The 1119524-nt window shown below is 47.2% G+C and overlaps 2 protein-coding genes and 1 pseudogene across 2 annotated transcripts; all 3 read right to left on the bottom strand.

Annotated features, from left to right (window-relative positions):
• Positions 1–315352: 315352 nt before the first annotated feature.
• Positions 315353–318330, bottom strand: LOC143764757 (uncharacterized). Its single transcript, XM_077250688.1, has 4 exons — positions 318188–318330; positions 317672–317867; positions 317356–317518; positions 315353–316599 (listed from the first exon to the last, which is right to left on the bottom strand). The coding sequence occupies exons 2-4, from the start codon at positions 317766–317768 to the stop codon at positions 315585–315587; spliced, it is 1275 nt and encodes a 424-aa protein (XP_077106803.1). The 5' UTR covers positions 317769–317867; positions 318188–318330; the 3' UTR covers positions 315353–315584.
• A 37613-nt stretch (positions 318331–355943) lies between these two features.
• On the bottom strand, positions 355944–974081 carry LOC143764759 (myocardin-like). Its single transcript, XM_077250689.1, has 13 exons — positions 973505–974081; positions 541878–541943; positions 497163–497221; positions 439078–439153; positions 425001–425150; positions 412710–412867; positions 412252–412377; positions 402753–403006; positions 402478–402643; positions 377797–378456; positions 359519–359656; positions 359306–359363; positions 355944–357841 (listed from the first exon to the last, which is right to left on the bottom strand). The coding sequence occupies exons 1-13, from the start codon at positions 973557–973559 to the stop codon at positions 357372–357374; spliced, it is 2436 nt and encodes an 811-aa protein (XP_077106804.1). The 5' UTR covers positions 973560–974081; the 3' UTR covers positions 355944–357371.
• LOC143764758 (DNA polymerase delta subunit 2 pseudogene) lies at positions 380121–382105 on the bottom strand (annotated as a pseudogene).
• Positions 974082–1119524: the final 145443 nt, after the last annotated feature.

A 1119524-nucleotide genomic window follows, 5' to 3' on the forward strand; every position in this document is an offset into this window, starting at 1 on the left:
GTACACGATGCTTGTTGCACCTGGAGTGGCCGGTACCCGATGCTTGTTGCGCGCTCCGGTCCCAAGAGTGCATTGCGGTCTCACGAGATGATGACGTAGCGGTGTTGTGAGACAGAAAGACGGAAGTGCCCTTAGACAATTAGATAGTAGATTACCCCGCTCACCAATTCGGAACCCGAGAGGCCCGGCCCACCAAATCGGACCCCGAGGGGCCCGGCCCACCAAATCGGACCCAGAGTGACCCCGCCCCCTAAATCGGACCCAGAGTGACCCCGCCCACCAAATCGGACCCAGAGTGGCTCCGCCCACCAAATCGGACCCAGAGTGACCCCTTCCACCAAATCAGACCCAGAGTGACCCCTTCCACCAAATCGGACCCAGAGTGACCCCTTCCACCAAATCGGGCCCAGAGTGACCCCGCCCACCAAATCGGACCCAGAGTGACCCCACCCACCAAATCGGACCCTGAGGTGCCCAGCCCACCAAATCAGACCCTGAGGTGCCCAGCCCACCAAATCGGACCGAGTGACCCCACCCACCAAATTGGTCCTTAAGGTGCCCCGCCCACCAAATCGGACCCAGAGTGGCTCCGCCCACCAAATCGGACCCAGAGTGGCCGCGCCCACAGAATCGGACCAAAAGTGACCCCGCCCACCGAATCGGACCCAGATTTACCCCGCCCACAAAATCAGACCCAGAGTGACCCAACCCACCAAATCGGACCGCCTGAGGGGCACCCAAGTGTCAAAGTCTTGCAGGGGCAGCCCGGGCACCATTCCAAAGCACTATCTGTAGTTCCTTCAGGAAATACCCATCTAGTTATAGTGCTTTGGAACAAAGCACTATACTGTTATTCCACCGTGGTAAACTTCTTGTTCTTATTATTCAGTCCGCACGTAATGCGGCCCGAACCGCTAAAATCACAGACTCCAGTGAGGTGTCATTTCGAAGCCAGCGTCCCCAAGAGGTGTGCTAAGTATTTTTCGTGCCGATCGGATTTGTAGTTTTTGCGCAATTTGTGTTTGAAAAAAGTCTTTCAATGCGTTTCAATAGAGAAATTTTCCTATGCGTTTATAATGGGCTGGTTTCTGAGGCAATTTCTAAAAATAACTGCCACCTGGCTGATTAGCTCATTGATATGCGCAGTCAGACACAGTTACTATGCCAACGCCTATGAAATCTACATCAGCTCACCAGGTCACAAGTTTTGTCAGATAATATCAGCTCTTAAAGTGACAGTACAGCACAATTCCAAACCACTATCTGTAGTCTTATAATTATTAGATGGTGGCCCGATTCTAACTCATCGGGTATTCTAGAATATGCATGTCCACGTAGTATATTGCACAGCCACACAGTACACAGCGCAGAGCCGCGCAGTACACAGCGCAGAGCCGCGCAGTACACAGCGCAGAGCCGCGCAGTATAAAGCGCAGAGCCGCGCAGTACACAGCGCAGAGCCGCGCAGTATAAAGCGCAGAGCCGTGCAGTACACAGCGCAGAGCCGCGCAGTACACAGCGCAGAGCCGTGCAGTACACAGCGCAGAGCCGCGCAGTATAAAGCGCAGAGCCGTGCAGTACACAGCGCAGAGCCGCGCAGTACACAGCGCAGAGCCGCGCAGTACACAGCGCAGAGCCGCGCAGTATAAAGCGCAGAGCCACGCAGTACACAGCGCAGAGCCGCGCAGTACACAGCGCAGAGCCGCGCAGTACACAGCACAGAGCCGCGGAGTACACAGCGCAGAGCCGAGCAGTACACAGCGCAGAGCCACGCAGTACACAGCGCAGAGCCGAGAACTACACAGCGCAGAGCCGCGCAGTACACAGCACAGAGCCGCGCAGTACACAGCGCAGAGCCGCGCAGTACACAGCGGAGAGCCGCGCAGTACACAGCGCAGAGCCGCGCAGTACACAGCGCAGAGCCGCGCAGTACACAGCGCAGAGCCGCGCAGTATACAGCGCAGAGCCGCGCAGTACACAGCGCAGAGCCGCGCAGTACAGAGCGCAGAGCCGCACAGTATAAAGCGCAGAGCCGCGCAGTACACAGCGCAGAGCCGCGCAGTACACAGTGCAGAGCCGCGCAGTACACAGCACAGAGCCGCGCAGTACACAGCGCAGAGCCACCCAGTATACAGCGCAGAGCCGCGCAGTATACAGCGCAGAGCCGCGCAGTACACAGCATAGAGCCACGCAGTATGCAGCGCAGAGCCGCGCAGTATACAGCGCAGAGCCGCGTAGTATACAGCGCAGAGCCCCGCAGTATACAGTGCAGAGCCCCGCAGTATACAGCGCAGAGCCGTGCAGTACACAGTGCAGAGCCACGCAGTACACAGCACAGAGCCGCGCAGTATACAGCGCAGACACGCGCAGTACACAGCACGGACACGCGCAGTACACAGCGCAGAGCCGCGCAGTACACAGCGCAGAGCCGCGTAGTATACAGCGAAGAGCCACGCAGTATATAGCGCAGAGCCGCGCAGTACAAAGCGCAGAGCCGCGCAGTATACAGCGCAGAGCCGCGCAGTATACAGCGCAGAACACGCAGTACACAGTGCAGAGCCGCGCAGTACACAGCGCAGAGCCGTGCAGTACCCAGCGCAGAGCCGCGCAGTACACAGCGCAGAGCCGCGCAGTACACAGCGCAGAGCCGCGCAGTACACAGCGCAGAGCCGCGCAGAACACAGCGCAGAGCCACGCAGTATACAGCGCAGAGCCGCGTAGTATACAGCTCAGAGCCGCGTAGTATACAGCGCAGAGCCACGCAGTATACAGCGCAGAGCCACGCAGTATACAGCGCAGAGCCACGCAGTATACAGCGCAGAGCCACGTAGTTATACTGCCCAGTCACGTAGTATATTGTCCAGTCACATAGTATACTGCATATCCCTGTTAAAAAAAAAAAAAGAATTAAAATAAAAAAGTTACATACTCACCTCCTGGAGCGGCCGGTATCTGATGGTTGTTGCACCTCCTAGAGCGGCCGGTACACGATGCTTGTTGCACCTGGAGTGGCCGGTACCCGATGCTTGTTGCGCGCTCCGGATCCCAAGAGTGCATTGCGGTCTCACGAGATGATGACGTAGCAGTGTTGTGAGACAGAAAGACGGAAGTGCCCTTAGACAATTAGATAGTAGATTACCCCGCTCACCAATTCGGAACCCGAGAGGCCCGGCCCACCAAATCGGACCCCGAGGGGCCCGGCCCACCAAATCGGACCCAGAGTGACCCCGCCCCCTAAATCGGACCCAGAGTGACCCCGCCCACCAAATCGGACCCAGAGTGGCTCCGCCCACCAAATCGGACCCAGAGTGACCCCTTCCACCAAATCAGACCCAGAGTGACCCCTTCCACCAAATCGGACCCAGAGTGACCCCTTCCACCAAATCGGGCCCAGAGTGACCCCGCCCACCAAATCGGACCCAGAGTGACCCCACCCACCAAATCGGACCCTGAGGTGCCCAGCCCACCAAATCAGACCCTGAGGTGCCCAGCCCACCAAATCGGACCGAGTGACCCCACCCACCAAATTGGTCCTTAAGGTGCCCCGCCCACCAAATCGGACCCAGAGTGGCTCCGCCCACCGAATCGGACCCAGAGTGGCCGCGCCCACAGAATCGGACCAAAAGTGACCCCGCCCACCGAATCGGACCCAGATTTACCCCGCCCACAAAATCAGACCCAGAGTGACCCAACCCACCAAATCGGACCGCCTGAGGGGCACCCAAGTGTCAAAGTCTTGCAGGGGCAGCCCGGGCACCATTCCAAAGCACTATCTGTAGTTCCTTCAGGAAATACCCATCTAGTTATAGTGCTTTGGAACAAAGCACTATACTGTTATTCCACCGTGGTAAACTTCTTATTCTTATTATTCAGTCCGCACGTAATGCGGCCCGAACCGCTAAACTCACAGACTCCAGTGAGGTGTCATTTCGAAGCCAGCGTCCCCAAGAGGTGTGCTAAGTATTTTTCGTGCCGATCGGATTTGTAGTTTTTGCGCAATTTGTGTTTGAAAAAAGTCTTTCAATGCGTTTCAATAGAGAAATTTTCCTATGCGTTTATAATGGGCTGGTTTCTGAGGCAATTTCTAAAAATAACTGCCACCTGGCTGATTAGCTCATTGATATGCGCAGTCAGACACAGTTACTATGCCAACGCCTATGAAATCTACATCAGCTCACCAGGTCACAAGTTTTGTCAGATAATATCAGCTCTTAAAGTGACAGTACAGCACAATTCCAAACCACTATCTGTAGTCTTATAATTATTAGATGGTGGCCCGATTCTAACTCATCGGGTATTCTAGAATATGCATGTCCACGTAGTATATTGCACAGCCACACAGTACACAGCGCAGAGCCGCGCAGTACACAGCGCAGAGCCGCGCAGTACACAGCGCAGAGCCGCGCAGTATAAAGCGCAGAGCCGCGCAGTACACAGCGCAGAGCCGCGCAGTACACAGCGCAGAGCCGCGCAGTATAAAGCGCAGAGCCGTGCAGTACACAGCGCAGAGCCGCGCAGTACACAGCGCAGAGCCGTGCAGTACACAGCGCAGAGCCGCGCAGTATAAAGCGCAGAGCCGTGCAGTACACAGCGCAGAGCCGCGCAGTACACAGCGCAGAGCCGCGCAGTACACAGCGCAGAGCCGCGCAGTATAAAGCGCAGAGCCACGCAGTACACAGCGCAGAGCCGCGCAGTACACAGCGCAGAGCCGCGCAGTACACAGCACAGAGCCGCGGAGTACACAGCGCAGAGCCGAGCAGTACACAGCGCAGAGCCGTGCAGTACACAGCGCAGAGCTGAGAACTACACAGCGCAGAGCCGCGCAGTACACAGCACAGAGCCGCGCAGTACACAGCGCAGAGCCGCGCAGTACACAGCGGAGAGCCGCGCAGTACACAGCGCAGAGCCGCGCAGTACACAGCGCAGAGCCGCGCAGTATACAGCGCAGAGCCGCGCAGTACACAGCGCAGAGCCGCGCAGTACAGAGCGCAGAGCCGCACAGTATAAAGCGCAGAGCCGCGCAGTACACAGCGCAGAGCCGCGCAGTACACAGCGCAGAGCCGCGCAGTACACAGTGCAGAGCCGCGCAGTACACAGCGCAGAGCCGCGCAGTACACAGCGCAGAGCCGCGCAGTACACAGCGCAGAGCCGCGCAGTACACAGCGCAGAGCCACGCAGTACACAGCGCAGAGCCGCGTAGTATACAGCGCAGAGCCGCGTAGTATACAGCGCAGAGCCACGCAGTATACAGCGCAGAGCCACGCAGTATACAGCGCAGAGCCTCGCAGTATACAGCGCAGAGCCGTGCAGTACACAGTGCAGAGCCGCGCAGTACACAGCGCAGAGCCGCGCAGTATACAGCGCAGACACGCGCAGTACACAGCACGGACACGCGCAGTACACAGCGCAGAGCCGCGCAGTACACAGCGCAGAGCCGCGTAGTATACAGCGAAGAGCCACGCAGTATATAGCGCAGAGCCGCGCAGTACAAAGCGCAGAGCCGCGCAGTATACAGCGCAGAGCCGCGCAGTATACAGCGCAGAACGCGCAGTACACAGTGCAGAGCCGCGCAGTACACAGCGCAGAGCCGCGCAGTACACAGCGCAGAGCCGCGCAGTACACAGCGCAGAGCCGCGCAGTACACAGCGCAGAGCCACGCAGTACACAGCGCAGAGCCGCGTAGTATACAGCGCAGAGCCGCGTAGTATACAGCGCAGAGCCACGCAGTATACAGCGCAGAGCCACGCAGTATACAGCGCAGAGCCACGCAGTATACAGCGCAGAGCCACGTAGTTATACTGCTCAGTCACGTAGTATATTGTCCAGTCACATAGTATACTGCATATCCCTGTTAAAAAAAAAAAAGAATTAAAATAAAAAAGTTACATACTCACCTCCTGGAGCGGCCGGTATCTGATGGTTGTTGCACCTCCTAGAGCGGCCGGTACACGATGCTTGTTGCACCTGGAGTGGCCGGTACCCGATGCTTGTTGCGCCCTCCGGTCCCAAGAGTGCATTGCGGTCTCACAAGATGATGACTTAGCAGTGTTGTGAGACAGAAAGACGGAAGTGCCCTTAGACAATTATATAGTAGATTACCCCGCTCACCAATTCGGAACCCGAGAGGCCCGGCCCACCAAATCGGACCCCGAGGGGCCCGGCCCACCAAATTGGACCCAGAGTGACCCCGCCCACCAAATCAGACCCAGAGTGGCTCCGCCCACCAAATCGGACCCAGAGTGACCCCTTCCACCAAATCAGACCCAGAGTGACCCCTTCCACCAAATCGGACCCAGAGTGACCCCTTCCACCAAATCGGGCCCAGAGTGACCCCGCCCACCAAATCGGACCCAGAGTGACCCCACCCACCAAATCGGACCCTGAGGTGCCCAGCCCACCAAATCAGACCCTGAGGTGCCCAGCCCACCAAATCGGACCGAGTGACCCCACCCACCAAATTGGTCCCTAAGGTGCCCCGCCCACCAAATCGGACCCAGAGTGGCTCCGCCCACCGAATCGGACCCAGAGTGGCCGCGCCCACAGAATCGGACCAAAAGTGACCCCGCCCACCGAATCGGACCTAGATTTACCCCGCCCACAAAACCAGACCCAGATTGACCCAACCCACCAAATCGGACCGCCTGAGGGGCACCCAAGTGTCAAAGTCTTGCAGGGGCAGACCGGGCACCATTCCACAGCACTATCTGTAGTTCCTTCAGGAAATACCCATCTAGTTATTATTATTATTCAGTCCGCACGTAATGCGGCCTGAACCGCTTCACTCACAGACTCCAGTGAGGTGTCATTTCGAAGCCAGCGTTCCTGAGAGGTGTGCTAAGTATTTTTCGTGCCGATCGGATTTGTAGTTTTTGCGCAATTTGTGTTTGAAAAAAGTGTTTCAATGCATTTCAATAGAGAAATTTTCCAATACGTTTATAATGGGCTGGTTTCTGAGGCAATTTCTAAAAATAACTGCCACCTGGCTGATTAGCTCATTGATATGCGCAGTCAGACACAGTTACTATGCCAACGCCTATGAACTCTACATCAGCTCACCAGGTCACAAGTTTTGTCAGATAATATCAGCTCTTAAAGTGACAGTACAGCACAATTCCAAACCACTATCCGTAGTCTTATGATTATTAGACTGTGGCCCGATTCTAACTCATCGGGTATTCTAGAATATGCATGTCCACGTAGTATATTGCACAGCCACGCAGTATACAGTGCAGAGCCGCGCAGTATACAGCGCAGAGCCGCGCAGTACACAGCGCAGAGCCGCGCAGTACACAGCGCAGAGCCGCGCAGTACACAGCGCAGAGCCGCGCAGTACACAGCGCAGAGCGGCGCAGTGCAAAGCGCAGAGCCGCGCAGTATACAGCGCAGAGCCGCGCAGTATACAGCGCAGAGCCGCGCAGTACACAGCGCAGAGCCACCCAGTATACAGCGCAGAGCCGCGCAGTATACAGCGCAGAGCCGCGCAGTATACAGCGCAGAGCCACGCAGTATACTGCGCAGAGCCGCGTAGTATACAGCGCAGAGCCCCGCAGTATACAGTGCAGAGCCCCGCAGTATACAGCGCAGAGCCGTGCAGTACACAGTGCAGAGCCGCGCAGTACACAGCGCAGAGCCACGCAGTATACAGCGCAGACACGCGCAGTACACAGCACGGACACGCGCAGTACACAGCGCAGAGCCGCGTAGTATACAGCGAAGAGCCACGCAGTATATAGCGCAGAGCCGCACAGTACAAAGCGCAGAGCCGCGCAGTATACAGCGCAGAGCCGCGCAGTATACAGCGCAGAACGCGCAGTACACAGCGCAGAGCCGTGCAGTACACAGCGCAGAGCCGCGCAGTACACAGCGCAGAGCCGCGCAGTACACAGCGCAGAGCCGCGTAGTATACAGCGCAGAGCCGCATAGTATACAGCGCAGAGCCACGCAGTATACAGCGCAGAGCCACGCAGTATACAGCGCAGAGCCACGTAGTTATTCTGCCCAGTCACGTAGTATATTGTCCAGTCACATAGTATACTGCATATCCCTGTTAAAAAAAAAATAATAATTAAAATAAAAAAGTTACATACTCACCTCCTGGAGCGGCCGGTATCTGATGGTTGTTGCACCTCCTAGAGCGGCCGGTACACGATGCTTGTTGCACCTGGATTGGCCGGTACCCGATGCTTGTTGCGCGCTCCGGTCCCAAGAGTGCATTGCGGTCTCACGAGATGATGACGTAGTGGTGTTGTGAGACAGAAAGACGGAAGTGCCCTTAGACAATTATATAGTAGATTACCCCGCTCACCAATTCGGAACCCGAGGGGCCCGGCCCACCAAATCGGACCCCGAGGGGCCCGGCCCACCAAATCGGACCCAGAGTGACCCCGCCCACCAAATCGGACCCAGAATGACCACGCCCACCAAATCGGACCCAGAGTGGCTCCGCCCACCAAATCGGACCCAGAGTGACCCCTTCCACCAAATCAGACCCAGAGTGACCCCTTCCACCAAATCGGACCCAGAGTGACCCCGCCCACCAAATCGGACCCAGAGTGACCCCACCCACCAAATCGGACCCTGAGGTGCCCAGCCCACCAAATCAGACCCTGAGGTGCCCAGCCCACCAAATCGGACCGAGTGACCCCACCCACCAAATTGGTCCCTAAGGTGCCCCGCCCACCAAATCAGACCCAGAGTGGCTCCGCCCACCGAATCGGACCCAGAGTGGCCGCGCCCACAGAATCGGACCAAAAGTGACCCCGCCCACCGAATTGGACCTAGATTTACCCCGCCCACAAAATCAGACCCAGATTGACCCAACCCACCAAATTGGACCGCCTGAGGGGCACCCAAGTGTGAAAGTCTTGCAGGGGCAGCCCGGGCACCATTCCAAAGCACTATCTGTAGTTCCTTCAGGAACTCTTTTATTTATAAAAAATACAAAACACAAACAAAAACAGAAATACACAACATATCTTACAAAAATAAAACCAGCATTTAAGAAGTCTTTCTTTTCCCACGCCTCTTAGAGTCTCTTAACTTCGCAGCTTTAGGAAACCCCCAGCAGGAAAATCATCACATCCATATTTCCTAACCAATAGACAAATATAAAGTAAAGAAAAACGCATTCGCACATACACTCACACATACACTCACACTCCCCACTATTTAATTACATATATACATATAAAACTAGAAAAGAAAATCTGGACCATGCTGCCCAAAAAATAAAAGAAAAGGCCAACCTAGCTATACAAACTTAACACTCTATAACAGTCTATAACACTCTAAACACAGCAAATTCTTTTTTTTTATATATATATATATATATATATATATATATATATATATATTTTTATTTTTTTTTAATTTTTTTTTTTTTTTTTTTTTTTCCCTCCACCCACACTGCCACCACGGGTCCATGCAAGTTCATGCTCTCTGAAAAATACACCACACTTTTTTCCCCCGGGTCCATGAAAGTTTCCATGCCCTTATATTGTTTCCAGGGTCCATATGCCCTTATGCAACCCCCCAACAAACACCCCCCACCCAACCTAAACTACACCCCCCACAACATACTAACTATACATACCACAAGATAAAATACAGACATACAAAAATTTTATTTACAGATCATAACTTTACTAACACAACATCAAAATACCACAATACCAAAACAACAGCTTTTAACCTGTAAGGCCCAAGTTCGGCACCTTCAAGCCCGATATCCATTAATTCTACCAGAACAAAACAAAAAGGCTAAGCGTGCCACACATCAGCCCACCACCAGGGAATAGGAGTCTGAAGAGGCCCTGACCCTAACACCAACACAAACACCCTGTCCCTACTTAACTAAGACTGTCCCTCAAAAAGCTGACCCTAACTATCCCTACCTGCCCCTATCTATCCCTACTCTACCTATCTTAACAATGCTAACTATCTGACTATCCCTAAACTGTCCCTCCCTATCCCTATCTATCCCAATATAACTGTCCCTCAACACACCACACCACCTTATCTTTCCCTATCCCAATCACACAACCAATCTATCCCTAGAGTAAGAAGAGAAACCCCTCCAAAGTGAAGAGGCCCCCTTCCCACCCAGCCTCCCACACTCCTTTGAAGCCCCTAATCACTCAAGCCAAGCTTTCCCTCGGGTACGTATTAAAAGGAGAGACCCCTCCAAAGCCAAGAGGCCCTCCTCGCACCCAGCCTCCCAAACTCCAAAGAGCGCACCTTACCCAGGTCACCCAAGATGTTACTAACCACCTCATCCCGGGGGAGGGTTTTATGCTGTATTGAAACTAGGCACCGTGCATTCCAGGTGTAGAACCTAACAACTACACTAACTAGGAATAAAGTGCCCCGATCTCGGCCACCAAGGGATCTGAATGCCCCATAAGCCCACTCCGGATAGGAAAGGGATGCCAGCCTAGGCCAGCCTATGGAAGCACCCACCCGGTTATAGACCCCTGCATTAAAGGGACACTGAAGGAGGAAGTGCTCCATGCTTTCCAGCATGTCGCCACACTCTTCACGGGGACAACCCCGATCATCAGAGTTCCTGTACTTCAGATTGTCCCTCACATTCAGCCTCCCGTGGAAGCAGCGCCAGGCCAAGTCCCAAAACTTCGAGGGGATCCGTGAAGAATTTAACAACCCGAGCCCCCCCCTCCAGATCCCGGCCTGGGCAATCTCTGAGCACCAGGGGCTTCTGGAAATGGGTCAACAGGACCCTACTGTCAAGGGATTTCCTCGACATGGTCCTGATTTCCCACATTCCCAGACCCCACCGGTGGATCACCTTCAGAGCCGGGGTAGCATAAGCCGGGAGATGTCCATGTGGTGTTCGTAGGTCCTTCACCTGCCCTCCTGTCTCCCATTCCTGGAAGAAAGGCCGAAAACATCCCCTGCAGGAGAATACCCACGGAGGAGCCCTCTCTGTCCAGAGGTTGGCAATGTTGGTCTTAAGAAAGGTGTTCACTAAGAACACCACTGGGTTGACCATACCCAACCCACCTAGTCTCCTCGTGCGGTACGTGACCTCCCTCTTGATTAGGTTAAGCCTGTTCCCCCATAACAGTTGGAAGAACAGGCTATAGACCCGTGTCCAGAGAGATTCCGGCAAGATGCAGAAACTGCCCAAGTAAATTAAAAAGGAAGCAAATAACCCTTGGCCAAGCTGACCCTTTCTCTCAGGGTTAAAGACCAACCCTTCCACTGGTCCACCTTCTGGGCGGCAATCTTGAGCCTGCCTTCCCAATTTTGTTGGGGATAGTCCCCTGGGCCAAAATTGATGCCTAAGATCTTAGCGGAGGACTGGGGCCCTGGAAGGGTGTCCGGGAGATCAAAACTTGGATCTCCCCCTCCCAGCCAGAGACTCTCGCACTTTTCCCGGTTGATCATGGACCCGGAAGCCTCCGAGTAGCGCACGACCTCAGACATGACCCAATCCGCCTCCTCTCTCGAGGATACAAAAAGGGAGACGTCATCGGCGTACGCCACCACCCTCAGAGTGGCCCCCGGCTCCGCCCGGTCCATCCCGACTCCCACCAACGGTCCACGATCTACCCTCCTTAAGAAGGGATCGATCGCGAACACCTATAAAAGTGGGCTCAGAGGACAGCCCTGACGGACCCCGGAGCTCACCTCAAAAGAGTGACCAACCCAACCGTTCACGAGCGGGAAAGTCTCAGCCCCCTCATACAAGGTCTTTAACCAATTGACAAACCTCCCCGGCAGACCATACCTCAGAAGGACAGACCAGAGGTACTCATGATCCACCCGGTCAAAAGCCTTTGCCTGGTCTAAGGACAGCAAGTACCCCTTCCAGCGACCCGCAATGCCCTGCTCCACTGCCTCTCGGACACCAAGCATAGCACTAAAAGTACTGCGGCCTGGAACAGAACAGTGCTGAGCCCCCGAAAGGAGCCGGGGTGTTATGACCCCAATGGCGAGAGTCTCAGAGGAACGTGGAAGTCTGCAGAATACAAAAATCCAGCTCATAGGGCAGTGGTAACTGGGTTGACCATATATCTACTCCTAACGCCAACACTAGAAGTAGCCGGGGATCATTCCTACGTTGGTTCTAGATGACTCGCTCCAGCCGGAGAATCTAGCTACCCCTAGTAGAGGAAAATAAAAGACCTTTCTTGCCTCCAGAGAAGGGGACCCCAAAGCTGGATAGAAGCCCCCCACAAATAATAACGGTGAGGTAAGAGGAAATGACAAACACAGAAATGAACCAGGTTTAGCACAGAGAGGCCCGCTTACTGATAGCAGAATAAAGAAAGGTAACTTATATGGTCAACAAAAACCCTATCAAAATCCACACTGGAAATTCAAGAACCCCCGAACCGTCTAACGGTCCGGGGGGAGAACACCAGCCCCCTAGAGCTTCCAGCAAAGGTCAGGATATAGATTAGGAACAAGCTGGACAAAAATACAAAAACCAAAACAAATAGCAAAAGCAAAAGGCAGACTTAGCTGAATTACTGGAACCAGGATCAGTAGACAAGAGCACAGCAGACTAGCTCTGATAACTACGTTGCCAGGCATAGAACTGAAGGTCCAAGGAGCTTATATAGCAACACCCCTAACTAACGACCCAGGTGCGGATAAAAGGGATGACAGAAAAACCAGTGTCCAAAAAACTAGTAACCACTAGAGGGAGCAAAAAGCGAATTCACAACAGTACCCCCCCCCTTAGTGAGGGGTCACCGAACCCTCACCACGACCACCAGGGCGATCAGGATGAGCGGCATGAAAGGCACGAACTAAATCGGCCGCATGAACATCAGAGGCGACCACCCAGGAATTATCCTCCTGACCATAGCCCTTCCACTTGACCAGGTACTGAAGCCTCCGCCTGGAGAGGCGAGAATCCAAGATCTTCTCCACCACGTACTCCAACTCGCCCTCAACCAACACCGGAGCAGGAGGCTCAGCAGAAGGAACTACAGGCACAATGTACCGCCGCAACAAGGACCTATGAAACACATTGTGAATAGCAAACGACACAGGAAGATCCAGACGAAAAGACACAGGATTAAGGATTTCCAATATCTTGTAAGGCCCAATAAAACGAGGTTTAAATTTGGGAGAGGAGACCTTCATAGGAACAAAGCGGGAAGAAAGCCATACCAAATCCCCAACGCGTAGTCGGGGACCCACACCGCGGCGGCGGTTGGCAAAGCGCTGAGCCCTCTCCTGTGACAACTTCAAGTTGTCCACCACATGATTCCAGATCCGCTGCAACCTATCCACCACAGAATCCACCCCAGGACAGTCAGAAGGCTCCACATGACCCGAAGAAAAGCGAGGATGGAAACCAGAGTTGCAGAAAAAAGGCGAAACCAAGGTGGCGGAACTAGCCCGATTATTAAGGGCAAACTCAGCCAACGGCAAGAATGTCACCCAATCGTCCTGATCAGCAGAGACAAAACACCTCAAATAAGCCTCCAAAGTCTGATTGGTTCGCTCCGTCTGTCCATTAGTCTGAGGATGGAAAGCAGACGAAAACGACAAATCAATGCCCATCCTACTACAAAAGGATCGCCAGAACCTGGAAACGAACTGGGATCCTCTGTCTGACACAATATTCTCAGGGATGCCGTGCAAACGAACCACGTTCTGGAAAAACACAGGAACCAGATCGGAAGAGGAAGGCAGCTTAGGCAAAGGAACCAAATGGACCATCTTGGAGAAGCGATCACATATCACCCAAATAACGGACATGCCCTGAGATAGCGGAAGATCAGAAATGAAATCCATGGAGATATGTGTCCAAGGTCTCTTCGGAACAGGCAAGGGCAAGAGCAAACCGCTGGCACGAGAACAGCAAGGCTTAGCTCGAGCACAAGTTCCACAGGACTGCACAAATGACCGCACATCCCTTGACAAGGAAGGCCACCAAAAGGACCTGGCCACCAGATCTCTGGTGCCAAAAATTCCTGGGTGACCTGCCAACACCGAGGAGTGAACCTCGGAAATGACTCTGCTGGTCCACCTATCCGGGACAAACAGTCTGTCAGGTGGACAAGACTCAGGCCTATCAGCCTGAAATCTCTGCAACACACGTCGCAGATCAGGAGAAATAGCTGACAAAATAACTCCATCTTTAAGAATACCAACAGGATCAGCGACTCCAGGAGCATCAGGCACAAAGCTCCTAGAAAGAGCATCGGCCTTCACATTCTTTGAATCTGGTAAATACGAGACAACAAAATCAAAGCGGGAGAAAAACAATGACCAGCGGGCCTGTCTCGGATTAAGGCGTTTAGCAGACTCGAGATACATCAGATTTTTGTGATCAGTCAAGACCACCACACGATGCTTAGCACCCTCAAGCCAATGACGCCACTCCTCAAATGCCCATTTCATGGCCAACAACTCCCGATTGCCCACATCATAATTTCGCTCGGCAGGCGAAAACTTCCTAGAGAAAAAGGCACAAGGTTTCATAACAGAGCAACCAGGGCCTCTCTGCGACAAAACGGCCCCTGCTCCAATCTCTGAAGCATCCACCTCAACCTGAAAGGGAAGTGAGACATCGGGCTGGCACAAAACAGGCGCCGAAGTAAACCGGCGTTTCAACTCCTGGAAAGCCTCCACGGCAGCAGGAGCCCAGTTAGCCACATCGGAGCCCTTCTTGGTCATATCCGTCAAAGGTTTCACAACGCTAGAAAAATTAGCGATAAAACGACGGTAGAAGTTAGCGAAACCCAAGAACTTCTGAAGACTCTTAACTGACGAGGGCTGAGTCCAATCAAGAATAGCTCGGACCTTGACTGGGTCCATCTCCACAGCAGAAGGGGAAAAAATGAACCCCAAAAAGGGAACCTTCTGTACACCAAAGAGACACTTTGAGCCCTTGACAAACAAAGAATTTTCACGCAAAATTTTAAAGACCAACCTGACCTGCTCCACATGCGAGTCCCAATCATCAGAAAAAACCAAAATATCATCCAGATAAACAATCAAAAATTTATCCAGATACTTCCGGAAAATGTCATGCATAAAGGACTGAAAAACTGAAGGCGCATTGGAGAGCCCAAAAGGCATCACCAAGTACTCAAAATGACCCTCGGGCGTATTGAATGCGGTTTTCCATTCATCACCTTGCCTAATGCGCACAAGGTTGTACGCACCACGAAGGTCTATCTTGGTGAACCACTTGGCACCTTTAATCCGGGCAAACAAGTCAGACAACAGTGGTAAAGGATACTGAAATTTGACAGTGATCTTATTTAAAAGCCGATAATCAATACAAGGTCTCAAAGATCCGTCCTTTTTTGCCACAAAAAAGAATCCAGCACCAAGAGGGGAAGAAGACGGACGAATATGTCCTTTCTCCAAAGACTCCTTGATATATGAACGCATAGCGGCATGTTCAGGTACCGACAGATTAAACAGTCTTCCCTTAGGAAACTTACTGCCTGGGATCAAATCTATAGCACAGTCACAGTCCCTATGAGGGGGCAGTGCACTGGACTCAGACTCATTGAAGACATCCTGATAATCAGACAAATACTCCGGAACTTCCGAAGGCGTAGAAGAAGCAATAGACACAGGCAGGGAATCCCCATGAATACCACGACAGCCCCAACTTGAGACTGACATAGCCTTCCAGTCCAGGACTGGATTATGGGTCTGTAACCATGGCAGCCCTAAAACAACCAAATCATGCATTTTATGTAAAACCAGGAAACGTATCACCTCGCGGTGTTCAGGAGTCATGCACATGGTAACCTGTGTCCAATACTGCGGTTTATTTGCTGCCAATGGCGTAGCATCAATTCCCCTAAGAGGAATAGGATTTTCTAATGGTTCAAGAGTAAAACCACAGTGCTTAGCAAATGACAGATCCATAAGACTCAGGGCAGCACCTGAATCTACAAACGCCATGACAGGATAAGACGACAGTGAGCAAATCAAAGTTACAGACAGAATAAATTTAGGTTGCAAATTACCAACGGTGACAGGACTAACAACCTTAGCTATACGTTTAGAGCATGCTGAGATAACATGTGTAGAATCACCACAGTAGTAGCACAAGCCATTCCGGTGTCTATGAATTTTCCGCTCATTTCTAGTCAGGATTCTATCACATTGCATTAAATCAGGTGTCTGTTCAGACAACACCATGAGGGAATTTGCGGTTTTTCTATCACATTGCACAGAATTAGGTGTCTGTTCAGACAACACCATGAGGGAATTTGCGGTTTTGCGCTCCCGCAACCGCCGGTCAATTTGAATAGCTAGTGCCATAGTATCATTCAGACCTGTGGGAATGGGAAAACCCACCATAACATTCTTAATGGCTTCAGAAAGGCCATTTCTGAAATTAGCGGCCAGTGCACACTCGTTCCAATGTGTCAGCACGGACCATTTCCGAAATTTTTGGCAATACACTTCAGCCTCGTCCTGCCCCTGAGACATAGCCAGCAAGGCCTTTTCTGCCTGAATCTCAAGATTGGGTTCCTCATAAAGTAAACCGAGCGCCAGAAAAAACGCATCAATATCAGCCAATGCCGGATCTCCTGGCGCCAGCGAAAAAGCCCAATCCTGAGGGTCGCCCCGTAAGAACGAAATAACAATTTTTACTTGCTGAGCAGAGTCTCCAGATGAACAGGGTCTCAGGGACAAAAACAATTTACAATTATTCACGAAATTCCTAAACTTAAACCTGTCTCCGGAAAACAGTTCAGGAATCGGTATTCTAGGTTCTGACCTAGGATTTCTGATAACATAGTCTTGTATGCCCTGCACACGAGTAGCCAGCTGGTCCACACTTGTAATCAAGGTCTGGACATTCATGTCTGCAGCAAGCATAGCCACTCTGAGGTAAAGGGGAAGAGGAAAAAAAAAAAAAAAAAACTCAGATCTTCTTTCTTATAATCCCTCTTCTGCAATGCATTACACATTTAATACTGGCCTGGCAAACTGTTATGACCCCAATGGCGAGGGTCTCAGAGGAACATGGAAGTCTGCAGAATACAAAAATCCAGCTCATAGGGCAGTGGTAACTGGGTTGACCATATATCTACTCCTAACGCCAACACTAGAAGTAGCCGGGGATCATTCCTACGTTGGTTCTAGATGACTCGCTCCAGCCGGAGAATCTAGCTACCCCTAGTAGAGGAAAATAAAAGACCTTTCTTGCCTCCAGAGAAGGGGACCCCAAAGCTGGATAGAAGCCCCCCACAAATAATAACGGTGAGGTAAGAGGAAATGACAAACACAGAAATGAACCAGGTTTAGCACAGAGAGGCCCGCTTACTGATAGCAGAATAAAGAAAGGTAACTTATATGGTCAACAAAAACCCTATCAAAATCCACACTGGAAATTCAAGAACCCCCGAACCGTCTAACGGTCCGGGGGGAGAACACCAGCCCCCTAGAGCTTCCAGCAAAGGTCAGGATATAGATTAGGAACAAGCTGGACAAAAATACAAAAACCAAAACAAATAGCAAAAGCAAAAGGCAGACTTAGCTGAATTACTGGAACCAGGATCAGTAGACAAGAGCACAGCAGACTAGCTCTGATAACTACGTTGCCAGGCATAGAACTGAAGGTCCAAGGAGCTTATATAGCAACACCCCTAACTAACGACCCAGGTGCGGATAAAAGGGATGACAGAAAAACCAGTGTCCAAAAAACTAGTAACCACTAGAGGGAGCAAAAAGCGAATTCACAACACCGGGGTGCAAACTTCACCAGCCGATTAAACAACACCTTTGCCAGAATCTTTCGGTCCGTATCGAGGAGCGCTATGGGACGCCAGTTCTCGATACGGGACGGGTCCTTACCCTTTGACAAGATAATCAGGGCTGACTTCCTCATTGAAACGGGAAGAGCACCCGAGGAGAGGCACTCATTAAACACCTCAGTCAAGAGGGGGACCAAGGAGTCCCTAAAAGTCTTGTAAAACTCAGATGTTAAGCCATCCGGACCTGGTGATTTTTTGGGCCAGAGCCCATCAATGGCCAGTCTCACTTCCTCTTCCCTGATTACCTCGGCCAAAACATGAAGAGAGGGGTCATCTCCTGGCTCAGGAACAGTTTCAGCCAGGAAAGCCGACATCCCATCTCGATCCAGATCCCTCTTCCTCAAGAGGCGTGAGTAAAAGGACCTGACCACCTCCAGGATCCCTGATTTGGATCTGTTCAGGGAACCCGTACTGTCGATCAGTCCTGTCACCACCTTACACCTTAATGGCAGGGTTTCCTCCCTGTAGCAATATCCCGCCAGAACTCAGTCAGGAAGGTGACCGTTTTGACAAGTAACGAGTCACTTTCCTGTGTCGACATCTCCACCTGGGTTGGACGATACGGCGACATCGTCGGTATTCCCGAGAAGACCCTCGATGAGCATGGTATCTGGTCAGGAGCCTGGACCTTCATGGTGAAATTGAAGGTTTCAGGAAACACCGTTACCCATATCCCTTCCTCAACATTTTTGGGGAGGGACAGGATCTTGATTTTCTACCGGGGGCAGCCTAAGGTCTGTCACAGGTGCGGCAGCCCCCACACACTTCAGTGCGCAGTGTACCACCCAGAAATGCGCACTGTGTGGGGACCTCGGCCATCTTGCTGCTACCTGTGGCAGGATTAGGTGTAACTTGTGTGGTGACCTCGGTCACCCGTTCAGTCGCTGTCCGCGTTCCTTTGCCAATGCGGTCTTGAAAGCGGCGAGTGTGGGACAGGCGAAAGCCAGGACTAATCTCGCCGGTGAAGGGACCAGCAGAGGCGGAGGAGGCAGGGAACCGGTGAGGAGCAGGCTGCCGCCATCCAATATCAGGCGGCAGGAGCAGCGCCATGGGAAAAGGGGGCAGGGAGTAATGACCCTAAACTCTGACCCAGGTGCTTCACTTGCAGCTGAGGATCCTAAAGACAGCGAATTGAGCGAGGAATTCAAGAGACTTGAAAGGGAGGAGCAAAAGGACGCCATGCCTGCCCAGGAACCTTCATCCGGTGACAGTCTGGATGAGGGAGAGGGGGAGTGGTCACAGCAAAAGAAAAAGGGTAACAGGAAAACAACTAAGGATAAGAGGGGGTCCGGGTCTCGAGCCTCCTCCTTGGAGTGCGACCCCTCTGACTCCGTAGCCCTGATCCAGGTGCCATTGGAAGGTCCAGCCGCCCCCCCTCTGGTGGATCTCTCTAACCGGTTCCGGGCCCTCCAGGACTCCCCTCCAGAGGGGGGCGATGGGGACCCGGGGCCGGAGGTTGCGGACAAGGTTGTTGGGGATCAGGAGGTCGCTGGGTCTTCTTCTCAGGGGGCAAATACAAAGCCTTCTGGGGGGGGGGACTACCTCAGGACCACCAGACAAGGGCCAGAGTGTATGTAAGGAGAGAATGGATGAGTCAGTTTGTCTTAAGCGCACTAAAAACTCATCATTGTCAGAGGAAGAGGGTGAAACTGTTGGGGGTGGGAAGAAAAAGGCTATCTAATTCAATCAATCATGATGGCAGCACCCACCCCGTTGACGCTGGCAACCATTAATGTTGCCAGCATAAAGTCAGAAGCGGCAAGGTACACGGCCTTTCATTTTCTCGGCCAACTTGACGCCAACATTTTGTTTTTGCAGGAGACCAGGTTGACCGACCTATCAACCATGCATAAAGCAAGGCGGGAGTGGAGGCACGGGCCCTCCTACTGGTCTCTTGCGGCCGAGCCGTATAGCGGGGTGGCGGTCCTTTTTAAGACCGCAGCGGTTGAATGCAGACGATTGATCGAGTTAGAAATGGGGAGATGCTTGATCCTAGATGTCTCCATGGGGGGACAGGAGCTTCGGCTCATTAACATCTACGGTCCCCAGTCCAAGTGGGACCGCAAGTGTCTCTTCATGAAGATCAAACCTTTCTTATTTTCGAGTCGGCAGGTGGTCTTTGGAGGGGATTTCAACAATGTCACGAGACCCTGTGATAGAGGAGGTTCCGGAGACCGGCTGGCTTACGATTGCGTCGCGCTAAATAGAATAGTAAGTGAGGCACGCCTGGTGGATGTCCACATCCGGCACAACACAGGCCACGCGGGGTTCACCTTTTTTAGAGGTAGTCAGTGCAGGTCTAGGTTAGACAGGTTTTATTTGAAGGAGGAGGCCGTCTCCTCTCCGTTGTCGGTTGTGGAGGTGGAATTCTCCGATCACTGTTTGATTATGTTTTCTCTGAGCGTTACAGAGACTCCTCGGATGGGAAGAGGTTATTGGAAGCTGAATTCGTCACTCATTGAGGAAGAAGCTGTAAGACGGTCCTTTGAGGAATTTCTTCAGAGCCAGGTACCGCTGCTGGGCCTAAGTAACACTAAGTCTGAGTGGTGGGAGATGTTCAAACATCGGGTGGCGAGATTCTTCCGGCAACTCTCGAACCTCAGAAGCCTGAACAGGGATCGCCTGTATCAGAACCTGAGGAGGAGACTCGAGCATCTTGTCTCGACTGGGGGTAGCCGCGAGGCGATCTCCAGTGTGAAATCCTTGCTAATGAGGTGTCAGTATGATAGGCACGCATCTTTGGTTTTTGAGAGGGACTACGGGAAGTACTACTCGCCCAACCCCTACAGAAGCTGCAAGATGTCAGTGAGTAGTAAGATAGTGATGGGGCTGATGGACAGTACGGGATCCCTGAGAAGGTCCAGATCAGGGATCTTGGAGGTCGCCAGTTCATACTACTCGCACCTCTTGGGAAGGAAGGAACTGGATCGTGACAGGATGTCGGCTTTCCTGGCTGAAGCTGTTCCTGAGCCAGAGGCTGACTTCTCGCTGGGCGGTTTGGCAGAAGCGATCAAAGAAGAGGAAGTGAAACTGGCGATCGATGGGCTCCGGCCCAAAAAATCGCCAGGTCCGGATGGCTTAACATCCGAGTTCTTTAAGACCTTTAGGGACTCCTTGGTCCCCCTCTTGACTCAGGTGTTTAATGAGTGTCTCTCCTCGGGCACTCTGCCGAGATCATTAAGGAGGTCGGCTCTGATCATTTTGTCAAAGGGTAAGGATCCGTCACGCATTGAGAATTGGCGTCCCATATCACTTCTCAATGTGGACAGGAAGGTTTTGGCTAAGATACTCTTCAACAGGCTGGTGAAGTTTGCACCGCGGCTCATTTCGGAGGCCCAGCACTGTTGCGTTCCTGGCCGTAGCACTTTCAGTGCTGTTCTGGGTGTCCGAGAGGCCATGGAGCAAGGCAGGGCGGGCCTTTGGAAGGGGTTCTTGCTGACCCTGGATCAGGCAAAAGCCTTTGATCGGGTTGACCACGAGTACCTCTGGTCCACTCTTTTGAGGTATGGTCTGCCTGGAGGGTTTGTGGACTGGCTTAAGACCTTGTACGCAGGGGCTGAGACTTTCCCTCTGGTAAACGGGTGGATTGGACAACCTTTCGGGGTAGGATCCGGTGTCCGCCAGGGCTGCCCTCTTAGCCCTTTGCTTTACGCGTTTGCGATCGATCCCTTCCTCAGAAGGGTTGATTGTGGATTGTTGGCGGGGGTGGGGATGGGCGGGGTGGCGCCGGAGGCTATCCTGAGGGTAGTGGCCTATGCGGATGATGTCGCCGTCTTTGTTTCTTCGCAAGAGGAGGCGATGGTGGTGATGTCAGAAGTGGAGAGCTACTCGGAGGCATCCGGGTCCAAGGTCAACCAGGACAAGTGTGAGAGTCTCTGGCTGGGAGGCGGGGATCCCGCGTTTGATCTTCCGGACACCCTCCCCGAACCCCAAGAACATGCCAAAGTCCTAGGCATCGAATTTGGCCAGGGTGATTACCCCACGAAAAACTGGGAAGGCAGAATCAAAGGTGTCGCCCAAAGAGTGGACCAATGGAAGGGTTGGTCTTTGACCCTGAGGGAAAGGGTTGACCTGTGCAAAGCTTTCCTGCTCCCCTTGCTAATCTACCTGGGCAGCGTCTGTGTCTTACCAGAGCCTCTCTGGACACGGGTCTACAGTCTGTTCTTCCAGATGTTATGGGGGAATAGACTGAACCTAGTCAAACGGGAGGTCACTTACCACACGAGGAGACTAGGGGGGTTGAATATGGTGAACCCCGTGGTGTTCCTAGTGAACACCTTTTTGAAAGTTAACGTGGCAAACCTCTGGAAAGAGAGGGCTCCTCCGTGGGTATTCTCCTGCAAGGGATGGTTTCAGCCTTTCTTCCAGGAATGGGAGACAGGGGGAAGATTGAAGGATCTCCGCACACCACACGGGCATCTCCCGGCTTATGTTACCCCGGTTCTGAAAATGATGTGCCGGTGGGGTCTGGGAATGTGGGAAGTGAGGTCCCTCCCGAGGAAACTCCTCGACGTGCGGGTCTTGCTTTCGCATTTTCAGAAACCATTGGTCCTCAAGGACTGCCCAAGTCGGGATCTAGAGGTTGTGTTAAGTTTGCTAAATTCTAGCAGGATCCCCAAGAAGTATTGGGACTTGACTTGGCGCTGCTTCCAAGGTAAGTTATATGTGAAGGACAATTTGAAGTACAGGAGCTCCGAGGACAGGAATTGTCCCCGTGAGGCTTGTGCTACCATGCTGGAAAGCATGGAGCACTTCCTGCTTCATTGTCCTTTTAATACAGAGGTGTACAACAGGCTGGGCGCTTCCATTGGTTGGCCGCGGCTGGCCACTCTGTCCTATGCCGAGTGGGCCTATGGAGCGTTCAGAGACCTCGGGAGAAGGGACCGAGCCACTTTATTCTTAGTCAGCGCAGTGGTTAGGTACTTCACGTGGAACGCACGAGTTTTAGTTTCGACGCAGAGTAAAATCCTCCGTGTAGATGAAGTTTGTAGCAGCATCCTAGGTGCCCTGGGGAAGGTGCGTTCTCTGGAGTGCGAAAGACTGGGTGCCCGGAGGGCGGCCCATCTCTGGAGGGGTTTCTCCTTCGGGGTGCCTTAGTCCGTTAGCGCTCCTATATCCTGGTGGTGGGCTGATATCTTTACACCCTAGATTTTTGTTTTGTATTTTTGTTCCCTGAATAGAAGGTTTGCAGGCATCGAACTTGAGCCTTGGGTGGTGAGTATGTAGGTTGTGTTCTGTGATGTTGTTTTTTGTATATATTGTATATAGTGTATTGTATATATTGTATATAGTGTGTATAATAGAGGGTCTTAGTTAGGTTGGGTGGGGGGATTGGGGGGTTTCAACGGCGGTGATAAGAGACTGATCTGGTCTGGCCCAGGCCCCGCCTGGGGAAAAACTTTGGGGCCTGATCCTAGCTCGGATAATTCCTGAACTTTGTGGCCAGAGCTGTATCAGGGGTGGAGGGATAGTTAGTGTAGGTGTGTGTTTATAAATATATTTTAAAAAATAATAAAAAAAAATAATAAAATAAATAAATTTAAAAAATAAATAAATAAATAATAATAAAAAAATAAATAAACAAAAATAATAATAATAATAATAATTTTGTACAGTGTATTGTATTTAGGTTTGTTGTAGGGTGTACGTGGTGGTGCAAGCGGGTGGCTGTAAGGTAAGGCAGTGGGACCAGTAGGGTTTTGTTGTGTTTGCGGCGTTGTATAAATCTGTATATAATGTGTTTATAGTGTATATATTGTTTATAATACTGTATATAGGACGGTGTGAATGTAGTTGGGGTTGTATATAGTAGTATGAATGAAGCTGGGCCGGGGGTCTTGTATGATTTTATACTATTTATTATTTATAATTTTTACAGCGGTATTAATGTAGTTATGAGTATTTTGTTTGTTGTCTTTTGTTTTTGTTTTCTTATTTTATTGGATTTTTTCTTCCTTGTCCCTGATTAGTAGGTTTCTTTTTTTGTCGTTTGTTGTCGTCTGATTGGAGCTTTGTTCTTATGTTTTGTTCTGTTGTGTTTTATTTGTAATGTATCATAGTTAGTGTCATGTGAAAGTATTCGGACCCAGAGTGACCCGGGCCACCAAATCGGACCCAGAGTGACCCGGCCCACCAAATCGGACCCAGAGTGACCCGGCCCACCAAATCGGACCCAGAGTGACCCGGCCCACCAAATCGGACCCAGAGTGACCCGGCCCACCAAATCGGACCCAGAGTGGCCCGGGCCACCAAATCGGACCCAGAGTGGCCCGGCCCACCAAATCGGACCCAGAGTGGCCCGGCCCACCAAATCGGACCCAGAGTGGCCCGGCCCACCAAATCGGACCCAGAGTGGCCCGGCCCACCAAATCGGCCCCTGAGGGGCCCCGCCCACCAAATCGGACCCAGAGTGACCCAGGCCACCAAATCGGACCCAGAGTGACGCGGCCCACCAAATCGGACCCAGAGTGACCCGGCCCACCAAATCGGACCCAGAGTGGCCTGGCCCACCAAATCGGACCCATAGTGGCCCGGCCCACCAAATCGGACCCAGAGTGACCCAGCCCACCAAATCGGACCCAGAGTGGCTCCACCCCCCAAATTGGACCCAGAGTGGCCCCGCCCACCAAACCCTCAACCCTGAGGGGCTACAACTACCAAACCAGCATCTGAGGGGCACCCAAGTGTGAAAGTCTTGCAGGGGCAGCCTGGGCACCATTCCAAAGCACTATCTGTAGTTCCTTCAGGAAATACTCATCTAGTTATAGTGCTTTGGAACAAAGCACTATACTGTTATTCCATCGTGGTAATCTTATTATTATAGTGCTTTGGAACAAAGCACTATACTGTTATTCCACCGTGGTAAACTTATTATAGTGCTTTGGAACAAAGCACTATACTGTTATTCCACCGTGGTAAACTTCTTCTTCTTATTATTATAGTGCTTTGGAACAAAGCACTATACTGTTATTCCACCGTGGATAACTTCTTCTTCTTCTTATTCTTATTCTTATTATTATTCAGTCCGCACGTAATGCGGCCCGAACCGCTTCACTCACAGACTCCAGTGAGGTGTCATTTCAAAGCCAGCGTCCCCAAGAGGTGTGCTAAGTATTTTTCGTGTCGATCGGATTTGTAGTTTTGGCGCAATTTGCGTTTGAAAATGTTTTTTCCCCTCATTGTAATGCTTTTCAATAGGGAAATTTTCACATAGGTTATAATGGCCGGGTTTCTGAGGCAATTTGAAATGTACCTGCCACCTGGCTGATTAGCTCATTGATATGCTCAGTCAGGCCCAGTTACTATGCCAACGCCTGCGAACTGTACATGACCCTAGCAGGACAGTTTTGGCAGATAATATCAGCTCTTAAAGTGATAGCACAGCACAATTTCAAAGCACTATCTATAGTCTTATTATAATTATTGCCCCGCTCACCAAATCGGACCCAGCACGCCAAATCGGACCCAGAGTGGCGCCGCCCGCCAAATCGAACCCAGAGTGGCGCCGCCCGCCAAATCGGACCCAGAGTGGCGCCGCGCGCCAAATCGGACCCAGGGTGGCGCCGCCCGCCAAATCGGACCCAGGGTGGCGCCGCCCGCCAACTCGGACCCAGGGTGGCGCCGCCTGCCAACTCGGACCCAGGGTGGCGCCGCCCGCCAACTCGGACCCAGGGTGGCGCCGCCCGCCAACTCGGACCCAGGGTGGCGCCGCCCGCCAAATCGGACCCAGGGTGGCGCCGCCCGCCAAATCGGACCCAGAGTGGCGCCGCCCGCCAAATCGGACCCAGAGTGGCGCCGCCCGCCAAATCGGACCCAGAGTGGCGCCGCCCGCCAAATCGGACCCAGAGTGGCGCCGCCCGCCAAATCGGACCCGGAGTGGCGCCGCCCGCCAAATCGGACCCAGAGTGGCACCGCCCGCCAAGTCGGACCCGGAGTGGCGCCGCCCGCCAAGTCGGACCCGGAGTGGCGCGGCCCGCCAAATCGGACCCGGAGTGGCGCGGCCCGCCAAATCGGACCCGGAGTGGCGCGGCCCGCCAAATCGGACCCGGAGTGGCGCGGCCCGCCAAATCGGACCCGGAGTGGCGCGGCCCGCCAAATCGGACCCGGAGTGGCGCGGCCCGCCAAATCGGACCCGGAGTGGCGCGGCCCGCCAAATCGGACCCGGAGTGGCGCGGCCCGCCAAATCGGACCCGGAGTGGCGCGGCCCGCCAAATCGGACCCGGAGTGGCGCGGCCCGCCAAATCGGACCCCGAGTGGCGCGGCCCCCCAAATCGGACCCCGAGTGGCGCGGCCCCCCAAATCGGACCCCGAGTGACCCGGCCCCCCAAATCGGACCCCGAGTGACCCGGGCCACCAAATCGGACCCCGAGTGGCGCGGCCCCCCAAATCGGACCCCGAGTGACCCGGCCCCCCAAATCGGACCCCGAGTGACCCGGGCCACCAAATCGGACCCAGAGTGGCCTCAACCCTGAGGGGCTACAACTACCAAACCAGCACCTGAGGGGCACCCAAGTGTGAAAGTCTTGCAGGGGCAGCCCGGGCACCATTCCAAAGCACTATCTGTAGTTTTATCATTATTGCCCCGCTCACCAAATCGGACCCAGCCCACCAAATCGGACCAGAGTGCCCCCGCTTGCCAAATCGGACCAGAGTGGCGCCGCCCGCCAAATCGGACCCAGAGTGGCGCCGCCCGCCAAATCGGACCCAGAGTGGCGCCGCCCGCCAAATCGGACCCGGAGTGTCGCCGCCCGCCAAATCGGACCCAGAGTGGCGCCGCCCGCCAAATCGGACCCAGAGTGGCGCCGCCCGCCAAATCGGACCCGGAGTGGCGCCGCCCGCCAAATCGGACCCGGAGTGGCGCCGCCCGCCAAATCGGACCCAGAGTGGCGCCGCCCGCCAAATCGGACCCGGAGTGGCGCCGCCCGCCAAATCGGACCCAGAGTGGCGCCGCCCGCCAAATCGGACCCGGAGTGGCGCCGCCCGCCAAATCGGACCCAGAGTGGCGCCGCCCGCCAAATCGGACCCAGAGTGACGCCGCCCGCCAAATCGGACCCAGAGTGGCGCCCCCCGCCAAATCGGACCCAGAGTGACCCCGCCCCCCAAATCGGACCCAGAGTGACCCCGCCCCCCAAATCGGACCCAGAGTGGCCTCAACCCTGAGGGGCTACAACTACCAAACCAGCGCCTGAGGGGCACCCAAGTGTGAAAGTCTTGCAGGGGCAGCCCGGGCACCATTCCAAAGCACTATCTGTAGTTCCTTCAGGATCTCTTTTATTTATAAAAAATACAAAACACAAACAAAAACAGAAATACACAACATATTTTACAAAAATAAAACCAGCATTTAAGAAGTCTTTTTTTTCCCACGCCTCTTAGAGTCTCTTAACTTCGCAGCTTTAGGAAACCCCCAGCAGGAAAATCATCACATCCATTTTTCCTAACCAATAGACAAATATAAAGTAAAGAAAACCTCATTCGCACATACACTCACACATACACTCACACTCCCCACTATTTAATTACATATATACATATAAAACTAGAAAAGAAAATCTGGCCCATGCTGCCCAAAAAATAAAAGAAAAGGCCAACCTAGCTATACAAACTTAACACTCTATAACAGTCTATAACACTCTAAACACAGCAAATTCTTTTTTTTTTTTTTTTTTTTTATATTTTTTTTATTTATTTTTTTTCCTCCACCCACACTGCCACCCCGGGTCCATGCAAGTTCATGCCCTCTGAAAAATACACCACACTTTTTTCCCCCGGGTCCATGAAAGTTTCCATGCCCTTATATTGTTTCCAGGGTCCATATGCCCTTATGCAACCCCCCAACAAACACCCCCCACCCAATCTAAACTACACCCCCCACAACATACTAACTATACATACCACAAGATAAAATACAGACATACAAAAATTTTATTTACAGATCATAACTTTACTAACACAACATCAAAATACCACAATACCAAAACAACAGCTTTTAACCTGTAAGGCCCAAGTTCGGCACCTTCAAGCCCGATATCCATTAATTCTACCAGAACAAAACAAAAAGGCTAAGCGTGCCACACATCATCCCACCACCAGGGAATAGGAGTCTGAAGAGGCCCTGACCCTAACACCAACACAAACACCCTGTCCCTACTTAACTAAGACTGTCCCTCAAAAAGCTGACCCTAACTATCCCTACCTGCCCCTATCTATCCCTACTCTACCTATCTTAACAATGCTAACTATCTGACTATCCCTAAACTGTCCCTCCCTATCCCTATCTATCCCTATATAACTGTCCCTCAACACACCACACCACCTTATCTTTCCCTATCCCAATCACACAACCATTCTATCCCTAGAGTAAGAAGAGAAACCCCTCCAAAGTGAAGAGGCCCCCTTCCCACCCAGCCTCCCACACTCCTTGGAAGCCCCTAATCACTCAAGCCAAGCTTTCCCTCGGGTACGTATTAAAAGGAGAGACCCCTCCAAAGCCAAGAGGCCCTCCTCGCACCCAGCCTCCCAAACTCCAAAGAGCGCACCTTACCCAGGTCACCCAAGATGTTACTAACCACCTCATCCCGGGGGAGGGTTTTATGCTGTATTGAAACTAGGCACCGTGCATTCCAGGTGTAGAACCTAACAACTACACTAACTAGGAATAAAGTGCCCCGATCTCGGCCACCAAGGGATCTGAATGCCCCATAAGCCCACTCCGGATAGGAAAGGGATGCCAGCCTAGGCCAGCCTATGGAAGCACCCACCCGGTTATAGACCCCTGCATTAAAGGGACACTGAAGGAGGAAGTGCTCCATGCTTTCCAGCATGTCGCCACACTCTTCACGGGGACAACCCCGATCATCAGAGTTCCTGTACTTCAGATTGTCCCTCACATACAGCCTCCCATGGAAGCAGCGCCAGGCCAAGTCCCAAAACTTCGAGGGGATCCGTGAAGAATTTAACAACCCGAGCCCCCCCTCCAGATCCCGGCCTGGGCAATCTCTGAGCACCAGGGGCTTCTGGAAATGGGTCAACAGGACCCTACTGTCAAGGGATTTCCTCGACATGGTCCTGATTTCCCACATTCCCAGACCCCACCGGCGGATCACCTTCAGAGCCGGGGTAGCATAAGCCGGGAGATGTCCATGTGGTGTTCGTAGGTCCTTCACCTGCCCTCCTGTCTCCCATTCCTGGAAGAAAGGCCGAAACCATCCCCTGCAGGAGAATACCCACGGAGGAGCCCTCTCTGTCCAGAGGTTGGCAATGTTGGTCTTAAGAAAGGTGTTCACTAAGAACACCACCGGGTTGACCATACCCAACCCACCTAGTCTCCTCGTGCGGTACGTGACCTCCCTCTTGATTAGGTTAAGCCTGTTCCCCCATAACAGTTGGAAGAACAGGCTATAGACCCGCGTCCAGAGAGATTCTGGCAAGATGCAGACGCTGCCCAAGTAAATTAACAAAGGAAGCAAATAACCCTTGGCCAAGCTGACCCTTTCCCTCAGGGTTAAAGACCAACCCTTCCACTGGTCCACCTTCTGGGCGGCAATCTTGAGCCTGCCTTCCCAATTTTGTTGGGGATAGTCCCCTGGGCCAAAATTGATGCCTAAGATCTTAGCGGAGGACTGGGGCCCTGGAAGGGTGTCCGGGAGATCAAAACTTGGATCTCCCCCTCCCAGCCAGAGACTCTCGCACTTTTCCCGGTTGATCATGGACCCGGATGCCTCCGAGTAGCGCACGACCTCAGACATGACCCAATCCGCCTCCTCTCTCGAGGATACAAAAAGGGAGACGTCGTCGGCATACGCTACCACCCTCAGAGTGGCCCCCGGCTCCGCCCGGTCCATCCCGACTCCCACCAACGGTCCACGATCTACCCTCCTTAAGAAGGGATCGATCGCGAACACGTATAAAAGTGGGCTCAGAGGACAGCCCTGACGGACCCCGGAGCTCACCTCAAAAGAGTGACCAACCCAACTGTTCACGAGCGGGAAAGTCTCAGCCCCCTCATACAAGGTCTTTAACCAATTTACAAACCTCCCCGGCAGACCATACCTCAGAAGGACAGACCAGAGGTACTCATGATCCACCCGGTCAAAAGCTTTTGCCTGGTCTAAGGACAGCAAGTACCCCTTCCAGCGACCTGCAATGCCCTGCTCCACTGCCTCTCGGACACCAAGCACAGCACTAAAAGTACTGCGGCCTGGAACAGAACAGTGCTGAGCCCCCGAAAGGAGCCGGGGTGCAAACTTCACCAGCCGATTAAACAACACCTTTGCCAGAATCTTTCGGTCCGTATCGAGGAGCGCTATGGGACGCCAATTCTCGATACGGGACGGGTCCTTACCCTTTGACAAGATAATCAGGGCTGACTTCCTCATTGAACTGGGAAGAGCACCCGAGGAGAGGCACTCATTAAACACCTCAGTCAAGAGGGGGACCAAGGAGTCCCTAAAAGTCTTGTAAAACTCGGATGTTAAGCCATCCGGACCTGGCGATTTTTTGGGCCGGAGCCCATCAATGGCCAGTCTCACTTCCTCTTCCCTGATTACCTCGGCCAAAACATGAAGAGAGGGGTCATCTCCTGGCTCAGGAACAGTTTCAGCCAGGAAAGCCGACATCCCATCTCGATCCAGATCCCTCTTCCTCAAGAGGTGTGAGTAAAAGGACCTGACCACCTCCAGGATCCCTGATTTGGATCTGTTCAGGGAACCCGTACTGTCGATCAGTCCTGTCACCACCTTACAATTCACTGACATCTTACAGTTTCTGTAAGGGTCGGGCGAGCGGTACTTCCCGAAGTCCCTCTCAAAAACTAAAGATGCGTGCCTATCATACTGACACCCCTTGAGCAAAGATTTCACTCTGGAGATTTCCTCTCGGTCACCTCCAGTCGAGACGAGCTGCTCGAGTTTCCTCCTCAGGTCCCGATACAAGCGATGCCTGTTCAGGCTTCTGAGGCTCGAGAGCTGACGGAAGAACCCCGCCACCCTTTTCTTGAAGATCTCCCACCACTCAGACTTAGTACTACAGAGATCCAAAAGCGGTACCTGGCTCTGAAGAAAAGCCTCAAAGGATTGTCTCACCTCCGCCTCTTCCAGAAGGGATGAATTCAGCTTCCACAGCCCTCTTCCCATCCGGGGGGTCTCTGTAACATTCAGAGAAAAGAAAATTAAACAGTGATCGGAGAACTCCACCTCAACGGCGGACACTGCGGAAAAGATGGCGTCCTCCTTCAAAAAAAACCTGTCTATCCTAGACCTACAGCTACCCCTATGAAAGGTGAAACCCCCGTGACCTGGGGTGTGCCGAATGTGGACATCCACCAGGCGAGCTTCACTAGCTAAACTATTTAGGGCTATGCTATCATAAGCCAGGCGGCCTCCGGGACCTCCCCTATCACGGGATCTCGTAATGGTGTTGAAATCCCCACCGAAGACCACCTGCCGGCTCGTAAAAAGAAAGGGCTTGATCTTCATGAAGAGACATTTACGGTCCCACTTAGACTGTGGGCCGTAGATGTTTATGAGCCGAAGCTCCTGTCCCCTCATGAAGACGTCTAAGACCAGGCACCTCCCCATTTCTATCTCAATAACCCGTCGGCATTCCACCTCAGCGGTCTTAAAAAGGACCGCCACCCCGCTATACGGCTCGGCCGCAAGAGACCAGTATGAGAGCCCACACCTCCACTCCTTTTTTGCCTTGTGGATGACCCCCATGTCCGTTAGTCTGGTCTCCTGCAAAAACAAAATTTCAGCCTCAAATCGGTTGAAAAAATCGAAGGCCGCAAATCTAGCCGCATCAGACTTTATGCTGGCGACATTAATCGACGCCAGAGTCAACGGGGTGAGTTCCGCCATCATGGGTGATCAAGTTAGACGGCCTTCTTCTTCCCCACCCCGTCATCCTCACTTTTCCCCTCCGGGGAAGGGTCTGGCTCCGACATGTTCTTTCTCTTTAAGGATGATGAGGTATCCATTTTGGAGGTGTCCTCGCCTCTGGGTTCCGGGTCAGTCCCCCCCCCAGAGGAAACAACGCCCCCTGGAGGACAGACTGCGCCGCCCCCCGAAAGCCCCCCAGGCGCCGCCCCCGGCCCCTCACCCTCGACCTCCGACTCAGCAGAGTCCTCGAGGGCTTGGAACCGGTTGGAGAGGGCAATCAGAGGGGAGCAGGTGAGCCCTTCCGTTGGCACATCTACGGTCAGGGGAGGGGGCGAAGGGCCAGAAGGCTTAGCAACCTTCTTTTTCTTCTTCCCCCTTTTTTTGGTACGATGTTTTTCACCCTGTTTTACTGTCGGCTGATCCGTGACCTCCTCATCCACACTTTCATACTGGGAGGAGTTGTCGGAGTCAGCCCTGTTGTCCTCCCTCTCCATCCTCCTGATCTCCTCGCACACCTCCGCCTCCCCCGGGGCCTCAGCGACAACAGCCGATGCCCTAGAGGGGGGAGCAGACATTACCCCAGTTGCCTGAGGCTCTCCCTGCCCCCCATCCTCATGGCGCACCACCTGCCTCCTCTGGTAGGCAGGACCTCGAGCTTGACCTCGGGCTTTGTCTCTCCTCACTGGCCCCTCAGCCCCTCCCCCACTACCACCGCCTACCACGGCAGAGGTTGAACCGCCAGAGGTTTCCCCCTCACAGCCTCCCCCCACCCGGCCAGCAGCAGCATTGGAGAAAGAGCGAGGGCAGCGGCTGTACGGGTGACCCAGATCACCACACAGGTTACACCGAATATCCTTACAGGATGCAGCGAGATGGCCTACCCCGCCACACAAGGCACATTTCTGCACCTTGCAGCTTGCGCTGAAGTGGCGGGGATCACCGCACCTGTGACAGACCTTCGGCTGCCCCTGGTAGAAGATCAGGATCCGGTCCCTTCCTATGAATGCCGAGGAAGGGATGTGGGTGACAGTACCCCCTGAGACCTTCAACTTCATCATGAAGGTCCAGCCCCCTGACCAAATGCCAAATTCGTCCAGATTTTTTTTAGGGACGTCCGTGACTTCCCCATAGCGGGAAAGCCACGTCAGGATGTCAACACCAGAGAGTGACTCGTTACATGTTACAACGGTCACCCTCTTCACGCCATTTTGGCGAGACACCGCTTGTACAGCGAAGTCTCGCCAGCCGGGCTCCCCCTTCACCAGCTCGTAATTTGACCAGAAGAGCTCAAGCCCCTCTGGCCGCACGAAACTGATGTCAAAGAAGAGGGTGGCCGCAGGATGAATCAGGGCAAAGATGTCAACTACCCCAAAGCCCATCTTCAGGAGGAGCTCCACCACCCTGCTCCTGGGTGGCCCTGCTCCTGGGTGGGCAAGCTTCACTGCCCCTCCAGCGAAGACGGACTACATTCCTCCTCGCCACCCCCTGCCCGGCTGTCGGGAGGGACCATACGGTTTCCCCCTCCCTTCTATCTTGGAAGGCGGCCAGGCCATGTCTCTCCAGCCAGAAAGACAGGTCCACCTCTCTTCCCTCTACCAGGATCGACCGCTCTCCGTTTTTTAGGGCTTCCAGAAAACGGCGCTGCAAAACGCCGTCCCCGGAACCCAGAGGCGAGGAGACCCCCCGAGCCCCCCGTGAACCCCCTGGAGCCCCAGCCACCACCGCCGAAAAAGAAGGGGGGGGAGGGGCAGCTGGGGGGGCAGATGGACCAGCCTCCCCCTCACCCACCACCGCGCTACCAACGCCACTGACACCCACACCATTCACACGTGCAACATTTGTACCGCCATTCACTCCCTCTGCCACATCCCCAGCACACTGCACACCATCCATACCATCATTTGTATCCTCATTCGCCCCGGCCACATTCACACGGGTTTTATTGATGTTCTTGGTTTTGGTTTTTTGTTTAACTTTTCCCCCTGCTGGGGGCCCCTGCTGCACAGCAGCACTGTTGTCCTTGCCCAGGAGCGCCGCTGCCCCTTTAAGAGCCACAGAGCAGAGCCCAGTCAGTATGCTCTGCCCCGGCTCAGGAGCAGCAGCACTTCCAGAGCTCTGGGCTGACACCTCCATTTTTTTTTTTTCCTTCTTATCACTTGGAGCAGGGCCGGACACTGCCACCGGACCCTGCTCCATACCGGGACCACAGGCAGCTGGATCTTCGGGCACCGGAGCCCCCGCACCACCAGATGACAGTAAGTGGGCAGGGAACCCCGGCACCCCCTTGCCGGCTTGTATCGCCGGTTTAGTATTGCCGCATACCTGTTCACCCTGAGTGGGCGGAGCCACTCGCGGCCGACCCGCCGAGTCCACGCCCCCTCCGCTGGACACAGCACCAGTGGGCGGGGCCGCAGCCGCACAGGCCACGCCCCCTCCACCGGCCGCGATCACAGCGGGGGGTCCCGCGATCACAGCGGGGGGTCCCGCGACCACTGAGGCTGCGCCCCCCCCGCCGGCCGCAACCACAGAGGCGGGTGGGACAGCAGCCGAGGAGGGCACACCCCCCCCGCATGCCACAACCACAGCGGGCCGGGCAACACTCGGGGAGGCCACGCCCCCCTCACGGGCCCCAGGCACAGGCATGGAGGGGACAACTGGGGCCGCAGCTGGGGAAGCCACGCCCCCCGACGCCACCCGCACTGGAGACCCCGGGGTACGCCCAGGGCCCCCCACGGTACTGACACCAAGGGGCATAGCTCCCGCACCAGCCGCCACCACCGCTGAACCCCTCAGCACAGGCCACTCCCCCTCGGCGTCCAGTGGCGGCGGGGCCCCCGGCACGGACCCATCACTGGCTCCGCGCACGGGGGTCCCCGACCTGGCCACGGACACCGGCAGGGGAGCGACCAGCACCCTGCACTGTGTCTTAGACTTAGTCGCGCCCTTTCCTGGTCCCCAGGTCCCCGAAAAAGATCCAGCCTTATGAGCGGATCTGCATGTGGGGGACCCGGACACCCCAGCTCTTGCCGCCGGAGATGCGGCCCCGGCTGACTGCACACCAGGTGCCAGGCCAGCCCCCCCTGCCACAGGGGACTTGGCCCGAGCACCTCCACCACAAACATTACCACCGGCACCGCACTCCATATCACTGCCCGAATCAGAACTACCACCACCAGGCATGGCATTCCGATCCGGGCAGACTTTCCTCTCCCCGCTCCCTCGCTGCGGACCCACAACAGGGCCCGAGCCGGGGTGGGTAGCGGGTTCCGCACAACGGGACAGGGGAGCCCCAGGAAGGGGGACGTAGACGTATTTGTCTACCACTGACTCCTTCGCCTTCTTACGTTTTTTCCCCCTCCCGGTTGCCTCATCCTCGCAGACCTCATCCCCAAACAACAGCTCGCCAAACCGTGCTGGGGACTCGATCTGCCGCACTTGCTGCAGGATGAGGCAGCCCCCCTGACTGCTGGTACCACCACCATCCTCCCCCTCGCTCCCGCTTTCCTCCGAGTTACTGGAGTCCGACGGGAGGGCCACTTGCTCAGGGGCTATCCCGCTATACGATACCTGGGTGCTGTTACTCCCCAGGCCTTCAGGTGGATATGGCGCAGATGGACCGCCATCTTCCTCCTCCTCCTCCTCTTTCTCCACCTGGTAGGGGTCTCCTGACCCCTCAGGAGACCCACCGGTCATGGCCCTAAACCGGTCTTCGTTGCGCAATTTCTCCTCGAAGGGGCCGCTTCCCGCCAGGATCTCCGCTCTACGCTGTTCCAGGGAGTTTATCGACCCCTTCAGCCTCTCCACCGTGGCAGAGACCTCAGCTCTTCTTGAGGCAGGGAGCCGGCACTTTGCAGTTGCCCTGGCTCCCTTCAACTCCTCCTGGAGTAGCCTCAGCTTCTTGGCGGCCTCCCCGTATTCGTAGAGGTGTGCGTGTATCCGGGAGCCGTAGTTGGTGATCGGCTCTCCCGCCACCTTAGAGCCCCATATCAGGGGGCCCACCGCCACACCTCTACTGGCCGCCTCTCCTCCTCCAGGAGGAGGAACCGCCACGGCCTCGGCCTTAGGGGTCCCTGTCTTCTGGGGCCTGCGGCCCCCCGAACTCTTGCCATTTTTTCCCATGGCTTTCTGCTCCTGGGACTGGCTGGATGACACACGGGGCCTCCCGATGATATGCAAGGCCTCCCACCCCCAGCCGGCTTGCACCGGGGGGTGGGAGCCAGGGGCTCAGCCCCGAAGCTCAGTCCCAGGAACAGTCCTTGCTTCCTGGGAAGGGGCAGGCAAAGAGTCCCAGATGAAAAAATCTCCCTTCCCAGGAGCTCCTTCCTCACAGCAGCAGCCAACACCCAGACCCAGAGTGAGAGTGACTCCGCCTACCCGAACCGCTTCACTCACAGACTCCAGTGAGGTGTCATTTCGAAGCCAGCGTCCCCAAGAGGTGTGCTAAGTATTTTTCGTGTCGATCGGATTTGTAGTTTTGGCGCAATTTGCGTTTGAAAATGTTTTTTCCCCTCATTGTAATGCTTTTCAATAGGGAAATTTTCACATAGGTTATAATGGCCGGGTTTCTGAGGCAATTTGAAATGTACCTGCCACCTGGCTGATTAGCTCATTGATATGCTCAGTCAGGCCCAGTTACTATGCCAACGCCTGCGAACTGTAGATGACCCCAGCACAGTTTTGCCACATAATATCAGCTCTTAAAGTGATAGCACAGCACAATTTCAAAGCACTATCTGTAGTCTTATTATAATTATTGCCCCGCTTACCAAATCGGACCCAGAGTGGCGCCGCCCGCCAAATCGGACCCAGAGTGGCGCCGCCCGCCAAATCGGACCCAGAGTGGCGCCGCCCACAAAATCGGACCCAGAGTGGCGCCGCCCGCCAAATCGGACCCAGAGTGGCGCCGAACGCCAAATCGGACCCAGAGTGGCGCCGCTCGCCAAATCGGAAACAGAGTGGCGCCGCCCGCCAAATCGGACCCAGAGTGGCGCCGCCCGCCAAATCGGACCCAGAGTGGCGCCGCCCGCCAAATCGGACCCAGAGAGGCGCCGCCCGCCAAATCGGACTCAGAGTGGCGCCGCCCACCAAATCGGACCCAGAGTGGCCTCACCCCTTTAGGGGCTACAACTACCAAGCCAGCGCCTGAGGGGCACCCAAGTGTGAAAGTCTTGCAGGGGCAGCCCGGGCACCATTCCAAAGCACTATCTGTAGTTCCTTCAGGATCTCTTTTATTTATAAAAAATACAAAACACAAACAAAAACAGAAATACACAACATATCTTACAAAAATAAAACCAGCATTTAAGAATTCTTTTTCCCACGCCTCAGAGTCTCTTAACTTTGCAGCTTTAGGAAACCCCCAGCAGGAAAATCATCACATCCATTTTTCCTATCCAATAGACAAAATTTAAAGTAAAGAAAAATTCATTCGCACATACACTCACACATACACTCACACTCCCCACTATTTAATACATATATACATATAAAACTAGAAAAGAAAATTTGGCCCATGCTGCCCAAAAAATAAAAGAAAAAGCCAACCTAGCTAAACAAACTTAACACTCTAAACAGTCTATAACACTCTAAACACAGCAATTAAATTTTTTTTTTTTTTTTTTTTTTTTTTTTTTTCCCTCCACCCACACTGCCACCACGGGTCCATGCAAGTTCATGCCCTCTGAAAAATACACCACACTTTTTCCTCCGGGTCCATGAAAGTTTCCATGCCCTTATATTGTTTCCAGGGTCCATATGCCCTTATGCAACCCCCCAACAAACACCCCCCACCCAACCTAAACTACACCCCCCACAACATACTAACTATACATACCACAAGATAAAATACAGACATACAAAATTTTATTTACAGATCATAACTTTACTAACACAACATCAAAATACCACAATACCAAAACAACAGCTTTAACCTGTAAGGCCCAAGTTCGGCACCTTCAAGCCCGATATCCATTAATTCTACCAGAAACAAAACAAAAAGACTAAGCGTGCCACACATCAGCCCACCACCAGGGAATAGGAGTCTAAAGAGGCCCTGACCCTAACACCGACACAAACACCCTGTCCCTACTCAACTAAAACTGCCCCTCAAAAAGCTGACCCTATCTGTCCCTACATGCCCCTACCTATCCCTACTCTACCTAACTTAACAATACTAACTATCTACCTATCCCTAGACTGTCCCTCCCTGTCCCTATCTATCCCTATATAACTGTCCCTCAACACCCCACACCACCTTATCCTTCCCTCTCCCAGTCACACAACCAATCTGTCCCTAGAGTAAGAAGAGAAACCCCTCCAAAAGTGAAGAGGCCCTCTTCCCACCCAGCCTCCCAAACACCTAGGAAGCCCCTAATCACTCAACCAAGCTTTCCCTCGGGTACGTATTAAAAGGAGAGACCCCTCCAAAGCCAAGAGGCCCTCCTCGCACCCAGCCTCCCGAACTCCAAAGAGCGCACCTTACCCAGGTCACCCAAGATGTTACTAACCACCTCATCCCGGGGGAGGGTTTTATGCTGTATTGAAACTAGGCACCGTGCATTCCAGGTGTAGAACCTAACAACTACACTAACTAGGAATAAAGTGCCCCGATCTCGGCCACCAAGGGATCTGAATGCCCCATAAGCCCACTCCGGATAGGAAAGGGATGCCAACCTAGGCCAGCCTATGGAAGCACCCACCCGGTTATAGACCCCTGTATTAAAGGGACACTGAAGGAGGAAGTGCTCCATGCTTTCCAGCGTGTCGCCACACTCTTCACGGGGACAACCCCGATCATCAGAGTTCCTGAACTTCAGATTGTCCCTCACATACAGCCTCCCATGGAAGCAGCGCCAGGCCAAGTCCCAAAACTTCGAGGGGATCCGTGGAGAATTTAACAACCCGAGCCCCCCCTCCAGATCCCGGCCTGGGCAATCTCTGAGCACCAGGGGCTTCTGGAAATGGGTCAACAGGACCCTACTGTCAAGGGATTTCCTCGACATGGTCCTGATTTCCCACATTCCCAGACCCCACCGGCGGATCACCTTCAGAGCCGGGGTAGCATAAGCCGGGAGATGTCCATGTGGTGTTCGTAGGTCCTTCACCTGCCCTCCTGTCTCCCATTCCTGGAAGAAAGGCCGAAACCATCCCCTGCAGGAGAATACCCACGGAGGAGCCCTCTCTGTCCAGAGGTTGGCAATGTTGGTCTTAAGAAAGGTGTTCACTAAGAACACCACTGGGTTGACCATACCCAACCCACCTAGTCTCCTCGTGCGGTACGTGACCTCCCTCTTGATTAGGTTAAGCCTGTTCCCCCATAACAGTTGGAAGAACAGGCTATAGACCCGCGTCCAGAGAGATTCCGGCAAGATGCAGACACTGCCCAAGTAAATTAACAAAGGAAGCAAATAACCCTTGGCCAAGCTGACCCTTTCCCTCAGGGTTAAAGACCAACCCTTCCACTGGTCCACCTTCTGGGCGGCAATCTTGAGCCTGCCTTCCCAATTTTGTTGGGGATAGTCCCCTGGGCCAAAATTGATGCCTAAGATCTTAGCGGAGGACTGGGGCCCTGGAAGGGTGTCCGGGAGATCAAAACTTGGATCTCCCCCTCCCAGCCAGAGACTCTCGCACTTTTCCCGGTTGATCATGGACCCGGATGCCTCCGAGTAGCGCACGACCTCAGACATGACCCAATCCGCCTCCTCTCTCGAGGATACAAAAAGGGAGACATCATCGGCGTACGCTACCACCCTCAGAGTGGCCCCCGGCTCCGCCCGGTCCATCCCGACTCCCACCAACGGTCCACGATCTACCCTCCTTAAGAAGGGATCGATCGCGAACACGTATAAAAGTGGGCTCAGAGGACAGCCCTGACGGACCCCGGAGCTCACCTCAAAAGAGTGACCAACCCAACCGTTCACGAGCGGGAAAGTCTCAGCCCCCTCATACAAGGTCTTTAACCAATTGACAAACCTCCCCGGCAGACCATACCTCAGAAGGACAGACCAGAGGTACTCATGATCCACCCGGTCAAAAGCCTTTGCCTGGTCTAAGGACAGCAAGTACCCCTTCCAGCGACCCGCAATGCCCTGCTCCACTGCCTCTCGGACACCGAGCACAGCACTAAAAGTACTGCGGCCTGGAACAGAACAGTGCTGAGCCCCCGAAAGGAGCCGGGGTGCAAACTTCACCAGCCGATTAAACAACACCTTTGCCAGAATCTTTCGGTCCGTATCGAGGAGCGCTATGGGACGCCAATTCTCGATACGGGACGAGTCCTTACCCTTTGACAAAATAATCAGGGCCGACTTCCTCATTGAACTGGGAAGAGCACCCGAGGAGAGGCACTCATTAAACACCTCAGTCAAGAGGGGGACCAAGGAGTCCCTAAAAGTCTTGTAAAACTCGGATGTTAAGCCATCCGGACCTGGCGATTTTTTGGGCCGGAGCCCATCAATGGCCAGTCTCACTTCCTCTTCCCTGATTACCTCGGCCAAAACATAAAGAGAGGGGTCATCTCCTGGCTCAGGAACAGTTTCAGCCAGGAAAGCCGACATCCCATCTCGATCCAGATCCCTCTTCCTCAAGAGGCGTGAGTAAAAGGACCTGACCACCTCCAGGATCCCTGATTTGGATCTGTTCAGGGAACCCGTACTATCGATCAGTCCTGTCACCACCTTACAATTCACTGACATCTTACAGTTTCTGTAAGGGTCGGGCGAGCGGTACTTCCCGAAATCCCTCTCAAAAACCAAAGATGCGTGCCTATCATACTGACACCCCTTGAGCAAAGATTTCACTCTGGAGATTTCCTCTCGGTCACCTCCAGTCGAGACGAGCTGCTCGAGTTTCCTCCTCAGGTCTTGATACAAGCGATGCCTGTTCAGACTTCTGAGGCTCGAGAGCTGACGGAAGAACCCCGCCACCCTTTTCTTGAAGATCTCCCACCACTCAGACTTAGTACTACAGAGATCCAAAAGCGGTACCTGGCTCTGAAGAAAAGCCTCAAAGGATTGTCTCACCTCCGCCTCTTCCAGAAGGGATGAATTCAGCTTCCACAGCCCTCTTCCCATCCGGGGGGTCTCTGTAACATTCAGAGAAAAGAAAATTAAACAGTGATCGGAGAACTCCACCTCAATGGCGGACACTGCAGAAAAGATGGCGTCCTCCTTCAAAAAAAACCTGTCTATTCTAGACCTACTGCTACCTCTATGAAAGGTGAAACCCTCGTGACCTGGGGTGTGCCGTATGTGGACATCCACCAGGCGAGCTTCACTAGCTAGACTATTTAGGGCTATGCTATCATAAGCCAGGCGGCCTCCGGGACCTCCCCTATCACGGGATCTCGTAATGGTGTTGAAATCCCCACCGAAGACCACCTGCCGGCTCGTAAAAAGAAAGGGCTTGATCTTCATGAAGAGACATTTACGGTCCCACTTAGATTGTGGGCCATAGATGTTTATGAGCCGAAGCTCCTGTCCCCTCATGAAGATGTCTAAGACCAGGCACCTCCCCATTTCTATCTCAATAACCCGTCGGCATTCCACCTCAGCGGTCTTAAAAAGGACCGCCACCCCGCTATACGGCTCGGCCGCAAGAGACCAGTATGAGGGCCCACACCTCCACTCCTTTTTTGCCTTGTGGATGACCCCCATGTCCGTTAGTCTGGTCTCCTGCAAAAACAAAATTTCAGCCTCAATTCGGGTGAAAAAATCAAAGGCCGCAAATCTAGCCGCATCAGACTTTATGCTGGCGACATTAATCGACGCCAGAGTCAAAGGGGAGAGTTCAGCCATCATGGGTGATTGAGTTAGACAGCCTTCTTCTTCCCCACCCCATCCTCTTTACCTCTCCCCCCCGAAGAAGGGACTGGGTCAGACATGTTCTTCCTCTTTAAAGAGGATGAGGTATCCATTTTATTTTTGGTATCCTCGCCTCTGGGTTCCGGGTCAGTCCCCCCCCCAGAGGAAACAACGTCCTCCGGAGGACAGACTGCGCCGCCCCCCGAAAGCCCCCCAGGTGCCGCCCCCGGTCCCTCACCCCCGACCTCCGGCTCAGCAGAGTCCTCGAGGGCTTGGAACCGGTTGGAGAGGGCAATCAGAGGGGAGCCGGTGAGCCCTTCCGTTGGCACAACCACGGTCAGGGGAGGGGGCGAAGGACCAGAAGGCTTAGTAACCTTCCTTTTCTTCTTCCCCCCTTTTTTGGTACGATGTTTCTCACCCTGTTTTACTGTCGGCTGATCCGTGACCTCCTCATCCACACTTTCATACTGGGAGGAGTTGTCGGAGTCAGCCCTGTTATCCTCCCTCTCCATCCTCCTGATCTCCTCGCACACTTCCGCCTCCCCCGGGGCCTCAGTGACAACAGCCGATGCCTCAGAGGGGGGAGCAGACATTACCCCAGTTGCCTGAGGCTCTCCCTGCCCCCCACCCCCGCGGCGCCTTTCCTGCCTCCTTTGGTAGGCAGGATTCCGGGCTCTGTCTCTCTTCACCGACCCCTCAGCCCCTCCCCCGCCGCTACCACCTACCGCGGCAGAGGTCGAACCGCCAGAGGTTTCCCCCTCACGGCCTCCCCCCACCCGGCCAGCAGCAGAATTGGAGAAAGAGCGAGGGCAGCGGCTGTACGGGTGACCCAGATCACCACACAGGTTACACCGAATATCCTTACAGGATGCAGCGAGATGGCCTACCCCGCCACACAAGGCACATTTCTGCACCTTGCAGCTTGCGCTGAAGTGGCGGGGATCACCGCACCTGTGACAGACCTTCGGCTGCCCCTGATAGAAGATCAGGATCCGGTCCCTTCCAATGAACGCAGAGGAAGGGATGTGGGTGACCGTACCCCCTGAGACCTTCAACTTCATCATGAAGGTCCAGCCCCCTGACCAAATACCAAATTCGTCCAGATTTTTTTTTGGGACGTCCGTGACTTCCCCATAGCGGGAAAGCCACGTCAGAATGTCAACACCAGAGAGTGACTCGTTACATGTTACAACGGTCACCCTCTTCACGCCATTTTGGCGAGATACCGCTTGCACAGCGAAATCTCGCCAGCCGGGCTCCCCCTTCACCAGCTCGTAATTCGACCAAAAGAGCTCAAGCCCCTCTGGCCGCACGAAACTGATGTCAAAGAAGAGGGTGGCCGCAGGATGAATCAGGGCAAAGATATCAACTACCCCAAAGCCCATCTTCATGAGGAGCTCCACCACCCTGCTCCTGGGTGGGCAAGCTTCACTGCCCCTCCAGCGAAGACGGACTACATTCCTCCTCGCCACCCCCTGCCCGGCTGTCGGGAGGGACCATACAGTTTCCCCTTCCCTTTTATCTTGGAAGGCGGCCAGGCCATGTCTCTCCAGCCAGAAAGACAGGTCCACCTCTCTTCCCTCTACCATGATCGACCGCTCTCCGTTTTTTAGGGCTTCCAGAAAACGGCGCTGCAAAACGCCGTCCCCGGAACCCAGAGGCGAGGAGACCCCCCGATCCCCCCGTGAACCCCCTGGAGCCCCAGCCACCACCCTCGCAAAAGAAAGGGGGAGGGGAGCGACTGGGGGGGCAGATGGACCAGCCTCCCCCCCACCCCCCGCACCGCCATCTATACCACCAACATCCGTACCGCCATCCGCACCATTCACACCTTTCGCACTTGCAACACTTGTGACACCATTCATACCCTCCCCCACATCCCCAACACACAACACACCATCCATACCGTCATTCATTTCCACATTCGCCACGGCCACATTTATCCCAGTATCATTTTTATTAACAATCAGATGTTTTTTTTTTTCCCTAACCTTCCTTCCTGCTGGGGGCTCCTGCTGCACACTTCCTGGTGCAGCACATACTGTCGTCCCCAGGGGTGCCGCTGCCCCTTTAAGGCCCGCAGAGCAGTGCTCAACAGTCACACCGCCCCGCCTGAGCCCAGGAGCAGCAGCATCCCCTGAGCGCTCTGCGGCAGCCGTTTTTTTAACTTTATTACTACTTGGAGCAGGGCCGGACTCTGCCACCGGACCCCGCTCCATACCGGGACCACAGTCAGGACTTTTATCTTCAGGCACCGGAGCCCCCGCACCACCAGATGACGGTAAGTGGGCAGGGGACTCCGGCACCCCTTTGCCGGCTTTAGCTGCCACTGTACTGTTGTTTTTTCGAGTGGGCGGAGCCACTCGCGGCGGACCCGCCGAGGCCACGCCCCCCCCGCCGACCACAGCACCAGCAGGCGGGGCCGCAGCCGCACAGGCCACGCCCCCACCGCCGGCCGCGATCACAGCGGGGGGTCCCGCGACCACCGAGGCTGCGCCCCCCCCGCCGGCCGCAACCACAGCGGCGGGTGGGACAGCAGCCGAGGAGGGCACACCCCCCCCGCATGCCACAACCACAGCGGGTCGGGCAACACACGGGGAGGCCACGCCCCCCTCACGGACCGCAGGCACAGGCATGGAGGGGACAACTGGGGCCGCAGCTGGGGAAGCCACGCCCCCCGACGCCACCCGCACCGGAGACCCCGGGGCTCGCCCAGGGCCCCCCGCGGTACTGACGCCAAGGGGCACGGCACCCGCACCAGCCGCCACCACCGCTGACCCCCTCAGCACAGGCCACTCCCCCTCGGCGTCCAGCGGCGGCGGGACCTCCGGCACAGACCCATCGCTGGATCTGCGCACAGGGGCACCCGACCTGGCCACGGACACCGCCAGGGGAGCGACCAGCACTTTGCATTGTGCCTTTACTTTAATCGCGCCCTTTCCTGGTCTCCGGGTCCCCAAAAAAGATCCAGCCTTTTGAGCGGATCCGCATGTGGGGGACCCGGACACCCCAGCTCTCGCCGCCGGAGATGCGGCCCCGGCTGCCCACACACCAGGTGCCGGGCCAGCCCCCCCTGCCACAGGGGACTTAGCCCGAGCACCACCACCATTAACCCCGGCACTGCCGGCACCGCACTCCATATCACTGCCCGAATCCGAGACACCACCACCAGGCATGGTGCCCCGATCCGGGCAGACCTTCCTCTCCCCGCTCCCTCGCTGCGGACCCACAACAGGGCCCGAGCCGGGGTGGGTAGCGGGTTCCGCACAACGGGACAGGGGAGCCCCAGGAAGGGGGGCGTAGACAAACTTCTCCACCACTGATGCTTTTGCCTTCTTACGCTTTTTCCCCCTCCCGGTTGCCTCATCCTCGCAGACCTCATCCCCAAACAACAGCTCGCCAAACCGTGCTGGGGACTCGATCTGCCGCACTTGCTGCAGGATGAGGCAGCCCCCCTGACTGCTAGTACCACCGCCATCCTCCCCCTCGCTCCCGCTTTCCTCCGAGTTACTGGAGTCCGACGGGAGGGCCACTTGCTCAGGGGCTATCCCGCTATACGATACCTGGGTGCTGTTATTCCCCAGGCCTTCAGGTGGATATGGCGCAGATGGACCGCCATCTTCCTCCTCTTCCTCCACCTGGTCGGGGTCTCCTGACCCCTCAGGAGACCCACCGGTCATGGCCCTAAACCGGTCGTCATTTCTTAGCTTCTCCTCAAAGGGGCCGCTTCCCGCCAGGATCTCCGCTCTACGGTCTTCCAGGGAGACTATAGACCCCCTCAGCCTCTTCACCGTGGCGGCGACCTCTGCTCTCCTTGAGGCAGGGAGCTTGCACTTAGCAGTTGCCCTGGCTCCCTTCAACTCCTCCCGGAGTATCCTCAGCTGTTTGGCGGCCTCCTCGTATTCGTGGACGTGCGCGCGTATTCGGGAGCCGTAGGTGGTAGTCGGCTCCCCTGCCGCCTTAGAGCCCCATATCTGGGGGCTCACCGCCGCACCTCCACTGGCCGCCTCTCCTCCTCCGGGAGGAGGAACCGCCACGGCCACGGCCTTAGGGGTCCCCGTCTTCTGGGGCCTGCGGCCCCCCGAGCTTTTGCCACTTTTTCCCATGGCTTTTTGGTCCTGGGACTGGCTAGATGGTACACGGGGCTTCTTGGTGATATGCAAGGCCTCCCACCCCCAGCCGGCTTGCACCGGGGGGTGGGAGCCAGGGGCTCAGCCCCGAAGCTCAGTCCCAGGAACAGTCCTTGCTTCCTGGGAAGGGGCAGGCAAAAAGTCCCAGATGAAAAATCTCCCTTCCCAGGAGCACACGGTCCACAGCCAAGCACACAGCCGACCCTCTGTTCAATAGCCACGCCTCTTCCTCTGGAGCCCGAACCGCTAAACTCACAGACTCCAGTGAGGTGTCATTTCGAAGCCAGCGTCCCCAAGAGGTGTGCTAAGTATTTTTCGTGTCGATCGGATTTGTAGTTTTGGCGCAATTTGCGTTTGAAAATGTTTTTTCCCCTCATTGTAATGCATTTCAATAGGGAAATTTTCCTATACGTTTAAAATGGGCTGGTTTCTGAGGCAATTTCTAAAAATAACTTAACTGCCAAATGCCACCTGGCTGATTAGCTCATTGATATGCGCAGTCAGACACAGTTACTATGCCAACGCCTGCCATCTCCACCAGGTCACAGTTTTGTCAGATAATATCAGCTCTTAAAGTGACAGCACAGCACAATTTCAAAACACTATCTGTAGTCTTATTATTATTACAGTATACAGCGCAGAGCCCCGCAGTATACAGCGCAGAGCCGCGCAGTATACAGCGCGGAGCCGCGCAGTATACAGCGCGGAGCCGCGCAGGATACAGCGCGGAGCCGCGCAGCATACAGCGCGGAGCCCCGCAGCATACAGCGCGGAGCCCCGCAGCATACAGCGCGGAGCCCCGCAGCATACAGCGCGGAGCCTCGCAGCATACAGCGCGGAGCCCCGCAGCATACAGCGCAGAGCCGCGCAGCATACAGCGCAGAGCCCCGCAGCATACAGCGCAGAGCCCCGCAGCATACAGCGCAGAGCCCCGCAGCATACAGCGCAGAGCCCCGCAGCATACAGCGCAGAGCCCCGCAGCATACAGCGCAGAGCCCCGCAGTATACAGCGCAGAGCCGCGCAGTATACAGCACCCAACAAATCGGCCCCTGAGGGGCCCCACCCACCAAATCGGACCCAGAGTGGCTACAACTACCAAACCAGCGCCTGAGGGGCACCCAAGTGTGAAAGTCTTGCTGGGGCAACCCGGGCACCATTCCAAAGCACTATCTGTAGTTCCTTCAGGAAATACCCATCTATTTCTCTCTGTTATCAGCCATTCCCCGTACTGCTGTCAGTCTATTTCTCTCTGTTATCAGCCATTCCCCTGTCCTGCTGTCAGTCTATTCTCTCTGTTATCAGCCATTCCCCGTCCTGCTGTCAGTCTATTCTCTCTGTTATCAGCCAATCCCCTGTCCTGCTGTCAGTCTATTCTCTCTGTTATCAGCCATTCCCCTGTCCTGCTGTCAGTCTATTTCTCTCTGTTATCAGCCATTCCCCGTACTGCTGTCAGTCTATTTCTCTCTGTTATCAACCATTTCTCTGTCCTGCTGTCAGTCTATTCTCTCTGTTATCAGCCATTCCCCGTCCTGCTGTCAGTCTAGTCTCTCTGTTATCAGCCATTCCCCGTCCTGCTGTCAGTCTAGTCTCTCTGTTATCAGCCATTCCCCGTCCTGCTGTCAGTCTATTTCTCTCTGTTATCAGCCATTCCCCGTACTGCTGTCAGTCTATTTTTCTCTGTTATCAGCCATTCCCCTGTCCTGCTGTCAGTCTATTTCTCTCTGTTATCAGCCATTCCCTTGACCTGCTGTCAGTCTATTCTCTGTTATCAGCCATTCCCTTATCCTGCTGTCAGTCAGAGTGACCCGGCCCACCAAATCGGACCCAGAGTGACCCGGCCCACCAAATCGGACCCAGAGTGACCCGGCCCACCAAATCGGACCCAGAGTGACCCGGCCCACCAAATCGGACCCAGAGTGACCCGGCCCACCAAATCGGACCCAGAGTGACCCGGCCCACCAAATCGGACCCAGAGTGACCCGGCCCACCAAACCGAACCCAGAGTGACCCGGCCCACCAAACCGGACCCAGAGTGACCCGGCCCACCAAACCGGACCCAGAGTGACCCGTCCCACCAAATCGGACCCAGAGTGACCCAGCCCACCAAATCGGACCCAGAGTGACCCGGCCCACCAAATCGGACCCAGAGTGACCCGGGCCACCAAATCGGACCCAGAGTGACCCGGGCCACCAAATCGGACCCAGAGTGACCCGGGCCACCAAATCGGACCCAGAGTGACCCGGGCCACCAAATCGGACCCAGAGTGACCCGGGCCACCAAATCGGACCCAGAGTGACCCGGGCCACCAAATCGGACCCAGAGTAACCCGGGCCACCAAATCGGACCCAGAGTGACCCGGGCCACCAAATCGGACCCAGAGTGACCCGGGCCACCAAATCGGACCCATAGTGGCCTGGCCCACCAAATCGGACCCAGAGTGACCCGGGCCACCAAATCGGACCCAGAGTGACCCGGGCCACCAAATCGGACCCAGAGTGACCCGGGCCACCAAATTGGACCCATAGTGGCCTGGCCCACCAAATCGGACCCATAGTGGCCCGGCCCACCAAATCGGACCCAGAGTGACCCAGCCCACCAAATCGGACCCAGAGTGGCTCCACCCCCCAAATCGGACCCAGAGTGGCCCCGCCCACCAAATCCTCAACCCTGAGGGGCTACAACTACCAAACCAGCATCTGAGGGGCACCCAAGTGTGAAAGTCTTGCAGGGGCAGCCCGGGCACCATTCCAAAGCACTATCTGTAGTTCCTTCAGGAAATACCCATCTAGTTATTATAGTGCTTTGGAACAAAGCACTATACTGTTATTCCACCGTGGTAAACTTCTTATTCTTATTATTCAGTCCGCACGTAATGCGGCCCGAACCGCTAAACTCACAGACTCCAGTGAGGTGTCATTTCGAAGCCAGCGTCCCCAAGAGGTGTGCTAAGTATTTTTCTTGCCGATCGGATTTGTAGTTTTTGCGCAATTTGTGTTTGAAAAAAGTCTTTCAATGCGTTTCAATAGGGAAATTGTCCCATACGTTTATAATGGGCTGGTTTCTGAGGCAATTTCTAAAAATAACTGCCACCTGGCCGATTAGCTCATTGATATGCGCAGTCAGACACAGTTACTATGCCAACGCCTATGAAGTCTACATCAGCTCACCAGGTCACAAGTTTTGTCAGATAATATCAGCTCTTAAAGTGACAGTACAGCACAATTCCAAACCACTATCTGTAGTCTTATGATTATTAGATGGTGGCCCGATTCTAACTCATCGGGTATTCTAGAATATGTATGTCCACGAAGTATATTGCACAGCCACGCAGTATACAGTGCCGAGCCGCGCAGTACACAGCGCAGAGCCGCGCAGTACACAGCGCAGAGCCGCGCAGTACACAGCGCAGAGCCGCGCAGTACACAGCGCAGAGCCGCGCAGTACAAAGCGCAGAGTCGCGCAGTATAAAGCGCAGAGCCGCGCAGTACACAGCGCAGAGCCGCGCAGTACACAGCGCAGAGCCGCGCAGTACACAGCGCAGAGCCGCGCAGTACACAGCGCAGAGCCGCGCAGTACACAGCGCAGAGCCGCGCAGTAAAAACCGTAGAGCCGCGCAGTACACAGCGCAGAGCCGCGCAGTACACAGCGCAGAGCCGCGCAGTATAAAGCGGAGAGCCGCGCAGTACACAGCGCAGAGCCGCGCAGTACACAGCGCAGAGCCGCGCAGTACACAGCGCAGAGCCGCGCAGTATACAGCGCAGAGCCGCGCAGTACACAGCGCAGAGCCGCGCAGTACAGAGCGCAGAGCCGCACAGTATAAAGCGCAGAGCCGCGCAGTATACCGCGCAGAGCCGCGCAGTGCACAGCGCAGAGCCGCGCAGTACACAGCGCAGAGCCGCGCAGTACACAGCGCAGAGCCGCGCAGTACACAGCGCAGAGCCGCGCAGTACACAGCGCAGAGCCGCGCAGTATACAGCGCAGAGCCACCCAGTATACAGCGCAGAGCCGCGCAGTACACAGCGTAGAGCCGCGCAGTATACAGCGCAGAGCCGCGCAGTATACAGCGCAGACACACGCAGTACACAGCACGGACACGCGCAGTACACAGCGCAGAGCCGCGCAGTACACAGCGCAGAGCCGCGTAGTATACAGCGAAGAGCCACGCAGTATATAGCGCAGAGCCGCGCAGTACAAAGCGCAGAGCTGCGCAGTATACAGCGCAGAGCCGCGTAGTATACAGCGCAGAGCCGCGTAGTAAACAGCGCAGAGCCACGCAGTATACAGCGCAGAGCCACGCAGTATACAGCGCAGAGCCACGTAGTTATACTGCCCAGTCACGTAGTATATTGTCCAGTCACATAGTATACTGCATATCCCTGTTAAAAAAAAAAAAAAGAATTAAAATAAAAAAGTTACATACTCACCTCCTGGAGCGGCCGGTATCTGATGGTTGTTGCACCTCCTAGAGTGGCCGGTACACGATGCTTGTTGCACCTGGAGTGGCCGGTACCCGATGCTTGTTGCGCGCTCCGGTCCCAAGAGTGCATTGCGGTCTCATGAGATGATGACGTAGCGGTGTTGTGAGACAGAAAGACGGAAGTGCCCTTAGACAATTATATAGTAGATTACCCCGCTCACCAAATCGGACCCCGAGGGGCCCGGCTCACCAAATCGGACCCAGAGTGACCCCGCCCACCAAATCGGACCCAGAGTGATCTCACCCACCAAATCGGACCCAGAGTGGCGCCGCCCGCCAAATCGGACCCAGAGTGGCGCCGCCCGCCAAATCGGACCCAGAGTGACCCGGGCCGCCAAATCGGACCCAGAGTGACCCGGGCCGCCAAATCGGACCCAGAGTGGCGCCGCCCGCCAAATCGGACCCAGAGTGGCGCCGCCCGCCAAATCGGACCCAGAGTGGCGCCGCCCGCCAAATCGGACCCAGAGTGGCGCCGCCCGCCAAATCGGACCCAGAGTGGCGCCGCCCGCCAAATCGGACCCAGAGTGGCGCCGCCCGCCAAATCGGACCCAGAGTGGCGCCGCCCGCCAAATCGGACCCGGAGTGGCGCCGCCCGCCAAATCGGACCCGGAGTGGCGCCGCCCGCCAAATCGGACCCAGAGTGGCCCGCCCACCAAATCGGACCCGGAGTGGCGCCGCCCGCCAAATCGGACCCAGAGTAACTCCGCCCGCCAAATCGGACCCGGAGTGGCGCCGCCCGCCAAATCGGACCCAGAGTAACTCCGCCCGCCAAATCGGACCCAGAGTGGCGCCGCCCGCCAAATCGGACCCGGAGTGGCGCCGCCCGCCAAATCGGACCCAGAGTGGCCCCACCCACCAAATCAGTTCCAGAGTGGCCCCACCCACCAAATCGGTTCCAGAGTGGCCCCACCCACCAAATCGGTTCCAGAGTGGCCCCACCCACCAAATCGGTTCCAGAGTGGCCCCACCCACCAAATCGGACCCAGAGTGGCCCCACCCACAAAATCGGTTCCAGAGTGGCCCCACCCACCAAATCGGTTCCAGAGTGGCCCCACCCACCAAATCAGCACCTGAGTAATGCAAACACCTCAGAATATCTCAAAACCTGAGGTAAAATACTGAGTGATGCGAACACTTCAGAATATCTCACGCCCTGAGTTGTCTACTTGTCCATAGGATTTTTGAGAATCGTGAGGTAAACTTCTGGGAGAGGTGAGCACCTCATAACTGGTTATGCTGCGATGTACAGTAGATCTTTGGATAAGGCAAATGCCTCAGAGTGAGCCATATTGTGAGGTAACGCTCTGGGAGAGGAAAACGCCTCAGAGCTGCTAGTACCGTGAGGTAATTGTCTAGTTCTTATTATTATTATTCAGTCCGCACGTAATGCGGCCCGAACCGCTAAACTCACAGACTCCAGTGAGGTGTCATTTCGAAGCCAGCGTTCCTGAGAGGTGTGCTAAGTATTTTTCGTGTCGATCGGATTTGTAGTTTTGGCGCAATTTGCGTTTGAAAAAAGTGTCTCAATGCATTTCAATAGGGAAATTTTCCAATACGTTTATAATGGGCCTGATTTCTGAGGCAATTTCTAAAAATAACTGCCACCTGGCTGATTACCTCATTGATATGCGCAGTGAGACCCAGTTACTATGCCAACGCCTATAAACTCTACATCAGCCCACCAGATCACAAGTTTTGTCAGATAATATCAGCTCTTAAAGTGACAGTACAGCACAATTACAAAGCACTATCTGTAGTCTTATCATTATTGCCCCGCTCACCAAATCGGACCCAGCCCAGCAAATCGGACCAGAGTGCCCCCGCTTGCCAAATCGGACCCAGAATGCCCCCGCCCGCCAAATCGGACCCAGAGTGGCGCCGCCCGCCAAATCGGACCCAGAGTGGCGCCGCCCGCCAAATCGGACCCAGAGTGCCCCCGCCCGCCAAATCGGACCCAGAGTGGCGCCGCCCGCCAAATCGGACCCAGAGTGGTGCCGCCCGCCAAATCGGACCCAGAGTGGCGCCGCCCACCAAATCGGACCCAGAGTGGCGCCGCCCGCCAAATCGGACCCAGAGTGGCGCCGCCCGCCAAATCGGACCCAGAGTGGCGCCGCCCGCCAAATCGGACCCAGAGTGACCCGGGCCACCAAATCGGACCCAGAGTGACCCGGCCCACCAAATCGGACCCAGAGTGACCCGGCCCACCAAATCGGACCCAGAGTGACCCGGGCCACCAAATCGGACCCAGAGTGACCCGGGCCACCAAATCGGACCCAGAGTGACCCGGGCCACCAAATCTGACCCAGAGTGACCCGGGCCACCAAATCGGACCCAGAGTGACCCGGGCCACCAAATCGGACCCAGAGTGACCCGGGCCGCCAAATCGGACCCAGAGTGACCCGGGCCGCCAAATCGGACCCAGAGTGACCCGGGCCGCCAAATCGGACCCAGAGTGACCCGGGCCGCCAAATCGGACCCAGAGTGACCCGGGCCGCCAAATCGGACCCAGAGTGACCCGGGCCGCCAAATCGGACCCAGAGTGACCCGGGCCGCCAAATCGGACCCAGAGTGACCCGGGCCGCCAAATGGGACCCAGAGTGGCGCCGCCCGCCAAATGGGACCCAGAGTGGCGCCGCCCGCCAAATGGGACCCAGAGTGGCGCCGCCCGCCAAATGGGACCCAGAGTGGCGCCGCCCGCCAAATAGGACCCAGAGTGGCGCCGCCCGCCAAATGGGACCCAGAGTGGCGCCGCCCGCCAAATGGGACCCAGAGTGGCGCCGCCCGCCAAATGGGCCCCAGAGTGGCGCCGCCCGCCAAATGGGACCCAGAGTGGCGCCGCCCGCCAAATGGGACCCAGAGTGGCGCCGCCCGCCAAATGGGACCCAGAGTGGCGCCGCCCGCCAAATGGGACCCAGAGTGGCGCCGCCCGCCAAATGGGACCCAGAGTGGCGCCGCCCGCCAAATGGGACCCAGAGTGGCGCCGCTCGCCAGATCGGACCCAGAGTGGCGCCGCCCGCCAGATCTGACCCAGAGTGGCGCCGCCCGCCAGATCTGACCCAGAGTGGCGCCGCCCGCCAGATCTGACCCAGAGTGGCGCCTCCCGCCAGATCGGACCCAGAGTGGCGCCGCCCGCCAAATCGGACCCAGAGTGGCGCCGCCCGCCAAATCGGACCCAGAGTGCCGCCGCCCGCCAGAGTGGCGCCACCCGCCAAATCGGACCCGGAGTGGCGCCGCCCGCCAAATCGGACCCGGAGTGGCGCCGCCCGCCAAATCGGACCCGGAGTGGCGCCGCCCGCCAAATTGGACCCGGAGTGGCGCCGCCCGCCAAATCGGACCCGAAGTGGCGCCGCCCGCCAAATCGGACCCGGAGTGGCGCCGCCCGCCAAATCGGACCCGGGGTGGCGCCGCCCGCCAGAGTGGCGCCACCCGCCTAATCGGACCCGGAGTGGCGCCGCCCGCCAAATCGGACCCAGAGTGGCGCCGCCCGTCAAATCGGACCCAGAGTGGCGCCGCCCATCAAATCGGACCCAGAGTGGCGCCGCCCGCCAAATCGGACCCAGAGTGGCGCCGCCCGCAAAGTCGGACCCAGAGTGGCGCCGCCCGCCAAATCGGACCCAGAGTGGCGCCGCCCGCCAAATCGGACCCAGAGTAGCGCCGCCCGCCAAATCGGACCCAGAGTGGCGCCGCCCGCCAAATCGGACCCAGAGTGGTGCCGCCCGCCAAATCGGACCCAGAGTGGCGCCGCCCGCCAGATCGGACCCAGAGTGGCGCCGCTCGCCAGATCGGACCCAGAGTGGCGCCGCCCGCCAGATCTGACCCAGAGTGGCGCCGCCCGCCAGATCGGACCCAGAGTGGCGCCGCCTGCCAAATCGGACCCAGAGTGGCGCCGCCCGCCAAATCGGACCCAGAGTGCCGCCGCCCGCCAGAGTGGCGCCACCCGCCAAATCGGACCCGGAGTGGCGCCGCCCGCCAAATCGGACCCGGAGTGGCGCCGCCCGCCAAATTGGACCCGGAGTGGCGCCGCCCGCCAAATCGGACCCGAAGTGGCGCCGCCCGCCAAATCGGACCCGGAGTGGCGCCGCCCGCCAAATCGGACCCGGGGTGGCGCCGTCCGCCAGAGTGGCGCCACCCGCCTAATCGGACCCGGAGTGGCGCCGCCCGCCAAATCGGACCCAGAGTGGCGCCGCCCGCCAAATCGGACCCAGAGTGGCGCCGCCCGCCAAATCGGACCCAGAGTGGCGCCGCCCGCCAAATCGGACCCAGAGTGGCGCCGCCCGCCAAATGGGACCCAGAGTGGCGCCGCCCGCCAAATGGGACCCAGAGTGGCGCCGCCCGCCAAATGGGACCCAGAGTGGCGCCGCCCGCCAAATGGGACCCAGAGTGGCGCCGCCCGCCAGATCTGACCCAGAGTGGCGCCGCCCGCCAGATCTGACCCAGAGTGGCGCCGCCCGCCAGATCTGACCCAGAGTGGCGCCGCCCGCCAAATCGGACCCAGAGTGGCGCCGCCCGCCAAATCGGACCCAGAGTGGCGCCGCCCGCCAGAGTGGCGCCACCCGCCAAATCGGACCCGGAGTGGCGCCGCCCGCCAAATCGGACCCGGAGTGGCGCCGCCCGCCAAGTCGGACCCGGAGTGGCGCCGCCCACCAAGTCGGACCCAGAGTGGCGCCGCCCGTCAAATCGGACCCAGAGTGGCGCCGCCCATCAAATCGGACCCAGAGTGGCGCCGCCCGCCAAATCGGACCCAGAGTGGCGCCGCCCGCAAAGTCGGACCCAGAGTGGCGCCGCCCGCCAAATCGGACCCAGAGTGGCGCCGCCTGCCAAATCGGACCCAGAGTAGCGCCGCCCGCCAAATCGGACCCAGAGTGGCGCCGCCCGCCAAATCGGACCCAGAGTGGCGCCGCCCGCCAAATCGGACCCAGAGTGGCGCCGCCCGCCAGATCGGACCCAGAGTGGCGCCGCTCGCCAGATCGGACCCAGAGTGGCGCCGCCCGCCAGATCTGACCCAGAGTGGCGCCGCCCGCCAGATCTGACCCAGAGTGGCGCCGCCCGCCAGATCTGACCCAGAGTGGCGCCGCCCGCCAGATCGGACCCAGAGTGGCGCCGCCCGCCAAATCGGACCCAGAGTGGCGCCGCCCGCCAAATCGGACCCAGAGTGCCGCCGCCCGCCAGAGTGGCGCCGCCCGCCAGATCGGACCCAGAGTGGCGCCGCCCGCCAAATCGGACCCAGAGTGGCGCCGCCCGCCAAATCGGACCCAGAGTGCCGCCGCCCGCCAGAGTGGCGCCACCCGCCAAATCGGACCCGGAGTGGCGCCGCACGCCAAATCGGACCCGGAGTGGCGCCGCCCGCCAAATCGGACCCGGAGTGGCGCCGCCCGCCAAATTGGACCCGGAGTGGCGCCGCCCGCCAAATCGGACCCGAAGTGGCGCCGCCCGCCAAATCGGACCCGGAGTGGCGCCGCCCGCCAAATCGGACCCGGGGTGGCGCCGCCCGCCAGAGTGGCGCCACCCGCCTAATCGGACCCGGAGTGGCGCCGCCCGCCAAATCGGACCCAGAGTGGCGCCGCCCGCCAAATCGGACCCAGAGTGGCGCCGCCCGCCAAATCGGACCCAGAGTGGCGCCGCCCGCCAAATCGGACCCAGAGTGGCGCCGCCCGCCAAATCGGACCCAGAGTGGCGCCGCCCGCCAAATCGGACCCGGAGTGGCGCCGCCCGCCAAATCGGACCCGGAGTGGCGCCGCCCGCCAAATCGGACCCGGAGTGACCCGGGCCACCAAATCGGACCCAGAGTGACCCGGGCCGCCAAATCGGACCCAGAGTGACCCGGGCCGCCAAATCGGACCCAGAGTGACCCGGGCCGCCAAATCGGACCCAGAGTGACCCGGGCCGCCAAATCGGACCCAGAGTGACCCGGGCCGCCAAATCGGACCCAGAGTGACCCGGGCCGCCAAATCGGACCCAGAGTGACCCGGGCCGCCAAATCGGACCCAGAGTGACCCGGGCCGCCAAATCGGACCCAGAGTGACCCGGGCCGCCAAATCGGACCCAGAGTGACCCGGGCCGCCAAATCGGACCCAGAGTGACCCGGGCCGCCAAATCGGACCCAGAGTGACCCGGGCCGCCAAATCGGACCCAGAGTGACCCGGGCCGCCAAATCGGACCCAGAGTGACCCGGGCCGCCAAATCGGACCCAGAGTGACCCGGGCCGCCAAATCGGACCCAGAGTGACCCGGGCCGCCAAATCGGACCCAGAGTGACCCGGGCCGCCAAATCGGACCCAGAGTGACCCGGGCCGCCAAATCGGACCCAGAGTGACCCGGGCCGCCAAATCGGACCCAGAGTGACCCGGGCCGCCAAATCGGACCCAGAGTGACCCGAGCCGCCAAATCGGACCCAGAGTGACCCGGGCCGCCAAATGGGACCCAGAGTGGCGCCGCCCGCCAAATGGGACCCAGAGTGGCGCCGCCCGCCAAATGGGACCCAGAGTGGCGCCGCCCGCCAAATGGGACCCAGAGTGGCGCCGCCCGCCAAATGGGACCCAGAGTGGCGCCGCCCGCCAAATAGGACCCAGAGTGGCGCCGCCCGCCAAATGGGACCCAGAGTGGCGCCGCCCGCCAAATGGGACCCAGAGTGGCGCCGCCCGCCAAATGGGACCCAGAGTGGGGCCGCCCGCCAAATGGGACCCAGAGTGGCGCCGCCCGCCAAATGGGACCCAGAGTGGCGCCGCCCGCCAAATGGGACCCAGAGTGGCGCCGCCCGCCAAATGGGACCCAGAGTGGCGCCGCCCGCCAGATCTGACCCAGAGTGGCGCCGCCCGCCAGATCTGACCCAGAGTGGCGCCGCCCGCCAGATCTGACCCAGAGTGGCGCTGCCCGCCAGATCGGACCCAGGGTGGCGCCGCCCGCCAAATCGGACCCAGAGTGGTGCCGCCCGCCAGAGTGGCGCCACCCGCCAAATCGGACCCGGAGTGGCGCCGCCCGCCAAATCGGACCCGGAGTGGCGCCGCCCGCCAAGTCGGACCCAGAGTGGCGCCGCCCGCCAAGTCGGACCCAGAGTGGCGCCGCCCGTCAAATCGGACCCAGAGTGGCGCCGCCCATCAAATCGGACCCAGAGTGGCGCCGCCCGCCAAATCGGACCCAGAGTGGCGCCGCCCGCAAAGTCGGACCCAGAGTGGCGCCGCCCGCCAAATCGGACCCAAAGTGGCGCCGCCCGCCAAATCGGACCCAGAGTGGCGCCGCCCGCCAAATCGGACCCAGAGTGGCGCCGCCCGCCAGATCGGACCCAGAGTGGCGCCGCCCGCCAGATCTGACCCAGAGTGGCGCCGCCCGCCACATCTGACCCAGAGTGGCGCCGCCCGCCAGATCGGACCCAGAGTGGCGCCGCCCGCCAAATCGGACCCAGAGTGGCGCCGCCCGCCAAATCGGACCCAGAGTGGCGCCGCCCGCCAAATCGGACCCGGAGTGACCCGGGCCACCAAATCGGACCCAGAGTGACCCGGGCCACCAAATCGGACCCAGAGTGACCCGGGCCGCCAAATCGGACCCAGAGTGACCCGGGCCGCCAAATCGGACCCAGAGTGACCCGGGCCGCCAAATCGGACCCAGAGTGACCCGGGCCGCCAAATCGGACCCAGAGTGACCCGGGCCGCCAAATCGGACCCAGAGTGACCCGGGCCGCCAAATCGGACCCAGAGTGACCCGGGCCGCCAAATCGGACCCAGAGTGACCCGGGCCGCCAAATCGGACCCAGAGTGACCCGGGCCGCCAAATCGGACCCAGAGTGACCCGGGCCGCCAAATCGGACCCAGAGTGACCCGGGCCGCCAAATCGGACCCAGAGTGACCCGGGCCGCCAAATCGGACCCAGAGTGACCCGGGCCGCCAAATCGGACCCAGAGTGACCCGGGCCGCCAAATCGGACCCAGAGTGACCCGGGCCGCCAAATCGGACCCAGAGTGACCCGGGCCGCCAAATCGGACCCAGAGTGACCCGGGCCGCCAAATCGGACCCAGAGTGACCCGGGCCGCCAAATCGGACCCAGAGTGAACCGGGCCGCCAAATCGGACCCAGAGTGACCCGGGCCGCCAAATCGGACCCAGAGTGACCCGGGCCGCCAAATCGGACCCAGAGTGACCCGGGCCGCCAAATCGGACCCAGAGTGACCCGGGCCGCCAAATCGGACCCAGAGTGACCCGGGCCGCCAAATCGGACCCAGAGTGACCCGGGCCGCCAAATCGGACCCAGAGTGACCCGGGCCGCCAAATCGGACCCAGAGTGACCCGGGCCGCCAAATCGGACCCAGAGTGACCCGGGCCGCCAAATCGGACCCAGAGTGACCCGAGCCGCCAAATCGGACCCAGAGTGACCCGGGCCGCCAAATGGGACCCAGAGTGGCGCCGCCCACCAAATGGGACCCAGAGTGGCACCGCCCGCCAAATGGGACCCAGAGTGGCACCGCCCGCCAAATCGAACCCAGAGTGGCGCCGCCCACCAAATCGGACCCAGAGTGGCCTCACCCCTTTAGGGGCTACAACTACCAAGCCAGCGCCTGAGGGGCACCCAAGTGTGAAAGTCTTGCAGGGGCAGCCCGGGCACCATTCCAAAGCACTATCTGTAGTTCCTTCAGGAACTCTTTTATTTATAAAAAATACAAAACACAAACAAAAACAGAAATACACAACATATCTTACAAAAATAAAACCAGCATTTAAGAAGTCTTTTTTCCCACGCCTCTTAGAGTCTCAACTTCGCAGCTTTAGGAAACCCCCAGCAGGAAAATCATCACATCCATTTTTCCTAACCAATAGACAAATATAAAGTAAAGAAAAACTCATTCGCACATACACTCACACATACACTCACACTCCCCACTATTTAATTACATATATACATATAAAACTAGAAAAGAAAATCTGGCCCATGCTGCCCAAAAAAGAAAAGAAAAGGCCAACCTAGCTATACAAACTTAACACTCTATAACACTCTAAACACAGCAATTACCACAACTCTTTTTTTTTTTTTTTTTTTTTACTTTTTTTTATATTTTTTTATTTTTATATATATTTATTTTTTATTTTTTTATTTATTTTATTTTTTTCCCTCCACCCACACTGCCACCACGGGTCCATGCAAGTTCATGCCCTCTGAAAAATACACCACACTTTTTTCCTCCGGGTCCATGAAAGTTTCCATGCCCTTATATTGTTTCCAGGGTCCATATGCCCTTATGCAACCCCCCAACAAACACCCCCCACCCAACCTAAACTACACCCCCCACAACATACTAACTATACATACCACAAGATAAAATACAGACATACAAAAATTTTATTTACAGATCATAACTTTACTAACACAACATCAAAATACCACAATACCAAAACAACAGCTTTTAACCTGTAAGGCCCAAGTTCGGCACCTTCAAGCCCGATATCCATTAATTCTACCAGAAACAAAACAAAAAGGCTAAGCGTGCCACACATCAGCCCACCACCAGGGAATAGGAGTCTGAAGAGGCCCTGACCCTAACACCAACACAAACACCCTGTCCCTACTCAACTAAAACTGTCCCTCAAAAAGCTGACCCTATCTGTCCCTTCATGCCCCTACCTATCCCTACTCTACCTAACTTAACAATACTAACTATCTACCTATCCCTAGACTGTCCCTCCCTGTCCCTATCTATCCCTATATAACTGTCCCTCAACACCCCACACCACCTTATCCTTCCCTCTCCCAGTCACACAACCAATCTGTCCCTAGAGTAAGAAGAGAAACCCCTCCAAAAGTGAAGAGGCCCTCTTCCCACCCAGCCTCCCAAACACCTAGGAAGCCCCTAATCACTCAACCAAGCTTTCCCTCGGGTACGTATTAAAAGGAGAGACCCCTCCAAAGCCAAGAGGCCCTCCTCGCACCCAGCCTCCCGAACTCCAAAGAGCGCACCTTACCCAGGTCACCCAAGATGTTACTAACCACCTCATCCCGGGGGAGGGTTTTATGCTGTATTGAAACTAGGCACCGTGCATTCCAGGTGTAGAACCTAACAACTACACTAACTAGGAATAAAGTGCCCCGATCTCGGCCACCAAGGGATCTGAATGCCCCATAAGCCCACTCCGGATAGGAAAGGGATGCCAACCTAGGCCAGCCTATGGAAGCACCCACCCGGTTATAGACCCCTGTATTAAAGGGACACTGAAGGAGGAAGTGCTCCATGCTTTCCAGCGTGTCGCCACACTCTTCACGGGGACAACCCCGATCATCAGAGTTCCTGAACTTCAGATTGTCCCTCACATACAGCCTCCCATGGAAGCAGCGCCAGGCCAAGTCCCAAAACTTCGAGGGGATCCGTGGAGAATTTAACAACCCGAGCCCCCCCTCCAGATCCCGGCCTGGGCAATCTCTGAGCACCAGGGGCTTCTGGAAATGGGTCAACAGGACCCTACTGTCAAGGGATTTCCTCGACATGGTCCTGATTTCCCACATTCCCAGACCCCACCGGCGGATCACCTTCAGAGCCGGGGTAGCATAAGCCGGGAGATGTCCATGTGGTGTTCGTAGGTCCTTCACCTGCCCTCCTGTCTCCCATTCCTGGAAGAAAGGCCGAAACCATCCCCTGCAGGAGAATACCCACGGAGGAGCCCTCTCTGTCCAGAGGTTGGCAATGTTGGTCTTAAGAAAGGTGTTCACTAAGAACACCACTGGGTTGACCATACCCAACCCACCTAGTCTCCTCGTGCGGTACGTGACCTCCCTCTTGATTAGGTTAAGCCTGTTCCCCCATAACAGTTGGAAGAACAGGCTATAGACCCGCGTCCAGAGAGATTCCGGCAAGATGCAGACACTGCCCAAGTAAATTAACAAAGGAAGCAAATAACCCTTGGCCAAGCTGACCCTTTCCCTCAGGGTTAAAGACCAACCCTTCCACTGGTCCACCTTCTGGGCGGCAATCTTGAGCCTGCCTTCCCAATTTTGTTGGGGATAGTCCCCTGGGCCAAAATTGATGCCTAAGATCTTAGCGGAGGACTGGGGCCCTGGAAGGGTGTCCGGGAGATCAAAACTTGGATCTCCCCCTCCCAGCCAGAGACTCTCGCACTTTTCCCGGTTGATCATGGACCCGGATGCCTCCGAGTAGCGCACGACCTCAGACATGACCCAATCCGCCTCCTCTCTCGAGGATACAAAAAGGGAGACATCATCGGCGTACGCTACCACCCTCAGAGTGGCCCCCGGCTCCGCCCGGTCCATCCCGACTCCCACCAACGGTCCACGATCTACCCTCCTTAAGAAGGGATCGATCGCGAACACGTATAAAAGTGGGCTCAGAGGACAGCCCTGACGGACCCCGGAGCTCACCTCAAAAGAGTGACCAACCCAACCGTTCACGAGCGGGAAAGTCTCAGCCCCCTCATACAAGGTCTTTAACCAATTGACAAACCTCCCCGGCAGACCATACCTCAGAAGGACAGACCAGAGGTACTCATGATCCACCCGGTCAAAAGCCTTTGCCTGGTCTAAGGACAGCAAGTACCCCTTCCAGCGACCCGCAATGCCCTGCTCCACTGCCTCTCGGACACCGAGCACAGCACTAAAAGTACTGCGGCCTGGAACAGAACAGTGCTGAGCCCCCGAAAGGAGCCGGGGTGCAAACTTCACCAGCCGATTAAACAACACCTTTGCCAGAATCTTTCGGTCCGTATCGAGGAGCGCTATGGGACGCCAATTCTCGATACGGGACGAGTCCTTACCCTTTGACAAAATAATCAGGGCCGACTTCCTCATTGAACTGGGAAGAGCACCCGAGGAGAGGCACTCATTAAACACCTCAGTCAAGAGGGGGACCAAGGAGTCCCTAAAAGTCTTGTAAAACTCGGATGTTAAGCCATCCGGACCTGGCGATTTTTTGGGCCGGAGCCCATCAATGGCCAGTCTCACTTCCTCTTCCCTGATTACCTCGGCCAAAACATAAAGAGAGGGGTCATCTCCTGGCTCAGGAACAGTTTCAGCCAGGAAAGCCGACATCCCATCTCGATCCAGATCCCTCTTCCTCAAGAGGCGTGAGTAAAAGGACCTGACCACCTCCAGGATCCCTGATTTGGATCTGTTCAGGGAACCCGTACTATCGATCAGTCCTGTCACCACCTTACAATTCACTGACATCTTACAGTTTCTGTAAGGGTCGGGCGAGCGGTACTTCCCGAAATCCCTCTCAAAAACCAAAGATGCGTGCCTATCATACTGACACCCCTTGAGCAAAGATTTCACTCTGGAGATTTCCTCTCGGTCACCTCCAGTCGAGACGAGCTGCTCGAGTTTCCTCCTCAGGTCTTGATACAAGCGATGCCTGTTCAGACTTCTGAGGCTCGAGAGCTGACGGAAGAACCCCGCCACCCTTTTCTTGAAGATCTCCCACCACTCAGACTTAGTACTACAGAGATCCAAAAGCGGTACCTGGCTCTGAAGAAAAGCCTCAAAGGATTGTCTCACCTCCGCCTCTTCCAGAAGGGATGAATTCAGCTTCCACAGCCCTCTTCCCATCCGGGGGGTCTCTGTAACATTCAGAGAAAAGAAAATTAAACAGTGATCGGAGAACTCCACCTCAATGGCGGACACTGCAGAAAAGATGGCGTCCTCCTTCAAAAAAAACCTGTCTATTCTAGACCTACTGCTACCTCTATGAAAGGTGAAACCCTCGTGACCTGGGGTGTGCCGTATGTGGACATCCACCAGGCGAGCTTCACTAGCTAGACTATTTAGGGCTATGCTATCATAAGCCAGGCGGCCTCCGGGACCTCCCCTATCACGGGATCTCGTAATGGTGTTGAAATCCCCACCGAAGACCACCTGCCGGCTCGTAAAAAGAAAGGGCTTGATCTTCATGAAGAGACATTTACGGTCCCACTTAGATTGTGGGCCATAGATGTTTATGAGCCGAAGCTCCTGTCCCCTCATGAAGATGTCTAAGACCAGGCACCTCCCCATTTCTATCTCAATAACCCGTCGGCATTCCACCTCAGCGGTCTTAAAAAGGACCGCCACCCCGCTATACGGCTCGGCCGCAAGAGACCAGTATGAGGGCCCACACCTCCACTCCTTTTTTGCCTTGTGGATGACCCCCATGTCCGTTAGTCTGGTCTCCTGCAAAAACAAAATTTCAGCCTCAATTCGGGTGAAAAAATCAAAGGCCGCAAATCTAGCCGCATCAGACTTTATGCTGGCGACATTAATCGACGCCAGAGTCAAAGGGGAGAGTTCAGCCATCATGGGTGATTGAGTTAGACAGCCTTCTTCTTCCCCACCCCATCCTCTTTACCTCTCCCCCCCGAAGAAGGGACTGGGTCAGACATGTTCTTCCTCTTTAAAGAGGATGAGGTATCCATTTTATTTTTGGTATCCTCGCCTCTGGGTTCCGGGTCAGTCCCCCCCCCAGAGGAAACAACGTCCTCCGGAGGACAGACTGCGCCGCCCCCCGAAAGCCCCCCAGGTGCCGCCCCCGGTCCCTCACCCCCGACCTCCGGCTCAGCAGAGTCCTCGAGGGCTTGGAACCGGTTGGAGAGGGCAATCAGAGGGGAGCCGGTGAGCCCTTCCGTTGGCACAACCACGGTCAGGGGAGGGGGCGAAGGACCAGAAGGCTTAGTAACCTTCCTTTTCTTCTTCCCCCCTTTTTTGGTACGATGTTTCTCACCCTGTTTTACTGTCGGCTGATCCGTGACCTCCTCATCCACACTTTCATACTGGGAGGAGTTGTCGGAGTCAGCCCTGTTATCCTCCCTCTCCATCCTCCTGATCTCCTCGCACACTTCCGCCTCCCCCGGGGCCTCAGTGACAACAGCCGATGCCTCAGAGGGGGGAGCAGACATTACCCCAGTTGCCTGAGGCTCTCCCTGCCCCCCACCCCCGCGGCGCCTTTCCTGCCTCCTTTGGTAGGCAGGATTCCGGGCTCTGTCTCTCTTCACCGACCCCTCAGCCCCTCCCCCGCCGCTACCACCTACCGCGGCAGAGGTCGAACCGCCAGAGGTTTCCCCCTCACGGCCTCCCCCCACCCGGCCAGCAGCAGAATTGGAGAAAGAGCGAGGGCAGCGGCTGTACGGGTGACCCAGATCACCACACAGGTTACACCGAATATCCTTACAGGATGCAGCGAGATGGCCTACCCCGCCACACAAGGCACATTTCTGCACCTTGCAGCTTGCGCTGAAGTGGCGGGGATCACCGCACCTGTGACAGACCTTCGGCTGCCCCTGATAGAAGATCAGGATCCGGTCCCTTCCAATGAACGCAGAGGAAGGGATGTGGGTGACCGTACCCCCTGAGACCTTCAACTTCATCATGAAGGTCCAGCCCCCTGACCAAATACCAAATTCGTCCAGATTTTTTTTTGGGACGTCCGTGACTTCCCCATAGCGGGAAAGCCACGTCAGAATGTCAACACCAGAGAGTGACTCGTTACATGTTACAACGGTCACCCTCTTCACGCCATTTTGGCGAGATACCGCTTGCACAGCGAAATCTCGCCAGCCGGGCTCCCCCTTCACCAGCTCGTAATTCGACCAAAAGAGCTCAAGCCCCTCTGGCCGCACGAAACTGATGTCAAAGAAGAGGGTGGCCGCAGGATGAATCAGGGCAAAGATATCAACTACCCCAAAGCCCATCTTCATGAGGAGCTCCACCACCCTGCTCCTGGGTGGGCAAGCTTCACTGCCCCTCCAGCGAAGACGGACTACATTCCTCCTCGCCACCCCCTGCCCGGCTGTCGGGAGGGACCATACAGTTTCCCCTTCCCTTTTATCTTGGAAGGCGGCCAGGCCATGTCTCTCCAGCCAGAAAGACAGGTCCACCTCTCTTCCCTCTACCATGATCGACCGCTCTCCGTTTTTTAGGGCTTCCAGAAAACGGCGCTGCAAAACGCCGTCCCCGGAACCCAGAGGCGAGGAGACCCCCCGATCCCCCCGTGAACCCCCTGGAGCCCCAGCCACCACCCTCGCAAAAGAAAGGGGGAGGGGAGCGACTGGGGGGGCAGATGGACCAGCCTCCCCCCCACCCCCCGCACCGCCATCTATACCACCAACATCCGTACCGCCATCCGCACCATTCACACCTTTCGCACTTGCAACACTTGTGACACCATTCATACCCTCCCCCACATCCCCAACACACAACACACCATCCATACCGTCATTCATTTCCACATTCGCCACGGCCACATTTATCCCAGTATCATTTTTATTAACAATCAGATGTTTTTTTTTTTCCCTAACCTTCCTTCCTGCTGGGGGCTCCTGCTGCACACTTCCTGGTGCAGCACATACTGTCGTCCCCAGGGGTGCCGCTGCCCCTTTAAGGCCCGCAGAGCAGTGCTCAACAGTCACACCGCCCCGCCTGAGCCCAGGAGCAGCAGCATCCCCTGAGCGCTCTGCGGCAGCCGTTTTTTTAACTTTATTACTACTTGGAGCAGGGCCGGACTCTGCCACCGGACCCCGCTCCATACCGGGACCACAGTCAGGACTTTTATCTTCAGGCACCGGAGCCCCCGCACCACCAGATGACGGTAAGTGGGCAGGGGACTCCGGCACCCCTTTGCCGGCTTTAGCTGCCACTGTACTGTTGTTTTTTCGAGTGGGCGGAGCCACTCGCGGCGGACCCGCCGAGGCCACGCCCCCCCCGCCGACCACAGCACCAGCAGGCGGGGCCGCAGCCGCACAGGCCACGCCCCCACCGCCGGCCGCGATCACAGCGGGGGGTCCCGCGACCACCGAGGCTGCGCCCCCCCCGCCGGCCGCAACCACAGCGGCGGGTGGGACAGCAGCCGAGGAGGGCACACCCCCCCAGCATGCCACAACCACAGCGGGTCGGGCAACACACGGGGAGGCCACGCCCCCCTCACGGACCGCAGGCACAGGCATGGAGGGGACAACTGGGGCCGCAGCTGGGGAAGCCACGCCCCCCGACGCCACCCGCACCGGAGACCCCGGGGCTCGCCCAGGGCCCCCCGCGGTACTGACGCCAAGGGGCACGGCACCCGCACCAGCCGCCACCACCGCTGACCCCCTCAGCACAGGCCACTCCCCCTCGGCGTCCAGCGGCGGCGGGACCTCCGGCACAGACCCATCGCTGGATCTGCGCACAGGGGCACCCGACCTGGCCACGGACACCGCCAGGGGAGCGACCAGCACTTTGCATTGTGCCTTTACTTTAATCGCGCCCTTTCCTGGTCTCCGGGTCCCCAAAAAAGATCCAGCCTTTTGAGCGGATCCGCATGTGGGGGACCCGGACACCCCAGCTCTCGCCGCCGGAGATGCGGCCCCGGCTGCCCACACACCAGGTGCCGGGCCAGCCCCCCCTGCCACAGGGGACTTAGCCCGAGCACCACCACCATTAACCCCGGCACTGCCGGCACCGCACTCCATATCACTGCCCGAATCCGAGACACCACCACCAGGCATGGTGCCCCGATCCGGGCAGACCTTCCTCTCCCCGCTCCCTCGCTGCGGACCCACAACAGGGCCCGAGCCGGGGTGGGTAGCGGGTTCCGCACAACGGGACAGGGGAGCCCCAGGAAGGGGGGCGTAGACAAACTTCTCCACCACTGATGCTTTTGCCTTCTTACGCTTTTTCCCCCTCCCGGTTGCCTCATCCTCGCAGACCTCATCCCCAAACAACAGCTCGCCAAACCGTGCTGGGGACTCGATCTGCCGCACTTGCTGCAGGATGAGGCAGCCCCCCTGACTGCTAGTACCACCGCCATCCTCCCCCTCGCTCCCGCTTTCCTCCGAGTTACTGGAGTCCGACGGGAGGGCCACTTGCTCAGGGGCTATCCCGCTATACGATACCTGGGTGCTGTTATTCCCCAGGCCTTCAGGTGGATATGGCGCAGATGGACCGCCATCTTCCTCCTCTTCCTCCACCTGGTCGGGGTCTCCTGACCCCTCAGGAGACCCACCGGTCATGGCCCTAAACCGGTCGTCATTTCTTAGCTTCTCCTCAAAGGGGCCGCTTCCCGCCAGGATCTCCGCTCTACGGTCTTCCAGGGAGACTATAGACCCCCTCAGCCTCTTCACCGTGGCGGCGACCTCTGCTCTCCTTGAGGCAGGGAGCTTGCACTTAGCAGTTGCCCTGGCTCCCTTCAACTCCTCCCGGAGTATCCTCAGCTGTTTGGCGGCCTCCTCGTATTCGTGGACGTGCGCGCGTATTCGGGAGCCGTAGGTGGTAGTCGGCTCCCCTGCCGCCTTAGAGCCCCATATCTGGGGGCTCACCGCCGCACCTCCACTGGCCGCCTCTCCTCCTCCGGGAGGAGGAACCGCCACGGCCACGGCCTTAGGGGTCCCCGTCTTCTGGGGCCTGCGGCCCCCCGAGCTTTTGCCACTTTTTCCCATGGCTTTTTGGTCCTGGGACTGGCTAGATGGTACACGGGGCTTCTTGGTGATATGCAAGGCCTCCCACCCCCAGCCGGCTTGCACCGGGGGGTGGGAGCCAGGGGCTCAGCCCCGAAGCTCAGTCCCAGGAACAGTCCTTGCTTCCTGGGAAGGGGCAGGCAAAAAGTCCCAGATGAAAAATCTCCCTTCCCAGGAGCACACGGTCCACAGCCAAGCACACAGCCGACCCTCTGTTCAATAGCCACGCCTCTTCCTCTGGAGCCCGAACCGCTAAACTCACAGACTCCAGTGAGGTGTCATTTCGAAGCCAGCGTCCCCAAGAGGTGTGCTAAGTATTTTTCGTGTCGATCGGATTTGTAGTTTTGGCGCAATTTGCGTTTGAAAATGTTTTTTCCCCTCATTGTAATGCATTTCAATAGGGAAATTTTCCTATACGTTTAAAATGGGCTGGTTTCTGAGGCAATTTCTAAAAATAACTTAACTGCCAAATGCCACCTGGCTGATTAGCTCATTGATATGCGCAGTCAGACACAGTTACTATGCCAACGCCTGCCATCTCCACCAGGTCACAGTTTTGTCAGATAATATCAGCTCTTAAAGTGACAGCACAGCACAATTTCAAAACACTATCTGTAGTCTTATTATTATTACAGTATACAGCGCAGAGCCCCGCAGTATACAGCGCAGAGCCGCGCAGTATACAGCGCGGAGCCGCGCAGTATACAGCGCGGAGCCGCGCAGGATACAGCGCGGAGCCGCGCAGCATACAGCGCGGAGCCCCGCAGCATACAGCGCGGAGCCCCGCAGCATACAGCGCGGAGCCCCGCAGCATACAGCGCGGAGCCTCGCAGCATACAGCGCGGAGCCCCGCAGCATACAGCGCAGAGCCGCGCAGCATACAGCGCAGAGCCCCGCAGCATACAGCGCAGAGCCCCGCAGCATACAGCGCAGAGCCCCGCAGCATACAGCGCAGAGCCCCGCAGCATACAGCGCAGAGCCCCGCAGCATACAGCGCAGAGCCCCGCAGTATACAGCGCAGAGCCGCGCAGTATACAGCACCCAACAAATCGGCCCCTGAGGGGCCCCACCCACCAAATCGGACCCAGAGTGGCTACAACTACCAAACCAGCGCCTGAGGGGCACCCAAGTGTGAAAGTCTTGCTGGGGCAACCCGGGCACCATTCCAAAGCACTATCTGTAGTTCCTTCAGGAAATACCCATCTATTTCTCTCTGTTATCAGCCATTCCCCGTACTGCTGTCAGTCTATTTCTCTCTGTTATCAGCCATTCCCCTGTCCTGCTGTCAGTCTATTCTCTCTGTTATCAGCCATTCCCCGTCCTGCTGTCAGTCTATTCTCTCTGTTATCAGCCAATCCCCTGTCCTGCTGTCAGTCTATTCTCTCTGTTATCAGCCATTCCCCTGTCCTGCTGTCAGTCTATTTCTCTCTGTTATCAGCCATTCCCCGTACTGCTGTCAGTCTATTTCTCTCTGTTATCAACCATTTCTCTGTCCTGCTGTCAGTCTATTCTCTCTGTTATCAGCCATTCCCCGTCCTGCTGTCAGTCTAGTCTCTCTGTTATCAGCCATTCCCCGTCCTGCTGTCAGTCTAGTCTCTCTGTTATCAGCCATTCCCCGTCCTGCTGTCAGTCTATTTCTCTCTGTTATCAGCCATTCCCCGTACTGCTGTCAGTCTATTTTTCTCTGTTATCAGCCATTCCCCTGTCCTGCTGTCAGTCTATTTCTCTCTGTTATCAGCCATTCCCTTGACCTGCTGTCAGTCTATTCTCTGTTATCAGCCATTCCCTTATCCTGCTGTCAGTCAGAGTGACCCGGCCCACCAAATCGGACCCAGAGTGACCCGGCCCACCAAATCGGACCCAGAGTGACCCGGCCCACCAAATCGGACCCAGAGTGACCCGGCCCACCAAATCGGACCCAGAGTGACCCGGCCCACCAAATCGGACCCAGAGTGACCCGGCCCACCAAATCGGACCCAGAGTGACCCGGCCCACCAAACCGAACCCAGAGTGACCCGGCCCACCAAACCGGACCCAGAGTGACCCGGCCCACCAAACCGGACCCAGAGTGACCCGTCCCACCAAATCGGACCCAGAGTGACCCAGCCCACTGTGTGTACGCCACTGTGGAAACCAACTGCTTTTTTCAAAGCACATATCCTCTTGTTCCTTCCTTTCTGCACAGCTATCTTTTTTGTCTGTCCACACTTTTTATTTAATTTGTGCATCAGTCCACTCCTATTGCTGCCTGCCATACCTGGCTTAGATTACTGCAGGGAGATAGTAATTGTAGGACAGTCCCTTTTTTTTTTTTTTTTTGTGGGAGATTAAGATTGGCATTTCTGCTACAGTGCCATCCCTGTGTGTGCCATCTCTCTCTGAGTGGGCCATAGAAAGCCTATTTATTTTTTCCGTGATTTGTGTTCTAAATTCTACCTCAACACAAAAACACTACATCAATCAGTGGGAGAAAAATATTGGCCTCAGTCAGGGCTTGTGTGCCACTCCTGTGTGTGCTATCTCTCATTCAGTGGGCCATAGAAAGCCTATTTATTTTTATTTATTTTTTTATTATTATTTGGTTTCTAAAGTCTCCCTGAAAAAAAAAAAACATAAAAAAACAGTGGGAGAGTAATTTTGCCCTTTCAGCTTGTGTTCCAGTCTTGACTCCTGGGTGTGCCACCTCTCTCTCTCATTCAGTGGGCCATAGAAAGCCTTTTTTTTTTTTTTTCCTTGATTTGTGTTCTAAAATCTACCTCAACACAAAAACACTACATCAATCAGTGGGAGAAAAATATTGGCCTCAGTCAGGGCTTGTGTGCCACTGCTGTGTGTGCTATCTCTCATTCAGTGGGCCATAGAAAGCCTATTTATTTTTTATTTTTTTTTATTTTTATTTGGTTTCTAAAGTCTCCCTGAAAAAAAAAAAAATACATAAAAAAACAGTGAGAGAGTAATATTGCCCTTTCAGCTTGTGTGCCAGTCTTGACTCCTGGGTGTGCCACCTCTCTCTCTCATTCAGTGGGCCATAGAAAGGCTATTTATTTTTTTGGTTTTTTTAATATTATTTGGTTTCTAAAGTCTCCCTGAAAAAAAAAAATACATAAAAAAACAGTGGGAGAGTAATATTGCCCTTTCAGCTTGTGTGCCAGTCTTGACTCCTGGGTGTGCCACCTCTCTCTCTCATTCAGTGGGCCATAGAAAGCCTTTTTTTTTTTTTTCTTGATTTGTGTTCTAAAATCTACCTCAACACAAAAACACTACATCAATCAGTGGGAGAAAAATATTGGCCTCAGTCAGGGCTTGTGTGCCACTGCTGTGTGTGCTATCTCTCATTCAGTGGGCCATAGAAAGCCTATTTATTTTTTTTATTTTTTTTCTTATTATTTGGTTTCTAAAGTCTCCCTGAAAAAAAAAAATACATAAAAAAACAGTGGGAGAGTAATATTGCCCTTTCAGCTTGTGTGCCAGTCTTGCCTCCTGGGTGTGCCACCTCTCTCTCTCATTCAGTGGGCCATAGAAAGGCTATTTATTTTTTTGGTTTTGTTAATATTATTTGGTTTCTAAAGTCTCCCTGAAAAAAAAAAATACATAAAAAAACAGTGGGAGAGTAATATTGCCCTTTCAGCTTGTGTGCCAGTCTTGACTCCTGGGTGTGCCACCTCTCTCTCTCATTCAGTGGGCCATAGAAAGGCTATTAATTTTTTTGGGTTTTTTAATATTATTTGGTTTCTAAAGTCTCCCTGAAAAAAAAAATACATAAAAAAACAGTGGGAGAGTAATATTGCCCTTTCAGCTTGTGTGCCAGTCTTGACTCCTGGGTGTGCCACCTCTCTCCCTCTCATTCAGTGGGCCATAGAAAGCCTATTTCTTTTTTTTTTTAAATATTATTGGGTTTCTAAAGTCTCCCTTAAAAAACAAAAAATACATTAAAAAAACAGTGGGAGAGTAATATTGCCCTTTCAGCTTGTGTGCCAGTCTTGACTCCTGGGTGTGCCACCTCTCTCTCTAATTGTGGGCCATAGAAAGCCTTTTTTTTTTTTTTCCCTTGATTTGTGTTCTAAAATCTACCTCAACACAAAAACACTACATCAATCAGTGGGAGAAAAATATTGGCCTCAGTCAGGGCTTGTGTGCCACTGCTGTGTGTGCTATCTCTCATTCAGTGGGCCATAGAAAGCCTATTTATTTTTTTTATTTTTTTCTTATTATTTGGTTTCTAAAGTCTCCCTGAAAAAAAAAAACATAAAAAAACAGTGGGAGAGTAATATTGCCCTTTCAGCTTGTGTGCCAGTCTTGACTCCTGGGTGTGCCACCTCTCTCTCTCATTCAGTGGGCCATAGAAAGGCTATATTTTTTTTTTTTATTAGTATTTGGTTTCTAAATTGTCCCTGAAAAAAACATTTTATCTTATTTGGTTTCTAAAGTCTCCCTGAGAAAAAAAAAAAAAACATAAAAAAACAGTGGGAGAGTAATATTGCCCTTTCAGCTTGTGTGCCAGTCTTAACTCCTGGGTGTGCCACCTCTCTCTCTCATTCAGTGGGCCATAGAAAGGCTATATTTTTTTTTTTTTATTAGTATTTGGTTTCTAAATTGTCCCTGAAAAAAACATTTTATCTTATTTGGTTTCTAAAGTCTCCCTGAGAAAAAAAAAAAATACATAAAAAAACAGTGGGAGAGTAATATTGCCCTTTCAGCTTGTGTGCCAGTCTTGACTCCTGGGTGTGCCACCTCTCTCTCTCTCATTCAGTGGGCCATAGAAAGGCTATATTTTTTTTTTTTTATTAGTATTTGGTTTCTAAATTGTCCCTGAAAAAAACATTTTATCTTATTTGGTTTCTAAAGTCTCCCTGAGAAAAAAAAAAAAAAAAAAAAAATTAGGTGGGAGAATAATATTGACATTAGTGCTTGAGTGACAGTCCTGCGTGTGTGTCATCTCTGTGATTTTGTGCCACAGAAAACAGAGTGTGTAACTTTGTGCCTGATTTTCCTTGTGGTCTCACCAACCTGTTAAGGGATATAGAAATCATACTGAAGTTATAGCTCACCGTGTAAGTTGTTTGACAGCAACAAATAAAGTTACTTTGGTTAATTTTTTAAAACAATGAGGAAGTCTGGTGCAAGAGGTCGTGGCCGTGGGCGTTCATTGTCAGCTGGTAATGATGGTAGTGGTAGTGGAGCATCAGGTGGTCGTGGGGATAAAAATATTCCACCTAAGTCTGGAGCTGTGGAGCCAGTTTCGTCGTCTGGCTACACAAGGCCTCGAACGCTCTCTTTTCTGGGAGTAGGAAAAACACTTTTAAAGCCGGAGCAGAAACAGCAAGTTTTGGCTTACATTGCAGACTCAGCCTCTAGCTCTTTTGCCTCCTCTTCTGAAAGTGGTAAATGTAAAAGCAGCGCGTCGCTTGTGGATGTTCACGGTCAGGGACCAGTCGCTTCCTTGTCCTCCTCAGCAAAAACTACAACAAGAGAGAAGGATGCAGCAGGCGACACAACGGGTCACTCCATGGAGCTCTTTACACATACCGTCCCTGGCTTAGAAAGTGAAACACTTAACAGGCCATGCCCATTACAAGTAGATTCTGACATGGAGTGCACTGATGCACAGCCACAGCCAGAGTACTATGCTGCTCCTTTGACTCAGACCACCACATTGCCATCTCAGGGTACAGATCCACAATCAGACCCTGATGAGACTATGTTGCCCCGCCACGAACGCTATACCACAGACCGACACAGTGACACAGACGAAGTTGCACACGAGCTCGAAGAGGAGGTAATAGATGACCCGGTTGTTGACCCCGATTGGCAGCCATTGGGGGAACAGGGTGCAGGCAGCAGTAGTTCAGAAGCGGAGGTGGAGGAGGGGCCGCAGCAGGCATCAACATCGCAACAGGTTCCATCTGCCGGGCCCTTATCTGGCCCAAAACGCGTGTCAAAGCCAAAACCTGTTGGAGCACAGCGTTGCCATCCGGTTAAAGCTCAGTCTGCAATCCCTGAAAAGGGATCCGATGCTAGGAAGAGTGCAGTCTGGCATTTTTTTAAACAACATCCAATTGATCAGCGCAAAGTCATCTGTCAAAAATGTTCAACTAACTTAAGCAGAGGTCAGAATCTGAAAAGTCTCAATACTAGTTGCATGCATAGACACTTAACCACCATGCATTTTCAAGCCTGGACTAACTACCAAACGTCCCTTAAGGTTGTAGCACCCTCGGCCAATGAAGCTAGTCATCAACGCAACATCCCTTCCGTCACTGTAAGGCCACCATTTTCCGCACCACCGGCAGTATCTGTGCAGGTTTCTTTGACAGCCAAGAGCAGTCAGGGTCAGGGAATCACCAGTTTTGTAGGAGGAAATATTGCATCTAGGGCACCGGCGGAAACAATACCGTCTCCAACCATCTCTCAGTCTGCCATGTCCACCGGCACACCCGCAAGTTCCACGATCTCCATCTCTCCAGTTCAGCTCACACTACATGAGACTCTGGTTAGAAAAAGGAAGTACTTATCCTCGCATCCGTGTACACAGGGTTTTAACGCCCACATAGCTAGACTAATCTCGTTAGAGATGATGCCCTACCGGTTAGTTGAAAGCGAAGCTTTCAAAGCCCTGATGGAGTACGCAGAACCACGATACGAGCTACCCAGTCGACACTTTTTTTCCAGAAAAGCCATCCCAGCCCTGCACCAGCATGTTAAACAGCGCATCGTCCATGCACTCAGGCAATCTGTGAGTACAAAGGTGCACCTGACTACAGATGCATGGACCAGTAGGCATGGCCAGGGACGTTATGTGTCCATCACGGCACACTGGGTGAATGTGGTGGATGCAGGGTCCACAGGGGACATCAATTTAGGGACAGTTGTGCCTAGCCCACGGTCTAGGAAACAGTTGGCTGTAGGCGTTCGCACCCCCTCCTCCTCCTCGTCCTCCTGCAGAAGCTACAGCTCTTCCACAGACCGCAGTCGGCCAACCACTCCATCGGCAGATGACACTGTTGCACACCAGTTGTCCCATTATGGGCCAGCTACTGGCAAGCGTCAGCAAGCTGTATTGGATATGAAGTGTTTGGGCGACAACAGACACACCGCGGAAGTTCTGTCCGAGTTCTTGCAACAAGAAACGCAGTCGTGGCTGGGCACAGTAGATCTTGAGGCAGGCAAGGTAGTTAGTGATAACGGAAGGAATTTCATGGCTGCCATCTCCCTTTCCCAACTGAAACACATTCCTTGCCTGGCTCACACCTTAAACCTGGTGGTGCAGTGCTTATTGAAAACTTATCCTGGGTTCTCCGACCTGCTCCTCAAAGTGCGTGGACTTTGCTCACATATCCGACGTTCGCCTGTACACGCCAGCCGTATGCAGAACTATCAGCGGTCTTTGAACCTTCCCCAGCATTGCCTAATCATAGACGTTGCAACAAGGTGGAACTCAACACTGCACATGCTTCAGAGACTGTGCCAACAGAGGCGGGCTGTTATGTTTTTGTGGCAGGATACACATACACTGGCAGGCAGTAGGATGGCAGACATGGAGTTGTCAGGTGTGCAGTGGTCGAAGATACAAGACATGTGTCAAGTCCTTCAGTGTTTTGAGGAATGCACACGGCTGGTTAATGCAGACAACGCCGTAATAAGCATGAGCATCCCCCTAATGCGTCTGCTGATGCAAAGTTTGACGCACATAAAGGAGCAGGCGTCTGCACCAGAGGAAGAGGAAAGCCTTGATGACAGTCAGCCATTGTCTGGTCAGGGCAGTGTACAGGACGAGGTAGCGGGCGAAGAGGAGGTGGAGGACGAGGAGGATGATGGGGATGAGTATATTTTTAATGCGGAACCTTTCCTGGGGGCACTGGAAATTGGTTGCGTGTCAAGGCCGGGTTCTGGTTTTTTGAGGGACACAAGTGACGTAGATTTGCCTGCAACTGCCCCTCACCCAATCACAACCGGAGATTTGACAACTGGAACTTTGGCCCACATGGCGGATTATGCCTTACGTATCCTAAAAAGGGACACACGCATTACGAAAATGATGAACGATGACGATTACTGGTTGGCCTGCCTCCTTGATCCACGCTATAAAGGCAAATTGCAAAATATTATGCCACATGAGAACTTGGAACTAATATTAGCAACCAAACAATCAACTCTTGTTGACCGTTTGCTTCAGGCATTCCCAGCACACAGCGCACGTGATCGTTCTCACACGAGTTCCAGGGGGCAGCAGACTAGGTGTTAGGGGTGCACACATCAGAAGTGGCGTTGGACAGAGGGGTTTTTTGACCAGGTTGTGGAGTGATTTTGCTATGACCGCAGACAGGACAGGTACTGCTGCATCAATTGAAAGTGACAGGAGACAACATTTGTCCAGTATGGTTACTAACTATTTTTCATCCCTTATCGATGTTCTCCCTCAACCGTCATTCCCATTTGATTACTGGGCATCAAAATTAGACACCTGGCCAGAATTGGCAGAATATGCATTGCAGGAGCTTGCTTGCCCGGCAGCAAGTGTCCTATCAGAAAGAGTATTCAGTGCTGCAGGTTCAATATTAACCGAAAAAAGGACTCGTCTGGCTACCCAAAATGTTGACGATCTAACATTCATTAAAATGAACCACAACTGGATTTCGAAATCTTTTGCCCCACCTTGCCCGGCCGACACCTAGCTTTCCTATGAAAAGATCTTGCCTGTGGACTACTGTGAATTACTTTTCTAATGTCTAATTTGCTGCAGCTGATTGTCCAGCATACGACATGTTTACACCTCCCTAAATGGCCAAACTCCCCACACGGGGCCGTGGTATCGCGACTTGGTGCAAGCAACCGTGAGACTGCTGTTTGTCTGAAGAGGTGGGTGTACTCGCTTTTGGTCGACGGCATTGCTACTGGGTTCCTCATAGTACAATAAAGTGTCTCTGGCGGTGGTGGTGCGCACCCAACGTCAGACACACTGTTGTAACATGAGGGGCCTTGGGCCTGTAACGCCGGCCACAAGAGAGTTCACCCACCCCCAGGTCAAACATTGCTCTACCACTTCCACAGTTATCTCTCACACTTCCACCAATGTAAAGTCTATGCGCTGACATCCTTCCATACCTGCCACTGACAATACCATTGTGTTGACATGTATGATGGTACTTAACATAGTCAGGGGCAGTGTCCTCTATTTACCTCAGTAAATACTTTGCGCAAAATTAGTAGGTCTGAAACAACGCAGAGGATCCCACCCCTGAACCTAATGATTGCACACTTTAGTGTTTTTGTTTTGTTTTAATGCGAGACATTCACATTTAGTTGTTGTTTTGGACTACTAACTGGCAGACACTCATTACAATCGGCCTCCGTTGACCAGACCACTGCTGCCCGTGTACCCCTGTAACTAATAATAAAGTGCGTACAGCCAGCCCATTTTATTATGTTAGGCCTTTGAAGCCTGTCTGCGGTCCCTCCTTCCACTAGTCCTCCACTGACCAGACCACTGCTGCCCGTGTACCCCTGGAACCAATTATAAAGTGCCTACAGCCAGCCCATTTTATTATGTTAGGCCTTTGAAGCCTGTCTGCGGTCCCTCCTTCCACTAGTCCTCCACTGACCAGACCACTGCTGCCCGTGTACCCCTGGAACCAATTATAAAGTGCCTACAGCCAGCCCATTTTTTTATGTTAGGCCTTTGAAGCCTGTCTGCGGTCCCTCCTTCCACTAGTCCTCCACTGACCAGACCACTGCTGCCCGTGTACCCCTGGAACCAATTATAAAGTGCCTACAGCCAGCCCATTTTATTATGTTAGGCCTTTGAAGCCTGTCTGCGGTCCCTCCTTCCACTAGTCCTCCACTGACCAGACCACTGCTGCCCGTGTACCCCTGGAACCAATTATAAAGTGCCTACAGCCAGCCCATTTTATTATGTTAGGCCTTTGAAGCCTGTCTGCGGTCCCTCCTTCCACTAGTCCTCCACTGACCAGACCACTGCTGCCCGTGTACCCCTGGAACCAATTATAAAGTGCCTACAGCCAGCCCATTTTATTATGTTAGGCCTTTGAAGCCTGTCTGCGCTCCCTCCTTCCACTAGGCCTCCACTGACCAGACCACTGCTGCCCATGTACCCCTGGAACCAATTATAAAGTGCCTACAGCCAGCCCATTTTATTATGTTAGGCCTTTGAAGCCTGTCTGCGCTCCCTCCTTCCACTAGGCCTCCACTGACCAGACCACTGCTGCCCGTGTACCCCTGGAACCAATTATAAAGTGCCTACAGCCAGCCCATTTTATTATGTTAGGCCTTTGAAGCCTGTCTGCGCTCCCTCCTTCCACTAGGCCTCCACTGACCAGACCACTGCTGCCCGTGTACCCCTGGAACCAATTATAAAGTGCCTACAGCCTATTTTTTTATTTAATTTAATATTAATAAAGCCAGGATGAACTACGATATACCACGCTATGAGCTACCCAGTTGACAATTCTTTTGCGTGAAAAGCCATCCCACCCCTCCACCTGCATGTTAAAGACCGCATTGTCCTTGCATTCTGTCAATTTGTCAGTCCAAAGGTATACCTGACAACAGACACATGGACCTGTAGGCCTGGCCACGGAAGGTTACGTGTCCTTTGTGGCTCAATGGGTTAATGTATTGGATGCATGGTCCACACAGGGGACAGCCTGCAAAGTCTGTCTGCAGTCCCTAATTCAAGGTGTCCTCAACTGAATAAAGCTGAGCTTCAACCTTCAGTTCCAAACATACAACAAAAAACAGGTACAATACAAAATGTGGCCTCCAGCTACAAAAACTTTCTCCTACAAGTATTTAACTGACAGTTTTTTTTTCTGTGAAAACACAGATATGGCATCCAACGACGAGTGTTGTCCTGTCTCGTCTTCTTTATATTATTGCCAAGAAGCTGCAACTGAATAAAGCTGTGCTTCAACCTTCTGTTCCAAACATACAACAAAAAACTGGTACAATACAAAATGTGGCCTCCAGCTACAAAAAATTTCTCCTACAAGTAGTTAACTGACAGTTTTTTTTTTCCTGTGAAAACAAAGATATGGCATCCAACGACGAGTGTTGTCCTGTCTCGTCTTCTTTATATTATTGCCAAGAAGCTGCAACTGAATAAAGCTGTGCTTCAACCTTCTGTTCCAAATTACCATTTTTAAAAATGCAATTGGCTGTTCCGGCCTACTAAAGGTGTCTGTCTGTCTGCCCCTGCCTGGTGTTTTCCTCAACTGAATAAAGCTGAGCTTCAACCTTCTGTTCCAAATTACCATTTTTAAAAATGCAATTGGCTGTTCCGGCCTAATAAAGGGGTCTGCCCCTGCCTGTTGTTGTCCTCAACTGAATAAAGCTGAGCTTCAACCTTCTGTTCCAAATTACCATTTTTAAAAATGCAATTGGCTGTTCCGGCCTACTAAAGGGGTCTGCCCCTGCCTGGTGTTGTCCTCAACTGAATAAAGCTGTGCTTCAACCTTCTGTTCCAATTTACCATTTTTAAAAATGCAATTGGCTGTTCCGGCCTACTAAAGGGGTCTGCCCCTGCCTGGTGTTGTCCTCAACTGAATAAAGCTGAGCTTCAACCTTCTGTTCCAAATTACCATTTTTAAAAATGCAATTGGCTGTTCCGGCCTACTAAAGGGGTCTGCCCCTGCCTGGTGTTGTCCTCAACTGAATAAAGCTGTGCTTCAACCTTCTGTTCCAATTTACCATTTTTAAAAATGCAATTGGCTGTTCCGGCCTACTAAAGGGGTCTGCCCCTGCCTGGTGTTGTCCTCAACTGAATAAAGCTGAGCTTCAACCTTCTGTTCCAAATTACCATTTTAAAAATGCAATTGGCTGTTCCGGCCTACTAAAGGTGTCTGTCTGCCCCTGCCTGGTGTTGTCCTCCACTGAATAAAGCTGTGCTTCAACCTTCTGTTCCAAATTACCATTTTAAAATTCAATTGGCTGTTCCGGCCTACTAAAGGTGTCTGTCTGCCCCTGCCTGGTGTTGTCCTCAACTGAATAAAGCTGTGCTTCAACCTTCTGTTCCAAATTACCATTTTAAAAATGCAATTGGCTGTTCCGGCCTACTAAAGGTGTCTGTCTGCCCCTGCCTGGTGTTGTCCTCAACTGAATAAAGCTGTGCTTCAACCTTCTGTTCCAAATTACCATTTTTAAAAATGCAATTGGCTGTTCCGGCCTACTAAAGGTGTCTGTCTGTCTGCCCCTGCCTGGTGTTGTCCTCAACTGAATAAAGCTGAGCTTCAACCTTCTGTTCCAAATTACCATTTTTAAAAATGCAATTGGCTGTTCCGGCCTACTAAAGGGGTCTGCCCCTGCCTGGTGTTGTCCTCAACTGAATAAAGCTGTGCTTCAACCTTCTGTTCCAAATTACCATTTTTAAAAATGCAATTGGCTGTTCCGGCCTACTAAAGGGGTCTGCCCCTGCCTGGTGTTGTCCTCAACTGAATAAAGCTGAGCTTCAACCTTCTGTTCCAAATTACCATTTTTAAAAATGCAATTGGCTGTTCCGGCCTACTAAAGGGGTCTGCCCCTGCCTGGTGTTGTCCTCAACTGAATAAAGCTGAGCTTCAACCTTCTGTTCCAAATTACCATTTTAAAAATGCAATTGGCTGTTCCGGCCTACTAAAGGTGTCTGTCTGCCCCTGCCTGGTGTTGTCCTCAACTGAATAAAGCTGTGCTTCAACCTTCTGTTCCAAATTACCATTTTAAAAATGCAATTGGCTGTTACGGCCTACTAAAGGTGTCTGTCTGCCCCTGCCTGGTGTTGTCCTCAACTGAATAAAGCTGTGCTTCAACCTTCTGTTCCAAATTACCATTTTAAAAATGCAATTGGCTGTTCCGGCCTACTAAAGGTGTCTGTCTGCCCCTGCCTGGTGTTGTCCTCAACTGAATAAAGCTGTGCTTCAACCTTCTGTTCCAAATTACCATTTTTAAAAATGCAATTGGCTGTTCCGGCCTACTAAAGGTGTCTGTCTGTCTGCCCCTGCCTGGTGTTGTCCTCAACTGAATAAAGCTGAGCTTCAACCTTCTGTTCCAAATCACCATTTTTAAAAATGCAATTGGCTGTTCCGGCCTACTAAAGGGGTCTGCCCCTGCCTGGTGTTGTCCTCAACTGAATAAAGCTGAGCTTCAACCTTCTGTTCCAAATTACCATTTTAAAAATGCAATTGGCTGTTCCGGCCTACTAGAGGTGTCTGTCTGCCCCTGCCTGGTGTTGTCCTCAACTGAATAAAGCTGTGCTTCAACCTTCTGTTCCAAATTACCATTTTAAAAATGCAATTGGCTGTTACGGCCTACTAAAGGTGTCTGTCTGCCCCTGCCTGGTGTTGTCCTCAACTGAATAAAGCTGTGCTTCAACCTTCTGTTCCAAATTACCATTTTAAAAATGCAATTGGCTGTTCCGGCCTACTAAAGGTGTCTGTCTGCCCCTGCCTGGTGTTGTCCTCAACTGAATAAAGCTGTGCTTCAACCTTCTGTTCCAAATTACCATTTTTAAAAATGCAATTGGCTGTTCCGGCCTACTAAAGGTGTCTGTCTGTCTGCCCCTGCCTGGTGTTGTCCTCAACTGAATAAAGCTGAGCTTCAACCTTCTGTTCCAAATTACCATTTTTAAAAATGCAATTGGCTGTTCCGGCCTACTAAAGGTGTCTGTCTGCCCCTGCCTGGTGTTGTCCTCAACTGAATAAAGCTGTGCTTCAACCTTCTGTTCCAAATTACCATTTTTAAAAATGCAATTGGCTGTTCCGGCCTACTAAAGGGGTCTGCCCCTGCCTGGTGTTGTCCTCAACTGAATAAAGCTGAGCTTCAACCTTCTGTTCCAAATTACCATTTTTAAAAATGCAATTGGCTGTTCCGGCCTACTAAAGGGGTCTGCCCCTGCCTGGTGTTGTCCTCAACTGAATAAAGCTGAGCTTCAACCTTCTGTTCCAAATTACCATTTTTAAAAATGCAATTGGCTGTTCCGGCCTACTAAAGGGGTCTGCCCCTGCCTGGTGTTGTCCTCAACTGAATAAAGCTGTGCTTCAACCTTCTGTTCCAAATTACCATTTTTAAAAATGCAATTGGCTGTTCCGGCCTACTAAAGGGGTCTGCCCCTGCCTGGTGTTGTCCTCAACTGAATAAAGCTGAGCTTCAACCTTCTGTTCCAAATTACCATTTTTAAAAATGCAATTGGTTGTTCCGGCCTACTAAAGGGGTCTGCCCCTGCCTGGTGTTGTCCTCAACTGAATAAAGCTGTGCTTCAACCTTCTGTTCCAAATTACCATTTTTAAAAATGCAATTGGCTGTTCCGGCCTACTAAAGGGGTCTGCCCCTGCCTGGTGTTGTCCTCAACTGAATAAAGCTGAGCTTCAACCTTCTGTTCCAAATTACCATTTTAAAAATGCAATTGGCTGTTCCGGCCTACTAAAGGTGTCTGTCTGCCCCTGCCTGGTGTTGTCCTCTACTGAATAAAGCTGTGCTTCAACCTTCTGTTCCAAATTACCATTTTAAAAATGCAATTGGCTGTTCCGGCCTACTAAAGGTGTCTGTCTGCCCCTGCCTGGTGTTGTCCTCAACTGAATAAAGCTGTGCTTCAACCTTCTGTTCCAAATTACCATTTTAAAAATGCAATTGGCTGTTCCGGCCTACTAAAGGTGTCTGTCTGCCCCTGCCTGGTGTTGTCCTCAACTGAATAAAGCTGTGCTTCAACCTTCTGTTCCAAATTACCATTTTTAAAAATGCAATTGGCTGTTCCGGCCTACTAAAGGGGTCTGCCCCTGCCTGGTGTTGTCCTCAACTGAATAAAGCTGAGCTTCAACCTTCTGTTCCAAATTACCATTTTTAAAAATGCAATTGGCTGTTCCGGCCTACTAAAGGGGTCTGCCCCTGCCTGGTGTTGTCCTCAACTGAATAAAGCTGTGCTTCAACCTTCTGTTCCAAATTACCATTTTTAAAAATGCAATTGGCTGTTCCGGCCTACTAAAGGGGTCTGCCCCTGCCTGGTGTTGTCCTCAACTGAATAAAGCTGAGCTTCAACCTTCTGTTCCAAATTACCATTTTTAAAAATGCAATTGGCTGTTCCGGCCTACTAAAGGGGTCTGCCCCTGCCTGGTGTTGTCCTCAACTGAATAAATCTGAGCTTCAACCTTCTGTTCCAAATTACCATTTTAAAAATGCAATTGGCTGTTCCGGCCTACTAAAGGTGTCTGTCTGCCCCTGCCTGGTGTTGTCCTCAACTGAATAATGCTGTTCTTCAACCTTCTGTTCCAAATTACCATTTTAAAAATGCAATTGGCTGTTACGGCCTACTAAAGGTGTCTGTCTGCCCCTGCCTGGTGTTGTCCTCAACTGAATAAAGCTGTGCTTCAACCTTCTGTTCCAAATTACCATTTTAAAAATGAAATTGGCTGTTCCGGCCTACTAAAGGTGTCTGTCTGCCCCTGCCTGGTGTTGTCCTCTACTGAATAAAGCTGTGCTTCAACCTTCTGTTCCAAATTACCATTTTTAAAAATGCAATTGGCTGTTCCGGCCTACTAAAGGTGTCTGTCTGTCTGCCCCTGCCTGGTGTTGTCCTCAACTGAATAAAGCTGAGCTTCAACCTTCTGTTCCAAATTACCATTTTTAAAAATGCAATTGGCTGTTCCGGCCTACTGAAGGGGTCTGCCCCCGCCTGGTGTTGTCCTCAACTGAATAAAGCTGTGCTTCAACCTTCTGTTCCAAATTACCATTTTAAAAATGCAATTGGCTGTTCCGGCCTACTAAAGGTGTCTGTCTGCCCCTGCCTGGTGTTGTCCTCAACTGAATAAAGCTGTGCTTCAACCTTCTGTTCCAAATTACCATTTTTAAAAATGCAATTGGCTGTTCCGGCCTACTAAAGGGGTCTGCCCCTGCCTGGTGTTGTCCTCAACTGAATAAAGCTGAGCTTCAACCTTCTGTTCCAAATTACCATTTTTAAAAATGCAATTGGCTGTTCCGGCCTACTAAAGGGGTCTGCCCCTGCCTGGTGTTGTCCTCAACTGAATAAAGCTGAGCTTCAACCTTCTCTTCCAAATTACCATTTTTAAAAATGCAATTGGCTGTTCCGGCCTACTAAAGGGGTCTGCCCCTGCCTGGTGTTGTCCTCAACTGAATAAAGCTGTGCTTCAACCTTCTGTACCAAATTACCATTTTTAAAAATGCAATTGGCTGTTCCGGCCTACTAAAGGGGTCTGCCCCTGCCTGGTGTTGTCCTCAACTGAATAAAGCTGAGCTTCAACCTTCTGTTCCAAATTACCATTTTAAAAATGCAATTGGCTGTTCCGGCCTACTAAAGGTGTCTGTCTGCCCCTGCCTGGTGTTGTCCTCTACTGAATAAAGCTGTGCTTCAACCTTCTGTTCCAAATTACCATTTTAAAAATGCAATTGGCTGTTCCGGCCTACTAAAGGTGTCTGTCTGCCCCTGCCTGGTGTTGTCCTCAACTGAATAAAGCTGTGCTTCAACCTTCTGTTCCAAATTACCATTTTAAAAATGCAATTGGCTGTTCCGGCCTACTAAAGGTGTCTGTCTGCCCCTGCCTGGTGTTGTCCTCAACTGAATAAAGCTGTGCTTCAACCTTCTGTTCCAAATTACCATTTTTAAAAATGCAATTGGCTGTTCCGGCCTACTAAAGGGGTCTGCCCCTGCCTGGTGTTGTCCTCAACTGAATAAAGCTGAGCTTCAACCTTCTGTTCCAAATTACCATTTTTAAAAATGCAATTGGCTGTTCCGGCCTACTAAAGGGGTCTGCCCCTGCCTGGTGTTGTCCTCAACTGAATAAAGCTGTGCTTCAACCTTCTGTTCCAAATTACCATTTTTAAAAATGCAATTGGCTGTTCCGGCCTACTAAAGGGGTCTGCCCCTGCCTGGTGTTGTCCTCAACTGAATAAAGCTGAGCTTCAACCTTCTGTTCCAAATTACCATTTTTAAAAATGCAATTGGCTGTTCCGGCCTACTAAAGGGGTCTGCCCCTGCCTGGTGTTGTCCTCAACTGAATAAAGCTGAGCTTCAACCTTCTGTTCCAAATTACCATTTTAAAAATGCAATTGGCTGTTCCGGCCTACTAAAGGTGTCTGTCTGCCCCTGCCTGGTGTTGTCCTCAACTGAATAATGCTGTTCTTCAACCTTCTGTTCCAAATTACCATTTTAAAAATGCAATTGGCTGTTACGGCCTACTAAAGGTGTCTGTCTGCCCCTGCCTGGTGTTGTCCTCAACTGAATAAAGCTGTGCTTCAACCTTCTGTTCCAAATTACCATTTTAAAAATGAAATTGGCTGTTCCGGCCTACTAAAGGTGTCTGTCTGCCCCTGCCTGGTGTTGTCCTCTACTGAATAAAGCTGTGCTTCAACCTTCTGTTCCAAATTACCATTTTTAAAAATGCAATTGGCTGTTCCGGCCTACTAAAGGTGTCTGTCTGTCTGCCCCTGCCTGGTGTTGTCCTCAACTGAATAAAGCTGAGCTTCAACCTTCTGTTCCAAATTACCATTTTTAAAAATGCAATTGGCTGTTCCGGCCTACTGAAGGGGTCTGCCCCTGCCTGGTGTTGTCCTCAACTGAATAAAGCTGTGCTTCAACCTTCTGTTCCAAATTACCATTTTAAAAATGCAATTGGCTGTTCCGGCCTACTAAAGGTGTCTGTCTGCCCCTGCCTGGTGTTGTCCTCAACTGAATAAAGCTGTGCTTCAACCTTCTGTTCCAAATTACCATTTTTAAAAATGCAATTGGCTGTTCCGGCCTACTAAAGGGGTCTGCCCCTGCCTGGTGTTGTCCTCAACTGAATAAAGCTGAGCTTCAACCTTCTGTTCCAAATTACCATTTTTAAAAATGCAATTGGCTGTTCCGGCCTACTAAAGGGGTCTGCCCCTGCCTGGTGTTGTCCTCAACTGAATAAAGCTGAGCTTCAACCTTCTGTTCCAAATTACCATTTTTAAAAATGCAATTGGCTGTTCCGGCCTACTAAAGGGGTCTGCCCCTGCCTGGTGTTGTCCTCAACTGAATAAAGCTGTGCTTCAACCTTCTGTTCCAAATTACCATTTTTAAAAATGCAATTGGCTGTTCCGGCCTACTAAAGGGGTCTGCCCCTGCCTGGTGTTGTCCTCAACTGAATAAAGCTGAGCTTCAACCTTCTGTTCCAAATTATCATTTTTAAAAATGCAATTGGCTGTTCCGGCCTACTAAAGGGGTCTGCCCCTGCCTGGTGTTGTCCTCAACTGAATAAAGCTGAGCTTCAACCTTCTGTTCCAAATTACCATTTTTAAAAATGCAATTGGCTGTTCCGGCCTACTAAAGGGGTCTGCCCCTGCCTGGTGTTGTCCTCAACTGAATAAAGCTGTGCTTCAACCTTCTGTTCCAAATTACCATTTTTAAAAATGCAATTGGCTGTTCCGGCCTACTAAAGGGGTCTGCCCCTGCCTGGTGTTGTCCTCAACTGAATAAAGCTGAGCTTCAACCTTCTGTTCCAAATTACCATTTTTAAAAATGCAATTGGTTGTTCCGGCCTACTAAAGGGGTCTGCCCCTGCCTGGTGTTGTCCTCAACTGAATAAAGCTGTGCTTCAACCTTCTGTTCCAAATTACCATTTTTAAAAATGCAATTGGCTGTTCCGGCCTACTAAAGGGGTCTGCCCCTGCCTGGTGTTGTCCTCAACTGAATAAAGCTGAGCTTCAACCTTCTGTTCCAAATTACCATTTTAAAAATGCAATTGGCTGTTCCGGCCTACCAAAGGTGTCTGTCTGCCCCTGCCTGGTGTTGTCCTCTACTGAATAAAGCTGTGCTTCAACCTTCTGTTCCAAATTACCATTTTAAAAATGCAATTGGCTGTTCCGGCCTACTAAAGGTGTCTGTCTGCCCCTGCCTGGTGTTGTCCTCAACTGAATAAAGCTGTGCTTCAACCTTCTGTTCCAAATTACCATTTTAAAAATGCAATTGGCTGTTCCGGCCTACTAAAGGTGTCTGTCTGCCCCTGCCTGGTGTTGTCCTCAACTGAATAAAGCTGTGCTTCAACCTTCTGTTCCAAATTACCATTTTTAAAAATGCAATTGGCTGTTCCGGCCTACTAAAGGGGTCTGCCCCTGCCTGGTGTTGTCCTCAACTGAATAAAGCTGAGCTTCAACCTTCTGTTCCAAATTACCATTTTTAAAAATGCAATTGGCTGTTCCGGCCTACTAAAAAGGTCTGCCCCTGCCTGGTGTTGTCCTCAACTGAATAAAGCTGAGCTTCAACCTTCTGTTCCAAATTACCATTTTTAAAAATGCAATTGGCTGTTCCGGCCTACTAAAGGGGTCTGCCCCTGCCTGGTGTTGTCCTCAACTGAATAAAGCTGAGCTTCAACCTTCTGTTCCAAATTACCATTTTTAAAAATGCAATTGGCTGTTCCGGCCTACTAAAGGTGTCTGTCTGCCCCTGCCTGGTGTTGTCCTCAACTGAATAAAGCTGTGCTTCAACCTTCTGTTCCAAATTACCATTTTTAAAAATGCAATTGGCTGTTCCGGCCTACTAAAGGTGTCTGCCCCTCCCTGGTGTTGTCCTCAACTGAACAAAGCTGAGCTTCCACATTCTGGCTTTCGCCCTATACTATCAGATATTAAACTGCATTTGGCCTACTAGTGTGGTTAGGCCCTTGAAACAGTGTCTGCTGCTCTTGGGTTTGCTACTCCACTGAACAAAGCAATGCCGCCTGTTTAGTCCTGTTACCAATTTTGAACTGCATTTAGCCTACTTTATTCTTTGGCCCTATATCTGTTTCCTCCTCATCCTGCCCATTGCCCAGCCACTGCTAGATGAGTCTGCTGGTACAATGACCTAGACCACTACATTCCCCTTGTACTCTACACAGCCAGAATCTGACCCTGCTGAAAGAGAGGTTCCCCTTCCCGCATGTTATACCACCTTACACAGGGACAAAGAGGAAGGTGCAGATGAAAGTGCAGGTTCCTTCATCAGGTGGGGGGGCATACTCGTTGGCGACATCACTGGCACAGGGCCCCTCAGAGTACGCAAAAGTGTCGCTGCTGGTGGGAGGCGCCCCCGTCATGCAAACACACCGCCGTACTTTGAGGGGCCCTGTGCCAGTGCCAGTGCGAACGAGTGGGCCCCTCCCTGCTTGCTCAGGATCACAGCACTTGCAACGTTGAAATACTTACCTTTCCCTGCAACACCGCCGTGACGTAGTCCGCATTTCCTGGGCCCACAAAAAACTTGAGCCAGCCCTACTCCCCCCACAACTTTTGCCAAATGACCCCCAATTCCCTATGCCCAACTATTATTATAAAGTTAATTAAGATTGGCAAGCTTCAGAAACAAGAATGGATGTTTTTGGCATTAAAATGGGCACTGTAGGTGTTTTCCTGGCCTCCACTCACTGCCGACTATGCTTCCCCATTGACTTGCATTGGGTTTCGTGTTTCGGTCGATCCCCGACTTTTAGCGATAATCGGCCGACTGCACTCGACTCGACTCTGGGCAAAATCGGGTTTCACAAAACCAGACTCGATCTTAAAAAAATGAAAGTCGCTCAACTCTAGTTCTGATGGTTCTTTGATGAAACCTTGTGCCTTCTTCTCCAGAAAGTTTTCGCCTGCTGAGCGTAATTATGATGTCGGCAATCGGGAGTTGTTGGCTATGAAGTGGGCATTCGAGGAGTGGCGACATTGGCTTGAGGGAGCCAAGCATCGCATTGTGGTCTTGACCGATCATAAGAATCTGATTTACCTCGAGTCTGCCAAGCTGTTGAATCCTAGACAAGCTCGATGGTCCCTGTTTTTCTCCCGTTTTGATTTTGTGGTCTCGTATCTTCCGGGATCTAAGAACGTGAAGGCTGATGCACTCTCTAGGAGTTTTTTGCCTGATTCTCCGGGAGTCCTTGAGCCGGTTGGTATTCTCAAGGAGGGGGTGATTCTTTCTGCCATCTCCCCTGATTTACGGCGGGTGCTTCGGGAGTTTCAGGCTGATAAACCTGACCGCTGTCCAGTGGGGAAACTGTTTGTTCCTGATAGATGGACTAGTAAGGTAATTTCTGAGTTTCATTGTTCGGTGTTGGCTGGTCATCCTGGGATTTTGGTACCAGAGATTTGGTTGCTAGGTCCTTTTGGTGGCCTTCCTTGTCGCGGGATGTGCGTTCTTTTGTGCATTCCTGTGGGACTTGTGCCCGGGCCAAGCCTTGCTGTTCCCGTGCTAGTGGGTTGCTTTTGCCTTTGCCGGTCCCTGAGAGGCCCTGGACGCATATTTCCATGGATTTTATTTCGGATCTTCCTGTTTCCCAGAAGATGTCTGTTATCTGGGTGGTTTGTGACCGGTTTTCTAAGATGGTCCATTTGGTACCTTTGCCTAAGTTGCCTTCCTCCTCTGATTTGGTTCCATTGTTTTTTCAGCATGTGGTTCATTTGCATGGCATTCCGGAGAATATTGTGTCTGACAGAGGTTCCCAGTTTGTTTCTAGGTTTTGGCGGTCCTTTTGTGCTAGAATGGGCATTGATTTGTCTTTGTCTTCAGCATTTCATCCTCAGACAAATGGCTAAATTGAGCGAACCAATCAGACCTTGGAAACCTATTTGAGATGCTTTGTGTCTGCTGATCAGGATGATTGGGTGACCTTCTTGCCGTTGGCCGAGTTTGCCCTTAATAATCGGGCTAGTTCGGCTACCTTGGTTTCGCCTTTTTTTTTGTAATTTTGGTTTTCATCCTCGTTTTTCTTCAGGGCAGGTTGAGCCTTCTGACTGTCCTGGTGTGGATTCTGTGGTGGACAGGTTACAGCAGATTTGCACTCATGTGGTGGACAATTTGACGTTGTCTCAGGAAAAGGCTCAACGTTTTGCTAACCGTCGTCGGTGTGTTGGTCCCCGTCTTCGTGTTGGGGGTTTAGTCTGGTAATCTTCTTGTCATGTTCCTATGAAGGTTTCTTCCCCTAAGCTCAAGCCTCGCTTTATTGGTCCTTATAAGATTTCTGAAATTATCAATCCGGTATCTTTTCATTTAGCCCTTCCAGCTTCTTTTTCCATCCATAATGTTTTCCATAGATCTTTGTTGCGGAGATATGTGGTGCCCGTGGTTCCCTCTGTTGATCCTCCTGCTCCGGCGTTGGTTGAGGGGGAGTTGGAATATGTGCTGGAGAAGATTTTGGATTCTCGTTTTTCGAGGCGGAAGCTTCAGTATCTGGTCAAGTGGAAGGGTTATGGCCAGGAGGATAATTCTTGGGTTGTTGCCTCCGATGTCCATGCTGCCGATTTGGTTCGTGCTTTTCACTTGGCTTGTCCGGATCGGCCTGGGGGCTCTGGTGAGGGTTCGGTGACCCCTCCTCAAGGGGGGGGTACTGTTGTGAATTCCGTTCTTGGGCTCCCTACGGTGGTTGTAAATGGCACTTTTGTGAATTCTGCCCTTGGGCTCCCTCTGGTGGTTTTGAGTGGAACTGCTGCTCCTTGGGTTTAGCATTAGCAGCTGCTTCCACTGATCGTCTCTCCTGGCTCTGCTATTTAACCTGGCTCTAGTCTTCAGCCAGTGCCAGCTGTCAATGTTTCTTGGTTGGATTCAGATCTCTCCTTGGATTTCTCTGATTGCCTGTCCATTTCAGCAAAGATAAGTCCTTGCTTGTTCTTTTGTTGTCCACTTGCTGTGGGCTTAATCGCTCAGCTCATGTTATGTTTTTTCTTGTCCAGCTTTTCAGTATGATATATATTAAACTTAGCTGGAAGCTCTGAGGAAGCAGATTTGCCCTCCACACCGTGAGTCGGTGTGGAGATTATTTTTGTAAACTCTGCGTGGATTTTTTAGCTTTTAATACTGACCGCACAGTATCCTTTCCTGTTCTGTCTATCTAGGTAGTTTTGGCCTCCTTTGCTAAATCCTGTTTTCATTCTGTGTATGTCATTTCCCTCTCCACTCACAGTCAATATTTGTGGGGGGCTATCTTTCCTTTGGGGGTTTTCTCTGAGGCAAGATAGCTTTCTGTTTCCATCTTTAGGGGTAGTTAGTTCTCAGGCTGTGACGAGGTGTCTAGGGAGTGACAGGAACATCCCACGGCTACTTCTAGTGTTGGTGTTAGGATTAGGAACTGCGGTCAGTACAGATACCACCTCCTCAGAGCTTGTCCCATGTTGCTTCTAAACCACCAGGTCATAACAGGTCCTACACTCACTGCATTCTTAGGAACGGAGGCAGACGCTTGCAGCGGTGACAGCCAGGGCTCGTCCGAGGGTGAGTATATCCATATTTTTTATTTTTATTCTTTATTTTTTACATGAATATGGATCCCAGGGCCTGAAGGAGAGTCTCCTCTCCTCCAGACCCTGGGAACCATATGCACCGCACACGCCTGGGAACTTATATGAACTTCTGATTCCGATTTCCGATATCACAAAAATATCGGAACTCGGTATCGGAATTCCGATACAGCGAATATCGGCCGATACCCGATATTTGCAGTATCGGAATGCTCAACGCTAGTTATAAAAACCCACTCTGCTAGAATGCTAGCAGCAGGGCATGTCAGGACCTCCAAGGCGTAGAGAGCCAGTTCATGCCACGTGTCCAGCTTGGATACCCAATAATTAAAAGGCACAGAGGAATCCCGGAGGACGTTTGTATGATCTGCAAGGTACTCCCTCAGCATCTTCCTAAACATTGCACTGGTGACAGCACTCCTTGCCTCTGTCCTGGCACGATGGGAGGGTCTGAGAAAACTGTCCCAGAACTTGGCCATTGTTCCCCTGCCTGAGCTGGATTGTACTTCTGTCTCTCTCACTTGCACTCCTTGGTTGTACAACAAACTCTGACGTCTGCTGCAAGCATTCTCACATGGGAATTTTCTAAGTAATTCCGCTGCAATGGCCCTCTGGTACTGCAACATTTTAGTACACCTCTCTGCCTCTGGCAGAAGAGATTGAAATTTCTCCTTGTAGCATGGGTCTAGAAGTGTCGCCAACTAGTAATGAGTTTCATCAAAAATTTTTATAATGCGAGTGTCATGTGAAACACAGTGCAACATAAAGTCAGCCATGCATGCCAGACTGCTAAGAGGCAAGACTTCCATATCCTCACCAACAGGATGACTGACCATGCTTCCTCCTCATCCTCCTCCCTGTCCTCAGGCCAGCCGCGCTGAACAGACGGTATGACAGCTGTGCTTGTATTACCGTCTATAGCGCATGAAAGTAGCTCCTGTCCTTCCTCCTCCTTGGGAAGACATGAGGCTGGGCTGATTGTAATCCCCTGTATGGTTCTTTGATCCATGTCCTCATGCTCTGCCTGCAATGCGTCCTTTTTAATTGTGAACAGAGAGGTTTTCAGAATGCTGAGAAGTGGGATGGTGATGCTAATTATGGCTTCATTGCCGCTCACCATCTTGGTGCAGTCCTCAAAGTTTTTGAGGATGGTACATATGTCTGACATTCATGTCCACTCCTGGGGTCTTATGTGTGAAGTCTGAACTGAATATCGATGGCCTTGTTGATGTTGGTAGTCAACATCTGCCCTCTTTCGGCGCGTGAGGACATCACACATCAGTTGGTGAGCCGGAAGCTGCAAACACTGCTGAAGCACGGCAAGGGCAGCTGAAGCTGTAGCTGACTTTCTAAAATGAGCAGACAGATGGCATACTTTCACTAGCAGATCCGGCAGCTCCAGGTAGCTTTTCAGAAAGCGTTGAACTACGGGGTTAAGCACATGGGCCAAGCAAGGTATGTGTGTTAGCTCACCTTGCCTCAGAGCCGCCACCAGGTTCTAGCCATTGTCACACATGACCATGCCTGGCTGTAGGTTCAGCGGTGTCATCCAAACATTTGACTGCTCTTTCAGTACTGTCCACAACTCTTCTGCATTGTGCGGTTTTTCACCTATGCAGATTAGCTTCAGCACAGCCTGTTGCCGCTTGGCTGAGGCAGTGCTGCAGTGCTTCCAGCTTCTGACTGATGTGTTGATTAAAGAGATTGAGGCTGAAGTGGAGGAGGAGTAGGGGGAGGTGCAGGAGCTGTAGAGGGCAGCTTTGGGGGCAACTCTGATTGACGTAGGGCCCACAATCCTTGGAATGGAGAAGATGTGTTCCATCCCAAGGTCCGACTGGGTCCCGGCTTCCACTATGTTAACCAAGTGTGCTATCAGTGAGATGCACCATCCCTGGCCACAAGCACTTGTTCACGTGTCCTGGGTTAGGTGGAATTTCCCAGTAACAGCATTGTTGAGGGCACGGGTAATGTGGGAGAAATCCTGGTGTAATGCTGGTAGGGCACACCGGGAGAAATAGTGGCGACTGGGGACCGAGTATCTTGGGATGGCCGTCGCCATCAAGTTGTGGAAAGCTTCCATGTCAACGAGCCTAAAAGGCAACATTTCGAACGCAAGCAGAACAGAAATGTTAGAATTTAGGACTGTGGCCTGTGGGGCATTGGCTGGGTATTTTGGGTTGTTTTCCAATTACTAGGGTATAGACAACTGAAGGTTGGGCTGGGACAAGGACGTGGACAGGCTTGATGATGGTACTGCTTGACTGTGGGCAACAACAGGTGCAGGGCTAGAGACATCTTCACATGCACAGTGGACTGGGGATTTGCTTCTATGCAAAAAAGTGGAAGAAGCATTGGTGTGACCTGCAGACTGTGTTCCTGGAGCCTGGGGATTCGGCCCACAAAGTCGGGTGCTTTGCTGCCATGTACCTGAACATGAAGGTGGTGGTCAGGCTGGTAGTTTTGCTACCCCTCTTGATGCGGGCATGGCAGGTGCTGCAAATGGTCTGTTTTGGGTTATTGACAGAGTCTTTAAAAAATAACCAGACTCGGGAAGATCTAACAGTTGAAATGGCAACTTCCCTCTTGTTGGTGTTACGGATGCACACCTTCTGTCTGTGGCCACCACACTGCTTCTTCCTGCCTGTTGGGGTGATATGCCTCCTTCCAAATGTGTGCTGCTGTCCTCGCTCTGCATGTCCTCCTGCCAGGTTGGGTCAGTCACTATGTCATCCACCACCTCGTCTTCCACATCTGCACCCTGTTCCTCCTCCTGACTTTCTGGCAATTGTGTCTCATCATCGTCCACCTCTTGTGACACTTTACCACCATCGCCTTCGTGTGACCGTGGCTGCTCAAATCTTTGGGCATTGCTTTATGCCATCTCATCTTGCCCCACTTCAAGTTGACCAGGCTGAGAGTCCGGAATCTTTAAAGGGTAAACAGAACAGCTCTTTGGAGTGTTCAAGTGTAGGATCCTGTTATGATCTGGTGGCCTAGGAGCAGCATAAGACGTACCCTGGAGAAGGTGGTATCTGTATTGACTGGAGACCCTGAACTTAACAACGCAACTAGAAGTAGCCGTGGGATGTACCTACCGATCCTAGACACCTCGACACAGCCGGAGGACTAATTAACCCTATAGATAGAAAAGGGAAAACTATCTTGCCTCAGAGAAAATCCCCAAAGGATAGACAGCCCCCCACAAACATTGACCATGAGAGGAGAGGAAAAAACATACACAGACTGAAAACAGGACCCAGCAAAGGAGGCCAATCCAGCCAGATAGGAAAGATAGGACAGAGTACTATGCGGTCAGAATTAAAATACTAGAAAATATCCACCACAGAAAATACAAAAACTCCACATCTAACTAAAGACATGGAGGATATATCTGCCTCTCCAGAGATTCCAACTTGGCTGCATAAATCCTTACACAGATTAAGCTGGACAAGAAAAAACATGAAATGCACTGAACAATAAGGCCCACAACATGTGGCTGCAAAAACAAGCAGAACTTATCTTTGTTGAAATGAACAGCAAGCAGGAGAGACCAGGAAGGGATGTGAATCCTCCAGAAACAATGGACAACTGGCACTGACTAAAGGGTGAAACCAGACAAAATAGCCCAGTCCGAAGTGGAAACACCTGATGACTGCTGTGAAGGACAGACAGCAGCGCTACCACTTATAACCACCGGAGGGAGCCCAAGAGCAGAATTCACAACAGTACCCCCCCTTGAGGAGGGGTCACCGAACCCTCACCAGAGCCCCCAGGCCAATCAGGACGAGCCAAATGGAAGGCACGAACCAAACCGTCAGCATGAACATCGGAGGCAACAACCCAAGAATTGTCCTCCTGGCCATAACCCTTCCACTTCACAAGATACTGAAGCCTCCGCCTTGAAAAACGAGAATCCAAGATCTTCTCAACAACATACTCCAACTCCCCATCAATCAACACCGGGCAGGAGGATCAACAGAGGGAACAACGGGCACCACATATTTCCGCAACAAAGATCTATGAAAAACATTATGGATGGAAAAAGAGGCTGGAAGGGCCAAACGAAAAGACACTGGATTGATAATCTCAGAAATCCTATATGGACCAATAAACCGAGGCTTGAACTTAGGGGAAGAAACCTTCATAGGAACATGATGGGAAGACAACCAGACCAAATCCCCAACCCGAAGCCGGGAACCCACACGCCGATGACGGTTAGCAAAACGCTGAGCCTCCTCCTGAGACAACACCAAATTGTCCACAACATGAGCCCAAGTTTGCTGCAACCTGTCAACCACAGAGTCCACCCCAGGACAATCAGAAGGCTCAACGTGCCCTGAAGAAAAACGAGGATGAAACCCAGAATTACAAAAAAAGGGTGAAACCAAGGTAGCAGAACTAGCCCGATTATTAAGGGCAAACTCGGCCAGTGGCAAGAAAGCCACCCAATCATCCTGATCGGCAGACAAAGCATCTCAAATAAGTTTCCAAAGTCTGGTTAGTTTGTTCGGTTTGGCCATTTGTCTGAGGATGAAATGCGGAAGAAAAAGACAAATCAATGCCCAGCCTAGCACAAATGGCCCGCCAAAACCTGGAAACAAACTGGGAACCTCTATCGGACAAAATATTCTCCGGAATGCCATGCAAACGAACCACATGCTGAAAAAACAACGGAACCAAATCAGAAGAGGACGGCAATTTAGACAAAGGTACCAAATGAACCATCTTAGAAAACCGGTCACAAATCACCCAGATAACCGACATCCTCTGGGAAACAGGAAGATCTGAAATAAAATCCATAGAAATATGCGTCCAAGGCCTCTCAGGGACCGGCAAAGGCAAGAGCAACCCACTAGCGTGGGAACAGCAAGGCTTGGCCCGCGCACAAGTCCCACAGGAATGCACAAAAGAACGCACATCCCGTGACAAAGAAGGCCACCAAAAGGACCTACTAACCAAATCTCTGGTACCAAAATTCCCAGGATGGCCAGCCAACACAGAACAATGAACCTCAGAAATCACTTTACTAGTCCATCTGTCAGGAACAAACAGTTTCCCCGCTGGACAGCGGTCAGGTTTACCAGCCTGAAATTCCTGAAGAACCCGTCGTAAATCAGGGGAGATGGCAGAAAGAATCACCCCCTCCTTCAGAATGCCGACCAGCTCAAGGACCCCAGGGGAATCAGGCAAAAAACTCCTAGAGAGGGCATCAGCCTTAACATTCTTAGAACCCGGAAGATATGAGACAACAAAATCAAAGCGGGAGAAAAACAGGGACCATCGGGCCTGTCTCGGATTCAGCTGTTTGGCAGACTCGAGGTAAATCAGATTCTTATGATCGGTCAAGACCACAATACGGTGCTTGGCCCCCTCAAGCCAATGTCGCCACTCCTCAAATGCCCACTTCATAACCAACAACTCACGATTGCCGACATCATAATTGCGTTCCGCTGGCAAAAACTTTCGAGAAAAGAAGGCACACGGTTTCATCAAGGAACCATCAGAATTCCTCTGAGACAAAACGGCCCCTGCCCCAATCTCAGAAGCGTCAACCTCAACCTGAAAAGTAAGAGAGACATCCGGCTGATGCAACACAGGGGCAGAAGTAAATCGGCGTTTAAGCTCCTGAAAGGCAGAAACTGCCGCAGAGGACCAATTCGTCACATCAGCGCCTTTCTTCGTCAAATCGGTCAGGGGTTTAACCACACTGGAGAAGTTGGCAATGAAACAGCGATAAAAATTAGCAAAGCCCAAAAATTTCTGAAGGCTCTTCACAGATGTGGGCTGGATCCAATCATGAATGGCCTGAACCTTAACCGGATCCATTTCTATAGATGAGGGAGAAAAAATGAAGCCCAAAAAAGAAACCTCCTGTACTCCAAAGAGGCACTTAGACCCCTTCACAAACAAGGCATTATCACGAAGGATCTGAAATACCATCATCCTGACTTGTTTCACATGAGACTCCCAATCATCTGAAAAAATCTAAATATCATCCAAATATACAATCATGAATTTATCAAGATAATTCCGAAATATATCATACATGAAGGACTGAAACACAGATGGAGCATTAGAGAGTCCGAATGGCATCACAAGATATTCAAAATGGCCCTCGGGCGTATTAAACGCAGTTTTCCATTCGTCACCCTGCTTAATACGAACAAGATTATATGCCCCTCGAAGGTCAATCTTAGTAAACCAACTAGCAAAGGCAAAGGGTATTGGAATTTGACCGTGATTCAAGAGGCGATAATCAATACAGGGTCTCAAGGAGCCATCCTTCTTGGCAACAACAAAAAAACCTGCTCCCAATGGAGAAGAAGATGGCCGAATATGCCCCTTCTCCAAAGACTCCTTAATATAACTCCGCATGGTGGCATGTTCTGGCACAGACAGGTTAAAAAGTCGGCCCTTAGGGAACTTACAGCCTGGAATCAAGTCAATAGCACAATCACAGTCCCTATGCGGTGGAAGGGAACTGGATTTGGGCTCATCAAAAACATCCTGGAAATCTGATAAAAACTCAGGAATTTCAGAAGAAGGGGAGGAGGATATTGACATCAAAGAAACATCATCATGAACCCCCTGACAACCCCAACTAGTCACAGACATAGATTTCCAATCCAACACCGGATTATGCACCTGTAACCATGGAAACCCCAGCACAATAGCATCATGCAAATTATTCAACACCAGAAAACGACAATCTTCCTGATGGGCTGGCGCCATGCACATGGTTAGCTGTGTCCAAAACTGAGGTTTATTTTTAGCCAATGGTGTAGCATCAATGCCCCTCAAAGGGATAGGACTCTGCAAAGGCTGTAAGGGAAAACCACAACGTCTGGCAAATTCTAAGTCCATTAAATTTAAAGCGGCACCTGAATCCACAAATGCCATGACAGAAAATGACGATAATGAGCAGATCAGGGTCACAGATAACAGAAATTTAGGTTGTACAGTACTGATGGTAACGGAATTAGCGATTCTCTTGGTACGCTTAGGGCAATCAGAAATAACATGAGCAGAATCGCCGCAGTAAAAACACAACCTATTCTGACGTCTGAATCCTTGTCGTTCAGCTCTAGACACAATCCTATCACACTGCATAGGCTCAGGACTCCGCTCGGAAGACAACGCCATAGTATGCACAACTCTGCGCTCTCACAAGCGCCGATCAATTTGAATGGCCAGAGACATAGAATCACTCAGACCAGCAGGCGTGGGGAACCCCACCATAACATCTTTAATGGACTCAGAAAGACCCTTTCTGAAGATTGCCGCCAAAGCATCCTCATTCCATTTAGTCAGCACAGACCATTTTCTAAATTTCTGTCAATACGATTCTGCCGCTTCTTGACCCTGACACAGGGCCAACAAGGTTTTCTCAGCATAATCCACAGAATTAGGTTCATCATACAATAACCCAAGCGCCTGAAGAAAGGTGTGTACATTAAGCAAGGCCGGATTCCCAGATTCCAGGGAAAACGCCCAATCCTGAGGATTGCCACGCAACAGAGATATGACAATTTTAACCTGCTGGATGGGATCTCCCGAGGAACGGGGCTTCAGAGCAAAAAACAGTTTACAGTTATTTTTAAAGCTCAAAAATTTGGACCTGTCCCCAAAAAACAGATCAGGAGTTGGAATTCTAGGCTCTAAAACCGGAGTCTGAACGATATAATCACAAATACCCTGTACTCTAGCAGCAAGTTGATCCACACGAGAAGCAAGTCCCTGAACATCCATGTCAGCGCCAAACTCCTGAGCCACCCAGAGGTAAAGAGGGAAAAAAAAACACAACAGAGTACAGAAAAAAAAATGGCTCAGCACTTTCTTTCCCTTCTTCTGAGATGCGGTTAACTCATTGTTGGCCAGTTGTACTGTTATGATCTGGTGGCCTAGGAGCAGCATAAGACGTACCCTGGAGAAGGTGGTATCTGTATTGACCGCAGACCCTGAACTTAACACCGCAACTAGAAGTAGCCGTGGGATGTACCTACCGATCCTAGACACCTCGACACAGCCGGAGGACTAATTAACCCTATAGATAGAAAAGGGAAAACTATCTTGCCTCAGAGAAAATCCCCAAAGGATAGACAGCCCCCCACAAACATTGACTGTGAGAGGAGAGGAAAAAACATACACAGACTGAAAACAGGACCCAGCAAAGGAGGCCAATCCAGCCAGATAGGAAAGATAGGACAGAGTACTATGCGGTCAGAATTAAAATACTAGAAAATATCCACCACAGAAAATACAAAAACTCCACATCTAACTAAAGACATGGAGGGTATATCTGCCTCTCCAGAGATTCCAACTTGGCTGCATAAATCCTTACACAGATTAAGCTGGAGAAGAAAAAACATGAAATGCACTGAACAATAAGGCCCACAACATGTGGCTGCAAAAACAAGCAGAACTTATCTTTGTTGAAATGAACAGCAAGCAGGAGAGACCAGGAAGGGATGTGAATCCTCCAGAAACAATGGACAACTGTAACTGACTAAAGGGTGAAACCAGACTAAATAGCTCAGTCCGAAGTGGAAACACCTGATGACTGCTGTGAAGGACAGACAGCAGCGCTACCACTTATAACCACCGGAGGGAGCCCAAGAGCAGAATTCACAACAGGATCAGTTGTCTCAGGGCACTCGTCGTGGTGGGAGGAAGGAGGATCAGGGTGAGTAATATCCGGTCCACACTCAGAGCTACTCAGACTTGACCGTGTGGAAGACATTGTGGTGGTGGTGGCTAAGTGACTGGAAGCATTATCCGCTATCAAACCAACAACCGTTTCACACTACTCTGGCTTCAATAGTGGTGTGCTGCAATCCACTAGAAACTGGGACAGGAAGGTGAAGCGTAAAAATGTGGGTCTTTGTTGTGGCCCACTTTCAGCTTGGCCACGGCCTCATCCTCTGCATGCACCATCAGAATCACATCCACTTCCCCATCCCTTGCCCCTTGCCTTGCCCATTTTAAACGGACTACTGAACTATTTCAAAAGCTCAACACAAATGTATTTACAGTGCCTTACGAAAGTATTCGGCCCCCTGGAACTTTTCAACCTTTTCCCACACATCATGCTTCAAACATAAAGATGCCAGATGTAAATTTTTAGTGAAGAATCAACAACAAGTGCAACACAATTGTGAAGTTGAATGAAATTTATTGGTTATTTTACATTTTTGTGGAAATTCAAAAACTGAACAGTGGGGCATGCAATATTATTCGGCCCCTTTACTTTCAGTGGAGCAAACTTACTCCAGAAGTTCATTGTGGATCTCTGAATGATCCAATGTTGTCCTAAATGCTTAATGATGATAAATATAATCCAACTGTGTGTAATCAAGTCTCCGTATAAATTCACCTGCTCTGTGATAGTCTCAGGGTTCTGTTTGAAGCCCATAGAGCATCATGAAGACCAAGGAACACAACAGGCAGGTCCGTGATATTGTTGTGGAGAAGTTTAAAGCCGGATTTGGATACAAAATGATTTCCAAAACTTTAAACATCCCAAGGAGCACTGTGCAAGCGATCATATTGAAATGGAAGGAGTATCATACCACTGCAAATCTACCAAGACCCGGCTGTCCCTCTAAGCTTTAATCTCAAATAAGGAGAAGACTGATCAGAGTTGCAGCCAAGAGGCCCATGATCACTCTGGATGAACTGCAGAGATCTACAACTGAGGTGGGACAGTCTGTTCATAGGACAACAATCAGTCATACACTGCACAAATCTGGCCTTTATGGAAGAGTGGCAAGAAGAAAGCCATTTCTCAAAGATATCCCTAAAAAGTGTCATTTAAAGATTGCAACAAGCCACCTGGGAGACACACCAAACATGTGGAAAAAGGTGCTCTGGTCAGATGAAACCAAAATCAAACTTTTTGGCAACAAAACGATATGTTTGGCGTAAAGGCAACACACTTCATCACCCTGAACACACCATCCCCACTGTCAAACATGGTGGTGGCAGCATCATGGTTTGGATCTGCTTTTCTTCAGCAGGGACAGGGAAGATGGTTAAAATTGATGGGAAGATGGATGGAGCCAAATACAGGACCATTCTTGAACAGAACCTGTTGGAGTCTGCAAAAGACCTGCGACTGGGATGGAGATTTGTCTTCCAACAAGACAATGATCCCAAACATAAAGCAATATCTACAATGGAATGGTTCACAAATAAACGTATCCAGGTGTTAGAATGGCCAAGTCAAAGTCCAGACCTCAATCCAATCGAGAATCTGTGGAAAGAGCTGAAAACTGCTGTTCACAAACGATCTCCATCAAACCTCACTGAGCTTGAGCTATTTGCCAAGGAAGAATGGGAAAGAATTTCAGTCTCTCAATGTACAAAACTGATAGAGAAATACCCCAAGTGACTTGCAGCTGTAATTGCAGCAAAAGGTGGCACAACAAAGTGTTAAGTTAAAGGGGCCGAATATTGCAAGCCCCACTTTTCAGCTTTTGAATTACCACAAAAATTTAAAATAACCAATAAATTTTGTTCCGCTTCACAATTGTGTTCCACTTGCTGCTGATACTTCACCAAAAATGTACATTTGGTATCTTTGTTTGAAGCATGATATGTGGGAAAAGGTTGAAAAGTTCCAGGGGGGCCAAATACTTTTGCAAGGCACTGTATCAGAATGCCTTCAAAGCTACAATTTTTCCACCACAGATACAACAGGCCTTAGCCTGACATAAAAGATTGTATAATTTTTTTGGGGGGGTTGGAGAACTTTTAAAATAACAAAAAAGAATGGAACAAGGCTAAGCAGTCAGAACTAGCTAAGATTTTTCCACCACAGATGCAACAGTCCTCAGCCTGACATAACAGACTGTATAATTTTTGGAAGGGGTTTTGGAGAACTTTTAAAATAACAAAAAAAGAGTGGAACAAGGCTAGCAGACAGAACTATGAAACTTATGTCTGCGAAGCTATGATTTTTACACCCCCGATACACCAGGCTGCAGCCACAGATAACAGACTGTCTAATTTTTTTTTCTCTTGTATGTGAAATTTGGCAACAAATTAAAAATGAGTACAACAACGCTAGCAGACAGAACTATGAAACTTATGCCTGCGAAGCTACGATTTTTCCATCACAGATACAACAGGCCTAAGCCTGACATAACAGACTGTATAATTTTTTTTGGGGGGTTGGAGAATTTTAAAATAACAAAAAAGAGTGGAACAAAGCTAGCAGACACAACTATGAAACTTATGCCTGCGAAGCTAAGATTTTTCCACCACAGACGCAACAGGCCTCAGTCTGACATAACAGACTGTATAATTTTTGGGAGGGGTTTTGGAGAATTTTTAAAATAACAAAAAAAGAGTGGAACAAGGGTAGCAGACAGAACTATGAAACTTATGCCTGTGAAGGTATGATTTTTCCACCACAGATACAACAGGCCTCAGCCTGACATAAGACTATATAATGATTTTGGGATGGTTTGGAGAATTTTGAAAAGAAAAAAAAAAGAGTGAAACAAGGCTAGCAGACAGAACTATGAAACTTATGCCTGTGAAGCTACTATTTTTCAACCACTGATACAGCAGCCATCAGCATCAGATAACAGACTGATGTAAATGTGGCCTTGAGTTTTTTGGGCACAACTAAATTGTGTCAACAAGTTGGCTATGACACATAAAAAAATATATTTTTTGGCGCACTTACATCTAGTGTTTGGGACAAACAGAAAAAAAAGGCAGATTTGCACGTTCTTAGATTTCAATAACCTGGCTGTAGTAGGCAGCGTGAACAAGCAAATAAATGTTAAAATAAGGGGGCTATGGATTGCTTTAAAATAAGAGGAGCAGGTATCAGGTGAAGAAAAATAAAAGCCACAGAAAACTGCAGCAAGATATATATTAAATAATCAGCAGCAGCAGACAGTAATGGAGCTTTTGGAGGTATGCAGTGACAGCTATGTACTCACATACAGAGCCTGGAAGCCTTGCACTGATGTGGATATGGGCACATAGACTCCCATGCCTACCTAGCGCTGCAATCTCGGGACCCCCGAATTAGCCGTAAAAAGGACTGTTGGTTTCTCAGGAATTGTGGGCTGAAGAGTTGCAGACCTACACTATCTTTTGAAAGCACAATTCTGACCCTATCTCAGAATCCCCACACTCAGAATCCCTACACTCGCTAAGTTCGGAGCAGAATCCAGTGAGCAGGGCGGCACCAGGTCTCTTATAGATCCGATGACACTATGCGGCCAGCCAATCACTGTAATACCACAACAAAGATGGCTGCGGCATTACAGTGCATGGCTGACAATCACTGCACTGTCATTGGCACTCTAAACAGCGCCAGAATTGCAGAGCAGAGACCCGAGCTCCCACCAAATAATCCCGGAAATACTCGGTGCTAGCCAAGTACAACTAGCATAGTGATACTCTGGCGAGTAACGAGTAGTGGCGAGCATGTTCGCTCATCACTAATAATTACATTTACTGCTAAAATGTAGTTTTAGCTACAAGTTTTTAATTTTTCTATGGGCTAACAGAAAAAGTTGACCTCAGGTTTTTGTGCAAGTTCTCCTGAGTGTGCCAATTCCCTACATGTAATGGGAAAAAACTTTTCAGGCACAGTGCAGAGCTCTGAAAGGAAGGAGCTCCATATTATAGTGCAGATTTTTGTTTTAGCCCCAAATTTTACATTTTCACAAGGGGAAAAGGGTACAAATGACGCAAAAATGTGTACCACAAGTTCTGCTGAACATTGAAATACCCCATATGTGGCTGCACAGTACTGCTTAGTCACACAGCGAGCTTCGGGAGGTGCGGAGCACTATTTAGCTCATGGAGTACAAATTTTCCTTAAATAGTTTGTGGACTCCACATACAGAGCCCCTAACTGCCAGAAGAGCAGGATTACCCCTGCAAGCCACCCCATTTTGGACATGACACTGCTTTGGGAATTTATCTACAGGTATAAAATCTTGTATACAAGTTTGTAATACTTTTTTAAATGGCAGCTGGATGTGCCTCTATTTATCAAACACCATGCTGCTTGTAGTCATACGTAATATTAGATTTTGACATTTACAACCAAATTGGAAATGTTGAATGTTAAGTAGCAACAATTAGGAATGTTAGGGTTTAGTGTATGTAGAAAGGTTGGAGTATGGTACAAAAACATAATTAACTTATATTGTTTTTTTATATAGAAAACATGTAGATGTCTTGGCTGCCTTATCCCATATTTCCTCCTATATATCAGGTGATAGGGACCCCCCCCCCAAGAAATTTCCCATTTGCTCATTTAAAAATGTCTTGAGTGTTCTCCAGGCAGGGATTAACCCCTTCCCAACATTAGATGTATCCCATAACTCATAGTAGGGAAGGACTTCCAGAATTTGGACTTATGGGATATGTCATGGCGAATCCGCAAGCACAAGCGCTGTGTGTGGCGGATCACAGCCGGTTGTTCATTCTCCAGCAAAACTTGGCACCTGTCCACTAGTTTAAAAACAACAGTATCACTGTGCTTGATTGGCCAGCAAACTTGCCTGTCCTTATCAAGATGAAGATCAGAGACACCAGACCCAACAATGCAGATGAGCTGAAGGCTGCTATCAAAACAACCTGGGCTTCCATAACACCTCAGCAGTGCCACAGGCTCATTGCCTAAATGCCACGCAGCAATGATGCAGAAAGGCTAGTTTCACATTTGCATTAGAATCCGCAGCGTTTAAACCGCATCTGCAAGTGCAGGAAAAAACACATATAAACACGTACAAATGCAGCGTTTTTTAGACGCATGCGGTTAAAAAAAATGCCGCGTTTACACGCTTTTCCATGCGTTTTTTCCTGCTTTTGCATTTTTGGTGTGCATGGTGACAAATTTTACAGGAGAAAAATCTAGATAACCAGACACCGCCAATGTGACTACAGAGGGCGTGTATTATGGGATCTCTATATATAAAGACCCTAGGAATGCTGAAATCTTAACAGTGTGCTACTGTATCCTGTGTCATGATGGATCTTGGCATGGAGAGCTTTTATTTTAACCTGGATTTAAGCATCAAGCTGTTTCTTGCCTGTGCGTTTGCTTGGGAGCAAGACAGAAATCGCGAAAGATGGAGGAGATGGCGTAGGCATTTTTGGAGACACCCCATTATCGAACTACGTGATAGACGCTGTATGGCGAGCTTAATGCCAACCCGGACAAATTCCGGGAATATAAAGACTCTTTCTGGGACTTGCTTGCTCGTTTCCAAGGAGCCATATGGAGACAGGACACCCTGCTCCGTAGAGCGAATCCACCAGAGGAACGTCTGCTGGTTACATTAAGGTACGTAACAAATGTAAACAAATGCCAGTGCTAATTTTGGGTGTTCTGACATGTATTTTTTTTGTATTTTCCTTTATGTCTTTAGCATAAAAACACCATAAATAGAATTGATTGTAATTTTTTTTTTTAAATTTTTTTCTTCCAGATTTCTGGCAACCGGAGAGAGTTTAAATCTATTTGTTCCAAATTTGGAAACATTGGTATACATGACAATATGAACACAAGGAACGAACCCGATACGGACTAACAGACCCTGTCAGGTGACCTAATACTGGTCCCTACCTGATAGCGGAGGTTAGCACCCTAAGTTTCAGCGGTAGGCACCCCCACTCCTCGACGGCTGGCCCTGATAGCCCTATACAGACCCTGCGTTCCCTAAAAAGACATTACCAGTGTACTCAATACCCCAAAATTGAAAAAAAATATAAAAACTCCAAAAAATGCAGAGAATAAAACAGAAAAAAAAAATTAACAAAGCAAAAAAAAACACAAAATTTGTTATTTGCCCCCAAAAGAGAGTCCCTGATAGAGGATAATAGAAGATTACAACAACTCATTGGGTAGACACACAATACCAATGCTTTGTTTATCCAAAATGTAAAACAGCAAAGGGTCACTCCACCTGATTCTTATAATGTTCCAGTCAACCCTGTGGTTATATATGTCCAAAATTATAACTGGTCAAATGACCCCTAGGTATATGAATACTCCTAATAGGACAGTGGCCCACAAGAGCACAAAATAACAAAAGCATCCCAACAAAACAGGGGACCCCAGAGCAAACTCATCAAAAACAACCATATAGAGACCACCCCTTCTAAATAACTCAGTCTAATAATGTAATCAACGCTTCTACTCATCTGCGTCCCAGTGATATACTTCAAGCATTGTGGGTAGTCGTTCAATCATATAGCTCTAGCGGTCTCCAGCGGGGATGTCCTCCCTATTACGCCCAACGCGTTTCACCCCTGCGAGAATCCCGGGGGTTCATCAGGAGACATGGAGCAATGCCAAATGATGAGAGGGTGCAGGAGCGCCATTCATACCCATGCCATATTATATACCTTACTGATCTGCATACTCCACGTGGAGACAAGCTCCGCCCCCTAGCTATGCGCCAGGATATGCGTCACTGGACCGCATTAGCGTTCCAGACGCGAGGCATGACGTGCTCAGCAGGGCGGTGCACGCATTGTGGGAATTACCCCTTCTATTTCCTTTCTCACCAGTTCCATAACACAGCGCATGCGTCCAGCCATAACAGCGGCGCCACAAACGCCAGAAGGATACTGAGTAAGAGGGTGTAGCCAAAGAAGCAGTATCCTCCCCCAGCCTTCCAACGTCACTCAGGGAGCTATAACCACGACCCCCTCTCTACACACAATAGCGCACATAGTACACAGCACTCAATTGCTGGTATATTTAGCAAGCAAGATATATATATAAGTAATTTGGCATTCGCCCAGGAGCCTGCATACAGTAAAAACGCAGACCGCATCAAATATTGTTTATACGCCAGATGAATGAGCCTATGATAGGAGTACTCGTCTCATAAAACAATATGTAAACCAATAAAGATAAATATAAAGCGGCATAATCAACAGGCACCTATCAAATGATTAAATAACCATATCATACGGCATAAAAAGCCACTCCAAAAATACAAAATATTAATGACATGAACAAACACCAAACCAGGAACAAACCCATACAAAAAAATAATAAATATATATAAGGAACTAATATTCCTATTCTTTTTAGGGTAAAAATTCACCCGACAGGTTAAATATATATAAGGACCCTGTTAATTATGCCGCTTTATATTTATCTTTATTGGTTTACATATTGTTTTATGAGGTGAGTACTCCTATCATAGGCTCATTCATCTGGCGTATAAACAATATTTGATGCAGTTTGCGTTTTTACAGGGGTCATTTGACCAGTTATAATTTTGGACATATATAACCACAGGGTTGACTGGAACATTATGAGAATCAGGTGGAGTGGCCCTTTGCTATTTTACATTTTGGATAAACGAAGCACTGGTATTGTGTGTCTACCCAATGAGTTGTTGTAATCTTTTATTATCCTCTATCAGGGACTCTCTTTTGGGGGCAAATAACAAATTTTGTGTTTTTTTTGCTTTGCTAAGTTTTTTTTTTTTTTTTCTGCTTTATTCTCTGCATTTTTTTGAGTTTTTATATTTTTTTCAATTTTTGGGTATTGAATACACTGGTACTGTCTTTTTAGGGAACGCAGGGTCTGTATAGGGCTATCAGGGCCCGCCGTCAAGGAGTGGGAGCGCCTACCGCTGAAACTTAGGGTGCCAACCTCCGCTGTCAGGTAGGGACCAGTATTAGGGCACCTGACAGGGTCTGTTAGTCCGTATCGGGTTCGTTCCTTGTGTTCATATTGTCATATATATATACACTCACCGGCCACTTTATTAGGTACACCTGTCCAACTTCTTGTTAACACTTAATTTCTAATCAGCCAATCACATGGCGGCAACTCAGTGCATTTAGGCATGTAGACATGGTCAAGACAATCTCCTGCAGTTCAAACCGAGCATCAGTATGGGGAAGAAAGGTGATTTGAGTGCCTTTGAACGTGGCATGGTTGTTGGTGCCAGAAGGGCTGGTCTGAGTATTTCAGAAACTGCTGATCTACTGGGATTTTCACGCACAACCATCTCTAGGGTTTACAGAGAATGGTCCGAAAAAGAAAAAAAATCCAGTGAGCGGCAGTTCTGTGGGCGGAAATGCCTTGTTGATGCCAGAGGTCAGAGGAGAATGGGCAGACTGGTTCGAGCTGATAGAAAGGCAACAGTGACTCAAATCGCCACCCGTTACAACCAAGGTAGGCCTAAGAGCATTTCTGAATGCACAGTGCGTCGAACTTTGAGGCAGATGGGCTACAGCAGCAGAAGACCACACCGGGTACCACTCCTTTCAGCTAAGAACAGGAAACTGAGGCTACAATTTGTACAAGCTCATCGAAATTGGACAGTACAAGATTGGAAAAACGTTGCTTGGTCTGATGAGTCTCGATTTCTGCTGCGACATTCGGATGGTAGGGTCAGAATTTGGCGTAAACAACATGAAAGCATGGATCCATCCTGCCTTGTATGGAGCATCTTTGGGATGTGCAGCCAACAAATCTGCGGCAACTGTGTGATGCCATCATGTCAATATGGACCAAAATCTCTGAGGAATGCTTCCAGCACCTTGTTGAATCTATGCCACGAAGAATTGAGGCAGTTCTGAAGGCAAAAGGGGGTCCAACCCGTTACTAGCATGGTGTACCTAATAAAGTGGCCGGTGAGTGTATATACACACCAATGTTTCCAAATTTGGAACAAATAGATTTTAGCTTTAATTAATAAATGTTACATTTTAGTTAGAGATCCTTGTTGTTCTTGGTTTTTTGGTTGGTTCTATGATCCTAAATACTATTTGTTTGAGCGTTTTTTTTGATAACCGGAGACAGTTTATCATCCCCTCCATTTCCAATACCGGCTTGGAATTTCTACCCTGTCTGGAATAGTTGCGGACACCTGCCGGGCTTTGTGGAATGTTCTCCGGGATGAGTTTATACCCCTACCCACCCATGTGGATTGAAATTGCGGAAAAATTCTGGAGTGTGTGTGATTTCCCCAACTGTTTGGGAGCGGTGGATGGAAAGCACATCCGCATTATCAAACGAGCCAGAACAGGATCGGAGTACTTCAATTATAAAAAATATTTTTCTGTTGTGCTCATGGCAATAGCCAATGCGGACTGTCGCTTCATCGCTGTGGACATTGGAGCTTTTGGCCGTGGCAACGATTCTCAGACTTTTAAGAACTCGGATATGGTCCGCCGTGTGTATGGCAAAAATTTTTATTTTCCACGGCCACGACCTCTCCCCAACACTCAAGGTCCACCGATGCCATTTCTTATGGTTGGGGATGAGGCCTTTCGGATGTGTGAAAACCTACTGCAGCCATATTCCAGTCGGGACTTGAACCACACTGAAAGGATCTTTAACTACAGACTGACCAGGGCCCAAAGAACAGTAGAGTGTACCTTTGGCATTCTAGTCTCAAAATGGCACATTCTTGCAACAGCCATTAATCTAAAAATGGAGACAGTCGATGAGGTATTAAAGCCTGTGTGGTTCTCCACAATTACATAATGGCTAAGGAGCAACCCAACATTCAACTGGATGAACCAGTTGGAAACCCATTGCCAGATTACCAGCATCACCCGCTGCGGTCAACTGCTGAAGTTGGCCACATGCGGGACCAATTTGCTGCCTTTTTTGAATCAGATATTGGATGTGTGTCATGGCAGGACAATGTTGTGTAAATGTCCTGTTGGCATTGGGTCTGTACCAGTTATTTTCTTAAATGTTACCAATATTTGTTGCTAATAAGCTTTATTTTTTGGTATCTTGACCGCATGTCCTATGTATTTACTCTACAAACCAAGGCTGCCCTCACACTAGCAGTATTTGGTCAGTATTTTACATCAGTATTTGTAAGCCAAAACCAGAAGTGGGTGGTAAATGCAGAAGTGCTAAATATGTTAAAATTATACTGTGAAGAGCGGAACAAAAATGGTTACCTCAATGAACCATTTTTGTGATCAATATTGACCTGTCCATTCAAGGACATTTTAGCTATAGTATGAAATCCTATTTTTTTGTCTGTGAAACTGCCACATAGGCGAAACTGTACTGATTTGTTTGTTGTGAAACTATCACCTAGCCGAAACTGTTTTTTTCTGTCTTCTCTTTTCTTTCTTTGTTTAAACAAGCAAAACTTGTATAACCACTGAAACTACTTGTACAACTATATAAAGAGGGGATAGCACCTTGAAGGCAGGCGTGCTTCAGAGACTTCCCAGTGATATACTATACGAGACGTGTCTTGTGTATTATTTCTGGTGATTCCCCACTTCCAAAGGCTGCTCCGACTGAGTGTGGTCTCGACATTTCCTGGCGCCTGAACAGGGACCCGAGGTCTGTGTATTCCTTCAAGAACACCGGCAGAATACGAACGAAAAGAGAATCTGGGATAATGGACGGCAGATGAATAAAAACCTGGCCAGGTAAGAGACACTGTTATATCTCTTATATATGCCCTGCACTGTCCGTAAGATTTTCTGTGTCGTGTCCTTTAGCGGGTAGTTCTAGTAGAGGAGGATACCTATAGCTCGGGTTCTTGAACTATTTAGGAATTGACCACCTCACGGAGTACAGCATTGAATGAGAGTGAATGTGAATAGAAGGTGTGTGGAAGTTGGGAATAGCCCTATAAGCCGCCCAGGGTGTTGAAACAGAAGAAGTGACTGTCCCACTGGGCAACGTGCTTGCTTCCTTTCGGGGAGACCTCCGCGCCTATGTTCAATCTCTGATCCTGTCTTTGACAAAAATCTGGTGACGGATAAGTGTATGATAGTATGAGCCCAGGACAGATAAATTAGCCTGGGACAAGATACGTTGTATTTTGATCCTCTGTCTGGTTGCATTTGTGTTGTTTGCTATAGGTGTAGGAATCAGGATTTTCTTACATCAACACGGTACGCAGAAGCCGTTAAACATCCTAGCTCCTTAGGAAGAAGGTAACGAGGTATTCTCATACCCAAACGCCACCTAGGGCAAGAAAAGCTCAGGATAAGAAAATGGGGAATAAGCAAACAAAGTCGGAACCAGAAGAATTAGATATCTATACTATCATAAAGGAGAGAAGTGGTGAAGATGCCACTAAGGGGCTGAGAAAGATTTTTAGTAAGTTTGGAGTTACTAAGGCAGAAGCCTTTAGTAGAAAACTATGGGAAGGAATTCAGGAAAAAAAAAAAAAGGCATAATCAGAGACAAGAAATGGATAGATCAGATCCAAGCGTTGATTGATGTCTCTAGGGTAGCAGAGAATGAGGGATGGACATATAATCAACAGAGTAAAAAGTGGTGTATTAGACCCGCAGGCTATGGAGAAAAACAAAATGTGGAATATAAGAACACCCCACCCCCATACCTTAACCCACATGCTCCATCTTTTCTCCAAACACCACCTCAAAGTTTAGGCCTATTGTTATGTCTTTATTTGTTTAAATGTTGTTGAATTGTTGCCGGTAAAGTTAGGGTAGCACCCTGTTGATTGAGTGTCTCAAAAGATCTAAAGGATAAAACCAGACATCTCTGAGAAGAAAGTGAGTTAGAGGTTAAAATCTAAATCTCATGTTAAGGGGAAGTAGCCTTATGCTTCAATAGGAGATCACTCTTGGCCTGGATCTTGGATCTGTATTTGATCAAGTGCATGAGATACTGTCAGTCAGATATTGGTAAAGTCACAAGACTCTGGTATTGGAGTGTGACTGCCTGAGGGAAGATTGTATTCAATCCCAGTCCCTGTGTAGTGAAGTGATATTCACTGGTTTCTGTGTTGTGTTTAGTTAATTTGTAATTTCTGTTTGGAAAGTTGATTTGTTTATTTTTTATTTGCCTTCTGTGAAAATAGTTGGAAATAATTAACATGGAAATAATCAATAAGTTTATTGAAAAGTATGCCTCTACTCAATTTAATACTTGTGCAGATGATGCATTGACACATCAGTTTAATGACCTAATGAAACAATGTGAAGGGCAGAGTGAGAACAAGAGTAAATTGTCGAAAAAGAAAGTAAAGAAAGAGAAGTTAGCAAATGTTTTGTGTATGTTGTTGAAAATGAAAGGAATTGCAGAGCAAAAGGAATTGCATTGGTATTCAGAGAAAGCTCAATTAAGGGATGAGGTAGACCATATGAATTACCAAAATTGTGAGTTAGAAGATAAGCTCGAGGAGTATAAGGAAAGATGTAAACTTAGGGAACAGCGAATTGCTTTGCTAGAAGAAAAGGAAGCAAAGTATAATGATGTTATGACAATACTTAGAAATCAGTTGCATGATGCTAATGTAAAACTGGAACTAAAAGAACATGATAATATGTCTTTGAAATCACAGAAAAGTACTAAAGTGAATAGTCATTGCTGTAATCATATTTGCAAATCTAATGACCAGGAAGAAAGAGACTGGAAAAGGGGGGAGGAGAAGCCTGTCTGCACTGCTGATAGCCCTGAAGGCAACCCAAATCAGAGTTCCTCTCTCTTTACTCCTGAGTAGTGTTGAGCGATACTTTCCGATATCGGAAAGTATCGGTATCGGAAAGTATCGGCCGATACCGTCAAAATATCGGATCCAATCCGATACCGATACCCGATCCCAATGCAAGTCAATGGGACGAAAATATCGGAATTAAAATAAACCCTTTATAAACTTGTAGGTTCATTCTACATGAAGGAAAACAACTAAGAATAATGTAGGATGTATTGGGGGACGTGGCGGAGATATTAAAGGGACAGAGGTTTAGCCCAATGTAATAGAATAGCAGGATTTTTAATTTTTTTTTATGAAGTTCGGCGTTAGAAAGAATTTGACTATGTTATTTTTTTTTTTTTTATGTCAGATATTGATGTTTCACTACTTCCACGCCCTTCACCTTCTTTTTTACTTCTCCCACGCTTTCTTCTTAATTATCCTCATCATCAGCTTCTTTGACATCAACTTCTTCACCTTATTCATCTTCTTCTTCATCTTCTACCTATTATTTTTTGGGTTACATTGTTCATATTCTTTTTATTTTACTATTATCTTCATCATATTCAACTTCTTCATCATATTCTTATTTGTGACAGGCATTCCCGTAGTTGTTATCTATAAAAGTTTGAAGATTACACCTTCCGTTCTGCCTGTCACAAAACAGTTACATTTGTCCGCGTTCAGTTTGGCCTGCAGCATCAGGCTTTATCCAGGGGCACCACGAGGAGGAACGGACTCACCCCCATACACTGCTTAGTCTTCTTCTGCTTATAATTTACATAATATTTTTTTGCTCTGATATTTTGTGTTATGCTTAATGTCCTTCTGCTCTTTGTTCTGCAGCCTCTTGTTCTTCTGCTTCTCGGTCTTCCAGGTCGTCGTCGTCTCCAGGGTCGTCGTCTCCGGGGTCGTCGTCATCGGGGTGGTCTCCGGGGTCGTCGTCATCGGGGTGGTCTTCAGGGTCATCGTCTCCAGGGTCGTCGTCATCACGGTGGTTGTCGTCTCTGGTGTCGTCGTCATCTTAGGGGTGTTCTTCCGGGTCATCGTGTTTAGTCTCTTGAACTTGGAAATGTAGCAGAAGGTACAAGAAGGCTGAGAAAATGCCGAGAACCAGCTGATGGAACTGGAACTCGGATGGCTACCCGAAGGTCCAAGAGCCAATGGAACTACCGAGGACCAGCTGACGTTACTGGAACCCGGTTACTAAGCAGGAGGTACCCGTGCCTGAAAGCACTACCAAGGACCACCTGACGTTGGTGGAACTCGGATACCCAGAGGGAGGCACCTAAGCCAAAGGCTCTGCCCGGAACCAGCTGACGGTACTGGAACCAGGATGGGGAGCAGAAGGTACAAGAGCAAAAGACACTGCCGAGAACCAGCTGACGGTGCTGGAACCCGGATGGGTAGCCGAAGGTCCAAGAGCCAATGGAACTACCGAGGACCAGCTGACGTTACTGGAACCCGGTTACTAAGCAGGAGGTACCCGTGCCTGAAAGCACTACCAAGGACCACCTGACGTTGGTGGAACTCGGATACCCAGAGGGAGGCACCTAAGCCAAAGGCTCTGCCCGGAACCAGCTGACGGTACTGGAACCAGGATGTGGAGCAGAAGGTACAAGAGCAAGTGTCTGCGTGGCTTTTGCAGGACACGTTGCCGGCTGCACAGCAGGGGAACAGCTGGCGGTGCTGGACCCCACTGACACATTGGCGAGGTGTTTGGCTCTGTGCAGCCAGCACTTCCGGACAGCAACGAGCGGTGTTGTAGCCCGGGCTCTGCAGGGGGAGCAGAGTGTAGGCCGAAGCCTACTTGAACCAATTTCAAAGGTAACCTTTAACCCCCCCTCAGGGGTTAGAAAGTAGAAGAGCCACAGCTTATGCAGCAGTAGTGCTGCACAAGTCAAAGGTTGCTCTTTTAATTTCGCTCCTTGCACACGCTGAATGAAACACGTATAACATTTAGCCCTTTATACAGTCAAACTGTGTTGGAGGCGCGAGTTCCCTTTGTAATGAGACGCAGCACAGATGTCAAGAATCCCACCTTGGTGCTGGGTGCAGCCTCCTGAGCGTTGTTATTTGCTGTACAGGAGTCTGCGCTGTCGTGTTATCCCCTGGCCTAGCGCTGTTAGCGCTGCCCATCTTCTGACCTCATTTAATGTTGGCCGGTGCGGTTCGCGATGCCCATGAATCACAGCCCCGCAGTGTATTGACATAGTTTAAACACTGCGGGGCTGGGATTCAGGGCCTGGCGCAGCACATATGTTCGCCTCTCACACTCGGGTCCTTACACCTGCTTCAGACTGTGCGGCGTCATCTGATCCCTTATCGCATGCCACGGCCATGAAGCCGCACAGTCCGAAGAAGGCGGAAGGAGAGGAGGGACAGGCGAACTGATGCACTGATCCTGCCCATCAATCACACCCTCGCAGTCCCAATAAATAAGACACCGAGGGGCGTTGTGTGGGTCAGGGCGGCCGCAGAGGCGCAGGCAGCCAAACAATGATGCCAGAAGACGGGCAGCGCTACCAAGGGGGTTGCAGCGTGTCATTACAAAGGAAAGTCACACCACCGGGACGGTTAAATGGTCACACAGAGGACACATTGCAGACGTGTTTTCAGTTCCACATGTGCGAGGAGAATACGTTTCTGAGCCACCTTGCACACATGCAGCATTACCGCTGTACAAGGTGGCTGGATAACGTAAAAACGCCTGGGGGAGGGGGGACAGGTTCCCTTCAATTTCAGTTCTTGTGTCTGCGTGGCTTTTGCAGGACACGTTGCCGGCTGCACAGCAGGGGAACAGCTGGCGGTGCTGGACCCCACTGACACATTGGCTGGTGTTTTTCTCTGTGCAGCTAGCACATCTGGGCAAAAACTGGCGGTGTGTTAGAGCCCAGGGACAGCAGGAGGAGGAGCAGGAGGAGGAGGAGCAGGGGGAGGGGAGTGTAGGCCGAAGCCTGCACAGGCGGCAGCTTTGGGTGTGTTGTGTCTGCGTGGCTTTTGCAGGACACGTTGCCGGCTACACAGCAGGGGAACAGCTGGCGGTGCTGGACCCCACTGACACATTGGCGAGGTGTTTGGCTCTGTGCAGCCAGCACTTCCGGACAGCAACTAGCGTTGTTGGAGCCCGGGCTCTGCAGGTGGAGCAGAGTGTAGGCCGAAGCCTAATTGAACCGATTTCAAAAGTCACCTTTAACCCCCCCTCAGGGGTTACAAAGTAGAAGAGCCACAGCTTATGCAGCAGCAGTGCTGCGCAAGTCAAAGGTTGCTCTTGTAATTTTTCTCCTTGCACACGCTGAATGGAACACGTATAACATTTAGCCCTTTAGACAGTCAAACTGTGTAATGGAGGCGAGAGTTCCCTTTGTAATGAGACGCAGCACAGGTGTCAAGAATCCCACCTTGGTGCTGGGTGCAGCCTCCCGAGCGTTGTTATTTGCTGTACAGGAGTCTGCGCTGTCGTGTTATCCCCTGGCCTAGCGCCGTTAGCGCTGCCCATCTTCTGGCATCATGTAATGTCGGCCGGTGCGGTTCGCGATGCCCATGAATCCCAGCCCCGCAGTGTCTTAACATTGTTAAAACACTGCGGGGCTGGGATTCAGGGCCTGGCGCAGCACATATGTTCGCCTCTCACACTCGGGTCCTTACACCCGCTTCAGACTGTGCGGCGTCATCTGATCCCTTATCGCATGCCACGGCCATGAAGCCGCACAGTCCGAAGAAGGCGGAAGGAGAGGAGGGACAGGCGAACTGATGCACTGATCCTGCCCATCAATCACACCCTCGCAGTCCCAATAAATAAGACACCGAGGGGCGTTGTGTGGGTCAGGGCGGCCGCAGAGGCGCAGGCAGCCAAACAATGATGCCAGAAGACGGGCAGCGCTACCAAGGGGGTTGCAGCGTGTCATTACAAAGGAAAGTCACACCACCGGGACGGTTAAATGGTCACACAGAGGACACATTGCAGACGTGTTTTCAGTTCCACATGTGCGAGGAGAATACGTTTCTGAGCCACCTTGCACACATGCAGCATTACCGCTGTACAAGGTGGCTGGATAACGTAAAAACGCCTGGGGGAGGGGGGACAGGTTCCCTTCAATTTCAGTTCTTGTGTCTGCGTGGCTTTTGCAGGACACGTTGCCGGCTGCACAGCAGGGGAACAGCTGGCGGTGCTGGACCCCACTGACACATTGGCTGGTGTTTTTCTCTGTGCAGCTAGCACATCTGGGCAAAAACTGGCGGTGTGTTAGAGCCCAGGGACAGCAGGAGGAGGAGCAGGAGGAGGAGGAGCAGGGGGAGGGGAGTGTAGGCCGAAGCCTGCACAGGCGGCAGCTTTGGGTGTGTTGTGTCTGCGTGGCTTTTGCAGGACACGTTGCCGGCTACACAGCAGGGGAACAGCTGGCGGTGCTGGACCCCACTGACACATTGGCGAGGTGTTTGGCTCTGTGCAGCCAGCACTTCCGGACAGCAACTAGCGTTGTTGGAGCCCGGGCTCTGCAGGTGGAGCAGAGTGTAGGCCGAAGCCTAATTGAACCGATTTCAAAAGTCACCTTTAACCCCCCCTCAGGGGTTACAAAGTAGAAGAGCCACAGCTTATGCAGCAGCAGTGCTGCGCAAGTCAAAGGTTGCTCTTGTAATTTTTCTCCTTGCACACGCTGAATGGAACACGTATAACATTTAGCCCTTTAGACAGTCAAACTGTGTAATGGAGGCGAGAGTTCCCTTTGTAATGAGACGCAGCACAGGTGTCAAGAATCCCACCTTGGTGCTGGGTGCAGCCTCCCGAGCGTTGTTATTTGCTGTACAGGAGTCTGCGCTGTCGTGTTATCCCCTGGCCTAGCGCCGTTAGCGCTGCCCATCTTCTGGCATCATGTAATGTCGGCCGGTGCGGTTCGCGATGCCCATGAATCCCAGCCCCGCAGTGTCTTAACATTGTTAAAACACTGCGGGGCTGGGATTCAGGGCCTGGCGCAGCACATATGTTCGCCTCTCACACTCGGGTCCTTACACCCGCTTCAGACTGTGCGGCGTCATCTGATCCCTTATCGCATGCCACGGCCATGAAGCCGCACAGTCCGAAGAAGGCGGAAGGAGAGGAGGGACAGGCGAACTGATGCACTGATCCTGCCCATCAATCACACCCTCGCAGTCCCAATAAATAAGACACCGAGGGGCGTTGTGTGGGTCAGGGCGGCCGCAGAGGCGCAGGCAGCCAAACAATGATGCCAGAAGACGGGCAGCGCTACCAAGGGGGTTGCAGCGTGTCATTACAAAGGAAAGTCACACCACCGGGACGGTTAAATGGTCACACAGAGGACACATTGCAGACGTGTTTTCAGTTCCACATGTGCGAGGAGAATACGTTTCTGAGCCACCTTGCACACATGCAGCATTACCGCTGTACAAGGTGGCTGGATAACGTAAAAACGCCTGGGGGAGGGGGGACAGGTTCCCTTCAATTTCAGTTCTTGTGTCTGCGTGGCTTTTGCAGGACACGTTGCCGGCTGCACAGCAGGGGAACAGCTGGCGGTGCTGGACCCCACTGACACATTGGCTGGTGTTTTTCTCTGTGCAGCTAGCACATCTGGGCAAAAACTGGCGGTGTGTTAGAGCCCAGGGACAGCAGGAGGAGGAGCAGGAGGAGGAGGAGCAGGGGGAGGGGAGTGTAGGCCGAAGCCTGCACAGGCGGCAGCTTTGGGTGTGTTGTGTCTGCGTGGCTTTTGCAGGACACGTTGCCGGCTACACAGCAGGGGAACAGCTGGCGGTGCTGGACCCCACTGACACATTGGCGAGGTGTTTGGCTCTGTGCAGCCAGCACTTCCGGACAGCAACTAGCGTTGTTGGAGCCCGGGCTCTGCAGGTGGAGCAGAGTGTAGGCCGAAGCCTAATTGAACCGATTTCAAAAGTCACCTTTAACCCCCCCTCAGGGGTTACAAAGTAGAAGAGCCACAGCTTATGCAGCAGCAGTGCTGCGCAAGTCAAAGGTTGCTCTTGTAATTTTTCTCCTTGCACACGCTGAATGGAACACGTATAACATTTAGCCCTTTAGACAGTCAAACTGTGTAATGGAGGCGAGAGTTCCCTTTGTAATGAGACGCAGCACAGGTGTCAAGAATCCCACCTTGGTGCTGGGTGCAGCCTCCCGAGCGTTGTTATTTGCTGTACAGGAGTCTGCGCTGTCGTGTTATCCCCTGGCCTAGCGCCGTTAGCGCTGCCCATCTTCTGGCATCATGTAATGTCGGCCGGTGCGGTTCGCGATGCCCATGAATCCCAGCCCCGCAGTGTCTTAACATTGTTAAAACACTGCGGGGCTGGGATTCAGGGCCTGGCGCAGCACATATGTTCGCCTCTCACACTCGGGTCCTTACACCCGCTTCAGACTGTGCGGCGTCATCTGATCCCTTATCGCATGCCACGGCCATGAAGCCGCACAGTCCGAAGAAGGCGGAAGGAGAGGAGGGACAGGCGAACTGATGCACTGATCCTGCCCATCAATCACACCCTCGCAGTCCCAATAAATAAGACACCGAGGGGCGTTGTGTGGGTCAGGGCGGCCGCAGAGGCGCAGGCAGCCAAACAATGATGCCAGAAGACGGGCAGCGCTACCAAGGGGGTTGCAGCGTGTCATTACAAAGGAAAGTCACACCACCGGGACGGTTAAATGGTCACACAGAGGACACATTGCAGACGTGTTTTCAGTTCCACATGTGCGAGGAGAATACGTTTCTGAGCCACCTTGCACACATGCAGCATTACCGCTGTACAAGGTGGCTGGATAACGTAAAAACGCCTGGGGGAGGGGGGACAGGTTCCCTTCAATTTCAGTTCTTGTGTCTGCGTGGCTTTTGCAGGACACGTTGCCGGCTGCACAGCAGGGGAACAGCTGGCGGTGCTGGACCCCACTGACACATTGGCTGGTGTTTTTCTCTGTGCAGCTAGCACATCTGGGCAAAAACTGGCGGTGTGTTAGAGCCCAGGGACAGCAGGAGGAGGAGCAGGAGGAGGAGGAGCAGGGGGAGGGGAGTGTAGGCCGAAGCCTGCACTGGCGGCAGCTTTGGGTCTGTTGTGTCTGCGTGGCGGTCGCAGGACACGATGCCGGCTGCACAGCAGGGGAACAGCTGGCGGTGCTGAACCCCACTGACACATTGGCGAGGTGTTTTTCTCTGTGCAGCTAGCAGTACCGGGCCCCAACTGGCGGTGTTGGAGCCCAGGGTCAGCAGGAGGAGCAGGGGGAGCGGAGTGTAGGCCGAAGCCTGCACTCGAGCAAGTTGAAAGGAAACCTTTAACCCCCCCCCCCCCAGGCGTTTGTAGCTGAAAGAGCCATTGTGTACAGCACTAATGCTGGAAAAGGTAAACTTAGCTCTTTTAATTATGGTCCTTGCACATGCGGAACCTAACAGTTATGAAATGTGTCCCCTCACAGCGTTAAACCGTCCGGTAGGTGGAACTTTCCTTTGTCGTGTGACGCAGCACAGCCATCATTTTTACCCCCTTGGCGCCGTGCGCCGCCTCCTCAGCGTTGTTTTAATCTGTCCCGGAGCCTGCGCTGTTAGGTTAGCCCTTGGCCATGCACACATTTTGCGCTGCCCGTCTTCTGACCTCATTTGGTGTCAGGCTGGCTGCGCCTGTGCGGGTGCGCTGGCCGAGATCCCGCCTCGCAGTGTCGTCTAATGTAATCCCACCGCGGGCCTGTGATCCGTGCCCGTGCGCAGTGCATATCCTCTCCTCTCACTCCCCTCCCTACGGCTTTTTCAGACTGTGCGGTGTCACGGCCGTGGCATGGTATTAGGGACCAGCTGACATCGCACAGTCTGAAGAAGCCGTAGGGAGGGGAGTGAGAGGAGAGGATATGCACTGCGCACGGGCACGGATCACAGGCCCGCGGTGGGATTACATTAGACAACACTGCGAGGCGGGATCTCGGCCAGCGCACCCGCACAGGCGCAGCCAGCCTGACACCAAATGAGGTCAGAAGACGGGCAGCGCAACATGTGTGCATGGCCAAGGGCTAACCTAACAGCGCAGGCTCCGGGACAGATTAAAACAACGCTGAGGAGGCAGCGCACGGCGCCAAGGGGGTAAAAATGATGGCTGTGCTGCGTCACACGACAAAGGAAAGTTCCACCTACCGGACGGTTTAACGCTGTGAGGGGACACATTTCATAACTGTTAGGTTCCGCATGTGCAAGGAGCATCACGAAAAGAGGCACTTTTTCCCTTTGCATCATTACTGCTGCACAAGGTGGCTCCTTCAGTAACAAACGCCTGGGGGGGGGGGGGGTCAGGTTCCCTTACATTTAACTTGTTGTGCCTGCGTGGCGGTCGCAGTACACGTTGCCGTATACACAGCAGGGGAACAGCTGGCGGTGCTGAACCCCACTAACACATTGGCGAGGTGTTTGGCTCTGTGCGTACAGCACTTCTGGACGGCAACTGGCGGTGTTGGAGCCCAGGGGCAGGTGGAGGAGGAGGAGGTTGGAGGAGGTAGGAGGAGGTAGGAGGGATTGCCACACACACAGCAGGGGAACAGCTGACGTTACTGAACCCCAATAACAGAGGAGGGACTGTTGACTGTGCGTACAGCACTTCTGGACGGCAACTGGCGGTGTTGGAGCCCAGGGGCAGGTGGAGGAGGAGGAGGTTGGAGGAGGTAGGAGGAGGTAGGAGGGATTGCCACACACACAGCAGGGGAACAGCTGACGTTACTGAACCCCAATAACAGAGGAGGGACTGTTGACTGTGCGTACAGCACTTCTGGACGGCAACTGGCGGTGTTGGAGCCCAGGGACGGGTGGAGGAGGAGGAGGTTGGAGGAGGTAGGAGGGATTGCCACACACACAGCAGGGGAACAGCTGACGTTACTGAACCCCAATAACAGAGGAGGGACTGTTGACTGTGCGTACAGCACTTCTGGACGGCAACTGGTGGTGTTGGAGCCCAGGGACGGGTGGAGGAGGAGGAGGTTGGAGGAGGTAGGAGGGATTGCCACACACACAGCAGGGGAACAGCTGACGTTACTGAACCCCAATAACAGAGGAGGGACTGTTGACTGTGCGTACAGCACTTCTGGACGGCAACTGGCGGTGTTGGAGCCCAGGGGCAGGTGGAGGAGGAGGAGGTTGGAGGAGGTAGGAGGAGGTAGGAGGGATTGCCACACACACAGCAGGGGAACAGCTGACGTTACTGAACCCCAATAACAGAGGAGGGACTGTTGACTGTGCGTACAGCACTTCTGGACGGCAACTGGCGGTGTTGGAGCCCAGGGGCGGGTGGAGGAGGAGGAGGTTGGAGGAGGTAGGAGGAGGTAGGAGGGATTGCCACACACACAGCAGGGGAACAGCTGACGTTACTGAACCCCAATAACAGAGGAGGGACTGTTGACTGTGCGTACAGCACTTCTGGACGGCAACTGGCGGTGTTGGAGCCCAGGGACGGGTGGAGGAGGAGGAGGTTGGAGGAGGTAGGAGGGATTGCCACACACACAGCAGGGGAACAGCTGACGTTACTGAACCCCAATAACAGAGGAGGGACTGTTGACTGTGCGTACAGCACTTCTGGACGGCAACTGGCGGTGTTGGAGCCCAGGGGCAGGTGGAGGAGGAGGAGGTTGGAGGAGGTAGGAGGAGGTAGGAGGGATTGCCACACACACAGCAGGGGAACAGCTGACGTTACTGAACCCCAATAACAGAGGAGGGACTGTTGACTGTGCGTACAGCACTTCTGGACGGCAACTGGCGGTGTTGGAGCCCAGGGACGGGTGGAGGAGGAGGAGGTTGGAGGAGGTAGGAGGGATTGCCACACACACAGCAGGGGAACAGCTGACGTTACTGAACCCCAATAACAGAGGAGGGACTGTTGACTGTGCGTACAGCACTTCTGGACGGCAACTGGCGGTGTTGGAGCCCAGGGGCAGGTGGAGGAGGAGGAGGTTGGAGGAGGTAGGAGGAGGTAGGAGGGATTGCCACACACACAGCAGGGGAACAGCTGACGTTACTGAACCCCAATAACAGAGGAGGGACTGTTGACTGTGCGTACAGCACTTCTGGACGGCAACTGGCGGTGTTGGAGCCCAGGGGCAGGTGGAGGAGGAGGAGGTTGGAGGAGGTTGGAGGAGGTAGGAGGGATTGCCACACACACAGCAGGGGAACAGCTGACGTTACTGAACCCCAATAACAGAGGAGGGACTGTTGACTGTGCGTACAGCACTTCTGGACGGCAACTGGCGGTGTTGGAGCCCAGGGGCAGGTGGAGGAGGAGGAGGTTGGAGGAGGTAGGAGGAGGTAGGAGGGATTGCCACACACACAGCAGGGGAACAGCTGACGTTACTGAACCCCAATAACAGAGGAGGGACTGTTGACTGTGCGTACAGCACTTCTGGACGGCAACTGGCGGTGTTGGAGCCCAGGGACGGGTGGAGGAGGAGGAGGTTGGAGGAGGTAGGAGGGATTGCCACACACACAGCAGGGGAACAGCTGACGTTACTGAACCCCAATAACAGAGGAGGGACTGTTGACTGTGCGTACAGCACTTCTGGACGGCAACTGGCGGTGTTGGAGCCCAGGGGCAGGTGGAGGAGGAGGAGGTTGGAGGAGGTAGGAGGAGGTAGGAGGGATTGCCACACACACAGCAGGGGAACAGCTGACGTTACTGAACCCCAATAACAGAGGAGGGACTGTTGACTGTGCGTACAGCACTTCTGGACGGCAACTGGCGGTGTTGGAGCCCAGGGGCAGGTGGAGGAGGAGGAGGTTGGAGGAGGTTGGAGGAGGTAGGAGGGATTGCCACACACACAGCAGGGGAACAGCTGACGTTACTGAACCCCAATAACAGAGGAGGGACTGTTGACTGTGCGTACAGCACTTCTGGACGGCAACTGGCGGTGTTGGAGCCCAGGGACGGGTGGAGGAGGAGGAGGTTGGAGGAGGTAGGAGGGATTGCCACACACACAGCAGGGGAACAGCTGACGTTACTGAACCCCAATAACAGAGGAGGGACTGTTGACTGTGCGTACAGCACTTCTGGACGGCAACTGGCGGTGTTGGAGCCCAGGGGCAGGTGGAGGAGGAGGAGGTTGGAGGAGGTAGGAGGAGGTAGGAGGGATTGCCACACACACAGCAGGGGAACAGCTGACGTTACTGAACCCCAATAACAGAGGAGGGACTGTTGACTGTGCGTACAGCACTTCTGGACGGCAACTGGCGGTGTTGGAGCCCAGGGACGGGTGGAGGAGGAGGTTGGAGGAGGTAGGAGGGATTGCCACACACACAGCAGGGGAACAGCTGACGTTACTGAACCCCAATAACAGAGGAGGGACTGTTGACTGTGCGTACAGCACTTCTGGACGGCAACTGGCGGTGTTGGAGCCCAGGGACAGGTGGAAAAGCAGAGGAACACAATGTAGGCCGAAGCCTGAGAAAGTCGAAAGGGAACCTTTAACCCCCCCCCAAGGCGTTTGTAGCTGAAAGAGCCAGCTTGTGCAGCACAAAAGATGCAAAAGGAAAAGGTGGCTCTTTTCATCATGCTCCTTGCAAACACAGAACTAAACACTTATAAAATGTGTCCCCTGCAACCGTAAAACCGTCCCGGAGGTGGGACTTTCCTTCGTAATGTGACGCAGCCCAGCCGTCATTCCTACCCCCCCGGCGCCGCGCACCGGCTCCTCAGCGTTGTTTTATTCCGTCAAGGAGCCTGCGCTGTTATGTTATCCCGTGGCCAGGCACACTTAGCGCTGCCCGTCTTCTGGCATCATTTGGTGTCTGGATGGCTGCGCCTGTGCGGCCGCGCTGGCAGAGAGCCCGCCTCGCAGTGTCTTCTGATTTAATCCCACTGGGGGCCTGGGATCCATGGACATGCGCAGTGCATATCTGAACCTCCACCTCTCACTCATCTCCCTATGGCTTCTTCAGACTGTGCGGTGTCACGGCCGTGGCATGCTGTTAGGGACCAGCTGACACCGAACAGTCTGAAGAAGCCATAGGGAAATGAGTGAGAGGTGGAGGTTCAGATATGCACTGCGCATGTCCATGGATCCCAGGCCCCCAGTGGGATTAAATCAGAAGACACTGCGAGGCGGGCTCTCTGCCAGCGCGGCCGCACAGGCGCAGCCATCCAGACACCAAATGATGCCAGAAGACGGGCAGCGCTAAGTGTGCCTGGCCACGGGATAACATAACAGCGCAGGCTCCAGGACGGAATAAAACAACGCTGAGGAGCCGGTGCGCGGCGCCGGGGGGGTAGGAATGACGGCTGGGCTGCGTCACATTACGAAGGAAAGTCCCACCTCCGGGACGGTTTTACGGTATCAGTGGACACATTTTATAAGTGTTAAGTTCTGCGTGTGCAAGGAGCTAAACAAAAATAGCTACCTTTTCCTTGGGCAGCATTACTGCTGCACAAGGTGGCTCTTTCAGTAACAAACGCCTTGGGGGGGGGGGGGACAGATTCCCTTACATTTCAGTTGTTGTGTCAGCGTGGCGGTCGCATGACACATTGCCGGCTACACAGCTGGGGATCAGCTGACGTTACTGAAACCCAATAACACTGGGTCGTATGTTTTGACTGTGCAGACGGCACGTCTGAGCCTCAACTGGCGGTGTTGGAGCCCAGGAATTTAAGTTCAGGTGGTAGAAAGATGAACACAACAGGAGACCTGGATAACGTATACAGTGACCTAATTATTCAATCAGGAGGAGGAGTGGCAAATTCCGGCGAGATCCAGGCCTTGTTCATTTTCAGGAAAGTAAGCCGGTCAACGTTATCGGAGGATAGTCGCATGCGACGGTCAGTTAGTACACCACCTGCAGCACTAAAGACACGTTCCGATAATACACTGGCCGCAGGGCAAGACAGCACCTCCAATGCATACTGGCTTAGCTCTGGCCATGTATCCAGCTTTGAGACCCAAAACTTGAAAGGGGAAGAGCCGTCTGGGAGTACAGCAAGAGGGCAAGACATGTAGTCTGTCACCATCTGACGGAACCGTTGCCTCCTGCTGACTGGAGCCGTCTGTGATGGTGTAGACTTTTGTGGCGGGCACAGAAAACTGTGCCACAGTTCGGCCATACTGGTCTTGCCTTGGGCAGAGGCACTGCTTCTGCTCCCTCTTTGTGCAGAGCCTCCACCACGGCCTGGACGCACTGAGCTGCTTTGGAATGCACTAGCAGCACTTCTCTCAGTTGGAATGGAGAAGATGATGGAATTGACCAGTGTGTCTTGGTACTCCCGCATTTTTCGCTCCCGGTTCAACGGTGTGATGAGGCTTTCTACGTTGTCCCGGTAGCGAGGATCGAGGAGGGTGAACACCCAATAATCAGACATGTTGAGAATGTGGGCGATGCGGCGGTCGTTTCTCAGGCACTGCAGCATGTAATCCACCATGTGCTGCAGACTGCCAACTGCCCAAGAAACGCTGTCCCCTGCTGGAGGCGTGATCTCTGCCCGCTCGTCATCACCCCACCCTCGCTGTACACACTGAGTACTGGACAATTGTGTAACTCCCTCCTCTGGACGGATGTCTTCCTCCTCCATTGACTCCTCCTCATCCTCCTCACAAACGGTCCCCTGCCTACGCGTTTGTGAGGAACCACGTGGCGCTGACTGTCCAGAAGATGATGGAAATGGTGAATCCTCATCCTCCACCTCTTCCACAACATCATCCCTTAGCGCTTGCAGTGATTTTTCAAGCAGGCAGATAAGGGGGACAGTCATGCTGACTAGTGCATCATCTGCACTCGCCATCCGCGTGGAATAATCAAAGGGACGCAAAACCTGGCAGACGTCATTCATAGTGGCCCACTCTGTGGTTGTGAAGTCTGTACGGCGCTGACTGCGACTTTTTTGCGCCTGAAGCAGCTGGTACTCCATTACAGCTTGCTGCTGCTCACACAACCGCTCCAACATATGTAACGTGGAATTCCACCTGGTAGGTAGGTCACATATGATGCGATGTTCCGGCAGGCGGTGTCGGCGCTGCAGAGCCGCAATGCGCGCTTTTGCCGTGCTGGAACGCCGCAAGTGAGCACACTCTAGGCGGACCTTGTGCAGCAGTGCATCAAGATCCGGATAGTCCCTCAAAAAGCTCTGCACGACCAAATTGAGCACATGTGCCAGACATGGGATGTGAGTGAGGTTGCCGAGGCCCAGAGCTGCCACCAGATTTCGGCCATTATCACACACTACCATGCCTGGCTGGAGATTCGCTGGCACAAACCACACATCGCTCTCCTGCTTGATGGCATTCCAGAGCTCCTGCGCTGTGTGGCTACGATTCCCCAAGAAAATTAATTTCAAGACGGCCTGTTGACGTTTGGCCACTGCTGTGCTCATGTCGGTCGTAACAGGTACACGTTCATCACGGGTCCATGTGGAGGTGGACTGTGACGGCTCCTGCAGCGATGATTCTGAGGAACTGGTGTAGGAGGAGGAGTCAATGCGTACAGAATGGATTCCTGCAATCCTTGGAGTGGGCAGGACACGTCCTGCGCCACTCGCACGGTCTGTACCCGGCTCAACGACATTAACCCAATGGGCAGTGAGGGAAAGGTATCGCCCCTGTCCATGTTGACTGGTCCACGCATCGGTGGTGAGGTGGACCTTGCTACTGACGGCGTTCAGTAGCGCGTGTTTTATGTGTCCCTCCACATGCTTCTGCAGGGCAGGGACGGCTTGCCTGCTGAAGTAAAAGCGGCTGGGCACATTGTACTGTGGGACTGCCAATGACATGAAGTCACGGAAGCTGTCAGTCTCCACCAGCCTGAATGACAGCATTTCCAGTGACAGAAGTTTGGCAATGCCTGCAGTCAGAGCCTGTGCTCGTGGGTGGTTTGACGAGAAAGGCCGCCTTTTCTCCCATGCCTGTACTACCGATGGCTGTAGACTGGGCTGGGAGTGTGTGGATGACTGGGAAAGTGGCGCTGCGGGTGGAATTACAGCGGGTCTCTGGACAACAGGGGCAGAGGTTCTTCCACGGCGATCCTGGGAGGACGCCGAACCAGCTGCGTGTGAGGTAGAGGAAGAGGCAACACGAGCTGAAGAGGTGGTAGCTGCCGCTGTTGGTTGGCCTACCTCTTCAGTGTGTTTTTCTAACTCCGCCGGGTGCCTGTTGCGCACATGTTTCCACATGTTGGAGGTATTGAGGTTGCTGACATTTTCCCCTCTTTTGACTTTTTGATGACACACGTTGCATCTGACATAGCAAATGTCATCTGCAACTGTGTCAAAAAAGGACCAGGCACTGCAAGTCTTGGGAGCGCCCTTTTTGGCTTTTGGAAGAGACATGCTCCTAACGGGTGCCAAAGCGGAGGCTGCAGGATCCGCAGTCTTCCCCCTCCCTCTCCCTCTTTGGGCCGTACGGGGAATCTCTTCCTCAGAGCTGCTCCCACCACCTTCCTGTCCCTCACGCCAAGATGGGTCGAGGACCTCATCATCTACACTACCCTCTGCCCCCAACTGCTCCTCCTGGGTAGTCTCAGCAGCAGAGCACGCACCAGTAAGTGGCACCTGAGTGTCATCATCAGCTGATGCGGCCTGCGATGTGGTGACCGGAGCCACTGGCCCACCCGCCTCTTCAGAGGAAGACAGAAAAAGCTGTTGGGCATCACTGCACCCTGCCTCTTCTTCCATTTCTCCAATGCTGCTTGGCTGGCCCCCTGTTTCCAAGCCAAGAGATTCAGAGAACAGAAGTAGAGACGGCTCCTGTCCTGGGCTCTCTGTCTGCCTGGGCAATTTGGCAGGTGGTGAAGAGACAGATGGCTGCTCTCCAGTGCTCTGTGTCTGAGAGGATGTGGCACTAATGGAAGTTGATGCATTAGCTGCCATCCATCCGACAACAGCTTCAATTTGTTCTTCACGCAGCAGCGGTGTACGGCGCTCGGACACAAAGCTTCGCATGAACGACTGTTGCCTGGTGAAAGTGGGTGCTGATGAGTCACCGGTGCCCGCAGCAGGCACAGAATCCCCACGTCCCCTCCCTGCTCCGCGACGGCTCCCACGCCCCCGTGCCTTACTCACTGCCTTCTTCATCTTGGTTGACTGATAAAGATAAGCAGAAAAGTACTAACGGATTTGTGTGCTTATTCCTGAGCAACTCCTCCTAACAGGTATAAGAAGCACTAATTATCTAAAGTGTGGACTAGACACAAATATGAGCTAATGTGGCCTACAGAAATGTAAAGTGGTGTAACTGGTGTGTTTGGTGAACTTTATTATTTATTTATTTTTTGGGGGCTGAACTGACAACAGATAGAGCTGCAGTCACACGGAGACCGTGCAGACAGACGTAAACGGCGCTGCAAGGCCCAAAAACCCTCCTCTACTTTATCCTATGTAGTGTTTTTCCACAAATTAGCTGGAGACGGGTGGAAAGACACTAATAGGATTTTTTTAAATTAATTAGCAGCAGACTACACTACTTTGAAAAAAAAGAAAATTGATTTGGCGGTATGACGCAGTGAAAAACCCTGAGCTGGAGACAACCAGGCTATAGCTGCTCACAGATTACAGGGCGAGCTGCAGTCACACGGAGACCGTGCAGACAGCCGTAAACGGCGCTGCAAGGCCCAAAAACCCTCCTCTACTTTATCCTATGTAGTGTTTTTCCACAAATTAGCTGGAGACGGGTGGAAAGACACTAATAGGATTTTTTTAAATTAATTAGCAGCAGACTACACTACTTTGAAAAAAAAGAAAATTGATTTGGCGGTATGACGCAGTGAAAAACCCTGAGCTGGAGACAACCAGGCTACAGCTGCTCACAGATTACAGGGCGAGCTGCAGTCACACGGAGACCGTGCAGACAGCCGTAAACGGCGCTGCAAGGCCCAAAAACCCTCCTCTACTTTATCCTATGTAGTGTTTTTCCACAAATTAGCTGGAGACGGGTGGAAAGACACTAATAGGATTTTTTTAAATTAATTAGCAGCAGACTACACTACTTTGAAAAAAAAGAAAATTGATTTGGCGGTATGACGCAGTGAAAAACCCTGAGCTGGAGACAACCAGGCTATAGCTGCTCACAGATTACAGGGCGAGCTGCAGTCACACGGAGACCGTGCAGACAGCCGTAAACGGCGCTGCAAGCCCCAAAAACCCTCCTCTACTTTATCCTATGTAGTGTTTTTCCACAAATTAGCTGGAGACGGGTGGAAAGACACTAATAGGATTTTTTTAAATTAATTAGCAGCAGACTACACTACTTTGAAAAAAAAGAAAATTGATTTGGCGGTATGACGCAGTGAAAAACCCTGAGCTGGAGACAACCAGGCTACAGCTGCTCACAGATTACAGGGCGAGCTGCAGTCACACGGAGACCGTGCAGACAGCCGTAAACGGCGCTGCAAGGCCCAAAAACCCTCCTCTACTTTATCCTATGTAGTGTTTTTCCACAAATTAGCTGGAGACGGGTGGAAAGACACTAATAGGATTTTTTTGAATAAATTAGCAGCAGACTACACTACTTGGGAAAAAAAAAAAAAAAAGGAACAGTATGAGGCAATGAACCACCCTCCCTGAACTGAATACAACCAACTATGGATGGCCTATGTGGCTGCACTCAGACTGGAGACTGGGCTGCACTCACACACACACACACACAGACCCTGCAGATCGCTGTGAAAACAGCGCTACAAGGCAAAAGCAAGGTGAATAGTAGGTGAACACAGCGGTTGCTAAATTAGCCTTTGGAAAGCACAAAGAAGCAAATCGCTATCTCTAAACTGTCCCTCAGTCAGCAAACAGCGTCCTGTCACTAACTGAATTCACAGCAGAGTGATCGCAAAATGGCGCCAGCGACTTTTAAACTGCATCATGACATCATTACACCAGCCAATCACAGCCTTGCCAGTAGTTTCATGCCCTCCATGCTAAACAGGATGTGCCCACACTTGGAATCAATCTCATTGGCTGAATTTCTGCTTTTTGAATCTTAGAACTTCCGATTCCGGTATCCGATACGCGGCAAGTATCGGAATCCCGGTATCGGAATTCCGATACCGCAAGTATCGGCCGATACCCGATACTTGCGGTATCGGAATGCTCAACACTACTCCTGAGTCAAGTAGATTGAGACAAATGTGGGAGAATTCGCTTATAAATAGCAGCAATCAAGTACATTGCACAACACTCACCATACAAGAGAAAACAAACCTATGCCAGATATTAGGGAAATTTGACACAAGCGCATCAGCCATTAGTCTCTCCAATAGGTTAGAGGCTGTAGTGACACAATACAATCTAGGTAATAGGGCTGCGTGTGCATTACTTCGGGTATGGCTCCCATCCCAACTCTGTGAAAAGTTGCAGCCTCCTGTAGGATATCACAAAGGATTCTCTGCAGATCTTGAATGTAATTGGGGAAATGCTAGTGACAGAATGGAGGAATTAAAGAGAGTCATAGGAGGACGAGATACAAGAGGTACTAATGCCTTAGAAAATGCAAAACTAAATAGAGGAGATGGTGCCTTACAAACGATAGAATCAGGTACGCAATTTGTAGATCACTTAATGGTTTTCATGAGGGAAAAACAGAGGCAGAGAGGAACAACGGGAGTGGTGGCTCAGAAATCTGGACAATCAGTAGACGAATATTATCTAAGTGTAGAAAATAATTTCAGAGATGAAGGCATGGATCTAACCGCTTCAGGAATGATGAGGTTAGTTACAAAAACCTTTATAGATGGATTGTCTCCAAAAGTGAAGGAAAAGCTTAAGGCCGCAACCCCTGATTGGAGAACCTTGGAAGACCCACACCTGGCTAGACAGAAAGCTGTAGGGATAGAAATGGACTTAAGAGAAAATTCTAAGCCAGTAAGAATTGCACAGGCTAATACTGGCTCTGCTAATCAAAAGTTTACTTGTCATTACTGTAAGAAGCCAGGACTGTCATGATCTCAATGGCAAGAGAACATAGCATCAGCATATATAGGAACTAGCTCTTGGAAGATGGGAACTGAGCTGACCATGAACTAAACCTAACGCACAACTAGCAGTGGCCGGGTAGCATGCCTACGTTGATTCTAGATGCCCAGCACCAGCCGGAGGACTAAATAATGCTAGCAGAGGAAAATATTAGTCCTAGCTCACCTCTAGAGAAATACCCCGAAAGGAGACAGAGGCCCCCCACATGTATTGGCGGTGAATTAAGATGAAATAACAAACGTAGTATGAAAATAGGTTTAGCAAATTTGAGGTCCACTTACTACATAGCAGAAGACAGAAAGGACACTTTCATGGTCAGCTGAAAACCCTATCAAAACACCATCCAGAAATTACTTTAGGACTCTGGCATTAACTCATAACACCAGAGTGGCAATTCCTGTTCACAAGAGCTTTCCAGACACAGTAACGAAACTACAGCTGTGAACTGGAACAAAAATGCAAAAACAAACATGGACAAGAGTCCAACTTATCTAGTAGTTGTCTAGGAGCAGGAACAAGCACAGAGAGGCTTCTGATAACATTGTTGACCGGCAAGCAACTAACAGAGAAGCAAGGTTATATAGCGACTCCCACATCTTGATGGGAACAGGTGAACAGAGAAGATGAAGACACCAGTTCAATTCCACCAGTGGCCACCGGGGGAGCCCAGAATCCAAATTCACAACAGTACCCCCCCCTCAAGGAGGGGGCACCGAACCCTCACCAGAACCACCAGGGCGATCAGGATGGGCCCTATGAAAGGCACGAACCAGATCAGAGGCATGAACATCAGATGCATTCACCCAAGAATTATCCTCCTGGCCGTATCCCTTCCACTTGACCAGATACTGGAGTCTCCGTCTGGAAACACGGGAGTCTAAGATTTTCTCCACAACGTACTCCAACTCACCCTCAACCAACACCGGAGCAGGAGGCTCAACGGAAGGCACAACCGGTACCTCATACCTGCGCAATAATGACCGATGAAAAACGTTATGAATAGAAAAGGATGCAGGGAGGTCCAAACGGAAGGAAACAGGGTTAAGAATCTCCAATATCTTATACGGGCCGATGAACCGAGGCTTAAACTTAGGAGAAGAGACCCTCATAGGGACAAAACGAGAAGACAACCACACCAAATCCCCAACACAAAGCCGAGGACCAACACGACGGTGGCGGTTGGCAAAAAGCTGAGTCTTCTCCTGGGACAACCTCAAATTGTCCACCACCTGCCCCCAGATCCGATGCAATCTCTCCACCACAGCATCCACTCCAGGACAATCCGAAGACTCCACCTGACCAGAGGAAAATCGAGGATGAAACCCCGAATTACAGAAAAACGGGGACACCAAAGTGGCAGAGCTGGCCCGATTATTGAGAGCGAACTCCGCCAATGGCAAAAAAGCAACCCAATCATCCTGGTCAGCAGACACAAAACACCTCAGATATGTCTCCAGGGTCTGATTAGTCCGCTCGGTCTGGCCATTCGTCTGAGGATGGAAAGCGGACGAAAAAGATAAATCTATGCCCATCCTAGCACAGAATGCCCGCCAAAATCTAGACACGAATTGGGTCCCTCTGTCAGAAATGATATTCTCAGGAATACCATGCAAACGAACAACATTTTGAAAAAACAGAGGAACCAACTCGGAAGAAGAAGGCAACTTGGGCAGAGGAACCAAATGGACCATCTTAGAGAAACGGTCACACACCACCCAGATGACAGACATCTTCTGAGAAACAGGCAGATCTGAAATAAAATCCATCGAGATGTGCGTCCAAGGCCTCTTAGGAATAGGCAAGGGCAACAATAATCCACTAGCCCGAGAACAACAAGGCTTGGCCCGAGCACAAACGTCACAAGACTGCACAAAGCCTCGCACATCTCGTGACAGGGAAGGCCACCAGAAGGACCTTGCCACCAAATCCCTGGTACCAAAAATGCCAGGATGACCTGCCAACGCAGAAGAATGAACCTCAGAGATGACTCTACTGGTCCAATCATCAGGAACAAACAGTTTATCAGGTGGGCAACGATCCGGTCTATCCGCCTGAAACTCCTGCAAGGCCCGCCGCAGGTCTGGAGAAACGGCTGACAATACCACTCCATCCTTAAGGATACCTGTGGGCTCAGAGTTACCAGGCGAGTCAGGCTCAAAACTCCTAGAAAGGGCATCCGCCTTAACATTCTTAGAACCCGGTAGGTATGACACCACAAAATTAAACCGAGAGAAAAATAATGACCAGCGCGCCTGTCTAGGATTCAGGCGCCTGGCGGTCTCAAGATAAATCAAATTTTTGTGGTCAGTCAATACCACCACCTGATGTCTGGCCCCCTCAAGCCAATGGCGCCACTCCTCAAAAGCCCACTTCATGGCCAAAAGCTCCCGATTCCCAACATCATAATTCCGCTCAGCGGGCGAAAATTTACGGGAAAAGAAGGCACAAGGCCTCATCACGGAGCAGTCAGAACTTTTCTGCGACAACACTGCCCCAGCTCCGATCTCAGAAGCGTCGACCTCAACCTGAAAAGGTAGAACAACATCAGGCTGACGCAACACAGGGGCAGAGGAAAAACGGCGCTTAAGCTCCCGAAAGGCCTCCACAGCATCAGGGGACCAATCAGCAACATCAGCACCCTTCTTAGTCAAATCGGTCAATGGCTTAGCAATATCCGAAAAACCAGCAATAAATCGACGATAAAAGTTAGCAAAGCCCAAAAATTTCTGAAGACTCTTAAGAGAAGAGGGCTGCGTCCAATCACAAATAGCTTGAACCTTGACAGGATCCATTTCAATGGAAGAGGGAGAAAAAATATATCCCAAAAAGGAAATCCTCTGTACCCCAAAAACACACTTAGAACCCTTCACACACAAAGAATTAGACCGCAAAACCTGAAAAACCCTCCTGACTTGCTGGACATGAGAGTCCCAGTCATCCGAAAAAATCAGAATATCATCCAGATACACAATCATAAATTTATCCAAATAATCGCGAAAAATATCATGCATAAAGGACTGGAAAACTGACGGAGCATTTGAAAGACCAAAAGGCATCACTAAATACTCAAAGTGGCCCTCGGGCGTATTAAATGCGGTTTTCCACTCATCCCCCTGCCTAATTCGCACCAAATTATACGCCCCACGAAGGTCAATCTTAGAGAACCACTTGGCCCCCTTTATGCGAGCAAACAAATCAGTCAGCAACGGCAATGGGTATTGATATTTAACAGTGATTTTATTCAAAAGCCGATAATCAATACATGGTCTCAAAGAGCCGTCTTTTTTTGACACAAAGAAAAAACCGGCTCCTAAGGGAGATGACGATGGACGAATATGTCCCTTTTCCAAGGACTCCTTTATATATTCTCGCATAGCAGCATGTTCAGGCACAGACAGATTAAATAAACGACCCTTTGGGTATTTACTACCCGGGATTAAATCTATGGCACAGTCGCACTCTCGGTGCGGAGGTAACGAACCAAGCTTGGATTCTTCAAAGACGTCACGATAGTCAGACAGGAACTCAGGAATTTCAGAGGGAATAGATGATGAAATGGAAACCACAGGTACATCCCCATGAGCCCCCTTACATCCCCAGCTCAACACAGACATAGCTCTCCAGTCGAGGACTGGGTTGTGAGATTGCAGCCAAGGCAATCCTAGCACCAAATCATCATGTAGATTATACAGCACCAGAAAGCGAATAATCTCCTGGTGATCCGGATTAATACGCATAGTTACTTGTGTCCAGTATTGTGGTTTATTATTAGCCAATGGGGTGGAGTCAATCCCCTTCAGAGGAATAGGAGTCTCCAAAGGCTCTAAATCATACCCACAGCGTTTGGCAAAGGACCAATCCATAAGACTCAAAGCGGCGCCAGAGTCGACATAGGCGTCCGTGGTAATAGATGACAAAGAGCAAATCAGGGTCACAGATAGAATAAACTTAGACGGTAAGGTGCAAATGGAAACAGTTTTATCAAGCTTTTTAGTGCGCTTAGAGCATGCTGATATAACATGAGTAGAATCACCACAATAGAAACACAACCCATTTTTCCGTCTAAAATTCTGCCGCTCGCTTCGGGACAGAATTCTATCACACTGCATACTCTCTGGCGACTTCTCAGTGGACACCGCCAGATGGTGCACTGGTTTGCGCTCCCGCAAACGCCTATCGATCTGAATAGCCATTGTCATGGACTCATTCAGACCCGCAGGCACAGGGAACCCCACCATAACATCCTTAATGGCATCAGAGAGACCCTCTCTGAAAGTCGCCGCCAGGGCGCACTCATTCCACTGAGTAAGCACAGACCATTTACGGAATCTTTGGCAGTAAATTTCCGCTTCATCTTGCCCCTGAGATAGGGACATCAAAGTTTTTTCTGCCTGAAGCTCCAAATGAGGTTCGTCATAAAGCAACCCCAAGGCCAGAAAAAACGCATCCACATTGAGCAACGCAGGATCCCCTGGTGTCAATGAAAAAGCCCAGTCTTGAGGGTCGCCCCGGAGCAAGGAAATCACAATCCTGACCTGCTGTGCAGGGTCTCCGGCAGAGCGAAATTTCAGGGACAAAAATAATTTGCAATTATTTCGAAAATTCTGAAACCCAGATCTATTCCCCGAGAAAAATTCCGGCAAAGGAATTCTCGGCTCAGATACAGGTGCATGACAAACAAAGTCTTGCAAATTTTGTACCTTCATGGCGAGATTATTCAAACCTGCAGTTACACTCTGAAGATCCATTACAAACAGGTGGACACAGAGCCATTCAAAGATTAGAAGGAGAGAAAAAAAAAAAAAAAAAAAAATTTCAGCAGACTTCTTATTTCTCTCCTTTCTCAGCCAAGGATTTTAACCCTTTAGTGGTCCGGTCAAACTGTCATGATCTCAATGGCAAGAGAACATAGCATCAGCATATATAGGAACTAGCTCTTGGAAGATGGGAACTGAGCTGACCATGAACTAAACCTAACGCACAACTAGCAGTGGCCGGGTAGCATGCCTACGTTGATTCTAGATGCCCAGCACCAGCCGGAGGACTAAATAATGCTAGCAGAGGATAATATTAGTCCTAGCTCACCTCTAGAGAAATACCCCGAAAGGAGACAGAGGCCCCCCACATGTATTGGCGGTGAATTAAGATGAAATAACAAACGTAGTATGAAAATAGGTTTAGCAAATTTGAGGTCCACTTACTACATAGCAGAAGACAGAAAGGACACTTTCATGGTCAGCTGAAAACCCTATCAAAACACCATCCAGAAATTACTTTAGGACTCTGGCATTAACTCATAACACCAGAGTGGCAATTCCTGTTCACAAGAGCTTTCCAGACACAGTAACGAAACTACAGCTGTGAACTGGAACAAAAATGCAAAAACAAACATGGACAAGAGTCCAACTTATCTAGTAGTTGTCTAGGAGCAGGAACAAGCACAGAGAGGCTTCTGATAACATTGTTGACCGGCAAGCAACTAACAGAGAAGCAAGGTTATATAGCGACTCCCACATCTTGATGGGAACAGGTGAACAGAGAAGATGAAGACACCAGTTCAATTCCACCAGTGGCCACCGGGGGAGCCCAGAATCCAAATTCACAACACAGGACATTTCCAAAGGGAATGTAGGAAGAGAAAAGCAGATATAGATTCAGGAACCTTTGTACCCAAAAATAGGATAAATAACCCAGCGCCTGATCAAACAGACAGCTCAGAATGACTGAAGGTTATGCAGGTCTCTCTTCCTTCTAGAAGACCAATAATACAAGTTGAGGTTGAGGGTAAAAATGTACCTTTCTAGAGCCGCACCTTCTTGTGTAAGAGTAGTAGCCGCAATTTCACTGTTATTAGATAAAGCTTCTGAGATTGTTCTTGATCACCCACTTCTAGTTCAGACCACTCATGATGTACATGGCATTCTTAACCAGGTCCAACCTAAACATATTTCAATGGCCAGACACCTCCGTCTCCAATGTTCCCTACTACTGCCGCCCAACATTTCCTTTGCCGGGGTTCAGACTTTTAATCTCGCGTCTTTGCTCCCTTTAGAGTCTGAGGGGGGTACCATGCCTGAGGAAACTGCACTCTCCAACTCCTTTGACCCATCAGAGTCAATGCATGATTGTGTACAATTAATGGAACAAGAGACTCAGGGCTTACGTAATGTACGTGACAAGCCACTCTGTAATGCTATATTTGAACTTTTCATAGATGGCAGTAGATATGCAGATATGAATGGACAATTTCATACAGGTTATGCGGTAGTAACTCAGCATGAAGTGCTGAAAGCAGAACCTCTCCCTGCTAATCAGTCTGCACAAGAAGCAGAACTTACGGCATTAGTTGAAGCTCTAAAAATAGCCAAAGATCAGACAGCAAACATATACACTGATTCTAGGTATGCACATGGCATTATTTTCGATTTTGGCGTAATATGGAGAGCCAGAGGTTATATGACTGCTTCAGGCCAACCTGTTAAACATGCCTCCCTCATTAGACAGATTCTGGAGGCAGCACAAGAAACTAAAGAAATAGCGGTGATAAAGGTAGCTGCACATGTGAGACTCGACACCGAGGAAGCCAGGGGTAACGATAAAGCCGACAAAGCAGCAAAACAGGCAGCACGTAAACCCTTACATCATGCCCACACACTAGATAGCTCTGAAGATGATGAGGAGAGATTGAAGGAAGCTCAGAAACAGGTAGACGACGAAGAACGAGGGCAGTGGCAGAAAAAAGGGGCAGAAGATCAGCAAGGATTATGGAAAAAAGGAACTTTGTTGTGTTTACCCAGAGCCTGGTACCCCGCAGTGGCAAGTGATCTCCACCTACCTACGCATGTATCGGCAAACGGTATGACGCTCAAGGTAAAAGAAAGGTGGTTGGCTCCAGGCTTTGGTAATTTCGCTCGGAACATGTGTGCTGCATGCGCTATATGCCTGGCACACAATCCAGGTCAGACCATTAAAACCCCAACCAAGCATCATGTAAGACCACTGTATCCCTTTCAAAGACTCCAGATCGACTACATCCAACTTCCTAGGTACAATGGATACGAATATGTGCTTGTGTGTGTGGACATGTTCTCAGGGTGGCCAGAGGCTTATCCAGTTCGTAAAGCCTCAGCAAAAACTACTGCCAATAAAATAGCACATGAACTGATACCCCGTTACGGCATGCCTGAGGTGATCGAGTCAGATAGGGGTACCCATTTTACTGGAGAAATATTCCAGAATGTTATGAAAATGTTGGGAGTAGAAAACCAGTTTCACACTCCGTATCACCCACAGAGTTCAGGTAAAGTGGAAAGATTAAATGGAACAATAAAATTAAAAATCCAGAAGGCCATGGCAGAAACAGGAAAGCCTTGGACCGAGTGTCTACCACTTGCCCTGTATTCCATCCGAAACGCCCCAAGGGGGAAGGCTAAGCTGTCACCACATGAGATTCTTTTTGGTAGAGCAGCAAATTTGGGTTGTTATTTTCCACAACAACTGATGTTGAATACTGAGACTTTAACTGCTTATGTACAAGAATTACAAAAACGTTTAACTAAAGTGCATTCGCAAGTTTTTGCTTCCCTTCCAGATCCAGAAAATCTCGAAGGAGGCCACAAGTTGGAACCTGGTGATCAAATCTACGTGAAAAGACACACCAGAAAGACTCTGGAACCGAGATTTGACGGACCTTTCCAAGTCCTGTTAACAACTCCAACAGCAGTCAAGATTGAAGGAAAGGCATCATGGATACATGCAAGCCATTGCAAAAAAGCAGTATAAGGCTCATGATATTGATGTTGATAATGAATCAGATGAGTATGTCAACGGAATGCATGTATGTGGGAATCCCGCAGCCGGGTACTGTAGCCCCTTGGGACAAAAACCCTCTTGGTGTATGCTTCAGAATGTATCTAGTTTTGTGGATTTGGCTCACAGATTGGTATTGCAGCACTCAGCTTTGTGGGATCTGCCTGAGGGTACATTTTGGATATGCGGAGAAGGAGCATATAAATGGCTTCCCGTAGGTATAAAGGGTACTTGTACATTAGGACGCCTAACCCCGGCTACTTTCATAATTTCGAATAAACAAGTGAATATGCAAGCCGTGCCCAAGCACACACTGTATAAAAGAGCTGCAGATAACTCACCACGTCCCTCGGGGAGGCCACATATAGCACAAATGGGAATTCCCAACAAAATTGCTAGTACCATTTTTATTTATCCTATGTTAACACAGATGTGGGATAAATTAGTTAGAGCCACGGATTATCTAGATGACCAGATTTGGGATATATTGGACATATTAAATACTAGTATAGCTGTACAGAATCAGCTTATAATAGTCACTAACCAACATACCCTGGTATTGGATTACCTAACTGCCTCACAAGGGGGTATGTGTCAAATCATCGGACCCACCTGCTGTCATTATATAGACCCGAATAGTACTATGAGTATGAGATTTAAATTAGAAGATGTACAACGACTCAGGGATCAGTATGACAAAGACAATGACCAAAATAAGGATAGCTGGTGGTCAGATACCTTTTCTTTTCTTAACCCGGCCAATTGGTTCAGGGGGATCGGTGGGTGGGTTACCGGGATTATGCAAAGCCTAATACATAGTTATTGTAATTATATATGTATTATTCAAGGTTGTACTCAAGGGTATCTCGGTATGCACAAATAAATTTTGTGTAATGGATGCGAGAATATAAAGTTTTTTTTTGTAATATCACAAAAAGAATGACTAAAATAATCGTCTATATGACAAGGTTTTGAATGGAATATGTCAAAGAGGGGATTGTGAAGAGCGGAACAAAAATGGTTACCTCAATGAACCATTTTTGTGATCAATATTGACCTGTCCATTCAAGGACATTTTAGCTATAGTATGAAATCCTATTTTTTTGTCTGTGAAACTGCCACATAGGCGAAACTGTACTGATTTGTTTGTTGTGAAACTATCACCTAGCCGAAACTGTTTTTTTCTGTCTTCTCTTTTCTTTCTTTGTTTAAACAAGCAAAACTTGTATAACCACTGAAACTACTTGTACAACTATATAAAGAGGGGATAGCACCTTGAAGGCAGGCGTGCTTCAGAGACTTCCCAGTGATATACTATACGAGACGTGTCTTGTGTATTATTTCTGGTGATTCCCCACTTCCAAAGGCTGCTCCGACTGAGTGTGGTCTCGACAATACTTTTCCTCTAATTGATCCACTCCTGGTATTGGCTTACAAATACTGACGTGAAATACTGACCACATACTGCTAGTGTGATGGCAGCCAGGTTGTTTAGTGGTAAGGTTGTTGACGTCATTGCATTCTGATTCTGTTTTGCAGTATCCATTGGCCGCAGACTGAAGAGACAATGGCTGTTTGTAATACACAACAGATCTATACTCATCAAGTCAGGTGTCAGAAATAATGAATTCATGATGCACATATAACAGCCTCATGAATTCACTATTTCTGACACATGTCCAGGTGAGCATAGATATGCCTTGTATTACCGCCATCGTCCCTTCACTTTGTGTGAAATAGATTATGTACACAGAAGAGAAAATGGAGGTTATACAAGGCAGTTCTCTACTCACCAGGTCAGGTGTCCTAACTAATGAGTTTTTGGACACCTGACCTGTTGAGTATAGATCTGCATTGTATTGCCACCATTTTCTCTTCAGTCTGCAACACTTGTCACAGACTAAGCAGAAAGAAGAGATATGGAGAAAATACAAGTATTATTTTTTTCACCAACCTCCTATATCTATACTAAAGACACACAAAGCTGCAGTCTTTTACTTGCTAACTGGAGCTATGATGTGACCAAAAAATAAAGTGTGCGGCGCACGGTGTGTTGTTGCCGGCGGCTTCAGAAGGCCCAGGACGTTGCTCCACATCAGAAGAAGAAGACATTCTGATGCATGCAGAAAGAAAGAAATGGCAGAAATTTGGACATGTAGAGACAGAAAATAGAAAATAAAGGCATTGGCTAGGATATACTCACATTGTTCAGACTCTTGTTTCCTCCAAGGTGCTTTTGTCTGTCTGCTCTGCTTCTCTGTCTGCTGAGTAGTGACCTGCAACTGTCCACTCCCACTTTGTCACCTTGTATGTGGGGGGTGGCTAATCAGTGTCTAGACATGTTTTGCTCTGGTGCAACGCATGTGTTCACGAACGTAAGCAAACGCATGTGTTTGCGGCCGCATGCGTTCACATAGACAGCAATGCGTTTTTTGTCGCATTTCTTCCGCTAACAACCGCATACTTTCTAGGCAGAAAATTGGCGCCTCTAAAATTACTACATGTAGCGTTTACCGTGCCAAACCGCAGACGACGAAACAACGCATGCGTCGTCAAACGCGGCAAAACGCAATCAAACGCAGACACTTGCGTCCCTAATGTTAAATAAAGGAATACACAACGCATGCGGATTATTGCGGAAGAAACGCTGCGGACACAACCACAAATGTGAAACCGGCCTAATTGATGCAAAAGGAGCCCCAACCAAGTTCTGAGTGCATTTACTGAATATACATTTCAGTAGGCTAACATTTCAGGTTTTAAAATTATTTTTCAAGCTGGTGTAATAAGGTATTCCAATTTACTGATATAATAACTTTTGGATTTTCATTGGCTGTAAGCCATAATCATAACAGCATGGTGGCGCAGTGGTTAGCACCACAGCCTTGCAGCACTGGAGCCCTGGGTTCAAACCCCAGCATGGACAACATCTGCAAAAAGTTTGTATGTTCTCTCCGTGTTTGCATGGGTTTTCTCCAGGTACTCCAGTTTCCTCCCACATTCCAAAGACATACTGATAGGGAATTTAGAAAGTGAGCCCCAACAGGTACAGCAATGATAATTTGTGCAAACTGTAAAGCGCTGCGGAATATGTTAGCGCTATATAAAGATTATTATTATTATCATCAGCAGTAACAGAAATAAACACGTGAAATAGATCACTCTGTTTGTAATGACTCTATATCATATATGAGTTTCACTTTTAATATCCAAATGAGAAAAAAACTTACAGATTTTTTAACTGCATGTATGAATATGAAAACAAACACACAAAATGTACCTGGTCAGACATAGGGGTTAATAGCCCAATCTTGAATTGTTTAGAGAAATCATATTTGGATGGCTTGCAAAAAAGCTTTTGTTTCTACATTTAGAAAAGTGCTAAGCTCATAGTACTCCCTAATTGAGTATAATGTTTACACTCCATGTAAGAAAGTGCCACAGCTTCTTCAGTTTGCACTGCCAGTCAACAGATATGCATGCATCAGTCTTCTTCCAAAAAAGGATAATGTTTGGACTGTTTATACATTATAGATAGCTTAGAAAGTCTGAAACTGCAGTGTGTGGTTAAATAGGCTGCTGGTTTCCAACACTTGGCATCTGTTGCAGTCACTTGGACATTAACCCCTTCCTGACATTTGCAGAACATGTACATCATGGCAATAGCTCGTGCCCAGGAGCTGTGCAGGGGCAATCCTCACTGCGTGTCAGCTGATTCTGACAGCTGACACCCAGATCTCAGTGTCGAGTGCTATCTGCATTTTAACCCCCAAAATGCTGCTATTGATGAGGGAAGAAAACTCCTCTGCCCTTGGATTGGGGATCCCTCGACACCATCGCCAGTGCCATGGTAACTCGATGTCACCATTATGACATCCAGGTCACCATGCACTAGGAAATTAATTAGGTCATGTGCAGTGCATGATCTAACTTGTGTCTGCAGGGCTGATAGGCTATAAGGTATAGCAATTCTCCTGCATTGCTATACCTTATAACTGCAATCAGACCGCAGAAAGTGAAAGCCACATAGTGGGACTAAATAAAAAAGTAAAGCAAAAGTGAAAAAATGATGCAAAAATATACAGCTCTGGCAAAAATTAAGAGACCACCACATCAAAACCCTGTCATGGGCAGTCCAATCTCCAGACCTAAACCCCATTGAAAACCTCTGGAATGTAATCAAGAGGATGATGGATAGTCACAAGCAATCAAACAAAGATGAACTGCTTACATTTTTGTGCCAGAAGCAGTGTGAAAGACTGGTGGAAAGCATGAAAGCTGTGATTAAAAATCATGGTTATTCCACAAAATATTGATTTCTGAACTCTTCCTGAGTTAAAACATTAGGATTGTTGTTTCTTAATGATTATGAACTTGTTTTCATTGCATTATTTGAGGTCTGAAAGCATTTTTTTTGTAATTTTGACCACTTCTCCTTTTCAGAAAAAAAATTAAAAATGTATTGCTTGGAAATTTGGAGACATGTTGTCAGTAGTGATGAGCGAGTGTACTCGTTGCTCAGGTTTTCCCAAGCACGCTCAGGTGACCTCCGAGTATTTATGACTGTTCGGAGATTTAGTTTTCATTGCGGCAGCTGAATGATTTACAGCTAATAGCCTGCTTGATGCTTGATTACATGTGGGAATTCCCAAGCAACCAGGCAACCCCCGCATGTATTCAGCTTGGCTAGTAGCTGTAAATCATTCAGCTGCCGTGATGAAAACTAAATCTCCGAACAGTCATAAATACTCAGAGGTCACCGGAGCAGCAACGAGTACACTAGTACTAATGTTAGGGCTAGCGGAACACACCGAGTAAATAGATGAAGTTATTGGTGCGCTCGCAGCCCGGGGTCCACCGTGCAGGAGGAACCTGCTGCTAGCAAATGGTACTATATGGCGGTATAAGCGAACTCTGTTACTTCACAGAGTCGATGACAAAAGAAAGCACTGTGCCCTGTTAGACTCACAGGTGTACACAGCTAACTGCTGAGCTGATAGCAGTCAGTGGTCTTGCACACGCACAAACTCCTCACCGGAGGTGCCGGTATACTAGGGGCTTATTTCAGGCGGGACCCTGAATAAATACACACAAGACCACACTGGCGCAGAGCACATAACATAGATTGATGCTAACACATGGCCGTGCGGTCATGCAAAACTTTTATATCTGCAGCAACTTCAGGACCTTCCCAGAGGGTCCAATGGGAGGCTGCCACAGGACTTGAGCAAATTCAGGACCTTCCTAGAGGACCAATGGGTGTTGCTGTAGTACCTGAGAATGTGACCCTTGATCTCCAGTGAGAGATCTTACCCTGGGCATGCTCAGAAGGGGAAAAGTAGGACTTAGTCCCAAAGACATCTGCTCGCCACTGACCAGTATTGGCTACAATGGCAGAAGCAGGAAAAGCAGCAGTAACCCTTTCCACAGTGTCAGACTGAGCGAGACACTGGGACTGACGCCCCTGCCGAGCAGGCTCCACTGCGGCAGGAGAAGAATGGGAGACCGCAGTGGAGATGGCTCGTGATTCTCCCTGTGCAGAGGCGGAAACTCGACCCCTCACAACTAGTTTATAGAATAAATAGTTGTCAGTAATTTATAGAAAAAAAGTTTTACTAAAAAATCTATATATATAAGAGGCATCGTGATTACTCGCTAATCCCGCACCCTGCACAGTAGCACCACATTACCACACACAATCCCGCCCCCCCACCACATTACCACACATAATCCCTCCCCCACATTACCACACATAATCCCACCCCCCACCACATTACCACATATAATCCCGTCCCCCCACCACATTACTACAGATAATCCCGCCCCCACCACATTACCACACATAATCCTGCCCCCACCACATTACCACAGAAAATCCCACCCCCCACCACATTACCACAGAAAATCCCGCCCCCCACCACATTACCTTATATAATCCTGCCCCCCACCACATTACTACAGATAATCCTGCCCCCCACCACATTACCACACATAATCCCGCCCCCACCACATTACCGCACATAATCCCACCCCCCACCACATTGCTACAGATAATCCTGCCCCCCACCACATTACCACACATAATCCCGCCCCCACCATATTAACACAGATAATCTCTCCCCCACCACATTATAACACATAATCCCGCCCCCTACCACACCACCACACATAATCCCGCCCCAACCACATAACCACACATTATCCTGCCCCCCACAACATCACCACACATAATCCCGCCACCCCACCACATTACTACACATAATCCCGCCCCCCACCACTTAACTACACATAATCCCGCCACCCACCACATTACCACACATAATCCCACACCCCTACCACATTACCTCACATAATCCTGGCCCCTACCATATCACCAAACATAATCCCGCCACCCCACCACATTACCACAGATAATCCCGCCCCTCCACCACATTACCACAGATAATCCTGCCCCCCACCACATTAACACACATAATCCCGCCCCCCACCACATTACCACACATAATCCCGCCCCCCACCCTATCACTACACATAAGGCCATGTTCACACTTTGCAGTGTGCTCTGCGGGTTTATCCCGCAGCGGAATTGATAAATCTGCAGGGCCAAACCGCTGCGGTTATCCCTGCTGATTTATCGCGGTTTGTTCCGCGGTTTCCGCTGTGGGATTACTCCTGTACTATTGATGCTGCATATGCAGCAATATGCAGCATCAATAGTAATGATAAAAATAATAAAAATTGGTTATACTCACCCTCTGATGTCCGGATCTCCTCGGCGCTGCACTCGGCGGTCCGATTCCAAAAATGCTGTGCCGAGAAGGACCTTCGTGACGTCACGGTCATGTGACCGCGGCATCATCACGGTCATGTGACCGCGACGTCACCACAGGTCCTGCTCGCACAGCAAGTGAGACCGGACAGCCGCGGGCAGCGCTGAGAGGTGAGTATAGCATGATTTTTTATTTTTATTCTTTTTTTTACCCCAAATATGGTTCCTAGGGCCTGGGGGAAAGTCTCCTCTCCTCCACCCCGGGTACCACCCGCACATTAACCGCTTACTTCCCACAACGTGGGCACAGCCCCATGCGGGAAGTAAGTGGTTCAATGCATTTCTATGGGTGCAGAATCGCTGCGATTCTGCACAAAGAAGTGACATGCTGCGGGTTTTAAACCGCTGCGTTTCTGCGCGGTTTTTCCCGCAGCATGTGCACAGCGGTTTGCGGTTTCCATAGGGTTTACATGTTAATGTAAACGCTATGGAACCTGCTGCGGACCCGCAGCATCAAAATCGCCGCGGATCCACGGTAAAAACCGCAAAGTGTGAACATGGCCTTATCCCGCTCCCCCCACCACATTACTACACATAATCCCGCCCCCACCACATTACCACAGATAATCCCACCCTCCACCACATTACCACACATAATCCCGCCCCCACCACATTACCACACATAATCCCGCCCCCACCACATTACCACACATAATCATGCCCCCCACCACATTACCACACATAATCCAGCCACCCTCCACATTACTACAGATAATCCCGGCCTCACCACATTACCACACATAATCCAGCCCCCCACCACATTACCACACATAATCCCGCGCCCTACCACATCACCACACATAATCCAGGCCCCCCACCACATTACCACACATAATCCCGCCCCCCCACCACATTACCACACATAATCCTGCCCCACAGCACATCACCACACATAATCCCGCCCCCCACCACATCACCACACACAATCCTGCCCCTCCACCCCATCACCACACATAATCCCGCCCCCACCTCATCACCACCCATAATCCCGCCCCCCACCACATCACCACACATAATCCTGCCCCCACCACATCACCATACATAATCCCGCCCCCACCCCATTACCACACATAATCCCGCCCCCCCACTACATCACCACACATAATACCATCCCCAAAACATCACCACACTATTGTTATTAACTTCATTTTAAGTTAGTAGTAGAGCATAGGTATAACTCGTCAAACTCAATTTGACAGGTGGACACGCCCCTATCAAAGTGTATCAAAGTGTGTAACCTCACCCTTCCCTGTCTGCTGACAGCAGCTGTGTGCCTGCTCCCCCCCTCCCTTTTTGATATAGTTTAATTTGTTAATACAGTGAATATTATCCCAGTAATTGTTTTATATTAGTTGTTTATATGCTATATTAAGAGTAGCCTTATTTGATAATCCGCTGGTAGGGGCGTGTGAGGCTGTGTTTCTGTAGTATTAATGGCTAGTGGTGTTCTCATTTATATGTGATTTATAATGCGCACATTATGTATGTGAGCATATTACAACACCCGCAAGTATGACTGTGATTATTATCACAGTAAGCGTTTTTTATATTAGATCTTTCGTTTACTGGTTTGGGATTATTGAGTCTGATACTGTATTTGATAGATTACCCCAGCTCATTGTCTATTCTGAATGAGTCTGTGTACAGGATGTAGGGCTGCAGTCAGAAAAATGTGTGAGTCTCCTCTATTCCTTAAATAAACACAAAACAGGTGTTTGTCTGCATGACATACATTTTGTTATTCTCATTTACAAGTGTTTTATAAAAAGCAAAAGACACGGTATTGTAAAAATGTAAATTGAATATACAGCAACAAACTTCTTACAAAATAATATGTTGTTACAAGTCATTTATCCACTATAAGATGTGTTTCATTATCACTGAACACATTGGTGTGTTTCTGTAGCATCATTCTGCTGGGAGCTTGAATGGTTCTAGTACTATAATTGCTAACAGATGCTAAGAGTTTCTGTGATGGAGATACAAACATTCCACTAGCTAGCAGCTGTTAAAATGTATCTGTACTGATCACTAACCAGACAGCTGATCAAAACACAGAAAGGCATAAAGCGTGCTAAATAGACAGCACACGGACACCGCAGTGAATCAAAATGTATTAAATTGATTACTGATACGAGACTCACACGACATCTCGTGGCTGCTGTCAGCAGCTGTGTGCCTGGTGTGCCTGACCCCCCTCCCCTTTCTGAGAACCCAGATAGATGATCAAAACACAGAAAGTTTTATCAGAGATTTAGAGTCTGTATAATTATCGGACTTCAGTATCGCTGTAAGCTGCAGACTGCCCATTTGATAATAAATTGTTATCAAAGTGTCAGCAAAATGTATTAAATTGATTACCGATACTCTTCCAACAAATTGATAATGATATCAAAAGTGTATTATTTTATTTATAGTCCCAATAATATTCTCTTTTATTGACATTTTCATAAACCTATAGTCCCAATAATATTTATTTGACCAGCAGATAATTAATTAAAATCGCATAAAGTGTGTTAAATAGACATCACACCAAAATCATAGTGAATCAAAATGTATTAAATTGATTACTGATACGAGACTCACACGACATCTCGTGGCTGCTGTCAGCAGCTGTGTGCCTGGTGTGCCTGACCCCCCTCCCCCTTTCTGAGAACCCAGACAGATGATCAAAACACAGAAAGTTTTATCAGAGATTTAGAGTCTGTATAATTATCGGACTTCAGTATCGCTGTAAGCTGCAGACTGCCCATTTGATAATAAATTGTTATCAAAGTGTCAGCAAAATGTATTAAATTGATTACCGATACTCTTCCAACAAATTGATAATGATATCAAAAGTGTATTATTTTATTTATAGTCCCAATAATATTCTCTTTTATTGACATTTTCATAAACCTATAGTCCCAATAATATTTATTTGACCAGCAGATAATTAATTAAAATCGCATAAAGTGTGTTAAATAGACAGCGCACGGACACCGCAGTGAATCAAAATGTATTAAATTGATTACTGATACGCTTCCAACAAGTTGATAATAATATCATAAGTGTCGATGACCAATATAAAGAAAAGCAGATGGTTGGCACTGAACGTACTGCGATAGTCCATATATAGCTACTGCACCTGCGGAGTGGTAATGCTTAGGGAATAATGCTTCCTTCAGAAGTTCTGGTGGTGCTCAGCCTTGAAAGATGACACATTTGAAATGCAACGCCATGGAAGAAAAGAAAAAGGCAGCACTCACCTATGGAGACTTCTGTTAATCAAGTTGCTTTTAATCCATAAAATTCGGACTTTTACAAACAGATGCGGTATAGGTTAAGGCATGGGAGTGAAGAGGGAGCGGTGGAGACAAAACAGACGACGGCCGTTTCGCTCTTACGAGCTTCTACGGGTCCATGTGTGCTGTGCCGGTAACGTCATTTCCTTCATCGGTTAAGAGACGTACCACATGTGAAGTGAATACATACATGATTAAAATCAACAACACATTTTTTACAATTTGATTCGGATTTAAATAAAGATGGCCATATCTAATTTGTCGTTTAACCCCCAAGGTCCTTGGGCATTGGTTTTAAGGATCCACCTTGCTTCGCACTGGAGGAGTAATTTATTGTGGTTTCCTCCGTGCTGTGGGAAGTTGACAACTTCCAGTCCCGCAAACATTAATTGGTTAGGATCCCCTCCATGCATTTCTTGGATATGTTTAATTAAACGAACACGTCCCTTCCCAGTGAGCACTGAATTATAGTGTTCACGGAAGCGGACCATTAGTGGCCTGATGGTTTTCCCTATATAGAACTTATAACAAGGGCAGAAAATTACATAAACGACAAATTTCGTTTTGCATGTGATAAAATCTTTGACCAAATGACTTATAGTACCTATTTGTAGGGGATTTTTAGTGTTGTGCAGATGGCACATACTGCAATTTCCGCATTTAAAGTTTCCCTGTGGACGTGATTTTTGTATCCAATTGGTATTATTAACCGTGACTTTGTTGTGCACTACTATATCACCTATATTTTTTGTGCGTTTATAGGCGAATCGCGGACGGCAGTCGGGCAAGCCTCTGAAGTCTGAATCATTTTTTATAATATGCCAATTTTTTCGTATTATTGAATATATTTCGTTGTCTAGCGGGCTGTGTTTGAAAATAAAGGTGAATATTCCGTCTTTCTTTCCATTATTATTTCCCCTGATTTTATTTTTTCCTCTTTTACCTTTTTTTAAAAGATCTATTTGGGACAAATTTGCTGCCCGTAGTTCAGCTTTTTGTAAAATATGTTTAGGATAACCTCTATCAATAAACCGGGATTTTAATGCCTGTACTTGATTGACATAGCTTTCATCATTGCTATTCAGTTTTCGTAAGCGTACCATCTGACTGTACGGGATACTACTTTTTGTATGGTGGGGATGTGCACTTTGGTAATGTAGTACATTATTTGTAGCTGTTTCTTTTCTATGGGCTCTGGTAGTAATTATACCATCCTGCACTTCAATTTTTACATCTAAGAATTCCAGCGAATTACCTCCGTAAACGGCTGTAAATAGCATATTATCATCATTGTTATTGTTTAGATACGTTACAAATTCGTTGAAGCTCGATTCAGTGCCATCCCACACCATAAATACATCATCTGCGAATCGCAGGAACATTCGTATATGGGATAGGTATGGATTCTGGGGACCGGTGATGTGCCTCTCCTCAAACACTGCAAGAAACAGGTTCGCGAAGACGCACGCCACCGGCGTACCCATTGCGGTACCAACCCGCTGAGCATACCATTTATTTAAGAATTTGAAAGTATTGTGGGTTAGCACGAAATCGAGCCCCTCCAGAATGAATGAGGTAAAATTTTCGTCCTTTTCTGTATTCATTAAAATGCATTTTATGGCATCTAAACCCTTTTGGTGTGGTATTCGGGTGTAAAGGTTTACAATGTCTATTGAAACCAATGAAAAGGTGGGTTGCCAAATTAGTTCTTTGAGCGTCAGCAAAAAGTCCCCTGAGTCTTTTATAAAGGAGGGAATCTCCATAAGCAGTGGCTTTAAAAGCCAATCTAGAAACTGAGAGAGTGGTTCAGTGATGGAATTTTTGCCGGATACTATTGGGCGGCCTGGGGGCTTTTTCGCGTTTTTGTGGATTTTAGGGATACTGTACCAGTTGGCATAGTGAGGAAATTCAGGGATCAATTTTTCTGCCTTTGCTTTTGTTAGTGTGCCCTTTTCTACATATCTGCGCAGGAACGTTCTCAGCTTTATTTTAATATCGTTAGTGGGATTGTGTTCTAACATTGTATATGTGTTGGAATCATTAAGCTGTGATAATGCTTCTTCGATATAATATTTTTTATCTAGAATCACGACGTTGCCACCTTTATCCGCTCTGCGGATGACAACGTCGTCCCATTTTTGTATGTTTTTTAAGGCTATGAGTTCCTGCGGAGGTATATTTTGGTGGGCTTGCACATATATTAAGGCTTCTATATCTTTTATGACCATATCATAAAATAGGTCTATGTTGTTCCCTGGAGATATTGGAGGCATCCAATTAGATTTTACTCCCCCTGTAAAAGGGCCCGAAATGTATTGGGACTTAACATTCGTACTTATATCTAATTCCTCCTGATCGAATTTGTCTAGACTGGCTAACAAGTTAGTAACATCTATATCTCTTTGGTCCCATGCTGGGTTTACCATAAATCCAAGAGGTCCCACCTCTGCCGGGACATCAGTAGCGGCTAATGTAACACTACTCTCTTTGCCTTTAGAAAAAAATTTATGGAGATGCAATTTTCTGACGCCTCTAAACAAATCAATTTTAAATTCACTTAAATCAAAATTCTCGGGTAAACAAAAATTGATCCCCCGTGATAGTAGTCTAATCTCATTTTCTGTCAGAGTCCTGCTAGACAAGTTCAATATTTGTAGTGAATTATCTTCTTGAGTTTCATTCATTAAAGCGGTTATCGCCTCCAGGATACCTGCTTGCGTTTTCTTTGCATGTTTCCTTCTCCCTCCCCGCCTTGTTTTCTTCCCCCTAAAGGGATCTGTGAATCGATAGGTACAGCTGTTCCTGTGTTATTACGGGGAGTTTTTGAGTGATCTTCACTGGTATCTTCTGTGGCACTGGAATCAGAGTCCGTGATCCACCCATCGCGATAATTTTTTTGATATTTAGAAGGTCTGCGTGATCGATTTTTCATAAAAGTTTTTCTCGTGTTAGTATTTTTATTCCATGTGAATATTTGACCCAGATCAAAGTCTCGTTTGTCTCTAAGGAATTTTTCTTTCTTTTTTTCTTTTGTGTCCATTTGCACTATAATTAACTTCTTTTCAAGTTTTTTCTCAAAGTTTTTATATGCTTCACCATTAATCCGTGAGGATAATTCACATTTAGATTTTTCCAGTTGCTCACATAATTGTGCATAATCTTTTTCGTTTTGGGAAATAACTAATTTAAGCAGCTCTTGAGAGCACTGCAGATGTATTTGTTCCCAGGCTTTTTGAAAAGCCACATCTTCCTTGAATTGTGAGATATCTTTGAAGACTCTCAATCCTCGTGGTACTCGGTTACATTCCATATAGGATTTTAATGACTTAATGGTCCAAACTAGAACTTATAAGCACCAAATCCCTGGAAATGAAAGTGCAAACGTTAGCAGAAAAAGAAATTCGATTATTTTGGACCATTAAGTCATTAAAATCCTATATGGAATGTAACCGAGTACCACGAGGATTGAGAGTCTTCAAAGATATCTCACAATTCAAGGAAGATGTGGCTTTTCAAAAAGCCTGGGAACAAATACATCTGCAGTGCTCTCAAGAGCTGCTTAAATTAGTTATTTCCCAAAACGAAAAAGATTATGCACAATTATGTGAGCAACTGGAAAAATCTAAATGTGAATTATCCTCACGGATTAATGGTGAAGCATATAAAAACTTTGAGAAAAAACTTGAAAAGAAGTTACCGTATATACTCGAGTATAAGCCGACCCGAGTATAAGCCGACCCCCCTAATTTTGCCACAAAAAACTGGGAAAACTTATTGACTCAAGTATAAGCCTAGGGGGAAAAATGCAGCAGGTACCGGTGAATTTCAAAATTAAAAATAGATGCTCCATACCGTTCATTATGGCCCCATAGATGCTCCACATAAAGCTGTGCCATATATACAATGCTCTGCACCGTTGCCCCATAGTTGTGCCACATATATAATGCTCTGCACCATTGCCCCATAGCTGTGCCATATATATAATGCTCTGCACCATTGCCCCATAGCTGTGCCATATAGTGCTCTGCCCCATAGCTGTGCCATATAGTGCTCTGCCCCATAGCTGTGCCATACAGTGCTCTGCCCCATAGCTGTGCCATATAGTGCTCTGCCCCATAGCTGTGCCATATAGTGCTCTGCCCCATAGCTGTGCCATATAGTGCTCTGCCCCATAGCTGTGCCATATAGTGCTCTGCCCCATAGCTGTGCCATATAGTGCTCTGCCCCATAGCTGTGCCATATAGTGCTCTGCCCCATAGCTGTGCCATATAGTGCTCTGCCCCATAGCTGTGCCATATAGTGCTCTGCCCCATAGCTGTGCCATATAGTGCTCTGCACCGTCCATTATTGCCCCATAGCTGCTGCTGCAATAAAAAAAAATAAAACACATACTCACCTGTCTTGCAGCTCCTCGGCGCCATCTTCCCGGCGTCTCCCCGCACTGACTGATCAGGCAGAGGGCGGCGCGCACAATATATGCGTCATCGCGCCCTCTGCCTGAACAGTCAGAGCGGAGAGAGAGACGCCGGGAAGATGGCGCGACGCCCGGCGTGTGGAACCAGGATAGGTGAATATGCGATACTTACCTGCTCCCGGCGTCCCGCTCCTTCCCCCGGACAGCTGGTCTTCGGTGCCGCAGCCTCTTCCTCTGTCAGCGGTCACCGGCACCGCTGATTAGAGAAATGAATTATGCGGCTCCGCCCCTATGGGGGGTGGAGCAGCCTATTCATTTCTCTAATGAGCGGTCCCACGTGACCGCTCAGGGGAAGAGGCTGCAGCACCCGGAGACAGTGTAACAGGCAGGGGGAGCGACAGGAACGCCGGAACTAGGTAAGTATATGACAGTGCTCACCCGCCGACCCCACCACCGATCATGACTCGAGTATAAGCCGAGGGGGCACTTTCAGCCCAAAAATTTGGGCTGAAAATCTCGGCTTATACTCGAGTATATACGGTAATTATAGTGCAAATGGACACAAAAGAAAAAAAGAAAGAAAAATTCCTTAGAGACAAACGAGACTTTGATCTGGGTCAAATATTCACATGGAATAAAAATACTAACACGAGAAAAACTTTTATGAAAAATCGATCACGCAGACCTTATAAATATCAAAAAAATTATCGCGATGGGTGGATCACGGACTCTGATTCCAGTGCCACAGAAGATACCAGTGAAGATCACTCAAAAACTCCCCGTAATAACACAGGAACAGCTGTACCTATCGATTCACAGATCCCTTTAGGGGGAAGAAAACAAGGCGGGGAGGGAGAAGGAAACATGCAAAGAAAACGCAAGCAGGTATCCTGGAGGCGATAACCGCTTCAATGAATGAAACTCAAGAAGATAATTCACTACAAATATTGAACTTGTCTAGCAGGACTCTGACAGAAAATGAGATTAGACTACTATCACGGGGGATCAATTTTTGTTTACCCGAGAATTTTGATTTAAGTGAATTTAAAATTGATTTGTTTAGAGGCGTCAGAAAATTGCATCTCCATAAATTTTTTTCTAAAGGCAAAGAGAGTAGTGTTACATTAGCCGCTACTGATGTCCCGGCAGAGGTGGGACCTCTTGGATTTATGGTAAACCCAGCATGGGACCAAAGAGATATAGATGTTACTAACTTGTTAGCCAGTCTAGACAAATTCGATCAGGAGGAATTAGATATAAGTACGAATGTTAAGTCCCAATACATTTCGGGCCCTTTTACAGGGGGAGTAAAATCTAATTGGATGCCTCCAATATCTCCAGGGAACAACATAGACCTATTTTATGATATGGTCATAAAAGATATAGAAGCCTTAATATATGTGCAAGCCCACCAAAATATACCTCCGCAGGAACTCATAGCCTTAAAAAACATACAAAAATGGGACGATGTTGTCATCCGCAGAGCGGATAAAGGTGGCAACGTCGTGATTCTAGATAAAAAATATTATATCGAAGAAGCATTATCACAGCTTAATGATTCCAACACATATACAATGTTAGAACACAATCCCACTAACGATATTAAAATAAAGCTGAGAACGTTCCTGCGCAGATATGTAGAAAAGGGCACATTAACAAAAGCAAAGGCAGAAAAATTGATCCCTGAATTTCCTCACTATGCCAACTGGTACAGTATCCCTAAAATCCACAAAAACGCGAAAAAGCCCCCAGGCCGCCCAATAGTATCCGGCAAAAATTCCATCACTGAACCACTCTCTCAGTTTCTAGATTGGCTTTTAAAGCCACTGCTTATGGAGATTCCCTCCTTTATAAAAGACTCAGGGGACTTTTTACTGACGCTCAAAGAACTAATTTGGCAACCCACCTTTTCATTGGTTTCAATAGACATTGTAAACCTTTACACCCGAATACCACACCAAAAGGGTTTAGATGCCATAAAATGCATTTTAATGAATACAGAAAAGGACGAAAATTTTACCTCATTCATTCTGGAGGGGCTCGATTTCGTGCTAACCCACAATACTTTCAAATTCTTAAATAAATGGTATGCTCAGCGGGTTGGTACCGCAATGGGTACGCCGGTGGCGTGCGTCTTCGCGAACCTGTTTCTTGCAGTGTTTGAGGAGAGGCACATCACCGGTCCCCAGAATCCATACCTATCCCATATACGAATGTTCCTGCGATTCGCAGATGATGTATTTATGGTGTGGGATGGCACTGAATCGAGCTTCAACGAATTTGTAACGTATCTAAACAATAACAATGATGATAATATGCTATTTACAGCCGTTTACGGAGGTAATTCGCTGGAATTCTTAGATGTAAAAATTGAAGTGCAGGATGGTATAATTACTACCAGAGCCCATAGAAAAGAAACAGCTACAAATAATGTACTACATTACCAAAGTGCACATCCCCACCATACAAAAAGTAGTATCCCGTACAGTCAGATGGTACGCTTACGAAAACTGAATAGCAATGATGAAAGCTATGTCAATCAAGTACAGGCATTAAAATCCCGGTTTATTGATAGAGGTTATCCTAAACATATTTTACAAAAAGCTGAACTACGGGCAGCAAATTTGTCCCAAATAGATCTTTTAAAAAAAGGTAAAAGAGGAAAAAATAAAATCAGGGGAAATAATAATGGAAAGAAAGACGGAATATTCACCTTTATTTTCAAACACAGCCCGCTAGACAACGAAATATATTCAATAATACGAAAAAATTGGCATATTATAAAAAATGATTCAGACTTCAGAGGCTTGCCCGACTGCCGTCCGCGATTCGCCTATAAACGCACAAAAAATATAGGTGATATAGTAGTGCACAACAAAGTCACGGTTAATAATACCAATTGGATACAAAAATCACGTCCACAGGGAAACTTTAAATGCGGAAATTGCAGTATGTGCCATCTGCACAACACTAAAAATCCCCTACAAATAGGTACTATAAGTCATTTGGTCAAAGATTTTATCACATGCAAAACGAAATTTGTCATTTATGTAATTTTCTGCCCTTGTTATAAGTTCTATATAGGGAAAACCATCAGGCCACTAATGGTCCGCTTCCGTGAACACTATAATTCAGTGCTCACTGGGAAGGGACGTGTTCGTTTAATTAAACATATCCAAGAAATGCATGGAGGGGATCCTAACCAATTAATGTTTGCGGGACTGGAAGTTGTCAACTTCCCACAGCACGGAGGAAACCACAATAAATTACTCCTCCAGTGCGAAGCAAGGTGGATCCTTAAAACCAATGCCCAAGGACCTTGGGGGTTAAACGACAAATTAGATATGGCCATCTTTATTTAAATCCGAATCAAATTGTAAAAAATGTGTTGTTGATTTTAATCATGTATGTATTCACTTCACATGTGGTACGTCTCTTACCCGATAAAGGAAATGACGTTACCGGCACAGCACACATGGACCCGTAGAAGCTCGTAAGAGCGAAACGGCCGTCGTCTGTTTTGTCTCCACCGCTCCCTCTTCACTCCCATGCCTTAACCTATACCGCATCTGTTTGTAAAAGTCCGAATTTTATGGATTAAAAGCAACTTGATTAACAGAAGTCTCCATAGGTGAGTGCTGCCTTTTTCTTTTCTTCCATGGCGTTGAATATCATAAGTGTATTATTTTATTCATATTCCCAATAATATTCTCTTTTATTGACATTTTCATAAACCTATAGTCCCAATAATATTTATTTGACCAGCAGATAATTAATTAAAAGCGCATAAAGTGTGTTAAATAGACATCACACCAAAATCATAGTGAATCAAAATGTATTAAATTGATTACTGATACGCTTCCAACAAGTTGATAATAATATCATAAGTGTATTATTTTATTTATAGTCCCAATAATATTCTCTTTTATTGACATTTTCATAAACCTATAGTCCCAATAATATTTATTTGACCAGCAGATAATTAATTAAAATCGCATAAAGTGTGTGAAATAGACATCACACCAAAATCATAGTGAATCAAAATGTATTAAATTGATTACTGATACGAGACTCACACGACATCTCGTGGCTGCTGTCAGCAGCTGTGTGCCTGGTGTGCCTGACCCCCCTCCCCCTTTCTGAGAACCCAGACAGATGATCAAAACACAGAAAGTTTTATCAGAGATTTAGAGTCTGTATAATTATCGGACTTCAGTATCGCTGTAAGCTGCAGACTGCCCATTTGATAATAAATTGTTATCAAAGTGTCAGCAAAATGTATTAAATTGATTACCGATACTCTTCCAACAAATTGATAATGATATCAAAAGTGCATTATTTTATTTATAGTCCCAATAATATTCTCTTTTATTGACATTTTCATAAACCTATAGTCCCAATAATATTTATTTGACCAGCAGATAATTAATTAAAATCGCATAAAGTGTGTTAAATAGACAGCGCACGGACACCGCAGTGAATCAAAATGTATTAAATTGATTACTGATACGAGACTCACATGACATCTCGTGGCTGCTGTCAGCAGCTGTGTGCCTGGTGTGCCTGACCCCCCTCCCCCTTTCTGAGAACCCAGACAGATGATCAAAACACAGAAAGTTTTATCAGAGATTTAGAGTCTGTATAATTATCGGACTTCAGTATCGCTGTAAGCTGCAGACTGCCCATTTGATAATAAATTGTTATCAAAGTGTCAGCAAAATACAAACATTCCACTAGCTAGCAGCTGTTAAAATGTATCTGTACTGATCACTAACTAGATGTCAGGGTGTGTGTGTTAAGAGGTGTTTACCAAATATGTGTCTTTGTAAAATAAAGAACGAGAGAACTTTTTCAGATAAAAGTAATTTTGATACAGCTACAGTATTTATATAGGTAGGACCCTCTTTTATTGACAGTTTGATACTATAAACAGAAATGATCTTTGTAAAATAAAGAACGAGAGAACTTTTTCAGATAAAAGTAATTTTGATACAGCTACAGTATTTATATAGGTAGGACCATCTTTTATTGACAGTTTGATACTATAAACAGAGCTGATCTTTGTAAAATAAAGAACGAGAGAACTTTTTCAGATAAAAGTAATTTTGATACAGCTACAGTATTTATATAGGTAGGACCATCTTTTATTGACAGTTTGATACTATAAACAGAGCTGATCTTTGTAAAATAAAGAACGAGAGAACTTTTTCAGATAAAAGTAATTTTGATACAGCTACAGTATTTATATAGGTAGGACCCTCTTTTATTGACAGTTTGATACTATAAACAGAACTGATCTTTGTAAAATAAAGAACGAGAGAACTTTTTCAGATAAAAGTAATTTTGATACAGCTACAGTATTTATATAGGTAGGACCCTCTTTTATTGACAGTTTGATACTATAAACAGAACTGATCTTTGTAAAATAAAGAACGAGAGAACTTTTTCAGATAAAAGTAATAACGTTTATACAAAATTCTTACAAAATAAATATCAATGCTGCATCGTACAAAATAAATAGCACGATGATTACACATCATTACACTTCTTATAATGCGCACATTATGTATGTGGGCCATGTTACAACACCCGCAAGTATGAAGCGTGGTGTTTTTATACGTTTATAAAAAGCAAAGACGCGGTAATGTAAAAATGTAAAAGATTTTTGTTGATTAGCGTTTATTTATAGTTAAATAATATTTTTCTCTTTTATTGACAGTTTGATACTATAAACAGAATTGATCTTTGTAAAATAAAGAACGAGAGAAATTTTTCAGATAAAAGTAATAACGGTTATACAAAATTCTTACAAAATAAATATCAATGCTGCATCGTACAAAATAAATAGCACGATGATTACACATTACACTTCTTATAATGCGCACATTATGTATGTGGGCCATGTTACAACACCCGCAAGTATGAAGCGTGGTGTTTTTATACCTTTATAAAAAGCAAAGACACGGTAATGTAAAAATGTAAAAGATTTTTATTGTAAAATAAACACATCTCAGAGACATTTCAATGATTCTTGCAGAGTATTGTTACAGTATTTTATTTTCCCGGTGTTACTTTTGTTCATGTATTACCGGATTCTTCTGCAGTTGTGATTCTCACCTTTCTATATAAATAGTGCAATAATTCACACCCACGGCCAGTTTTCCGTTAAAAATATGAATATTATTGAATATAATGTTTTACTTATGTTACAGTTTTATTTTTTATTTTTATTTATTTATTTATTATTTTTTTTTTCTGATGCTACTTTTGTTCGTGTATTATTGGCGGCTTCTTCAGTTGTGATTCTCACCTTTTCTATATAAATATGGGGCAAATGAATTGTCCAGTGCCAGCATAATTTTCAGCGTGGCCAGGGATTGTGTTTAACTATCCTTTTAGAGTGTCTAGTAGTTTTATATTCTTTGTATGATATATTTCTACACAAAGCTTCAAAACTATTTTGTAATTTATAATGTATCACAGTAGTTTCATATGAAGTTACATCTTAGGCTCTGTTCAGACTATTGTAATATCTGTAGCTTAAAATAGAGCCAAATAGCTACTTTCAAATCCGGACACATACCATTGATTTTAATGGGGTCTAAGGGGATTCTATCAAGCTTTTCCACATAACAGTTATGGAAAGAATAATGCTACAGAATTGGCAGCTCCAGTTATAAAACAAAAATGATGAAAATTATCCTTGATGATAATGTGAAAAAGGCTTATGCAGTGGGTTTATGGATCTCTACAATAAACACCATGTGTAGAAATTTGGTTCTAGAACTTGTTGGATTAGTGAATATAATAACGTTTGGCATATTTTATAACATACAGCTAATGATTCATGCCTTTAACTTGTATGTAACTGGTTAGTGTTACTAATACCCTCTAACATGGGGTCATGGTTCTGCATTTTCTGAAGAGTTGTGTTTCATCTCCATCTTTCTTTAATTCTACATTATTTTATCACATATTAATTTCACAGTTGTCTGTGCGGGCTATTTGCACACAGCCTTCTTGAATTCAATGTTTGTAGATTTTTCTGTCATGGAAAAAAAAAAAAAAAAAAGTGTACAAAGTTAAAACATAATTAAAATAAAGAATAATGACCTAGCTTGTTGTTTGGGTGATATTGTAAAATCATTTACTGTTTCTACTACTTGGCAATTGTTACACTCAGTTATTTTTATTTATTTATTTTTTTATTTTTTTATTTTTTTTATTATTTTTTTTTTCCCCTTGGATTTTGTTAGTCATTACAATTATTTCTGCTCCCAAGATAGGGTTTTAGAGTCACCAAGTAACATAAACGTGCAGACTCCTGACTATTACAATTACAAAACATTCAAAGTTTGTTTCTCCACTTTTTGCAGATAATAAATCTTAATTTCTTTATAATTTGACTTTTAGTTATAGTTTGTTTCAGCTCTTTGTCGTTCTATGTATACCGTAAATTTTGCTTCCTTTCAGTGAATAATATAAGACAAATTATTTTTATTCAAAGAAATCTAACTTATGTATACTTTTAAAGCTTTGTTACATTTCTATCCAGTCTACACCATGCTGTGCAACATAAATACATGTGGTCTTGTAGTATGGTTTTGGTTTCTCTGAACTGTCGCAAACAAAACATATAAGGTAGCACGGCACAAGATGTGAGCGTACCCGCAGCTCACTGAGCATTACCACCGCACTCATGGCCAATTCTCTTTGCAGCTTCTGAATGTATACTATTCTCACCCATGGAGAGTTTTCCTTTAAAAATATGAATATTGTTGAATATAATGTTTTACATATGTTACAGTATTTTATTTTCCATGCAAAATCCATCTTTGTGTTGTTGGAGGCAGTCACACACATCACACGCAACATACAGAACACACACAACACACACAACACATACAACACACACAACAAACATACACACACAACATACAGAACACACACAACACATACAACAAACACAACAAACATACACACACAACATACAGAACACACACAACACATACAACACACACAACAAACATACACACACAACATACAGAACACACACAACACATACAACACACACAACAAACATACATACAGAACACACACAACACACAACACACACAACACACACAACACACACAACACATACAACACACACAACAAACATACACACACAACATACAGAACACACACAACACATACAACAAACACAACAAACATACACACACAACATACAGAACACACACAACACACACAACACATACAACACACACAACAAACATACACACACAACATACAGAACACACACAACACATACAACAAACACAACAAACATACACACACAACACATACAACACACACAACAAACATACACACACAACATACAGAACACACACAACACATACAACAAACACAACAAACATACACACACAACATACAGAACACACACAACACAAAGATGGATTTTTGCATGGAAAATAAAATACGGTAACATATGTAAAACATTATATTCAACAATATTCATATTTTTAAAGGAAAACTCTCCATGGGTGAGAATAGTATACATTCAGAAGCTGCAAAGAGAATTGGCCATGAGTGCGGCGGTAATGCTCAGTGAGCTGCGGGTATGCTCACATCTTGTGCCGTGCTACCTTATATGTTTTGTTTGCGACAGTTCAGAGAAACCAAAACCATACTACAAGACCACATGTATTTATGTTGCACAGCATGGTGTAGACTGGATAGAAATGTAACAAAGCTTTAAAAGTATACATAAGTTAGATTTCTTTGAATAAAAATAATTTGTCTTATATTATTCACTGAAAGGAAGCAAAATTTACGGTATACATAGAACGACAAAGAGCTGAAACAAACTATAACTAAAAGTCAAATTATAAAGAAATTAAGATTTATTATCTGCAAAAAGTGGAGAAACAAATTTTGAATGTTTTGTAATTGTAATAGTCAGGAGTCTGCACGTTTATGTTACTTGGTGACTCTAAAACCCTATCTTGGGAGCAGAAATAATTGTAATGACTAACAAAATCCAAGGGGAAAAAAAATAATAATAAAAAAAATAAAAAAATAAAAAAATAAATAAATAAAAATAACTGAGTGTAACAATTGCCAAGTAGTAGAAACAGTAAATGATTTTACAATATCACCCAAACAACAAGCTAGGTCATTATTCTTTATTTTAATTATGTTTTAACTTTGTACACTTTTTTTTTTTTCCATGACAGAAAAATCTACAAACATTGAATTCAAGAAGGCTGTGTGCAAATAGCCCGCACAGACAACTGTGAAATTAATATGTGATAAAATAATGTAGAATTAAAGAAAGATGGAGATGAAACACAACTCTTCAGAAAATGCAGAACCATGACCCCATGTTAGAGGGTATTAGTAACACTAACCAGTTACATACAAGTTAAAGGCATGAATCATTAGCTGTATGTTATAAAATATGCCAAACGTTATTATATTCACTAATCCAACAAGTTCTAGAACCAAATTTCTACACATGGTGTTTATTGTAGAGATCCATAAACCCACTGCATAAGCCTTTTTCACATTATCATCAAGGATAATTTTCATCATTTTTGTTTTATAACTGGAGCTGCCAATTCTGTAGCATTATTCTTTCCATAACTGTTATGTGGAAAAGCTTGATAGAATCCCCTTAGACCCCATTAAAATCAATGGTGTGTGTCCGGATTTGAAAGTAGCTATTTGGCTCTATTTTAAGCTACAGATATTACAATAGTCTGAACAGAGCCTAAGATGTAACTTCATATGAAACTACTGTGATACATTATAAATTACAAAATAGTTTTGAAGCTTTGTGTAGAAATATATCATACAAAGAATATAAAACTACTAGACACTCTAAAAGGATAGTTAAACACAATCTCTGGCCACGCTGAAAATTATGCTGGCACTGGACAATTCATTTGCCCCATATTTATATAGAAAAGGTGAGAATCACAACTGAAGAAGCCGCCGATAATACACGAACAAAAGTAGCATCAGAAAAAAAAATTAAAAAAAAATAAAAATAAAAAATAAAACTGTAACATAAGTAAAACATTATATTCAATAATATTCATATTTTTAACGGAAAACTGGCCGTGGGTGTGAATTATTGCACTATTTATATAGAAAGGTGAGAATCACAACTGCAGAAGAATCCGGTAATACATGAACAAAAGTAACACCGGGAAAATAAAATACTGTAACAATACTCTGCAAGAATCATTGAAATGTCTCTGAGATGTGTTTATTTTACAATAAAAATCTTTTACATTTTTACATTACCGTGTCTTTGCTTTTTATAAAGGTATAAAAACACCACGCTTCATACTTGCGGGTGTTGTAACATGGCCCACATACATAATGTGCGCATTATAAGAAGTGTAATGTGTAATCATCGTGCTATTTATTTTGTACGATGCAGCATTGATATTTATTTTGTAAGAATTTTGTATAAACGTTATTACTTTTATCTGAAAAATTTCTCTTGTTCTTTATTTTACAAAGATCAATTCTGTTTATAGTATCAAACTGTCAATAAAAGAGAAAAATATTATTTAACTATAAATAAACGCTAATCAACAAAAATCTTTTACATTTTTACATTACCGCGTCTTTGCTTTTTATAAACGTATAAAAACACCACGCTTCATACTTGCGGGTGTTGTAACATGGCCCACATACATAATGTGCGCATTATAAGAAGTGTAATGATGTGTAATCATCATGCTATTTATTTTGTACGATGCAGCATTGATATTTATTTTGTAAGAATTTTGTATAAACGTTATTACTTTTATCTGAAAAAGTTCTCTCGTTCTTTATTTTACAAAGATCAGTTCTGTTTATAGTATCAAACTGTCAATAAAAGAGGGTCCTACCTATATAAATACTGTAGCTGTATCAAAATTACTTTTATCTGAAAAAGTTCTCTCGTTCTTTATTTTACAAAGATCGGTTCTGTTTATAGTATCAAACTGTCAATAAAAGAGGGTCCTACCTATATAAATACTGTAGCTGTATCAAAATTACTTTTATCTGAAAAAGTTCTCTCGTTCTTTATTTTACAAAGATCAGCTCTGTTTATAGTATCAAACTGTCAATAAAAGATGGTCCTACCTATATAAATACTGTAGCTGTATCAAAATTACTTTTATCTGAAAAAGTTCTCTCGTTCTTTATTTTACAAAGATCAGCTCTGTTTATAGTATCAAACTGTCAATAAAAGATGGTCCTACCTATATAAATACTGTAGCTGTATCAAAATTACTTTTATCTGAAAAAGTTCTCTCGTTCTTTATTTTACAAAGATCAGTTCTGTTTATAGTATCAAACTGTCAATAAAAGAGGGTCCTACCTATATAAATACTGTAGCTGTATCAAAATTACTTTTATCTGAAAAAGTTCTCTCGTTCTTTATTTTACAAAGACACATATTTGGTAAACACCTCTTAACACACACACCCTGACATCTAGTTAGTGATCAGTACAGATACATTTTAACAGCTGCTAGCTAGTGGAATGTTTGTATTTTGCTGACACTTTGATAACAATTTATTATCAAATGGGCAGTCTGCAGCTTACAGCGATACTGAAGTCCGATAATTATACAGACTCTAAATCTCTGATAAAACTTTCTGTGTTTTGATCATCTGTCTGGGTTCTCAGAAAGGGGGAGGGGGGTCAGGCACACCAGGCACACAGCTGCTGACAGCAGCCACGAGATGTCATGTGAGTCTCGTATCAGTAATCAATTTAATACATTTTGATTCACTGCGGTGTCCGTGCGCTGTCTATTTAACACACTTTATGCGATTTTAATTAATTATCTGCTGGTCAAATAAATATTATTGGGACTATAGGTTTATGAAAATGTCAATAAAAGAGAATATTATTGGGACTATAAATAAAATAATGCACTTTTGATATCATTATCAATTTGTTGGAAGAGTATCGGTAATCAATTTAATACATTTTGCTGACACTTTGAAAACAATTTATTATCAAATGGGCAGTCTGCAGCTTACAGCGATACTGAAGTCCGATAATTATACAGACTCTAAATCTCTGATAAAACTTTCTGTGTTTTGATCATCTGTCTGGGTTCTCAGAAAGGGGGAGGGGGGTCAGGCACACCAGGCACACAGCTGCTGACAGCAGCCACGAGATGTCGTGTGAGTCTCGTATCAGTAATCAATTTAATACATTTTGATTCACTATGATTTTGGTGTGATGTCTATTTCACACACTTTATGCGATTTTAATTAATTATCTGCTGGTCAAATAAATATTATTGGGACTATAGGTTTATGAAAATGTCAATAAAAGAGAATATTATTGGGACTATAAATAAAATAATACACTTATGATATTATTATCAACTTGTTGGAAGCGTATCAGTAATCAATTTAATACATTTTGATTCACTATGATTTTGGTGTGATGTCTATTTAACACACTTTATGCGCTTTTAATTAATTATCTGCTGGTCAAATAAATATTATTGGGACTATAGGTTTATGAAAATTTCAATAAAAGAGAATATTATTGGGAATATAAATAAAATAATACACTTATGATATTATTATCAACTTGTTGGAAGCGTATCAGTAATCAATTTAATACATTTTGATTCACTGCGGTGTCCGTGCGCTGTCTATTTAACACACTTTATGCGATTTTAAATAATTATCTGCTGGTCAAATAAATATTATTGGGACTATAGGTTTATGAAAATGTCAATAAAAGAGAATATTATTGGGACTATAAATAAAATAATACACTTTTGATATCATTATCAATTTGTTGGAAGAGTATCGGTAATCAATTTAATACATTTTGCTGACACTTTGATAACAATTTATTATCAAATGGGCAGTCTGCAGCTTACAGCGATACTGAAGTCCGATAATTATACAGACTCTAAATCTCTGATAAAACTTTCTGTGTTTTGATCATCTGTCTGGGTTCTCAGAAAGGGGGAGGGGGGTCAGGCACACCAGGCACACAGCTGCTGACAGCAGCCACGAGATGTCGTGTGAGTCTCGTATCAGTAATCAATTTAATACATTTTGATTCACTATGATTTTGGTGTGATGTCTATTTCACACACTTTATGCGATTTTAATTAATTATCTGCTGGTCAAATAAATATTATTGGGACTATAGGTTTATGAAAATGTCAATAAAAGAGAATATTATTGGGACTATAAATAAAATAATACACTTATGATATTATTATCAACTTGTTGGAAGCGTATCAGTAATCAATTTAATACATTTTGATTCACTATGATTTTGGTGTGATGTCTATTTAACACACTTTATGCGCTTTTAATTAATTATCTGCTGGTCAAATAAATATTATTGGGACTATAGGTTTATGAAAATGTCAATAAAAGAGAATATTATTGGGAATATAAATAAAATAATACACTTATATTATTATCAACTTGTTGGAAGCGTATCAGTAATCAATTTAATACATTTTGATTCACTGCGGTGTCCGTGCGCTGTCTATTTAACACACTTTATGCGATTTTAAATAATTATCTGCTGGTCAAATAAATATTATTGGGACTATAGGTTTATGAAAATGTCAATAAAAGAGAATATTATTGGGACTATAAATAAAATAATACACTTTTGATATCATTATCAATTTGTTGGAAGAGTATCGGTAATCAATTTAATACATTTTGCTGACACTTTGATAACAATTTATTATCAAATGGGCAGTCTGCAGCTTACAGCGATACTGAAGTCCGATAATTATACAGACTCTAAATCTCTGATAAAACTTTCTGTGTTTTGATCATCTGTCTGGGTTCTCAGAAAGGGGAGGGGGGTCAGGCACACCAGGCACACAGCTGCTGACAGCAGCCACGAGATGTCGTGTGAGTCTCATATCAGTAATCAATTTAATACATTTTGCTGACACTTTGATAACAATTTATTATCAAATGGGCAGTCTGCAGCTTACAGCGATACTGAAGTCCGATAATTATACAGACTCTAAATCTCTGATAAAACTTTCTGTGTTTTGATCATCTGTCTGGGTTCTCAGAAAGGGGAGGGGGGTCAGGCACACCAGGCACACAGCTGCTGACAGCAGCCACGAGATGTCGTGTGAGTCTCGTATCAGTAATCAATTTAACACATTTTGATTCACTATGATTTTGGTGTGATGTCTATTTAACACACTTTATGCGATTTTAATTAATTATCTGCTGGTCAAATAAATATTATTGGGACTATAGGTTTATGAAAATGTCAATAAAAGAGAATATTATTGGGACTATAAATAAAATAATACACTTATGATATTATTATCAACTTGTTGGAAGCGTATCAGTAATCAATTTAATACATTTTGATTCACTGCGGTGTCCGTGTGCTGTCTATTTAGCACGCTTTATGCCTTTCTGTGTTTTGATCAGCTGTCTGGTTAGTGATCAGTACAGATACATTTTAACAGCTGCTAGCTAGTGGAATGTTTGTATCTCCATCACAGAAACTCTTAGCATCTGTTAGCAATTATAGTACTAGAACCATTCAAGCTCCCAGCAGAATGATGCTACAGAAACACACCAATGTGTTCAGTGATAATGAAACACATCTTATAGTGGATAAATGACTTGTAACAACATATTATTTTGTAAGAAGTTTGTTGCTATATATTCAATTTACATTTTTACAATACCGTGTCTTTTGCTTTTTATAAAACACTTGTAAATGAGAATAACAAAATGTATGTCATGCAGACAAACACCTGTTTTGTGTTTATTTAAGGAATAGAGGAGACTCACACATTTTTCTGACTGCAGCCCTACATCCTGTACACAGACTCATTCAGAATAGACAATGAGCTGGGGTAATCTATCAAATACAGTATCAGACTCAATAATCCCAAACCAGTAAACGAAAGATCTAATATAAAAAACGCTTACTGTGATAATAATCACAGTCATACTTGCGGGTGTTGTAATATGCTCACATACATAATGTGCGCATTATAAATCACATATAAATGAGAACACCACTAGCCATTAATACTACAGAAACACAGCCTCACACGCCCCTACCAGCGGATTATCAAATAAGGCTACTCTTAATATAGCATATAAACAACTAATATAAAACAATTACTGGGATAATATTCACTGTATTAACAAATTAAACTATATCAAAAAGGGAGAGGGGGAGCAGGCACACAGCTGCTGTCAGCAGACAGGGAGGGGTGAGGTTACACACTTTGATACACTTTGATAGGGGCGTGTCCACCTGTCAAATTGAGTTTGACGAGTTATACCTATGCTCTACTACTTAAGTTAGTTTACCACCTGCGTAAGCGCTATTGAATGTTGTCATTATTTACTTTAGTTTAATCACCAGCAGCGGTAATTAGATAGCAATGAGCATGCCGAGCGTTAGCTGGCTGGAAACATCTAGTATACCTATAAAGAGAAAAATCAGACAAACTGAATATTTTGCAGTGGTCTCTTAATTTTTGCCAGTTAACTGCCATCTGAAGAAGACGGAACTATTCCATTGAAACGCGTTGTGGAAATATTAAATGAAGACTTTTTAATACCAGCTGAACTGTGTCGCTTGCGCTCCATATGACCGGTCCACTTTTACTTCATCGCTGTCATCTTGTCCTACAAAAATCAAGCTGCCATACAGCTGCATCAGCCCCAAAATATAAAATATATACACATAAACACAGCGATGCAAAAATAATAACTTTTTTTATAAAATAGTTTTTATTTTGCAAAAGCGTCAAAACATAAAAAAAGATATAAATGCGGTATCACTGAAATCGTGCTGACCCAAAGAATAAAGCTGCTTTATCAATTTTACCACATGCGGAACAGCATAAAAAAAAACTAATTGCTGCACTGTTGTTTTTTGCTTATTCTACCTCCCAAAAGTCAGAAGAGAATGCGATCAAAAAATGTAATGAGCCCGAAATTGGTATCAATAAAACATCAACTTGTTCCACAAAAAACAAGCCCTTATATGAATTTGTTAACAGAAATATGGTAAAATTAAAGCTCTCAAAATATGAAGATGCAAAAAACTAGTTTTTGAAAACAAAAAAGTGTCTTTTAGTGTGTGACAGCAGCTAAACATAAAAACTGATATAATCCTTGTATCGCTGAAATCGCGCCGACCAGAAGAATAAAGTTGTTTAATCACTTATTACGCACAAAGAATGGCGTAAAAAATAAATAAAACCAATTCTTCACCTGCTGCTGATTTGTTCATTCTGTCTCGAAAAACCACAAAAAATGACATAAGATCTATATCAATTATGAGAACCAACAAATTACAAAAGACCTAAAACAATAACTTTTAGTTATAATGATTAAAATCTCATAGAAAAAAACACACACAAAAATTGGTAGAGTACCTTATAGTGTGGTCCAACACTTGGTAGTACAGCCTAATTGCCTATACCGAATATATGTGTAATAAATAGTTACAAGAAAATGGACTAGGGAGGATAGAGGTGCCTTTCCCTGATAGAGTCCCTTCCTAACAGCAGAGGTTGGCACCCTGGGATACGATATGGCGCCCCAGCTCAACGTTTGCTGACCCTAAGAGACCCTGACAAGGTATCCCTACCAAAAAAGCCACCACCAAACACACCAAAAATTGAAAATAAAAGTGCTGTTAGTAAACAATTTAATATACAATCGCAAAAAATTATATGGAGTATTTCAATTTAGGTATCTCCTAAGTATCCTGACTATTGATGGTGTCTAGATATAAGAAAGTAAATGATGCAGATCAGCAAATATTGCCACAATTGTCTATTAGTTATTATTAATAATTGCTTCTACTCACAGAGGTATAACGATTCTTAGATGATATAGTAATTAGTGTAGATACTGACCACAGATTATCTATAATGTTTTAAACCCGACTGAAGTTCAATAGATAATACAGTCTTATTGTGCATAGAATAATCTGTGCATTTATCTGAGTATCACACAGTATTTTGTAATAGTAGAGTTTATAAATACAAAAGCATCATCGCCAAAGAACAAAACAAAGTATAATATTGAGTAGACCAATATAGGAGCATAACAGCATCATCACCAGAAATATGGGCATCAACGCCAGAAATAGCAAAAAATTATTCAGCTGAAGTTTGCATAGTATCACAAAGCAAATGCACTCATGAATTAACCCCTTTCTGCCAGCTGACGGAATAGTACATCAGCTGGCAGAACCCCCGCTTTGAGGTGGGCTCCGGCGGTGAGCCCACCTCAAAGCCACGACATGTCAGCTGTTTTGTACAGCTGACATGTGCGCATAATGAGCGCGAGTGGAATCGCAATCTGCCCGCACCCATTAACTAGTTAAATGCCGCTGTCAAGCACTGATAGCGGCATTTAACTAGCACTCCCGACCGCGTGGCCAGAGGTACTCGCACCACTGACCCCTGTCACATGATCGGGGGCCATCGGTGCATTGCCATAGCAAACAGAGGTCTCCTTGAGACCGCTATGGTTGTTGATGGCCGATTGCTTTGAGTGCCACCCTGTGGTCGGCGTTCAAAGTACACCTGCATTTCTGCTACATAGAGGTGATCTGTACTTCACCTCTATGTCGCAGAGCCGATGGAGTTGTGTATGCTTCTAGCCTCCTATGGAGGCTATTGAAGGAAGCAAAAATTAAAAAAAAAGTGTATAAAAATATAAAAAAATAAAAAATATATAAAAGTTCAAATCACCCCCCTTTCACCCCAATCAAAATAAAACAATTAAAAAAAATCAAACCTACACATATTTGGTATTGCCACATTCAGAATCGCCAGATCTATCAATAAAAACAAAGGATTAACCTGACCGCTAAATGGCGTAGCGAGAAAAAAAATCAAAATGCCAAAATTACGTTTTTTTTGGCCACCATGACATTGCATTAAAATGCAATAACGGGCGATCAAAAGAACGTATCCACACCAAAATGGTATAATTAAAAACGCCAGCTTGGCACGCAAAAAATAAGCCCTCACCTGACCCCAGATCATGAAAATTGGAGACGCTACGGGTATCGGAAAATCGCGCAATTTTTTATTTTTTTTTAAGCAAACTTTGGAATTTTTTTTCACAACTTAGATAAAAAATAACCTAGTCATCTTGGGTGTCTATGAACTCGTAATGACCCAGAGAATCATAATAGCAGGTTAGTTTTTGCATTTGGTGAACCTAGCAAAAAAGTCAAACAAAAAACCAGTGTGAGATTGCACTTTTTTGCAATTTCATCACACTTGGAATTTTTTCCCATTTTCTGTTACACGGCATGGTAAAACCAATGATATCATTCAAAATTACATCTCGTCCCGCAAAAAATAAGCCCTCACATGGCCATATTGACGGAAAAATTAAAAGGTTATGGCTCTGGGAAGGAGGGGAGCGAAAAACAAAAACGAAAAAACGGAAAAAGCTCCGGGAGTGAAGGGGTTAATGTAAACCTATATATAACAATATGGGGGCATCCTTGCCAGAAAAAACATGGTCATCATCGCCAGAAATAACAAAAATTTAATCACTTTTGCATATTGTCATATATGAAAGATGAGACCATGTGCAGACATAAAGGCATCATTGCCAAAGAGATATCATAGAGATAGATATGCAAATTGCCTCTTCTGAGAAAAAGAGGACTTAAACTCTATAGCGCCACCTGTTGGAAGTAGCGATCCAGCAAGTCACAATCAACCCTATAAGGCTACTTTCACACTAGCGTCGTGCACTGCACGTCGCTATGCGTCGTTTTGTAGAAAAAACGCATCCTGCAAAAGTGCTTGCAGGATGCGTTTTTTCTCCATTGACTTGCATTAGCAACGCAGTGCGACGCATTGCCACACGTCGCAACCGTCGTGCGATGGTTGCGTCGTGTTGCGTTGGACCGTCGCCACCAAAAAACGTTGCATGTAATGTTTTTTGGTGCGTCGTGTCCAGCATTTCTGACCGCGCATGCGGGCCGGAACTCTGCCCCCTCCTCCCCGCACCTCACAATGGGGCAGTGGATGCGTTGAAAAACAGCATCCGCTGCCCCCATTGTGCGGCGCTTCCACAGTATGCGTCGGTGCGCCGCAACGTCGCATTGCGACGTGCAGTGCACGTCGCTAATGTGAAAGTAGCCTAACAAGTCATGCAATATGATAAAAGCCAAATCAGTATCTCAATTCGCAGACATGGTTATTTCGGGCTGTTGGCCCTTGTCAGTGCGAAGCATGAGAACTGATTTGGCTAGGTGAGAGGCTCTGGACAGGGGTCTAAGGGGTAACATTTCTTCTTATGGAGAGTGACATACCAGCTGGCTTGTCAAGGTAAGGAGGCTTATTCGCCGTGCAATGCTCCTCTGGGAAATTAAATATGCAAATTGCCTCTTCTGAGAAAAAGAGGACTTAAACTTTATAGCGCCACCTGTTGGAAGTAGCGATCCTACATACAGATAGAGTCATCCCAATCAACGAATGGTGATGTGTATGGGCATCAAAGCCAGAAATAGCCAAAATTTTTCAGCTGAAGTTTGCATAGTATTACAAAGCAAATGCACTTATGTATTAATGGAAACCTATATATAAGAACATGGGGGCATCATCGCCAGAAAAACATGGGCATCATCGCCAGAAATAACAAAAATGTAGTCACTTTTGCACATTGTCATATATAAAAGATGAGATCATGTGCAGACATACAGGTGCGGCGCCCCAGTGTCCTGGTCGTCGCAGTGATGTCATTATCCTTTCAGGGGAGAAGTGATGTCATATCTGAAGACAATTAAAGACAACCACATTCAGGTATCACACACAAACAACATGTTCACACTCCAGACCAGAAGGGGGAGCTCTAAGCCTGTTTAGGGTGAGCTCACCTATTTACATCCTGATCTGGAGGGAAAAGGGGTTCAGGGTTCAGTTCCTGTCAGGCAGACAGAAGGAGAGGAGTAGAGTTGAGCGACTTTCATTTTTTTAAGATCGAGTCTGGTTTTGTGAAACCCGATTTTGTCCAGAGTCGAGTCGAGTGCAGTCGGCCGATTATCGCTAAAAGTCGGGGATCGACCGAAACACGAAACCCAATGCAAGTCAATGGGGAAGCATAGTCGGCAGTGAGTGGAGGCCAGGAAAACACCTACAGTCCCCATTTTAATGCCAAAAACATCCATTCTTGTTTCTGAAGCTTGCCAATCTTAATTAACTTTATAATAATAGTTGGGCATAGGGAATTGGGGGTCATTTGGCAAAAGTTGTGGGGGGAGCAGGGCTGGCTCAAGTTTTTTGTGGGCCCAGGAAATGCGGACTACGTCACGGCGGTGTTGCAGGGAAAGGTAAGTATTTCAACGTTGCAAGTGCTGTGATCCTGAGCAAGCAGGGGGGGGCCCACTCGTTCGCACTGGCACTGGCACAGGGCCCCTCAAAGTACGGCGGTGTGTTTGCATGGCGGGGGCGCCTCCCACCAGCAGCGACACTTTTGCGTACTCTGAGGGGCCCTGTGCCAGTGACGTCGCCAAAGAGTATGCCCCCCCACCTGATGAAGGAACCTGCACTTTCATCTGCACCTTCCTCTTTGTCCCTGTGTAAGGTGGTATAACATGCGGGAAGGGGAACCTTACTTTCAGCAGGGTCAGATTCTGGCTGTGTAGAGTACAAGGGGAATGTAGTGGTCTAGGTCATTGTACCAGCAGACTCATCTAGCAGTGGCTGGGCAATGGGCAGGATGAGGAGGAAAAATGCAGTTCAAAATTGGTAACAGGACTAAACAGGCGGCATTGCTTTGTTCAGTGGAGTAGCAAACCCAAGAGCAGCAGACACTGTTTCAAGGGCCTAACCACACTAGTAGGCCAAATGCAGTTTAATATCTGATAGTATAGGGCGAAAGCCAGAATGTGGAAGCTCAGCTTTGTTCAGTTGAGGACAACACCGGGGAGGGGCAGACACCTTTAGTAGGCCGGAACAGCCAATTGCATTTTTAAAAATGGTAATTTGGAACAGAAGGTTGAAGCTCAGCTTTATGCAGTTGAGGACAACACCAGGCAGGGGCAGACCCCTTTAGTAGGCCGGAACAGCCAATTGCATTTTTAAAAATGGTAATTTGGAACAGAAGGTTGAAGCTCAGCTTTATTCAGTTGAGGACAACACCAGGCAGGGGCAGACCCCTTTAGTAGGCCGGAACAGCCAATTGCATTTTTAAAAATGGTAATTTGGAACAGAAGGTTGAAGCTCAGCTTTATTCAGTTGAGGACAACACCAGGCAGGGGCAGACCCCTTTAGTAGGCCGAAACAGCCAATTGCATTTTTAAAAATGGTAATTTGGAACAGAAGGTTGAAGCTCAGCTTTATTCAGTTGAGGACAACACCAGGCAGGGGCAGACCCCTTTAGTAGGCCGGAACAGCCAATTGCATTTTTAAAAATGGTAATTTGGAACAGAAGGTTGAAGCTCAGCTTTATTCAGTTGAGGACAACACCAGGCAGGGGCAGACCCCTTTAGTAGGCCGGAACAGCCAATTGCATTTTTAAAAATGGTAATTTGGAACAGAAGGTTGAAGCTCAGCTTTATTCAGTTGAGGACAACACCAGGCAGGGGCAGACCCCTTTAGTAGGCCGGAACAGCCAATTGCATTTTTAAAAATGGTAATTTGGAACAGAAGGTTGAAGCTCAGCTTTATTCAGTTGAGGACAACACCAGGCAGGGGCAGACAGACAGACACCTTTAGTAGGCCGGAACAGCCAATTGCATTTTTAAAAATGGTAATTTGGAACAGAAGGTTGAAGCACAGCTTTATTCAGTTGAGGACAACACCAGGCAGGGGCAGACAGACACCTTTAGTAGGCCGGAACAGCCAATTGCATTTTTAAAATGGTAATTTGGAACAGAAGGTTGAAGCACAGCTTTATTCAGTTGAGGACAACACCAGGCAGGGGCAGACAGACACCTTTAGTAGGCCGGAACAGCCAATTGCATTTTTAAAATGGTAATTTGGAACAGAAGGTTGAAGCACAGCTTTATTCAGTAGAGGACAACACCAGGCAGGGGCAGACAGACACCTTTAGTAGGCCGGAACAGCCAATTGCATTTTTAAAATGGTAATTTGGAACAGAAGGTTGAAGCTCAGCTTTATTCAGTTGAGGACAACACCAGGCAGGGGCAGACCCCTTTAGTAGGCCGGAACAGCCAATTGCATTTTTAAAAATGGTAATTTGGAACAGAAGGTTGAAGCACAGCTTTATTCAGTTGAGGACAACACCAGGCAGGGGCAGACCCATTTAGTAGGCCGGAACAGCCAATTGCATTTTTAAAAATGGTAATTTGGAACAGAAGGTTGAAGCTCAGCTTTATTCAGTTGAGGACAACACCAGGCAGGGGCAGACCCCTTTAGTAGGCCGGAACAGCCAATTGCATTTTTAAAAATGGTAATTTGGAACAGAAGGTTGAAGCACAGCTTTATTCAGTTGAGGACAACACCAGGCAGGGGCAGACAGACACCTTTAGTAGGCCGGAACAGCCAATTGCATTTTTAAAATGGTAATTTGGAACAGAAGGTTGAAGCACAGCTTTATTCAGTTGAGGACAACACCAGGCAGGGGCAGACCCCTTTAGTAGGCCGGAACAGCCAATTGCATTTTTAAAAATGGTAATTTGGAACAGAAGGTTGAAGCTCAGCTTTATTCAGTTGAGGACAACACCAGGCAGGGGCAGACAGACAGACACCTTTAGTAGGCCGGAACAGCCAATTGCATTTTTAAAATGGTAATTTGGAACAGAAGGTTGAAGCACAGCTTTATTCAGTTGAGGACAACACCAGGCAGGGGCAGACAGACCCCTTTAGTAGGCCGGAACAGCCAATTGCATTTTTAAAATGGTAATTTGGAACAGAAGGTTGAAGCACAGCTTTATTCAGTTGAGGACAACACCAGGCAGGGGCAGACAGACACCTTTAGTAGGCCGGAACAGCCAATTGCATTTTTAAAATGGTAATTTGGAACAGAAGGTTGAAGCACAGCTTTATTCAGTTGAGGACAACACCAGGCAGGGGCAGACAGACACCTTTAGTAGGCCGGAACAGCCAATTGCATTTTTAAAATGGTAATTTGGAACAGAAGGTTGAAGCTCAGCTTTATTCAGTTGAGGACAACACCAGGCAGGGGCAGACCCCTTTAGTAGGCCGGAACAGCCAATTGCATTTTTAAAAATGGTAATTTGGAACAGAAGGTTGAAGCTCAGCTTTATTCAGTTGAGGACAACACCAGGCAGGGGCAGACAGACAGACACCTTTAGTAGGCCGGAACAGCCATTTGCATTTTTAAAAATGGTAATTTGGAACAGAAGGTTGAAGCTCAGCTTTATTCAGTTGAGGACAACACCAGGCAGGGGCAGACCCCTTTAGTAGGCCGGAACAGCCAAATGCATTTTTAAAAATGGTAATTTGGAACAGAAGGTTGAAGCTCAGCTTTATTCAGTTGAGGACAACACCAGGCAGGGGCAGACAGACAGACACCTTTAGTAGGCCGGAACAGCCAATTGCATTTTTAAAAATGGTAATTTGGAACAGAAGGTTGAAGCACAGCTTTATTCAGTTGAGGACAACACCAGGCAGGGGCAGACAGACACCTTTAGTAGGCCGGAACAGCCAATTGCATTTTTAAAATGGTAATTTGGAACAGAAGGTTGAAGCACAGCTTTATTCAGTTGAGGACAACACCAGGCAGGCGCAGACAGACACCTTTAGTAGGCCGGAACAGCCAATTGCATTTTTAAAATGGTAATTTGGAACAGAAGGTTGAAGCACAGCTTTATTCAGTAGAGGACAACACCAGGCAGGGGCAGACAGACACCTTTAGTAGGCCGGAACAGCCAATTGCATTTTTAAAATGGTAATTTGGAACAGAAGGTTGAAGCTCAGCTTTATTCAGTTGAGGACAACACCAGGCAGGGGCAGACCCCTTTAGTAGGCCGGAACAGCCAATTGCATTTTTAAAAATGGTAATTTGGAACAGAAGGTTGAAGCACAGCTTTATTCAGTTGAGGACAACACCAGGCAGGGGCAGACCCCTTTAGTAGGCCGGAACAGCCAATTGCATTTTTAAAAATGGTAATTTGGAACAGAAGGTTGAAGCTCAGCTTTATTCAGTTGAGGACAACACCAGGCAGGGGCAGACCCCTTTAGTAGGCCGGAACAGCCAATTGCATTTTTAAAAATGGTAATTTGGAACAGAAGGTTGAAGCTCAGCTTTAATCAGTTGAGGACAACACCAGGCAGGGGCAGACCCCTTTAGTAGGCCGGAACAGCCAATTGCATTTTTAAAAATGGTAATTTGGAACAGAAGGTTGAAGCTCAGCTTTATTCAGTTGAGGACAACACCAGGCAGGGGCAGACCCCTTTAGTAGGCCGGAACAGCCAATTGCATTTTTAAAAATGGTAATTTGGAACAGAAGGTTGAAGCACAGCTTTATTCAGTTGAGGACAACACCAGGCAGGGGCAGACCCCTTTAGTAGGCCGGAACAGCCAATTGCATTTTTAAAAATGGTAATTTGGAACAGAAGGTTGAAGCTCAGCTTTATTCAGTTGAGGACAACACCAGGCAGGGGCAGACCCCTTTAGTAGGCCGGAACAGCCAATTGCATTTTTAAAAATGGTAATTTGGAACAGAAGGTTGAAGCTCAGCTTTATTCAGTTGAGGACAACACCAGGCAGGGGCAGACCCCTTTAGTAGGCCGGAACAGCCAATTGCATTTTTAAAAATGGTAATTTGGAACAGAAGGTTGAAGCACAGCTTTATTCAGTTGAGGACAACACCAGGCAGGGGCAGACAGACAGACACCTTTAGTAGGCCGGAACAGCCAATTGCATTTTTAAAAATGGTAATTTGGAACAGAAGGTTGAAGCACAGCTTTATTCAGTTGAGGACAACACCAGGCAGGGGCAGACAGACCCCTTTAGTAGGCCGGAACAGCCAATTGCATTTTTAAAATGGTAATTTGGAACAGAAGGTTGAAGCACAGCTTTATTCAGTTGAGGACAACACCAGGCAGGGGCAGACAGACACCTTTAGTAGGCCGGAACAGCCAATTGCATTTTTAAAATGGTAATTTGGAACAGAAGGTTGAAGCACAGCTTTATTCAGTTGAGGACAACACCAGGCAGGCGCAGACAGACACCTTTAGTAGGCCGGAACAGCCAATTGCATTTTTAAAATGGTAATTTGGAACAGAAGGTTGAAGCACAGCTTTATTCAGTAGAGGACAACACCAGGCAGGGGCAGACAGACACCTTTAGTAGGCCGGAACAGCCAATTGCATTTTTAAAATGGTAATTTGGAACAGAAGGTTGAAGCTCAGCTTTATTCAGTTGAGGACAACACCAGGCAGGGGCAGACCCCTTTAGTAGGCCGGAACAGCCAATTGCATTTTTAAAAATGGTAATTTGGAACAGAAGGTTGAAGCACAGCTTTATTCAGTTGAGGACAACACCAGGCAGGGGCAGACCCCTTTAGTAGGCCGGAACAGCCAATTGCATTTTTAAAAATGGTAATTTGGAACAGAAGGTTGAAGCTCAGCTTTATTCAGTTGAGGACAACACCAGGCAGGGGCAGACCCCTTTAGTAGGCCGGAACAGCCAATTGCATTTTTAAAAATGGTAATTTGGAACAGAAGGTTGAAGCTCAGCTTTAATCAGTTGAGGACAACACCAGGCAGGGGCAGACCCCTTTAGTAGGCCGGAACAGCCAATTGCATTTTTAAAAATGGTAATTTGGAACAGAAGGTTGAAGCTCAGCTTTATTCAGTTGAGGACAACACCAGGCAGGGGCAGACCCCTTTAGTAGGCCGGAACAGCCAATTGCATTTTTAAAAATGGTAATTTGGAACAGAAGGTTGAAGCACAGCTTTATTCAGTTGAGGACAACACCAGGCAGGGGCAGACCCCTTTAGTAGGCCGGAACAGCCAATTGCATTTTTAAAAATGGTAATTTGGAACAGAAGGTTGAAGCTCAGCTTTATTCAGTTGAGGACAACACCAGGCAGGGGCAGACCCCTTTAGTAGGCCGGAACAGCCAATTGCATTTTTAAAAATGGTAATTTGGAACAGAAGGTTGAAGCTCAGCTTTATTCAGTTGAGGACAACACCAGGCAGGGGCAGACCCCTTTAGTAGGCCGGAACAGCCAATTGCATTTTTAAAAATGGTAATTTGGAACAGAAGGTTGAAGCACAGCTTTATTCAGTTGAGGACAACACCAGGCAGGGGCAGACAGACAGACACCTTTAGTAGGCCGGAACAGCCAATTGCATTTTTAAAAATGGTAATTTGGAACAGAAGGTTGAAGCACAGCTTTATTCAGTTGAGGACAACACCAGGCAGGGGCAGACAGACCCCTTTAGTAGGCCGGAACAGCCAATTGCATTTTTAAAATGGTAATTTGGAACAGAAGGTTGAAGCACAGCTTTATTCAGTTGAGGACAACACCAGGCAGGGGCAGACAGACACCTTTAGTAGGCCGGAACAGCCAATTGCATTTTTAAAATGGTAATTTGGAACAGAAGGTTGAAGCACAGCTTTATTCAGTTGAGGACAACACCAGGCAGGGGCAGACAGACACCTTTAGTAGGCCGGAACAGCCAATTGCATTTTTAAAATGGTAATTTGGAACAGAAGGTTGAAGCTCAGCTTTATTCAGTTGAGGACAACACCAGGCAGGGGCAGACCCCTTTAGTAGGCCGGAACAGCCAATTGCATTTTTAAAAATGGTAATTTGGAACAGAAGGTTGAAGCTCAGCTTTATTCAGTTGAGGACAACACCAGGCAGGGGCAGACCCCTTTAGTAGGCCGGAACAGCCAGTTGCATTTTTAAAAATGGTAATTTGGAACAGAAGGTTGAAGCACAGCTTTATTCAGTTGAGGACAACACCAGGCAGGGGCAGACCCCTTTAGTAGGCCGGAACAGCCAATTGCATTTTTAAAAATGGTAATTTGGAACAGAAGGTTGAAGCTCAGCTTTATTCAGTTGAGGACAACACCAGGCAGGGGCAGACCCCTTTAGTAGGCCGGAACAGCCAATTGCATTTTTAAAAATGGTAATTTGGAACAGAAGGTTGAAGCTCAGCTTTATTCAGTTGAGGACAACACCAGGCAGGGGCAGACCCCTTTAGTAGGCCGGAACAGCCAATTGCATTTTTAAAAATGGTAATTTGGAACAGAAGGTTGAAGCACAGCTTTATTCAGTTGAGGACAACACCAGGCAGGGGCAGACCCCTTTAGTAGGCCGGAACAGCCAATTGCATTTTTAAAAATGGTAATTTGGAACAGAAGGTTGAAGCTCAGCTTTATTCAGTTGAGGACAACACCAGGCAGGGGCAGACCCCTTTAGTAGGCCGGAACAGCCAATTGCATTTTTAAAAATGGTAATTTGGAACAGAAGGTTGAAGCTCAGCTTTATTCAGTTGAGGACAACACCAGGCAGGGGCAGACCCCTTTAGTAGGCCGGAACAGCCAATTGCATTTTTAAAAATGGTAATTTGGAACAGAAGGTTGAAGCACAGCTTTATTCAGTTGAGGACAACACCAGGCAGGGGCAGACAGACAGACACCTTTAGTAGGCCGGAACAGCCAATTGCATTTTTAAAAATGGTAATTTGGAACAGAAGGTTGAAGCACAGCTTTATTCAGTTGAGGACAACACCAGGCAGGGGCAGACAGACCCCTTTAGTAGGCCGGAACAGCCAATTGCATTTTTAAAATGGTAATTTGGAACAGAAGGTTGAAGCACAGCTTTATTCAGTTGAGGACAACACCAGGCAGGGGCAGACAGACACCTTTAGTAGGCCGGAACAGCCAATTGCATTTTTAAAATGGTAATTTGGAACAGAAGGTTGAAGCACAGCTTTATTCAGTTGAGGACAACACCAGGCAGGGGCAGACAGACACCTTTAGTAGGCCGGAACAGCCAATTGCATTTTTAAAATGGTAATTTGGAACAGAAGGTTGAAGCTCAGCTTTATTCAGTTGAGGACAACACCAGGCAGGGGCAGACCCCTTTAGTAGGCCGGAACAGCCAATTGCATTTTTAAAAATGGTAATTTGGAACAGAAGGTTGAAGCTCAGCTTTATTCAGTTGAGGACAACACCAGGCAGGGGCAGACCCCTTTAGTAGGCCGGAACAGCCAGTTGCATTTTTAAAAATGGTAATTTGGAACAGAAGGTTGAAGCACAGCTTTATTCAGTTGAGGACAACACCAGGCAGGGGCAGACCCCTTTAGTAGGCCGGAACAGCCAATTGCATTTTTAAAAATGGTAATTTGGAACAGAAGGTTGAAGCTCAGCTTTATTCAGTTGAGGACAACACCAGGCAGGGGCAGACCCCTTTAGTAGGCCGGAACAGCCAATTGCATTTTTAAAAATGGTAATTTGGAACAGAAGGTTGAAGCTCAGCTTTATTCAGTTGAGGACAACACCAGGCAGGGGCAGACCCCTTTAGTAGGCCGGAACAGCCAATTGCATTTTTAAAAATGGTAATTTGGAACAGAAGGTTGAAGCTCAGCTTTATTCAGTTGAGGACAACACCAGGCAGGGGCAGACAGACAGACACCTTTAGTAGGCCGGAACAGCCAATTGCATTTTTAAAAATGGTAATTTGGAACAGAAGGTTGAAGCACAGCTTTATTCAGTTGAGGACAACACCAGGCAGGGGCAGACAGACCCCTTTAGTAGGCCGGAACAGACAATTGCATTTTTAAAATGGTAATTTGGAACAGAAGGTTGAAGCACAGCTTTATTCAGTAGAGGACAACACCAGGCAGGGGCAGACAGACACCTTTAGTAGGCCGGAACAGCCAATTGCATTTTTAAAATGGTAATTTGGAACAGAAGGTTGAAGCACAGCTTTATTCAGTAGAGGACAACACCAGGCAGAGGCAGACAGACACCTTTAGTAGGCCGGAACAGCCAATTGCATTTTTAAAATGGTAATTTGGAACAGAAGGTTGAAGCTCAGCTTTATTCAGTTGAGGACAACACCAGGCAGGGGCAGACCCCTTTAGTAGGCCGGAACAGCCAATTGCATTTTTAAAAATGGTAATTTGGAACAGAAGGTTGAAGCTCAGCTTTATTCAGTTGAGGACAACACCAGGCAGGGGCAGACCCCTTTAGTAGGCCGGAACAGCCAATTGCATTTTTAAAAATGGTAATTTGGAACAGAAGGTTGAAGCACAGCTTTATTCAGTTGAGGACAACACCAGGCAGGGGCAGACCCCTTTAGTAGGCCGGAACAGCCAATTGCATTTTTAAAAATGGTAATTTGGAACAGAAGGTTGAAGCTCAGCTTTATTCAGTTGAGGACAACACCAGGCAGGGGCAGACCCCTTTAGTAGGCCGGAACAGCCAATTGCATTTTTAAAAATGGTAATTTGGAACAGAAGGTTGAAGCTCAGCTTTATTCAGTTGAGGACAACACCAGGCAGGGGCAGACCCCTTTAGTAGGCCGGAACAGCCAATTGCATTTTTAAAAATGGTAATTTGGAACAGAAGGTTGAAGCACAGCTTTATTCAGTTGAGGACAACACCAGGCAGGGGCAGACAGACACCTTTAGTAGGCCGGAACAGCCAATTGCATTTTTAAAATGGTAATTTGGAACAGAAGGTTGAAGCTCAGCTTTATTCAGTTGAGGACAACACCAGGCAGGGGCAGACCCCTTTAGTAGGCCGGAACAGCCAATTGCATTTTTAAAAATGGTAATTTGGAACAGAAGGTTGAAGCTCAGCTTTATTCAGTTGAGGACAACACCAGGCAGGGGCAGACCCCTTTAGTAGGCCGGAACAGCCAATTGCATTTTTAAAAATGGTAATTTGGAACAGAAGGTTGAAGCTCAGCTTTATTCAGTTGAGGACAACACCAGGCAGGGGCAGACCCCTTTAGTAGGCCGGAACAGCCAATTGCATTTTTAAAAATGGTAATTTGGAACAGAAGGTTGAAGCTCAGCTTTATTCAGTTGAGGACAACACCAGGCAGGGGCAGACAGACAGACACCTTTAGTAGGCCGGAACAGCCAATTGCATTTTTAAAAATGGTAATTTGGAACAGAAGGTTGAAGCACAGCTTTATTCAGTTGAGGACAACACCAGGCAGGGGCAGACAGACCCCTTTAGTAGGCCGGAACAGACAATTGCATTTTTAAAATGGTAATTTGGAACAGAAGGTTGAAGCACAGCTTTATTCAGTTGAGGACAACACCAGGCAGGGGCAGACAGACACCTTTAGTAGGCCGGAACAGCCAATTGCATTTTTAAAATGGTAATTTGGAACAGAAGGTTGAAGCACAGCTTTATTCAGTAGAGGACAACACCAGGCAGAGGCAGACAGACACCTTTAGTAGGCCGGAACAGCCAATTGCATTTTTAAAATGGTAATTTGGAACAGAAGGTTGAAGCTCAGCTTTATTCAGTTGAGGACAACACCAGGCAGGGGCAGACCCCTTTAGTAGGCCGGAACAGCCAATTGCATTTTTAAAAATGGTAATTTGGAACAGAAGGTTGAAGCTCAGCTTTATTCAGTTGAGGACAACACCAGGCAGGGGCAGACCCCTTTAGTAGGCCGGAACAGCCAATTGCATTTTTAAAAATGGTAATTTGGAACAGAAGGTTGAAGCACAGCTTTATTCAGTTGAGGACAACACCAGGCAGGGGCAGACCCCTTTAGTAGGCCGGAACAGCCAATTGCATTTTTAAAAATGGTAATTTGGAACAGAAGGTTGAAGCTCAGCTTTATTCAGTTGAGGACAACACCAGGCAGGGGCAGACCCCTTTAGTAGGCCGGAACAGCCAATTGCATTTTTAAAAATGGTAATTTGGAACAGAAGGTTGAAGCTCAGCTTTATTCAGTTGAGGACAACACCAGGCAGGGGCAGACAGACAGACACCTTTAGTAGGCCGGAACAGCCATTTGCATTTTTAAAAATGGTAATTTGGAACAGAAGGTTGAAGCTCAGCTTTATTCAGTTGAGGACAACACCAGGCAGGGGCAGACCCCTTTAGTAGGCCGGAACAGCCAAATGCATTTTTAAAAATGGTAATTTGGAACAGAAGGTTGAAGCTCAGCTTTATTCAGTTGAGGACAACACCAGGCAGGGGCAGACAGACAGACACCTTTAGTAGGCCGGAACAGCCAATTGCATTTTTAAAAATGGTAATTTGGAACAGAAGGTTGAAGCACAGCTTTATTCAGTTGAGGACAACACCAGGCAGGGGCAGACAGACACCTTTAGTAGGCCGGAACAGCCAATTGCATTTTTAAAATGGTAATTTGGAACAGAAGGTTGAAGCACAGCTTTATTCAGTTGAGGACAACACCAGGCAGGGGCAGACAGACACCTTTAGTAGGCCGGAACAGCCAATTGCATTTTTAAAATGGTAATTTGGAACAGAAGGTTGAAGCACAGCTTTATTCAGTAGAGGACAACACCAGGCAGGGGCAGACAGACACCTTTAGTAGGCCGGAACAGCCAATTGCATTTTTAAAATGGTAATTTGGAACAGAAGGTTGAAGCTCAGCTTTATTCAGTTGAGGACAACACCAGGCAGGGGCAGACCCCTTTAGTAGGCCGGAACAGCCAATTGCATTTTTAAAAATGGTAATTTGGAACAGAAGGTTGAAGCACAGCTTTATTCAGTTGAGGACAACACCAGGCAGGGGCAGACCCCTTTAGTAGGCCGGAACAGCCAATTGCATTTTTAAAAATGGTAATTTGGAACAGAAGGTTGAAGCTCAGCTTTATTCAGTTGAGGACAACACCAGGCAGGGGCAGACCCCTTTAGTAGGCCGGAACAGCCAATTGCATTTTTAAAAATGGTAATTTGGAACAGAAGGTTGAAGCTCAGCTTTAATCAGTTGAGGACAACACCAGGCAGGGGCAGACCCCTTTAGTAGGCCGGAACAGCCAATTGCATTTTTAAAAATGGTAATTTGGAACAGAAGGTTGAAGCTCAGCTTTATTCAGTTGAGGACAACACCAGGCAGGGGCAGACCCCTTTAGTAGGCCGGAACAGCCAATTGCATTTTTAAAAATGGTAATTTGGAACAGAAGGTTGAAGCACAGCTTTATTCAGTTGAGGACAACACCAGGCAGGGGCAGACCCCTTTAGTAGGCCGGAACAGCCAATTGCATTTTTAAAAATGGTAATTTGGAACAGAAGGTTGAAGCACAGCTTTATTCAGTTGAGGACAACACCAGGCAGGGGCAGACAGACACCTTTAGTAGGCCGGAACAGCCAATTGCATTTTTAAAATGGTAATTTGGAACAGAAGGTTGAAGCTCAGCTTTATTCAGTTGAGGACAACACCAGGCAGGGGCAGACCCCTTTAGTAGGCCGGAACAGCCAATTGCATTTTTAAAAATGGTAATTTGGAACAGAAGGTTGAAGCTCAGCTTTATTCAGTTGAGGACAACACCAGGCAGGGGCAGACCCCTTTAGTAGGCCGGAACAGCCAGTTGCATTTTTAAAAATGGTAATTTGGAACAGAAGGTTGAAGCACAGCTTTATTCAGTTGAGGACAACACCAGGCAGGGGCAGACCCCTTTAGTAGGCCGGAACAGCCAATTGCATTTTTAAAAATGGTAATTTGGAACAGAAGGTTGAAGCTCAGCTTTATTCAGTTGAGGACAACACCAGGCAGGGGCAGACCCCTTTAGTAGGCCGGAACAGCCAATTGCATTTTTAAAAATGGTAATTTGGAACAGAAGGTTGAAGCTCAGCTTTATTCAGTTGAGGACAACACCAGGCAGGGGCAGACCCCTTTAGTAGGCCGGAACAGCCAATTGCATTTTTAAAAATGGTAATTTGGAACAGAAGGTTGAAGCTCAGCTTTATTCAGTTGAGGACAACACCAGGCAGGGGCAGACAGACAGACACCTTTAGTAGGCCGGAACAGCCAATTGCATTTTTAAAAATGGTAATTTGGAACAGAAGGTTGAAGCACAGCTTTATTCAGTTGAGGACAACACCAGGCAGGGGCAGACAGACCCCTTTAGTAGGCCGGAACAGACAATTGCATTTTTAAAATGGTAATTTGGAACAGAAGGTTGAAGCACAGCTTTATTCAGTTGAGGACAACACCAGGCAGGGGCAGACAGACCCCTTTAGTAGGCCGGAACAGCCAATTGCATTTTTAAAATGGTAATTTGGAACAGAAGGTTGAAGCACAGCTTTATTCAGTAGAGGACAACACCAGGCAGAGGCAGACAGACACCTTTAGTAGGCCGGAACAGCCAATTGCATTTTTAAAATGGTAATTTGGAACAGAAGGTTGAAGCTCAGCTTTATTCAGTTGAGGACAACACCAGGCAGGGGCAGACCCCTTTAGTAGGCCGGAACAGCCAATTGCATTTTTAAAAATGGTAATTTGGAACAGAAGGTTGAAGCTCAGCTTTATTCAGTTGAGGACAACACCAGGCAGGGGCAGACCCCTTTAGTAGGCCGGAACAGCCAATTGCATTTTTAAAAATGGTAATTTGGAACAGAAGGTTGAAGCACAGCTTTATTCAGTTGAGGACAACACCAGGCAGGGGCAGACCCCTTTAGTAGGCCGGAACAGCCAATTGCATTTTTAAAAATGGTAATTTGGAACAGAAGGTTGAAGCTCAGCTTTATTCAGTTGAGGACAACACCAGGCAGGGGCAGACCCCTTTAGTAGGCCGGAACAGCCAATTGCATTTTTAAAAATGGTAATTTGGAACAGAAGGTTGAAGCTCAGCTTTATTCAGTTGAGGACAACACCAGGCAGGGGCAGACCCCTTTAGTAGGCCGGAACAGCCAATTGCATTTTTAAAAATGGTAATTTGGAACAGAAGGTTGAAGCACAGCTTTATTCAGTTGAGGACAACACCAGGCAGGGGCAGACAGACACCTTTAGTAGGCCGGAACAGCCAATTGCATTTTTAAAATGGTAATTTGGAACAGAAGGTTGAAGCTCAGCTTTATTCAGTTGAGGACAACACCAGGCAGGGGCAGACCCCTTTAGTAGGCCGGAACAGCCAATTGCATTTTTAACCCCTTAGTGACGGAGCCAAATTTTTTAAATCTTACCAGTGTCACTTTATGTGGTAATAACTCTGGAATGCTTCAACAAATTCCAGTTATTTTGAGACTGTTTTTTCGTGACACATTATACTTTATGATAATGGTAAATTTAGGTCGATATGTTTTGTGTTTATTTATAAAAAATATCAGAAATTTGAGAAAAATGTTAAAAAATTAGCAATTTTCAAATTTTGAATGATTATCTCTTTAATCCAGATGGTCATGCCACAGCAAACCATTAATAAATAACATTTCCCTCATGTCTGCTTTACATCAGCACCATTTATAAAGTGTTCTTTTATTTTGTTAGCATTTTAGAAGGTTTAAAAATGTAGCAGTAATTTTTCATTTTTTCAAGGAAATTTACTAAATTTATTTTTTTAGGGACTTATCCATGTTTGAAGTGCCTTTAGGGGTCCCATATATTGGGAAACCCCCAAAAGTTATACCATTTTAAAAACAGCACCCCCTGACATTTTGAAAACTGCTGTCAGGTAGTTTATAAACCCTTCAGTTGCTTTTCAGGAATTAATGCAAAGTGACATGACAGAAATGACAATGTGCATTTTTACCACCTAAATACCTCTAACTTCTGAACAGGTTACAACAGCTGGCAGACTCTTAGGCCAGAATTTGGTCATGAATTGTCAATCGCAAACATCAGGACCATACAATCATGATCTGAGGGCACCAACTGGGATAAAGAGGAAGCCCTCACACTCTGTTAACCATTTATAATTATGTAGTCACTATTGAAAGCAGCATCTAAGGGGTTAAACAGATTTGGACGGTGCAAACACCGATTGTGGCTGATGCAGCAAGTTGTCAGCTATAGTGTACAGCCGACAGCTGCTGGATTGTCACCTGTATGGGGATGCTATTCCCTTATATCTCAGGTCAGTTAAAAGACGTATTGGCTGTCATTAAGGGGTTAAAAATGGTAATTTGGAACAGAAGGTTGAAGCTCAGCTTTATTCAGTTGAGGACAACACCAGGCAGGGGCAGACCCCTTTAGTAGGCCGGAACAGCCAATTGCATTTTTAAAAATGGTAATTTGGAACAGAAGGTTGAAGCTCAGCTTTTATTCAGTTGAGGACAACACCAGGCAGGGGCAGACAGACACCTTTAGTAGGCCGGAACAGCCAATTGCATTTTTAAAAATGGTAATTTGGAACAGAAGGTTGAAGCTCAGCTTTATTCAGTTGAGGACAACACCAGGCAGGGGCAGACAGACACCTTTAGTAGGCCGGAACAGCCAATTGCATTTTTAAAAATGGTAATTTGGAACAGAAGGTTGAAGCACAGCTTTATTCAGTTGAGGACAACACCAGGCAGGGGCAGACAGACACCTTTAGTAGGCCGGAACAGCCAATTGCATTTTTAAAATGGTAATTTGGAACAGAAGGTTGAAGCTCAGCTTTATTCAGTTGAGGACAACACCAGGCAGGGGCAGACCCCTTTAGTAGGCCGGAACAGCCAATTGCATTTTTAAAAATGGTAATTTGGAACAGAAGGTTGAAGCTCAGCTTTATTCAGTTGAGGACAACACCAGGCAGGGGCAGACCCCTTTAGTAGGCCGGAACAGCCAATTGCATTTTTAAAAATGGTAATTTGGAACAGAAGGTTGAAGCTCAGCTTTATTCAGTTGAGGACAACAACAGGCAGGGGCAGACCCCTTTAGTAGGCCGGAACAGCCAATTGCATTTTTAAAAAAGGTAATTTGGAACAGAAGGTTGAAGCTCAGCTTTATTCAGTTGAGGACAACACCAGGCAGGGGCAGACAGACAGACACCTTTAGTAGGCCGGAACAGCCAATTGCATTTTTAAAAATGGTAATTTGGAACAGAAGGTTGAAGCACAGCTTTATTCAGTTGCAGCTTCTTGGCAATAATATAAAGAAGACGAGACAGGACAACACTCGTCGTTGGATGCCATATCTTTGTTTTCACAGGAAAAAAAAAACTGTCAGTTAACTACTTGTAGGAGAAATTTTTTGTAGCTGGAGGCCACATTTTGCATTGTACCAGTTTTTTGTTGTATGTTTGGAACAGAAGGTTGAAGCACAGCTTTATTCAGTTGCAGCTTCTTGGCAATAATATAAAGAAGACGAGACAGGACAACACTCGTCGTTGGATGCCATATCTGTGTTTTCACAGAAAAAAAAGCTGTCAGTTAAATACTTGTAGGAGAAAGTTTTTGTAGCTGGAGGCCACATTTTGTATTGTACCAGTTTTTTGTTGTATGTTTGGAACTGAAGGTTGAAGCTCAGCTTTATTCAGTTGAGGACACCTTGAATTAGGGACTGCAGACAGACTTTGCAGGCTGTCCCCTGTGTGGACCATGCATCCAATACATTAACCCATTGAGCCACAAAGGACACGTAACCTTCCGTGGCCAGGCCTACAGGTCCATGTGTCTGTTGTCAGGTATACCTTTGGACTGACAAATTGACAGAATGCAAGGACAATGCGGTCTTTAACATGCAGGTGGAGGGGTGGGATGGCTTTTCACGCAAAAGAATTGTCAACTGGGTAGCTCATAGCGTGGTATATCGTAGTTCATCCTGGCTTTATTAATATTAAATTAAATAAAAAAATAGGCTGTAGGCACTTTATAATTGGTTCCAGGGGTACACGGGCAGCAGTGGTCTGGTCAGTGGAGGCCTAGTGGAAGGAGGGAGCGCAGACAGGCTTCAAAGGCCTAACATAATAAAATGGGCTGGCTGTAGGCACTTTATAATTGCTTCCAGGGGTACACGGGCAGCAGTGGTCTGGTCAGTGGAGGCCTAGTGGAAGGAGGGAGCGCAGACAGGCTTCAAAGGCCTAACATAATAAAATGGGCTGGCTGTAGGCACTTTATAATTGGTTCCAGGGGTACACGGGCAGCAGTGGTCTGGTCAGTGGAGGCCTAGTGGAAGGAGGGAGCGCAGACAGGCTTCAAAGGCCTAACATAATAAAATGGGCTGGCTGTAGGCACTTTATAATTGGTTCCAGGGGTACACGGGCAGCAGTGGTCTGGTCAGTGGAGGACTAGTGGAAGGAGGGACCGCAGACAGGCTTCAAAGGCCTAACATAATAAAATGGGCTGGCTGTAGGCACTTTATAATTGGTTCCAGGGGTACACGGGCAGCAGTGGTCTGATCAGTGGAGGACTAGTGGAAGGAGGGACCGCAGACAGGCTTCAAAGGCCTAACATAATAAAATGGGCTGGCTGTAGGCACTTTATAATTGGTTCCAGGGGTACACGGGCAGCAGTGGTCTGGTCAGTGGAGGACTAGTGGAAGGAGGGACCGCAGACAGGCTTCAAAGGCCTAACATAAAAAAATGGGCTGGCTGTAGGCACTTTATAATTGGTTCCAGAGGTACACGGGCAGCAGTGGTCTGGTCAGTGGAGGACTAGTGGAAGGAGGGACCGCAGACAGGCTTCAAAGGCCTAACATAATAAAATGGGCTGGCTGTAGGCACTTTATAATTGGTTCCAGGGGTACACGGGCAGCAGTGGTCTGGTCAGTGGAGGACTAGTGGAAGGAGGGACCGCAGACAGGCTTCAAAGGCCTAACATAATAAAATGGGCTGGCTGTAGGCACTTTATTATTAGTTACAGGGGTACACGGGCAGCAGTGGTCTGGTCAACGGAGGCCGATTGTAATGAGTGTCTGCCAGTTAGTAGTCCAAAACAACAACTAAATGTGAATGTCTCGCATTAAAACAAAACAAAAACACTAAAGTGTGCAATCATTAGTTTCAGGGGTGGGATCCTCTGCGTTGTTTCAGACCTACTAATTTTGCGCAAAGTATTTACTGAGGTAAATAGAGGACACTGCCCCTGACTATGTTAAGTACCATCATACATGTCAACACAATGGTATTGTCAGTGGCAGGTATGGAAGGATGTCAGCGCATAGACTTTACATTGGTGGAAGTGTGAGAGATAACTGTGGAAGTGGTAGAGCAATGTTTGACCTGGGGGTGGGTGAACTCTCTTGTGGCCGGCGTTACAGGCCCAAGGCCCCTCATGTTACAACAGTGTGTCTGACGTTGGGTGCGCACCACCACCGCCAGAGACACTTTATTGTACTATGAGGAACCCAGTAGCAATGCCATCGACCAAAAGCGAGTACACCCACCTCTTCAGACAAAAAGCAGTCTCACGGTTGCTTGCACCAAGTCGCGATACCACGGCCCCGTGTGGGGAGTTTGGCCATTTAGGGAGGTGTAAACATGTCGTATGCTGGACAATCAGCTGCAGCAAATTAGACATTAGAAAAGTAATTCACAGTAGTCCACAGGCAAGATCTTTTCATAGGAAAGCTAGGTGTCGGCCGGGCAAGGTGGGGCAAAAGATTTCGAAATCCAGTTGTGGTTCATTTTAATGAATGTTAGATCGTCAACATTTTGGGTAGCCAGACGAGTCCTTTTTTCGGTTAATATTGAACCTGCAGCACTGAATACTCTTTCTGATAGGACACTTGCTGCCGGGCAAGCAAGCTCCTGCAATGCATATTCTGCCAATTCTGGCCAGGTGTCTAATTTTGATGCCCAGTAATCAAATGGGAATGACGGTTGAGGGAGAACATCGATAAGGGATGAAAAATAGTTAGTAACCATACTGGACAAATGTTGTCTCCTGTCACTTTCAATTGATGCAGCAGTACCTGTCCTGTCTGCGGTCATAGCAAAATCACTCCACAACCTGGTCAAAAAACCCCTCTGTCCAACGCCACTTCTGATGTGTGCACCCCTAACACTCCTAGTCTGCTGCCCCCTGGAACTCGTGTGAGAACGATCACGTGCGCTGTGTGCTGGGAATGCCTGAAGCAAACGGTCAATAAGAGTTGATTGTTTGGTTGCTAATATTAGTTCCAAGTTCTCATGTGGCATAATATTTTGCAATTTGCCTTTATAGCGTGGATCAAGGAGGCAGGCCAACCAGTAATCATCATCGTTCATCATTTTCGTAATGCGTGTGTCACTTTTTAGGATACGTAAGGCATAATCCGCCATGTGGGCCAAAGTTCCAGTTGTCAAATCTCCGGCTGTGATTGGGTGAGGGGCAGTTTCAGGCAAATCTACGTCACTTGTGTCCCTCAAAAAACCAGAACCCGGCCTTGACACGCAACCAATTTCCAGTGCCCCCGGGAAAGGTTCCGCATTAAAAATATACTCATCCCCATCATCCTCCTCGTCCTCCACCTCCTCTTCGCCCGCTACCTCGTCCTGTACACTGCCCTGACCAGACAATGGCTGACTGTCATCAAGGCTTTCCTCTTCCTCTGGTGCAGACGCCTGCTCCTTTATGTGCGTCAAACTTTGCATCAGCAGACGCATTAGGGGGATGCTCATGCTTATTACGGCGTTGTCTGCACTAACCAGCCGTGTGCATTCCTCAAAACACTGAAGGACTTGACACATGTCTTGTATCTTCGACCACTGCACACCTGACAACTCCATGTCTGCCATCCTACTGCCTGCCAGTGTATGTGTATCCTCCCACAAAAACATAACAGCCCGCCTCTGTTGGCACAGTCTCTGAAGCATGTGCAGTGTTGAGTTCCACCTTGTTGCAACGTCTATGATTAGGCGATGCTGGGGAAGGTTCAAAGACCGCTGATAGTTCTGCATACGGCTGGCGTGTACAGGCGAACGTCGGATATGTGAGCAAAGTCCACGCACTTTGAGGAGCAGGTCGGAGAACCCAGGATAAGTTTTCAATAAGCACTGCACCACCAGGTTTAAGGTGTGAGCCAGGCAAGGAATGTGTTTCAGTTGGGAAAGGGAGATGGCAGCCATGAAATTCCTTCCGTTATCACTAACTACCTTGCCTGCCTCAAGATCTACTGTGCCCAGCCACGACTGCGTTTCTTGTTGCAAGAACTCGGACAGAACTTCCGCGGTGTGTCTGTTGTCGCCCAAACACTTCATAGCCAATACAGCTTGCTGACGCTTGCCAGTAGCTGGCCCATAATGGGACAACTGGTGTGCAACAGTGTCATCTGCCGATGGAGTGGTTGGCCGACTGCGGTCTGTGGAAGAGCTGTAGCTTCTGCAGGAGGACGAGGAGGAGGAGGGGGTGCGAACGCCTACAGCCAACTGTTTCCTAGACCGTGGGCTAGGCACAACTGTCCCTAAATTGATGTCCCCTGTGGACCCTGCATCCACCACATTCACCCAGTGTGCCGTGATGGACACATAACGTCCCTGGCCATGCCTACTGGTCCATGCATCTGTAGTCAGGTGCACCTTTGTACTCACAGATTGCCTGAGTGCATGGACGATGCGCTGTTTAACATGCTGGTGCAGGGCTGGGATGGCTTTTCTGGAAAAAAAGTGTCGACTGGGTAGCTCGTATCGTGGTTCTGCGTACTCCATCAGGGCTTTGAAAGCTTCGCTTTCAACTAACCGGTAGGGCATCATCTCTAACGAGATTAGTCTAGCTATGTGGGCGTTAAAACCCTGTGTACGCGGATGCGAGGATAAGTACTTCCTTTTTCTAACCAGAGTCTCATGTAGTGTGAGCTGAACTGGAGAGATGGAGATCGTGGAACTTGCGGGTGTGCCGGTGGACATGGCAGACTGAGAGACGGTTGGAGACGGTATTGTTTCCGCCGGTGCCCTAGATGCAATATTTCCTCCTACAAAACTGGTGATTCCCTGACCCTGACTGCTCTTGGCTGTCAAAGAAACCTGCACAGATACTGCCGGTGGTGCGGAAAATGGTGGCCTTACAGTGACGGAAGGGATGTTGCGTTGATGACTAGCTTCATTGGCCGAGGGTGCTACAACCTTAAGGGACGTTTGGTAGTTAGTCCAGGCTTGAAAATGCATGGTGGTTAAGTGTCTATGCATGCAACTAGTATTGAGACTTTTCAGATTCTGACCTCTGCTTAAGCTAGTTGAACATTTTTGACAGATGACTTTGCGCTGATCAATTGGATGTTGTTTAAAAAAATGCCAGACTGCACTCTTCCTAGCATCGGATCCCTTTTCAGGGATTGCAGACTGAGCTTTAACTGGATGGCAACGCTGTGCTCCAACAGGTTTTGGCTTTGACACGCGTTTTGGGCCAGATAAGGGCCCGGCAGATGGAACCTGTTGCGATGTTGATGCCTGCTGCGGCCCCTCCTCCACCTCCGCTTCTGAACTACTGCTGCCTGCACCCTGTTCCCCCAATGGCTGCCAATCGGGGTCAACAACCGGGTCATCTATTACCTCCTCTTCGAGCTCGTGTGCAACTTCGTCTGTGTCACTGTGTCGGTCTGTGGTATAGCGTTCGTGGCAGGGCAACATAGTCTCATCAGGGTCTGATTGTGGATCTGTACCCTGAGATGGCAATGTGGTGGTCTGAGTCAAAGGAGCAGCATAGTACTCTGGCTGTGGCTGTGCATCAGTGCACTCCATGTCAGAATCTACTTGTAATGGGCATGGCCTGTTAAGTGTTTCACTTTCTAAGCCAGGGACGGTATGTGTAAAGAGCTCCATGGAGTGACCCGTTGTGTCGCCTGCTGCATCCTTCTCTCTTGTTGTAGTTTTTGCTGAGGAGGACAAGGAAGCGACTTGTCCCTGACCATGAACATCCACAAGCGACGCGCTGCTTTTACATTTACCACTTTCAGAAGAGGAGGCAAAAGAGCTAGAGGCTGAGTCTGCAATGTAAGCCAAAACTTGCTGTTGCTGCTCCGGCTTTAAAAGCATTTTTCCTACTCCCAGAAAAGAGAGCGTTCGAGGCCTTGTGTAGCCAGATGACGAAGCTGGCTCCACAGCTCCAGACTTAGGTGGAATATTTTTATCCCCACGACCACCTGATGCTCCACTACCACTACCATCATTACCAGCTGACAATGAACGCCCACGGCCACGACCTCTTGCACCAGACTTCCTCATTGTTTTAAAAAATTAACCAAAGTAACTTTATTTGTTGCTGTCAAACAACTTACATGGTGAGCTATAACTTCAGTATGATTTCTATATCCCTTAACAGGTTGATGAGACCACAAGGAAAATCAGGCACAATGTTACACACTCTGTTTTCTGTGGCACAAAATCACAGAGATGACACACACGCAGGACTGTCACTCAAGCACTAATGTCAATATTATTCTCCCACCTAATTTTTTTATTTTTTTTTTTCTCAGGGAGACTTTAGAAACCAAATAAGATAAAATGTTTTTTTCAGGGACAATTTAGAAACCAAATACTAATAAAAAAAAAAATATATAGCCTTTCTATGGCCCACTGAATGAGAGAGAGAGAGGTGGCACACCCAGGAGTCAAGACTGGCACACAAGCTGAAAGGGCAATATTACTCTCCCACTGTTTTTTTATGTATTTTTTTTTTTCTCAGGGAGACTTTAGAAACCAAATCAGATAAAATGTTTTTTTCAGGGACAATTTAGAAACCAAATGCTAATAAAAAAAAAACAATATATAGCCTTTCTATGGCCCACTGAATGAGAGAGAGAGGTGGCACACCCAGGAGTCAAGACTGGCACACAAGCTGAAAGGGCAATATTACTCTCCCACTGTTTTTTTATGTATTTTTTTTTTCTCAGGGAGACTTTAGAAACCAAATAAGATAAAATGTTTTTTTCAGGGACAATTTAGAAACCAAATACTAATAAAAAAAAAAATATATAGCCTTTCTATGGCCCACTGAATGAGAGAGAGAGGTGGCACACCCAGGAGTCAAGACTGGCACACAAGCTGAAAGGGCAATATTACTCTCCCACTGTTTTTTATGTATTTTTTTTTTTCTCAGGGAGACTTTAGAAACCAAATAAGATAAAATGTTTTTTTCAGGGACAATTTAGAAACCAAATACTAATAATAAAAAAAAATATAGCCTTTCTATGGCCCACTGAATGAGAGAGAGAGGTGGCACACCCAGGAGTCAAGACTGGCACACAAGCTGAAAGGGCAATATTACTCTCCCACTGTTTTTTTATGTATTTTTTTTTTTTCAGGGAGACTTTAGAAACCAAATAATAAGAAAAAAAAAAATAGGCTTTCTATGGCCCACTGAATGAGAGATAGCACACACAGCAGTGGCACACAAGCCCTGACTGAGGCCAATATTTTTCTCCCACTGATTAATGTAGTGTTTTTGTGTTGAGGTAGATTTTAGAACACAAATCAAGGAATAAAAAAAAAAAAAGGCTTTCTATGGCCCACAATTAGAGAGAGAGGTGGCACACCCAGGAGTCAAGACTGGCACACAAGCTGAAAGGGCAATATTACTCTCCCACTGTTTTTTTTATGTATTTTTTGTTTTTTCAGGGAGACTTTAGAAACCCAATAATATTTAAAAAAGAAAGAAATAGGCTTTCTATGGCCCACTGAATGAGAGGGAGAGAGGTGGCACACCCAGGAGTCAAGACTGGCACACAAGCTGAAAGGGCAATATTACTCTCCCACTGTTTTTTTATGTTTTTTTTTTTTTTCAGGGAGACTTTAGAAACCAAATAATATTAAAAAAACCAAAAAAATTAATAGCCTTTCTATGGCCCACTGAATGAGAGAGAGAGGTGGCACACCCAGGAGTCAAGACTGGCACACAAGCTGAAAGGGCAATATTACTCTCCCACTGTTTTTTTATGTTTTTTTTTTTTTTTCAGGGAGACTTTAGAAACCAAATAATATTAAAAAAACCAAAAAAATAAATAGCCTTTCTATGGCCCACTGAATGAGAGAGAGAGGTGGCACACCCAGGAGTCAAGACTGGCACACAAGCTGAAAGGGCAATATTACTCTCCCACTGTTTTTTTATGTATTTTTTTTTTTTTCAGGGAGACTTTAGAAACCAAATAATAAGAAAAAAATAAAAAAAAATAAATAGGCTTTCTATGGCCCACTGAATGAGAGATAGCACACACAGCAGTGGCACACAAGCCCTGACTGAGGCCAATATTTTTCTCCCACTGATTGATGTAGTGTTTTTGTGTTGAGGTAGATTTTAGAACACAAATCAAGGAAAAAAAAAAAAAAAAGGCTTTCTATGGCCCACAATTAGGCCGGCCTCACACTAGCGAGTTTTACGGACGTAAGAGCGCAGAAATTACGTCCGTAAAACTCGCAAAATAAACGGCACAATTATTCTCAATGGGGCTGCTCCTATTAGCCGTATATTACGGTTCAGTATTATACGGCTTTCTACGGCCGTACAAAATCGCAGCATGCTGCGTTTGTCAGCGTATTGCGCAAAAAAATCACCAATGAAAGTCTATGGGGGCGAGAAAAATACGTATTCCACACTGACCAGCAGTGTGACTTGCGAGAAATACGCAGCGGTGTTAGTGAAAAGTCGGTAATTCAATTGCCGGCTTTTTCCTTCTCCTTCACAAACCCGACATGATATGAGACATGGTTTACATACAGTAAACCATCTCATATCCCCCTTTTTTTTGCACATTCCACACTACTAATTTTAGTAGTGTGTATGTGCAAAATTTCAGCGCTGTAGCTGCTGAAATAAAGGGTTAAATGGCAGAAAAAATTGGCGTGGGCTCCCGCGCAATTTTCTCCGCCAGAATGGTAAAGCCAGTGACTGAGGGCAGATATTAATAGCCAGGAGAGGGTCCATGGTTATTGGCCCCCCCGTGGCTAAAAACATCTGCCCCCAGCCACCCCAGAAAAGGCACATCTGGAAGATGCGCCTATTCTGGCACTTGGCCACTCTCTTCCCACTCCCTGTAGCGGTGGGATATGGGGTAATGAAGGGTTAATGCCACCTTGCTATTGTAAGGTGACATTAAGCCAAATTAATAATGGAGAGGCGTCAATTATGACACCTATCCATTATTAATCCAATTGTAGGAAAGGGTTAAAACACACACACATGATTTAAAAGTATTTTAATGAAATAAACACAGCGGTTGTTTTAATAATTTATTGTTCTCTCATTCCATTTCCAGACCCTCGCTTGGGAAAACAATAAATGCACAAGATACATACCTTCTGATGTCAGATCACTTCCCACGATGTAATCCATCTGAAGGGGTTAACTAATATTACAGGCAGGAGCCCTGCAAATGCAGCTGTGCTCCGTGCCTGTAATCCCCGGCGAATGAATGAAATGTAGGTCATTGACCTACATTTCCTTCAGTCGCGGTGATGCGCCCCCTGGTGGATGTCCTCATATGACCTGGAGCGTGGGAAAAAGTTCCCAGGCTGCAGTTCATGAGAACATCCAGCAGGGGCGCATCACCGCAAATGAATGTAAGTACAGATCCAGCTTTCCTTTCAGCACCCGGGGGATTACAGGCACCAGCGAGTGGTTTCTCGCAGCTGGTGCCTGTAATATTAGTTAACCCCTTCAGATGGATTACCTCGTGGGACGAGACGGTTCACCAGAAGGTATGTATCTTGTGCGTTTATTATTTTTCCAAGCGAGGGTGTTCCTGATGGATTGCGAGAACAATAAATTATTACAACAACCGCTGTGTTTATTTCATTAAAATCCTTTTTAATAATGTGTGTGTGTGTTTTTTAACCCTTTCCAACAATTGGATTAATAATGGATAGGTGACATAATTGACGCCTCTCCATTATTAATCTGGCTTAATGTCACCTTACAATAGCAAGGTGGCATTAACCCTTCATTACCCCATATCACACCGCTACACGGGAGTGGGAAGAGAGTGGCCAAGTGCCAGAATAGGCGCACCTTCCAGATGTGCCTTTTCTGGGGTGGCTGGGGGCAGATGTTTTTAGCCACGGGGGGGCCAATAACCATGGACCCTCTCCTGGCTATTAATATCTGCCGTCAGTCACTGGCTTTACCATTCTGGCGGAGAAAATTGCGCGGGAGCCCACGCCAATTTTTTGCGCCATTTAACCCTTTATTTTAGCAGCTACAGCGCTGAAATTTTGCTCATACACACTACTAACATTAGTAGTGTGGAATATGCAAAAAAATGGGGATATGAGATGGTTTACTGTATGTAAACCATGTCTCATATCATGTCGGGTTTGTGCAGGAGAAATGAAATGCCGGCAATTGAATTACCGGCTGTTCACAGATATCGCGCTGAATGAAATCTAAATACAGAATATATATATATGTGTCTCAATGACATATATATATATATATATATATATACACTGTATATATGTTTTCCCTAACATTTGAGCACATAAATCCATTAGATGTCGGTTTTGCAAGGCTGCGCGAAAATCTCGCAGTACGGATGCCATACGGATTACATACGGAGGATGCCATGCGCAAAATACGCTGACACACCCTGACTACGGATCACTATTTTTGGAACATTTCTCCGTATTATGGCCGTAGTACGGACGTATAATACGTGGCGTATTGTCTTACGCCAAGTGTGAGGCCGGCCTTAGAGAGAGAGGTGGCACACTCAGGAGTCAAGACTGGCACACAAGCTGAAAGGGCAATATTACTCTCCCACTGTTTTTTTATGTATTTTTTGTTTTTTAAGGGAGACTTTAGAAACCCAATAATATTTTTTTAAAAAAAAGAAATAGGCTTTCTATGGCCCACTGAATGAGAGGGAGAGAGGTGGCACACCCAGGAGTCAAGACTGGCACACAAGCTGAAAGGGCAATATTACTCTCCCACTGTTTTTTTATGTATTTTTTTTTTTTCAGGGAGACTTTAGAAACCAAATAATATTAAAAAAAACAAAAAAATAAATAGCCTTTCTATGGCCCACTGAATGAGAGAGAGAGGTGGCACACCCAGGAGTCAAGACTGGCACACAAGCTGAAAGGGCAATATTACTCTCCCACTGTTTTTTTATGTTTTTTTTTTTTTTTTTTTCAGGGAGACTTTAGAAACCAAATAATAAGAAAAAAAAATAAAAAATAAATAGGCTTTCTATGGCCCACTGAATGAGAGATAGCACACACAGCAGTGGCACACAAGCCCTGACTGAGGCCAATATTTTTCTCCCACTGATTGATGTAGTGTTTTTGTGTTGAGGTAGATTTTAGAACACAAATCAAGGAAAAAAAAAAAAAAGGCTTTCTATGGCCCACTGAATGAGAGAGAGAGGTGGCACACCCAGGAGTCAAGACTGGGACACAAGCTGAAAGGGCAATATTACTCTCCCACTGTTTTTTTATGTATTTTTTTTTTTTTCAGGGAGACTTTAGAAACCAAATAATAATAAAAAAATAAATAAAAATAAATAGGCTTTCTATGGCCCACTGAATGAGAGATAGCACACACAGGAGTGGCACACAAGCCCTGACTGAGGCCAATATTTTTCTCCCACTGATTGATGTAGTGTTTTTGTGTTGAGGTAGAATTTAGAACACAAATCACGGAAAAAATAAATAGGCTTTCTATGGCCCACTCAGTGAGAGATGGCACACACAGGGATGGCACTGTAGCAGAAATGCCAATCTTAATCTCCCACAAAAAAAAAAAAACAGGGACTGTCCTACAATTACTATCTCCCTGCAGTAATCTAAGCCAGGTATGGCAGGCAGCAATAGGAGTGGACTGATGCACAAATTAAATAAAAAGTGTGGACAAACAAAAAAGATAGCTGTGCAGAAAGGAAGGAACAAGAGGATATGTGCTTTGAAAAAAGCAGTTGGTTTCCACAGTGGCGTACACACAGCAATACAGCTATCAGGGAGCCTTCTAGGGCAGCCCAATGAGCTACAGCGCTGAGGAAAAAAAAAAAAAATAGCTTCCACTGTCCCTGCACACCGAAGGTGGTGTTGGACAGTGGAAATCGCTACAGCACAAGCGGTTTGGTGGTTAGTGGACCCTGCCTAACGCTCTCCCTGCTTCTGACGAAGCGGCAGCAACCTCTCCCTAAGCTCAGATCAGCAGCAGTAAGATGGCGGTCGGCGGGAAGGCCCCTTTATAGCCCCTGTGACGCCGCAGACAGCAAGCCAATCACTGCAATGCCCTTCTCTAAGATGGTGGGGACCAGGACCTATGTCATCACGCTGCCCACACTCTGCGTTCACCTTCATTGGCTGAGAAATGGCGCTTTTCGCGTCATTGAAACGCGACTTTGGCGCGAAAGTCGCGTACCGCATGGCCGACAAGCACAGGGGTCGGATCGGGTTTCATGAGACGCCGACTTAGCCAAAAGTCGGCGACTTTTGAAAATGAACGACCCGTTTCGCTCAACCCTAGAGAGGAGCTCTGCTGGCATGAAGTGCTGCAACTCCTGGGGAAAAGACACTAAAAGGTGAACATACTGCAGAGAGTGTGCAGGAAAGCAGAGGGAGATCAGCCAGGAACAAGCTGCTCCTTTCTGAGGCACAGAAGCCAGTAGCCAAAAAACACCGATGCAGTAACTGTCTCCAAGCCTTGCTCCAGAGACCGGTAGGACAGTCAATTCCAAGTTGGCTGCCCGACCTTAATACCTAAGAAGACACAGTGGCAACTTGCGGGGGCCGGGGCGTCTCTAGGGTCCCTATAAAAAGCCTCAGGCCATCAGTCATATGGGTTTGTCCTATCCATACCATCTGGGGGACAGAGAAGAAGAAATAACATCTAGAACATCTACAAGAGTTGTGAGGACCTTACCGAGAAGCTCAGCAGGGAGGTACTACAACACACAGGCACTAGTAGGAAGGCTACTGATTTCCACCTGGATAAGGGGACTCTGGATTTGCCTTCAGACCAGCCGGACTCTGCCTGCGCTGTCATCTGGCGCTCCTGGCTGAGGATACCATCTGAAGTCTTCAGTAAACAAGGTAAAAGACTGCAAACCTGTCTCCTCGTTCTTTACTGCACCTTGCCCATATATAAACTCTTTTACTGGACACCCCTGAGGGCCACGGACCGGGTCAGCCACCGTGACATCCCCCGAACCGTAGGATCCGGTGCTGAGTACCCCATTGCCCTACTCTGGGGGCGATCCATTTTTGGTGTCGCGAACAGGATCTACTTAAGCCTGAAAAATTGGGTCATGTGCGCCTAAGAACTGTGCCAGAACTGTATGTGAACTGTGATTTGCTTAAAGACTGTGTGTTGCAAATTGCCACCAAAATCCGCCATTGCCGTGCCGTGTGGAGCGCGAGGTGAGGAGCCATAGCTTCGTGGGCAGAGCCAGATGAAAAGAGCGCGAAGCAAAAAGACGGGTGCCATGCTGCTGCCTGGACAGCCGGAAGTGGAGACGCCGTGCAGCAGAGCCGTCAGAAGAGACGCTGCAATGTGCCAATTCCGGAGAGGAACCCCGACTTCCACCAGGTTAGCAGAGGGGCGGAGCGGCCATGTCTGATCCGGCAGGGGAAGTAGCGGTGGTCGCAGCCGCGGACTTGGAAACGCCTCCAGGCCCCGCAATAGGCGCAGCCGCAGACCTTGTACTGCCGCCGGGTCCCGCAGAGCTTGCCGCTCCCATCAGCCAGCCGGACACTGCCACGGCTACAGCGGCCATAATGCCCTTCTCCATGCCATACATACCTGCAGCAGCCTGGCTCATGCGATACTCTGGAGAATCGCATACATTAACTGATTTTAAAGAAGGGATCTGCCGCCTGCTTGAGTTTTATCCCCTGACAGAGCCTCAGAAAGTTCACATGGTAACAGGCCAACTGTTTGGAGCGGCTCTGAGAGAAGTGAAGTCCTGGCCCGCTGCGGATAAGAGAACTGCGCAGCAGGTCTTTGCAAAGCTTAAAATCACCTTTCACACCCGCACCGCTACAGAAATTAAATTGACGTTCTATGGGTGCAAGTAGAGGCCGCAGGATAGCTTACGGGACTATGCCCTTAATCTCCAGGAGGCACTGCGGGCAATCAAGCAGGATGATCCAAACAGCATGCAAGATGAGGATAAACTCCTAAAGGAGCGGTTCATCGAGGGGCTCCTGTGCAATCACCAAAGCGCCCAATTGCACCTCCTGGCCATGCAGAATCCTGACCTGACCTTTGCGCAATTTAAAGACAAGGCCATCCAAGTGCTACAGGAGCGACAGCCCAGCCGTACAGTACTTCCTAGGCGTCAAGTCCTCACGTACCACCAGGAGGTGGTGCCAGATTCTCAAGTTTCTGCCGAGGCCAATGCCCAGATCCTGGAAGACGATTCCCCTGCAGGACTACGCCTCCAGATGCAGGAGCTGACCAAGAGCATTGCTACCTTATCGCGGACCATGCAGTCCCTACAGGAGGCCCCCAAGGAGAAGATCAAGCTGGCTTCCAGACCAGCGGATGTTCCCTGGTGACATCAGAGGAGGATCCCGCCGACCACAGGCAGAGACGACGATCGCTTTCATCAGGACGGACGACCCATCTGCCGCCGCTGCAACCAGGTGGCCCACATTGCAAGGTACTGTCATTTAAACGAGCAACCCCTGGGGCAGAGGGCCAACCCCCAGGAGTAGGACAACCAGACCCGCAAAACTGGAGAGCCAAGTACATTGGAGGACGACCTGTTCTCCCCATTGTGATCGACGGTATTCCCATGAACGCTCTGTTGGACACCGGTTCTCAGGTGACAACTATGCCTTACATTTTTTATAAAAGTTATTGGGAGGACACTGACATTACTCATGGCCCTGATGATGATTTCACCATAATAGCCAGTAACGGTCAGCCATTGCCACAAGTGGGGTACAAAGAGGTCACCATTAAAGAGGGGTGGGTAGAATTGAAAGCCCAAGGAATTGTGATTGTTGATATTGACCAACATGAATGTAACCCCATGATGCCCATTGGTACTAATGTCATAGAAAATTGTCTTGCAGAGGTTATTGTCTTGTTACAGCAGGTGGCAGAAACAGCTGGTTACAGTGAACAGTGTGCCTTGCAGAAAGAAATCCGAGCTCTGATGCAGAGACAGCAGGTAGAACTGACTGGTGGAGAAATTGGCCGTGTCACCATGAGTGATTCAATCCCCATTGCAATACCCCCCAGGAGTGAAATGTTAATATGGTGTCGGGCAGCAATAGGCCTCAGAGGTAAAGACTATCAAGCCCTGGTAGAACCTGTGTATTCAGAAAGTAGGCCCACCCTCCTGACAGCCAGAGGGGTGGTTGAAGTCCGCAAGGGGAGGGTGCCAGTACGTGTCCTTAACTGTGGAGAGGAAGAGGTCCACCTAACCAAATATGCCACACTTGCCAAATTGTTTGCTTTTGATAATAATGTGATACAGGTGACAGAGCCCTTGGTCCTGTCCAACCAGGTGGAGGAAAATGGCTCTGCCGGACAAATGGAAGATTGGTGTCAGAAATTGCACGTAGGCACTGACTCTACCCCATCACACCAAAAACAAGGGGCCTACAGGGTGGTTCATGAGTATGAGCGGGTATTCAGCAAGCACCCCCTAGATTTTGGGCAGGTAAAAGGGATTCAACATCATATCCCCACAGGAGATAATCCACCCATTAAAGAGAGATACCGTCCTGTACCCCCAGCTAATTATCAGTGTGCCAAAGACATGTTGCAAGAGATGAAGGAGGCAGGGGTAGTTAGAGACAGTTGTAGCCCCTGGGTAGCTCCATTAGTCCTTGTCAGAAAGAAGGATGGCATGATGAGGATGTGTGTTGATTATAGGCAGATAAACCGCATTACACATAAAGATGCATACCCACTGCCTAGAATAGAAGAGTCCTTAGCTGCTTTAAAATCTGCTAACTACTTCTCTACCTTGGATCTCACCAGTGGGTACTGGCAGGTTCCCATAGCAGAGGCGGACAGGGAAAAGACAGCCTTCACCACACCGATGGGTCTCTGTGAATTCAACTTTCATGCCATTCGGACTGTGCAATGCCCCAGGAACATTCCAGAGGAAGGATGATGGAGTGCTGCCTTGGACACAAGAATTTTGAAACCGTCCTGCTGTACTTGGATGATGTCATCGTCTTCTCCAAAACCTATGAGGACCAACTGAAGCACCTGGCAGAGGTGTTCGAAGCTTTGTCCAACTTTGGCCTAAAGGTAAAACCTGTTGTGAATTCTGCTCTTGGGCTCCCTCCGGTGGTTGTTGGTGGTAGTGCAGTTGTCTCTGGGTTGTAATCCAGGGCAGGTGTTTCTGCTGATTGCAGCTCTACTAGGTATTTAGGTGTGCAGGATCCATTAGTCCTTGCCAGTTGTCCATTGTTCTTGGAGGGATTGCATCTCTGTCTGGCTCCTCATGCCCTGCTGTCAATTCAGCTAAGAAAAGTGTCTGTTTTTTTGTCTCTGTAGCACACATGCAGTGTGCTTTACAATTCCGTGCAATTCATTGTGTTTTTGTCCAGCTTAGACTTTGTTTGCATTTTTCAGTTATGCTGGATTCTCTGGAGATGCAGATATACATTCTATGTCTTTAGTTAGATGTAGTATATTTGTATTATCTGCTGTGGATATTTTTAGGGTTTTAATACTGACAGCTTAGAATTCTGTCCTATCCTTTTCTATTTAGCTAGAAGTGCCTCTTTTGCTAAATCCTGTTTTCTGCCTGCGTGTGTCTTTCCTCTTATACTCACAGTCAATATTTGTGGGGGGCTGCCTATCCTTTGGGGTTCTGCTCTGAGGCAAGATAGAATTCCCATTTCCATCTATAGGGGTATTTAGTCCTCCGGCTGTGTCGAGGTGTCTAGGACGTGTTAGGTACACCCCACGGCTACTTCTAGTTGCGGTGTCAGTTTAGGGTTTGCGGTCAGTACAGGTACCACCTACTCCAGAGAAAGTCTCATGCGGCTCCAAGGTCACCGGATCATAACAGTACAAATGGCCGACAATGAGATAAATGCATCTCAGAAGAAGGGAAGTAAGGTGTTGAGCCATTTTTTTTCTGTAGCCTGTTTTGTCTTTCCTTCCCTCTTTTCCTCTGGGTGACTGAGGAGTTTGGTGCTAGCATGGATGTTCAGGGATTAGCTTCTCATGTAGACTAGCTTGCTGCTAGGGTACAGGGTATTTTTGATTATATTGTTCAGACTCTGGTTTTAGAGCCTAGAATTCCTACTCCTGATTTGTTTTTTGGGGACAGGTCCAAATTTATGAGTTTTAAAAACAACTGTAAACTGTTTTTTGCTCTGAAACCTCGTTCCTCTGGTGATCCCATTCAGCAGGTTAAAATTGTCATCTCCCTGCTGCGTGGCGATTCTCAGGATTGGGCATTTTCCCTGGAATCTGAGAATCCGGCCTTGCTTAATGTAGACGCCTTTTTTCAGACTCTACGGTTATTATATGATGAACCAAATTCTGTGGATCAAGCGGAGAAGACCTTGTTGGCCCTGTCTCAGGGTCAAGAAGCGGCAGAATTGTATTGTCAGAAATTTAGAAAATGGTCTGTGCTGACTAAATAAAATGAGGATGCTTTGGCGGCAATTTTCAGAAAGGGTCTTTCTGAATCTGCTAAAGATGTTATGGTGGGGTTTCCCACACCTGTTGGGCTGAGTGATTCTATGTTTCTGGCCATTCAGATTGATCGGCGCTTGCGGGAGCGCAGAACTGTGCGCGCTGTGACGTTGTCCTCAGAGCAGATACCTGAGCCTATGCAGTGTGATAGGATTCTGTCTAGAGTGGAACAACAAGGATTCAGACGTCAGAATAGGTTGTGTTTTTATTGTGGTGATGCTTCTCATGTCATTTCAGTCTGCCCTAAGCGTACAAAGAGAATCGCTAGTTCAGTTACCATCAGTACTGTACAACCTAAATTTCTGTTATCTGTGACCTTGATCTGCTCATTGTCGTCATTTTCTGTCAAGGCGTTTGTGGATTCAGGCGCCACTTTGAACTTAATGGACTTTGAATTTGCCAGGCGTTGTGGTTTCCCCTTGCAGTCTTTGCAGAACGCTATTCCTTTAAGGGGCATTGATGCTACACCTTTGGCTAAAAATAAACCCCAGTTTTGGACACAGGTGACCATGTGCATGGCGCCAGCCCATCAGGAAGATTGTCGTTTTCTGGTGTTGCATAATTTGCATGATGCTATTGTGCTGGGTTTTCCATGGTTGCATGTACATAATCCAGTGTTGGATTGGAAATCTATGTCTGTGACTAGTTGGGGTTGTCAGGGGGTTCATAATGACGTTCCTTTGATGTCAATCTCCTCTTCCTCCTCTTCTGAAATTCCAGAGTTTTTGTCTGATTTTCAGGATGTATTCGATGAGCCCAAGTCCAGTTCCCTTCCACCGCATAGGGACTGTGATTGTGCTATTGACTTGATTCCAGGCTCTAAGTTTCCTAAGTGCCAACTTTTCAACCTGTCTGTGCCTGAACATACCGCCATGTAGATTTATGTTAAGGAGTCTTTGGAGAAAGGGCATATTCGGCCATCTTCTTCACCGTTGGGAGAGGGATTTTTTTGTTGCTAAGAAGGATGGCTCCTTGAGACCCTGTATTGATTATCGCCTCTTGAATAAGATCACGGTCAAGTTTCAATACCCTTTGTCTTTGGTTTCCGATTTGTTTGCTAGGATTAAGGGGGCTAGTTGGTTTACTAAGATTGACCTTCGAGGGGCATATAATCTTGTTCGTATTAAGCAGGGTGATGAATGGAAAACTGCGTTTAATACGCCCGAAGGCCATTTTGAATACCTTGTGATGCCATTCGGGCTCTCTAATGCTCCATCTGTTTTTCAGTCCTTCATGCATATTTTCCTGAATTATCTTGATAAATTCATGATTGTATATTTGAATGACATTTTTATTTTTTCCGATGATTGGGAGTCTCATGTGAAACAGGTCAGGATGGTATTTCAGATCCTTCGTGATAATACTTTATTTGTGAAGGGGTCTAAGTGTCTTTTTGGAGTGCAGAAGGTTTCTTTTTTTGGGCTTCATTTTTTCTCCCTCATCTATAGAGATGGATCCGGTTAAGGTTCAGGCCATTCATGATTGGATTCAGCCCACATCCGTGAAGAGCCTTCAGAAATTTTGGGGCTTTGCTAATTTTTATCGCCATTTCATTGCTAACTTCTCCAGTGTGGTTAAACCCCTGACCGATTTGATGAAGAAAGGCGCTGATGTGACGAATTGGTCCTCTGCGGCTGTCTCTGCCTTTCAGGAGCTTAAACGCCGATTTACTTCTGCCCCGGTGTTGCGTCAGCCGGATGTTTCTCTTCCATTTCAGGTTGAGGTTGACACTTCTGAGATTGGGGCAGGGGCCGTTTTGTCTCAGAGGAATTCTGATGGTTCCTTGATGAAACCATGTGCCTTCTTTTCCCGTAAGTTTTCGCCTGCTGAACGCAATTATGATGTCGGCAATCGGGAGTTGTTGGCTATGAAGTGGGCGTTTGAGGAATGGCGACATTGGCTTCAGGGAGCCAAGCACCGTATTGTGGTCTTGACCGATCATAAAATACTGATTTACCTTGAGTCTGCCAAACGGCTGAATCCTAGACAGGCTCGATGATCACTGTTTTTCTCCCGTTTTGATTTCGTGGTCTCGTATCTCCCGGGTTCTAAGAATATTAAGGCTGATGCCCTCTCTAGGAGTTTTTTGCCTGATTCTCCTGAGGTCCTTGAACCGGTCGGCATTCTGAAGGAAGGGGTGGTCCTTTCTGCCATTTCCCCTGATTTACGACGGGTTCTTCAGGAATTTCAGGCTGACAAACCTGACCGCTGTCCAGTGGGGAAACTGTTTGTTCCTGATAGATGGACTAGTAGAGTGATTTCTGAGGTTCATTGTTCTGTGTTGGCTGGCCATCCTGGTATTTTTGGTACCAGAGATTTGGTTGGTAGGTCCTTTTGGTGGCCTTCTTTGTCGCGTGATGTGCGTTCTTTTGTGCAGTCCTGTGGGACTTGTGCGAGGGCCAAGCCTTGTTGTTCCCGTGCTAGTGGGTTGCTTTTGCCTTTGCCGGTCCCTGAGAGGCCCTGGACGCATATTTCTATGGATTTTATTTCAGATCTTCCGGTTTCCCAGAGGATGTCGGTTATCTGAGTGGTTTGTGACCGCTTCTCTAAGATGGTTCATTTGGTGCCTTTGCCTAAATTGCCTTCCTCTTCTGATTTGGTTCCGTTGTTTTTTCAGCATGTGGTTCATTTGCATGGTATTCCGGAGAATATTGTGTCCGACAGAGGTTCCCAGTTTGTTTCTAGGTTTTGGCGGGCCTTTTGTGCTAGGCTGGGCATTGATTTGTCTTTTTCTTCCGCATTTCATCCTCAGACAAATGGCCAGACCGAGCGAACTAATCAGACTTTGGAAACTTATTTGAGATGCTTTGTGTCTGCTGATCAGGATGATTGGGTGGCTTTCTTGCCATTGGCCGAGTTTGCCCTTAATAATCGGCTACCTTGATTTCGCCCTTCTTTTGTAATTTTGGTTTTCATCCTCGTTTTTCTTCGGGGCAGGTTGAGCCTTCTGATTGTCCTGGTGTGGATTCTGTGGTTGACAGGTTGCAGCAGATTTGGGCTCATGTGGTGGACAATTTGGTGTTGTCTCAGGAGGAGGCTCAGAGTTTTGCTAACCGTCGTTGGTGTGTTGTATCCCAGCTTCGGGTTGGGGATTTGGTCTGGTTGTCTTCCTGTCATGTTCCTATGAAGGTTTCTTCCCCTAAGTTTAAGCCTCGGTTTATTGGTCCTTATAGGATTTCTGAGATTATCAATCCGGTGTCTTTTCGTTTGGCCCTTCCGGCCTCTTTTGCCATCCATAATGTTTTCCATAGATCTTATTGCAGAAATATGTGGTGCCCGTTGTTCCCTCTGTTGATCCTCCTGCCCCTGTGTTAGTTGATGGGGAGTTGGAATATGTGGTTAAGAAGATTTTGGATTCTCGTTTTTTGAGGCGGAAGCTTCAGTACCTTGTCAAATGAAAGGGTTATGGCCAGGAGGATAATTCTTGGGTTTTTGCCTCTGATGTCCATGCTGCTGATTTGGTCCGTGCCTTTCATCTGGCTCGTCCTGATCGGCCTGGGGGCTCCGGTGAGGGTTCGGTGACCACTCTTCAAGGGGGGGGTACTGTTGTGAATTCTGCTCTTGGGCTCCCTCCGGTGGTTGTTGGTGGTAGTGCAGTTGTCTCTGGGTTGTAATCCAGGGCAGGTGTTTCTGCTGATTGCAGCTCTACTAGGTATTTAGGTGTGCAGGATCCATTAGTCCTTGCCAGTTGTCCATTGTTCTTGGAGGGATTGCATCTCTGTCTGGCTCCTCATGCCCTGCTGTCAATTCAGCTAAGAAAAGTGTCTGTTTTTTTGTCTCTGTAGCACACATGCAGTGTGCTTTACAATTCCGTGCAATTCATTGTGTTTTTGTCCAGCTTAGACTTTGTTTGGATTTTTCAGTCATGCTGGATTCTCTGGAGATGCAGATATACATTCTATGTCTTTAGTTAGATGTAGTATATTTGTATTATCTGCTGTGGATATTTTTAGGGTTTTAATACTGACCGCTTAGAATTCTGTCCTATCCTTTTCTATTTAGCTACAAGTGCCTCTTTTGCTAAATCCTGTTTTCTGCCTGTGTGTGTCTTTCCTCTTATGCTCACAGTCAATATTTGTGGGGGGCTGCCTATCCTTTGGGGTTCTGCTCTGAGGCAAGATAGAATTCCCATTTCCATCTATAGGGGTATTTAGTCCTCTGGCTGTGTCGAGGTGTCTAGGACGTGTTAGGTACACCCCACGGCTACTTCTAGTTGTGGTGTCAGTTTAGGGTTTGCGGTCAGTACAGGTACCACCTACTCCAGAGAAAGTCTCATGCGGCTCCAAGGTTACCGGATCATAACAAAAACCGTCCAAATGTCATCTATTAAAGCCTAAAGTGCAGTACCTGGGACATGTGGTGAGTAGTGTTGAGCGATACCGTCCGATACTTGAAAGTATCGGTATCGGAAAGTATCGGCCGATACCGGCAAAGTATCGGATCTGATCCGATACCGATACCCGATACCAATACAAGTCAATGGGACTCAAGTATTGGAAGGTATCCCTGATGGTTGCCAGGTTCTGAAGGAGAGGAAACTCTCCTTCAGACCCTGGGATCCATATTAATGTGTAAAATAAAGAATTAAAATAAAAAATATTGATATACTCACCTCTCCGACGCAGCCTGCACCTTACCGAGGGAACCGGCATCCTTCTTTGCTTAAAATGCGCGCGTTTAGTGCCTTCCGTGACGTCACAGCTTCTGATTGGTCGCGTGCCGCCCATGTGACCGCGACGCGACCAATCACAAGCCGTGATGTAATTCTCAGGTCCTAAATGCCTAATCCTCACCACTGGTGAGTGCCAAAGGGGTGGCCCCAGACCGTGACAAGGTCTCTGTGATCAGAGACTGGCCAAAGCCCAGCAACCTCCATGAAGTCTGGCAGTTCCTCGGGTTGGTAGGCTACTACAGGAGGTTCATCAAAGACTTCACCAAGAAAGCCGTGCCATTGCAAGACCTGTTGGTGGGCCAATCCAAGAAAACCAAGGGTAAGAATACCTCATTTGACTGGAATGATGGCCTGGAAGGATCCTTCACTTGTTTGAAGTTGGCGCTGACGGGAGAAGAGGTGCTGGCCTACCCTGAATATGACCAACCATTTTTGCTGTATACGGATGCCAGCAACATGGGACTGGGAGCAGTATTGTCCCTGGTCCAGAAAGGCAAAGAGAGGGTAATTGCTTACGCCAGCAGGAAACTTCGTCCCACTGAAAGGAACCCTGTCAACTACAGTTCCTTTAAGCTGGAGTTCCTCACCATCATTTGGGCAGTGACGGAGAGGTTCAAGCACTACATGGCCTCAGTAAAATTCACCATCTTCACAGACAAAAATCCACTGACACACTTGGACACAGCGAAACTCGGTGTCTTTGAGCAGCGGTGGATGGCCTGGTTGTCCAATTATGATTTCACCATCAAGTACCGGGCAAGGCACAAGAATGCGAATGCCGATGCGTTGTCCAGGATGCCCAACTTGCCAGAAACGGGAGAGGACTCGGAAGCACTCGAAGAAATAGAGTTGCCAGCTTTCCATCGCCCCAAGGCTACTCAGTATTCCCATCATGTGAGGAACGGGCGCAGGAACAAGCAGGACGCCACGCTGAATCCCCTGCCCCACCATGGATGGGCAGAGACTCAGGTCAGTGACCCTGCAGTCCGTCGGGTGAAAGAGCTCCTGGCGCAGGCAGGTTCGCACCCTGGCCCAGAGGATCCACAAGAGACGCAACAGCTGTGGAAGGGGAGAGGCAAGCTGATTATCTACGATGGTAAGCTGTGCTGAAGAAGCATCGACCCACGCACCCATGAGTTGGTATGGCAGATAGTAGTCCCAAAGAAAGATGCGCCAATGGTTCTGGAAGCGTACCACGATGGAGCAGGACACTTCGGATGGAGGAAGTTGGAGAGTCTTCTTTGTGGAAGGTTCTACTGGATTGGCATGAAGAAAGCCATCAAAAAGTGGTGCCGAGATTGTGGCTCATGTAGCCTACGCAGGAAGGACCCTGACAGCCAAAGGCTCCACTACAGCCCATCATCACCAAACGACCACTCGAACTGGTGGCGCTAGATCATGTGAAGCTAACTGTCAGGACTCTGAACATTTTTCCAACATTACTCCCCTTTTCCAACATGGCATCTTTGGTCTCATGTGCACTTGTCTTCCTGCTATAAAACTCCACCCCAGCCTTCAGTCTGTGCTAGATTATTCTGCTTTGCATCAAGCTCCTGATAACTCCCTGGCCTTGCACCTGCACCTGCTCCTGTGAACCTGTGTTGGAGATCCTGCCACACTGCTCTGAGTTCCTGCTGCATACACCAGTGTTCAGTAATCCTCCTTCATCTGCTGCTCGTGTTACTTCCATCTGCATTTGCTGGACATGTAAGCTGTTTCTGCTCTGCAAAACCTGAGACTATTAACCAGGCCTCCCTGGTTGAGCTAAGATATGATTTGAACTGCCTAATAGCATATCTATCTGTGTCTGGACTAAGTCAAGGATCTATTCGTGTCAAGTTTCCTCCAGAATAACTGTGCTTCATAGACTTTCGGTTTGTTTGCATTTTCCTCTGAAGTTTCCTATTGACTGCTAAGCTGCGTTTATTATATGCACCAAGTGTTGTGGACTTGAGTTTCTCTCTGCACCTGCTTGAATCACCGTGTGATAATATAAACTTTACCACTTATAAAACTGTGTCCTGTTGTCTTGTTCCACACAGAGTCTCCTGAATTATCCCCTATAATTATTACAGGATAATCTAGCCATAAAAAAAGGAGACTGCTGGAACAATGACTGCAGAGAGCAGATTAGAGCAGGTTTTTTCCATAATTAGATCACTGCAGAAAATTGTGGAAGGTCTGCAAAAGAAGTTTGGAAGCTTTGAACACAATCAACAAGTGATTGGACAAACTTTGCAGGACTTAAGCAATCGCATGGCAGCCCAGGAAAACAAACTTGCTGGCATAGAGTCCCAGTATGGATGGGCTTTTCAGGACATAAGCATGCAAATAGCTGCACAAGTGACTTTACCCTCTGGGCAACCGCCACCAGCTAGCCCACCTAACTTGCCCCCATTCAGATTTAATGGTGATCGCGACAAATTTCGTGGCTTTGTGAATCAATGTATGCTATATTTTGATGTGCATGCTGACCATTTTCCTACTGATAGATCCAAAGTATTGTGTTTAATAATGCTACTGACCTCATGAGCGCTCGCCTGGGCGAATCCGATGATTGAGTCTCGTGACCCACGGTTAAATGACTTGGATGATTTCTTGGCCGCTATGGCATTAATGTTTGATGACCCTAATCGCTGTGCAACCACTGAATCTGCTTTGTTGTCTTTACGCCAGGCTAAACAATCTGTTATTGAGCATGCCACTGAATTCAGGAGATTGGCGGTAGATACCAATTGGGACAGTTATGCACAATTGCCTATTTTTAAAAGGGGTCTGTCTAGTATTATAAAAGATGAACTAGCTCACTCAGAGTCACCACAAGAACTAGAGACATTTATACAGCATTGTGTGCGCATAGACATTCGCCTTACTGAGCGTAGGCAGGAGAAATTTGCTGCATATAACTGTATTTCTAACTTTTCCCTTCCTTCCAAAGAGCCTGCAGGTAAAGCATCTCGGGAAGTGGAGGAGCCCATGCAAATTGATTCCGTTCAGAGACGCAAGATCAATGAGCGCCGGGAGCATCGCCTTCGTGAAAGTCTATTTTTCTACTTTGGCCAGTCTGACCACTTCTTGATCAATTGTCCTAAGTGTCCTAGACGGCCTAACAAGGTGCTAGCAGCAATAGGGGAGTATGACAACTGTGATGATGAATCTGACATCTCTGAATGTAGCCTGCCTTTAAACGCTGTATTCCATTCACTTTCTATGACTTCACCCCCCAAGGAGCTGAAGGAAAAGAACTCTCACTGTTCTCTCCCTATTAAGATCCTGTGTTCAGGAAAGTGGATTTCCAGTTCAGCTATGATTGACTCTGGTGCATGTGGCAATTTCATGGATATCGCATTTGCCAAGGAACATGGTATTAAGATTCAGCAAAGAGCCTCTCCAATTACCATGGAAACAGTGGATGGGTCACCTTTAATCTCTGGGCCTGTGGATCAGGAGACTGTACCCCTTGAAATTTTGTTGGAGCCTAATCATCAGGAGCAACTTTCTTTCTTGCTAATTTCGTCTCCTCATTTTCCTGCGATTTTAGGCATTCCTTGGTTGCGCTCTCAGAACCCAATTATCAACTGGGAGACAAAGGAGATTATCTTTCCAACAAGGAGCAACTCAGCGTTAACAGAAGCTGTCCCTGAGTCCACGGCTACAGAACCACATGTACAGGTATCTTCTTTACCTCCAGCATATAAAGAGTTCTCTGACCTCTGTGACAAGAAGAATGCAGATCAACGTCCTCCACACAGGCATTATGACTGTTCCATTGAGTTGCTTCCTGGGGCAGATATTCCTTTTGGTCACATATACCCTTTGGCGGTGCAGCGCCCCAGAGTCCTGGTCGTTGCAGTACTGATGCTCCGCCGCTAAGGGGGGCTATGGTACGTCTGATGGCACTGAAGGAGTTCACCTGACCAGGTATCACAGACACCAATGCACTTCACAGTCTGGCCTCCAGGGGGAGCTAAGGGCGCTATGTATTAGGCCACTCCTCACAGTCTGGTAAAACTGGGGGTTAGACAGGAAGTTAGAGAGAAGCTCACTGGGTTGGAGCCAGGCAACATCCTGTGGCAGAGGGTGTTGCAGGGGAAGATTCAGGGGGGTCCCTGTCAGGGGTGGGATCCTGACAGAGGCCTTGCGAACAGAGAGAACGTTACGGGACCACGCCTGCACGAGATAGCGGCGGTGCCCCAAGAAAGGACAAGAAGCGAGGTTTATTGTGCTGAGTGAGAAACGAGATCGACGCAACAAGGAGAAACACCAGTAGGAGTCGTGCTGTGAGACGAGGCAACATCCTACTGAGGCGCGCAGCCGAAGGCCTGAACGCCGAGGAAGTATAGAGCTCCAGGCCTAACTTCAAACCTACGGAAGGACAGTCAGTTATAGGTGGGCTGTCTCACCCAAATCACCTAAGAAGACATAGGGGGCAACAAAAGGAGAGGGGCGACACTAGGGTCCAGGAAGAGCTCCGAGCCTACCCGTCATATGGGTGCGTCCTAGCCATATCATCTGGAGGACAAAGAAGAACATCATAATCAAGTTGTGAGGGAACTTCAGAAACAGACACAACAGTTGTGGGGACTATCCCGTAAGCACAGCAGGGGAGGACCACAACACACAAGCGCTAGAAGGTAGGCACAGATTTCCACCTGCAAAGGGAACTCTGGAGGTGCCATCGGACCGGCCGGACTTACGCAGCCTGGTTAACCGTATTCCGGACTGAGGATCCTGAAGCCTTCAGTAAAGAGGTAAAGAGACTGCAACCTGGTGTCCTTGTTATTTACTGCGGCCCGCACCACTACAGCATCACCACCCACACCTTTCATTGGGCTCCCCTCAGCAGGGTCACGGACCGGGTCTAGCCACCGTGACAACCCCAGAGCAGAGACTCAGAGGCCCGGTACCGGGTACCCCTCGGCCCTGCGGCAGTGGGGGCGCTACAGCGGCACCTGAGCTTCAAGCCTTAAAGGAGAATATTGATGAAAATCTGGTCAAAGGCTTCATACGTCCTTCTTCCTCACCAGCAGGGGCACCCATTTTTTTTGTAAAGAAGAAGGATGGGACCCTGAGACCCTGTGTTGACTATCGGGAACTCAATAAGGTAACCGTACAAAACCGTTACCCTTTGCCTCTGATTCCTGAATTACTGGAAAGAGTCCGCCATGCTAAGGTGTTCTCTAAGCTGGATCTTCGTGGGGCTTATAATTTGGTGTGTATTCGTCCACGGGATAAGTGGAAGACAGCATTCAGATGCCGGTATGGACACTTTGAATCTCTTGTGATGCCCTTCGGGCTTTGTAACGCCCCTGCAGCATTTCAACACCTTGTTAATGACATCTTCAGAGATTTGTTGGACCAGTTTGCGGTGATCTATTTGGACGATGTACCGTATATACTCGAGTATAAGCCGACCCGAGTATAAGCCGACCCCCCTAATTTTGCCACAAAAAACTGGGAAAACTTATTGACTCGAGTATAAGCCTAGGGTGGAAAATGCAGCAGCTACCGGTGAATTTCAAAAATAAAAATAGATGCTCCATACCGTTCATTATTGCCCCATAGCTGTGCCATATAGTGCTCTGCACCGTTCATTATTGCCCCATACCTGTGCCATATAGTGCTCTGCACCGTTCATTATTGCCCCATACCTGTGCCATATAGTGCTCTGCACTAGGGTTGAGCGACTTTCATTTTTTTAAGATCGAGTCGGGTTTTGTGAAACCCGACTTTGTCCAGAGTCGAGTCGAATGCAGTCGGCCGATTATCACTAAAAGTCGGGGATCGACCGAAACACGAAACCCAATGCAAGTCAATGGGGAAGCATAGTCGGCAGTGAGTGGAGGCCAGGAAAACACCTACAGTGCCCATTTTAATGCCAAAAACATCCATTCTTGTTTCTGAAGCTTGTCAATCTTAATTAACTTTATAATAATAGTTGGGCATAGGAAATTGGGGGTCATTTGGCAAAAGTTGTGGGGGGAGTAGGGCTGGCTCAAGTTTTTCGTGGGCCCAGGAAACGCGGACTACGTCACGGCGGTGGAGCAGGGAGAGGTAAGTATTTCAACGTTGCAAGTGCTGTGATCCTGTGCAAGCAGGGGGGGCCCACTCGTTCGCATTGGCACTGGCACAGGGCCCCTCAAAGTACGGCGGTGTGTTTGCATGGCAGGGGCTCCTCCCACCAGCAGCGACACTTTTGCGTACTCTGAGGGGCCCTGTGCCAGTTACGTCGCCAACGAGTATGCCCCCCCCCACCTGATGAAGGAACCTGCACTTTCATCTGCACCTTCCTCTTTGTCCCTGTGTAAGGTGGTATAACATGCGGGAAGGGGAACCTTACTTTCAGCAGGGTCAGATTCTGGCTGTGTAGAGTGCAAGGGGAATGTAGTGGTCTAGGTCAATGTACCAGCAGACTCATCTAGCAGTGGCTGGGCAATGGGCAGGATGAGGAGGAAACAGATATAGGGCCAAAGAATAAAGTAGGCTAAATGCAGTTCAAAATTGGTAACAGGACTAAACAGGCGGCATTGCTTTGTTCAGTGGAGTAGCAAACCCAAGAGCAGCAGACACTGTTTCAAGGGCCCAACCACACTAGTAGGCCAAATGCAGTTTAATATCTGATACTATAGGCCGAAAGCCAGAAGGTTGAAGCTCAACTGTATTCAGTTGAGGACAAACACCATGGAGCAGCAAACAGAGGTATTAGGCCCCATCCAGCAATTAAAAAAAAAAAGAAAAAAAAAAAAGCTTAATAAGAGCCAGAAGGTAGAAGCTCAGCTGTATTCAGCTGAGGTCAAACACCAGGCCGGGGCAGACACCGTTAGTAGGCCCTAACCACCAATTTTTAAAAACACAGCACTTAGTGAGAGCCAGAAGGTAGAAGTTCAGCTGTATTCAGTTGAGGACAAACACCAGGCAGGGGCAGACACCGTTAGTAGGCCCTAAACACCAATTATTTTTTTTTAAAACAGCACTTAATGAGAGCCAGAAGGTTGAAGCTCAGCTGTATTCAGTTGAGGATAAACACCAGGGAGGGGCAGACACCGTTAGTAGGCCCTAAACACCATTTTTTTTTTTTTTTAAAACAGCACTTAATGAGAGCCAGAAGGTAGAAGCTCAGCTGTATTCAGTTGAGGACAAACACCAGGGAGGGGCAGACACCGTTAGTAGGCCCTAAACACCAATTTTTTTTTTTTTTAAAAACAGCACTTAATGAGAGCCAGAAGGTAGAAGCTCAGCTGTATTCAGTTGAGGACAAACACCAGGCAGGGGCAGACACCGTTAGTAGGCCCTAAACACCAATTTTCTTTTTAAAAACAGCACTTAATGAGAGCCAGAAGGTAGAAGCTCAGCTGTATTCAGTTGAGGACAAACACCAGGCAGGAGCAGACACCATTAGTAGGCCCTAATCACCTTTTTTTTGTTTTAAAAACAGCACTTAATGAGAGCCAGAAGGTTGAAGCTCAGGTGTATTCAGTTGAGGGCAACACCAGGGAGGGGCAGACACCGTTAGTAGGCCCTAAACACCATTTTTTTTTTTTAAAACAGCACTTAGTGAGAGCCAGAAGGTAGAAGCTCAGCTGTATTCCTTTGAGGACAAACACCAGGCAGGGGCAGACACCGTTAGTAGGCCCTAAACACCTTTTTTTTGTTTTAAAAACAGCACTTAATGAGAGCCAGAAGGTAGAAGCTCAGCTGTATTCAGTTGAGGACAAACACCAGGCAGGGGCAGACACCGTTAGTAGGCCCTAAACACCTTTTTTTGTTTTAAAAACAGCACTTAATGAGAGCCAGAAGGTTGAAGCTCAGCTGTATTCAGTTGAGGGCAACACCAGGGAGGGGCAGACACCGTTAGTAGGCCCTAAACACCAATTTTTTTTTTAAAAAAACAGCACTTAATGAGAGCCAGAAGGTAGAAGCTCAGCTGTATTCAGTTGAGGACAAACACCAGGCAGGAGCAGACACCATTAGTAGGCCCTAATCACCTTTTTTTTGTTTTAAAAACAGCACTTAATGAGAGCCAGAAGGTTGAAGCTCAGCTGTATTCAGTTGAGGGCAACACCAGGGAGGGGCAGACACCGTTAGTAGGCCCTAAACACCATTTTTTTTTTAAAACAGCACTTAGTGAGAGCCAGAAGGTAGAAGCTCAGCTGTATTCTGTTGAGGACAAACACCAGGCAGGGGCAGACACCGTTAGTAGGCCCTAAACACCTTTTTTTTGTTTTAAAAACAGCACTTAATGAGAGCCAGAAGGTTGAAGCTCCGCTGTATTCAGTTGAGGACAAACACCAGGGAGGGGCAGACACCGTTAGTAGGCCCTAAACACCATTTTTTTTAAAAAACAGCACTTAGTGAGAGCCAGAAGGTAGAAGCTCAGCTGTATTCAGTTGAGGACAACTTGAATTAGGGACTGCAGACAGACTTAGCAGGCTGTCCCCTGTGTGGACCATGCATCCAATACATTAACCCATTGCACCACAAAGGACACGTAACCTTCCGTGGCCATGCCTACAGGTCCATGTGTCTGTTGTCAGGTGTACCTTTGGACTCACAGATTGACAGAATGCAAGGACAATGCGGTCTTTAACATGCTGGTGGAGGGGTGGGATGGCTTTTCTCGCAAAATAATTGTCAACTGGGTAGCTCATAGCGTGGTACAGCGTAGTCCATCATGGCTTTATTAATATTAAATAAAATAAAAAAATAGGCTCTATGCACTGTAAAATAGGTTCCAGGGGTACATGGGCAGCATTGGTCTGGTCAGTGGAGGCCTAGTGGAAGGAGGGACCGCAGACAGGCTTCGAAGGCCTAACATAATAAAATGGGCTGGCTGTAGGCACTTCATAATTGGTTCCAGGGGTACACGGGCAGCAGTGGTCTGGTCAGTGGAGGCCTAGTGGAAGGAGGGACCGCAGACAGGCTTCGAAGGCCTAACATAATAAAATGGGCTGGCTGTAGGCACTGTAAAATAGGTTCCAAGGGTACACGGGCAGCAGTGGTCTGGTCAGTGGAGGCCTAGTGGAAGGAGGGACCGCAGACAGGCTTCGAAGGCCTAACATAATAAAATGGGCTGGCTGTAGGCACTGTAAAATAGGTTCCAAGGGTACACGGGCAGCAGTGGTCTGGTCAGTGGAGGCCTAGTGGAAGGAGGGACCGCAGACAGGCTTCGAAGGCCTAACATAATAAAATGGGCTGGCTGTAGGCACTGTAAAATAGGTTCCAAGGGTACACGGGCAGCAGTGGTCTGGTCAGTGGAGGCCTAGTGGAAGGAGGGACCGCAGACAGGCTTCGAAGGCCTAACATAATAAAATGGGCTGGCTGTAGGCACTGTAAAATAGGTTCCAAGGGTACACGGGCAGCAGTGGTCTGGTCAGTGGAGGCCTATTGGAAGGAGGGACCGCAGACAGGCTTCGAAGGCCTAACATAATAAAATGGGCTGGCTGTAGGCACTGTAAAATAGGTTCCAAGGGTACACGGGCAGCAGTGGTCTGGTCAGTGGAGGCCTAGTGGAAGGAGGGACCGCAGACAGGCTTCGAAGGCCTAACATAATAAAATGGGCTGGCTGTAGGCACTTTATAATTGGTTCCAGGGGTACACGGGCAGCAGTGGTCTGGTCAGTGGAGGCCTAGTGGAAGGAGGGACCGCAGACAGGCTTCGAAGGCCTAACATAATAAAATGGGCTGGCTGTAGGCACTTTATAATTGGTTCCAGGGGTACACGGGCAGCAGTGGTCTGGTCAGTGGAGGCCTAGTGGAAGGAGGGACCGCAGACAGGCTTCAAAGGCCTAACATGATAAAATGGGCTGGCTGTAGGCACTGTAAAATAGGTTCCAAGGGTACACGGGCAGCAGTGGTCTGGTCAGTGGAGGCCTAGTGGAAGGAGGGACCGCAGACAGGCTTCAAAGGCCTAACATAATAAAATGGGCTGGCTGTAGGCACTGTAAAATAGGTTCCAAGGATACACGGGCAGCAGTGGTCTGGTCAGTGAAGGCCTAGTGGAAGGAGGGACCGCAGACAGGCTTCGAAGGCCTAACATAATAAAATGGGCTGGCTGTAGGCACTGTAAAATAGGTTCCAAGGGTACACGGGCAGCAGTGGTCTGGTCAGTGGAGGCCTAGTGGAAGGAGGGACCACAGACAGGCTTCGAAGGCCTAACATAATAAAATGGGCTGGCTGTAGGCACTGTAAAATAGGTTCCAAGGGTACACGGGCAGCAGTGGTCTGGTCAGTGGAGGCCTAGTGGAAGGAGGGACCGCAGACAGGCTTCGAAGGCCTAACATAATAAAATGGGCTGGCTGTAGGCACTTTATAATTGGTTCCAGGGGTACACGGGCAGCAGTGGTCTGGTCAGTGGAGGCCTAGTGGAAGGAGGGACCGCAGACAGGCTTCGAAGGCCTAACATGATAAAATGGGCTGGCTGTAGGCACTTTATAATTGGTTCCAGGGGTACACGGGCAGCAGTGGTCTGGTCAGTGGAGGCCTAGTGGAAGGAGGGACCGCAGACAGGCTTCGAAGGCCTAACATAATAAAATGGGCTGGCTGTAGGCACTTTATAATTGGTTCCAGGGGTACACGGGCAGCAGTGGTCTGGTCAACGGAGGCCGATTGTAATGAGTGTCTGCCAGTTAGTAGTCAAAAAACAACAAATAAATGTGAATGTCTCGCATTAAAACAAAACAAAAACACTAAAGGGTGCAATCATTAGGTTCAGGGGTGGGATCCTCTGCGTTGTTTCAGACCTACTAATTTAGCGCAAAGTATTTACTGTGGTAAATAGAGGACACTGCCCCTGACTATGTTAAGTACCATCATACATGTCAACACAATGGTATTGTCAGTGGCAGGTATGGAAGGATGTCAGCGCATAGACTAAACATTGGTGGAAGTGTGAGAGATAACTGTGGAAGTGGTAGAGCAATGTTTGACCTGGGGGTGGGTGAACTCTCTTGTTGCCGACGGTACAGGCCCAGGGCCCCTCATGTTACAAAAGTGTGTCTGATGTTGGGTGCGCACCACCACCGCCAGAGACACTTTATTGTACTATGAGGGACCCAGTAGCAATGCCGTCGACCAAAAGCGAGCACACCCACCTCTTCAGACAAACAGCAGTCTCACAGGTGCTTGCGCCAAGTCACGATACCACGGCCCCGTGTGGTGAGTTTGGCCATTTAGGGAGGTGTAAACATGTCGTATGCTGGACAATCAGCTGCAGCAAATTAGACATTAGAAAAGTAATTCACAGTAGTCCACAGGCAAGAGCTTTTCATAGGAAAGCTAGGTGTCGGCCGGGCAAGGTGGGGCAAAAGATTTCGAAATCCAGTTGTGGTTCATTTTAATGAATGTTAGATCATCAACATTTTGGGTAGCCAGACGAGTCCTTTTTTCGGTTAATATTGAACCTGCAGCACTGAATACTCTTTCTGATAGGACACTTGCTGCCGGGCAAGCAAGCTCCTGCAATGCATATTCTGCCAATTCTGGCCAGGTGTCTGATTTTGATGCCCAGTAATCAAATGGGAATGACGGTTGAGGGAGAACATCGATAAGGGATGAAAAATAGTTAGTAACCATACTGGACAAATGTTGTCTCCTGTCACTTTCAATTGATGCAGCAGTACCTGTCCTGTCTGCGGTCATAGCAAAATCACTCCACAACCTGGTCAGAAAACCCCTCTGTCCAACGCCACTTCTGATGTGTGCACCCCTAACACTCCTAGTCTGCTGCCCCCTGGAGCTCGTGTGAGAACGATCACGTGCGCTGTTTGCTGGGAATGCCTGAAGCAAACGGTCAACAAGAGTTGATTGTTTGGTTGCTAATATTAGTTCCAAGTTCTCATGTGGCATAATATTTTGCAATTTGCCTTTATAGCGTGGATCAAGGAGGCAGGCCAACCAGTAATCGTCATCGTTCATCATTTTCGTAATGCGTGTGTCCCTTTTTAGGATACGTAAGGCATAATCCGCCATGTGGGCCAAAGTTCCAGTTGTCAAATCTCCGGTTGTGATTGGTTGAGGGGCAGTTTCAGGCAAATCTACGTCACTTGTGTCCCTCAAAAAACTAGAACCCGGCCTTGCCACGCAACCAATTTCCAGTGCCCCCGGGAAAGCTTCCGCATTAAAAATATACTCATCCCCATCATCCTCCTCGTCCTCCACCTCCTCTTTGCCTGCTACCTTGTCCTGTACACTGCCCTGACCAGACAATGGCTGACTGTCATCAAGGCTTTCCTCTTCCTCTGGTGCAGACGCCTGATCCTTTATGTGCGTCAAACTTTGCATCAGCAGACACATTAGGGGGATGCTCATGCTTATTATGGCATTGTCTGCACTAACCAGCCGTGTGCATTCCTCAAAACACTGAAGGACTTGACACATGTCTTGTATCTTCGACCACTGCACACCTGACAACTCCATGTCTGCCATCCTACTGCCTGCCCGTGTATGTGTATCCTCCCACAAAAACATAACAGCCTGCCTCTGTTGGCACAGTCTCTGAAGCATGTGCAGTGTTGAGTTCCACCTTGTTGCAACGTCTATGATTAGGCGATGCTGGGGAAGGTTCAAAGACCGCTGATAGGTCTGCATACGGCTGGAGTGTACAGGCGAACGTCGGATATGTGAGCAAAGTCCACGCACTTTGAGGAGCAGGTCGGAGAACCCAGGATAAGTTTTCAATAAGCACTGCACCACCAGGTTTAAGGTGTGAGCCAGGCAAGGAATGTGTTTCAGTTGGGAAAGGGAGATGGCAGCCATGAAATTCCTTCCGTTATCACTCACTACCTTGCCTGCCTCAAGATCTACTGTGCCCAGCCACGACTGCGTTTCTTGTTGCAAGAACTCGGACAAAACTTCCGCGGTGTGTCTGTTGTCGCCCAAACACTTCATAGCCAATACAGCCTGCTGATGCTTGCCAGTAGCTGGCCCATTATGGGACAACTGGTGTGCAACAGTGTCATCTGCCGATGGAGTGGTTGGCCGACTGCGGTCTGTGGAAGAGCTGTAGCTTCTGCAGGAGGACGAGGAGGAGGAGGAGGAGGAGGGGGTGCGAACGCCTACAGCCAACTGTTTCCTAGACCGTGGGCTAGGCACAACTGTCCCGAAATTGATGTCCCCTGTGGACCCTGAATCCACCACATTCACCCAGTGTGCCGTGATGGACACATAACGTCCCTGGCCATGCCTACTGGTCCATGCATCTGTAGTCAGGTGCACCTTTGTACTCACAGATTGCCTGAGTGCATGGACGATGTGCTGTTTAACATGCTGGTGCAGGGCTGCGATGGCTTTTCTGGAAAAAAAGTGTCGACTGGGTAGCTCGTATCGTGGTTCAGCGTACTCCATCAGGGCTTTGAAAGCTTCGCTTTCAACTAACCGGTAGGGCATCATCTCTAACGAGATTAGTCTAGCTATGTGGGCATTAAATCCCTGTGTACACGGATGCGAGGATAAGTACTTCCTTTTTCTAACCAGAGTCTCATGTAGTGTGAGCTGGACTGGAGAGCTGGAGATCGTGGAACTTTCGGGTGTGCCGTTGGACATGGCAGACTGAGAGATGGTTGGAGACGGTATTGTTTCTGCCGGTGCCCTTAGATGCAATATTTCTTCCTACAAAACTGGTGATTCCCTGACCCTGACTGCTTTTGGCTGGCAAAGAAACCTGCACAGATACTGCCGGTGGTGCGGAAAATGGTGGCCTTACAGTGACGGAAGGGATGTTGCGTTGCTGACTAGCTTCATTGTCCGAGGGTGCTACAACCTTAAGTGACATTTGGTATTTAGTCCAGGCTTGAAAATGCATGGTGGTTAAGTGTCTATGCATGCAACTAGTATTGAGACTTTTCAGATTCTGACCTCTGCTTAAGCTAGTTGAACATTTTTGACAGATGACTTTGCGCTGATCAATTGGATGTTGTTTAAAAAAATGCCAGACTGCACTCTTCCTAGCATCAGATCCCTTTTCAGGGATTGCAGTCTGAGCTTTAACCGGATGGCCACGCTGTCCTCCAACAGGTTTTGGCTTTGACACGCGTTTTGGGCCAGATACGGGCCCGGCAGATGGAACCTGTTGCGATGTTGAAGCCTGCTGCGGCCCCTCCTCCACCTCCGCTTCTGAACTACTGCCGCCTGAACCCTGTTCCCCCAATGGCTGCCAATCGGGGTCAACAACTGGGTCATCTATTACCTCCTCTTCGAGCTCGTGTGCAACTTCGTCTGTGTCACTGTGTCGGTCGGTGGTATAGCGTTCGTGGCGGGGCAACATAGTCTCATCAGGGTCTGATTGTGGATCAGTACCCTGAGAGGGCAATGTTGTGGTCTGAGTCAAAGGAGCAGCATAGTACTCTGGCTGTGGCTGTGCATCAGTGCACTCCATGTCAGAATCTACTTGTAATGGGCATGGCCTGTTAAGTGTTTCACTTTCTAAGCCAGGGATGATATGTGTAAAGAGCTCCATGGAGTAACCCGTTGTGTCCCCTGCTGCATCCTTCTCTGTTGTTGTAGTTTTTGCTGAAGAGGACAAGGAAGCGACTTATCCCTGACCGTGAACATCCACAAGCAACGCGCTGCTTTTACATTTACCAGTTTCAGAAGAGGAGGCAAAAGAGCTAGAGGCTGAGTCTGCAATGTAAGCCAAAACTTGCTGTTGCTGCTCCGGCTTTAAAAGCGGTTTTCCTACTCCCAGAAAAGAGAGCGTTCGAGGCCTTGTGTAGCCAGACGATGAAACTGGCTCCACAGCTCCAGACTTAGGTGGAATATTTTTATCCCCACGACCACCTGATGCTCCACTACCACTACCATCATTACCAGCTGACAATGAACGCCCACGGCCACGACCTCTTGCACCAGACTTCCTCATTGTTTTAAAAACTTAACCAAAGTAACTTTATTTGTTGCTGTCAAACAACTTACACGGTGAGCTATAACTTCAGTATGATTTCAATATCCCTTAACAAGTTGGTGAGACCACAAGGAAAATCAGGCACAATGTTACACACTCTGTTTTCTGTGGCACCAAATCGCAGAGATGCCACACACGCAGGACTGTCACTCAAGCACAAATGTCAATATTAATCTCCCACCTATTTTTTTTTTTTCTCAGGGAGACTTTAGAAACCAAATAAGATAAAATGATTTTTTCAGGGACAATTTAGAAACCAAATAATAAAAAAAAAGGCTTTCTATGGCCCACTGAGTGAGAGATGGCACACACAGAAGTCAGGAGTGGCACGCAAGCCCTGAGGCCAATATTTTTCTCCCACTGATTGATTTAGTGATTTTTTTTCAGGTAGATTTAAAAACCCAAATCAAGCAAAAAAAAAAAAAAGGCTTTCTATGGCCCACTGAGTGAGAGATGGCACACACAGGAGTCAGGAGTGGCACACAAGCCCTGAGGCCAATATTTTTCTCCCACTGATTGATGTAGTGAGTTTTTTTCAGGTAGATTTTAGAACCCAAATCAAGCAAAAAAATAAATAGGCTTTCTATGGCCCACAATTTGAGAGAGAGAGATGGCACACCCAGGAGTCAAGACTGGCACACAAGCAGAAAGGGCAATATTAATCTCCCACTGTTTTTTTATTTTTAAATTTTTTTTCAGGGAGACTTTAGAAACCAAATAAGATAAAATGATTTTTTTCAGGGACAATTTAGAAACCAAATAATAATAAAAAAATGGCTTTCTATGGCCCACTGAGTGAGAGATGGCACACACAGGAGTCAGGAGTGGCACACAAGCCCTGAGGCCAATATTTTTCTCCCACTGATTGATGTAGTGATTTTTTTTCAGGTAGATTTTAGAACCCAAATCAAGCAAAAAAATAAATAGGCTTTCTATGGCCCACTGAGTGAGAGATGGCAAACACAGGAGTCAGGAGTGGCACACAAGCCCTGAGGCCAATATTTTTCTCCCACTGATTGATGTAGTGATTTTTTTTCAGGTAGATTTTAGAACCCAAATCAAGCAAAAAAATAAATAGGGTTTCTATGGCCCACAATTTGAGAGAGAGAGAGATGGAACACCCAGGAGTCAAGACTGGCACACAAGCAGAAAGGGCAATATTAATCTCCCACTGTTTTTTTATTTTTTTATTTTTCAGGGAGACTTTAGAAACCAAATAAGATAAAATGATTTTTTCAGGGACAATTTAGAAACCAAATAATAAAAAAAAGGCTTTCTATGGCCCACTGAGTGAGAGATGGCACACACAGGATTCAGGAGTGGCACACAAGCCCTGACGCCAATATTTTTCTCCCACTGATTGATGTAGTGATTTTTTTTCAGGTAGATTTTAGAACCCAAATCAAGCAAAAAAATAAATAGGCTTTCTATGGCCCACTGAGTGAGAGATGGCACACACAGGAGTCAGGAGTGGCACACAAGCCCTGAGGCCAACATTTTTCTCCCACTGATTGATGTAGTGATTTTTTTTCAGGTAGATTTTAGAACCCAAATCAAGCAAAAAAATAAATAGGCTTTCTATGGCCCACAATTTGAGAGAGAGAGATGGCACACCCAGGAGTCAAGACTGGCACACAAGCAGAAAGGGCAATATTAATCTCCCACTGTTTTTTTATTTTTTTATTTTTTTTCAGGGACAATTTAGAAACCAAATAATAAAAAAAAGGCTTTCTATGGCCCACTGAGTGAGAGATGGCACACACAGGAGTCAGGAGTAGCACACAAGCCCTGAGGCCAATATTTTTCTCACACTGATTGATGTAGTGATTTTTTTTCAGGTAGATTTTAGAACCCAAATCAAGCAAAAAAATAAATAGGCTTTCTATGGCCCACTGAGTGAGAGATGGCACACACAGGAGTCAGGAGTGGCACACAAGCCCTGAGGCCAATATTTTTCTCCCACTGATTGATTTAGTGATTTTTTTTCAGGTAGATTTAAAAACCAAAATCAAGCAAAAAAAAAAAAAGGCTTTCTATGGCCCACTGAGTGAGAGATGGCACACACAGGAGTCAGGAGTGGCACACAAGCCCTGAGGCCAATATTTTTCTCCCACTGATTGATGTAGTGATTTTTTTTCAGGTAGATTTTAGAACCCAAATCAAGCAAAAAAATAAATAGGCTTTCTATGGCCCACAATTTGAGAGAGAGAGATGGCACACCCAGGAGTCAAGACTGGCACACAAGCAGAAAGGGCAATATTAATCTCCCACTGTTTTTTTATTTTTTTATTTTTTTTCAGGGAGACTTTAGAAACCAAATAAGATAAAATGATTTTTTCAGGGACAATTTAGAAACCAAATAATAAAAAAAAGGCTTTCTATGGCCCACTGAGTGAGAGATGGCACACACAGGAGTCAGGAGTGGCACACAAGCCCCGAGGCCAATATTTTTCTCCCACTGATTGATGTAGTGATTTTTTTTCAGGTAGATTTTAGAACCCAAATCAAGCAAAAAAATAAATAGGCTTTCTATGGCCCACTGAGTGAGAGATGGCACACACAGGAGTCAGGAGTGGCACACAAGCCCTGAGGCCAATATTTTTCTCCCACTGATTGATGTAGTGATTTTTTTTCAGGTAGATTTTAGAACCCAAATCAAGCAAAAAAATAAATAGGCTTTCTATGGCCCACAATTTGAGAGAGAGAGATGGCACACCCAGGAGTCAAGACTGGCACACAAGCAGAAAGGGCAATATTAATCTCCCACTGTTTTTTTATTTTTTAATTTTTTTTCAGGGAGTCTTTAGAAACCAAATAAGATAAAATGATTTTTTTCAGGGACAATTTAGAAACCAAATAATAATAAAAAAATGGCTTTCTATGGCCCACTGAGTGAGAGATGGCACACACAGGAGTCAGGAGTAGCACACAAGCCCTGAGGCCAATATTTTTCTCCCACTGATTGATGTAGTGATTTTTTTTCAGGTAGATTTTAGAACCCAAATCAAGCAAAAAAATAAATAGGCTTTCTATGGCCCACTGAGTGAGAGATGGCACACACAGGAGTCAGGAGTGACACACAAGCCCTGAGGCCAATATTTTTCTCCCACTGATTGATGTAGTGATTTTTTTTCAGGTAGATTTTAGAACCCAAATCAAGCAAAAAAATAAATATGGTTTCTATGGCCCACAATTTGAGAGAGAGAGATGGAACACCCAGGAGTCAAGACTGGCACACAAGCAGAAAGGGCAATATTAATCTCCCACTGTTTTTTTATTTTTTTATTTTTCAGGGAGACTTTAGAAACCAAATAAGATAAAATGATTTTTTCAGGGACAATTTAGAAACCAAATAATAAAAAAAAGGCTTTCTATGGCCCACTGAGTGAGAGATGGCACACACAGGAGTCAGGAGTGGCACACAAGCCCTGAGGCCAATATTTTTCTCCCACTGATTGATGTAGTGATTTTTTTTCAGGTAGATTTTAGAACCCAAATCAAGCAAAAAAATAAATAGGCTTTCTATGGCCCACTGAGTGAGAGATGGCACACACAGGAGTCAGGAGTGGCACACAAGCCCTGAGGCCAACATTTTTCTCCCACTGATTGATGTAGTGATTTTTTTTCAGGTAGATTTTAGAACCCAAATCAAGCAAAAAAATAAATAGGCTTTCTATGGCCCACTAAATGAGAGATGGCACACACAGGAGTCAGGAGTGGCACACAAGCCCTGAGGCCAATATTTTTCTCCCACTGATTGATGTAGTGATTTTTTTTCAGGTAGATTTTAGAACCCAAATCAAGCAAAAAAATAAATAGGCTTTCTATGGCCCACTGAGTGAGAGATGGCACACACAGGAGTCAGGAGTGGCACACAAGCCCTGAGGCCAATATTTTTCTCCCACTGATTGATTTAGTGATTTTTTTCAGGTAGATTTAAAAACCCAAATCAAGCAAAAAAATAAATAGGCTTTCTATGGCCCACTGAGTGAGAGATGGCACACACAGGAGTCAGGAGTGGCACACAAGCCCTGAGGCCAATATTTTTTTCCCACTGATTGATTTAGTGATTTTTTTCAGGTAGATTTAAAAACCCAAATCAAGCAAAAAAAAAAAGGCTTTCTATGGCCCACTGAGTGAGAGATGGCACACACAGGAGTCAGGAGTGGCACACAATCCCTGAGGCCAATATTTTTCTCCCACTGATTGATGTAGTGATTTTTTTTCAGGTAGATTTTAGAACCCAAATCAAGCAAAAAAATAAATAGGCTTTCTATGGCCCACAATTTGAGAGTGAGAGAGATGGCACACCCAGGAGTCAAGACTGGCACACAAGCAGAAAGGGCAATATTAATCTCCCACTGTTTTTTTATTTTTTTATTTTTTTTCAGGGAGACTTTAGAAACCAAATAAGCTAAAATGATTTTTTCAGGTGCAATTTAGAAACCAAATAATAAAAAAAAGGCTTTCTATGGCCCACTGAGTGAGAGATGGCACACACAGGAGTCAGGAGTGGCACACAAGCCCTGAGGCCAATATTTTTCACCAACTGATTGATGTAGTGATTTTTTTTCAGGTAGATTTTAGAACCCAAATCAAGCAAAAAAATAAATAGGCTTTCTATGGCCCACTGAGTGAGAGATGGCACACACAGGAGTCAGGAGTGGCACACAAGCCCTGAGGCCAATATTTTTCTCCCACTGATTGATGTAGTGATTTTTTTTCAGGTAGATTTTAGAACCCAAATCAAGCAAAAAAATAAATAGGCTTTCTATGGCCCACAATTTGAGAGAGAGAGATGGAACACCCAGTAGTCAAGACTGTCACACAAGCAGAAAGGGCAATATTAATCTCCCACTGTTTTTTTTTTTTCTTTTTCAGGGAGACTTTAGAAACCAAATAAGATAAAATGATTTTTTCAGGGACAATTTAGAAACCAAATAATAAAAAACAAGGCTTTCTATGGCCCACTGAGTGAGAGATGGCACACAAAGGAGTCAGGAGTGGCACACAAGCCCTGAGGCCAATATTTTTCTCCCACTGATTGATGTAGTGATTTTTTTTCAGGTAGATTTTAGAACCCAAATCAAGCAAAAAAATAAATAGGCTTTCTATGGCCCACTGAGTGAGAGATGGCACACACAGGAGTCAGGAGTGGCACACAAGCCCTGAGGCCAATATTTTTCTCCCACTGATTGATGTAGTGATTTTTTTTCAGGTAGATTTTAGAACCCAAATCAAGCAAAAAAATAAATAGGCTTTCTATGGCCCACTGAGTGAGAGATGGCACACACAGGAGTCAGGAGTGGCACACAAGCCCTGAGGCCAATTTTTTTCTCCCACTGATTGATTTAGTGATTTTTTTCAGGTAGATTTAAAAACCCAAATCAAGCAAAAAAATAAATAGGCTTTCTATGGCCCACTGAGTGAGAGATGGCACACACAGGAGTCAGGAGTGGCACACAAGCCCTGAGGCCAATATTTTTCTCCCACTGATTGATTTAGTGATTTTTTTCAGGTAGATTTAAAAACCCAAATCAAGCAAAAAAAAAAAAGGCTTTCTATGGCCCACTGAGTGAGAGATGGCACACACAGGAGTCAGGAGTGGCACACAATCCCTGAGGCCAATATTTTTCTCCCACTGATTGATGTAGTGATTTTTTTTCAGGTAGATTTTAGAACCCAAATCAAGCAAAAAAATAAATAGGCTTCCTATGGCCCACAATTTGAGAGAGAGAGAGATGGCACACCCAGGAGTCAAGACTGGCACACAAGCAGAAAGGGCAATATTAATCTCCCACTGTTTTTTTATTTTTTTATTTTTTTTCAGGGAGACTTTAGAAACCAAATAAGATAAAATGATTTTTTCAGGGGCAATTTAGAAACCAAATAATAAAAAAAAGGCTTTCTATGGCCCACTGAGTGAGAGATGGCACACACAGGAGTCAGGAGTGGCACACAAGCCCTGAGGCCAATATTTTTCTCCCACTGATTGATGTAGTGATTTTTTTTCAGGTAGATTTTAGAACCCAAATCAAGCAAAAAAATAAATAGGCTTTCTATGGCCCACAATTTGAGAGAGAGAGATGGCACACCCAGGAGTCAAGACTGGCACACAAGCAGAAAGGGCAATATTAATCTCCCACTGTTTTTTTTTTTTTCTTTTTCAGGGAGACTTTAGAAACCAAATAAGATAAAATGATTTTTTCAGGGACAATTTAGAAACCAAATAATAAAAAACAAGGCTTTCTATGGCCCACTGAGTGAGAGATGGCACACACAGGAGTCAGGAGTGGCACACAAGCCCTGAGGCCAATATTTTTCTCCCACTGAGTGATTTAGTGATTTTTTTTCAGGTAGATTTTAGAACCCAAATCAAGCAAAAAAATAAATAGGCTTTCTATGGCCCACTGAGTGAGAGATGGCACACACAGGAGTCAGGAGTGGCACACAAGCCCTGAGGCCAATATTTTTCTCCCACTGATTGATGTAGTGATTTTTTTCAGGTAGACTTAAAAACCCAAATCAAGCAAAAAAATAAAAGGCTTTCTATGGCCCACTGAGTGAGAGATGGCACACACAGGAGTCAGGAGTGGCACACAATCCCTGAGGCCAATATTTTTCTCCCACTGATTGATGTAGTGATTTTTTTTCAGGTAGATTTTAGAACCCAAATCAAGCAAAAAAATAAATAGGCTTCCTATGGCCCACAATTTGAGAGAGAGAGAGAGATGGCTCACCCAGGAGTCAAGACTGGCACACAAGCAGAAAGGGCAATATTAATCTCCCACTGTTTTTTTATTTTTTTATTTTTTTTTCAGGGAGACTTTAGAAACCAAATAAGATAAAATGATTTTTTCAGGGACAATTTAGAAACCAAATAATAAAAAAAAGGCTTTATATGGCCCACTGAGTGAGAGATGGCACACACAGGAGTCAGGAGTGGCACACAAGCCCTGAGGCCAATATTTTTCTCCCACTGGTTGATGTAGTGATTTTTTTTCAGGTAGATTTTAGAACCCAAATCAAGCAAAAAAATAAATAGGCTTTCTATGGCCCACAATTTGAGAGAGAGAGATGGCACACCCAGGAGTCAAGACTGGCACACAAGCAGAAAGTGCAATATTAATCTCCCACTGTTTTTTTTATTTTTTTATTTTTTTTCAGGGAGGCTTTAGAAACCAAATAAGATAAAATGATTTTTTCAGGGATAATTTAGAAACAAATAATAAAAAAAGGCTTTCTATGGCCCACTGAGTGAGAGATGGCACACACAGGAGTCAGGAGTGGCACACAAGCCCTGAGGCCAATATTTTTCTCCCACTGATTGATGTAGTGATTTTTTTTCAGGTAGATTTTAGAACCCAAATCAAGCAAAAAAATAAATAGGCTTTCTATGGCCCACTGAGTGAGAGATGGCACACACAGGAGTCAGGAGTGGCACACAAGCCCTGAGGCCAATATTTTTCTCCCACTGATTGATTTAGTGATTTTTTTCAGGTAGATTTAAAAACCCAAATCAAGCAAAAAAATAAATAGGCTTTCTATGGCCCACTGAGTGAGAGATGGCACACACAGGAGTCAGGAGTGGCACACAAGCCCTGAGGCCAATATTTTTCTCCCACTGATTGATTTAGTGATTTTTTTCATTTAGATTTAAAAACCCAAATCAAGCAAAAAAATAAATAGGCTTTCTATGGCCCACTGAGTGAGAGATGGCACACACAGGAGTCAGGAGTGGCACACAATCCCTGAGGCCAATATTTTTCTCCCACTGATTGATGTAGTGATTTTTTTTCAGGTAGATTTTAGAACCCAAATCAAGCAAAAAAATAAATAGGCTTCCTATGGCCCACAATTTGAGAGAGAGAGAGATGGCACACCCAGGAGTCAAGACTGGCACACAAGCAGAAAGGGCAATATTAATCTCCCACTGTTTTTTTATTTTTTTATTTTTTTTCAGGGAGACTTTAGAAACCAAATAAGATAAAATGATTTTTTCAGGGGCAATTTAGAAACCAAATAATAAAAAAAGGCTTTCTATGGCCCACTGAGTGAGAGATGGCACACACAGGAGTCAGGAGTGGCACACAAGCCCTGAGGCCAATATTTTTCTCCCACTGATTGATGTAGTGATTTTTTTTCAGGTAGATTTTAGAACCCAAATCAAGCAAAAAAATAAATAGGCTTTCTATGGCCCACTGAGTGAGAGATGGCACACACAGGAGTCAGGAGTGGCACACAAGCCCTGAGGCCAAAATTTTTCTCCCACTGATTGATGTAGTGATTTTTTTTCAGGTAGATTTTAGAACCCAAGTCAAGCAAAAAAATAAATAGGCTTTCTATGGCCCACAATTTGAGAGAGAGAGATGGCACACCCAGGAGTCAAGACTGGCACACAAGCAGAAAGGGCAATATTAATCTCCCACTGTTTTTTTTTTTTTTCTTTTTCAGGGAGACTTTAGAAACCAAATAAGATAAAATGATTTTTTCAGGGACAATTTAGAAACCAAATAATAAAAAACAAGGCTTTTTATGGCCCACTGAGTGAGAGATGGCACACACAGGAGTCAGGAGTGGCACACAAGCCCTGAGGCCAATATTTTTCTCCCACTGAGTGATTTAGTGATTTTTTTTCAGGTAGATTTTAGAACCCAAATCAAGCAAAAAAATAAATAGGCTTTCTATGGCCCACTGAGTGAGAGATGGCACACACAGGAGTCAGGAGTGGCACACAAGCCCTGAGGCCAATATTTTTCTCCCACTGATTGATGTAGTGATTTTTTTCAGGTAGATTTAAAAACCCAAATCAAGCAAAAAAATAAAAGGCTTTCTATGGCCCACTGAGTGAGAGATGGCACACACAGGAGTCAGGAGTGGCACACAATCCCTGAGGCCAATATTTTTCTCCCACTGATTGATGTAGTGATTTTTTTTCAGGTAGATTTTAGAACCCAAATCAAGCAAAAAAATAAATAGGCTTCCTATGGCCCACAATTTGAGAGAGAGAGAGATGGCACACCCAGGAGTCAAGACTGGCACACAAGCAGAAAGGGCAATATTAATCTCCCACTGTTTTTTTATTTTTTTATTTTTTTTTCAGGGAGACTTTAGAAACCAAATAAGATAAAATGATTTTTTCAGGGACAATTTAGAAACCAAATAATAAAAAAAAGGCTTTCTATGGCCCACTGAGTGAGAGATGGCACACACAGGAGTCAGGAGTGGCACACAAGCCCTGAGGCCAATATTTTTCTCCCACTGATTGATGTAGTGATTTTTTTTCAGGTAGATTTTAGAACCCAAATCAAGCAAAAAAATAAATAGGCTTCCTATGGCCCACAATTTGAGAGAGAGAGATGGCACACCCAGGAGTCAAGACTGGCACACAAGCAGAAAGTGCAATATTAATCTCCCACTGTTTTTTTATTTTTTTATTTTTTTTCAGGGAGACTTTAGAAACCAAATAAGATAAAATGATTTTTTCAGGGGCAATTTAGAAACCAAATAATAAAAAAAAGGCTTTCTATGGCCCACTGAGTGAGAGATGGCACACACACAGGAGTCAGGAGTGGCACACAAGCCCTGAGGCCAATATTTTTCTCCCACTGATTGATGTAGTGATTTTTTTTCAGGTAGATTTTAGAACCCAAATCAAGCAAAAAAATAAATAGGCTTTCTATGGCCCACAATTTGAGAGAGAGAGATGGCACACCCAGGAGTCAAGACTGGCACACAAGCAGAAAGTGCAATATTAATCTCCCACTGTTTTTTTATTTTTTTATTTTTTTTCAGGGAGACTTTAGAAACCAAATAAGATAAAATGATTTTTTCAGGGGCAATTTAGAAACCAAATAATAAAAAAGGCTTTCTATGGCCCACTGAGTGAGAGATGGCACACACAGGAGTCAGGAGTGGCACACAAGCCCTGAGGCCAATATTTTTCTCCCACTGATTGATTTAGTGATTTTTTTCAGGTAGATTTAAAAACCCAAATCAAGCAAAAAAAAAAGGCTTTCTATGGCCCACTGAGTGAGAGATGGCACACACAGGAGTCAGGAGTGGCACACAATCCCTGAGGCCAATATTTTTCTCCCACTGATTGATGTAGTGATTTTTTTTCAGGTAGATTTTAGAACCCAAATCAAGCAAAAAAATAAATAGGCTTCCTATGGCCCACAATTTGAGAGAGAGAGTGATGGCACACCCAGGAGTCAAGACTGGCACACAAGCAGAAAGGGCAATATTAATCTCCCACTGTTTTTTTATTTTTTTATTTTTTTTCAGGGAGACTTTAGAAACCAAATAAGATAAAATGATTTTTTCAGGGGCAATTTAGAAACCAAATAATAAAAAAAGGCTTTCTATGGCCCACTGAGTGAGAGATGGCACACACAGGAGTCAGGAGTGGCACACAAGCCCTGAGGCCAATATTTTTCTCCCACTGATTGATGTAGTGATTTTTTTTCAGGTAGATTTTAGAACCCAAATCAAGCAAAAAAATAAATAGGCTTTCTATGGCCCACTGAGTGAGAGATGGCACACACAGGAGTCAGGAGTGGCACACAAGCCCTGAGGCCAAAATTTTTCTCCCACTGATTGATGTAGTGATTTTTTTTCCGGTTGATTTTAGAACCCAAGTCAAGCAAAAAAATAAATAGGCTTTCTATGGCCCACAATTTGAGAGAGAGAGATGGCACACCCAGGAGTCAAGACTGGCACACAAGCAGAAAGGGCAATATTAATCTCCCACTGTTTTTTTTTTTTTTCTTTTTCAGGGAGACTTTAGAAACCAAATAAGATAAAATGATTTTTTCAGGGACAATTTAGAAACCAAATAATAAAAAACAAGGCTTTCTATGGCCCACTGAGTGAGAGATGGCACACACAGGAGTCAGGAGTGGCACACAAGCCCTGAGGCCAATATTTTTCTCCCACTGAGTGATTTAGTGATTTTTTTTCAGGTAGATTTTAGAACCCAAATCAAGCAAAAAAATAAATAGGCTTTCTATGGCCCACTGAGTGAGAGATGGCACACACAGGAGTCAGGAGTGGCACACAAGCCCTGAGGCCAATATTTTTCTCCCACTGATTGATGTAGTGATTTTTTTCAGGTAGATTTAAAAACCCAAATCAAGCAAAAAAATAAAAGGCTTTCTATGGCCCACTGAGTGAGAGATGGCACACACAGGAGTCAGGAGTGGCACACAAGCCCTGAGGCCAATATTTTTCTCCCACTGATTGATGTAGTGATTTTTTTTCAGGTAGATTTTAGAACCCAAATCAAGCAAAAAAATAAATAGGCTTCCTATGGCCCACAATTTGAGAGAGAGAGAGATGGCACACCCAGGAGTCAAGACTGGCACACAAGCAGAAAGGGCAATATTAATCTCCCACTGTTTTTTTATTTTTTTATTTTTTTTCAGGGAGACTTTAGAAACCAAATAAGATAAAATGATTTTTTCAGGGGCAATTTAGAAACCAAATAATAAAAAAAGGCTTTCTATGGCCCACTGAGTGAGAGATGGCACACACAGGAGTCAGGAGTGGCACACAAGCCCTGAGGCCAATATTTTTCTCCCACTGATTGATGTAGTGATTTTTTTTCAGGTAGATTTTAGAACCCAAATCAAGCAAAAAAATAAATAGGCTTTCTATGGCCCACTGAGTGAGAGATGGCACACACAGGAGTCAGGAGTGGCACACAAGCCCTGAGGCCAAAATTTTTCTCCCACTGATTGATGTAGTGATTTTTTTTCAGGTAGATTTTAGAACCCAAGTCAAGCAAAAAAATAAATAGGCTTTCTATGGCCCACAATTTGAGAGAGAGAGATGGCACACCCAGGAGTCAAGACTGGCACACAAGCAGAAAGGGCAATATTAATCTCCCACTGTTTTTTTTTTTTTTCTTTTTCAGGGAGACTTTAGAAACCAAATAAGATAAAATGATTTTTTCAGGGACAATTTAGAAACCAAATAATAAAAAACAAGGCTTTCTATGGCCCACTGAGTGAGAGATGGCACACACAGGAGTCAGGAGTGGCACACAAGCCCTGAGGCCAATATTTTTCTCCCACTGAGTGATTTAGTGATTTTTTTTCAGGTAGATTTTAGAACCCAAATCAAGCAAAAAAATAAATAGGCTTTCTATGGCCCACTGAGTGAGAGATGGCACACACAGGAGTCAGGAGTGGCACACAAGCCCTGAGGCCAATATTTTTCTCCCACTGATTGATGTAGTGATTTTTTTCAGGTAGATTTAAAAACCCAAATCAAGCAAAAAAATAAAAGGCTTTCTATGGCCCACTGAGTGAGAGATGGCACACACAGGAGTCAGGAGTGGCACACAATCCCTGAGGCCAATATTTTTCTCCCACTGATTGATGTAGTGATTTTTTTTCAGGTAGATTTTAGAACCCAAGTCAAGCAAAAAAATAAATAGGCTTTCTATGGCCCACAATTTGAGAGAGAGAGATGGCACACCCAGGAGTCAAGACTGGCACACAAGCAGAAAGGGCAATATTAATCTCCCACTGTTTTTTTTTTTTTTCTTTTTCAGGGAGACTTTAGAAACCAAATAAGATAAAATGATTTTTTCAGGGACAATTTAGAAACCAAATAATAAAAAACAAGGCTTTCTATGGCCCACTGAGTGAGAGATGGCACACACAGGAGTCAGGAGTGGCACACAAGCCCTGAGGCCAATATTTTTCTCCCACTGAGTGATTTAGTGATTTTTTTTCAGGTAGATTTTAGAACCCAAATCAAGCAAAAAAATAAATAGGCTTTCTATGGCCCACTGAGTGAGAGATGGCACACACAGGAGTCAGGAGTGGCACACAATCCCTGAGGCCAATATTTTTCTCCCACTGAGTGATTTAGTGATTTTTTTTCAGGTAGATTTTAGAACCCAAATCAAGCAAAAAAATAAATAGGCTTTCTATGGCCCACTGAGTGAGAGATGGCACACACAGGAGTCAGGAGTGGCACACAAGCCCTGAGGCCAATATTTTTCTCCCACTGATTGATGTAGTGATTTTTTTCAGGTAGATTTAAAAACCCAAATCAAGCAAAAAAATAAAAGGCTTTCTATGGCCCACTGAGTGAGAGATGGCACACACAGGAGTCAGGAGTGGCACACAATCCCTGAGGCCAATATTTTTCTCCCACTGATTGATGTAGTGATTTTTTTTCAGGTAGATTTTAGAACCCAAATCAAGCAAAAAAATAAATAGGCTTCCTATGGCCCACAATTTGAGAGAGAGAGAGATGGCACACCCAGGAGTCAAGACTGGCACACAAGCAGAAAGGGCAATATTAATCTCCCACTGTTTTTTTATTTTTTTATTTTTTTTTCAGGGAGACTTTAGAAACCAAATAAGATAAAATGATTTTTTCAGGGACAATTTAGAAACCAAATAATAAAAAAAAGGCTTTCTATGGCCCACTGAGTGAGAGATGGCACACACAGGAGTCAGGAGTGGCACACAGGCCCTGAGGCCAATATTTTTCTCCCACTGATTGATGTAGTGATTTTTTTTCAGGTAGATTTTAGAACCCAAATCAAGCAAAAAAATAAATAGGCTTTCTATGGCCCACTGAGTGAGAGATGGCACACACAGGAGTCAGGAGTGGCACACAAGCCCTGAGGCCAACATTTTTCTCCCACTGATTGATGTAGTGATTTTTTTTCAGGTAGATTTTAGAACCCAAATCAAGCAAAAAAATAAATAGGCTTTCTATGGCCCACAATTTGAGAGAGAGAGATGGCACACCCAGGAGTCAAGACTGGCACACAAGCAGAAAGGGCAATATTAATCTCCCACTGTTTTTTTATTTTTTTATTTTTTTTCAGGGAGACTTTAGAAACCAAATAAGATAAAATGATTTTTTCAGGGACAATTTAGAAACCAAATAATAAAAAAAAGGCTTTCTATGGCCCACTGAGTGAGAGATGGCACACACAGGAGTCAGGAGTAGCACACAAGCCCTGAGGCCAATATTTTTCTCCCACTGATTAATGTAGTGATTTTTTTTCAGGTAGATTTTAGAACCCAAATCAAGCAAAAAAATAAATAGGTTTTCTATGGCCCACTGAGTGAGAGATGGCACACACAGGAGTCAGGAGTGGCACACAAGCCCTGAGGCCAATATTTTTCTCCCACTGATTGATTTAGTGATTTTTTTTCAGGTGGATTTAAAAACCAAAATCAAGCAAAAAAAAAAAAAAGGCTTTCTATGGCCCACTGAGTGAGAGATGGCACACACAGGAGTCAGGAGTGGCACACAAGCCCTGAGGCCAATATTTTTCTCCCACTGATTGATGTAGTGATTTTTTTTCAGGTAGATTTTAGAACCCAAATCAAGCAAAAAAATAAATAGGCTTTCTATGGCCCACAATTTGAGAGAGAGAGATGGCACACCCAGGAGTCAAGACTGGCACACAAGCAGAAAGGGCAATATTAATCTCCCACTGTTTTTTTATTTTTTTATTTTTTTTCAGGGAGACTTTAGAAACCAAATAAGATAAAATGATTTTTTCAGGGACAATTTAGAAACCAAATAATAAAAAAAAGGCTTTCTATGGCCCACTGAGTGAGAGATGGCACACACAGGAGTCAGGAGTGGCACACAAGCCCTGAGGCCAATATTTTTCTCCCACTGATTGATGTAGTGATTTTTTTTCAGGTAGATTTTAGAACCCAAATCAAGCAAAAAAATAAATAGGCTTCCTATGGCCCACAATTTGAGAGAGAGAGAGATGGCACACCCAGGAGTCAAGACTGGCACACAAGCAGAAAGGGCAATATTAATCTCCCACTGTTTTTTTATTTTTTTATTTTTTTTTCAGGGAGACTTTAGAAACCAAATAAGATAAAATGATTTTTTCAGGGACAATTTAGAAACCAAATAATAAAAAAAGGCTTTCTATGGCCCACTGAGTGAGAGATGGCACACACAGGAGTCAGGAGTGGCACACAAGCCCTGAGGCCAATATTTTTCTCCCACTGATTGATGTAGTGATTTTTTTTCAGGTAGATTTTAGAACCCAAATCAAGCAAAAAAATAAATAGGCTTTCTATGGCCCACAATTTGAGAGAGAGAGATGGCACACCCAGGAGTCAAGACTGGCACACAAGCAGAAAGTGCAATATTAATCTCCCACTGTTTTTTTATTTTTTTATTTTTTTTCAGGGAGACTTTAGAAACCAAATAAGATAAAATGATTTTTTCAGGGACAATTTAGAAACCAAATAATAAAAAAAAGGCTTTCTATGGCCCACTGAGTGAGAGATGGCACACACAGGAGTCAGGAGTGGCACACAAGCCCTGAGGCCAATATTTTTCTCCCACTGATTGATGTAGTGATTTTTTTTCAGGTAGATTTTGGAACCCAAATCAAGCAAAAAAATAAATAGGCTTTCTATGGCCCACTGAGTGAGAGATGGCACACACAGGAGTCAGGAGTGGCACACAAGCCCTGAGGCCAATATTTTTCTCCCACTGATTGATGTAGTGATTTTTTTTCAGGTAGATTTTAGAACCCAAATCAAGCAAAAAAATAAATAGGCTTTCTATGGCCCACTGAGTGAGAGATGGCACACACAGGAGTCAGGAGTGGCACACAAGCCCTGAGGCCAATATTTTTCTCCCACTGATTGATTTAGTGATTTTTTTTCAGGTAGATTTAAAAACCCAAATCAAGCAAAAAAAAAAAAAAGGCTTTCTATGGCCCACTGAGTGAGAGATGGCACACACAGGAGTCAGGAGTGGCACACAAGCCCTGAGGCCAATATTTTTCTCCCACTGATTGATGTAGTGATTTTTTTTCAGGTAGATTTTAGAACCCAAATCAAGCAAAAAAATAAATAGGCTTCCTATGGCCCACAATTTGAGAGAGAGAGAGATGGCACACCCAGGAGTCAAGACTGGCACACAAGCAGAAAGGGCAATATTAATCTCCCACTGTTTTTTTATTTTTTTATTTTTTTTTCAGGGAGACTTTAGAAACCAAATAAGATAAAATGATTTTTTCAGGGACAATTTAGAAACCAAATAATAAAAAAAGGCTTTCTATGGCCCACTGAGTGAGAGATGGCACACACAGGAGTCAGGAGTGGCACACAAGCCCTGAGGCCAATATTTTTCTCCCACTGATTGATGTAGTGATTTTTTTTCAGGTAGATTTTAGAACCCAAATCAAGCAAAAAAATAAATAGGCTTTCTATGGCCCACTGAGTGAGAGATGGCACACACAGGAGTCAGGAGTGGCACACAAGCCCTGAGGCCAATATTTTTCTCCCACTGATTGATTTAGTGATTTTTTTTCAGGTAGATTTAAAAACCCAAATCAAGCAAAAAAAAAAAAAAGGCTTTCTATGGCCCACTGAGTGAGAGATGGCACACACAGGAGTCAGGAGTGGCACACAAGCCCTGAGGCCAATATTTTTCTCCCACTGATTGATGTAGTGATTTTTTTTCAGGTAGATTTTAGAACCCAAATCAAGCAAAAAAATAAATAGGCTTTCTATGGCCCACAATTTGAGAGAGAGAGATGGCACACCCAGGAGTCAAGACTGGCACACAAGCAGAAAGGGCAATATTAATCTCCCACTGTTTTTTTATTTTTTTTATTTTTTTTCAGGGAGACTTTAGAAACCAAATAAAATAAAATGATTTTTTCAGGGACAATTTAGAAACCAAATAATAAAAAAAGGCTTTCTATGGCCCACTGAGTGAGAGATGGCACACACAGGAGTCAGGAGTGGCACACAAGCCCTGAGGCCAATATTTTTCTCCCACTGATTGATGTAGTGATTTTTTTTCAGGTAGATTTTAGAACCCAAATCAAGCAAAAAAATAAATAGGCTTTCTATGGCCCACTAAGTGAGAGATGGCACACACAGGAGTCAGGAGTGGCACACAAGCCCTGAGGCCAATATTTTTCTCCCACTGATTGATGTAGTGATTTTTTTTCAGGTAGATTTTAGAACCCAAGTCAAGCAAAAAAATAAATAGGCTTTCTATGGCCCACAATTTGAGAGAGAGAGATGGCACACCCAGGAGTCAAGACTGGCACACAAGCAGAAAGGGCAATATTAATCTCCCACTGTTTTTTTATTTTTTTATTTTTTTTCAGGGAGACTTTAGAAACCAAATAAGATAAAATGATTTTTTCAGGGACAATTTAGAAACCAAATAATAAAAAAAAAGGCTTTCTATGGCCCACTGAGTGAGAGATGGCACACACAGGAGTCAGGAGTAGCACACAAGCCCTGAGGCCAATATTTTTCTCCCACTGATTGATGTAGTGATTTTTTTTCAGGTAGATTTTAGAACCCAAATCAAGCAAAAAAATAAATAGGCTTTCTATGGCCCACTGAGTGAGAGATGGCACACACAGGAGTCAGGAGTGACACACAAGCCCTGAGGCCAATATTTTTCTCCCACTGATTGATGTAGTGATTTTTTTTCAGGTAGATTTTAGAACCCAAATCAAGCAAAAAAATAAATATGGTTTCTATGGCCCACAATTTGAGAGAGAGAGATGGAACACCCAGGAGTCAAGACTGGCACACAAGCAGAAAGGGCAATATTAATCTCCCACTGTTTTTTTATTTTTTTATTTTTCAGGGAGACTTTAGAAACCAAATAAGATAAAATGATTTTTTCAGGGACAATTTAGAAACCAAATAATAAAAAAAAGGCTTTCTATGGCCCACTGAGTGAGAGATGGCACACACAGGAGTCAGGAGTGGCACACAAGCCCTGAGGCCAATATTTTTCTCCCACTGATTGATGTAGTGATTTTTTTTCAGGTAGATTTTAGAACCCAAATCAAGCAAAAAAATAAATAGGCTTTCTATGGCCCACTGAGTGAGAGATGGCACACACAGGAGTCAGGAGTGGCACACAAGCCCTGAGGCCAACATTTTTCTCCCACTGATTGATGTAGTGATTTTTTTTCAGGTAGATTTTAGAACCCAAATCAAGCAAAAAAATAAATAGGCTTTCTATGGCCCACAATTTGAGAGAGAGAGATGGCACACACAGGAGTCAAGACTGGCACACAAGCAGAAAGGGCAATATTAATCTCCCACTGTTTTTTTATTTTTTTATTTTTTTTCAGGGAGACTTTAGAAACCAAATAAGATAAAATGATTTTTTCAGGGACAATTTAGAAACCAAAGAATAAAAAAAGGCTTTCTATGGCCCACTGAGTGAGAGATGGCACACACAGGAGTCAGGAGTAGCACACAAGCCCTGAGGCCAATATTTTTCTCCCACTGATTAATGTAGTGATTTTTTTTCAGGTAGATTTTAGAACCCAAATCAAGCAAAAAAATAAATAGGTTTTCTATGGCCCACTGAGTGAGAGATGGCACACACAGGAGTCAGGAGTGGCACACAAGCCCTGAGGCCAATATTTTTCTCCCACTGATTGATTTAGTGATTTTTTTTCAGGTGGATTTAAAAACCAAAATCAAGCAAAAAAAAAAAAAAGGCTTTCTATGGCCCACTGAGTGAGAGATGGCACACACAGGAGTCAGGAGTGGCACACAAGCCCTGAGGCCAATATTTTTCTCCCACTGATTGATGTAGTGATTTTTTTTCAGGTAGATTTTAGAACCCAAATCAAGCAAAAAAATAAATAGGCTTTCTATGGCCCACAATTTGAGAGAGAGAGATGGCACACCCAGGAGTCAAGACTGGCACACAAGCAGAAAGGGCAATATTAATCTCCCACTGTTTTTTTATTTTTTTATTTTTTTTCAGGGAGACTTTAGAAACCAAATAAGATAAAATGATTTTTTCAGGGACAATTTAGAAACCAAATAATAAAAAAAAGGCTTTCTATGGCCCACTGAGTGAGAGATGGCACACACAGGAGTCAGGAGTGGCACACAAGCCCTGAGGCCAATATTTTTCTCCCACTGATTGATGTAGTGATTTTTTTTCAGGTAGATATTAGAACCCAAATCAAGCAAAAAAATAAATAGGCTTTCTATGGCCCACTAAATGAGAGATGGCACACACAGGAGTCAGGAGTGGCACACAAGCCCTGAGGCCAATATTTTTCTCCCACTGATTGATGTAGTGATTTTTTTTCAGGTAGATTTTAGAACCCAAATCAAGCAAAAAAATAAATAGGCTTTCTATGGCCCACTGAGTGAGAGATGGCACACACAGGAGTCAGGAGTGGCACACAAGCCCTGAGGCCAATATTTTTCTCCCACTGATTGATTTAGTGATTTTTTTCAGGTAGATTTAAAAACCCAAATCAAGCAAAAAAATAAATAGGCTTTCTATGGCCCACTGAGTGAGAGATGGCACACACAGGAGTCAGGAGTGGCACACAAGCCCTGAGGCCAATATTTTTCTCCCACTGATTGATTTAGTGATTTTTTTCAGGTAGATTTAAAAACCCAAATCAAGCAAAAAAAAAAAGGCTTTCTATGGCCCACTGAGTGAGAGATGGCACACACAGGAGTCAGGAGTGGCACACAATCCCTGAGGCCAATATTTTTCTCCCACTGATTGATGTAGTGATTTTTTTTCAGGTAGATATTAGAACCCAAATCAAGCAAAAAAATAAATAGGCTTTCTATGGCCCACTAAATGAGAGATGGCACACACAGGAGTCAGGAGTGGCACACAAGCCCTGAGGCCAATATTTTTCTCCCACTGATTGATGTAGTGATTTTTTTTCAGGTAGATTTTAGAACCCAAATCAAGCAAAAAAATAAATAGGCTTTCTATGGCCCACTGAGTGAGAGATGGCACACACAGGAGTCAGGAGTGGCACACAAGCCCTGAGGCCAATATTTTTCTCCCACTGATTGATTTAGTGATTTTTTTCAGGTAGATTTAAAAACCCAAATCAAGCAAAAAAATAAATAGGCTTTCTATGGCCCACTGAGTGAGAGATGGCACACACAGGAGTCAGGAGTGGCACACAAGCCCTGAGGCCAATATTTTTCTCCCACTGATTGATTTAGTGATTTTTTTTCAGGTAGATTTAAAAACCCAAATCAAGCAAAAAAAAAAAAAAGGCTTTCTATGGCCCACTGAGTGAGAGATGGCACACACAGGAGTCAGGAGTGGCACACAAGCCCTGAGGCCAATATTTTTCTCCCACTGATTGATGTAGTGATTTTTTTTCAGGTAGATTTTAGAACCCAAATCAAGCAAAAAAATAAATAGGCTTTCTATGGCCCACAATTTGAGAGAGAGAGATGGCACACCCAGGAGTCAAGACTGGCACACAAGCAGAAAGGGCAATATTAATCTCCCACTGTTTTTTTATTTTTTTTATTTTTTTTCAGGGAGACTTTAGAAACCAAATAAAATAAAATGATTTTTTCAGGGACAATTTAGAAACCAAATAATAAAAAAAGGCTTTCTATGGCCCACTGAGTGAGAGATGGCACACACAGGAGTCAGGAGTGGCACACAAGCCCTGAGGCCAATATTTTTCTCCCACTGATTGATGTAGTGATTTTTTTTCAGGTAGATTTTAGAACCCAAATCAAGCAAAAAAATAAATAGGCTTTCTATGGCCCACTAAGTGAGAGATGGCACACACAGGAGTCAGGAGTGGCACACAAGCCCTGAGGCCAATATTTTTCTCCCACTGATTGATGTAGTGATTTTTTTTCAGGTAGATTTTAGAACCCAAGTCAAGCAAAAAAATAAATAGGCTTTCTATGGCCCACAATTTGAGAGAGAGAGATGGCACACCCAGGAGTCAAGACTGGCACACAAGCAGAAAGGGCAATATTAATCTCCCACTGTTTTTTTATTTTTTTATTTTTTTTCAGGGAGACTTTAGAAACCAAATAAGATAAAATGATTTTTTCAGGGACAATTTAGAAACCAAATAATAAAAAAAAAGGCTTTCTATGGCCCACTGAGTGAGAGATGGCACACACAGGAGTCAGGAGTAGCACACAAGCCCTGAGGCCAATATTTTTCTCCCACTGATTGATGTAGTGATTTTTTTTCAGGTAGATTTTAGAACCCAAATCAAGCAAAAAAATAAATAGGCTTTCTATGGCCCACTGAGTGAGAGATGGCACACACAGGAGTCAGGAGTGACACACAAGCCCTGAGGCCAATATTTTTCTCCCACTGATTGATGTAGTGATTTTTTTTCAGGTAGATTTTAGAACCCAAATCAAGCAAAAAAATAAATATGGTTTCTATGGCCCACAATTTGAGAGAGAGAGATGGAACACCCAGGAGTCAAGACTGGCACACAAGCAGAAAGGGCAATATTAATCTCCCACTGTTTTTTTATTTTTTTATTTTTCAGGGAGACTTTAGAAACCAAATAAGATAAAATGATTTTTTCAGGGACAATTTAGAAACCAAATAATAAAAAAAAGGCTTTCTATGGCCCACTGAGTGAGAGATGGCACACACAGGAGTCAGGAGTGGCACACAAGCCCTGAGGCCAATATTTTTCTCCCACTGATTGATGTAGTGATTTTTTTTCAGGTAGATTTTAGAACCCAAATCAAGCAAAAAAATAAATAGGCTTTCTATGGCCCACTGAGTGAGAGATGGCACACACAGGAGTCAGGAGTGGCACACAAGCCCTGAGGCCAATATTTTTCTCCCACTGATTGATTTAGTGATTTTTTTTCAGGTGGATTTAAAAACCAAAATCAAGCAAAAAAAAAAAAAAGGCTTTCTATGGCCCACTGAGTGAGAGATGGCACACACAGGAGTCAGGAGTGGCACACAATCCCTGAGGCCAATATTTTTCTCCCACTGATTGATGTAGTGATTTTTTTTCAGGTAGATTTTAGAACCCAAATCAAGCAAAAAAATAAATAGGCTTCCTATGGCCCACAATTTGAGAGAGAGAGAGATGGCACACCCAGGAGTCAAGACTGGCACACAAGCAGAAAGGGCAATATTAATCTCCCACTGTTTTTTTATTTTTTTATTTTTTTTCAGGGAGACTTTAGAAACCAAATAAGATAAAATGATTTTTTCAGGGGCAATTTAGAAACCAAATAATAAAAAAAAGGCTTTCTATGGCCCACTGAGTGAGAGATGGCACACACAGGAGTCAGGAGTGGCACACAAGCCCTGAGGCCAATATTTTTCTCCCACTGATTGATGTAGTGATTTTTTTTCAGGTAGATTTTAGAACCCAAATCAAGCAAAAAAATAAATAGGCTTTCTATGGCCCACTGAGTGAGAGATGGCACACACAGGAGTCAGGAGTGGCACACAAGCCCTGAGGCCAATATTTTTCTCCCACTGATTTATGTAGTGATTTTTTTTCAGGTAGATTTTAGAACCCAAATCAAGCAAAAAAATAAATAGGCTTTCTATGGCCCACAATTTGAGAGAGAGAGATGGCACACCCAGGAGTCAAGACTGGCACACAAGCAGAAAGGGCAATATTAATCTCCCACTGTTTTTTTTTTTTCTTTTTCAGGGAGACTTTAGAAACCAAATAAGATAAAATGATTTTTTCAGGGACAATTTAGAAACCAAATAATAAAAAACAAGGCTTTCTATGGCCCACTGAGTGAGAGATGGCACACACAGGAGTCAGGAGTGGCACACAAGCCCTGAGGCCAATATTTTTCTCCCACTGAGTGATTTAGTGATTTTTTTTCAGGTAGATTTTAGAACCCAAATCAAGCAAAAAAATAAATAGGCTTTCTATGGCCCACTGAGTGAGAGATGGCACACACAGGAGTCAGGAGTGGCACACAAGCCCTGAGGCCAATATTTTTCTCCCACTGATTGATGTAGTGATTTTTTTCAGGTAGATTTAAAAACCCAAATTAAGCAAAAAAATAAAAGGCTTTCTATGGCCCACTGAGTGAGAGATGGCACACACAGGAGTCAGGAGTGGCACACAAGCCCTGAGGCCAATATTTTTCTCCCACTGATTGATGTAGTGATTTTTTTTCAGGTAGATTTTAGAACCCAAATCAAGCAAAAAAATAAATAGGCTTCCTATGGCCCACAATTTGAGAGAGAGAGAGATGGCACACCCAGGAGTCAAGACTGGCACACAAGCAGAAAGGGCAATATTAATCTCCCACTGTTTTTTTATTTTTTTATTTTTTTTTCAGGGAGACTTTAGAAACCAAATAAGATAAAATGATTTTTTCAGGGACAATTTAGAAACCAAATAATAAAAAAAAGGCTTTCTATGGCCCACTGAGTGAGAGATGGCACACACAGGAGTCAGGAGTGGCACACAAGCCCTGAGGCCAATATTTTTCTCCCACTGATTGATGTAGTGATTTTTTTTCAGGTAGATTTTAGAACCCAAATCAAGCAAAAAAATAAATAGGCTTTCTATGGCCCACTGAGTGAGAGATGGCACACACAGGAGTCAGGAGTGGCACACAAGCCCTGAGGCCAATATTTTTCTCCCACTGATTGATGTAGTGATTTTTTTTCAGGTAGATTTTAGAACCCAAATCAAGCAAAAAAATAAATAGGCTTTCTATGGCCCACTGAGTGAGAGATGGCACACACAGGAGTCAGGAGTGGCACACAAGCCCTGAGGCCAATATTTTTCTCCCACTGATTGATTTAGTGATTTTTTTTCAGGTAGATTTTAGAACCCAAATCAAGCAAAAAAAAAAAAAAAAGCTTTCTATGGCCCACTGAGTGAGAGATGGCACACACAGGAGTCAGGAGTGGCACACAAGCCCTGAGGCCAATATTTTTCTCCCACTGATTGATGTAGTGATTTTTTTTTCAGGTAGATTTTAGAACCCAAATCAAGCAAAAAAATAAATAGGCTTTCTATGGCCCACAATTTGAGAGAGAGAGATGGCACACCCAGGAGTCAAGACTGGCACACAAGCAGAAAGGGCAATATTAATCTCCCACTGTTTTTTTATTTTTTTAATTTTTTTTCAGGGAGACTTTAGAAACCAAATAAAATAAAATGATTTTTTCAGGGACAATTTAGAAACCAAATAATAAAAAAAAGGCTTTCTATGGCCCACTGAGTGAGAGATGGCACACACAGGAGTCAGGAGTGGCACACAAGCCCTGAGGCCAATATTTTTCTCCCACTGATTGATGTAGTGATTTTTTTTCAGGTAGATTTTAGAACCCAAATCAAGCAAAAAAATAAATAGGCTTTCTATGGCCCACTGAGTGAGAGATGGCACACACAGGAGTCAGGAGTGGCACACAAGCCCTGAGGCCAATATTTTTCTCCCACTGAGTGATTTAGTGATTTTTTTTCAGGTAGATTTTAGAACCCAAATCAAGCAAAAAAATAAATAGGCTTTCTATGGCCCACTGAGTGAGAGATGGCACACACAGGAGTCAGGAGTGGCACACAAGCCCTGAGGCCAATATTTTTCTCCCACTGATTGATGTAGTGATTTTTTTCAGGTAGATTTAAAAACCCAAATCAAGCAAAAAAATAAAAGGCTTTCTATGGCCCACTGAGTGAGATATGGCACACACAGGAGTCAGGAGTGGCACACAAGCCCTGAGGCCAATATTTTTCTCCCACTGATTGATGTAGTGATTTTTTTTCAGGTAGATTTTAGAACCCAAATCAAGCAAAAAAATAAATAGGCTTCCTATGGCCCACAATTTGAGAGAGAGAGAGATGGCACACCCAGGAGTCAAGACTGGCACACAAGCAGAAAGGGCAATATTAATCTCCCACTGTTTTTTTATTTTTTTATTTTTTTTTCAGGGAGACTTTAGAAACCAAATAAGATAAAATGATTTTTTCAGGGACAATTTAGAAACCAAATAATAAAAAAAGGCTTTCTATGGCCCACTGAGTGAGAGATGGCACACACAGGAGTCAAGACTGGCACACAAGCAGAAAGTGCAATATTAATCTCCCACTGTTTTTTTATTTTTTTATTTTTTTTCAGGGAGACTTTAGAAACCAAATAAGATAAAATGATTTTTTCAGGGACAATTTAGAAACCAAATAAGAAAAAAAAAGGCTTTCTATGGCCCACTGAGTGAGAGATGGCACACACAGGAGTCAGGAGTGGCACACAAGCCCTGAGGCCAATATTTTTCTCCCACTGATTGATGTAGTGATTTTTTTTCAGGTAGATTTTGGAACCCAAATCAAGCAAAAAAATAAATAGGCTTTCTATGGCCCACTGAGTGAGAGATGGCACACACAGGAGTCAGGAGTGGCACACAAGCCCTGAGACCAATATTTTTCTCCCACTGATTGATGTAGTGATTTTTTTTCAGGTAGATTTTAGAACCCAAATCAAGCAAAAAAATAAATAGGCTTTCTATGGCCCACTGAGTGAGAGATGGCACACACAGGAGTCAGGAGTGGCACACAAGCCCTGAGGCCAATATTTTTCTCCCACTGATTGATTTAGTGATTTTTTTTCAGGTAGATTTAAAAACCCAAATCAAGCAAAAAAAAAAAAAAGGCTTTCTATGGCCCACTGAGTGAGAGATGGCACACACAGGAGTCAGGAGTGGCACACAAGCCCTGAGGCCAATATTTTTCTCCCACTGATTGATGTAGTGATTTTTTTTCAGGTAGATTTTAGAACCCAAATCAAGCAAAAAAATAAATAGGCTTTCTATGGCCCACAATTTGAGAGAGAGAGATGGCACACCCAGGAGTCAAGACTGGCACACAAGCAGAAAGGGCAATATTAATCTCCCACTGTTTTTTTATTTTTTTATTTTTTTTTCAGGGAGACTTTAGAAACCAAATAAGATAAAATGATTTTTTCAGGGACAATTTAGAAACCAAATAATAAAAAAAAGGCTTTCTATGGCCCACTGAGTGAGAGATGGCACACACAGGAGTCAAGACTGGCACACAAGCAGAAAGTGCAATATTAATCTCCCACTGTTTTTTTATTTATTTTTTTTTTTTCAGGGAGACTTTAGAAACCAAATAAGATAACATGATTTTTTCAGGGACAATTTAGAAACCAAATAATAAAAAAAAGGCTTTCTATGGCCCACTGAGTGAGAGATGGCACACACAGGAGTCAGGAGTGGCACACAAGCCCTGAGGCCAATATTTTTCTCCCACTGATTGATGTAGTGATTTTTTTCAGGTAGATTTTAGAACCCAAATCAAGCAAAAAAATAAATAGGCTTTCTATGGCCCACAATTTGAGAGAGAGAGATGGCACACCCAGGAGTCAAGACTGGCACACAAGCAGAAAGGGCAATATTAATCTCCCACTGTTTTTTTATTTTTTTTATTTTTTTTCAGGGAGACTTTAGAAACCAAATAAAATAAAATGATTTTTTCAGGGACAATTTAGAAACCAAATAATAAAAAAAGGCTTTCTATGGCACACTGAGTGAGAGATGGCACACACAGGAGTCAGGAGTGGCACACAAGCCCTGAGGCCAATATTTTTCTCCCACTGATTGATGTAGTGATTTTTTTCAGGTAGATTTTAGAACCCAAATCAAGCAAAAAAATAAATAGGCTTTCTATGGCCCACAATTTGAGAGAGAGAGATGGCACACCCAGGAGTCAAGACTGGCACACAAGCAGAAAGGGCAATATTAATCTCCCACTGTTTTTTTATTTTTTTATTTTTTTTTCAGGGAGACTTTAGAAACCAAATAAGATAAAATGATTTTTTCAGGGACAATTTAGAAACCAAATAATAAAAAAAAGGCTTTCTATGGCCCACTGAGTGAGAGATGGCACACACAGGAGTCAGGAGTGGCACACAAGCCCTGAGGCCAATATTTTTCTCCCACTGATTGATGTAGTGATTTTTTTTCAGGTAGATTTTAGAACCCAAATCAAGCAAAAAAATAAATAGGCTTTCTATGGCCCACTGAGTGAGAGATGGCACACACAGGAGTCAGGAGTGGCACACAAGCCCTGAGGCCAATATTTTTCTCCCACTGATTGATTTAGTGATTTTTTTTCAGGTAGATTTTAGAACCCAAATCAAGCAAAAAAAAAAAAAAAGGCTTTCTATGGCCCACTGAGTGAGAGATGGCACACACAGGAGTCAGGAGTGGCACACAAGCCCTGAGGCCAATATTTTTCTCCCACTGATTGATGTAGTGATTTTTTTTTCAGGTAGATTTTAGAACCCAAATCAAGCAAAAAAATAAATAGGCTTTCTATGGCCCACAATTTGAGAGAGAGAGATGGCACACCCAGGAGTCAAGACTGGCACACAAGCAGAAAGGGCAATATTAATCTCCCACTGTTTTTTTATTTTTTTAATTTTTTTTCAGGGAGACTTTAGAAACCAAATAAAATAAAATGATTTTTTCAGGGACAATTTAGAAACCAAATAATAAAAAAAGGCTTTCTATGGCCCACTGAGTGAGAGATGGCACACACAGGAGTCAGGAGTGGCACACAAGCCCTGAGGCCAATATTTTTCTCCCACTGATTGATGTAGTGATTTTTTTTCAGGTAGATTTTAGAACCCAAATCAAGCAAAAAAATAAATAGGCTTTCTATGGCCCACTGAGTGAGAGATGGCACACACAGGAGTCAGGAGTGGCACACAAGCCCTGAGGCCAATATTTTTCTCCCACTGAGTGATTTAGTGATTTTTTTTCAGGTAGATTTTAGAACCCAAATCAAGCAAAAAAATAAATAGGCTTTCTATGGCCCACTGAGTGAGAGATGGCACACACAGGAGTCAGGAGTGGCACACAAGCCCTGAGGCCAATATTTTTCTCCCACTGATTGATGTAGTGATTTTTTTCAGGTAGATTTAAAAACCCAAATCAAGCAAAAAAATAAAAGGCTTTCTATGGCCCACTGAGTGAGATATGGCACACACAGGAGTCAGGAGTGGCACACAAGCCCTGAGGCCAATATTTTTCTCCCACTGATTGATGTAGTGATTTTTTTTCAGGTAGATTTTAGAACCCAAATCAAGCAAAAAAATAAATAGGCTTCCTATGGCCCACAATTTGAGAGAGAGAGAGATGGCACACCCAGGAGTCAAGACTGGCACACAAGCAGAAAGGGCAATATTAATCTCCCACTGTTTTTTTATTTTTTTATTTTTTTTTCAGGGAGACTTTAGAAACCAAATAAGATAAAATGATTTTTTCAGGGACAATTTAGAAATCAAATAATAAAAAAAGGCTTTCTATGGCCCACTGAGTGAGAGATGGCACACACAGGAGTCAAGACTGGCACACAAGCAGAAAGTGCAATATTAATCTCCCACTGTTTTTTTATTTTTTTATTTTTTTTCAGGGAGACTTTAGAAACCAAATAAGATAAAATGATTTTTTCAGGGACAATTTAGAAACCAAATAAGAAAAAAAAAGGCTTTCTATGGCCCACTGAGTGAGAGATGGCACACACAGGAGTCAGGAGTGGCACACAAGCCCTGAGGCCAATATTTTTCTCCCACTGATTGATGTAGTGATTTTTTTTCAGGTAGATTTTGGAACCCAAATCAAGCAAAAAAATAAATAGGCTTTCTATGGCCCACTGAGTGAGAGATGGCACACACAGGAGTCAGGAGTGGCACACAAGCCCTGAGGCCAATATTTTTCTCCCACTGATTGATGTAGTGATTTTTTTTCAGGTAGATTTTAGAACCCAAATCAAGCAAAAAAATAAATAGGCTTTCTATGGCCCACTGAGTGAGAGATGGCACACACAGGAGTCAGGAGTGGCACACAAGCCCTGAGGCCAATATTTTTCTCCCACTGATTGATTTAGTGATTTTTTTTCAAGTAGATTTAAAAACCCAAATCAAGCAAAAAAAAAAAAAAGGCTTTCTATGGCCCACTGAGTGAGAGATGGCACACACAGGAGTCAGGAGTGGCACACAAGCCCTGAGGCCAATATTTTTCTCCCACTGATTGATTTAGTGATTTTTTTTCAGGTAGATTTAAAAACCCAAATCAAGCAAAAAAAAAAAAAAGGCTTTCTATGGCCCACTGAGTGGGAGATGGCACACACAGGAGTCAAGACTGGCACACAAGCAGAAAGTGCAATATTAATCTCCCACTGTTTTTTTATTTATTTTTTTTTTTTCAGGGAGACTTTAGAAACCAAATAAGATAACATGATTTTTTCAGGGACAATTTAGAAACCAAATAATAAAAAAAAGGCTTTCTATGGCCCACTGAGTGAGAGATGGCACACACAGGAGTCAGGAGTGGCACACAAGCCCTGAGGCCAATATTTTTCTCCCACTGATTGATGTAGTGATTTTTTTCAGGTAGATTTTAGAACCCAAATCAAGCAAAAAAATAAATAGGCTTTCTATGGCCCACAATTTGAGAGAGAGAGATGGCACACCCAGGAGTCAAGACTGGCACACAAGCAGAAAGGGCAATATTAATCTCCCACTGTTTTTTTATTTTTTTTATTTTTTTTCAGGGAGACTTTAGAAACCAAATAAAATAAAATGATTTTTTCAGGGACAATTTAGAAACCAAATAATAAAAAAAGGCTTTCTATGGCACACTGAGTGAGAGATGGCACACACAGGAGTCAGGAGTGGCACACAAGCCCTGAGGCCAATATTTTTCTCCCACTGATTGATGTAGTGATTTTTTTCAGGTAGATTTTAGAACCCAAATCAAGCAAAAAAATAAATAGGCTTTCTATGGCCCACTGAGTGAGAGATGGCACACACAGGAGTATGGAGTGGCACACAAGCCCTGAGGCCAATATTTTTCTCCCACTGATTGATGTAGTGATTTTTTTTCAGGTAGATTTTAGAACCCAAATCAAGAAAAAAAATAAATAGGCTTTCTATGGCCGACAATTTGAGAGAGAGAGATGGCACACCCAGGAGTCAAGACTGGCACACAAGCAGAAAGGGCAATATTAATCTCCCACTGTTTTTTTTTTTTTTTTCTTTTTCAGGGAGACTTTAGAAACCAAACAAGATAAAATGATTTTTTCAGGGACAATTTAGAAACCAAATAATAAAAAAAAGGCTTTCTATGGCCCACTGAGTGAGAGATGGCACACACAGGAGTCAGGAGTGGCACACAAGCCCTGAGGCCAATATTTTTCTCCCACTGATTGATGTAGTGATTTTTTTTCTGGTAGATTTTAGAACCCAAATCAAGCAAAAAAATAAATAGGCTTTCTATGGCCCACTGAGTGAGAGATGGCACACACAGGAGTCAGGAGTGGCACACAAGCCCTGAGGCCAATATTTTTCTCCCACTGATTGATTCAGTGATTTTTTTCAGGTAGATTTAAAAACCCAAATCAAGCAAAAAAATAAATAGGCTTTCTATGGCCCACTGAGTGAGAGATGGCACACACAGGAGTCAGGAGTGGCACACAAGCCCTGAGGCCAATATTTTTCTCCCACTGATTGATTTAGTGATTTTTTTCAGGTAGATTTAAAAACCCAAATCAAGCAAAAAAAAAAAAGGCTTTCTATGGCCCACTGAGTGAGAGATGGCACACACAGGAGTCAGGAGTGGCACACAATCCCTGAGGCCAATATTTTTCTCCCACTGATTGATGTAGTGATTTTTTTTCAGGTAGATTTTAGAACCCAAATCAAGCAAAAAAATAAATAGGCTTCTTATGGCCCACAATTTGAGAGAGAGAGAGATGGCACACCCAGGAGTCAAGACTGGCACACAAGCAGAAAGGGCAATATTAATCTCCCACTGTTTTTTTATTTTTTTATTTTTTTTCAGGGAGACTTTAGAAACCAAATAAGATAAAATGATTTTTTCAGGGGCAATTTAGAAACCAAATAATAAAAAAAGGCTTTCTATGGCCCACTGAGTGAGAGATGGCACACACAGGAGTCAAGACTGGCACACAAGCAGAAAGTGCAATATTAATCTCCCACTGTTTTTTTATTTTTTTATTTTTTTTCAGGGAGACTTTAGAAACCAAATAAGATAAAATGATTTTTTCAGGGACAATTTAGAAACCAAATAAGAAAAAAAAAGGCTTTCTATGGCCCACTGAGTGAGAGATGGCACACACAGGAGTCAGGAGTGGCACACAAGCCCTGAGGCCAATATTTTTCTCCCACTGATTGATGTAGTGATTTTTTTTCAGGTAGATTTTGGAACCCAAATCAAGCAAAAAAATAAATAGGCTTTCTATGGCCCACTGAGTGAGAGATGGCACACACAGGAGTCAGGAGTGGCACACAAGCCCTGAGGCCAATATTTTTCTCCCACTGATTGATGTAGTGATTTTTTTTCAGGTAGATTTTAGAACCCAAATCAAGCAAAAAAATAAATAGGCTTTCTATGGCCCACTGAGTGAGAGATGGCACACACAGGAGTCAGGAGTGGCACACAAGCCCTGAGGCCAATATTTTTCTCCCACTGATTGATTTAGTGATTTTTTTTCAAGTAGATTTAAAAACCCAAATCAAGCAAAAAAAAAAAAAAGGCTTTCTATGGCCCACTGAGTGAGAGATGGCACACACAGGAGTCAGGAGTGGCACACAAGCCCTGAGGCCAATATTTTTCTCCCACTGATTGATTTAGTGATTTTTTTTCAGGTAGATTTAAAAACCCAAATCAAGCAAAAAAAAAAAAAAGGCTTTCTATGGCCCACTGAGTGGGAGATGGCACACACAGGAGTCAAGACTGGCACACAAGCAGAAAGTGCAATATTAATCTCCCACTGTTTTTTTATTTATTTATTTTTTTTCAGGGAGACTTTAGAAACCAAATAAGATAACATGATTTTTTCAGGGACAATTTAGAAACCAAATAATAAAAAAAAGGCTTTCTATGGCCCACTGAGTGAGAGATGGCACACACAGGAGTCAGGAGTGGCACACAAGCCCTGAGGCCAATATTTTTCTCCCACTGATTGATGTAGTGATTTTTTTCAGGTAGATTTTAGAACCCAAATCAAGCAAAAAAATAAATAGGCTTTCTATGGCCCACAATTTGAGAGAGAGAGATGGCACACCCAGGAGTCAAGACTGGCACACAAGCAGAAAGGGCAATATTAATCTCCCACTGTTTTTTTATTTTTTTTATTTTTTTTCAGGGAGACTTTAGAAACCAAATAAAATAAAATGATTTTTTCAGGGACAATTTAGAAACCAAATAATAAAAAAAGGCTTTCTATGGCACACTGAGTGAGAGATGGCACACACAGGAGTCAGGAGTGGCACACAAGCCCTGAGGCCAATATTTTTCTCCCACTGATTGATGTAGTGATTTTTTTCAGGTAGATTTTAGAACCCAAATCAAGCAAAAAAATAAATAGGCTTTCTATGGCCCACTGAGTGAGAGATGGCACACACAGGAGTATGGAGTGGCACACAAGCCCTGAGGCCAATATTTTTCTCCCACTGATTGATGTAGTGATTTTTTTTCAGGTAGATTTTAGAACCCAAATCAAGAAAAAAAATAAATAGGCTTTCTATGGCCGACAATTTGAGAGAGAGAGATGGCACACCCAGGAGTCAAGACTGGCACACAAGCAGAAAGGGCAATATTAATCTCCCACTGTTTTTTTTTTTTTTTTCTTTTTCAGGGAGACTTTAGAAACCAAACAAGATAAAATGATTTTTTCAGGGACAATTTAGAAACCAAATAATAAAAAAAAGGCTTTCTATGGCCCACTGAGTGAGAGATGGCACACACAGGAGTCAGGAGTGGCACACAAGCCCTGAGGCCAATATTTTTCTCCCACTGATTGATGTAGTGATTTTTTTTCTGGTAGATTTTAGAACCCAAATCAAGCAAAAAAATAAATAGGCTTTCTATGGCCCACTGAGTGAGAGATGGCACACACAGGAGTCAGGAGTGGCACACAAGCCCTGAGGCCAATATTTTTCTCCCACTGATTGATTCAGTGATTTTTTTCAGGTAGATTTAAAAACCCAAATCAAGCAAAAAAATAAATAGGCTTTCTATGGCCCACTGAGTGAGAGATGGCACACACAGGAGTCAGGAGTGGCACACAAGCCCTGAGGCCAATATTTTTCTCCCACTGATTGATTTAGTGATTTTTTTCAGGTAGATTTAAAAACCCAAATCAAGCAAAAAAAAAAAGGCTTTCTATGGCCCACTGAGTGAGAGATGGCACACACAGGAGTCAGGAGTGGCACACAATCCCTGAGGCCAATATTTTTCTCCCACTGATTGATGTAGTGATTTTTTTTCAGGTAGATTTTAGAACCCAAATCAAGCAAAAAAATAAATAGGCTTCTTATGGCCCACAATTTGAGAGAGAGAGAGATGGCACACCCAGGAGTCAAGACTGGCACACAAGCAGAAAGGGCAATATTAATCTCCCACTGTTTTTTTATTTTTTTATTTTTTTTCAGGGAGACTTTAGAAACCAAATAAGATAAAATGATTTTTTCAGGGGCAATTTAGAAACCAAATAATAAAAAAAAGGCTTTCTATGGCCCACTGAGTGAGAGATGGCACACACAGGAGTCAGGAGTGGCACACAAGCCCTGAGGCCAATATTTTTCTCCCACTGATTGATGTAGTGATTTTTTTTCAGGTAGATTTTAGAACCCAAATCAAGCAAAAAAATAAATAAGCTTTCTATGGCCCACTGAGTGAGAGATGGCACACACAGGAGTCAGGAGTGGCACACAAGCCCTGAGGCCAATATTTTTCTCCCACTGATTTATGTAGTGATTTTTTTTCAGGTAGATTTTAGAACCCAAATCAAGCAAAAAAATAAATAGGCTTTCTATGGCCCACAATTTGAGAGAGAGAGATGGCACACCCAGGAGTCAAGACTGGCACACAAGCAGAAAGGGCAATATTAATCTCCCACTGTTTTTTTTTTTTCTTTTTCAGGGAGACTTTAGAAACCAAATAAGATAAAATGATTTTTTCAGGGACAATTTAGAAACCAAATAATAAAAAAAAGGCTTTCTATGGCCCACTGAGTGAGAGATGGCACACACAGGAGTCAAGACTGGCACACAAGCAGAAAGTGCAATATTAATCTCCCACTGTTTTTTTATTTATTTATTTTTTTTCAGGGAGACTTTAGAAACCAAATAAGATAACATGATTTTTTCAGGGACAATTTAGAAACCAAATAATAAAAAAAAGGCTTTCTATGGCCCACTGAGTGAGAGATGGCACACACAGGAGTCAGGAGTGGCACACAAGCCCTGAGGCCAATATTTTTCTCCCACTGATTGATGTAGTGATTTTTTTTCAGGTAGATTTTAGAACCCAAATCAAGCAAAAAAATAAATAGGCTTTCTATGGCCCACAATTTGAGAGAGAGAGATGGCACACCCAGGAGTCAAGACTGGCACACAAGCAGAAAGGGCAATATTAATCTCCCACTGTTTTTTTATTTTTTTTATTTTTTTTCAGGGAGACTTTAGAAACCAAATAAAATAAAATGATTTTTTCAGGGACAATTTAGAAACCAAATAATAAAAAAAAGGCTTTCTATGGCACACTGAGTGAGAGATGGCACACACAGGAGTCAGGAGTGGCACACAAGCCCTGAGGCCAATATTTTTCTCCCACTGATTGATGTAGTGATTTTTTTCAGGTAGATTTTAGAACCCAAATCAAGCAAAAAAATAAATAGGCTTTCTATGGCCCACTGAGTGAGAGATGGCACACACAGGAGTATGGAGTGGCACACAAGCCCTGAGGCCAATATTTTTCTCCCACTGATTGATGTAGTGATTTTTTTTCAGGTAGATTTTAGAACCCAAATCAAGAAAAAAAATAAATAGGCTTTCTATGGCCGACAATTTGAGAGAGAGAGATGGCACACCCAGGAGTCAAGACTGGCACACAAGCAGAAAGGGCAATATTAATCTCCCACTGTTTTTTTTTTTTTTTCTTTTTCAGGGAGACTTTAGAAACCAAACAAGATAAAATGATTTTTTCAGGGACAATTTAGAAACCAAATAATAAAAAAAAGGCTTTCTATGGCCCACTGAGTGAGAGATGGCACACACAGGAGTCAGGAGTGGCACACAAGCCCTGAGGCCAATATTTTTCTCCCACTGATTGATGTAGTGATTTTTTTTCCGGTAGATTTTAGAACCCAAATCAAGCAAAAAAATAAATAGGCTTTCTATGGCCCACTGAGTGAGAGATGGCACACACAGGAGTCAGGAGTGGCACACAAGCCCTGAGGCCAATATTTTTCTCCCACTGATTGATTCAGTGATTTTTTTCAGGTAGATTTAAAAACCCAAATCAAGCAAAAAAATAAATAGGCTTTCTATGGCCCACTGAGTGAGAGATGGCACACACAGGAGTCAGGAGTGGCACACAAGCCCTGAGGCCAATATTTTTCTCCCACTGATTGATTTAGTGATTTTTTTCAGGTAGATTTAAAAACCCAAATCAAGCAAAAAAAAAAAGGCTTTCTATGGCCCACTGAGTGAGAGATGGCACACACAGGAGTCAGGAGTGGCACACAATCCCTGAGGCCAATATTTTTCTCCCACTGATTGATGTAGTGATTTTTTTTCAGGTAGATTTTAGAACCCAAATCAAGCAAAAAAATAAATAGGCTTCTTATGGCCCACAATTTGAGAGAGAGAGAGATGGCACACCCAGGAGTCAAGACTGGCACACAAGCAGAAAGGGCAATATTAATCTCCCACTGTTTTTTTATTTTTTTATTTTTTTTCAGGGAGACTTTAGAAACCAAATAAGATAAAATGATTTTTTCAGGGGCAATTTAGAAACCAAATAATAAAAAAAAGGCTTTCTATGGCCCACTGAGTGAGAGATGGCACACACAGGAGTCAGGAGTGGCACACAAGCCCTGAGGCCAATATTTTTCTCCCACTGATTGATGTAGTGATTTTTTTTCAGGTAGATTTTAGAACCCAAATCAAGCAAAAAAATAAATAAGCTTTCTATGGCCCACTGAGTGAGAGATGGCACACACAGGAGTCAGGAGTGGCACACAAGCCCTGAGGCCAATATTTTTCTCCCACTGATTTATGTAGTGATTTTTTTTCAGGTAGATTTTAGAACCCAAATCAAGCAAAAAAATAAATAGGCTTTCTATGGCCCACAATTTGAGAGAGAGAGATGGCACACCCAGGAGTCAAGACTGGCACACAAGCAGAAAGGGCAATATTAATCTCCCACTGTTTTTTTTTTTTCTTTTTCAGGGAGACTTTAGAAACCAAATAAGATAAAATGATTTTTTCAGGGACAATTTAGAAACCAAATAATAAAAAACAAGGCTTTCTATGGCCCACTGAGTGAGAGATGGCACACACAGGAGTCAGGAGTGGCACACAAGCCCTGAGGCCAATATTTTTCTCCCACTGAGTGATTTAGTGATTTTTTTTCAGGTAGATTTTAGAACCCAAATCAAGCAAAAAAATAAATAGGCTTTCTATGGCCCACTGAGTGAGAGATGGCACACACAGGAGTCAGGAGTGGCACACAAGCCCTGAGGCCAATATTTTTCTCCCACTGATTGATGTAGTGATTTTTTTCAGGTAGATTTAAAAACCCAAATCAAGCAAAAAAATAAAAGGCTTTCTATGGCCCACTGAGTGAGAGATGGCACACACAGGAGTCAGGAGTGGCACACAAGCCCTGAGGCCAATATTTTTCTCCCACTGATTGATGTAGTGATTTTTTTTCAGGTAGATTTTAGAACCCAAATCAAGCAAAAAAATAAATAGGCTTCCTATGGCCCACAATTTGAGAGAGAGAGATGGCACACCCAGGAGTCAAGACTGGCACACAAGCAGAAAGGGCAATATTAATCTCCCACTGTTTTTTTATTTTTTTATTTTTTTTTCAGGGAGACTTTAGAAACCAAATAAGATAAAATGATTTTTTCAGGGACAATTTAGAAACCAAATAATAAAAAAAAGGCTTTCTATGGCCCACTGAGTGAGAGATGGCACACACAGGAGTCAGGAGTGGCACACAAGCCCTGAGGCCAATATTTTTCTCCCACTGATTGATGTAGTGATTTTTTTTCAGGTAGATTTTAGAACCCAAATCAAGCAAAAAAATAAATAGGCTTTCTATGGCCCACAATTTGAGAGAGAGAGATGGCACACCCAGGAGTCAAGACTGGCACACAAGCAGAAAGTGCAATATTAATCTCCCACTGTTTTTTTATTTGTTTATTTTTTTTCAGGGAGACTTTAGAAACCAAATAAGATAAAATGATTTTTTCAGGGACAATTTAGAAACCAAATAATAATAAAAAAGGCTTTCTATGGCCCACTGAGTGAGAGATGGCACACACAGGAGTCAGGAGTGGCACACAATCCCTGAGGCCAATATTTTTCTCCCACTGATTGATTCAGTGATTTTTTTCAGGTAGATTTAAAAACCCAAATCAAGCAAAAAAATAAATAGGCTTTCTATGGCCCACTGAGTGAGAGATGGCACACACAGGAGTCAGGAGTGGCACACAAGCCCTGAGGCCAATATTTTTCTCCCACTGATTGATGTAGTGATTTTTTTTCTGGTAGATTTTAGAACCCAAATCAAGCAAAAAAATAAATAGGCTTTCTATGGCCCACTGAGTGAGAGATGGCACACACAGGAGTCAGGAGTGGCACACAAGCCCTGAGGCCAATATTTTTCTCCCACTGATTGATTCAGTGATTTTTTTCAGGTAGATTTAAAAACCCAAATCAAGCAAAAAAATAAATAGGCTTTCTATGGCCCACTGAGTGAGAGATGACACACACAGGAGTCAGGAGTGGCACACAAGCCCTGAGGCCAATATTTTTCTCCCACTGATTGATTTAGTGATTTTTTTCAGGTAGATTTAAAAACCCAAATCAAGCAAAAAAAAAAAGGCTTTCTATGGCCCACTGAGTGAGAGATGGCACACACAGGAGTCAGGAGTGGCACACAATCCCTGAGGCCAATATTTTTCTCCCACTGATTGATGTAGTGATTTTTTTTCAGGTAGATTTTAGAACCCAAATCAAGAAAAAAAATAAATAGGCTTTCTATGGCCGACAATTTGAGAGAGAGAGATGGCACACCCAGGAGTCAAGACTGGCACACAAGCAGAAAGGGCAATATTAATCTCCCACTGTTTTTTTTTTTTTTTCTTTTTCAGGGAGACTTTAGAAACCAAACAAGATAAAATGATTTTTTCAGGGACAATTTAGAAACCAAATAATAAAAAAAAGGCTTTCTATGGCCCACTGAGTGAGAGATGGCACACACAGGAGTCAGGAGTGGCACACAAGCCCTGAGGCCAATATTTTTCTCCCACTGATTGATGTAGTGATTTTTTTTCTGGTAGATTTTAGAACCCAAATCAAGCAAAAAAATAAATAGGCTTTCTATGGCCCACTGAGTGAGAGATGGCACACACAGGAGTCAGGAGTGGCACACAAGCCCTGAGGCCAATATTTTTCTCCCACTGATTGATTCAGTGATTTTTTTCAGGTAGATTTAAAAACCCAAATCAAGCAAAAAAATAAATAGGCTTTCTATGGCCCACTGAGTGAGAGATGGCACACACAGGAGTCAGGAGTGGCACACAAGCCCTGAGGCCAATATTTTTCTCCCACTGATTGATTTAGTGATTTTTTTCAGGTAGATTTAAAAACCCAAATCAAGCAAAAAAAAAAGGCTTTCTATGGCCCACTGAGTGAGAGATGGCACACACAGGAGTCAGGAGTGGCACACAATCCCTGAGGCCAATATTTTTCTCCCACTGATTGATGTAGTGATTTTTTTTCAGGTAGATTTTAGAACCCAAATCAAGCAAAAAAATAAATAGGCTTCTTATGGCCCACAATTTGAGAGAGAGAGAGATGGCACACCCAGGAGTCAAGACTGGCACACAAGCAGAAAGGGCAATATTAATCTCCCACTGTTTTTTTATTTTTTTATTTTTTTTCAGGGAGACTTTAGAAACCAAATAAGATAAAATGATTTTTTCAGGGGCAATTTAGAAACCAAATAATAAAAAAAAGGCTTTCTATGGCCCACTGAGTGAGAGATGGCACACACAGGAGTCAGGAGTGGCACACAAGCCCTGAGGCCAATATTTTTCTCCCACTGATTGATGTAGTGATTTTTTTTCAGGTAGATTTTAGAACCCAAATCAAGCAAAAAAATAAATAAGCTTTCTATGGCCCACTGAGTGAGAGATGGCACACACAGGAGTCAGGAGTGGCACACAAGCCCTGAGGCCAATATTTTTCTCCCACTGATTTATGTAGTGATTTTTTTTCAGGTAGATTTTAGAACCCAAATCAAGCAAAAAAATAAATAGGCTTTCTATGGCCCACAATTTGAGAGAGAGAGATGGCACACCCAGGAGTCAAGACTGGCACACAAGCAGAAAGGGCAATATTAATCTCCCACTGTTTTTTTTTTTTCTTTTTCAGGGAGACTTTAGAAACCAAATAAGATAAAATGATTTTTTCAGGGACAATTTAGAAACCAAATAATAAAAAAAAGGCTTTCTATGGCCCACTGAGTGAGAGATGGCACACACAGGAGTCAAGACTGGCACACAAGCAGAAAGTGCAATATTAATCTCCCACTGTTTTTTTATTTATTTTTTTTTTTTCAGGGAGACTTTAGAAACCAAATAAGATAACATGATTTTTTCAGGGACAATTTAGAAACCAAATAATAAAAAAAAGGCTTTCTATGGCCCACTGAGTGAGAGATGGCACACACAGGAGTCAGGAGTGGCACACAAGCCCTGAGGCCAATATTTTTCTCCCACTGATTGATGTAGTGATTTTTTTCAGGTAGATTTTAGAACCCAAATCAAGCAAAAAAATAAATAGGCTTTCTATGGCCCACAATTTGAGAGAGAGAGATGGCACACCCAGGAGTCAAGACTGGCACACAAGCAGAAAGGGCAATATTAATCTCCCACTGTTTTTTTATTTTTTTTATTTTTTTTCAGGGAGACTTTAGAAACCAAATAAAATAAAATGATTTTTTCAGGGACAATTTAGAAACCAAATAATAAAAAAAAGGCTTTCTATGGCACACTGAGTGAGAGATGGCACACACAGGAGTCAGGAGTGGCACACAAGCCCTGAGGCCAATATTTTTCTCCCACTGATTGATGTAGTGATTTTTTTCAGGTAGATTTTAGAACCCAAATCAAGCAAAAAAATAAATAGGCTTTCTATGGCCCACTGAGTGAGAGATGGCACACACAGGAGTATGGAGTGGCACACAAGCCCTGAGGCCAATATTTTTCTCCCACTGATTGATGTAGTGATTTTTTTTCAGGTAGATTTTAGAACCCAAATCAAGAAAAAAAATAAATAGGCTTTCTATGGCCGACAATTTGAGAGAGAGAGATGGCACACCCAGGAGTCAAGACTGGCACAAAAGCAGAAAGGGCAATATTAATCTCCCACTGTTTTTTTTTTTTTTTCTTTTTCAGGGAGACTTTAGAAACCAAACAAGATAAAATGATTTTTTCAGGGACAATTTAGAAACCAAATAATAAAAAAAAGGCTTTCTATGGCCCACTGAGTGAGAGATGGCACACACAGGAGTCAGGAGTGGCACACAAGCCCTGAGGCCAATATTTTTCTCCCACTGATTGATGTAGTGATTTTTTTTCCGGTAGATTTTAGAACCCAAATCAAGCAAAAAAATAAATAGGCTTTCTATGGCCCACTGAGTGAGAGATGGCACACACAGGAGTCAGGAGTGGCACACAAGCCCTGAGGCCAATATTTTTCTCCCACTGATTGATTCAGTGATTTTTTTCAGGTAGATTTAAAAACCCAAATCAAGCAAAAAAATAAATAGGCTTTCTATGGCCCACTGAGTGAGAGATGGCACACACAGGAGTCAGGAGTGGCACACAAGCCCTGAGGCCAATATTTTTCTCCCACTGATTGATTTAGTGATTTTTTTCAGGTAGATTTAAAAACCCAAATCAAGCAAAAAAAAAAAGGCTTTCTATGGCCCACTGAGTGAGAGATGGCACACACAGGAGTCAGGAGTGGCACACAATCCCTGAGGCCAATATTTTTCTCCCACTGATTGATGTAGTGATTTTTTTTCAGGTAGATTTTAGAACCCAAATCAAGCAAAAAAATAAATAGGCTTCTTATGGCCCACAATTTGAGAGAGAGAGAGAGATGGCACACCCAGGAGTCAAGACTGGCACACAAGCAGAAAGGGCAATATTAATCTCCCACTGTTTTTTTATTTTTTTATTTTTTTTCAGGGAGACTTTAGAAACCAAATAAGATAAAATGATTTTTTCAGGGGCAATTTAGAAACCAAATAATAAAAAAAAGGCTTTCTATGGCCCACTGAGTGAGAGATGGCACACACAGGATTCAGGAGTGGCACACAAGCCCTGAGGCCAATATTTTTCTCCCACTGATTGATGTAGTGATTTTTTTTCAGGTAGATTTTAGAACCCAAATCAAGCAAAAAAATAAATAAGCTTTCTATGGCCCACTGAGTGAGAGATGGCACACACAGGAGTCAGGAGTGGCACACAAGCCCTGAGGCCAATATTTTTCTCCCACTGATTTATGTAGTGATTTTTTTTCAGGTAGATTTTAGAACCCAAATCAAGCAAAAAAATAAATAGGCTTTCTATGGCCCACAATTTGAGAGAGAGAGATGGCACACCCAGGAGTCAAGACTGGCACACAAGCAGAAAGGGCAATATTAATCTCCCACTGTTTTTTTTTTTTCTTTTTCAGGGAGACTTTAGAAACCAAATAAGATAAAATGATTTTTTCAGGGACAATTTAGAAACCAAATAATAAAAAACAAGGCTTTCTATGGCCCACTGAGTGAGAGATGGCACACACAGGAGTCAGGAGTGGCACACAAGCCCTGAGGCCAATATTTTTCTCCCACTGAGTGATTTAGTGATTTTTTTTCAGGTAGATTTTAGAACCCAAATCAAGCAAAAAAATAAATAGGCTTTCTATGGCCCACTGAGTGAGAGATGGCACACACAGGAGTCAGGAGTGGCACACAAGCCCTGAGGCCAATATTTTTCTCCCACTGATTGATGTAGTGATTTTTTTCAGGTAGATTTAAAAACCCAAATCAAGCAAAAAAATAAAAGGCTTTCTATGGCCCACTGAGTGAGAGATGGCACACACAGGAGTCAGGAGTGGCACACAAGCCCTGAGGCCAATATTTTTCTCCCACTGATTGATGTAGTGATTTTTTTTCAGGTAGATTTTAGAACCCAAATCAAGCAAAAAAATAAATAGGCTTCCTATGGCCCACAATTTGAGAGAGAGAGATGGCACACCCAGGAGTCAAGACTGGCACACAAGCAGAAAGGGCAATATTAATCTCCCACTGTTTTTTTATTTTTTTATTTTTTTTTCAGGGAGACTTTAGAAACCAAATAAGATAAAATGATTTTTTCAGGGACAATTTAGAAACCAAATAATAAAAAAAAGGCTTTCTATGGCCCACTGAGTGAGAGATGGCACACACAAGAGTCAGGAGTGGCACACAAGCCCTGAAGCCAATATTTTTCTCCCACTGATTGATGTAGTGATTTTTTTTCAGGTAGATTTTAGAACCCAAATCAAGCAAAAAAATAAATAGGCTTTCTATGGCCCACAATTTGAGAGAGAGAGATGGCACACCCAGGAGTCAAGACTGGCACACAAGCAGAAAGTGCAATATTAATCTCCCACTGTTTTTTTATTTGTTTATTTTTTTTCAGGGAGACTTTAGAAACCAAATAAGATAAAATGATTTTTTCAGGGACAATTTAGAAACCAAATAATAATAAAAAAGGCTTTCTATGGCCCACTGAGTGAGAGATGGCACACACAGGAGTCAGGAGTGGCACACAAGCCCTGAGGCCAATATTTTTCTCCCACTGATTGATGTAGTGATTTTTTTTCAGGTAGATTTTAGAACCCAAATCAAGCAAAAAAATAAATAGGCTTTCTATGGCCCACTGAGTGAGAGATGGCACACACAGGAGTCAGGAGTGGCACACAAGCCCTGAGGCCAATATTTTTCTCCCACTGATTGATGTAGTGATTTTTTTTCAGGTAGATTTTAGAACCCAAATCAAGCAAAAAAATAAATAGGCTTTCTATGGCCCACTGAGTGAGAGATGGCACACACAGGAGTCAGGAGTGGCACACAAGCCCTGAGGCCAATATTTTTCTCCCACTGATTGATTTAGTGATTTTTTTTCAGGTAGATTTTAGAACCCAAATCAAGCAAAAAAAAAAAAAAAGGCTTTCTATGGCCCACTGAGTGAGAGATGGCACACACAGGAGTCAGGAGTGGCACACAAGCCCTGAGGCCAATATTTTTCTCCCACTGATTGATGTAGTGATTTTTTTTCAGGTAGATTTTAGAACCCAAATCAAGCAAAAAAATAAATAGGCTTTCTATGGCCCACTGAGTGAGAGATGGCACACACAGGAGTCAGGAGTGGCACACAAGCCCTGAGGGCAATATTTTTCTCCCACTGATTGATGTAGTGATTTTTTTTCAGGTAGATTTTAGAACCCAAATCAAGAAAAAAAATAAATAGGCTTTCTATGGCCCACAATTTGAGAGAGAGAGATGGCACACCCAGGAGTCAAGACTGGCACACAAGCAGAAAGGGCAATATTAATCTCCCACTGTTTTTTTTTTTTTTCTTTTTCAGGGAGACTTTAGAAACCAAACAAGATAAAATGATTTTTTCAGGGACAATTTAGAAACCAAATAATAAAAAAAGGCTTTCTATGGCCCACTGAGTGAGAGATGGCACACACAGGAGTCAGGAGTGGCACACAAGCCCTGAGGCCAATATTTTTCTCCCACTGATTGATGTAGTGATTTTTTTTCAGGTAGATTTTAGAACCCAAATCAAGCAAAAAAATAAATAGGCTTTCTATGGCCCACTGAGTGAGAGATGGCACACACAGGAGTCAGGAGTGGCACACAAGCCCTGAGGCCAATATTTTTCTCCCACTGATTGATGTAGTGATTTTTTTCAGGTAGATTTTAGAACCCAAATCAAGCAAAAAAATAAATAGGCTTTCTATGGCCCACTGAGTGAGAGATGGCACACACAGGAGTCAGGAGTGGCACACAAGCCCTGAGGCCAATATTTTTCTCCCACTGATTGATTTAGTGATTTTTTTTCAGGTAGATTTAAAAACCCAAATCAAGCAAAAAAAAAAAAGGCTTTCTATGGCCCACTGAGTGAGAGATTGCACACACAGGAGTCAGGAGTGGCACACAAGCCCTGAGGCCAATATTTTTCTCCCACTGATTGATGTAGTGATTTTTTTTCAGGTAGATTTTAGAACCCAAATCAAGCAAAAAAATAAATAGGCTTTCTATGGCCCACAATTTGAGAGAGAGAGATGGCACACCCAGGAGTCAAGACTGGCACACAAGCAGAAAGGGCAATATTAATCTCCCACTGTTTTTTTATTTTTTTTATTTTTTTTCAGGAAGACTTTAGAAACCAAATAAGATAAAATGATTTTTTCAGGGACAATTTAGAAACCAAATAATAAAAAAAAGGCTTTCTATGGCCCACTGAGTGAGAGATGGCACACACAGGAGTCAGGAGTGGCACACAAGCCCTGAGGCCAATATTTTTCTCCCACTGATTGATGTAGTGATTTTTTTTCAGGTAGATTTTAGAACCCAAATCAAGAAAAAAAATAAATAGGCTTTCTATGGCCCACAATTTGAGAGAGAGAGATGGCACACCCAGGAGTCAAGACTGGCACACAAGCAGAAAGGGCAATATTAATCTCCCACTGTTTTTTTTTTTTTTTCTTTTTCAGGGAGACTTTAGAAACCAAACAAGATAAAATGATTTTTTCAGGGACAATTTAGAAACCAAATAATAAAAAAAAGGCTTTCTATGGCCCACTGAGTGAGAGATGGCACACACAGGAGTCAGGAGTGGCACACAAGCCCTGAGGGCAATATTTTTCTCCCACTGATTGATGTAGTGATTTTTTTTCAGGTAGATTTTAGAACCCAAATCAAGAAAAAAAATAAATAGGCTTTCTATGGCCCACAATTTGAGAGAGAGAGATGGCACACCCAGGAGTCAAGACTGGCACACAAGCAGAAAGGGCAATATTAATCTCCCACTGTTTTTTTATTTTTTTTATTTTTTTTCAGGAAGACTTTAGAAACCAAATAAGATAAAATGATTTTTTCAGGGACAATTTAGAAACCAAATAATAAAAAAAAGGCTTTCTATGGCCCACTGAGTGAGAGATGGCACACACAGGAGTCAGGAGTGGCACACAAGCCCTGAGGCCAATATTTTTCTCCCACTGATTGATGTAGTGATTTTTTTTCAGGTAGATTTTAGAACCCAAATCAAGCAAAAAAATAAATAGGCTTTCTATGGCCCACAATTTGAGAGAGAGAGATGGCACACCCAGGAGTCAAGACTGGCACACAAGCAGAAAGGGCAATATTAATCTCCCACTGTTTTTTTTTTTTTCTTTTTCAGGGAGACTTTAGAAACCAAACAAGATAAAATGATTTTTTCAGGGACAATTTAGAAACCAAATAATAAAAAAAAGGCTTTCTATGGCCCACTGAGTGAGAGATGGCACACACAGGAGTCAGGAGTGGCACACAAGCCCTGAGGGCAATATTTTTCTCCCACTGATTGATGTAGTGATTTTTTTTCAGGTAGATTTTAGAACCCAAATCAAGAAAAAAAATAAATAGGCTTTCTATGGCCCACAATTTGAGAGAGAGAGATGGCACACCCAGGAGTCAAGACTGGCACACAAGCAGAAAGGGCAATATTAATCTCCCACTGTTTTTTTTTTTTTTCTTTTTCAGGGAGACTTTAGAAACCAAACAAGATAAAATGATTTTTTCAGGGACAATTTAGAAACCAAATAATAAAAAAAAGGCTTTCTATGGCCCACTGAGTGAGAGATGGCACACACAGGAGTCAGTAGTGGCACACAAGCCCTGAGGCCAATATTTTTCTCCCACTGATTGATGTAGTGATTTTTTTTCAGGTAGATTTTAGAACCCAAATCAAGCAAAAAAATAAATAGGCTTTCTATGGCCCACTGAGTGAGAGATGGCACACACAGGAGTCAGGAGTGGCACACAAGCCCTGAGGCCAATATTTTTCTCCCACTGATTGATGTAGTGATTTTTTTTCAGGTAGATTTTAGAACCCAAATCAAGCAAAAAAATAAATGGGCTTTCTATGGCCCACTGAGTGAGAGATGGCACACACAGGAGTCAGGCGTGGCACACAAGCCCTGAGGCCAATATTTTTCTCCCACTGATTGATTTAGTAATTTTTTTTCAGGTAGATTTAAAAACCCAAATCAAGCAAAAAAAAAAAAGGCTTTCTATGGCCCACTGAGTGAGAGATTGCACACACAGGAGTCAGGAGTGGCACACAAGCCCTGAGGCCAATATTTTTCTCCCACTGATTGATGTAGTGATTTTTTTTCAGGTAGATTTTAGAACCCAAATCAAGCAAAAAAATAAATAGGCTTTCTATGGCCCACAATTTGAGAGAGAGAGATGGCACACCCAGGAGTCAAGACTGGCACACAAGCAGAAAGGGCAATATTAATCTCCCACTGTTTTTTTATTTTTTTTATTTTTTTTCAGGAAGACTTTAGAAACCAAATAAGATAAAATGATTTTTTCAGGGACAATTTAGAAACCAAATAATAAAAAAAAGGCTTTCTATGGCCCACTGAGTGAGAGATGGCACACACAGGAGTCAGGAGTGGCACACAAGCCCTGAGGCCAATATTTTTCTCCCACTGATTGATGTAGTGATTTTTTTTCAGGTAGATTTTAGAACCCAAATCAAGAAAAAAAATAAATAGGCTTTCTATGGCCCACAATTTGAGAGAGAGAGATGGCACACCCAGGAGTCAAGACTGGCACACAAGCAGAAAGGGCAATATTAATCTCCCACTGTTTTTTTTTTTTTTCTTTTTCAGGGAGACTTTAGAAACCAAACAAGATAAAATGATTTTTTCAGGGACAATTTAGAAACCAAATAATAAAAAAAAGGCTTTCTATGGCCCACTGAGTGAGAGATGGCACACACAGGAGTCAGTAGTGGCACACAAGCCCTGAGGCCAATATTTTTCTCCCACTGATTGATGTAGTGATTTTTTTTCAGGTAGATTTTAGAACCCAAATCAAGCAAAAAAATAAATAGGCTTTCTATGGCCCACTGAGTGAGAGATGGCACACACAGGAGTCAGGAGTGGCACACAAGCCCTGAGGCCAATATTTTTCTCCCACTGATTGATGTAGTGATTTTTTTTCAGGTAGATTTTAGAACCCAAATCAAGCAAAAAAATAAATGGGCTTTCTATGGCCCACTGAGTGAGAGATGGCACACACAGGAGTCAGGCGTGGCACACAAGCCCTGAGGCCAATATTTTTCTCCCACTGATTGATTTAGTAATTTTTTTTCAGGTAGATTTAAAAACCCAAATCAAGCAAAAAAAAAAAAGGCTTTCTATGGCCCACTGAGTGAGAGATTGCACACACAGGAGTCAGGAGTGGCACACAAGCCCTGAGGCCAATATTTTTCTCCCACTGATTGATGTAGTGATTTTTTTTCAGGTAGATTTAAAAACCCAAATCAAGCAAAAAAATAAATAGGCTTTCTATGGCCCACAATTTGAGAGAGAGAGATGGCACACCCAGGAGTCAAGACTGGCACACAAGCAGAAAGGGCAATATTAATCTCCCACTGTTTTTTTATTTTTTTATTTTTCAGGGAGACTTTAGAAACCAAATAAGATAAAATGATTTTTTCAGGGACAATTTAGAAACCAAATAATAAAAAAAAGGCTTTCTATGGCCCACTGAGTGAGAGATGGCACACACAGGAGTCAGGAGTGGCACACAAGCCCTGAGGCCAATATTTTTCTCCCACTGATTGATGTAGTGATTTTTTTTCAGGTAGATTTTAGAACCCAAATCAAGCAAAAAAATAAATAGGCTTTCTATGGCCCACTGAGTGAGATATGGCACACACAGGAGTCAGGAGTGGCACACAAGCCCTGAGGCCAATATTTTTCTCCCACTGATTGATGTAGTGATTTTTTTTCAGGTAGATTTTAGAACCCAAATCAAGCAAAAAAATAAATAGGCTTTCTATGGCCCACAATTTGAGAGAGAGAGATGGCACACCCAGGAGTCAAGACTGGCACACAAGCAGAAAGGGCAATATTAATCTCCCACTGTTTTTTTATTTTTTTATTTTTCAGGGAGACTTTAGAAACCAAATAAGATAAAATGATTTTTTCAGGGACAATTTAGAAACCAAATAATAAAAAAAAGGCTTTCTATGGCCCACTGAGTGAGAGATGGCACACACAGGAGTCAGGAGTGGCACACAAGCCCTGAGGCCAATATTTTTCTCCCACTGATTGATGTAGTGATTTTTTTTCAGGTAGATTTTAGAACCCAAATCAAGCAAAAAAATAAATAGGCTTTCTATGGCCCACTGAGTGAGATATGGCACACACAGGAGTCAGGAGTGGCACACAAGCCCTGAGGCCAATATTTTTCTCCCACTGATTGATTTTGTGATTTTTTTTCAGGTAGATTTAAAAACCCAAATCAAGCAAAAAAAAAAAAAAGGCTTTCTATGGCCCACTGAGTGAGAGATGGCACACACAGAAGTCAGGATTGGCACACAAGCCCTGAGGCCAATATTTTTCTCCCACTGATTGGTGTAGTGATTTTTTTTCAGGTAGATTTTAGAACCCAAATTAAGCAAAAAAATAAATAGGCTTTCTATGGCCCACAATTTGAGAGAGAGAGATGGCACACCCAGGAGTCAAGACTGGCACACAAGCAGAAAGGGCAATATTGATCTCCCACTGTTTTTTTATTTTTTTATTTTTTTTCAGGGAGACTTTAGAAACCAAATAAGATAAAATGATTTTTTCAGGGACAATTTAGAAACCAAATGATAAAAAAAAGGCTTTCTATGGCCCACTGAGTGAGAGATGGCATACACAGGAGTCAGTAGTGGCACACAAGCCCTGAGGCCAATATTTTTCTCCCACTGATTGATGTAGTGATTTTTTTTAGGTAGATTTTAGAACCCAAATCAAGCAAAAAAATAAATAGGCTTTCTATGGCCCACTGAGTGAGAGATGGCACACACAAGAGTCAGGAGTGGCACACAAGCCCTGAGGCCAATATTTTTCTCCCACTGATTGATGTAGTGATTTTTTTTCAGGTAGATTTTGGAACCCAAATCAAGCAAAAAAATAAATAGGCTTTCTATGGACCACTGAGTGAGAGATGGCACACACAGGGATGGCACTCTAGCAGAAATGCCAATCTTAATCTCCCACAAAAAAAAAAAAAAAACATTGACTGTCCTACAATTACTATCTCCCTGCAGTAATCTCAGCCAGGTATGGCAGGCAGCAATAAGGAGTGGACTGATGCACAAATTAAATAAAAAGTGTGGACAAACAAAAAAGATAGCTGTGCAGAAAGGAAGGAACAAGAGGATTTGTGCTTTGAAAAAAGCAGTTGGTTTGCACAGTGGCGTACACACAGCAATACAGCTATCAGGGAGCCTTCTAGGGCAGCCCAATGAGCTACAGCACTGAGAGAAAAAAAAATGTAGCTTCCACTGTCCCTGCACACCGAAGGTGGTGTTGGACAGTGGAAATCGCTACAGCACAAGCGGTTTGGTGGTTAATGGACCCTGCCTAACGCTATCCCTGCTTCTGACGAAGCGGCAGCAACCTCTCCCTAAGCTCAGATCAGCAGCAGTGAGATGGCGGTCGGCGGGAACGCCCCTTTATATCCCCTGTGACGCCGCAGACAGCAAGCCAATCACTGCAATGTCCTTCTCTAAGATGGTGGGGACCAGGACCTATGTCATCACGCTGCCCACACTCTGCGTTCACCTTCATTGGCTGAGAAATGGCACTTTTCGCGTCATTGAAACGCGACTTTGGCGCGAAAGTCGCGTACCGCATGGCCGACCCCGCACAGGGGTCGGATCGGGTTTCATGAAACCCGACTTTGCCAAAAGTCGGCGACTGTTGAAAATGAACGACCCGTTTCGCTCAACCCTACACTGCACCGTTCATTATTGCCCCATAGCTGTGCCATATAGTGCTCTGCACCGTTCATTATTGCCCCATAGCCGTGCCATATAGTGCTCTGCACCGTTCATTATTGCCCCATAGCTGTGCCATATAGTGCTCTGCACGGTTCAATATTGCCCCCTAGCTGTGCCATATAGTGCTCTGCACCGTTCATTATTGCCCCATAGATGTGCCATAGAAAGCTGTGCCATAGAAAGCTGTGCTGCTGCTGCTGCAATAAAAATAATAAAAGACATACTCACCTCTCTTGCTTGCAGCTCCTCAGCGTCCCGTCCTGGCGTCTCTCTGCACTGACTGATCAGGCAGAGGGCAGTGCGCACACTATATGCGTCATCGCGCCCTCTGACCTGCACAGTCAGTGCGGAGAGAGAGACGCCGGGAAGACAGAGCGGCGCCCGGCGTGTGGAACGCGGACAGGTGAATATGTAATACTTACCTGCTCCCGGCGTCCCGCTCCTTCCCCCGGACAGCTGGTCTTCGGTGCCGCAGCCTTTTCCTCTGTCAGCGGTCACCATTACCGCTGATTAGAGAAATGAATAGACGGCTCCGCCCCTATGGGAGTGGAGTCCATATTCATTTCTCTAATGAGCGGTCCCACGTGACCGCTGAACAGGGGAAGAGCTGCAACACCCGGAGACCGTGGGACGGGCAGGGGGAGCGCCAGGAGCCCCGGAAGCAGGTAAGTATGCCTCAGCGCCCTCTCCCCCTCACCCGCCGACCGTGACTCGAGTATAAGCCGAGAGGGGCACTTTCAGGCCAAAAATTTGGGCTGAAAATCTCGGCTTATACTCGAGTATATACGGTACTAATCTTTTCTGACTCTCTACAGGAACATGAAGAACATGTCAAAACTGTTTTAAGACGTCTGAAAGAGAACCAACTGTATATCAAGCCGGAGAAATGCGAGTTCCATCTTTCTGAGATAGAGTTCTTGGGTTATAACATCTCTTCCCAGGGGCTGAACATGGAATCTGGTAAGATTCAGGCTATCCTTGACTGGCCGGTACCCAAGAACGTTAAGGAGGTCCAACGTTTTATTGGTTTTGCAAGTTTCTACAGATGCTTCATTCGAAATTTTTCTGATATTGTCCGTCCCATTACTTCCTTGACAAAGAAGGAAAAGCCCTTTAAGTGGTCATCACAGGCTCAAGAAGCTTTTGATCGGCTGAAGATCTGTTTCACATCAGCACCGCTGTTGATACACCCAGAGATCCAACACATCCTTTCATTGTGGAGGTGGACGCTTCTGATAATGCTTTGGGGGCTATTCTCTCCCAAAGAACTGGAGAGAAGGGTCTGCTACATCCTTGTGCTTTCTTTTCCCGTAGACTAACCTCAGCAGAGAAGAATTACGACGTGGGAGACAAGGAATTGCTGGCTATTATTGCGGCTTTCAAAGAATGGAGGCATCATCCGCAAGGAGCTGCACAACAGATCATAGTGCTAACTGACCATCGCAATTTAGAGTTCCTTAGATCCGCTAGATGTGTTTCTCCTCGTCAGGCTCATTGGAACTTATTCTTAAATCAATTTAACTTTATTGTCTCGTACCATCCAGGTTCTCGTAATGGGAAGGCTGATGCTTTATCCCGAATCCATGCTGCGGATTCCGTACCTGGAGCCCCATCCAAGACCATTCTATCTGATGCCAATTTCATCGGAGTTATCCACGATCAGGACTTGTGGAAGGAGTGCAGGGAGGCCTATGAACGTGATGTATTTCTGGCCAACCCACCTGTGGATAATAATCTTATCTTTAAGGGTGGCATGTGGTTCAGAGATCGACGTATCTACGTCCCGGAGGTCGTCCGTCTGCAGATCCTCAAGTTGGTACATGACTCCAAGTTGGCTGGTCACAGGGGGGTACAGAAGACACAAGAGTACCTGAGCCGATTCTTCTGGTGGCCAACTTGCCTGAAGGATACCAAGAACTATGTTCTCTCTTGCGAGGTATGTGCCCATTACAAGAAAACCCAGGAGCGGCAGACACCGTTAGTAGGGCCGAACCACACTAGTAGGCCCTATGTAGTTTAATATTACAAATGAAGGCCGAAAGCCTGAAGATTAAAGGTCAGGAAAATAACACAGGACAACACCAAGGTGCGGCACACACCGTTACTAGGCCCAACCAAAGTAGTAGGCCAACTGCAGTTTAATTATTTAAAATGTAAGCCGAAAGCCTGAACATTGAAGGTCGGGACAACAAAACAGGAGAAAACCCAGTAGCGTCAGACACCGTTTTAAGGGCCCAACCACACATTTTAAAAACAACTACTTAACGAGAGCCTTAAGATTGAAGCTCAGCTTTATACAGTGGAGGACAACACCAGGGAGCGGCAGACACCGTTAGTTGGCCCCAACCACCAATTTTTAAAAACAACTACTTAATGAGAGCCTGAAGGTTGAAGCTCAGCTTTATACAGTGGAGGACAACACCAGGGAGCGGCAGACACCGTTAGTAGGCCCCAACCACCAATTTTTAAAAACAACTACTTAATGAGAGCCTGAAGGTTGAAGCTCAGATTTATACAGTGGAGGACAACACCAGGGAGTGGCAGACACCGTTAGTAGGCCCCAACCACCAATTTTTAAAAACAACTACTTAATGAGAGCCTGAAGGTTGAAGCTCAGATAAGGCAACCTGGAGGAGAACACCAAGGAGGAGGAGAACACCAAGGAGGAGGAGAACACCGTTACTAGGCCCCAACCCAAGTAGTATGGCAACTGTATTGTTACATTTAAAAATACTTAATGAGAGCCTGAAGGTTGAAGCTCAGACAAGGCAACCTGGGGGAGAACACCAAGGAGGAGGAGAACACCAAGGAGGAGGAGAACACCGTTACTAGGCCCCAACCCAAGTAGTATGGCAACTGTAGTGTTACATTTAAAAATACTTAATGAGAGCCTGAAGGTTGAAGCTCAGACAAGGAAACTTGGAGGAGAACACCAAGGAGGAGGAGAACACCGTTACTAGGCCCCAACCCAAGTAGTATGGCAACTGTAGTGTTACATTTAAAAATACTTAATGAGAGCCTGAAGGTTGAAGCTCAGACAAGGAAACCTGGAGGTGAACACCAAGGAGGAGGAGAACACCGTTACTAGGCCCCAACCCAAGTAGTATGGCAACTGTAGTGTTACATTTAAAAATACTTAATGAGAGCCTGAAGGTTGAAGCTCAGACAAGGAAACCTGGAGGAGAACACCAAGGAGGAGGAGAACACCTTTACTAGGCCCCAACCCAAGTAGTATGGCAACTGTAGTGTTACATTTAAAAATACTAAATGAGAGCCTGAAGGTTGAAGCTCAGACAAGGAAACCTGGAGGAGAACACCAAGGAGGAGGAGAACACCGATACTAGGCCCCAACCCAAGTAGTATGGCAACTGTAGTGTTACATTTAAAAATACTTAATGAGAGCCTGAAGGTTGAAGCTCAGACAAGGCAACCTGGAGGAGAACACCAAGGAGGAGGAGAACACCAAGGAGGAGGAGAACACCGTTACTAGGCCCCAACCCAAGTAGTATGGCAACTGTAGTGTTACATTTAAAGGTTGAAGCTCAGACAAGGAAACCTGGAGGAGAACACCAAGGAGGAGGAGAACACCGTTACTAGGCCCCAACCCAAGTAGTATGGCAACTGTAGTGTTACATTTAAAAATACTTAATGAGAGCCTGAAGGTTGAAGCTCAGACAAGGAAACCTGGAGGAGAACACCAAGGAGGAGGAGAACACCGTTACTAGGCCCCAACCCAAGTAGTATGGCAACTGTAGTGTTACATTTAAGAATACCTAATGAGAGCCTGAAGGTTGAATCTCAGACAAGGAAACCTGGAGGAGAACACCAAGGAGGAGGAGGACACCGTTACTAGGCCCCAACCCAAGTAGTATGGCAACTGTAGTGTTACATTTAAAAATACTTAATGAGAGCATGAAGGTTGAAGCTCAGACAAGGCAACCTGGAGGAGAACACCAAGCAGGAGGAGAACACCAAGGAGGAGGAGAACACCGTTACTAGGCCCCAACCTAAGTAGTATGGCAACTGTAGTGTTACATTTAAAAATACTTAATGAGAGCCTGAAGGTTGAAGCTCAGACAAGGAAACCTGGAGGAGAACACCAAGGAGGAGGAGAACACCTTTACTAGGCCCCAACCCAAGTAGTATGGCAACTGTAGTGTTACATTTAAAAATACTTAATGAGAGCCTGAAGGTTGAAGCTCAGACAAGGAAACCTGGAGGAGAACACCAAGGAGGAGGAGAACACCAAGGAGGAGGAGAACACCGTTACTAGCCCCCAACCAAAGTAGTATGGCAACTGTAGTGTTACATTTAAAAATACTTAATGAGAGCCTGAATGTTGAAGCTCAGACAAGGAAACCAGGAGGAGAACACCCAGGAGCGGCAGACATCACTAGTAGGCCCCAACCAAACTAGTAGCCCAAATGCAGTTTCCTATTTTTTTAAAAAGCCCGAAAACCTGAATTGAGGACAATTTTAATTAGGGACTGCAGACAGACTTAGTAGGCTGTCCCCTGTGGACCATGCATCCACCACATTAACCCATTGCGCCGTAATGGACACGTAACTTTCCGTGGCCATGCCTACAGGTCCATGCGTCTGTTGTCAGGTGCTCCTTTGTACTCACAGATTGCCAGAGTGCATGGACAATGCGGTCTTTTACATGCTGGTGGAGGGTTGGGATGGCTTTTCTCGCAAAAGAAGTGTCGACTGGTTAGCTCATAGCGTGGTACAGCGTAGTCCATCATGGCTTTATTAATATTAAATAAAATAAATAAATAGGCTCTATGCACTTTAAAATAGGTTCCAGGGGTACACGGGCAGCATTGGTGTGGTCAGCGGAGGACGATTGCAAGGAGCGACCGCAGACAGGCTTACTAGGCCTAAAATAAATAAAAATAGGCTATATGCACTTTAAAATAGGTTACATGGGTACACAGGCAGCATTGGTGTGGTCAGCGGGGGATGATTGCAAGGAGTGTCTGACACAGTTAGTACTCCCAAAAAATAAATAGATGTTAATGTCTCGCAAAATAACAAAACAAAAAAACAAAAGTGTGGCATACTTAGGTACAGGGGTGGGCTCCTCTGCTGAGTTTCAGACATAGTAATTTGGCACTAAGTATTTACTGGTGTCAATATAGGACATTGACCCAGACTATTTTAACTAGCATCATACATGTCAACAAATTGGTATTGTCAGTGCCAGGCATTGAAGGATGTCAGCGCATAGACTAAACATTGGTGGAGCTGTGAGAGATAATTTTGCACGTGGTAGAGCACAGTTTGAGCCGGGGGGGGTGGGTGAACTCTCTTGTGGCCGGCGGTACCATCCCAGGGCCCCTCATGTTACAACGGTGTGTCTGACGTTGGGTGCGTGCCACCACCGCCAGAGACACTTTATTGTACTATGAGGGACCCAGTGGCAGTGCCGTCGACCAAAAGCGGGCACACCCACCTCTTCAGACAAATGGCACTCTAACGGGTGCTTGCGCCAAGTGGCGAGACCACGGCCCCGTGGGGGGAGTTTTCCCATTGAGGGAGGTGTTAACATGTCGTATGCTGGACAAACAGCTGCTGCAAATTAAGAGATTGGAACACTCAGTAAGACCAGTCCACAAGCAAGACCTTTTTATAGGAAAGCTAGGTGTCAGCCGGGAAAGGTGGGGCAAAATAATTTGAAATCCAGGAGTGGTTCATTTTAATGAAGGTTAGATCATCCACATTTTGGGTAGCCAGACGAGTCCTTTTTTCGGTTAATATTGAACCAGCGGCACTGAATACTCTTTCTGATAGCACACTAGCTGCTGGGCAAGCAAGCTCCTGCAATGCATATTCTGCCAATTCAGGCCAGGTGTCTAATTTGGATGCCCAGTAATCAAATGGGAATGACGGTTGAGGGAGAACATCGATAAGGGATGAAAAATAGTTAGTAACCATACTGGACAAATGTTGTCTCCTGTCACTTTGAATAGATGCTGCAGTACCTGTCCTGTCTGCGGTCATTGCAAAATCACTACACAACCTGGTCAGAAAACCCCTCTGTCCAATGCCACTTCTGATTTGTGCACCTCTAACACCTCTGCCCTGTAGCCCCCTGCAGCTCGTGTGAGAACCATCACCGGCGCTGTGTGCCGGGAATGCCTGAATCAAACGCTCTACAAGAGTTGCTTGTTTGGTTGCTAATATTTGTTCGAGGTTCTCATGTGGCATAATATTTTGCAATTTGCCTTTATAGCGAGGGTCAAGGATGCAGGCCAACCAGTAATCGTCATCGGTCATCATTTTAATAATGCGTGGGTCCCTTTTGAGGATACGTAAGGCATAATCCGCCATGTGGGCCAAAGTTCCAGTTGTCAAATCTGCGGTTGTGCTGGTTTGAGGGGCAGTTACAGGCAAATCTACATCACTTGTCTCCCTTAAAAAACCAGAACCCGGCCTTGCAACGCCACTAATTTCTGTTGGCCCAGGAGAAGCTTCCTCATTAAAAAAGTACTCATCCCCATCATCCTCCTCGTCCTCGTCCTCCTCTTCGCCCACTACCGCGTCCTCTACACGGCCCTGACCAGACAATGGCTGACTGTCATCAAGGCTTTCCTCTTCCTCGGCTGCAGACACCTGCTCCTTTATGTGCGTCAAACTTTGCATCAGCAGACGCATTAGGGGGATGCTCCTGCTTATTATGGCGTTGTCTGCACTAACCAGCCGTGTGCATTCCTCAAAACACTGAAGGACTTGACACAGGTCTTGTAGCTTCGACCACTGCACACCTGACAACTCCATGTCTGCCATCCAACTGCCTGCACGTGTATGTGTATCCTCCCACAAATACATAACAGCACACCTCTGTTCGCACAGTCTCTGAAGCATGTGCAGTGTGGAGTTCCACCTTGTTGCAACGTTGATGATTAGGCGATGCTGGGGAAGGTTCAAAGACTGCTGATAGTTCTGCATACGGCTGGAGTGTACGGGCGAACGGCGGATATGCAAGCAAAGTCTGCGCACTTTGAGGAGCAGGTCGGGTAACCCCGGATAACTTTTCAGGAAGCACTGCACCACCAGGTTTAAGGTGTGAGCCAGGCTAGGAATATGTTTCAGTTGGGAAAGGGCTATGGCAGCCATGAAATTCCTTCCGTTATCACTCACTACCTTGCCTGCCTCAAGATGTACAGTGCCCAGCCATGACTGAGTTTCTTTCAGCAAGAACTCGGACAGAACTTCCGCGGTGTGTCTGTTGTCGCCCAAACACTTCATTGCCAATACAGCCTGCTGACGCTTGCCACTAGCTGTCCCATAATGGAACACCTGTTTTGCAACAGTGGCAGCTGCGGATGGAGTGGTTGTGCGACTGCGGTCTGTGGACGAGCTCTTGCTTCTGCAGGAGGACGAGGGGGAGGAGGAGCGGGGGCGAATGTCAGGTGCACCTTTGTAGTCACAGATTGCCTGAGTGCATGGACGATGCGGTCTTTAACATGCTGTTGGAGGCCTGGGATGGCTTTTCTAGAAAAGAAGTGTCGACTGGGTAGCTCGTAGCGTGGTACAGCGTAGTCCATCAGTGCTTTGAAAGCTTCGCTTTCAACTAACCGGTAGGCATCATCTCTAATGAGATTAGTCTAGCAATGTGGGCGTTCAAACCCTGTGCACGCGGATGCGAGGATGAGTACTTCCTTTTCCTAACAAGAGTCTCATGTAGGGTGAGCTGGACTGGAGAGCTGGAGATCATGGAACTAGCAGTGGTGCCGGTGGACATGGCAGACTGAAAGAGGGTTGGAGATGGAATTCTTGCCGGTGCCCTACATGCAGTGTTTCCTACTACGAACCTGGTGATTCCCTGACTGCTTTGGCCTGGAGACAAAAGCTGCACAGATACTGCAGGTGGTGCGGGAAATGGTGGACTTACAGTGAGGGAAGGGATGTAGCGTTGCTGACTAGCTTCATTGGGCGAGGGTGCTGCAACCTTTAGGGACGTTTGGTAGTTAGTCCAGGCTTGCAAATGCATGGTGGTTAAATGTCTATGCATGCAACTGGTATTTAGACTTTTAATATTCTGACCTCTGCTTAAGGTAGTTGAACATTTTTGACAGATGACTTTGCGCTGATCATTTGGATGTTGTTTAAAAAAATGCCAGACTGCACTCTTTCTACTATCGGATACCTTTTCAGGCATTGCAGATTGAGCTTCTATAACCGGATGGCCACGCTGTCCTCCAACTGGTTTTGGTTTTGCCACGCGTTTTTGGCCAGATACGGGCCCGGCATATGGAACCTGTTGTGATGTTGATGCCTGCTGCGGCTACTCCTCCTCCACTTCAGAACTACTGCCGCCTGCACCCTGTTCCCCCAATGGCTGCCAATCGGGTTCAACAACTGGGTCATCTATGACCTCCTCTTCTATCTCGTGTGCAACTTCGTCTTTGTCATCGTGTAAGCCGGTGATATAGCGTTCGTGACGGGGCACCATAGTCTCAGCTGGGTTTGATTCTGGCTCAGTACACTGCGAGGGCAATGTTCTGGTCTGAGTCAAAGGAACAGCATAGTAATCTGGCTGTGGCTGTGCATCAGTGCACTCCATGTCCGATTCAACTTCTAATGGGCATGTCCAACACAGAGCACCAAAAATGCAGTCAAACAACGTCCAATTTATGCAAAATAGAAAAACTTTATTAAGTTAAAACACACACAGGTGCACAGTATGGCAGGCAACGGATTCCCCTATACAAGTCCGCACCCACAAATCCTACATAGAGGGACCGAACTGCGGTGCACTACTATTCATTATAACCCGTATATGTAATCAGTCCAAATATATTGCACTAGCAGCAATGTTGTAGAGGTATCGACCGATAATATATACGGCCCTATGGACAAATGTCATGGACATGGTACATACCGCAGTGATGGATCAAGGGAGATGTGCACCGCAGTCGCGTCCTCCCCGACGCGCGTTTCGGCGGGTAGCCTTCCTCAAGGGGAAGGCTACCCGCCAAAACGCGCGTCGGGGAGGACGCGACTGCGGTGCACATCTCCCTTGATCCATCACTGCGGTATGTACCATGTCCATGACATTTGTCCATAGGGCCGTATATATTATCGGTCGATACCTCTACAACATTGCTGCTAGTGCAATATATTTGGACTGATTACATATGCGGGTTATAATGAATAGTAGTGCACCGCAGTTCGGTCCCTCTATGTAGGATTTGTGGGTGCGGACTTGTATAGGGGAATCCGTTGCCTGCCATACTGTGCACCTGTGTGTGTTTTAACTTAATAAAGTTTTTCTATTTTGCATAAATTGGACGTTGTTTGACTGCATTTTTGGTGCTCTGTGTTGGATATATTTATTTGCAGTTGTCCTTTGTGGTCCTAGGTCTGTCTTATTCGCTATGGTTACTAAAACATTGTATAGGTCGATCTACCAGGACAGACCATGTATGCTACTGAATTTTTTCTAATGGGCATGGCCTGTTAACTGTTTCACTGTCTAACCCAGGAACGGTATGTGTAAAGAGCTCCATGGAGTAACCCGTTGTGTCGCCTGACGCATCCTTTTCTCTTGTTCTGGGTGAAGAAGACAAGGAAGCGACTTGTCCCTGACCGTGAACATCCACTAACGACGCGCTGCTTTTACATTTAGCACTTTCAGAAGAGGAGGCAAAAGAGCTGGAGGCTGAGTCAGCAAGCAAAGCCAAAACTTGTTCTTGCTGCTCCGGCTTTAAAAGCGGTTTTCCTACTCCCAGAAAAGGGAGCGTTCGAGGCCTTGTGTAGCCAGACGACGAACCTGGCTCAACAACTCGAGACTTAGGTGTTGTATTGCTTTTAAAACGACCACCTGATGCTCCACCACCACTACCATCATTACCAGCTGACAATGACCGCCCACGGCCACGACCTCTTCCACCAGACTTCCTCATTGTTTGCAAAATGTAACCAAATTACCGGTATCTGTTACTGTAAAACAACTTATAAGGTGAACTCAAACTTCTGTAGGATTTATATATACCTTTATAGGTGGCTGACAATGAAAGGAAAATCAGGCCCAATGTTACACACTAGGTTTCATGTGCCCCAATAATTTGAGACAGATGGCACACACAGGACCGGCACTCAAGCACAAATGCCAATCTTAATCTCCCACTATGTTTTTTTTTTCAGGGAGAATTAAAAAAAAAAAAAAAATTCCCAGTATGACACACTAGGTTTTATGTGCCCCAATAATTTGAGACAGATGGCACACACAGGACCGGCACTCAAGCACAAATGCAAATCTTAATCTCCCACTATGTTTTTTTTGTCAGGGAGAATTTAAACAAAAATAAAAAAATTCCAAGTATGACACTCTACGTTTTATGTGCCCCAATAATTTGAGACAGATGGCACACACAAGACCGGCACTCAAGCACAAATGCCAATCTTAATCTCCCACTATGTTTTTTTTTTCAGGGAGAATTAAAAAAATTCCCAGTATGACACACTAGGTTTTATGTGCCCCAATAATTTGAGACAGATGGCACACACAGGATCGGCACTCAAGCACAAATGCCAATCTTAATCTCCCACTATGTTTTTTTTTTGAGGGAGAATAAAAGAAAAAAAAAATTCCCAGTATGACACTCTAGGTTTTATGTGCCCCAATAATTTGAGACAGATGGCACACACAAGACCGGCACTCAAGCACAAATGCCAATCTTAATCTCCCACTATGTTTTTTTTTTCAGGGAGAATTAAAAAAATTCCCAGTATGACACACTAGGTTTTATGTGCCCCAATAATTTGAGAAAGATGGCACACACAAGACCGGCAGTCAAGCACAAATGCCAATCTTAATCTCCCACTATGTTTTTTTTTTTCAGGGAGAATTAAAAAAATTCCCAGTATGACACACTAGGTTTTATGTGCCCCAATAATTTGAGACAGATGGCACACACAGGACCGGCACTCAAGCACAAATGCCAATCTTAATCTCCCACTATGTTTTTTTTTTCAGGGAGAATTAACAAAAATTCCCAGTATGACACACTAGGTTTTATGTGCCCCAATAATTTGAGACAGATGGCACACACAAGACCGACACTCAAGCACAAATGCCAATCTTAATCTCCCACTATGTTTTTTTTTCAGGGAGAATTAAAAAAATTCCCAGTATGACACACTAGGTTTTATGTGCCCCAATAATTTGAGACAGATGGCACACACAAGACCGCCACTCAAGCACAAATGCCAATCTTAATCTCCCACTATGTGTTTTTTTTCAGGGAGAATTAAAAAAATTCCCAGTATGACACACTAGGTTTTATGTGCCCCAATAACTTGAGACAGATGGCACACACAGGACCGGCACTCAAGCACAAATGCCAATCTTAATCTCCCACTATGTTTTTTTTTTTCAGGGAGAATTAACAAAAATTCCCAGTATGACACACTAGGTTTTATGTGCCCCAATAATTTGAGACAGATGGCACACACAAGACCGACACTCAAGCACAAATGCCAATCTTAATCTCCCACTATGTTTTTTTTTTTCAGGGAGAATTAAAAAAATTCACAGTATGACACACTAGGTTTTATGTGCCCCAATAATTTGAGACAGATGGCACACACAGGACCGGCACTCAAGCACAAATGCCAATCTTAATCTCCCACTATGTTTTTTTTTTTTCAGGGAGAATTAACAAAAATTCCCAGTATGACACACTAGGTTTTATGTGCCCCAATAATTTGAGACAGATGGCACACACAAGACCGACACTCAAGCACAAATGCCAATCTTAATCTCCCACTATGTTTTTTTTTCAGGGAGAATTAAAAAAATTCCCAGTATGACACACTAGGTTTTATGTGCCCCAATAATTTGAGACAGATGGCACACACAGGACCGGCACTCAAGCACAAATGCCAATCTTAATCTCCCACTATGTTTTTTTTTGTCAGGGAGAATTAACAAAAATTTCCAGTATGACACACTAGGTTTTGTGTGCCCCAATAATTTGATACAGATGGCACACACAGGATTGGCACTCAAGCACAAATGCCAATCTTAATCTCCCACTGTTTTTTTTTCAGGGAGAATTAAAAAAAAAAAATTTCCCAGTATGACACACTAGGTTTTATGTGCCCCAATAATTTGAGACAGATGGCACACACAAGACCGACACTCAAGCACAAATGCCAATCTTAATTTCCCACTGTTTTTTTTTTTCAGGGAGAATTAAAAAAATCACAGTATGACACACTAGGTTTTATGTGCCCCAATAATTTGAGACAGATGGCACACACAGGACCGGCACTCAAGCACAAATGCCAATCTTAATCTCCCACTATGTTTTTTTTTGTCAGGGAGAATTAACAAAAATTCCCAGTATGACACACTAGGTTTTATGTGCCCCAATAATTTGAGACAGATGGCACACACAAGACCGACACTCAAGCACAAATGCCAATCTTAATCTCCCACTATGTTTTTTTTTTCAGGGAGAATTAACAAAAATTCCCAGTATGACACACTAGGTTTTATGTGCACCAATAATTTGAGACAGATGGCACACACAAGACCGACACTCAAGCACAAATGCCAATCTTAATCTCCCACTATGTTTTTTTTTCAGGGAGAATTAAAAAAATTCCCAGTATGACACACTAGGTTTTATGTGCCCCAATAATTTGAGACAGATGGCACACACAGGACCGGCACTCAAGCACAAATGCCAATCTTAATCTCCCACTATGGTTTTTTTTTTCAGGGAGAATTAACAAAAATTCCCAGTATGACACACTAGGTTTTATGTGCCCCAATAATTTGAGACAGATGGCACACACAAGACCGACACTCAAGCACAAATGCCAATCTTAATCTCCCACTATGTTTTTTTTTTTCAGGGAGAATTAACAAAAATTCCCAGTATGACACACTAGGTTTTATGTGCCCCAATAATTTGAGACAGATGGCACACACAAGACCGACACTCAAGCACAAATGCCAATCTTAATCTCCCACTATGTTTTTTTTTCAGGGAGAATTAAAAAAATTCCCAGTATGACACACTAGGTTTTATGTGCCCCAATAATTTGAGACAGATGGCACACACAGGACCGGCACTCAAGCACAAATGCCAATCTTAATCTCCCACTATGTTTTTTTTGTCAGGGAGAATTAACAAAAATTTCCAGTATGACACACTAGGTTTTGTGTGCCCCAATAATTTGATACAGATGGCACACACAGGATTGGCACTCAAGCACAAATGCCAATCTTAATCTCCCACTGTTTTTTTTTTCAGGGAGAATTAAAAAAAAAAAAAATTTCCCAGTATGACACACTAGGTTTTATGTGCCCCAATAATTTGAGACAGATGGCACACACAAGACCGACACTCAAGCACAAATGCCAATCTTAATCTCCCACTATGTTTTTTTTTTCAGGGAGAATTAAAAAAATCACAGTATGACACACTAGGTTTTATGTGCCCCAATAATTTGAGACAGATGGCACACACAGGACCGGCACTCAAGCACAAATGCCAATCTTAATCTCCCACTATGTTTTTTTTTTCAGGGAGAATTAACAAAAATTCCCAGTATGACACACTAGGTTTTATGTGCCCCAATAATTTGAGACAGATGGCACACACAAGACCGACACTCAAGCACAAATGCCAATCTTAATCTCCCACTATGTTTTTTTTTCAGGGAGAATTAAAAAAATTCACAGTATGACACACTAGGTTTTATGTGCCCCAATAATTTGAGACAGATGGCACACACAGGACCGGCACTCAAGCACAAATGCCAATCTTAATCTCCCACTATGTTTTTTTTTTCAGGGAGAATTAACAAAAATTCCCAGTATGACACACTAGGTTTTATGTGCCCCAATAATTTGAGACAGATGGCACACACAAGACCGACACTCAAGCACAAATGCCAATCTTAATCTCCGACTATGTTTTTTTTTCAGGGAGAATTAAAAAATTTCCCAGTATGACACACTAGGTTTTATGTGCCCCAATAATTTGAGACAGATGGCACACACAAGACCGCCACTCAAGCACAAATGCCAATCTTAATCTCCCACTATGTGTTTTTTTTCAGGGAGAATTAAAAAAATTCCCAGTATGACACACTAGGTTTTATGTGCCCCAATAATTTGAGACAGATGGCACACACAGGACCGGCACTCAAGCACAAATGCCAATCTTAATCTCCCACTATGTTTTTTTTTTCAGGGAGAATTAACAAAAATTCCCAGTATGACACACTAGGTTTTATGTGCCCCAATAATTTGAGACAGATGGCACACACAAGACCGACACTCAAGCACAAATGCCAATCTTAATCTCCCACTATGTTTTTTTTTTTCAGGGAGAATTAACAAAAATTCCCAGTATGACACACTAGGTTTTATGTGCCCCAATAATTTGAGACAGATGGCACACACAAGACCGACACTCAAGCACAAATGCCAATCTTAATCTCCCACTATGTTTTTTTTTCAGGGAGAATTAAAAAAATCACAGTATGACACACTAGGTTTTATGTGCCCCAATAATTTGAGACAGATGGCACACACAGGACCGGCACTCAAGCACAAATGCCAATCTTAATCTCCCACTATGTTTTTTTTTTCAGGGAGAATTAACAAAAATTCCCAGTATGACACACTAGGTTTTATGTGCCCCAATAATTTGAGACAGATGGCACACACAAGACCGACACTCAAGCACAAATGCCAATCTTAATCTCCCACTATGTTTTTTTTTTCAGGGAGAATTAACAAAAATTCCCAGTATGACACACTAGGTTTTATGTGCACCAATAATTTGAGACAGATGGCACACACAAGACCGACACTCAAGCACAAATGCCAATCTTAATCTCCCACTATGTTTTTTTTTCAGGGAGAATTAAAAAAATTCCCAGTATGACACACTAGGTTTTATGTGCCCCAATAATTTGAGACAGATGGCACACACAGGACCGGCACTCAAGCACAAATGCCAATCTTAATCTCCCACTATGTTTTTTTTTGTCAGGGAGAATTAACAAAAATTTCCAGTATGACACACTAGGTTTTATGTGCCCCAATAATTTGAGACAGATGGCACACACAGGATCGGCACTCAAGCACAAATGCCAATCTTAATCTCCCACTATGTTTTTTTTTTTTTTAGGGAGAATTAAAAAAAAAAAAAAAAAAAAAAAAGGGACTGTCCTACAATTACTATCTCCCTGCAGTAATCTCAGCAAGGTATGGCATGCAGCAATAACAAGGAGTGGACAGCTGCACAAAAAAAAACAAAAGTGTGGACAAACAAACAAGATAGCTGTGCAGAAAGGAAGGAGCAACAGGATTTGTGCTTTGAAAAAAGCAGTTGTTTGCACAGCGGCGTACACACACAGCAATGCAGCTATCAGGGAGCCTTCTAGGGCAGCCCAATGAGCTACAGCGCTGAGGAAAAAAAATGTAGCTTCCACAGTCCCTGCAAACAAAAGGTGGTGTTGGACAGTGGAAATCGCTACAGCACAAGCGGTTTGGGGCTTTATGTACCCTGCCTAACACTATCCCTGCTTCTGACGAAGCGGCAGCAACCTCTCCCTATGCTCAGATCAGCAGCAGTAAGATGGCGGTCGGCGGGAACGCCCCTTTATATCCCCTGTGACGCCGCAGAAAGCAAGCCAATCACTGCAATGCCCTTCTCTAAGATGGTGGGGACTGAGATCTATGTCATCACGCTGCCCACACTCTGCGTCCACCTTCATTGGCTGAGAAATGGCGCTTTTAGCATCATTGAAGCGCGACTTTGGCGCGAAAGTCGAGTACCGCATGGCCGACCCCACACAGGGATCGGGTCGGGTTTCATGAGACGCCGACTTTGCCAAAAGTCGTCGACTTATGAAAATGACCGATCCTTTTCGCTCAACCCTAGTCAGGACTCTGAACATTTTTTACTTTTTGTGCATTACTGCCCTTTTCCAACATGGCGTCTTTGTTCTCATGTGCGCTTGTCTTCCTGCTATAAAACTCCATCCCAGCCTTCAGTCTATGCTAGATTATTCTGCTGTGCATCCAGCTCCTGATTACTCACTGGCCTTGCACCTGCACCTGCTCCTGTGAACCTGTGTTGTAGATCCTGCCACTCTGCTCTGTGTTCCTGCTGCATACACCAGTGTTCAGTAATCCTCCTTCATCTGCTGCTCGTGTTACTTCCATCTGCATTTGCTGGACATGTAAGCTGTTTCTGCTCTGCAAAACCTGAGACTATTAACCAGGCCTCCCTGGTTGAGCTAAGATATGATTTGAACTGCCTAATAGCATATCTATCTGTGTCTGGACTAAGTCAAGGATCTATTCGTGTCAAGTTTCCTCCAGAATAACTGTGCTTCATAGACTTTCGGTTTGTTTGCATTTTCCTCTGAAGTTTCCTATTGACTACTAAGCTGCATTTATTATTTGCACAAAGTGTGTAATTATTACACTAACACCCAGCCGGTCAGGCTATGTCTACGCCCTAACCATCATAGATCACTACTCTAGATTCCTGGTGGTTGTGCCTGTCAAAGATCTGACAGCAAGGACAGCAGCCAAAGCCTTCCAGCAGTACTTCTGTAGACCACACAGGTACCCGGAAAAGGTACTGACTGATCAAGGACCAGCCTTTGAAGCGGAAGTGTTCCAGGAATTCTGCAACTTATACGGGTGTAACAAGATCAGAACGACACCGTATCACCCCCAAACCAACGGAATGTGCGAAAAGATGAACCAAGTGGTAATCAACTTACTGAAGACCTTGCCTGTGGAGGAACAGAACTTATGGCCAGCAAAGTTGCCCGACTTGGTCGACATGTACAACCACATCCCAGTGAATTCCACCAACTGTACCCCAGCATACCTGATGAGGGGAAGATCCAGCAAGTTACCTGTTGATCTAGACATGGAGGTCCTAACCCCAGAAGATACCTCGCCAGATGCAGATTGGGATACAGAAAGGCAGCAAAGGTACCGCAAAGTACAGGAATGCGTGGAAAGAAGTCTAGCCCAAGCCAGACAAAAACAAGAAAGGGACTACAACCAGCATGCTCCTGCAGTTCCCTTGTCACCAGGTGAGCAGGTACTCAAATGGAAAAGGAGACTACACAAACTTGATGACCAATGGGAAGCAGAACCATATACTGTCCTGCCATCCGACTTTGACAATACAAAGGTCTGTCTCATCAGCAAAGATGGAGGAGAAACTTTGACAGCAATATCCAGGGACTACCTCAAAATATGCCCTGACAAGTTGAGAGATAGAGGAACAGATCCAAGAACGTCTCCACCCGTGGAAGAGGAGAAGGTGATACAAACTGTTCTTGGCGACTTTCCCCAGTCTTGGACTCAAATGAATCAGGCCATCGTGGTACCTGTTTTGACGTTTCGTCAGCCGCAACCGCCGGAACCAAGTGTGATGCCAGATCATCTGGAGCCAAAAGAGACTCTGCACCAACAGATTCCAATAGCCGAAGTGATCACCGCCGTAACTCAGCCACAGCAGATTCCAACAGAGGATGCCAGGCCAACAGTTGAATCGGCAAGTCCTCCCTCTGCTGTCGGTGAATCTGCCATGCCCACAGTTAGTAGCAGCAGTCCTGAGAGCTCCAGCATACCAGTGCTACCTAGACTCACTAGAAGTGTAGCCAGAAGACAGTGCACTACACCAGCGATAGCAAGTACAGCGGACCCTGTTAGGTCACTAGCAACCCCTGCACTGCGGAGGTCTACACGTAGCACCAAGAATCAAACCCCAATTCGCTACAAAACTTGGAAATATGAATGGTTGCTGCTGTTTATTTGAAAATGTTTGTATATATATCTTTGTTACAGGTTTAAAATGGACAATGGAGTAATGGACAGTGAATTGCTCCAAAACTTTCATTTTACTTTTAAAGGGATCCCTTTCTTTACTCGGGATCCTTGCTGTTTCAAGTTTGCACTCACTGAACTGGGAGTCATGAACTGTGCATGACCAAGACTTTCACAAAGTTCAAGTGTCCTCACCGCCCATAAAGGGATGCACTACTTTTGCATAAGTTTTTCGTAGCATTTCAAAATTGTATGTCTTTTGCTAATATGTATTGTTGTTCTTCTTTTCCCAGTCCTGAAGTACTGGATTTAACAGGGGGGGAGTGCGGCGCCCCAGTGTCCTGCTCGTCGCAGTGATGTCATTATCCTTTCAGGGGAGAAGTGATGTCATGTCTGAAGGCAATGAAAGACAACCACATTCAGGTATCACACACATACAACATGTTCACACTCCAGACCAGAAGGGGGAGCTCTAAGCCTGTTTAGGGTGAAATCACCTATTTGCATCCTGATCTGGAGGGAAAAGGGGTTCAGGGTTCAGTTCCTGTCAGGCAGACAGAAGGAGAGGAGCTCTGCTGGCATGAAGTGCTGCAACTCCTGGAGAAAAGACACAAAAAAGGTGAACATACTGCAGAGAGTGTGCAGGAAAGCAGAGCACAGGAGAGGAATACCAGAGGGAGATCAGCCAGGAATAAGCTGCTCCTTTCTGAGGCACAGAAGCCGGTAGCCAGAAACACCGAGGGAGTAACTGTCTCCAAGCCTTGCTCCAGAGACCGGTAGGACAGTCAATTCCAAGTTGGCTGCCCGACCTTAATACCTAAGAAGACACAGTGGCAACTTGCGGGGGCCAGGGCATCTCTAGGGTCCCTATAAAAAGCCTCAGGCCATCAGTCATACGGGTTTGTCCTATCCATAGCATCTGGGGGACAGAGAGGAAGAAATAACATCTAGAACATCTACAAGAGTTGTGAGGACCTTACTGAGAAGCTCAGCAGGGAGGTACTACAACACACAGGCGCTAGTAGGAAGGCTACTGATTTCCACCTGGATAAGGGGACTCTGGATTTGTCTTCAGACCGGCCGGACTCTGCCTGCGCTGTCATCTGGCGCTCCGGGCTGAGGATACCATCTGAAGTCTTCAGTAAACAAGGTAAAAGACTGCAAACCTGTCTCCTCGTTCTTTACTGCATCTTGTCCATATATAAACTCTTTTACTGGACACCCCTGAGGGCCACGGACCGGGTCAGCCACCATGACATCCCCCGTACCGTAGGACCCGGTGCCGAGTGCCCCATTGCCGTACTCTGGGGGCGATCCACAATCATCATCGCCAGAGATATAAAGTAGGGTTGAGCGACTTTTATTTTTATAGGATCGGGTCGGGTTTCATGAAACCCGACTTTCTCAAAAGTCGGGTCGAGTGAAATCGGCCGATCCTATAAAAAAGTCGGGGTCGGCCGAAACACGAAACCCAATGCAGTGCAATGGGATACTATGTTTCCCAGGGTCTGAAGGAGAGGAAACTCTCCTTCAGGCCCTGGGATCCATATTAATGTGTAAAATAAAGAATCAAAATAAAAAATATTGATATACTCACCCTCGGACGCGCCCTGGTTGTAACCGCCAGCTTCCGTTCATAAGAATGAGTGCTTGAAAGTCCTTAGATGACGTCGCGGCCTGTGATTGGTCGCGGAGCGGTCACGTGACCGCAACGCGACCAATCACAAGCCGTGACGTCATCTAAGGTCTTTCAAGCGCTTGAAAGACCTTAGATGACGTCGCGGCTTGTGATTGGTCGCGTTGCAGTCACGTGACCGCTCCGCGACCAATTACAGGCCGCGACGTCATCTAAGGACTTTCAAGCGCTCATTCTTATGAACGGAAGCTGGCGGTTACAACTAGGGCGCGTCAGAGGGTGAGTATATCAATATTTTTTATTTTGATTCTTTATTTTACACTTAAATATGGATTCCGATACCGATTCCCGATATCGCAAACATATCGGAACTCGGTATCGGAATTCCGATACCAGATTCAGAAGATGGCCGACCTCATGGCCGACCCCATACAGGGGTCGGGTCGGGTTTCATGAAACCCGACTCAAAGACGGCGACTTCTGCAAATGGCCGACCCGTTTCGCTCAACCCTAATATAAAGGCATCATTGCCAGGGATATCATCAGGATGGAATCATACCAATCAGCGAATGGTGATGTGACGTCAACAAAGCACACAAATATCAGCACATTAAACAGCACCAGTATGTTTGTCATAATACACTTATCTTAAGGGATTAGTGTCCCATCCCGACGAGTTTCCCCCCCATAGGCGATCCCACGGGGTTCATCAGGGGAATGCCAATGATAGGCGACAGGCAGCTAGAAAATGAAAGGACACTGCACGCGGTCCGATGGTAATCCAAAAGATTGCAGAAAGGCTCAGCTCACATTTATCCTGCATTCTATGCTGAACGCTTACACCAGGGTTTCTGTGTAAATCTCTGTAATGTGTATTTCTAATGGAACACCCAGCAGAAAATTCCCTATAATGAGGCAGATAGATGCACTGTGGATGTCGTCTGACCTGTGATCCAGCGGTGTCCGTCTTTTTATAAGGAGTGCATAAAAGTGCCGTTGGCTACAGTTTTCTGCACCTCTGATAAAAAGTACACCACTGAACAGAGGCCGGACAGATTCCAGAGTAATTCTGCTGCCTCATTATAGTGAGTGCCTCCCTCGGGGATTTTTTGTGAATTACATCACTCGAATATTTAAAGGGAAACCACGATGTAAATGCTCAATGTAGAGCACCGGATAAATGTGATCCAAATTGTTATGTAAAATGTTCCCAATAAAAGCTTCAACTCAATCTACAAAAAAGAGCAAGTCCCCACTCAGGCCCGTCATCTGTTAATGGAAATATAGGGGTTTACTGCTGGCACAACGGCTATGGAAAAGTGAAATGGCCTTCGCTCCCAAAAGAAATTCAGCAAAATATGTGCTCCTAAATCCAAATGCCCCCTCTCTTCTGAGTCCCAGTGTGCTTAATCCACATTTAGCATCCACATGTTTGGCATTTCTGTAGTGCTGAGAGACCACCTAACTTACAGGGGCATGAGCTGGGCACAATTTATGGGCACTACAAAGTACTAGTCACTGCAATGGCAATTTTAAATTTTTACTCAGCAACATCCACTGCTGCTTGTTTCTGGAAAACTCCCATGGAGTCAAAATCATCACGACACCTGTAGATAAATTCCCAAATGGGTAAAATTTCCAAAATGGGGTCACATGGGGGGGAATCTGCTCTTCTAGCAGTTAAGGGCTCTGTATATGGAATCCACAAGCTATTACAGAAACTTCTGCACTCCAAGATCCCTCCTGTATAACAGTACTGCTTAGCCAAATGGCGAGACTTGGGAGGGATTGAGTGCTATTTGCCAATAGTGATCTGTCCCTCCCAAGTCTCGCCATATGGCTAAGCAGTACTTGTACAGCCGCATTTGGCTTGCTTCTACATTCATCAGAAATTTTGATGCCATTTTTACCCATTTCCCCATGTAAAAATGTAAAATCTGGGGCTAAAGCAAAATTTTGGTTGTAAAAATATAATTTTTTTTTCTTCCTTGCCCAATGGTAAAAAATTCTGTGACTCACCTGTGGTGTCAATATGATCACTGCACCCCTAGATGAATTCATTGAGAGGTTTAGTTTGTATAATGTGGTTGGTCTCTTGTGGGGGGTGTTAGGTCTCGACACCTAACACCCCCCATGCATCTGCACAGGGAGAATCTCAAGCCATCTCTGCTGCGGTCTCCCATCCTTCTCCAGCTGCAGTGGAGCCTGCTCAGGGGAGAAGTCGGTCCCAGCGTCTGCCTCAGGCAGATACGCTGCGCCTGGTTACTGCTGTTCTTCCAGTTTCTGCCATTATAGCCAGTACTGGTCAGCGGCGAGGAGTCGCTTCTGGGACAAAGTCCTGCTGTCCTTCTACTGAGCATGCCCAAGGGAGGACCTTCCATTGGAGGTCTGGGGTCACACGCTCAGGTCCTGTAGCAGCTCCCATTGGACCACTTGGAAGGTCCTTGTCTGCTGCAGCTATATAAGGTTCGCATGGCCACACGGCCATGCGCTAGGATCAGCTTATGTTATGAGCTTTAGCTATTCAGTGGTCTTGTCTGCTTGTGGTCAGGGTCCGGCTGAAATAAGCCACTAGAATACCGGCACCTCCAGTGTGGAGTTTGTATGGTGAATTCAGGGCTGGAGTAAAGCTATTAGAATTCCGGCTCCACCAGAGAGGAGGTGTTTGTGTGCTTGCTACTCCCTGACCACTGATTGCTTTTGCTCTGTTAGGCAGCTGTGTTCCCCTGTGACGCTAATGCAGCGCCCCAGAGTCCTGGTCATTGCAGTACTGATGCTCCGCCGCTAAGGGCGGTATTGGTACGTCTGATGGCACTGAAGGAGTTCACCTGACCAGGTATCACAGACACCAATACACTTCACAGTCTGGCCTCCAGGGGGAGCTAAGGGTGCTATGTATTAGGCCACTCCTCACAATCTGGTAAAACTGGGGGTTAGATAGGAAGTTAGCCAGAAAGCTGACTGTGTTGGAACCAGGCAACATCCTGTGGCAGAGTGTGTTGCAGGGGAAGATTCAAGGGGGTCCCTGTCAGGGGTGGGATCCTGACAGAGGCCTAGCGAACAGAAAGAACGTTACGGGACCGCGCCTGCACTTCATTGTGGCGGTACCCCAAGAAAGGACAAGAAGTGAGGTTTATTGTGAAGAGTGAGAAATGAGATCAACGCAACAAGGAGAAACACCAGTAGGAGTCGTGCTGTAAGACCGAGGCAACATCCTACTGAGGCGCGTAGCTGGTGGCCGGAAACGCCAAGGAAGTATTGAGCTCCAGGCCTTACTTCAACCCTACGGCAGGACAGTCAGTTATAGGCGGGCTGTCTCACCCAAATCACCTAAGCAGACATAGGGGGCAACAGTTGGAGAGGGGCACCTCTAGGGTCCCAGAAGAACTCCAGGCCTACCCGTCATACGGGTGCGTCCTAGCCATGTCATCTGGGGGACGGAGAAGAACATCAGAATCAGTTGTGAGGGAACTTCAGAAACAGACACAACAGTTGTGAGGACTATCCCGTGGTGCTAAGCAGGGAAGGACTACAACACACAAGCGCTAGAAGGTAGGCACAGATTTCCACCTGCAAAGGGAACTCTGGAGGTGCCATCGGACCGGCCGGTCTCAGACAGCCCTGTTAACCATACTCTGGATTGAGGATCCTGAAGCCTTCAGTAAAGAGGTAAAGAGACTGCAACCTGGTGTCCTCGTTATTCATCGTGACCTGCACCACACCACATCATTCTCAACTTTCACTGGACGCCCCTCAGCAGGGTCACGGACCGGGTCTAGCCACCGTGACAATCCCAGAACCGAGACAGAGAGGCCCGTTACCGGGTACCCCTCGGCCCAGCGACTGTGGGGGTGCTCCACTAAAAGGGCACAGCGTTTTCCCTTCTGTGCGACTCTGTGAATTAACAGAGTTCGCTTATACCGCCATATTGTGCGGCCATTTGCTAGGTTTGTCTCCTGCACAGTGGACCCTAGGCTGCGAACGCACCAATAATAATAATATCTAAATATACATGGTGCATTCCGCCAGCCCTAACATAATCCTACCGCCAGGGTCTGGCTAGCAATGGCGGACAAACAGCAATCTTTGCGGTACATCCAGCAGCTGGAGGGCAGATTGGTGGCTCTCGAGCGCACAAACTCAGTTGTGGATGTTACCGCAGTAGCTGTTAACCCCTTAACGACCGCCGATACGCCTTTTAACGGCGGCCGCTAAGGGTACTTAAACCACAGCGCCGTTAATTAACGGCGCTGTGGAAAAAGTGAATAGCGCCCCCCAGAGTCGGATTTTCTCTGGGGTCTCGGTTACCGGGGGTAGCCGAGACCCCAGAGAACATGATTCGGGTTTTTTTTACCGACCTCCGAGTTGCGATCGCCGGTAATTAACCATTTACCGGCGATCGCAAAAAAAAAAAAAACGCGATTTCCCATTTAATTTCTCTGTCCTCCGATGTGATCGCACATCGGAGGACAGAGAAATGGGGTCCCCGGTCACCCCCGATGCCCCCCCGATACTCACCTGTCTCCCCCGGTGCTCCTCGTGGTTCCCCATGGGCGCCGCCATCTTAAAAATGGCGGGCGCACGCAGAGTGCGCCCGCTGGCCGGCACCTGGGAGATCTTTGGGGTCTCGGCTGCTGGGGGTAGCCGAGACCCCAAAGAACATGATCGGGGTCGGTTTTTACCGACCCCTGTTTTGCGATTGCCGGTAATTAACTGTTTACCGGCGACCGCAAAAAAAAAAAAAAAAGTGATGTGTAATTCTCTGTCCTCTGATGTGATCGCACATCAGAGGACAGAGAAATAGGGGGATTCGGGGACCCTATCATACTTACCGGTGTCCCTGGGTCCTCCTGTGTCTTCTCCTGCCGGCCGGCTTCTTCCTATAGAAAGAAAATGGCGTGCGCATGCGCAGTGCGCCCGCTCTCTGCTGCCATCTGCCGGCCGGTAGGAGAGAAGAGTTGGGGCTAAAATTAGGGTTAGGGTTAGGGTTAGGGTTAGGGTTAGGGCTAGGGCTAGGGTTAGGGCTAGGGCTAGGGTTAGGGTTAGGGTTAGGTTCGGGGCTAAATTTAGAGTTAGGGTTGGAGCTAAATTTAGGGTTAGGGTTGGGGCTAAATTTAGGGTTAGGGCTGGGGCTAAATTTAGGGTTAGGGTTAGGGTTGGGGCTAAAGTTAGGGCTATAGTTAGAGTTGGGGCTAAAGTTAGGACTAGGGTTGCGGCTAAAGTTAGGGTTAGGGTTGGAAATAGGGTTTGGATTACGGTTGGCATTAGGGTTACGTTTGGGATTACGGTTAGGTTTGGGATTAGGGTTAAGGGTAGGGTTGGGATTAGGGGTGTATTGGGATTAGGGTTAGGTTTGAGGTTAGGGTTGAGATTAGGATTAGGGGTGTGTTGGATTTAGGGTTCTGATTAGGGTTATGGTTGTTTTGAGGTTAGGGTTGCGATTATCCTTAGGGTTGTGATTAGGATTATGGATCGGGTTGGCATTAGGGTTAGGCCTCTTTCACACTTCAGTCTTTTGGCTTCAGTCTGAAACGGCCATTTTCATCAAATAGCGGATCCGCCATTTTTTTTGGCGGTTCCGCTATTTTCCCATAGACATGCAATAGCGACGGATTGTGGCTGATGGTCGTCCGTTCCATCCGCCATGTGACGGATCCGTCGAGATTTGGCGGACGTCATCTAGACATTGACGGCCATTGTAACGTTTTTTGTCTACGCCGAAATGGCGGTTCGCGACGGATCCGTTGTTACCGTCATTTTGGCGGATCCGTCGCCCCAATCCACTTTTTCAATTGCGCATGCTCCAAAAAGTAGATACTTTTCCCAGACAACCCCCAAGTAACGGATCCGTCAAAAAAACGGATCCGTTAATACCGTTTTCTCAACAATTGTGACGGATCCGTCACTATGTCGGAGCTGACTGACGCCAAACAACTGAAGTGTGAAAGAAGCCTTAGGGGTGTGTTGGGGTTAGGGTTGGAGTTAGATTTGGGGGGTTTCCACTGTTTAGGTACATCAGGGGGTCTCTAAACGCCACAGCCAATTTTGCGCTCAAAAAGTCAAATGGTGCTCCCTCCCTTCCGAGCTCTGCTGTGCACCCAAACAGTGGTTTACCCCCACATATAGGGCATCAGCGTACTCGGGATAAATTGGACAACAACTTTTGGGGTCCAATTTCTCCTGTTACCCTTGTGAAAATAAAAACTTGGGGGCTAAAAAATCTTTTTTGTGGAAAAAAAAATATTTTTTATTTTCACAACTCAGCATTATAAACTTCTGTGAAGCAGATGGGCATTCAAAGTTCTCACCGCACATCTAGATAAGTTCCTTGGGGGGTCTAGTTTCCAAAATGGGGTCACTTGTGGGGGGTTTCTACTGTTTAGGTACATGAAGGGCTCTGCAAATGCAACATAACGCCCGCAGACCATTCTATCAAAGTCTGCATTCCAAAACGGCGCTCCTACCCTTCCGAGCTCTGCCATGCGCCCAAACAGTGGTTTACCCCAATATATGGGGTATCAGCCTACTCAGCATAAATTGCACAATAAATTTTGGTGTCCAAATTTCTCCTGTTACCCTTGAGAAAATAAAAAATTGCAGGCTAAAAAATCATTTTTGAGGAAAAAAAAAAGGATTTTTTATTTTCACGGCTCTACTTTATAAATTTCTGTGAAGAACTTGGGGGTTTAAAGTGCTCACCGCACATCTAGATAAGTTCCTTAAGTGGTCTAGTTTCTAAAATGGGGTCACTTGTGGGGGGTTTCTACTGTTTAGGCACATCAGGGGCTCTCCAAACGCGACATGGTGTCCGATCTCAATTCCAGCCAATTCTACATTGAAAAAGTAAAACGGCACTCCTTCTCTTCCAAGCTCTGCGGTGCGCCCAAACAGTGGTTTACCCCCACATATGGGGTATCATCATACTCAGGAGAAATTGCACAACAACTTTTGTGGTCTAATTTCTCCTGTTACCCTTGTGAAAATAAGAATTTGTGGGCGAAAAGATCATTTTTGTGTAAACAAATGCGATTTTTTATTTTCACGGCTCTACTTTATAAACTTCTGTGAAGCACTTGGGGGCTCAAAGTGTTCACCACACATCTAGTTAAGTTCCTTAAGGGGTCTAGTTTCCAAATTGGGGTCAATTGTGGGGGGTTTCCACTGTTTAGGCACACCAGGGGCTCTCTAAACGTGACATGGCATCCGATCTCAATTCCAGCCAATTCTGCATTGAAAAAGTCAAACGGCGCTCCTTCTCTTCCAAGCTCTGCGGTGCGCCCAAACAGTGGTTTACCCCCACATATGGGGTATCAGCGTATTCAGGAGAAAATGTACAACAACATTTATGGTTAAATTTCTGTTTTTACACTTGTGAAAATAAAAAAAAATGGTTCTGAAGCAAAATGTTTGCAAAAAAAAGTTAAATGTTCATTTTTGCCTTCCACGTTGTTTCAGTTCCTGTGAAGCACTTAAAGGGTTAATAAACTTCTTGAATGTGGTTTTGAGCACCTTGAGGGGTGCAGTTTTTAGAATGGTGTCACACTTGGTTATTTTCTATCATATTGACCCCTCAAAATGACTTCAAATGTGATGTGGTCCCTAAAAAAAAAATGGTGTTGTAAAAATGAGAAATTGCTGGTCAACTTTTAACCCTTATAACTCCCTAACAAAAAAAAAATTTGGTTCCAAAATTGTGCTGATGTAAAGTAGACATGTGGAAAATGTTATTTATTAACTATTTTTTGTGACATATCTCTCTGATTTAAGGGCATAAAAATCCAAATTTAGAAAATTGCTAAATTTTAATTTTTTTTGCCATATTTCCATTTTTTTCAAAAATAATCGCAAGTAATATCGAAGAAATGTTACAACTAACATGAAGTACAATATGTCACGAAAAAACAATCTCAGAATCAGCAGGATCCGTTGAAGCGTTCCAGAGTTATAACCTCATAAAGTGACAGTGGTCAGAATTGTAAAAATTGGCCTGGTCATTAAGTACCAAATTGGCTCTGTCACTAAGGGGTTAAGGCTGCTAGCGTGGCTGCAGCAACTTTGTTCACTGCCACCCCTGCTCCGACCCTATCTCGCCTCCTGCTACCAGAAAAATCTTCTGGTGATGGCAAATCTTGTAGGGGTTTCATGAGCCAGTGCTCTATACACCTCGAGCTCCTGGCTGCATGCTTCAATGCAGAGCGGGCAAAGGTGGGATTCATTATGTCTCTTCCGTCAGACAGGGCGTTGGAGTGGGCTACGCCGCTGTGGGAGTGTGCCGATCATGTGGTGCACAGTGCTCCGCTGTTCCTAAGCACCCTGAAACAGACCTTTTTAGGACCTCGAGTCACCCATGATACGGCACTCCAACTGTTGGCATTGACTCAGGGCTCGTCCTTGGTCAGCCATTTTGCCATCCACTTCCACACCTTAGCATCTGAGCTGGAGTGGTCGGATAAAGCCCTCATCCCTATATTTTGGAGGGGCTGGCTGACCATGTTAAGGACGCTCTGGCCACTAGGGAGATTCCCGCCACACTGGAGGAGCTAATAGCTGTGTCTACTCGTATTGACCTCCATTTTAACGAGCGGAGGTTAGAGCGAGCCCAGTGTAGGCAGGGGTTTCGGCTGGCTCCCACCTTCACCAAACCTTTGGATTCTCCAGTCCAGGCACCTGAGTCACATGAGTCCATGTAGATGTCACGAGTTGGATTTAAGTCCCGGGCCGCTCATGCACTTAGGGTCTGTCATGTTTGCCAGCAGATAAGACATCTTTCCACCAGATGTCCAAACGGTCGGGGAAACATCAGTGTCTAGTGGTAGTAGGTGGAGGTACACTAGACACAGCGACGTTTGCCTCCAAATTGTCCTTTAAGGAGACAATTCCCATTGGCCCATCCACTCATTCGGTAGAGCTTTGCATGGATTCCAGGGCGGAGGGCAATTTTATGTCTTCTGCCTTCGCCCAATGACATGCAATACCTCTGGTGATGCTCGCCCACCCAGTGACTGTACGAGTGGTGAATGGGTCGACATTGCCCTCACAGATTACACACCAGACCATCCCATTTACTCTATCCATGTCGCCATCTCATCAGGAGATAATGTCTCTGCTCATCATTCCTGGGGGAATTGATGAGGTCCTGTTATGGATACCTTGGCTACGGTACAACTCTCCTCATATAGAGTGGTCCTCAGGGAAAATTTTGGGATGGAGTAAATCATGTGAGGGTAGATGTCAGAGTGAATGCATTCAGGTTCCTATTACTGAGGTACCCACAGATCTCTCCTCTCTCCCCAAGCAATATTGGCCCTATGCAGACGTGTTCTCCAAAAGGGCTGCGGAGACCCTTCTGCCTTACCGCCCCTATGACTGTCCTATTGACCTCTTGCCTGGTGCTGAGCAACCCCAGGGTCGAGTCTACCCATTGTCTCTCCCAGAGACAGAGGCAATGTCTCAGTACATCCAGGAGAATCTGGCAAGGGGATTCATTGGGAAGTCTGTGTCACCTGCAGGGGCTGGGTTCTTCTTTGTGCAGAAGAAGAACGGAGAATTGTGTCCATGCATAGATTACAGGGGTGTTAACGCCATCACCGTTAAGAACAAGTACCCATTGCCCCTGATATCTGAGCTATTTGACAGGCTTCAGGGAGCAAAAGTGTTTACTAATCTAGATCTGCGGGGTGCTTACAACCTGACTCGCATCTGTGAGGGGGACCAATGGAAGACAGCTTTTAACACCAGGGATGGGCACTATGAATACCTGGTGATGCCCTTCGGGCCCTGTAATGTCCCCTCCGTTTTCCAAGACTTTGTAAACAATATCTTCTGGGATATGCTCTCCACCTCGGTTGTAGTCTACCTGGATAATATTCTCATCTCCTCTCCAGATATAGACTCCCACTGGAGAGATGTTTGCAAAGTCTTCGTCCTCCTACTGGCAAATTCCCTCTCTGCCAAGTTGGAGAAGTGTGTGTTTGAGCAGGAGTCTTTGTCTTTCCTGGGCTATATCATCTTGGCCCAAGGATTGGCTATGGATCCTGCCAAGCTACAGGCTGTGATGGACTGGCAGGAACCCCATTCTCTCAAAGTGGTGCAGCGCTTTATGGGGTTCATTAATTACAATCACCAGTTCATTCCTCACTTCTCAACTTTGGTAGCTCCTTTGATTGCCCTCACCAAAAAGGGAGCAAATCCTAAATTGTGGTCGGAGGAGGTCTCCAAGGCCTTCCTCTCTATTAAGTTCCACTTTACTAGCGCTCCCATTCAACATTGCCCCGATGTAGATAAACCTTTCATAATGGAGGTGGATGCCTCATCTGTTGTGCTGGAGCAGTCCTATTCCAAAAGGATGCTCAAGTTCAGAAGAATCCTTGCTTCTTTTTCTCTAAGACCTTCACACCGGCAGAAAGGAATTATTCCATCGGGGACAGGGAGTTGCTAGCTATGATGTTGGCCTTCTCGGAGTGGAGACACCTCCTGGAGGGGGCTTGCTTTCCCTTCCAAGTTTACACCGACCACAAGAACTTGGTCTATATTCAGACTGCCCAGCGGCTAAATTCTCGCCAGGCCAGATGGTCTCTGTTCTTCTCCTGGTTCCATTTCACCCTCCATCTTCTCTCCGGGGAGAAGAACATTTGTGCCGATGCTCTCTCCCGCTCCGTAGTGTCATCAGCAGAGAAGGAGAAGGAGGAGCCTCAGCTAATTGTCCCTTCTGAGAGCCTGAGGACCGTTGCTCCGGTTTCGCTAGAGTCTGTGGCCCTGGGCAAGACTTTCGTGCCATCAAATTTGCGACTGGAGGTTCTCTGTTGGGCTCACTCATCCAGGGTGGGTGAACACTTTGGGACCAAAAGGACATCTGAGCTTCTGGCGAGGATGTACTGGTGGCTGCATATGGCCCGTGATGTCAGAGACTATATTCGGACGTGTGTCTCCTGTGTCAAAAATAAGTTTCCTCGACAACGGGCAGCTGGGTTACTTTATCCCCTGCCGGTGGCAGACAGGCCCTGGGAGATGGTCGGGATGGACTTTGTGGTGAGCTTACCCAAGTCTCGTGGCTGCACCATCATTTGGGTAATCACCGGCCATTTCTCTAAAATGGTGCAATTGGTGCCACTTCCATGGCTACTTTCTGCACGGGCCTTGGCAGCGTTCTTTATAAAACACATTTTCTGCCTACACGGTCTGCCGGACAAAATTGTCAGTGACCGGGGTCCCCAGTTTGCGTCTTGGTACTTGAGAGAGCTTTGTCGTCTACTCAGCATCGAGTTGAATCTCTCTTCAGCATACCATCCCGAGATGAATGGGTTGGCAGAGAGGGCCAACCAGGCCTTGGTCACATATCTGCGACATTTTGTTTCAGCCAGGTAGGATGACTGGGCATCCTTGCTACCGTGGGCAGAGTTTGCGCTGAACAATGCCATAGCCGACTCCACTGGGCAGACCCCATTGCTCCTTAACTACGGTCAGCATCCGCGGTTCCTGTGCCTATGCCTATGTCTTCCGCCGACTCCAGGCTGGCAGACTGGGCTGTGGAGGCACGGGACATTTGGGACCATACTCAGGATGCCATCCGGGCCTCCAAGGAGAGAATGAGGTCCTTCGCCGATGCACACCGGGGCCCCGCTCCGACCTTTGCTCCTGGCGATTTAGTGTTGCTCTCCGCACATAACATCAGGCTGCGAGTTGAGTCCACTAAGTTTGCACCTCGCTACTTGGGTCTCTTTAAGGTCCTCGAACAGGTTAACCCTGTGGTTTACTGTCTGGGTCTTCCTCCACGCCTAGGTACCACCGACACCTTTCATGTGTCCCTCCTAAAGCCCGTACACATGTCCAAGTTTTCCGAGTCATCTTCCGGGACATCGGGTTCGTCTATGGACGATTACGAGGTGAACATTATTTTGGAGTGCAAGGTGGTTCATGGCAAGAAATTTTATTTGGTGGATTGGAAGCTTTATGGCCCAGAGGACAGGTTCTGGGAGCCTGCTGAGCATATTCAAGCTCTGCAGCTCATTACTGTCTTTGATTGTAGTGAGGTCCAAGGAGGGGGGCCCTATGTGGGGGGGTAATGTTAGGAGTCGAGTTCCCACCTCTGCACAGGGGGAATCTCGAGCCATCTCCTCTACGGTCTCACATCCTTCTCCAGCCGCAGTGGAGCCTGCTCAGCCGAGACGTTGGTCCCAGTGTCTGGCTCAGGCAGATACTCTGCGCCTGGTTAGTACTGTTCTTCCAGGTTCTGCCATTATAGCCAGTACTGGTCAGCGGTGAGGAGTCGCTTCTGGGACATAGTCCTGCTGTCCTTCTACTGAGCATGCCCAAGGGAGGACCTTCCATTAGAGGTCTGGGGTCACACGCTCAGGTCCTGTAGCAGCTCCCATTGGACCACTTGGAAGGTCCTTGTCTGCTGCAGCTATATAAGATTTGCATGGCTGCACAGCCATGCGCTAGGATCAGCTTATGCTATGAGCTTTAGCTATTCAGTGGTCTTGTCTGCTTGTGGTCAGGGTCCGGCTGAAATAAGCCACTAGAATACCGGCACCTCCAGTGAGGAGTTTGTATGGTGAATTCAGGGCTGGAGTAAAGCTATTAGAATTCCGGCTCCACCAGAGAGGAGGTGTTTGTGTGCTTGCTACTCCCTGACCACTGATTGCTTTTGCTCTGTTAGGCAGCTGTGTTCCCCTGTGACGCTAATGCAGCGCCCCAGAGTCCTGGTCATTGCAGTACTGATGCTCCGCCGCTAAGGGCGGTATTGGTACGTCTGATGGCACTGAAGGAGTTCACCTGACCAGGTATCACAGACACCAATACACTTCACAGTCTGGCCTCCAGGGGGAGCTAAGGGTGCTATGTATTAGGCCACTCCTCACAATCTGGTAAAACTGGGGGTTAGATAGGAAGTTAGCCAGAAAGCTGACTGTGTTGGAACCAGGCAACATCCTGTGGCAGAGTGTGTTGCAGGGGAAGATTCAAGGGGGTCCCTGTCAGGGGTGGGATCCTGACAGAGGCCTAGCGAACAGAAAGAACGTTACGGGACCGCGCCTGCACTTCATTGCGGCGGTACCCCAAGAAAGGACAAGAAGTGAGGTTTATTGTGAAGAGTGAGAAATGAGATCAACGCAACAAGGAGAAACACCAGTAGGAGTCGTGCTGTAAGACCGAGGCAACATCCTACTGAGGCGCGTAGCTGGTGGCCGGAAACGCCAAGGAAGTATTGAGCTCCAGGCCTTACTTCAAACCTACGGCAGGACAGTCAGTTATAGGCGGGCTGTCTCACCCAAATCACCTAAGCAGACATAGGGGGCAACAGTTGGAGAGGGGCACCTCTAGGGGTCCCAGAAGAACTCCAGGCCTACCCGTCATACGGGTGCGTCCTAGCCATGTCATCTGGGGGACGGAGAAGAACATCAGAATCAGTTGTGAGGGAACTTCAGAAACAGACACAACAGTTGTGAGGACTATCCCGTGGTGCTAAGCAGGGAAGGACTACAACACACAAGCGCTAGAAGGTAGGCACAGATTTCCACCTGCAAAGGGAACTCTGGAGGTGCCATCGGACCGGCCGGTCTCAGACAGCCCTGTTAACCATACTCTGGATTGAGGATCCTGAAGCCTTCAGTAAAGAGGTAAAGAGACTGCAACCTGGTGTCCTCGTTATTCATCGTGACCTGCACCACACCACATCATTCTCAACTTTCACTGGACGCCCCTCAGCAGGGTCACGGACCGGGTCTAGCCACCGTGACAATCCCAGAACCGAGACAGAGAGGCCCGTTACCGGGTACCCCTCGGCCCAGCGACTGTGGGGGTGCTCCACTAAAAGGGCACAGCGTTTTCCCTTCTGTGCGACTCTGTGAATTAACAGAGTTCGCTTATACCGCCATATTGTGCGGCCATTTGCTAGGTTTGTCTCCTGCACAGTGGACCCTAGGCTGCGAACGCACCAATAATAATAATATCTAAATATACATGGTGCATTCCGCCAGCCCTAACATAATCCTACCGCCAGGGTCTGGCTAGCAATGGCGGACAAACAGCAATCTTTGCGGTACATCCAGCAGCTGGAGGACAGATTGGTGGCTCTCGAGCGCACAAACTCAGTTGTGGATGTTACCGCAGTAGCTGTTAACCCCTTAACGACCGCCGATACGCCTTTTAACGGCGGCCGCTAAGGGTACTTAAACCACAGCGCCGTTAATTAACGGCGCTGTGGAAAAAGTGAATAGCGCCCCCCAGAGTCGGATTTTCTCTGGGGTCTCGGTTACCGGGGGTAGCCGAGACCCCAGAGAACATGATTCGGGTTTTTTTTACCGACCTCCGAGTTGCGATCGCCGGTAATTAACCATTTACCGGCGATCGCAAAAAAAAAAAAAACGCGATTTCCCATTTAATTTCTCTGTCCTCCGATGTGATCGCACATCGGAGGACAGAGAAATGGGGTCCCCGGTCACCCCCGATGCCCCCCCGATACTCACCTGTCCCCCCCGGTGCTCCTCGTGGTTCCCCATGGGCGCCGCCATCTTAAAAATGGCGGGCACACGCGGAGTGCGCCCGCTGGCCGGCACCTGGGAGATCTTTGGGGTCTCGGCTGCTGGGGGTAGCCGAGACCCCAAAGAACATGATCGGGGTCGGTTTTTACCGACCCCTGTTTTGCGATTGCCGGTAATTAACTGTTTACCGGCGACCGCAAAAAAAAAAAAAAAAGTGATGTGTAATTCTCTGTCCTCTGATGTGATCGCACATCAGAGGACAGAGAAATAGGGGGATTCGGGGACCCTATCATACTTAATAATAATAATAAATAATAATTTTATTTATATAGCGCCAACATATTCCGCAGCGCTTTACAACTTATAGAGGGGACTTATACAGACAATAGACATTACAGCATAACAGAAATCACAGTTCAAAACAGATACCAGTAGGAATGAGGGCCCTGCTCGCAAGCTTACAATCTATGAGGAAAAGGGGAGACACGAGAGGTGGATGGTAACAATTGCTTTAGTTATTTGGACCAGCCATAGTGTAAGGCTCGGGTGTTCATGTAAAGCTGCATGAACCAGTTAACTGCCTAAGTATGTAACAGTACAGACACAGAGGCTATTAACTGCATAAAGTGTATGAGAACATGGAGGAACCTGATTATGTTGTTGTTTTTTTATTAATAGGCCACACAGGGATAATTAGGTTAATGCGTTGATGCGGTAGGCCAATCTGAACAAATGAGTTTTTAGGGCACGCTTAAAACTGTGGGGATTGGGGATTAATTGTATTAACCTAGGTAGTGCATTCCAAAGAATCGGCGCCGCACGTGTAAAGTCTTGGAGACGGGAGTGGGAGGTTCTGATTATTGAGGATGCTAACCTGAGGTCATTAGCAGAGCGGAGGGCACGGGTAGGTTGGTAGACTGAGACCAGAGAGGAGATGTAGGGTGGTGCTGAGCCATGGAGTGCTTTGTGGATGAGGGTAGTAGTTTTGTACTGGATTCTGGAGTGGATGGGTAGCCAGTGACAATGACTGGCACCAGTGTCCCTGGGTCCTCCTGTGTCTTCTCCTGCCGGCCGGCTTCTTCCTATAGAAAGAAAATGGCGTGCGCATGCGCAGTGCGCCCGCTCTCTGCTGCCATCTGCCGGCCGGTAGGAGAGAAGAGTTGGGGCTAAAATTAGGGTTAGGGTTAGGGTTAGGGTTAGGGCTAGGGCTAGGGTTAGGGCTAGGGCTAGGGTTAGGGTTAGGGTTAGGGTTGGGGCTAAATTTAGAGTTAGGGTTGGAGCTAAATTTAGGGTTAGGGTTGGGGCTAAATTTAGGGTTAGGGCTGGGGCTAAATTTAGGGTTAGGGTTAGGGTTGGGGCTAAAGTTAGGGCTATAGTTAGAGTTGGGGCTAAAGTTAGGACTAGGGTTGCGGCTAAAGTTAGGGTTAGGGTTGGAAATAGGGTTTGGATTAGGGTTGGCATTAGGGTTACGTTTGGGATTACGGTTAGGTTTGGGATTAGGGTTAAGGGTAGGGTTGGGATTAGGGGTGTATTGGGATTAGGGTTAGGTTTGAGGTTAGGGTTGAGATTAGGATTAGGGGTGTGTTGGATTTAGGGTTCTGATTAGGGTTATGGTTGTTTTGAGGTTAGGGTTGCGATTATCCTTAGGGTTGTGATTAGGATTATGGATCGGGTTGGCATTAGGGTTAGGCCTCTTTCACACTTCAGTCTTTTGGCGTCAGTCTGAAACGGCCATTTTCATCAAATAGCGGATCCGCCATTTTTTTTGGCGGTTCCGCTATTTTCCCATAGACATGCAATAGCGACGGATTGTGGCTGATGGTCGTCCGTTCCATCCGCCATGTGACGGATCCGTCGAGATTTGGCGGATGTCATCTAGACATTGACGGCCATTGTAACGTTTTTTGTCTACGCCGAAATGGCGGTTCGCGACGGATCCGTTGTTACCGTCATTTTGGCGGATCCGTCGCCCCAATCCACTTTTTCAATTGCGCATGCTCCAAAAAGTAGATACTTTTCCCAGACAACCCCCAAGTAACGGATCCGTCAAAAAAACGGATCCGTTAAGGCTACGTTCACATTTGCGGTGTGCGCCGCAGCGTCGCCGCCGCAACGCACAACGCAGACAAAAACGCAACACAACGCATGCACAACGATGCGTTTTGCGCCGCATGCGTTCAACGCATGCGGCGCAAAACGCAGCGTTTTTTGTAAACGCAGTTGCGTTTCCAACAAAAAACGCAGCGTTTTGCGCCGCATGCGTTTTTTGTGCAGTGAGTCATTCTTCATCCCACCCACCAAAAAAAGTGTCTACACAATAGATAAGGGCCACCAATGGCTAGAAGAGGGTTGGTGTTTATGTAATTGTGTATATATACCATGGCAGACATGAATTCCTCCCATTTGCTGGTATTCATGATGGAGCGTCCCTTGGACAGTGTTATCATGGATATGGAGATGGATTTAGCCTTGGCTCATGCCTATGCTGTCGCCTGTGCTCATCAAAGAGAAAGAGAAAAACGGAGATGGATTCATCGCAGATTTTGGATACACCCTATCTTGGAAGTCCGGGAGAGCCGTGGAGCATACCATAGCTTGTTTGGCGAACTGAATGAGAACCTGGAGAAGTATTTCGAGTACACCAGGATGTCTCAGGAGAGCTTCCGGTATCTTCTGCGTCGGGTGGAAGGAGCCATCAGCAGGCAGGATACTCAGCTCCGGAGAGCTATATCCGCAGAGGAGCGGCTGCTGGTGACTCTACGGTATGTAGCTGTTTGAATGACTTGAGATATGTTCGGCTACGTTCACATCTTCCCTTTTTTTTTTTTTTTTTTCTTAATTTTTGTTGGGGGTGGTATGGTCAATGTACTTTTAGGCTGTGTTTCTACGGTCAGTAAGCTTGTTTGACGCTGCAGCGTCAAACAAGCAGCGTCCAGATGTTCCAGCATAGTGGAGGGGATTTTATGAAATCCCGTCTCCACTATGCGTGGAAACCCGCACGCGGAGGCCCTGCGACTCCGGACATGCTGCGCGTCTTTTCAGAACACAGCATGTCCGTACACCTTGCGGGGACGCAAGGTATATCACAGGGCCCTACGGCGAGGGGTGCGATGATCCCGGATGTGTACTGTACACATCCGGCACCATTGCGTCCCAGGAAGGGGGCGGGGCTTATCGCCGACCGGCTTCGCCGCTGCAACGATAGCGCCGCGTCTCCGGACAGTGGAGACATACCCTTATAAATTGCAATGTACTAATGTAATTTCTTTATCTTCTTGGCAGTTTCCTGGCTACCGGAGAGACCTTGCGATCCCTTCAATTTCAGTTCCGGATTGGAGTCTCCACTCTCTCGGGAATTATTGCTGAGACCTGCCGCGCTTTGTGGGATAACCTCCGGGAAGAATTTTTACCCGTCCCTACAAGCGATATCTGGTTGGCCAACGCCGAGAAATTTGAGGAAGTGTGTTCGTTTCCAAACTGTATTGGCGCGGTGGATGGCAAGCACATTCGTATTACCAAGCCAGGGAAAAGTGGATCCCTTTTCTATAACTACAAAAAATATTTTTCCACTGTGCTGATGGCAATTGCCGGTGCGGACTGCCGTTTTCTGGCAGTCGACATTGGTGCTTTTGGCCGGTCAAATGACTCGCGCACATTCAAAGAGTCTGATATGGGCCAAAAATTATATGGCAACAATTTCAATTTCCCCCAGCCACGACCTCTTCCCCACACCGAAGGCCCTGCGATGCCATTTGTTGTGGTTGGGGATGAGGCATTCCAAATGTCTGCCAACCTATTGAAACCCTACTCAAGTCGGGGCTTGGACCACACGAAAAGGGTGTTCAATTACAGACTGTCCAGGGCCAGAAGGACTGTGGAGTGCGCCTTTGGCATCCTTGTCTCTAAATGGCGGATATTAGGATCCGCCATTAATCTGAAAACTGAGACAGTGGATGAGGTGGTGAAGGCGTGTGTGGTTCTCCACAATTTTATTCTGGCCAAAGAGAGACTGAACGTTGATCTGGATGAAACCATAGCCAACCCATTGCCCAATTTCCATGATCATCCTCTGAGGTCAAGCGTGGAAATTGCGCAGATGAGGGACCGTTTTGCGGCCTATTTTGTGTCAGATGTTGGCCGTCTGTCATGGCAAGATTCAATGGTGTAATAAACTGTTGGACTGTATTCTGGTGTGACTATGCTAAAAATAGTTCACCAATGTAAATGTGCCTTATCTAAAAAACTTGTAAACCTTTGTTTTTAAAATGTTGTGTTTTAATAAAAAAAATTTCTTACGTTTTCTACCATGCTTCCAAGACAAAATTTATACCATACCATATTTATTTGTTTGTCAGATCGCCGTGTATCGTTGTGTTTGACAGCAAAATCAACGATACCAGCGATGTTTTACACTGGTAACCAGGGTAAACAACGGGTTACCAAGCGCATGGTCGCGCTTATGTTTACCGTGGTTACCAGTGTTAATTGTAAACTAAAAAATAAAAATAAATATACTCATCTTCGCGTCCCCTGGCGTCCACTTCCTGCACTGAGTGAGCGCCGGCCGTAAAGTGAATGCACAGCACAGCGTTGCTGTGAGGGACGTCACTCAGTCAGTGCAGGGAAGCTGACGCCGGGGGATGCGATTGTGAATATTTTTTTTTTTTTTTCATTTTACACTGGTAACCAGGGTAAACATCGGAAGTGCGCCCTGCGCTTAGCAACCCGATGTTTAACATGGTTACCCGGGGACCTCGGCATCGTTGGTCGCTGGAGAGCGGTCACACAGACAGCTCTCCAGCTCCCAAATAGCGATGCTGCAGTGAATTGCATCGTTGTCTGTTTTGCTGCAGCATTGTTAAGTGTGAAGGTACCTTTACAGTATGTGTCCACGTTCAGGATTGCATCCTGAATTGCTCAGGTTTTTTCATCAATATTTGTAAGCCAAAACCAGGAGTGGAACAATTAGGAAAAGTAGAATAGAAACATATGCTCCACTGCTGTATTTATTACCCACGCCTGGTTTTGGCTACAAATATTGAATTAAAATCCGGACCAAATTCGGATGCAATTCTGAGCGTGGACACATACCCTTTTTCTTTGAAAATAACTCATACACTTTAGTGTTTGGAAACACCTCATACAGCAATGAACGACACCCAAAGAAACGGTCAAATTAAAAAATCCAAAAATACTGTCTGACATTGCATATATGAGGCGTTTGAAGCACAAATAAACGGCGCACGGAGTGAATTACCGAGCATTGTACTTGAAAAGAAGACCAAATATTGTATACAAAAAAATAAATTTTTATTGGGGGGAAACAGAAAAAAAGGGAAAAGCAAATTAGGGGGTATCAACATCCGAGGGTGGATCAACATCCGCTACCAGCGGTGACCGGTAGCTTCGAGTTCTGGACCTGAGAGTGGGAGTGGTAGAGGAGGAGGAGCCGCCATACTGAAGGAGGCTTGAGGGCAGGTCCAAACCCCCCGCAGGGTACACTGGGGAGACCGCCTCGTCAGTGGAGGAGGGAGGAGGCAACACAAGCCGCCTTCTTTTTTGGCTTGGTTGGCCCTGGCTGCTCCTGCTGTGGCTAGAGCCACGACGAGATGGTGTGTGTCCTGGAGCAGCCAGAACCTGTGCCTCTGGGTGTGTGTCTGTGTGCCTCCTCTTATGTTTTCTTTTTTTTTTTTCCCTGCCTTCGGCGGCATCTCCCCCAGAAGCACTCCTACGGGAGGATGAGGGCCTGGCAGGAGCAGGAGTGGGCCGCACACTGGTATGGTGGCTGTGGTGGCGTCGCCCGGCACTTGGACCAGGGTGGGGTGGCTGGAGTGACTCTGCAGCAGTAGTCGGAGTCACGCTAGCCAGCGACGGCACTACGGGCAGTGTCGCTGACTGCGCGACCCGAGACTGCTGCAGAGCCCTCACGTAAGAATTGTGGCAGTCCTGCATCACCGAAATCTGGAGTTCCGGCGTAAGGTTTTCCACCATGCCCTTAGCAATTGTGCTTAAAAAATGTTTTGCCGGATTTGTGAGCTCGGCTTCCAGGATTTCAAGGCGCCGTCCCATACTGGACATTTCATCTCTCAACGCCTTGAAACCGTTCTGGAACACCGTGCCCAAGTGCAAAAATTCAGGCATGACTGACCTGTCCGAGGCCCGCTGGCGCTGTCGGGAATTCCCGAACGAAGGTGCGCCAGAGGCCTCGGGCAGGGGAAAACCTGACGTACCGGCAGCCGGTTCTCCAGATGATGGTGGTGCAGGCCTGCTGTCGCTGTGGGATGGCTGTGACGGCTCAGATGGCGATCCATGAAGTTCCGCTTCACAGGGGGGAGCTCGCTGGAGGGTGCTGCTGTGTGTCCTGTGAAAAGATAATGTAAAAATTAGTCTTCAATTAATAAACTATCACATACGCCAACTCCTGTAAAAAAATGTTCATTACATGACACAACAAAACATTACAATCCCCTGTCTCTCACTCTGTGTGGCCTATAATAAATTGCTGATTGTTATCGCCAGCTGACCATTAGGGCTCACGATAACAATCATGGACATACCGACGGCAGAAAATGACTGTACATTCCCTCTGCCAAAGGCAATGCATACCCCTGTCATATTTTGAAAAAATTTTGGTGTGAAATAATAATTTCAAGATGCCGTCTATGTCTCAAAAATAATAGAAAATTTAAGGTCTATAAAAAAAAAATTTAAAAAAAAAAACAAAAAAAAACTTTGCTGATCTGATCGCAGGAATGTCCATGACGTTAGGATCTTGTGATCGAGACGTCATCATTATTCCTGCGATCAGAACTACACTGACTCAGAACGTAACCTGTCATGGACTACAAGGACTCTCGCTTAACCTAAAAAAAATACCGTGGATGGCCAATATGCTACGCTGACTACATTGATGGCCAAGACACTATGTGCCTGGGAAATGTACTATGTGGATACGTGGCTAGAACGTGTACTATGTGGCTGCGATATAGTGGCCTGCAAACATACTATGTGTGTGGATGCACAATGTACGTGGCTGGGCAATGTACTATGTGGCTGTGCAATATATGTGTCTGGGCAATGTCCAATGTGCAATATGGTATGTGGACAAAATACTTACTGTCGGCGGCCAAGGATTGGTCTTAGGAACTGTAATTGTCGGTTGTATTTATATGGAACCGACTTGGCCGCAGCAGCACCACTCCTCGATTGCTCCTCCTCAGCACGCAGCCCCTTATTGAAACGGTCCTTCATGGATCGCCATCTGGTCCTCAACTTTGTCACTGTGAATGCAAAGAAAAAAAAAGGTTACATATGTAGCATTTTAAAATGATAAAACAACCGTGTGTGATGCAAAGTTTAGGCGTTGATAGCATCACACACGGTTGTGTTTATCCTGGCAAGATGGGTCATAGCAGCGTATCAGCAATACTCACTAAAGGTGCCTTTGTCCTTGGCGGAGGCACTGTCAAAGCCATCCCACAGCGACTTTGCCACCTCTGCCCACAAACGCCTAGAAACCACCTGGTCCATGTGCCGGGGGTCACGGCTGTCCCACAACGGGCCACGCTCCTGGATGCTGGAGATCAGGAGCTCCACATCGATACTCTCCCTGTGGTCCCGTTGTGAAACCTAGAAAAAATAGAAAACAAAAAGGTTACAAATAGGCAAATATAAACAACCATCATCAGCACCTGGCATGATTTGTACCTTTGCCCTATCCTTTGCCATTTTATGTATGTATATTGATGGTTTCTAAACCTGTATTTTTGAATGTTTTTGTGCAGGGAGTTCAACTGTATGTTACCTTCCCCCAAATACTTGCTGCCCTGAAAAGCTATATGTAATTAAGCTTAGTAAACAGCCCTAGTGAAACCAGGTTGCTCCTAATGTTCCTCCCAGCAGGATGCCACAAAAAAAAAAAAGATAAAAAAAAAACAACAAATACTCACTTGCCGGCCTGACGACCCATCTTGGCACCGATCTCCCTGCTCCCGCTGTGTGCCTTCCCCCTCACTTGAAGAAGCCTGTAAAAAAATGTATACAAAAATTAGTGACAATGCTACAAATGGCAGCGAATAGTAAGCAACTGGACATAATTACTCACCGCACTCCCCCTCGCCGATTGGCCAGATGCTGGAGAACTCGCCATTATTGCAAGTTTGCTCTGCAATGAAAAAATGAGCAAAAAATCACATTCAAAGCAATGCCACATACAATAAAACATTAAAACAACCACAATTGACTGTTGACTGATAGGACAATGCAAACTCAAAAAGCGACACCACAACGCCATACATTACAAGAGAAGACAATAGAAGAAACAATACAAGAATAGACCCAAACAAAATTAAGCAAAAATAGACACCTATGTCCAAATTTAAAAAAAAAAAAAATACAAAAATAAAGAGGAAAAAAAAAGGCACAATGAAATAGCAAACTGCACGCCATACTTTACAATAGCAACAAGACATGATCCAAAACAACACCATCTGGTGACATCTACCACAGAAATACATCTGAAAAAGGCGATAAATACCATTATAGATAATAAGCAATAAACATTACAGGACAATATACAGCAACCCAAAGAAAAACCATAGTCAAATAGAAAAGAGAACACAAGAAATTTTTAAAAAAGGGCCCAAACTAAAAAAAAAAAAAAAATAAATACTACACACTTGGCTATGGAAACATTCAAGACAGGAGATATATATATGGAAGCCATACAGAAAACGAATGGCATATAGCAGCACAGAACAATACAATACAAATGAAACATCATAAATGTAGCCCCCCACCAGCAAGAAAAGACACTCAAGGAAAGAAAAAAAAATGCCAACAGCATAATAAAACCCAGCAAGACATGAGCCTAGAAAACGCCATACGGTTACCCCAACAATAGAAGCCAGAAAAAGACATGCACCACAAATTTTACAATAAAAAATCTTACAAAAAAAAGGCATTGAACATCCGCATGACACAAGAACAACCAAAATATAAATCCAAAACCAATCCAAACCCAGCAAGGCCGCACACAAGAAACGCCAGCATATATCAGAAACACATTAAAAAAAATGTTATTATTCAATAACAACCTACAGTGCCATAACCGTACAATATCACAGAGCAAACATTGCACAAATTAAATCAAAAAAAAAAATAAAACACAGAAAAAAAATTATGCAAAGAGAAATATATACTTACAGGTTTGGAAAGCAGGTTGCTCCTCTGTGTCTTGTGTGGATAGCCTGGTGAAAGACAATGGCAAACCCCCACCCCTTTTTTTATATATATAGTGCTTTTTTTAAGTGTCTAGACAAAGTCTAGACAATGTTTTGCATTTTTGTAAGAAAAACGCATGCGTCGTACAACGCATCACGACGCAAGTACTTGCGTCGTCTGCGTTGTCAATGCAAGTCAATGGGAAAAAAGGCGCATCGACGACGCAAACACGACGCAAACACGACGCATGCGTTTTTTAAAAAGTCTGCGCCGCCCAAAAAATGCAACATGTTGCGTTTGCCGCGCCCTGGCAGGTGCGCCCTAACGCCGCATGCGGCGTACGACGCACCACAACGCATGACAACGCATGTACATGCGGCGCCATGCGGCCCCAATGTTAAAGATAGGGCCGCACGACGCATGCGGTGCGTTGCGGCGGCGACGCTGCGGCGCACACCGCAAATGTGAACGTAGCCTAATACCGTTTTCTCAACAATTGTGACGGATCCGTCACTATGTCGGAGCTGACTGACGCCAAACAACTGAAGTGTGAAAGAAGCCTTAGGGGTGTGTTGGGGTTAGGGTTGGAGTTAGATTTGGGGGGTTTCCACTGTTTAGGTACATCAGGGGGTCTCTAAACGCCACAGCCAATTTTGCGCTCAAAAAGTCAAATGGTGCTCCCTCCCTTCCGAGCTCTGCTGTGCACCCAAACAGTGGTTTACCCCCACATATAGGGCATCAGCGTACTCGGGATAAATTGGACAACAACTTTTGGGGTCCAATTTCTCCTGTTACCCTTGTGAAAATAAAAACTTGGGGGCTAAAAAATCTTTTTTGTGGAAAAAAAAATATTTTTTATTTTCACGACTCAGCATTATAAACTTCTGTGAAGCAGATGGGCATTCAAAGTTCTCACCACACATCTAGATAAGTTCCTTGGGGGGTCTAGTTTCCAAAATGGGGTCACTTGTGGGGGGTTTCTACTGTTTAGGTACATGAAGGGCTCTGCAAATGCAACATAACGCCCGCAGACCATTCTATCAAAGTCTGCATTCCAAAACGGCGCTCCTACCCTTCCGAGCTCTGCCATGCGCCCAAACAGTGGTTTACCCCAATATATGGGGTATCAGCCTACTCAGCATAAATTGCACAATAAATTTTGGTGTCCAAATTTCTCCTGTTACCCTTGAGAAAATAAAAAATTGCAGGCTAAAAAAATCATTTTTGAGGAAAAAAAAAAGGATTTTTTATTTTCACGGCTCTACTTTAGAAATTTCTGTGAAGAACTTGGGGGTTTAAAGTGCTCACCGCACATCTAGATAAGTTCCTTAAGTGGTCTAGTTTCTAAAATGGGGTCACTTGTGGGGGGTTTCTACTGTTTAGGCACATCAGGGGCTCTCCAAATGCGACATGGTGTCCGATCTCAATTCCAGCCAATTCTACATTGAAAAAGTAAAACGGCACTCCTTCTCTTCCAAGCTCTGCGGTGCGCCCAAACAGTGGTTTACCCCCACATATGGGGTATCATCATACTCAGGAGAAATTGCACAACAACTTTTGTGGTCTAATTTCTCCTGTTACCCTTGTGAAAATAAGAATTTGTGGGCGAAAAGATCATTTTTGTGTAAACAAATGCGATTTTTTATTTTCACGGCTCTACTTTATAAACTTCTGTGAAGCACTTGGGGGCTCAAAGTGTTCACCACACATCTAGTTAAGTTCCTTAAGGGGTCTAGTTTCCAAATTGGGGTCAATTGTGGGGGGTTTCCACTGTTTAGGCACATCAGGGGCTCTCTAAACTTGACATGGCATCCGATCTCAATTCCAGCCAATTCTGCATTGAAAAAGTCAAACGGCGCTCCTTCTCTTCCAAGCTCTGCGGTGCGCCCAAACAGTGGTTTACCCCCACATATGGGGTATCAGCGGATTCAGGAGAAATTGTACAACAACATTTATGGTTAAATTTCTGTTTTTACACTTGTGAAAATAAAAAAAAATGGTTCTGAAGCAAAATGTTTGCAAAAAAAAGTTAAATGTTCATTTTTGCCTTCCACATTGTTTCAGTTCCTGTGAAGTACTTAAAGGGTTAATAAACTTCTTGAATGTGGTTTTGAGCACCTTGAGGGGTGCAGTTTTTAGAATGGTCACACTTGGTTATTTTCTATCATATTGACCCCTCAAAATGACTTCAAATGTGATGTGGTCCCTAAAAAAAAATGGTGTTGTAAAAATGAGAAATTGCTGGTCAACTTTTAACCCTTATAACTCCCTAACAAAAAAAAAATTTGGTTCCAAAATTGTGCTGATGTAAAGTAGACATGTGGAAAATGTTATTTATTAACTATTTTTTGTGACATATCTCTCTGATTTAAGGGCATAAAAATCCAAATTTAGAAAATTGCTAAATTTTTATTTTTTTTGCCATATTTCCATTTTTTTCAAAAATAATCGCAAGTAATATCGAAGAAATGTTACAACTAACATGAAGTACAATATGTCACGAAAAAACAATCTCAGAATCAGCAGGATCCGTTGAAGCGTTCCAGAGTTATAACCTCATAAAGTGACAGTGGTCAGAATTGTAAAAATTGGCCTGGTCATTAAGTACCAAATTGGCTCTGTCACTAAGGGGTTAAGGCTGCTAGCGTGGCTGCAGCAACTTTGTTCACTGCCACCCCTGCTCCGACCCTATCTCGCCTCCTGCTACCAGAAAAATCTTCTGGTGATGGCAAATCTTGTAGGGGTTTCATGAGCCAGTGCTCTATACACCTCGAGCTCCTGGCTGCATGCTTCAATGCAGAGCGGGCAAAGGTGGGATTCATTATGTCTCTTCCGTCAGACAGGGCGTTGGAGTGGGCTACGCCGCTGTGGGAGTGTGCCGATCATGTGGTGCACAGTGCTCCGCTGTTCCTAAGCACCCTGAAACAGACCTTTTTAGGACCTCGAGTCACCCATGATACGGCACTCCAACTGTTGGCATTGACTCAGGGCTCGTCCTTGGTCAGCCATTTTGCCATCCACTTCCACACCTTAGCATCTGAGCTGGAGTGGTCGGATAAAGCCCTCATCCCTATATTTTGGAGGGGCTGGCTGACCATGTTAAGGACGCTCTGGCCACTAGGGAGATTCCCGCCACACTGGAGGAGCTAATAGCTGTGTCTACTCGTATTGACCTCCATTTTAACGAGCGGAGGTTAGAGCGAGCCCAGTGTAGGCAGGGGTTTCGGCTGGCTCCCACCTTCACCAAACCTTTGGATTCTCCAGTCCAGGCACCTGAGTCACATGAGTCCATGTAGATGTCACGAGTTGGATTTAAGTCCCGGGCCGCTCATGCACTTAGGGTCTGTCATGTTTGCCAGCAGATAAGACATCTTTCCACCAGATGTCCAAACGGTCGGGGAAACATCAGTGTCTAGTGGTAGTAGGTGGAGGTACACTAGACACAGCGACGTTTGCCTCCAAATTGTCCTTTAAGGAGACAATTCCCATTGGCCCATCCACTCATTCGGTAGAGCTTTGCATGGATTCCAGGGCGGAGGGCAATTTTATGTCTTCTGCCTTCGCCCAATGACATGCAATACCTCTGGTGATGCTCGCCCACCCAGTGACTGTACGAGTGGTGAATGGGTCGACATTGCCCTCACAGATTACACACCAGACCATCCCATTTACTCTATCCATGTCGCCATCTCATCAGGAGATAATATCTCTGCTCATCATTCCTGGGGGAATTGATGAGGTCCTGTTATGGATACCTTGGCTACGGTACAACTCTCCTCATATAGAGTGGTCCTCAGGGAAAATTTTGGGATGGAGTAAATCATGTGAGGGTAGATGTCAGAGTGAATGCATTCAGGTTCCTATTACTGAGGTACCCACAGATCTCTCCTCTCTCCCCAAGCAATATTGGCCCTATGCAGACGTGTTCTCCAAAAGGGCTGCGGAGACCCTTCTGCCTTACCGCCCCTATGACTGTCCTATTGACCTCTTGCCTGGTGCTGAGCAACCCCAGGGTCGAGTCTACCCATTGTCTCTCCCAGAGACAGAGGCAATGTCTCAGTACATCCAGGAGAATCTGGCAAGGGGATTCATTGGGAAGTCTGTGTCACCTGCAGGGGCTGGGTTCTTCTTTGTGCAGAAGAAGAACGGAGAATTGTGTCCATGCATAGATTACAGGGGTGTTAACGCCATCACCGTTAAGAACAAGTACCCATTGCCCCTGATATCTGAGCTATTTGACAGGCTTCAGGGAGCAAAAGTGTTTACTAATCTAGATCTGCGGGGTGCTTACAACCTGACTCGCATCTGTGAGGGGGACCAATGGAAGACAGCTTTTAACACCAGGGATGGGCACTATGAATACCTGGTGATGCCCTTCGGGCCCTGTAATGTCCCCTCCGTTTTCCAAGACTTTGTAAACAATATCTTCTGGGATATGCTCTCCACCTCGGTTGTAGTCTACCTGGATAATATTCTCATCTCCTCTCCAGATATAGACTCCCACTGGAGAGATGTTTGCAAAGTCTTCGTCCTCCTACTGGCAAATTCCCTCTCTGCCAAGTTGGAGAAGTGTGTGTTTGAGCAGGAGTCTTTGTCTTTCCTGGGCTATATCATCTTGGCCCAAGGATTGGCTATGGATCCTGCCAAGCTACAGGCTTTGATGGACTGGCAGGAACCCCATTCTCTCAAAGTGGTGCAGCGCTTTATGGGGTTCATTAATTACAATCACCAGTTCATTCCTCACTTCTCAACTTTGGTAGCTCCTTTGATTGCCCTCACCAAAAAGGGAGCAAATCCTAAATTGTGGTCGGAGGAGGTCTCCAAGGCCTTCCTCTCTATTAAGTTCCACTTTACTAGCGCTCCCATTCAACATTGCCCCGATGTAGATAAACCTTTCATAATGGAGGTGGATGCCTCATCTGTTGTGCTGGAGCAGTCCTATTCCAAAAGGATGCTCAAGTTCAGAAGAATCCTTGCTTCTTTTTCTCTAAGACCTTCACACCGGCAGAAAGGAATTATTCCATCGGGGACAGGGAGTTGCTAGCTATGATGTTGGCCTTCTTGGAGTGGAGACACCTCCTGGAGGGGGCTTGCTTTCCCTTCCAAGTTTACACCGACCACAAGAACTTGGTCTATATTCAGACTGCCCAGCGGCTAAATTCTCGCCAGGCCAGATGGTCTCTGTTCTTCTCCTGGTTCCATTTCACCCTCCATCTTCTCTCCGGGGAGAAGAACATTTGTGCCGATGCTCTCTCCCGCTCCGTAGTGTCATCAGCAGAGAAGGAGAAGGAGGAGCCTCAGCTAATTGTCCCTTCTGAGAGCCTGAGGACCGTTGCTCCGGTTTCGCTAGAGTCTGTGGCCCTGGGCAAGACTTTCGTGCCATCAAATTTGCGACTGGAGGTTCTCTGTTGGGCTCACTCATCCAGGGTGGGTGAACACTTTGGGACCAAAAGGACATCTGAGCTTCTGGCGAGGATGTACTGGTGGCTGCATATGGCTCGTGATGTCAGAGACTATATTCGGACGTGTGTCTCCTGTGTCAAAAATAAGTTTCCTCGACAACGGGCAGCTGGGTTACTTTATCCCCTGCCGGTGGCAGACAGGCCCTGGGAGATGGTCGGGATGGACTTTGTGGTGAGCTTACCCAAGTCTCGTGGCTGCACCATCATTTGGGTAATCACCGGCCATTTCTCTAAAATGGTGCAATTGGTGCCACTTCCATGGCTACTTTCTGCACGGGCCTTGGCAGCGTTCTTTATAAAACACATTTTCTGCCTACACGGTCTGCCGGACAAAATTGTCAGTGACCGGGGTCCCCAGTTTGCGTCTTGGTACTTGAGAGAGCTTTGTCGTCTACTCAGCATCGAGTTGAATCTCTCTTCAGCATACCATCCCGAGATGAATGGGTTGGCAGAGAGGGCCAACCAGGCCTTGGTCACATATCTGCAACATTTTGTTTCAGCCAGGTAGGATGACTGGGCATCCTTGCTACCGTGGGCAGAGTTTGCGCTGAACAATGCCATAGCCGACTCCACTGGGCAGACCCCATTGCTCCTTAACTACGGTCAGCATCCGCGGTTCCTGTGCCTATGCCTATGTCTTCCGCCGACTCCAGGCTGGCAGACTGGGCTGTGGAGGCACGGGACATTTGGGACCATACTCAGGATGCCATCCGGGCCTCCAAGGAGAGAATGAGGTCCTTCGCCGATGCACACCGGGGCCCCGCTCCGACCTTTGCTCCTGGCGATTTAGTGTTGCTCTCCGCACATAACATCAGGCTGCGAGTTGAGTCCACTAAGTTTGCACCTCGCTACTTGGGTCTCTTTAAGGTCCTCGAACAGGTTAACCCTGTGGTTTACTGTCTGGGTCTTCCTCCACGCCTAGGTACCACCGACACCTTTCATGTGTCCCTCCTAAAGCCCGTACACATGTCCAAGTTTTCCGAGTCATCTGTCGGGACATCGGGTTCGTCTATGGATGATTACGAGGTGAACATTATTTTGGAGTGCAAGGTGGTCCCAGTGTCTGGCTCAGGCAGATACTCTGCGCCTGGTTAGTACTGTTCTTCCAGGTTAGTACTGTTCTTCCAGGTTCTGCCATTATAGCCAGTACTGGTCAGCGGTGAGGAGTCGCTTCTGGGACATAGTCCTGCTGTCCTTCTACTGAGCATGCCCAAGGGAGGACCTTCCATTAGAGGTCTGGGGTCACACGCTCAGGTCCTGTAGCAGCTCCCATTGGACCACTTGGAAGGTCCTTGTCTGCTGCAGCTATATAAGATTTGCATGGCTGCACAGCCATGCGCTAGGATCAGCTTATGCTATGAGCTTTAGCTATTCAGTGGTCTTGTCTGCTTGTGGTCAGGGTCCGGCTGAAATAAGCCACTAGAATACCGGCACCTCCAGTGAGGAGTTTGTATGGTGAATTCAGGTCTGGCCATTAGGTCTAAAGCCATTAGAAATCCGGCTCCACCGAAGAGGAGGTGTTTGTGTGCTTGCTACTCCCTGACCACTGATTGCTTTTGCTCTGTTAGGCAGCTGTGTTCCCCTGTGACGCTAACAGGGCACAGCGTTTTCCCTTCTGTGCGACTCTGTGAAGTAACAGAGTTCGCTTATACCGCCATATTGTGCCGCCGTTTGCTAGGAGCAGGTTCGTCTCCTGCACGGTGGTCCTCGGGCTGCGAACGCACTAATAATAATATCTAAATATACTCGGTGCATTCCGCCAGCCCTAACAGGGGGTTCTGCTGTTCTGGCACCTCATGGTCTCTGCCAATGTGACATGGCAACTTCAAACAAGTACAGCAACATGTGAACTCCATGAGCTTCCCTTCTGAGCTTTGCACTGTGCGTCAAATGCAGTTTTCAACCACATATGGGGTATCGACATACTCAGGAGAAATTTCACAACAAATTTTGAAGTCCATTTTCTCCTGCTATTCTTGTGAAAATACAAAAGTGGGGATAAAATAACATTTTTTGTGGGAAAAATGTGCTTATTTTATTATTACGGCTCTATGTTAAAAACTTCTATGAAGCAGCTGGGGATTCAAGATGCTCACTATACATATAGATATATTCCTTTAGGGGTCTAGCTTCCAAAATTGTGTCATTTGTGGGAGTTCTCTTCTGTTTAGGCAGACCATTTCATGAAAGTCTGTGTTCCAAAAATGTCACTTCTTTTCTGACTCCTGGAGTGAGCCTAAGCAGTATTTTACTGCACATATGGGGTATTCGCGTACTCAACAAATTGTATGGTACAATTTTTCTTGCTCACCACACATCTAGATAAGTTCCCTAAGGAGTCTAGTTTCCAAAATAGTGTCACTTGTGAAGGGTTTCCACTGTTTAGGCACATCAGGGGCTCTCCAAACACAACATGGCGTCTGCTAATTATTCCAGCAAATTTTGCATTCAAAAAGTCAAATAGGGCTCCTAACTAGTGATGAGCGAGCACTAAAATGCTCGGGTGCTCGTTGCTCCGTTCGAGCAGATTGGAATACTTGGGTACTCGGCCAGAACAACGAGCCCAATGTGAGTCTATGGGAGACCCGAGTATTTTTACCGCGATCCCTCCCAGGGGTCCTTTTAAGGTCTAAAAACGTCTGAAAATGAAGGAACCACTGCTGAAATGACACAGGTACATCATGGGGATCACCCCTGGAAGCATTCCTGACTCCTAGTTCACAGCTGTAAACTTTTTTTCTGAGATTCATGACATTTTTCCCAGTGCCACAAAAACACACTAAAACAAAACTAAAATGGATTTTGCTGGGAAATATGTCAACGTACATCCTTTGCAGGTTAATGACTTGCCTGTAAGGCCAAATATTTAACCCCAGACTGAAAATTTCCTCCCCCACTTAGGCTTAGTTCAGACTCAGCGTTTTTGAAGCGTTTTTCAACTTTAACATTGCTTTCAACCACTACAAATGCATTCATTGGGAAATGTCATTGTAACATTTAACAACCCTAGCTGGCCATGTAGTGTGTGACACATAAGCAGACCTATCTTGTTTCATTTATGAAGGAGGGACTCTTAAAGTCACAGAGCCTATTTTTACTGGTGCATCAGGTGTCATTAATCTTCTTAAAGGGCTATTATTAAACAGTGGGTCTCTTAAGCTTTTGTAGCCTATGCTGTGAGTGGATGGGCTGTCAAGAATTACGACGCACCACAATACCCCTTTCATAAGATGTCCTGGGGGGACTCCTGAAAAAGTGTTGCATTGAACTCAAGGCCTACCCTGCTACCAATTCATATGCACCCATTAAGCCTTTGAACTCACCTACTTGATGGGCCCCAGAAAATCCACTTCACAATATGCATTTTGTACTCCGTACTAGGGTTGAGCGACTTTCATTTTTTTAAGATCGAGTCGGGTTTTGTGAAACCCGACTTAGTCCAGAGTCGAGTCGAGTGCAGTCGGCCGATTATCGCTAAAAGTCGGGGATCGACCGAAACATGAAACCCAATGCAAGTCAATGGGGAAGCCTAGTCGGCAGTGAGTGGAGGCCAGGAAAACACCTACAGTGCCCATTTTAATGCCAAAAACATCCATTCTTGTTTTCTGAAGCTTGTCAATCTTAATTAACTTTATAATAATAGTTGGGCACTGGAAATTGGGGGTCATTTGGCAAAAGTTGTGGGGGGTAGGGCTGGTTCAAGGTTTTAGTGGGCCCAGGACGTGGACTATGTCACGGCGGTGGAGCAGGGAGAGGTAAGTATTTCAACGTTGCAAGTGCTGTGATCCTGAGCAAGCAGGGGGGGGCCACTCGTTCGCATTGGCACTGGCACAGGGCCCCTCAAAGTACAGCGATGTGTGTTTGCATGGCGGGGGCGCCTCCCACCAGCAGCAACACTTTTGCGTACTCTGAGGGGCCCTGTGCCAGTGACATCGCCAACCAGTATGCCCCCCCCACCTGATGAAGGAAACTGCACTTTCATCTGCACCTTCCTCTTTGTCCCTGTGTAAGGTGGTATAACATGCGGGAAGGGGAACCTGACTTTCAGCAGGGTCAGATTCTGGCTGTGTAGAGTGCAAGGGGAATGTAGTGGTCTAGGTCAATGTACCAGCAGACTCATGTAGCAGTGGCTGGGCAGTGGGCAGGATGAGGAGGAAACAGATATAGGGCCAAAGAATAAAGTAGGCTAAATGCAGTTCAAAATTGGTAACAGGACTAAACAGGCGGCATTGCTTTGTTCAGTGGAGTAGCAAACCCAGGAGCAGCAGACACTGTTTTAAGGGCCCAAACACACTAATAGGCCAAATGCAGTTTAATATCTGCTACTGTAGGCCAAAAGCCAGAAGGTTGAAGCTCAGCTTTATTCAGTTGAGGACAAACACCACGCAGGTGCAGACACCATTAGTAGGCCGGAACCAAAGTTGAAGGCCAAATGCAGTTTAATATCTGATACTATAGGCCGAAAGCCAGAAGGTTGAAGCTCAGCTTTTTTTAGTTGAGGACAAACACCAGGGAGGAGCAAACAGAGCTATTAGGCCCCATCCAGCAATTTAAAAAAAAAAAAAAAAAAAAAGAGCCAGAAGGTGGAAACTCAGCTTTGTTCAGTGGAGGACAACACCAGGCAGGGGCAGACACCGTTAGTAGGCCCTAAACATTTTTTTTTTTTAAATCTTAATAAGAGCCAGAAGGTAGAAGCTCAGCTTTGTTCAGTGGAGGACAACACCAGGCAGGGGCAGACACTGTTAGTAGGCCCTAAACATTTTTTTTTTTTAAATCTTAATAAGAGCCAGAAGGTAGAAGCTCAGCTTTATTCAGTGGAGGACAACACCAGGCAGGGGCAGACACCGTTAGTAGGCCCTAAACATTATTATTTTTTTTTTAAATCTTAATCAGGAACAGAAGGTTGAAGCACAGCTTTATTCAGTTGAGGACAACACCAGGGAGGGGCAGACACCGTTAGTAGGCCCTAAACGCCCAATTTTTTGTTTAAAAATCTTAATTTGGAACAGAAGGTTGAAGCACAGCTTTATTCAGTTGAGGACAACACCAGGGAGGGGCAGACACCGTTAGTAGGCCGGAACCACCAATCTTTTAAAAAACAGCAGTTAATAAGAGCCAGAAGGTAGAAGCTCAGCTTTGTTCAGTGGAGGACAACACCAGGCAGGGGCAGACACCGTTAGTAGGCCCTAAACACCCAATTTTTTTTTTTAAATCTTAATTTGGAACAGAAGGTTGAAGCACAGCTTTATTCAGTTGAGGACAACACCAGGGAGGGGCAGACACCGTTAGTAGGCCGGAACCACCAATCTTTTAAAAAACAGCAGTGAATAAGAGCCAGAAGGTTGAAGCTCAGCTGTATTCAGTTGAGGGCAACACCAGGGAGGGGCAGAAACCGTTAGTAGGCCCTAAACACCATTTTTTTTAAAAAAACAGCAGTTAATGAGAGGCAGAAGGTAGAAGCTCAGCTTTATTCATTTGATGACAACTTGAATTAGGGACTGCAGACAGGCTTCCTAGGCCTAAAATACCTAAAAATAGGCTCAAGGCAGTTTTACATCGGTTACATGGATACACAGGCAGCTTGGTGGTCAGCGGAGGAGGAGTATTTAAAGTAGGGACCGCAGACAGGCTATCAAAGGCCTAAAATAACAAAACATAGGCTCATGGCAGTTTTACGTCGGTTACATGGATACACAGGCAGCATTGTTGTCAGTGGAGGAGTATTTAAAGTAGGGACCGCAGACAGGCTATCAAAGGCCTAAAATAGCAAACAATAGGCTCATGGCAGTTTTACATCGGTTACATGGATACACAGGCAGCTTGGTGGTCAGTGGAGGAGTATTTAAAGTAGGAACCGCAGACAGGCTATCAAAGGCCTAAAATAACAAAACATAGGCTCAAGGCAGTTTAAAATCGGTTACATGGATAGACAGGCAGGCAGCATTGTTGTCAGTGGAGGAGTATTGAAAGTAGGGACCGCAGAGAGGCTATCAAAGGCCTAAAATAACAAAACATAGGCTCAAGGCAGTTTAAAATAGGTTACATGGATACACAGGCAGCTTGGTGGTCAGCGGAGGAGGAGTATTGCAAGTAGGGACCGCAGACAGGCTATCAAAGGCCTAAAATAACAAAACATAGGCTCAAGGCAGTTTTACATCAGTTACATGGATACACAGGCAGGCAGCATTGTGGTCAGTGGAGGAGTATTGCAAGGAGTGTCTGTCCCAGTACTCCCAAAATATAAATAGATGTTAATGTCTCGCAAAACAACCAAAAAAAAAAAAAAAAGGTGGCATACTTAGGTACAGGGGTGGGCTCATCTGCTGAGTTTCTGACATAGTAATTTGGCATTAACTATTTAATGGTGCCAATATAGGACACTGACACAGACTACTTTAAGTAGCATCATAGATGTCTACAAATTTGTATTGTCAGTGCCAGACATTGAATGATGTCAGCGAATAGACTAAACATTGGTGGAGCTGTGCGACATAATTTTGCACGTGGTAGAGCACAGTTTGAGCTGGGGGAGGGGGGAACTCTCTTGTGGCCGGTGGGACCGCCCCAGGGCCCCTCATGTTACAACAGTGTGTCTGACGTTGGGTGCGCACCACCACCGCCAGAGACACTACATTGTACTATGAGGGACCCAGTGGCAGTGCCGTCGACCAAAAGTGGGCACACCCACCTCTTCAGACAAGCAGCTCTGTAACGCTCTTGAGCCAAGTGGCGAGACCACGGCCCCGTGGGGGGAGTTTTCACATTACGGGAGGTGTAAACATGTCGTATGCTGGCCAAACAGCTGCTGCAAATTAACAGATTGGAACACTCAATAAGACCAGTCCACAAGCAAGCACTTTCTATAGGAAAGCTAGGTGTCAGCCGGGAAAGGTAGGGCAAAATAATTTGAAATCCAGGAGTGGTTCATTTTAATGAAGGTGAGATCATCCACATTTTGGGCAGACAGACGAGTCCTTTTTTCGGTTAATATTGAACCAGCAGCACTGAATGCTCTTTCTGATAGCACACTAGCTGCTGGGCAAGCAAGGTCCTGCAACGCATATTCTGCCAATTCAGGCCAGGTGTCTAATTTTGATGCCCAGTAATCAAATGGGAATGACGGTTGAGGGAGAACATCGATAAGGGATGAAAAATAGTTAGTAACCATACTGGACAAATGTTGTCTCCTGTCACTTTGAATAGATGCTGCAGTACCTGTCCTGTCTGCGGTCATTGCAAAATCACTCCACAACCTGGTCAGAAAACCCCTCTGTCCAACGCCACTTCTGATCTGTGCACCTCTAACACCTCTGCCATGTAGCCCCCTGCAGCTTGTGTGAGAACCATCACCGGCGCTGTGTGCTGGGAATGCCTGACTCAAACGGTCTACCAGAGTAGCTTGTCTGGTTGCTAAAATTTGTCAAGGTTCTCATGTGGCATAATATTTTGCAATTTGCCTTTATAGCGAGGGTCAAGGATGCAGGCCAACCAGTAATCATCATCGCTCATCATTTTAATAATGCGTGTGTCCCTTTTGAGGATACGTAAAGCATAATCCGCCATGTGGGCCAAAGTTCCAGTTGTCAAATCTGCGGTTGTGCTGCTTGGAGGGGCAGTTACAGGCAAATCTACGTCACTTGTCTCCCTTAAAAAAAGAGAACCCGGCCTTGCAACTCCACTAATGTCTGTTGTCCCAGGAGAAGCTTCCTTGTTCAAAAAGTACTCATCCCCATCATCCTCCTCTTCCTCCTCTTCCTCCTCTTCGCCCGCTACCGCGTCCTCAACACGTCCCTGACCAGACAATGGCTGACTGTCATCAAGGCTTTCCTCTTCCTCGGCTGCAGACGCCTGCTCCTTTATGTGCGTCAAACTTTGCATCAGCAGACGCATTAGGGGGATGCTCATGCTTATTATGGCGTTGTCTGCACTAACCAGCCGTGTGCATTCCTCAAAACACTGAAGGACTTGACGCAGGTCTTGTAGCTTCGACCACTGCACACCTGACAACTCCATGTCTGCCATCCAACTGCCTGCCCGTGTATGTGTATCCTCCCACAAAAACATAACAGCACGCCTCTGTTCGCACAGTCTCTGAAGCATGTGCAGTGTGGAGTTCCACCTTGTTGCAATGTCGATAATTAGGCGATGCTGGGGAAGGTTCAAAGACCGCTGATAGTTCTGCATACGGCTGGAGTGTACGGGCGAACGGCGGATATGCGAGCAAAGTCTGCGCACTTTGAGGAGCAGGTCGGGTAACCCTGGGTAACTTTTCAGGAAGCACTGCACCACCAGGTTTAAGGTGTGAGCCAGGCAAGGAATGTGTTTGAGTTGGGAAAGGGCTATGGCAGCCATGAAATTCCTTCCGTTATCACTCACAACCTTGCCTGCCTCAAGATGTACAGTGCCCAGCCATGACTGAGTTTCATTCTGCAAGAACTCGGACAGAACTTCTGCGGTGTGTCTGTTGTCGCCCAAACACTTCATTGCCAATACAGCCTGCTGACGCTTGCCACTAGCTGTCCCATAATGGCACACCTATTGTGCAACAGTGGCAGCTGCGGATGGAGTGGATGTGCGACTGCGGTGTGTGGACGAGCTCTCGCTTCTGCATGAGGAGGAGGAAGAGGAGGAGGGGGGGTGAACGCCTACAGCCAACTCTTTCCTTGACCGTGGGCTAGGCAAAACTGTCCCAATATTGCTATCTCCTGTGGACCCTGCATCCACCACATTCACCCAGTGTGCCGTGATGGACACGTAACGTCCCTGGCCATGCCTACTGGTCCATGCATCTGTTGTCAGGTGCACCTTTGCAGTCACAGACTGCCTGAGTGCATGGACGATGCGGTCTTTAACATGCTGTTGGAGTGCTGGGATGGCTTTTCTAGAAAATAAGTGCCGACTGGGTAGCTCGTAGCGTGGTACAGCGTAGTCCATCAGCGCTTTGAAAGCTTTGCTTTCAACTAACCGGTAGGGCATCATCTCTAATGAGATTAGTCTAGCAATGTGTGCGTTCAAACCCTGTGTACGCGGATGCGAGGATGAGTACTTCCTTTTCCTAACAAGAGTCTCATGTAGGGTGAGCTGGACTGGAGAGCTGGAGATTGTGTAACTAGCGGTGGTGCCGGTGGACATGGGTGAGTGAGAGAGGGTTGGAGATGGTATTCTTGCCGGTGCCCTACATGCAGTGTTTCCTACTGCAAACCTGGCGATTCCCTGACTGCTTTGGCCTGGCGACGAAAGCTGCACAGATACTGCAGGTGGTGCGGGAAATGGTGGGTTTACTGTGAGGGGAGGGATGTAGCGTTGCTGACTAGCTTCATTGGCCGAGGGTGCTGCAACCTTTAGGGACATTTGATAGTTATTCCAGGCTTGCAAATGCATGGTGGATAAATGTCTATGCATGCAACTTGTATTTAGACTTTTAAGATTCTGACCTCTGCTTAAGGTAGTTGAACATTTTTGACAGATGACTTTGCGCTGATCATTTGGATGTTGTTTAAAAAAATGCCAGACTGCACTCTTTCTACTAACGGATACCTTTTCAGGCATTGCAGACTGAGCTTCTTTAACCGGATGGCCACGCTGTCCTCCAACTGGTCTTGGTTTTGCCATGCGTTTTTGGCCAGATACGGGCCCGGTAGATGGAACCTGTTGTGATGTTGATGCCTGCTGCGGCTCCTCCTCCTCCACTTCAGAACTACTTCCGCCTGCACCCCGTTCCCCCAATGGCTGCCAATCGGGGTCAACAACTGGGTCATCTATGACCTCCTCTTCTATGTCGTGTGCAACTTCGTCTGTGTCACCGTGTAAGCCGGTGGTATAGCGTTCGTGACGGGGCACCATAGTCTCTGCTGGTTTTGATTCTGGCTCAGTACACTGCGAGGGCAATGTTCTGGTCTGAGTCAAAGGAACAGCATAGTAATCTGGCTGTGGCTGTGCATCTGTGCACTCCATGTCCGATTCAACTTCTAATGGGCATGGCCTGTTAACTGTTTCACTGTCTAACCCAGGAACGGTATGTGTAAAGAGCTCCATGGAGTAACCTGTTGTGTCGACTGACGCATCCTTCACTGTTGTTCTGGGTGAAGGACACAAGGAAGTGACTTGTTCCTGACCGGGAGCATTCACTGACGATGCACTACTCTGACATTTGGCACTTTCCGAGGAGGAGGCGAAAGAGCTAGAGGCAGAGTCAGCAATGAAGGCCAATACTTGTTCCTCCTGCTCCGGCTTCAAAAGTGGTTTTCCTACTCCCAGAAAAGAGAGCGTTCGAGGCCTTGTGTAGGCAGACGACGTTTTTGTCTCAACAACTCGAGACTTAGGTGCTGTACTGCTTTTACCACGACCACCTGATGCTCCACCACCACCACTACCATCATTACCAGCTGACAATGACCGCCCACGGCCACGACCTCTTCCACTAGACTTCCTCATTGTTTGCAAAACGTAACCAAAGTAACGCTATTTGTTACTGTAAAACAACTTATAAGTTTAACTCAAACTTCTGTAGGATTTATATATACCTTTATAGGTGCCTGACACTGAAAGGAAAATCAGGCCCAATGTTACACACTAGGTTTTCTGTGCCCCAATAATTTGAGACAGATGGCACACACAGGAGCAGCACTCAAGCAGACTTGCCAATATTTATCTCCCACTAACTATTTTTTTTTTAAAGGGAGAATTGACCGAAAAAAACAAAAAAGGCCCAGTATGACACAGTGCTTTTTGGTGGGACACAATGAGAGACAGATGCCACACACAGGACTGGCACGGAGGCTAACTTGCCAATATTTATCTCCCACTAACTATTTTTTTTTTAAAGGGAGAATTGACCGAAAAAAACAAAAAAGGCCCAGTATGACACAGTGCTTTTTGGTGGGACACAATGAGAGACAGATGCCACACACAGGACTGGCACGGAGGCTAACTTGCCAATATTTATCTCCCACTAACTATTTTTTTTTTAAAGGGAGAATTGACCCAAAAAAACAAAAAAGGCCCAGTATGACACAGTGCTTTTTGGTGGGACACAATGAGAGACAGATGCCACACACAGGACTGGCACGGAGGCAAACTTACCAATATTTATCTCCCACTAACTATTTTTTTTTTAAAGGGAGAATTGACCCAAAAAAACAAAAAAGGCCCAGTATGACACAGTGCTTTTTGGTGGGACACAATGAGAGACAGATGCCACACACAGGACTGGCACGGAGGCAAACTTGCCAATATTTATCTCCCACTAACTATTTTTTTTTTAAAGGGAGAATTGACCCAAAAAAACAAAAAAGGCCCAGTATGACACAGTGCTTTTTGGTGGGACACAATGAGAGACAGATGCCACACACAGGACTGGCACGGAGGCTAACTTGCCAATATTTATCTCCCAGTAATTTTTTTTTTTTTTTTAAAGGGAGAATGTAGCCAAAAAAAAAAAAAAATGGTCAAATATCACACAGTGGTTTTTTAGGTGCCACACAATGAGAGAGAGATGCCACCCACAGCAATGGCACGGAGGCAGACTTGCCAATATTTATTTCCCACTATTTTTTTTTGTTTTTTAAAATGGAAAATGTAGCCAAAAAAAAAAAAAAAAATGGCCAAGTATCGCACAGTGGTTTTTTCGGTGCCACACAATGAGAGAGAGATGCCACCCACAGCAATGGCACGGAGGCAGACTTGCCAATATGTATCTCCCTGCAGTTATCTCAGAAAAGTATGGCAGGCAGCTAGAAAAAGGACTGCTGCACACAAAAGTGTGGACAAACACACAAGATAGCTGTGCAGAAAGGAAGGAAATACAGGATTTGTGCTTTGAAAAAAGCAGTTGGTTTGCACAGCGTCGTACACACACAGGCACAGCAACGCAGCTATCAGGGTCAGGGAGCCTTCTAAGGCAGCCCAATGAGCGACAGCGCTGAGGAAAAAAAAATGTAGCTTCCACTGTCCCTGCAAACAAAAGGTGGTGTTGGACAGTGGAAATCGCTACAGCACAAGCGGTTTTTAGCTTTATGGACCCTGCCTATCACTATCCCTGCTTCTGAAGAAGCGGCAGCACCTCTCCCTACACTCAGATCAGCAGCAGTAAGATGGCGGTCGGCGGGAACGCCCCTTTATAGCCCCTGTGACGCCGCAGAAAGCAAGCCAATCACTGCAATGCCCTTCTCTAAGATGGTGGGGACTGCGATCTATGTCATCACGCTGCCCACACTCTGCGTCCACCTTCATTGGCTGAGAAATGGCGCTTTTAGCGTCATTGAAACGCGACTTTGGCGTGAAAGTCACGTACCGCATGGCCGACCCCGCACAGGGGTCGGATCGGGTTTCATGAGACGCCGACTTAGCCAAAAGTCGGCGACTTATGAAAATGAACGATCCGTTTCGCTCAACCCTACTCCGTACTCCTTTGTTTTACACATTGGCAGCAAAGCCAGCCCTGCTGCATAGTCAGTCATATGCACCCCATTACGCCTTGGAACCCACAAGAGCACAATCCTACTGTGTCAAACTAGCAGCGACCACCAGTGCAGCGCCGTGCACAATCAGTGCGCTTTCCTAGCCCTAGTTAGGGTGGTTAGTGGCGTCCGCCAGAGGGGTGCTGTACGCACTCTGTGCAGTAATCTTTAGTCAGTCCTAACAACCGGTCAGTGTAGAGTGGGAACTCCCGCTTGATCTCAGCATCTGACTCAGGGCGTCCTCAGGCGTGGGCTCAAAAGCCACCAAGGGTCAGAGCGAGATCAATCACCAGCATAGTGGGGGTGAGTTTCAGGGATCCCACCAGAGTCCATCTTCTGCACTCTGTGACAGATAACAGCGCACAGCATTTCCTTTGTTTCCCTGCGACTCTGAAGCAACAAAGATAACATCAGTTCATACCGGGTGATGGAACCCATGTTTATTCTGGTGTAGTACCGCCATATAGTGCCGCCATTACCTAGCAGCAGGCTCCATCTCTGCACGGTGGACCCCAGGCTGCGAAAGCACCTTTTACTATCTTTATATTTATTCGGTGCGTTCCCCCAGCCCTAACACATAGTCAGTCATATGCATCCCATTAAGCCTTGGAACCCACATTCTGGATGGACCCATGAAAATCCATTTCACAATATGCATTTTGTACTCCGTACTCCTTGATTTACACACTGGCAGCAAGGCCAGCCCTGCTGCATAGTCATATGCACCCCATTATGCCTTGGAACCCACATACTGGATGGGCCCATGAAAATCCACTCATATTTTATTTGGTATGATAGTTCCCTATTTGCCAAATTATTTACAGGAGAATTTGGCAATTTTATTTGCCATGTTTTTAACACTAAGTTTCAGATACGGCTTTACATAAGGCTAATACTTGCAATACAACTCAATTTTATTGCAAACTACAAAATTCAAGGAATAGTATGATTGAATAGTATGAGTGCGTACACTTTTGTACATGTTAACATACAAAGGTTTATAAGCACATTTAAGGATTAAATACATATAGTGATTACGAATATATGAAGATTAACTACATACAGTTTACTTACATCATCCACAAGAGGCTTTTAAACATCATCCGTCTGGAATATCAGAGAAGCAAGACGAAGACAGAGAACCCATGGGAGATTACCTACACAGCATGGGCGTCCCCAATTATGCAGGTATCAGCACACTGTACATGTACAGGTACCCCAGTTTTGGCATCTGTCTAAGTCATGTTTCTCTGGTCTTATATAGTGATTTACACAATGTAGTAGCTCTATTTTCACCCAGCCCTTCAAGTGGAAAGCTTTCAAGGTTGTATGAAACTGAGATATCATGGAGTCATCAGACAAGGGGCCATAAACCCCTAGAAAATAAAAGCCACAAGGATTTAGATCAAACCACCACAGGCAGAGTTTCAGTAAACCTTAATGTTTTACAATGACAAACAGCAAACATATAGAGGTTTAGAACTGTTTGTGAAGTGAATAAACAAACATTTCTCAAGATTGTGTCACTATGAGCATTGTCTGTCACATCTCTAAATGTTTTACAAGAAATGCAGCTATGTGATTGAATGCATTCGGAATACAATATTTTAATCTGGATTCCAAATCGCCATTTGTATATTCACCATTTGTACATTTGAGGCAGCCAAAGTTATGGCTCTCAAGGAGAGAAACTAATATAGTCGACCAAGAAATATTTGTAATGAACTACTGAGCCAAACTAACATCATTGCTTTATCAAATTTATATGAAGTATATTGTGTCCAATGTGAGCAACCAGGCAACACAAAAAGGCGCTTTTCAAGTGAGCTTTTTAAGGTACACCAATGTTATAAAGTCTTTGCCAACAAGGATGTGGTTTCACCAATGGGGGGTACCTTTTTTAAAAAATATACTATTGCCATCACAGCCCCCCTTGCTCAAAATTCTGGGGTCTATAAAATTACAGAGCACATTCACCCAGGTCATGTCGTCGGAGAAAAGGAAGAGACATTGCAGGAAATAGAGTTAAGAAGTAGGCCCAATGTCGGGGTGTGGGTCTCTGAGACCTGTAATGGAGGGCATGAGCTGACACACAATTCCCCAATGTGGGGTCCTTTCTTTACTAAATAAAATAGTGCCATCACAGCCCCCTTGTCCAAAATGCACTGTACAGAGCACGTTCACCCTGGTGATCTAGTGGCAGTTAAAGGACACAATGCAGGAGACAGAGTTAGGAAGTTCCATCACAGCCCATTGCCCAAAATGCACCTTACAGAGCACGTTCACCCTGGTGATCTAGTGTCAGTTAAAGGACACATTGCAGGAGACAGAGTTAAGAAGTAGGCCCAATTTAATGTAATGCCCAATTCCCCAATATGGGGTCCTTTTTTTTACTAAATAAAATAGTGCCATAACAGCCCCCTTGCCCAAAATTCACCTTACAGGGCACGTTCACCCTGGTGATCTAGTGGCAGTTAAAGGACAAATTGTAGGAGACAGAGTTAAGAAGTAGGCCCAATTTAATGTAATGCTCAATTCCCCAATGTGGGGGGTCCTTTCTTTACTAAATAGTTCCATCACAGCCCCTTGCCCAAAATGCACCTTACAGAGCACGTTCACCCTGGTGATCTAGTGGCAGTTAAAGGACACATTGCAGGAGACAAAGTTAAGAAGTAGGCCCAATTTAATCTAATGACCAATTCCCCAATGTGGGTGTCCTATCTTTACTAAATAAAATAGTGCCATCACAGCCCTCTTCCTCAAAATGAATCGGCCTATAACAGTACAGAGCACGTTCACCCTGGTCATCTAGTGGTTCTGGATGATGAGGATGAGTAGAAGGAGGAGGATAACAACAAAGAGACCAAATCTGGAAGCGTATGCCCATGTGTGGTTGTGAAGAGGTGCATTAGAATACACCTCCCCAAAAGAGAGAATGTATTTGAGGTTATGTTTCGCTGTTTTCACTTGGTGGTGTACAGAAGTCTTTCCCAATCCAGCCCTTGTTCATTTTTATAAGAGTCAGCCTGTCAGCATTTTTAGTTGACAGGCCGATGCACTTATTTGTTATAATTTCACCAGCAGCACTAAAAACCCTCTCTGACGGAACGCTAGCAGCAGGGCAGGTAGGACCTCCAAGGCGTAGAGAGCCAGTTCATTCCATGTGTCCAGCTTGGGTACCCAATAATTAAAAGGCACAGAGGAATCACGGAGGACATTTGTACAATCTGCAAGGTACTCCCTCACCATCTTCCCAAACATCGCACTTCTTGTGATAGCACCCCTTGCCTCTGTGCCATCACGATGGGAGGGTCTGAAAAAACTGTCCCAGAACTTTGCCATTGTCCATGAAAGTAGATCCTGTTCTTCCTCCTCCTCCTCCTCCTCATTGCCTACCAATCCATGTTGAGAAGACATGAGGCTGGGCTGAGTAATAATCCCCCTGTATGGTTCCTTGCTCCATGTCCTCGTGCTCTGCCTGCAATGCATCCTCTTTAATAGTGAGCAGAGAGGTTTTCAGAAAACTGAGAAGCTGGATGGTGATGCTAATTATGGCGTCATCACCACTCACTATCTTGGTGTAGTGCTCAAAGTTTTGGAGGATGGTACATATGTCGGACATCCATGTCCACTCCTGAGGTCTTATGTGTGGAGTCTGAACTGAATATCAATGTCCTTGTTGATGTTGGTAGTCAACAACTGCCCTCTCACAAATCCTTTCCAATATATGCAGGGTAGAGTTCCAGCGCGTGGGGACATCACACACCATCCAGTGAGCTGGAAGCTGCAAACACTGTTGAAGCACAGCAAGGCCTGACTTTCTAAAATGGGCAGACAGACGGTGTACCTTCACTAGCAGATCTGGCAGCTCCAAGTACCTTTACAGAGAATGTTGAACCACGAGGTTAAGCACATGGGCCAAGCAAGGTATGTGTGTGAGCTCACCTAGCCTCAGAGCCAGGTTACGGCCATTGTCATACACGACCATGCCTGGCTGTAGGTTCAGGGGTGTCATCCAAACATCTGACTGCTCTTTCAGTGCTGTCCACAACTCTTCTGCATTGTGCGGTTTGTCACCTGTGCAGATTAGCTTCAGCACAGCCTGTTGCCGCTTGGCTGAGACAGTGCTGCAGTGCTTCCAGCTTCTGATAGATGTGTTGATTTCAGAGATGGAGGATGAAGAGGAGCAGGAGGTGCAGGAGCTGTAGAATGTGGGGCAACCCTGATTGATGTAGGGCCAGCAATCCTCGGCATGGGGAGTATGTGTTCCATCCCAAGGTCCGACTGGGTCCTGCTTCCACTATGTTAACCTAGTGAGCCGTCAGTGAGATGCACCGTCCGTGCCCACAAGCACTTGTCCATGTGTCCGTGGTTAGGTGGACTTTCCCTGTAACAGCATTGTTGAGGGCACAGGTAATGTTGAGTGACACATGCTGGTGTAATGCCGGTACCATACACCGGGAGAAATAGTGGCGACTGGGGACTGAGTACCTTGGGAAGGCCGCCGCCATCAGGTTGTGAAAAGCTTCCATCTCAACAAGCCTAAAAGGCAGCATTTCTAGCGCAAGCAGAAGAGAAATATTAGGGCTGAGGCCTGTGGGCCATTGGCTCGGTATTTCTGCTTGCATACCAAAGACTGAGTTATAGACAACTGAAGGCTGTGCTGGGACAAGGACGTAGATGGGTTTGATGATTGTGCTGCTTGACTGTGGGCCACAACAGGTGCAGGGCTAGAGGCATCTTCACATTCACGATGTACTGGGGATTGGCTTCTATCTTCTATGCAAAACAGTGGAAGAAGCAGTGGTGTGACCTGTAGACAGTGGTCCTGGAGCCTGGAATTCGGCCCACAAATTCGGGTGCTTTGCTGCCATGTGCCTGATCATGCTGGTGGTGGTCAGGCTGGTTGTTTTGATAACCCTGCTGATGCAGGCAAGGCAGGTGCTGCAAATGGCCTGTTTGGGGCTATCGGCAGAGTCTTTAAAAAATAGCCAGACTTGGAAAGATCTAACAGATGAAATGGCAACTTCCCTCATGTTGGTGTTACGGGGAACAGATACACACCTTCTATCTGTGGCCAGCACACTGCTTCTTCCTGCCTGTTAAGGTGATATGCCTCCTTCCCCATGTGTGCTGCTGCCCTCGCTCTGCATGTCCTCCTGCCAGGTTGGGTCAGTCACATAGTCATCCACCACCTCGTCTTCCACATCGCACCCTGCTCCTCCGCCTGATTTTTTGGCAATTGTGTCACATCATCGTCAGCCCCTTCTGAAACTTTCCCACCATCGCCTTAGTGTGACCGGGGCTGGTTAAAGCTTTAGGCATTTCTACATGCAATCTCATCTGTCCCCACTTCTAGTTGACCGGCCAAGAGTTTTGAATCCTGAAATGGAAAACTGAACAGGTCTTCAGAGTGTACAAATGTAGGATCAGTTGTCTCAGGGCACTCGGCATGTTGGGAGGAAGGAGGATCAGGGTGAGGAATATCCGGGCCACACTCACGGCTACTCATACTTGACCATCTGGAAGACATGGTGGTGGTGGTGGCTAAGTGACTGGAAGCATTATCCGCTATCCAACCAACAACCATTTCACACTGCTTTGGCTTCAATAGTGGTGTGCTACTGTCCCCTAGAAACTGGGACAGGAAGGTCTAGCAAGAAGATGTGGGTTTTTGTTGTTGCCCACTTTCACCTAGGTCACGGCCTCGTCCTCTGCATGCACCATCATCACATCCACTTCCCCATCCCTTGCCCCTTGCCTTGCCCATTTTAAATGGAATATTGCACTATTTCAAATGCACAACACAAATATATTTATTAGTAGCGAAATAATATCTGATCAGTATGCCTGTAAATCTACAATTTTTTAAACCCAAAAGCCAGGCAAGCCTCAGCCTGATATAACAGACTGTATTCAATTTTTGGGGGCTTTTTTGTGAAGCTAATTTATGCAAAATAGTGCTGTATATAAGTAGAGTAACAGACCACAAAAAAAGTGGTCCACCGGCCTACAATGCCCAAACTTGGAGCACGCAGATATATAAGGGCTGTCACGGAAATACCACACTGGCAAATATGTGGCCTTTTTATAATTATTTATGCTAAATAGTGCTGTATATAATTAGAGTATCAGACAGCAAAAAAGTGGTCCACTGGCCTTCAATGTCCAAAATTGGTACACACAGATATATGAGGGCTGTCATGGAAATACCACACTGGCAAATATGTAGCCTTTTTATAATTTTTATGCTAAATATTGCTGTGTACAATTACAGTAACAGACAGCAAAAAAAGTGGTCCACCGGCCTACAATGCCAAAACTTGGAGCACGCAGATATATGAGGGCTGTCAACGAAATACCACACTGGCAAATATGTGGCCTTTTTATATTTTTTATGCTAAATAGTGCTGTATATAACTACAGTAACAGACAACAAAAAAAAGGTACACCGGCTTACAATGAACAAACTTGGAGCACGCAGATATATGAGGCCTGTCACGGAAATACCACACTGGCAAATATGTGGCCTTTTTATTTTTTTATGCTAAATAGTGCTGTATATAATTGCAGTAAAAGACAGCAAAAAATGTGGTCCCCCGGCCTACAATGCCCAAACTTGGAACGCGCAGATATATGAGGGCTGTCACGGAAATACCACACTGGCAAATATGTGGCCTTTTCATGTTTTTTTATGCTAAATATTGCTGTATATAATTACAGTAAGAAACAGTAAAAAAAGTGGTCCACCGGCCTACAATGCCCAAACTTTGAACACGCAGATATATGAGGGCTCTCACTGAAATAACACACTGGCAAATATATGGCCTTTTTATATTTTTTTATGCTAAATAATGCTGTATATAATTAGAGTAACAGACAGCAAAAAAATGTGGTACACCGGCCTACAATGACCAAACTTGGAGCACGCAGATGTATGAGGGTTGTCACAGAAATACCACACTGGCAAATACGTGGCCTTTTTATTTTTTTATGCTAAATTGTGCTGTTTATAATTACAGTAACAGACAGCAAAAAAAGTGGTACACCGGCCTACAATGACCAAACTTGGAGATCTCAGATATATGAGGGCTGTCACGGAAATAACACACATGCAAATATGTGGCCTGTTTTTTTTTTTAAATGCCAAATAGTGCTGTATACAATTAGAGTAACAGGCAGCAAAGACAGTGGCAAAACGGCCTAAAATGCTGAAACTTGGAGCACACAGATATATGAGGCCTTTTCTGGTTTATTTAAAACACCAAATAAAAAAAAGTGGCACAAGGCTAGCACACACAACTATGCTACATATGCCTGACAAACTATGATTTTAAACAGGCCTCAGTCTGACAGAACACACTGTATATTTTTTTTTGGGGGGTGATTTTTTGGGAAAAAAATGCAACTAGGTATATAGTAAAGAAGCTGCAGCAACAGTAGCAGACAGTTATGGAGTTATGTACGCACATACAGTGCCTACAAGCCTTGCACTGATGTGGATATGCTGTGCCCTGCCTACCTAGCGCTACAATATTGGGACCCACGAATTAGCCCTAAAAAGGACTGTTGGTTTCTCAGGAGTTGTGGATTTAAGAGTTGCAGAACTGCACTAACTCTAAAAACCATGATTGTGACCCTATCTCGGCAGCAGCTCTCCCTACTCTTGCTGAATCCGGAGGTGAATGCGGCGAACAGGGCGGCGCCAGGTCTCTTATACTCGGGATGATGCTGTGCGGCCAAGCCAATCACTGCACGACCACAACAAAGATGGCTGCGGTGTTTCTTGGCCTGGAAGACAATCCCTGCAGCGTGATTGGGTCTCCATAGTCCGCCAAAAATGCTGGGTGGAGACACCAGTTACCACCGAATAATCCCGGAAATGCTTGGTGCTTGCCGAGTACACTGAGCATAGTGATACTTGGGCGAGTAACGAGTAGTGGTGAGCACTTTCGCTCATCACTACTTCTAACCTTCCAAGCCCTGCTGTGCACCCCAAACAGCATTTTTTTTTACCACATATTGGGTATCAGCATACTCAGTAGAAATTGTACAGCAAACTGTATGGTGCAATTTCTCCTGTTACCCTTGTGAAAATGCAAAATGTGGGGATAAAAAACATTTTTGCGAGGAAAGTGTGATGATTTTTTCACAGCTCAACATTATAAACTTGTGTGAAGCATCTGGGAGTTCAAGATGCTCACCACACATCTAGATAAGTTCCCTGAGGGGTCTAGTTTTCAAAATGGTGTAATTTGTGGGGGGTTTCATTGTTTAGACACATCAGGGGCTCTGCTAATGCAACATGCAGTCCTCTAATTAATCCAGCAAATTTTACATTCCGAGCCCTAACGTGTGCCTAAATAGTGGTTTTCCCCCACATATGGAGCATCGGCATGCTCAGGAGAAATTGTTTAATACATTTTGGAGTACCTTTTTTGCGGTCACCTTTGCAAAAATAACAAATTTTGGATCTAAATTAACATTTTTGTGACAAAATTTAAATGTTCATTTTGGTGGTTTTGAGCACTTTGAGGGGTGCAGTTTTTAGAATAGTGTCACTTTTGAGTATTTTTAGTCATATAGGCAGGCTCTTCAAAGTCACTTCAAATGTGAGGTGGTCCCTAAAATGGTTTTGTAAATGTGTTGGAAAAATGAAAAATTGTTGGTCAACTTTTAACCCATATATAACTTCCTGACAAAAAAATAATGTTTCAAAAATTGTGCTTATGTGACACTGACATGTGGGAAATGTTATTAAGTATTTTGTGTGATATCACTCTCTAATTTAAGGGCATAAAAATTAAAATTAAAATTGCAGAAATTTTCTAAATTTTGCCCATCTTTCAATTTTTTCACAAATAAACGCAAGACATATCAAAGGGATTTTACCACTATCATTAAGTACAATATGTCACGAAAAAACTATTTTAGAATTAGTGGGATACATTGAAGGTTGCAAAAGTTATTATCAGATAAATTTACACTGGTTAGAATTGTAAAATTTGGCCTGGTCATGAAGGTGAAAACAGGCTTGGGGTGAAGGGGTTAAAAAAGCTGTGTTTACAGTACAAAAATCAAACTATTTAGCAGACCCAAGAGGAACACACAGTGTTATATACATATTTTCCAGGAAAATTGCGTTTTTTCAATTCTGCTATTTAATGCAAATTTATTCACTTAAAATGAAATTTCTTGGTGTATTCGATGAGGCCAGCAAATTCAATATTTCAGACAACCCGTTTATCTCCAATTGTATATGTTATTTATTAATTATTTTGTGTTCTATGACCGTTGTAAGGTCAAAACAATTAAAATTTTGAAAATTAAGAATTCTTCTAATATTATTTTCATAAATAAACTCAAATTATATCAACCTAAATTTAAAGCAAACGCAAGGTACAGTGTTTCACAAAAAAACAAAATTATTTGGATATGCAGAAGCATTCCAGAGATATTACCACATAAAATGTAATATGTCGGATTTGAAAATTTTGGCATTGTCAAGAAGGAGCAAACTGGCATGAGGAAGAAATGGTTAAGCAGGTTATGATGCTGCTGTGGGCATCTTAACCCTATTGACAACCTTCAGAAACCCCCAAGAAGGTCATATTTCAAGGTTGCAGCAGTATAGACAATATGTATACAAAGTAGGGTTAAAGCATTACTTAACAGTAATGGACAAGCTCAGTATGTTACTTTGATTAGTAATTCATGTTGGTTTTAGCTAAACAAAATATATAAAATGGTTTAAAAAAATATGTACATGTGTATGTAGTCTCTTATTGACTTAGCCATTACAAAAAGTTATCTGAGGCAAGATCCACATCTAAGGGTACTGTCACACAGTGCAATTTTCGTCGCTACGACGGCACGATCAGTGACGTCGCAGCGTCGTACGATTATCGCTCCAGCGTCGTAGACTGCGGTCACACTTTGCAATCACGGCGCTGGAGCGATGCCGAAGTCCCCGGGTAACCAGGGTAAACATCGGGTAACTAAGCGCAGGGCCACGCTTAGTAACCCGATGTTTACCCTGGTTACCAGGGTAAACGTTAAAAAAACAAACAGTACATACTCACATTCCGGTGTCTGTCCTCCGGTGTCTCAGCTTCTCTGCACTGTGTAAGCACAGCGGCCGGAAAGCACAGCGGTGACGTCAGACGTCACCGCTGTGCTCGCTTTCCGGCTGGCCGGCGCTCACAGTGCAGAGAAGCTGAGACGCCGGAGGACAGACACCGGAATGTGAGTATGTACTGTTTGTTTTTTTAACGTTTACGCTGGTAACCAGGGTAAACATCGGGTTACTAAGCGCGGCCCTGCGCTTAGTTACCCGATGTTTACCCTGGTTACAAGCGAACACATCGCTGGATCGCTGTCACACACAACGATCCAGCGATGTCAGAGGGTGATCAAGTGACGAAAGAAAGTTCCATACGATCTGCTACGACGTACGATTCTCAGCAGGGTCCCTGATCGCTGCTGCGTGTCAGACACTGCGATATCGTAACGATATCGCTAGAACGTCACGAATCGTACCGTCGTAGCGATCAAAATTGCACTGTGTGACAGTACCCTAAGGTCACTATTTGCCTAGAGGATTAATGACGACAATGGGACTTGCTACAGCTCAACTCACATATTTTGGGTCCTAAATGTCTTATAAAAAACCTTGCTTCAATTGATTTGTATTTTATAGTGATTTTCATTACAAAAATGTACTTCTCAGCATTATAACTCCATCGTATTTACATGATCCTTATTCTAATTAATTTTTTTTTATTTGTTGTTGTGTAGTGATGAGCGAACGTGCTCAGATAATGTCTTATTTGAGCATGCTTGGGTGTTATCCGAGCATTTGGGAGTACTCGTATATTATGTTCAAGTCCCTGTGGCTGTATGACTTGCAAATGTAAGACAGCCTCAACACATGTGAGGATTGCCTGTTTCTTAGGGAATCCCCACATGTGTTCAAGGTGTCTAACAGCTGTAAATCATGCAGTCGCAGGTACTCAAACCTAATATACGAGTACTCCCTGATGCTCGGATAAAACCTGAGCATGCTCGGATAAGACGCTATCCAAGCACGTTTGCTCATCACTAATTATGAGTACATATAGCAATATTCATCATTTCTCTTAGAGGGAGACAAATTACAGCCAAATATTTATTCATAGTATTACAAGAACATTCCAATATTCAGCAATAAATTCACAATACTTTATTTATTAGCATTTAGCTACACCAAAATGCATGATGATCATGCCTTAGGCATAAATGACTATCAATTAGTGGACCATGAGTCCCCATTAGTGGTTCCCTCTATTTCTGGTATATATTATATGAGATTTGGCCAGTATAAATCTGTGCACATATGATTAATAGCAGCTTTATATTCCAACATTGGTTCAGCACATAACAATAATAATGATAGTCATAATAACCATGATAATGATATGTATAGCAAGAAACTTAAAAAATCAAAGATCAGTGGCACTTTCCATGTTTTAAAAAGTTTAGACTTTATTCTACTTAATTGCTACTTTTGTCAGATTGATGTAATTTGTCTAGATAAGGATGGCTTCATATGTGAGATGTTGTCAGTGCTGTTGCTCTGTTCACTTGGAGAGAAATCCAGAGAAGAAGCCCAAACAAAAATGTCATGTAAATGCTAATAAGCTATTTTTTCTAGATATTTCCAAGTTATTTCATAATATTAAAATTGTCATGAGTATCTGTTTATTCAGCATTTTCAGGTTATGTTAGATTGGGTTGTCATGTCATATTTAAACTGCCACTGCAATGTATCAGCTAATCTTTACTGTAAAAAGAAAAACATTCACTTCGGTATGAGTTGGGCTGCAATACCCTGAGAACAACCACTGTGCTTGTTCAGCATTGTTCACTGCTTACATTCAGCCACTGTCAAGACAGAAAACAGCTGATTTGGGGGGTGCCAGGTATCATACCCCCATTCATCTGATATTGATTGCCTATCCTGAAAATACATTACCAATAGTTGGAGGAAGCAATAACAGAAAAAAGCACTCCCAGATAATTTCTGTTTTTGATACCAATACCTGATTCTTTATCATACTATGCACTTCTGTTATACATGATCAGCTTACTTCCATGTTGTTCAGCCTCCAGTTTTCCTTCCTTCAGACACCATGTTGATTCCAAGATCGCATCTTGTATTTTATCCTCTGCTGTGCTATAAATCCCATGAAGCATCAGCAAAGCATCACATAACCAGCTACAACAAGGAACAAATGTGTCTGCTATGATGGTATTGTGATTATTCTTCATGCTATATTTTCCTAAGTGAGCTAATATAAGTATGGAGTCATGAAGTTACGCTATGATCTCCTTTTTGTAATTATATGACAAGAGTTGTGCAGTTATCATCAGTATATGTGATATGAGCGTCTATCCAACACCAATGAAGAACTTTAGTGGTATAATCTTAGCAATATCTTCATTCTAGAATGTCTAGTGAATGAGATAATGAACTCCTTTAGAGAAAATAAAGGCATATAATTCTCAGGGGATCGCCATAAGATCATAATAGCTAATCAATGAGAAGAATTTCTAGATAGCAAGGAACAGCTAAATAATGTAATACAAGCTAAAACAAAATCTGAAGTATTTATATGTTCCTTTCTATATGGAAATTCACCAACAATTTTTCATCAATTAGGTCATGTGATCTTATGGTGCTCATTGTATTGTATAAATAATTCCAACACTTACATTCTATTTGATTTTCTTTTGCACAAATCCAAAATTGTTTACAGATTAATTTCCCAGTCTTTCCAAAGTTGCTAAGTATTTGGTAGTGGTTGAGTGAAATCAATAAGTATGAAGCATATCAAGTAATGCAATTGACTGGCTGCAATGATTCCATACTGACTTGATCATCTACCATGGATCAGTGAGGGATAGTGTTGAGCATTCCGATACCGCAAGTATCGGGTATCGGCTGATATTTGCGGTATCGGAATTCCGATACCGAGATCCGATACTTTTGTAATATCGAGAATCGGTATCGGGATCGATATTAATGTGTAAAATAAAGAATAAAAAAAAAATATTGATATACTCACCTCTCCGGCGCAGCCTGTACCTTTTGAAGTAACCGGCAGCTTCCGCTCATAAGAATGAGCGCTTGAAAGACCTTAGATGACGTCACGGCTTGTGATTGGTCGCGTGGCGGTCACCTGACCGCTCACGCGACCAATCACAGGCCGCGACATCATCTAAGGTCTTTCAAGCGCTCATTCTTATGAGCGGAAGCTGCCGGTTACTTCGGTATGGTACAGGCTGCGCCGGAGAGGTGAGTATATCAATATTTTTTATTTTTATTCTTTATTTTACACATTAATATGGATCCCAGGGCCTGAAGGAGAGTTTCCTCTCCTTCAGACCCTGGGAACCATACAGGATACCTTCCGATACTTGGTGTCCCATTCACTTGTATTGGTATCGGGTATCGGTATCGGCGATATCCGATACTTTTCGGGTATCGGCTGATACTATCCGATACCGATACTTTCAAGTATCGGACAGTATCGCTCAACACTAGTGAGGGATTGAAGAAGTGAGTTCTGTTTTTACTAATTTAAAAACTTGATTTGCTACATATATGCACAATTCTTAAGCTATACAGATAAATTAAATTTTGTGTAGCTGATTTGTTCTTTTTATAAAACGTTTGAAATATTTTTCCTTTAACATTTGGACTACAGCATTTCATTATTCAACTTATTTTTTATCAAACAAGAAGCTTCTAAAGTTACTTAATTATTATGAGTATTTCTATCATTTGCAGTTGTAGCCTTAAACCTTACCACATGGAAAAATGACTGTTTTATAAATAATTATATTAAAACATTTGGTTTCCCACAATGCTAACTTGCCTGCTTGTTTTAATCCTTGCCTGTTTCACATTAGCATATTATGAACCTTGTTTTTGTGCCCGTATTATGGTCAGTTTTTTTTTTTTATCATGTTACAATATTTATCTTTTTCTCAGTTTTGGAAATCTTAATGGAATAAAATGTTGCTATATAAATACATATTATTATTAAATATTATTAATGAATATTGTGATGTTTTAACCTTAATCAAAATGTATTTGCTTATTCAATAGGTGGTGAAGAGTAGAAATCTAATTATAAGAAAAATAAGGCTTAATATTTTAATACCACAATTTGTCTATTACCTGATTTTCCTACATAGTTATTTTAAACTAAACCATTGTCTTGTTTTATCATATTAATATCTGTACAGCACACAGTGGAAAAAATGTATACATTTTCTAGCTGAAGATAATCTGTCTGCTATAAATATACCTAAATAGTAAATGCTGTTCTTAGACAAAATATTTATTGATAAGTAAATATGTCCCACTGATTTGACTGATAGGACAAGCCCTGCTGCTTCCATGTAATTTTTTGGAAATATAAAATATTTAAAATATAGATATATTCTAGGTGTTGTTAGGACTGGAGTCTCAAGAAAATAGAATATCTTAGTTGTATGATTACTATTGTCTCCTGAGACAATTTTAAACCTACGCTGTGTTCCAAATTATTATGCAAATAATATTTCCTCATATTTTCTCTAAATTACCTATCTGAATTGCAGTCATTGTTATTTTCCAGTCATCTACTATTCTAGTATAATTGCAATGTTTTGGAACAAACTGCCTATGAAAACAGTATCTTTTTTAAAAAAAATAAACACTCAAAATGCATGTTCCAAATTATTATGCACAGCAGAGTTTTCAACCTTTTTTTATTTTGATCAAAATAATGGTCAATTGTGAAGTTATAAGCATTATCAGCTTATTACAAAATGAAATCAAACAGTTTTCAAGTGAAAACTTTATTCTAGGTGATGTTACATTTGCACATAGGACCCCTTGTTCGAAAGCAGCTTCTGAACTCTCTCGTCCATTGAAATTGTCAGTTTTTGGATGATTTCTGCTTCAATTGTTTTGCATGTGGACAGAATACCCTCCCAGAGCTGTTGCTTAGATGTGAACTGCCTCCCGCCATCATAGACACTCCTTTTGATGATGCTCCAGAGGTTCTCAATGGGGTTGAGGTCAGGGGAAGATGGTGGCCACACCATAAGTTTGTCCTCTTTTATGCCCATAGCAGCCAGAGATGCAGATGTGTTTTTTGCAGCATGAGATGGTGCATTATCATGCATGAAAATGATCTTGCTGCGGAAAGCACGGTTCTTCCCCTTGAACCATGGCAGGAAGTGTTGTTTTAGAAACTCCACATAGATTATGGAGTTCATCTTTACCCCTTCAGGTATCATAAAGGGGCCGACAATCTCTCTCCCCATGATTCCAGCCCAAAACATTACTCCACCTCCTCCTTGTTGGTGCCTTAGCTGTGTTTTCATGGGGTGTCCATCAACCAGCCATCCTTCACTCCATCCATCTGGACCATCGAGCGTTGCACGGCACTAATTGGTGAACAAAACAGTTTGGAAGTCAGTCTTCATGTATCGTTTGGCCCACTGGAGCCGTTTCTGCTTATGTGCAGTGGATAGAGGTGGTCGACAGGATGGCTTACGCACCTCTGAAGGACCCTGCATCTTGTTGTTCTGGGGACGTTGGAGGCACCAGCAGCTTCAAAAACTTGTCTGCTGCTATGACAAGGCATTTTTGCAGCTGCTCTTTTAACCTTACGCAATTGCCTGTTGGAAAGATTCCTCAATGTTTCCTTATCAGCACACACACCTGTGTGCTGGGAATCAGCTACATACTACTTGATTGTGTGATGATCACGATGAAGTGTCTTGGCAATGTTGATTGTAGTCATGCCTTGACCTAAATACTTTCCCATTTTGGCAAAAAATGTAGGCTGCTTAATAATGTGGAACAGCCTTCTTAAGTAGTCTTGCCTTTATTTGGACACACCTGCCAAACTAATTTGCACAGGTATCTGCAATTGCTTTCAGTGATATAAAGAGCCCTGACACACATCACCATCAATGAGGTTAAATGACAAAACAAAAAATTCTAACCTGATCACTCCTAAACTCTTTGTGCATAATAATTTGGAACACAGTGTACATGTGCCCAGATTAGTGGAATTAAAATGACCAGACTGCCCCAATATGTTCTTGTTACATAGATGAACACTTTTGATGTTGCTTTTTTTTCTAAAATCCAGTAAAGCTATATTATATAGCTTGCTGACTTAGGCTGGGGTCACACTTGGCGTAAGACAATACGCCACGTATTATACGTCCGTACTACGGCCGTAATACGGAGAAATGTCCCCAAAATATTGATCCGTAGTCAGGGTGTTTCAGCGTATTTTGCGCATGGCATCCTCCGTATGTAATCCGTATGGCATCCGTACTGCGAGATTTTCGCGCAGGCTTGCAAAACCGACATCTAATGGATTTATGTGCTGAAATGTTAGGGAAAACATATATACAGTATATATATATATATATATGTCATTGAGACACATATATATATATTCTGTATTTAGATTTCATTCAGCGCGATATCTGTGAACAGCCGGTAATTCAATTGCCGGCTTTTCATTTCTCCTGCACAAACCCGACAGGATATGAGACATGGTTTTCATACAGTAAACCATCTCATATCCCCTTTTTTGTTGCATATTCCACACTACTAATGTTAGTAGTGTGTATGTGCAAAATTTCAGCGCTGTAGCTGCTGAAATAAAGGGTTAAATGGCGGAAAAAATTGGCGTGGGCTCCCGCGCAATTTTCTCCGCCAGAGTGGTAAAGCCAGTGACTGAGGGCAGATATTAATAGCCAGGAGAGGGTCCATGGTTATTGGCCCCCCCGTGGCTAAAAACATCTGCCCCCAGCCACCCCAGAAAAGGCACATCTGGAAGATGCGCCTATTCTGGCACTTGGCCACTCTCTTCCCACTCCCTGTAGCGGTGGGATATGGGGTAATGAAGGGTTAATTCCACCTTGCTATTGGAAGGTGACATTAAGCCAGATTAATAATGGAGAGGTGTCAATTATGACACCTATCCATTATTAATCCAATTGTTGGAAAGGGTTAAAAAACACACACACATGATTTAAAAGTATTTTAATGAAATAAACACAGCGGTTGTTGTAATAATTTATTGTTCTCCCATTCCATTTCCAGGACCTCGCTTGGCAACATAATAAATGCACAAGATACATACCTTCTGCTGTCAGATCTCGTCCCACGAAGTAATCCATCTGAAGGGGTTAACTAATATTACAGGCAGGAGCCCTGCTAAATGCAGCGGTGTGCTCCTGCTTGTAATTCCCCAGGTGCTGAAAGGAAAGCAGGATCTGTACTTACATTGAGTCGCGGTGATGCGCCCCTGCTGGATGTTCTCATGAACTGCAGCCTGGGAACTTTTTCCCACGCTCCAGGTCATATGAGGACATCCAGCAGGGGGCGCATCACCGCGACTGAAGGAAATGTAGGTCAATGACCTACATTTCATTCATTCGCCGGGGGATTACAGGCACGGAGCACACCGCTGCATTTAGCAGGGCTCCTGCCTGTAATATTAGTTAACCCCTTCAGATGATTACTTCGTGGGACGAGATCTGACAGCAGAAGGTATGTATCTTGTGCGTTTATTATGTTGCCAAGCGAGGTCCTGGAAATGGAATGGGAGAACAATAAATTATTACAACAACCGCTGTGTTTATTTCATTAAAATACTTTTAAATCATGTGTGTGTGTTTTTTAACCCTTTCCAACAATTGGATTAATAATGGATAGGTGTCATAATTGACGCCTCTCCATTATTAATCTGGCTTAATGTCACCTTCCAATAGCAAGGTGGCATTAACCCTTCATTACCCCATATCCCACCGCTACAGGGAGTGGGAAGAGAGTGGCCAAGTGCCAGAATAGGCGCATCTTCCAGATGTGCCTTTTCTGGGGTGGCTGGGGGCAGATGTTTTTAGCCACGGGGGGGCCAATAACCATGGACCCTCTCCTGGCTATTAATATCTGCCCTCAGTCACTGGCTTTACCACTCTGGCGGAGAAAATTGCGCGGGAGCCCACGCCAATTTTTTCCGCCATTTAACCCTTTATTTCAGCAGCTACAGCGCTGAAATTTTGCACATACACACTACTAACATTAGTAGTGTGGAATATGCAACAAAAAAGGGGATATGAGATGGTTTACTGTATGAAAACCATGTCTCATATCCTGTCGGGTTTGTGCAGGAGAAATGAGAAGCCGGCAATTGAATTACCGACTTTTCACTAACACCGCTGCGTATTTCTCGCAAGTCACACTGCAGGTCCGTGTGGAATCCGTATTTTTCGCGCCCCCATAGACTTTCATTGGCGATTTTTTTGCGCAATACGGTGACAAACGCAGCATGCTGCGATTTTGTACGGCCGTAGAAAGCCGTATAATACTGAACCGTAATATACGGCTAATAGGAGCAGCCCCATTGAGAATAATTGTGCCGTATGTAATGCGAGTTTTACGGACGTAGTTTCTGCGCTCTTACGTCCGTAAAACTCGCATGTGTGACCCCAGCCTTAGAGTGATTCATCAAAAGTACTTGTTTAATCAAAGGTTATTCAGGTACCCTAAATGATATGTTTGCCACCTTTAGCAGCAAAAGTACACTGTTTTCTTGAAGCAATGCCCTTCTTTAAGGAGTTATCCCCTTTATAATTTTGAAACACATACATTTCAACATTTTTCATGTTTCATCTCAAATCGCTTGTAGTGAAATATACCTATTGTAACTTGCAAGTGAAGCTACATTCTGTGAGATTCCTGATGATCTGACGTCTTTTGTGCTTTATCATTCTAATCAAGAAGTCATACTTAGAACCTTTATATAAAACAAAAACATATATGAAAGGGTATTTCACATGCTCTCATAAAAAAAGCAAGTAATATGTCATTTTATACCCTTTAGAAAGTAGATGGTAAGAAACATTTTCGGGTTTGATAGAGAGTCATGGTTTCATTCAGGTTCAGCTGTAGGTAAAACTTTCTCAAAATTAAAATGACATTCTTAAAACAATTAGTTTTTTTTTTCATGAATTGAAATACATAAAATAATCAACCATGGTTTGTAGATAAATTTATCATAACAGTGGATGCTTAATTGCTAAATATTTCTGTTTAGAGTTAGTGCAGCCAAATACTGTCTAGAGGAAGCAGCTGTGACCAAGACCATTCCATTCTCATTATCAAGTATTTAGATTTGACTACTCATTGCACCTACTAACCAAAGCTAATAAAAAAAGAAAGATTATCTTTCTTTTACTAGATGTGCCAGAGTCAAATTTGGTTTATGGTGCTCTTTTTATTGTTATATTACCACTGCTCAACCATTAAGTCAATCAATCTGTTAATATTTAAGTCTGATGAGTCAAAGATGTCGGTAGAGAAAATACTATAACCATTGGGACTCCAAGGATCAAAATTAGAGGCCGATCTTGATGTAATGCTTCTAGCCAGTCTGCTGGATCAAAAGCCACACTGGATGAAGAAGATGAAGATGATGATGGTGACATATTGTTTTCCTAATGATCTGGTAAAGATGGCGATTTAATTTGTTCTTAAGAAAAGACAGTCAAAACACTATCTCGGCTTGAAAGTAAATCATAGTTTCAAGGCATAGAAAATTCTAAATTCCAGAACTAGGAATAACTGAGGGTCAGTAAGAATCAATGCGACACTGAATGTGTTTCACGAAAATTAGCATTTTGACATTCATGTAATGTAACCACATATGCTAAACATTTTTGTTTAGTGTTAGTGCAGCCAACATACTGTATAGAAAAAGCAGCTTTGACCATGGCCATCCCATTCTCATCATCACATGTCCTTATATTTGACTACATACACCTTCTTACCGTGGCTAGCAAAAGCTACTGGTAAAAGAAAGATTATCTTTCTTTTATTAGGTGTAACAGAGAGAGATTTGGTGTCTGGTTTCCTTTTTATTTTTATATTACCATTGTTCCACCATTAAATCAATCATTCTGTTGATACTTAAGTCAGGTGAGTCAAAAATGTCAGTTGAGAAAATACTAGAACCAATAGGACTATTAGGACCAAAATTGGAAGCAGATCCTGATGTTAATGCTTCTAGCCAATCTGCTGGATCAAAAACAGCACTGGATGAAGAAGATGAAGATGAAGATGGTGACATATTGTTTTCTTGATGATCTGGTGAAGATGGCATTTCAATTTGATTTGGAGAAAAGACAGACGAAAGACTATCTTGACCAGAAAGGAAATCATAATTCCCAGACACAGGAAATTCTAGGATTCCAGAACTGGGCATAATTGAAGGTGGCTCGATGCAACACTGAATCTGATTCACAAAATTATCATTTTGGGCTGCAGGTGATGTATTTTGATGATTGATATCAGTATGCATATTTTCCATTGAGATACCATCAACATGCATTAACTCATCTGCAAAATGAAAAAGACAAAACATTTAAATTTGACAAAAGAGATACATCATTTAAAACTGAAAAGCATGGATGCAATGTGACCTCCCTCTGATGGGTCCCTGCTCTACCATACATGCCTCTCTTGGGCTATCAACCTACAAATTATGGACATTCATGTCACTCCCAGGCTAAGCCTACAATTTATGGGCAGGTAGAATGGATTATCGTCAACTACAGGTCAATGGGAGGAGTGCAAGATTAGGCTGGAGGCAGCCAACATCCAATAGTTAAATATACAGAAAAACCTGACCAGCAGCTCCTAATGTGAACAAGTACACGTTGTCAGACTACATTATATAGAGAAAAAGAGCACAGGAGCACTATGCATGAATCAAGGCCAGAGGGAGGTCACCTTTGCTGTGGTTGATATTTGCCAATTTTTGCACTAAGAACCTTAAGTTTTCATTCCTAACTGTAAGTTAAAAATGTGTTTTGAAATTTTATTTTTTTGAGTAGTAAAATCAAAATTTAATGTTTTTAATGTTTTTCTGTATTTTCACATAGCCTGGATTCATGCATAGTGCTGCTGTGCTTTCTCTCTCTCTCTGTATATGTGTGTATATATATATATATATATATATATATATATATATATATATATATATATATATATAAAGAGAGAGAGAGAGAGGAAAAGATGTGGAACTATGGGAATCAAAGAAATGATACACATGTTAACAATATTCACATAATGGAAAATGGAAAGATGGAATATATACTTATATTCGCATGATTTCATATATATATATATATATATATAATTGATTAGATAACAAGCAATTAGCATGATAGTATAAGACCTGAATGGATAAATCCCACATGAAATCCTTGAAATTTAATGTTACCTTTCGGCTTATTGGAACTCAGGACCTCAGTGAAATTCTAATTGTTGTACTAGTAATGTATTTACATTTTCCTCATTTTCTTCTTTCAATATTGTTTTGCCTAAAACTATTCATTGCAGGTACCAAAATACACAAATGCCCTGATTAATCAAAGTATTTTGACAGAAATCTGGAATAAAATATTTTAAACATTAAAAAAAATTTACACAACTTGAGATTTCACAAAATTTGGCAACCTTAGATGTTTTGACACCAATTTTGCCCAGCTTCACTAAAGTGGGCAGAGATGGGGTGGGGTAGGGTGTGAATCCATAGCTCATCTAATTTACGTCTAATGCCTGAAATTTCACTCCAGTCCCTGACTTTAGTAAGATTTGTGGCGAGGTGCATGGTGGTGAATGACACTTTTTAGATGCACAAGATTAATTAAGATGTTTGCACGTCTTAAAGAATCAGGTGCCTCTGACTCCAACACGCCCCCTCATCAATATCAACGTGAATAACAACAGCCTTAATGAATCATGGCCTAAGTGTTTTGTGGCTTTTATTTTGCTTATGTAATTATTATAGATACCAACCTGTACATAATAATGGCTCATCTTCTAATATGTCATCAATCGACTGAGAAATGGCCATCTATAGAGATACAAGATATTTAACATTTAGAACATACCATTGTAATATGTATTAATTCTCTTACATAAATTAATATTATGCTAAATAATATCACGCTACATTAATTATTATGTCACTTAAAATTGTGTTATATACATTAATATTAATTAACATACCTGTGCTTTCTGTATGGCCTCTTGAAGTTCTTCCTCAAAGGACCGAGGCTTGTGGACCGGACTTTCTGGATTTTGTGTGATCTGCACTGGAAGCTCAAAGTCCTGGCCAATTGCCTCACAAGTGAGAGGATGCAAAACCTGGAATATTAATACATTAATTAACATTTTCATTAATAAAAAAATAGCTTGTTGCATGCTGATGGTTGAGAATTGCTAAGCTTTCTATGATCTGCGTGGGATATTTAAAAAGGACCTATCAGTAAAAATCAACTTTTATTAAAATATAAAATATGTACACAATTATGTACTGTATATACTCGAGTGTAAGCCGAGATTTTCAGCCCATTTTTTTAGGCTGAAAGTGCCCCTCTCGGCTTATACTTGAGTCATTGTCCTTGGGGGGTCGGCGGGGGAGAGGCAGCTGTGACATACTCAGCTGCTCCTGGCGTGGTCCCTGCATCTCCAGTCTCCGGGCGCTGACAGCTCTTTCCATCGTTGAGCGGTCATATGGTACCACTCATTACAGTAATGAATATGGACCTGACTCCACTCCCATAGGGGTGGAGCCGCATATTCATTACTGTAATGAGTGGTACCATGTGACTGCTCAACACTGGAAGAAGCTGTCAGCTCCCGGAGACTGGAGATGCAGGGAACGTGCCAGGAGCAGGTGAGTATAATGGGGAGGGAGAACACTGTGCGATATTCACCTCTCCTGGTTCCGGCGCTGCTCCGTCTTCCGTATCCTCTGCAGTGATGCTCAGGTCAGAGAGCGCGATGACGTGGTTAGTTCGTGCCCTCTGCCTGAACATTAGTGCAGAGGACGCGGAAGACACAGCGACGCCGGAACAAGAACAGGTGAATATAGCAAGTGCCCGGGGCCTGAGCGACGAGAGGTGAGTATGTGATTTTTTTTTTTAATCGCAGCAACAGCATATGGGGCAAATATCTCTATGGAGCATCTTATGGGGCCATATTCAATGTTTGTGCAGCACTATATGGGGCAAATATGTCTATGGAGCATCTTATGGCACCATATTCAACGTTTGTGCAGCATTATATGGGGCAAATATCTCTATAGAGCATCTTATGGGGCCATAATCAACATTTGTGCAGCACTATATGGGGCAAATATCTCTATGGAGCATATTATGGGGCCATAATCAACGTTTGTGCAGCACTATATGGGGCAAATATCTTTATGGAGCATCTTATTGTCTTATGGGGCCATAATCAACATTTGTGCAGCATTATATTGGGCATATTTTAATATGGAGCATCTTATGGGGCCCATCATGAACTATATGGAGCATTATATGGGGCATATTTTGTATGGAGCATCTTATAGGGCCCTTATTAATCTTTATGCAGTACTGTATGGGGCAAATGTGTCTATGGAGCATCTTATGGGGCCATTATTAACCTTTGTGCAGCATTATATGGGGCATACTTTAATATGGAGCATCTTATGGGGCCCATCATGAACTGTATGGAGCATTATATGAGGCTCCTGATTCAATATGGATATTCAAAAACACAACCTACTGATATTTCAATTAATTTTACTTTTATTGGTAACTATTTTTATTTTTGACATTTACCGGTAGCTGGTGCATTTTCCACCCTAGGCTTATATTCGAGTCATTAAGTTTTCCCAGTTTTTTTGTGGCAAAATTAGGGGGGGTCAGCTTATACTCGGGTTGGCTTATACTCGAGTATATACGGTATATTTCTTTACTTGTAAATAAATACTGCCTGCTTTGCAAGTCAGTATGTGTTTAAAACATTTGATGTATATAACTACTTTTTAAAGGATATGTGCTGCCATCTTTTGGAAGGCACAACTTCTTACTTATCTCTCTGCAGCCACATATTTAACAATGTGTGCACGAAGGTGGAAAAAACATGAAGACATGAAGCACACTGCTGTTGGGAACAAAGTTTTGTTGCATTATAAGAATTTTCACTGCCGCTCTGCAGCAGTTCCCTGTCCATCACTGTCACCCTGCTAATGAAGTTAAACTATGTCCTATCACCACTACATACACATTATTATTCACTACACATTTTTTTTCACTGAATAGCAGGGGTTGAAAACCAATTCATCCATATGTAGTGTATGATAATATGGACACTGCTGTCAGGGGTATAGTTTTACTTATAATAATTATGTTCTCTTTGCTCTAAGCATGGCAAATAGGTCATTTCAGTGCTGTGGAGGAGTCTCCTGGTACCGTGGGATGAAGTGCATCGAGGGGTAAAAATTAGGGACATATTTAGTGGGACAGGGACCACACTTTGGTACTCTCCTTGTCAGAACAGGAGCCGTCGCATGGGGCACAACAGGTAGTTTATTAGTCATTATTATCCTTTCCTGAATTCATGCCCATGGGCGTGGAATGCGGTGAATATTCATTCCTCTTAAGTAGTGGCACACGTGACCGCTTGGCAGCTGCAGGAAGGCTCTGGCTGACACTTTGCTCGCTATTAATGAGCAATGAATAATCACTGCTCTCAACGCACACAGTCCCGGCATGTAGAGCAGTGAGTATTCCAGCAGCTGCCCTTCGGCCGGCTTGCAAGCAGCGCATGACATCCCTGGGATGCGCTGTTACAAGCATAAAGCAGCTGCTGGCATTGGAACAAGGCACTGTGAGGGATCGCCGGGAAGGTAAGTGTAATGTGTTTGTCTTTTTAAATATTTTTCTAATGGGGCCATGCATACCAGGATGGGGGTGGGGGCCAATCATACCAGGAGAAGGATGGGGCCATGCATACCAGGATGGAGGCCAATAATACTATGGATCCTATTAAAGAGAAATTAATATTCATTGCCCTCCATGCCCATGGGCGTGGAATGCAGTGAATGTTCATTTCTCTTTAGCAGCAGCACAGGAGTTAGCCACAGTTGCCGGCTCCTGCCTGTGTGACCTGCTGCTACACCGCTGCTGCTCCCCCGCCTCCCCACAACAGCTAGAGCGCAACATCCAGACTATAAGATGCACCCCCATTTTCCTCCACATTTTTTGAGGAAAAAAGTGCATCTTATAGTCCAAAAAATACAGTAAGTGTGAGCGAGGAACCATCAAAAATATACAGCTGGGGTCACCTAAGGCATGTCAATTAAGACATGATCAGAGAACAGGAAAGTATATGCAAAGAGTCAGTGATAGAGATGGTAGCCCTTCTGATGGCGGTTAAATCATCCCCACCGGTCAGAAAGCCGCAGTTCCCATGCTGTCAAAAGACAGTGTGAGCACTCAGCTGTGATTGGAGGTGAAAAGTTTACAGACTACAGATCCTATCATCCGACACCTGCTGCCGCTAATAACAGTGAAAGCAGGAATGGTGGATGGAAGTATTCATCAGCTGCTTCTGCACTGTAAATAAATAATTTAAAAAGAAACTGGCATTGATTCCCCTGTATGTTTGATAACCAGCCAGACAAAATTCACAGCTGGGGGCTGCAACCCTCAGCTGTCAGCTTCAGCAAGGTTGGCTATCAAGAATAGACAGGTCCCCATGCCATATTTATTAATTATTTAAATAAATAATTTAAAAATGGCATGGGGTCCCCCTCTTTTGTGACAACCAGCCTTGCTAAAGCAGACAGCTGGGTGCTCGTATTCTCCGGCAAGCAAGGAGCCATGGATATTGACCCCCAGACTAAAAATAGCAGCCTGCAGCTGCCCAGAAAAGGCACATCTATTAGATACACCAGCTCTGGATCTTTGCTCAGCTCTACCCCCTGTAGTGGTGGCAAGTGGGGTTCATATTTGTGGGGTTGATGTCACCTTTGTATTGTCATTTGACATCTAGCTCAGGGATTACTAATGGAGAGGCGTCTATAAGACACCTATCCATTCCTAATCCTATAGCTGGATTGTAAATAAAGACACAGCCAGTCAAAGTCTTTTGTTAGAATTTAGACTAAACACAGTTTTCCATTTTATTTAAAAATAACAAACATAGTTTTACTCACCTAACACTACACCAAAGCCCTTGATCTCCTGTAATAAAACTAAGATAAAAAAAAACAACAATATAGCATACCTGTCGTTCGTTCTGTCCCACACTGTAATCCATGTCTAGGTGATTAATAGTTTTCAACCTGGACAGTGCCAAGATGTGACTGTCCGAAGAAACTGGTGAATAAGATGCTGTGAGTGCAGCCTCAGTGACATCACTGAGGTTGCGTTCTCAGCTCGGCTGAACTGCGGTGACCTCAGGACCATGGGAAAATGCCAGTGATAAGGTCAACACAATGGAGTGGCCTAGCCAGTCTCCAGATCTAAACCCCATAGAAAAACTTTGGAGGGAGTTGAAAGTCTGTGTTGTCCAGCGACAGGCCCAAGACATCACTACTCTAGAGGAGATCTGCATGAAGGAATGGGCCAACATACCACCTACAGTGTGTGCCAACCTTGTGAAGACTTACAGAAAATATTTGACCTCTGTCATTGCCAAAAAAGGATAAATAACAAAATATTGAGATGAACTTTTGTTAATGACCAAATATTTATTTTCCACCATAATTTCCAAAATAAATCTTGCCAAACCAGACAAGGTGATTTTCTGGATTTGTTTTCTCATTTTGACTCTCATAGTTGTGGTCTACTGTTGTGAACTCTGTTTTCGGGCTCCTTCTTGTGGTCACAGGTGGTATTGTGTGAGTTTTGTTTTTGAGCTCCCCCTGGTGGCTTTGTTTGTTATCCTGCGGATCTGTGGCTGAATCAGCTGCCTCGTTATGCACTAGGGAGTTTCCTATTTAGCTCTGCTTCACCTCCACTTGTTGCCGGCTGTCGATGTATTCAGTGCTATTCTGAGCTCCCCTGATTATCTTCGTTTTCAGTCTCTTCTGGAGAAGCTAAGTTTCTGTTTGATTATTTTTTGCTCATCAGTCTGCAATATGATTTCAGTGTATGATGAGTTTAGTTCAGCTTGCTAATATGTGAGTTCTTCCTGCTGGTAAGCTCTGGGGTACGGAGTTGCTTCCCCCGCACCGTTAGTTGGTGCGGGGGCTCGAGCAATCTCTGCGTGGATATTTTGCTTAGGGTTTTCTATTGACCGCACAGCTCCCTTCCTATTTTCTGCTATCTAGTGTTAGCGGGCCTCATTTGCTAAATCTATTTCATCTCTGCGTTTGTGCTTTCCCCTTAAATCACCGTTAATATTTGTGGGGGGCTTTTCTATATCTTTGGGGTCATTTCTCTGAGGCAAGTAAGGACTTTACTTTCCCTCTAGGAATAGGTAGTTTCTCAAGGCCGTGAAGAGACGTCTAGGATTTTTAGGTAATGTTCCACGGCTGCCTATAGTTGTTTGCGGATAGGTTCAGGTTTGCGGTCAATCCAGATACCACATCCCCAGAGCTGGTCGTCGGTTTAGTTACTTAGCTAGTCAAACTTGCGATCCTTGCCACTAGGATCATAACAGTACAGCTGGAACATAAAGTGTTAATTGCATGGCAGAAGCAGGAGAAGAGAAGCCTTGAGGACTTTTTTTTTTTTTTTTGCTGCCATGTGTCTAGCTGCTGTGTGTCCAGCTTCTCTCCTCCTCTTAATCTTGGTGTGGCTCTGAGTTCAGCTGCTGACATGGATATCCAGAGTTTGGCCTCCAGTGTAGATCATCTTGCTGCAAGGGTACAAAGTATTCAGGATTTGGTTGTTCACAGTCCTATGTCAGAGCCTAGAATACCTATTCCGGAGTTGTTTTCTGGAGATAGATCTAGGTTCCTGAATTTTAAGAACAATTATAAATTGTTTCTTTCTTTGAAACCTCGTTCCTCTGGTGATTCCGTTCAGCAAGTTAAGATTATTATTTCTTTCTTGCGCGGCGACCCTCAAGATTGGGCCTTCGCATTGACGCCAGGGGATCCTGCATTGCTCAGTGTGGATGCATTTTTTCTGGCCCTTGGATTGCTCTATGAGGAACCTAATCTTGAGAACCAGGCTGAAAAAGCGTTATTGGCCCTCTCACAGGGGCAAGATGAAGCAGAGGTGTATTGCCAGAAATTTCGGAAATGGTCGGTGCTTACTCAATGGAATGAGTGTGCCCTGGCTGCAAATTTCAGAAAGGGTCTTTCTGAAGCCATTAAGAATGTCATGGTGGGGTTCCCTACGCCTGCAGGTCTGAATGAGTCAATGACTCTGGCCATTCAGATTGATCGGCGTTTGCGGGAGCGCAAACCTGCACACCATTTGGCGGTGTCTTCTGAACAGACACCTGAGTCTATGCAATGTGATAGAATTCTGACCAGAAGTGAACGGCAAAATTATAGACGGCAAAATGGGTTGTGCTTTTATTGTGGTGACTCAGCTCATGTTATCTCAGCATGCTCTAAGCGCACAAAAAAGATTGATAAATCTGTCACCATCGGTACTTTACAGCCTTAGTTCATTTTGTCTGTTACCCTGATTTGTTCCCTGTCATCTTACCCGGTTATGGCTTTTGTAGATTCAGGTGCTGCCCTGAGCCTGATGGATTTGTCATTTGCCCGGCGCTGTGGTTTTGTTTTGGAGCCTTTAAAATTCCCTATTCCACTAAAAGGTATTGATGCTACACCATTGGCTATGAATAAACCTCAGTACTGGACGCAAGTGACCATGTGCATGACTCCTGTTCATCAGGAGGTGATTCGCTTTCTTGTTCTGCATAATTTACATGATGTTGTCGTGTTGGGTCTGCCATGGTTGCAGACTCATAATCCAGTCCTGGATTGGAAAGCAATGTCTGTGTCAAGTTGGGGTTGCCAGGGAATTCATGGTGACGCTCCTGTGGTGTCAATTGCTTCATCCACTCCTTCTGAAGTCCCTGCGTTTTTGTCGGACTACCAGGATGTATTTGATGAGCCCAAACTCAGTTCTCTACCTCCTCATAGGGATTGTGATTGTGCTATAAATTTGATTCCTGGTAGTAAGTTTCCTAAGGGACGACTTTTCAATTTGTCAGTGCCGGAGCATGCTGCTATGCAGAGTTATATAAAGGAGTCTTTGGAGAAAGGACTTTTTCGTCCCTCTTCCTCCCCTCTGGGTGCAGGATTCTTTTTTTGTGGCTAAGAAGGATGGTTCCCTGAGACCTTGTATTGATTATCGCCTTCTAAATAAAATCACGGTCAAATTTCAGTATCCTTTGCCATTGTTATCTGATCTGTTTGCTTGCATTAGGGTGTCTAGTTGGTTCACAAAGATAGATCTTCGTGGTGCGTTTAACCTTGTGCGTATTAAGCAGGGTGATGAATGGAAAACTGCATTTAATACGCCCGAAGGCCATTTCGAGTACTTGGTGATGCCTTTTGGACTTTCTAACGCTCCTTCTGTCTTTCAGTCCTTCATGCACGACATCTTCCGCGAGTATCTGGATAAATTTATGATTGTGTATCTGGATGATATTCTGTTTTTTTCTGATGATTGGGAGTCCCATGTTAAGCAGGTCAGGATGGTGTTTCAGGTCCTGCATGCCAATGCTTTATTTGTGAAGGGCTCAAAATATCTTTTTGGAGTCCAGAAGGTTTCTTTTTTGGGTTTCATTTTTTCCCCTTCTACTATTGAGATGGACCCAGTCAAGGTTCAGGCTATTCATGACTGGACTCAGCCTACATCTGTTAAGAGTCTTCAGAAGATCTTGGGTTTTGCTAATTTTTACCGTCGCTTCATTGCTAATTTTTCTGGTGTTGTTAAGCCTTTGACGGATTTGACCAAGAAGGGTTCTGATGTTACTAATTGGTCTCCTGCGGCTGTGGAGGCCTTTTGGGAGCTGAAGCGCCGGTTTTCCTCGGCTCCGGTCTTATGTCAGCCAGATGTCTCTCTTCCTTTCCAGGTCGAGGTTGATGCTTCTGAGATTGGAGCGGGGGCTGTTTTGTCGCAGAGAAGCTCTGATGGCTCTGTGATGAAGCCATGTGCTTTCTTTTCAAGAAAGTTTTCGCCTGCCGAGCGAAATTATGATGTCGGTAATCGGGAGTTGTTGGCTATGAAGTGGGCATTTGAGGAGTGGCGACATTGGCTCGAGGGAGCTAAGCATCGTGTGGTGGTCTTGACTGATCACAAAAATCTGATTTATCTCGAGTCGTCCAAGCGGCTGAATCCTAGACAGGCTCATTGGTCATTGTTTTTCTCTCGTTTTGATTTTGTGGTCTCGTACCTGCCTGGTTCGAAGAATGTGAAGGCTGATGCTCTTTCTTGGAGTTTTGTGCCTGACTCTCCTGGAGATTCTGAGCCGGCTGGTATCCTCAGAGAAGGGGTGATTCTGTCTGCCATCTCCCCAGATTTACGACGAGTGCTGCAGGAGTTTCAGGCAGATAGATCTGACCGTTGTCCACCGGAGAGACTGTTTGTCCCAGATAGATGGACCAACAGAGTTATTTCCGAGGTTCATTCTTCGGTGTTGGCAGGCCATCCTGAAATATTTGGTACCAGAGATTTGGTGGCCAGGTCCTTTTGGTGGCCTTCCTTGTCACGGGATGTGCGTTCCTTTGTGCAGTCTTGTGGAATTTGTGCTCGGGCTAAGCCTTGCTGTTCTCGTGCCAGTGGTTTGCTGTTGCCTTTGCCTGTCCCGAAGAGGCCTTGGACGCACATTTTCATGGATTTTATTTCGGATCTCCCTGTCTCTCAGAGAATGTCTGTCATCTGGGTGGTGTGTGATCGTTTTTCTAAGATGGTCCATTTGGTGCCCTTGCCTAAGTTGCCTTCCTCCTCCAAGTTGGTTCCACTGTTTTTTCAAAATGTGGTTCGTTTGCACGGGATCCCTGAGAATATTGTTTCCGACAGAGGATCCCAGTTTGTGTCTAGATTTTGGCGGACCTTTTGTGCTAAGATGGGCATTGATTTGTCTTTTTCATCGGCCTTCCATCCTCAGACGAATGGCCAGACTGAGCGAACTAATCAGACCTTGGAAACCTATTTAAGATGTTTTGTTTCTGCTGATCAGGATGACTAGGTGGCTTTTTTGCCATTGGCCGAATTTGCCCTTAATAATCGGGCTAGTTCTGCTACTTTGGTTTCGCCTTTTTTTTGTAATTCGGGGTTTCATCCTCGTTTTTCCTCGGGTCAGGTGGAGCCTTCTGACTGTCCTGGAGTGGATCTTGTGGTGGATAGGTTGCATCAGATTTGGCATCATGTGGTGGACAATTTGAAGCTGTCACAAGAGAAGGCTCAGCGCTTTGCCAACCGCCGTCGCTGTGTGGGTCCCCGACTTCGCGTTGGGGACTTGGTGTGGTTGTCTTCTCGCTTTGTTCCTATGAAGGTCTCCTCTCCCAAGTTCAAGCCTCGGTTTATAGGTCCTTATAAGATTTTGGAAGTCCTTAACCCTGTGTCATTTCGTTTGGACCTCCCTGCATCGTTTGCTATTCATAATGTGTTCCATCGGTCGTTGTTGCGGAGGTATGTGGTGCCTGTGGTTCCTTCGGTTGAGCCTCCTGCCCCTGTGCTGGTTGAGGGAGAATTGGAATACGTGGTGGAGAAGATCTTGGATTCTCGTATTTCTAGACGGAGGCTTCAGTATTTGGTTAAGTGGAAGGGCTATGGTCAGGAGGATAATTCCTGGGTTGTCGCCTCTGATGTTCATGCGGCTGATTTGGTTCGTGCCTTCCATGTGGCTCACCCTGATCACCCTGGGGTTTTTTGATGAGGGTTCGGTGACCCCTCCTCAAGGGGGGGTACTGTTGTGGTCACAGGTGGTATTGTGTGAGTTTTGTTTTTGGGCTCCCCCTGGTGGCTTTGTTTGTTATCCTGCGGATCTGTGGCTGAATCAGCTGCCTCGTTATGCACTAGGGAGTTTCCTATTTAGCTCTGCTTCGCCTCCACTTGTTGCTGGCTGTCGATGTATTCAGTGCTATTCTGAGCTCCCCTGATTATCTTCGTTTTCAGTCTCTTCTGGAGAAGCTAAGTTTTTGTTTGATTATTTTTTGCTCATCAGTCTGCAATATGATTTCAGTGTATGATGAGTTTAGTCCAGCTTGCTAATATGTGAGTTCTTCCTGCTGGTAAGCTCTGGGGTACAGAGTTGCTTCCCCCGCACCGTTAGTTGGTGCGGGGGCTCGAGCAATCTCTGCGTGGATATTTTGCTTAGGGTTTTCTATTGACCGCACAGCTCCCTTCCTATTTTCTGCTATCTAGTGTTAGCGGGCCTCATTTGCTAAATCTATTTCATCTCTGCGTTTGTGCTTTCCCCTTAACTCACCGTTAATATTTGTGGGGGGCTTTTCTATATCTTTGGGGTCATTTCTCTGAGGCAAGTAAGGACTTTACTTTCCCTCTAGGAATAGGTAGTTTCTCAGGCCGTGAAGAGACGTCTAGGATTTTCAGGTAACGTTCCACGGCTGCCTATAGTTGTTTGCGGATAGGTTCAGGTTTGCGGTCAATCCAGATACCACTTCCCCAGAGCTGGTCGTCGGTTTAGTTACTTAGCTAGTCAAACTTGCGATCCTTCCCAATAGGATCATAACAGTCTACCTATGATGTCAATTACAGACCCCTCATCTTTTTACGTGGGAGAACTTGCACAATTGGTTGCTGACTAGTGTTGAGCATTCCGATACCGCAAGTATCGGGTATCGGCCGATACTTGCGGTATCGGAATTCCGATACCGAGATCCAATACTTTTGTGGTATCGGGAATCGGTATCGGGATCGATATTAATGTGTAAAATAAAGAATAAAAATAAAAAATATTGATATACTCACCCTCTGACGTGCCCTGGTTGTAACCGCCAGCCTCCGTTCATAAGAATGAGCGCTTGAAAGTCCTTAGATGACGTCGCGGCCTGTGATTGGTCGCGGAGCGGTCACGTGACCGCAATGCGACCAATCACAAGCCGTGACGTCATCTAAGGTCTTTTAAGCGCTTGAAAGACCTTAGATGACGTCGCGGCTTGTGATTGGTCGTGTGGCGGTCACATGACCGCTCACGCGACGTCATCTAAAGTCTTTCAAGCGCTTGAAAGACCTTACATGACGTCACGGCTTGTGATTGGTCGCATTGCGGTCACGTGACCGCTCCGCGACCAATCACAGGCCGCGACATCATCTAAGGACTTTCAAGCGCTCATTCTTATGAACGGAGGCTGGCGGTTACAACCAGGGCGCATCTGAGGGTAAGTATATCAATATTTTTTATTTTTATTCTTTATTTTACACATTAATATGGATCCCAGTGCCTGAAGGAGAGTTTCCTCTCCTTCAGACCCTGGGAACCATCAGGATACCTTCCGATACTTGGTGTCCCATTGACTTGTATTGGTATCGGGTATCGGTATCGGCGATATCCGATACTTTTCGGGTATCGGCCGATACTATCCGATACCGATACTTTCAAGTATCGGACGGTATCGCTCAACACTATTGCTGACTAAATACTTTTTTTCCTTACTGTATATATATGTATTCTATGTGTATATATCTATTCTATCCATTCTATTCTAACCTGTCGCTCTGTGATTTTACTGAGAGCGGCACATGAATTGCCAGCTTTTAGTCTATCTTTTACCGAATGTTACTGATTTTAAGAAAAATGTACCATATTCATGCTGAATTTATGTTTGGCGATTGTTTTCCAAACATATGCACTCATCTCTATTCAGGGATCATCAAAAAATAATACATTTTTATCAGAGAACAACGAACAATTTAAAAACACTAAAAAAGTCCAAACTCATGGACTACAAAAATCAATCCACAATATAAAGCGCAATACTCATAGTCCTAACAGGCATAGAATCATAACCATATCTACAGCAATGATAAACTGATCAATAGTATTAGTACCTGCATGATCCCTATAGTAACCTATGCCAATATTCAATAAATGTAATAAGCCTATATCAGTAAAAAAAAAAAAGCAGTCCAAATGGACTCACTGAGCCCCACTGAAATGCACACATATTCTGTCATCACAATAAGGATAATGAACATGTGTTAAGGCATAGAAAAAACAGCAATATGAATAAGAAGACAAATAGAACGACAATATAAATGAGGAGGCAAATAGAGATGATGGCATAGGAAGTGAAAGGGGTTGAAATACTTAGGAAATGTCCAGCAGTAAATTCAACCCCATATGCAAGGAAATTGTCGGAATAGGAAACATGGACCCACACGTATTGACACCTAATGTGTCTTCCTCAAGGTAAGTTAACCTCTGAGTAATATGTTCCTCTGTAAATAAAGGTGGTGCATGAATATGTGAAAAGGGCAAGGGAAATGTATATACAGGTGCTTCTCACAAAATTAGAATATCATCAAAAAAGTTAATTTATTTCAGTTGTTCAGTACAAAAAATGAAACTCATATTTTATAGAGCCATTACAAACAGAGTGATCTATTTCAAGTGCTTATTTCTGTTAATATTGATGATTATAGCTTACAGCCAATGAAAACCCAAAAGTCATTATCTCAGTAAATTAAAATACTTTATAACACCTGCTTGAAAAATAATTTTAAAATCTTAAATGTTGGCCTACTGAAATGTATGCTTAGTAAATGCACTCAGTACTTGGCCGGGGGTCCTTTTGTATCAATTACTGAGTCAATGGGGTGTGTCATGGAGGCGATCGGCCTGTGACACTGCTGAGGTGTTATGGAAGCCCAGGTTGCTTAAATAGCATCCTTCAGCTCGTCTGAATTGTTGAGTCTGGGGTCTCTCATTCATCTTGACTATACCCCATAGATCCTCTATGGGGATAAGGTCAGGCGAGTTTGCTGGCCAATCAAGCGCAATGTTACTGTTGTTTTTAAACCAGATATTGGTACTTTAGGCAGTGTGGACAAGTGCCAAGTCCTGCTGAAGAAGGACATTTCCATCTCCAAAAAGCTTGTCAGCAGAGGGAAACATGAAATGCTCTAAAATTTTCTAGTAGATGGCTGCGCTGATTTTGGTCTTGATAAGACACAGTGGACCTACACCAGCAGATGACATGGCTCCCCAAACCATCACTCATTGTTGAAACTTCACACTAGATCTCAAGCAGCTTGGATTGTGTGCCTCTCCACTCTTCCTCCAGACTCTGGGACCTTGATTACCAAATGAGATGCAAAATTTACTTTCATCTGAAAACAACACCTTGGACCTCTGAGCAACAGTCCAGTTCTTTTTCTCCTTGCCCTAGGTAAGATGCTTCTGGCATTGTCTATTGGTCATGAGTGGCTTGACTCAAGGAATGCAACACTTGTAGTCCATGTCCAGGATACGTCTGTGTGTGGTGGCTCTTGTGAATATCCCCCAAATTTTTGAATGGCCTTTTCTTAGCAATCCTTTCAAGGCTGCGGTTATCCCGGTTGCTTGTGCACCTTTTTCTACCACCGTTTTTCCTTCCACTCAACTTTCCATTAATATGCCTGGATACAGCATTCTGTGAATAGCCAGTTTCTTTTGCAATAACCTTTTGTGGCTTACCCTCCTTGTGGAGTATGTCAATGACTGCCTTCTGGACATCTGTCAAGTCAACAGTCTTCCCCATGACTGTGGAGCCCACTGAAACAGATGAAGGGACCTTTTTACCTTTTTAAATGCTTAGGAAGTCTTTGCATGTGTTTTTTGTTAATTATTATAATATACTGAGATAAGTACTTTTGGGTTTTTATTGACTGTAGGCCATAATAATCAACATTAACAGAAATAAACACTAGCAATAGATCACTCAGTTTGTAATGACTCTATTCTATATAATATATGAATTTCACTTTTTGTATTGAACTAATAATCGTCTAAGGGTCACGTTTGTCTATTTGTCTGTCACGGAAATTCAGAGTCGCTGATTGGTCACGGCTGGCCGGCCATGACCAATCAGCGACGGGCACAGTCCGGCCACGAATTCGCCCTTCCCTACTCCCCACCACTCAGTGCCCACTCCCTACTCCCCTCCAGTCAGTGCCCCCATATACTGCTATATACTACATGGGCTGTGTTAGATACGACGTGGGCTGTGTTATATACTGCATGGGCTGTGTTATATACTGCATGGCCTGTATTATATACTACGTCTCTGTGCTATATACTACGTGGGTGTGCAATATACTACGTGGCTGGGCAATATACTACATGGCTGTGCTATATACTATGTGGCTGTGTTATATATTACGTGGGCTGCATTATATACTACATGGGCTGCGTTATGTACTATGTGGGCTGTGTTATATACTACGTGGGCTGTGTTATATACTGCGTAGGCTGTGCTATATACTACTATACATATTCTAGAACACCCGATGCATTAGAATCGGGCCACCATCTAGTTTCTAATATTTGGGTATTCATATCGAATAACGAATACAATGCAAGTCAAAGCCGAATATTTTTCTGCTGGACCCAACAAACAGATCTGGGGGCCTGAGAAAAAAGCTGAAATGAATGGGAAAGTCCTACAACTAAATGGAAACAGCATGGAGAAAGTGCCTACATGCCTTTCTGACTCACATATGATATCTGTGAATAATGTTGTCAGACTATGTTGTCAAAGCGCTGCGGAATATGTTGGCGCTATATAAATAAAATTATTATTATTATTATTTATACTATTGCACCGGTTTTATAGATTTATAAGAAGACCTACCAAACCTAAATTGTTTTTTACAGGGAAACATGCTAAGAAACATCTTTCATTTATAATTACTTATATATAACGCAATGTATAAATATATAAAATATACTAGCTGAAGAACCCAATGTTGCCTGGGCATAGTAAATACTGTATCTGTGGTTAGTTATGGCACCTCACTTCTCTTATTTTCCCATCACGCCTCTCATTTTCCCCCTCACATCTTTCATTTTCCCCCTCACATATCTCATTTTCTCCCTCACACCTCTCATTTTCCCCTTCACTCCTCTTATTTTTCTCCTCACTCCTCTCATTCCCCCTCACTCCTCTCATTCCCCACTAACACTTGTCATTTCGACCTCACATCTGTCATTTTCCGATCACTCCACTATTTTCCCTCACTCCTCTCATTTTGCACTCACACCTTTTCATTTTCACCTCACACCTCTCATTTTCACCGCACACCTCTCATTTTCCCTTCAGTATATACATGTTTGTCATCTCCCTTATATATAGTATACACCTGTATGTCATCTCCTGTATATAGTATATACCTGTATGTCATCTCCCCTGTACTGTATATAGTATATACCTGCATGTCATCTCCCCTGTAAATAGTATATACCTGCTGTATGTCATCTCCTCCTGTATATTTTATATACCTATGTGTCATCTCCTCCTGTATATAGTATATACATGTATGTCATCTCTTCTGTATATAGTATATACCTGTATGTCATCTCCTCCTATATATAGTATATACCTGTATGTCATCTTCTGTATATAGTATATACCTGTATGTCATCTCCCCTGTATATAGTATATACCTGCTGTATGTCATCTCCTCCTCTATATACCTGAGTCATCTCCTCTTTTATATAGTATATACCTGCAGCATGTCATCTCCTCCTGTATATAGTATATACGTGTGTCATTTTTTCCTCTATATAGTATATACCTGTGAGTCATCTGCTCCTGTATATAGTATATACCTGTGAATCATCTGCTCCTGTATATAGTATATACCTGTGTGTCATCTCCCCTGTATATAGTATGTACCTGTATGTCATCTCCTCCTGTATTAGACCTCGTTCACACATTATTTGGTCAGTATTTTTACCTCAGTATTTATAAGCTAAATTGGCAGCCTGATAAATCCCCAGCCTACAGGAACCCCTCCCCCCGGCAGAATATATTAGCTCACACTTACACATAATAGGTCATGTGACTGACAGCTGCCATATTTCCAAAATAGCACATTTGTTGCTCTTGTAATTTGTCTGCTTATTAATCAGATTTTTATTTTTGAAGGATAATACCAGACTTGTGTGTGTTTTAGGGTGAGTTTCATGTGTCACGTTGTGTGTGTTGAGTTGCGTGTTGCGACATGCATGTAGAAACTTTGTGAGATGAGTTTTGTGTGGCGACATGCATGTAGCAACTTTTTGTGTGTCGAGTTGCATGTGACAGGTTAGTGTAGCAAGTTGTGTGTAGCAAGTTGTGTGCAGCAAGTTTTGCGTGTGGCGAGTTTTATGTGTGGTGCATTTTGAGTATGTGCAAGTTTTGTGTGAGGCAACTTTTGCATGTGTTGCAACTTTTGTGCATGTGGCAATTTTTCCGTGTGTGCAAGTTTTGCATGTGGCGAGTTTTCCATGAGGTGAGTTTTGCACGTGTGGCTAGTTTTGCATGAGCCTAGTTTTGCATGTGGCGAATTTTGCATGTGGCAAGTTTTGAGCGGTGACTTTTGTGTTTTGACTTTTATGTGGCAAGGTTGGTGTATGTGTGGTGAAATGTGTGCTGAGGGTGGTATATGTGTTCAAGCATGTGGTAGTGTGTGGCATTTTGTGTGTGTGTTCATATCCCCGTTTGTGGTGAGTATCCCATATCGGGGCCCCACCTTAGCAACTGTACGGTATATACTCTTTGGTGCCATCGCTCTCATTCTTTAAGTCCTCCATGTTCACATCTGGCAGCTGTCAATTTGCCTCCAACACTTTTCCTTTCACTTTTTCCCCATTATGTAGATAGGGGCAAAATTGTTTGGTGAATTGGAAAGCGCGGCGTTAAAATTTCACCTCACAACATAGCCTATGACGCTCTCGGGGTCCAGACGTGTGACTGTGCAAAATTTTGTAGCTGTAGCTGCGACGGTGCAGATGCCAATCCGGGACATACACACACATACACACATACACACACATTCAGCTTTATATATATATATATATATATATATATATATATATATATATATATATCTCTTTCCCTTATACCTTTCACATAGCATTTTGGCTTTAGTTTTTCCTTTTACATTTGTGAGGGACCTCACTTAAACATTTGGGAGGTCCCTCCCTCATTCAAAATTGTTAGCTAGAAAGTGGAATACATATTCCCAGCACTTGACAATGCCTTCTAAAACATGCACATTTGAATTTTGGGCTTCACTCGCCACCATCACTACATGCACCGCCATGTCATATGCTGCCCTCTCTTCACATTTTCAGAGGACCTGCAAGTGCCGAGTTTTGAGAGCTACATAGTTCATTTTGGCTACTGGAACCCAATGGAGCCACTGTCATAGCTAGTGAAGCCGTTGGAAGGTGAATATAATATATGAGTTGGGGGAGCTGTATGATCAATGTCAGTAAATTGGATTCTACCAGACACACCGAAGTACTTAAATTAAATTCTTTATGCAGTGCATTACTGTGATTGGCAGGCAAGCCCAGCATGTTCACTGGCGGCAAATAAAGCATCAAACTTGCTGAGTGGGTCACTCGAATATACCGAGGTGAATACCTAATTACTTGCCAAATAACGAAAAGCCCGAATAGCGTGCTATTTGTGTGAGTAACGAATAGTGCCAAATGTATTTGCTCATCAGTAACTATCAGTTAATTTATGCCAGCTGATCGACTGTGAGCAAGGAAGCTCTCATATCTGTCTCTTTTTTCCCTGACCACCATTAGCCTTCAGTCTTTGACTCATGGGTCACTCTTCCCCTTCCTGAGATTATGCACAGGCACTGAATCATTGAGCAGGATTTTCTCATCAGATGGGGGGTGCACATGCAGATTGCTAGTGAGAGCCAGCATTTTCATCTGCACATGTGCCACCCCTCTGATGAGACAACTCCAGGCAGATGCACAAGCACTGAATAATTGCCCTGGCTTTTCTCCATAGGGAAGGTGGTGCATGTGCAGATTGGTAGACCGGCTGATGCGATGTCATCAGGAACTTACTGTGTGCACTGCCTCGTCTGATGAGATGATCAAGGACAATTATTCAGGTTCTGTGCAAAATCTTGGGCAGAGGAATAGAGTAGAATGACCTGTCAGTCAAAGATTGAAGAATGACGGTGGGCAGGGAGATAAGGCAACAGGTATGAGAGCTGGAAGTGCAGTGTCCACTCACTACACTTGCGATTAAAACTTCAGAGATGGATTGCTCTACTATTTCAAAACTAAATACTACAAGATGGGTATGTATTTAAAAAGTATTAAAGGGCATTTAAGTGGCTTTATTAAGGGACCTTACTTCCTGATGGCAAGTTACCTTTTAAAAAAAAAAAAAAGTGATAAATTGTGAGCTGAAATGTAATGGCATGTAACTCCATAAAAAACTAGACGGCACTGAGAAAAAATAAATGTTATCATCTATTTTTGTATTCATTTCATGCTTTTATTCTATTCAATATTACATGTATGCAGTTACTGTATGTAAATTAATCACTACATGATACTAAAATTGTACTTACCATATAGTTTTCATTAACATCCGGACTCATCAGTTGCTCCTGCACAGGGGGTCCTAATTCTGGGCTGTCATTGTTGAGACCATACAGATATTGTGAGTCTTCAGTTTTTACTTTAGCACAACAAAATGTCACAGATTCATCTATTTCCGTTTTAATAGCTATCCTGGCATTCAACTTGTCATTCTTTCTTCTGTTTTTTAATCGTTTGTGCATTTGTAATTCTACTCGAAGGTCTTCTGCCTGTTTTTGTTCTTGGAGTAATTTCCACGTCAGATTTTCAATAACTTTCTGCTTCTCAAGAAGAACTTGGTCATCATCAATTTCCTGCATTGCCATTTCTTTGTCTTGAATTGTTGTCTCTGTATCAGAACTCTCCATAACAGTGCAAGTTGTCTCAGATGTCTCTTGAAGATTATCAGTAAAAGATGGTGATGTGGATTTCTGAAATGTGCAAAGTGCCGTGGAACTAGTCTTTAGTGTTGATTGATTTTGTAGTGAAGGTAATTCAATGACTGGAGTTAACAAGCCCACACTTTGAATGGGGGCTGGAATGGTTTTTGTTCGGGGAATCTGGTATGGCCTAAGTCGTTCCAGTAAAGCTGGCTTTGTTCCTGACACAGGTAGTCCTCTCTTTCGTAGATGTTGGCGTAATTCAGAAACCTTTCAAAGTTAATTGTACAAACAAATTTTTAAATGTTAATCATGCCTCTCTAATAGTTAACTTAGTAAGTAGGTGATAAATAAAGATAAGTTATATGAAAGCATGAATACCCTGAAATCTAATATATATTTACCAGAACACGCTGTCATGCGTGTTTGTAAGGAATAAAACTATTTCTGGCCATTATATGACTTGTATACTACATATTTAACCAGTTTTGCTCTCTGCATGCTCTACCATTTGAAATGGACTGTAAGGTAGTGTGATAGAAATATATATATCATGTAGATCTCACTTGCATGTATACTCCTTTAAATCATATATACTTACATAAAAAAGCAAATATATATAACTATATACTCAGCTACTTTATAATCAATTGCTCAACTTAATCACATGAGTTAGGCCAGATGGTCCTTGGTACTTTCCAATATGTCTCAAACACCAGAAAACAGGAAGTTAGACCAGATGGTTCGAAACTAATGTCTAAGAATGTTGCTGACTAGCAGGATAAGGGTGACAGCTATTTCCAAGAGTGCTAAATCAGCTTGTTGCTAGGTAGACCATAGTTCGACTATGCCATGTACTCAGTTAAATACATTATGTACTCAGTCAGCCAATGAAATAATAGCTAAATTGTATGTTAATTTACTAACCACCCCCCTTTTATACACTTTTATAAAACTATGTATCAAGGAATAAACCAGAGATCTGGATGGAATGCTAAACTGTCACTTTGTGTCAGAGTTCATTCTTTCTTGAGCGCTCAATATATCTGATAATAATTGGGAATGGTCACAGCATATATACCGGGATAGATTTATCCCAAACCAAATTTCCATATCAGGTGGCGCCCAATGTGGGGCTGGACGAAGATATCGCACAGGGGACCTTGCTGACCGGAAGTACGAGGGTGCCGGCCGGGGCCTTGGCTCACAGGCCGGAGACTGCAGCTCCATCAGAGTAAGGTAAGAAAATTCTGTCATCTTACCTGAATGTCCCCTGTGCCCAGTCCGGGTCTATACCTTTAGCCTGTCAGGTGTGGTTACCACCGCATTCCCAGGTAGTATAAAAAGTCCATGCCTGTAATCCAAACCCTGGGATATAAGTCGAGGTGTCTGCTGTGTGCTGTGTATGTGTTCTGTGTTTGTGTAAGATCTGGGAGGAGAAAAGGAACAGTGACTGCTTTTTGCTTGTGGTTGCTGGGTAACAGACCACAGGAGGTCAAATCGCTCGATAAGTTATTGCAGGATTCCCATGCATAGGAGAAACAGGTAGTTTGTTCTGGGGCAGGCAGTCCCAGGCTCCAGGCACGGGAAGTGATAACTTAGAGGGCTACTGCAGATTCCCGTAGTGCCGGCGATTCAGTCAGGACGACTGGAACGGGGTGGTAGATTTCCTGCTTGTTGTGCTTCTCACTCAGGCGGCCAGGGCACAGGTGTGCCCAGTGCGATTGGCAGTAGTCTGTTCCCAGCGCAACCTGCACGTGTCACAAAATAATAAAGAGGGCCTATCGATTTCTCCTGGACGTCTATTTGTTTGTTAATGTCACGTTAATGTTGCTTAAGTGCATACAATTGTAAAGTATGTAAATTGTAAAGGAAAGTTTTTTTGTTTTTTTTTATAAAAAGGTATTTTTTAATGGTAGAAATAATGTCTTTTTTCAAGTTATTAACATCATCTCAGGACTTTTGCTATGACAATGATTCATGAAGAAACCCTTTAATGAGAGCATTTTATTATCTCACTCAAAAATCATAAGTATCTATGAAAATACAATAGAAACATAAGCTAACAATGCACATAGACAACCTACGATGCCGGACACAAAGGATTCAATCCCTTTTTCATAGCCAGTAAGGAAACGTGTTAGCTGCCATAAAACCACATCTGATCTACGTGCAGAACTGTGACATGACAGATGCATCCAGTAAAGACCCTCCAGTAATACGCAGGATCATGGTCTGTACTGTGAAGAATTTCTACTATTCTTGGTGAACCATTCTCCAGATAGGACGATATTGATGATAAGGACATGAGCGTCTCACTGATCACACAAATGACGAGTCTGGATGGAGGCACCGGTGTAACAGTAATCAGCGGAAATGTACAGATTGTACTTTTTGACTTCTAGTACATTAATATCATCCAAGGCTCAGAGAGGAACTTGGTAAAGTCTTTTAGGGATGAAAACACTCAGTCACTCGACTCCTCGTCTGCGCTGAATCTGGAGAAGAATATTGGCTGGCATTTCAGGATACGCAGGTTTACCAGGCAGGCCGTCTGTGTTTTGCTTAAGTCCAGTACAGTAAGAAGAAGCACCCGCTGACCCTCAGCTCCGGTGACCTCTTTGAAGCTAAACTTTGGGGCACTTCCACAAAAATACACATGTGGGCAGGTGTGCAGAATGAACGGGTCCGACTTGTAGAACGGGTAACACCCCAAAGTATCCGGAGCAGTAGGACACATGTGTCTGACTTGCAGGGTCCACTCCAGAATCTCCAGGTGGTCCCGCATGCTGGAGTACCTGTATATATCACTGATGTTCTGACCAGCCGAGCCCAGAAACCTGACGCCATCCATTTCTGCTTCATAGGGGTTTGTCACCAACTGAAGGGTGGAGAATCGGGCGGACTGGGGGAACATGCAGCGATGCAGGGGCTGCTGAGGAAGGATGTAGTTTGTGGGATCAAAGGCGCCGGGCATGACATCCACAAAGATGGAGGCACTGAGCTGGAGGAGGACTTCATCCAGCATCTTCACTGCCTCTACACTTGCTGCCTGAGTTTTCTTACTCAGATATTTAGCCTTATGTAGAGATTCCTTGCCCTGAGTGTTCTCGCTGAGTAGGTTTCCGGCCAGAATGACACGAGATATCCGAGCCACACAGCCCTGCTCCTCTTCTGCTCCGGCCTGCCCGGTCACCAAGTCAAGAAGCAGCTGTAGCCCCAGCAGGCTGTCCCCGCTGCCTCCTCCGAGGCCCAGACCTGATGTCAGCAGCACATACCTGTCTTCTTCCAAATCTGGAAGAGGGGACTGTGAGGGAAGGGAGGCCAGGCAGAAATCTTCTATGGTGAATTTCCCAGCGTCGCCTTCTTCGCCGAGGACGGCGATCACAGCACCGGTCACAAACATCTGCACATCGGTGGCGCCCTCTAACCGGATCCTCTGCAGCTCGTCTTCCAGAATGGGTTCATCTGAATCACTGATGTATTTATGCCTTGCAGGTTGTGGCAGGATATCGTGCTCTTCACTGATCTCCCACAGGATGGACGGCTGCAGCTCCATGGACTTAAACAATGTTCCCACCACACAGCACCTCTCTCCCACCTGGACTTCACATAGCTTCCACACAGTTATATCATCGTCCTATTTCTTCTTTGCACATTCTGTAAGAAGCGGCCTCATATGTAGCAGTCGCGTGGCATAGATGTGGGCGTACTGGCGGGTGAAGGTTCGCTCTCCCAGTCGATAGCTCTCCGAGCGATTGGTGTACAGGGCATTGGACACTCTGGTGAAAGTGGCAGGGGCTTCAGATGGAGGCGAGAGGAGTCCGGGCCCGTGACTGACAGACAGATCTGTGAACATCATGGCAACCTGTGACATCAGGGGAGTCCTCCAGCAGCTCCCGCCACTGCAGCGCTTCTTTCAGCTTTATTCCTTGATACATAGTTTTATAAAAGCATATAAAAGGGGGATGGTTAGTAAATTAACATACAATTTAGCTATTATTTCATTGGCTGACTGAGTACATAATATATTTAACTGAGTACATGGCATAGTCGAACTATGGTCAACCTAGCAACAAGCTGATTTAGCACTCTTGGAAATAGCTGTCACCCTTATCCTGCTAGTCAGCAACATTCTTAGACATTAGTTTCGAACCATCTGGTCTAACTTCCCGTTTTCTGGTGTTTGAGACATATTGGAAAGTACCAAGGACCATCTGGCCTAACTCATGTGATTAAGTTGAGCAATTGATTATAAAGTAGCTGAGTATATAGTTATATATATTTGCTTTTTTATGTAAGTATATATGATTTAAAGGAGTATACATGCAAGTGAGATCTACATGATATATATTTCTATCACAAGCCCCCCTTAGATATCACTTGCCCTAATCCTAGCCTCCTGTCCCAAAGCGCTGCAACTCTTTTGTGCTGCCGGTGAACTGACATATGCCTAATGCACATGCCCTACCCCGTACAGACTTTTCGCAAATGGGCGGTCAGGAGATCTGTCCCTAAAGGGGGGTAGAAGCATGCATAGTCTCATATTGGTGAACTTGTCCAATCAGTTCCACATATTCATCATCATCAGGGTTGGAGGAGCCGTCAGGTGGGTGAATCTGAATTCGGATAGGTTCGTCCAGGAGGAGATGTGGCATCAGGTTTGTTGTTTCCTTGACTGTCTTTTCCATCATCCTGCGGATACAAGGGATTACGCAGCAACCAGAAATTATCACAAGAACAAAAATAACAAGTATGGCTGCCCCAATCTGTGCTAGCAACCTTTGCCATCAACTCATCCATCCAAAGTACTGGTCCCAAGGATCTTTCACTCCTGAGTTTTGTTTCAATTCCTCTGATAGCTCTGTGAGTTTCTGTATCGCCACCGTGACTTTACCATTGGGACCAGTATTGTCTGGGATGTAGGTGCAACAGGTGTCTTTGATCATTTTACAAACACCTCCTTTCTCAGCTAGAATCATGTCTAAGGCCATCCTATTCTGGAATGCCATGATGGAAGTGGGGCCAAACTGGTCTGCCAGACCTTTCAGAGCATCTCGGGTGTAGTTATCAAATCTCTGCTGGTTGTAATACACGTAATTTATCCAATCAACATTTTTGTTCACAGTTATTATTGGCAACAATGACTCAAATCCTGCCTTGACCTGGTCCCTGGCTTTAAATTCATCAGGTACCCCCCTAGGCACACCTACGGTGTCTCTATAAACATGTGGATCAAAACTGCCTTTTGGGGCACTTGCCCGTTTTGGTCTGTTTACTGCAGTACTGGGTGAGGACTCATGGGTGTAGAGAAAAAGGTGGAAGGGCATCAGAATTTTTGCCAGTGCACATTGGCCTACCCAAACACCCTTCATGCTCTCCTCCTTCTCTTTCACCACACCCTTTGCTTCCTTCTCTCTCCCCCCCTTCTCCAAACCTCCCATCTTTTCCCCAATCAGCTTCTCTCTCTCTCTCTCTCTCACTCTTCACCCCCGCCTTCTGCGCACCTTATATCTCTACTTCCCTCTTTTCCTCTGCGCCACGCAACTCCTCCTGTCACGAACTCTCCTTCTCCTGCTTTGTTGCCTGTTGGGCAGGTGCCGGACTCAGGCAGTGTGGTCTCTCTGTATTCGGTGCTCACAGCACAAGGAACATTCTATGTACCAAATAAAGTCCAGCCTCTACCAGTCATGTTATTGGGGGATGAGGGTGGAGATCCCCCATTAGAAGGCACCCCCCAAGCTGCAGCAGGGTTCCCCCAGGCACATCCAGCAGCAGGCAGCTCAGGTCCGGGGACAGGGGGGAGGTCACTGGCACCACCATCTGATGATGATCAGTATCCCCGGTCAGAGCAGCCAACATTCACACCACAATGGAACTATAATCCTCCACAGCTTCAGCAGGGTGGAGAGACATCCTCTCGCAAAAAGGCAATTCCTAGAACCACCTATCAGCCACTGCATGACCCCAGTACACGATATTGCAGCGCCCCAGAGTCCTGGTCGTTGCAGTACTGATGCTCCGCCGCTAAGGGGGGCTATGGTACGTCTGATGGCACTGAAGGAGTTCACCTGACCAGGTATCACAGACACCAATACACTTCACAGTCTGGCCTCCAGGGGGAGCTAAGGGTGCTACTGGGGGTTGTATAGGAAGTTAGAGAGAAGCTGACTGGGATTTGAACAGGCAAAACCCTGTGGCAGAGGGTGTTGCGGGGAGAGACTCAGGGGGGTCCCTGTCAGGGGTGGGATCCTGACAGAGGCCTAGCGAACAGAGAGAATGTTACGGGACCGTGCCTGCACGAGATAGCGGCGGTGCCCCAAGAAAGGACAAGGAGCGAGGTTTATTGTGCTGAGTGAGAAACGAGATCAACGCAACAAGGAGAAACACCAGTAGGAGTCGTGCTGTAAGACGAGGCAACATCTTACTGAGGCGCGCAGCCGGTGGCCGGAACGCCGAGGAAGTATAGAGCTCCAGGCCTAACTTCAAACCTATGGCAGGACAGTCAGCTATAGGCGGGCTGTCTCACACAAATCACCTACGAAGACACAGGGGGGCAACAACAGGAGAAGGGCGACACTAGGGTCCAGGAAGAGCTCCGAGCCTACCCGTCATACGGGTGCGTCCTAGCCATATCATCTGGGGGACGAAGAAGAACATCAGAATCGAGTTGTGAGGGAACACGAGAAACAGACACAACAGTTGTGGGGACTATCCCGTAAGCACAGCAGGGGAGGACCACAACACACAAGCGCTAGAAGGTAGGCACAGATTTCCACCTGCAAAGGGAACTCTGGAGGTGCCATCAGACCGGCCGGACTTGCGCAGCCTGGTTAACCGTATTCCGGACTGAGGATCCTGAAGCCTTCAGTAAAGAGGTAAAGAGACTGCAACCTAGTGTCCTCGTTATTTACTGTGACCAGCACTGCACCGCACTACCACCACCATCCACACCTTTCATTGGGCGCCCCTCAGCAGGGTCATGGACTGGGTCTAGCCACCGTGACAACCCCAGAGCAGAGACCCAGAGGCCCGGTACCGGGTACCCCTCGGCCCTGTGACAGTGGGGGCGCAACAATATCACAACAATTCCTCTGATGAGGATGAAGAAGGGACTTCATACATGCTGCCCAGTACTATAAAGAAGAACCAACAGGCACCCAGAAGACAGAGGCAGATAGAAGCACCACCTTTACACTATGTGCACTTCACCCCAAGTCAGGTGACCAGCATCCTCAACAATCTTCCAGACCCAGAGATGCACCCCATGCCATTCTACAGAAGAATGCAGCAGAACCAGCGCACATATGCAGCCACCTGGAATGATCTGTGGGCTGTGATGGAGATAAAGGCAGGTTATGCCTTCTGGCCAATCATAAAGGAACACTTCAAGATTGCAGCAGACTTAGATGTACATGCCTGGGAGTCAGGGCCGAAGCTGATTGAACAACTCAGAGAGTGGGCCAAAGGCAGGCTGGCCGGACAGGCCCTCAGCTTACACGACATGAGTCAGGAGAAGACAGAGTCTGTGGAGAAGTTTCATGGCAGAGTAATGCAGGTCTTCCAGGACCTTGGTTTCACCATTCATGACCAGATACACAGGCAAATGTTGGCACAGGCCTTTGCACATGGACTCAGAGAGCCAATCAGGAAGCCACTGATAGTGGATAGGCCCGAATACAGGTCAATAGTAGTGGTGAGCGATACCGTCCGATACTTGAAAGTATCGGGATCGGAAAGTATCGGCCAATACCGGCAAAGTATCGGATCTAATCCGATACCAATACCCGATACCAATACAAGTCAATGGGACTCAAGTATCGGAAGGTATCCCTGATGGTTCCCAGGGTCTGAAGGAGAGGAAACTCTCCTTCAGGCCCTGGGAACCATATTAATGTGTAAAATAAAGAATTAAAATAAAAAATATTGATATATTCACCTCTCCGACGCAGCCTGGACATCACCGCTGGTAACCGGCAGCCTGCTTTGTTTAAAATGAGCACGTTCAGTACCTTTCATGACATCACGGCTTCTGATTGGTCGCGTGCCGCTCATGTGACCGCCACGCGACCAATCACAAGCCGTGACGTCATCCCTCAGGTCCTAAATTCCTAATTCTAGGAATTTAGGACCTGAGAATTACGTCATGGCTTGTGATTGGTTGCGTGGCGGTCACATGGGCGGCCGCGACCAATCACAAGCCGTGACGTCATCTAAGGCCCTGAACGCGCTCATTCTTAGGAAGGAAGGCTGCCGGAAAGAAGCCGAGGGTGAGTATATTCCTATTAGGTATATACTCACCCTCGGACGCGCCCTGCTTCTTTCCGGCAGCCTTCCTTCTTAAGAATGAGCACGTTCAGGGCCTTAGATGACGTCACGGCTTGTGATTGGTCGCGGCCGCCCATGTGACCGCCACGCGACCAATCACAAGCCGTGACGTAATTCTCAGGTCCTAAATTCCTAGAATTAGGAATTTAGGACCTGAGGGATGACGTCACGGCTTGTGATTGGTCGCGTGGCGGTCACATGAGCGGCACGCGACCAATCTGAAGCCGTGACGTCATGGAAGGTACTGAACGCGCTCATTTTAAACAAAGCAGGCTGCCAGATACCAGCGGTGATGTCCAGGCTGCGTCTGAGAGGTGAGTATATCAATATTTTTTATTTTAATTCTTTATTTTACACATTAATATGGTCCCGATACCGATTCCCGATACAACAAAAGTATCGGATCTCGGTATCGGAATTCCGATACGGCAAGTATCGGCCGATACCCGATACTTGCGGTATCGGAATGCTCAACACTAGTCAATAGCAATGGACACCCTGCTCACAGTAGCCAAAGGGATCGAGTCCCAACCAGGAGTGCGGAAGACAACACCTCTCATGGCAGCCATAGACTCTGAAGAGCCACCGCAATACCGAGACAGAAGGAATGTCAGATGTTTCAACTGTGGCAAATTGGGTCATTACCAGAGCCGGTGCAGAGCTCCACCACAACCCAAGACCCTGCCCAGAGGAGCAGGCCGAGGAACAGACAAGGTAAACAGTGAAGAGCCCCATCCATAGGACAGGGGCAAGCCAGGTCCTCAAGACGCAACGCTCCTGACATGCAAAACCCCATCAGCAGGACCAACCCCTCAAATTACCCTGAAAGTGGATGGCATTGTCAGATCTTTTCTCGTGGACACTGGTGGAGCCAGAAGTGTGATGAGACATGTGGAACTCCCTGACCCTACCTGCTTATCAGAATCCTCTGTGTCTTGCGTAGGCATTGATGGTCAAGTCAGACATTCTCAGCTTACAAAGCCTCTGAGTGTGTGCACTCAGCCAGGACACTCTATCCTGTCCCAGTTCGTGGTGTCAAGAACCTGCCCACACAACCTACTGGGGGCAGACGTACTACAAAAACTGAAAGCAACCATAGTGTTCCAGGAAGATGGGACCGTGACCCTTTCTTCACCTCTGACCCAGGAAGAATCAGTGATGCTGGCCGCCCTACAGGAACCTCAAGCAACCGATGGAGGCCTACCCAAGGAGGTACTGGACGTAGTACCAGAAAGGCTATGGTCTAAGGGACCCCAAGATGTGGGAAAACTTCAAGTTGCCCCGGTGCGGGTATCACTGAAGCCAGGCACTCCATATCCTCGTAAGGCCCAGTATCCCTTGTCCATCGCCCAGAGTCAAGCTGTCTCAGACCAATTGAAGGTGTTCATGGAAATAGGGGTCGTTGTCCCTTGCACCTCTCCTTGCAATACCCCGCTTTTCCCCGTCAAGAAAAAGACTGTAAAAGGAGAGCCAGCCAAGTTCAGAATGGTACATGACCTAAGAGCTGTGAATAATGCTACAGTATTTGAAACTCCAATTGTGCCGAATCCGCACACCCTGCCCTCAAATGTGCTTTTCACAGCAACAGTGTTCACGGTGATTGACCTGGCTAATGCTTTCTTCAGTGTTCCCCTCCATCCGGACGACCAGTTCCTGTTTGCCTTCATGCATCAGGGGGCACAGTACACATGCGCGGTGATGCCCCAAGGGGGCCCAGGACAGCCCCTCATAATTCACCAAAGCAATGTCCACAGTTCTCGCCAACTGGATCACAAAACATGCAGAAGTGACCCTGCTACAATACGTGGACGATCTACTCCTTTGTGCAGTTGACTTTGACATGTGTAAAGCACATTCCGTGTCTCTCCTACTCTACCTGGCGCAGCAGCGCTGCAAGGTCTCAAAGAACAAAGTCCAGTGGTGTCTGAAGCGAGTAACATTCCTTGGGCACTGCATTGCTCACCAGACGAAACACCTGACAGATGATCGGAAGACCACAGTGGAGAAGATGGCTCCTCCAACAACTCCAAAGGCGCTACAAGCTTTCCTTGGTCTAGTTTCGTATTGCAGAGCCTGGATCCCTGATGCCTCAGTCCTAATGCAACCTCTGTATGACTGCGTTAATGCAACCCCATTCCTGCTAACAGATGTGGCCTTCAGTTCGTTCAAGAAGCTAAAAGACTCTGTAGTCTCAGCGCCAGCACTAGGCCTACCTGACTACAAGAAGCTATTCCGTCTCTACCTGATGGAGAAAGAAGGCCATGCTACTGGAGTCCTAACACAGACTCACGGGGGAAGACAGAGACCTCTAGGCTACTTTTCAGCTTGCCTGGATCCAGTTGCAAGGGGAGCCCCCTCCTGCATGAGAGCAGTATTTGCAGCACACGCCCTCCTGGACAAGACTGCTGACATCATTCGTGGACGTCCACTGGAAATCCTGGCTCCACATGACATCTCAGCAATCCTCAACCAAACCCAGCCAAAACATTTATCCACCGCAAGACATCTTCGCCTGCAGTGCTCCCTACTACTGCCTGACAACGTCACCATCTCCAGATGTACAGTCCTCAATCCGGCCACTCTACTCCCACTCCCAATGGGGGATACGAATACGGACCCTTCAGATCAAAATCTGCACGATACCTTCCACAAGGATCTGGATTTGCTCCGGACAGATGACCATGACTGCTTCAGCATCATGCAACAGGAAACAGCAGGACTACCCAATGTGGCAGAAGAGCCGCTGACCAACCCAGAGTTGATCCTCTACGTAGATGGCTCCAGATTTGCAGATGATGAAGGAAGATTCCACACGGGATGTGCAGTGACCAGCAATCAAGAAATCCTGTGGTCCAGAAGTCTGCCGCCTAGCCTGTCAGCCCAGGAAGCAGAACTAATAGCGCTGACGAAGGCCTGCCAGATTGCAGAGGGCAAAACTGAGAACATATACACCGATTCAAGGTACTCGCATGGCATAGCACACGATTTTGGACCCATCTGGGCTGCAAGAGACTTCGTCACAGCAAGCGGAACAACCATGAAGCATCATGGAGCCATTAAAGACCTGCTGAGCGCACTTCAACCTCCAAAAATGGTGGCAGTACTGAAAGTCAAAGCGCATGGAAAACTGAACACAGTAGAGGCACGGGGCAACAACATTTCCGATATGGCAGCCAAAGAAGCCGCCAAAGGAAGACAATACAGAGAAGTGGGAGAGGTCGTGGAGCCGGACGGCTACTACGTGGCAACTGAGGACAAGACACCAGATGAGATGACGTCTTGGGATCTATTCAAGAAGTTGCAAGAGCAAGCTCCAAAGGAGGAGAAGGAGAGTTGGATGCGGAAGGGTGCAACACATCAAGAAGGAAGGGTATACTCAATGGACTATAAACCCTGTTTACCCTGAAGCATGTACCCTATGGTGGTCCACATGGGAACATGGGGCCACGCACAGATCAAAGACACAGATGAATGATCTGATTGGTGCTTACTGGTTTGCTCCAGGGATCTCCACCCTAACAGCCAAGTTCACAAGCAGCTGTTTGACATGCGGCAAATGCAACCCCGGAAGAATGGAGAAAGTTCCCACACATCATCTTGCCAGACTGCTGTACCCCTTCCAGAGGATCCAGATAGACCACATCCAGATGCCACCAAGTGGAGGATTTGAATATGCCCTTGTGGTCATGGACGTGTTTTCAGGATGGCCAGAAGCTTTCCCAGTGAGGAATCAGTCAGCAAAGACTACTGCAAAGAAGCTACTTTCAGACATCGTGTGCAGATACGGGGTCCCAGAAGTGATAGAGAGTGATCAGGGTCCCGCATTCACAGCAAACCTCACAAGGGAGATTTGGTCAGCACTAGGGTCAGACTTAGGCCTACACACTCCCTACCTCCCTCAGAGTAGCGGGAAAGTAGAAAGACTAAATGGGACACTTAAGAACAGGATGTTGAAAGTTGCCCAAGAGACATGCAAACCATGGCACGAAACACTTCCCATTGCACTGTTTAGTGTAAGGCACACTCCCCGGGGCCCAGAAAAGCTGTCATCACATGAGATTCTGTTTGGGTCCAGCCCTAGGTTAGGGGTATTTTTCCCTCAGCAGTTGGCAATGCAATATGATACTTTGTCTGCTGATGTAATTCAACTGACCAAAAAACTAGCTGATGTCCATTCTCGAGTTTCTCTTCATTACCAGATCCAGGAGTGGTACCCGGTACGCACTCCCTGAAACCAGGAGACTGGGTGTTGGTAAAGAAGTTCGTGAGGAGAATGCTCGACCCCAGATTTGACGGTCACTTCCAAGTACTGTTGACGACACCAACCTCTGTGAAACTAGAGGGAAAACCCACTTAGATCCACGTATCGCACTGCAAGAAGGCTCCCGTACCAGAAGATATGCCAAAGCCAGAATGATCCTGTATATCCTCTGTGTGATACATATTCTGGGGGCAGAAGCTCCACGTGCACCACCTCTGGGAGGGGAGATTACCAAGGATGGGGATTACACTATTTTCTGGTTCGATACATCAGCACACATAATTACATACCTGTTTGATTACAGCAATGTGGTACAATGCCCATCCACACTGCTGGACAGCTAGGGGCATGGGACTCAGTATATTTGTGTTGTAGATAAATATTGGGGTGACAAATGTGAATACTGGGGAGCGGCAGCATGGAACACTGGTGACAGTTGGGGATACAAACCCCCATCAGCCCTAAACAGAAAAGATAAAGATGGCAAGTCACTAATTGACCGTATGCGCCTAACAAAGCAGGCTTTCAGGAAGGGATGCAGCACCAGGGGAGAATTCAAACGACTCATACTTAGCATTGAAAACCCCTCCCCAGGTGATGCCGGTACTTATATAATGAGCAGTACACCTCAAAGTGGTGAGCGCAAACCCCCCGTGCAGTACTCAGGAAAATTTAAGCTGGCAAATGTAGCTGACAAGCCCAATGTGACTCAGGAGACCCCTAGTAACGTAATGGTACGGACAGACCCGACCTGTGAGGAGACTTTAGCAGTAGAGACTGGGTTTTCTGAAACCAATTACTGGCTAGAATGGGTAAGATACACAGCCCAAGAGCATAATGGGAGTCGCTGTTATGCATGTGCCGGAGCCAGACCCCATCTGGGCACAGTGCCACTTGACATCCCAGAATCCCAGCAGGCCTGTTTCCTCAGTATATACACTAACTCATCTCATTCTGCATCCTGTGAGGGCTGTAAGTCTAAGTACCCACTCATGACTAAAGATACACCCCCAGGGGCTGGAATAACAATATACCCTGGTAATTACACCTGGTACACATGCACAGGGACTGGCAGGGATGTAAAAAACTTCACCAAGGGGTTCTGCTCAGAGTACAGTACCACCACTGACAACCTAATTAATCATGTGGTTTCCCTAGGTGACATATACTGGATCTGTGCTGATATGAAGATATGTAGTAGACGGGAAGGTGTTTGGGTAGGCCAATGTGCACTGGCAAAAATTCTGATGCCCTTCCACCTTTTTCCCTACACCCATGAGTCCTCACCCAGTACTGCAGTAAACAGACCAAAACGGGCAAGTGCCCCAAAAGGCAGTTTTGATCCACATGTGTATACAGACACCGTAGGTGTGCCTAGGGGGGTACCTGATGAATTTAAAGCCAGGGACCAGGTCAAGGCAGGATTTGAGTAGTTGTTGCCAATAATAACTGTGCACAAAAATGTTGATTGGATAAATTACGTGTATTACAACCAGCAGAGATTTGTTAACTACACCCGAGATGCTCTGAAAGGTCTGGCAGACCAGTTAGGCCCCACTTCCATCATGGCATTCCAGAATAGGATGGCCTTAGACATGATTCTAGCTGAGAAAGGAGGTGTTTGTAAAATGATCAAAGACACCTGTTGCACCTACATCCCAGACAATACTGGTCCCAATGGTAAAGTCACGGTGGCGATACAGAAACTCACAGAGCTATCAGAGGAATTGAAACAAAACTCAGGAGTGAAAGATCCTTGGGACCAGTACTTTGGATGGATGAGTGGATGGCAAAGGTTGCTAGCACAGATTGGGGAAGCCATACTTGTTATTTTTGTTCTTGTGATAATTTCTGGTTGCTGCGTAATCTGTTATGATCCCTAGTGGCTGAGGATCACAAATAGACCAGCAAGTGATTAAACCAAGGACGAGCTCTAGGGAGATGGTAACTGGACTGATCGCAAATCTGAACCTATCCAACACAACTAGAGGTAGCCGGTGAACGTGCCTAAAAAATTACTAGACGTCTCGAGCCAGCCTGAGGAACTAGCTACTTCTAAAGAGAAAGAAAGACCTCGCTTGCCTCCAGAGAAATAATCCCCAAAGATATAGAAGCCCCCAACAAATATTAATGGTGAGGTAAGAAGAAGGCACATACATAGGGATGAAATCAGATTCAGCAAAAGAGGCCCACTAGTACTAGAAAGCAGAAAAATAGAGCAGGGGTCTATGCGATCAATAAAAAACCCTTACAAAATATCCATCCTGAGATTTCAAGAACCCACACACCAACTAACGGCGTGTGGGGAGAAACTCAGCCCACTAGAGCAACCAGCAAGCGAGGGAATTACATTTTAGCAAGCTGGAACAGAAAACATGATAAACACTGCTGATCAAAAAATGAGCAAACAAAACTTAGCTTGTCCTGGATGAACTGGGAGCAAGGTAGTCAGAAAGAATCGGAGTAGCACTGATTACATCGCCAGCCGGCAATAAGTGAAAGTAAAACAGAGCTATATAGGAACCTCCCAGAGGATAATAAACCAGCTGATAGCCAGAGACCAGCAGGATAACAGACAAAGCCACCTGGGGGAGTCCAAAGCAAAAGTCACACCATACCACCAGTGACCACAAGAGGGAGCCTGAACACAGAGTTCACAACAGTACCCCCCCCTTGAGGAGGGGTCACCGAACCCTCATGAAAACCACCAGGGCGATCAGGATGAGCCACATGGAAGGCACGAACCAAATCGGCTGCATGAACATCAGAGGCGACAACCCAAGAATTATCCTCCTGACCATAGCCCTTCCATTTAACCAAATACTGGAGCCTCCATCTAGAAATACGAGAATCCAAGATCTTCTCCACCAATGTATTCCAATTCTCCCTCAACCAGCACCGGGGCAGGAGGCTCAACCGGAGGAACCACAGGCACCACATACCTCCGCAACAACGAGCGATGGAACACATTATGAATAGCAAATGATGCTGGGAGGTCCAGACGAAATGACACAGGGCCAAGGACTTCCAGAATCTTATAAGGACCGATAAACCGAGGCTTGAACTTAGGAGAGGAGACCTTCATAGGAACGAAGCGAGAAGACAACCACACCAAGTCCCCAACGCGAAGTCGGGGACCCACACAGCGACGGCGGTTGGCAAAGAGCTGAGCCTTCTCTTGAGACAGCTTTAAATTGTCCACCACATGATTCCAAATCTGATACAACCTATCAACCACAACATCCACTCCAGGACAGTCAGAAGGCTCCACCTGACCTGAGGAAAAACGAGGATGAAACCCCGAATTACAAAAGAAAGGAGAAACCAAAGTAGCAGAACTAGCCCGATTATTAAGGGCAAACTCGGCCAACGGCAAAAAAGTAACCCAGTCGTCCTGATCAGCAGAAACAAAACATCTTAAATAAGTCTCCAAGGTCTGATTAGTTCGCTCGGTTTGGCCATTCGTCTGAGGATGGAAGGCCGACGAAAAAGACAAATCAATGCCCAATATAGCACAAAAGGTCCGCCAAAATCTAGACACAAACTGGGATCCTCTGTCAGAAACAATGTTTTCAGGAATCCCGTGCAAACGAACCACATTTTGAAAAAACAGTGGAACCAACTCGGAGGAGGAAGGCAACTTAGGCAAGGGTACCAAATGGACCATCTTAGAAAAACGATCACACACCACCCAGATGACAGACATTCTCTGAGAGACAGGGAGATCTGAAATAAAATCCATGGAAATGTGCGTCCAAGGCCTCTTCGGGACAGGCAAAGGTAACAGCAAACCACTGGCTCGAGAACAGCAAGGCTTAGGCCGAGCACAAATTCCACAAGACTGCACAAAGGAACACACATCCCGCGACAAGGAAGGCCACCAAAAAGACCTGGCCACCAAGTCTCTGGTACCAAATATTCCAGGATGGCCCACCAACACCGAAAAATGAACCTCGGAAAAGACTCTGTTGGTCCATCTATCCGGGACAAACAGTCTCTCCGGTGGACAGCGATCAGGTCTATCTGCCTGAAACTCTTGCAGCACACGTCGCAAATCTGGGGAGATGGCAGACAAAATCACCCCTTCTCTAAGAATACCAGCCGGCTCTGAATCTCCAGGAGAGTCAGGCACAAAACTCCTAGAAAGAGCATCAGCCTTCACCTTCTTCGAACCAGGCAGGTACGAAACCACAAAATCAAAACGAGAGAAAAACAACGACCAACGAGCCTGTCTGGGATTCAGCCGTTTGGCCGACTCGAGATAAATCAAATTCTTGTGATCAGTCAAGACCACCACACGATGCTTAGCTCCCTCGAGCCAATGTCGCCACTCCTCAAATGCCCACTTCATAGCCAACAGCTCCCGATTACCGACATCATAATTCCGCTCGGCAGGCGAAAACTTTCTTGAAAAGAAAGCACATGGCTTCATCACAGAGCCATCGGAGCTTCTCTGCGACAAAACAGCCCCTGCTCCAATCTCGGAAGCATCAACCTCCACCTGGAAGGGAAGTGAGACATCTGGCTGACATAAGACCGGAGCCGAAGAAAACCGACGCTTCAGCTCCCGAAAGGCCTCCACAGCCGCAGAAGACCAATTAGTCACATCAGAACCTTTCTTGGTCAAATCCGTCAAAGGCTTAACAACACCAGAAAAATTAGCTATGAAGCGACGGTAAAAATTAGCAAAACCCACGAACTTCTGAAGACTCTTAACAGATGTAGGCTGCGTCCAGTCATGAATAGCCTGAACCTTGACTGGGTCCATCTCAATAGTAGAAGGAGAAAAAATGAAACCCAAAAAAGAAATCTTCTGGACTCCAAAAAGACATTTTGAGCCCTTCACAAATAAAGCATTGTCACGCAGGACCTGAAAGACCATCCTGACCTGCTTAACATGAGACTCCCAATCATCCGAAAAAAACAGAATATCATCCAGATACACAATCATAAACTTATCCAGATATTCACGGAAGATGTCGTGCATAAAGGACTGAAAGACTGAAGGAGCATTAGAAAGTCCAAAAGGCATCACCAAGTACTCAAAATGGCCTTCAGGCGTATTAAATGCAGTTTTCCATTCATCACCCTGTTTTATACGCACAAGGTTATACGCACCACGAAGATCTATCTTGGTGAACCAACTAGACCCCCTAATGCGAGCAAACAAATCAGTTAACAATGGCAAAGGATACTGAAATTTGACCGTGATTTTATTCAAAAGGCGATAATCAATACAAGGTCTCAGGGAACCATCCTTCTTAGCCACAAAAAAGAATCCTGCACCAAGAGGGGATGAGGACAGGCGAATATGTCCCTTCTCCAAAGACTCCTTTATATAACTCCACATGGCAGCATGCTCCGGCACAGATAAATTGAAAAGTCGTCCCTTAGGAAACTTACTACCAGGAATCAAATCTATAGCACAATCACAATCCCTATGAGGAGGTAGAGAATTGAGTTTGGGCTCCTCAAATTCATCCTGGTAGTCTGACAAAAACGTAGGGACTTCAGAAGGAGTGGACGAAGCAATTGACACCACAGGAGCGTCACCATGAATTCCCTGACAACCCCAACTTGACACAGACATAGCTTTCCAATCCAGGACTGGATTATGAGTCTGCAGCCATGGCAGACCCAACACGACTACATCATGCAAACTATGCAGCACAAGAAAACGAATCACCTCCTGATGAACAGGAGTCATGCACATGGTCACTTGTGTCCAGTACTGAGGTCTATTCGTAGCCAATGGTGTAGAATCAATTCCCCTTAGTGGAATAGGGAATTTCAAAGGCTCCAAATCAAAACCACAGCGCCTGGCAAACGACCAATCCATCAGACTCAGGGCAGCACCTGAATCTACAAAAGCATTAACCGGGTAAGATGACAGGGAACAAATCAGGGTAACAGACAAAATGAACTTAGGCTGTAAAGTACCAATGGTGACTGATTTATCAACCTTCTTTTTGCGCTTAGAGCATGCTGAGATAACATGAGCTGAGTCACCACAGTAAAAGCACAAGCCATTTTGCCGTCTATAATTTTGCCGTTCACTTCTGGTCAGAATTCTGTCACATTGCATAAATTCAGGTGTCTGTTCAGAAGACACCGCCAAATGGTGCACAGGTTTGCGCTCCCGCAAAGGCCGATCAATCTGAATGGCCAGAGTCATTGACTCATTCAGACCTGCAGGCGTAGGGAACCCCACCATGACATTCTTAATGGCTTCAGAAAGACCTTCTCTGAAATTTGCAGCCAGGGCACACTCATTCCACTGAGTAAGCACCGACCATTTCCGAAATTTCTGGCAGTACACCTCTGCTTCATCTTGCCCCTGTGAGAGGGCCAATAACGCTTTTTCAGCCTGGTTCTCAAGATTAGGTTCCTCATAGAGCAATCCAAGGGCCAGAAAAAACGCATCCACACTGAGCAATGCAGGGTCCCCTGGCGCCAATGCGAAAGCCCAATCCTGAGGGTCACCCCGCAAAAAAGAAATGACAATTCTAACCTGCTGAACGGAATCACCAGAGGAACAAGATTTCAAAGAAAGATACAACTTACAATTGTTCTTGAAATTTAGGAACCTAGATCTATCTCCAGAAAACAACTCCGGAATATGTATTCTAGGCTCTGACATAGGACTGTGAACAACAAAATCCTGAATACTTTGAACCCTAGCAGCAAGATGATCCAGACTGGAAGCCAAGCTCTGGACATCCATGTCAGCAGCTGAACTCAGAGCCACACCAAGATTAAGAGGAGGAGAGAAGCCAGCCACAGCAGCTAGACACACTGCAACAACACAAAAAAAAAAAAAAAAATGTCTCAAGGCTTCTTTTCTCCTGCTTCTGCCATGCAATTAACACTTTGTGGGCCGGCTGTACTGTTATGATCCCTAGTGGCTGAGGATCACAAATAGACCAGCAAGTGATTAAACCAAGGACGAGCTCTAGGGAGATGGTAACTGGACTGATCGCAAATCTGAACCTATCCAACACAACTAGAGGTAGCCGGTGAACGTGCCTAAAAAATTACTAGACGTCTCGAGCCAGCCTGAGGAACTAGCTACCCCTAAAGAGAAAGAAAGACCTCGCTTGCCTCCAGAGAAATAATCCCCAAAGATATAGAAGCCCCCAACAAATATTAACGGTGAGGTAAGAAGAAGGCACATACATAGGGATGAAATCAGATTCAGCAAAAGAGGCCCACTAGTACTAGAAAGCAGAAAAATAGAGCAGGGGTATATGCGATCAATAAAAAACCCTTACAAAATATCCATCCTGAGATTTCAAGAACCCACACACCAACTAACGGTGTGTGGGGAGAAACTCAGCCCACTAGAGCAACCAGCAAGCGAGGGAATTACATTTTAGCAAGCTGGAACAGAAAACATGATAAACACTGCTGATCAAAAAATGAGCAAACAAAACTTAGCTTGTCCTGGATGAACTGGGAGCAAGGTAGTCAGAAAGAATCGGAGTAGCACTGATTACATCGCCAGCCGGCAATAAGTGAAAGTAAAACAGAGCTATATAGGAACCTCCCAGAGGATAATAAACCAGCTGATAGCCAGAGACCAGCAGGATAACAGACAAAGCCACCAGGGGAAGCCCAAAGCAAAAGTCACACCATACCACCAGTGACCACAAGAGGGAGCCTGAACACAGAGTTCACAACAGTAATCCCTTGTATCCGCAGGATGATGGAAAAGACAGTCAAGGAAACAACAAACCTGATGCCACATCTCCTCCTGGACGAACCTATCTGAATTCAGATTCACCCACCTGACGGCTCCTCCAACCCTGATGATGATGAATATGTGGAACTGATTGGACAAGTTCGCCAATATGGGACTATGCATGCTTCTACCCCCCTTTAGGGACAGATCTCCTGACCGCCCATTTGCAAAAAGTCTGTACGGGGTAGGGCATGTGCATTAGGCATATGTCAGTTCACCGGCAGCACAAAAGAGTTGCAGCGCTTTGGGACAGGAGGCTAGGATTAGGGCAAGTGATATCTAAGGGGGGCTTGTGATAGAAATATATATATCATGTAGATCTCACTTACATGTATGCTCCTTTAAATCATATATACTTACATAAAAAAGCAAATATATATAACTATATACTCAGCTACTTTATAATCAATTGCTCAACTTAATCACATGAGTTAGGCCAGATGGTCCTTGGTACTTTCCAATATGTCTCAAACACCAGAAAACGGGAAGTTAGACCAGATGGTTCGAAACTAATGTCTAAGAATGTTGCTGACTAGCAGGATAAGGGTGACAGCTATTTCCAAGAGTGCTAAATTAGCTTGTTGCTAGGTAGACCATAGTTCGAATATGCCATGTACTCAGTTAAATACATTATGTACTCAGTCAGCCAATGAAATAATAGCTAAATTGTATGTTAATTTACTAACCACCCCCCTTTTATACGCTTTTATAAAACTATGTATCAAGGAATAAAGCTGAAAGAAGCGATGCAGTGGTGGGAGCTGCTGGAGGACTCCCCTGATGTCACAGGTTGCCATGATGTTAACAGATCTGTCTGTCAGTCACGGGCCCAGACTCCTCTCGCCTCCATCTGAAGCCCCTGCCACTTTCACCAGAGTGTCCAATGCCCTGTACACCAATCGCTCGGAGAGCTATCGACTGGGAGAGCGAACCTTCACCCGCCAGTACGCCCACAATAAGGTGTATGTTTATTTACTAACCACCCCCCTTTTATACGCTTTTATAAAACTATGTATCAAGGAATAAACCAGAGATCTGGATGGAATGCTAAACTGTCACTTTGTGTCAGAGTTCATTCTTTCTTGAGCGCTCAATATATCTGATCTGATAATAATTGGGAACGGTGACAGCATATACACCAGAATAGATTCATCCCAAACCAAATTTCCATATCAGTAGTGAGTGGCGACCAGCTGCTCTAGCGTCTCCAACACACAGCACACACAGAATGACAGAGGGATTCCTACTCTTCTTTACTAAGGCAGCACACACATAGAGAAGCAGCAGAGGAATGGAACTGATCAACTGTGAATCAAGCACTGTGATAAACTAAACTGCAGCAGGACCTGCAGCATGTTCCCTATCCTACAACCCCAGTTATTCAAACATTTAACTCCCTCCTCTGCCCACCACTGCCCCCTACAACCTCCTTCATCTCTGCTGAGGACTTTGCCACACACTTCAAAAATAAGATGGACCAAACAAGGCAAGTCTTTATGGTTCAACCACCACAACCCCTTTGTATACCAGACTAATGCCCTTCCCCCATAACCTCCCTCTCCAACATAACTGAAGGGGAGCTTAATTGTCTCCTCTTCAAAACACACTTTAACTTGTGCACTAGACACCATCCTACCTCCTCCCCAACCACCACACTTATGCCTTCCCTAACCTTGCTCTTTGACAATCTACAATCTGGTTTCCATCCCCATCATTCTACTGAGACTGCCCTGGACAAAATTACTAACAACCTACTTACAGCCAAAGCTAACAGACAATACTCCATACACTTCCTTCTAGACCTGTCCTCTGCTTTCGACACAGTTGACCACTGCTTCCTACTACAGATCCTCTCTTCCTTTGGCATAAAATACCTCGCCCTATCCTGGATCTCCTCATACTTTTCCAACCGCACATTCAGCGTCTCCAACTCCCACACTACCTCCTCATCGCACCCTCTCTCTGTTCGAGTCCCCCAAGGCTCTGTTCTAGGACCCCTACTCTTCTCAATCTATACATTTGGCCTGGGACAACTCATAAAGTCCCATGTACTCCAGCACCACTTTATGCTGATGACACTCAAATCTACTTCTCTGGCCCAGACACCACTCTCTGCTGTCCAGAATTCCAAAGTGTCTATCAGCCATATTCTCCTTTTTCTCCTCTCGTTTCGTCAAACTCAATGTGGACAAATCTGAACTCATCATCTTTCCTCCATCTCACAAATCTTCCTTACCTGATCTATCTCTCACAATAAATGACATCACGCTTTCCCCTGTACCGGAAGTCTGCTGCCTTGACCCTTGACTCTGCCCTGTACTTCAAACAGCACAACCAAGCTTTTTGCACCACCTGTGGCCTCCAGCTCGAAAATATTTCCAGAATCTGTCAACCCTCAATCTACTAAAATGCTTGTGCATGCCCTCATTATCTCCCACCTTGACTACTGCAACATCCTTTTCTGTGGCCTCCCTGCTAACAATCTCATACCTCTCCAGTCCATCCTTAACTCTGCAGCCCAACTAATTCATCACTCCTCACTACTCCTCTGCTTCTCTCCTCTGCAAATCTCTTCCCTGGTTCCCATTCCCTCAGTGTATCCAGTTCAAATTACTAATACTGACCTACAAAGCCATCCATAACCCGTCTCCTCCATATATCTCTGAACTAATCTCCAGATATCTTCCCCACGTAATCTCTGGTCCTCCCAAGACCTCCTTCTCTCGTCCACACTTATTCACTCCTCACCTAATCACCTCCAAGACTTCTCCCAAATATCCCCCATCCTCTGGAATTCTGTACCCCAACACGTCCGACTATCAACCACATTCGGATCCTTCAGATAGAACCTGAAAACCCACCACTTCAAGAAAGCTTAAAGTCTGCAATGACCCTGCTGCCTCCTCACCACTACCAGAGCTACCACCTCACCAACACAGGAGCTGCTGCAACCCCCCAACCTACTGTCTCCTTCCCCACCATCCTGTAGAACGTAAGCCCGCAAGGACAGGGTCCTCTCCCCTCTGTATCAGTCTGTCATTGTTAGTTTGCTTACTGTAAGTAATATCTATAATTTGTATGTAACCCCTTCTCATGTACAGCACCATGGAATCAATGGTGCTATATAAATAAATAATAAGTTTCTCTGTCTGTTCCGGCCCCTCTCTCCTCCTCACTACCTGTGCCCTTTCCATTGACTTCAATACGCATAGTAATTTGGCAATCATCTTGTCCTGAACAAAACAGATTAGAGCTATTTTTGGAAAGGGGGAAAATGGGCTCATAAGTGGAGAGACGTTCATTTCTCTGATAAAATATATTAGAAAGTTTCTTATATTTGCTTACACTGTTAGTTTATGCAAAGTTTTTGAAAGTATATTTGACTTATACAGATTGATAAAAACTGGTCAAAATGTAAATATTTATTCATTTTTCTTTGTATAAATAGATCAATGTAAATTATATGGCTGTAGTCCACATGTTTTTTCTACAATGTTTTTGTAGTGCATAATTTGTCCCCTCCATTTTCTGATAACTTGGTACTTATTTGGCCCTGGTGTTTTCATTTAGCAGGGGACTGCATAAGGTATCCATTTTGTCTGTTTACTATTGGTGCCATGCAGATACAGGTCTGTAGACTAGAGCTACAGGGACTACAGGGACAAATACAATATATTTACTATGCAGAATATTATTGTAAGGTACTTGTCTTACAATGTTGCTGTATTTATTTCATATTGGTTTTCTTACTTAGCATAAACTTACAGTGGTTGTATTTGTCAATAGATAAGTTCAACAACATCCGTTGCCAAAAAATAAACTAGCAAACACTGTGGAACCAGAGTTTGGGATCTTTGTCCATTTATCCACTAGATATCAATGTACAAGTGAGTAAATTGTTTAATATTACATAAGATCATAGATGATTTAAATGAGAAAGAGAAAATGTTTTCACACTTACTGTGAGATCATCCAAGTTTGCTGGCAACATCTCTGGTTTCAAAATAGAGTTTGTGGGTGAATTGGATACTTGGGCCATGACTGTGCTATGTGCAGATGAGAGATTTATGGTGGGTGCACCAACTTGTGTAGTGCCCGTAAAGCTGATCACCTGTTCAGCAGAGATACTAAAATAAATTGAGAAAAAAAATATTTGAATTCTATTGTGTCCAGGAAATTGTTGTAATCACACATTCCGATCCATTCAGAATTGTCCTTATTTCAGGTAGGACATACCTAGTTGTCAGAGGGTGAACTGTTTGAACACAAAAGGTTTGGTTTTGCTGCTGGTTGAGGATCTGTAACTGGAGGAATATCTGTTGCTGTTGCAGCAACCGAGAATAGGCTGCATCCATTGCAACCGGGGATCTGTCTGCCTTCTGGTCTGGTGGAATGTATTGATGATACTTGAGTTTCTTCACCTTGGGTTTAGAATCTTTGAGCTTTTTTTGCCTTTGGCTTTTTCCCATGTCAGATGACTTCACTGGAACCTTAATTAACAATATGATAATATCATTATTTTTGTGAAGGCACAGTTCTCATTTTAGTTCTCCTAAGACAGCTATTAATAATGTCACTGATAACAGCCATGGTATATGAGTGCATGTACTTTTGCACGTGGCACTCATTTGATACCAAATAAATCGAGATGTTTTGACATTTTTTGCTTCCATTTTTTCATAGTTTCGTAAAAATTTACATGTCTATCATTCAGGTGATTTTCATAATTCCAGGACTTTTCCTTAGTTATGTTGCAATTTAAATGTTGAATGTATTATATTTTACATATATACATTATCCAATGACTATATAGCCATTTTATTTTCCAAAGCTTGAATAAACAATTCCTCAAGTCACATATTGACTACATAAGTACAGGTTGTTACATTGTTACATGTATATGGAAACACCTAAATAAAATGGGAATGGTTGGTGATATCAACTTCCTGTTTATGGCACATTAGTATATGGGTGGTGACTATGGCGGCCATTTTGAAGTCTGCCATTTTGGATCCAACTTTATTTTTTCAAATAAGAAGAGGGTCATGTGAAAATTATTGAGAATTTCACAAAGAAAAACAATGGTGTGCTTGGTTTTAATGTAACTTTATTCTTTAATGAGTTATTTACACCTTTCTCTTTGTTTACAGCCATTGACATGTTGCAGAGGTTAACACGTGAGGAGCGGATAGAAATTGTGTTGATGTCTGGTGAATGCAGTACCCGGGTTATTGCAGCAGATTTCAATGCAAGACACCTGTCAGTATTCCGGGTTTTCTAATTTACCTTGTGAATGATTTTGCCCATTGTTAAGATGGAGTTTGCTGTTTTTGTCTGCCCTACTTCCTGTTCGTTTGTTTAAAACCCGGTTCAGGTGTCAGCCTCTTTGCTGGAGTATTCTGATTCTGTTCTCCTTCAGCTCAGCTGCTGGTTCTGAGTGTGTTTCTACCTCTGGCTCTGGACATTTCCTGCATATGTAAGCTACACTCTCTATGTTATCATTAGTCTGCTGACTTGGAACTTAACCCTCGGTTCATTCCTCCTGGTTAGAACTGTGTTTTTGGAACTATGTTTCGGGACTTTGTATCTGGACTGAGTGTTGCTACTTAATCCTTCATTTACTCACCCCGGTGGGAGCTGTTGGAAGCAACACCAGTATAATACTTTAATGTGAACCTGTTTCTGAACTTACCTGTGTTTATGCCACATTTGGGATCAACTTGTGAACTAGTTTCTGGACTTACCCGTGTTCATGTCACACCTGGGATGAACTTGTGGACTTGTTCTGGACTTCCCTGTGTTTACTTCATACCTGGATTTGACTCTTTCTGTACCGACAGTGTTTGGATCTGCACCACGTCACCTGTCACACTCACCTTTTGATCACCTTGCTGAGGACTCGGCCTTAAGAACTCTGCCGATTTTCTATATATGTTTAAAGGACTCGTTTCACTCTAGGACACTGTGGGTTATCAGTATATTGTTTTTGGTGTTATTGCTGCTGTACAAATACACTATTTGCACTAAAGAAACCCATCTCTGTCTGTTCATTGCCCCATGCTATCAGAATCCTTGAGTTCCTACAATAGTATTACAGGATACTCCAGCCTAAAAAAAAAGGATTCTGCTGGGTCAATGACAGAGACACGGGTAGACAAGAAGTTTGCTATGACTAACTCATTGCAGCAGGAGGTGGCGGCTGTACAAAATAAGATAAGAGACATGGACTCCCAGGCTAACCACAATGCGCAGGTGTTTGGTCATGCTCTGCAAGATTTATGTACCTTGGTAGAAGCTCAGGTTACACCACCTGCTCAGCATACACCACCTGTTCAGCATACACCACCCACCAATATGCCTAAATTGCCTCCTTTCCGGTTTAATGGTGACCAAAGTCAATTCTGCGGGTTTGTTAATCAATGCATATTATTTTTTGTTGTAGATGCCTCCTACTATCAGGCTGATAGATCTAAGGTAATATGTATTATTATGTTGTTGACATCACGGGCACTGGCTTGGGCAAATCCTATGGTTGAAAGTCGTGATGTCCGTCTAAATAATTTGGATGACTTTCTGGCAGCTATGGCTCAAATGTTTGATGATCCCAACCGCCGTGCCTCCGCTGAAAGATCCTTGCTTTCCTTACGCCAGGGGAAACGTTCAGTCATAGAATATATTACTGAATTTAAGAGGTTAGTAGTGGACACCAACTGGGATAACAATGCTTTATTGCCATTTTTTAGGAAAGGGTTGTCCAGTTCAATCAAGGATGAGCTAGCTTGCTCAGAGTCTCCACAGGAGTAGGGTTGAGCGAAATGGGTCTGCCATTTTCAGAAGTCGCCGACTTTTGGCAAAGTCGGGTTTCATGAAACCCGACCCGACCCCTGTGTGGGGTCGGCCATGAGGTCGGCGATCTTCTGAATCTGGTATCGGAATTCCGATACCGAGTTCCGATATGTTTGCGGTATCGGAACTCGGTATCGGAATCCACATTTAAGTGTAAAATAAAGAATTAAAATAAAAAATATTGATATACTCACCTCTCCGATGCAGCCTGGGCATCGCCGCTGGTAACTAGCATCTTCCGTTCCTAAGAATGGCGCTCGAAAGACCTTTTGATGACGTCACGGCTTGTGATTGGTCGCGGTGGCCCACGTGACCGCTGAGCGACCAATCACAACAAGCTGTGACGTAATGCTCAGGTCCTAAATTCCTTATTCTAGGAATTTAGGCCATGAGAATTACGTCACGGCTTGTGATTGGTCGCTGAGCGGTCACGTGGGCTGCCGCGACCAATCACAAGCCGTGATGTCATCGAAAGGTCCTTCACGCGCTGATTCTTAAGAAGGAAGGCTGCCGGAAAGAAGCAGGGTGCGTCCGAGGGTGAGTATATACCTAATAGGAATATACTCACCCTCGGCTTCTTTCCGGCAGCCTTACTTCTTAAGAATGAGTGCGTGAAGGACCTTTCGATGACGTCACGGCTTGTGATTGGTCGCGGCGGCCCACGTGACCGCTCAGCGACCAATCACAAGCCGTGACGTAATTCTCATGGCCTAAATTCCTAGAAAGAGGAATTTAGGACCTGAGAATTACATCACGGCTTGTTGTGATTGGTCGCTCAGCGGTCACGTGGGCCGCCGCGACCAATCACAAGCCGTGACGTCATCGAAAGGTCTTTCAAGCGCCATTCTTAGGAACGGAAGATGCCAATTACTACCAGGGCGCGTCAGAGGGTGAGTATATCAATATTTTTTATTTTAATTCTTTATTTTACACCTAAATATGGATCCCAGGGCCTGAAGGAGAGTTTCCTCTCCTTCATACCCTGGGAACCATAGTATCCCATTGCACTGCATTGGGTTTCGTGTTTCGGCCGACCCAGACCCCGACTTTTTTATAGGATCGGCCGATTTCACTCGACCCAACTTTTGAGAAAGTCGGGTTTCGTGAAACCCGACCCGATCCTATAAAAATAAAAGTCGCTCAACCCTACACAGGAGTTTGAGTTATTTTTACAACACTGTGTGCATATTGATAGCCGCCTAACTGAACGCAGACAAGAAAAATTGGCAGCTGTGAATCGCATCACTAATTTTACTCTTCCATCTAGGGAAACTACCAGCAAGAACCCGCGGGAAGCTGAGGAGGTGCCTATGCAAGTGGACTCACTACAAAAACGTGAGAGTAACGAACGCCGTGAATATCGGTTTCGTGAGCGCTTATGTTTTTACTGCGGTCAATCGGATCATTTCCTCATTAATTGTCCTAAATTTCCCAGGTGACCTAACAAAGTGTTGGCGGCAGTAACAGATTATGACAACACGGACACTGAGTCGGAAGTTTCGGAGACCAGTTTACATATAGAAAATGCTGTGGTTCCCCTAACAGTGATGCTGACTTCCCCTAAAGATCAGGGGGAGAAATACTCACATTGTTCTCTTCCTATTCAGATTCTGTGGGAGGGACAGTGGATACCAAGTTCTGCTATGATAGACTCTGGAGCAGGTGGAAATTTCATGGATTCTTCTTTTGCCAAGGAACATGGTATTAAGACACAACTAAGAGCCTCAACAGTCACCATGGAAATGGTGGATAGTTCTCCATTAGTTTCCGGACCAGTAGGCCGGGAGACGGTGCTTCTGAAGTGTAAGATGGAACCAGACCATCAGGAAACACTTTCCTTTATGCTAATATCTTCTCCTCATTTTCCTGTAATTTTAGGAATTCCCTGGTTACGGTCACAGAATCCAAACATCAATTGGGAAACCAAGGAGATATCCTTCCTTCCGAAGTGTAGCCCTACCATCAGTCCACCGGTAATGGCTCTAGTTACCCAGAATTTGGAGGAAACGAAACAGGTATCTACTCTCCCTCTGGTTTACCAGGAATTCTCGGACATTTGTGACAAGAGGAAGGCAGACCAACTCCCTCCACATAGACCTTATGACTGCCCCATAGAGCTGCTTCCTGGGGCAGCGATTCCTTTCGGCCATGTTTACCCGTTGTCAGCTCCAGAATTAAAGACATTACGAGAATACATAGATGAGAATTTAGCCAAGGGGTTTATCCGACCATCCTCTTCACCAGCGGGAGCCCCCATATTCTTTGTAAAGAAGAAAGATGGCACTCTAAGACCTTGTATTGACTACCGGGAGCTAAACAAGGTAACCATTCATAACAGGTACCCGTTGCCATTAATTCCTGAATTGATGGAGAGAGTTCGCCAAGCTAAAATATTTACCAAATTAGATCTCCGCGGGGCATATAATTTACTCCATATATGTCCCGGAGACGAATGGAAGACAGCTTTCAGATGTCGATATGGACATTTTGAATTTTTAGTGATGCCATTCGGACTCTGTAACGCTCCTGCTGTTTTCCAACACTTAGCCAAAAATATCTTCAGGGATTTACTGGATCATTATGTAGTAATTTACCTGGATGACTTCTTGATTTTCTCTGATTCACTACAGGAACATCAGGAACATGTCAAGACCGTGCTCAGACATTTGAGAGATAATCATTTGTACATCAAACTCGAAAAGTGTGAATTTCATTGCTCCAAGATTCAATTTTTAGGCTATGTTATTTCTCCCCAGGGATTAAATATGGAGTCCAGCAAGATCCAGGCGATCATAGATTGGCCGGTACCAGGAAACATCAAAGAGGTACAATGATTCTTTGGTTTTGCTAACTTTTATAGACGTTTTATCCGGAATTTTTCAGAAATTGTCCGTACCATCACTCTCCTCACTAAGAAGGGGAAGAAGTTTGTATGGTCCTCGCAAGCCCAGGAAGCCTTTGATCGCCTCAAGGTTTGTTTTACCACGGCTCCGATATTGACGCACCCGGATCCTGCACTGCCTTTTGTCATGGAGGTGCATGCTTCTGTGTACTGGGAGCAATCCTCTCACAACGAACTGGAGACAAAGGTTTGCTGCACCCATGTGTCTTCTTTTCTTGCAGGTTATCATCTGCTGAACTGAACTATGACATTGCAGATAAGGAACTTTTGGCAATCATTTCTGCCTTTAAGGAATGGAGACACCATTTGCAGGGAGCAACTCAACAGGTAGTAGTGCTCACAGATCACCGTAACTTGGAATTCTTTATGTCTGCCAGATGTCTTCTCCTCGACAAGCTAGGTGGAGTTTTTCTTCAACCATTTTGATTTTATCATCTCGTACCACCCAGGTTCACATAATGGGAAAGCAAATGCACTATCCCGAATCCACACGATGGATTCCGTGCCTGGGACCCTGTCTAAGACCATCTTGTCTCATGCCAATTTCATAGGAGTGCTCCAGGACCAGGACTTGTGGGAGGAGATCAAGCTGGCCTATGATGGTGACGTATTTCTTGCTGCCCCACCTGACAATGTGAATCTTGTCTTTCAGAATGGTGTATGGCTTAGAGATCACTGTATTTATGTCCCTGAGGCTGTGAGACTTCGAATTCTAAAATTGGTCCATGACTCCATATTGGCTGGTCATCGGGGGGTACAGAAGATGCAGGAATTTTTAAGTAATTTTTTCTGGTGGCCTACCTGCTTGAAGGATGTGAATGACTATGTCCGCTCTTGTGAGGTTTGTGCCCGTTACAAAGTTCCTCGTGTTTCACCTACTGGCCTTCTTAAGCCACTACCCGTACCATCTCACCCTTGGGGGTCTATTTCAATGGACTTTATTGTGGAGTTACCCACCTCTGGCGGTAAAAATACTATTTTGGTGGTAGTGGACCATTTAACGAAGGCTGCTCATTTCATTCCTTGCACCGGTCTTCCCTCAGCTACAAAGACAGTGGATCTGGTTATCTAGAACGTTTTCCGGCTGCATGGGGTACCAGATGAGATCATCTCTGACCGGGGAATACAATTTACCTCTAGGTTTTGGAAAGAATTTTGTTCTGTGCTCCACATTAATGTTTGCTTGTCTTCTGCATACCACCCTCAGACCAACGGGCAGACTGAACGGACTAATCAAACCTTGGAGCAATATCTACGCTGTTCCGTCAGTCATTTGCAGGGTGATTGGCTGAAGCTACTTCCACTAGCGTAATTTTCATATAACAACTCACAGAGCAGTTCCACGAATGTAACGCCTTTTTTCACCAATCTGGGATATCATCCAAATATTGTGCAAAGGTCTCCGGTTGCTACTTCGGTACCGGCAGTTCATAACAGAGTGGCGGTGTTGCAACGTAGTCTTGAAGTTTTGAAAGACTCCCTGACCGCAGCACAGGAGCGTTACAAGAAGTCGGCCGATAGATTCCGGAAACCGGCACCCATGTATAAGGTAGGAGACTCGGTTTGGTTGTCCACAAAGAATCTAAGATTGGGTGTTCCTTCGCAGAAACTGGGGCAGAAGTTCATCGGTCCATTCAAGATCACCGGGATTGTGAGCTCTGTTGCTTGTCGGCTGAAGCTGCCACGAACTCTAAAGGTACACCCAGTATTTCATGTTTCTCTATTAAAACCGGTCTCTCTTAACACATTTCAGGGAAATATTGTACCTCCTCCTCCATCAGTGTTGGTTGATGGCGAAGAGCAATTTGTGGAACAGGACATTATCGATTCAAGACTGCATAGGAACCAGCTTCAGTATCTAGTTAGATGGCAGGGTTACTCTCCTGAAAACGATTCTTGGGAACCAGTAAGTAACATCAATGCTCCCCTGAAGGTTGCTCAATTTCATCGTAGATACCCAGACAAGCTTGGTCCAGGTTCGTCCTGAGGCCGTTTCTAGTGGGGGAGTAATGTCAGTATTCCGGGTTTTCTAAGTTACCTTGTGAATGATTTTGCCCTTTGTTAAGATGGAGTTTGCTGTTTTTGTCTGCCCTACTTCCTGTTCATTTGTTTAAAACCCGGGTCAGGTGTCAGCCTCTTTGCTGGAGTATTCTGATTCTGTTCTCCTTCAGCTCAGCTGCTGGTTCTGAGTGTGTCTCTACCTCTGGCTCTGGACATTTCCTGCATATATAAGCTACACTCTCTATGTTATCATTAGTCTGCTGACTTGGAACTTAACCCTCGGTTCATTCCTCCTGGTAAGAACTGTGTTTTTGGAACTATGTTTTGGGACTTTGTATCTGGACTGAGTGTTGCTACTTAATCCTTCATTTACTCCCCTCAGTGGGAGCTGTTGGAAAAAACACCAGTATAATACTTTAATGTGAACCTGTTTCTGAACTTACCTGTGTTTATGCCACATCTGGGATCAACTTATGAACTAGTTTCTGGACTTACCCGTGTCCATGTCACACCTGGGATGAACTTTTGGACTTGTTCTGGACTTCCCTGTGTTTACTTCATACCTGGATTTGACTCTTTCTGTACCGACAGTGTTTGGATCAGCACCACGTCACCTGTCACACTCACCTTTTGATCACCTTGCTGAGGACTCTGCCTTAAGAACTCTGCCGATTTGCTATATATGTTTCAAGGACTCGTTTCACTCTAGGACACTAAGAGACGATTTTTCGGCGCCCCCACTCAACGCAGGCTGTCCCTCTCTTCCCTACGATATCCCTCTCAATGTAGGTGGGAAAACAATATAGTAAGGAGCAGTGGTGAAAAAAAGTGTACACAGTATAAATAAGTACCAAAAAAAACCTTCAACAGGCACCCCCAAGTACCATTGTGATAAACACATCACCACATAGCAGATCAAAGAATCAATCCACATTTAGTCTGAGAATAACTGTACCAGTCCCATTTCCATCATGGACATACACTTAATGCAAACCATAGTCCAGTGGGGACCTACACAAATGATCAGAGTATATAATGGATAATGATGAAATATAACTTAGCGTGTGCTGGTGTCGCCCCGACGCGTTTCCCCGTTAGTACGGTTCATCAGGGGGAATAGTGTGGTCATCGATACTGCCGGATGCTATATAGATGAGTAGCACCCAAAAAAGTTTCCCTCATCACTGAACATAGTGTTCTGTTTAAACTGAGGGTCCTGTTCCAATTTTTGTTTTGCAAATTCAGAGTGCTGATCTAGTATCAGTCGAACATCCATTTGGTGGATAGTAGCTACTCACAAATGGCACCCTTACAAAATCCAGCTGCTGCAGCATCTCAAGGAAGATGACCCAGATCGGCGTGCTGAATTTGCAGAATGGGTGAAACAAAAATTGAAACAGGACCCTCAATTTAAACAGAACATTATGTTCAATGATGAGGCAAACTTTTTTGGGTGGCCCATTTATATGGATACACTTAAATAACATGGGAATGGTGACAGTTTTCTTGCGTGGGGTGTCTTGCATTGAAATCTTCTGCAATGACCCGGGTACTGCGTTCACCAGACATCAACCCAATTTCTATCCGCTCATCACGTGTTAACCTCTGTGACATGTCAATGGATGTAAACAAAGAGAAACTTGTAAATAACTCATGAAAGAATAAAGTTACATTAAAACCAAGCACACCATTGTTTTTCTTGTGAAATTCTCAATAAGTTTGATCTGTCACATGACCCTCTTCCCATTGGAAAAAATAAAATTGGATCCAAAATGGCTAACTTCAAAATGGCCAACATGGTCACCATCCATCTTGAAAAGTTTTCTCCCTACCATATACTAATGTGCCACAAACAGGAAGTTGATATCACCAACCATTCCCATTTTATTTAGATGTATCCATATACATAACCCACCCCGTATATTACATTTGTAATATAGAACAAAAATATATAAAATGGTAACTTGAGTTTTCTGTAACATATACCTTAGGAACACCAGATGAAGCCTGTGCTGAATGATGGATAACTGCCCTATTGGTTGCCAATGGGTCAGCCTCTACAATAGCTCCTGCAATTGGCTGGGTCACCTCAATTATTTGAGGAAAATCCAACTATAAGAAAATGGAAGAAATAGTATTAAAATACTACAACTGTTTAACATGTGAAACTTTAACAAAAATGTATTTGATCAAAATATTACATCTGCATAGTTTCAGTTAAGATTTTATCAATAAATTACAAAAAAGAAAAGTACATTTTCTGTTGTTGTTAATGGTGTTCCTGGTCCCTAATAAAATGATAAAATATAGTTTTTCAGCATCATTAAATTCAGAATATTTTAATGCAAGAAACATTTATTTCATATTCGGTTTGTCAAACTGTTTTCAATCAAGCTGTAACAAGTCCAGTGTACCAATTTTCCTGTTATGAACCACTGTCATACCTGAAATGCATTGCTCGTGGGTGTTGGGGACAGGTTAACTGAAAGACCAGGAGAGGGAGCAAAGCGAGGTGAAGAAGAAGTGGATGAAGAAGAAGAAGAGTTGGTGATGTCATCAACAAAAGAAAAAGTATCAGAAGATGAAGAGATCTTGATCTGATCTTTAAAAAGAAAATATGTATTATATAAATGAAAATTAGATGGTGTTCCCTTCATGTTTGTTTTTTTTATAAATAATGATGATACATGCTTGTTTTGATTTTAAAAGGGCTATTGCCACAATCATATTATTATTCACAAAGCACAGATATACAGATTAACCTAATGTTTCTTTCTTGTACCTTTGTTTCATCTCAATATGCTCATCTGTGCGTCAAGCTGCACATTGCTGAATTAGCAGTATTATGTGCTAGAACTACAATACATTTCCAAGAGCAATTGCTTTTTCTTAGTACAGCAGTCCTCTCTTCCTCTCTTAACTGCTCCTGACCAAGCCACACTATTCATACAGATGTGAAGATTTCACAAATAGTAGAATTTACCTTATGTTTCTGCACACTGTCTCTAATGCTGGGTCGGCTGTCAGTCAGTCAATCATTTCCGGGGTATAGTTACAGATGGCACTAAGTATGTACAGAGCGGTGACTGAAGCCATGCCGGCTGCACACTTACGACTGAAAGCCCAAGGCTGCTAGGAGGAATAAAGTTCATTTCTCTTGGCAGAAGGGCTCTCAGTGCAGGTACTGGGCAGCTTCAGAATTCTATTAACCTGCAGATTAACCCCATATCTGCAAGTTAATTACATTTTTTACATGGCAGTTTCCTTTTAATATCAATTAGTAGTGCTACAAAAAGCTCCAAAGTAGCCCATGCCTTGGACCTGAAAATACTTTGAAAATAAATGTCACAATACCTGCAAAATCCTTTCTAAAAATGTATCTGCCCCTAATCTATATCTATAATTGTCTAAGGTCCATTTCCGTCTGTTTGTCCATTTGTCTGTAACGGAAATCGCGTGTCGCTGATTGGTCGCGCCCGGCCGGCCGCGACCAATCAGCGATATTGGGGCGGGATTTAAACACCGCCTATGCAGCATCAATAGTAAAAAGATGTCAAGTTAAAAATAATAATAAAAAAAATCATGAGATTCTTACCTTCTGGCATCCCCGGCAGCTTTTCCCGCTTCTCGCGATGCTCCGGTCCCCAGTAATGCTTTGCGGTAATGACCCCAGATGACTAGCTGTCTCATGAGACCACTACATCATCACAGGTTATTGACGCAAAGCATCACTGGGAACGGACCTGGCAGGAGCATCGCTAAAGACCTGGGCTGGATCCGAGGGCCGCCGGAAGGTGAGTTTATAACTATTTTTTATTTTAATTCTTTTTTAACAGGGATATGGTGCCCACACTGCTATATACTATGTGGCTGTGTTATATGCTACGTAGGCTGTGTTATATACTGCCTGGGCTGTGCTTTATACTGCGTGGGCTGTGCTATATACTACATGGCTGTGCTATATACTATGTGAGCTGTATTATATACTGTGTGGGCTGTGTTATATACTGCTTGGGCTGTGCTATATACTACATGGCTGTGCTATATACTACGTGGGCTGTGTTATATACTGTGTAGACTGTGCTATATACTATGTGAGCAGTGTTATATACTGCGTGGGCTGTGCTATATACTACATGGCTGTGCTATATACTATGTGGGCTGTGTTATATACTACTTGGGCTGTGCTATATACTGCATGGGCTGTGCTATACACTATGTGGGCTGTGCTATATACTATGTGGGTGTGCTATATACTACGTGGGCCATGTTATATGCTACATGGGCCATGCAATATACTATGTGGCTGTGTTATATACTACGTGGCTGTGTCATATGCTACGTGGCTGTGCTATATGCTACGCGGCTGTGCTGTATACTACATGGTCCATTTTATATGCTACGTGGGCCATGCAATATACTACATAGCTGTGTTATATACTACATGGCTGTGTTATATGCTATGTGGCTGTGCTATATGCTACATGGCTGTGCTATATACTACGTGGGCTGTGCTATATACTATGTGGGCTGTGTTATATACTACTTGGGCTGTGCTATATGCTGCATGGGCTGTGCTATATACTATGTGGGCTGTGCTATATACTATGTGGCTGTGCTATATACTATGTGGGTCGTGTTATATGCTACATGGGCCATGCAATATACTATGTGGCTGTGTTATATACTACATGGCTGTGTTATATGCTACATGGCTGTGCTATATGCTACGTGGGCTGTGCTATATACTATGCAAGCTGTTATATACTACGTGGTCTGTGTTATATACTATGTGGGCTGTGCTATATACTACGTGGCTGTGCAATATACTACGTGGCTGTGCAATATACTATGTGGCTGTGCTGTATACTACGTGGCTGTGCTATATACTACGTGGGCTGTGTTATATGCTACATTGGCTGTTATATACTATGTGGCTGTGCTACATACTATGTGGCTGTGCTATATACTATGTGGTCTCTGTTATATGCTACGTGGGCCATGCAATATACTATGTGGCTGTGTTATATACTACATGGCTGTGTTATATGCTACGTGGCTGTGTTATATACTACGTGGCTGTGCAATATACTATGTGGCTGTTCTATTTACTAAGTGGCTGTGTTATATAAAATGTGGCTGTGCTATATATTATGTGGGCTGTGTTATATACTATGTGGCTGTGCTATATAGTACATGGCTGTGCTATATACTATGTGGGCTGTGTTATATGCTACGTGGGCCATGTAATATAATACGTGGCTGTGTTATATACTACGTGGCTGTGCTATATGCTACGTGGGCTGTGTTATATGCTACATGGGCTGTGTTATATGCTACGTGGCTGTGCTGTATACCACGTGGCTGTGTTATATGCTACTGGGCTGTTATATGCTACTTTGACTGTGTTATATGCTATGTGGGCTGTGGTATATTTCTCTGCTGTATCTGTGCATCATGAATTGTGATATGTGTTAAAGGGGGCCCACTGAGACCCTTTCGCATGGGGCCCTCAAAAACCTGGAGCCAGCTGTTAGGTGTCGAGTTCCCGCCTCTGCACAGGGGGAATCTCAGTCCATCTCTGCTGCGGTCTCCCATTCTTCTCCTGCCGCAGTGGAGCCTGCTCAGCAGAGACGTCAGTCCCAGCATCTTGCTCAGTCCCACTCTGTACAAAGAGTTACTGCTGCTTTTCCTGCTTCTGCCATTGAAGTCAGTGCTGGGCAGCGGCGAGGAGACACTTCTGGGACTAAGTCCTGCTCTTCTCATTCTGAGCTTGCCCTGAGTAAGATCTCTCAGTGGAGATCGACGGTCACATGGTCAGATACTGCAGCTAAGTCTATTGGTCCTTTCTGGAAGGTCCTGTAGGTGCTAGCACTAAGTCCTGCTTGGCACACACTGAGCATGCCCAGGGCAAGATCTCTCAGTGGAGATTTAGGGTCACATGCTCAGGTATGGCAGCCTCTCATTGGTCCTTCTAGGAAGGTCTTTTACTTGCTGCAGCTATATAACTCTCGCATGGCCGTACGTATGTACTTTGCACCTGTGTGGTCTTGTATGAGTGTGTTCAGGGACCCGGCTGAAATAAGCAACTAGAATGCTGGCACCTCTGGCGAGGAGTTCGTATGCTTGTGTGTTCAGGGACCTGGCTGAAATAAGCCCATAGAATGCTGGCACCTCCGACGAGGAGTTTCGTGTGCGTGCAAGACTACTGACTGCTCTTGTTTAGACAGTTAACCTGTGCCTCTGTGGAGTCTAACAGGGCACAGCACTTTGAGTTCACGGCTGCTCTGTGAAGTAACAGAGTTAGCTAACACTGCCATTAGTTCCGCTATTTGCTAGCAGCAGGTTCTCCTGCTCGGTGGACCCTGGGCTGCGAACGCATCTATCCTAATAAAATATATACTTTCATTAGGTGCGTTCCGCTAGCCCGAACATAATACTAGCGCCAGGGTCTGGCTAGTAAATGGCGGACATACAGTTAGGTCCAGAAATATTTGGACAGAGACAACATTTTTCTCATTTTGGTTATAGACATTACCACAATTTAATTTTAAACAAAACAATTCAGATGCAGTTGAAGTTCAGACTTTCAGCTTTCATTTGAGGGTATCCACATTAAAATTGGATGAAGGGTTTAGGAGTTTCAGCTCCTTAACCTGTGCCACCCTGTTTTTTCAAGGGACCAAAAGTAATTGGACAATTGACTCCAAGGCTATTTCATGGACAGGTGTGGGCAATCCCTTCATTATGTCATTCTCAACTAAGCAGATAAAAGGCCTGGAGTTGATTTGAGGTGTGGTGCTTGCATTTGGAAGGTTTTCCTATGAAGTAAACATGCGGTCAAAAGTGCTCTCAATGAAGGTGAAACAAGCCATTCTTAAGCTGTGAAAACAGAGAAAAAACTCATCCGAGAAATTGCTACAATATTCGGAGTGGCAAAATGTACAGTTTGGTACATCCTGAGAAGGAAATAAAGCACTGGTGAACTCATCAATGCAAAAAGACCTGGGCGCCCACGGAAGACAACAGTGGTGGGTGATCGCAGAATAACCTCCATGGTGAAGAGAAACCCCTTTACAAAAGCCAACCAAGTGAAGAACACTCTCCAGGAGGTAGGCGCATCAATATCCAAATCTACCATAAAGAGAAGACGGCATGAAAGTAAATACAGAGGGTTCACTGCACGGTGCAAGCCACTCATAAGTGTCAAGAATAAAAAGGCTAGACTGGACTTGGCTAAAAAACATCTAAAAAAGCCAGCACAGTTCTGGAAGAATATTTTTTGGACAGATGAAACCAAGATCAACCTCTACCAGAATGATGGAAAGAGAAAAGTATGGCGAAGGCTTGGTACAGCTCATGATCCAAAGCATACCACATCATCTGTAAAACACGGTGGAGGCAGTGTGATGGCTTGGGCATGCATGGCTGCCAGTGGCACTGGGTCACTAGTGTTTATTGATGATGTGACACAGGACAGAAGCAGCTGAATGAATTCTGAGGTATTCAGAGCCATACTGTGTGCTCAGATCCAGCCAAATGCAGCAAAACTGATTGGTCGTCGTTTCATACTACAGATGGACAATGACCAAAACATGAAGCCAAAGCAACCCAGGAGTCTATTAAAGCAAAGAAGTGGAATATTCTTGAATGGCCAAGTCAGTCACCTGATCTCAACCCAATTGAGCATGCATTTCACTTGTTAAAGACTAAACTTCAGACAGAAAGGCCCACAAACAAACAGCAACTGAAAACCACCGCAGTGAAGGCCTGGCAGAGCATCAAAAAGGAGGAAACACAGCGTCTGGTGATGTCCATGAGTTCAAGACTTCAGGCAGTCATTGCCAACAAAGGGTTTTCAACCAAGTACTAGAAATGAACATTTTATTTAAAGTTATTGAATCTGTCCAATTACTTTTGGTCCCATAAAAAAACAGGGTGGCACATGTTAAGGAGCTGAAACTCCTAAACCCTTCATCCAATTTTAATGTGGATACCCTCAAATGAAAGCTGAAAGTCTGAACTTCAACTGCATCTGAATTGTTTTGTTTAAAATTAAATTGTGGTAATGTCTATAACCAAAATGAGAAAAATGTTGTCTCTGTCCAAATATTTCTGGACCTAACTGTATAGCAATCTTTTGCGGTGTATCCAGCAGCTGGAGGGAAGGTTGGCGGCTCTCGAGAGCTCAACCTCAGCTGTGGATATGTCTGCAGTTGCTGTACAGGCTGCTAGCGTGGCTGCAGCAACTTTGTCCACTGCCACCCCTGTTCCGACATTTTCGTGCCTCCCACTCCCAGAAAAATTTTCTGGAGAAAGCAGATCTTGTAGGGAATTCGTGAGTCAGTACTCTATTCACCTTGAGCTTCTGGCTGCACATTTTCCCACAGAGCGGGCTAAGGTGGGATTTATTGTGTCCCTCTTGTCAGACAGGGCGTTGGAATGGGCTACGCCGCTGTGGGAGCATGGTGATCATGTGGTGCAGAGTGCTCCGTTGTTTCTGAACACTCTGAAACAGGTCTTCCTAGGACCTCAAGCCATGATACGGCGCTCCAACTGCTGACATTAACTCAGGGTTAGTCCTTGGTGAGCCAATTCGCCATCCGTTTCCGAACTTTAGCTTCAGAGCTAGAGTGGTCGGATAAAGCCCTTATCCCCATATTTTGGAGGGGGCTGGCTGATCACGTTAAGGATGCTGTGGTCACTAGGGAGATTCCAGCCACACTGGAGGAGTTAATAACTGTCTCTACCCGCATTGACCTCCGTTTTAACGAGCGGAGGTTTGAGCGAGCCCAGTGTAGGCAGAGGTTTCGGCTGGCTCCCACCTTCGCCAGACCTCTGGAATCTCCGGTCCTGGTTCCTGAGTCACATAAGGCCAGGGAGGTGTCACGAGCGGATTCTAAGTCCCGGACCGCTTGGGCATCCAAGGTTCCTCATGTTTGCCAGCAGTCTGGACATCTTGCCACCAGATGTTCTCAGCGGTCGAGGAGACATCAGCCTCTAGTGGTAGTCAGGGGAGGTACACTAGATACGGTGACGTTTGCCTCAAAATTGTCCTTTAAGGGGACAATTAACATTGGCTCATCTTCCCACTCAGTAGAGCTCTGCGTGGATTCTGGGGCAGAGGGTAATTTCATGTCTTCCGCCTTTGCCCAGTGTCACGCAATACTCCTGGTTATGCTAGTGCAACCAGTTACGGTACGAGTGGTGAATGGGTCGACACTACCTTCACAGATAACTCACCAGACCATTCCTTTTACTCTGTCCATGTCACCATCCCATCTGGAGACAATATCTCTGCTCGTCATACCTGAGGGTATTGATGAGGTCCTGTTGGGGATACCTTGGTTACGGTACCACTCTCCACATATCGAGTGGTCTTCTGGCAGAATTTTGGGATGGGGTGAGTCTTGTGAGGGTAGGTGTCAAAGGGAGTGCGTTCAGGTTGCTACTACTGAGGTACCCGCAGATCTATCCTCTCTCCCCAAGCAATACTGGTCTCATGTGGATGTGTTCTCCAAAAAGGTGGCGGAGACCCTTCCACCTCACCGCCCCTATGACTGTCCTATTGACCTCTTGCCTGGTGCTGAGCCTCCCCGGGGTCGAGTTTATCCGTTATCTCTCCCGGAGACGGAGGCTATGTCTCAGTACATCCAAGAAAATCTGGCAAGAGGGTTCATTAGGAAGTCAGTGTCGCCTGCTGGGGCTGGGTTCTTCTTTGTTCAGAAGAAGAATGGGGAACTGCGTCCATGTATTGACTACAGGGGTCTTAACGCCATCACCGTTAAGAACAAATACCCATTACCCCTGATATCTGAGTTTTTTGATAGGCTACGGGGAGCAAGGGTATTTACAAAAGTAGATCTGCGGGGTGCTTACAATCTGATTCGCATCCGTGAGGGGGATCAATGGAAGACGGCTTTTAACACCAGGGATGGGCACTATGAGTATCTGGTGATGCCCTTCGGGCTCTGTAATGCCCCAGCCATTTTTCAAGACTTTGTGAATGACATCTTCCATGATATGCTCACCACCTCGGTCGTAGTCTATCTGGATGATATTCTCATCTACTCTCCAGACATCGACTCCCATCGGAGAGATGTTCGCAAAGTCTTTGACCTCTTACAGGCAAACTTCCTCTACGCCAAGTTGGAGATGTGTGTGTTTGAGCAGGAGTCCTTGCCATTTCTTGGTTATATCATCTCTGCCCAGGGTTTGGCTATGGATCTTGCCAAGCTACAGGCTGTGATGGAGTGGCTGGAACCCCATTCTCTTAAAGCGGTGCAGTGCTTTATGGGGTTCATTAACTACTATCGACAGTTCATTCCACACTTCTCAACGTTGGTAGCTCCCTTGGTTGCCCTTACCAAGAAGGGAGCAAATCCCAAATTGTGGTCTGTGGAGGTCTCCAAGGCCTTTAATTCCATAAAGTCACATTTCGCTAGCGCTCCCATCCTACATCGCCCCGATGTAGACAAACCCTTTATCATGGAGGTGGATGCCTCATCTGTTGGTGCAGGAGCAGTCCTCTTCCAAAAGGATGCTCAAGGTTGGAAGCATCCTTGCTTCTTCTTTTCAAAGACCTTTTCACCAGCAGAGAGGAATTATTCCATCGGGGACAGGGAGTTGCTGGCCATGAAATTAAATTTCTCGGAGTGGAGACATCTCTTGGAGGGAGCTCGTTTTCCTTTCCAAGTCTTCACAGACCATAAAAATCTGGTGTACCTACAGACAGCCCAGTGGTTAAATTCTCGCCAGGCAAGATGGTCCTTGTTCTTCTCCCGGTTCCATTTCACCCTCCATTTTCTTTCTGGGGAGAAGAACATTCGTGCCGACGCTCTCGCTCGCTCAGTGGTGTCATCTGTGGAGGAGGAAGAGGAGCCTCGGCTTATTGTCCCCACTGAGAGCCTGAGAACCATAGCTCCGGTTTCGCTAGAGTCTGTGCCTCCGGGCAAGACTTTTGTACCACCCAATTTGCGACCGGAGGTTCTCTCGTGGGCTCATTCGTCCAGAGTTGGTGGACATTTTGCGACAAAAAGGACACCTGAGCTGTTGGCGAGGACGTATTGGTGGCCACATATGGTCCGTGATGTCAGGGATTATATTCTGGCATGTGTCTCCTGCGCCAAAAATAAGTCTCCTGGACAACGGCCAGCTGGGTTACTTTATCCATTGCCGGTGGCAGACAGGTCCTGGGAGATGGTCGGGATAGACTTTGCGGTGGGTTTGCCCAAGTCTCGGGGCTGTACCGTCATTTGGGTTATCACCGATCACTTCTCCAAAATGGTGCATTTGGTGCCGCTTCCGCGGTTACCTTCGGCATGGGCTTTGGCAGCGTTGTTCATAAAGCACATCTTTCGCCTACACGGTATGCCAGACAAGATTGTCAGTGACCGGGGTCCCCAGTTTGCGTCTCAGTTCTGGAGAGAGCTTTGTTGTCTTCTCATCATTGAGTTAAATCTCTCCTCCGCATATCATCCCGAGACGAATGGATTGGTAGAGAGGGCCAATCAGACCTTGGTCACATATCTGTGACATTTTGTTTCAGCCAGACAGGATGACTGGGCATCCTTGCTACCGTGGGCAGAGTTTGCGCTGAACAATGCGGTTGCCGACTCCACTGGACAAACCCCATTCCTCCTCAACTATGATCAGCATCCGTGGGTACCTGTGCTTATGCCCGTGTCTTCTGCCGACTCCAGGGTGGCAGACTGGGCTGTGGAAGCATGGGATATTTGGGACCGCACTCAGGATGCCATTCAGGCCTCCAAGGAGAGAATGAGGTCCTCCGCCGATGCACATCGGTGCTCCGCTCCGACCTTTGCTCCTGGCGACTTAGTGTGGCTCTCCATCCGTAACATCAGGCTGCGAGTTGAGTCCACTAAGTTTGCACCTCGCTACTTGGGTCCTTTCAAGGTCCTCGAACAGGTTAATCCTGTGGTCTATCATTTGGCCCTTACGCCACGCCTGGGTATCACCGACACCTTTCATGTGTCCCTCTTGAAACCCGTATACATGTCCCGGTTTTCCGAGTCATCTGCTGGGACATCGGGTTCGTCTACGGATGATTACGAGGTGAACGCTATTTTGGGGTGCAAGGTGGTACGTGGCCAAAAATTTTATTTGGTGGATTGGAAGGGTTATGGTCCTGAGGACAGGTCCTGGGAGTCTACTGAGCACATTCGGGCTCCGCAGCTCATTGCTGCCTTCGAGCGTGGCGAGGCCCAAGGAGGAGGGGGCCAAGTTAGGGGTCGAGTTCCCGCCTCTGCACAGGGGGAATCTCAGTCCATCTCCGCTGCGGTCTCCCATTCTTCTCCTGCCGCAGTGGAGCCTGCTCAGTGGAGACGTTGGTCCCAGCGTCTTGCTCAGTCCCACTCTGTACAAAGAGTTACTGCTGCTTTTCCTGCTTCTGCCATTGAAGTCAGTGCTGGGCAGCGGCGAGCAGACGCTTCTGGGACTAAGTCCTGCTCTTCTCATTCTGAGCTTGCCCTGAGTAAGATCTCTCAGTGGAGATCGAGGGTCATATTGTCAGATACTGCAGCTAAGTCCATTGGTTCTTTCAGGAAGGTCTTGTAGGTGCTAGCACTAAGTCCTGCTTGGCACACACTGAGCATGCCCAGGGCAAGATCTCTCAGTGGAGATTTAGGGTCACATGCTCAGGTATGGCAGCCTCTCATTGGTCCTTCTAGGAAGGTCTTTTACTTGCTGCAGCTATATAACTCTCGCATGGCCGCACGGCCATGCGCTAGTATTGCTTTCATTTATGTACTTTGCGCCAGTGTGGTCTTGTATGAGTGTGTTCAGCGACCCGGCTGAAATAAGCCCCTAGAATGCTGGCACCTCCGGCAAGGAGTTCGTATGCTTGTGTGTTCAGGGACCTGGCCGAAATAAGCCCACAGTTAATAAGCACACAGTTTCGTGTGCGTGCAAGACCACTGACTGCTCTTGTTTAGACAGTTAACCTGTGCCTCTGTGGAGTCTAACATGGCGCAGCGCTTTGAGTTCACGGCTGTTCTGTGAAGTAACAGAGTTAGCACACTGCCATTAGTTCCGCTATTTGCTAGCAGCAGGTTCTCCTGCACGGTGGACCCCGGGCTGCGAACGCATCTATCCTAAGAAAATATATACTTTCATTAGGTGCGTTTCGCTAGCCCTAACACCAGCCCTGGCTTCACTGATTGGTCGCGGCCGGCCAGGCGTGACCAATCAGCGACAGGCGCAGTCCGGCTGCGAATTGGCACGGGATTTGAACCACGCTTCGCTGATTGGTCACGCCCGGCTGGCCAGTCGAATCCTGTGTATTCATTGCATTATTCTTAAATCTTCATAAATAAACTACATTCATATTCTAGAATACCTGATGCGTTAGAATCGGGCCACCATCTAGTATTGTAATAAATATAAAATGCTCATTTCAATTTCAGGATTATACCACTTTTCTGGCATGGATTTTCAAAATAAATGTACCAGCCTCCCAACTAGACGTATTTATTATTATTTTACTCATTTATATACCGTATTTTTCGCTTTGTAAGACGCTCCGGATTATAAGACGCACCCCAAATTTTGAGGAGAAAAATAGGAAAAAACTTTTTTTAATAAATTGGTGGGGCGTCTTATAATCCATGCGTCTTATTACTTACCAGGGGTTGTGGCTGCGGTGGTGCGGTGGTACAGGGTCCCAGGGCCGTTGCTGGAGGCAGGAGTGGAGCATTGCTGCAGGCTGGGATGATGGGGTCTGCAGGGGGGCTTTGGTGCTGCATGGGGGCTGCTGTGCTGCAGGCTGGGATGAGGGGTGCTGCAGGGGGCTCTGGTGCTGCAGGGGGCTCTGGTGCTGCAGGGGGCTCTGGTGCTGCAGGGGGCTCTGGTGCTGCAGGGAGCTCTGGTGCTGCAGGGGGCTCTGGTGCTGCAGGGGGCTCTGGTGCTGCAGGGGGCTCTGGTGCTGCAGGGAGCTCTGGTGCTGCAGGGAGCTCTGGTGCTGCAGGGGGCTCTGGTGCTGCAGGGGGCTCTGGTGCTGCAGGGAAAAGACCAGAGCCCCCAGCAGTTCGTCCATGTATTCCTCTATGACTGACTCCGGGAAAATGGCCGCCGGAATCTCGAGAGATGAGATCTCAGTGCTGAAATCTCATCTCCCGAGATTCCGGCGGCCATTTTCCCGGAGTTAGTCATACTGGAATGCATGGACGAACTGCCGGGGGGCTCTGTTCTTTCACAAAATGTCGCCAGAGCCCCCCGCAGCACCGGAGCCTCCAGCATCACCCGGGGCAGCAGCGGACATCCCCCGCAGCGGCGGCGGGCGACAGCGGCGGCGGGCGGTAGCGGCGGCGGGCGGTAGCGGCGGCGGACACCCCCTCATCCCAGCCTGCAATGGTAAGCCGTATATCCGCTTTGTTAGACGCACCCACATTTCCCCCCCAAATTTGGGGGAAATAAAGTGCGTCTTACAAAGCGTAAAATACGGTAGCTCCATTACTTCCACAGTGGCACTCTCCCCATTGGGGCTCACAATCTACATTCCCTATCAGTATGTCTTTAGAGTGTGAGAAGAAACTGGAGAACCTGGAGGAAACCCACACAAACACGGGGAGAATATATAAACTCCATGCAGATGTTGTCCTTGGTGGGATGTTATTTATCAATGTATGCCGTTTGTATTGCAGTATATGGTGACAAATTCGCTTTAAGGTAGGACCTTATAGAAAAATGATACATACAATTTTAAAAACATTATTCACCTTTTACTCCATTCTTCATCCCATTTGCCAGAGGCAGGATGTTTTTCTTTACAAGTTCTAAAGGTCCAGGCCGATGTAAAATTTTTTCATTCAAATCTTCAGCCAAGCGAGCTTTCTTCTCTTTAAGCTGATCTGATTCAACTGCACCATCTATAATGTAGTATATAATGGTTTAGGTTAAGAAAATAAATTGGCATCAATGCAGAAATATTGACCATTTAATGGACACAGAATGGTCAGTTTTTGGCCAGACAAAAATTTTGTCGCCTGGTCATATAATGCACCCAATCCTAGTTTACATTGTCACCTGTGCTCAGTAAATGATTGGTTAATTAGTGTGTGTATAAAAAGAAACCAGCACCCCAGACCTTCACTTGAACTGCAACTAGAGCTCTGATAACATGCCAAAAATACACCCTGCGACCAAAACCTGGATTATCAAGAGGCTGAAGACCAGATCCACTGCAGAGGTGGCAGGCACCTTTAATATTTCTCAGCGTCAAGTGCAAATAATTCAAAAAAGATTTGAAGAGACCAGAGAAGTGTTTGACAAGCTCAGGTCTGGCAGACTTTGCAGGACAACTGCTCAGGAGGAATATGTGCAGATAAAGAGGGGGGCTGACAGCACTCACTTATCAGGGCGCCCGTTCCATGTCCAGGGAACCTTCCTGGATATCCACGAACCATTAAAAGAGATGAACAGCGCTCCAGCCAGGTGTATGAATATCAAAAAAAGGTATTTATTGAGCCATAAAAAGCTGCTCAGGAGGAATGTTTGTTGGTTATTTTGAAAATCCAGTGCAAACTCCTCTTCCACTGCAGCAGAGCTCCAACAGGCCTGGTCACCTCAAGTCCCTTTGTCAACTAGAACAGTTTGTATGATTCTGTCTTGAAATGGCCTCCATGGTCAAATCAGTGCCCCGAAGCCGGCACTAAACAAAAGGCAAATAAAAAACCATGTGACATTTGCAAAGTTCCACAGCCTGCTAAACAGATGGACGCTGGAAAAGTGGCAGAAGGTGGATTTCTCTGATTAATCTTCAGTAGAATTACACCACAGCTGCCGCAAATACTTCCGGAGACCTACTGGAGCCGGTATGGATCCAAAATACACCCAGAAAACAGTTACATTTGGTGGTGGAAAGATCATGGTCTGGGGTTACATTCAGTATGGCGGAGTGCAAAACATTTGCAAGGTGGAAGGCAATATCAATAGACTAAAATACCAAGAAGTATTAGCTACCTCTTATATTCCAAATCATAAAAGGGGTCAAATTCTGCAGCAGGATAGTGCTACATCTCATACATCCATCTCTACAACAAAGTTCCTCCAGTCAAAAAAGATCAAGGTGCTCAAGGACTGGCCAGCCCAGTCACCTGAACATCATTGAGCATGTTTTGGGTAGGATGAAAGATGAAGCTTGGAAGACAAAACTAAAGAATCTAGATGAACTGTAGGAGTCATGTAACATAGTAACATAGTTATTAGGGTTGAAGGAAGACTTTAAGTCCATCTGGTTCAACCCATAGCCTAACCTAACATGCCCTAACATGTTGATCCAGAGGAAGGCAAAAAAAAACCATGTGGCAAAGAGTAAGCTCCACGTTGGGAAAAAATTGCTTCCCGACTCCACATATGGCAATCGGACTAGTTCCCTGGATCAAGGAATCTAGTTTATATAACCTGTAACATTATAATTTTCAAGAAAGGCATCCAGTCCCCTCTTAAATTTAAGTAATGAATCACTCATTACAACATCATACGACAGAGAGTTCCATAGTCTCACTGCTCTTACAGTAAAGAATCCACGTCTGTTATTATGCTTAAACCTTTTTTCCTCCAGATGTAGAGGATGCACTCTTGTCCCTGTCTCAGGTCTATGATAAAAAAGATCACCAGAAAGGTCTTTGTACTGTCCCCTCATATATTTATACATTAAAATAAGATCACCCTTAGCCTACGTTTTTCCAAACTAAACAGCCCCAAGTGTAATAATCTATCTTAGTATTGCCGACCCCCAGTCCTCTAACAACCTTGGTCGCTCTTCTCTGCACCCGCTCTAGTTCAGCTATGTCTTTCTTATACACCGGAGACCAGAACTGTACACAGTATTCTAAGTGTGGTTGAACTAGTGACTTGTATAGAGGTAAAATTATGTTCTCCTCATGAGCATCTATGCCTCTTTTAATGCATCCCATTATTTTATTTGCCTTTGTAACAGCTGCCTGACACTGGCCAATAAATGTGAGTTTGTCATCCACCCACCATACCCTCAGGTCTTTTTCATTGACGGTTTTGCCCAGAGTTTTAGAATTAAGCACATAGTTATGCATCTTATTACTTCTACCCAAGTGCATGACCTTAGATTTATCCCCATTAAAGCTCATTTGCCATTTATCAGCCCAAGCTTCGAGTTTACATAAATCATCCTGTAATATAAAATTGTCCTCCTCTGTATTGATTGCCATGCAGAGTTTAGTGTCATCTGCAAATATTGAAATTCTACTCTGTATGCCCCCTACAAGGTCATTAATAAATATGTTAAAAAGAAGAGGGCCCAATACTGACCCCTGTGGTACCCCATTGCTAACCGCGACCCAGTCCGAGTGTGCTCCATTAATAACCACCCTTTGTTTCCTATCCCTGAGCCAGCTCTTAACCCACTTACACATATTTTCCCCTATCCCCATTATTCTCATTTTATGTATCAACCTTTTGTGTGGCACCGTATCAAAAGCTTTTGAAAAGTCCATATACACTAAGTCCACTGGGTTCCCTTGGTCCAGTCCGGAGCTTACCTCTTCATAGAAATTGATCAGACTGCATTCTTTGCTATTCCTGATGACTTCATTAATAAATTGTATGAATCATTGTTGATCCACATGGATTCAGTCCTTTAAGTTCATGGAAGTCACACAAAATATTAAATATGACTCTAATAGCAACACAACTTCATTCACGAATGTTATGCAACATATATTTGTATTTTAACCCCTTTCTGCCATTGGACGTACTATTCCGTCCATGTGGGGTGGGCCCTAATTCCCAAGGACGGAATAGTACGTCCAGCACGATCGGCCGCGCTCACGGGGGGAGCGCGGCCGATCGCGGCCGGGTGTCAGCTGCCTATCGCAGCTGACATCCAGCACTATGTGCCAGGAGCGGTCACGGACCGCCCCCGGCACATTAACCCCCGGCACACCGCGTTCAAACATGATCGCGGTGTGCCGGCAGTACAGGGAAGCATCGCGCAGGGAGGGGGCTCCCTGCGGGCTTCCCTGAGACTCCCGGAGCAACGTGATGTGATTGTGTTGCTGCAAGGGTCTCCTACCTCCTATCCCTGCAGGCCCCGGATCCAAAATGGCCGCGGGGCTGCATCCGGGTCCTGCAGGGATTACTTCCGGGTGCCGTGCAGGCTGCAGATGAAAGCAGCAGCCTGCACGGCTGTAAGTGAGATCGGTGATCTGACAGAGTGCTGTGCACACTGTCAGATCACCGATCTGTAATGTCCCCCCTGGGACAAAGTAAAAAAGTAAAAAAAAAAATTCCCACATGTGTAAAAAAAAAAAGAAAAACAAATTCCTAAATAAAGAAAAAAAAATATATTATTCCCATAAATACATTCCTTTATCTAAATAAAAAAAAATCAAACAATAAAAGTACACATATTTAGTATCGCCGCGTCCGTAACGACCCCACCTATAAAACCATATCACTAGTTAACCCCTTCAGTGAACACCGTAAAAAAAAAACAAAAAAAAAACCGAGGCTAAAAACAACGCTTTATTCTCATACCGCCAAACAAAAAGTAGAATAACACGCGATCAAAAAGACAGATATAAATAACCATTGTACCGCTGCAAACGTCATCTTGTCCCGCAAAAAACGAGCTGCCATACAGCATCATCAGCGAAAAAATAAAAAAGTTATAGTCCTCAGAATAAAGCGATGCCAAAATAATTATTTTTTCTATAAAATAGTTTTTATCGTATAAAAGCGCCAAAACATAAAAAAAATGATAGAAATGAGGTATCGCTGTAATCGTACTGACCCGAAGAATAAAACTGCTTTATCAATTTTACCAAACCCAGAACGGTATAAACGCCTCCCCCAAAAGAAATTCATGAATGGCTGGTTTTTGGTAATTCTGCCTCACAAAAATCAGAATAAAAAGCGATCAAAAAATCTCCCGTGCCCAAGCGTGTTACCAATAAAAACGTCAACTCGTTCCGCAAAAAACAAGACCTCACATGACTCTGTGGACTCAAATATGGAAAAATTATAGCTCTCAAAATGTGGTAATGCAAAAAATATTTTTTGCTATAAAAAGCTTCTTTCAGTGTGTGACAGCTGCCAATCATAAAAATCCGCTAAAAAAACCGCTAAAAAAAGTAAATCAAACCCCCCTTCATCACCCCCTTAGTTAGGGAAAAATAAAAAAAAATTAAAAAATGTATTTATTTCCATTTTACCATTAGGGTTAGGGCTAGGGTTAGGGTTAGGGTTAGGGCTAGGGTTAGGGCTAGGGTTAGGGTTAGGGTTGGGGCTAGGGTTAGGGTTGGGGCTAGGGTTAGGGCTAGGGTTGGGGCTAGGGTTAGGGTTGGGGCTAGGGTTGGGGCTAGGGTTAGGTTGGGGCTAGGGTTAGGGTTGGGGCTAGGGTTAGGGCTAGGGTTAGGGTTAAGGCTACAGTTAGGGTTGGGGCTAAAGTTAGGGTTAGGGTTGGGGCTAAAGTTAGGGTTAGGGTTTGGATTACATCTACGGTTGGGAATAGGGTTGGGATTAGGGTTAGGGGTGTGTCTGGGTTAGAGGTGTGGTTAGGGTTACCGTTGGGATTAGGGTTAGGGGTGTGTTTGGATTAGGGTTTCAGTTATAATTGGGGGGTTTCCACTGTTTAGGCACATCAGGGGCTCTCCAAACGCGACATGGCGTCCGATCTCAATTTCAGCCAATTCTGCGTTGAAAAAGTAAAACAGTGCTCCTTCCCTTCCGAGCTCTCCCGTGCGCCCAAACAGGGGTTTACCCCAACATATGGGGTATCAGCGTACTCGGAACACATTGGAGAACAACTTTTGGGGTCCAATTTCTCCTGTTACCCTTGGAAAAATACAAAACTGGGGGCTAAAAAATAATTTTTGTGGAAAAAAAATATTTTTTATTTGCATGGGTCTGCTTTATAAACTGTAGTGAAACAATTGGGGGTTCAAAGCTCTCACAACATATCTAGATGAGTTCCTTAGGGGGTCTACTTTCCAAAATGGTGTCACTTGTGGGGGGTTTCTACTGTTTAGGTACATTAGGACCTCTGCAAACGCAATGTGATGCCTGCAGACCATTCCATCTAAGTCTGCATTCCAAATGGCGCTCCTTCCCTTCCGAGCCCTCCCATGCGCCCAAACAGTGGTTCCCCTCCACATATGGGGTATCAGCGTACTCAAGACAAATTGGACAACAACTTTTGGGGTCCAATTTCTCCTGTTACCCTTGGGAAAATACAAAACTGGGGGCTAAAAAATAATTTTGGGGGGAAAATGTTTTTTTTTTAATTTTCATGGCTATGCGTTATAAACTGTAGTGAAACACTTGAGGGTTCAAAACTCTCACAACACATCTAGATGAGTTGCTTAGGGGGTCTACTTTCCAAAATGGTGTCACTTGTGTTTTTTTTTACTGTTTAGGTACATTAGGGCTCTGCAAACGCAATGTGACGCCTGCAGACCATTCCATCTAAGTCTGCATTCAAAATGGCTCTCCTTCCCTTCCGAGCCCTCCCATGCGCCCAAACGGTGGTTCCCCGCCACATGTGGGGTATCAGCGTACTCAAGACAAATTGGACAACAATTTTTGGGGTCCAATTTCTCCTGTTACCCTTGGGAAAATACAAAACTGAGGGCTAAAAAATAATTTTGGGGGGAAAATATTTTTTGTTTATTTTTACGGCTATGCGTTATAAACTGTAGTGAAACACTTGAGGGTTCAAAACTCTCACAACACATCTAGATGAGTTGCTTAGGGGGTCTACTTTCCAAAATGGTGTCACTTGTGGTTTTTTTTTACTGTTTAGGTACATTAGGGCTCTTCAAACGCAATGTGACGCCTGCAGACCATTCCATCTAAGTCTGCATTCAAAATGGCGCTCCATCCCTTCCGAGCCCTCCCATGCGCCCAAACAGTGGTTCCCCCCCCACATATGGGGTATCAGTTTACTCAGGACAAATTGGACAACAACTTTTGGGGTCCAATTTCTCCTGTTACCCTCGGGAAAATACAAAACTGGGGGCTAAAAAATTATTTTTGTGGGAAAAAAATGTTTTATTTTTACGGCTCTGCATTATAAACTTCTGTGAAGCAGTTGGTGGGTCAAAGTGCTCACTACACCTCTAGATAAGTTCCTTAGGGGGTCTACTTTACAAAATGGTGTCACTTGTGGGGGGTTTCAATGTTTAGGCACATCAGTGGCTCTCCAAACCAACATGGGGTCCCATCTCAATTCCTGTCAATTTTGCAGTGAAAAGTCAAACGGCGCTCCTTCCCTTCCGAGCTCTCCCATGCGCCAAAACAGTGGTTTACCCCCACATATGGGGTATCAGCATACTCAAGACAAATTGTGCAACAACCTTTGGGGTCCAATTTCTTCTCTTACCCTTGGGAAAATAAAAAATTGGGGGCAAAAAGATTATTTTTGTGAAAAAATATGATTTTTTATTTTTACGGTTCTGCATTATAAACTTCTGTGATGCACTTGGTGAGTCAAAGTGCTCACCACACCTCTAGATAAGCTCCTTAGGGGGTCTACTTTCCAAAATGTTGTCACTTGTGGGGGGTTTCAATGTTTAGGCATATCAGGGGCTCTCCAAACGCAACATGGCGTCCCATCTCAGTTCCAGTCAATTTTGCATTGAAAAGTCAAATGGCGCTCCTTCGCTTCAGAGCTCTGTCATGCGCCCAAATAGTGGTTTACCCCCACATATGGGGTATCAGCGTACTCAGGACAAATTGTACAACATCTTTTGGGGTCCATTTTCTCCTGTTACCCTTGGTAAAATAAAACAAATTGGAGCTGAAGTAAATTTTGTGTGAAAAAAAAGTTAAATGCTCATTTTTATTTAAACATTCCAAAAATTCCTGTGAAACACCTTAAGGGTTAATAAACTTCTTGAATGTGGTTTTGAGCACCTTGAGGGGTGCAGTTTTTAGAATGGTGTCACACTTTGGTATTTTCTATCATATAGACCCCTCAAAATGACTTCAAATGAGATGTGGTCCCTAAAAAAAAATGGTGTTGTGAAAATGAGAAATTGCTGGTCAAATTTTAACCCTTATAACTCCCTAACAAAAAAAAATTTTGGTTCCAAAATTGTGCTGATGTAAAGTAGACATGTGGGAAATGTTACTTATTATTAGTAATTTGTGTGACATATCACTGTGATTTAATTGCATAAAAATTCAAAGTTGAAAAATTGCAAAATTTTTAAAATTTTTGCCAAATTTCCATTTTTTTCACAAATAAACGCATGTAATATCAAATAAATTTTACCACTATCATGAAGTACAATATGTCACGAGAAAACAGTGCTGGAATCACCGGGATCCGTTGAAGCGTTCCAGAGTTATAACCTCATAAAGGGACAGTGGTCAGAATTGTAAAAATTGGCCCGGTCCATAACGTGCAAACCACCCTTGGGGGTGAAGGGGTTAAGTTAATTATTTGTTTGAATATCACATTACTTTCTGTGGGCGACAAAACTTTTGTCTTGCCAAAATCTGGCCATTCTGTGTCCATTGTCATGATCTCTGCAGGCAGAGATCATAGCAAGCCTATAGAGGGACAAGCTCTCGGAAGATGGAACTATACTGACCATGAACTAAGCCTGCCGCGCAACTAGAAATAGCCAGGTAGCATTTCCTATTTATCGCTAGATGCCCAGCTCTGGCCTAAGACCTAAATAGCTAGCAGAGGGAAATATAAGACCTGGCTCACCTCTAGAGAAATATTCCAAAGAAGACAGTAGCCCCCCACATATAATGACGGTGAGTTCAGATGAAACAACAAACGCAGCAGGAAAATAGTCTTAGCAAATTTGAGGTCCGCTTACTAGATAGCAGAAGACAGATAGTATACTTTCATGGTCAGCAGAAAAACACTAACAAAACACCATCCAGAGATTACCTTAAACTCTGGCATTAACTCATAACGCCAGAGTAGCAATCCCTGATCAACGAGAGCTTTCCAGACACAGTAACAAAACTTCAGCTGTGAACTGGAACAAATAGGCAAAACAAAACATGGACAAAAGTCCAACTTATCTAGTAGTTGTCTAGAAGCAGGAACAAGCACTGAGAGGCATCAGATAACATTGTTGACCGGCAAGAAACCACCAGAGAAATGAGCTTAAATAGCGACACCCACTACTGATGGAACCAGGTGAAACAGGAAAGAGGATGACAAGTCCAATTCCACAAGCGGCCACCGGGGGAGCCCAGAATCCAAATTCACAACAGTACCCCCCCCTCAAGGAGGGGGCACCGAACCCTCACCAGATCCACCAGGGCGACCAGGATGAGCCCTATGGAAGGCACGAACAAGATCAGAAGCATGAACATCAGATGCATTGACCCAAGAATTATCCTCCTGGCCGTAACCCTTCCAGTTGACCAGATACTGGAGTTTCCGTCTGGAAACACGAGAGTCCAAAATTTTCTCCACAACGTACTCCAACTCACCCTCAACCAACACCGGAGCAGGAGGCTCAACTGAAGGTACAACAGGTACCTCATACCTGCGCAATAACGACCGATGAAAAACGTTATGAATGGAAAAGGACGCAGGGAGGTCCAAACGGAAAGAAACAGGATTAAGAATCTCCAATATTCTATAAGGGCCGATGAACCGAGGCTTAAACTTAGGAGAAGAGACCCTCATAGGGACAAAACGAGAAGACAACCACACTAAATCTCCAACACAAAGCCGAGAACCAACACGACGATGACGGTTGGCAAAACGCTGAGTCTTCTCCTGGGACAACTTCAAATTGTCCATAACCTGCCCCCAGATGTGATGCAATCTCTCCACCACCGCATCCACTCCAGGACAATCCGAGGATTCCACCTGACCGGAGGAAAATCGAGGGTGAAACCCCGAATTACAGAAAAACGGGGACACCAAGGTGGAAGAACTGGCCCGATTATTGAGGGCGAACTCTGCCAATGGCAAAAAAGCAACCCAATCATCCTGGTCAGCAGAGACAAAACACCTCAGATATGTCTCAAGGGTCTGATTAGTCCGCTCGGTCTGGCCATTAGTCTGAGGGTGAAAAGCAGATGAAAAAGACAAATCTATGCCCATCCTAGCACAGAATGCCCGCCAAAATCTAGACACAAATTGGGTACCTCTGTCAGAAACAATATTCTCAGGAATACCGTGCAATCGGACAACATTCTGAAAAAACAGAGGAACCAACTCAGAAGAAGAAGGCAACTTGGGCAGAGGAACCAAATGGACCATTTTAGAGAAACGGTCACAGACCACCCAGATGACAGACATCTTCTGGGAAACAGGCAGATCTGAAATAAAATCCATCGAGATGTGTGTCCAAGGCCTCTTAGGAATAGGCAAGGGCAACAGCAGTCCGCTAGCCCGAGAACTACAAGACTTGGCCCGAGCACAAACGTCACATGACTGCACAAAGACTCGCACATCTCGTGACAGGGAAGGCCACCAGAAGGATCTTGCCACCAAATCCCTGGTACCAAAAATTCCGGGATGACCTGCCAATGCAGAAGAATGTACCTCAGAGATGACTCTGCTGGTCCAATCATCCGGAACAAACAGTCTATCAGGCGGACAACGATCCGGTCTATCCGCCTGAAACTCTTGCAAGGACCGCCGCAGATCAGGAGAAACGGCCGACAAAATTACTCCCTCCCTAAGGATACCTGTGGGTTCAGAATTACCAGGAGAGTCCGGGTCAAAACTCCTAGAAAGGGCATCTGCCTTAACATTCTTAGAACCCGGTAGGTATGACACCACAAAATTAAAGCGAGAAAAAAATAAAGACCAGCGCGCCTGTCTAGGATTCAGGCGTCTGGCAGTCTCAAGATAAATCAAATTTTTGTGGTCAGTCAATACCACCACCTGATGCCTAGCCCCCTCGAGCCAATGGCGCCACTCCTCAAACGCCCACTTCATGGCCAAAAGCTCCCGATTCCCAACATCATAATTCCGCTCTGCGGGCGAAAATTTGCGAGAAAAGAAGGCACAAGGCCTAATGACGGAGCAGTCGGAACCTTTCTGCGACAACACTGCCCCAGCTCCGATCTCCGAAGCGTCAACCTCAACCTGAAAAGGCAGATTCACATCAGGCTGACGCAACACAGGGGCAGAGGCAAAACGGCGCTTAAGCTCCTGAAAGGCCTCTACAGCATGAGGGGACCAATTAGCAACATCAGCGCCTTGTCTGGTCAAATCAGTCAGTGGTTTAACGACATCCGAAAAACCAGCAATAAATCGGCGGTAAAAGTTGGCAAAGCCCAAAAATCTCTGAAGACCCTTAAGAGAGGAGGGCTGAGTCCAGTCACAAATAGCTTGCACCTTGACGGGATCCATCTCAATGGAAGAGGGAGAAAAAATATACCCCAAAAAGGAAATTTTCTGGACCCCAAAAACGCACTTAGACCCCTTCACACATAAAGAATTAGACCGCAGAACCTGAAAAACTCTCCTGACCTGCTGGACATGAGAGTCCCAGTCATCAGAAAAAATCAGAATATCATCCAGATATATTATCATAAATTTATCCAGAAAATCACGGAAAATATCATGCATAAAAGACTGGAAAACTGAAGGGGCATTAGAAAGACCAAAAGGCATGACCAAATACTCAAAGTGGCCCTCGGGCGTATTAAATGCGGTCTTCCACTCATCCCCCTGCCTGATCCGCACCAAATTATACGCCCCACGAAGATCAATTTTAGAGAACCACTTAGCACCCTCTATACGAGCAAACAAATCAGTAAGCAATGGCAATGGGTATTGATACTTAACAGTGATCTTATTCAGAAGCCGATAATCAATACATGGTCTCAAAGAGCCGTCTTTTTTTGAGACAAAGAAAAACCCAGCTCCCAAGGGAGAAGAAGATGGACGAATATGTCCCTTTTCCAAAGACTCCTTTATATATTCCCGCATAGCAGCATGTTCCGGCACAGACAAATTAAACAAACGACCCTTTGGATATTTACAACCCGGTATCAAATCTATGGCACAATCGCACTCACGGTGCGGAGGTAACGACCCAAGCTTGGGTTCGTCAAAGACGTCTTGATAATCAGAGAGGAACTCAGGGACTTCAGAGGGAATGGACGACGAAATAGAAACCAAAGGTACGTCCCCATGAATACCCTTACATCCCCAGCTCAACACAGACATTGCTCTCCAGTCCAAGACTGGGTTGTGAGACTGCAACCATGGCAATCCCAGTACCAAATCGTCATGTAAATTATACAGCACCAGGAAACGAATAATCTCCTGGTGATCCGGATTGATACGCATGGTTACTTGTGTCCAGTATTGTGGTTTATTATTAGCCAATGGGGTGGAGTCAATCCCCTTCAGAGGAATAAGAGTCTCCAAAGGCTCTAAATCAAAACCACAACGATTGGCAAAGGACCAATCCATAAGACTCAGAGCGGCGCCAGAGTCAACATAGGCGTCCGTGGCAATGGATGACAAAGAGCAAATCAGGGTCACAGACAAAATAAACTTAGACTGAATGGTGCCAATGGAAACAGACTTATCAAGCTTCTTTGTACGCCTAGAGCATGCTGATATAACATGAGTAGAATCCCCACAATAGAAACACAATCCATTCTTCCGTCTAAAATTCTGTCGCTCGCTCCTGGACAGAATTCTATCACACTGCATACTTTCTGGCGTCTTTTCCATAGACACCGCCAGATGGTGCACCGGTTTGCGCTCCCGCAGACGCCTATCAATCTGAATAGCCATTGTCATGGACTCATTCAGACCTGCAGGCAAAGGGAACCCCACCATAACATCCTTAACGGCATCAGAGAGACCTTCTCTGAAAGTTGCCGCCAAGGCGCACTCATTCCACTGAGTAAGCACAGACCATTTACGGAATTTTTGGCAGAAAACTTCAGCTTCGTCTTGCCCCTGAGATAGTGCCATCAAAGTTTTTTCTGCCTGAAGTTCCAAATGAGGTTCCTCATAAAGCAAGCCCAAGGCCAGAAAAAACGCATCCACATCGCGTAACGCAGGATCCCCTGCTGGCAATGAGAAGGCCCAATCTTGAGGGTCACCCCTGAGCAAGGAAATCACAATCCTAACCTGCTGAGCAGGGTCTCCAGCTAAACGAGACTTCAGGGACAAATAAAGCTTACAATTATTTCGGAAATTCTGGAAGCTAGCTCTATTCCCTGTGAAGAACTCCGGCAAAGGAATTCTCGGCTCAGATACCGGAGCATGTACCACAAAATCTTGTAAATTTTGTACTTTCGTGATGAGATTATTCAAACCCGCAGTTACACTCTGGAGATCCATTATTGTCAGGTGCACACAGAGTATACAGAGATTAGGAGGAGAGAGAGAAACAAGACTGCAGCAAGGCAGACTGGAGGAAAAAAAAAAAAATTCCAGCAGACTTCTTATAACTCTCCTTTCTCAACCTGGGTCTTTAACACTTTATTGGCCGGTCAAACTGTCATGATCTCTGCAGGCAGAGATCATAGCAAGCCTATAGAGGGACAAGCTCTCGGAAGATGGAACTATACTGACCATGAACTAAGCCTGCCGCGCAACTAGAAATAGCCAGGTAGCATTTCCTATTTATCGCTAGATGCCCAGCTCTGGCCTAAGACCTAAATAGCTAGCAGAGGGAAATATAAGACCTGGCTCACCTCTAGAGAAATATTCCAAAGAAGACAGTAGCCCCCCACATATAATGACGGTGAGTTCAGATGAAACAACAAACGCAGCAGGAAAATAGTCTTAGCAAATTTGAGGTCCGCTTACTAGATAGCAGAAGACAGATAGTATACTTTCATGGTCAGCAGAAAAACACTAACAAAACACCATCCAGAGATTACCTTAAACTCTGGCATTAACTCATAACGCCAGAGTAGCAATCCCTGATCAACGAGAGCTTTCCAGACACAGTAACAAAACTTCAGCTGTGAACTGGAACAAATAGGCAAAACAAAACATGGACAAAAGTCCAACTTATCTAGTAGTTGTCTAGAAGCAGGAACAAGCACTGAGAGGCATCAGATAACATTGTTGACCGGCAAGAAACCACCAGAGAAATGAGCTTAAATAGCGACACCCACTACTGATGGAACCAGGTGAAACAGGAAAGAGGATGACAAGTCCAATTCCACAAGCGGCCACCGGGGGAGCCCAGAATCCAAATTCACAACAGTCCATCAACTGATCGATATTTCTGCATTGATGCCAATTTATTTTCTTAACCTAAACCACATTTCGGAGGGTTTCAGCTTTCAAAAGAATAATTTATACAACCAATGGATGAATTTAACGTCAGGTTATAAACTTTTATTTACATAACATGGATAAACGACATAACTTCTGTCAGGGAGTGTACATTGAAAAGCTTTAGTTGAACAACTGGTTTTCCATGGCATACCGACAAATATCTATTATTGAGTAAAGAATTGCAACAAAGACTTGTGAAATAAATCATGACTTATTTGTCAGATAGAACTGTGGTATCCTCATGTATGTCATTAACTATAATTGTGAATTGATTTTAGATTATGTGAACATCAAAAGTTGGTCTTATTTCAGAAAACAAAATTAAAATAAGTTGAATTAATTCTGGACACCACTAAACATATAATATAAAAATGCATAAAATTATTTAAAAATTGTAGATTTTTTTAATCTATCACTTGTTTAGGGCAGTACATATGGAGCTTAAAACTTTTATAGAAATTATTTAGCCATTCAGCCATGTTCTCTAACTTGTATGTTCCACTTCAGAGCTCAATTATCAAAACATCACACACCCCCCTCCCAAGCGAGATAAAAATATATCCAACCTTCAGAAAAAGGCATTTTCATAGCAGCCACTTTGTGGACTTTGTTCTGAGTCTTGCACTTCATGAAATCATTTGTCTGTAAAAAAAAATTAAGTGACATGAATATAAAATTGAATAAATGTGAATAATGTGCAATGTGAATAAATCATAAGTCACTGCGGGGCTGGGATTCACAGGCAGGGCGGTCGCGCAGGCGCAGTCAGCTGGGCTGCATATGAGGAAAGACGGCCAGCGCTCACTGCGCCTGCACCAGGCAGGGGAAAAGAGTGCAGGCGCCGGCTACTTTTGAATACAGCAGTGAGGAGGAGGCGGCACCCGGCGCCAAGAAGATGTGAGTGACAGCTGTGTGCTGTCTGAAGCAGGGGGGAAACGCCGGACCACTTGACTGAGGACCAGGTACTTCAGACAAATTATAAAACTGATTATTTCTCAAGTTACAGCACCCAGAACTATAAGAGCCACCTTGTCAGAATGCAGCATTACTGCTGCACAAGGTGGCTCTTTTAGTTTGAAACGACTGGGGGGGGGGGTGACAGGTTCCCTTTAAGTAATGCGTTTTCTCTGGTTATCCATATCTTGTAGCTGGGGTGTGTGGGGTGCTGGAGGAGGCAGATATGCTGCAAAGTAGTTGCAGGGTATTAGATCTAGCGATCATTGAGGTTAGTTTTGGAAGATACGGTATGACTTGGTTTGCTGCAACTATAATTCCATACAAGTCTGTCTGGTCAACTTTCTAGGACTACACTTGTACATGGCTCAAATCTTGTTCCCTGTCTCTTTCACAGTCTTTAGTTGACTCAGTCTTACTACATGGCATAAAAAAAAGTGTTTTGGAATTGCTTCACATTGCGCAAAATGCAGTTTCTATGCAGACCACATTTACCAAATTGATTCTGAAAGTTCCACTGTGCTATCAAAAAAGATCCAATTCTTACAAATTCCAAACACCTAGAAACATTGTTCTTGCTTCAACATCACCATGTTATATTACGCTTAGTAAGCACATTTTAAATTTGACTCTTGAAAAATGAAACTTGTGCTGTGATTCGTTGTCATTGGCATATTAACTAGTTTTCCATTGATTTTCAGTCACTAGCCATTTGCCAATGATGAAACTGTGACTTCTGACCTTTATTATGCACCATCCTGTTATGGACCTGGTGGTTAGGAGCACACGGAATGACCTGATGGTTAAACTGAAAACAGAGACAAGCTCTGGGGACGTGGGAACTCTGCTGACCGCAAACCCTACTCCTATCACAAACACTAGAGATAGCCGTGGAGTGTACCTAACTCTCCCTAGATGCCTCTGCACAGCCTAAGAGCCTACTACCCCTTAAAGAGAGAAATAGAAGCCTTACCTTGCCTCAGAGAAATTCCCCAAAGGAAAAGGCAGCCCCCACATATATTGACTGTGAGTTAAGAGGAAAGTCACAAACACAGGAATGAAACAGGTCTTAGCAAAGGAGGCCAGTCTTCACTAAATAGTCAGAGGATAGAAAAGAGAACTATGCGGTCAGCACAAAAAAACTACAAAAGCCACGCAGAATATGCAAAAAGACTCCACACCGACTCACGGTCTGGAGGTGCAACTCTGCACCCCCAGAGCTTCCAGCTAGCAATGAAATATCATGATAGCAAGCTGGACTAGAATGTAGCAGTACTAAGAAATATATTCAGAAAGCAGTAACAACAAATGAACTATCAGGAACTTAGCTTCTGCTGGAGTAGACAGGTCATCAGAGAAGTCCAAGAGAGATCTGAACCAATACTGAGACATTGACAGCTGGCAAGAAGTAACGATCTGAGTGGAGTTAAATAGGGAAGTCAGCATGACAATAAACGAGGGCAGCTGAGCCAGCAACCTCAGTGACCAGCAGTTCCGCTCAAAGCCACCAGAGGGGGTCCAAGAGCAGAATTAACCAAAGTACCATTCATGACCACAGGAGGGAGTCCGAGAACGGAATTCACAACAGTACCCCCCCCCTTGAGGAGGGGTCACCGAACCCTCACCAGGGCCCCCAGGCCGATCAGGACGAGCCAAATGAAAGGCACAAACTAAATCGGCAGCATGGACATCGGTGGCAACAACCCAGGAATTATCCTCCTGACCATAGCCCTTCCATTTAACCAGGTACTGAAGCTTCCGTCTTGAAATACGAGAATCCAAAATTTTTTCCACCACATACTCCAACTCCCCCTCAACCAACACCGGAGCAGGAGGATCAACGGAGGGAACCATAGGTGCCACGTACCTCCGCAACAACGACCTATGGAACACATTATGGATGGCAAAAGAAGCTGGAAGGACCAAACGAAATGACACAGGGTTGAGAATTTCAGAAATCTTATAAGGACCAATGAAATGAGGAGGCTTAAACTTAGGAGAAGAAACCTTCATAGGAACATAACGAGAAGACAACCAAACCAAATCCCCAACACGAAGTCTGGGACCAACACAACGACGGCGGTTAGCGAAACGTTGAGCCTTCTCCTGGGACAACGTCAGATTGTCCACTACGTGAGTCCAAATTTGCTGCAACCTGTCCACCACAGAATCCACACCAGGACAGTCAGAATGCTCCACCTGCCCTGAAGAAAAACGAGGATGGAAACCAGAATTGCAAAAAAAAGGCGAAACCAAAGTAGCCGAACTAGCCCGATTATTAAGGGCGAACTCAGCCAATGGCAAGAAGGTCACCCAATCATCCTGATCAGCAGAAACAAAGCATCTCAGATAGGTTTCCAAAGTCTGGTTGGTTCGTTCGGTTTGGCCATTTGTCTGAGGATGGAAAGCCGAAGAAAAAGACAAATCAATGCCCATCTTAGCACAAAAGGACCGCCAAAACCTAGAGACAAACTGGGAACCTCTGTCCGACACAATGTTCTCTGGAATGCCATGCAAACGAACCACATGTTGAAAAAATAATGGCACCAAATCAGAGGAGGAAGGTAATTTAGGCAAGGGTACCAAATGGACCATCTTAGAAAAGCGATCACAAACCACCCAGATGACAGACATCCTTTGAGAGACAGGAAGATCTGAAATAAAATTCATGGAAATATGCATCCAAGGCCTTATCGGGACAGGCAAGGGCAAAAGCAACCCACTGGCACGAGAACAGCAGGGCTTAGCCCGAGCACAGGTCCCACAGGACTGCACAAAAGAACGCACAACCCGCGACAAGGAAGGCCACCAAAAGGACCTAGCCACCAAATCTCTGGTACCAAAAATCCCAGGATGACCAGACAACACCGAGCAATGAACCTCAGAAATAACTCTGCTAGTCCATCTATCAGGGACAAACAGTTTCTCCGCTGGACAACGGTCAGGTCTATCAGCCTGAAACTCCTGCAGCACCCGCCGCAAATCAGGGGAGATGGCAGACAGAATTACCCCCTCTTTGAGAATACCAGCCGGCTCAGGGACACCCGGAGAATCAGGCACAAAACTCCTAGAAAGGGCATCCGCCTTCACATTCTTAGAACCTGGAAGGTATGAGACCACAAAATTGAAACGGGAGAAAAACAGCGACCATCGAGCCTGTCTAGGATTCAACCACTTGGCAGACTCGAGATAAGTCAGATTCTTGTGATCCGTCAAGACCACCACGCGGTGCTTGGCTCCCTCAAGCCAATGTCGCCACTCCTCGAACGCCCACTTCATAGCCAGCAGCTCCCGATTGCCAACATCATAATTACGCTCAGCAGGCGAAAATTTTCTAGAAAAGAAGGCACAAGGTTTCATTGCAGAGCCATCAGAACTTCTTTGAGACAAAACAGCCCCTGCTCCAATCTCAGAAGCATCAACCTCGACCTGAAAAGGGAGCGAAACATCTGGCTGACGCAACACAGGGGCCGAAGAAAAACGACGTTTCAGCTCCTGAAAAGCCTCAACGGCCGCAGAGGACCAATTCACCATATCAGCACCTTTCTTTGTCAAATCAGTCAAAGGTTTAACCACACTAGAAAAATTAGCGATGAAGCGACGGTAAAAATTTGCAAAGCCCAGGAATTTCTGAAGACACTTCACAGATGTAGGTTGAGTCCAATCATAAATGGTCTGAACTTTAACAGGATCCATCTCGATAGTAGAAGGGGAAAAAATGAAGCCCAAAAAGGAAACCTTCTGAACTCCGAAGAGACATTTAGACCCCTTCACAAACAAAGAATTAGCACGAAGGACCTGGAATACCATTCTGACCTGCTTCACATGAGACTCCCAATCATCCGAAAAGACCAAAATATCATCCAAATATACAATCATGAATCTATCCAGATACTTTCGGAAGATGTCATGCATAAAGGACTGAAATACAGATGGGGCATTAGAAAGCCCGAATGGCATCACCAGGTACTCAAAATGGCCCTCGGGCATATTACATGCTATTTTCCATTCATCGCCCTGTTTAATACGCACAAGGTTATACGCCCCTCGAAGATCTATCTTGGTGAACCAACTAGCCCCATTAATCCGAGCAAACAAATCAGACAGCAGAGGCAAAGGGTACTGAAATTTGACCGTGATTTTATTGAGAAGGCGGTAATCTATACAGGGTCTCAGAGAACCATCCTTCTTGGCCACAAAAAAGAACCCTGCTCCCAACGGTGATGAAGATGGGCGAATATGCCCTTTCTCCAAGGACTCCTTTATATAACTCCGCATAGCGGCGTGTTCTGGCACAGATAAATTGAAAAGTCGGCCCTTAGGAAACTTACTACCAGGAATCAAATTTATAGCACAATCACAATCCCTATGAGGAGGTAGGACACTGGATTTAGGCTCATCAAATACATCCTGGTAATCCGACAGAAACTCAGGGACTTCAGAAGGAGTGGAAGAAGAAATTGACACCAGCGGAACATCGCCATGTACCCCTTGACAACCCCAACTAGACACTGACATTGATTTCCAATCCAAAACTGGATTATGAACCTGTAGCCATGGCAAACCCAAAATGACCACATCATGCAAATTATGCAACACCAATAAGCGAATATCCTCCTGATGTGCAGGAGCCATGCACATGGTCAACTGAGTCCAGTACTGAGGTTTATTCTTGGCCAAAGGCGTAGCATCAATTCCCCTTAGTGGAATAGGATACTGCAAAGGCTCCAAGAAAAAACCACAGCGCCTGGCAAACTCCAAGTCCATCAAATTCAGGGCAGCGCCTGAGTCCACAAATGCCATAACAGAGTAGGATGACAAGGAGCAAATCAGAGTAACAGACAAAAGAAATGTAGGCTGTACGGTACCAATGGTGACAGACCTAGCGAACCGCTTAGTGCGCTTAGGACAATCAGAGATAGCATGAGTGGAGTCACCACAGTAAAAACACAGCCCATTTTGACGTCTGCGTTCTTGTCGTTCAGTTCTGGTTAAAGTCCTATCACATTGCATAAGCTCAGGCCTCTGCTCAGAGGATACCGCCAAATGGTGCACAACTTTGCGCTCGCGCAAACGCCGATCAATTTGAATGGCCAAGGACATTGATTCATTCAGACCAGCAGGCGTAGGAAACCCCACCATGACATCCTTAAGGGCTTCAGAAAGACCCTTTCTAAAAATAGCTGCCAGGGCACACTCATTCCATTGAGTAAGCACAGACCATTTTCTGAACTTCTGGCAATATACCTCCGCTTCATCCTGACCCTGACACAAAGCCAGCAAGATTTTCTCTGCCTGATCCACTGAATTCGGTTCGTCATAAAGCAATCCCAGCCCCAGAAAAAACGCATCTACATTAAGCAATGCAGGATCTCCTGGTGCAAGGGAGAATGCCCAGTCTTGAGGGTCGCCACGTAACAAAGAAATAATAATTTTTACTTGCTGAATGGGGTCACCAGAGGAGTGGGGTTTCAAAGCAAGAAACAGTTTACAATTATTTTTGAAATTCAGAAACTTAGATCTATCTCCAGAAAACAAATCAGGAATTGGGATTCTAGGTTCTAACATAGGATTCTGAACCACATAATCTTGAATGCTTTGCACCCTTGCAGCGAGTTGATCCACACAAGAGGACAGACCCTGAATGTCCATATCTACACCTGAGTCCTGAACCACCCAGAGGTTAAGGGGAAAAGAGAAACAAAACACACTGCAAAGAAAAAAAAATGGGTTCAGAACTTCTCTTATCCCTCTTTTGAGATGCATTAACACTTTGTTGGCCAGCTGTACTGTTATGGACCTGGTGGTTAGGAGCACCCGGAATGACCTGATGGTTAACCTGAAAACAGGGACAAGCTCTGGAGACGTGGGAACTCTGCTGACCGCAAACCCTACTCCTATCACAAACACTAGAGATAGCCATGGAGCGTACCTAACTCTCCCTAGACGCCTCTGCACAGCCTAAGAGCTAACTACCCCTTAATGAGAGAAATAGAAGCCTTACCTTGCCTCAGAGAAATTCCCCAAAGGAAAAGGCAGCCCCCACATATATTGACTGTGAGTTAAGAGGAAAGTCACAAACACAGGAATGAAACAGGTCTTAGCAAAGGAGGCCAGTCTTCACTAAATAGTCAGAGGATAGAAAAGGGAACTATGCGGTCAGCACAAGAAAACTACAAAAGCCACGCAGAATATGCAAAAAGACCCAAAACCGACTCACGGTGTGGAGGTGCAACTCTGCACCCCCAGAGCTTCCAGCTAGCAAGGAAATATCATGATAGGAAGCTGGACTAGAATGTAGCAGTACTAAGAAATATATTCAGAAAGCAGTAACAACAAATGAACTATCAGGAACTTAGCTTCTGCTGGAGTAGACAGGTCATCAGAGAAGTCCAAGAGAGATCTGAACCAATACTGAGACATTGACAGCTGGCAAGAAGTAACGATCTGAGTGGAGTTAAATAGGGAAATCAGCATGACAATAAACGAGGGCAGCTGAGCCAGCAACCTCAGTGACCAGCAGTTCCGCTCAAAGCCACCAGAGGGGGTCCAAGAGCAGAATTAACCAAAGTACCATTCATGACCACAGGAGGGAGTCCGAGAACGGAATTCACAACACCATCCATTCTGAATCATCCTGTACTATGCTATTTTTTTTAACTTTATTATGCATAGATATGTATAATAACGTCTAAAGAATGAGGTATCGCTCTAAAACAGACTAAAATGTGGTTTCTCACTCAGAGTTGAAAAATGCTCCACATAACCTCAATTCTCAGGAGAAGAGGGCAGTCAAAGATTTCCAAGCCAACCAGGATATCATCGTACGGCCTGCAGATAAAGGGGGTGGTATTGTGGTTCTTGACCGATCCATGTACCATGAGGAATCGGTTCGACTCCTGCAAGATCAAGTGACTTATAAGCCATTGACGGGTGATCCCACTTCACATTACATTAGTAAACTTAATGTCCTAGCACAAAAAGGAAAATCTATGGGTATCCTGAACACGAAGGAATTCAAGTTAATATTGAATAAGAATCCGAGTAGGGCCTTATTTTACCATCTTCCTAAGCTTCACAAGAGCATGACCCATCCCCCTGGTAGACCCATAATATCGGGTATTAACAGCCTAACATCCAACCTGTCCCGATATGTCGATGTACACCTACAGAAATGCATGACATTGATACCATCATATTTAAAAGACACGGGTCATACGTTACAGATTTTAGACACCATCAAGTGGGAAAAAGATTATATAATAGGTACATTAGATATAAGGTCGTTATACACGGTTATCGATCAGGACAAAGGCTGCCAAGCGGCCAAACATTTTCCTTTGGCCCTTGACATATACACAAGCGAACAGACTCACTTTATTGTGGACTGTATCAAGTTCATTTTGCAACACAACTATTTTATATATGAAGGCCAATACTACCTCCAAACATGGGGCACTGCCATGGGCACACGGTTTGCCCCTAGTTACGCTAATATCTATGTGGCCAAGTGGGAGGAGTCTCACATATACAATGCGGGTAAATTACATCCTGGTCTAGTTATGTGGCGTCGGTTTATTGACGATGTTTTGTTTATATGGGGAGGCTCCCAAGTTGAGCTTAACACCTTTCTTTTGGGGCTTAACAACAATTCCTACGGCCTGGAATTTACATCCCATACAAGTCCCGTTGAAGTAAATTTCTTGGATCTCACGATTTATGTGGTTAACGACCAATTGCGCACAAAATGCCACCGGAAGGCGGTTGATTCTAATAGTTTTATACATCTTGCTAGCTGCCACCTTCCGGTTTGGCTTACAAACATACCAAAAGGGCAATTCACTAGGATTAGGCGCAATAGTTCAACGATTGAGGATTATAACATAGAAGCCCACTTTTTAACCAAGAAATTTCTGGAAAAAGGGTATTCCAGGCCTTTGCTTGAGAAAACACAAGATGAGCTGGCCCAAACGGATAGGGGTTCTTTATTTAAGCAAACAGACAAGAATGCTTTAAGGAACAACAATTTATCGGAACAGGTTTACACTTTGCCATTTGTGACACAGTTCCATGCAGGGTATAACAAATTTGCTCGCATCATTCGCAAACACTGGCCTCTTTTACAGAAAGATAAAGTGATAGGTGAGCTTCTTCCCGTCCATCCCAGGTTCGTATATAGAAGAGCTCAAACACTTGGCAATCTGATAGCCCCTACTACGGCAATTAATAAAAAGTGTTCTCAAACATCTAACCCTTTGAATGCGGGCTTTTTACCATGTGGGGGTTGTTTCGGATGCCTACATACATCTTTTAAAAAAATTTGTCAAGTCACATTTTTTGACTCAGATGGTACTAAGGAGTTTCAAATCAAGGAAAATATATCCTGTTTTTCTTCAGGGGTTATCTACTTTATTCAGTGCTCGTGTAGAAAATTATATGTAGGCCGCACCAAACGGCGCCTAATGGAGCGCATTAAGGAGCACTTAAAAAATATACAAAAAGGTTTTTTAGGACACCCCCTCTCTCGTCATTTTAAGGACAAACATAATCAGTCCTTGAGGGATGTCTATTGTGAACTATACTTCTTGGCTCCCTCTTGTGGTCACTAGTGGTTTGGCACTTGGATTGTCCTTTCCCCGGTTGGTACTCACCTGCTTCGTTAGGCCTGGGGTGTTGCTATTTAATCTTCCTGGATTCTCAGTCCAGTGCCTGGCATCGTTGTAATCAGTTCCTTTCTGTTTGCTCCTGTCTTCAGGTCCTGGTTCTTTGCAAGATAAGCTAAGTCCTGCTTTCTTATTTTTGATCATTTGCATTGTTTATATTTTGGTCCAGCTTGTACAAAATGTGATTCCTGATATCGCTGGAAGCTCTAGGGGGCTGATATTCTCCCCCCCACACCGTTAGTCGGTTTGGGGGTTCTTGGATATTCAGCGTGGATATTTTGCAGGGTTTTTTGCTGACCATATAAGTCATCTTACTATATTCTGCTACTAGTCAGTGGGCCTCTCTTTGCTAAAATCTAGTTCATTCTTAGTTTGTCTTTTCTTCTTACCTCACCGTTATTATTTGTTGGGGGCTTGTATTACTTTGGGGTCTTTTCTCTGGAGGCAAGAGAGGTCTTATTTTCCCTGATAGGGTCAGTTAGTTCTCCGGCTGGCGCGAGACGTCTAGGATCAACGTAGGCACGTTCCCCGGCTATTGTTAGTGTTTGTGCTAGGATCAGGTATATGGTCAGCCTAGTTACCACTTCCCTATTGAGCTGGTACTTATGTTTGCAGACTTTGCTGTAATCTTTGAGATTCCCTGCCATTGGAATCATAACAGTATGCCAGGCCAATAAATAGTTAATGCATTGCTGAAGTGGGATTAAAAGAAAAGAAGTTCTGAGTTTTTTTTTTTTTTTTTTCTTCTTCCCCTTTATCTCTGAGTGGCTTGAAGCTTTGCTGCAGACATGAATGTTCAGACGTTGATTACTAGTGTGGATCAGCTTGCTGCACGTGTGCAGGGCATTCAGGATTTTGTTGTTAGCAGTCCTATGTCAGAGCCTAAGATACCCATTCCTGAGCTGTTCTCTGGAGATCGATTTAAATTTAGGAATTTTAGGAATAATTGTAAATTGTTTCTATCTTTGAAACCTCGTTCGTCTGGAGATTCAGCTCAGCAAGTTAAAATTGTTATCTCCTTCTTGCGTGGCGACCCTCAGGATTGGGCTTTCTTGTTAGCGCCAGGAGATCCGGCATTGGCGGATGTTGATGCGTTTTTTCTGGCGCTCGGATTGCTTTATGAGGAGCCTAATCTTGAAATTCAGGCAGAAAAAGCTCTACTGGACATCTCTCAGGGCCAGGATGAAGCTGAGGTGTACTGCCAAAAATTTCGGAAATGGTCCGTGCTTACTCGATGGAATGAATGTGCTCTGGCTGCAAATTTCAGAAATGGCCTTTCTGAAGCCATTAAGAATGTGATGGTGGGTTTTACAATTCCTACAAGTCTGAATGATTCTATGGCGCTGGCTATTCAGATTGATCGGCATTTGCGGGAGCGCAAATCCGCTAAACCTCTGGCGGTGTTGTCTGAACAGACATCTGTCTCAATGCAATGTGATAGAATCCTGACTAGAACCGAACGACAAAATCATAGACGTCAGAAAGGGCTGTGTTTTTACTGTGGTGATTCTACACATGTTATATCAGCATGCTCTAAACGCCTAACCAAGGTTGTCAGTCCTGTCACCATTGGTAATTTGCAGCCTAAATTTATTTTGTCTGTGACTTTAATTTGTTCATTGTCTTCCTACCCTGTTATGGCATTTGTGGATTCAGGTGCTGCCCTGAGTCTTATGGACTTGTCCTTTGCCAAGCGCTGTGGTTTTGTCCTGGAGCCTTTAAAAGTTCCGATTCCTCTCAGAGGAATTGATGCTACGCCACTGGCGGAAAATAAACCGCAGTATTGGACACAAGTGACCATGTGCATGACTCCTGAACATCGGGAGGTGATTCGTTTTCTTGTTCTGCATAAAATGAATGATTTGGTCGTTTTAGGTCTGCCATGGTTACAGACCCATAATCCTGTTTTGGATTGGAAAGCTATGTCTGTGTCAAGTTGGGGTTGTCAGGGAATTCATTGCGATTCTCTGCCGGTGTCTATTGCTACTTCTACTCCTTCAGAAGTTCCTGAGTATTTGTGTGACTATCAGGATGTATTCAGTGAGTCTAGGTCCAGTGCTCTTCCTCCTCATAGGGACTGTGACTGCGCTATAGATTTGATTCCTGGCAGTAAATTTCCTAAGGGACGATTATTTAATTTGTCTGTACCCGAGCATGCCGCGATGCTTTCTTATGTCAAGGAGTCTTTGGAGAAGGGGCATATTCATCCATCCTCTTCCCCTCTTGGTGCGGGATTCTTTTTTGTGGCCAAGAAAGACGGGTCTTTGAGACCTTGTATAGACTATCGGCTTCTGAATAAAATCACTGTTAAGTTTCAGTATCCTTTGCCTCTATTGTCAGACTTGTTTGCTCGGATTAAGGGTGCCAAGTGGCTCACCAAGATAGATCTTCGTGGTGCGTACAACCTTGTGCGCATTAGGCAGGGAGATGAATGGAAAACTGCATTCAATACGCCCGAAGGTCATTTTGAATACTTGGTGATGCCCTTTGGGCTCTCTAATGCCCCTTCAGTGTTTCAGTCCTTTATGCATGATATCTTCCGGAAGTATCTGGATAAATTTTTGATTGTGTATCTGGATGATATTCTAGTTTTCTCGGATGATTGGGATTCTCATGTAAAGCAGGTCAGGATGGTGTTTCAGGTTTTGCGTGATAATGCTTTGTTTGTGAAGGGCTCAAAGTGTCTCTTTGGAGTGCAGAAGGTTTCCTTTTTGGGGTTTATTTTCTCCCCTTCTGCTGTGGAGATGGACCCAGTCAAGGTCCGAGCTATTCATGATTGGACTCAGCCCACGTCTGTTAAGAGTCTTCAGAAGTTCTTGGGGTTTGCTAATTTCTACCGTCGCTTTATCGCTAATTTTTCTAGCGTTGTTAAACCTTTGACGGATATGACCAAGAAAGGTTCTGATGTGGCTAATTGGGATCCTGCGGCCGTGGAGGACTTCCAGGAGCTGAAGCGCCTGTTTACTTCGGCGCCTGTTTTGTGCCAGCCTGATGTCTCACTTCCCTTTCAGGTTGAAGTGGATGCTTCTGAGCTCGGTGCTGGGGCTGTTTTGTCGCAGAGAGGCTCTGGTTGTTCTGTGATGAGACCATGTGCCTTTTTCTCTAGGAAGTTTTTGCCTGCTGAGCAGAACTATGATGTTGGTAATCGGGAGTTGTTGGCCATGAAGTGGGCATTTGAGGAGTGGCGTCATTGGCTCGAGGGTGCTAAGCATCGTGTGGTGGTCTTGACTGATCACAAAAATCTGATGTATCTCGAGTCTGCTAAGCGCCTGAATCCTAGACAGGCTCGTTGGTCACTGTTTTTCTCTCGTTTTGACTTTGTGGTCTCGTACCTGCCTGGTTCAAAGAATGTTACGGCTGATGCTCTCTCTAGGAGCTTTGTGCCTGACTCTCCTGGAGTCTCGGAGCCAGCTGGTATTCTTAAAGAGGGAGTAATCGTGTCGGCCATATCTCCTGATTTGCGGCGTGTGTTGCAGAGATTTCAGGCTGGTAGACCTGACTCGTGTCCACCCGACAGACTGTTTGTTCCTGATAAATGGACCAGCAGAGTCATTTCCGAGGTTCATTCCTCGGTGTTGGCAGGACATCCGGGAATTTTTGGTACCCGAGATTTGGTGGCTAGGTCCTTTTGGTGGCCTTCCTTGTCACGGGATGTGCGGTCATTTGTGCAGTCCTGTGGGACTTGTGCTCGGGCTAAGCCTTGTTGTTCTCGTGCTAGCGGGTTGCTTTTGCCCTTGCCCGTCCCGAAGAGGCCTTGGACACACATTTCCATGGATTTCATTTCTGATCTTCCGGTGTCTCAAGGAATGTCTGTCATCTGGGTGGTGTGTGATCGTTTTTCCAAGATGGTCCATTTGGTACCCTTGCCTAAGTTGCCTTCCTCTTCCGATCTGGTTCCTTTGTTTTTTCAGAATGTGGTTCATTTACACGGCATTCCGGAGAATATCGTGTCCGACAGAGGATCGCAGTTTGTGTCCAGATTCTGGCGATCTTTTTGTGCTAAAATGGGCATTGATTTGTCGTTTTCATCTGCCTTCCATCCTCAGACTAATGGTCAAACGGAGCGAACTAATCAGACACTGGAGGCTTATTTGAGATGTTTTGTTTCTGCGGACCAGGATGATTGGGTGACCTTCTTGCCATTTGCTGATTTTGCCCTTAATAATCGGGCTAGTTCCGCTACCTTGGTTTCGCCATTCTTCTGCAACTCTGGTTTTCATTCTCGTTTCTCCTCGGGTCATGTTGAGTCTTCTGACTGTCCTGGGGTGGATTCTGTGGTGGATAGGTTGCAGCGGATTTGGAATCATGTGGTGGACAACTTGAAGTTGTCACAGGAGAAGGCTCAGCATTTTGCCAACCGCCGCCGCGGTGTGGGCCCCCGACTTCGTGTTGGGGAATTGGTTTGGTTGTCTTCTCGGTATGTCCCTCTGAAGGTTTCCTCTCCTAAGTTTAAGCCTCGCTTTATTGGTCCTTATAAAATTTTGGAAGTTCTTAACCCGGTTTCTTTTCGTTTGGATCTTCCTGTGTCGTTTGCCATTCACAACGTGTTCCATAGGTCTTTGTTGCGGCGGTACGTTGTGCCTGTGGTTCCTGCTGTTGAGCCTCCTGCTCCGGTGTTGGTTGAGGGCGAGTTGGAGTATGTGGTGGAGAAGATCTTGGATTCTCGTCTCTCTAGACGGAGGCTTCAGTATTTGGTCAAATGGAAGGGCTATGGTCAGGAGGATAATTCCTGGGTGGTCGCCTCGGATGTTCATGCGACCGATTTGGTTCGTGCCTTCCACGCTGCTCATCCTGATCACCCTGGTGGTCTTGGTGAGGGTTCGGTGACCCCTCCTTAAAGGGGGGGTACTGTTGTGAACTATACTTCTTGACTCCCTCTTGTGGTCACTAGTGGTTTGGCACTTGGATTGTCCTTTCCCAGGTTGGTACTCATCTGCTTCGTTAGGCCTGGGGTGTTGCTATTTAATCTTCCTGGATTCTCAGTCCAGTGCCTGGCATCGTTGTAATCAGTTCCTTTCTGTTTGCTCCTGTCTTCAGGTCCTGGTTCTTTGCAAGATAAGCTAAGTCCTGCTTTCTTATTTTTGATCATTTGCATTGTTTATATTTTTGTCCAGCTTGTACAAAATGTGATTCCTGATATCGCTGGAAGCTCTAGGGGGCTGATATTCTCCCCCCACACCGTTAGTCGGTTTGGGGGTTCTTGGATATTCAGCGTGGATATTTTGCAGGGTTTTTTGCTGACCATATAAGTCATCTTACTATATTCTGCTACTAGTCAGTGGGCCTCTCTTTGCTAAAATCTAGTTCATTCTTAGTTTGTCTTTTCTTCTTACCTCACCGTTATTATTTGTTGGGGGCTTGTATTACTTTGGGGTCTTTTCTCTGGAGGCAAGAGAGGTCTTATTTTCCCTGATAGGGTCAGTTAGTTCTCCGGCTGGCGCGAGACGTCTAGGATCAACGTAGGCACGTTCCCCGGCTATTGTTAGTGTTTGTGCTAGGATCAGGTATATGGTCAGCCTAGTTACCACTTCCCTATTGAGCTGGTACTTATGTTTGCAGACTTTGCTGTAATCTTTGAGATTCCCTGCCATTGGAATCATAACAGATGTCCATTTTTGTGGTATACAGATTGTTCCTCAAAACCAAAGAGGGGGTGACTATCTTAAGAAAATGTCCAGGGTAGAATCCCAATGGATTTTCACTCTAAATAGTTTAACCCCTATGGGCCTCAATCATGAGTTGGAGTTATATGCGTTTTATTTCTTGGGGCATCCAAATAAAATCCCATAAGAACAGTTTTAAGTAGGTAAAGAAATATATGTATGTATACGTATATACATATTTTCTTTAAATAAAAACTAAAATAAGAACAAAAATAAAGATTAGTATATATTAAAATTAGATTTTAAGCCTGGCAGGGTGCATTTCAAGTGGTTTATTGGAATTACTGTTATCAAAATCATCTTTATTATTAGCCATTATTTATGCAGTGACCAGCGTACCGATGTGTACTTGGTCACAAATGTATAAGCATATTTTAACCTTATTTCTATTTTTATCCACTTTTTTTTATATATATATATATATATATATATATATATATATATATATATATATATATATATATATATATATATATATATATATATATTTATGTCATTTTTTCATGTCCCTTCCCTTTCCTTTCTTTTTTTTTCTGGTCCATTTTTCATTTTTTCTTTGTCCATTTTTCGTTTTGTATGAATAAAAGTTTTAGTAGTATTTTCACTAAATAATGTATTTTTAAGAGCGTTTTCCAATACCCATTTTGGGTTTTAATTTTAATTTATTAATACTAATAAAGGAATTATAGTCCCAATTTTAGGCAGTCTTGTTCTCTCGGTAGTATTCCCATACATTTCTAGAGCGCTCTCCCACATGTCCTCCTCTTTTTATTGCAGAACTAGTGCATAACTGTATGGGTGACAATAACACCATATAAATATTTGGCAAGCTAGACAGCACACTAATTAACACTAGAATTAATCCTTCATGGCATAAATGTGCTATTACATGCAGCATATGGTGGTTATGATCCGGTATACCAACGGGCATCAAGAATAATTGGTGTGCGGACACAGTCTTCCTGGGTCCAGTACACCAGGGGTTAGCAGTAGGGTTGAGCGACTTTCATTTTTTTAAGATCGAGTCGGGTTTTGTGAAACCCGACTTTGTCCAGAGTCGAGTCGAGTGCAGTCGGCCGATTATCACTAAAAGTCGGGGATCGACCGAAACACGAAACCCAATGCAAGTCAATGGGGAAGCATAGTCGGCAGTGAGTGGAGGCCAGGAAAACACCTACAGTGCCCATTTTAATGCCAAAAACATCCATTCTTGTTTCTGAAGCTTGTCAATCTTAATTAACTTTATAATAATAGTTGGGCATAGGAAATTGGGGGTCATTTGGCAAAAGTTGTGGGGGGAGTAGGGCTGGCTCAAGTTTTTCGTGGGCCCAGGAAATGCGGACTACGTCACGGCGGTGGAGCAGGGAGAGGTAAGTATTTCAACGTTGCAAGTTCTGTGATCCTGAGCAAGCAGGGGGGGCCCACTCGTTCGCATTGGCACTGGCACAGGGCCCCTCAAAGTACGGCGGTGTGTTTGCATGGCGGGGGCGCCTCCCACCAGCAGCGACACTTTTGCGTACTCTGAGGGGCCCTGTGCCAGTGACGTCGCCAACGAGTATGCCCCCCCACCTGATGAAGGAACCTGCACTTTCATCTGCACCTTCCTCTTTGTCCCTGTGTAAGGTGGTATAACATGCGGGAAGGGGAACCTTACTTTCAGCAGGGTCAGATTCTGGCTGTGTAGAGTACAAGGGGAATGTAGTGGTCTAGGTCAATGTACCAGCAGACTCACCTAGCAGTGGCTGGGCAATGGGCAGGATGAGGAGGAAACAGATATAGGGCCAAAGAATAAAGTAGGCTAAATGCAGTTCAAAATTGGTAACAGGACTAAACAGGCGGCATTGCTTTGTTCAGTGGAGTAGCAAACCCAAGAGCAGCAGACACTGTTTCAAGGGCCTAACCACACTAGTAGGCCAAATGCAGTTTAATATCTGATAGTATAGGCCGAAAGCCAGAATGTGGAAGCTCAGCTTTGTTCAGTTGAGGACAACACCAGGGAGGGGCAGACACCGTTAGTAGGCCGGAACCACCAATTTTTTAAAAAACAGCAGTTAATCAGAGCCAGAAGGTAGAAGCTCAGCTTTATTCAGTTGAGGACAACACCAGGCAGGGGCAGACACTGTTAGTAGGCCGGAACAGCCAATTTTTTAAAAAACAGCAGTTAATCAGAGCCAGAAGGTAGAAGCTCAACTTTATTCAGTTGAGGACAACACCAGGCAGGGGCAGACACCGTTAGTAGGCCGGAACCACCAATTTTTAAAAAATCAGCAGTTAATAAGAGCCAGAAGGTAGAAGCTCAGCTTTATTCAGTTGAGGACAACACCAGGCAGGGGCAGACACCGTTAGTAGGCCGGAACCACCAATTTTTTAAAAAACAGCAGTTAATCAGAGCCAGAAGGTAGAAGCTCAGCTTTATTCAGTTGAGGACAACACCAGGCAGGGGCAGACACCGTTAGTAGGCCGGAACAGCCAATTTTTTAAAAAACAGCAGTTAATCAGAGCCAGAAGGTAGAAGCTCAACTTTATTCAGTTGAGGACAACACCAGGCAGGGGCAGACACCGTTAGTAGGCCGGAACCACCAATTTTTTAAAAAACAGCAGTTAATAAGAGCCAGAAGGTAGAAGCGCAGCTTTATTCAGTTGAGGACAACTTGAATTAGGGACTGCAGACAGACTTACCAGGCTGTCCCCTGTGTGGACCATGCATCCAATACATTAACCCATTGCGCCACAAAGGACACGTAACCTTCCGTGGCCATGCCTACCGCTCCATGTGTCTGTTGTCAGGTGTACCTTTGGACTCACAGATTGACAGAATGAAAGGACAATGTGGTCTTTAACATGCTGGTGGAGGGGTGGGATGGCTTTTCTCGCAAAAGAATTGTCAACTGGGTAGCTCATAGCGTGGTACAGCGTAGTCCATCATGGCTTTATTAATATTAAATAAAATTAAAAAATAGGCTCTATGCACTGTAAAATAGGTTCCAGGGGTACACGGGCAGCTGTGGTCTGGTCAGTGGAGGCCTAGTGGAAGGAGGGACCGCAGACAGGCTTCGAAGGCCTAACATTATTAAATGGGCTGGCTGTAGGCACTGTAAAATAGGTTCCAGGGGTACACGGGCAGCAGTGGTCTGGTCAGTGGAGGCCTAGTGGAAGGAGGGACCGCAGACAGGCTTCGAAGGCCTAACATTATTAAATGGGCTGGTTGTAGGCACTGTAAAATAGGTTCCAGGGGTACACGGGCAGCAGTGGTCTGGTCAGTGGAGGCCTAGTGGAAGGAGGGACCGCAGACAGGCTTCGAAGGCCTAACATTATTAAATGGGCTGGCTGTAGGCACTGTAAAATAGGTTCCAGGGGTACACGGGCAGCAGTGGTCTGGTCAGTGGAGGCCTAGTGGAAGGAGGGACCGCAGACAGGCTTTGAAGGCCTAACATTATTAAATGGGCTGCCTGTAGGCACTTTATAATTGGTTCCAGGGGTACACGGGCAGCAGTGATCTGGTCAGTGGAGGCCTAGTGGAAGGAGGGACCGCAGACAGGCTTCGAAGGCCTAACATTATTAAATGGGCTGGCTGTAGGCACTTTATAATTGGTTCCAGGGGTACACGGGCAGCAGTGGTTTGGTCAGTGGAGGCCTAGTGGAAGGAGGGACCGCAGACAGGCTTCGAAGGCCTAACATTATTAAATGGGCTGGCTGTAGGCACTGTAAAATAGGTTCCAGGGGTACACGGGCAGCAGTGGTCTGGTCAGTGGAGGCCTAGTGGAAGGAGGGACCGCAGACAGGCTTCGAAGGCCTAACATTATTAAATGGGCTGGCTGTAGGCACTGTAAAATAGGTTCCAGGGGTACATGGGCAGCAGTGGTCTGGTCAGTGGAGGCCTAGTGGAAGGAGGGACCGCAGACAGGCTTCGAAGGCCTAACATTATTAAATGGGCTGGCTGTAGGCACTTTATAATTGGTTCCAGGGGTACACGGGCAGCAGTGATCTGGTCAGTGGAGGCCTAGTGGAAGGAGGGACCGCAGACAGGCTTCGAAGGCCTAGCATTATTAAATGGGCTGGCTGTAGGCACTTTATAATTGGTTCCAGGGGTACAAGGGCAGCAGTGGTCTGGTCAGTGGAGGACTAGTGGAAGGAGGGACCGCAGACAGGCTTCGAAGGCCTAATATTATTAAATGGGCTGGCTGTAGGCACTGTAAAATAGGTTCCAGGGGTACACGGGCAGCAGTGGTCTGGTCAGTGGAGGCCTAGTGGAAGGAGGGACCGCAGACAGGCTTCGAAGGCCTAACATTATTAAATGGGCTGGCTGTAGGCACTTTATAATTGGTTCCAGGGGTACACGGGCAGCAGTGGTCTGGTCAGTGGAGGCCGATTGTAATGAGTGTCTGCCAGTTAGTAGTCCAAAACAACAAATAAATGTGAATGTCTCGCATTAAAACAAAACAAAAACACTAAAGGGTGCAATCATTAGGTTCAGGGGTGGGATCCTCTGCATTGTTTCAGACCTACTAATTTAGCGCAAAGTATTTACTGTGGTAAATAGAGGACACTGCCCCTGACTATGTTAAGTACTATCATACATGTCAACACAATGGTATTGTCAGTGGCAGGTATGGAAGGATGTCAGCGCATAGACTAAACATTGGTGGAAGTGTGAGAGATAACTGTGGAAGTGGTAGAGCAATGTTTGACCTGGGGGTGGGTGAACTCTCTTGTGGCCGGCGGTACAGGCCCAGGGCCCCTCATGTTACAGCAGTGTGTCTGACGTTGGGTGCGCACCACCACCGCCAGAGACACTTTATTGTACTATGAGGGACCTAGTAGCAATGCCGTCGACCAAAAGCGAGCACACCCACCTCTTCAGACAAACAGCAGTCTCACGGGTGCTTGCGCCAAGTCGCGATACCACGGCCCCGTGTGGTGAGTTTGGCCATTTAGGGAGGTGTAAACATGTTGTATGCTGGACAATCAGCTGCAGCAAATTAGACATTAGAAAAGTAATTCACAGGCAAGAGCTTTTCATAGGAAAGCTAGGTGTCGGCCGGGCAAGGTGGGGCAAAAGATTTTGAAATCCAGTTGTGGTTCATTTTAATGAATGCTAGATCGTCAACATTTTGGGTAGCCAGACGAGTCCTTTTTTCGGTTAATATTGAACCTGCAGCACTGAATACTCTTTCTGATAGGACACTTGCTGCCGGGCAAGCAAGCTCCTGCAATGCATATTCTGCCCATTCTGGCCAGGTGTCTAATTTTGATGCCCAGTAATCAAATGGGAATGACGGTTGAGGGAGAACATCGATAAGGGATGAAAAATAGTTAGTAACCATACTGGACAAATGTTGTCTCCTGTCACTTTCAATTGATGCAGCAGTACCTGTCCTGTCTGCGGTCATAGCAAAATCACTCCACAACCTGGTCAGAAAACCCCTCTGTCCAACGCCACTTCTGATGTGTGCACCCCTAACACTCCTAGTCTGCTGCCCCCTGGAGCTCGTGTGAGAACGATCACGTGCGCTGTGTGCTGGGAATGCCTGAAGCAAACGGTCAACAAGAGTTGATTGTTTGGTTGCTAATATTAGTTTCAAGTTCTCATGTGGCATTATATTTTGCAATTTGCCTTTATAGCGTGGATCAAGGAGGCAGGCCAACCAGTAATCGTCATCGTTCATCATTTTCGTAATGCGTATGTCCCTTTTTAGGATATGTATGGCATAATCCGCCATGTCGGCCAAAGTTCCAGTTGTCAAATCTCCGGTTGTGATTGGTTGAGGGGCAGTTTCAGGCAATTCTACGTCACTTGTGTCCCTCAAAAAACCAGAACCCGGCCTTGCCACGCAACCAATTTCCAGTGCCCCCGGGAAAGCTTCCGCATTAAAAATATACTCATCCCCATCATCCTCCTCGTCCTCCACCTCCTCTTTGCCCGCTACCTCGTCCTGTACACTGCCCTGACCAGACAATGGCTGACTGTCATCAAGGCTTTCCTCTTCCTCTGGTGCAGACGCCTGATCCTTTATGTGCATCAAACTTTGCATCAGCAGACACATTAGGGGGATGCTCATGCTTATTATGGCGTTGTCTGCACTAACCAGCCGTGTGCATTCCTCAAAACACTGAAGGACTTGACACATGTCTTGTATCTTGGACCACTGCACACCTGACAACTCCATGTCTGCCATCCTACTGCCTGCCCGTGTATGTGTATCCTCCCACAAAAACATAACAGCCCGCCTCTGTTGGCACAGTCTCTGAAGCATGTGCAGTGTTGAGTTCCACCTTGTTGCAACGTCTATGATTAGGCGATGCTGGGGAAGGTTCAAAGACCGCTGATAGGTCTGCATACGGCTGGCGTGTACAGGCGAACGTCGGATATGTGAGCAAAGTCCACGCACTTTGAGGAGCAGGTCGGAGAACCCAGGATAAGTTTTCAATAAGCACTGCACCACCAGGTTTAAGGTGTGAGCCAGGCAAGGAATGTGTTTCAGTTGGGAAAGGGAGATGGCAGCCATGAAATTCCTTCCGTTATCACTCACTACCTTGCCTGCCTCAAGATCTACTGTGCCCAGCCACGACTGCGTTTCTTGTTGCAAGAACTCGGACAGAACTTCCGCGGTGTGTCTGTTGTCGCCCAAACACTTCATAGCCAATACAGCCTGCTGACGCTTGCCAGTAGCTGGCCCATAATGGGACAACTGGTGTGCAACAGTGTCATCTGCCGATGGAGTGGTTGGCCGACTGCGGTCTGTGGAAGAGCTGTAGCTTCTGCAGGAGGACGAGGAGGAGGAGGAGGGGGTCCGAACGCCTACAACCAACTGTTTCCTAGACCGTGGGCTAGGCACAACTGTCCCGAAATTGATGTCCCCTGTGGATCCTGCATCCACCACATTCACCCAGTGTGCCATGATGGACACACAACATCCCTGGCCATGCCTACTGGTCCATGCATCTGTAGTCAGGTGCACCTTTGTACTCACAGATTGCCTGAGTGCATGGACGATGCGCTGTTTAACATGCTGGTGCACGGCTGGGATGGCTTTTCTTGAAAAAAAGTGTCAACTGGGTAGCTCGTATCGTGGTTCAGCGTACTCCATCAGGGCTTTGAAAGCTTCGCTTTCAACTAACCGGTAGGGCATCATCTCTAACGAGATTAGTCTATCTATGTGGGCGTTAAAACCCTGTGTATGCGGATGCGAGGATAAGTACTTCCTTTTTCTAACCAGAGTCTCATGTAGTGTGAGCTGAACTGGAGAGATGGAGATCGTGGAACTTGCGGGTGTGCCGGTGGACATGGCAGACTGAGAGACGGTTGGAGACGGTATTGTTTCTGCCGGTGCCCCAGATGCAATATTTCCTCCTACAAAACTGGTGATTCCCTGACCCTGACTGCTTTTGGCTGGCAAAGAAACCTGCACAGATACTGCCGGTGGTGCGGAAAATGGTGGCCTTACAGTGACGGAAGGGATGTTGCGTTGCTAACTAGCTTCATTGGCCGAGGGTGCTACAACCTTAAGGGACGTTTGGTAGTTAGTCCAGGCTTGAAAATGCATGGTGGTTAAGTGTCTATGCATGCAACTAGTATTGAGACTTTTCAGATTCTGACCTCTGCTTAAGCTAGTTGAACATTTTTGACAGATGACTTTGCGCTGATCAATTGGATGTTGTTTAAAAAAATGCCAGACTGCACTCTTCCTAGCATCGGATCCCTTTTCAGGGATTGCAGACTGAGCTTTAACCGGATGGCCACGCTGTCCTCCAACAGGTTTTGGCTTTGACACGCGTTTTGGGCCAGATATGGGCCCGGCAGATGGAACCTGTTGCGATGTTGATGCCTGCTGCGGCCCCTCCTCCACCTCCGCTTCTGAACTACTGCCGCCTGCACCCTGTTCCCCCAATGGCTGCTAATCGGGGTCAACAACTGGGTCATCTATTACCTCCTCTTCGAGCTCGTGTGCAACTTCGTCTGTGTCACTGTGTCGGTCGGTGGTATAGCGTTCGTGGCGGGGCAACATAGTCTCATCAGGGTCTGATTGCGGATCAGTACCCTGAGAGGGCAATGTTGTGGTCTGAGTCAAAGGAGCAGCATAGTACTCTGGCTGTGGCTGTGCATCAGTGCACTCCATGTCAGAATCTACTTGTAATGGGCATGGCCTGTTAAGTGTTTCACTTTCTAAGCCAGGGACGGTATGTGTAAAGAGCTCCATGGAGTAACCCGTTGTGTCGCCTGCTGCATCCTTCTCTCTTGTTGTTGTTTTTGCTGAAGAGGACAAGGAAGCGACTTGTCCCTGACCGTGAACATCCACAAGCGACGCGCTGCTTTTACATTTACCAGTTTCAGAAGAGGAGGCAAAAGAGCTAGAGGCTGAGTCTGCAATGTAAGCCAAAACTTGCTGTTGCTGCTCCGGCTTTAAAAGCGGTTTTCCTACTCCCAGAAAAGAGAGCTTTCGAGGCCTTGTGTAGCCAGACGACGAAACTGGCTCCACAGTTCCAGACTTAGGTGGAATATTTTTATCCCCACGACCACCTGATGCTCCACTACCACTACCATCATTACAAGCTGACAATGAACGCCCACGGCCACGACCTCTTGCACCAGACTTCCTCATTGTTTTAAAAACTTAACCAAAGTAACTTTATTTGTTGCTGTCAAACAACTTACAAGGTGAGCTATAACTTCAGTATGATTTCAATATCCCTTAACCAGTTGTTGAGACCACAAGGAAAATCAGGCACAATGTTACACACTCTGTTTTCTGTGGCACCAAATCACAGAGATGCCACACACGCAGGACTGTTACTCAAGCACAAATGTCAATATTAATCTCCCACCTATTTTTTTTTTTTCTCAGGGAGACTTTAGAAACCAAATAAGATAAAATGTTTTTTTCAAGGACAATTTAGAAACCAAATAATAAAAAAACAAAAAAAAAAACGCTTTCTATGGCCCAGTGCCCACTGAGTGAGAGATGGCACACACAGCATTCAGGAGTGGCACACAAGCCCTGACTGAGGCCAATATTTTTCTCCCACTGATTGATGTAGTGATTTTTTTTCAGGTAGATTTTAGAACCCAAATCAAGCAAAAAAATAAATAGGCTTTCTATGGCCCACTGAGTGAGAGATGGCACACACAGGAGTCAGGAGTGGCACACAAGCCCTGACTGAGGCCATTATTTTTCTACCACTGATTGATGTAGTGATTTTTTTTCAGGTAGATTGTAGAACCCAAATCAAGGAAAAAAATAAATAGGCTTTCTATGGCCCACAATTTGAGAGAGAGAGGTGGCACACCCAGGAGTCAAGACTGGCACACAAGCAGAAAGGGCAATATTAATCTCCCACTGTTTTTTTTATTTATTTATTTTTTTTCAGGGAGACTTTAGAAACCAAATAATAATAATAAAAAGGCTTTCTATGGCCCACTGAGTGAGAGATGGCACACACAGGAGTCAGGAGTGGCACACAAGCCCTGACTGAGGCCAATATTTTTCTACCACTGATTGATGTAGTGATTTTTTTTAAGGTAGATTTTAGAACCCAAATCAAGCAAAAAAATAAATAGGCTTTCTATGGCCCACTGAGTGAGAGATGGCACACACAGGAGTCAGAAGTGGCACACAAGCCCTGACTGAGGCCAATATTTTTCTACCACTGATTGATGTAGTGATTTTTTTTAAGGTAGATTTTAGAACCCAAATCAAGCAAAAAAATAAATAGGCTTTCTATGGCCCACTGAGTGAGAGATGGCACACACAGGAGTCAGGAGTGGCACACAAGCCCTGACTGAGGCCAATATTTTTCTACCACTGATTGATGTAGTGATTTTTTTTCAGGTAGATTTTAGAACCCAAATCAAGGAAAAAAATAAATAGGCTTTCTATGGCCCACAATTTGAGAGAGAGAGGTGGCACACCCAGGAGTCAAGACTGGCACACAAGCAGAAAGGGCAATATTAATCTCCCACAGTTTTTTTTATTTTTATTTTTTTTTCAGGGAGACTTTAGAAACCAAATAATAATAATAAAAAAAGGCTTTCTATGGCCCACTGAGTGAGAGATGGCACACACAGGAGTCAGGAGTGGCACACAAGCCCTGACTGAGGCCAATATTTTTCTACCACTGATTGATGTAGTGATTTTTTTTCAGGTAGATTTTAGAACCCAAATCAAGGAAAAAAATAAATAAGCTTTCTATGGCCCACAATTTGAGAGAGAGAGGTGGCACACCCAGGAGTCAAGACTGGCACACAAGCAGAAAGGGCAATATTAATCTCCCACAGTTTTTTTTATTTTTATTTTTTTTTCAGGGAGACTTTAGAAACCAAATAATAATAAAAAAATAGGCTTTCTATGGCCCACTGAGTGAGAGATGGCACACACAGGAGTCAGGAGGGGCACACAAGCCCTGACTGAGGCCAATATTTTTCTACCACTGATTGATGTAGTGATTTTTTTAAGGTAGATTTTAGAACCCAAATCAAGCAAAAAAATAAATAGGCTTTCTATGGCCCACTGAGTGAGAGATGGCACACACAGGAGTCAGGAGTGGCACACAAGCCCTGACTGAGGCCAATATTTTTCTACCACTGATTGATGTAGTGATTTTTTTTAAGGTAGATTTTAGAACCCAAATCAAGCAAAAAAATAAATAGGCTTTCTATGGCCCACTGAGTGAGAGATGGCACACACAGGAGTCAGGAGTGGCACACAAGCCCTGACTGAGGCCAATATTTTTCTCCCACTGATTGATGTAGTGATTTTTTTTAAGGTAGATTTTAGAACCCAAATCAAGCAAAAAAATAAATAGGCTTTCTATGGCCCACTGAGTGAGAGATGGCACACACAGGAGTCAGGAGTGGCACACAAGCCCTGACTGAGGACAATATTTTTCTGCCACTGATTGATGTAGTGATTTTTTTTAAGGTAGATTTTAGAACCCAAATCAAGCAAAAAAATAAATAGGCTTTCTATGGCCCACTGAGTGAGAGATGGCACACACAGGAGTCAGGAGTGGCACACAAGCCCTGACTGAGGCCAATATTTTTCTACCACTGATTGATGTAGTGATTTTTTTAAGGTAGATTTTAGAACCCAAATCAAGCAAAAAAATAAATAGGCTTTCTATGGCCCACTGAGTGAGAGATGGCACACACAGGAGTCAGGAGTGGCACACAAGCCCTGACTGAGGCCAATATTTTTCTCCCACTGATTGATGTAGTGATTTTTTTTCAGGTAGATTTTAGAACCCAAATCAAGCAAAAAAATAAATAGGCTTTCTATGACCCACTGAGTGAGAGATGGCACACACAGGGATGGCACTCTAGCAGAAATGCCAATCTTAATCTCCCACAAAAAAAAAAAAAACAGGGACTGTCCTACAATTACTATCTCCCTGCAGTAATCTCAGCCAGGTATGGCAGGCAGCAATAAGGAGTGGACTGATGCACAAATTAAATAAAAAGTGTGGACAAACAAAAAAGATAGCTGTGCAGAAAGGAAGGAACAAGAGGATATGTGCTTTGAAAAAAGCAGTTGGTTTCCACAGTGGCGTACACACAGCAATACAGCTATCAGGGAGCCTTCTAGGGCAGCCCAATGAGCTACAGCGCTGAGAGAAAAAAAAATGTAGCTTCCACTGTCCCTGCACACCGAAGGTGGTGTTGGACAGTGGAAATTGCTACAGCACAAGCGGTTTGGTGGTTAATGGACCCTGCCTAACGCTCTCCCTGCTTCTGACGAAGCGGCTGCAACCTCTCCCTAAGCTCAGATCAGCAGCAGTGAGATGGCGGTCGGCGGGAACGCCCCTTTATAGCCCCTGTGACGCCGCAGACAGCAAGCCAATCACTGCAATGCCCTTCTCTAAGATGGTGGGGACCAGGACCTATGTCATCACGCTGCCCACACTCTGCGTTCACCTTCATTGGCTGAGAAATGGCGCTTTTTGCGTCATTGAAACGCGACTTTGGCGCGAAAGTCGCGTACTGCTTGGCCGACCCCGCACAGGGGTCGGATCGGGTTTCATGAAACCCGACTTCGCCAAAAGTCGGCGACTTTTGAAAATGAACGACCCGTTTCGCTCAACCCTAGTTAACAGGATAACTATTTTGGATGGCTATATATGGCTATCGGCAGGGAAGGGGCGGTAACCCTGACGAAGAGGGACGGAGTCCCTCAAAACGTGTTGGTTAGTTTTTTGCCCTAGCAAGGCTCCGTAGCCTCGTGACGTCACACGCTGCAGAGCACTGTCAGCCATTTTTTTCAGCCGCGCATCCAGGGACGCCACCGGCCGGGGTGATTCTGGCTCTGTGCGCCGTCCAACCACTTCAACTATTCTAACTACTCCTGCCGTTTGGTTATTCGGAACCCCCAGCGACAGCACCCGCAGGTCTTTACATCAACTGGCAATATCCTCCGTAACCTAAGCAACGAGTAAGTGTTCATTACTACCTCTGTACATGGTTGATACTAGCATTGGTCATTCCATTATCAGTTGTTTAGGGGCATTTTTCAACTCTGAGTGAGAAACCACATTTTAGTCTGTTCTAGCGCGATACCTCATTCTTTAGATTTTTTTCTTTCACCTTGTGGGTACAACAGGGTTGGCACGGTACCTGTCCGGTATCAGCAGCTTTAAACCATTCATTCTTAGCGCCAGTGTATCACTACTATTTATGTATAATAACGTGATGGCTCACTATGTCTCTAATATGCAAATTGCCTTTTCGGAGAAAAAGAGGACTTAAACTCTATAGTGCCACCTGTTGGAAGTAGTGATCCAACAAGTCACAATCAACCCTTTAACAAGTCGTGCAATATGACTTAGGACAAAAGCCAAATCCGTATCTCAATTCACAGACACGGTGTTTTGGGCTATTGGCCCTCGTCAGTGAGAAGCATGAGAACTAATTTGGCTAGATGAGAGGCTCTGGACTGGGGTCTAAGGGGTAATGTTTCTCTTTATGGAGAGTGACATACCAGCTCTGGCATGTCAAGGTAAGGAGGCTTATTCACTGTGCATTGCTCCTCTGGGAAATATAATATGCAAATTGCCTCTTCAGAGAAAAAGAGGACTTAAAATCTATAGCGCCACCTGTTGGAAGTAGAGATCCTACAAGTCACAATCAACCCTTTAACGAGTCATGCAATATGACTTAGGACAAAAGCCAAATCAGTATCTCAATTCACAGACACGGTGTTTCGGGCTGTTGGCCCTCGTCAGTGCGAAGCATGAGAACTAATTTGGCTAGATGAGAGGCTCTGGACTGAGGTCTAAGGGGTAACGTTTCTCCTTATGGAGAGTGACATACCAGCTCTGGCTTGTCAAGGTAAGGAGGCTTATTCTCTGATAACAATGCACCCACTAAGCTCACCTCTCCTAAATGTGGAATGATGGCATCACAGCAGTAATCAATAATTTGTAATGGTTTCTTGATATGTGATCAATAGGTCTGAACAGGACATTATTATTGTGTTTTGTTGCAAAAATGAAAAGATTTAGCCCTAACTTACTACACATATCCAATCAGAATTGATTGGCCATTGATCGTATGGTAAGTCGCACTATATCCTATACACTAAATTCCCTATGCTTGCTGTCTCCTGCAATATATTCAAATGGTACAACTTCCCACCTCTGATTTCTGTCTCGTCTGCTGCAATAGACTCTATTGGTATAAATTCCCTCTGCTTATTGTCTCCTGCAATATATTCAAATGGTACAACTTCCCACCTCTGATTGATACAGGAAAGATAGAAAAATATTTAGAATTGAGAGTCCTCAGTGGTTGATACCTTTTAATGGCTAACTGAAAAGATGGTAACAAATTGCAAGCTTTCGAGACTACTCAGGCCTCTTTATCAGGCATAGACTAAAAGAAATTCTGGAGAATCACATATTTATGCACAAAACATCACAGAAAAAAAAACTAAAAAAGCAAAAAAAACATGGATAAGACAGGTGACATGAAGCAGAATTGCCATGGGTGATAAACAGTTATGTCTTATCCATGTTTTTTTTTTTTGTGTGTGTGTGTGATGTTTTGTGCATAAATATGTGATTATCCAGAATTTCTTTTAGTCTATGTCTGATGAAGAGGCCCGAGTAGTCTCGAAAGTTTGCAATTTGTTACCATCTTTTCAGTTAGCTATTAAAAGGTATCAACCACTGAGGACTCTCAATTCTAAATATTTTTCACCTCTGATTGCTGTCTCATCTGCTGCAATAGACTCTAATGGTATAAATTCCCTCTGCTTGCCGTCTGCTGTCTGTCATCTGCCACTCTACCATCTAGCAACATATTTTAGTGTGCCTGCTTAATGATTGGTATAAGTCATTTGTTGCATTGTACGTTTTACTCACTGTTTGATGTATATCAATGACTGTGGTCACTCTAGATATTATCTGGTGGAAGGTGTTATAGCATATATATGTTACTAGCCACAATGTCTTTGATCATCTAACCACCCCCTAGTGTGCTGGCCCCAACTGCCAAATTATTCCCAATCAGTTCCTACAATCCATCTCTTCTGACCCAGCATTCTGGACTATAAATTTAGAAACATCCTTAGGGGTACACGCAAGCATCCTGAAGCAAATCATCACGAAGATAAGTGTCACGATACAGCAGTTATTCCATGGCAGTTAGTCAGGGCAGGAGTCAGGTAACCCACACTCTGCTCTCCCTTCTATTCATTTGCTTTATTCCTATCCTCCTATGTTCCCTTTCATTCCACATTCACCGCCCCATCCCCCCTCCATCACGACTCATACACATCAGCTCCTCTCTCCTTCCCTCTCCCATGTGCAGCTACCATGCACTTCTCACATTCCTGAAAAACCTCAGCCCATCTTGCTTAAACACACTGCACAAAAAAACTTCATACAATTCCAAAAACTACTTGCTCTTTATCTTCCTACTCCTACTGATTTCAGTGGACATCTCCCCCAACCCTGGTCCACCAACCCCCAACCTCAACCCCTTCCCTACCTCACATCAAAACCTTAGTAATCTTACTAAATTATTTGCACTCCATTTCCTTCTTTTAATTGTGCCCTTTGGAATCCATGGTCTGTATGTAACAAGCTTCCCTTCCTACACAATTACTTTCTGGAAAACTCTCTTAATCTGTTGACCCTCACGGAAACCTGGATTCAGGATTCCGACACTGTCTCTCCTGCTGCCATTTCCCATGGTGGCTTACAATTCTCACGTTCCCCAAGACCCACAAACAGACATGGTGGTGGAGTCGGCATACTCATGTCCCTACAATGCCCTTTCCAGGTCATCCCCCCAGCTCCATCACTCTCATTCCCTTCTTTTGAGGTCCACATCATCAGGCTCTTTCATCCCCTCTCCCTCAGAGTAGCGATCATATACCGGCCCCCAGGCTCACCCACCCACTTCCTGGACCATTTCTCTGCCTGGCTGCCGCACTTCATGTCCTCAGAACTATCAACCTTTATCCTGGGAGACTTCAACATCCCCATTAACAGCCCCTCTTCCACATCTGCATCCCAGCTTCTATAATTAACCACTTCCCTAGGCCTTTCACAGCTCTCAACCTCTGAAACACAAATAGACGGTAACACCCTTGACCTTGTCTTTGTCCTGCTCTGTTCAATCTCCTACCTAGATAACTCACTGCTTCACCTCTCTGACCACAACATTCTCTCCTTCACGCTCACAATTCCTCGCCCACCCCAGCACACTCCTACCTACCACACATTCAGAAATCTACATGCTATCAACCCTCACACACTTTCAAACTCCCTACACTCATCATTGTCCCCAATCTCCTCTTTTTTCTGTCCTGGTCTGGCTGTACATCACTTCAATCGCACTCTAAGAAGTACCCTGGATCAAATAGCGCCCTTCACCCTCAGAACCTCCAAACACACACAGAGTAAAACAGCCCTGGCTCACATCGCAAACCCGATTTCTCCAGCGATGCTCTAGGTGTGCTTAACTCTTATGGAGGAAAACTCGCACACCAGAAGACTTCATACACTTCAAATTTATGTTCAAAACCTATAACTCTGCCCTTCACCTCGCCAAACAGACCTACTTCACCACTCTGATCTCCTCACTATCCAACAACCCCAAGAAACTTTTTGACATCTTTCACTCCCTCCTCAGGCCAAAAGCACAAGCCCCTATCACAGACATTTGTGCTGATGACCTGGCCTCCAACTTTATAGAGAAAATAGATAACATCCGTCAGGAAATCCACTCCCAGACACCAAGCGCAGTGACTCCCATCCCTTCCTGCATCTCCCCTGGCTCACTCTCCACATTCGATCCCATCACAGGAGAAGAAGTCTCCAAGCTCCACTCTTCTTCTCGCCCGACTACATGCACTACTGACCCCATTCCCTAACATCTCCTCCAGTCTCTCTCTCCAGTCATCACAACTCACCTAACTACAATCTCTAACTCTCCCTCTCCTCTGGCATTTTCCTCTCCTCCTTCAAACACTCTATCATTACTCCATTACTAAAGAAACCCGCCCTCGACCCATCCTGCACAAACAACTATAGACCAGTCTCCAATCTCCCCTTCAGCTCTAAACTCTTGTAGTGCCTGATCTACTCCTGCCTTACCCGTCACCTCTCCACTCATTCCCTCCTAGACCCTTCACAGTCAGGTTTCCGCCCCCTACATTCGACAGAAACAGCACTCATCAAGGTGACCAATGACCTTCTTACAGCAAAATGTAACGGTGACCACTCTCTGCTCATTCTTCTCGACCTTTCTGCAGCTTTTGACACTGTTGACCACCGTCTCCTACTCTCTAGGCTCCAGTCACTAGGCATTAAGGACACTGCTCTCTCCTGGTTCTCCTCCTATCTTTCTGACCGCTCCTTCAGTGTTCTGTTATCTGGCTCCACTTCATCTCCTCTTCCACTCACTGTCGAGGTACCTCAGGGCTTAGTCCTTGGCCCCCTTTCCTTCTCCCTCTACACGGCCCCAATTGGACAGACCATCACCAGATTTGGCTTTCAATACCATCTCTATACCAATGACACACAACTATACACGTCATCCCCTGACCTTACCCCCGCTGTACTACAGAACGCCACTGACTGTCTGTCTGCAGTCTCCAACATCATGTCCGCTCTCTATCTGAAACTCAACCTCTCCAAAACTGAACTTCTTCTGCTCCCGCCATCTACTAACCTCCCTAAATCTGACATTTCCCTCTCCTTGGGTGGCACCATAACAACACCCCAGCAGCAGGCATGCTGTCTGGGTGTTATGTTTGACTCTGATCTCTCCTTCACATCCCATATACAATCTCTTGCCCGCTCGTGCCGCTTACACCTAAAGAACATCTCTGGAATCCACCCTTTTCTCACCATGGAAACAACAAAAACCCTCACTGTCGCCTTGATCCACTCCCGCCTGGACTACTGCAATGCTCTACTAATTGGCCTCCCCTTTACTAGACTTTCCCCTCTCCAGTCTATTCTTAATGCAGCAGCCAGGGTAGTCCATCTAGCTAATCGTTACTCGGACCCATCCGCTCTTCGCCAGTCGTTACACTGGCTGCCCATTCATTATAGAATACAATTCAAAGCACTTGTTCTCACCCACAAAGCACTTCACAGTGCGGCACCCCCATACATCTCCTCCCTCATTTCTGTCTATCGGCCTAACCGACCGCTGCGCTCTGCAAATGACTTTCGACTAACCTCTGCACTAATCCATACCTCCCACTCCCGACTCAAAGACTTCTCCCGTACAGCGCCTATCCTCTGGAATGCTCTACCCCAAGATATTAGGACCATTCACAATTTGCATACTTTTAGGTGCTCCCTCAAAACACATTTGTTCAGAGCAGCCTATCACATTCACTAATCAAAGTCATTTTATGTTTGTGTGTGCGTGCGTGTGTGTGTGTGTGTGTAGCCCATTCACTATCTCCATCTATCCCCCACCCTCTGAAGATGGTTGGACCATCATTGTAAATACATAATTGTAAATACACACCTGTACTTTGTATCTCCCCCAACTCATTGTAGATTGTAAGCTCTCACGAGTAGGGTCGTCTTATTTTGCTTTAGTTATTGTATTGTTACTTATGACTATGGTTGAGCGAAACGGATTGTTCATTTTCATAAGTCGCCGACTTTTGGCAAAGTCGGCGTCTCATGAAACCGAGCCGATCCCTGTGTGGGGTTGGCCATGCGGTACGCGACTTTCGCGCCAAAGTCACGTTTCAATTACGCTAAAAGCGCCATTTCTCAGCCAATGAAGGTGGACGCAGAGTGTGGGCAGCGTGATGACATAGATCTCAGTCCCCACCATCTTAGAGAAGGGCATTGCAGTGATTGGCTTGCTTTCTGCGGCGTCACAGGGGCTATAAAGGGGCGTTCCCGCCGACCGCCATCTTACTGCTGCTGATGTGAGCGTAGGGAGAGGTTGCTGCCGCTTCTTCAGAAGCAGGGATAGTGATAGGCAGGGTACATAAAGCTGCAAACCACTTGTGCTGTAGCGATTTCCACTGTCCAACACCACCTTTTGTTTGCAGGGACAGTGGAAGCTACATTTTTTTTTCCTCAGCGCTGTCGCTCATTGGGCTGCCCTAGAAGGCTCCCTGACCCTGATAGCTGCGTTGCTGTGCCTGTGTGTGTACGACGCTGTGCAAACCAACTGCTTTTTTCAAAGCACAAATCCTGTTTTTCCTTCCTTTCTGCACAGCTATCTTGTGTGTTTGTCCACACTTTTGTGTGCAGCAGTCCTTTTTCTAGCTGCCTGCCATACTTTTCTGAGATAACCGCAGGGAGATAAATCTTGGCAAGTCTGCCTCCGTGCCATTGCTGTGGGTGGCATCTCTCTCTCATTGTGTGGCACCGAAAAAAACGCTGTGTGATACTTGGCCATTTTTTTTTTTTGTCTAAATTCTCCCTTTTCAAAAAAAAAAAGTTAGTGGGAGATAAATCTTGGCAAGTCTGCCTCCGTGCCATTGCTGTGGTTGGCATCTCACTCTCATTGTGTGGCACCGAAAAAACCACTGTGTGATACTTGGCCATTTTTTTTTTTTGTCTAAATTCTCCCTTTTCAAAAAAAAAAAGTTAGTGGGAGATAAATCTTGGCAAGTCTGCCTCCGTGCCATTGCTGTGGGTGGCATCTCACTCTCATTGTGTGGCACCGAAAAAACCACTGTGTAATACTTGGCCATTTTTTTTTTTTTGGGGGGTAAATTCTCACTTTTCAAAAAAAAATAGTTAGTGGGAGATAAATATTGGCAAGTCTGCCTCCGTGCCAGTCCTGTGTGTGGCATCTGTCTCTCATTGTGTCCCACCGAAAAGCAGTGTGTAATACTGGTCCTTTTTGTTTTTTTGGGGTAAATTCTCCCTTTTCAAAAAAAAAAATAGTTAGTGGGAGGTGAATATTGGCAAGTCTGCCTCCGTGCCATTGCTGTGGGTGGCATCTCACTCTCATTGTGTGGCACCGAAAAAACCACTGTGTGATACTTGGCCATTTTTTTTGGGGGTAAATTCTCACTTTTCAAAAACAAAATAGTTAGTGGGAGATAAATATTGGCAAGTCTGCCTCCGTGCCAGTCCTGTGTGTGGCATCTGTCTCTCATTGTGTCCCACCGAAAAGCAGTGTGTAATACTGGTCCTTTTTGTTTTTTTGGGGTAAATTCTCCCTTTTCAAAAAAAAAAAATAGTTAGTGGGAGATAAATATTGGCAAGTCTGCCTCCGTGCCATTGCTGTGGGTGGCATCTCACTCTCATTATGTGGCACCGAAAAAACCTCTGTGTGATACTTGGCCATTTTTATTTTTTTGGGGGTAAATTCTCACTTTTCAAAAAAAAAATAGTTAGTGGGAGATAAGTATTGGCAAGTCTGCCTCTGTGCCAGTCCTGTGTGTGGCATCTGTCTCTCATTGTGTCCCACCGAAAAGCAGTGTGTAATACTGGTCCTTTTTGTTTTTTGGGGTAAATTCTCCCTTTTCAAAAAAAAAAATAGTTAGTGGGAGATAAATATTGGCAAGTCTGCCTCCGTGCCATTGCTGTGGGTGGCATCTCACTCTCATTGTGTGGCACCGAAAAAAAACACTGTGTGATACTTGGCCATTTTTTTTTTTTTGGGGGGGGGGGTAAATTCGCACTTTTCAAAAAAAAAATAGTTAGTGGGAGATAAATATTGGCAAGTCTGCCTCCGTGCCAGTCCTGTGTGTGGCATCTGTTTCTCATTGTGTTCCACCGAAAAGCAGTGTGTGTGTAATACTGGGCCTTTTTGTTTTTTTGGGGTAAATTCTCCCTTTTCAAAAAAAAAATAGTTAGTGGGAGATAAATCTTGGCAAGTCTGCCTCCGTGCCAGTCCTGTGTATGGCATCTGTCTCTCATTGTGTCCCACCGAAAAGCAGTGTGTAATACTGGTCCTTTTTGTTTTTTTGGGGTAAATTCTCCCTTTTCAAAAAAAAAAAAATAGTTAGTGGGAGATAAATCTTGGCAAGTCTGCCTCCGTGCCAGTCCTGTGTGTGGCATCTGTCTCTCATTGTGTCCCACCGAAAAGCAGTGTGTAATACTGGTCCTTTTTGTTTTTTGGGGGTAAATTCTCCCTTTTCAAAAAAAAAAAAGTTAGTGGGAGATAAATATTGGCAAGTCTGCCTCCGTGCCATTGCTGTGGGTGGCATCTCACACTCATTGTGTGGCACCGAAAAAACCACTGTGTGATACTTGGCCATTTTTTGGGGGGGTAAATTCTCACTTTTCAAAAAAAAAAAAGTTAGTGGGAGATAAATATTGGCAAGTCTGCCTCCGTGCCAGTCCTGTGTGTGGCATCTGTCTCTCATTGTGTCCCACCGAAAAGCAGTGTGTAATACTGGTCCTTTTTGTTTTTTGGGGGTAAATACTCCCTTTTCAAAAAAAAAAATAGTTAGTGGGAGATAAATCTTGGCAAGTCTGCCTCCGTGCCAGTCCTGTGTGTGGCATCTGTCTCTCATTGTGTCCCACCGAAAAGCAGTGTGTAATACTGGTCCTTTTTGTTTTTTTGGGGTAAATTCTCCCTTTTCAAAAAAAAAAATAGTTAGTGGGAGATAAATATTGGCAAGTCTGCCTCCGTGCCATTGCTGTGGGTGGCATCTCACTCTCATTGTGTGGCACCGAAAAAACCACTGTGTGATACTTGGCCATTTTTTTTTTTGTCTAAATTCTCCCTTTTCAAAAAAAAAGTTAGTGGAAGATAAATCTTGGCAAGTCTGCCTCTGTGCCATTGCTGTGGGTGGCATCTCACTCTCATTGTGTGGCACCGAAAAAACCACTGTGTGATACTTGGCCATTTTTTTTTTGGGGGGGGGGTAAATTCTCACTTTTCAAAAAAAAAAATAGTTAGTGGGAGATAAATCTTGGCAAGTCTGCCTCCGTGCCAGTCCTGTGTGTGGCATCTGTCTCTCATTGTGTCCCACCGAAAAGCAGTGTGTAATACTGGTCCTTTTTGTTTTTTTGGGGTAAATTCTCCCTTTTCAAAAAAAAAAATAGTTAGTGGGAGATAAATATTGGCAAGTCTGCCTCCGTGCCCTTGCTGTGGGTGGCATCTCCCTCTCATTGTGTGGCACCGAAAAAACCACTGTGTGATACTTGGCCATTTTTTTTTGGGGGGGGGTAAATTCTCACTTTTCAAAAAAAAATAGTTAGTGGGAGATAAATATTGGCAAGTCTGCCTCCGTGCCAGTCCTGTGTGTGGCATCTGTTTCTCATTGTGTCCCACCGAAAAGCAGTGTGTGTGTAATACTGGGCCTTTTTGTTTTTTTTGGGTAAATTCTCCCTTTTCAAAAAAAAAATAGTTTGTGGGAGATAAATCTTGGCAAGTCTGCCTCCGTGCCAGTCCTGTGTGTGGCATCTGTCTCTCATTGTGTCCCACCGAAAAGCAGTGTGTAATACTGGTCCTTTTTGTTTTTTTGGGGTAAATTCTCCCTTTTCAAAAAAAAAAATAGTGGGAGATAAATATTGGCAAGTCTGCCTCCGTGCCATTGCTGTGGGTGGCATCTCACTCTCATTGTGTGGCACCGAAAAAACCACTATGTGATACTTGGCCATTTTTTTTTTTTTTTTTGGGTAAATTCTCACTTTTCAAAAAAAAAATAGTTAGTGGGAGATAAATCTTGGCAAGTCTGCCTCCGTGCCAGTCCTGTGTGTGGCATCTGTCTCTCATTGTGTCCCACCGAAAAGCAGTGTGTAATACTGGTCCTTTTTGTTTTTTTGGGGTAAATTCTCCCTTTTAAAAAAAAAATAGTTAGTGGGAGATAAATCTTGGCAAGTCTGCCTCCGTGCCAGTCCTGTGTGTGGCATCTGTCTCTCATTGTGTCCCACCGAAAAGCAGTGTGTAATACTGGTCCTTTTTGTTTTTTTGGGGTAAATTCTCCCTTTTCAAAAAAAAAAATAGTTAGTGGGAGATAAATATTGGCAAGTCTGCCTCCGTGCCATTGCTGTGGGTGGCATCTCCCTCTCATTGTGTGGCACCGAAAAAACCACTGTGTGATACTTGGCCATTTTTTTTTGGGGGGGGGGTAAATTCTCCCTTTTAAAAAAAAAAGTTAGTGGGAGATAAATCTTGGCAAGTCTGCCTCCGTGCCATTGCTGTGGGTGGCATCTCACTCTCATTGTGTGGCACCGAAAAAACCACTGTGTGATACTTGGCCATTTTTTTTTTGGGGGGGGGGGTAAATTCTCACTTTTCAAAAAAAAAAAATAGTTAGTGGGAGATAAATATTGGCAAGTCTGCCTCCGTGCCAGTCCTGTGTGTGGCATCTGTCTCTCATTGTGTCCCACCGAAAAGCAGTGTGTAATACTGGTCCTTTTTGCTTTTTTGGGGTAAATTCTCCCTTTTCAAAAAAAAAAATAGTTAGTGGGAGATAAATATTGGCAAGTCTGCCTCCGTGCCATTGCTGTGGGTGGCACCTCCCTCTCATTGTGTGGCACCGAAAAAACCACTGTGTGATACTTGGCCATTTTTTTTTTTGGGGGGGGGTAAATTCTCACTTTTCAAAAAAAAGTAGTTAGTGGGAGATAAATATTGGCAAGTCTGCCTCCGTGCCAGTCCTGTGTGTGGCATCTGTTTCTCATTGTGTCCCACCGAAAAGCAGTGTGTGTGTAATACTGGGCCTTTTTGTTTTTTTTGGGTAAATTCTCACTTTTCAAAAAAAAAATAGTTTGTGGGAGATAAATCTTGGCAAGTCTGCCTCCGTGCCAGTCCTGTGTGTGGCATCTGTCTCTCATTGTGTCCCACCGAAAAGCAGTGTGTAATACTGGTCCTTTTTGTTTTTTTGGGGTAAATTCTCCCTTTTCAAAAAAAAAAATAGTTAGTGGGGGATAAATATTGGCAAGTCTGCCTCCGTGCCATTGCTGTGGGTGGCATCTCACTCTCATTGTGTGGCACCGAAAAAACCACTATGTGATACTTGGCCATTTTTTTTTTTTTTTGGGTAAATTCTCACTTTTCAAAAAAAAAATAGTTAGTGGGAGATAAATCTTGGCAAGTCTGCCTCCGTGCCAGTCCTGTGTGTGGCATCTGTCTCTCATTGTGTCCCACCGAAAAGCAGTGTGTAATACTGGTCCTTTTTGTTTTTTGGGGGTAAATTCTCCCTTTTCAAAAAAAAAAATAGTTAGTGGGGGATAAATATTGGCAAGTCTGCCTCCGTGCCATTGCTGTGGGTGGCATCTCACTCTCATTGTGTGGCACCGAAAAAACCACTATGTGATACTTGGCCATTTTTTTTTTTTTTGGGTAAATTCTCACTTTTCAAAAAAAAAATAGTTAGTGGGAGATAAATCTTGGCAAGTCTGCCTCCGTGCCAGTCCTGTGTGTGGCATCTGTCTCTCATTGTGTCCCACCGAAAAGCAGTGTGTAATACTGGTCCTTTTTGTTTTTTTGGGGTAAATTCTCCCTTTTCAAAAAAAAAATAGTTAGTGGGAGATAAATATTGGCAAGTCTGCCTCCGTGCCATTGCTGTGGGTGGCATCTCACTCTCATTGTGTGGCACCGAAAAAACCACTGTGTGATACTTGGCCATTTTTTTTTTGGGGGGGGTAAATTCTCACTTTTCAAAAAAAAAATAGTTAGTGGGAGATAAATATTGGCAAGTCTGCCTCCGTGCCATTGCTGTGGGTGGCATCTCACTCTCATTGTGTGGCACCGAAAAAACCACTGTGTGATACTTGGCCATTTTTTTTTGGGGGGGGGGGTAAATTCTCACTTTTCAAAAAAAAATAGTTAGTGGGAGATAAATATTGGCAAGTCTGCCTCCGTGCCAGTCCTGTGTGTGGCATCTGTTTCTCATTGTGTCCCACCGAAAAGCAGTATGTGTGTAATACTGGGCCTTTTTGTTTTTTTTGGGTAAATTCTCCCTTTTCAAAAAAAAAATAGTTAGTGGGAGATAAATCTTGGCAAGTCTGCCTCCGTGCCAGTCCTGTGTGTGGCATCTGTCTCTCATTGTGTCCCACCGAAAAGCAGTGTGTAATACTGGTCCTTTTTGTTTTTTGGGGTAAATTCTCCCTTTTCAAGAAAAAAAAAATAGTGGGAGATAAATCTTGGCAAGTCTGCCTCCGTGCCAGTCCTGTGTGTGGCATCTGTCTCTCATTGTGTCCCACCGAAAAGCAGTGTGTAATACTGGTCCTTTTTGTTTTTTGGGGGTAAATTCTCCCTTTTCAAAAAAAAAAGTTAGTGGGAGATAAATCTTGGCAAGTCTGCCTCCGTGCCATTGCTGTGGGTGGCATCTCACTCTCATTGTGTGGCAACGAAAAAACCACTGTGTGATACTTGGCCATTTTTTTTTTGTCTAAATTCTCCCTTTTCAAAAAAAAAAGTTAGTGGGAGATAAATCTTGGCAAGTCTGCCTCCGTGCCATTGCTGTGGGTGGCATCTCACTCTCATTGTGTGGCACAGAAAAAACCACTGTGTGATACTTGGCTATTTTTTTTGGGGGGGGGGTAAATTCTCACTTTTCAAAAAAAAAATAGTTAGTGGGAGATAAATATTGGCAAGTCTGCCTCCGTGCCAGTCCTGTGTGTGGCATCTGTTTCTCATTGTGTCCCACCGAAAAGCAGTGTGTGTGTAATACTGGGCTTTTTTGTTTTTTTTGGGTAAATTCTCCCTTTCCAAAAAAAAATTAGTTAGTGGGAGATAAATCTTGGCAAGTCTGCCTCCGTGCCAGTCCTGTGTGTGGCATCTGTCTCTCATTGTGTCCCACCGAAAAGCAGTGTGTAATACTGGTCCTTTTTGTTTTTGGGGGGTAAATTCTCCCTTTTCAAAAAAAAAAATAGTTAGTGGGAGATAAATATTGGCAAGTCTGCCTCCGTGCCATTGCTGTGGGTGGCATCTCGCTCTCATTGTGTGGCACCGAAAAAACCACTGTGTGATACTTGGCCATTTTTTTTTTTTTGGGGTAAATTCTCACTTTTCAAAAAAAAAAATAGTTAGTGGGAGATAAATCTTGGCAAGTCTGCCTCCGTGCCAGTCCTGTGTGTGGCATCTGTCTCTCATTGTGTCCCACCGAAAAGCAGTGTGTAAAACTGGTCCTTTTTGTTTTTTTGGGGTAAATTCTCCCTTTTCAAAAAAAAAAATAGTTAGTGGGAGATAAATCTTGGCAAGTCTGCCTCCGTGCCAGTCCTGTGTGTGGCATCTGTCTCTCATTGTGTCCCACCGAAAAGCAGTGTGTAATACTGGTCCTTTTTGTTTTTTTGGGGTAAATTCTCCCTTTTCAAAAAAAAAAATAGTTAGTGGGAGATAAATATTGGCAAGTCTGCCTCCGTGCCATTGCTGTGGGTGGCATCTCACTCTCATTGTGTGGCACCGAAAAAACCACTGTGTGATACTTGGCCATTTTTTTTTTTGGGGGTAAATTCTCACTTTTCAAAAAAAAAAATAGTTAGTGGGAGATAAATATTGGCAAGTCTGCTTGAGTGCTGCTCCTGTGTGTGCCATCTGTCTCAAATTATTGGGGCACAGAAAACCGAGTGTGTAACATTGGGGCTGATTTTCCTTTCAGTGTCAGGCACCTATAAAGGTATATATAAATTCTACAGAAGTTTGAGTTCACCTTATAAGTTGTTTTACAGTAACAAATAGCATTACTTTGGTTACGTTTTGCAAACAATGAGGAAGTCTAGTGGAAGAGGTCGTGGCCGTGGGCGGTCATTGTCAGCTGGTAATGATGGTAGTGGTGGTGGAGCATCAGGTGGTCATGGTAAAAGCAGTACAGCACCTAAGTCTCGAGTTGTTGAGCCAAAAACGTCGTCTGCCTACACAAGGCCTCGAACGCTCTCTTTTCTGGGAGTAGGAAAACCACTTTTGAAGCCGGAGCAGGAGGAACAAGTATTGGCTTTCATTGCTCACTCTGCCTCTAGCTCTTTGGCCTCCTCCTCGGAAAGTGCCAAATGTCAGAGCAGTGCATCATCAGTGGATGCTCCCGGTCAGGAACAAGTCGCTTCCTTGAGTCCTTCACCCAGAACAACAGTGAAGGATGTGTCAGTCGACACAACAGGTTACACCATGGAGCTCTTTACACATACCGTTCCTGGGTTAGACAGTGAAACAGTTAACAGGCCATGCCCATTAGAAGTTGAATCGGACATGGAGTGCACAGATGCACAGCCACAGCCAGATTACTATGCTGTTCCTTTGACTCAGACAAGAACATTGCCCTCGCAGTGTACTAAGGCAGAATCAAACCCAGCGGAGACTATGGTGCCCCGTCACGAACGCTATACCACCGGCTTACACGGTGACACAGACGAAGTTGCACACGACATAGAAGAGGAGGTCATAGATGACCCAGTTGTTGACCCCGATTGGCAGCCATTGGGGGAACAGGGTGCAGGCGGCAGTAGTTCAGAAGCAGAGGAGGAGGAGCCGCAGCAGGCATCAACATCACAACAGGTTCCATCTACCGGGCCCGTATCTGGCCAAAAACACGTGGCAAAACCAAAACCTGTTGGAGGACAGCGTGGCCATCCGGTTAAAGAAGCTCAGTCTGCAATGCCTGAAAAGTTATCCGATAGTAGAAAGAGTGCAGTCTGGCATTTTTTTAAACAACATCCAAATGATCAGCGCAAAGTCATCTGTCAAAAATGTTCAACTACCTTAAGCAGAGGTCAGAATCTTAAAAGTCTAAATACAAGTTGCATGCATAGACATTTATCCACCATGCATTTGCAAGCCTGGAATAACTACCAAATGTCCCCAAAGGTTGCAGCACCCTCGGCCAATGAAGCTAGTCAGCAACGCTACATCCCTTCCCTCACTGTAAACCCACCATTTCCCGCACCACCGGCAGTATCTGTGCAGCTTTCGTCGCCAGGCCAAAGCAGTCAGGGAATCACCAGGTTTGCAGTAGGAAACACTGCATGTAGGGCATCGGCAAGAATACCATCTCCAACCCTCTCTCAGTCTGCCATGTCCACCGGCACCACCGCTAGTTCCACGATCTCAAGCTCTCCAGTCCAGCTCACCCTACATGAGACTCTTGTTAGGAAAAGGAAGTACTCATCCTCGCATCCGCGTACACAGGGTTTGAACGCCCACATTGCTAGACTAATCTCATTAGAGATGATGCCCTACCGGTTAGTTGAATGCGAAGCTTTCAAAGCACTGATGGACTACGCTGTACCACGCTACGAGCTACCCAGTCGACACTTCTTTTCTAGAAAAGCCATCCCAGCCCTCCAACAGCATGTTAAAGACCGCATCGTCCATGCACTCAGGCAGTCTGTGACTACAAAGGTGCACCTGACAACAGATGCATGGACCAGTAGGCATGGCCAGGGACGTTACGTGTCCATCACGGCACACTGGGTGAATGTGGTGGATGCAGGGTCCACAGGGGACAGCAATATTGGGACAGTTTTGCCTAGTCCACGGTCAAGGAAAGAGTTGCCTGTAGGCATTAGCCCCCCCTCCTCCTCTTCCTCCTCCTCATGCAGAAGCGAGAGCTCGTCCACACACCGCAGTCGCACATCCACTCCTTCCGCAGCTGCCACTGTTGCACACCAGGTGTGCCATTATGGGACAGCTAGTGGCAAGCGTCAGCAGGCTGTATTGGCAATGAAGTGTTTGGGCAACAACAGACACACCGCGGAAGTTCTGTCCGAGTTCTTGCTGAATGAAACTCAGTCATGGCTGGGCACTGTACATCTTGAGGCAGGCAAGGTTGTAAGTGATAACGGAAGGAATTTCATGGCTGCCATAGCCTTTTCCCAACTGAAACACATTCCTTGCCTGGCTCACACCTTAAACCTGGTGGTGCAGTGCTTCCTGAAAAGTTACCCGGGGTTACCAGACCTGCTACTCAAAGTGCGCAGACTTTGCTCGCATATCCGCCGTTCGCCCGTACACTCCAGCCGTATGCAGAACTATCAGCGGTCTTTGAACCTTCCCCAGCATCACCTAATCATCGACATTTCAACAAGGTGGAACTCCACACTGCATATGCTTCAGAGACTGTGCGAACAGAGCCGTGCTGTTATGTTTTTGTGGGAGGATACACATACACGGGCAGGCAGTTGGATGGCAGACATGGAGTTGTCAGGTGTGCAGTGGTCGAAGCTACAAGACCTGTGTCAAGTCCTTCAGTGTTTTGAGGAATGCACACGGCTGGTTAGTGCAGACAACGCCATAATAAGCATGAGCATCCCCCTAATGCGTCTGCTGATGCAAAGTTTGACGCACATAAAGGAGCAGGCGTCTGCAGCCGAGGAAGATGAAAGCCTTGATGACAGTCAGCCATTGTCTGGTCAAGGCCGTGTAGAGGACGCGGTAGTGGGCGAAGAGGAGGAGGAGGACGAGGAGGAAGATGGGGATGAGTACTTTTTGAATGAGGAAGCTTCTCCTGGGCCAACAGAAATTAGTGGCGTTGCAAGGCCGGGTTCTGTTTTTTTAAGGGAGACAAGTGACGTAGATTTGCCTGTAACAGCCCCTCCAAACAGCACAACCGCAGATTTGACAACTGGAACTTTGGCACACATGGCGGATTATGCCTTACGTACCCTCAAAAGGGACACACGCGTTATTAAAATGATGAGCGATGACGATTACTGGTTGGCCTGCATCCTTGACCCTCGCTATAAAGGCAAATTGCAAAATATTATGCCACATGAGAACCTCGAACAAATATTAGCAACCAAACAAGCTACTCTTGTAGACCGTTTGATTCAGGCATTCCCAGCACACAGCGCCGGTGATGGTTCTCACACGAGCTGCAGGGGGCTACAGGGCAGAGGTGTTAGAGGTGCACAGATCAGAAGTGGCGTTGGACAGAGGGGTTTTCTGACCAGGTTGTGGAGTGATTTTGCAATGACCGCAGACAGGACAGGTACTGCAGCATCTATTCAAAGTGACAGGAGACAACATTTGTCCAGTATGGTTACTAACTATTTTTCAGCCCTTATCGATGTTCTCCCTCAACCGTCATTCCCATTTGATTACTGGGCATCAAAATTAGACACCTGGCCTGAATTGGCAGTATATGCGTTGCAGGAGCTTGCTTGCCCAGCAGCTAGTGTGCTATCAGAAAGAGTATTCAGTGCTGCTGGTTCAATATTAACCGAAAAAAGGACTCGTCTGGCTACCCAAAATGTGGATGATCTCACCTTCATTAAAATGAACCACTCCTGGATATCAAATTATTTTGCCCCACCTTTCCCGGCTGACACCTAGCTTTCCTATAAAAAGGTCTTGCTTGTGGACTGATCTTACTGAGTGTTACAATCTCTTAATTTGCAGCAGCTGTTTGTCCAGCATACGACATGTTTACACCTCCCCCAATGGGAAAAATCCCCCCACGGGGCCGTTGTCTCGCCACTTGGCGCAAGCACCCGTTACAGTGCTGATTGTCTGAAGAGGTGGGTGTGCCCGCTTCTGGTCGACGGCACTGCCACTGGGTCCCTCATAGTACAATGTAGTGTCTCTGGCGGTGGTGGTGCACACCCAACGTCAGACACACCGTTGTAACATGAGGGGCCCTGGGGCGGTACCGCCGACCACAAGAGAGTCCCCCCCAGCTCAAACTGTGCTCTACCATGTGCAAAATTATCTCGCACATCTCCACCAATGTCTAGTCTATGCACTGACATCATTCAATGCCTGGCACTGACAAACAATACCAACTTGTTTGCATCTATGATGCTAGTTAAAGTAGTCTGGGTCAGTGTCCTATATTGACACCAGTAAATACTAATTTACTGCCAAATTACTTTGTCATAAACTCTGCAGATGAGCCCACCCCTGTACCTAAGCATGCCACCCTTTTTTTACTTATAGTTGTTTTGCGAGACATTCACATCTATTTATTTTTTTGGAGTACTAACTGTGTCAGACACTCCTTGCAATACTCCTCCACTGACCACAATGCTGCCTGCCTGTGTATCCATGTAACTGATGTAAAACTGCCATGACTGCCTACTGTTTGTTATTTTAGGCCTTTGATAGCCTGTCTGCGGCCCCTACTTGCAATACTCCTCCACTGACCACAATGCTGCCTGCCCGTGTATCCATGTAACCGATATAAAACTGCCATGAGCCTATTGTTTGTTATTTTAGGCCTTTGTGAGCCTGTCTGCGGCCCCTACTTGCAATACTCCTCCACTGACCACAATGCTGCCTGGAGTGCCTGCCTGTGTATCCATGTAACCGATGTAAAACTGCCATGACTGCCTACTGTTTGTTATTTTAGGCCTTTGTGAGCCTGTCTGCGGCCCCTACTTGCAATACTCCTCCACTGACCACAATGCTGCCTGCCCGTGTATCCATGTAACCGATATAAAACTGCCATGAGCCTATTGTTTGTTATTTTAGGCCTTTGTGAGCCTGTCTGCGGCCCCTACTTGCAATACTCCTCCACTGACCACAATGCTGCCTGCCCGTGTATCCATGTAACCGATATAAAACTGCCATGAGCCTATTGTTTGTTATTTTAGGCCTTTGTGAGCCTGTCTGCGGCCCCTACTTGCAATACTCCTCCACTGACCACAATGCTGCCTGGAGTGCCTGCCTGTGTATCCATGTAACCGATGTAAAACTGCCATGACTGCCTACTGTTTGTTATTTTAGGCCTTTGTGAGCCTGTCTGCGGCCCCTACTTGCAATACTCCTCCACTGACCACAATGCTGCCTGCCCGTGTATCCATGTAACCGATATAAAACTGCCATGAGCCTATTGTTTGTTATTTTAGGCCTTTGATAGCCTGTCTGCGGCCCCTACTTGCAATACTCCTCCACTGACCACAATGCTGCCTGCCCGTGTATCCATGTAACCGATATAAAACTGCCATGAGCCTATTGTTTGTTATTTTAGGCCTTTGATAGCCTGTCTGCGGCCCCTACTTGCAATACTCCTCCACTGACCACAATGCTGCCTGCCCGTGTATCCATGCAACCGATATAAAACTGCCATGAGCCTATTGTTTGTTATTTTAGGCCTTTGATAGCCTGTCTGCGGCCCCTACTTGCAATACTCCTCCACTGACCACACCAATGCTGCCCGTGTACCCCTGGAACCTATTTAAAAGTTCATAGAGCCTAGTTATATATTTTATTTACTATTAATAAGGCCATGATGGACTACGCTGTACCACGCTACAAGCTAACCAGTCGACACTTCTTTTGCGAGAAAAGCCATCCCAACCCTCCACCAGCATGTAGAAGACCACATTGTCCATGCACTCTGGCAATCTGTGAGTACAAAAGTGCACCTGACAACAGACGCATGGACCTGTAGGCATGGCCACGGAAGATTACGTGTCCATTACGGCGCAATGGGTTAATGTGTTGGATGCATGGTCCACAGGGGACAGCCTACTAAGTCTGTCTGCAGTCTCTAATTCAAATTGTCCTCCACTGTCTAAATCGGAGCTTCCACCTTCTGGCTTTCGGCCTATAGTATCAGATATGAAACTGCATTTGGCCTTCAACTTTGGTTACGGCCTACTAACGGTGTCTGCCCCTCCCTGGTGTTTTTCCTCAACTGAATAAAGCTGAGCTTCAACCTTCTGGCTTTCGGCCTATAGTATAAGATATGAAACTGCATTTGGCCTTCAACTTTGGTTACAGCCTACTAACGGTGTCTGCCCCTCCCTGGTGTTGCTCTCAACTGAATACAGCTGTGCTTCAACCTTCTGGCTCTCATTAAGTGCTGTGTTTTTAAAAATTGGTGGTTAGGGCCTACTAACGGTGTCTGCCCCTCCCTGGTGTTGCCCTCAACTGAATACAGCTGAGCTTCTACCTTCTGGCTTTCGGCCTATAGTATCAGATATTAAACTGCATTTGGCCTACTGCTCCTGGGTTTGCTACTCCACTGAACAAAGCAATGCCGCCTGTTTAGTCCTGTCCTGTTACCAATTTTGAACTGCATTTAGCCTACCCTATTCTTTGGCCCTATATCTGTTTCCTCCTCATCCTGCCCATTGCCAAGCCACTGCTAGATGAGTCTGCTGGTACATTGACCTAGACCACTACATTCCCCTTGCACTGTACACAGCCAGAATCTGACCCTGCTGAAAGTAAGGTTCCCCTTCCCGCATGTTATACCACCTTACACAGGGACAAAGAGGAAGGTGCAGATGAAAGTGCAGGTTCCTTCATCAGGTGGGGGTGCATACTCGTTGGCGATGTCACTGGCACAGGGCCCCTCAGAGTACGCAAAAGTGTCGCTGCTGGTGGGAGGCGCCCCCGCCGTGCAAACACACCACTGTACTTTGAGGGGCCTGTGCCAGTGCCAATGCGAACAAGTGTGCCCCCCTGCTTGCTCAGGATCACAGCACTTGCAACGTTGAAATACTTTCCTCTCCCTGCTTCACCGCCATGACGTAGTCCACGATTCCTGGGCCCACTAAAACCTTGAACCAGCCCTACCCCCCCACAAATTTGCCAAATGACCCCCAAGTTCCATTGAACAACTATTATTATAAAGTTAATTAAGATTGACAAGCTTCAGAAACAAGAATGGATGTTTTTGGCATTAAAATGGGCACTGTAGGTGTTTTCCTGGCCTCCACTCACTGTTGACTATGCTTCCCCATTGACTTGCATTGGGTTTCGTGTTTCGGTCGATCCCCGACTTTTAGCGATAATTGGCCGACTGCACTCGACTCGACTCTGGACAAAGTCGGGTTTCACAAAACCCGACTCGATCTTAAAAAAATGAAAGTCGCTCAACCCTACTTATGACTGTTGTGTTTGAAACTGTTAAGCTGTAAAGCGCTGAGGAATATTTTGGCACTATATAAATAAAGATTATTATTATTATTATTATTATCCTTCATTTGGAGGCAAAGCTGCTGACATCACTATGAGATTAAACATATAAGGAGGAAAAATAAAACTTATTAGTCATAAGAGTGTATGAATAATATTTGATGGACCATTGCTCACTGTAATAATACTAAGCAACATTTTGCATGAGCTTATTATTGAATCCATTTATGTATCTCTTAGGCTATGTTCACAAATGCATCTCAAAGAGAGTATTGTAACCAAAAGCAGCTAAATATAACATATACATCCACTTTTCTTTGTATCCCCTACTCTGCATCTCGTAAAACAATATAAAAAATCTGTATACCTGAATCCACCATGTCGCGAATCCACACCGCTGCCACCAATATGTCATGATTCACACCGTGACCGTCACCCCTACGTCACGGATCGGGGTGACTTTAGGCCAGCAGATGGCTATCACATGTGCAGGGGGGCTTATCTTAGTTATCCCTCCACTGCTACAATGTGATGAAAAAAAAACACACACAAGGCTATTGACCTCTTAGTTTACAGCAGGGGCTTATTTTAGGTATCCCACTGCTCTTCAATATACCACGAACTGCAGGGATTTATGTATATCCTGCTTACAGTTCCACTTGAAACCTGCAGCTCTCTGGCTCCCCCCTTACCCTCAAGTCAGATTAGGTACTGCACCTAGAGTAACTAGGCGATATAAATACTCCCACTCAGGCAGGAACAATAATTATCAATGCCGCAGTCACTACAATGACTCCCAAAGGCCCGCACACAGGATGCTGCCACCAGCTTCGATTAAACAGGTTCGAAGCTCACCCAAAACAGTAGCGTAATTCCCTTCAGAAGACTTAGGGTACGTTTTAGAACAGGAGAACGGAAACTAGAAATTTATATATTTTACTCCGAAAAGGCAGTGTTTACAAAAGACATATAAAGATGTTACAATATGAGACAATTGAAAATGTACAAGGTAATTATAACATAAAGGGATTAAATGAGAGAAGGTAACACTCACATGTTCTCAAGACATTGCAGGCAACCAGGCAAGTGGGTGGAGTTCCCATATGTCCCAATGCATCAGGACTGGCAGTCAGGGCTTCGCAGGTAAAAACTCACTGCTGGAAACCTGGCAGAAACTTATAACCCGCAGCCCGTGACATCACCAACAGGGCTGGGTTAAGATCGCCCTCCTCTTTCCTCAGCTGTACAGTTTTCTCCAACCATTCTTATGATTGTCATATCTTCGCTGGACAATCTGGCAGAGTAATAACACACCCCTCACTCAACTTGTATTAAGATTTGCTCTCTATAGATACTAAATTCGGGCTAGTAGGACACACAGTTCCAGAGAAATCTGTACTTTTTTACCTGTTGGAATTAGAGGTTGCTCCTTACAGGGGTTGATAGATCCGCCGATGGACTATACAAATATGTATTTATTATTTTCTTAGCCTAAACCGTTGGCCCAATATCTTACAATATTAAGACAAAGAGCCTCATGTTTTACAAGCGAGATCAGACCAGTTTCTGCTCCCAGAGCTAGAGCCAATAAAATCTCCCCCATACACATTGAAAAGGAAAGCTAATCCCTGAAGTAAAGGGAAGGGGGGTCAGCGCCCACACTATAGGTGCTGGCAATGAGAGACTAACACTTATATTATATTTCATACAATATCGTGACACCTCCCCTTTTGGTCTGCACTACAGAGGCAGGACCTTTCGGTGCTCCTCCATGCGCACCTCAGCAGGTTCACCCCAGCGGGACAGTCCATCTGCATTTCCATGCTCCCTGCCCATTTTGTGTTTAATTGTGAAGACAAACTGCTGAAGAGCAAGGCTCCAGTGTAGCAATGTGCCGTTGGTTCCACACATGGCGTTTAGCCAGAGCAGAGGGTTGTGGTCAGTCACCACCATGAAGGCACGGCCGTACAAGTAGAGCTGCAAGCGCTGCAGGGCCCAGACTATGGCCAGGCACTCCTTCTCAATGGTGGAGTAGGCCACTTCCCTCGGCAAAAGTTTCCGGCTCAGATACAACACGGGGTGCTCTTGATCCTCCAAGTCAACCTGGCTGAGCACAGCACCAAGGCCAAACTCGCTGGTGTCAGTCTGTACCAAGAACGGTCGAATGCTGTCGACTGCTTTCAACACAGGAGCGTTGCACAGTGCTGTTTTCAACACCTGGATGGCCCCCTCACAGCTGTCGGTCCAGTTGAAGATGTGGGGTAGCTTCTTCCTGGTGAGGTCCGTCAAAGGTTTTGCCAGGCTACTATAGTGCTGTACGAAGCGCCTATAGTACCCTGCAGTGCCCAGGAAGGACATCACCTGTTTCTTGGTCCTGGGAGTGGGCCAGTCCAGGATCGCTCCCACTTTCTCAGGCTCTGGCTTTAGGGTGCCTCCGCCCACCCGGTGGCCCAGGTAGTGGACCTCCCTCATGCCCATCTGGCACTTTCCCGGCTTGATAGTCAGTCCTGCTTGGTGAATTTGCCTGAGCACCTCCTCGAGATGCTGCAGGTGTTCCTCCCAGGAGGGACTGAAGATGGCACTGTCATACAAGTACGCCATGGCATACTCCTCCAGTCCCTGAAGCAGGAGGTTGACCATCCGCTTGAAAGTGGCAGGGGCATTCTTCATGCCGAAGGGCATGACCGTGGACTCATACAGTCCAAAGGGTGTGATAAAGGCTGACTTCTCCTGCGCCTCGGGGCTCAGGGGAATCTGCCAGTATCCTCGACTCAGATACATTATTGTCAGGTATTTTGCGCCAGCTAACTTCTCAAGCAGCTCCTCGAAGCGCGGCATTGGGTGCGCGTCAGAGGCTGTAATGGTGTTGAGCCCCCTGTAGTCCACGCAGAACCGGGTGGTCCGGTCCTTCTTTGGCACGAGAACTATGGGTGAGGCCCACGTGCTCTTTGACCGTCGAATCACCCCCAGCTGTAACATCTCATCGATCTCCTGGCGCATAACCTGCTGCACCTGGTCGGAAATTCGATAGGGTGTTCGCCGTAGTGGGGCATGATTCCTGGTGTCCACCTCATGGACTGCTAACTCAGTCGTTCCAGGTCGGTTGGAAAACACGACCCGGAAGGGTTCCAGTGTGGTTTGTAACTGCAACCGCTGTGGTTCAGTTAGCGAGGCGCTTACCTCCACGTCCTCAATCGACCCACCGGCCTTAGCTTGGGCCAGCATGTCCAGGAAAGTGTCTTCCTCCCCGTCTTCGGGTAAGCTGCAGACCGGTAGGATGAAAGGTTCACGTTTGTGATGAGCCTTCATCATGTTGACGTGAACGGCCTTTCGCTTACCCCGAGCGTGGTCAAGCGTGACCACGTAGGTGACCGGGTTGAGCTGTTGGTGGACGACGTACAAGCCCTCCCAGGCTGCCTGAAGCTTATCCTTTGGTACGTGGACCAGCACCCACACCTTTTGACCCACGTGGTAGGTCCGTTCTGGTCATACCAGTGCTTCTGGTCAGCCTGAGCCTGCGTCATGTTGTCATGCACCAACTGCGTCAAGGTCTGCATCTTGTCACGGAAGCGCATGACATACTCCACTATGGACACTTCAGAAGGGTTCGGCTCCTCTTCCCAGGATTCTCTTACCAACCCAAGGGGTCCCCGGACTCGCCTGCCATACAGGAGCTCAAAGGGGGAGAACCCCGTCGAGGCCTGCAGAATCTCTCGGTAAGCGAACAGCAGGTGTGGGAGGTACCGCTCCCAGTCGCGCCCTTGTGTCTCAACCAGCATGCGTAGCATCTGTTTGAGGGTACCATTGAAGTGTTCGCACAAGCCATTGGTCTGTGGGTGATACGCACTCGATACCAGGTGCTACACCTGCATTCTCTTACAGAGAGCCTCCATTAGGCAAAACATGAATTGGGTCCCTTGATCAGTAAGCATCTCCCTGGGAAATCCTACACATGAAAAGGGCATCTGCCACCTTATCTGCCCTAGTTGAAGACAGATCTACTGCCTCTGGGTACTGGGTAGCATAGTCTACCACAGTAAGGATGTATTGCTTTCCAAAGCTGCTGGGGATGGCCAGCGGGCCCACAGTGTCCACCGCGATCCTCTGGAAAGGCTCCTCTATCAATGGAAAAGTTATCAGGGGAGCCTTAAGAGCGGGCCCCGCCTTAACCACTCTTTGACAGGTGACACAGGAGCGGCAGTAGTTTGACACATCTGACCTCATCTTAGGCCAATAGAAGTGTTGAGACAGCCGGGCCTTTGTTTTGCTGATCCCCAAGTGTCCAGTTATCGGGATCTCATGGGCAATCCGTAACAATTCACCCCAGAATTGCTGCGAGACGACCAGCTGTCTTTCCCTCAATCACTCCTTTTGCGATCTTCCGGGTACTGTCTCCCGGTACAACCTTCCTCGTTCCCAGAACACCCTCTCCTTATCAGTCTCGGAGATGGGCGTCTCGGCGAGTTGTCTCAAACTCTCTAGGCTTGCATCTGTGTGCAGAGCAGCCTGAAACTCCTGGCTAGGGGAAGCCAGAAGCGACGTCAGGGTCCCTTCCCCACGGGGGTCCTCTGGAACCTGCTCTGGGTCCACCTCTGGTTCAGTCACAGTGATGACTGAGGAGGGTCCGGAAGGCAGACAGTTATCTGCGTTCCGGGCACCCTGACTGCAGGTGACAGCAGCTACGTAGGCTGTCTCCCTGGGAATTTCTACCGACCCATCAGCCAACGCTGCTATGGGCTCTACCTCCCCATCCACCCCCATTATCTCAGGAGCAGTGCTAGTTATGGGCCAGTTACCTTCCTCGGTGGCACTGGTCAATTGCATGGCATCACCTTCCTCACGGTTCCCATGTATCTCCACATTTCCTGTAGCACCGACACTTGCCCCTGCTAGGGGTTCCTCAGCCGTCTCACTCCGCAGAGCGACGTGGCTGAGCACTCCTGTACCTATGGACACATCAACTTTCACAGAAAGATCATTATCAGGTTCAGTTGGCACAGGTACAACATTTTCACCATCACTCCTAGGGAAAAAATGGTTATCAGATGCATCATGATAAGATAAAGGATGGTCAGGTAACACATGTGATTTCCCATCATCATCATCATCAGGGTTAACGTTACCCTTATTAGCAGATTGGGGAGGGGTGTCAGGGACGTAGTATGCAACCATCCTCCCCAAATCAGTCCCCAACAAAACATCAGTGGGCAAATTATCAGACAGCCCCATTTCCTTCACTCCACTCCCGGCACCCCAATCAATATAAATCCGGGCCATTGGCAAGGGACAGCTGATGCCCCCAATCCCAGTGACAGTTAGGGTTTTCCCTGGAATGATTTCTTCAGGGGCCGCCAGTTCGGTTCGGATGAGGGTTCGTTCAGCCACGGTGTCCTTGAGGCCTGTAGCAACATGGCCTCCCACGGAGATGTGCTGTACGTTGTCACACCACCTCCCAGCCACACCACCCACCAAAAGAACTGCTGCATTAGGCCTTGGGGCCTTGGATGAGGGGTTCTTCGGCTTGTCTGGACAGTGGGGACTGATATGACCAGTCCGCTTGCAGAAGTAACACTGGCGAGGTTTCGGTGGTAGGTCTGGTGCTGTTGGCTACGGGGACAGGACATCTGGTGGGTTGGCTGGTAGGGGTACTGGCGTTGGTTGCAGGCTTACCCCCTCTTCAGCTGGTGGTGACTGGCTTCCGCACTTCTGATCTACGGTTGGCCTCATAGGCATCAGCAATCTGCGCTGCTTTCGTCACGTCTTTGGGTTCTCCATCCATCACGAACTGTCGCACCTCAGCTGGACAAAGATGTAAGAACTGGTCTTTGATCATCAGGTCTTCCAGCTGCTCAAAGGTGGTCACTGACAGTCCTTGGATCCACTGGTAAAAGTGGGTCCTGAGTCCATGTGCCACATCGCCGTAGCTGTCATGTGGGCCACGGTGGAGGTTGCGGAACTTTCTACGGTACACCTCGGGTGTAAGCTGGTACTTGGCTATCAGAGCCTGCTTGATGGCCTCATAGTCACCATCTTGTTCTTGAGGGAGGGCAGCAAACACCTCCAGAGCTTTGCCTCTCAGCCCTGGTGTCAGGTATCGTGCCCATTCTTGCGTAGGCAGCTGGTACTGCCTGCAGGCTTTCTCAAAGGCGTGCAGAAAAGTGTCCAAGTCCCCGTCCTTTTCCATAACAGGAAAGTGATCGGGCCGGGGCTTCGGTATCTGAGCGCTGCTGGGCTCACGGCTGGAATGGCACGACCCTGCATTTGCAGTCGGGCTAACTGCAGCTGGTACTCCCGCTCTGCTTGCCGCTTGGCTCGGGCCTCTCGCTTGGTTCGCTGGGCCTGGGCCTCCTGCCGGTATTGCTGAATCAGCTGCCGACGTCCCTCATGGTCGTCAGTGGGGAATTCTTCCAAGGCCGCCAGCAGGTGGGGGTCCAGTTCGCCCTGATTGATAGCAGGTCTGGCATTCAGTGGTTGGACCTCTACAGCAGCACCATGTTCGCTTGTGCTGGCTTTTGCGGCCACTAAGCTCTGAGAGCGGTGTGCTTCGAATTGCACCAGTTCAGCGACCATTTGGTCAATCTGCTGTGACATGCACAAGGCCATAAGAGTGTCCTTGGACTGCTTCTTATAAAAGGTTTCTCCCAGCACAACCATGGTTGCCAAATAAAAGATAGGACAGAAAAATGAAGAGAAAGGAAAGGGATAATTACCAGTACACACAATTGTCTCAGAACTAATAAACACTGAGTTCGTTCTCCAAACTTATTTGCGCAGAGTTCTCGCAAGAACTTTGCAAGTTTTTAGTGAGAGGAATGATTGCTCAAACCAAATCACTAATGCTCTAATATCCCACTGCCTTGCCACCAATTTGTCACGAATCCACACCGCTGCCACCAATATATCACGGTTCACACCGTGACCGTCACCCCTACGTCCCGGATTGGGATGACTTTAGGCCAACAGATGGCTATCACATGTGCAGGGTGGCTTATCTTAGTTATCCCTCCACTGCTACAATGTGATGAAAAAAAAAACACACACACAAGGCTATTGACCTCTTAGTTTACAGCAGGGGCTTATTTTAGGTATCCCACTGCTCTTCAATATACCACGAACTGCAGGGATTTATGTATATCCCGCTTACAGTTCAACTTGAAACCTGCAGCTCTCTGGCACCCCCCTTACCCTCAGGTCAGATTAGGTACTGCACCTAGAGTAACTAGTCGCCAGAAAGGCTGCCTGCTATGTACTGGCTATTGGGCACGCTGCAGCGAGGTGATATAAATACTCCCACTCAGGCAGGAACAATAATTATCAACGCCGCAGTCGCTACAACGACTCCCAAAGGCCCACACACGGGATGCTACCACCAGCTTCAATTAAACAGGCCCGAAGCTAAACCGAAACAGTAGCGTAATTCCCTTCAGAAAACTTAGGGTAGAACAGGAGAACGGAAACTAGTAATTTATATATTTTACTCCAAAAAGGCAGTGTTTACAAAAGACATATAAAGATGATACAATATGAGACAATTGAAAATGTACAAGGTAATTATAACATAAAGGGATTAAATGAGAAAAGGTAACACTCACATGTTCTCAGGACATTGCAGGCAACCAGGCTAGTGGGTGGAGTTCCCATATGTCCCAATGCATCAGGACTGGCAGTCAGGGCTCCACAGGTAAAAACTCACTGCTGGAAACCTGGCAGAAACTTATAACCCGCAGCCCGTGACATCACCAACAGGGCTGGGTTAAGATCGCCCTCCTCTTTCCTCAGCTGTACAGTTTTCTCCAACGATTCTTATGATTGTCATATCTTTGCTGGAGAATCTGGCAGAGTCATAACACACCCCTCACTCAACTTGTATTAAGATTTGCTCTCTATAGATACTAAATTCGGGCTAGTAGGACACACAGTTCCAGAGAAATCTGTACTTTTTTACCTGTTGGAATTAGAGGTTGCTCCTTACAGGGGTTGATAGGTCCGCCGATGGACTATAACAATATGTATTTATTATTTTCTTAGCCTAAACCATTGGCCCAATATCTTACAATATTAGGACAAAGAGCCTCATGTTTTACAAGCGAGATCAGACCAGTTTCTGCTAGCACAACTTTCCACTGCAGCTATGCTGGTCGTAAATTCCTTTGCTCCCAGAGCTAGAGGCAATAAAATCTCCCCCACACACATTGAAAAGGAAAGCTAAACCCTGAAGTAAAGGGAAGGGGGGTCAGCGCCCACACTATAGGTGCTGGCAATGAGAGACTAACACTTATATTATATTTCATACAATATCGTGACACACCACAATAAGCAAAAGATTTATTGTCGTTTTTAAAATCTTCTTCAGTCATAGCACGTTTCTCGTGTGTACATTTGCAGAAATGCTGTGGATTTTCAGATTCATATGTTTATTGCAGATGCCTATTGCAGAATGAGTGTTACAAATTTACTGACACCACCTTTGCAAATGGTGAAATTCTCTGGTAATCCGTATGTCACACATCCCTGGCGTTTGATGTACTATAGCACTATAAACCCCAATCCTCCCAACTAATCTGATTCACAAACAACAATCTTATTATTTTAAGAAAAAAAGAGTGGGATCCAAGAAATATTGTTTCTCCTTGCGGAGAGTGACATGTCAAGCACGCTGAGATGAGGAAACTTTTAAGCTGCAATGCTTCTCTGGGAAATATGCAAATTGTCTCTTCAGAGAGTAAGAGAACTAGAACTCTAGTGCCACCTATAAGAAGTAGCAATCCTAGAATTCAATGTCGACCCATTAACGAGCCTTGTCACATGACTTAGGATAAAAGCTAAAACCAGAATCTCAATTTGCATGTACTGTGTTTCTGAGTACTGCCCCTCACACAACTAAACCAGATGTCACACTTTGCACTGATGAGTAGTGTTGAGCGATACCGTCCGATACTTGAAAGTATCGGTATTGGAAAGTATCGGCTGATACCGGCAAAGTATCGGATCTAATCCGATACCGATACCCGATAACAATACAAGTCAATGGGACTCAAGTATCGGACGGTATCCCTGATGGTTCCCAGGGTCTGAAGGAGAGGAAACTCTCCTTCAGGCCCTGGGATCCATATCAATGTGTAAAAGAAAGAATTAAATAAAAAATAGGGATATACTCACCCTCCGACGCAGCCTGGACTTTACCGCCATAACCGGGAGCCGTTGTACCTAAGAATGCGCGCTTGAAGGGCCTTAGATGAGGTCACTGCGCTCTGATTGGTCCGTAGCGGTCGCGTGACCGCTACGCGACCAATCACAAAGACGTGACGTCACCTAAGGTCTTTCAAGCGCTTGAAATACCTTAGAAGGCGTCCGCAGCTTCTGATTGGTCGCGTAGCGGTCGCGTGACCGCTACGCGACCAATCACAAAGCCGTGACGTCACCTAAGGTATTTCAAGCGCTTGAAAGACCTTAGGTGACGCCACGGCTTTGTGATTGGTCGCGTGTCCTTCACGCGCTGATTCTTAGGAAGGAAGGCTGCCGGAAAGAAGCAGGGCGCATCCAAGGGTGAGTATATTCCTATTAGGTATATACTCACCCTCGGCTTCTTTCCGGCAGCCTTCCTTCCTAAGAATCAGCGCGTGAAGGACCTTAAGATGACATCACGGCTTTGTGATTGGTCGCGACGGCCTATGTGACCGCTATGGACCAATCAGAGCGCAGTGACCTCATCTAAGGCCCTTCAAGCGCGCATTCTTAGGTACAATGGCTCCCGGTTACGGCGGTAAAGTCCAGGCTGCGTCGGAGAGGTGAGTATATCCCTATTTTTTATTTTAATTCTTTCTTTTACACATTGATATTAATCCCGATACCGATTCCCGATACAACAAAAGTATCGGATCTCGGTATCGGAATTCTGATACCGGCAAGTATCGGCCGATACCCGATACTTGCGGTATCGGAATGCTCAACACTACTGATGAGGGGCAGTACCCTGAAACACAGTGTCTGCAAATTGAGATTCTGGTTTTGGCTTTTTTCCCAAGTCATGTGGCAAGGCTTGTTAAAAGGTCGACACTGACTTCTAGGACTGCCACTTCCTTCTAGGTCTGGTCCTCTTCCTCTCTGAAGAGACAATTTGCAAGAAAAAGTGTCTTACATTCATAGAACAGACGAAACACTGACATAAAAAGGACACTTACTTTATTTTGTCCCAAAGTTCCATTTTGCTCGGCCAAATTTGTATGTGTTTTACTGACAGCTAGGAAAATAATAAAGTGTGTTAGTTGTTTCACATCACAATATATTACAAAACTTTAGTTGCTCTAAAGATGAATGATAATAATGTGTTTATAAAAAGCAGTCAGCATTTACACTAGTCTATTGCAGACATTTAATGACCGCCAAATAGGTACAGGCGAGCCGATTGATGGATGTTTATTAGACTGTTTAGACAGTTGCTTGCTATGCACATATGATAGATAAAGGGAACTTGTCATTAGATTCATACTGCTCAAACCACAGGCAGTATAAATCAGAACCTGTGATTGCAGCCAGAAATGTTCTACCCTAAAACTATAGTACATGTCAGAATAAATATGGCTTAAAAATCCAACCTGGGACCATAAGTAGAGACCTGACTAATCTGATTCAGTCCCTGGCTGGCTTCTCCCTGCCCTACTCCAGGTGATTGACAAGTCGTTATCTTTAACACAGGGCTATGTGCTGCCAAGAATGATAATTTTTTATCACACTTAAAAATCATTTTACCCCATGAACAAAAGTTTTAATTAGTTGTTGGGTGATTGGCAGCCTGTTTAGCTACACACGTGATCACAATTGTTGGTACCCCTCATTTAATGACAGAAAAACCCACAATGGTTACAGAAATAACTTGAATCTGACAAAAATAGTAATAAATTAAAAATCTATGAAAATGAGCAAATGAAAGTCAGACATTGCTTTTCAACCATGCTTCCACAGAATTTTTAAAAACTAAAACTCATGAAATAGGCCTGGAAAGAAATGATGGTACCCCTGAAAATAATGTGTGACAAAAGGGACATGTTAAATCACAACAGAAAAAAAGATAAATTCAGCTCACTCTTTAGATGAATTTCTTTATGAGTCCAGGAAATATTGAGCACGGATTCATGTCTCTGCCAGACGCCTAGAGATGCACATGTGGAAAAAAGGGAATCCATCTCCAAGAGATAAAATCACTTAACTTTAATAGTATTCATTTAAAATAGAAATAGGCTATAAGACATACAAAAACCGGATATATCGGAAGGAGATTGCCTATATAAACTGTACGTGGTTTCAAACACGCAAGTGCTCTTAGGGTACCGTCACACATTGAAATTTCCATCGCTACGACGGTACGATTCGTGACGTTCTAGCGATATCGTTACGATATCGCAGTGTCTGACACGCAGCAGCGATCAGGGATCCTGCTGAGAATCGTACGTCGTAGCAGATCGTATGGAACTTTCTTTTGTCGCTTGATCACCCGCTGACATCGCTGGATCGTTGTGTGTGACAGCGATCCAGCGATGTCTTCGCTTGTAACCAGGGTAAACATCGGGTAACTAAGCGCAGGGCCGCGCTTAGTAACCCGATGTTTACCCTGGTTACCAGCGTAAACGTAAAAAAACAAACCGTACATGCTCACCCGTCGGTGTCCTTCAGGTCCCTTGCCGTCTGCTTCCTGCTCTGAGTGCCGGCCGGAAAGTGAGAGCAGATCACAGCGGTGCTGCAATCTGCTCTCAGTGTACGGCTGCACTCAGAGCAGGAAGCAGACTGCAAGGGACCTGAAGGACACCGACGGGTGAGCATGTACGGTTTGTTTTTTTACGTTTACGCTGGTAACCAGGGTAAACATCGGGTTACTAAGCGCGGCCCTGCGCTTAGTTACCCGATGTTTACCCTGGTTACCCGGGGACTTCGGCATCGCTCCAGCGCCGTGATTGCAACGTGTGACCGCAGTCTACGACGCTGGAGCGATGATCATACGATCGCTGCGACGTCACGGATCGTGCCGTCGCAGCGATCAAAATTTCAATGTGTGACGGTACCCTAAGTCTCAGTATATCCGGTTTTTGTATGTCTTACAGCCTATTTCTAGTTTAAATGAATACTATTAAAGTTAAGTGATTTTATCTCTTGGAGCTGGATTCCCTTTTTTCCACATGTACATGTTGACTCACGGTGTGTCCACCAACTAGCATCACAGGTGTCTACAATTTTGAAATCAGTGAGCAGGCCTGTATATAAGGCAACGGATACTCACTGTGCTGTTGGTTGACATGGTGTGTATCACACTCAACATGGACCAGAGGAAGCGAAGGAAAGAGTTGACTCAGGAGATTAGAGAGAAAACTATAGACAAACATGTTAAAAGTAAAAGTTATAAGACTATCTCCAAGCTGCTTGATGTTCCTGTGACTAGACTACAGTTGCACATATTATTCAGAAATGTAAGATCCATGGGACTGTAGCCAACCTCCCTTGACGTGTCCACAGTAGGAAAATTGATGACAAATCAAAGAGACGGATAATACGAATTGTAACAAAAGAGCCCAGAAAAACTTCTACACAGATTAAAGGGGGACTTCAAGCTCAAGGCACATCAGTGTCAGACCGCACCATCTGTCATTTTATGAGCCAAAGTGGACTTCATGGGAGACAACCAAGGAGGACACCATTGTTGAAAAAAATCATAAAAAAGCCACACTGGAATTTGCCAAACTATATGTTGACAAGCCACATAGCTTCTGGGAGAATGTTCTATGGACAGATTAGACAAATATTGAACTTTTTTGCCAGGCACCTCAGCTCTATGTTCACAGACAGAAAAATGAAGCATATCAAGAAAAGGACCCTGTCCCTACTGTGAAACATACTGTAGGCTCTGTTATGTTCTGGGGCTGCTTGGCTGCATCTGGCACAGGGTGTCTAGAATCTGTGCAGGGTACAATGAAATCTCAAGACTATCAAGGGATTCTAGAGAAAAATGTACTGCCCAATGTCAGAAAGCTTGGTCTCATTCACAGGTCATGGGTCTTGCAACAGGATAATGACCCAAAACACAGCTAAAAACACCCAAGAATGGCTAAGAGGAAAACATTGGACTTTTCTGAAGTGGCTTTCTATGAGACCTGACCTAAATCCTATTGAGCATCTTTGGAGAGAGCAGAAACATGCCGTCTGGAGAAGGCAACCTTCAAACACGAGACAACTGGAGCAGTTTGCTCTTGAGGTGTGGCCCAAAATACCTGTCGAGAGGAGCAGAAGTCTCTTTGACAGTTACAGGAATTGTTTGCAGTGATTCAGTGATTGCCTCAAAAGTTTGTGTAACAAAATATTAAGTTAAGAGTACCATCATTTCTGTCCAGGTCTATTTCATGAGTTTTATATTTTTTTTAAATTCTGTGGAAGCATGGTTGAAAAGCAATGTCTGACTTTCATTTGTTCATTTTCATAGATTTTTTTTTATTATTACTTTTGTCAGATTCAAGTTATTTCTGTGACCATTGTGGGATTTTCTTTCATTAAACGAGGGGTACCAACAATTTTGACCATGTGTGTATGCCTATAATAGGGAAACGAGTTTTCATTTGATTTTAATTTCAAGTTTATTGGCAAGTGTAAATGTACCTTAGATGTTGTCCTCATATGTTCAGCATAAAAATCTATGTGAAAGCTAAAACTGAAAAAAAAATTTTTTCTTTGGCACCTTTTCACCGTAATAATGTAAAGTAGGGTTGAGCGACTTTTACTTTTTTAGGATCGAGTCAGGTTTCGCGAAACCCGACTTTGTCAAAAGTCGAGTCGAGTGAAATCGGCCGATTATCGCGCAAAGTCGGGGATCGACCGAAACACGAAACCCAATGTAAGTCAATGGGGGAGCAAAGTCGGCAGTGAGTGGAGGACAGGAAAACACCTACAGTGCCCATTTTAATGTCAAAACATCAATTCGTGTCACTTAAGCTTGTGAATCTTAATTTACCTTATAATAATAGTTAGGCATTGAAAATTGGGGGTCATTTGGCTAAAGTTGTGGGGGGGGTAGGGCTGGCTCAAGGTTTTTAGTGGGCCCAGGAAACACGGACTACGTCACGACGGTGGAGCAGGGAGAGGTCAGTATTTCAACGTTGCAAGTGCTGTGATCCTGAGCAAGCAGGGGGGCCCTCTCGTTCACATTGGCACTGGCACAGGGCCCCTCAAAGTACAGCATTGTGTTTGACGGTGGGGGCGCCTCCCACCGGCAGAGACACTTTTGCGTACTATGAGGGCCCTGTGACAGTGACGTCACCAACGAGTATGCCCTCCCCACCTGATGAAGGAACCTGCACTTTCATCTGCGCCTTCCTCTTTGTCCCCGTGTAAGGTGGTATAGTATGCGGGAAGGGGAACCTGAATTTCAGCAGGGTCAGATTCTGGCTGTGTAGAGTGCAAGGGGAATGTAGTGGTCTGGGTCAATGTACCAGCAGACTCATGTAGCACTGGCTGGGCAATGGGCAGGATGAGGAGGAAACACAGATATAGGCCCAAATAATAAAGTGGGCTAAATGCAGTTCAAAATTGGTAACAGGACTATCCAGGCGGCATTGCTTTGTTCAGTGGAGGACAACTGTAATGAGAGGCAGACACAGTTAGTAGTCCCAAATAATAAAGTGGGCCAAATAAAGTTCAAAATTGGTAACAGGAGTAAACAGGCGGCACTGCTTTGTTCAGTGGAGGAGAACGACAAAGAGCGGCAGACACCATTAGTAGGCCCCAACCAAACTAGTAGGCCAAATGCTGTTTAATTTCTGATATAGGCCGAAAGCCTGAAGATTGAAGCTCAGTTTTGTTCAGTGGAGGAGAACACCAAGGAGCGGCAGACACCGTTAGTAGGCCCCAGCCAAACTAGTAGAACCAATGCAGTTAAATATCTGATATAGGCCGGAAGCCTGAAGATTGAAGCTCAGTTTTGTTCAGTGGAGGAGAACACCAAGGAGAAGCAGACACCGTTACTATGCCCCAACCAAACTAGTAGGCCAAATGCATTTTAAAAATTCCTTTAGGCCGAAAGCCTGAAGTTTGAAGCTCAGCTTTGCTCAGTGGAGGAGAAAAACAAGGAGCGGCAGACACCGTTAGTAGGCCCAACCAAACTAGTATCCCAAATGCAATTTCATATTAAAAATATAGGCCGAAATCCACAAGATTGAAGCTCAGGAAAAAAACCTGGAGAACACCAAGGAGCGGCAGACACCGTTAGTAGGCCCCAACCAAACTAGTAGGCCAAATGCAGTTTAATATCTGATATAGGCCAAAAGCCTGAAGATTGAAGCTCAGCTTTGTTTAGTGGAGGAGAAAAGCAAGGAGCGGCAGCCACCGTTAGTAGGCCCCAACCAAACTAGTAGCCCCAATGCAGTTAAATATCTGATATAGGCCGAAAGCCTGAAGATTGAAGCTCAGCTTTAATCGGTGGAGGAGAACACCAAGGAGCTGCAGACACCATTAGTAGGGCCCACCCAAACTAGTAACCCAAATGCATTTTGAAATTTCCTATAGGCCGAAAGCCTGAAGATTGAAGCTCAGCTTTGTTCAGTGGAGGAGACAAGCAAGGAGCGGCAGACACCGTTACTAGGGCCCAACCAAAGTAGTAGGCCAAATGCAGTTTAAAATTTCCTATAGGCCGAAAGCCTGAAGATTGAAGGTCAGCTTTGTTCAGTGGACGAGAACACCAAGGAGCAGCAGACACCGTTACTAGGGCCCAACCAAACAAGTAGGCCAAATGCAGTTAAATATCTTACATCGGATGAAAACTGAGGCTCAGCTTTGTTGAGTGGAGGACAACTGTAATGGGAAGCAGACACAGTTAGTAGGCATACATAAGAAAGTAGGCAAAATGCAGTTCAAAATTGGTTAGTGGAGTACACAGGCGACATAGCTTTGTTCAGCGGAGGACAACTGTAATAAGTGGCTCAGACAGAGTAGGCCTACAATTAAAAAAGGTGGCTAATTGCAGTTCAAAATTTGAAATAGGAGTACACAGTCGGCATAGCATGGTTCAGCGGAGGAGGACAAGTGTAATTAGTGGCTCTGACACACTGAGTAGGCGTAAAATAAAAAAGAAGGCTATATACAGTTCACAATTGGTAAGAGTACACAGGCGGCCTTGCTGGGTTCAGCGGTGGAGGACAACTGTTGTGAGAGTCTGACACAGTTACTAGGACAAAATAAATAAGTAGGCTAAATGCTGTTCTAGATTGGTAAGAGGAGTACACAGGTGGCCTATCTTGTTTCGGGGGGGACAGTTGTAATGTGTGGCGAACACAGACAGACAGAGGCCTAACCTACAAAAAAAGGTGTCTAAATGCAGTTCAAAAACTGCTAGCAGGACTAACCTGGCGGCCTAGCTTGTTTCAGGGGAGGACTGTTGTAATGTGTGGCGCCGACAGACAAACAGACAGACAGACAGACAGAGGCCTAACCTAAAAAAAGGTGTCTAAATGCAGTCCAAAAACTGCTAGCAGGACTAACCTGGCGTCCTAGCTTGTTTCAGGGGGGGACTGTTGGAATGTGTGGCGCCGACAGACAGACAGACAGACAGACAGACAGAGGCCTAACCTAAAAAAAGGTGTCTAAATGCAGTTCAAAAACTTCTAGCAGGACTAACCTGGTGGCCTAGCTTGTTTCAGGGGGGGACAGTTGTAATGTGTGGCGCCGACAGACAGACAGACAGACAGACAGAGGCCTAACCTAAAAAAAGGTGTCTAAATGCAGTCCAAAAACTGCTAGCAGGACTAACCTGGTGGCCTAGCTTGTTTCAGGGGGGACTGTTGTAATGTGTGGCGCCGACAGACAGACAGACAGACAGACAGAGGCCTAACCTAAAAAAAGGTGTCTAAATGCAGTTCAAAAACTGCTAGCAGGACTAACCAGGCAGGCTAGCTTGTTTCAGGGGGGGACAGTTGTAATGTGTGGCGCCGACAGACAGACAGACAGACAGAGGCCTAAACTAAAAAACGGTGGCTTCATGCAGTTCTAAACTGCTAGCAGGACTAACCTGGCGGCCTAGCTTGTTTCAGCGTGGGAGGACAACTGTTATGAGAGGCTGACACAGTTACTAGGCACAAATAAGTAAGTTGGCTACATGCAGTTCACAATTGGTAACAGGAGTACAGAGGTGGCATAGATTTGTTCAGCGGAGGTCAACTGTTAGAAGTGGCTGACACAGTTAGTAGGCCAAAATACTAAAGTGGCCTAAATGTCAGCCAAGGAATTGGTCATAAATAAACTGGTGGCATAGCGAGGTACAGGGGTGGGCTCCTCTGCAGAGTTTCAGACGGGTAGTTGGCGCAAAGTATTAAGGGGTCTAAATGGAGGCCAGAGCCCCAGTATATTTTTACTATCATCTATCATTGCAAAAAATTTGTTATGGCAGTGCCATTTAAGGATTTAACAGCACTGACTACACAGTGGTGGGGCAGGGAGAGGAAAGTTTTGCAAGTGGTAGAGCACAGTTCGAGCTGGGGGGGAACACTCTCTCGTGGGCGGCGGTACTGGCCCAGGGCCCCTCATATTATGACGGTGTGTCTCACGTTGGTTGTGCACCACCACCGTCAGAGACACTTCATTGTACTATGAGGGACCCTGTGCCAGTGCCGTGGCCCAAGAGTGGGCACACCCACCTGTCCAGGCAAACGGCACTCGCACGAGTGCTTGCGGCACGTTGTGACCACGGCCCTGAGGGGGGAGTCAGCCCATTTAGGGAGGTATACAAATGGCCTATGGTGGACATTCGGCACCTGCAAATGGCAGAATTGGAGCAGTCAGTAAGAGGAGGCCAAAAACAAGAAATTTTTTTCTGGCAAGCTACGTGTCAGCGGGGGAAGGTGGGGCAAAATAATTCAAAATCCATGATTGGTTCATTTTAATGAAGGTTAGATCATCAACATTTCAGGGAGCCAGACATGTCCTTTTTTCGGTCAGTATTGAACCAGCAGCACTGAACACACTTTCTGAGAGCACACTAGCAGCTGGGCAAGTGAGCTCCTGTAATGCATATTCTGCTAATTTGGGCCAGGTGTCTAGTTTAGATGCCCAGTAATCAAAGGGGAATGACCTGTGAGGGAGAACATCGATAATGGTGGAAAAGTAGTTGGTAACCATACTGGACAAATGCTGTCTCCTGTCACTTTGAATCGATGCAGCAGTACCTGCCGTGTCTGCGGTCATTGCGAAATCACTGCACAACCTGGTGAGAAATCCCCTATGTCCAATGCCACTTCAGCTTTGTGCACCTCTAGCACCTCTGCCATGTTGCCCCCTACCGCTCGTGTGAGAACCATCAGCGCCGCTGTGTGCTGGGAATTCCTGAACAAAACGGTCTAAAAGAGTTGCTTGTTTGGTAGCCAAAATTTGCTCAAGGTTCTCGTGTGGCATGATATTTTGTAATTTGCCTTTGTATCGTGGATCCAGGAGGCAGGCCAACCACTAATCGTCATCGGTCATCATTTTGATAATGTGGGGGTCCCGTTTTAGGATACGCAAGGCATACCCTGCCATGTGGGCAAAAGTTCCGGTGTCAATTCACTGCTTGTGCTGGGTTGAGGAGCACTTTCTTGAAAATCTACCTCACTTGTGGCCTGCAAAAACCCTGTACCTGACCTTGCAATGCCACCAGTTTCTATTGCCCCCTGAGAAGCATCCTCCTACTATAAATATTCAGCCCCTTCCTCCTCCTCCTCCTCCTCTTCATCCGCCACCTCGTCCCGGAGACTTCCCTGACCAGACAATGGCTGACTGTCATCAAGGCTTCCCTCCTCCTCGGCCACAGACGCTTGCTCCTTTATGTGCGTCAAACTTTGCATCAGCAGACGCATTAGTGGGATGCTCATGCTTATGATGGAGTCGTCCGCACTGACCAGCTGTGTGCATTCCTCAAAACACTGAAGGACTTGACAGAGGTCGTGGAGCTTCGACCACTGCACATCAGACAACTCCATGTCTGCCATCCAACTGCCTGCCCGTGTATGTGTATCCTCCCACAAATACATGACAGCACGCCTCTGTTCGCACAGCCTCTGAAGCATGTGCAGTGTAGAGTTCCACCTTGTTGCAATGTCTATTATTAGGCGGTGCTGGGGAAGATTCAGCGATCGCTGATGGTTAAGTATACGGCTGGAGTGTACAGGCCTTCAGGAGCAGGGCTGGTAAATCAGGGTAATTCTTGAGGAAGCACTGCACCACAAGGTTCAACGTGTGAGCCAGGCAAGGTATGTGTTTCATTTCGGAAAGGGCTATGGCAGCCATAAAATTCCTTCCGTTATCACTGACTACCTTGCCTGCCTCAAGATGTACACTGCCCAGCCATGACTGAGTTTCTTGCTGCAAGTACTCGGCCAGTACTTCCGCGATGTGTCTGTTGTCACCCAAACACTTCATTTGCAGCACAGCCTGCTGACGCTTACCACAAGCTGTTCCATAATGGGACACCACGGGTGCGACACTGGCAGCTGCGGATGGAGTGTTCGTGCGACTGAGCTCTGTGGACGAGCTTTCGCTTCTGGAGGAGGAGGAGGAGGTGCAAACGCCTACAGCCAACTGTTTCCTAGACCGTGGGCAAGGCAGAACTGTGGCACTATGGCTGTCCCCTGTGGACCCTGCATCCACCACATTAACTCAGTGTGCCATGATGGACACGTAACGTCCTTGGCAATTCCTACTGGTCCATGCATCAGTTGTTAGGTGCGCCTTTCTACTGACCGATTGCCTCAGTGCATGGACAATGCGTTCTTTGACATGTTGGTGGACTGCTGGTATGGCTTTTCTCACAAAGAAGTGTCGACTGGGTAGGTCATAGCATGGTACTGCGTAGGCCATCAGGGCTTTGAAAGCTTTGCTTTCAACCAACCGGTAAGGCATCATCTCTAACGAGATTAGTCGAGCAATGTAGCTGTTCAAACCCTGTGTACGTGGATGAGATGAAGAGTACTTTTTTTTCCTATCAAGAGTCTCTTGTAGGCTGAGCTGGACTGGAGAGGGGCATATGGTGGAACTAGCGGGGGGGGTGGTGGACATGGCAGATTGAGAGAGGCTTGGTGATGGTATTCTTGATGTGGGCCTACCTACAGTGTTTCCAACCAAGAACCTTGTGATTCCCGGACCCTGACTGCTTTGGCCTTGCGATAATACCTCCACATTTGTTACTGGTGGTGCCATAACCGGTGGGCTTCCAGTGAGGGAAGCAAAGTTGCGTTGCTGACTAACTTCAATATGAGGAGGTTCATCAATGGTACGGGAAGTTTGGTAGTTAGTCCTTGCTTCCAAGTGCCTGCTGGTTAGATTCCTACGCATGCACATTGTATTTAAACTTTGTAGATTCTTCCCTCTGCTAAAGGTCTTGGAGCATTTCTTACATATTAGTTTGGACTGATCATTCGGATCTTGGTTAAAAATTGCCACACTGCACTCGTCCTACTATGGAATACCCTTTCAGGCTTTGCACACCGTGCTACTATCACCGGATTGCAACACTGTCCTACACCTGTTGTTGTTTTTGACACACGTTTTGGGCATGATGCAGGCCTGCCAGATGACAGCTTTTGTGATGTAGATGGATGCAGCAGATCATCTTCCTCCGCTCCTGAGCTACAGGCAGCGGAACCCTCTTCCCCCAATGGCTGCCAATCAGGGTCAACAACTGGGTCATCTATCACCTCCTCTTCTATGTCCTGTGCACCTTCCTCTGTGTCACCGTGTAAGCCGGTGCTATAGCATTCGGGACGGGGCACCATAGTCTCATCAGGGTCAGATTCTGGTTCAGTACACTGCGAGGGCAATGTTGTGATCTGAGTCAATGGAACAGCATAATGATCTAGCTGTAACTGTGCATCTGTGTAATGGGCATGGCCTGTTAACAATTTCCCTTTATAACCCAGGCCCGGTATGTGTAAAGAGCTCCATGGAGTAACCTGTTGTGTCGCCTGACGCATCCTTCACTGTTGTTCTGGGTGAAGGGCACAAGGAAGCGACTTGTACCTGACCGGGAGCATCCACTGACGACACGCTGCCTTTAAATATTGCACTTTCCGAAGAGGAGTCGAAAGAGCTAGAGGCAGAGTCAGCAAGGAAAGCCAAAACTTTTTCCTGCTGCTCCGGCTTTAAAAGTGGTTTTCCTACTCCCAGAAAAGGGAGCATTTGAGGCCTTGTGTAGCCAGACGATGACGCTGGCTCAACAACTCGAGTCTTAGGTGCTATATTGTTTTCCCACGACCACCTGATGCTCCATGACCACCACCACTACCATCTTTACCAGCTGGCAATGACCGCCCACGGCCACGACCTCTTCCACCAGACTTCCTCATTCTTGGAAAACTGTAACCAAACTAACAACCATTACATGGTACTGTAAAACCAGGTAGAAGGTGTACGTAAACTTGTTGTGAATTAAAATCTCCCTTTATAGGTGTGGGGGACAGCAGAAAAATCAGGCCCACTGTATTACACTACACAGTTTGATTGGCAGAAAGTGGCTGGCAGATATGCCACAAACAGGACTGACGCAGATGCACTCAGTGGCAATAGAAATTTCCCTTTATAGATGTGGGATACTGCTGGGAAAATCAGGCCCACTGTATTACACTACACAGTTTCAGTGTCAGAAAGTGGCTGACAGATATGCCTCAAACAGGACTGACGCAGATGCACTCAGTGGCAAAATAAATCTCCCTTTTTATGTGTGGGAGACAGCAGAAAAATCAGGCCCACTGTATTACACTACACAGTTTGAGTGTCAGAAAGTGGCTGGCAGATATGCCACAAACAGGACTGATTCAGATGGACTCAGTGGCAATATAAATCTCCCTTTTTTATGTGTAGGAGAATGCAGAAAAAATCAGGTCCACTGTATTACACTACACAGTTTGAGTGTCAGAAAGTGGCTGACAGATATGCCACAAACAGGACTGACGCAGGTGCGCTCAGTGGCAATAGAAATTTCCCTTTATAGGTGTGGGAGACTGCTGGGAAAATCAGGCCCACTGTATTACACTACACAGTTTCAGTGTCAGAAAGTGGCTGACAGATATGCCACAAACAGGACTGACGCAGATGCACTCAGTAGCAATATAAATCTCCCTTTTTATGTGTGGGAGACAGCAGAAAAATCAGGCCCACTGTATTACACTACACAGTTTGAGTGTCAGAAAGTGGCTGGCAGATATGCCACAAACAGGACTGACGCAGGTGCACTCAGTGGCAATAGAAATTTCCCTTTATAGATGTGGGAGACTGCTGGGAAAATCAGGCCCACTGTATTACACTACACAGTTTCAGTGTCAGAAAGTGGCTGACAGATATGCCACAAACAGGACTGACGCAGATGCACTCAGTGGCAATAGAAATTTCCCTTTATAGGTGTGGGAGACTGCTGGGAAAATCAGGCCCACTGCATTACACTACACAGTTTCAGTGTCAGCAAGTGGCTGACAGATATGCCACAAACCGGACTGATGCAGATGCACTCAGTGGCAATATAAATCTCCCTTTTTATGTGTGGGAGAATGCAGGAAAAAATCAGGCCCACTGTATTACACTACACAGTTTGAGTGGCAGAAAGTGGCTGGCAGATATGACAGAAACAGGACTGACGCAGATGCACTCAGTGGCAATAGAAATCTCCCTTTTTATGTGTGGGAGACAGCAGAAAAATCAGGCCCACTGTATTATACTACACAGATTGAGTGTCAGAAAGTGGTTGGCAGATATGCCACAAACAGGACTGACGCAGATGCACTCAGTGGCAATATAAATCTCCCTTTTTATGTGTGGGAGAATGCAGGAAAAAATCAGGCCCACTGTATTACACTACACAGTTTGATTGGCAGAAAATGGTTGGCAGATATATAAAAAAATACAAGGGCTGTAGTAGAATTTCAATCTCCCTACAAATGATCAAAGGACAAGTATGTCAGCAATAAAAAGGACAGCTGCACAGAAGTGTGTGGACAAAGAAACAAGAGAACTGTGCAGAAAGAAGCAACAGGATTTTTGCTTTGAAAAAAGCAGTTGGTTTGCACAGAGGCATACAAACAGCAACGCAGCTATCAGGGAGCCTTATAAGCTACAGAGCTGATGCACAGAAATCTAGCCTCCACTGTCCCTGCAAAGATAAGGTGGTGTTGGACAGTGGAAATCGCTACAGCACAAGCGATTTGGGGGTTAATATTTCCTCCCTAACAATATCCCTGCTTCTGATGAAGCTACAGCAACCTCTCCCTATGCTCAGATCGGCAGCAGTAAGATGGCGGTCGGCGTGCATGCCCCTTTATAGCCCCTGTGACGCCGCTGAAAGCAAGCCAATCACTGTAATGCCCTTCTCTAAGATGGTGGGGACTGAGACCTATGTCATCAAGCTGCCCACACTCTGCGTGCACCTTCATTGGCTGAGAAATGGCGCTTAAAGCGTCATACGAAACGTGACTTTGGCGCGAAAATCGCCGACCGCATGGCCGATCCCACACTGGAATCGGGTCAGATTTCACGAAACCCGACTTTGCCGAAAGTCGGCGATTTATGAAATTGACCAATCCACTTCGCTCAACCTTAATGTACAGTACAGACCAAAAGTTTGGACACACCGTCTCATTTAAAGATTTTTCTGTATTTTCATGACTATGAAAATTGTAAATTCACACGGAAGGCATCAAAACTATGAATTAACACATGTGGAATTATATGCTTAACAAAAAAGTGTGAAACAACTGAAAATATGTCTTATATCATAGGTTCTTCAAAGTAGCCACCTTTTGCTTTGATGACTGCTTTGCACACTCTTGGCATTCTCTTGATGAGCTTCAAGAGGTAGTCACCGGAAATGGTTTTCACTTCACAGGTGTGCCCTGTCAGGTTTAATAAGTGGGATTTCTTGCCTTATAAATGGGGTTGGGACCACCAGTTGTGTTGAGCAGAAGTCTTGTGGATACACAGCTGATAGTCCTACTGAATAGACTGTTAGAATTTGTATTATGGCAAGAAAAAAGCAGCTAAGTAAAGAAAACCGAGTGGCCATCATTACTTTAAGAAATGAAGGTCAGTCAGTCCAAAAAATTGGGAAAACTTTGAAAGTGTCCCCAAGTGCAGGTGCAAAAACCATCAAGCGCTACAAAGAAACTGTCTCACATGAGGACCGCCCCAGGAAAGGAAGACCAAGAGTCACCTCTGCTTCTGAGGATAAGTTTATCCGAGTCACCAGTCTCAGAAATAGCAGGTTAACAGCAGCTCAGATTAGAGACCAGGTCAATGCCACACAGAGTTCTAGCAGCAGACACATCTCTACAACAACAGTTAAGAGGAGACTGTGCAGCAGGCCTTCATGGTAAAATAGCTGCTAGGAAGCCACTGCTAAGGACAGGCAACAAGCAGAAGAGGCTTGTTTGGGCTAAAGAACACAAGGAATGGACATTAGACCAGTGGAAATCTGTGCTTTGGTCTGATGAGTCCAAATTTGAGATCTTTGGTTTCAACCACCGTGTCTTTGTGCAACGCAGAAAAGGTGAACGGATGGACTCTACATGCCTGGTTCCCACCGTGAAGCATGGAGGAGGAGGTGTGATGGTGTGGAGGTGCTTTGCTGGTGACACTGTTGGGGATTTATTCAAAATTGAAGGCATACTGAACCAGCATGGCTACCACAGCATCTTGCAGTGGCATGCTATTCCATCCGGTTTGTGTTTAGTTGTACCATCATTTATTTTTCAACAGGACAATGACCCCAAACACACCTCCAAGCTGTGTAATGGCTATTTGACCAAGAAGGAGAGTGATGAGATGGTACACCAGATGACCTGGCCTCCACACTCACCAGACCTGAACCCAATTATCAGGACTAAGGAAGTGGACCCTCAGGGTCACGGCTTCAGAGCCCCCGAGGGCGAGTGAACCAGATGATGCCACCCCCTGTACAGGGAGAGTTAGGGACAGGCCCAAGGAGGGTGAAGCCACAACTGCCGGAGCCAAAAGGATGACTGAAGATAAAACAAAGAGAGAACAGAAGACAGAGGGAAGACGGAGCTACCGAAGTGACAAGAATGGCGGAGGCACTGGACAGACAGAGGCAGCAAAGACAAAGTACTGACCGGTAAGATGCAAGCACATGTAAGATGGAAACTATGGAGACTCAAGACTGGCAGGAATGGCAGGCACACAGGACTGGAAGGTACAGCAGGAGCACAGGACTGGAGGGTACGGCAGGAACTCAGGACTGGCAGGAACAGCAGGAACACAGGACTGGAAGGTACGGCAGGAACACAGGACTGGAAGGTACGGCAGGAACACAGGACTGGTAGGTATGGCAGGAACACAGGACTGGCAGGATATGGCAGGAACACAGGACTGGCAGGGTACGGCAGGAACACAGGACTGGTAGATATGGCAGGAACTCAGGACTGGCAGGACACGGCACGAACACAGAACTGGCAGGGACGGCAAACAGACACAGTCAGAGTCACAGCAAGGATGCACAGAACAGAGCCTAGGAACCTAAGGAGATGCTGGCGATAAGCCAGCAAATGCAATAGACGCAAAGGTGTCTGAGCAGGGCAGGCACTGGGAAGAAGTACCTGACGGGTGCCACCATATTGGAGGCGGAGCCGCTGTGTCATGACCTCCCAGAAGCCCCAGCGACGAAAGGAGCGCATCTGTGAATGCGCGGACCACAGAATGGACAAGCACCGGAGAAGCAGGAAGAAGGAGAGCAGGAGGGAGCATCGGGAGTGCACCCGCCGGACAGGTAAATATGAGGTAGCGGTGTAACAGTACCCCCTCTCTTACCCTCCCTCTCTTTAAAACTGGAAAGGAATCTTTTCAAGATTACAGGAGTATTGATATTCTCCAGTGGTTCCCAAGATCTTTCTTCGGGACCAAAGCCTTTCCTATCTATTAAGTAAAAAGTCTTACCCTTAACAATTTTCCTAGCGAGAATATTCTTAACCTCAAATGAAGCATTGGAAGAAATAGGTAAATGAGAATGCGACAGAGCAGAATGAAAATGATTAAAAATTGCGGGTTTGAGGAGTGATACATGAAAAGAGTTAGGAATACGTAACGAGGTGGGCAACTTCAACTTGTAAGCTACATCATTAATTTGGCTAGAAACCTCAAAGGGACCGATGTAACGTGGACTTAATTTTTGAGAGGGAATCTTGAGTCTAATGTAGCGAGAGGATAACCAGACCTTGTCACCCGGACGATACGGAGGAACATCTAAACGCCTTTTGTCAGCATACTCTTTCATTCTGCAACTAGCCCTCTGAAGCACCTCCTTAGCCTCCTGCCAAATTTTAAAGAATTCCAAAGACAAGGAATCCGCCGCCAGTACACCTGAGGTGGGGGAAAAAGGGAGAGGAATGCCGGGATGTTGCCCAAAAACAATAAAAAAAGGAGATTTAGACGAAGATTCACTAGTATGGTTATTCTAAGTGAATTCAGCCCAAGGAAGAAGAGACACCCAGTCATCATGATGAGCATTAGTAAAATGGCAAAGATAAGATGTCAGAATTTGATTCACACGCTCCACTTGTCCGATGGACTGGGGATGGTATGCAGAAGAAAAATTTAACGATGCCTTCATAAGTCCACAAAGAGCTCTCCAGAAACGAGAGGTAAACTGAACTCCACGGTCGGACACGATATGCTGAGGGAATCCATGAAGTTGAAATACTTGATGTAAAAAGACCTTTGCTAGCTCAGCAGCTGAAGGTAAACCAGGTAGAGAGATGAAGTAAGCCATTTTGGAAAATCTATCTACGACCACCAAAATTACAGTGCAATTAGAAGATTTCGGTAAATCGGTGATTAAATCCATTGCAATGTGACTCCAGGGAACCGGGGGCACAGGAAGTGGATGCAGTGGTCCAGAAGGAAGCTGTCGAGGAACTTTGTTCCTAGCACATGAGGAACAAGAGGCAATGAAATCCAGGACATCTTAGCAAAGCGAAGGCCACCAGTAATGGCGAGAAATCAGGGTGAGTGTTTTCTTGCCCCCAACATGTCCAGCGAACCCAGAAGAATGACCCCAACGTAAAACTTTCATTTTGTCACGATTTGACACAAAGGTTTTTCCCGGGGGTGTAGTGATCACCTTCAGAGGAGCCAACGAAACAATCTTGAGCTGGATCAAGAATATGCACTGGTCTCTCCTCTTCATCCAGAGGTTGAAAAGATCTAGACAGAGCGTCAGCTTTAATGTTCTTATTCTCGGGTCGGAAATGTAACTCAAAGTCGAAACGTCCAAAAAACAAAGACCATCTGGCTTGTCGAGGGTTTAGCCTTTGGGCGGACTGGACATAGGATAGATTCTTGTGATCTGTAAAAATAATGAAAGGATGTACAGCCCCTTCTAGGAGGTACCGCCACGCCTCCAGGGCCAATTTTATGGCCAGTAATTCCAGTTTCACTCCGGAGGAGAGAAAGCCTTAGAGAAAAACCGGTGACTAATCGACCCAAGTTAGACCTCTGGAGTAGGACCGCTCCAGCTCCAATAGAGGATGCAACAACTTCAAGGATAAACGGTTTGTTGGAATCTGGTCGATGGAGCACTGGTGCTGAAGCAAACACTTGCTTCAGAGCTTGGGAAGCAGCTTCGGCCTCTGGAGGCCAGAGATTAGAGTTTGCCCCCTTGTGGACCAGAGCAGAGATTGGTTTGGTCAAAGAAGAGAAATGAGGGATAAACTGTCTATAATAGTTGGCAAAGCCAAAGAATTGCTGAATAGCCTTTTCTCCCAAAGGACGTGGCCAATTTAGAACGGCCAACACTTTCTCAGGATCCATCTTCAGATCATCCTCAGAGACAATATAACCCAGGAAGGGTACCGAGGACTGTTCAAAGACACATTTCTCGCGAAGAGATGATTCTGTCTTAAATGTTGTAAGACCTGACGAACATCACGTCGATGAGTGGATAAATCTGGAGAAAAGACGAGGATGTCATCCAAGTAGACCACGACACTGGTATAAAGGCAATCTCGAAAGATATCGTTGACAAACTCTTGGAACACCGCAGGAGCATTACAAAGTCCAAAAGGCATTACTAAATACTCGTAGTGACCGTCCCGAGTGTTGAATGCGGTTTTCCACTTGTCCCCCACACGGATACGAATCAAGTTGTAGGCTCCCCGGAGGTCTAGCTTGGTAAAAATTTGTGCTCCCTTCAGGCGGTTGAAGAGTTCTGAAATAAGAGGCAATGGGTATTTATTCTTCACAGTGATGTTATTTAACCCTCTGTAGTCAATACAAGGATGAAGGGTACCATCCTTCTTTTTCGCAAAAAAGAAACCTGCCCCAGCTGGAGACGAAGATTTTCAAATGAAACCTTTGGTAAGGTTCTCCTGAATATAGTCCGACATAGCTTGAGTTTCTGCAGGCGAGAGAGGATATATTCTTCCTCTAGGGTGAGTGGTACCAGGTACAAGGTCTACAGGACAGTCGTAGGGTCGATGTGGCGGAAGAGTAGCCGCCTACTTTTTGTCAAAAACATCCGCAAAAGAAGCATAAACAGAGGGCAACTCGGAAGGGATGGGGAAGGGACAGGGAACACCAACAGGATGCACTGGCAGCAGACAATGAGTCTGACAGGAATCCCCCCAGCAAAGAATGTTGCCCCTATGCCAATCTAAGAAGGGTTCGTGGACCCGTAACCATGGAAGACCAAGAAGAATGGGATGAGACATGTTGGCTAAAACAAAAAGAGATTCTCTCCCTATGAAGAACCCCTACCTGAAGCTCAACTAACTGAGTAACTTAAGTGACAATCTCTATCAGAGGTCTGCCATATACGGAAGCGAGGAAAAGAGGATTCTCTAAAGACCTAACAGGGACAGAAAACTTAATAACCTCCTCCAACCTAATAAAATTTCCCATTGCACCGGAGTCCACATAAGCCTCAAGAGAAATACGCTTATCATGAGTGTGCAACAAAACTGGTAGAGTGAGAGGTAGAGAGGTTTCACATGCACCTAGGGAGGCCTCTCTTACCTGACCTAGGTGGAGGAGTTTTCCGGATGATCTGGGCAGGCTGGGAGAAGATGAGAGGAGCTTCCACAGTAAAAACAGAGACCTTGGGTGCGTCTCTCCTTCCGACGTTGTTCGGAGAGTTTAAGATGATCCACTTGCATCAGCTCAGGGGCAGGAACCAAAGCAGAGACTCTGGGCCGTACACTGATAGGCCTACGAGAAGGCATAGAAGAGCAAGGAAATTTCTTCTCCCGAGCTCGCTCCTGAAAGCGAAGGTCTGTGCGAGTAGCCAAAGCAATTAAATCATCCAAATTAGTTGGAGTATCTCGACCTGCTAATTCATCTTTAATACGGCTAGAAAGCCCCTACTAATGCCTCATTATACCAACCCAAGTCAAAAGATAAGGTCCGAAACTGGATAGCGTATTGCCCAACCGTTAAATGCCCCTGCAGTAAATTAAACAAAGCCTCAGTGGTTGAGGTCAAGCGACCCGGTTCATCAAATACCTGACGAAAGGTCTCTAAAAATGGAGTGAGCTGAAGAACCACTGGATCATCCCACTCCCAAAGAGGATTAACCCATGCTAAAGCATCTCCCTCCAAATGAGAAAAAATAAAAGCCACCTTGGCCCGATCTGTAGGATACTGCATAGGAAGGAGCTCAAAATGAAGACGGCACTGATTGAGAAATCCCCGACATAGTTTGGGATCTCCATTAAAGCGAGGGGGTTTGGCCAAACGGGGAGTGGGATGAGGAGCCAGAGCTGGTGAAGGAACGGACGCAGCAGACTGGAGAGAAAGAAGACGACTATCAACAGAAGCCATATACCCCAGAATATGGGACTGAGTGTCACGCTGCTGTGCCAGTTCTTGTTGCAAACTGGCCAGCTGAGAGGCATTCCCCGGATCAGAGGACTGGAGAGCAGAGAGACAGGAGTCCATAGACTTCATAAAAGACATCATCCGAGACTGGTTCTCCCGCAGGAAAACAAGCTCTTTATCAGCGGCCGCAGCTCCAGCGGGGTCCATGGCCTTTGCGTACTATCAGGACTAAGGAAGTGGACCCTCTGGGTCACGGCTTCAGAGCCCCCGAGGGTGAGTGAACCAGATGATGCCACCCCCTGTACAGGGAGATTTAGGGACAGGCCCAAGGAGGGTGAAGCCGCAACTGCCAGAGCCAAAGGGACTACTGAAGATAGAACAAAGAGAGAACGGAAGATGGAGGGAAGACGGAGCTACTGAAGTGACAAGAATGGCGGAGGCACTGGACAGATAGAGGCAGCAAAGACAAAGTACTGACCGGTAAGATGCAAGCACACGTAAAACGGAAACAACGGAGACTCAAGACTGGCAGGAACGGCAGGCACACAGGACTGGAAGGTACAGTAGGAACACAGGACTGGTAGGTATGGCAGGAACACAGGACTGGCAGGATAGGGCAGGAACACAGGACTGGCAGGGTACGGCAGGAACACAGGACTGGTATGTATGGCAGGAACTCAGGACTGGCAGGACACGGTAGGAACACAGGAATGGCAGGGACGGCAAACAGAGACAGTCAGAGTCACAGCAAGGATGCACAGAACAGAGCCTAGGAACCTAAGGAGATGCTGGCGATAAGCCAGCGAACGCAATAGACGCAAAGGCGTCTGAGCAGGGCAGGTGCTGGGAGGAAGTACCCGACGGGCGCCACCATATTAGAGGCGGAGCCGCTGGGTCACGACCTCCCAGAAGCCCCAGCGACGAAAGGAGTGTGTCTGCGCATGCGCGGACCGCAGAATGGATGAGCGCCGGAGAACCAGGAAGACGGAGAGCAGGAGGAAGCATCAGGAGTGCGCCGGCCGGACAGGTAAGTATGAGGCAGCGGCGTAACACCAATCGAGATGGTTTGGGGTGAGCTGGACCGCAGAGTGAAGGCAAAAGGGCCAACAAGTGCTAAGCATCTCTGGGAACTCCTTCAAGTTTGTTGGAAGACCATTTCCGTTGACTACCTCTTGAAGCTCATCAAGAGAATGCCAAGAGTGTGCAAAGCAGTCCTCAAATCAAAAGGTGGCTACTTTGAAGAACCTATGATATAAGACATATTTTCAGTTCTTTCACATTTTTTTTATATACTGTAATTCCACATGTGTTAATTCATAGTTTTGATGCCTTCCGTGTGAATTTACAATTTTCATAGTCATGAAAATACAGAAAAATCTTTAAATGAGAAGGTGTGTCCAAACTTTTGGTCTGTACTGTAGTTGTCACCAGGTTACTACATGTGAAAATCACTTAAAGTGAATCTGTCATCAAGATTTTCCTAAGTAAACTACAGACAGTGTCAGATTGGCACTGTTTCACTGATTAAAATGATACCTGGATTGACAAAATCCATCTTGTGGTTCTTGCTTAATCTGTGTTAGAAGCTTTCAGTTAATGAGATGCTTGTGCTTTGGGGCAAGCCTGTGGGCAACTCTTTTTTTGTGCTCTGGCCTCATCTACATCATAATGCCTTACATGATAGGTCACTGAACCTTCAGTGACCTGCCTCCTATCTTAAATTCTGCACTTGCACAGTAAAAATTGTGGTACTTAAAAAAGTAACGGCAGAAAAATGGCCCCCTGCGGCACATGTGCAGTAGCATTTATTGCTTGCTGATAGATTCTACTTTGCATGCATTGTTGGGACCAATTTTTTTTCTCCAAGAAAATGGCAGCCGTGCATGCGCAGTAGCATCTATTGGCAAGCGATGCTCTCAATCAGCATAATCGCCGCCCACCACTGTACTGTATGTATAATGTAATCTGGAATATATCTCAGTGTACCAGAAGGCAGAGGAGATTTGAACATAACCCATAGGAGGGAGACACATCAAGGGTTATGTTCAAATGTCCACTGTCTTTTGGTACACAGAGATATATTCTAGATGACATTATATATTTTACATAATCACTATCATATATTATATGACTAAACCGATTTGGTTCTGTGTTTGGACAGATACAAAGATAGATGTGTGTTGTGGATTCTGTTTTTGGGCTCCCTCTGGTGGTTACGGCTGGTACTGGGTGACTTTGGTGGGTTGCGGTCTCTGGTTTCCACCTGTCCATCTGAGGCTGGGTGTTTCCTATTTAACCTGTCTTTCCTGTCTTTCCCTTGCCGGCTATCAATGTATTCAGATGTGCTCAGTTTGGTTCCTGACTACCTGCTCCCAGATCTTTCAGGATAAGCTAAGTTCTGTTTTTCAGTTGTTTTGTTCTTTTTGTCCAGCTTGCTATTTATGACTCTATGCTAGCTGGTAGCTCTAGTGGGCTGAGGTTCTCCCTATGTGCCATGAGTTGGCACATGGGTTCTTGTAATCTCAGGATGGTTTTTGATTAGGGTTTTTTGCTGACCGCTCAGACCCCTTTTGTATCATTCTGCTTTCTAGTTATAGCGGGCCTCATTTTGCTAAATCTATTTTCATCTCTATGTGCGTGCCTTCCTCTCATTTCACCGTCAATACATGTGGGGGGCAACTATACCTTTTGGGGTTCATTTCTCTGGAGGCAAGCTAGGGCTTTATTTCCTCTGCAGTGCTAGTTAGCTCTTAGGCTGGCGCGTGGCGTCTAGAATCAACGTAGGCACGCTCCCTGGCTATTTCTAGTTGTGTTTGTCAGGAGTAGGGCAGCGGTCAGCCCAGGTTCCATCACCCTAGAGCTCGTCCGTTATTTATTTTATTTTGCTTATCCAGTGCTATCCCCAGCCATTGGGATCCATGACAGTATAGCCGGCCCACAAAGTGTTAATTGTTTGGGCTGAAGCAGGAGAAAAAGAAGTGTTTAAGGGAATTTTTTTTTTTTTCCCTCAGAGTTTTGCTGCCTAGCCCTTAATTGCTGTCTAGCTGCTTCTTACCTCCTCTTAACCTTTGAATGGCTCTGACCTTAGCTGTTTAACATGGATGTCCAGAGTTTGGCTTCCAGCCTGAGTAATCTTGTTGCAAAAGTTCAAAACATACAGGATTTTGTTGTTCACACTCCTATGTCTGAACCTAGAATTCCTATCCCAGAGTTTTTTTCTGGAGATAGATCTACCTTCCTGAATTTCAGGAACAATTGCAAATTGTTTCTTTCTTTGAAATCTCGCTCCTCTGGAGACCCTGCTCAGCAGGTTAAGATTGTCATATCTTTCCTGCGGGGCGACCCTCAGAATTGGGCATTTGCATTGGCACCAGGGGATCCTGCATTGCTCAGTGTGGATGCGTTTTTTCTGGCACTGGGATTGCTCTATGAGGAACCTAACCTGGAGATTCAGGCTGAAAAGGCTTTATTAGCCCTCTCTCAGGGGCATGATGAAGCGGAAGTATATTGTCAAAAATTTCGGAAATGGTCGGTGCTTACTCAGTGGAATGAGTGCGCCCTGGCTGCAAACTTCAGAGATGGTCTTTCTGAGGCCATTAAGGATATTATGGTGGGGTTCCCTGTGCCTACAGGTCTGAATGAGTCTATGGCTATGGCCATTCAGATTGATCGGCGTTTACGGGAGCGCAAACCTTTGCACCAGTTGGCGGTGTCTTCTGAACAGGCACCTGAGACTATGCAATGTGATAGAATTCAGTCCAGAAGTGAACGGCAAAATTATAGGCGGAAAAATGGATTGTGTTTTTATTGTGGTGATTCAGCTCATGTTATATCAGCATGCTCTAAACGCACAAAAAAGGTTGATAAATCTTTTGCCATTAGTACTTTGCAGTCTAAGTTCATTTTGTCTGTAACTCTGATTTGTTCACTGTCTTCCATTTCCGTCGATGCCTATGTGGATTTGGGCGCCGCCCTGAGTCTTATGGATTGGTCATTTGCCAAACGCTGCGGTTTTAGTCTGGAGCCTCTGGAAGTTCCTATTCCTTTGAAGGGAATTGACTCTACACCATTGGCTATGAATAAACCGCAGTACTGGACACAAGTGACCATGCGCATGACTCCCGTTCATCAGGAGGTGATTCGCTTCCTCGTACTGTATAATTTACATGATGTACTAGTGCTTGGTCTGCCATGGTTACAAACTCATAATCCTGTCCTGGATTGGAAAACAATGTCTGTGTTAAGCTGGGGATGTCAGGGGGTTCATGATGATGCACCTCTGATTTCAATCGCTTCATCTACTCCTTCTGAGGTCCCTGCATTTTTGTCTGACTATCGGGATGTTTTTGAGGAGCCTAAGCTCAATTCGCTCCCTCCTCATAGGGATTGTGACTGTGCTATAGAATTAATTCCTGGCAGTAAGTTCCCTAAGGGTCGTTTATTTAATCTGTCAGTACCAGAGCATACTGCTATGCGGAATTATATTAAGGAGTCCTTGGAAAAGGGACATATTCGTCCATCTTCGTCCCCTCTGGGAGCAGGTTTTTTTTTTGTGGCAAAAAAAGATGGCTCCCTGAGGCCTTGTATAGATTATCGCCTTCTGAATAAGATTACAGTCAAATATCAGTATCCATTGCCATTATTGACTGATTTGTTTGCTCGCATTAAGGGGGCTAGGTGGTTCACTAAAATAGATCTTCGCGGTGCGTATAATCTTGTGCGGATAAAACAGGGTGATGAGTGGAAAACCGCATTTAATACGCCTGAGGGCCATTTTGAGTATTTGGTAATGCCTTTTGGACTTTCTAATGCTCCTTCAGTCTTTCAGTCCTTTATGCACAATATTTTCCGTGAATATCTCAATAAGTTTATGATTGTGTATTTGGATGATATTTTGGTGTTTTCTGATGACTGGGAGTCTCATGTTCTACAGGTCAGGAAGGTGTTTCAAGTCCTGCGGGCCAATTCTCTGTTTGTGAAGGGCTCAAAATGTCTCTTCGGAGTCCAGAAGATTTCTTTTTTGGGGTACATTTTTTCTCCTTCTACTATTGAGATGGATCCCGTCAAGGTTCAGGCGATTTGTGACTGGACACAACCTACATCTGTTAAGAGTCTTCAGAAGTTCTTGGGTTTTGCTAATTTTTATCGTCGGTTCATTACTAATTTTTCCAGTGTTGTTAAACCTTTGACTGATTTGACTAAAAAGGGTGCTGATGTTGCTGATTGGTCTCCTACGGCTGTGGAGGCCTTTCAGGAACTTAAGCACCGGTTTTCTTCTGCTCCTGTGTTATGTCAACCAGATGTTTCACTTCCTTTTCAGGTTGAGGTTGATGCTTCCGAGATTGGAGCGGGGGCGGTTTTGTCACAGAGAAGCTCCAATGGCTCGGTGATGAAGCCATGTGCGTTCTTTTCTAGAAAGTTCTCGCCCGCCGAGCGCAATTATGATGTGGGTAATCGGGAGCTTTTGGCCATGAAGTGGGCATTTGAGGAGTGGCGTCATTGGCTTGAGGGTGCTAGACATCGTGTGGTGGTCTTGACTGATCACAAAAATCTGATTTACCTTGAGTCTGCCAGGCGTCTGAATCCTAGACAGGCTCGTTGGTCGTTGTTTTTTTCTCGTTTCAATTTTGTGGTTTCATACCTGCCAGGTTCAAAGAATGTGAAGGCAGATGCTCTTTCCAGGAGTTTTGTGCCTGACTCTCCTGGAGACTCTGGGCCTACTGGTATCCTTAGGGATGGGGTAATATTGTCCGCCGTCTCCCCAGACTTGCGACGTGCATTGCAGGAGTTTCAGGCGGATAAACCTGATCGTTGTCCACCAGAAAGACTGTTTGTTCCGGATGATTGGACCAGTAGAGTCATCTCCGAGGTCCATGCTTCTGTGTTGGCTGGTCATCCTGGAATATTTGGTACTAGAGACTTGGTGGCCAGGTCTTTTTGGTGGCCTTCCTTGTCAAGAGATGTGCGCACCTTTGTGCAGTCTTGTGAAGTGTGTGCTCGGGCTAAGCCTTGCTGTTCTCGGGCCAGTGGGTTGTTGTTATCCTTGCCTATCCCGAAGAGGCCTTGGACGCACATTTCCATGGATTTTATTTCAGATCTCCCTGTCTCACAGAAAATGTCCGTTATCTGGGTTGTGTGTGACCGCTTTTCTAAGATGGTTCATTTGGTACCCTTGCCTAAGTTGCCTTCCTCCTCTGAGTTGGTCCCTTTGTTTTTTCAGAACGTGGTTCGTTTGCATGGGATTCCGGAGAATATCGTTTCTGACAGGGGATCCCAGTTTGTGTCTAGATTTTGGCGGACGTTTTGTGCTAAGATGGGCATTGATTTGTCTTTCTCGTCTGCATTCCATCCTCAGACGAATGGCCAGACGGAGCGAACTAATCAGACTTTGGAAACTTATTTAAGGTGTTTTGTTTCTGCTGATCAAGATGACTGGGTTGCCTTTTTGCCACTGGCCGAATTTGCCCTTAATAATCGGGCTAGTTCTGCTACTTTGGTCTCTCCTTTCTTTTGTAATTCGGGGTTTCATCCTCGTTTTTCCTCTGGTCAGGTGGAGCCTTCGGATTGTCTTGGAGTGGACATGGTGGTGGACAGGCTACATCAGATTTGGAATCAGGTGGTGGACAATTTGAAGTTGTCTCAGGAGAAGACTCAGCAGTTTGCTAATCGCCGTCGCCGCGTGGGTCCCCGACTTTTTGTTGGGGACTTGGTGTGGTTGTCTTCTCGTTTTGTCCCTATGAAGGTCTCTTCTCCTAAGTTCAAGCCTCGGTTCATCGGTCCTTATAGGATCTTGGAGATTCTTAACCCTGTGTCTTTTCGTTTGGATCTCCCAGCATCGTTTGCTATTCATAATGTGTTCCATCGGTCGTTATTGCGGAGGTATGAGGTGCCCGTTGTTCCTTCGGTTGAGCCTCCTGCTCCGGTGCTGGTGGAGTGAGAATTGGAGTATGTTGTTGAGAAGATCTTGGATTCTCGTGTTTCCAGACGTAGACTCCAGTATTTGGTTAAGTGGAAGGGTTATGGTCAGGAGGATAATTCCTGGGTGGTCGCCTCTGATGTTCATGCGACTGATTTGGTCCGCGCCTTCCATAGAGCTCATCCTGATTGCCCTGGGGGTTCTCGTGAGGGTTTGGTGACCCCTCCTCAAGGGGGGGTACTGTTGTGGATTCTGTTTTTGGGCTCCCTCTGGTGGTTACGGCTGGTACTGGGTGACTTTGGTGGGTTGCGGTCTCTGGTTTCCACCTGTCCATCTGAGGCTGGGTGTTTCCTATTTAACCTGGCTTTCCTGTCTTTCCCTTGCCGGCTATCAATGTATTCAGATGTGCTCAGTTTGGTTCCTGACTACCTGCTCCCAGATCTTTTAGGATAAGCTAAGTTCTGTTTTTCAGTTGTTTTGTTCTTTTTGTCCAGCTTGCTAATTATGACTCTATGCTAGCTGGTAGCTCTAGTGGGCTGAGGTTCTCCCCATGTGCCATGAGTTGGCACATGGGTTCTTGTAATCTCAGGATGGTTTTTGATTAGGGTTTTTTGCTGACCGCTCAGACCCCTTTTGTATCATTCTGCTTTCTAGTTATAGCGGGCCTCATTTTGCTAAATCTATTTTCATCTCTATGTGCGTGCCTTCCCCTCATTTCACCGTCAATACATGTGGGGGGCAACTATACCTTTTGGGGTTCATTTCTCTGGAGGCAAGCTAGGGCTTTATTTCCTCTGCAGTGCTAGTTAGCTCTTAGGCTGGCGCGTGGCGTCTAGAATCAACGTAGGCACGCTCCCTGGCTATTTCTAGTTGTGTTTGTCAGGAGTAGGGCAGCGGTCAGCCCAGGTTCCATCACCCTAGAGCTCGTCCGTTATTTATGTTATTTTGCTTATCCAGTGCTATCCCCAGCCATTGGGATCCATGACAGATGTGACTCTTGGATAGACCCAGCACTGGCTTTTTGAACCCCATCTATGATGTATATCTTCTGTGAAAATGGTTCACACCCACAGTTTGAAAGAAATTGAATACAGAATACCAAAGTCATGACTAGATAATAATTTTTCATGGAATTAGTTCTGAAATTCTTAAGATTTTGGACAGAATGTTATCATTAATGTTCTTATTTATGAGCATCTTTATCAGTATTATAATTTCTGATGTATTTTTCTCATATGTACAGACATCCTTGAAAAAGGCATAATTGCCAAAACGTTGTATCTGAATTTTCTGTTATTCTCAGGTGTCGGCTGTGAATAAAATTTCACTTTACTTCACCTATACTAAAAGTTTCTTACCGTTTTAGTTTATTATAGTGCTTTGGAACAAAGCACTATATTGTAATCCGAACATGGATAACTTCTTATTATTATTATTAGGCTTTTTTCCGCAATTAATGCGGCCCGAACCGCTAAACGCACAGACTCCAGTGAGGTGTCATTTCGAAGCCAGCGTCCACGAGAGGTGTGCTAAGTATTTTTCGTGTCGATCGGATTTGTAGTTTTGGCGCAATTTGCGTTTGAAAATTGTTTTCCCCCCATTGGAAAGCATTGCTCAATGCATTTCAATAGGGAAATTTCCTCATAGAGTATAATGGCCTGATTTCTGAGGCAATTTCAAAATAAATGCCAACTGCCACCTGGCTGATTAGCTCATTGATATGCGCAGTCAGACCCAGTTACTATGCCAACGCCTACGAACTGTACATGACTACACCAAGACACAGTTTTGGCAGATAATATCAGCTCTTAAAGTGATCCGCCCACCAAATCGGACCCTGAGGTGCCCAGCCCACCAAATCGGACCCTGAAGTGCCCCGCCCACCAAATCGGACCCAGAGTGGCCCCGCCCACCAAATCGGCCCCTGAAGGGCCCCGCCCACCAAATCAGCTCCTGAGGGGCCCCGCCCACCAAATCGGCCCCTGAGGGGCCCCGCCCACCAAATCGGACCCAGAGTGGCCCCGCCCACCAAATCGGCCCCTGAAGGGCCCCACCCACCAAATCGGCTCCTGAGGGGCCCCGCCAACCAAATCAGCTCCTGAGGGTCCCCGCCCACCAAATCGGCACCTGAGGGGCCCCGCCCACCAAATAGGCCCCTGAGGGGCCCCGCCCACTAAATCGGACCCAGAGTGGTCCCGCCCACCAAATCAGCTCCTGAGGGGCCCCACCCACCAAATCGGCTCCTGAGGGGCCCCGCCCACCAAATCGGCTCCTGAGGGGCCCCGCCCACCAAATCGGACCCAGAGTGGTCCCGCCCACCAAATCGGCACCTGAGGGGCCCCGCCCACCAAATCGGCTCCTGAGGGGCCCCGCCCACCAAATCAGCCCCTGAGGGGCCCCGCCCACCAAATCGGACCCAGAGTGGCCCCGCCCACCAAATCGGACCCAGAGTGGCCCCACCCACCAAATCGGCCCCTGAGGGGCCCCGCCCACCAAATCGGCCCCGGAGGGCCCCCGCCCACCAAATTGGCCCCTGAGTGACCCCGCCCACCAAATCGGCCCCTGAGGGGCCCCGAATACCAAATCGGCTCCTGAGGGGCCCCACCCGCCAAATCGGACCCAGAGTGGCCCCGCCCACCAAATCGGACCCAGAGTGGCCCCGCCCACCAAATCGGCACCTGAGCGGCCCGCCCACCAAATCGGCTCCTGAGGGGCCCCGCCCACCAAATCGGCCCCTGAGGGGCCCCGCCCACCAAATCGGACCCAGAGTGACCCTGCCCACCAAATCGGACCTAGAGTGACCCCGCCCACCAAATCGGACCCTGAGGTGCCCCGCCCACCAAATCGGACCCAGAGCCCACCAAATCGGTCCCAGAGTGACCCCGCCCACCAAATCGGTCCCAGAGTGACCCCGCCCACCAAATCGGTCCAAGAGTGACCCCGCCCACCAAATCGGACCCAGAGTGACCCTGCCCACCAAATCGGACCCAGAGTGACCCCGCCCACCAAATCGGACCCAGAGTGACCCCTCCAGCAAAATCGGTCCCTGAGGTACCCCGCCCACCAAATCAGACCCAGAGTGACCCCGCCCACCAAATCGAACCCAGAGTGACCCCGCCCACCAAATCGGACCCTGAGTGACCCCGTCCACCAAATCGGACCCTGAGTGAACCCTCCCACCAAATCAGTCCCTGAGGTGCCCCGCCCACCAAATCGGACCCAGAGTGGCTCCGCCCACCAAATCGGACCCAGGGAGACCCCACCCACCAAATCGGACCCAGAGTGACCCCACCCACCAAATCGGACCCAGAGTGACCCCGCCCACCAAATCGGACCCAGAGTGACCCCGCCCACCAAATCGGATCTAGAGTGACCCCGCCCACCAAATCGGACCTAGAGTGACCCCGCCCACCAAATCGGACCCTGAGGTGCCCCACCCACCAAATCGGACCCAGAGTGACCCCGCCCACCAAATCGGTCCCAGAGTGACCCCGCCCACCAAATCGGTCCCAGAGTGATCCCGCCCACCAAATCGGTCCCAGAGTGACCCCACCCATTAAATCGGACCCAGAGTGACCCCGCCCACCAAATCAGACCCAGAGTGACCCCGCCCACCAAATTGGACCTTGAGTGACCCCATCCACCAAATCGGACCCTGAGTGACCCCGCCCACCAAATTGGACCCTGAGTGACCCCATCACCAAATCGGACCCTGAGTGACCCCGCCCACCAAATCGGTCCCTGAGGTGCCCCGCCCACCAAATCGGACCCAGAGCCCACCAAATTGGTCCCAGAGTGGCCTCAACCCTGAGGGGCTACAACTACCAAACCAGCACCTGAGAGGCACCCAAGTGTGAAAGTCTTGCAGGGGCAACCCGGGCACCATTCCAAAGCACTATCTGTAGTTCCCTCAGGAAATACCCATCTAGTTATTAATGTATTCTTCTTCAGTGCACCAACTGTAATCTATAAGGAGTGCAATAAGTCTGATTTTTCATAAACAGAATTTAATCAGTGTAACAGTGCCAACTTGGCAAAGCCTGTAGCATACTTAGCAAAATCCTGATGACAGGTTTGTATTAATGTTCTGCCATCATTGCCATACATACTATATGCCTCCAGATTGTAATAGAGTTTTAAAGGAAACATGTCAGGTAAAATAACGCTACTAACCTGCAAGTATGGGGTTGATCTGCAGGTTACCAATGTTCTGGCACCATGCAGTGCCCACACTGAGAGCACTGCCAGAAGGAAATTAACTTTAATCTCCCTGGCAGGCTTTCTATTTCAGAGATGGGTGGCATCAATACAGTTTCAATCACCGTTCTGTGCATAGAGGGCGGTGGATGTAACGGAGCCCCGGCACTGATTGACAGCTGGCTTTAATGCTGATCTCTAAGGGCTCATACTCACATATGAGAAACACGTCAATACTAGTGTTGAGCCACCCCGCTAGTGTTTGAGTTCGGTTTGGTTCATCAAACAGGGGCGTGTTTGACGAATTTTCGTCTAACCCCATTGAAATCAATGGCAGGCAAACACAAACACATACAAACACATAGAAAACACATAGAAAACACCTTAAAAGGTGTCCAAAAGCTGACAAACTGCTCAGAAGACACAACAAACACATGGAAAAGTCACAACTACATATAGTCATGCGAAAAGAAAAGAGGTGGAGGAGTAAAAGGAGGAGGAGACACAGATATAGGCATGTCATGCCCTTCTAAAATCAAGAAAGGCTGGAGTAAAAATCTAAACTCACTCTACCAACACCCAGACGTCTTGACAAAAAAAAAAAATATATATATATCTTTAGGTAGAATGGCGGCGGGTCCATTCAGAACACTTTCCTTAGAAGACATAGTGGTATCCCCATTGGGAGTTGTGCCAAAAAAGGAACCCAACACATTAAGACTAATCCACCATTTGTCATATCCAAGGGGCAGGTCAATAAACGACAACATCAATGCAGAACCAAGTACAGTACTATGTACTGTACCTCCTTTGATGAGGCAATCAAGTTGGTCAAGAAGTTGGGAAGGGGCACCCTAGTTCCCAAAACAGACATTGAGGGGGCGTTCCGGTTTCTACCTGTGCCTCCGAATAGTGTCCTCCTATTCGGCTGCTTCTGTGGAGGAGCATACTACATAGATCGCTGTTTGCCCATGGGGTGCTCCATATTCTGCTCACTATTTGAGGCATTTAGTTGCTTCCTCGAATGGGTTATCATGGACGTTTCTAAGTGGGCACATATTATCCATTATCTCGATGACTTCTTATGCCTGGGCCCAAAAGATTTGCCACAGTGTGAATACATGCGGTAGTCCACCTGTGAGAAGGAGAGAGCTGGAGGTAGAGAGGACACCCCAGAGCTAAGGGGTTAGATTGAGAAAGGAAGAAGGCGATGTAGCTTGCTTCATGGGTGGTGTACTCTGCTGATTAGCAGAAATTGCTACTAGGCCCAAAAGGATTTCCTGGGCTAGATGCCATTAAAAAATAGTTCTTAGGTAAACAGTCTGTGTAGCTTGCTTCATGGGTGGGGTACTCTGCTGAGTAGCACAAAATTCTACTAGGCCCAAAAGGATTTCCTGGGTTAGATGCTGTTAAAAAATAGTTCTTCGGTAAACAGACTGTGTAGCTTGCTTCATGGGTGGGGTACTCTGCCGAGTAGCACAAAATTCTACTAGGCCCAAAAAGATTTCCTGGGCTAGATGCCTTTAAAAATAGTACTTAGGTAAACAGGCAATGTAGCTTGCTTCATGGGTGGGGTACTCTGCTGAGTAGCACAAAATTCTACTAGGCCCAAAAAGATTTCCTGGGCTAGATGCAGTTTAAAATTAGCAATTAGATAAACAGGTGGTGTAAGTTGCTTCATGGGTGGGGTACTCTGCTGAGTGGCACAAAATTCTACTAGGCCCTAAAGGATTTCCTGGGATAGATAATAGATAGTTAAAAAATAGTACTTAGGTAAACAGGCTGTAATAATTATAGGGGATAACTCAGGAGACTCTTTGCGTGGAACAAGACAACTACAGGACACAGTTTTATAAGTGGTAAAGTCTATATTATCACATGGTGATTCAAACAGGTACAGAGAGAAACTCAAGTCCAACAACACTTGGTGCAAATAATAAATACAGCTTAGCAGTCTATAGAAACTTCAGAGGAAAATGCAATCAAGCAGAAAGTCTATGAAGCACAGTTATTCTTGAGGAAACTTGACACGAATATATCCTTGTCTTAGTCCAAACACAGATAGATATGCTCAACCAGGGAGGCCTGGTTAATAGTCTCAGGTTATTGCAGAGCAGCACAGCTTACATGTCCAGCAAATGCAGATGAAGTAAACACGAGCAGCAGATGAAGGAGGATTACTGGAAACTTGTGTATGCAGCAGGAACTCAGAGCAGAGCAGCAGCATCACCACACAGGTTCACAGGAGCAGGTGTATAGCCAGGGAGTAATCAGAGGTCAGGAGCTGGATGCAAGGCAGAATACTCTAGCACAGACTGAAGGCTGGGGTGGAGCTTTATAGCAGGAAGACACAGTGCACACAAGACCAAAGACGCCATCTTGGAAAAGGGCAGTAATACACAAAAGGTAATAAAAATGTTCAGAGTCCTGACATTACTCCCTCCTTAGAAGCGGCCTCAGGACGATCCTGGAAGTGGTATCTCAGGGAATCTCTGATGAAAATGAGAAATCTTCTGTTGGGCGTTGTTGTTTTCCACAGGTTCCCAAGAGTCTTCCTCAGGGGGATATCCCTGCCATGTTATCAGATATTGGAGCCGATTTCTGCGAATCCTGGAATCAATAATTTCCTCCACCACAAATTGTTCTTGCCCATCAATCATCATAGGCTGCGGAGGTGGCACAACACGTCCCTGGAAGGTATTAGGATATACATGCTTTAGTAAAGATACATGAACAACTGGGTGTACCTTCATTGTCCTAGGCAGCTTCAGCCGGCAGGTCACAGAGCTCACAATACCGTTGATCTTGAAAGGGCCAATTAATTTCTGACCAAGTTTTTGTGAAGGAACGTTTAACTTCAGATTCTTAGTTGCTAACCACACGGAATCTCCTACCTTAAACATGGGTGCAGGTTTACGGAATCTATCAGCCGATCTCTTATAACGTTCTTGAGCTGTGGTCAGGGATTCCTTCAGAACCTCCAGATTTTGTCTCATCGCAGTCAGCCTTTCCTCCACTGCCGGAACCGGAGAATTAATTGGAGACCTAGGTAAAATACATGGATGATAACCCAGATTGGCAAAGAAAGGTGTAAATTTAGTGGAGGCGCTCTGAGAATTATTATTTGAAAATTCGGCTAATGGCAGCAACTCCAACCAATCATCCTGGAGATGGCTGACATAGCATCTTAGATATTGTTCCAGCGTCTGGTTGGTACGCTCAGTCTGACCATTTTTCTGGGGATGGTAAGCAGAAGAGAGACAGACATTAATATTGAGTGCAGAGCAAAACCCCTTCCAGACTCTTGAAGTGAACTGTACTCCACGGTCAGAGATGATCTCATCCGGAACCCCATGCAACCAAAAGACATTCTGTATAACCAAGTTCACTGTATCTTTAGCTGAGGGGAGGCCGGTGCACGGAACGAAATGAGCAGCTTTAGTCAGGCGATCCACTACCACCATGATTGTATTCATGCCCCCCGATGTAGGCAGCTCCACAATAAAGTCCATTGATATAGACCCCCAAGGGTGGGATGGAACAGGTAATGGTTGTAGAAGACCCGTAGGTGCCACATGAGGAGTCATGTAATGGGCACATACCTCACAAGAGAGGACATAGTCCTTGGTATCCTTCAGGCAAGTTGGCCACCAGAAGAATCGGCTCAGGAACTCTTGTGTCTTCTGTACCCCCCTGTGACCAGCCAACTTGGAGTCATGTACCAACTTGAGGATATGCAGACGGACAATCTCAGGGACGTAGATACGTCGATCTTTAAACCACATGCCACCCTTAAAGACAAGATTAATATCCATAGGTGGGTTGGCCAGAAATATATCACCTTCATAGGCCTCCCTGCACTCCTTCCACAAGTCCTGATCATGGATAACTCCGATGAAATTGGCATCAGATAGAATGGTCTTGGACGGGGCTCCAGGTACGGAATCCGCAGCATGGATTCGGGATAAAGCATCAGCCTTCCCATTATGAGAACCTGGATGGTATGAGATAACAAAGTTAAATTGATTTAAAAATAAGTTCCAACGAGCCTGACGAGGAGAAAGACATCTAGCAGATCTAAGGAACTCTAAATTGCGATGGTCAGTTAGCACTATGATCTGTTGTGCAGCTCCTTGCAGATGATGCCTCCATTCTTTGAAAGCCGCAATAATAGCCAGCAATTCCTTGTCTCCCACATTGTAATTCTTCTCTGCTGAGGTTAGTCTATGGGAAAAGAAAGCACAAGGATGTAGCAGACCCTTCTCTTCAGTTCTTTGGGAGAGAATAGCATTATCAGAAGCATCCACCTCCACAAGGAAAGGATGTGTTGGATCTGGGTGTATCAACAGCGGTGCTGATGTGAAACAGATCTTAAGCCGATCAAAAGCTTCTTGAGCCTGTGATGACCACTTAAAGGGCTTTTCCTTCTTTGTCAAGGAAGTAATGGGACGGACAATAGCAGAAAAATTTCGAATGAAGCGTCTGTAGAAATTTGCAAAACCAATAAAACGTTGGACCTCCTTAACATTCTTGGGTACCGGCCAGTCAAGGATAGCCTGAAACTTACCAGATTCCATGTTCAGCCCCTGGGGAGAGATGATATAACCTAAGAACTGTATCTCAGAATGATGGAACTCGCATTTCTCCGGCTTAATATACAGAAGGTTCTCTTTCAGATGTCTTAAAACATTTTTGACATGTTCTTCAAGATCCTGTAGAGAGTCAGAAAAGATTAGTATATCGTCCAAATAGATCACTACAAACTGGTCCAACAAATCTCTGAAAATGTCATTAGCAAGGTGTTGAAACGTTGCAGGAGCGTTACAAAGCCCGAAGGGCATCACAAGAGATTCAAAGTGTCCATACCGGCATCTGAATGCAGTCTTCCACTCATCCCCTGGATGAATACGCACCAAATTATAAGCCCCACGAAGATACAGTTTAGAGAACACCTTAGCATGGCGGACTTTTTCCAGTAATTCGGGAATTAGAGGCAAAGGGTAACGGTTTTGTACGGTTACCTTATTGAGTTCCCGATAGTCAACACAGGGTCTCAGGGTCCCATCCTTCTTCTTTACAAAAAAGATAGGTGCCCCTGCTGGTGAGGAAGAAGGATGCATGAAGCCTTTGGCCAGATTTTCATCAATATACTCCTTTAAGGCTTGAAGCTCAGGTGCCGCCAAAGGGTATACGTTACCAAAAGGAATAGCTGCCCCAGGAAGCAGCTCAATGGGACAGTCATAATGCCTGTGTGGAGGAAGCTGATCTGCATTCTTCTTGTCACAGATGTCAGAGAACTCTTTATATGCTGGAGGTAAAGAAAATACCTGTACATGTGGTTCCGTACCCGTGGACTCAGGGACAGCTTCTGTTAGCGCTGAGTTGCTCCTTGTTGGGAAGATAATCTCCTTGGTCTCCTAGTTGATAATTGGGTTCTGAGAACGCAACCAAGGAATGCCCAAAATCACAGGAAAATGAGGAGAAGAAATTAGCAAGAAAGAAAGTTGCTCCTGATGATTAGGCTCCAACAAAATTTCAAGGGGTACGGTCTCCTGATCGACAGGCCCAGAGATTAAAGGTGACCCATCCACTGTTTCCATGGTAATTGGAGAGGCTCTTTGCTGAATTTCAATACCATGTTCCTTGGCAAATGCGATATCCATGAAATTGCCACCTGCACCAGAGTCAATCTTAGCTGCACTAGAAATCCACTGTCCTGAACACAGGATCTTAATAGGGAGAGAACAGTGAGAGTTCTTTTCCTTCAGCTCCTTGGGGGGTGAAGTCATAGAAAGTAAATGGAATACAGCGTTTAAAGGCAGGCTACATTCAGAGATGTCAGATTCATCATCACAGTTGTCATACTCCCCTATTGCTGCTAGCACCTTGTTAGGCCGTCCAGGACACTTAGGACAATTGATCAAGAAGTGGTCAGGCTGGCGGCAGTAGAAACATAGACTTTCACGAAGGCGATGCTCACGGCGCTCATTGATCTCACGCCTCTGAATGGAATCAATATGCATGGGCACCTCCTCCACCTCCCGAGAGGTTTTACCTGCAGGCTCTTTGGAAGGAAGGGAAAAGTTAGAAACATGGTTATATGCAGCAAATTTCCCCTGCCTACGCTCAGTAAGCCGAATGTCTATGTGAACACAATGCTGTATAAATATCTCTAGCTCTTGTGGTGACTCAGAGCGGGCTAGTTCATCTTTTACAATACTAGACAGACCCCTTTTAAAAATAGGCAATTGCGCATAACTGTCCCAATTGGTATCTACCGCCAATCTCCTGAATTCAGTGGCATACTCAATAACAGAACGTTTAGCCTGGCGTAAAGACAACAAAGCAGATTCAGCGGTTGCACGGCGATTAGGGTCATCAAACATTAATGCCATAGCGGACAAGAAATCATCCAAGTTATTTAACCATGGGTCACGAGACTCAATCAGCGGATTTGCCCAGGCGAGCGCTCGTGAGGTCAGTAGCATTATTACACACAATACTTTGGATCTATCAGTAGGAAAACGGTCAGCATGCACATCAAAATATAGCAGACATTGATTCACAAAGCCAGGAAATTTGTCGCGATCACCATTAAATCTGAATGGGGGCAACTTAGTGCTTATGTCCTGAAAAGCCCGTCCATACTGGGACTCTATGCCAGCAAGTTTGTTTTCCTGGGCTGCCATGCGGTTGCTTAAGTCCTGCAAAGTTTGTCCAAACACTTGTTGATTGTGTTCAAAGCTTCCAAACTTCTTTTGCAGACCTTCCACATCTTTCTGCAGGGATCTAATTATGGAAAAAACCTGCTCTAATCCGCTTTCTGCAGTCATTGTTCCAGCAGTCTCCTTTTTTTTATGGCTAGAGTATCCTGTAACAATTATAGGGGATAACTTAGGAGACTCTTTGCGTGGAACAAGACAACTACAGGACAGCATAGCAGAAAGTCTATGATGCACAGTTATTCTTGAGGAAACTTGACACGAATATATCCTTGTCTTAGTCCAAACGCAGATAGATATGCTTATAAGGCAGTTCAAATCATATCTTTAGCTCAACCAGGGAGGCCTGGTTAATAGTCTCAGGTTATTGCAGAGCAGCACAGCTTACAAGTCCAGCAAATGCAGATGAAGTAAGCACGAGCAGCAGATGAAGGAGGATTACTGGAAACTTGTGTATGCAGCAGGAACTCAGAGCAGAGCAGCAGGACCACCACACAGGTTCACAGGAGCAGGTGTATAGCCAGGGAGTAATCAGAGGTCAGGAGCTGAATGCAAGGCAGAATACTCTAGCACAGACTGGAGGCTGGGGTGAAGTTTTATAGCAGGAAGACACAGTGCACACGAGACCAAAGACGCCATCTTGGAAAAGGGCAGTAATACACAAAAGGTAATAAAAATGTTCAGAGTCCTGACACAGGCAGTGTAGCTTGCTTCATGGGTGGGCTACTCTCCTGAGTAGCACACAATTCTACTAGGCCAAAATTGATTTCCTGGGCTAGATGCAGTTAAAAATTAGTAATTAGATAAACAGGTGGTGTAGCTTGCTTCATGGGTGGGGTACTCTGCTGAGTAGCAGAAATTGCTACTATGCCCAAAAGGATTTCCTGGGCTAGATGCCGTTAAAAAATAGTACTTAGGTAAGCAGGTGGTGTAGCTTGCTTCATGGGAGGGGTACTCTGCTGAGTAGCACAAAATTCTACTAGGCCCAAAAGGATTTCCTGGGCTAGATGCCATTAAAAATAGTACTTAGGTAAACAGGCGGTGTAGCTTGCTTCATGGGTGGGCTACTTTGCTGACTAGCAGACACTGAAGCTTTGGAGCAGACCTCTGAATTCCAGGCCAAAGTATGAGTAAATAACTCTGCAGATGACCCCACCCACCTGGAATTGACGATGGAAAAGTCATGTAAATCACAGCAAGGGGATTCCAAAAAGAGTCTCCATTTTTTCAAAAAATTCGGCCACAGACACCACTTAAGAGGCATCAGTTTTGCCAGAGTTTTTTAAAACGGTTGGTGAGGTGATTTTCAAAAATCATCAAGCTTTTAGTCTCCCCAGGATGACACAGGGGTAGAAAAATCCTTGCGGATACAGGATTTTGTTCATCTTGATGAACGTTAGTCTGTCTACATTCTCACTGGACAGCCGCGTGCGCTTATCTGTGTGCACACCACCAGCAGCGCTGAACACACATTCAGAGAGAACGCTGGCTGCGGGGCACGAAAAAATCTCCAAGGCATGAGTGGCGAGCTCAGGCCATTTTTCAAGATTGGAAGCCCAAAATGAGCAAGTGTCCAGTTCCACAGTCATGGCATCGATGTTAACTTGCAGAAACTCTGGTACCATCCTCTCTAGGCATTGGCTATGCGTCAGACTTCTTGTCTCCTGTGGCCTTGCAAAGGATGGTCTAAAAAAATCTTGAAACGATTGGAAAAAATTGCTGTTACCACCAGATATGATGTTAATGTTGCGGTTTGAGTGATGACTCTATAGTCCCACAGTTGGCAAGTTAGAACTCAGAGATTCACTACGTGCACCACTGGTGTTTTGTGGAAAAGCAGATGTAAGATTCTGTAACAGTCTCTGCTGATACTCCTGCATGCGTGAATCCCTTTCTATGGCAGGAATTATTTTGTCAAATTTACTTTTGCACCAGGGATCTAAGAGTGTGGCAACCCAGTAGTCGGCATTACTTCGGATTCTGACAATCCGAGGGTCATGTTGCAGGTAGTGCAGCAAGAAGGCACTCATGTGTCTTGCGCATCCAGGAGGTCCAAGTCCTTGTTGTCTTGGTGGCAGCGAGGTGAGAATCATGCTTCCTTATTCTGCCCTCTCCCCCCAACCTCGTACAACAGAAATTTGATCAAGTTCTCCCTCATCTGATGAGTCTTCCATGCCCAGCGCCAGTTCGTCCTCCACTTCTTCCTCGCCTCCTACACCTTCCTCAACAGTTTGGCTGCTACAATGGCCCTCGGTAATCCCTCTCCCACAGCCTCCAATGCCAGCCGCCTTGGTGCTTCCGACCGTCTGGACCTTGGAGATATTATCCCTTCCGCATACGACTTCTCCTGTTCCTCCTCCTTCTCTTGTTCCACCACCTGACTCCGAACACTGTTTAAGGTGTGCTCCAGCATGTAAATCACTGGAATAGTCATGCTGATAATGGCATCGTCAGCACTAAACATCTTTGTTGCTATTTCAAAACTGTGCAGACAGGTGCATAGGTCCCTGATCTGAGATCACTCCTGCAGTGTGATTTGCCCCACATCTGGATCTCGTTGGCCCAGGCTATACATCATAACGTATTGCACCAGGGCTCGTCGGTGCTGCCACAGTCGCTGCAACATGTGCAGAGTTGAATTCCACCATGCAGGCACATCGCATTTCAGCTGGTGAACTGGTAGGCCCAAGGACTTCTGTAGAGATGTAAGTCGTTGAGCTGCGGGATGCAAACGGCGGAAGTGAGCACACAGTGACCGTGCCCTCTGAAGAAGCCCATCTAGTCCGGGATAGTGGGATAAAAATTGCTGGACAACCAGGTTCAAAACATGAGCCATACAAGGCACGTGTGTGACATTGCCCCGGCGAAGGGCCTCACCCAGGTTTGCAGCATTGTCACACACGGCCTTCCCTGGCTGCAGGTTGAGTGGAGACAACCATTGATGGAACTCAGTCTCCAGAGCTGACCACAACTCCTCATCTGTGTGACTCACATTTCCCAGACATTTCAATGTAAACACCGCTTGATGCCGTTGAGCCCTGATGACAGCATAGTAAGGAGGTGTGCATGATTCCTTCTGCGCAGTTAGAACGTGGGTGGCACTATCAGACAGGCTTTGGGTGCAGGTGGAGGGCCGAGAGGAGGTTGAGGAGGCAGAAGCAGTGGAGGAACTTCTAGATACAGAGGATCGACAAGCAACTTGTGGGGATGGCAAGACTTGGACAGCAGCCCCTTCTCCTGATGTCACCATAGTTACCCAGTGCCCAGTCACTGACATGTAACGCCCCTGTCCATGTCTACTCGTCCAAGTGTCTGTGGTGAAATGTACCCTGTCACACACAAAGTTTCTCAAGGAAGCGGTGATGTTGTGTGCGACATGCTGGTGTAGCGCAGGCACAGCTTTCTTTGAGAAGTAGTGGCAACTGGGCATCTGATACTGGGGCACTGTGATGGACATAAGGTCTCGAAAATCCTCTGAGTCCACCAGGCGGAAAGGCAACATTTCTGTAGCCAACAGCTTACAGATGGTGAAATTCAACCTCTTAGCTTTGTCAAGGCCAGGAGGAAATGGTCTTTTACTTGTCCACATCTGAGGGACTGAGGGCTGGCTCCCGTGCTAAGATGGGGTTAAGTAGGGTGAACCCAGCAAACTGCTGGTCTGTGAGGAAGGTGCAGGTGGTGATGTTATGTTGCCTTGATCAAAATGTGGTCTCGATGTCGGAGAGCGCTCAACACCAGCAGGTGTTTCCACTTGCAAATGTCCTGACGACCTGCCAATCACACTGGCTGTTGTGGGTAAAGAGGTGGAATGTCTGCGTCCAAAACCATGTGCGACTGCTGTCCCCACAGTCACAGAGGATGAAGAGAACGCGGATGCACTTGATGGGGTAGACGGTGGTTGACCCGGCCCACTAGGCAACATTGTAGCACAGTGAGTTTCCCACTGCAACTTATGCCTCATATCCATGTGACGGTTCATACATGAAGTACTCAAGCTAGTCATTTTTTGGCCTCTACTGAGATTTTGGTGACAAATCTTACAGACAACATGAGTTGGGTCCTCCTTTGTGATGTCAAAAAATGCCCAGGCTATGCAAGGCTTTGAGCCCGTGTGACCTGAAGAGCCACCACGACTTCTGTTCAGAGGCACAGTTGGGGTTGAGGATGCAGTTGTTGACATGCTTCCAGTATTCTGTCCAGGAAGGCGCAACCTATCCTCGTCATCAGACTCGTCACTAACATCCTCCTCCACCTCCTCTGCTGACATCATGGACTGGCAGACTGTGGGTTGACACTAAGTGGGATCTCCAACCTTGTCATCATCATCCTGTGTGTTCTTACACCTGTCATCCTCAGAGCCAACCTCTTCCTGCCCTGACCGAAAAGTAAAGTTTTCGTTCCAATCAGGTATCTCAGTCTCATCATCATCTTCCTCATTGTCTCCACCAACAGGAGTTACAGTTTGGGAACGAGGGTCTACATTATGCTCAGAACCTTCTTCATCTGGGTCTGGATCCGACTCACAAAGATTCTGGGCATCAGTGCAGATCATTTCCTCGTCTGGATTCACAGAAGCTCTGGAGCAGACCTCTGATTCCCAAGGCATAGTATGAGTAAACAGCTCTGCAGACTCAACCATCTGTGTTACCCCATACTCAGACGGGCGCCTGGAGACTTTGGAGCTGTGAGTAAGCAAGTGAGATTGGGGTGACACCTCTGAGGACTGGAGTAGTTGTGATGTTGAAGTTGACAAGGAGGAGAGCCCACTTGAACGAGCACTTGATATCCGTTCAAGCACCTGCTGTTTTTGTGCCTCATCTGGAATTGTTTGCGATGCTCGTAGCGATGGTCGTAAGAAAGGGATCATATCAGATTGTCCATGAAAAGAAGTAGACATCTTAGTTTGGCTGGAAGATGGTCTTTCTTCTGCAGATGTTACTGTTGATTTATTTTACCACCTACCCCACGGACACAACCTTTTTTTCCCTTTCCAAACATGCCTATTCCCCTTTCCACCAGCAGCAGGCCTTTTCCACTCAGTTTGGTGCTTAACTAATTGGCAACTCTGTATCTGTAGTTGTTGCCACAAAAAACGGATGAAAACCGAGCAGAACTGAGTGGCCAAACTGTGGTACTAGGCCCAAAAGGATTTACTGGGTTAGATGCAGTAAAAATTTAGATACACAGGCGGTGTAGTTAGCTTCACAGGCGGGCTACTCCGCTGACGTGCAGACACTGCTACTAAGCCCAAAACGATTTCCTGGGTTAGATGCAGTAAAAATTTAGATACACAGGCGGTGTAGCTAGCTTCACAGGCGGGCTACTCAGATGACTACCAGACAATGCTACTAGCCCAAAAGGATTGGCTGAGCTAGATTACACCAAATGTTGTGACAAATACTTGCACAGCACTGGCACAGACCTGCGTGGCAAAAAGTGCTAGGAACTGCTGCAACCTACCCTGAAAAGGGCTGATATTACAACTAGTCTCAACTCCCTAAACCTATCTCTCTGAAAATTTGCTCCCAAAAAAGACTCTTAGTCTGTATAGCGCCCACAGCAGCAGCGGTGCCGTCTAACACTAAGCTGCAGCAGTGAGGAAATGGTAGCGACGGTGAAAATGGCTGGTTCTTATAGGGCAAGGACATGTGACATACACAGCCAATGACACATGCCTTTGCTTGGGTGCATCACATGCACATTGCTGTATGTGTGTGCACTGCTGATAGGCTGAGAGACTGCACCGCCCCACTGTAAATGCGGGAAAGAAAAAAAAAAATGGAGATCAGCATTATTTCAGCACAGATCTATCCCCCACCCACTATACACTGAAACAGTCTATTAACAATGATAAACAGTTTTAATGTGCAAATCAAGTTTGGCTTTTGGTGAACGAACAATTTTCGAACAGAAACTCGAACAGCCGAATTTTAAGCAGATTGTTTGAGTTTGACGAACGACTCAAACACCGCCCAAAAGAGCTCGAATTTGAAATTGGCGAACAGTTCGACTCGAACACCGCTCATCTTTAGTCAATACCCGGCACTGCACCCAGCACTCAGGAGCGGAGGGTGTGGCTGCATGTATTGCTATGAGGCAGGACGATCCGCTCCTGAGTGCCGGGTGCGGTGTCGGGGATTGACGTGCGAGACTCATCTGAGTCTCTTGCATGTGAGTATGAGCCCTCATACTGAGCATACTGTAAGTCAATACTGGGACACGATTACAGCCACAGTCCTCTATACACTGAGCAGTGACTGAAACCATGCCGGCAACACCCCTGTAACTGAAATAGCGATCCTGCCGAATATAATAACTTTCATTTCTTGGGCAGCAGGGGTGCTCAGTGCAGGTGCCACATGGTGTCAGAAAACTATTAGGGTATGTTTCCACGTGGGCATTTGCTGTGGATTGGACACTGTATAGAGCTGCAGTGTCCAATCCGCAGCGTACAGATGTTACAGCATAGTGGATGGGAATTTTTGTAATCCCATATCCACTATGCATACAAAGACGCAGGTGACAAACCTGCATATACACACATGTGGCACATCTTTATAGACCACAGCATGTCTATAAACAGCACCATTCTATGTATAGGATGCGGTGATTCCACGTGTGTTCAATGAAACACGGCGTGTACAAAAGCCAGCAGCGCTTTGGATGGGACGGGGCGGGTGTCCGCTGTGTCCAAAGCACTTAGAATACGCCATGTGGAAGCATAACCTACACCTGTAGATTAACCACACATCTATAGGTTAATAGTGTAATTTTACATGACAGGTTCCCTTTAGAGAGAATTTGTCACCACGCGAGCATAGACAGAGCTTTTTAATATCAAGGACTACATAGCTGCAAGTTTACTAGTCATTTCAGTGATTGTCTCCTGCTAATAAAAAAACTGTTTTTACAAAATTACAGCAAACAGCCAAGTAAGTGATATCCCACGTGAATCACATTCTCGGTCTTACACTATGCTGCTCTCAGATAAGGTACTATAAATGTGGTGGTGACAGATTTTATTTAAAATCAATTTTACGTGTGTGCTACAATCATATTTCTGCTCTATCACTATGGTAGGAATTCCTGCCCTGAGGGTTTAATCACCCAAAATAAGTCAAATATACCATCTGTTGAGTTCATTAGAATATTTATGATATATACTGAATATGGTCATCATTGGCACATATGAGAATTCTAATACATCAATTATTTATTTTTAATTATAAGTATCAAGGTCAACAGCAACCTACATGGCATCAGGTTCCGTTCAGACATTTGTTCTTGTGAGCGACGATGCTGCATTCGCAATTGAAGAACTGAAAAAAATATTAAAAAGAAATATTATGAAGATTAGCTGATAGCATTGAACATTTTATAAATCAGTAATCTTGTGCTTATCATGGACCTTCGTTCATGGATTTTACCATTTTGTAACACTTTTTAAATGTGTCTCTGTCTCTCTGAGTTACAATAAACATAAATCCTTTGGCTCAAAATCACAGCACTTTTTAGGAATGCACTAACACTTTTAAGATCAGACTAGCTGTTTCCAGCCAGCTAATGCTCGGCACGCTCATTGCTATCTAATTAATGCTGCTGGTGATTAAACTAAAGTAAATAATGACAACATTCAATAGCACTTGGATTATGTTTGGTAATGTGGTGGGGGGGCGGGATTATCTGTGGTAATGTGGTGGGGGTGGGATTATGTGTGGTAATGTGGTAGGGGGGCAGGATTATCTGTGGTAATGTGGTGGGGAGGCGGGATTATGTGTGGTGATGTGGTGGGGGCGGGATTATGCGTGGTAATGTGGTGGGGGAAGGATTATGTGTGGTAATGGGGTGGGGGCGGGATTATGTGTGGTGATGTGGTGGGGGCAGGATTATGTGTAATGTGGTGGCGGGGCGGGATTTAGTGTGGTGATGTGGTGGGGGGCAGGATTATGTGTGGTGATGTGGTGGGGGGCAGGATTATCTGTGGTAATGTGGTGGGGGATGGTATTATCTGTGGTAATGTGGTGGGGGGGAGGGATTATGTGTGGTAATGTGGTGGAGACGGATTATGTGTGGTAATGTGGTGGGGGATGGGATTATGTGTGGTAATGGGGTGGGGGGCGGGATTATGTGTGGTAATGGGGTGGGGGGCGGGATTATGTGGGGTGATGTGGTGGGGGCAGGATTATGTGTGATGTGGTGGGGGGGCGGGATTATGTGTGGCAATGTAGTGGGGGGCGGGATTATGTGTAGTTGGTAATGTGGTGGGGGCGGGATTATGTGTGGTAATGTGGTGGGGCAGATTATGTGTGGCAATGTGGAGGGGGGCGGGATTATGTGTGGTAATGTGGTGGGGGGCAGGATTATCTATGGTAATGTGGTAAGGGGGTGGGATAACGCGTGGTAAAGGGGTGGGGGCAGGATTATGTGTGCTGATGTAATGGGGGGCGGAATTATGTGTGGTGATGTGGGGGGCGGGATTATATGTGGTGGAGGGCGGGATTATGTGCGTGATGTGGGGGCGGGCAGGATTATGTGTGGTGATGTGGTGGAGAAGCGGGATTGTGTATGGTAATGTGGTGGGGGGTGGGATTATGTCTGGTAATGTCGTGGGGGCGGATTATGTCTGGTAATGTGGTGGGGGTGGGATTATGTGTGGTAATGTGGTGGGGGGCGAAATTATGTGTTGCAATGTGGTGGGGGGCGGGGTATATGGGTAGTAATGTGGTGGGGGGGCAGGATTATGTGTGGTGATGTGGGGGCCGGGATTATATGTGGTGGGGGGTGGGATTATGTGTGTGATGTGGGAAGCGGGCTGGATAATGTGTGGTGATGTGGTGGAGAAGCGGGATTATGTATGGTAATGTGGTGGGGGGGCAGGATTATGTGTGATAATGTGGTGGGGGGCGGGATTATGTGTGGTAATGTCGTGGGGGCGGATTATGTGTGGTAATGTGGTGGGGGGCAGGATTATCTATGGTAATGTGGTGGGGGGTGAGATTATGCATGGTAAAGGGGTGGGGGCGGGATAATGCGTGATAAAGCGGTGGGGGGCAGGATTATCTGTGGTAATGTGGTGGGGGATGGGATTATGTGTGGTAATGTGGTGGGCGGCGGGATTATGTGTGGTTGGTAATGTGGTGGGGGCGGGATTATGTTTGGTAATGTGGTGGGGGCGGATTATGTGTGGTAATGTGGCAGGGCGGGATTATGTGTGGTAATGTGGTGGGGGGTGGGATTATGTGTTGTAATGTGGTGGGGGGCATGATTATGTGTGGTAATGTGGTGGGGGCAGGATTATCTCTGGTAATGTGGAAGGGGGTGGGATAATGCGTGGTAAAGGGGTGGAGGGCGGGATTATGTGTGGTGATGTGGTGGGGGGCGGGATTATGTGTGGTGATGTGGTGGGCGGCAGGATTATGTGTGGTAATGTTGTGGGGGCAGGGTTATGTGTGGTAATGTGGGGCGGGGCGGGATCATGTGTGGTGATGTGGTGGGGGGCGTGATTATGTGTGGTAATGTGGTGGGGGCTGGATTATGTGTGTTAATGTGGTCGGCGGTGGTATTATCTGTGGTAATGTGGTGTGGGGGCAGGATTATGTGTGGTAATCTGGTGTGGGGGCGAGGTTATGTGTTGTAATGTGGTGGGGGGCGGGAATATGTGTAGTAATGTGGTGGGGGGCAGGATTATGTGTGGTAATGTGGTGGGGGCGGGATTATCTGTGGTAATGTGGTGGGGGGCGAGATTATGCGTGGAAAAGGGGTGGGGGGGCAGGATTATGTGTGGTGATTTTTTGGGTGGGTGGGATTATGTGTGGTGATGTGGTGGGGGTTGGATTATGTGTGGTGATGTGATGGGGGCGGGATTATGTGTGTGATGTGGTGGGCGGGCGGGATTATGTGTGGTAATGTGGTGGATGGGCGGGATTGTGTGTGGTAATGTCGTGGGGGGCAGGATTGTGTGTGCTGATGTGGTGCGGATTATGTGTGGTAATGTGGTGGGGGGCGGGATTGTGTGTGTTAATGTGGTGGGGGGCAGGATTATCTATGGTAATGTGGTAAGGAGGTGGAATAATGCGTGGTAAAGGGGTGGGGGGCGGGATTATGTGTGGTAATGTGGTGGGGGGCAGGATTATCTATGGTAATGTGGTAAGGGGGTGGGATAGCACGTGGTAAAGGGGTGGGGGCAGGATTATGTGTGCTGATGTAATGGGGGCGGAATTATGTGTGGTGATGTGGGGGGCGGGATTATATGTGGTGGAGGGCGGGATTATGTGCGTGATGTGGGGGGCGGGCAGGATTATGTGTGGTGATGTGGTGGAGAAGCGGGATTGTGTATGGTAATGTGGTGGGGGGGTGGGATTATGTGTGGTAATGTCGTGGGGGCGGATTATGTGTGGTAATGTGGTGGGGGCGGGATTATGTGTGGTAATGTGGTGGGGGGCGGGATTATGTGTTGTAATGTGGTGGGGGCGGGATTATGTGTAGTAATGTGGTGGGGGGGCGGGATTATGTGTGGTGATGTGGGGGCGGGGTTATATGTGTTGGGGGGTGGGATTATGTGTGTGATGTGGGGGGCGGGCGGGATAATGTGTGGTGATGTGGTGGAGAAGCGGGATTGTGTATGGTAATGTGGTGGGGGGGCAGGATTATGTGTGATAATGTGGTGGGGGGTGGGATTAAGTGTGGTAATGTCGTGGGGGCGGATTATGTGTGGTAATGTGGTGGGGGGCAGGATTATCTATGGTAATGTGGTGGGGGGTGAGATTATGCATGGTAAAGGGGTGGGGGGGCGGGATTATGCATGGTAAAGGGGTGGGGGGAGGGATAATGCGTGATAAAGCGGTGGGGGGCAGGATTATCTGTGGTAATGTGGTGGGGGATGGGATTATGTGTGGTAATGTGGTGGGCGGCGGGATTATGTGTGGTTGGTAATGTGGTGGGGGGCGGGATTATGTTTGGCAATGTGGTGGGGGCGGATTATGTGTGGTAATGTGGTAGGGCGGGATTATGTGTGGTAATGTGGAGGGGTGTGGGATTATGTGTTGTAATGTGGTGGGGGGCATGATTATGTGTGGTAATGTGGTGGGGGCGGGATTATCTCTGGTAATGTGGAAGGGGGTGGGATAATGCGTGGTAAAGGGGTGGGGGGTGAGATTATGTGTGGTGATGTGGTGGGGGGCGTGATTATGTGTGGTGATGTGGTGGGGGGCAGGATTATGTGTGGTAATGTTGTGGGGGCAGGGTTATGTGTGGTAATGTGGGGCGGGGCGGGATCATGTGTGATAATGTGGTGGGGGGCATGATTATGTGTGGTAATGTGGTGGATGGGAGGGATTGTGTGTGGTAATGTGGTGGGGGGCGGGATTGTGTGTGGTAATGCGGTGGGGGGCGGGATTATGTGTGGTGATGTGGTGGGGGGCGCGATTATGAGTGTGATGTGGAGGGCGGGCAGGATTATGTGTAGTGATGTGGTGGATGGGCGGGATTGTGTGTGGTAATGTGGTGGAGGGCGGGATTATCTTTGGTAATGTGGTGTGGGGGCAGGATTATCTGTGGTGATGTGGTGAGGGGGCGGGATTATGCATGGTAATGTGGTGGGGGGCGGGATTATGTTTGGTAATGTGGTGCGGGGTGAGATTATGTGTGGTAATGTGGTGGGGCGGGATTATGTGTGGTAATGTGGTGGGGGGCGGGATTATCTCAGGTAATGTGATGGGGCGGGATTATGTGTGGAAATGTGATGGGGGGCGGGATTATGTGTGGTAATGTGGTGGAGTGCGGGATTATCTGTGGTAATGTAATGTGGGGGCAGGATTATCTGTGGTGATGTGGTGAGGGGGCGGGATTATGTGTGGTAATGTGGTGGGGGGCGGGATTATGTTTGGTAATGTGGTGCGGGACGAAATTATGTGTGGTAATGTGGTGGGGCGGGATTATGTGTGGTAATGTGGTGGGGGGCGGGATTATCTCTGGTAATGTGATGGGAGCGGGATTATGTGTGGTAATGTGGTGGAAGGCGGGATTATGTGTGGTAATGTCATGGGGGCAGGATTATGTGTGGTGGGGGGCAAGATTATGTGTGGTAATGTGGTGGGGGCGGGATTATGTGTGGTAATGTGGTGGGGGCGGGAGTATGTGTGGTAATGTGGGGGCAGAATAATGTGTGGTAATGTGGTGGGGGGCAGGATTTTCAGTGGTAATGTGGTGTGGGGGCGGGATTATCTGTGGTGATGTGGTGGGGGGTGGGATTATGTGTGGTAATGTGGTTGGGGGGCGGGATTATGTGTGGTAATGTGGTGTGCGGGCGGGATTATGTGTGGTAGTGTGGTGGGGGAGGGATTATGTGTGGTAATGTGATGGGTGCGGGATTATCTGTGGTAATGTAGTGGGGGGTGGGATTATGTGTGGTAATGTGGTGTGGGGCGGAATTATCTGTGGTAATGTGGTGGGGGGCGGGATTATGTATGGTAATGTGGTGCGGGGCGAGATTATGTGTGGTAATATGGTGGGGCGGGATTTTGTGTGGTAATGTGATGGGGGTGGGATTATGTGTGGTAATGTGGTGGGGGCGGGATTATCTGTGGTAATGTGGTGTGGGGGCAGGATTATCTGTGGTGATGTGGTGAGGGGGCGGGATTATGTGTGGTAATGTGGTGGGGGGCGGGATTATGTGTGGTAATGTGGTGGGGGGCGGGATTATGTATGGTAATGTGGTGGGGGGCGGGATTATGTTTGGTAATGTGGTGCGGGGTGAGATTATGTTTGGTAATGTGGTGGGGCGGGATTATGTATGGTAATGTGGTGGGGGGCGGGATTATCTCAGGTAATGTGATGAGGCGGGATTATGTGTGGAAATGTGATGGGGGGCGGGATTATGTGTGGTAATGTGGTGTGGGGGCAGGATTATCTGTGGTGATGTGGTGAGGGGGCGGGATTATGTGTGGTAATGTGGTGGGGGGCGGGATTATGTTGGGTAATGTGGTGCGGGGCGAAATTATGTGTGGTAATGTGGTGGGGCGGGATTATGTGTGTTAATGTGGTGGAGGGCGGTATTATCTCAGGTAATGTGATGGGAGCGGGATTATGTGTGGTAATGTGGTGGGGGGTGGAATTATGTGTGGTAATGTGGTGGGGGGCAGGATTATGTGTGGTGGGGGCAAGATTATGTGTGGTAATGTGGTGTGGGGCGGGATTATGTGTGTTAATGTGGTGGGGGCGGGAGAATGTGTGGTAATGTGGTGGGGGCAGAATAATGTGTGGTAATGTGGTGGGGGGCAGGATTTTCAGTGGTAATGTGGTGTGGGGGCGGGATTATCTGTGGTGATGTGGTGGGGGCGGGATTATGTGTGGTAATGTGGTTGGGGGGCGGGATTATGTGTGGTAATGTGGTGCGCGGGCGGGATTATGTGTGGTAGTGTGGTGGGGGAGGGATTATGTGTGGTAATGTGATGGGTGCGGGATTATCTGTGGTAATGTAGTGGGGGTTGGATTATGTGTGGTAATGTGGTGTGGGGCAGGATTATCTGTGGTAATGTGGTGGGGGGCGGGATTATGTTTGGTAATGTGGTGCGGGGCGAGATTATGTGTGGTAATATGGTGGGGCGGGATTTTGTGTGGTAATGTGGTGGGGGGCGGGATTATCTCAGGTAATGTGATGGGGCGGGATTATGTGTGGAAATGTGATGGGGGCGGGATTATGTGTGGTAATGTGGTGGGGGGCAGGATTATGTGTGGTGGGGGCAAGATTATGTGTGGTAATGTGTTGTGGTGGTGCCGGATTATGTGTGGTAATGTGATGGGGTGCGGGATTATCTGTGGTAATGTGGTGTGGGGGCGGGATTATCTGTGGTGATGTGGTGAGGGGGTGGGATTATGTGTGGTAATGTGGTGGGGGGCGGGATTATGTTTGGTAATGTGGTGCGGGGCGAGATTATGTGTGGTAATGTGGTGGGGCGGGATTATGTGTGGTAATGTGGTGGGGGGCGGGATTATCTCAGGTAATGTGATGGGAGCGGGATTATGTGTGGTAATGTGGTGGGGGGCAGGATTATGTGTGGTGGGGGGCTAGATTATGTGTGGTAATGTGGTGTGGGGCAGGATTATGTGTGGTAATGTGGTGGGGGCGGGATTATGTGTGGTAATGTGGTGGGGGCAGGAGTATGTGTGGTAATGTGGTGGGGGGCAGAATAATGTGTGGTAATGTGGTGGGGGGCGGGATTTTCAGCGGTAATGTGGTGTGGGGGCGGGATTATCTGTGGTGATGTGGTGGGGGGCGGGATTATGTGTGGTAATGTGGTTGGGGGGCGGGATTGTGTGTGGTAATGTGGTGCGCGGGCGGGATTATGTGTGGTAATGTGGTGGGGGAGGGATTATGTGTGGTAATGTGATGGGTGCGGGATTATCTGTGGTAATGTAGTGGGGGGTGGGATTATGTGTGGTAATGTGGTGTGGGGCGGGATTATCTGTGGTAATGTGGTGGGTGTCACGAATCCACACCACTGCCACCAGTTTGGCATGATTCACACCATGACCGTCACCCCTACATCACGGATCGGGGTGACTTTAGGCCAACAGATGGCTATCACATGTGCAGGGGGGCTTATCTTAGTTATCCCTCCACTGCTACAATGTGATGAAAAAAAAAACACAAGGCTATTGACCACGAACTGCAGGGATTTATGTATATCCAGCTTACAGTTCCACTTGAAACTTGCAGCTCTCTGGCACCCCCTTTACTCTCAGGTCAGATTAGGTACTGCACCTAGGGTAATTAGTCGCCAGAAAGGCTGCCTGCTATGTACTGGCTATAGGGCATGCTGCAACGAGGCGATATAAATACTCCCACTCAGGCAGGAACAATAATTATCAACGCCGCGGTCACTACAGCGACTCCCAAAGGCCCAGCACAAAGGTAAGCTGCCACCAGCTTCGATTAAACAGGTCCGAAGCTAACCCAATACAGTAGCGTCATTTCCTTCAGAAGGCTTAAGGTATGTTTTAGAACAGGAGAACGAAAACTAGTAATTTATATATTTTACTCCAAAAAAGGCAATGTTTATATAAATATATTACAAGGATGTTACAAAATGAGACAATTGAAAATGTAAAAGGTAATTATAAAATAAAAGGATTAAATGAGAAAAGGTAAAACTCACATGTTCTCAGTTCTTTTCAGGCAAACAGGCTAGTGGGTGGAGTTCCCATATGTCCCAATTCATCAGGACTGGCAGTCAGGCTTCTCAGGTCAAAACTCACTCCTGGGGGCCTGGCAGTGGCACAAACTTATAAACCGCAGCCCGTGACATCACCAACAGGGCTGGCTTACCCAGACCCTCCTCTCTCTTCAGTCTTAGTAAATTTCACACAAGTTTGTCTAATGCCTGTATCTCCGCTCCAGAACAGGTAAGAATCATAACACACCCAGCATTCATCTTGTATTAAGATTTGCTCTCTACAGATACTACATTCAGGCTAGTAGGGACACTCAGTTCCAGAGAAATCCATACTCTGTCCCTGTTGGACTTGGAAGCTCCTGCTTACAGTGATGGATAGATGCGCTGATGGACTGTAGCAATATGTACTCGTTGTTTTCCTAGCCTAAATCGTTTGCCCAATATCTTGCAATATTAGGACAAAGGACCTCATGTTTTACAAGGGAGATCCAACCAGTTTAAGCTGGTACAACTGTCTATGCATCTATCCCGATCGTAAAAATTCCTTTAGGAGGGGCATGAGGGATTTGGGAGCTGAAAGTCAGGAATGCAGCAAGAAGCCATAAAAGCTCTTCTGCACACACATTCAGAAACACACGGAAGGGGTTTTTTTTTTAGCCCGCAGCTTTTGGGACCATGGTCAGAAGTGCAAAAATCTCTCAGCTATGGTATTTACATTATCGGACATACATTTTCCTCACACCTCCCCCTTTTGGTCTGCGCTAGGGAGGCAGAACTCCACAGTATGCCTCCATGCGCACCTCAGTAGGTTCACCCTGGCGGGACAGTCCATCTGCATTCCCATGCTCCCTGCCCGTTTTTTGTTCAATGGTGAAGTCAAACTGCTGAAGGGCAAGGCTGCCGTTGGTTCCACACAAGGCATTTAGCCAGCGCAGAGGGTTGTGGTCGATCACCACGGTGAAGGTGCGACCGTACAAGTAGGGCTGCAAGCGCTGCAGGGCCAAGACTATGGCCAGGCACTCCTTCTCAATGGTGGAGTAGGCCACTTCCCTCTGCAAAAGTTTCCGGCTCAGGTACAACACGGGTTGCTCTTTGTCCTCCGAGTCAACCTGGCTGAGCACAGCACCGAGGCCAAACTCACTGGCGTCAGTCTGTACCAAGAACGGTCGACTGCTGTCGACTGCTTTCAACACAGGGGCGTTGCACAGTGCGGTTTTCAATGCCTGGAATGCCCCCTCACAGCCATCTGTCCAGTTGATGATGTGGGGTAGCTTCTTCCTGGTGAGGTCCGTCAAAGGTTTTGCCAGGCTACTATAGTGCTGTACGAAGCGCCTATAGTACCCTGCAGTGCCCAGGAAGGACATCACCTGTTTCTTGGTCCTGGGAGTGGGCCAGTCCACGATCACAACCACTTTCACAGGCTCTGGCTTTAGGGTGCCTCCGCCTACCCGGTGCCCCAGGTAGTAGACCTCCCTCATGCCCATCTGGCACTTTCCCGGCTTGATAGTCAGTCCTGCTCAGTGAATTCGCCCGAGCACCTCCTCGAGATGCTGCAGGTGTTCCTTCCAGGAGGGACTGAAGATGGCAATGTCATCCATGTATGCCACGGTGTACTCCTTCAGTCCCTGAAGCAGGAGGTTGACCATCGCTGGAAAGTGGCAGGGGCATTCTTCATGCCGAAGGGCATGACCGTGGACTCGTACAGTCCAAAAGGTGTGATAAAGGCTGACTTCTCCTGTTCCTCAGGGCTCAGGGGAATCTGCCAGTATCCTCGACTCAGATCCATTATTGTCAGGTATTTTGCGCCAGCTAACTTCTCAAGCAGCTCCTCGATGTGCGGCATTGGGTGCACGTCAGAGGCTGTAATGGCATTGAGCCCCCTGTATTCCATGCAGAACCGGGTGGTCCAGTCCTTCTTTGTCATGAGAACTACGGGTGAGGCCCACGCGCTCTTTGACCGTCGAATCACCCCCAGCTGTAACATCTCATCGATCTCCTGGTGCATAACCTGCTGCACCTGGTCAAAGATTCGATAGGGTGTTCGCCGTAGTGGGGCATGATTCCCAGAGTCCACCTCCTGGACTGCTAACTCAGTTCTTCCAGGTCGGTTGGAGAACAAGACCCGGAAGGGTTCCAGTGTGGTTTGCAACTGCAACCGCTGTGGTTCAGTTAGCAAGGTGCTTACCTCCACGTCCTCAATTGACCCAACGGCCTTGACTTGGGCCAGCATGTCCAGGAGGGTGTCTTCCTCCCCGTCTTCGGGTAAGCTGTAAACCGGTAGGATGAAAGGTTCACGTTCGTGATGAGCCTTCATCATGTTGACGTGAAAGGCCTTTCGCCTACCCCGAGCGTGGTCAAGCGTGACCATGTAGGTGACCGGGTTGAGCTGTTGGTGGACGACGTACGGGCCCTCCCAGGCTGCCTGAAGCTTATCCGTTGGCACGGGGACCAGCACCCACACCTTTTGATCCACATGGTAGGTCTGCTCCCGGGCATTTTGGTCGTACCAGTGCTTCTGGTCAGCCTGAGCCTGCGTCATGTTGTCATGCACCAACTGTGTCAAGGTCTGCATCTTGTCACGGAAGCGCATGACATACTCTACTATGAACACTTTGGAAGGGTTCGGCTCCTCTTCCTAGGATTCTCTTACCAACCCAAGGGGTCCCCGGACTCGCCTGCCATACAGGAGCTCGAAGGGGGAGAACCCTGTCGAGGCCTGCGGAACCTCTCAGTAAGCGAACAGCTGGTGTGGGAGGTATCGCTCCCAGTCGCGCCCTTGTGTCTCAACCAGCATGCATAGCATCTGTTTGAGGGTACCATTGAAGCGTTCACACAAGCCATTGGTCTGTGGGTGATATGTACTCGATACCAGGTGCTTCACCTGCATTCTTTTACAGAGAGCCTCCATTAGGCGAGACATGAATTGGGTCCCTTGATCGGTTAAGCATCTCCGTGGGAAATCCTACATGTGAAAAGATTGCCAACAGGGCATCCGCCACCTTATCTGCCCTAGTTGACGACAGAGCTACTGGCTCTGGGTACCGGGTAGCGTAGTCTACCACAGTAAGGATGTATCACTTTCCAGAGCTGCTGGGGACGGCCAGCAGGCCCACAATGTCCACTGCGATCCTCTGGAAAGGCTCCTCTATCACTGGCAAAGGGATCAGGGGAGCCTTAAGAGCAGGCCCCGCCTTCTCCACTCTTTGACAGGTGACACAGGAGCGGCAGTAGTTTGACACATCTGTCCCCATCTTAGGCCCATCTTCCTTGTGGGAAATTGTATGTGGGGTGGACGAAATGCCCACTGAATGTAAGAGTGAATGAACACCTTAGAAACATCAAAAATAAATTCTGTGGACATCCACTTTCTAAGCATTTTGCTGATCATCATGATGGATGGGTGAAAGGCATTATAATCACTGGCTTAAAAATTATAAAACCAGATTAGCGGAAAGGTGATTATATAAAAAAAATGTCCAGAGCCGAAAGCAGGTGGATTTTTAATCTGGACACCCTGAAGCCGATTGGCTTAAACAGCGAGGTTGAACTGTTTGCATTTACTTAATGAAGCTTTTTTTTTTTTTTTTAACCTGGAGTAGACATAGAAATTGTATATAAGGAAGTCTTTTCATGACAGTGGACCATCCCTGACGAAGAAGACCGTGATCTTCGAAACGCGTAGGGAACTGGTCCACACAGCGTTCCTTACTTTGGATATCCACGTGATCACCTACGTCACGCAAGGTCCTGTTCCGGCATCTGCAGCGCCACAGGCTCCAAGCGTGCACCGGCCTCTAGTGCGCACCATCAGTGAGGACGCTTAGGGGGTGTTAGTCACCGGCCGGGACTACACTCCTGAAGAAACATTTCTTCCACTTCGGATTTTATCTGGACAGCATCTGGGACTGCACCTCCACTTCGGAGACTGACACCATTGTCTAAGGAGGTACTGACTAGCGTTACACATTTTACTATATTAAACCGCTAATGAACTTGTGGTACTTAAAATAATTGTTATATAGTCAAAGCAAGATTGAGGGTTTGTTTTTATAGCAACCATTTTTATATTTTTGTGTTGATTTTAATTTACGTGGGTGGACTTGCTGCTAATAGTGGCATGACACTGATTTATACATATAAAAAAGCTGTCGGCTTTATAGAAAACAGTTTTTTTTTTCTTTTCATCAGAAGGTGGAGATTATTTGCATAGCGCAAAACAAACCTAAAATTATCAGACAGCCCCACTTCCTTCACCCCGCTCCCGGCACCCCAATCAATATAAACCCAGGCCATTGACAAGGGACAGCTGATGCCCCCAATCCCAGTGACAGTTAGGGTTTTCCCCGGAATGATTTCTTCAGGGGCCGCCAGTTCGGGTCGGATGAGGGTTCGTTCAGCCCCGGTGTCCCTGAGGCCTGTAGCAACATGGCCTCCCATGGTGACGTGCTGTACGTTGTCACACACCCTGCCAGTCACACCACCCACCAAAAGAACTGCTGCATTAGGCCCTGGGGCCTTGGATGAGGGGTTCTTCGGCTTGTCTGGACAGTGGGGACTGATATGACCAGTCCGCTTGCAGAAGTAACACTGGCGAGGTTCGGTGGTAGGTCTGATGCTGTTGGCTACGGGGACGGACCTCTGGTGTGTTGGCTAGCAGGGGTACTGGCATTGGTTGCAGGCTTACCCCGTCTCCAGCTGGTGGTGACTGGCTTCCGCACGTCCGATCTACGGTTGGCCTCATAGGCATCGGCAATCTGCGCTGCTTTCGTCACGTCTTTGGGTTCTCTGTCCATCATGAACTGTCGCACCTCAGCTGTGCAAAGATGTAAGAACTGGTCTTTGATCATCAGGTCTCCCAGCTGCTCAAAGGTGGTCACTGACAGTCCTTGGATCCACTGGTTAAAGTGTGTCCTGAGTCCATGCACCACATCGCCGTAGCTGTCGTGTGGGCCACGTTGGAGGTTCTGGAACTTTCTACGGTACACCTCAGGTGTAAGCTGGTACTTGGCTATTAGAGCCTGCTTGATGGCCTCATAGTCACCATCTTGTTCTTGAGGGAGGGCAGCAAATGCCTCCAGAGCTTTGCCTCTCAGCCCTGGTGTCAGGTATCATGCCCATTGGTCCCCAGGCAGCCCGTACTGTCTGCAGGCTTTCTCAAAGGCCTGCAAAAAAGTGTCCAAGTCCCCATCCTTTTCCATCACAGGAAAGTGCTCGGGCCAGGGCTTCGGTATCTGAGTTCTGCTGGGCTCACGGCTGGACTGGGACGACCCCTGCATTTGCAGTCCCGCTTTCTGCAGCTGGTACTCCCGCTCCGTATGCAGCTCAGCTCGGGCCTCCTGCCGGTATTGCTGAATCAGCTGCAGACGTCCATCATGGTCATCAGTGGGGAGTTCTTCCAAGGCCGCCTGCAGGTGGGGGTCCAATTTGCCCTGATTGCTAATAGGGCCGGCATTCAGTGGTTGGAGCTCTGCTCCAGCACCATGTTCGCTGGTGCTGGCTTCTGTGGCCACTGGGCTCTGAGAGTGGTCTAGAGCGGCTTCCCATTGCACCAGAACTGCGACCAGTTGGGCTTTGTTTTTGCCTGCAAAGTCAATGTGCTGTTACTTGCATAAGGCAATAAGGGTGTCTTTGGTCTGCTGCTCATAAAAGGTTTCTCCCAGCACAATCATGGTTGCCAAATAAAAGATAGGACAGAAAAACGAAGAGAAAGGGAAGGTATAATTACCAGTACACACAATTGTCTCAGGAATAATAAACACTGAGTTCGTTCTCCAAACTTATTTGCGCAGAGTCCTCGCAAGAACTTTGCAAGTTTTTAGTTAGAGGAATGATTGCTCAAACCAAATCACTAATGCTCTAAGATCCCACCACCTTGCCACCAATTTGTCCGAATCCACACCTTTGCCACCAATATGTCACGATTCACACCGTGACCATCACCCCTACGTCACGGATCGGGGTGACTTTAGGCCAACAGACGGCTATCACATGTGCAGGGGGGGCTTATCTTAGTTATCCCTCGACTGCTACAATGTGATGAAAAAAAACACACAAGGCTATTGACCTCTTAGTCTACAGCAGGGGCTTATTTTTGGTATCCCACTGCTATTCAATATCCCACGAACTGCAGGGATTTATGTATATCCCACTTACAGTTCCACTTGAAACTTGCAGCTCTCTGGTGCCCCCTTTACTCTCAGGTCAGATTAGGTACTGCACCTAGGGTAATTAGTCGCCAGAAAGGCTGCCTGCTATGTACTGGCTATTGGGCACGCTGCAACAAGGCGATATAAATACTCCCACTCAGGCAGGAACAATAATTATCAACGCCGTGGTCGCTACAGTGACTCCCAAAGGCCCAGCACAAAGGTAAGCTGCCACCAGCTTCGATTAAACAGGTCCGAAGCTAACCCAAAACAGTAGCGTAATTCCCTTCATAAGACTTAGGGTATGTTTTAGAACAGGAAGAATGAACTAGTAATTTATATATTTTACTCCGAACGTTTAAGGCAGTGATTATATAAAAAATTACAAGGATGTTACAAAATGAGACAATTGAAAATAGGTACAAAGGTAATTATAAAAATAACAGGGGTTAAATGAGAAATAACACTTACATGTGTTCAGATCATTTGAGGCAACCAGGCTAGTGGAGTTCCCATATGTCCCAATGCATCAGGACTCTGGTTAGGAACAGCTCTTCAAGTCAGACTCACATAGGCTCCAGCAGACAGACAGCAGGCTGGGGTGCCTGGCAGACTTATAGCTCAGCCTGATGACATCACAAAAAGGGTTGGTTTTCCCAGACCCTCCTATCTCTTCAGTTTAACTAAATTCAACCTAAATTTGTCTAATGCCTATAACTCCACTACAGAACATGTCATAGTCATAACAAACCCAGCATTCATCTTGTATTCACATTGGCATTCTAATGAGATCAAATATGTCCTATTTGTAATGCATAATTACAGAGAAATCCCTACTTTTTACCTGATGTGTTAGAAGCACATGTTTAGAGTGGCTGACAGAACCGCCGATGAACGTTAACAATATGTACTTTTCCTTTTTCTAGCCTACATCATTAGCCCAATATCTTACAATAATAGAACAAGGACTACTTGCATTTACAGAAGGGAATCAGACCGGTTTTGGCTAGCACAACTTTCCACTGCAGCTATGCCAGTCATAAATACCTTTCTTCAATAAAACTCCAACACATACATTGACAAGGCAAGCTCTTGCCTGAGTGAAAGGGAAGGGGTTTTTTTAGCCCACAGCCTGGGCTAACAAGAGAAACTAAACTTATATGATATTTCATACAATATCGTGACAGTGGTAATGTGGTGGGGGGCGGGATTATGTGTGGTAATGTGGTGGGGGGCAGGATTATGTGTGGTAATGTGGTGCGGGATCATGTGTGATAATTTGGTGGGGGGCGGGATTATGTGTGGTAATGTGGTGAGGGGGCGGGATTATGTGTGGTAATGTGTTTGGGGGGGTGTGGTGATGGGGTGGGTGGGCGGGATTGTGTGTGGTTATGGGGTGGGGGGGCGGGAGTGTGTGGTGATGGGGTGGGCAGGCGGGATTGTGTGTGGTGATGGGGTGGGTGGGAGGGATTGTGTGTGGTGATGTGGTGGTGGGTGGGATTGTGTGGTGATATGGTGGTTTGCAGGATTGTGTGTGTTGATGTGGTAGGTGGGCAGGATTGTGTGTGGTGATGGGGTGGGCGGGCAGGATTGTGTGTGGTGATGGGGTGGGCGGGCAGGATTGTGTGTGGTGATGTGGTGGGCGGCTGGGATTGTGTGTGGTGATGTGGTGGGCGGGTGGGATTGTGTGTGGTAATGTGGTGGGGGGCGGGATTATGTGTGGTAATGTGGTGGGGGGCAGGATTGTGTGTGGTAATGTGGTGGGGCGAGATTGTGTGTGGTGATGTGGTGCGGATTATGTGTGGTGATGTGTTGGGGGCGGGATTGTGTGTGGTAATGTGGTGGGGCGGGATTGTGTGTGGTGATGTGGTGCAGATTATGTGTGGTGATGTGGTGGGGGGCGGGATTGTGTGTGGTAATGGCGTGGGGGCGGGATTGTGTGTGGTGATGTGGTGCGGATTGTGTGTGGTGATGTGGTGCGGATTGTGTGTAATGGGGTAGGGGCAGGTGTCATGATCTCTGCAGGCAGAGATCATAGCAAGCCTATAGAGGGACAAGCTCTCGGAAGATGGAACTATACTGACCATGAACTAAGCCTGCCGCGCAACTAGAAATAGCCAGGTAGCATTTCCTATTTATCGCTAGATGCCCAGCTCTGGCCTAAGACCTAAATAGCTAGCAGAGGGAAATATAAGACCTGGCTCACCTCCAGAGAAATATTCCAAAGAAGACAGTAGCCCCCCACATATAATGACGGTGAGTTCAGATGAAACAACAAACGCAGCAGGAAAATAGTCTTAGCAAATTTGAGGTCCGCTTACTAGATAGCAGAAGACAGATAGTATACTTTCATGGTCAGCAGAAAAACACTAACAAAACACCATCCAGAGATTACCTTAAACTCTGGCATTAACTCATAACGCCAGAGTAGCAATCCCTGATCAACGAGAGCTTTCCAGACACAGTAACAAAACTTCAGCTGTGAACTGGAACAAATAGGCAAAACAAAACATGGACAAAAGTCCAACTTATCTAGTAGTTGTCTAGAAGCAGGAACAAGCACTGAGAGGCATCAGATAACATTGTTGACCGGCAAGAAACCACCAGAGAAATGAGCTTAAATAGCGACACCCACTACTGATGGAACCAGGTGAAACAGGAAAGAGGATGACAAGTCCAATTCCACTAGCGGCCACCGGGGGAGCCCAGAATCCAAATTCACAACAGTACCCCCCCCTCAAGGAGGGGGCACCGAACCCTCACCAGATCCACCAGGGCGACCAGGATGAGCCCTATGGAAGGCACGAACAAGATCAGAAGCATGAACATCAGATGCATTGACCCAAGAATTATCCTCCTGGCCGTAACCCTTCCAGTTGACCAGATACTGGAGTTTCCGTCTGGAAACACGAGAGTCCAAAATTTTCTCCACAACGTACTCCAACTCACCCTCAACCAACACCGGAGCAGGAGGCTCAACTGAAGGTACAACAGGTACCTCATACCTGCGCAATAACGACCGATGAAAAACGTTATGAATGGAAAAGGACGCAGGGAGGTCCAAACGGAAATTCTGGAAGCTAGCTCTATTCCCTGTGAAGAACTCCGGCAAAGGAATTCTCGGCTCAGATACCGGAGCATGTACCACAAAATCTTGTAAATTTTGTACTTTCGTGATGAGATTATTCAAACCCGCAGTTACACTCTGGAGATCCATTATTGTCAGGTGCACACAGAGTATACAGAGATTAGGAGGAGAGAGAGAAAAAAGACTGCAGCAAGGCAGACTGGAGGAAAAAAAAAAAAAAAAAATTTCCAGCAGACTTCTTATAACTCTCCTTTCTCAACCTGGGTCTTTAACACTTTATGGGCCGGTCAAACTGTCATGATCTCTGCAGGCAGAGATCATAGCAAGCCTATAGAGGGACAAGCTCTCGGAAGATGGAACTATACTGACCATGAACTAAGCCTGCCGCGCAACTAGAAATAGCCAGGTAGCATTTCCTATTTATCGCTAGATGCCCAGCTCTGGCCTAAGACCTAAATAGCTAGCAGAGGGAAATATAAGACCTGGCTCACCTCCAGAGAAATATTCCAAAGAAGACAGTAGCCCCCCACATATAATGACGGTGAGTTCAGATGAAACAACAAACGCAGCAGGAAAATAGTCTTAGCAAATTTGAGGTCCGCTTACTAGATAGCAGAAGACAGATAGTATACTTTCATGGTCAGCAGAAAAACACTAACAAAACACCATCCAGAGATTACCTTAAACTCTGGCATTAACTCATAACGCCAGAGTAGCAATCCCTGATCAACGAGAGCTTTCCAGACACAGTAACAAAACTTCAGCTGTGAACTGGAACAAATAGGCAAAACAAAACATGGACAAAAGTCCAACTTATCTAGTAGTTGTCTAGAAGCAGGAACAAGCACTGAGAGGCATCAGATAACATTGTTGACCGGCAAGAAACCACCAGAGAAATGAGCTTAAATAGCGACACCCACTACTGATGGAACCAGGTGAAACAGGAAAGAGGATGACAAGTCCAATTCCACTAGCGGCCACCGGGGGAGCCCAGAATCCAAATTCACAACAGGCAGGACTGTGTGTGGAAATGGGGTGGGGGCGGGATAATGTGTGGTGATGTGGTGGGGGGCGGGATTATGTGTGGTGATGTGGTGGGGGGGCAGGTTTATGTGTGGTGATGTGTTGGGGGTGGGATTATGTGTGGTGTGGTGGTGGGTTGGATTGTTTGTGGTGATATGGTGGGCGGGTGGGATTGTGTGTGGTGATGTGGTTGGTGGGAGGGAATGTGTGTGGTAATGTGGTGGGGGGCGGGATTATGTGTGGTGATGTGGTGGGCGAGCAGGATTGTGTGTGGTGATATGGTGGGCGGGTGGGATTGTGTGTGGTGATGTGGTGGGCGGGTGGGATTGTGTGTGGTAATGGGGTGGGCGGGCGGGATTGTGTGTGGTGATGTGGTGGGCGGCTGGGATTGTGTGTGGTGATGTGGTGGGCGGGTGGGATTGTGTGTGGTAATGTGGTGGGGGCGGGATTATTTGTGGTAATGTGGTGGGTAGGGTTGAGTGAAACGGGTCGTTCATTTTCAAAAGTCGCCGACTTTTGGCTAAGTCGGCGTCTCATAAAACCCGATCCGACCCCTGTGCTTGTCGGCCATGCGGTACGCGACTTTCGCGCCAAAGTCGCGTTTCAATGACGCGAAAAGCGCCATTTCTCAGCCAATGAAGGTGAACGCAGAGTGTGGGCAGCGTGATGACATAGGTCCTGGTCCCCACCATCTTAGAGAAGGGCATTGCAGTGATTGGCTTGCTGTCTGCGGCGTCACAGGGGCTATAAAGGGGCGTTCCCGCCGACCGCCATCTCACTGCTGCTGATCTGAGCTTAGGGAGAGCTTGCTGCCACTTCGTCAGAAGCAGGGATAGCGTTAGGCAGGGTCCACTAACCACCAAACCGCTTGTGCTGTAGCGATTTCCACTGTCCAACACCACCTTCGGTGTGCAGGGACAGTGGAAGCTACATTTTTTTTTTTTTATCTCAGCGCTGTAGCTCATTGGGCTGCCCTAGAAGGCTCCGTGATAGCTGTATTGCTGTGTGTACGCCACTGTGGAAACCAACTGCTTTTTTCAAAGCACATATGCTCTTGTTCCTTCCTTTCTGCACAGCTATCTTTTTTGTTTGTCCACACTTTTTATTTAATTTGTGCATCAGTCCACTCCTATTGCTGCCTGCCATACCTGGCTGAGATTACTGCAGGGGAGATAGTAATTGTAGGACAGTTTTTTTTTTTTTTTTTTCTTTTTGTGGGAGATTAAGATTGGCATTTCTGCTAGAGTGCCATCCCTGTGTGTGCCATCTCTCACTGAGTGGGCCATAGAAAGCCTATTTATTTTTTTCCTTGATTTGTGTTCCCAAATCTACCTCAACAAAAAAACACTACATCAATCAGTGGGAGAAAAATATTGGCCTCAGTCAGGGCTTGTGTGCCACTCCTGTGTGTGCCATCTCTCATTCAGTGGGCCATAGAAAGCCTTTTTTTATTATTATTATTATTATTTGGTTTCTAAAGTCTCACTGAAAAAAAAAATACATAAAAAAACAGTGGGAGAGTAATATTGCCCTTTCAGCTTGTGTGCCAGTCTTGACTCCTGGGTGTGCCACCTCTCTCTCTCAAATTGTGGGCCATAGAAAGCCTATTTATTTTTTTCCTTGATTTGTGTTCTAAAATCTACCTCAACAAAAAAACACTACATCAATCAGTGGGAGAAAAATATTGGCCTCAGTCAGGGCTTGTGTGCCACTCCTGTGTGTGCCATCTCTCATTCAGTGGGCCATAGAAAGCCTTTTTTTTATTATTATTATTTGGTTTCTAAAGTCTCCCTGAAACAAAAAAAAAATACTTAAAAAAACAGTGGGAGAGTAATATTGCCCTTTCAGCTTGTGTGCCAGTCTTGACTCCTGGGTGTGCCACCTCTCTCTCTCAAATTGTGGGCCATAGAAAGCCTATTTATTTTTTTCCTTGATTTGGGTTCTAAAATCTACCTCAACAAAAAAACACTACATCAATCAGTGGGAGAAAAATATTGGCCTCAGTCAGGGCTTGTGTGCCACTCCTGTGTGCGCCATCTCTCATTCAGTAGGCCATAGAAAGCCTTTTCTTTTTTTTTTTTATTATTATTTGGTTTCTAAAGTCTCCCTGAAAAAAACATTTTATCTTATTTGGTTTCTAAAGTCTCCCTGAGAAAAAAAAAAACAATAGGTGGGAGATTAATATTGACATTTGTGCTTGAGTGACAGTCCTGCGTGTGTGTCATCTCTGTGATTTGGTGCCACAGAAAACAGAGTGTGTAACATTGTGCCTGATTTTCCTTGTGGTCTCACCAACCTGTTAAGGGATATTGAAATCATACTGAAGTTATAGCTTACCGTGTAAGTTGTTTGACAGCAACAAATAAAGTTACTTTGGTTAAGTTTTTAAAACAATGAGGAAGTCTGGTGCAAGAGGTCGTGGCCGTGGGCGTTCATTGTCAGCTGGTAATGATGGTAGTGGTAGTGGAGCATCAGGTGGTCATGGGGATAAAAATATTCCACCTAAGTCTGGAGCTGTGGAGCCAGTTTCGTCGTCTGGCAACACAAGGCCTCGAAAGCTTTCTTTTCTGGGAGTAGGAAAACCGCTTTTAAAGCCGGAGCAGCAACAGCAAGTTTTGGCTTACATTGCAGACTCAGCCTCTAGCTCTTTTGCCTCCTCTTCTGAAACTGGTAAATGTAAAAGCAGCGCGTCGCTTGTGGATGTTCACGGTCAGGGACAAGTCACTTCCTTGTCCTCCTCAGCAAAAAGTACAACAAGAGAGAAGGATGCAGCAGGCGACACAACGGGTCACTCCATGGAGCTCTTTACACATACCGTCCCTGGCTTAGAAAGTGAAACACTTAACAGGCCATGCCCATTACAAGTAGATTCTGACATGGAGTGCACTGATGCACAGCCACAGCCAGAGTACTATGCTGCTCCTTTGACTCAGACCACCACATTGCCCTCTCAGGGTACTGATCCACAATCAGACCCTGATGAGACTATGTTGCCCCGCCACGAACGCTATACCACCGACCGACACAGTGACACTGACGAAGTTGCACACGAGCTCGAAGAGGAGGTAATAGATGACCCGGTTGTTGACCCAGATTGGCAGCCATTGGGGGAACAGGGTGCACGCGGCAGTAGTTCAGAAGCGGAGGTGGAGGAGGGGCCACAGCAGGCATCAACATCGCAACAGGTTCCATCTGCCGGGCCCCTATCTGGCCCAAAACGCGTGTCAAAGCCAAAACCTGTTGGAGGACAGCGTGGCCATCCGGTTAAAGCTCAGTCTGCAATCCCTGAAAAGGGATCCGGTGCTAGGAAGAGTGCAGTCTGGCATTTTTTTAAACAACATCCAATTGATCAGCTCAAAGTCATCTGTCAAAAATGTTCAACTAGCTTAAGCAGAGGTCAGAATCTGAAAAGTCTCAATACTAGTTGCATGCATAGACACTTAACCACCATGCATTTTCAAGCATGGACTAACTACCAAACGTCCCTTAAGGTTGTAGCACCCTCGGCCAATGAAGCTAGTCAGCAACGCAACATCCCTTCCGTCACTGTAAGGCCACCATTTTCCGCACCACCGGCAGTATCTGTGCAGGTTTCTTTGACAGCCAAAAGCAGTCAGGGTCAGGGAATCACCAGTTTTGTAGGAGGAAATATTGCATCTAGGGCACCGGCGGAAACAATACCGTCTCCAACCGTCTCTCAGTCTGCCATGTCCACCGGCACACCCGCAAGTTCCACGATCTCCATCTCTCCAGTTCAGCTCACACTACATGAGACTCTGGTTAGAAAAAGGAAGTACTTATCCTCGCATCCGCGTACACAGGGTTTTAACGCCCACATAGCTAGACTAATCTCGTTAGAGATGATGCCCTACCGGTTAGTTGAAAGTGAAGCTTTCAAAGCCCTGATGGAGTACGCTGAACCACGATACGAGCTACCCAGTCGACACTTTTTTTCCAGAAAAGCCATCCCAGCCCTGCACCAGCATGTTAAACAGCGCATCGTCCATGCACTCAGGCAATCTGTGAGTACAAAGGTGCACCTGACTACAGATGCATGGACCAGTAGGCATGGCCAGGGACGTTATGTGTCCATCACGGCACACTGGGTGAATGTGGTGGATGCAGGGTCCACAGGGGACATCAATTTCGGGACAGTTGTGCCTAGCCCACGGTCTAGGAAACAGTTGGCTGTAGGCGTTCGCACCCCCTCCTCCACCTCCTCCTCGTCCTCCTGCAGAAGCTACAGCTCTTCCACAGACCTTAGTCGGCCAAACACTCCATCGGCAGATGACACTGTTGCACACCAGTTGTCCCATTATGGGCCAGCTACTGGCAAGCGTCAGCAGGCTGTATTGGCTATGAAGTGTTTGGGCGACAACAGACACACCGCGGAAGTTCTGTCCGAGTTCTTGCAACAAGAAACGCAGTCGTGGCTGGGCACAGTAGATCTTGAGGCAGGCAAGGTAGTGAGTGATAACGGAAGGAATTTCATGGCTGCCATCTCCCTTTCCCAACTGAAACACATTCCTTGCCTGGCTCACACCTTAAACCTGGTGGTGCAGTGCTTATTGAAAACTTATCCTGGGTTCTCCGACCTGCTCCTCAAAGTGCGTGGACTTTGCTCACATATCCGACGTTCGCCTGTACACGCCAGCCGTATGCAGACCTATCAGCGGTCTTTGAACCTTCCCCAGCATCGCCTAATCATAGACGTTGCAACAAGGTGGAACTCAACACTGCACATGCTTCAGAGACTGTGCCAACAGAGGCGGGCTGTTATGTTTTTGTGGGAGGATACACATACACGGGCAGGCAGTAGGATTGCAGACATGGAGTTGTCAGGTGTGCAGTGGTCCAAGATACAAGACATGTGTCAAGTCCTTCAGTGTTTTGAGGAATGCACACGGCTGGTTAGTGCAGACAACACCGTAATAAGCATGAGCATCCCCCTAATGCGTCTGCTGATGCAAAGTTTGACGCACATAAAGGAGCAGGCGTCTGCACCAGAGGAAGAGGAAAGCCTGGATGACAGTCAGCCATTGTCTGGTCAGGGCAGTGTACAGGACGAGGTAGCGGGCGAAGAGGAGGTGGAGGATGAGGAGGATGATGGGGATGAGTATATTTTTAATGCGGAAGCTTTCCCGGGGGCACTGGAAATTGGTTGCGTGGCAAGGCCGGGTTATGTTTTTTTGAGGGACACAAGTGACGTAGATTTGACTGAAACTGCCCCTCAACCAATCACAACCGGAGATTTGACAACTTGAACTTTGGCCCACATGGCGCATTATGCCTTACGTATCCTAAAAAGGGACACACGCATTACGAAAATGATGAACGATGACGATTACTGGTTGGCCTGCCTCCTTGATCCACGCTATAAAGGCAAATTGCAAAATATTATGCCACATGAGAACTTGGAACTAATATTAGCAACCAAACAATCAACTCTTGTTGACCATTTGCTTCAGGCATTCCCAGCACACAGCGCACGTGATCGTTCTCACACGAGCTCCAGGGGGCAGCAGACTAGGAGTGTTAGGGGTGCACACATCAGAAGTGGCGTTGGACAGAGTGGTTTTCTGACCAGGTTGTGGAGTGATTTTGCTATGACCGCAGACAGGACAGGTACTGCTGCATCAATTGAAAGTGACAGGAGACAACATTTGTCCAGTATGGTTACTAACTATTTTTCATCCCTTATCGATGTTCTCCCTCAACCGTCATTCCCATTTGATTACTGGGCATCAAAATTAGACACCTGGCCAGAATTGGCAGAATATGCATTGCAGGAGCTTGCTTGCCCGGCAGCTAGTGTCCTATCAGAAAGAGTATTCAGTGCTGCAGGTTCAATATTAACTGAAAAAAGGACTCGTCTGGCTACCCAAAATGTTGACGATCTAACATTCATTAAAATGAACCACAACTGGATTTCGAAATCTTTTGCCCCACCTTGCCCGGCCGACACCTAGCTTTCCTATGAAAAGCTCTTGCCTGTGGACTACTGTGAATTATTTTTCTAATGTCTAATTTTCTGCAGCTGATTGTCCAGCATACGACATGTTTACACCTCCCTAAATGGCCAAACTCCCCACACGGGGCCGTGGTATCGCGACTTGGCGCAAGCACCCGTGAGACTGCTGTTTGTCTGAAGAGGTGGGTGTGCTCGCTTTTGGTCGACGGCATTGCTACTGGGTCCCTCATAGTACAATAAAGTGTCTCTGGCGGTGGTGGTGCGCACCCAACGTCAGACACACTGTTGTAACATGAGGGGCCCTGGGCCTGTACCGCCGGCCACAAGAGAGTTCACCCACCCCCAGGTCAAACATTGCTTTACCACTTCCACAGTTATCTCTCACACTTCCACCAATGTTTAGTCTATGCGCTGACATCCTTCCATACCTGCCACTGACAATACCATTGTGTTGACATGTATGATGGTACTTAACATAGTCAGGGGCAGTGTCCTCTATTTACCACAGTAAATACTTTGCGCTAAATTAGTAGGTCTGAAACAACGCAGAGGATCCAACCCCTGAACCTAATGATTGCACCCTTTAGTGTTTTTGTTTTGTTTTAATGCGAGACATTCACATTTATTTGTTGTTTTGGACTACTAACTGGCAGACACTCATTACAATTGGCCTCCGTTGACCAGACCACTGCTGCCCGTGTACCCCTGGAACCAATTATAAAGTGCCTACAGCCAGCCCATTTTATTGTGTTAGGCCTTCGAAGCCTGTCTGCGGTCCCTCCTTCCACTAGGCCTCCACTGACCAGACCACTGCTGCCCGTGTACCCCTGGAACCAATTATAAAGTGCTTACAGCCAGCCCATTTAATAATGTTAGGCCTTCGAAGCCTGTCTGCGGTCCCTCCTTCCACTAGGCCTCCAATGACCAGACCACTGCTGCCCGTGTACCCCTGGAACCAATTATAAAGTGCCTACAGCCAGCCCATTTAATAATGTTAGGCCTTCGAAGCCTGTCTGCGGTCCCTCCTTCCACTAGGCCTCCACTGACCAGACCACTGCTGCCCGTGTACCCCTGGAACCTATTTTACAGTGCCTACAGCCAGCCCATTTAATAATGTTAGGCCTTCGAAGCCTGTCTGCGGTCCCTCCTTCCACTAGGCCTCCACTGACCAGACCACTGCTGCCCTGTACCCCTGGAACCAATTATAAAGTGCCTACAGCCAGCCCATTTTATTGTGTTAGGCCTTCGAAGCCTGTCTGCGGTCCCTCCTTCCACTAGGCCTCCACTGACCAGACCACTGCTGCCCGTGTACCCCTGGAACCTATTTTACAGTGCCTACAGCCAGCCCATTTAATAATGTTAGGCCTTCGAAGCCTGTCTGCGGTCCCTCCTTCCACTAGGCCTCCACTGACCAGGCCACTGCTGCCCTGTACCCCTGGAACCAATTATAAAGTGCCTACAGCCAGCCCATTTTATTGTGTTAGGCCTTCGAAGCCTGTCTGCGGTCCCTCCTTCCACTAGGCCTCCACTGACCAGACCACTGCTGCCCTGTACCCCTGGAACCAATTATAAAGTGCCTAGAGCCAGCCCATTTTATTGTGTTAGGCCTTCGAAGCCTGTCTACGGTCCCCCCTTCCACTAGGCCTCCACTGACCAGACCACTGCTGCCCTGTACCCCTGGAACCAGTTATAAAGTGCCTACAGCCAGCCCATTTTATTGTGTTAGGCCTTCGAAGCCTGTCTGCGGTCCATCCTTCCACTAGGCCTCCACTGACCAGACCACTGCTGCCCTGTACCCCTGGAACCATTTATAAAGTGCCTACAGCCAGCCCATTTTATTATGTTAGGCCTTCGAAGCCTGTCTGTGGTCCCTCCTTACACTAGGCCTCCACTGACCAGACCTCTGCTGCCCGTGTACCCCTGGAACCTATTTTACAGTGCCTACAGCCAGCCCATTTTATTGTGTTAGGCCTTCGAAGCCTGTCTGCGGTCCCTCCTTCCACTAGGCCTCCACTGACCAGACCACTGCTGCCCGTGTACCCCTGGAACCAATTATAAAGTGCCTACAGCCAGCCCATTTAATAATGTTAGGCCTTCGAAGCCTGTCTGCGGTCCCTCCTTCCACTAGGCCTCCACTGACCAGACCACTGCTGCCCTGTACCCCTGGAACCAATTATAAAGTGCCTACAGCCAGCCCATTTTATAGTGTTAGTCCTTCGAAGCCTGTCTGCGGTCCCTCCTTCCACTAGGCCTCCACTGACCAGACCACTGCTGCCCATGTACCCCTGGAACCAATTATAAAGTGCCTACAGCCAGCCCATTTAATAATGTTAGGCCTTCGAAGCCTGTCTGCGGTCCCTCCTTCCACTAGGCCTCCAATGACAAGACCACTGCTGCCCGTGTACCCCTGGAACCAATTATAAAGTGCCGACAGCCAGCCCATTTTATTGTGTTAGGCCTTCGAAGCCTGTCTGCGGTCCCTCCTTCCACTAGGCCTCCACTGACCAGACCACTGCTGCCCTGTACCCCTGGAACCAATTATAAAGTGCCTACAGCCAGCCCATTTTATTGTGTTAGGCCTTCGAAGCCTGTCTGCGGTCCATCCTTCTACTAGGCCTCCACTGACCAGACCACTGCTGCCCTGTACCCCTGGAACCATTTATAAAGTGCCTACAGCCAGCCCATTTTATTATGTTAGGCCTTCGAAGCCTGTCTGTGGTCCCTCCTTACACTAGGCCTCCACTGACCAGACCTCTGCTGCCCGTGTACCCCTGGAACCTATTTTACAGTGCCTACAGCCAGCCCATTTTATTGTGTTAGGCCTTCGAAGCCTGCCTGCGGTCCCTCCTTCCACTAGGCCTCCACTGACCACACCACTGCTGCCCGTGTACCCCTGGAACCAATTATAAAGTGCCTACAGCCAGCCCATTTAATAATGTTAGGCCTTCGAAGCCTGTCTGCGGTCCCTCCTTCCACTAGGCCTCCACTGACCAGACCACTGCTGCCCTGTACCCCTGGAACCTATTTTACAGTGCCTACAGCCAGCCCATTTTATAGTGTTAGGCCTTCGAAGCCTGTCTGCGGTCCCTCCTTCCACTAGGCCTCCACTGACCAGACCACTGCTGCCCTGTACCCCTGGAACCAATTATAAAGTGCCTACAGCCAGCCCATTTTATAGTGTTAGGCCTTCGAAGCCTGTCTGCGGTCCCTCCTTCCACTAGGCCTCCACTGACCAGACCACTGCTGCCCGTGTACCCCTGGAACCAATTATAAAGTGCCTACAGCCAGCCCATTTAATAATGTTAGGCCTTCGAAGCCTGTCTGCGGTCCCTCCTTCCACTAGGCCTCCAATGACCAGACCACTGCTGCCCGTGTACCCCTGGAACCTATTTTACAGTGCCTACAGCCAGCCCATTTAATAATGTTAGGCCTTCGAAGCCTGTCTGCGGTCCCTCCTTCCACTAGGCCTCCACTGACCAGACCACTGCTGCCCGTGTACCCCTGGAACCTATTTTACAGTGCCTACAGCCAGCCCATTTTATAGTGTTAGGCCTTCGAAGCCTGTCTGCGGTCCCTCCTTCCACTAGGCCTCCACTGACCAGACCACTGCTGCCCTGTACCCCTGGAACCAATTATAAAGTGCCTACAGCCAGCCCATTTTATAGTGTTAGGCCTTCGAAGCCTGTCTGTGGTCCCTCCTTCCACTAGGCCTCCACTGACCAGACCACTGCTGCCCTGTACCCCTGGAACCAATTATAAAGTGCCTACAGCCAGCCCATTTAATAATGTTAGGCCTTCGAAGCCTGTCTGCGGTCCCTCCTTCCACTAGGCCTCCAGTGACCAGAACACTGCTGCCCGTGTACCCCTGGAACCTATTTTACAGTGCCTACAGCCAGCCCATTTAATAATGTTAGGCCTTCGAAGCCTGTCTGCGGTCCCTCCTTCCACTAGGCCTCCACTGACCAGACCACTGCTGCCCTGTACCCCTGGAACCAATTATAAAGTGCCTACAGCCAGCCCATTTTATTGTGTTAGGCCTTCGAAGCCTGTCTGCGGTCCCTCCTTCCACTAGGCCTCCACTGACCAGACCACTGCTGCCCTGTACCCCTGGAACCAATTATAAAGTGCCTACAGCCAGCCCATTTTATTGTGTTAGGCCTTCGAAGCCTGTCTGTGGTCCCTCCTTCCACTAGGCCTCCACTGACCAGACCACTGCTGCCCGTGTACCCCTGGAACCAATTATAAAGTGCCTACAGCCAGCCTGTCACGATATGGTATGAAATATCATAAGTTTAGTGCTCTTGTCAGCCCAGGATGTGGGCTAGGAGGCCCCCCTTGACTTTTGCTTCAGAGTTGAGCTTGCTTGCCAATGTAGATGGGGGAAGTGAGTTTTATTGACGAAAGGCATTTACGACCCCCAGTTCCTGTAGTAGTAAGTGCTCAGCTTTAACAGTTAGAGAAACTTCTAGAACCATGCGGTCCTTTGTTCGGTTATTGTGAGATATTAGACAAACTATTTAGGATAGTGGAATGATAAATACATATTCTTTATCTCCGTCGAAGCATCTACCCATCACTCTAAACACAGTCGCCTAACTCCATCGGGGGAAGAAGTAGGGATTGCTCTGTAAATAATAGGACATATTTGATCTCCTTAGAAAGCTCATGTTAATACAAGCTCTATGCTGGGTGTGATATGACTCTGATATGTACTGGGACGGAGTTATAAGCATTAGACCAATTTGTATCCAAGTTACTCAGACTGAAAGGTAGGAGGATCTGGAAAAGCCAGCCCTTTCTGTGAGGTCACAGACTGCAGATTATAAAGTTGTGGCCAGATCTCCCGGCTCAGTCTTCTTCTTCTTTTTTTCCTGTGAGCCCTGAGCAGCACATCCAATGAGCTGGGATGTCTGGCTGACTGCCATGCAATGATCTGAGAAATGTGAGTGTTATCTTTTCTTCATTTAATCCTTTTATTTTTATAATTACCTTGTACATATTTGCAATTGTCTCATTTGTAACATCTTTGTAAAATATTTTTATAAACACTGCCTAAAAATCATTTATGGGGTATATTATTTAATACTAGTTCGTTCTTCCTGCCCTAAACCGTACCCTGTCTCTGAAGGGAATTACGCTACTGTTTTTTTGGGGTTTGCTCCAGACCCCTTCAATTGGAGCTGGTGGCAGCGACCGTGTGCCGGCTTTTGGGGGTCCCTGTAGCGACTGCGGCTTGATAATTATTGTTCCTGCCTGAGTGGGAGTAGTTTATCGCATCGCTGCAGTGCACCCAATAGCCAGTACATAGCAGGCAGCGTTTCTGGCGACTAATTACCCCAGGTGCAGCACCTAATCTGACCTGAGAGTAAGGGGGGCGCCAGAGAGCTGCAAGGTTTAAGTGGAACTGCAAGCGGGATATACACAAATCCCTGCAGTTCATGGTATACTGAAGAGCAGTGGGATACCTAGAATAAGCCCCTGCTGTAAACTAAGAGGTCAATAGCCTCGTGTGTGTTTTTTCATCACATTGTGGCAGTGGAGGGATAACTAGGATAAGCCCCTGCACATGTGATAGCCGTCTGCTGGTCTAAAGTCACCCCGATCCGTGACAGATTGTGGGCAGCGGCTAAGGGATCTTGACAGTCACGGTGTGAATCGTGACTTATTGGTGGCAAGGCGGTGGGATATTAGAGCATTAGTGATTTGGTTTGAGCAATCATTCCTCTCACTAAAAACTTGCAGAAAGTTCTTGCGAGAACTCTGCGCAAATAAGTTTGGAGAACGAACTCAGTGTTTATTAGTTGTGAGACAATTGTGTACTGGTAATTATCCCTTCCCTTTCTCTTCGTTTTTCTATTCTATCTTTTATTTGGCAACCATGGCTGCGAAAGGAGAAGCCTGGTACACCCAGCAGAAGAAAGACACTCTTGCTGGGATATGCATGTACCATGGCCTGAACCCCCAGAACAAGACCAAGACTCAAATGGTCGCTGAACTGGTGCAATGGGAAGCCGCTCTAGACCACTCGCAGAGCCCAGAGGCCGCAGATGCCAGCACCAGCGAACGTGGTGCTGCAGCAGAGGTCCAACCGCTGAATACGGGCCCTACTGGCAACCAGGGGGGCGCAGACTTCCGCCTGCAGTTGGCTCTGCAACAATGCTCCGCAGATGACCTAGAGAGACGTCTGCAGCTGATCCAGCAATACCAGGAGCGAGCCGAGCGAGAGGCTGAGAGAGCCGAGCGAGAGGCCCAGGCCCAGCGAGCCGAGCGCCAAGCCCAGCGAGAACATGAACTGGAGATGCTCCGGCGGGGGGGGACGCCTTCCACTGCCCAGAGCCGTGAGCCCAGCAGCGCTCAGATACCAAAGCCCCGGCCCGACCACTTTCCTGTTATGGAAAAGGATGGGGACTTGGACACTTTTCTGCGGGCCTTTGAGAAAGCCTGCAGACAGTACCAGCTGCCTACACAAGAATGGGCACGATACCTGACACCAGGACTGAGAGGAAAAGCTCTGGAGGCGTTTGCTGCCCTCCCTCAAGAACAAGATGGTGACTATGAGGCCATCAAGCAGGCTCTCATAGCTAAGTACCAGCTTACACCCGAGGTGTACCGTAAAAAGTTTCGGACCCTCCTACGTGGCCCACACGACAGTTACAGTGATGTGGTGCATAGACTGGGGACCCACTTTGACCAGTGGACCCAAGGACTGTCAGTGACCACCTTTGTACAGCTGCGAGACCTGATGATCAAAGACCAGTTCTTCCGTCTTTGCCCAACTGAGGTGCGACAGTTCGTGATGGACAGAGAACCCAAAGACGTGACAAAAGCAGCGCAGATTGCCGATGCCTATGAGGCCAACCGTAGATCGGAAGTGCGGAAGCCAGTCACCTCCAGCTGGAGAGGGGGTAAGCCTGCAGCCAACGCCGGTACCCCTGCCAGCCAACACACCAGAGGTCCTGTCCCCGTGGCCAACAGCACCAGGCCTACCACCGAACTTCGCCAGTGTTACCACTGCAGGCAGACTGGACACCTCAGTCACCAATGTCTAGCCAAGCAGAAGAACCCCTCATCCCAGGCCCCAGGGCCTAATGCAGCAGTTCTTTTGGTGGGTGGTGTGGTTGGGAGGGTGTGTGACAACGTACAGCCCGTCACTGTGGGAGGTCGTGTTGCTACAGGCCTCAAGGACACCGGGGCTGAACGAACCCTCATCCGACCCGAACTGGCGGCCCCTGAAGAAATCATTCCGGGGAAAACCCTAACTGTCACTGGGATTGGGGGCATCAGCTGTCCCTTACCGATGGCCCGGGTTTTTATTGATTGGGGTGCCGGGAGCGGGGTGAAAGAAGTGGGGCTGTCTGATAATTTGCCCACTGATGTTTTGTTGGGGACTGATTTGGGGAGGTTGTTTGCATACTACGTCCCTGACACCCCTCCCCAATCTGCTAATAAGCGTAACGTTAACCCTGATGATGATGATGATGATGATGATGATGGGAAATCGCATGTGTTACCTGACCATGCTTTATCTTGTAGTGATGCATCTGCTAACCATTTTTTCCCTAGGATTGATGGTGAAAATGTTGTACCTGTGCCAACTGTATCTGATAATGATGTTTCTGTAAAAGTTGATGTGTCCATAGGTACAGGAGTGCTCAGCCACGTTGCTCTGCGGAGTGAGACGGCTGAGGAACCCCTAGCAGGGGCAAGTGTCGGTGCTACAAGAAATGGGGAGATACATGGGAACCGTGAGACAGGTGACGCCATGAAATTGACCAGTGCCACCGAGGAAGGTAACTGGCCCCTAAGTAGCAATGCTCCTGAGGTAATGGGGGAGGATGGGGAGGTAGAGCCCATAGCAGCGTCAGCTGATGGGTCTGTAGAAACCCCCGGGGAGACAGCCTACGTAGCTGCTGTCACCCGCAGTCAGAGTGCCCGGAACGCAGATACCTGTCTGCCTTCCGGACCCTCCTCAGTCATCAGTGTGACTGAACCAGAGGTGGACCCAGAGCAGGTCCAAGAGGGTTCCCGTGGGGAAGGGACCCTGACATCGCTTTTGGCTTCCCCTAGCCAGGAGTTTCAGGCCGCTCTGCACACAGATGCGAGCCTAGAGAGTTTGAGACAACTCGCCGGGACGTCATTCTCTGAAACTGATAAGGAGAAGGTGTTCTGGGAAGGAGGAAGGTTGTACCGGGAGACAGTACCCGGAGAATCACAAAAGGAGTGGTTGAGGGAAAGACAGCTGGTCGTCCCACAGCAATTCCGGGGTGAGTTGTTGCGGATTGCCCATGAGATCCCGCTAGCTGGACACTTGGGGATCAGCAAAACTAAGGCCCGGCTGTCTCAACACTTCTATTGGCCTAAGATGGGGACAGATGTGTCAAACTACTGCCGCTCCTGTGTCACCTGTCAAAGAGTGGGGAAGGCGGGGCCTGCTCTTAAGGCTCCCCTGATCCCTTTGCCAGTGATAGAGGAGCCTTTCCAGAGGATTGCGGTGGACATTGTGGGCCCGCTGGCCGTCCACAGCAGCTCTGGAAAGCAATACATCCTTACTGTGGTAGACTTCGCTACCCGGTACCCAGAGGCAGTAGCTCTGTCGTCAATTAGGGCAGATAAGGTGGCGGATGCCCTGTTGGCCATCTTTTCACGTGTAGGATTTCCCAGGGAAATGCTTACTGATCGAGGGACCCAATTTATGTCTCACCTAATGGAGGCTCTCTGTAAGAAAATGCAGGTGAAGCACCTGGTATCGAGTGCATATCACCCACAGACCAATGGCTTGTGTGAACGCTTCAATGGTACCCTCAAACAGATGCTACGCATGCTGGTTGAGACACAAGGGCGCGACTGGGAGCGGTACCTCCCCCACCTGCTATTCGCTTACCGAGAGGTTCCGCAGGCCTCGACGGGGTTCTCCCCCTTCGAGCTCCTGTACGGCAGGCGAGTCCGGGGACCCCTTGGGTTGATAAGAGAATCCTGGGAAGAGGAGCCGACCCCTTCTGAAGTGTCCATAGTGGAGTATGTCATGCGCTTCCGTGACAAGATGCAGACCTTGACACAGTTGGTGCATGACAACATGACGCAGGCTCAGGCTGATCAGAAGCACTGGTACGACCAGAACGCCCGGGAGCGGACCTACCACGTGGGTCAAAAGGTGTGGGTGCTGGTTCCTGTACCAACGGATAAGCTTCAGGCAGCCTGGGAGGGCCCGTGCGTCGTCCACCAACAGCTCAACCCGGTCACCTATGTGGTCACGCTTGACCACACTCGGGGTAGGCGAAAGGCCTTTCACGTCAACATGATGAAGGCTCATCACGAACGTGAACCTTTCGTCCTACCGGTCTGCAGCGCACCCGAAGACGGGGAGGAAGACGCCCTCCTGGACATGCTGGCCCAAGCCAAGGCCCGTGGGTCCATTGAGGACGTGGAGGTAAGCGCCTCGCTAGATGAACCACAGCGGTTGCAGTTGCAAACCATGCTGGAACCCTTCCGGGTCGTGTTCTCCAACCGGCCTGGACGGACTGAGTTAGCCGTCCACGAGGTGGACACCGGGAATCACGCCCCACTACGGCGAACACCCTATCGAATCTCTGACCAGGTGCAGCAGATTATGCGCCAGGAGATCGATGAGATGTTACAGCTGGGGGTGATTCGACGGTCAAAGAGCGCGTGGGCCTCACCTGTAGTTCTCGTGCCAAAGAAGGACCGGACCACCCGGTTCTGCGTGGACTACAGGGGGCTCAACGCCATTACAGCCTCTGACGCGCACCCAATGCCGCGCATCGAGGAGCTGCTTGAGAAGTTAGCTGGCGCAGAATACCTGACAATAATGGATCTGAGTCGCGGATACTGGCAGATTCCCCTGAGCCCCGAGGCGCAGGAGAAGTCTGCCTTTATCACACCTTTTGGACTGTACGAGTCCACGGTCATGCCCTTCGGCATGAAGAATGCCCCTGCCACTTTCCAGCGGATGGTCAATCTCCTGCTTCAGGGACTGGAGAAGTACGCTGTGGCGTACTTAGATGACATTGCCATCTTCAGTCCCTCCTGGGATGAACACCTGCAGCATCTCGAGGAGGTGCTCGGGCGAATTCACCGAGCAGGACTGACTATCAAGCCGGGAAAGTGCCAGATGGGCATGAGGGAGGTCCACTACCTGGGGCACCGGGTAGGCGGAGGCACCCTGAAACCGGAGCCTGACAAAGTGGGCGTGATCGTGAACTGGCCCACTCCCAGGAACAAGAAACAGGTGATGTCCTTCCTGGGCACTGCAGGGTACTATAGGCGCTTCGTGCAGCACTATAGTAGCCTGGCAAAACCTTTGACGGACCTCACCAGGAAGAAGCTACCCCACATCGTCAACTGGACAGATGGCTGTGAGGGGGCCTTCCAGGCGTTGAAAACAGCACTGTGCAACGCCCCTGTGTTGAAAGCCGTCGACAGCAGTCGACCGTTCTTGGTACAGACTGACGCCAGTGAGTTTGGCCTTGGGGCTGTGCTCAGCCAGGTTGACTCGGAGGACCAAGAGCACCCCGTGTTGTACCTGAGCCGGAAACTTTTGCTGAGGGAAGTGGCCTACTCCACCATTGAGAAGGAGTGCCTGGCCATAGTCTGGGCCCTGCAGCGCTTGCAGCCCTACTTGTACGGTCGCACCTTCACTGTGGTGACCGACCACAACCCTCTGCGCTGGCTAAGCACCATGTGTGGAACCAATGGCAGGTTGCTACGCTGGAGCCTTGCCCTTCAGCAATTTGACTTCACCATTGAACACAAAGCGGGCAGGGAGCATGGGAATGCAGATGGACTGTCCCGCCAGGGTGAACCCACGGAGGTGCGCATGGAGGCATACCGAGAGGTCCTGCCGCCGTAGCGCACGCCAAAAGGGGGAGGTGTCACGATATGGTATGAAATATCATAAGTTTAGTGCTCTTGTCAGCCCAGGATGTGGGCTAGGAGGCCCCCCTTGACTTTTGCTTCAGAGTTGAGCTTGCTTGCCAATGTAGATGGGGGAAGTGAGTTTTATTGACGAAAGGCATTTACGACCCCCAGTTCCTGTAGTAGTAAGTGCTCAGCTTTAACAGTTAGAGAAACTTCTAGAACCATGCGGTCCTTTGTTCGGTTATTGTGAGATATTAGACAAACTATTTAGGATAGTGGAATGATAAATACATATTCTTTATCTCCGTCGAAGCATCTACCCATCACTCTAAACACAGTCGCCTAACTCCATCGGGGGAAGAAGTAGGGATTGCTCTGTAAATAATAGGACATATTTGATCTCCTTAGAAAGCTCATGTTAATACAAGCTCTATGCTGGGTGTGATATGACTCTGATATGTACTGGGACGGAGTTATAAGCATTAGACCAATTTGTATCCAAGTTACTCAGACTGAAAGGTAGGAGGATCTGGAAAAGCCAGCCCTTTCTGTGAGGTCACAGACTGCAGATTATAAAGTTGTGGCCAGATCTCCCGGCTCAGTCTTCTTCTTCTTTTTTTCCTGTGAGCCCTGAGCAGCACATCCAATGAGCTGGGATGTCTGGCTGACTGCCATGCAATGATCTGAGAAATGTGAGTGTTATCTTTTCTTCATTTAATCCTTTTATTTTTATAATTACCTTGTACATATTTGCAATTGTCTCATTTGTAACATCTTTGTAAAATATTTTTATAAACACTGCCTAAAAATCATTTATGGGGTATATTATTTAATACTAGTTCGTTCTTCCTGCCCTAAACCGTACCCTGTCTCTGAAGGGAATTACGCTACTGTTTTTTTGGGGTTTGCTCCAGACCCCTTCAATTGGAGCTGGTGGCAGCGACCGTGTGCCGGCTTTTGGGGGTCCCTGTAGCGACTGCGGCTTGATAATTATTGTTCCTGCCTGAGTGGGAGTAGTTTATCGCATCGCTGCAGTGCACCCAATAGCCAGTACATAGCAGGCAGCGTTTCTGGCGACTAATTACCCCAGGTGCAGCACCTAATCTGACCTGAGAGTAAGGGGGGCGCCAGAGAGCTGCAAGGTTTAAGTGGAACTGCAAGCGGGATATACACAAATCCCTGCAGTTCATGGTATACTGAAGAGCAGTGGGATACCTAGAATAAGCCCCTGCTGTAAACTAAGAGGTCAATAGCCTCGTGTGTGTTTTTTCATCACATTGTGGCAGTGGAGGGATAACTAGGATAAGCCCCTGCACATGTGATAGCCGTCTGCTGGTCTAAAGTCACCCCGATCCGTGACAGATTGTGGGCAGCGGCTAAGGGATCTTGACAGTCACGGTGTGAATCGTGACTTATTGGTGGCAAGGCGGTGGGATATTAGAGCATTAGTGATTTGGTTTGAGCAATCATTCCTCTCACTAAAAACTTGCAGAAAGTTCTTGCGAGAACTCTGCGCAAATAAGTTTGGAGAACGAACTCAGTGTTTATTAGTTGTGAGACAATTGTGTACTGGTAATTATCCCTTCCCTTTCTCTTCGTTTTTCTATTCTATCTTTTATTTGGCAACCATGGCTGCGAAAGGAGAAGCCTGGTACACCCAGCAGAAGAAAGACACTCTTGCTGGGATATGCATGTACCATGGCCTGAACCCCCAGAACAAGACCAAGACTCAAATGGTCGCTGAACTGGTGCAATGGGAAGCCGCTCTAGACCACTCGCAGAGCCCAGAGGCCGCAGATGCCAGCACCAGCGAACGTGGTGCTGCAGCAGAGGTCCAACCGCTGAATACGGGCCCTACTGGCAACCAGGGGGGCGCAGACTTCCGCCTGCAGTTGGCTCTGCAACAATGCTCTGCAGATGACCTAGAGAGACGTCTGCAGCTGATCCAGCAATACCAGGAGCGAGCCGAGCGAGAGGCTGAGAGAGCCGAGCGAGAGGCCCAGGCCCAGCGAGCCGAGCGCCAAGCCCAGCGAGAACATGAACTGGAGATGCTCCGGCGGGGGGGGACGCCTTCCACTGCCCAGAGCCGTGAGCCCAGCAGCGCTCAGATACCAAAGCCCCGGCCCGACCACTTTCCTGTTATGGAAAAGGATGGGGACTTGGACACTTTTCTGCGGGCCTTTGAGAAAGCCTGCAGACAGTACCAGCTGCCTACACAAGAATGGGCACGATACCTGACACCAGGACTGAGAGGAAAAGCTCTGGAGGCGTTTGCTGCCCTCCCTCAAGAACAAGATGGTGACTATGAGGCCATCAAGCAGGCTCTCATAGCTAAGTACCAGCTTACACCCGAGGTGTACCGTAAAAAGTTTCGGACCCTCCTACGTGGCCCACACGACAGTTACAGTGATGTGGTGCATAGACTGGGGACCCACTTTGACCAGTGGACCCAAGGACTGTCAGTGACCACCTTTGTACAGCTGCGAGACCTGATGATCAAAGACCAGTTCTTCCGTCTTTGCCCAACTGAGGTGCGACAGTTCGTGATGGACAGAGAACCCAAAGACGTGACAAAAGCAGCGCAGATTGCCGATGCCTATGAGGCCAACCGTAGATCGGAAGTGCGGAAGCCAGTCACCTCCAGCTGGAGAGGGGGTAAGCCTGCAGCCAACGCCGGTACCCCTGCCAGCCAACACACCAGAGGTCCTGTCCCCGTGGCCAACAGCACCAGGCCTACCACCGAACTTCGCCAGTGTTACCACTGCAGGCAGACTGGACACCTCAGTCACCAATGTCTAGCCAAGCAGAAGAACCCCTCATCCCAGGCCCCAGGGCCTAATGCAGCAGTTCTTTTGGTGGGTGGTGTGGTTGGGAGGGTGTGTGACAACGTACAGCCCGTCACTGTGGGAGGTCGTGTTGCTACAGGCCTCAAGGACACCGGGGCTGAACGAACCCTCATCCGACCCGAACTGGCGGCCCCTGAAGAAATCATTCCGGGGAAAACCCTAACTGTCACTGGGATTGGGGGCATCAGCTGTCCCTTACCGATGGCCCGGGTTTTTATTGATTGGGGTGCCGGGAGCGGGGTGAAAGAAGTGGGGCTGTCTGATAATTTGCCCACTGATGTTTTGTTGGGGACTGATTTGGGGAGGTTGTTTGCATACTACGTCCCTGACACCCCTCCCCAATCTGCTAATAAGCGTAACGTTAACCCTGATGATGATGATGATGATGATGATGATGGGAAATCGCATGTGTTACCTGACCATGCTTTATCTTGTAGTGATGCATCTGCTAACCATTTTTTCCCTAGGATTGATGGTGAAAATGTTGTACCTGTGCCAACTGTATCTGATAATGATGTTTCTGTAAAAGTTGATGTGTCCATAGGTACAGGAGTGCTCAGCCACGTTGCTCTGCGGAGTGAGACGGCTGAGGAACCCCTAGCAGGGGCAAGTGTCGGTGCTACAAGAAATGGGGAGATACATGGGAACCGTGAGACAGGTGACGCCATGAAATTGACCAGTGCCACCGAGGAAGGTAACTGGCCCCTAAGTAGCAATGCTCCTGAGGTAATGGGGGAGGATGGGGAGGTAGAGCCCATAGCAGCGTCAGCTGATGGGTCTGTAGAAACCCCCGGGGAGACAGCCTACGTAGCTGCTGTCACCCGCAGTCAGAGTGCCCGGAACGCAGATACCTGTCTGCCTTCCGGACCCTCCTCAGTCATCAGTGTGACTGAACCAGAGGTGGACCCAGAGCAGGTCCAAGAGGGTTCCCGTGGGGAAGGGACCCTGACATCGCTTTTGGCTTCCCCTAGCCAGGAGTTTCAGGCCGCTCTGCACACAGATGCGAGCCTAGAGAGTTTGAGACAACTCGCCGGGACGTCATTCTCTGAAACTGATAAGGAGAAGGTGTTCTGGGAAGGAGGAAGGTTGTACCGGGAGACAGTACCCGGAGAATCACAAAAGGAGTGGTTGAGGGAAAGACAGCTGGTCGTCCCACAGCAATTCCGGGGTGAGTTGTTGCGGATTGCCCATGAGATCCCGCTAGCTGGACACTTGGGGATCAGCAAAACTAAGGCCCGGCTGTCTCAACACTTCTATTGGCCTAAGATGGGGACAGATGTGTCAAACTACTGCCGCTCCTGTGTCACCTGTCAAAGAGTGGGGAAGGCGGGGCCTGCTCTTAAGGCTCCCCTGATCCCTTTGCCAGTGATAGAGGAGCCTTTCCAGAGGATTGCGGTGGACATTGTGGGCCCGCTGGCCGTCCACAGCAGCTCTGGAAAGCAATACATCCTTACTGTGGTAGACTTCGCTACCCGGTACCCAGAGGCAGTAGCTCTGTCGTCAATTAGGGCAGATAAGGTGGCGGATGCCCTGTTGGCCATCTTTTCACGTGTAGGATTTCCCAGGGAAATGCTTACTGATCGAGGGACCCAATTTATGTCTCACCTAATGGAGGCTCTCTGTAAGAAAATGCAGGTGAAGCACCTGGTATCGAGTGCATATCACCCACAGACCAATGGCTTGTGTGAACGCTTCAATGGTACCCTCAAACAGATGCTACGCATGCTGGTTGAGACACAAGGGCGCGACTGGGAGCGGTACCTCCCCCACCTGCTATTCGCTTACCGAGAGGTTCCGCAGGCCTCGACGGGGTTCTCCCCCTTCGAGCTCCTGTACGGCAGGCGAGTCCGGGGACCCCTTGGGTTGATAAGAGAATCCTGGGAAGAGGAGCCGACCCCTTCTGAAGTGTCCATAGTGGAGTATGTCATGCGCTTCCGTGACAAGATGCAGACCTTGACACAGTTGGTGCATGACAACATGACGCAGGCTCAGGCTGATCAGAAGCACTGGTACGACCAGAACGCCCGGGAGCGGACCTACCACGTGGGTCAAAAGGTGTGGGTGCTGGTTCCTGTACCAACGGATAAGCTTCAGGCAGCCTGGGAGGGCCCGTGCGTCGTCCACCAACAGCTCAACCCGGTCACCTATGTGGTCACGCTTGACCACACTCGGGGTAGGCGAAAGGCCTTTCACGTCAACATGATGAAGGCTCATCACGAACGTGAACCTTTCGTCCTACCGGTCTGCAGCGCACCCGAAGACGGGGAGGAAGACGCCCTCCTGGACATGCTGGCCCAAGCCAAGGCCCGTGGGTCCATTGAGGACGTGGAGGTAAGCGCCTCGCTAGATGAACCACAGCGGTTGCAGTTGCAAACCATGCTGGAACCCTTCCGGGTCGTGTTCTCCAACCGGCCTGGACGGACTGAGTTAGCCGTCCACGAGGTGGACACCGGGAATCACGCCCCACTACGGCGAACACCCTATCGAATCTCTGACCAGGTGCAGCAGATTATGCGCCAGGAGATCGATGAGATGTTACAGCTGGGGGTGATTCGACGGTCAAAGAGCGCGTGGGCCTCACCTGTAGTTCTCGTGCCAAAGAAGGACCGGACCACCCGGTTCTGCGTGGACTACAGGGGGCTCAACGCCATTACAGCCTCTGACGCGCACCCAATGCCGCGCATCGAGGAGCTGCTTGAGAAGTTAGCTGGCGCAGAATACCTGACAATAATGGATCTGAGTCGCGGATACTGGCAGATTCCCCTGAGCCCCGAGGCGCAGGAGAAGTCTGCCTTTATCACACCTTTTGGACTGTACGAGTCCACGGTCATGCCCTTCGGCATGAAGAATGCCCCTGCCACTTTCCAGCGGATGGTCAATCTCCTGCTTCAGGGACTGGAGAAGTACGCTGTGGCGTACTTAGATGACATTGCCATCTTCAGTCCCTCCTGGGATGAACACCTGCAGCATCTCGAGGAGGTGCTCGGGCGAATTCACCGAGCAGGACTGACTATCAAGCCGGGAAAGTGCCAGATGGGCATGAGGGAGGTCCACTACCTGGGGCACCGGGTAGGCGGAGGCACCCTGAAACCGGAGCCTGACAAAGTGGGCGTGATCGTGAACTGGCCCACTCCCAGGAACAAGAAACAGGTGATGTCCTTCCTGGGCACTGCAGGGTACTATAGGCGCTTCGTGCAGCACTATAGTAGCCTGGCAAAACCTTTGACGGACCTCACCAGGAAGAAGCTACCCCACATCGTCAACTGGACAGATGGCTGTGAGGGGGCCTTCCAGGCGTTGAAAACAGCACTGTGCAACGCCCCTGTGTTGAAAGCCGTCGACAGCAGTCGACCGTTCTTGGTACAGACTGACGCCAGTGAGTTTGGCCTTGGGGCTGTGCTCAGCCAGGTTGACTCGGAGGACCAAGAGCACCCCGTGTTGTACCTGAGCCGGAAACTTTTGCTGAGGGAAGTGGCCTACTCCACCATTGAGAAGGAGTGCCTGGCCATAGTCTGGGCCCTGCAGCGCTTGCAGCCCTACTTGTACGGTCGCACCTTCACTGTGGTGACCGACCACAACCCTCTGCGCTGGCTAAGCACCATGTGTGGAACCAATGGCAGGTTGCTACGCTGGAGCCTTGCCCTTCAGCAATTTGACTTCACCATTGAACACAAAGCGGGCAGGGAGCATGGGAATGCAGATGGACTGTCCCGCCAGGGTGAACCCACGGAGGTGCGCATGGAGGCATACCGAGAGGTCCTGCCGCCGTAGCGCACGCCAAAAGGGGGAGGTGTCACGATATGGTATGAAATATCATAAGTTTAGTGCTCTTGTCAGCCCAGGATGTGGGCTAGGAGGCCCCCCTTGACTTTTGCTTCAGAGTTGAGCTTGCTTGCCAATGTAGATGGGGGAAGTGAGTTTTATTGACGAAAGGCATTTACGACCCCCAGTTCCTGTAGTAGTAAGTGCTCAGCTTTAACAGTTAGAGAAACTTCTAGAACCATGCGGTCCTTTGTTCGGTTATTGTGAGATATTAGACAAACTATTTAGGATAGTGGAATGATAAATACATATTCTTTATCTCCGTCGAAGCATCTACCCATCACTCTAAACACAGTCGCCTAACTCCATCGGGGGAAGAAGTAGGGATTGCTCTGTAAATAATAGGACATATTTGATCTCCTTAGAAAGCTCATGTTAATACAAGCTCTATGCTGGGTGTGATATGACTCTGATATGTACTGGGACGGAGTTATAAGCATTAGACCAATTTGTATCCAAGTTACTCAGACTGAAAGGTAGGAGGATCTGGAAAAGCCAGCCCTTTCTGTGAGGTCACAGACTGCAGATTATAAAGTTGTGGCCAGATCTCCCGGCTCAGTCTTCTTCTTCTTTTTTTCCTGTGAGCCCTGAGCAGCACATCCAATGAGCTGGGATGTCTGGCTGACTGCCATGCAATGATCTGAGAAATGTGAGTGTTATCTTTTCTTCATTTAATCCTTTTATTTTTATAATTACCTTGTACATATTTGCAATTGTCTCATTTGTAACATCTTTGTAAAATATTTTTATAAACACTGCCTAAAAATCATTTATGGGGTATATTATTTAATACTAGTTCGTTCTTCCTGCCCTAAACCGTACCCTGTCTCTGAAGGGAATTACGCTACTGTTTTTTTGGGGTTTGCTCCAGACCCCTTCAATTGGAGCTGGTGGCAGCGACCGTGTGCCGGCTTTTGGGGGTCCCTGTAGCGACTGCGGCTTGATAATTATTGTTCCTGCCTGAGTGGGAGTAGTTTATCGCATCGCTGCAGTGCACCCAATAGCCAGTACATAGCAGGCAGCGTTTCTGGCGACTAATTACCCCAGGTGCAGCACCTAATCTGACCTGAGAGTAAGGGGGGCGCCAGAGAGCTGCAAGGTTTAAGTGGAACTGCAAGCGGGATATACACAAATCCCTGCAGTTCATGGTATACTGAAGAGCAGTGGGATACCTAGAATAAGCCCCTGCTGTAAACTAAGAGGTCAATAGCCTCGTGTGTGTTTTTTCATCACATTGTGGCAGTGGAGGGATAACTAGGATAAGCCCCTGCACATGTGATAGCCGTCTGCTGGTCTAAAGTCACCCCGATCCGTGACAGATTGTGGGCAGCGGCTAAGGGATCTTGACAGTCACGGTGTGAATCGTGACACAGCCCATTTAATAATGTTAGGCCTTCGAAGCCTGTCTGCGGTCCCTCCTTCCACTAGGCCTCCACTGACCAGACCACTGCTGCCCGTGTACCCCTGGAACCTATTTTACAGTGCCTACAGCCAGCCCATTTATTAATGTTAGGCCTTCGAAGCCTGTCTGCGGTCCCTCCTTCCACTAGTCCTCCACTGACCAGACCACTGCTGCCCGTGTACCCCTGGAACCAATTATAAAGTGCCGACAGCCAGCCCATTTTATTGTGTTAGGCCTTCGAAGCCTGTCTGCGGTCCCTCCTTCCACTAGGCCTCCACTGACCAGACCACTGCTGCCCTGTACCCCTGGAACCAATTATAAAGTGCCTACAGCCAGCCCATTTTATTGTGTTAGGCCTTCGAAGCCTGTCTGCGGTCCATCCTTCTACTAGGCCTCCACTGACCAGACCACTGCTGCCCTGTACCCCTGGAACCATTTATAAAGTGCCTACAGCCAGCCCATTTTATTATGTTAGGCCTTCGAAGCCTGTCTGTGGTCCCTCCTTACACTAGGCCTCCACTGACCAGACCTCTGCTGCCCGTGTACCCCTGGAACCTATTTTACAGTGCCTACAGCCAGCCCATTTTATTGTGTTAGGCCTTCGAAGCCTGCCTGCGGTCCCTCCTTCCACTAGGCCTCCACTGACCACACCACTGCTGCCCGTGTACCCCTGGAACCAATTATAAAGTGCCTACAGCCAGCCCATTTAATAATGTTAGGCCTTCGAAGCCTGTCTGCGGTCCCTCCTTCCACTAGGCCTCCACTGACCAGACCACTGCTGCCCTGTACCCCTGGAACCTATTTTACAGTGCCTACAGCCAGCCCATTTTATAGTGTTAGGCCTTCGAAGCCTGTCTGCGGTCCCTCCTTCCACTAGGCCTCCACTGACCAGACCACTGCTGCCCTGTACCCCTGGAACCGATTATAAAGTGCCTACAGCCAGCCCATTTTATAGTGTTAGGCCTTCGAAGCCTGTCTGCGGTCCCTCCTTCCACTAGGCCTCCACTGACCAGACCACTGCTGCCCGTGTACCCCTGGAACCAATTATAAAGTGCCTACAGCCAGCCCATTTAATAATGTTAGGCCTTCGAAGCCTGTCTGCGGTCCCTCCTTCCACTAGGCCTCCAATGACCAGACCACTGCTGCCCGTGTACCCCTGGAACCTATTTTACAGTGCCTACAGCCAGCCCATTTAATAATGTTAGGCCTTCGAAGCCTGTCTGCGGTCCCTCCTTCCACTAGGCCTCCACTGACCAGACCACTGCTGCCCGTGTACCCCTGGAACCTATTTTACAGTGCCTACAGCCAGCCCATTTTATAGTGTTAGGCCTTCGAAGCCTGTCTGCGGTCCCTCCTTCCACTAGGCCTCCACTGACCAGACCACTGCTGCCCTGTACCCCTGGAACCAATTATAAAGTGCCTACAGCCAGCCCATTTTATAGTGTTAGGCCTTCGAAGCCTGTCTGTGGTCCCTCCTTCCACTAGGCCTCCACTGACCAGACCACTGCTGCCCGTGTACCCCTGGAACCAATTATAAAGTGCCTACAGCCAGCCCATTTAATAATGTTAGGCCTTCGAAGCCTGTCTGCGGTCCCTCCTTCCACTAGGCCTCCAATGACCAGACCACTGCTGCCCGTGTACCCCTGGAACCTATTTTACAGTGCCTACAGCCAGCCCATTTAATAATGTTAGGCCTTCGAAGCCTGTCTGCGGTCCCTCCTTCCACTAGGCCTCCACTGACCAGACCACTGCTGCCCTGTGCCCCTGGAACCAATTATAAAGTGCCTACAGCCAGCCCATTTTATTGTGTTAGGCCTTCGAAGCCTGTCTGCGGTCCCTCCTTCCACTAGGCCTCCACTGACCAGACCACTGCTGCCCTGTACCCCTGGAACCAATTATAAAGTGCCTACAGCCAGCCCATTTTATTGTGTTAGGCCTTCGAAGCCTGTCTGCGGTCCCTCCTTCCACTAGGCCTCCACTGACCAGACCACTGCTGCCCGTGTACCCCTGGAACCAATTATAAAGTGCCTACAGCCAGCCCATTTAATAATGTTAGGCCTTCGAAGCCTGTCTGCGGTCCCTCCTTCCACTAGGCCTCCACTGACCAGACCACTGCTGCCCGTGTACCCCTGGAACCTATTTTACAGTGCCTACAGCCAGCCCATTTATTAATGTTAGGCCTTCGAAGCCTGTCTGCGGTCCCTCCTTCCACTAGTCCTCCACTGACTAGACCACTGCTGCCCGTGTACCCCTGGAACCAATTATAAAGTGCCGACAGCCAGCCCATTTTATTGTGTTAGGCCTTCGAAGCCTGTCTGCGGTCCCTCCTTCCACTAGGCCTCCACTGACCAGACCACTGCTGCCCGTGTACCCCTGGAACCTATTTTACAGTGCCTACAGCCAGCCCATTTTATAGTGTTAGGCCTTCGAAGCCTGTCTGCGGTCCCTCCTTCCACTAGGCCTCCACTGACCAGACCACTGCTGCCCGTGTACCCCTGGAACCTATTTTACAGTGCCTACAGCCAGCCCATTTTATAGTGTTAGGCTTTCGAAGCCTGTCTGCGGTCCCTCCTTCCACTAGGCCTCCACTGACCAGACCACTGCTGCCCTGTACCCCTGGAACCAATTATAAAGTGCCTACAGCCAGCCCATTTTATAGTGTTAGGCCTTCGAAGCCTGTCTGCGGTCCCTCCTTCCACTAGGCCTCCACTGACCAGACCACTGCTGCCCGTGTACCCCTGGAACCAATTATAAAGTGCCTACAGCCAGCCCATTTAATAATGTTAGGCCTTCGAAGCCTGTCTGCGGTCCCTCCTTCCACTAGGCCTCCAATGACCAGACCACTGCTGCCCGTGTACCCCTGGAACCTATTTTACAGTGCCTACAGCCAGCCCATTTAATAATAATAGGCCTTCGAAGCCTGTCTGCGGTCCCTCCTTCCACTAGGCCTCCACTGACCAGACCACTGCTGCCCTGTACCCCTGGAACCAATTATAAAGTGCCTACAGCCAGCCCATTTTATTGTGTTAGGCCTTCGAAGCCTGTCTGCGGTCCCTCCTTCCACTAGGCCTCCACTGACCAGACCACTGCTGCCCGTGTACCCCTGGAACCAATTATAAAGTGCCAACAGCCAGCCCATTTAATAATGTTAGGCCTTCGAAGCCTGTCTGCGGTCCCTCCTTCCACTAGGCCTCCACTGACCAGACCACTGCTGCCCGTGTACCCCTGGAACCTATTTTACAGTGCCTACAGCCAGCCCATTTAATAATGTTAGGCCTTCGAAGCCTGTCTGCGGTCCCTCCTTCCACTAGGCCTCCACTGACCAGACCACTGCTGCCCGTGTACCCCTGGAACCAATTATAAAGTGCCTACAGCCAGCCCATTTTATTGTGTTAGGCCTTCGAAGCCTGTCTGCGGTCCCTCCTTCCACTAGGCCTCCACTGACCAGACCACTGCTGCCCGTGTACCCCTGGAACCAATTATAAAGTGCCTACAGCCAGCCCATTTTATTGTGTTAGGCCTTCGAAGCCTGTCTGCGGTCCCTCCTTCCACTAGGCCTCCACTGACCAGACCACTGCTGCCCGTGTACCCCTGGAACCAATTATAAAGTGCCTACAGCCAGCCCATTTAATAATGTTAGGCCTTCGAAGCCTGTCTGCGGTCCCTCCTTCCACTAGGCCTCCACTGACCAGACAACTGCTGCCCGTGTACCCCTGGAACCTATTTTACAGTGCCTACAGCCAGCCCATTTTATAGTGTTAGGCCTTCGAAGCCTGTCTGCGGTCCCTCCTTCCACTAGGCCTCCACTGACCAGACCACTGCTGCCCTGTACCCCTGGAACCAATTATAAAGTGCCTACAGCCAGCCCATTTTATAGTGTTAGGCCTTCGAAGCCTGTCTGCGGTCCCTCCTTCCACTAGGCGTCCACTGACCAGACCACTGCTGCCCGTGTACCCCTGGAACCAATTATAAATTGCCTACAGCCAGCCCATTTAATAATGTTAGGCCTTCGAAGCCTGTCTGCGGTCCCTCCTTCCACTAGGCCTCCAATGACAAGACCACTGCTGCCCGTGTACCCCTGGAACCTATTTTACAGTGCCTACAGCCAGCCCATTTAATAATGTTAGGCCTTCGAAGCCTGTCTGCGGTCCCTCCTTCCACTAGGCCTCCACTGACCAGACCACTGCTGCCCTGTACCCCTGGAACCAATTATAAAGTGCCTACAGCCAGCCCATTTTATTGTGTTAGGCCTTCGAAGCCTGTCTGCGGTCCCTCCTTCCACTAGGCCTCCACTGACCAGACCACTGCTGCCCTGTACCCCTGGAACCAATTATAAAGTGCCTACAGCCAGCCCATTTTATTGTGTTAGGCCTTCGAAGCCTGTCTGCGGTCCCTCCTTCCACTAGGCCTCCACTGACCAGACCACTGCTGCCCGTGTACCCCTGGAACCAATTATAAAGTGCCTACAGCCAGCCCATTTAATAATGTTAGGCCTTCGAAGCCTGTCTGCGGTCCCTCCTTCCACTAGGCCTCCACTGACCAGACCACTGCTGCCCGTGTACCCCTGGAACCTATTTTACAGTGCCTACAGCCAGCCCATTTAATAATGTTAGGCCTTCGAAGCCTGTCTGCGGTCCCTCCTTCCACTAGGCCTCCACTGACCAGACCACTGCTGCCCTGTACCCCTGGAACCAATTATAAAGTGCCTACAGCCAGCCCATTTTATTGTGTTAGGCCTTCGAAGCCTGTCTGCGGTCCATCCTTCCACTAGGCCTCCACTGACCAGACCACTGCTGCCCTGTACCCCTGGAACCATTTATAAAGTGCCTACAGCCAGCCCATTTTATTATGTTAGGCCTTCGAAGCCTGTCTGTGGTCCCTCCTTACACTAGGCCTCCACTGACCAGACCTCTGCTGCCCGTGTACCCCTGGAACCTATTTTACAGTGCCTACAGCCAGCCCATTTTATTGTGTTAGGCCTTCGAAGCCTGTCTGCGGTCCCTCCTTCCACTAGGCCTCCACTGACCAGACCACTGCTGCCCCGTACCCCTGGAACCAATTATAAAGTGCCTACAGCCAGCCCATTTTATTGTGTTAGGCCTTCGAAGCCTGTCTGCGGTCCCTCCTTCCACTAGGCCTCCACTGACCAGACCACTGCTGCCCGTGTACCCCTGGAACCAATTATAAAGTGCCTACAGCCAGCCCATTTAATAATGTTAGGCCTTCGAAGCCTGTCTGCGGTCCCTCCTTCCACTAGGCCTCCACTGACCAGACCACTGCTGCCCGTGTACCCCTGGAACCTATTTTACAGTGCCTACAGCCAGCCCATTTAATAATGTTAGGCCTTCGAAGCCTGTCTGCGGTCCCTCCTTCCACTAGGCCTCCACTGACCAGACCAATGCTGCCCGTGTACCCCTGGAACCAATTATAAAGTGCCTACAGCCAGCCCATTTTATTGTGTTAGGCCTTCGAAGCCTGTCTGCGGTCCCTCCTTCCACTAGGCCTCCACTGACCAGACCACTGCTGCCCTGTACCCCTGGAACCAATTATAAAGTGCCTACAGCCAGCCCATTTTATTGTGTTAGGCCTTCGAAGCCTGTCTGCGGTCCCTCCTTCCACTAGGCCTCCACTGACCAGACCACTGCTGCCCGTGTACCCCTGGAACCAATTATAAAGTGCCTACAGCCAGCCCATTTAATAATGTTAGGCCTTCGAAGCCTGTCTGCAGTCCCTCCTTCCACTAGGCCTCCACTGACCAGACAACTGCTGCCCGTGTACCCCTGGAACCTATTTTATAGTGCCTACAGCCAGCCCATTTTATAGTGTTAGGCCTTCGAAGCCTGTCTGCGGTCCCTCCTTCCACTAGGCCTCCACTGACCAGACCACTGCTGCCCTGTACCCCTGGAACCAATTATAAAGTGCCTACAGCAAGCCCATTTTATAGTGTTAGGCCTTCGAAGCCTGTCTGCGGTCCCTCCTTCCACTAGGCCTCCACTGACCAGACCACTGCTGCCCGTGTACCCCTGGAACCAATTATAAAGTGCCTACAGCCAGCCCATTTAATAATGTTAGGCCTTCGAAGCCTGCCTGCGGTCCCTCCTTCCACTAGGCCTCCAATGACAAGACCACTGCTGCCCGTGTACCCCTGGAACCTATTTTACAGTGCCTACAGCCAGCCCATTTAATAATGTTAGGCCTTCGAAGCCTGTCTGCGGTCCCTCCTTCCACTAGGCCTCCACTGACCAGACCACTGCTGCCCTGTACCCCTGGAACCAATTATAAAGTGCCTACAGCCAGCCCATTTTATTGTGTTAGGCCTTCGAAGCCTGTCTGCGGTCCCTCCTTCCACTAGGCCTCCACTGACCAGACCACTGCTGCCCTGTACCCCTGGAACCAATTATAAAGTGCCTACAGCCAGCCCATTTTATTGTGTTAGGCCTTCGAAGCCTGTCTGCGGTCCCTCCTTCCACTAGGCCTCCACTGACCAGACCACTGCTGCCCGTGTACCCCTGGAACCAATTATAAAGTGCCTACAGCCAGCCCATTTAATAATGTTAGGCCTTCGAAGCCTGTCTGCGGTCCCTCCTTCCACTAGGCCTCCACTGACCAGACCACTGCTGCCCGTGTACCCCTGGAACCTATTTTACAGTGCCTACAGCCAGCCCATTTAATAATGTTAGGCCTTCGAAGCCTGTCTGCGGTCCCTCCTTCCACTAGGCCTCCACTGACCAGACCACTGCTGCCCTGTACCCCTGGAACCAATTATAAAGTGCCTACAGCCAGCCCATTTTATTGTGTTAGGCCTTCGAAGCCTGTCTGCGGTCCATCCTTCCACTAGGCCTCCACTGACCAGACCACTGCTGCCCTGTACCCCTGGAACCATTTATAAAGTGCCTACAGCCAGCCCATTTTATTATGTTAGGCCTTCGAAGCCTGTCTGTGGTCCCTCCTTACACTAGGCCTCCACTGACCAGACCTCTGCTGCCCGTGTACCCCTGGAACCTATTTTACAGTGCCTACAGCCAGCCCATTTTATTGTGTTAGGCCTTCGAAGCCTGTCTGCGGTCCCTCCTTCCACTAGGCCTCCACTGACCACACCACTGCTGCCCGTGTACCCCTGGAACCAATTATAAAGTGCCTACAGCCAGCCCATTTAATAATGTTAGGCCTTCGAAGCCTGTCTGCGGTCCCTCCTTCCACTAGGCCTCCACTGACCAGACCACTGCTGCCCTGTACCCCTGGAACCAATTATAAAGTGCCTACAGCCAGCCCATTTTATAGTGTTAGGCCTTCGAAGCCTGTCTGCGGTCCCTCCTTCCACTAGGCCTCCACTGACCAGACCACTGCTGCCCTGTACCCCTGGAACCAATTATAAAGTGCCTACAGCCAGCCCATTTTATAGTGTTAGGCCTTCGAAGCCTGTCTGCGGTCCCTCCTTCCACTAGGCCTCCACTGACCAGACCACTGCTGCCCTGTACCCCTGGAACCAATTATAAAGTGCCTACAGCCAGCCCATTTTATAGTGTTAGGCCTTCGAAGCCTGTCTGCGGTCCCTCCTTCCACTAGGCCTCCACAGACCAGACCTCTGCTGCCCGTGTACCCCTGGAACCTATTTTACAGTGCCTACAGCCAGCCCATTTTATTGTGTTAGGCCTTCGAAGCCTGTCTGCGGTCCCTCCTTCCACTAGGCCTCCACTGACCACACCACTGCTGCCCGTGTACCCCTGGAACCAATTATAAAGTGCCTACAGCCAGCCCATTTTATAGTGTTAGGCCTTCGAAGCCTGTCTGCGGTCCCTCCTTCCACTAGGCCTCCACTGACCAGACCACTGCTGCCCTGTACCCCTGGAACCAATTATAAAGTGCCTACAGCCAGCCCATTTTATAGTGTTAGGCCTTCGAAGCCTGTCTGCGGTCCCTCCTTCCACTAGGCCTCCACTGACCAGACCACTGCTGCCCTGTACCCCTGGAACCAATTATAAAGTGCCTACAGCCAGCCCATTTTATAGTGTTAGGCCTTCGAAGCCTGTCTGCGGTCCCTCCTTCCACTAGGCCTCCACTGACCAGACCACTGCTGCCCTGTACCCCTGGAACCAATTATAAAGTGCCTACAGCCAGCCCATTTTATAGTGTTAGGCCTTCGAAGCCTGTCTGCGGTCCCTCCTTCCACTAGGCCTCCACAGACCAGACCTCTGCTGCCCGTGTACCCCTGGAACCTATTTTACAGTGCCTACAGCCAGCCCATTTTATTGTGTTAGGCCTTCGAAGCCTGTCTGCGGTCCCTCCTTCCACTAGGCCTCCACTGACCACACCACTGCTGCCCGTGTACCCCTGGAACCAATTATAAAGTGCCTACAGCCAGCCCATTTTATAGTGTTAGGCCTTCGAAGCCTGTCTGCGGTCCCTCCTTCCACTAGGCCTCCACTGACCAGACCACTGCTGCCCGTGTACCCCTGGAACCAATTATAAAGTGCCTACAGCCAGCCCATTTAATAATGTTAGGCCTTCGAAGCCTGTCTGCGGTCCCTCCTTCCACTAGGCCTCCAATGACCAGACCACTGCTGCCCGTGTACCCCTGGAACCTATTTTACAGTGCCTACAGCCAGCCCATTTAATAATGTTAGGCCTTCGAAGCCTGTCTGCGGTCCCTCCTTCCACTAGGCCTCCACTGACCAGACCACTGCTGCCCTGTACCCCTGGAACCAATTATAAAGTGCCTACAGCCAGCCCATTTTATTGTGCTGGCCTTCGAAGCCTGTCTGCGGTCCCTCCTTCCACTAGGCCTCCACTGACCAAACCACTGCTGCCCTGTACCCCTGGAACCAATTATAAAGTGCCTACAGCCAGCCCATTTTATTGTGTTAGGCCTTCGAAGCCTGTCTGCGGTCCCTCCTTCCACTAGGCCTCCACTGACCAGACCACTGCTGCCCGTGTACCCCTGGAACCAATTATAAAGTGCCTACAGCCAGCCCATTTAATAATGTTAGGCCTTCGAAGCCTGTCTGCGGTCCCTCCTTCCACTAGGCCTCCACTGACCAGACCACTGCTGCCCTGTACCCCTGGAACCATTTATAAAGTGCCTACAGCCAGCCCATTTTATTATGTTAGGCCTTCGAAGCCTGTCTGTGGTCCCTCCTTACACTAGGCCTCCACTGACCAGACCTCTGCTGCCCGTGTACCCCTGGAACCTATTTTACAGTGCCTACAGCCAGCCCATTTTATTGTGTTAGGCCTTCGAAGCCTGTCTGCGGTCCCTCCTTCCACTAGGCCTCCACTGACCACACCACTGCTGCCCGTGTACCCCTGGAACCAATTATAAAGTGCCTACAGCCAGCCCATTTAATAATGTTAGGCCTTCGAAGCCTGTCTGCGGTCCCTCCTTCCACTAGGCCTCCACTGACCAGACCACTGCTGCCCTGTACCCCTGGAACCAATTATAAAGTGCCTACAGCCAGCCCATTTTATAGTGTTAGGCCTTCGAAGCCTGTCTGCGGTCCCTCCTTCCACTAGGCCTCCACTGACCAGACCACTGCTGCCCTGTACCCCTGGAACCAATTATAAAGTGCCTACAGCCAGCCCATTTTATAGTGTTAGGCCTTCGAAGCCTGTCTGCGGTCCCTCCTTCCACTAGGCCTCCACTGACCAGACCACTGCTGCCCTGTACCCCTGGAACCAATTATAAAGTGCCTACAGCCAGCCCATTTTATAGTGTTAGGCCTTCGAAGCCTGTCTGCGGTCCCTCCTTCCACTAGGCCTCCACAGACCAGACCTCTGCTGCCCGTGTACCCCTGGAACCTATTTTACAGTGCCTACAGCCAGCCCATTTTATTGTGTTAGGCCTTCGAAGCCTGTCTGCGGTCCCTCCTTCCACTAGGCCTCCACTGACCACACCACTGCTGCCCGTGTACCCCTGGAACCAATTATAAAGTGCCTACAGCCAGCCCATTTTATAGTGTTAGGCCTTCGAAGCCTGTCTGCGGTCCCTCCTTCCACTAGGCCTCCACTGACCAGACCACTGCTGCCCTGTACCCCTGGAACCAATTATAAAGTGCCTACAGCCAGCCCATTTTATAGTGTTAGGCCTTCGAAGCCTGTCTGCGGTCCCTCCTTCCACTAGGCCTCCACTGACCAGACCACTGCTGCCCTGTACCCCTGGAACCAATTATAAAGTGCCTACAGCCAGCCCATTTTATAGTGTTAGGCCTTCGAAGCCTGTCTGCGGTCCCTCCTTCCACTAGGCCTCCACTGACCAGACCACTGCTGCCCTGTACCCCTGGAACCAATTATAAAGTGCCTACAGCCAGCCCATTTTATAGTGTTAGGCCTTCGAAGCCTGTCTGCGGTCCCTCCTTCCACTAGGCCTCCACAGACCAGACCTCTGCTGCCCGTGTACCCCTGGAACCTATTTTACAGTGCCTACAGCCAGCCCATTTTATTGTGTTAGGCCTTCGAAGCCTGTCTGCGGTCCCTCCTTCCACTAGGCCTCCACTGACCACACCACTGCTGCCCGTGTACCCCTGGAACCAATTATAAAGTGCCTACAGCCAGCCCATTTTATAGTGTTAGGCCTTCGAAGCCTGTCTGCGGTCCCTCCTTCCACTAGGCCTCCACTGACCAGACCACTGCTGCCCGTGTACCCCTGGAACCAATTATAAAGTGCCTACAGCCAGCCCATTTAATAATGTTAGGCCTTCGAAGCCTGTCTGCGGTCCCTCCTTCCACTAGGCCTCCAATGACCAGACCACTGCTGCCCGTGTACCCCTGGAACCTATTTTACAGTGCCTACAGCCAGCCCATTTAATAATGTTAGGCCTTCGAAGCCTGTCTGCGGTCCCTCCTTCCACTAGGCCTCCACTGACCAGACCACTGCTGCCCTGTACCCCTGGAACCAATTATAAAGTGCCTACAGCCAGCCCATTTTATTGTGCTGGCCTTCGAAGCCTGTCTGCGGTCCCTCCTTCCACTAGGCCTCCACTGACCAAACCACTGCTGCCCTGTACCCCTGGAACCAATTATAAAGTGCCTACAGCCAGCCCATTTTATTGTGTTAGGCCTTCGAAGCCTGTCTGCGGTCCCTCCTTCCACTAGGCCTCCACTGACCAGACCACTGCTGCCCGTGTACCCCTGGAACCAATTATAAAGTGCCTACAGCCAGCCCATTTAATAATGTTAGGCCTTCGAAGCCTGTCTGCGGTCCCTCCTTCCACTAGGCCTCCACTGACCAGACCACTGCTGCCCGTGTACCCCTGGAACCTATTTTACAGTGCCTACAGCCAGCCCATTTAATAATGTTAGGCCTTCGAAGCCTGTCTGCGGTCCCTCCTTCCACTAGGCCTCCACTGACCAGACCACTGCTGCCCGTGTACCCCTGGAACCAATTATAAAGTGCCTACAGCCAGCCCATTTTATTGTGTTAGGCCTTCGAAGCCTGTCTGCGGTCCCTCCTTCCACTAGGCCTCCACTGACCAGACCACTGCTGCCCTGTACCACTGGAACCAATTATAAAGCGCCTACAGCCAGCCCATTTTTTTGTGTTAGGCCTTCGAAGCCTGTCTGCGGTCCCTCCTTCCACTAGGCCTCCACTGACCAGACCACTGCTGCCCGTGTACCCCTGGAACCAATTATAAAGTGCCTACAGCCAGCCCATTTAATAATGTTAGGCCTTCGAAGCCTGTCTGCGGTCCCTCCTTACTAGGCCTCCACTGACCAGACAACTGCTGCCCGTGTACCCCTGGAACCTATTTTACAGTGCCTACAGCCAGCCCATTTTATAGTGTTAGGCCTTCGAAGCCTGTCTGCGGTCCCTCCTTCCACTAGGCCTCCACTGACCAGACCACTGCTGCCCTGTACCCCTGGAACCAATTATAAAGTGCCTACAGCCAGCCCATTTTATAGTGTTAGGCCTTCGAAGCCTGTCTGCGGTCCCTCCTTCCACTAGGCCTCCACTGACCAGACCACTGCTGCCCGTGTACCCCTGGAACCAATTATAAAGTGCCTACAGCCAGCCCATTTAATAATGTTAGGCCTTCGAAGCCTGTCTGCGGTCCCTCCTTCCACTAGGCCTCCAATGACCAGACCACTGCTTCCCGTGTACCCCTGGAACCTATTTTACAGTGCCTACAGCCAGCCCATTTAATAATGTTAGGCCTTCGAAGCCTGTCTGCGGTCCCTCCTTCCACTAGGCCTCCACTGACCAGACCACTGCTGCCCTGTACCCCTGGAACCAATTATAAAGTGCCTACAGCCAGCCCATTTTATTGTGTTAGGCCTTCGAAGCCTGTCTGCGGTCCCTCCTTCCACTAGGCTTCCACTGACCAGACCACTGCTGCCCTGTACCCCTGGAACCAATTATAAAGTGCCTACAGCCAGCCCATTTTATTGTGTTAGGCCTTCGAAGCCTGTCTGCGGTCCCTCCTTCCACTAGGCCTCCACTGACCAGACCACTGCTGCCCGTGTACCCCTGGAACCAATTATAAAGTGCCTACAGCCAGCCCATTTATTAATGTTAGGCCTTCGAAGCCTGTCTGCGGTCCCTCCTTCCACTAGGCCTCCACTGACCAGACCACTGCTGCCCGTGTACCCCTGGAACCTATTTTACAGTGCCTACAGCCAGCCCATTTAATAATGTTAGGCCTTCGAAGCCTGTCTGCGGTCCCTCCTTCCACTAGGCCTCCACTGACCAGACCACTGCTGCCCGTGTACCCCTGGAACCAATTATAAAGTGCCTACAGCCAGCCCATTTTATTGTGTTAGGCCTTCGAAGCCTGTCTGCGGTCCCTCCTTCCACTAGGCCTCCACTGACCAGACCACTGCTGCCCGTGTACCCCTGGAACCAATTATAAAGTGCCTACAGCCAGCCCATTTAATAATGTTAGGCCTTCGAAGCATGTCTGCGGTCCCTCCTTCCACTAGGCCTCCACTGACCAGACAACTGCTGCCCGTGTACCCCTGGAACCTATTTTACAGTGCCTACAGCCAGCCCATTTTATAGTGTTAGGCCTTCGAAGCCTGTCTGCGGTCCCTCCTTCCACTAGGCCTCCACTGACCAGACCACTGCTGCCCTGTACCCCTGGAACCAATTATAAAGTGCCTACAGCCAGCCCATTTTATAGTGTTAGGCCTTCGAAGCCTGTCTGCGGTCCCTCCTTCCACTAGGCCTCCACTGACCAGACCACTGCTGCCCGTGTACCCCTGGAACCAATTATAAAGTGCCTACAGCCAGCCCATTTAATAATGTTAGGCCTTCGAAGCCTGTCTGCGGTCCCTCCTTCCACTAGGCCTCCAATGACAAGACCACTGCTGCCCGTGTACCCCTGGAACCTATTTTACAGTGCCTACAGCCAGCCCATTTAATAATGTTAGGCCTTCGAAGCCTGTCTGCGGTCCCTCCTTCCACTAGGCCTCCACTGACCAGACCACTGCTGCCCTGTACCCCTGGAACCAATTATAAAGTGCCTACAGCCAGCCCATTTTATTGTGTTAGGCCTTCGAAGCCTGTCTGCGGTCCCTCCTTCCACTAGGCCTCCACTGACCAGACCACTGCTGCCCTGTACCCCTGGAACCAATTATAAAGTGCCTACAGCCAGCCCATTTTATTGTGTTAGGCCTTCGAAGCCTGTCTGCGGTCCCTCCTTCCACTAGGCCTCCACTGACCAGACCACTGCTGCCCGTGTACCCCTGGAACCAATTATAAAGTGCCTACAGCCAGCCCATTTAATAATGTTAGGCCTTCGAAGCCTGTCTGCGGTCCCTCCTTCCACTAGGCCTCCACTGACCAGACCACTGCTGCCCGTGTACCCCTGGAACCTATTTTACAGTGCCTACAGCCAGCCCATTTAATAATGTTAGGCCTTCGAAGCCTGTCTGCGGTCCCTCCTTCCACTAGGCCTCCACTGACCAGACCACTGCTGCCCTGTACCCCTGGAACCAAATATAAAGTGCCTACAGCCAGCCCATTTTATTGTGTTAGGCCTTCGAAGCCTGTCTGCGGTCCATCCTTCCACTAGGCCTCCACTGACCAGACCACTGCTGCCCTGTACCCCTGGAACCATTTATAAAGTGCCTACAGCCAGCCCATTTTATTATGTTAGGCCTTCGAAGCCTGTCTGTGGTCCCTCCTTACACTAGGCCTCCACTGACCAGACCTCTGCTGCCCGTGTACCCCTGGAACCTATTTTACAGTGCCTACAGCCAGCCCATTTTATTGTGTTAGGCCTTCGAAGCCTGTCTGCGGTCCCTCCTTCCACTAGGCCTCCACTGACCAGACCACTGCTGCCCTGTGCCCCTGGAACCAATTATAAAGTGCCTACAGCCAGCCCATTTTATTGTGTTAGGCCTTCGAAGCCTGTCTGCGGTCCCTCCTTCCACTAGGCCTCCACTGACCAGACCACTGCTGCCCTGTACCCCTGGAACCAATTATAAAGTGCCTACAGCCAGCCCATTTTATTGTGTTAGGCCTTCGAAGCCTGTCTGCGGTCCCTCCTTCCACTAGGCCTCCACTGACCAGACCACTGCTGCCCGTGTACCCCTGGAACCAATTATAAAGTGCCTACAGCCAGCCCATTTAATAATGTTAGGCCTTCGAAGCCTGTCTGCGGTCCCTCCTTCCACTAGGCCTCCACTGACCAGACCACTGCTGCCCGTGTACCCCTGGAACCTATTTTACAGTGCCTACAGCCAGCCCATTTAATAATGTTAGGCCTTCGAAGCCTGTCTGCGGTCCCTCCTTCCACTAGGCCTCCACTGACCAGACCACTGCTGCCCGTGTACCCCTGGAACCAATTATAAAGTGCCTACAGCCTGCCCATTTTATTGTGTTAGGCCTTCGAAGCCTGTCTGCGGTCCCTCCTTCCACTAGGCCTCCACTGACCAGACCACTGCTGCCCTGTACCCCTGGAACCAATTATAAAGTGCCTACAGCCAGCCCATTTTATTGTGTTAGGCCTTCGAAGCCTGTCTGCGGTCCCTCCTTCCACTAGGCCTCCACTGACCAGACCACTGCTGCCCGTGTACCCCTGGAACCAATTATAAAGTGCCTACAGCCAGCCCATTTAATAATGTTAGGCCTTCGAAGCCTGTCTGCGGTCCCTCCTTCCACTAGGCCTCCACTGACCAGACAACTGCTGCCCGTGTACCCCTGGAACCTATTTTACAGTGCCTACAGCCAGCCCATTTTATAGTGTTAGGCCTTCGAAGCCTGTCTGCGGTCCCTCCTTCCACTAGGCCTCCACTGACCAGACCACTGCTGCCCTGTACCCCTGGAACCAATTATAAAGTGCCTACAGCCAGCCCATTTTATAGTGTTAGGCCTTCGAAGCCTGTCTGCGGTCCCTCCTTCCACTAGGCCTCCACTGACCAGACCACTGCTGCCCGTGTACCCCTGGAACCAATTATAAAGTGCCTACAGCCAGCCCATTTAATAATGTTAGGCCTTCGAAGCCTGTCTGCGGTCCCTCCTTCCACTAGGCCTCCAATGACAAGACCACTGCTGCCCGTGTACCCCTGGAACCTATTTTACAGTGCCTACAGCCAGCCCATTTAATAATGTTAGGCCTTCGAAGCCTGTCTGCGGTCCCTCCTTCCACTAGGCCTCCACTTACCAGACCACTGCTGCCCTGTACCCCTGGAACCAATTATAAAGTGCCTACAGCCAGCCCATTTTATTGTGTTAGGCCTTCGAAGCCTGTCTGCGGTCCCTCCTTCCACTAGGCCTCCACTGACCAGACCACTGCTGCCCCGTACCCCTGGAACCAATTATAAAGTGCCTACAGCCAGCCCATTTTATTGTGTTAGGCCTTCGAAGCCTGTCTGCGGTCCCTCCTTCCACTAGGCCTCCACTGACCAGACCACTGCTGCCCGTGTACCCCTGGAACCAATTATAAAGTGCCTACAGCCAGCCCATTTAATAATGTTAGGCCTTCGAAGCCTGTCTGCGGTCCCTCCTTCCACTAGGCCTCCACTGACCAGACCACTGCTGCCCGTGTACCCCTGGAACCTATTTTACAGTGCCTACAGCCAGCCCATTTAATAATGTTAGGCCTTCGAAGCCTGTCTGCGGTCCCTCCTTCCACTAGGCCTCCACTGACCACACCACTGCTGCCCGTGTACCCCTGGAACCAATTATAAAGTGCCTACAGCCAGCCCATTTAATAATGTTAGGCCTTTAAAGCCTGTCTGCGGTCCATCCTTCCACTAGGCCTCCACTGACCAGACCACTGCTGCCCTGTACCCCTGGAACCAATTATAAAGTGCCTACAGCCAGCCCATTTTATAGTGTTAGGCCTTCGAAGCCTGTCTGCGGTCCCTCCTTCCACTAGGCCTCCACTGACCAGACCACTGCTGCCCTGTACCCCTGGAACCAATTATAAAGTGCCTACAGCCAGCCCATTTTATAGTGTTAGGCCTTCGAAGCCTGTCTGCGGTCCCTCCTTCCACTAGGCCTCCACTGACCAGACCACTGCTGCCCTGTACCCCTGGAACCAATTATAAAGTGCCTACAGCCAGCCCATTTTATAGTGTTAGGCCTTCGAAGCCTGTCTGCGGTCCCTCCTTCCACTAGGCCTCCACTGACCAGACCTCTGCTGCCCGTGTACCCCTGGAACCTATTTTACAGTGCCTACAGCCAGCCCATTTTATTGTGTTAGGCCTTCGAAGCCTGTCTGCGGTCCCTCCTTCCACTAGGCCTCCACTGACCACACCACTGCTGCCCGTGTACCCCTGGAACCAATTATAAAGTGCCTACAGCCAGCCCATTTTATAGTGTTAGGCCTTCGAAGCCTGTCTGCGGTCCCTCCTTCCACTAGGCCTCCACTGACCAGACCACTGCTGCCCTGTACCCCTGGAACCAATTATAAAGTGCCTACAGCCAGCCCATTTTATAGTGTTAGGCCTTCGAAGCCTGTCTGCGGTCCCTCCTTCCACTAGGCCTCCACTGACCAGACCACTGCTGCCCGTGTACCCCTGGAACCAATTATAAAGTGCCTACAGCCAGCCCATTTAATAATGTTAGGCCTTCGAAGCCTGTCTGCGGTCCCTCCTTCCACTAGGCCTCCAATGACCAGACCACTGCTGCCCGTGTACCCCTGGAACCTATTTTACAGTGCCTACAGCCAGCCCATTTAATAATGTTAGGCCTTCGAAGCCTGTCTGCGGTCCCTCCTTCCACTAGGCCTCCACTGACCAGACCACTGCTGCCCGTGTACCCCTGGAACCTATTTTACAGTGCCTACAGCCAGCCCATTTTATAGTGTTATGCCTTCGAAGCCTGTCTGCGGTCCCTCCTTCCACTAGGCCTCCACTGACCAGACCACTGCTGCCCTGTACCCCTGGAACCAATTATAAAGTGCCTACAGCCAGCCCATTTTATAGTGTTAGGCCTTCGAAGCCTGTCTGCGGTCCCTCCTTCCACTAGGCCTCCACTGACCAGACCACTGCTGCCCGTGTACCCCTGGAACCAATTATAAAGTGCCTACAGCCAGCCCATTTAATAATGTTAGGCCTTCGAAGCCTGTCTGCGGTCCCTCCTTCCACTAGGCCTCCAATGACCAGACCACTGCTGCCCGTGTACCCCTGGAACCTATTTTACAGTGCCTACAGCCAGCCCATTTAATAATGTTAGGCCTTCGAAGCCTGTCTGCGGTCCCTCCTTCCACTAGGCCTCCACTGACCAGACCACTGCTGCCCTGTACCCCTGGAACCAATTATAAAGTGCTTACAGCCAGCCCATTTTATTGTGTTAGGCCTTCGAAGCCTGTCTGCGGTCCCTCCTTCCACTAGGCCTCCACTGACCAGACCACTGCTGCCCTGTACCCCTGGAACCAATTATAAAGTGCCTACAGCCAGCCCATTTTATTGTGTTAGGCCTTCGAAGCCTGTCTGCGGTCCCTCCTTCCACTAGGCCTCCACTGACCAGACCACTGCTGCCCGTGTACCCCTGGAACCAATTATAAAGTGCCTACAGCCAGCCCATTTAATAATGTTAGGCCTTCGAAGCCTGTCTGCGGTCCCTCCTTCCACTAGGCCTCCACTGACCAGACCACTGCTGCCCGTGTACCCCTGGAACCTATTTTACAGTGCCTACAGCCAGCCCATTTAATAATGTTAGGCCTTCGAAGCCTGTCTGCGGTCCCTCCTTCCACTAGGCCTCCACTGACCAGACCACTGCTGCCCATGTACCCCTGGAACCAATTATAAAGTGCCTACAGCCAGCCCATTTTATTGTGTTAGGCCTTCGAAGCCTGTCTGCGGTCCCTCCTTCCACTAGGCCTCCACTGACCAGACCACTGCTGCCCTGTACCCCTGGAACCAATTATAAAGTGCCTACAGCCAGCCCATTTTATTGTGTTAGGCCTTCGAAGCCTGTCTGTGGTCCCTCCTTACACTAGGCCTCCACTGACCAGACCACTGAATAAAGTTGTGCTTCAACCTTCTGTTCCAAATTACCATTTTTAAAAATGCAATTGGCTGTTCCGGCCTACTAAAGGGGTCTGCCCCTGCCTGGTGTTGTCCTCAACTTAATAAAGCTGAGCTTCAACCTTCTGTTCCAAATTACCATTTTAAAAATGCAATTGGCTGTTCCGGCCTACTAAAGGTGTCTGTCTGCCCCTGCCTGGTGTTGTCCTCAACTGAATAAAGCTGTGCTTCAACCTTCTGTTCCAAATTACCATTTTTAAAAATGCAATTGGCTGTTCCGGCCTACTAAAGGTGTCTGTCTGCCCCTGCCTGGTGTTGTCCTCAACTGAATAAAGCTGTGCTTCAACCTTCTGTTCCAAATTACCATTTTTAAAAATGCAATTGGCTGTTCCGGCCTACTAAAGGTGTCTGCCCCTCCCTGGTGTTGTCCTCAACTGAACAAAGCTGAGCTTCCACATTCTGGCTTTCGGCCTATACTATCAGATATTAAACTGCATTTGGCCTACTAGTGTGGTTAGGCCCTTGAAACAGTGTCTGCTGCTCTTGGGTTTGCTACTCCACTGAACAAAGCAATGCCGCCTGTTTAGTCCTGTTACCAATTTTGAACTGCATTTAGCCTACTTTATTCTTTGGCCCTATATCTGTTTCCTCCTCATCCTGCCCATTGCCCAGCCACTGCTAGATGAGTCTGCTGGTACATTGACCTAGACCACTACATTCCCCTTGTACTCTACACAGCCAGAATCTGACCCTGCTGAAAGTAAGGTTCCCCTTCCCGCATGTTATACCACCTTACACAGGGACAAAGAGGAAGGTGCAGATGAAAGTGCAGGTTCCTTCATCAGATGGGGGGGCATACTCGTTGGAGACGTCACTGGCACAGGGCCCCTCAGAGTACGCAAAAGTGTCGCTGCTGGTGGGAGGCGCCCCCGCCATGCAAACACACCGCCGTACTTTGAGGGGCCCAGTGCCAGTGCCAATGCGAACGAGTGGGCCCCCCCTGCTTGCTCAGGATCACAGCACTTGCAACATTGAAATACTTACCTCTCCCTGCTCCACCGCCGTGACCTAGTCCACATTTCCTGGGCCCACGAAAAACTTGAGCCAGCCCTACTCCCCCCACAACTTTTGCCAAATGACCCCCAATTTCCTATGCCCTACTATTATTATAAAGTTAATTAAGATTGACAAGCTTCAGAAACAAAAATGGATGTTTTTGGCATTAAAATGGGCACTGTAGGTGTTTTCCTGGCCTCCACTCACTGCCGACTATGCTTCCCCATTGACTTGCATTGGGTTTCGTTTTTCGGTCGATCCCCGACTTTTAGCGATAATCGGCCGACTGCACTCGACTCGACTCTGGACAAAGTCGGGTTTCACAAAACCCGACTCGATCTTAAAAAAATGAAAGTCGCTCAACTCTAGTGGTGGGGGCAGGATTGTGTGTGGTAATGTGGTGGGGGCGGGATTGTGTGTGGTGATGTGGTGCGGATTATGTGTGGTGATTTGTTGGGGGTGGGATTGTGTGTGGTAATGTGGTGGGGGTGGGATTGTGTGTGGTGATGTGGTGCAGATTATGTGTGGTAATGGCGTGGGGGCGGGATTGTGTGTGGTGATGTGGTGCGGATTGTGTGTGGTGATGTGGTGCGGATTGTGTGTAATGGGGTGGGGGCAGGATTGTGTGTGGAAATGGGGTGGGGGCAGGATTATGTGTGGTGATGTGGTGGAGGGCGGGATTATGTGTGGTGATGTGGTGGGGGGCAGGTTTATGTGTGGTGATGTGTTGGGGGTGGGATTATGTGTGGTGATATGGTGGGCAGGTGGGATTGTGTGTGGTGATGTGGTGGGCGGGTGGGAATGTGTGTGGTAATGTGGTGGGGGGCGGGATTATGTGTGGTGAGGTGGTGGGCGAGCAGGATTGTGTGTGGTGATATGGTGGGCTTGTGGGATTGTGTGTGGTGATTTATTGTGTGTGGTAATGTGGTGGGGGGTGGGATTATGTGTGGTGATGTGGTGGGTGGGCAGGATTGTGTGTGGTGATGTGGTGCGGATTATGTGTGGTGATGTAGTGGGGGGCGAGATTGTGTGTGGTAATGGGGTGGGGGCGGGATTGTGTGTGGTGATGTGGTGCGGATTGTGTGTGGTGATGTGGTGCGGATTGTGTGTAATGGGGTGGGGGCAGGATTGTGTGTGGTAATGGGGTGGGGGACAGGATTATGTGTGACTAAACTGTGGCCCGATTCTAACGCATCGGGTATTCTAGAATATGCATGTCCCCGTAGTATATGGACAATGATGATTCCAGAATTCGCGGCAGACTGTGCCCGTCGCTGATTGGTCGAGGCAACCTTTATGACATCATCATCGCCATGGCAACCATTATGACATCTACGTCGATACTGTGCCCGTCGCTGATTGGTCGAGGCCTGGCGGCAGAATGTGCCCATCGCTGATTGGTCGAGGCAACCTTTATGACATCATCGTCGCCATGCTGTGCCCGTCTCTGATTGGTCGAGGCCTGGCGGCCTCGACCAATCAGAGACGCGGGATTTCCAGGACAGACAGACAGACAGACAGACAGAAAGACAGACAGACAGACGGAAAAACCCTTAGACAATTATATATATAGATGATATCCACAACTTCAAAGAAAGGCAGGGCTGCACAGCCACTATGTATGTCAGCTTAATTACCTTGTAGTGAAGATAGGAGAGCCTGTTCCTCACAACGGCGGAGCTCGCATGAAAATAAGCAAAAGTCCATACTATATGAAAGAAGAATTGCGGCAGCACTCACCGAAGATGCGTGGTCCAAATCCTTTATTTAAGAAAACTTACAGTGAAGGTAACATGCTGACGGCACGGGGGAGCAGGAGAAACAAGGAGGTGAGCAGGAAAAAGACGACGGCCGTTTCACGCCTGATGTGGCGCTTCAACAGGTCTCAATATATATATATAGATGATGTGGTGGGGCAGAGTTACTGTGCAGGGGGCTGGATTAACAAGTGTGTTGGGGGGCTGGATTATGTGTGGCGATGTGGTGGCAGGCGGGATTGTGTGTGGTGATGTGGTGGGTGGGCGGGATTATGTGTGGTGATGTGGTGGGTGGGATTGTGTGTGGTGATATGGTGGGCGGGCAGGATTGTGTGTGGTGATGTGGTGTGCGGGCGGGATAGTCTGTTGATGCGGTGGTCGGGCGGGATTGTGTGTGGTGATGTGGTGGGCGGGCAGGATCGTGTGTGGTGATGTGGTGGGGGCGGGATTATGTGTGGTAATGTGGTGGGGGGCAGGATTATTTGTGTTAATGTGGTGGGGCGGGATTATGTGTGGTAATGTGGTGTGGCGGCAGGATTATCTGTAAGGATGTGGTGAGGGGGCGGGATTATGTGAGGTAAAGGGGTGGGGAGGCAGGATTATGTGTGGTGATGTGTTGGGTGGGCGGGATTATGTGTTGTAATGTAGTGGGGGCGGTGTTATCTGTGGTAATGTGGTGGGGGGCGGAATTATATGTGGTAATGTGGTGGGGGGGCGAGTTTATGTGTGGTAATCCGGTCGGGGAGCGGGATTATGCATGGTAATGTGTTGGGGGGCAGGATTATCTGTGGTAATGTGGTGTGGGGTCAGGATTATCTGTTGGGATGTGGTGAGGGGGCGAGATTATGTGTGGTAATGTGGTGGGGGGTGGGATTATGTGTGTTAATGTGGTGCGGGGGCGGGATTATCTGTGGTAATGTGATGGGGGGCAGGATTATGTGTGGTAATGTGGTGGGGGCGGGATTATCTGTGGTAATGTGGTGTGGGGCGGGAATATGTGTTGTAAAGGGGTGGGGGGGCGGGATTATGTGTGATGTGTTGGGTGGGTGGGTGGGATTATGTGTGGTGATGTGGTGGGGGGCGGGATTATGTGTGGTGATGTGGTGGGGAGGCGGGATTATGTGTGTGGTGTCGTGGGTGGGTGGGATTATGTGTGGTAATGTTGTGGGGGCGGGATTGTGTGTGGTGATGTGGTGCGGATTATGTTAATGTGGTCGGGGGCAGGATTATGTGTGGTAATGTGGTGGGGGGATTATCTGTGGTAATGTGGAGGGGGGCGAGATTATGTGTGGTGATGTGTTGGGTGGGCGGGATTATGTGTAGTGACGTGGTGGGGGGCAGGATTATGTGTAGTGATGTGGTGAGGGGAGGGATTATGTGTATGATGTGGTGGATGGGCGGGATTGTGTGTGGTAATGTGGTGGGGGGCGGGATTGTGTGTGGTGGTGGGGGGCGGGATTGTGTGTGGTGATGTGGTGAGGGGCGGGATTGTGTGTGGTAATGTGGTGGGGGGCGGGATTATGTGTTGTAATGTGGTGGGGGGTGGGATTATCTGTGGTGATGTGGTGGGGGGGCGGGATTATGTGTGGTAATATGGTGGGGGCGGGAATATGTATGGTAATGTGGTGGGGGCGGGAATATTTGTGGTGGGGTGCAAGATTATGTGTGGTAATGTGGTGGGGCAAGATTATGTGTGGTAATTTGGTGGGGGGCGGGATTATGTGTGGTAATGTGGTGTTGGGCGGGATTATGTGTGGTAATGTGGTGGGGGGAGGGATTATGTGTGGTAATGTGGTTGGGGGCGGGATTGTGTGTGGTGATGGGGTGGGCGGGCGGGATTATGTGTGGTGATGTGGTGGTGGGTGGGATTGTGTGTGGTGATATGGTGGGCGGGCGGGATTGTGTGTGGTGATGTGGTGGGCGGGCAGGATTATGTGTGGTGATGTGTTAGGGGGGTGGGATTGTGTGTGGTAATGTGGTGGGGGGGCGGGATTGTGTGTGGTAATGTGGTGGGGGCAGGAATATGTGTGGTAATGTGGTGGGGGCGGGAATATGTGTGGTGATGTGGTAGGGGCAGAGCTACTGTGCAGGGGGCGGGATTAGCAAGTGTGGTGTGGGGGCTGAATTATGTGTGGTGATGTAGTGGGGGCGGGATTATGTGTGGTGATGTGGTGGGGGTCAGGATTGTGTGTGGTAATTTGGTGGGGGGGCGGGATTGTGTGTGGTAATGTGGTGGGGGTCAAGATTGTGTGTGTTAATGTGGTGGGGTTACGAGATTATGTGTGGTAATGTGGTGGGGGTCGGGATTGTGTGTGGTAATGTGGTGGGGTTACGGGACTATGTGTGGTAATGTGGTGGTGGGGCGTTATTGTGTGTGGTAATGTGGTGGGGGGCGGGATTATGTGTGGTAATGTGGTGGGAGGCGGGATTATGTGTGGTAATGTGGTGGGGGGGCGGGATTGTGTGTGGTAATGTGGTCGGGGGCAGGATTATGTGTGGTAATGTGGTGGGGGGATTATCTGTGGTAATGTGGAGGGGGGGAGAGATTATGTGTGGTGATGTGTTGGGTGGGCGGGATTATGTGTGGTGACGTGGTGGGGGGCAGGATTATGTGTAGTGATGTGGTGAGGGGAGGGATTATGTGTATGATGTGGTGGATGGGCGGGATTGTGTGTGGTAATGTGGTGGGGGGCGGGATTGTGTGTGGTGATGTGGTGCGGATTATGTGTGGTAATGTGGTGAGGGGCGGGATTGTGTGTGGTAATGTGGTGGGGGGCGGGATTATGTGTTGTAATGTGGTGGGGGGTGGGATTATCTGTGGTGATGTGGTGGGGGGGCGGGATTATGTGTGGTAATGTGGTGGGGGCGGGAATATGTATGGTAATGTGGTGGGGGCGGGAATATTTGTGGTGGGGTGCAAGATTATGTGTGGTAATGTGGTGGGGGGCGGGATTATGTGTGGTAATGTGGTGTTGGGCGGGATTATGTGTGGTAATGTGGTGGGGGGAGGGATTATGTGTGGTAATGTGGTTGGGGGCGGGATTGTGTGTGGTGATGGGGTGGGCGGGCGGGATTATGTGTGGTGATGTGGTGGTGGGTGGGATTGTGTGTGGTGATATGGTGGGCGGGCGGGATTGTGTGTGGTGATGTGGTGGGCGGTCAGGATTATGTGTGGTGATGTGTTAGGGGGGTGGGATTGTGTGTGGTAATGTGGTGGGGGGGCGGGATTGTGTGTGGTAATGTGGTGGGGGCAGGAATATGTGTGGTAATGTGGTGGGGGCGGGAATATGTGTGGTGGGGTGCAAGATTATGTGTGGTAAAGTGGTGGGGCAAGATTATGTGTGGTAATTTGGTGGGGGGCGGGATTATGTGTGGTAATGTGGTGGGGGGTGGGATTATGTGTGGTAATGTGGTGGGGGAGGGATTATGTGTGGTAATGTGGTTGGGGGCGGGATTGTGTGTGGTGATGGGGTGGGCGGGCGGGATTATGTATGGTGATGTGGTGGTGGGTGGGATTGTGTGTGGTGATATGGTGGGTGGGCGGGGTTGTGTGTGGTGATGTGGTGGGTGGGCAGGATTATGTGTGGTGATGTGTTGGGGGGGTGGGATTGTGTGTGGTAATGTGGTGGGGGGCGGGATTGTGTGTGCTAATGTGGTGGGGGCGGGATTGTGTGTGATAATGGGGTAGGGGGCGGGATTATGTGTGGTGATGTTGTAGGGGCAGAGCTACTGTGCAGGGGGCGGGATTATCAAGTGTGGTGTGGGGGCTGGATTATGTGTGGTGCTGTAGTGGGGGCGGGATTATGTGTGGTGATGTGGTGGGGGTCAGGATTGTGTGTGGTAATTTGGTGGGGGGGCGGGATTGTGTGTGGTAATGTGATGTGGGTCAAGATTGTGTGTGTTAATGTGGTGGGGTTACGAGATTATGTGTGGTAATGTGGTGGGGGTCGGGATTGTGTGTGGTAATGTGGTGGGGTTACGGGACTATGTGTGGTAATGTGGTGGTGGGGCGTTATTGTGTGTGGTAATGTGGTGGGGGGCGGGATTATGTGTGGTAATGTGGTGGGAGGCGGGATTATGTGTGGTAATGTGGTGGGGGGGCGGGATTGTGTGTGGTAATGTGGTGGGGGGCAGGATTGTGTTTGGTAATGTGGTGGGGGGCGGGATTGTGTGTGGTAATGTGGTGGGGTGACGGGACTATGTATGGTAATGTGGTGGGGTGACTGGACTATGTGTGGTAATGTGGTGGGGGGAATATGTGTGGTAATATGGTGGGGGGGTGGGATTATCTGTGGTAATGTGGTGGGGGGCGGGATTATGTGTTGTGATGTGGTGGGGGGCAGGATTGTGTGTGGTAATGTGGTGGGGGTGGGATTGTGTTTAGTAATGGGGTGGGGGCGGGATTATGTGTGGTAATGTGGTGGGGATGGGATTGTATATGGTGATGTGGTGCAGATTGTGTGTGGTAATGTGGTGGGGGCGGGATTGTGTGTGGTAATGGGGTGGGGGGCGGGATTGTGTGTGGTAATGGGGTGGGGGGCGGGATTATGTGTGGTGATGTGGTGGGTGGGCAGGATTGTGTGTGGTGATGTGGTGCGGATTATGTGTGGTGATGTAGTGGGGGGCGGGATTGTGTGTGGTAATGGGGTGGGGGCGGGATTGTGTGTGGTGATGTGGTGCGGATTGTGTGTGGTGATGTGGTGCGGATTGTGTGTAATGGGGTGGGGGCAGGATTGTGTGTGGTAATGGGGTGGGGGACAGGATTATGTGTGACTAGACTGTGGCCCGATTCTAACGCATCGGGTATTCTAGAATATGCATGTCCCCGTAGTATATGGACAATGATGATTCCAGAATTCGCGGCAGACTGTGCCCGTCGCTGATTGGTCGAGGCAACCTTTATGACATCATCATCGCCATGGCAACCATTATGACATCTACGTCGATACTGTGCCCGTCGCTGATTGGTCGAGGCCTGGCGGCAGAATGTGCCCGTCGCTGATTGGTCAAGGCAACCTTTATGACATCATCGTCGCCATGCTGTGCCCGTCTCTGATTGGTCGAGGCCTGGCGGCCTCGACCAATCAGAGACGCGGGATTTCCAGGACAGACAGACAGACAGACAGAAAGAAAGACAGACAGACGGAAAAACCCTTAGACAATTATATATATAGATGATATCCACAACTTCAAAGAAAGGCAGGGCTGCACAGCCACTATGTATGTCAGCTTAATTACCTTGTAGTGAAGATAGGAGAGCCTGTTCCTCACAACGGCGGTGCTCGCATGAAGATAAGCAAAAGTCCATACTATATGAAAGAAGAATTGCGGCAGCACTCACCGAAGATGCGTGGTCCAAATCCTTTATTTAAAGGGAACCTGTCACCTGAATTTGGCGGGACCAGTTTTGGGTCTTATGGGCGGGGTTTTTGGGTGTTTGATTCACCCTTTCCTTACCCGCTGGCTGCATGCTGGCCGCAATATTTGATTGAAGTTCATTCTCTGTCCTCCGGAGTACACGCCTGCGCAAGGCAATATTGCCTTGCGCTGGCGTGTACTCCGGAGGACAGAGAATGAACTTCAATCCAATATTGTGGCCAGTATGCAGCCAGCGGGTAAGGAAAGGGTGAATCAAACACCCGAAAACCCCGCCCATATGACCCAAAACTGGTCCCGCCAAATTCAGGTGACAGGTTCCCTTTAAGAAAACTTACAGTGAAGGTAACATGCTGACGGCACGGGGGAGCAGGAGAAACAAGGAGGTGAGCAGGAAAAAGACGACGGCCGTTTCACGCCTGATGTGGCGCTTCAACAGTTCTCAATATATATATATAGATGATGTGGTGGGGCAGAGTTACTGTGCAGGGGGCTGGATTAACAAGTGTGTTGGGGGGCTGGATTATGTGTGGCGATGTGGTGGCAGGTGGGATTGTGTGTGGTGATGTGGTGGGTGGGCGGGATTATGTGTGGTGATGTGGTGGGTGGGATTGTGTGTGGTGATATGGTGGGCGGGCAGGATTGTGTGTGGTGATGTGGTGTGCGGGCGGGATTGTCTGTTGATGCGGTGGTCGGGCGGGATTGTGTGTGGTGATGTGGTGGGCGGGCAGGATTGTGTGTGGTGATGTGGTGGGGGCGGGATTATGTGTGGTAATGTGGTGGGGGGCAGGATTATTTGTGTTAATGTGGTGGGGCGGGATTATGTGTGGTAATGTGGTGTGGCGGCAGGATTATCTGTAAGGATGTGGTGAGGGGGCGGGATTATGTGAGGTAAAGGGGTGGGGAGGCAGGATTATGTGTGGTGATGTGTTGGGTGGGCGGGATTATGTGTTGTAATGTAGTGGGGGCGGTGTTATCTGTGGTAATGTGGTGGGGGGCGGAATTATATGTGGTAATGTGGTGGGGGGGCGAGTTTATGTGTGGTAATCCGGTCGGGGAGCGGGATTATGCATGGTAATGTGTTGGGGGGCAGGATTATCTGTGGTAATGTGGTGTGGGGTCAGGATTATCTGTTGGGATGTGGTGAGGGGGCGAGATTATGTGTGGTAATGTGGTGGGGGGTGGGATTATGTGTGTTAATGTGGTGCGGGGGCGGGATTATCTGTGGTAATGTGATGGGGGGCAGGATTATGTGTGGTAATGTGGTGGGGGCGGGATTATCTGTGGTAATGTGGTGTGGGGCGGGAATATGTGTTGTAAAGGGGTGGAGGGGCGGGATTATGTGTGATGTGTTGGGTGGGTGGGATTATGTGTGGTGATGTGGTGGGGGGCGGGATTATGTGTGGTGATGTGGTGGGGAGGCGGGATTATGTGTGTGGTGTCGTGGGTGGGTGGGATTATGTGTGGTAATGTGGTGGGGGCGGGATTGTGTGTGGTGATGTGGTGCGGATTATGTTAATGTGGTCGGGGGCAGGATTATGTGTGGTAATGTGGTGGGGGGATTATCTGTGGTAATGTGGAGGGGGGGCGAGATTATGTGTGGTGATGTGTTGGGTGGGCGGGATTATGTGTGGTGACGTGGTGGGGGGCAGGATTATGTGTAGTGATGTGGTGAGGGGAGGGATTAGGTGTATGATGTGGTGGATGGGCGGGATTGTGTGTGGTAATGTGGTGGGGGGCGGGATTGTGTGTGGTGATGTGGTGCGGATTATGTGTGGTAATGTGGTGAGGGGCGGGATTGTGTGTGGTAATGTGGTGGGGGGCGGGATTATGTGTTGTAATGTGGTGGGGGGTGGGATTATCTGTGGTGATGTGGTGGGGGGGCGGGATTATGTGTGGTAATGTGGTAGGGGCGGGAATATGTATGGTAATGTGGTGGGGGCGGGAATATTTGTGGTGGGGTGCAAGATTATGTGTGGTAATGTGGTGGGGCAAGATTATGTGTGGTAATTTGGTGGGGGGCGGGATTATGTGTGGTAATGTGGTGTTGGGCGGGATTATGTGTGGTAATGTGGTGGGGGGAGGGATTATGTGTGGTAATGTGGTTGGGGGCGGGATTGTGTGTGGTGATGGGGTGGGCGGGCGGGATTATGTGTGGTGATGTGGTGGTGGGTGGGATTGTGTGTGGTGATATGGTGGGCGGGCGGGATTGTGTGTGGTGATGTGGTGGGCGGGCAGGATTATGTGTGGTGATGTGTTAGGGGGGTGGGATTGTATGTGGTAATGTGGTGGGGGGGCGGGATTGTGTGTGGTAATGTGGTGGGGGCAGGAATATGTGTGGTAATGTGGTGGGGGCGGGAATATGTGTGGTGATGTGGTAGGGGCAGAGCTACTGTGCAGGGGGCGGGATTAGCAAGTGTGGTGTGGGGGCTGAATTATGTGTGGTGATGTAGTGGGGGCGGGATTATGTGTGGTGATGTGGTGGGGGTCAGGATTGTGTGTGGTAATTTGGTGGGGGGGCGGGATTGTGTGTGGTAATGTGGTGGGGGTCAAGATTGTGTCTGTTAATGTGGTGGGGTTACGAGATTATGTGTGGTAATGTGGTGGGGGTCGGGATTGTGTGTGGTAATGTGGTGGGGTTACGGGACTATGTGTGGTAATGTGGTGGTGGGGCATTATTGTGTGTGGTAATGTGGTGGGGGGCGGGATTATGTGTGGTAATGTGGTGGGAGGCGGGATTATGTGTGGTAATATGGTGGGGGGGCGGGATTGTGTGTGGTAATGTGGTCGGGGGCAGGATTATGTGTGGTAATGTGGTGGGGGGATTATCTGTGGTAATGTGGAGGGGGGGCGAGATTATGTGTGGTGATGTGTTGGGTGGGCGGGATTATGTGTGGTGACGTGGTGGGGGGCAGGATTATGTGTAGTGATGTGGTGAGGGGAGGGATTATGTGTGGTGATGTGGTGGTGGGTGGGATTGTGTGTAGTGATATGGTGGGCGGGCGGGATTGTGTGTGGTGATGTGGTGGGCGGTCAGGATTATGTGTGGTGATGTGTTAGGGGGGTGGGATTGTGTGTGGTAATGTGGTGGGGGGGCGGGATTGTGTGTGGTAATGTGGTGGGGGCAGGAATATGTGTGGTAATGTGGTGGGGGCGGGAATATATGTGGTGGGGTGCAAGATTATGTGTGGTAATGTGGTGGGGCAAGATTATGTGTGGTAATTTGGTGGGGGGCGGGATTATGTGTGGTAATGTGGTGGGGGGTGGGATTATGTGTGGTAATGTGGTGGGGGAGGGATTATGTGTGGTAATGTGGTTGGGGGCGGGATTGTGTGTGGTGATGGGGTGGGCGGGCGGGATTATGTATGGTGATGTGGTGGTGGGTGGGATTGTGTGTGGTGATATGGTGGGTGGGCGGGATTGTGTGTGGTGATGTGGTGGGTGGGCAGGATTATGTGTGGTGATGTGTTGGGGGGGTGGGATTGTGTGTGGTAATGTGGTGGGGGGCGGGATTGTGTGTGCTAATGTGGTGGGGGCGGGATTGTGTGTGATAATGGGGTAGGGGGCGGGATTATGTGTGGTGATGTGGTAGGGGCAGAGCTACTGTGCAGGGGGCGGGATTAGCAAGTGTGGTGTGGGGGCTGGATTATGTGTGGTGATGTAGTGGGGGCGGGATTATGTGTGGTGATGTGGTGGGGGTCAGGATTGTGTGTGGTAATTTGGTGGGGGGGCGGGATTGTGTGTGGTAATGTGGTGGGGGTCAAGATTGTGTGTGTTAATGTGGTGGGGTTACGAGATTATGTGTGGTAATGTGGTGGGGGTCGGGATTGTGTGTGGTAATGTGGTGGGGTTACGGGACTATATGTGTTAATGTGGTGGTGGGGCGTTATTGTGTGTGGTAATGTGGTGGGGGGCGGGATTATGTGTGGTAATGTGGTGGGAGGCGGGATTATGTGTGGTAATGTGGTGGGGGGGCGGGATTGTGTGTGGTAATGTGGTGGGGGGCAGGATTGTGTTTGGTAATGTGGTGGGGGGCGGGATTGTGTGTGGTAATGTGGTGGGGTGACGGGACTATGTATGGTAATGTGGTGGGGTGACTGGACTATGTGTGGTAATGTGGTGGGGGGAATATGTGTGGTAATATGGTGGGGGGTGGGATTATCTGTGGTAATGTGGTGGGGGGCGGGATTATGTGTTGTGATGTGGTGGGGGGCAGGATTGTGTGTGGTAATGTGGTGGGGGGGTGGGATTGTGTGTGGTAATGTGGTGGGGGTGGGATTGTGTTTAGTAATGGGGTGGGGGCGGGATTATGTGTGGTAATGTGGTGGGGATGGGATTGTATATGGTGATGTGGTGCAGATTGTGTGTGGTAATGTGGTGGGGGCGGGATTGTGTGTGGTAATGGGGTGGGGGGCGGGATTGTGTGTGGTAATGGGGTGGGGGGCGGGATTATGTGTGGTGATGTGGTGGGTGGGCAGGATTGTGTGTGGTGATGTGGTGCGGATTATGTGTGGTGATGTAGTGGGGGGCGGGATTGTGTGTGGTAATGGGGTGGGGGCGGGATTGTGTGTGGTGATGTGGTGCGGATTGTGTGTGGTGATGTGGTGCGGATTGTGTGTAATGGGGTGGGGGCAGGATTGTGTGTGGTAATGGGGTGGGGGACAGGATTATGTGTGACTAGACTGTGGCCCGATTCTAACGCATCGGGTATTCTAGAATATGCATGTCCCCGTAGTATATGGACAATGATGATTCCAGAATTCGCGGCAGACTGTGCCCGTCGCTGATTGGTCGAGGCAACCTTTATGACATCATCATCGCCATGGCAACCATTATGACATCTACGTCGATACTGTGCCCGTCGCTGATTGGTCGAGGCCTGGCGGCAGAATGTGCCCATCGCTGATTGGTCAAGGCAACCTTTATGACATCATCGTCGCCATGCTGTGCCCGTCTCTGATTGGTCGAGGCCTGGCGGCCTCGACCAATCAGAGACGCGGGATTTCCAGGACAGACAGACAGACAGACAGAAAGAAAGACAGACAGACGGAAAAACCCTTAGACAATTATATATATAGATGATATCCACAACTTCAAAGAAAGGCAGGGCTGCACAGCCACTATGTATGTCAGCTTAATTACCTTGTAGTGAAGATAGGAGAGCCTGTTCCTCACAACGGCGGTGCTCGCATGAAGATAAGCAAAAGTCCATACTATATGAAAGAAGAATTGCGGCAGCACTCACCGAAGATGCGTGGTCCAAATCCTTTATTTAAGAAAACTTACAGTGAAGGTAACATGCTGACGGCACGGGGGAGCAGGAGAAACAAGGAGGTGAGCAGGAAAAAGACGACGGCCGTTTCACGCCTGATGTGGCGCTTCAACAGGTCTCAATATATATATATATAGATGATGTGGTGGGGCAGAGTTACTGTGCAGGGGGCTGGATTAACAAGTGTGTTGGGGGGCTGGATTATGTGTGGCGATGTGGTGGCAGGCGGGATTGTGTGTGGTGATGTGGTGGGTGGGCGGGATTATGTGTGGTGATGTGGTGGGTGGGATTGTGTGTGGTGATATGGTGGGCGGGCAGGATTGTGTGTGGTGATGTGGTGTGCGGGCGGGATTGTCTGTTGATGCGGTGGTCGGGCGGGATTGTGTGTGGTGATGTGGTGGGCGGGCAGGATCATGTGTGGTGATGTGGTGGGGGCGGGATTATGTGTGGTAATGTGGTGGGGGGCAGGATTATTTGTGTTAATGTGGTGGGGCGGGATTATGTGTGGTAATGTGGTGTGGCGGCAGGATTATCTGTAAGGATGTGGTGAGGGGGCGGGATTATGTGAGGTAAAGGGGTGGGGAGGCAGGATTATGTGTGGTGATGTGTTGGGTGGGCGGGATTATGTGTTGTAATGTAGTGGGGGCGGTGTTATCTGTGGTAATGTGGTGGGGGGCGGAATTATATGTGGTAATGTGGTGGGGGGGCGAGTTTATGTGTGGTAATCCGGTCGGGGAGCGGGATTATGCATGGTAATGTGTTGGGGGGCAGGATTATCTGTGGTAATGCGGTGTGGGGTCAGGATTATCTGTTGGGATGTGGTGAGGGGGCGAGATTATGTGTGGTAATGTGGTGGGGGGTGGGATTATGTGTGTTAATGTGGTGCGGGGGCGGGATTATCTGTGGTAATGTGATGGGGGGCAGGATTATGTGTGGTAATGTGGTGGGGGCGGGATTATCTGTGGTAATGTGGTGTGGGGCGGGAATATGTGTTGTAAAGGGGTGGGGGGGCGGGATTATGTGTGATGTGTTGGGTGGGTGGGATTATGTGTGGTGATGTGGTGGGGGGCGGGATTATGTGTGGTGATGTGGTGGGGAGGCGGGATTATGTGTGTGGTGTCGTGGGTGGGTGGGATTATGTGTGGTAATGTGGTGGGGGCGGGATTGTGTGTGGTGATGTGGTGCGGATTATGTTAATGTGGTCGGGGGCAGGATTATGTGTGGTAATGTGGTGGGGGGATTATCTGTGGTAATGTGGAGGGGGGGCGAGATTATGTGTGGTGATGTGTTGGGTGGGCGGGATTATGTGTGGTGACGTGGTGGGGGGCAGGATTATGTGTAGTGATGTGGTGAGGGGAGGGATTAGGTGTATGATGTGGTGGATGGGTGGGATTGTGTGTGGTAATGTGGTGGGGGGGCGGGATTGTGTGTGGTAATGTGGTGGGGGCAGGAATATGTGTGGTAATGTGGTGGGGGCGGGAATATGTGTGGTGATGTGGTAGGGGCAGAGCTACTGTGCAGGGGGCGGGATTAGCAAGTGTGGTGTGGGGGCTGAATTATGTGTGGTGATGTAGTGGGGGCGGGATTATGTGTGGTGATGTGGTGGGGTTCAGGATTGTGTGTGGTAATTTGGTGGGGGGGCGGGATTGTGTGTGGTAATGTGGTGGGGGTCAAGATTGTGTGTGTTAATGTGGTGGGGTTACGAGATTATGTGTGGTAATGTGGTGGGGGTCGGGATTGTGTGTGGTAATGTGGTGGGGTTACGGGACTATGTGTGGTAATGTGGTGGTGGGGCGTTATTGTGTGTGGTAATGTGGTGGGGGGCGGGATTATGTGTGGTAATGTGGTGGGAGGCGGGATTATGTGTGGTAATGTGGTGGGGGGGCGGGATTGTGTGTGGTAATGTGGTCGGGGGCAGGATTATGTGTGGTAATGTGGTGGGGGGATTATCTGTGGTAATGTGGAGGGGGGGCGAGATTATGTGTGGTGATGTGTTGGGTGGGCGGAATTATATGTGGTGACGTGGTGGGGGGCAGGATTATGTGTAGTGATGTGGTGAGGGGAGGGATTATGTGTATGATGTGGTGGATGGGCGGGATTGTGTGTGGTAATGTGGTGGGGGGCGGGATTGTGTGTGGTGATGTGGTGCGGATTATGTGTGGTAATGTGGTGAGGGGCGGGATTGTGTGTGGTAATGTGGTGGGGGGCGGGATTATGTGTTGTAATGTGGTGGGGGGTGGGATTATCTGTGGTGATGTGGTGGGGGGGCGGGATTATGTGTGGTAATGTGGTGGGGGCGGGAATATGTATGGTAATGTGGTGGGGGCGGGAATATTTGTGGTGGGGTGCAAGATTATGTGTGGTAATGTGGTGGGGCAAGATTATGTGTGGTAATTTGGTGGGGGGCGGGATTATGTGTGGTAATGTGGTGTTGGGCGGGATTATGTGTGGTAATGTGGTGGGGGGAGGGATTATGTGTGGTAATGTGGTTGGGGGCGGGATTGTGTGTGGTGATGGGGTGGGCGGGCGGGATTATGTGTGGTGATGTGGTGGTGGGTGGGATTGTGTGTAGTGATATGGTGGGCGGGCGGGATTGTGTGTGGTGATGTGGTGGGCAGTCAGGATTATGTGTGGTGATGTGTTAGGGGGGTGGGATTGTGTGTGGTAATGTGGTGGGGGGGCGGGATTGTGTGTGGTAATGTGGTGGGGGCAGGAATATGTGTGGTAATGTGGTGGGGGCGGGAATATGTGTGGTGGGGTGCAAGATTATGTGTGGTAATGTGGTGGGGCAAGATTATGTGTGGTAATTTGGTGGGGGGCGGGATTATGTGTGGTAATGTGGTGGGGGGTGGGATTATGTGTGGTAATGTGGTGGGGGAGGGATTATGTGTGGTAATGTGGTTGGGGGCGGGATTGTGTGTGGTGATGGGGTGGGCGGGCGGGATTATGTATGGTGATGTGGTGGTGGGTGGGATTGTGTGTGGTGATATGGTGGGTGGGCGGGATTGTGTGTGGTGATGTGGTGGGTGGGCAGGATAATGTGTGGTGATGTGTTGGGGGGGTGGGATTGTGTGTGGTAATGTGGTGGGGGGGCGGGATTGTGTGTGCTAATGTGGTGGGGGCGGGATTGTGTGTGATAATGGGGTAGGGGGCGGGATTATGTGTGGTGATGTGGTAGGGGCAGAGCTACTGTGCAGGGGGCGGGATTAGCAAGTGTGGTGTGGGGGCTGGATTATGTGTGGTGATGTAGTGGGGGCGGGATTATGTGTGGTGATGTGGTGGGGGTCAGGATTGTGTGTGGTAATTTGGTGGGGGGGCGGGATTGTGTGTGGTAATGTGGTGGGGGTCAAGATTGTGTGTGTTAATGTGGTGGGGTTACGAGATTATGTGTGGTAATGTGGTGGGGGTCGGGATTGTGTGTGGTAATGTGGTGGGGTTACGGGACTATGTGTGGTAATGTGGTGGTGGGGCGTTATTGTGTGTGGTAATGTGGTGGGGGGCGGGATTATGTGTGGTAATGTGGTGGGAGGCGGGATTATGTGTGGTAATGTGGTGGGGGGGCGGGATTGTGTGTGGTAATGTGGTGGGGGGCAGGATTGTGTTTGGTAATGTGGTGGGGGGCGGGATTGTGTGTGGTAATGTGGTGGGGTGACTGGACTATGTGTGGTAATGTGGTGGGGGGGAATATGTGTGGTAATATGGTGGGGGGGTGGGATTATCTGTGGTAATGTGGTGGGGGGCGGGATTATGTGTTGTGATGTGGTGGGGGGCAGGATTGTGTGTGGTAATGTGGTGGGGGGGTGGGATTGTGTGTGGTAATGTGGTGGGGGTGGGATTGTGTTTAGTAATGGGGTGGGGGCGGGATTATGTGTGGTAATGTGGTGGGGATGGGATTGTATATGGTGATGTGGTGCAGATTGTGTGTGGTAATGTGGTGGGGCGGGATTGTGTGTGGTAATGGGGTGGGGGGCGGGATTGTGTGTGGTAATGGGGTGGGGGGCGGGATTATGTGTGGTGATGTGGTGGGGGCAGAGCTACTGTACAGGGGGCGGGATTAGCGAGTAATCACGATGCCTCATATATATATAGATTGTGCTTTTTTACACTAATGCCTGTAATGTCATGGAAGAATTGCATTTTTTTTGCTAAAAAACACATTTTGCATTGTTCACAGCAAAATGCTAAATTTAATTAAAATGTATGAATGAACCCAAGTGCCTGGTAGGGCTTTCGGGTCGTTGTACTTTTGCATTAATTGCTAACTTTTGATGAGCAAGTCTCAACCAAGTATTGCCGGTGCGCGGATGCGATGCTCAGATCCATGCCCTGCATGTTGCGTAGCTTAAGAAAGATGCAGGGATTGCCTGCCATACACGGTTAAACTGTAGCCATGTTTATTGGCTGTATTACAGCCACGAAACATGCGGGGCTGGGATCCAAGCATCGCATCTGAGCATCGGCAATAATTGGTTGAGACTCGAGCATGCTTGGAAAACTCGAGTAACGAGCATACTAGCTCATCACTATTGCTAACCTCTCTCTCAATCATCTTTGTGAATATCATAGGATTTTCCTTCTGCTCTTCCAGTTTCAGTGCAAGGTTATATGTTCCCTAGAAATGTATTAAGTAGTATTAATAGAATCCAAATGAAACATGGAAATTACATCTGAAGAAGATTATAGATTCCAAAAAATCTGTCTGGTTTTCTGAAAAATATTTAGAATTGAGAGTCCTCAGTGGTTGATACCTTTTAATGGCTAACTGAAAAGATGGTAACAAATTGCAAGCTTTCGAGACTACACAGGTCTCTTCATCAGGCATAGACTAATACAAATTCTGAAGAATCACATATTTATGCACAACATAGCACAGAAAAAAAATGAAAAAAAAAAAAAAAAAACATGGATAAGACAGGTGACATGAAGCAGAATTACCATGAGTGATAAACAGTTATGTCCATAAATATTGGACATACTCAGGAGGAGAATGAGTAAGTGATATGCCAGAACAACAATTTCAGTTTAATAATTATTTTTATTGCGTACCATAAATTTGTTTTAAATCAATACATAGGTCTTTTTTCATACAAAAAATATTAAAGTGAATCCCAATATTTTTTGTATGAAAAAAGACCTATGTATTGATTTAAAACAAGTTTATGGTACGCAATAAAAATAATTATTAAACTGAAATTGTTGTTCTGGCATATCACTTACTCATTCTCCTCCTGATAAATGATGAATTTATGAGTTGTTGTGCCTACATGGGTCTATAATAACGTCTGGTGTCGTATAGAAAATTCAAGGAATAGTATGATTGAATAGTGTGAGTGTGTTAACATACACAGGTTAGTACATATAAGGATTAAATAAATATAGTGATTATGAAGATTAACTACAAACAGTATTGTTGGATCATCACCAAGAGGCTTTTAAACATCATCCGTCTGGAATATCAGAGAAGCAACACCAAGACAGAGAACCCCTGGGAGATTACCTACACTGCATGGGCGTCCCCAATTATGCAGGTACATGTACAGCTACCCCAGTTTTTGTTGCAGAGTGCGTCTTCTTGCAGTCACCGCTGTACTTACGAGAGCTTCAATCAGCAAGATATCTTGAGTAAACAGTATTTACTTCATACTGGATAAACATGAGATACAATTCAGTGTCACACAGTCCGTGCACTGAAGACAACACATTCAAGAAGAAGAAGAAAAACAGGAAGTAAGAAAAACAACCAACAATTGAGAGCTTCCCTCCCCACATTAAAGCAAGTATATAACTTTACACACTATCGCCATCTGCTGTCTGGTTAGTATAAAGTCCTTCTTTCACTTATAATAAGTCCTAATCTGTTGCATATGCCCACAGTTTTGGCATCTGTCTTAGTCTAGTTTCTCTGGTCTTATATAGTGATTTACATTATGTAGTAACTCTAGTTTCACCCACACCTTCAAGTGGCCACTTTTCAAGGTTGGTTGAAACTGAGATATCATGGAGTCATCAGACGTGGGGCCATAAACCCATAGAAAATAAAAGCCACAAGGATTTAGATCAAACCACCACCGGCATAGTTTCAATAAACCTTAATGTTTTACAATGACAAACAACAAACATATAGAGGCTTAGAACTGTTTGTGAAGTGAATAAACAAACATTTATCAATATTGTGTCACTATGAGCATTGTCTGTCACATCTCTAAATGTTTTGCAAGAAATGCAGCTATGTGATTGTCTGAATGCATTCGGTATACAGTATTTCAATCTTGTTTACAAATGGTCATTTGTATATTCACCATTTGTACATTTGAGGAAGATAAAGTTAAGGATCGCAATGAGAGAAACAAATATAGCGGACAAAGCTTTATTTTTTGAGAACGCCTGAGGCAAAGTAACAGCATTGCTTTATCATATTTATATGAAGTGTATTGTGTCCAATGTTAGCAACCAGGCAACACAAAAAGGAGCTTTTCAAGTGAGCTCTTTAAGGTGCACAAATGTTATGAAGCGTTTTCCAACAAGGATGTGATTTCACCAATGGGGGGGACCTTTTGTAAAAATAGACTAGTGCCATCACAGCCCCTCTTGACCAAACTTCACCGGCCTATAACAGTACAAAACACGTTCACCCTGGTGATCTAGTGGCAGTTAAACAAGAGACATTGCAGGAGACAGAGTTAAGAAGTAGGCCCAATTCAATGCCATGCCCAATTCCCCAATGTGTTGTACTTTTTGTAAAAAAATAAAAGAGTGCCATCACAGCACCCTTGGCCAACATGCACCGTACAGAGCACGTTCACCCTGTTTATCTACTGGCATGTACAGGACAGATTGCAGGAGACCGAGTTATGAAGTAGGCCCAAAGAAATGTCATGCCCGATTACCCAATGTGTTGTCCTTTTTGGACTTAAAAATATAGTGCCATCACAGCCCACTTGTTCAAAATTCACTGGCCTACAACAGTACTGAGCACGTGCACCCTGGTCATCTAGTGTCAGTTAAAGGACACATTGCAGGAGGCAGATTAAGAAGTAGGCCCAATGTAATGTAATGCCCAATTCCTCAATGTGGGGTCCTGTTTTTACCAAATGAAATAGTGCCTTCACAGCCCCCGTCCCCAAAAATCACCGGCCTATAACAGTACTGAGCACGTGCACCCTGGTCATCTAGTGGCAGTTAAAGGACAGATTGCACAAGACCGAGTTAAGAAGTCAGCCCAATGGAATGTCATGGCCAATTCCCCAATGCGGGGTCCATTTTTAAAAAAAATAAAAGAGTGTCATCACAGCCCCCTTGCCGAAAAAATGCACCGTACAGAGCACGTTAACCCTGGAGATCTAGTGGCAGCTCAAGTAGGCCCAATGTAATGTCATGCCCAATTCCACAATGTAAGGTCCATTTTTAAAAAAAATAAAAGAGTGCCCAAAATTCACTGGCCTATAACAGTACAGAGCACGTTCACCCTGGTGATCTACTGGCAGGTAGAGGACAGATTGCAGAAGACAGAGTTAAGAAGTCGGACCAATGCAATGTCATGCACAATTAACCAATGTAAAATCCTTTTTTTTAATAAAAGCATGCCATCACAGCCCCCTTGGCCAACATGCCCCATACAGACCTCATTCACCCTGGTGATCTACAGGCAGGAACTGGACAGATTGCAGGAGACAGAGTTAAGAAGTAGGCCCAAAGTAATGTCATGCCCAATTCCCCAATGCAAAATCCTTAAAATTAAAAAAAAAGAGTGCCATCACAGCCCCCTTGGCCAAAATGCACCGTACAGAGCATGTTCACCCTGGTGATCTAGTGGCAGGTACATTTTAGATTGAAGGAGACTGAGTTAAGAAGTCGGCCCAATGTAATGTCATGCCCAATTCCCCAATGTGTTGTCATTTTTTTTTTTTAAAAAAGAGTGCCATCACAGCACCCTTGGCCAACATGCACCGTACAGACCACGTACACCCTGGTGATATAGTGGTTCTGGATGAGGAGGATGAGGATAAGGAGGAGGATTAAAACAGACTGAATCTGGAAGCATATACCCATGTGTGGTTGTGAAGAGGTGCATGAGAATACACCTCCCCAAAAGAGAGAATGTATTTAAGGTTATGTTTCGCTGTTTTCACTTGGTTGTGTACAGAAGACTTTCCCAATCCAGCCCTTGTTCATTTTTATAAGAGTCAGCCTGTCAGCATTTTCAGTTGACAGGTGGATGCACTTATCTGTTATAATTCCACCAGCGGCACTAAAAAAACTTTTTTAACAGAACGCTTGCAGCAGGGCAGGCCAGGACCTCCAAGGCTTAGAGAGCCTGTTCATGCTACATGTACAGCTTGGATACCCAATAATTAAAAGGCACAGAGGAATCACGGAGGACATTTGTACGATCTGCAAGGTACTCCCTCACCATCTTCCCAAACATTGCACATCTTGTGACAGCACCCCTTGCCTCTGTGCCGCCATGATGGGAGGGTCTGAGAAAACTGTCCCAGAACTTGGTCATTGTTCCCCTGCCTGACTTGGATTGTACTTCTGTTTCTCTCGCTTGGAGTCCTTGGTTGTACAACAAACTCTGACATCTGCTGCCAGCATTCTCACTCTGGAATTTTCTAAGTAATTCCGCTACAAGGGCCCTGTGGTCTTGCAACATTTTAGTACAATTCTCTGCCTCAGGCAGAAGAGATTGAAAGTTCTCCTTGTAGCATGGGTCTAGAAGTGTCATCAACCAGTAATGAGTGTCGCCCAAAATTTTGATAATGCGAGTGAAACGTGAAATGCAGCGCAACATAAAGTCAGCCATGCGTGCCAGATGTCCTCAGGCCATCCCCGCTGAACAGAAGCTAATACAAATGTGTTTGTAGTACCATCTATAGCACATGAAAGTAGCTCCTGTTCTTCTTTCTCCTTCTCATTGCCTTCCAATCCACATTGAGAAGACATGAGGCTGGGCTGAGTGTAATCCCCCTGTATGTTTCCTTGATCCATGTCCTCGTTCTCCGCCTGCAATGCACCCTCTTTGATTGTGAGCAGAGAGTTTTTCAGAATGCTGAGAAGCGGGATGGAGATGTTAATTATGGCGTCATCACCGCTCACCATCTTGGTGCAGTCCTCAAAGTTTCGGAGGATGGTTCATACGTTGGACATCCATGTCCACTCCTGAGGTTTTATGTGTGGAGTCTGACCTGAAATTCGACGGCCTTGTTGATGTTGGTAGTCAACAACAGCCCTCTTCTGCTCACAAACTCTTTTCAACATATGCAGCGTAGACTTCCAGCGTGAGGGGACATCACACCACAGTCGGTGAGCTGGAAGCTGAAAAAGCTGCTGAAGCTCGGCAAGAGCGGCTGATAGTGTTGAGCATTCCGATACCGCAAGTATCGGGTATTGGCCGATACTTAGCGGTATCGGAATTCCGATACCGAGATCCGATACTTGCCGCGTATCGGATACCGGAATCGGAAGTTCCCAGGATTCAAACTGCACAAATTTGTACGAAATCAGCCAATGAGAATGATTCCAAGTGTGGGCACATCCTGTTCAGCATGGAGGGCATGAAACTACTGGCAAGGCTGTGATTGGCTGCTGAAATGATGTTATGATGCAGTTTAAAAGTCGCTGGCGCCATTTTGCGATCACTCTGCTGTGAATTCAGTTAGTGACAGGACGCTGTTTGCTGACTGAGGGCCAGTTTAGAGATAGCAATTTGCTTCTTTGTGCTTTTCAAAGGCTAATTTAGCAACCGCTGTGTTCACCTACTAATCACCTTGCTTTTGCCTTGTAGCGCTGTTTTCACAGCGATCTGCAAGGTCTGTGTGTGTGTGTGTGTGTGAGTGCAGCCCACTCTCTAGTCTGAGTGCAGCCATAGGCCATCCATAGCTGGTTGTATTCAGTTCAGGGAGGGTGGTTCATTGCCTCATACTGTTCTTTTTTTTTTTTTCAAGTAGTGTAGTCTGCTGCTCATTCTTTCAAAAAAATCCTATTAGTGTCTTTCCACCCGTCTCCAGCTAAATTGTGGAAAAACACTACATAGGATAACGTAGAGGAGGGTTTTTGGGCCTTGCAGCGCCGTTTACGGCTGTCTGCACGGTCTCCGTGTGACTGCAGCTCGCTCTGTAGTCTGTGAGCAGCCATAGCCTGGTTGTCTCCAGCTCAGGGTTCTTCACTGCGTCATACCGTAAAATCAATTTTCCTTTTGTTTTAAGTAGTGCAGGCTGCTGCACATTGTTTCAAAAAATTCCTATTAGTGTCTTTCCACCCGTCTCCAGCTAACTTGTGGAAAAACACTACATAGGATAACGTAGAGGAGGGTTTTTGGGCCTTGCAGCGCCGTTTACGGCTGTCTGCACGGTCTCCGTGTGACTGCAGCTCGCCCTGTAGTCTGTGAGCAGCCATAGCCTGGTTGTCTCCAGCTCAGGGTTCTTCACTGCATCATACCGTAAAATCAATTTTCCTTTTGTTTTAAGTAGTGCAGGGAGAGGACGTGGGGATTCTGTGCCTGCTGAGGGCACCGGTGACTCATCAGCACCCACTTTCACCAGGGAACAGTCCTTCATGCGCAGCTTGAGCCGTACACCGCTGCTGCGTGAAGAACAAATTGAAGCCGTTGTCGGATGGATGGCAGCTAATGCATCAACTTCAATTAGTGCCACATCCTCTCAGACACAGAGTACTGGAGAGCAGCCATCTGTCTCTTTACCGCCTGCCAAATTGCCCAGGCAGACAGAGATCCCAGGACAGGAGCCGTCTCTACTTCTGTTCTCTGAATCTCTTGGCTTGGAAACAGGGGGCCAGCCAAGCAGCATTGGAGAAATGGAAGAAGAGGCAGGGTGCAGTGATGCCCAACCGCTTTTTCTCTCTTCCTCTGAAGAGGCGGGTGGGCCAGTACCTCCAGTCACCACATCGCAGGACGCATCCGCTGATGACACTCAGGTGCCACTTTCTGGTGTGTGCTCTGCTGCTGAGACTACCCAGGAGGAGCAGTTGGGGGCAGAGGGTAGTGTAGATGATGAGGTCCTTGACCCATCTTGGGGTGAGGGACAGGAAGGTGGTGGGAGCAGCTCTGAGGAAGAGATTCCCCGTACGGCCCAAAGAGGGAGAGGGAGGGGGAAGACTGCGGATCCTGCAGCCTCCGCTTTGGCACCCGTTAGGAGCATGTCTCTTCCAAAAGCCAAAAAGGGCGCTCCCAAGACTTGCAGTACCTGGTCCTTTTTTGACACAGTTGCAGATGACATTTGCTATGTCAAATGCAAGGTGTGTCATCACAAAGTCAAAAGAGGGAAAAATGTCAGCAACCTCAATACCTCCAACATGTGGAAACATGTGCGCACCAGGCACGCGGCGGAGTTAGAAAGACACACTGAAGAGCTAGGCCAACCAACAGCGGCAGCTACCACCTCTTCAGCTCGTGTTGCCTCTTCCTCCAGCTCACACGCAGCTGGTTCGGCTTCCTCCCAGGATCGCCGTGGAAGAACCTCTGGCCCTGTTGTCCAGAGATCCACTGCAATTCCATCCGCAGCACCACTTTCCCAGTCATCCACACACTCCCAGCCCAGTGTACAGCCATCGGTAGTACAGACATGGGAGAAAAGGCGGCCTTTCTCGTCAAACCACCCACGAGCACAGGCTCTGACTGCAGGCATTGCCAAACTTCTGTCACTGGAAATGCTGTCATTCAGGCTGGTGGAGACTGACAGCTTCCGTGACTTGATGTCATTGGCGGTCCCACAGTACAATGTGCCCAGCCGCTTTTACTTCAGCAGGCAAGCCGTCCCTGCCCTGCACAAGCATGTGGAGGGACACATAAAACACGCGCTACTGAACGCCGTCAGTAGCAAGGTCCACCTCACCACCGATGCGTGGACCAGTCAACATGGACAGGGGCGATACCTTTCCCTCACTGCCCATTGGGTTAATGTCGATGAGCCGGGTACAGATCGTGCGAGTGGCGCAGGACGTGTCCTGCCCACTCCAAGGATTGCAGGAATCCATTCTGTATGCATTGACTCCTCCTCTTACACCAGTTCCTCAGAATCATCGCTGCAGGAGCCGTCACAGTCCACTTCCACATGGACCCGTGATGAACGTTTACCTGTTACGACCGACATGAGCACAGCCGTGGCCAAACGTCAACAGGCCGTCTTGAAATTAATTTCTTTGGGGAATCGAAGCCACACAGCGCAGGAGCTCTGGAATGCCATCAAGCAGGAGAGTGATGTGTGGTTTGTGCCAGCGAATCTCCAGCCAGGCATGGTAGTGTGTGATAGTGGCCGAAATCTGGTGGCAGCTCTGGGCCTCGGCAACCTCACTCACATCCCATGTCTGGCTCATGTGCTCAATTTGGTCGTGCAGAGTTTTTTGAGGGACTATCCGGATCTTGATGCACTGCTGCACAAGGTCCGCCTAGAGTGTGCTCACTTGCGGCGTTCCAGCACGGCAAAAGCGCACATTGCGGCTCTGCAGTGCCGACACCGCCTGCCGGAACATCGCATCATATGTGACCTACATACCAGGTGGAATTCCACGTTACATATGTTGGAGCGGTTGTGTGAGCAGCAGCAAGCTGTAATGGAGTACCAGCTGCATCAGGCGCAAAGAAGTCGCACTCCGCGCCGTTCAGACTTCACAACCACAGAGTGGGCCACTATGAATGACGTCTGCCAGGTTTTGCGTCCCTTCGATTATTCCACGCGGATGGCGAGTGCAGATGATGCACTAGTCAGCATGACTGTCCCCCTTATCTGCCTGCTTGAAAAATCACTGCAAGCGCTAAGGGATGATGTTGTGGAAGAGGTGGAGGATGAGAATTCACCATTTCCATCATCTTCTGGACAGTCAGCGCCACGTGGTTCCTCACAAACGCGTAGGCAGGGGACAGTTTGTGAGGAGGATGAGGAGGAGTCAATGGAGGAGGAAGACATCCGTCCAGAGGAGGGAGTTACACAATTGTCCAGTACTCAGTGTGTACAGCGAGGGTGGGGTGATGACGAGCGGGCAGAGATCACGCCTCCAGCAGGGGACAGCCTTTCTTGGGCAGTTGGCAGTCTGCAGCACATGGTGGATTACATGCTGCAGTGCCTGAGAAACGACCGCCGCATCGCCCACATTCTCAACATGTCTGATTATTGGGTGTTCACCCTCCTCGATCCTCGCTACCGGGACAACGTAGAAAGCCTCATCACACCGTTGAACTGGGAGCGAAAAATGCGGGAGTACCAAGACACACTGGTGAATTCCATCATCATCTCCATTCCAAGTGAGAGAAGTGCTGCTAGTGCATTACAAAGCAGTGCGTCCAGGCAGTGGTGGAGGCTCTGCACAAAGAGGGAGCAGAAGCAGTGCCTCTGCCCAAGGCAAGACCAGTATGGCCCAACTGTGGCACAGTTTTCTGTGCCCGCCACAAAAGTCTACACCATCACAGACGGCTCCAGTCAGCAGGAGGCAACGGTTCCGTCAGATGGTGACAGACTACATGTCTTGCCCTCTTGCTGTACTCCCAGACGGCTGTTCACCTTTCAAGTTTTGGGTCTCAAAGCTGGATACATGGCCAGAGCTAAGCCAGTATGCATTGGAGGTGCTGGCTTGCCCTGCGGCTAGTGTATTATCGGAACGCGTCTTTAGTGCTGCAGGTGGTGTACTAACTGACCGTCGCATGCGACTATCCTCCGATAACGTTGACCGGCATACTTTCCTGAAAATGAACAAGGCCTGGATCTCGCAGGAATTTGCCACTCCTCTTCCTGATTAAATAATTAGGTGACTGTCTACGTTATCCAGGTCTCCTGTTGTGTTCATCTTTCTACCACCTGAACTTAGATTCCTGGGCTCCAACACCGCCAGTTGAGGCTCAGAAGTGCCGTCTGCACAGTCAAAATATACGACCCAGTGTTACTGGGTTTCAGTAACGTCAGCTGATCCCCAGCTGTGTAGCCGGCAATGTGTCCTGCGACCGCCACGCTGACACAACCACTGAAATGTAAGGGAACCTGTCCCCCCCCCAAGGCGTTTGTTACTGAAAGAGCCACCTTTGTGCAGCAGTAATGCTGCACAAGGAAAAGGTAGCTATTTTTGTTTAGCTCCTTGCACACGCAGAACTTAACACTTATAAAATGTGTCCACTGATACCGTAAAACCGTCCCGGAGGTGGGACTTTCCTTCGTAATATGACGCAGCACAGCTGTCATTCCTACCCCCTTGGCACCGTGCCCCGGCTCCTCAGCGTTGTTTGATTCCGTCCCGGAGCCTGCACTGTTATGTTATCCCTTGGCCAGGCACACTTAGCGCTGCCCATCTTCTGACATCATTTGGTGTCAGGCTGGCTGCGCCTGTGCGGCCGCGCTGGCCGAGAGCCCGCCTCGCACTGTCTTCTGATTTAATCCCACTGGGGGCCTGAGATCCATGGACATGCGCAGTGCATATCTGAACCTCCACCTCTCACTCATCTCCCTACGCCTTCTTCCGACTGTGCGCCGTCAGCTGATCCCTAATAGCATGCCATGGCCGTGACGCCGCACAGTCTGAAGAAGCCGTAGGGAGGGAAGTGAGAGGCGAGGATATGCACTGCGCATGGCCACAGATCCCAGGCCCGCGGTGGGATTACATTAGACGACACTGCGAGGCGGGCTCTCGGCCAGCGCGGCCGCACAGGCGCAGCCAGCCTGACACCAAATGATGTCAGAAGATGGGCAGCGCTAAGTGTGCCTGGCCAAGGGATAACATAACAGCGCAGGCTCCGGGACGGAATCAAACAACGCTGAGGAGCCGTGGCACGGCGCCGGGGGGGTAAGAATGACGGCTGTGCTGCGTCATATTACGAAGGAAAGTCCCACCTCCGGGACGGTCTCACGGTTTCAGGGGACACATTTTATAAGTGTTTAGTTCTGTGTTTGCAAGGAGCATAATGAAAAGAGCCACCTTTTCCTTTTGCATCTTTTGTGCTGCACAAGCTGGCTCTTTCAGCTACAAACGCCTTGGGGGGGGGTTAAAGGTTCCCTTTCGACTTTCTCCAATCAGGCTTCGGCCTACATTGTTGTTCCTCTGCTTTTCCTGCTGTCCCTGGGCTCCAACACCGCTAGTTGCTGTCCAGAAGTGCTGTCCGCACAGTCCCAACAGTCCCTCCTCTGTTATTGGGGTTCAGTAACGTCAGCTGTTCCCCAGCTGTGTGTGTGGCAATCCCTCCTATCTCCTCCTCCTCCTCCTGTCCCTGGGCTCCAACACCGCTAGTTGCCATCCAGAAGTGCTGTCCGCACAGTCCCAACAGTCCCTCCTCTGTTATTGGGGTTCAGTAACGTCAACTGTTCCCCAGCTGTGTGTGTGGCAATCCCTCCTATCTCCTCCACCTCCTCCTCCTCCTCCTGTCCCTGGGCTCCAACACCACTAGTTGCCATCCAGAAGTGCTGTCCGCACAGTCCCAACAGTCCCTCCTCTGTTATTGGGGTTCAGTAACGTCAGCTGTTCCCCAGCTGTGTGTGTGGCAATCCCTCCTATCTCCTCCACCTCCTCCTCCTCCTCCTGTCCCTGGGCTCCAACACCGCTAGTTGCCGTCCAGAAGTGCTGTCCGCACAGTCCCAACAGTCCCTCCTCTGTTATTGGGGTTCAGTAACGTCAGCTGTTCCCCAGCTGTGTGTGTGGCAATCCCTCCTATCTCCTCCACCTCCTCCTCCTCCTACTGTCCCTGGGCTCCAACACCGCTAGTTGCATCCAGAAGTGCTGTCCGCACAGTCCCAACAGTCGCTCCTCTGTTATTGGGGTTCAGTAACGTCAGCTGTTCCCCAGCTGTGTGTGTGGCAATCCCTCCTATCTCCTCCTCCTCCTCCTCCTCCTCCTGTCCCTGGGCTCCAACACCGCTAGTTGCCATCCAGAAGTGCTGTCCGCACAGTCCCAACAGTCCCTCCTCTGTTATTGGGGTTCAGTAACGTCAGCTGTTCCCCAGCTGTGTGTGTGGCAATCCCTCCTATCTCCTCCACCTCCTCCTCCTCCTCCTGTCCCTGGGCTCCAACACCGCTAGTTGCCATCCAGAAGTGCTGTCCGCACAGTCCCAACAGTCCCTCCTCTGTTATTGGGGTTCAGTAACGTCAGCTGTTCCCAGCTGTGTGTGTGACAATCCCTCCTATCTCCTCCACCTCCTCCTCCTCCTCCTGTCCCTGGGCTCCAACACCGCTAGTTGCCGTCCAGAAGTGCTGTCCGCACAGTCCCAACAGTCCCTCCTCTGTTATTGGGGTTCAGTAACGTCAGCTGTTCCCCAGCTGTGCGTGTGGCAATCCCTCCTATCTCCTCCACCTCCTCCTCCTCCTGCTGTCCCTGGGCTCCAACACCGCTAGTTGCATCCAGAAGTGCTGTCCGCACAGTCCCAACAGTCGCTCCTCTGTTATTGGGGTTCAGTAACGTCAGCTGTTCCCCAGCTGTGTGTGTGGCAATCCCTCCTATCTCCTCCACCTCCTCCTCCTCCTCCTGTCCCTGGGCTCCAACACCGCTAGTTGCCATCCAGAAGTGCTGTCCGCACAGTCCCAACAGTCCCTCCTCTGTTATTGGGGTTCAGTAACGTCAGCTGTTCCCCAGTTGTGTGTGTGGCAATCCCTCCTATCTCCTCCACCTCCTCCTCCTCCTGCTGTCCCTGGGCTCCAACACCGCTAGTTGCCGTCCAGAAGTGCTGTACGCACAGTCCCAACAGTCGCTCCTCTGTTATTGGGGTTCAGTAACGTCAGCTGTTCCCCAGCTGTGTGTGTGGCAATCCCTCCTATCTCCTCCACCTCCTCCTCCTCCTCCTGTCCCTGGGCTCCAACACCGCTAGTTGCCGTCCAGAAGTGCTGTCCGCACAGTCCCAACAGTCCCTCCTCTGTTATTGGGGTTCAGTAACGTCAGCTGTTCCCCAGCTGTGTGTGTGGCAATCCCTCCTATCTCCTCCACCTCCTCCTCCTCCTCCTGTCCCTGGGCTCCAACACCGCTAATTGCCGTCCAGAAGTGCTGTCCGCACAGTCCCAACAGTCCCTCCTCTGTTATTGGGGTTCAGTAACGTCAGCTGTTCCCCAGCTGTGTGTGTGGCAATCCCTCCTATCTCCTCCACCTCCTCCTCCTCCTCCTGTCCCTGGGCTCCAACACCGCTAGTTGTTGTCCAGAAGTGCTGTCCGCACAGAGCCAAACACCTCGCCAATCTGTTAGTGGGGTTCAGTAATGCCTGCTGTTCCCCTGCTGTGTATACGGCAACGTGTCATGCGACCGCCACGCAGGCACAACAACTTAAATTTAAGGGAACCTGTCCCCCCCCCAAGGCGTTTGTTACTGAAAGAGCCACCTTGTGCAGCAGTAATAATGATGCAAAAGGAAAAAGTGACTCTTTTTGTGGTGCTCCTTGCACACGCTGAACTTTACACTTATGAAATGTGTCCCCTCACACCGTTAAACCGTCCGGTCGGAGGGACTTTCTTTTGTCATGTGACGCAGCACAGCTGTCATTTTTACCCCCTTGGTGCCGTGCGCCGCCTCCTCAGAGTTGTTTGAATCTGTCCCGGAGCCTGCGCTTTTATGTTAGCCCTTGTCCATGCACACATTTTGCGCTGCCCATCTTCTGACATCATTTGGTGTCAGGCTGGCTGCACCTGTGCGGCCGCGCTGGATGAGATCCCGCCTCGTAGTGTCTTCTGATTTAATCCCACTGCGGGCCTGTGATCCATGGACATGCGCAGTGCATATCTTAACCTCCGCCTCTCTCTCATCTCCCTCAGCCTTCTTCAGACTGTGCGCCGTCAGCTGATCCCTAATAGCATGCCACGGCCATGACGCCGCACAGTCTGAAGAAGCTGGAAGGAGGGGAGTGAGAGGCAAGGATATGCACTGCGCATGCCCATGGATCACAGGTCCGCAGAGTGATTACATTAGATGACACAGCGAGGCGGGATGTTGGCCAGCGCAGCCGCACAGGCGCAGCCAGCCTGACACCAAATGATGTCAGAAGACAAGCAGCGCAAAATGTGTGCATGGCCAAGGGCTAACCTAACAGCGCAGGCTTCGGGACAGATTCAAACAACGCTGAGGAGGCGGCGCACGGCGCCAAGGGGGTAAGAATGACGGCTGTACTGCGTCACATGACAAAGGAAAGTTCCACCTACCGGACGGTTTAACGGTGTGAGGGGACAAATTTCATAAGTGTTAGGTTGAGCATGTGCAAGGACCATAATTAAAAGAGCTAAGTTTACCTTTTCCAGCATTACTGCTGTACACGATGGCTCTTTCAGCTACAAACGCCTGGGGGGGGGTTAAAGGTTCCCTTTCAACTTGCTCCAGTGCAGGCTTCGACCTACACTCTGCTCCTCCTGCTGACCCTGGGCTCTAACACCGCCAGTTGGGGCCCAGATGTGCTAGCTGCACAGAGAAAAACACCAGCCAATGTGTCAGTGGGGTTCAGCACCGCCAGCTGTTCCCCTGCTGTGTAGCCGGCATTGTGTCCTGCAACAGCCACGCAGACACAAGAACTGAAATTGAAGGGAACTTGTCCCCCCTCCCCCAGGCGTTTGTATGTTTCACAGCCACCTTGTACAGCAGTAATGCTGCATGTGTGCAAGGTGGCTCAGAAACTTATTCTCCTTGCACACGTGGAACTGAACACGTCTAAAATGTGTCCTCTGTGACCATTAAACCGTCCCTGAGGTGTGACTTTCCTTTGTAATGACACGCTGCAACCCCCTTGGTAGCGCTGTCCGTCTTCTGGCATCATTGTTTGGCTGCCTGCACCTCTGCGGACGCCCTGCCCGACACAACGCCCCTCGGTGTCTTATTTATTTGGACTGCGAGGGTGATTGATGGGCATGAGCAGTGCATATGTTCGCCTGTCCCTCATCTCCTTCCGCCTTCCTCAGACTGTGCGGCTTCATGGCCAGGGCATGCGATAAGGGATCAGCTGACGCCGCACAGTCTGAAGCGGGTGTAAGGACCCGAGTGTGAGGCCAACATATGTACTGCGCCAGGCCATGAATCCCAGCCCCGCAGTGTTTTAACTATGTCAAGACACTGCGGGGCTGGGATTCATGGTCATCGCAAACCGCAACGGCTGACATTAAATGATGCCAGAAGATGGGCAGCGCTAACAGCGCAAGGCCAAGGGATAAAACGACAGCGCAGACTCCTGTACAGCAAATAACAACGCTCAGGAGGCTGCGCCCAGCACCAAGGTGGGATTCTTGACATCTGTGCTGCGTCTCATTACGAAGGGAACTCTCGCCTCCAACACAGTTTGACTGTATAAAGGGCTAAATGTTATACGTGTTTCATTCAGCGTGTGCAAGGAGAAAAATTAAAAGAGCAACCTTTGACTTGTGCAGCACTACTGCTGCATAAGCTGTGGCTCTTCTACTTTGTAACACCTGAGGGGGGGTTAAAGGTTACCTTTAAAATTGGTTCAATTAGGCTTCGGCCTACACTCTGCTCCCCCTGCAGAGCCTGGGCTCTAACACTGCCAGTTGGGGCCCGGTACTGCTAGCTGCACAGAGAAAAACACCAGCCAATGTGTCAGTGGGGTTCAGCACCGCCAGCTGTTCCCCTGCTGTGTAGCCGGCAACGTGTCCTGCAACAGCCACGCAGACACAAAGCTGCCGCCAGTGCAGGCTTCGGCCTACACTCTGCTCCCTCTCCTCCTGCTGACCCTGGGCTCTAACACCGCCAGTTGGGGCCCGGTACTGCTAGCTGCACAGAGAAAAACACCAGCCAATGTGTCAGTGGGGTTCAGCACCGCCAGCTGTTCCCCTGCTGTGTAGCCGGCAACGTGTCCTGCAAATGCCACGCAGACACAAGAACTGAAATTGAAGGGAACCTGTCCCCCCTCCCCCAGGTGTTTGTATGTTTTACAGCCACCTGGTACAGCAGTAATGCTGCATGTGTGCAAGGTGGCTCATAAACTTATTCTCCTCGCACATGTGGAACTGAACACGTCTTAAATGTGTCCTCTGTGACCATTTAACCGTCCCGGAGGTGTGACTTTCCTTTGTAATGACACGCTGCAACCCCCTTGGTAGCGCTGCCCATCTTCTGGCATCATTGTTTGGCTGCCTGCGCCTCTGCGGACGCCCTGCCCGACACAACGCCCCTCGGTGTCTTATTTATTTTGACTGCGAGGGTGTGATTGACGGGCATGAGCAGTGCATATCTTCGCCAGGCTGTCACTCAGCTCCTTCTGCCTTCTTCAGACGGTGCGGCTTCATGGCCGCGGCATGCGATAAGGGATCAGCTGACGCCGCACAGTCTGTAGCAGGTGTAAGGACACGAGCGAGAGGTGAACATATGTACTGCGCCAGGCCATGAATCCCAGCCCCACAGTGTGAAACACTGTAAAGACACTGCGGGGCTGGGATTCATGGGCATCGCGAACCGCACCAGCCGACATGAAATGATGTCAGAAGACGGGCAGCGCATGGCCAAGGGATAACGCAACAACGCAGACTCCTGTACAGCAAAATGCGATGCTCAGGAGACCGCGCCAAGCACCAAGTTGTTTTTTTTACCAGCTGTGCTGCGTCTCATTACAAAGGGAACTCCCGCCTCCAAGACAGATTGACTCTATAAGGGCCAAAATGTTGTACGTGTTTCATTCAGCTTGTGCAAGGAACAAAATTAAAAGAGCAACCTTTGACTTGTGCAGCACTACTGCTGCATAAGGTGTGGCTCTTCTACTTTGTAACACCTGAGGGGGGGTTAAAGGTTACCTTTAAAATTGGTTCAATTAGGCTTCGGCCTACACTCTGCTCCCCCTGCAGAGCCTGGGCTCTAACACCGCCAGTTGGGGCCCGGTACTGCTAGCTGCACAGAGAAAAACACCAGCCAATGTGTCAGTGGGGTTCATCAACGCCAGCTTTTCCCCTGCTGTGTAGCCGGCAACGTGTCCTGCAACAGCCACGCAGACACAACAGACCCAAAGCTGCCGCCAGTGCAGGCTTCGGCCTACACTCTGCTCCCCCTGCTGACCGTTTGCTCCAACACTGCTAGTTGGGGCTCTAGGAAGACAAGCTTGAATAGGTCCCCATCCTGGTTCCAGCACCGTCAGCTGGTTCCGGGCAGAGCCTTTGGCTTAGGTGCCTCCCTCTGGGTATCTGAGTTCCACCAACGTCAGGTGGTCCTTGGTAGTGCTTTCAGCACGGGTACCTCCTGCTTAGTAACCGGGTTCCAGTAACATCAGCTGGTCCTCGGTAGTTCCATTTGCTCTTGGACCTTCGGCTACCCATCCGGGTTCCAGTACCGTCAGCTGGTTCTCGGCAGTGTCTTTTTCTCTTGTACCTTCTGCTCCCCATCCTGGTTCCAGTACCGTCAGATGGTTCCGGGCAGAGCCTTTGGCTTAGGTGCCTCCCTCTGGGTATCTGAGTTCCACCAACGTCAGGTGGTCCTTGGTAGTGCTTTCAGCATGGGTACCTCCTGCTTAGTAACCGGGTTCCAGTAACGTCAGCTGGTCCTCGGTAGTTCCATTGGCTCTTGGACCTTCGGGTAGCCATCCGAGTTCCAGTTCCATCAGCTGTTTCTCGGCATTTTCTCAGCCTACTTGTACCTTCTGCTACATTTCCAAGTTCAAGACCCTAAAGACGACGACCTGGAACACCACCCCTAAGATGACGACGACACCAGAGACGACAACCACTGAGATGACGACGACCCTGGAGACGATGACCCTGAAGACCACCCCGATGACGATGACCCCGGAGACAACGACCCTGGAGACGACGACAACTTGGAAGACCGAGAAGCAGATGAACAAGAGGCTGCAGAACAAAGAGCAGAAGAACATTAAGCATAAGACTAAATATCAGAGCAAAAGATATTATCTAAATTATAAGCAGAAGAAGACTAAGCAGTGTATGGGGGTGAGTCCGTTCCTCTTCGTGGTGCCCCTGGATAAAGCCTGATGATGCAGGCCAAACTGAACGCGGACAAATGTAACTGTTTTGTGACAGGCAGAACGGAAGGTGTAATCTTCAAACTTTTATAGATAACAACTACGGGAATGCCTGTCACAAATAAGAATATGATGAAGAAGTTGAATATGAAGAAGATAATAGTAAAATAAAAAGAATATGAACAATGTATGTAACAAAAAAAATAATAGGTAGAAGATGAAGAAGAAGATGAATAAGATGAAGAAGTTGATGTCAAAGAAGCTGATGATGAGGATAATGAAGAAGAAAGTGTGGGAGAAGTAAAAAAGAAGGTGAAGGGCGTGGAAGTAGTGAAACATCAATATCTGACAAAATAAAAAAAAAATTAACATAGTCAAAATCTTTCTAACGCCGAACGTCATAAAAAACAAAACAAAATCCTGCTATTCTATTAGATTGGGCTAAACCTCTGTGCCTTTAATGTCTCCGCCACGTCCCCCAATACATCCTACATTATTCTTAGTTGTTTTCCTTCATGTAGAATGAACCTACAAGTTAAGAAAGGGTTTATTTTAATTCCGATATTTTCGTCCCATTGACTTGCATTGGGATCAGGTATCGGTATCGGATTAGATCCGATACTTTGACGGTATCGGCCGATACTTTCCGATACCGATATTTTCCGATATCGTAAGGTATCGCTCAACACTAGCGGCTGAAGCTGTAGCTGACTTTCTAAAATGGGCAGACAGACGGCGTTCTTTCACTAGCAGATTCGGCAGCTCCGGGTAGCTTTTCAGAAAATGATGACCCATGAGGTTAAGCATATGTGTGAGCTCACCTTGCCTCAGAGCCGCCACCAGGTTACGGCCATGGTCACACGCGACCATGCCTGGCTGTAGGTTCAGCGGTGTCATCCAAACATCTGACTGCTCTTTCAGCGCTGTGCACAACTCTTCTGCATTGGGCGGTTTGTCACCTATGCAGATTAGCTTCAGCACAGCCTGTTGCCACTTGGCTGAGGCAGTGCTGCAGTGCTTCCATCTTCTGACTGATGTGCAAGCAGAAGAGTTATTAGAATTGAGGACTGTGGCCTGTGGGGCGTTGACTCCGTTTTTTCGCTTGCGTTCTAAAGACTGGTTAGAGAAAAAAAAAATTCCTTTCTTGGCGCTTCCGGAAGACAAGGATAGTTTGAAGGTTGAGATATTTTGCTCAGTACCAAATTTATTAGGACACTTTAATAAGAAAAAAACAACGCGTTTCAGCCCACAACGGCCTTCATCAGGTATTATATGTGCTTTTAATTTTTCAATGATCGCGTCCCTGCAGAGTGGGTGAAAGGAATAACTCCAATTTCACCCGATCTGCAGGGACAGGGGGAGTGGTTCTTCAGCCCAGGGGGGGTGGCTTCACCCCCCCGTGGCTACGATCGCTCTGATTGGCTGTTGAAAGTGAAACTGCCAATCAGAGCGATTTGTAATATTTCACCTAAAAAACTGGTGAAATATTACAATCCAGCCATGGCCGATGCTGCAATATCATCGGACATGGCTGGAAACACTGATGTGACCCCCCACCCCACCGATCGCCCCCCCACCCCACCGATCTGTGGTCCGCTCCCATCCGTCTTGTGCTCTACTTTCCCGTCCTCCTGTCCGCTCCCCCCATGCTCTGATCCACCCCCCGTGCTCCAACACCCCCCCTGTGCCCCGATCTCCACCCCCTTATACTTACCGAGCCTCCCGGTGTCCGTCCGTCTTCTCCATGGGCGCCGCCATCTTCCAAAATGCCGGGCGCATGCGCAGTGCGCCCGCCGAATCTGCCGGCCGGCAGAATCGTTCAATGTACATTTTGATCACTGTGATAAAACCTATCACAGTGATCAAAATAAAAAAAATAGTAAATGACCCCCCCCTTTATCACCCCCATAGGTAGGGACAATAATAAAAAAAATAAAATATTTTTTTTTCTTTTTCCACTAGGGTTAGGGTTAGAACTAGGGTTAGAACTAGGGGTAGGGTTAGGGTTAGAACTAGGGGTAGGGTTAGGGTTAGGTGTAGAGTTAGGGTTAGGGCATGTGCACACAGTGCGGATTTGGCTGCGGATCCGCAGCGGATTGGCCACGGATCCGCAGCGGATTGGCCGCGGATCCACAGCGGACTGGCCGCGGATCCGCAGCGGATTGGCCGCTGCAAATTCGTAGCAGTTTTCCATCAGGTTTACAGTACCATGTACACCTATGGAAAACCAAATCCGCTGTGCCCATGGTGCGGAAAATTCCGTGCGGAAACGCTGCTTTGTATTTTCCGCAGCATGTCAATTCTTTGTGCGGATTCCACAGCGTTTTACACCTGTTCCTCAATAGGAATCCGCAGGTGAAATCCGCACAAAAAAACACTGGAAATCCGCTGTAAATCTGCAGGTAAAACGCAGTGCCTTTTACCTGCAGATTTTTCAAAAATCGTGCGGAAAAATCTCACACGAATCCGCAACGTGGGCACATAGCCTTAGGGTTAGGGTTGGAATTAGAGTTAGGGTTGGAATTAGGGCTAGGGTTGGAAATAGGGTTAAGATTAGGCTTGTGGTTAGGGTTACGGATAGGGTGAGGAGTGTGTTGGGGTTACAGTTGTGGTTAGGGTTGGGATTAGGGTTAGGGTTGGGATTAGGGTTAGGATTAGGGTTAGGGTTGGGATTAGGGTTTCGGGTGTGTTGGGGTTAGGGTTGTGGTTAGGGGTGTGTTGGGGTTAGGGTTGTGATTAGGGTTAGGGCTACAGTTGGGATTAGGGTTAGGGGTGTGTTGGGGTTAGTGTTGAAGTTAGAATTGAGGGGTTTCCACTGTTTGGGCACATCAGGGGTCTCCAAACGCAACATGACACCACCATTGATTCCAGCCAATCTTGCGTTCAAAAAGTCAAATGGTGCTCCCTCCCTTCCAAGCCCCGACGTGCGCCCAAACAGTGGTTTACCCCCACATATGGGGTACCAGCATACTCAGGACAAACTGGGCAACAACTGTTGGGGTCCGATTACCCCTGTTACCCTTGCAAAAATAAAAAATTACTTGCTAAAACATCTTTTTTGAGGAAAGAAAAATGATTTTTTTATTTTCACGGCTCTGCGTTGTAAACTTCTGTGAAGCACTTGGGGGTTGAACGTGCTCAACACACATCTAGATAAGTTCCTTGGGGGGTCTAGTTTCCAAAATGGGGTCACTTGTGGGGGGTTTCTACTGTTTAGGCACATCAGGGGCTCTGCAAACGTAACATGATGCCTGCAGACCATTCCATCAAAGTCTGCATTCCAAAACGTCACTACTTCCCTTCCAAGCCCCGGCATCTGCCCAAACAGTGGTTTACCCCCACATATGGGGTATCAGCATACTCAGGAGAAACTGGTCAACAACTTTTGGGGTCAAATTTCTCCTGTTACCCTTGGGAAAATTAAAAAAATCTGGGCTAAAAAAATATTTTTGAGGAAAGGAAACACATTTATTATTTTCACGGCTCTGCGTTATAAACTTCTGTGAAGCACTTGGGGGTTCAAAGTGCTCACAACACATCTAGATAAGTTCCCTTGGGGGTCTAGTTTCCAAAATGGGGTCACTTGTGGGGAGTTCCTACTGTTTAGGCACATCAGGGGCTCTGCAAATGCAACCTGACGCCCGCAGAGCATTCCATCAAAGTCTGCATTTCAAAACATCACTACTTCCCTTCCGAACCCCGAATTGTGCCAAAACAGTGGTTTACCCCCACATTTGGGGTATGAGCATACTCAGGAGAAACTGGACAACAACTTTTGTGGTCCAATTTCTCCTGTTAGCCATGAGAAAATAAAAAAATGTGGGCTAAAAAATCATTTTTGAGAAAAGAAAAATTATTTTTTATTTTCATGGCTCTGCGTTATAAACTTCTGTGAAGCACTTGGGGGTTGAACGTGCTCACCACACATCTAGATAAGTTCCTTGGGGGGTCTAGTTTCCAAAATGGGGTCAATTGTGGGGGGTTTCTACTGTTTAGGCACATCAGGGGCTCTGCAAACGTAACATGATGCCTGCAGACCATTCCATCAAAGTCTGCATTCCAAAACGTCACTACTTCCCTTCCGAGCCCCGGCATCTGCCCAAACAGTGGTTTACCCCCACATATGGGGTATCAGCATACTCAGGAGAAACTGGTCAACAACTTTTGGGGTCAAATTTCTCCTGTTACCCTTGGGAAAATTAAAAAAATCTGGGCTAAAAAAATATTTTTGAGGAAAGGAAACACATTTATTATTTTCACGGCTCTGCGTTATAAACTTCTGTGAAGCACTTGGGGGTTCAAAGTGCTCACAACACATCAAGATAAGTTCCCTTGGGGGTCTAGTTTCCAAAATGGGGTCACTTGTGGGGAGTTCCTACTGTTTAGGCACATCAGGGGCTCTGCAAATGCAACCTGACGCCCGCAGAGCATTCCATCAAAGTCTGCATTTCAAAACATCACTACTTCCCTTCCGAACCTCGAATTGTGCCAATACAGTGGTTTACCCCCACATTTGGGGTATGAGCATACTCAGGAGAAACTGGACAACAACTTTTGTGGTCCAATTTCTCCTGTTAGCCATGAGAAAATAAAAAATTGTGGGCTAAAAAATCATTTTTGAGAAAAGAAAAATTATTTTTTATTTTCATGGCTCTGCGTTATAAACTTCTGTGAAGCACTTGGGGGTTCAAAGTGCTCACCACACATCTAGATAAGTTCCTTGGGGTGTCTAGTTTCCAAAATGGGGTCACTTGTAGGGGAGCTCCAATGTTTAGGCACACAGGGGCTCTCCAAACGCGACATGGTGTCCGCTAACGATTGGAGCTAATTTTCCATTCAAAAAGTCAAATGGCGCGCCTCCCCTTCCGAGCCTTGCTGTGCACCCAAACAGTGGTTTACCCCCATATATGAGGTATCGGCGTACTCAGGAGAAATTGCCCAACAAATTTTAGGATCCATTTTATCCTGTTGCCTGTGTGAAAATGAAAAAATTGAGGCTAAAGGAAATTTTGTGTGAAAAAAAGTACTTTTTCATTTTTACGGATCAATTTGTGATGCACCTGAGGGTTTAAAGTGCTAACTATGCTTCTAGATAAGTTCCTTGGGGGGTCTAGTTTCCAAGCTGGGGTTATTTGTGGGGGAGCTCCAATGTTTAGGCACACAGGGGCTCTCCAAACGTGACATGGTGTCCGCTAGCGACGAAGATAATTTTTCATTCAAAAAGTCAAATGGCGCTCCTTCCCTTCCGAGCCTTACCATGTGCCCAAACAGTGGTTTACCCCCACATGTGAGGTATCAGTATACTCAGGAGAAATTGTCCAACAAATTTTAGGATCCATTTTATCCTGTTGCCCATGTGAAAATGAAAAAATTGAGGCTAAAATAATTTTTTGGTGAAAAAAAAGTACTTTTTCATTTTTACGGATCAATTTGTGAAGCACTTAGGGGTTTAAAGTGCTCACTATGCATCTAGATAAGTTTCTTGGGGGGTCTAGTTTCCAAAATGGAGTCACTTGTGGGGGAGCTCCAATGTTTAGGCACATGGAGGCTCTCCAAACGCGACATGGTGTCCGCTAAAGATTGGAGCCAATTTTTCATTCAAAAAGTCAAATGGCGCTCCTTCCATTCCGAGCCCTGCCGTGTGCCCAAACAGTAATTTACCTCCACATATGAAGTATCAGCGTACTCAGGACAAATTGGACAACAACTTTCGTGGTCCAGTTTCTCCTTTTACCCTTGGGAAAATAAAAAAATTGTTGCTAAAAGTTCATTTTTGTGACTAAAAAGATAAATGTTCATTTTTTACTTCCATGTTGCTTCTGCTGCTGTGAAACACCTGAAGGGTTAATAAACTTCTTGAATGTGGTTTTGAGCACCTTGAGGGGTGCAGTTTTTAGAATGGTGTCACTTTTGGGTATTTTCAGCCACATAGAACCCTCAAAATGACTTCAAATGTGAGGTGGTCCCTAAAAAAAATGGTTTTGTAAATTTTGTTGTAAAAATGAGAAATCACTGGTCAAATTTTAACCCTTATAACTTCCTAGCAAAAAAAAAAAATTGTTTCCAAAATTGTGCTTATGTAAAGTAGACATGTGGGAAATGTTATTTATTAACTATCTTGTGTCACATAACTCTCTGGTTTAACAGAATAAAAATTCAAAATGTGAAAATTGAGAAATTTTCAAAATTTTTGCCAAATTTCCGTTTTTTTCACAAATAAACTCGGAAATTATCGACGTAAATTTACATCTAACATGAAGCCCAATATGTCACGAAAAAACATTCTCAGAATCGCTAGGATCCGTTGAAGCGTTCCTGAGTTATTACCTCATAAAGGGACACTGGTCAGAATTGCAAAAAACGGCCAGGTCATTAAGGCCAAAATAGGCTGGGTCATGAAGGGGTTAAAGGGTCAACATTGACTTGTAGGATTGCTACCTTCCAATAGATGGCACTAGAGTTCTAGCTCTCTTCCTCTCTGAAGAGACAATTTGCATAATTAGCATTCTTTAATAGAGACTCATATATTTTTACTAACAATATAGTAACATCAATATCAACAATATTATTGTATTGCACAGTAATAACAGCTGTGTATTAGACCCCAGAAAATGCTGTTGAAAACTCCATGAGAATCACGATAAACACAATGGCATTTAAAAAAAAAAAAAAAAAAAAAGTAGTGTGTATGAACCTAACCTAAGAGTGCATTCATATGTACCATATCTGTTGCAGATTTTCTGTGTGGAAAATCCAAAGCAGAAAACAATAATAGTAAAGTAGATCAGATTTCTTAAACCTCATCTAAGTATTGTGGAAATTCAGGATTCAGCATGGATGTCACCTTTTCTATACAGTGAAATCTGTGGCAAATCCCAAACTAAATTACCTGTGGCTTTGTGACAAAATGCAAACTGGTTTTGCCCTATGGAAATAAGTCCTATGCGCATGTATCCTTGGGCACACTTTTTTCCATTTTTACTTTTAGCTTGCAAAAAAAACATGGATGTTATGAACGTATTCACACTCTCACGAGGGAAACGCTGCACCTACACCCAACTGGTCCATGTACAGAGCAGAAAGGCCCTAGATACACAACTAAAAAGCACCACCTCAGACCTAGTTCCCTAAAACGTTATCGAGGGGTTTTTCGTACCCCCTGAGGAACCAGAATGCAGACTACTAACAAGGGGAAAGGAAAGTATGAGGAGAAATATGAGAACTCAAGGTGAAGGAGTGTTGAAGGTTAAGGAGTTGCAAGAATAAAAGGAACAAGAAATGCCTCCCAAGAACCTAACAGTGGTAAAAGGAAAATGTGGTAGGAGAGAAAGCAAACCAACTTGCAGCAAGAATACAATCTGAGTTTACCCAGCAAGGTAACCCCCTAGGATGAAGAGCTGCAACTCCGAAGTATATATCTACCTGGAAATATAGCCAGTAAGGAAGTGAAGAGAACTGTCACGCCCATGCCCTGACTGTTGGGCATGAGCCAGGGGGTTTGTGGACCCACTGTGCCACAAACCAGACTACCCTGGAAGGGGTGTGACTAGGACAGCTGCCTTGGTTTTCGCTGCAGCCTCTGATGGTGTGGTCAGGCTTGTGCAGCAGGCAGCTGCCAGGTGCTACTCCAGGGTGGTGTCTGGCTGTGGCTGCTGATCCCACTTGGGAAACAGGAACACTAGGACAGGTGCAGGTGACAGGCAGGACTGGCAGATGAGCATGGCTGAAACTCGGATGAGTAGGCAAGCAGGTACAGCTGAGACACAGGGCAAGCAGGCATGGCTGAGATACAGGGCAGGCAGGCATGGCTGAGACACAGGGCAGGCAGGCATGGCTGAGACACAGGGCAGGCAGGTATGGCTGAGACACAGGGCAGGCACGTACGGCTGAGACACAGGGCAGGCAGGCATGGCTGAGACACAGGCAGGCAGGTATGGCTGAGACACAGGGCAGGCTGGTGTGGTGTATGAAGGAACAGGTAGAGACTTGTTCACACAGCGGATGGTAGTACTGGAACAAACAGGAGCAAGTGAGTATGCAGGGACAGGTTGGGTCCTGTTCACACAGAAGGAGATCTGCAAGGCTGTGGATAAGAGTGGTAGAGCAGCAAGAGATAGTGCAGCTGTCACGCCGTTCTGTCTGTATCTGGTTTTCGGCGTGGCAATGCATATGTTTGCTTTAACCCTTTTACACTTTTCCCCCTAATTTGAGCTGGAATACTGTTGGCTGTTAACTGGAGGGAGCCTTCTCAGTTCCCTGCTCTGCTGTGCAGCCGTACATGGTGGTTAGGTCTTTTCTATTGCATACCTTCCTCATGTGCAGTCCCTGGTTGCCACTGTGGAAGCTGTCCGCAGGCTGTGAGGTCATTTGCAGCTGGTGCATGACTTTCCACGTTTGTCAGTGCGTGCAGTCACAGCCAGGTGCCCTGAGCCTCAGTTCCTGCACTGATTGTGCTGTAATTGTTTCTGTTTGTGCTTAGGGCGTGTGCGGCCACACCTTCCCTGCTTTTATCAGGGTTAGGGTGTGTACTTGAAATTCTGTCCCCATCCTATTGCTGAGGGGCAGACCCTATATAAATTTCCCCTGCCATATGGGTGGGCCCTTAGCTACTCACAAAGCTCTTGAACTTTGCTATCTGTGTTTGTGTTCCCGCACCTCTCCTGTCTATGTTTTGGTACCAAAGTCCTTGCCTTGATTCCTGTTTTGTCCTGTTCTGGCACCTGTCCTGGAGGCGGTATATCCAGGCCCGAATCCTTAATCCTGTACCTGTCCTGTACCTGAACCTGTCTGAGCTGTGTCTGCTGTAATTATGTTCCTGGAATCCCTCTGCATCTGGAGCCTCACACCCAGTGAATTTGAGTCTCTTGTAACCATGTTTCTGCTGAGTATCTACTACTCTGTGCTCTGACTACCATGCGGTGTTAACTAGGGTTGAGCGACTTTCATTTTTTTAAGATCGAGTCGGGTTTTGCAAACCCGACTTTGTCCAAAGTCGAGTCGGGTGAAGTCGGCCGATTATCGCGAAAAGTTGGGGATCGACCGAAACATGAAACCCAATGCAAGTCAATGGGGAAGCATAGTCGGCAGTGAGTGGAGGCCAGGAAAACACCTACAGTGCCCATTTTAATGCCAAAAACATCCATTCTTGTTTCTGAAGCTTGTCAATCTTAATTAACTTTATAATAATAGTTGGGCATTGGAAATTGGGGGTCATTTGGCAAAAGATGTGGGGGGTAGGGCTGGTTCAAGGTTATAGTGGGCCCAGGAAACGTGGACTACGTCACGGCGGTGGAGCAGTGAGAGGTAAGTATTTCAACTTTGTAAGTGCTGTGATCCTGGGCAAGCAGGGAGGCCCACTTGTTCGCATTGGCACTGGCACAGGGCCCCTCAAAGTACGGTGGTGTGTTTGCACGGCGGGGGTGCCTCCCTCCAGCAGTGACACTTTTGCGTACTCTGAGGGGCCCTGTGCCTGTGACGTCGCTGTCACGATTCACACCGTGACTGTCAAGATCCCTTAGCCGCGGCCAGCAGTTTGTCACGAAATCCACAGGGATTCCTGACCACTGCCACCAATATGTCACGGATTGGGGTGACTTTAGACTAACAGACGGCTATCACATGTGCAGGGGGCTTATCTTAGTTATCTCTCCACTGCTACAATGTGATTAAAAAAAACACACACAAGGTTATTGACCTCTTAGTTTACAGCAGGGGCTTATTTTAGGTATCCCACTGCTCTTCAATATACCATGAACTGCAGGGATTTGTGTATCCCGCTTACAGTTCCACTTAAACCTTGCAGCTCTTTGGCGCCCCCCTTACTGTCAGGTCAGATTAGGTACTGCACCTAGGGTAAATAGTCGCCAGAAAGGCTGCCTGCTTTGTACTGGCTATTGGGCACGCTGCAGCGACGCGATAAACTACTCCCGCTCAGGCAGGAACAATAATTATCAAGCCGCAGTCGCTAGAGTGACACCCTAAGGCCTGCACAGTATACGGTATTACTGCCACAAGCTTCGATTAAACGGGTCCGAAGCTAACCCCAAACAGTAGCGTAAATTCCCTTCAAGAGACTTAGGGTACGTTTTTAGAGCATAGAGAAAGAACTGGCATGAAATAATATACCCCACAAAATGTAGGCAGTGCTTTATCAAAATATTTTACAAAGATGTTACAAATGAGACAATTGCAAATATGTACAAGGTAATTATGAAAATAAAAGGATTAAATGAAGAAAAGATAACACTCACATATTCTCAGATCATTGCATTGCAGGCAACCATACGTCCCAGCTCATTGGACGTGCTCAGGGCTCTCAGGAAATAACAAGAAGACTGAGCTGGGGATCCTGCCACAAACTTAAAACCTGCAGCTAGTGACATCACAGAAAGGCTGGCTTATCCAGACCCTCCTCTCTCTACATTCTGACTAAGTATAAGCTAAATCTTTCTAAGACTTGTAATTCCGCTACTGCACATATCATAGTCGTAACAAACCCAGCATTCATCTCGGATTAACGTGGGCTTTCTAATGAGATCAAATATGTCCTATTATTTACAGAGCAATCCCTACTTCTTCACCCGATGGAGTTATGGCACGGCCATAAAACCCCCTTCTGCCTTAGATTCAGAAACTCACAGGGAAGCAAAGAGAACCAGAGAGAGGGGGGGTTTTGCCCCCGCAGGCTAGCAAGAAAACTAACTTATGATATTTCATACCATATCGTGACACCTCCCCCTTTTGTCATGCGCTACGGCGGCAGAATCTCTCGGTATGCCTCCATGCGCACCTCCGTGGGTTCACCCTGGCTGGAGAGTCCATCTGCATTCCCATGCTCTTTGCCCGCTTTGTGTTTAAAGGTGAAGTCAAATTGCTGAAGGGCAAGGCTCCAGCGTAGCAACCTGCCATTGGTTCCACACATGGTGCTTAGCCAGCGCAGAGGGTCGTGGTCAGTCACCACAGTGAAGGTGCGACCGTACAAGTAGGGCTGCAAGCGCTGCAGGGCCCAGACTATGGCCAGGCACTCCTTCTCAATGGTGGAGTAGGCCACTTCCCTCGGCAAAAGTTTCCGGCTCAGGTACAACACGGGGTGCTCTTGGTCCTCCGAGTCAACCTGGCTGAGCACAGCACCGTGGCCAGACTCGCTGGCATCAGTCTGTGCCAAGAACGGTCGACTGCTGTCGACTGCTTTCAATACAGGGGCGTTGCACAGTGCTGTCTTCAACGCCTGGAAGGCCCCATCACAGCCATCTGTCCAGTTGACGATGTGGGGTAGCTTCTTCCTGGTGAGGTCCGTCAAAGGTTTTGCCAGGCTACTATAGTGCTGTACGAAGCGCCTATAGTACCCTGCAGTGCCCAGGAAGGACATCACCTGTTTCTTGGTCCTGGGAGTGGGCCAGTTCACGATCACGCCCACTTTGTCAGGCTCTGGCTTTAGGGTGTTTCCGCCTACCCGGTGCCCCAGGTAGTGAACCTCCCTCATGCCCATCTGGCAATTTCCCGGCTTGATAGTCAGTCCTGCTCAGTGAACTCGCCTGAGCACCTCCTCAAGATGCTGCAGGTGTTCCTCCCAGGAGGGACTGAAGATGGCAATGTCATCTAAGTACGCCACTGCGTACTTCTCCAGTCCCTGAAGCAGGAGATTGACCATCCGCTGGAAAGTGGCATGGGCATTCTTCATGCCGAAGGGCATGACCGTGGACTCGTACAGTCCGAAGGGTGTGATAAAGGCGGACTTCTCCTGTGCCTCGGGGCTCAGGGGAATCTGCCAGTATCCGCGACTCAGATCCATTATTGTCAGGTACTTTGCGCCAGCTAACTTCTCAAGCAGCTCCTCTATGCGCGGCATGGGGTGCGCTTCAGAGGCTGTAATGGCGTTGAGCCCCCTGTAGTCCACGCAGAACCGGGTGGTCCGGTCCTTCTTTGGCACGAGAACTACAGGTGAGGCCTGCTCTTTGACCATCAAATCACCCCCAGCTGTAACATCTCATCGATCTCCTGTCGCATAATCTGCTGCACCTGGTCAGAGATTCGATAGGGTGTTCGCCGTAGTGGGGCGTGATTCCCGGTGTCCACCTCGTGGACGGCTAACTCAGTCCTTCCAGGCCGGTTGGAGAACACGACCCGGAAGGGTTCCAGTGTGATTTGCAACTGCAACCGCTGTGGTTCATCTAGCGAGGCGCTTACCTCCACGTCCTCAATGGACCCACGGGCCTTGGCTTGGGCCAGCATGTCCAGGAGGGTGTCCTCCTCCCCGTCTTCGGGTAAGCTGCAAACCGGTAGGACGAAAGGTTCACGTTTGTGATGAGCCTTCATCATGTTGACGTGAAAGGCCTTTCGCCTACCCCGAGCGTGGTCAAGCGTGACCACGTAGGTGACCGGGTTGAGCTGTTGGTGGACGACGTACGGGCCCTCCCAGGCTGCCTGAAGCTTATTTGTTGGTACGGGAACCAGCACCCACACCTTTTGGCCCACGTGGTAGGTCCGCTCCCGGGCGTTCTGGTCGTACCAGTGCTTCTGATCAGCCTGAGCCTGCGTCATGTTGTCATGCACCAACTGCGTCAAGGTCTGCATCTTGTCACGGAAGCGCATGACATACTCCACTATGGACACTTCAGAAGGGTTCGGCTCCTCTTCCCAGGATTCTCTTACCAACCCAAGGGGTCCCCGGACTCGCCTGCCGTACAGGAGCTCGAAGGGGGAGAACCCCGTCGAGGCCTGCGGAACCTCTCGGTAAGCGAATAGCAGGTGTGGGAGGTACCGCTCCCAGTCGCACCCTTGTGTCTCAACCAGCATGCGTAGCATCTGTTTGAGGGTACCATTGAAGCGTTCACACAAGCCATTGGTCTGTGGGTGATACGCACTCGATACCAGGTGCTTCACCTGCATTTTCTTACAGAGAGCCTCCATTAGGTGAGACATAAATTGGGTCCCTTGATCAGTAAGCATTTCCCTGGGAAATTCTACACATGAAAAGATGGCCAACAGGGCATCCGCCACCTTATCTGCCCTAGTTGATGACAGAGCTACTGCCTCTGGGTACCGGGTAGCGTAGTCTACCACAGTAAGAATATATCGCTTTCCAGAGCTGCTGGAGACGGCCAGCGGGCCCACAATGTCCACCGCAATCCTCTGGAAAGGCTCCTCTATCACTGGCAAAGACATCAGGGGAGCCTTAAGAGCAGGCCCCACCTTCCCCACTCTTTGACAGGTGACACAGGAGCGGCAGTAGTTTGACACATCTGTCCCCATCTTAGGCCAATAGAAGTGTTGAGACAGCCGGGCCTTAGTTTTGCTGATCCCCAAGTGTCCAGCTAGCGGGATCTCATGGGCAATCCGCAACAACTCACCCCGGAATTGCTGCGGGACGACCAGCTGTCTTTCCCTCAACCACTCCTTTTGCGATTTTCCGGGTACTGTCTCCTGGTACAACCTTCCTCCTTCCCAGAACACCTTCTCCTTATCAGTCTCGGAGAAGCGCATCCCGGTGAGTTGTCTCAAACTCTCTAGGCTCGCATCTGTGTGCAGAGCAGCCTGAAACTCCTCGCTAGGGGAAGCCAGAAGCGATGTCAGGGTCCCTTCCCCACGGGAGCCCTCTGGGACCTTCTCTGGATCCACCTCTGGTTCAGTCATAATGATGACTGAGGAGGGTCCGGAAGGCAAACAGGTATCTGCATTCCGGGCACTCTGACTGTGGGTGACAGCAGCTACGTAGGCTGTCTCCCCGGGGGTTTCTACAGACCCATCAGCCGACGCTGCTATGGGTTCTACCTCCACATCCACCCCCATTACCTCAGGAGCATTGCTACTTATGGGCCAGTTACCTTCCTCGGTGGCACTGGTCAATTGCATGGCATCACCTTCCTCACGGTTCCCATGTATCTCCCCATTTCTTGTAGCACTGACACTTGCCCCTGCTAGGGGTTCCGTCTCACTACACAGAGCGACGTGGCTGAGCACTCCTGTACCTATGGACACATCAACTTGCACAGAAACATCATTATCAGATTCAGTTGGCACAGGTACAACATTTTCACCATCGATCCTAGGGAAAAAATGGTTAACAGATGCATCATTACAAGATAAAGCATGGTCAGGTAACACAAGCGATCTCCCATCATCATCATCATCATCATCAGGGTTAACGTTACCCTCATTAGTAGATTGGGGAGGGTTGTCAATGACGAAGTGTGCCACCAACCTCCCCAAATCAGTTCCCAACAAAACATCAGTGGGCAAATTATCAGACAGCCCCACTTCCTTCATCCCGCTCCCGGCACCCCAATCAATATAAAACCGGGCCATTGGCAAGGGACAGCTGATGCCCCCAATCCCAGTGACAGTTAGGGTTTTCCCCGGAATGATTTCTTCAGGGGCCGCCAGTTCGGGTCGGATGAGGGTTCGTTCAGCCCCGGTGTCCTTGAGGCCTTTAGCAACATGACCTCCCACAATGACATGCTGTACGTTATCACACCCCCTCCCAGCCACACCACCCACCAAAAGAACTGCTGCATTAGGCCCTGGGGCCTTGGCTGAGGGGTTCTTCTGCTTGGCTGGACATTGGGGACTGATATGACCAGGCTGCCTGCAGTGGTAACACTGGCGAAGTTCGGTGGTAGGTCTGGTGCTGTTGGCCACGGGGACAGGACCTCTGGTATGTTGGCTGGCAGGGGAACTGGCGTTGGATGCAGGCTTACCCCCTCTCCAGCTGGAGGTGACTGGCTTCCGCACTTCCGATCTATGGTTGGCCTCATAGGCATCGGCAATCTGCACTGCTTTTGTCACGTCTTTGGGTTCTCTGTCCATCACGAACTGTCGCACCTCAGCTGGGCAAAGATGGAAGATCTGGTCTTTGATCATCAGGTCTCGCAGCTGTGCAAAGGTGGTCACTGACAGTCCTTGGGTCCACTGGTCAAAGTGGGTCCCCAGTCCATGCACCACATCACTGTAACTATCGTGTGGGCCACGTTGGAGGGTCCGGAACTTTTTACGGTACACCTCGGGTGTAAGCTGGTACTTGGCTATCAGAGCCTGCTTGATGGCCTCATAGTCACCATCTTGTTCTTGAGGGAGGGCAGCAAACGCCTCCAGAGCTTTGCCTCTCAGCCCTGGTGTCAGGTATCGTGTCCATTCTTGTGTAGGTAGCTGGTACTGCCTGCAGGCTTTCTCAAAGGCCCGCAGAAAAGTGTCCAAGTCCCCATCCTTTTCCATAACCGGAAAGTGGTCGGGTCGGGGCTTTGGTGTCTGAGCGCTGCGGGGCTCACGGCTCTGGGACGACCCCTGCATTTGCAGTTGGGCCATCTGCAGCTGGTACTCCCGCTGCGCTTGGGCCTCTCGCTCGGTTCGCTGGGCCTGGGCCTCTCGCTCGGCTCTCTCTTGGTATTGCTGGATCAGCTGCAGACGTCGGTCCAGGTCATCTGCGGAGCATTGTTGCAGAGCCAGCTGCAGGAGGAGGTCTGCGCCCCCTTGGTTGCCAGTAGGGCCCGTGTTCAGTGGTTGGACCTCTGCTGCAGCACCATGTTCGCTTGTGCCGGCTTCTGTGGCCTCTGGGCTCTGTGGCCTGGCTTGGTCCACTTCGAGTTGCACCAGTTCAGCGACCATTTGAGTCTTGGTCTTGCTGTGGGGGTTCAGGCCATGATACGTGCATATCCCAGCAAGAGCGTCCCTCTTCTGCTGGGCGTACCAGGCTTCTCCTTTCGCAGCCATGGTTGCCAAATAAAAGATAGGATAGAAAAACGAAGAGAAAGGGAGGGGATAATTACCAGTACACAATTGTCTCACAACTAATAAGCACTGAGTTCGTTCTCCCAAACTAATTTGCGCAGAGTTCTCGCAAGAACTTTCTGCAAGTTTTTAGTGAGAGGAATGATTGCTCAAGCCAAATCACTAATGCTCTAATATCCCACCGCCTTGCCACTAATTGTCACGATTCACACCGTGACTGTCAAGATCCCTTAGCCGCGGCCAGCAGTTTGTCACGAAATCCACAGGGATTCCTGACCACTGCCACCAATATGTCACAGATTGGGGTGACTTTAGACCAACAGACGGCTATCACATGTGCAGGGGGCTTATCTTTGTTATCTCTCCACTGCCACAATGTGATAAAAAAAACACACACACAAGGTTATTGACCTCTTAGTTTACAGCAGGAACTTATTTTAGTTATCCCACTGCTCTTCAATATACCATGAACTGCAGGGATTTGTGTATCCCGCTTACAGTTCCACTTAAACCTTGCAGCTCTCTGGCGCCCCCCTTACTGTCAGGTCAGATTAGGTACTGTACCTAGGGTAAATAGTCCCCAGAAAGGCTGCCTGCTTTGTACTGGCTATTGGGCATGCTGCAGCGATGCGATAAACTACTCCCGCTCAGGCAGGAACAATAATTATCAAGCTGCAGTCGCTACAGTGACACCCAAAGGCCTGCACAATATACGGTATTACTGCCACCAGCTTCGATTAAACGGGTCCGAAGCTAACCCCAAACAGTAGCGTAAATTCCCTTCAAGAGACTTAGGGTACGTTTTTAGAGCATGGAGAAAGAACTGGCATGAAATAATATACCCCACAAAATGTAGGCAGTTGTTTATCAAAATATTTTTCAAAGATGTTACAAATGAGACAATTGCAAATATGTACAAGGTAATTATGAAAATAAAAGGATTAAATGAAGAAAATATAACACTCACATATTCTCAGATCATTGCATTGCAGGCGACCATACGTCCCAGCTCATTGGACGTGCGCAGGGCTCTCAGGAAATAACAGGAAGACTGAGCTGGGGATCCTGCCACAAACTTAAAACCTGCAGCTAGTGACATCACAGAAAGGCTGGCTTATCCAGACCCTCCTCTCTCTACATTCTGACTAAGTATAAGCTAAATCTTTCTAAGACTTGTAATTCCGCTACTGCACATATCATAGTCGTAACAAACCCAGCATTCATCTCGGATTAACGTGGGCTTTCTAATGAGATCAAATATGTCCTATTATTTACAGAGAAATCCCTACTTCTTCACCCGATGGAGTTAGACGCCCGTGTTTAGAGTGATGCGTAGATCTACCGAGGGAGAATAAGAAGATATCTCTACCATTTTCCTATCTTACATCGTCTGCCTAATATCTTACAAAAATGGAACAAAGGACTTCCATGATTCCGGAATCTTCTCTAACAGTTCCAGCTAGAGCAGTTGGGAGGGGGCGAGTAACTTTCTTCAGAGCCTGGAATTTATGGCACGGCCATAAAACCCCCTTCTGCCTTAGATTCAGAAACTCACAGGGAAGCAAAGAGAACCAGAGAGAGGGGGGTTTTGCCCCCGCAGGCTAGCAAGAAAACTAACTTATGATATTTCATACCATATCATGACAGTCGCCAACGAGTATGCCCCCCTACCTGTTGAAGAAACCTGCACTTTCATCTGCACCTTCCTCTTTGTCCCTGTGTAAGGTGGTATAGTATGCGGGAAGGGGAACCTGACTTTCAGCAGGGTCAGATTGTGGCTGTGTAGCGTGCAAGGGGAATGTAGTGGTCTGGGTCAAAGTACCACAAGACTCATCTAGCACCGGCTGAGCAATGGGCAGGATGAGGCGGAAACACTGATATAGGCGCAAATAATAAAGTGGGTAAAATGCAGGTCAAAATTGGTAACAGGAGTAACCAGGTGGCACTGCTTAGTTCAGTGGAGTAGAAAACCCAGGAGCGGCAGACAGACACCATTAGTAGGGCCGAACCACACTAGTAGGCCCTATGCAGTTTAATATTACAAATGAAGGCCGAAAGCCTGAAGATTAAAGGTCAGGAAAATAACACAGGACAATACCAAGGTGCGGCACACACCGTTACTAGGCCCAACCAAAGGAGTAGGCCAACTGCAGTTTAATTATTTAAAATGTAAGCCGAAAGCCTGAACATTGAAGGTCGGGACAACAAAACAGGAGAAAACCCAGTAGCGTCAGACACCGTTTTAAGGGCCCAACCACACATTTTAAAAACAACTACTTAACGAGAGCTTTAAGATTGAAGCTCAGCTTTATACAGTGGATGACAACACCATGGAGCAGCACACACCGTTAGTAGGCCCCAACCACCAATTTTTAAAAACAACTACTTAATGAGAGCCAGAAGGTTGAAGCTCAGCTTTATACAGTGGAGGACAACAGCAGGGAGTGGCAGACACCGTTAGTAGGCCCCAACCACCAATTTTTACCAACAAATACTTAATGAGAGCCAGAAGGTTGAAGCTCAGCTTTATTCAGTGGAGGAGAACACCCAGGATCGTCAGACACCGTTAGTAGGCCCCAACCACCAATTTTTAAAAACAACTACTTAATGAGAGCCTGAAGGTTGAAGCTCAGATTTATACAGTGGAGGACAACACCAGGGAGCGGCACACACCTTAAGTAGGCCCCAACCACCAATTTTTACCAACAAATACTTAATGAGAGCCAGAAGGTTGCAGCTCAGACAAGGAAACCTGGAGGAGAACACCCAGGAGGAGGAGAACACCCAGGATCGTCAGACACCGTTAGTAGGCCCCAACCACCAATTTTTACCAACAAATACTTAATGAGAGCCAGAAGGTTGAAGCTCAGCTTTATACAGTGGAGGACAACACCATGGAGCGGCACACACCGTTAGTGGGGCCCAGCCAACGTTGAAGGCCAAATGCAGTTTAATATCTGCTACTATAGGCCGAAAGCCAAAAGGTTGAAGCTCAGCTTTATACAGTGGAGGACAACAACAGGGAGCGGCAGACACCGTTAGTATGCCCCAATTACCAATTTTTAATATCAAATACTTAATGAGAGCCAGAAGGTTGAAGCTCAGCTTTATACAGTGGAGGAGAACACCCAGGATCGTAAGACACCGTTAGTAGGCCCCAACCACAAATTTTTACCAACAAATACTTAATGAGAGCCAGAAGGTTGAAGCTCAGCTTTATACAGTGGAGGACAACACCAGGGAGCGGTACACACCGTTAGTAGGCCCCAACCACCAATTTTTACCAACAAATACTTAATGAGAGCCAGAAGGTTGAAGCTCAGCTTTATACAGTGGAGGACAACACCAGGGAGCGGCACACACCGTTAGAAGGGCCCAACCAAAGTTGTAGGCCAAATGCAGTTTAATATTTGCTACTATAGGCCGAAAGCCAAAAGGTTGAAGCTCAGCTTTATGCAGTGGAGGACAACACCAGGGAGCGGCACACACCGTTAGTAGGCCCCAACCACCAATTTTTACCAACAAATACTTAATGAGAGCCAGAAGGTTGAAGCTCAGCTTTATACAGTGGAGGACAACACCAGGGAGTGGCACACACCGTTAGTAGGCCCCAACCACCAATTTTTTACCAGCAAATACTTAATGAGAGCCAGAAGGTTGAAGCTCAGCTTTATACAGTGGAGGACAACACCAGGGAGCGGCACACACCATTAGTAGGGCCCAACCAAAGTTGAAGGCCAAATGCAGTTTAATATTTGCTACTACAGGCCGAAATCCAAAAGGTTGAAGCTCAGCTTTATACATTGGAGGACAACACCAGGGAGCAGCACACACCGTTAGTAGGCCCCAACCACCAATTTTTACCAACAAATACTTAAAGAGAGCCAGAATGTTGAAGCTCAGCTTTATACAGTGGAGGACAACACCAGGGAGGGGCACACACCGTTAGTAGGCCCCAACCACCAATTTTTACCAACAAATACTTAATGAGAGCCAGAAGGTTGAAGCTCAGCTTTATACAGTGGAGGACAACACCAGGGAGTGGCACACACCGTTAGTAGGCCCCAACCACCAATTTTTTACCAGCAAATACTTAATGAGAGCCAGAAGGTTGAAGCTCAGCTTTATACAGTGGAGGACAACACCAGGGAGCGGCAGACACCGTTAGTATGCCCCAACCACCAATTTTTACCATCAAATACTTAATGAGAGCCAGAAGGTTGAAGCTCAGCTTTATACAGTGGAGGGGAACACCCAGGATCGTAAGACACCGTTAGTAGGCCCCAACCACAAATTTTTACCAACAAATACTTAATGAGAGCCAGAAGGTTGAAGCTCAGCTTTATAGAGTGGAGGACAACACCAGGGAGCGGCACACACCGTTAGTAGGCCCCAACCACCAATTTTTACCAAAAAATACTTAATGAGAGCCAGAAGGTTGAAGCTCAGCATTATACAGTGGAGGACAACACCAGGGAGCGGCACACACCGTTAGTAGGCCCCAACCACCAATTTTTACCAACAAATACTTAATGAGAGCCAGAAGGTTGAAGCTCAGCTTTATACAGTGGAGGACAACACCAGGGAGCGGCACACACCGTTAGTAGGCCCCAACCACCAATTTTTTACCAGCAAATACTTAATGAGAGCCAGAAGGTTGAAGCTCAGCTTTATACAGTGGAGGACAACACCAGGGAGCGGCACACACTGTTAGTAGGGCCCAACCACAGTTGAAGGCCAAATGCAGTTTAATATTTGCTGCTATAGGCCGAAAGCCAAAAGGTTGAAGCTCAGCTTTATACATTGGAGGACAACACCAGGGAGCAGCACACACCGTTAGTAGGCCCCAACCACCAATTTTTACCAACAAATACTTAAAGAGAGCCAGAAGGTTGAAGCTCAGCTTTATACAGTGGAGGACAACACCAGGGAGTGGCACACACCGTTAGTAGGCCCCAACCACCAATTTTTACCAACAAATACTTAATGAGAGTCAAAAGGTTGAAGCTCAGCTTTATACAGTGGAGGACAACACCAGGGAGCGGCACACACCGTTAGTAGGGCCCAACCAAAGTTGAAGGCCAAATGCAGTTTAATATTTGCTACTATAGGCCGAAAGCCAAAAGGTTGAAGCTCAGCTTTATACAGTGGAGGACAACAGCAGGGAGTGGCACACACCGTTAGTAGGCCCCAACCACCAATTTTTACCAACAAATACTTAATGAGAGCCAGAAGGTTGAAGCTCAGCTTTATACAGTGGAGGACAACACCAGGGAGCGGCACACAACGTTAGTAGGGCCCGACCAAAGTTGAAGGCCAAATGCAGTTTAATATTTGCTACTATAGACCGAAAGCCAAAAGGTTGAAGCTCAGCTTTATACAGTGGAGGACAACACCAGGGAGCGGCAGACACCGTTAGTATGCCCAACCACCAATTTTTACCATCAAATACTTAATGAGAGCCAGAAGGTTGAAGCTCAGCTTTATACAGTGGAGGAGAACACCCCGGATCGTAAGACACCGTTAGTAGGCCCCAACCACAAATTTTTACCAACAAATACTTAATGAGAGCCAGAAGGTTGAAGCTCAGCTTTATAGAGTGGAGGACAACACCAGGGAGCGGCACACACCGTTAGTAGGCCCCAACCACCAATTTTTACCAACAAATACTTAATGAGAGCCAGAAGGTTGAAGCTCAGCTTTATACAGTGGAGGACAACACCAGGGAGCGGCACACACCGTTAGTAGGCCCCAACCACCAATTTTTACCAACAAATACTTAATGAGAGCCAGAAGGTTGAAGCTCAGCTTTATACAGTGGAGGACAACACCAGGGAGCGGCACACACCGTTAGTAGGCCCCAACCACCAATTTTTTACCAGCAAATACTTAATGAGAGCCAGAAGGTTGAAGCTCAGCTTTATACAGTGGAGGACAACACCAGGGAGCGGCACACACTGTTAGTAGGGCCCAACCAAAGTTGAAGGCCAAATGCAGTTTAATATTTGCTGCTATAGGCCGAAAGCCAAAAGGTTGAAGCTCAGCTTTATACATTGGAGGACAACACCAGGGAGCAGCACACACCGTTAGTAGGCCCCAACCACCAATTTTTACCAACAAATACTTAAAGAGAGCCAGAAGGTTGAAGCTCAGCTTTATACAGTGGAGGACAACACCAGGGAGTGGCACACACCGTTAGTAGGCCCCAACCACCAATTTTTACCAACAAATACTTAATGAGAGTCAAAAGGTTGAAGCTCAGCTTTATACAGTGGAGGACAACACCAGGGAGCGGCACACACCGTTAGTAGGGCCCAACCAAAGTTGAAGGCCAAATGCAGTTTAATATTTGCTACTATAGGCCGAAAGCCAAAAGGTTGAAGCTCAGCTTTATACAGTGGAGGACAACAGCAGGGAGTGGCACACACCGTTAGTAGGCCCCAACCACCAATTTTTACCATCAAATACTTAATGAGAGCCAGAAGGTTGAAGCTCAGCTTTATACAGTGGAGGGGAACACCCAGGATCGTAAGACACCGTTAGTAGGCCCCAACCACAAATTTTTACCAACAAATACTTAATGAGAGCCAGAAGGTTGAAGCTCAGCTTTATAGAGTGGAGGACAACACCAGGGAGCGGCACACACCGTTAGTAGGCCCCAACCACCAATTTTTACCAAAAAATACTTAATGAGAGCCAGAAGGTTGAAGCTCAGCATTATACAGTGGAGGACAACACCAGGGAGCGGCACACACCGTTAGTAGGCCCCAACCACCAATTTTTACCAACAAATACTTAATGAGAGCCAGAAGGTTGAAGCTCAGCTTTATACAGTGGAGGACAACACCAGGGAGCGGCACACACCGTTAGTAGGCCCCAACCACCAATTTTTTACCAGCAAATACTTAATGAGAGCCAGAAGGTTGAAGCTCAGCTTTATACAGTGGAGGACAACACCAGGGAGCGGCACACACTGTTAGTAGGGCCCAACCACAGTTGAAGGCCAAATGCAGTTTAATATTTGCTGCTATAGGCCGAAAGCCAAAAGGTTGAAGCTCAGCTTTATACATTGGAGGACAACACCAGGGAGCAGCACACACCGTTAGTAGGCCCCAACCACCAATTTTTACCAACAAATACTTAAAGAGAGCCAGAAGGTTGAAGCTCAGCTTTATACAGTGGAGGACAACACCAGGGAGTGGCACACACCGTTAGTAGGCCCCAACCACCAATTTTTACCAACAAATACTTAATGAGAGTCAAAAGGTTGAAGCTCAGCTTTATACAGTGGAGGACAACACCAGGGAGCGGCACACACCGTTAGTAGGGCCCAACCAAAGTTGAAGGCCAAATGCAGTTTAATATTTGCTACTATAGGCCGAAAGCCAAAAGGTTGAAGCTCAGCTTTATACAGTGGAGGACAACAGCAGGGAGTGGCACACACCGTTAGTAGGCCCCAACCACCAATTTTTACCAACAAATACTTAATGAGAGCCAGAAGGTTGAAGCTCAGCTTTATACAGTGGAGGACAACACCAGGGAGCGGCACACAACGTTAGTAGGGCCCGACCAAAGTTGAAGGCCAAATGCAGTTTAATATTTGCTACTATAGACCGAAAGCCAAAAGGTTGAAGCTCAGCTTTATACAGTGGAGGACAACACCAGGGAGCGGCAGACACCGTTAGTATGCCCAACCACCAATTTTTACCATCAAATACTTAATGAGAGCCAGAAGGTTGAAGCTCAGCTTTATACAGTGGAGGAGAACACCCCGGATCGTAAGACACCGTTAGTAGGCCCCAACCACAAATTTTTACCAACAAATACTTAATGAGAGCCAGAAGGTTGAAGCTCAGCTTTATAGAGTGGAGGACAACACCAGGGAGCGGCACACACCGTTAGTAGGCCCCAACCACCAATTTTTACCAACAAATACTTAATGAGAGCCAGAAGGTTGAAGCTCAGCTTTATACAGTGGAGGACAACACCAGGGAGCGGCACACACCGTTAGTAGGCCCCAACCACCAATTTTTACCAACAAATACTTAATGAGAGCCAGAAGGTTGAAGCTCAGCTTTATACAGTGGAGGACAACACCAGGGAGCGGCACACACCGTTAGTAGGCCCCAACCACCAATTTTTTACCAGCAAATACTTAATGAGAGCCAGAAGGTTGAAGCTCAGCTTTATACAGTGGAGGACAACACCAGGGAGCGGCACACACTGTTAGTAGGGCCCAACCAAAGTTGAAGGCCAAATGCAGTTTAATATTTGCTGCTATAGGCCGAAAGCCAAAAGGTTGAAGCTCAGCTTTATACATTGGAGGACAACACCAGGGAGCAGCACACACCGTTAGTAGGCCCCAACCACCAATTTTTACCAACAAATACTTAAAGAGAGCCAGAAGGTTGAAGCTCAGCTTTATACAGTGGAGGACAACAGCAGGGAGTGGCACACACCGTTAGTAGGCCCCAACCACCAATTTTTACCAACAAATACTTAATGAGAGCCAGAAGGTTGAAGCTCAGCTTTATACAGTGGAGGACAACACCAGGGAGCGGCACACAACGTTAGTAGGGCCCGACCAAAGTTGAAGGCCAAATGCAGTTTAATATTTGCTACTATAGACCGAAAGCCAAAAGGTTGAAGCTCAGCTTTATACAGTGGAGGACAACACCAGGGAGCGGCAGACACCGTTAGTATGCCCAACCACCAATTTTTACCATCAAATACTTAATGAGAGCCAGAAGGTTGAAGCTCAGCTTTATACAGTGGAGGAGAACACCCCGGATCGTAAGACACCGTTAGTAGGCCCCAACCACAAATTTTTACCAACAAATACTTAATGAGAGCCAGAAGGTTGAAGCTCAGCTTTATAGAGTGGAGGACAACACCAGGGAGCGGCACACACCGTTAGTAGGCCCCAACCACCAATTTTTACCAACAAATACTTAATGAGAGCCAGAAGGTTGAAGCTCAGCTTTATACAGTGGAGGACAACACCAGGGAGCGGCACACACCGTTAGTAGGCCCCAACCACCAATTTTTACCAACAAATACTTAATGAGAGCCAGAAGGTTGAAGCTCAGCTTTATACAGTGGAGGACAACACCAGGGAGCGGCACACACCGTTAGTAGGCCCCAACCACCAATTTTTTACCAGCAAATACTTAATGAGAGCCAGAAGGTTGAAGCTCAGCTTTATACAGTGGAGGACAACACCAGGGAGCGGCACACACTGTTAGTAGGGCCCAACCAAAGTTGAAGGCCAAATGCAGTTTAATATTTGCTGCTATAGGCCGAAAGCCAAAAGGTTGAAGCTCAGCTTTATACATTGGAGGACAACACCAGGGAGCAGCACACACCGTTAGTAGGCCCCAACCACCAATTTTTACCAACAAATACTTAAAGAGAGCCAGAAGGTTGAAGCTCAGCTTTATACAGTGGAGGACAACACCAGGGAGTGGCACACACCGTTAGTAGGCCCCAACCACCAATTTTTACCAACAAATACTTAATGAGAGTCAAAAGGTTGAAGCTCAGCTTTATACAGTGGAGGACAACACCAGGGAGCGGCACACACCGTTAGTAGGGCCCAACCAAAGTTGAAGGCCAAATGCAGTTTAATATTTGCTACTATAGGCCGAAAGCCAAAAGGTTGAAGCTCAGCTTTATACAGTGGAGGACAACAGCAGGGAGTGGCACACACCGTTAGTAGGCCCCAACCACCAATTTTTACCATCAAATACTTAATGAGAGCCAGAAGGTTGAAGCTCAGCTTTATACAGTGGAGGGGAACACCCAGGATCGTAAGACACCGTTAGTAGGCCCCAACCACAAATTTTTACCAACAAATACTTAATGAGAGCCAGAAGGTTGAAGCTCAGCTTTATAGAGTGGAGGACAACACCAGGGAGCGGCACACACCGTTAGTAGGCCCCAACCACCAATTTTTACCAAAAAATACTTAATGAGAGCCAGAAGGTTGAAGCTCAGCATTATACAGTGGAGGACAACACCAGGGAGCGGCACACACCGTTAGTAGGCCCCAACCACCAATTTTTACCAACAAATACTTAATGAGAGCCAGAAGGTTGAAGCTCAGCTTTATACAGTGGAGGACAACACCAGGGAGCGGCACACACCGTTAGTAGGCCCCAACCACCAATTTTTTACCAGCAAATACTTAATGAGAGCCAGAAGGTTGAAGCTCAGCTTTATACAGTGGAGGACAACACCAGGGAGCGGCACACACTGTTAGTAGGGCCCAACCACAGTTGAAGGCCAAATGCAGTTTAATATTTGCTGCTATAGGCCGAAAGCCAAAAGGTTGAAGCTCAGCTTTATACATTGGAGGACAACACCAGGGAGCAGCACACACCGTTAGTAGGCCCCAACCACCAATTTTTACCAACAAATACTTAAAGAGAGCCAGAAGGTTGAAGCTCAGCTTTATACAGTGGAGGACAACACCAGGGAGTGGCACACACCGTTAGTAGGCCCCAACCACCAATTTTTACCAACAAATACTTAATGAGAGTCAAAAGGTTGAAGCTCAGCTTTATACAGTGGAGGACAACACCAGGGAGCGGCACACACCGTTAGTAGGGCCCAACCAAAGTTGAAGGCCAAATGCAGTTTAATATTTGCTACTATAGGCCGAAAGCCAAAAGGTTGAAGCTCAGCTTTATACAGTGGAGGACAACAGCAGGGAGTGGCACACACCGTTAGTAGGCCCCAACCACCAATTTTTACCAACAAATACTTAATGAGAGCCAGAAGGTTGAAGCTCAGCTTTATACAGTGGAGGACAACACCAGGGAGCGGCACACAACGTTAGTAGGGCCCGACCAAAGTTGAAGGCCAAATGCAGTTTAATATTTGCTACTATAGACCGAAAGCCAAAAGGTTGAAGCTCAGCTTTATACAGTGGAGGACAACACCAGGGAGCGGCAGACACCGTTAGTATGCCCAACCACCAATTTTTACCATCAAATACTTAATGAGAGCCAGAAGGTTGAAGCTCAGCTTTATACAGTGGAGGAGAACACCCCGGATCGTAAGACACCGTTAGTAGGCCCCAACCACAAATTTTTACCAACAAATACTTAATGAGAGCCAGAAGGTTGAAGCTCAGCTTTATAGAGTGGAGGACAACACCAGGGAGCGGCACACACCGTTAGTAGGCCCCAACCACCAATTTTTACCAACAAATACTTAATGAGAGCCAGAAGGTTGAAGCTCAGCTTTATACAGTGGAGGACAACACCAGGGAGCGGCACACACCGTTAGTAGGCCCCAACCACCAATTTTTACCAACAAATACTTAATGAGAGCCAGAAGGTTGAAGCTCAGCTTTATACAGTGGAGGACAACACCAGGGAGCGGCACACACCGTTAGTAGGCCCCAACCACCAATTTTTTACCAGCAAATACTTAATGAGAGCCAGAAGGTTGAAGCTCAGCTTTATACAGTGGAGGACAACACCAGGGAGCGGCACACACTGTTAGTAGGGCCCAACCAATGTTGAAGGCCAAATGCAGTTTAATATTTGCTGCTATAGGCCGAAAGCCAAAAGGTTGAAGCTCAGCTTTATACATTGGAGGACAACACCAGGGAGCAGCACACACCGTTAGTAGGCCCCAACCACCAATTTTTACCAACAAATACTTAAAGAGAGCCAGAAGGTTGAAGCTCAGCTTTATACAGTGGAGGACAACACCAGGGAGTGGCACACACCGTTAGTAGGCCCCAACCACCAATTTTTACCAACAAATACTTAATGAGAGTCAAAAGGTTGAAGCTCAGCTTTATACAGTGGAGGACAACACCAGGGAGCGGCACACACCATTAGTAGGGCCCAACCAAAGTTGAAGGCCAAATGCAGTTTAATATTTGCTACTATAGGCCGAAAGCCAAAAGGTTGAAGCTCAGCTTTATACAGTGGAGGACAACAGCAGGGAGTGGCACACACCGTTAGTAGGCCCCAACCACCAATTTTTACCAACAAATACTTAATGAGAGCCAGAAGGTTGAAGCTCAGCTTTATACAGTGGAGGACAACACCAGGGAGCGGCACACAACGTTAGTAGGGCCTGACCAAAGTTGAAGGCCACATGCAGTTTAATATTTGCTACTATAGGCCGAAAGCCAAAAGGTTGAAGCTCAGCTTTATACAGTGGAGGACAACACCAGGGAGCGGCAGACACCGTTAGTATGCCCAACCACCAATTTTTACCATCAAATACTTAATGAGAGCCAGAAGGTTGAAGCTCAGCTTTATACAGTGGAGGAGAACACCCAGGATCGTAAGACACCGTTAGTAGGCCCCAACCACAAATTTTTACCAACAAATACTTAATGAGAGCCAGAAGGTTGAAGCTCAGCTTTATAGAGTGGAGGACAACACCAGGGAGCGGCACACACCGTTAGTAGGCCCCAACCACCAATTTTTACCAACAAATACTTAATAAGAGCCAGAAGGTTGAAGCTCAGCTTTATACAGTGGAGGACAACACCAGGGAGCGGCACACACCGTTAGTAGGGCCCAACCAAAGTTGAAGGCCAAATGCAGTTTAATATTTGCTACTATAGGCTGAAAGCCAAAAGGTTGAAGCTCAGCTTTATACAGTGGAGGACAACACCAGGGAGCGGCACACAACGTTAGTAGGGCCTGACCAAAGTTGAAGGCCACATGCAGTTTAATATTTGCTACTATAGGCCGAAAGCCAAAAGGTTGAAGCTCAGCTTTATACAGTGGAGGACAACAACAGGGAGCGGCACACACCGTTAGTAGGCCCCAACCACCAATTTTTACCATCAAATACTTAATGAGAGCCAGAAGGTTGAAGCTCAGCTTTATACAGTGGAGGAGAACACCCAGGATCGTAAGACACCGTTAGTAGGCCCCAACCACAAATTTTTACCAACAAATACTTAATGAGAGCCAGAAGTTTGAAGCTCAGCTTTATAGAGTGGAGGACAACACCAGGGAGCGGCACACACCTTTAGTAGGCCCCAACCACCAATTTTTACCAACAAATACTTAATGAGAGCCAGAAGGTTGAAGCTCAGCTTTATACAGTGGAGGACAACACCAGGGAGCGGCACACACCGTTAGTAGGCCCCAACCACCAATTTTTACCAACAAATACTTAATGAGAGCCAGAAGGTTGAAGCTCAGCTTTATACAGTGGAGGACAACACCAGGGAGCGGCACACACCGTTAGTAGGCCCCAACCACCAATCTTTTACCAGCAAATACTTAATGAGAGCCAGAAGGTTGAAGCTCAGTTTTATACAGTGGAGGACAACACCATGGAGCGGCACACACCGTTAGTAGGGCCCAACCAAAGTTGAAGGCCAAATGCAGTTTAATATTTGCTGCTACAGGACGAAAGCCAGAAGGTTGAAGCTCAGCTTTATACAGTGGAGGACAACACCAGGGAGCGGCACACACCGTTAGTAGGCCCCAACCACCAATTTTTACCAACAAATACTTAATGAGAGTCAAAAGGTTGAAGCTCAGCTTTATACAGTGGAGGACAACACCAGGGAGCGGCACACACCGTTAGTAGGGCCCAACCAAAGCTGAAGGCCAAATGCAGTTTAATATTTGCTACTATAGGCCGAAAGCCAAAAGGTTGAAGCTCAGCTTTATACAGTGGAGGACAACACCAGGGAGTGGCACACACCGTTAGTAGGCCCCAACCACCAATTTTTACCAACAAATACTTAATGAGAGCCAGAAGGTTGAAGCTCAGCTTTATACAGTGGAGGACAACACCAGGGAGCGGCACACACCGTTAGTAGGGCCCAACCAAAGTTGAAGGCCAAATGCAGTTTAATATTTGCTACTATAGGCTGAAAGCCAAAAGGTTGAAGCTCAGCTTTATACAGTGGAGGACAACACCAGGGAGCGGCACACACCGTTAGTAGGCCCCAACCACCAATTTTTACCAACAAATACTTAATGAGAGCCAGAAGGTTGAAGCTCAGCTTTATACAGTTGAGGACAACACCAGGGAGCGGCACACACCGTTAGTAGGCCCCAACCACCAATTTTTTACCAGCAAATACTTAATGAGAGCCAGAAGGTTGAAGCTCAGCTTTATACAGTGGAGGACAACACCAGGGAGCGGCAGACACCGTTAGTATGCCCCAACCACCAATTTTTACCATCAAATACTTAATGAGAGCCAGAAGGTTGAAGCTCAGCTTTATACAGTGGAGGAGAACACCCAGGATTGTAAGACACCGTTAGTAGGCCCCAACCACAAATTTTTACCAACAAATACTTAATGAGAGCCAGAAGGTTGAAGCTCAGCTTCATAGAGTGGAGGACAACACCAGGGAGCGGCACACACCGTTAGTAGGCCCCAACCACCAATTTTTACCAACAAATACTTAATGAGAGCCAGAAGGTTGAAGCTCAGCTTTATTCAGTGGAGGACAACACCAGGGAGCGGCACACACCGTTAGTAGGCCCCAACCACCAATTTTTACCAACAAATACTTAATGAGAGCCAGAAGGTTGAAGCTCAGCTTTATACAGTGGAGGACAACACCAGGGAGCGGCACACACCGTTAGTAGGGCCCAACCAAAGTTGAAGGCCAAATGCAGTTATTTGCTACTATAGGCCGAAAGCTAAAAGGTTGAAGCTCAGCTTTATACAGTGGAGGACAACACCAGGGAGCGGAACACACCGTTAGTAGGCCCCAACCACCAATTTTTACCAACAAATACTTAATGAGAGCCTGAACGTTGAAGCTCAGACAAGGAAACCTGGAAGAGAACACCAAGGAGGAGGAGACCACCGTTACTAGGCCCCAACCCAAGTAGTATGGCAACTGTAGTGTTACATTTAAAAATACTTAATGAGAGCCAGAAGGTTGAAGCTCCGACAAGGCAACCTGGAGGAGAACACCAAGGAGGAGGAGAACACCAAGGAGCGGTAGATACCGTTACTAGGCCCCAACCCAAGTAGTATGGCAACTGTAGTGTTACATTTAAAAATTCTTAATGAGAGCCAGAAGGTTGAAGCTCAGACAAGGCAACCTGGAGGAGAACACCAAGGAGGAGGAGAACACCAAGGAGCGGTAGACACCGTTACTTTTCCCCAACCCAAGTAGTATGGCAACTGTAGAGTTACATTTAAAAATACTTAATGAGAGCCTGAAGGTTGAAGCTCAGACAAGGAAACCTGGAGGAGAACACCAAGGAGGAGGAGAACACCGTTACTAGGCCCCAACCCAAGTAGTATGGCAACTGTAGTGTTACATTTAAAAATACTTAATGAGAGCCAGAAGGTTGAAGCTCAGACAAGGCAAACTGGAGGAGAACACCAAGGAGGAGGAGAACACCAAGGAGCGGTAGACATGGTTACTAGGCCCCAACCCAAGTAGTATGGCAACTGTAGTGTTACATTTAAAAATACTTAATGAGAGCCTGAAGGTTGAAGCTCAAACAAGGAAACCTGGAGGAGAACACCAAGGAGGAGGAGAACACCGTTACTAGGCCCCAACCCAAGTAGTATGGCAACTGTAGTGTTACATTTAAAAATACTTAATGAGAGCCAGAAGGTTGAAGCTCAGACAAGGCAACCTGGAGAAGAACACCAAGGAGGAGGAGAACACCAAGGAGCGGTAGACACCGTTACTAGGCCCCAACCCAAGTAGTATGGCAACTGTAGTGTTACAATTAAAAATACTTTATGAGAGCCAGAAGGTTGAAGCTCAGACAAGGCATCCTGGAGGAGAACACCAAGGAGGAGGAGAACACCAAGGAGCGGTAGACACCGTTACTAGGCCCCAACCCAAGTAGTATGGCAACTGTAGTGTTACATTTAAAAATACTTAATGAGAGCCTGAAGGTTGAAGCTCAGCTTTATACAGTGGAGGACAACACCAGGGAGCGGCACACACCGTTAGTAGGGCCCAACCAAAGTTGAAGGCCAAATGCAGTTTAATATTTGCTACTATAGGCCGAAAGCCAAAAGGTTGAAGCTCAGCTTTATACAGTGGAGGACAACTGTTGTGAATTTGGATTCTGGGCTCCCCCGGTGGCTACTGGTGGAATTGAACTGTGTCTTCATCTTCTCTGTTCACCTGTTCCCATCAGGATGTGGGAGTCGCTATATAACCTTGCTGCTCTGTTAGTTCCTTGCCGGTCAACAATGTTATCAGAAGCCTCTCTGTGCTTGTTCCTGCTCCTAGACAACTACTAGATAAGTTGGACTCTTGTCCATGTTTGTTTTTGCATTTTTGTTCCAGTTCACAGCTGTAGTTTCGTTACTGTGTCTGGAAAGCTCTTGTGAACAGGAATTGCCACTCTGGTGTTATGAGTTAATGCCAGAGTTTTAAAGTAATTTCTGGATGGTGTTTTGATAGGGTTTTCAGCTGACCATGAAAGTGTCCTTTCTGTCTTCTGCTATGTAGTAAGTGGACCTCAAATTTGCTAAACCTATTTTCATACTACGTTTGTTATTTCTTCTTAACTCACCGCCAATACATGTGGGGGGCCTCTGTCTCCTTTCGGGGTATTTCTCTAGAGGTGAGCTAGGACTAATATTTTCCTCTGCTAGCTTTAGTTAGTCCTCCGGCTGGTGCTGGGCATCTAGAATCAACGTAGGCATGCTACCCGGCCACTGCTAGTTGTGCGTTAGGTTTAGTTCATGGTCAGCTCAGTTCCATCTTCCAAGAGCTAGTACATATATATGCTGATGCTATGTTCTCTTGCCATTGAGATCATGACAGTTTGACCGGCCCACTAAAGGGTTAAAATCCTTGGCTGAGAAAGGAGAGAAATAAGTAGTCTGCTGAAATTTTTTTTTTTTTTTTTTTTTTCTCTCCTTCTTTGAATGGCTCTGTGTCCACCTGTTTGTAATGGATCTTCAGAGTGTAACTGCAGGTTTGAATAATCTCGCCACGAAGGTACAAAATTTGCAAGATTTTGTTTGTCATGCACCTGTATCTGAGCCGAGAATTCCCTTGCCGGAATTTTTCTCGGGGAATAGATCCGGGTTTCAGAATTTTCGAAATAATTGCAAATTATTTTTGTCCCTGAAATCTCGCTCTGCCGGAGACCCTGCACAGCAGGTCAGGATTGTGATTTCCTTGCTCCGGGGCGACCCTCAAGACTGGGCTTTTTCATTGACACCAGGGGATCCTGCGTTGCTCAATGTGGATGCGTTTTTTCTGGCCTTGGGGTTGCTTTATGACGAACCTCATTTGGAGCTTCAGGCAGAAAAAACTTTGATGTCCCTATCTCAGGGGCAAGATGAAGCGGAAATTTACTGCCAAAGATTCCGTAAATGGTCTGTGCTTACTCAGTGGAATGAGTGCGCCCTGGCGGCGACTTTCAGAGAGGGTCTCTCTGATGCCATTAAGGATGTTATGGTGGGGTTCCCTGTGCCTGCGGGTCTGAATGAGTCCATGACAATGGCTATTCAGATCGATAGGCGTTTGCGGGAGCGCAAACCAGTGCACCATCTGGCGGTGTCCACTGAGAAGTCGCCAGAGAGTATGCAGTGTGATAGAATTCTGTCCCGAAGCGAGCGGCAGAATTTTAGACGGAAAAATGGGTTGTGTTTCTATTGTGGTGATTCTACTCATGTTATATCAGCATGCTCTAAGCGCACTAAAAAGCTTGGTAAATCTGTTTCCATTTGCACCTTACCGTCTAAGTTTATTCTATCTGTGACCCTGATTTGCTCTTTGTCATCTATTACCACGGACGCCTATGTCGACTCTGGCGCCGCTTTGAGTCTTATGGATTGGTCCTTTGCCAAACGCTGTGGGTATGATTTAGAGCCTTTGGAGACTCCTATTCCTCTGAAGGGGATTGACTCCACCCCATTGGCTAATAATAAACCACAATACTGGACACAAGTAACTATGCGTATTAATCCGGATCACCAGGAGATTATTCGCTTTCTGGTGCTGTATAATCTACATGATGATTTGGTGCTAGGATTGCCTTGGCTGCAATCTCACAACCCAGTCCTCGACTGGAGAGCTATGTCTGTGTTGAGCTGGGGATGTAAGGGGGCTCATGGGGATGTACCTGTGGTTTCCATTTCATCATCTATTCCCTCTGAAATTCCTGAGTTCCTGTCTGACTATCGTGACGTCTTTGAAGAATCCAAGCTTGGTTCGTTACCTCCGCACCGAGAGTGCGATTGTGCCATAGATTTAATCCCGGGTAGTAAATACCCAAAGGGTCGTTTATTTAATCTGTCTGTGCCTGAACATGCTGCTATGCGAGAATATATAAGGGAGTCCTTGGAAAAGGGACATATTCGTCCATCGTCATCTCCCTTAGGAGCCGGTTTTTTCTTTGTGTCAAAAAAAGACGGCTCTTTGAGACCATGTATTGATTATCGGCTTTTGAATAAGATCACTGTTAAATATCAATACCCATTGCCGTTGCTGACTGATTTGTTTGCTCGCATAAAGGGGGCCAAGTGGTTCTCTAAGATTGACCTTCGTGGGGCGTATAATTTGGTGCGAATCAGGCAGGGGGATGAGTGGAAAACCGCATTTAATACGCCCGAGGGCCACTTTGAGTATTTAGTGATGCCTTTTGGTCTTTCTAATGCTCCGTCAGTTTTCCAGTCCTTTATGCATGATATTTTTCGCGATTATTTGGATAAATTTATGATTGTGTATCTGGATGATATTCTGATTTTTTCGGATGACTGGGACTCTCATGTCCAGCAAGTCAGGAGGGTTTTTCAGGTTTTGCGGTCTAATTCTTTGTGTGTGAAGGGTTCTAAGTGTGTTTTTGGGGTACAGAGGATTTCCTTTTTGGGATATATTTTTTCCCCCTCTTCCATTGAAATGGATCCTGTCAAGGTTCAAGCTATTTGTGATTGGACGCAGCCCTCTTCTCTTAAGAGTCTTCAGAAATTTTTGGGCTTTGCTAACTTTTATCGTCGATTTATTGCTGGTTTTTCGGATATTGCTAAGCCATTGACCGATTTGACTAAGAAGGGTGCTGATGTTTCTGATTGGTCCCCTGATGCTGTGGAGGCCTTTCGGGAGCTTAAGCGCCGTTTTTCCTCTGCCCCTGTGTTGCGTCAGCCTGATGTTGCTCTACCTTTTCAGGTTGAGGTCGACGCTTCTGAGATCGGAGCTGGGGCAGTGTTGTCGCAGAGAAGTTCTGACTGCTCCGTGATGAGGCCTTGTGCCTTCTTTTCCCGTAAATTTTCGCCCGCTGAGCGGAATTATGATGTTGGGAATCGGGAGCTTTTGGCCATGAAGTGGGCTTTTGAGGAGTGGCGCCATTGGCTTGAGGGAGCCAGACATCAGGTGGTGGTATTGACTGACCACAAAAATTTGATTTATCTTGAGACCGCCAGGCGCCTGAATCCTAGACAGGCGCGCTGGTCATTGTTTTTCTCTCGGTTTAATTTTGTGGTGTCATACCTACCGGGTTCTAAGAATGTTAAGGCGGATGCCCTTTCTAGGAGTTTTGAGCCTGACTCGCCTGGTAACTCTGAGCCCACAGGTATCCTTAAGGACGGAGTGGTATTGTCAGCCGTTTCTCCAGACCTGCGGCGGGCCTTGCAGGAGTTTCAGGCGGATAGACCTGATCGTTGCCCACCTGATAAACTGTTTGTTCCTGATGATTGGACCAGTAGAGTCATCTCTGAGGTTCATTCTTCTGCGTTGGCAGGTCATCCTGGCATTTTTGGTACCAGGGATTTGGTGGCAAGGTCCTTCTGGTGGCCTTCCCTGTCACGAGATGTGCGAGGCTTTGTGCAGTCTTGTGACGTTTGTGCTCGGGCCAAGCCTTGTTGTTCTCGGGCTAGTGGATTATTGTTGCCCTTGCCTATTCCTAAGAGGCCTTGGACGCACATCTCGATGGATTTTATTTCAGATCTGCCTGTTTCTCAGAAGATGTCTGTCATCTGGGTGGTGTGTGACCGTTTTTCTAAGATGGTCCATTTGGTTCCTCTGCCCAAGTTGCCTTCTTCTTCCGAGTTGGTTCCTCTGTTTTTTCAAAATGTTGTTCGTTTGCATGGTATTCCTGAGAATATCGTTTCTGACAGAGGGACCCAATTCGTGTCTAGATTTTGGCGGGCATTCTGTGCTAGGATGGGCATAGATTTATCTTTTTCGTCCGCTTTCCATCCTCAGACGAATGGCCAGACCGAGCGGATTAATCAGACCCTGGAGACATATCTGAGGTGTTTTGTGTCTGCTGACCAGGATGATTGGGTTGCTTTTTTGCCATTGGCGGAGTTCGCTCTCAATAATCGGGCCAGCTCTGCCACTTTGGTGTCCCCGTTTTTCTGTAATTCGGGGTTTCATCCTCGATTTTCCTCTGGTCAGGTGGAATCTTCGGATTGTCCTGGAGTGGATGCTGTGGTGGAGAGATTGCATCGGATCTGGGGGCAGGTGGTGGACAATTTGAGGTTGTCCCAGGAGAGGACTCAGCTTTTTGCCAACCGCCACCGTCGTGTTGGTCCTCGGCTTTGTATTGGGGATTTGGTGTGGCTGTCTTCTCGTTTTGTCCCTATGAGGGTCTCTTCTCCTAAGTTTAAGCCTCGGTTCATCGGCCCGTATAAGATATTGGAGATTCTTAACCCTGTTTCCTTCCGTTTGGACCTCCCTGCATCCTTTTCTATTCATAACGTTTTTCATCGGTCATTGTTGCGCAGGTATGAGGTACCGGTTGTGCCTTCCGTTGAGCCTCCTGCTCCGGTGTTGGTTGAGGGTGAGTTGGAGTACGTTGTGGAGAAAATCTTAGACTCTCGTGTTTCCAGACGGAGACTCCAGTATCTGGTCAAGTGGAAGGGATACGGCCAGGAGGATAATTCTTGGGTGAATGCATCTGATGTTCATGCCTCTGATCTGGTTCGTACCTTTCATAGGGCCCATCCTGATCGCCCTGGTGGTTCTGGTGAGGGTTCGGTGCCCCCTCCTTGAGGGGGGGGTACTGTTGTGAATTTGGATTCTGGGCTCCCCCGGTGGCTACTGGTGGAATTGAACTGTGTCTTCATCTTCTCTGTTCACCTGTTCCCATCAGGATGTGGGAGTCGCTATATAACCTTGCTGCTCTGTTAGTTCCTTGCCGGTCAACAATGTTATCAGAAGCCTCTCTGTGCTTGTTCCTGCTCCTAGACAACTACTAGATAAGTTGGACTCTTGTCCATGTTTGTTTTTGCATTTTTGTTCCAGTTCACAGCTGTAGTTTCGTTACTGTGTCTGGAAAGCTCTTGTGAACAGGAATTGCCACTCTGGTGTTATGAGTTAATGCCAGAGTTTTAAAGTAATTTCTGGATGGTGTTTTGATAGGGTTTTCAGCTGACCATGAAAGTGTCCTTTCTGTCTTCTGCTATGTAGTAAGTGGACCTCAAATTTGCTAAACCTATTTTCATACTACGTTTGTTATTTCTTCTTAACTCACCGCCAATACATGTGGGGGGCCTCTGTCTCCTTTCGGGGTATTTCTCTAGAGGTGAGCTAGGACTAATATTTTCCTCTGCTAGCTTTAGTTAGTCCTCCGGCTGGTGCTGGGCATCTAGAATCAACGTAGGCATGCTACCCGGCCACTGCTAGTTGTGCGTTAGGTTTAGTTCATGGTCAGCTCAGTTCCATCTTCCAAGAGCTAGTACATATATATGCTGATGCTATGTTCTCTTGCCATTGAGATCATGACAGACAACACCAGGGAGCGGAACACACCGTTAGTAGGCCCCAACCACCAATTTTTACCAACAAATACTTAATGAGAGCCTGAACGTTGAAGCTCAGACAAGGAAACCTGGAAGAGAACACCAAGGAGGAGGAGACCACCGTTACTAGGCCCCAACCCAAGTAGTATGGCAACTGTAGTGTTACATTTAAAAATACTTAATGAGAGCCAGAAGGTTGAAGCTCCGACAAGGCAACCTGGAGGAGAACACCAAGGAGGAGGAGAACACCAAGGAGCGGTAGATACCGTTACTAGGCCCCAACCCAAGTAGTATGGCAACTGTAGTGTTACATTTAAAAATTCTTAATGAGAGCCAGAAGGTTGAAGCTCAGACAAGGCAATCTGGAGGAGAACACCAAGGAGGAGGAGAACACCAAGGAGCGGTAGACACCGTTACTTTTCCCCAACCCAAGTAGTATGGCAACTGTAGAGTTACATTTAAAAATACTTAATGAGAGCCTGAAGGTTGAAGCTCAGACAAGGAAACCTGGAGGAGAACACCAAGGAGGAGGAGAACACCGTTACTAGGCCCCAACCCAAGTAGTATGGCAACTGTAGTGTTACATTTAAAAATACTTAATGAGAGCCAGAAGGTTGAAGCTCAGACAAGGCAACCTGGAGAAGAACACCAAGGAGGAGGAGAACACCAAGGAGCGGTAGACACCGTTACTAGGCCCCAACCCAAGTAGTATGGCAACTGTAGTGTTACAATTAAAAATACTTTATGAGAGCCAGAAGGTTGAAGCTCAGACAAGGCATCCTGGAGGAGAACACCAAGGAGGAGGAGAACACCAAGGAGCGGTAGACACCGTTACTAGGCCCCAACCCAAGTAGTATGGCAACTGTAGTGTTACATTTAAAAATACTTAATGAGAGCCTGAAGGTTGAAGCTCAGCTTTATACAGTGGAGGACAACACCAGGGAGCGGCACACACCGTTAGTAGGGCCCAACCAAAGTTGAAGGCCAAATGCAGTTTAATATTTGCTACTATAGGCCGAAAGCCAAAAGGTTGAAGCTCAGCTTTATACAGTGGAGGACAACACCAGGGAGCGGAACACACCGTTAGTAGGCCCCAACCACCAATTTTTACCAACAAATACTTAATGAGAGCCTGAACGTTGAAGCTCAGACAAGGAAACCTGGAAGAGAACACCAAGGAGGAGGAGACCACCGTTACTAGGCCCCAACCCAAGTAGTATGGCAACTGTAGTGTTACATTTAAAAATACTTAATGAGAGCCAGAAGGTTGAAGCTCCGACAAGGCAACCTGGAGGAGAACACCAAGGAGGAGGAGAACACCAAGGAGCGGTAGATACCGTTACTAGGCCCCAACCCAAGTAGTATGGCAACTGTAGTGTTACATTTAAAAATTCTTAATGAGAGCCAGAAGGTTGAAGCTCAGACAAGGCAACCTGGAGGAGAACACCAAGGAGGAGGAGAACACCAAGGAGCGGTAGACACCGTTACTTTTCCCCAACCCAAGTAGTATGGCAACTGTAGAGTTACATTTAAAAATACTTAATGAGAGCCTGAAGGTTGAAGCTCAGACAAGGAAACCTGGAGGAGAACACCAAGGAGGAGGAGAACACCGTTACTAGGCCCCAACCCAAGTAGTATGGCAACTGTAGTGTTACATTTAAAAATACTTAATGAGAGCCAGAAGGTTGAAGCTCAGACAAGGCAACCTGGAGGAGAACACCAAGGAGGAGGAGAACACCAAGGAGCGGTAGACATGGTTACTAGGCCCCAACCCAAGTAGTATGGCAACTGTAGTGTTACATTTAAAAATACTTAATGAGAGCCTGAAGGTTGAAGCTCAAACAAGGAAACCTGGAGGAGAACACCAAGGAGGAGGAGAACACCGTTACTAGGCCCCAACCCAAGTAGTATGGCAACTGTAGTGTTACATTTAAAAATACTTAATGAGAGCCAGAAGGTTGAAGCTCAGACAAGGCAACCTGGAGAAGAACACCAAGGAGGAGGAGAACACCAAGGAGCGGTAGACACCGTTACTAGGCCCCAACCCAAGTAGTATGGCAACTGTAGTGTTACAATTAAAAATACTTTATGAGAGCCAGAAGGTTGAAGCTCAGACAAGGCATCCTGGAGGAGAACACCAAGGAGGAGGAGAACACCAAGGAGCGGTAGACACCGTTACTAGGCCCCAACCCAAGTAGTATGGCAACTGTAGTGTTACATTTAAAAATACTTAATGAGAGCCTGAAGGTTGAATGTTGTGAAATTGGATTTTGGGCTCCCCCGGTGGCCACTGGTGGAACTGAACTTGTGTGCATCATCCTTTCTCTTCACCTGTTCCTATCAGGATGTGGGAGTCGCTATTTAACCTTGCTCCTCTGTCACTTCCATGCCGGTCAACATTGTAATCAGAAGCCTTTCTGTGCATGTTCCTGCTGCTAGACAACTCCCAGATAAGTTGGACTTTTGTCCTCGTTTGTTTTTGTATTTTGTTCCAGTTCACAGCTGAAGTTTTGTTTCTGTGTCTGGAAAGCTCTTGTGATCTGAAATTGCCACTCTGATGTTATGAGTTAATACTAGAGTCTTAAAGTAATTTCAGGATGGTGTTTTGATAGGGTTTTCAGCTGACCATGAAAGTGCCCTTTCTGTCTTCCTGCTATCTAGTAAGCGGACCTCAATTTTGCTAAACCTATTTTCATACTACGTTTGTCATTTCATCTAAAATCACCGCCAATATATGTGGGGGCCTCTGTCTGCCTTTCGGGGAAATTTCTCTAGAGGTGAGCCAGGACTATATTTTCCTCTGCCAGGATTAGGTAGTCCTCCGGCTGGCGCTGGGCGTCTAGGGATAAAACGTAGGCAACGCTACCCGGCTATTGTTAGTTGTGCGGCAGGTTTAGTTCATGGTCAGTTTAGTTTCCATCCTTCCAAGAGCTAGTTCTTATGTTTTCTGGGCTATGTTCTCTTGCCATTGAGAACCATAACAGTTGAAGCTCCGACAAGGAAACCTGGAGGAGAACAACAAGGAGGAGGAGAACACCTTTACTAGGCCCCAACCCAAGCTTAGCTTGTAGCGTGGTACAGCGTAGTCCATCATGGCTTTATTAATATTAAATAAAATATATAAATAGGCTCTATGAACTTTTAAATAGGTTCCAGGGGTACACGGGCAGCATTGGTGTGGTCAGCGGAGGACGATTGCAAGGAGGGACCGCTGACAGGCTTACTGGGCCTAAAATAAATAAAAATAGGCTATATGCACTTTCAAATAGGTTACATGGGTACACAGGCAGCATTCGTGTGGTCAGCGGAGGACGATTGCAAGGAGGGACCGCAGACAGGTTTACTAGGCCTAAAATAAATAAAAATAGGTTCTATGCAGTTTTAAATAGGTTACATGGGTACACAGGCAGCATTGGTGTGGTCAGCGGAGGACGATTGCAAGGAGGGACTGCAGACAGGCTTACTGGGCCTAAAATAAATAAAAATAGGCTCAAGGCACTTAGAGTTATCTCGCAGGGGTACACAGGCAGCATTGGTGTGGTCAGCGGAGGAGGATTGCAAGGAGGGACCGCAGACAGGCTTACTAGGCCTAAAATAAATAAAAATAGGCTCAAGGCACTTAGAGTTATCTTGCAGGGGTACACAGGCAGCATTGGTGTGGTCAGCGGAGGACGATTGCAAGGAAGGACCGCAGACAGGCTTACTAGGCCTAAAATAAATAAAAATAGGCTATATTCACTTTCATATAGGTTATATGGGTACACAGGCAGCATTGGTGTGGTCAGCGGAGGACGATTGCAAGGAGGGACCGCAGACAGGCTTACTAGGCCTAAAATAAATAAAAATAGGCTCTATGCAGTTTTAAATAGGTTACATGGGTACACATTCAGCATTGGTGTGTTCAGCGGAGGACGATTGCAAGGAGGGACCGCAGACAGGCTTACTAGGCCTAAAATAAATAAAATTAGGCTCAAGGCAGTTAGAGTTATCTCGCAGGGGTACACAGGCAGCATTGGTGTGGTCAGCGGAGGACGATTGCGAGGGACCGCAGACAGGTTTACTGGGCCTAAAATAAATAAAAATAGGCTATATGCACTTAAAAATAGGTTACATGGGTACACATTCAGCATTGGTGTGGTCAGCGGAGGACGATTGCAAGGAGTGTCTGACACAGTTAGTACTCCCAAAAAATAAATAGATGTTAATGTCTCGCAAAACAACAAAACAAAAAAAAAAAGTTTGGCATACTTAGGTACAGGGGTGGGCGCTTCTACTGAGTTTCAGACATAGTAATTTGGCACTATGTATTTACTGGTGTCAATATAGGACACTGACCCTAACTATTTTAACTAGCATCATACATGTCAACAAATTGGTATTGTCAGTGCCAGGCATTGAAGGATGTCAGCGCATAGACTAAACATTGTTGGAGCTGTGAGAGATAATTTTGCACGTGGTAGAGCACAGTTTGAGCTGGGGGGGGAACTCTCTTGTGGCCGGCGGTACAGGCCCAGGGCCCCTCATGTTACAACGGTGTGTCTGACGTTGGTTGTGCGCCACCACCGCCAGAGACACTTTATTGTACTATGAGGGACCCAGTGGCAGTGCCGTCGACCAAAAGCGGGCACACCCACCTCTTCAGACAAACGGCACTCTAACGGGTGCTTGCGCCAAGTGGCGAGACCACGGCCCTGTGGGGGGAGTTTTCCCATTTAGGGAGGTGGAAACATGTCGTATGCTGGACAAACAGCTGCTGCAAATTAAGAGATTGGAACACTCAGTAAGACAAGTCCACAAGCAAGACCTTTTTATAGGAAAGCTAGGTGTCAGCCCTAGAAATCAGAAATCAGAAATCAGAAATCCAGGAGTGGTTCATTTTAATGAAGGTTAGATCATCAACTTTTTGGGTAGCCAGACGAGTCCTTTTTTCGGTTAATATTGAAGCAGCAGCACTGAATACTCTTTCTGATAGCACACTAGCTGCTGGGCAAGCAAGCTCCTGCAATGCATATTCTGCCAATTCAGGCCAGGTGTCTAATTTGGATGCCCAGTAATCAAATGGGAATGACGGTTGAGGGAGAACATCGATAAGGGCTGAAAAATAGTTAGTAACCATACTGGACAAATGTTGTCTCCTGTCACTTTGAATAGATGCTGCAGTACCTGTCCTGTCTGCGGTCATTGCGAAATCACTCCACAACCTGGTCAGAAAACCCCTCTGTCCAACACCACTTCTGATTTGTGCACCTCTATCTAGGGTTGAGCGAAACGGGTCGACCATTTTCAGAAGTCGCCGACTTTTGGCAAAGTCGGGTTTCATGAAACCCGACCCCTGTGTGGGGTCGGCCATGAGGTCGGCGATCTTCTGAATCTGGTATCGGGATTCCGATACCGAGTTCCGATATGTTTGCGATATCGGAAACCGGTATCAGAATCCACATTTAAGTGTAAAATAAAGAATTAAAATAAAAAATATTGATATGCTCACCTCTCCGACGCAGCCTGGACATCGCCGCCGGTAACCGGCATCTTCCGTTCCTAAAAATGGCGCTTGAAAGACCTTTCAAATGCTTCACGGCTTGTGATTGGTCGCGGCGGCCCACGTGACCGCTGAGCGACCAATCACAAGCCGGTGACGTAATTCTCAGGTCCTGTTCTGGTTCTCAGGTACATGAGAATTACTTCACGGCTTGTGATTGGTCGCTGAGTGGTCAAGTGGGCCGCCGCGACCAATCACAAAGCCGTGACATCATCGGAAGGTCCTTCACGTGTTCATTCTTAAGAAGGAAGGCTGCCGGAAAGAAGCCGAGGGTGAGTATATTCCTATTAGGTATATACTCACCCTCGTACGCGCCCTGCTTCTTTCCGGCAGGTCGTGTCGGATGAGGGTTCGTTCAGCCCCGGTGTCCTTGAGGCCTGTAGCAACATGACCTCCCACAATGACATGCTGTACGTTATCACACCCCCTCCCAGCCACACCACCCACCAAAAGAACTGCTGCATTAGGCCCTGGGGCCTTGGCTGAGGGGTTCTTCTGCTTGGCTGGACATTGGGGACTGATATGACCAGGCTGCCTGCAGTGGTAACACTGGCGAAGTTCGGTGGTAGGTCTGGTGCTGTTGGCCACGGGGACAGGACCTCTGGTATGTTGGCTGGCAGGGGTACTGGCGTTGGATGCAGGCTTACCCCCTCTCCAGCTGGAGGTGACTGGCTTCCGCACTTCCGATCTATGGTTGGCCTCATAGGCATCGGCAATCTGCGCTGCTTTTGTCACGTCTTTGGGTTCTCTGTCCATCACGAACTGTCGCACCTCAGCTGGGCATAGATGGAAGAACTGGTCTTTGATCATCAGGTCTCGCAGCTGTGCAAAGGTGGTCACTGACAGTCCTTGGGTCCACTGGTCAAAGTGGGTCCCCAGTCCATGCACCACATCACTGTAACTGTCATGTGGGCCACGTTGGAGGGTCCGGAACTTTTTACGGTACACCTCGGGTGTAAGCTGGTACTTGGCTATCAGAGCCTGCTTGATGGCCTCATAGTCACCATCTTGTTCTTGAGGGAGGGCAGCAAACGCCTCCAGAGCTTTGCCTCTCAGCCCTGGTGTCAGGTATCGTGCTCATTCTTGTGTAGGTAGCTGGTACTGCCTGCAGGCTTTCTCAAAGGCCCGCAGAAAAGTGTCCAAGTCCCCATCCTTTTCCATAACCGGAAAGTGGTCGGGTCGGGGCTTTGGTGTCTGAGCGCTGCGGGGCTCACGGCTCTGGGACGACCCCTGCATTTGCAGTTGGGCCATCTGCAGCTGGTACTCCCGCTGCGCTAGGGCCTCTCGCTCGGCTCGCTGGGCTTGGGCCTCTCGCTCGGCTCTCTCTTGGTATTGCTGGATCAGCTGCAGACGTCGGTCCAGGTCATCTGCGGAGCATTGTTGCAGAGCCAGCTGCAGGAGGAGGTCTGCGCCCCCTTGGTTGCCAGTAGGGCCCGTATTCAGTGGTTGGACCTCTGCTGCAGCACCATGTTCGCTTGTGCCAGCTTCTGTGGCCTATGGGCTCTGTGGCCTGGCTTGGTCCGCTTCGAGTTGCACCAGTTCAGCGACCATTTGAGTCTTGGTCTTGCTGTGGGGGTTCAGGCCATGATACGTGCATATCCCAGCAAGAGCATCCCTCTTCTGCTGGGCGTACCAGGCTTCTCCTTTCGCAGCCATGGTTGCCAAATAAAAGATAGGATAGAAAAACGAAGAGAAAGGGAGGGGATCATTACCAGTACACAATTGTCTCACAACTAATAAGCACTGAGTTCGTTCTCCCAAACTAATTTGCGCAGAGTTCTCGCAAGAACTTTCTGCAAGTTTTTAGTGAGAGGAATGATTGCTCAAGCCAAATCACTAATGCTCTAATATCCCACCGCCTTGACACCAATTGTCACGATTCACACCGTGACTGTCAAGATCCCTTAGCCGCGGCCAGCAGTTTGTCACGAAATCCACAGGGATTCCTGACCACTGCCACCAATATGTCACGGAGTGGGGTGACTTTAGACCAACAGACGGCTATCACATGTGCAGGGGGCTTATCTTAGTTATCCCTCCACTGCCACAATGTGATAAAAAAACACACACACAAGGTTATTGACCTCTTAGTTTACAGCAGGGGCTTATTTTAGGTATCCCACTGCTCTTCAATATACCATGAACTGCAGGGATTTGTGTATCCACTTAAACCTTGCAGCTCTCTGGCACCCCCCTTACTGTCAGGTCAGATTAGTTACTGCACCTAGGGTAAATAGTCCCCAGAAAGGCTGCCTGCTTTGTACTGGCTATTGGGCATGCTGCAGCGTTGCGATAAACTACTCCCGCTCAGGCAGGAACAATAATTATCAAGCCGCAGTCGCTACAGTGACACCCAAAGGCCTGCACAATATACGGTATTATTGCCACCAGCTTCGATTAAACGGGTCCGAAGCTAACCCCAAACAGTAGCGTAAATTCCCTTCAAGAGACTTAGGGTACGTTTTTAGAGCATGGAGAAAGAACTGGCATGAAATAATATACCCCACAAAATGTAGGCAGTTGTTTATCAAAATATTTTTCAAAGATGTTACAAATGAGACAATTGCAAATATGTACAAGGTAATTATGAAAATAAAAGGATTAAATGAAGAAAAGATAACACTCCCATATTCTCAGATCATTGCATTGCAGGCAACCATACGTCCCAGCTCATTGGACGTGCTCAGGGCTCTCAGGAAATAACAAGAAGACTGAGCTGGGGATCCTGCCACAAACTTAAAACCTGCAGCTAGTGACATCACAGAAAGGCTGGCTTATCCAGACCCTCCTCTCTCTACATTCTGACTAAGTATAAGCTAAATCTTTCTAAGACTTGTAATTCCGCTACTGCACATATCATAGTCGTAACAAACCCAGCATTCATCTCGGATTAACGTGGGCTTTCTAATGAGATCAAATATGTCCTATTATTTACAGAGAAATCCCTACTTCTTCACCCGATGGAGTTAGACGCCCGTGTTTAGAGTGATGCGTAGATCTTCCGAGAGAGAATAAGAAGATATCTCTACCATTTTCCTATCTTACATCGTCTGCCTAATATCTTACAAAAATGGAACAAAGGACTTCCATGATTCCGGAATCTTCTCTAACAGTTCCAGCTAGAGCAGTTGGGAGGGGGCGAGTAACTTTCTTCAGAGCCTGGAATTTATGGCACGGCCATAAAACCCCCTTCTGTCTTAGATTCAGAAACTCACAGGGAAGCAAAGAGAACCAGAGAGAGGGGAGTTTTGCCCCCGCAGGCTAGCAAGAAAACTAACATATGATATTTCATACCATATCGTGACAGTCGCCAACGAGTATGCCCCCCTACCTGTTGAAGAAACCTGCACTTTCATCTGCACCTTCCTCTTTGATCCTGTGTAAGGTGGTATAGTATGCGGGAAGGGGAACCTGACTTTCAGCAGGGTCAGATTGTGGCTGTGTAGTGTGCAAGGGGAATGTAGTGGTCTGGGTCAAAGTACCACAAGACTCATCTAGCACCGGCTGGGCAATGGGCAGGATGAGGCGGAAACACTGATATAGGCGCAAATAATAAAGTGGGTAAAATGCAGGTCAAAATTGGTAACAGGACTAACCAGGTGGCACTGCTTAGTTCAGTGGAGTAGAAAACCCAGGAGCGGCAGACAGACACCATTAGTAGGGCCGAACCACACTAGTAGGCCCTATGCAGTTTAATATTACAAATGAAGGCCAAAAGCCTGAAGATTAAAGGTCAGGAAAATAACACAGGACAATACCAAGGTGCGGCACACACCGTTACTAGGCCCAACCAAAGTAGTAGGCCAACTGCAGTTTAATTATTTAAAATGTAAGCCGAAAGCCTGAACATTGAAGGTCGGGACAACAAAACAGGAGAAAACCCAGTAGCGTCAGACACCGTTTTAAGGGCCCAACCACACATTTTAAAAACAACTACTTAACGAGAGCTTTAAGATTGAAGCTCAGCTTTATACAGTGGAGGACAACACCATGGAGCGGCACACACCGTTAGTAGGCCCCAACCACCAATTTTTTAAAACAACTACTTAATGAGAGCCAGAAGGTTGAAGCTCAGATTTATACAGTGGAGGACAACAGCAGGGAGCGGCAGACACCGTTAGTAGGCCCCAACCACCAATTTTTACCAACAAATTCTTAATGAGAGCCAGAAGGTTGAAGCTCAGCTTTATACAGTGGAGGAGAACACCCAGGATCGTCAGACACCGTTAGCAGGCCCCAACCACCAATTTTTAAAAACAACTACTTAATGAGAGCCTGAAGGTTGAAGCTCAGATTTATACAGTGGAGGACAACACCAGGGAGTGGCACACACCGTAAGTAGGCCCCAACCACCAATTTTTACCAACAAATACTTAATGAGAGCCAGAAGGTTGCAGCTCAGACAAGGAAACCTGGAGGCGAACACCCAGGAGGAGGAGAACACCCAGGAGGAGGAGAACACCCAGGATCATCAGACACCGCTAGTAGGCCCCAACCACCAATTTTTACCAACAAATACTTAATTAGAGCCAGAAGGTTGAAGCTCAGCTTTATACAGTGGAGGACAACACCAGGGAGCGGCACACACCGTTAGTAGGGCAAAACCAAAGTTGAAGGCCAAATGCAGTTTAATATCTGCTAGTGCTACTATAGGCCGAAATCCAAAAGGTTGAAGCTCAGCTTTATACAGTGGAGGACAACACCAGGGAGTGGCAGACGCCGTTAGTAGGCCCCAACCACCAATTTTTACCAACAAATACTTAATGAGAGCCAGAAGGTTGAAGCTCAGCTTTATACAGTGGAGGAGAACACCCAGGATCGTCAGACACCGTTATTAGGCCCCAACCACCAATTTTTACCAACAAATACTTAATGAGAGCCAGAAGGTTGAAGCTCAGCTTTATACAGTGGAGGACAACACCAGGGAGCGGCACACACCGTTAGTAGGGCCCAACCAAAGTTGAAGGCCAAATGCAGTTTAATATTTACTACTACAGACCGAAAGACAAAAGGTTGAAGCTCAGCTTTATACATTGGAGGACAACACCAGGGAGCAGCACACACCGTTAGTAGGTCCCAACCACCAATTTTTACCAACAAATGATTAATGAGAGCTAGAAGGTTGAAGCTCAGCTTTACACAGTGGAGGACAACACCAGGGAGCGGCACACACATTTAGTAGGCCCCAACCACCAATTTTTACCAACAAATACTTAATGAGAGCCAAAAGGTTGAAGCTCAGCTTTATACAGTGGAGGACAACACCAGGGAGCGGCACACACCGTTAGTAGGCCCCAACCACCAATTTTTACCAACAAATACTTAAAGGGAACCTGTCACCCCGTATTTTAAAGATGAGATAAAAATGGCATTAACTAGGGCCAGAGCTGAGCTTTACATTACTGTCTTCTGTGTGTTTATATTCCGCACCTATCTTGCCGAAATACCTTTTGAAAGTCGCCGTTTGGTGCTGTCACTCAGTCAAGTCTGGTCAGATGGGCGTTGATAAGTTGCGGTTCCTCCCCCATGCTCCTCGGCGTGTATGACCTAAATGCGCTCTGTGAATCGCACAGATCGCGCACTTTCTTCGCAGTTGCGCAGTAAATGAGCCTCTTGCGCCTGCGCATTATGCTGTGCCCAACTGTGGGCATAGCATACGTTACATCACTGCGCAGGCGCTGGTCGGCACGTTTACCTGTGTGCCCCGGAAGTGGTTATATGCGCATTTACTGTATAGCTGGATGCCGGTAAAATTTTCTCTGCACAACCTGCGAGCGTAAGTTTGGTGCCAAACTTACGATCGCAGGTGGGGCTGAGACACTGTTACCGGCATCCAGCTATACAGTATGCGCATATGACCACTTCCGGGGCACACAGGTAAAAGTGCCGACCAGCGCCTGCGCAGTGATGTAACGTATGCTATGCCCACAGTTGGGCACAGCATAATGCGCAGGCGCAAGAGGCTCATTTACTGCGCAACTGCGAAGAAAGTGCGCGATCTGTGCGATTCACAGAGCGCATTTAGGTCATACACGCCGAGGAGCAGGGGGGAGGAACCGCAACTTATCAACGCCCATCTGACCAGACTTGACTGAGTGACAGCACCAAACGGCGACTTTCAAAAGGTATTTCGGCAAGATAGGTGCGGAATATAAACACACAGAAGACAGTAATGTAAAGCTCAGCTCTGGCCCTAGTTAATGCCATTTTTATCTCATCTTTAAAATACGGGGTGACAGGTTCCCTTTAAAGAGAGCCAGAAGGTTGAAGCTCAGCTTTATACAGTGGAGGACAACACCAGGGAGCGGCACACACCGTTAGTAGGGCCCAACCAAAGTTGAAGGCCAAATGCAGTTTAATATTTGCTACTACAGACCGAAAGCCAAAAGGTTGAAGCTCAGCTTTATACATTGGAGGACAACACCAGGGAGCAGCACACACCGTTAGTAGGTCCCAACCACCAATTTTTACCAACAAATACTTAATGAGAGCTAGAAGGTTGAAGCTCAGCTTTATACATTGGAGGACAACACCAGGGAGCGGCACACACCTTTAGTAGGCCCCAACCACCAATTTTTACCAACAAATACTTAATGAGAGCCTGAAGGTTGAAACTCAGACAAGGAAACCTGGAGGAGAACACCAAGGAGGAGGAGAACACCGTTACTAGGCCCCAACCCAAGTAGTATGGCAACTGTAGTGTTACATTTAAAAATATTTAATGAGAGCCAGAAGGTTGAAGCTCAGACAAGGCAACCTGGAGGAGAACACCAAGGAGGAGGAGAACACCAAGGAGCGGTAGACACCGTTACTAGGCCCCAACCCAAGTAGTATGGCAACTGTAGTGTTACATTTAAAAATACTTAATGAGAGCCTGAAGGTTGAAGCTCAGACAAGGAAACCTGGAGGAGAACACTAAGGAGGAGGAGAACACCGTTACTAGGCCCCAACCCAAGTAGTATGGCAACTGTAGTGTTACATTTAAAAATACTTAATGAGAGCCTGAAGGTTGAAGCTAAGACAAGGAAACCTGGAGGAGGACACCAAGGAGGAGGAGAACACCGTTACTAGGCCCCAACCCAAGTAGTATGGCAACTGTAGTGTTACATTTAAAAATACTTAATGAGAGCCTGAAGGTTGAAGCTCAGACAGGGAAACCTGGAGGAGAACACCAAGGAGGAGGAGAAAACCGTTACTAGGCCCCAACCCAAGTAGTATGGCAACTGTAGTGTTACATTTAAAAATACTTAATGAGAGCCTGAAGGTTGAAGCTCAGACAAGGAAACCTGGAGGAGAACACCAAGGAGGAGGAGAACACCGTTACTAGGCCCAAACTCAAGTAGTATGGCAACTGTAGTGTTACATTTAAAAATACTTAATGAGAGCCAGAAGGTTGAAGCTCAGACAAGGCAACCTGGAGGAGAACACCAAGGAGGAGGAGAACACCAAGGAACGGTAGACACCGTTACTAGGCCCCAACCCAAGTAGTATGGCAACTGTAGTGTTACATTTAAAAATACTTTATGAGAGCCTGAAGGTTGAAGCTCAGACAAGGAAACCTGGAGGAGAACACCAAGGAGGAGAAGAACACCGTTACTAGGCCCCAACCCAAGTAGTATGGCAACTGTAGTGTTACATTTAAAAATACTTAATGGGAGCCAGAAGGTTGAAGCTCAGACAAGGCAACCTGGAGGAGAACACCAAGGAGGAGGAGAACACCAAGGAGGGGTAGACACCGTTACTAGGCCCCAACCCAAGTAGTATGGCAACTGTAGTGTTACATTTAAAAATACTTAATGAGAGCCTGAAGGTTGAAGCTCAGACAAGGAAACCTGGAGGAGAACACCAAGGAGTACGAGAACACCCAGGAGGAGGAGAACACCCAGGAGCGGCAGACAACACTAGTAGGCCCCAACCAAACTAGTAGCCCAAATGCAGTTTCATATTTTTTAAAAAAGCCCGAAAACCTGAATTGAGGACAATTTGAATTAGGGACTGCAGACAGACTTAGTAGGCTGTCCCCTGTGGACCATGCATCCACCACATTAACCCATTGCACCGTAATGGACACGTAACCTTCCATGGCCATGCCTACAGGTCCATGCGTCTGTTGTCAGGTGCACCTTTGTACTCACAGATTGCCACAGTGCATGGACAATGCGGTCTTTTACATGCTGGTGGAGGGTTGGGATGGCTTTTCTCGCAAAAGAAGTGTCGACTGGTTAGCTTGTAGCATGGTACAGCGTAGTCCATCATGGCTTTATAAATATTAAATAAAATATATAAATAGGCTCTATGAACTTTTAAATAGGTTCCAGGGGTACACGGGCAGCATTGGTGTGGTCAGCGGGGGACGATTGCAAGGAGGGACCGCAGACAGGCTTACTGGGCCTAAAATAAATAAAAATAGGCTATATGCACTTTCAAATAGGTTACATGGGTACACAGGCAGCATTGGTGTGGTCAGCGGAGGACGATTGCAAGGAGGGACCGCAGACAGGTTTACTAGGCCTAAAATAAATAAAAATAGGCTCTATGCAGTTTTAAATAGGTTACATGGGTACACAGGAAGCATTGGTGTGGTCAGCGGAGGACGATTGCAAGGAGGGACCGCAGACAGGCTTACTGAGCCTAAAATAAATAAAAATAGGCTCAAGGCACTTAGAGTAATCTCGCAGGGGTACACAGGCAGCATTGGTGTGGTCAGCGGAGGAGGATTGCAAGGAGGGACCCCAGACAGGCTTACTAGGCCTAAAATAAATAAAAATAGGCTCAAGGCACTTTCAAATAGGTTATATGGGTACACAGGCAGCATTGGTGTGGTCAGCGGAGGACGATTGCAAGGAGGGACCGCAGACAGGTTTACTAGGCCTAAAATAAATAAAAATAGGCTCTATGCAGTTTTAAATAGGTTACATGGGTACACAGGCAGCATTGGTGTGGTCAGTGGTGGACGATTGCGAGGGACCGCAGATAGGCTTACTGGGCCTAAAATAAATAAAAATAGGCTATATGCACTTAAAAATTGGTTACATGGGTACACAGGCAGCATTGGTGTGGTCAGCGGAGGACGATTGCAAGGAGGGACCGCAGACAGGCTTACTAGGCCTAAAATAAATAAAAATAGGCTCTATGCAGTTTTAAATAGGTTACATGGGTACACAGGCAGCATTGGTGTGGTCAGCGGAGGACGATTGCAAGGAGGGACCGCAGACAGGCTTACTAGGCCTAAAATAAATAAAAATAGGCTCAAGGCAGTTAGAGTTATCTCGCAGGGGTACACAGGCAGCATTGGTGTGGTCAGCGGAGGACGATTGCGAGGGACCGCAGACAGGTTTACTGGGCCTAAAATAAATAAAAATAGGCTATATGCACTTAAAAATAGGTTACATGGGTACACAGGCAGCATTGGTGTGGTCAGCGGAGGACGATTGCAAGGAGTGTCTGACACAGTTAGTACTCCCAAAAAATAAATAGATGTTAATGTCTCGCAAAACAACAAAACAAAAATAAAAGTTTGGCATACTTAGGTACAGGGGTGGGCACCTCTACTGAGTTTCAGACATAGTAATTTGGCACTACGTATTTACTGGTGTCAATATAGGACACTGACCCTGACTATTTTAACTAGCATCATACATGTCAACAAATTGGTATTGTCAGTGCCAGGCATTGAAGGATGTCAGCGCATAGACTAAACATTGTTGGAGCTGTGAGAGATAATTTTGCACGTGGTAGAGCACAGTTTGAGCTGGGGGGGGAACTCTCTTGTGGCCGGCGGTACAGGCCCAGGGCCCCTCATGTTACAACGGTGTGTCTGACGTTGGTTGCGCGCCACCACCGCCAGAGACACTTTATTGTACTATGAGGGACCCAGTGGCAGTGCCGTCGACCAAAAGCGGGCACACCCACCTCTTCAGACAAACGGCACTCTAACGGGTGCTTGCGCCAAGTGGCGAGACCACGGCCCTGTGGGGGGAGTTTTCCCATTTAGGGTGGTGGAAACATGTCGTATGCTGGACAAACAGCTGCTGCAAATTAAGAGATTGGAACACTCAGTAAGACAAGTCCACAAGCAAGACCTTTTTATAGGAAAGCTAGGTGTCAGCCGGGAAAGGTGGGGCAAAATAATTGGAAATCCAGGAGTGGTTCATTTTAATGAAGGTTAGATCATCAACATTTTGGGTAGCCAGACGAGTCCTTTTTTCGATTAATATTGAACCAGCAGCTCTGAATACTCTTTCTGATAGCACACTAGCTGCTGGGCAAGCAAGCTCCTGCAATGCATATTCTGCCAATTCAGGCCAGGTGTCTAATTTGGATGCCCAGTAATCAAATGGGAATGACGGTTGAGGGAGAACATCGATAAGGGCTGAAAAATAGTTAGTAACCATACTGGACAAATGTTGTCTCCTGTCACTTTGAATAGATGCTGCAGTACCTGTCCTGTCTGCGGTCATTGCGAAATCACTCCACAACCTGGTCAGAAAACCCCTCTGTCCAACGCCACTTCTGATTTGTGCACCTCTAACACCTCTGCCCTGTAGCCCCCTGCAGCTCGTGTGAGAACCATGACCGGCGCTGTGTGCTGGGAATGCCTGAATCAAACGGTCTACAAGAGTTGCTTGTTTGGTTGCTAATATTTGTTCGAGGTTCTCATGTGGCATAATATTTTGCAATTTGCCTTTATAGCGAGGGTCAAGGATGCAGGCCAACCAGTAATCGTCATCGGTCATCATTTTAATAATGCGTGGGTCCCTTTTGAGGATACGTAAGGCATAATCCGCCATGTAGGCCAAAGTTCCAGTTGTCCAATCTGCGGTTGTGCTGGTTTGAGGGGCAGTTACAGGCAAATCTACGTCACTTGTCTCCCTTAAAAAAACAGAACCCGGCCTTGCAACGCCACTAATTTCTGTTGGCCCAGGAGAAGCTTCCTCATTAAAAAAGTACCCATCCCCATCATCCTCCTCATCCTCCTCCTCCTCTTCGCCCGCTACCGCGTCCTCTACACGGCCCTGACCAGACAATGGCTGACTGTCATCAAGGCTTTCCTCTTCCTTGGCTGCAGACGCCTGCTCCTTTATGTGCGTCAAACTTTGCATCAGCAGACGCATTAGGGGGATGCTCATGCTTATTATGGCGTTGTCTGCACTAACCAGCCGTGTGCATCCCTCAAAACACTGAAGGACATGACACAGGTCTTGTAGCTTTGACCACTGCACACCTGACAACTCCATGTCTGCCATCCAACTGCCTGCCCGTGTATCCTCCCACAAATACATAACAGCATGCCTCTGTTCGCACAGTCTCTGAAGCATGTGCAGTGTGGAGTTCCACCTTGTTGCAACGTCGATGATGAGGCGATGCTGGGGAAGGTTCAATGACTGCTGATAGTTCTGCATACGGCTGGAGTGTACAGGCGAACGGCGGATATGCGAGCAAAGTCTGCGCACTTTGAGGAGCATGTCGGGTAACCCCGGATAACTTTTCAGGAAGCACTGCACCACCAGGTTTAAGGTGTGAGCCAGGCAAGGAATGTGTTTCAGTTGGGAAAGGGCTATGGCAGCCATGAAATTCCTTCCGTTATCTCTCACTACCTTGCCTGCCTCAAGATGTACAGTGCCCAGCCATGACTGAGTTTCTTTCTGCAAGAACTCGGACAGAACTGTGTCTGTTGTCGCCCAAACACTTCATTGCCAATACAGCCTGCTGACACTTGCCACTAGCTGTCCCATAATGGAACACCTGGTGTGCAACAGTGGCAGCTGCGGATGGAGTGGTTGTGCGATTGCGGTCTGTGGACGAGCTCTCGCTTCTGCAGGAGGATGAGGAAGAGGAGGAGGGGGGGCGAACGCCTACAGCGAACTGTTTCCTAGACCGTGGGCTAGGCAGAACTGTCCCAATATTGCTGTCCCCTGTGGACCCTGCATCCACCACATTCACCCAGTGTGCCGTGATGGACACGTAACATCCTTTGCCATGCCTACTGGTCCATGCATCTGTTGTCAGGTGCACCTTTGTAGTCACAGATTGCCTGAGTGCATGGACGATGCGGTCTTTAACATGCTGTTGGAGGGCTGGGATGGCTTTTCTAGAAAAGAAGTGTCGACTGGGTAGCTCGTAGCGTGGTACAGCGTAGTCCATCAGCGCTTTGAAAGCTTCACTTTCAACTAACCAGTAGGGCATCATCTCTAATGAGATTAGTCTAGCAATGTGGGCGTTCAAACCCTGTGTACGCGGATGCGAGGATGAGTACTTCCTTTTCCTAACAAGAGTCTCATGTAGGGTGAGCTGGACTGGAGAGCTGGAGATCGTGGAACTAGCGGTGGTGCCGGTGGACATGGCAGACTGAGAGAGGGTTGGAGATGGTATTCTTGCCGGTGCCCTACATGCAGTGTTTCCTACTACGAACCTGGTGATTCCCTGACTGCTTTGGCCTGGAGACGAAAGCTGCACAGATACTGCAGGTGGTGCGGGAAATGGTGGGCTTACAGTGAGGGAAGGGATGTAGTGTTGCTGACTAGCTTCATTGGCCGAGGGTGCTGCAACCTTTAGGGACGTTTGGTAGTTAGTCCAGGCTTGCAAATGCATGGTGGTTAAATGTCTATGCATGCAACTTGTATTTAGACTTTTAAGATTCTGACCTCTGCTTAAGGTAGTTGAACATTTTTGACAGATGACTTTGCGCTGATCATTTGGATGTTGTTTAAAAAAATGCCAGACTGCACTCTTTCTACTCTCGGATACCTTTTCAGGCATTGCAGACTGAGCTTCTTTAACCGGATGGCCATGCTGTCCTCCAACTGGTTTTGGTTTTGCCACGCGTTTTTGTCCAGATACGGGCCCGGCAGATGGAACCTGTTGTGATGTTGATGCCTGCTGTGGCTCCTCCTCCTCCTCCACTTCAGAACTACTGGCCCCTGCACCCTGTTCCCCCAATGGCTGCCAATCGGGGTCAACAACTGGGTCATTTATGACCTCCTCTTCTATCTCGTGTGCAACTTCGTCTGTGTCACCGTGTAAGCCGGTGGTGTAGCGTTCGTGACGGGGCACCATAGTCTCAGCTGGGTTTGATTCTGGCTCAGTACACTGCGAGGGCAATGTTCTGGTCTGAGTCAAAGGAACAGCATAGTAATCTGTCTGTGGCTGTGCATCAGTGCACTCCATGTCCGATTCAACTTCTAATGGGCATGGCCTGTTAACTGTTTCACTGTCTAACCCAGGAACGGTATGTGTAAAGAGCTCCATGGAGTAACCCGTTGTGTCGCCTGACGCATCCTTCTCTCTTGTTCTGGGTGAAGAAGACAAGGAAGCGACTTGCCCTGACCATGAACATCCACTAACGACGCGCTGCTTTTACATTTAGCACTTTCAGAAGAGGAGGCAAAAGAGCTAGAGGCTGAGTCAGCAAGGAAAGCCAAAACTTGTTCTTGCTGCTCCGGCTTTAAAAGCAGTTTTCCTACTCCCAGAAAAGGGAGCGTTCGAGGCCTTGTGTAGCCAGACGACGAACCTGGCTCAACAACTCGAGACTTAGGTGCTGTATTGCTTTTACCATGACCACCTGATGCTCCACCACCACTACCATCATTACCAACTGACAATGACCGCCCACGGCCACGACCTCTTCCACCAGACTTCCTCATTGTTTGCAAAACGTAACCAAATTAACGGTATCTGTTACTGTAAAACAACTTATAAGGTGAACTCAAACTTCTGTAGGATTTATATATACCTTTATAGGTGGCTGACAATGAAAGGAAAATCAGGCCCAATGTTACACACTAGGTTTTATGTGCCCCAATAATTTGAGACAGATGGAACACAAGACCGGCACTCAAGCACAAATGCCAATCTTAATCTCCCACTATGTTTTTTTTTGTCAGGGAGAATTTAAACAAAAATAAAAAAAGTCCCAGTATGACACAGTAGGTTTTATGTGCCCCAATAATTTGAGACAGATGGCACACACAAGACCGGCACTCAAGCACAAATGCCAATCTTAATCTCCCACTATGTTTTTTTTTTGTCAGGGAGAATTTAAACAAAAATAAAAAGGTCCCAGTATGACACACTAGGTTTTATGTGCCCCAATAATTTGAGACAGATGGCACACACAAGACCGGCACTCAAGCACAAATGCCAATCTTAATCTCCCACTATTTTTTTTTTTTTTTGTCAGGGAGAATTAAAAAAAAAAAAAAAGGGACTGTCCTACAATTACTATCTCCCTGCAGTAATCTCAGCAAGGTATGGCATGCAGCAATAACAAGGAGTGGACAGCTGCACAAAAAAACAAAAGTGTGGACAAACAAACAAGATAGCTGTGCAGAAAGGAAGGAACAACAGGATTTGTGCTTTGAAAAAAGCAGTTGGTTTGCACAGCGGCATACACACACAGCAACGCAGCTATCAGGGTCAGGGAGCCTTCTAGGGCAGCCCAATGAGCTACAGCGCTGAGGAAAAAAAATGTAGCTTCCACTGTCCCTGCAAACAAAAGGTGGTGTTGGACAGTGGAAATCGCTACAGCACAAGCGGTTTGTGGCTTTATGCACCCTGCCTAACACTATCCCTGCTTCTGAAGAAGCGGCAGCAACCTCTCCCTATGCTCAGATCAGCAGCAGTAAGATGGCGGTCGGCAGGAACGCCCCTTTATAGCCCCTGTGATGCCACAGAAAGCAAGCCAATCACTGCAATGCCCTTCTCTAAGATGGTGGGGACTGAGATCTATGTCATCACGCTGCCCACACTCTGCGTCCACCTTCATTGGCTGAGGAATGGCGCTTTTAGCATCATTGAAACGCGACTTTGGCGCGAAAGTCGCGTACCGCATGGCCGACCCCACACAGGGATCGGGTCGGGTTTCATGAGACGCCGACTTTGCCAAAAGTCGGCAACTTATGAAAATGACCGATCCGATTCGCTCAACCCTAGGGTTAACCCCATCTGGCCCACGTCCAGTACGGCAGTGCTTGCACCATCACGCTTGATGTCCTTCCTGTGTCCGATACCCTGAAGTAACTGATGCCCTGGGCTGCCACGCCAGTGTCCCAGCTGATGATCTGGGCTGCCACGTCAGTGTCCCAGATGTCTATCCAATGTCCTGATGTCCTGTCTGTACCTTGATGTCCTGCCTGCATCCTGATGACCTCGTGTACCCTGATGTCCCGATGACCTGATGTGTCCTGATGACCTGATGTCCTGCCTGCGTCCTGATGACCTCGTGTACCCTGATGCCCTGCCTGTGTCCTGATGTCCCGTCTATGTGTGCCTCGGTGATCCGTTGGTGCCTTGGGGTCCACTGGGTGGTACCCTTCTGGGAGATGTGGAATCCGGAGCCTGGCATAGTCTTGTTTGGTTTATGTACTGTGTGACTTTACTTTAGTAAACTTTACTTTCTCTGTACCTGAAGTTGTGCGGTGTAATCAAGTCCTACGTGTCTCTTTCCTTGTCCACATGCTCAGCTGCCACAGAACCCTGGTCTCTGGCCTCCCCTAGTTCGGGTAGGCCCGGGTCCCCCTCTGCGGTACAAAGGGTCCATATTGCGTCCCCGGGGGGACACGTGCCCCACGCCTTCTGAGGTCGGTCGGCTTGGGGGCGTCTATGGGCTGGGCCGCATCGGCGGCTGCAGCTGAGCCTGACAGCAGCAACAGAAGCTAAGCAGAGCGGAACTGCAAGGAATGCAGAGAGGAGCTGCAGCAAGAGATTTCTGCAGCAGCAGGAGCAGAGCAGAGTAGAACGAAGCAGAACCGCAGGAGTGTGTTGCAGAGGTAAAGCTGCAAAAGAGCGGAGCACAGACAAAGTCACAAGGGTACAGAGCAGGCAGAGCTGCAAGAGTGCAGAGCATAAGAAAACAGAGGACACAAGGAAAGATACAGCAGGGAAAGAAGCCACAGACAAGGAGACAGAGGTAGGACAAAGTTCAGACAAGGTAATGGAATGAGACAAGGTACAAGAACAAAGACACAGGGACCAGGATATTCTGCCTCCTGGAGGGCGGACAGACAAGTACAAAGCAAGGCTAGAGCAAAGACACTGAGACCAGAATATACAGTCTCCTGGAGGGCAGACAAACAAAATCAAGGCAAGGCAAGGAAAAAAGCCTCTAGAGAAGGCAAAACATAGAGCAAAGCCTGGCAGGTCAGAAGCAAGACACTAACTAAGTTTAGACATTCCACAGTTAAGTTCCACAGGGTGGAGCTGCCCTAAGTACTAGAGGCCTCTTGGTAATTAGTCAGGGACACATTAGACAGGTGCACCCTGACTCCGTAACAACCAGAGAGTTCTGGCGCTGCCCCCCTATTCACACAGCCAGGAAGCATGCAGATAGCAGAGGCACAGAACATGGAGCCGGCAGTAGACAGAGACCACAACATGACCTGGTGTGTGAGGGATGGGAGGCCATGCAGTGATGCCGGCAGAGTTGTTACAAGAAGGTATACTATATAAAGCCCCACCCAGAACGTAATAGGGCTGTCACGATTGTGCCATGTCACCCTGGGAGATCTGTGGGTAGAAGATCTCTGTGTATTGTGAATCACAGATCTTCCATTTAGCCTGTGTGTTTAGGTGCCATATTAAATGAATTTAGTTTCCTTTGGTGCTGAAGAGGTTAGCGACCCTTTCTATGTTGGTCAGAAACTTGCAGTTCCATTTTCAGCTGCTCCATGGATTGGGGAGGGGACAGATCGGGTATTAACAGGATCATAGTAAGGTCAGAGACCATCAAGAGTACCCCTGGTATAGGGATAGTTAAGGTCCCAGTTCCAAGGACAGTTTGAGGGCCCCCTCCCCTACCTATGACTGTCACAATAATTTTCAATGGCCGACATTTTGTACCTTGGTATGGATCCCATTGTAGTCCATGCCCAACAGGGACCTGCAATCTAGGGTCTCTCAGCAGCACACTGCTGGTTTGGTGGTCGGTCAGGCTGAACCGGAACCTAAGGTGACTCTCTTGGATAGGTTTTCCGTTGGACGGGATAAATTTATGTTTTTCCATGAAGCTTGCAAGATGCACTTTAGGCTTTATCCTTGTTCATCTGGGAATGAAGAGCAATGGGTTGGGATAGTTATTTCTGTTCTTCAAAGAGAATCTCAATCCTGGGCATTTTCACTTCCATCAAACTCTCTGTCTCTCTGGTCTATTGATGGGTTTTTTGAGGCTCTAGGCCTCGAGTATGATGATCCAGAATGTGTCTCCCTTGCTGAGTCTAAGACTGTCCAGCAGAGGTCTGTAGATGGAATACTGACACCTGGTGGAACGATCCTGCTCTTAGGGGTAAGTTTTGTCAGGACTTTTCTGAAAGATTAAAAGTCACACTAGTGTCTCCTGTGTCATTGGAGGCCACCATGACTCTAACTATGCGCATTGATAGACGCCTCAGGGGTAGACCTGTTGTGACTATGCCCCCATGGTACTCCTTAAAACCGAAGTTTTCCCTGTGTGTTCTGAAGAAACTATGCAGTTAGCAGGGGTTCCCCTCAGTATGAGTCTCTTACGATTTGCCGCAAAATGAGGTTGTGTTTTTTTAGTCGTCAAAAGGGGCAAAAAAAATCTGAAAACTTCTTACCCCAGGTTGTGTGAGGGATAACAATATAGGTGTATATATCTCCTCAGCATGTGCATCTCAGTTTTTCTTACCCGCAGAAGTGGTTATTAAAAACTGAGAAAATATCTATCCTCTTGTATAGAGAGGCTGGAGCCAATATGGTGCATGCTCGGTTCTCACAAGACCTTGGTCTTTCCTGTAGTACTCTGGCTAAGCTCTTCTCCATATTTGCAATTGACTATGCTCCTCTCGGTCAGAGAAATTTTACTCAAGTAGTGCATTGTGTGAACCAGCGCATAGGGGCTCTTCACAGGGAGCTCCTTTCTTTTATATCTTGGAAGGTCTCCCTACTCCTATTGTGTTGGGTCTTACCTTGTTGACTAAGCATAATCTGATCAAACACTCACAGGCCAGAGAGATAATTAAGTGAAGTGATTTTTGAAAAAAAATGATTGCCTAGCTGCTACTATCTCTAGTGTCACCAATAAAAAATTCCATCTTTCCTGTCTGGCTTTGAGGTGTTCTCTTCAAAGAGGTGTCAAGAACTGCTTCCCCATCGTATGTATGACTGTCCTGGGATTAAGAATGTCAAAGCAGATGCATTGTCTTGGAGTTTCCCTGGGGGGTGGGAGTACTGACTATGCTGTCCCTATTTTACAAGAAAGGCTGTTCATCTCCACAATGTGATCTGAACTTGAGGGCAAGATATTGAAGGCATAAAGGGATGCCCCTGCTGGTCTTTCAGGGAAATTGTACTTGTACATCTGCATCTCAAAATTTTGAAAGCACACCATAACTTCACTCTGGCTGGTCACCCAGGTAGTAATTTGACCTTGGACCTCCTTTCTTGTCATTTTTAGTGGCCAATTTTGCGTAAGGATGTAGTAGACGTTGTGTCTTCGTGTTGTGTCTGTGCGGATTCCAATACATTGAATACTCATCCATCTGGAGTTCAGGGGGAGGAACAATTTTCTTCTTGTCTCTTATCAGTATGGGAAGAGGTTCAGAATAATTTAAAGATCATAGGGGACAAATATAAATGTATGGCTGATAAGAAACATTTGTCAGGTCCGGACCTGGTGGTAAATGATAGAATATGGCTATCCACCAAAAATATTAAACTGAAGGTTCCTTCTTGGAAATTAGGTCCTAGGTTTAGTGGTCGTCGTAATCAACCCTGTAGCTTTTTGTCTCAAGCAACTCTCAGGATCCATAATATTTTTTACAGGTCTATGCTCAAAAAATTTGCTGCACTTTTGGAACCATCACTTTTATCACCACCATCAGTTGTTGTTGATTGCAGTTTGGAATTTCAGGTAGCAAAAATCATTGACTCCCATATGGTTTGCTGCTCTGTACAGGACCTGGTACATTGGAAAGGATATGGGCAGAAGGAGAGGATGTGGCTGTCAGCATCTGAGTTTAATGACGGTAAGTTGATACGGTCCTGTAAGGAAAATGTATGTCTGATAATGTAAAAAACCATAGCTGAGGGATTTTTGCATGTCTAACCATGGTCCCAAAAGCTGCGGGCTAAAATCCCCCCTTCCCTGTGTTTCTGAATGTCTGTGTAGAAGAGCTTGTATGGCTTCTTGCTGCATTCCTGACTTTCAGCTCCCAAATCCCTCATGCCCCTTCCAAAAGAATTTTTACGATCGCTTGGGTAAGCTCAAACTCTCCTCCAGCTAGAGCTGGATTAGAAGTCTCTAGAATCCATGAGGCTCTTTGTTCTAATATAATAAGATATTGGGCCCACGGTTTTGTCTAGGAAAATGATGGGTCCAGTTTGTGAAAGTCCATCGGCCCATCTATCCATCACTGTAAGCAGGAGCTTCTAACTCCATCAGGTAAAAAGTAGGGATTTCTTTGTAATTATGCATCACAAATAGGACATATTTGATCTCATTAGAATGCCAAGGTTAATACGAGATGAATGCTGGGTTTGTTATGACTATGACATGTTCGGTAGCGAAGATACAGGCATTAGACAAACTTGTGTTAAATTTACTAAGACTGAAGAGATAGGAGGGACTGTGGAAGCCAGCCCTGTTGGTGATGTCACGGACTGCGGTTTATAAGCTTCTGCCACTGCCAGGCCCCCAGCAGAGTGAGTTTTGACCTGGGAAGTCTGAATGTCATTCCTAATGCATTGGGACATATGGGAACTCCACCTGTTATGATCCTTAGTGGCTGAGGATCACAGAACTGACGAGCTAAGTAACTGAACATAGTACGAGCTCTAGGGAGGTGGTAACTGGACTGACCGCAATCCTGATTCTAACCAAACACACTAAAGGTAGCCGGTGAACGTGCCTGAATTCCTAGACGTCACGACGCAGCCTGAGAAACTTGCTACCCCTAGAGATAGAAAGTAAGACCTCACTTGCCTCAGAGAAATAACCCCAAAGATATAGAAAGCCCCCAACAAATAATAACGGTGAGGTAAGGGGAAAATACAAACGAAGAAGTGAAAACAGATTCAGCAAATGAGGCCCGCTAGTACTCGATAGCAGAAAACAGATAGGAAACTGTGCGGTCAGTAGAAAACCCTATACAAAATATCCATGCTGAGAATTCAAGAACCCCCACACCAACTAACGGTGTGAGGGGAGAAACTCAGCCCTCTTGAGCTACCAGCAAGCAAGGAAATCACATATTAGCAAGCTGGACAAGGACAGATAATAAACCAAGAAACATATTGAACACTGATGATCAAAAAATGAACAAACAGAAACTTAGCTTCTCTTGGAGAGACTGATAACGAAGGTAGTCAGGAGAGATCAAAATAGCACTGAATACATCGACAGCCGGCAACAACTGAAAGTCCAGGTGAGCTAAATAGGAAACCAACCAGCAGATAACGAGACAGCTGATCCCAGCCACAGACCTGCAGAATGACAAAAAGAGCCACCAGAGGGAGCCCAAAGATAGCACTCACACAGTACCACTTGTGACCACAAGAGGGAGCCCAAAAACAGAGTTCACAACAGTACCCCCCCCTTGAGGAGGGGTCACCGAACCCTCATCAAAACCCCCAGGGCGATCAGGATGAGCAAAATGGAAGGCATGAACCAAATCGGCCGCATGAACATCAGAGGCAACAACCCAGGAATTATCCTCCTGACCATAGCCCTTCCACTTAACCAAATACTGAAGCCTCCGTCTAGAAATACGAGAATCCAAGATCTTCTCCACTACGTACTCCAATTCTCCCTCAACCAGCACCGGAGCAGGGGGCTCAACAGAAGGAACCACAGGCACCACATACCTCCGCAACAAAGACCTATGGAACACATTATGAATGGTAAACGACGCTGGGAGGTCCAAACGAAATGACACAGGGTTAAGGATTTCCAAAATCTTATAAGGACTGATGAAGCGAGGCTTGAACTTAGGAGAGGAGACCTTCATAGGAACATACCGAGAAGACAGCCATACCAAATCCCCAACACGAAGTCGGGGACCCACACCGCGACGGCGGTTGGCAAAGCGCTGAGCCTTCTCCTGTGACAACTTCAAATTGTCCACCACATGGTTCCAAATCTGCTGCAACCTATCGTTAGAAAAACGATCACACACCACCCAGATGACAGACATTCTCTGAGAGACTGGAAGATCCGAAATAAAATCCATGGAAATGTGCATCCAAGGCCTCTTCGGGACAGGCAAAGGCAAAAGCAAACCGCTGGCACGAGAACAGCAAGGCTTAGCCCGAGCACAAATCCCACAGGACTGCACAAAGGAACGCACATCCCGCGACAAGGAAGGCCACCAGAAGGATCTAGCCACCAAATCTCTGGTACCAAAAATCCCAGGATGACCTGCCAACACCGAAGAATGAACCTCGGAAATAACTCTGCTGGTCCATCTATCTGGGACAAACAGTCTCTCTGGTGGACAACGGTCAGGTCTATCAGCCTGAAATTCCTGTAACACCCGTCGCAAATCTGGGGAAATGGCAGACAAAATTACCCCCTCTTTGAGGATACCAGCCGGCTCAGAAACTCCAGGGGAGTCAGGCACAAAACTCCTAGAAAGAGCATCAGCCTTCACGTTCTTCGAACCAGGAAGGTACGAGACCACGAAATCGAAACGTGAGAAAAACAACGACCAACAAGCCTGTCTAGGATTCAGCCGCTTGGCAGACTCGAGATAGATCAGATTTTTGTGATCAGTCAAGACCACCACACGATGCTTAGCTCCCTCGAGCCAATGTCGCCACTCCTCAAATGCCCACTTCATAGTCATGCCCACTTCAACATCATAATTCCGCTCGGCAGGCGAAAACTTTCTTGAAAAGAAGGCACAAGGCTTCATCACAGAGCAATCAGAGCTTCTCTGCGACAAAACAGCCCCTGCTCCAATCTCAGAAGCATCAACCTCGACCTGAAAAGGAAGAGAGATATCAGGCTGACATAAAACTGGAGCCAAAGAAAACCGGCGCTTCAGCTCCTGAAAGGCTTCCACGGCCGCAGAAGACCAATTAGTCACACCAGAACCCTTCTTGGTCAAATCTGTCAAGCGTTTAACCACGCCAGAAAAATTAGCAATGAAGCGACGGTAAAAATTAGCAAAACCCAAGAACTTCTGAAGACTCTTAACAGATGTAGGCCGAGTCCAGTCATGAATAGCCTGGACCTTGACTGGGTCCATCTCAATAGTAGAAGGAGAAAAAATAAAGCCCAAAAAGGAAACCTTCTGTACTCCGAAGAGACATTTTGAGCCCTTCACAAATAAGGCATTAGCACACAGGACCTGAAATACCATCCTGACCTGCTTCACATGGGACTCCCAATCTTCAGAAAAGACCAAAATGTCATCCAGATACACAATCATAAATTTATCCAGATATTCTCAGAAGATGTCATGCATGAAGGACTGAAACACAGAAGGAGCATTAGAGAGTCCAAAAGGCATCACCAAGTACTCAAAATGGCCTTCGGGCATATTAAATGCTGTTTTCCATTCATCCCCCTGCTTAATACGCACAAGGTTATACGCACCACGAAGATCTATCTTGGTGAACCAACTGGACCCCTTAATCCGAGCAAACAGATCAGACAATAATGGCAAAGGATACTGAAATTTGACCGTGATTTTATTTAGAAGACGATAATCTATACAAGGTCTCAGAGAACCATCCTTCTTGGCCACAAAAAAGAATCCTGCACCAAGAGGGGATGAGGACGGCCGAATATGTCCCTTCTCCAAAGACTCCTTTATATAACTCCGCATAGCGGCATGTTCTGGTACAGACAAATTAAAAAGTCGTCCCTTAGGGAACTTACTACCAGGAATCAAAAAAGCAATGGGATCTGATGAGAGTAATTTTGAAAAAACATTGGCCGGTTTTATTAACCGACCCGACTTTGAAGAAACATCTGACCCCAGTACCTCTCATGACAGCCAGGAGAGGTCGCAATCTAAGGGATATTCTCGTGTCGAGCCACTACATTTCTAAACCCACTCCTCTGTTTGGTAATAGAGATAGGAGAAAGGGTTTTTTTCCATGCGGTAGGTGTTTAGCATGTAAGAATCATACAAGGTCCACGTCCTTCACCTCATCGAGCGGCCTCAAGACATTTGAAATAAGAGAATATATCACGTGCACGACTACTCATGTCGTATATTACGCCATGTGTAGCTGTGGCCTGATATACATTGGACTTACATCACGTGAGTTACGAGTTAGAACTCGTGAACACGTGAGGGATATTGAGGCCGAGCGTGAGGTGGACGACGTGGATTCCTTGAAAACAATCCCCAGACACTTCAAATTAAAACATAAATGCAATTCTAAATAATTGAAGGTCTGGGGAATTGATTGTGTACACATGGGGAGTAGAGGTGGTGATGCTATAAGGATCCTTATGCAAAAGGAATGTAGATGGATAGTTAATCTAAATAAAATGGTCCCTTTTGGACTTAATGAGCAATTAAATTTCTTACCATTCCTGTAATATTGGGTCGTCTCTGGATCTTGTATTCACGGCGTTATTATGTTTTATCCTGATTTTAATTCGTTATTGTGCTTTTTCCTTTATATTTATCTAGTGCTAAAATATTTTAAGAACTATTATTACTTATACACTCCTCCGAAGAAAAAGAAGAATATAAGTCGTTCTGGATGTGGACCCCGGAATATTGGGGCCTCCTTTCTTTCCCCTGCATCTATGGATGGAGCCCGTTAATCTGCACGTTGTCACTTTATTACTTTCACTTACACTTTATTTTGTATTTGTGTCATATATTTATATTTTTATATTATGGGTTGTTATAATTGTGATGACCCAATATGTTTGCTAGATTTTTTGATCACCTTTTACTATGTATTTTAGGATTTGTTATATTATATAATGATGTTTTGTACATGGTATTTGCAATAATTGCAATAACATTATCACTACACCTTTTCTCACTTTTCATCAATTTTGCTCTTTTTAACTTTATTGAGTCGCAGTATGGAGTTTTAGGTATTTAGTTTTCCCATATAGGTAATATAGTACTGTGCACTGGGTATCTAGATTTTATTATATATTTAATATAGTATATAGTTTGCTATGGAGAAGCACTGTATTATTAGTAATAAGATTTGCGGACACATCCGGGTGCCTGAACGACGTTACGCTACGGTGGTAGCATTAGGTATGGCAGGGGGATTGTTGCCACTGATGCGCATGTCCCTGACACGGGCAATGGCCGCGGCATAGTTTCCGGCGCCTACTAATGACGTGTGCGGGTCAGTGACGTCATCCGGGATTTCCCGGTGACCCGCACCGCCATATTGGCGCATGGGACGATGCGGCATTAGGCGCCCATAATCGTCAGTAACATGCGCTGTCTTTTAGTGGCGGGGAGCAGTATAAATACGGGATATGTGAGGACAGAGACACCGTGCTAGCCTCCAGACGAAGCAGTGGGCGAAACGCGCGTAGTGGTGTGTGTCTGCACCATGGAGAAGGAGAAGGGTAAGAATTTTTGAGATTTAGTGTTCCTCCTGCATTTGGGATTTTGGTCATTGTACCGCTATATTGGCTTGTGATTAGGAATGTAGTGCAGTGGTGGTTCACCTTTATGATAGGAATCGTCATATGGACTTAAATTAGTGGTCACCCAGTTGTGGTATTCATGTGACTTTACCCCCTTCTGTTCCCTCCCTTTCCATGTTGTGACACGTAGCGTGTTCTTTTGGTGCACCTGCACCCAATAGTTTAAGCACTCTGTAACGTATCATTTTCTTTACATGTTTTATGGATTTGCCTTGTTTGTTTTGTATTTTATCTAATAAATTTACATCTTTTATGAGCTTGCTTATACTTCACCTTCTTGAGGTTGTTATCTATATAGGAAGTATCTCAGGGTATTATCCCAATTGGTCTTTTGGTGATCCTGGTAGGATATATTTATGATTATGGTTTCTGGACCTGGGTCATTGTTTCCAGGAATCAAATTTATAGCACAATCACAATCCCTATGAGGAGGCAGGGCACCGGATCTGGGCTCATCAAATACATCCTGGTAGTCCGACAAAAACTCAGGGACCTCAGAAGGAGTGGAAGAAGCAATGGACACCAAAGGAGCATCGCCATGAATCCCCTGGCAACCCCAACTTGACACAGACATAGCTTTCCAATCCAGAACTGGATTATGGGCCTGCAACCATGGCAGACCCAAAACGACAACATCATGCAAATTATGCAGCACAAGAAAGCAAATCACCTCCTGATGTACAGGAGTCATGCACATGGTCACTTGAGTCCAATACTGATGCTTATTCTCAGCCAATGGTGTAGCATCAATTCCCCTCAGTGGAATAGGGAATTTTAAAGGCTCCAGGACCAAACCTGTTGTGAACTCTGTTTTTGGGCTCCCTCTTTTGGTCACAAGTGGCACTGTGTGAGTGCTGTCTTTGGGCTCCCTCTGGTGGCTCTTTGTGTCATTCTGCAGGTCTGAGGCTGGTTCAGCTGTCTCGTTATCTGTTAGCTGGTTTTCTATTTAGCTCACCTGGACTTTCAGTAGTTGCCTGCTGTAGATGTATTCAGTGCTATTTTGATCTCTCCTGAATCCCTTCGTTATCAGTCTCGCCAAGAGAAGCTAAGTTTCTGTTTGGTTATTTTTTGCTCATCAGTGTTCAATATTTTTCTTGGTTATTTATTTGTCCTTGTCCAGCTTGCTAATATGTGATTTCCTTGCTTGCTGGTAGCTCTAGGGGGCTGAGTTTCTCCCCTCACACCGTTAGTTGGTGTGGGGGTTCTTGTATTCTCAGTGTGGATATTTTGTATAGGGTTTTTTACTGACCGCACAGTTCCCTGCCTGTCTTCTGCTAACTAGTATTAGTGGGCCTCATTTGCTGAATCTGTTTTCATTTCTACGTATTGTATTTTCCCCTTACCTCACCGTTATTATTTGTTGGGGGCTTCCTATATCTTTGGGGTCATTTATCTGAGGCAAGTGAGGTCTTACTTTCTCTATAGGGGTAGCAAGTTTCTCATGCTGCGTCGAGACGTCCAGGAATTTAGGCACGTTCACCGGCTACCTTTAGTGTGTTTGTTAGGATCAGGTTTTGCGGTCAGTCCAGTTACCACCTCCCTAGAGCTCGTTCTATGTTCAGTAACTTAGCTAGTTCATTCTGTGATCCTCAGCCACTAAGGATCATAACACAAACCACAGCACCTGGCAAACGACAAATCCATCAGATTCAGGGCAGCACCTGAATCCACAAAAGCCATAACCGAGTAGGATGACAAAGAATAAATTAAAGTAACAGACAAAATGAATTTAGGCTGTATAGTACCAACGGTGACAGATTTACCAATTTTTTTTAAGCGCTTAGAGCATGCTGAGATAACATGAGTAGAATCACCACAGTAAAAACACAACCCATTTTGACGTCTATGACTTTGCCGCACAATTCTGGTCAGAATTCTGTCACATTGCATAGACTCAGGTCTCTGTTCAGAAAACACCGCCAGATGGTGCGCAGATTTGCACTCCCACAAACGCCGATCAATCTGAATGGCCAAAGCCATTGAGTCATTCAGACTTGCAGGCGTGGGGAACCCCACCATAACATTCTTAATGGCTTCAGAAAGACCTTCTCTGAAATTTGCAGCCAGGGCACACTCATTCCATTGAGTAAGCACTGACCATTTCATAAATTTTTGACAATACACCTCTGCTTCATCCTGTCCCTGAGATAGGGCCAGCAAAGCCTTTTCTGGCTGGTTCTCAAGATTAGGTTCCTCATAAAGCAGTCCAAGCGCCAGAAAAAACGCATCCACATTCAGCAATGCAGGATCTCCTGGCGCCAGGGAGAAAGCCCAATCTTGAGGGTCGCCACATAACAAGGAGATAACAATTTTAACTTGCTGAGCGGAATCACCAGAGGAACAAGGTCTCAAGAAAAGAAATAATTTACAATTATTCTTAAAATTCAGAAACCTAGATCTATCTCCAGAAAACAACTCAGGAATAGGTATTTTTGGCTCTGACATAGGACTGTGAACAACAAAATCCTGAATGCTTTGCACCCTTGCAGCAAGATGATCCACACTAGAAGTCAGACTCTGAATATCCATGTCTGCAGCTGAACTCAAAGCCACCCAGAGATTAAGGGGATGAGAGAAGCTGGACAGACTGCAGCAAAGGGAGAAAAAAAAAATTGCACTCAGGACTTCTCTTATCCCACTTCTGCGATGCATTAAACACTCTTTGGCCTGCTGTACTGTTATGATCCTTAGTGGCTGAGGATCACAGAACTGACGAGCTAAGTAACTGAACATAGAACGAGCTCTAGGGAGGTGGTAACTGGACTGACCGCAATCCTGATTCTAACCAAACACACTAAAGGTAGCCGGTGAACGTGCCTGAATTCCTAGACGTCACGACGCAGCCTGAGAAACTTGCTACCCCTAGAGATAGAAAGTAAGACCTCACTTGCCTCAGAGAAATAACCCCAAAGATATAGAAAGCCCCCAACAAATAATAACGGTGAGGTAAGGGGAAAATACAAATGAAGAAATGAAAACAGATTCAGCAAATGAGGCCCGCTAGTACTCAATAGCAGAAGACAGATAGGAAACTGTGCGGTCAGTAGAAAACCCTATACAAAATATCCACGCTGAGAATTCAAGAACCCCCACACCAACTAACGGTGTGAGGGGAGAAACTCAGCCCTCTAGAGCTACCAGCAAGCAAGGAAATCACATATTAGCAAGCTGGACAAGGACAGATAATAAACCAAGAAACATATTGAACACTGATGATCAAAAAATGAACAAACAGAAACTTAGCTTCTCTTGGAGTGACTGATAACTAAGGTAGTCAGGAGAGATCAAAATAGCACTGAATACATCGACAGCAGGCAACAACTGAAAGTCCAGGTGAGCTAAATAGGAAACCAACCAGCAGATAACGAGACAGCTGATCCCAGCCACAGACCTGCAGAATGACAAAAAGAGCCACCAGAGGGAGACCAAAGATAGCACTCACACAGTACCACTTGTGACCACAAGAGGGAGCCCAAAAACAGAGTTCACAACATCCACCCACTAGCCTGGTTGCCTGAAATGAACTGAGAACATGTGAGATTTACCTTTTCTCATTTAATCCCTTTATGTTATAATTACTTTGTACATATTTGCAATTGTCTCATATTGTAACATCTTTATATAACTATTTGTAAACACTGCCTTAAACCTTTTATGGAGTATAATATTTAATACTAGTTCGTTCTTCCTGTTCTAAAACATACCTTAAGCCTTCTGAAGGGAATTACGCTACTGTTTTGGGTTAGCTTCGGACCTGTTTAATCGAAGCTGGTGGCAGCAATACCGTGCACTGTGCCTTTGGGAGTCATTGTAGCGACGGCGACATTGATAATTATTGTTCCTGCCTGAGCGGGAGTAGTTAAATCGCCTCGCTGCAGCGTGTCCAATAGCCAGTACATAGCAGGCAGCCTTTCTGGTGACTAATTATTCTAGGTGCAGTACCTAATCTGACCTGAGGGTAAGGGGGCGCCAGAGAGCTGCAGGTTTCAAGTGGAACTGTAAGCGGGATATACATAAATCCCTGCAGTTGGTGGTATATTGAAGAGCAGTGGGATACGTAAAATAAGCCCCTGCTGTAAACTAAGAGGTCAATAACCTTGTGTGTGTTTTTCATCACATTGTAGCAGTGGAGGGATAACTAAGTTAAGCCCCCTGCACATGTGATAGCCATCTGTTGGCCTAAAGTCACCCCGATCCATGACGTAGGGGTGACGATCACGGTGTGAATCCATGACATATTGGCGGCAGAGGTGAGGAAGTCCTTTTATTTGGCCCATCTGGGTAACCTGGCCCTGAGCGTTGTGGGGCCCCTGGAAGAAGGGGATATACTGTCATGAGTGTTTCATGTCAACGTGGGAGATCTGGGGGTAGAAAATCTCTGCGTATTGTGAATCACAGATCATCCATTTAGCCTGTGTGTTTTGGTCACATATTTAATGAATTTGATTTTCTTTAGCGTTGAAGAGGATAATGACCTTTTCTATGCTGATCAGAAACTTGCAGCTCCATTTTCAGCTGCTTCTGATTGGATCTTTACCTCATCCTATAAAACCTGGCTATACCATCTCTGTCTTGCCAGTGAAAGCTCTGCTTCCTTGCTCTGTGGTGATGTGCTGAATAGAAGTATATTGTTGCTATTGGAGATTTATTTTCCTGTGCTGTGTGCTTAAGCTAATTGTTTTTAGATAAGTTGCTATGGAGGTGCTCTGTAGTACGTGTGTGTTTATTTCATGGTCCCTGTTCCCATTTAGTTTATTTCTCACTATCCCTATCCTACTCCCTATTGTTGCTTAGTGCTTTTGAGTGATATATGTTATCCATCTGTTTTGTCTTTTGTGTCTTGTTCACATTATATTTCTGTCCCATACTAAATGATTTGGAAGAGGGGACAGACAAGAAATTAACAGGAGCAAAGCAAGGTTGGAGACTCGGGCCTGTCTACCATCAAGAGTGCTCCCGGGACAGGGATAGTTAGGGTCCCAATTCCAGGGACACTTTGAGGCCCCTCTCCCCATCTATGACCGTCAAAGCGTGACAAGGGCAAACCATAATGGGAAAATGAAAAAAGCTGGAAAGAAGCAAACCAAGAAGGGAGAATAATGACAAAGGAAGAATCAGCATTTGGACAGGGAAGGAAAAAAGCCAGAGCTAAACAGGCAGAAAAACTGACCACAAAGCAAAAGGTCACTGCATCGAATCATCAAACTGTCCATGACAAGCGTTTACCATATAAACATTATACCTGAAAGAACAATTTGGTGAGACCATATATGTAAAATAAGAAGAAGAGACATGATACCTTTGAGGGGTAAAAGGAAATACCTGCAACAATGGGTTGGTCATTGCTCTTACCTATGAGGGGTTGACAACAGCAGGGAGGAGAACAGATTATACTTGTGATCTAGGAATTATACCTAAGATGTGGAAATGAGATAAAAACTAGGGGGGCAATACAATCTGGTATTGTGCAAGCTACTTGGGATGGAGAGATATTACGTCAGAGGTTGCTCATCATGGATGGTGTCATCATCATCAATTACACAATGACTGTCAGCCTAATCCATTGTCCATGGAGACACCAAAAACTCTCACTGTCGCCCTAATCCACTCCCGTCTGGACTACTGTAACACTCTATTAATTGGCCTCCCTCTCACTCGACTTTCCCCTCTCCAGTCTATCCTTAATGCAGCAGCCAGGGTCGTCCATCTGGCTAATCGTTACTCGGACGTGTCCGCTCTTCGCCAGTCGTTACACTGGCTGCCCATTCATTACAGGATACAATTCAAAGTACTTGTTCTCACCCACAAAGCTCTCCATAGTGCGGCACCCCCTTACATCTCCTCCCTCATTTCTGTCTATCGGCCTAACCGACCTCTGCGCTCTGCAAATGACTTTCGACTAACCTCTGCACTAATCCGTACCTCCCACTCCCGACTCCAAGACTTCTCCGTGCTGCGCCAATCCTCTGGAATGCTCTACCCCAAGACATTAGGACCATCCACAACTTGCATAGTTTTAGGCGCTCGCCCAAAACACATTTGTTCAGAGCGGCCTATCACATTCCCTAATCAAACTCATTTTATGTTTTTGTGCGTGTGTAACCCATTCACTAATTCCATCTACCCCCACCCCCGGAAGATGGCTGGACCATCACTGTAAATACACCATTGTAAATACACACATGTGCTTTGTATCTCCCCACCTCATTGTAGAATGTAAGCTCTCATGAGCAGGGTCATCTTATTTTGTCTTATTTTTGCTTTATTACTGTATTGTTAACGTTGTTACCTATGACTGTTGTGTTTGAAACTGTTAAACTGTAAAGCGCTGCGGAATATGTTGGCGCTATATAAATAAAGATTATTATTATTATTATTGTCTGTGCATGGATTTACTCACTGTTCCTCTCCACATCCATCCACAGCTTTCTGCTCCTCCACATATTGCTGCAAGTAGTAGAGCATAGATATGACTCGTCAAACTCAATTTGACAGGTGGACACGCCCCTATCAAAGTGTATCAAAGTGTGTAACCCCACCCCTCCCTGTCTGCTGACAGCAGCTGTGTGCCTGCTCCCCCTCCCTTTTTGATATAGTTTAATATTATTATCACTGTATTTGATACAGTGTTTATTATCCCAGTAATTGTTTTATATTAGATTAATGTGCTGTATTAAAGTTTACTCTTGTTTGATAAACCGATGATAGGGAGAATGAGCCTGTGTTTCTGTTATCACAGTGTTTAATATTGTTAATACAGTGTTTATTATCCCAGTAATTGTTTTATATTAGATTAATGTGCTGTATTAAAGTTTACTCTTATTTGATAAGTTCCCTGTGCTCTCCCCTTTTGAAATAGTTTAATATTGTTAATACAGTGTTTAATATTGTTAATTATTCTGTAAGATGTGTTTCATTAACAATTTTTTAGAAGTCATGTTTCTGTTCTCATTTATTTGTGCTTTATAGAATAGTTCACTCGTCTATGTGAAAGCCCTGGGGCAGGAACGGCTTCCTACACAAACACTTTACCAATTTTTAAAGATCCACATGACATGTCATTTGTGTCTTAGATTAGTATTAGATGCTCATATGTAACTATTTTAAGAATAAGGGCATTGTGTTGTGTCTTAGAATAGCTTACTCGTCTAATGCTTCCTACATAAACACAATGTAAGCGTTTTACACAAGATTCACATGACATGTCAGCACGGATGCTCTTCCTTTCTGAGAACACAGACAGCTGTTCAAAACACAGAAAGCTTTATCAGAGATTTAGAGTCTGTATAATTATCGGACTTCAGTATCGCTGTAAGCTGCAGACTGTCCATTTGATAATAAATTGTTATCAAAGTGCCAGCAAAGCATATTAAATAGATAACACACCAAAATCATAGTGTATCAAAGCGGATGCTCTTCCTTTCTGAGAACCCAGACAGATGTTCAAAACACAGAAAGCTTTTAAATCTTTATTGCAGGAAGAAAAAGTACATTTGTATTAAATTTATTAGATCGTGGAAGAATAAGTACATTTGGTCAGAGATTTAGATCAACGAAGCTGGCAATAGCAAGTGCATTTTTGGTTAAATTGATAACCACGATTAGAATGAGTTAAATTTGAAAATGTTGTTGCAGTAAAATCTGATACGATTCTATCGTTTCTTTGTACATCGCTCGTGAAATGTTGTAAAACATTCTTGAATGGTAATCCCCGCGCTAAATGGTGCAATACATACACGCAGTAATGTCCGCATGTGTGACTATACATATCTTGGATTTGGGCGTCTTGATAACAGTACGTGTCACAATTCTTGTTCAGGAATGTCACAAAATCGCGTAAGAAGATTATATTTTCAGGACTAAAGCCATAACTATCAAAAAATATGCCCGTCTTATCATCGCAGAGTACGATTAATACCCAGTGACGTCCAGCTTGATTCGCCGGGTCTGTATTCACGATATATGCCGCGGGTCTCTGAGTCACTCTTTCTTCCGGAAGCAAATCACACGGAAACACGCCAGCGAATATGCAGTCTGTATAATTATCGGACTTCAGTATCGTTGTAAGCTGCAGACTGTCCATCGTTAATTAAAATCGTACTAATGAGCCTGCTCTTCACCTTATCACAGGTAATTAGATTCTCCTTTTTTTTGCATTTAGATAGGGGAAAAATGCCGATGTAACATGGAACTAAGATATATATCATTCCTGCATCGCATGTAAGAAACCTATATATATATATATATATATATATATATATATATTATCTATGTCAATTTCACACCACAGACAAGCACATTTTATATACGCGCTGAATACGCTAGTTAGGCTGTATTAACAGTTATTAACTAGTGTATTACACAAATCATGGTATAATAAATACACGGCTAAATTATTAAAACAAATAATGTCGCGATCCATCAATATAATACTATTATTAAAACTGATAAACCATAAACAGGGTAATGCCGTAAAACTATATTATACTGTATCAGCTGATTTAATCCCTGTATGTAAACACGAGCTATGTACAATTTCTCATACAGATACTGACACGCAGCCATCACTCTGTATGCCAGAAAACTGGCGTGTTCCCAAAGCATGTGAAAATCTGGATTCAGACGTCGAGATCATAGATGTCAAGAACACTGTAATTTCACCGCTGCCCGATGCTCCTAAAGGACATGGAAATTCATTAAGCAGGTGTCTCAAGATTAGGAAAGGTAACGCTTCACTTGAAATACATACGATTCTCACTTTTGTGTAGAAAATCAGTTCTGTGTTAACTAATAGCCGTATTTTATTCACATATGCTATACTAGTTGCCAGAAAAATTCAATTTGAAAAAGAGAATATCCCCGTCTCAATGAGTTCGAGCAGTGCGATGCCCATTAAACCAGGAGCTGCGGATGTACAATTCCCGCGTCATACTTGTAAGTGTATATCTGGTCTGCTCTCTACCGGTTTTATGCAAGTATTGTTACAATAATTTCATGGGTAACTGTCACAGTTAACTTTTCAAATATTACGCAGGGTCATGGATAACACCCGGCGTGTAACTTTTCCAATTTTACACCGGTTTTGCGGGTAACAGACACTTGCATCTTTTCTTTTAGATACGCCGGATCTTCAACCACGAGTTCTGCAGCGGCGTAATTACGGCTCTGCACGGAATCAGCCACAAAGAGCTAATGCGGCTGTGAGAACACCACCTCTTTCGCCCATCCGTGTTGTGGATCGAGAGGAAAGCTACGCGGCACCCAAACACCACGGGAATCCAAGCCCCAAGATTCCACATCAAAAATATAAGAATGTTTCAAGAGAGAGATCTGCATCGCAGAGCGTTAGTCCCTTCATAACTCAGGAAGCCAATAGCATACTCGGCAGCCCACAAGTTACTCCTGAAAACAGAGAAATTACGCAGCTCGTCGCTGGTAAGAAGGGTAATAACCGTGGTAATATATGTGTGTGTCAAACTGTACAACCTGCAGATACTGTTCATGCAGGATCTTCTACCGATTTTGTCAATTTATTACCTCTAAAGAAGCGTTCAGTATCCCGACGTCATGTAAGTAAAAAACAGAAAGTTGCTGAACAATCGTCTTACACAGGGAGCCCTGTGTGGGCTGATGAACATGTCAAAATGTTTATTGGCATGTCTGCTCAGTATACTCATACCAAACTCGCACAGATCAAACTAAAATCTTTCTGTGACACGTATGAAAGGCTGATAAATGCATGTCCAACACCTGACATTATCGCCGAGCTATATGATTTTAATCTAAATCATGCCTGTGTACATACACCACCTATGAATCTAAATAAATCTAAACCCGCCTGACTAAGCTTGGTTGGGCATGGTTTGAAAAAATCCAGAAGGCCGCAAGCAGCTAGAAGTGGGCGAGAGACAGTTTACAGCGCTATAACCACACAATATCCCCAGAGGCTATTACATGATTCAACTACAGTTTTACACACCTATCATTTTAGATTTGTAAATCTGGAGCTTGTACAATCATTTGTAGAGGCCGTGAATATTGTTCATGACGGCATTCAGTCACTACTGGATAGAATCATCAGGGACATTGAACCTGACGACTTTGTACAGTTAAGGCTTGAATGTGGCGGTACTTTAGACCCTATTTTCGCTACAAAACAAACCCGGGAAGATTTTAATTCCGAATCTTTTTTAAACGCCGTTGCCTGCACACTTCAAAGTAACATTGAATGTCTAGCAACCAATTCGCTAAAGCTAGTCGTCGTCATCATTAAAAATAGCGGTGGTGTAAAAAGGGAGCATGAAATCTATAGCGACCAGTCGGATCATTAAACAAAAGAGACGGTGACTGTATGATTTTAACACAACAAAAACACAAACATTTTTATAACGTGTTTTACAACAGCGTATGCTCGATTAGAGCTCTATTCGCTGCTGGACCGGCTGCAGGAGAGGTGCCTTTATCACGACACAGATTCAGTTATTTTTGTACAGAGAGATGGTGCATGGCAGCCGCCTTTAGGCGATTACCTGGGGCAGCTGACCAGTGAAATACCCGATGGTACACACATCACAGAATTTGTATCCGCGGGCCCCAAAACTTACGGATACAAACTCAACACCGGTAAACTGTCTTAAAAGTTAAGGGGATAACACTAAATGTTGGTAACTCTCAATCTATTAATTTCAACAGTCTAAAAGATCTAGTTCTGGACTACCCGAGCAATTCTGACACAGATGCACAGGGTATTTGCTTGTAGATTTGAGAGCTAATACCCCTGAGGAACTTCGCTTAAGGACCGGATTGTTTCCACCAGCGTTGCCTGCTGTCTGTGTTCAAAAGAAAAATGCTTCTAAAAAGTGAATTTTACCCAGGTATCAGACATTCTACGCTGTGTGCGTTGTATTATAAAGATGTCTGAGAGACTCTGGCGTAACTGGGCTCTCTTAAAAACTCTGGTGAAGGCAACCCCGGCTGTCCGAAAGTCTATTTTGCGCAATGCGAGCAATGATTTAATTACAGCCATAGGCGAGATTGCTTTAAACATCTTAAAAGGCAGGATTCCGCTGAAAGAGCGTCAAAAAGGCATATTAAAGAAGTGGCGTAAAGCTATAAGAACCCTGAGCGACAGATCTCAACCCATAAAGAAAAAGAAGCGGCTACTAAAGCAGGCCGGCGGGTTTATCGGACCTCTTTTAGCTTTTGCAATCCCTATAATAACAAGCCTGCTCGCAGGAAGATAATGGAGCATACAGAGAAAATGTATCTAGTCCCCAAACAGGAGCTAGACAAACTAAGACCCGGCGCTACAGCTAACATACGCGACAGTGTTATTCAACGCCTTGATGGCGAAATTAGCGACATTTTACAACGTCGTGACATTCCCGATGATGTGAAAATTAAAATGTATAGCACAGTGCTACAACGATACTTGGTGCATACGCGGCACAGCTCAAAAGAAGTAACGGCTTTAAATCTCGTTAGCACTCCTGATCCTGGTCAGCAACAATTGTCAAATACCGACTCTGATAAAAATCAAGAGATCGCTGAAATTGTCAGCCATATAAACCAAAGATATAAAAAGAATGCCAAATTTTTACTAAACAGGTTATTACAGAATAGAGATGTTACAGCCTGGAATAATAAAGCTGAATTTATTTTCAGAGGCTCTGTAATACCGGGGTCTAACTTGCTGGATTTGGTACGTAGTACAACGCAGAGCCATGCTCTGACCGGCCGTAATTTACCTCCGGGTTGGGATTCATTTATGCACGCTATGGCCGAGCTAAATATACCGTCTACAGTTGTTGGCAACCCCACTACTAGGAAGCTTTTACATGAATTAAAAATTTCCAGCAGCGAGGCACACGTTGTATCTACACCGCAGAAGCTAGCTCCGACGCCGCGTACAATCCAATCTTTACATTCCCCGTCATTAGGTACCACACGTGGAACTCTAATGCCTAAAAAAAGGTCTCTACCGCTGCTACAAACCATGTGGCTCACGATGTAAAGAATGTACTAGATAAATATGTCGTACATGACTTGTAACACCATATTATTTTGTAAGAAGTGTAATGATGTATATTCAAACGATACTATTTATTTTGTAAGAAGTGTAATGATGTATAATCATCGTGCTATTTATTTTGTACGATGCAGCATTGATATTTATTTTGTAAGAAGCGTGTTGCTGTATATTCAAGCGATACTATTTATTTTGTACGATGCAGCAGCGAAATGTCTTTGAGATGTGTTTATTTTACAATAAAAATCTTTTACATTTTTACAATACCGTGTCTTTGCTTTTTATAAACGTATAAAACACCACGCTTCATACTTGCGGGTGTTGTAATATGTCCACATACATAATGTGCCCTTATCTGCTGGTCAAATAAATATTATTGGGACTATAGGTTTATGAAAATGTCAATAAAAGAGAATAAATATTATTGGAACTATAAATAAAAGTTCCTATGTAATCATTTGATACACTATGATTTTGGTGTGTTATCTATTTAATATGCTTTGCTGGCACTTTGATAACAATTTATTATCAAATGGACAGTCTGCAGCTTACAGCGATACTGAAGTCCGATAATTATACAGACTCTAAATCTCTGATAAAGCTTTCTGTGTTTTGAACAGCTGTCTGTGTTCTCAGAAAGGAAGAGCATCCGTGCTGACATGTCATGTGAATCTTGTGTAAAACGCTTACATTGTGTTTATGTATGAAGCATTACACTGTATTAACAATATAAAACACTGTGATAACAGAAACACAGGCTCATTCTCCCTATCATCGGTTTATCAAACAAGAGTAAACTTTAATACAGCACATTAATCTAATATAAAACAATTACTGGTATAATAAACACTGTATCAAATACAGTGATAATAATATTAAACTATATCAAAAAGGGAGGGGGAGCAGGCACACAGCTGCTGTCAGCAGACAGGGAGGGGTGGGGTTACACACTTTGATACACTTTGATAGGGGCGTGTCCACCTGTCAAATTGAGTTTGACGAGTCATATCTATGCTCTACTACTGCTGCATGTTGTAATGACCTTTAGACTATGTGCACACGTCAGGATTCCTTGCAGAAATCTCCTGAACAAAACCGGACATTTTCTGCAAGAAATCCGCATGCGTTTTTTTTGCGTTTTTTTTTTTTCGCTTTTTTTTTTGCTGATTTTTTGCATTTTTTTTCAGAGGTTCCCAATGCAATAATATAGTGGAAAATCCGCAAAAAAATGCAAAATTAATGAACATGCTGCGTTTTTTACCGCTATGCGTTTTTTTCGCGGAACATATGCACAAAAATTGCGGACTGCATTATAAATGATGGGATGCATATGTATGCATTTTTTAAGCGTTTTTATCTCGTTTTTATAGCGAAAAAAACTTGAAAAATCCTGAACGTGTGCACACAGCCTTAAAGTCCCCAACAACCTCAGGGTGGCCATGAGTAAGAATGCAATAATGTTCTTCCTCCATTCCCTTTTATATAATTGTGAGTGCTTTTTCCAAGATAAATATGAATTTAGGCTACAGTTATCCCCACAGACAAATTTAATAGAGTCTTCAAATGGATTCAAAGAAACCAGAGCTCTAGTTTGCCTGCTAGATGATATAATTTGTTGCTACTTTGCTTTGCTCATTTAGACAGTGGTGTATCTAGGGAGGGGCAGCCGGGGCATGTGCCCCGGGCGCAGCTGGCAGGGGGGCGCAGTCGGGCAGCCTAATGTGGCAGTCTGCAGTGTCTCCCCCGGCAGCTGCATTCTGCCGCCCCCGGTCTGGGAGTCAGCTGTTCTCTGCCGACTGTCAAGCTGACAGCCGGCACAGAGAAGCTGCAGAGCGCCGTCTCCCAACATGTGCAGAGATGGTGGGGGGTGGCTGCGGCGGGCAGGGAGAAATCCCTGCAGCTTCTCTGCCTACACAAATGGATGATGACATCATTCAGCGGCTGGCTGTGTCAGAGGAAGGTGACGGAGATGCTGTGGCAGAGCATGAGGAGAGGTGAGAGGAGTGTGTGTGTGTGTGTGTGCGTGTGTGGTGCGCTGCAGGGGAATGTACAGAAAAGTTAATGGTGTGTGTGTGTAGGGGGAGGAGAGGGCAATGATGGGGATGGTGGGGGAGGAGAGGACAATGATGGGGCTGACGGGGAGAGGGCAATGATGGGGATGGTGGAGGAGGAGAGGGCAATGATGGGGCTGACGGGAGAGAGCAATGCTGGGCATGGTGGAGGAGGAGAGGGCAGTGATGAGACTGATGAGGAGAGAGCAATGATGGGGATGGTGGGGGAGGAGAGGGCAATGATGGGGCTGACGGGGAGAGAGCAATGGTGGGGGAGGAGAGGGCAATGATTGGACTGATGGGGAGAGAGCAATGATGGGGATGGTGGGGAGGAGAGGGCAATGATGGGGCTGACAGGGAGAGAGCAATGATGAGGATGATGGGGGAGGAGAGGGCAATGATGGGGCTGATGGGGAGAAAGCAATGATGGTGATGGTGGGGGAGGAGAGGGCAATGATGGGGCTGACGGGGAGAGAGCAATGATGGGGATGGTGAGGAAGGAGGAAATGATGGAAGTGGTGGAATGGGCATTGATGGGGATGGTGGTAGAGGAAGAAATGATGGAAGTGGTGGAATGGGCAAAGATGGGGATGGTGGGGGAGGAGGAAACGATGGATGTGGTGAAAAGGGCAATGATGGGATTGGGGGAGGAAATGCTGAAGGTGGTGAAATGGGCAATGATGGGCGTGACGGAGAAGGCAATGATGGAGGTGGTGAAGAGAGCAATGATGGGGTGAGGTAGAGGACAATAATATGTGTGTGGACAATTTGAGTTGGGATATTGGGATTTATTATGTGTGGGGAGAATTTGGGGATGGGGCAATTTTTTATTCAGGAGCACTTTAATGACACTTGTATCTTTAAGGGCATCATGTGGAGAATTTCTGCAAAAGAGCGGAGAAGATGGAAGTCTGCAGCAACGAGCTGTGGATGAGAAAACGTATCATGGGATCTGGACAAGATGAAGAAAAGAAGGAGAACGACTCCAGAGATGACGTCATCTATAAGGTACCTGGATGTAAATGTTATTTGTGATACTGACTAACTCTCATGTTTTTATTTATTTTAGGAGCATTAAAGGGCATGTCCAGGTTTGTATTGAGTCTGCAGACTTCTAAGATCTCACAGTGCGCACTGCACACAGTCAGGATTCTCTGGTGCTGGCGATTTACATACATGCGGTCACGTGCTGACTAGACCTGTGTGGTCTCACTCAATGATAATGAACTGAGCGAGGCCGGGCACGTCTAGTCGGAATGTGGTCAGAAGTATACAAGTCTCATGCTTGTGCTGACATGACTGTCCACCAGCAAGGGAGAATCCTAAAAGTGTGCAGTGCATGCATTGTGAGAATTCAGAAGTTTGCGATGTCAGGATTCAGCTCTGCAGGTTCCAGTAGTCGTCACATGGACACTTCACTCATATGCGATTTTCATACTTGTGGTCCTGTGACAACGAGCTCCTCTTCTGCATTTAGATATTTCAACATATGCAGCATTGAATTCCAGCAGGTTTTACATCCAAAGTCAGGCAGCCCTCTTGAAGACTGTTCTGTTTTGCAAAGCCAGGAGAGAGTGCTTCACCAAATAAGAATGGTTGAAATGATCAAACAATTCATTTGCCATTGCCACCACCTTCACCAAGTAGGTACATTTCTTTAAGAAATTTTACTTGATTATGTTTAGGATTTGAGTCATGCAGGGAACTTGAATTACTTTGTGCAACTGTAATGCAGCCATAATGTTCTGGGTATTGCTGCTCATGACTATGCTGTGGTGCAGTTGATAAGAAGCCATCCAGCATGAGATTTGCTGCATGATTCACAGCCAGTGGCGGATTATAATGATGTCAATCTGGGCGGTAGCCCAGGGCCCAGTGGTGTGGGGGGCCCTGGGCAACCGCTCAGATTGACCACCTCAATCATGACATTACTGCCCTGACTGCTGTATGGGCCCGGTGGGCAGAGGGGGCGCGCCTGCACGTCAATAGTTAAAAGCCGCCAGCCAATCGGAGGCTGGCAGCTGACGTCAGCCACAGCGCGCATGTCGCCGGCGTCTGATGTCATTGTCAGTCGTCGGCGAGTGCGCACTTCAGCTGTGAGGAGGGAGCTTCGCCAAAGGAGCACGGACAGGTGAGGAGAACTTGTTTTATTTTTTTTTGTTATTGCGAACGGCAATCCAGGTGGCCTGGGAAAGAATGCTGGAGACTCTGGGGCCAGAGATGCTGGACACACTGTAAGCAATATGCTGGACACACTGGGGGTAATATGCTGGACCCACTGGGGGCAGAATGCTGGACCAACAGGGGGCAATATGCTGGATTCACTGGGGGAAAATGCTGGACACACTGGGGGCAATATGCTGGACACACTGGGGGCAATATGCTGGACACACTGGGGGCAGATTGCTGGACACACTGGGGCAGATTGCTGGACACACTGGGGCAGATTGCTGGAAAAACTGAGGGCAGATTGCTAGACACACTGGGGCAGAATGCTGGACACACTGGTGGCAATATGCTGGAGACACGGGGCAGAATGCTGGACACATTGGGGTCAATATGCTGGAGACACTGGGGCAGAATGCTGGACACACTGGGGGCAATATGCTGGACACACAGGGGGCAATATGCTGGACACACTGGGGACAGATTACTGGACACACTGGGGGCAGAATGCTGGACACACTGGGGGCAGATTGCTGGACACACTGGGGCAGAATGATGGACAAACTGGGGGCAGAATGCTGGAGACACTGTAGCAGAATGCTGGACACACTGGGGGCAATATGCTGGACACACTAGGGGCAGAATGCTGGACACACGGGGCAGATTGCTGGAAACACTGGGGGCAGAATGCTGGACACACTGGGGGCAATATGCTGGAGACACTGGGGCAGAATGCTGGACACACTGGGGGCAATATGCTGGACACACTGGGGGCAATATGCTGGTGACACTGGGGCAGAATGCTGGACACACTGGGGGCAATATGCTGGACACAATGGGGGCACTATGCTGGACAAACTGGGGGAAGATTGCTGGAAACACTGGGGGCAGAATGCTGGACACACTGGGGGCAGATTGCTGGACACACTGGGGGCAGAATGCTGGAGACACTGGGGCAGAATGCTGGACACACTGGGGGAAGATTGCTAGACACCCTAGGGGAAGAATGCTGGACACACTGGGGGCAAATTGCTGGACACACTGGGGGCAGAATGCTGGACACACTGGGGGCAGAATGTTGGACACACTGGGGGTAATTTGCTGGAGACACTGGGGCAGAATGCTGGACGCACTGGCGGCAATATGCTGGACACACTGGGGCAATATGCTGGACACACTGGGGGCAACATGCTGGACATACTAGGGGCAGATTGCTGAACACACTAGGGGCAGAATGCTGGACACACTTGGGGCAGATTGCTGGACACACTGGGGCAGAATGCTGGACAAACTGGGGGCAAAATGCTGGTGACACTGGGGAAGAATGCTGGACACAGTGGGGGCAATATGCTGGAGACACTGGGCAAAATGCTGGAGACACTGGGGGCCATATGCTGGAGACACTGGGGGCACTATGCTGGACACACTGGGGGCAGAATGCTGGATATACTAGGACAAAATGCTGGACACACTGGGGGCAATATGCTGGACACACTGGGGCAGATTGCTGGACACACTGGGGGAGAATGCTGGACAAACAGGGCAAAATGCTGGAGACACTGGGGGCAGATTGCTGGACACACTGGGGCAGATTGCTGGACACACTGGGGCAGATTGCTGGAAAAACTGAGGGCAGATTGCTAGACACACTGGGGCAGAATGCTGGACACACTGGTGGCAATATGCTGGAGACACGGGGCAGAATGCTGGACACATTGGGGTCAATATGCTGGAGACACTGGGGCAGAATGCTGGACACACTGGGGGCAATATGCTGGACACACAGGGGGCAATATGCTGGACACACTGGGGACAGATTACTGGACACACTGGGGGCAGAATGCTGGACACACTGGGGGCAGATTGCTGGACACACTGGGGCAGAATGATGGACAAACTGGGGGCAGAATGCTGGAGACACTGTAGCAGAATGCTGGACACACTGGGGGCAATATGCTGGACACACTAGGGGCAGAATGCTGGACACACAGGGCAGATTGCTGGAAACACTGGGGGCAGAATGCTGGACACACTGGGGGCAATATGCTGGAGACACTGGGGCAGAATGCTGGACACACTGGGGGCAGATTGCTGGACACACTGGGGCAGATTGCTGGAAAAACTGAGGGCAGATTGCTAGACACACTGGGGCAGAATGCTGGACACACTGGTGGCAATATGCTGGAGACACGGGGCAGAATGCTGGACACATTGGGGTCAATATGCTGGAGACACTGGGGCAGAATGCTGGACACACTGGGGGCAATATGCTGGACACACAGGGGGCAATATGCTGGACACACTGGGGACAGATTACTGGACACACTGGGGGCAGAATGCTGGACACACTGGGGGCAGATTGCTGGACACACTGGGGCAGAATGATGGACAAACTGGGGGCAGAATGCTGGAGACACTGTAGCAGAATGCTGGACACACTGGGGGCAATATGCTGGACACACTAGGGGCAGAATGCTGGACACACAGGGCAGATTGCTGGAAACACTGGGGGCAGAATGCTGGACACACTGGGGGCAATATGCTGGAGACACTGGGGCAGAATGCTGGACACACTGGGGGCAATATGCTGGACACACTGGGGGCAATATGCTGGTGACACTGGGGCAGAATGCTGGACAAACTGGGGGCAATATGCTGGACACAATGGGGGCACTATGCTGGACAAACTGGGGAAAGATTGCTGGAAACACTGGGGGGCAGAATGCTGGACACATTGGGGGCAGATTGCTGGACACACTGGGGGCAGAATGCTGGAGACACTGGGGCAGAATGCTGGACACACTGGGGGAAGATTGCTAGATACCCTGGGGGAAGAATGCTGGACACACTTGGGGCAAATTGCTGGACACACTGGGGGCAGAATGCTGGACACACTGGGGGCAGAATGCTGGACGCACTGGCGGCAATATGCTGGACACACTGGGGCAATATGCTGGACACACTGGGGGCAACATGCTGGACATACTAGGGGTAGATTGCTGAACACACTAGGGGCAGAATGCTGGACAAACTGGGGGCAAAATGCTGGTGACACTGGGGCAGAATGCTGGACACAGTGGGAACAATATGCTGGAGACACTGGGGCAAAATGCTGGAGACACTGGGGGCCATATGCTGGAGACACTGGGGGCACTATGCTGGACACACTGGGGGCAGAATGCTGGATACACTAGGACAGAATGCTGGACACACTGGGGGCAATATTCTGGAGACACTGGGGCAATATGCTGGATACACTGGGGGCAATATGCTGGAAACACTGGGGGCAACATGCTGGACACACTGGGGGCAGAATGCTGGACACACTGGGGCCAGAATGCTGGACACACTGATGGCAATATGGTGGACACACTGGGGCAGAATGCTAGACACACAGGGGGCAATATGCTGAAGATACTGGGGCAGATTGCTTGACACATTGGGGACAATATGCTCAAGACACACTGGGGGCAGAATGATGGACAAACTGGGGGCAGAATGCTGGAGACACTGCAGCAGAATGCTGGACACACTGGGGGCAATATGCTGGACACACTGGGGGCAGAATGCTGGACACACGGGGCAGTTTGCTGGAAGCACTGGGGGCAGAATGCTGGACACACTGGGGGCAATATGCTGGAGACACTGGGGCAGAATGCTGGACACACTGGGGGCAATATGCTGGTGACACTGGGGCAGAATGCTGGACACACTGGGGGCAATATGCTGGACACAATGGGGGAATATGCTGGACAAACTGGGGGAAGATTGCTGGAAACACTGGGGGCAGAATGCTGGACACACTGGGGGCAGATTGCTGGACACACTGGGGGCAGAATGCTGGAGACACTGGGGCAGAATGCTGGACACACTGGTGGCAATATGCTGGACACACTGGGGCAATATTCTGGACACACTGGGGGCAACATGCTGGACATACTAGGGGCAGATTGCTGAACACACTGTGGGCAGAATGCTGGACACACTTGGGGCAGATTGCTGGACACACTGGGGCAGAATGCTGGACAAACTGGGGGCAAATTGCTGGTGACACTGGGGCCAGAATGCTGGACACACTGATGGCAATATGGTGGACACACTGGGGCAGAATGCTAGACACACTGGGGGCAATATGCTGGAGATACTGGGGCAGATTGCTTGACACATTGGGGGCAATATGCTCAAGACACACTGGGGGCAGAATGATGGACAAACTGGGGGCAGAATGCTGGAGACACTGTAGCAGAATGCTGGACACACTGGGGGCAATATGCTGGACACACTAGGGGCAGAATGCTGGACACACGAGGCAGATTGCTGGAAACACTGGGGGCAGAATGCTGGACACACTGGGGGCAATATGCTGGAGACACTGGGTCAGAATGCTGGACACACTGGGGGCAATATGCTGGACACACTTGGGGCAATATGCTGGTGACACTGGGGCAGAATGCTGGACACACTGGGGGCAATATGCTGGACACAATGGGGGCAATATGCTGGACAAACTGGGGGAAGATTTGCTGGAAACACTGGGGGCAGAATGCTGGACACACTGGGGGCAGATTGCTGGACACACTGGGGGCAGAATGCTGGAGACACTGGGGCAGAATGCTGGACACACTGGCGGCAATATGCTGGACACACTGGGGCAATATGCTGGACACACTGGGGGCAACATGCTGGACATACTAGGGGCAGATTGCTGAACACACTGGGGGCAGAATGCTGGACACACTTGGGGCAGATTGCTGGACACACTGGGGCAGAATGCTGGACAAACTGGGGGCAAAATGCTGGTGACACTGGAGCAGAATGCTGGACACAGTGGGGGCAATATGCTGGAGACACTGGGGCAAAATGCTGGAGACACTGGGGGCCATATGCTGGAGACACTGGGGGCACTATGCTGGACACACTGGGGGCAGAATGCTGCATACACTAGGACAGAATGCTGGACACACTGGGGGCAATATTTTGGAGACACTGGGGCAATATGCTGGAAACACTGGGGGCAACATGCTGGACACACTGGGGGCAGAATGCTGGACACACTGGGGCCAGAATGCTGGACACACTGATGGCAATATGGTGGACACACTGGGGCAGAATGCTAGACATACTGGGGGCAATATGCTGGAGATACTGGGGCAGATTGCTTGACACATTGGGGGCAATATGCTCGAGACTCACTGGGGGCAGACTGCTGAACAAATTGGGGGCAATATGTTGGACACACTGGGGGCAGATTGCTGGACACTCTGGGCCCAGAATGCTAGACAAACTGGGGGCAGAATGCAGGACATATTGGGGCAAAATGCTGGACACAGTGGGGGCAATATGCTGTAGACACTGGGGCAATATGCTGGAGACACTGGGGGCAGAATGCTGGAGACACTGGGGCCAGAATGCTGGACACACTGGGGGCAATATGCTGGACACATTGGGGCAGAATGCTGGACACACTGGGGGCAATATGCTGGACAAACTGGGGGGAAGATTACAGGACACACTGGGGGCAGAATGCTGGACACACTGGGGGCAGATTGCTGGACACAATGGGGCAGAATGCTGGACAAACTGGGAGCAGAATGCTGGAGACTCTGGGGCAGAATGCTTGACACACTGGGGGAAGATTGCTAGACACCCTGGGGGAATAATGCTGGACACACTGGGGGCAGATTGCTGGACACACTGGGGGCAGAATGCTGGACACACTGGCGGCAATATGCTGGTGACACTGGGGCAGAATGCTGGACACACTGGGGGCAGTATGCTGGACACAATGGGGGCAATATGCTGGAAAAACTGGGGGAAGATTGCTGGAAACACTGGGGGCAGAATGCTGGACACACTGGGGGCAGATTGCTGGACACACTGGGGGCAGAATGCTGGAGACACTGGGGCAGAATGCTGGACACACTGGTGGCAATATGCTGGACACACTGGGGCAATATGCTGGACACACTGGGGGCAACATGCTGGACATACTAGGGGCAGATTGCTGAACACACTGAGGGCAGAATGCTGGACACACTTGGGGCAGATTGCTGGACACACTGGGGCAGAATGCTGGACAAACGGGGCAAAATGCTGGTGACACTGGTGCAGAATGCTGGACACACTGGCGGCAATATGCTGGAGACACTGGGGCAAAATGCTGGAGACACTGGGGGCCATATGCTGGAGACACTGGGGGTAGAGTTGAGCGACTTTCATTTTTTTAAGATCGAGTAGGGTTTTGGGAAACCCGATTTTGTCCAGAGTCGAGTCGAGTGCAGTCGGCCGATTGTCGCTAAAAGTCGGGGATCGACCGAAACACGAAACCCAATGCAAGTCAATGGGGAAGCATAGTCGGCAGTGAGTGGAGGCCAGGAAAACACCTACAGTGCCCATTTTAATGCCAAAAACATCCATTCTTGTTTCTGAAGCTTGTCAATCTTAATTAACTTTATAATAATAGTTGTTCATTGGAACTTGGGGGTCATTTGGCAAAAGTTGTGGGGGGTAGGGCTGGTTCAAGGTTTTAGTGGGCCCAGGAATCGTGGACTACGTCACGGCGGTGGAGCAGGGAGAGGTAAGTATTTAAATGTTGCAAGTGCTGTGATCCTGAGCAAGCAGGGGGGGCCCACTCATTCGCATTGGCACTGGCACAGGGCCCCTCAAAGTACGGCGGTGTGTTTGCATGGCGGGGGCGCCTCCCACCAGCAGCGACACTTTTGCGTACTCTGAGGGGCCCTGTGCCAGTGACGTCGCCAACGAGTATGCCCCCCCACCTGATGAAGGAACCTGCACTTTCATCTGCACCTTCCTCTTTGTCCCTGTGTAAGGTGGTATAACATGCGGGAAGGGGAACCTTACTTTCAGCAGGGTCAGATTCTGGCTGTGTAGAGTATAAGGGTAATGTAGTGGTCTAGGTCAATGTACCAGCAGACTCATCTAGCAGTGGCTGGGCAATGGGCAGGATGAGGAGGAAACAGATATAGGGCCAAAGAATAAAGTAGGCTAAATGCAGTTCAAAATTGGTAACAGGACTAAACAGGCGGCATTGCTTTGTTCAGTGGAGTAGCAAACCCAAGAGCAGCAGACACTGTTTCAAGGGCCTAACCACACTAGTAGGCCAAATGCAGTTTAATATCTGATAGTATAGGGTGAAAGCCAGAATGTGGAAGCTCAGCTTTGTTCAGTTGAGGACAACACCAGGGAGGGGCAGACACCTTTAGTAGGCCGCAACAGCCAATTTTTTAAAAAAACAGCAGTTAATAAGAGGCAGAAGGTAGAAGCTCAGCTTTATTCAGTTGAGGACAACACCAGGCAGGGGCAGACAGACACCTTTAGTAGGCCGGAACAGCCAATTTCATTTTTAAAAATCGTTATTTTGGGAACAGAAGGTTGAAGCTCAGCTTTATTCAGTTGAGGACAACACCAGGCAGGGGCAGACAGACACCTTTAGTAGGCCGGAACAGCCAATTACTTTTTTAAAAATGGTAATTTGGAACAGAAGGTTGAAGCTCAGCTTTATTCAGTTGAGGACAACACCAGGCAGGGGCAGACAGACACCTTTAGTAGGCCGGAACAGCCAATTGCTTTTTTAAAAATGGTAATTTGGAACAGAAGGTTGAAGCTCAGCTTTATTCAGTTGAGGACAACACCAGGCAGGGGCAGACAGACACCTTTAGTAGGCCGGAACAGCCAATTGCATTTTTAAAAATGGTAATTTGGAACAGAAGGTTGAAGCTCAGCTTTATTCAGTTGAGGACAACACCAGGCAGGGGCAGACACCTTTACTAGGCCGGAACAGCCAATTTCATTTTTAAAAATCGTTATTTTGGAACAGAAGGTTGAAGCTCAGCTTTATTCAGTTGAGGACAACACCAGGCAGGGGCAGACACCTTTAGAAGGACGGAACAGCCAATTTTTTTAAAAACAGCAGTTAATCAGAGCCAGAAGGTAGAAGCTCAGCTTTATTCAGTTGAGGACAACTTGAATTAGGGACTGCAGACAGACTTTGCAGGCTGTCCCCTGTGTGGACCATGCATCCAATACATTAACCCATTGAGCCACAAAGGACACGTAACCTTCCGTGGCCAGGCCTACAGGTCCATGTGTCTGATGTCAGGTATACCTTTGGACTGACAAATTGACAGAATGCAAGGACAATGCAGTCTTTAACATGCAGGTGGAGGGGTGGGATGGCTTTTCTCGCAAAAGAATTGTCAACTGGGTAGCTCATAGCGTGGTACATCGTAGTCCATCCTGGCTTTATTAATATTAAATTAAATCAAAAAATAGGCTCTAGGCACTTTATAATTGGTTCCAGGGGTACACGGGCAGCAGTGGTCAGGTGAGTGGAGGCCTAGTGGAAGGAGGGACCTTAGACAGGCTTCAAAGGCCTAAGATAATTAAATTGGGCTGGCTGTAGGCACTTTATTATTAGTTCCAGGGGTACACGGGCAGCAGTGGTCAGGTGAGTGGAGGCCTAGTGGAAGGAGGGACCTTAGACAGGCTTCGAAGGCCTAACATAATAAAAAGGGCTGGCTGTAGGCACTTTATAATTGGTTCCAGGGGAACACGGGCAGCAGTGGTCTGGTCAGTGGAGGCCTAGTGGAAGGAGGGACCGCAGACAGGCTTCAAAGGCCTAACATAATAAAAAGGGCTGGCTGTAGGCACTTTATAATTGGTTCCAGGGGAACACGGGCAGCAGTGGTCTGGTCAGTGGAGGCCTAGTGGAAGGAGGGACCGCAGACAGGCTTCGAAGGCCTAACATAATAAAAAGGGCTGGCTGTAGGCACTTTATAATTGGTTCCAGGGGAACACGGGCAGCAGTGGTCTGGTCAGTGGAGGCCTAGTGGAAGGAGGGACCGCAGACAGGCTTCAAAGGCCTAACATAATAAAATGGGCTGGCTGTAGGCACTTTATTATTAGTTCCAGGGGTACACGGGCAGCAGTGGTCAGGTGAGTGGAGGCCTAGTGGAAGGAGGGACCGCAGACAGGCTTCGAAGGCCTAACATAATAAAAAGGGCTGGCTGTAGGCACTTTATAATTGGTTCCAGGGGAACACGGGCAGCAGTGGTCTGGTCAGTGGAGGCCTAGTGGAAGGAGGGACCGCAGACAGGCTTCAAAGGCCTAACATAATTAAATTGGGCTGGCTGTAGGCACTTTATTATTAGTTCCAGGGGTACACGGGCAGCAGTGGTCAGGTGAGTGGAGGCCTAGTGGAAGGAGGGACCTTAGACAGGCTTCGAAGGCCTAACATAAAAAAATGAGCTGGCTGTAGGCACTTTATAATTGGTTCCAGGGATACACGGGCAGCAGTGGTCAGGTGAGTGGAGGCCTAGTGGAAGGAGGGACCTTAGACAGGCTTCGAAGGCCTAACATAAAAAAATGAGCTGGCTGTAGGCACTTTATAATTGGTTCCAGGGGTACACGGGCAGCAGTGGTCTGGTCAACGGAGGCCGATTGTAATGAGTGTCTGCCAGTTAGTATTCCAAAACAACAAATAAATGTGAATGTCTCGCATTAAAACAAAACAAAAACACTAAAGGGTGCAATCATTAGGTTCAGGGGTGGGATCCTCTGCGTTGTTTCAGACCTACTAATTGTGCGCAAAGTATTTACTGTGGTAAATAGAGGACACTGCCCCTGACTATGTTAAGTACCATCATACATGTCAACACAATGGTATTGTCAGTGGCAGGTATGGAAGGATGTCAGCGCATAGACTTAACATTGGTGGAAGTGTGAGAGATAACTGTGGAAGTGGTAGAGCAATGTTTGACCTGGGGGTGGTTGAACTCTCTTGTGGCCGGCGGTACAGGCCCAAGGCCCCTCATGTTACAACAGTGTGTCTGACGTTGGGTGCGCACCACCACCGCCAGAGACACTTTATTGTACTATGAGGGACCCAGTAGCAATGCCGTCGACCAAAAGCGAGTACACCCACCTCTTCAGACAAACAGCAGTCTCACGGGTGCTTGCGCCAAGTCGCGATACCACGGCCACGTGTGGGGAGTTTGGCCATTTAGGGAGGTGTAAACATGTCGTATGCTGGACAATCAGCTGCAGCAAATTAGACATTAGAAATGTAATTCACAGTAGTCCACAGGCAAGAGCTTTTCATAGGAAAGCTAGGTGTCGGCCGGGCAAGGTGGGGCAAAAGATTTCGAAATCCAGTTGTGGTTCATTTTAATGAATGTTAGATCATCAACATTTTGGGTAGCCAGACGAGTCCTTTTTTCGGTTAATATTGAACCTGCAGCACTGAATACTCTTTCTGATAGGACACTTGCTGCCGGGCAAGCAAGCTCCTGCAAGGCATATTCTGCCAATTCTGGCCAGGTGTCTAATTTTGATGCCCAGTAATCAAATGGGAATGACGGTTGAGGGAGAACATCGATAAGGGATGAAAAATAGTTAGTAACCATACTGGACAAATGTTGTCTCCTGTCACTTTCAATTGATGCAGCAGTACCTGTCCTGTCTGCGGTCATAGCAAAATCACTCCACAACCTGGTAAGAAAACCCCTCTGTCCAACGCCACTTCTGATGTGTGCACCCCTAACACTCCTAGTCTGCTGCCCCCTGGAGCTCGTGTGAGATCGATCACGTGCGCTGTGTGCTGGGAATGCCTGAAGCAAACGGTCAACAAGAGTTGATTGTTTGGTTGCTAATATTAGTTCCAAGTTCTCATGTGGCATAATATTTTGCAATTTGCCTTTATAGCGTGGATCAAGGAGGCAGGCCAACCAGTAATCGTCATCGTTCATCATTTTCGTAATGCGTGTGTCCCTTTTTAGGATACGTAAGGCATAATCCGCCATGTGGGCCAAAGTTCCAGTTGTCAAATCTCCGGTTGTGATTGGGTGAGGGGCAGTTGCAGGCAAATCTACGTCACTTGTGTCCCTCAAAAAACCAGAACCCGGCCTTGACACGCAACCAATTTCCAGTGCCCCCGGGAAAGGTTCCGCATTAAAAATATACTCATCCCCATCATCCTCCTCGTCCTCCACCTCCTCTTCGCCCGCTACCTCGTCCTGTACACTGCCCTGACCAGACAATGGCTGACTGTCATCAAGGCTTTCCTCTTCCTCTGGTGCAGACGCCTGCTCCTTTATGTGCGTCAAACTTTGCATCAGCAGACGCATTAGGGGGATGCTCATGCTTATTACTGCGTTGTCTGCACTAACCAGCCGTGTGCATTCCTCAAAACACTGAAGGACTTGACACATGTCTTGTATCTTCGACCACTGCACACCTGACAACTCCATGTCTGCCATCCTACTGCCTGCCAGTGTATGTGTATCCTCCCACAAAAACATAACAGCCCGCCTCTGTTGGCACAGTCTCTGAAGCATGTGCAGTGTTGAGTTCCACCTTGTTGCAACGTCTATGATTAGGCGATGCTGGGGAAGGTTCAAAGACCGCTGATAGTTCTGCATACAGCTGGCGTGTACAGGCGAACGTCGGATATGTGAGCAAAGTCCACGCACTTTGAGGAGCAGGTCGGAGAACCCAGGATAAGTTTTCAATAAGCACTGCACCACCAGGTTTAAGGTGTGAGCCAGGCAAGGAATGTGTTTCAGTTGGGAAAGGGAGATGGCAGCCATGAAATTCCTTCCGTTATCACTAACTACCTTGCCTGCCTCAAGATCTACTGTGCCCAGCCACGACTGCGTTTCTTGTTGCAAGAACTCGGACAGAACTTCCGCGGTGTGTCTGTTGTCGCCCAAACACTTCATAGCCAATACAGCCTGCTGACGCTTGCCAGTAGCTGGCCCATAATGGGACAACTGGTGTGCAACAGTGTCATCTGCCGATGGAGTGGTTGGCCGACTGCGGTCTGTGGAAGAGCTGTAGCTTCTGCAGGAGGACGAGGAGGAGGAGGAGGAGGAGGTGGTGCGAACACCTACAGCCAACTGTTTCCTAGACCGTGGGCTAGGCACAACTGTCCCTAAATTGATGTCCCCTGTGGACCCTGCATCCACCACATTCACCCAGTGTGCCGTGATGGACACATAACGTCCCTGGCCATGCCTACTGGTCCATGCATCTGTAGTCAGGTGCACCTTTGTACTCACAGATTGCCTGAGTGCATGGACGATGCGCTGTTTAACATGCTGGTGCAGGGCTGGGATGGCTTTTCTGGAAAAAAAGTGTCGACTGGGTAGCTCGTATCGTGGTTCAGCGTACTCCATCAGGGCTTTGAAAGCTTCGCTTTCAACTAACCGGTAGGGCATCATCTCTAACGAGATTAGTCTAGCTATGTGGGCGTTAAAACCCTGTGTACGCGGATGCGAGGATAAGTACTTCCTTTTTCTAACCAGAGTCTCATGTAGGGTGAGCTGGACTGGAGAGCTGGAGATCGTGAAACTTTCGGGTGTGCCGGTGGACATGGCAGACTGAGAGATGGTTGGAGACGGTATTGTTTCCGCCGGTGCCCTAGATGCAATATTTCCTCCTACAAAACTGGTGATTCCCTGACCCTGACTGCTTTTGGCTGGCAAAGAAACCTGCACAGATACTGCCGGTGGTGCGGAAAATGGTGGTCTTACAGTGACGGAAGGGATGTTGCGTTGCTGACTAGCTTCATTGGCCGAGGGTGCTACAACCTTAAGGGACGTTTGGTAGTTAGTCCACGCTTGAAAATGTATGGTGGTTAAGTGTCTATGCATGCAACTAGTATTGAGACTTTTCAGATTCTGACCTCTGCTTAAGCTAGTTGAACATTTTTGACAGATGACTTTGCGCTGATCAATTGGATGTTGTTTAAAAAAATGCCAGACTGCACTCTTCCTAGCATCGGATCCCTTTTCAGGGATTGCAGACTGAGCTTTAACCGGATGGCAACGCTGTGCTCCAACAGGTTTTGGCTTTGACACGCGTTTTGGGCCAGATAGGGGCCCGGCAGATGGAACCTGTTGCGATGTTGATGCCTGCTGCGGCCCCTCCTCCACCTCCGCTTCTGAACTACTGCTGCCTGCACCCTGTTCCCCCAATGGCTGCCAATCGGGGTCAACAACCGGGTCATCTATTACCTCCTCTTCGAGCTCGTGTGCAACTTCGTCTGTGTCACTGTGTCGGTCTGTGGTATAGCGTTCGTGGCGGGGCAACCTAGTCTCATCAGGGTCTGATTGTGGATCTGTACCCTGAGAGGGCAATGTGGTGGTCTGAGTCAAAGGAGCAGCATAGTACTCTGGCTGTGGCTGTGCATCAGTGCACTCCATGTCAGAATCTACTGGTAATGGGCATGGCCTGTTAAGTGTTTCACTTTCTAAGCCAGGGACGGTATGTGTAAAGAGCTCCATGGAGTGACCCGTTGTGTCGCCTGCTGCATCCTTCTCTCTTGTTGTAGTTTTTGCTGAGGAGGACAAGGAAGCGACATGTCCCTGACCGTGAACATCCACAAGCGACGCGCTGCTTTTACATTTACCAGTTTCAGAAGAGGAGGCAAAAGAGCTAGAGGCTGAGTCTGCAATGTAAGCCAAAACTTGCTGTTGCTGCTCCGGCTTTAAAAGCGGTTTTCCTACTCCCAGAAAAGAAAGCTTTCGAGGCCTTGTGTAGCCAGACGACGAAACTGGCTCCACAGCTCCAGACTTAGGTGGAATATTTTTATCCCCACGACCACCTGATGCTCCACTACCACTACCATCATTACCAGCTGACAATGAACGCCCACGGCCACGACCTCTTGCACCAGACTTCCTCATTGTTTTAAAAACTTAACCAAAGTAACTTTATTTGTTGCTGTCAAACAACTTATACGGTGAGCTATAACTTCAGTATGATTTCTATATCCCTTAACAGGTTGGTGAGACCACAAGGAAAATCAGGCACAATGTTACACACTCTGTTTTCTGTGGCACCAAATCACAGAGATGACACACACGCAGGACTGTCACTCAAGCACAAATGTCAATATTAATCTCCCACCTATTTTTTTTTTTTTTCTCAGGGAGACTTTAGAAACCAAATAAGATAAAATGTTTTTTTCAGGGAGACTTTAGAAACCAAATAATAATAATAATAAAAAAAAAAGGCTTTCTATGGCCCACTGAATGAGAGATGGCACACACAGGAGTGGCACACAAGCCCTGACTGAGGCCAATATTTTTCTCCCACTGATTGATGTAGTGTTTTTTGGTTGAGGTAGATTTTAGAACACAAATCAAGGAAAAAAATAAATAGGCTTTCTATGGCCCACAATTTGAGAGAGAGAGGTGGCACACCCAGGAGTCAAGACTGGCACACAAGCTGAAAGGGCAATATTACTCTCCCACTGTTTTTTTATGTATTTTTTTTTGTTTCAGGGAGACTTTAGAAACCAAATAATAATAATAAAAAAAAGGCTTTCTATGGCCGACTGAGTGAGAGATAGCACACACAGGACTCAGGAGTGGCACACAAGCCCTGAGGCCAATATTAATCTCCCACTGATTGATGTAGTGATTTTTTTAAAGGTAGATTTTAGAACCCAAATCAAGCAAAAAAATAAATACGCTTTCTATGGCCCACTGAGTGAGAGATAGCACACACAGGAGTCAGGAGTGGCACACAAGCCCTGAGGCCAATATTAATCTCCCACTGATTGATGTAGTGATTTTTTTAAAGGTAGATTTTAGAACCCAAATCAAGCAAAAAAATAAATAGGCTTTCTATGGCCCACTGAGTGAGAGATAGCACACACAGGAGTCAGGAGTGGCACACAAGCCCTGAGGCCAATATTAATCTCCCACTGATTGATGTTTTATTTTTTTTTCTGGTAGATTTTAGAACCCAAATCAAGCAAAAAAATAAATAGGCTTTCTATGGCCCACTGAGTGAGAGATAGCACACACAGGAGTCAGGAGTGGCACACAAGCCCTGAGGCCAATATTAATCTCCCACTGATTGATGTTTTATTTTTTTTCTGGTAGATTTTAGAACCCAAATCAAGCAAAAAAATAAATAGGCTTTCTATGGCCCACTGAGTGAGAGATAGCACACACAGGAGTCAGGAGTGGCACACAAGCCCTGAGGCCAATATTAATCTCCCACTGATTGATGTAGTGATTTTTTTAAAGGTAGATTTTAGAACCCAAATCAAGCAAAAAAATAAATAGGCTTTCTATGGCCCACTGAGTGAGAGATAGCACACACAGGAGTCAGGAGTGGCACACAAGCCCTGAGGCCAATATTAATCTCCCACTGATTGATGTTTTATTTTTTTTTTGGTAGATTTTAGAACCCAAATCAAGCAAAAAAATAAATAGGCTTTCTCTGGCCCACTGAGTGAGAGATAGCACACACAGGAGTCAGGAGTGGCACACAAGCCCTGAGGCCAATATTAATCTCCCACTGATTGATGTTTTATTTTTTTTCTGGTAGATTTTAGAACCCAAATCAAGCAAAAAAATAAATAGGCTTTCTATGGCCCACTGAGTGAGAGATAGCACACACAGGAGTCAGGAGTGGCACACAAGCCCTGAGGCCAATATTAATCTCCCACTGATTGATGTAGTGATTTTTTTAAAGGTAGATTGTAGAACCCAAATCAAGCAAAAAAATAAATAGGCTTTCTATGGCCCACTGAGTGAGAGATAGCACACACAGGAGTCAGGAGTGGCACACAAGCCCTGAGGCCAATATTAATCTCCCACTGATTGATGTTTTATTTTTTTTTCTGGTAGATTTTAGAACCCAAATCAAGCAAAAAAATAAATAGGCTTTCTATGGCCCACTGAGTGAGAGATAGCACACACAGGAGTCAGGAGTGGCACACAAGCCCTGAGGCCAATATTAATCTCCCACTGATTGATGTTTTATTTTTTTTCTGGTAGATTTTAGAACCCAAATCAAGCAAAAAAATAAATAGGCTTTCTATGGCCCACTGAGTGAGAGATAGCACACACAGGAGTCAGGAGTGGCACACAAGCCCTGAGGCCAATATTAATCTCCCACTGATTGATGTAGTGATTTTTTTAAAGGTAGATTGTAGAACCCAAATCAAGCAAAAAAATAAATAGGCTTTCTATGGCCCACTGAGTGAGAGATAGCACACACAGGAGTCAGGAGTGGCACACAAGCCCTGAGGCCAATATTAATCTCCCACTGATTGATGTTTTATTTTTTTTTCTGGTAGATTTTAGAACCCAAATCAAGCAAAAAAATAAATAGGCTTTCTATGGCCCACTGAGTGAGAGATAGCACACACAGGAGTCAGGAGTGGCACACAAGCCCTGAGGCCAATATTAATCTCCCACTGATTGATGTTTTATTTTTTTTTCTGGTAGATTTTAGAACCCAAATCAAGCAAAAAAATAAATAGGCTTTCTATGGCCCACTGAGTGAGAGATAGCACACACAGGAGTCAGGAGTGGCACACAAGCCCTGAGGCCAATATTAATCTCCCACTGATTGATGTAGTGATTTTTTTAAAGGTAGATTTTAGAACCCAAATCAAGCAAAAAAATAAATAGGCTTTCTATGGCCCACAATTTGAGAGAGAGAGGTGGCACACCCAGGAGTCAAGACTGGCACACAAGCTGAAAGGGCAATATTACTCTCCCACTGTTTTTTTATGTATTTTTTTTTTCAGGGAGACTTTAGAAACCCAATAATATTAAGCAAAAAAAAAAAATAATAATAAATATGCTTTCTATGGCCCACTGAATGAGAGAGAGAGAGGTGGCACTCCCAGGAGTCAAGACTGGCACACAAGCTGAAAGGGCAATATTACTCTCCCACTGTTTTTTTATGTATTTTTTTTTTTTCAGGGAGACTTTAGAAACCAAAAATAATATTAAACAAAAAAAAAATAATAATAATAAATATGCTTTCTATGGCCCACTGAATGAGAGAGAGAGAGGTGGCACACCCAGGAGTCAAGACTGGCACACAAGCTGAAAGGGCAATATTACTCTCCCACTGTTTTTTTATGTATTTATTTTTTTTAAGGGAGACTTTAGAAACCCAATAATATTAAAAAAAACAAAAAAATAAATAGGCTTTCTATGGCCCACTGAATGAGAGAGAGAGAGGTGGCACACCCAGGAGTCAAGACTGGCACACAAGCTGAAAGGGCAATATTACTCTCCCACTGTTTTTTTTATGTATTTTTTTTTTTCAGGGAGACTTTAGAAACCCAATAATATTAAACAAAAAAAAAAATAATAATAATAAATATGCTTTCTATGGCCCACTGAATGAGAGAGAGAGAGGTGGCACACCCAGGAGTCAAGACTGGCACACAAGCTGAAAGGGCAATATTACTCTCCCACTGTTTTTTTATGTATTTTTTTTTTTTAAGGGAGACTTTAGAAACCCAATAATATTAAAAAAAAACAAAAAAATAAATAGGCTTTCTATGGCCCACTGAATGAGAGAGAGAGGTGGCACACCCAGGAGTCAAGACTGGCGCACAAGCTGAAAGGGCAATATTACTCTCCCACTGTTTTTTTTATGTTTTTTTTTTTTTTTTCAGGGAGACTTTAGAAACCCAATAATATTAAACAAAAAAAAAATAATAATAATAAATATGCTTTCTATGGCCCACTGAATGAGAGAGAGAGAGAGGTGGCACACCCAGGAGTCAAGACTGGCACACAAGCTGAAATGGCAATATTACTCTCCCACTGTTTTTTTATGTATTTTTTTTTTAAGGGAGACTTTAGAAACCCAATAATATTAAAAAAAAAAAAAAAATAAATAGGCTTTCTATGGCCCACTGAATGAGAGAGAGAGAGAGGTGGCACACCCAGGAGTCAAGACTGGCACACAAGCTGAAAGGGCAATATTACTCTCCCACTGTTTTTTTATGTATTTTTTTTTTTTAAGGGAGACTTTAGAAACCCAATAATATTAAAAAAACAAAAAAATAAATAGGCTTTCTATGGCCCACTGAATGAGAGAGAGAGAGGTGGCACACCCAGGAGTCAAGACTGGCACACAAGCTGAAAGGGCAATATTACTCTCCCACAGTTTTTTTATGTATTTATTTTTTTTTTAAGGGAGACTTTAGAAACCCAATAATATTTAAAAAAACAAAAAAATAAATAGGCTTTCTATGGCCCACTGAATGAGAGATGGCACACACAGGGATGGCACTGTAGCAGAAATGCCAATCTTAATCTCCCACAAAAAAAAAAAAAAAAAAAACAGGGACTGTCCTACAATTACTATCTCCCCTGCAGTAATCTCAGCCAGGTATGGCAGGCAGCAATAGGAGTGGACTGATGCACAAATTAAATAAAAAGTGTGGACAAACAAAAAAGATAGCTGTGCAGAAAGGAAGGAACAAGAGGATATGTGCTTTGAAAAAAGCAGTTGGTTTCCACAGTGGCGTACACACAGCAATACAGCTATTACGGAGCCTTCTAGGGTGTTGGACAGTGGAAATCGCTACAGCACAAGCGGTTTGGTGGTTAGTGGACCCTGCCTAACGCTATCCCTGCTTCTGACGAAGCGGCAGCAACCTCTCCCTAAGCTCAGATCAGCAGCAGTAAGATGGCGGTCGGCGGGAACGCCCCTTTATAGCCCCTGTGACGCCGCAGACAGCAAGCCAATCACTGCAATGCCCTTCTCTAAGATGGTGGGGACCAGGACCTATGTCATCACGCTGCCCACACTCTGCGTTCACCTTCATTGGCTTAGAAATGGCGCTTTTCGCGTCATTGAAACGCGACTTTGGCGCGAAAGTCGCGTACCGCATGGCCGACAAGCACAGGGGTCGGATCGGGTTTCATGAGACGCCGACTTAGCCAAAAGTCAGCGACTTTTGAAAATGAACGACCCGTTTCGCTCAACCCTAACTGGGGGCACTATGCTGGACACACTGGGGGCAGAATGCTGGATACACTAGGACAGAATGCTGGACACACTGGGGGCAATATTCTGGAGACACTGGGGCAATATGCTGGATACACTGGGGGCAATATGCTGGACACACTGGGGGCAGAATGCTGGACACACTGATGGCAATATGGTGGACACACTGGGGAAGAATGCTAGACATACTGGGGGCAATATGCTGGAGATACTGGGGCAGATTGCTTGACACATTGGGGGCAATATGCTCGAGACACACTGGGGGCAGACTGCTGAACAAATTGGGGGCAATATGTTGGACACACTGGGGGCAATATGCTGGACACACTGGGGGCAGATTGCTGGACACTCTGGGCCCAGAATGCTGGACAAACTGGGGGCAGAATGCAGGACATATTGGGGAAGAATGCTTGACACAGTGGGGGCAATATGCTGTAGACACTGGGGCAATATGCTGGAGACACTGGGGGCAGAATGCTGGACACACTGGGGCCAGAATGCTGGACACACTGGGGGCAATATGCTGGACACACTGGGGCAGAATGCTGGACACACTGGGGGCAATATGCTGGACAAACTGGGGGGAAGATTGCAGGACACACTGGGGTCAGATTGCTGGACATAATGGGGCAGAATGCTGGACAAACTGGGAGCAGAATGCTGGAGACACTGGGGCAGAATGCTGGACACACTGGGGGAAGATTGCTAGACACCCTGGGGGAATAATGCTGGACACACTGGGGGCAGATTGCTGGACACACTGGGGGCAGAATGCTGGACACACTGGGGGTAATATGCTGGAGACACTGGGGCAGAATGCTGGACACACTGGCGGCAATATGCTGGACACACTGGTGGCAATATGCTGGACACACTGGGGGCAATATGCTGGACATACTAGGGGCAGAATGCTGGACACACTGGGGCCAGAATGCTGGACACACTGATGGCAATATGGTGGAAACACTGGGGCAGAATGCTAGACACACTGGGGGCAATATGCTGGAGATACTGGGGCAGATTGCTTGACACATTGGTGGGCAATATGCTGGAGACACTGTGGCAGATTGCTGGACACACTGGGGACAATATGCTGGACACACTGGGGGTAGAATGCTGAATAAATTGGGGGCAATATGTTGGACACACTGGGGGCAATATGCTGTACACACTGGGGGCAGAGTGCTGGACACTCTGGGGCCAGAATGCTGGACAAACTGGGGGCAGAATGCAGGACATATTGGGGCAGAATGCTGGACTCAGTGGGGGCAATATACTGGAGACACTGGGGCAATATGCTGGAGACACTGGGGGCAGAATGCTGGACACACTGGGGCCAGAATGCTGGACACAGTGGGGGCAATATGCTGGACACACTGGGGCAGAATGCTGGACACACTGGGGGCAATATGCTGGACACACTGGGGCAGATTGCTGAACACACTGGGGGCAATATGCTGGAGACACTGGGGCAGATTGCTGAACACTGGGGACAATATGCTGGAGACACCGGGACAGATTGCTGGACTCTCTGGGGGCAATATGCTGCAGACACTGGGGTAGATTGCTGGACACACTGGGGACAATATTCCAGACACACTGGGGGCATGATGCTGGACAAATTGGGGGCAATATGCTGGACACACTGAGGGCAATATGCTGGACACATTGGGGCAGATTGCTGGACACACGGGGGGCAGAATGCTGGACAAACTGGGGGCAGAATGCTGGACTCACTGGGGGCAGATTGCTGGACACTGGGGGCAGAATGATTGACAAACTGGGGGCAGAATGATGGACACACTGGGGGCAATATGCTGGAGACACTGTGGCAATATGATGGAGACACTGGGGGCAATATGCTGGAGACACTGGGGGCAATATGCTGGATACACTAGGGGCAGAATGCTGGTTACACTGGGGGCAGAATGCTGGTTACACTGGGGGCAGAATGCTGGACAAATTGGGGGCAGAATGCTGGACACACTGGAAGCAATATGTTGGAGACACAGGGGCAATATGCTGGAGACACTGGGGGCAATATGCTGGACAAACTGGGGGTAGAATGCTGGACACACTGGGGGCAGAATGCTGGACACACTGGTGACAATATGCTGGACACACTGGGGGCAGAATGCTGGACAAACTGGGCAGAATGCTGGACAAACTGGGGGCAGAATTCTGGAGACACTGAGGCACAATGCTGGACACAGTGGGGGCAATATGCTGGAGACACTGGAGCAATTCACTGGAGACACTGGGGGCAATATACTGGAGAAACTGGGGGAAATATGCTGGACACACTGGGGCAGAATGCTGGACACAATGGGGGCAGAATGCTGGACACACTGGGAGCAATATGCTAGATACACTGGGGTGCAAACATATACAAAAGGCTAAAATAACAAGGGGTGAAAAACCGGCCCTCAAATAGCACATACAGGAGGGACCCAGCATCACAAATCCTCCAAATAGAGGTATACCAGTCCATAACGGCCCAGAAGGACCCCCTGCTCATACATAATTATATACATGCAATCACCCAACAGTGGGAAAATAAGCAGCAGTGGTCAAAAGCACAACGGACCAGTAGCATACCTGATAGTAGTATTAACCGGATATGTGATGCGGCCTCCCTCACCTCCCGACGCGCGTTTCGGATAATCCTTCCTCAAGAGAGGCACATCCGCAATGAGAAAACCCCATCCTTTTATGCGCCGCCGTTCCGGAAATCAGTCCACCATATGACCGCCCACCACATTGGTACACATGGGCCCATGCGACCAAACGTGGGGAGACGGCAGGAAATGGCAGAGAGATAACAGAGCGCATATAGCGCATAACCGGAAGTGTGATCGCGGCCATCTTTAAAAAGGTAATGTGTGCCCACATCGCCGGTGTATACTCCATGTGACTAGAGTACACAGCGGCGACCGTACCAAGGAACGGTAAGGTACATAAGTGTACAAATATATACATAAGAACAATAGAATAGATGAAAGCCATGACCAAAATTGGCCATCCAAAGCAAGAAAAGCAGTGCGGCATATGGCAGCATATACTAAATGACATATACAAAAATATAGCGCAACACACCAAAACAGCAATGTAGATCTATATTAAGTAATAATAATAATGAAAAGACTGGTATTATTTAGCACACATAAGGCAATATAACATATAATATATATATAAATAAATAAATAAATAACCAGGCCTAACATACGGACACAATGTCCACATAATTATACAGAATATATACTACAGCATATAATATATAAGCCATGGACAGCAGTTGTAGAGTAGATATATGAAGATGATATCGACACTTAATCATTTCGGATGGGGAACAGCACATACTTGGAACTGCAAATAATAAGGAAACAATTAGAAACAGAAAATAAAACTAGAGAAAAAATTAATTAATATAATAAAACCAAGTGCAAAAGAGCGCACGGTTACGATGCACAGCAGCCAGCAGACAACCATTTAAAGGAAAGGAGCGAAGGAGAGCGCCTCATTTAGCCCAAACGGATGAATAGTATTGAGTTGCCAGATCCATCTGGTCTCCAGTCTACCCAGTCTTTTTGTGAATACACCCCCCCTGATGTTGATTTTAAGTGCATCAATCCCTCTAACTTTCAGGGAGGTACCATCACAGTTGTGGAATTCCTTAAAGTGGCGGGGTAAGGTCTTAAGTGTGGACGTATCCGTGTGGGTGCGTGCCGCCTCAATACCCAATACGTGTTCTCTTACGCGGACCTTCAATTGGCGCGATGTTAGTCCAACATAGATTAATCCACACGGGCATGTGGCATAATATACCACATACCTCGTGGTACAAGTAATCCGCTGTCTAATTCTAAATTGCCTGGTGTTATCAGAATTAGAGAATTCACTGCATCGTACAATATTGGGGCAGGCGACACAGTACTAAGTACTAAGGTTTGTTACCACCTTTAGCTCGCAATCGGATAGACTTAGATCCATCCTTCAAAGGGCTTGGCCCATTTTACGGGTGGATTCGAGTATTGCCAGATTGCTCCCTGAGAGGCCGTCTTTGGCTTTTCGACGTGCTAAAAACCTGAGGGACCATCTGGTCTCCAGTCATTACTCTAGTGACGGGGTGGCTACGTTCCTGTCTAATTTTTCTAGGAGTGTTGGATGTTTTCCGTGTGGGGGCTGTGTCGCCTGCCCCAATATTGTACGATGCAGTGAATTCTCTAATTCTGATAACACCAGGCAATTTAGAATTAGACAGCGGATTACTTGTACCACGAGGTATGTGGTATATTATGCCACATGCCCGTGTGGATTAATCTATGTTGGACTAACATCGCGCCAATTGAAGGTCCGCGTAAGAGAACACGTATTGGGTATTGAGGCGGCACGCACCCACACGGATACGTCCACACTTAAGACCTTACCCCGCCACTTTAAGGAATTCCACAACTGTGATGGTACCTCCCTGAAAGTTAGAGGGATTGATGCACTTAAAATCAACATCAGGGGGGGTGTATTCACAAAAAGACTGGGTAGACTGGAGACCAGATGGATCTGGCAACTCAATACTATTCATCCGTTTGGGCTAAATGAGGCGCTCTCCTTCGCTCCTTTCCTTTAAATGGTTGTCTGCTGGCTGCTGTGCATCGTAACCGTGCGCTCTTTTGCACTTGGTTTTATTATTTTAATTAATTTTTTCTCTAGTTTTATTTTCTGTTTCTAATTGTTTCCTTATTATTTGCAGTTCCAAGTATGTGCTGTTCCCCATCCGAAATGATTAAGTGTCAATATCATCTTCATATATCTACTCTACAACTGCTGTCCATGGCTTATATATTATATGGTGTAGTATATATTCTGTATAATTATGTGGACATTGTGTCCGTATGTTAGGCCTGGTTATTTATTTATTTATTTATTTATATATATATTATATGTTATATTGCCTTATGTGTGCTAAATAATACCAGTCTTTTCATTATTATTATTACTTAATATAGATCTACATTGCTGTTTTGGTGTGTTGCGCTATATTTTTGTATATGTCATTTAGTATATGCTGCCATATGCCGCACTGCTTTTCTTGCTTTGGATGGCCAATTTTGGTCATGGCTTTCATCTATTCTATTGTTCTTATGTGTATATTTGTACACTTATGTACCTTACCGTTCCTTGGTATGGTCGCCGCTGTGTACTCTAGTCACATGGAGTATACACCGGCGATGTGGGCACACATTACCTTTTTAAAGATGGCCGCGATCACACTTCCGGTTATGCGCTATATGCGCTCTGTTATCTCTCTGCCATTTCCTGCCGTCTCCCCACGTTTGGTCGCATGGGCCCATGTGTACCAATGTGGTGGGCGGTCATATGGTGGACTGATTTCCGGAATGGCGGCGCATAAAAGGATGGGGTTTTCTCATTGCGGATGTGCCTCTCTTGAGGAAGGATTATCCGAAACGCGCGTCGGGAGGTGAGGGAGGCCGCATCACATATCCGGTTAATACTACTATCAGGTATGCTACTGGTCCGTTGTGCTTTTGACCACTGCTGCTTATTTTCCCACTGTTGGGTGATTGCATGTATATAATTATGTATGAGCAGGGGGTCCTTCTGGGCCGTTATGGACTGGTATACCTCTATTTGGAGGATTTGTGATGCTGGGTCCCTCCTGTATGTGCTATTTGAGGGCCGGTTTTTCACCCCTTGTTATTTTAGCCTTTTGTATATGTTTGCATTTCAATAAAGATTGTATTTATATTTATTTTGGACTAGTACACCTTTTTTTCTGTGGTTTTGTATATTTTTGGTGTGTCCTACACTTCGCTTCCATTTGACTTCCATTTATGGCACTATGTTGCTTTTTTTCATTAGGAGTCATATGTGCTTTCCGTGTCTTTATATAGATACACTGGGGGCAATATGCTGGAGACACTGGGTGCAATAAGCTGGACACACTGGGGGTAGAATGATGGACACACTGGGGCAGAATGCTGGACACACTGGGGGCAATATGCTGGACACACTGGGGCAGATTGCTGAACACACTGGGGGCAATATGCTGGAGACACTGGGGCAGATTGCTGAACACTGGGGACAATATGCTGGAGACATCGGGACAGATTGCTGGACTCTCTGGGGGCAATATGCTGCAGACACTGGGGTAGATTGCTGGACACACTGGGGACAATATTCCGGACACACTGGGGGCATGATGCTGGACAAATTGGGGGCAATATGCTGGACACGCTGAGGGCAATATGCTGGACACATTGGGGCAGATTGCTGGACACACGGGGGGCAGAATGCTGGACAAACTGGGGGCAGAATGCTGGACACACTGGGGGCAGATTGCTGGACACTGGGGGCAGAATGATTGACAAACTGGGGGCAGAATGATGGACACACTGGGGGCAATATGCTGTAGACACTGTGGCAATATGATGGAGACACTGGGGGCAATATGCTGGAGACACTGGGGGCAATATGCTGGATACACTAGGGGCAGAATGCTGGTTACACTGGGGGCAGAATGCTGGACAAATTGGGGGCAGAATGCTGGACACACTGGAAGCAATATGCTGGAGACACAGGGGCAATATGCTGGAGACACTGGGGGCAATATGCTGGACAAACTGGGGGTAGAATGCTGGACACACTGGGGGCAGAATGCTGGACACACTGGTGACAATATGCTGGACACACTGGGGGCAGAATGCTGGACAAACTGGGAGCAATATGCTAGATACACTGGGGGCAATATGCTGGAGACACTGGGTGCAATAAGCTGGACACACTGGGGGTAGAATGCTGGACACACTGGGGGGCAGAATGCTGGACACACTGGTGACAATTGTTGTGAATTTGCTTTTTGCTCCCTCTAGTGGTTACTTGTTGTGAATTTGCTTTTTGCTCCCTCTAGTGGTTACTAGTTTTTTGACTCTGGTTTTTCTGTCATTCCTTTTATCCGCACCTGGGTCGTTAGTTAGGGGTGTTGCTATATAAGCTCCCTAGACCTTCAGTTCCATGCCTGGCAACGTAGTTATCAGAGCTAGTCTGCTGTGCTCTTGTCTACTGATCCTGGTTCCAGTTATATCAGCTAAGTCTGCTTTTTGCTTTTTGCTATTTGTTTTGGTTTTGTATTTTTGTCCAGCTTGTTCCAAATCTATATCCTGACCTTTGCTGGAAGCTCTAGGGGGCTGGTGTTCTCCCCCCGGACCGTTAGACGGTTCGGGGGTTCTTGAATTTCCAGTGTGGATTTTGATAGGGTTTTTGTTGACCATATAAGTTACCTTTCTTTATTCTGCTATCAGTAAGCGGGCCTCTCTGTGCTAAACCTGGTTCATTTCTGTGTTTGTCATTTCCTCTTACCTCACCGTTATTACTTGTGGGGGGCTTCTATCCAGCTTTGGGGTCCCCTTCTCTGGAGGCAAGAAAGGTCTTTTGTTTTCCTCTACTAGGGGTAGCTAGATTCTCCGGCTGGCGCGTGTCATCTAGAATCAACGTAGGAATGATCCCCGGCTACTTCTAGTGTTGGCTTTAGGAGTAGATATATGGTCAACCCAGTTACCACTGCCCTATGAGCTGGATTTTTGTATTCTGCAGACTTCCACGTTCCTCTGAGACCCTCGCCATTGGGGTCATAACAGTTTGCCTGGCCAGTATTAAATGTTTAATGCATTGCAGAAGAGGGATTATAAGAAAAAAGATTCTGAGGTTTTTTTTTTGTTTGTTTTTTTTTTTTCTTCTTCCCCTTTACCTCAGAGTGGCTATGCTTGCTGCAGACATGAATGTCCAGACCTTGATTACAAGTGTGGACCAGCTGGCTACTCGTGTGCAGGGCATACAAGACTATGTTATCAGAAATCCTAGGTCAGAACCTAAAATACCGATTCCTGAACTGTTTTCCGGAGACAGGTTTAAGTTTAGGAATTTCATGAATAATTGTAAATTGTTTTTGTCCCTGAGACCCTGTTCATCTGGAGACTCTGCTCAGCAAGTAAAAATTGTTATTTCGTTCTTACGGGGCGACCCTCAGGATTGGGCTTTTTCGCTGGCGCCAGGAGATCCGGCATTGACTGATATTAATGCGTTTTTTCTGGCGCTCGGTTTACTTTATGAGGAACCCAATCTTGAGATTCAGGCAGAAAAGGCCTTGCTGGCTATGTCTCAGGGGCAGGACGAGGCTGAAGTGTATTGCCAAAAATTTCGGAAATGGTCCGTGCTGACACATTGGAACGAGTGTGCACTGGCCGCTAATTTTAGAAATGGCCTTTCTGAAGCCATTAAGAATGTTATGGTGGGTTTTCCCATTCCCACAGGTCTGAATGATACTATGGCACTGGCTATTCAAATTGACTGGCGGTTGCGGGAGCGCAAAACCGCAAATTCCCTCATGGTGTTGTCTGAACAGACACCTAATTTAATGCAATGTGATAGAATCCTGACTAGAAATGAGCGGAAAATTCATAGACGCCGGAATGGCTTGTGCTACTACTGTGGTGATTCTACACATGTTATCTCAGCATGCTCTAAACCTATAGCTAAGGTTGTTAGTCCTGTCACCGTTGGTAATTTGCAACCTAAATTTATTCTGTCTGTAACTTTGATTTGCTCACTGTCGTCTTATCCTGTCATGGCGTTTGTAGATTCAGGTGCTGCCCTGAGTCTTATGGATCTGTCATTTGCTAAGCACTGTGGTTTTACTCTTGAACCATTAGAAAATCCTATTCCTCTTAGGGGTATTGATGCTACGCCATTGGCAGCAAATAAACCGCAGTATTGGACACAGGTTACCATGTGCATGACTCCTGAACACCGCGAGGTGATACGTTTCCTGGTTTTACATAAAATGCATGATTTGGTTGTTTTAGGGCTGCCATGGTTACAGACCCATAATCCAGTCCTGGACTGGAAGGCTATGTCAGTCTCAAGTTGGGGCTGTCGGGGTATTCATGGGGATTCCCTGCCTGTGTCTATTGCTTCTTCTACGCCTTCGGAAGTTCCGGAGTATTTGTCTGATTATCAGGATGTCTTCAGTGAGTCTGAGTCCAGTGCACTGCCTCCTCATAGGGACTGTGACTGTGCTATAGATTTGATCCCAGGCAGTAAATTTCCTAAGGGAAGACTGTTTAATCTGTCGGTACCTGAACATACCGCTATGCGTTCATATATCAAGGAGTCTCTGGAGAAAGGACATATTAGTCCGTCTTCTTCCCCTCTTGGTGCGGGATTCTTTTTTGTGGCAAAAAAGGACGGATCTCTGAGACCTTGTATTGATTATCGGCTTTTAAATAAGATCACTGTCAAATTTCAGTATCCTTTACCGCTGTTGTCTGACTTGTTTGCCCGGATTAAAGGTTCCAAGTGGTTCACCAAGATAGACCTTCGTGGTGCGTACAACCTTGTGCGCATTAAGCAAGGTGATGAATGGAAAACCGCATTCAATACGCCCGAAGGTCATTTTGAGTACTTGGTGATGCCTTTTGGGCTCTCCAATGCGCCTTCAGTTTTTCAGTCCTTTATGCATGACATTTTCCGGAAGTATCTGGATAAATTTTTGATTGTTTATCTGGATGATATTTTGGTTTTTTCTGATAATTGGGATTCGCATGTGGAGCAGGTCAGGTTGGTCTTTAAAATTTTGCGTGAAAATTCTTTGTTTGTCAAGGGCTCAAAGTGTCTCTTTGGTGTACAGAAGGTTCCCTTTTTGGGGTTCATTTTTTCCCCTTCTGCTGTGGAGATGGACCCAGTCAAGGTCCGAGCTATTCTTGATTGGACTCAGCCCTCGTCAGTTAAGAGTCTTCAGAAGTTCTTGGGTTTCGCTAACTTCTACCGTCGTTTTATCGCTAATTTTTCTAGCATAGTGAAACCTTTGACGGATATGACCAAGAAGGGCTCCGATGTAGCTAACTGGGCTCCTGCTGCCGTGGAGGCTTTCCAGGAGTTGAAACGCCGGTTTACTTCGGCGCCTGTTTTGTGCCAGCCCGATGTCTCACTTCCCTTTCAGGTTGAGGTGGATGCTTCAGAGATTGGAGCAGGGGCCGTTTTGTCGCAGAGAGGCCCTGGTTGCTCTGTTATGAAACCTTGTGCCTTTTTCTCTAGGAAGTTTTCGCCTGCCGAGCGAAATTATGATGTGGGCAATCGGGAGTTGTTGGCCATGAAATGGGCATTTGAGGAGTGGCGTCATTGGCTCGAGGGTGCTAAGCATCGTGTGGTGGTCTTGACTGATCACAAAAATCTGATGTATCTCGAGTCTGCTAAACGCCTTAATCCGAGACAGGCCCGCTGGTCATTGTTTTTCTCCCGCTTTGATTTTGTTGTCTCGTATTTACCAGGTTCAAAGAATGTGAAGGCCGATGCTCTTTCTAGGAGCTTTGTGCCTGATGCTCCTGAAGTCGCTGATCCTGTTGGTATTCTTAAAGATGGAGTTATCTTGTCAGCTATTTCTCCGGATCTGCGACGTGTGTTGCAGAGATTTCAGGCTGATAGGCCTGAGTCTTGTCCACCTGACAGACTGTTTGTCCCGGATAAGTGGACTAGCAGAGTTATTTCCGAGGTTCATTCCTCGGTGTTGGCAGGTCACCCGGGAATTTTTGGCACCAGAGATCTGGTGGCCAGGTCCTTTTGGTGGCCTTCCTTGTCAAGGGATGTGCGGTCATTTGTGCAGTCCTGTGGGACTTGTGCTCGAGCTAAGCCTTGCTGTTCTCGTGCCAGCGGTTTGCTCTTGCCCTTGCCTGTCCCGAAGAGACCTTGGACACATATCTCCATGGATTTCATTTCTGATCTTCCGCTATCTCAGGGCATGTCCGTTATCTGGGTGATATGTGATCGCTTCTCCAAGATGGTCCATTTGGTTCCTTTGCCTAAGCTGCCTTCCTCTTCCGATCTGGTTCCTGTGTTTTTCCAGAACGTGGTTCGTTTGCACGGCATCCCTGAGAATATTGTGTCAGACAGAGGATCCCAGTTCGTTTCCAGGTTCTGGCGATCCTTTTGTAGTAGGATGGGCATTGATTTGTCGTTTTCGTCTGCTTTCCATCCTCAGACTAATGGACAGACGGAGCGAACCAATCAGACTTTGGAGGCTTATTTGAGGTGTTTTGTCTCTGCTGATCAGGACGATTGGGTGACATTCTTGCCGTTGGCTGAGTTTGCCCTTAATAATCGGGCTAGTTCCGCCACCTTGGTTTCGCCTTTTTTCTGCAACTCTGGTTTCCATCCTCGCTTTTCTTCGGGTCATGTGGAGCCTTCTGACTGTCCTGGGGTGGATTCTGTGGTGGATAGGTTGCAGCGGATCTGGAATCATGTGGTGGACAACTTGAAGTTGTCACAGGAGAGGGCTCAGCGCTTTGCCAACCGCCGCCGCGGTGTGGGTCCCCGACTACGCGTTGGGGATTTGGTATGGCTTTCTTCCCGCTTTGTTCCTATGAAGGTCTCCTCTCCCAAATTTAAACCTTGTTTTATTGGGCCTTACAAGATATTGGAAATCCTTAATCCTGTATCTTTTCGTCTGGATCTTCCTGTGTCGTTTGCTATTCACAATGTATTTCATAGGTCCTTGTTGCGGCGGTACATTGTGCCTGTAGTTCCTTCTGCTGAGCCTCCTGCTCCGGTGTTGGTTGAGGGCGAGTTGGAGTACGTGGTGGAGAAGATCTTGGATTCTCGCCTCTCCAGGCGGAGGCTTCAGTACCTGGTCAAGTGGAAGGGCTATGGTCAGGAGGATAATTCCTGGGTGGTCGCCTCTGATGTTCATGCGGCCGATTTAGTTCGTGCCTTTCATGCCGCTCATCCTGATCGCCCTGGTGGTCGTGGTGAGGGTTCGGTGACCCCTCACTAAGGGGGGGGTACTGTTGTGAATTTGCTTTTTGCTCCCTCTAGTGGTTACTTGTTGTGAATTTGCTTTTTGCTCCCTCTAGTGGTTACTAGTTTTTTGACTCTGGTTTTTCTGTCATTCCTTTTATCCGCACCTGGGTCGTTAGTTAGGGGTGTTGCTATATAAGCTCCCTAGACCTTCAGTTCCATGCCTGGCAACGTAGTTATCAGAGCTAGTCTGCTGTGCTCTTGTCTACTGATCCTGGTTCCAGTTATATCAGCTAAGTCTGCTTTTTGCTTTTTGCTATTTGTTTTGGTTTTGTATTTTTGTCCAGCTTGTTCCAAATCTATATCCTGACCTTTGCTGGAAGCTCTAGGGGGCTGGTGTTCTCCCCCCGGACCGTTAGACGGTTCGGGGGTTCTTGAATTTCCAGTGTGGATTTTGATAGGGTTTTTGTTGACCATATAAGTTACCTTTCTTTATTCTGCTATCAGTAAGCGGGCCTCTCTGTGCTAAACCTGGTTCATTTCTGTGTTTGTCATTTCCTCTTACCTCACCGTTATTATTTGTGGGGGGCTTCTATCCAGCTTTGGGGTCCCCTTCTCTGGAGGCAAGAAAGGTCTTTTGTTTTCCTCTACTAGGGGTAGCTAGATTCTCCGGCTGGCGCGTGTCATCTAGAATCAACGTAGGAATGATCCCCGGCTACTTCTAGTGTTGGCTTTAGGAGTAGATATATGGTCAACCCAGTTACCACTGCCCTATGAGCTGGATTTTTGTATTCTGCAGACTTCCACGTTCCTCTGAGACCCTCGCCATTGGGGTCATAACAGACAATATGCTGGACACACTGGGGGCAGAATGCTGGACAAACTGGGCAGAATGCTGGAGACACTGAGGCACAATGCTGGACACAGTGAGGGCAATATGCTGGAGACACTGGGGCAATTCACTGGAGACACTGGGAGCAATATACTGGAGACACTGGGGGCAATATGCTGGACACACTGGGGGCAGAATGCTGGACACACTGGGAGCAATATGCTGGATACACTGGGGGCAATATGCTGGAGACACTGGGTGAAATATGCTGGACACACTGAGGGCAGAATGCTGGACTCACTGGGGGCAATATCCTGTACACACTGGTGGCAATATTCTGGACACACTGGGGCAGAATGCTGGACACACTGGGGGCAATATGCTTTTGACACTGGGGCAGATTGCTGGACACACTGGGGGCAATATGCTGGAGACACTGGGGCATATTGCTGGACACACTGGGAGCAATTTGCTGGAGATACTGGGCCAGACTGCTGGACACACTGGGGATAATATGATGGACACACTGGGGGCAGAATGCTAGACAAATTGGGGGCAATATGCTGGACACACTGGGGGCAATATGCTGGACACACTGGGGCAGATTGCTGGACACACTGGGGGAGAATGCTGGACAAACAGGGCAAAATGCTGGAGACACTGGGGGCAATATGCTGGAGACACTGGGGGCAATATGCTGGAGACACTGGAGGCAATATGCTGGAGACACTGGGGGCAGATTTTTGGACAAACTGGGGGCAGAAAGCAGGACACACTGGGGGCAATATGCTGGACACATTGAGGCAGATTGCTGGACACACTGAGGACAATATGCTGGACACAATGGGGGCAGAATGCTGGACACACTGGGGGTAAATTGCTGGCCACACTGGGGGAGAATGTTGGACACACTGGGGGCAATATGCTGGAGACACTGGCGGTAATATGCTGGAGACACTGGGGGCAATATGCTGGGGACACTGGGGGCAATATTCTGGACATACTGCGGGCAGAATGTTGGACACACTGGGGCCAATATGCTGGACACACAGGGGACAGATTACTGGACACACTGGGGGCAGAATTCTGGACACACTGGGGGTAATATGCTGGAGACACTGGGACAGATTGCTGGACACACTGGGGGCAATATGCTGGAGACACTGGGGCAGATTGCTGGACACTCTTGGGGCAATATGCTGGACACACAGGGTGTAGAGATGCTGTTCATTGGGGGCAGAGGTGCTGGACACTGGGGGCAGTGATGCTGGACACTGGGACAGAGATGCTGGACACTGGGGGCAGAAATGCTGGACGATGGGGGTAAAGATGCTGGACAATGGGGGCAGAGATGCTGGACACACTGGGGGCAGGACTGGAGACAGATGGGGCAGGATTGGAGACATGGGCAGTGTCACGATATGGTATGAAATATCATATAAGTTTAGTTTCTCTTGTTAGCCCAGGCTGTGGGCTAAAAAAACCCCTTCTCTTTCACTCAGGCAAGAGCTCGCCTTGTCAATGTATGTGGGGGAGTTTTATTGAAGAAAGGTATTTACGACTGGCATACTACAGTGGAAAAGTTGTGCTAGCAGAAACTGGTCTGATCTCCCATTTAATCCATGAGGGTCTTTGTTCTGTTTTAGTAAGATATTGGGCCAACCATTTAGGCTAAGAAAATAATCAATACATATTGTTAATGTCCACCACTCTAAACAAGTGCTTCTAACTCCATCACGTAAAAAGTAGGAGTTTCTCTGTAATTATGCATCACAAATAGGACATATTTGATCTCATTAGAATGCCAATGTTAATACGAGATGAATGCTGGGTTTGTTATGACTATGACATGTTCTGTAGCGGAGTTATAGGCATTAGACAAATTTAGGTTGAATTTAGTTAAACTGAAGAGATAGGAGGGTCCGGGAAAACCAACCCTTTTTGTGATGTCACCGAGCTACACTTTATAAGTTTCTACCCTCACCCCAGCCTGGAGTCTGTCTGCTGGAGTCTGTGTGAGCCTGATCTTACTCCAGAACCCTGATGAATTGGGACATTTGGGAACTCTGCCCACTAGCCTGGTTGCCTGAAATGAACTGAGAACATGTGAGTTTTACCTTTTCTCATTTAATCCTTTTATTTTATAATTACCTTGTTCATATTTGCAATTGTCTCATATTGTAACATCTTTATATAACTGTTTATAAACACTGCCTTAAACCTTTTATGGAGTATAATATTTAATATACTAGATTCGTTCTTCCTGTTCTAAAACATACCCTAAGCCTTCTGAAGGGAATTACGCTACTGTTCTGGGTAAGCTTCGGACCCATTTAATCAAAGCTGGTGGCAGCAATACCGTGCACTGTGCCTTTGGGAGTCATTGTAGCGATGGCGACATTGATAATTATTGTTCCTGCCTGAGCGGGAGTAGTTTAATCGCCTCGCTGCAGCGTGCCCAATAGCCAGTGCATAGCAGGCAGCCTTTCTGGCGACTAATTATCCTAGGTGCAGTACCTAATCTGACCTGGGGGTAAAGGGGTGCCAGAGAGCTGCAGGTTTCAAGTGGAACTGTAAACGGGATAAACATAATTCCCTGCAGTTCGTGGTATATTGAAGAGCAGTGGAATACCTAAAATAAGCCCCTGTTGTAAACTAAGAGGTCAATAGCCTTGTGTGTGTTTTTCATCACATTGCAGCAGTGGAGGGATAACTAAGATAGGCCCCCCTGCACATGTGATAGCCGTCTGTTGGCCTACAGTCACCCCGATCCATGATGTAGGGGTGACGTTCACGGTGTGAATCCATGACATATAGGTGGCAGAGGTGCAGAGTCGTTACAGGCAGAATGTAGATATGGGGCATGATTGGAGACACGGGGCAGAATGAAAGACATGGGGCAGGTTTGGAGACAGACTGTACAGGATCATGGGCAGGATGGTATGATGGAGACTGATGGGGCAGGATGGGGAGATCATATGGAGCAGGATGGATACTCATGAGGGCAGGATGGGAGAACATATGGCTGACGCCAGAAATGAGATACACGGGGCCAGGGTGGGGGATATTATTATTACCATAGGGGCTAATTAAGGGATATTATTACTGCAGTGATGTATTCATTATTATTATTATTATTATTATTATTATTTATTTATTATGACCCCGTCACATGACCCCGTCACATGACCGGGGGGCCCACAGTGTCTGAACAGCCCAGGGCCCTGGCTACCATAAATCCACCCCTGTTCACAGCAGCAACTCTTCCACTGTATGGCGTTTGTTGTTCATGTTCTCAAGCAGTAAAACTGTTTGGCTTCGTTTTGCCTTGCATGAATGACCAGAATGAGAGCAGAGGGTGGATAATCACTGCCTGATTGTGGAACAAGATATGTGTCGAGGCCTCGCTACCTGTACTGGTTATATGGTGCATTGCTGCCACTCAAAACATTCACCCAGTGGACCATAAAAGTCAAGTAATCTACCCATCCATACTGTAGATGCAGCTCCAGTTGTCTACTGTTCTCTGCACTTTGAAGGTGAAAGACTAGTCAAGAGAGCATCCCATGTTCTTCTACATGTGAGAGCACAGAATGTTCAGCCTTTTCTAGGAGAAATAATAGCAAGTTGGCATCTTACAGTGTGGTTGAGTTCACTTTATCATTTTTCAAAAGGCAACAGAGTCATTGTGCCAGTGATATGGCAAACTGCACAACCAACAATCAAGTGGATGTTAATCAGCCAGCAGCTGTCAGTTTTGCCATGTTGGTTATCAAAAATAGAGGGGAACCTACACAATTTATTTTTAAAAATGGATTAATTTATAGTGCAGGCACCGGCTGATGAACACTCCCATTGGCCGCCACCTGCTCTTGCTGTTATCGGCGAAAGCAGCCGACGCCTGTGACTGGAAGTAAACTTTCTACCTCTGGTCACAGCTGCTGGCTCACGTTGTCATATGACAGTGTGGGAAATGCAGCTATGTGGCCATCCGTAATAATCTTACCACTGATCAGAGCTATTCTTTTGACAGCGTGGCAAACAATAGATATTACCCCATTTATCTGAATGGGGTCTGGGTTCAAACATCCAAAGGTTCGCCCATCACTAATTAAAATATTACAAAAATCTACATATGCCAAATAATTGTAAATTGCTTATGCACAGATTCAGCAAAATGTAGTAGCAGACTACAGTCAATTTAGACTAGTAAAACAGGAGTGCACAACGTGTAGCTTTTTAAAAAATATTTTTCTTTATTTTAAACACTATTTGCCCCTCCACTCTGACAACAAGATGTAACCAAATGCTACATTAATAGGTATACACCCAGAAAGCAACAGGCCTCAGTATTTTCATGGCATCTACAATTGCCAAATTAGACTACTAAAATAGGCATGCAAAAAGTTAAATGTGAAATTTTTAAAAATATTTTATAGCAAAATTCAACTCTGCTAAAAGGACAATGCTTGGGAAGTTTGTTTTTCCAATAATCTTAATTGGTTTTATAAATTTTATAATGGGGAAGGGTAAAGAATAAGAGAAAGCAAGGTAGAGGGGAAAAAAGGAAAAACCCCATATAATATGGGGAAAAAAGGGAAAAAAGACAGGTATACATACAAACATTCCTGTAGGTTTACACAACACAACTGTCGCTTAACCCCTTAGTGACAGAGCCAATTTGGTACTTAATGACCGAGCCAATTTTTACAATTCTGACCAGTGTCACTTTAAGAGGTTATAACTCTGGAACGCTTTATCGGATCCCGCTGATTACTTGCAAATATTTATGAAAAAAATGGAAATATGGCGAAAATTTTTAAAATTTTGCAATTTTCAAAATTTGTATTTTTATGCCCTTAAATCAGAGAGATATGTCACAAAAAATAGTTAATAAATAACATTTCTCACATGTCTACTTTACATCAGCACAATTTTGGAAACAATTTTTTTTTTGTTAGGGAGTTATAAGGGTTAAAAGTTGACCAGCAATTTCTCATTTTTACAACACCATGTTTTTTTTAGGGACCACATCACCTTTGAAGTGATTTTGAGGGGTCTATATGATAGAAAATAACCAAGTGTGACACCATTCTAAAAACTGCACCCCTCAAGCTGCTCAAAACCACATTCAAGAAGTTTATTAACCCTTTACGTACTTCACAGGAACTAAAACAATGTGGAAGAAAAAAATGAACATTTAACTTTTTTTTGCAAACATTTTACTTCAGAACCATTTTTTTAAATTTTCACAAGTGTAAAAACAGAAATTTAACCACAAATTTTGTTGTGCAATTTTTCCTGAGTACGCAGATACCCCATATGTGGAGGTAAACCACTGTTTGGGCGCACCGCAGAGCTTGGAAGTGAAGGAGCACCGTTTGACTGTTTCAATGCAGAATTGGCTGGAATTGAGATCGGACGCCATGTCGCGTTTGGAGAGCCCCTGATGTGCCTAAACAGTGGAAACCCCCCACAAGTGACACCATTTTGGAAACTAGACCCCCCAAGGAACTTATCTAGATGTGTGGTGAGCACTTTGAACCCCCAAGTGCTTCACAGAAGTTTATAACGTAGAGCCGTGAAAATAAAAAATCGCATTTGTTTTCACAAAAATGATTTTTTCGCCCACAAATTCTTATTTTCACAAGGGTAACAGGAGAAATTAGACCACAAAAGTTGTTGTGCAATTTCTCCTGAGTACGTCAATACCCCATATGTGGAGGTAAACCACTGTTTGGGCGCACCGCAGAGCTTGGAAGTGAAGGAGCACCGTTTGACTTTTTCAATGCAGAATTGGCTGGAATTGAGATCGGATGCCATGTCGCGTTTGGAGAGTCCCTGATGTGCCTAAACAGTATAAACCCCCCACAAGTGATACCATTTTGGAAACTAGACCCCTTAAGGAACTTATCTAGATGTGTGGTGAGCACTTTGAACCCCCAAGTGCTTCACAGAAGTTTATAACGTAGAGCCGTGAAAATAAAAAATCTCATTTTTTCTACAAAAATGATCTTTTTGCCCCCAAATTTTTATTTTCACAAGGATAACAGGAGACATTAGACCACAAAAGTTATTGAGCAATTTCTCCTGAGTACGTCGATACCCCATATATGGGGGTAAACCACTGTTTGGGCGCACCGCAGAGCTTGGAAGAGAAGGAGTGTTGTTTTACTTTTTCAATGTAGAATTGGCTGGAATTGAGATCGGATGCCAAGTCACGTTTGGAGAGCCGCTGATGTGCCTAAACAGTAGAGACCCCCCACATATGACACCATTTTGGAAACTAGACCCCTTAAGGAACTTATCTAGATGTGTGGTGAGCACTTTAAACCCCCAGGTGCTTCACAGAAGTTTATAACGTAGAGCCGTGAAAATAAAAAAATCACATTTTTTCTACAAAAATGATCTTTTTGCCTCCAAATTTTTATTTTACCAAGGGTAACAGGAGAAAATGGACCCCAGAAGTTGTTGTACAATTTGTCTTGAGTACGCCGACACCCCATATGTGGGGGTAAACCACTGTTTGGGTGCATGGCTGAGCTCGGAAGCAAAGGAGCGCCATTTGACTTTTCAATGCAAAATTGACTGGAATTGAGATCGGACGCCATGTCGTGTTTGGAGAGCCCCTGATGTGCCTAAACAGTAGAAACCCCCCAAAAGTGACCCCATTTTGGAAACTAGACCCCCCATGGAACTTATATAGTTGTGTAGTGAGAACTTTGAATGCCCAAGTGCATCACAGAAGTTTATAATGCAGAGTCGTGAAAATAAAAAATATATATTTTTTAACAATAAAGATTTTTTAGCCCCCAAGTTTTTATTTTCACAAGGGTAACAAGAGAAATTGGACCCCAAAAGTTGTTGTCCAATTTGTCCTGAGTATGCTGGTACCCCATATGTGGGGGTAAACCACTGTTTGGGCGCACGGCAGAGCTCGGAAGGGAAGGAGTGCCATTTTGGAATGCAGACTTTGATAGAATTGTCTGCGGGCGTTATGTTGCGTTTGCAGACCCCTAATGTACCTAAACAGTAGAAACCCCCAACAAGTGACCCCATTTTGGAAAATAGACCCCCCAAGGAACTTATCTAGATATGTGGTGAGAACTTTGAATGCCCAAGTGCTTCACAGAAGTTTATAATGCAGAGTAGTGAAAATAAAAAATATTTTTTTCCCCACAAAAAAGATTTTTTTAGCCCCAAAATTTTTATTTTCACAAGGGTAACAAGAGAAATTGGACCCCAAAAGTTGTTGTCCAATTTGTCCTGAGTATGCTGGTACCCCATATGTGGGGGTAAACCACTGTTTGGGCGCACGGCAGAGCTCGGAAGGGAAGGAGTGCCATTTTGGAATGCAGACTTTGATAGAATTGTCTGCGGGCATTATGTTGCGTTTGCAGACCCCTAATGTACCTAAACAGTAGAAACCTCCAACACGTGACCCCATTTTGGAAAATAGACCCCCCAAGGAACTTATCTAGATATGTGGTGAGAACTTTGAATGCCCAAGTGCTTCACAGAAGTTTATAATGCAGAGTAGTGAAAATAAAAAAGATTTTTTTTCCCACAAAAAAGATTTTTTTAGCCTCCAAATTTTTATTTTCACAAAGGTAACAAAAGAAATTGGATGCCAATATTTGTTCTCCAATTTGTCCTGAGTATGCTGGTACCCCATATGTGGGGGTAAACCACTGTTTTGGCACACGGCAGAGCTCGGAAGAGAAGGAGCGCCATTTTGGAATTCAGACTTTGATAGAATTGTCTGTGGGTGTTATGTTGCGTTTGCAGAGCCCCTGATGTACCTAAACAGTAGAAACCCCCACAAGTGACCAAATTTTGGAAACTAGACCCCCTAAGGAACTTATCTAGATATGTGTTGAGAACTTTGAAAGCTCAAGTGCTTCACAGAAGTTTATAATGCAGAGTAGTGAAAATAAAAAAAAAAAAATTTTTCCAACAAAAAAGATTTTTAGCCCCCAAGTTTTTATTTTCACAAGGGTAACAGGAGAAATTGGACCCGAAAAGTTGTTGTCCAATTTATCCCGTGTACGCTGATGCCCCATATGTGGGGGTAAACCACTGTTTGGGCGCACGGCAGAGCTCAGAAGGGAGGGAGTACCATTTGACTTTTTTAGCGCAAAATTGGCTGTCGTGTTTGGAGACCCCCTGATGTACCTAAACAGTGGAAACCCCCAAATTATAACTCCAACCCTAACCCCAACCCACTCCTAACCCTAATCTCAACCCGATCCATAATCCTAATCACAACCCTAACGATAATCACAACCCTAACCCCAAAACAGCCCTAATCTCAACCCTAACCATAACCCTAATCAAAACCCTAAATCCAACACACCCCTAACCCTAATCTCAACCCTAACCCTAATCCCAACCCTAATCCCAAACGTAACACTAATCCCAACCCTAATCCAAACCCTAACCCTAATCCCAACTCTAACCCTAACTTTAGCCCCAACCCTAACTTTAGCCCCAACCCTAACCATAACTTTAGCCCCCATCGTCACAAAAAAAGTTCAATGTAACCTTTTTTTTGTACGTCGCGTCCGCCATTTCCGCGCATGCGTGGCCGTAACTCTGCCCCCTCCTCCCGAGGACATAGACTGGGCAGCGGATGCGTTGAAAAACTGCATTCGCTGCCCACGTTGTGCACAATTTTCACAACGTGCGTCGGTATGTCGGGCCGACGCATTGCGACCGCCCCGTACCGACGCAAGTGTGAAAGAAGCCTAAGGCTACTTTCACACTAGCGTTGTACTCGGCCCATCACAGTGTGTCGGGCCGACGTACCGACGCTAGCGTTGTAAGCGCCGCACAACGGGTGCAGTGGATGCTGTTTTTTCAACGCATCCGCTGCCCCATTGTGAGGTGCGGGGAGGCGGGGGCGGAGTTCCAGCCACGCATGCGCGGTCGGAAATGGCGGACACGTCGCACAAAAAAGTTACATGTATTTTTTTTGTGTGTCGACGGTCCGCCAAAGCACGACGCATCCGTCGCACGACGGATGCGACATGTGGCAATCGGTCGCAATGTGTCGCTAATGCAAGCCAATGGAGAAAAAAAGCATCCTGCAAGCACTTTTGCAGGATGCGTTTTTTCTCCAACGACGCATTGCGACGGAAGCCAAAAAACGCTAGTGTGAAAGTAGCCTAACCCTAACCCTAGCCCTAACCCTAAATTTAGCCCTAACCCTAACTCTAACCCTAACCCTAACCCTAACTCTAACCCTAACTCTAACCCTAACCCTAACTCTAACCCTAACCCTAACCCTAACTCTAACCCTAACCCTAGCCCTAACCCTAACCCTAAATTTAGCCCCAACCCTAACCCTAACCCTAACCCTAATTTTAGCCCCAACTCGTCTTCTCCTGTCGGCCGGCAGATGGCAGCAGATGGCGGGCGCACTGCGCATGCGCCCGCCGTGATGAAAAAGCCGGCTGGCAGGAGAAGACAGAAGAGGATCCAGGGACACCGGGTGAGTATGTTAGGGTCCCCGAATCCCCCTATTTCTCTGTCCTCTGATGTGCGATCACATCAGAGGACAGAGAAATAACTGATCGCTTTTTTTTTTTTTTTTTTTTTTTGCGGTCGCCGGTAAACTGTTAATTACCGGCGATCGCAAAGCAGGGGTCGGTGCAAACCGACCCCGATCATGTTCTTTGGGGTCTCGGCTACCCCCGGCAGCCAAGACCCCAAAGATCTTCCGGGTGCCAGGCGGCGGGCGTACTGCGCGTGCGCCCGCCATTTTTTCCCGGAAAAAAGATGGCGGCGCCCATGGGGAGACACGAGGAGCACCGGGGGAGATAGGTGAGTATTGGGGGGCTACCGGAGGCCATCGGGGACCCTATTTCTCTGTCCTCCGATGTGCGATCACATCGGGGGACAGAGAAATTAAACGGCACATCGCGTTTTTTTTTTTTTGTTGCCACCGCCGGTAAACGGTTAATTACCGGCGATCGCAACTCGGGGGTCGGTAAAAACCCCCCGAATCATGTTCTCTGGGGTCTCGGCTACCCTCGGCAACCGAGACCCCAGAGAAAATCCGACTCTGGGGGGCGCTATTCACTTTTTCCACAGCGCCGTTAATTAACGGCGCTGTGGTTTAAGTACCCTTAGCGGCCGCCGTTAAAAGGCGTATCGGCGGTCGTTAAGGGGTTAATATCATCAGCACCTGAAATAGAAACTCAAACAGTACACGTATACAATAGCGTATGACATCAAATTAAAAGTTGCTCAATATCAGCATCTGAAAATAAAAGTCAGTATATATTATGTAAAGTATGAGAACCTGTCAAGTCTGGGAACACCTTAAGGTGACCCTAAGACTGCCTGAAGGGCAATGTTCAGTTCTTTTTAGTAAAATAACAAGTGGAATAAAGGTCTTTTCAAGTAGGATGTATATTTGATGTAAACAGAGAGGAGGTATCAGAAGAAACAGCAGAAGATGTCAATCCTGTTCTTCTCAGAAAGTTAATTCCTTCCTCCGGAGATGAGAGTGTGAACAATTTTTAAGCAAATTTCACTTGTAGATTGGAAGCCTTTGTCCATTGGTAGGGTATTCCGGCGTGTAAAATTTCCGGAGTGGTTTGAAAGAATGATTTTCGTTTTTGTAGGGTATTTTTAGACAAGTTCTTTAAAAAAGATAAGTTGCTGTATGGAGATGGAAGGTGTTTTGAGTCTCTTGTCAGCATAAGGAGATCATTCTTTACCCCTGTAGGATAGAGGGACACAATGACGTCTCGAGCAATGTTTGTAGGGAGAGAGAGTGGCCTTTGGATTCTGAAAACCTTCTCGATCAGATTTTTTCCTTTGCTTTTGGGTAATAATTGAGAGATCATTGAAGAAATATAATTTTTTAACTGTGAGGGCTGAACCGACTCCGGTATTCCTCTGATTTTTATGTTATTTTTCCCTTTGAAGTCTTCATAATTAGCCAAGTAGTCTCTAAAAAAGATTATGTCTTTTTGGATCCTCTCCAGAGAGTCCGAGAGTATGTGTGGACTATGAGCATGGATAGAGGGCGAGATCCTGTAGTTTTATGTCTAGAGAGTCTGTTATTTTGGAGTCTTGAAGAGGGGCATCAGGGGCCTTGGTAGAATTTAAGTTAGTCTTTGACTATAAAATGTAGTGTATCTTTAAATAGCTTCTTGATAAAAGATTCAGAGGCTTTTACTGTATTTGATTGTTGAAGGTTGGATATTTTAGATTCGTATCCACGTGTATTAGCACCCTTTATTAGCACCCTTTTCCAAGATGTTTGCCGATGTTAAAAAGGCTCTGCAGATATTGATCATAAAGCTCTCAGATGGGTAGTCATCAGAAGCTGGTATGTTATCTATTAAAGAAACATTAGAGATATGGTCCTCAGGCCCTGCATCTGATTTCTCTTGACCCAAGTTAATTTTATTTGGCTGGAATAGGAATTTTCCTATGGGCTCATAAGTCTCGTATTCAGTAGAACTCTCTGAGGAGGAATGTTGGGATGAATTTTTGCACAGCCCACATAGTATATTGCACAGCCCACGTAGTATGTAGCAATGTGGCCATCATATCCCTGTTAAAAAAAAGAAATAAAATAAAAAATAGTTATATACTCACCTTCCGTTGGCCCCCGGATTCAGGCGAGGCGTTTACCGATGCTCCTCGCGATGCTCTGGTCCCAAGAATGCATTGCGGTCTCGCGAGATGATGACGTAGCAGTCTCGCGAGACCGCTACGTCATCATCTGCATCTGCATCATTGATGCAGCATAGGCAGCATCAATAGTAAAAAGTTGGTCACACAGGGTTAATAGCAGCGATAACGGAGTGCGTTACACCGCGGCATAACGCAGTCCGTTAACGCTGCCATTAACCCTGTGAGAGCACTGACTGGAGGGGAGTATGGAGCGGGCACTGACTGCGGGGAGTAAGGAGCGGCCATTTTGCTGCCGGACTGTGCCCGTCGCTGATTGGTCGCGGCAAAACAGCCACGACCGATCAGCGACTTGGGATTTCCGTGACAGACAGAAAAACAGACAGACAGAAGGACAGACAGAAAGACGGAAGTGACCCTTAGACAATTATATAGTAGATATTAGCCTGATGAAGGAACGTAAGCAGTCTCGAAAGCTTGCTTTGTAACATCATTCACTATATTTTGTTAGCCATTAAAAGGTATCACACCCACAAGATTCCTATTTTGTTTCTCCAACTGAGAGCACCCTATATCTTTTTTTCTACTGGCTAACAGGGTACCAAATCACTTTTTTTTTCATTTAGATAATTGGATAACACAAAGATGTCAGTTTGCGTAGACTGTGACAGAGTATGAGCAGAGTGTCATTAGCATAATCAAGCTGATTCTCTCACATGAGAGATTCAATGCTTAAGTGAGGACATACTGGGCCGCAGGCCTTTAAGGGAGGACAGCATGACAGGGTTGAGTGGGCCTATAGGGAGTGAACAGAAGGGAGGGGGTCAAAGTGAGGAGTGATGAGGTGATTAGATTTGAATCGGGGCTCACAGATTGGTTTAGAGGGAAAGTAGGTGGGTTTAAGGGGGTGATGGGGGGGCTATTATAAATGGGGGCACCCATCTTAGAGGAGCAACCATTTTGGTGCCCTCTTAGCAGCAGAACAAGCTCCCACCCACCCTCCCTTAATTTTGAGGAATTTCCGGTTTATCTGTAGGTCTAGAACTTCATGGCAGGGATTTAGGGCAAGCTTGGTAAGGATTTGATCCATTTCGCTATGGGTTTCAGCCGGTATGCTTTGTCGCGGCAGCAAGGCGGGGGGGAACAGGTCCTCAAAGTTGGTGGTGCTAAGAAATGGCGGCTTGGAGGGGGGGGAATTTTAAGATCTGGATTCCCCCTGGTGTGGTTAAAATGGAAAGGAAATTGGTGGTTATACGGCTGAGATAACTGGGGCCGTGGGATTCTGGCGGATATTGGCCAGGTGAGTTTTTTAAGCGTCTCTGTGCTGGTGCCTAGCGGATAGAGGCAGAAACACGACCTGGAGGCCAAATGATGGAGATTTGACATGAGTTGGTTACTTGTTGGGGCTTCGAGGACCGCCTTCCCTGGGGTTTAATGTTAAGCAATTAAACTGTTATGTTTGAATGTTAATAAAAGGCTGCTGTGGCCAATTTATCCAAATAAACGTTTGATGAGTAGTTATTGGGGTTAAAAAGAGTGTTTTGGGGAGGGTTTTAGAGGGGTTAAGAGTTAATGATCGGTTTAAGGGAAACTCACGGGCATCACGAATACCCAATGTCATGTGACCACAGCCTGTTGCAGATTAACCACATGCTGCAGCTTTCAACTCTCCTATCTCTCCCCAATAATTGAATCTCTATATCATACGTACACTGACTACTCCCCTTATAAGGATATGTGTCCACGTTCAGGATTGCATCAGGATTTGGTCAGGATTTTTCATCAGTATTTGTAAGCCAAAACCAGGAGTGGGTGATAAATGCAAAAGTGGAGCATATGTTTCTATTACTTTTCCTCTAATTGTTCCACTCCTGGTTTTGGCTTACAAATACTGATGAAAAATCCTGACCAAATCCTGATGCAATCCTGAACGTGGACACATACCCTAATATTCAGTGTTGCAGTTGTACAACACATTCTTTCAGGATGATATATTCAATGTTTCAGGACTTTCTCTCCCTATCGTACATGCTGAAGATTGTGCTCTGAGGTGTTCTCTCAACACAGCAAACCAGTAAAATGGCTGCTCCCTTTCCTGCTTCAGATATGCTACACTATGTGATGTGATAGTGGTAAGGCCTTATTGGGAAGGTCATGCCTGAGTTTATGTAAGCTTCCTGTGGCTAATTTAATGTGTAAAATGGTGCCAGACATTTTGTTTTTGAAGATTTGTGAAAATCGAACCACAAACTGCTTGAAGTGACTGGGAACTTCAAATGTGCTAAAAATGTACACAAATTTAATTTGCATTGCATGGATTCACTTTTTAAACTAGATTTACCGTATTTTTCGGACTATAAGACGCACCGGACTACAAGGCGCACCCAGGTTTTAGAGGTGGAAAATAGGGAAAAAAATATTTGAAGCAAAAAAAATGTGGTAAAATATTTAATAACATAAATAACATACTATTATATGTGGTGTTATTATATACAATAGTATGTTATTATGTTGGAAGCTGCGGGACCAGTGTGGTGTCTGTGAAGTACGATATGAAGACGCTGGAGGGTGAGTATAAGGGCTCATTTCCACATGCGAGGCACATGTCCGTATCTCGCATGTGGAAACCAAGCTCTGGCGTCGGCACTTTGGAGCGGAGCTGTGCAGCTCCATGTGTTCCTATGCGGCCGCACGCTCCGCTCTGGAGTGCCGGCTCCACAGCTTGGTTTCCACATGCGAGATACGGACGTGTGCCTCGCATGTGGAAATGAGCCCTAAGAATGGGTGCACAGGGCTTATAGTGAAAGCACCACTCCAGCACTGCAAAATAACACTGGAGTGCTGCTTTACAATCCCATAGGAGAACTATATCTCCCAGCATGTCTTGCAGATCCTATGACATGCTGGGAGTTATAGTTCACCAAAGGAGTGGCAGAGTGCTTTATTGTGTTTTGTAAAGACTGACCTCTTAATTGTGGCAGCCAGCCACACTGTTGTGAGGTAAAAGCTGGAGCATCCCATGGCTGCACACACACAGAGCCCTCCCTGTTGTTGTTGCCTTTCCACAGCGCAGGACATAAGAGAAAGCTGCAGATTCTAGGTGGGAGTCTGAAGGACCTGTGATGATGTCAGAAGAGGGAGGGCTCTGAGCTGCCATGTGATGCTCCAGCCCGCCCACTTCTGACAAAACACAGGTCCTCCCTGTGCACCAGACAGCTCAGCGTCCAGCACAGGCAGGTAGACAGCGATCTCCTGGCCCCTGCTGCTGCCTCCTCCTCCCCCGGACACACAGATTCTCCCCGGAATCAGTGCTGGGGAAACTGTGTGTCCCTGCTTAAGTGCAGCATTCATTTGCTGCTCCCTGCTCACCGCTCAGCTGATCGGTGGGCGGGGAGCCGCTAATGAATATTCACTGCACTTAATCAGCGGGGCCATGTGCTTTCCCCAGCAGCTGATTCCGGGCAGCGGGGACATCCTGAAGTGGGATAACAGTGCGATCCCACTCGCTGCTGCCCCCCTCCCCACATGCTATATCCGTACTATAAGACGCACCCACACTTTCCTCCCAAATTTGGAGGAAAAAAAATGCGTCTTATAGTCCGAAAAATAAGGTAATATGAAGCGAATTTTGGCTAAATAATTAAAAATGTGGGTCCTCCAACTAATCTATAGATGTAAAAAGGAATAAACTAATTTTCACTAAAATGGCAATGTTTTCTTGATAATTCTGATTGTCGATCTGGCTGAGTCAACATTTAGAACAAGAATTGTATATATTTTAGACATTATTTACATTCTATTTTTTCAAAGAATGTAGAAATTATTTTAATTGTCATGAACCTGTGATTGTGAGGATTTTATATTATTAATACATTAATATATACACTATATCAATTAGAATAACTCCCTATTGTGAAGAAACTAATTACAGGTTCTTAAACTGGTCACATTGCCACCTGTGTTTTAAATTCCCTCCAGCATATTTCTTAGCTCTGGGATGACATGGAAGACCAAGGGGACATACTAAGACTGGGTCATGTTCTATTTGCAGCAGTTTCATGCCCCCTCAGTTGTCCCTGGCCAACGTTTGTGCTGAGCAGCTGAATGATTTTTAGTGACGGGAACTTCTATTTATTCCAGTAATTCAATCAGACACCCACTCCCTTTTCTCTCACTCTTCTCCAAAACAAGGAATGGAAAACAGATGATACAATGTATTACTTCTCAAATGTCAAAACTGTGGATATTTGTATGATTACATTGTTTTTGATTGGACAGCTGAATAACATGCCCACAATGTAATGTTTTGTTTCTTGCATGTTTGTAATTTTGGAATGCCAGATTCATCAAGTTATTCAAGCCAGTCTTGATGAGGGAGCATGCTGAAATCTGAGGTATCTAATTCAGTAAGAGATCCAAGCCTCTTAAAAAAAAAGAATCATTTTTTTAATTTAACTTTTCTGTCTGGTGCAATCCCCATTAGGAAATGTGCTCCACTATTGTTAATGCCATCCAGTGTACATCTTGCCACATGTATGCAATCCTTGATCAGCCAGTCGAGGGTGCATACTGCTGTGCGAGATGTGAGCATGTTGTGCATTCAGAAGCCCAGATACTGGATCTAAATGTGCATCTGGCAACAATGAGATCCATTGAGATTATGGAAAGGAGTCTTCTGCTCACTGAGCAGACGCTCAATGGGATAGATGAGGGGGGAATGGTAGGATGGAGCTGCAGGACAGTGAAGCAGCAAGCTGGGTGACAGAAGGCCGGGAAGAGGGAAGAGTGCCAGGGAGGCTAGTCCTGATCTGGCACACCCCAATAAGTTTGCTAAGTTGGCAGATGAGGGGGGTGCCAGTACAGAGGTAGCACTGCTGCAGCCAGGCATGTTCTCTGAAAGCCGGAGGAGTGTCTGCTCCAGTAAGGACGAAAATAGGAGTTCAGGGCAGGCCAGACAGGTGCTGGTATTGGGGGATTCAATTATTAGGGGAACAGATAGGGCAATCTGTCAAAAAGACAGGGATCGTCGAACGGTGTGCTGCCTACCTGGGACTCGAGTCCGACACATCGCTGATCAGGTTGACAGATTACTGGGAGAGGCTGGTGAGGACCAAGCGGTCATGGTCCACATTGGCACAAATGACAAAGTTAGAAATAGGTGGAAGGTCCTTAAAGATGATTTCAGGGAATTAGGCTGCAAGCTGAAAGCAAGGACCTCCAAGGTGGTATTTTCCGAAATACTGCCTGCACCACGTGCCACGCCAGAGAGGAAATGGGAGATTAGGGAGGTTAATTAGTGGCTCAAGAATTGGTGTAGGAAGGAGGGGTTTGGGTTCCTGGAGAAAATTGAACTAGGAAATTATAGGCCAGTAAGCTTAACCTCTACTGTGGGTAAAATCCTGGAGGGTATTCTAAGAGATGCTATGCTGGAGTATCTGAAGAGGAATAACCTCATGACCCAATATCAACATGGGTTTACTAGGGACCGTTCCTGTCAGACTAACCTGATCAGTTTCTATGAAGAGGTAAGTTCAGGACTGGACCAAGGAAATGCAGTGTACGTAGTGTATATGGCAAATGAGCTTTAATTGGGATAAATGTAAGCTCATGCACTTGGGTAGAAGTAATAAGATATATAATTATGTGCTCAATTGTAAAACACTGGGCAAAACCATCAATGTAAATGACCTGGGTGTATGAGAAGACGGCAAATTCACATTTAGTGGCCAGTGTCAGGCAGCTGCTACAAAGGCAAATAAAATAATGGGATGCATTAAAAGAGGCATAGATGCTCATGAGGAGAATATAATTTTACCTCTATACAAGTCACTAGTTCGACCACACTTAAAATTCTGTGTACAGTTCTGGTCTCCAGTGTATAAGAAAGACTAGTGATGAGCGAACATGTTCACCACTACTGGTTACTTGCCCAAGTATCACTATGCTCGGTGTACTCGGCGAGCACCGAGCATTTCCGGGATTATTCGGCGGTAACTAGTGTCTCCATCCAGCGTTTTTGGCGGACTTTAGAGACCCAATCATGGTGCAGGGATTGTCTGCCAGGCCATGAAATGCCGCAGCCATCTTTGTTGTGGTCGTGCAGTTATTGGCTTGGCCGCACAACATCATCCCGAATATAAGAGACCTGGCGCCGCCCTTCCCGCCGCATTCTGTTTTAGCAAGAGTAGGGAGAGCTGCTGCCGAGATAGGGTCAGAATCGTGGTTTTTAAAGGTAATGTAGGTCTGCAACTCTAACATCCACAACTCCTGAGAAACCAACAGTCCTTTTTAGGGCTAATTAGAGGGTCCCGATATTGCAGTGTTAGGCAGGCAGGGCACATCATATCCACATCAGTGCAAGGGCTGCAGGCACTGTATGTGCGTCCATTGCTCCCACTGCATCCCTCCCAAACCTCCATAACTGTCTGCTGCTGCAGCTGCAGCTTCTTTACTACATACCTTTTTTTCTCAAAAATTCACCCCCAAAAAACAAAAATATAGTCTGTTTTGTCAGACTGAGGCCTGTTGAAAAATCCTAGTTTGTCCGGCATACGTAGCATAGTTGAGTATGGTAGCCTTGTGCCACTTTTTTTTTGCGTTTTAAATTCATCGTAAAAGGCCTCATATATATCTGCGTGCTCCAATTATTCGCATTTTATTCCGTTTTGCCACTGTTTTTGCTGCCTGATACTCAAATTCTATACAGCACTATTTAGCATCTTTAAAAAAAAAAGGCCACATATTTGCCAGTGTGGTATTTCCGTGACAGCCCTCTTATCTGTGTGCTCCAAGTTTGTCCAAGAATGGAATACAATTCTATCTGACTGCTCCCTGAAATTAATTGCTCTAATAATACAATATGAGGAAAACACTTTAACAAAATTACAACAAGACATCGAAATCACAACAAAGGAAGCAAAGGATAAAATGACATCTGCCCAATTTGATAAGTTTGTAAATACTAGTAACTAATGTTGAGCATTCCGATACCGCAAGTATCGGGTATCGGCCGATACTTGCGGGTATCGGAATTCCGATACCGAGATCCGATACTTTTGTGGTATCAGGTATCGGTATCGAAACAACATTAATGTAATAATGTGTAAAAGAGAGAATTAAAATAAAAAATATTGCTATACTCACCTCTCCGACGCAGCCTGGACCTCACCGAGGGAACCGGCAGCGTTCTTTGCTTAAAATTTGCGCGTTTACTTCCTTACGTGAAGTCCCGGCTTGTGATTGGTCGCGTGCCGCCCATGTGGCCGCGACGCGACCAATCACAGCAAGCCGTGACGTAATTTCAGGTCCTTCAGGATTTTAAAATTATGTTCTGGCTTGTGATTGGTCGCGTCGCGGTCACATGGGTGATGCGACCAATCACAAGCCGGGACGTCACGGGAGGCATGACACGCGCGCATTTTAACGTCACGGCTTGCTCTGATTGGTCGCGTCGCGGCCACATGGGCGGCACGCGACCAATCACAAGCCGGGACTTCACGTAAGGAAGTAAACTCGCGAATTTTAAGCAAAGAACGCTGCCGGTTCCCTCGGTGAGGTGAGTATAGCAATATTTTTTATTTTAATTCTTTCTTTTACACATTAATATGGATCCCAGGGCCTGAAGGAGAGTTTCCTCTCCTTCAGACCCTGGGAACCATCAGGGATACCGTCCGATACTTGAGTCCCATTGACTTGTATTGGTATCGGGTATCGGTATCGGATTGGATCCGATACTTTGCCGGTATCGGCCGATACTTTCCGATACCGATACTTTCAAGTATCGGACGGTATCGCTCAACACTACTAGTAACTCTAAAATCTCTAAGGCAGAGGAAAGTATTGTGGACATGAAAAAACGCAAACTGGATCGTGATCTTTTTGACTATGCTAATGAACAAGTCTATGAATGGGGTAGGTGGGACAAAATGGACCGATCCCAGAAATCAATCCTAAAACCCCACAAATATCGTATTTACAGAAATCGCAAACAAAGACAAGTTACATTTAGTTCATCAGATTTGGATACATCTACTGGGGTCACAGAAGATTCAGACTCGGAACCTTCACAGGGCTCAAAAAACTCCTATTTGAAAACTCCTATTTCAAAAAAAGCAAACCTCCACTAATCAACAAAAAAAGGTTTACCGGAGAAAAGGAAGGAAACACCGATGCAAACAAAAATCCTCCGAGATATCATCTCAGATACCAACGTTAGGACTTTTTGATGTCGTTAATATGTCTTCAATCACCCTCACAGATGACCAAAAAGAACTCTTATCGCATGGACTTAATTTTGTACCTAGTTGCAATTTCGACCTTTTTTCCACCATCTGCGATGTGAATAGGTTCATTAGAAACATTTCTCTCAAACTCCATTTCAAAGATGATCAAATGGAAGCGAAACGTGACAACCATGCCTCTGATAATGTTTTTAAATCTTTCTGTTTCGCAGACCAATTATCACTCATGTGCCTGCTAGAACTACAGGATGAGGACCCTAATCTCAGAGACAATCAAACTCTCTCAAAAAATCTTATGAAGGTACCTAATCCCCACTACTATCCTGTGCAGGCACGTAAACCTGTAATGGATAGATTTCAGAATGTTATTGAAACACAGTTGAGAATCCTTTCGGAGGGCATGCACGACAGACGCTTACACAGCAATAATCTTAATCCCAAATTACAAAAACATTACGGGAATTACAAAGTAATGATAACCTCGTTATAAAAAACTCAGACAAAGGTGGATCCATTGTCGTAATGGACAGGGATAATTATATTTCATTGGTTGACATCATGTTATTGGATCCTGCTGTGTATAGACGTCTGTCGGCTAACCCTACTCCACTGATAAAAGATAGAATTTTTAAACTTGTGGATGAAGGTTTTGATTTGGGCTTTTTCAACAAAAAAGAAAGTGATTATTTGAAGGTTTCTAGTCCGATGACTCCAATATTATATGCTCTACCTAAAACCCACAAAAATCAACACCCGCCACCCATGAGACCAATTGTGTCGGGGATTGGATCTCTGGGTGAGAGGCTGGGAGAGTGGCTTGACCTGCTTCTCCAGCCTCTCGTCCAGTGGACACCTGGTTATTTGAAGGACAGCACAGACGTCCTTGATGTTATGAAAGACTTTTTCTGGCAGCCCAATTTTTTGTGGATTACTTCAGATGTTGTATCCTTATATACGTCTATACCACATGAGATAGCGTTACACGCACTTAAATTTCACATGGAAAAATATAGCAATTTCTCTCCAGATCTTCAGTCTTATGTGTTAGAGGTTACTTTTCTTCTCATGACCACAAATTTTTTCTGCTTTAACCAGGTTTATTATATGCAAATTAGCGGTGTTTCAATGGGAGCCAAATACTCGCCTTCTCTCGCTAATTTGGTGATGAGTTGGTGGGAGGAATCATATGTCTACAGTGTTGAGAACCCATTTAAGGACTGCATATGTTGGTACGGTAAATACATCGATGATATCATTATGATTTGGAATTCCGATGTATCTACCGTACAGGATTTAATTAATTATTTTAATTGTAACCCCTTCAATCTCAAATTCACCGTTCGCCAGGAATCCACATGCATAGAGTTCCTAGATCTAAAACTCAGGGGCATATCCAATATTCCTGTCATGACATCTACTTTTAGGAAAACCACAGCAGGAAATACGATATTGCGGGCTAACAGTCATCATCCCAAACACACGATTAAAAGTATACCTGTTGGTGAAATGGTAAGAGCCAAACGTAATTGCAGCTCACAGGAAGATTACCATCTGGAGGCTGAGAATATTAAAACAAGACTTACACAGAGAGGATATAGCCAATGGCATTTACAAAGAGCAGAAAAAATAGTTGCACAGAGACCACGTTTCAAATCTAAACAAATTAGGAGTACATGCCCCACAAATCCTATCACTGTGGTCTTTCAGTATAGTAACCAATTCTCCTCGATCAGCAAATTGATCAAAGACAATCTTATCATTCTGAAAGAAGATCCAGATATAGCTGAAATCCTGATAAATGGATGTAGAATTGTGTCCAGAAAAGCACCCTCTCTGGGCTCTAGTTTGTCACCGAGCCTCTTGGATACTTCCCATGCCCAGTCTTCCAATTGGCTTAGTACTAAAGGCTTCTACAAATGTGGTGCTATAGCTTGTAAAACCTGTAAATTCTCACAAAAGTGTCTCAATTTTACTGATGTCGGTAACCAGAACACGTACACAATTAAGACATTTCTGAACTGCAATACAAAGAATGTAGTCTATATTATTGAATGTATAGCCTGCCATCTTAAATATGTTGGCAGTACTACACGTTCATTAAAGACGAGAATTCGGGAACACATCTATGACATAGAGAATGTTAACATTAATAGGAATACATCTCAGGCTTCACAACATTTTATTGATAAACATCAATCTAATTTGGAGTCACTTAGAGTCTATGCGATTGAAAAAACGCACAAACCATTCAGAGGAGGAGACACAGAGGTAACTTTGAGAAATAGAGAAACCTGGTGGATTTTCAAACTTGGGACCAGAATACCGCATGGTCTCAATAAAAGGAAGGATATTATGCTTTTTTATTAGCTTCCTTCGTTATCACCATTATTATTGATCATTGTTTTCTGTTCAAATTCCGGTTACTATCTAATAAATCTCTGTATTCTCTCCCAATTGGTATCAATACTATATTTATATAATAGCAAAAGATTTGTTTGGCTTAATTGATTTCTCGCAGATGCTTATTCACAGTTTACCTATTTTATAGATCCTGTTTCATGGTGGGGCTTTTCTTTCCTGCTCCAGTGCTTAAACTGTCTTCAGGCGGGCGGACTTGACTCATATAGCTCTGTTGTCTCCTTTTCTAAACATCTGACCACGAGTCCACCATACATCCACACGGATTTGTGGAACCAAGAGCTTGCCCCACAATTTACTAAGATCTGCATATAGCACTGAATTAACTCTTAGGTTATTTACCTTATTTATATTATAGTGCTAGCATAGATCATCAGGTTTTAACGCAGATATTGCTTAAGCGTGAGCTTGTTTTATATCTGATGCGAGATTATCCTGCTGAAATTTATTATATCTATACAATTGTGCCCAATGAAACTTTGTACACTTTATAGTTATTTTTCTAAATAATTTATAATCATAATTTTATGTATAATAACTTTCTTATTTCCATTTAGCCTAAGTATCTGTTTTTGTGTTTTTTGTCTTTTGTCTTATATTTTGTTTTGCATGTATTCACATGTGTTTTTACTCTGTTTGATAATTACGTCTACTGTGTTAATCAACTGCAGTACCGGTGTGCTCACCGGATCTTGGTATAAAGGCATGACACAAATCTTATAACAGATATCATGACTAAGGGTGCTATGTCACCAGAAACGCATTGATACTGTTTTTATTCCTGTTGTCGCTGATGTTTTTATCCTCCAGCTATATGATTGAAGTGAATAAAGGAACGACACGTTTTTCACATTATCTCGTTGAGCTGGATTTCTCTCCTTTTTTTCTGATTCCTCTACGCCCAGACACAGCGGTTCCGTGCTCCGAGTATCCAGGGATGTTGACTGTGGTGAGCTGGACTTTGTTTTGCTCCAAGTTTGTGCATTGTAGGCCGGTGTATCTCTTTTTTTTGCTGTGTGATACTCTAATTCTATACAGCAGTATTTTGCTTTTTTTTAAAAAAAAAACAGGCCACATATTTGCCAGTGTGGTATTTCCGTGACAGTCCTCATATATCTGTGTACTCCAAGTTTGTGCACTGTAGGCTGCTGTGCCTCTTTTTTTTGTTGTGCAATACTCTAATTCTATACTCTAATTCTATACAGCAGTATTTTGCATTTTATAAAAAAAACAGGCCATATATTTGCCAGTGTGGTATTTCCGTGACAGCCCTCAATTACTGTATCTGTATGCTCCAAGTTTGTGTATTGTAGGCCAGTCTGCCTCTTTTTCTTACTGTGTGATACTGTAATTCTATACAGCAGTATTTTGCATTTTATAAAAAAAAAAAAAACAGGCCACATATTTGCCAGTGTGGTATTTCCGTGACAGCCCTCATATATCTGTGTGCTCCAAGTTTGTGCATTTTAGGTCGGTGTACCTCTTTTTCTTGCTGTGTGATACTCTAATTCTTTTCAGCAGTATTTTGCATCTTAAAAAAAAAGGTCACATATTTTACAGTGTGGTATTTCCGTGACAGCCCTCATATATCTGTGTGCTACAAGTTTGTGCATTGTAGGCCGGTGTACCTCTTTTTGCGCTGTCTGATACTCTAATTCTATACAGCACTATTTATCATACATTTACTTTACCAAAAAGCCCCCAAAAATTGAATACAGTCTGTTAGATCAGGCTGAGGCCTGCCTGGTGTTTGGGTTAGAAAAATCGCAGATTTGCAGGCATACTGATCAGATATTTCGCTACTAATAAATATATTTTTGTGAGAATTTGAAATAGTGCATTAGTCCATTTAAAGTGGGCAAGGGACAAGGGACAGGGAAGTGGATGTGATGATGATGGTGCATGCAGAGGACGAGGCCGTGGCCAACGTGAAAGTGGGCAACAACAAAGACCCACATCTTCTCTCTCGACCTTCCTGCCCCAGTTTCTAGGGGACCGCAGCACACCACTATTGAAGCCAGAGCAGTGTGAAACGGTTGTTCGTTGGATAGCGGATAATGCTTCCAGTCACTTAGCCACCACCATCAACACCATGTCTTCCACATGGTCAAGTCTGAGTAGCCGTGAGTGTGGCCAGGATATTCCTCACCCTGATCCTCCTTCTTCTCACCATGCCGAGTGCCCTCAGACAACTGATCCCACACTTGGACACTCTGAAGAGCTGTTCAGTTTTCCATTTCAAGATTCTGGACTCTCTGCCAGTCAACCTCAAATGGGGACAGATGATATCGCATGTAGAGCTGCCCAAAACTTTGACCAGCCCTGGTCACATGAAGGCGATGGTGAGAAAGTGTCACAAGAGGTGGACGATGATGAGACACAATTGCCAGAAAGTCAGGAGGAGGAGCAGGGTGCGGATGTGGAAGATGAGGTGTTGGATGTTGGATGACATAGTGAGTGACCCAACCTGGCAGGAGGACATGCATAGTGAGGACAGCAGCACACAGGGGGAGGTGGCAAATCTCCCCAACAGGCAGGAAGAAGCAGTGTGGTGGCCACTCTTCTCTTCAGCTTGCCCTAGAAATGCTGCCTTTTAGGCTCGTTGAGACGGAAGCTTTCCGCAACCTGATGGCGACGGCCGTCCCAAGGTACTCGGTGCCCAGTCGCAACTATTTCTCCCGGTGTGCCGTACCGGCATTACACCAGCATGTGTCCCACAACATTACCCGTGCCCTCAACAATGCTGTTACGGGGAAAGTCCACCTAACCACAGACACGTGGACAAGTGCTTGTGGGCAGGGACGGTACATCTCACTGACGGCACACTGGGTTAACATAGTGGAAGCAGGGACCCAGTTGGACCTTGGGATGGAACACATCCTCCCCAAGCCAAGGATTGCTGGCCCTAAGTCAATCAGGGTTGCCCCCACAGTGTACAGCTCCTGCACCTCTTCCTCCTCCTTTTCATCCTCCATCTCTAAAATCAACACATCAGTCCGAAGCTGGAAGCACTGCAGCACTGCCTCAGCCAAGCGGCAACAGGCTGTGCTGAAGCTAATCTGCATAGGTGGCAAACCGCACATTGCAGAAGAGTTGTGAACAGCTCTGAAAGAGCAGTCAGATGTTTGGATGACACTGGTGAACCTACAGCCAGGCATGATCTTGTGTGTCAATGGCCGTAACCCTGTGGTGGCTCTGAGGCAAGGTGAGCTCACACACGTACCTTGCTTGGCCCATGTGCTTAACCTTGTGGTTCAACGTTTTCTGAAATGTTACCCGGAGCTGCTGAATCAATGCTCAATGCTAGTGAAAGTTTGCCATCTGTCTACCCATTTTAGAAAGTCAGCTACAGCTTCAGTCGCCCTTGCCATGCTTCAGCAGCGTTTTTAGCTTCCAGCTCACTGACTGTTGTGTGATGTCCCCATGCGCTTGAACTCTACACTGCATATGTTGAAAAGGATTTGTGAGCAGAAGAGGGCCATTGTTGACTACCAACATCAACAAGGCCGTCAAATTTCAGGTCAGACTCCACACATAAGACCTCAGGAGTGGACATGGATGTCAGACATATGTAACATCCTCCAAAACTTAGAGGACTGCACCCAGATGGTGAGCGGCGATGATGCCATAATTAGTGTCACCATCCCGCTTCCCAGCATTCTGAAAACCTCTCTGCTCACAATCAAAGAGGATGCATTGCAGGCGGAGCACGAGGACATGGAGCAAGGAAACATGCAGGGGGATTACACTCAGCCCAGCCTCATGTCTTCTCAACGTGGATTGGTAGGCAATGAGCAGGAGGTGGAGGAAGAACAGGAGCTACTTTCATGCACTGTAGATGGTGCTACAAACACATCTGTATTAGCGGCTGTTCAGCGGGTCTGGCCTGAGGACAGGGAGGAGGAGGAGGAGGATGATGAGAAGGAGGAGGACAGCATGGTCACTTGTCCTGTTGGTGAGGACACGGAAGTGTTGCCTGTTGACAGTCTGGCACACATGGCTGACTTTATGGAGCACTACATTTCACGTGACCCTCGCATTATCAAAATTTTGGGTGACACTCATTACTAGTTGGTGACACTTCTTGACCTATGCTACAAGGAGAACTTGCAATCTCTTCTGCATGAGGCAGAGAGGTGTACTAAAATGTTGCAGTATCAGAGGGCCCTTGTAGCGGAATTACTTAGAAAATTTGCATGTGAGAACGCTGGCAGCAGACGTCAGAGTTTGTTGTACATCCATGGAGTCCAAGCAAGAGACAGAAGTACAATCCAGCTCAGTTGTAATACTATTATAGGAACTCAAGGATTCTGATAGCATGGGGCAATGAACAGACAGAGACGGGTTTCTTTAGTGCAAATAGTGTATTTGTACAACAGCAATAACACCCAAAACAATATACTGATAACCCACAGAGTCCTGAAATGAAATGAGTCCTTGAAATATATACAGCAAATCGGCAGAGTTCTTAAGGCAGAGTCCTCAGCAAGGTGAGTGTGATAGGTGACGTGGTGCAGATCCAAACACTGTCGGCACAGAAAGAGTCAAATCCAGGTATGAAGTAAACACAGGGAAGTCCAGAACAAGTCCACAAGTTCATCCCAGGTGTGGCATGAACACGGGTAAGTCCAGAAACTAGTTCACAAGTTGATCCCAGATGTGGCATAAACACGGGAAAGTTCAGAAACAGGTTCACATTAAAGTACTATACTGGTGTTGTTTCCAACAGCTCCCACCGAGGGGAATAAATGAAGGATTAAGTAGCAACACACAGTCCCGAAACAAAGTTCCAAAAACACAGTTCTTACCAGAAGGAGTGAACCAAGGGTTAAGTTCCAAGTCAGCAGACTAATGATAACCTAGAGCAGAGGTGTCAAACTGCATTCCTCGGAGGCCGCCAACAGGTCATGTTTTCAGGATTTCCTTAGCCTTCCACAAGGTGCTGGAATCATTTTGTGCAGGTGATTAAATTATCACCTATGCAATACAAGGAAATCCTGAAAACATGACCTGTTGGCGGCCCTCGAGGAATGCAGTTTGACACCTCTGACCTAGAGAGTGTAGCTTACAAATGCAGGAAATGTCCAGAGCCAGAGGTAGAGACACACTCAGAACCAGCAGCTGAGCTGAAGGAGAACAGAATCAGAATACTCCAGCAAAGAGGCTGACACCTGACCCGGGTTTTAAACAAACGAACAGGAAGTAGGGCAGACAAAAACAGCAAACTTCATCTTAACAAAGGGCAAAATCATTCACAAGGTGACTTAGAAAACCCGGAATACTGACATTACTCCCCCCCTAGAAACAGCCTCAGGACGAACCTGGACCAGGCTTGTCTGGGTATCTATGATGAAATTGAGCAACCTTCAGGGGAGCATTGATGTTACTTACTGGTTCCCAAGAATCGGTTTCAGGAGAGTATCCCTGCCATCTAACTAGATACTGAAGCCGGTTCCTATGAAGTCTTGAATCGATAATGTCCTGTACCACAAATTGTTCTTCACCATCAACCAACACTGGTGGAGGAGGAGGTATGATACATCCCTGAAATGTGTTAAGAGAGACCGGTTTTAATATAGAAACATGAAATACTGGGTGTACCTGCAGCGCCCCAGAGTCCTGGTCGTTGCAGTACTGACGCTCCGCCGCTAAGGGGAGTGATGGTACGTCTGATGGCACTTAAGGAGTTCACCTGACCAGGTATCACAGTCACACTTTACACTTCACATTCTGGCCACCAGGGGGAGCAAAGGGTTCTATGTATTAGGCCACTCCTCACAATCTGGTAAAACTGGGGGCTGGATAGGAAGTTAGTCAGAAGCTGACTGAGTTGGATCCAGGCAACATCCTGTGGCAGAGGGTGTTGCAGGGGAAGATTCAGGGGGGTCTTTGTCAGGGGTGGGATCCTGACAGTGGCCTAGCGAACAGAACAGAACGTTACAGAGCCGCGCCTGCACCTGTTGCGGTGGCATCCTAAGAAAGAAAACAAAGCGAGGTTTATTGTGGAGAAGTGAGAAACCAGATCGCAGCAAAAAGGAGATAAAGCCAGTAGGAGTCATGCCGTAAGATCGAGGCAACATCCTACTGAGGCGCGTAGCCGGAACGCCGAGGAAGTATTAGGCTCCAAGCAGTACTTCAAACAGCAGCAGGACAGTTAATTTTAGGTTGGCTGTCTCACCTAAATCACCTAAGCAGATATAGGGGGCAATTGTGGGAGAGGGGCGACGCTAGGGTCCCGGAAGAACTCCAGGCCTACCCGTCATACGGGTACGTCCTATCCATATTATCTGGGGGACGGAGAAGAACATCAGAACAGATACGAGTTGTGAGAGAAGAACATCAGAAACAGACACAACAGTTGTGAGGACTATCCCGTGGTGCTCAGCAGGGAGGTACTACAACACACAGGCGCTAGAAGGTAGGCACTGATTTCCACCTGCAAAGGAAACTCTGGATGTGCCTTCGGACCGGCCGGTCTCAGCCAGCCCTGTTAGCAGTGCTCTGGATTGCGGATCCTGAAGCCTTCAGTAAAGAGGTAAAGAGACTGCAACCCTGTGTCCTCGTTATTCGTCACGCCTTGCACCACGCATCATCACCACACCTTTCATTGGACACCCCTTAGCAGGGTCACGGACCGGGTCTAGCCACCGTGACAACCCCAGGACCGAAACAGAGAGGCCCGGTACCGAGTACCCCGCGGCCCTGCATCTGGGGGCACTCCATACCTTTAGAGTTCATGGCAGCTTCAGCCAATAAGCAACAGAGCTCACAATCCCGGTGATCTTGAATGGACCGATTTACTTCTGTCCCAGTTTCTCCGAAGGAACACCCAATTTTAGATTCTTGGTGGACAACCAAACCGAGTCTCCTACCTTATACATGGGTGCCGGTTTCCGGAATCTATCGTCCGACTTCTTGTAACGCTCCTGTGCTGCGGTCAGGGAGTCTTTCAAAACTTCAAGATTACGTTGCAACACCGCCACTCTGTCTTGAACTGCCAGTACCGAAGTAGCAACCGGAGACCTAGGCAAAATATTTGGATGATATCCCAAATTGGTGAAAAAAGGCGTTACCTTTGTGGAACTGCCCTGTGAGTTGTTATGCAAAAATTCCGCTAGTGGAAGTTGCTTCAGCCAATCATCCTGCAAATGACTGACGTAACAGCATATATATTGCTCCAAGGTTTGATTGGTCCGTTCAGTCTGCCCGTTGGTCTGAGGGTGGTATGCAGAAGACAAGCAAACATTAATGTGGAGGCAGAACAAAATCCTTTCCAAAACCTGGAGGTAAATTGTATTCCCCAGTCAGAGATGATCTCATCTGGTACCCCATGCAGCCGGAAAACGTTCTGGATAACCAGATCCACTGTCTCTGTAGCTGAGGGAAGACCGGTGCAAGGAATAAAATCAGCAGCCTTCGTTAAATGGTCCACTACCACCAAAATAGTATTTTTACCGCCAGAGGTGGGTTACTCCACAATAAAGTCCATCGAAATAGACCCCCAAGGGCGAGATGGTATGGGTAGTGGCTCAAGAAGGGCAGTAGGTGAAACACGAGGAACCTTGTACCGGGCACAAACCTCACAAGAGCGGACATAGTCATTCACATCCTTCAAGCAGGTAGGCCACCAGAAAAATCGACTTAAAAATTCCTGCATTTTCTGTACCCCCCGATGACCAGCCAATACAGAGTCATGGACCAATTTGAGAATTCGAAGTCTCACAGCCTCAGGGATATAAATACAGCGCTCTCTAAGCCATACACCATTCTGAAAGACAAGATTCACATTGTCAGGTGGGGCAGCAAGAAATACGTCACCATCATAGGCCAGCTTGATTTTCTCCCACAAGTCCCGATCCTGGAGCACTCCTATGAAATTGGCATTAGACAAGATGGTCTTAGACGGGGTCCCAGGCACAGAGTCCATCGTGTGGATTCGGGCTAGTGCATCAGCTTTCCCATTACGTGAACCTGGGCGGTACGAGATGATAAAATCAAACTGGTTTAAGAAAAAACTCCACCTAGCTTGTCGAGGAAAAAGACATCTGGCGGACTTAAGGAATTCCAGATTACGGTGGTCTGTGAGCACCACTACCTGTTGACTTGCTCCCTGTAAATGGTGTCTCCATTCCTTAAAGGTGGAAATGATTGCCAAAAGTTCCTTATCTGCAATATCATAGTTCAGTTCAACAGATGATAACCTGCGAGATAAAAAGGCACACTGGTGCAACAAACCTTTGTCTCCGCTTCATTGTGAGAGGATTGCTCCCAGTGCACAGTCAGAAGCATCCACCTCCATGACAAAAGGCAGAGCAGGATCCAGGTGTGTCAATATCAGAGCCGTGGTAAAACAAGGCGATCAAAGGCTTCCTGGGCTTGCGAAGACCATACAAACTTCTTCCCCTTCTTAGTGAGGAGAGTGATGGGACGGACAATTTCTGAAAAATTCTGGATAAAACGTCTATAAAAGTTGGCAAAACCAATGAATCGTTGTACCTCTTTGATGTTTCCTGGTACCGGCCAATCTATGATCACCTGGATCTTGCTGGACTCCATATTCAATCCCTGGGGAGAAATAACATAGCCTAAAAATTGAATCTTGGCCCAATGAAATTCACACTTTTCGAGTCTGATGTACAAATGATTATCTCTCAAATGTCTGAGCACGGTCTTGACATGTTCCTGATGTTCCTGTAGTGAATTAGAGAAAATCAAGATGTCATTCAGGTAAATTACTACATAATGATCCAGTAAATCCCTGAAGATATCGTTGGCTAAGTGTTGGAAAGCAGCAGGAGCGTTACAGAGTCCAAATGGCATCACTAAATATGACAGACATCTGAAAGCTGTCTTCCATTCGTCTCCGGGACGTATACGGAGTAAATTATATGCCCCGCGAAGATCCAATTTGGTAAATATTTTAGCTTGGCGAACTCTCTCCAACAATTCAGGAATTAAAGGCAATGGGTACCTGTTAAGAATGGTTACCTTGTTTAGCTCCCGGTAGTCAATACAAGGTCTTAGAGTGCCATCTTTCTTTTTTACAAAGAATATGGGGGCTCCCGCTGGTGAAGAGGATGGTCGGATAAACCCTTTGGCTAAATTTTCATCTATGTATTCTCGTAATGTCTTTAATTCTGGAGCTGACAACGGGTAAACATGGCTGAAAGGAATCGCTGCCCCAGGAAGTAGCTCTATGGGGCAGTCATAAGGTCTATGTGGAGGGAGTTGGTCAGCCTTCCTTTTGTCACAAATGTCCGAGATTTCCTGGTAAACCAGAGGGAGAGTAGATACCTGTTTCGTTTCCTCCAAATTCTGGGTAACTGGAGCCATTACCTGTGGACTGATGGTAGGGCCAGGGCCGGCGTTAGGGGCAGGCAGACTTGGCAGCTGCCTGGGGCCCCCGCTGCCCTAGGGGCCCCCAGCCAGGGGCAGACATACTGTTGATGGCACTGCTCCAGGGCCCAGAGGTGGAGGGGGGCCCCTGCAGGCAGGCCCGGTATCATGCAGGATCGGGCCCCTCTCACTCCCTCCTGTAATCATGTTACATCGGTGCCGGGGAAGAGAGCGGGGCGCGAAGTGCAGGAGATCAAAAAGGGGGCGTGTCATGCAGGGAGAGACGCCGGCCAATGAACGCTTTCCTTACCTCACAGTGACCAGACTGAGGAGAGCGCTCACTGGCTGCCGTCTGTCCCCCTGCATGGCGTGTCCTAATGGTGAGTGCTCACCTACAGTCAGGGGTGCCCGGCTGCACAGCACATAGGGACATCAGTGGAGGCAGAGCAGGACTTACAGGGGGTCTTCTGCTCCCTCCACTGTTCTGTTCAGAGCAGGCTGCAGCGTCTCCTCACAGAGAAGAGATGGGGGAGGAGGCTCCCTGCACGGGACAGCACCAGGGGGCTGATATCAGTCCTGCCTGCTCTGTGCCCCATCCCCCACAGTGGGGTCTGCAGCCCTCTCCAGCTGAACTATGTGACCTCATCCAGGGCTCATGTGACCACCTGTACAAGATTAGTATGTATGTATATGCTTGTATATGTATGTGTGCATCTGTGTGTATCTATGTGTATGTTTCTGTGTGTGTATCTGTGTATGTATGTACGGCATATGTGTGTATGTATGGTATATTTGTATGGCTGTGTGTGTATGCATGTACAGTATGTGTGTATCTGTGTATGTGCAATAAATTTGTATGGATATATGGTATATATGTATGTTTATGTGCATGTACATACAGTATATGTGTATGTATATGCGTATACTATATGTGTATATACTGTATGTGTGTATGTACGGTACGTGTATGTGTATCTGTATGTTCGGTATATGTGTGTGTATGCATGTAGGGTATATGTATGTATGTACGGTATGTGCATTTGGGTGTATTTTATATGTATGTACGGTATGTGTGTACTATATGTATATAACTGTATCTGTGTATGTACGGTATATGTGTGTGTATCTGTGTATGTACGGTATATGTGTGTGTATCTGTGTATGTACGGTATATGTGTGTACGGCATTTGTGTGAATGTACGGTATATGCATTTGTGTATGTACGGTATGTGTATGTATGATGGTATATGTATGTGTATCTGTGTATGTATGGTATATGTATATGTTTGCATATACTGTATTTGTATGTGTATCTGTGTGTACGTACGGTGTATGTGTATTTGTGTGTATGTATGGTATATGTATGTACGGTATGTGTATACTATATGTGTATATAACTGTATGTGTGTATGCATGTAAGGTGTATGTCTGTGTATGTATGTGCGGTATGTGTATCTGTGTGTATGTACGGTGTATGTATGTACAGTATATGCCGGAACAAAAATCATTGTTCTCATCAGCACATCGCCCAGTTAAAACTGCAGATATTCTGCTAAGATGATACTGTATGGAGACAGATTGATTTACTAGTGATCATTCTGTCCCCAACCAGTGTAAAGAGGCTGGAAACAAGCGGCGAATGACTTCAATATTGTTGATCACGCTCGTTTAGTGGCCTGAAATCAGCACATGTAGCTACAACCAAAATGTTTCTGTTGGTGCAATATGTTAGCATTTGGGGCCCCATTTTAAACTTTTGCCTAGGGCCCCACTTTGCCTAAAACCGGCCCTGGGTAGGGCTACACTTTGGAAGGAAGGATATCTCCTTGGTTTCCCAATTGATGCTTGGATTCTGTGACCGTAACCAGGGAATTCCTAAAATTACAGGAAATTGAGGAGAAGATATTAACATAAAGGAAAGTGTCTCCTGATGGTCTGGTTCCATCTTACACTTCAGAAGCACCGTCTCCCGGTCTACTGGTCCGGAAACTAATGGAGAACCATCCACCGTTTCCATGGTGACTGGTGAGGCTCTTAGTTGTGTCCTAATACCATGTTCCCTGGCAAAAGAAGAATCCATGAAATTTCCACCTGCTCCAGAGTCTATCATAGCAGAACTTGGTATTCACTGTCCCTCCCACAGAATCTGAATAGGAAGAGAACAATGTGAGTACTTCTCCCCTTGATCTTTAGGGGAAGTCGGCATCACTGTTAGGGGAACCACAGCATCTATATGTAAACTGGTCTCCGAAACTTCTGACTCAGTGTCCATATTGTCATAGTCCCCTACTGCTGCCAACACTTTGCTAGGTCGCCTGGGACATTTAGGACAATTAATAAGGAAATGATCCGATTGACCGCAGTAAAAACATAAGCGCTCACGAAACCGATATTCACGGCGTTCGTTACTCTCACGTTTTTGAGGTGAGTCCACTTGCATAGGCACCTCCTCAGTTTCCCACGGGTTCTTGCTGGTAATTTCCCTAGACGGAAGAGTAAAATTAGTAATGCGATTTGAAGCCGCCCATTTCTCTTGTCTGCGTTCAGTTAGGCGGATATCAATACGCACACAGTCTTGTAAAAATAACTCAAACTCCTGTGGAGACTCTGAGCGAGCTAGCTCATCCTTGATTGTACTGGACAACCCTTTCCTGAAAATTGATAATAAAGCATTATCATCCCAGTTGGTATCCACTACTAACCTCTTAAATTCAGTAATATACTCTATGACTGAACGTTTCCCCTGGCGTAAGGAAAGCAAGGATTTTTCAGCGGAGGCACGGCGGTTGGGATCATCAAACATTTGCGCCATAGCTGCCAGAAAATCATCCAAATTATTTAGACGTATATCACGACTTTCAACCATAGGATTTGCCCAAGCCAGTGCCCGTGAAGTCAACAACATAATAATACATAGTATCTTAGCTCTATCTGACTGATAGTAGGAGGCATGTACATCAAAAAATAATATTCATTTATTAACAAACCCGCAGAATTTACTTCGGTCACCATTAAACCGGAAAGGAGGCAATTTAGGCATACTGGTGGGTGGTGTATGCTGAACAGGTGGTGTATGCTGAGCAGGTGGTGTAACCTGACCTTCTACCAGGGTACCTAAATCCTGGAGAGCCTGACCAAACACCTGCGCATTGTGGTTAGCCCGGGAGTCCATGTCTCTAATTTTATTTTGTAAAGCCGCCACCTCCTGCTGCAAGGAGTTAATCATAGCAAACATCTTGTCTACCCGTGTCTCTGTCATTGCCCCAGCAGAATCCTTTTTTAGGCTGGAGTATCCTGTAATACTATTGTAGGAACTCAAGGATTCTGATAGCATGGGGCAATGAACAGACAGAGATGGGTTTCTTTAGTGCAAATAGTGTATTTGTACAACAGCAATAACACCCAAAACAATATACTGATAACCCACAGTGTCCTGAAATGAAACAAGTTTTTGAAATATATACAGCAACTCGGTGGAGTTCTTAAGGCAGAGTTCTCAGCAAGGTGAGTGTGATAGGTGACGTGGTGCAGATCCAAACACTGTCGGCACAGAAAGAGTCAAATCCAGGTATGAAGTAAACACAGGGAAGTCCAGAACAAGTCCACAAGTTCATCCCAGGTGTGGCATGAACACGGTTAAGTTCAGAAACAGGTTCACATTAAAGTATTATACTTGTGTTGTTTCCAACAGCTCCCACCGGGGGGAGTGTTATGATCCCAATGGCAGAGGATCTCTGATATTCCGGCAAGATAGCAAAAACATAAATACTGCTCTAGGGAGGTGGAAACTGGGCTAACCGCATACCTGATCCTAACACAAACAACTAGAAGTAGCCGGTGAACGTGCCTACGTTGGTTCTAGACGTCTCGAGCCAGCCGGAGAACTGACTATCCCTAGAGGGAAAAATAAGACCTCACTTGCCTCCAGAGAAATTGAACCCCAAAGATATAGAAAGCCCCCAACAAATAATAACGGTGAGGCAAGAAGAAAACACAAACGTAGAGATGAACTAGATTTCAGCAAAGTGAGGCCCACTAGTCTAGATAGGCAGAAAATAGTGGACTATGCGGTCAGCAGAAAACCCTACAAAAACATCCACGCTGAACATTCAAGAACCCCCACACCGACTGACGGTGCGGGGGGAGAACATCAGAACCCTTAGAGCTTCCAGCGAGCCAGAAAATCAAATATAAGCAAGCTGGACAAAAACACTGAAAAATGCAAATTATTCAAATTGTTCAAAACAGACTTAGCTTTTCTTGCATGAGACAGACTGAAAGGAATCCGGAGGAGACCATATAGGTCTGGATACAACGATGCCAGGCAAGAGACTGAGTCCAGAGGAGACTTAAATAGGGAACACCCGCTGCTTAACGACACAGCTGGAGCTCAGGCCTGCAACAAGACATGCCTAACACAATACCGTTAGTGACCACCAGAGGGAGCCCAGAAACACAGTTCACAACAGGGGAGTAAATTAAGGATTAAGTAGCAACACACAGTCCCGAAACAAGTCCCGAAACAAAGTTCCAAAAACACAGTTCTTACCAGAAGGAGTGAACAGAGGGTTAAGTTCCAAGTCAGCAGACTAATGATAACCTAGAGAGTGTAGCTTACAAATGCAGGAAATGTCCAGAGCCAGAGGTAGAGACACACTCAGAACCAGCAGCTGAGCTGAAGGAGAACAGAATCAGAATACTCCAGCAAAGAGCCTGACACCTGACCCGAGTTTTAAACAAACGAACAGGAAGAAGGGCAGACAAAAACAGCAAACTCCATCTTAACAAAGGGCAAAATCATTCACAAGGTGACTTAGAGAACCCAGAATACTGACACAGGCAGAGGAACAATGGCCAAGTTTTGGGACAGTTTTCTCAGACCCTCCCATCGTGGCGGCACAAAGGCAAGGGGTGCTGTTACAAGAAATGGAATGCTTGGGAAGATGGTGAGGGAGTACTCCGTGATTCCTCTGTGCCTTTTAATTATTGGGTATTCAAGCTGGACACATGGCATGAACTGGCTCTCTACCCCTTGGAGGTCCTGGCCTGCCCTGCTGCTAGCATTCTGTCAGAGAGGGTTTTTAGTGCCGCTGGTGGAATTATAACAGACAAGCGCATCCGCCTGTCAACTGAAAATGCTGACAGGCTGACTCTTATAAAAATGAGCAAGACCTGGATTGGGAAAAAATTCTGTACACCACCAACTGAAAACAGCGAAACATAACGTCAAATACATTCTCTCTTTGAGGTATGCATGGGTATACGCTACAATATTTGGTCTGTTTGTTGTTATCCTCCTCCTTTTCCTCATCCTCATCATCAAGAAACCCTTAGATCACCAGGGCAAAAGTGCTCTGCTCTGTATGGTGCATTTTGGGCAAAGGGGCTGTGATGGCAATCTTTTATTTTTAAAAAAATGGACCCCACATTCGGGAATTGGGCATGACATTACATTGGGCCTACTTCTTCATTCTGTCTCCTGCAATGTGTCCTTTAACTGTCACTAGATCACCAGGGTTAGCATGCTCTGCATGGTGCATTTTGGACAAGAAGGCTGTGATGGCTCTCTTTTATTTTTAAAAAAATGGACCCACATTGGGGAATTGGGCATGACATTACATTGGGCTGAATTCTTAATTCTGTCTCCTGCAATTTGTTTTTTAACGGCCACTAGATCATCAGGGTTAACCTGCTCTGTACGGTGCATTTTGAGCAAGGAGGCTGTGATGGCACTCTTTCATTTTTTTAAAAATGGACCCAACATTGGGGAATTGGGCATGACATTCCATTGGGCCAACTTCTTAACTCGGTCTCCTGCAATCTAAAATGTACCTGCCCCTAGATCACTAGGGTGAACGTGCTCAGTAGTGTTATAGGCCGTTGAAGTTTGGGCTTGGGGTCTGCGATGGCACTATTGTATTTTTAAAATAGTACCTTTTTGGTAGAGCATTGAACGGCAAGGTGGATTGTTGCTGAAGGGAAAAAAAAAATCTTTAAATCTTCAGCTTAGCGAGTGTGAGCGAGCTGAGTGTGACCTGAGCGTAAGTGTGAACGGCGGTAAGTGTGACTTGTGATTCAGTGACTTAGGATTCAGGAAGTTTCCAAGGGAGGAATTGCTGAATTGCTGTCTGTTTTTTATTAATACTTTGTATTTATTTTTTATTTAACGTTTCTGTGTGGTGCATTCTCCATTGGGAAATGTGCTCCACTATTGTTAATGCCATCCAGTGCACATCTTGCCACATGTATGCAATCCTTGATCAGCCGGTCGAGGGTGCATACTGCTGTGCGAGATGTGAGCACGTTGAGCATTTGGAAGCCCAGATTCTGGATCTACATGTGCATCTGGCAACACTGAGTTCCATTGACAACATGGAAAGGATACAACACAAAGCACCGAGGATTTGCAGTCAAACAAAGTCCAAGTAATGGAAAATAGAATAAACCTTTATTGAATAAAAGCATACACAGGTGCACAGTAATGGCAGGCAGCAAAAACCCCTGATCCAGTCCGCACCCACAGAGACTACAGACAAGGACTACAGCACAGTGCACTAATATTATTGCGGCATTATAACATATACAGGAAATCAGTACAAATGTATTACAATATTAACAACGTTAAAAGGTTATTAGCTGATAACCTGTATGGCCCCATAGACAAATGTCATAGATGTAATACATACCGCACTTTGGTATCAGGGGCAATGTGCACTTTGGTATCAGGACGCGATTACGGTGCACATTGCCCCTGATACCAAAGTGCGGTATGTATTACATCTATGACATTTGTCTATGGGGCCATACAGGTTATCAGCTAATAACCTTTTAACGTTGTTAATATTGTAATACATTTGTACTGATTTCCTGTATATGTTATAATGCCGCAATAATATTAGTGCACTGTGCTGTAGTCCTTGTCTGTAGTCTCTGTGGGTGCGGACTGGATCAGGGGTTTTTGCTGCCTGCCATTACTGTGCACCTGTGTATGCTTTTATTCAATAAAGGTTTATTCTATTTTCCATTACTTGGACTTTGTTTGACTGCAAATCCTCGGTGCTTTGTGTTGTATATTGATATGCAGTTGTCCTTTGTGGTCCTTGGTCTGCCCTATTTTACATGGGTTATTTAATGCCATATGGGTTTATTTATTAGGACAGACTATGTATGCCACTGATTACTGTCTAACATGGAAAGGAGTCTTCTGCTCACTGAGCAGACGCTCAATGGGATAGATGAGGGGGGGATGGTAGGATGGAGCTGCAGGACAGTGAAGTAGCAAGCTGGGTGACATTTAGGAAGCGGGGTAGAGGGAAGAGTGTCAGGGAGGCTAGTCTTGATCTGGCACACCCTAACAAGTTTGCTAAGTTGGCAGATGAGGGGGATGCCAGTACAGGGGTAGCACTGCTGCATCCAGGCATGTCCTCTGAAAGCCGGAGGAGTGACTGCTCCAGTAAGGAGGGAAATAGGAGAGCAGGGCAGGCCAGACAGGTACTGGTAGTGGGGGACTCAATTATTAGGGGAACAGATAGGACAATCTGTCACAAAGACAGGGATCGTCGAACGGTGTGCTGCCTACCTGGTGCTCGAGTCCGACACATAGCTGATCGGGTGGACAGATTACTGGCAGGGGCTGGTGAGAACCCAACGGTCATAATGCACATTGGCACAAATGACAAAGTTAGAGGTAGGTGGAAGGTCCTTAAAGATGATTTCAGGGAATTAGGCTGCAAGCTGAAAGCAAGGACCTCCAACGTGGTATTTTCTGAAATACTGCCTGTACCACGTGCCACGCCAGAGAGGCAACGGGAGATTAGGGAGGTTAATAAGTGGCTCAAGAATTGGTGTAGGAAGGAGGGGTTTGGGTTCCTGCAGAACTGGGCCGACTTCTCAGTTGGCTACAGGCTCTATGCTAGGGACGGGCTGCACCTCAATGGGGAAGGTGCAGCTGTGCTGGGGAGAAAATAACTAGAAGGTTGGAGGAGTGTTTAAACTAGGGATTGGGCGGGAGGGTATTCAATTTATAGGAGGGGAAGATGGTGCAGATAGAGACCTGGGCACAAATAAGGAAGTTGGGGGTGGCGGTGGCATGGGAGGTGGGGTTAGAACAGTTAATAATTTAAGAAAGAATAGAGGTACAGAGAGGAACATCAAGTGCATGTATACTAATGCCAGTAGCCTCGCCAACAAAATGGATGAATTAGAACTAATGTTGTTGGAGCATAATTATGACATGGTGGGGATATCTGAAACATGGCTGGATGAGAGCCATGACTGGGCTGTTCACTTGCAGGGCTATAGCCTGTTCAGAAATGACCGTACAGATAAGCGAGGGGGTGGGGTGTGTCTATATGTAAAATCGTCCTTAAAACCCATCCTGAGTGATAATATAGGTGAATTTAATGAAAATGTAGAGTCCCTGTGGGTGGAGGTAAGGGGAGGGGGAAAAATAATAAATTACTGATAGGGGTTTGTTATAAATCTCCAAAAATAATGGAAGCAATGGAGAATATCCTCATAAAGCAAATAGATGAAGCTGCGACTCAAGGAGAAGTCATTATTATGGGGGACTTCAACTACCTTGAAATAGATTGGGGAACAGAAAGCTGCAGTTCCAGCAAAGGTAATCGGTTTTTGACAACTATGAGAGACAATTACCTTTCACAACTGGTTCAGGACCCAACAAGAAGGGGGGCACTGCTAGACCTAATATTAACCAACAGGCCAGACCGCATATCAAATAAATATAAGGGTTGGGGGTCACTAGGGGAATAGTGATCACAAAATAATAAGTTTTCGTGTATCCTTTAATAAGATGTGTAGTAGAGGGGTGACAAGGACACTAAACTTCAGGAGGGCAAATTTCCAACGGATGAGAGAGGATATTGGTGCAATTAACTGGAACGATATCCTGAGACATAAAAATACACAAAGAAAATGGGAGACGTTTATTAGCATCCTGGATAGGACCTGTGCACAGTATATACCGTATGGGAATAAACATACTAGAAATAGGAGGAAACCAATATGGCTGAATAGAGCTGCAAGGGGTGCAATAAGTGACAAAAAGAAAGCATTTAGAGAATTAAAGGAAGTAGGTAGTGAGGAGTAGGGTTGAGCGACTTTTATTTTTATAGGATCGGGTCGGGTTTCACGAAACCCGACTTTCTCAAAAGTCGGGTCGAGTGAAATCGGCTGATCCTATAAAAAAGTCGGGGTCGGCCGAAACACAAAACCCAATGCAGTGCAATGGGATACTATGGATCCCAGGGTCTGAAGGAGAGGAATCTCTCCTTCAGGCCCTGGGATCCATATTTAAGTGTAAAATAAAGAATTAAAATAAAAAATATTGATATACTCACCTCTCCGACGCAGCATGGACATCGCCGCTGGTAACCGGCATCTTCCGTTCCTAAGAATGGCGCTTGAAAGACCTTTCGATGATGTCACGGCTTGTGATTGGTCGCGGCCACCCACGTGACCGCTTAGCGACCAATCACAAAGCCGTGACGTAATTTTCAGGTCCTAAATTCCTCATTCTAGGAATTTAGGACACGAGAATTATGTCACAGCTTTTGATTGGTCGCTGAGCGGTCACGTGGGCCGCCGCGACCAATCACAAGCCGTGACGTCATCGAAAGGTCCTTCACGCGCTCATTCTTAAGAAGGAAGGCTGCCGGAAAGAAGCCGAGGGTGAGTATATTCCTATTAGGTATATATTCACCCTCGGACGCACCCTGCTTCTTTCTGGCAGCCTTCCTTCTTAAGAATGAGCGCGTGAAGGACCTTTCGATGATGTCACGGCTTGTGATTGGTCGCGGCGGCCCACGTGACCGCTCAGCGACCAATCAAAAGCCGTGACGTAATTCTCATGTCCTAAATTCCTAGAATGAGGAATTTAGGACCTGAAAATTACGTCACGGCTTTGTAATTGGTCGCTGAGCGGTCACGTGGGAGGCCGCGACCAATCACAAGCCGTGATGTCATCGAAAGGTCTTTCAAGCGCCATTCTTAGGAACGGAAGATGCCGGTTACCAGCGGCGATGTCCAGGCTGCGTCAGAGAGGTGAGTATATCAATATTTTTTATTTGAATTCTTTATTTTACACTTAAATGTGGATTCCGATACCGATTTCCGATATCGCAAACATATCGGAACTCGGTATCGGAATTCCGATACCAGATTCAGAAGATCGCCAACCTCATGGCCGACCCCACACAGGGGTCGGGTCGGGTTTCATGAAACCCGACTTTGCCAAAAGTCGGCGACTTCTGAAAATGGCCGACCCGTTTCACTCAACCCTAGTGAGGAGGCATTAAATAAATACAAAAAATTAAATAAATTCTGTAAAAAGCAAATCAAGGCAGCAAAGATTGAGACAGAGAGACTCATTGCCAGAGAGAGTAAAAATAGTCCCAAAATATTCTTTAACTACATAAATAGTAAGAAATTAAAAAATGATAGTGTTGGCCCCCTTAAAAATAGTCTTGGTGAAATGGTGGATGAGGATGAGGAAAAAGCCAATATGCTAAATGACTTTTTTTCATCAGTATTTACAAAAGAAAATCCCATGGCAGACAAAATGACTAGTGATAAATATTCCACATTAAATGTCACCTGCTTAACCCAGCAGGAAGTACGGCAGCGTCTAAAAATCACTAAAATTGACAAATCTCCGGGCCCGGATGAAATACACCCTCGAGTACTGCAGGAATTAAGTACAGTCATTGATAGACCATTATTTTTAATCTTTAAAGACTCCATAATAACAGGGTCTGTACCACAGGACTGGCGTATAACAAATGTGGTGCCAATATTCAAAAAGGGGACAAAAACTGAACTCAGAAATTATAGGCCAGTAAGCTTAACCTCTACTGTGGGTAAAATCCTGGAGGGCTTTCTAAGGGATGCTATACTGGAGTATCTGAAGAGGAATAACCTCATGACCCAGTATCAGCATGGGTTTACTAGGGACCGTTCATGTCAGACTAATTTGATCAGCTTCTATGAAGAGGTAAGTTCCGGACTCGACCAAGGGAGCCCAGTGGATGTAGTGTATATGGACTTTTCAAAAGCTTTTGATACGGTGCCACACAAAAGGTTGTTACATAAAATGAGAATAATGGGGATAGGGGAAAATATGTGTAAGTGGATTGAGAGATGGCTCAGGGATAGGAAACAAAGGGTGGTTATTAATGGAGCACACTCGTACTGGGTCGCGGTTAGAGGTGGGGTACCACAGGGGTCAGTATTGGGCCCTCTTCTTTTTAACATATCTATTAATGACCTTGTAGGGGGCATTCAGAGTAGAATTTCAATATGTGCAGATGATACTAAACTCTGCAGGGTAATCAATACAGGGGAGGACAATTTTATATTACAGGATGATTTATGTAAACTAGAGGCTTGGGCTGATAAATGGTAAATGAGCTTTAATGGGGATAAATGTAAGGTCATGCACTTGGGTAGAAGTAATAAGATGTATAACTATGTGCTTAATTCTAAAACTCTGGGCAAAACCGTCAATGAAAAAGACCTGGGTGTATGGGTGGATAACAAACTCATATTCAGTGGCCAGTGTCAGGCAGCTGCTACAAAGGCAAATAAAATAATGGGATGCATTAAAAGAGGCATAGATGCTCATGAGGAGAACATAATTTTACCTCTATACAAGTCACTAGTTCGACCACACTTAGAATACTGTGCACAGTTCTGGTCTCCGGTGTATAAGAAAGACATAGCTGAACTGGAGCGGGTGCAGAGAAGAGCGAACAAGGTTATTAGAGGACTGGGGGGTCTGCAATACCAAGATAGGTTATTACACTTCGGGCTATTTAGTTTGGAAAAATGAAGGCTAAGGGGTGATCTTATTTTAATGTATAAATATATGAGGGGACAGTACCAAGACCTTTCTGATGATCTTTTTAATCATAGACCGGTGACAGGGACAAGGGGGCATCCTCTACGTCTGGAGGAAAGAAGGTTTAAGCATAATAACAGACGCAAATTCTTTACTGTAAGAGCAGTGAGACTATGGAACTCTCTGCCGTATGATGCTGTAATGAGTGATTCATTACTTAAATTTAAGAGGGGACTGCATACCTTTCTTGAAAAGTATAATGTTACAGGGTATGTACACTAGATTCCTTGATAGGGCGTTGATCCAGGGAACTAGTCTGATTGCCGTATGTGGAGTCGGGAAGGAATTTTTTTCCCCAAGGTGGAGCTTACTCTTTGCCACATGGGTGTTTTTTGCCTTCCTCTGGATCAACATGTTAGGGCATGTTAGGTTAGGCTATGGGTTGAACTAGATGGACTTAAAGTCTTCCTTCAACCTTAATAACTATGTAACTATGTAACTATGTACCCCCATTGGGGAATTGTTTGGCAGATCATGCACTGCATTACAAGTCTCAGAGATACACACCGCTACATTGGCCCTAATTCTTAACTCTGTCTCCTGCAATGTCTCCTGTTTAACTGTCACTAGATCACCAGGGTGAACGTGCTCAGTACTGTTATAGGCTGGTGAGGTTTGGGCAAGGTTGAAATACTGTACACCGAATGCATTCAGACAATCACATAGCTGCATGTCTTGTAAAATATTTACAGATGTGACAGACAATGCTCATAGTGACACAATCTTGATAAATGTTTGTTTACTCACTTCACAGACAGTTTGAAGCCTCAATATGTTTGCTGTTTGTCATTGTAAAACATTAAGGTTTACTAAAACTATGCCTGTGGTGATTTTATCTAAATCCTTGTGGATTTTATTTTCTAGGGGTTTCTGGCCCCTCGTCTGATGACTCCATGATATCTCAGTTTCATCCAACCTTGAACAGTGGCCACTTGAAGGTCTGGGTGAAACTAGAGTTACTACATAGTGTAAATCACTATATAAGACCAGAGAAACATGACTAAGACATATGCCAAAACTGGGGTACCTGTACATGTACAGTGTGCTGATACCTGCATAATTGGTGACGCCCATGCAGTGTAGGTAATCTCCCAGGGGTTCTCTGTCCTGGTGTTGTTTCTCTGATATTCCAGACGGTTGATGTTTAAAAGCCTCTTGGTGGTGATCTAAGTAGACTGTATGTAGTTAATCTTCATATATACGTAATCAGTATATTTATGTAATCCTTATATGCACTTATTAACCTTTGCATGTTATTGTTAACATATACAAAAGTGTATGCACTCACACTATTCATTCTTAATATTCCTTGAATTTTGAAGTTTGCAATAAAATTGCTTTGTATTGCAAGGATTAGCCTTTTTTAAAGCCTTATCTGAACCTTAGTGTTAAAAACATGGCAAACACAATTGCCAAATTCTCCTGTAAATAATTCTGCAAAGAGGGAACCATAATACCATTAAAAATACTAGTGGATTTTCATGAGCCCATCCAGTATGTTGGTTCCAAGGCGTAATGGGTTGCATATGACTATGCAGCAAGGCTGGCCTTGCTGCCAATGTGTAAAACAAAGGAGTACGGGAGTACGAAATGCATATTGAGAAGTGGATTTTCATGGGCCCATTCAGTATGTGGGTTCCAAGGTGTAATGGGGTGCATGTGACTATGCAGCAGGACTGGCCTTGCTGCCAATGTGTAAAACAAAGGAGTATAGGAGTACAAAATGCATATTGTGAAGTGGATTTTCATGGGCCCATCCAGTATGTGGGTTCAAAGGCTTATTGGGGTGCATATGAATTGGTAGCAAGGCAGGCCTTGAATTCAATGCAACACTTTTTCAGGAGTCCCCCTGGACATCTTATGACAAGGGTATTGTAGTGCATCATAATTCTTGGCAGCCCATCCACTCACAGCATTGGCTACAACAGCTTTGGAGACCCCCTGTTTCTTAGTGGCCCTTTAAGAAGATTAATGCCGCCTGATGCACCAGAAAAATAGGCTCTGTGACTTTTAGGCTGTGTGCACACGTAGCAGATTTTTGGCATTTCTTTCATGGTTTTTCGCTATAAAAACGCTATAAAACCGCGAAAAAAACGCTAACATTAAGCATCCTATGTAACAGAATGCACTCCGCATTTTTTGTGCACATGCTGCATTTTTTTCCTGAGCGGAATCGCAATCCAGAAAAAAACGCAGCATGTTCATTAAAATTGCGGAATCGCTGCGATTCTGCACCCATAGGAGTGCATTGATCTGCTTACTTCCCGCACAGGGCTGTGCACACCATGCGGGAAGTAAGCAGATCAAGTGCGGTTGGTACCCAGGGTGGAGGAGAGGAGACTCTCCTCCACGGACTGGGCACCATATAAGTGGTAAAAAAAAAAGAATTAAAATAAAAAATAGCGATATACTCACCTTCTGGCGGCCCGACCTTCTCAGCGGCTTCCGAGGTGTGTGTGAAGGACCTGCGATGACGTCGCGGTCACGTGACCGCTACGTCAATGGAAGGCCCTGAACACACAGCATTAGGAACGGAAGCCGCTGAGGTGAGTATAACCTTTTTTTTTATTTTTTTTATTATCTTTAACATTCTATCTTTTACTATTGATGCTGCATAGGCTGCATCTATAGTAAAAAGTTGGTCACACTCGTCAAACACTATGTTTGACAAGTGTGACCAACCTGTCAAACAGTTTTCCAAGCGATGCTACAGATCGCTTGGAAAACGCTAGCATTCTACAAGCTAATTATGCTTGCAAAACGCTAGTTTTCTGCGGGTATATGCATGCAAATTCTGCATGCGATATACCCACGGCAGGAGGCGCAGAATTGCCGTGGAAATTTCCGCGGCAATTCTGCTATGTGTGAACTCAGCATAAGAGTCCCTCCTTCGTAAATGAAACAAGATGGGTCTGCTTATGTGTCACACCTCAAGGCCAGCTAGGGTTGTTTAATGTTACAATTACATTTCCCAGTGAATGCATTTGTAGTGGTTGAAAGTAGGGTTGAGCGAAACGGGTCGTTCATTTTCAAAAGTCGCCGACTTTTGGCTAAGTCGGCGTCTCATGAAACCCGATCCAAACCCTGTGCTTGTCGGCCATGCGGTACGCGACTTTCGTGCCAAAGTCGCGTTTCAATGACGCGAAAAGCGCCATTTCTCAGCCAATTAATGTGAACGCAGAGTGTGGGCAGCGTGATGACATAGGTCCTGGTCCCCACCATCTTAGAGAAGGGCATTGCAGTGATTGGCTTGCTGTCTGCGGCGTCACAGGGGCTATAAAGGGGCGTTCCCGCCGACCGCCATCTCACTGCTGCTGATCTGAGCTTAGGGAGAGGTTGCTGCCACTTCGTCAGAAGCAGGGATAGCGTTAGGCAGGGTCCACTAACCACCAAACCGCTTGTGCTGTAGCGATTTCCACTGTCCAACACCACCTTCGGTGTGCAGGGACAGTGGAAGCTAATTTATTTTTTTTTTTATTCTCTCAGCGCTGTAGCTCATTGGGCTGCCCTAGAAGGCTCCGTGATAGCTGTATTGCTGTGTGTACGCCACTGTGGAAACCAACTGCTTTTTTCAAAGCACATATCCTCTTGTTCCTTCCTTTCTGCACAGCTATCTTTTTTGTTTGTCCACACTTTTTATTTAATTTGTGCATCAGTCCACTCCTATTGCTGCCTGCCATACCTGGCTGAGATTACTGCAGGGAGATAGTAATTGTAGGACAGTCCCTGTTTTTTATTTATTTATTTTTTTTGTGGGAGATTAAGATTTGCATTTCTGCTAGAGTGCCATCCCTGTGTGTGCCATCTCTCACTGAGTGGGCCATAGAAAGCCTATTTATTTTTTTTTCTTGATTTGGGTTCTAAAATCTACCTCAACAAAAAAACACTACATCAATCAGTGGGAGAAAAATATTGGCCTCAGTCAGGGCTTGTGTGCCACTCCTGTGTGTGCCATCTCTCATTCAGTGGGCCATAGAAAGCCTTTTTTTTTTATTATTATTATTTGGTTTCTAAAGTCTCCCTGAAAAAAAAAAAAAAAAAAAAAACAGTGGGAGAGTAATATTGCCCTTTCAGCTTGTGTGCCAGTCTTGACTCCTGGGTGTGCCACCTCTCTCTCTCAAATTGTGGGCCATAGAAAGCCTATTTATTTTTTTTCCTTGATTTGGGTTCTAAAATCTACCTCAACAAAAAAACACTACATCAATCAGTGGGAGAAAAATATTGGCCTCAGTCAGGGCTTGTGTGCCACTCCTGTGTGTGCCATCTCTCATTCAGTGGGCCATAGAAAGCCTTTTTTTTTATTATTATTATTATTTGGTTTCTAAAGTCTCCCTGAAAAAAATAAAATAAAAAACAGTGGGAGAGTAATATTGCCCTTTCAGCTTGTGTGCCAGTCTTGACTCCTGGGTGTGCCACCTCTCTCTCTCAAATTGTGGGCCATAGAAAGCCTATTTATTTTTTTCCTTGATTTGGGTTCTAAAATCTACCTCAACAAAAAAACTACATCAATCAGTGGGAGAAAAATATTGGCCTCAGTCAGGGCTTGTGTGCCACTCCTGTGTGTGCCATCTCTCATTCAGTGGGCCATAGAAAGCCTTTTTATTTTTTATTTTTTATTTTTTTATTATTTGGTTTCTAAAGTCTCCCTTAAAAAAAAATAAAAAAATAAAAAAACAGTGGGAGAGTAATATTGCCCTTTCAGCTTGTGTGCCAGTCTTGACTCCTGGGTGTGCCACCTCTCTCTCTAAAATTGTGGGCCATAGAAAGCCTATTTATTTTTTTCCTTGATTTGGGTTCTAAAATCTACCTCAACAAAAAAACACTACATCAATCAGTGGGAGAAAAATATTGGCCTCAGTCAGGGCTTGTGTGCCACTCCTGTGTGTGCCATCTCTCACTCAGTGGGCCATAGAAAGCCTATTTATTTTTTTCCTTGATTTGGGTTCGAAAATCTACATTAAAAAAAACACTACATAAATCATTGGGAGAAAAATATTGGCCTCAGTCAGGGCTTGTGTGCCACTCTTGTGTGTGCCATCTCTCACTTAGTGGGCCATAGAAAGCCTATTTATTTTTTTCCTTGATTTGGGTTCGAAAATCTACCTTAACAAAAAAAACACTACATCAATCAGTGGGAGAAAAATATTGGCCTCAGTCAGGGCTTGTGTGCCACTCCTGTGTGTGCCATCTCTCATTCAGTGGGCCATAAAAAGCCTTTTTTTTAATTATTATTATTTGGTTTCTAAAGTCTCCCTGAAAAAAAAAATAAATAAAAAAACAGTGGGAGATTAATATTGCCCTTTCAGCTTGTGTGCCAGTCTTGACTCCTGGGTGTGCCACCTCTCTCTCTCAAATTGTGGGCCATAGAAAGCCTATTTATTTTTTTCCTTGATTTGGGTTCTAAAATCTACCTCAACAAAAAAACACTACATCAATCAGTGGGAGAAAAATATTGGCCTCAGTCAGGGCTTGTGTGCCACTCCTGTGTGTGCCATCTCTCATTCAGTGGGCCATAGAAAGCCTTTTTATTTTTTATTTTTTATTTTTTTATTATTTGGTTTCTAAAGTCTCCCTTAAAAAAAAATAAAAAAATAAAAAAACAGTGGGAGAGTAATATTGCCCTTTCAGCTTGTGTGCCAGTCTTGACTCCTGGGTGTGCCACCTCTCTCTCTCAAATTGTGGGCCATAGAAAGCCTATTTATTTTTTTCCTTGATTTGGGTTCTAAAATCTACCTCAACAAAAAAACACTACATCAATCAGTGGGAGAAAAATATTGGCCTCAGTCAGGGCTTGTGTGCCACTCCTGTGTGTGCCATCTCTCACTCAGTGGGCCATAGAAAGCCTATTTATTTTTTTCCTTGATTTGGGTTCGAAAATCTACATTAAAAAAAACACTACATAAATCATTGGGAGAAAAATATTGGCCTCAGTCAGGGCTTGTGTGCCACTCTTGTGTGTGCCATCTCTCACTTAGTGGGCCATAGAAAGCCTATTTATTTTGTTCCTTGATTTGGGTTCGAAAATCTACCTTAACAAAAAAAACACTACATCAATCAGTGGGAGAAAAATATTGACCTCAGTCAGGGCTTGTGTGCCACTCCTGTGTGTGCCATCTCTCATTCAGTGGGCCATAAAAAGCCTTTTTTTTTAATTATTATTATTTGGTTTCTAAAGTCTCCCTGAAAAAAAAAATAAATAAAAAAACAGTGGGAGATTAATATTGCCCTTTCAGCTTGTGTGCCAGTCTTGACTCCTGGGTGTGCCACCTCTCTCTCTCAAATTGTGGGCCATAGAAAGCCTATTTATTTTTTTCCTTGATTTGGGTTCTAAAATCTACCTCAACAAAAAAACACTACATCAATCAGTGGGAGAAAAATATTGGCCTCAGTCAGGGCTTGTGTGCCACTCCTGTGTGTGCCATCTCTCACTCAGTGGGCCATAGAAAGCCTATTTATTTTTTTCCTTGATTTGGGTTCGAAAATCTACCTCAACAAAAAAACACCACATCAATCAGTGGGAGAAAAATATTGGCCTCAGTCAGGGCTTGTGTGCCACTCCTGTGTGTGCCATCTCTCACTCAGTGGGCCATAGAAAGCCTATTTATTTTTTTCCTTGATTTGGGTTCGAAAATCTACCTTAAAAAAAAAAAACAACACATAAATCAGTGGGAGAAAAATATTGGCCTCAGTCAGGGCTTGTGTGCCACTCCTGTGTGTGCCATCTCTCACTTAGTGGGCCATAGAAAGCCTATTTATTTTTTTCCTTGATTTGGGTTCGAAAATCTACCTTAACAAAAAAATACTACATCAATCAGTGGGAGAAAAATATTGGCCTCAGTCAGGGCTTGTGTGCCACTCCTGACTCCTGTGTGTGCCATCTCTCACTCAGTGGGCCATAGAAAGCCTATTTTTTTTTTTTTTTTTTTTTTTTTTATTATTTGGTTTCTAAAGTCTCCCTGAGAAAAAAAAATAGGTGGGAGATTAATATTGACATTTGTGCTTGAGTGACAGTCCTGCGTGTGTGTCATCTCTGTGATTTGGTGTCACAGAAAACAGAGTGTGTAACATTGTGCCTGATTTTCCTTGTGGTCTCACCAACCTGTTAAGGGATATAGAAATCATACTGAAGTTATAGCTCACCGTGTAAGTTGTTTGACAGCAACAAATAAAGTTACTTTGCTTAAGTTTTTAAAACAATGAGGAAGTCTGGTGCAAGAGGTCGTCGTGGGCGTTCATTGTCAGCTGGTAATGATGGTAGTGGTAGTGGAGCATCAGGTGGTCGTGGGGATAAAAATATTCCACCTAAGTCTGGAGCTGTGGAGCCAGTTTCGTCGTCAGGCTACACAAGGCCTCGAACGCTCTCTTTTCTGGGAGTAGGAAAACCGCTTTTAAAGCTGGAGCAGCAACAGCAAGTTTTGGCTTACATTGCAGACTCAGCCTCTAGCTCTTTTGCCTCCTCTTCTGAAACTGGTAAATGTAAAAGCAGCGCGTCGCTTGTGGATGTTCACGGTCAGGGACAAGTCGCTTCCTTGTCCTCCTCAGAAAAAACTACAAGAGAGAAGGATGCAGCAGGCGACACAACGGGTTACTCCATGGAGCTCTTTACACATACCGTCCCTGGCTTAGAAAGTGAAACACTTAACAGGCCATGCCCATTACAAGTAGATTCTGACATGGAGTGCACTGATGCACAGCCACAGCCAGAGTACTATGCTGCTCCTTTGACTCAGACCACAACATTGCCCTCTCAGGGTACTGATCCACAATCAGACCCTGATGAGACTATGTTGCCCCGCCACGAACGCTATACCACCGACCGACACAGTGACACAGACGAAGTTGCACAAGAGCTCGAAGAGGAGGTAATAGATGACCCGGTTGTTGACCCCGATTGGTAGCCATTGGGGGAACAGGGTGCAGGCGGCAGTAGTACAGAAGCGGAGGTGGAGGAGGGGCCGCAGCAGGCATCAACATCGCAACAGGTTCCATCTGCCAGGCCCCTATCTGGCCCAAAACGCGTGTCAAAGCCAAAACCTGTTGGAGGACAGCGTGGCCATCCGGTTAAAGCTCAGTCTGCAATCCCTGAAAAGGGATCCGATGCTAGGAAGAGTGCAGTCTGGCATTTTTTTAAACAACATCCAATTGATCAGCGCAAAGTCATCTGTCAAAAATGTTCAACTAGCTTAAGCAGAGGTCAGAATCTGAAAAGTCTCAATACTAGTTGCATGCATAGACACTTAACCACCATGCATTTTCAAGCCTGGACTAACTACCAAACGTCCCTTAAGGTTGTAGCACCCTCGGCCAATGAAGCTAGTCAGCAACGCAACATCCCTTCCGTCACTGTAAGGCCACCATTTTCCGCACCACTGGCAGTATCTGTGCAGGTTTCTTTGCCAGCCAAAAGCAGTCAGGGTCAGGGAATCACCAGTTTTGTAGGAGGAAATATTGCATCTAGGGCACCGGCGGAAACAATTCCGTCTCCAACCGTCTCTCAGTCTGCCATGTCCACCGGCACACCCGCAAGTTCCACTATCTCCATCTCTCCAGTTCAGCTCACACTACATGAGACTCTGGTTAGAAAAAGGAAGTACCGTATTTTCCGGCGTATAAGACGACTGGGCGTATAAGACGACCCCCCAACTTTACCAGTTAAAATATAAAATCTTCTTAAAAGTCGGGGGTCTTCTTATACACCCTATGTCGTCTTATAGGGCCGGTGAATATGTGCCTTTTGGGGGGGGGGGGAGTGATCCTGATGACGAGGGGGCGTCTCACAGGAAAGTGAGTATCCCCCATTACCTTATCGTAGCGGTGCAGCGTGGGGGTCTCAGTGCTGGGAGTGGCGGCGGCGGCTGCTGTGCTCTGGTGCGGCGGCTGCTGTGCTCTGGTGCGGCGGCTCCTCTTCTGTGTGGGGCCTCTGTGCTGTGCGGTGGCGGTGGCGGCGGCATATCTTTATCCAGTTGGGGCTCCTCCGGCATCTCCTTAGCCCTGGAGGCCCCGCCGCAACTCCATGAGTGCAATGCAGCGGCCATTTTCCCGGAGGCAGCTCAATAGGTGCGATGCGGTGGCCTCCGGGAAAATGGCCGCTGCTCAGATTCAGATCTCGTCCCGAAATCTCGGGACACGAGATCTGAATCTGAGCAGCGGCCATTTTCCCGGAGGCCACCACATTGCACCGATGGAGTTGCGGCGGGGCCTCCAGGGCTAAGGAGATGCCGGAGGAGCCCCAACTGGATAAAGATACGCCGCTGCCGCCGCCACCTCACAGCACAGAGGCCCCACACAGAAGAGGAGCCGCCGCACCAGAACACAGCCGCCGCCGCCGCTCCCAGCACTGACACCCCCACGCTGCACCGCTAGGATAAGGTAATGGGGATTACTCACTTTCCTGTGAGACGCCCCCTCGTCATCAGGATCACTCCCCCTCCCCACCCACCGTATACACCGGCGTACAAGTCGATTCCCGGCGTATAAGACGACCCCCGACTTCTAAGAAGATTTTCGGGGGTTAAAAAGTCGTCTTATACGCCGGAAAATACGGTACTTATCCTCGCATCCGCGTACACAGGGTTTTAACGCACACATAGCTAGACTAATCTCGTTAGAGATTATGCCCTACCGGTTAGTTGAAAGCGAAGCTTTCAAAGCCCTGATGGAGTACGCTGAACCACGATACGAGCTACCCAGTCGACACTTTTTTCAAGAAAAGCCATCCCAGCCCTGCACCAGCATGTTAAACAGCGCATCGTCCATGCACTCAGGCAATCTGTGAGTACAAAGGTGCACCTGACTACAGATGCATGGACCAGTAGGCATGGCCAGGGACGTTATGTGTCCATCACGGCACACTGGGTGAATGTGGTGGATGCAGGGTCCACAGGGGACATCAATTTCGGGACAGTTGTGCCTAGCCCACGGTCTAGGAAACAGTTGGCTGTAGGCGTTCGCACCCCCTCCTCCTCCTCGTCCTCGTCCTCCTGCAGAAGCTACAGCGCTTCCACAGACCGCAGTCGGCCAACCACTCCATCGGCAGATGACACTGTTGCACACCAGTTGTCCCATTATGGGCCAGCTACTGGCAAGCGTCAGCAGGCTGTATTGGCTATGAAGTGTTTGGGCGACAACAGACACACCGCGGAAGTTCTGTCCGAGTTCTTGCAACAAGAAACGCAGTCGTGGCTGGGCACAGTAGATCTTGAGGCAGGCAAGGTAGTGAGTGATAACGGAAGGAATTTCATGGCTGCCATCTCCCTTTCCCAACTGAAACACATTCCTTGCCTGGCTCACACCTTAAACCTGGTGGTGCAGTGCTTATTGAAAACTTATCCTGGGTTCTCCGACCTGCTCCTCAAAGTGCGTGGACTTTGCTCACATATCCGACGTTCGCCTGTACACGCCAGCCGTATGCAGACCTATCAGCGGTCTTTGAACCTTCCCCAGCATTGCCTAATCATAGACGTTGCAACAAGGTGGAACTCAACACTGCACATGCTTCAGAGACTGTGCCAACAGAGGCGGGCTGTTATGTTTTTGTGGGAGGAGACACATACACGGGCAGGCAGTTGGATGGCAGACATGGAGTTGTCAGGTGTGCAGTGGTCCAAGATACAAGACATGTGTCAAGTCCTTCAGTGTTTTGAGGAATGCACACGGCTGGTTAGTGCAGACAACGCCGTAATAAGCATGAGCATCCCCCTAATGCGTCTGCTGATGCAAAGTTTGATGCACATAAAGGAGCAGGCGTCTGCACCAGAGGAAGAGGAAAGCCTTGATGACAGTCAGCCATTGTCTGGTCAGGGCAGTGTACAGGACGAGGTAGCGGGCAAAGAGGAGGTGGAGGATGAGGAGGATGATGGGGATGAGTATATTTTTAATGCGGAAGCTTTCCCGGGGGCACTGGAAATGGGTTGCGTGGCAAGGCCGGGTTCTGGTTTTTTGAGGGACACAAGTGATGTAGATTTGCCTGAAACTGCCCCTCAACCAATCACAACCGGAGATTTGACAACTGGAACTTTGGCCCACATGGCGGATTATGCCTTACGTATCCTAAAAAGGGACACACGCATTACGAAAATTATGAACGATGACGATTACTGGTTGGCCTGCCTCCTTGATCCACGCTATAAAGGCAAATTGCAAAATATTATGCCACATGAGAACTTGGAACTAATATTAGCAACCAAACAATCAACTCTTGTTGACCGTTTGCTTCAGGCATTCCCAGCAGACAGCGCACCTGATCGTTCTCACACGAGCTCCAGGGGGCAGCAGACTAGGAGTGTTAGGGGTGCACACATCAGAAGTGGCGTTGGACAGAGGGGTTTTCTGACCAGGTTGTGGAGTGATTTTGCTATGACCGCAGACAGGCCAGGTACTGCTGCATCAATTGAAAGTGACAGGAGACAACATTTGTCCAGTATGGTTACTAACTATTTTTCATCACTTATCGATGTTCTCCCTCAACCGTCATTCCCATTTGATTACTGGGCATCAAAATTAGACACCTGGCCAGAATTGGCAGAATATGCATTGCAGGAGCTTGCTTGCCCGGCAGCAAGTGTCCTATCAGAAAGAGTATTCAGTGCTGCAGGTTCAATATTAACTGAAAAAAGGACTCGTCTGGCTACCCAAAATGTTGACGATCTAACATTCATTAAAATGAACCACAACTGGATTTCGAAATCTTTTGCCCCACCTTGCCCGGCCGACACCTAGCTTTCCTATGAAAAGCTCTTGCCTGTGGACTACTGTGAATTACTTTTCTAATGTATAATTTGCTGCAGCTGATTGTCCAGCATACGACATGTTTACACCTCCCTAAATGGCCAAACTCCCCACACGGGGCAGTGGTATCGCGACTTGGCGCAAGCACCCGTGAGACTGCTGTTTGTCTGAAGAGGTGGGTGTGCCCGCTTTTGGTCGACGGCACTGCCACTGGGTCCCTCATAGTACAATGTAGTGTCTCTGGCGGTGGTGGTGCGCACCCAACGTCAGACACACCGTTGTAACATGAGGGGCCCTGGGGCGGTCCTCTACCACGTGCAAAATTATGTCGCACAGCTCCACCAATGTTTAGTCTATTCGCTGACATCATTCAATGTCTGGCACTGACAATACAAATTTGTAGACATCTATGATGCAACTTAAAGTAGTCTGTGTCTGTGTCCTATATTGGCACCATTAAATAGTTACTGCCAAATTACTATGTCAGAAACTCAGCAGATGAGCCCACCCCTGTACCTAAGTATGCCACCTTTTTTTTTTTTTTTTGGTTGTTTTGCGAGACATTAACATCTATTTATATTTTGGTAGTACTGGGACAGACACTCCTTGCAATACTCCTCCACTGACCACAATGCTGCCTGCCTGTGTATCCATGTAACCGATGTAAAACTGCCATGAGCCTATTGTTTGTTATTTTAGGCCTTTGATAGCCTGTCTGCGGTCCCTACTTTAAATACTCCTCCACTGACCACCAATGCTGCCTGTGTATCCATGTAACCGATGTAAAACTGCCATGAGCCTATTGTTTGTTATTTTAGGCCTTTGATAGCCTGTCTGCGGTCCCTACTTTAAATACTCCTCCACTGACCACCAATGCTGCCTGTGTATCCATGTAACCGATGTAAAACTGCCATGAGCCTATTGTTTGTTATTTTAGGCCTTTGATAGCCTGTCTGCGGTCCCTACTTTAAATACTCCTCCACTGACCACCAATGCTGCCTGTGTATCCATGTAACCGATGTAAAACTGCCATGAGCCTATTGTTTGTTATTTTAGGCCTTTGATAGCCTGTCTGCGGTCCCTACTTTAAATACTCCTCCACTGACCACCAATGCTGCCTGTGTATCCATGTAACCGATGTAAAACTGCCATGAGCCTATTGTTTGTTATTTTAGGCCTTTGATAGCCTGTCTGCGGTCCCTACTTTAAATACTCCTCCACTGACCACCAATGCTGCCTGTGTATCCATGTAACCGATGTAAAACTGCCATGAGCCTATTGTTTGTTATTTTAGGCCTTTGATAGCCTGTCTGCGGTCCCTACTTTAAATACTCCTCCACTGACAACAATGCTGCCTGTGTATCCATGTAACCGATGTAAAACTGCCATGAGCCTATTGTTTGTTATTTTAGGCCTTTGATAGCCTGTCTGCGGTCCCTACTTTAAATACTCCTCCACTGACCACCAATGCTGCCTGTGTATCCATGTAACCAATGTAAAACTGCCATAAGCCTATTGTTTGTTATTTTAGGCCTTTGATAGCCTGTCTGCGGTCCCTACTTTAAATACTCCTCCACTGACAACAATGCTGCCTGTGTATCCATGTAACCGATGTAAAACTGCCATGAGCCTATTGTTTGTTATTTTAGGCCTTTGATAGCCTGTCTGCGGTCCCTACTTTAAATACTCCTCCACTGACCACCAATGCTGCCTGTGTATCCATGTAACCGATGTAAAACTGCCATGAGCCTATTGTTTGTTATTTTAGGCCTTTGATAGCCTGTCTGCGGTCCCTACTTTAAATACTCCTTCACTGACAACAATGCTGCCTGTGTATCCATGTAACCGATGTAAAACTGCCATGAGCCTATTGTTTGTTATTTTAGGCCTTTGATAGCCTGTCTGCGGTCCCTACTTTAAATACTCCTCCACTGACCACCAATGCTGCCTGTGTATCCATGTAACCGATGTAAAACTGCCATGAGCCTATTGTTTGTTATTTTAGGCCTTTGATAGACTGTCTGCGGTCCCTACTATAAATACTCCTCCACTGACAACAATGCTGCCTGTGTATCCATGTAACCGATGTAAAACTGCCATGAGCCTATTGTTTGTTATTTTAGGCCTTTGATAGCCTGTCTGCGGTCCCTACTTTAAATACTCCTTCACTGACAACAATGCTGCCTGTGTATCCATGTAACCGATGTAAAACTGCCATGAGCCTATTGTTTGTTATTTTAGGCCTTTGATAGCCTGTCTGCGGTCCCTACTATAAATACTCCTCCACTGACAACAATGCTGCCTGTGTATCCATGTAACCGATGTAAAACTGCCATGAGCCTATTGTTTGTTATTTTAGGCCTTTGATAGCCTGTCTGCGGTCCCTACTTTAAATACTCCTCCACTGACAACAATGCTGCCTGTGTATCCATGTAACCGATGTAAAACTGCCATGAGCCTATTGTTTGTTATTTTAGGCCTTTGATAGCCTGTCTGTGGTCCCTACTTTAAATACTCCTCCACTGACAACAATGCTGCCTGTGTATCCATGTAACCGATGTAAAACTGCCATGAGCAGACATTTTAACATTAAAAACAAAAACACATACAACAAAAAACTGGTACAGTACAAAAATTGGTCACCAGTAGTGTTGAGCGATACCGTCCGATACTTGAAAGTATCGGTATCGGAAAGTATCGGCCGATACCGGCAAAGTATCGGATCTAATCCGATACCGATACCCGATACCAATACAAGTCAATGGGACTCATGTATCGGACGGTATCCCTGATGGTTCCCAGGGTCTGAAGGAGAGGAAACTCTCCTTCAGGCCCTGGGATCCATATAAATGTGTAAAATAAAGAATTAAAATAAAAAAATATGGATATACTCACCCTCTGACGCGCCCTGGACATTACCGCCGTAACCGGGAGCCTTCTTTGCTTCAAATGCGCGCGTTTTCTTCATTCCGTGACGTCACGGCTTGTGATTGGTCGCGTGCCGCCCATGTGGCCACGACGCGACCAATCACAGCAAGCCGTGACGTAATTTTCAGGTCCTTCTAGGCATTCAGTATTTTAAAATTACGTTCCGGCTTTGTGATTGGTCGCGTCGCGGTCACATGGGCGACGTGATTAATCACAAGCCGTGATGTCACGGGAGGCAGGAAACGCGCGCATTTTTAAAATTACGTCGCGGCTTGTGATTGGTTGCGTGCCGCCCATGTGACCGCGACGCGACCAATCACAGCAAGCCGTGACGTAATTTCAGGTCCTGAATGCAGAAATACGCGACCAATCACAAAGCCGGAACGTAATTTTAAAATACTGAATGCCTAGAAGGACCTGAAAATTACATCACGGCTTGCTGTGATTGGTCGCGTCGCGGCCACATGGGCGGCACGCGACCAATCACAAGCCGTGACGTCACGGAATGAAGAAAACGCGCGCATTTGAAGCAAAGAAGGCTCCCGGTTACGGCGGTAAAGTCCAGGGCGCGTCAGAGGGTGAGTATATCCCTATTTTTTAATTTTAATTCTTTATTTTACACATTAATGTTGTTTCGATACCGATACCCGATACCACAAAAGTATCGGATCTCGGTATCGGAATTCCGATACCCGCAAGTATCGGCCGATACCCGATACTTGCGGTATCGGAATGCTCAACACTAGTCACCAGCTACAAAAACTTTCTCCTGCAAGTAGTTAACTGAAAGGTTTTTTTCCATTGAAAACACAGATATGGCATCCACCGAGTGTTGTCCTGTCGCGCCTTCTTTATATTATTGCCAAGAAGCTGCAACTGAATAAAGCTGTGCTTCAACCTTCTGTTCCAAATTACGATTTTTAAAAATGAAATTGGCTGTTCCGGCCTACTAAAGGTGTCTGCCCCTGCCTGGTGTTGTCCTCAACTGAATAAAGCTGTGCTTCAACCTTCTGTTCCAAATTACGATTTTTAAAAATGAAATTGGCTGTTCTGGCCTACTAAAGGTGTCTGCCCCTGCCTGGTGTTGTCCTCAACTGAATAAAGCTGTGCTTCAACCTTCTGTTCCAAATTACGATTTTTAAAAATGAAATTGGCTGTTCCGGCCTACTAAAGGTGTCTGCCCCTGCCTGGTGTAGTTGTAGCGCCCCCACCGCCACAGGGCCGAGGGGTACCCGGTACCGGGCCTCTGAGTCTCTACTCTGGGGTTGTCACGGTGGCTAGGCCCGATCCGTGACCCTGCCGAGGGGCGCACAGTGAATAGGTATGATGAATGGTGGTGGGGGTGATGGTGCGGTGCAGTTGTGGGGTGCCGGTCGCGGTAAATAACGAGGACACCAAGTTTTGCAGTCTCTTTACCTCTTTACTGAAGATCTCTGGGTCCTCAGTCCGGATTCCGGATAACCAGGCTGCGCAAGTTCGGCCGGTCCAATGGCACCTCCAGAGTTCTCTTAGCAGGTGGAAATCTGTGCCTTCCTTCTAGCGCTATGTGTTGCGGTCCTTCCCTGCTGTGCTTACGGAAAGTCCCCACAACTGTTGTGTCTGTTTCTTAAGTTCCCTCACAACTCAATTAGATGATGTTCTGCTAATCCTCCGTCCCTCCCCGGTTGTTCTGGTTGGGACGGCACCCGTTTGACGGGTAGGCTCGGAGCTCTTCCGGGACCCTAGAGTCGCCCCTCTCCACAAGTTGCCCCCCAAGACTGCATAGGTGATTTAAGTTAGACAGCCCGCCTTAGACTGACTGCCCTGCCGCTGTTTGGAGTATTGCTTGAAGCTGGATGTTGAGATACTCCCTCGGCGTTCCGGCCACCGGTAGTGCGCCTCAGTAGGGTGTTGCTTCGGTCTTACAGCACGACCCCTACTGGTATTTCTCCTATTGCGTGATCTCGTTTCTCACTCAGCACAATCTATCTCGCTTCTAGTCCTTCCTTGGGCACCGCCGCTTCCCTGAGCAGGCACGGTCCCGTTACGTACGTCCAAGTTGCCAAGCCTCTGTCAGGATCCCACCCCTGACAGAGACCCTACTGTATCTTCCTCTACAACACCCTCTGCCACAAGGTGTTGCCTGGTTCCAACCCAGTCAGCTTTCTCATCTAACTTCCTGCCTGACCCCCAGTTTACCCACTATGGTGGGGAGTGGCCTAGTGAATAGAACCCTTAGCTCCCCCCAGAGGCCCGACTGTGAAATGTATTGGTGTCTGTGATACCTGATCAGATGAACTCCTTCAGTGCCATCAGACGTACCATAGCTCCCCTTAGTGGCTGAGCCACAGTACTGCAACGACCAGGACTCTGGGGCGCTGCACTCCCCCCTGGTTAAACACAGTACTCCGGGACTGAGAAGAAAACAACAATACAAGTTAGCAAAAAGACATACAGTTTTGTTGAGTGCAATAACAATAAGTATATTTTAAACAGAGCTTCCCTTTATGGGAGGTGAGGACACTTGAACGTTACAAACATGGTTAAATGTCATAGCAACATGCTATAAATAACTTTTCTTACCCAACCGGGTATTCTACTAAGTGCAAAATTGTTGAACAATAATTTAACATTGCCTTTAAGGACATACACTCTGAATCCACTAAAGACCTTCCTATAATCACATTATAAGGTAATTTAACTTTTACATTCTCCTTCTTTAAATCTGCAGGACCGCCTGTCCTAACGGCACCAGACCTACTGCCTCTCCTTTCTTACAGGACCGCTCCTTTCAGCCCGAGCCTTCTGTCTTTTCAACTACTATACACAGTATAGAACATAACATTACTTTCAGTTTAAGAGCACTGAGCCATCTCTACATGACTCCTATGAGGACTCAGGGTTTACCTTCTGTCCTAATTATCTATCAACGTTATCAACCATTTTCTTTATATAACATCAAACCTTCTCATTATCTTTCACTTTTTCTTTTCAGAGAACATCATCAGCATTTCTTCACAATTAACTAGTTGAATACATATAACTTACTCATGTAAACATTATCATCGCTTTCCTTCGTCAAAACATTATTGCTACCCGTCTTAAAGCAATATCACCATTTAAGTGCAACAATTGAGCATCCCCTTCAAGAGGGGACCAAGTCTCTATGAGGTAGCGTATCTTCTCAAGCCACCAGTCCATACTCAGCAAAGGTTCCAGTGTGGTATCTTCACAAAGAGTCCTTTTTTAAGTAAAACCAGTAGGAAGCACCTTTAAGAAGGCGCAAACTATTTACAAAAAGTTTGTATCATGCACTGTTCATGATTGCGGCAGTTCTGGAAACTTTTGTGCAAAACTTGGAACATCAAATAAAACAATAGGGATCCCGGGTCAACAAAGGGATCCCTTTAAGAATAACCCAGGTCGGGTTTAAAGTAGCAAAAAGCAGGGAAACAAACAGTTAACTATGTACAGTTTCAGGTTTCAGAGGTTTAGTTGGACGGCTTCCAGGGCTGCACCTGGCACTTAACCCTTCTTGGCCTGGGCAAAGTGAGGTCCAGGGTTACACCCAGTGCTGGACACACGCCGTTAATCCGTCTTGCATGTACGGTTAAGTCGGGCGCAGCGATGGAGGTCTGTGCAGCTTGAGTAGAGGCATTTGCTGCAGCAGAGGTAGCGGCTGCTGCAAGAGCAGTCACTGGAACGGAGTCAGCAGCTTTGGCACTAGCAGTCACTGGAGTGGTGTCGGTCGTCAGGGCAGGGTCGTCCTTCATACCTGCTTCAGATGCGGTCCCTCCGGTGCCGGTCTGCTCCGTCTCCACTGCGGCCTGTAGCGCTGGTTGCAGGGCCTCGCGCTGCAGCGTTGTCATCTCTGCTTGCGGCATCTCGCTTTCCGGCAGGGCCTTGCTTCCCAGCTTCGGAGCGCTGGACCTTCTTTCCTGATCCGGACCAAGCGAGGCTGCCGACAGGCGTCTGGTGAGGCTCCCGATGATGGTCTTCTTCCACCCGGCCTCAGTGCTCAGCTCCGTCTGCAGGAGTTGGTGGATCAGCCCGTCCGCTCCGGTCTGCAGGAGGTCAGTGTCAGCTGTGGAGGTCTGGCTGCGCTGCCTCTCCGGGTAGCTGGGGGAGTCCTCGGCTCCGACCCCATGCTCCCGCTCCGGGTGGCTTGCCATGGCGTCCTCCATGTCGCTGACTTCTTCTTCCTGGTCCTTTTCCCGCTCTCTTCTTCGTGGGCGGTTTCGTTTTCATTGTCTCCGCCCTCCATTGAGGATGAGGAGGCGGATCTCTGCTGCTGACAGACACATCCTCAAGGGGCAGAAATACTCAGACCGGGCGGCCATTGTCTTTCGCGCTCTTCAGCTTGTTCACGCCCACTTCCATGCCCTTCTTCTTCTCCTGCGCTCTCCTTAGCGCTGTAATGGCGGCGGTTTTGGCGCGAACTTTTGGCGGCAAGTGACAATCCACAGTCTTTGCAATAAAGTACAGTCCAAGCACAGTAAATCACAGTTCCAAGGCACACATGACCTGATTCCTCAGGCTTAAGTAGATCCTGTTCGTGACGCCAAGTTGTAGCGCCCCCACCGCCACAGGGCCGAGGGGTACCCGGTACCGGGCCTCTGAGTCTCTACTCTGGGGTTGTCACGGTGGCTAGGCCCAATCCGTGACCCTGCCGAGGGGCGCACAGTGAATAGGTATGATGAATGGTGGTGGGGGTGATGGTGCGGTGCAGTTGTGGGGTGCCGGTCGCGGTAAATAACGAGGACACCAAGTTTTGCAGTCTCTTTACCTATTTACTGAAGATCTCTGGGTCCTCAGTCCGGATTCCGGATAACCAGGCTGCGCAAGTCCGGCCGGTCCAATGGCACCTCCAGAGTTTTCTTAGCAGGTGGAAATCTGTGCCTTCCTTCTAGCGCTATGTGTTGCGGTCCTTCCCTGCTGTGCTTACGGAAAGTCCCCACACCTGTTGTGTCTGTTTCTTAAGTTCCCTCACAACTCGATTAGATGATGTTCTGCTAATCCCCCGTCCCTCCCCGGTTGTTCTGGTTGGGACGGCACCCGTTTGACGGGTAGGCTCGGAGCTCTTCCGGGACCCTAGAGTCACCCCTCTCCACAAGTTGCCCCCCAAGACTGCATAGGTGATTTAAGTTAGACAGCCCGCCTTAGACTGACTGCCCTGCCGCTGTTTGGAGTATTGCTTGAAGCTGGATGTTGAGATACTCCCTCGGCGTTCCGGCCACCGGTAGTGCGCCTCAGTAGGGTGTTGCTTCGGTCTTACAGCACGACCCCTACTGGTATTTCTCCTATTGCGTGATCTCGTTTCTCACTCAGCACAATCTATCTCGCTTCTAGTCCTTCCTTGGGCACCGCCGCTTCCCTGAGCAGGCACGGTCCCGTTATGTTCGTCCAAGTTGCCAAGCCTCTGTCAGGATCCCACCCCTGACAGAGACCCTACTGTATCTTCCCCTACAACACCCTCTGCCACAAGGTGTTGCCTGGTTCCAACCCAGTCAGCTTTCTCATCTAACTTCCTGCCTGACCCCCAGTTTACCCACTATGGTGGGGAGTGGCCTAGTGAATAGAACCTTTAGCTCCCCCCGGAGGCCCGACTGTGAAATGTATTGGTGTCTGTGATACCTGATCAGATGAACTCCTTCAGTGCCATCAGACGTACCATAGCTCCCCTTAGTGGCGGAGCCACAGTACTGCAACGACCAGGACTCTGGGGCGCTGCACTGTCCTCAACTGAATAAAGCTGTGCTTCAACCTTCTGTTCCAAATTACGATTTTTAAAAATGAAATTGGCTGTTCCGGCCTACTAAAGGTGTCTGCCCCTGCCTGGTGTTGTCCTCAACTGAATAAAGCTGTGCTTCAACCTTCTGTTCCAAACATACAACAAAAAACTGGTACAGTACAAAAATTGGCCACCAGCTACAAAAACTTTCTCCTGCAAGTAGTTAACTGAAAGGTTTTTTTCCATTGAAAACACAGATATGGCATCCACCAAGTGTTGTCCTGTCGCGTCTTCTTTATATTATTGCCAAGAAGCTGCAACTGAATAAAGCTGTGCTTCAACCTTCTGTTCCAAATTACGATTTTTAAAAATGAAATTGGCTGTTCCGGCCTACTAAAGGTGTCTGCCCCTGCCTGGTGTTGTCCTCAACTGAATAAAGCTGAGCTTCTACCTTCTGCCTCTTATTAACTGCTGTTTTTTTAAAAAATTGGCTGTTCCGGCCTACTAAAGGTGTCTGCCCCTGCCTGGTGTTGTCCTCAACTGAATAAAGCTGAGCTTCTACCTTCTGCCTCTTATTAACTGCTGTTTTTTTAAAAAATTGGCTGTTCCGGCCTACTAACGGTGTCTGCCCCTCCCTGGTGTTGTCCTCAACTGAACAAAGCTGAGCTTTCACATTCTGGCTTTCGGCCTATACTATCAGATATTAAACTGCATTTGGCCTACTAGTGTGGTTAGGCCCTTGAAACAGTGTCTGCTGCTCTTGGGTTTGCTACTCCACTGAACAAAGCAATGCCGCCTGTTTAGTCCTGTAACCAATTTTGAACTGCATTTAGCCTACTTTATTCTTTGGCCCTATATCTGTTTCCTCCTCATCCTGCCCATTGCCCAGCCACTGCTAGATGAGTCTGCTGGTACATTGACCTAGACCACTACATTCCCCTTGTACTCTACACAGCCAGAATCTGACCCTGCTGAAAGTAAGGTTCCCCTTCCCGCATGTTATACCACCTTACACAGGGACAAAGAGGAAGGTGCAGATGAAAGTGCAGGTTCCTTCATCAGGTGGGGGGGCATACTCGTTGGCGACATCACTGGCACAGGGCCCCTCAGAGTACGCAAAAGTGTCGCTGCTGGTGGGAGGCGCCCCCGCCATGCAAACACACCGCCGCACTTTGAGGGGCCCTGTGCCAGTGCCAATGCGAACGAGTGGGCCCCCCCTGCTTGCTCAGGATCACAGCACTTGCAACGTTGAAATACTTACCTCTCCCTGCAACACCGCCGTGACGTAGTCCGCATTTCCTGGGCCCATGAAAAACTTGAGCCAGCCCTACTCCCCCCACAACTTTTGCCAAATGACCCCCAATTTCCTATGCCCAACTATTATTATAAAGTTAATTAAGATTGACAAGCTTCAGAAACAAGAATGGATGTTTTTGGCATTAAAATGGGCACTGTAGGTGTTTTCCTGGCCTCCACTCACTGCCGACTATGCTTCCCCATTGACTTGCATTGGGTTTCATGTTTCGGTCGATCCCCGACTTTTAGCGATAATCGGCCGACTGCACTCGACTCGACTCTGGACAAAGTCGGGTTTCACAAAACCCGACTCGATCTTAAAAAAATGAAAGTCGCTCAACCCTAGTTGAAAGCAATGTTAAAGTTGAAAAAGTCTTCAAAAACACTGCGTCTGAACTAAGCCTAAGTGAGGGAGGAAATTTTCGGTCTGGTGTTAAATATTTGGCCTTACAGGCAAGTCATTAACCTGCAAAGGATGTACCTTGACATATTTCCAAGCAAAACCTGCTTTGGTTTTGTTTTTATATGCTTTTTGTGGCACCAGGAAAAATGGCGTGAATCTCGGAAAAAAATTGATTAAAGCTGTGAAATAGAAGTCAGGAATGCTTCCAGGGGCGATCCCCATGATGTCCCTGTGTCACTTGAGCTGTGTTTCCATAATTTTCAGACGTTTTTAGACCTTAACCCCTTCCCGACATGCGCCGTACTAGTACTGCGCTGCCGGCACTGCATTAGTGCCAGCCGCAGTACTTGTACGGCGCCGCCATTTTCCGGTCACCGCGTGGCACCGCGCGGTGATCGGGATCCGATGGCTGCTGTCCCTGTTAGCAGCCATCTCTGCACCGCCCCCCCCCCCCCCCCCGCATCAGCGATCGCTGTGATTGGCTGGTCAATTCTGACCAGCCAATCACAGCGAAATTACAATAAAGTTAAGAAAAAAAAAACAAAAAACAAGTGACAGGCTGTGATTGATGCTGTGTGATGTCGCACCAATCACAGCCGTCACAGTAGGTGGGGTGATCGCCACGTCAACTCACCTGATTAACCCCTATGGCGCTGATTGGCTGAACAATAGCTTCTAGCCAATCAGCGCCAAAGGGGTTAATTTAAAATACCGATCACCGCCCTGCACGCCATCTTTCTCTCAGATTTGGTGTGCAGAGCGGTGGTCTAAGCCCCTCTGAGTACCTGAGAAAAGATTCCATTGGTGGCCAGTGCGATCGTCCCGGCGATCTCCTGCCTCCTGCTTCAGCGTCCTGCTCCAGCTTGTGCTCCTGTGCTGTGTGCTCTCTGCTGCCACCTGCTGCTGTGTGAGGCCTGTGATCACAGCAGCAGCAGCAGCACCTCCCCCACCCCTTTCCCATCCCCCCATCCCTGTTCCAGTACCCCCTCCCTCCACCCTCCCCCACCCTCCAATTGAAATTTTTTGCGCACTTTTTTGCGCTTTTTTTTCCTGTGCGCGGCGTCCCGTGCAGAGCATTCGTGCTCTTCCTGTGTCCGCAGCGCTCTGATCAGTATCGCTGCTGATCAGAGACTGCGCCACAGGACTTTTTTTTTTTAGCTAGTTAGCGTAGCGGACGTTGCAGTCTAAGCGACGTCCGTTTTTTTTTTAGAAAAAAAATAGTAGTTAGTACAGTGTAGTTTTAGATGTAACAAGGTAGCGTAGCTGGCGTCACTGTTTGGTGACGTCCCCCATCCTTGTTCCAGTACCCCCCTCCCCCCTCCAATTCAATTTTTAGCGCACTTTTTTGCGCTTTTTTTCTGTGCGCAGCGTCCCGCGCAGAGCATTTTGTGCTCTTCCTGTGTCCGCAGCTCTTTGATCAGTATCGCTGCTGATCAGAGACTGCGCTACAGGACTTTTTTTTTAGCTAGTTAGCGTAGCGGACATTGCAGTCTAAGCGACGTCCGATTTTTTTTGCAAAAATATAATAATAGTAGTTAGCACAGTGTAGTTTTAGACGTAGATTAGCTGGTGTCACAGAGTTAGTGACGACCGGTCTTTTTTTTCAGAGAAAAAAAAAATTGTACAGAGTAGTTTTATAGGTAGGGAGGTAGGGTCTTTTTTGCATAAAAAAAATCTGCTATCGCCGGATAATCTCTAGTGCATTAGGGGAGCGTACGTCACACTGTTAGTGGCGTTCGCTTTTTTTTGTAAAAAGAATAATTAGTTGCGTCGTCTAATTTTTAGCGCGTTCATTAGGGGAGCGTACGTCACACTGTTAGTGGCGTTCCCTTTTCTTTTGTAAAAAGAATAATTAGTTGCGTCGTCTAATTTTTAGCGCGTTCATTAGGGGAGCGTACGTCACACTGTTAGTGGCGTTCCCTTTTCTTTTGTAAAAAGAATAATTAGTTGCGTCGTCTAATTTTTAGCGCGTTCATTAGGGGAGCGTACGTCACACTGTTAGTGGCGTTCGCTCTTCTTTTGTAAAAAGAATAATTAGTTGCGTCGTCTAATTTTTAGCGCGTTCATTAGGGGAGCGTACGTCACACTGTTAGTGGCGTTCCCTTTTCTTTTGTAAAAAGAATAATTAGTTGTGTCGTCTAATTTTTAGCGCGTTCATTAGGGGAGCATACGTCACACTGTTAGTGGCGTTCCCTTTTCTTTTGTAAAAAGAATAATTAGTTGCGTCGTCTAATTTTTAGCGCATTCATTAGGGGAGCGTATGTCACACTGTTAGTGGCGTTCGCTCTTCTTTTGTAAAAAGAATAGTTGCGTCGTCTAATTTTTAGCGCGTTCATTAGGGGAGCGCACGTCACACTGTTAGTGGCGTTCGCTCTTCTTTTGTAAAAAGAATAATTAGTTGCGTCGTCTAATTTTTAGCGCGTTCATTAGGGGAGCGTACGTCACACTGTTAGTGGCGTTCCCTTTTCTTTTGTAAAAAGAATAATTAGTTGCGTCGTCTAATTTTTAGCGCGTTCATTAGGGGAGCGTACGTCACACTGTTAGTGGCGTTCGCTCTTCTTTTGTAAAAAGAATAATTAGTTGCGTCGTCTAATTTTTAGCGCGTTCATTAGGGGAGCGTACGTCACACTGTTAGTGGCGTTCCCTTTTCTTTTGTAAAAAGAATAATTAGTTGCGTCGTCTAATTTTTAGCGCATTCATTAGGGGAGCGTATGTCACACTGTTAGTGGCGTTAGCTCTTCTTTTGTAAAAAGAATAGTTGCGTCGTCTAATTTTTAGCGCATTCATTAGGGGAGCGTATGTCACACTGTTAGTGGCATTCGCTCTTCTTTTGTAAAAAGAATAGTTGCGTCGTCTAATTTTTAGCGCGTTCATTAGGGGAGCGTACGTCACACTGTTAGTGGCGTTCCCTTTTCTTTTGTAAAAAGAATAATTAGTTGCGTCGTCTAATTTTTAGCGCGTTCATTAGGGGAGCGTACGTCACACTGTTAGTGGCGTTCGCTCTTCTTTTGTAAAAAGAATAATTAGTTGCGTCGTCTAATTTTTAGCGCGTTCATTAGGGGAGCGTACGTCACACTGTTAGTGGCGTTCCCTTTTCTTTTGTAAAAAGAATAATTAGTTGCGTCGTCTAATTTTTAGCGCATTCATTAGGGGAGCGTATGTCACACTGTTAGTGGCGTTAGCTCTTCTTTTGTAAAAAGAATAGTTGCGTCGTCTAATTTTTAGCGCGTTCATTAGGGGAGCGTACGTCACACTGTTAGTGGTGTTCGCTCTTCTTTTGTAAAAAGAATAGTTGCGTCGTCTAATTTTTAGCGCGTTCATTAGGGGAGCGTACGTCACACTGTTAGTGGCGTTCGTTTTTTCTTTTGCAAAAAAAGATTTAGTTGCGTATGGTAAATTTATACTTTTTTTTATACAAACTTATTTTTTTACATCTGATTTTTCTTTTCATCTTTTTTTCTTGTTTCTTCTACATTTTTTCTCACTACTTGTTTTTTCTCTCTGATTGGTTATAATAAAGACTACCCTATACAAAAGCCCCACACATTACACGTGTAAAAGCACCACTTACACACACATCCCCAGGGTTTGGGAAAAAAAATGGCCCATTCGTCAACAAGGCGCTATTCACCAGAGGAGGCTTACGCCATCCTTGCGTCCGACACGGATACAGCCAGTGAGGAAGATCCCACATTCCTCTATTCCTCCTCCTCCTCCTCCTCCTCATCATCATCATCATCATCATCCTCCTCATCTGGTGAGGAAGGACCCCCAACAAGGTGCCGAAGGACCCAGGCAACTCCTGCAGCAATCGATCCCGTATGGATTGCACCCCCTGAAAATTTTCAGCCCGTCATTCCGGATTTCAGCAGCAGCTCAGGAATCCAGTTTGACACGACTGGCCTCACTGAAATTGACTTCTTCAAATTCTTTTTCAGTGATGAAATAATAAATCTTATGGTGGCCCAGACGAACCTTTATGCCCATCAATTTTTCACCCAAAATCCCACGTCATCATACGCCAGATGGACCCCCGTAAATGCAGCAGAGATGATGACATTTTGGGGAATTGTGCTGCATATGGGCATAATCAAAAAGCCAGAGCTTCGGCAATACTGGAGTACTGAAATTCTTTACAGTACACCGGTATTCCACATGGCCATGAAAAGGACACGATTTGAAGGGATCCAAAAATTTTTGCATTTCAGTGATAATGCGCAGTGTCCTCCCTGAGACGATCCAAACTTTGATCGTCTATATAAAATTCGGCCAGTGATTGAACACTTCAGCAGAAAATTTGCTGAGGTGTACACACCCCAGAGGGACATCGCTATTGATGAATCTCTGGTTCATTTCAAAGGGAGGCTAAAATTCTGACAGTACCTGCCCAGTAAGAGGTCCAAGTACGGAATAAAGCTGTACAAACTGTGCGAGAGTACCTCAGGGTACACCCACAGATTTAGGGTCTACGAGGGTAAGGACACCCAAATTAACCCCCCTGAATGCCCCCCCATCCTGGGGGTTAGTGGGAAAATTGTGTGGGAATTGCTGCACCCACTGCTGGATAAGGGTTATCACCTCTACATTAATAACTTTTACAACAGCATCCCACCCTTTAAGGCCCTCTCTGCCAGAGGTACAGCTGCATGTGGCACCGTGCGAAAAAATCAGCGAGGCCTCCCTAAGCCTCTAATTGGACAAATGCTGAGAAAAGGGGAAAGCAGAGCCAAATGCAGCGACAACATGCTGGTGGTCAAGTATAAGGACAAAAGGGATGTCCTTATCCTGACCACCATACACCGTGACAACTAGGGTTGAGCGAAACGGGTCGGCAATTTTCAGAAGTCGCCGACTTTTGGCAAAGTCAGGTTTCATGAAACCTGACCCGACCCCTGTGTGGGGTCGGCCATGAAGTCGGCAATCTTCTGAATCTGGAATCGGAATTCCGATACCGATTCCCGATATGTTTAAGATATCGGGAATTGGTATCGGAATTCAGATTTAAGTGTAAAATAAAGAATTAAAATAAAAAATATCGCTATACTTACCCTCTGATGGGCCCTGGTACTAACCGGGAACCTTCCTTCCTTAGAATCAGCCTTCCAGGACCTTGCGGTGACGTCGCGGTGACGTCGCGGCTTGTGATTGGTCGCGCGGCCGCCCATGTGACCGCTCGCGCGACCAATCACAAGCCGCGACGTCACGGTGACGTCACCGAAGGTCCTGGAAGGGCTGATTCTTAGGAAGGAAGGCTGCCGGAACGAAGCCGAGGGTGAGTATATTCCTATTAGGTATATACTCACCTTCGGACATGCCCTGCTTCTTTCCGGCAGCCTTCCTTCATAAGAATCAGCCCTTCCAGGACCTTCGGTGACGTCACGGTGACGTCGCGGCTTGTGATTGGTCACGCGAGCGGTCACATGGGCGGCCGCGCTACCAATCACAAGCCGCGACATCACCGCGACGTCACCGCAAGGTCCTGGAAGGCTGATTCTATGGAAGAAAGGTTCCCGGTTAGTACCAGGGCCCGTCAGAGGGTAAGTATAGCGATATTTTTTATTTTAATTCTTTATTTTACACTTAAATATGGATCCCAGGGCCTGAAGGAGAGTTTCCGCTCCTTCAGACCCTGGGAACCATTGGAAACCCAATGCAGTGCATTGGGTTTCGAGTTTCGGCCGACCCCGACCCCGACTTTTTTATAGGATCGGCCAATTTTACTCGACCCGACTTTTGAAAAAGTCGGGTTTCGTGAAACCCGACCCGATCCTCTAAAAGTAAAGGTCGCTCAACCCTAGTGACAACAGCACCCTTGTCACTGTTCGTGGGACCACAACACAAGTCCCAAAGCCAGATTGTATCCTGGATTACAATCGGTACATGGGGGGTGTGGATCTCTCAGATCAGGTCCTCCAACCATACAGTGCCATGCAAAAAGCTTACGTATGGTACAAAAAATTGGCCGTGCACATTGTACAGATGGCAATGTACAATGCATATGTGCTGTTCCGATCTACAGGCAATACGGGGGGGACCTTCCTTCAGTTTCAGGAGGTAGTCATCAAGGCCCTAATGTTTGGCACACAGGGAGGTGAGGGTCCCCGTACTTCTGAATCTGATAGTGCCCGTATTGTCCCAGGTCAACATTTACCAGGACAGGTTCCCCAAACAGCGAGGACAGGACGATCACAAAAACGGTGCAGAGTATGTTCCAAGAGGGGAATCCGAAAGGACACAACTTACCACTGTGAAACCTGCCCTGAGAAACCTGGCCTTTGCATTAAGGATTGCTTCAAAGCATACCACACGTCCACAAATTAATAAAATTAGTTTATACCCTGTTGACACAACACACTTTTATTATCTGATGTACCGAGCACATCTTACACACAACACCACATTATAAATTCATACACCATACACCAAGAATTATAATCAATACTATAAAACTATGCCTCTAGATATATTCCTTCAGGGGTGTAGTTTCCAAAATGGGGTCACTTGTGGAGGATTTCCACTGTTTAGACACATCAGGGGCTCTGAAAACACAACATGACGCCCGCAGACCATTCCATCAAAGTCTGCAATCCAAAACGTCACTGATTCCATTCCGAGCCCCGACGTGTGCCCAAACAGTGTTTTTTCCCCACATATGGGATATCGGCGTACTCATGAAAAATTGCACAACATCTTTGTCTGTCTATTTTGTCTTATAACCTTTGGGAAAATAAAAAAATCATAGCTAAAAGATCATTTTTGTGGAAAAATTGTGGGTTTTTTTTTCACGACTCATTGTTATAATTTTTGGTGAGGCACTTGGAGGTTTACGGTGCTCATCACATATCTAAGTAAATTCCTTGGGAGGTCCACTTTTCAAAATGGGGTCACTTGTGGGAGATTTCCACTGTTGAGGCACATTAGGGGCTCTGCAAACACAACATGACGCCCGCAGACCATTCCATCAAAGTCTGCAATCCAAAACGTCACTGATTCCATTCCGAGCCCTGACGTGTGCCCAAACAGTGGTTTTTCCCCACATATGGGGTATCGGCGTACTCACGAAAAAATGCACAACATCTTTTTCTGTCTATTTTGTCCTATAACCTTTGGGAAAATAAAAAAATCGTAGCTAAAAGATCATTTTTGTGGAAAAATTGTGTTTGTTTTTTTTTCACGACTCATTGTTATAATTTTTGGTGAGGCACTTGGAGGTTTACGGTGCTCACCACATATCTAAATAAATTCCTTGGGAGGTCCAGTTTTCAAAATGGGGTCACTTTTGGGAGATTTCCACTGTTGAGGCACATTAGTGGCTCTGCAAACACAACATGACACCCGCAGACCATTCCATCAAAGTCTGCAATGCAAAACGTCACTGATTCCATTCCGAGCCCCGACGTGTGCCCAAACAGTGGTTTTTCCCCACATATGGGGTATTGGCGTACTCATGAAAAATTGCACAACTTCTTTTTCTGTCTATTTTGTCCTATAACCTTTGGGAAAATAAAAAAAATCATAGCTAAAAGATCATTTTTGTGGAAAAAATGTGTTTAATTTTTTTTTACAACTCATCGTTATAATTTTTGGTGAGGCACTTGGAGGTTCTCGGTGCTCATCACATAGCTAGGTAAGTTCCTTGAAGGGTCTAGTTTCCAAAATGGGGTCACTTGTGGTGGTTTTCCACTGTTTAGGTACATTAGGCGCTCTCCAAACGCGACATGGTGTCCGATCTCAATTCCAGCCAATTTTGGTTTGAAAAAGTCAAATGGCGCTCCTTCCCTTCCGAGCCCTGCCGTGCGCCCAAACAGTGGTTTTCCCCCACATATGGGGTATCGGTGTATTCAGGATAAATTGCACAACAACTTTAGTGGTCCATTTTCTCCTTTTACACTTTTGAAGATAAAGAAATTGTTGGTAAAAGATCATTTTGGGGGAAAAAATGTGATTTTTTTATTTTCATGCCTGTATGTTCTAAACTTCTGTGAAGCACCTGGGGGTTCAAAGTGCTCAGAACATAGCCAGATAAGTTCCTTGAAGGGTCTAGTTTCCAAAATGGGGTCACTTGTGGCGGTTTTCCACTGTTTAGGTACATCAGGGGCTCTCCAAACACGACATGGTGTCCGATCTCAATTCCAGCCAATTTTGGTTTCAAAAAGTCAAATGGCGCTCCTTTCCTTCCGAGCCCTGCCATGCGCCCAAACAGTGGTTTTCCCCCAATTATGGGGTATCGGTGTATTCAGGAGAAATTGCACAACAACTTTCGTGGTCCATTTTCTCCTTTTATACTTGTGAAGATGAAAAAAATGTTGCTAAAAATCATTATGTGGAAAAAAAAGTTAACTGTTAATTTTTTCCTTCCACATTCCGTTAATTCCTGTGAAGCACCTGAAGGGTTAATAAACTTCTTGAATGTGGTTTTGAGTTCCTCAAGGGGTGTAGTTTTCAGAATGGTGTCACATTTGGGTATTTTGAATCTTATAAGCCCCTCAAAGTGACTTCAAATGTGATGTGGTCCCTAAAAAAAATGGTTTTGTAAAGGTTGTTGCAAAAATGAGAAATCACTGTTTAACTTTTAACCCTTATAACTCCCTAACAAAAAAAAATTTGGTTCCAAAATTTTGCTGATGTAAAGTAGACATGTGGGAAATGTTATTTATTACCTAATTTGTGCGATATGAGTCTCTAATGGAAGGGTATAAAAATTCAAAGTTTGAAAATTTCAAAATTTTCAAAATTTTCACCAAATTTCTGTTTTTTTCACAAATAAACGCAAGTAATATTAAATAAATTTTGCCACTATCATGAAGTACAATATGTCATGAGAAAGCAATGTCAGAATCAGCAGGATCCGTTGAAGCGTTTCAGAGTTATGATCTCATAAATTGACAGTGGTCAGAATTGTAAAAATTGGCCGTGTCACTTAGGTGAAAACAGGCTTCGGGGTGAAGGGGTTAAAAGGACCCCCGGGGGGATCTCGGTAAAAATACTCGGGTCTCCCATAGTCTTACATTAGGCTCATTGTTCTAGCCGAATACCCAAGTATTCCAATCTGTTCGACCCAAGAAACGAGCACCCGAACAATTGTAATGCTAAGAGCATTACATTTGCTTTTATATGATATGCGCTAAAAATCATGGTGTATCATATTGTATGCGCTAACAATTATGGTGTATTTTTCCATGCTCATAAAATCATGACATCAAATGAAATTCCATATATATGGGATATTTTTGCTGCTACTTATTCAATATTGTGAATAATATATTGCCCATATTGTATATTTCATCCACCTAAAGTACTTGTTTTAATCTGTATTTATATTCATTTTCTTGTGTTTTCACTTTGTTTAGCAATTATGGTAATTAATCAGTGTACCGGTGTGCTCACCGGATCTTAGTATAAAAATGCAAGATAAGCCACACATTGGATATCATGATTAAGTGTGCATGATCACCAGAAACGCGTTGATATCGCATTTTTTCCTTTGTAATCGCTGATGTTTTTATCCTCCACTGAACATATTTTTCAAGTGAATAAAGAAAAGGGTTTTTTTCACTACCTCGTTGAGCTGGATTGTTCATTTCTTCTTTGAATCCTTGAACTTGCCTGAAATAGGCTGGGCAAGCACTTTGGCAAGCTGGAAAGCCCCCAAGCAAATGTTAGGATTTGTTTGTGATGTCTGTAAGCAGCTTTGTGGTAGAGTGCTTTGGGGTAGTGTGGTGCCACCTGCAAGTCATTTTTCCTTACTGCAGGTTTATGAAAATTAATGTTTAAACTGTATTTTATGATCACATCGTGCATGTGTGGTTTTTTTGGGCTATTTTCTTGCTGAAGGGGTCAAGTTTACCTTTCAAATGGTGTATCATTTGTGTCTGTGGGTGCAGTATGAACGGAGATACAAAGTAATCACTGAAAAAAAGTGTTTTGAAATAATATAGAAGGATGTTTCCAATGCATGCTACAGTCACATAACTAAAAACTGGGGAAAATGTTATGATCTGGTGACCTTGGAGCCGCATGAGACTTTCTCTGGAGTAGGTGGTACCTGTACTGACCGCAAACCCTAAACTGACACCGCAACTAGAAGTAGCCGTGGGGTGTACCTAACACATCCTAGACACCTCGACACAGCCGGAGGACTAAATACCCCTATAGATGGAATTGGGAATTCTATCTTGCCTCAGAGCAGAACCCCAAAGGATAGGCAGCCCCCCACAAATATTGACTGTGAATATAAGAGTAAAGACACACACAGGCAGAAAACAGGATTTAGCAAAAGAGGCACCTCTAGCTAAATAGAAAAGGATAGGACAGAGTACTAAGCGGTCAGTATTAAAATCCTAAAAATATCCACAGCAGATAATACAAAAACACCACATCTAACTAAAGACATGGAATGCATATCTGCATCTCCTGAGAATCCAACATGACTGAAAAATCCAAACACAGTCTAAGCTGGACAAATAAACACAAAGAATTGCACTAAATTGTAAGCACACAGCATGTGTGCTGCAGAGACAAAAACAAACTTATCTTAGCTGAATTGGCAGCAGAGCAGGAGGAACCAGACAGAGATGTAACACCTCCAAGAACAATGGACAACTGGCAAGGGCTAATGGATCCTGCACACCTAAATAGCCCAGTCAGAGCTGCAATCAGCAGAAACACCTGCCCAGGATTGCAACCCAGAGGCAACTGCACTACCACCAACAACCACCGGAGGGAACCCAAGAGCAGAATTCACAACAGGAAAAGTGGCAAATATGTTATTCTTCCACCTAGTATGTGGCATGTGGCATCTGGGCCCCTTGTACCAGTGTGGGCCTAAATACTAGAAGAAGAGAACAGTTTTGCAAGTGGCACAGAAAAGTAGGCCCTGCAACTAGTTTAGAATTTGGATCTAGGAGCTGCAAGATAAAGGGAAACTGTCACTAGGTTTTTGCTGCCTCTTCTAAATGCAGTGTGATGTTCTGGTAGAAACTTTAATTCTAGTGACATATTACTTACTGGGCTGCTTGCTGCAGTTTATAAGAAATCACTGTTTTATTTGCTGCAAATCTACCAGCTCTCTAAATGATGAGCTCTCTAAAACCCCACCCACCCTGATTGACAGCTTTCTGTGTACTCTATCTATCTATCTATCGATCTATCTATCGATCTATCTATCTATCTATCTATCTATCTATCTATCTATCTATCTATCTATCATCATTATTATTATTTATTTATATAGCACCATTAATTCCATGGTGCTGTACATGAGAAGGGGTTAATTACAAAGTTATAGATATCGTTTATAGTAAACAAGTTTACGATGACAGACTGGAACAGAGGGGAGAGGACCCGGTCCTTGTGGACTTACATTCTACGAAATAAGGTCGGGGGTGCAGCAGCTGTGGTGGTGGTGAGGAGGCAGCTCAGGCGGTGATGAAGCGGCAGACTGGTTATTGCAGGCTGTAAGCTTTCCTGAAGAGATGGGTTTTCAGGTTCCATCTGAAGGATCTGAGGGTGGTGGATAATCGAACGTTTTGAGGCGTGAAATTCCAGAGGATGGGGGATATTCGGGAGAAATCTTGGAGGCGATTGGTGAGGAATGAATAAGTGTGGAGGAGAGTAGGAGGTCTTGTGAGGATCGAAGATTATGTGAGGAAAGATATTGGGAGATTAGTTCAGAGATATAGGGAGGGGACAGGTTGTGGATGGCTTTGTAGGTCAGTGTTAGTAGTTTGAACTGGATTCGTTGGGGAATTGGGCACCAGTGGAGGGATTTGCAGAGGGGAGAAACGGGGGAATAGCAAGGAGAGAGGTGGATTAGTCAGGCAGCCGAGTTGAGGACAGACTGGAGTGGTGCAAGAGAAGTAGCGGGGAGGCCGCAGAGGAGGGTGTTGCAGTAATCTAGGAGGGAGATGATGAGGGCATGCACAAGAGTTTTGGTAGATTGAGGGCTGAGGAAGGGATGGATTCTGGAAATATTTTTGGAGGCGAGAGGAGGTGGCAAGAGTTTGGACATGCGGTTTGAAGGACAAAGCAGAATCGAGAGTTACTCCGAGGCAGCAGATTTCAGGTGAGGGAGAGAGCGTGATGCCATTTACCATAATAGATAGGTCAGGTAGGGGAGGTACGTGAGATGGAGGAAAGATGATGGTTTTGTCTACATTGAGTTTTAGGAAGCCAGAGGTGAAGAAGGAGGATATGGCTAATAGACACTCTGGGATTCTGGACAGCAGAGAGGTGACATCTGGACCAGAGAGGTAGATCAGCGTGTCTTCTGCATACAAGTGGTACTGGAAGCCATGGGACTTTATGAGTTGTCCTAGGCCAAAGGTATAGATGGAAAAAAGTAGGGTCCCCAGGACAGAGCCTTGAGCAACTCCAACAGAGAGAGGGCAGGATGAGGAGGTAGTGTAGGAGTGGGAAACGCTAAATTTGCTGACGGAAAGATATGAGGCAATCCAGGACAGGCCAAGGTTTTTGATGCCAAGGGAAGAAAGAATCTGTATCACTAGGCAGTGGTTGACTGTGTCGAAGGCAGAGGCCAGGTCGAGGAGAAGGAGGATGGAGAACTGTCTGTTAGCTTTGGCTGTGAGTAACTCATTAGTAATTTTGGTCAGGGCAGTTTGGGTGGAGTGATGAAGTCAGAAGCCAGATTGGAGGTTGTCAAGGAGAGAGTTAGATGAGAGGTGGGAGGAAAGTTGAGCATGGACATGCTGCTCAAGGAGTTTGGAAGCAAATGGGAGCAGTGATATGGGGCGATAGCTGGGCTTAGCGGTTGGGTCATTGCTAGGTTTAAATAACAGGCACATGCAGGTTTTACAGGCACATGCAGTGCTCGTGCCTGTAAAACCCCCGGGGAATGAATGGATTGCAGGGGAATGACCTGGAGTTACCTTGAGTCGCGGTGAGGCGCCCCCTGCTGGATGTCCTCAAATGAACTCGAGTGTGGAAAAAATTCCAAGGCTCCAGTTCATGAGGACATCCAGCAGAGGGCGCATCACCGTAACTCAAGGTAACTACAGGTCATTCCCCTGCACTCCATTCATTCCCGGGGGTTCTACAGCCACGAGAACTGCTTTACCACAGCTTCTGGCTGTAAAATGATTTAACCCCTTCAGATGGATTTACATCGTGGGACGTGACTGATCATCGGAAGGTATGGGATATTGTTGTTTTTTTATTTTTCCTTTGTTCCAGAACGAGGGTCTTCAGATGGATTAAGAGAATAATAAAATATTACAACACCCTGTGTCTTTATTTCATTAAAGGACTTTGTAATAATGTGTGTGTGTTTTATTAACCATTTCGTACTATTGGATTAATAATGGATAGGTGTCAGAATTGACGCCTCTCCATTATTAATCTGGCTTAATGTCACCTTACAACAGTATGGTGACAATAACCCTTCATTACCCCATATCCCACCACTACACGGGAGTGGGAAGAGAGTGGCCAAGTGCCAGAATAAGCATATCTTCCAGATGTGCCTTTTCTGGGGTGGCTGGGGACAGATGTTTGTAGCCAGGGGGGGCCAATAACCATGGACCCTCTCTAGGCTATTAATATCTGCCCTCAGTCACTGGCTTTACCACTCTGGCGGAGAAAATTGCGCGGGAGCCCACGCCAATTTTTTCCGCCATTTAACCCTTTATTTTAAAAGCTACAGCGCCCAAAATTTGCACATACACACTACTAACATTAGTAGTGTGGAATATGCAAAAAAAAAGGGATATGAGATGGTTTACTGTATGTAAACCATGTCTCATATCCTGTCGGGTTTCGGAAGGAGAATTGAAAAGCCGGCAATTGAATTACCGGCTTTTCACATATCTCGAGCTGAATTAAATATAAATACAGTATATATATATATATATATATATATATATATATATATATATATATATATATATGTGTGTCTCAATGACATATATATATATATATATATATATATATATATATACGTACTGTATATATGTTTTAACGAACATTTGAGCACATAAATCCATTAGATGTCGCTTTTGCAAGCCTGCGAGAAAATATCGCAGTACGGATGCCATACGGATGTCACACTGATGTCAAAAGGATCATTTGATGCGAGGAAATCGCATCCTCACACTGCACATGGATCACTGTTTTGGAAACATTTGTGCGATTCTCGTCCGTGAAAACGGACCTTTTTTTATACGTTGTGTGTGTCCCAAGCCTTAAACACATAATAACTGGAGATTTCATTTATAGAACTATCACTTTTCTAGATAGTGGAGATCCTCTGATTTCTTGCTGGGAATTCCCTACTGCCAAGCGCTTCAATTTCGCCAGAATCTACAAATGGAGAGTGCACCATTGATACACAACCATCACTACCTCTCAAAAATACAGATCAGAAAGAAACCACCGGAGACTAGACGGAGATGGACATGACTTGGGGATGGGTGGACCGAGAACTCCTGCAGCTTTTGTTTGTATTGCGGTGTAGATTTTAAACAAGAGTGTTGTTGCTTTAAGAGGAAGTTTAGATGTTTGTGCCTGGTGTTTTACTGTGAGGAGGGTGGGGCTTATATAAGGGAGGCAACTCTGGTTCTCCCTCTTTCTCTCATAGGATGGACAGGAGGAAACATGTCTGCAGTGTCAGGGAGTATAATACTGGGGTTATCACCTCACATTATAGCTCATAGGAGCACATTCACCTCACACATCATGTATTAGTGTAGTATCAGCTCCTACATCATATATGGGATCAATTTTACCTCAGAAATTCATGTAGCCGCCATGTTCCCTCATGTGTACCTCTCTGCAGACATGGCTGATATACTACTACACATTCATTATGCATTAGTGTAGTATCAGGTCTTACATCTTATTTGGGAGCAATATTACCTCAGAGATTCATGTAGCTGCCATATTCCTTCATGAGTCTGTTACAAGCTGCCTCACACACTGCAGAGACAGCTCCTGTGTGACCTCCCTACAGACATGGCTGTTGTGTCACATTTCTGCTGTATTGTACAGAGTCTTCATGAGTTTTGGGTATCTGTATGATGGGTCAGAGCTAGTGTTGAGCATTCCGATACCGCAAGTATCGGGTATCGGCCGATATTTGCTGTATCGGAATTCCGATACCGAGATCCGATACTATTGTGGTATCGGGTATCGGTATCGAAACAACATTAATGTGTAAAATAAAGAATTAAAATAAAAAATATTGCTATACTCACCTCTCCGACGCAGCCTGGACCTCAACCGAGGGAACCGGCAGCGTTCTTTGCTTAAAATGCGCGCTTTTCCTTCCTTCCGTGACGTCACGGCTTGTGATTGGTCGCGTTCCGCCCATGTGGCCGCGACGCGACCAATCACAGCAAGCCGTGACGTAATTTTCAGGTCCTTCTAGGCATTCAGTATTTTAAAATTACGTTCCGGCTTTGTGATTGGTCGCGTCGCGGTCACATGGGTGACGCGACCAATCACAAGCCGTGACGTCACGGGAGGCAGGACACGCGCGCATTTTAAAATGCGCGCGTGTCCTGCCTCCCGTGACGTCACGGCTTGTGATTGGTCGCGTCGCCCATGTGACCGCGACGCGACCAATCACAAAGCCGGAACGTAATTTTAAAATACTGAATGCCTAGAAGGACCTGAAAATTACGTCACGGCTTGCTGTGATTGGTCGCGTCGCGGCCACATGGGCGGCACGCGAACAATCACAAGCCGTGATGTCACGGAAGGAAGGAAAAGCGCGCATTTTAAGCAAAGAATGCTGCCGGTTCCCTCGGTTGAGGTCCAGGCTGCGTCGGAGAGGTGAGTATAGCAATATTTTTTATTTTAATTCTTTATTTTACACATTAATATGGTTCCCATGGCCTGAAGGAGAGTTTCCTCTCCTTCAGACCCTGGGAACCATTAGGGATACCGTCCGATACTTGAGTCCCATTGACTTGTATTGGTATCGGGTATCGGTATCGGATTAGATCCGATACTTTGCCGGTATCGGCTGATACTTTCCGATACCGATACTTTCAAATATCGGACGGTATCGCACAACACTAGTCAGAGCATTGACACATACAGTGTCTGCTATTGCTAGCGCGGAGCTGGGCAGTTACAGGGACTAGTCAATGGTGAGGGGGAGCAGTAATGGGATGGTGTATATATATCGAAAATATATATGAGGGTAAGAGGCTGCACTTCATGTCTGTGCATTGCATGCTGCTGTGTGCTGATTCCCCCCTTATGGAGTCTGGTGACCTGTATGTGACCTCATCTCTGCTACAGTACAGTCTGATGATGCTGAGTGTGCAGATCCCCAGCATAACCAGGTTACTCTCACTATCTATATGTGATATATGAGTAAAGGCTCCATCTCTGTGCAGCATGCTTATCATGTATGTGAGTACATGTTAGATCTTGGGTCTCCAGGTTATTTCCCTTGCTGCACATATAATCTGTGCATGATTTTACAAATCCGTGCTTTATTTCTGGAGATATGGCAGCCTTTAGTCCTATTATGTTGCATGCTGTCCTGCCTGATATATCCACCCCCTTTTTTCTGTATATCTAAGATGGTGGATAGCACAAGCCTGAGTGCATTACCTGGAGCCTTACTATATATTTTATCAGGCGTCAATAATTATTCAGGGAGTAATTCAGCACAGGTGTGGCGGTGAGTGGGGCACTAATAACGCAGCATATGGTGGGCAGTGAGTGGGCACTAGTAACGCAGCATATGGCGGGCAGTGAGTGGACACTAATAGCTCAGCACATGGCGAGGGCAGTGACTGGGCACTAATAACTCAGCACATGGCGGGCAGCGAGTGGGCACTCCTAGTGTGATGCTGCACCTTACGCTGGAGAACACATAATGGGCCCAGTTTTCAGCCCTGTCTCTCGTCTGTTGTATGTAGGTAGTGTGACTGACTGGGGACACACGCCTTGCAGTTTTCTGCACATACACTTATGGCTGCAGGCAGCTTATACTAGACCTAAATATTATATTTTCTTACAATATATGTGCAGCTGGTGATTAGAGAGCCTGTCTGTAACTGCTGTAGAGGAGCAAGCGGCTTCTCCTTTATTGTTACAGCATATAACACAGCATTGCCCATCATCGAATATATCTGACCTTCTGATGGGACATTTTCCAGTATCAACCTGTAATATACCTTGGTTGTAAACTTACATGGTGTTTTCATCTTCACTTATCCCACATCTTGTGCAGTTGAGGGGGGGGGTCCTTGAAGTTGGTTATAAATTGGTCTGGGGGATCCATTGGGATATGGATTCCTCTTTTTGGAATTTAATTTGGTTCTTGATCTGGTGAATGGTAGAGGGATTTTCAGCAAGGGTTTGTTGAATCCTCAGGAAGTTCAAGTGAACATTGGAACCCTGTGGTTGTGGTGCTCCCGAGCCAGTGGGGTACCAGCTGGGAGTAATTGGTACATTTTATGTTCACTTTTTGTTTGGTAATCACCAGATCTTATGAGCTTCAAGGACTCCTCCCAGCATGTTAATGTTCTTTATGCTTTGATGTTTTATTGTATGCTGTTTTAATTCTTATATTGTCCCCTTCATATATTTGCAGGAATGGTGTATATCCACCGAGTGCTTAATTTTCTTTTACCTAAGATGGTGGATAGCACAGACTGAGTGGATTACCTGGAGCCGGGCAGTTGGGGGGGTCCTTGAAATTGGTTGCAAATTGGTCTGAGGGATCCATTGGGATATGGATTCTTCCTTTTGATATTAAATATGGTTCTGGATCTGGTGAAATGTGGAGGGGAGTTTCGGCAAGGGTTTGTTGGATCCTCAGGAAGTTCAAGTGAACATTGGAACCCTGTGATTATGGTGCTCCCGAGCCAGTGGGGTAACGGCTGGGAGTAATTGTTGGTACATTTTATGTTCACTTTATGTTTGGTAATCGCCAGATCTTATGAGCTTCAAGGACTCCTCCCGTCGAGCTAAAGTTATTTATGCTTTGTTGGGTTATTGTATGTTTGTTTTAATAAAGGTGTGTATTAAAAAAAAAAAAAGCACTTATTTGTTTCTTTTTTAGTGGGTCCTTGAAGCTAATTATGATTTGGTCAGTAGGGGTAACCATCTCAGGTATGGACCCTCTGTTTAGGGGGGGTATTCATCATAGTATGACCCTTTGTGTGGAGGAGTAAACATCTCGGGTATGGCCCCTGGATGGAGGGGTGTACATCATAGTATGACCCCCTGGTATGGAGGGTAACCATCTTTGGTATGACCCCCTGGTGTGGTGGGTTGACCATCACGGTATGGCCCCCTGGTCTCCAGAAGCATTTATATCTTACAAGACCCAGTTAGGGTAAAGTCCCTGTGGTCATGGCAATCATATTCTACATGCCTACAAATTAAATTGGGTCCTATGAGCTAGGAATAATAGCTAAAAAAAAAAAAAAAGTATGCATGCATTTCAATACAATCTGTAGCTTCAAGGACGCTCTCTTTTTTCATGTGACTTGAGAATGCTGAGGCACAGATTTTGACTGTTTATATTGACCAACTCCTGTTTCTTTCAAGGTTGTCCTCTGGACAATGCATTAATCTGGGGCATTAAACTGAAGAGCAATGTACCTAATATGGGTGCCCTGGAGTCAGTGGGAGTGACTAAGGGGAAAGTAATAAAGTGCATCCCGATGCCCTTGAGCCAGTGGGAGCGGCTAAGGGTGAAGAAATCAAGCGCATTAACACGAAGGGCGATGTGCCTATTCCCAATGCCTTTGTCCCAGTTGGAGAGGGTTAATGGTATTTGTTATCAAGTGCCTGCAAAGCAATTAACAATGGCGTGGCAATGTTATTAATAATGCCTTTGTAGACTTTTCTGCTATAGGCTTATTTCATTTACTATGTCCAAAACAGAAATTGTTTAAATTATTTAATGATCGGTTAGAATGTTGATATTATATTGTGTATGGCTTTTAATTACTCCTTATTTATAGAATCTTTCTCTTTATATACACTCATCACTTTTTGGGTAGTAATAGTAAGTGGGTTTAAGAATTGGTTATTACACAGCCCAGCTACTGTATGTAATGGTGGCTTCTAGAACAAAAATCTGTGAATTAGTGAGTTATTAGAGCTGGCTACCATACATGCGGTATAATAGTTTTTGAGGCATGACAGATGTCATTATACAGGTAGTCAGACTGTGGCTACCCCTTTATTATGGTTTAGTTTCTGCATTACCCATTATAGGATCCACATTGCAGGATGTTTAGCGGCTGTTATTTTGCTGTAGTTACCGTATTATCGATCATAATTTGGTAGTGTTGCATTGTTAAAATTAATCTGTAGTCCTGGAATTTTGTTACTTATATGCACAGTCTTTCCATAGCATGCAGAACTGGTTGATGACTTTATTAGGCATGGGTGATGGGGGTCGAGTCCATTCAAGGTGTCAAATGGCCTCGCTGGTGGCGGTTTAGGAGTCAGGTGGAAGTTGCAAACAAGTTAAGGTGGACTCATTTTAAGTAATAGAGGATGTAAAACTTCATGGTGGTGAACAGGCTCGGCTTTGGTGGCCAGCCTCAAGGACGTTGTAATGGTAACATCAATCAGGGGCGGGCACAGTGGTTAAGCACAGGAGTGAGGATAATAGGGTCATTGGTGCCCTGAAAGTTTACTGGCTCTGCTTGAATGGCAAGCCAGTGCGTGCCGCCCCTTTTTGGCTGTCTATCCTGGTGCTGTATGTCAGACAGCTGGGGATATCGCAGTACTTGTGAATCCCAATGTACTAGCACTCCACCTGACTCCTACTGTGGTTATTTAATCCTGTGATTTGAATAAAAGCTGTGGCCATTTTGCCAACCAAAATAATGTGTTTTGTGTATTTATTTTAGTACCTAGATTTACAGTAGTTATGGTGGTTTTAAGAAGGAGTGGGGTCCATCCCATACACAAAAGTCAAGAAACCACCGGAGACTAGATGGAGATGGAAATGACTTGGGGATGGGTGGACCGAGAACTCCTGCAGCTTTTGTTTGTATTGCGGTGTAGATTTTAACCCCTTTACCCCCAAGGGTGGTTTGCACGTTATGGACCGGGCCAATTTTTACAATTCTGACCACTGTCCCTTTATGAGGTTATAACTCTGGAACGCTTCAACGGATCCCAGTGATTCTGACACTGTTTTCTCGTGACATATTGTACTTCATGATAGTGGTAAAATTTCTTTGATATTACCTGTGTTTATTTGTGAAAAAAATGGAAATTTGGCGAAAATTTTGAAAATTTTGCAATTTTCCAACTTTGAATTTTTATGCAATTAAATCACAGAGATATGTCACACAAAATACTTAATAAGTAACATTTCCCACATGTCTACTTTACATCAGCACAATTTTGGAACCAACATTTTTTTTTGTTAGGGAGTTATAAGGGTTAAAAGTTGACCAGCAATTTCTCATTTTTACAACACCATTTTTTTAGGGACCACATCTCATTTGAAGTCATTTTGAGGGGTCTATATGATAGAAAATACCCAAGTGTGACACCATTCTAAAAACTGCACCCCTCAAGGTGCTCAAAACCACATTTAGGCCATGTTCACACAGTGCGTTTTTTACCGCGGAACCGCGGCGGTTTTGCCGCTGCGGTTCCGCAGCTGTTTTCCATGCAGGGTACAGTACACTGTACCCTATGGAAAACAGGACACACTGTGCACATGGTCCGGAAATTTAAAAAAAAAAGCCGTGCGGAATAGCTCCCGGAAAAAAGAAGGAGCATGTCAATTCTTCGTCCTGAACCGCAGCGGTTCTGCACCCATAGACCTCCATTGTGAGGTCAAAATCGCAGTAAAACCCGCAGATCAAAAATATATCTGCGGGTTTTACTGCGGTTTGTTGTGCAGAACCGCTGCAGCCGGAAGTGCGGGGAAGCCGGCGGAAGTGCGGGGCCGGAAGTGCGTGGGCGGAGAGACATGGAGGCATACCGGCGCATGGGGATCGTGTCGGCCGTTTGATTGATTTGGTATGTGTGTCTGTGTGTGTGTGTCTGTGTGTGTGTGTGTGTGTGTGTGTGTGTGTGTGTGTGTGTGTGCGTGCGTGTGTGTCCCCATGCGACGCTAGTGCCTCCATTGTGCTAAGTCGCCGTATGGACTACTACTCCCATCCGGTATTAGGATGGGAGAGTTGTCCCTGTGTCCGGCGACTTAGCACAATGGTAAAGTTACACAAAACACCTACACACAATACACATACATGACACACAGTACAGTACATACAACACATAACATAGAGTGTATACTCACCAACAGCACACTTGTAGGCGAAGCCATCGATCCTCCAGGAAAAAATCGCAAAATAATAAAGCAAATTCATACTCCCTGTCCGCAGAATCCATAAAACGAGTGTCCCACGCCGATCGGCTGCTCTCCGGCGATACACTGCCAGGAGCGAAGCTCCTAGCAGTGTATCGCGTACTGTCCCGGAGCTCAATGACTCCGGCGTCTCGGTTAACAGCAGTACAGCTGCGTTGAACTTTCCCACGCAGCACTGCCGTTAAGCGAGAGTGCCGGGGTCAATGACCGCCGGTAAACTCGCTCGCGCATGCGCAGTGACACACCGACAGGAACTATGGCTCCTGTCAGTGTGTTGCTGCATCCGTGGAGAGCAGACATATCTCTGGATGTGTCTGTTCTCCATGGAAAATCTTCGTGGGATACGTGGCACTTAAATACGTGGCATGTGGCACTTAAATACGTGGCACGTGGCACTGAAATACGTGGCACGTGGCACTGAAATATGTGGCACGTGGCACTTAAATACGTGGCACGTGGCACTTAAATACGTGGCACGTGGCACTGAGATACGTGGCACTGAGATACGTGGCACGTGGCACTTAAATACGTGGCACGTGGCACTTAAATACGTGGCACTGAAATACGTGGCACGTGGCACTGAAATACGTGGCACGTGGCACTGAAATATGTGGCACGTGGCACTTAAATACGTGGCACGTGGCACTTAAATACGTGGCACGTGGCACTGAAATACGTGGCACGTGGCACTTAAATACGTGGCACGTGGCACTTAAATACGTGGCACTTAAATACGTGGCACGTGGCACTTAAATACGTGGCACGTGGCACTGAGATACGTGGCACGTGGCACTTAAATACGTGGCACGTGCCACTTAAATACGTGGCACGTGGCACTTAAATACGTGGCACGTGGCACTGAAATACGTGGCACGTGGCACTGAAATACGTGGCACGTGGCACTGAAATACGTGGCACGTGGCACTTAAATACGTGGCACGTGGCACTGAAATACGTGGCACGTGGCACTTAAATACGTGGCACGTGGCACTTAAATACGTGGCACTTAAATACGTGGCACGTGGCACTTAAATACGTGGCACGTGGCACTGAGATACGTGGCACGTGGCACTTAAATACGTGGCACGTGCCACTTAAATACGTGGCACGTGGCACTTAAATACGTGGCACGTGGCACTGAGATACGTAGCACGTGGCACTTAAATACGTGGCACGTGGCACTTAAATACGTGGCACGTGGCACTGAAATACGTGGCACTGAAATACGTGGCACGTGGCACTGAAATATGTGGCACGTGGCACTTAAATACGTGGCACGTGGCACTGAAATACGTGGCACTGAAATACGTGGCACGTGGCACTTAGGCTATGTTCACATTTGCGTTGTGCGCCGCAGCGTCGGCGCCCCAACACACAACGCAAAGTAAAACGCAGCAAAACGCATGCACAACGCTGCGTTTTGCGCCGCATGCGTCCTTTTTTGGATTGATTTTGGACGCAGCAAAAATGCAACTTGCTGCGTCCTCTGCGCCCGGATGCGTGCGCTGCAGTGACGCATGCGGCGCAAAACGCGGAGCGCTGTCATTCAAAACACGTCCACTCATTTTGGTGTTTAGTCCCAAAATGGAGGATGGAAGAAGAAAAGGGTTGGACAAGGAAATGACATCATTTCTTTTTTTTTTTTCCCCCACTGCAGTTAAAGCTTTATTTGTGTCAAACACAGACAATTTGCAGAGAAAACTGCATAAAAAAACGCACAAAAAACCGCACTAAAAAACGCACCAAAAAACGCACCAAAAACGCACCAAAAACGCACCAAAAAACGCACCTGCGTTTTCTGCAGAGACCTGCAGATTCAGTCAGGAAAAAAAAAGGATGGAAATCCTGAACGTGTGAACATAGCCTCAAGAAGTTTATTAACCCTTCAGGTGTTTCACAGGAATTTTTGGAATGTTTAAATAAAAATGAACATTTAACTTTTTTTCACACAAAATTTACTTCAGCTCCAATTTGTTTTATATTTCCAAAGGTAACAGGAGAAAATGGACCCCAAACGTTGTTGTACAATTTGTCCTGAGTACGCCCATACCCCATATGTGGGGGTAAACCACTGTTTAAGTGCATGGCAGAGCTCGGAATGGAAGGAGCGCCGTTTGACTTTTCAATGCAAAATTGACAGGAATTGAGATGGGACGCCATGTTGCGTTTGGAGAGCCACTGATGTGCCTAAACATTGAAACCCCCCACAAGTGACACCATTTTGGAAAGTAGACCCCCTAAGGAACTTATCTAGATGTGTTGTGAGCACTTTGACCCACCAAGTGCTTCGCAGAAGTTTATAATGCAGAACCGTAAAAATAAAAAATCATTTTTTTCACAAAAATTATCTTTTCGCCCCCAGTTTTGTATTTTTCCAAGGGTAACAGGAGAAATTGGACACTAAATATTGTTGTCCAATTTGTCCTGAGTACGCTGATACCTGATATGTGGGGGGGAACCACCGTTTGAGCGCATGGCAGAGCTCGGAAGGGAAGGAGCATTATTTGGAATGCAGGCTTAGATGGATTGGTCTGCAGGCGTCACATTGCGTTTGCAGAGCCCCTAATGTACCTAAACAGTAGAAACCCCCCACAAGTGACCCCAAATTGGAAACTAGACCCACCAAGGAACTAATCTAGATGTGTTGTGAGAACTTTGAGCCCCCAAGTGTTTCACTACAGTTTATAACGCAGAGCCGTGAAAATAAAAATTATTTTTTTTCCACAAAAATTATTTTTTAGCCCCCAGTTTTGTATTTTTCCAAGGGTAACAGGAGAAATTGGACACTAAATATTGTTGTCCAATTTGTCCTGAGTACGCAGATACCTGATATGTGGGGGGGAACCACCGTTTGAGTGCATGGCAGAGCTCGGAAGGGAAGGAGCATTATTTGGAATGCAGGCTTAGATGGATTGGTCTGCAGGCGTCACATTGCGTTTGCAGAGCCCCTAATGTACCTAAACAGTAGAAACCCCCCACAAGTGACCCCATATTGGAAACTAGACCCCCCAAGGAACTAATCTAGATGTGTTGTGAGAACTTTGAGCCCCCAAGTGTTTCACTACAGTTTACTTGTGAATCCCAATGTACTAGCACTCCACCTGACTCCTACTGTGATTATTTAATCCTGTGATTTGAAAAAAAGCTGTGGCCATTTTGACAACCAAAATAATGTGTTTTGTGTATTTATGTTAGTACCTAGGTTTACAGTAGTTATGGTGGTTTTAAGAAGGAATGGGGTCCATCCCATATCCAAAAGTCAAGGTCTCCCAAATATGAGGATGCCAGAAATGTTTGGGTGCTTCAAAGCATGCCATTCCAGGCCGCATGTGGCCCTTAGAGCATAGTACAGTATATGCCTCCATGTTTTAGACATAGATCCTAAATTAAAGGGAACCTGTCACCCCCCTGGCGTTTTTAAATAAAAGAGCCACCTTAAGCAGCACTAATGCTGCATTCTGTCACGGTGGCTCTTTTAGTTGTGGTCCCTTTCAATGCTACAATAATTGTTTTTATAATTTGTCCCTGATACCTCGAATTTGTCCGGGGGGCATGTCTTTTCCCCCCGGACACAAACACCTCCCAGCCATCACTCAATACTCTACGTGCCGGGTTCCGCCTCCTCTGCCTTCATTAACGTCCCACTGGGGCTCCCGAATTTACTGCCTTGTCAGTGACTACCGCGGTGTGTCCCTCGCTTCCCAGATGACCTTCCGCGGTCGGAGCAGCAGCCGCAACAGCGACCACTTTGAGAAAGTCAACACGCAGCAGTTGCCCGTGTGTTCTGCTGTGGCCCCGGCGCCTGCGCTGTAAGTTCGAAGGGCAGAGCAAAATGCGCATTCCCGAAAAAAACATAACTGATTCAGGGAAGAGGGATGCCCAGTCTAAAAACATCTCTAATAGAGTGATGGCTCTAAAGTGCATAGGAAATGAGCACCAACTCTCAGATCTATGTAAGGATTCTGTGCTGTCAGGCTGCCTCTAATCAGATTAAAAGGCATATGCCATTCATTTTATTTCTTATAAAAATACACTGTGTTCCAAATTATTATGCACAAAGAGTTTAGGAGTAATAAGGTTAGAATTTTTTTGTTTGTCATTTAAACTCATTGATGGTGATGTGTGTCAGGGCTCTTTATATCACTGAAAGCAATTGCAGATACCTGTGCAAATTAGTTTGGCAGGTGTGTCCAAATAAAGGAAAGACTACTTAAGAAGGCTGTTCCACATTATTAAGCAGCCTACATTTTTGGCCAAAATGGGGAAGAAAAAGGATGTGTCGGCTGCTGAGAAGCAACAAATTGTGGAGTATTTAGGTCAAGGCATGACTACAATCAACATTGCCAAGACACTTCATCGTGATCATCGCACAATCACGAAGTATGTAGCTGATTCCCAGCACACACATGTGCGTGCTGATAAGGAAAAATTGAGGACTCTTTCCAACAGGCAATTGCATAAGATTAAAAGAGCAGCTGCAAAAATGCCTTGTCATAGCAGCAGACAAGTTTTTGAAGCTGCTGGTGCCTCCAACGTCCCCAGAACAACAAGATGCAGGGTCCTTCAGAGGTGCGTAAGCCGTCCTGTCGACCACCTCTATCCACTGCACACAAGCAGAATCAGCTCCAGTGGGCCAAACGATACATGAAGACTGACTTCCAAACTGTTTTGTTCACCGATGAGTGCCGTGCAACGCTCGATGGTCCAGATGGATGGAGTGGAGGATGGCTGGTTGATGGACACCCCATGAAAACACGGCTAAGGCGCCAACAAGGAGGAGGTGGAGTACTGTTTTGGGCTGGAATCATGGGGAGAGAGATTGTCGGCCCCTTTATGATCCCTGAAGGGGTAAAGATGAACTCCATAATCTATGTGGAGTTTCTAAAAACACTTCCTGCCATGGTTCAAGAGGAAGAACCGTGCTTTCCGCAGCAAGATCATTTTCATGCATGATAATGCACCGTCTCATGCTGCAAAAAACACATCTGCATCTCTGGCTGCTATGGGCATAAAAGAGGACAAACTTATGGTGTGGCCATCATCTTTCCCTGGCCTCAACCCCATTGAGAACCTCTGGAGCATCATTAAAAGGAGTGTCTATGATGGCGGGAGGCAGTTCACATCTAAGCAACAGCTCTGGGAGGGTATTCTGTCCACATGCAAAACAACTGAAGCAGAAACCATCCAAAAACTGACAAATTCAATGGACGAGAGAGTTCAGAAGCTTCTTTCGAACAAGGGGTCCTATGTGCAAATGTAACATCACCTAAAATAAAGTTTTCACTTGAAAACTGTTTGATTTCATTCTGTAATAAGCTGATAATGCTTATAACTTCACAGTTGACCATTTTTTTGTTCAAAATAAAATAAAAAAGGTTGAAAACTCTGCTGTGCATAATAATTTGGAACATGCATTTTGAGTGTTTATTTTTTTTAAAAAGATACTGTTTTCATAGGCAGTTTGTTCCAAAACATTGCCATTATACTAGAATAGTAGATGACTGGAAAATAACAATGACTGCAATTCAGATAGGTAATTTAGAGAAAATATGAGAAAATATTATTTGCATAATAATTTGGAACACAGTGTATATTTAGCTATCAAACACAAAGTGGATTTGTCACCAAATATCACAATACAAACTGCATGCATTAATAAATAGATATCTTACTCCTAATGAGGCTGGTGTACTTACTGTGAAAATCCATATCTGCATAATTCTTGTTAAAAGTTTCACTACTTAATATTTAGCCATTGATAAACTCATAATGTGCTGCTCATTTTAAAAATCAGAATTATACATCCAATATGGCATGAATTTTCAAACTAAGTACACTAGCCTCATCAAGTCTAATTAATAATGTATGTAATTTGTATTGAAATATATAGTAACAGATCTACTTTAATCTGTAATTTATTCATAAACTGACAAGTACCTATTAGAACAATTTTCATATATGACCTTACTAATCTTATTGATCTATAGATTGATTAATAAATGCTGTACATAAAGGAACTGAAAGTAAACTAATCAAATTTGCAGACAAAGCAAAGCTAGGAGGGATAGCTAACATTAGAGAAGACATAGAAAGGATTTAGAAGGGTCTAGATAAGCTTGAACAATGGGCAGCGAATAATAGAATGGTATTTAACAGGGAGAAATGAAAGATACTACATCCGGACAAAAAAAAAACTATAATTACATCTTACGGAATGGGAGGAATAGAACTGAGCATCAGCATGTGTGAAAAAGACAGGTATACTAATAGACACTATAGACCACAAATTACAACCACAGTGATCAAATAATATCACATACAAGGAACAAATACCACCACACCATGTCAAGACCACATATTACCACCACTTGGTGACCAAATAGCACATACAAGGAACAAATACCACAACATTTCCAGACCACATATTACCACCATATAGTGACTGAATACTACAATACTGATCAGTAATAAAAAACCCCCCACAATACTATCACCATAAGTGCCAGTATTCACAGGAGATCTGTACTTAGTATGCAGTGTCTGTGTAGAGGTAATACAGCGATCACTGGTGACATTGTACATAGGACCTCTGTATATAGTGTATAGGTAATACAGTGATCACTGGGGACAATATATACAGGAGCTCTGTATATAGTATACAGTGTATAGTGTCAGTGTATAGGTAACACTGACTCACCAGTGACGACTCTAGGTGAAGTCCTTCATCTTTCATCCAGCACAGACAGCCATCACTTCTTCCAGCCAGGACTCGTTTCTGCAGGAAATAACACAGTTATCTCGAGCTCCGCTTGCAGAACACATTACTTAATTTTTCACAACTTCTACATTACACCACATGAAGGAAAAAAGGCGATATAGTGTCTCCAGCATTGCCCCAGTGTCTCCAGCATTGCCCCAGTGTCCCAGCATTGCCCCCAGTGTCTCCAGCAATCTGCCCCAGTGTCTCAAGCATTGCCCCAGTGTGTCCAGCATTGCCCCCAGTGTCCAGCAATCTTCCCCAGTGTCTCCAGCATTGCCCCCAGTGTCCAGCAATATTCCCCAGTGTCTCCAGCATTGCCCCAGTGTCTCCAGCATTGCCCCAGTGTCTCCAGCAATCATCTGCCCCAGTGTCCTCCAACAATCATCTGCCCCAGTGTCCTCCAGCATTGCCCCCAGTGTGTCCAGCAATCTTCCCCAGTGTCTCCGGCATTGCCCCAGTGTCTCCAGCATTGCCCCAGTGTCCCAGCATTGCCCCCAGTGTCTCCAGCAATCTGCCCCAGTGTGTCTCCAGCATTGCCTCAGTGTCTCCAGCATTGACCCCAGTGTCTCCAGCATCGCCCCCAGTGTCTCCAGTATTGCCCCCAGTGTCTCCAGCAATCATCTGCCCCAGTGTGTCCAGCATTGCCCCCAGTGTGTCCAGCATTGCCCCCAGTGTCTCTAGCATTGCCCCAGTGTGTCCAGCAATCATCTGCCCCAAAGTGTCCTCCAGCATTGCCCCAGTGTGTCCAGCAATCTGCCCCAGTGTCTCCAGCATTGCCCCAGTGTGTCCAGCAATCTGCCCCAGTGTGTCCAGCAATCTGCCCCAGTGTGTCCAGCATATTGCCCCGGGCCCCCCGGATTGCCGTTCACAAAAAAAAAAAACGAGTTCTCCGCTCCCTCCTGCAGCGTGGACTCGCCGGCGACTGACAATGACGTCAGATGCCGGCGACGTGTGCGCTGCACCTGCGGCCGACTTCAGCTGCCAGCCTCCAATTGGCTGGTGGCTGTTGTTAACTATTGACATGCGGGCGCGTGCCCGCACGTCAATAGGAAACCGCCGCAGAGCCGGTAGGGGTCTGGTGAGCAGATGAGACGGGGCCCGATGCGGGCCCCCTCTCTCTGCCCACCGGGCCCATAAATGATATGTCAGTCAGGGCACGGGCAGTAATGCCCTGATGGTGGCGGCCGGCGGGCAATCTGTGCGGTAGCCCAGGGCCCCCCCACACCACTGGGCCCTGGGCTACCGCCCAGATTGACCCTCTTATAATCCGCCCCTGATGGTCAGCCATTTTGCTGTCCACTTCCAGACGTTAGTTTCTGAGCTGGAATGGTCGGATAAAGCCCTTATCCCGGTTGGGCTGGCTGACCATGTGAAGGACGCTTTGGCCACTAGGGAGATTCCCGCCACACTGGAGGAGCTCATAGCTATGTCAACCCGAATCAACCTTCATTTTCATGAGCAAAGGTTGGAGCGAGCCCAGTGTAGGCAAAGGTTTCGGCTGGCTCCCACCTTCGCCAAACCTCAGGAATCTCCGGTCCAGGCGTCCGAGTCACATGAGGCCGTAGAGGCGTTGCGTGCGGGATCTAAGTCCTGGTCCGCTCGTGCACTTATGGTCTGTCATGTTTGCTGGCAGTCAGGACATCTTGCCTCCAAGTGTTCTCAGTAGTCGGGGCAACATGGTAGTTGGAGGAGGTACACTAGACACGGAGCATCTGGTGGTAGTGGGAAAAGCAAAATAGCACCTAAGGCTCGAGTTGTTCAGACAGCGTCATCGTCTGGCTACACAAGGCCCCGAAGGCTCCCTTATCTGGGAGTAAGAAAACCGCTTTCACAGCTGGAGCAGCAGGAACAAGTTTTGGCTTTCCTTGCTGACTCAGCCTCTAGCTCTTTCGCCTCCTCTTCAGAAAGTTCAAAATATAAAAGCAGCGAGTCATCAGTGGATGCTCCCGGTCAGGAACAAGTCGCTTCCTTGTGTCCTTCACCCAAAGCAAAAGTGAAGGATGCGGCAGGCGACACTACAGTTTACTCCATGGAGCTCTTTACACATACCGTGCCAGGGTTAGAAAGGGAAATAGTTAACAGCCCATAACAACATGAATCGGACATGGAGTGCACAGATGCACAGCCACAGCTAGATTATTATGCTGTTCCATTGACTCAGATAACTACATTGCCCTCGCAGTGTACTGAGCCAGAATCTGACCCTGATGAGACTATGGTGCCCCGTCCCGAACGCTATAGCACCTTACACGGTGACACAGAGGAAGGTGCACAGGACATTGAAGAGGAGGTGATAGATGACCCAGTTGTTGACACAGATTGGCAGCCATTGGGGGAACAGGGTGCCGCTGGCAGTAGCTCTGAAGCGGAGGAGGATGATCCGCAGCAGGCATCAACATCGCAACAGCTTTCATCTGGCAGGCCCATATCTGGCCAAAAACGTGTGTCTAAACCAAAAACAGTTTTAGGACAGCATGGCCATCCAGTGAAAGTAGCACAGCGTGCAATGCCTGAAAAGGTATTCGATAGTAGGAAGAGTGCAGTGTGGCAATTTTTTAACCAAGATCCGAATGATCAGTGCAAAGTTATCTGTAAGAAATGCTCAAAGACCTTTAGCAGAGGGAAGAATCCCCTAAATTTAAATACAACGTGCATGCGTAGACATTTAACCAGCATGCACTTGCAAGCCTGGACTAACTACCAAACATTCCGTACCATTGGTCCACCCGCTCAGAATGAAGGTAGTCAGCAACGCTACATTGCTTCCCTCACTGTAAGCCCACCGTTTAGGACACCACCTGCAGCAAATGTGGAGGTATCGTCGCAAGGCCAAGGCAGTAAGGGAATCACCAGGTTCTTGGTAGAAAACACTGTATAAAGGCCAACATCAAGAATACCATCACCAATCCTCTCTCAATCTGCCATGTCCACCACCACTCCCTCTAGTTGCACCATATGCAGCTCTCCAGTCCAGCTCACCCTACAAGAGACTCTCATTAGGAAAAGGAAGTACTCATCCTCTCATCATGCGTACACAGGGTTTGAACGCCCACATTGCTAGACTAATCTCGTTAGAGATGATGCTCTATCGGTTGGTTGAAAGCGAAGCTTTCACAGCCCTGATGGCCTATGCAGTACCACGCTATGACCTACCTAGTCGACACTTCTTTGTGAGAAAAGCTATACCAGCCCTCCACCAGCATGTCAAAGACTGCATTGTCCATGCACTCAGGCAAACAGTCAGTAGAAAGGTGCACCTCACAACAGATGCATGGACCAGTAGGCATAGCCAGGGAAGTTAGGTGTCCATCATGGCGCACTGGGTTAATGTGGTGGATGCAGGGTCCACAGGGGACAGCCATAGTGGGACAGTTCTGCCTAGCCCATGGTCTAGGAAACAGTTAGCAGTAGGCGTTCGACACTCCTCCTCCTCCTCCTCCAGAAGCGAAAGCTCATCCACAGAGCGCAGCCACCCAACCACTCCATCCGCAGCTGCCAGTGTTGCACACGAGGTGTCCCATTATGGAACAGCTAGTGGTAAGCGTCAGTAGGCTGTGTTGGAAATGAAGTGTTTGGGTGACAACAGACACACTGCGGAAGTACTGGCAGAGTACTTGCAGCAAGAAACTCAGTCATGGCTGGGCAGTGTACATCTTGAGGCAGGCAAGGTAGTCAGTGATAACGGAAGGAATTTTATGGCTGCCATAGCCCTTTCAGAACTGAAACACATACCTTGCCTGGCTCACACCTTGAACCTGGTGGTGCAGTGCTTCCTGAAAAGTTATCCGGGGTTACCAGCCCTGCTCCTGAAGGTGCAAAGACTTTGCTCGTACATCCGCCGGTCGCCCGTACACTCCAGCCGTATGCAGAACCATCAGCGATCGCTGAAGCTTCCCCAGCACCGCCTAATAATCGACGTTGCAACAAGGTGGAACTCAACACTGCACATGCTTCAGAGGCTGTGCGAACAGAGGCGTACAGAAATGTATTTGTGGGAGGATACACATACACAGGCAGGCAGTTGGATGGCAGACAAGGAGTTGTCTGGTGTGCAGTGGTCAAAGCTACAAGACCTCTGTCAAGTCCTTCAGTGTTTTGAGGAATGCACACGGCTGGTAAGTGCAGACGACGCCATCATAAGCTTGAGCATCCCACTAAAGCGTCTGCTGATGCAAAGTTTGACGCACATTAAGGAGCAGGCATCTGCAGCAGAGGATGAGGGAAGCCTTGATGACAGTCAGCCATTGTTTGCTGAGGGAACTCTCCTGGACGAGGTGACGGACGAAGAGTAGGAGGATGATGATGGGGATGAATATTTATGGGAGGAGGATGCTTCTCAGGGGGCAATAGAAACTGGTTGCGTTGCAAGGTCAGGTACAGGGTTTTTGCGGGAGACAAGTGATGTTGATCTGCAAGAAAGTGCTCCTCAACCCAGCACAAGCTGTGAATTGACACCTGGAACATTGGCCCACATGGCTGATCATGCCTAGCGTATCCTAAAAAGGGACCCCCGCATTATTAAAATGATGACCGATGACGATTACTGGTTGGCCTGCCTCCTGGATCCACGCTACAAAGGGAAATTACAAAATATCATGCCACATGAGAACCTTGAGCAAATATTGGCTACCAAACAAGCAACTCTTGTAGACCATTTGGTTCAGGCATTCCCAGCACACAGCGGTGGTGATGGTTCTCACACGAGCTGTTGGGGGCAACATGGCAGAGGTGTTAGAGGTGCACAAATCAGAAGTGGCGTTGGACAGAGGGGTTTTATGCCCAGGTTGTGGAGTGATTTCGCAATGACCGCAGACACGACAGGTACTGCTGCATCGATTCAAAGTGACAGGAGACAACATTTGTCCAGTATGGTTACGAACTATTTCTCCTCCCTTATCGATGTTCTCCATCACACGTCATTCCCCTTTGATTACTGGGCATCTAAAATAGACACCTGGCCTGAATTGGCAGAATATGTATTACAGGAGCTCACTTGCCCAGATGCTAGTGTGCTATTAGAGTCTTTAGTGCTGCTGGTTCAATACTGACCGAAAAAAAGACTTGTCTGGCTACCCGAAATGTTGATGATCTAACCTTCATTAAAATGAACCAATCATGGATTTCTAATTATTTTGTCCCACCTTCCCCTGCTGACACGTAGCTTGCCTGAAAAATGTCTTGCTTTTGGACTCCTCTTACTGACTGCTCCAATTCCTCCATTTGCAGCTGCTGAATGTCCACCCTAGGCCAATTTTTTACGTCCATAAATGGGCTGACTCCCCCACATGGCCGTGGTCACCACCTAGCGCAAGCACCCGTGCGAGTGCCGTTTGCCTGGACAGGTGGGTGTGCCCACTCTTGGGTGACGGCACTGGCACAGGGTCCCTCATAGTACAATGAAGTGTCTCTGACGGTGGTGGTGGTGGAGAGTGCCCCCCCAGCTCGAACAGCGCTCTACCACTTGCAAAACGTACCTCTCCCGGCTCCACCACTGTGTAGTCTGTGCTGTTAAATCCTTCATTGGCACTGCCAATGAAAATGTGTTGAAATGATAGATGATAGTAAAAATATACAGGGGCCCTGGCCTCCATTTAGACCATTTAATACTTTGCGCCAACTACCACTGTCTGCTACTCAGCAGAGGAGCCCACGCCTATACGTAGCTATGCCACCTGTTTATTTATGAATTTTTTTTGCAGACATTTACCTCACTTTATTATTTTGGCCTACTAACTGTGTCATCCACTCCTTACAGTTGTCCTCCACTGAACAAACCTATGCCGCCAGTTTACTCCTGTTACCAGTTTTGAACTGCATTGAGCCATCTTTTTTATTTTAGGCCTACTAAGTGTGCCTGCGCCACTCCTTACAATCGTCCTCTGCTGAACAAACCAATGCCGCCTGTGTACCCCTGTAACCTATTTTAAACTGCATTGAGACAACTATTTTATTTTAGGCCTACTAAGTGTGTCTGCGCCACTCCTTACAATCGTCCTCTGCTGAACAAACCAATGCCGCCTGTGTACCCCTGTAACCTATTTTAAACTGCATTGAGCCAACTTTTTTATTTTAGGCCTACTAAGTGTGTCTGCGCCACTCCTTACAATCGTCCTCCGCTAAACAAACCAATGCCGCCTGTGTACCCCTGTAACCTATTTTAAACTGCACTGAGCCAACTTTTTTATTTTAGGCCTACTAAGTGTGTCTGCGCCACTCCTTACAATCGTCCTCCGCTGAACAAGCCAATGCCGTCTGTGTACCCCCGTAACCTATTTTAAACTGCATTGAGACAACTTTTTTATTTTAGGCCTACTACGTGTGTCTGTCTGCATCACTCAATACAGCTGTCCTCCACTGAACAAAGCTGAGCTTCAATTTTCAGCCTATATCACATATTAAACTGCATTTGGCCTACTTGTTAGGCTGGGCCTACTAACGGTGTCTGTCGCTGCTTGCTTTTCTCCTCCACTGAACAAAGCTGAGCTTCAATTTTCAGGCTTTCAGCCTATATGAAATATGAAATTGCATTTGGCCTACTTATTTGGTTGGGCCTACTAACGGTGTCTGCCGCTGCTTGCTTTTCTCCTCCACTGAAGAAAGCTGAGCTTCAATTTTCAGGCTTTCAGCCTATATGAAATATGAAACTGCATTTGGCCTACTTGTTTGGCTGGGCCTACTAACGTTGTCTGCCGCTGCTTGTAGTTCTCCTCCACTGAACAAAGCAGTGCCGCCTGTTTACTCCTGTTACCAATTTTGAACTTCGTTTGGCCCACTTTATTACTTGGGCCTATTAACTGTGTCTGCCACTCATTACAGTTTTCCTCCACTGAACAAAGCATTGCCACCTGTTTAGTCCTGTTACCAATTTTGAACTGCATTTAGCCTACTTTATTCTTTGGGCCTATATATGTGTTTCCTCCTCATCCTTCCCATTGCCAATATGATTTTTTGTGTCCTTTTAGCTTCCTGTCAACTGGATTGTCTTATGCGGGACTACACCTGGAGTTTCTCATTGGTCGCTCCACGATTTCTGGCATTGTGCGCTCAACATGTAGTGAAATATGGGAGAAACTACATTGTCATGCCTGAGCCAAAAATGGTTGATTGGCTCAAAATAGCCCATGGGTTCAATGACACTTGTGACTTCCCACACTGCATTGGAGTCCTGGATGGGAAACATATCAGGGTGCGTAAGCCGCCGAACTCTGGCTCCCAATTCTACAATTATAAGCAGTTTTTCTCTGTAGTTCTGTTAGCAGTAGTTGACAGTAACTACAGGTTTATAATTGTAGACATTGGGGCCTATGGGCAAACAGGAGACTCAAGGGTGTTCAATTCGTCCATTATGGGTCGGCGGCTACGTGAAAACCAGTTAGACCTCCCACCACCACAACAACGCCCAGGCTCCAATACTGAAGGAGTGCCATATGTTCTTGTGGGAGATGAGGCCTTCCAATTGACAAGGAATGTCATAAGGCCTTATCCCAGGCGCAACCTGGATCACCGGCAGCATGTTTTTAATTTGAGGCTTTCCAGGGCGCGTAGACTGCCAAATGGCGTCTCCTCCAGTCTGCCATTCAGCCGAGTGAGGCTACTATTAATGAAGTTATTAAAGCATGTGTTGTTTTGCACAATTTTACTAGACTTCATGATTGCCCCTCATCTGTTATTGGTGAAGAAATGTTGCCCAATGTGAGTAGGTCTACACCACATGGACCTCCTCCGCGCCGTCCCCTTTCTGGAATAAAAGTGAGAGATATTTTCACTAATTATTTTGTTTCTCCTCAGGGTGCTACTCCCTGGCAAGATTATGCTGTTTCTCAGTTGTGATTTCATTATTTTCAAAATATATTATCACCATAAAATATTTTATGCCTAGAGAAACTGTACTCTGTGTGTTGTATTTACTTAATTACCAGATGTTTAAGAAAAGAGCAAATGTGTGTGATGTAAGAATGATTGTCCCACAAACGTCAGTTGGCTTTTGACAACATTTTTTACTTAGAGCAAAAGCCTTTTGTTGTTAACTTTAGAACCATATTTGTTTGATATATTTTTTTTTTTGTTTTGTTTTTCTGTAAACCACAACAGAACAAAGTGCAATTACAGCGCAAAGTTAACCAAAACATGGTTAGGCAGAACAAATATAAACAAAACTAACTTTGGGATACAGATTTCTGTACGTTGGTGGAGGTGATGGCGGCAGATCAGGGTCCTGCTCAGGTGGCCTTTATTGGGCCAATTGTCCTTCACCCTGTGTGGATGCTGTGTGTGGCAGATCCAAATACAGGTCTTGATCATATTGGCCAGTAGGGTATTGGCCATAATGGATTTGTCTCTGGCCCTCATGCTGCTGAACATATTGGCTGGACTCATAGCCACCCCCAATATGGCCATGTCGTATAAACCCAGGTTAAGACCAGCCTACAGCACTGGGTCTGGAAAAGTGGGCATATTGGGAAGGTTGGTTGTAGGCTGCCATATGGTACGGTGCTGGCCTTGGTTGATTTTGGGAGGGGTTGAGGTGTAGGCACACGTGGAGGAGGTGCTTCAAATCCTGATTGACCATGCACCTGTTGAGTTTGTGGAAGGCGCAAGAGGTTATGTGGTGAAAGCTGCCTTCTCCCAGTAAATTCCAAAACCTCATAGGGGTCATTTGGGAAGGTGCATAAATCAATCAGGATTTGAATACACCCTCTCACACGTAGCCGCACCTCACGGGGAAGGGGACGAAGGTACCGGGCCAGGCTGCGAGCAAAGACCTCCTCACCATCATCCGTGGCTGCTCTGGCCAAATAATTGAGGACCCCAGCGTCCACATTCCTCCTACTGTCTTGCAGCTCTCTCCTTCTGCGGCCTCTGAGTAAAGGCCCAGCTGCCTGTGGGGAGGACACCAGTGGGACAGTAGGGCTGCTGCTGTGTCCATGCTCTTCCTGGCTTACAGGATCAGGTGCTGCTGAGGGTGGTAGTGCTGCATCTTGGACACTTGTTGCTGTATCTTGGGATGCAGAAGCCGATGGTCCAGGAAGGATGGAGGTAGAAGAGGCCAAAGATGGGCCTGCCACATCTTCTTCTACACCATCCAGATCAATGACAACCTCCGAGTCCGACCCGGTCTCCCTCTCAGTGAGGTTGGACTGTGTTCTGTTATGAAAGAAATAAAATTAATACCCCAAATTAAGAGTTGAGTCAATTGCTAACAAAATGTAAGATAATAGAAACCACTGCGCTTCCCAAAAGCAACAGAATAAGCAGAAAAAAACTAGACTTACTTGATAAGGAATTAGTTAATGGATATAGGAGCCGGAGGTTCCCATAGGAGTGGAGTAGAACCTGATTGAGATATATAGCTGGAAAGAATGTAGCACAGTTAATGGGGTGTTAAAAAAGTGCAAATGTAATAATAGAGGGTATTGTATACACACTCACTTATTATGAGAGGCTATTTGTATGCTGAACTGTGAGGGGTGTTCCTATATAGGAACTGCCAATCCTCCTTCCTTAAAGGATGTATCTAAGGAGAAATAGCGTGTTACTAATATAAGGGTATACGCATACAACTTCAACCTATTAATAATATAGATTCAGACTACTCACTGCTTATATAGGGGTCTGGTGGCTGCACCGGCGGTGCTAGCTAGCCGCAGTGTAGTTTAGTCGGTACTAATGTGAAGAAGGATAAATGATGATATAAGCGATCTATCATACCATAGATAATATGTCCTGGAGCATGTAAAGCTAACAATAGCAAAGGGATAAAGTTGTCCGTTGACTCACCCGATACTGCTAGGGTCAATGCCTCTGGGTGTGATAGCGCTAGTTAGGTCCGGCAATAGATGATGCAGGGGGATACCAGGGGTTTCCTGCGGGAGCGCGTTCTAGCAAGAATGCGGGAGCGCGGGAGATCACCAGCGCCTCGCGTGCCCCGGCCGGAAGCAACGCTGAGGACGCGGCGGTGACTAGGGGGCGGAGCTGTTGTGACGTCACACAGAGTAAGGACGGGAGCGTGGTGGAGACAAGCTGCCTACGCGTTTCGAGGGTTAACTTCCCTCTTCGTCAGGGCTATGTCTCCACTATAGGTGTCCGTCCTTATATAGTCTCCTGATTACTAGATAAGCTCTCCTGGAGCCCCTGATTAGCAAATGACACCTTATGGAGGTTAATTGGCCGCATAGAGTGATCCCTGATTGTCAATCAACCTTATAGTTTGTGCTGGGATGCCGGATGGTATATTATTTATAAAAACACTGTTTATTAATCACCATACAATAGAGTAGTAAAATGATTAATGAAAAGAACCCTGAGCTATATAAAATCTTAAACATTGGATACTCCTACAAATACCATTAGGTATTTATATAGATAATTAGGGACCTTTATTGATTTGTACTTGAAAGATGTGTTGTGCTTAAAGGGAGATAGTATAACGTTAAAAACATATTTTTATTATTACTTTGTTAAAAGGTAAAAGCAGACCAAAGGTGAATAAAAGTGTGTATAAATATGAATATAAATATAATATATGGTAACAATAAAATATAATAAAAAATACCAATTAAAAATGAAAAATGGTGAGAGGAAAACCAAACATCACATCTAGCCATCCCTATTATTTATTTATTAGAGCCTGGGAGGATTAGCAAATGTAGATGTGGATAAAAATATTATTTGGTGATCCTAACATTAATCATATAGATAACTAGTGCAAAGTACTATAAAAACACTATAAAAATGTACTAAGATATATAACTGGAAATAGTAACAATCTCAAACCACGCACTACCCCTGCTTATCTCCGTTATTCTGCGTGATGGGGTTATGAGGGAAGGGGTAATTGACGGGGGGCGGGGGAAAAAAAGGTTATATTAAAAAGCATATAGTTCAATTTCTTGGTTTAAGCCAGTCGGAGCCAAACTGTCTAAGGTAAATATCCACCTGGACTCGACCCGCGACATGGCTTTAATATAGTCCCCCCCTCTGGAATTGCGTGGGACCACTTGGATGCCCCAAAAAGATGTACCGTGGAGGGAGTGCTTGTGTTGTTCCGAATAATGTCACATAATAAATAGATTTATGTAGGTCGCACAAAAAGAAGACTTCTGGACAGGATTAATGAACATTTTAATAACATCAGTAAGGGGTTCATAGGCCACCCATTATCGCGACATTATTCGGAACAACACAAGCACTCCCTCCACGGTACATCTTTTTGGGGCATCCAAGTGGTCCCACGCAATTCCAGAGGGGGGGACTATATTAAAGCCATGTCGCGGGTCGAGTCCAGGTGGATATTTACCTTAGACAGTTTGGCTCCGACTGGCTTAAACCAAGAAATTGAACTATATGCTTTTTAATATAACCTTTTTTTCCCCCGCCCCCCGTCAATTACCCCTTCCCTCATAACCCCATCACGCAGAATAACGGAGATAAGCAGGGGTAGTGCGTGGTTTGAGATTGTTACTATTTCCAGTTATATATCTTAGTACATTTTTATCGTGTTTTTATAGTACTTTGCACTAGTTATCTATATGATTAATGTTAGGATCACCAAATCATATTTTTATCCACATCTACATTTGCTAATCCTCCCAGGCTCTAATAAATAAATAATAGGGATGGCTAGATGTGATGTTTGGTTTTCCTCTCACCATTTTTCATTTTTAATTGGTATTTTTTATTATATTTTATTGTTACCATATATTATATTTATATTCATATTTATACACACTTTTATTCACCTTTGGTCTGCTTTTACCTTTTAACAAAGTAATAATAAAAATATGTTTTTAACGTTATACTATCTCCCTTTAAGCACAACACATCTTTCAAGTACAAATCAATAAAGGTCCCTAATTATCTATATAAATACCTAATGGTATTTGTAGGAGTATCCAATGTTTAAGATTTTATATAGCTCAGGGTTCTTTTCATTAATCCTTTTACTACTCTATTGTATGGTGATTAATAAACAGTGTTTTTATAAATAATATACCATCCGGCATCCCAGCACAAACTATAAGGTTGATTGACAATCAGGGATCACTCTATGCGGCCAATTAACCTCCATAAGGTGTCATTTGCTAATCAGGGGCTCCAGGAGAGCTTATCTAGTAATCAGGAGACTATATAAGGACGGACACCTATAGTGGAGACATAGCCCTGACGAAGAGGGAAGTTAACCCTCGAAACGCGTAGGCAGCTTGTCTCCACCACGCTCCCGTCCTTACTCTGTGTGACGTCACAACAGCTCCGCCCCCTAGTCACCGCCGCGTCCTCAGCGTTGCTTCCGGCCGGGGCACGCGAGGCGCTGGTGATCTCCCGCGCTCCCGCATTCTTGCTAGAACGCGCTCCCGCAGGAAACCCCTGGTATCCCCCTGCATCATCTATTGCCGGACCTAACTAGCGCTATGACACCCAGAGGCATTGACCCTAGCAGTATCGGGTGAGTCAAAGGACAACTTTATCCCTTTGCTATTGTTAGCTTTACATGCTCCAGGACATATTATCTATGGTATGATAGATCGCTTAAATCATCATTTATCCTTCTTCACATTAGTACCGACTAAACTACACTGCGGCTAGCTAGCACCGCCGGTGCAGCCACCAGACCCCTATATAAGCAGTGAGTAGTCTGAATCTATATTATTAATAGGTTGAAGTTGTATGCGTATACCCTTATATTAGTAACACGCTATTTCTCCTTAGATACATCCTTTAAGGAAGGAGGATTGGCAGTTCCTATATAGGAACACCCCTCACAGTTCAGCATACAAATAGCCTCTCATAATAAGTGAGTGTGTATACAATACCCTCTATTATTACATTTGCACTTTTTTAACACCCCATTAACTGTGCTACATTCTTTCCAGCTATATATCTCAATCAGGTTCTACTCCACTCCTATGGGAACCTCCGGCTCCTATATCCATTAACTAATTCCTTATCAAGTAAGTCTAGTTTTTTTCTGCTTATTCTGTTGCTTTTGGGAAGCGCAGTGGTTTCTATTATCTTTCATTACTTGGTTTTTCTAACAGGATTGGCGCAGAGCCTGTTGCAACCACTCGCAGCTCCCACAGCATTCTAATCTACCCTTTCAGGTGACTAGGCGCCAGTATACATACTTTATATTAATTGCTAACAAAAGTTTATTATACATCTGTGACCTTGTCTCCCGGTACTTACCTACACGCAACCTCCAATCCTCACAAGACCTCCTTCTCTACTCCCCTCTTATCTCCTCTTCCCACAATCGTATACAAGATTTCTCTCGCGCATCACCCCTACTCTGGAACCCTCTACCACAACACATCAGACTCTCGCCTACCATCGAAACCTTCAAAAAGAGCCTGAAGACCCACCTCTTCCGACAAGCCTAGAAACTGCAGTAACCACCGATCGACCAAACCACTGCATGACCAGCTCTACCCTCGCCTACTGTATTCTCACCCATCCCTTGTAGATTGTGAGCCTTCACGGGCAGGGTCCTCTCTCTTCCTGTACCAGTTATGACTTGTATTGTTTAAGATTATTGTACTTTTTTTTATTATGTATACCCCTCCTTACATGTAAAGCGCCATGAAATAAATGGCACTATAACAATAAATAATAATACTTTCGGCCTTAGATCCATACTGGGATCCAAAAAGGAAAGCCGATCATAATATATATACTTACGCTTTTTGGTTGGAGCTGCTGACCCACTTCTTGCCCGCTGCTGCCTTTCCCGGCGATATTGGTCACTGATGCTGCGCCATGGTGTCATAAAATCGTCCACTGCAATGACATGGTAACAAATATTCTATAAGCTCATTCTGCACATTGCTTAAAACAGTTGACATTGATTGATCATATTTTAACGATGCTAATAAAATGCCTTCTTAAATGAATTTCCTAAAGTTTAAATTGCTTAAAACCACAAAAACATTATACACAATAAAATGAAACAACAGAAGGACAGGGTCCACTCCCCTCTTTACCAGTCTGGCGTTCCCCAAAATAGTACCCAACGCAACATCTATATTATCTATGTACGCAAACCCTTTTTCATGTTCAGTATCTTTGTTTTTGCTCAAAAATCCAAAAAAACAAACCAGAATAAGCCAAAAAATAGAAATCATGTAGGTAAAGCATTTTTAAAGATTAATTAATGTCGCAAAATGAGTGTACTTACAAAATTGTGTCTGCTTCGCACGTGTGCGTTGGTCATAAGCTGGGAATAGGATCCCACAGATGGTCCTCCAAGCTGCCTCTTTCCTGGCCCGGTTGGAATGGTTTGGATCCTGCTGGTCCCAGATTTCAGGCCTTTCTTGGACCAGGATGGGGAGCATATCAACATTAATGATGGATGCCATGTTGCTTGCAACTCCGTGGAGGCGAGCGCCAGCCTTCCGGGATGTCTGTCTGTCTTTTTCAGCTAATTAGCATGTCTGAGCTTCCTGATTGAGAGCTTGGCACATTTCCTGGCACCTGGAGATGTCTGGCATATTTCTTGCAAGTCACACTGCTGGTCCATATGTAATCCGTATTTTTCTCGCCCCCATAGACTGGCGTATTTTGTGCGCAATACACTGACAAACGCAGCATGCTGCGATTTTCTACGGCCATACAAGACCGTATAATACGGGTACGTAAAATATGGCAGATAGGAGCTGGGCTATAAAGAATCATTGTACCATGTGCAATCCGTATTTTCTGCATCTCTCATTAGTCCGTAAAACTCGCTAGTGTGACGCTAACCTAATACTGACTCCTGTGGCACCCCACTGCTAACCGCGACCCAGTCCGAGTGTGCTCCATTAATAACCACCCTTTGTTTCCTATCCCGGAGCCAGTTCTTAACCCCCTTACACATATTTTCCCCTATCCCCATTGTTCTCATTTTATGCATCAACCTTTTAGTGTGGCACAGTATCAAAAGGTTTTGAAAAGTCCATATACACCATGTCCACTGCGCTTCCTTGGTCCAGTCCAGAACTTACCTCTTCATAGAAGCTTATCAGATTAGTTTGACAGGAACGGTCCCTAGTAAAGCCATGTTGATATTGGGTCATGAGGTTATTGCTCTTCAGATACTCCAGGTTAGCATCTCTTAGAATATCCTCCAGCAATTTACCCACAGTAGAATTTAAGTTTACTTGCCTGTAATTTCCTAGTTCAGTTTTTGTTGCCTCTTTGAATATTGGCACCACATTTGCTATACGCCAGACCTGTGCTACAGACCCTGTTATTATGGAGTCTTTAAGTAATAATAATAATGGTCTATCAATGACTGTACTTAATTCCTGCAGTACTCGGTGGTGTATCCCATCCGGGCCCGAGGATTTGTCAACTTTAGTGATTTTTAGACGCCGCTGTAATTCCTGCTGGGTTAAGCAGGTGACATTTAATGGGGAATTTTTGTTATCACTGATCATGTTGTCTGTCAAGGGATTTTCTTGTGTAAATACAGTTGAAAAAAAGTCATTTAGCATATTGGCTTTTTCCTCATCCTTAGCCACCATTTCACTCAGACTATTTTAAGGGGACCAACACTGTCATGTTTTAGTTTCGTACTATTTATGTAGTTAAAGAATGTTTTGGGATTATTTTTACTCTCTCTGGCAATGAGTCTCTCTATCTCAATCTTTGCTGCCTTAATTTGCTTTTTACTGAATTTATTTAATTTTCTGTATGTATTTAATGCCTCATCACTACCTACTTGCTTTAACTCTCTAAATGCTTTATTTTTGTTACTTATTGTGCCCCTTATAACCCTACTAGCTATTGAACCCGTTCTACGCCCGGGTGGCAAGCATTTATATTGGTATATGGTCTCCATCCTGGTATGTGCTGCTCCCATCTTGCTCCCCCATCCTGTCATGTGCTGCTCCATCCTGCGTCCCCATCCTGTCATATGCTGCTCCTCCTGTACCCCCATCCTGTCATGTGCTGCTCCATCCTGCATCCCCATCCTGTCATGTGCTGCTTCATCCTGCGCCCCCATCCTGTCATGTGCTGCTCCATCCTGCATACCCATCCTGTCATGTGCTGCTCCATCCTGCACCCCCATCCTGTCATGTGCTGCTCCATCCTGTGTCCCCATCCTGTCATGTGCTCCCATCCTGCGCCCCCATCTTGTGATGTGCTGCTCCCATCCTGCACCCCATCCTGTCATGTGCTGCTCCCATCCTGCACCCCCATCCTGTCATGTGTGCGCCCTCATTCTGTCATGTGCTGCTCCCATCCTGTGCCCCCATCCTGTCATGTGCTGCTCCCATCCTGCACCCCCATTCTGATCAAGTGCTGCTCCCATCCTGCACAACCATTCTGTCATGTGCTGCTCCCATCCTGCCCCCATCCTGTCATGTGGTGCTCCCATCATGCGCAACCATTCTGTCATCTGCTGTTCCCATCTTGCACCCCCATTTTGTCATGTGGTGCTCCCATCCTGCACAACCATTCTGTCATGTGCTGCTCCCATCCTGTGCCCCCATTCTGTTGTAATGTGCTGCATTCATTCTGCCTGTTCCTGTTTCCATTCTGCCATATGTTGCTCCCATCTTTCTCTCTCCAGCTCTACTGCCTGAGTGCGGCTGTGCTGAGTGCGCCTGTGCTGAGTGCGGCTGTGCTGAGTGCGACTGTGCTGAGTGTGATTGTGCTGAGTGCGGCTATACTGCCTGAGTGCGGCCATACTGCATGAGTGCAGCTATACTGAGTGCAGTTGAACTGCGTGAGTGCGGCTTTAATGCTTGAGTGTGGCTATACTGAGTGCGGCTGTACTGCCTGAGTGTGGCTATACTACCTGAGTGCGGCTATCCTGCCTGAGCGTGGTTATACTGAGTGCAGTTCAACTGCCTGAGTGTGGCTATACTGAGCGCGGCTGTACTGCCTGAGTGCGGCTATACTGATCGCGCCTTTACTGCCTGAGTGCAGCTATACTGAGTGTGCCTGTACTGACTGAGTGCGGCTATACTGACTGCACCTGTACTGTCTGAGAGCAGCTATACAGAGCGCGGCTGTACTGCCTGAGTACAGCTATACTGAGCGCGGCTGTACTGCCTGAGTGTGGCTATACTGAGCGCGGCTGTACTGCCTGAGTGCAGCTATACTGAGCGCGGCTATACTGCCTGAGTGTGGCTATAATGAGCGCGGCTGTACTGCCTGAGTGCGGCTATACTGAGCGTGGCTGTACTGCCTGAGTGTGGCTATACTGAGCGCGACTGTACTGCCTGAGTGCGGCTATACTGAGCGCGCCTTTACTGCCTGAGTGCGGCTATACTGAGTGTGCCTGTACTGACTGAGTGCGGCTATACTGACTGCACCTGTACTGTCTGAGAGCAGCTATACAGAGCGCGGCTGTACTGCCTGAGTACGGCTATACTGAGCGCGGCTGTACTGTCTGGGTGTGGCTATACTGAGCGCAGCTGTACTGCCTGAGTGCGGCTATACTGAGCGCGGCTGTACTGCCTGAGTGTGGCTATACTGAGCGCAGCTGTACTGCCTGAGTGTGGCTATACTGAGCGTGGCTGTACTGCCTGAGTGTGGCTATACTGAGCGCGGCTGTACTGCCTGAGTGCAGCTATACCGAGCGCGCCTTTACTGCCTTAGTGCGGCTATACTGAGTGTGCCTGTACTGACTGAGTGCGGCTATACTGACTGCACCTGTACTGTCTGAGAGCAGCTATACAGAGCGCGGCTGTACTGCCTGAGTACGGCTATACTGAGCGCGGCTGTACTGCCTGAGTGTGGCTATACTGAGCGCGGCTGTACTGCCTGAGTGTGGCTATACTGAGCGCAGTTGTACTGCCTGAGTGCGGCTATACTGAGCGCGGCTGTACTGCCTGAGTGTGGCTATACTGAGCGCAGCTGTACTGCCTGAGTGCGGCTATAGTGAGAGTAGTTGTACTGTCTGAATGCATCTATACTGAGCACGGCTGTACTGCCTGATTATGGCTATACTGAGTGCGGCCGTACTGCCTGAGTGCGGCTATACTGAGCGAGGCTGTACTGCCTGAGTGCGGCTAAGTGTGGCTGTACTGCCTGAGTGCGGCTAAACTGAGCGTGGCTGTACTGCATGAGTTTGACTATACTAAGCATGGCTGTACTGTCTGAGTGCAGCTATACTGAGCATAGCCGTACTGCGTGAGTGCGGCTGAGTGTGGCTGTACTGTGTGAGTGCAGCTGAGTGTGGCTGTACTGTGTGAGTTTGGCTGAGTGTGGCTCTGCTGCATGAGTGCGGCTGAGTGTGGCTGTACTGCGCAAGTGCGGCTGAGTGTTGCTGTACTGTGTGAGTGCAACGGGGTGTATCTGTACTGCGTGAGTGTGGCTGAGTGTGGCTGTACTGTGTGAGTGCGGCTGAGTGTGGCTGTACTGCGTGAGTGCGGCTGAGTGTGGCTGTACTGCATGAGTGCGGCTGAGTGTGGCTCTACTGTGCGAATGTGGCTAATTTTGGCTGTACTGTGTGAGTGTGGCTGTACTGTGTGAGTGTGTTGTGAATTTGCTTTTTGCTCCCTCTAGTGGTTACTAGTTTTTTGACTCTGGTTTTTCTGTCATTCCTTTTATCCGCACCTGGGTCGTTAGTTAGGGGTGTTGCTATATAAGCTCCCTGGACCTTCAGTTCAATGCCTGGCAACGTAGTTATCAGAGCTAGTCTGCTGTGCTCTTGTCTACTGATCCTGGTTCCAGTTATATCAGCTAAGTCTGCCTTTTGCTTTTTGCTATTTGTTTTGGTTTTGTATTTTTGTCCAGCTTGTTCCAAATCTATATCCTGACCTTTGCTGGAAGCTCCAGGGGGGCTGGTGTTCTCCCCCCGGACCGTTAGACGGTTCGGGGGTTCTTGAATTTCCAGTGTGGATTTTGATAGGGTTTTTGTTGACCATATAAGTTACCTTTCTTTATTCTGCTATCAGTAAGCGGGCCTCTCTGTGCTAAACCTGGTTCATTTCTGTGTTTGTCATTTCCTCTTACCTCACCGTCATTATTTGTGGGGGGCTTCTATCCAGCTTTGGGGTCCCCTTCTCTGGAGGCAAGAAAGGTCTTTGTTTTCCTCTACTAGGGGTAGCTAGATTCTCCGGCTGGCGCGTGTCATCTAGAATCAACGTAGGAATGATCCCCGGCTACTTCTAGTGTTGGCGTTAGGAGTAGATATATGGTCAACCCAGTTACCACTGCCCTATGAGCTGGATTTTTGTATTCTGCAGACTTCCACGTTCCTCTGAGACCCTCGCCATTGGGGTCATAACAGAGTGCGGCTGAGTGTAGCTGTACTGTATGAGTGTGGCTGTACTGTGTGAGTGCGGCTGAGTGTGGCTGTAATGTGTGCGTGCAGGTGAGTGTGCTGTACTGCGTTAATGTGGCTGTACTGTGTGAGTGCAGCTGAGTGTCACTGTACTGTGTGAGTGTGGCTGTACTGTGTGGCTGTACTGTGTGAGTGGGACTGAGAGTGGCTGTACTGCGCGAGTGCGGCTGAGTGTGGCTGTACTGTGTGAGTGTGGCTGAGTGTGGCTGTACTGCTTGAGTGCGACTATACTGAGCGCGGCTGTACTGTCTGAGAGTGGCTATACTGAGCGTGGCTGTACTGCATGAGTGCGGCTGAGTGTGGCTGTACTGCGTGAGTGCGGCTGAGTGTGGCTGTACTGTGCGAGTGTGGCTAGGTGTGGCTGTACTGTGTGAGTGTGGCTGTACTGTGAGTGTGGCTGTACTGTGTGAATGCGGCTCTACTGCATGTGGCTGAGTGTGGCTGTACTGCGTTAGTGTGGCTGTACTGTGTGGCTGTACTGTGTGAGGGCGGCTGAGTGTGGCTTTACAGCTTGAGTGCAACTGAGTATGGCTCTACTGTGCGAGTGTGGCTGTTCTGTGTGAGGGCGGCTAAGTGTGGCTGTACTGTGTGAGTGCAGCTGAGTGTGGCTGTACTGTGTGAGTGTGGCTGTACTGTGTGGCTGTACTGTGTGAGTGCGACTGAGTGTGGCTGTACTACGCGAGTGCGGCTGAGTGTGGTTGTATTGTGTGTCTGTATTTTGTGAGTGCGGCTGAGTGTGGCTGTACTGCATGAGTGCAACTGAGTGTGGCTCTACTGTGCGAGTGCGGCTGAGTTTGACTGTACTGTGCAAGTGTGGCTGTACTGTGTGAGTGTGGCTGTGTGTGGCTGTACTGCATGTGGCTGAGTGTGGCTGTACTGTGTGAGTGTGGCTGTACTGTGTGAGTGTGGCTGTGTGTGGCTGTACTGCATGTGGCTGAGTGTGGCTGTACTGTGTGAGTGTGGCTGTACTGGGTGAGTGTGGCTGAGTGTGGCTGTACTGTGTGAGTGTGGCTGAGTGTGGCTGTACTGGGTGAGTTCGGCTGAGTGTGGCTATACTGGGTGAATGCGGCTGAGTGTCGCTGTACTGTGTGAGTGTGGCTGTACTATGTGAGTGTGGCCGAGTGTGGCTGCACTTACTGCCTGAGTGCAGATATACTGAGTGCGGCTGTACTGCCTGAGTGCGGCCGAGTGTGGTTGTACTGCCTGAGTTGACTATACAGAGCGCGGCTGTACTGTCTGAGTGTGGCTATACTGAGCATGGCTGTACTGTGTGAGTGCGGCTGAGTGTGGCTGTACTGCGCGAGTGTGGCTGAGTGTGGCTCTACTGCATGAGTGTGGCTGAGTGTGGCTCTACTGTGTGAGTGCGGCTGAGTGTGGCTGTACTGTTTGAATGTGGCTGTACTGTGTGAGTGTGGCTGTACTGTGTGGCTGTACTGTGTGAGTGCGACTGAGTGTGGCTGTACTGCGCGAGTGCAGCTGAGTGTGGCTGTATTGTGTGTCTGTATTTTGTGAGTGCGGCTGAGTGTGGCTGTACTGCATGAGTGCGGCTGAGTGTGGCTTTACTGCTTGAGTGCAACTGAGTGTGGCTCTACTGTGCGAGTGCGGCTGAGTGTGGCTGTACTGTGCAAGTGTGGCTGTACTGTGTGAATGTGGCTGTGTGTGGCTGAGTGTGGCTGTACTGTGTGAGTGTGGCTGTACTGTGTGAGTGTGGCTGAGTGTGGCTGTACTGGGTGAGTTCGGCTGAGTGTGGCTATAATGGGTGAATGCGGCTGAGTGTGGCTGTACTGTGTGACTGTGGCTGTACTATGTGAGTGTGGCTGAGTGTGGCTGTACTTACTGCCTGAGTGCAGATATACTGAGTGCGGCTGTACTGCCTGAGTGCAGCCGAGTGTGGCTGTACTGCCTGAGTGCGACTATACTGAGTGCGGCTGTACTGTCTGAGTGTGGCTATACTGAGCATGGCTTTACTGTGTGAGTGCGGCTGAGTGTGGCTGTACTGCGCGAGTGTGGCTGAGTGTGGCTCTACTGCGTGAGTGTGGCTGAGTGTGGCTCTACTGCGTGAGTGTGGCTGAGTGTGGCTCTACTGCGTGAGTGTGGCTGAGTGTGGCTCTACTGCGTGAGTGTGGCTGAGTGTGGCTCTGCTGCGTGAGTGCAGCTGAGTGTGGCTATGCTGCGTGAGTGCAGCTGAGTGTGGCTCTGCTGCGTGAGTGCAGCTGAGTGTGGCTCTGCTGCGTGAATGCAGCTGAGTGTGGCTGTACTGCGCGAGTGCAGCTGAGTGTGGCTGTACTGTGTGAGTGCGGCTGAGTGTGGCTGTACTGTTTGAATGTGGCTGTACTGTGTGAGTGTGGCTGTACTGTGTGGCTGTACTGCGCGAGTGCAGCTGAGTGTGGCTGTATTGTGTGTCTGTATTTTGTGAGTGCGGCTGAGTGTGGCTGTACTGCATGAGTGCGGCTGAGTGTGGCTTTACTGCTTGAGTGCAACTGAGTGTGGCTCTACTGTGCGAGTGCGGCTGAGTGTGGCTGTACTGTGCAAGTGTGGCTGTACTGTGTGAATGTGGCTGTGTGTGGCTGAGTGTGGCTGTACTGTGTGAGTGTGGCTGTACTGTGTGAGTGTGGCTGAGTGTGGCTGTACTGGGTGAGTTCGGCTGAGTGTGGCTATAATGGGTGAATGCGGCTGAGTGTGGCTGTACTGTGTGACTGTGGCTGTACTATGTGAGTGTGGCTGAGTGTGGCTGTACTTACTGCCTGAGTGCAGATATACTGAGTGCGGCTGTACTGCCTGAGTGCAGCCGAGTGTGGCTGTACTGCCTGAGTGCGACTATACTGAGTGCGGCTGTACTGTCTGAGTGTGGCTATACTGAGCATGGCTTTACTGTGTGAGTGCGGCTGAGTGTGGCTGTACTGCGCGAGTGTGGCTGAGTGTGGCTCTACTGTGTGAGTGTGGCTGAGTGTGGCTCTACTGCGTGAGTGTGGCTGAGTGTGGCTCTACTGCGTGAGTGTGGCTGAGTGTGGCTCTACTGCGTGAGTTTGGCTGAGTGTGGCTATGCTGCGTGAGTGCAGCTGAGTGTGGCTCTGCTGTGTGAGTGCAGCTGAGTGTGGCTCTGCTGCGTGAATGCAGCTGAGTGTGGCTGTACTGCGCGAGTGCAGCTGAGTGTGGCTGTACTGCGTGAGTGTGGCTGAGTGTGGCTCTACTGCGTGAGTGCTGCTGAGTGTGGCTGTACTGCGTGAGTGCGGCTGAGTGTGGCTGTACTGCATGAGTGCGGCTGAGTGTTGCACTATTGTGTGAGTGTGGCTAAGTGTGGCTGTACTGTGTGAGTGTGGCTGTGCTGAGAGTGTGGCTGTACTGTGTGAGTGCGGCTCTACTGCGTGTGGCTGAATGTGGCTGTACTGTGTAAGTGCGGCAGGATTCAGCTGTACTCTGTGAGTGTGGCTGTACTGTGTGAGTGTGGCTGAGTGTGGCTCTACTGTGCGACTGTGGCTTTACTGTGTGAGGGCGGCTGAGTGTGGCTGTACTGCGTGCGCGCGGGTGAGTGTGGATGTACTGCGTGTGTGCGGCTGAGTGTGGCTCTACTGTGCGAGTGTGGCTGTACTGCGCGATTGCGGCTGTGTTTGGCTATACTGTGTGAGTGTGCTGTACTGTGTGATTGCGGCTGAGTGTGGCTGTACTGCGTGCGTGCAGGTGAGTGTGCTGTACTGCGTGAGTGTGGCTGTACTGTGTGAGTGCAGCTGAGTGTCGCTGTACGGTGTGAGTGTGGATGGTGGATGTACTGTGTGGCTGTACTGTGTGAGTGCGACTGAGTGTGGCTGTACTGCGTGAGTGCAGCTGAGTGTGGCTCTACTGTACGAGTGTGGCTGAGTGTGGCTGTACTGTGTGAGTGCAGCTGAGTGTCGCTGTACTGTGTGATAGTGGCTGTACTGTGTGGCTGTACTGTGTGAGTGTGACTGAGTGTGGCTGTACTGCGTGAGTATGGCTGAGTGTGGCTGTACTGTGTGAGTGCGACTGAGTGTGGCTATACTGCGTTAGTGCGGCTGAGTGTGGCTTTCCTGCTTGAGTGCAGCTGAGTGTGGCTCTACTGTACGAGTGCGGCTGAGTGTGCCTGTACTGTGTGAGTGTGGCTGTACTGTGTGAGTGCGGCTGTGTGTGGCTGTACTGTGTGTGGCTGAGTGTGGCTGTACTGTGTGAGTGCAGCTGAGTGTCGCTGTACTGTGTGAGTGTGGCTGTGCTTTGTGAGTGTGGCTGTACTGCGTGAGTGTGGCTGTACTCTGTGGCTGTACTGTGTGAGTGTGGCTGAGTGTGGATGTACTGTGTGAGTGCGGCTGAGTATGGCTCTACTGCGCGAGTGTGGCTGTACTGTGTGAGGGCGGCTGAGTGTGGCTGTACTGTGTGAGTGCGGCTGAATGTGGCTGTACTGCGTGCATGCGGGTGAGTGTGGCTGTACTGCGTGAGTGTGGCTGTACTGTGTGAGTGCAGCTGAGTGTCGCTGTACTGTGTGAGAGTGGCTGTACTGTGTGGCTGTACTGCGTGAGTGTGGCTGAGTGTGGCTGTACTGTGTGAGTGCGACTGAGTGTGGCTGTACTGCGTGAGTGCGGCTGAGTGTGACTTTCCTGCTTGAGTGCAGCTGAGTGTGGCTCTACTGTACGAGTGCGGCTGTGTGTGGCTGTACTGTGTGTGGCTGAGTGTGGCTGTACTGTGTGAGTGCAGCTGAGTGTCTCTGTACTGTGTGAGTGTGGCTGTGCTTTGTGAGTGTGGCTGAATGTGGCTGTACTGCGTGAGTGTGGCTGTACTGCGTGAGTGTGGCTGTACTCTGTGGCTGTACTGTGTGAGGGCGGCTGAGTGTGGCTGTACTGTGTGCATGCGGGTGAGTGTGGCTGTACTGCGTGAGTGTGGCTGTACTGTGTGAGTGCAGCTGAGTGTCGCTGCACTGTGTGAGAGTGGCTGTGCTGTGTGGCTGTACTGTGTGAGTGCGGCTGAGTATGGCTCTACTGTGCGAGTGTGGCTGTACTGTGTGAGGGCGGCTGAGTGTGGCTGTACAGTGTGAGTGCGGCTGAGTGTGGATGTACTGTGTGAGTGCGGCTGAGTATGGCTCTACTGCGCGAGTGTGGCTGTACTGTGTGAGGGCGGCTGAGTGTGGCTGTACTGTGTGAGTGCTACTGAGTGTGGCTGTACTGTGTGAGTGTGGCTGTACTGTGTGAGTGCGGCTGAGTGTGGCTGTACTGCGTGCATGCGGGTGAGTGTGGCTGTACTGCGTGAGTGTGGCTGTACTGTGTGAGTGCAGCTGAGTGTCGCTGTACTGTGTGAGAGTGGCTGTACTGTGTGGCTGTACTGTGTGAGTGTGACTGAGTGTGGCTGTACTGCGTGAGTGTGGCTGAGTGTGGCTGTACTGTGTGAGTGCGACTGAGTGTGGCTGTACTGCGTGAGTGCGGCTGAGTGTGACTTTCCTGCTTGAGTGCAGCTGAGTGTGGCTCTACTGTACGAGTGCGGCTGAGTGTGGCTGTACTGTGTGAGTGTGGCTGTACTGTGTGAGTGCGGCTGTGTGTGGCTGTACTGTGTGTGGCTGTACTGTGTGAGTGTGGCTGTGTGTGGCTGTACTGTGTGTGGCTGAGTGTGGCTGTACTGTGTGAGTGCGGCTGTGTGTGGCTGTACTGTGTGTGGCTGAGTGTCTCTGTACTGTGTGAGTGTGGCTGTGCTTTGTGAGTGTGGCTGAATGTGGCTGTACTGCGTGAGTGTGGCTGTACTGCGTGAGTGTGGCTGTACTCTGTGGCTGTACTGTGTGAGTGCGGCTGAGTGTGGATGTACTGTGTGAGTGCGGCTGAGTATGGCTCTACTGTGCGAGTGTGGCTGTACTGTGTGAGGGCGGCTGAGTGTGGCTGTACTGCCTGAGTGTGGCTATACTGAGCGCAGCTGTACTGCCTGAGTGCGGCTATACTGAGTGTGGCTGTACTGCCTGAGTGTGGCTATACTGAGCGCAGCTGTACTGCCTGAGTGCGGCTATACTGAGCGTGGCTGTACTGCCTGAGTGCAGCTATACCGAGCGCGCCTTTTCTGCCTTAGTGCGGCTATACTGAGTGTGCCTTTACTGCCTGAGTGTGGCTATACTGAGCGCGGCTGTACTGCCTGAGTGTGGCTATAATGAGCGCAGTTGTACTGCCTGAGTGTGGCTATACTGAGCGCAGCTGTACTGCCTGAGTGCGGCTATACTGAGAGTAGTTGTACTGTCTGAATGCATCTATACTGAGCACGGCTGTACTGCCTGATTATGGCTATACTGAGTGCGGCCGTACTGCCTGAGTGCGGCTATACTGAGCGAGGCTGTACTGCCTGAGTGCGGCTAAGTGTGGCTGTACTGCCTGAGTGCGGCTAAACTGAGCGTGGCTGTACTGCATGAGTTCGACTATACTAAGCATGGCTGTACTGTTTGAGTGCAGCTATACTGAGCATAGCCGTACTGCGTGAGTGCGGCTGAGTGTGGCTGTACTGTGTGAGTGCAGCTGAGTGTGGCTGTACTGTGTGAGTTTGGCTGAGTGTGGCTGTACTGCATGAGTGCGGCTGAGTGTGGCTGTACTGCGCAAGTGCGGCTGAGTGTTGCTGTACTGTGTGAGTGCAACGGGGTGTATCTGTACTGCGTGAGTGTGGCTGAGTGTGGCTGTACTGTGTGAGTGCGGCTGAGTGTGGCTGTACTGCGTGAGTGCGGCTGAGTGTGGCTCTACTGTGCGAGTGTGGCTAGGTGTGGCTGTACTGTGTGAGTGTGGCTGTACTGTGAGTGTGGCTGTACTGTGTGAATGCGGCTCTACTGCATGTGGCTGAGTGTGGCTGTACTGCGTTAGTGTGGCTGTACTGTGTGGCTGTACTGTGTGAGGGCGGCTGAGTGTGGCTTTACAGCTTGAGTGCAACTGAGTATGGCTCTACTGTGCGAGTGTGGCTGTTCTGTGTGAGGGCGGCTAAGTGTGGCTGTACTGTGTGAGTGCAGCTGAGTGTGGCTGTACTGTGTGAGTGTGGCTGTACTGTGTGAGGGCGGCTAAGTGTGGCTGTACTACGCGAGTGCGGCTGAGTGTGGCTGTATTGTGTGTCTGTATTTTGTGAGTGCGGCTGAGTGTGGCTGTACTGCATGAGTGCAACTGAGTGTGGCTCTACTGTGCGAGTGCGGCTGAGTTTGACTGTACTGTGCAAGTGTGGCTGTACTGTGTGAGTGTGGCTGTGTGTGGCTGTACTGCATGTGGCTGAGTGTGGCTGTACTGTGTGAGTGTGGCTGTACTGTGTGAGTGTGGCTGAGTGTGGCTGTACTGGGTGAGTGTGGCTGAGTGTGGCTGTACTGTGTGAGTGTGGCTGAGTGTGGCTGTACTGGGTGAGTTCGGCTGAGTGTGGCTATACTGGGTGAATGCGGCTGAGTGTCGCTGTACTGTGTGAGTGTGGCTGTACTATGTGAGTGTGGCCGAGTGTGGCTGCACTTACTGCCTGAGTGCAGATATACTGAGTGCGGCTGTACTGCCTGAGTGCGGCCGAGTGTGGTTGTACTGCCTGAGTTGACTATACAGAGCGCGGCTGTACTGTCTGAGTGTGGCTATACTGAGCATGGCTGTACTGTGTGAGTGCGGCTGAGTGTGGCTGTACTGCGCGAGTGTGGCTGAGTGTGGCTCTACTGCATGAGTGTGGCTGAGTGTGGCTCTACTGTGTGAGTGCGGCTGAGTGTGGCTGTACTGTTTGAATGTGGCTGTACTGTGTGAGTGTGGCTGTACTGTGTGGCTGTACTGTGTGAGTGCGACTGAGTGTGGCTGTACTGCGCGAGTGCAGCTGAGTGTGGCTGTATTGTGTGTCTGTATTTTGTGAGTGCGGCTGAGTGTGGCTGTACTGCATGAGTGCGGCTGAGTGTGGCTTTACTGCTTGAGTGCAACTGAGTGTGGCTCTACTGTGCGAGTGCGGCTGAGTGTGGCTGTACTGTGCAAGTGTGGCTGTACTGTGTGAATGTGGCTGTGTGTGGCTGAGTGTGGCTGTACTGTGTGAGTGTGGCTGTACTGTGTGAGTGTGGCTGAGTGTGGCTGTACTGGGTGAGTTCGGCTGAGTGTGGCTATAATGGGTGAATGCGGCTGAGTGTGGCTGTACTGTGTGACTGTGGCTGTACTATGTGAGTGTGGCTGAGTGTGGCTGTACTTACTGCCTGAGTGCAGATATACTGAGTGCGGCTGTACTGCCTGAGTGCAGCCGAGTGTGGCTGTACTGCCTGAGTGCGACTATACTGAGTGCGGCTGTACTGTCTGAGTGTGGCTATACTGAGCATGGCTTTACTGTGTGAGTGCGGCTGAGTGTGGCTCTACTGCGTGAGTGTGGCTGAGTGTGGCTCTACTGCGTGAGTTTGGCTGAGTGTGGCTATGCTGCGTGAGTGCAGCTGAGTGTGGCTCTGCTGCGTGAGTGCAGCTGAGTGTGGCTCTGCTGCGTGAATGCAGCTGAGTGTGGCTGTACTGCGCGAGTGCAGCTGAGTGTGGCTGTACTGTGTGAGTGCGGCTGAGTGTGGCTGTACTGTTTGAATGTGGCTGTACTGTGTGAGTGTGGCTGTACTGTGTGGCTGTACTGTGTGAGTGCGACTGAGTGTGGCTGTACTGCGCGAGTGCAGCTGAGTGTGGCTGTATTGTGTGTCTGTATTTTGTGAGTGCGGCTGAGTGTGGCTGTACTGCATGAGTGCGGCTGAGTGTGGCTTTACTGCTTGAGTGCAACTGAGTGTGGCTCTACTGTGCGAGTGCGGCTGAGTGTGGCTGTACTGTGCAAGTGTGGCTGTACTGTGTGAATGTGGCTGTGTGTGGCTGAGTGTGGCTGTACTGTGTGAGTGTGGCTGTACTGTGTGAGTGTGGCTGAGTGTGGCTGTACTGGGTGAGTTCGGCTGAGTGTGGCTGTACTGCGCGAGTGCAGCTGAGTGTGGCTGTACTGCGTGAGTGTGGCTGAGTGTGGCTCTACTGCGTGAGTGCTGCTGAGTGTGGCTGTACTGCGTGAGTGCGGCTGAGTGTGGCTGTACTGCATGAGTGCGGCTGAGTGTGGCACTATTGTGTGAGTGTGGCTAAGTGTGGCTGTACTGTGTGAGTGTGGCTGTGCTGAGAGTGTGGCTGTACTGTGTGAGTGCGGCTCTACTGCGTGTGGCTGAATGTGGCTGTACTGTGTAAGTGCGGCAGGATTCAGCTGTACTCTGTGAGTGTGGCTGTACTGTGTGAGTGTGGCTGAGTGTGGCTCTACTGTGCGACTGTGGCTTTACTGTGTGAGGGCGGCTGAGTGTGGCTGTACTGCGTGCGCGCGGGTGAGTGTGGATGTACTGCGTGTGTGCGGCTGAGTGTGGCTCTACTGTGCGAGTGTGGCTGTACTGCGCGATTGCGGCTGTGTTTGGCTATACTGTGTGAGTGTGCTGTACTGTGTGATTGCGGCTGAGTGTGGCTGTACTGCGTGCGTGCAGGTGAGTGTGCTGTACTGCGTGAGTGTGGCTGTACTGTGTGAGTGCAGCTGAGTGTCGCTGTACGGTGTGAGTGTGGATGGTGGATGTACTGTGTGGCTGTACTGTGTGAGTGCGACTGAGTGTGGCTGTACTGCGTGAGTGCAGCTGAGTGTGGCTCTACTGTACGAGTGTGGCTGAGTGTGGCTGTACTGTGTGAGTGTGGCTGAGTGTGGCTGTACTGTGTGAGTGCAGCTGAGTGTCGCTGTACTGTGTGATAGTGGCTGTACTGTGTGGCTGTACTGTGTGAGTGTGACTGAGTGTGGCTGTACTGCGTGAGTATGGCTGAGTGTGGCTGTACTGTGTGAGTGCGACTGAGTGTGGCTATACTGCGTTAGTGCGGCTGAGTGTGGCTTTCCTGCTTGAGTGCAGCTGAGTGTGGCTCTACTGTACGAGTGCGGCTGAGTGTGCCTGTACTGTGTGAGTGTGGCTGTACTGTGTGAGTGCGGCTGTGTGTGGCTGTACTGTGTGTGGCTGAGTGTGGCTGTACTGTGTGAGTGCAGCTGAGTGTCGCTGTACTGTGTGAGTGTGGCTGTGCTTTGTGAGTGTGGCTGTACTGCGTGAGTGTGGCTGTACTCTGTGGCTGTACTGTGTGAGTGTGGCTGAGTGTGGATGTACTGTGTGAGTGCGGCTGAGTATGGCTCTACTGCGCGAGTGTGGCTGTACTGTGTGAGGGCGGCTGAGTGTGGCTGTACTGCGTGCATGCGGGTGAGTGTGGCTGTACTGCGTGAGTGTGGCTGTACTGTGTGAGTGCAGCTGAGTGTCGCTGTACTGTGTGAGAGTGGCTGTACTGTGTGGCTGTACTGTGTGAGTGTGACTGAGTGTGGCTGTACTGCGTGAGTGTGGCTGAGTGTGGCTGTACTGTGTGAGTGCGACTGAGTGTGGCTGTACTGCGTGAGTGCGGCTGAGTGTGACTTTCCTGCTTGAGTGCAGCTGAGTGTGGCTCTACTGTACGAGTGCGGCTGTGTGTGGCTGTACTGTGTGTGGCTGAGTGTGGCTGTACTGTGTGAGTGCAGCTGAGTGTCTCTGTACTGTGTGAGTGTGGCTGTGCTTTGTGAGTGTGGCTGAATGTGGCTGTACTGCGTGAGTGTGGCTGTACTGCGTGAGTGTGGCTGTACTCTGTGGCTGTACTGTGTGAGTGCGGCTGAGTGTGGATGTACTGTGTGAGTGCGGCTGAGTATGGCTCTACTGTGCGAGTGTGGCTGTACTGTGTGAGGGCGGCTGAGTGTGGCTGTACTGTGTGCATGCGGGTGAGTGTGGCTGTACTGCGTGAGTGTGGCTGTACTGTGTGAGTGCAGCTGAGTGTCGCTGCACTGTGTGAGAGTGGCTGTGCTGTGTGGCTGTACTGTGTGAGTGCGGCTGAGTATGGCTCTACTGTGCGAGTGTGGCTGTACTGTGTGAGGGCGGCTGAGTGTGGCTGTACAGTGTGAGTGCGGCTGAGTGTGGATGTACTGTGTGAGTGCGGCTGAGTATGGCTCTACTGCGCGAGTGTGGCTGTACTGTGTGAGGGCGGCTGAGTGTGGCTGTACTGTGTGAGTGTGGCTGTACTGTGTGAGTGCGGCTGAGTGTGGCTGTACTGCGTGCATGCGGGTGAGTGTGGCTGTACTGCGTGAGTGTGGCTGTACTGTGTGAGTGTGACTGAGTGTGGCTGTACTGCGTGAGTGTGGCTGAGTGTGGCTGTACTGTGTGAGTGCGACTGAGTGTGGCTGTACTGCGTGAGTGCGGCTGAGTGTGACTTTCCTGCTTGAGTGCAGCTGAGTGTGGCTCTACTGTACGAGTGCGGCTGAGTGTGGCTGTACTGTGTGAGTGTGGCTGTACTGTGTGAGTGCGGCTGTGTGTGGCTGTACTGTGTGTGGCTGAGTGTGGCTGTACTGTGTGAGTGTGGCTGTGTGTGGCTGTACTGTGTGTGGCTGAGTGTGGCTGTACTGTGTGAGTGCGGCTGTGTGTGGCTGTACTGTGTGTGGCTGAGTGTCTCTGTACTGTGTGAGTGTGGCTGTGCTTTGTGAGTGTGGCTGAATGTGGCTGTACTGCGTGAGTGTGGCTGTACTGCGTGAGTGTGGCTGTACTCTGTGGCTGTACTGTGTGAGTGCGGCTGAGTGTGGATGTACTGTGTGAGTGCGGCTGAGTATGGCTCTACTGTGCGAGTGTGGCTGTACTGTGTGAGGGCGGCTGAGTGTGGCTGTACTGCCTGAGTGTGGCTATACTGAGCGCAGCTGTACTGCCTGAGTGCGGCTATACTGAGCGTGGCTGTACTGCCTGAGTGTGGCTATACTGAGCGCGGCTGTACTGCCTGAGTGCAGCTATACCGAGCGCGCCTTTTCTGCCTTAGTGCGGCTATACTGAGTGTGCCTTTACTGACTGAGTGCGGCTATACTGACTGCACCTGTACTGTCTGAGAGCAGCTATACAGAGCGCGGCTGTACTGCCTGAGTACGGCTATACTGAGCGCGGCTGTACTGCCTGAGTGTGGCTATACTGAGCGCGGCTGTACTGCCTGAGTGTGGCTATAATGAGCGCAGTTGTACTGCCTGAGTGCGGCTATACTGAGCGCGGCTGTACTGCCTGAGTGTGGCTATACTGAGCGCAGCTGTACTGCCTGAGTGCGGCTATACTGAGAGTAGTTGTACTGTCTGAATGCATCTATACTGAGCACGGCTGTACTGCCTGATTATGGCTATACTGAGTGCGGCCGTACTGCCTGAGTGCGGCTATACTGAGCGAGGCTGTACTGCCTGAGTGCGGCTAAGTGTGGCTGTACTGCCTGAGTGCGGCTAAACTGAGCGTGGCTGTACTGCATGAGTTCGACTATACTAAGCATGGCTGTACTGTTTGAGTGCAGCTATACTGAGCATAGCCGTACTGCGTGAGTGCGGCTGAGTGTGGCTGTACTGTGTGAGTGCAGCTGAGTGTGGCTGTACTGTGTGAGTTTGGCTGAGTGTGGCTGTACTGCATGAGTGCGGCTGAGTGTGGCTGTACTGCGCAAGTGCGGCTGAGTGTTGCTGTACTGTGTGAGTGCAACGGGGTGTATCTGTACTGCGTGAGTGTGGCTGAGTGTGGCTGTACTGTGTGAGTGCGGCTGAGTGTGGCTGTACTGCGTGAGTGCGGCTGAGTGTGGCTGTACTGCATGAGTGCGGCTGAGTGTGGCTGTACTGCGCAAGTGCGGCTGAGTGTTGCTGTACTGTGTGAGTGCAACGGGGTGTATCTGTACTGCGTGAGTGTGGCTGAGTGTGGCTGTACTGTGTGAGTGCGGCTGAGTGTGGCTGTACTGCGTGAGTGCGGCTGAGTGTGGCTGTACTGCATGAGTGCGGCTGAGTGTGGCTCTACTGTGCGAATGTGGCTAATTTTGGCTGTACTGTGTGAGTGTGGCTGTACTGTGTGAGTGCGGCTGAGTGTAGCTGTACTGTATGAGTGTGGCTGTACTGTGTGAGTGCGGCTGAGTGTGGCTGTAATGTGTGCGTGCAGGTGAGTGTGCTGTACTGCGTTAATGTGGCTGTACTGTGTGAGTGCAGCTGAGTGTCACTGTACTGTGTGAGTGTGGCTGTACTGTGTGGCTGTACTGTGTGAGTGGGACTGAGAGTGGCTGTACTGCGCGAGTGCGGCTGAGTGTGGCTGTACTGTGTGAGTGTGGCTGAGTGTGGCTGTACTGCTTGAGTGCGACTATACTGAGCGCGGCTGTACTGTCTGAGAGTGGCTATACTGAGCGTGGCTGTACTGCATGAGTGCGGCTGAGTGTGGCTGTACTGCGTGAGTGCGGCTGAGTGTGGCTCTACTGTGCGAGTGTGGCTAGGTGTGGCTGTACTGTGTGAGTGTGGCTGTACTGTGAGTGTGGCTGTACTGTGTGAATGCGGCTCTACTGCATGTGGCTGAGTGTGGCTGTACTGCGTTAGTGTGGCTGTACTGTGTGGCTGTACTGTGTGAGGGCGGCTGAGTGTGGCTTTACAGCTTGAGTGCAACTGAGTATGGCTCTACTGTGCGAGTGTGGCTGTTCTGTGTGAGGGCGGCTAAGTGTGGCTGTACTGTGTGAGTGCAGCTGAGTGTGGCTGTACTGTGTGAGTGTGGCTGTACTGTGTGGCTGTACTGTGTGAGTGCGACTGAGTGTGGCTGTACTACGCGAGTGCGGCTGAGTGTGGCTGTATTGTGTGTCTGTATTTTGTGAGTGCGGCTGAGTGTGGCTGTACTGCATGAGTGCAACTGAGTGTGGCTCTACTGTGCGAGTGCGGCTGAGTTTGACTGTACTGTGCAAGTGTGGCTGTACTGTGTGAGTGTGGCTGTGTGTGGCTGTACTGCATGTGGCTGAGTGTGGCTGTACTGTGTGAGTGTGGCTGAGTGTGGCTGTACTGGGTGAGTTCGGCTGAGTGTGGCTATACTGGGTGAATGCGGCTGAGTGTCGCTGTACTGTGTGAGTGTGGCTGTACTATGTGAGTGTGGCCGAGTGTGGCTGCACTTACTGCCTGAGTGCAGATATACTGAGTGCGGCTGTACTGCCTGAGTGCGGCCGAGTGTGGCTGTACTGCCTGAGTTGACTATACAGAGCGCGGCTGTACTGTCTGAGTGTGGCTATACTGAGCATGGCTGTACTGTGTGAGTGCGGCTGAGTGTGGCTGTACTGCGCGAGTGTGGCTGAGTGTGGCTCTACTGCATGAGTGTGGCTGAGTGTGGCTCTACTGTGTGAGTGCGGCTGAGTGTGGCTGTACTGTTTGAATGTGGCTGTACTGTGTGAGTGTGGCTGTACTGTGTGGCTGTACTGTGTGAGTGCGACTGAGTGTGGCTGTACTGCGCGAGTGCAGCTGAGTGTGGCTGTATTGTGTGTCTGTATTTTGTGAGTGCGGCTGAGTGTGGCTGTACTGCATGAGTGCGGCTGAGTGTGGCTTTACTGCTTGAGTGCAACTGAGTGTGGCTCTACTGTGCGAGTGCGGCTGAGTGTGGCTGTACTGTGCAAGTGTGGCTGTACTGTGTGAGTGTGGCTGTGTGTGGCTGAGTGTGGCTGTACTGTGTGAGTGTGGCTGTACTGTGTGAGTGTGGCTGAGTGTGGCTGTACTGGGTGAGTTCGGCTGAGTGTGGCTATAATGGGTGAATGCGGCTGAGTGTGGCTGTACTGTGTGACTGTGGCTGTACTATGTGAGTGTGGCTGAGTGTGGCTGTACTTACTGCCTGAGTGCAGATATACTGAGTGCGGCTGTACTGCCTGAGTGCAGCCGAGTGTGGCTGTACTGCCTGAGTGCGACTATACTGAGTGCGGCTGTACTGTCTGAGTGTGGCTATACTGAGCATGGCTTTACTGTGTGAGTGCGGCTGAGTGTGGCTGTACTGCGTGAGTGTGGCTGAGTGTGGCTCTACTGCGTGAGTTTGGCTGAGTGTGGCTATGCTGCGTGAGTGCAGCTGAGTGTGGCTCTGCTGCGTGAGTGCAGCTGAGTGTGGCTCTGCTGCGTGAATGCAGCTGAGTGTGGCTGTACTGCGCGAGTGCAGCTGAGTGTGGCTGTACTGTGTGAGTGCGGCTGAGTGTGGCTGTACTGCGTGAGTGTGGCTGAGTGTGGCTCTACTTCGTGAGTGCTGCTGAGTGTGGCTGTGCTGCGTGAGTGCGGCTGAGTGTGGCTGTACTGCATGAGTGCGGCTGAGTGTGGCACTATTGTGTGAGTGTGGCTAAGTGTGGCTGTACTGTGTGAGTGTGGCTGTGCTGAGAGTGTGGCTGTACTGTGTGAGTGCGGCTCTACTGCGTGTGGCTGAATGTGGCTGTACTGTGTAAGTGCGGCAGGATTCAGCTGTACTGTGTGAGTGTGGCTGTACTGTGTGAGTGTGGCTGAGTGTGGCTCTACTGTTCGACTGTGGCTTTACTGTGTGAGGGCGGCTGAGTGTGGCTGTACTGCGTGCGCGCGGGTGAGTGTGGATGTACTGCGTGTGTGCGGCTGAGTGTGGCTCTACTGTGCGAGTGTGGCTGTACTGCGCGATTGCGGCTGTGTTTGGCTATACTGTGTGAGTGTGCTGTACTGTGTGATTGCGGCTGAGTGTGGCTGTACTGCGTGCGTGCGGGTGAGTGTGCTGTACTGCGTGAGTGTGGCTGTACTGTGTGAGTGCAGCTGAGTGTCGCTGTACGGTGTGAGTGTGGATGGTGGATGTACTGTGTGGCTGTACTGTGTGAGTGCGACTGAGTGTGGCTGTACTGCGTGAGTGCAGCTGAGTGTGGCTGTACTGTGTGAGTGCAGCTGAGTGTGGCTGTACTGTGTGAGTGCGACTGAGTGTGGCTATACTGCGTTAGTGCGGCTGAGTGTGGCTTTCCTGCTTGAGTGCAGCTGAGTGTGGCTCTACTGTACGAGTGCGGCTGAGTGTGCCTGTACTGTGTGAGTGTGGCTGTACTGTGTGAGTGCGGCTGTGTGTGGCTGTACTGTGTGTGGCTGAGTGTGGCTGTACTGTGTGAGTGCAGCTGAGTGTCGCTGTACTGTGTGAGTGTGGCTGTGCTTTGTGAGTGTGGCTGAATGTGGCTGTACTGCGTGAGTGTGGCTGTACTCTGTGGCTGTACTGTGTGAGTGTGGCTGAGTGTGGATGTACTGTGTGAGTGCGGCTGAGTATGGCTCTACTGCGCGAGTGTGGCTGTACTGTGTGAGGGCGGCTGAGTGTGGCTGTACTGCGTGCATGCGGGTGAGTGTGGCTGTACTGCGTGAGTGTGGCTGTACTGTGTGAGTGCAGCTGAGTGTCGCTGTACTGTGTGAGAGTGGCTGTACTGTGTGGCTGTACTGTGTGAGTGTGACTGAGTGTGGCTGTACTGCGTGAGTGTGGCTGAGTGTGGCTGTACTGTGTGAGTTCGACTGAGTGTGGCTGTACTGCGTGAGTGCGGCTGAGTGTGACTTTCCTGCTTGAGTGCAGCTGAGTGTGGCTCTACTGTACGAGTGCGGCTGTGTGTGGCTGTACTGTGTGTGGCTGAGTGTGGCTGTACTGTGTGAGTGCAGCTGAGTGTCTCTGTACTGTGTGAGTGTGGCTGTTCTTTGTGAGTGTGGCTGAATGTGGCTGTACTGCGTGAGTGTGGCTGTACTGTGTGAGTGCAGCTGAGTGTCGCTGTACTGTGTGAGAGTGGCTGTACTGTGTGGCTGTACTGTGTGAGTGTGACTGAGTGTGGCTGTACTGCGTGAGTATGGCTGAGTGTGGCTGTACTGTGTGAGTGCGACTGAGTGTGGCTATACTGCGTTAGTGCGGCTGAGTGTGGCTTTCCTGCTTGAGTGCAGCTGAGTGTGGCTCTACTGTACGAGTGCGGCTGAGTGTGCCTGTACTGTGTGAGTGTGGCTGTACTGTGTGAGTGCGGCTGTGTGTGGCTGTACTGTGTGTGGCTGAGTGTGGCTGTACTGTGTGAGTGCAGCTGAGTGTCGCTGTACTGTGTGAGTGTGGCTGTGCTTTGTGAGTGTGGCTGAATGTGGCTGTACTGCGTGAGTGTGGCTGTACTCTGTGGCTGTACTGTGTGAGTGTGGCTGAGTGTGGATGTACTGTGTGAGTGCGGCTGAGTATGGCTCTACTGCGCGAGTGTGGCTGTACTGTGTGAGGGCGGCTGAGTGTGGCTGTACTGCGTGCATGCGGGTGAGTGTGGCTGTACTGCGTGAGTGTGGCTGAGTGTGGCTGTACTGTGTGAGTTCGACTGAGTGTGGCTGTACTGCGTGAGTGCGGCTGAGTGTGACTTTCCTGCTTGAGTGCAGCTGAGTGTGGCTCTACTGTACGAGTGCGGCTGTGTGTGGCTGTACTGTGTGTGGCTGAGTGTGGCTGTACTGTGTGAGTGCAGCTGAGTGTCTCTGTACTGTGTGAGTGTGGCTGTGCTTTGTGAGTGTGGCTGAATGTGGCTGTACTGCGTGAGTGTGGCTGTACTGCGTGAGTGTGGCTGTACTCTGTGGCTGTACTGTGTGAGTGCGGCTGAGTGTGGATGTACTGTGTGAGTGCGGCTGAGTATGGCTCTACTGTGTGAGTGTGGCTGTACTGTGTGAGGGCGGCTGAGTGTGGCTGTACTGTGTGCATGCGGGTGAGTGTGGCAGTACTGCGTGAGTGTGGCTGTACTGTGTGAGTGCAGCTGAGTGTTGCTGCACTGTGTGAGAGTGGCTGTGCTGTGTGGCTGTACTGTGTGAGTGCGGCTGAGGATGGCTCTACTGTCCGAGTGTGGCTGTACAGTGTGAGTGCGGCTGAGTGTGGATGTACTGTGTGAGTGCGGCTGAGTATGGCTCTACTGCGCGAGTGTGGCTGTACTGTGTGAGGGCGGCTGAGTGTGGCTGTACTGTGTGAGTGCTACTGAGTGTGGCTGTACTGTGTGAGTGTGGCTGTACTGTGTGAGTGCGGCTGAGTGTGGCTGTACTGCGTGCATGCGGGTGAGTGTGGCTGTACTGCGTGAGTGTGGCTGTACTGTGTGAGTGCAGCTGAGTGTCGCTGTACTGTGTGAGAGTGGCTGTACTGTGTGGCTGTACTGTGTGAGTGTGACTGAGTGTGGCTGTACTGCGTGAGTGTGGCTGAGTGTGGCTGTACTGTGTGAGTGCGACTGAGTGTGGCTGTACTGCGTGAGTGCGGCTGAGTGTGACTTTCTTGCTTGAGTGCAGCTGAGTGTGGCTCTACTGTACGAGTGCGGCTGAGTGTGGCTGTACTGTGTGAGTGTGGCTGTACTGTGTGAGTGCGGCTGTGTGTGGCTGTACTGTGTGTGGCTGAGTGTGGCTGTACTGTGTGAGTGCAGCTGAGTGTCTCTGTACTGTGTGAGTGTGGCTGTGCTTTGTGAGTGTGGCTGAATGTGGCTGTACTGCGTGAGTGTGGCTGTACTGCGTGAGTGTGGCTGTACTGTGTGCATGCTGGTGAGTGTGGCTGTACTGCGTGAGTGTGGCTGTACTGTGTGAGTGCAGCTGAGTGTCGCTGCACTGTGTGAGAGTGGCTGTGCTGTGTGGCTGTACTGTGTGAGTGCGGCTGAGTATGGCTCTACTGTGCGAGTGTGGCTGTACTGTGTGAGGGCGGCTGAGTGTGGCTGTACTGTGTGAGTGCGGCTGAGTGTGGTTTTACTGTGTGAGTGTGGCTGTACTGTGTGAATGCGGCTGAGTGTGGCTGTACTGCGTGCATGCGGGTGAGTGTGGCTGTACTGTGTGAGTGCAGCTGAGTGTCGCTGTATTGTGTGAGAGTGGCTGTACTGTGTGGCTGTACTGTGTGAGTGCTGCTGAGTGTGGCTGTACTGCGTGAGTGTGGCTGAGTGTGGCTGTACTGCGTGAGTGCGGCTGAGTGTGGCTCTATTGTGTGAGTGTGGCTAAGTGTGGCTGTACTGTGTGAGTGTGGCTGTGCTAAGAGTGTGGCTGTACTGTGTGAGTGCGGCTCTACTGCATGTGGCTGAATGTGGCTGTATTGTGTAAGTGCAGCAGAGTGCAGCTGTACTGTGTGAGTGTGGCTGTACTGTGTGATTGTGGCTGAGTGTGGCTCTACTGTGCGAGTGTGGCTTTACTGTGTGAGGGTGGCTGAGTGTGGCTGAGTGTGGCTGTACTGTGTGAGTGCGGCTGAGTGTGGCTGTACTGTGTGAGTGTGGCTGTACTGTGTGAGTGCGGCTGAGTGTGGCTGTACTGCGTGCCTGCGGGTGAGTGTGGATGTACTGCGTGAGTGCGGCTGAGTGTGGCTCTACTGTGCGAGTGTGGCTGTACTGCGCGAGTGCGGCTGAGTGTGGCTCTACTGTGTGAGTGTGGCTGTACTGTGTGAGTGCGGCTGAGTGTGGCTGTACTGCGTGCGTGCGGGTGAGTGTGCTGTACTGCGTGAGTGTGGCTGTACTTTGCGAGTGCAGCTGAGTGTCGCTGTACGGTGTGAGTGTGGATGTACTGTGTGGCTGTACTGTGTGAGTGCGACTGAGTGTGGCTGTACTGCGTGAGTGCGGCTGAGTGTGGCTTTCCTGCTTGAGTGCAGCTGAGTGTGGCTCTACTGTACGAGTGCGGCTGAGTGTGTCTGTACTGTGTGAGTGTGGCTGTACTGTGTGAGTGCGGCTGTGTGTGGCTGTACTGTGTGTGGCTGAGTGTGGCTGTACTGCGTGCATGCGGGTGAGTGTGGCTGTACTGTGTGAGTGTGGCTGTACTGTGTGAGTGCAGCTGAGTGTCGCTGTACTGTGTGAGAGTGGCTGTATTGTGTGGCTGTACTGTGTGAGTGTGACTGAGTGTGGCTGTACTGCGTGAGTGTGGCTGAGTGTGGCTGTACTGTGTGAGTGTGGCTGAGTGTGGCTGTACTGTGTGAGTGTGGCTGAGTGTGGCTGTACTGTGTGAGTGCAGCTCTACTGCCTGTGGCTGAGTGTGGCTGCACTGTGTAAGTGCGGCTGAGTGTAGCTGTACTGCGTGCGTGCGGGTGAGTGTGCTGTACTGCGTGAGTGTGGCTGTACTGTGTGAGTGCAGCTGAGTGTCGCTGTATGGTGTGAGTGTGGATGGTGGATGTACTGTGTGGCTGTACTGTGTGAGTGCGACTGAGTGTGGCTGTACTTAGTGAGTGCAGCTGAGTGTGGCTCTACTGTACGAGTGCGGCTGAGTGTGGCTGTACTGTGTGAGTGCAGCTGAGTGTCGCTGTACTGTGTGAGAGTGGCTGTACTGTGTGGCTGTACTGTGTGAGTGTGGCTGTACTGTGTGAGTGCAGCTGAGTGTCGCTGTACTGTGTGAGAGTGGCTGTACTCTGTGGCTGTACTGTGTGAGTGTGGCTGAGTGTGGATGTACTGTGTGAGTGCTGCTGAGTGTGGCTGTACTGCGCGAGTGTGGCTGTACTGTGTGAGGGCGGCTGAGTGTGGCTGTACTGTGTGAGTGCTGCTGAGTGTGGTTTTACTGTGTGAGTGTGGCTGTACTGCGTGCATGTGGGTGAGTGTGGCTGTACTGCGTGAGTGTGGCTGTACTGTGTGAGTGCAGCTGAGTGTCGCTGTACTGTGTGAGAGTGACTGTACTGTGTGGCTGTACTGTGTGAGTGTGACTGAGTGTGGCTGTACTGCGTGAGTGTGGCTGAGTGTGGCTGTACTTTGTGAGTGCGACTGAGTGTGGCTGTACTGCGTGAGTGCGGCTGAGTGTGGCTTTCCTGCTTGAGTGCAGCTGAGTGTGGCTGTACTGTGTGAGTGCGGCTGGTGTGTGGCTGTACTGTGTGTGGCTGAGTGTGGCTGTACTGTGTGAGTGCAGCTGAGTGTTTCTGTACTGTGTGAGTGTGGCTGTGCTTTGTGAGTGTGGCTGAATGTGGCTGTACTGCGTGAGTGTGGCTGTACTGCGTGAGTGTGGCTGTACTCTGTGGCTGTACTGTGTGAGTGCGGCTGAGTGTGGATGTACTGTGTGAGTGCGGCTGAGTATGGCTCTACTGTGCGAGTGTGGCTGTACTGTGTGAGGGCGGCTGAGTGTGGCTGTACTGTGTGAGTGCGGCTGAGTGTGGTTTTACTGTGTGAGTGTGGCTGTACTGTGTGAGTGCGGCTGAGTGTGGCTGTACTGCGTGCATGCGGGTGAGTGTGGCTGTACTGCGTGAGTGTGGCTGTACTGTGTGAGTGCAGCTGAGTGTCGCTGTATTGTGTGAGAGTGGCTGTACTGTGTGGCTGTACTGCGTGAGTGTGGCTGAGTGTGGCTGTACTGCGTGAGTGCGGCCTAGTGTGGCTCTATTGTGTGAGTGTGGCTAAGTGTGGCTGTACTGTGTGAGTGTGGCTGTGATGAGAGTGTGGCTGTACTGTGTGAGTGCGGCTCTACTGCATGTGGCTGAATGTGGCTGTATTGTGTAAGTGCGGCAGAGTGCAGCTGTACTGTGTGAGTGTGGATGTACTGTGTGATTGTGGCTGAGTGTGGCTCTACTGTGCGAGTGTGGCTTTACTGTGTGAGGGCGGCTGAGTGTGGCTGTACTGTGTGAGTGCGGCTGAGTGTGGCTGTACTGTGTGAGTGTGGCTGTACTGTGTGAGTGCGGCTGAGTGTGGCTGTACTGCGTGCCTGCGGGTGAGTGTGGATGTACTGCGTGAGTGCGGCTGAGTGTGGCTCTACTGTGCGAGTGTGGCTGTACTGCGCGAGTGCGGCTGAGTTTGGCTATACTGTGTGAGTGTGGCTGTACTGTGTGAGTGCGGCTGAGTGTGGCTGTACTGCGTGCGTGCGGGTGAGTGTGCTGTACTGCGTGAGTGCAGCTGAGTGTCGCTGTACGGTGTGAGTGTGGATGTACTGTGTGGCTGTACTGTGTGAGTGCGACTGAGTGTGGCTGTACTGCGTGAGTGCGGCTGAGTGTGTCTTTCCTGCTTGAGTGCAGCTGAGTGTGGCTCTACTGTACGAGTGCGGCTGAGTGTGTCTGTACTGTGTGAGTGTGGCTGTACTGTGTGAGTGCGGCTGTGTGTGGCTGTACTGTGTGTGGCTGAGTGTGGCTGTACTGTCTGAGTGCAGCTGAGTGTCGCTGTACTGTGTGAGTGTGGCTGTGCTTTGTGAGTGTGGCTGAATGTGGCTGTACTGCGTGAGTGTGGCTGTGCTGCGTGAGTGTGGCTGTACTCTGTGGCGGTACTGTGTGAGTGCGGCTGAGTGTGGATGTACTGTGTGAGTGCGGCTGAGTATGGCTCTACTGTGCGAGTGTGTGTCACGATATGGTATGAAATATCATAAGTTAGTTTTCTTGCTAGCATGCGGGGGCTAACCCCCCCCCCCCCCTCTCTCTGGTTCTCTTTCCTTCCCTGTGTTTCTATCTGTCTGTGTAGAAGAGCTTGCCTTGTGGGGGAGTTTTATTGACGAAAGGTACTTACGACTAGCATAGCTGCAAGAGAAATTTGTGTTAGCAGGAACTGTAAGAGAAACTTCTAGAACGCATGGAAGGTCTTTGTTCTGTTTTTGGAAGATATTATGCAAACCATTTAAGTTACGAACACCAAAATATATCGTCATAATCACACTCGGAGGATCTACGCATCACTCTAATCACAGGCTTGTAGCTCCATCTGGTACAGAGGTAGGGATTTCTCTGTCAGTGTGCGTGACAAATAGGACATATTTGATCTCATCGGAATGCCCACGATACTATGAGATGAACGATGGGTATGGTGCGATTATTTTATGTTCTGTAGCGAAGTTACGGGCATCAGATATATTTAATGCCCAGTTAGTGAAACCGAAGAGGTAGGAGGAGTTGGAAAACCAAGCCCTTTCTGTGAGGTCACAGACTGTAGGTTTTAAGTTGCTGGGAGACTTTCAGGAGGCAGATTTGGAGTTTTTCCTGGACACACCTGAGCACGCCCAATGAGCTGGGACGTGTGGTTGCCTGCAATGCAATGATCTGAGAAATGTGAGTGTTATCTTTTCTTCCTTTAATCCTTTTATTTTCCTAATTACCTTGTACATATTTGCAATTGTCTCATTTGTAACATCTTTGTAAAATATTTTATAAACACTGCCTAAAAATCATTTATGGGGTATCCTATTTAATACTAGTTCGTTCTTCCTGCCCTAAACCGTACCCTGTCTTTGAAGGGAATTTACGCTACTGTTTTTTGGGGTTAGCTCCAGACCCGTTCAATTGGAGCTGGTGGCAGCGACCGTGTGCCGGCTTTTGGGGGGTCACTGTAGCGACTGCGGCTTGATAATTATTGTTCCTGCCTGAGTGGGAGTAGTTATCGCATCGCTGCAGTGCACCCAATAGCCAGTACATAGCAGGCAGCGTTTCTGGCGACTAATTACCCCAGGTGCAGTACCTAATCTGACCTGAGAGTAAGGGGGGCGCCAGAGAGCTGCAAGTGTTAAGTGGAACTGTAAGCGGGATAGACACAAATCCCTGCAGTTCATGGTATATTGAAGAGCAGTGGGATACCTAGAATAAGCCCCTGCTGTAAACAAGAGGTCAATAGCCTCGTGTGTGTTTTTTTTTTTTCATCACATTGTGGCAGTGGAGGGATAACTAGGATAAGCCCCCTGCACATGTGATAGCCGTCTGTTGGTTTAAAGTCACCCCAATCCGTGACATATGGTAGGCAGCGGCTAAGGGATCTTGACAGTCACGGTGTGAATCGTGACAGTGTGGCTGTACTGTGTGAGGGCGGCTGAGTGTGGCTGTACTGTGTGCATGCTGGTGAGTGTGGCTGTACTGCGTGAGTGTGGCTGTACTGTGTGAGTGCAGCTGAGTGTCGCTGCACTGTGTGAGAGTGGCTGTGCTGTGTGGCTGTACTGTGTGAGTGCGGCTGAGTATGGCTCTACTGTGCGAGTGTGGCTGTACTGTGTGAGGGCGGCTGAGTGTGGCTGTACAGTGTGAGTGCGGCTGAGTGTGGTTTTACTGTGTGAGTGTGGCTGTACTGTGTGAGTGCGGCTGAGTGTGGCTGTACTGCGTGCATGCAGGTGCGTGTGGCTGTACTGCGTGAGTGTGGCTGTACTGTGTGAGTGCAGCTGAGTGTCGCTGTACTGTGTGAGAGTGGCTGTACTGTGTGGCTGTACTGTGTGAGTGTGACTGAGTGTGGCTGTACTGCGTGAGTGTGGCTGAGTGTGGCTGTACTGTGTGAGTGTGGCTGAGTGTGGCTGTACTGTGTGAGTGCGGCTCTACTGCCTGTGGCTGAGTGTGGCTGCACTGTGTAAGTGCGGCTGAGTGTAGCTGTACTGTGTGAGTGTGGCTGTGCTGTGTGAGTGTGGCTGAGTGTGGCTGTACTGCGTGAGTGTGGCTGTATTGCCTGAGTGTGGCTGTACTGTGTGGCTGTACTGTGTGAGTGCGTCTGAGTGTGGATGTACTGCGTGAGTGTGGCTGAGTGTGGCTCTACTGTGCGAGTGTGGCTGTACTGTGTGATGGAGGCTGAGTGTGGCTGTACTGTGAGAATGTGGCTGTACTGTGTGAGTGCGGCTGAGTGTGGCTGTACTGCGTGCGTGTGTGTGAGTGTGCTGTACAGCGTGAGTGCGGCTGTACTGTGTGAGTGCGACTGAGTGTGGCTGTACTGTGCGAGTGCGGCTGAATGTGGCTGTACTGTGCGAGTGTGGCTGAGTGTGGCTGTACTGTGTGAGTGAGACTGAGTGTGGTTGTACTGTGCGAGTGTGGCTGAATGTGGCTCTACTGCGTGAGTGTGGCTGAGTGTGGCTCTACTGCGTGAGTGCGGCTGAGTGTGGCTCTACTGCGTGAGTGCGGCTGAGTGTGGCTCTACTGCGTGAGTGCGGCTGAGTGTGGCTTTGCTGAGTGAGTGCGGCTGAGTGTGGCTCTCCTGCGTGAGTGCGGCTCAGTGTGCCTGTACTGTGTGAGTGTGGCTGAGGGTGTCTGTACTGCGTGAGTGCTCCTGAGTGTGGCTGTACTGCGTGAGTGTGGCTGTATTGCCTGAGTGTGGCTGTACTGTGTGGCTGTACTGTGTGAGTGCGTCTGAGTGTGGATGTACTGCGTGAGTGTGGCTGAGTGTGGCTCTACTGTGCGAGTGTGGCTGTACTGTGTGATGGAGGCTGAGTGTGGCTGTACTGTGTGAGTGCGGCTGAGTGTGGTTGTACTGTGAGAATGTGGCTGTACTGTGTGAGTGCGACTGAGTGTGGCTGTACTGTGCGAGTGCGGCTGAATGTGGCTGTACTGTGCGAGTGCGGCTGAGTGTGGCTGTACTGTGTGAGTGCGACTGAGTACTGTGCGAGTGTGGCTGAATGTGGCTCTACTGCGTGAGTGTGGCTGAGTGTGGCTCTACTGCGTGAGTGCGGCTGAGTGTGGCTCTACTGCGTGAGTGCGGCTGAGTGTGGCTCTACTGTGTGAGTTTGGCTGAGTGTGGCTTTGCTGAGTGAGTGCGGCTGAGTGTGGCTCTCCTGCGTGAGTGCGGCTCAGTGTGCCTGTACTGTGTGAGTGTGGCTGAGGGTGTCTGTACTGCGTGAGTGCTCCTGAGTGTGGCTGTACTGCGTGAGTGTGGCTGTATTGCCTGAGTGTGGCTGTACTGTGTGGCTGTACTGTGTGAGTGCGTCTGAGTGTGGATGTACTGCGTGAGTGTGGCTGAGTGTGGCTCTACTGTGCGAGTGTGGCTGTACTGTGTGATGGAGGCTGAGTGTGGCTGTACTGTGTGAGTGCGGCTGAGTGTGGTTGTACTGTGAGAATGTGGCTGTACTGTGTGAGTGCGACTGAGTGTGGCTGTACTGTGCGAGTGCGGCTGAATGTGGCTGTACTGTGCGAGTGCGGCTGAGTGTGGCTGTACTGTGTGAGTGCGACTGAGTGTGGTTGTACTGTGCGAGTGTGGCTGAATGTGGCTCTACTGCGTGAGTGTGGCTGAGTGTGGCTCTACTGCGTGAGTGCGGCTGAGTGTGGCTCTACTGCGTGAGTGCGGCTGAGTGTGGCTCTACTGTGTGAGTTTGGCTGAGTGTGGCTTTGCTGAGTGAGTGCGGCTGAGTGTGGCTCTCCTGCGTGAGTGCGGCTCAGTGTGCCTGTACTGTGTGAGTGTGGCTGAGGGTGTCTGTACTGCGTGAGTGCTCCTGAGTGTGGCTGTACTGCGTGAGTGTGGCTCTACTGCGTGAGTGCGTCTGGGAGTGGCTGTACTGCGTGAGTGTGGCTGAGTGTGGCTGTACTGCGTGATTGCGGCTGAGTGTGGCTCCTATTGTGCGACTGTGGCTGAGTGTGGCTGTACTGTGTAAGTGCGGCTGAGTGTAGCTGTACTGTGTGAGTGTGGCTGTGCTGTGTGAGTGTGACTGTACTGTGTGGCTGTACTGTATGAGTGCGGCTGAGTGTGGATGTACTGCGTGAGTGCAGCTGAGTGTGGCTCTACTGTGCGAGTGTCATTGGACTGTGTGAGGGCGGCTGAGTGTGGCTATACAGTGTGAGTGCGGCTGAGTGTGGTTGTACTGTGAGTGTGGCTGTACTGCATGTGTGCGGGTGAGTGTGGCTGTACTGCGTGAGTGTGGCAGTACTGTGTGAGTGCAGCTGAGTGTCGCTGTACTGTGTGAGTGTGGTTGTACTGTGTGGCTGTACTGCGCGAGTGCGGCTGAGTGTGGCTGTACTGTATGAGTGTGGCTGAGTGTGGCTGTACTGTGTGAGTGTGGCTGTACTGAGAGTGTGGCTGTACTGTGTGAGCGCGGCTCTACAGCGTGTGGCTGAGTGTGGCTGTACTGTGTAAGTGCGGCTGAGTGTAGCTGTACTGTGTGAGTGTGGCTGTGCTGTGTGAGTGTGGCTGAGTGTGGCTGTACTGCGTGAGTGTGGCTGTACTGCATGAGTGTGGCTGTACTCTGTGGCTGTACTGGTTGAGTGCAGCTGTGTGGATGTACTGCGTGAGTGCGGCTGAGTGTGGCTCTACTGTGCGAGTGTGGCTGTACTGTGTGAGGGCGGCTGAATGTGGTTGTACTGCGTGCGTGCGGGTGAGTGTGCTGTACTGCGTGAGTGTGGCTGTACTGTGTGAGTGCAGCTGAGTGTGGCTATACTGTGTGAGTGTGGCTGTACTGTGTGGCTGTACTGTGTGAGTGCGACTGAGTGTGGCTGTACTGCGCGAGTGCGGCTGAGTGTGGCTGTACTGTGTGAGTGTGGCTGTACTGTGTGGCTGTACTGTGTGAGTGCGACTGAGTGTGGCTGTACTGCGCGAGTGCGGCTGAGTGTGGCTGTACTGTGTGAGTGCGGCTGAGTGTGGCTGTACTGTGTGAGTGTGGCTGTACTGTGTGGCTGTACTGTGTGAGTGCGACTGAGTGTGGCTGTACTGCGCGAGTGTGGCTGTACTGTGTGAGGGCGGCTGAGTGTGGCTGTACTGTGTGAGTGCCGCTGAGTGTCGCTGTACTGTGTGAGAGTGGCTGTACTCTGTGGCTGTACTGTGTGAGTGCGGCTGAGTGTGGCTGTACTGTGTGAGTGTGGCTGAGTGTGGATGTACTGTGTGAGTGCGGCTGAGTATGGCTCTACTGCGCGAGTGTGGCTGTACTGTGTGAGGGCGGCTGAGTGTGGCTGTACTGTGTGAGTGCCGCTGAGTGTCGCTGTACTGTGTGAGAGTGGCTGTACTCTGTGGCTGTACTGTGTGAGTGTGGCTGAGTGTGGATGTACTGTGTGAGTGCGGCTGAGTATGGCTCTACTGCGCGAGTGTGGCTGTACTGTGTGAGGGCGGCTGAGTGTGGCTGTACTGTGTGAGTGCGGCTGAGTGTGGCTGTACTGCGTGCATGCGGGTGAGTGTGGCTGTACTGCGTGAGTGTGGCTGTACTGTGTGAGTGCAGCTGAGTGTCGCTGTACTGTGTGAGAGTGGCTGTACTGTGTGGCTGTACTGTGTGAGTGTGATTGAGTGTGGCTGTACTGCGCGAGTGCGGCTGAGTGTGGCTGTACTGTATGAGTGTGGCTGAGTGTGGCTGTACTGTGTGAGTGTGGCTGTACTGAGAGTGTGGCTGTACTGTGTGAGCGCGGCTCTACTGCGTGTGGCTGTACTGTGTAAGTGCGGCTGAGTGTAGCTGTACTGCGTGAGTGTGGCTCTACTGCGTGAGTGCGTCTGGGAGTGGCTGTACTGCGTGAGTGTGGCTGAGTGTGGCTGTACTGCGTGATTGCGGCTGAGTGTGGCTCCTATTGTGCGACTGTGGCTGAGTGTGGCTGTACTGTGTAAGTGCGGCTGAGTGTAGCTGTACTGTGTGAGTGTGGCTGTGCTGTGTGAGTGTGACTGTACTGTGTGGCTGTACTGTATGAGTGCGGCTGAGTGTGGATGTACTGCGTGAGTGCAGCTGAGTGTGGCTCTACTGTGCGAGTGTCATTGGACTGTGTGAGGGCGGCTGAGTGTGGCTATACAGTGTGAGTGCGGCTGAGTGTGGTTGTACTGTGAGTGTGGCTGTACTGTGTGAGTGCGACTGAGTGTGGCTGTACTGCATGTGTGCGGGTGAGTGTGGCTGTACTGCGTGAGTGTGGCAGTACTGTGTGAGTGCAGCTGAGTATCGCAGTACTGTGTGAGTGTGGTTGTACTGTGTGGCTGTACTGTGTGAGTGTGATTGAGTGTGGCTGTACTGCGCGAGTGCGGCTGAGTGTGGCTGTACTGTGTGAGTGCGGCTGAGTGTGGCTGTACTGTGTGAGTGTGGCTGTACTGTGTGGCTGTACTGTGTGAGTGCGACTGAGTGTGGCTGTACTGCGTGAGTGTGGCTGTACTGTGTGAGTGCGGCTGAGTGTGGCTGTACTGTGTGAGTGTGGCTGTACTGTGTGGCTGTACTGTGTGAGTGCGACTGAGTGTGGCTGTACTGCGCGAGTGTGGCTGTACTGTGTGAGGGCGGCTGAGTGTGGCTGTACTGTGTGAGTGCCGCTGAGTGTCGCTGTACTGTGTGAGAGTGGCTGTACTCTGTGGCTGTACTGTGTGAGTGCGGCTGAGTGTGGCTGTACTGTGTGAGTGTGGCTGAGTGTGGATGTACTGTGTGAGTGCGGCTGAGTATGGCTCTACTGCGCGAGTGTGGCTGTACTGTGTGAGGGCGGCTGAGTGTGGCTGTACTGTGTGAGTGCCGCTGAGTGTCGCTGTACTGTGTGAGAGTGGCTGTACTCTGTGGCTGTACTGTGTGAGTGTGGCTGAGTGTGGATGTACTGTGTGAGTGCGGCTGAGTATGGCTCTACTGCGCGAGTGTGGCTGTACTGTGTGAGGGCGGCTGAGTGTGGCTGTACTGTGTGAGTGCGGCTGAGTGTGGCTGTACTGCGTGCATGCGGGTGAGTGTGGCTGTACTGCGTGAGTGTGGCTGTACTGTGTGAGTGCAGCTGAGTGTCGCTGTACTGTGTGAGAGTGGCTGTACTGTGTGGCTGTACTGTGTGAGTGTGACTGAGTGTGGCTGTACTGCGTGAGTGTGGCTGAGTGTGGCTCTACTGTGCGAGTGTGGCTGTACTGTGTGATGGAGGCTGAGTGTGGCTGTACTTTGTGAGTGCCGCTGAGTGTGGTTGTACTGTGAGAATGTGGCTGTACTGTGTGAGTGCGGCTGAGTGTGGCTGTACTGCGTGCGTGTGGGTGAGTGTGCTGTACAGCGTGAGTGCGGCTGTACTGTGTGAGTGCGACTGAGTGTGGCTGTACTGTGCGAGTGCGGCTGAATGTGGCTGTACTGTGCGAGTGCGGCTGAGTGTGGCTGTACTGTGTGAGTGCGACTGAGTGTGGTTGTACTGTGCGAGTGTGGCTGAATGTGGCTCTACTGCGTGAGTGTGGCTGAGTGTGGCTCTACTGCGTGAGTGCGGCTGAGTGTGGCTCTACTGCGTGAGTGCGGCTGAGTGTGGCTCTACTGTGTGAGTTTGGCTGAGTGTGGCTCTCCTGCGTGAGTGCGGCTCAGTGTGCCTGTACTGTGTGAGTGTGGCTGAGGGTGTCTGTACTGCGTGAGTGCTCCTGAGTGTGGCTGTACTGTGTGAGTGTGGCTCTACTGCGTGAGTGCGTCTGGGAGTGGCTGTACTGCGTGAGTGTGGCTGAGTGTGGCTGTACTGCGTGATTGCGGCTGAGTGTGGCTCCTATTGTGCGACTGTGGCTGAGTGTGGCTGTACTGTGTAAGTGCGGCTGAGTGTAGCTGTACTGTGTGAGTGTGGCTGTGCTGTGTGAGTGTGACTGTACTATGTGGCTGTACTGTATGAGTGCGGCTGAGTGTGGTTGTACTGTGAGTGTGGCTGTACTGCATGTGTGCGGGTGAGTGTGGCTGTACTGCGTGAGTGTGGCAGTACTGTGTGAGTGCAGCTGAGTGTCGCTGTACTGTGTGAGTGTGGTTGTACTGTGTGGCTGTACTGTGTGAGTGTGATTGAGTGTGGCTGTACTGCGCGAGTGCGGCTGAGTGTGGCTGTACTGTATGAGTGTGGCTGAGTGTGGCTGTACTGTGTGAGTGTGGCTGTACTGAGAGTGTGGCTGTACTGTGTGAGCGCGGCTCTACTGCGTGTGGCTGAGTGTGGCTGTACTGTGTAAGTGCGGCTGAGTGTAGCTGTATTGCGTGAGTGTGGCTCTACTGCGTGAGTGCGTCTGGGAGTGGCTGTACTGCGTGAGTGTGGCTGAGTGTGGCTGTACTGCGTGATTGCGGCTGAGTGTGGCTCCTATTGTGCGACTGTGGCTGAGTGTGGCTGTACTGTGTAAGTGCGGCTGAGTGTAGCTGTAGTGTGTGAGTGTGGCTGTGCTGTGTGAGTGTGACTGTACTGTGTGGCTGTACTGTATGAGTGCGGCTGAGTGTGGATGTACTGCGTGAGTGCAGCTGAGTGTGGCTCTACTGTGCGAGTGTCATTGGACTGTGTGAGGGCGGCTGAGTGTGGCTATACAGTGTGAGTGCGGCTGAGTGTGGTTGTACTGTGAGTGTGGCTGTACTGTGTGAGTGCGACTGAGTGTGGCTGTACTGCATGTGTGCGGGTGAGTGTGGCTGTACTGCGTGAGTGTGGCAGTACTGTGTGAGTGCAGCTGAGTGTCGCTGTACTGTGTGAGTGTGGTTGTACTGTGTGGCTGTACTGTGTGAGTGTGATTGAGTGTGGCTGTACTGCGCGAGTGCGGCTGAGTGTGGCTGTACTGTATGAGTGTGGCTGAGTGTGGCTGTACTGTGTGAGTGTGGCTGTACTGAGAGTGTGGCTGTACTGTGTGAGCGCGGCTCTACTGCGTGTGGCTGAGTGTGGCTGTACTGTGTAAGTGCGGCTGAGTGTAGCTGTACTGTGTGAGTGTGGCTGTGCTGTGTGAGTGTGGCTGAGTGTGGCTGTACTGCGTGAGTGTGGCTGTACTGCATGAGTGTGGCTGTACTCTGTGGCTGCACTGGTTGAGTGCAGCTGTGTGGATGTACTGCGTGAGTGCGGCTGAGTGTGGCTCTACTGTGCGAGTGTCATTGGACTGTGTGAGGGCGGCTGAGTGTGGCTGTACTGTGCGAGTGTGGCTGTACTGTGTGAGGGCGGCTGAATGTGGTTGTACTGCGTGCGTGCGGGTGAGTGTGCTGTACTGCGTGAGTGTGGCTGTACTGTGTGAGTGCAGCTGAGTGTGGCTATACTGTGTGAGTGTGGCTGTACTGTGTGGCTGTACTGTGTGAGTGCGACTGAGTGTGGCTGTACTGCGCGAGTGCGGCTGAGTGTGGCTGTACTGTGTGAGTGTGGCTGTACTGTGTGGCTGTACTGTGTGAGTGCGACTGAGTGTGGCTGTACTGCGCGAGTGCGGCTGAGTGTGGCTGTACTGTGTGAGTGCGGCTGAGTGTGGCTGTACTGTGTGAGTGTGGCTGTACTGTGTGGCTGTACTGTGTGAGTGCGACTGAGTGTGGCTGTACTGCGCGAGTGTGGCTGTACTGTGTGAGTGCGGCTGAGTGTGGCTGTACTGTGTGAGTGTGGCTGTACTGTGTGGCTGTACTGTGTGAGTGCGACTGAGTGTGGCTGTACTGCGCGAGTGTGGCTGTACTGTGTGAGGGCGGCTGAGTGTGGCTGTACTGTGTGAGTGCCGCTGAGTGTCGCTGTACTGTGTGAGAGTGGCTGTACTCTGTGGCTGTACTGTGTGAGTGCGGCTGAGTGTGGCTGTACTGTGTGAGTGTGGCTGAGTGTGGATGTACTGTGTGAGTGCGGCTGAGTATGGCTCTACTGCGCGAGTGTGGCTGTACTGTGTGAGGGCGGCTGAGTGTGGCTGTACTGTGTGAGTGCTGCTGAGTGTGGTTTTACTGTGTGAGTGTGGCTGTACTATGTGAGTGCGGCTGAGTGTGGCTGTACTGCGTGCATGCGGGTGAGTGTGGCTGTACTGCGTGAGTGTGGCTGTACTGTGTGAGTGCAGCTGAGTGTCGCTGTACTGTGTGAGAGTGGCTGTACTGTGTGGCTGTACTGTGTGAGTGTGACTGAGTGTGGCTGTACTGCGTGAGTGTGGCTGAGTGTGGCTGTACTGTGTGAGTGCGACTGAGTGTGGCTGTACTGCGTGAGTGCGGCTGAGTGTGGCTTTCCTGCTTGAGTGCAGCTGAGTGTGGCTCTACTGTATGAGTGCGGCTGAGTGTGGCTGTACTGTGTGAGTGTGGCTGTACTGTGTGAGTGCGGCTGGTTTGTGGCTGTACTGTGTGAGTGTCTCTGTACTGTGTGAGTGTGGCTGTGCTTTGTGAGTGTGGCTGAATGTGGCTGTACTGCGTGAGTGTGGCTGTACTCTGTGGCTGTACTGTGTGAGTGCGGCTGAGTGTGGATGTACTGTGTGAGTGCGGCTGAGTATGGCTCTACTGTGCGAGTGTGGCTGTACTGTGTGAGGGCGGCTGAGTGTGGCTGTACTGTGTGAGTGCGGCTGAGTGTGGTTTTACTGTGTGAGTGTGGCTGTACTGTGTGAGTGCGGCTGAGTGTGGCTGTACTGCGTGCATGCGGGTGAGTGTGGCTGTACTGCGTGAGTGTGGCTGTACTGTGTGAGTGCAGCTGAGTGTCGCTGTATTGTGTGAGAGTGGCTGTACTGTGTGGCTGTACTGCGTGAGTGCTGCTGAGTGTGGCTGTACTGCGTGAGTGTGGCTGAGTGTGGCTGTACTGTGTGAGTGCGGCTCTACTGCATGTGGCTGAATGTGGCTGTATTGTGTAAGTGCGGCAGAGTGCAGCTGTACTGTGTGAGTGTGGCTGTACTGTGTGATTGTGGCTGAGTGTGGCTCTACTGTGCGAGTGTGGCTGAGTGTGGCTGTACTGTGTGAGTGCGGCTGAGTGTGGCTGTACTGTGTGAGTGCGGCTGAGTGTGGCTGTACTGCGTGCCTGCGGCTGAGTGTGGCTGTACTGCGCGAGTGCGGCTGAGTTTGGCTATACTGTGTGAGTGTGGCTGTACTGTGTGAGTGCGGCTGAGTGTGGCTGTACTGCGTGCGTGCGGGTGAGTGTGCTGTACTGCGTGAGTGCAGCTGAGTGTCGCTGTACGGTGTGAGTGTGGATGTACTGTGTGGCTGTACTGTGTGAGTGCGACTGAGTGTGGCTGTACTGCGTGAGTGCGGCTGAGTGTGTCTTTCCTGCTTGAGTGCAGCTGAGTGTGGCTCTACTGTACGAGTGCGGCTGAGTGTGTCTGTACTGTGTGAGTGTGGCTGTACTGTGTGAGTGCGGCTGTGTGTGGCTGTACTGTGTGTGGCTGAGTGTGGCTGTACTGTCTGAGTGCAGCTGAGTGTCGCTGTACTGTGTGAGTGTGGCTGTGCTTTGTGAGTGTGGCTGAATGTGGCTGTACTGCGTGAGTGTGGCTGTGCTGCGTGAGTGTGGCTGTACTCTGTGGCGGTACTGTGTGAGTGCGGCTGAGTGTGGATGTACTGTGTGAGTGCGGCTGAGTATGGCTCTACTGTGCGAGTGTGGCTGTACTGTGTGAGGGCGGCTGAGTGTGGCTGTACTGTGTGCATGCGGGTGAGTGTGGCTGTACTGCGTGAGTGTGGCTGTACTGTGTGAGTGCAGCTGAGTGTCGCTGCACTGTGTGAGAGTGGCTGTGCTGTGTGGCTGTACTGTGTGAGTGCGGCTGAGTATGGCTCTACTGTGCGAGTGTGGCTGTACTGTGTGAGGGCGGCTGAGTGTGGCTGTACAGTGTGAGTGCGGCTGAGTGTGGTTTTACTGTGTGAGTGTGGCTGTACTGTGTGAGTGCGGCTGAGTGTGGCTGTACTGCGTGCATGCAGGTGAGTGTGGCTGTACTGCGTGAGTGTGGCTGTACTGTGTGAGTGCAGCTGAGTGTCGCTGTACTGTGTGAGAGTGGCTGTACTGTGTGGCTGTACTGTGTGAGTGTGACTGAGTGTGGCTGTACTGCGTGAGTGTGGCTGAGTGTGGCTGTACTGTGTGAGTGTGGCTGAGTGTGGCTGTACTGTGTGAGTGCGGCTCTACTGCCTGTGGCTGAGTGTGGCTGCACTGTGTAAGTGCGGCTGAGTGTAGCTGTACTGTGTGAGTGTGGCTGTGCTGTGTGAGTGTGGCTGAGTGTGGCTGTACTGCGTGAGTGTGGCTGTATTGCCTGAGTGTGGCTGTACTGTGTGGATGTACTGCGTGAGTGTGGCTGAGTGTGGCTCTACTGTGCGAGTGTGGCTGTACTGTGTGATGGAGGCTGAGTGTGGCTGTACTGTGTGAGTGCGGCTGAGTGTGGTTGTACTGTGAGAATGTGGCTGTACTGTGTGAGTGCGGCTGAGTGTGGCTGTACTGCGTGCGTGTGGGTGAGTGTGCTGTACAGCGTGAGTGCGGCTGTACTGTGTGAGTGCGACTGAGTGTGGCTGTACTGTGCGAGTGCGGCTGAATGTGGCTGTACTGTGCGAGTGCGGCTGAGTGTGGCTGTACTGTGTGAGTGCGACTGAGTGTGGTTGTACTGTGCGAGTGTGGCTGAATGTGGCTCTACTGCGTGAGTGTGGCTGAGTGTGGCTCTACTGCGTGAGTGCGGCTGAGTGTGGCTCTACTGCGTGAGTGCGGCTGAGTGTGGCTCTACTGTGTGAGTTTGGCTGAGTGTGGCTTTGCTGAGTGAGTGCGGCTGAGTGTGGCTCTCCTGCGTGAGTGCGGCTCAGTGTGCCTGTACTGTGTGAGTGTGGCTGAGGGTGTCTGTACTGCGTGAGTGCTCCTGAGTGTGGCTGTACTGCGTGAGTGTGGCTCTACTGCGTGAGTGCGTCTGGGAGTGGCTGTACTGCGTGAGTGTGGCTGAGTGTGGCTGTACTGCGTGATTGCGGCTGAGTGTGGCTCCTATTGTGCGACTGTGGCTGAGTGTGGCTGTACTGTGTAAGTGCGGCTGAGTGTAGCTGTACTGTGTGAGTGTGGCTGTGCTGTGTGAGTGTGACTGTACTGTGTGGCTGTACTGTATGAGTGCGGCTGAGTGTGGATGTACTGCGTGAGTGCAGCTGAGTGTGGCTCTACTGTGCGAGTGTCATTGGACTGTGTGAGGGCGGCTTAGTGTGGCTATACAGTGTGAGTGCGGCTGAGTGTGGTTGTACTGTGAGTGTGGCTGTACTGTGTGAGTGCGACTGAGTGTGGCTGTACTGCATGTGTGCGGGTGAGTGTGGCTGTACTGCGTGAGTGTGGCAGTACTGTGTGAGTGCAGCTGAGTGTCGCTGTACTGTGTGAGTGTGGTTGTACTGTGTGGCTGTACTGTGTGAGTGTGATTGAGTGTGGCTGTACTGCGCGAGTGCGGCTGAGTGTGGCTGTACTGTATGAGTGTGGCTGAGTGTGGCTGTACTGTGTGAGTGTGGCTGTACTGAGAGTGTGGCTGTACTGTGTGAGCGCGGCTCTACTGCGTGTAGCTGAGTGTGGCTGTACTGTGTAAGTGCGGCTGAGTGTAGCTGTACTGTGTGAGTGTGGCTGTGCTGTGTGAGTGTGGCTGAGTGTGGCTGTACTGCGTGAGTGTGGCTGTACTGCATGAGTGTGGCTGTACTCTGTGGCTGTACTGGTTGAGTGCAGCTGTGTGGATGTACTGCGTGAGTGCGGCTGAGTGTGGCTCTACTGTGCGAGTGTGGCTGTACTGTGTGAGGGCGGCTGAATGTGGTTGTACTGCGTGCGTGCGGGTGAGTGTGCTGTACTGCGTGAGTGTGGCTGTACTGTGTGAGTGCAGCTGAGTGTGGCTATACTGTGTGAGTGTGGCTGTACTGTGTGGCTGTACTGTGTGAGTGCGACTGAGTGTGGCTGTACTGCGCGAGTGCGGCTGAGTGTGGCTGTACTGTGTGAGTGTGGCTGTACTGTGTGGCTGTACTGTGTGAGTGCGACTGAGTGTGGCTGTACTGCGCGAGTGCGGCTGAGTGTGGCTGTACTGTGTGAGTGCGGCTGAGTGTGGCTGTACTGTGTGAGTGTGGCTGTACTGTGTGGCTGTACTGTGTGAGTGCGACTGAGTGTGGCTGTACTGCGCGAGTGCGGCTGAGTGTGGCTGTACTGTGTGAGTGGGGCTGAGTGTGGCTGTACTGTGTGGTTGTATTGTGTGAGTGCAGCTGAGTGTGGCTGTACTGCGTGCGTGCGTGCGGGTGAGTGTGCTGTACTGCGTGAGTGTGGCTGTACTGTGTGAGTGCAGCTGAGTGTCGCTGTACGGTGTGAGTGTGGATGTACTGTGTGGCTGTACTGTGTGAGTGCGACTGAGTGTTGCTGTACTACGTGAGTGCGGCTGAGTGTGGCTTTCCTGCTTGAGTGCAGCTCAGTGTGGCTCTACTGTACGAGTGTGGCTGAGTGTGGCTGTAGTGTGTGAGTGTGGCTGTACTGTGTGAGTGCGGCTGAGTGTGACTGTACTGTGTGTGGCTGAGTGTGGCTGTACTGTGTGAGTGTGGCTGTACTGTGTGAGTGTGCCTGTACTGTGTGAGTGCAGCCACAGAGTGTGTGGCTGTACTGTGTGTGGCTGAGTGTGGCTGTACTGTGTGAGTGCAGCTGAGTGTCGCTGTACTGTGTGAGTGTGGCTGTGCTTTGTGAGTGTGGCTGAATGTGGCTGTACTGCGTGAGTGTGGCTGTACTGCGTGAGTGTGGCTGTACTCTGTGGCTGTACTGTGTGAGTGCGGCTGAGTGTGGATGTACTGTGTGAGTGCGGCTGAGTATGGCTCTACTGTGCGAGTGTGGCTGTACTGTGTGAGGGCGGCTGAGTGTGGCTGTACTGTGTGAGTGCGGCTGAGAGTGGTTTTACTGTGTGAGTGTGGCTGTACTGTGTGAGTGCGGCTGAGTGTGGCTGTACTGCGTGCATGCGGGTGAGTGTGGTTGTACTGCGTGAGTGTGGCTGTACTGTGTGAGTGCAGCTGAGTGTCGCTGTACTGTGTGAGAGTGGCTGTACTGTGTGGCTGTACTGTGTGAGTGTGACTGAGTGTGGCTGTACTGCGCGATTGTGGCTGAGTGTGGCTGTACTGTGTGAGTGTGGCTGAGTGTGGCTGTACTGTGTGAGTGTGGCTGTACTGAGAGTGTGGCTGTACTGTGTGAGTGTGGCTCTACTGCCTGTGGCTGAGTGTGGCTGCACTGTGTAAGTGCGGCTGAGTGTAGCTGTACTGTGTGAGTGTGGCTGTGCTGTGTGAGTGTGGCTGAGTGTGGCTGTGCTGTGTGAGTGTGGCTGTATTGCCTGAGTGTGGCTGTACAGTGTGGCTGTACTGTGTGAGTGTGGCTGAGTGTGGATGTACTGCGTGAGTGTGGCTGAGTGTGGCTCTACTGTGCGAGTGTGGCTGTACTGTGTGATGGAGGCTGAGTGTGGCTGTACTGTGTGAGTGCGGCTGAGTGTTGTTGTACTGTGTGAATGTGGCTGTACTGTGTGAGTGCGGCTGAGTGTGGCTGTACTGCGTGCGTGTGGGTGAGTGTGCTGTACTGCGTGAGTGTGGCTGTACTGTGTGAGTGCAGCTGAGTTCGGCTGTGTGTGGCTGTACTGCGTGTGGCTGAGTGTGGCTGTACTGTGTGAGTGTGGCTGTACTGTGTGAGTGTGGCCGTACTTTGTGAGTGTGGCTGAGTGCAGCTGTACTGTGTGAGTTCAGCTGAGTGTGGCGGTACTGTGTGAATGTGGCTGTACTGTGTGAGTGCGGCTGAGTGTGGTTGTACTGTGTGAGTGCAGCTGAGTGTGTCTGTACTGCGTGCGTGCGTGCGGGTGAGTGTACTGTACTGCGTTAGTGTGGCTGTACTGTGTGAGTGCAGCTGAGTGTCGCTGTACTGTGCGAGTGTGGCTGCACTGTGTGGCTGTACTGTGCGAGTGCGGCTGAGTGTGGCTGTATTGTGTGGCTGTATTGTGTGAGTGCGGCTGAGTGTGGCTGTACTGCATGAGTGCGGCTGAGTGTGGCTTTACTGCTTGAGTGCAGCTGAGTGTAGCTCTACTGTTCGAGTGCAGCTGAGTGTGACTGTACTGTGTGAGTGTGGCTGTACTGTGTGAGTGCAGCTGTGTATGGCTTTACTGCATGTGGCTGAGTGTGGCTGTACTGTGTGAGTGTGGCTGTACTGTGTGAGTGCGGCTGAGTGCAGTTGTACTGTGTGAGTGCGGCTGAGTGTGGCTGTAATGCGTGTGTGCAGGTGTGTATGGCTGTACTGCATGTGGCTGAGTGTGGCTGTACTGTGTGAGTGTGGCTGTACTGTGTGAGAGTTGCTGTACTGTGTGAGTGTGGCTCTACTGCGTGAGTGAGGCTGAGTGTGGCTCTACTGCATGAGTGCGGCTGAGTGCGGCTCTACTGCGTGAGTGCGGCTGAGTTTGGCTCTACTGCATAAGTGCGGCTGAGTGTGGCTGTACTGCCTGAGTGTAACTATACTGCACATGGCTGTACTGTCTGAGTGCGGCTATGCTGAGCGTGGCTGTACTGTGTGAGTGTGGATGAGTGTGGCTCTACTGCGTGAGTGTGGCTGAGTGTGGCTTTACTGCGTGAGTGCAGCTGAGTGTGGCTCTACTGCGTGAGTGCGGCTGAGTGTGGCTGTAGTGTGTGAGTGTACTGTGTGAGTGCGGCTGAGTGTGACTGTACTGCGTGTGGCTGAGTGTGGCTGTACTGTGTGAGTGTGGCTGAGTGTGGCTGTACTGCAAGTGGCTGAGTGTGGCTGTACTGCAGGGGCAGATTATAATGAGGTCAATCTGGGCGCTCAGATTGACCACCACCATCAGGGAATTACTGCCCTGACTGGCGTATGGGCTCAGTGGGCAGAGGGGGCCCGCATCGTGCCCCGTCTCATCTGCTCACTGGGCCCCTACCGGCGCTGCGGCACTTTAACGCTATTGACGTGCGGGCACGCCTGCACGTCAGTAATTAAAAGCCGCCAGCCAATTGGAGGCTGGCAGCTGACGGCAGCCGCAGCACGCACGGCGCCAGTGTCTGATGTCATTGTCAGTCGCCAGCGAGTGCGCGCTTCAGCTGTGAGGAGGGAGCTTCGCCGAAGGAGCGCGGACAGGTGAGGAGAACTTGTTTTTTGGGTTTTTTTTATTGCGAACAGCAATCCAGGGTGCCCAGGCCAGAATGCTGGAGACACTGGGGCCAGAGATGCTGGACACACTGGGGGCAATATGCTGGACACACTGGGGCAATATGCTGGATAGACTGTGTGCAATATGCTGGACACACTGGGGGCAGAATGCTGGACACCCTGGGGACAATATGCTGGAGACACTGGGGCAGAATACTGGATACACTGGGGGCAGATTGCTGGACACACTGGGGGCAGAATGCTGAACAAACTGGGTGCAGAATGCTGGAGACACTGGGATAGAATGCTGGACACAGTGGGGGCAATATGCTAGAGACACTGGGGCAATATGCTGGAGACACTGGGGGCAATATGCTGGAGACACTGGGGGCAATGTGCTGGACACACTGGGGGCAGAATGCTGGACACGCTGGGGGCAGAATGCTGGAGACACTGGGGCACAATGCTGGACACAGTGGGGGCAATATGCTAGAGACACTGGGGCAATATGCTGGAGACACTGGGGGCAATATGCTGGACACACTGGGGTCAGAATGCTGGAAAAATTGGGGGTAATATGCTGGACACACTGAGGGCAATATGCTGGACACACTGGGGCAATATGCTGGAGACACTGGGGCAATATGCTGGAGACACTGGGGGCAATATGCTGGAGACATTGGGGCAATATGCTGGACACACTGGGGGCAAAATGCTGGACACACTGGGGACAATATGCTGGAGACACTGGGGCAATATGCTGGAGACACTGGGGGCAATATGCTGGAGACACTGGGGCAGATTGCTGGACACACTGGGGGCAGAATGCTGGACACACTGGGGGCAGAATGCTGGAAACACAGATGCCAGATTGCTGGACACACTTGGAGCAGAATGCTGGAAAACCTGGGGGCAGAATGCTGGAGAAACTGGGGCAGAATGCTGGACTCACTGGGGGCAGAATGCTGATTACACTGGGGGCTGAATGCTAGACAAATTGGGGCAGAATGCTGGACACACTGGGGGCAGAATGCTGGACACACTGGGGCAGAATGCTGGTTACAATGGGGGCAGAATGCTGGACAAATTGGGGGCAGAATGCTGGATACACTGGGGCAATATGCTGGACACACTGGGGGCAAATTGCTGGACACACTGGGGGCAGAATTCTGAACACACTGGGGGCAGAATGCTGGAAACACAGGGGGCAGATTGCTGGACACAATGGAGGCAATATGCTGAAGACACTGGGGGCAGAATGCTGGACACACTGGGGCAGAATGCTGGTTACACTGGGGGCAGAATGCTGGACAAATTGGGGGCAGAATGCTGGATACACTGGGGCAATATGCTGGACACACTGGGGGCAAATTGCTGGACACACTGGGGGCAGAATGCTGAACACACTGGGGGCAGAATGCTGGAAACACAGGGGGCAGATTGCTGGACACAATGGAGGCAATATGCTGGACACACTGGGGGCACATTGCTGGACAACCTGGGGGCAGAATGCTGGAGACACTGGGGCAATATGCTGGAGACACTGGGGGCAATATGCTGAAGACACTGGGGGCAGATTGCTGGACACACTGGGGGCAGAATGCTGAACAAACTGGGTGCAGAATGCTGGAGACACTGGGATAGAATGCTGGACACAGTGGGGGCAATACGCTAGAGACACTGGGGCAATATGCTGGAGACACTGGGGGCAATATGCTGGAGACACTGGGGGCAATGTGCTGGACACACTGGGGGCAGAATGCTGGACACGCTGGGGGCAGAATGCTGGAGACACTGGGGCAGAATGCTGGACACAGTGGGGGCAATATGCTAGAGACACTGGGGCAATATGCTGGAGACACTGGGGGCAATATGCTGGAGACACTGGGGGCAATATGCTGGACACACTGGGGTCAGAATGCTGGACAAATTGGTGGTAATATGCTGGACACACTGAGGGCAATATGCTGGACACACTGGGGGCAAATTGCTGGACACACTGGGGCAGAATCCTGGACAAATGGGGCAGAATGCTGGACACACTGGAGGCAGATTGCTGGACACACTGGGGGAAATATGCTGGACACACTGGGGGCAGATTGCTAGACACACTGGGGGCAGAATGCTGGACAAACTGGGGGCAAAATGCTGGAGACTTTGGGGCAGAATGCTGGACACAGTAGGGGCAATATGCTGGAGACACTGGGGCAATATGCTGGAGACACTGGGGGCAATATGCTGGAGACATTGGGGGCAATATGCTGGACACACTGGGGGCAGAATGCTGGACACACTGGGGACAATATGCTGGAGACACTGGGGCAATATGCTGGAGACACTGGGGGCAATATGCTGGAGACACTGGGGCAGATTGCTGGACACACTGGGGGCAGAATGCTGGACATACTGGGGGCAGAATGCTGGAAACACAGATGCCAGATTGCTGGACACACTTGGAGCAGAATGCTGGAAAACCTGGGGGCAGAATGCTGGACTCACTGGGGGCAGAATGCTGATTACACTGGGGGCTGAATGCTAGACAAATTGGGGCAGAATGCTGGACACACTGGGGGCAGAATGCTGGACACACTGGGGACAATATGCTGGAGACACTGGGGCAATATGCTGGAGACACTGGGGGCAATATGCTGAAGACACTGGGGGCAGAATGCTGGACACACTGGGGCAGAATGCTGGTTACACTGGGGGCAGAATGCTGGACAAATTGGGGGCAGAATGCTGGATACACTGGGGCAATATGCTGGACACACCGGGGGCAAATTGCTGGACACACTGGGGGCAGAATTCTGAACACACTGGGGGCAGAATGCTGGAAACACATGGGGCAGATTGCTGGACACAATGGAGGCAATATGCTGAAGACACTGGGGGCAGAATGCTGGACACACTGGGGCAGAATGCTGGTTACACTGGGGGCAGAATGCTGGACAAATTGGGGGCAGAATGCTGGATACACTGGGGCAATATGCTGGACACCCTGGGGGCAAATTGCTGGACACACTGGGGGCAGAATTCTGAACACACTGGGGGCAGAATGCTGGAAACACAGGGGGCATATTGCTGGACACAATGGAGGCAATATGCTGGACACACTGGGGGCACATTGCTGGACAACCTGGTGGCAGAATGCTGGAGACACTGGGGCAATATGCTGGAGACACTGGGGGCAATATGCTGAAGACACTGGGGGCAGAATGCTGGACACACTGGGGCAGAATGCTGGTTACACTGGGGGCAGAATGCTGGACAAATTGGGGGCAGAATGCTGTATACACTGGGGCATGATGCTGGACACACTGGGGGCAAATTGCTGGACACACTGGGGGCAGAATGCTGGGAACACAGGGGGCAGATTGCTGGACACAATGGAGGCAATATGCTGGACACACTGGGGGCACATTGCTGGACAACCTGGGGGCAGAATGCTGGTTACACTGGGGCAGAATGCTAGACAAATTGGGGCAGAATGCTGGACACATTGGGGGCAATATGCTGGACACACTGGTGGCAATATACTGGACACATTGGGGGCAATATGTTGGACACACTGGTGGCATTATGCTGGACATTCTGGGGCAGATTGCTGGACACACTGGGGGCAGAATGCTGGACAAACTGGGGGCACAATGCTGGACACACTGGGGCAGAATGCTGGACACACTGGGGGCAATATGCTGGAGGCACTGAGGCAATGTACTGCAGACACTGGGGGCAATATGCTGGAGACACAGGGGGGCAATATGCTGGAGACACTAGGGGCAATATGCTGGACAAACTGGGGGCAATATGCTGGACACACTGGGGCAGAATGCTGGACACACTGGGGGCAGAATGCTGGACACACTGGGGGCAATATGCTGGACACACTGGGCAGAATGCTGGACACACTGGTGGCAGAATGCTGGACACACTGGGGGCAATATGCTGGACACACTGGGCAGGATGCTGGACACACTGGGGAGTAATATGCTGGAGACACTGGGACAGATTGCTGGACACACTGGGGGTAGTATGCTGGCGACACTGGGGCAGATTGCTGGACACACTGGGGGCAATATGCTGGACACACTGGGGCAGAATGCTGGACACATTGGGGGCAGAGATGTTGGACACTGGGGGCAGAGGTGTTGGACACTGGGGGCAGAGATGCTGGACAGTGGGGCAGAGATGCTGGACACTGGGGGCAGAGATGCTGAACAATGGGGGCAGAGATGCTGGACAATGGGGCAGAGATGCTGGACACACTGGGGGCAGGACTGGAGACAGTTTGGGCAGGATTGGAGACATGGGCAGAATGTAGATATGGGGCATGATTGGAGACACGGGGCAGAATGTAAGACATGGGGCAGGTTTGGAGACAGATCGTACAGGATCATGGGGCAGGATGGATACTCATGAGGGCAGGAACATATGGCTGACCCCAGGAATGAGATACACGGGGCCAGGATGGGTGATATTATTATTACCATAGGGGCTAATTAAGGGACATTATTACTGCAGTGATGTATTTATTTTATTTTTTGAGGACACTGTTTTAAATGGGGGGCGGTCCTGTTATTGTGTAGAGTGACACTATGTTGCCTCTTTTTCTTCATGTGGTGTAATGTAGAAGTTGGGAAAAATTAAGTAATGTGTTCTGCAAGCGGAGTTCGAGATAACTGTGTTATTTCCTGCAGAGTCGAGTCCTGGCTGGATGAAGTGATGGCGGTCTGCGTTGGATGAAAGATGAAGGACTTCACCTAGAGATGTCACTGGTGACTAAGTGTGCTACCTATACACTGACACTATACACTGTATACTACATACAGAGCTCCTGTGTATAATGTGACCGGTGATCACTGTATTACCTCTACACAGACACTGCATACTAAGTACAGATCTCCTGTGAATATTGGCACTTATGGTGATAGTATTGTGTGTTTTTTTTTCTTCCTAACTGAAGGGTAAATTGACTAGATCAATGGATGTTTGACAGGTTATAGTTTCACACAGCAACTATTTTTCTGGAATAATCTGGTTCAGGTATATGATGACCCCATCACATGACCGGGGGGCCCACAGTGTTTGAACAGCCCGGGGCCCTGGCTACCCTTAATCCACCCCTGCTGTACTGTGTGAGTGTGGCTGTACTGTGTGAGTGTGGCTGTACTGTGTGAGTGTGGCTGAGAGTGGCTGTACTGTGTGAGTGCGGCTGAGTGTGGCTGTACTGTGTGAGTACGGGCGAGCGTGGCTGTACTGTGTGAGTGCGGCTGAGTGTGGCTGAACTGTGTGAGTGTGGCTGAGTGTGGCTGTATTGCGTGAGTGTGGCTCTACTTACTGCCTAAGTGCAGCGCTGGCTATAATGGATACAGCACCCCTGCAGCCAGCACAGCTAGGGCTGACTCCGCCCACTCGCGTCACTGGTCACATGCTGGTGACATCCTCGAAGGTCCTGGAGCTCCGCTGGGCTCTACATCTACCCTGACCGGAGCTGCAGAGAACGGAGCCCCCATGGCTGCTATATTATGGGGGATACACGGGTGTGAGGAGCCCCCATGGCCGGTATATTGGGGGGTGTCACGATATTGTATGAAATATAAGTTTTAGTCTCTCATTGCCAGCACCTATAGGGTGGGCGTTGACCCCCCTTCACTTCAGGATGTAGCTTTTCATTTTAATGGGTGTTGAAGAGCTTTTATTGCTCTGGCTGTACATTCCTGACTTTGAGTAACTTACTCTTCATGCCCCTCCCACTCACGGTTCACTCACTAAGTCGGCCCCTCCCAGTAATCTGTCAACCCTGTCAGCGATGTGTCGGACTTGAGCACCAGGTAGGCAGCACACTGTTTGACAAACGCTGTCTTTGTGACAGATTGCCCTATATGTTCTAATAAATAAGTCCCCCACTACCAGCACTTGTCTGGCATGCCCTACTCTCCTTTTTCCCCCCTTACTCGAGCAGACACTCCTCCGGCTTTCAGAGTACATGCCTTGCTGCAGCAGTGCTACCCCTGCACTGACACCCTCCTCATCTGGCAACTTAGCAAACTTATTGTGGTGTGCCAGATCAAGACTAGCCTCCCTGGCACTCTTCCCTCTACCCCACCTTCTGTCACCCAGCTAGCTGCCTTACTTCCTGCAGCTCCATACTACGATTCTCCCCCACTCCTATCCCATTGAGCATGTGCTCAGTGAGCAGCAGACTCCTTTCTATATTGTCTACGGAGCGCTATTTGCCTCCTGGAATGCAGATTTTGCTAGAATATTGTGCGGTTTCCATATAAACAGCCTCTGAGTGCTAGAATAGCAGAATCCCCCTAAAGTTATCCCATTTTTAACATTTTAACCCTTTGGGAATTTTTCTACAGATGTGTCGATTTTGACTCCATGGGTGTTTTCTAGAAACAAGCAGCAGTGGATTTTACTGAGTGAAACTTGCAAACTGCAGTTGTAGTGACCAGTACATTATGCCCAGATCATGCTTATGGAGACATGCACCTGTAAATTAGGAAAGCTATCATCACTACAGAAATGCTAAAAATGTGGGGGTGAAATGTACTGTAGTTTAGGCTCACTGGGGCTCAGAAGTGATGGGGGTCCTTTGGATTTGAGATCGGAGAATTTGCTGAATATCTTTTGGGGGATGAGAAACCATTTCGCTTTTCTAGAGCCTTTGTGCTAGCAGTAACGTGGAAGACCTCTATATTTCCCTTAACAGTTGATGGACCTGAGTGAGTTTTTTTTCTGGATTAAGGATTAAGGTGAAGCTTTTATTGTGAACATTTTACATAACATTTATGATCACATTTATCCAGTGCCCTACACGCTGAGAACTTACATTGGGATTTCCATCTAAATCTCGGAGTGACTTGACATATGAAATGGATCCATTCACTATAATGAGGCAGCAGAGTTACACTTGTCTCTGTCTGGCCTCTGTTCAGTGGTGTCCTTCTTTTCAGCAGTGCACCCAACTGTGGCCGGCGGCACTTTTATGCAATCCTACCAGATCACAGGTCCTATGGCTTCCACAGTGCCTCCATCTGCCTCATTATAGGGAACCTTCTGCTGGGGTTCTGTCTGGATCACGTATTTAAGAAATTTACACAGAAACTCTGGTGTAAGAGCTCAGCGTAGAGTGCAGGATAAATGTGCGCTGAGCCTTACTGCGATCTTTGGGAGGCAGAATGAAAAAGTCAACATATGAAGAATTGGTTTTATTTATTTTTTATGCGGTTCCTCGTGTGGTATAAGTGATATGGTGACTTTATTCTTCGGGTCGGTGCGATTACAGCTATACCAGATTTACCGTATATAGTCGTGTATAAGCTGAGTTTTTCAACACAGGTTTTTGTGCTGAAAACGTCCCCCTCTGCTTATACATGAGTCATTGTCCCAGAAGATGGCAGGGAAAGGGAAGCAGCGGAGCAGGGGGTCACAGGGGCAGGAGCCAGTGGATGCAGCTAAACCCTGTGCCTGCTACTAAAGAGAAATTAATATTCACTGCACTAGCAATGAATACTCATTTCTCTTATAGCGCGCACAGTTACAGCTTCAGCCGCCGGCTTCCAGCAGCTGCCGGGCTGTTGCAAGTGCCCGCTCATTAAGGTAATTAATATTCACCTCTCTCCACTCCCATAGGCGTGAGGAGAGGTGGATATTTATCCCTTAATGAGCAGGAGGGGGGAAACACTGGGGGAAACAGACCATGGGGTGTTATGCTACTGCCACTAGGAGGCTGACACTAAGTTGAAACAAAAAAGTTAGCTCCTCCTCTGCAGTATACACCCTCCTGCTGGTTCCCAGAGAACCAGTTCTTGCTTAGTGTCCGTAAGAGGCAGTTGGGTCTGGTTTTTCAGATCCCAACGTTTTTATGTTATTTTTTACTTTTCTGCAAATTTTTATTTTTTATTTAATGGAGTGAAGGGGCAACGGATCCTTTCAAGGTTCTGATCTCCCCCGAATCATCAAAAGGCGAGAACGCGTAGTGTCGCCTCCCCGTACTCTCTCCTGCGACATGGGATGCCATGCCTGAGCTCACTTTAAGGGCAACGCTTCCTTTGGGTCCCGATATCCCCACACCAGCAACGGGTGAGCACATAGAGTGTCGCCTCTATGTATTCTCTCCTGGAGCCAGGCCTATAGCCGGACAACTTGCCCAGTCCACCCAGGGGCTTGAACTCCGTGGATGTACAGAGGCATCCTCGCTTTGGCGTCCGAGCAGCCCCCACTGTTAAAGCGGATGGCACAAGGAGGAGGACGGTTCCTCTCCACCACCCTAACAAAGGGATGGTGGATTGAGAATTACCCCTTTATCCCTGCACTGTCCACGCTGCAATACCTGACCTGCAACAGAACAGTAGAGTGCGTGCACTTTCCTCAGCACTGAAACACAGTCATCCCCGGCGGCTCCATGTCGGGACGCGCACCGATGGTGAGTGGATCCAGTCAGCAGTGGGCCTCTGCTGTTGTGAAATTGGATTTGGGGCTCCCCCGGTGGCCACTGGTGGAACTGAACTTGTGTGCATCATCCTTTCTGTTCACCTGTTCCTATCAGGATGTGGGAGTCGCTATTTAGCCTTGCTCCTCTGTCACTTCCATGCCGGTCAACATTGTAATCAGAAGCCTTTCTGTGCATGTTCCTGCTGCTAGACAACTCCCAGATAAGTTGGACTTTTGTCCTCGTTTGTTTTTGTATTTTGTTCCAGTTCACAGCTGAAGTTTTGTTTCTGTGTCTGGAAAGCTCTTGTGATCTGAAATTGCCACTCTGATGTTATGAGTTAATACTAGAGTCTTAAAGTAATTTCAGGATGGTGTTTTGATAGGGTTTTCAGCTGACCATGAAAGTGCCCTTTCTGTCTTCCTGCTATCTAGTAAGCGGACCTCAATTTTGCTAAACCTATTTTCATACTACGTTTGTCATTTCATCTAAAATCACCGCCAATATATGTGGGGGCCTCTGTCTGCCTTTCGGGGAAATTTCTCTAGAGGTGAGCCAGGACTATATTTTCCTCTGCCAGGATTAGGTAGTCCTCCGGCTGGCGCTGGGCGTCTAGGGATAAAACGTAGGCAACGCTACCCGGCTACTGTTAATTGTGCGGCAGGTTTAGTTCATGGTCAGTTTAGTTTCCATCCTTCCAAGAGCTAGTTCTTATGTTTGCTGGGCTATGTTCTCTTGCCATTGAGAACCATAACACTCTGCAGCAGGATATTCACACACTGAGAGGGGCTTCCATGTGATCTCCCTGAGGTAACATGACGGCCACAAAAATTTAGTCCCCGGCTTCGGCCGATGTGTAGGTCCCTCTCCACCTCCCTATTAAAGGGATGGTGGACTGAGGGTGATCCCTTTATCCCTTCACCATCTAAAACCAGCAGCGGCAGCAGGGGGACTGCAGCACCTGCCACACACAGCTGGGTTACCGGCCAACCAGGCAGCTTCTCCGGTTAAGCGCCGGGGCTGGAGGGCTCTGGACTGGTGGTCCAGGGCAACACTGGCAGGTGGGTTCACTCTGGCAGCGAGGGTGCATTTCTAGATCCCTTTTTTCTATCGGCGTCGGCTACTGCCAAAAAATTTAGGCCCCGGCTTCAGCCGCAGCTGCACTATGTCGGCTCCGCCCACTTTTCTGGCGCTTCTCGCCTGGGATGGGACTGCTCACTTCTCTCGGCCCCTTTCTCCCCCCAACGCCCCCCTCACTTCTAACCCTGGTAACGCTCCCACTGGCTGCAGAAATTTAGGCCCTGGCTTGGGCCTATTCCTGGAAGTCACGAGGCTCCGCCCACTAAATGACATTGTGGCTCTGCTCCCCGAATTGGCTCCTCTCACTCTCTGCGAGTCTTACCGACCTCTGCAACTCCCGGTGACCATCTTGGTCAGCCTGGCCGGGCGATGGTTTTGCATTAAAGGGGCACAACGACTCTACATGCAGTTTCCCCCTGTAGTATTTCCTAGCTTTAAAGGCGCGATGACACTTTGTCAAGGTCCAAGCTTCCAAAGGGGTCTAATAAGACTATTAGTCTTATTTAACTTGCAAAGCCCATGACTTCAAATGCGTTCAGGAGCCCTCCACCGCCCCAATCCCAGTTTACCTAGTTCCCCTGAGTGGGCTTCGTCACTGAAGCAATCCGTGGCTTCGCTCGCCAAAGAGATTGAATCCCTCCGTGCTTCCTCTGTGGATCAGAGCTTTTAGCAGGTCTGATATAAATGGATACTCTCCTACACGGGAGTCATCGGCTAGCAGGGGCTGCAAGCTTTCTAGAAACATACAGGTGTCTAGAAATTGGATCCGTGGTACAATTACTTGAGCAATCTCGGGCCTTTATGCCCGTGAGCTCTGTTTCTCGCTCTCCCTCACCAGAGATCTGCAGAACAAGACTCTGAGTTTGAATTGGATGTTTCCTCGGATCTGCACTCGGCAGAGTTCCAGAAAATGGGGGACTCGATTATTGAGGCCGTCAATCAGACTCTAAAAATTGACAAGGATTCCGGTTCTGTGCTTGAACACCCAGTGCCCTTCAAGAGGACTAATCACCCTCATACAGCATTTACTATTCACCTGGAGGTCCGGGTTATACTTAGCCGGCGCTGAGAGCGACCTGATAAACGCCTCACAGGTCAGCAGCCTCTTGAGGTGAGATACCCCCCTGTTTCAGCTGATCTACAGAAAAGATTGAGTTTAATCTTCTGCTGAGAACCCGCCAGTATTTTGTCCGGTATTCAGAATCCTTCTATCCTGGCCGGATGGATCATCACTAGAGTTGAGCGACTTTTACTTTTTTAGGATCGAGTCGGGTTTCGCGATGAAATCACGGTGAAATCCGCCGATTATTGCAAAAAGTCGGGGGCCGACTGAAACACGTAACCCAATGCAAGTCAATGGGGAATCCAAGTCAGCAGTGAGTGGAGGACAGGAAAACACCTACAGTGCCCATTTTAATGCTAAAAACATCAATTCTTGTTACTTAAGCTTGTCAATCTTAATTTACCTTATAATAATAGTTAGGCATTGAAAATTGGGGGTCATTTGGCTAAAGTTGTGGGGGGGGTAGGGCTGGCTCAAGTTTTTCGTGGGCCCAGGAAACGCGGACTATGTCACGGCGGTGGAGCAGGGAGAGGTAAGTATTTCAACTTTGCAAGTGCTGTGATCCTGAGCAAGCAGAGGGGACCAATTGTTCGCATTGGCACTGGCACAGGGCCCCTCAAAGTACGGCGGTGTGTTTGACGGCGCCTCACACCGGCAGAGACACTTTTGAGTACTATGAGGGGCCCTGTGCCAGTGACATCGCCAACGAGTATGCCTCCCCACCTGATGAAGGAACCTGCACTTTCATCTGCACCTTCCTGTTTGTCCCCGTGTAAGGTGGTATAGTATGCGGGAAGGGGAACCAGACTTTCAGCAGGGTCAGATACTGGCTGTGTAGAGTGGAAGGGGAATGTAGTGGTCTGGGTCAATGTACCAGCAGACTCATCTAGCAGTGGCTGGGCAATGGGCAGGATGAGGAGGAAACACAGATATAGGCCCAAAGAATAAAGTAGGCTAAATGCAGTTCGAAATTGGTAACAGGACTAAACAGGCGGCATTGTTTTGTTCAGTGGAGGAAAACTGTAATGAGTGGCAGACACAGTTAGTAGGCCCAAGTAATAAAGTGGGCCAAATGCAGTTCAAAATTGGTAACAGGAGTAAACAGGCGGCACTGCTTTGTTCAGTGGAGGAGAACAACAAGCAGCGGCAGACACCGTTAGTAGGCCCAACCAAACAAGTAGGCCAAATGCAGTTTAATATGTGATATAGGCTGAAAATTGAAGCTCAGCTTTGTTCAGTGGAGGAGAAAAGCAGGGAGCGACAGAAACTGTTAGTAGGCCCAACCAAACAAGTAGGCCAAATGCAGTTTAATATTTGATATAGGCTGAAAATTGAAGCTCAGCTTTGTTCAGTGGAGGAGAAGAGCAAGGAGCGTCAGACTCCGTTAGTAGGCCCAACCAAACAAGTAGGGCAAATGCAGATTAATATGTTATATAGGCTGAAAATTGAAGCTCAGCTTTGTTCAGTGGAGGGCAGCTGTATTGAGAGGCGCAGACAGACACAGGTAGTAGACCTAAAATAAAAAAGTAGGCTCAATGCAGTTTAAAATTGGTTACAGGGGTACACAGGCGGCATAGCGTTGTTCAGCGGAGGACGATTGTAAGGAGTGGCGCAGACCGACTTAGTAGGCCTATAATAGAAAAGTAGGCTAAATGCAGTTCAAAACTGGTAACAGGAGTAAACTGGCGGCATAGGTTTGTTCAGCGGAGGACGATTGTAAGGAGTGGCACAGACAGACTTAGTAGGCCTAAAATAAAAAAGTAGGCTCAATGCAGTTTAAAATTGATTACAGGGGTACACAGGCGGCATAGCGTTGTTCAGCGGAGGACGATTGTAAGGAGTGGCGCAGACAGACTTAGTAGGCCTAAAATAAAAAAGTAGGCTCAATGCAGTTTAAAATTGTTTACAGGGGTACACAGGCGGCATTGGTTTGTTCAGCGGAGGACGATTGTAAGGAGCGGCGCAGACAGACTTAGTAGGCCTAAAATAAAACAGTAGGCTCAATGCATTTTAAAATTATTTACAGGGGTACACAGGCGACATACCGTTGTTCAGTGGAGGACGATTGTATGGAGTGGCGCAGACAGACTTAGTAGGCCTAAAATAAAAAAGTAGGCTAAATGCAGTTCAAAACTGGTAACAGGAGTAAACTGGCGGCATAGGTTTGTTCACTGGAGGACAATTGTAAGGAGTGGCGCAGACAGACTTAGTAGGCCTAAAATAAAAGAGTAGGCTCAATGCAGTTTAAAATAGGTTACAGGGGTACACAGGCGGCATTGGTTTGTTCAGCGGAGGACGATTGTAAGGAGTAGCGCAGACAGACTTAGTAGGCCTAAAATAAAAGAGTAGGCTCAATGCAGTTTAAAATAGGTTACAGGGGTACACAGGCGGCATTGGTTTGTTCAGTGGAGGACAACTGTAAGGAGTGGATGACACAGTTAGTAGTCCAAAATAATAAAGTGAGATAAATGTCTGCCCAAAAAATGTTCATAAATAAACAGGTGGCATAGCTACGTACAGGGGTGGGCTCCTCAGCTGAGTAGCAGACAGTGGTAGTTGGCACAAAGTATTAACTGGTCTAAATGGAGGCCAGGGCCTCTGTATATTTTTACTATCATCTATCATTTCAACAAATTTTTATTGGCGGTGCCATTGAAGGATATAACAGCACAGACTACACAATGGTGGAGTCAGGAGAGGTAAGTTTTGCACGTGGTAGAGCGCTGTTCGAGCTGGGGGGGACACTCTCTTGTGGGCGGCGGTACTGTCCCAGGGCACCACCACCGTCAGAGACACTTCATCGCCCTATGAGGGACCCTGAGCCAGTGCCGTCGCCCAAGAGTGGGCACATCCACCTGTCCAGGCAAACGGCACTCGCACGGGTGCTTGTGCTAGGTGGTGACCATGGCCCTGTGGGGGGAGTCAGCCCATTTATGGAGTTAAAAAAATGGCCTATGGTGGACATTCAGCAGCTGCAAATGGAGGAATTGGAGCAGTCAGTAAGAGGAGGCCAAAAGCAAGACATTTTTCAGACAAGCAACGTGTCAGCAGGGGAAGGTGGGGCAAAATAATTAGAAATCCATGATTGGTTCATTTTAATGAAGATTAGATCATCAAAATTTTGGGTAGCCAGATGAGTCCTTTTTTCGGTCAGTATTGAACGAGCAGCACTGAAGACTCTTTCTGATAGCACACTAGCAGCTGGGCAAGCGAGCTCCTGTAATGCATATTCTGCCAATTCAGGCTAGGTGTCTATTTTAGATGCCCAGTAATCAAAGGGGAATGACATGTGAGGGAGAACATCGATAAGGGAGGAAAAATAGTTCGTAACCATACTGGACAAATGTTGTCTCCTGTCACTTTGAATCGATGCAGCAGTACCTGTCGTGTCTGCGGTCATTGCGAAATCACTCCACAACCTCAAAAACCCCTCTGTCCAAACGCCACTTCTGATTTGTGCACCTCTAACACCTCTGCCATGTTGCCCCCTACAGCTCTTGTGAGAACCATCGCCACCGCTGTGTGCTGGGAATGCCTGAACCAAATGTTCAACAAGAGTTGCTTGTTTGGTAGCCAATATTTGCTCAAGGTTCTCATGTGGCATGATCTTTTGTAATTTCCCTTTATAGCGTGGATCCAGGAGGCAGGCCAACCAGTAATCGTCATCGGTCATCATTTTTATAATGCAGGGGTCGTGTTTAAAATACGCAAGGCATAATCAGCCATGTGGGCCAATGTTCCAAGTGTCAATTCACTGCTTGTGCTGGGTTGAGGAGCACTTTCTTGCAAATCAACATCACTTGTCTCCCACAAAAACCCTGTACCTGACCTTGCAACGCCACCAGCTTCTATTACCCCCTGAGAAGCATCCTCCTCCCATAAATATTCATGCCCATCATCCTCCTCCTCCTCCTCTTCGTCCGCCAACTCGTCCAGGAGAGTTCCCTGAGCAGACAATGCCTGACTGTCATCAAGGCTTCCCTCATCCTCGGCTGCAGATGCCTGCTCCTTAATGTGCATCAAACTTTGCATCAGCAGACGCATTAGTGGGATGCTCATGCTTATGATGGCGTCGTCTGCACTTACCAGCCGTGTGCATTCCTCAAAACACTGAAGTACTTGACAGAAGTCCTGTAGCTTCGACCACTGCACACCTGGCAACTCCATGTCTGCCATCCAACTGCCTGCCCATGTATGTGTATCCTCCCACAAATACATTACAGCACGCCTCTGTTCGCACAGCCTCTGAAGCATGTGCAGTGTGTAGTTCCACCTTGTTGCAATGTCGATTATTAGTCGGTGCTGGGGAAGCTTCATCGATCGCTGATGGTTCTGCATATGGCTGGAGTGTACGGGCGACCGGCGGATGTACGAGCAAAGTCGTCGCACCTTCAGGAGCAGGGCTGGTAACCCCGGATAACTTTTCAGGAAGCACTGCACCACCAGGTTCATGGTGTGAGCCAGGCAAGGTATGTGTTTCAGTTCTGAAAGGGCTATGGCAGCCTTAAAATTCCTTCTATTATCACTGACTACCTTGCCTGCCTCAAGATGTACACTGCCCAGCCATGACTGAGTTTCTTGCTGCAAGTACTCGGCCAGTACTTCCGCGGTGTGTCTGTTGTCGCCCGAACACTTCATTTCCAACACAGCCTGCTGACACTTACCACTAGCTGTTCTATAATGGGACACCTCATGTGCAACACTGGCAGCTGCGGATGGAGTGGTCGTGTGACTGCGCTCTGTGGACGAGCTTTCGCTTCTGGAGGAGGAGGGGTGTCAAATGTCTACTGCCAACTGCTTCCTAGACCGTGGGCTAGGCAGAACTGTCCCACTATGGCTGTCCCCTGTGGACCTTGCATCCACCACATTATTCCAGTGCGCCATGATGGACACATAATGTCCCTGGCCATGCCAACTGGTCCATGCATCTGTTGTGAGGTGCACGTTTCTACTGACTGCTTGCCTGAGTGCATGGACAATGCGATCTTTCACATGCTGGTGGAGGGCTGGGATGGCTTTTCTCGCAAAGAAGTGTCAACTGGGTAGGTCATAGCGTGCTACTGCGTAGGCCATCAGGGCTTTGAAAGCTTCGCTTTCAACCAACCGGTAGGGCATCATCTCTAATGAGATTAGCGGGGGTGGTGGTGGACATGGCGGATTGAGAGAGGGTTGGTGATGGTATTCTTGATGTTGGCCTACATACAGTGTTTCCTACCAAGAACCTGGTGATTCCCTGACTGCTTTGGCCTTGCGACGATACCTCCACATTTGCTGCAGGTGGTGTCCTAAACGGTGGGCTTACAGTGAGGGAAGCAATGTAGCGTTGCTGACTACCTTCATTCTGAGCGGGTGCACCAACGTTACAGGACGTTTTGTAGTTAGTCCAGGCTTGCAAGTGCATGCTGGTTAAATGTCTACGCATGCACATTGTATTTAAATTTTGGACATTCTTCCCTCTGCTAAAGGTCTTTGAGCATTTCTTACATATAATTTTGCACTGATCATTCGGATCTTGGTTAAAAAATTCCCACACTGCACTCTTCCTACTATCGAATACCTTTTCAGACATTGCACGCTGTGCTACTTTCACCGGATGGCCATGCTGTCCTAAAAGTGTTTTTGGTTTTGTAAAATGTTTTTGACCAGATACGGGCCTGCCAGATGAAAGCTGTTGCGATGTTGATGCCTGCTGCGGATCATCCTCCTCCACTTCAGAGCTACTGCCAGTGGCACCCTGTTCCCCCAATGGCTGCCAATCTGGGTCAACAACTGGGTCATCTATCACCTCCTCTTCAATGTCCTGTGCACCTTCCTCTGTGTCACCGTGTCAGGTGCTATAGCGTTCGGGAAGGGGCACCATAGTCTCATCAGGGTCAGATTCTGGCTCAGTACACTGCGAGGGCAATGTAGTGATCTTAGTCAATGGAACAGCATAATAATCTAGCTGTGGCTGTGCATCTGTGCACTCCATGTCCGATTCATCTTGTAATGGGCTGTTAACTATTTCCCTTTCTAACCCTGGTACGGTATGTGTAAAGAGCTCCATGGAGTAAACTGTAGTGTTGCCTGCCGCATCCTTCACTTTTGCTTTGGGTGAAGGACACAAGGAAGTGACTTGTTCCTGCCCGGGAGCATCTACTGACGACTCGCTGCTTTTATATTTCAAACTTTCTGAAGAGGAGGCGAAAGAGCTGGAGTCAGCAATGAAAGCCAAAACTTGTTCCTGCTGCTCCGGCTTTAAAAGCGGTTTTCCTACTCCCAGATAAGGGAGCCTTTGAGGCCTTATGTAGCCAGACGATGATGCTGTCTGAACAACTCACGCCTTAGGTGCTATTTTGCTTTTCCCACTACCACCAGATGCTCCACCACCAGCACCACCATCATTACCAGCTGGCAATGACCGCCCACGGCCTCTTCCACCAGACTTCATTTTTGGGAAAATGTAACCAAACTAGCAACCGTTATATGGTACTGTAAAACAAGGTAGAAAGTGTATATAAACTTGTTGAGAATTTAAATCTCCCTTTTTTGGGGGGGAGACTGCACCCAAACTCAGGCCCTGTGTATTACACTACACAATGTAAGTGGCAGAACGTGGCTGGCAGATATACGACAAACATAAATGACGTAGATCCACTTAGTAGCAATTTAAATCTCCCGTTTTTTGGGTGGGAGACTGCTGCAACCATCAGGCCCAGTGTATTACACTACACAATGTAAGTGGCAGAAAGTGGCTGACAGATATACGACAAACAGAACTGCCGCAGATCCATTTAGTGGCAATTTAAATCTCCCTTTTTTGGGTGGGAGACTACTGCAACAATCAGGCCCAGTGTATTACACTACACAATGTAAGTGGCAGAAAGTGGCTGACAGATATACGACAAACAGAACTGACGCAGATCCACTTAGTGGCAATTTCAATCTCCCTTTTTTGGGTTGGAGACTGCTGCAACAATCAGGCCCAGTGTATTACACTACACAATGTAAGTGGCAGAACGTGGCTGGCAGATATATGACAAACAGAACTGATGCAGATTCACTCAGTGGCAATTTAAATCTCCCTTTTTTGGGTGGGAGACTGCTGCAACAATCAGGCCCAGTGTATTACACTACACAATGTAAGTGGCAGAAAGTGGCTGACAGATATACGACAAACAGAACTGACGCAGATCCACTTAGTGGCAATTTAAATCTCCCTTTTTTGGGGGTGACACTGCACCCAAACTCAGGCCCAGTGTATTACACCTACACAATATAAGTGTCAGAACGGGGCTGGCAGATATATGACAAACAAAACTGACGTAGATTCACTTAGTGGCAATTTAAATCTCCCTTTTTTGGGTGGGAGACTGCTGCAACAATCAGGCCCAGTGTATTACTCTACACAATGTAAGTGGCAGAAAGTGGCTGGCAGATATATGACAAACAGAACTGACGTAGATCCACTTAGTGGCAATTTAAATCTCCCTTTTTTGGGTGGGAGACTGCTACAACAATCAGGTCCAGTGTATTACACTACACAATGTAAGTGGCAGAACGTGGCTGGCAGATATACGACAAACAGAACTGACGCAGATCCACTTAGTGGCAATTTAAATCTCCCTTTTTTGTGGGTGACACTGCACCCAAACTCAGGCCCAGTGTATTACACTATACAATGTAAGTGGCAGGAAGTGGCTGGTAGATATACGACAAACAAAACTGATGCAGATCCACTTAGTGGCAATTTAAATCTCTTTTTTTTGGGTGGGAGACTGCTGCAACAATCAGGCCCAGTGTATTACACTACACAATATAAGTGTCAGAACATGACTGGAATTCTTATAAAAAAGAAAGGGACTGTACTACAATAACAATCTCCCTACAATGATCTCAGGACAAGTATGGCAGCCAACAATAAAAAAGGACTGCTGCACACAAAAGTGTGGACAAATAAACAATAGAACTGTGCAGAAAGGAGCAACAGGATTTTTGCTTTTAAAAAAGCAGTTGGTTTGCACAGCGGCATACAAATAGCAATGCAGCTATCAGGGAGCCTTATAAGGCAGCCTAATAAGCTACAGAGCTGATGCACAAAAAACTAGCCTCCACTGTCCCTGCAAAGAAAAGGTGGTGTTGGACAGTGGAAATCGCTACAGCACAAGCGGTTTGGGGGTTAATCTTCCCTCCCTAAGTATATCCCTGCTTCTGACGAAGCTGCAGCAACCTCTCCCTATGCTCAGATCGCCAGAAGTAAGATGGCGGTCTGTGTGCATGCCCCTTTATAGCCCCTGTGAAGCCGTAGAAAGCAAGCCAATCACTGTCATGCCCTTCTCTAAGATGGTGGGGACCGAGACCTATGTCATCACGCTGCCCACCCTCTGCGTCCTCCTTCATTTGCTGAGAAATGTCACTGAAAGCGTCATACGAAACGCGACTTTGGCGCGAAGATTGCCGACAGCATGGCCGATCCCACACTGGGATCGGGTCGGGTTTCATGAAACCCGACTTTGCCGAAAGTCGGCGATTTTTTAAATTTTCCGATCCGTTTCGCTCAACCCTAATCATCACACACGGACTGTCAGCGAATCTGACGCGCTCCGTCTTTGAGGCCTCAGGTTTAGCACTATCCATTGTTTGCTGCAGCGGGGGTAGCTAGAGCCATGGTCTCCATGGATGCTTCTTCAGATGTGGCTAGCTGCGTTGGCACTATCAGTGGCAAATGCCATCACATTCAGAAGAACATGGCTCAGTGAATAGAAAACGGACTCTGTGTGAAAAAAGTCTCTGATATCTCTTCCTTACCAGAATGGCCGTTTATTTAGAGTGAAGCTGGCTCAGCTTGTCTCTGATGCTACAGGAGGAAAGAGCAATTTTTCTGTATGGCAAGGCTTAGACATCCTTTTTGGCATCAACAAGAAATCCTTTTTCGGACATCATAGATTTACGAAGGGCTCAAAGGGTTCTACTCAAACCTGTTTGAAGCTTGGTCATTACTTTGGCTGCATGGGGTCCTGGGATCAAAATCCCACCATAGTTTATCAGACCTGCAGCACCCTTGGGCAACAGTCCTGTTTAAGTGCTCCAACCCTGAGGCCCCATCAATTTTCTCTGCAGAGGATGCAGGGATTAATGTGTCATGCAGTATTCTGTGGTACAGCCTCTTTTTGTTGGGGCTGAGATCTAGACTGCACTATACCCTCTGTCCCCCTTCCGTCTGGATTTTGCAGCCCATGGCGTCACTGGTCACAGTGATGCAGTCCCTTCATGATCCTTCCTCTATCAGGGTCTTCGCCAGTTTGTCTTGGATGATTCCTCCATCTCTAACATTGGCTCAGTTGTTAGCACTACAACCTTGCACCAAGGATCATGCAAACTCGTTAACAAAAGAGGGGCGTTTCTAGCATCCATTGACAATGGGATGCTTTCCTCCATATTACGATTTTCCCCTCTCTAGACATTCCTGTGCTTAGCCATTCCCGGACAGCATTTTCAGTTCTCAAGGTGCTCTCAAAGGTCAGGACGGCCGTCATGTCCACCTTGCACTATTGGAGCCTGTTTGTTCTGCCCTACTCAGATGACTTTCTAATCAGGTGTCCTTCCTTCCAGGACTGCGCGAAGTGCCTTTGCATCACTGGTGATACTCTTCCTCACCTGGGCTCGCTGATGAACGTATACCTCATTCCAGCCCAGTGGATATTCTTTTTACGAATGATCCCGGATACCTCCAAGGGTTAGTGATTCTCCCTCAAGACAAGGTCCGAGCCCTTAAAAAAGGAGCCCGTGCACTTAACCACTCATCCCATCATTCTATCCGGTTTGCCATGAGGGCACTGGGGAGAAATGGTGGCAGCAACAGAAGTGATCTCTTTTCGCTCAGCTGCATTTCCGTCACCTGCAGCATGAACCCGTTCTCCCTTGATCACCGGTGCCGCTTGCCCCGGGAGGTCAGGCAGCTTTTCAGGTGGTGGACATTTCTCCTGGCTTAGTGGCTTTAATGGTTAGTGGTGACAACCGATGCCAGTCTCCTGGGCTGGGGAGCAGTCTTCGTCAACTCATGGCTCAGGGGCTCAAGTAAACTCGGGAGTCGAGCCTTCTGATTAATGTCCGAAAAATCAGAGCAATCAGGATAGCCCTGCAGCAGTTCCATTATCTCCTAGCGGGTCACCCCATCCAAATTCAATCAGACAAAGCCACGGCTGTCGCATGTATCAATCATTAAAGGGGATACCCGCAGCAGGGTGGACATTAGGTATTCATTTAAGGACTCCGGACGTGGATCTGATGGCTTCAAATTTGAACGCCAAGATACTCCACTTCACAACTCAGTCTTGGGATCCCTAGACCATCAAGGTGCATGCACAGGTCTCCCCGTGGCTTCAGTTTAGTCTTCTGTATATATTTTTTTCTCCACTTTCTTTACTTCCAAGGGTCATCAGGAGTTCTAAGCTGAGGGTACTCCAGTAATCCTTAGCGCCCAGGTTGGCCAACCTGGGCGTGATATGGAGATTTAGTGCAGATAGTCGCCGATGTCCCGTGGTGACTGCCGGATCATCCAGATCTGCTCTGCCAATGTCCGTTTTGACATGAGAACTCAAGGACCCTGTGTTTAATGGCTTTGCCATTGAAGCCTTGAGCGATCTCAAGCTGCTTTCTCTCATCAGTGGTTTCCCACCATGATTAGTGTTGGGAAGCCTGCATCAACCAGCATCTGTCAGCACACCTGATAACCTTTTTTCGCACTGCGCAGGCACCACGGTCATCCTCATGCCTGCTCTGTTCCCTCCATTTTGGGAATTTCTCCAGACTGATCTGGAATCAGGTTTGGTGCTCAGCTCTCGCTCAATCTCACTCTCTCTCAAAGGCCAGATCTTGGCATTACCTGTTTTATTCTAGCTCAGGATTACTTCCATTCTGTAAGTGAGCATTTTCCTTCAGGGAGTCTCCCATGTTGAATTCCCCCGTAGTATGCCTTTAGAGGCCTGGGACCTTATATTGGTCTCAGGTGCTTTTTTAGCAGAAGTCTTCTCGAACCGTTGCAGGATGTCTCTGAACTAGGGTTGAGCGACTTTTATTTTTATAGGATCGGGTCGAGTTTCACGAAACCCGACTTTCTCAAAAGTCGGGTCGAGTGAAATCGGCCGATCCTATAAAAAAGTCGGGGTCGGGGTCGGCCGAAACGCGAAACCCAATGCAGTGCAATGGGATACTATGGTTCCCAGGGTCTGAAGGAGAGGAAACTCTCCTTCAGGCCCTGGGATCCATATTTAAGTGTAAAATAAAGAATTAAAATAAAAAATATTGATATACTCACCCTCTGACGAGCCCTGGTAGTAATCGGCATCTTCCGTTCCTAAGAATGAGCGCGTTCAGGGCCTTAGATGACATCACGGCTTTGTGATTGGTCGCGGCGGCCCACGTGACCGCTCAGCGACCAATCACAAGCCGTGACGTAATTCTCATGGCCTAAATTCCTAGAATGAGGAATTTAGGACCTGAGAGAATTACGTCACGGCTTGTGATTGGTCGCTGAGCGGTCACGTGGGCCGCCGCGACCAATCACAAAGCAGTGACGTCATCTAAGGCCCTGAACACGCTCATTCTTAAGAAGGAAGGCTGCCGGAAAGAAGCAGGGCACGTAAGAGGGTGAGTATATACCTAATAGGAATATACTCACCCTCGGCTTCTTTCCGGCAGCCTTTCTTCTTAAGAATGAGCGCGTTCAGGGCCTTAGATGACGTCACTGCTTTGTGATTGGTCGCGGCGGCCCACGTGACCGCTCAGCGACCAATCACAAGCCGTGACGTAATTCTCATGGCCTAAGTTCCTAGAATGAGGAATTTAGGACCTGAGAGAATTACGTCACGGCTTGTGATTGGTCGCTGAGCGGTCACGTGGGCCGCCGCGACCAATCACAAAGCCGTGACGTCTTCTAAGGCCCTGAACGCGCTCATTCTTAGGAACGGAAGATGCCAATTACTACCAGGGCTCGTCAGAGGGTGAGTATATCAATATTTTTAATTTTAATTCTTTATTTTACACTTAAATATGGATTCCGATACCGATTTCCGATATCGCAAACATATCGGAACTCGGTATCGGAATTCCGATACCAGATTCAGAAGATCGCCGACCTCATGGCCGACCCCACACAGGGGTCGGGTCGCGTTTCATGAAACCCGACTTTGCCAAAAGTCGGCGACTTCTGAAAATGGTCAACCCGTTTCACTCAACCCTACTCTGAACGTCTTCTTTTTCTTGTTGCAGTGCTGTTTATTAGACAAGTCTCAGACCTATCCACTCTGTCTGGTTGAGTTCCTTTCCTGATTTTCCCCCAGGACAAGGTGGTCATCGAATCGTCTACGTTCTCTGTTTTCCAAGGTAATCTTGTCTTTCCACCTTATCGAGGACTTCATCCTTCTCTCTTTTTGTCCATCACTGGTACATTGGGTGGAATTAGTTCTTCACACCCTGGATGTAGTAAGGGCTCTCAGAAGGTGCGTCTTGAAGACGGCACCCTTCAGTAAGCCCTATCCTTGCTTCCTGAGGGTCTCAGGCAGGGTTTAGCCTCTTCAGGGCCACAATAACAAATGGATTCACTTGGCTATTCAGAAGTCCCAGCGGGGATTAAGGCACACCTTACTCGGTCAGTGGACGCTTTTTTTGAGCCTTTCGGCATCGGGTGTCGAAAGAACAGGTCTGCAAGGCTGCGACTTGGTACAGCCTACGCTCTCAAACTTCTGCACATGCAGCCCTTCGCAGACGTAGTCTGTAAGTGGCAGTAGCGCAACATTAGTCAGTTGAGACATGGGGGTCGATCTATTATGTTGTTCCCCACCCATGGACTGCTTTGGGACGTCCCATGGCCTGTGTCCCCCAATGAGGCGAAGGAGAAATGGGGATTTTTGTGAGTACTCACCGTAAAATCCTTTTCTCCGAGCCAATCATTGGGGGACACAGCACCCACCCTGTTAATCTTTTGGCTTGCTCTTGGTTTTTTATTTAATCTGATATGAAGTTAATGATCTCCTACTACTTTTGCACTGAACTGGTTCTCTGGGAGCCAGCAGGAGGGTGTGTACTGCAGAGGAAGAGCTAACTTTTTTGTTTCAACTTATTGTCAGCCTCCTAGTAGCAGCAGCATAACACCCCATGGTCTGTGTCCCCCAAAGATTGGCTCAGAGAAAAGGATTTTACGGTGAGTTCTCACAAAAATCCCCATTTTTTATGCTTTTCTCATTGAGGCCACGCATGTAAGAATAGGGATGAGGAACCATGTATACAAGGATGGACATAAGGAGCCACGCATGCAAGGATAGGGATAAAGAGCCACACATACAAGGATGGGAATAAGGAGCCATACATACAAGGATGGGAATAAGGAGCCATGCAGGCAAGGATGGGAATAAGGAACCAAGCAGACAAGAATGGGAATAAGGAACCAAGCAGACAAGGATTGGAATAAGGAACCAAGCAGACAAGGATGGGAATAAGGAACCAAGCAGACAAGGATGGGAATAAGGAGCCATGCAGACAAGGATGGGGATGAGGAACCATGCATACCAGGATGGGGACGAGACGACAATGCATACCCGGCGTATACTCGAGTCAATAAGTTTTCCCATTTATTTGTGGCAAAATTAGGTGCCTTAGCTTATACTCGGGTCGGCTTATACACAAGTATATGTGGTATATCATTTTTTTAGGTTTGGCTGCTGTCACACACTAAATGACGATTTTGATTATGAAAACTAGTATTTTTAGAGCTATAATTTTTCCGTATTTCGTCCGACAGAGTCATGTTCAAGCTTTTTTTTTTGTGGGACGAGCTGACATTTTTATTGGTAACATTTTCAGGCATATGACATTTTTTTAACGATTTCAATTCCAAATTTTGGGGAACAGAATGAACAAAGACCAAAAATTCAGAAATTGCTTTTTGGGTTTTATTTTATATCATTCCGCATGTGGTAAAATTGGTTAGGCAGCTTTATTCTTTGGGTCAGTACGATTACAGCGATACCCAATTTATATATTTTTTTTATATTTTGGCGCTTTAACACAGTAAAAACTATTTTATAGAAAAAAAATATTATTCTTGCATCGCTTTATTCTGAGAGCAGCTTTTCTGCTGATGGAGCTGTATGATGGCTTTTTTTTTTTGCGGAATAAGATGATGTTTTCAACGGTATAAATTTTATTTACATTCGTCTTTTTGATCATATTTTATTCCACTTTTTGCCCGGCAGTATGATGATAAAGCATTGTTTTTTGCCTATCTTTTTTTTTTACAGTATTCATTAAAATGTTTAACTAGTGGGACAGTTTTAAATAGGGAGCGTCGTTATGGATGCGGGGATACTAAATATGTGTAATTTTATTGTTTCTTTTTTTATTTATACAAATAAACGTATTTATTGGAAAATATTAGTTTTTTATTCTTTATTTGGGGATTTAAAAAAATATATTTTTACTGTTTAATATTTTTTTTTTACTTTTTTACATTGTTCCATCCTGGAACTTCACTGTATAGTGTCAAATCGCTGATCTGATACTCTTCAATGCTTCTGCACTGCAGGTCATCAGAGCAGTGTCTGACAGGCAGGGAAGGAGGCATCTCAGGTCACGCTCTCTGCAGGCACTGTGAAGCTACCGTCTCTGAAGGACCCTGTGGCCATCTTGCGGCCCTGGGTCTCCGAGACCATCAGGACAACCCAATCGCTTCGCTTTGTCCCGATGGAAGCATGTAGGGAACTCATTTCCTGTGTGAATACACTACTGACAGCGGCATCAGAAGGGTTGAATGCCCGCGATCAGTGCTAACATGAAACCGCGCAATCGTGCCGCAGTACATATACTGCTGATTGCGGGATCGCAGCTCCCTCAAAGCCGTATATGTACAGCGCATGTCGGGAAGGGATTAAAAGTATAGAGATACGGTTTTCCAAATAAAAGAGACATTTTCACATATGGGAGAACCAATAAATAAATTAGTTTTGTTCATAAATCCCTCCTAGTAATTAGAAGGTGTGATGTTTGCCACTATAAATTACATTATTCCATATATTCTTATGTATTATTGAACATTAAAAATGTTCCTTGGCTCCAAACGAAAAAATGCAAGATATTCTCAGCAATTTCTGCCTTAATAACCCCATACCTTCCAATCATATTTGCCTCACATTGCAATCAAAGCCGTGAGAAATACATGATTTCTTCTGTATCAGTCATTTCCCCCCACCTGCTCCTATCATTTCTGAGTCTAGCAATAACACAACTAGCTTCAGCATAAGCCTTCTCCACTGCTCAGTCTGCAATGGGAGAACAAGAATGACAAGAATGACCTCCTTAGATAAGACCAGCCCCTCAGATGTCTGACAGCCCAAAATAGAAAGGACTAGGAGAAAATTAACACCTGTGTTCTAAGTGGGATTTCTACAAGACTGTTTAATGAGAATACAGAAACTCATGCAGAGTGACACAGTGGAAGAAAGTGTCTTTGCAAATGACTATAACTATTCATTTCTTAGGTTAAGCACCAGACACAGCATTTTCCCCCCAAAAAAACTTTTTTGCATTGTTTTTGCTAAGATTTTAGCTGTGCTTTTTTTTGTGAAAAAATCCTACAATTTAGGTGGCAGCTAGAAATAAAAAGGAAAAATATGATGCAATAGACATATTCTGGGTTTTATTGCAACTTTTCTGTAATATTTGAGTATTTTACTACTAAAATGCATGTGGTTTCTTATACTGTCAGAAACAGACTCCTTGAGGGTGGTATGAGGACACAACATCCACAAGTGGGTGTTGAGCTTACAGCCCAACACCACGCAGGGCGATTGGCATTTGCCAGAGAGCACCAAGATTGGCAGATTCGACATTGGCGCTATGTGCTCTTCACAGATGACAGCAGGTTCAAACTGAGCATATATGACAGACGTGACAAAGCCTGGAGATGCCATGGAGAATGTTCTGCTGCCTGAAACATCCTCCAGCATGGACGATTTGGCAGTGGGTCAGTAATGATGTGGGGAGACATTTCTTTGGAGGGCCGCACAACCCTCCATATGCTTGGAGGGCCGCACAACCCTCCATATGCAGCCAGAGGTACCCTGACTGCCATTAATTGTCGGGATGAGATCCTCAGACCCAATGTGAGATCATATGCAGGTTCACTGGGCCCTGGTTTCCTTCTGGTGCATGACAATTAATTGCTGAGTCACAAACAACAATCCAAAATACCACGGCCGAGGAGAACCAAGGTCTCGTTCCCGAAATAAATGCATTAATGCAGAGTACCTGTGAACAGAAGGAATACTCCCATGAGATAAGAAACACCAGAAAAATTGGAGTACATAGACCACCACAAAATAGATAAAATCTAAGAAATGTATAGAATCAATACAAACAGTAAGAAACATACATATTGGCAACAAGAAGGAGAATAGGTGTAGAGACACACTGGTACAGCAAAGGAGATAGGCAATGACTCAAAAGTAACCAGGGGTATAACAAGACAAAACTTGTAGAAAATCCATATGATCAGCAAAGTCAATAGGTGGATCACCCACACCATATACATATAGTTAATCAGTTAGTCCTGCTCACCAATAATCGCTGGCACAGTACTTGCATATCCTTGCTGACCCCTTGACGTGCTTTCATACGTCATGCACTGAGGAGAGGCTTCCGTCGGGCTACTTTGCCATAAATGTGTGGTGTCCAGAGTCCTGGTCATCACAGTAGCATTGTTTCCCTCACAGGGGAGGTGATGTTACGCTTGAAGGCAAGAAGGGATAACTGTAACCAGGTAACACAAGCATGCAACACATTCACACTCCAGGCCACCAGGGGGAGCTTTTGATCCTATTTACTAGGTGACTCCCCATATATAAGGTAGTTTAGGAGGGAAAAGAGAGAACAGTTCTTGCCAGGAAACAGACTGTATCAGTCTGAGGCAGAAGGGGGTTTACGGAGCTGTGTAGCCGCAGTGCAGCAGTTCCTGGAAAGAGACATTGAGAAAGCTGAATTGATTGCTGTGAACGTGCAGGAGAGCGAAGAACAGGAGAGGATACCAGGGGGAGACCAGCCCCGAGCAGGCTGCCTCTTTCTGAGGCGCAGATAACCAGTAGCCGGAACACTGAGGTTGTAAGGGCCTCTACGACTTACAACAGAGACAGGCAGGACAGCTGAACTTCACATTACCTGTCCGCCTTAATACCCAGGAGACACGGTGACACCATTAGAGCCTGAGGCATGCTAGAGTCCCTATAAATAGACTCAAGTCACCAGTCATACGGGTTATGTCCTAACCTATATGAGGGACAGAGAGAGAGAACATCTGTGATGACCTTATCTGACATAGGCAGTAAGAGACTACAACACCACAGCGCTATTGGAAGGCTTTGATTTCCACCAGGATAAGGGGACTCCTAACTTGCCACCAAGCCGGCCGGACCCTGCCTGCCCTGTGATCTGGTGCCCTGGACTGTGGCTGCCTGAAGTCGACAGTAAACAAGGTAAAGAGACTGTAACCCTGTGTCCTCATTCTTTACTGCGCCATTCACTATCTTCCATCTACACATTGTAGCCCTGGGGATATACTTCACCTGTGGGAAGGTATACCATCTAGCTGCCATAGCATCAACTCAAAGGACCCTTTAAAGCAGCGTCGGTCCCCACTGACCGAATACTACAGGTGGCGTCACGAACATAAACTTTATTCCCTTTAAATACCTTTCCCTTTTACAGGGACCCTCAGGGCCACGGACCGGGTCACCACCGTGACATCCCCCTGTGAATGCAGGACCCGGTACCAAGTACCCCATGGCCCTGGCGGGTGACTCATTTTAGCGCCACAAACCGGATGGACTGACCCAGCAAATCGGGTCATGTGCACCTAAAAGACTGTGCCTGAACCGTGCTTTATTGAGAGACTGTGTACTGTGAATTGCCACCAAAATTGCCTTCAAAACCGCTGCCATTAGAGCACCATGTGGCATGCAGGAGAAGTGGGGCGTGTTGTCATGGGTGGGGCTTGGAAAAACGGCGCGTAAGTAGTAGCCGCCCCTCACAGATACTAATATGTCCGAAGTATATGCCCATCAACAAAAGAGATCCGTCTCCTAGTCTGGGATGGTGGGGGAAGGAGGAGAGACCGCCCAGAACAGGAAGATGCAGAGGAGAACCTGGTTGGCAAGATGGTGAGCAGAGGTCTCTCGGAGGAGGGGGAGGAAGCCCGCTGCTGTCCCAGCCAATTGGAGGAGGAGAGGGCCCAATCGTCACCGATGGACCTGGAGGTTCTCGGCACAGAGCTGGAGGAGCTATGTCGTCAGCTCTGGCGATCTTGGTACCATGCAGCCGCAAACGTCCGGGAGCAGCAGCGCAGCCAATCCCTGGAGCCCAAGTCTGCAGCAGAGGAGATGGCAGCAGAGATGCCACGGTGGCAGGTAAGACCACCAACCCTGCTCCGGTTGCCAAGGACACCCTGCTAGTGCCCATAGATGCCCCCCACCACTACCACCCGGCCGGGTGTGTAGCCTCCTCAAGTAGGAACGGCCCTGGGAGACCTTGAAGACTTCTGATGCCCTGCTGCAGCCAATGAGGAAAGCCCTAGATGTGCAGGGAGAGTGGGTGACCTTTCAGTGGAAACACACCAGCACCGACCTGATTGGGTTCCCCGGGGAGGCCCAAGCTGAAGCGGAGCAGCTGGAGACAATTAGCCGGGAGGAGTACCGTTGGCAGCAGGCACTCCAACGAGAACGGTATGACAGGGAGCAGGATCTTCGATGCCAGGCTGCAAAAGAGAAGGACTTACAAGCCAAAGCCCAGGCCAGGAAAGTGAGTCATGAGGACAGGGGCCTGTGGAGATATGGGACTGTGGTGGCGTTCTGCATCAACTCCGAATGGGGCTTTATCAAAGAGCCCGACCTCTACCCAGATGTGTTTGTCACCAGGCGTGATGTGGAGGCCCACCTGCAAGAGGGACAACCAGATAGGGACCTCTATCCCGGTTACCGCATCACCTACACCAGGAACTGGGGCGATAAAGGGTGGTATGCCCTGCATGTGCACAAGTGTGCTCTGAAAACAACCAGGTCACCAGCACGTGACCCTGAGCCACCGCAAGCAGCCCTGCCTTACTCACCAGCATCCCCACCTGGCAAGATGTTGATCACCCCTACTACTGATAGAGCACCTTTCACCGTGTGCTCTAAATCCACACAGGTTACTATCGACCAAAAGTCAGTGAGTACTCAGACTCCTATCCGGAGCGTTGATGGACTTTACATGGTTCCTGGTAACCGCCCAAATCCGTAGGTACTACCCTGGAAACTACCACAGCCAAAGTAAAGCAAAAAGTTTGAACCTGACTGTAAATAGTTAAAAGTTTGCTCATTGTTGCTAACAGTTAAATAAAAAGACTGCTGCCGTTCAACAGTTAAATAAACCTGACCAGGTTTCTATTTAAAGGGGTCCCTTGTTTAAAGGGATCCTCTGTTTACAGAGTTTGCTTGTTTCAAGGACATTTGGATCATGGACAGTGAATGATTCACAAACTGTGAATCTTGTAAACAGTTTGCACCTTCTTAAAAGTGCTTCCTACTGGTATTACAAACAAGCTTTTAAAGAGACTGCTTCTAACATTGCCGTGAAAGTTGCTTTGTTTTACAGAGAGCTGAATAAAAACCTGTTTGGCGCGGTAGGATTCCAGGTCTGGATACACGCCTTGTAGCCCTCCAAAGCCCAACGTTGGGGGTTAATGACGTGTCCCTTGCTTCATTGCTGCTGTTCTAAACTTATTGATTGACTTGGGTATTAAATGCACTACCTCAGTAATAAGAGACTTGAATGTTGTTTGCACCCTTAAAGAGAATGTTGATTTGTTGCACTTTGCTGAACTAATACCTAAAGTTAGTTAGAAATGTACGTTATATGCCAGCTAGTAGCATATTAGAGAGTTAATAAAGTGAATAAAAATAAAATCGAGACTTGAACTTAGACAGTGTTATGTGCAGGAAGTAGTGAAAATGTCTAATGTTGCACTGTTGAATCAAATGGACTTGATGTAGTATGCCCATAGAGGTGGTCTACGTTGCTAGAAAAGTTCTGCACTTTGAATAAAGAAAATGCTTGTTTTGCATTTTGAAGCCTTAAGATAGTATACCCGTAGCGGGAAATAGTTTTTCATAGTTAATTATTGTACTGTTCTATTAAATTGCTTCATTCTTAAAAGTAGGCCTACAATGTAAATAAGTTCTTGTAACGTTCAAGTGTCCTCACCTCCCATAAAGGGAAGCTCTAGTTTATAATATTAACTTGTTTTATATGTTTATAGCATTCCAAAAATTGTATGTCTTTTTGCTAATCTGTATTGTTGTTCTTCTTTTCCCAGTACGGGAGTACTGGATTTAATGGGGGGGAGTGTGGTGCCCCAGGGTCGTGGTCATCACAGTAGCATTGTTTCCCTCATAGGGGAGGTGATGTTACGCTTGAAGGCAAGAAGGGATAGCTAACCAGGTAACCCAAGCATGCAACACATTCACACTCCAGGACACCAGGGGGAGCTTTTGATCCTATTTACAACGTGAAAATCAAAAGAGGGTAGAAGCCAGCACTGCTTATGGTCAGAACGCAATACATAAGGTGCACATGCACATACTAATTTCTAACTGTATTTCAAAATGAGACATTTAGCAAACAATTGATCAATTCTTTGAGCTACCCTGCCACGTCACGGCATAAACAGACTCAAGTCACCAGTCACACGGGTTATGTCCTATCCTATACGGGGGACAGAGAGAGAGAGAACATCTGTGAGGACCTTATCTGAAGCCATAGGCAGTAAGGGACTACAACACAATGGCACTAGAGGAAGGCTCTGATTTCCACCAGGATAAGGGGACTCCTAACTTGCCTCCAAGCTGACCGGACCCTGCCTGCCCTGTGATCTGGTGCCCTGGACTGTGGCTGCCTGAAGTCAACAGTAAACAAGGTAAAGAGACTGCAACCCTGTGTCCTCATTCTTTACTGCGCCATTCACTATCTTCCATCTACACACCGGGAGCCCTGGGGATAAACTTCACCTGTGGGAAGGTATACCATCTAGCTGCCATAACATCACCCCAGAGAACCCTTTAAAGCAGCGTTTGTTCCCACTGACCGAATACCACAGGTGGTGTCACGAACATAAACTTTATTCCCTTTAAATAACTTTCCCTTTTACATGGGCGCCCAGGGCCACCACCGTGACATCCCCCTGTGAATGCAGGACCTGGTACAGAGTACCCCATGGCCCTGGCGGGCGACTCAAAAGCCTGACTGGTGGAGGGTTGCAGTGATAGTTGACTTTGTGGAACTTTTTCCCATGTCCCTACTGTATCTCTGGAGCACAGCCACGGTGATCTTGGCCTCTTTCACCAAGGCTCTTCTACCACGATCGATTGCTCAGTTTGACAGGGCAGCCAAGTGTAGGAAGACTTCTGGTGGCCCATAACTTCTTCCATTTAAGGATAATGGAGGCCATTGTGCTCTTAAGAACCTTGAGTACTGCAGAAATTCTGTTGTAACCTTGGCCAGATCTGTGCCTTGCCAAAATTCTGTCTCTGAGCTCCTTGGCCAGTTCCTTTGACCTCATGATTCTCATTTGGTCTGACATGCACTGTGAGGTCATATATAGACAGGTGTGTGCTTTTTCAAATTAAGTCCTATCAGTTTAATTAACCTCTTCATGACCCAGCCTATTTTAACCTTAATGACCTGGACATTTTTTGCAATTCTGACTAGTGTCCCTTTATGAGGTAATAGGAACGCTTCAACGGATCCTAGCAATTTTGAGACTGTTTTTTCGTGACATATTGGGCTTCATGAAAGTGGTAAAGTTAAGTCGATAATTTTTGCGTTTATTTGTGAAAAACATAGAATTTTGGCAAAAATGTTGAAAATGTCACAATTTTCAAATTTTGAATTTGTATTGTGTTAAACCAGAGTTATGTGACACAACATAGTTAATAAATAACATTTCACACATGTATAATTTACAACAGCACAATTTTGAAAATATTTTTTTTTGTTAGGAAGTTATAAGGGTTAAAACTTGACCAGCAATTTTTCATTTTTACAACAAAATTTACAAAACTATTTTTTTAGGGACCACCTCACATTTGAAGTCACTTTGAGGGGTCTATATGGCAGAAAATACCGAAAGGTGACACCATTCTAAAAACTGCACCCATCACGCTGATCAAAACCACATTCAAGAAGTTTATTAACCCTTCAGGTGTTTCACAGCAGCAGAAGCAACATGGATGACAAAATGAACATTTAACTTTTTAGTCACAAAAATGATCTTTTAGCAACAATTTTTTTTTATTTTCCTAAGCGTAAAAGTAGAAAGTGGGCCCCAAAAGTTGTTGTCCAATTTGTCCTGAGTATGCTGAAACCCCATATTTGGGAGAAAACCACTGTTTGGGCGCATGGCAGGGCTCGGAAGGGAAGGAGCGCCATTTGACTTTTTGAATGGAAAATTAGCCCCAATCGTTAGCGGACACCATGTCGTGTATGGAGAGCCCCTGTGTGCCTAAACTTGGAGCTCCCCCACAGGTGACCCCATTTTGAAAACTAGACCCCCAAGGTAGTGTGTGTGGCCTCCACGTGCCTGTATGACCTCCCTACAATGCCTGGTCATGCTCCTGATGAGGCGGTGGATGGTCTCCTGAGGGATCTCCTCCCAGACCTGGACATTGTAGGGATATCATACAGGCACGTGAAGACCACACACTACTGAGCATCATTTCCTGGTCTTGAGGCATTTCCACTGAAGTTGGATCAGCCTGTAACTTCATTTTCCACTTTGATTTTGAGCATCATTACAACTCCAATATCCGTGAGATATTAGTTGTGATTTACGTTGATCATTTTTAGGTTTTATTGTTCTCAACACATTCCACTATGCAATGAATAAATATTTACAACTGGAATATTTCATTAAGTGATATCTAGGATATGGGATTTTAGTGTTCCCTTTATTTTTTTGAGCAGTGTATATACACTGGTTCAGTCACTAGTGGTTCTCAGCCAGGACGGTCCCATCTTGGCACCATCCAGGTTAAAAACTATTTCTCCCCCAGACATGGATTACAGCATGGGACACGACGACAGACAGGTATGGTATGTTGTTGTTTTTTTAATTTTAGTTTTATTACAGGAGAACGAGGGCTTTGGTGGAATTAAGCAAGGTTGTAAGTATGGTTTAATTAAGATTATTAAAGGAGTCTGTTTCATTTTTACAATTAAGACTTTATTCTTTATTGTGTATTTATACAATGTGACTATGAGGTTAGTAATGGGGGTGTCTTATTGACGCCTCTCCATTACTAACCTTGGGGCTTGATATCACCTGACAATACAAAAGTGACATCAACCCCACAAATATGAACCCCACTTTCCACTGCTACAAGACAATTGGGAAGAGCCAGGCAAAGCACTAGAATTGGCACATCTAATAGATGTGCCTCTTCTGGGCAGCTGCAGGCTGCTATTTTTAGGCTGTGGGGTCAATATCTATGGACCTTTACCAGCCTGATAATACCAGCCCCAGCTGTCTGCTTTAGCAAGGATGATTGTCAAAAATGGGGGGACCCATGCCATTTTTTTAAATGATTTATTTAAATAATTAAAAAAACAGCGTGGGGACCCCTGTATTCTTGATAACCAACCTTGCTAATGTTGAAAGCTGGGGGTTATAGCCCCAAGCTGTGAATTTTGTCTGGCTGGTTATCAAAAATAGAGTGGTTCATATTTGTGGGGTTGATGTCATCTTTGTATTTTTAGGTGACATCAAGCCCATGGATTACTAATTGAGATGTGTTTATAAGACACTTATCCATTAGTAATCCTATAGTTACATGGTAAATAAAGACACAGCCAGAATAAAGGCCCTTATTAGAAATAAGACTAGACACAGTTTTCCATTTTATTTAAAAATAACAAACACAGTTATACTCACCTAAAGCCTAATTCCACCGAAGCACTCGTTCTCCCGTAACAAAACTAAAATAAAAAAGCAACAATATTTCATACCTGTCTTTAATTCTGTCCCAAGCCGTAATCCATGTCTGAGGGATTAATATTTTTCAACCTGGATGGTGCCAAGATGCGACCATCCCAGCTGAGAACCACTGGTGAATGAGCTGCTGCGAGTGCGGCCTCAGTGACTAGCAGGGACGTCATCGAGGTTACCTCCGGTCACTGAGGCTGCACTCCCAGCAGGGCAGATCTGACGTGATGCCTAAGCTCATGGGAGTAGTACTCATGCAGATGACAGTGTGGCAAACAACAGACATTCGGACCCAAGTTCGAGTTTTGGTTTGGGTACTGTTCTGGTACCCGAACCAAACTTTTTTAAATGTTCGGCTCAACCCACCGGACCCGAACATCCAGGTGCTCGCCCAATAATGAATGCTTATGAACAGGATTGCCTGTTATAAAACAAAGGCTTTTATTAAAATGTGGAACCAGTCCCTATTTTCAGAAATGCCGGACATCTTTTGTGTTTTCACGTAATTCGTAGTTAGAGGTTAGGTATGATAATTTACAAGTTCATAAAAATAATCTAGCAATATGTAAATTTAATGTCATTTGCTCTGTGCTCAGACTGTCTGGAGTTTACACCCAGGGCCGCCATCAGGGCATTACAGCCGTGACTGGCGTATGGGGCCCGGTGGGCAGAGGGGGCCCCTACCGGCAGCCGCAGGTTGAACCGGGCCCTTAGTGGCGGCCGGCGCTGCAGCTGTTTAACCCTATTGACGTGCGGGCCCGCGCAGCCGCCAGCCAATCTGAGGCTGGCAGCTGATGTCAGCTGCAGCGTGCATGTCGCCGGCGTCTGACGTCATTGTCAGTCGCCGGCGAGTGCACACTTCAGCTGCGTGGAGAGAGCAGGAGCGCGGCAGGTAAGCAGAACTTGTTTTTTTTTTTTTTTTTTTTATTGAGAGCGGCGATCCAGGGGGCCCAGGGCAGAAAGCTGGACACAGGGGGGCAGAAAGCTGGACACAGGGGGGCAGAAAGCTGGACACAGGGAGGCAGAAAGCTGGACACAGGGGGGCAGAAAGCTGGACACAGGGGGGCAGAGAAAGCTGGACACAGGGGGGCAGAAAAAGCTGGACACAGGGGGGCAAAAAGCTGGACACAGGGGGGCAGAAAGCTGGACACAGGGGGGCAGAAATCTGGACACGGGGGGGGCAGAAAGCTGGACACAGGGGGGGGCAGAAAGCTGGACACAGGGGGGCAGAAAGCTGGACACTGGGGCAGAAAGCTGGACACTGGGGCAGAAAGCTGGACATTGGGGCAGAACGCTGCACACAGGGGCAGAACGCTGGACACTGGCAGAAAGCTGGACACAGGGGCAGAAAGCTGGACATTGGGGCAGAATGCTGCACACAGGGGCAGAAAGCTGGACACGGGCAGAAAGCTGGACACAGGAGCAGAAAGCTGGACACTGGGGCAGAAAGCTGGACACTGGGGCAGAAAGCTGGACACTGGGGCAGATTGCTGGACATAGTGGCAGAATGGAGAAACGGGGCATGATTGGAGACAATGGAGGCAGGATTGGAGACAGATGGGGCAGGAACACGGGGCAGGATAGATACGATGGAGACAGATGGGGCAGGATGGGGAAATCATATGGGGCAGGATGGATACTCATTAGGGCAGGATGGGAGAACATATGGCTGACGCCAGGAATGAGACACACGGGGGATAGGATGGTGAATATTATTACCATGGGGGCTAATTAAGGGATATTATTACTGCAGTGATGTATTTATTTTATTTTTTGAGTACACTGTTTTAAATGGAGGGGCCGTCCTATTACTGTGTAGAGTGATAGATAATATGTCGCCTTCTTCATGTGGTGTAATGTAGAAGTTGGGAAAATTAAGTAATGTGTTATGCAAGTGGAACTCGAGATAACTGTGTTATTTCCTGCAGAGACGAGTCCAGGCTGGATGAAGTGATGGCGGTCTGTGCGAGATGAAAGATGAAGGACTTCACCTAGAGACGTCACTGGTGAGTAAGTGTGTTACCTATACACTGACACTATACACTGTATACTATATACAGAGGTCCTGTGTATAATGTCACCGGTGATCACTGGATTACCTATACACTATATACAGAGCTCCTGTGTATAATGTCACTGGTGATCACAGTATTACCTGTACACAGACACTGCATACTAAGTACAGATCTCCTATGTATAATGGCACTTATGGTGATAGTATCGTGGGTTTTTTTCATTACTGATCAGTATTGTAGTATTCAGTCACTATGTGGTGGTAATATGCGGTCTGGTCATGGTGTAGCGGTATTTGTTCCTTGTATTTGATATTATTTGATCACTGTGGTGGTAATATGTCATCTGGTCATGGTGCTGTGGTATTTGTGCCTTGTACATAGTATTATAGGTCACTGTGGTGATATGGTGTCTGGTCATGGTGCTGTGGTATTTGTTCCTTGTATGTGGTATTATAGGTCATTTTAAAAATTGAAAAATAAATAAAAATATACCTAAATTGTATTGCATATTTTAACAAATATTTAATAGGTTACAGTAGAGTAGGGCCTGGCCAAAAGTGTCTACCTTGTCATTTTGGTGGCTTAAAAAATCTTTTGACCAAAACAAAAGCTGCCGGCTATATGTGTGATCTGGTGATGGGAACTGTCAATGTGTGATAGGTGAGAAGTGGAGTTTTTCCAAGAGAGAGCGGTGGGACTGTGGACAGTTTGAGGGGTGGAGCGTGGAGGCGGGGCTGGGGTGGAGACTGGGAGGAGTCTCAAGGGGGCCCCGGAAATCTTGCCAGTATGGGGCCCCGAAATTTCTAGTGGCAGACCTGTTTACACCTAAATAGAGCTTTAAATATTATTACAGTTACATAAATTGATGGCAAACAATAGCATTGCTCTCTTAAAAAAGCACAAGAGTTTTTGATAATAAATCTGGGTATATTTGTATGCAATGTAGTGTCAGTGTGTTAATATACTCACCTACCACTGCTTTCTCCAGGATTCAGCACCCTTCAGTTCCTCTTCTCAGTGACATCACCACTCTCCAGAGTCACTGGGCCACAATGTGCTCTGTGTCACCTGCAAATGGCTTTTACAATGTAAGTCTATGGCGTTTCAGTACAGGGCCTCATAGGCTTATATTGTAAAAGAGACTTCTGACTTAGTAACTTGTAATAACTTAATGGGGATGCTTCTTAAACTAAATAAAATTCTAAATTTCTTCCCAATGTAACCATTCAGATACCACAATAAAACTGAGTAATTTGTCATATGCCAATAACCATTTGTACTTTGAATGTTATCTTATCTGGATTAAACAGGAGGTTTGCTTTAAAGGGTAAAGGTGCCTTCACACTGAGCAACTTAACAACGATATCGCTAGCGATCCGTGACGTTGCAGCGTCCTGGCTAGCGATATCGTTGTGTTTGACACGCAGCAGCGATCAGGATCCTGCTGTGATGTCGTTGGTCGGAGCTAGAAGGCCAGCACCTTATTTTGTCGCTGGATCTCCCACAGACATCGCTGGATCGGTGTGTGTGACACCGATCCAGCGATGTCTTCACTGGTAACCAGGGTAAACATCGGGTTACTAAGCGCAGGGCCGCACTTAGTAACCCAATGTTTACCATGGTTACCATTGTAAATGTAAAAAAAAAACCAAACTGTACATACTTACATTCCGGTGTCTGTCCCCTCGCTGTCAGCTTCCCGCACTGTGAGCGCCAGCCGGCCGTAAAGCACAGCGGTGACGTCACCGCTCTGCTGCTGGTGCTGAGACAGTGCAGGGAAGCTGAGGCCGGGGAACAGACACCGGAATGTAAGTATGTACTGTTTGTTTTTTTTTTACATTTACACTGGTAACCAGGGTAGACATCGGGTTACTAAGCGCGGCCCTGCACTTAGTAACCCGATGTTTACCCTGGTTACCAGGGGACTTCGGTACCGTTGGTCGCTGGAGAGCTGTTTATGTGACAGCTCTCCAGCGACCACACAGCGATGAAACAGCGACGCTGCAGCGATTGGCATCGTTGCCTATATCACTGCAGCGTCGCTTAATGTGACTGTACCTTAACCAAATGTTTAGCACCAGCTGGTGATTTTATGGCTAGGTCATTTGATTTGACACCCACAAATAGCGGTAATTAAATTTCGGCATTTGTATCAAGTTTAGTGTTGAGCATTCCGATACCGCAAGTATCGGGTATCGGCCGATACTTGCGGGTATCGGAATTCCGATACCGAGATCCGATACCGAGATCCGATACTTTTGTGGTATCGGGAATCGGTATCGGGATTAATATCAATGTGTAAAATAAAGAATTAAAATTAAAAATAGGGATATACTCACCTCTCTGGCGGCTCCTGGACTTTACCGCCGTAACCGGGAGCCGTTGTACCTAAGAATGCGCGCTTGCAGGGCCTTAGATGAGGTCACTGTGCTCTGATTGGTCAGTAGCGGTCGCGTGACCGCTACGCGACCAATCACAAAGCAGTGACGTCACCTAAGGTCTTTCAAGCGCTTGAAATACCTTAGAAGACGTCACTGCTTTGTGATTGGTCGCGTAGCGGTCACGCGACCGCTACGGACCAATCAGAGCGCAGTGACCTCATCTAAGGCCCTTCAAGCGCGCATTCTTAGGTACAACGGCTCCCGGTTACGGCGGTAAAGTCCAGGCTGCGTCGGAGGGTGAGTATATCCCTATTTTTTATTTTAATTCTTTCTTTTACACATTGATATGGATCCCAGGGCCTGAAGGAGAGTTTCCTCTCCTTCAGACCCTGGGAACCATCAGGGATACCGTCCGATACTTGAGTCCCATTGACTTGTATTGGTATCGGGTATCGGTATCGGATTAGATCCGATACTTTGCCGGTATCGGCCGATACTTTCCGATACCGATACTTTCAAGTATCGGACGGTATCGCTCAACACTAATCAAGTTCCCAAACAGACAAGACAGCAATGCTGACAAATTCTGGGAATTTAAATACATATGGACATCCTGATCTCATCGATTAAAAGGTATTTGGAACTTGGGAGATTATTGCATACATGCCACATGTATTTTGAATAAATGGAATATTAATATAAAGAGGTGATTAAAGCAACTACTAGTTTAAATATCATTATGACCTCGATTTTCTGACCAAAAAATAAATAAATTATAAACTGCTGTATTGTACAAGATACTAGAATAGAAATAAAAACAAGGCCAAACATCTTATTTAAAAAAATAAATAGTCTTCTGATCTTTTTACCTGTATTTCTTTTTTTTAATTATCTTTAGTCCCTGTCTTCAGTAGAGCTTAGTCAGTTCTCACGTAAACAAGCTAAGGTTGGTTTCACATTTGCGTTGGGCAATACTAATGTTTTAATTCAGGAAGAGTTCAGAAATCAGTATTTTGTGGAAGAACCATGATTTTTAATCACAGCTTTCATGCGTCTTGGCATGCTTTCCACCAGTCTTTCACACTGCTTCTGGCACAAAAATTTAAGCAGTTCTTCATTATTTGATGGCTTGTGTCTATCCATCCTCCTCTTGATTACTTTCCAGAGGTTTTCAATGGGGTTCTGGTCTGGAGATTGGGCTGCCCATGACCGGGTTTTGATGTGGTAGTCTCTTAATTTTTGACAGAGCTGATATATATATATATATATATATATATATATATATATATATATATATATATATATATATATATATATATATATATATATATATATATATATATATACATATACTAGATGGTGGCCCTATTCTAACGTATCGGGTATTCTAGAATATGCATGTCCACGTAGTATATTGCACAGCTCAAGTAGTATATTGCCCAGCCCATATAGTATATTGCCCAGCCACGTAGTATATTGGCCGGTTACGTAGTATATTGCCCAGTGATGTAGTATATTGCCCAGCCACGTAGTATGTTGCCCAGTTATGTAGTATATTGCCCAGTGACGAAGTATACAGCACAGAGCCAAGTAGTATATTGCACAGCGACGTAGTATACAGCACAGAGCCACGTAGTATATTGCCCAGCCACGTAGTATATTGGCCAGTCACATAGTATATTGCCCAGCTACGTAGTATATTGCCCAGCCACGTATGTCACAGGTTAAAAAATAAAAAATAAACATATACTCACCTTCCGAGGGCCCCTTGTAGTCCTGTCACCTCCTTCTCGCGCAGGTGCGCAGGACCTGTGATGACATGGCGGTCACATGACCGTGTCGCGGTCACATGACCGTGACGTCATGGCAGGTCCTTCTCGCGCAGTCACGCAGGAACTGTGATGACGTCGCAGTCACATGACCGTGACGTCATGGCAGGTCCTTCTCGCAGACCATCCTTGCCACCAGAATCTGCCGCTTGCATGGAGCAGTCACCGGAGCGTCGCGAGGAGCGGGAAAGGTGGCGGAAGGTGAGTATATAATGATTTTTTATTTTTTTTAATCATTTTTAGCATTAGATATTTTTTACTATTGACGCTGCATAGGCAGCATCAATAGTAAAAACTTGGTCACACAGGGTTAATAGCGGCGGTAACGGAGTGAGTTACCTGCGGCATAACGCGGTCCGTTACCACATTAACCCTGTGTGAGCGGTGACTGCGGGGAGCATGGAGCGGGCACCGGGCACTGACTGCAGGGGAGTAGGGAGGGACTAATCGGACTGTGGCTGTCGCTGATTGGTCGCGGCAGCCATGACAGGCAGCTGGCGAGACCAATCAGCGACTTGGAGTCCATGACAGACAGAGGCCGTGACCAATGAATATCCGTGACAAAAAGAAAGACAGACAGACAGACAGAAGGACAGACAGAAAGACGGAAGTGACCTTAAGACAATTATATAGTAGATATATATATATATATATATTGTGGTGCAGTGACCAATGTTGCAGCCAAGGGGCGCTGCATGTGCACTTCGGGACGCACTTGGAGACATAATTGTGTTGAAACAACGACTGGTCATGTGATTGATGGACAGTATGTATCGCAGAGGTGGGTGGCCATGTGATGGAAGCCTGGGTATGTTTTGCTCAAGCAGATCTACTACTGAGGGATTTGTTTACTTTGGGAAGGCTTCCAGGTGATTGGAGAGATGGGTGGGTTCACTCACCTACAAACCCACCCAAAGAGGCGTGTCTGAACACGTAAGGTGGTTTTGTGTGAAAGGACCTGTGGTGATGTGACGCTCACCTGACTAGCCATGTGACAGGTACCTGGGTGTGGTTACACCTATGTAAGGAGGTGTGTGTAGCACATAGTGAGTGTTTGGTAGTCTGCAAGTTTGGACAGACTTTCCATGTGTCCTGGCTGGACACTGCTGAGTGGCCTGTGTGCGGTAGGCCCTGGATGGTCAGTGTTGGAGGCTCTTGGGATTGGAGTCGTCCTGGAAGCACTGTGAGACCATCGACCTGGACGGTCAGTGTTGGAGGCTCTTGGGATTGGAGTCGTCCTGGAAGCACTGTGAGACCGTCGACCTGGACAGTCCGTGTTGAGGACCTGGGACTGACGTGAAGTCAGCATGAGGAGTGGAACTCCTGAAAGGTAACCCTGGACAAGGGGATTGTAATATGTGGCAAAGAAGTTTATCTGCTGCATGAATAGACTGTATGTCATGTGGTTTATGATGTTTAATAAACCGGATATGACCAGAATGGTGTGAGATATCGTGCCTGAAGTGTTTATCCTGCTGCCTAGCAAGTATTCCCCAACACACTCAGGTAGCGTATCACCACATTTGGTGGAGAATGCAGACACGGTCCAAGAAGCACATGTTGCAGCGCTGGCTGATCTGAGCCAGAGGAGTAAACAGTCTGAGAACCGTGTGTAACAGACAGGACTCTGTGCTATGCTGACTGGTTTCTGTGAGAGACTGTGAAGTTTTTCCTGAAAGTCAGCTTGCTGTGGCTCGGTGAGGTCATGAAGTTTGCTGCGGCTCGGTGAGGTCACGAAGTTTGCTGTTGCTCGGTGAGGTCAAGAAGCTTGCTGTGGCTCGGCGGGGTCACGAAGGTGACATGCGGCTTGCTGTGGATCGGCAGGTCTACGAAATTTGTTGTGGAGCGTAGCAGAAGTTGCAGCAAGAGGTTCAGCAGTAGCGGCTTGTGATTGCCAGCAGGAGCTGGTGAAGAGTTGAAGAAAAAAAAAAACACTTTTTTGTTGTTGTTTTGAAAGTCTCTTAAAGGGCCAGTGCGACCCAAAGAGACATGTACTGTGTGAACTGGTGCCGAAAAATACTGTTGTGTGGTGTCCCTAAAAGGGTAGTGTCTCAAAAATGGTGCGGAAAACCCAAAAAGGGATGGTTGCCCAAAAGGGGGCGGAGTCCCAAAAAGGGGCGGCCAAAAAGGGAGTTGGTGTCCAAAAGGGGGTAGAGTCCCTTAAGGGGGTGGTGACCCTAAAGGGGGCAGAGGCCCAAAAGGGGGCGGAGCCTCCTGAAGTTAAAGGGGTGGCACAGACCAGTGGGCCCCAGGCGCAGTTGTGCTATCCAGGTCCAGGCTATGCTGTGAATTGCTCAGCTAATTTTTTGCCATGACAGTGCTCTTTTTCTTTGGATGGAGAAAGTGTGGTGGGACTGATAGACCCAGGGAGTAAAGCAACTTTACTAAGAACCCCTTCTGAATGCACTGCGTCACCTGGGATAGGGACAAGAGTGAATGACACAGGTGGGGACGTTAAACGACATTTGACAGCCTGCCTCTACATTAACATGACACAGGAGTCCCTGTACCATGAAGTAAGGGTAGTTCCGGACTTACGGTATACTATCGTAATAGGGTGAGACTTGGAAACCCGGTGGGACTGGTGGATAAAAGGGAAAGTGTCTGTGGAGTTAATGTGTATGAAAACTGTTGCAGAGAATGCACCCCCGATAGTTGGCAGTCCTAAGGTGGGCGTGACCAAGGAAAATGGTGGACGGGCCCAACTTAGTGACACGACGTTGGCAGTAACACCTCCCAAAATTGATGCGTCAGTTAAACTGGTGACCAAAGGAAGTCGTGGATGGGCCCAACTTATGGACATGATGTCACCTGATGTGTACCCCAATATGATGGTTTGTAATGTGGTAAATGGAACCTGTGGAGCTGGCAACCAGTTAGAGAGTGACTTGAGAGTTCACCATACTGTGGGGTATGACACAGACTATGCGGGTGACTGTGACTCTGAGGAAGCAAGGGAGTACAGTAAAGAAGAGCCCCACCAAAAGAAAAAATCTTCCCGTCGCTGGAGACGTAAAGGGTGCAAAGAAATGGTACCAGTTGCACCTTGTGAAGAAGTGCAGAAGGCCACCAAAGGAGTGGGGCCTGAACTAGAAACCCAGCTAAAGCAAGAGGAGCTACGGAGACGGGCTGCTGAGTGCCATGTGAGTGCCTTAGAGAAAGAGGTGGCGGAGCTCAGAGGTCGCCTGGAAGAAAGCCAGTCAATGCATGAAGCAGCCTGGGAGAAGGTGGAGCGGCAGGTGTCTATCCTGGCCAAACATCTGGAAACTGGTGACATTCAGAGGAAGTCGGCTCTGAAAGCTGAACAAGATGGGTGTCTAATGACAGCAGAAGAGAAGGAGAGTTCCCTGTTCAAGTGCATGATAGACGTACCTGAAGACCTGAGACAGGCATGTGCCAGGGGGTCTATGCATGAAGGGTTCAAGAAGGCTGTGGGGGCGTGTAAGGTGAGCTGGACCCCAGAAACAAGCCAGTTAGTGATACTGTCCACAACTGATGTCACAGCAAAGAGAGTAGCTACCCTGAGTGACATGCACTGGAGATATGTGCGCACAAAGTGGATGAACCAATTGCGGAATGAAGACGCTGCTAGACGACTGGAGCATGTGAGAAAAGCTGGGAATCATCAGGAAACTGTAATACAGATACCCGTCTCTATGGTAAAAAGAGTCATTGGAAGGAATGGTCAAGCCATGCAAGAAATGGTGGAAAAATCTAGAGTGGTGAGGTTGAGAATACCTCGTGTCCATGAAGTACAGTTGCCTCGGAAAAAGGGTATGGTCCCCTTCTTCATTGTAGGAACAGAGGAGAGTCTTAGCAAAATACGAACTCTGTTGGAATATCGTATGGTATATTTGAAGGAAATGGAGCAGCTAAGAGTTGAAGGACAGCGCCTTACAGGACTGCTGCGTTCAGATGATGGAAGAGGGCTGCCACATTTGACCCGAAATGTGGACAAGAAAAAGTACCCAGCCTAATGAAAGGAGTAGTGTCACCTCAGTTGACTCAGGGATGAGTGACATAGGTGGAAGACCTTGTAGCAAAAATATGGTGACTAAAGATCTGGTGACACAGACGGATGGTGACTCAAGGGTTGAAGCCCAGGGCCAACAAACTGACCACTGGGGGCGGGGTAGGCCTTTCAAAGGTGACGTAGGTTACCGGTATCGGAACCCCGGGATACGTGTCTGAACACGTAAGGTGGTTTTGTGTGAAAGGACCTGTGGTGATGTCACGCTCACCTGACTAGCCATGTGACAGGTACCTGGGTGTGGTTACACCTATGTAAGGAGGTGTGTGTAGCACATAGTGAGTGTTTGGTAGTCTGCAAGTGTGGACAGACTTTCCATGTGTCCTGGCTGGACACTGCTGAGTGGCCTGTGTGCTGTAGGCCCTGGATGGTCAGTGTTGGAGGCTCTTGGGATTGGAGTCGTCCTGGAAGCACTGTGAGACCATCGACCTGGACGGTCAGTGTTGGAGGCTCTGGGGATTGGAGTCATCCTGGAAGCACTGTGAGACCGTCGACCTGGACAGTCCGTGTTGAGGACCTGGGACTGACGTGAAGTCAGCATAAGGAGTGGAAATCCTGAGAGGTAACCCTGGACAAGGGGATTGTAATATGTGGCAGAGAAGTTTATCTGCTGCATGAATAGACTGTATGTCATGTGGTTTATGATGTTTAATAAACCGGATATGACCAGAATGGTGTGAGATATCGTGCCTGAAGTGTTTATCCTGCTGCCTAGCGAGTATTCCCCAACACACTCAGGTAGCGTATCACCACAATATATATACAAACAGGACAGAACTATATATATATATATATATATATATATATATATATATATATATATATATATATATATATACAGTACAGACCAAAAGTTTGGACACACTGTCTCATTTACAGATTGTTCTGTATTTTCATGACTATGAGAATTGTAAATTCAAACCAAAGGCATCAAGCCTATGAATTAACACCTTTTGCTTTGATGACTGCTTTGCACACTCTTGGCATTCTCTTGATGAGCTTCAAGAGGTAGTCACTGGAAATGGTCTTCCAACAATCTTGAAGGAGTTCCTAGAGATGCTTAGCACGTGCTGGGCCTTTTGCCTTCACTCTGCTGTCCAGCTCACCCCAAACCCTCTCGATTGGGTTCAGGTCTGGTGACTGTGGAGGCCAGGTCATCTGGCGTAGCACCTCAGCACTCTCCTTCTTGGTCAAATAGCCCTTACACAGCCTGGAGTTGTGTTTGGGGTCATTGTCCTGTTGAAAAATAAATGATGGTGCAACTAAACGCAAACCGGATGGAATATAATGCCGCTGCAAGATGCTGTGGTAGCCATGCTAGTTCAGCGTGCCTTCAATTTTGACTAAATACCCAACAGTGTCACTAGCAAAGCACCCCTATACCATTACACCTCCTCCTCCATGCTTCAGGGTGGGAACCAGGCATGTAGAGTTCATCCGTTCACCTTTTCTGCATCGCACAAAGACACGGTGGTTGGAACCAAGGATCTCAAATTTGGACTCATCAGACAAAAGCACAGATTTCCATTGGTCTAATATCTATTCCTTGTGTTCTTTAGCCATGACAAGTCTCTTCTGCTTGTTGCCTGTCCTTAGCAGTGGTTTCCTAGCAGCTATTTTACCATGAAGGCCTCCTGCACAAAGTCTCCTCTTAACAGTTGTAGCAGAGATGTGTCTGCTGCTAGAACTCTGTGTGGCATTGACCTGGTCTCTAATCTGAGCTGCTGTTAACCTGTGATTTCTGAGGCTGGTGACTCAGATAAACTTATCCTCAGAAGCAGAGGTGACTCTTGGTCTTCCTTTCCTGGGGCGGTCTTCATGTGAGCGCTTGATTGTTTTTGCAAATGCACTTGGGGACACTTTCAAAGTTTTCCCAATGTTTCGGACTGACTGACCTTCATTTCTTAAAGTAATGATGGCCACTCATTTTTCTTTACTTAGCTGCTTTTTTCTTGCCATAATACAAATTCTAACAGTCTATTCAGTAGGACTGTTGTATTGTTGTGTTGTAAGAGCTGTGTATCCACCAGACTTCTGCTCAACACAACTGATGGTTCCAACACCATTTATAAGGCAAGAAATCCCACTTATTAAACCTGACAGGGCACACCTGTGAAGTGAAAACCATTTCTGATGACTACCTCTTGAAGCTCATCAAGAGAATGCCAAGAGTGTGCAAAGCAGTCATCAAAGCAAAAGGTGGCTACTTTGAAGAACCTAGAATATAAGACATATTTTCAGTTGTTTCACACTCTTTTGTTAAGTATATAATTCCACATGTGTTAATTCATAGTTTTGATGCCGTCAGTGTGAATTTACAATTTTCATAGTCATGGAAATACAGAAAAATCTTTAAATGAAAAGGCGAGTTCAAACTTTTGGTCTGTACTGTATATGTGTGTATATATATATATATATATATATATATATATATACATGCATATGTACCTTACATAGTCTCCTTTTATTATGTGTATTGCCTTCCTTTATTACACAGTGCCCTCTTTCCTCTTTTGTTTGTACAGCATCGTCCCTTACATATCGGATTATATTGCGCCTTGTTCTTTACATACCATCCTTTCTTGTTAGATATATAATGTAATGATGGCTGATGGAGCATGGGAAAGCTTCTTTTCTAATGGAGAAGCTCAGGGGCGGATTATAAGAGGGTCAATATGGGCGGTAGCCCAGGGCCCCCCCCCGCACAGATTGACCGCCCGAGTACTGTGAATGCCCGCCGCCGCCGGCATTTATGTGCCCCCGGACCCGTTGGGCAGAGAGAGGGGGCCGGCATCGGGCCCCTTCTCATCTGCTCACCAGGCCCCTTCCGGCGCTGCGTCGGTTAACAACAGCCGCCAGCCAGCCAATTGGAGGCTGGCAGCTGAAGTCGGCCGCAGCGCACACGTCGCCGGCGTCTGACGTCATTGTCAGTCGCCGGCGAGTGTGCGCTGCTGGAGGGAGCTGCTCGCCGCTGGAGCGCTGGTCAAGTGAGGAGAACTCTCTTTTTTTTTGCGAACGGCAATGCTGAAGACACTGGGGGCAATGCTGGAGGGACTGGGGCAGATTGCTGGACACTGGGGGTAATGCTGGAGACACTGGGGCAGATTGCTGGAGACACTGGGGCAGATTGCTGGAGACACTGGGGGCAATGCTGGCGACACTGGGGCAGATTGCTGTAGACACTGGGGGCAATGCTGGAGATACTGGGGCAGATTGCTGGAGACACTGGGGGCAATGCTGGAGACACTGGGGCAGATTGCTGGAGACACTGGGGCAGATTGCTGGAGACACTGGGGGTAATTCTGGAGACACTGGGGCAGATTGCTGGAGACACTGGGGGCAATGCTGGAGACACTGGGGCAGATTGCTGGAGACACTGGGGCAGATTGCTGGAGACACTGGGGCAGATTGCTGGAGACACTGGGGCAGATTGCTGGAGACACTGGGGGCAATGCTGGCGACACTGGGGCAGATTGCTGGAGACACTGGGGGCAGATTGCTGGAGACACTGGGGGCAGATTGCTGGAGACACTGGGGGCAATGCTGGAGACACTGGGGGCAATGCTGGAGACACTGGGGCAGATTGCTGGAGACACTGGGGGTAATTCTGGAGACACTGGGGCAGATTGCTGGAGACACTGGGGGCAATGCTGGAGACACTGGGGCAGATTGCTGGAGACAATGGGGGCAATGCTGGCAACACTGGGGCAGATTGCTGGAGACACTGGGGGCAATGCTGGAGACACTGGGGCAGATTGCTGGAGACACTGGGGGCAATGCTGGAGACACTGGGGAAGATTGCTGGAGACACTGGGGCAGATTGCTGGAGACACTGGGGGTAATTCTGGAGACACTGGGGCAGATTGCTGGAGACACTGGGGGCAATGCTGGAGACACTGGGGCAGATTGCTGGAGACACTGGGGCAGATTGCTGGAGACACTGGGGCAGATTGCTGGAGACACTGGGGGCAATGCTGGCGACACTGGGGCAGATTGCTGGAGACACTGGGGGCAGATTGCTGGAGACACTGGGGGCAGATTGCTGGAGACACTGGGGGCAATGCTGGAGACACTGGGGGCAATGCTGGAGACACTGGGGCAGATTGCTGGAGACACTGGGGGTAATTCTGGAGACATTGGGGCAGATTGCTGGAGACACTGGGGGCAATGCTGGAGACACTGGGGCAGATTGCTGGAGACACTGGGGGCAATGCTGGAGACACTGGGGCAGATTGCTGGAGACACTGGGGGCAATGCTGGAGACACTGGGGCAGATTGCTGGAGACACTGGGGGTAATTCTGGAGACACTGGGGCAGATTGCTGGAGACACTGGGGCAGATTGCTGGAGACACTGGGGGCAATGCTGAAGACACTGGGGCAGATTGCTGGAGACACTGGGGCAGATTGCTGGAGACACTGGGGCAGATTGCTGGAGACACTTGGGCAGATTGCTGGAGACACTGGAGGCAATGCTGGACACACTGGGGCAGATTGCTGGACACACTGGGGGTAATATGCTGGACACACTGGGGCAGATTGCTGGACACACTGGGCGCATGACTGGAGGCATGGGCAGAATGTAGACATGCGGCATGATTGGAGACACGGGGCAGAATGAAAGACATGGGGCAGGATTGGATCATGGGGCAGGATGGATACGATGAAGACAGATGGGGCAGGATGGGGAGATCATATGGTGTAGAATGGATACTCATGAGGGCAGGATGGGAGAACATATGGCTGGAGCCAGGAATGAGACACACGGGGCCAGGGTGGGGAATATTATTACCATAGGGGCTAATTAAGGGATATTATTACTGCAGTGATGTATTTATTTTATTTATTGAGTATACTGTTTTAAATGGGGGAACGGTCCTGTTACTGTGCAGAGTGACTCTATATCGCCTTTTTTTCTCCATGTGGTGTAATGTAGAAGTTGTGAAAAATTAAGTAATGTGTTCTGCGAGCAGAGCTCTAGATAACTATGTTATTTCCTGCAGAAATGAGTCCTGGCTGGAAGAAATGATGGCGGTCTGTGCTGGATGAAAGATGGAGGACTTCACCCAGAGACGTCACTGGTGAGTCAGTGTTACCTATACACTGACACTATACACTGTATACTATATACAGAGGTCCTGTGTACAATGTCACCAGTGATCACTGTATTACCTGTACACAGACACTGCATACTAAGTACAGATCTCCTGTGAATACTGGCACTTGTGATAGTATTGTGTTTTTTTTTTTTTTTAATTACTAATCAGTATTGTAGTATTCATTCACTATGTGGTGGTAATATGCGGTCTGGAAATGGTGTTGTGGTATTTGTCCCTTGAATGTGCTATTTGGTTACCAAGTCGTGGTAATATGTGGTCTTGACATGGTGCGGTGGTATTTGTTCCTTGTATGTGATATTATTCGATCACTGTGGTTGTAGTTTGTGATCTGGTCATGGCGCGGTGGTATTTGTTCCTTGTATGTGATATTATTGGTCAAAATATACCTAAATTGTATTGCAGATTTCAACAAATATTTAATAGGTTACAGTAGAGTAGGGCCCGGCCATTTTTCTGGAATAATCTGGTTCGGGTGTCACATGACCCCCGTCACATGACCCCCGTCACATGACCCCCGTCACATGACCCCCGTCACATGACCGGGGGGGGGCCACAGTGTCTGAACAGCCCGGGGCCCTGGCTACCCTTAATCCACCCCTGGAGAAGCTGATGGACTAGTCGTCTGGTCACTGACTGCTCCATCAGCAATCATTTTATATCTAACAAGAGAGAGGACTATGTAATAAAAGAGGGCGCTGTGAGCAACAAAAATAACAAGAATACACTATGTAAGAGACAGTGCTATACATAACAGCAGAGGAAGCTATATAATAAGGGACGGCACCATATATAACTATAGAGGATGGTACATAATAAGGGATGGTGTTGTACTTGATAAAAGAGAAAATTATGTAACTAAGGACGGCGCTATACACAATAAATGAGTACATTATATACTAAGGGACTCTGCTATACATTTATCAGTGAGTACACAATATACTAAGGGACTCTGCTATACAAAATAAGTGATTATGGTTTATACTATGGGACTGTGCTATACATAATAAGTGAGTACACTATATATTAAGGGACTGTGCTATACATAAGTGAGTACGCTATGTACTAAAAGACTGTGTGTTACATAAGGCTACATTCCTGTATTTGTGTGTTGTGCTGTGATCTTCTACAGACGCCTTGAGCATGTCATATTCTTATGCTTAAAATCTGATCAGAACATTCTACCTGACCCTCACGGATCTCATTTTCAGATCTATAATTTTTATGTATGTGTGAATGGACCTATAAAACTCTACAAGTGTGTGTGCCATCCGATAAGAAAATCTGTAAGCACATGGACATTTCACACAAATGTGAGAATGCAGAATAAGGGTATGTGTCCACGATCAGGATGGCCGGCGGTATCGTCGGAGCGGCGAAGCCGCTCTGCGCTAAGCCGCTCTGCGCTAAGCCCCGCCCCCTTCTGGGACGCGATGATGCCGGATGTGTTCATTGTACACATCCGGGATCATCGCACCCCTCGCCATAGGGCCCTGTGTTATGCCTTGCGGGGACGCAGCGTCCCCGCAAGGTACACGGACATGCTGCGATCTGAAAAGACGCGCAGCATGTCCGGAGTTGCAGGGAAGCCGGATGCATGTTTCCACGCATAGTGGACACGGGATTTCATAAAATCCCCTCCACTATGCTGGAACATCTGGATGCTGCGTGTTTGACGCTGCAGCTCTCCTGACCGTGGACACATACCCTTAGGGTATGTGTCCACGTTCAGGATTGCATCAGGATTTGGTCAGGATTTTATGCAGGTAAAATCCTGACCAAATCTGCACCTGAGGTCACTGGCAGGTCACCTGCGTTGTCCTTGAATTTTTTCTGCAATATAAGGACATGCTGCATTCTTAAAAGACGTGCCGCATGTGAGTTTTCTCGGGTGTGCCGCATGCGTCTTTTACTGCATAGTGGAGACAGGATTTCATGAAATCCCCTCCACTATGCTGTAACATCTGGACGCTGTGTTTTTTATGCATGCTGCTCAACGCTGCGTCAAAAACGCAGCGTTTCTTGAACGTGGACACATACCCTAAGGGTATGTGTCCACGTTCAGGATTGCTTCAGGATTTGGTCAGGATTTTATGCAGGTAAAATCCTGACCAAATCTGCACCTGAGTTCACTGGCAGGTCACCTGCGTTGTCCTTGAGTTTTTTTTGCTATGTAAGGACATGCTGCTTTCTTAAAAGATGCGCCGCATGTGAGTTTTCTCGGGTGTGCCGCATGCGTCTTTTACTGCATAGTGGAGACAGGATTTCATGAAATCCCCTCCACTATGCTGTAACATCTGGACGCTGTGTTTTTTATGCATGCTGCTCAACGCTGCGTCAAAAACTCAGCATTTCCTGAACGTGGACACATACCCGAAGGGATTTTACAAATAACATTACCATTCCATGTCACACACGGCAGATACAGAATAATATCTACATCCAGGTACTTACCGCTGAGGTCTTGTCTGATTAGAGCTGGTTTCTCCTGTTTCTTCTCCATCTGGTCAGACCTTCATGTTGACATCTCCCAGCCACGACTCGTCTTGCCACGAAGATCTTCGCAGCCCTAAAAATAACAAGGTCACATACATTGTATACATACTTGTGTCCCCCCCATGAATACAGATATGTACCCCACCATTAAAAATATAAAGTGATAAGCCGCACTGTGCCCCCCATTAACTATAATCTCTGCTGCCCAATAATATAAATTATTCAGTCTGTGACTTTCCCCAATTAACTGTAAGGCTATGTGCACATGGAAATTATGCAAGGATTTACAGTACAATCGAAGTGAAAGAGATTTCTGAAGTCTCATGCACACATTGCTTACTTTTTCCTTGCAGATTTGCACCAGATAAAAATCTGCATAATGTCAATTCTTGCAGCGTATTTCACCCATACTAATGGGGAACAATATGTAAAGCAGACGAATGTGGAAAAAAAATGTATTTTACGTAACTGTCTTCCTGCCAACACATTAGCATCTTCTCCTACCTTCCAATTCATTATAAAGGGTCCTACGCACCTTATCGCCTCCTCTCCCACTCCCCAATAAATTTTAAGTCCCTGATAGCATCACAAATCAATTGTACAGTAACATAGTTATTAAGGTTGAAGGAAGACTTTAAGTCCATCTAGTTCAACCCATAGCCTAACCTAACATGCCCTAACATATGATGATCCAGAGGAAGGCAAAAAAAAAACATGTGGCAAAGAGTAAGCTCCACATTGGGGAAAAAAATTCCTTCCCGACTCCACATTCGGCAATCAGACTATCCCTGGATCAACGTCCTATCAAAGAATCTAGTATATATAACCTGTAATATTATAATTTTCAAGAAAGGCATCCAGTCCCCTCTTAAATTTAAGTAATGAATCACTCATTACAACATCATACGGCAGAGAGTTCCATAGTCTCACTGCTCTTACAGTAAAGATCCCACATCTGTTGTTATGCTTAAACCTTCTTTCCTCCAGACATAGAGGATGCCCCCTTGTCCCTGTCTCAGGTCTATGATTAAGGCTATGTGCACACGTTCAGGATTTCTTGCAGAAAATTCCTGAGAATTCCGGACATTTTCTGCAAGAAATCTGCAAGAAAACCGCATGCGTTTTTGCCGCGATTTTGCCGCGGTTTTGACGCATTTTTGCCGCGGTTTTGATGCATTTTTGCCGTGTTTTTTTCCGGACACTTCCCAATGCATTTTGGAGTGGGAAATCCGCAAAAAAAACGCAAAAAGATAGAGCATGTCCGGATTTTGTGCTGTATGCGTTTTTTTTGCGGAAAAAAACGCATCATGTGCACAAAACATGCGGAATTCATTCTAAATGATGGGATGCTTATTGTATGCAGATTATTTGCGGTTTTATAGTGTTTTTATAGGGAAAAAACGCGAAAAAACCGCGAATAATCTGCAACGTGTGAACACAGCCTAAAAAGATTATCAGAAAGGTCTTTGTACTGTCCCCTCATATATTTATTCATTAAAATAAGATCACCCCTTAGCCTTCATTTTTCCAAACTAAATAGCCCCAAGTGTAATAACCTATCTTGGTATTGCAGACCCCCCAGTCCTCTAATAACCTTGGTCCCTCTTCTCTGCACCTGCTCTAGTCCAGCTATGTCTTTTTTAGACACCGGAGACCATAACTGTACACAGTATTGTAAGTGTCGTCGAACTAGTGACTTGTACAGAGGTAAAATTATGTTCTCCACATGATCATCTATGCCTCTTTTAATGCATCCCATTATTTTATTTGCCTTTGTAGCAGCTGCCTGACACCGGCCACTAAATGTGAGTTTGTCATCCACCCATACACCCAGGTCTTTTTCATTGATGGTTTTGCCCAGAGTTTTAGAATTAAGCACATAGTTATACATCTTATTTCTTCTACCCAAGTGCATGACCTTACATTTATCCCCATTAAAGATCATTTGCCATTTATCAGCCCAAGCTTCTAGTTTACATAAATCATCCTGTAATATAAAATTGTCCTCCTCTGTATTGATTGCCATGCAGAGTTTAGTGTCATCTGCAAATATTGAAATTCTACTCTGTATGCCCCCTACAAGGTCATTAATAAATATGTTAAACAGAAGAGGGCCCAATTCTGAACCCTGTGGTACCCCACTGCTAACCGCGACCCAGTCCGAGTGTGCTCCATTAATAACCACCCTTTGTTTCCTATCCCTGAGCCAGCTCTTAACCCACTTACACATATTTACCCTATCCCCATTATTCTCATTTTATGTATCAACCTTTTGTGTGGCACCATATCAAAGTCTTTTGAAAAGTCCATATACAGTACGTCCACTGTCTTCCCTGGGTCCAGTCCGGAACTTACCTCTTCATAGAAATTGAACAGATTAGTCTGACAGATACGGTCCCTAATAAACCCATGTTGATATTGGGTCATGAGGATATTCCTCTTCAGATATTCCAGCATAGCATCCCTTAGAATACCCTCCAGGAGTTTACCCACAGGAGAGGTCAAAGGAAACCTGTCACCCCCAAAATCGAAGGTGAGTTAAGCCCACCGGCATCAGGGGCTTATCTACAGCATTCTGTAATGCTGTAGATAAGCCCCCGATGTACCATGAAAGATGAGAAAAAGAGGTTAGATTATACTCACCCAGGGGCGGTCCTGGTTCTGTTCTGGTCCGATGGGTGTTGCGGTCCGGTCCAGGGCCTCCCATCTTCTTACGATGACTTCCTCTTCTTGTCTTTAGGCTCCGGTGCAGGCATACTTTGTCTGCCCTGTTGAGGGCAGAGCAAAGTACTGCAGTGAGCAGGCATCGGGAAAGGTTAGAGAGGCTCGACGCCTGTGCACTGCAGTACTTTGCTCTGCTCTCAACAGGACAGACAAAGTACGCCTGTGCCGCAGCGTGAAGACAAGAAGAGGACGTCATCCTATGAAGATGGGAGGCCCCGGACCGGACCGTGAAGCCCATCGGACCAGAACAGAACCGGGACGCCCCTGTGTGAGTATAATCTAACCTCTTTTTTTCATCTTTCAGGATACATCGGGGGCTTATCCACAGCATTACAGAATGCTGTAGATAAGCCCCTGATGCCGGTGGGCTTAGCTCACCTTCGATTTTGGGGTGACAGGTTCCCTTTAAGCTTACTGGCCTATAATTTCCGAAATTCAGTTTTTGTCCCCTTTTTGAATATTGACACCACATTTGCTATACGCCAGTCCTGTGGTACAGACCCTGTTATTATGGAGTCTTTAAAGATTAAAAATAATGGTCTATCAATGACTGTACTTAATTCCTGCCTTACTCAGGGGTGTATCCCATCTGGGCCCGGAGATTTATCAATTTTAGTGATTTTTAGACGCTGCCGTACTTCTTGCTGGGTTATGCAGGTGACATTTAATGGGGAATTTTTGTTATCACTGATCATATTGTCTACTGATGAAAAAAAGTCAATTAGCATATTGGCTTTTTCCTCATCCTCATCCACCATTTCACCCAGACTATTTTTAAGGGGGCCAACACTATCATTTTTTAGTTTCTTACTATTTACGTAGTTAAATAATATTTGGGGATTATTTTTACTTTCTCTGGCAATGAGTCTGTCTGTCTCAATTTTTGCTGTCTTGATTTGCTTTTTACAAAATTTATTTTAATTATGAGATGTAGGAGGACACTATTAGGGTCTTAGCACCCTCCTCCACCACCCAATTAATTTTGCATCCATATCTAATGTCCTCCTCCCCTTGTACGTAATTCCATTATAAGTCCCCTTACTCCCATCCCGATCCCCCACATCCCTCATTGTCCTCTCCCCCTCCACCATCATTGCCCTCTCCACCACCCTCATCATTGCCTTCTCCACCACACCACCATTGCCCTCTCCACCACCCCCATCATTGCCCTACCCCATCATTGTCTTCACCACCACCTTTAACATTGCTCTCTCCACTGCCCCAATTATTGCCCTCTCCACCACCCCAATCATTATTCTCCCCACCAATTCCATCATTGCCCTCTCCACCCCAAATTATTGCCTCCCCATCACCTCCATCATTGTCCTACTCCCTCACCTCCATCATTGCCATCTCCACCACCTTCATCATTGTCCTTCCCACCACCCCCATCATTGCCCTCCCCATCAGCTCCATCATTGCCTTCTCCCCACCTCCATCATTGCCCTCTCCACCACCCCAATCATTGCCTTCGCCCATCACTTCCATTATTGCCCTCTCCACCACCCCAATCATTGTTCTCCCCATCACTTCCATCATTGCCCGACTCACCCACCTCCATCATTGCCCTCCCCTTCACCTCCATCTTTGCCCTTTCCACCACCCCATCATTGCCCTCTTCATCACCTCCATCATTGCCTTCTCCCCCTTCTCCATCATTGCCCTTTCCACGACACCAGTCATTATCCTCCTCATCACACCCATCATTGCCCTCCCCATGAACTCCATCATTGCCTTCTCCCCACCTCCATCATTGCCCTCTCCAACACCTCAATCAGTGCCCTCCTCCATCAGTTCCATCATTGCCTTCTCCACCACCCCAATCATTGCCTTCGCCCATCACTTCCATCATTGCCCTCTCCACCACCCCAATCATTGTTCTCCCCATCACTTCCATCATTGCCCCACTCCCCCACCTCCATCACTGCCCTCCCCATCACCTCCATCATTGCCCTCTCCACCACCCGTCATTGTTTCCCTCATCACCCCATTCATTGTCCTCCCCATCATTGCCCTCTCCACCACCCCATCATTGCCCTCTTCATCACCTCCATCATTGCCTTCTCCCCCACCTCCATCATTGCCCTCTCCACCACACCAGTCATTGTCCTCCCCATCACCTCCATCATTGCCCTTTCCACCACCTCAATCATTGCTCTCCCCCACCACCTCCATTATTACATTCTCCCCCAACTACATCATTGCCTTCTCCACCAACTCCATCATTGCATTCTCCACCACTGCACCCCACATTGCCTACACACACCACAAACACACACCACCACTCACTTCTACGCATGTTCCCGCAACCACAGCATAATCATCGCCATCAGGTTATTATCGAACACAGGCACGCACTGAATGCTGACATCATCCAGCCATGCTGCTGCATCAGACAGGAAGCACGGGCAGGAAGCAGATCTTTGTTGCTCCTCTGCTATTTTCTCCTGTAAGCAGCAGAGCTGCGGGATCACTCCCTGCCTGCCACACTTCTGGGAATCTGGCCAGGGCACCCCTGAAACCTCGGGGCTGGTAAAAGGCTAGATTGCCCTTCGTGTTAGCTGCGCTACAGGGGCCCCCCTCCGCCTCGGCCCCGGTGTGGCTGCACTGGATGCACGTGCGGTATGTCCGCTCCTGATGTGAGTATTGTATAGTGCAGGATAACAATTGGATTAACTCTGAGATAGCATGACTATGGTTTATATAGTAAGTGGTATAAACAATATGCGTAAGCGGGTACCACCGAATGATTCACTGCGCCTGCACGGAATTCGTGCAGGCAATCAGACCACTGCCATCTTTGTGCAGATAGATGGCGGTGGTCACATTAAAACTGTGCATGCGCTCCTCCTGTACAAAGATAGCGGCGGTCAGTTAATAATTCAGCTGATCCCGCCAGCGGCGTGTTCATGATGGTGTTTCGCTGGTGGTACCGTGCAAGAGGCTGCATATGGCGTATACAGTGTGTTTGGTGTGTATGGCGTATACAGTGTGTGTGTGTGTGTGTGTGTCAGTGTGTGTGGTGCATATGGCATATACAGTGCATGTGTGGTGCTTACGGCATTTACAATGTGTGCTTGTGTGTGTGGGGCGTACGGCATATACAGTGTGTGTGTGTGTGTGGTGCGACGTTGTTCCATTGGTGGTACCACGCAAGAGGCTGGTACCACCAGCAGTTTCTATATTGAGACACTGTGGGTGTCCCAATATGGAGGTCGGTGAACTTCCGCTACTTGGAATTCTGGGATCCAGACACATCTGGATGGAACAGGATGTGAAGACATTACAAGGTAAGTATATATTAAGACAATAGCCAAGCATAACGGTGATTTTAGATAGAAATGTCCATTCAGTTTTGCACAAATGGCAAATAAAATGAAGTTTGCACCAGGCTCCGGGAGCACTAGAAATTGAGTGGATTCTGAAGCGGATATATACTGTGTTTTCAAGTATAGGTGGCTGTGAATAAGGTTATTGTGAGTAATCTGCCGAAAAGGAGGTCATAGAGACATTTACTACATCATATTAACCCCTTCATGACCCAGCCTATTTTGGCCTTAATGACCTTGCCGTTTTTTGCAATTCTGACCAGTGTCCCTTTATGAGGTAATAACTCAGGAATGCTTCAACGGATCCTTGCGGTTCTGAGATTGTTTTTTCGTGACATATTGGGCTTCATGTTAGTGGTAAATTTAGGTCGATAATTTCTGAGTTTATTTGTGAAAAAAACGGAAATTTGGCGAAAATTTTGAAAATTTTGCAATTTTCACATTTTGAAATTTTATTCTGTTAAACCAGAGAGTTATGTGACACAAAATAGTTAATAAATAACATTTCCCACATGTCTACTTTACATCAGCACAATTTTGGAAAGAAATTTTTTTTTTGCTAGGAAGTTATAAGGGTTAAAATTTGACCAGTGATTTCTCATTTTTACAACAAAATTTACAAAACCATTTTTTTTAGGGACCACCTCACATTTGAAGTCAGTTTGAGGGTTCTATATGGCTGAAAATACCCAAAAGTGACACCATTCTAAAAACTGCACCCCTCAAGGTGCTCAAAACCACATTCAAGAAGCAGAAGCAACAAGGAGGGGAAAAATTAACATTTAACTTTTTAGTCACAAAAATGATCTTTTCGCAACAATTTTTTTATTTTCCCAAGGGTAAAAGGAGAAACTGGACCACGAATGTTGTTGTACAATTTGTCCTGAGTACGCTGATGCCTCATATGTGGGGGTAAACCACTGTTTGGGCGCACGGCAGGGCTCGGAAGGGAAGGAGCGCCATTTGACTTTTTGAATGAAATATTGGCTCCAATCTTTAGCGGACACCATGTCGCGTTTGGAGAGCCCCTGTGTGCTTAAACATTGGAGCTCCCCCACAAGTGATCCCATTTTGGAAACTAGACCCCCCAAGGAACTTATCTAGAAGCATAGTGAGCACTTTAAACCCCCAGGTGCTTCACAAATTAATCCGTAAAAATGAAAAAGTACTTTTTTTTCACACAAAATTTGTTTTTGCCTCAATTTTTTCATTTTCACATGGGCAACAGAATAAAATGGATCCTAAAATTTGTTGGGCAATTTCTCCTGAGTACGCCGATACCTCATATGTGGGGGTAAACCACTGTTTGGGTGCACGGCAAGGCTTGGAAGGGAAGGCGCGCCATTTGACTTTTTCAATGGAAAATTAGCTCCAATCGTTAGTGGACACCATGTTGCGTTCGGAGAGCCCCTGTGTGCCTAAACATTGGAGCTCCCGCACAAGTGACCCCATTTTGGAAACTAGACCTCCCAAGGAACTAATCTAGATGTGTGGTGAGCACTTTGAACCCTCAAGTGCTTCACAGAAGTTTATAACGCAGAGCCATGAAATAAAAAATTATTTTTCTTTCCTCAAAAATGATTTTTTAACCCACAATTTTTTATTTTCCCAAGGGTAACAGGAGAAATTGGACCACAAAAGTTGTTGTGCAGTTTCTCCTGAGTACGCTGATACCCCATATGTGGGGGTAAACCACTGTTTTGGCACACGTCGGGGAGCGGAAGGGAAGTAGTGACGTTTTGAAATGCAGACTTTAATGGAATGCTCTGCGGGCGTCACGTTGCGTTTGCAGAGCCCCTGATGTGCCTAAACAGTAGGAACTCCCCACAATTGACCCCACTTTGGAAACTAGACCCCCACGGGAACTTACCTAGATGTGTGGTGAGCACTTTGAACCCCCAAGTGCTTCACAGAAGTTTATAACGCAGAGCCGTGAAAATAAAAAATGTGTTTTCTTTCCTCAAAAATATTTTTTTAGCCCAGAATTTTTTAATTTTCCCAAGGGTAACAGGAAAAATTGGACCCCAAAAGTTGTTGTCCAGTTTCTCCTGAGTACGCTGATACCCCATATGTGGGGGTAAACCACTGTTTGGGCACATGGCGGGGCTCGGAAGGGAAGTAGTGACGATTTGGAATGCAGACTTTGATGGAATGGTCTGCGGGAATCATGTTACGTTTGCAGAGCCCCTGATGTGCCTAAACAGTAGAAACCCCCCACAAGTGACCCCATTTTGGAAACTAGACCCCCCAAGGAACTTATCTAGATGTGTGGTGAGCACGTTCAACCCCCAAGTGCTTCACAGAAGTTTACAACGCAGAGCCGTGAAAATAAAAAATAATTTTTCTTTCCTCAAAAAAGATGTTTTAGCAAGCAATTGTTTATTTTCACAAGGGTAACAGGAGAAATTGGACCCCAATAGTTGTTGCCCAGTTTGTCCTGAGTACGCTGGTATCCCATATGTGGGGGTAAACCACTGTTTGGGCGCACGTCGGGGCTTGGAAGGGAGGGCGCACCATTTGACTTTTTGAACGCAAGATTGGCTGGAATCAATGGTGGCGCCATGTTGCGTTTGGAGACCCCTGATGTGCCTAAACAGTGGAAACCCCTCAATTCTAACTTCAACACTAACCCCAACACACCCCTAACCCTAATCCCAACTGTAGCCATAACCCTAATCACAACCCTAACCCCAACACACCCGTAACCCTAAATCCAACCCTAATCCTAACCCTAATCCCAACCCTACCCACAACTGTAACCCCAATACAACCCTAACACTATCCTTAACCCTAACCACAAGCCTAATCTTAACCCTATTTCCAACCCTAGCCCTAATTCCAACCCTAAGGGTACCGTCTCACATAACGATTTACCAACGATCACGACCAGCGATACGACCTGGCCGTGATCGTTGGAAAGTCATTGTGTGGTCGCTGGGGAGCTGTCTCACAGACCGCTCTCCAGCGACCAACGATGCCAAGGTCCCGGGTAACCAGGGTAAACATCGGGTTACTAAGCGCAGGGCCGCGCTTAGTAACCCGATGTTTACCGTGGTTACCAGCGTAAAAGTAAAAAAAAAAAACGTACATACTCACATTTCGGTGTCCTTCAGGTCCCTTGCCGTCTGCTTCCCGCTCTGACTGAGTGCCGCCGTACAGTAAGAGCAGAACGCAGCGGTGACGTCACTGCTGTGCTGTGCTCTCACTTTCCGGCCGGCAGACAGTCAGAGCGGGAAGCAGACGGCAAGGGACCTGAAGGACACCGAAATGTGAGTATGTACGTTTTTTTTTTTTTTTTTTTACTTTTACGCTGGTAACCAGGGTAAACATCGGGTTACTAAGCGCGGCCCTGCGCTTAGTAACCCGATGTTTACCCTGGTTACAAGTGAACGCATCGCTGGATAGCTGTCACACACAACGATCCAGCGATGACAGCGGGAGATCCAGCGACGAAAGAAAGTTCCAAACGATCTGCTACGACGTACGATTCTCAGCAGGGCCCCTGATCGCTGCTGCGTGTCAGACACAGCGATATCGTATGGATATCGCTGGAATGTCACGGATCGTACCGTCGTAGCGATCAAAGTGCCACTGTGAGACGGTACCCTAACTCTAATTCCAACCCTAACCCTAAGGCTATGTGCCCACTTTGCGGATTCGTGTGAGATTTTTCCGCACCATTTTTGAAAAATCCGCAGGTAAAAGGCACTGCGTTTTACCTACGGATTTACAGCGGATTTCCAGTGTTTTTTTGTGCGGATTTCACCTGCGGATTCCTATTGAGGAACAGGTGTAAAACGCTGCGGAATCCGCACAAAATTGACATGCTGCGGAAAATACACAGCGTTTCCGCACGGTATTTTCCGCACCATGGGCACAGCGGATTTGGCTTTCCATAGGTGTACATGGTACTGTAAACCTGATGGAAAACTGCTACGAATTCGCAGCGGCCAATCCGCTGCGGATCCGCTGGCAATCCGCGGCGGATCCGCAGCGGATCCACGGCGGATCCGCTGCGGATCTGCGGCAATCCGCTGCGGATTCGCAGCCAAATCTGCACTGTGTGCACATGCCCTAACCCTACCCCTAACCCTACCCCTAATTCTAACCCTAATTCTAACCCTAACCCTAGCAGAAAAAAATATATATATATTTTATTTATTTTTATTATTGTCCCTATGGGGGTGATAAAGGGGGGTCATTTACTTTTTTTATTTTGATCACTGTGATAGGCTATATCGCAGTGATCAAAATACATCTGGAACGAATCTGCCAGCTGGCAGATTCTGCGGGCGCAGTGCGCATGCGCCCGCCATATTGGAAGATGGCGGCGCCCATGGAGAAGCCGGACGGACGCTGGGAGGCCCGGTAAGTATGTAGGGGGGGTGATCGCATCACGGGGGGGGGACCGGAGCACAGGGAGGGGGGACCGGAGCACAGGGAGGGGGGACCAGAGCACGGGGGGAGCGGACAGCAGGACGGGGGAGCCGGCAGGCGGACGGAGGGGACCGGACCCCATAACGGAGCACTGGGGGGGCGATCGGTGGGGTGGGGTGGGGGCAGATTAGGTTTTCCAGCCATGGCCGATGATATTGCAGCATCGGCCATGGCTGGATTGTAATATTTCACCGTTTTTTTAGGTGAAATATTACAAATCGCTCTGATTGGCAGTTTCACTTTCAACAGCCAATCAGAGCGATCGTAGCCACGAGGGGGTGAAGCCACCCCCCCTGGGCTGAAGCACCACTCCCCCTGTCTCTGCAGATCGGGTAAAATCGGAGTTAACCCCTTCACCCGATCTGCAGGGACGCGATCCCTCCATGACGCATACGCTGCGTCATAGGTCGCATTGGCACCGACTTTCATGACGCAGCGTATGCGTCAAAGGTCGTGAAGGGGTTAATAAGAGCTTGCACATTCAAAGACTTGTGCTCAAATCCCCATAGAACTAAATCCTAACTTTCATTCACAAAAAATCACAGTTTTCTAGACTGATAGTGATTTTCACATACACTTCTCTAACTCATATCTTTGAAATCTCAGAAAATCATTCTTGCTTCACTGCTTCGGTTCCTTTAGGCCTCATTTCCACGTCAGTGATTTCCCTGAAGGACAAAAAAGGATACTTTTTTTCTTCAGTGTTTTGGATAATTCATTCGTCTCAGGTTCCTTTTTTGCTATTCACTAATTTTCTTGCATGTACAAATAAATAAATGTACTGCAGAAGTTTTGCTATCCATTACAATTGTAAAAACGGACAGCACACGGCTTGACCATGGATGATAATATGTGCTTATCACGGATTTTACACTTGTATGGGTAATTTTCATCTGCGACTTAACAAAAAATGAAAATATATCAATGATTTATTTTTGTGTACAAATGGTCCTCAAAAACTCAGACAGTTGATCAACTCCTGATATTATAATGGATATGTGTTCTGTGCATAGAACCATGGATAAAACGCATACATTACTCACAGACGTCTGAATGAGGCTTTAATAGCGGCCTATAGTAATCAATTATTTTTTATGGCTGTGGAAAACGTGAATGTCAGATTCTCCAGCACTCATTCATTAGCAAGATTCCAGGAAATTAATAAAACAAAACTAGCAATAAAGGAAAAATAACTACAATAGGTATCAGAATACAAGGATTATTGACTGTGACTGTTAACCAAGGGGAATAGTGAGAATTTGTATTTGTTGTGCACAAAAACTCCCGCCCCCCTTTTTTTGTTTATTTAAACATTTTAATGCCATGAACATTTCATAAAGTTTATCACTGACTTTTGCATGCAGGCTGTCTCATATTCTCATTCATTTTTGGATTACTAGCGCCTCTTTCACACCATTCCCCTTCTTGTTAGGCTATGTGCACACGTTGCAGATTTGACTGTGGAATTTTCTGTGCAGATTCTGAATTTCTTGGCAGAAAACGTAGGTCAGAATCTGCACCTTTTTTGGTATGTGCACACGTTGCAGATTTTTGTGTGGATTTCTTCGTTTTTTTACCCCTGCAGTTTTCTATTATGGAATGGGTGCAGAAACGCAGCAGATCTGCCAAAAAGAATTGACATGGTCCTTTTTTGAATCTGCTGCGTTTTCTGTGCAGATTTTCATTCATGAAGTTTAATGTCTTTTTTAATTCCAAGATTATGAAAATTGTAAGGTTATTCATTCCCAGTGTGTCCAGAAACAATGCACTCAATTTTCTCATGAAGCCTGCATTTAAATGCTGCAGATTTGCAGTTTTCTTGCTACTCTTAGAAACTTACAATATGTCTCAGAAGGAGGCCGGAGTCACATTAGAGAAGAATATGGATGAGTGCTTTGCGAGAAACAAATCGCATAGCACTTGGACCAATGTTAATCTATGGGGCAGCTCTCATTGTTTTTTTCTCGGCCGTATTATACGTGTGAGTGAAATTGATTTGCACCATATATCGAGACTCGCCAAAGCAAGTCTATGGGTGCGAGAAAAACTCGTACACCACACGGACCATCAGTGTGATATCCGTATGGCATCAGTATGCATTGTGAGTTTAACATGAGCTTTTACATAGAGAGAACTGCTGTATGTAAAAGCTAAAAGCTCATGTTAAAATCGCAGTGCATACAGATGCCATACGGATGTCACACTGTTATTAGATGCGAGGAAATCACATCCTCGCATTGCAAACGGATTACATACAGATCACTGTTTGGGAACATGTGTGATTCTCGGCCATCAAAATCGGTCCAATTTTTATACTGTAAGTGTGACTCCAGCCATAGGCAAATGTTACCTTCCAGTCAATTAGATTTTTATATAACTTCACACACACAGTGCACCTTTAACACAGGATTCTCCCCCTTGACTCTAATGAGGGATGTCGCAGCACTAAAACAATGTGAAAATTACTGTGGCAGATATTTTTTAATATATTGTTGTTCCAGTAGAATTCGTCTACTTTTGTCCCTTTAAAAAAAATCTTTGTGCATTGAAAAAAGGCAATTGAAAACGTCAGTAATCAAATAGTGTTTCAGGGTTGGTTGTTGGAAAGCTGCCATGGACTGATATTGCATTTAGAATACACTGTTCAGTAAGAGAAGAACATGACATCTACTATACCACTATTGCTCCAATGCATTAATTTCCTACAGAATTCTGATGTAAAAATGGCAGAAGTACATTACTTTCAGTGGCATATGGCCAATAAACTTGGGGCATAATGACCACAGCGATCGAGCTCAGTGGGTCAGCAGCCCGCTGACACAGCAGAAACTTCAACTGGATGTGCATCATCAGTCGCACATCCAGTTGAAATGTATCGCGGCACACAATTGCTCTTCTTTTTTTGTGCATACCATTCTCTTTGCAAAAATGAGGGATTCGGGTTGATACATTTGTTCCTGTGCATCCATTGTGTCTTTTATACATTTTTTATGGATAGTTGTGGCCCTATTTTGGATATTCTGCATGTATTTGAATCTTTATTCTCGTTGCATTGTTTTAATATTTTTAATAAAATGTATATTTTATGAAAGTTATTAGCACCTCCTTTGCTCCCTGTCAGTATTGATTATATTATATAAAGGATATGGGCTGTGTATTTTACTAATATGGATGACTATGGGCTATGCATTATACTACATGGATGACTATGGACTGTGCTGTATAATATATGGAGGACTATGGGGGTTCATTATATTATATAGAGAACTACGGGGGGCGCATTATATTATATGAAGAATATGGACTGGGCATTATAGTAATATGGATGACTATGGACTGTGCAGTGTCATAAATGGAGGACTATGGGGAGGTGCATTATACGATACGGATAACTATGGGGGGTGCATTGTACTTCTGCTATGGAGCCCCAAGACTTCTCTCTATGCCCCTGGTGAATATAATGGTTTATTTTTTTATACATTAAAGAACAGCAGCAGAACGGGGTGACATATACCAAGATGGGGGATAGAGCACTCTTCTAAACCCTGCCACTGCAAAACAGCAGATGTAAATGAATCAGGGTAAACGTGTATATAAGGGCTTGTTGTGACAAGGGCATAACACGGACGAGTCAAAATTGGACAGCACACTGATCAATGTAATAGGGCTGTTCAGATGACAGTTTTTTTTGACATGTTTGAGATGAGAATCACTCATTCAAGTCTATGGGTGTGCAAAAAAATGTTGTCCAATTATGGACCATCCATATTGCATCCAATTTTTACACATACATTGCCATTATTGTAACCTAAGATACTGTATTTCATCAAGTATGTTTATAAACTGTTGATGAACAAAACGCAAGTCACATAGATATAAAAATGGAAACAAGGATGATAATAAGGATGAAACTTGTCTTGAGTTCTGTGAGTAAAACTGAGAAAAAAAATTTCATACACTTGTCTGACCACAGTCTTACGAGAAACGGCAGCTAGAGTGAAAGAAGCCATTCCTATAAGCAACAGAAAGCAGCTGTTAAATCTTGCTTCAGTGAAGCTACTAAACATAATAAGGGGTTCAGCAAATTTCATGCAGATCATTTCTTACTTTGTAAACAGAATTAGTTTTGATTTGTTTGTTTTTTTAATTTACATGTAGATTATATGTGTTAAAGAATCATTCCTGCTTAAGATCTGTCTCCACTGCTCTTTCACTGAGGAATCAATTTATATTAAAAAATCATCCAACATGAAGCCAAACCTACACAACTTGTGTATTCAGACAGCTGCGCCAAAACCTATGCAACAGCATGCAAAAGAGAAAAACAACTAAACAGTTATTATGCCCGCAGTTATCAGCTGTTAAGTGTGATTTACTACAAAGACTTCTTACCAAAAGTGAAAACACTGAAATTACACATATTTCATATAGCACTAGCACAGAATGCTTATAGATGTATGCACATCCAGAAAAACAGTACGTATCTATTGTTACTTGAAAGTCAGAATATACGGCTTTGTAAAAACAAAGAATACATAATAATAGAGAAAGTTTATGTTTCTCAAACTGGTAAGTTTAATGTATAGAAAAAAGAAAACACTTTACCTGACCGGAATTTGCTTCTGATGAGTAGCGAACGCTCCGATGCTAACAAGGTCATTTTTGGTGGTGAAATCCTGGTTGTCCCGATCAACGGAATAAAAGGTATAGAGACAGACGTAATTGCTCCCTTTAAATAACAAACTTACTAAAGAAAAAAAATTCTGAGAGTGGAAAATAAATATAAATAACTATGGTGAAAAATAAATAATTATAGTATGATTTCTAATAAATTAAAATAAATATGGTTCTCAAAAATTTTCTGACAAAGGCCTTAAAAATCCTTACAAGATCTACAAGATTCAAAAGTTTGACTTCTGTTTGCTGTTGGGAATTGCTCCAGTTGTTCAACTTGTTGTTTGGCTTACTTGTGTCTTTTTTTTCTTGCAAAGGCTCCAAGAACGATCTGTGGCCTGTCAGCGATAAATGTGTAGGAAGGAAAAGTTAATGAAAAGTGAAGGGAGTGAGTCCAAAGAGATTCCCAAACTATATTTGCTTAAGAGCAAGATGTAGTCATTAGTGAAAAGTTCTCCCTTCTCACTGACTATGAGATACAGACGTTTTCCCTGTACTCCAAGGCCTACTGCCCTCCCCTTCTGCTGGACTGTCCCCTCCATGTGTGCTAAAATGCCATCTGCTTTGACACTTGACACCCCACGATTCTCCAGCTGGCATGCAGTGCTGCATCAGCAGGGCTCTTCTTTCATACAATACTCATAAGCTCACACACCCCTGTCTAGCCCTAAGTTTACTGATACATTTATGTTCTGGGTTCATTGTTGCACTAAGGCTTACTTAGAGAAATAAAAAGGTTTCAGTTGTTACATAATTCCAGCATATTGAGTAAACTACATTATACATTAAAGTAAAACAAATGTGATGTGGATATATATATATATATATATATATATATATATATATATATATATATATATATATATATATATATATATATACACTCACCGGCCACTTTATTAGGTACACCATGCTAGTAACGGGTTGGACCCCCTTTTGCCTTCAGAACTGCCTCAATTCTTCGTGGCATAGATTCAACAAGGTGCTGGAAGCATTCCTCAGAGATTTTGGTCCATATTGACATGATGGCATCACACAGTTGCCGCAGATTTGTCGGCTTCACATCCCAAAGATGCTCCATACAAGGCAGGATGGATCCATGCTTTCATGTTGTTTACGCCAAATTCTGACCCTACCATCCGAATGTCGCAGCAGAAATCGAGACTCATCAGACCAAGCAACGTTTTTCCAATCTTCTACTGTCCAATTTCGATGAGCTTGTACAAATTGTAGCCTCAGTTTCCTGTTCTTAGCTGAAAGGAGTGGTACCCGGTGTGGTCTTCTGCTGCTGTAGCCCATCTGCCTCAAAGTTCGACGCACTGTGCGTTCAGAGATGCTCTTAGGCCTACCTTGGTTGTAACGGGTGGCGATTTGAGTCACTGTTGCCTTTCTATCAGCTCGAACCAGTCTGCCCATTCTCCTCTGACCTCTGGCATCAACAAGGCATTTCCGCCCACAGACCTGCCGCTCACTGGATTTTTTTTCTTTTTCGGACCATTCTCTGTAAACCCTAGAGATGGTTGTGCATGAAAATCCCAGTAGATCAGCAGTTTCTTAAATACTCAGACCAGCCCTTCTGGCACCAACAACCATGCCACGTTCAAAGGCACTCAAATCACCTTTCTTCCCCATACTGATGCTCGGTTTGAACTGCAGGAGATTGTCTTGACCATGTCTACATGCCTAAATGCACTGAGTTGCCGCCATGTGATTGGCTGATTAGAAATTAAGTGTTAACAAGAAGTTGGACAGGTGCACCTAATAAAGTGGCCAGTGAGTGTATATATATATATATATATATATATATATATATATATATATATATATATATATGCACTGCTCAAAAAAATAAAGGGAACATTAAAATCCCACATCCTAGATATCACTGAATGAAATATTCCAGTTGTAAATATTTATTTTTATTCATTACATAGTGAATGTGTTGAGAACAATAAAACCTAAAAATTATCAATGTAAATCACAACTAATATCCCATGGAGGTATGGAGTTGGAATTATGCTCAAAATCAAAGTGGAAAATTAAGTTACAGGCTGATCCAACGTCAGTGGAAATGTCTCAAGACAAGGAAATGATGCTCAGTAGTGTGTGTGGCCTCCACGTGCCTGTATGACCTCCCTACAATGCCTGGGCATGCTCCTGATAAGGAGGAGGATGGTGTCCTAAGGGATCTCCTCCTAGACCTGGACTAAAGCATTTGCCAACTCCTGGACAGTCTGTGGTGCAACTTGACATTGGTGGATGGTGCGAGACATGATGTTCCAAATATGTTCAAATGGATTCAGGTCTGGGGAACGGGCAGGCCAGTCCATAGCTTCAATGCCTTCATCTTGCAGGAACTGCTGACACACTCCAGCCACATGAGGTCTGGCATTGTCCTGCATAGGAGGAACCCAGGGCCAACCACACCAGCATATGGTCTCACAAGGAGCCTGAGGATCTCATCTCATTACCTAATGGCAGTAAGGCTACCTCTGATGAGCACATGGAGGGCTGTGCGGCCATCCAAAGAAATGCCACCCCACACCATTACTGACCCACTGCCAAACCGGTCATGCTGAAGGATGTTGCAGGCAGCAGATCGCTCTCCACGGCATCTCCAGACTCTGTCATGTCTGCCACATGTGCTCATTGTGAACCTGCTTTCATCTGTGAAGAGCACAGGGCACCAGTGGTGAATTTTCCAAACCGGGTGTTCTGTAGCAAATGCCAAGTGTCCTGCACGGTGTTGGACTGTGAGCACAACCCCCATCTGTGGACGTTGGGCAATCAGACCATCCTCATGGAGCCGACTCTAACCGTTTGTGCAGACACATGCACATTTGTGGCCTGGTGGAGGTCATTTTGCAGTGCTCTGGCAGTGCTCCTCCTGTTCCTCCTTGCACAAAGGCTGAGGTAGCGGTCCTGCTGCTGGGGTGTTGCCCTTCTATAGCCCCCCCACGCCTCCTAGTATACTGGCCTGTCTCCTGGTAATTCCTCCAGCCTCTAAACACTATGCTGACAGACACAGCAAACCTTCTTGCCACAGCTTGCATTGATGTGCTATCCTGGATGAGCTGCACTACCTGAGCCACTTTTCTGGGTTGTAGAGTCCATCTCATGCTATCACCAGTGTGAAAGCACAACCAACATTCAAAAGTGACCAAAATATAAGCCAGAAAGCATTGTTACTGAGATGCGGTCTGTGGTCCCCCCTGCAGAACCACTCCTTTATTGAGTGTGTCTTGATCATTGCCAATAATTTCCATCCGTTATCTATTCCATTTGCACAACAGCATGTGAAATTGATTGTCACACAATGTTGCTTTCTAAGTGGACAGTTTGATTTCAAAGAAGTTTGATTTACTTGGAGTTATATTCTGTTGTTTAAGTGTTCCCTTTATTTTTTTGAGCAGTGTAGTACTTTGCAAAAGATTTAGTGTATGTTTCCCCGGTCAGTATTCATTGCGGATTGGATGTTGCGTACAGCTGCAGCATCCAATCCGCAGCGGCCAGATGTTACAGCATAGTGGATGGGATTTTATGAAATCCCATCTCCACTATGCGTGTAGGGATGCCGGAGACGTAAACAGACATGTGGCGCGTCTTTCCAGACCGCAGCATGTCAATTTATCTTGCGGAGACGCTCTGTCTATGCAATGTATAGTATAGTCCAATGTATAGGATGCGGTGATTCTGCATGGCTCAATGAACACATGCGTAATCACTGCGCATACAAAAGCAGGCATTGCTTTGGACAGAGCTGCCTACAGAGCGCTGCCAATACTGACGGTGGAAACATACACACATGCATGTGTGAAAAACGTGCTGCAAAAAGAAGAGTTATTTTTTTTATATCAATTACCATAATAAAATGCAAAGTGAATGAACTAAAAATAAATCTTAATGAATATTTGGAATGACCATCCTCTGCTTTCAGTAACAGCATAATTTTTTAAATGTAAACTTGCATAAAGTCAAGGATTTTACAGCATTATAATCAAGTGCATGTATGAGTTAATATACCATGCATGTTTAGGAGACTTAAAAGTGGGTGAAGAACTGTAAAACTCTGCAAAAGATGAGGCTGTGGAAGCGTTTAACAGATCATACACGATGGCAAAACTGAACACAGCAACAGGACACAAAGTAGTTATACTTCATCAGCAAAGTCTCCACCAGGCAAAGGATATTTGGGTTTCAAGATGTGCTGTGCAAGCTTTTTAGAAGAAGAAGCACTAAGAAATGGGAAAGGTGGATGACTAGTGTTGAGCATTCCGATACCGCAAATATCGGGTATCGGCCGATATTTGCTGAATCGGATTTCTGATACTGATTTCCGATATTTTTAAGATATCGGATACCGGAATCGGAAGTTCCTATAGTGCAATGATGCACTACAATGGAGCGTGGGCGGAGACTGCTTCTGTGTGTCTGTACGGGCCTCTCAGGGGTCTGTGCGGCCAGCCGGGGGACTGTCCGGCCTGCAGGGGGTCTGTACGGGCCTCTCGGGGGTCTATGCGGCCTGCCGGGGGTCTGTTCGGCCTGCCGGGGGTCTGTATGGGTCTCTCTGGGGTCTGTGCAGCCTGCCAAGGGTTTGTGCGGCCTGCTGGGGTCTGTACGGGCCTCTTGGGGGTCTGTGCGGCCTGCCGGGGATCTGTGCGGGTATGCAGGCATTGTCCGATGGGACTACAAGTCCCATCGGGCTATGCCTGCTACAACGGCAGTGATTGATACATTAGCCAATGATGGGACAGTAGTAGCATTAGTGTTGAATGTAAAAAAATAAATAAAATACAACATACATACTACATACATACTACATACATACTACATACATACATATTACATACATACTACATATGTCCTACATACATACTACATACAACATACATACTACATACATACTACATACAGTACATACTATATACTACATACATACATACTACATACATACATAACTATTTACATACATACATACTACATACATACATACTACATACATACAACATACATACTACAGACTACATACATACATACTACATACATACAACACACAGACTACATTCATACATACATACATACAATACATTCAATACATACATATAGACATACAGTACATATAACATAGAATACATGCTCACCATCACTTGTCATTTTGATCCCCGAAGCCAGTGTCATCTGTAAAAAAGATTAAAATAACAAACAACCAATATACTCCCTGATCCGCAGAAATCCACGAGTGTCCCACGACAATCTCCCATGGAGAGCAGCAGCATCAGCTGATGCGACCACTCTCTAGTTGCTCCAGGAATACAATGATGAGAGGAAGGTATCCTTCCGCACTGTATTCCTCCGCCGCTGTAAAAAAATATTCCCTAGTCTTACTTATGGCATTGCTGTGTGAGAAATTTTCCCATGCAGCAATTGCCATAAAGTGAGACTCTGAGAGGTTACTATAGTTCTATACTGTTCTATAGGGGAGATCGTCGTGGGACACTCGTTATTAATTGGACTACGGCGGACAGGTAGTATACGGTTTATGTTTTTTGCAGGCGCTGAAGTATGGTAAGTATGGTTAAATAAAGAATATTAAAATACTTTTTTCCTAATGTGTGTTTCATTAACTCTTTACTAGTATTGGATTAATAATGGATAGGCATCTTATTTATGCCTCTCCGTTATTAACCCGGTTTAATGTCACCGTACAATAGCAAGGTGACATTAACACCTTATTACCCCATATCCCACCGCTACATGGGAGCGGAAAGGGAGGGGCTAAGTGCCAGAATTGGCGCATCTTACAGACTGGTATTTGTAGCCGGGGGGCCAATATCCATGGCCCCTCTCTAGGCTATGAATATCAGCCCGCAGCTGTCTGCGTAGCCTCTCTGGCTATAAAATATAGGGGGACCCCACACCATTTTTTTGGGGGGTCCCCCTATTTCAATATCCAGTAAAGGCTACGCAGACAGCTGCGGGCTGATATTCATAGCAGGCTACAGATATTGGCCCCCGGCCGTCGGCTTTCCAACTCTGGCGCTGAAAATTGAGCCGGAGCCCACACCATTTTTTTCCATTTTTTTTAAAATTAAAACGCTCATTAAGGCCTCTTTCATACTTGCGTCGGTACGGGTCCGACACTATGCGTCGGGCCGACGTACCAACGCACGTTGTGAAATTTGTGCATGACGTGGGCAGCGGATGCAGTTTTTCAACACATTCGCTGCCCATTCTGAAGTCCGGGGATGAGGGGGCGGAGGTTCGGCCACGCATGCATGGTAGAAAATGGCGGACACGACGGACAAAAAAAGTTCACTTGAATGTTTTTTTTGTGCCGAAGGTCCGCCAAAACACGACGTATCCATTGCACGACAGACGTGATGTGTGGCCATCCATCGCTAATACAAGTCTATTAGTAAAAAACGCATCCTGCGAGCACATTTGCAGGATCCGTTTTTTCCCGCCGGATCAGTTTTTTTTCTCATAAAGGTGTATTAGCGCCAGATTGCGCCTGATGGCCACATGTTTCATCCGTTTTTTGACGGATTCATCAAAATAGCTGTTTCCGCCGGATGAAAAACACATACAGAGGAATGGTTTTCTGTCCGGCGAAAAAATGCACAGTGACGGATCTGGCAAAAAGAGGATGAAACTGAGATGTGAAATAATGCATGTTTTCATTCAAATCATGCACATTTTGCATTTATTTATTTATTATCAGAACCACGCAAAAACCGCACCGAAAACTGCATCAAAACTGCACCAAAAACTGCATCAAAACTTTATAAAAAACCGCACCAAAAAATGCATCAAAACTGCATCAAAATTGCATAAAAAATGCATCAAAACGGTACCAAAAACTGCAACAAAAACCGTATCAAAACCTGCATCAAAAACTTTTTTTTGTGCTTTTTTTATGCGCATGCAGTTTTTGGTGCAGTTTTGATGCAGGTTTTGGTGCAGTTTTTGATGCAGGTTTTGATGCAGTTTTTGGTGCGGTTTTTGATGCAGGTTTTGGTGTAGTTTGATGCAGTTTTTGGTGCAGTTTTTGATGCGGTATTTGGAGCAAATTTGATGCAGTTTTGATGCAATTTTTGGTGCGGTTTTTGATGCAGTTTTTGGTGCAGTTTTGATGCCGATTTTAGGGTATGTGCACACGCTGTGGATTTTGCTGCAGATCCACAGCAGTTTCCCATGAGTTTACAGCACAATGTAAACCTATGGGAAACGAAATCCGCAGTGCACATGCTGCGGAAAAAAACATGCAGAAACGCAGCGGTTTATTTTCCGCAGCATGTCAATTCTTTGTGTGGATTCCGCTGCGGGTTTACACCTGCTCCAATAGAAATCTGCAGGTGAAAACCCGCAGAGGAAACCGCAAAAGAAACCGCAATAAATCCGCAGTAAAAACCGCAGCGGTTTTTCACTGTGGATTTCTCAAATCCGCTGCGGAAAACTCTGCAATGGAATCCGCAGCATGTGCACATGGCTTTATGCAGTTTTTGGTGCAGCTCTTGATGCAGGTTTTGATGCAGTTTTTGGTGCAGTTTTGATGCATTTTTGGTGCGTTTTTTAATGCGGTTTTTGATGCAGTTTTTGGTTTAATTTTGGTGCAGTTTTTGATGCAGGATTTGATGCAGTTTTTGGTGCCGTTTTGATGCATTTTAATGCAGTTTTGGTGCAATTTTGATGCAGTGTTTGGTGCGGTTTTTGATACAGTATTGATGCAGTTTTTGGTGCAGTTTGTGATGCAGGGCTGATGTGGTTTTTGATGCAGTTTTTGGTGCAGTTTTTGATGTGAATTTTGATGCAGTTTTTGGTGCAGTTTTGATGCAGTTTTTGGTGCAGTTATGATGCAGTTTTTGGTGCAGTTTTTGATGTGATTTTTGATGCAGTTTTTGGTGCAGTTTTAATGCATTTTTGGGTGTGCTTTTTGATGTGGTTTTTGATGCAGTTTTTGGTGCAGTTTTGATGCATTTTTGGGTGCACTTTTTGATGCGGTTTTTGATGCAGTTTTTGGTGCAGTGTTGATGCCGTTTTGATGCAGTTTTTGGTGCAATTTTTGATGCAGGTTTTGATGCAGTTTTTGGTGCAGTTTTTGATGTAATTTTTGATGCAGTTTTTGGTGCAGTTTTAATGCAATTTTTTTATGCAGGTTTTGATGCAGTTTTTGGTGCAGTTTTTGATGTGATTTTTGATGCAGTTTTTGGTGCAGTTATGATGCAGTTTTTGATGCAGTTATGGTGCAGTTTTGATGCAGATTTTGGAGCGGTTTTTGCACGGTTTTGATGCAGTTTTTGGAAATAAATAAATAAATGGAAAATGTGCATGATTTGAATGAAAACATGCATGAAAAAATGGATTCGGAGACTGGATTCATCATTTAACATATCAGTTTCATCCATTTTTTGCCGGATCCGTCACTGTGCATTTTTTCGCTGGACAGAAAAACCGTTCCTCTGTATGTGTTTTCCGTCCAGCGGAAACAGATTTTTTGACGGATCCAGCAAAAAACGGATGAAACGTGTAGCCATCAGGTGCAATCCAGTGCTAATACATCTCTAGGAGAAAAAAACAGACCCAGCGGAAAAAAACGGATCCTGCAAATGTGTTTGCAGGATGCGTTTTTTCCCGCCGGATCCGTTTTTTTCTCATAGAGTTGTATTAGCGCCGGTATGCGCCTGATGGCCACATGTTTCATGCATTTTTTGCTGTCCGTTGCTGTGCGTTTTTTTGCCGGACAGAAAAAACGTTTCTCTGTATGTGTTTTCTGTCAGGTGGAAACAGCTTTTTTGACGGATCCGGCAAAAAACGGATGAAACGTGTGGCCATCAGGCGCAATCCGGTGCTAATACAACTCTATGAGAAAAAAACGGATCCGGCGGAAAAAAAACAGATCCTGCAAATGTGTTCGCAGGATGCGTTTTTTACCCATAGACTTGTTATTAGCGACGGGTAGCGATGGATGGCCACACGTCGCGTCCATCGTGCAACAGATCCGTCGTGTTTTGGTGGACCGTCAGCACGAAAAAAACATTCATGTGAACTTTTTGTCTGTCACGTCTGTCATTTTCTACAGCGCATGCGCGACCGAAACTCCGCCCCCTCCTCTCCGGACTTCAGAATGGGCAACGGATGCGTTGAAAAACTGAATCCACTGCCCACATCGTGCACAAATTTCACAACGTGTGTCGGTACATCTGCCCGATTCATAGCGATGGGCCTGTACCGACGCAAGTATGAAAGAGGACTTAATGAGCGTTTAATTAAAAAAAACTGAAAAAAATGGCATGGGCTCCCACGCTATTTTCTGCGCCAGAGGGGGGAAAGCCGACAGCCGGGGCCAATACTTGTAGCCTGCTATGAGTATCATCCCGCAGCTGTCTGCGTAGCCTTTACTGGCTATTAAAATAGGGGGACCCCAAAAAAATGACGTGGGGTCCCCTTATATTTTATAGCCAGAAAGGCTACGCAGACAGTTGCGGGCTGATATTTATAGCCTAGAGAGGGGCCATGGATATTGGCTCCCCCGGCTACAAATACCAGTCCACAGCCGCTCCAGAAATGGCGCATCTGTAAGATACGCCAATTCCGGCACTTTGCCCCTCTCTTCCCACTCCCGTGTAGTGGTGGGATATGGGTAATAAGGGGTTAATGTCACCGTGCTATTGTAAGGTGATATTAAGCCGGGTTAATAACAGAGAGGCGCCAATAAGACGCCTATCCATTATTAATCCAATACTAGTAAAGGGTTAATAAAACACACACACATTAGGAAAAAAGTATTTTAATATTCTTCATTTAACCATACTTACCATACTTCAGCGCCTGCAAAAAACGTAAAATAATAAACCGTATACTACCTTTCCGCCGTAGTCCAATTAATAACGAGTGTCCCACGACGATCTCCCCTATAGAACAGTGACATCGGGTGATGTCACTGCTCTATAGGACCTTCAGTGACACACTGACTGAAGATAATGGCTCCTGCAGTGCATCACTGAACTATAGTAACCTCTCAGAGTCTCACTTTATGGCAATTGTGGCATGGGAAAATTTCTCACACAGCAATGCCAAAAGTGAGACTAGGGACTATTTTTTTACAGCGGCGAAGAAATACATTGCGGAAGGATACCTTCTTCCCATCATTGTATTCCTGGAGCCCCTAGAGAGCGGTCGCTTCAGCTGATGATGCTGCTCTCCACAGGAGATCGTCGCGGGACACTCATGGATTTCTGCTGATCAGGGAGTATATTGGTTGTTTGTTATTTTAATATTTTTTACAGATGACACTGGCTTCGGGGATCAAAATGGCAAGTGGCAACTCTATGTTATATGTACTGTATGTCTATATGTATGTATTGTATGTAATGTATGAATGTATGTAGGTAGTATGCATGTGGTATGTATGTAGTATGTATGTATGTAGTATGTATGTTGTATGTATGTATTATGCATGTAGTATGTATGTATGTAGTATGCATGTTGTATGTATGTATGTATGTGGTATGTATGTAGTATGTATGTAGTATGCATGTTGTATGTATGTATGTGGTATGTATGTAGTATGTATGTAGTATGTATGTATGTTGTATATATGTAGTATGTATGTGGTATGTAGTATGTATGTAGTATGTATGTAGTATGTTTTATATATGTATGTTGTATGTAGCATGAATGTATTATGTATTTTGTGCCCATTTTCTAAGATGGTTCATTTGGTGCCTTTGCCTAAATTGCCTTCCTCTTCAGATTTAGTTTTGTTGTTTTTTCAGCATGTGGTTCGTTTGCATGGTATTCCGGAGAATATTGTGTCTGACAGAGGTTCCCAGTTTGTTTCTAGGTTTTGGCGGGCCTTTTGTGCTAGGCTGGGCATTGATTTATCTTTTTCCTCTGCATTTCATCCTCAGACAAATGGCCAAACCGAGCGAACTAATCAGACCTTGGAGACTTATTTGAGATGCTTTGTGTGCTGATCAGGATGATTGGGTGGCCTTTTTGCCACTGGCCGAGTTTGCCCTTAATAATCGGGCTAGTTCGGCTACTTTGGTTTCGCCTTTTTTTTGTAATTTTGGTTTTCATCCTCGTTTTTCTTCTGGGCAGGTTGAGCCTTCTGACTGTCCTGGTGTGGATTCTGTGGTTGACAGGTTGCAGCAGATTTGGGCTCATGTGGTGGACAATTTGGTGTTGTCTCAGGAGGAGGCTCAACGTTTTGCTAACCATCGTCGGTGTGTTGGTTCCCGGCTTCAGGTTGGGGATCTGGTCTGGTTGTCTTCCCGTCATGTTCCTATGAAGGTTTCTTCTCCTAAGTTTAAGCCTCGGTTTATTGGTCCTTATAGGATTTCTGGGATTATTAATCCGGTGTCTTTTCGATTGGCGCTTCCGGCCTCTTTTACTATCCATAATGTCTTCCATAGATCTTTATTGCAGAAATATGTGGTACCCGTTGTTCCCTCTGTTGATCCTCCGGCCCCTGTGTTGGTTGATGGGGAGTTGGAGTATGTGGTTGAGAAGATTTTGGATTCTCGTTTTTTGAGGCGGAGGCTTCAGTATCTTGTCAAATGGAAGGGTTATGGCCAGGAGGATAATTCTTGGGTTTTTGCCTCTGACGTCCATGCTGCTGATTTGGTTCATGCTTTTCATCTGGCTCGTCCTGATCGGCCTGGGGGCTCTGGTGAGGGTTCGGTGACCCCTCCTCAAGGGGGGGATACTGTTGTGAATTCTGCCTTTGGGCTCCCTCCGGTGGTTGTAGGTGGTAATGCAGTTGTCCCTGAGTTGCAGTCCTGGTCAAGTGTATCTGCTGATTGCAGTTCTGACTGGGGTATTTAGGCGTGCAGGATTCATTAGTCCTTGCCAGTTGTCCATGGTTGTTGGGAGGTTTTGGTCCTGGTTAGGTTCCTTCTGCCTTCTGCCAAATCAGCAAAGATAAGTGTCTGGTTTTGTTTCTGTGGCACACATGCTGTGTGCTTAATAATTCTGTGCTATTCAGTGTTTTTTGTCCAGATTGTGTCAGTATTTTCTCAGTCTTGTTGGATTCTCTGGAGTGGCAGATATACATTCCATGTCTTTAGTTAGATTGTGGAACTTTTTGTATTATCTGCTGTGGATATTTTTGGAAGGGTTTTAATACTGACCGCTTAGTATTCTGTCCTATCTTTCCCTATTTAGCTAGAGTGGCCTCTTTTGCTGAATCCTGTTTTCTGCCTGCGTGTGTCTTTCCTCTCCTACTCACAGTCAATATTCGTGGGGGGCTGCCTATCCTTTGGGGTTCTGCTCTGAGGCAAGGTAGTATTCCTATTTCCATCTATAGGGGTATTTAGTCCTCCGGTTGTGTCGAGGTGTCTAGGGTTTGTTAGGCACACCCCATGGCTACTTCTAGTTGCGGTGTTAGTTCAGGTTTAGCGGTCAGTACAGTTTCCACTTACTTCAGAGAAAGTTCATGCGGCTCCAAAGTCACCGGATCATAACAATGGGCCTCTCTGGGGTCTGTGTGGCATGCCAGGGGTCTGTGTGGCCTGCCGGGGGTCTGTACGGGCCTCTCTGGGACCTGTGCGGCCTGCTGGGGGTCTGTACAGGTGTGCAGGCATTGTCCGGTGGGACTACAAGTCCCATCGGGCTATGCCTGCTACAATGACAGTGATTGACACATTAGCCAATGATGGGACAGTAGTAGTCCCATCATCCGGCTAATGTGTTGAATGTAAAAAAACAAAAAAAACATACATACAACATAATACAACATACATAAATACAACATACATAAAACATACTACATAAATACTACATACAAACTACATAGAAGAAAGGCGCTGATGTGGCGAATTGGTCCTCTGCGGCTGTTTCTGCCTTTCAGGAGCTTAAACGTCGATTTACTTCTGCTCCGGTGTTGCGCCAACCGGATGTTTCTCTTCCGTTTCAGGTTGAGATTGACGCTTCTGAGATTGGCGCAGGGGCCGTTTTGTCCCAGAGGGATCATGTTGGTTCCTTGATGAAACCGTGTGCATTCTATTCCCGTAAATTTTCGCCTGCTGAACGCAATTATGATGTCGGCAATCGGTAGTTGTTGGCTATGAAGTGGGCATTTGAGGAGTGGCGACATTGGCTTGAGGGAGCTAAGAACCGTATTGTGGTCTTGACCGATCATAAGAATTTGATTTACCTCGAGTCTGCCAAACGGTTGAATCCTAGACAAGCTCGATGGTCCTTGTTTTTTCGCGTTTTGATTTTGTGGTCTCGTATCTTCTGGGTTTTAAGTATATTAAGGCTGATGCCCCTCTAGGAGTTTTTTGCCTGATTCTCCTGAGGTCCTTGAACCGGTCGGCATTCTGAAAGAAGGGGTGGTTCTTTCTGCTATTTCCCCTGATTTACGACGGGTTCTTCAGGAATTTCAGGCTGACAGACCTGATAGTTGTCCAGTGGGGAAACTGTTTGTTCCTGACAGATGGACTAGTAGAGTGATTTCTGAGGTTCACTGTTCTGTGTTGGCTGGTCATCCTGGTATTTTTGGTACCAGAGATTTGGTTGGTAGGTCTTTTTGGTGGCCTTCTTTATCACGTGATGTGCGTTCTTTTGTGCAGTCCTGTGGGACTTGTGCGCGGGCCAAGCCTTGTTGTTCCCGTGCTAGTGGGTTGCTTTTGCCATTGCCGGTCCCTGAGAGGCCCTGGACGCATATTTCTATGGATTTTATTTCTGATCTTCCGGTTTCTGATCTGTCGGTTATCTGGGTTGTTTGTGTTTCAGCTGGGAAAGGGCTATGGCAGCCATGAAATTCCTTCCGTTATCACTCACTACCTTGCCTGCCTCAAGATGTACAGTGCCCAGCCATGACTGGGTTTCTTTCTGCAAGAACTCGGACAGAACTTCCGCGGTGTGTCTGTTGTCGCCCAAACACTTCATTGCCAATACAGCCTGCTGACGCTTGCCACTAGCTGTCCCATAATGGCACACCTGGTGTGCAACAGTGGCAGTTGCGGATGGAGTGGATGTGCGACTGCGGTCTGTGGACGAGCTCTTGCTTCTGCAGGAGGACGAGGAGGAGGAGGAGGGGGGCCAACACCTACAGCCAACTGTTTCCTAGACTGTGGGCTAGGCAGAACTGTCCCAATATTGCTGTCCCCTGTGGACCCTGCATCCACCACATTCACCCAGTGTGCCGTGATGGACACGTAACGTCCCTGGCCATGCCTACTGGTACATGCATCTGTTGTCAGGTGCACCTTTGTAGTCACAGATTGCCTGAGTGCATGGACGATGTGCTCTTTAACATGGTGGTAGAGGGCTGGGATGGCTTTTCTAGAAAAGAAGTGTCGACTGGGTAACTCGTAGCGTGGGACAGCGTAGTCCATCAGCGCTTTGAAAGCTTCGCTTTCAACTAACCGGTAGGGCATCATCTCTAATGAGATTAGTCTAGCAATGTGGGCGTTCAAACCCTGTGTACATGGATGCGAGGATGAGTACTTCCTTTTCCTAACGAGAGTCTCATGAAGGGTGAGCTGGACTGGAGAGCTGCATACGGTGGAAGTAGCGGGGGTGCCGGTGGACATGGGTGACTGAGGGAGGGTTGGAGATGGTATTCTTGCTGGTGCCCTACATGCAGTGTTTCCTACTACTAACCTGGTGATTCCCTGACTGCTTTGGCCTGGCGACGAAAGCTGCACAGATACTGCAGGTGGTGCGGGAAATGGTGGGCTTACAGGGAGGGAAGGGATGTAGCGTTGCTGACTAGCTTCATTGGCCGAGGGTGCTGCAACCTTTAGGGACATTTGGTAGTTAGTCCAGGCTTGCAAATGCATGGTGGTTAAATGTCTATGCATGCAACTTGTATTTAGACTTTTAAGATTCTGACCTCTGCTTAAGGTAGTTGAACATTTTTGACAGATGAGTTTGCGCTGATCATTTGGATGTTGTTTAAATAAATGCCAGACTGCACTCTTTCTACTATCGGACACCTTTTCAGGCATTGCAGACTGAGCTTCTTTAACTGGATGGCCACGCTGTCCTCCAACTGCTTTTGGTTTTGCCAAGCGTTTTTGGCCAAATACGGGCCCGGCAGATGGAACCTGTTGTGATGTTGATGCCTGCTGCGGCTCCTCCTCCTCCGCTTCAGAACTACTGCAGCCTGCACCCTGTTCCCCCAATGGCTGCCAATCGGGGTCAACAACTGGGTCATCTATGACCTCCTCTTCTATGTCGTGTGCAACTTCGTCTGTGTCACCGTGTAAGCCGGGGGTATAGCGTTCGTGACGGGGCACCATAGTCTCCGCTGGGTTTGATTCTAGCTCAGTACACTGCGAGGGCAATGTTCTGGTCTGACTCAAAGGAACAACATAGTAATCAGGCTGTGGCTGTGCATCTGTGCACTCCATGTCCGATTCAACTTCTAATGGGCATGGCCGGTTAACTGTTTCACTGTCTAACCCAGGAACAGTATGTTTAAAGAGCTCCATGGAGTAAACCGTTGTGTCGCCTGACGCATCCTTCTCTCTTGTTCTGGGTGAAGAAGACAAGGAAGCGACTTGTCCCTGACCGTCAACATCCACTAACGACGCACTGCTTTTACATTTAGCACTTTCAGAAGAGGAGGCAAAAGAGCTAGAGGCTGAGTCAGCAAGGAAAGCCAAAACTTGTTCTTGCTGCTCCGGCTTTAAAAGCGGTTTTCCTACTCCCAGAAAAGGGAGTGTTCGAGGCCTTGTGTAGCCAGACGACGAACCTGACTCAACAACTCAAGACTTAGGTGCTGTACTGCTTTTACCGCGACCACCTGATGCTCCACCACCACCATTACCAGCTGACAATGACCGCCCATGGCCACGACCTCTTCCACCAGACTTCCTCATTGTTTGCAAAACGTAACCAAAGTAACGCTATTTGTTACTGTTAAACTACTTACAAGGTGAACTCAAACTTCTGTATGATTTATATATACCATACCTTTAGACGTGCATGACACTGAAAGGAAAATCAGGCCCAATGTTACACACTAGGTTTTCTGTGCCCCAATAATTAGAGACAGATGGCACACACAGGACTGGCACTCAAGCACAAATGCCAATCTTAATCTCCCACTATGTGTTTTTTTTTCAGGGAGAATTTAAAAAAAAAAAATTCCCAGTATGACACACTAGCTTTTATGTGCCCCAATAATTAGAGACAGATGGCACACACAAGACCGGCACTCAAGCACAAATGCCAATCTTAATCTCCCACTATGTTTTTTTTTTCAGGGAGATTTAAAAAAATTCCCAGTATGACACACTAGCTTTTATGTGCCCCAATAATTAGAGACAGATGGCACACACAGGACTGGCACTCAAGCACAAATGCCAATCTTAATCTCCCACTATGTTTTTTTTGTCAGGGAGAATAAAAAAAATTCCCATTATGACACACTAGGTTTTATGTGCCCCAATAATTAGAGACAGATGGCACACACAGGACTGGCACTCAAGCACAAATGCCAATCTTAATCTCCCACTATGTTTTTTTTGTCAGGGAGAATAAAAAAAATTCCCATTATGACACACTAGGTTTTATGTGCCCCAATAATTAGAGACAGATGGCACACACAAGACCGGCACTCAAGCACAAATGCCAATCTTAATCTCCCACTATGTTTTTTTGTCAGGGAGAATTTAAACAAAAATAAAAAAATTCCCAGTATGACACACTAGGTTTTATGTCCCCCAATAATTAGAGACAGATGGCACACACAGGACTGGCACTCAAGCACAAATGCCAATCTTAATCTCCCACTATGTTTTTTTTGTCAGGGAGATTTAAAAAAATTCCCATTATGACACACTAGCTTTTATGTGCCCCAATAATTAGAGACAGATGGCACACACAGGACTGGCACTCAAGCACTAATGCCAATCTTAATCTCCCATTATGTTTTTTTTTTCAGGGAGAATTTAAAAAAAAAAAAAAAAATCCCAGTATGACACACTAGCTTTTATGTGCCCCAATAATTAGAGACAGATGGCACACACAAGACCGGCACTCAAGCACAAATGCCAATCTTAATCTCCCACTATGTTTTTTTTTTGTCAGGGAGAATTTAAACAAAAATAAAAAAATTCCCAGTATGACACACTAGGTTTTATGTGCCCCAATAATTTGAGACAGATGGCACACACAAGACCGGCACTCAAGCACAAATGCCAATCTTAATCTCCCACTATGTTTTTTTTTTTTTCAGGGAGAATTAAAAAAAAAAAAAAAAAAAAAAGGGACTGTCCTACAATTACTTTCTCCCTGCAGTAATCTCAGGAAGGTATGGCAGGCAGCAATAACAAGGAGTGGACAGCTCCACAAAAAAAAACAAAAGTGTGGACAATCAAACAAGATAGCTGTGCAGAAAGGAAGGAACAACAAGATTTGTGCTTTGAAAAAAGCAGTTGGTTTGCACAGCGGCGTACACACACAGCAACGCAGCTATCAGGGAGCCTTCTAGGGCAGCCCAATGAGCTACAGCGCTGAGGAAAAAAAATGTAGCTTCCACTGTCCCTGCAAACAAAAGGTGGTGTTGGACAGTGGAAATCGCTACAGCACAAGCGGTTTGGGGCTTTATGTGCCCTGCCTATCACTATCCCTGCTTCTGAAGAAGCGGCAGCAACCTCTCCCTACGCTCAGATCAGCAGCAGTAAGATGGCGGTCGGCGGGAACGCCCCTTTATAGCCCCTGTGACGCCGCAGAAAGCAAGCCAATCACTGCAGTGCCCTTCTCTAAGATGGTGGGGACTGAGATCTAGGTCATCACACTGCCCACACTCTGTGTCCACCTTCATTGGCTGAGAAATGGCGCTTTTAGCGTCATTGAAACGCGACTTTGGCGTGAAAGTCGCGTACCGCATGGCCGACCCCACACAGGGATCGGGTCGGGTTTCATGAGACGCCGACTTTGCCAAAAGTCGGCGACTTATGAAAATGATCGATCCGTTTCGCTCAACCCTAGTCACCAACAACCCGAGCTGCCGTGTCACCGTTGCCAGAGCTGCTGCCTCACCAATCACCCGAGCTGCTGCCTCACCAACCACCCGAGCTGCCGTCTCACCACCACCAGAGCTGCAGCACACCGACCTCCTGTCTCTTCCCCATTATCCCAAAGAATGTAAGTCCGCAAGGACAGGGTCCTCTTCCCTCTGTACCATTCTGTTATTGTAAATTTGTTTACTGTTAATGATGTCTATAACCCTGTATGTAACCCCTTTTCACATGTACAGCACCATGGAATTAATGGTGCTATATAAATAAATAATAAAATTTATGTTTGTGACGCCACCTGTGGTATTCGGTCAGTGGGGACCGATGCTGCTTTAAGGGGTCCTCTGGGGTGATATTATGGCAGCTAGATGGTATAACTTCCCACAGGTGAAGTATATCCCCAGGGCTCCCGGTGTGTAGATGGAAGATGTTGAATGGTGCAGTAAAGAAGGAGAACACAGGTTTGCAGTCTCTTTACCTGGTTTACTGAAGACTTAAGGCAGCCACAGTCCAGGGCACCAGATCACAGGGCAGGCAGAGTCTGGCCAGCTTGGAAGTAAATCCAGAGTTCCCTTTACCAGGTGGAGTTAAAAGCCTTCCTCTAGCGCGGTGGTGTTGTAGTCCCTTAATGCCTATGGCTTCAGATAAGGTCCTCACAGTTCTTCTCTCTGTCCCCCAAATAGGATAGGACAATAAATGTATGATAGGTAAGGCTACTTTCACACTAGCAATAACTGCAATCCGTCACAATGCGTTGTTTTGCAGAAAAAAGGCATCCTGCAAAAGTGCTTGCAGGATGCGTTTTTTCTCCATAGACTAACATTAGCGACGCATTGCGACGGATTGCCACACGTTGCAACCGTCGCGCGACTGTTGCGCCGTGTTGTGGCGGACCGTTGGCCGCAAAAAATGTTGCACCTCACAATGGGGAAGCGGATGCGCTGGAAAAATGCATGCGCTGCCCCCGTTGTGCGGCGGAGACAACGCTAGCGTCGGTAACCTCGGCCCGACGCACTGCGACGGGCCGAGCTCGACGCTAGTGTGAAAGTAGCCTAACTCGAGCCTTTTTACAGGGACTCTATCATGCCCCGGGCTTTATGTGTTACTATGTCTTCAGGTGCATGTGGCGGACAGGTAACTTGCAGTTCAGCTGTCCTGCCGGTCTCTGCTGTAAGTCTTAGAGTCCCTTACAACCTCTGTAATCCAGCTACCGGTTATCTGCGCTTCAGAGTGAGGCAGCCTGTTCACAGCTGGTCTTCCCTGATATAACTCTCCTGTGCTTCGCTCTCCTTCATGGTCACTGAACAATTCCCTTTCCTTCTGTATGTCTCTGTCCAGGAGCTGCAGCACTTTCTCGTGGCTGCACGGCTCCTCATTCGTTCTTCCTGCCTCAGACTGCTCCAGTCTGCTTCCTGGAACTATCGCTCTAACTTTCTCTCCAAACCACTATATATATATATATATATATATATATATATATATATATATATATATATATATATATATATATATATATATATATATATATATGAGTCACCTAGGAATAGGATCAAAAGCTCCCCCTTGTGGCAATGCTACTGTGACGACCAGGACCCTGGGGTGCCACATTTATGTTTGAAAAATATTCGACAAATTGATCGGCGAATATTGCAAATTCGGCGATCGTAATCCAAACCTTACAAATATTATGAAATGTTCGCTCATCTCTACTCCCTACTAGACAGTTCTATGCAATGGTATCAGCATTCTGAGTACTTTTGTCTGACGCTACCTAAGTTTGGTACATGCCATAAGGCACTTGAATTTGGTTTAGGAGATTAGCTTCTGGTCTTGACTAGAGATGAGCAAATTTGATCGGAAAACGATTGCCAAACATAAATTCGACACTCATATGGCACATTCAGATTTTGTGATCGGAAACCGGAGCAAAATTTTATAAAATATAACATTTGGTAAAAGTGCAGGAAAATATTTGTGTTGCCAGAAAAATATTTTCCTCACTTTAGCAATGGTAATGCTGGTGTATCATGAGGGGATGGGGTTTGTAAAGCTCATAGGCGTGGCATTATTGGAAGCACAGCACAGCAATCATTTTTTTTTTCCTAACTTTGTGTGCACACTGCGGCTAGCCAATCTGGGCGCAGGAAGCACCCACTTGTGTCATCAGCTGCTGAAATCACATGTACTTTTTCATATAAATAGCAGACATGTTGTTTTAGCACCATATTGACACACAGCGCAGACAGGCTGCGCCTGACGCAGCCACTGTTTGCATCAAGATTTCAGCTATTTAGTTAGGTGGTTGTTTATCAGTCAGATCAGTCAGACAGTGTGTTAGGCTACTTTCACACTAGCGTCGGCACGGGTCCATCGCTATGCGTCGTGCCGACGTGCGGTGTGAAAGTAATGCCCGACGTGGGCAGCGGAAGCAGTTTTACAATGCTTCCGCTGCCCCATTGTAATGCCTGGGGAGGAGGGGGCGGAGTTTCGGCTGCGCATGCGAGGTCGAAAATGGCAGGCACGACGCGCAAAAAAAGTTACATGTAACTTTTTTTGTGCCGATGGCCCGCCAAAACACGACACACGACGGTTGCGACGTGTGGCACTCCGTCGCAATGCGTCGCTAATGAAAGTCTATGTAGAAAAAACGCATCCTGTGATCAACTTTGCAGGATGCGTTTTTTCTACATAACGACACATTGCGACGTGCGTCGAACGACGCTAATGTGAAAGTAGCCTTAGGAGTCGAGTTCCCGCTGCTGCACAGGGGGAATCTTGAACCATGTCTGATGTGATCTCTCATTCTGCATCAGCCACAGTGGAGCCTGCTCAGTGGAGATGTCGGTCCCAGTGTCTCGCTCAATCTGATTCTGTGCAAAGGGTTACTGCTGCCTTTCCAGGCTCTGCCATTGTAGCCTGTACTGATCAGCGGCGAGCAGACATCTCTGGGACTAATGGAGTCAAAGTAATCACTGCACTCGTATAATTTCAAGTTGCATATATCAAAAGTTTATTTGACTTGAGTCAGTAGACAAATGCTTGGCGAATTTAATGCTTGGCAAATTTAACGTTTCGGCCAGCCCGTGGCCTTGCTCACAAAATCGCCCAATGGAAATCTGTTGTTTAAAGTAAGGATACCGTATGGCTGATGAGTCAGATAGGAGGACCCAAATGTGTAACCAAACTGATATGGTATAAACGCTTGCCCGTGCACTACAGTTGTAATTCCAGCCGGAGGGTAAACAATTCAAAGCGGTGGGTTGACACAGGTCTGTGTCGGCACCCTCCACTTGGCCACCAACGCTTGCTCTGCATACAGGAACGAGGAGAACAGATTGAAATTACCCTTGACTTCATCTGGGACATACCAAACCATACAGGGATTACACCACCTAACCTGTGCCCCTGATTCCGTATGTTAGACAGCACTATCTTCCCCGGCTTTTCCTGGGATAGTCCAGAAGGCACATGATCTATACAGCCTGATCTGTACTCCTGAGTGTATATATACGACAGCAATTGTTTACCCTCCTGTTATGATCCCAATGGCAGAGGATCTCAGAGATAATAGCAAAGTCTGCAAACATAAATACCAGCTCATAGGGAAGTGGTAACTATGCTGACCATATACCTGATCCTAGCACAAACAACTAACAGTAGCCGGGGAACGTGCCTACGTTGATCCTAGACGTCTCGCGCCAGCCGGAGAACTAACTAACCCTGTCAGGGAAAATAAGACCTCTCTTGCCTCCAGAGAAAAGACCCCAAAGTTATAGTACAAGCCCCCAACAAATAATAACGGTGAGGTAAGAAGAAAAGACAAACGTAAGAATGAACTAGATTTTAGCAAAGAGAGGCCCACTGACTAATAGCAGAAGATAGTAAGATGACTTATATGGTCAGCAAAAAACCCCTGCAAAATATCCACGCTGAATATCCAAGAACCCCCAAACCGACTAACGGTGAGGGGGGGAGAATATCAGCCCCCTAGAGCTTCCAGCGAAATCAGGAATCACATTTTGTACAAGCTGGACAAAAATAAGAACAAAGCAAATAAACAAAAATAAGAAAGCAGGACTTAGCTTATCTTGCAAAGAACCAGGACCTGAAGACAGGAGCAAACAGAAATGAACTGATTACAATGAAGCCAGGCACTGGACTGAGAATCCAGGAAGTTTAAATAGCAACACCCCAGGCCTAACGAAGCAGGTGAGAACTGTCATGGTCTCAATAGCAAGAGAACATAGCATAAGCATATATAGGAACTAGCTCTTGGAAGATGGGAACTGAGCTGACCATGAACTAAACCTAACGCACAACTAGCAGTGGCCGGGTAGCATGCCTACGTTGATTCTAGATGCCCAGCACCAGCCGGAGGACTAAATAAAACTAGCAGAGGAAAATATTAGTCCTAGCTCACCTCTAGAGAAATACCCCGAAAGGAGACAGAGGCCCCCCACATGTATTGGCGGTGAGTTGAGATGAAATAACAAACGTAGTATGAAAATAGGTTTAGCAAATTTGAGGTCCACTTACTACATAGCAGAAGACAGAAAGGACACTTTCATGGTCAGCTAAAAAGCCTATCAAAAACACCATCCAGAAATTACTTTAAAACTCTGGCATTAACTCATAACACCAGAGTGGCAATTCCTGTTCACAAGAGCTTTCCAGACACAGTAACGAAACTTCAGCTGTGAACTGGAACAAAAATGCAAAAACAAACATGGACAAGAGTCCAACTTATCTAGTAGTTGTCTAGGAGCAGGAACAAGCACAGAGAGGCTTCTGATAACATTGTTGACCGGCAAGCAACTAACAGAGCAGCAAGGTTATATAGCGACTCCCACATCTTGATGGGAACAGGTGAACAGAGAAGATGAAGACACCAGTTCAATTCCACCAGTAGCCACCGGGGGAGCCCAGAATCCAAATTCACAACAGTACCCCCCCCTCAAGGAGGGGGCACCGAACCCTCACCAGAACCACCAGGGCGATCAGGATGGGCCCTATGAAAGGCACGAACCAGATCGGAGGCATGAACATCAGATGCATTCACCCAAGAATTATCCTCCTGGCCGTATCCCTTCCACTTGACCAGATACTGGAGTCTCCGTCTGGAAACACGAGAGTCCAAGACCTTCTCCACAACGTACTCCAACTCACCCTCAACCAACACCGGAGCAGGAGGCTCAACGGAAGGCACAACCGGTACCTCATACCTGCGCAATAATGACCGATGAAAAACGTTATGAATAGAAAAGGATGCAGGGAGGTCCAAACGGAAGGAAACAGGGTTAAGAATCTCCAATATCTTATACGGGCCGATAAACCGAGGCTTAAACTTAGGAGAAGAGACCCTCATAGGGACAAAACGAGAAGACAACCACACCAAATCCCCAACAGAAAGCCGAGGACCAACACGACGGTGGCGGTTGGCAAAAAGCTGAGTCTTCTCCTGGGACAACCTCAAATTGTCCACCACCTGCCCCCAGATCTGATGCAATCTCTCCACCACAGCATCCACTCCAGGACAATCCGAAGATTCCACCTGACCAGAGGAAAATCGAGGATGAAACCCCGAATTACAGAAAAACGGGGACACCAAAGTGGCAGAGCTGGCCCGATTATTGAGAGCGAACTCCGCCAATGGCAAAAAAGCAACCCAATCATCCTGGTCAGCAGACACAAAACACCTCAGATATGTCTCCAGGGTCTGATTAATCCGCTCGGTCTGGCCATTCGTCTGAGGATGGAAAGCGGACGAAAAAGATAAATCTATGCCCATCCTAGCACAGAATGCCCGCCAAAATCTAGACACGAATTGGGTCCCTCTGTCAGAAACGATATTCTCAGGAATACCATGCAAACGAACAACATTTTGAAAAAACAGAGGAACCAACTCGGAAGAAGAAGGTAACTTGGGCAGAGGAACCAAATGGACCATCTTAGAAAAACGGTCACACACCACCCAGATGACAGACATCTTCTGAGAAACAGGCAGATCTGAAATAAAATCCATCGAGATGTGCGTCCAAGGCCTCTTAGGAATAGGCAAGGGCAACAATAATCCACTAGCCCGAGAACAACAAGGCTTGGCCCGAGCACAAACGTCACAAGACTGCACAAAGCCTCGCACATCTCGTGACAGGGAAGGCCACCAGAAGGACCTTGCCACCAAATCCCTGGTACCAAAAATGCCAGGATGACCTGCCAACGCAGAAGAATGAACCTCAGAGATGACTCTACTGGTCCAATCATCAGGAACAAACAGTTTATCAGGTGGGCAACGATCAGGTCTATCCGCCTGAAACTCCTGCAAGGCCCGCCGCAGGTCTGGAGAAACGGCTGACAATACCACTCCATCCTTAAGGATACCTGTGGGCTCAGAGTTACCAGGCGAGTCAGGCTCAAAACTCCTAGAAAGGGCATCCGCCTTAACATTCTTAGAACCCGGTAGGTACGACACCACAAAATTAAACCGAGAGAAAAATAATGACCAGCGCGCCTGTCTAGGATTCAGGCGCCTGGCGGTCTCAAGATAAATCAAATTTTTGTGGTCAGTCAATACCACCACCTGATGTCTAGCCCCCTCAAGCCAATGGCGCCACTCCTCAAAAGCCCACTTCATGGCCAAAAGCTCCCGATTCCCAACATCATAATTCCGCTCGGCGGGCGAAAATTTACGGGAAAAGAAGGCACAAGGCCTCATCACGGAGCAGTCAGAACTTTTCTGCGACAACACTGCCCCAGCTCCGATCTCAGAAGCGTCGACCTCAACCTGAAAAGGTAGAGCAACATCAGGCTGACGCAACACAGGGGCAGAGGAAAAACGGCGCTTAAGCTCCCGAAAGGCCTCCACAGCATCAGGGGACCAATCAGCAACATCAGCACCCTTCTTAGTCAAATCGGTCAATGGTTTAGCAATATCCGAAAAACCAGCAATAAATCGACGATAAAAGTTAGCAAAGCCCAAAAATTTCTGAAGACTCTTAAGAGAAGAGGGCTGCGTCCAATCACAAATAGCTTGAACCTTGACAGGATCCATTTCAATGGAAGAGGGGGAAAAAATATATCCCAAAAAGGAAATCCTCTGTACCCCAAAAACACACTTAGAACCCTTCACACACAAAGAATTAGACCGCAAAACCTGAAAAACCCTCCTGACTTGCTGGACATGAGAGTCCCAGTCATCCGAAAAAATCAGAATATCATCCAGATACACAATCATAAATTTATCCAAATAATCGCGAAAAATATCATGCATAAAGGACTGGAAAACTGACGGAGCATTAGAAAGACCAAAAGGCATCACTAAATACTCAAAGTGGCCCTCGGGCGTATTAAATGCGGTTTTCCACTCATCCCCCTGCCTGATTCGCACCAAATTATACGCCCCACGAAGGTCAATCTTAGAGAACCACTTGGCCCCCTTTATGCGAGCAAACAAATCAGTCAGCAACGGCAATGGGTATTGATATTTAACAGTGATTTTATTCAAAAGCCGATAATCAATACATGGTCTCAAAGAGCCGTCTTTTTTTGACACAAAGAAAAAACCGGCTCCTAAGGGAGATGACGATGGACGAATATGTCCCTTTTCCAAGGACTCCTTTATATATTCTCGCATAGCAGCATGTTCAGGCACAGACAGATTAAATAAACGACCCTTTGGGTATTTACTACCCGGGATTAAATCTATGGCACAATCGCACTCTCGGTGCGGAGGTAACGAACCAAGCTTGGATTCTTCAAAGACGTCACGATAGTCAGACAGGAACTCAGGAATTTCAGAGGGAATGGATGATGAAATGGAAACCACAGGTACATCCCCATGAGCCCCCTTACATCCCCAGCTCAACACAGACATAGCTCTCCAGTCGAGGACTGGGTTGTGAGATTGCAGCCAAGGCAATCCTAGTACCAAATCATCATGTAGATTATACAGCACCAGAAAGCGAATAATCTCCTGGTGATCCGGATTAATACGCATAGTTACTTGTGTCCAGTATTGTGGTTTATTATTAGCCAATGGGGTGGAGTCAATCCCCTTCAGAGGAATAGGAGTCTCCAAAGGCTCTAAATCATACCCACAGCGTTTGGCAAAGGACCAATCCATAAGACTCAAAGCGGCGCCAGAGTCGACATAGGCGTCCGTGGTAATAGATGACAAAGAGCAAATCAGGGTCACAGATAGAATAAATTTAGACGGTAAGGTGCAAATGGAAACAGATTTACCAAGCTTTTTAGTGCGCTTAGAGCATGCTGATATAACATGAGTAGAATCACCACAATAGAAACACAACCCATTTTTCCGTCTAAAATTCTGCCGCTCGCTTCGGGACAGAATTCTATCACACTGCATACTCTCTGGCGACTTCTCAGTGGACACCGCCAGATGGTGCACTGGTTTGCGCTCCCGCAAATGCCTATCGATCTGAATAGCCATTGTCATGGACTCATTCAGACCCGCAGGCACAGGGAACCCCACCATAACATCCTTAATGGCATCAGAGAGACCCTCTCTGAAAGTCGCCGCCAGGGCGCACTCATTCCACTGAGTAAGCACAGACCATTTACGGAATCTTTGGCAGTAAATTTCCGCTTCATCTTGCCCCTGAGATAGGGACATCAAAGTTTTTTCTGCCTGAAGCTCCAAATGAGGTTCGTCATAAAGCAACCCCAAGGCCAGAAAAAACGCATCCACATTGAGCAACGCAGGATCCCCTGGTGTCAATGAAAAAGCCCAGTCTTGAGGGTCGCCCCGGAGCAAGGAAATCACAATCCTGACCTGCTGTGCAGGGTCTCCGGCAGAGCGAGATTTCAGGGACAAAAATAATTTGCAATTATTTCGAAAATTCTGAAACCCGGATCTATTCCCCGAGAAAAATTCCGGCAAAGGAATTCTCGGCTCAGATACAGGTGCATGACAAACAAAATCTTGCAAATTTTGTACCTTCGTGGCGAGATTATTCAAACCTGCAGTTACACTCTGAAGATCCATTACAAACAGGTGGACACAGAGCCATTCAAGGGTTAAGAGGAGGTAAGAAGCAGCTAGACAGCAATTAAGGGCTAGGCAGCAAAACTCTGAGGGGGAAAAAAAAAAAAAAAAAATTTCCCTTCAACACTTCTTTTTCTCCTGCTTCAGCCCAAACAATTAACACTTTGAAGGCCGGTCAAACTGTCATGGTCTCAATAGCAAGAGAACATAGCATAAGCATATATAGGAACTAGCTCTTGGAAGATGGGAACTGAGCTGACCATGAACTAAACCTAACGCACAACTAGCAGTGGCCGGGTAGCATGCCTACGTTGATTCTAGATGCCCAGCACCAGCCGGAGGACTAAATAAAACTAGCAGAGGAAAATATTAGTCCTAGCTCACCTCTAGAGAAATACCCCGAAAGGAGACAGAGGCCCCCCACATGTATTGGCGGTGAGTTGAGATGAAATAACAAACGTAGTATGAAAATAGGTTTAGCAAATTTGAGGTCCACTTACTACATAGCAGAAGACAGAAAGGACACTTTCATGGTCAGCTAAAAAGCCTATCAAAAACACCATCCAGAAATTACTTTAAAACTCTGGCATTAACTCATAACACCAGAGTGGCAATTCCTGTTCACAAGAGCTTTCCAGACACAGTAACGAAACTTCAGCTGTGAACTGGAACAAAAATGCAAAAACAAACATGGACAAGAGTCCAACTTATCTAGTAGTTGTCTAGGAGCAGGAACAAGCACAGAGAGGCTTCTGATAACATTGTTGACCGGCAAGCAACTAACAGAGCAGCAAGGTTATATAGCGACTCCCACATCTTGATGGGAACAGGTGAACAGAGAAGATGAAGACACCAGTTCAATTCCACCAGTAGCCACCGGGGGAGCCCAGAATCCAAATTCACAACAGAGAACCAACCTGGGAAAAGACAATCCAAGTGCCAAACCACTAGTGACCACAAGAGGGAGCCAAGAAGTATAGTTCACAACAGTACCCCCCCTTTAAGGAGGGGTCACCGAACCCTCACCAAGACCACCAGGGCGATCAGGATGAACAGCGTGGAAGGCACAAACCAAATCGGCAGCATGAACATCAGAGGCGACCACCCAGGAATTATCCTCCTGACCATAGCCCTTCCATTTGACCAAATACTGAAGCCTCCGTCTAGAGAGACGAGAATCCAAGATCTTCTCCACCACGTACTCCAACTCGCCCTCAACCAACACCGGAGCAGGAGGCTCAACAGCAGGAACCACAGGCACAACGTACCGCCGCAACAAAGACCTATGGAACACGTTGTGAATGGCAAGAGACACCGGAAGATCCAAACGAAAAGAAACCGGGTTAAGAACTTCCAAAATTTTATAGGGACCAATAAAGCGAGGCTTAAACTTAGGAGAGGAAACCTTCAGAGGGACATACCGAGAAGACAACCAAACCAAATCCCCAACACGAAGTCGGGGGCCCACACCGCGGCGGCGGTTGGCAAAACGCTGAGCCTTCTCCTGTGACAACTTCAAGTTGTCCACCACATGATTCCAAATCCGCTGCAACCTATCCACCACGGAATCCACCCCAGGACAGTCAGAAGACTCAACATGACCTGAGGAGAAACGAGGATGAAAACCAGAGTTGCAGAAGAATGGCGAAACCAAAGTAGCGGAACTAGCCCGATTATTAAGGGCAAACTCAGCCAATGGCAAGAAGGTCACCCAATCATCCTGGTCCGCAGAAACAAAACATCTCAAATAAGCGTCCAGTGTCTGATTAGTTCGCTCCGTTTGACCATTAATCTGAGGATGGAAGGCAGATGAAAACGACAAATCAATGCCCATTTTAGCACAAAAAGATCGCCAGAATCTGGACACAAACTGGGATCCTCTGTCGGACACGATATTCTCCGGAATGCCGTGTAAACGAACCACATTCTGAAAAAACAAAGGAACCAGATCGGAAGAGGAAGGCAACTTAGGCAGGGGTACCAAATGGACCATCTTGGAAAAACGATCACACACCACCCAGATGACAGACATTCCTTGAGACACCGGAAGATCAGAAATGAAATCCATGGAAATGTGTGTCCAAGGCCTCTTCGGGATGGGCAAGGGCAAAAGCAACCCGCTAGCACGAGAACAACAAGGCTTAGCCCGAGCACAAGTCCCACAGGACTGCACAAATGACCGCACATCCCGTGACAAGGAAGGCCACCAAAAGGACCTAGCCACCAAATCTCAGGTACCAAAAATTCCCGGATGCCCTGCCAACACCGAGGAATTAACCTCGGAAATGACTCTGCTGGTCCATTTATCAGGAACAAACAGTCTGTCGGGTGGACAAGAGTCAGGTCTACCAGCCTGAAATCTCTGCAACACATGTCGCAAATCAGGAGATATGGCCGACACGATTACTCCCTCTTTAAGAATACCAGCTGGCTCCGAGACTCCAGGAGAGTCAGGCACAAAGCTCCTAGAAAGAGCATCAGCCTTAACATTCTTCGAACCAGGCAGGTACGAGACCACAAAGTCAAAACGAGAGAAAAACAATGACCAACGAGCCTGTCTAGGATTCAGGCGCTTAGCAGACTCGAGATACATCAGATTTTTGTGATCAGTCAAGACCACCACACGATGCTTAGCACCCTCAAGCCAATGACACCACTCCTCAAATGCCCACTTCATGGCCAACAACTCTCGATTACCAACATCATAGTTCCGCTCAGCAGGCGAAAACTTCCTAGAGAAAAAAGCACATGGTCTCATCACAGAGCAACCAGAGCCTCTCTGCGACAAAACAGCCCCAGCACCGATCTCAGAAGCATCCACTTCAACCTGAAAGGGAAGTGCGACATCAGGCTGGCACAAAACAGGCGCCGAAGTAAACCGGTGCTTCAGCTCCTGGAAGGCCTCCACAGCTGCAGGAGCCCAATTAGCCACATCAGAACCTTTCTTGGTCATATCCATAAAAGGTTTAACAACGCTAGAAAAGTTAGCGATAAAGCGACGGTAGAAATTAGCAAACCCCAAGAACTTCTGAAGACTCTTAACAGACGTGGGCTGAGTCCAATCATGAATAGCTCGGACCTTGACTGGGTCCATCTCCACAGCAGAAGGGGAGAAAATAAAACCCAAAAAGGAAACCTTCTGCACTCCAAAGAGACACTTTGAGCCCTTCACAAACAAAGCATTATCACGCAAAACCTGAAACACCATCCTGACCTGCTTTACATGAGAATCCCAATCATCAGAAAAAAACAGAATATCATCCAGATAAACAATCATAAATTTATCCAGATACTTCCGGAAGATATCATGCATAAAGGACTGAAACACTGAAGGAGCATTAGAGAGCCCAAATGGCATCACCAAGTACTCAAAATGACCTTCGGGCGTATTAAATGCAGTTTTCCATTCATCTCCCTGCCTAATGCGCACAAGGTTGTACGCACCACGAAGATCTATCTTGGTGAACCACTTGGCACCCTTAATCCGAGCAAATAAATCTGACAATAGTGGCAAAGGATACTGAAACTTAACAGTGATTTTATTCAGAAACCAATAGTCTATAAAAGGTCTCAAAGACCCGTCTTTCTTGGCCACAAAAAAGAATCCCGCACCAAGGGGGGAAGAGGATGGACGAATATGCCCCTTCTCCAAAGACTCCTTGACATAAGAACGCATCGCGGCATGCTCGGGTACAGACAAATTAAATAATCGTCCCTTAGGAAATTTACTGCCAGGAATCAAATCTATAGCGCAGTCACAGTCCCTATGAGGAGGAAGGGCACTGGACCTGGACTCACTGAATACATCCTGATAGTCACACAAATACTCAGGAACTTCTGAAGGAGTAGAAGAAGCAATAGACACCGGCGGAGACTCGCAATGAATTCCCTGACAACCCCAACTCGACACAGACATAGCCTTCCAATCCAAAACTGGATTATAAGTCTGTAACCATGGCAGACCCAAAACGACTAAATCATTCATTTTATGCAGAACAAGAAAACGAATCACCTCCCGATGTTCAGGAGTCATGCACATGGTCACTTGTGTCCAATACTGCGGTTTATTTTCCGCCAGTGGCGTAGCATCAATTCCTCTAAGAGGAATAGGAACGTTTAAAGGCTCCAGGACAAAACCACAGCGCTTGGCAAACAACAAGTCCATAAGACTCAGGGCAGCACCTGAATCCACAAACGCCATAACAGGGTAGGAAGACAATGAGCAAATTAAAGTCACAGACAAAATAAATTTAGGCTGCAAATTACCAATGGTGACAGGACTGACAACCTTGGTTAGGCGTTTAGAGCATGCTGATATAACATGTGTAGAATCACCACAGTAAAAACACAACCCATTCTGACGTCTATGATTTTGTCGTTCGGTTCTAGTCAGGATTCTATCACATTGCATTGAGACAGGTGTCCGTTCAGACAACACCGCGAGAGGATTAGTGGACTTGCGCTCCCGCAAACGCCGATCAATCTGAATAGCCAGCGCCATAGAATCATTCAGACTTGTAGGAATTGAGAAACCCACCATCACATTCTTAATGGCTTCAGAAAGGCCATTTCTGAAATTTGCGGCCAGAGCACATTCATTCCATTGAGTAAGCACGGACCATTTCCGAAATTTTTGGCAGTACACCTCAGCTTCATCCTGGCCCTGAGAGATAGCCAGTAGAGCTTTTTCTGCCTGAATTTCAAGATTAGGCTCCTTATAAAGCAATCCGAGCGCCAGAAAAAACGCATCAACATCCGCCAATGCCGGATCTCCTGGCGCCAACGAGAAAGCCCAATCCTGAGGGTCGCCACGCAAGAACGAGATAACAATTTTAACTTGCTGAGCTGAATCTCCAGACGAACGAGGTTTCAAAGATAGAAACAATTTACAATTATTCCTAAAATTCCTAAATTTAAATCGATCTCCAGAGAACAGCTCAGGAATAGGTATCTTAGGCTCTGACATAGGACTGCTAACAACAAAATCCTGAATGCCCTGCACTCGTGCAGCAAGCTGATCCACACTAGTAATCAAGGTCTGAACATTCATGTCTGCAGCAAGCTTCAAGCCACTCAGAGATAAAGGGGAGGAAGAAAGGAAAAAAAAAAACAACTCAGAACTTCTTTTCTTTTAATCCCACTTCTGCAATGCATTAACTATTAATGGGCCTGGCTTACTGTTATGATCCCAATGGCATAGGATCTCAGAGATAATAGCAAAGTCTGCAAACATAAATACCAGCTCATAGGGAAGTGGTAACTATGCTGACCATATACCTGATCCTAGCACAAATAACTAACAGTAGCCGGGGAACGTGCCTACGTTGATCCTAGACGTCTCGCGCCAGCCGGAGAACTAACTAACCCTGTCAGGGAAAATAAGACCTCTCTTGCCTCCAGAGAAAAGACCCCAAAGTTATAGTACAAGCCCCCAACAAATAATAACGGTGAGGTAAGAAGAAAAGACAAACGTATGAATGAACTAGATTTTAGCAAAGAGAGGCCCACTGACTAATAGCAGAAGATAGTAAGATGACTTATATGGTCAGCAAAAAACCCCTGCAAAATATCCACGCTGAATATCCAAGAACCCCCAAACCGACTAACGGTGAGGGGGGAGAATATCAGCCCCCTAGAGCTTCCAGCGAAATCAGGAATCACATTTTGTACAAGCTGGACAAAAATAAGAACAAAGCAAATAAACAAAAATAAGAAAGCAGGACTTAGCTTATCTTGCAAAGAACCAGGACCTGAAGACAGGAGCAAACAGAAATGAACTGACTACATCGAAGCCAGGCACTGGACTGAGAATCCAGGAAGTTTAAATAGCAACACCCCAGGCCTAACGAAGCAGGTGAGAACCAACCTGGGAAAAGACAATCCAAGTGCCAAACCACTAGTGACCACAAGAGGGAGCCAAGAAGTATAGTTCACAACACCCTCCGGCTGGAATTACAACTGTAGTGCACGGGCAAGCGTTTATACCATATCAGTTTGGTTACATATTTGGGTCCTCCTATCTGACTCATCAGCCATACGGTATCCTTACTTTAAACAACAGATTTCCATTGGGCGATTTTGTGAGCAAGGCCACGGGCTGGCCGAAACGTTAAATTCGCCAAGCATTAAATTCGCCAAGCATTTGTCTACTGACTCAAGTCAAATAAACTTTTGATATATGCAACTTGAAATTATACGAGTGCAGTGATTACTTTGACTCCATGACTTGTGGGATTTAGTGTCCCGTTCACTGGCACCGTGAACTATATTGATTGAGTGCTAGCTTTCCAGATTCTCTACAAATCTCTGGGACTAAGTCCTGCTTTTCCCCTTCTGAGCATGCCCAAAGGAAGACCTCTCAGTAGAGGTCTGGGGTCACATGCTCAGGTACTGCAGTAGCTCCTATTGGTCCTCTAGGAAGGTCCTGAACTTGCTGCAGCTATAAAAGGTTTGCATGGCCGCACTGCCATGCGCTAGTGTACACTTGTTTATGTGTTGTGGGTGAAAGTCGCTCTTTAATCATCCCCTCCCTTGTGTTTGAATGCTCGCATAAGGAGGATGATTGTAATCTAGAGCCCGACTTGTTACCAACCACTGGTACACAAACAGCGTCTATTACTGTTACCGCCAGTGCGGCGCCGTGCGCTATCACCGCACTTTCCAAACCCAAGTCTGAGTGGTTAGTGGCATCCACCAGTGTGGCACCACATGCACTTTCGTGCTACTTAATTATTATTATTTCTGTTATGTGTGGTACTGCGGCCCTGGGACGCAACAGGGTTCACTTCTTTCACACAGGGTGAAGCTAACTCGTGTGTGTATCCTCATTGTACTGCCATATAGTCCGTCATTGCTTAGCAGCAGGTTCAATCTCTGCAAGGTGGACCCCGGGCTGTGAATGCACCTTATTCCTTTTCTCTAATTATTTGGTGCGTTCCGCTAGCCCTAACATTATACTAGCGCCAGGGTCTGGCTAAGTAATGACAGACGAACAGCGATTGCAGGGTTATATCCAGCTGCTGGAGGGCAGGTTGGCGGCTCTCGAGCGTGCAACCTCAGCGGTAGATGTTACCGCAAAAGCTGTTCAGGCTGCTAGCATGGCTGCGGTAGCTTTACCCACTGCCATCTCTGTTCCGACCTTATCTCACCTCCCGCTGCCAGAGAAATATTCTGGTGACAGTAAATCCTGTAGGGGTTTCGTGAGCCAGTGCGGTATACACCTCGAGCTCTTGGCTTCACATTTTCCCACAGAGTGGGCAAAGGTGGGATTCATAATTTCTCTGCTGTCGGACAGGGCATTGGAGTGGGCTATGCCGCTGTGGGCGCACGACAATCATGTGGTGCAGAGTGCGCCTCAGTTTTGGAGCACTCTGAAACAGGTCTTTTTAGGACCCCAAGTCACCCATGATACGGCGCTCCAACTGCTGCCATTGACTCAGTGTTCGTCCATGGTCAGCCATTTTGCCATCCACTTCCAGACATTAGCGTCTGAGCAGGAATGGTCGGATAAAGCCCTGATCCCGGTATTTTGGAGAGGGCTGGCTGACTGTTATGATCCTGGTGGCAAGGATCGCAAACTGACCTGCTAAGTAACAGAAATCCTTAGGACAAGCTCTGGGGATGTGGGAGCTATACTGACCGCAACCCTGATTCTATCAATACACACTATAGGCAGCCCCCCACAAATAATAACGGTGAGTTAAGGGGAAAACACAAACGTAGAAATGAAAACAGGTTTTTAGCAAATGAGGCCCGCTAACACTAAATAGTAAGAAGACAGCAAGGGATCTGTGCGGTCAGTATAAAATGCTATCAAAAATAATCCACGCAGAGATTACAAGAACCCCCACACCGACTCACGATGTGAGGGGCGCAACTCTGCACCCCAGAACTTCCAGCAAGCGAAAATATTACATATAAGCAAGCTGGACAGAACTCATCATATACAGAGAAACATTTTCAAGGAAATAATGAGCAAACATAAACTAGCAAGACTTAGCTTCTCTGGAGGAGACAGGTAACAAGGAAAGTCCAGAGAGATCAGAACCAGTACTGAATACAACGACAGCAGGCAAAAAGTGAAGGTCCAGGTGGAGTTAAATAGAGGCCAGACTAGCAGAAAACGAGGCAGCTGGATTCCAGCTACAGACCCGCAGTAAGCACTAAAGGCCACCAGAGGGAGCCCAAGAACAGAACTCACACAATACCACTCATGACCACAGGAGGGAGCCCGAGAACAGAATTCACAACAGTACTTCCCCATTGAGGAGGGGTCACCGAACCCTCACCAGAGCCCCCAGGCCGATCCGGATGAGCCAGATGAAAGGCACGAACCAAATCAGCCGCATGGACATCAGAGGCGACAACCCAGGAATTATCCTCCTGACCATAGCCCTTCCACTTAACCAAGTACTGAAGCTTCCGTCTCGAAATACGAGAATCCAAGATCTTCTCCACCACATACTCCAATTCTCCCTCAACCAACACCGGAGCAGGAGGATCAACAGAAGGAACCACAGGCACCACATACCTCCGCAATAATGACCTATGGAACACATTATTAATGGCAAACGATGCTGGGAGGTCCAAACGAAATGACACAGGGTTAAAGATTTCTAAAATCTTGTAAGGACCGATGAAACGAGGCTTGAACTTAGGAGAGGAAACCTTCATAGGAACGAAACGAGAAGACAGCCATACCAAATCCCCCACATGAAGTCGGGGACCCACACAGCGACGGCGGTTAGCAAAGCGCTGAGCCTTCTCTTGTGACAACGTCAAATTGTCCACTACGTGGTTCCAAATCTGTTGCAACCTATCCACCACAGAATCCACCCCAGGACAGTCCGAAGGCTCAACCTGACCTGAGGAAAAACGAGGATGAAAACCAGAATTACAAAAAAAAGGTGAAACCAAAGTAGCAGAACTAGCCCGATTATTGAGGGCGAACAGCCAATGGCAAAAAGGACACCCAATCATCCTGATCAGCCAAAACAAAACATCTCAGATAAGTTTCCAAGGTCTGATTAGTTCGTTCAGTTTGGCCATTCGTCTGAGGATGGAAGGCCGACGAAAACGACAAATCAATGCCCATCTTAGCACAAAAGGACCGCCAAAATCTGGACACAAACTGGGATCCTCTGTCAGACACAATGTTTTCCGGAATCCCATGCAAACGAACCACATTCTGAAAAAACAGCGGCACCAAATCGGAGGAGGAAGGCAGCTTAGGCAAGGGCACCAAATGGACCATTTTAGAAAAACGATCACAAACCACCCAGATGACAGACATCCTCTGAGAGACTGGAAGATCCGAAATAAAATCCATGGAAATATGCGTCCAAGGCCTCTTTGCGACAGGCAAAGGCAAAAGCAAACCACTGGCACGAGAACAGCAAGGCTTGGCCTGAGCACAAATCCCACAGGACTGCACAAAGGAACGCACATCCCGCGACAAGGACGGCCACCAAAAGGACCTAGCCACCAAATTCCTGGTACCAAAAATTCCAGGGTGACTCGCCAACACCGAAGAATGAACCTCGGAAATAACTCTATAACTTTCCCTGGATCAACATGTTAGGGCATGTTAGGCTATGGGTTTAACTAGATGGACTTAACCCCTTCACCCCCAAGGGTGGTTTGCACGTTAATGACCGGGCCAATTTTTACAATTCTGACCACTGTCCCTTTATGAGGCTATAACTCTGGAACGCTTTGACGGATCTTGGCGATTCTGACATTGTTTTCTCGTGACATATTGTACTTCATGTTAGTGGTAAAATTTATTCGATATAACTTGCGTTTATTTGTGAAAAAAATGGAAATTTGGCGAAAATTTTGAAAATTTTGCAATTTTCCAACTTTGAATTTTTGTGCCCTTAAATCACAGACATATGTCACGCAAAGTACTTAATAAGTAACATTTCTCACATGTCTACTTTACATCAGTACAATTTTGGAACCAAAATTTTTTTTTGTGACGGAGTTATAAGGGTTAAAAGTTGACCAGCAATTTCTCATTTTTACAACACCATTTTTTTTTAGGGACCACATCTCATTTGAAGTCATTTTGAGGGGTCTATATGATAGAAAATACTCAAGTGTGACACCATTCTAAAAACTGCACCCCTCAAGGTGCTCAAAACCACATTCAAGAAGTTTATTAACCCTTCAGGTGTTTCACAGGAATTTTTGGAATGTTTAAATAAAAATGAACATTTAACTTTTTTTCACACAAAATTTATTTCAGCTCCAATTTGTTTTATTTTACCAAGGGTAACAGGAGAAAATGGACCCCCAAAGTTGTTGTACAATTTGTCCTGAGTACGATGATACCCCATATGTGGGTGTAAACCATTGTTTGGGCGCATGGCAGAGCTTGGAAGGGAAGGAGCGCCATTTGACTTTTCAATGCAAAATTGACTGGAATTGAGATGGGACGCCATGTTGCGTTTGGAGAGCCCCTGATGTGCCTAAACATTGAAACTCCCTACAAGTGACACCATTTTGGAAAGTAGACCCCCTAAGGAACTTATCTAGATGTGTGGTGAGCACTTTGACCCACCAAGTGCTTCACAGAAGTTTATAATGCAGAGCCGTAAAAATAAAAAATCATATTTTTTCACAAAAATGATATTTTCGCCCCCAATTTTTTATTTTCCCAAGGGTAAGAGAAGAAATTGGACCCCAAAAAATGTTGTGCAATTTGTCCTGAGTACGCTGATACCCCATATGTGGGTGTAAACCATTGTTTGGGCGCATGGCAGAGCTTGGAAGGGAAGGAGCGCCATTTGACTTTTCAATGCAAAATTGACTGGAATTGAGATGGGACGCCATGTTGCGTTTGGAGAGCCCCTGATGTGCCTAAACATTGAAACTCCCTACAAGTGACACCATTTTGGAAAGTAGACCCCCTAAGGAACTTATCTAGATGTGTGGTGAGCACTTTGACCCACCAAGTGCTTCACAGAAGTTTATAATGCAGAGCCGTAAAAATAAAAAATCATATTTTTTCACAAAAATGATCTTTTCGCCCCCAATTTTTTATTTTCCCAAGGGTAAGAGAAGAAATTGGACCCCAAAAAATGTTGTGCAATTTGTCCTGAGTACGCTGATGCCCCATATGTGGGTGTAAACCATTGTTTGGGCGCATGGCAGAGCTTGGAAGGGAAGGAGCGCCATTTGACTTTTCAATGCAAAATTGACTGGAATTGAGATGGGACGCCATGTTGCGTTTGGAGAGCCCCTGATGTGCCTAAACATTGAAACTCCCTACAAGTGACACCATTTTGGAAAGTAGACCCCCTAAGGAACTTATCTAGATGTGTGGTGAGCACTTTGACCCACCAAGTGCTTCACAGAAGTTTATAATGCAGAGCCGTAAAAATAAAAAATCATATTTTTTCACAAAAATGATATTTTCGCCCCCAATTTTTTATTTTCCCAAGGGTAAGAGAAGAAATTGGACCCCAAAAAATGTTGTGCAATTTGTCCTGAGTACGCTGATACCCCATATGTGGGTGTAAACCATTGTTTGGGCGCATGGCAGAGCTTGGAAGGGAAGGAGCGCCATTTGACTTTTCAATGCAAAATTGACTGGAATTGAGATGGGACGCCATGTTGCGTTTGGAGAGCCCCTGATGTGCCTAAACATTGAAACTCCCTACAAGTGACACCATTTTGGAAAGTAGACCCCCTAAGGAACTTATCTAGATGTGTGGTGAGCACTTTGACCCACCAAGTGCTTCACAGAAGTTTATAATGCAGAGCCGTAAAAATAAAAAATCATATTTTTTCACAAAAATGATCTTTTCGCCCCCAATTTTTTTATTTTCCCAAGGGTAAGAGAAGAAATTGGACCCCAAAAAATGTTGTGCAATTTGTCCTGAGTACGCTGATGCCCCATATGTGGGTGTAAACCATTGTTTGGGCGCATGGCAGAGCTTGGAAGGGAAGGAGCGCCATTTGACTTTTCAATGCAAAATTGACTGGAATTGAGATGGGACGCCATGTTGCGTTTGGAGAGCCCCTGATGTGCCTAAACATTGAAACTCCCTACAAGTGACACCATTTTGGAAAGTAGACCCCCTAAGGAACTTATCTAGATGTGTGGTGAGCACTTTGACCCACCAAGTGCTTCACAGAAGTTTATAATGCAGAGCCGTAAAAATAAAAAATCATATTTTTTCACAAAAATGATTTTTTCGCCCCCAATTTTTTATTTTCCCAAGGGTAAGAGAAGAAATTGGACCCCAAAAAATGTTGTGCAATTTGTCCTGAGTACGCTGATACCCCATATGTGGGTGTAAACCATTGTTTGGGCGCATGGCAGAGCTTGGAAGGGAAGGAGCGCCATTTGACTTTTCAATGCAAAATTGACTGGAATTGAGATGGGACGCCATGTTGTGTTTGGAGAGCCCCTGATGTGCCTAAACATTGAAACTCCCTACAAGTGACACCATTTTGGAAAGTAGACCCCCTAAGGAACTTATCTAGATGTGTGGTGAGCACTTTGACCCACCAAGTGCTTCACAGAAGTTTATAATGCAGAGCCGTAAAAATAAAAAATCATATTTTTTCACAAAAATGATCTTTTTGCCCCCAATTTTTTATTTTCCCAGGGGTAAGAGAAGAAATTGGACCCCAAAAAATGTTGTGCAATTTGTCCTGAGTACGATGATACCCCATATGTGGGTGTAAACCATTGTTTGGGCGCATGGCAGAGCTTGGAAGGGAAGGAGCGCCATTTGACTTTTCAATGCAAAATTGACTGGAATTGAGATGGGACGCCATGTTGCGTTTGGAGAGCCCCTGATGTGCCTAAACATTGAAACTCCCTACAAGTGACACCATTTTGGAAAGTAGACCCCCTAAGGAACTTATCTAGATGTGTTTTGAGAGCTTTGAACCCCCAAGTGTTTCACTACAGATTATAACGCAGAGCCGTGAAAATAATTTTTTTTTTTCTCAAAAATGATTTTTTAGCCCCCAGCTTTGTATTTTTACAAGGGTAACAGAATAAATTGGACCCCAAAATTTGTTTTCCAATTTGTCCTGAGTACGCTGATACCCCATATGTGGGGGGGAACCACTGTTTGGGTGCATGACAGAGCTCGGAAGGGAAGGAGCGCCATTTGGAATGCAGACTTAAATGGATTGGTCAGCAGCCGTCACGTTGCATTTGCAGAGCCCCTGATGTACCCAAACAGTACAAACCCCCCACAAGTGACCCCATATTGGAAACTAGACCTCCCAAGGAACTTATGTAGATGTGTTGTGAGAACTTTGAACCCCCAAGTGTTTCACTACAGTTTATAATGCAGAGCCGTGAAAATAAAACATCTTTTTTTTCCCACAAAAATGATTTTTAGCCCCCCAAATTTTTATTTTCCTAAGGATAACAAGAGAACTTGGACACCAGAAGTTGTTGTTCAATTTGTTCCGAGTACGCTGATAACACATATGTTGGGGTAAACCCCTTTTTGGGCGCACGGGAGAGCTCGGAAGGGAAGGAGCACTGTTTTACTTTTTCAACGCAGAATTGGCTGGAATTGAGATTGGACGCCATGTCGCGCTTGGAGAGCCCCTGATGTGCCTGGACAGTGGAAACCCCCCAATTCTACCTGAAACCCTAACCCAAACACACCCCTAACCCTAATCCCAACGGTAACCCTAACCACACCCCTAGCCCTGACACACCCATAATTCTAATCCCAACCCTAATCCAAACGTAAATGTAATCCAAACCCTAACCCTAACTTTAGCCCCAACCCTAACTTTAGCCCCAACCCTAACTTTACCTCCAACCCTAGCCCTAACCCTAACCCTAACCCTACCCCTAACCCTAACCCTAAACGTGACTGAAATACGTGGCACTGAAATACGTGGCACTGAAATACGTGGCACTGAAATACGTGGCACTGAAATACGTGGCACTGAAATACGTGATATGTGGCACTTAAATACGTGGCACTGAAACACGTGGCACTGAAATACGTGATACGTGGCACTGAAATACGTGGCACTGAAATACGTGGCACTGAAATACGTGGCACTGAAATACGTGGCACTGAAATACGTGGCACTGAAATATGTGATACGTGGCACTGAAATACGTGGCACTTAAATACGTGGCACTTAAATACGTGGCACTTAAATACGTGGCACTTAAATACGTGGCACTTAAATACGTGGCACTTAAATACGTGGCACTGAAATATGTGATACGTGGCACTGAAATATGTGATATGTGGCACTGAAATACGTGGCACTGAAATACGTGGCACTGAAATACGTGTCACTGAAATACGTGGCACTGAAATACGTGGCACTGAAATACGTGGCACTGAAATACGTGGCACTGAAATACGTGGCACTGAAATACGTGGCACTATGACTGTCAGAAAATGTTCATTAAACGGTTAGGGGTGAGGTTAGGGGTAGAGTTAGGGTTAGGGTTTGGATCCCTTTATCACCTTGATGGTGGTGGGTGGCTTTTCAGTGTAGTTTCTGTTTTTTTTCGATAAAAATGCATGCGTTTTTAACGCAAACAAACGCATGTGCTTAAAAACGCAAGAAAATACTGCAGGTTGTATTTCTGAAAATGAACGCATGCAGAAAAAAACCGCATGCGTTTGAAAACGCGACCAAACGCGTACAAAAAAACCGCATGCGTTTTCAATGTTAAATATAGGGAAAAAACGCATGCGTTTTTTTGTGCAAAAAACGCTGCAGACAAAAACGGAAGTGTGAAACCAGCGACGCTTTTTATAGCAAAAAAGTTTTTGCGTCTCCACATTTTGAGACCTATAATTTTTCCACATTTTGCTCCACAGAGTCATGTGAGGTCTTGTTTTTTGCGGGACGAGTTGACGTTTTTATTGGTAACATTTTCGGACACGTGACCGTTTTTGATTGCTTTTTATTCCGATTTTTGTGAGGCAGAATGACCAAAAACCTGCTATTCATGAATTTCTTTTGGGAGAGGCGTTTATACCGTTCCGGGTTTGGTAAAATTGATAAAGCAGTTTTATTCTTCGGGTCAGTACGATTACAGCGATATCTCATTTATATCATTTTTTTATGTTTTGGCGCTTTTATACGATAAAAACTATTTTATAGAAAAAATAATTATTTTGGTATCGCTTTATTCTCAGGACTATAACTTTTTTGTTTTTTTGCTGATGATGCTGTATGGCGGCTTGTTTTTTGCGGGACAAGATGACGTTTTCAGCGGTACCATGGATATTTATATCAGTCTTTTTGATCGCGTGTTATTCCACTTTTTGTTCGGCGGTATGGTAATAAAGCGTTGTTTTTTGCCTCGTTTTTTTTTTTTTTTTCTTACGGTGTTTACTGAAGGGGTTAACTAGTGTGGCAGTTTTATAGGTTGGGTCGTTACGGACGTGGCGATACTAAATATGTGTACTTTTATTGTTTTGTTTTTTTTATTTAGATAAAGAAATGTATTTATGGGAATAATATATATTTTTTTTTTTCATTATTTTGGAATATTTTTTTTTATTTTTTTTTACACATTTGGAAATTTTTTTTTTTACTTTTTTACTTTGCCCCAGGGGGGGACAATACAGATCGGTGATCTGTCAGTTTGCATAGCACTCTGACAGATCACCGATCTGCGAGAAGTGCAGGCTGCTTCACAGTGCCTGCTCTGAGCAGGCTTCTGTGAAGCCACCTCCCTCCCTGCAGGACCCGGATCCGCGGCCATCTTGGATCTGGGTCTGGAGCAGGCAGGGAGGGAGGTAAGACCCTCGCAGCAACGCGATCACATCGCGTTGCTGCGGGGGGCTCAGGGAAGCCCGCAGGGAGCCCCCTCCCTGCGCGATGCTTCCCTATACCGCCGGTACACTGCGATCATGTTTGATCGCGGTGTGCCGGGGGTTAATGTGCCGGGAGCGGTCCGTGACCGCTCCTGGCACATAGTGCCGGATGTCAGCTGCGATATGCAGCTGACACCCGGCCGCGATCGGCCGCGCTCCCCCCGTGAGCGCGGCCGATCGGCTATGACGTACTATCCCGTCGGCGGTCATGGGGGCCCACCCCACCTCGACGGGATAGTACGTCGGATGTCAGGAAGGGGTTAAAGTCTTCCTTCAACCTTAATAACTATGTTACTATGTTACTATGTTACTGGTCCATCTATCCGGGACAAACAGTCTCTCCGGTGGACAACGGTCAGGTTTATTGGCCTAAAATTCCTGCAGCACCCGCCGCAAATCAGGGGAGATGGCAGACAGAATCACCCCCTCTCTGAGGATACCAGCCGGTTCAGAAACTCCCGGAGAGTCAGGCACAAAACTCCTAGAAAGGGCATCAGCCTTCACATTCTTTGAACCCGGAAGGTATGAAACCACGAAATTGAAACGGGAGAAAAACAGCGACCATCGAGCCTGTCTAGGATTTAACCGTTTGGCAGACTCGAGATAAGTCAAATTCTTGTGATCTGTCAAGACCACCACACGATGTTTGGCTCCCTCAAGCCAATGTCGCCACTCCTCAAATGCCCACTTCATTGCCAACAACTCCCGATTACCAACATCATAATTCCGCTTGGCAGGCGAAAATTTTCTTGAAAAGAAAGCACATGGCCTCATCAATAGAGCTATCAGAGTTTTTCTGCGACAAGACAGCCCCTGCTCCTATCTCAGAGGCATCAACCTCGACCTGGAAAGGGAGAAAGACATCCGGCTGATGCAAGACAGGAGCCGAAGAAAACCGACGTTTCAGCTCCTGAAAGGCCTCCACGGCCGCAGGAGACCAATTGGTCACATCAGAACTAGTGTTGAGCGATACTTTCCGATATCGGAAAGTATCGGTATCGGAAAGTATCGGCCGATTCCGTCACAGTATCGGAATCCAATCCGATACCGATACCCGATCCCAATGCAAGTCAATGGGACGAAAATATCGGAATTAAAATAAACCCTTTCTTTCCTTGTAGGTTAATTCTACATGAAGGAAAACAACTAAGAATAATGTAGGATGTATTGGGGGAGGTGGCGGAGACATTAAAGGCACAGGGGTTTATCCCAATCAAATAGAATAGCAGTATTTTTAATTTTTTTATGACGTTCGGCGTTAGAAAGAATTTGACTATGTTAATTTTTTATTTATTTTGTCAGATATTGATGTTTCACTACTTCCACGCCCTTCACCCTATTTTTTACTTCTCCCACACTTTCTTCTTCATTATCCTCATCATCAGCTTCTGTGACATCAACTTCTTCACCTTATTCATCTTCTTCTTTTCTACGTATATATATATTTTTTTTTTTACATTGTTCATATTCTTTTTATTTAACTATTATCTTTTTTATATTCAACTTCTTCATCATATTCTTATTTGTGACAGGCATTCCCGTAGTTGTTATCTATAAAAGTTTGAAGATTACACCTTCCGTTCTGCCTGTCACAAAACAGTTACATTTGTCCGCGTTCAGTTTGGCCTGCAGCATCAGGCTTTATCCAGGGGCACCACGAGGAGGAACGGACTCACCCCCATACACTGCTTAGTCTTCTTCTGCTTATAATTTAGATAATATCTTTTGCTCTGATATTTAGTCTTATGCTTAATGTTCTTCTGCTCTTTGTTCTGCAGCCTCTTGTTCTTCTGCTTCTCGGTCTTCCAGGTTGTCGTCGTCATCTCCAGGGTCGTCATCTCCAGGGTCGTCGTCATCGGGGTCGTCGTCATCGGGGTCGTCGTCATCGGGGTCGTCTTCAGGGTCATCGTCTCCAGGGTCGTCGTCATCTCGGTGGTTGTCGTCTCTGGTGTCGTCATCATCTTAGGGGTGGTCTTCCGGGTCATCGTCTTTCGGGTCTTGAACTTGGAAATGTAGCAGAAGGTACAAGAAGGCTGAGAAAATGCCGAGAACCAGCTGATGGAACTGGAACTCGGATGGCTACCCGAAGGTCCAAGAGCCAATGGAACTACCGAGGACCAGCTGACGTTACTGGAACCCGGTTACTAAGCAGGAGGTACCCGTGCCTGAAAGCACTACCAAGGACCACCTGACGTTGGTGGAACTCGGATACCCAGAGGGAGGCACCTAAGCCAAAGGCTCTGCCCGGAACCAGCTGACGGTACTGGAACCAGGATGGGGAGCAGAAGGTACAAGAGCAAAAGACACTGCCGAGAACCAGCTGACGGTACTGGAACCCGGATGGGTAGCCGAAGGTCCAAGAGCCAATGGAACTACCGAGGACCAGCTGACGTTACTGGAACCCGGTTACTAAGCAGGAGGTACCCGTGCCTGAAAGCACTACCAAGGACCACCTGACGTTGGTGGAACTCGGATACCCAGAGGGAGGCACCTAAGCCAAAGGCTCTGCCCGGAACCAGCTGACGGTACTGGAACCAGGATGGGGAGCAGAAGGTACAAGAGCAAAAGACACTGCCGAGAACCAGCTGACGGTACTGGAACCCGGATGGGGACCTATTCAAGCTTGTCTTCCTAGGGCCCCAACTGGCGGTGTGTTAGAGCCCAGGGACAGCAGGAGGAGGAGCAGGGGGAGGGGAGTGTAGGCCGAAGCCTGCACTGGCGGCAGCTTTGGGTGTGTTGTGTCTGCGTGGCTTTTGCAGGACACGTTGCCGGCTACACAGCAGGGGAACAGCTGGCGGTGCTGGACCCCACTGACACATTGGCGAGGTGTTTGGCTCTGTGCAGCCAGCACTTCCGGACAGCAACTAGCGTTGTTGGAGCCCGGGCTCTGCAGGTGGAGCAGAGTGTAGGCCGAAGCCTAATTGAACCGATTTCAAAAGTCACCTTTAACCCCCCCTCAGGGGTTACAAAGTAGAAGAGCCACAGCTTATGCAGCAGCAGTGCTGCGCAAGTCAAAGGTTGCTCTTGTAATTTTTCTCCTTGCACACGCTGAATGGAACACGTATAACATTTAGCCCTTTATACAGTCAAACTGTGTAATGGAGGCGAGAGTTCCCTTTGTAATGAGACGCAGCACAGGTGTCAAGAATCCCACCTTGGTGCTGGGTGCAGCCTCCCGAGCGTTGTTATTTGCTGTACAGGAGTCTGCGCTGTCGTGTTATCCCCTGGCCTAGCGCCGTTAGCGCTGCCCATCTTCTGGCATCATGTAATGTCGGCCGGTGCGGTTCGCGATGACCATGAATCCCAGCCCCGCAGTGTCTTAACATTGTTAAAACACTGCGGGGCTGGGATTCAGGGCCTGGCGCAGCACATATGTTGGCCTCTCACACTCGGGTCCTTACACCCGCTTCAGACTGTGCGGCGTCATCTGATCCCTTATCGCATGCCACGGCCATGAAGCCGCACAGTCCGAAGAAGGCGGAAGGAGAGGAGGGACAGGCGAACTGATGCACTGATCCTGCCCATGAATCACACCCTCGCAGTCCCAATAAATAAGACACCGAGGGGCGTTGTGTGGGTCAGGGCGGCCGCAGAGGCGCAGCCAGCCAAACAATGATGCCAGAAGACGGGCAGCGCTACCAAGGGGGTTGCAGCGTGTCATTACAAAGGAAAGTCACACCACCGGGACGGTTAAATGGTCACACAGAGGACACATTTCAGACGTGTTTTCAGTTCCACATGTGCGAGGAGAATACGTTTCTGAGCCACCTTGCACACATGCAGCATTACCGCTGTACAAGGTGGCTGGATAACGTAAAAACGCCTGGGGGAGGGGGGACAGGTTCCCTTCAATTTCAGTTCTTGTGTCTGCGTGGCTTTTGCAGGACACGTTGCCGGCTGCACAGCAGGGGAACAGCTGGCGGTGCTGGACCCCACTGACACATTGGCTGGTGTTTTTCTCTGTGCAGCTAGCACATCTGGGCCCCAACTGGCGGTGTGTTAGAGCCCAGGGACAGCAGGAGGAGGAGCAGGAGGAGGAGGAGCAGGGGGAGGGGAGTGTAGGCCGAAGCCTGCACTGGCGGCAGCTTTGGGTGTGTTGTGTCTGCGTGGCTTTTGCAGGACACGTTGCCGGCTACACAGCAGGGGAACAGCTGGCGGTGCTGGACCCCACTGACACATTGGCGAGGTGTTTGGCTCTGTGCAGCCAGCACTTCCGGACAGCAACTAGCGTTGTTGGAGCCCGGGCTCTGCAGGTGGAGCAGAGTGTAGGCCGAAGCCTAATTGAACCGATTTCAAAAGTCACCTTTAACCCCCCCTCAGGGGTTACAAAGTAGAAGAGCCACAGCTTATGCAGCAGCAGTGCTGCGCAAGTCAAAGGTTGCTCTTGTAATTTTTCTCCTTGCACACGCTGAATGGAACACGTATAACATTTAGCCCTTTATACAGTCAAACTGTGTAATGGAGGCGAGAGTTCCCTTTGTAATGAGACGCAGCACAGGTGTCAAGAATCCCACCTTGGTGCTGGGTGCAGCCTCCCGAGCGTTGTTATTTGCTGTACAGGAGTCTGTGCTGTCGTGTTATCCCCTGGCCTAGCGCCGTTAGCGCTGCCCATCTTCTGGCATCATGTAATGTCGGCCGGTGCGGTTCGCGATGACCATGAATCCCAGCCCCGCAGTGTCTTAACATTGTTAAAACACTGCGGGGCTGGGATTCAGGGCCTGGCGCAGCACATATGTTGGCCTCTCACACTCGGGTCCTTACACCCGCTTCAGACTGTGCGGCGTCATCTGATCCCTTATCGCATGCCACGGCCATGAAGCCGCACAGTCCGAAGAAGGCGGAAGGAGAGGAGGGACAGGCGAACTGATGCACTGATCCTGCCCATGAATCACACCCTCGCAGTCCCAATAAATAAGACACCGAGGGGCGTTGTGTGGGTCAGGGCGGCCGCAGAGGCGCAGCCAGCCAAACAATGATGCCAGAAGACGGGCAGCGCTACCAAGGGGGTTGCAGCGTGTCATTACAAAGGAAAGTCACACCACCGGGACGGTTAAATGGTCACACAGAGGACACATTTCAGACGTGTTTTCAGTTCCACATGTGCGAGGAGAATACGTTTCTGAGCCACCTTGCACACATGCAGCATTACCACTGTACAAGGTGGCTGGATAACGTAAAAACGCCTGGGGGAGGGGGGACAGGTTCCCTTCAATTTCAGTTCTTGTGTCTGCGTGGCTTTTGCAGGACACGTTGCCGGCTGCACAGCAGGGGAACAGCTGGCGGTGCTGGACCCCACTGACACATTGGCTGGTGTTTTTCTCTGTGCAGCTAGCACATCTGGGCCCCAACTGGCGGTGTGTTAGAGCCCAGGGACAGCAGGAGGAGGAGCAGGAGGAGGAGGAGCAGGGGGAGGGGAGTGTAGGCCGAAGCCTGCACTGGCGGCAGCTTTGGGTGTGTTGTGTCTGCGTGGCTTTTGCAGGACACGTTGCCGGCTACACAGCAGGGGAACAGCTGGCGGTGCTGGACCCCACTGACACATTGGCGAGGTGTTTGGCTCTGTGCAGCCAGCACTTCCGGACAGCAACTAGCGTTGTTGGAGCCCGGGCTCTGCAGGTGGAGCAGAGTGTAGGCCGAAGCCTAATTGAACCGATTTCAAAAGTCACCTTTAACCCCCCCTCAGGGGTTACAAAGTAGAAGAGCCACAGCTTATGCAGCAGCAGTGCTGCGCAAGTCAAAGGTTGCTCTTGTAATTTTTCTCCTTGCACACGCTGAATGGAACACGTATAACATTTAGCCCTTTATACAGTCAAACTGTGTAATGGAGGCGAGAGTTCCCTTTGTAATGAGACGCAGCACAGGTGTCAAGAATCCCACCTTGGTGCTGGGTGCAGCCTCCCGAGCGTTGTTATTTGCTGTACAGGAGTCTGCGCTGTCGTGTTATCCCCTGGCCTAGCGCCGTTAGCGCTGCCCATCTTCTGGCATCATGTAATGTCGGCCGGTGCGGTTCGCGATGACCATGAATCCCAGCCCCGCAGTGTCTTAACATTGTTAAAACACTGCGGGGCTGGGATTCAGGGCCTGGCGCAGCACATATGTTGGCCTCTCACACTCGGGTCCTTACACCCGCTTCAGACTGTGCGGCGTCATCTGATCCCTTATCGCATGCCACGGCCATGAAGCCGCACAGTCCGAAGAAGGCGGAAGGAGAGGAGGGACAGGCGAACTGATGCACTGATCCTGCCCATGAATCACACCCTCGCAGTCCCAATAAATAAGACACCGAGGGGCGTTGTGTGGGTCAGGGCGGCCGCAGAGGCGCAGCCAGCCAAACAATGATGCCAGAAGACGGGCAGCGCTACCAAGGGGGTTGCAGCGTGTCATTACAAAGGAAAGTCACACCACCGGGACGGTTAAATGGTCACACAGAGGACACATTTCAGACGTGTTTTCAGTTCCACATGTGCGAGGAGAATACGTTTCTGAGCCACCTTGCACACATGCAGCATTACCGCTGTACAAGGTGGCTGGATAACGTAAAAACGCCTGGGGGAGGGGGGACAGGTTCCCTTCAATTTCAGTTCTTGTGTCTGCGTGGCTTTTGCAGGACACGTTGCCGGCTGCACAGCAGGGGAACAGCTGGCGGTGCTGGACCCCACTGACACATTGGCTGGTGTTTTTCTCTGTGCAGCTAGCACATCTGGGCCCCAACTGGCGGTGTGTTAGAGCCCAGGGACAGCAGGAGGAGGAGCAGGAGGAGGAGGAGCAGGGGGAGGGGAGTGTAGGCCGAAGCCTGCACTGGCGGCAGCTTTGGGTGTGTTGTGTCTGCGTGGCTTTTGCAGGACACGTTGCCGGCTACACAGCAGGGGAACAGCTGGCGGTGCTGGACCCCACTGACACATTGGCGAGGTGTTTGGCTCTGTGCAGCCAGCACTTCCGGACAGCAACTAGCGTTGTTGGAGCCCGGGCTCTGCAGGTGGAGCAGAGTGTAGGCCGAAGCCTAATTGAACCGATTTCAAAAGTCACCTTTAACCCCCCCTCAGGGGTTACAAAGTAGAAGAGCCACAGCTTATGCAGCAGCAGTGCTGCGCAAGTCAAAGGTTGCTCTTGTAATTTTTCTCCTTGCACACGCTGAATGGAACACGTATAACATTTAGCCCTTTATACAGTCAAACTGTGTAATGGAGGCGAGAGTTCCCTTTGTAATGAGACGCAGCACAGGTGTCAAGAATCCCACCTTGGTGCTGGGTGCAGCCTCCCGAGCGTTGTTATTTGCTGTACAGGAGTCTGCGCTGTCGTGTTATCCCCTGGCCTAGCGCCGTTAGCGCTGCCCATCTTCTGGCATCATGTAATGTCGGCCGGTGCGGTTCGCGATGACCATGAATCCCAGCCCCGCAGTGTCTTAACATTGTTAAAACACTGCGGGGCTGGGATTCAGGGCCTGGCGCAGCACATATGTTGGCCTCTCACACTCGGGTCCTTACACCCGCTTCAGACTGTGCGGCGTCATCTGATCCCTTATCGCATGCCACGGCCATGAAGCCGCACAGTCCGAAGAAGGCGGAAGGAGAGGAGGGACAGGCGAACTGATGCACTGATCCTGCCCATGAATCACACCCTCGCAGTCCCAATAAATAAGACACCGAGGGGCGTTGTGTGGATCAGGGCGGCCGCAGAGGCGCAGCCAGCCAAACAATGATGCCAGAAGATGGGCAGCGCTACCAAGGGGGTTGCAGCGTGTCATTACAAAGGAAAGTCACACCACCGGGACGGTTAAATGGTCACACAGAGGACACATTTCAGACGTGTTTTCAGTTCCACATGTGCGAGGAGAATACGTTTCTGAGCCACCTTGCACACATGCAGCATTACCGCTGTACAAGGTGGCTGGATAACGTAAAAACGCCTGGGGGAGGGGGGACAGGTTCCCTTCAATTTCAGTTCTTGTGTCTGCGTGGCTTTTGCAGGACACGTTGCCGGCTGCACAGCAGGGGAACAGCTGGCGGTGCTGGACCCCACTGACACATTGGCTGGTGTTTTTCTCTGTGCAGCTAGCACATCTGGGCCCCAACTGGTGGTGTGTTAGAGCCCAGGGACAGCAGGAGGAGGAGCAGGAGGAGGAGGAGCAGGGGGAGGGGAGTGTAGGCCGAAGCCTGCACTGGCGGCAGCTTTGGGTGTGTTGTGTCTGCGTGGCTTTTGCAGGACACGTTGCCGGCTACACAGCAGGGGAACAGCTGGCGGTGCTGGACCCCACTGACACATTGGCGAGGTGTTTGGCTCTGTGCAGCCAGCACTTCCGGACAGCAACTAGCGTTGTTGGAGCCCGGGCTCTGCAGGTGGAGCAGAGTGTAGGCCGAAGCCTAATTGAACCGATTTCAAAAGTCACCTTTAACCCCCCCTCAGGGGTTACAAAGTAGAAGAGCCACAGCTTATGCAGCAGCAGTGCTGCGCAAGTCAAAGGTTGCTCTTGTAATTTTTCTCCTTGCACACGCTGAATGGAACACGTATAACATTTAGCCCTTTATACAGTCAAACTGTGTAATGGAGGCGAGAGTTCCCTTTGTAATGAGACGCAGCACAGGTGTCAAGAATCCCACCTTGGTGCTGGGTGCAGCCTCCCGAGCGTTGTTATTTGCTGTACAGGAGTCTGCGCTGTCGTGTTATCCCCTGGCCTAGCGCCGTTAGCGCTGCCCATCTTCTGGCATCATGTAATGTCGGCCGGTGCGGTTCGCGATGACCATGAATCCCAGCCCCGCAGTGTCTTAACATTGTTAAAACACTGCGGGGCTGGGATTCAGGGCCTGGCGCAGCACATATGTTGGCCTCTCACACTCGGGTCCTTACACCCGCTTCAGACTGTGCGGCGTCATCTGATCCCTTATCGCATGCCACGGCCATGAAGCCGCACAGTCCGAAGAAGGCGGAAGGAGAGGAGGGACAGGCGAACTGATGCACTGATCCTGCCCATGAATCACACCCTCGCAGTCCCAATAAATAAGACACCGAGGGGCGTTGTGTGGGTCAGGGCGGCCGCAGAGGCGCAGCCAGCCAAACAATGATGCCAGAAGACGGGCAGCGCTACCAAGGGGGTTGCAGCGTGTCATTACAAAGGAAAGTCACACCACCGGGACGGTTAAATGGTCACACAGAGGACACATTTCAGACGTGTTTTCAGTTCCACATGTGCGAGGAGAATACGTTTCTGAGCCACCTTGCACACATGCAGCATTACCGCTGTACAAGGTGGCTGGATAACGTAAAAACGCCTGGGGGAGGGGGGACAGGTTCCCTTCAATTTCAGTTCTTGTGTCTGCGTGGCTTTTGCAGGACACGTTGCCGGCTGCACAGCAGGGGAACAGCTGGCGGTGCTGGACCCCACTGACACATTGGCTGGTGTTTTTCTCTGTGCAGCTAGCACATCTGGGCCCCAACTGGCGGTGTGTTAGAGCCCAGGGACAGCAGGAGGAGGAGCAGGAGGAGGAGGAGCAGGGGGAGGGGAGTGTAGGCCGAAGCCTGCACTGGCGGCAGCTTTGGGTGTGTTGTGTCTGCGTGGCTTTTGCAGGACACGTTGCCGGCTACACAGCAGGGGAACAGCTGGCGGTGCTGGACCCCACTAACACATTGGCGAGGTGTTTGGCTCTGTGCAGCCAGCACTTCCGGACAGCAACTAGCGTTGTTGGAGCCCGGGCTCTGCAGGTGGAGCAGAGTGTAGGCCGAAGCCTAATTGAACCGATTTCAAAAGTCACCTTTAACCCCCCCTCAGGGGTTACAAAGTAGAAGAGCCACAGCTTATGCAGCAGCAGTGCTGCGCAAGTCAAAGGTTGCTCTTGTAATTTTTCTCCTTGCACACGCTGAATGGAACACGTATAACATTTAGCCCTTTATACAGTCAAACTGTGTAATGGAGGCGAGAGTTCCCTTTGTAATGAGACGCAGCACAGGTGTCAAGAATCCCACCTTGGTGCTGGGTGCAGCCTCCCGAGCGTTGTTATTTGCTGTACAGGAGTCTGCGCTGTCGTGTTATCCCCTGGCCTAGCGCCGTTAGCGCTGCCCATCTTCTGGCATCATGTAATGTCGGCCGGTGCGGTTCGCGATGACCATGAATCCCAGCCCCGCAGTGTCTTAACATTGTTAAAACACTGCGGGGCTGGGATTCAGGGCCTGGCGCAGCACATATGTTGGCCTCTCACACTCGGGTCCTTACACCCGCTTCAGACTGTGCGGCGTCATCTGATCCCTTATCGCATGCCACGGCCATGAAGCCGCACAGTCCGAACAAGGCGGAAGGAGATGAGGGACAGGCGAACTGATGCACTGATCCTGCCCATCAATCACACCCTCGCAGTCCCATTAAATAAGACAACGAGGGCTGTTGTGTGGGTCAGGGCGGCCGCAGAGGCGCAGCCAGCCAAACAATGATGCCAGAAGACGGGCAGCGTTACCAAGGAGCTTGTTGCGTGTGTCAATACAAAGTCAAATCACACCTGAGGGACGTTTTAATGGTCACAGAGGACACATTTTAGACGTGTTCACTTCAACATGGGCAAGGAGAATAAGTTTCTGAGCCACCTTGAACACATGCAGCATTACTGCTGTTCAAGGTAGCTGTAAAACATAGAAACACCTGGGGGAGGGGGGACAGGTTCCCTTCAATTTCAGTTCTTGTGTCTGCGTGGCGGTCGCAGGACACGTTGCCGGCTACACAGCAGGGGAACAGCTGGCGGTGCTGAACCCCACTGACACATTGGCTGGTGTTTTTCTCTGTGCAGCTAGCACATCTGGGCAAAAACTGGCGTTGTTAGAGCCCAGGGTCAGCAGGAGGAGCAGGGGGAGCGGAGTGTAGGCCGAAGCCTGCACTCGAGCAAGTTGAAAGGAAACCTTTAACCCCCCCCCCCAGGCGTTTGTAGCTGAAAGAGCCATTGTGTACAGCACTAATGCTGGAAAAGGTAAACTTAGCTCTTTTAATTATGGTCCTTGTACATGCGGAACCTAACATTTATGAAATGTGTCTCCTCACAGCGTTAAACCGTCCGGTAGGTGGAACTTTCCTTTGTCGTGTGACGCAGCACAGCCATCATTTTTACCCCCTTGGCGCCGTGCGCCGCCTCCTCAGCGTTGTTTGAATCTGTCCCGGAGCCTGCGCTGTTAGGTTAGCCCTTGGCCATGCACACATGTTGCACTGCCCGTCTTCTGACCTCATTTGGTGTCAGGCTGGCTGCGCCTGTGCGGGTGCGCTGGCCGAGATCCCGCCTCGCAGTGTCGTCTAATGTAATCCCACCGCGGGCCTGTGATCCGTGCCCGTGCGCAGTGCATATCCTCTCCTCTCACTCCCCTCCCTACGGCTTTTTCAGACTGTGCGGTGTCACGGCCGTGGCATGCTATTAGGGACCAGCTGACATCGCACAGTCTGAAGAAGCCGTAGGGAGGGGAGTGAGAGGAGAGGATATGCACTGCGCACGGGCACGGATCACAGGCCCGCGGTGGGATTACATTAGACGACACTGCGAGGCGGGATCTCGGCCAGCGCACCCGCACAGGCGCAGCCAGCCTGACACCAAATGAGGTCAGAAGACGGGCAGCGCAACATGTGTGCATGGCCAAGGGCTAACCTAACAGCGCAGGCTCCGGGACAGATTCAAACAACGCTGAGGAGGGGGCGCACGGCGCCAAGGGGGTAAAAATGATGGCAGTGCTGCGTCACACGACAAAGGAAAGTTCCACCTACCGGACGGTTTAACGCTGTGTGGGGACACATTTCATAAGTGTTTGGTTCAGCATGTGCAAGGAGCATCACGAAAAGAGGCACTTTTTCCCTTTGCATCATTACTGCTGCACAAGGTGGCTCCTTCAGTAACAAACGCCTGGGGGGGGGGGGGGGTCAGGTTCCCTTACATTTAACTTGTTGTGCCTGCGTGGCGGTCGCAGTACACGTTGCCGTATACACAGCAGGGGAACAGCTGGCGGTGCTGAACCCCACTAACACATTGGCGAGGTGTTTGGCTCTGTGCGTACAGCACTTCTGGACGGCAACTAGCGGTGTTGGAGCCCAGGGACAGGTGGAGGAGGAGGAGGTTGGAGGAGGTTGGAGGGATTGCCACACACACAGCAGGGGAACAGCTGACGTTACTGAACCCCAATAACAGAGGAGGGACTGTTGACTGTGCGTACAGCACTTCTGGACGGCAACTGGCGGTGTTGGAGCCCAGGGACAGGTGGAGGAGGAGGAGGTTGGAGGAGGTAGGAGGGATTGCCACACACACAGCAGGGGAACAGCTGACGTTACTGAACCCCAATAACAGAGGAGGGACTGTTGACTGTGCGTACAGCACTTCTGGACGGCAACTGGCGGTGTTGGAGCCCAGGGACAGGTGGAGGAGGAGGAGGTTGGAGGAGGTTGGAGGAGGTAGGAGGGATTGCCACACACACAGCAGGGGAACAGCTGACGTTACTGAACCCCAATAACAGAGGAGGGACTGTTGACTGTGCGTACAGCACTTCTGGACGGCAACTGGCGGTGTTGGAGCCCAGGGACAGGTGGAGGAGGAGGAGGTTGGAGGAGGTTGGAGGAGGTAGGAGGGATTGCCACACACACAGCAGGGGAACAGCTGACGTTACTGAACCCCAATAACAGAGGAGCGACTGTTGACTGTGCGTACAGCACTTCTGGACGGCAACTGGCGGTGTTGGAGCCCAGGGACAGGTGGAGGAGGAGGAGGTTGGAGGAGGTAGGAGGGATTGCCACACACACAGCAGGGGAACAGCTGACGTTACTGAACCCCAATAACAGAGGAGGGACTGTTGACTGTGCGTACAGCACTTCTGGACGGCAACTGGCGGTGTTGGAGCCCAGGGACAGGTGGAGGAGGAGGAGGTTGGAGGAGGTTGGAGGAGGTAGGAGGGATTGCCACACACACAGCAGGGGAACAGCTGACGTTACTGAACCCCAATAACAGAGGAGCGACTGTTGACTGTGCGTACAGCACTTCTGGACGGCAACTAGCGGTGTTGGAGCCCAGGGGCAGGTGGAAAAGCAGAGGAACACAATGTAGGCCGAAGCCTGAGAAAGTCGAAAGGGAACCTTTAACCCCCCCCCCAAGGCGTTTGTAGCTGAAAGAGCCAGCTTGTGCAGCACAAAAGATGCAAAAGGAAAAGGTGGCTCTTTTCATCATGCTCCTTGCAAACACAGAACTAAACACTTTTAAAATGTGTCCCCTGAAGCCGTGAAACCGTCCCGGAGGTGGGACTTTCCTTCGTAATATGACGCAGCACAGCCATCATTACTACCCCCCCGCCGCCGTGCCCCGGCTCCTCAGCGTTGTTTGATTCCGTCCCGGAGCCTGCGCTGTTATGTTATCCCGTGGCCAGGCACACTTAGCGCTGCCCATCTTCTGACATCATTTGGTGTCAGGCTGGCTGCGCCTGTGCGGCCGCGCTGGCCGAGAGCCCGCCTCGCAGTGTCTTCTGATGTAATCCCACTGGGGGCCTGGGATCCATGGCCATGCGCAGTGCATATCCTCGCCTCTCACTCCCCTCCCTACGGCTTCTTTTTCAGACTGTGCGGTGTCACGGCCGTGGCATGCTATTAGGGACCAGCTGACACCGAACAGTCTGAAGAAGCCATAGGGAGATGAGTGAGAGGTGGAGGTTCAGATATGCACTGTGCATGTCCATAGATCCCAGGCCCCCAGTGGGATTAAATCAGAAGACACTGCGAGGCGGGCTCTCGGCCAGCGTGGCCGCACAGGCGCAGCCAGCCTGACACCAAAATGATGCCAGAAGACGGGCAGCGCTAAGTGTGCCTGGCCACGGGATAACATAACAGCGCAGGCTCCGGGACGGAATCAAACAACGCTGAGGAGCCGGGGCGCGGCGCCGGGGGGGTAGGAATGACGGCTGTGCTGCGTCATATTACGAAGGAAAGTCCCACCTCCGGGACGGTTTTACGGTATCAGTGGACACATTTTATAAGTGTTAAGTTTTGCGTGTGCAAGGAGCAAAACCAAAATAGCTACCTTTTTCCTTGTGCAGCATTACTGCTGCACAAGGTGGCTCTTTCAGTAACAAACGCCTTGGGGGGGGGGGGACAGATTCCCTTACATTTCAGTTGTTGTGTCAGCGTGGCGGTCGCATGACACATTGCCGGCTACACAGCTGGGGATCAGCTGACGTTACTGAAACCCAATAACACTGGGTCGTATGTTTTGACTGTGCAGACGGCACATCTGAGCCTCAACTGGCGGTGTTGGAGCCCAGGAATTTAAGTTCAGGTGGTAGAAAGATGAACACAACAGGAGACCTGGATAACGTATACAGTGACCTAATTATTTAATCAGGAGGAGGAGTGGCAAATTCCTGCGAGATCCAGGCCTTGTTCATTTTCAGGAAAGTAAGCCGGTCAACGTTATCGGAGGATAGTCGCATGCGACGGTCAGTTAGTACACCACCTGCAGCACTAAAGACACGTTCCGATAATACACTGGCCGCAGGGCAAGACAGCACCTCCAATGCATACTGGCTTAGCTCTGGCCATGTATCCAGCTTTGAGACCCAAAACTTGAAAGGGGAAGAGCCGTCTGGGAGTACAGCAAGAGGGCAAGACATGTAGTCTGTCACCATCTGACGGAACCGTTGCCTCCTGCTGACTGGAGCCGTCTGTGATGGTGTAGACTTTTGTGGGGGGCACAGAAAACTGTGCCACAGTTGGGCCATACTGGTCTTGCCTTGGGCAGAGGCACTGCTTCTGCTCCCTCTTTGTGCAGAGCCTCCACCACTGCCTGGACGCACTGAGCTGCTTTGGAATGCACTAGCAGCACTTCTCTCAGTTGGAATGGAGAAGATGATGGAACTGACCAGTGTGTCTTGGTACTCCCGCATTTTTCGCTCCCGGTTCAACGGTGTGATGAGGCTTTCTACGTTGTCCCGGTAGCGAGGATCGAGGAGGGTGAACACCCAATAATCAGACATGTTGAGAATGTGGTCGATGCGGCGGTCGTTTCTCAGGCACTGCAGCATGTAATCCACCATGTGCTGCAGACTGCCAACTGCCCAAGAAACGCTGTCCCCAGCTGGAGGCGTGATCTCTGCCCGCTCGTCATCACCCCACCCTCGCTGTACACACTGAGTACTGGACAATTCGGGAACTCCCTCCTCTGGACGGATGTCTTCCTCCTCCATTGACTCCTCCTCATCCTCCTCACAAACTGTCCCCTGCCTACGCGTTTGTGAGGAACCACGTGGCGCTGACTGTCCAGAAGATGATGGAAGTGGTGAATCCTCATCCTCCACCTCTTCCACAACATCATCCCTTAGCGCTTGCAGTGATTTTTCAAGCAGGCAGATAAGGGGGACAGTCATGCTGACTAGTGCATCATCTGCACTCGCCATCCGCGTGGAATAATCAAAGGGACGCAAAACCTGGCAGACATCCTTCATAGTGGCCCACTCTGTGGTTGTGAAGTCTGTACGGCGCTGACTGCGACTTTTTTGCGCCTGATACAGCTGGTACTCCATTACAGCTTGCTGCTGCTCACACAACCGCTCCAACATATGTAACGTGGAATTCCACCTGGTAGGTAGGTCACATATGATGCGATGTTCCGGCAGGCGGTGTCGGCGCTGCAGAGCCGCAATGCGCGCTTTTGCCGTGCTGGAACGCCGCAAGTGAGCACACTCTAGGCGGACCTTGTGCAGCAGTGCATCAAGATCCGGATAGTCCCTCAAAAAACTCTGCACGACCAAATTGAGCACATGTGCCAGACATGGGATGTGAGTGAGGTTGCCGAGGCCCAGGGCTGCCACCAGATTTCGGCCATTATCACACACTACCATGCCTGGCTGGAGATTCGCTGGCTCAAACCACACATCGCTCTCCTGCTTGATGGCATTCCAGAGCTCCTGCGCTGTGTGGCTACGATTCCCCCAAAAAAATAATTTCAAGACGGCCTGTTGACGTTTGGCCACGGCTGTGCTCATGTCGGTCGTAACAGGTACACGTTCATCACGGGTCCATGTGGAGGTGGACTGTGACGGCTCCTGCAGCGATGATTCTGAGGAACTGGTGTAAGAGGAGGAGTCAATGCGTACAGAATGGATTCCTGCAATCCTTGGAGTGGGCAGGACACGTCCTGCGCCACTCGCACGGTCTGTACCCGGCTCAACTACATTAACCCAATGGGCAGTGAGGGAAAGGTATCGCCCCTGTCCATGTTGACTGGTCCACGCATCGGTGGTGAGGTGGACCTTGCTACTGACGGCGTTCAGTAGCGCGTGTTTTATGTGTCCCTCCACATGCTTGTGCAGGGCAGGGACGGCTTGCCTGCTGAAGTAAAAGCGGCTGGGCACACTGTACTGTGGGACTGCCAATGACATCAAGTCACGGAAGCTGTCAGTCTCCACCAGCCTGAATGACAGCATTTCCAGTGACAGAAGTTTGGCAATGCCTGCAGTCAGAGCCTGTGCTCGTGGGTGGTTTGACGAGAAAGGCCGCCTTTTCTCCCATGCCTGTACTACCGATGGCTGTAGACTGGGCTGGGAGTGTGTGGTTGACTGGGAAAGTGGTGCTGCGGGTGGAATGACAGCGGGTCTCTGGACAACAGGGCCAGAGGTTCTTCCACGGCGATCCTGGGAGGAAGCCGAACCAGCTGCGTGTGAGCTAGAGGAAGAGGCAACACGAGCTGAAGAGGTGGTAGCTGCCGCTGTTGGTTGGCCTAGCTCTTCAGTGTGTTTGTCTAACTCCGCCGGGTGCCTGTTGCGCACATGTTTCCACATGTTGGAGGTATTGAGGTTGGCGACTTTTTGACCTCTTTTGATTTTTTGATGACACACCTTGCATCTGACATAGCAAATGTCATCTGCAACTGTGTCAAAAAAGGACCAGGCACTGCAAGTCTTGGGAGCCCCCCTTTTGACTTTTGGAAGAGACATGCTCCTTACGGGTGCCAAAGCGGAGGCTGCAGGATCCGCAGTCTTCCCCCTCCCTCTCCCTCTTTGGGCCGTACGGGGAATCTCTTCCTCAGAGCTGCTCCCACCACCTTCCTGTCCCTGACGCCAAGATGGGTCAAGGACCTCATCATCTACACTACCCTCTGCCCCCAACTGCTCCTCCTGGGTAGTCTCAGCAGCAGAGCACGCACCAGTAAGTGGCACCTGAGTGTCATCATCAGCTGATGCGGCCTGCGAGGTGGTGACCGGAGCCACTGGCCCACCCGCCTCTTCAGAGGAAGACAGAAAAAGCTGTTGGGCATCACTGCACCCTGCCTCTTCTTCCATTTCTCCAATGCTGCTTGGCTGGCCCCCTGTTTCCAAGCCAAGAGATGATTCAGAGAACAGAAGTAGAGACGGCTCCTGTCCTGGGATCTCTGTCTGCCTGGGCAATTTTGCAGGTGGTGAAGAGACAGATGGCTGCTCTCCAGTGCTCTGTGTCTGAGAGGATGTGGCACTAATGGAAGTTGATGCATTAGCTGCCATCCATCCCACAACGGCTTCAATTTGGTCTTCACGCAGCAGCGGTGTACGGCGCTCGGCGACAAAGCTGCGCATGAACGACTGTTCCCTTGTGAAAGTGGGTGCTGATGACTCACCGGTGCCCGCAGCAGGCACAGAATCCCCACGTCCCCTCCCTGCTCCGCGCCCACGCCCACGCCCACGTGCCTTACTCACTGCCTTCTTCATCTTGGTTGACTGATAAAGATAAGCAGAAAAGTACTAACGGCTTTGTGTGCTTATTCCTGAGCAACTCCTCCTAACAAGTATAAGACACACTAATTTTCTAAAGTGTGGACTAGACTTGAATATGAGCTAATGTGGCCTACACAAATGTAAAGTGGTGTAACTGGTGTGTTTGGTGAACTTTATTATTTATTTATTTTTTGGGGGCTGAACTGACAACGGATAGAGCTGCAATCACACGGAGACCGTGCAGACAGCCGTAAACGGCGCTGCAAGGCCCAAAAACCCTCCTCTACTTTATCCTATGTAGTGTTTTTCCACAAATTAGCTGGAGACGGGTGGAAAGACACTAATAGGATTTTTTAAAATAAATTAGCAGCAGACTACACTACTTTGAAAAAAAAGAAAATTGATTTGGCGGTATGACGCAGTGAAAAACCCTGAGCTGCAGACAACCAGGCTACGGCTGCTCACAGACTACAGGGCGAGCTGCAGTCACACGGAGACCGTGCAGACAGCCATAAACGGCGCTGCAAGGCCCAAAAACCCTCCTCTACTTTATCCTATGTAGTGTTTTTCCACAAATTAGCTGGAGACGGGTGGAAAGACACTAATAGGATTTTTTAAAATAAATTAGCAGCAGACTACACTACTTTGAAAAAAAAGAAAATTGATTTGGCGGTATGACGCAGTGAAAAACCCTGAGCTGGAGACAACCAGGCTATAGCTGCTCACAGATTACAGGGCGAGCTGCAGTCACACGGAGACCGTGCAGACAGCCGTAAACGGCGCTGCAAGGCCCAAAAACCCTCCTCTACGTTATCCTATGTAGTGTTTTTCCACAAATTAGCTGGAGACGGGTGGAAAGACACTAATAGGATTTTTTAAAATAAATTAGCAGCAGACTACACTACTTTGAAAAAAAAGAAAATTGATTTGGCGGTATGACGCAGTGAAAAACCCTGAGCTGGAGACAACCAGGCTATAGCTGCTCACAGATTACAGGGCGAGCTGCAGTCACACGGAGACCGTGCAGACAGCCGTAAACGGCGCTGCAAGGCCCAAAAACCCTCCTCTACTTTATCCTATGTAGTGTTTTTCCACAAATTAGCTGGAGACGGGTGGAAAGACACTAATAGGAATTTTTGGAAAAAATGTGCAGCAGCCTGCACTACTTCAAAAAAAAAAAAAAAAAGGACAGTATGAGGCAATGAACCACCCTCCCTGAACTGAATACAACCAGCTATGGATGGCCTATGTGGCTGCACTCAGACTAGAGAGTGGGCTGCACTCACACACACACACACAGAGAGACCTTGCAGATCGCTGTGAAAACAGCGCTACAAGGCAAAAGGAAGGTGAATAGTAGGTGAACACAGCGGTTGCTAAATTAGCCTTTGGAAAGCACAAAGAAGCAAATCGCTATCTCTAAACTGTCCCTCAGTCAGCAAACAGCGTCCTGTCACTAACTAAATTCACAGCAGAGTGATCGCAAAATGGCGCTAGCGACTTTTAAACTGCATCATGACATCATTTCAGCAGCCAATCACAGCCTTGCCAGTAGTTTCATGCCCTCCATGCTAAACAGGATGTGCCCACACTTGGAATCTTTCTCATTGGCTGAATTTCTGAATTTTGAATCATTGAACTTCCGATTCCGGTATCCGATACGCGCCAAGTATCGGAATCCCGGTATCGGAATTCCGATACCGCTAGTATCGGCCGATACCCGATACTTGCGGTATCGGAATGCTCAACACTAATCAGAACCCTTCTTGGTCAAATCCGTCAAAGGCTTAACCACACTAGAGAAATTAGTGATGAAGCGACGGTAAAAATTAGCAAAGCCCAAGAACTTCTGAAGACTCTTCACTGATGTAGGTTGAGTCCAGTCATAAATAGCCTGGACCTTAACTGGATCCATCTCAATAGTGGAAGGAGAAAAAATAAAGCCCAAAAAGGAAACCTTCTGGACTCCGAAGAGACATTTAGAGCCCTTCACAAATAAGGCATTGGCACGCAGGACCTGAAATACCATCCTGACCTGCTTCACATGGGATTCCCAATCGTCAGAAAATACCAAAATATCATCCAGGTACACAATCATAAATCTATCCAGATACTCTCAGAAGATGTCGTGCATGAAGGACTGAAACACGGAAGGTGCATTAGAGAGCCCAAAAGGCATCACCAAGTACTCAAAATGGTCTTCGGGCATATTAAATGCCGTTTTCCATTCATCGCCCTGTTTTATACGCACAAGATTATACGCTCCTCGAAGATCTATCTTGGTGAACCAACTAGCCCCCTTAATCCGAGCAAACAGATCAGACAGCAATGGCAAAGGATACTGAAATTTGACCGTGATGTTATTTAGAAGGCGATAATCTATACAAGGTCTCAGAGAACCATCCTTCTTGGCCACAAAAAAAGAACCCCGCACCCAAAGGGGACGAGGACGGGCGAATATGCCCCTTCTCCAGAGACTCCTTTATATAACTCCGCATAGCGGTATGTTCTGGTACAGATAAATTGAAAAGTCGTCCCTTAGGGAACTTACTACCAGGAATCAAATTTATAGCACAATCACAATCCCTATGAGGAGGTAGGGCACTGGATTTGGGCTCATCAAATACATCCTGGTAGTCCGACAGAAATTCAGGGACTTCAGAAGGAGTAGAAGCAGCAATTGACACCAAAGGAGCATCGCCATGAATCCCCTGGCAACCCCAACTTGACACAGACATTGCTTTCCAATCCAGGACTGGATTATGAGCCTGCAGCCATGGCAGACCCAACACGACAACGTCATGCAAATTATGTAACACAAGAAAACGAATCACCTCCTGATGTGCAGGAGTCATGCACATAGTCAATTGAGTCCAGTACTGAGGCTTATTCTTGGCCAATGGCGTAGCATCAATTCCCTTTAGTGGAATAGGAAATTGCAAAGGCTCCAAGATAAAACCACAGCGCCTGGCAAATGACAAATCCATCAAGTTCAGGGCAGCACCTGAATCCACAAAAGCCATAACTGAGTAGGATGACAGGGAACAAATCAAAGTAACAGACAAAATGAATTTGGGCTGTACAGTACCAATGGTGACAGATTTAGTGAACCTATTTGTGCGCTTAGAACAATCAGAGATAACATGAGTAGAATCACCACAGTAAAAGCACAACCCATTCTGACATCTGTGATTCTGCCGTTCAATTCTGGTCAGAATCCTGTCACATTGCATAGACTCAGGCTTCTGCTCAGAAAATACCGCCAGATGGTGCACAGGTTTGCGCTCCCGCAAACGCTGATCAATCTGAATGGCCAACGACATAGACTCATTCAGACCCGCAGGCGTGGGGAACCCCACCATAACATCCTTAACAGCTTCAGAAAGACCTTTTCTGAAAATTGCTGCCAGGGCACACTCATTCCACTGAGTGATCATAGACCATTTCCTAAACTTCTGACAATAAACCTCTGCTTCATCCAGACCCTGAGAGAGAGCCAGCAAAACCTTTTCTGCCTGGTCTATTAGATTAGGTTCCTCATAAAGCAATCCAAGCGCCATAAAAAACGCATCCACATTTAGTAATGCAGGATCTCCTGGCGGCAGAGAGAATGCCCAATCTTGAGGGTCACCACATAACAAAGAAATAATAATTTTAACTTGCTGAACAGGGTCACCAGAGGAACGAGGTCTCAGAGAAAGGAATAATTTACAATTATTTTTGAAATTCAAAAATCTAGATCTATCTCCAGAGAATAACTCAGGAATTGGTATTTTAGGCTCTGACATAGGACTGTGAACTACATAATCCTGGATACCTTGTACCCTTGCAGTGAGATGATCCAGACTAGAGGACAGACTCTGAATGTCCATGTCTGCAGCTGAATTCTGAACCACCCAGAGATTAAGGGGAGGAGAGAGGCTAGCCACACTGCAGAGGAAAAAAAAAATGAACTCAGGATCTCTCTTATCCTTCTTTTGCGATGCATTAACTCTTTTAAGGCCTGCTGTACTGTTATGATCCTGGTGGCAAGGATCGCAAACTGACCTGCTAAGTAACAGAAATCCTTAGGACAAGCTCTGGGGATGTGGGAGCTATACTGACCGCAACCCTGAGTCTATCAATACACACTATAGGCAGCCCCCCACAAATAATAACGGTGAGTTAAGGGGAAAACACAAACGTAGAAATGAAAACAGGTTTTTAGCAAATGAGGCCCGCTAACACTAAATAGTAAGAAGACAGCAAGGGATCTGTGCGGTCAGTATAAAATGCTATCAAAAATAATCCACGCAGAGATTACAAGAACCCCCACACCGACTCACGATGTGAGGGGCGCAACTCTGCACCCCAGAACTTCCAGCAAGCGAAAATATTACATATAAGCAAGCTGGACAGAACTCATCATATACAGAGAAACATTTTCAAGGAAATAATGAGCAAACATAAACTAGCAAGACTTAGCTTCTCTGGAGGAGACAGGTAACAAGGAAAGTCCAGAGAGATCAGAACCAGTACTGAATACAACGACAGCAGGCAAAAAGTGAAGGTCCAGGTGGAGTTAAATAGAGGCCAGACTAGCAGAAAACGAGGCAGCTGGATTCCAGCTACAGACCCGCAGTAAGCACTAAAGGCCACCAGAGGGAGCCCAAGAACAGAACTCACACAATACCACTCATGACCACAGGAGGGAGCCCGAGAATGGAATTCACAACAGCTGACCATGTGAAGGGCGCTTTGGCCACTGAGGTGATTCCCGCCACACTGGAGGAGCTCATAGCTATGTCAACCTGCATCGACGTTCGATTTCACGAGCGTAGGTTGGAGCGCGCCCAGTGTAGGTAGAGGTTTCGGCTGGCTCCCACCTTCGCCAAACCTCAGGAATCTCCGGTACAGGCATCCGAGTCACATTAGGCCATAGAGGCTTTGCGCGCGGGATCTAAGTCCCGGTCCACTTGTGCACTTATGGTTAGTGTTGAGCATTCCGATACCGCAAGTATCGGGTATCGGCCGATACTTGCGGTATCGGAATTCCGATACCGAGATCCGATACTTTTGTTGTATCGGGAATCGGTATCGGGATCGATATTAATGTGTAAAATAAAGAATAAAAATAAAAAATATTGATATACTCACCCTCTGACGCGCCCTGGTTGTAACCGCCAGCCTCCGGTCATAAGAATGAGCGCTTGAAAGTCCTTAGATGACGTCGCGGCCGGAGAGATGTTCGTAAAGTTTTTGACCTCTTACGGGCCCTCTATGCCAAGTTTGAGAAGTGTGTGTTTGAGCAGGAGTCCTTGCCTTTCCTTGGCTATATCATCTCTGCCCAGAGATTGGCTATGGATGCTGCCAAGCTACAGGCTGTGATGGACTGGCAAGAACTCCATTCTCTTAAAGCGGTGCTGCACTTTATGGGGTTCATTAATTGCTATCGCCAGTTCATCCCACACTTTTCAACTTTGGTAGCTCCCTGTTATGATCCGGTGACTTTGGAGCCGCATGAAACTTTCTCTGGAATAGGTGGAAACTGTACTGACCACAAACCCTGAACTAACACCGCAACTAGAAGTAGCCGTGGGGTGTGCCTAACGAACCCTAGACACCTCGACACAGCCGGAGAACTAAATACCCCTATAGATGGAAATATGTTGTGAATTCCGTTCTTGGGCTCCCTCCGGTGGTTGTAAATGGCACTTTTGTGAATTCTGCCCTTGGGCTCCCTCTGGTGGTTTTGAGTGGAACTGCTGCTCCTTGGGTTTAGCATTAGCAGCTGCTTCCACTGATCGTCTCTCCTGGCTCTGCTATTTAGCCTGGCTCTAGTCTTCAGCCAGTGCCAGCTGTCAATGTTTCTTGGTTGGATTCAGATCTCTCCTTGGATTTCTCTGATAGCCTGTCCATTTCAGCAAAGAAATTGTCCACTTGTGGTTGTCCACTTGCTGTGGACTTAATCGTTCAGCTCGTCAGTATGATATATTCAGCTTAGCTGGAAGCTCTGGGGAAGCAGATTTGCCCTTCCACACTGTGAGTCGGTGTGGAGATTATTTTTGTAAACTCTGCGTGGATTTTTTAGCTTTTAATACTGACCGCACAGTATCCTTTCCTGTTCTGTCTATCTAGGTAGTATTGGCCTCCTTTGCTAAATCCTGTTTTCATTCTTTGTATGTCATTACCCTCTCCACTCACAGTCAATATTTGTGGGGGGCTATCTTTCCTTTGGTGATATTCTCTGAGGCAAGATAGCTTTCTGTTTCCATCTTTAGGGGTAGTTAGTTCTCAGGCTGTGACGAGGTGTCTAGGGAGTGACAGGAACATCCCACGGCTACTTCTAGTGTTGGTGTTAGGATCAGGAACTGTGGTCAGTACAGATACCACCTCCTCAGAGCTTGTCCCATGTTGCTCCTTAACCACCAGGTCATAACAGTACAGCTGGCCCGCAATGTGTTGAATGCATCTCAAAAGTGGGAAAAAAAAAGTTCTGAGCCATTTTTTTTTCTTTGCAGCCTGTTTTGTCTTTTTTTTCCCCTTAATCTCTGGGTGGTTCAGGATTTTGGCGCTGACATGGATGTTCAGAGTTTGTTCTCTCATGTGGATCAACTCGCTGCAAGGGTACAGAGTATCCAAGATTATGTTGTTCAGATTCCGGCTTTAGAGCCTAGAATTCCTACTCCTGATTTGTTTTTTGAGGATAGATCCAAATTTTTGAACTTTAAAAATAACTGCAGATTGTTTTTTGCTTTGAGACCCCGTTCCTCTGGTGACCCCATTCAGCAGGTGAAGATTGTCATTTCTCTGCTGCGTAGAGACCCTCAGGACTGGGCATTCTCCCTTGAGTCAGGGGATTCTGCATTGCTCAATGTAGACGCATTTTTTCAAGTGCTCGGATTGCTGTATGACGAACCTAATTCTGTGGATCAGGCAGAAAAAATCTTGATGGCTCTGTGTCAGGGTCAGGAAGCGGCAGAAGTATACTGCCAGAAATTTAGAAAGTGGTCTGTGCTCACTAAATGGAATGAGTATGCCCTGGCAGCAATCTTCAGAAAGGGTGTTTCTGAAGCCCTTAAGGATGTTATGGTGGGGTTCCCCACGCCTGCTGGTTTGAACAAATCAATGTCTCTAGCCATTCAGATTGATCGGCGCCTGCGCGAGCGCAAGGTGGCGCACCATATGGCAGTGTCCTCTGTTGTGGATTCTGTTTTTGGGCTCCCTCTGGTGGTTACGGCTGGTACTGGGTGACTTTGGTGGGTTGCTGTCTCTGGTTTCCATCTGTCCATCAGAGGCTGGGTGTTTCCTATTTAACCTGGCTTTTCTGTCATTCCCTCGCCGGCTATCAATGTACTCAGATGTGCTCAGTTTGGTTCCTGACTACCTGCTCCCAGATCTCTCAGGATAAGCTAAGTTCTGTTTTTCAGTTGTTTGGTTTTTTGTCCAGCTTGCTAATTATGACTCTATGCTAGCTGGTAGCTCTAGTGGGCTGAGGTTCTCCCCATGTGCCATGAGTTGGCACATGGGTTCTTGTAATCTCAGGATGGTTTTTGATTAGGGTTTTTTGCTGACCGCTCAGACCCCTTTTATATCATTCTGCTTTCTAGATATAGCGGGCCTCATTTTGCTAAACCTATTTTCATCTCTATGTGCGTGCCTTCCTCTCATTTCACCGTCAATACATGTGGGGGGCAACTATACCTTTTGGGGTTCATTCCTCTGGAGGCAAGTTAGGTCTTTATTTCCTCTGCAGTGTTAGTTAGCTCTTAGGCTGGCGCGTGGCATCTAGAATCAACGTAGGCACGCTCCCTGGCTATTTCTAGTTGTGTTTGTCAGGAGTAGGGCAGCGGTCAGCCCAGGTTCCATCACCCTAGAGCTCGTCCGTTATTTATTATTATTTTGCTTGTCCAGTGCTATCCCTTGCCATTGGGATTCATGACAGTATAGCCGGCCCACAAAGTGTTAATTGTTTGGGCTGAAGCAGGAGGAAAAGAAGTGTTTAAGGGAATTTTTTTTTTTTTTTTTTTTTTCCTTCAGAGTTTTGCTGCCTAGCCCTTAATTGCTGTCTAGCTGCTTCTTACCTCCTCTTAACCCTTGAATGGCTCTGACCTTAGCTGTTTAACATGGATGTCCAGAGTTTGGCTTCCAGCCTGAGTAATCTCGCTGCAAAAGTTCAAAACATACAGGATTTTGTTGTTCACACTCCCATGTCTGAACCTAGAATTCCTATTCCAGAGTTCTTTTCTGGAGATGGATCTACCTTCCTGAATTTCAGGAACAATTGTAAATTGTTTCTTTCTTTGAAATTTCGTTCCTCTGGAGACCCTGCTCAGCAGGTTAAGATTGTAATATCTTTCCTGCGGGGCGACCCTCAGAATTGGGCATTTGCATTGGCACCAGGGGATCCTGCATTGCTCAGTGTGGATGCGTTTTTTCTGGCACTGGGATTGCTCTATGAGGAACCTAACCTGGAGATTCAGGCTGAAAGGCTTTATTAGCCCTCTCTCAGGGGCATGATGAAGCGGAAGTATATTGTCAAAAATTTCGGAAATGGTCGGTGCTTACTCAGTGGAATGAGTGTGCCCTGGGTGCAAACTTCAGAGATGGTCTTTCTGAGGCCATTAAGGATATTATGGTGGGGTTCCCTGCGCCTACAGGTCTGAATGAGTCTATGGCTATGGCCATTCAGATTGATCGGCGTTTACGGGAGCGCAAACCTGTGCACCAGTTGGCGGTGTCTTCTGAACAGGCACCTGAGACTATGCAATGTGATAGAATTCAGTCCAGAAGTGAACGGCAAAATTATAGGCGGAAAAATGGATTGTGTTTTTATTGTGGTGATTTAGCTCATGTTATATCAGCATACTCTAAACGCACAAAAAAGGTTGATAAATCTTTTGCCATTAGTACTCTGCAGTCTAAGTTCATTTTGTCTGTGACTCTGATTTGTTCACTGTCTTCCATTTCCGTTGATGCCTATGTGGATTCGGGCGCTGCCCTGAGTCTTATGGATTGGTCATTTGCCAAACGCTGCGGTTTTAGTCTGGAGCCTCTGGAAGTTCCTATTCCTTTGAAGGGAATTGACTCTACACCATTGGCTATGAATAAGCCGCAGTACTGGACACAAGTGACCATGCGCATGACTCCCGTTCATCAGGAGGTGATTCGCTTCCTTGTACTGTATAATTTACATGATGTACTAGTGCTTGGTCTGCCATGGTTACAGACTCATAATCCTGTCCTGGATTGGAAAACAATGTCTGTGTTAAGCTGGGGATGTCAGGGGGTTCATGATGATGCACCTCTGATTTCAATCGCTTCATCTACTCCTTCTGAGATCCCTGCGTTTTTGTCTGACTATCGGGATGTTTTTGAGGAGCCTAAGCTCAATTCGCTCCCTCCTCATAGGGATTGTGACTGTGCTATAGAATTAATTCCTGGCAGTAAGTTCCCTAAGGGTCGTTTATTTAATCTGTCAGTGCCAGAGCACACTGCTATGCGGAATTATATTAAGGAGTCCTTGGAAAAGGGACATATTCATCCATCTTTGTCCCCTCTGGGAGCAGGTTTTTTTTTCGTGGCAAAAAAAGATGGTTCCCTGAGGCCTTGTATAGATTATCGCCTTCTGAATAAGATTACAGTCAAATATCAGTATCCATTGCCATTATTGACTGATTTGTTTGCTCGCATTAAGGGGGCTAGGTGGTTCACTAAGATAGATCTTCGCGGTGCGTATAATCTTGTGCGGATAAAGCAGGGTGATGAGTGGAAAACCGCATTTAATACGCCTGAGGGCCATTTTGAGTATTTGGTAATGCCTTTTGGACTTTCTAATGCTCCTTCAGTCTTTCAGTCCTTTATGCACAATATTTTCCGTGAATATCTGGATAAGTTTATGATTGTGTATTTGGATGATATTTTGGTGTTTTCTGATGACTGGGAGTCTCATGTTCTACAGGTCAGGAAGGTGTTTCAGGTCCTGCGGGCCAATTCTCTGTTTGTGAAGGGCTCAAAATGTCTCTTCGGAGTCCAGAAGATTTCTTTTTTGGGGTACATTTTTTCTCCTTCTACTATTGAGATGGATCCCGTCAAGGTTCAGGCGATTTGTGACTGGACACAACCTACATCTGGAAAACCAAAGAGGAGCAAAGAAGCACCAGAAGAACCACAGTAATCATGGGAAATCTTTATTAATTAAAAGGATAATCAAAAGAGTATAAAAACACACAGAAAATGACAGGGAACACACCACAAACAGGTGGCAGGGTGGTCACTAGCAGGCAAAACAGTTACCAATGCATTAGCAGGCGCAAACGAATAGTGCGCCTACAACAAGTAAAACAAGTAAAGCATAATGGCAATAATTACCTGCAGGACCACGATGCCACCCACCCCAACGCGCGTTTCGGCGCTGTGCCTTCTTCCGGGGGTATGGCATCATGGGAAAATTACGCTTTTTTATAGGAATAGGAGGCCAATCAAGGATGAAAACCAGCGCCGTGTGTCGGCGCATGCGCAGACGGATCGCAGCAGGAGCAGCGCCGAGGGCGTCAAGCGAGGTGAAGGAAGCGCCAGTAAGCACCGCCCACATAGGATCACGTGAGCGGCCAAAACGGCGCGACACAACACCAAGCAGGAAGGACGCCGTCAGAGTCGCCCAGCAACGGAGTGCCGGCGCGCATGCGCACCGGAACTGGTGAGTGGCCACAGGGAAAAAAGAGGAATCAATACCATCCAAATGTAAACAGAGCTGAGTACAATAAGAGGTTCGGTTATATATAAATCCAAGGACACATAATACAGTAAAGTGCATAAGTGCATGTAAAACATGTATGATAAAAAGCAAGACAAAAGAATATACATAAAAGTGCAACATTGTACCATAAAACATGTGTTATACATTACGTGGGCTGCAAAACACACATACAGCTCAAGGGATTTAACACATATAAGTGTACAAGATAAAGTGCAAAATTTGTGCAAAGTGCATAGTGCACCATTTATAACAATTGTATAAATAGCACTAAAAAATACAACATACACAACTAAAAGAAGAATTCTAAATATGAACAATATATAACAATGTAGCAAATTTAAAAAAATATATATTTAACACTGTGTACAGTATAATAGAAATAGAATATACAAGACGAAAGAGGTGCTGATGTGAAGATGAAGTCCCGATTAAATCCGAACCAGATAAGTACGTTCCCATACCCATTCCAAATAGGTATATTCCTTAATACAAATAAGATAAAAAGGCCAAAACAGGCCAAACCTAAAAGGAAATGAAGAGTGATTAAAAATAAAGTAACACAATGGAAAAAGTAAAATACACAAAAGCGAAAAAAGTGAATGTAAAAACAATGCCAATTAAAAAGTATATCAGGGATGATCACAAAAATGGGGCGAAACTCAAAGTTTCATTAAGGCCATGGGGATGCAACGTCTTAAGTTTCCATATCCACCGTGATTCCTTCTGTGCCAGGTGGCGACTCAAATTGCCGCCACGTAAATTGACAATCAGGTGGTCAATGCCCTTAATCTTAAAACCAGAAGGATCACATGAGTGGTAAAGCTTAAAGTGCCTAGGAATGGTTTTTAGGCAGTCCACATTCTCTTCTTTTGAGGCTGCCAGAATATCACAAACATGTTCGCGTGCTCTGACCTTGAGGGTACGAGTCGTGAGTCCAATATATATCTTGCCACAAGGGCAAGTCCCATGATATACCACCATAGTTGTTAAGCAATTGATGGTATGAGTAATTAAAAACTCATGACCGTCAGAGGAGAGAAAATGAGTGGCAGACTCAATGTTCGGGCATGCAATGCATTTTCCACAGGGTCTACAGCCCCACTGGGGACGGTTAGTATTCATTGCACTAGAAAAAATTGGGGGAGGGGACACCGGTGGGAAGTAGCTCCTGACCAAGTGGTCACCTAAGTTCCTGGATCTACGTGCTGTAGCCGAAGAGTAGGGAGACAAATACTGCTTAAGCACAGGATCCATAAGCAAAATCGGCCAATGTTTAGCCAGAATATCAGACATTTCCCTCCACCTGGAGTGATATTGTGTTATGAGCCTGACCTGGTTCGTATGCTTGATTTGCTTCGATGAATAGAGGAGATGGTGACGATTCGAATGTTTAGCCCTGTTGTAGGCCCTCTTAATACTCCTTCTACTGTAGCCACGATCCATAAAGCGATTCTTCAGATCTGCAGCCTGGGTTTCAAACATCTCATTGGTAGCGCATATCCTTTTGAGTCGGAGGAATTGGCCCGTGGGGACCGCATCAATCACATGGGGTGGGTGAGATGATGAAGCATGTAAGACGGCATTAACAGCCGTCTCTTTACGGAAAACACTGGTCAAAAGTAAACCATCCTCACCTCTCTCCACCAGGACATCTAAAAAATCAATACAAGAAAAATTACATTTGTACGTAAGATGTATATTCAAAGTATTCCTGTTTAAATCCCGTATAAAATTCTGTAACTCAAAAGGTGTACCTCGCCAGATCAAAAATACGTCATCAATGTAGCGGGCCCAAAATACGACCCGCTCCATTGATGACACATGATCTGACGAGAAGAGATCCCTCTCCCACAGCCCCAGGAACAGATTTGCGTACGAAGGCGCACAGGCCGCGCCCATTGCTGTTCCCTGGAGCTGTAGGTAGAAGGATCCGTTAAAAAGAAAAAAATTGTGCGTGAGCAAAAACTTCAACAGGAGTAACAAAAAATCGGTGTCACTGGAGGAGAGACTGGTCATGGAGAGGAAGTGCGAGACAGCACTCAAACCATCCTGGTGGCAAATGTTAGTATAAAGCGACTCTACGTCACATGTGACCAGTAACATGTCCTCGTCCACATGGACTGAGTCGATTTTTTTGAGAAAATCAGACGTATCCTTCAAAAATGAGGGTATAGTTTCCACCAGGGGTTTGAGGAATGAATCGACATATTTCCCAATGTTTTCCGTAAGCCCACCCACCCCAGAGATGATAGGCCTACCTGGTGGTGTATGAAGATGCTTGTGTACTTTGGGCAACAGGTACAGGGTTGGGATACAGTGATCCTTCCCCAAAAGAACATCCCGAACTTGAACAGTAATCACACCGTCTGAAAGGGCCTTCTGTAATATTTTAGCCAACTCATCCCTAAAAGAGATCAGGGGGTTATATGTTAACTTTTTATAACACTTAGAGTCCCTAAGGAGACGGTATGCCTCGGTCAAGTATAGTTTAGTAGGCCAAACCACGATGTTCCCCCCCTTGTCAGCCGGCTTGATCACTACGTCCTTCAGTTGTTTAAGCTTTTTTAAAGATTGTAATTCCCTAAATGATAAATTACCTTGTCCAACGCCTACTGGAATGGAGCTGAAATCCTGAGCAACCAATTTAACAAAAATGTCAATATTGGGACATAATGACAAGGGGGGGAACTTCTTAGACCTAGGTAGTAGAGAGGAAGGCATCTTACCCAAGGACGGATTAACATGTTCACGGGCCAATTCCTCCAAATTCTGTAAGGTCAGCTGTTCCTCAGGTAATGGAAATGCTAGTTGGATATCTTCATTGTGATGCCACTTTTTGAATAACAACGCACGTGCGAACATATGTAAATCCTTCAAAGCGATGAAAGGATCAAACTGCATGCTGGGTGAAAATGTCAGACCCTTAGTTAAAAGAGAAATGTCTACAGAACTCAAAGAATGGTCAGAAAGGTTGATTACCTTAGGGGTGTTCTTTTTTGTAAAATAATCCTGGCCACGTTTATTGTTGCCATTTTTGCGTTCCCATTTTCGTTTACCAATAACCCCGAACCGTGTTTGCATGGGATGTTGGGAAGAGTCCGATGCCTCCCCAGACGAAGAAACTGAGGACACTGATGGGGACCTATACTTTTTTCCAGATAAATTAGTTTGTCTCCATCTGTACATTGTTTTATTCTGGAAATCTGTCGTATCCCGAAGCACCTTTTTGGCGTGGGTAGTTTTAATTTGTGTCTCCCATTCCACAGAATTTTTATCCATTGAGGTATTAAATGCCGATACTACAGCAGTAGTAGCCAGATTTTTAAATTTGGCATAAAGTACATCTATTTCGGTTTCTAAGCCCACCAGAGATTTCTTATCAAAATCAACCAGCAATTCCATAAATTGAGTGGAAGCTTTATTGCACACCTCTTCCCACCCTGTAATGAACTGTTCATCAGAAATGGGGAATGATGGAAATATTTGTATGCGCAAACCCCGTGGGATAAGGTTCTTCCTGAGGTAATTCTCCAAAAAAGCCCTGTTCCACCATAGTTTGGTGCGTCTATGTAGCAACCCCTTGATCTGAGTTTGTAGGCTGTTAATATCCCCCTGATCATCACTTGATACACTGGATGTGTCCCTGTCAAAAACCTGGGCAATCTGTGACTGCCAGGCGGTGTCTCTAGAACGATAGTCCATCCTGGTAAGGAGATAATCTATGGAAAACCACAGTAATACGTTAAAGCCAAAAATTCCAAACCAAATGTTACACCCCCACCACAACGTTAATGGGGTGCTAGGATGTATAAAGGTTCAGTGCATGCATAATAGGAAAACCAAAGAGGAGCAAAGAAGCACCAGAAGAACCACAGTAATCATGGGAAATCTTTATTAATTAAAAGGATAATCAAAAGAGTATAAAAACACACAGAAAATGACAGGGAACACACCACAAACAGGTGGCAGGGTGGTCACTAGCAGGCAAAACAGTTACCAATGCATTGGCGCCTGCTAATGCATTGGTAACTGTTTTGCCTGCTAGTGACCACCCTGCCACCTGTTTGTGGTGTGTTCCCTGTCATTTTCTGTGTGTTTTTATACTCTTTTGATTATCCTTTTAATTAATAAAGATTTCCCATGATTACTGTGGTTCTTCTGGTGCTTCTTTGCTCCTCTTTGGTTTTCCTATTATGCATGCACTGAACCTTTATACATCCTAGCACCCCATTAACGTTGTGGTGGGGGTGTAACATTTGGTTTGGAATTTTTGGCTTTCACAACCTACATCTGTTAAGAGTCTTCAGAAGTTCTTGGGGTTTGCTAATTTTTATCGTCGGTTCATTACTAATTTTTCCAGTGTTGTTAAACCTTTGACTGATTTGACTAAAAAGGGTGCTGATGTTGCTAATTGGTCTCCTGCGGCTGTGGAGGCCTTTCGGGAACTTAAGCGCCGGTTTTCTTCTGCTCCTGTGTTATGTCAACCAGATGTTTCACTTCCTTTTCAGGTTGAGGTTGATGCTTCCGAGATTGGAGCGGGGGCGGTTTTGTCACAGAGAAGTTCCAATGGCTCGGTGATGAAGCCATGTGCGTTCTTTTCTAGAAAATTCTCGCCCGCCGAGCGCAATTATGATGTGGGTAATCGGGAGCTTTTGGCCATGAAGTGGGCATTTGAGGAGTGGCGTCATTGGCTTGAGGGTGCTAGACATCGTGTGGTGGTCTTGACTGATCACAAAAATCTGATTTACCTTGAGTCTGCCAGGCGTCTGAATCCTAGACAGGCTCGTTGGTCGTTGTTTTTTTCTCGTTTCAATTTTGTGGTTTCATACCTGCCAGGTTCAAAGAATGTGAAGGCAGATGCTCTTTCCAGGAGTTTTGTGCCTGACTCTCCTGGAGACTCTGGGCCTACTGGTATCCTTAGGGATGGGGTAATATTGTCCGCCGTATCCCCAGACTTGTGACGTGCATTGCAGGAGTTTCAGGCGGATAAACCTGATCGTTGTCCACCAGAAAGACTGTTTGTTCCGGATGATTGGACCAGTAGAGTCATCTCCGAGGTCCATTCTTCTGTGTTGGCTGGTCATCCTGGAATATTTGGTACTAGAGACTTGGTGGCCAGGTCTTTTTGGTGGCCTTCCTTGTCAAGGGATGTGCGCACCTTTGTGCAGTCTTGTGAAGTGTGTGCTCGGGCTAAGCCTTGCTGTTCTCGGGCCAGTGGGTTGTTGTTATCCTTGCCTATCCCGAAGAGGCCTTGGACGCACACTTACATGGATTTTATTTCTGATCTCCCTGTCTCACAGAAAATGTCTGTTATCTGGGTTGTGTGTGACCACTTTTCTAAGATGGTTCATTTGGTGCCCTTGCCTAAGTTGCCTTCCTCCTCTGAGTTGGTCCCTTTATTTTTTCAGAACGTGGTTCGTTTGCATGGGATTCCGGAGAATATCGTTTCTGACAGGGGATCCCAGTTTGTGTCTAGATTTTGGCGGACGTTTTGTGCTAGGATGGGCATTGATTTGTCTTTCTCGTCTGCATTCCATCCTCAGACGAATGGCCAGACGGAGCGAACTAATCAGACCTTAGAAACTTATTTGAGGTGTTTTGTTTCTGCTGATCAAGATGACTGGGTTGCCTTTTTGCCACTGGCCGAATTTGCCCTTAATAATCGGGCTAGTTCTGCTACTTTGGTCTCTCCTTTCTTTTGTAATTCGGGGTTTCATCCTCGTTTTTCCTCTGGTCAGGTGGAGTCTTCGGATTGTCCTGGAGTGGACGTGGTGGTGGACAGGCTACATCAGATTTGGAATCAGGTGGTGGACAATTTGAAGTTGTCTCAGGAGAAGACTCAGCAGTTTGCTAATCGCCGTCGCCGCGTGGGTCCCCGACTTCTTGTTGGGGACTTGGTGTGGTTGTCTTCTCGTTTTGTCCCTATGAAGGTCTCTTCTCCTAAGTTCAAGCCTCGGTTCATCGGTCCTTATAAGATCTTGGAGATTCTTAACCCTGTGTCTTTTCGTTTGGATCTCCCAGCATCGTTTGCTATTCATAATGTGTTCCATCGGTCGTTATTGCGGAGGTATGAGGTGCCCGTTGTTCCTTCGGTTGAGCCTCCTGCTACGGTGCTGGTGGAGGGAGAATTGGAGTATGTTGTTGAGAAGATCTTGGATTCTCGTGTTTCCAGACGTAGACTCCAGTATTTGGTTAAGTGGAAGGGTTATGGTCAGGAGGATAATTCCTGGGTGGTCGAATCCGATGTTCATGCTACTGATTTGGTCCGCGCCTTCCATAGAGCTCATCCTGATCGCCCTGGGGGTTCTCGTGAGGGTTTGGTGACCCCTCCTCAAGGGGGGGGTACTGTTGTGGATTCTGTTTTTGGGCTCCCTCTGGTGGTTACGGCTGGTACTGGGTGACTTTGGTGGGTTGCGGTCTCTGGTTTCCATCTGTCCATCAGAGGCTGGGTGTTTCCTATTTAACCTGGCTTTTCTGTCATTCCCTCGCCGGCTATCAATGTACTCAGATGTGCTCAGTTTGGTTCCTGACTACCTGCTCCCAGATCTCTCAGGATAAGCTAAGTTCTGTTTTTCAGTTGTTTGGTTTTTTGTCCAGCTTGCTAATTATGACTCTATGCTAGCTGGTAGCTCTAGTGGGCTGAGGTTCTCCCCATGTGCCATGAGTTGGCACATGGGTTCTTGTAATCTCAGGATGGTTTTTGATTAGGGTTTTTTGCTGACCGCTCAGACCCCTTTTGTATCATTCTGCTTTCTAGATATAGCGGGCCTCATTTTGCTAAACCTATTTTCATCTCTATGTGCGTGCCTTCCTCTCATTTCACCGTCAATACATGTGGGGGGCAACTATACCTTTTGGGGTTCATTCCTCTGGAGGCAAGTTAGGTCTTTATTTCCTCTGCAGTGTTAGTTAGCTCTTAGGCTGGCGCGTGGTGTCTAGAATCAACGTAGGCATGCTCCCTGGCTATTTCTAGTTGTGTTTGTCAGGAGTAGGGCAGCGGTCAGCCCAGGTTCCATCACCCTAGAGCTCGTCCGTTATTTATTATTATTTTGCTTGTCCAGTGCTATCCCTAGCCATTGGGATTCATGACAGTCCTCTGAGCAGAGTCCTGAGCCTATGCAATGTGATAGGATTTTGATTAGAGCAGAACGGCAGGAATTCAGACGTCAGAATAGGCTTTGTTTTTACTGTGGTGATTCTGCTCATGCTATTTCTGATTGCCCTAAGCGTACTAAGAGGGTCGCCCTTTCTGTTACCATTAGTACTGTACAGCCTAAATTTCTCTTGTCTGTTACCCTGATTTGCTCATTATCGTCCTTTTCTGTTATGGCATTTGTGGATTCAGGCGCTGCCCTGAACTTAATGGACTTAGAGTTCGCCAGACGCTGTGGTTTTTCCTTGCAGCCTTTGCAGAGCCCTATTCCCTTAAGGGGGATTGATGCTACACCATTGGCCAAGAATAAACCTCAGTACTGGACACAGTTGACCATGTACATGGCTTCAGCACATCAGGAAGATTGTCGTTTTCTGGTGTTGCATAATTTGCATGATGTTGTTGTGCTGGGTTTTCCATGGTTATAGGTACATAATCCAGTGCTGGATTGGAAATCTATGTCTGTGACTAGTTGGGGTTGTCAAGGGATACATAGTGATGTTCCTTTGATGTCAATTTCCTCTTCCCCCTCTTCTGAAGTTCCTGAGTTTTTGTCAGATTTCCAGGATGTGTTTGATGAGCCCAAGTCCAGCTCCCTTCCTCCTCATAGGGACTGTGATTGTGCTATTAACTTGATTCCTGGCTGTAAGTTCCCTAAGGGTCGACTTTTCAATCTATATGTGCCAGAGCATGCCGCCATGCGGAGTTATGCTAAGGAGTCTTTGGAGAAGGGGCATATTCGCCCGTCTTCATCACCGTTGGGAGCGGGATTCTTTTTTGTTGCTAAGAAGGATGGCTCCTTGAGACCCTGTATAGATTATCGCCTTCTCAATAAGATCACGGTCAAATTCCAATACCCTTACCTTTGCTTTCTGATTTGTTTGCTTGGATTAATGGGGCTAGTTGGTTTACTAAGATTGACCTTCAAGGGGCGTATAATCTTGTTCGTATTAACAGGGTGACAAATGGAAAACAGCATTTAATACGCCCGAAGGCCATTTTGAATACCTTGTGATGCCATTCGGGCTCTCTAATGCTCCATCTGTGTTTCTGTCCTTTATGCATGACATCTTCAGGAATTATCTTGATAAATTCATTATTGTATATTTGGATGATATTTTGGTTTTTTCCGATGATTGGGAGTCTCATGTGAAACAGGTCAGGATGGTATTTCAGATCATTCGTGCTAATGCTTTGTTTGTGAAGGGGTCTAAGTGCCTTTTTGGAGTTCAGAAGGTTTCTTTTTTGGGTTTCATTTTTTCTCCCTCGGCTATAGAAATGGATCCTGTTAAGGTCCAGGCCATTCGTGATTGGATTCAACCCACATCTGTGAAGAGCCTTCAGAAATTTTTGGGCTTTGCTAATTTTTATCGCCGTTTCATTGCTAACTTTTCCAGTGTGGTTAAGCCCCTGACCGATTTGACGAAGAAAGGGGCTGATGTGATGAATTGGTCCTCTGCGGCTGTTGAGGCCTTTCAGGAGCTTAAATGTCATTTTACTTCTGCCCCTGTGTTGCGTCAGCCGGATGTTTCTCTTCCTTTTCAGGTTGAGGTTGACGCTTCTGAGATTGGGGCAGGGGCCGTTTTGTCTCAGAGAAGTTCTGATGGTTCTTTGATGAAACCATGTGCCTTCTTCTCCAGAAAGTTTTCGCCTGCTGAGCGTAATGATGATGTCGGCAATCGGGAGTTGTTGGCTATGAAGTGGGCATTCGAGGAGTGGCGACATTGGCTTGAGGGAGCCAAGCATCGCATTGTGGTCTTGACCGATCATAAGAATCTGATTTACCTCGAGTCTGCCAAGCGGTTGAATCCTAGACAAGCTCGATGGTCCCTGTTTTTCTCCCGTTTTGATTTTGTGGTCTTGTATCTTCCGGAATCTAAGAATGTGAAGGCTGATGCCCCTCTAGGAGTTTTTTGCCTGATTCTCCGGGAGTCCTTGAGCCGGTTGGTATTCTCAAGGAGGGGGTGATTCTTTCTGCCATCTCCCCTGATTTACGGCGGGTGCTTCGGGAGTTTCAGGCTGATAAACCTGACCGCTGTCCAGTGGGAAAACTGTTTGTTCCTGATAGATGGACTAGCAAAGTGATTTCTGAGGTTCATTGTTCTGTGTTGGCTGGCCATCCTGGTATTTTTGGTACCAGAGATTTGGTTGCTAGGTCCTTTTGGTGGCCTTCCTTGTCGCGGGATATGCGTTCTTTTGTGCAGTCCTGTGGGACTTGTGCCCGGGCCAAGCCTTGCTGTTCCCGTGCTAGTGGGTTGCTCTTGCCTTTGCCGGTCCCTGAGAGGCCCTGGACACATATTTCCATGGATTTTATTTTGGATCTTCCTGTTTCCCAGAAGATGTCTGTTATCTGGGTGGTTTGTGACCGGTTTTCTAAGATGGTCCATTTGGTACCTTTGCCTAAGTTGCCTTCCTCCTCTGATTTGGTTCCATTGTTTTTTCAGCATGTGGTTCGTTTGCATGGCATTCCGGAGAATATTGTTTCTGACAGAGGTTCCCAGTTTGTTTCTAGGTTTTGGCGGTCCTTTTGTGCTAGAATGGGCATTGATTTGTCTTTTTCTTCAGCATTTCATCCTCAGACAAATGGCCAAACTGAGCGAACCAATCAGACCTTGGAAACCTATTTGAGATGCTTTGTGTCTGCTGATCAGGATGATTGGGTGACCTTCTTGCCATTGGCCGAGTTTGCCCTTAATAATCGGGCTAGTTCGGCTACCTTGGTTTCGCCTTTTTTTTGTAATTTTGGTTTTCATCCTCGTTTTTCTTCAGGGCAGGTTGAGCCTTCTGACTGCCCTGGTGTGGATTCTGTGGTGGACAGGTTACAGCAGATTTGGACTCATGTGGTGGACAGTTTGACGTTGTCTCAGGAAAAGGCTCAACGTTTTGCTAACCGTCGTCGGTGTGTTGGTCCCCGGCTTCGTGTTGGGGATTTGGTCTGGTTATCTTCTCGTCATGTTTCTATGAAGGTTTCTTCCCCTAAGTTCAAGCCTCGCTTTATTGGTCCTTATAAGATTTCTGAAATTATCAATCCGGTATCTTTTTGTTTGGCCCTTCCAGCTTCTTTTTCCATCCATAATGTTTTCCATAGATCTTTGTTGCGGAGATATGTGGTGCCCATGGTTCCCTCTGTTGATCCTCTTGCTCCGGTGTTGGTTGAGGGGGAGTTGGAATATGTGGTGGAGAAGATTTTGGATTCTCATTTTTTGAGGCGGAAGCTTCAGTATCTGGTCAAGTGGAAGGGTTATGGCCAGGAGGATAGTTCTTGGGTTGTTGCCTCCGATGTCCATGCTGCCGATTTGGTTTGTGCGTTTCACTTGGCTCATCCTGATCGGCCTGGGGGCTCTGGTGAGGGTTCGGTGACCCCTCCTCAAAGGGGGGGTACTGTTGTGAATTCCGTTCTTGGGCTCCCTCCGGTGGTTGTAAATGGCAGTTTTGTGAATTCTGCCCTTGGGCTCCCTCTGGTGGTTTTGAGTGGAACTGCTGCTCCTTGGGTTTAGCATTAGCAGCTGCTTCCACTGATCGTCTCTCCTGGCTCTGCTATTTAGCCTGGCTCTAATCTTCAGCCAGTGCCAGCTGTCAATGTTTCTTGGTTGGATTCAGATCTCTCCTTGGATTTCTCTGATAGCCTGTCCATTTCAGCAAAGATAAGTCATTGCTTGTTCTTTTGGTTGTCCACTTGCTGTGGACTTAATCGTTCAGCTCATGTTATGTTTTTTCTTGTCCAGCTTGTCAGTATGATATATTCAGCTTAGCTGGAAGCTCTGGGGAAGAGGCCACTCTAGCTAAATAGGGAAAGATAGGACAGAATACTAAGCGGTCAGTATTAAAACCCTTCCAAAAATATCCACAGCAGATAATACAAAAAATTCCACAATCTAACTAAAGACATGGAATGTATATCTGCAACTCCTGAGAATCCAACAAGACTGAGAAAATACTGACACAATCTAAGCTGGACAAAAAATGAATAGCACTGAATTATTGAGCACACAGCATGTGTGCCACAGAAACAAAACCAGACACTTATCTTTGCTGATTTGGCAGCAAGGCAGAAGGAACCAACCAAGGACCAACACCTCCCAAAAACCATGGACAACTGGCAAGGACTAATGAATCCTGCACGCCTAAATACCCCAGTCAGAACTGCAATCAGCAGATACACCTGACCAGGACTGCAACCCAGGGACAACTGCATTCCCACCTACAACCACCGGAGGGAGCCCAGAAGCAGAATTCACAACAGCTCCCTTGGTTGCCCTCATCAAAAAGGGAGCAAATCCCAAGTTGTGGTCAGAGGAGGTCTCCAAGTCCTTTCTCTCGATTAAGTCTCAATTCGCTAGCGCTCCTGTGGTGAAATATGTGTATATATATCTATATGTGTGCAGTGGCATATGTCTGGGTTTATATGTGTGACTAGTGATAATGTAACATCTGTCCTGAAGGCAAGTCGCACCTAGGTGTTAATAGGTACTTCCTTGGGACTAGTAGACATTGTGTCTCCATATCTCACCAGGAGGTCTAGCTAGGGCCAAGAAGAAGGTAACATTTGGCACCTCCTAGCACCTGGAGGGGAGATGCTAATTGTGGCCTGAGGGGATCTATTCCTGGGAACCTGGTCACAAGTGTCTCAAGAGGAAAATAATATATATTCATTAGTAGAGCGGCAGTGGCCAATCAACAAGCCAGCAATTATGATATTAACCTGAGGTGCCGGTCTAGAAACCTGACCCCCCGACCAAAGTTATAAATTTAGGCTGCAGACAGAGAATTGTGTTCACATGTGAGGGCAGCCTGAGAAGCTGATGTGTTCCACCAACTCCAGTAACCCCCCCTCTGGGAGCAGAAAGCAAACTACCAGTGAGATGATTTCTGTACGTTTTTCTCCTGTTATTTTAAACTGTTTTGCATAAGTTGTATGTCTTTTTATTACCATATTTTTATACCTTTTTCTTATTGTAAGCATTGAACCTTTTGTTATTAAAGTATAAAACTTAAACAAGTTGAACCTTGAATGTTGTAAAAGAATCCATAGCCTAAGGTGTGTGAGCCTTATGAGTGATAGACATATTTTTATTAGTATTAATATTATTTTCCGGGACTCATCGCCCGTGTGTTCGGTGAGTGGTGGCAGTGTGTATGAGCGGGAGTGTGGCCTGGGTCGGTGTGTGATTTATGCTCCCATTACAGCATAGGACAGAGGTTGAATGCTGGACTGAGAGTGGGGAGATAGATTAACCCTTGCAGGCAGAACCCCAAGTCACGTGTGAGAGCAGGCACATGACGAATAAGTGACACCATGGAGTAGGGATCCGTGACAATTGGTGGCAGAGCAGTGGGATAGAATTACTTCTATTAGAGCATTAGTGTATAGTTTAAGCAATTATTCCCTGTACTAAAGAATTGACATCCTTGGAAGGAGTGCACCAGTTCTTCAAGTTTCAACTCAGTGCTTTCTTAGACATACTTGCAAACAGTTTCCCCTCCCCTTTTTTCTTTTCTATCTTTTATTTGGCAAAGACTGTTCATCGATATGGCAGCCCAGTACAAGAAGCAGAGCAAAGAAGCTCTGACTGACCTCTGTGAGCAGAGAGGAATAGAGACAGCCGACAGATCCATGGAGCGGCTGATAGGTTCCTTGATGGAGCATGACATGGAGCAAAGTGCTGAAGCATCTGGCCAAGGAGAGAGCCCACCTCAGAGAGACCCAGCAATGCCAGCTCTTGCACCGGAGATGCCTGATGGAAGTGTCAGAAATGCCAGTGCTGAAGAGCCTTTGGACTATACTTTACAAATGGACTTATAATGGCTGGGAACAAGTGATCCCAATCTGCGCATGCAGCTGATTCTACAGTACCGCCAGGCTACTGCTGCAGAACGCCGGGACCGAGCTGAGAGAGAGGCTGCAGAACGCCAGGATGACAGAACTTTCCAGCTTCAGATGGCTCAAATAGAGAGGGGTATCAGTCCTCAGATAACCCCCTCCCAGGACATAAATCTAAGGAGACCACGTCTAGAAAACTTCCCTGTGATGGAGAAGGATACGGACTCAGATACTTTCCTGCGGGGATTTAAAAAAACTTGCAGACAGTACCATCTACCCCATGAGCAGTGGGCACAGTATCTAACCCCAGGGTTGAGAGGCAAAGCCCTGGAAGTTTTTGCTGGTCTCCCACCAGAGCTAGATGTGAACTATGAGGCCATAAAAGAGGCCCTGATCAGGAAATACAACCTGACACCAGAAGTGTATCGTAGAAAGTTCCGGAACCTACAACGTGGATCAACAGACAGCTATGCGGATGTTGTGAGCACCTTGAGGACCACATTCCACCAATGGATTAGGGAACTTTCTGTTAACAGTTTTGAGGACTTAACGGATCTTATGGTCAAGGATCAATTTCTTCACATGTGCCCCACGGATGTACGACAATTTGTGTGTGATCGGGAGCCACAAACTGTGGATCAGGCTGCAAGGATTGCGGACTGCTATGTGGCTAACAGGATGCCTGAGGTGTGGAAGCCATCGGGATTCAGCTGGCCGGTGCTTCTCCTGCAACAAAGTGGGACATGTTAGCGCTCTCTGCCCTGATAGGGAGAAACACCCAACTACCACCACAAAGCCGTCTGTGCCCCCACCGTCTGTCCTCTTTGTAGCCGGCTCTGATGCGAGGGCGAATAAGAACTGTCAATCTGTCACTGTTGGCAATAAAGTCACCATTGGTCTCAGAGACACTGGGGCAGAGGTGACCCTGGTGCGTCCAGCCATGATAACCCCTGCCGATATCATACCAGGAAAGACTATGTCTATAACCGGGATTGGAGGGGTCAGCCCTGCCGTGCCCATGGCCCGTGTGTACCTGGACTGGGGAGCAGGGAAAGGACTGTGAGAAGTGGAAGTATCAGAGGCTATTCCCACCAATGTGTTGCTAGGCACGGACCTAGGGAGGATGGTGTCCCACTATGTTCCTCCCTTGCAAGTAAATGATGCAGAGAAGATGGAAGAAAGTGACCCACCTGAGATCCCGTGCGAGGAGGGAAAATGTCCCAATGCACAGGGCTGTAATTATGTGGAAGCTGTGACCCGGAGTCAGGCTGCGACTCAGACTCAGGCCCAGAGATTAGAGGATGAGTCTCAGACAGAACTGCCAGGACAGGAGGCCCATACTGTGGTCCCGGAGCCTCCATACATGGCAGACCCACCAAGGTCCCTGATAACAGACACTGAAAACTCAGCTTCAGACCAGGGCCTGGCAGTCACACTAGGCCAGGGCCTGCAGGCTGACAGTCAGAGCTTCCAGGAGGCCCTGCAGACAGATGTCAGTCTGGAGGAGCTCAGATGTCTTGCAGACCGACCCCCTGCTGCTTCTGACAAAGAAAGCGTATACTGGGACCAGGGCAGACTGTATACAGAGACTATCCCTACGGATACTACAGAATCTTGGGACTATGAACGACGGCTGATCGTCCCTTATCCATTTAGGGAACAATTATTAAGGATTGCCCATGAAATTCCTTTGGCCGGACACCTTGGAATACAAAAGACTAAAGCTCGTCTGACACATAACTTCTATTGGCCCAAGATGGGGACAGATATTGCCAATTACTGCCGATCATGTGTAGTTTGTCAGAGAGTTGGGAAGTCCAGGAATATACAGAAAGCTCCATTGATACCACTACCTGTGATCGATGAACCTTTCCAGCGAGTGGCTGTGGATATCATAGGGCCACTTGCAATCCCTAGCAGCCCTGGCAAAAAGTACATCCTTACAGTGGTGGACTATGCTACACGATACCCGAAAGCTGTGGCACGGTCCTCCATCCGAGCAGACAAAATGGCGGATGCTTTACTGACTGTGTTCTCTCATGTGGGTTTCCCCAGGGAAATGTTGACTGATCAGGGAACCCAGTTCATGTCTGATCTGATGGAAAGCCTCTGTGAAAGAATACAAGTACAGCATTTTGTGGCCAGAGCCTATCATCCCCAAACCAACGGACTCTGCGAGCGTTTTAATGGAACATTAAAGCAAATGCTCAAAATGCTGGTGGAGACTGAAGGGAGAGACTGGGAGCAGTACCTTCCCCATCTGTTGTTTGCCTACAGAGAGGTACCCCAGGCGTCTACTGGATTTTCCCCCTTTGAACTGGTTTATGGGAGGAGGGTCAGGGGGCCACTTGATTTGATTAAGGACTGTTGGGAGGTCGACCCCAGAACTACTGGAGTCTCAGTGGTCGAATATGTACTGCGGCTCAGAGAGAGAATGCAAAAACTGAGCAACCTGGCCCATGAGATATTGACCCAGGCCCAAATCAACCAGAAGGTCTGGTACGAACGTAATGCCAGACTGAGGGCCTACGAGGAAGGGCAGAAGGTTTGGGTGTTGGTCCCTATGTTAAAGAATAAATTGCAGGCCGCATGGGAGGGACCATATACTGTACATAAGCAGCTGAATGATGTTAATTATGTGGTGACACTAGATGAGCATGCAAAGCGTCAGAAAGTGTTTCATGTAAATATGTTGAAGGCTCATCATGCCAGGGAGGCCTGTGTCTTACCTGTCTGTAGCCTGCCTGAAGAGGGGGAGGCTGATCTGTTACTGGATGTGGGGGCCGGGACTCGGTACATGGAGTCCCTGGAGTCAGCAGAGTTTAACCCTGAGCTATCCCACAGTCAGAGGTCTGAGCTGACGGGGGCGCTCAGCGAGTTCACAGAAGTCTTCACAGGGGAGCCTGGGAGGACACACTTAGCAGTTCACCATGTGGACACTGGTACTAATCCCCCAGTACGGCAGTCTGCATACTGTGTGTCAGCAGAGGTGAAGGCACACATGAGGGAACAGGTAGAGGAGATGCTGAAACTCAAGGTGATACAAAAATTCCAGAGTGCATGGGCCTCACTTGTGGTTCTTGTCCCAAAAAAGGACCGTACTACCTGGTTCTGTGTAGACTACAGGAAATTAAATGTACTGACTACATGTAAGGTCTACCCCATGCCGAGGATAGATGAGCTGTTAGAGCAGCTAGCTAAAGCATCATACCTTACCATCATGGACCTGAGTAGGGGATACTGGCAGATACCCCTAACCAGAGACGCTCAGGAGAGGTCTGCCTTTATAACACAATTCGGGCTGTTTGAGTTTCTGGTGATGCCCTTTGGTATGAAGAATGCCCCTGCGACCTTCCAGAGGTTGGTCAATCACTTATTGGAAGGATGTGATGGTTTTGCCGTTGCTTATCTTGATGATATAGCCATCTTTAGTGATTCTTGGGAGGAACACCTTGTACATCTTTCTCAGGTGTTGCAAAAGCTTAAAACTGCAGGTCTTACTGTTAAGCCGGGGAAGTGTCAGATAGCCATGCGGGAAGTACAATACCTGCGACACCGGGTGGGGGGAGGACTGCTAAAACCTGAGCCAGGGAAGGTAGAAGCCATTACAGCCTGGGCCACCCCATGAACCAAGAAGCAGGTACTGTCCTTCCTGGGTACGGCTGGCTACTATAGGAGGTTTGTACCAAACTACAGTGCTCTGGCCAAACCGTTAACTGATCTGACCAGGAAGAGACTTCCTAAAATTGTCTCCTGGAATCCTCAGTGTGAGGAATAATTTTCTGCCCTAAATTCGGCATTGGTTAGTTCACTCATCCTGCAGGCCCCAGATTTCACTCGCCGGTTTGTAGTGCAGACAGATGCCAGCGCCTATGGGCTAGGTGTAGTTCTCAGCCAGGTGAACCAGCAAGGAGAGGAACACCCAATTCTGTACCTAAGCAGGAAACTCCTGCCCAGAGAAGTGGCTTATGCCACCATTGAAAAGGAATGTTTGGCAATTGTGTGGGCTCTGCAGAAGCTGCAACCATACCTCTATGGGCGCAACTTCACCGTGATCACAGATCATAACCCATTGAGTTGGCTCAACAGAGTAGTTGGGGACAATGGGAAATTGCTTAGATGGAGTTTGATACTTCAGAAATATGATTTCACAATTCAGCACAAGAAGGGCATTGATCATGGCAATGCTGATGGCCTTTCTTGCCAAGATGGGGCAGAACCAGATACGTGCTCAGGAGCTGACCTGTAAGTCAACCCCCATGCACATTCATAAGGAGGGAGGTGTGGTGAAATATGTGTATATATATCTATATATGTGTAGTGGCATATGTCTAGGGTTATATGTGTGACTAGTGATAATTAGTGTTGAGCATTCCGATACCGCAAGTATCGGGTATCGGCCGATACTTGCGGTATCGGAATTCCGATACCGGGATTCCGATACTTGCCGCGTATCGGATACCGGAATCGGAAGTTCACAGATTCAAACTGCACAAATTCAGCCAATGAGAATGATTCCAAGTGTGGGCACATCCTGTTCAGCATGGAGGGCATGAAACTACTGGCATGGCTGTGATTGGCTGCTGAAATGATGTCATGATGCAGTTTAAAAGTCGCTGGCACCATTTTGCGCTCACTCTGCTGTGAATTCAGTTAGTGACAGGACGCTGTTTGCTGACTGAGGGCCAGTTTAGAGATAGCGATTTGCTTCTTTGTGCTTTTCAAAGGCTAATTTAGCAACCGCTGTGTTCACCTACTATTCACCTTGCTTTTGCCTTGTAGCGCTGTTTTCACAGCGATCTGCAAGGTCTGTGTGTGTGTGTGTGTGTGTGTGTGAGTGCAGCCCACTCTCTAGTCTGAGTGCAGCCACATAGGCCATCCATAGCTGGTTGTATTCAGTTCAGGGAGGGTGGTTCATTGCCTCATACTGTTCTTTTTTTTTTTTTTTTCAAAGTAGTGTAGTCTGCTGCTAATTTTTTCAAAAAAATCCTATTAGTGTCTTTCCACCCGTCTCCAGCTAATTTGTGGAAAAACACTACATAGGATAACGTAGAGGAGGGTTTTTGGGCCTTGCAGCGCCATTTACGGCTGTCTGCACGGTCTCCGTGTGACTGCAGCTCGCCCTGTAGTCTGTGAGCAGCCATAGCCTGGTTGTCTCCAGCTCAGGGTTCTTCACTGCGTCATACCGCAAAATCAATTTTCATTTTTTTTAAGTAGTGCAGGCTGCTGCACATTTTTTCAAAAAATTCCTATTAGTGTCTTTCCACCCGTCTCCAGCTAATTTGTGGAAAAACACTACATAGGATAACGTAGAGGAGGGTTTTTGGGCCTTGCAGCGCCGTTTACGGCTGTCTGCACGGTCTCCGTGTGACTGCAGCTCGCCCTGTAGTCTGTGAGCAGCCATAGCCTGGTTGTCTCCAGCTCAGGGTTCTTCACTGCGTCATACCGCAAAATCAATTTTCATTTTGTTTTAAGTAGTGCAGGCTGCTGCACATTTTTTCAAAAAATTCCTATTAGTGTCTTTCCACCCGTCTCCAGCTAACTTGTGGAAAAACACTACATAGGATAACGTAGAGGAGGGTTTTTGGGCCTTGCAGCGCCGTTTACGGCTGTCTGCACGGTCTCCGTGTGACTGCAGCTCTATCTGTTGTCAGTTCAGCCCCCAAAAAATAAATAAATAATAAAGTTCACCAAACACACCAGTGACACCACTTTACATTTGTGTAGGCCACATTAGCTCATATTAAAGTCTAGTCCACACTTTAGAAAATTAGTGTTTCTTATACCTGTTAGGAGTTGTTCAGGAATAAGCACACAAAGCCGTTAGTACTTTTCTGCTTATCTTTATCAGTCAACCAAGATGAAGAAGGCAGTGAGTAAGGCACGTGGGCATGGGCGTGGGCGCGGAGCAGGGAGGGGACATGGGGATTCTGTGCCTGCTGCGGGCACCGGTGACTCATCAGCACCCACTTTCACCAGGGAACAGTCATTCATGCGCAGCTTTGTCGCAGAGCGCCGTACACCACTGCTGCGTGAAGAACAAATTGAAGCCGTTGTCGGATGGATGGCAGCTAATGCATCAACTTCAATTAGTGCCACATCCTCTCAGACACAGAGCACTGGAGAGCAGCCATTTGTCTCTTTACCACCTGCCAAATTGCCCAGGCAGACAGAGAGCCCAGGACTAGGGTTGAGCGAAACGGGTCGTTCATTTTCAAAAGTCGCCGACTTTTCGCTAAGTCGGCGTCTCATGAAACCCGATCCGACCCCTGTGCTTGTCGGCCATGCGGTACGCGACTTTCGCGCCAAAGTCGCATTTCAATGACGCGAAAAGCGCCATTTCTCAGCCAATGAAGGTGAACGCAGAGTGTGGGCAGCGTGATGACATAGGTCCTGGTCCCCACCATCTTAGAGAAGGGCATTGCAGTGATTGGCTTGCTGTCTGCGGCGTCACAGGGGCTATAAAGGGGCGTTCCCGCCGACCGCCTTCTTACTGCTGCTGATCTGAGCTTAGGGAGAGGTTGCTGCCGCTTCGTCAGAAGCAGGGATAGCGTTAGGCAGGGTCCACTAACCACCAAACCGCTTGTGCTGTAGCGATTTCCACTGTCCAACACCACCTTCGGTGTGCAGGGACAGTGGAAGCTATTTTTTTTTTTTTCCCCTCAGCGCTGTAGCTCATTGGGCTGCCCTAGAAGGCTCCGTGATAGCTGTATTGCTGTGTGTACGCCACTGTGGAAACCAACTGCTTTTTTCAAAGCACATATCCTCTTGTTCCTTCCTTTCTGCACAGCTATCTTTTTTGTTTGTCCACACTTTTTATTTAATTTGTGCATCAGTCCACTCCTATTGCTGCCTGCCATACCTGGCTGAGATTACTGCAGGGGAGATAGTAATTGTAGGACAGTCCCTGTTTTTTTTTTTTTTTTTTTTTTTGTGGGAGATTAAGATTGGCATTTCTGCTACAGTGCCATCCCTGTGTGTGCCATCTCTCATTCAGTGGGCCATAGAAAGCCTATTTATTTTTTTGTTTTTTTTAAATATTATTGGGTTTCTAAAGTCTCCCTTAAAAAAAAAAAAATACATAAAAAAACAGTGGGAGAGTAATATTGCCCTTTCAGCTTGTGGGCCAGTCTTGACTCCTGGGTGTGCCACCTCTCTCTCTCTCATTCAGTGGGCCATAGAAAGCATATTTATTTTTTTGTTTTTTTTAATATTATTGGGTTTCTAAAGTCTCCCTTAAAAAAAAAAAATACATAAAAAAACAGTGGGAGAGTAATATTGCCCTTTCAGCTTGTGTGCCATTCTTGACTCCTGGGTGTGCCACCTCTCTCTCTCTCATTCAGTGGGCCATAGAAAGCATATTTATTATTATTATTATTTTTTTTGTTTAATATTATTGGGTTTCTAAAGTCTCCCTGAAAAAAAAAAATACATAAAAAAAACAGTGGGAGAGTAATATTGCCCTTTCAGCTTGTGTGCCAGTCTTGACTCCTGGGTGTGCCACCTCTCTCTCTCTCATTCAGTGGGCCATAGAAAGCATATTTATTATTATTTTATTTTTTTTGTTTAATATTATTGGGTTTCTAAAGTCTCCCTGAAAAAAAAAAAAATACATAAAAAAACAGTGGGAGAGTAATATTGCCCTTTCAGCTTGTGTGCCAGTCTTGACTCCTGGGTGTGCCACCTCTCTCTCTCAAATTGTGGGCCATAGAAAGCCTATTTATTTTTTTGCTTGATTTGGGTTCTAAAATCTACCTTTAAAAAAATCACTACATCAATCAGTGGGAGATTAATATTGGCCTAAGGGCTTGTGTGCCACTCCTGACTCCTGTGTGTGCTATCTCTCACTCAGTGGGCCATAGAAAGCCTATTTATTTTTTTGCTTGATTTGGGTTCTAAAATCTACCAGAAAAAAAAATAAAACATCAATCAGTGGGAGATTAATATTGGCCTCAGGGCTTGTGTGCCACTCCTGACTCCTGTGTGTGCTATCTCTCACTCAGTGGGCCATAGAAAGCCTATTTATTTTTTTGCTTGATTTGGGTTCTAAAATCTACCAGAAAAAAAAATAAAACATCAATCAGTGGGAGATTAATATTGGCCTCAGGGCTTGTGTGCCACTCCTGACTCCTGTGTGTGCTATCTCTCACTCAGTGGGCCATAGAAAGCCTATTTATTTTTTTGCTTGATTTGGGTTCTAAAATCTACCTTTAAAAAAATCACTACATCAATCAGTGGGAGATTAATATTGGCCTCAGGGCTTGTGTGCCACTCCTGACTCCTGTGTGTGCTATCTCTCACTCAGTGGGCCATAGAAAGCCTATTTATTTTTTTGCTTGATTTGGGTTCTAAAATCTACCAGAAAAAAAAATAAAACATCAATCAGTGGGAGATTAATATTGGCCTCAGGGCTTGTGTGCCACTCCTGACTCCTGTGTGTGCTATCTCTCACTCAGTGGGCCATAGAAAGCCTATTTATTTTTTTGGTTTTTTTAATATTATTGGGTTTCTAAAGTCTCCCTGAAAAAAAAATACATAAAAAAACAGTGGGAGAGTAATATTGCCCTTTCAGCTTGTGTGCCAGTCTTGACTCCTGGGTGTGCCACCTCTCTCTCTCTCATTCAGTGGGCCATAGAAAGCATATTTATTATTATTTTTTTTGGTTAATATTATTGGGTTTCTAAAGTCTCCCTGAAAAAAAAATACATAAAAAAACAGTGGGAGAGTAATATTGCCCTTTCAGCTTGTGTGCCAGTCTTGACTCCTGGGTGTGCCACCTCTCTCTCTCTCATTCAGTGGGCCATAGAAAGCATATTTATTATTATTTTTTTTTTTGTTTAATATTATTGGGTTTCTAAAGTCTCCCTGAAAAAAAAAAATACATAAAAAAACAGTGGGAGAGTAATATTGCCCTTTCAGCTTGTGTGCCAGTCTTGACTCCTGGGTGTGCCACCTCTCTCTCTCTCATTCAGTGGGCCATAGAAAGCATATTTATTATTATTATTTTTTTTTGTTTAATATTATTGGGTTTCTAAAGTCTCCCTGAAAAAAAAAAAATACATAAAAAAACAGTGGGAGAGTAATATTGCCCTTTCAGCTTGTGTGCCAGTCTTGACTCCTGGGTGTGCCACCTCTCTCTCTCATTCAGTGGGCCATAGAAAGCCTATTTATTTTTTAGTTTTTTTTAATATTATTGGGTTTCTAAAGTCTCCCTTAAAAAAAAAAAAAATACATAAAAAAACAGTGGGAGAGTAATATTGCCCTTTCAGCTTGTGTGCCAGTCTTGACTCCTGGGTGTGCCACCTCTCTCTCTCTCATTCAGTGGGCCATAGAAAGCATATTTATTATTATTTTATTTTTTTTGTTTAATATTATTGGGTTTCTAAAGTCTCCCTGAAAAAAAAAAATACATAAAAAAACAGTGGGAGAGTAATATTGCCCTTTCAGCTTGTGTGCCAGTCTTGACTCCTGGGTGTGCCACCTCTCTCTCTCAAATTGTGGGCCATAGAAAGCCTATTTATTTTTTTGCTTGATTTGGGTTCTAAAATCTACCTTTAAAAAAATCACTACATCAATCAGTGGGAGATTAATATTGGCCTCAGGGCTTGTGTGCCACTCCTGACTCCTGTGTGTGCTATCTCTCACTCAGTGGGCCATAGAAAGCCTATTTATTTTTTTGCTTGATTTGGGTTCTAAAATCTACCAGAAAAAAAAAATAAAACATCAATCAGTGGGAGATTAATATTGGCCTCAGGGCTTGTGTGCCACTCCTGACTCCTGTGTGTGCTATCTCTCACTCAGTGGGCCATAGAAAGCCTATTTATTTTTTTGCTTGATTTAGGTTCTAAAATCTACCAGAAAAAAAAATAAAACATCAATCAGTGGGAGATTAATATTGGCCTCAGGGCTTGTGTGCCACTCCTGACTCCTGTGTGTGCTATCTCTCACTCAGTGGGCCATAGAAAGCCTATTTATTTTTTTGCTTGATTTGGGTTCTAAAATCTACCTTTAAAAAAATCACTACATCAATCAGTGGGAGATTAATATTGGCCTCAGTGCTTGTGTGCCACTCCTGACTCCTGTGTGTGCTATCTCTCACTCAGTGGGCCATAGAAAGCCTATTTATTTTTTTGCTTGATTTGGGTTCTAAAATCTACCAGAAAAAAAAATAAAACATCAATCAGTGGGAGATTAATATTGGCCTCAGGGCTTGTGTGCCACTCCTGACTCCTGTGTGTGCTATCTCTCACTCAGTGGGCCATAGAAAGCCTATTTATTTTTTTGCTTGATTTGGGTTCTAAAATCTACCAGAAAAAAAAAATAAAACATCAATCAGTGGGAGATTAATATTGGCCTCAGGGCTTGTGTGCCACTCCTGACTCCTGTGTGTGCTATCTCTCACTCAGTAGGCCATAGAAAGCCTATTTATTTTTTTGCTTGATTTGGGTTCTAAAATCTACCTTTAAAAAAATCACTACATCAATCAGTGGGAGATTAATATTGGCCTCAGGGCTTGTGTGCCACTCCTGACTCCTGTGTGTGCTATCTCTCACTCAGTGGGCCATAGAAAGCCTATTTATTTTTTTGCTTGATTTGGGTTCTAAAATCTACCAGAAAAAAAAATAAAACATCAATCAGTGGGAGATTAATATTGGCCTCAGGGCTTGTGTGCCACTCCTGACTCCTGTGTGTGCTATCTCTCACTCAGTGGGCCATAGAAAGCCTATTTATTTTTTTGTTTTTTTTAATATTATTGGGTTTCTAAAGTCTCCCTGAAAAAAAAAATACATAAAAAAACAGTGGGAGAGTAATATTGCCCTTTCAGCTTGTGTGCCAGTCTTGACTCCTGGGTGTGCCACCTCTCTCTCTCAAATTGTGGGCCATAGAAAGCCTATTTATTTTTTTGCTTGATTTGGGTTCTAAAATCTACCTTTAAAAAAATCACTACATCAATCAGTGGGAGATTAATATTGGCCTCAGGGCTTGTGTGCCACTCCTGACTCCTGTGTGTGCTATCTCTCACTCAGTGGGCCATAGAAAGCCTATTTATTTTTTTGCTTGATTTGGGTTCTAAAATCTACCAGAAAAAAAAAATAAAACATCAATCAGTGGGAGATTAATATTGGCCTCAGGGCTTGTGTGCCACTCCTGACTCCTGTGTGTGCTATCTCTCACTCAGTGGGCCATAGAAAGCCTATTTATTTTTTTGCTTGATTTGGGTTCTAAAATCTACCAGAAAAAAAAATAAAACATCAATCAGTGGGAGATTAATATTGGCCTCAGGGCTTGTATGCCACTCCTGACTCCTGTGTGTGCTATCTCTCACTCAGTGGGCCATAGAAAGCCTATTTATTTTTTTGTTTTTTTTTAATATTATTGGGTTTCTAAAGTCTCCCTGAAAAAAAAAAAATACATAAAAAAACAGTGGGAGAGTAATATTGCCCTTTCAGCTTGTGTGCCAGTCTTGACTCCTGGGTGTGCCACCTCTCTCTCTCTCATTCAGTGGGCCATAGAAAGCATATTTATTTTTATTATTTTTTTTTTTTAATATTATTGGGTTTCTAAAGTCTCCCTGAAAAAAAAAAAAAAACATAAAAAAACAGTGGGAGAGTAATATTGCCCTTTCAGCTTGTGTGCCAGTCTTGACTCCTGGGTGTGCCACCTCTCTCTCTCTCATTCAGTGGGCCATAGAAAGCATATTTATTATTATTTTTTTTTTGTTTAATATTATTGGGTTTCTAAAGTCTCCCTGAAAAAAAAAAATACATAAAAAAACAGTGGGAGAGTAATATTGCCCTTTCAGCTTGTGTGCCAGTCTTGACTCCTGGGTGTGCCACCTCTCTCTCTCTCATTCAGTGGGCCATAGAAAGCATATTTATTATTATTATTTTTTTTGTTTAATATTATTGGGTTTCTAAAGTCTCCCTGAAAGAAAAAAATACATAAAAAAACAGTGGGAGAGTAATATTGCCCTTTCAGCTTGTGTGCCAGTCTTGACTCCTGGGTGTGCCACCTCTCTCTCTCTCATTCAGTGGGCCATAGAAAGCCTATTTATTTTTTAGTTTTTTTTAATATTATTGGGTTTCTAAAGTCTCCCTTAAAAAAAAAAAACATAAAAAAACAGTGGGAGAGTAATATTGCCCTTTCAGCTTGTGTGCCAGTCTTGACTCCTGGGTGTGCCACCTCTCTCTCTCTCATTCAGTGGGCCATAGAAAGCATATTTATTATTATTTTTTTTTTGTTTAATATTATTGGGTTTCTAAAGTCTCCCTGAAAAAAAAAAATACATAAAAAAACAGTGGGAGAGTAATATTGCCCTTTCAGCTTGTGTGCCAGTCTTGACTCCTGGGTGTGCCACCTCTCTCTCTCTCATTCAGTGGGCCATAGAAAGCATATTTATTATTATTATTTTTTTTGTTTAATATTATTGGGTTTCTAAAGTCTCCCTGAAAGAAAAAAATACATAAAAAAACAGTGGGAGAGTAATATTGCCCTTTCAGCTTGTGTGCCAGTCTTGACTCCTGGGTGTGCCACCTCTCTCTCTCTCATTCAGTGGGCCATAGAAAGCCTATTTATTTTTTAGTTTTTTTTAATATTATTGGGTTTCTAAAGTCTCCCTTAAAAAAAAAAATACATAAAAAAACAGTGGGAGAGTAATATTGCCCTTTCAGCTTGTGTGCCAGTCTTGACTCCTGGGTGTGCCACCTCTCTCTCTCTCATTCAGTGGGCCATAGAAAGCCTATTTATTTTTTTGTTTTTTTTTAATATTATTGGGTTTCTAAAGTCTCCCTTAAGAAAAAAAAAATACATAAAAAAACAGTGGGAGAGTAATATTGCCCTTTCAGCTTGTGTTCCAGTCTTGACTCCTGGGTGTGCCACCTCTCTCTCTCTAATTGTGGGCCATAGAAAGCCTATTTATTTTTTTCCTTGATTTGTGTTCTAAAATCTACCTCAACACAAAAACACTACATCAATCAGTGGGAGAAAAATATTGGCCTCAGTCAGGGCTTGTGTGCCACTCCTGTGTGTGCCATCTCTCATTCAGTGGGCCATAGAAAGCCTTTTTTTTATTATTATTTGGTTTCTAAAGTCTCCCTGAAACAAAAAAAAATACATAAAAAAACAGTGGGAGAGTAATATTGCCCTTTCAGCTTGTGTGCCAGTCTTGACTCCTGGGTGTGCCACCTCTCTCTCTCAAATTGTGGGCCATAGAAAGCCTATTTATTTTTTTCCTTGATTTGTGTTCTAAAATCTACCTCAACCAAAAAACACTACATCAATCAGTGGGAGAAAAATATTGGCCTCAGTCAGGGCTTGTGTGCCACTCCTGTGTGTGCCATCTCTCATTCAGTGGGCCATAGAAAGCCTTTTTTTTTCTATTATTATTATTTGGTTTCTAAAGTCTCCCTGAAAAAAACATTTTATCTTATTTGGTTTCTAAAGTCTCCCTGAGAAAAAAAAAAAAATAGGTGGGAGATTAATATTGACATTTGTGCTTGAGTGACAGTCCTGCGTGTGTGTCATCTCTGTGATTTGGTGCCACAGAAAACAGAGTGTGTAACATTGTGCCTGATTTTCCTTGTGGTCTCACCAACCTGTTAAGGGATATAGAAATCATACTGAAGTTATAGCTCACCGTATAAGTTGTTTGACAGCAACAAATAAAGTTACTTTGGTTAAGTTTTTAAAACAATGAGGAAGTCTGGTGCAAGAGGTCGTGGCCGTGGGCGTTCATTGTCAGCTGGTAATGATGGTAGTGGTAGTGGAGCATCAGGTGGTCGTGGGGATAAAAATATTCCACCTAAGTCTGGAGCTGTGGAGCCAGTTTCGTCGTCTGGCTACACAAGGCCTCGAACGCTCTCTTTTCTGGGAGTAGGAAAAACGCTTTTAAAGGCGGAGCAGCAACAGCAAGTTTTGGCTTACATTGCAGACTCAGCCTCTAGCTCTTTTGCCTCCTCTTCTGAAACTGGTAAATGTAAAAGCAGCGCGTCGCTTGTGGATGTTCACGGTCAGGGACAAGTCGCTTCCTTGTCCTCCTCAGCAAAAACTACAACAAGAGAGAAGGATGCAGCAGGCGACACAACGGGTCACTCCATGGAGCTCTTTACACATACCGTCCCTGGCTTAGAAAGTGAAACACTTAACAGGCCATGCCCATTACCAGTAGATTCTGACATGGAGTGCACTGATGCACAGCCACAGCCAGAGTACTATGCTGCTCCTTTGACTCAGACCACCACATTGCCCTCTCAGGGTACAGATCCACAATCAGACCCTGATGAGACTATGTTGCCCCGCCACGAACGCTATACCACAGACCGACACAGTGACACAGACGAAGTTGCACACGAGCTCGAAGAGGAGGTAATAGATGACCCGGTTGTTGACCCCGATTGGCAGCCATTGGGGGAACAGGGTGCAGGCAGCAGTAGTTCAGAAGCGGAGGTGGAGGAGGGGCCGCAGCAGGCATCAACATCGCAACAGGTTCCATCTGCCGGGCCCCTATCTGGCCCAAAACGCGTGTCAAAGCCAAAACCTGTTGGAGCACAGCGTAGCCATCCGGTTAAAGCTCAGTCTGCAATCCCTGAAAAGGGATCCGATGCTAGGAAGAGTGCAGTCTGGCATTTTTTTAAACAACATCCAATTGATCAGCGCAAAGTCATCTGTCAAAAATGTTCAACTAGCTTAAGCAGAGGTCAGAATCTGAAAAGTCTCAATACTAGTTGCATGCATAGACACAACCACCATGCATTTTCAAGCGTGGACTAACTACCAAACGTCCCTTAAGGTTGTAGCACCCTCGGCCAATGAAGCTAGTCAGCAACGCAACATCCCTTCCGTCACTGTAAGACCACCATTTTCCGCACCACCGGCAGTATCTGTGCAGGTTTCTTTGCCAGCCAAAAGCAGTCAGGGTCAGGGAATCACCAGTTTTGTAGGAGGAAATATTGCATCTAGGGCACCGGCGGAAACAATACCGTCTCCAACCGTCTCTCAGTCTGCCATGTCCACCGGCACACCCGAAAGTTTCACGATCTCCAGCTCTCCAGTCCAGCTCACCCTACATGAGACTCTGGTTAGAAAAAGGAAGTACTTATCCTCGCATCCGCGTACACAGGGTTTTAACGCCCACATAGCTAGACTAATCTCGTTAGAGATGATGCCCTACCGGTTAGTTGAAAGCGAAGCTTTCAAAGCCCTGATGGAGTACGCTGAACCACGATACGAGCTACCCAGTCGACACTTTTTTTCCAGAAAAGCCATCCCAGCCCTGCACCAGCATGTTAAACAGCGCATCGTCCATGCACTCAGGCAATCTGTGAGTACAAAGGTGCACCTGACTACAGATGCATGGACCAGTAGGCATGGCCAGGGACGTTATGTGTCCATCACGGCACACTGGGTGAATGTGGTCGATGCAGGGTCCACAGGGGACATCAATTTAGGGACAGTTGTGCCTAGCCCACGGTCTAGGAAACAGTTGGCTGTAGGCGTTCGCACCCCCTCCTCCTCCTCGTCCTCCTGCAGAAGCTACAGCTCTTCCACAGACCGCAGTCGGCCAACCACTCCATCGGCAGATGACACTGTTGCACACCAGTTGTCCCATTATGGGCCAGCTACTGGCAAGCGTCAGCAGGCTGTATTGGCTATGAAGTGTTTGGGCGACAACAGACACACCGCGGAAGTTCTGTCCGAGTTCTTGCAACAAGAAACGCAGTCGTGGCTGGGCACAGTAGATCTTGAGGCAGGCAAGGTAGTTAGTGATAACGGAAGGAATTTCATGGCTGCCATCTCCCTTTCCCAACTGAAACACATTCCTTGCCTGGCTCACACCTTAAACCTGGTGGTGCAGTGCTTATTGAAAACTTATCCTGGGTTCTCCGACCTGCTCCTCAAAGTGCGTGGACTTTGCTCACATATCCGACGTTCGCCTGTACACGCCAGCCGTATGCAGAACTATCAGCGGTCTTTGAACCTTCCCCAGCATTGCCTAATCATAGACGTTGCAACAAGGTGGAACTCAACACTGCACATGCTTCAGAGACTGTGCCAACAGAGGCGGGCTGTTATGTTTTTGTGGGAGGATACACATACACTGGCAGGCAGTAGGATGGCAGACATGGAGTTGTCAGGTGTGCAGTGGTCGAAGATACAAGACATGTGTCAAGTCCTTCAGTGTTTTGAGGAATGCACACGGCTGGTTAGTGCAGACAATGCCGTAATAAGCATGAGCATCCCCCTAATGCGTCTGCTGATGCAAAGTTTGACGCACATAAAGGAGCAGGCGTCTGCACCAGAGGAAGAGGAAAGCCTTGATGACAGTCAGCCATTGTCTGGTCAGGGCAGTGTACAGGACGAGGTAGCGGGCGAAGAGGAGGTGGAGGACGAGGAGGATGATGGGGATGAGTATATTTTTAATGCGGAACCTTTCCCGGGGGCACTGGAAATTGGTTGCGTGTCAAGGCCGGGTTCTGGTTTTTTGAGGGACACAAGTGACGTAGATTTGCCTGCAACTGCCCCTCACCCAATCACAACCAGAGATTTGACAACTGGAACTTTGGCCCACATGGCGGATTATGCCTTACGTATCCTAAAAAGGGACACACGCATTACGAAAATGATGAACGATGACGATTACTGGTTGGCCTGCCTCCTTGATCCACGCTATAAAGGCAAATTGCAAAATATTATGCCACATGAGAACTTGGAACTAATATTAGCAACCAAACAATCAACTCTTGTTGACCGTTTGCTTCAGGCATTCCCAGCACACAGCGCACGTGATCGATCTCACACGAGCTCCAGGGGGCAGCAGACTAGGAGTGTTAGGGGTGCACACATCAGAAGTGGCGTTGGACAGAGGGGTTTTCTTACCAGGTTGTGGAGTGATTTTGCTATGACCGCAGACAGGACAGGTACTGCTGCATCAATTGAAAGTGACAGGAGACAACATTTGTCCAGTATGGTTACTAACTATTTTTCATCCCTTATCGATGTTCTCCCTCAACCGTCATTCCCATTTGATTACTGGGTATCAAAATTAGACACCTGGCCAGAATTGGCAGAATATGCCTTGCAGGAGCTTGCTTGCCCGGCAGCAAGTGTCCTATCAGAAAGAGTATTCAGTGCTGCAGGTTCAATATTAACCGAAAAAAGGACTCGTCTGGCTACCCAAAATGTTGATGATCTAACATTCATTAAAATGAACCACAACTGGATTTCGAAATCTTTTGCCCCACCTTGCCCGGCCGACACCTAGCTTTCCTATGAAAAGCTCTTGCCTGTGGACTACTGTGAATTACATTTCTAATGTCTAATTTGCTGCAGCTGATTGTCCAGCATACGACATGTTTACACCTCCCTAAATGGCCAAAATCCCCACACGGGGCCGTGGTATCGCGACTTGGCGCAAGCACCCGTGAGACTGCTGTTTGTCTGAAGAGGTGGGTGTACTCGCTTTTGGTCAACGGCATTGCTACTGGGTCCCTCATAGTACAATAAAGTGTCTCTGGCGGTGGTGGTGCGCACCCAACGTCAGACACACTGTTGTAACATGAGGGGCCTTGGGCCTGTACCGCCGGCCACAAGAGAGTTCACCCACCCCCAGGTCAAACATTGCTCTACCACTTCCACAGTTATCTCTCACACTTCCACCAATGTTAAGTCTATGCGCTGACATCCTTCCATACCTGCCACTGACAATACCATTGTGTTGACATGTATGATGGTACTTAACATAGTCAGGGGCAGTGTCCTCTATTTACCACAGTAAATACTTTGCGCACAATTAGTAGGTCTGAAACAACGCAGAGGATCCCACCCCTGAACCTAATGATTGCACCCTTTAGTGTTTTTGTTTTGTTTTAATGCGAGACATTCACATTTATTTGTTGTTTTGGACTACTAACTGGCAGACACTCATTACAATCGGCCTCCGTTGACCAGACCACTGCTGCCCGTGTACCCCTGGAACCAATTATAAAGTGCCTACAGCCAGCTCATTTTTTTATGTTAGGCCTTCGAAGCCTGTCTAAGGTCCCTCCTTCCACTAGGCCTCCACTCACCTGACCACTGCTGCCCGTGTACCCCTGGAACCAATTATAAAGTGCCTACAGCCAGCTCATTTTTTTATGTTAGGCCTTCGAAGCCTGTCTAAGGTCCCTCCTTCCACTAGGCCTCCACTCACCTGACCACTGCTGCCCGTGTACCCCTGGAACTAATAATAAAGTGCCTACAGCCAGCCCAATTTAATTATGTTAGGCCTTTGAAGCCTGTCTAAGGTCCCTCCTTCCACTAGGCCTCCACTGACCAGACCACTGCTGCCCGTGTACCCCTGGAACTAATAATAAAGTGCCTACAGCCAGCCCAATTTAATTATGTTAGGCCTTCGAAGCCTGTCTAAGGTCCCTCCTTCCACTAGGCCTCCACTGACCAGACCACTGCTGCCCGTGTACCCCTGGAACTAATAATAAAGTGCCTACAGCCAGCCCATTTTATTATGTAAGGCCTTTGAAGCCTGTCTGCGGTCCCTCCTTCCACTAGGCCTCCACTGACCAGACCACTGCTGCCCGTGTTCCCCTGGAACCAATTATAAAGTGCCTACAGCCAGCCCTTTTTATTATGTTAGGCCTTCGAAGCCTGTCTGCGGTCCCTCCTTCCACTAGGCCTCCACTCACCTGACCACTGCTGCCCGTGTACTCCTGGAACTAATAATAAAGTGCCTACAGCCAGCCCATTTTATTATGTTAGGCCTTTGAAGCCTGTCTGCGGTCCCTCCTTCCACTAGGCCTCCACTGACCAGACCACTGCTGCCCGTGTTCCCCTGGAACCAATTATAAAGTGCCTACAGCCAGCCCTTTTTATTATGTTAGGCCTTCGAAGCCTGTCTGCGGTCCCTCCTTCCACTAGGCCTCCACTCACCTGACCACTGCTGCCCGTGTACTCCTGGAACTAATAATAAAGTGCCTACAGCCAGCCCATTTTATTATGTTAGGCCTTTGAAGCCTGTCTGCGGTCTCTCCTTCCACTAGGCCTCCACTGACCAGACCACTGCTGCCCGTGTTCCCCTGGAACCAATTATAAAGTGCCTACAGCCAGCCCTTTTTATTATGTTAGGCCTTCGAAGCCTGTCTGCGGTCCCTCCTTCCACTAGGCCTCCACTCACCTGACCACTGCTGCCCGTGTACCCCTGGAACTAATAATAAAGTGCCTACAGCCAGCCCATTTTATTATGTTAGGCCTTTGAAGCCTGTCTGCGGTCCCTCCTTCCACTAGGCCTCCACTGACCAGACCACTGCTGCCCGTGTTCCCCTGGAACTAATAATAACGTGCCTACAGCCAGCCCAATTTAATTATGTTAGGCCTTTGAAGCCTGTCTAAGGTCCCTCCTTCCACTAGGCCTCCACTCACCTGACCACTGCTGCCCGTGTACCCCTGGAACCAATTATAAAGTGCCTAGAGCCTATTTTTTGATTTAATTTAATATTAATAAAGCCAGGATGGACTACGATGTACCACGCTATGAGCTACCCAGTTGACAATTCTTTTGCGAGAAAAGCCATCCCACCCCTCCACCTGCATGTTAAAGACCGCATTGTCCTTACATTCTGTCAATTTGTCAGTCCAAAGGTATACCTGACAACAGACACATGGACCTGTAGGCCTGGCCACGGAAGGTTACGTGTCCTTTGTGGCTCAATGGGTTAATGTACTGATGCATGGTCCACACAGGGGACAGCCTGCAAAGTCTGTCTGCAGTCCATAATTCAAGTTGTCCTCAACTGAATAAAGCTGAGCTTCTACCTTCTGGCTCTGATTAACTGCTGTTTTTAAAAAAATTGGCTGTTCCGTCCTTCTAAAGGTGTCTGCCCCTGCCTGGTGTTGTCCTCAACTGAATAAAGCTGAGCTTCAACCTTCAGTTCCAAACATACAACAAAAAACTGGTACAATACAAAAAGTGGCCTCCAGCTACAAAAACTTTCTCCTACAAGTAGTTAACTGACAGTTTTTTTCCCAGTGAAAACACAGATATGGCATCCAACGAGTGTTGTCCTGTCTCGTCTTCTTTATATTATTGCCAAGAAGCTGCAACTGAATAAAGCTGTGCTTCAACCTTCTGTTCCAAATTACCATTTTTAAAAAAGCAATTGGCTGTTCCGGCCTACTAAAGGTGTCTGTCTGCCCCTGCCTGGTGTTGTCCTCAACTGAATAAAGCTGAGCTTCAACCTTCTGTTCCAAATTACCATTTTTAAAAAAGCAATTGGCTGTTCCGGCCTACTAAAGGTGTCTGTCTGCCCCTGCCTGGTGTTGTCCTCAACTGAATAAAGCTGAGCTTCAACCTTCAGTTCCAAACATACAACAAAAAACTGGTACAATACAAAAAGTGGCCTCCAGCTACAAAAACTTTCTCCTACAAGTAGTAAACTGACAGTTTTTTTCCCAGTGAAAACACAGATATGGCATCCAACGAGTGTTGTCCTGTCTCGTCTTCTTTATATTATTGCCAAGAAGCTGCAACTGAATAAAGCTGTGCTTCAACCTTCTGTTCCAAATTACCATTTTTAAAAAAGCAATTGGCTGTTGCGGCCTACTAAAGGTGTCTGTCTGCCCCTGCCTGGTGTTGTCCTCAACTGAATAAAGCTGAGCTTCAACCTTCTATTCCAAATTACCATTTTTAAAAAAGTAATTGGCTGTTCCGGCCTACTAAAGGTGTCTGTCTGCCCCTGCCTGGTGTTGTCCTCAACTGAATAAAGCTGAGCTTCAACCTTCTGTTCCAAATTACCATTTTTAAAAAAGCAATCGGCTGTTCCGGCCTACTAAAGGTGTCTGTCTGCCCCTGCCTGGTGTTGTCCTCAACTGAATAAAGCTGAGCTTCAACCTTCTGTTCCAAATTACCATTTTTAAAAAAGTAATTGGCTGTTCCGGCCTACTAAAGGTGTCTGTCTGCCCCTGCCTGGTGTTGTCCTCAACTGAATAAAGCTGAGCTTCAACCTTCTGTTCCAAATTACCATTTTTAAAAAAGTAATTGGCTGTTCCGGCCTACTAAAGGTGTCTGTCTGCCCCTGCCTGGTGTTGTCCTCAACTGAATAAAGCTGAGCTTCAACCTTCTGTTCCAAAATAACGATTTTTAAAAATGAAATTGGCTGTTCCGGCCTAGTAAAGGTGTCTGCCCCTGCCTGGTGTTGTCCTCAACTGAATAAAGCTGAGCTTCAACCTTCTGTTCCAAATTACCATTTTTAAAAAAGTAATTGGCTGTTCCGGCCTACTAAAGGTGTCTGTCTGCCCCTGCCTGGTGTTGTCCTCAACTGAATAAAGCTGAGCTTCAACCTTCTGTTCCAAAATAACGATTTTTAAAAATGAAATTGGCTGTTCCGGCCTAGTAAAGGTGTCTGCCCCTGCCTGGTGTTGTCCTCAACTGAATAAAGCTGAGCTTCAACCTTCTGTTCCAAATTACCATTTTTAAAAATGCAATTGGCTGTTCCGGCCTACTAAAGGTGTCTGTCTGCCCCTGCCTGGTGTTGTCCTCAACTGAATAAAGCTGAGCTTCTACCTTCTGCCTCTTATTAACTGCTGTTTTTTTAAAAAATTGGCTGTTGCGGCCTACTAAAGGTGTCTGCCCCTCCCTGGTGTTGTCCTCAACTGAACAAAGCTGAGCTTCCACATTCTGGCTTTTGCCCTATACTATCAGATATTAAACTGCATTTGGCCTACTAGTGTGGTTAGGCCCTTGAAACAGTGTCTGCTGCTCTTGGGTTTGCTACTCCACTGAACAAAGCAATGCCGCCTGTTTAGTCCTGTTACCAATTTTGAACTGCATTTAGCCTACTTTATTCTTTGGCCCTATATCTGTTTCCTCCTCATCCTGCCCATTGCCCAGCCACTGCTAGATGAGTCTGCTGGTACATTGACCTAGACCACTACATTCCCCTTATACTCTACACAGCCAGAATCTGACCCTGCTGAAAGTAAGGTTCCCCTTCCCGCATGTTATACCACCTTACACAGGGACAAAGAGGAAGGTGCAGATGAAAGTGCAGGTTCCTTCATCAGGTGGGGGGGCATACTCGTTGGCGACGTCACTGGCACAGGGCCCCTCAGAGTACGCAAAAGTGTCGCTGCTGGTGGGAGGCGCCCCCGCCATGCAAACACACCGTCGTACTTTGAGGGGCCCTGTGCCAGTGCCAATGCGAATGAGTGGGCCCCCCCTGCTTGCTCAGGATCACAGCACTTGCAACGTTTAAATACTTACCTCTCCCTGCTCCACCGCCGTGACGTAGTCCACGATTCCTGGGCCCACTAAAACCTTGAACCAGCCCTACCCCCCACAACTTTTGCCAAATGACCCCCAAGTTCCAATGAACAACTATTATTATAAAGTTAATTAAGATTGACAAGCTTCAGAAACAAGAATGGATGTTTTTGGCATTAAAATGGGCACTGTAGGTGTTTTCCTGGCCTCCACTCACTGCCGACTATGCTTCCCCATTGACTTGCATTGGGTTTCGTGTTTCGGTCGATCCCCGACTTTTAGCGACAATCGGCCGACTGCACTCGACTCGACTCTGGACAAAATCGGGTTTCCCAAAACCCTACTCGATCTTAAAAAAATGAAAGTCGCTCAACTCTACCCAGGACAGGAGCCGTCTCTACTTCTGTTCTCTGAATCTCTTGGCTTGGAAACAGGGGGCAAGCCAAGCAGCATTGGAGAAATGGAAGAAGAGGCAGGGTGCAGTGATGCCAAACAGCTTTTTCTCTCTTCCTCTGAAGAGGCAGGTGGGCCAGTGGCTCCGTTCACCACATCGCAGGCCGCATCAGCTGATGATGACACTCAGGTGCCACTTACTGGTGCGTGCTCTGCTGCTGAGACTACCCAGGAGGAGCAGTTGGGGGCAGAGGGTAGTGTAGATGATGAGGTCCTTGACCCATCTTGGCGTGAGGGACAGGAAGGTGGTGGGAGCAGCTCTGAGGAAGAGATTCCCCGTACTGTTATGACCCCAATGGCAGAGGGTCTCAGAATTAAATACCAAGTCTGCAAACATTAAAAACCAGCTCATAGGGCTGTGGTAACTGGGCTGACCATATATCTAATCCTAGCACCACAACTAAACAGTAGCCGGGGAACGTGCCTACGTTGGTTCTAGACGTCTCGCGCCAGCCGGAGAACTAACTAACCCTAGAAGGGAAAATAAAGACCTTTCTTGCCTCCAGAGAAAAGACCCCAAAAGTTGGATACAAGCCCCCAACAAATAATAACGGTGAGGTAAGAGGAAAAGACAAACATAAGAATGAGCTAGGTATTTAGCAAAGAGAGGCCCACTAGCTAATAGCAGAATATAGTAAGATGACTTATATGGTCAGCAAAAACCCTATCAAAATATCCACGCTGGATATTCAAGAACCCCCGAACCGTCTAACGGCCGGGGGGAGAACACCAGCACCCCTAGAGCTTCCAGCAAGGTCAGAAATCACATTTAGTACAAGCTGGACAAAAATAGAAGCAAAGCAAATAACCAAAATAACCAAGATGCAGGACTTAGCTTAATTTTGCAAAATCCAGGACCAGCGGACAGGAGCAAACAGAAGTCTCTGATTACAACGATGCCAGGCACTGGACTAAGGATCCAGGAAGTTAATATAGCAACACCCCTGGACTAACGGCCCAGGTGAATGCCAAAAGAAAAAAGACAATCCCAGAGTCATATCACTAGTGACCACAAGAGGGAGCCAAAAAGTCTAATTCACAACACCGTACAGCCCAAAGAGGGAGAGGGAGGGGGAAGACTGCGGATCCTGCAGCCTCCGCTTTGGCACCAGTTAGGAGCATGTCTCTTCCAAAAGCCAAAAAGGGCGCTCCCAAGACTTGCAGTGCCTGGTCCTTTTTTGACACAGTTGCAGATGACATTTGCTATGTCAAATGCAAGGTGTGTCATCAAAAAGTCAAAAGAGGGAAAAATGTCAGCAACCTCAATACCTCCAACATGTGGAAACATGTGCGCACCAGGCACGTGGCGGAGTTAGAAAAACACACTGAAGAGCTAGGCCAACCAACAGCGGCAGCTACCACCTCTTCAGCTCGTGTTGCCTCTTCCTCCAGCTCACACGCAGCTGGTTCGGCTTCCTCCCAGGATCGCCGTGGAAGAACCTCTGGCCCTGTTGTCCAGAGACCTGCTGTAATTCCACCCGCAGCACGACTTTCCCAGTCATCCACACACTCCCAGCCCAGTCTACAGCCATCGGTAGTACAGGCATGGGAGAAAAGGCGGCCTTTCTCGTCAAACCACCCACGAGCACAGGCTCTGACTGCAGGCATTACCAAACTTCTGTCACTGGAAATGCTGTCATTCAGGCTGGTGGAGACTGACAGCTTCCGTGACTTGATGTCATTGGCAGTCCCACAGTACAATGTGCCCAGCCGCTTTTACTTCAGCAGGCAAGCTGTCCCTGCCCTGCACAAGCATGTGGAGGGACACATAAAACACGCGCTACTGAACGCCGTCAGTAGCAAGGTCCACCTCACCACCGATGCGTGGACAAGTCAACATGGACAGGGGTTGATACCTTTCCCTCACTGCCCATTGGGTTAATGTCGTTGAGCCGGGTACAGATCGTGCGAGTGGCGCAGGACGTGTCCTGCCCACTCCAAGGATTGCAGGGATCCATTCTGTACGCATTGACTCCTCCTCTTACACCAGTTCCTCAGAATCATCGCTGCAGGAGCCGTCACAGTCCACCTCCACATGGACCCGTGATGAACGTTTACCTGTTACGACCGACATGAGCACAGCCATGGCCAAACGTCAACAGGCCGTCTTGAAATTAATTTATTTGGGGAATCGAAGCCACACAGCGCAGGAGCTCTGGAATGCCATCAAGCAGGAGAGCGATGTGTGGTTTGTGCCAGCGAATCTCCAGCCAGGCATGGTAGTGTGTGATAATGGCCGAAATCTGGTGGCAGCTCTGGGCCTCGGCAACCTCACTCACATCCCATGTCTGGCACATGTGCTCAATTTGGTTGTGCAGAGTTTTTTGAGGGACTATCCGGATCTTGATGCACTGCTGCACAAGGTCCGCCTAGAGTGTGCTCACTTGCGGCGTTCCAGCACGGCAAAAGCGCACATTGCGGCTCTGCAGCGCCGACACCGCCTGCCGGAACATCGCATCATATGTGACCTACCTACCAGGTGGAATTCCACGTTACATATGTTGGAGCGGTTGTGTGAGCAGCAGCAAGCTGTAATGGAGTACCAGCTGCATCAGGCGCAAAGAAGTCGCACTCCGCGCCATACAGACTTCACAACCACAGAGTGGGCCACTATGAATGACGTCTGCCAGGTTTTGCGTCCCTTTGATTATTCCACGCGGATGGCGAGTGCAGATGATGCACTAGTCAGCATGACTGTCCCCCTTATCTGCCTGCTTGAAAAATCACTGCAAGCGCTAAGGGATGATGTTGTGGAAGAGGTGGAGGATGAGGATTCACCATTTCCATCATCTTCTGGACAGTCAGCGCCACGTGGTTCCTCACAAACGCGTAGGCATGGGACAGTTTGTGAGGAGGATGAGGAGGAGTCAATGGAGGAGGAAGACATCCGTCCAGAGGAGGGAGTTAAACAATTGTCCAGTACTCAGTGTGTACAGCGAGGGTGGGGTGATGACGAGCGGGCAGAGATCACGCCTCCAGCAGGGGACAGCGTTTCTTGGGCAGTTGGCAGTCTGCAGCACATGGTGGATTACATGCTGCAGTGCCTGAGAAACGACCGCCGCATCGCCCACATTCTCAACATGTCTGATTATTGGGTGTTCACCCTCCTCGATCCTCGCTACCGGGACAACGTAGAAAGCCTCATCACACCGTTGAACCGGGAGCGAAAAATGCGGGAGTACCAAGACACACTGGTGAATTCCATCATCTTCTCCATTCCAACTGAGAGAAGTGCTGCTAGTGCATTACAAAGCAGCTTAGTGCATCCAGGCAGTGGTGGAGGCTCTGCACAAAGAGGGAGCAGAAGCAGTGCCTCTGCCCAAGGCAAGACCAGTATGGCCCAACTGTGGCACAGTTTTCTGTGCCCGCCACAAAAGTCTACACCATCACAGATGGCTCCAGTCAGCAGGAGGCAACGGTTCCGTCAGATGGTGACAGACTACATGTCTTGCCCTCTTGCTGTACTCCCAGACGGCTCTTCCCCTTTCAAGTTTTGGGTCTCAAAGCTGGATACATGGCCAGAGCTAAGCCAGTATGCATTGGAGGTGCTGTCTTGCCCTGCGGCCAGTGTATTATCGGAACGTGTCTTTAGTGCTGCAGGTGGTGTTCTAACTGACCGTCGCATGCGACTATCCTCCGATAACGTTGACCGGCTTACTTTCCTGAAAATGAACAAGGCCTGGATCTCGCAGGAATTTGCCACTCCTCTTCCTGATTAAATAATTAGGTGACTGTCTACGTTATCCAGGTCTCCTGTTGTGTTCATCTTTCTACCACCTGAAATTAAATTCCTGGGCTCCAACACCGCCAGTTGAGGCTCAGAAGGGCCGTCTGCACAGTCAAAACATACGACCCAGTGTTATTGGGTTTCAGTAACGTCAGCTGATCCCCAGCTGTGTAGCCGGCAATGTGTCCTGCAACCGCCACGCTGACACAACAACTGAAATGTAAGGGAACCTGTCCCCCCCCCCAAGGCGTTTGTTACTGAAAGAGCCACCTTGTGCAGCAGTAATGCTGCACAAGGAAAAGGTAGCTATTTTTGTTTAGCTCCTTGCACACGCAGAACTTAACACTTATAAAATGTGTCCACTGATACCGTAAAACCGTCCCGGAGGTGGGACTTTCCTTCGTAATATGACGCAGCACATCCGTCATTCCTACCCCCTTGGCGCCGTGCCCCGGCTCCTCAGCGTTGTTTGATTCCGTCCCGGAGCCTGCGATGTTATGTTATCTTTTGGCCAGGCACACTTAGCGCTGCCCATCTTCTGACATCATTTGGTGTCAGGCTGGCTGCGCCTGTGCGGCCGCGCTGGGCGAGAGCCCGCCTCGCAGTGTCTTCTGATTTAATCCCACTGGGGGCCTGAGATCCATGGACATGCGCAGTGCATATCTGAACCTTCGCCTCTCACTCATCTCCCTACGCCTTCTTCAGACTGTGCGCCGTCAGCTGATCCCTAACAGCATGCCACGGCTGTGACGCCGCACAGTCTGAAGAAGCCGTAGGGAGGGGAGTGAGAGGCGAGGATATGCACTGCGCATGGCCACGGATCCCAGGCCCGCGGTGGGATTACATTAGATGACACTGCGAGGCGGGCCCTTGGCCAGCGCGGCCGCACAGGCGCAGCCAGCCTGACACCAAATGATGTCAGAAGATGGGCAGCGCTAAGTGTGCCTGGCCAAGGGATAACATAACAGCGCAGGCTCCGGGACGGAATCAAACAACGCTGAGGAGCCGGGGAACGGCGCCAAGGAGGTAGGAATGACAGCTGTGCTGCGTCATATTATGAAGGAAAGTCCCACCTCCAGGACGGTCTCACGGTTTCAGGGGACACATTTTATAAGTGTTTAGTTCTGTGTTTGCAAGGAGCATCATGAAAAGAGCCACCTTTTCCTTTTGCATCTTTTGTGCTGCACAAGCTGGCTCTTTCAGATACAAACGCCTTGGGGGGGGGTTAAAGGTTCCCTTTCGACTTTCTCCAATCAGGCTTCGGCCTACATTGTGTTCCTCTGCTTCTCCTGCTGTCCCTGGGCTCCAACACCGCTAGTTGTTGCCTGGTAGTGCTGTACGCACAGTCAACAGTCGCTCCTCTGTTATTGGGGTTCAGTAACATCAGCTGTTCCCCTGCTGTGTGTGTGGCAATCCCTCCTATCTCCTCCACCTCCTCCTCCTCCACCTGTCCCTGGGCTCCAACACCGCTAGTTGCCGTCCAGAAGTGCTGTACGCACCGTCCCCACAGTCCCTCCTCTGTTATTGGGGTTCAGTAACGTCAGCTGTTCCCCTGCTGTGTGTGTGGCAATCCCTCCTATCTCCTCCACCTCCTCCTCCTCCACCTGTCCCTGGGCTCCAACACCGCTAGATGTTGCCTGGTAATGCTGTACGCACAGTCAACAGTCGCTCCTCTGTTATTGGGGTTCAGTAACGTCAGCTGTTCCCCTGCTGTGTGTGTGGCAAACCCTCCTATCTCCTCCACCTCCTCCTCCTCCACCTGTCCCTGGGCTCCAACACCGCTAGTTGCCATCCAGAAGTGCTGTACGCACAGTCCCTCCTCTGTTATTGGGGTTCAGTAACGTCAGCTGTTCCCCTGCTGTGTGTGTGGCAATCCCTCCTATCTCCTCCACCTCCTCCTCCTCCACCTGTCCCTGGGCTCCAACACCGCTAGTTGCCGTCCAGAAGTGCTGTACGCACAGTCCCCACAGTCCCTCCTCTGTTATTGGGGTTCAGTAACGTCAGCTGTTCCCCTGCTGTGTGTGTGGCAATCCCTCCTATCTCCTCCACCTCCTCCTCCTCCACCTGTCCCTGGGCTCCAACACCGCTAGATGTTGCCTGGTAATGCTGTACGCACAGTCAACAGTCGCTCCTCTGTTATTGGGGTTCAGTAACGTCAGCTGTTCCCCTGCTGTGTGTGTGGCAAACCCTCCTATCTCCTCCACCTCCTCCTCCTCCACCTGTCCCTGGGCTCCAACACCGCTAGTTGCCATCCAGAAGTGCTGTACGCACAGTCCCTCCTCTGTTATTGGGGTTCAGTAACGTCAGCTGTTCCCCTGCTGTGTGTGTGGCAATCCCTCCTATCTCCTCCACCTCCTCCTCCTCCACCTGTCCCTGGGCTCCAACACCGCTAGTTGCCGTCCAGAAGTGCTGTACGCACAGTCCCCACAGTCCCTCCTCTGTTATTGGGGTTCAGTAACGTCAGCTGTTCCCCTGCTGTGTGTGTGGCAATCCCTCCGATCTCCTCCACCTCCTCCTCCTCCACCTGTCCCTGGGCTCCAACACCGCTAGTTGCCGTCCAGAAGTGCTGTACGGACAGTCCCCACAGTCCCTCCTCTGTTATTGGGGTTCAGTAATGTCAGCTGTTCCCCTGCTGTGTGTGTGGCAATCCCTCCTATCTCCTCCACCTCCTCCTCCTCCACCTGTCCCTGGGCTCCAACACCGCTAGTTGCCGTCCAGAAGTGCTGTACGCACAGTCCCCACAGTCCCTCCTCTGTTATTTGGGTTCAGTAACGTCAGCTGTTCCCCTGCTGTGTGTGTGGCAATCCCTCCTATCTCCTCCACCTCCTCCTCCTCCACCTGTCCCTGGGCTCCAACACCGCTAGTTGCCGTCCAGAAGTGCTGTACGCACCGTCCCCACAGTCCCTCCTCTGTTATTGGGGTTCAGTAACGTCAGCTGTTCCCCTGCTGTGTGTGTGGCAATCCCTCCTATCTCCTCCACCTCCTCCACCTGTTCCTGGGCTCCAACACCGCTAGTTGCTGTCCAGAAGTGCTGTACGCACAGAGCCAAACACCTCGCCAATGTGTTAATGGGGTTCAGCACCGCCAGCTGTTCCCCTGCTGTGTATACGGCAACGTGTACTGCGACCGCCACGCAGGCACAACAAGTTAAATTAAAGGGAACCTGTCCCCCCCCCCAGGCGTTTGTTACTGAAGGAGCCACCTTGTGCAGCAGTAATGATGCAAAGGGAAAAAGTGCCTCTTTTCGTGGTGCTCCTTGCACATGCTGAACCTAACACTTATGAAATGTGTCCCCACACACCGTTAAACCGTCCAGTAGGTGGAACTTTCCTCTGTCATGTGACGCAGCACAGCCGTCATTCCTACCCCCTTGGCAACGTGCGCCGCCTCCTCAGCGTTGTTTGAATCTGTCCCGGAGCCTGCGCTGTTAGGTTAGCCCTTGGCCATGCACACATTTTGCGCTGCCTGTCTTCTGACATCATTTGGTGTCAGGCTGGCTGCGCCTGTGCGGGTGCGCTGGCCGAGATCCCGCCTCGCAGTGTCGTCTAATGTAATCCCACCGCGGGCCTGGGATCCGTGGCCATGCGCAGTGCATATCCTCGCCTCTCACTCCCCTCCCTACGGCTTCTTCAGACTGTGCGGTGTCAGCTGATCCCTAATAGCATGCCACGGCCGTGACACCGCACAGTCTGAAGAAGCCGTAGGGAGGGGAGTGAGAGGCGAGGATATGCACTGCGCATGGCCACGGATCCCAGGCCCGCGGTGGGATTACATTAGACGACACTGCGAGGCGGGATCTCGGCCAGCGCACCCGCACAGGCGCAGCCAGCCTGACACCAAATGATGTCAGAAGACGGGCAGCGCAAAATGTGTGCATGGCCAAGGGCTAACCTAACAGCGCAGGCTCCGGGACAGATTCAAACAACGCTGAGGAGGCGGCGCACGGCGCCAAGGGGGTAAAAATGACGGCTGTGCTGCGTCACATGACAAAGGAAAGTTCCACCTACCGGTCGGTTTAACGCTGTGACTGGGGACACATTTCATAAGTGTTAGGTTCAGCATGTGCAAGGACCATAATTAAAAGGGGAAGTTTACCTTTTCCAGCATTAGTGCTGTACACGATGGCTCTTTCAGCTACAAACGCCTGGGGGGGGGGGTTAAAGGTTTCCTTTCAACTTGCTCCAGTGCAGGCTTCGGCCTACACTCCGCTCCCCCTGCTCCTCCTGCTGACCCTGGGCTCTAACACCGCCTGTTGGGGCCCAGATGTGCTAGCTGCACAGAGAAAAACACCTCGCCAATGTGTCAGTGGGGTTCAGCACCGCCAGCTGTTCCCCTGCTGTGTAGCCGGCAACGTGTCCTGCGACCACCACGCAGACACAAGAACTGAAATTGAAGGGAACCTGTCCCCCCTCCCCCAGGTGTTTGTATGCTTTCCAGCCACCTTGTACAGCAGTAATGCTGCATGTGTGCAAGGTGGCTCAGAAACTTATTCTCCTTGCCCATGGGGAACGGAACACGTCTAAAATGAGTCCTCTGAGAGTATTAAAACGTCCCTCAGGTGTGATTTTCCTTTGTATTGACACGCAACAAGCTCCTTGGTAATGCTGCCCGTCTTCTGGCATCATTGTTTGGCTGGGTGCGCCTCTGCGGCCGCCTTGCCCCACACAACGCCCCTCGGTGTCTTATTTATGTGGACTGCGAGGGTGTGATTGATGGGCATGAGCAGTGCATCAGTTCGCCTGTCCCTCATCTCCTTCCGCCTTCTTCGGACTTCATGGCCGTGGCATGCGATAAGGGATCAGCTGACGCCGCATAGTCTGAAGCAGGTGTAAGAACCCAAGCGAGAGGTGAACATATGTACTGCGCCAGGCCATGAATCCCAGCCCCGCAGTGTTTTAACAATGTTAAGACACTGCGGGGCTGGGATTCATGGGCATCGCGAACCGCAGCGGTCGACATCAAATGATGTCAGAGGACGGGCAGCGCTAACAGCGCAAGGCCAAGGGATAACACGACAGCGCAGACTCCTGTGCAACAAATAACGATGCTCAGGAGGCCGCGCAAAGCACCAAGGTGGCATTTTTGCCAGCTGTGCTGCGTCTCCTTACGAAGGGAACTCACGCCTCCAAAACAGTTTGACTGTGTAAGGGCCTAAATGTTATACGTGTTCCTTTCAGCGTGTGCAAGGAGAAAAATTAAAAGAGCAACCTTTGACGTGTGCAGCATTACTGCTGCCCAAGCTGTGGCTCTTGTAGTTTTTCACCCCTGAGGGGGGGTTAAAGGTTACTTTTAAAATCGGTTCAATTAGGCTTCGGCCTACACTCTGCTCCGCCTGCAGAGCCCGGGCTCCAACACCGCTAGTTGCTGTCCGGAAGTGCTGGCTGCACAGAGCCAAACACCTCGCCAATGTGTCAGTGGGGTTCAGCGCCGCCAGCTGTTCCCCTGCTGTGCAGCCAGCAACGTGTCCTGCAACAGCCACGCAGACACAACAGACCCAAAGCTGCCGCCAGTGCAGGCTTCGGCCTACACTCTGCTCCCTCTCCTCCTGCTGACCCTGGGCTCTAACACCGCCAGTTGTGGCCCGGTACTGCTAGCTGCACAGAGAAAAACACCTCGCCAATGTGTCAGTGGGGTTCAGCACCGCCAGCTGTTCCCCTGCTGTGTAGCCGGCAACGTGTCCTGCAACAGCCACGCAGACACAAGAACTGAAATTGAAGTGAACCTGTCCCCCCTCCCCCAGGCATTTCTATGTTTTCCAGCCACCTTGTACAGCAGTAATGCTGCATGTGTGCAAGGTGGCTCATAAACGTATTCTCCTCGCACATGTGGAACTGAAAACACGTCTAAAATGTGTCCTCTGTGTGACCATTTAACCATCCCGGAGGTGTGACTTTCCTTTGTAATGACACGCTGCAGCCCCCTTGGTAGTGCTGCCCGTCTTCTGGCATCATTGTTTGGCTGCCTGCGCCTCTGCGGCCGCCCTGACCCACACAACGCCCCTCGGTGTCTTATTTATTTGGACTGCGAGGGTGTGTTTGATGGGCATGAACAGTGCATCAGTTCGCCTGTCCCTCATCTCCTTCCGCCTTCTTCGGACTGTGCGGCTTCATGGCCGTGGCATGCGATAAGGGATCAGCTGACGCCGCACAGTCTGAAGCGGGTGTAAGGACTCGAGTGTGAGAGGCGAACATATGTGCTGCGCCAGGCCATGAATCCCAGCCCCGCAGTGTTTTAACAATGTTAAGACACTGCGGGGCTGGGAATCATGGTCATCGCGAACCGCACCGGCCGACATTAAATGATGTCAGAAGATGGGCAGCGCTAACAGTGCTAGGCCAAGGGATAACACGACAGCGCAGACTCCTGTACAGCAAATAACAACGCTCAGGAGGCTGCACCCAGCACCAAGGTAGGATTCTTGACATCTGTGCTGCGTCTCATTACAAAGGGAACTCGCGCCTCCAACACAGTTTGACTGTATAAAGGGCTAAATGTTATACGTGTTTCATTCAGCGTGTGCAAGGAGAAAAATTAAAAGAGCAACCTTTGATTTGTGCAGCACTACTGCTGCATAAGCTGTGGCTCTTCTACTTTGTAACACCTGAGGGGAGGTTAAAGGTTACCTTTGAAATTGGTTCAATTAGGCTTCGACCTACACTCTGCTCCCCCTGCAGAGCCTGGGCTCTAACACCGCCAGTTGGGGCCCGGTACTGCTAGCTGCACAGAGAAAAACACCAGCCAATGTGTCAGTGGGGTTCAGCACCGCCAGCTGTTCCCCTGCTGTGCAGCCCGCAACGTGTCCTGCAACTGCCACGCAGACACAACAGACCCAAAGCTGCCGCCAGTGCAGGCTTCGGCCTACACTCTGCTCCCTCTCCTCCTGCTGACCCTGGGCTCTAACACCGCCAGTTGGGGCCCGGTACTGCTAGCTGCACAGAGAAAAACACCAGCCAATGTGTCAGTGGGGTTCAGCACCGCCAGCTGTTCCCCTGCTGTGCAGCCGGCAACGTGTCCTGCAACTGCCACGCAGACACAACAGACCCAAAGCTGCCGCCAGTGCAGGCTTCGGCCTACACTCTGCTCCCTCTCCTCCTGCTGACCCTTTGCTCCAACACTGCTAGTTGGGGCTCTAGGAAGACAAGCTTGAATAGGTCCCCATCCTGGTCCCAGCACCGTCAGCTGGTTCCGGGCAGAGCCTTTGGCTTAGGTGCCTCCCTCTGGGTATCCGAGTTCCACCAACGTCAGGTGGTCCTTGGTAGTGCTTTCAGGCACGGGTACCTCCTGCTTAGTAACCGGGTTCCAGTAACGTCAGCTGGTCCTCGGTAGTTCCATTGGCTCTTGGACCTTCGGGTAGCCATCCGAGTTCCAGTTCCATCAGCTGGTTCTCGGCATTTTCTCAGCCTTCTTGTACCTTCTGCTACATTTCCAAGTTCAAGAGACTAAACACGATGACCCGGAAGACCACCCCTAAGATGACGACGACACCAGAGACGACAACCACCGTGATGACGACGACCCTGGAGACGATGACCCTGAAGACCACCTCGATGACGACGACCCCGGAGACGACAACCCTGAAGACCACCCCGATGACGACGACCCCGGAGACGACAACCCTGAAGACCACCCCGATGACGACGACCCCGGAGATGATGACCCTGGAGACGACGACGACGACCTGGAAGACCGAGAAGCAGAAGAACAAGAGGCTGCAGAACAAAGAGCAGAAGAACATTATGCATAAGACTAAATATCAGAGCAAAAGATATTATCTAAATTATAAGCAGAAGAAGACTAAGCAGTGTATGGGGGTGAGTCCGTTCCTCCTCGTGGTGCCCCTGGATAAAGCCTGATGCTGCAGGCCAAACTGAACGCGGACAAATGTAACTGTTTTGTCACAGGCAGAACGGAAGGTGTAATCTTCAAACTTTTATAGATAACAACTACGGGAATGCCTGTCACAAATAAAAATATGATGAAGAAGTAGAATATGATGAAGATAATAGTAAAATAAAAAGAATATGAACAATGAAACCAAAAAAATAATAGGTAGAAGATGAAGAAGAAGATGAATAAGGTGAAGAAGTTGATGTCAAAGAAGCTGATGATGAGGATAATGAAGAAGAAAGTGTGGGAGAAGTAAAAAAGAAGGTGAAGGGTGTGGAAGTAGTGAAACATCAATATCTGACAAAATTAAAAAAAAATAAATAAATAACAGTCAAAATCTTTCTAACGCCGAACGTCATAAAAAAAAATAAAAATCCTGATATTCTATTTGATTGGGCTAAACCTCTGTGCCTTTAATGTCTCTGCCACCTCCCCCAATACATCCTACATTATTCTTAGTTGTTTTCCTTCATGTAGAATTAACCTACAAGGAAAGAAAGGGTTTATTTTAATTCCGATATTTTCGTCCCATTGACTTGCATTGGGATCGGGTATCGGTATCGGATTAGATCCGATACTTTGGCGGTATCGGCCGATACTTTCCGATACCGATACTTTCCGATATCGGAAGGTATCGCTCAACACTAGTGATAATGTAACATCTGTCCTGAAGGCAAGTCACACCTAGGTGTTAATAGGTACTTCCTTGGGACTAGTAGACATTGTGTCTCCATATCTCACCAGGAGGTCTAGCTAGGGCCAAGGAGAAGGTAACATTTGGCACCTCCTAGCGCATGGAGGGGAGATGCTAATTGTGGCCTGAGGGGATCTATTCCTGGGAACCTGGTCACAAGTGTCTCAAGAGGAAAATAATATATATTCATTAGAAGAGCGGCTGTGGCCAATTAACAAGCCAGCAATTATGATATTAACCTGAGGGGCCGGTCTAGAAACCTGACCCTCAGACCAAAGTTATAAATTTAGGCTGCAGACAGAGAATTGTGTTCACATGTGAGTGCAGCCTGAGAAGCTGATGTGTTCCACCAACTCCAGTCACCCCCCCTCCGGGAGCAGAAAGCAAACTACCAGTGAGATGATTTCTGTAAGTTTTTCTCCTGTTATTTTATACTGTTTTGCATAATTTGTATGTCTTTTTATTACCATATTTTTATACCTTTTTCTTATTGTAAGCATTGAACCTTTTGTTATTAAAGTATAAAACTTTAACAAGTTGAACCTTGAATGTTGTAAAAGAATCCATAGCCTAAGTTGTGTGAGCCTTATGAGTGATAGACATATTTTTATTAGTATTATTATTATTTTCTGGGACTCATCGCCTGTGTGTTCGGTGAGTGGTGGCAGCGTGTATGAGCGGGTGTGTGGCCTGGGTCGGTGTGTGATTTATGCTCCCATTACAGCATAGGACAGAGGTTGAATGCTGGACTGAGAGTGGGGAGATAGATTAACCCTTGCAGGCAGAACCCCAAGTCACGTGTGAGAGCAGGCATGTGACGAATAAGTGACACCACGCAGTAGGGATCCGTGACAGCTCCCATCCTACATCGCCCCGATGTAGATAAGTCATTTATTATGGAGGTGGATGCCTCATCTGTTGGTGCTGGAGCAGTCCTCTTCCAAAAATATGCTCAAGGTCGGAAGTATCCTTGCTTCTTCTTCTCCAAGACCTTTTCACGAGCGGAGAGGAATTATTCCATCGAGGACAGGGAGTTGCTAGCCATGAAGTTGGCTTTCTCAGAGTGGTGACACCTCTTGGAAGGAGCTCGCTTTCCCTTCCAAGTGTTCACAGACCACAAGAACTTGGTGTACTTACAGACGGCCCAGCGGCTGAATTCTCGCCAGGCTAGATGGTCCCTGGTCTTATCCTGGTTCCATTTCACCCTCCATTTTCTCTCCAGGGAGAAAAACATGCGTACCGATGCTCTCTCTCGCTCCATAGTGTCATCTGAGGAGGAGGAGCCTCGGCTTATTGTCCCTTCTGAGAGCCTGAGAACTGTGGCTCTGGTTTCTCTAAAGTCTGTGCCCCCAGGCAAAACTTTCGTTCCATCTAATTTGCGACCAGAGGTTCTCTCTTGGGCTCACTCATCCAGAGTGGGTGGACATTTTGGGACCAAGAGGACATCTGAGCTTTTGGCGAGGACGTACTGGTGGCCGCATATGGCCCATGACGTCGGGGACTATATTCGGGCGTGTGTCTCCTGCACCAAGAATTGGTCTCCTCGGCAACGTCCTGCTGGGCAACTTTACCCCCTGCCAGTGGCAGACAGGCCCTGGGAGATGGCCAGGATGGACTTCGTGGTGGGCTTACCCAAGTCTCGTAACTGCACTATTATCTGTGTTGTCACCGATCATTTCGCTAAGATGGTGCACTTGGTGCCGCTTCCACAGTTACCTTCTGCACGGGCCTTGGCGGCGTTGTTCATTAAACATATTTTCCATTTAAGTGGCATGCCTGATAAAATTGTCAGTGACCGGGGTCCCCAGTTCACGTCTCGGTTTTGGAGAGAGCTCTGTTGTTTACTGAGCATAGAACTAAATCTCTCCTCTGCATATCATCCCGAGACGAATGGGTTGGTAGAGAGGACCAACCAGACTCTGGTGACATATTTGCGACATTTTGTCTCTGCTAGGTATTATGACTGGGCATCTTTGCTACCTTTGAAGAATTTGCTCTGAACGACGCCGTAGCCAATTCCACTGGGCAGACTCCTTTTCTCCTTAATTACGGCCAGCATCCACATGTCCTTGTGCCTATGCCCGTTTCATCCACTGATTCCACGGTGGCAGACTGGGCAGTGGAGGCACGTGACATTTGGGACCACACACAGGATGCCATTTGGGCTTCCAAGGAGAGAATGAGGGTTTCTGCCGATGCTCACCGACGCCCCGCTCCGACTTTTGCTCCTGGCGACTTAGTGTGGCTCTCCGCCCGTAACATCAGGCTGCGAGTTGAGTCCACTAAGTTTGCACCTTGCTACATTGGTCCTTTCAAGGTTCTGGAACAGGTTAACCTTGTGGTCTACCATTTGGCTATTCCTCCGCACCTTGTTATCACCGACAGCTTCCACGTTTCCCTCTTAAAGCCCGTCTATATGTCCCGGTTTTCGGAGTCATCTGCTGGGACATCGGGTTCGTCCATGGATGAGTACGAGGTGAATGCTATTGTGGGGTGCAAGGTAGTACGTGTCAAAAAATACTATCTGGTGGACTGGAAGGGCCATGGCCCTGAGGACAGAACCTGGGAACCTGTAGAGCACATTCGAGCTCCGCTGCTCATTGCAGCCTTTGAGCATAGCGAGGCCCAAGGAGGGAGGGTGATATTAGGAGTCGAGTTCCTGCCGCTGCACAGGGGGAATCTCAAACCATGTCTGCTGCGGTCTCCCATTCTGCATCAGCTGCAGTGGAGGCTGCTCAGCGGAGACGTCGGCCCCAGCGTCTCGCTCAGTCTGATTCTGTGCAAAGGGTTACTGCTGCCTTTCCAGGCTCTGCCATTGTAGCCTGTACTGATCAGCGACAAGCAGATGTCTCTGGGACTAAGTCCTGATTTTCCCCCTCTGAGCATGCCCAAAGGAAGACCTCTCAGTGGAGGTCTGGGGTCACATGCTCAGGTACTGCAGTAGCTCCTATTGGTCCTCTAGGAAGGTCCTGAAGTTGCTCAGTTACTGTAGCAGTTCTCATTGGTCCTCTAGGAAGGTCCTTAACTTGCTGCAGCTATAAAAGGTTTGCATGGCCGCACAGCCATGTGCTAGTATACACTTGTTTATGTGTGTGTTGTGAGTGAAAGTCTCTCTTTAATAATCCCCTCCCTTGTGTTTGAATGCTCGCGTAAGTGAAGCGATGGCCGGGGGACCACCACGGTGCAGGAAGACTACTGTACACAAGATGAGGTGCAAACAACAAAGGATAGATTTATTGGGAAACAGGAAATGGAAAGGACAAGGAAGGTGCAAGCAGGGGTTTACAATAACAAAAGATAATGCACATGAGTCAATTTGTCTGTAAATAGCACAGTGTTTAAGCAATTTGCAAACTCAGAATCTATCTCACAAGCAACTTTACACAATAAAACATATATCGTTGCTACTCTGCATATAATCTCCCTGGCCTTTACTACGCAGGCCGCACGGCTACCGTGCTCTAACTACTGAAGCCTGTACTAGGCCCTAACTGGTGCACCAGACAGGAACAGACTCACGGTGATGTTGGGGACACAGGTCCAGTCCCAGGGGGCCCCCGAAGTCCTAAACAGTGGTGCACACGGATTCCTGTCGGCTCTGTAAAGCGTGGCCTTCTTTTTGCTCCTGGAAACCGTAAGTCCCCTTTCCAGTATCTTTGTGGCTACACCAACCAGCGCAGAACAGCCACCCTTCGCTGTAACCGGGAAAGTCTATTTAACAATCGCAGTTCGTCTCAAGCTGTGTAGTCTTTCTTGCAGCCAACGATTCTTCCTTGCAGGCAGCACAGCTCACAGTTCTCTCAGTTTCCCTCTCAAAAACACTTCTTCTTCCTCGTTGCTCAGCTCCACCTCCTCCACACAGCCCCGACCAGTCCATAGCAAACACAAGAGTAGGGGAGAACAGCAGAACATACCATCACATAAGACAAGGGGATGCAGCCTCTTAAAGTGACAGCGTATTTCTTATTATCCATAACAGCACCACCCTCTTACATGCCTCCCTTCTTAATGATGGTCGTCCTCGGCCATCACAGCTTCAGGGTAAAAGTGTAATGGAGGAGGCATCAAAGGTATATAAACTGACAGAGCACACTGTTCTACATATCGGACTGGTGGAACCCCTGCATTAGACCTCTGGGATCTCCGAAGCTCTTGGCTGTCAGGCAAGGCTTGACTATCTTCCAGAGTAACACTTGTTGCAGGGGACATTGTGCGCTCTTGTCTGGTCTCATCCTCACATGGCGGTACTGGTACATCCATGAGATTACCGCCTCGGGGCGGCTGAGGACCCCCTACTGTGTCTGGGATGGTCCACCACTCATCATCGATTTGGACATCAGGCATGACAGTTTCAGGAAGTGGAGTGGCACCTCCAGGCAACAATGGCACAGAACAGACCTCAGACCGGCAAGGCCGCAGCATATTTCTGTGAAGTACTCTAGGGGTGGATGACCCATCTTCAATCTGTACCTTGTAGACAGGGCCGTTAGCATACACTCGCTCGATAACCTTGTACGGCTGTACTTCCCATCTCTCACTTAGTTTTCCCTTAGGGCGTCTCTCTCTGACCAATACCCGGTCTCCAGGTTGAAGCGGTAACTCTTGAGTCGGTTTGCGGGCTGTATGTTCTTTTCCTTGCAGTTGCTGACCCGCCAACCGCCGTATCGTTTGCAAACGTTGCCGATGCTCTTTCACCCATGAGGTGACATTTTGCTCCATCAGCTCTTCTGGCTGTTCCAGATTCAGCTCAAAGATCTCTCGTCCAGCTCTTCCAAACAACAGTAGATAGGGGGTATAACCCGTGGTGGAGTGGACCCGATTGTTGTAGGTCCAGACCAATTCCGGCAGATAGTCTGGCCAACGCACCTTCTTATCCTCCTCCAATGTTCTCAGCATCTGAAGCAAGGTTCTGTTAAAGCATTCGCAAGCTCCATTGCCTTGATGATAAGGGGTGGTCCGGGACCGCTCGATGCCATACATGCGATACAATTCTTCCATCACCTTGCCTTGGAAACACGCGCCTTGGTCGGAGTGGATGCGCTTTGGGCACCCATACACCCGGATGAAGTCTTGGCAGATGGCTCGCGCCGCCGATTCCGCAGTCTGGTCTCTAGTCGGAGTTACTACTGCGAACTTAGAAAAATGGTCGGTCATCACCAAACAATATTGCGGCCCCCGGGCTGAGTGTCCCACGAGGAGATAGTCGATCATCAAGACTTCCAATGGCTCCTTAGTTTGTATGGTCTGGATGGGTGCCCTCTGTTCAGTACTCTTAATGAGGTCACATACTCGACACTGCCGGCAAACCTCTTCCACCACAAGCTCCAACCGAGGACAATAGACATGCCGCTGCAACCATTGGTAGGTCTTTGTGGAGCCAAAGTGCGCTCCGAATTCATGGGCTTCTTTAGCTATTTCTTGAGCCATTCTTCCTGGGATGACCACTTGCCACCTTACTTCCATATCTATTGGCTGTTGCTTCTTACGATATAGTACTGACTCTCGCACTTCCAGTCTATCCCACTGGTGCAACACACTCCTCGTTTCAGAGTCCAGATTATCTCTCTCTTGTTTGACAGGCTTCCGCTTTTGCGTTACCCACCATTTCATCTGTCTCAGCCCTTCGTCTTCATCCTGAATGTGCCCCCATTCTTCATTGGTTCATCCCAGGGACCGAGGTAAGGCGCAGGCCTCCCTTCTTGACTGGGCCACAACCATCGGGGGCTTGAACTTATTAAAGTCTGGGGTTTCCTCCTCTTCGAGTTGTTCATCAAGATCCCCCACTGGAGTCTCCATAGGCACTCTGGACAGCCCATCCGCATTTGCGTTTTCGGTAGCAGAGCGATAGCGGATAGTAAAGTCGAACTTGGCCAGGCGAGCCATCCACTGTTGTTCTAAGGCCCCCAGTTTAGCATTCTCAAGGTGGGCCAGGGGATTATTGTCTGTTCGGACTTGAATTTTTGTACCTGTCAGGAAGCCTGCAAACTTTTCTGTCATGGCCCACACCAGAACCAGGAGCTCTAACCGGAAGGAGCTGTAATTGTGAGGGTTTCTTTCGCTGTCTCGCAGGGACCTGCTAGCATACCCGATGACTCTCTCATGTCCATCCTGTATCTGAGAAAGTACTGCACCGAGTCCATGTAGGCTACCATCGGTGTACAACAGGAATGGTTGATCGAAGTCTGCGTAGGCCAAAATCGGGGCTGAAGTAAGGGCATTCTTTATAGCCTGGAAGGCCTCGTGTTGTCCCTGTGCCCAGGGGATGCGCTGGGTCTTCGGCACTCCAGCGGTCCCCCTCAGCAACTCATTGAGAGGACCAGCCAGCTTCGCGAAGTCTTTAACAAACCGACGGTAGTACCCCGCGAGTCCCAGGAAGGCCTGGAGTTCTGTCACTGTTTGAGGGACTGGCCACTTCTGGATAGCAGCCACTTTTTCTGGCGAGGGTAGAACTCCATCTTGTGACACAATGTGACCTAGGTACTCGATCTCCCTCTTGAAGAGGTGGCATTTCTTTGGCTTCAACTTCAGGTTATGAGCACGCAATCTTCCGAGTACCTGTCCAAGCCGGGCAAGGTGGTCTTCGAAAGAGGATGAAAACACAATGATGTCATCCAGATAGATCAGGGTAGCCTCGAAATTTAAATCTCCCAAACACTTTTCCATCAGCTGTTGAAAGGTGCCTGGAGCATTGGAGAGCCCGAAGGGCATCCGGTTAAACTCGAACAGTCCCATAGGGAGGATGAAGGCAGTTTTCTCTCTGTCTTTCTCTGCCACGGCTACTTGCCAATATCCGCTTGCTAGGTCCAGGGTGGAGAAGTACTTGGCTTTCCCCAATGCTGTCAAGGATTCTTCGATGCGGGGCAACGGATACGAGTCTCGAACAGTGCAGGCATTGAGTTTTCTGTAATCTACACAGAACCGGATGGTCCCATCCTTTTTCTTGACGAGCACCACCGCGGCTGCCCAAGGGCTCTGACTACTCTGCACCACTCCGGAATCCAGCATCTGCCTCAGTAATGTTTTCACCTCTTGTTACATTTTGGGCGGGATCTGCCGGTATCGTTCTCGAATTGGACGAGCTTCCCCAGTCGGGATCTCATGCGTAATGGCTTCAGTACAGCCGAAATCTTCGGCATGACGGGCGAATGCGGCCTGATTCTTCCACAGCATAGTTTCTATCACTTGCACACGCTCAGGGCCCATAGCCTTCACATCCACTTCCATTTGCTCAAGGATGACCCGTCCACTCCACTCCGGGGATGGTATCTCTTCGTCTTCCGCAGCAACTGCTAGGGTCCACCCCACTCCTTCTTTCGGTGATAAAGACATCTCCTTCTGACTCACCACTTCACCCTTATGCAGGTACACCAGAGCCAGATCTGTCCCTTGTGGCAAGGCGACCTCCCTGGGGCTCACATTCAAAGCTCTTATGGGGACATGTCCTCGCTGGACCACAGCTATCGTACGAGCTATCATGACTTCTTGATCCACTCCTCCGCCTACCACAGGCTGAACAACCACTTCCAACCCATCAAGGTTGCGGTGAGTCCCCACTGGAAGGTACACTATAGTTTCTTGCTCGGGAGGTAGGATTACAGATTCTTTCCCAGGAGCCCGGATGACCCCTACCGTCTGATAAGATGGCACACTCTTCTGCGTCCCACAGACGCGGATCAGTCGTTGAAGGGCTTCTTGAGTAGGCTTATGTGGGGTAGCCTTCTTCCAATATCCAGGTCCCCGTTTGGTAAACATAATCTGATCGAGTTCACGTAGGATATTCATTCCCAGTACTACAGGCACATCTTTCTTGACAGGCTCAGGGACTAGTAGGATCCCTTTTCTTCCAACTGCTTGTCCACAAATTCGAATATTCATCCACACGACCCCTGTGACCGGAATCGGTTGTTGGTTGGCAGCAAACAAGCGAATCAATGTCTCTTTCTGGCTTGGCCAGGTTCTGGAAATGCTGCTTGAAGTACGCTTCTGACATCGTTGTCACTTGGGACCCGGTATCTACCAGGCAATCCACCAGAACTCCTTCAAATTCAGCACGTAGGATGGGGCTCCCAGCATTCAAGTGTTCGTTATGATATGGAGCGGCCTCTCTTCTCGCCTCCCCCGCAGAGTGCCGCACTACCGCGGGGGTTGGTAGTTTAACGGCGGCCTCTACTGGCCTTGGGTATAGTTCCGACAGTCTCTGGCAAGGTGCCCCCGTCCTCCACACTCCCAGCATTGAATGCCTCCCCCTCGCCGAGGAGTACTTAGAGCCTGTCCTTGTGCCGCCGATGCCTGACGGGAGGGGGCTTGTTCCCACTGATCCCTTGTCGATCGGGCCGAAGGATGATTGCATGAGTATGGTGGGTCAGTCTCTTGTAGTTCCCCCACTCTCCGCTCCATCTGGATCAGTTTCTCTTGCACATTAACAAGGGACCGCTGCAAGTCTTGCACTACCTGGACCAGCACTTCTTGATGGTTTGAGTCCCCTCTGGAATTGGTGCCCTGGACACGCATCACTCCAGACGCATAACTTTCTTCTTTACTTCGGGCCACTGTTTCCGCCAGGACTTGACGAAACGTAAGGGCTGGATCTGCCCGGACCCGTTCTGACAGTGCTTGCCTCAAGGATGTGCTGTGTAGTCCCAAAATGAATTGCTCCCGGAGTATCCGGTCTTTAGAGCCCATGCTGCCAAATCCATCTGCCTCCTTTCTCTGCACCTCTTCGAACACTTCTTGCAGTGCTGTTGCATACTGAGAAATTCCTTCCTCTTCCCGCTGCAGCCTAGAGAAAAATTTGGCGCGAAGATGCCCCGCGCTAGCAGTCTCGCCGTAGATCTCTTCCAGGAACTTCACTAGCTCCTTCAGGGTACTGCGGGTGAGTTCTGGTTGTAGGCAGACATTTCTGCGGGCTTCCCCATCTAGGGCAGTTAAAGCAATGTCCACTTCGAGGTCTGAGCTTATGTTATAAATCTTCAGGGTGCATTGCAGCCGGGACACCCAGTCGGACAGTGGCATATTCTTGCCGTCAAACTTTGGGAGCACACTAAATATGGTGCCCATAGGGAATGTCCTTGCAGGGGTTCCACCAATGCCCACAGCATCCCCATTAATGTTAACATTCCCGCCATTGCTGTCTGCTGCCTCCATCTTGATGACAATACCCTGCTCGCAGCGCCACTTGAAGCGATGGCCGGGGGACCACCACGGTGCAGGAAGACTACTGTACACAAGATGAGGTGCAAACAACAAAGGATAGATTTATTGGGAAACAGGAAATGGAAAGGACAAGGAAGGTGCAAACAGGGGTTTACAATAACAAAAGATAATGCACATGAGTCAATTTGTCTGTAAATAGCACAGTGCTGAAGCAATTTGCAAACTCAGAATCTATCTCACAAGCAACTTTACACAATAAAACATATATCGTTGCTACTCTGCATATAATCTCCCTGGCCTTTACTACGCAGGCCGCACGGCTACCGTGCTCTAACTACTGAAGCCTGTACTAGGCCCTAACTGGTGCACCAGACAGGAACAGACTCACGGTGATGTTGGGGACACAGGTCCAGTCCCAGGGGGCCCCCGAAGTCCTAAACGGTGGTGCACACGGATTCCTGTCGGCTCTGTAAAGCGTGGCCTTCTCTTTGCTCCTGGAAACCGTAAGTCCCCTTTCCAGTATCTTCGTGGCTACGCCAACCAGCGCAGAACAGCCACCCTTTGCTGTAACCGGGAAAGTCTATTTAACAATCGCAGTTTGTCTCAAGCTGTGTAGTCTTTCTTGCAGCCAACGATTCTTCCGTGCAGGCAGAACAGCTCACAGTTCTCTCAGTTTCCCTCTCAAAAACACTTCTTCTTCCTCGTTGCTCAGCTCCACCTCCTCCACACAGCCCCGACCAGTCCATAGCAAACACAAGAGTAGGGGAGAACAGCAGAACATACCATCACATAAGACAAGGGGATGCAGCCTCTTAAAGTGACAGCGTATTTCTTATTATCCATAACAGCACCACCCTCTTACATAAGGAGGATGATTGTAAACTAGCACCCAACTTGTTACCAACACTAGTACATAAACAGCGTCTATTACTGTGACCGCCAGTGAGGCGCCGTGCGCTATCACCGCGCTTTATAAACCCAAGTCTGGGTGGTTAGTGGTGTCCGCCAGTGCGGCACCGCATGCACTCTCGTGCTACTTAATTATTATTTCTGTTACTTGCAGTACTGAGGCCCTGTGACGCAACAGGGTTCACTTCTTTCACACAGGGTGAAGCTAACCCGTGTGTGTATCCTCATTATACTGTCATATAGTCAGTCATTGCTTAGCAGCAGGTTCCATCTCTGCACGGTGGACTTCGGGCTGTGAACGCACCTTATTCCTTTTCTCTAATTATTTGGTGCGTTCCGCTAGCCCTAGCATTGTGTAGCTAGATAGTGTCCAGTGTGGTTGTAAAATTTACCTTATGGATTTTTTTTTTTTTTTTTTGGGGAGGGGGGGCATTACTGAGGTTCTCAGACAAAGCCACCAGGGCACGTGTCCTACAACTGCATTGTTCACTGCTTCTATTGTGCTTCTATTGTGCTCCATGTACAAGTAAAGCATTCTAAATGATATTATTTCAGTACCTAAACATGAAAAAGCCTGCTGTATTGCACATTTTAGCTAGTAATAAAGGTGGTTGCATATCAGTCAGATAGTGGAGCTAGATAGTGTCCAGTGTGGCTGTAAAATTTACAGACATTAAAACAGCCATAAGAAGGTACAAGGAGTAAAGGTGATATCATTCATATGGTGAATCCTAAAAACCTGAGTTACTCTGAGGCCAAAGAGAGGAATAAATATTTGGATATACATATGGAGCAGACAGGAAAAAGTGCTTCCAAAGAATCACATTGTGATATGTATTTAGGCCACTAGAGTTAATTCAGGAAGGACATTTTATCCATTATATGCATCCCATTTCCAAAGAATCAATGAAACAGCTAACTCTATATCCCCAAAAGCAGAATGCTGTAGGTAATGTGTATAAATGCATGAATACAACATGTGCAGTGCAGCAATATCCTGCAAAGAAAGGAAAATGAATGTAAAGGAAGTTATGAGGAACTGAAGGAAAGGAGATATCACTGTTGTTGGAATGTAGGTACTGTACCTTTAAATGAGTAGGTCATCTGAGGAGGAAGACGAGGAGGTTATGTTGCACTGTCCATTGTAGACACATAGTGATGCAGCCACGACGAGCGATGCATCCTCAGCCACAACTGTGCCTCTGGCCAGCAGCGTCCGCGGGTCTGCAGCTCACAGGGGTGGCAAGGGTTGCCTAGTCTGGGCCTTTTTAGACACTGCAAAGGATGAGTCAACTCACGTAATCTGCCAATTTTGCAGAAAAAAATGAGTTGAGGTAAAAAATGCAATAATTTGACTACTACATATATGAACCTTCACATGTGCAATCAACATGCTTCAGTGTGGGAATGCGGACCAGTGGACATCAACCACCATCAGCCGCCCCATGAATCACATCTGTTTCTTCTTACTCATCCTCTGTTACCATACCAACTGTTGAGACAAGTGGGGGGAGAAACTGTCCAAAAAGATTATAACAAGATAACAAGATTATCTTTATTGAAAACAAGAAGTAACAGGGGTGACAACACAATGATTAAACTATCTGTAAAATCACGTATAAAAACAGGGATGAACACCCAGGAAATAAGGTAGCATTGGAAGGAGGGCAAAAAAGGCTTACATAATATAATTATAGTCATATAATACAAAAATTGACAGAGCCAAAACAACACAATGATATAAACTTACTGTGAAAAATAGATAAAGTGCCAGTACTATAGTCAATGTGTTGAGACACTATAGGAAAGATCCATGTTTGCTAAACACAAAAATGTAACGAGTCTATATAGAACAATGCTCATATCAAATGTGGTAAGCCACCTAATAATGTAAGTCATAGTATAATCAATAATATGGACAATGAACTTACATAAACGGCAGAGCTCCTTCATCCGAGTGGCGTCCACTCTGACACACTCTTCGGCTTGCGCCTTCGTCAGGGCCGAAATGCGTGTCAAGCGTGGACGTGGAGGCGAGACCGACATATGAGTGCCTTCTTGCTGCACTATCTGCAACATGATCCCTGTTTAGTAATTATTAGGAATAATGCTGACTACTGGGTTGCTACTTTATTAGACCCACGTTATAAAACCAAAATTTTGACAGATGATTCCCTGGAGTATGGAAACATGCTTTTATACAAACTAAAGAGAACTTTTCTCCAAGACAGCAGTGAAGCACACAGTTCGCATCGCAGCTGTAGACTTACAACCTCCGGCCCATAAATTTGTCAACGCCAAAACATTAGCCGCAGCAGTGGTGGAAGTGAAAGAAGCAATCTGTGAGTCCTTTGACACTATTTTTAGACCAACTTGTGCTCCAGGACAACAGAGTCCAAGTCTTACAAGTGGTGAATAAATGGAGAGGATGGTGCAGAAGTATCTAGAAATAAATATGAATTCCATCAGGAAGAGTTTGGACCATTTCACATTTTGGTCTTCAAAAATGGAGGAGTGGCCTGAGCTCACCTCACATGCCTTGGAGGTTTTATTGTGCCTGGTAGCCAGCGTTCTCTCAGAACGTGTCTTCAGCACTGCTAGTGGTGTCCTGATGAATAAGCGCATACGGTTGTCCCCTGAAAGTGTTGACCGCCTAACTTCCATTAAGATGAACAAGTCATGGATCTACAAGGACTTTTGCACCCCAATCCCAGACTGTACAGACTAGATGATATTGCATATTTTAGTGTGATGCATTAATGTCACGTAACTGCACTCTGTGATATATTTAGTGTCACTTCTGTGGCTGCTGCTGCTGATGTAAACATAAAAAGGCCTGAGAAACCGATACCAAGGCCTTATGAAGGACGAAGATGGCACACGTAAGGATGAGGCACTACCAGCAAGCAAAGAAGAAAAGGGCACACAGCAACTCCCAGAAGTGACAACAAACAGTACAGCCAAGAAGTGAAGAGTAGTAGTGGTGGGAGACTCACTACTGAGAGGCACAGAAGCAGCTATCTGCAGACTGGACATAACCGCAAGAGAACTATGCTGCCTCCCAGGTGCGAAGATCAAGTGTGACCGATAGGATACCAAAGCTCATCAGTTCCAAGGACGTCCACCCATTTCTTCTGATACACGTTGGCACCAATGACACAGCAAAGAAGGACCTAACAACAATCTGCAAGGACTTTGAAGAGTTGGGGAAGAAAGTAAAGGAACTGGATGGACAGGTAGTTTTTTCTTCGATCCTTCCAGTAGACAGGCATGGCACCAGGAGATGGAACAGGATTCTTGATGCGAATAACTGGCTAAGACGATGGTGCAGACAACAAGTATTCAGATTCCTGGACCACGGTGTGAATCACCTGTACGATGGACTCTTCGCCAGAGATGGACTACACTTCAACAAACCTGGGAAACACACATTCGCCAGAAGAGTCACTACACTCATCAGGAGGGCGTTAAACTAGAAGAAGAGGGGATGGGAAGAAAAACATTAGACTTGAACATAAAGCCAGAAAATATACTGATGAAGGATATGAGGTGCAGCAAAGAAGACCCAAGACAACATACTCGGAAGGGAGGAAAGAAAATTTCTAAATCCACAGGGAGGAGATTGGAACAAAACAAAATCCTCTAAACTGCATGCTCGCAAACGCCAAATGCCTGACAAACAAGATGGAAGAATTAGAAGCAGAAATATCTAAAGGTAACTATGACATAGTGGGAATAACTGAGAGATGGTTAGATGAAAGCTATGACTATGCAGTTAACTTACAGGGTTACAGTCTGTTTTGAAAGGATCGTAAAAATTGGAGACAAGAAGAGGTTTTTCTTTATGTAAAGTCTTGTCTAAAGTCCACTTTAAAGAGGATATTAGTGAAGGGAATGAGGATGTCGAGTCCATATGGGTCGAAACACATGGAGGGAAAAATAGTAACAAAATTATCATTAGGGTCTGTTACAAACCCGCAAATATAACAGAAATCATGGAAACTCTACTACTAAGGCAGATAGATGAAGCTGCAACCCATAATGAGGTCTGTTATGGTTCTCAATGGCAAGAGAACATAGCCCAGCAAACATAAGAACTAGCTCTTGGAAGGATGGAAACTAAACTGACCATGAACTAAACCTGCCGCACAATTAACAGTAGCCGGGTAGCGTTGCCTACGTTTTATCCCTAGACGCCCAGCGCCAGCCGGAGGACTACCTAATCCTGGCAGAGGAAAATATAGTCCTGGCTCACCTCTAGAGAAATTTCCCCGAAAGGCAGACAGAGGCCCCCACATATATTGGCGGTGATTTTAGATGAAATGACAAACGTAGTATGAAAATAGGTTTAGCAAAATTGAGGTCCGCTTACTAGATAGCAGGAAGACAGAAAGGGCACTTTCATGGTCAGCTGAAAACCCTATCAAAACACCATCCTGAAATTACTTTAAGACTCTAGTATTAACTCATAACATCAGAGTGGCAATTTCAGATCACAAGAGCTTTCCAGACACAGAAACAAAACTTCAGCTGTGAACTGGAACAAAATACAAAAACAAACGAGGACAAAAGTCCAACTTATCTGGGAGTTGTCTAGCAGCAGGAACATGCACAGAAAGGCTTCTGATTACAATGTTGACCGGCATGGAAGTGACAGAGGAGCAAGGCTAAATAGCGACTCCCACATCCTGATAGGAACAGGTGAACAGAAAGGATGATGCACACAAGTTCAGTTCCACCAGTGGCCACCGGGGGAGCCCAAAATCCAATTTCACAACAGTACCCCCCCCTCAAGGAGGGGGCACCGAACCCTCACCAGAACCACCAGGGTGATCAGGATGAGCCCTATGAAAGGCACGGACTAGATCGGAGGCATGAACATCAGAGGCAGTCACCCAAGAATTATCCTCCTGACCGTATCCCTTCCACTTGACCAGATACTGGAGTTTCCGTCTGGAAACACGGGAGTCCAAGATTTTTTCCACAAAGTACTCCAACTCGCCTTCAACCAGCACCGGAGCAGGAGGCTCAACGGAAGGCACAACCGGTACCTCATACCTGCGCAATAATGACCGATGGAAAACATTATGAATAGAAAAAGATGCAGGGAGGTCCAAACGGAAGGACACAGGGTTAAGAATCTCCAATATCTTGTATGGGCCGATAAACCGAGGCTTAAACTTAGGAGAAGAAACCTTCATAGGGACAAAATGAGAAGACAACCACACCAAGTCCCCAACACAAAGCCGAGGACCAACCCGACGCCGGCGGTTGGCAAAAAGCTGAGTCTTCTCCTGAGACAACTTCAAATTGTCCACTACCTGCCCCCAAATCTGATGCAACCTCTCCACCACAGCATCCACTCCAGGACAATCCGAAGATTCCACCTGACCAGAAGAAAATCGAGGATGAAACCCCGAATTACAGAAAAAAGGAGACACCAGGGTGGCAGAGCTGGCTCGATTATTGAGAGCAAACTCCGCCAAAGGCAAAAAAGCAACCCAATCATCCTGATCTGCAGACACAAAACACCTCAAATATGTCTCCAAGGTCTGATTCGTCCGCTCGGTCTGGCCATTAGTCTGAGGATGGAAAGCAGACGAGAAAAACAAATCTATGCCCATCCTAGCACAGAATGCTCGCCAAAATCTAGACACGAATTGAGTACCTCTGTCAGAAACGATATTCTCCGGAATACCATGCAAACGGACCACATTTTGAAAAAACAGAGGGACCAACTCGGAAGAAGAAGGCAACTTAGGCAGGGGAACCAAATGGACCATCTTAGAGAAACGGTCACACACCACCCAGATGACAGACATCTTCTGAGAAACAGGAAGATCCGAAATAAAATCCATCGAGATGTGTGTCCAAGGCCTCTTCGGGATAGGCAAGGGCAACAACAATCCACTAGCCCGAGAACAACAAGGCTTGGCCCGAGCACAAACGTCACAAGACTGCACAAAGCCTCGCACATCTCGTGACAGGGAAGGCCACCAAAAGGACCTTGCCACCAAATCCCTGGTACCAAAGATTCCAGGATGACCTGCCAACGCAGAAGAATGAACCTCAGAAATGACTTTACTGGTCCAATCATCAGGAACAAACAGTCTACCAGGTGGGCAACGATCAGGTCTATCCGCCTGAAACTCCTGCAAGGCCCGCCGCAGGTCTGGAGAAACGGCAGACAATATCACTCCATCCTTAAGGATACCTGTAGGTTCAGAATTACCAGGGGAGTCAGGCTCAAAACTCCTAGAAAGGGCATCCGCCTTAACATTCTTAGAACCCGGCAGGTAGGACACCACAAAATTAAACCGAGAGAAAAACAACGACCAGCGCGCCTGTCTAGGATTCAGGCGTCTGGCGGACTCAAGATAAATTAAATTTTTGTGGTCAGTCAATACCACCACCCGATGTCTAGCCCCCTCAAGCCAATGACGCCACTCCTCAAAAGCCCACTTCATGGCCAAAAGCTCCCGATTCCCAATATCATAATTTCGCTCGGCGGGTGAAAATTTACGCGAAAAAAAAGCACAAGGTCTCATCACGGAGCAATCGGAACTTCTCTGCGACAAAACCGCCCCAGCTCCGATTTCAGAAGCGTCGACCTCAACCTGAAAAGGAAGAGCAACATCAGGCTGACGCAACACAGGGGCGGAAGAAAAGCGGCGCTTAAGCTCCCGAAAGGCCTCCACAGCAGCAGGGGACCAATCAGCAACATCAGCACCCTTCTTAGTCAAATCAGTCAATGGTTTAACAACATCAGAAAAACCAGCAATAAATCGACGATAAAAGTTAGCAAAGCCCAAAAATTTTTGAAGACTCTTAAGAGAAGAGGGTTGCGTCCAATCACAAATAGCTTGAACCTTGACAGGATCCATCTCGATGGAAGAGGGGGAAAAAATATATCCCAAGAAGGAAATCTTTTGAACCCCAAAACTGCACTTAGAACCCTTCACACACAAGGAATTAGACCGCAAAACCTGAAAAACCCTCCTGACCTGCTGGACATGAGAGTCCCAGTCATCCGAAAAAATCAAAATATCATCCAGATACACAATCATAAATTTATCCAAATAATCACGGAAAATGTCATGCATAAAGGACTGAAAGACTGAAGGGGCATTTGAAAGACCAAAAGGCATCACCAAATACTCAAAGTGGCCCTCGGGCGTATTAAATGCGGTTTTCCACTCATCCCCCTCCTTAATTCGCACCAAATTATACGCCCCACGGAGATCTATCTTAGAGAACCACTTGGCCCCCTTTATGCGAGCAAACAAATCAGTCAGCAGTGGCAATGGTGTCATGTTCTCAATGGCAAGAGAACATAGCATCAGCATATATAGGAACTAGCTCTTGGAAGATGGGAACTGAGCTGACCATGAACTAAACCTAACGCACAACTAGCAGTGGCCGGGTAGCATGCCTACGTTGATTCTAGATGCCCAGCACCAGCCGGAGGACTAAATAATGCTAGCAGAGGAAAATATTAGTCCTAGCTCACCTCTAGAGAAATACCCCGAAAGGAGACAGAGGCCCCCCACATGTATTGGCGGTGAATTAAGATGAAATAACAAACGTAGTATGAAAATAGGTTTAGCAAATTTGAGGTCCACTTACTACATAGCAGAAGACAGAAAGGACACTTTCATGGTCAGCTGAAAACCCTATCAAAACACCATCCAGGAATTACTTTAAAACTCTGGCATTAACTCATAACACCAGAGTGGCAATTCCTGTTCACAAGAGCTTTCCAGACACAGTAACGAAACTACAGCTGTGAACTGGAACAAAAATGCAAAAACAAACATGGACAAGAGTCCAACTTATCTAGTAGTTGTCTAGGAGCAGGAACAAGCACAGAGAGGCTTCTGATAACATTGTTGACCGGCAAGCAACTAACAGAGCAGCAAGGTTATATAGCGGCTCCCACATCTTGATGGGAACAGGTGAACAGAGAAGATGAAAACACCAGTTCAATTCCACCAGTAGCCACCGGGGGAGCCCAGAATCCAAATTCACAACAGTACCCCCCCCTCAAGGAGGGGGCACCGAACCCTCACCAGAACCACCAGGGCGATCAGGATGGGCCCTATGAAAGGCACGAACCAGATCAGAGGCATGAACATCAGATGCATTCACCCAAGAATTATCCTCCTGGCCGTATCCCTTCCACTTGACCAGATACTGGAGTCTCCGTCTGGAAACACGAGAGTCTAAGATTTTCTCCACAACGTACTCCAACTCACCCTCAACCAACACCGGAGCAGGAGGCTCAACGGAAGGCACAACCGGTACCTCATACCTGCGCAATAATGACCGATGAAAAACGTTATGAATAGAGAAGGATGCAGGGAGGTCCAAACGGAAGGAAACAGGGTTAAGAATCTCCAATATCTTATACGGGCCGATGAACCGAGGCTTAAACTTAGGAGAAGAGACCCTCATAGAGACAAAACGAGAAGACAACCACACCAAATCCCCAACACAAAGCCGAGGACCAACACGACGGTGGCGGTTGGCAAAAGGCTGAGTCTTCTCCTGGGACAACCTCAAATTGTCCACCACCTGCCCCCAGATCTGATGCAATCTCTCCACCACAGCATCCACTCCAGGACAATCCGAAGATTCCACCTGACCAGAGGAAAATCGAGGATGAAACCCCGAATTACAGAAAAACGGGGACACCAAAGTGGCAGAGCTGGCCCGATTATTGAGAGCGAACTCTGCCAATGGCAAAAAAGCAACCCAATCATCCTGGTCAGCAGACACAAAACACCTCAGATATGTCTCCAGGGTCTGATTAGTCCGCTCGGTCTGGCCATTCGTCTGAGGATGGAAAGCGGACGAAAAAGATAAATCTATGCCCATCCTAGCACAGAATGCCCGCCAAAATCTAGACACGAATTGGGTCCCTCTGTCAGAAATGATATTCTCAGGAATACCATGCAAACGAACAACATTTTGAAAAAACAGAGGAACCAACTCGGAAGAAGAAGGCAACTTGGGCAGAGGAACCAAATGGACCATCTTAGAGAAACGGTCACACACCACCCAGATGACAGACATCTTCTGAGAAACAGGCAGATCTGAAATAAAATCCATCGAGATGTGCGTCCAAGGCCTCTTAGGAATGGGCAAGGGCAACAATAATCCACTAGCCCGAGAGCAACAAGGCTTGGCCCGAGCACAAACGTCACAAGACTGCACAAAGCCTCGCACATCTCGTGACAGGGAAGGCCACCAGAAGGACCTTGCCACCAAATCCCTGGTACCAAAAATGCCAGGATGACCTGCCAACGCAGAAGAATGAACCTCAGAGATGACTCTACTGGTCCAATCATCAGGAACAAACAGTTTATCAGGTGGGCAACGATCCGGTCTATCCGCCTGAAACTCCTGCAAGGCCCGCCGCAGGTCTGGAGAAACGGCTGACAATACCACTCCATCCTTAAGGATACCTGTGGGCTCAGAGTTACCAGGCGAGTCAGGCTCAAAACTCCTAGAAAGGGCATCCGCCTTAACATTCTTAGAACCCGGTAGGTATGACACCACAAAATTAAACCGAGAGAAAAATAATGACCAGCGCGCCTGTCTAGGATTCAGGCGCCTGGCGGTCTCAAGATAAATCAAGTTTTTGTGGTCAGTCAATACCACCACCTGATGTCTGGCCCCCTCAAGCCAATGGCGCCTCTCCTCAAAAGCCCACTTCATGGCCAAAAGCTCCCGATTCCCAACATCATAATTCCGCTCAGCGGGCGAAAATTTACGGGAAAAGAAGGCACAAGGCCTCATCACGGAGCAGTCAGAACTTTTCTGCGACAACACTGCCCCAGCTCCGATCTCAGAAGCGTCGACCTCAACCTGAAAAGGTAGAGCAACATCAGGCTGACGCAACACAGGGGCAGAGGAAAAACGGCGCTTAAGCTCCCGAAAGGCCTCCACAGCGTCAGGGGACCAATCAGCAACATCAGCACCCTTCTTAGTCAAATCGGTCAATGGCTTAGCAATATCCGAAAAACCAGCAATAAATCGACGATAAAAGTTAGCAAAGCCCAAAAATTTCTGAAGACTCTTAAGAGAAGAGGGCTGCGTCCAATCACAAATAGCTTGAACCTTGACAGGATCCATTTCAATGGAAGAGGGAGAAAAAATATATCCCAAAAAGGAAATCCTCTGTACCCCAAAAACACACTTAGAACCCTTCACACACAAAGAATTAGACCGCAAAACCTGGAAAACCCTCCTGACTTGCTGGACATGAGAGTCCCAGTCATCCGAAAAAATCAGAATATCATCCAGATACACAATCATAAATTTATCCAAATAATCGCGAAAAATATCATGCATAAAGGACTGGAAAACTGACGGAGCATTTGAAAGACCAAAAGGCATCACTAAATACTCAAAGTGGCCCTCGGGCGTATTAAATGCGGTTTTCCACTCATCCCCCTGCCTGATTCGCACCAAATTATACGCCCCACGAAGGTCAATCTTAGAGAACCACTTGGCCCCCTTTATGCGAGCAAACAAATCAGTCAGCAACGGCAATGGGTATTGATATTTTACAGTGATTTTATTCAAAAGCCGATAATCGATACATGGTCTCAAAGAGCCGTCTTTTTTTGACACAAAGAAAAAACCGGCTCCTAAGGGAGATGACGATGGACGAATATGTCCCTTTTCCAAGGACTCCTTTATATATTCTCGCATAGCAGCATGTTCAGGCACAGACAGATTAAATAAACGACCCTTTGGGTATTTACTACCCGGGATTAAATCTATGGCACAATCGCACTCTCGGTGCGGAGGTAATGAACCAAGCTTGGATTCTTCAAAGACGTCACGATAGTCAGACAGGAACTCAGGAATTTCAGAGGGAATAGATGATGAAATGGAAACCACAGGTACATCCCCATGAGCCCCCTTACATCCCCAGCTCAACACAGACATAGCTCTCCAGTCGAGGACTGGGTTGTGAGATTGCAGCCAAGGCAATCCTAGCACCAAATCATCATGTAGATTATACAGCACCAGAAAGCGAATAATCTCCTGGTGATCCGGATTAATACGCATAGTTACTTGTGTCCAGTATTGTGGTTTATTATTAGCCAATGGGGTGGAGTCAATCCCCTTCAGAGGAATAAGAGTCTCCAAAGGCTCTAAATCATACCCACAGCGTTTGGCAAAGGACCAATCCATAAGACTCAAAGCGGCGCCAGAGTCGACATAGGCGTCCGTGGTAATAGATGACAAAGAGCAAATCAAGGTCACAGATAGAATAAACTTAGACGGTAAGGTGCAAATGGAAACAGATTTATCAAGCTTTTTAGTGCGCTTAGAGCATGCTGATATAACATGAGTAGAATCACCACAATAGAAACACAACCCATTTTTCCGTCTAAAATTCTGCCGCTCGCTTCGGGACAGAATTCTATCACACTGCATACTCTCTGGCGACTTCTCAGTGGACACCGCCAGATGGTGCACTGGTTTGCGCTCCCGCAAACGCCTATCGATCTGAATAGCCATTGTCATGGACTCATTCAAACCCGCAGGCACAGGGAACCCCACCATAACATCCTTAATGGCATCAGAGAGACCCTCTCTGAAAGTCGCCGCCAGGGCGCACTCATTCCACTGAGTAAGCACAGACCATTTACGGAATCTTTGACAGTAAATTTCCGCTTCATCTTGCCCCTGAGATAGGGACATCAAAGTTTTTTCTGCCTGAAGCTCCAAATGAGGTTCGTCATAAAGCAACCCCAAGGCCAGAAAAAACGCATCCACATTGAGCAGCGCAGGATCCCCTGGTGTCAATGAAAAAGCCCAGTCTTGAGGGTCGCCCCGGAGCAAGGAAATCACAATCCTGACCTGCTGTGCAGGGTCTCCGGCAGAGCGAAATTTCAGGGACAAAAATAATTTGCAATTATTTCGAAAATTCTGAAACCCAGATCTATTCCCCGAGAAAAATTCCGGCCAAGGAATTCTCGGCTCAGATACAGGTGCATGACAAACAAAGTCTTGCAAATTTTGTACCTTCGTGGCGAGATTATTCAAACCTGCAGTTACACTCTGAAGATCCATTACAAACAGGTGGACACAGAGCCATTCAAGGGTTAAGAGGAGGTAAGAAGCAGCTAGACAGCAATTAAGGGCTAGGCAGCAAAACTCTGAGGGGAAAAAAAAAAAATTCCCTTAAACACTTCTTTTTCTCCTGCTTCAGCCCAAACAATTAACACTTTGTGGGCCGGTCAAACTGTCATGTTCTCAATGGCAAGAGAACATAGCATCAGCATATATAGGAACTAGCTCTTGGAAGATGGGAACTGAGCTGACCATGAACTAAACCTAACGCACAACTAGCAGTGGCCGGGTAGCATGCCTACGTTGATTCTAGATGCCCAGCACCAGCCGGAGGACTAAATAATGCTAGCAGAGGAAAATATTAGTCCTAGCTCACCTCTAGAGAAATACCCCGAAAGGAGACAGAGGCCCCCCACATGTATTGGCGGTGAATTAAGATGAAATAACAAACGTAGTATGAAAATAGGTTTAGCAAATTTGAGGTCCACTTACTACATAGCAGAAGACAGAAAGGACACTTTCATGGTCAGCTGAAAACCCTATCAAAACACCATCCAGGAATTACTTTAAAACTCTGGCATTAACTCATAACACCAGAGTGGCAATTCCTGTTCACAAGAGCTTTCCAGACACAGTAACGAAACTACAGCTGTGAACTGGAACAAAAATGCAAAAACAAACATGGACAAGAGTCCAACTTATCTAGTAGTTGTCTAGGAGCAGGAACAAGCACAGAGAGGCTTCTGATAACATTGTTGACCGGCAAGCAACTAACAGAGCAGCAAGGTTATATAGCGACTCCCACATCTTGATGGGAACAGGTGAACAGAGAAGATGAAAACACCAGTTCAATTCCACCAGTAGCCACCGGGGGAGCCCAGAATCCAAATTCACAACACAACGGATATTGATATTTAACCGTGATTTTATTCAAAAGCCGATAATCAATACACGGCCTCAAAGAGCCATCTTTCTTAGCCACAAAGAAAAACCCGGCTCCTAAGGGAGATGACAAAGGACGAATATGTCCCTTTTCCAAGGACTCCTTTATATATTCTCGCATAGCAGCATGTTCAGGCACAGACAGATTAAATAAACGACCCTTAGGGTATTTACTACCTGGAATTAAATCTATGGCACAATCGCACTCCCGGTGCGGAGGTAGTGAACCAAGCTTAGGTTCTTCAAAAACGTCACTATAGTCAGACAAGAATTCAGGAATCTCAGAGGGAATAGATGATGAAATGGAAACCAAAGGTACGTCCCCATGCGTCCCCTTACATCCCCAGCTTAACACAGACATAGCCTTCCAGTCGAGGACTGGGTTATGAGATTGCAGCCATGGCAATCCAAGCACCAACACATCATGTAGGTTATACAGCACAAGAAAGCGAATAATCTCCTGGTGATCCGGATTAATCCGCATAGTTACTTGTGTCCAGTATTGTGGCTTATTACTAGCCAATGGGGTGGAGTCAATCCCCTTCAGAGGTATAGGAGTTTCAAGAGGCTCTAAATCATACCCACAGCGTTTGGCAAAGGACCAATCCATAAGACTCAAAGCGGCGCCAGAGTCGACATAGGCGTCCGCGGTAATAGATGATAAAGAACAAATCAGGGTCACAGATAGAATAAACTTAGACTGTAAAGTGCCAATTGAAACAGACTTATCAAGCTTCTTAGTACGCTTAGAGCATGCTGATATAACATGAGTTGAATCACCGCAATAGAAGCACAACCCGTTTTTTCGTCTAAAATTCTGCCGTTCGCTTCTGGACAGAATTCTATCACATTGCATATTCTCTGGCGTCTTCTCAGTAGACACCGCCAAATGGTGCACAGGTTTGCGCTCCCGCAGACGCCTATCGATCTGGATAGCCATTGTCATGGACTCATTCAGACCCGCAGGCACAGGGAACCCCACCATAACATCCTTAATGGCATCAGAGAGACCTTCTCTGAAATTCGCCGCCAGGGCGCATTCATTCCACTAAGTAAGCACAGCCCATTTACGGAATTTTTGGCAGTACATTTCAGCTTCGTCTTGCCCCTGAGATAGGGACATCAAGGCCTTTTCCGCCTGAAGCTCTAAATGAGGTTCCTCATAAAGTAACCCCAAGGCCAGAAAAAACGCATCCACATTGAGCAACGCAGGATCCACTGGAGCCAATGCAAAAGCCCAGTCTTGAGGGTCGCCCCGGAGCAAGGAAATCACAATCCTGACCTGCTGTACAGGATCTCCAGCAGAGCGAGATTTCAGGGACAAAAACAACTTGCAATTATTTTTGAAATTTTGGAAGCATGATCTATTCCCCGAGAAAAATTCAGGCAAAGGAATTCTAGGTTCAGATATAGGAACATGAACAACAAAATCTTGTAAATTTTGAACTTTCGTGGTGAGATTATTCAAACCTGCAGCTAAACTCTGAATATCCATTTTAAACAGGTGAACACAGAGCCATTCCAGGATTAGAAGGAGAGAGAGAGAGAAAGGCTGCAATATAGGCAGACTAGCAAGAGATTCAATTATAAGCAACCTCAGAACTGAAGGAAAGAAAAAAAAAAAAAAAAAACCTTCAGCAGACTTCTCTTTTCTCTCCTTTCTCTGCCAATTACTTTAACCCTTTGTGGTCCGGTCAAACTGTTATGGTTCTCAATGGCAAGAGAACATAGCCCAGCAAACATAAGAACTAGCTCTTGGAAGGATGGAAACTAAACTGACCATGAACTAAACCTGCCGCACAATTAACAGTAGCCGGGTAGCGTTGCCTACGTTTTATCCCTAGACGCCCAGCGCCAGCCGGAGGACTACCTAATCCTGGCAGAGGAAAATATAGTCCTGGCTCACCTCTAGAGAAATTTCCCCGAAAGGCAGACAGAGGCCCCCACATATATTGGCGGTGATTTTAGATGAAATGACAAACGTAGTATGAAAATAGGTTTAGCAAAATTGAGGTCCGCTTACTAGATAGCAGGAAGACAGAAAGGGCACTTTCATGGTCAGCTGAAAACCCTATCAAAACACCATCCTGAAATTACTTTAAGACTCTAGTATTAACTCATAACATCAGAGTGGCAATTTCAGATCACAAGAGCTTTCCAGACACAGAAACAAAACTTCAGCTGTGAACTGGAACAAAATACAAAAACAAACGAGGACAAAAGTCCAACTTATCTGGGAGTTGTCTAGCAGCAGGAACATGCACAGAAAGGCTTCTGATTACAATGTTGACCGGCATGGAAGTGACAGAGGAGCAAGGCTAAATAGCGACTCCCACATCCTGATAGGAACAGGTGAACAGAAAGGATGATGCACACAAGTTCAGTTCCACCAGTGGCCACCGGGGGAGCCCAAAATCCAATTTCACAACAGAGGTCCTTGTTATGGGGGACTTTAACTACCCAGATATTAACTGGGAAACAGAGACCTGTGAAATCCATTAAGGCAATAGGTTTCTGTTAATAACCAAGAAAATTATCTTTTATAAAAGGTGCAGAATCCAACCAGAGGAGTAACACTTTTAGACCTAATACTATCTAATAGACCTGACAGAATAACAAATCTGCAGGTCATCTGGCATCTAGGAAACAGCGACCACAATATTGTAGAGTTTCACTTGTCTTTCACTAGGGGGACTTGTCAGGGAATCACAAAAACACTGAACTTTAGGAAGGCAAAGTTTGACCAGCTTAGAGATTCCCTTAATCTGGATTATCTCAATGAGAATATCTGTTTATCTAAATATCAGCATGAGTTTATGAGTAGGGTTGAGCGAAACGGATCGGACAATTTCAAAAATTGCCGACTTTAGGCAAAGTCGGGTTTCATGAAACCCGACCCGATCCCAGTGTGGGATTGGTCATGCTGTCGGCGATCTTCTCGCCAAAATCGCGTTTCGTATGACGCTTTCAGCGCCATTTCCCAGCCAATGAAGGAGGACGCAGAGTGTGGGCAGCGTGATGACATAGGTCTCGGTCCCCACCATCTTAGAGAAGGGAATGTCAGTGATTGGCTTGCTTTCTGCAGCATCACAGGGGCTATAAAGGGGCGTGCACGCCGACCGCCATCTTACTTCTGCCGATCTGAGCATAGGGAGAGGTTGCTGCAGCTTTGTCAGAAGCAGGGATATACTTAGGGAGGGAAGATTAACCCCCAAACCACTTGTGCTGTAGCGATTTCCACTGTAAAACACCACCTTTTCTTTGCAGGGACAGTGGAGGCTAGTTTTTTGTGCATCAGCTCTGTAGCTTATTAGGCTGCCTTATAAGGCTCCCTGATAGCTGCATTGCTATTTGTATGCCGCTGTGCAAACCAACTGCTTTTTTAAAAGCAAAAATCCTGTTGCTCCTTTCTGCACAATTCTATTGTTTATTTGTCCACACTTTTGTGTGCAGCAGTCCTTTTTATTGCTGGCTGCCATACTTGTCCTGAGATCATTGTAGGGAGATTGTTATTGTAGTACAGTCCCTGTTTTTTATAAGAATTCCAGCCACGTTATGCCACTTACATTGTGTAGTGTAATACACTGGGCCTGATTGTTGTAGCAGACTCCCACCCAAAAAAGGGAGATTTAAAT

Source organism: Ranitomeya variabilis, chromosome 4 (genome assembly GCF_051348905.1).
Source record: "Ranitomeya variabilis isolate aRanVar5 chromosome 4, aRanVar5.hap1, whole genome shotgun sequence".
Classification (NCBI taxonomy): domain Eukaryota; kingdom Metazoa; phylum Chordata; class Amphibia; order Anura; family Dendrobatidae; genus Ranitomeya; species Ranitomeya variabilis.

Coding starts and splice junctions, on each gene's coding strand:
- LOC143764757 (XM_077250688.1), bottom strand. CDS start 317,768: ATGGACCAGGTGGTTTCTAGGCGTTTGTGGGCAGAGGTGGCAAAGTCG. Junction 317,519..317,671: donor CAAGGACAAAGGCACCTTTA/GTGAGTATTGCT, acceptor TTGCATTCACAG/TGACAAAGTTGAGGACCAGA. Junction 316,600..317,355: donor CCAATCCTTGGCCGCCGACA/GTAAGTATTTTG, acceptor ATCTTTTCACAG/GACACACAGCAGCACCCTCC.
- LOC143764759 (XM_077250689.1), bottom strand. CDS start 973,559: ATGACCTTGTTAGCATCGGAGCGTTCGCTACTCATCAGAAGCAAATTC. Junction 412,868..425,000: donor GATGAAGAATGGAGTAAAAG/GTGAATAATGTT, acceptor TTCTTTTTAAAG/ATCAGATCAAGATCTCTTCA. Junction 359,364..359,518: donor AGGCCATACAGAAAGCACAG/GTATGTTAATTA, acceptor GTATCTCTATAG/ATGGCCATTTCTCAGTCGAT.